This window comes from Pseudorca crassidens, chromosome 2 (genome assembly GCF_039906515.1).
Source record: "Pseudorca crassidens isolate mPseCra1 chromosome 2, mPseCra1.hap1, whole genome shotgun sequence".
Taxonomy (NCBI): Eukaryota; Metazoa; Chordata; class Mammalia; order Artiodactyla; family Delphinidae; genus Pseudorca; species Pseudorca crassidens.
Genome location: NC_090297.1, coordinates 3871798 through 5001629, shown reverse-complemented (window position 1 = coordinate 5001629; position 1129832 = coordinate 3871798). Strand labels below are relative to the sequence as shown.

At 52.5% G+C, this 1129832-nt stretch overlaps 22 protein-coding genes, 2 long non-coding RNA genes, 1 other non-coding gene and 3 pseudogenes across 92 annotated transcripts in view; 15 read left to right on the top strand and 13 right to left on the bottom strand.

Annotated features, from left to right (window-relative positions):
- Positions 1-190381, bottom strand: part of CAMTA1 (calmodulin binding transcription activator 1) — an 892953-nt gene extending 702572 nt beyond the window's left edge. For 4 of the 15 annotated variants that reach the window (XM_067718808.1, XM_067718817.1, XM_067718826.1 and 1 more), the window contains exons 1-3: positions 166396-166629; positions 161680-161749; positions 156608-156726 (exon numbers count right to left, since the gene is read on the bottom strand). In XM_067718808.1, the coding sequence (XP_067574909.1) occupies positions 156608-156726; positions 161680-161749; positions 166396-166479 (273 nt within the window). In that variant the 5' untranslated portion in view covers positions 166480-166629. Of the gene's footprint in view, positions 1-156607; positions 156727-161679; positions 161750-166395; positions 166634-185050; positions 185086-187083; positions 187210-190222 lie in introns of those variants that run through there. The other 11 variants (XM_067718865.1, XM_067718880.1, XM_067718888.1 and 8 more) reach the window with 9 other exon arrangements.
- On the top strand, positions 58694-59105 carry LOC137209892 (protein FAM136A pseudogene; annotated as a pseudogene).
- LOC137212313 (ubiquitin-conjugating enzyme E2 variant 1 pseudogene) lies at positions 110303-111424 on the top strand (annotated as a pseudogene).
- Positions 120302-120408, top strand: LOC137220416 (U6 spliceosomal RNA). Its single transcript, XR_010941706.1, has one exon. It is a non-coding gene; the product is annotated as a U6 spliceosomal RNA (small nuclear RNA).
- Positions 190382-254057: 63676 nt separating the features above from the next.
- DNAJC11 (DnaJ heat shock protein family (Hsp40) member C11) lies at positions 254058-323735 on the top strand. The gene is made up of 16 exons (XM_067718730.1): positions 254058-254211; positions 278738-278867; positions 281123-281196; positions 289409-289510; positions 308295-308423; positions 309342-309464; positions 310330-310403; positions 313301-313490; positions 314014-314099; positions 314404-314520; positions 319462-319617; positions 320697-320766; positions 321546-321603; positions 321734-321876; positions 322577-322706; positions 323120-323735. The coding sequence occupies exons 1-16, from the start codon at positions 254140-254142 to the stop codon at positions 323143-323145; spliced, it is 1680 nt and encodes a 559-aa protein (XP_067574831.1). The 5' UTR covers positions 254058-254139; the 3' UTR covers positions 323146-323735.
- LOC137214684 (protein tyrosine phosphatase type IVA 1 pseudogene) lies at positions 284346-284891 on the bottom strand (annotated as a pseudogene).
- A 1082-nt stretch (positions 323736-324817) lies between the features above and the next one.
- THAP3 (THAP domain containing 3) lies at positions 324818-331241 on the bottom strand. 4 transcript variants are annotated; one of them, XM_067718758.1, is made up of 6 exons: positions 331094-331227; positions 330619-330684; positions 328348-328540; positions 326198-326260; positions 325747-325851; positions 324818-325512 (listed from the first exon to the last, which is right to left on the bottom strand). In XM_067718758.1, the coding sequence occupies exons 2-6, from the start codon at positions 330633-330635 to the stop codon at positions 325252-325254; spliced, it is 639 nt and encodes a 212-aa protein (XP_067574859.1). In that variant the 5' UTR covers positions 330636-330684; positions 331094-331227; the 3' UTR covers positions 324818-325251. The 4 variants fall into 4 exon arrangements, with proteins under 4 accessions (XP_067574859.1, XP_067574850.1, XP_067574844.1 ...); XM_067718749.1 differs by lacking the exon at positions 330619-330684 and having other exon boundaries at positions 331094-331241; XM_067718743.1 differs by lacking the exon at positions 330619-330684 and having other exon boundaries at positions 324818-325851; positions 331094-331241.
- Positions 331242-332081: 840 nt separating this feature from the next.
- On the bottom strand, positions 332082-340035 carry PHF13 (PHD finger protein 13). Its single transcript, XM_067718712.1, has 4 exons — positions 339647-340035; positions 337160-337261; positions 335211-335745; positions 332082-334785 (listed from the first exon to the last, which is right to left on the bottom strand). Exons 1-4 carry the CDS (start codon positions 339683-339685, stop codon positions 334559-334561), a joined length of 903 nt encoding a protein of 300 aa, XP_067574813.1. The 5' UTR covers positions 339686-340035; the 3' UTR covers positions 332082-334558.
- Positions 340036-344047: 4012 nt separating this feature from the next.
- On the bottom strand, positions 344048-346393 carry LOC137214655 (uncharacterized). Its single transcript, XR_010938976.1, has 2 exons — positions 345952-346393; positions 344048-345063 (listed from the first exon to the last, which is right to left on the bottom strand). It is a non-coding gene; the product is annotated as an uncharacterized lncRNA (long non-coding RNA).
- On the top strand, positions 346394-359105 carry KLHL21 (kelch like family member 21). Its single transcript, XM_067718701.1, has 4 exons — positions 346394-347501; positions 350026-350431; positions 353763-353835; positions 355814-359105. Exons 1-4 carry the CDS (start codon positions 346481-346483, stop codon positions 356105-356107), a joined length of 1794 nt encoding a protein of 597 aa, XP_067574802.1. The 5' UTR covers positions 346394-346480; the 3' UTR covers positions 356108-359105.
- Positions 359106-361008: 1903 nt separating this feature from the next.
- Positions 361009-368558, bottom strand: ZBTB48 (zinc finger and BTB domain containing 48). 3 transcript variants are annotated; one of them, XM_067718669.1, is made up of 11 exons: positions 368457-368558; positions 367168-367864; positions 366441-366682; positions 364161-364275; positions 363448-363540; positions 363017-363103; positions 362662-362816; positions 362055-362191; positions 361820-361984; positions 361481-361569; positions 361009-361381 (listed from the first exon to the last, which is right to left on the bottom strand). In XM_067718669.1, exons 2-11 carry the CDS (start codon positions 367855-367857, stop codon positions 361085-361087), a joined length of 2070 nt encoding a protein of 689 aa, XP_067574770.1. In that variant the 5' UTR covers positions 367858-367864; positions 368457-368558; the 3' UTR covers positions 361009-361084. The 3 variants fall into 3 exon arrangements, with proteins under 3 accessions (XP_067574770.1, XP_067574789.1, XP_067574779.1); XM_067718688.1 differs by having other exon boundaries at positions 364161-364272; XM_067718678.1 differs by having other exon boundaries at positions 368390-368523.
- A 284-nt stretch (positions 368559-368842) lies between these two features.
- Positions 368843-378578, bottom strand: TAS1R1 (taste 1 receptor member 1). Its single transcript, XM_067718656.1, is given in 8 exon segments — positions 368843-369968; positions 371229-371349; positions 371877-371994; positions 371996-372084; positions 372543-373304; positions 375325-375462; positions 375465-375642; positions 377598-378578. Coding segments are annotated over 8 exon segments (2529 nt in total). The 5' UTR covers positions 377789-378578; the 3' UTR covers positions 368843-369036.
- A 145-nt stretch (positions 378579-378723) lies between these two features.
- On the top strand, positions 378724-397458 carry NOL9 (nucleolar protein 9). The gene is made up of 12 exons (XM_067718644.1): positions 378724-379123; positions 379944-380163; positions 380684-380811; positions 384089-384224; positions 384348-384444; positions 384983-385080; positions 391183-391344; positions 391533-391830; positions 392199-392310; positions 394519-394696; positions 396007-396140; positions 396743-397458. The coding sequence occupies exons 1-12, from the start codon at positions 378764-378766 to the stop codon at positions 396890-396892; spliced, it is 2073 nt and encodes a 690-aa protein (XP_067574745.1). The 5' UTR covers positions 378724-378763; the 3' UTR covers positions 396893-397458.
- Positions 397459-400504: 3046 nt separating this feature from the next.
- Positions 400505-451928, top strand: PLEKHG5 (pleckstrin homology and RhoGEF domain containing G5). 11 transcript variants are annotated; one of them, XM_067718431.1, is made up of 22 exons: positions 400505-401120; positions 423744-423820; positions 441058-441187; positions 442094-442196; positions 442581-442641; positions 442988-443079; positions 443528-443664; positions 444024-444091; positions 444673-444885; positions 444964-445152; positions 445456-445551; positions 446246-446296; positions 446654-446803; positions 447156-447266; positions 447402-447551; positions 447635-447772; positions 447939-448058; positions 448668-448800; positions 448894-449009; positions 449102-449283; positions 449752-450528; positions 450778-451928. In XM_067718431.1, the coding sequence occupies exons 1-22, from the start codon at positions 400757-400759 to the stop codon at positions 450785-450787; spliced, it is 3468 nt and encodes a 1155-aa protein (XP_067574532.1). In that variant the 5' UTR covers positions 400505-400756; the 3' UTR covers positions 450788-451928. The 11 variants fall into 11 exon arrangements, with proteins under 11 accessions (XP_067574532.1, XP_067574519.1, XP_067574526.1 ...); XM_067718418.1 differs by having other exon boundaries at positions 400506-401120; positions 443946-444091; XM_067718478.1 differs by lacking the exon at positions 400505-401120 and adding an exon at positions 403278-403294 and having other exon boundaries at positions 443946-444091.
- RNF207 (ring finger protein 207) lies at positions 444224-640629 on the bottom strand. Of its 10 annotated transcripts, none has more exons than XM_067718540.1 (17): positions 640170-640629; positions 639392-639524; positions 638056-638200; positions 637877-637958; positions 637727-637802; positions 637523-637648; positions 637028-637074; positions 636692-636764; positions 636557-636625; positions 635970-636038; positions 635787-635884; positions 634790-635030; positions 634487-634672; positions 634163-634214; positions 633728-633845; positions 629050-629130; positions 627014-627867 (listed from the first exon to the last, which is right to left on the bottom strand). In XM_067718540.1, the coding sequence occupies exons 1-17, from the start codon at positions 640358-640360 to the stop codon at positions 627699-627701; spliced, it is 1956 nt and encodes a 651-aa protein (XP_067574641.1). In that variant the 5' UTR covers positions 640361-640629; the 3' UTR covers positions 627014-627698. The 10 variants fall into 10 exon arrangements, 9 of the variants coding, with proteins under 9 accessions (XP_067574662.1, XP_067574641.1, XP_067574672.1 ...); XM_067718571.1 differs by having other exon boundaries at positions 634844-635030; XM_067718561.1 differs by lacking the exon at positions 627014-627867 and adding an exon at positions 444224-444233 and having other exon boundaries at positions 629045-629130; positions 634487-635030.
- Positions 452192-456403, top strand: TNFRSF25 (TNF receptor superfamily member 25). Of its 2 annotated transcripts, none has more exons than XM_067718616.1 (9): positions 452192-452753; positions 452940-453074; positions 453421-453588; positions 453682-453760; positions 454523-454578; positions 454677-454784; positions 454974-455008; positions 455477-455657; positions 455829-456403. In XM_067718616.1, the coding sequence occupies exons 1-9, from the start codon at positions 452714-452716 to the stop codon at positions 456149-456151; spliced, it is 1125 nt and encodes a 374-aa protein (XP_067574717.1). In that variant the 5' UTR covers positions 452192-452713; the 3' UTR covers positions 456152-456403. The 2 variants fall into 2 exon arrangements, with proteins under 2 accessions (XP_067574717.1, XP_067574710.1); XM_067718609.1 differs by having other exon boundaries at positions 452193-452753; positions 454971-455008.
- ESPN (espin) lies at positions 456619-488168 on the bottom strand. Of its 5 annotated transcripts, XM_067718404.1 has the most exons (15): positions 487707-488168; positions 484453-484646; positions 474088-474274; positions 473780-473962; positions 473500-473631; positions 470859-471060; positions 469389-469660; positions 466605-466766; positions 466319-466514; positions 464958-464984; positions 463703-463848; positions 463363-463626; positions 458731-458810; positions 458629-458640; positions 456619-457527 (listed from the first exon to the last, which is right to left on the bottom strand). In XM_067718404.1, exons 1-15 carry the CDS (start codon positions 487998-488000, stop codon positions 457380-457382), a joined length of 2499 nt encoding a protein of 832 aa, XP_067574505.1. In that variant the 5' UTR covers positions 488001-488168; the 3' UTR covers positions 456619-457379. The 5 variants fall into 5 exon arrangements, with proteins under 5 accessions (XP_067574505.1, XP_067574508.1, XP_067574500.1 ...); XM_067718407.1 differs by lacking the exon at positions 464958-464984; XM_067718399.1 differs by lacking the exon at positions 464958-464984 and having other exon boundaries at positions 466319-466766.
- Positions 459339-461864, bottom strand: LOC137209820 (espin-like protein). Its single transcript, XM_067711203.1, has 2 exons — positions 461718-461864; positions 459339-461557 (listed from the first exon to the last, which is right to left on the bottom strand). Exons 1-2 carry the CDS (start codon positions 461862-461864, stop codon positions 459785-459787), a joined length of 1920 nt encoding a protein of 639 aa, XP_067567304.1. The 3' UTR covers positions 459339-459784.
- Positions 492774-495516, top strand: HES2 (hes family bHLH transcription factor 2). The gene is made up of 4 exons (XM_067718372.1): positions 492774-493131; positions 493226-493321; positions 493620-493719; positions 493806-495516. Exons 1-4 carry the CDS (start codon positions 492787-492789, stop codon positions 494054-494056), a joined length of 792 nt encoding a protein of 263 aa, XP_067574473.1. The 5' UTR covers positions 492774-492786; the 3' UTR covers positions 494057-495516.
- ACOT7 (acyl-CoA thioesterase 7) lies at positions 502042-592834 on the top strand. Its single transcript, XM_067718361.1, has 9 exons — positions 502042-502240; positions 520280-520397; positions 527044-527200; positions 531124-531215; positions 536488-536602; positions 544304-544390; positions 559524-559640; positions 576407-576591; positions 592425-592834. Exons 1-9 carry the CDS (start codon positions 502080-502082, stop codon positions 592521-592523), a joined length of 1131 nt encoding a protein of 376 aa, XP_067574462.1. The 5' UTR covers positions 502042-502079; the 3' UTR covers positions 592524-592834.
- GPR153 (G protein-coupled receptor 153) lies at positions 595914-606954 on the top strand. Of its 2 annotated transcripts, XM_067718338.1 has the most exons (7): positions 595925-596060; positions 597545-597649; positions 599933-600373; positions 600704-601133; positions 602866-603058; positions 603659-603843; positions 604301-606954. In XM_067718338.1, exons 3-7 carry the CDS (start codon positions 600018-600020, stop codon positions 604973-604975), a joined length of 1839 nt encoding a protein of 612 aa, XP_067574439.1. In that variant the 5' UTR covers positions 595925-596060; positions 597545-597649; positions 599933-600017; the 3' UTR covers positions 604976-606954. The 2 variants fall into 2 exon arrangements, with proteins under 2 accessions (XP_067574449.1, XP_067574439.1); XM_067718348.1 differs by lacking the exon at positions 597545-597649 and having other exon boundaries at positions 595914-596060.
- Positions 608474-613327, bottom strand: HES3 (hes family bHLH transcription factor 3). 2 transcript variants are annotated; one of them, XM_067711288.1, is made up of 4 exons: positions 613115-613327; positions 609714-609809; positions 609530-609611; positions 608474-609154 (listed from the first exon to the last, which is right to left on the bottom strand). In XM_067711288.1, the coding sequence occupies exons 2-4, from the start codon at positions 609792-609794 to the stop codon at positions 608781-608783; spliced, it is 537 nt and encodes a 178-aa protein (XP_067567389.1). In that variant the 5' UTR covers positions 609795-609809; positions 613115-613327; the 3' UTR covers positions 608474-608780. The 2 variants fall into 2 exon arrangements, with proteins under 2 accessions (XP_067567389.1, XP_067567398.1); XM_067711297.1 differs by lacking the exon at positions 613115-613327 and having other exon boundaries at positions 609714-611557.
- On the top strand, positions 617418-626356 carry ICMT (isoprenylcysteine carboxyl methyltransferase). 2 transcript variants are annotated; one of them, XR_010938955.1, is made up of 6 exons: positions 617418-617660; positions 618507-618595; positions 619504-619673; positions 620463-620680; positions 622890-623316; positions 625634-626356. XR_010938955.1 is itself a non-coding variant. In XM_067718632.1 (5 exons), exons 1-5 carry the CDS (start codon positions 617466-617468, stop codon positions 623070-623072), a joined length of 855 nt encoding a protein of 284 aa, XP_067574733.1. In that variant the 5' UTR covers positions 617418-617465; the 3' UTR covers positions 623073-624709. The 2 variants fall into 2 exon arrangements, 1 of the variants encoding a protein (XP_067574733.1); XM_067718632.1 differs by lacking the exon at positions 625634-626356 and having other exon boundaries at positions 622890-624709.
- Positions 640630-646613: 5984 nt separating the features above from the next.
- On the bottom strand, positions 646614-660880 carry LOC137214478 (uncharacterized). Its single transcript, XR_010938928.1, has 3 exons — positions 660498-660880; positions 649691-649942; positions 646614-648395 (listed from the first exon to the last, which is right to left on the bottom strand). It is a non-coding gene; the product is annotated as an uncharacterized lncRNA (long non-coding RNA).
- Positions 646865-653332, top strand: RPL22 (ribosomal protein L22). Its single transcript, XM_067718319.1, has 4 exons — positions 646865-646990; positions 648777-648881; positions 650754-650878; positions 653131-653332. The coding sequence occupies exons 1-4, from the start codon at positions 646979-646981 to the stop codon at positions 653273-653275; spliced, it is 387 nt and encodes a 128-aa protein (XP_067574420.1). The 5' UTR covers positions 646865-646978; the 3' UTR covers positions 653276-653332.
- On the top strand, positions 659471-725341 carry CHD5 (chromodomain helicase DNA binding protein 5). 4 transcript variants are annotated; one of them, XR_010938890.1, is made up of 43 exons: positions 659472-659640; positions 669508-669635; positions 677030-677209; positions 679589-679707; positions 680278-680516; positions 682519-682643; positions 683953-684076; positions 684685-684851; positions 685026-685247; positions 686327-686533; positions 686750-686961; positions 689694-689825; positions 689911-690019; positions 691171-691362; positions 691450-691650; positions 695116-695253; positions 695365-695486; positions 696306-696479; positions 696860-697001; positions 698183-698314; positions 701235-701352; positions 702730-702854; positions 703902-704133; positions 704318-704428; positions 704681-704853; positions 705390-705564; positions 706025-706117; positions 706318-706406; positions 706697-706830; positions 707277-707421; positions 707786-707945; positions 709979-710058; positions 710303-710435; positions 715779-715868; positions 716444-716581; positions 716839-716947; positions 718570-718702; positions 719099-719294; positions 720445-720608; positions 720723-720837; positions 720943-720996; positions 721781-722383; positions 722513-725341. XR_010938890.1 is itself a non-coding variant. In XM_067718106.1 (42 exons), the coding sequence occupies exons 1-41, from the start codon at positions 659562-659564 to the stop codon at positions 720948-720950; spliced, it is 5865 nt and encodes a 1954-aa protein (XP_067574207.1). In that variant the 5' UTR covers positions 659472-659561; the 3' UTR covers positions 720951-720996; positions 721781-725341. The 4 variants fall into 4 exon arrangements, 3 of the variants coding, with proteins under 3 accessions (XP_067574220.1, XP_067574207.1, XP_067574230.1); XM_067718106.1 differs by having other exon boundaries at positions 721781-725341; XM_067718119.1 differs by lacking the exon at positions 720723-720837 and having other exon boundaries at positions 659471-659640; positions 721781-725341.
- A 481-nt stretch (positions 725342-725822) lies between these two features.
- Positions 725823-822958, bottom strand: KCNAB2 (potassium voltage-gated channel subfamily A regulatory beta subunit 2). Of its 7 annotated transcripts, none has more exons than XM_067718279.1 (17): positions 822800-822958; positions 781947-782075; positions 780684-780725; positions 753080-753123; positions 752257-752294; positions 744781-744860; positions 742333-742377; positions 740501-740545; positions 739640-739683; positions 738558-738644; positions 737482-737526; positions 734517-734602; positions 732634-732754; positions 732267-732361; positions 731202-731322; positions 730771-730859; positions 725823-728735 (listed from the first exon to the last, which is right to left on the bottom strand). In XM_067718279.1, the coding sequence occupies exons 2-17, from the start codon at positions 782021-782023 to the stop codon at positions 728646-728648; spliced, it is 1149 nt and encodes a 382-aa protein (XP_067574380.1). In that variant the 5' UTR covers positions 782024-782075; positions 822800-822958; the 3' UTR covers positions 725823-728645. The 7 variants fall into 7 exon arrangements, with proteins under 7 accessions (XP_067574380.1, XP_067574388.1, XP_067574402.1 ...); XM_067718287.1 differs by lacking the exon at positions 822800-822958 and adding an exon at positions 809151-809307; XM_067718301.1 differs by lacking the exon at positions 737482-737526.
- A 158-nt stretch (positions 822959-823116) lies between these two features.
- On the top strand, positions 823117-971918 carry NPHP4 (nephrocystin 4). Of its 13 annotated transcripts, XM_067718190.1 has the most exons (30): positions 823123-823328; positions 824307-824356; positions 835778-835947; positions 838920-839072; positions 847984-848156; positions 849215-849279; positions 852054-852209; positions 866619-866755; positions 868897-869078; positions 869782-869908; positions 887855-888037; positions 896153-896291; positions 914843-914904; positions 916843-916950; positions 918222-918370; positions 918527-918718; positions 919172-919359; positions 936332-936492; positions 939447-939627; positions 942308-942433; positions 945024-945235; positions 949057-949283; positions 949409-949595; positions 950427-950510; positions 954235-954391; positions 954948-955033; positions 955607-955692; positions 956719-956890; positions 957514-958110; positions 958634-959198. In XM_067718190.1, the coding sequence occupies exons 3-30, from the start codon at positions 835813-835815 to the stop codon at positions 958772-958774; spliced, it is 4566 nt and encodes a 1521-aa protein (XP_067574291.1). In that variant the 5' UTR covers positions 823123-823328; positions 824307-824356; positions 835778-835812; the 3' UTR covers positions 958775-959198. The 13 variants fall into 13 exon arrangements, 12 of the variants coding, with proteins under 12 accessions (XP_067574252.1, XP_067574291.1, XP_067574271.1 ...); XM_067718151.1 differs by lacking the exon at positions 824307-824356 and having other exon boundaries at positions 823117-823328; positions 835774-835947; XM_067718197.1 differs by lacking the exons at positions 823123-823328; positions 824307-824356; positions 958634-959198 and adding an exon at positions 971390-971918 and having other exon boundaries at positions 835637-835947; positions 957514-957693; positions 957967-958110.
- Positions 971919-1129832: the final 157914 nt, after the last annotated feature.

Here is a 1129832-nt window from a genome sequence, read left to right as displayed (position 1 = left end):
CACATGGGCAGTCAGCCCACCCTGACCCTGACCCTGACCCTGACCAGAGTCCACTTCCCCCTCTCTGGAATCTAGTCTGCCCAGCAACACCTCCCTCCAAAACTCCCTCTGTCACATCTGGGCTGTGTTCCCTGCCTCAGCTGGGGACAAAAGGCTGCTTGACCCTTGCCAAAAGGAGATCTAAACTTTCCATCAAACGACCATCCCCTGATGCTGAAAGGACCCCCACCCCACCCGCCCACTCAAGTGCCTGAGCAGGGATCGTCCTGTGAGGAGGGTGCCCTGCGGGGTGGGGTATGGAAGCAGAGCCCAGGCCTCTCCTGACCTGCTCCCCTGGACCCTGCATACTCTTGAGAGCTACCCTCGGATGCCAACAAGGAAATGCAGAGAAAGTCCCAGGACGGCTGGACCCAGCAGCCACCCCTTACAAGTCTGAAAGTGCAAAGCCTGTGTTTCCAGAATGTTCTCCCATCCCGAAAGGAAGAAGGGCAGCCCAGGAAGAGTTAATCCTCCTGTAGCCAGAGGTTAAAAGATGAAGCTCTTGCCCACACAGAGGTGCAGAGAACACCCGCTCACAATAAATCTGAGAGTCCAGAGGCCTCTCTCCTCATTTGTTAGCCAGCGATGTGTGAAAATGTTAATGAAGGGAGTTATAATCTATGAGAATTTCACTATTAAAATGTAGTTCACGTCTGAAGGCTTCTGCTTACATGTGGCCCACTGTACATCAATCCTACCCGAGCGCTGCTAATGATAGACGTAATTGCCTCACTCTGTCTAGCCACATTCACCCTGGCAATTCTAAGATTTGCTACAACTGTTATTGTAGAAATAATTTTCATGCTATTAACTTTGAGTTTTATTATATGTGTTCTTAAGAGAAAATAAATGCAGAGAGATTGTAAGTGTATATCGGGCCTCCGATGAAAGTATTTTTAAAAAATACAATGTAATGACAAGAAGCACTGAAGTAGGGTGATATAATGGTTCCTTCCCTTATTGAAACCGAAATTAGATTCTGCATTATAAAAGTGCATAAAGAGGTTTCTGTCTTTTCGTGGAGAAAATTTCTGTTCTGAAATGGCAGCATGTTGCCTGATGCAAAACTCAATTGACGGGAAGGGCAGGGCTGGTCTGAAGAAGCCGGACACTGCCTGCTTCCTGTTCCATGGTGGGTGTATGACACACCCCAGGGCAAAGCCACGAAGCCTTTACTTGGGGACCACTGTGGCTACAGCCGCAGTCCTCTTCCCAAAACCAGGCCGGGCCCGGCTGGGCTGACCTTCTGAGCTCTGCAGCCCAGCCTCACTCTCCCTGTGCTCCACACAGGCAGGTTTCCCGGGCTCGCAGCTGAGGGGAGAGCCTCACAATCAGTGCAGGCTTCCAGGCCCGGGATCTCACAGGCAACCGGCCAGGCAGTCATCAAATGGGATGTAAGAACTTTAGCCAAAACTGGAAATAAGACCCACAGGACAGCCTACGATCCCCTTCTCCGTGAAGGGAACCCGGCACCACAGGGCTGTGCCCCAGCGCTCCACACATGTGACCCTGCCCCACCCCCAGCAACAGATGACTCCAGACTCTCTTCTCCAGGAATCTGGGATGGGGTTGGAGGGCCTGCCAGTTGCCTCTCTGTGTGGCTGGCCTGATACTGTATGAATACAGGACTGAGGCTATCAGTGTCCTGCCACGGAACTGAGGACAGAACCAAGCCCGTATGCCGAGAGACAAAACAACGTGTAGAGAGGCACGAAATGCAGAGAGAGAGAGTGTCTGGACGGCCTTCCAAGCCCTGCTCCAGTTTCTAACTAAGCCTACTTCCCCCCGTGAGACATTCCTATGCCCTCACAGTAAGTTCCCTTTTTCTCAAGCTGGCTTGAATTTTCTTCTGTACTGTGTGACCAAGAGTCAGAATATAGTTGGCTAATGTAGGATGGGTTTAGAGACATTTTGAGATGCTTAGCTTCATGTTTATGGAATGCCCCAGAAGTACTTGGTATTGCCATCTATCTATCCATCCATCCATCCACCCATCATCCCCCCATCCATCCACGCACCCATCCATCCATCCACCCATCCATCTATCTTTCCATCTACCCAATCATCCACCCATCTATCCATCTAGCCATCTATCCATCCATTCAGCTAACCATCTATCCATCCATCCATCCATCCATCCATCCATCCATCCATCTATCCTTCCATCCAGCCAATCATCCCTCCATCTATCCATCTACCCATTCATCCATCCATCCCTCCATCCATTTAATAGATCTATTTATTTAGTGACTACCATATGCCAGGCACTGGGCTAGAGAGGTGAACAAATTATTTATGGAAACTGCCTCCACGGAGCTCTGGAGAGAAGGTAAATATGAAATAAAACACTAAAATAAAGACATAATACGAGAGTGTTATGAAGGAAAAGCACATAGTGTTATGGCAGATTATGACGGGGTACCTGGTAGGTTTGGGGGGTTGAGATTTAAGCTGAGATCTAGTAAGAGGTAGCAAATGAGGAAGGGGAGGAAGAGGGAGAGTGGGTACCGGAGGCCAGAGGCCAGAACAGCGTCAGTACCTTGGGAACCAGAAGGCGGCCAGTAGAACTGGAATGCGGTGGAGGGAGGGAGGGGACAATGCCGAGGGGGTTACGCAGGGCTTAAAGACCAGCTCTTTCTGAAAGCAAATATGCTTTCTAAGGACGTGTAGATAGGAAGGGTTTCCAGGAATGCAGGTTTCCCAGCACACACTCTGGGTTTCTTTCTGGAATTCACATTTGTATGACCTGCCTCAGGGGAGAGTGACATAGGATAAAGACACCAAAGAGGACCCAAACACCCAGCACGTTCCATAAGCCCTAGTGGCTCTTCCCAAACCCCAAGCAGCGTTTTGGAGGATGACCATCTAGAAAAGTATAAGCAGGGCAGCTCAGAGGCTCCCCTACCCGGAAAGGACTTCAAAGTCGCGTAGTCCAAAATCCCCATCTCCAGAAAGCCTGCAAGCCGGGACCAGTAGTTTCCAGTGGCCTGCTTCCCATCAAGCCCAGTCCAGCAGGCAGAGCTACTGAGGCAGGGCCGCCCCCGCCCCTCCCCATCAGGCCCTCCCAGGTCAGTGCACTCACCCCGGGCCACTGCAGAGAGCTGAAGGAGGACTCCTGCAGGTAGAGGGGGAGGTGGCGAGAGGGTTCTCTCAGGACCAAGGTCCTGGAGCCACTCTCTGCTACCTCCCTAGGGGCAGGGAGCCGGCACCAGGGCGATGTTGCCTGCGACTCAGAGTAGGGACCCTGGGTCCCGGGAGAAGTACTTGACGCCCCGAGGAACAAATAAAGGGCGCTTGTGTGTGAAAGGCAGGCAGGAAACCCTTGCTTCAAGGGCCGTTTCACCCACCCACATGGGGAGTCTGGGGAAGACCCCCACTCTGCCCCTCCTTCCACCCTCCACACGTGCGGACAAACACAGAGCCCCCCCTCCAAGATCTTCCCTCCTTGTCCAAGCTGCTGGGATTCCCAATTGCCTGTGGCCAGCATGGAGAGGGAAACATTCTGGAAACAGCCCCCTGAGCTCTGCCCCGGAAGACTGCTCCCGCCACACAGCTCCTGCAGACCTCAGCCGGGGCCCACTCCCACGGGGACTCCCAGATGCTGGAGAACATTCTGGGAACTGGGAGGAGCTCTGGATGGCGGGCGGGGAGCGGGGTAATAGTCTGACGGGTGGAGAAGCAGCGTGTGCTGTAGGGAGAAAAGTTACAGGCTGAGAGTCAAGACACCCGGCTTCCAACACAGTGACTTTCAAAAAGCTTAGGAGTTCAGAAACATAGAAAAGCGTTTATTATGTAAAACAAAGTGAAAAATGTAGGGTACAAAAGTGCACAGAGTAAGAACCCAGCTGCGTACAAATCCAGAGGCGAAGGTGTAGAAATTGGCGAAACCGGGGCAACTCCCAAGTTCTTCTAAAGGTACTTGTTTAAACCCTTCGACCTTTCCTGCAGGAGCACATGTCGCTACGAGACCCGGATGGCCACATCCTCTATTGGAAATTCTGAAATTCACAAAAGCTCAGGAAACCCAGTTTTCTTCTTAAACTTAGCAGCATGTGGTGGCGAGACTTAATCTGAACTGACACAAGTTCTAGCCCTTATTTACCCCACTTGGTGTGAATATTCATGTGTTTCGCTGCGGAAATATCAACGTGTTTGCTTATCGGGCTTTGCTCCAAAGCCACTGGGGTTGAGCCAGCACACACACCGATGACTCTTCCCAAATCCAAAGGATTCTGAATTCGGCAAACAACTGACCCAAGGGTTCCTGAGACGGGTACAGAAATTTAAAACACACACCCAGTAACAGCAAGGAAGCCCCGGTTTTCAACCGAGTCTCAAGTTTCGGGTCTGATACTGCTGACTTCCTGTGCGATCTTACAGGAGTCACGTCTCTCTGGGCCTCAGTTTCTGGATTTGCACCATGAAGGAGGAAGATCTTAAATCTCTCCTGGGTCTGCCTTTCCACATGCTCGTGATTCCTGGTGCCACAATGATGGGAAGAGTCCCCAAAGAGGGCCCATCCCCTCAGCCTACCCAGTGGCTCTTCCATCCCTGGCCAGCCAGACAGAGGAGCCCCAGGCCCATGGGAGGGAAAGAAGGTTTCTGGACATCTGGTGGCAACAGAATGGTAACTGCCCAAGGGGAAGGCAGTGCCTGCCCTTGATCCCACCCTGAACTTGCAGGCCCCGATGGGCAAGCCCTAAGCATGGCTGCACGTTCCAGCAAGTGCTCCTGCCTGGTCATCAGTAAGGGGCAGTGGAAGGGGCTAGCAAACTGCCTCTCCAAGGGGCTCCCTCCAAGGTGCTCCTCCCTGGAAGAAAGGCCCAGGGGAGCCAAGTCCCAGTGGTGGGATTTTTAGGGACTTGAATGACAGGATGGGGTGGGGTCAGGAGGGGCATTCCTTTCTGTCCCAAAGTTCGAAGCACTATGATACCCCCTCTCCGTGTGCAGTGGATCCTCCTGATACCTGTGATGTGCAGAGAAAGCACAATGAACTTGAACGGGATGGAGAAAGCATCCCACACCCCAGGGGTCGTCTCCCCCAAATTACACCCCCCGCCATGGCTTTGCGATTTTTAACGTTCTTCTAATTTTAGGATCCTAGCAGCGTTCTGAGAACCCCTCTAAGTGTTTTAGGGAGATGGTAATGGTCCTACACTAAAATAATTCAACCAACACTATAATTTCAGTGCCGCCATCAAAATGAAATAATGGCTGTTTACTCTGTTACACCTTTCAAACGACCTTCATTTGAATACAAATTGTGGCTTGAAACTCTAAAAGCTGCTCTGTTCCAGAAGGCTGCAAAACGCAAGAACTCAGTGAGGGCTGCTCTACCCAAGCTTCCTCCCCGGGACCACCAGGGACCGCAGTTTAAATGGGTCTCTTTCTCTGGAACATAAAAGGCTTAACCCAGTGCTTGGCACACAGAGCGTGCTCAGTTTCTTTGCTGTGTTGACGCCACCCCGCCTGCCCTGCTGCTTCTCTCAGGTTCTCTGTGGGGTGCAGGGTCCAGCCTAGGGCTGGACCCTCATTCCCTCTCTCCCATCCAGTGCCCCTGCTCCTGCTGTTTGCCTGGCTTGGATCCAGAATATTCCCTTCCCTCCTCTCTGCCTATTCATGGCTCATCCATCCTTCAGGGAGAACTTGGCCCCTGCCTTCCAGAAAGCCCCCTGGACCATCCTGGCCTGTGCTCACCTCCTCGTGGGTGACTCCGTGCCCATCGCAGATGTGCCAGCTGCTCCAAGGGCCTGACTTTCAGGTGGATGCTCTCTCTCTCTCAAGGGCAGCTTCCTCAAGGAAGGAGCCCTTGTCTCCAGGTCCTCCCTCCTAGGTCCCTTATACACTTCACAGAAGGTCCTATGGACGCGTCTTCTTCAATATCTTGCCCATTCATGCTTCTCTTTCTTTTCCCTGGTTCTGACTTTCATCACTTCTTACCAAGAAACCCAAGAAAGCCTCCATGTTGGTCTCTGCCTCCAGACGCGCCCCCCGCCCCCGTTTCATTTGATGCTGCTGCCCATTGAGATTCCCACAATTCCCATCTGACTAGGTCAGGCTCCTGCCCCAGCAGCTTCGGTGTACGTGTCCCTGTGCCTACCTTGAGTCTGTTCCAGTTGCCCAAACTAAATCCACGTTCATCATTTGGCAATAGAAAGGAAGGGAGCCCTGGCACACAACACAGCACAGGAGAACCCTGAAAACATTACACTGAGTGAGAGAAGCCGGACACAAAACATCACATATCGTAGGATTCCATAGACATGAAATGTTCAGAGTCGAAAAAGCCATAGAGACAGAAAGTAGATTAGTGGTCTCCAGGGGCTGTGGGGTCTCTCCTTGAGGTGATAAAAACATTCTAAAATTAATTGTAGTGATCGATGCAAAACTCTGAATGTACTAAAAACCACTGAATTGTACATCTTAAATGGATGAATTCTATCTCTATAAAGCTGTTTTTATGCTCCAATCAGGCTCTACCTCCATTTTCTCCCACCATCCTCCCCTACCAGCCTGAACTGGGATTTGCATTCCATTCAACCTATCTAAAGAATACCCATCCTTCAAGGCCCAGCTCCTCAAGTTCCTGTGGTACTCATTCATTCATTCATTCATTCACTCACACATGCTTTCAACAAATGATGACTGTGGACGTACCGAGAATTCAAGAGCACCCAGTGCCTAAATGAAAAACAAACAACAACGAGAAACAGGAAAGAAGCCAAGGGAGGGTTACAGTGCAGTGGTGCTAACCATTCCATTCCCTTGGTCCTTAATATTTTTACTGAGTTTTCCTGGTTTCTCTTATTCCTCCTGAGAAGATCCTGGACAAGAACAATGTTCTGCAGGCTCTCTTTCCCCCCACAGCTCACACGGCTTGTAGTGGGTGGAGCGAGTGCTGGAATTGGCTTCAGAAGACCCGGGATCGGCTTCCAGCTCCATCGACGGTGTGACCCTGGGCAGCACTTCATCTCTGCCCACTGCTGCCCCCCTAGAAAACAGCGATGGCGCCTCCTCCACGAGAAGAGCCATGTGTAGCAGGCTGATTTATTGGGAATTTAATTTGGCAAGAGAATCTGTTGAAGAACTCACTTGTATCTTGTAGACTCAACAGAAATGAAAGAAAGGTAGTTTCCCCTTCTCCCAGGAAGATGGCAAGCCTTTTATTCATTCCGACAAATATTGGTATTTGTTGGATGAGTGGATGACTTTTTTTTCTGATTACGTACCCCTATGGAGAAGGTTTCAGGGCTGGAAGAAGAAGTTGTTTGACTGCCCTGAAGGAGTATCCCTGGACAGAGGTCTCTGTACTTCCAAGGTCTCTGAGCTGACTCCTGAGTTGGGAGAGGGCTGAGTTTCCACCCAGAGGAGGCCTGATCCTGGGGCGTCAGCTCGTTCATGGTCTGGAGAGGACGCAAGTGGAGGATCTCAGGGTGCAGGGACCTGAACTTGACCAGACACGGCAATGCAGGACCTCAGAAGTGTGGTGGTGGCCCGTGAGCATCAGGCATCAAAGCAAGGCTATCAGTGACCCTGCTTGGCAAGCAGAGCCACCAGAGGGGCCACCCAATCCCAAAAGTCCTCTGCTTTCCTCCGCTGGCCTCAGCACAGCTGGGCAAGCCACACACAGAGGGGCTCTTCTGGACTATTCTAAGACCCCAGGGGGGCCCTGAGAACTCTGGATGTGGGACGAACCTCTCCTCATGGCGGATGGGGCCTTGAGCTGGATTTCACTGGATTTAAGCAAAGAAATGTAACCTTGCCTGCACTCCCAGGATTTTGGAACAGTTCCAACCTGACATTTAGGGGGGATTCTCAGAGATGATTCATTCATAACTACCTCATCAGCCGAGCACAAGTCCTAGACTGGAAAACAACGGACGTTTCATTTTTTGAGACAAGACCAGAAAACCCTCAGAGAACTGGGGCTGAGAGAAAAGCATGGTCTTTCAAAAGCTCCTGCTGGTTCGGGGATCCCAGAAAAGTAAGGAAAGAAACAAGCTGAAAAGGATCATGAAGAATGCTTCAAAACCCTGGGACAGACAGACAGAGAACAGGCACAGAATATTCAGGAAAAAAGGCTGGGAACAGAAGAGAGAGGGAACCCTGTTAAAAATGAAAGAGCCCTGCGGCTCCCAAAGTGCTATTGGAATAAGAGGTGAGTCTCTGAATACTAATTTACTGATTAATAATATTGAAATCTTAGAGATTAGTCCTAATCCTGAGGACAGCCCGTGGCTGGGAGCCCGATGGCAGGGGTCCCAGGGACACATCATTTCCCTTGCCAGGGCTTAGGCAGGTGGCTGTGAATCTCAGTGGGAGAATATTTTCCAAAAACAAATAGGTTCTAGACAGCAAACGTAGGGCTCTAAACCATGGGAGATGGACCAAGACGAATATCCCAATTCGATGTGGCTCAGAGCTCACCCCCAGTCCTGCTTCAAACCAATCTGCAGAACACAGCTTCCCCACACACACGCCAAACGTAAGCCTTCTGTGCCCAGCTGCAAAGGGCCAAGAAATGACAGTCCTGCCTGCTTTTTCCAGGCGTTAGGGTGGCTAACCAGGCAAGCATGGTCTCTGCCCTCACTGAGCTTATATTCTAAGAAGAATGCTGCCTACCCAGCTACCTGAAGGGCTGGTGATGGGCCAGGGAACATCCGGCCAGGTGAAAGGAGCCCAGCTTCCTCAAAGCCTCCCCTTTGGGAGCCTCTGTGCCAGCCGGGGCCCGAGCAAGACATGCACGGCATGGAGAACGGAGCCGACAGGAGGCTGTGGGACAAGCTTCCCCAGCCATCTCCCCGGGCACCACCCAACTCCCCAGTCCACAGAGAGCCCTTTGCTCTGGGACAGAACCCAACAGAGCAGCTCTTTCCATCATTCTCTCAGCTTATTTAAGAAAAATTGTGTGCCTATGATTAAAGACCGCCATGCTGTGTGCCACCCCATTTAGAGTTTATTTTACATTAAATCTCCAAGCCAGAGACCCTCCAGTCGGTCTGCATAAGGCAGAGTTATTGGTCCAAGTGTTTTTAAAAATAGATGCAACTCCAGACCCCAAGAAACTGAAGGGATATTATGGGAATACACAGCTGTATTGTTGTGTTACTGTATGAAAAATTGAATTCTCAGCTCCTCTGTTCCCCTCCTGCTCTCCCTCTCCTGCTTCCTCACCTGAGACACTGCAGCTCCCGGCACCAAGATCAGTACATATTACAAATGACCTCCCCATCAGAACAGCACAAACCAAGCTGCAGGGGCCCGAGCTGCCCTGTGTGCTGTGCAGGGGGTCCGATAAGCTCCAGCTTCTGTCTTTCTTCAGACCAGAATGCCATTCCAGGGCAAATTTTAACTAATGACAGCCCCACCAAGAGAATCAGCCGCAGCTTCAAGCTGGATTCGGGAATCACATTTCACCATGGGCCTCCCAGGCAGGCCGGTCCTGACGGGGAAAGTCCATTTTGGCTCTGAGATTTGATGTGAAAGTTTCTTCCCCAGGCCAGACTTCCTGGATGTGGCAGGCAGCCTCTCCAGCTCAGGCTCCCAGCCAGACACAGTGGAAGTAAGAAGAAGGGGATCCTTTATTCATGCTAATGGCCACGGGAACAGCCAACACTCATGAGCAGCTGCCACAGTTCACGGTTCAGCCTGTGTGTGGATACAGAGAGTAAAGTCTACCCCACCTGGACTTCCCTCCACTCTCAGCCCCTGCTATAAACTGAATGTTTGTTTCCCCAAAAACTCACATGCTGAAATCCTAACCCCTAATGTGATGGGATTAGGAGGTGGGGCCTACAGGAGGTGACTAGGTCATGAGGGTGAGGCCCTCATGAATGGGATTAGTGTTCCTTTAAAAGGGACCCCAGAGAGCGGCTCCCCAGCCCTCAGAATTATGAGAAATAGATGTCTGCTGCTTATGAGACACGCGTTCTATGGCATTTTATTATCCTAGCCCAAATAAACTAAGTTCCCTGAACCAAGATTTCCCTGGCCCATCACCAGCCCCTCAGGTAGCTGGGTAGGCAGCATTCTTCTTAGAATATAAGCTCAGTGAGGGCAGAGACCATGCTTGCCTGGTTAGCCACCCTAATGCCTGGAGAAAGCAGCCTGGCACCCAGCGCACTCAATGGAATCGACCAGAATGAATAAAGATTCACTGCAGACATTGGCACGAGACAGTGCTTACTAAACATGGATCCTCACTCCACATGCAGAAAAAGTAAAAATTCAGACACCTGTCGAATGTCAAATCAATATTAATTTACTCAAAGGCACGAGTAAATGCCTTAAACGAGGCATTTTTGTCTTTATTAAAGACAGATGACCAGGTGCGTCACTAGGAGTACACACAGGACTCTTTTAAGTTGCTTATTATGCTTCCCTGCAATTTACAGACGCTTACGCTCCAAATCAAGTTCCCTCCCCTCTAGAGCAAGGGAACAGTTCTCTCCTGGGCACGAGACCCTGCCTTATCAGACCTTCTCTGTGCAGACGCTCCTTGCTGGGAGGTAGAGAGAAGGCGCGTGCTCCTTCCAGAGCCCTCAGCATCACCCCCTGCTCTTCTCCTTCCCAACAATGCCAAGTGTAAAGCCGGGCTGGCGCTTTGCCTGCCCTGAGGCACTGCGCTAAGACCATCCGCCTCCTGCTCACAGCCTGTCAGAGACACACAAGGTCTCCCCTCGAAAAAGCAGCCAGCGGCTCCAGCGGGAGGCTGAGGGGCAGGTGGAGAGCGCAGTAAGTCACACCTTGGTGGCAGCGACGATGCCGCCAGGGGACCCGGGGACCCGGCACAGACAAGCCCGCCTGCTTCTCCAGCACAGCCCTGTCCTTCTCTTTCCTTCCTTCTTCAGGAAGCAGGAACTCCAACCCCATCCCTTACCTGCTAATGATGGAGAACAGTCACGGGTGTTTTCATCCTGGCCACAGACACCATTACCCTGCACCAAATCAGCTCTAATACAATGAAGATTTAAAAGTTATTCAAGGCCTTTCTATCAAAGGCCTGACTGTGGATCTATTCTTCAGTTAGAAATCTACCCAGAAGGTGCTTTTGCCACTGTGCAGCTTATGAGACAACCGTAAAAGTCATAGTAAGGGTGGAGGGGAAAGAACTGCCCCCTCCCCCAGAGTGCTTACAAACGCCTTGGGATATTACAGTTTCAATTTTTCTGTTTTCTATTTATTTGTGATCCTAATTGAAGTTGCAGCAGAATGACACAATACAACTGCACATCCTGCTATCTGATTACCTTTTCATAAGCGTAGTGCCACAAAGAAGAAATTTTGACACTCCAGCAAAAGAGACATTGCTATAAATACTCCCACTCCCAGACACCTACGTGCAATTACTCATAAAGAGTAAGGAGGATGAGGGGAGAGCGAGGACCCGTTATGTGCTTTGCTTCTTCAGGAACTTCTTGTGCTCCCTCTATTAATTACTTTCAAGGTTTACTCCAACTCGGCTTTCTGCTCCTTGACAGTCTGAAGATGACAGAGAACCAGCAGCTGGGTGACGGAGAGGCAGGTCACTCGGGAAAGCAAAGGGGCTTCAGAGCCCCTGAAGGATGGCAGGCAAGGCTGAGGGAGGCCCCCAACGCCTCTTCTCCAATGCCTGGTCTCTGCCCCGGCCTCCGCTCTCCTGCAGTATCCCCACCACCCGATTCCGTAACCTGGGAGCTATTTGCATCTCCTTGTTCTGCTCCCCGCAGCACATACGGAGAATGCATATGACATGTCAGGCGGAAACAGCAGGACATAAAATCCTATATAGAGTAGGATTACACATACATTAAATATATGCAGACATACAAAAGAAGGCATAGAAGATGTACATCGAAATGACAATGGTGAGTGGCCAACAGGCACATGAAAAGATGCTCAACATCACTAATTATTAGAGAAATGCAAATCAAAACTACGTTGAGGTATCCCCTCACACCGCTTAGAATGGGTAGCATCGGAAAATCTACAAACAACAAGTGCTGGAGAGGGTGTGGAGAAAAAGGAGCCCTCCTACACTGTTGGTGGGAACGTAAATGGGTACAACCACTATGGAGAACAGTATGGAGATTCCTTAAAAAACTACAAATAGGGTTACCATATGATCTAGCAATCCTACTCCTGGGCATATATCCGGAGAAAACTATAATTCAAAAAGATACATGCACCCCTATGTTCATAACAGCACTATTTACAATAGTCAAGACATGGAAACACCTTAAGTGTCCATCGACAAATGAATGGATAAAGAAGATGTGATACATATATATACAATGGAATATTACTCAGCCATAAAAAAGAATGAAATATTGCCATTTGCAGCAACATGGAGGGCCCTAGAGATTATTATACTAAGTGAAGTAAGTTAGACAAATATCATATAATATCACATATGTGGAATCTTAAAAAATGATACAAATGAACTTATTTACAAAACAGAAGCAGACTCACAGACATAGAAAACAATCTTATGGTTAACAAAGGGGAAAGGTGTGGGGGGGAGGGACAAATTAGGAGTTGGGGATTTACAGATACACACTGCTATATATAAAACAGGGACTTCCCTGGTGGTCCAGTGGTTAAGAATCTGCCTTGCAATGCAGGGGACGTGGGTTCGACTCCTGGTCGGGGAAATAAGATCTCACATGCCGCAGGGCAACTAAGCCCGCAAGCACCGCAACTACAGAGCCCACACGCTCTGGAGCCCACTCACCACAACTAGAGAGAAGCCCATGTGCCACAACAAAAGATCTCGTGTGCCACAGCTAAGACCCAAGGCAGCCAAAAATAAACAAATAAATAAATTTTAAAAATAAACAAATAATATAAAATAGATAGACACGGGAATTCCCTGGCGGTCCAGTGGTTAGGATTCCACGCTTTCACTACCAAGGGCCCGGGTTCAATCCCTGGTCAGGGAACTAAGATCCCACAAGCTGCACGGTGCAGCCAAAAAAATAAAATCAAAAATAAAATCAAACAGATAGACAATAAGGACCTACTGTATAGCACAGGGAATTATATTCAATATCTTGTAATAACCTATAACGGAAAATAATCTGAAAAAAAATACGTGTGTGTGTGTGTGTATATATATATATATAAAACTGAATTACTTTGCTATATACCTGAAACTAACACAATGTTGTAAATCAACTATACTCCAATTTAAAAACAGAAACTATTATAATAATAGATGACATAAACTTTTTGAAAAATGGCAATGGTGGCTGTGTGTGTGGCAAAGCAATGGAAATATTTTCTTTTCACATTCCTAAAGTTTCTGGAAGATCATTACTATATATTATTTAATTAATAAAAATAAATAAATTCATAATTTAAAATGATCTTACAGAGATGGAGAACAAACCAGTGGTTGACTGGGGTTAGAGACAGGGGGAGGGGAAGACAGGCTGACTAGGAAGGGTAGCGGGAAAGCTTCGTGCTGATGGACCAGTTCTGGATCTTAATTGTGGTGGAGGTTACACAGATCTACACACGTGACATGAAGTGACTAGACACTTACACCCACACTGTGTCAATGCCTGTTTCCAGCTTGTGACATGGTACTACAGTTAGGTGAGAGGTGGCCCTGGGGCGAGGGGCTGGGTGAAGGGTACATAGGTCTCTCCGTACCATCTTGGCAACTCCCTGTAATTTTCTCATGATTTCAAGATAAAAGTTTGAACTAGATCTAACTGGTCCACATCTAATGCAGAGGAAGATGGGCGAAGTCTAAACTGTGGGCCTACACTAGCTCTTAAGGCCAATAAACACCCATTCAACCTTTGTCTGGTAAACACATAAAGGACCGAGATCGCACACTTTCCCATTGTGTTTAGCCGTCCCAGAAACCCAGAAGGTAGGTCCCCATGTTACGGATGAGGACACCGAGGCAGGAAATGTGCACAGAGCTCAAATGAGCCCATCTGACCATGGTCTGCATCCAAAAGTTCATCTCCCATGGGTACCACTTACACCCAGCATGTCATTGAGCCTCTGCAGTTTTGAGGGGGAGCCCGACCAGGTCACGGGTAAGAAACGTCACAGCAACTGGGCCCAGTACTCTGCCTGCTGGGTGGGCACACTCCCCTCCCCGGCTGCCTCACTTCTGCGGCCCCACCCCCACCCCAGCCCGGCTCTGTGCAGGTCACATGCATCCCACTGCCGCCGCCACAGATCACAAACACCACCTCCTTCCTGCCCAGACTCCAAGTTCAGGCCTGTAACCTGTATCCTGTTCGTAAGTTGCCTGATTTAGCCCAGCTCGGGCTGATGTGACAGCGCACCTGGCAGTGGATGAGGCAGCCGGTTTAGCCCATGCTGCAAATGCTCACGGAGGCCAAGCAAGGACCCTCCCCCCAGACCCCACCCCACCCCCCAACAGTGTATGTCAGCTGCCAGCCTTGCCCCTTTGATCTACTCACCAAGATGCAGCCAGGAGCTTTCTAAGGCAAGACGGGTGCCTTCCTCAGTGGCTCCTCTCTCATTTAGGATAAAACCCGAACTCCTTAAATGTCCCCCAACCCTTGAAGACAGACCCTTGCAGCCCACCTCAGCACACCTCTCCTCCCCTCGCTCCACGCTGCAGCCACACTCACACCCTGCACTGTCATCTCCAAGCCACGCACATTCTGTTCCCTCCGCCCAGCATGCTCTTCCCTGTAACCCAGCCACCACCTCCACCCTTTATCCATCCACCTCCTTCTGCCAGGGTATCTCCAGTTCGTCCTCAGCACTTCCTGCGGGACTCTTCCCTGACCCACCAGGACTGGATTATATGCCCTGAACAAGTGCTCCAGGAACCCCTGCCACACTTCCAGTGCACACACTGATCACATTCTTCATCACTGCCTGTTGCTTGTCTACCTCCCCCAGAGGACTGTCAGCTCCAAGACAGCCCAGCACAGCGCCTGGCACACAGCAGGGACACAGTAAATATTTATCAAGTTCATCAGTTTCAGACAAACAAGCTGACATGACTTCCCAAGGTCAGGTTCACAGGTGGAAAGCTGGGACAGGAACTCAGGTAAGGTGGATGCTGGAGGCTGTGACCTTTCCAACTTAACCAAGGATGAGGAGAAGGGCAAGGCCAATCCCATCAGCCTTGATGTCTGGTCTTGTCCCAGCACAGACCAAAGCCGTGGGCAGGCCAGGCCACAGCACGGCCCGCGGTCCTCAGCAGAGATCTGGAGAACACAGCCGGAGCCTCTTGAGGAGCAGTTCCCTGGGCACTCCTGAGGGTGCCGTCTAGGGCAGGGTGAGCCAAGGGAGTTCAGGGGCTCCATGACTCAGAGCATGGGGTGGTCTCGGCAGCAGAGGAAACAAGCTGCCCAATGCTTCAGTTCGGTTTGGCAATGTGTCAGCGTTCCTGGAGTTTAATGCATTATTATTAGTTTGCATATTTATAATGTGCCCTCTGGTCATTAACGGTGATATAACGCCAACCGAGAAAACCAAGAGACCTCAGAAATATTTACACAGCAGCATAATTAACACTAAAAGCTGAGTCACCCAGGGATCCTACTGATTTTCCTGGAGGGGAAAAAAACGGGACAATCTGACTTCACACGCTGCCCTAAGACCCTCCCTAAATCTGCGCCAGGCAGAAGCCCCCTGTGCCTCCCCCGTGACCACCCTCTGACGTCAGCAGAAGACAGACGCTCCGTGAAATGCACACTTGCTGCCCCTCCTTAGCAGACTCAGCCCAGACCTTCCAAGTGCGGGACACCCCACGTGCACGGCATGGCTAGAGCTGTGGGGAGGAGGGGGCCAAGGCAGGCACATGAGGCCCCCAACCCAAGGGCCCTCTCCATGCTGACATCCCCCAGGGAATCCTTGAACATAGGCGCTGAGGGTCCCCTTTGATACAGAAAGCTCTCTGAATGACCAGCAGCAAAGCCCCGCCGGGACTCCAACATCAATTATGGGGTCAGAGGCAGCGGACCTCTCACTGAGTGAGCCCCTTGGCCAGGTCTGATAGCAAAGAAGCAGCTCCACCTTTTCAAGAGGAAATGTCATTCTGAGGCCCATCACCCAGCCCCTCCCCACATTCTCTGCTTCCTCCTCCAACCAGAGCTCTACTTTCCAAGGGGAAAAATCAGGTTTGTTCCAGTGAGTTCAACCACGATTTTTCCACGAGTATCTTTTAAAATGAAAAAGGAAATATGTTTTAAAAGAGAGGGAAATCGGGCTTCCCTGGTGGCGCAGTGGTTGAGAGTCCGCCTGCCGATGCAGGGGACACGGGTTCGTGCCCCGGTCCGGGAAGATCCCACATGCCGCAGAGCGGCTAGGCCCGTGAGCCATGGCCACTGAGCCTGCGCGTCCGGAGCCTGTGCTCCGCAACGGGAGAGGCCACAACAGTGAGAGGCCCGCATACCGCAAAAAAAAAAAAAAAAAGAGAGGGAAATCAACTGATGAAAACATAAATAAAATGTGGTCTCATCCATACAATGGAATATTACTCAGACACCAAAAGGAAAGAAACACTGACACAAGCTACCACGTGGGTGAACCTTGAAAATATGATGCTAAGTGAAAGAAACCAGATACAAAGGTCACAGATTGTATGATTCCATAGATATGTAGGGTCCGGAGTAAGCAAATCCATAGAGACAGAAATTAGTGGTCATTGAGGGCTGGAAGGGATTAGGGCGTTGGAGGTGATGGTAAGGGGTTTCTTTGGGGGGTGATGAAAATCTTCTACAATTGATTGTGGTGATGGTTACACAATTCTGGGAATATACTAAAAGTCACTGAACTGTACACATTAAATGGGTGAATTGTTTGCTATATGGATCCTATCTCAATTTTAAAAAAAAAAAAAAGAAGCACTTGGAAGAAATTCCTGTTTCTCCTGCATGGGGCCTGATTCTTAGCATGGCCATGTCCCCCAGGTCTGCCGACTGGAGCCTGGGCAAAGCTTAACGCCCCTTCCCCTGTCCAAGGCTGCCCATTCCCCACCCCCTGTCTTCACTCCAAAAGCCCTAGCTTGCTCTTGACACAGGAAGCCGCTGCGACAGTGCCAGAAAGATCCCGAGACTGAAGATCTACATTCCACAGGACACAACGAGCAGTAACCAATGCCAGACACGCGGCACCGAGCTTGCAATAAATGTCCTCCTGTTTGGCTTCTGAAAGGGTCTCCGATACGCAGTTAATGCCGCATTCAGGCTCCATCCAGCCTCCATCACAGGCGGTATGCAAATGCGGCTTTTGTCACAACTGGCACCAACTCTAATAACTCCCAACAGTGAAAATGTTCCCATAAAAACCACCATAAAAAGTCTCTTACTTTATTGCCAGCTAAGTTTTCTTTACTTGTTGTCAGGACTTTCTCCTTACCGTTGATTAGCTAACAGGCGGCACGTCATTTTTTCTCCTTTAGAGAAATCGGGGCTCGCAATCGCCAACCCGTCCCCTCCCTCCATCTGGAGTGTGCCTGGCTTCAGCTGCCACCACTGCCCAGCCGCCTCTGAGCCAGAGGGGCTTATAAACCACATTTACCTTTCCCCACGGGCGGCTGAAATGCATTACCTTTGGTCTGCTGGTTGCCCTCCCTGGTCAACTGGGAATATAAAAATCAGCCTTATTTATAACAACAGAATGTTCTGTTCCCCCAGTGAGACCCGGCCCTGCCATGTACGTGCATTCATGCACACACGGCACATACATGCACACACACAGAAGCACACACGGGCATGAAAACACACACATGCAAGCATGCACATGGGCACACGTGCACACACTCACATATCACACTGCTTTTCCCAAAGCAACATCCATCCATCCATCCATCCAACTCCCTGCTGGGCCCTGCCACTCTGTGCCTTGGTGGAGAAACTTGTCTCTCTTCCCTCCTGGCACTATGCCCCCAGGTAAGAGAGGACGGGGCAGCTCTCCAAGACAAGACCCTTCCTCTCTGAACACAACGAAACCTCCACCTGCCGCTCTGAGATCCTTGGAGGAGGGCCTCAAACCCCCCAACACGAGACAGCTCTTTCCCTGGCTGACCCAGCCTCCCCTCCGTGAGCCCTTCCAGAAGATGACGTGATGGAAGACAGTCCCCTGCGTTCAGCCACAAAGGCCCACAGGCCCGCGACTGATTCATCTTCGCAGAGAAACCCCTCGGTCCTCCTTCCAGAGAATTCCGGGTGGCATCCCATGAGCAAGACACACTAACTGCTTCCACCAAGAGGCCGGGTGGAGAAGAGAATCCAGCCACCCGTCTACGCACTGCACAGGGACCAAAGCAAAACGATGTCTGCAAAGGTTTCCTACAAAAATGTAGACAGGAATGAGTGAGTCAGTCACCTTTCTATGTACGACCATTGCCTCTGGGAGTAGGAGAGTGAGATAATGCAGCCCCTTAGTGTGAAGCGCCCATGTGGACCACAGAGCGGCCACTGCTCTCCTACGCTGGAGGGAAGCAGCCGCCACCAGCGCATCTTCCACCCAAGCAAGAAAGACCCGCGGTCTCAGACGACATGCGGGACTGAGGTACAGTGATTCTCCCAGGCTCTTTGCCAGTCCCCAAGTCACTGCAGAAGGGACACCCAGAGCCCCTCAAATGCTGCACCCCTACCCAGGCTCCCAGAACCCTGGGCCGCCACCCAGGCACCGGGCCCTACCCAGGGCAGTCTCAGGCTAAGTTCGGGTAACATCAGGATGAAGCAGGACGCCCCAGCCTTCATGAGGAGCCCCCCACCATCCCCCAGGGGGCCCTCTTTCCCCACTAAGGCCATCAAGGGTCCGGACTTGGTGAGGAACATTTCCCACCCACTCGCTTTTCACCCAGGATTGGCGAGCACCCGCAGGAGCGGGCATCGGGGTGCAAATCTCTACCTCTCGTCCCCAAAGGGCGCCCCCAGCGCCTCCACCCCTCTGGGAACCGCAAGCCCCCAGCCCTGAGCGGGTTAGGGGAGGGGTCGTAAAGTCCGCCTGCCCCATCCTTCTCCTCCTGGTAGCTTTGATTCCTTTACTTGGGGTTTTAAAGGTCATGTTCTCCGTCCGCGGAAACATTCTACATGACACTTCTGAGGCAGAGGCTCTTTTCAGAGGCATTTAATCCAAGAGCAGGCACCCTCTGAAGAACAGGGTTTATAGGTCACCGCCCAGACGGCCTTATAAATCACGCCGGCTCAGGCGGGCGGCGGAGGGGAGGGGGGCAGGAGGGGGCGGGGCCAGAGAGAGGAGAGGGGCCAGGGAGGGAGGGGCGGGGGCAGATGGAGGGGAGGGGCCTGGTTTGGAAAGGGCAGGGGGCGGGGCCAGAGAGGCAGGACCATTCAGGAAGAGAGAGGCGGGGCGAGAGCGGGAGGGGAGGGGCGAAAAGGGCCTGAAGAACGGAGTCAAAGGGGAGGGGCCTGACAGGGACGGGGCAAAGGGGGAGGAGAGGGGCGGGACCAGACAGGCAGGGAGGGGCGGGGCACCCTGGCCACCCACTTCTTGACCTGGGACTCAGGGCGCTCACACCGAGGCCCACCTGCCAGCAAGGGCGAGCTGACCTTGACGGAAGCGAGGCGGGATCAGAGGAGGGGCTAGAGGAGAGGCGGGCACCTCAGCCAGGGCTACCTGCCTGTCTCTGAGCAGAGACCCTGTCTGCCCGCTTCCCACTGCGCTCTGTGCCCAACACAGAGCAGACGCTCCTTGCCCATCTGTGTAATGAATAAATAAAGGCGCCTCGGAGAGGCATGAAGGCCATCAGACCAGTAGGTGCTGATGCTCTGGTACGGCGGACACCGGGAGATACAGCCCGCGCCCTGGGCAGGGCCGGGGGACACACGTTAGTGGGACAGTGGGGAGGAACAGCAGAGGCTGGGGGCTTGGGTTTGACAAAACGGGGCAAGATGATTCCCATCCCGGAAGGCCCTGGACTGGCTACCGTGGAGCAATGCACAGCAGCCCCTCTACCACCCCTGGAAATGGCGCCCCTCCACCCGGTCCTGGACCAGGGCAACAACCTCTGAGAAGGTCCGCTCAGTCTGCCCAGGGCCCCTGGGACAGCCTGGCCCCACCTTCCCGTTTCAGAGGCTGGTGCCAACCCAGTGAGAGAGAGACTCCATCTAGCCTGGGTTTGCCCCCGTTGCCAAACCTCCAGGCTGGGTTGGCCCTGTGGTATTCCTGTCCTTTGGAGGATAACAATGAATGGGCTTGGATCAATTCAATCAATCTCCTCAAAATGTTAAAAACCTAAGAAAGGCCGCTGCCGGAGAATCACCCTGCCCACACCCAACTGCACAACTATGTCTCAAGGAAATATGACTGTGAGGCTTGCGCCCTCATGCCCCTCGGCCCTGTGACCAGGCTGCGGGTGTGAAGGGGGGTGAACAGCGGGGGAGGACAAAGAAGCACCCATCTCCACGGTCACAGTCTGAACAGCTCTCTGAACAGTGTGGGTCTTCCCCGCTTCACCGCACAGACACAATGGTGATGGGCCACGGGGCCAAGGAATCTACACGGAGGTGGGGGAGCGGTGACACTAGGACAGAACAGGGGCAAGTGCATCCCAGCAAGTCCGTCCTCGGCTGCTGCTAGGAGGTCCGCTGGCCTTCCCAAATCTCCTCCTTCCAGTGCATCCACTCTGCAAACTACCCAGATCCTCACAGTAGAATCCACTTTCACTTAATTTAGCTAGAGCTGATTTCTGTGGCTTACAACCAAGGAACCTTAATTGCATCACAGCCCAAACCTACCTAAATTCAGATATTTTTTTATAAATGAAATAAGAATTAATTCCAGAGATTCCCCTAGTAAGAATCACTACTCACAATCAGAATGGGCTTATCTGCAAGACTGCTTTAAGCAGATGTGTCCACCCCAGACTGCCTGGGGTTTAATCCCAGCTCCACCACTTACTATCTGTATGATACGGAGAAGGTACGTAACCTCTCTGGGCCTCAGTTTCCTCACCTGTAAAATGGAGATGATAAGAGAACTGATCTCACAGGGTTGTCACAAAGACTAATAAGTTCATCCACGTAAAGGGCTCACGGCAAGACCTGCACATAAGTGTCTGCTGAATTAAATCAAATTCAATCTCTTCTCGGTCCGTCATTTGTGCCCTCATCATTTATTTAGTACCCAATGCATACACAGCACTGCCCCAGGCAGGAGGACACAAAGGCAGAGTGGCAGGGGACCTGTGCTTGAGAAGTCCCTGTGAGCTGGAGAAAGACTTGTAAACACGTAAATCCGAGTCTGATGTGATAAGACTATTCTGGAGGTATCACCAGAGCTGTGGGAGCCAAGAGGAGGGGTGATTAATTCTGCTTTGGGGGTGGGGGGAGTCTTTGCAGAGGAGGTGACATTTGAGCAGGACTTTGAAAGACGAGCTCTCCACTGAACTAAATCTGGACCCAGTGCCAAGAGAGTCATCCTGGAAAATCAATCCAGCCCCCAGGGGGAGGGGCAGCGGGCCACAGGCCGGCTGGGCTCACTGCCCCGAGGACTGCTGAGGCCTGGCTCTCCCTGGAGGCCCAGCCAGGCCTCTGTTGACACCTTTTCCAACCACCTGGCCATCCACTCACCTCCAGCTAAGAGCTCTCTGTTCCAGGGAAGCTCCCCTGGACTCTGCCCCTTGAATGCAACTCGCATCTTCTTCCTCCAAGAACAAAAATAATCACGATTGCACCTAAATTATATCCTTCCTTTGTAGAATGCTTTACAGATTTCAAGAGAGAAGCGATAACAGAATATTTGTCAAGGGCAGAGCTTAATCCCAGCTCTGTAGCCAGCTGCTTCGTGACTTTGGGCTGGTTATTTGACTCCTCATGCCTCAGTTTCCACATCTGTAAAATGGAGTAACAGGGTTGCTATGGGGATGAAATGATTCAGAGACATGAAGTTTCTAGAACACTTTCAGTCGAACAGTGGGCACTCAGGGTGTTCTGATAGGATCCTGGGTATTTCCTCCCACCCAAGGTCTCTGCTCTGGCCATGGCAACCCAGCTACTTTGTGATCCAGTGCAGGGGGGCTGCAGGAGTCCGACCTGGATCTGAATCCTGGCTCAGCTACACGCTGACTATGTGACTTCAGGCAAGTGCCTTAACCTCCCCAAGGAAGACGGAACAGCCGGGGCCACCCCCCTAGACCGTGGCGAGGGGCTAGAGAACGCATGCCACACGCTTTGCACCTGGTATGCAAGACACACTCAGTAAACATTAGCTATTTTTATGAACAATACACGCTTCCCTGGCACCTGACTCTTCTGTGCCTTGTCTGCCCAACGAGACTGTGACCTTCTGGAAGTCTGGGACACATCTCACCGGCACTTGCATTGCTGATGGTCTGATTCTCAGTAGTCCTGGGCCTGCTCTGAGCAAGCGGCTTCATCCAAGTCGGGGCCAGAGGGGTAAGCAGTGGTGCCCGGTGCCACCGTCGCCACTTCCTGCAGACCCCGTCACGGTGTCCCCACATACACACGCTCATCCTCCCTTGGTGTTACTTGAACTGCCTGTTCGGAGAGGACTCTGGTTCCCCTTTTCTCCCAGATCACACTGTGTACAAACCTGTGATTTCCCCTGGATACCTATATCATTTTTTTTCAACTCAAACTGAACCGAGGATGAACATGTTTTTAGGACTCTCTGCAGAACTGCTGACGTTATTTTCCAATTGTTGGCAGCAAGGGCTCCGCCAAAATACTCAAGGTCAAGAGACCAGCGTGGTTCTAGGCAATCTGTACCTCTTAAAACAGTGACAAATATGTTATTTAATTTTAATGAGCTTTTTTGCATCTCAAATCTAATTACAGCATTATCAAGTACTGCTTTGAACTGCAGGTGGCTTCTCATTACGTGTACGAAGCCTGCCATAAGCATTTTTCGTGAATACTAATAACTGCTTAATTTTACTATCCGCTTAAAAAAAAAATAAAAAACTTTCAGCAACGTATACGGCTGGGCTTTGTAAGGCACCTGTGGAGGGTGGGTCACAAGGCAACGCAGCTTAATTAAAAAAAATAAATACCGTATGTGGCCACCCTCAAGGATGACAGCTCGGGAAGCTGCGGCAGCGTGGCAGACGGGGGCTGGGAGGAGATGTGTCTCCTGCACTTCTCGGAGACTCTGTTTTATTGAAGCTTATTGCATCACATTCCAATTTCCCAATTTGCTTGCAGTTCAGAGAGAACAGTTCCGTCAACAGATTTTCTGGGTTACGGACTTCAGTAATAGGCCTGGAGCTAGAGGTCCCTGAGGACGTGCTCCAGAAATCCATTGTGCGGACAGGTCCAGGGAGATGCCTGCAAATCATCATGAAAGCTGTCTGAGAGGAAGGTCCAGCAGCCTCCTATCCAGGCTGGGCTGGGAGACAGTGGAGGCGGCCTGTTGGTCCACGGCTGTGGGTGAAAAGCTTTCTAGTCCCCGAACGGTGAGTTATCAAGCCCACGGCCACGACTCCCACCAGTGGGTCTGCGGCACATCTGGGGTTTGCTGTGTGTTCATTTATTTTGAAAACTGTTAACACGGAACAATCTTTTAAAGCCAGCTTCCTGATCTACACCTTCTCCAAGAGGAAAAGGTTGCCACTGACCCTCCCCACCTGTGATTTTAATCCAGGAAGGTTCTGACACAGTCCATGACACTGTGGGGTACATCCGCTTCTGGGTTTTTTTCACACGAGTTCACACTCTGTCCCTGAGCAGGAGTACCTGGAAAACGCAAGTCACATCTGCAGTGTAGACAGTCCCCTGCATGGACAGGCCATGCAACTGATGCAGCTGCACTTTCTTCTTTCTGATTTCAAGTAAGACCAGCTCAGCTCTACCTTCCTCAAGTCCCAGCCTTGGCCGTGTGAGCTCAGAGGGCACAGAGGTCAAACTGGCCCATGGTCCTGCTCTCCCCTGACTCTGGTCAGGAGAACACCCCCCCCAAAGATGTGCACGTCATCACCCTCAGCACCTGCGTATATGTCATGCTCCAGGGCAAAAGGAAATTCAGATTGCAGGTGCAATTAAGGCTGCTGATCCTGAGATGGGAAGGTTATCCGGGGTACAATGTAATCACATGAACCCTTAAGAATGGAAGCGAAGAAGAAGGCCGGAGACAGGGTCAGAGAGCGATGACAGGAGAAGGACTCCGCCACTGCCGGCCTTGAAGATGGAGCCGAGGGATGCAGGCGGTCCCTAGAAGCTGCCCTGCCCACTCCTTGATTTTAGCCCGGTGAGATCTATGTCAGACTTCTGACTTTGGAGACATAAAATAATAAATCTGTGCTGTTTTAAGCCACAAAGTCCAGGGTAATTTGTTACGGCAGCAAAAGGAAGTGAATGCCCTTCTGAGAGCCGTGTGGAGACAGACAGCAGAGCCTCCCATGAGAGTGTCACTGAGTCAGGCGCCAACCGAAGTCAGGGTAGGGCGGGGACGAAAGTCCTTAACAGCCTGCCGGTCTTCATCCTTCTTAGTTTTGTGCTATACAACGTTTGCTTTCGAATAACAAAGTGGAGGAAAGCCTCCTTCATCCCCCGTTGAACCTCACAGCTTTACAGCTCCCAGACCCACATCCCTGGCAGGTGCCCTGCCTCACGGATTTCATCTTCAATGGGTTGTTGAGGTCAGCGTGGCAGGCCTCGCTAGCCCATCTGGAGGCCTGCAGAAGCTCGCTGGGGCCCCCACAGAGGCCACGCTTGCCGCCCGCTACTCACTGCATCCCACCCAGGCCTCTTGCTGGCACTGCACCCACAGGAGGCTCAGAGAAGGCCACACCTCAAGGCAGGAGAGGACGCCTGGTGTCCGCTTGTCGAACGATGCTCCGCCACCGCGGTCCCTAACAGACAGAGGGAGTTAATGGTCCAACACCGAGCCCTTTGTTTTTATAAGAGAACAAGCGGTTTATGGCAAAGAACAAAGTTTCCTTCTTTACGAGGCCATCCTGGATGCTCGCTCTCCAAGCCGATTAAGCCTAGTTATCTCCCGCACAACGCTGCCACACAGGTACCGTTGCCACAGACAAGTTCATTGAAGAGAATTTATAGCCTAATTGTGCAGCTGTTGCCTTCTGAGTCAGTTTTAAGAGACTGTTACACAAGCAGTGTCATAATTTAGTCATGTTTTCATCTCACAACTATACTGTAATTACTGTTGTTAACAGCGAATGGTAAACAAGAGAGTGAGGCAGACCAGCCAAGAGAGTGCTAACAAATCATTGATCAAACGGGGCAGAGGGAGGGATGACACCTTGGACCCCGCAGAGCTCTCCAGAAGCCCACACAGCCCGGCAGCCCCTCAGGTTGGCCGTGAACTTCAAGCACGTGGTGTGCACCTGAGTACCCCACCTGGCCGCGGTGAGGGGTGGAGTACTGCCTGCCTCCCAAATTCCTACTAGGAGCTGGGGCACCGATAGGGCTGCCGGGGCCGGAAGTCGGCAGGACCCAGGTGGTTCTGGACCCGGGAAGTGGGGTGCCCCAAGCAGTGTGCCTGAAACAGAGTAGACACCCAAGATGTATCTGTCCAGTGAAAAAAGATGAGCTCTGGCTCCAAAATGAGGCCCTGCTGCAGCAACTTCTCAAGCAGAAAATGCTGGAAGATACTGCTGCAGAGGAGCTGAGGGCACCCCGGAAGCAGCCCTGAAACCTCACTTCCTCTGATGCGCGCACTTCTCTCCCAGCTCTGCCTGAAGGATTATTTATTTGCACAGAAAGACCCAGTGGAGGAAATCTCTCCGTGTTTTGACTCTTCTCCCACTGGCCAAGGGGCAGGATGGAGGTCAGATCCACAGTCCTGGCAGCCACGCCCCACCCAATCCCAGCCACTCCCGCCCCATAGGCCGCAAAACGGGAAGCCCCGGCCAGAGCGCAGCCGGGCTCCATGAACCGCAAACCGGACGCAGAGCGAGGGGCACAGACGTGGTCCCACTCCACCACCACAGTGACAACGTAATCCTGAGCGCCGCCACGCACGGCAGCACGAGTGCCAGCGCTCTTACTCTCCCTCCACCCACGTATAGAGAGATAAGGCAGGCCCCCTCCCACCAGACCTAACTGACCGCAAAGCCCCGGCTCCATCCCCTGTGCCATCTACGGACGGGGCTTTGGGCTCCCAACAAGCGGCAGCCTCCTCCCCAGCCCGGCACCTGACAGTGAGGCCCAGCAGCCCCTGTCACGTTGAGGGACAAGTGCCTTCGACCCCTGAGCAGAGGGGAGGAGCAGAGGTGGGAGAGGCGGTGAGACAGGCAGCAGGGGTGGTGCCCGGCGGGCACCTGGTGTCATCCATCCCTTGGGCCCACCTGCGGCCTCCAGGCAGCCCCCGGCACTGCAGCCCCCATTCCCTGGCCCAGCTCAGTCGAAGCCACCGGCCACAACTAGTTGGAGCTGATCAGGGAAAGGTCGGATGCTCTTCAGAATACAGTGGCTAACGAGGCTGGAAGACTCATTTTCAGATTGCAGGAGCTGCAGAGAAAAACGGAAGGTCCGGAGACAACAATCAGTAAACGCGAAGCCCTTCTAACGGAGGAGAATAAAGACCGGGATGGAAAGAGGAGTCCCAACAGCGACCTGGAAGCAGGCGCACACTGAGGAATGTCAGGGCGATCCTGAGAGGGGGCGCTGGAGCCCAGACTGGAGGCTGGCAGGGGTCAGCTCTGCCCCACCCACCCCAGCCAAGAAGCCACCCTGCCCTGGGCGAGGAGGGGGAGGGGGTGTCCCGGGAGGTGGCAGAGTTGCAGCCACAGCCCTATCTGTTAAGAAACACACGCTCACAGGTGCTATTCCAACTCCCAGCTGCCCCGGGGGCCCCACTGGATTTTCAAAGGGGCTCTCGATCCTTGGTCTTGGAACCAGTCTGCTCCGAGCTCAGGGCCTGTCTCCTGTGTGGCCTTGGGCAAGTGACTTAACCTCTCTGAATCTCTCACGGTCTCACTGGTAGAGTCCCCACCGCTTGGGCTGCTAGGCAGCAGAGACAAGCCTGGCACAGAGTGAACACACCATGAACAGAAACACTATTTCTGCTCTGCAAAGCAAAACTCAGATCTCAAGCTCTGACAAAATAATTGTGTGCAATTTGTGGGTTTGGGAGGTGATTTGGGAGATCCACTTAGGATAATGAAATATTGGAACGTGCAGGACAAGTGGGACAGCGCTGTGGTGTAAGAGGGTAAATGGAAGAGTCATGGTTATGAGGATACTTAGAACTGGAGCGTCTCCCACTCCCAGCCAACCTGGGCTTGAGCCGCAGCTGCGTGCTAACCCGCCCCGGGCACCACGCACTGGGCTGGGGGCCTCCCAGGTGTAAGTGCCCTCAAACCCCACCACGGTCTGGGATCTGTGGCCAAGCTGGTCCAATCTCCTCACTTCTGCACACAGTCATCACCCCTTCCCGGCCTATGGACCGGTCAATCATCAAGCCACCATCCAGGGGCCACATTAAAGAAGCCACGACATGGGACCGGCTTTCCCAGCCTGCCTCACGGAAGCAACGCAGACTGTTCACAAATGATGAGAAAAGGGACAAGCACAAAACAGCTCAGGCAGCTGACTCTGGAGGTCAGGGTTCAAGCCACATCCGAGTCAACCCCCAGGAAGGGGGCCTGAGCCTCCCTCCCCAAGAATTCGACCACCTGAGGGCTGCCCTCAGGAACCCCCTCAGGGCTGGAGAACTGAGGCTTCTCCCACGGAAGCGGGCCCATAACTCCACCGCGGTTCACATCCACGCTGGGTTTTTACGCCAGTGTAATGCTCAACCATTTCTTGTGGGATTATGTGCTGTGTGTACCAAAAAGCTCATAAAAAAAAAAAAGAAAAAAATTGAATGAACATTGTTTTTAAAAGGCCCTTAAAATGCTATAAAGTGCAGTGACTTTCATACCCTTGGGTTTTTTCCATCTTGTATCAGAGAGTTCCTCAATTAAAGCAGGCTCTGGGCAGAAGGAGGTTAACAAAGAGGTGAGCAAAGTAGATTCCAAGGTCAGGGAGCTGGGAAATTCCCCGGGCACAGGCTTAGGTCCTAAGCCCGCTGTCCACGAGGAAGTCAGCCCGGAGCCAGAAAGGCAGGTCCTGGGTGATCTGTGCTTCTCCAGGCATGTGGGTGTGATGGTGAGGAAGCCCCCCACCCTACCCCACCCCCACCAGGGCTGAGACGGGCATGCCTGGGGGAGGGGCCACAGAGCAGGGTTGGACCGAGGACACAGAGTGAAGGAACACAGACGGCTCTGGTCTCCGCCAAGTCCCCAAGGTGGGACCCTGGCCCCTCTGAGCTCTTCCGGTCTCTGCACAGATGGCACTGGCCAGGGCCATTTCTGTAATCTTCCTCTCTCTCAGACTGGGCTGGACTCCACAAAGGGAATCCATACTGAATTCCTTGAAGCTAGAACAGCAATGTAGAGAGAAAATGATGGGACGGCCGCCGGATGGGCTATTAGGCAAACATTAAAAACGATGTTTGCAGAGAATGACCAGGGGAAGTGCTCACAATATGTCGTTAAATGAGAAAGTAAGTTGCCAACAACATGACCCCAATTTTATGAAACAAAACAGAACAAACACATGCGTAAATAGACTGAAAGGGGCTGGAAGGAAATCAACCACAAGGTCAAGTTGTGACCTCCGGGCTCAGTGTTGGCCCATTAACTCCCTCTGTCTGTCAAGCATGCGGTGGCAGAGCATCATTTCACCCCACAGAAAAGCGGGAACAGGCACGTTTCCTTCCTCTGGGACCTTGTGCTTAGGCCCTAATCGAGACTCCCGACCCCAGATCAGAAAGCTTGTCTGCAAATCCCAGCCAATGCTGAAAGAAAAACACAGCAGAGTTCACTCTGCCGCCTCTTCCTTCTGCTCCAAGAAAAAAGGCTGGGCCCCGTTTGCAGTCTCTCCCCCCGAGCAGGAACGATGCAGACCCCCGCAGGAGGCCAGCACAGGCCTCAGGAACACCCGCCAGACCCCCCGCTTGCTGGGCAGCCCATGACGGGAAGTCCCCCACCTCGCAGAGCCCTGGTCCCACTTCTCTGCCCCCGCTGTGGTGGTCCTCGCTGCTATGACCCGCTCTCCCCTCACAGCATGTGGCAGGATTGCCCCTCGGTCCCACCCTGGTTGGGGGTGGGAGGCGGGGATGGGACTAGTTGTGGCCCATGAGCTGTGAAGTAACACGTCACTTCTGGCCGGAACATTTCATACCCAGGTCAGGACCCCGGAGCTCTCGCTTGCCCGCCAGCGCAGGGACCAGTGCGCCTGAGATGGTGGCTGCCCCATCAGCCAGGCCCCTGCGTGGCCACAGCAAGCCCCTGCCACCTGCAGTGACCTGAGGCAGGAGTGAGCAGTCACCTGCTGCTGTTTCAAGTCGCCGAGGCTTGGGGGCCGCTGTTCCCAGTCTCTCCTGACATGCAGGTTGGAGGAACCGGGCACAGGAGGCACTTGGGCTCTTTTTTTCACCATGCAAAACCCCCAAGCTCTCAGCCCTGGATGCCAAGGGAACACCCCACTGTCTGTGATCTAAACACGTAACACACAACACACCATCAAGATAGGAGGCCGCCAAGACGCTGCAGGAGCTGACAGCCTCCACGGGCCCCAGGCTCCTCTTCACGACTAGGCTTGTGTGCAAAGGGAGAGCGCGCGGAGCGGTCTGGGGGGCAGGAGAAGGCCGTCCCCTTCCTCTCCGCCTCCTCCCCGGGCTCCCCCAGCTGACACCGTCCCCTGCCCCAGGCAGAGAAGGCCCCTGCTCAAGCATCCAGGAGGCAATGGTGGTGGCCGAGCCGAGAGCCAGCTGGCAGAGGGAAAGGCCCAGGGACTCATCCATCCCTGCGCATCGTGGGACCCACACGGGGCCTGCAGTCAGGCACATGTGGATTCTAGCCTGGCTCTGCCTGCCTTTTGCTGTGTGGCCTCAGCAGAGGAACCCGCCCACCCGAGTTTCTTTCTCCTTCCCTGTCAGATGGGGTAACGCCAGCTCTTCTGAGGCCGGTTGTGAGGAGGGGATGAGAGGGTGGCCCCAGAAGAGCCTGGCATGTCGTGGGCCAGCAACAGAAGTTACCCCCTGCCCGCCTGTCACTGACTCGCTGTGTGGCTTTGGTGACGACCCCAAAATTCTGTGCCTTCTTTTGAAAAATGAACCTGGACTAAGTGAGCTCTAAGATGGGAAAACTGAGGATCAAAAATACAAAATCACGGGGCTTCCCTGGTGGCGCAGTGGTTGAGAGTCCGCCTGCCGAGGCAGGGGACGCGGGTTCGTGCCCCGGTCCGGGAAGATCCCACATGCCGCGGAGCGGCTAGGCCCATGAGCCATGGCCGCTGAGCCTGCGCTCCGCAACGGGAGAGGCCGCAACAATGAGAGGCCTGCGTACCACAAAAAAAAAAAAAAAAAAATACAAAATCACGGCTGAAGGCCAGACGGAGAGTGAGTTGCCCAAGGCTCTGACTCCAAAGTCCAGGTTCTGTCTACTCCAATCTGGGTCTCCAGACGGTGAGGGTCTGAAGGGTGGGCTGGGTGGGTGGATTCCTGGCCAGCAGCCTCTCTACAGCACTTCACAGCTTTGTCAACTCTGTCCCTGCCTGCAGGGAGTTTTGGAGGGCTTAGGGTTTTATTTTTTACTTTTTTTAATTGAAATATAGTTGACTTACAGTGTCATGTTAATTTCTGCTGTACAGCAAGGTCACTCAGTTATACACATATATACATTCTTTTTTATATTCTTTTCCATTATGGTTTATCCCAGGATATTGAATATAGTTCCCTGTGCTATACAGTAGGGTCTTGTTGTCCATCCATTCTCTATATATGTAACAGTTTGCATCTATTAACCCCAAATTCCCAGGTTATCCCTCCCCCACCCTGCCGGGAGTTTCATAATCTTGGAGCAGAATACTGGATCTTGGAATACAGAGGGAAAGGAAAGTCACAAAGAGGCCAGCATCATCTTCCCAGAATTCTCACCCACAGCATCACCCCTCACGTCTGTAAAAAGGGAACCACCCTGTGTACGTCCATCCGCATGGCATCTGGTGCTGCCCCAGCATCCAAACGGAATTACCTTGACATCAGCATAAGAGGCTGCAGTTCCCACGTGGGATTGGCCCCAGGCCCGTCTGCTGGAAACTTTGAGATCCCAGCAGTTCAAAGACCCTCACGCCTACGAGACGCCAAAGCCATTATCACCCTCCTCCCCTAACCCCGCTTCCCCCAGGGAACTGCCAGGTTCCCTGAAATGGGGCTGAAATGGGACCAACTTAACCCATTTCGGTTAATCATCAGTTCTAAAGATAAAGTCAGGGAGAGAATTAGTCACAGGGACTGGATTAGTCAGACTTCTCTCGGAAAAGGCAGGAGTTCATGTGAGCAGGTCTCAGCTTTTCCCTGAAACATTATCCAGCCTCTCTTGACAGCAGCTAAACCACAGTGGGTGGGGGGGGGGGGGGGGTGAGACAGTGAGGGGACACATCTCAAGGAGAGACAGAACCTGGCAAGGCTGGCCTTGTGGGGATGGGGCTTATTCCATGTTTGTTTCCCTTTAATGAATTTCCTTAATTGTCTCGGGCCTTGGGTGTGCATGGAGTCACTCACTTAGCCCCTTTAACCATCAGTTTTCTGAGCAGCAGCAAGGAGATGGTGGTGCTGCGTGAGGATGAAGCACAAATGGTATGTAAATTGTCCAGCGGAGTCTCTGGTGCATGGAAGATATTCAATCCACATCACCTCCCACCCCATCCCTACCATGCCAGCATTTCCCAGAGGCCAGGTCAGCCACTCAACCTTTCTGAGCATCTGTTCCTCATCAGTAAAATGGGGACAATAAAACTCATCCCTTTTATCTGTCAGGGTTGCTAGAGGATGAAATGAGATATGGAAGAGGGAGCCCTCCGTAGGACGCACAAGTGTTACAATCTCCATTCTGCTCTCTTGCCTACATGTGTCCATATGGGGGGTCATCCAGCCACACAGAGAGGAACTTAGTGCTGCTAGTGAGACTTTCAGAGTTTGTCATTAAACCCTTTGGACGTCATCAATCAGCTTGGCCTTGGTCTCTTTCCAAGTCCCCACCATTTTTAGAGATAGTACCGTGGGAGGAGAAGGCATTCCAACAAGTAAACTGCAGGGAGCAGTTCTAGGCTGACTCCACAGCCTACCACTAGCCAGATGGTAGGCTGTGGGGCCTTAACTTCTCTAAGCCTCAGTTTGGCTATCTGTCGAATGGGAATAAAAACTATAATTACTGGGCTTCCCTGGTGGCGCAGTGGTTGAGAGTCCGACTGCCGATGCAGGGGACACGGGTTCGTGCCCCGGTCCGGGAAGATCCCACATGCCGCGGAGCAGCTGGGCCCGTGAGCCATGGCCGCTGAGCCTGCGCGTCCGGAGCCTGTGCTCCACAACGGGAGAGGCCACAACAGTGGGAGGCCCGCGTACCGCAAAAAAGGAAAAAAAACAAAAACAAAAAACTATAATTACTTTACTGGGATGATGTGAGGATTAATTAAAATTCATTTATTCCTTCAATTCAACATTGTACTTGAGGTTCTAGTCAGGGAAATTAAGCAAGAAAATAAAATAAAAGGTATACAGATTGGAAAGGAAGAAATAAAACTATCTTTATTCACAGATGAGATGATCTCATACATAGAAAATCCTAAGGAATACACACACACACACACACACACACACACACACACACCCCTACTAGAACTAATAAACAAATTTAGCAAGGTTGCAGGATACAAGATCAATATACAAAAATCAATTTGTATACACTTGCAATGAATAAGTCCAAAAATGAAATTAATAAAACAATTCCATTTGTAATAGCATCAAAGGGATAAAATACTTAGGAATAAATTTAACAAAAGTAGTGCAAAACCTATACTCTGAAAACTACAAAACACTGTTAAAAGAAATTTAAGATCTAAATAAATGGAAAGACATCCCCTGCTCATGAATTAGAAGGCTTAATAGTGCTAAGATGACAATATTCCTCCACACTGATCTACAAATTCAACACAATCTCTATCTAGCTGGCTTCTTTGCAGAAATTGACAAGCTGATTCTAAAATTCATATGGAAATACAAGGGACCTAGAATAGCCAAACAATCTTTAGTAGAACAAACTGGAGGCCTCCCACTTCCCAATTTCAAAATTTACTACAGAGCTACAATAATCAAGACAGTGTGGTACTGACGTAAGGACAGATATATAGATCAACGGAATAGAACAGAGCGTTCAGAAATAAACCCTCACATTTTTGGTCAATTGATTTTCTTTCTTTCTTTCTTTCTTTCTTTCTTTATTTATTTATTTATTTGGCCATGCCACGCACCATGAGGGCTCTAAGTTCCTTGACCAGGGATCAAACCCATGCCCCCTGCACTGGAAGCGCAAAGTCTTAACCACTGGACCTCCAGGGAAGTCCCAGGTCAACTGATTTTCAACAAGGATGTCAAGACCATTTAATAGGGGGAGAATTGTCTTTTTAACAAACAGTGCTGGGACAACTGGAAATCCACAGAAGAATGAAGTTGGACCCCTACTTCACACTGTATAAAAAAATAACTCAAAATGGGTCATAGACTTAAATGTAAGAGTGAAAACTATAAAACTCGTAAAAGAAAACATAGGGATAAATTTTCATGAGTTTGTATTTGGCAATGGTTTCTTACGTGTGACATCAAAAGCAGAAGCAATCAAAGAAAAATAAATTGGACTTCATCAAAATGTAAAACTTTTACGCTTCAAGGAACAGATCAAGAAAGTGAAAAGGCAACCCACAGAATAGGAGAGAATGTTTCAAATCATGAGGAACTTGCATCTAGAATATATTTAGAAACTCTTACAACAATAATAAAAAGACAGACAATTTAAAAATGGGCGAAGAATGTGAACTGACATTTCTCCAAAAAAAAAAGCAAATGGAAGATATACAAATATGCAAATGGAAGACTCTCAAAATCATTAGTCACCAGGGAAATGCAAATCAAAACCACATGAGAAAAAAAATTTAAAAAAAAACCACATGAGACACCACCTCACACCCATTTTGGATGGCTACAGTCAAAAAGAAAGATAATGTTGGTGAAGACGCAGGGAAATTAAAATTCTCATATACAGCTGGGAGGAATGTAAAATAGTGCAGCCACTTTGGAAAACAATCTAGCAGTTCCTCAAAAGGTTAAAAGTAAAGTTTCCATATGCCCCAGCAATTCCACTCCTAGGTATACACCTAAGAGAAATCAAAATATATGTCCACACAAAAGGGATTGCGCATGAATGGTCACAGCAGCATTATTCATAACAGCCAAAAAGTAGAAACAACCCAAATGTCCATCAGGTAATGAATGGATAAACAAAATACGATGTATCTATACAGCGGAATATTATCCAGCAGTACAGAAACGAATGAAGTACTGATACCTGCTACAATATGGATGAACCTTGGAAACATTGTGCTAAGGGAAAGAAGCCAGACACAAAAGACCACCTATTATATGATCCCGTTTATATGAAATGTCCAGAAGACAGTAATCTATAGAGACAGAAAACAGATTAGCGGTTGCCTAGGGCTAGAGAGATTGGGGAGCGACAGCTAAAGGGTTTCTTTGGAGGGTTATGAAAATGCCCCCAAATTGGCTGTGCTGATGGGAGCACAACTCAGTGAATATACTAAACCCACTGAATTGTGCGCTTTAATGGGTGAATCATATGCTGTAGGAATTATATCATAACAAAGCTGCTACAGAAATAGAATCATGTATTCATTCAACGCATATTTACTGAGCACCTATTACATACCAAGCACTATTCTAGGTGCTCAGGAAACATCAGTGAACAAAACAGAAAAGATTTCTGCCCTCTAAGAGTAGAAGACAGATAATCCACATAATGCAAAAGTAAATTATATATCATGCTAGAAAGTGATCAGTGCTAATATTCTGAGAAGGAGAACCAGGTCGGGAGGACTGGAAGTGCAGAGGAGGGGGATGACACAACGTCAACTGGGGTGATCAGGGCAGGTGTAACACCCGAACAAAGACCTAAGGGAGGTGAGGGAGAAAGCCCTCAGGGAAGGGCGTCCGGGCGGAGGACACAGAGGGCACAGCCTGTGCCTGTGCCTGTATGGGAAGCAGGGGTGAGCCCAGCTCGGTGTGGCCGCAGGGGAGTGAGGAGTAGAGGGCAGGGGTAAATGAGGCAGTGTGGCATCGTGTGGCCGCGGGCTTCCCCACCAAGAGAACTAAAGCGCCACGTGGTCTGACGTGTGGTTTTTTTGTGTTGTTTTTTTCTTTAAGTATAGTTGATGAACAATATATTTTTTCATTTTTTATACAGTAGGTTCTCATGAGTTATCCATTTTATACATATTATATATGTGTATATATGTCAATCCCAATCTCCCAATTCATCCCACCACCACCACCCCCCGCTTTCTCCCCTTGGTGTCCATACGTTTGTTCTCTACAAATGTGTCTCTATTTCTGCCTTGCAAACCGGTTCATCTGTACCATTTTTCTAGATTCCACATATATGCGTTAATATACGATGTTTGTCTTTCTCTTTCTGACTTACTTCACTCTGTATGACAGTCTCTAGATGTACAATATTTCTTAAGTTATAGGTGAACAGTATAGTGATTCAACATTTTTAAAGGTTATACTCCATTTATAGTTATTATAAAATATTGGGTATATTCCCTGTGTTGTACAATATATCCCTGTGGCTTATTTTATACATAGTAGTTCGTACCTTCCACTCCGCTACCCCTACGCTGCCCCTCCCCGTTGCCCTCTCCCCACTGGTAACCACAGGCTTGTTCTCTGTATCTGTGAGTCTGTTTCTTTTTTGTCATATTCACTAGGTTGTTGTATTTTTAGAGTCCACGTAAAAGGGATATCATATAGTGTATGTCTTTCTCTGTCTGAATTATTTCACTCAGCATAAAACCCTCCAAGTCCATCCATGTTGTTGCAAATGGCAAATTTTCCCTTTTTATGGCTGAGTAATATTCCATTGCATATATATATACACCACATCTTCTCTATCCATTCATCTGCTGATGGACGGTTAGGTTGCTTCCATATCTTGGCTATTGTAAACAGTGCTGCCATGAACACTGGAGTGCATGCATCTTTTCAAATTAGTGTTTTTGTTTTTCTCAAATATATACCCAGGAGTGGGATTGCTGGGTCACAGGGTAGTCTGACTTGTGTTTTAAAGAATCACTCTGTATCTGTGCACCCACATTCAGAGAACATCATTCACAAGAGCCAAAGGGTAGAAGCAACCCAAGTGTCCATGGACAGATGAATGGACAGGCAAAATGTGGTCCATCCACACAATGGAATGTTAATCAGCCTTAAAAAGAAGGAAATTCTGCCACAAGCTACAATGTGGATGAACCTTGAAGACATCACACTCAGTGAAATAAGTCAGTTGCAGAAGGACAAGTACTATATGATTCCACTCACATGAGGTGCTCAGAGGGGTCAAAATCGTAGAGAAAGGAAGTAGATGGTGGGTGCCGGGAGCTGGAGGAGGAAGAAGCAGGAAGTTAGTGTTTAATGGAGACAGAGTTTCCGTTTTGCAAGATGAAAAGAATTCTGGAAATGGACGGTGGGGATGGCTGAACCACAGTGGGAATGCACTTAATGCCACTGAACTGCACACTTAAAATGGCCAATTTTATGGTATGTGTATTGCAATTACCACAATTATAAATAATTTAAAAGAAAAAAAGGAATCACTCTGGCGGCCAAGCCGGGAGGGGACTGAAGGGAGGCAAGGGCAGAGGTGGGAGATGGGGTAGGAGGCTGGTGGGCAGCGGCGTCCACCACCTGCTTCTGGCACTTCCCCACCCTCCGAAGACGCCCTATAACCTCTTTCCCTTGACCTCAGGGGCAGTAACTTTCCAGAGTGCAGCAGCCCCAAGGGACTCAGCAGGAGAGAAGGGGACCACAGCCGAGCCCTGAGGCCTCCAGAGGAGACAGAGGTGGCAGGAAACCAGGAAACCATGGCATCCCAGAAGCCAAGTGGACCACTCCAGAGAGGAGGAGGAATCAGCCGTGTTAGATGCTGCTGGCCATCAAGGACATGAGGACCGTCCACTGCATCAGCCACGGGCAGGTCACTGTGACCTTGAGGAGGGCCAACATCCGCAGAGTGGTCGGTACAATTCCCAGCACAGTAGGAGGAGGCCCTCAGAAATGACTGGAAGCTGGCAGGGCTGGCCCTCCCTGCACTGACGTTCTCATTCTGCCCTGAGGCACCATCTCGTGCTCCCCCCACCCGCTCCGGGCACGCGACAGGCTGCCCAGGTGTGCAGTGGCGGCAGCACCGCTGAGTCAGGGTTGCCCAAGGCCACCGGCTGAATTCCCACCTCCCAGCACAGGTGCAGTGGAATCACCAGGGAGGGGACGGCCTGGCCTGCACGTTGTCCTCCTCCTTCTGAGCTCTCTCCCTTCTCTGCTGGTTGCACAAAGAGCCCATGGTTTTAACTCCAGGGTTTATCCGCCGGCCAAATGAAGAGGACTATTTTACGAAATTATAATACTGCATGAAATTGCTAAGTACATATATAAGGCTAATGTCATTGTAATATTAAAATACTAAATTCATTTATATACTTTTTATTTAAATTGCTGGGGCAACTTGCCATCGTTGATTAAAAATTCTGAACAGAATTCTGAACAGAATATTGTATGGGCCAATTATGAAACAGGGTTAAGCGCTGCGAACAGCCCTTGTAATGTGCAGGAAACCATTTGTAAAATGAGATTTCTTTAAAGAAAAAAATGGTGAGAAGAGAATGGGAGCACGGAGGCAGGCCTGCGTGCAGCCCGTAGAACCACTAAGGGCACAGGTTCCCACGCTGAACCCCGCGGGCAAGGCTCCCCCCTGTGACGGCAGCACAGCCCCACGCGCACCCCCAGCCATGCTGCCCCAGCAAGGCCAGCTGGACTCCCCTGGTTTTCAGACTCTGGTGGCTGAATTTATCAAGACTCAGGCCTCCCACCTCTCCTTCTGGAGTCCTGGGGAAGAGCCCTGAGAGGCCACACCTGGCTTCTGGCCCATCCCAAGCACTGCCTGGCTCGGCAAGGTTACAGGGCGTCCAGCCCTCCTGTACGGCCTCCACCTGGCCAGAGGTCACCCACAGACCACTCTGAGCATTTGACCACTGCTCTCAGGGGCTGGCGGATCGATGCCCCGGCTCCGTCCCCCCACACCGGGGCCACTTTGCGGTGTGCTCCAGCTGTCTCTGAGCCCACAGCGCTAACTGCTCATTGACTCCTGAGGGGTGGCCTGCAACACGAAGCACTTGCACCCAAATCTGTGCCTCAGGGTCGGGAGACACATGATGACGTCAAGGCCCTGTGCTCTCCAGATCACAGCTTCCTCGATGTCAAATGGACACACTAGCATCTGACCCTGGAGGGCCTGGGATCAGGGAAGAGTTGCTGGAGGGCTGGGAACCTGTGAGATCCCAGGCGGCAGGGTCTCCCGATGGTGCACTGCAGCTTCAAGCATTCCGGCCCCAGCGCCCGTGGACAACACTGAAGCTGACTTAGGAGTCCTGCTGGGACTCCCCTACAGTTGTGAGATGCCCCCTGGGGTGTGCCCAGAGAGGCAGCGGCAGGTGGAGGGAGGAGAGGGTCCCAAGTCCTCCCCTGCCCCGCACTTACCGGCTGGTGGGCTCCTCCAGGGTAGGAGACTATCCCTGCCCACCTGTCAGGAGACTGAGGATGCCACGAGCAGGTGGGGCTCGTGCTGGCCTGGCCCGGCACAGGAAGAAATAGGCGATGATGGTGACCAAGACAGAGACAAAGGCGATGAGGACACCTGCAGAGTGGACACGGGCCTTCTCCGTCCTCCCTATGACCCACGTCACACCATCGCACCCCTGATTCTACCGCTCCTGGAGTCCCTGGATGGTTACTCGTTTCAGGCTCCTGCCTCCCCAAAAGGCTCAGAAATCTCTTCTGAGCTTTCAGTAAGCAATCCACAGCCCCCAGCCCAGCACCGGTTCCCCGACAGATGCTCCGTCCCGGCCTCCCGGCTGGACTGTTTAAGGCTCCACAGAGATGCAGGCAGAGGCACCGGGATGCTCAGCACTGCTCCTGGGGACGTCACAGTCCAGGGGAGCAGACATTCATTCATTCATTCATCCAATAAGTATTTGTTGCAGGCCTACTAGGCGCTGTGGGTGGGCTAGTTACTAGAGATGCTGGGATGGACAGATAAGGCCCCTGATCTCCTGGAGCTCGAGGCAGTGAGGAGACAAATGCTAAGCAAAAGCCCTCCAGGTAAATCAATGTCATGATGAAAACAGACCTTGCACTGTGATCAGGAGGGACCGGGGTTACTCGCTTTGGGCAGGAAGGAAGGCTTCCCTGAGGGGACACCTGAGCAGCAAGGAGGACCTGTGTGATGTGTCCAGTGATGGAGTAGAAAAGGGTGCTGGCAGCAGAGGCCGGGGGAGGGAACGGGGCTGAGCAGAAGCCCAGCCGCCGGAGACGAGGGGCCAGGAGGCTGCCCCACAGGGTCGGGCGTCGCCACTGTCCTGAGGACAGGGTGGCACTGGCTCGTGAGCCCAGACTGTGGGCAGTGCCGCTGGTTCCAAGGCCTGTCCATACATCACCATGGTGATTCCCTTCTACTGGAAAACAATCATGTTTACTTTCTTTTCTACATTCTGGACTGAGGCCATATGGTAATTACCAAACGCACAACCCATAATGTGTTCTAAACTGTCTCTGCATACTCTGTGGTTATGGAATAATACATAAAATGCTTAATAAAAATTAATGTGGTAAAGAGAGTCATCAGCCTCACTTGGAAATAAAATCGGCATTAATTTCTTGTCCATAGTTACGCTGATGAGCCAGTCATGACGTGGCCCGTCTCCTCGACCTTTGATACAATCCACGTGGGAGACGTCTGCTCCTCTGGCCGTGGCCGCAAGTCCCGCTGGCCCAGGGCATGGTGACGACAGCGTGAATGTGGGTGCAGCCCTGTGAGCCATCATGACCCCCTGAGTTCCCTAAGCCTTGGGTCCCCGGCGCCGGGCCTACAGCAGACACATAACTAGTATCTGCTGAGAGCTGGTCTCTGAGACACAGATCGGTCTGGCTCTGTGGTCGTGGGGAGCTGGTGTAAACCCCGAGATCCTGCTGTGAGTGAGCAGCTGCGGGCGGCAGACGAGAGTGCAGGATGTCCCCATGCTCTGGGGGCTGCCACCCTGTCACGTGTCCAGGCAGCTCAGCCCGGAAGATGGAGTCACAATCCCACTCAGCCTACATGACAGTCAAGCGTCAAACCCAGCGCCCCCGCTGGGCCGGCCGCTGGGTGCCAGAGGAGTCACGGGAGACCAGAGAGACAAAGGTCAGGCCTCCTGGAGGCCGTGTGGCCAGGGCAGAGGGGGATCAGAGTGCGGCCCACTCAGCGCGGCCCCACCTGCTCTGACTTATCACAAGAAAACAAGCGACACCAACAGGACCAACACACACCGGGGACAGTGCGGCTTGTGAGGGAGGGCAGAGACCACGTAGGAGACCTGGGAGGACAGCGCGGTTGAATGTCTGTGCCCAGGCCTCCCAGGCAAGCCACCAAAGGGCCCCGTCCCTGTCCCACTCCAGGGGCGACGGCTCCAGCACTGCCAGGATGGAGCAGAGGCTCCCTTCCCACTGGGGCTCCCTGCTGCAGGCTGTGACTCTCCCTGGGGAGTCCTGGGGCCAGGACCCCCAGCACCTCCTCCACGTACCCTCACAGCTTTGCCCCACACACACACCAGCCTTCTCCCAGAGCTGAGGGGCTGTCAGCCACACGGGAACAGAAATCCCCAAGCATCAGTCTTCAAGCTCAAAATTGTTGATGTCCTCAAACTTTTTTCTTAAAAAGGACAGAGTTGGCTTTCTCCTTCCTTCCTTTAACCTATAAAGTTAAATCTATATGTTTAAATTTCCTAAGTGAAAAAGTATAATTGAGGGAATGGGCTCCAGGGTCTGGCTTCAAGTCCTAGCTCTGTCACTTACCTAAACTTCAGTTTTCTCAACTGTAAGATAAGCAGAATAATATCTACCTCGTGGGATTACAGGAGATGACAAGTTTAAAAGACTCAGCGAAGGGCCTGGCACATAGTAAGTGACGGTGAAGAAGAGGAGGAATACGGTGATGGTGACGATGATGGGAGAGACGGTGGCAATGACGATGGACTCTCTCCGGTTTACAGACAAAAGGTGATCAATACGTGGAAAGCTTGGTGGCTAAGAACTCTGCTCACAGCCCAAATCCATAAGACAGAACTCTCCTTCCTCCCCCAAGCCTCAGGTCCTGCAGCCTCAGCAGATGCAATCTTGCATCCTTACTCATCAAAGAGAAGGTCAGAGGAAACGCGCCCCTCCCCGTGCCAGCTCACATTCACAGAAACCTCATCCCCTCCTGCCCCCATCCAAAGGCATCCACCTCCAGCCACCGGCAACACAAGGCACCGTCAGAAACACTCGGCGTCATCTCTCCCAACTGCTAATCCAGTTATTGTATTTTACTTTCAGTGGAAATTCCATCACTTTGTACTAAATCCCACCATACACAAAACACTGAGTGGCTTCTCCTGATAAGAAGAGATACAGCCGGAATATTGCCACATTATGTACTGCCTATTATCTGGGCTTTTCTTGTTGAAAATTGCATCATCTTAGGTGCAGGTTAATGGTACGCACTCCGGACGGCCAAGCCAGATTCCCCCTGACCTGCACTCCACGAAATCTGACCCATTTCACCCAAGTCGGAGCGCTGCTGCCCTTCCCAGGGTTTCACTGTCCAGAAGGCTCCAACATAAGACGAACAGGAGAGCAGCTCTGTGGCTCATCCTCTAGGCTCGGGCTCATCACTCCAAACGGCTGGACCTCTCACAGACACAAGTGATAAGAACACAGGGGCTGCCTGGGAGCCAGGAGGCCAGGGCTCCAGTCCCAGACTTCCCACCGTGGGAGCCCCGGCGCCTGCCCTCTGGACTCTGTCCTCATCTGGTGAGGAAGAGGGTCCAGCCAGGACCTCTCTAGGGCTCCTCCTGTCTGAGACGCCTCTCCAGAAACATGAGCATCCACCTTCAGCTTCACAGTCTAAGAAGGAAAATCATTCATTTCCACTGAGAAAGGCCACGGAAAAGTTTACTTCTTGCAAATGTTTTCTTTACAAAAGCCAAATCCCAGAGCTGATATGATGGGGGCGGATTAGACAATTAAAGCAGGTGCACAGAATACGAATCCGCACTTGTTCGGCCGGGGCTAGAGAAGATCGCCACCCTTTCCTCCCACAAGTCAATTTACTCGGAGCTAGCAGCCTTCGCTCCAGATAAGCACATTGACTTTAAAATAAAGTGTGCGCCAACAGCTGCAGCCCTGTGACTGGAGCAGGCAGAGATGTGGCGTGGAATGATAATTAAATATATTTTCATCATCCGTCATTTTTTTTTTTTGCTGCAGGTGCCAGGGTAATAAATCTGGACTCGCCTCTTTTGTCAGCTGGCAGTGAACACATTTTAACATGAAATCTCCCGGGAGGAATTAAGAGTCACTTGGCCTTGCAAAGGAGAAAGGGTTTTACTTCCAAACTGCCAAGTGGGGAGCTCACAGCTGATTGGTTTCATAATACTTTATTATTTGACAATATATATGCCCCAGGTTGTATTTCAGAATACCACACCTATGGGATAATCAGTGCTCCAGGAGACCTGCCATCCCATTCTAGAATAAAAACTTATTTGGGGAGATTTTCACCGCTATTACTTTTTATGAATCCCAAATTTAATGTATTATTGACTAGGTAGATTCCAGTATTTTAAAATTTTCCCTCTGTTCTTTCAATTCCCCAACAGCCTTTCCCCCCCGGCCCCCATAACACAACTGCAGGGAAATCTGCTGCCTTCGCTGCCTGTCGTGTGAGTTAAGTGCTTTCGATTGGCCCAAGGAGTTTGGATGACTTTTTATTTCGACAGTTTAACAGCTCCTTCTCCCCAGGGGCAGCCCCTAGTGCACAGTCCTCGGAAAAGCCCACTGAAATGGCCCATCAGAGCTTCCTCGAAGCCTTTCCCTCCTCTCTGACCACACGGCCCCTGCAGAACACCTTCCCTGAAGAGCTGGCCCAGGAAAGCGGAGGGAACGGGGCACCTGCCGCAGGGCTTCGGGCAGCTCCTGCGGGCCACACACCACCCCTGGAAGGAGGTGAGGGGTTCCACGCACATGTTAAGGCCAGGAACACACGGAGACATGGCCAGCCAGGCAGGGTTGCAGTTACCAAGTCTCCTCCTTCCTCCTCAAAGGAATGTTCTAGAAGGAAATCCTTGCCCAGTGCCCACTCGCAGGGTCACCTGTGGCTCCACCCAGGTCGGTGGGCGTTCACACCTGTGGAACCTCTGGCAGGCCACCCGGGCGGATTAAATCTCCACGTGTACTTTGCAAAAGGAAGAGCGGTTTCCTTGCCAGGACTGACCCAGGACCACAAGTGATGGAAGCTTCCACAAGCATCTAGGAATCTGTCAGGTCTGCATTCCTCAGCAGAGACCCCCCAGCTCAATAACAACAAAAAAAATCACATCTTGACACCCTAAGGTCAATGCAAAGTGTCTCTGAAAACGCTTTATAAATCTAACACCCTCTCCTTCTACTGACTGAGGTGTCTTCCCACCAGGCCGCTCATTTGACCCCAGAGCTGCCCCGTGTAGGGGGAACCAGGTGACGACTCCGGAGGAGGGAACCCACAGAGAGTACAGCGTGAGGCTGGATCCCAATCGCGATCCCAGCACGCTTTGTTTTAGAAACGGGAGCCAATTCTAAAATCCATACGGAAGCACGAAGGACCCAGAGCTGCCAACGTGCTCTGAAAGAGAAGGATGGAGAGTTAACACAGCTTTGATTCTAAGGATTTTTTTTTTTTTTTTTTTTTTTGCGGTACGCGGGCCTCTCACTGCTGTGGCCTCTCCCGTTGCGGAGCACAGGCTCCGGACACGCAGGCTCAGCGGCCATGGCTCACGGGCCCAGCCGCTCCGCAGCACGTGGGATCTTCCTGGACCGGGGCACGAACCCGTGTCCCCTGCATCGGCAGGCAGACTCTCAACCACTGCGCCACCAGGGAAGCCCGGTTCTAAGGATTTTAAGATTTATTATAAAGCTACGGCAGTCAAGTCAGTGGGTTTGGCGTGACGACAGACAACCGATCACTGAAATAGAACAGGGTCCAGAAACAGACCCTCATACCTGTGAACGAACGACTTTCCATAAAGCAGCAAAAGGCAACTCAGTGGAGAAGTGGGAGGCTTTCCAACAAATAGTGCTGGAATAACCGGACATCCACATGCAAAAAAACCAGAAAAATGAACCTCACCCCATATACAAAAATGAACTCAAAGTGGCTTATAGACCTAAGTTTAAATGTATAAAATTTTGGTAAGAAAACATAGAAGAAAATATCTGTGGCCCTGGGTTAGGCAAAGATTGCTTCGATACACCACCAAAAGCATGAGCTATGACAACAAAATGATCCATAAATTGGACTGCATCAAAATTAATTTCTGTTCTTCAAAAGATACCGTTACGAGAATGAAGAGAAGTCACAGACTAGAAGAAAATCTCTGTAAAGCCTATATCTGCTAAAGGACTTTTTCTAGACTATATATAAAGAACTCTCAAAACCCAATAATAAAAACACAGGGAACCCAATTTTTTGGAAATGGACAAAAGAGTTGAACAGATATTTCACCAAGAAGACACAGGGGTGGCAATTAAGTGTGTGAACATCATTAGTGATTAAGGAAATGCAGATTAAAACCACGACCAGGTGCCACCAACCACCTACTGGAATGGCTAAAATTAAAGCGAATCCAAAACGGAAGCAGACTCGCAGACACAGAGAACAGACTCGTGGTCGCCAGGGGGCCGGGGCGGGGCGGGAGGGGGGAAGGGGGAGTGTGGGAGTCTGAGGTTAGCAGATGCAAACTGTTACATAGAAGATGGATAAACAACAAGGTCCTACTGTAGAGCCCAGGGGGCTATAGTCAATAGCCTGTGGTAAACCATAATGGAGAAGAATAGGAAAAAGAATGTGTATATATATATATATATATATATATATATATATATATGTATGTATGTATAACTGAATCCCTTCACTGTACAGTAGAAATGAACACAGCATTGTAAATCAACTATACTTCAATAACATAAATCTAAAAAAATAATAAAAAGAAAGCGAATGACCATACAAAGTGTTGGCAAGGATGTGAGGGAACTGGGACTCTCATGCCCTGCTGCTGGTTGGAATGGAAAGTGGTACAGCTGCTTTGGAAAGCAGTTTGGCACCTTCCACATGATCCGGGCTTTCCACTTTTAGGTGTTTACCCAAGAGAAGAGAAAGCATACGACCATGCAGAGGCTTGCACACGAATGCTCATATCAGCTTTATTTGTAAGAGTCAAAAACTGGAAGCAACCCAAAGGCCCATCAACAGGTGAATGGACAAATCACCTCCTATCCACACAGTGGAACACTGCTCTTCGATAAAAAGCAATGAACTGATACCTGCAACATGGATGAGCCGCCAAATAATTGTGTGGAGTGAAAGAAGGCAGACGGAAAAAAGAGTGCAGACTGTATGATTCCATTTCTATAACACTCTAGGAAATGCAAACTAACTATGGTGATGGAAAGCAGAACAGCAGTGCCAGGGAAGGAGGCGGGGCGGACCTGGAGTGAGGAATTACAAAGGGGTCCAGGACACTTCTGGGGCGGCTGGGCATTTCATTCTCCTGATCTGGTGATGGTGATGTCAAAACCCACCAAGGTGTACATTTTAAATATGTGCAGTTTATCATATGTCGATGATGCCTCGGTGATGCTATTTTTAGATAAAGACTAAAAAGGTGAAGGGGGCCCCTGGAGCTGTGTGAGGAGGCCCCCAGGATGTGTGCGTGCTGTGAGCAGGGAAAGGAGAGAAAGGAGCCAACAGGAGGAACAGTAATTTGCCCGTGACTCGTGGAGGAAAAGCGCGCATCAGAATTCATTCATTCATTCATTCATTCATTCAGTAAATTGGTGTTCCGAGCCCTGAGGACACAGAGGAAAATATGGTTCTTCTCCTGAAAGAAATTGGGACAAGAACCCTGACTGGTGGGTGCATCACTGTTGTGTATCTTGGCCATAAATTCGTACCATGTGTGCAGGTGTGCAGTGTGAGTGCGCCGCCAGGCTCCCCAGCGGACTGACTTCAGACAAATCACACAAACACTTTGTGCCTCTGCGTCCTCCTCTGTAAAATGAGGATAACAGTCGTATCCACCCTACAGGGCTGTTATGATTCAATCAATTAATATCTGTGTGATTCTTAGAAGGAGGCATCGTAAGCACTCAACCAAGAGCCATATTTGGTGCTATAATTATCACTGCTTTTATGACTAACCCTTCTCAGAGACACCCACCAAGATGTAAAGATAAATCCAGGTGCTGAGATAAATGACTGATTCTACTTGTTTTTCTGTCTCTCCTTACTTTTCCTCATTAAACACGTATTACTTCTAAAGTGAAAGTTTTAAGCAAATGCAAATACACAGATGAACAAATAATCTAGAACACTCGACAGCTCCAGTAGGTACCAGCCCACACCCCCTTTGAACAAGCTCCCTATGGGTGCTCAGCCCGCACCTTCCCTCCTTCCTCAGACAGCCTAGGAGTCTCCCCGCAAAAGCCCCGACCAGAACCTTTATCTGCAGCAGGTTCACAGGTGGGAGGTGTGAACAGAGGTTTCTCTTGGCCCCGGCTTCCTGTAGCCTTTTATGCGAATCAGACTGAGGGCATCTCTGCCCCAGGCAAGGGCTGGTGCGTGGAACAGAGAACGGAAGAATCAAAGCCATGTGGGGCGTGGTCCCACCTGCTCCCGCCCTGGCGCCAGGTGACATGAGGACCCCAGAGAGGCCCATCGTCCCCAGCAGGGGTCTTCTTCCTTACGTGGTGCCAACTGCATGCACCCTATGCCCCAGAGAACAGAGAGGGCTGCTGGGGGGGTGGGGGGGCGGTGCAGCAAAAGGGTCCCTCAGCCCCCAAGAGGGGCATAAAGCAGCTGAGGAAACCTGGCCCTGGAGAGGCCAGGGGACAGGGGGGCAGAGCCGTGACCCATACGGGGTGGCAGCCAGGAACCTGAGGAAATGGCAGTAACTGAGGGCCAGACCCCTCCCGCCACCTGCCCCTCACACACCGACAAACCCAGTGGTGGTTTAGGGGCAGCTTTAAATGTGCTGAGAAACCCCAGAATTAAATGAGATTATGTTTCTGCGTCCTGGTGGAAGGAAGGATTGAAGTAGAAACTAAATTCCGTATTGGAGAGACAGACAGACAGCTCCGTGTCGCATACCCTGCGCTGTGGCCTGAGGGTGGTCTCTGTCACGGACTTATCTGCGGTCACCACTGGCTGAGGGTTTGTCTTCAGCGGATCGAAGCAGCGCGCGACACAGTGAGGAACGCGGGTGCCAGCCCCGTGGAACAGAACGGAGGGAGCCCTGGACCCTGTCTGGGCACCGGCTCTCCACCAGGGGGACAGGCGTGTGGATGGATGATGACAAGTCTCCAAGGTCCAAGGGGAGGTGAGGCCGGCTCGAAGCTACAGGAGAGGGCATCTGGACAGATCTGGAAGCATCCAGAGACCAACACGGGCATGTGAAGCCCAGCAAAGACAACTTAAGTCTAAAGGGTGGTCCCCCCACCAGAAGCTCACAGCTGAGCGAAGGGGACAAACGTCATGAGAACGAAACAAGGACGGCCTTGGGAGGGTGACCACGGAGTCCCCAAAGCGCTCACTGACGGACTCATGTCGTGTCGTGAGGGTTTCCATCCATCCTCCTCGAGATGAGAGAAGGGCCAATGCAACACGTTCCCAATAAAGCCAAATTGATTTCATCTGAAGAACTGTCCTTCATCCGGAGATTATGTCCTTCCAACTTTTCTGTTCGGAAACGCCGATGATATATGGTCGCTGGAATTTTTCAAAGTCTTACTTGGCAAAATTCAAAGTTGGCGACCCTGAACGTCCCTCCTGTTAAAAAAATTCCCGGCTCTGAGAAAGCGCTCGGTGCCGAGAAAACAGCACGATGCAGACGGGGTCTCTGACGGGACTGAGGGGCTGGGGGCCTCCTTTAGACGGGGTCTCACGGACGGCCTTTTTGGGAAGCAACATTTAAAGTGAGACCAAAATGAGCTGCGGCAGCATGGGAGCGGCTGAAGACAGAGAGGCCAGATGGAGGCGACAGCAAGAGCAAAGGTCCCGCCCGAGTGCCAATGAGCTGGGTGAGATCTTGGAACCGACCCAGGCGAAGGAGGGAGGGTGCAGTGGCCGCAGCTGGAACGGCAGGGAAGGGCCTGTCTGGGAACAAGGCAGGCAGGGGCATCTTCCCAGGGGAGACGGAGGTAATCAACTCTTCCCTGGGAGGGTTAAGATGGGGAAGGCAGGTGGGAGTAAAGGTAAAGAGGAGGGGCTGTGTGAGAGCAGGAATAGCACAGAGGACCTGGGGTGAAGAACCTGTTTAATAAGATGCAGCCCTGCCCGCCTGGTGTACCATCGGCCTAAGACATTCGCACCTGCTGAACAGGAAGGTACAGACACCTGGTTCCTCCTCTGATGCTTGCAGAGTGAGCACGGCATTTTAGAAGTCTTTTCAGACTCGCTGTCTTGTAAACCGAGTGGTTTGGGGGCTCCCTGCCCGTTGAAGCAACGGATTTCAGTACTTCAGGCAGAGGAGAGGACACGTCACCCACCAGAACAACAAAGGGAATTCTCAGCTCTGAACGGCTGGCATGATTTTTGTTAGTGTAAGCAGCATGGCCGCAGATCGGAGAGCATTTTGTTCAGAGGGAGGGTTTTCGGAATCCGGGGCCTGGGTTCCTCCTCGAGTGTGGAGAAGATGCCCCTCCGCACCCTCACCCTTTGGCTGATGCCCAGGCGGGAGGAGAATGAAATGCAGAGGGAGGGAGCGCAGGGAACACCCCTTCCTGTCCCGAGAGACTGGGGAGGGGCCGAGAGGGAGGATGGAGGTGGGCACGAGACCCTCGTCACCTCTCCCACACACACCACCCCCCAGATGGGTACCAGGAGTCTGAGACCTGAGGGTCAATGATCTGCTTCCTGGGTACCAAGGAGGAACCAAAGGCCCTAGGAACACGGTTCCCAAACTGTGCACCCAGGCACCCTGGAGAGCCTCCGAGAACTCATGAGACCACAGGATATTTTAAGTTATGGAGGGAAACAAGCAATACTACATATCTGTCGGACTCCTGTCAGACACCACTGGAATAACAGTTTCACCGTGAGATGAGCCTACGAGCCTTTTGAGGACATCACGTCACTGTGAAGCTGAGTTTTCAGTGATTGCTGACATAAGAAGGACCTGGAAAAAATCCGGATGGAACAGGAAGTGGGGTTGGCGGCACCCAATCTGACTCCGGGATTTGAAAAGCTGTCCAGCCCCCGATGGTCACACATATCCCATTAGTAAGTAACTGGGTAATTTAAGAATGAAATAAAAAATTATGAGTATGATATTTTCAAGCAGCTGTTGTTAGGACACAAATATTTATTAAGGCTTTTGGATCTAACTGCTTAATAAACGGAACTGTTAAGTATTCTTAATAAACGGAACTGTTAAGTATTCTTTGAACTATTAAGTATTCTTAATAAACGGAACTGTTAAGTATTCTTAACGGAACCGTTAAATATTCTAGGGATGCCATAAAAAAAAAAAGAAAATCACTGAGGCACTCGGGGTGCCAAGAACCAAGAAAGTTTGGAAACTTCTGCTCTGGAGCAGGTAGATGGACGAGACGGAGAGCAATCGTGGACGGCGGCCCGCCTGGAGCTCACGCTCAGGCTGCCGCGTACTGTTCTGGGCAACTGACTTTGGAACAACTGGTTTCATCCGCTAATAACCCTCTTTGTCTTGAAGAGGAATCAGCCCCTACACAGGAGGGTGCAGAACTCTGCTGGGCACAGAGTAAGTGACCAGCGAGTGGTGACTGTTGATCATTCTTATCATTATTACCTTTATTATGGATGTGATACCCCTAGAAGGCAGGGGCACAGAGAGGAAATAAGGCCCCTGCAGCCGTTAAGGCAGTGAGGGGAGGAGCCCCCCAAGACCTGCCCCCAGGTGGACAGACACCCCCAGCGGGTGGCTTTGTGCCCCATGACCTGCGGGCCCCAGCGCCTCGGTGGGAGAAGGCGGGAAGGCTGAGGCCTCTGATGGTCAAGATGCGGAGGCCGCTTTGGAAGGGGCCTTGGAACGCTGAGAAGATAAAAGTGGACCAGCTCCACCTCCAGGGCTGCCTCCCCAGAGGCCAGATGGGCCGGTGGTTCCTGGGGCTCATCCGTCCAGGCTTTCTGCAAGCAGCACCCACGGAGCCACCCGTGGAGTGCAGGGAGCCCTCCCTCAGCCACCACCAGGCCACGAGCACACACCCCTCCCCAAACCCCAAGGCGCAGGGGGAAGCGGGGGAGGGGCGCTCCAAAAGACTGAACAGGGACCCAAAACATCCAGGCAGAGAGGGGTTCCCTCAGGGGCTGATACAAGCCATTCGACTACACTCCCAGAGTGGACCTAAAACCTAGGAGCCCAGCCCTCCGCTCTCGAAAGCAAGGTCAGGCCACGTGGAGAGAAGGAGAGAAGCTACGTTTTCTGTGCGCACCTGGGGCACAATGTAAGTGGACCGGTGACCCTGCAACACACGGGCCGAGGCATCAGAGACGGAGGACGTGAGTGAAGGTGAGCCCTGGGCCAAGCCAGCAGGGCCCACCATGGAGCGGCCCACGGCCCCGTTGCCCCAAAGGATGGATGAGCGATTCCAAAATTCCCCAAGTCCCCAGGCTTCGGGCACCCGCCACCCCAGGGACCTGCAGCCCCCGAGGGCCCAGTGGGGCCAGGGTCAGACTGTGTGGTCCACTCGCCACACCCAGGAAAGCTAGACTAGGTCTCACGAAGAAAACGCCCAGAGAAATCCGACCACGAGGCAAACCCATCCTGCCAGAGTGCATCAAAATCACTGTTTGCAAGATTTCTATCTGCCCCAGTTGACTTGTTTCAAATCCGAAGTGCCAGATTCCCGGTATAGTAATAGAAGGGGTATTCATAGGCACTCCGGCTTCCAGTAAGATGCAAAAAACTTCGCTCACATTTTTTAAAGTTTATAAATAGCCTCGGAAAAGGAGCTGGAACACGCTTCTTAGTAAATACAGCTGACCCATTTTCCTCATTCTTCACCAGGAATAAAGCGACTGTTACCACGGAAAGTACAGAAGAGTCTAAATATATATTTCCTCCTCACAGGCACCAGATCAGAAAAGCAGCGTCGACACCCAGGAGGCGAAGGAGGGAGAGGCCAGGCCCCCGGTTACCAGCCCGCACTCCCGAGGGCCAGGGTGGCAGCGGGTGCCTCTGGGAAGCCCACGCCCCAGGCCTGACTCTCGGCTCCAGCAGCCCTGCTCAAGGTCATGGGGCTCGGCCAGGCCTTCCTTGACCTGCCTCCTCCCCAGCAGCTCCTGTGTCCCCACCGTCTGTCTCCCCAGCTAGTAGGAAAGTTCCAGAAGGGGGACGTCGCCCCTTGGGTTCACTACTTACACCTATTCCTGGAACCTAGCATGTGGTAAGTCAACTCTATGAAATGAACGAGGAGGTGACAGGCGGGCCTGGCTGGCCTGTGCTCCCAGCGCTGTTTCTGATCCTGTCAGCCTCCATCTCGTTTCTACGCAGGAACGTACCCAAGTCGCCCCTTCATCTGAGAAGCCGCAAGCCAGCTTGCGTGATGGCCTCGGAGGGGGTCCTTGTTTCTGATGACTTCCATACCTTGGGAAACTGTTTTTCCCCCTCCTTTTGGCAAGAGCTGTAGTATGAAACAATTACCCACCAACCCAGCAGGTCTCAGTGATTCGGAGGGAAAGAACGAGGCCTCTGGGCAGTCCGTGGTGAAGGTTAAGTGTGTCTGTCCATCCACTGCTCTGTGCCGGGTGCTGGCGCCTCCGCAGGCCCACGGGTAGACGTCTGGCCAGCTTCCCCGGGAACTCATTCACGGCCCCCATGCTTCGCCTGGCGCTGGTGGAAGAGAGGTCTCAGAGGGGCTGCAGGCTGGGCAGAAACGCAAAGCCTTCCCCGGTGTTTTCCCAGGAGTCGCAGGGGATGCGGGGGGCGGGTACATGGTGGGGCAGCTCTGCAGGACCTCCTGGGGACGGCGCCTGTCACCCTGAGCAAACAAGAAGGTTCCCCCCGAGGCTTCAAAGGACAGAGGTCTCTGGGGTGCCTGCCACCCAAGCAGGGAGACACACGAACAGACACACAGCTCGTGGGGCAGAGGCCAGGGACACCCCAGAAGGCTTTCATGGGAGCCGGGGTCCCTGTGGAGGCAGGACACTGGGCCAGACCCGGGCGGGGCTGGGGGATCACCTGGTGTCCAGTAACTAGGAAACAGTGACGGACATGGACTTCCTGCCCCAGCTGACCCTAAACCCCTCGTCTGGGCAGCTCATCCCCACGGAGAGCAACCACGCGGGACCCTCCCCAGGCTGGTGGAAACCTATCTCCCTGCCCCACCTGCTCGCACTTCACCCGGTGCGGCTTGAACAGGTTGCCGGCCCCGTGCTGGGGGCTGGGCTGTGGGCGTCCCCACAGGGCCTGGCCACGTGGCTCTGGGGTGGCCTGCTATCCCTCCTCACCTCCCTGCAAGCCCTTACAGACCTCCCGGACGGGGAGCTGCAGAGCTGAAAGCCAGCAGCCCACGAGCCCACCCCGAGCAGAGGGATTTAATAAGGGTCTGCTGTCATCCCTGTCCACGCTCTGGTCCCAACACGGTGACACGAGGAGGCCCCCAACCTGATCACGGATACTCGGGGGCTCAGGCTCGCATCCCCCACACCTCTGCACACCACTGGGCCTGCGCACGGCAGGTGCTCAAGCAGGGCTGCAGGCCGCCTTCTTATAAAGAGTGAGCGCTTGGAGTTCTGCGAGTTTACGCTGTATTCCCGAAGTCTCTGTTCTTTATCAGTTATTTCTCTAGATTAACTTTTTAATTCATCATCTCGCTTATGATCATCAAAGAGCTTAACTGGTACTTATTTGATGGAATCTACCTTATCTATGAAATTTACTACTTCAGAGAAGTGCAAGCAGCGACCAGCAAGCAGAAACCGCCCCCCATCACCAGAGAGCCACCTGCTTTATCCTCCACCAGACTTGTTCCTGGAACAGGTAAGGGGAGGGGGGATCTAAGGTCCCAGCACCCCAGATTAAAACCTGGCTCTCAGGGGAACTTGGGAGCCATGGGGTGGCTTTAGAGCATGTCAGCCAACCCTTTGGCATTTCTCCCAACAAGAAGGGCATGTAATTCCCCCCTCCTTGAATACAAGCTCACAGAAGCGATGCTATGTGACTTCGTGAAGGCAACACAGCTAGCTTCCCCTGGGTTCCCTGTCAGGACTCGCACCTCTAGGGCCCACGTGAGAAGTCTGGCTGTCCTGCCGCTGCCGTGGAGACCACACAGAAGGAGGGAGGCCCAAGGAGCCCCCCGCTGCTCTGCCCCCAGTGGTTTGCGTCTTCCCAGACACGGAGTGAGGGGCCCTCCGGACGACTCGGCAGCACTGGGACCCCGAGTGAGGGTCCCTGGCCCGGCCCAGCCACCCCCAGAACCAGGAGAGGTGATAATAATAAAGGATTCTGCGAAGCCTGAGGTGACTTGTTATGAAGCCAGAATTAGCTGGAACGATACACAAGCCTTGCTGGCCATGGGGCTCTGGCCAGACACCTTCCCTCCTTTTGCTCGCCTGAAATGAGGGGACCGGGGACCAGGAACAGATTTTTGCTGGACTTTTCTCTTGATTTTAAAAAAACGAGAGACAAAAAGAAAAATCAAAACAAAACAGGTATAATGGAACAAATTCTTCATAAAGTTAAATTCATTCCGTTTGAGAAATACTCTTTATATTGCAATTATGTCCCTCTTATATTGCTGGTATTAGAATATTCTTCCACTTATGAAATGATGATATAGTAGCTGGCCTCTGGCTTTTAATGGCCTCACTTGGTCAAATTAAAACTTTTAAAATTTGACCAGTCTGTGACATCCAAAGTCGGGGATCCACCTGGCCTCAGATCACTTCCATATCTGATAGGCCGTGATTTAAGAAATTCCCTACAGAAAAGGGGAGCTACCTCTCCTCCCGCCAAATATACTCCACAAAGCCCTGCCCCGGCTTATGAGCTCAGACACCTGGCTCCGGTTTAACACGGCTCGTTGGTCACCCAGAGTCGGTCCTTAACAGGCCTGCAAGCCCTTCCACCCGAGGCAGCCCCCTGCCTCAGGCCCCTGGCGTGCCCACCCCGCTTCTGGGGGTGCCCACTCCTCCCACCGGGCCCTGCAGGGCTCCAGGAAGCCTGAGTGGATGAAGAGCCTGAGGCTCAAGCAGAAAGAATTCCTTCAAATCCCAGCAAAAAGGGCCTCGCTTCCTAAGCCCAGCGCCTTCTCCAGCAGCATCTGGCCCATCCGAGGCAGGGCGGCTCGCCCCAGAGAGAAACACACAAACCTCCAGAAAAGGGTGTCTGTCAGCAGATCTGCACTTTCCAAAAACAGCGTGTTTCCAGGTCACGGAACAGAGAGACGCCAGCCAGAAAAACGCTGTGGGCTTGATTTCTGAAACGGTGAAGCCGCCTGGAAGCGTCTGGCCCTCTGGCCTTGCAACCCGGCCAGGTTCACATCCTTTTCTCCCCTGCATCAAAGGGTCTGTGGCCATGGAGAGGGAAGGTGCAAATCCCTCTAGCCATGGGACGACGATCAGGGTGTCACGGCAGGATTACTGGGCTGGAGCGTTTTCTAACCCTCACGGCATCGGCCGCCCTAAAGCACCCGAGAGCCGGCAGCATCCCTCCCTTTGCCCAAATCCAGGTGTGCGGTGGCCCCAGGCTGAGGCCCCTGAGGGGGTCCAGGCTTCCCTGGGAGGGGGTATGGGCAGGACAGGCTGTGTTGATGCCTTCCTGATGCCACATAAATACCATTTTGAAGCCACCACAGTATTTCTCGAGCACAAACAGTACAGTAAAGCCAAGACATTTATATGCAGTTGGGAGACATTTATCCTGTGACAACATTCTATTCCAATGACTTTTCTATTGCCACCAATGATTAATGATGTAAATTCTGTCACTTGGGATGATGGATGCAGGGCAGCTAAGGGGCCTCGCATAGATTACCCAAACCCCGGCTTCCCATTGGCTCCCAGGACAAAAGTGGCCTGGGCTTCAGTCAAGCGTAAACGTAAAGTTCTTTGAGATTAAAACAGCAGTCTTCTCGCCCAGAGCGGCCGGTTCAGGACTGGGGGAAAGGCTCCTCTTCCTCAAACATGTTTTCTCTCTTCGGCGTCAGGGCCGCTCCATGAGCTCCAGTCAAGAAGTGCATAATTCTTTGCAGAGAGGAGCTGGGAAGGCCTTCGCCACAGCAGGAAAGTTAGAGGCAGACGAGCAGGGCCCAGGGCCTCAGGGGGTCTGGGCCCCCAGGTGCTGGGTCTGACGCAGCCCCACCAACCTAGGTCCCAGGCAGACCGAGCTCCTCCCTGCTTCTCTGCTGTGGTCCTGCTGGGCCACTTGGTCCAGTGACCCGCGTCTTCTCCCAGGGCCCCAGGGTCTCTGAGGTCCTGCCATTGTCCTGCACCAAAGAGGGCGAACGTCCCCCTTGAGAAGGCCTCGCTGCTGCTGCTTGGCGGTTCTCCCTCTGTCTCCCCTTAAATGCTGTGTCTCTGGGGGGCTCGCTGAGGCTCTCCTTCCCTCTCACTCCACTGCGCCCCTTGGGGGCTTCTATCTACTCCCCGGGCCGTAGCTGCTGCCGACTCCCGAAGCTGTGTTTCCCAGGCCCTCCTTGATTCTGAGCTTTACACTCACAGATCCTACTGCCCGCGGGTGTCTCCTAGAGGCCTCCAACCGCAGGCTTCCGTACACCCCGGGGTCCCACGTGGCAGTGAACGCGACCTCCTCCAGCCCAGCAGGCCAAGACAGAAGCCCTGGAGCTGTGCTGGCTCCCCTCCGGCCCTCACCCTCCAGGTCGGACTGATGACCAAGTCCTACAGAGTCCTCTCCTTAACAATGTCTCGAACCTGTCACTTCTCTCCCACTCTGGCCCAGTTGTCACTGAGATTAATGGCAGCAAGTTCAGGGTCTCTGAACAGTTTTCCTCACGTACGGTCTTGCCACCGTGGCCCTTCCTCCGAGCAACAGAAATCGTATCAGCCGCCTGACCCGGGCCCCCCGGTGTCTCCCCAGGCTCGTCACACACGCTGGCCACCGCCGTCGGGGCTCCGCTCCACCTGGGGCAGAGACAGCTCCAGCACCCCGACCTCTGCCTCGCTCCACGCTGCACACTCTCTGGACTTCGGGCGGTTTCTCGGACACGCCGTGCTCTGGATGCCACATCTTCATGGGGTAACTCCACCTGCCTGGAACAATTCCCTCTCCCCTGCCCCCTTCACCTGCGACCTCCTGCTCAGCCCCCAGGTCTCAGCTTAGCCATCGCTCACTCAGAGAAACCATCCCTGACCCCCCCACCAGAGCACACGGGCTTTGCTGTGGGCTCCAGGAGTGGTCTGTGATCCTGTCCTCCTACCCCCTGACACACCGCCCCCTCCCCACGGGGTGAGCTCGGGGTCCTCGTCGATCCTGGCCATTAGCACTAGGCCCGAGCACTTCACACGGCGTCAGCGCAGAATAAGCGTCCGTTACAGGGTTGCTCAGTGGGGACACCGAGTAGGGAACCTCTCTGCATGTTGGGCATCTCCCCTCCCACCCGCCCTTGAATGCAAAGTCCTTGAGGCCCAGAACTCTGACAAGTTCGTTTCTGGACCCCTGGGGAGCCCGTCACAGGTCTTGCACAGAGTAGGTGTTCAGAACATGTTTACGGAGAAACCAGCAGAGAAGAAAGAAAAAGACCTCATATAAAAAGCCCAGGGAACCTAGAAAATCAGTCGCCTCATTCATAAGGCAAAGGCTTAAAAGTTTAAAGATGGAGAGAGAATGGATGTGCAGTGCGCAGCGAGCATGCGGGCCTGTAAATCAAGCCGTTGTAAATGCCACGGGAGAGCGGCTCGGTTTCCCTGCAGAAACGCGGGAAGCAGCTGTAATTCAGAGGTAAGGCGGGCCTTACAGGAACTCGTGGGTCTGGATTCCTGGCACTCCTAACTCAATTTGGCCATCTCTCTCAGCGTCCTTTCTTGGAAAACAGATGCGCTTTCTACTTTGTGATGCCTGGGAAAGGCCTGGCTCTGCGCTGACAGGTGGGGGAGCCCCAGCCAGGGAGACACCCGGAGAGTTCTACTGTCCTGGGGATTCCCACCCGGTGGCAGGAGAAAGCACAGAGGAAGAACGCAGACACACTGTGTACCCCGGCCCCCTTCTCGACCCCTTCCCAGGCAGCGTGGTCACCTCCGAGGCAGCTGGGCCTGGGAACAGGAGGGCGTTCACAGGACGTGCCCTGGAGACTTGGGGGCTCCACTGCCCACACCCAGCGTGAGGGACCCACCAGAGAGCAACCGGCCACAGACCGGGGTGGGGAGGGGGGCATCGGTCCCACGCCGGCGTCTGGGAGTGGCATGATGCTGGGACCAGACTCTTGTTTGTAAGGTGGAGGGCTACCCCGCCTCCAGACCCCGACCTCAGAGAAAGGCTTGGTCAGCAGCAGGGCTGCCTGTTCGCCTTCTCAGTGACCGTGAACATCACTGACTGTATCCTCCTCCCCAGACCAGCGTCTCCCACCATGCCAGTGGCCACAGCTGCTGGAGGGGAAGGCCAGAGGCCCATGGCTGCCTCTGGCTCATTCACCACATGGGCCCTCATGCCCTCCACGGCACACCACCTCCTCTCGCCCCCAGGCTCTGCCCGTGGACCTGCCTCCAGCAAAGAAAGTCCAGCCCTCCCTCTCCATCCAGGCTGCGCTGGGCTCCCCCATCTTGAAAAGCAAGGCTCGCTCAGCTCTATTCTCCCCATCCCCCCTCCTCTGGCCACTCCTCACCTTCTTGTGAAACTTCTCAAACTGCAGTCACACCGACACCTCACCTCCGAATCAGGAGGCTGGGCAGGAAAAGAACTCAGGAGCAAGTCCCCAAGAGGACCGGACAAAGGAGTTATGAGATGCAGAAATTCTGAGACCTTCGAAAACTGCTAGATTTCTTAGTTGACTGAATGCACATACCCCACTACAAAAATTATCTTCCAAGTCTGGTTTTTAGGTTCCTGGAGTAAAAGAAGTGAAAAATCTAATTTTTGAAACCTTCATAAATATGTGCATTTTTGTGGCTAAAACTACCTAAATGAATCCACTTTTGCCTGACAAAGTAGAGGAATCCAAAGCTCCTGGATTTTAAAAGTTTCCATTAAGGCAGCTTTTCTTTTTTCAAAAAATAGTGACTAGAAAAATAAATCAGAAGGCTTCATGAAGCCCAAGGCCAATAGGAGACGGCCAGGACGAGGCTCCCTGACAAGTCCGGCAAGCCCGAGCAGGGCTGTGTCTCCTACTTTTCTTATTTCTGAAGCAGCTCCGGCCAAAGGCGTGCCTTTGAATCGTACAGAATTAGAATTCGGCTGTGGTTTTTTCCCAGGCAGTACAGTATGTCTCCATTGGTGCTACAGCAGGCTCGTAAATTAAGATAAAAAGCTGGTGAGCATGTGGGCGCCGGCGCGGCAGGGAGCTGCGCGGGGTCGCCATGGCAGAGCTGCAGCAGCTCCGGGTGCAGGAGGCGGTGGACTCTGTGAAGAGTCTGGAGAGAGAACATCCGGAAGATGCAGGGCCTCACGTTCCGGTGCAGCACCGGCTGTTGTGAGGACGACCAGGCATCCATGCAGCAAGTGCACCAGTGCATTGAGCGCTGCCATGCACCTCTGGCTCAAGCCCAGGCCCTGGTGACCTGCGAGTTGGAGAAGTTCCAGGACCGCCTGGCCCTGTGCACTATACACTGCAACGACAAAGCCAGAGATTCAATAGATGCGGGGAGAAAAGAGCTTCAGGTGAAGCGGCGGCTGGAGAGTTGCGTGACCAAGTGTGTGGATGGCCACGTGAACCTCATCCCAACCAAGACCAAGAAGATGAAGGAGTCTCTCTCGTCCATTGGGAAATAGCTGTCTGCTACTGGCCATCGGGGCTGAAGGCAGGAATCTATTTAAAAAGAGGAACGGGGATTTGGGTTTTCTAAGGAAAGTTTATGAATGAGGAAATTAAGGATGGCAGCAAGTTTAAGGCCTATGTCACTTGCCTCTGGACACTGGTTCTTTGTGTGTGAATCCTAGAAAGTGAAAAAACCTGGTGCTAAAATTTGGGTCAGAGATAGCACAGGAGAGTTTCTGTGAGGCTGAATTTCATGTGGCCAGGGCTTATCCCGGCAACAGGGAGTCTCCCTTGCACCAAACCAGAGCCCTCCAAGGTACCAGATTCTCTTAGTACACAGATACCAGCAGGCTGGCAGGTTCACCTGACCCGCCTATGAGCTGGTGGGGTGTGAGGAGAGCTGTTTCTGTTCGTTGCCAGCCTCCTGTTTGTCTGAAAGATCACTACAACATGTTCCACAAACTGGAAGTAAAACAAAATCCAGGAGGGTCACTAATTTAGAAGGGGAAAGGGGGCCTCTGGGGCTTTGTTTTGCGTGGTTTTGTTTTATGTACAAGGGCATGAAGCTACTTTAAGATGTAGAGTTGGGGGGGGTAGTTTGGATAAAAACTTTAAAAGGGTCCTTGCGGATGTTCAGTTCTGGCCGTCGGAATGTGCATGTGCATTTCTTAAAATTCTCACACATGACATCTTTCAGCCTGGAGACCCTGCAAAAACATAAGAAGTGCTATCACACTGGCAGGGGAAGCAAACCTCCCCTCTAACTGGCAGCCGTGATGAGCCCTGAGGCTGTCTGCAGCAGAGTCAGCAGAGTGACAAGACAATCTTGCAGTGACACTCACCCTTGAAGGGAAAGGGGATTTTGACTGTGCTGTATGCTGGTATTCAGGAATGAACAGCGAAAGAGGAATTGTTAGCTGCTTATTAATTAAGAGAGTTATGAAGTACTGGCTTTGGAAAAATCTGGTTTCCATAAAACAAAATAGAATGAAAGCCTAAACCCAGTATTGCTTACTTTGTCCCCTGTAATAACAGAGCTCTGTTGAAACAATCCCTTGGCAACACGAAGGTCAAAGGAGAAAAAGTCAGCAACTCAGGGGCGAGCTGTGACTCCTTTAGAGCAAAACACGGGACAGCCCCCCGTTACCAAATACCGCTTGTGCGACATGCATTGTTCCTGCCGCAGTTCAGGCACCTTATCGTTTTATTAAGGACCTTGTTGTGTTTTTACCAACTTATTACTTGATAACATAGCCTGTCTGTTTGCTGTTTCAAGACTGTGACACATTTCCCTAGTGGTTTGGTTTTAAAAATAAATAAGACTTAATTTTTCTTCAAAAAACAAAGCTGGTGGGATGGAGACAAGAATGTGTTCCTGAGGAGGGGAGAGAAAGCAGCAGAACACTGGCCCCAGAGTTGGTGGCTCCTGGCACCTCCCTGGCTAACAGGGGCTGCCCGTTTCCTCAGACCTGCTGAACTAAAAGCCCCGACTTCCGCAAGCCAGGCCTAAGCGGGCTGCATCTCAAAGAGGGAAAGGTCTGTGACCCAACCAATGCACCTGTGCCACCCTCCCTATGGGTCTGCCTGGGACCAGGCGCTGAGAAGAGACTGAGAGCACCCCATGTGGCCTACAACTAGTACCACTGGCCAGAGGCCACGATAAATGGCCATGGATGGCCACTAGCTAGGCCATCCTAGCTAGTAGCTCTGTGTGTGAATTGCTCTGCCTTAATTCAAGTGCACATTCATTTACTTGAGAATTCAGTACTTGTTAAATGTATCAGGTGCTGTCCTAACACCAGAGGCACAACAGTGGAAAAGCCCTGCCTTCTTGCAACCTACATTCAACTGGGGGAGGCAGGCAGCAACCAGAATCCCTCAGAAGTGATCAAGTGTGATTATGCTCAGCACCCCCACAGGCAGTTTAGACCATCTGACAGAGACCCTTGCCCTAGTGCAGGGTCTTTGCCCCCTCTCGAGATGCTGACACGAACCCTGTGCTCCAGACAAAACGGACTATTCATTTGCCTCCAAATCCATCCTTGCCTGCTCCCATGCCTGCATTTGTGCTATTCCTTCCCCTAGGAAGGGCCCCCTCTTTACCTCTCAAACACCCTACTCTGCCTTCAGAACCAAAATCCATGCCACCTCCTCTGCGAGTCTCTCCTGGTCCCCTCCCCACATCTCCCTCCTCTGCACATTCCTCAGCTTGGTCTCCAGCATGGAGTGCGGAGCCCGGCACAGCACAGTTTGAGGGGCTCACACAGAAATGCTCATCCATAAAGCAACTTAAAAACACTCAGGAAGAGAAAGAACAGCATTCAGGGTAGGAAACAGTTAGTGGAAGCTTCCAGGAAGAAGCTGACCTGAGTCTCTGCTGGAAGAAGCTAAGTGGGGTGAGGGAGGAGCAAGGTACTCTAGGCAGGGGCCAGCACCTGGCCAAAACCTCCCAGGGATCAAGCAGAATGCCTCCCTTGCCATGACTGCACTGTGCTGGGGAGGGCACCCCAACAAGGATGGGGGTGTGGGGAACCCCAAAGGCAAGTGGCTCTGTGGGGACCCACAGGCTCCCCAGCAGTGCAATGAGCAACCTGATGGAGCCAGTGTCCAGCTGTGTGGGACTCACAGGTGGGGGGCGTAGGGGACTCAACCTCCCCAAGCATCTGAGCCAGAGGATGTGGCGGCCAGAGCAAAGATGAGGGCTCCAATCTAGAGGCCAGGGGGAGAAACTGGCCCCAGAAGTCCAACCCCTCCTCCATGGCCTCTGTCCCCAGGAACGTTCACACATAGAGAAGGAAGGGTGGCACTTAGGCCCTTTCAGAGAGGGGGAACTGAAGCATAGATAACGTGACTCACTCAAGGTCATGGCACACTGACGGCAACCTGGGTAGGTCACACCTGTAGCTGGACGGGGGTGCTGGGGAAAGCAGCCCAGCGCTGGCGTTACAGGGCGTGGGCTGGGTTCAAATCCTGCCTCTGACTTACCAGCGGGGTACCTTTGGGCAGGCTACTTAACCTCATGGAGCCCAAGCTGCCTTCCCTACAAAGTGGGAACAGAAACGCCTCCCCAGCTGCCTGACCGGGTAGTGGGAAGTATTCTGTGACCCATGTATGGCGACCGGCAGTGGCCTGGCTCAGCCCAGAGTGGCTACAACAGAGTATCCCCTGCGCACTGGGGTCAAGTCTTCTGCTGAGAGGGAGACAGTGGGGACCACAAGGGAGCTGGGAGAAGCCGTCAGCCAGGAGGACAGGTGCTGGGAGGACTGACCAAAGGGACGCCCCCCCCAGGTAGGGCACCCCCTGCAGAGGGAGAGCGTCTCAACCCAGCCGGTCACCAAGTGGAAATTACGAACTTCTCCACTGCGGCAGCAGAAATACCAAGGTTATTTTGAAAAGTATAAGAAATGTTAATTCCCTGGGGCTCTTTATGTAAAGATAGACTAGAATCAAGAGGATGGAGTGGCTCCCAGGAAACTGACAGGAAGAGAGATGCACGTTAATATTTCATTAGTGTCCCATTAGCAAGATAACACACGTTTTCACACTTGGTGACTTCTTGGGAATAATGTCTTATTCAGAAACAAACGGGGCCACCACTGCCGCTTACCCTGCTGGCCTGCGAAGCATGCTGCAGCAGCCAATCGGAAAGGACTTGACCTTCAGGGTTATGGCTACCCCAGCCAGTGAACTCAAGAGTGTGTGACTTCCTGGGAGGCTCCTAAAATACCTGCTAATCCAGATGAAACCCAAGCAACTGGGGTGAAAACGTAGGGAGGCAAAGCCTTCCTTATGCTTCTCAAACCAGGCTTGTACTGCTCACCCCTCCAGGCCACCCACCACCTGAGGGATCCTAACACCCTGGCCATCACCTCTGGCTCTACAGTTACAGCTACAGTGGAGGGCAGGGGAGGGGAGGCAAGGGGGCAGGGATTCAGGAAGATAAGGGGTGGGGTGTCCTTAGCTACCATTGTGCAAATCACTGTCACTTTCACTTGCTCAGCAAATATGTACCAAACACCTAGCGTGTGCCAGGAATAAGCTTGAGGCTGGGCACAGGGCAGGAAGCAGACAGCAGGCACGGAAGCAGAGAGAAGTAATGAAGTTTGAGGGTTTACGTTTCACAGCAGACCCAAGAGGCAGGCTCGGTGTTCCCATTTTTCAGATGATGAAAATAGCTCAGGGAAGTCAACTGCCCTCCGCAGCTCAAGCCACAGACTCCTCTGCCTGTCCTTACAGCCGGAGGCAGGGATGCGGTAAAGGGAGGGGCCTGGCAGGAGGGCTCTGGGTCCTGGACCTGCTCTGCCCTTGTTGGTCTACCTTTCGGGGCATTTAGAGATGACAAAACACATGCAAAGACTCTGCAGATGAGCTTTGTTTCCAGGCTTTCAGGTGTGTCACTAAGGTCTTATTTTCTGGATGGACGATAATTGCCAGCAGGTGGGACAATCGCTCAGCCCGCTCCTCCCCGTCGCCCACGAGGGCACGAGGTGCCAAAGAAAACGAGCACAGGCAGGGCCCTCCCAGCTCAGAGGAGCCACCTTCATTCATGTGGCCTCCCGGGCGCCCCAACGCCCTCCAGGGACCGCCTTACGGACTGCACTTCCTGGTCCTTAACAAAAGTCATCATCTGCGTCCGAGGAGTAGAGGGCATCTGGCCTCCAGGGACACCCTCCCCATTTCCCTCTAATTTGATCTATTAATTTAAAGCAAAGGAAGCTGCCAGGAGTGGTGGGCACAGGGGATGGCTGTGAGGATGTAATTAACGCAGCTGCTCCAAACGCAAGGTGATGCCTCATCAACTCATTAGCAGGTGTACAGCAATTTAGGATGACAGCCTGGAGGACGGCAATGGGGACACGCAGCCACCTTCCAGGTCCGTGCCTCGCCCGCCACTTCAGTTTCCTGGCTGTCGAGCAATGACAAACAAAGCTCTCCCAGCAGAAGGCTCCGAGCTCCCGGAAGCCCAGCAAGAGGTGCTGGTGCCGGAATGGCTGGCGGCCTGGGGGCCAGGCCCAAAGCACCCCGGACCCAGCTAACCACAGGGTCCCATGCAGAGACCCGCTAGGGGACAGGAGAGCGCAGCTCCAGCTTTTTTTTTTTTTTTTTTTTTTTTTCCGTACGCGGGCCTCCCACCGCCGCGGCCCCTCCCTCCGCGGAGCACAGGCTCCGGACGCGCAGGCCCAGCGGCGACGGCTCACGGGCCCAGCCGCTCTGCAGCACTCGGGACCCTCCCGGAACGGGGCATGAACCCGCGTCCCCCGCCCCGGCAGGCGGACCCTCAACCACTGCGCCACCAGGGAAGCCCTCAGCTCCAGCTTTTAAATACTTCCCCATTAAAGAGTCAGCGTGGGTTCCTGACCCTGTTCGCTGCGCTCTGCAAACACAGGAGACAAAGATGGACCAAGAGGACGTGGTGGCCTTCCCAAACCACGACCTGCTGGAGGGACACAAGTTAAGCAGAGGGCTGCTTCCAAACATCACATCAAGTCATTTTAGCATTTTCCCTTCAAGAAACAAGACCAGCTAACCTATAAGGGAAAAGAATCTTAAAAAGGATAGATAGACAGATACATAGATACATAGATAGATGGATATATACCTGAATCGCTGTGCTATACACCTGAAACACGTTGTAAATCAACTATACTTCAATTTAAAAATAAATAAATAGGGAGGGAGATGCAAGAGGGAGGAGATATGGGGATATATGTATATATATAGCTGATTCACTTTGTTATAAAGCAGAAACTAACACACCATTGTAAAGCAATTATACTCCAATAAAGATGTAGTAAATAAATAAAGTGGGGGGAAATATAAATAAATAAATAAGAAACTGAATGAAGAAAAAGAAACAAGACCAGCATTTCTCCCCACTTCCAAAAAAAAAAAAATATATATATATATATATATATATATATATATATATATCTCTAACTGGCTTCATCTTGTAAGCCTCAAATACAGCAGAAACATTTCAGTAGAGAGGGTTAACCCTGCAAAGTTATGCTCCAGCCTGGCTCCAAAGAGACACACGGGTAGTTTTGGCCCACCCAGGTGACTCTACCCATGCAGAAGCTGGAAGATAACTGGGGAAAAAAGAAGAAAAAAGGTTACCATACTGGTGTGTTGACATGACAACCCTTCTTTTCTTTCCCAGCAGGTCGCCTAGGTAAAGCCCTTGGCGGCTCTGGAATCACCTGGATTGTGAACTTCAATGATGACCCAGCAGAAGAAGATACACAAAGTGTCCCTTCGATCCCTGAGCAGCCACCTGGGCCCAGAAAAAGTTAACACTGCTTCAGCACATCTGCTCCACAAGGGCAGTGAGGGGGTGTGGCCAGACCCCAGGGCCCAGTCACGATACAGATAAAGCCAAGAGCAGAGAAGGGACGGCTGCAGACCCCACAATGGCACATCGTGAAAGGCCCACGGACTCGGGGACCAGTGAGCAGGACGAGGTTAGCTGCTCAGAGCTCGAAACAGGCTGGGCCGCCCTCAGGGTGAAGAGCAGAGCAGATGCAGGAAACTTTCCTTGGTGTTAGGGTAACATGGGAGGGAGGAAACCCAGAAGCCGCCATCCCCTCTGAGAGCTGAGCCCGAAAGAACCAGACCCGGACAGCTCACTCGGGAGCTCTTCACAAGTCTTTTCACGCACACGTATTAATTTCACCCGGGTCACACTCACGATCTGAGGTCACCCCAGGGAGGCAGGTGGGTACACCCAGGCCTCACCTGTCACAGGGCTGCCTCTGGCGGGCCACCCCACCTGCTGCGCTTAGACCCACATTACAAATGAACAGCTCTACAGCCGCACCAGCTCCTAGGAAGACTAGAGCCTTCTCTACCCCAGCGATCTCTCCCCCTCGCACACAACCGCAGCTCTGCCAGGTATAGCTCAGTCCTCAGCTGTGCCAACTGACCCAGGGGTCTGCTCTAGGGCCCCACCTCAGGGTGGAGACCACGTTCACCTGGGAACTGCGCCCCTGTTGGAGAGGCCCCGGGGCCCAGCAGCCCCGAGGCGGGCCCTTTCTGGCTATGAATTTCCAGATGGTGGCTGTTCCCGCCCCGCCCCAAGGGGCCAGCAGCATTTCTATGATTTTTGCTTAGAAAGAAGAGTTAGTCGTATTTCTCTTCCAAATGCAGCTGGAACAGGGAGGCAAAACTGACCTTTCACACGTATTTTGCATTAATTCAGAAATACTCTATCCGAATAAAGAATATGAGGTGACTTTACTTCACGCACCCTTTCATCTAAATTATTAAAAGCCCACATATAATACTTCGGACGACCAAAGCAGACAAATTTTTTCTCTTAAGGCAAGCAAATCCTCATTTTCCTGGAGAGTAAAAGAGAACGTGCAAGTCAGCCCGCTTAATCCTACCTGCCTCCATTGAAAAAACAGAAAAGGGATTAGGATGTAAAATGACCAGGATGCTTGTGGTTACTATTGTACTTCACCATGTTATTCTTTGATTCGATGCCTTTTAATTAAATTTAAATTGATCGAGCAGTTTCAGCAATGATTTCTCAATACTCATGTGTGATTCTGAAGATGCTAGAATCTGGCTAAATTAATACTTCACGCTCACCTGCCAATAACAACTCCTGGTGAAAAATTGCACATTCAGGAGGCTGGCAAAGACTGTCCCACTAAGTAGTGCTGGGAGGACGAGGCAAGGAGCATCTCAGGACAGATTCCCAGCTACCTGAAGAGTCTGGTCTCACAACATCGTACACAATGCCTCGTGAATAGTATTTTTATGAGAGTTGAATCAAAGCGTATTTTTAAAAATTTTATGTCCACCTTCCCAACTCCACTCCAAGAAAATAAAATGGATGCAGATTTTGGTTCACGACTGTGAACTCAGACTATGCCAAACCCGGAGAAGGGTGACAGGACCAGTGTCCTAAGAGGCTTGAATTTATGGGGAGAATCAGGAGGTGAGCAAGTTGCCAATTCGCTGACACAAAAACCTTTTCTTGGGGAAAACGCACTGAACTTTCTTTCAGTCTGCTTCTTGAATACTCTAGCTTAGCATCTGCAGTGAGCTGCAAAGTGTCCTGTGTGCCAGGAAACAGATAAGCTGTGGGTAAAAGGGCTGTATGGTGGGAGCAAGACAGAAGCACCGGGACTTCCCTGGTGGCGCAGTGGTTAGGAATCCACCTGCCAGTGCAGGCAACAGGGGTTCGAGCTCTGGTCCAGGAAGATCCCACACACCGCAGAGTCCGTGCGCCACAACTACTGAGCCTGCGCTCTAGATCCCGCGAGCCACAACTACTGAGCCCACACGCCACAACCACTGAATCCGTGCGCTGCAACTACTGAGCCCACGTGCCGCAACTACTGAGCCCACGCGCCACAACTACTGAAGCCCGTGCGCCTAGAGCCCGTACTCCACAACAAGAGAAGTCACCGCAATGAGAAGCCCGCGCACGGCAACAAAGAGTAGTCCCCGCTCGCCGCAACTAGAGAAAGCCTGCACGCAGCAACAAAGATCCAACGCAGCCAAAAATTAATTAATTACTTAAAAAAAAAAAAAAGACAAAAGCCCCGGCCATCCACCTGCGCAGCATGGAGAGCAGCTGGGAGTCCTCCACAGATGCCAGGCACCCACTCTGCCAGGCTCGGAAGGCCAGGGGCCACAGTGGAGGTTGGGCATTAAAAACCCCTTCCTGTGCCTTATCTGCAGGGAGACGGATAAGACGCAAGGAGGTGGTGCGTGTCAGGCAGCTGAGGTGCCTTGAAGAAAACCAGCAGACACACAGGGTGAGGGGTGCTCTTCGATGGGGTGACAAGGGGAGCCATGTGAACGGGGCATCTGAGCAGAGCTGAGGGGAGGAGGCGTGGTAAGAACGGTCTGGGGTTCCAGGCAGAAGGAACACAAGTACGCAGCCATCAAGAACACAGGAGCTGAAGCCAGACCACCCGAGGCCCGGAGGTCACGGGCGGGCTCTAGATTTCACCACAAGCGTGATGGGAGCTCAGCTGGGCTTCGCGCTGGCTTCTGTTTGGGGGCAAGCGCAGAGGGCAGGCAGGCTGGCTCTCTCTCTCAGAAGTCAGGGCCACAGTCCCTGACTGGGTGGCTGCCCACCCTTCCTGTCAGGCTGGCCCAGTACCCACTGCTCCCCCTCCCAGAGCCTTCGGTGTCTCGCAGGGAAGGGACCGGCAACCCAGGGAACCATGCCAGCTCGCTACCTGGCAAGAGTCACATGAGCCCCGGGAGGTGCCCCAGCTCCGGAAGGTCACCAAGCGGCAGTTTGGACAAGGCCCAGGACTCCTGCCTGGCCTTCATTCGAAGCTCACCCCACAGCAGGCTTCGCCCGAGTTCCTGAATTAAGCTGCGGCGTCCCACTCTCGCCCTTCAAAACTTCTGCGCCCCTCCCACGAACCTGGGGACCCAGGGAGGTGGGCGGCCAGGAGGCGGAGGGTGCAGCAGCTGAGGCTGCAAGTTGGTTTGTCCTGTCTCTTCGCAGCGAGCGTTCCCAGAGGTCAGGGACTGTGTCCCCTCCTCCGTCCCAGGGCCCAGATGTCTGGCAACTCAGCAAATAGTGAAGGTGGACGCTGCTGCTCAGGCCAGGACAGCCCATGACTCTTACTGTTTCTCCAACTCAAGGACGCAGTGGAAACCACACACTGGAGTGTTAAAAAGCAAACAAACTGCAAAGCACTTAGAACAGACGAATCACAAATAGTTAAATACTGAGGCCTGAAACTGACGTCTCCACTTCCTCTTCCAACCCCAGGGACAGCAAGGCCGAGTCCCGGCTCAGAGGGCACCGACCTCCTAGCGGTCACCTCCGCTCTGCCTCCGTCACCCGCAGCTGCTCAGCCTGGCAGGTTTAAACTTCGCTGAAATGCATATTTTGACTTACTGAAGAAACTTGCGTTGCCGCAGGCAAATAATAACTATGAGAATATTTCACATAGCACCTTCCTCCCGCACTCCCTTTAGGGAAAAGACTGCCGCACTCAAAAATGAGGGGGAGGGAAAATAAAATAAAAAATACATCGAAATAACGGCCACCTAGCGAGAAGGGGAGGCAGATTTCTGAGCCGACCTCCAGACTCACGTGGCTCTGATCTGCCTCTGAGACAATCTCACTCTGCCTTCTGTTGCTTAAACAGTAATTATTAAAGACATCAAAGAAAAACGCCCGCTCCACCGCTACCGGGGCCGCGATCCCCGGCCCATCCCTGCCGCCACCCTGGCTTTCTGTGTCAGTGGGGTAGGACCAGGCTAGAATAGAGCCTCTTCTCTGGCACCAAGAGCCACTTCATTTAAGGCCAGAAGAGAGACCACGGCCCACCCACGGCCCTGCCAGGAGTGAGAAGCAGCAGACACGACACGGGCCTGTTCTGCCATCTCTCATCAGCATCAGTAGCCCAGACACAGCACCTGCACTTGGCGTGGAAGACAACTCCCCTGTTGGGAGCCAACCTTTCCGCCTCCTGTGGAAGGACGCCAGGCAGTGAGTGGGTTCCTCTCCATTCTCCTCCCCGCCCCTCCCCAGGAAGGGAAGCCTGGGAGAGTCCGATCGCCAGGTCCACTTGGGACGTGACATGAAAGAGGCAATCCCTCTTCTTAGCATCGACTCTAGAAAGCTTCCAGATCCCAGAGTGGTCCCTCCTGGTCGTCAGAAGAGATGGTGGGTGACTCGGGGGGCTCCTGTGGCCAGAGCACAGACACTCAGACAGGAAAGTACAGCACCAGCTCCGCACCCCTTGGGGCACCTGGGGGAGCCCCAAGTGTGGGAGCGTGGAGCTTTTCCAGGGAGGGAGAGGCAGGTGCTTCCACCAGGCTGCCCAGGCGGACTTCAATAACCCTATGTGAGCCCCTCTGTGTATGAGGCCCTGTGTCTGGGCCCAGGACACACGAGTGAGAGATCCAGTACTGTCCCCGGTGTGTGTATACACACTCACGAATTACTAACAAAGAAATATGTGAAGTGCAGCACCAACCCAAAGCACGGAACAGCCCATTCTGCCGGGGGACGAGGATAACACAGGAGGATAAATGTCACTGAAACTCACGGTGCTACCATCACGCAGGGACAGACGGGGCAGGCCCTGCGTGGACCAAGGGCTTCACTGTCATTCTAAGGAGCTGAGGCTTTACATTGCGGAGCGGGGGGAACTGAAAGCAGAAGTGGGTTGTAGAGAAAGGGCGAAGAAGGCAGGGAGACCCAGGAACAGGTCAGGGGGTCACGGGGGCCCACTCTGGGGCAGTGGTGGGAGGGATGGAGAAGACGGAAGTGGGGGAGGGACACAAAGAAGAACAGGCAGAAGTGACAGATGTTCATCCACAGACTCCAGAGAGCACCAAAGGCACCAAGGAGCGGTGGGCCTGGGCTACTGGTCTCAGGGGACACCCAGAACCAGAGGGAACAGTAGCTGGAGGATTGATGAGTTTGGTTTGGACAGTGAGTGTGAAACGCTCAGTATGCAATGAAACACAGATGTGAAACTCAGGAGGGAGGCGGGGCCTGAAGATACAGATGCGGCATCATGGGTGTACAATGGACACTGAAACCATGAGAAAGAAACAGTTTCTTTTATGCCAGAGTCCTCTTACAAGAGAAAAGAGGGCCAAGGACACACACAGAGGCCCTGGAATCTCAAAGGGGAGCCAGGAAAAAGGCAGCGTCTGTGCGGTGAGCAGGAGAGAGGACGGCGTCCCAGACCAAGGGGGAGGATGGTTTTTCTTCGAGGAAAGAAAGGGACAATTAACATCAACAAATGTTGCAGAGAGTCCTAAAATGAGAAGGTTCTAGTGAATGGGTGGGGAGGCAGAGGCCCGACTTCTATGGTCAAGGAGAAGACGGGAAGGGAAGTGGAAAGAGAAAATAGTGGCAGGAAAGGTCTGAGAGAAACTTTACAGCAAGTGAGAACAGCAGCACATTTGTGAGTAAACGAGAAAGAGCCATTCGGAGTAGACATCTGGATCTTTACTAGCCGCAACTCAAAGAGAAGTGTGAGCTGCAGATACCTTGGGAATCATCCAAAAAGTGGTGATGGTTGAAGCCGTGCCCATGGACGACACGGCTCATGGAGAGTCCAGAGAGAAAAGCAAGGACCCTGGGGTTTAAAGGAGCTGGAGCAAGAGCTTCTTTTCCAAACCCATCCCCACATCCAGCTCAATCCATAAGGCTGGAATTCCAGCCACATTTCCTTCTAGAAGGGGGTGCTCCGATGATTAAGGCACACGGAAAGTCTTCAAGTTCTTTGCAACACTGAGGTTCTCAGTGAATGGTGAAATGGGTAAATAAAGTCAGGTCCTATGGGACCCAGGGTCAAAAACACAGGTTACTTACCTGTCCCTTCGATATTCTGAAGCTTTGAGACATGTCAAATCAATCAATCAGAAAGTTGAGCCTTCCCTATTAACTCCAGGAGAATACTGGATAACATCAACGACATGTACCAAATAGAAACGTGGGTTGGGCTTCCCTGGTGGCGCAGGGGTTGAGAGTCCGCCTGCCGACGCAGGGGACACGGGTTCGTGTCCCGGTCCGGGAAGATCCCACATGCCGCGGAGCGGCTCGGCCCGTGAGCCATGGCCGCTGAGCCTGCGCGTCCAGAGCCTGTGCTCCACAACAGGAGAGGCCACAACAGTGAGAGGCCCGCGTACGGCAAAAAAGAAAGAAAGAAACGTGGGTTATGCAAAGTGCACATAATGATAACCAAACAGAAGGGACAGCTAAAAAAAGTCAGGACTCAACAAAATGTCTACCCAAGTGAGATTTTAAGACGCTTCCATTAAAGTACAACTGCCATACAATAAAATGTAGAGACCTTAATCTGATGAGTTTTAACTACCTATGCCCAGGTGATCACAGCCCCAATTGGCATCTAGTCCTTTTCCATCACCGAGGCAGCTTCCTTGCTCTTCCCGGTCACTTGCCCTCCCTGCCCTCAAGAAGCCACTTTACCACCATAGATTGGTTTGTACTTCTTTTGTTTTCTAGATCCATCCATATGGTTATATCAGTCGTTCATTCCTTGTATTGCTCAGTGGTGTTCCATTGTGATAACAATTTATTTACCCATTTTTCAGATGATAGGTATTTGGGCTGTTTCCAGTTCGGGGCTTTACATGAACATTCCTGCACAAGTCTTTTCATGAATGTGTATTTTCTTCTAAGGTACTGGAATTGCTGGATCATACTGTAGATGTTCAACTTCATAAAAAGTGCCAAACAGGTCTCCAAAGAGGTTGTACCACTGAATGCACGTAATACTCCACAATCTCACTAATATTTGATGTTGACAGTCATTCTTATTTGAGTCATTCTAATAGGTGGTATCTCATGGTGGTTTTCATTTGTATTCCCTGATGAGTCAGATGTCCAGCACCTAGCCACATGTTTATTGGCCATCCGGGGATCTTCCTTCGTGAAGTAACTGCTCAAAAGTGCACAGGTGTATATGTTCTGACAAACAGGGTTGTGTGACCACAACCATAATCAAAATATAGAAAATTTCCATCACCCCCAAAAGTTCCTGTGTGCCCTTCTTGGTCAACTCACCTCCACATCCAATGCCCAGCAACCACTGATCTGTTTTCTTTCCATATAGTCTTACCTTTTCCAGAATGTCAGATAAATGTTGTCAGGCAGTACACAGCCTGTTGAGTCTCTGGCTTCTTTCCCCTCACAGAATGCATGTGAGATTCAGCCACATTGTATCAGTCTGTTTTTATTACTGAGTAGTATTCCAACAAAGGTGTTGATTCATTCACCAGTTGAACGAATGCCATTTGGGTTTTCAGCTATTGGAAATCATGAATAAAGGCACTGAAAACACAACTTTTCATTCTCTTAGGTAAGTACCTACAAGTGGGATTGCTGGGTCACATTGTGAGTAGAGATTTAAAATTGTTTTACAGGGTAGATTTATAAGACACTGCCAAACCTCCTTCCAAAATGGCTGTGCCACTCTGCCTTCCCACCAGCAAGGTATGAGAGTTGGTGTTATCAGGTTTCGTTTTTGTTTTTGTTTTGTTTTATATATTTATATATCTATTTACTTGGCTACACCAGGTCTTAGTTGCAGCACACAGGATCTTCATTGTGGCATGTGGGCTCTTAGTTTTGTCATGTGGAATCTAGTTCCCAGACCAGGGATCGAACCTGGGCCCCCTGCACTGGGAGCGTGGAGTCTTAACCGCTGGACCACCAGGGAAATCCCTGTTTTTGTTTTGAAGGCATTCTAACAGGTGTTTACTAGTACCTCATTGTGGCTTTTAGTCTCATTTCCCTGATAATGAGGTTGAACTTCTTTCATGTGCTTTGCCGCCATCTGTACATCTTAAAGTGTCTATTCAAATCTCTTGCCCATTTTTAAACTGCGTTGTTTGCATACTATTGAGTTTTAAGAGTTCTTCATATATCCTGAATATTAGTCCTTTATTAGACATATGCTTTACAAAAGTTCCCTCCCAGTCTGTATCTTTCCATTGTCTTAACGGTATCTTTGGAAGAAGAGAATTTAAAAAAAATTTTTTTTTTTTTTGGCGGTACGCAGGCCTCTCACTGTTGTGGCCTCTCCCGTTGCGGAGCACAGGCTCCGGACACGCAGGCTCAGCGGCCATGGCTCACAGGCCCAGCTGCTCCACGGCATGTGGGATCTTCCCAGACCAGGGCACGAACCCGTGTCCCCTGCATCGGCAGGCGGACTCTCAACCACTGCGCCACCAGGGAAGCTCGAATTTTAAAATTTTGATCAAGTCTGAAATACATTTTTTTCCTCTTGTGGATTGGCCTTTTGGTATCTAAGAAATCTTTGCTTGTTCCAAAGTCACAAAAACTTTCCCTTTTTTCTTCTGGAAGCTTTACAGTTTTAGAATCTAAACTTTGGCCTATAATTCATTTTGAGTTAATTTTTGTACATGGTCCAAGGTATGGGTCGAGAGGTTCATGTTTTTTGCATATGATGTCTAACTGTTCCATTATGATTTGTTGAAAAGACTATCCTTTCTCCATTGAATTGCCTTTGCACCTTTGTCAAAAATCAACTGACCATGTATGTGTGGGTCTATTTCTGTACTGTCTGTTCTATCCCATTGATCTATGTGTCTATCCTTTTGCAATACCAAACTGTCTTGATTACGGTAGCTTTATAGGAAGTCTTGAAAATCAGGCATTGCAATCTTCTAGCTTTGTTCTTTTTCAAAATTGATTTGGTTTTTCTAGGTCCTTTGCATTTCCATATAAACTTTCCAGTCAACTTGTCTAAACTCTGACTAGGATGGCACAGAATTCATCAATCATTTTAGGGAAAGGGGGCATCTTAACTACATTGAATCTCTCAATCCGCAGTACAGCCCTCCATTTACGTAGCTCTTCTCTCATGCTTCCCAGCAATGTTTTGTAGTTTTCAGTGTAGAAGTCTTTACACACATTTACTCAGTTTTACTCTAAGGTATTTGATGTTTTTGAAACGATTGTAAATGGTATTGATTTTTTAATTTTTCTTTGTTTTCCTAACATATAGAAATACAATTGACCTTACATCTTGCAGCCTTGTTGAATTCACTCATTCTTTCATGCGCTGCATATATGTATATATTTATTCCCCAGGACTTTTCATAATCATGTTGTGTGCAAATACAGGTTACATTCTGGAGATAGATTACTTTGTCTGAAACTACAAAGGATAGGTGCTTTTCAATGATAAGAAAGTGTTCCAAATTTCAGGGGGGAAAAAAAAAAGCCTTGGAGAAAATTTAACTGCGTAAGTTGAGATGGCAGATTTTTATCTCAGAGTTTTATTTCCTTCTCTTGTTAGATTAACGCCCTCTTACAAGGGAGGGTGGGAGGCTGTTTCGCTGCATGGCAGTGGGATGCGGTCATCCGGGCATTCGGGTGGACGGGACAACCTACACACAGCTTCAGTTACTCCTTCTATACATCGCCTCTTTCTCCGGTGGTGTCAGTGTTGGCAACAAGCCTGCAGAACACCAGCAGCCCAGGGAACGAAGCAGACGTCTTAGTGCCTCCCCACCCTCTGTCACCTGGATATTTACCATAAGCTTCTGATAACAAGGTCTCGGTGGGCCTGGTAAACAAACTTTGTATTTCACATGTGATTTTTCAAAGAGCTCCAGGGAGTGGGGCTGTTAATAGCACTTTTTCCACCAGCACATGAGGCACGTGATAAAGTCTCAATTACAGGTAACCAATAATCCAATGACAATAAACACATAGCAGTGTTTGAAATGTAAAAACTGAAAACACCCTTGTTGAACAGGAAGGCAGCATCAAGTTCACCAAGTTTATGGCTCAATTACTGAAGTCCACAAAAACAAGGAAACAGATCAACTGGTGAAAGACTTGACAAGGGATTGGGTTTTAAATGTATTTCTGCCCCCATCTGATTTTTTTCCATCCTGCAATCTTATATAATTTGACTAACGTCCTCAGTCAGATCTATGGTATCAACCACTAGGATCTGTTTGAAGTTAATGATTGCCTCCATCACAAAAATCAAGTAATTAATTATCATGCTAGTGTGTCTGCCCAATAGCCTCACATGTGATTTCTCTATTATGAGGCAGTGAGACTATATAGGTATGTGCATTTGTGTGTTATATATATAATTTTTTTAACAGAGAAATAACTCTAGAGCACTCCGCTGCCATTCTATCAAATTCAAGGCAAGTGATTGCTGAGTTCCCAATTACGTTCAACCTTAAATCACACTGCTTGGTCTGGTTGTATATCCAGCCCTACAGGGAGTTGTGCAAAGGCATATATTTGGCAAGCTTTCAAAGCACGGCTACAAAACACGTGCTGAAGAAAATGATTGAAAATATTAAGAAAGCGGTCATTTATTTTAGAAAGCCTGTTCATGTGAGACAATACGCTGCTTCCCAGAATAGGCTCCATCCATCAGGAAAACACTACAAGCCAGCACACCCTGGCTGGGGCCTGAGGCTCAGCCACTACACTGCCATGATTATGATTCATCACCCTCGGTGCATCTAAGATGGATAAGCGGGCTGGCCACGCTTCCACGATGGCGGCCGAGCTGTCCAGGGTGGCAGACCCTCCCCCACCCAGATGATCTCAGGGACCCTAGAAAACCACCTGGTTCTCCCTGTGGATCCTCACGAGAGCACTGAGGCACAGAAGAGGGATGGAAGGCCTGAGCACCTTGGTGCTGGGTCTAGATCAGTTACTACTCCATTAAGAGATAACAGTTCAGGGCTCCCCTGGTGGCACAGTGGTTGGGAGTCCGCCTGCCGATGCGGGGGACGCGGGTTCGTGCCCCGGTCCGGGAGGATCCCACATGCCGCGGAGCGGCTGGACTTGTGAGCCATGGCCACTGAGCCTGCGCCTCTGGAGCCCGTGCTCTGCAACGGGAGAGGCCACAGCGGTGAGAGGCCCGCGTACCGCAAAAAAAAAAAAAAAAAAAGAGAGATAACAGTTCAAACGAAACAAACCAGGGCTCCATGGCAACCAAGTACCTGTTGTCAACCAGGAGGTCTGCTATGTGATAAGAGGCCAGTGGCCCTTCTAGGGATCAGGCTAGCTGGGCCAGTTAACCTTGGCCAACTGAAGTAGAGGAGAGTCCATCTGAGATGAGACTCGGGAAGTCTCTTTCCAGTGTCTTCCCTGAACTCCCCCTGGAAACCTTCTGTACCACCCTGAGGGGCCAACCCACAAGCCAATTCCACCCAGAATAACTGTTCCCAATGACGAGCCCATTTTCTCACTGTCTGTGAGCTCTAACTTATATGCCTGAAAGAGAGAATTTATAACCTCTCCTTCCATCACTCCAACCTGAGGAATGGGCAACAGATGAATCTTGTAAAGTATACATAATGATTAGTTTCCTCTAGATCAGGACATACTAAAATTTAACAAATATTTAAGTCTCTCAACCAACTTTAAGAAACATTTAGGGACTTCCCTGGTGGCACAGTGGTTAAGAATCCGCCTGCCAATGCAGGGGACACGGGTTCGATCCCTGGCCCAGGAAAATCCTACATGCTGGGAAGCAACTAAGCCCGTGCACCACAACTACTGAGCCTGCGCTCTAGAGCCCGCGAGCCACAACTACTGAGCCTGCACACCTAGAGCCCGTGCTCCGCAACAAGAAAAGCCACTGCGATGAGAAGCCCGCGCACCGCAAGGAAGAGTAGCCCCCTCTCGCCTCAACTAGAGAAAGCCCGCGGGCAGCAACGAAGACCCAGCGCAGCCAAAAACAAATTAATTAATTTATCTATTTAAAAAATAATAAGAAACATTTAATGAGCCAACCACAGTACCAAGGCAAGGAACATAGAACTGCATCTTACTAACTGAACCACTGGAATCTCAGCTTTCCTAAGGCAACCACTTTGAATCGGTGGGGGGTTTCAGATACCACTTAAACACAGCATCTGCAATGAAGACGGAAGTTACTGGCTGGTGGACAGCCAGAAATGTCTGCAAATATCTAAGACAAGAGAGGACATACCAGAAAAAGACAACCAAGCAGTTCGTGAGCAGGAAATCATTTAGGCTCTTTTAAGGGTTAGAAAGGAGAAATGAACAATGGTAAATGAGTGCTTTTCCCTTGCTAACATCCAAGGCCAGGGAAATATGGCCAGTGAAATGCAACCAGTGTGTCCATGAAGAAGGGCCAGCCTCACTTATTCAAGCTGGATCAGACGGCCCTGTCTGCTTCACTTTCAAACAAATAACAAGGAGCACACACACTAAATGTGTGTCACACACACTGTCAAGTGTACCATGCACACTAATTTCTAACAAGCCGCACGGGAAAGTCACTGCCCTTCAAATACTTAACGGGATTATTGACCACTAGTAGCCAGGTATGTACGGGAATAGGTTTAGAGTATTCAGTTGACTAAGCCAGCATGTTAATTTCAAAAGCAATCAACCAAAGGGTCGAATCAGGAAAGCGAGACCATTTAAGAGTATGCAGTGGATGGTTTCTAGTGTTTGTTATCAGAGAAAAGTGGCTCCAGTGGAGACAGGCTTACTGAGTGTTCGGTAACTAGGAAACCAATGAGTGACAGGCACTCCCAACTCCTCTCCCTGCGACCAGCTGACCCTAAACACACACCAGCAACTCATGGTGGGAACACTGCCTGCTGTGCTGCCCACTTCTTACAAACAGGACCCTCCATAAACTGGTCAAAACCCATCTTCCAGCCCTGTCTACCCACCTTCATCTCACATGTCTCAATCCTGCACAGGCCAGGCAAGCCGGGAGCAGGCAGTCAAGTGCCTTGACTTGGGTGCGTGAGGCTCCGTCACACGTGGAAGGGGGAGACTGTCTTAAGCCGAGTCCAATGAGCTGACGCTCGAAAACGACTCAGCCCTCCTGCTCAAGGCTCTGTCCACAGGTCTGAGCGCCAAAAAGGTCCATTTCACTACAAATCATCTGAGAAGTTACTGTTTCTTTCATACAGCCTAACCACTGTAACAACGTGCTGATCAAGGTAGCAGCAAGAATGGAAAGCTGCACAGGGGAGATTTTGCTTAGCAGACGGGTCTCCTGGGCTCTACAACCCAGTCCCCAACTAGCGCATTTGAGACCAAAGTAAATGCTTCAATCACCAGCATGGAATGGCGTGATATAGCTGAGATTCAGTGAGCTGGAAATATGATTCTTTTCTCCCTGAGGAAGGTGAACGTGAAGGGTTCAATTAACTACTTCCAGGCACTGTCACCAACTTTCTAGGTATCAGCAGACTTACCACATTTTCCTCCTAAAAATCTGAGATGTCTCCAGGAGGAAAAACCAAGGAAGCAAAAAGAAAGCTCCCCACCAAAGTTTAGATTTCTGCAAATATCGGTATCTTAGCAGATTTGTTCCCTCACCCCAGAATGAAGGTTGAACATAGCGTCCCCATCACGCTCCTAAGAAACACGCCACAGGAGAAAACACAGAAAATGAGGCCTGGCTTTCAAGCTGGGTGCAAGTGAGTTCACATTCAGCCTCCGGCAAGGGAGGCAGCGCCGCCCTGTCCCACGGCCCCAGCAAAGACGCAGAGCACCGCTGGGGGGGCGCCCACTGAGAGCCAAGAACGCCGGCAACATGAACTCTTCATGGGCGGGGGCAACCACATTCACATCCTCCTCAGGACACAGGCCCATTCTGCTGAAGCACAGCCATTCCGTGAATCCCGGAATGCCAACTTTCAATGTCTAAAGGCAAGGTTTACAGCAGTGTTTCCTCAACGGTTCCCCAAAGGACTTCAGGACTGTCCTTCTAGGGGCCCAGTTATACCAGGTCAGCGCTCCCCTAGGACAGCAGTGATCTCCGGGGTTCCTCGCCTGCATCCACTTTATCAGTGATGATCTGTGCACACGTACAGTCACTTCTAGCTGCTGGGAATACAGCTGAGGAGACAAGGTCCCTGCCCTAAAAGAGCATGCATTCTAGTGGGGTGGGGAGGAGAGAAGGAAGGAAAAGAAAGATAAAACATTCCAGACAGTAATAAATGCTATTAAAAACACACACACGAAACCTGCCAGATGACAGAATGAAGGGGGACTATGCTAGATTGGGTTGACCGGGAAGGGCCTCTCTAGGAAGATGACATTTGAGGGGAGACCTGAATGGCATGAAGAAGCCAGCATAGCAAGAGGGGGAGGAGGGGAGGGCATCACGCAGAAGAAACAGCCAATGGGAGAGAAGCACACTTGATGTGTTCCAGGTACAGGCAGCGTCAGTGTGCCCAGGAGGAGGGCAAACGGTGGTAAGTGTGAGCCGTGGCAGGACCAGACCACGAAGGCCGACTGTACATCACACGGATGGAAAGTCACCGCAGGGTTCAAGCAAGCTAGTGACCTCATCCTGATTACATTCTGAATAACTCACCCGGGCCCCGCCCAGGGAGCCGAGGAGTCCACCCGGGAAAAGGTGATGGATGTCCAGGCAAGGAAAACGAAGGATGCTTGGACTCGGGAGGTACCCGTGGAGACGTGCAAAGCAGAACACGTCCTGGAAGGAGAACCGAAGGACCTACAGATGGAGTCCACGTTTGGGTTGAGGGAAAGGGCAGAATCAAGGACACTCCTGAGCCTCTGGCTTGAAGCACTGCTGGGTTTGGATGTCAGCCCTCGTCTTCACTTTCACAAGTATTCTCCAGGCTCTTTCCACCAACAGTGAACTTCAACCCTCACCAGCCACCTTTTAACAGTGGACAGAGAATACTGCACCCCCTGCAAAACTGAAAGGCAGACTTGGGAACTAATACTTATAATCATGCTCCAAAATGAAAGGTAAGTTCCAGCCTAAGGGAGGCCTGACGAAAGTCCAGAAGAAGCTGCCCGAGCTACTCACCCGACTCCGCCCGCGACACCACCCTCTGGACCGGGAGACTCTGCTTCCTGGCTCTGCCCAGGCCCTCCAGACGAAGAGCTGCTCACGGAGCATTTTCAGCTTCCTTTAACCAGGCTTTTAAAAACAGATACTTTTTCTACCCTAAGTTTGTCACCATTTAAAATGTTGTACTGGTTAGTGGTAATTATGTAAATGCAAGCAGCCATGTCTATTTTTAAAAGGGAACCCCATTTTGCATTCTTACATCCTGAAATGTTTAAAATAGCTAGTCCAGTGATGTTTTCACTTTAGTCGAACCGTTTGTGTGGATTTAAATACAGGTTCAGCAGAAACCAAAGCAAGTCACACATTTACTTTCTATTAAACATCTAAATCAGAAGATTAAAAGCCTATTTTACATTTAACAGAAAGAAGCCGTCAAATCAGCAAAGCAACAGCCTCACCGTATTTACTGCCAAGCAGGGCTGAGGTTTGAGAGGTAATCAATTTCGGAAGGGAGGGATGGGTTTCTTTAAACTCTTCAAAAAAGGAAAAATACATGTGAGCAAACCTTTAATTACAGTATCTTTCAAAGAACCTACAAAGCCTTTATTCTTTCCAAACCTAATGCTTTTTAAAGGCAACTCTTGCCCCTTAATTCCACATGAAATATGCAGTATAGCATAATTAAATTTTATTCCACGCTATTTTTGTTGGATTCATGGAAATAAGAGGGTGGTAGCATCTTTTAAAACAAACTTCCCAGCAACTTCACTTTCACAGCGAATGGCTGGTTCTCAAAATTGAATTTAAAATGCAAACCCCACTCCAAAGGCATATTTCAGTCCAGGACAGACAGGTGGACCCAACCTGCAAAGAAACGACTGCCCCCTCCTCCACTCACTAAACTGCGTGTGCCACAAGGTACCTCTGAACACAGATCTCACTTCTCAACATGTAAATACCGGGGCCTTGTTTAGTTCTTCATATGAATCTATCCGGTGGGTAAAGAAAACAGAAAGGAAAAGGACAGGGAAAGAAGCACCCATCTGTGGCAGAAAGACGTGTAATCTAGGTAACTATCTGGGTAACTGGATCATTTGTGGGGAGTGGGCTTGATGTTTTTGATCATTATTGTAACTTACATAACCAAAATCTTAATCTCTTTTCCAATCAGTGTCAGTAAGCTACAACTGGACACAAATCATCTCTCTCTCAGACTGGTGACCCAGGTCACAGGACTCAAAGAAAAAGAAGTGGTAACACACTTGTCGAGTGATCCACAGCAAAGTCCACCAGCCACAGGAAGCCTGGGACCCCATCTAGTCTGACTTTCTGGCATCAGTCCCATGGGAGCCCCCCCGATGGGACAAAATCCTAGTATAGTAAAACATGCATCTCCCCCATAATGTGCACAGGAAGCTAAAGTCTTCACTTTACATTTTGCAAACATATCAATAGGGACCATCTCAGATCAATGGTGACCCAACCTCTCAGTCCAGCCAGACCATCCCATTTGCTCTATAACTTCCTAAAAGGCACCAAACCTAAAGAGGGTAACCAAAACAATGAAAACAAAGATTTATCAAGTGACATCCGACATTGCTGTAAGACAGCAGCGTATCCACCCAGGCTAGAGGCCATTAGAAAAGCCACTGGGGATTTATCCCGGCTGCTGCTCCAGAATTCTGAGCTGCCAGGCTAGAACCGGGCAAGCACCTGGATGCTTTGTCAGCTTAAAACAATTTCTTTAAAAAGATGGTTCTTAATGAGACTGTGAGAACCTCAAGAGATTAAAATGTATCTTAAAATAATAAAATAAAATGTGTCTTAATTCTTACACTTGACTTTGGCTTTGTAGATTCGTCTACTTTATTGATTTTAAAAAAGACCACCGGGCTTCCCTGGTGGCGCAGTGGTTGGGAGTCCGCCTGCCGATGAGGGGGACATGGGTTCGTGCCCCGGTCCAGGAGGATCCCACGTGCCGTGCGTCCGGAGCGGCCTGCGTACTGCCAAAAAAAAAAAAAAAACACCACCCACCAAATTCAGCCAAGTGATCAGTGAGAACTTAACAGCCTGGGAAAAGCTGCCACTACAGCCACCAATGGGTTCCTCTGAACTCATGGTTCCAGAAGGGTTAAAATGAGCTGATAAAAATAGAGACCTAACCAAAGCCAAACAAACAAACGTGACGACAAAATTAAATTTTTAAACCACAGAAACAGGTATTCGAATTTAAAGCATCTACCCCACCATATTTGCAAAGACAATTTTTTGAGACTCATTTTTGTTTTCTGTTCAGATCTAAATGTTTAAATAAGACGTCTGCTAGCTTTTCAAAAAACCTGGCCCATTTATCACTTTTTCGAACTACATCATCTTCCCATTCAAATATCTCAGTGACTCTTGTAGGAAAGATGCTGCTCGTGTCCCTAATGTCAAGGTGTCTCTGCAGTACAGGGTGTACCCAAAGATCACAAACAGGATGCCGCCTCAGAAGAAGCTGCAGTTATACTGGGGCCTGTGGAGGCTCGGTGACGGCACAGACCAGTTATTTCCCCTGAAGGCACAGCATAGGGAGACTCCGTTAAATCAAGCCTAATGTTGCTGATTTCACAATACTCAGTAAGGATCTGGGCTGAAACAAAATACATCAACTGTCAAGTATTGAAGAAGTGTTTTGCATATTAAAAGCACAAATATCACTGGGGTGGAAGTTGGCCAATTTAAACGGGGGAGGAAAGGAGCATTTTCACAGCCACATCCTTGCAGGAGTACCAGGCAGACATGGGCTGGAGGGGCTCAGTCTATATCTGCAGGATGCCTCTACTGAACTTCAACTCCAACTCTTGCTATGTGACCTCAACCAGGGGTGACAAGGCTTTCCCTGCCTCTTTCTCGGGGTTGTTAAGAAACCAAATAACATGTCTGTGAAATCATTTGCTTAACCGTAAAGGCACATAAAATTTGAGTTGCTGATATTCTGGGTTTATATAATAATGCTAATTATAGGTTACTGATATATTAAAACTAGCCAGTGAACTTTTAACTGGGAAACCCAGCAAGTTTCTTCCTGTATTTCTGAATATTAGAAATATTGGGGGATTAGGGGAAGGGGGGGACTGAAAATGCATGTGCTTCTACCTTGACTTAAACTGATGGTGTGAGAAGTAGCCCTGAGACTGCAAAAATGCCCAGGTGAAATAATGACATAAACTGCCTATTTCGTCTTTCCTTTGGTTGCACAGCTCATTAACTGCATAAACAGGGAAACTATTTAGGTGTTAAGATCCTGGAAAATCAAAGAAGGTATTCTGATGTCAAACGGTCACAGACATGGACCAACATAAAAACACAAAGAGGGTTTGGAAGCAAATGCCACATCTACAGCAAAACACAGGTATTCAAGGCCATCATTTCAGCCTTAGCAAAGCAGTGAATTGGCACTTACAGCCTAATTTGATCAAAGTTCACAGGGATTATACATGAAAAGTTATCAGGAAAACTCAACAGTATAAAAGTGAGGCTTGCAGGAAAAACTAGGTAAGGAGTACATGAGAACTCTGTACCATTTTTGCAACTTTGCTGTAAATATAAAACTATTCCAAAATTAAAAGTTCATTTTTCGAAATGATCTGTTAAATTTAAAAAGGGAGGAGAAACTTGCTTTTGAGGAAGAAAAGGAAGCTAACATATTTAATAGCACTCTGTGCAGTTCAATATAAGACTTTTTCACATATCAACTCATTTCAACCTCACAACCATCTCTTGACACAGGTTAGAATCAGCAGCAGCAGTCCTACCTGACATCTAAAGAAACTCATAAAAGAACAATCTTCCCAGGGGATCCCACAGTTTTTCAGAGGTGGAGGTGGGATACAGTTCCTGGTCCGCCTGACCACAAAGCCCAAAGCCCAAAGTGTAACCAGGTCTGGCCAGGGGACCTAAGTGGGAAAGGGGGGGCTGCCCTCTAGGGAAGGTGGAAACGGGACACGGACGTCCACGTAATACTAATCTACTGGGCAGGCTCATCTCAGCCGTACCAGTGAGTCACCCAAAGGCCATCAGTCCAGGAAGTGACATGGTCCCCTTCTTGAGAAGGCAAGTTAAGAGATACATCTAAAAATGGATGTCCTGGTGCCCCGTGGAAAACCTTGACGTTGGTATACCTTCTTACAGCAAGTTCACCTGAAAATGTTTTCAACCCAGAAATCGACCCACAAGCTAAGCTTCTAAAGAAGGCTCCCTGGGTACTTCCCTGATGGCAGCAGTGGTTAAGAATCCACCTGCCAACGCAGGGGACATGGGTCTGAGCCCTGGTCCGGGAAGATCACACATGCCGCAGAGCAACTAAGCCCGTGCACCACACCTACTGGGCCTGCGCTCTAGAGCCCACGTGCCACACCTGCTGAGCCCGGGCGCGACAACAATTAAAGCCCGCGCATCGAGAGCCCATGCTCCGCGACAAGAGAAACCACCACAATAAGAAGCCCACGCACTGCAACGAAGAGTAGCCCCCGCTCGCTGCAACTAGAGAAAGCCCGCATGCAGCAACGAAGACCCAACACAGCCAAAAATAAATAAATAAATAGATTTATAAAAAAATAAATAAATAAAGGAGGCTCCCTGAAAGGCTGTTACTAGTGAACTCAGGGCCACAGCTCCACGGAATAGGAAACTGACAAGCACCACACACGTGAAAAATACAAAATCACAGGTGGGCATAAACCAACCACCATGCAACTTTTCAAAACCCACCAAAAGGAAAGCTCAGAAATAACCAATTATAAGGTGGCTCCCCTTTAGAAGAGCCATCTGAAGGCTCATGGGTCACCCTCTCTGCCTGATGTCCTGTGTGCCACCAGAGGGCACTAACTCATGTAATCGCTCTTGAAATTCTGAAGTCACACATTTTGAACTGCAGGAATGTTGAATGAAAGCTAAATTTCAAATTAATGAAAGGACAAATTTGATATGGGCTTTAAGGACTTGGCAGTCATAAATTTCAATTTAATTCCATAAAACTTAGAAGTACACATATGACGCAGCAGAGTAGGCTAAAAACAGTAAGTTAACCAACTCTTCAGATTTATGAAAATAATGGATTTCAAAATAGAGCTAAGAGTTACACATTTGCTCCTGCATCTTTTGTCACTGGGGCTGTCATTTGTATAACATGTCCCAGCAGCTCTGACATGTGTACACAAAAGAGCACAAAGAAAAACATTTCACTTCTTCGTTGCTTTAAAAAGCCACTCTTCATTGAATTACCAGTGGACATGTACCATAATAAAATTATAGTAGTTTATTATGCATGATTAAAACATGATTTAATCTTTTGTACGAAAATCCCTGTAGAATAAATAGCGAACATTTACCGGTGCTCATTACGCCCTAGGTTGCTATTCTGAGTACATTACACTTATTTAATACAACATCCCTCTGAGAGGCTGTAAAACTCTATTTTAGTAAAAAGTTCAAACTTGCATTTCTTGAAGGCAATAAAGAATTTTTCTTTACATTTGTGTCTTCCACCGATGATTTATTTGTCCACAAGACTATAAATTCAGATTTGTGAGTTCTGCTTCATTAACCCCCTTCTGCAATTATTTCTTCACCCCAGAATTCACACTTCTTACACTTCCATGCGACGATAAGATTACATCAAGAGTTCAGTGATCAGTTTAATGAAAAATGCATTATGCCCTGAAAGGGGTTTTTGTTTTGCTTTGTGGTACATAAAAATCATAAAAATCTTGGCTTTTCACACTTAATTTAAAAGGAACTGAAACATATTTACTGTTTGATCAGAAATGCTGGTTACTTCTCTGTGTGACATACAATGCCAGTTCAATTGGTCCTGCTTTTTCTGCTTTTAGTTGATTCCTTCAGTGTCCAATAAATAACTGAAGTTTACACTGAAATGGACAAAATTGGACCAATAAAATACGCTACACCTGAAAAGAAGTTTCAGTTCTTTAGACAATTCGTCACGAGCTGGTGCCACAAAAATAAACTCACCTTGAGGTAACAGCCCACATCACAGGATACTGTCTCCTTGGTTTTGTTTTTGCGGGAGAGAGAGAGGGAGGGAGGGAGGGAGGGAGGGAGGGAGGGAGGGAGGGAGGGAAGGAAGGAAGGGAGGGAAGGAAGGAAGGGAGGGAAGGAAGGGGGCAAAGAGGGAGGGAGGGAGGGAGGATGGAGGGAGGGAGGGAGGGAGGGAGGAGGGAGGGAGGAGGGAGGGAGGGAGGAGGGAGGGAGGGAGGGAGGGAGGGAGGGAAGGAACAACCTCCTCAAAGAACAACATCTTCAAGAACAACACGGGTATTCCAGCCTACGCCAACACACAAAGAATAAAGATGGAGTCCCTGTCACATTCATGAAGGTAATCTGGAACAAAAGTACTCTGTTACTAATATCTAAATAAATACCTTCAAGTTCCCTCTGTATCTTTGTTAATGCCCATTTGATCTAGGAAATATTTTGGTTTACCTTGTTTACTTGATGCCAAATCTTATTCTCTTAAATGATTAAATATCAAGAAAAGATTTTAATGTCTGCTTATTTTCTACCTCCCTATTTTCTTTTTCTTTTTTTTTTTTGTTTTTTTTTTGCGGTACGCGGGCCTCTCCCGTTGCGGAGCACAGGCTCCAGACATGCAGGCTCAGCGGCCATGGCTCAAGTGGGCCTAGCAGCTCTGCAGCATGTGGGATCTTCCCGGACCGGGGCACGAACCCGTGTCCCCTGCATCGGCAGGCAGACTCTCAACCACCGCGCCACCAGGGAAGCCCATACCTCCCTATTTTATTTTTCAATGTTTCTTTCTAGACTCTCATTAGATGTCTTGATATTAAAATATTCCAGACATGACTCATGTTTTTCTTGCATCTGTTTCTTCATCAGGAGGCATGGATACCATAACATGTAGTAAGTTTTATAATTCATAATTCCAAGTCCTGATGTGCTCTTATGAACACCCTCTACTAGTCTGACAGTCATTTCAATCACAACAAAATTTTTATATTTCTCCCCAAATTTCACTGCTTTATCATTTTTAGAAGTCATGTATAAAAGGCAAATTAAAAGGAAAACGTTCAGGAAGGATGCAGTGCTAGGTGACCCATTGGGCAGCATTTATTTAGACTCCACGCTGTGCAGGCTCTGTCCTACGTGCTGGGGACACAGGGTAGACATGACAGAGGCCCTGCTCTCATGGAGCTTCCGTTCTCCCAGGAGTCAGACCAACAAACAGACCGTTGCTCTTACAAAAATAGCAGCTCGCTAAGGGGACCGAGAGTGGCATCTGGGCATATGGGTGGTCACAAGGCCTCTGTGACCAGGTGGCATGTGGACAGAGACCCCCTCTATCTGAGCTAGGTCAGGCCAGAGATCTCCTTCATAATAACTCTGGATGAAGCAAGACTGGGTCACTTTAATCTTTTTAGTAACATTCAGTTCAAATTAATTTCAGGTTTTGAGTACAATTAATTCACTAATAGAATTGTCTTGAAGCCAGATATGGAGCTGGCAGGATGGCAAAGCTCTCCCTACGAATTCTGCCAGCTTTCATTCCAATATGTCAGCCCTCACGGCTCCAGCTCTGTGGATCTCTCTTCTTGCTGCGCCCATGAACAAGTGTGTGGTGAGAGCCTGAAATAAATAAGTGTAAAATGGGTCAAGACCGTCGCTTCTATTTCTGTTTTTAACTGAAGAAAGTTTGCCCCATTTCCAGAGGCAGAGAGAAGAGACCTCTGGGTAAAGGCAAACTAAAGTATATGTTAAACGTATATATACGTATGTATATGTACATGCATATATGTACATATATGTTCCCACACATCTGACTTATTTCTCTACGGTAACTCAAAATTGGTTCTTTTACAGCCGTTCTTTTCGTAATCATTACAGCATAACTCTCATTGGGTTGCAGGTTGTATCTTTAAGAGGCCACAAAACTTTTGTAAAGGATCAAATTAAAAATTAAAGGTTTGAAGATGATCAAGGTTCAGATTCAATTAACATTAATTTTAGAAGGATTTTTTACTGACTATGCACATTCAGTAAACTACTTAAGTTTTTGTTTTGTTTTTTCTAACACAGCACCCCGGGGGAGTCATTATGTACAATCAGCTCTCTAATTCAGATTAACGTGTCTAAGTACACGTTGATATAACAGAACACAATGTTTCGAGAGGCTCCCCTGCTAGAGACTATTAGTTGAAGCACAGGACTAAAAAGGTGAACTTCGTAAACTGAATTCCAAGCACTCCCAATCGTTACTTCCTAGGCCAGTTTCACAGGTTAGAAAAATACAGGATTTCAAAGGATACAGAATAAGGAAACGGACTACCAGTTGCTAATTATGTAAGATCCCAATAATAAGCCATAGGTGATTTCTACAGTCCCCTTAAAATTACCCAAATGCACACTGATGGTGAAGGAAAGCCTCAGATCTGTTTTCTCGAATCTGTCTCTCATTTACAACCCCTTGCTTAGGTACTCTTGGGGGGAAGAGCCATAAAGTGAGTGTTTGGGGTAAGACACTGAACACTGTACCAATGAGTCTTACAGGGCAAGTTGGGAACGCATGGTGTTCTGGGGGGAGTGATGCTGTCTGATTTGTTTTTTGATTTTGGGACTGATTTCCAACCAGTCCTCAAATTGACTGAATATTAGCATGACCACTGAATTCCAATGAATCGAGGTAAGTAAAAAAGAACCATCATATTCAGGCACGTGTCCAATGCTCAGAAGACAGTCGATTTCACAAGCCTTGAAGGCGTCCTAAAAAGGACACATTACAAAAAGAAAAGAGCTTCTTACAAGGGAAGCTCTCATGACATTTCTATCTATTTCCCTAGGTGCTATTCAATTACATAATTAGTTAAGACAGCAGAACAACAGATGGAAGGTTTCAAGGCGATCAAATGTAAATTTTATATATACATATGTGTGTGTGTGTGTGTGTGTGTGTATATATATATATATATTTTTTTTTTACCATAACGTGATTGTCTCTATGGAATCAGACAGCAGTTTCTGACTTGTTTTCTATTGCTCTTTGCCCATCTGCTTTCTGCTACCAAAATTTTAAGATGTGTACCAACAAAAACAGTATCTATTCTCTTCCCTCAAAACAGTTATTAAGTGTACCTCTTTGGCTTGAAGGTACATGACCACAGTGTGTCACCTGCCCCATTCAGCCACCCACAACTACATGCAGATGCTGGGCTGGGTGCTATGGAAAAAGAAATAGGTGAGGCCCAGCACCTGCTCCAGACTCACAGTTTCGTGAATTAAAGATGCCGATAAAGAGAGAAATTACAATACAAGGTGGCAAGGGCCCTCAGAGGGATGGAAAGCAGTGCCCACGGTAAGAGTGAACCAACAGGTCAGGCTGTGCAGAAAGGGTGTGTGGAGAAGTGACAGCTGGGCTGGCCTCTAGAAGGAACTTCTGCGAGATAAAGCAGATCTGGGGAGGAAGGGCCAGGGGAGAGAAAGAAACAGCACGTGTGAGGGACAGAAGTGTCCGGCAGTGGGGGTGAGGTGAGAGGTGGCTGGTGCAGGCGTGCTGGGCTGTGGGCTCTGGTATTTCTCTCCCTGCACCTACATCTACATCCAGAGACGGGGGCATCAGGTTAATGAGTACGTTACTAGTAAGGGCAGATGTAGATGACAGTGCACAGAACCATCCAGAGAGCTGGCGTGCGTGTGGGGTCTCTGCACCCTGAGGAGGCAGGAGGGGCAGGAGCTTGCCTACTGCAGGCCAGACACCTGCCTTGGCTGAGGTTACACCGACTACGTGGTTACAGCTTAAATTTCAGCAGTAAAGTTCTGAAGGAATAAATTACAAATTTAAATGCTACACTCTGGATTTTTTGAGGCTAGACTTATAACAAGAGCACGCTAGCGACCCACGTCTAAATTTTTAAAAAATGAACAGATGTCCAAATGCTCACCTTCCTGGTCTCCTCGACACGCTGACCTTCACTTTCTAAGAAATCAGGATTGTGTGTGTAGCAAATTAAGTAATTACGCTAACGATGATTTTAAAAAGCTAATCCTTTGGTTCTCTAACGTAACGTGTTATAATTTACAAGTGGCATCATAAAATAGCTCTTCTTTTGCTGGGATACATTCCAGTCCATTCGTCATAAAGATGTGTGTGTAAAGGAGTGACTTTATAAGTAAAATACCACTTACTGGGGAGGAAAACCTCAAAACAAACGGCAATTAAGCCATTAACGTTCTTTTAATTTCTTGCTTAACTTCCAGCTTTTGGTATTCATTTCCCCGTCAGATGGAAACATTTGAATTAGAATAGAGTTTAACAAAACTTATATAATGAGTAAGCTTTCATTATTACTAAATTGTGTTTACTGAGTTTTTTCTTTCCTGTGACTACAATGGGCGAGAAGGCCGTCATACTTAAAAGATAAACTTAAAATATAAAAGTGCACAGTCAGGGACCAAGCGGATTCTCTGTGATACTGAGGGCATTACTGAAGTTGGGATGCTGAAAACACAGACTACCAGGTAGACCCCGCTTCCTCGTGATGTCAGCTCACATGGAATCAACAAGCAACGACGCCCTCAACACTAAGTCATCCAGGGGCATATGGTTCACGAATGCTCGGCTCAAAGCGGGCTCCCCCTAATTTGGGGGCTGATAGGACTTTTGAGGACTTGGGGGTTAATCTTAATACAGAAAACAAACTAAAGGGAACCTAAAGTAATTTCAACTTGATAAAGGGACAGAATCAGGGTAGCCATTCACCTTTTCCCCGGGGGGTTCATTATTGGTATGGGAAGTACTAAGAGCCTGTGCTGCTGAGGTATCCTGTCTACTCTTCCCAAACAGTTCATCACTTTCCCTAGCCTACAAGGCTAAAAAATAGCTTTCTGACCTCACCTTCAATGTTGATTAACCTTTAAAGACACACTGTGGATCAAAGCCTATACACACACACACACACACACACACACACACACACACACACGTATGTGAAGTCTTTGCATAATAAAAGGCTGACCACGCCTGCCTTTTAAAAGCATCAGACGGCAGGCAGGTTCTGTATACTCTATTACATGGGACTGCCTCAAAGCTACTAAATGTGGGCTTCTGCAGGGATTCAAACACATTTAGCATTGTTAAATACAATTAATAGAATTTGAGGAATGTGAAGATTATGCCAAATTAAAGATAGGAATCTAAAGGATAAAAGTCAAAACCCCAGTGAAAAGTTGCCATTTGGTGGAGATCCTGCAAAATTACGGCCTTGTGTTCTGATGTTTTCTGTGACTCAGAATTCTTGCCTCAAGCCCCTAATTCCAAGGAGTTACCACTTGGATCTGACTTGAGGCAAGAACAATCCCCCAGAACCTCACAGATGCTTTGAGAAGTGTAACGGGATCAGGGGCAGAAGGGCTCCTTGGTGGGTAGAAAGTTAGAGCAGAGGCCACTGCAGCAGCAACCCTACCAACAGCCCCGGTCTCCCTCTCCTGCCTCTCCGACCCTGCTCGTCTCATCAGGACCATAAGTGGTTTCAGATCCGCACAGACAATCCTTCACAAACCCTGGCCTCCCTGTTCCTTAACCCAATGCCCCCCATACCCTTGGACTGTATTTCCACGATCATTCCCAAGACCTACGCTGTCCAGTATGGTAGCCACAAGCCACACATGGCTATTGAAATGTGCCTGGTCTGAACTAAGATGCTTTGGAAACATAAAATCCATATCAAACGTCAAAGATGTAGTACAGAATAAAGGCAAAATATCTCAACAGTTTTTATATTGATTACATGTTCACATAATACATGGGGCTAAATAAAATATATTATTAAAATTAATTTCGTTTGTTTATACTTTTTAAAAATATGGGTCCTAGAACATTACAAATTACACGTGCGGCTCCATTATATTTCTACTGGACAGCACTGCCCTAGACCTTGATGTTAACCGTAACTGCACCCCTTGGTGATACCAGATTGAAGCATCCCACTCTCTGACTGTCCCTACGCCAACAATTCCATGGCCCCACTCCTCGAGTCCAGCGACCCCAGGGCTTCTTGTTGCCCCTCGTCTCCCTCGTGCTCCACTTTTGCTCCCGGCCAAGCTCAGAGTCCACTGCCCATCGTCACATCAGTGCTCAGCTCCCTTGCCCCTCCCTCCCTTCCCAGCACTTCCCTGGCAAAATCCCCATCCCAGGTTAAATCCAACTCTCTGCCCTCTCCTGGCCCGCACTGGGGCAGCAGCAAATACAACTCCTTGAAAGCACCTGCTCCGCTTCCTCTCCTCCCATTTTTGCTTGAACCAGCTGGAATCGGTGACGTCCTCACCATTTCACTCATCCGGCTCTTATCAAAGTCACCAATGACCTCCACGCTGCCAGATCCAGGGTCAGTTCTCAGCCTGTATCTGACCTGACGTTCAGCAACACTTGAACACGGACGATCACGCCCTCTGCTTGGAGACACGTTCCTTCAGGACACCCCGCTCTCCCGTCTCCTTCCCTGGCGTTCCTTCTCATCCCCTTCGCTTCCTTCTCAGCCCTCCCCTCACCACTGGTGCCTCCCGCGCTCTGCGTCTGAGCCTCTCCAGCCGCCCACACCCACTACGATTTCATCTATCCCAGAGCTCTAAGAGCCTTCGATACGCTGACAACACTGAAGACTGGCTCAAGGCTAGGCCCCTCCTCTGAACTGTGACTGCTTACTGGACACCTCCACGCGGCATCATGACGTTAACACAGCCGAGACCTTTCTCCTCACCCACCTCCCAGCCTGCTGCTCCCACCGTCTTCCCCATCTCGGTGAATGGGAACTGCATTTACAGTTGCTCGGTGCAAAAACCCTGGCATCGCCCCCAACTCCCCATGTCTCTGCAGAGAGCCAATCAGCTCTCCCTTTGAAACACATCCAGCATCTGATCACTTCTTGCTGCTCTGGTCCAAGCCACCCCCGGCCCCTGTCACAGTCTCCTCACTGGTCTCCCTGACTCCATCCCTATCCCCCTAAACCAGGAATCAGCAAACTTTTTCTTAAAGAGCCAGACAGTCAATACTGTAGACTCTGTGGGCCAGATGGTCTCTGCTGCAACGACTCGACTTGGCCGTTGCAGCTTGGAAGCAGCCTCAGACAATACGCAGACAAATGAGCACGGCCCTGTGCGAATAAAACTGGAACTTAAACGGACACTGAAACCTGGACTTCATGTACGTTTCAGGCGCCACAACATACTACTATTCACCTTACTGTTTCAGCCATCTAAAAATGTGAAAAGCATTCTTAGTTTGCTGGCTGCACAGAAACAGGTGGCAGGCTGGACCTGGCGCTCAGGCCTACACAGCACTGCCGGCCCCGGCCCTAGACTACTCTCTGCACTGCATTCAGAGTGATCCTTTTAATCACGTTGTTTTCCTGCTCAAAAGTTCTTGGATGGCTCCCCTTCTCATTCAGTAAAATCAAAGACCTTCCCACGCCCTATAAGGCCCCGCGGGATCTCGCTGCTGACCGCCTCATCTGCTCCTGTCCACTGTGCTCACTCGATGCGACCGTGGCGGCCTCCCTGCTTCTCTTTTGCTATTGCCAAGCCCACATCTACCCTGGGGCCTCTGCCTTTGCTGTTCCCTCTGCTTGGAATACTCTTAGCCCAGATATCTACATGCATCAATGTGTCACTTCCTTCAAATCACCTTAGGAGAGACACCTGCTCCAGCCATGCCAGCCAAAGCAGCACGCGCACGCACACCAACATCCAGGGACCCTTAAAACGGTTTACCTTGCTTCGCTGTTCTGCGTCACACCCACTGTCATATGATGTTTCCTTATGATATTTATTTAGGTAGAAATAAACTGATCAGGCAGTTTTTTAACAGGGAGACAAAATAGCGTAGTGTTTAAGAGCATGAAATCTGGAGGCAGATTACCTGGGTTGGAATGCCAACAGCACCATGTACTAGCTGTGTGACACTGAGCGAGTTATTTTTACCTCTCTGTACCTCAGTTTCCTCCTCTGTGAAATGGGGACAATAACAGCCCCTACCTCCTCAGTGTTCTGAGCGCTGATGAGGTAATAAATGTAACTGGCACATGTAATCACTCAGTTAGTGTTACTTGCTTTTTGTTTATTGTTTACTGACCCTTCCCAGAAAATAGGCTCTTTGTGACAGAAATGGCCTTGATTTGTTTACTGCTTTACTCCGGGCGCCTAGGACAGTGCCTGGTACTAGGCTTTCCATAAATACTTATTAAACGAATGTATAAACCTTTGAATTTAAGTCCCTCTCAAAGAGGGCAGAACACTCCCCCACCCCCAGCACCACACTGATACCAGGAAGGGCAAAGCTTTCTTAAAACCCACCGCAGAAAGAGAAACAAAAACCCTACTATTCCAGGTGTGTTTGCTGATGTTTCTCTCTGTGGAGAAACCTTGAAGTGAGCCATAACCGCCGTGCTCCGAGGAGCACCAGTGTCACTTCGTAAGGGGCCTTCTACGATCTCAAACTGTGCTGCCGCCTCAGAGGTCACGTGCTCAGGTCTCTAACCAGATGGAAGAAGAAACAGATTCCATAGTCAGGTTCAAATTCCCCATGCAAAATGCCAACCCAGTAGCACAGTTCTGTACAGGCCTGACCAAATTTCCTGGATACAAGCACAAAGACTGCTTACTCAAAGTAGCCGACATTTAATTGACTTCTAAAAACAAAGAATATCTCGTCAAATAAAAGTCTTTCCCGGGGGCTTCCCTGGTGGCGCAGTGGTTGAGAGTCCGCCTGCCGATGCAGGGGACACGGGTTCGTGCCCCAGTCCGGGAAGATCCCACATGCCGCCGAGCGGCTGGGCCCGTGAGCCATGGCCCCTGAACCTGCACGTCCAGAGCCTGTGGTCCACAATGGGAGAGGCCACAACAGTGAGAGGCCCGCATACCGGGGGGAAAAAAAAAAAAAAAAGTCTTTCCCAAGCAAAAAGGTGGTAAAAACATTTCCATCCACCCGTCATACACACTCAGTCACTCACAACCATCACAGTACTATGGATTCGGCCGCTCTCCTAAGAGGACTGAGTTTTGATTTATAAATGGTATTAACATGAGCTAAAGTACTTCCGAGTTCTACCGTTCTGGGGACGAGTCTTTAATGTGAAGATACTGATACATATCCTGGTGTCACACGGGCTCTTCTTCCAGTGAGAACCCCCTACTTCCTTTAAAAGAAACAGGAACGATAGGGTCACACACCATTAAGCAAAGCAGACAACTGCCCTTCTGACCCTCTAAGATGTTTCCCTGTGAAATAAGGAACATCTTCAGTATTGGTTCTACCAAGTGGGAAACAAATGAGTGAGATGTAGGTGGTAAAAACACACCTATAGGGCTTCCCTGGTGGCACAGTGGTTAAGAATCCGCCTGCCAATGCAGGGGACACGGGTTTGAGCCCTGGTCCGGGAAGATCCCACATGCCGTGGAGCAACTAAGCCCGTGTGCCACAACTACTGAGCCTGCGCTCTAGAGCCCATGAGCCACAACTACTGAAGCCTGCAATCCACAACTACTGAAGCCCACGCACCTAGAGCCCATGCTCCGCAACAAGAGAAGCCACCGCGATGAGAAGCCCGCACACCGCAACGAAGAGTAACCCCGCTCGCCGCAACTAGAGAAAGCCCGCGCGCAGCAACAAAGACCCAACACAGCCAAAAATAAATAAATAAAATAAATTAAAAAAAACAACACCTATATCCATTAGTAGAGAGTTCAGGTGTATAAGTGCCTCCCTGTGCTGAATGCCAGAAAACCGTGTGCCTGGATAAGTAAAAGACTATGAGGAAGGGTAAGAAATTGGGGGTCAAGGAGGGGATGAACCCCAAGAGGTCAAAGTGAACTGCCTGACCCCTGCCCGCACGGCTCTGGCCTCCTGCTGACAGGGACATAGCGGAGCAAATGGCCAGGGCCACTGGGGGCAGGTTTTTTCCCAGAAATGATAAGACCTGAGATCTGTCTTTTCCTGGTATCCCAGTGATGGTTTCGTTTTTTCATTCTGCAGCTGGCTGGTCACTCAGGTCACCGTGACACAGCACAGAGGACACACATGAGGCAGGCAGCACCCGTCCCATCTCAGTCCTGCACTGCTACACGGGGGCAAGAACCTGAAAAGTCAGGATGATGGCGCGCTAATTTAATACTGTATTTAGCTGATGATCCTAAATAACACTTTGTCAGCTTTTGTGATCTAGCACAAAACCACATGCCTTGTGATATACCAGCTGGGCTCTGGTAATGCCCTTGACTTGAGGCTTAAAAGCTTTGGCTGGGACAGAACTTTGATGTATTGAATTTCCATTTCAAACTGCGATGATTATCCCTGGCTTTGGCATCGCACAGAGTGCTACCAAAATTAGATTATGGCTAGTTAATAAGACTACCTCTCCCCTCTGGTCCACTTCTGGGAGCGCCGCTGCTACCCTCTGCTTTGCTTGTTTGCAAGATCAAAAAGCCATGGCTGTCTAGTTTACAGGATGCGGGGATAAGAACCATCTGCCTGGTCTGGTGTTTCTTTAATTAAAACTTTAATTACAGATGTATCTCTGCACAGATACGTGAAGTCTATCAGCTCCTGTTCTTAATTACCTGTGCTAATGACAGCTGAAAGGAGAGTGAACGTTTGCTGGGTGTCTCCTACGTGCCAGCACTTGTGCCACATGCCGTAAAACATGCCAGAGCAGGTACGAGAAACCCAGAGTCCAACGGCCGCCGACAACTTGCCACCCTCCCTGCCAGTCCTCTTCCCATTGCTACGGAAGAAGGAGAAATGTCCTTCGGGCTTCTCCCAGGGGAAAACGAGGGGCGGAGAGGGGTGAAATACTCCAAAGGATCAATAAGAAGAGAGAGGAGAACTCGGCACCACAGGCTGACTAACATCCACGTTCTGTGCGGGCACATGTGTCTATCACATGGTATATTTCTGAACCCACCTAGAGACACGTGTGGAAAGTGGAAAGTCTGGTCTAAATCCTGTGATTCGGAGGCATGTCACCTGGTGCCACGGTAACCAGGGCCACGGTTTCCCAGGGAGATGGCACCCACAAACGAGCACAAACAGGAGATGCTTCCCCTTCGCTCCTGACTGAGCAACGATCCTGCTGCCGCCTTGGCCTTCAGTCGCCCCCCTGCTGGCGAGGGCAGATTTTCACTGAAGAATGGCAAAAAATAACTTTTCACACTTGGACCATGTTTCTTGGCCTCCTACCGCCTCCAGAGGGGTTAAACGCCATCAGAACTGCCCCCCAAGGGGCCTGCTCAGCGCAGGGGCCCCTCCTACCCACCAGCCTACCCATCAGGGCCGGGTATTTCTCCGTCATCTCCCGAGGCACACAGGTCACCGTGCACGGCCACAGGGCATCCACGCGCCCCAGCGCTGGCTCTGCTCCCCTCCCCGGGCAGCAAGTCTGGACTGGCTGAGGGCCTCCGGGAAGGGCTCCCCCTCTCAGGAATGACTCCTCGTCACCAAAATAGGGGGCCTGACCCATGACCTCAGACCTTCAGCAGCAAATACACTAAAAGCCGGATGCCAGTGCCTCTAGAGGGGTCAAGTCCATCATTGGCCAGCACTCTGTCCTAGTTAGTGACGGCGTTTCTCAAACTGTCATGCCAGATTATCTGAATTTTCAAGATAAAGCACCCAACTTAAGGTTGATGATCACAAACAAAATCTGACAACTTTCAAGGTGACTCAGGGTAGCGCCTTCACCTCTGAAAGATCCCAGGACATACCGAGACGCGTCAACTGCTAGGAACACCTGCGATGTGCCCGGCCCCTTGCAGGATTTCAAGCATTTACAGTCTGATGACAGAAACACTCAGAAGCATCTGGCAGACGATGGAGAAAAAGAGAAACAGAGGAAAGATAAGACAGGGAAGGGTTGGGGAGGAGAGGGAAGGAGGGTTGTAAAAAATAAATGCACGCAAGTAGGGCAGAGAAAAGAAAGTACAAAGGCGAAGGAGAAAGGAGACAGCCCACTGCTTCATTTCGCCCCATAAGCGATCTCAAACCTGGTTTTTGTGATGGTCAGATGCCCACTTCCAGAAGACTACATCCCACCGAAAGGACAGCTGGGACTCTTCCCACAAAATGGCTGCTGGTTGCTGGTGAGTGCACCACCACACTGGCCCACAAAGGCCCACTGTAGCTTACAATGCAGCTAACTATAGAATTAACGGCACTGGCCCGTGTTCTGGATTAGTGATAGCTTTTCCTTACTTACGAGTAACATAAACATCCTGCATCTTTGTGCTCTGATCGATGGTTCTCTGCTAGAACAGGCAGCTCAGAGTCTGGGATGGGGCCAGTGCTCCACATTTTAAAGCTGTACAAGGGATCCTGGACGTGCAGCCAAGAGCAAGGAAGCCGCTGCTACGCAGCCCCTCCAGGCGCCACGCGAACGGCGGGGCCTTCCTGGTGATGCGGGTGGTGGGGTGCTGGAGGCCTCACTAAGTAAGTCTGGGGCACTGACGGCTGAGGGAACACAAATGCATGCAGAGGAGGCCCCTGCAACCAAATGGCAGGATCTCCTGTCAGGGGTGCAGCCAGGTTTGCCGGCAAGCACAAGGCAGCAGGTACCAGAAGGGCAGCTCCTGGATTCAAGTCCCAGTTTTGCAACCTACTAGGGGTGTGACCCTGCACGAGTTTATTTAACCGACCTGAGTGTCGGTGTTCTCAGGTGCAAAACAGGGTTAACGAACACCACCGACCTCATAGATAAATGTATATAATTATGTGGAAACGCTTGGGAATATGTGACACACAGCAGTGACTTTCTTCCCCCTTATTCTACTGAGGATGAAGCAGTGAAGCCTCCTACAGCAAGGTAAAAATCTCTCAACACATAAATGCTTTCTGACTCTGTGAAAGCTCACTAGACAGCTGACTGAAGCTGAGAGAATGAGTAAGTGCTGACTAAGTAAAGGATGGGGTCTCTCCCACGGGTCTTTCCTGTGCCTCCATAGGCAAAAATAGCTAAAACAAAAGAACCTATCAACAAAGGGCCAATAAGCTCTTAATTATCTAAACTTTTCTTCCTAAAAGGTTAGGAGCCCAGATTTAACTTGCAGCACCTGAACTTACATTGTTTGAGAGGTGCCTGATTCCCATAAACTATCCAGTGCCTCTTCCTGTAAGCATGCCTGGGCCTCCAAGACAACAGCAGAATACTAACAGGGACACTCTTTCAAGTTTAGTTTTCTGCAAGGTGTAGGAAATTCCATTTCATGGGAACTCCCACGCTGCCTGGGTTTCTCCTGGCGCGCAGGATCGGGCCCAGATGCCACGGCCACGGCCACACTGCCTGCCGGCCGCTGCTCTAAGTACACACTTCACATGCAGCAGCTCACCTAGGACTCTTCATGACGCTCTGAGCAGGTACTGTTATTATCAACCCCACTTTAAAGAGGAGGAAGCTGCGGCACAGAGGGCTTAGATAACTGTCTCGATCCGACCACCTGCAAAGGGCCGAGGTGGGATGCGACGCGAGGCAGCCTGGCCCCAGCGCCCACGCTCCCGGCCGCTCCCAGAGGATGCACTACAGCAGCCTCTCAGCATGAAGACTGCCGCTGCTGAGCGCACAGCCCTCGCATGAGGTTTACTTTCAAAGGCACCTTTCTTCTGGGTTCCCAGGGTGTCCATCACGCATTTTCATTTATCCTGCCAACAACCCTAAAAAGCAAGCAGGAGACGTACAATATCTACGTTTCACACAGGATAAAACGGAAGTCGAATCAGTGAAATGTTCTACACGTTCCTGTACGTTAAGTGGAGCAACTGATTTCACTGTTTTCAACCCTAACGTGGAAGTCTTTTGAAGTCTTGCTATTTGAGTTTCTGGGTTTTGTGTGTCGCTACCTCACAAGATACCCCTGGCACATCCAGAGACCCGGCTGGTCCAAAGCAGGTTTTCTGACTCTCAGCCTAGGGTTTTCTCACTGAATCATGCTCACAGAAACTACATCCGTGTGGCTTACAACTCACCAGAATTCCTAAATACTAACCAAATAAGCACTGCTCACTGAAAATAGGTAACGAATGTGTCCGTATACCAGCTCTCTTCGACGTAACTGCAAAATAAAATTATCACAATAAAAACATTTCTCTTGGGTGCCTATTAACGTCTCCTTAGCTCCTACTGGACTTATGAATAAAGTATTTGACTGTCTCTAGAGGACCTAGGAGCCTTCAGGGAGATGTCAAGAGGCCCTGATTCTGTCAACAGGGAGCTTGTGACTCTCATCAGCTAGCTCCCCCTCAGGGGTCGGGCAGGTATAGGGCTGCTTAAGCAAGAGGAGTGCAGAAGACCGCCACTCACAGCCCCTTTCAGCCCTGCGACGCCTGTTCAATAAACTCCAAGCTACACATTCTTCTTCTGGTGCTAGAAGGATACGGAATACATTCCTATGCAACTCTGAAAGCATTATCATAAAAAAAAAAAAAAAACACCTTAAGATGCAAGGTTGGATAAATAAATGCTCCTAGCTTCTGGAACATTCATTCCATGTGCTTTCTGGCTTTGTAATCATGGAACGTTTTACCTACTCATACTTCTCAGCTCTGATATTTTGCAATTCTGTGAAAAGATACCCAACAGGCCAAAGGCAATTTCCCAGGGATGTAAGTGTAACAGACAAAGACGAGCTAGTAAGCCTGAAGAAGTGTTCCTAAGAGTTCCAATCTCCACTGAGCAGCTCACTACACCTAATTTTAATTTGTGGTTCTAATGAATGACATAAACTTTTATAGGTATCAACAAAGCTCAGAGAGGACTTAAATCCATTTCAGTGCTCGTTTAGCAGCTTCAGCTGTGTGCAATTAAAGCATCAGCATTAAATGTTGGAGAATAAAATAATGAGACACTTAAAAAATAATCTGTGCTTCAGCAGGCCATGCTAGGAGATTTCACATGATTTTTTTTTTTTTTTAAAGAACATGAATTCTCAGGAATATCTTGTCAGTTCCAAGAATTAACTCAAGTTTCATTTTTTAGATTTCAGTTTTTTTGCTTTTGAATAAGAATTTTTTGAAAAGTGGAATACAATTAAAAATGCATTGTCTGAAAAACAGTCATGAAACAGCATATGGCATAAAGCAATCTGGTATATGGACCATCACAGCTGACTGACCAGGTTTCAGCAGAGACAAAAGGCCACTTTTGATCAGGTTAAAAATGTTGCTCGTTCTTAACTTATACCTCAAATAAAGAATAAAATACTGAAGGAGGGGGAAAGGTGAATTTTGGAAATGAGACAACTTTCTTATCTTCCAGTCCGTACATGGAATTAAAGGGCTAAACTTTTCCTCCCACAAACACTTGAAAATATAAAACATAATGTGAGATTGTAGAATGTGGCAGCTGAGACCAGTAAGTTCAAGTTGCCACTATTTCTGAAAGATGAGTTAATCTGCAAAGGAAGGGGTGTGTGGTGGTGGTGAGGGGGTGTGTGGTGATGGTGAGGGTGTGTGTGTGAGAAGGGGCGGGGCAGGGGCATGGGGGGGCGGGGGGGCTCTGGGCGTCCGCTGTGTATGCAAGTTATGTGTGAACACCAAGTTCATTTGGCTACTGCAAAACATGAATAGAAGAGGAAATATACTGCATGGGGAAATGCACTCATTAAACTTAAATTTTAAAAGGATGAAAACACAGATTACACTTTATTTTTAAAACTGAAATGAATTTTAATACAGAAAATGAAGACAGCATTTTGCAAATTTATCGCTCAAAGGGGTATCTCTATTTGAGGAAATCAGCGTGTTACACTTTGAGAGATGAAATGTTACAGCTTGTACACCAAAATCAAAAAATGAAATTAAATTAAAAAATGAAATGGTTACCAAGGTAATGCAGGTCAGGGGATCAAAGGTGAAGGGTCACACATTATTAAAAAGAAATCCAAAAGGACGGCTGCATCATGATCTCTGCAAAACAAAGGAGCTCCAGTAAGTAAAACTAATATCTCCGAGAATTTAAAATCAAGTTCTTGAAAAGAAGACTCCCCTGTAATTGAACACAGTCATTCCTGATTCCGTGTAGAGCCATTTTTATTTAGGTACAACACCAAATTTTAATTACCTTTTTGTAAAAATTTAACCATTCAATCATATTAAAACCCCAAATATCCCCCATTATAAGTGACTAAGAAGTGCTGACAATTCCACTGGACCCCACACCCTGTTTTCTGGAAATGACAGTGTTTGTTAAGTTGCCAACATATCAGAAATCTAATTTGGTCACAGCGTGGTGAGTTTTTTTCCTCTCCTCAAGGAATGAGTTCCAAAATTGAGGTTTTGCAAATTTGTTTCATTTGAAGTAGCTGCATAAAATTTCCATTATTGGAACATTTAGTATAACAATGTTCTAGAAGACAGCAATAAAGTGATACATGATAAAATAAACTGTGTAACTATATCTATTAAGATCTGTTCTCACATTCAACTCTCACTGCGGGACGGGGTTGGTGCGGGGGGGGGACGACATTTTAAGCAAAATAACTTGCTGTCTCCACTGGAATTACACAGAATTAATAGAAGCTTGACACCAGCAATATCTTAACAACAGAAAAAGAGTATATGACAGTTTAGGCCTCAATTTCCTGTTATTATTTACTCATCTCCCTCATTAACAAACCAAAAAGGACATTAATAAACCTTAAAAGGACAGAAAGGGCTAAGGTTTTGTTTTGCATCATGTGGCCACCACGGATATCATGACAAACATACTTATTAACTTTGCGGCAACAGCAAGCATAACGATTAGGAGTTACGGTAAATAATTTCCATATTCCTTTCACTAGTAAATAAAATGACTACTATTAGTGATCTTTAGTCTCATCTCTGAAACTAAACTTGAGCAGGCTACACTGTCCTGATTTCAGGATCCAAATTCCTTACTTGTTGCTGGACAGGCAACAATAGAAATAACGCCTCTCCATCTACGAGGGTAAACGAGAGCACCACTAGCCAAAAAGAACTTTAAGTACCATTCGTTCTTCCAGTCTCCTAGCTTAGTTTCAATCTTACAATATCTAACATTTGAGTTTACCCTGATAAAATCAAATTCCCCAAATACTTCCATATTAAAATATAGACAACTGCCCCAAAGGATTTTATTAAGAGGAACAGAATACTCTTTCTGGTGGCTTAGAGCAATCAATAAATAAACTCTATAAAGATTTTGTTCCCCCGATTAGGTTTTGTTAAAAAATAACTTGCAGAGCTTCATGCACTAGACACAAGTGTGTTAGCGCCTCAAGGCCACATTTCTAAAAAACGACTTTCTTTTTAAGTTCCAGAGCTACTCAAAAGTAAACTAGCATTTCATTTATCTGGGATGCTCATCTCATGTAAAGTCTGTCACATACGTATTTGTTGCTGGGAGGCATGCAAGCAATTTTGAACACTATAGAAGGAATCGATACCCCATCAAAACAAGGCATATGTTGTTTTAGTAACTGTTATTCAGACCACTTTAGCACGTTTGTAAGAAAAGGCAAGAAGCCAGCAAGTATACCATTAGCCAAGTTTTGTTTTATTAAAATATTTCCTATTAAAAATGAGAAAAAGTATATTCAGATCAAATATATGTACCCCTTCATTATCAAAACACATGTATTTATTAAAAAACTTCTGGACAACAAGAGGAGAATACTTATAGATGCTTCTCGAAATTCTAAATCATTTCTAAAATTCACCGACTCAGAAAAAAAATGTGTTAGCCCAAATTTTCTACTAGCTTAAGCCCTGCCAAAAGTTGCACACACCAGCCTATGCCAACATGATGTGATCCCCAAATAGAAGGAAGTGCTCTTTGAGGACCTGAAAGCATTACAACCAACGAAATTCCCACAAATAATTTCACGGAAATGAATATAATCTAAGTAATAAACACAAAACAAACAGAACACTCCCCACCTAGGCACTTAGGAGTTCCAACAATTTGAATAAATTTGTGCCAGTAATGGTAACATTTTAGGTGATTTAAGAAAATCTGTAATATGAAGGATTTCAGCTAATGTTTTCAAATGTGTTTGCTATTTGGGGTGGAAGAAGGGAAGGGCTACCAGGAAGGAGTTTACCACGTCCCTACTATTCAAGGATCCTAGAATATAATTTAATAAGTAATAAGAGGGCTAGAAACAGCCAGGGGCCAGCACAACTGGGGAGCACGGATTCAGCCGCAACAACAAAGAGCTGAGGCCAGAGCCCCTTCGTGGAGGCAGGTATCTGGGACACACATCCTTCTTCCCACAGAAACAGTCTGACACCTGCCTACTTAACCGGAAGTCTGTTGAAGCAACAGTTCTGCTCCAAATTCTAGAGGCTATGGGACCTGAGGAGCTTGTTGCTTTTTCCCGAAGGGCTGGCCCAAGCTGAAATGTAGGAAACAGAACATTCTACTAGCCCCATTCCTGGGCCCCAGACAGAGTGCCTCAAGGACTACGAATGAACGGGATTCATACATACCAATACATGCAAAGATTCAGGGTGTAGGCGGAGGGGGGTTCTTTAACCCAAAACAAATCCTAAGTGGCAGAACTAGCACTTTTACATCAAGGGGTAGAGAAGGAGAGTCCTCTTCAAATGACAAGCAGTAACTGAACTAAACAGGGAATGCTCAAAAACCCTACTAACTCCTAAAACCTTAGGAGCATAACTAGTATACCCTACCCTCAAGCTAAAACCGGAAAGAAAACTGTACCACAGCACTGGTGAGTTATGTTACTGAAATAAGAGACACACCAAGTTTCACTTTCACAAGACCAACAAGTCACTGGAGTTCTAGCAAAGAAGACTTTGCCAGGGAAATTCTCACCCATATTATGCTCTCACTTCCTGACAACTTTTTGTAGGGATATGTTTTCCAACATGCTCAATTTGTACTCTAAGTTTTTGGGGGGTTGTTTTTTGCGCTTTTTGCTTTGGTTTGGTGTTTTTTGTTTATGGTCGTTGGTTTTTGGGTTTGGGTTTTTTTTTATTTTGGGCCAAGGACCAGCCAGCATTTATAAGCAAAGAGAATTGGTTCATTTCTCAACTAAGCAGACATAGAACAAAGAACGTCATTTCTAATACGGTTAAATCATGACAGAAATGCTGCCATTCTCACCTCAAGCATATTACTTTCAAAACACAAAGAAGAACCAGAAAGAAATAAAAAAATAAAGAGCCAAGAAAATTCAGAGAGTCAGAGAAGCTACGAGACAGTTGAAGAAACCCATTAAAATAGAGCCCTATATATTTTACTAATTCTTTACAAAATGGCTATTAACTCAACAATATAATGCTCTCTGAAGCAGAAACTAATCTCATCAAGTGTATTCAGAGAGTTAAGGGAGAAATGTCCAGCCAAAAGTTTATTATAGTGATGAGGCAGAAAAAAATTTTAATCTATAAACATAAATAAATAAATCACCAAAAAAAATAAAAATAAAATAAAATAAAAATAAATAAATCACCAAAACGTCACTCAATACAACAGGTAATTCACTAGAATAAAATGCACTTGAGCAAGTATATCCTTCTGTTAAGTGGGGACTATATTTCTTTTACCCTTTCATGTTAGAATTTGTTAGTTTCTTCAGCATATTAGAAATACTGCCTGGCTGAAAAACCAAGAAAATAAAAGCATTTGGTCTCCATGTTTGTGGCTCCTCCAAGTGGGGCCCAGGGCAGCACAGCCAGCACGAGGTACCCCGTCCCTGACCCCCTTCCCACAACAGACACCAGCTCTGCCATTTTTTTCAACCTTTCTGAAAATATATTTCCTCTGTCAAGCTTCTCAAAGACAGTCTGTTCTAAAATATGTGCCTGTTTCTCAAAACATTTTATAAATGATACAGCAACATACACCTACAATCAATCATCATATTATTTCCACCACAATCCTCAAAAAGAAAACAAAAGCTAAAACTACAAGTTAAATACCTTTCTACCTAGGACTTTATCCTCAACAATATAATTTTTTCCCTAATAGCTTCAAAGATTTCACAAAAGGAGAAAGCAAGTGGGAGGAAGGGGCTGCCATGAGCACAAGGGAACCCTTAAGAGTGATGGATACACTCATTCTGGTGGAATGGTGATGGCCATGGGGTGTGTGCATGTGCACACTTCTCAAAAGTATGTGCAATTTATTATATGCCAATTATACCTCAAAAAAGCTATTTAAGAATGGGGTCAGAGACTGAAAAACTCTAAATTCACCAAGCATTGGGCAGAGTACTCAAGCACTGTGTAGAAGGCCTCAGGAGTGGAGAAAAAATTAGCCTTAGACTGAGCACTACTGCAGACCCACCTAACAAAGCAAAACCTTAAGGTTCAAACTGCTTAAAAGTAACTTAGTTGCATCCCAGAACAAAGTTCAAGAAGAATTAAAGGGTCCTGCTCTCTTAAATCTTGTCTGTCAATCTCCCACCTTTTAATCAGATATGGTTGGGTTTTAGTGAACCATCCTGCTGTTTTCTATTTATTTCCTGTGTTCTTTGTTCCTTTGCTCTTCCTTTCTGCCTTCTTTTGGATTAATCAAGTATTTTTAGTTAAAAAAAAATTTTTTTAAAGAATGGGGGGCGGTCAAAAGGCAGGGACTTTGCCCTCTCCCTGCACACTTTAAACCACACAGCCATGCTGTAGCCACCATGCAGAAGAAGCCAAGAGTCACAGGGGAGACAGTGGGAGCCACCTTCCAAGCCACTGAACCAACCAATTCTGGAACCACCTGGTTCTGGTCTTCTTAGGTGAAATAATAAAAGTAATCTCACTGTTTAAAATAAATGTATATAGCACAGGGAGATCAGCTCAGTGCTTTGTGACGACCTAGAGGGGTGGGAGGGAGGCTCAAGAGGGAGGGGATATGGGGATATATGTATGCATATAGCTGATTCACTGTTGTACAGCAGAAATTGACACAACATTGTAAAGCAATTATACTCCAATAAAGCTGTATAGATAAAAATAAATAAATAAAAACTGGGCAAAGAAACTGGAAAAAAAAATTTTTAAGTGTGTATGTATATATATTTTTAAAAAATTTAATAAAATAAAATAAATGCATAAATACATAAATATTATAAATTTAAAACATTTGATACTGACTACTAGCTTTCATATTAGCCGCAAACCTGAAATTACCATAGTTTCTAAACTGAAAATCAAGGCACAGTATGACAGTTTCTCTAAGAGACTTGAAAAATCAGCTTTAGACACACTCCTAGCTTTGCAAATGATATGCAAATTCACCAAATATTCTTAAATTTCTTCCTCAGATTTAGCATTTATATTATGTCAACTCTACCACAACTGAGACCCGTTCCTTTCAGGTACTATCCCCACTAGGGAAAAAGAATAATACAATACATGCCAAATTTCCCCAAACACAAATTTATAAGAAATAAAACAAAAGCGAAACAGACCCACCCACTGCTGACTTTATTTCTACATGACCTGTTTTTAAGTTTACTAACCTACAACGCAGTGCTTACTTTAATTGCTCTACTGGCTTCCTACAGTGACAGTCAGAACGATTAGACTCCAACATTTCCCACTTCCTCTAGTCATTGATTCTCAAGCTTCAGATGAATAAGAATCCCCTATTTAAACCAAGTCATTTGTAAAAATAGTTCTCAAGTCCTTCCCCTAAGAGATTACAGTTTAGTACATCAAAAGAGGAGCTAAACAATCTGCATTAGTAAAACCCCAGGTGAGTCTGACTAGAACAGTCCACAATCCTCACTTTAAGAAAAACTGCCCAGGACTTCCCTGGTGGCACAGTGGTTAAGAATCCACCTGCCAATGCAGAGGACACGGGTTCAAGCTCTGGTCCAGGAAGATCCCACATGCCACGGAGCAACTAAGCCCATGCACCACAACTACTGAGCCTGTGCTCTAGAACCCACGAGCTACAACTACTGAGCCCACACACCACAACTACTTAAGCCCGCACGCCTAGAACCCTCGAGCCACAACTACTGAAGCCCGCGCCTAGAGCCCATGCTCCGCAACAAGAGAAGCCACCGCAATGAGAAGCCCGCGCACCACAACAAAGAGTAGCCCCCCTCACCACAACTAGAGAAAGCCTGCGCGCAGCAATGAAGACCCAAAGCAGCCAAAAATAATTTTATTTATTTACAAAAATATTTAATGTTTTATTTATTTATTTACTTTAAAGAAGAGAAAAGAAAAACTGCCCAGGTGGGTCCACCCCATCCTCCAGTCTCCACACACACCCGCCTCCTGCAGACATCCAGGCACAGATGTCAGAACTGCCAAAGGGTAAAGAAACAAATTCCAGCTGCTATCAGCTTAAGGTGGCCCTTAAGTTTTTAAATGCCAATGGATGCCTAAAAAGTCTCTAAAACCCCAAAGAATAAAGCTATACTGAAAGATAGGGTAGCTATACAAGATACAGGGAGTTCTTTTCCAATTAGAACCAATTCTAGGTTCCAGTAATAGCTCTACCACTTACTACTTCTATGACCTTGGACAAATTATTTAGTTTTTTTAACTAAGTCACATTTTCTTCATTTATAACATGAAGATAACAACACCCCTACCTTATGGGGTTGCTATGAGTATTAATGAAAATAAGTAATATAAACTGAGTAGCATGGTGCTTAGGACTTAAAAAGCAATAAACATAAAGATGTGGCAAATATATACAATGGAATATTACTCAGCCATAAAAACAAACGAAATTGAGTTATCTGTAGTGAGGTGGATGGACCTAGAGTCTGTCACATAGAGTGAAGTAAGTCAGAAAGAGAAAGACAAATACCGTATGCTAACACATATATATGGAATCTAAAAAAAAAAAGAAAGAAAAAATGGTTCTGATGAACCTAGGGGCAGGACAGGAATAAAGACGCAGATGTAAAGAATGGAACTGAGGACGTGGGGAGGAGGAAGGGACGAAGTGAGAGAGTGGCACTGACATATACACACTACCAAATGTAAAACAGATAGCTAGTGGGAAGCAGCCGCCTAGCACAGGGAGATCAGCTTGGTGCTTTGTGACCACCTAGAGGGGTGGGATAGGGAGGGTGGGAGGGAGACACAAGAGGGAGGGGATGTGGGGATATATGTATACATATAGCTGATTCACTTTGCTATACAGCAGCAACTAACACAACAATGTAAAGCAATTTACTCCAATAAAGATGTTTTTTTAAAAAAAGCAATAAACACTGGCTCTGTGATTACTATTATGATGCTGATCATCTTGCATTCTTTTGCTTATCTGATTCTTTCCAAGGTTTACAAGAGGGATACTGCTATCCCCATTTTTTCAGATGAGCAACGGTTAAGGTTCAAGACATAAATCTTAAAAATGTCAGAGCTAGAATTGAAACTCCATCTGTCCAGGTCTGTCCTACTCCACGGCTCTGGCCCTGACAGGTATGGAAGGTGTTCCGCCAACCCTGACAGCCTCCCATGTCCGTGCTCTGCACAGGGCTCTGCACACTGAGGTTCCCAATCATGTTTGGGGAATAAGGCAATGAATGAATAGTAAGGTCCTCAGGGGCAGCAGAGGGGAATGTACTCTTCTACATACACTACCGTACCTATCCCACCGCCCCTTACACAATGAATTTAGAAGGATACATGTGGGACTTCAATCAGGGGAACCACAGATATAAATTCAAGAACTTGCACACAAAAAAAGGAAGAGTAATGATTTTCCACTCTGCAGTTCTACTCACTAATTTAACTTAAAGACAAACTCATTCGTTCAACAAATGTATATTGAGCACCTAACCATGGGGCAGGCTCGGTTACCAGGTGCCCGGGACGTGTGATGAACAGCAGAGAAGACGTCCCAGCTTTGTCTATCTTAGCCACTGAGGCGAGGATTCAGACACAGAACAAGTCATTTCAAGCACCATGAGCAGAGTGCAGGATGCTACGGAAATACACAGCAAGGGTACCTCATCAATTCTGCTAGGGGGTCAGGCAATTTTCCCTGGGGAAATAATGTTTAGCTGAGATCTGGAAGATGACATGGTGGAGAGGGACCATATTCTAAGAAGAAGAAAAAACGACACGTAAAAGGCAACGTGGGAGGAAGAACATGAGTGTAGAAGGAACTCGGGGGGAGAACAGAGAACAAGGGGAGAGAGGCCAGGCAGGAGGCCGGAGGGGTGACAGACAAGATTACACAGGCCTTGAGGACCATGTTGAGAAGTTGGACGGTATCTTAAGTATACGATGGAAAATTATTCAAGGGATTGAGAAATGGGGTACCATAATCCAACTGGCATTTTTAAAAAACCACTCTGGCATCTGGGTGGACACTGGGTTGGGAGGGGGCAAGGGTGCAAGTAGGGACAGGGGCCAGGAGATCTCTAGAAGCTGTCTGGGCACAGGTAATTGTGGCCTGGACTGGAGAGGTGGCTGTAAAGAGTGATTTAGACTGGAAATTTATTTGGAAATAGAGCTAGTAGTCTTGGATTCAATACATAAAAGATGAAGGAGGTGTCAAAAATGACCTCAGAGGAGCGACAGCGATGCAAGATGGCAGCCACCACAGGCTCGGACAATTTATGAAAACCAAATATACAGCCTTAAAATAGAATGTGGACCTAAATACCCAGAAGCACCCCCCTGTGTAAGATCTGTAACAAAAATTAGTATGAATGGAGTTAATAGTTCTAACGGAGTGGTGGTATCAGTGCTAGCATACCAAGAGCCATACCAGTGCTAGCATAATGGCAGAATTCATATAGCATCAAAGTTGTCCTGCAAGAGCTTCGGCTCCTAATGATGTCTAAAGAAAATATGAAACTCCCTCAGCCTCCTGATGGACAGTGTTACAGCAATTAATCGAAAAGAAAAACCACAGGCCCTCCCCTACCCCCCATTCGATTTAAGCAGTCTTCGTTTTCCACGGTAGTAAATTTTCTAGATACGTCCTGTAGACTCAAAGTACTGAAAAGGAAGCTCCCATTCAAAGGCAGTTTATCTTAAGATACTGTAAACGATACTAATTTTTTGTCCATTTGAAATATATAAGTTGTGCTGTAACAAAAAAAGAAAAAATGACCTCTGAGAGGAAAAAAATAGTAACTCTAGATTGGAGAAAACTGATAAGCACTGCCTCAGCCAGGTGATGGAGGTTAAGAGCATCACAGTGAGAAGTCTTGTTGATAGCAGGCACCCCTGATAAGATGAGACGAGAAGGGCTCTGCACCTTCAAGGTCTTCCTTCCCAAAACCCATAATCCCAGCCTAATCACAAGCAAAACAGCATACGAACCCAAACTGAAGGACATCAACAAATACCTGATCTGTCAAGGTCACCAAAAACAAGGGAAGTCTGAGAAACTGTCACAGTCCAGAGGAGCCTGAGGACACATGATGACTAAATGTCAGGTGGCCTCCTGGAGCAGAAAAGGACATCAGGGGAAAACTAAGGAAATATGAAGAATGTGTGGAGTTTAGCTTATAATCCTATATCAGTACTGGTTACTGGCTGGGATGAACGTACCACCCTAATGTTATTAGGGGACACTGGGTGTGTGGTACACAGGAACTCTGTAATATTCTTGCAACTTTCCTGTAAATCTAAAACTACTCTAAATGTAAAAGTTTATCTTAAAACTGGCCCCCTGGTCTGACTTAAGCACCTGGGAGGTGCCCTTTATTGAGACAGGAGAGACAGACGGGAAGACCACAAGCTCATTTCAGACACATGAAACAGGACAAGATCCTGCACTGGAGGAATCAGATACCAGGTGGGCAGCTCTGGTGGGGCCCTCGGCAGAGAGAGCTGAGCTCAAAACAAATGCAGGAGCCCTCGGCAGGCTGAAACTATGGGAGTGGGCAGGGTCACTGAGAGCAAAAGTGGGTATCAGGAGGTGAAGGGCCTCGGCTGCTTCCTGAGAAATATCCACGTTTACCAGTCACACAAGAAGAAGGTCTAGCCTCAAGCCCTGAGGAAATCCCACCTTAGGTGCTGGTAGAAGAGAGCAAGATGGAACGTCCAACATGGGGGAGAAGAACCCAGGGGTGCATATACCAACCCAGAGGCCAAGGGAAAAGCACGGTCAACCTGTGTGAATATGTCTGAGAAATCAAGTAAGCCCTGGAAAATGCTCCTTATCTTTAACAATTCTGAGATCACTAGTGATCTATGAAAGAGCTTTCAGAAGAAGAATGGGAATTAAATTCAGACTGGAATAGCTGACCAAGAGGTGAAAAAATGAGGAAAAACTAACTCTTACAAGAAGTCTGGCTCTCAGGTTTGCACGCCCATGGTCACAGCAACATTACTCACAACACCTAAAGGCGGAGACAACCTAGGCGTCTATCGATGGATGAATGGATAAACAGTGTGGTATATACATAATGAAATATTATTCAGCCTTTAAAAAGGAAGGAACTGACATGTGGATGAATCTTGAGGACATTATGCTAAGAGAAATAAGCCAGTCACAAAAAGACAAACGCTGTACAATCCCACTTATATGAGGCACTTAGAGTTATCACATTCAGAGAGACAGGAAGTAGCAAGGTGTCTGCCAGGGCTGGAGGGAGAAGGGAACAGGGAGTTAGTTGCACAACAGTGTGAATTTATTTAATGCCAAGGAACTGTATACTTTAAAATGGTTAAGATGGTAAATTTTACGTTATATACGTCTTAGCACAATTAAAACTTTTTAAAAAGAAGTCTGAGTCTCAGAATGTTAAATTCATATCAAGCTATAATGATTTACAATGAAAAATATTTGAAGCTGGATACTTTAACCTAGATCAGCACTTTCCAAACGCATCCCTAATGATGCGCATCACAACACACACAAGTCACAGATGTTGATCCCCTCATGCTCTGCAAGGGGGCCTGGGCCACCCACACCCCAGACCAGCGGTCTCTGATCTCAAGAGTACTCATCCATTAATCCCATATGCCTTATAAATACTTTTATTTTTGATGTGTTCTAAGATGTGAGAAAAGCTGAGAAACAATGGCTAAAGAAATGAAAATTACAGATTATTTCAATTCTATTTTCAGTGGCAAGAAAAGCTGCTTTAAATTAGTTTTCTTCATCAACCCACAACTTCTGCTGCCAAAAGGAAAAAAAAAAAAAAAAGAAAGATTGTCACCTCAACTTAGAGAAACAAATGAACCTCTACTACAAAGCCACACCTCACTTCTGCTAGATTTTTAAGGATAGAATAGGAGCAACAATTTTCTCTTCACACTACGTCAGATCAACAAAAACTAAATCAATGTGTAAGGGACAAAAAAAGAAAAAGGAAAAAACAATGTGGTACTTGATGCAGGCATAAGAGAAGCAGATCAATGAACAGAGAGCATCCAGATACAAAACCGTGTATTTGTGGAAATTTAGCACAAGGTAAAGGCAACATTTCAAATCAGTAGGAAAGGATCAATGATTCAATAATAAGCATCTATTTGGGGAGAAAAAAGAAATAAGAAGCTCTACCTCACTCTGCCAATATATACAAAATGTCTATGTGTATTAAACATCTAAGGATAAAAATTCAAAACAAAGAAGAAAATCCAGGGAGAATAATTAATAACTGGGGTAAGGAAACCTTTCTTAGGTATGCTGTCAAGGCCAGAAAGAGTCAAAGTTTGAAGGCGTGACTCACAGGACCGACATGAGGACGCAACGAAGACAATTAAGACTGAAATATAGGGCTTCCCTGGTGGCGCAGTGGTTGAGAATCTGCCTGCTAATGCAGGGGACACGGGTTCGAGCCCTGGTCTGGGAGGATCCCACATGCCGCGGAGCAACTAGGCCCGTGAGCCACAAGTACTGAACCTGCGCTCTAGAGCCTGTGCTCCGCAACAAGAGAGGCCGCGATAGTGAGAGGCCTGTGCACCGCGATGAAGAGTGGCCCCCGCTTGCCACAACTAGAGAAAGCCCTTGCACAGAAACGAAGACCCAACACAGCAAAAGTTAATTAATTAATTAATAAACTCCTACCTCCAACATCTAAAAAAAAGAACTGTTTAAAAAAAAAAGACTGAAATATAGGTTTCTAGCCAGGAAAAAATTATACATACACACTTTTTTAAGAAAAACACATAGAAATCAGAAATAAAAAGGGTGAAGAATCTACGAGAAAAAAGAACAAAAGAATGAACAGACAATTCAAAAAAGTAACACACGTGGCCAAAACATAAAACATGTTAAATCTCAGGAGCACACAAAGAAATGCAAATTAAAAGAAGACATAGGGCTTCCCCGGTGGCGCAGTGGTTGAGAGTCCGCCTGCCGATGCAGGGGACACGGGTTCGTGCCCCGGTCCGGGAAGATCCCACATGCCGCAGAGCGGCTGGACCCGTGAGCCATGGCCGCTGAGCCTGCGCGTCCGGAGCCTGTGCTCCACAACGGGAGAGGCCACAACAGTGAGAGGCCCACATACCGCAAAAAAAAATTTTTAAAAAAGACATAATTTTTTCACCCACTGGACTAAGAAAGATTTAAAAAACTGATAATCCCTAGTGTTGGTTAGAGTTTAGGGAGCCGAACATTCTCATATTCAGCTACTGAGAGTACCGATCAGTGCCTCTCTAGAGGGAATATGGCAAATGCTCGTGCTCTTTGGTGAGCAGCTATGTCGGCAGGCCCTAAGAAAATAACTGGAGAGGTGTGCAGAATACTGGGTAAGCAATAAGGGACTGGTTAACAATTTTTATAGAAACTCCATGCTCTGCAAGTTATGTACATCCACCTCCACACATATGCACTGGCATGCAAGATGACCACAACAGATTTTGGCATTGGGAGAAAAACAGAGAAGAGGTATCTGTGATTCCTTGTGGGGGGGGGACCCGTGGAGGGGAGTGACACACACACATACCATACACACACACACCACACACACATACATATACATACATATACACACACATACATACACACACACACCACCGTAAGGCAGTATAATGCTTAAAGCAAGACAGGCTGGAAAAGAACTTCAATATATAAATCAATATATAATTCCAATTTGATTTGATTTTAAAATTACTAAAAACAGTCACCTCTCAATTGGGTAATGCCTGGAAGGATGAGTAGATCTGTAAATTATATTAATACAACTGAGAAACAAAGAGTGGACAAAATTAATGCCATGAAACAAAGCTAACTCAAAGAATTCCAAATATAATTGGATAATTAAATCCTTTCAAAGAAAATATAATTGCAATTTGAATTGGGGATATCAGTACTAATATCCCTACAACATGCAGACCTTCCCTACAATAAATGTTCATCTACAACTAATCTCCTTTGGGTCCCTCAGTGTGGGATAATAGTAAGTATATACTGGTCTCTAGGCCCAGTTCCTGGCAGAGAACTCCTAAAACCCTGGTAATTTCCTAAGTGTTAAGAACATCTTTTGTTCCCATATTTGGTCTTTGACCTGTCCCTGACACAGGGCTCCTGAAACCCTTGTAAATTCAAAGTGATAAAAGCACTAAGAGCATCTTTTGTTCTAGTAAGGCCACCTGTTGGGGGGGGTGGAGGCAGGAGAGGGGGCCCTCCAGCACGGCTCTGGGTGGGGGCTGGTCGCCAGAAAGACCAAGCCACAAAAAGAAGCTTGGAATTTTCAGCCCCGCCCCCCATTCTTCAGAGAGGGAGGAAGGCTGGAAAGGGAATTAATAATTGATCAAGAGGAAGCCTCCATAAAGCCCCAATAGCACCAGATTCAGAAAGCTTCCAGATTGTCGATATGAACACATCCACACTGGGAGAGTGACACACCCCAACTCCACAGGGACAGACACTCCTGCACTCAGGACCCTCCCAAGACCTCGGCCTATGTATCTCTTCGTCTGGGTGTTCATCTCTGCCCTTTAATAAAGTGGTAGTAAGTAAGTACTTCCCTGAGTTCTGTGAGTGACTCTAGCAAATTAATTGAACCCAAGGGAGGGGGTCATGGAACCTCCGGTCAGCAGCACAGGTGACAACCTGGACTTGCTTGCGACTGGCGTCTGAAGCGGGTAAATAGACTTTTTTTCCTACAATGCACTTGGCAACTCATTTTATTTTTATCCTCCCCTTTAGAAATTAAGCTCCCTGCAGACAGGCTTTTTTTTTTGTTTTTTCTATTCCAGGAGTTTAGAAACTGCCTGGCACAGAGACACTCGTGTATTTGTTGGGTTAATGATGGCCTCCTCTCCTCTCTGTGGTCTCTCCCTCCCAGCACAGGTCGCTCACACCTACCAACCTGCTCTAGACGCTGGGCCAGCCTCCAGCCCGGCTCCTCTCGGAGGCGAAGGCACAGAGCCGCTGTTGTCTGCCCTCTGCCACCCTCAGCGCACCCTGCCCTCCAGCCACCCTGCCTCTCCCACTCCTTCAGACGTGCCAGTCTCTTCACCCCAGAGAGCCTTCCCGCAAGCCTGCCTCTGTCCACAACACTCCCCTCCCTGACCACTGATCTCTCTAACCCTCCCGTCCCTCCCGTCACAAGAAGTTCACTTCCTGGGAGTCTTTCCCTGGTTTCTGATCTATGTTAGGTCCTCTGCTCTTGAACAACCTTTCACAACCTTCATTTTGTAAATACATACTTATTCTTACAATTATCTGCTTAATGGCCATTTCCCTTTAAAGGCAAACTGTGTCTTGATGACCACGCTATACGTCCCCAGGGACTGGAACAGTGTCTGAAAAAAGGAGCTCAACTGACCAACTGAATGGCTGGCTGTCCTACTAGACCACAGACTCGGCAAAAGCAAGTTCAACGTCTATTTTGTCCTCTCTTATGTATCTGGTGACAAATACGCTGTCTGGCACAGAGAGAATGTTTAACATTTATTAAATAAATGCTGAACGAATACAGGGGTTAGGGACACCATAATCCTATTCCTGAGGAGAGGAAAAAAAAAAAAACTGCTACCACCTTGACATCCTGTTACACAGAGCCTTCCTTCCGGATGATCTTACTTAGGTGTATTCCTCCACAGCATCCTCCTACAGCCCAGGCGTCTTCACCCACATGTGCAGCATCCCCTTCGCTCAGCTCCTGCCATGCGGGCCGCCTCCCAGGCCTCTGGAGATGGCAGCACACACAGCCCAGCACCCCCCCGCAGCTTCCCCCAGGGCGCCTCCAGTGAGACGTCTCCCCACGAGGCACCTTCCTCCGGCACAGGAGAGTGGCTTATGGCAAGTTCCAGAGGGCGGCTTTCCATCAAGTTCCACCAGTGTGACACCACCACGACCTCTCCGCCTTGCAGTAAGCCTCACATCACAGCCTGCCCTGGGGACGAGGCCTGGGTCTCAGCCTTGGGCAGGGTGGGACTCTTCCTTGGGGGCTCTGCCTCAGCTCTAGAGGATGCAGCTACACTGTACGTCTGCTATTCTTATATCCTTTAGAGTTCTCTTCACTTTTTATGAGCCTATCCCTCATTACTTCCATTCCCTGTTATGGTGAAAAATGTTCATTTCTTTAAAAATTATGTTTTATATCAGCAAAATGAAAAGACAACCTACTGAGTGGGAAAAAATATTTGCAAGTAATATGACTGATAAGGGATTAATACCCCAAATATATAAACAGCTCATACAACTCAACATCAAAAGAACAAACAACCCGATTTTAAATGTTCATATTAGGGCTTCCCTGGTAGCGCAGTGGTTGAGAGTCTGCCTGCCGATGCAGGGGACGAGTGTTCGTGCCCCGGTCCGGGAAGATCCCACATGCCGCGGAGCGCCTGGGCCCCTGAGCCATGGCTGCTGAGCCTGCGCGTCCAGAGCCTGTGCTCCACAACGGGAGAGGCCACAACAGTGAGAGGCCCGCGTACCGCAAAAACATAAAATGTTCATATTAAACATTTTCCTTCAATTTAGTCTTTGTTTTTTTTTTTCTCCTGCTTTGATCCAGACTGATACAGATTTGGAATTAATGTATGTAGTGTAAGGGTCGCATTTCTTTCCCCCTCCCTACATGAGTATCTAACTAACTAAACACATTTATTGAAAAGACTGTTCTTTCTCTGTCATCCTACAGAGCCTCCTGTGCGATAAATCAGGTGTCCAGATACGAATGGATCTGTGTCTGGACTATTTTGCTTGGTTGGTCAACTTGTCTAGCCTTTTACTAAAACCATATTATTTTAATGACTATAGCTTTACAGTAAGTCTTGCTACCCAGTATAGTAAGTCTGCTCAGTTTGTTGTTCTTCAAAATTATTTTGGCCATCCCTGCTGTCTGCACTCCTATGTTAACATCAGTTTGTCAACTCCATCAAGAAAACATCTGCTGGCATTCTGATTAGTACTATACTGAAGGCACAGTTGAATTTGGGAAGAATCAGCATCTTACAACACTGATTCTTCTAATCCATTAACATGGTATATCCATCTATTGATTTAGACCTTTAACTTCTCTCAGTGTTTATTTTTTCCCTGTATAGATGCCTTATATTTCTTTACATTTATTGTGAAAAATCTGACTGTGTATGTTACTACAAATGATATTTTTATTTCACTTTCTATTTGTTGTTGATACACAAAACTGCAATTGTGTCCAGAGTTACTTTGAATCTTGCAACCTTATTTATTAATTACAATAAGTTCCAAGGAGATTTTTTTTTTCTACATACACAATCATGTCATCTACAAAAACAGTTCTATTCATTCCTTTCTGATCCTTGTACCTTTTATTTTTCTTGTCATATTGAACTAGGTAGGGTCTCTAAATAAAATAATAAAGTAGTGGTAATGGTGAAAATAACTTTTTTTTTTTTTTTTTTTGCGGTACACAGGGCTCTCACTGCTGTGGCCTGTCCCGTTGCGGAGCACAGGCTCCGGACGTGCAGGCTCAGCGGCCACGGCTCACAGGCCCAGCCGCTCCGCAGCATGTGGGACCTTCCCAAACCAGGGCACGAACCCGTGTCCCCTGCATCGGCAGGCAGGCTCTCAACCACTGCGCCACCAGGGAAGCCTGAAAATAACTTATTTCTATTCCCAGTCTCAGGAGGAAAACTTTCAACACTTCACCATTAAACATGATGTCTGCTATAGGATTTTTCTAAGTAATCTCTATCAAATTAAGGAATTTACCTTTTACTCATAATGTCTTAAGGGATTTCATTTTGAACAGATGCTGAATTTTACCAAAGGCAATTTTTACATCGATTGACATTATCACATTATTTTTCTGCTTTACCCTATTAACTCAGTGATTTCTACTGATTGATTTTTCAAATAGTAAACCTATCTTTGTAATAAGTCTGATGCTCTGATTTAAATCTTTTGAAATCTGTCAACACTTCCTTTATAGATCAGCAATTTTTATAAATGTTCCATGTGTATATAAAAAGCATGTATAATAGTTATTGGGTGCAGTGTCCTATTTATTTCATATTTCATTTTATTCTGTATTTCATTTTCAATATTTGTTATTTTCAATCTCCTAGGTCTCTCCTACTGTATCTAATCTACTGGCAAACCCACTGTGACCTCAATTAGGTCAAGACTGTTAGGTGTGTTATTGAGATCATCAAGTGATTCTTTGTTTATTCAATCAGTTAATTAAGTGTATTAAGACTTCCCACTATGATTGTGGATGTGTCTATTCTTTGTTAGTTTTGCCAATTTTTCCTTTCTGTATTTTGAGGCCATGTTTTTAGGCACGTACAGATGTAGAACTATTGAATTGAGTATTTTATCATTATGAAATGTCTCTCTTTATCTCTAATAATGCTTTTCTGCCCTAAATTCCACTTTATTAACATAGGTACACCAGTTTTCTTTCGGTTAGTGTTTGAGTGATATGTCTTTTTCTACCATTTTACTTTCCTTCCACTTTTATGCATCCTTGCAAGCAGTACAGAGTTGTGATCCACCTTTTTTTTTTAATCTCTCAATCTTTGTCTTTTAATTGAAATTTTTAGTTCATTTTTATTTATCAATAATATAATTACTGTGCTCGCTTCAGCGGCACATATACTAAAATTGGAACAATACAGAGAAGATTAGCATGGCTCCTGCGCAAGGATGACACGCAAGTTCGTGAAGCGTTCCATATTTTAAAAAATAAATAATAATATAATTACTGATATCCTGAGTGTAAATCTATCATCTTACCATTTGCTTCCTATTATTCCCACAAACTCGATGTTCCTTTTCTGTCTTCTTTTGGATTAATCAAGTCTCCTTGGGCTACTACTACTACTATTACTCCTCCTCCTCCTCCTCCTCTATATTTCCTCTCCATGAGCTAGTAGGTATATATTCTTTTAATGTTCTTTTAATGAATATCCTAGAGATTACAATATGCATCCTTGACTTATCAAAGTCTCAAGTAGATTAATAATTTTACTACTTCCTGGACAATGCAAAGACCACAGGATACTAACCCTATTTACATCCCCACAACTCATATGCTATTATTAAAATTTTTAATTCCATACATATTTTAAACCACACAAGACATTATTATTGTTGTTTCATATATCAACATTCATTTGCATTTACCCTCTCTTTGGTCTTCACCTTTTCCTACATCTTAAAGCTGCCAGCCAGGATCATTTCCCTTCTGCCCAAAGAAGAATCTTTATTAGTACTCCCCTTTAGTGCAGGTCTGGTGTGTATTAATTTTTTCCATTTTGTTGATCTAAAAGGATGATATTTTTGCCTTCCCTTTTGCAGGATGTTTTGCTGGGTATAGAATTCCAGTCTGGCAGTTTACCTTCTTGAAAATACTGTTTACATTTTGAAAATACTGTTCCATTGTCTTCTGACTTCTGTTGCTTGTGTTGAGAAATCAGCTGTCAGCCTTACTGCTCTTTTGAATGTAATACGTAATTTTTCTCTAGGTATTTAAGATTCTCTCATTATCTTTGGTTTTCAGCAATCTTATGTTTCAGTGAAATTTTATTAGAATTTATCTGGTGCAGGGTCTACAGTATTTCTTGATTTGAGAGGCTTGTCTGTTATAGAGAATTCTCAGCCATTATCTCTACAAATATTGCTTCTGTACTATTCCTCCTTCCTTTCCTACTCAGATTTCAATTACACATTGTTAAATATTTTCACTGAATCCCATGTCTCTTAGAATCTTTTATGTATTTCCCATCATTTTTCTCTCCATATTTTATCATTCTGAATATTTATTTTCAATTTATTACTATACAAATCTACTGTTAAACCCAACCATTGAGATCTTAATCTCAATTAATTCAGTTATAGACCTTCAATTCTAGAATTTACGTTTTGTTCTTTTTTTTTTTTTAAGTTCTAGTTCCCCGATTCTTAATCTTATCTTTTATTTCTTTAAACATATTACATACTATGTGATGGTATTTAATTACTCTATTATCTGGATCGCTGACAATCCATTGGCATAGTCTGCTGTTCCTCTTGATTTTCTGTCAAATTGTCCTAAATTCTCATCTAGTGGGTAAGTACCAGACACTGTAAATAAATCTAGAGATCATTTGAGGCTCTGGGTGATGTTATCTTCTTCCAGAAAAAATTCACATTTGGTGCTGTCAAGATCACCTTGATCTAATCAAGGACCGAGGGGATCTGAAATTCAACTTCAGTACTTCTCAGAGATCACTGTTCCCAGGATACAGGCCTTTGGGACTCAAAGCCTAAGGAGTTTTCCAGGGCCCCTTCCTCCCTGACATACCAAACTCCAATTTTTGTCCCCCGCTCTCCAGTTCCTTAAATCTATCAAAATCTCCTCAGTTTTCCAACTTCTCATTTGCTTGCTTCTTCTTGAATCAGCAGATCGATCCTCCAGGGCAAAAGTGGATGCAAATCTGGTCTTGCATCTATGAGCTTCCTTACTTCCCCAGATCTCAAGCCCACAAATCTTCACTGTTTTGTTACCTCTATTACCTTCACACAAATTTTGTTTTAAATTTTGTCCAGCTTCTCTACTTGCAGGAAAGAGGGCCCAACCACTCTGTCTACCATTAGCAAAAATTTCCCCACTCCCATATTTTCTATCTTTGTAGGTTTATATTTTGTGATTCTTTTCTGTCATTTTACCAAAATTTTGGACGGTAGATAAATACATCTTCGATGAGTAACTGCTTAACCTGTTACTCATCACAGCTTAACCAGAAATCTCCAGTCATTCATTTTACTGATAGATCTTTTATATATTAAGGATATTAAACCTCTGTCAAATATGTGACAAATACTTCTCCTAGTTTCCCATTTACATTTTAATTTTAGCACATAGAAATGGTGAGTTTATATGTAGTCCAGTTTATCCATCTTCTCCTTTGTAATTCTGATGTCATGATAAGAACACTGAACATTATGTAAATACAGACTCATATTTTCTTCTAGTGTATTATCATTTCCACTTTTTACATTTACTTCTTTAGACTTATTTTGGTATAAGGTATGAGACAGACTTAACTTATTTTTTTGATTGGTAAGCCAACTGTCCCAAATTCATTTAAGTAATTAACTCTCTATTTCCTCCTCTAAATAGTGTATAAATCTCTTATAAATCAAAAACTACTTTCTTGATATTTGTATAATTTTACTTTGCTATCTGGCACTGCTGACCCTTTTGTTCATTCTCCTTGCTACTCCAACTTCCCTTGGTTTCTGTAACCCCTCAGCTCTATTCCTCTTCAACTAGTCCTTCTCAGTCTCCTTTACAAGCTTAATTTTCTTCCCATTTCCCTTATTCAGTCTCATGCTCCAGAGAAGATGATGGAAACCGTTCATTACTAGAACCTTTCTCTTCTCTCATTCTCCCTACTCTCCTTGTTCACCTGTACTGTCAGTTTCTTCCAGCTCTCTCTTGACTTCCCAGATCTATATCCAACTACCTTCTAAGATCTCTTCCTACATGTTCCACAGGCACTCTCTAAGACACACTATACAAATATAATTTCAGTGCCTCCTCAAACCTACTTTTCTTTCTGTATTTCATTATCTACATACCACCATCATCCAAGCCAGAATCTCAGTAGTTCCTCCTCTCCTTTGCCATCACATCTTAGAGGTCATGATACATCCTACTGATTCTAGGTCTCTGGTCAGATCCTTCTCTACTGCCGCTGCATTAAAATAGGTCTTAATTATCTCTGGTATGGATTCCTCCCCAATTCCCAACTTCCCTCCAAACCATTCTCTAAACTGCCCAAGAGTGACTGTGTAAAATGAAAATCTGATCATTCTACTTTTCTGATTAAAATCTTTCAAGTGATCCTGACTACTTGTAAGGTAAAAATGTAAACCCAGCATGGCATACAAGGCTTTCTGTGAGCTGGTTGTTGCCTACCTCACTAACCTTAATTCATCTATCTCTCTCCTTAAACCCTGACCCAGCCATACCTAATTACTCAAGCAAGCCAAACTACTGCCTTCTTCCAATCCTTTGCTCATGTGGTTCCTTCAGCCAGGAAAGTTTTCTTGCTGATTCTTTGTCCAGCAAACTCATAATCATCTTCAAAATACAGTCTTAGTGTCATACTTTATAAAACATCCACCACTTATATGCCTCAAATTTATCTTGTACACACATACCTCACAATTCCATTTTATCCCTTATCACACCACTTTGCAATTATTTTTTATGTGTCTTCCCCATATGACTGTGACACCCTTTTATTCACCTCTGAATGGCCCGGCTTACCTCAGGGCTTGGGGACACAGTAGGCACTCAAAATGCTCACTGAATAAGAAGATTAACAGACATGATGCTTACTTAACAAACTGGTTTATAAAACTTATCAAAAATATATTTCTTAATGGAAAACTATGAAGAGTGACATTTGACTCAAATTGTAATCTCATCAGGTAACAAATGTATCTCTGAAGTTTTACAAATAGCTTAGAAGCACTCTAAGTAATACTAATGAGGCTCTGTATTATAAATTTAACCCATGTAAAAATCACTTGTTCAAGGGCTCCTGTTAGTTAAGGAGTTAAGTCATCTCATTCAAAAAACATGAGATAGATAGATATAGTTCTACACCAAAAAAAGAAGCTAAAAGTCTACATAACTAGAGCAAAAATTTTTCTAGTCTTTGCGTACAAATGGTACAAGACACTTTGTTTTTGAACTTTTGTAAAAACCTTCACATCTATTTCCTAACTATGGGACAACTACAGCCCCAGGCAGGACAGCTGCATATCTTTCTTTATTTGGGCAATTGCTTTCTCATTACAAAGAGAATAAAAGAGCCACAACAAACATCCAAAAGAAAAGTGGCTCCATGTAAATGGAGAGTAGATAAAGGCATTTTCCAATAAGTTAGATGAAAAGAATGTTTTGATTTCTCAGATTATCAAAAAGGATTTGATATGAAAGTTTTAATAAATTTGTAAAATGTACTTTTAAGCACAAAAAAATCTTAGTTCAAATTTTAAAATCAAATATATACAGTGAAAAGTGACAGAAATATTCCATTAACCTGTTTTCAAAACACTCACAGACCTGTCAGGAGACGTGAAGACCTTGTTAAAAAACAGACCACAGGTACTACCCTCCAGTTCAGAGTGACATGGATACAAACTGATAGGAAGCCATGACTACTGAAACTTCCAGATCTCAAGAAGGAGCATTTCAATCAGCCATGTTAACATCTTCCAGTCATTAAAAAACTAGAAAACGAAGACTACAGCATTCGGTACCCCCATAACCTTATAAACGGCACTGATTTCTCCGCCTACCACACTAGACTGTGAATTCATGTCTTCTGTGTGTTCTGCAATATGTGTTTACACAAGACTGTATAATAATAAAGCAAACACTTGTGGAACGCCCCCCCCCCACCTACAAGGGGGAAGTTTTTAACACCCCAAAACTGCTTTTCACAACCCCTCCTCTCTCCCACAGGTAAGCACTATCCTGACTTTTGTACCAATTATTTCCTTGCTTTTCTTTAGAGTTTTCACAACCTGTGGCAATTTTCTTTAAATAACAGCTTTATTGAGATATAGTTCACATACCATAAAGAGTACTTTTAGGATATTCACAGAGTTGTGCGACCATCACTGCGGCAGTTTTTATCTCCATCGATGTGGTTAAGATAGAATTTCCCAGGATCCCCTTCCCTGAGTCTGCCCAAGATTTAAAAGGTGGAACAGAACAGCCTCCACTCTCTGAATGCCTGCACGGTTAGAGGTGGTGACAGATAGAAACTGAGGTGCCAGAGAGTTCCAGCTCATCCACATGTTTCCTCTTTAGACACTAGCTTTAGTTCCCCTAACACTAGAAGCTGGGCAGCAAACACATGAAAGGATAGCCTGTCCTCCCAGAAGTCTCCCAGACCCCGGCAGGCTGCCTGGGCCACCCACCCCAGTGTTTCAGGAGGTGGTTCATGACCCTTCTCTGACCTTCTAATTCCTCCTCTGGGCTCTATTTTTTCACCTTCTCCCAGGATTATGTACAGACTTACTTCTGTAATAAATAAATCCCTTATTCCATAATACTCCCAGTGGTTCTGCTTCCCTGACTGAATCCTGATACACACCAGCTACTTGTTTCTCTAAACAATAGCTCAGCATTGACTCTTTTCGAACTTCGTAAACACAGAATCAAACACTATTTTGTGAGATTCCTCCATGCTGCTGCACACAGCTGTTCCTTGCTCACTTCTCACTGCACTTTAATAAACTATTTTATACCATATACCATTTCAATGAACTTTTTATTGAAATGTAACATACAAAAAGAGCACATGTCATAAGTGTACCTGTGTCTCTGTACATGTATCACACCCAAAATTAAGAAACAGAACCTGGGCTTCCCTGGTGGCGCAGTGGTTGAGAGTCCGCCTGCCGATGCAGGGGACGCGGGTTCGTGCCCCGGTCCGGGAAGATCCCACATGCCGCGGAGCGGCTGGGCCCGTGAGCCATGGCCGCTGAGCCTGCGCATCCGGAGCCTGTGCTCCGCAACGGGAGAGGCCACAGCGGTGAGAGGCCCGCATACCAAAAAAAAAAAAAAAGAAACAGAACCTTACCAGCACCCCAGAAGCTCCACTAATACACTCTCCCTACTCCCCAAAGGTAACTACTCCTGACTACAACCATAAATTATTTTTCCTGGCTTTGAACTGTTCTGAACTTGTATCCAGAATCATATAATAAATAAATTTGAGAGTCTGGTTTCTTTCATGCCATACTATGCTTGTGAAGGTTATTCGTTTCTTGAATATACCATCAGTTCATTCATTTTCATGGCTGTCCAGGTTACAGTATATGAATATATCACAATTAATTTTTCCATTCTGTTGTTGTGAGCATTCGGGCAGTTTTAGGTTTGAGGAATTTGGAATCACACTCCTGAGGACATTCTTGCACATGTCTTTGGAACGTATATGCACATACTTCTGTTGGGAACATACATCAGGAGAGGAACTGCTGAGACACACAGTGCAGACAATTCTAGATAATTCTAGATTTCCAGCACTGATGCAGATGACCGTCAGCAGTGCGTGAAAGCCCCCACTGCTCTGTTCCTTGCCAGCACCTGACATTGTCTTTTTGAATGCAGTCATCTGGGTGTGTGATGGCATCTCACTGTGGTTTATTCTACGTCTGTCTGATGACTGATGAGGTGAAGCACCTTTTCCCATGTTTCCTGACCGTCTGTGAAGTACCTGTTCAAGTCCCTTGCCCATTTTCCTATTGGGCTTGTCTGTCTCTTTCTTACTAACTTGCAGGACTTCTCAAAATATTCTGATTATATTACATTCTGTTGGCCAATCCCACACTTTGACTTGACTTTTCATTCACGTAACACCATCTTTTGATAAACAGAAGTTATTTTAATGTAATCCAACATATCAACCTTTTACTTTATATAAAGTTAGTGCTTTTGGTGTCTTATTTAACATTTATATACTACCAACCATGGGCAAGTGAACTAATGTTTTATAAATATTACGTTACGTGTTGCCCCTGTTAACTCATGGAATCCTCCAAACCATCCTACAAAAATAAAGAATGATTCTCCCGGAGACACAGGGTGCTGGCAATGGACTGAACAGCAGAAGGGAGGCTGCCGGATCCAGCAAACAGACTCTTACCAGCTTAGTGCTGCCCACTCAGCTGTGCACACTCATGTGGGAGTACAGCTCCCACCAAGAGAGCTCTTACCACCACACCTCATCCTTACCCACATACACGGAACATGCACAGACATACATAAATACAACATGCACATAACATTTCTCACGTGCCTAGGACAGTCCCAGTCCACATTTCAAAAATTAAAAAAGTCAACCTGGGGGGATCTTCAAGATGACGGAGGAGTACGACATGGAGATCACCTTCCTCTCCACAAATACATCAAAACTACAACTACATGTGGAACAACTCCTACAGAACACCTACTGAACACTGGCAGAATACGTCAGACTTCCCAAAAGGCAAGAAAATCCCCACGTACCTGGGTAGGGCAAAAGAAAAAACAGAGATAAAAGAAAAGGGACGGGACCTGCACCTCTGGGAGGGAGCTGTGAAGGAGGAAAAGTTTCCACACACTAGGAAGCCCCTTCACTGATGGAGACGGGGAGCGGGCAGGGAGGAAGCTTCAGAGCCATGGAGGAGAATGCAGCAGTAGGGGTGCAGAGGGCAAAGCACAGAGATTCCCAAACGGAGGATCGGTGCCGACCAGCACTCACCAACCCAAGAGGCTTGTCTACTCACCCGCTGGGGCGGGTGAGGGCTGGGAGCTGAGGCTCTGGCTTCGGAGGTCAGATCCCGGGGAGAGGACTGGGGTTGGCTGCGTGAACACAGCCTGAAGCAGGCTAGTGCGCCACAGCTAGCTGGGAGGGAGTCTGGGAAAAAGTCTGGAACTGCCTAAGAGGCAAGAGACCATTGTTTCGGGGTGCATGAGGAGAGGGGATTCAGAGCACCACCTAAATGAGCTCCAGAGACGGGCGCGAGCCACGGCTATCAGACCCCAGAGACGGGCATGAAACACTAAGGCTGCTGCTGCCGCCACCAAGAAGGCTGTGTGGGGCTTCCCTGGTGGCGCAGTGGTTGAGAGTCCGCCTGCCGATGCAGGGGACACGGGTTTCGTGCCCTGTCCAGGAAGATCCCACACGCCGCAGAGCGGATGGGCCCGTGAGCCATGGCCGTTGAGCCTGCGTGTCCGGAGCCTGTGCTCCGCAATGGGAGAGGCCACAACAGTGAGAGGCCCGCATACCGCAAAAACATAAATAAATAAAGAAAGAAGGCTGTGTGCAAGCACAGGTCACTAGCCACACCTCCCCTCCCAGGAGCCTGTGCGGCCCGCCACTGCCAGGGTCCCGAGATCCAGGGACACTTCCCGGGGGGAACACACGACGCACCTCAGGCTGGTGCAACATCATGCTGGCCTCTGCCGCCGCAGGCTTGCCCCACATTCCAATTATAACTACCGTACCCCTTCCTCCCCCCAACCTGAATGAGCCAGAGCCCCCTAATCAGCCTCTGCTTTAACCCCATCCTGTCTGGATGGGAACAGACGCCAGAGGGTGACCTACATGCAGAAGAGGGGCCAAACCCAAAGATGAACGCCAGGAGCTGTGCTAACAAAGAAGAGAAGGGGAATCTCTCCCAGCAGCCTCAGGAGAAGCGGAGTAAATCTCCACAATCAACTTGATGTACCTGCATCTGTGGAATACCTGAAAAGACAACGAATCATCCCAAAATTGAGGTGGTGGACTTTGGGAGCAACTGTAGACTTGGGGTTTGCTGTCCGCGACTGACTTATTTCTGATTTTTATGTTTATCTTAGTATAGTTTTTAGCGCTTATTACAACTGCTGGATTTGTTTATTGGTTTGGTTGCTCTCTTCTTTTTTTATTATTATTACTTTTTTATTTCTTATTTATTTTTTCATTTTAATAATATTTTTATTTTTTTTCTTTCTTTTTTTCTCCCTTTTCTTCAGGCTGACAGGACCTTGGTGCTCTTGCCTGGTGTCAGGCCTGAGCCTCTGAGGTGGGAGAAGCCAAACTCAGGACACTGGGCCACCAGAGACCGCCTGGCACCAAGTAATATCAATTGGTGAGAGCTCTCGCAAAGATCTCCGTCTCAACACTGAGACCCAGCTCCATCCAACGGCCAGCAAGCTCCAGTGCTAGATGCCGCATGCCAAACAACTAGCAAGACAGGAGCACAACCCAACCCATTAGCAGAGAGGTTGCCTAAAATCATACTAGGTTCACAGACACCCCAAAACACACCACTGGACGCAGCCCTGCCCACCAGAAAGACAAGATCCAGCCTCATCCACCAGAACACAGGCACTAGTCCCCTCTACCGGGAAGCCTATACAAGCCACTGAACCAAACTTACCCACTGGGAGCAGACACCAAAAACAACGGGAATTACGAACCTGCAGCCTGCGAAAAGGAGACCCCAAACACAGTTAAGCAAAATAAGAAGATAGAGAAATATGCAGCAGATGAAGGAGCAAGGTAAAAATCCACCAGACCAAACAAAAGAAGAGGAAATAGGCAGTCTACCTGAAAAAGAGTTCAGAGTAATGACAGTAAAGATGATCCAAAATCTTGGAAATAGAATAGACAAAATGCAAGAAACATTTAACAAGGACCTAGAAGAACTAAAGATGAAACAAGCAACGATGAACAACACAATAAATGAAATGAAAAATACTCTAGATGGGATCAATAGTAGAATAACTGAGGAAGAAGAACGGATAAGTGACCTGGAAGATAAAATAGTGGAAATAACTACTGCAGAGCAGAATAAAGAAAAAAGAATGAAAAGAATTGACAACAGTCTCAGAGACCTCTGTGACAACATTAAACACACCAACATTTGAATTATAGGGGTCGCAAAAAAGAAGAGAAAAAGAAAGGGTCTGAGAAAACATTTGAAGAGATTATACTTGAAAACTTCCCTAACATGGGAAAGGAAATAGTCAATCAAGTCCAGGAAGCGCAGAGTCCCATACAGGATAAATCCAAGGAGAAATACGTCAAGACACATATTAATCAAACTATCAAAAATTAAATACAAAGAAAAAATATTAAAACCAACAAGGGAAAAGCAACAAATAACATACAAGGGAATCCCCATAAGGTTAACAGCTGATCTTTCAGCAGAAACTCTGCAAACCAGAAGGGACTGGCAGGACATATTTTAAATGATGAAAGGGTAAAAACCTACAACCAAGATTACTCTACCCAGCAAGGATCTCATTCAGATTCGACAGAGAAATTAAAACCTTAACAGACAAGCAAAAGTTAAGAGAATTCAGCACCACCAAACCAGCTTTGGAACAAATGCTAAAGGGACTTCTCTAGGCAGGAAACACAAGAGAAGGAAAAGACCTACAAAATCAAACCCAAAACAATTAAGAAAATGGGAATAGGAACATACATATCGATAATTACCTTAAATGGAAATGGATTAAATGCTCCAACCAAAAGACATAGACTGGCTGAATGGATACAAAAACAATACCCGTATATATGCTGTCTACAAGAGACCCACTTCAGAGCTGAGAACACATACAGACTGCAAGTGAGGGGATGGAAAAAGATATTCCATGCAAATGGAAATCAAAAGAAAACTGGAGTAGCAATTCTCATATCAGACAAAATAGATTTTAAAATAAAGACTATTACAAGAGACAAAGAAGGATACTACATAATGATCAAAGGATCAATCCAAGAAGAAGATATAACAACTGTAAATATTTATGCACCCAACACAGGAGCACATCAATACATAAGGCAAATGCTAACAACCATAAAACGGGAAATCGACAGTAACACAATCATAGTAGGGGACTTTTAACACTCCACTTTCACCAATGGACAGATCATCCAAAATGAAAATAAATAAGGAAACACAAGCTTTAAATGATACATTAAACAAAATGGACTTAATTGATATTTATAGGACATTCCATCCAAAAACAACAGAATACACTTTCTTCTCAAGTGTTCATGGAACATTTTCCATGATAGATCATATCTTGGGTCACAAATCAAGCCCTGGTAAATTTAATAAAACTGAAATCGTATCAAGTATCTTTTCCAACCACAACACTATGAGGCTAGCTATCAATTACAGAAAAAAAATCCGTAAAAAATACAAACACAGGGGCTTCCCTGGTGGCGCAGTGGTTGAGAGTCCACCTGCCGATGCAGGGGACACAGGTTCGTGCCCTGGTCCGGGAGGATCCCACATGCTGCAAAGCGGCTGGGCCCGTGTGCCATGGCCACTGAGCCTGAGCGTCCGGAGCCTGTGCTCCACAACGGGAGAGGCCACAACAGTGAGAAGCCCGCATACCGCAAAAAAAAAAAAAAAAATACAAACACATGGAGTCTAAACAATACACTACTAAATAACCAAGAGATCACTGAGGAAATCAAAAAGTACCTAGAAACAAATTACAATGAAAACACAATGACCCAAAACCTATGGGATGCAGCAAAAGCAGTTCTAAGAGGGAAGTTTATAGCATACAATCCCACCTCAAGAAACAAGAAACATCTCAAATAAACAACCTAACCTTACACCTAAAGCAATTAGAGAAAGAACAAAAAAAACCCAAAGTTAGCAAAAGGAAAGAAAACATAAAGATCAGATCAGAAATGAAGGAAACAATAGCAAAGATCAATAAAACTAAAAGCTGGTTCTTTGAGAAAATAAAACAAAATTGATAAACCATTAGCCAGACTCATCAAGAAAAAAAGGGAGAAGACACAAATCAATAGAATTAGAAATGAAAAAGGAGAAGTAACAACTGACACAGCAGAATTACAAAGGATCGTGAGAGATTACTACAAGCAACTATATGCCAATAAAATGGACAACCTGGAAGAAATGGACACATTCTTCGAAAAGCACAACCTTCCGAGGCTGAACCAGGAAGAAATAGAAAATACAAACAGACCAATCACAAGCACTGAAATTGAGACTCTGAATAAAAATCTTCCAACAAAAGTCCAGGACCAGATGGCTTCACAGGCGAATTCTATCAAACATTTACAGAAGAGCTAACACCTACCCTTCTCAAACTCTTCCAAAATATAGTGGAGGAAGGAACACTCCCAAACCCATTCTATGAGGCCACCATCACCCTGATACCAAAACCAGACAAGGATGTCACAAAGAAAGAAAACTACAGGCCAATATCACTGATGAACAAAGATGCAAAAATCCTCAACAAAATACTAGCAAACAGAATCCAACAGCACATTAAAAGGATCATACACCATGATCAAGTGGGGTTTATTCCAGGGATGCAAGGATACTGCAATATACGCAAATCAATCAATGTGATACACCATATTAACAAACTGAAGGAGGAAAAGCATATGATCATCTCAATAGACGCAGAAAAAGGTTATGACAAAATACAACACCCATTTATGATAAAAAACCCTCCAGAAAGTAGGCATAGAGGGAACTTACCTCAACATAATAAAGGCCATATATGACAAACCCACAGCCAACATCATTCTCAGTGGTGAAAAACTGAAACCATTTCCTCTAAGACCAGGAACAAAACAAGGTTGCCCACTCTCACCACTCTTATTCAACATCGTTTTGGAAGTTTTAGCTACAGCAATCAGAGGAGAAAAATAAAAGGAATGCAAATAGGAAAAGAAGAAGTAAAGCTGTTTGCAGATGACATGATACTATACATAGAGAATCCTAAAGATGTTACCGGAAAACTACTAGAGCTAATCAATGAATCTGGTAAAGTAGCAGGATACAAAATTAATGCACAGAAATCTCTTGCCTTTCTATACACTAATGATGAAAAATCTGTAAATGAAATTAAGCAAACACTCCCATTTACCACTGCAACAAAAAGAATAAAATACCAGGGAATAAACCTACCTAATGAGACAGAGACCTGTATGCAGAAAACTATAAGACACTGATGAAAGAAATTAAAGATGATACAAACAGATGGAGAGATATACCATGGTCTTGACTGGAAGAATCAACATTGTGAAAATGACTACACTACCCAAAGCAATCTACAGATTCAATGCAATCCCTATCCAACTACCAACGGCATTTTTCACAGAACTAGAACAAAAAATTTCACAATTTGTATGGAAACACAAAAGACTCCGAATACCCAAAGCAATCTTGAGAAAGAAAAACGGAGCTGGAGGAATCAGGCTCCCTGACTTCAGACTATACTACAAAGCTACAGTAATCAAGATAGTATGGCACTGGCAATAAAACAGAAATATCGATCAATGGAACAGGATAGAAAGCCCAGAGATAGACCCATGCACATATGGTCACCTTATTTTTGATAAAGGAGGTGAGAATATACAATGGAGAAAGGACAGCCTCTTCAATAAGTGGTGCTGGGAAAACTGGACAGCTACATGTAAAAGAATGAAATTAGAACACTCCCTAACACCATACACAAAAATAAACTCAAAATGGATTAAAGACCTAAATGTAAGGCCAGACACTATAAAACTCTTAGAGGAAAACAGAGGCAGAACACTCTATGACATAAATCACAGCAAGATCCTTTTTGACCCACCTCCTAGAGAAATGGAAATAAAAACAAAAATAAACCAACGGGACCTAATGAAATTTAAAAGCTTTTGCACAGCACAGGAAACCATAAATAAGACAAAAAGACAACCCTCAGAGTGGGAGAAAATATTTGCAAATAAAGCAACTGACAAAGGATTAATCTGCAAAATTTACAAGCAGCTCATGCAACTCAACATCAAAAAAACAAACAACGCAATCCAAAAATGGGCAGAAGACCTAAACAGACATTTCTCCAAAGAAGACGTACAGATGGCCAACAAACAATGAAAGGATGCTCAACATCACTAACCATCAGAGAAATGCAAATCAAAACTACAATGATCCAATAAAGATGTTAAAAAAAAAAAAAACTACAATGAGACATCACCTCACACCGGTCAGAATGGCCATCATCAAAAACTCTACAAACAATAAATGCTGCAGAGGGTGTGGAGAAAAGGGAACACTCTTGCACTGTTGGTGGGAATGTAAGTTGATACAGCCACTGTGGAGAACAGTATGGAGGTTCCTTAAAAAACTAAAAGTAGAACTACCATACGACCCAGCAATCCCACTACTGGGCATATACCTGGAGAAAAGCATAATTCAAAAAGAGTCATGTACCACAATGTTCACTGCAGCACTGTTTACAAGAGCCAGGACATGGAAGCAACCTAAGTGTCCATCGACAGGTGAGTGGATAAAGAAGATGTGGCACATATATACAATGGAATATTACTCAGCCATAAAAAGAAACGAAACTGAGTTATCTGTAGTGAGGTGTACGGACCTAGACTCTGTCATACAGAGTGAAGCAAGTCAGGAAGAGAAAAGCAAATACCATTCGCTAACACATATATATGGAATCTAAAAAAAAAAAAAAAAGTTCTGAAGAACCTAGGAGCCGGACAGGAATAAAGACACAGACGTAGAGAATGGACTTGAGGATGTGGGGAGGGAGCAGGGTAAGCTGGGACGAAGTAAGAGAGTAACACTGACATACATACACTACCAAATGTAAAACAGATAGCTAGTGGGAAGCAGCCGCGTAGCTCAGGGAGATCAGCTCAGTGCTCTGTGACCACCTACAGGGGTGGGATAGGGAGGGTGGGAGGGAGACGCAAGAGGGAGGGGATATGGAGATATATGTATACGTATAGCTGATTCACTTTGTGACACAGCAGAAACTAACACACCATTGTAAAGCAATTATACTCCGATAAAGATGTTTAAAAAAAAGATGCTAAAATAATAAATAAATAAAGTTAAAAAAAAAAAGTCAACCTGACTAAAGATTAAATTGTATTTCCAATGCAATCTCATAAAAGAGTGAAATGGTACAAGTCTAAACCATTTAGACTTGGCATCAATTTACAGAAAATGACAAGCAGATAATTCAATGGTACAGATGAATAATGCAAAAAAAAGAATTAAACAGTAAGAAAATCAAAAATTAATGAGTGGGTGCTTCCCTGGTGGCGCAGTGGTTGAGAGTCCGCCTGCCGATGCAGGGGACACGGGTTCATGCCCCGGTCCGGGAAGATCCCACATGCCGCAGAGCGGCTGGGCCCGTGAGCCATGGCCGCCGAGCCTGCGCGTCCAGAGCCTGTGCTCCGCAAAGGGAGAGGACACAACAGTGAGAGGCCCGCGTACCGCAAAAAAAAAAAAAAAAAAATTGAGTGGGCATGGAGGAAAAAAAATATTTTGGTAAAAGTTAGAAAGCAAAGTGAGATTAATCTTCACTATATATTTGTGAAATATTTTTAAAATCATACTAAATTTGTTGTCATAGTGAGATTATGTCAGTTTCAGACAAACAGTACAGTAAAAGAACTACGGGAATGTACAATGAGGATGCTTATAATTACTTTCAGACTAGTAAGACTATCCTCAATGAAAAGTTATGAGAGGCCATTAGTAGCCAATACCTGCCCTCTCAACTCCCTCCATGAGGTCTGAGCTAACGTCTTGGTCATTTTTCCAGATCTTTCCCCGAGCCAACAATATAAAGTTTTCTAACAACTTAAGTTTCTCAGAAACTGATCATCTTGTAAAGTATGGTGTCTTTCCAAACTGGATGGCCACGTCATCAGAAATGCTCACTGTCACAGCGTTTTGGGACTGGGTGGGTAATGGAACAGACAGAAAAGAACCTTAAGGTATGAGTAAAGAAGAGCATCTAACTGATGGAGATGGACTATGGGAAGGAAAGAAAAAGTGATTTGTTACAAATAGGTGTTTCATATCAGGCTGAAATATTCAGAAGGGAAAAAAGGATAAAGAAGGCCACAGAAAAAAACAGAAACAGAAAACCTGTGCCCTCACAGACACCAGACTTTGATGTTATCCGTGGCTTAAAGAGTTTTAATCCAAATTCCAAAGTGTCAGTTCGTTCCAATGATCTGTGTTCTAATAAAGTAACTGCACATTTAATAAAGCCCACTTATCTATTACAGATGTTCCCCTCCAGATTTCCTTTTGCTTACTTTTAACAACAATTTGTTTAATTACAGTGAAGACTTCTTCTGAAAGCAGTCAACAGAAGATTTAAGGCGGTGATTCCCAACCTGGCTGCACTTTAGAATCTCCCAGGGAGCTTTTAAAACCCCAAGCCCGGGGCCCCACCCCAGAGACCTCAGTTTAATTGCTCAGGGGTGGGGCTCAGGCCCCGGTATGTTTAAAAAGCTGTTCAGGACTTCCCTGGCGGCGCAGTGGTTGAGAATCCACCCGCCAAAGCAGGGGACACGGGTTCGAGCCCTGGTCTGGGAAGAGCCCACATGCCACGGAGCAACTAAGCCCGTGCGCCACAACTACTGAGCCTGCGTTCTAGAGCCCACCAGCCACAACTACTGAGCCTGCGTGCCGCAACTACTGAAGCCCACGCACCTAGAGCCCGGGTTCTGCAACAAGAGAAGTCACTGCAATGAGAGGCCCGTGCACCACAACGAAGAGTAGCCCCCGCTCGCCACAACTAGAGAAAGCCTGTGCGCAACAACAAAGACCCAACGGAGCCAAGAAAAAAAAAAGGCTGTCCAGGTGACTCTAACACGCGGCCAGGAGTGAGAACCGCCAACACAGAGACAGAGCGCGGGCCTGGGAGCAGGAGCAGGACTGGGCTTCTCGGGGGGCATGCTGACCACTTTGCACAGAATCACGGAACACCCATATACACACTCACTCCGACACCCCAAAAGCTATCCCACTTGTTGCTATCCCACTTGTTGCCCCTCTGAAGGGGCAGCACCGGCCCCATGTGAGAGCCGCTGGTCCAGAGCATGCATGGACCTGGTCTGCACTAACTTGGTCTCCCCCTCTGGGCGGCAGCTTCCTGAGCTCCAGTGCCGGCGTGGACGACAGCAGTCGTGTTCTAACCTTGCTTGCTAACAGCCAGGGTTAAGGGCTGGCTGGGGCAGCTGCTGCTGGAGGCGGCCAGAAGCCCAAGCGGGAAGAGCTGGCCCCACTCCCCAGCTTCAAGCAGAGCATCTCCACTTTCTTCTGTTTTACAGATTCAGCTTACCCATAAGTTTATGTTTGGAAAGAAAGGCTCAAACACTCAAAAAAAATTTTTTTTAAGTTTGAAAACTGCCAGACCTTCCGGTTCAAAAATACAAGTATTCAACTGAGAAACACAGTTCCAAACTGCAAGCTCCTGTCGTGTTCCTCCTGTTTCTAACCCCAGCACTTGGCACATGGTAGGAATTGTGTACATGATGGTGAATGAAAGGAAGAAAGAAAAGAGGAATGAGGAGAAATCTGAGGAAGACGTCCTCTCCCCCTTGTTTGAATCTACTACCTTGAGCGTCTTCAGGACCGCAAATTCCTAAAGCGGTAGATTCGGCTCCTGCGTGTCGTGTACAGTTTGGCACACGGTGGCCTGACCACAGGGATTCTGTATGTGAGGCGTTTCTCCGGAGAGGCATGTGGAAATTTGTTTCTTCTTTCAAGTATAGGTGTGTGGGTTGAGGGTGGGGTGGGAGGGAGCTGGATCAGCTCTACAGTGGCTCCCATGACGCTGGCCTCCTGTGCAAACCCCTCCCCTTGAACGCGGGAGTGACCGTGAATCGATTCTAACCAACAGAACACAGCCAAGGGATGGGAGTGAGTGCGTGCGTGTGATTCCATCACATAAGACTGTAGCATCCTTCTTGCTAGGACTCTCTCCCCCTTGCTGGCTTTTAGCCAAGTGGCCGTGTTAGGAAGACACAGGTAAAGAGGCACTGAGGGCCATCTTCAGCTGATAACCAGTGAGACACTGAAGTCCACAGTACATTGGCTCACCTGGAAATAAACGCCGCCGACAACCTCCTTAGCTACAAAGAGTCTCCTTCCACAATCAAGCCTTCAGATAAGATTCCACCCCTGCCCGGCAACCTGACTGCATGCAGCCTTAAGGCAGAGGGCCCAGCTAAGCCGGGCCTGGACACCAGACCCACAAAAACTTGTGAGGTAAAAAACATATGGTGTTTAAAGCTGCTAAGTTTATGGTAACACCGTCATGCGGCAATAGATTACTGAGTGTAACTAAGGGTGGAAACAGCATGTTGCAGGGCCCTGGGGTGGGGAAGAGCCAGGCACAGGTGAAGACCTGGAAGCAGGGAGGGGTGGCTGGAGCTCAGCAAGCGTGGGAGGGAGGGAGGGCCCCGGGTAAGGCTAGAGAGAGGCAGGCTCCGCCGGGCACCTTAATGTGCTTGAGTTTATATCCAGGGAGCAGTGAAAGCTCCTGAAGAGTGCAAGCTGGGGAAGAAACGTGATTCGATTTGCATTTTACTATTTTAAAAAGGTAACTCTGGCTGCTGTGGGGAGAATGAACCAGAGGAGGTCCAGAGTCGAGGCATGGCAGGCACGTAGGAGGCTCCTGTGGACATGCAGGTGAGCAGCAGTGACAGTGGCGATGGGAACTGGAAGGATTAAACAAGTGAAGATAGAACAGGGGGTCCATGAACTTGGATGAGAAAAGAACTACACCCTTAGGTCAGTAACCTCCAAATGAAATACAGTATTGTGTTTAATTGTGAATACAGGCAACAACTCAGCAATACGGGCAGTACCTGTGACTTTTGAATCTCAGACTCTTTTTTAATCCCTGTTACTATCATTACTATGAAGTATCATTTGTGTTTATCATTACTTCAAATTTGTGGTAGCTACAGACCCACCACTAGATCTGTTATTTAAGAACATTTAAGAAGTATATATAGCACCATGTCACAAATCTGTGTTTCATTAAGATTTTTGTAACTATTCAAGACTGATTCTGAAAACGTGTCCACAGGCTTCCTCACTCGAATGCAAAAGGGCCCGAGAAACCCTGTGACAGAGAGAGGAGGGGGGCGGCTTGATAGGGTTTGGGGCTGCACTTGCTCTTGGGGGTGAAATAAAAAATAAGGACCACTGTAGGGGCAGCAGATCTGGGGAAAGACCGAGAGTTCAGTTCTGGATGATTATGTCTGAGGTGCAAGTAAGGCATCTGAGTAAATGAGGAAAAGTCAGGGCTTAATTTGAAACACGTAGACAGTACTTTGAGCTCTGTTAGGAGCTGAAACTACTTAACGAGAGAACGTTGTATGAGAAGAGAGGTGGAGGGCAGAAGCCCCAGGGAACTTCACCCTGGAAAGGCTGGACTGAGAAAAGAGATCTGATTGGGGCGGGGGTGTGGTACGAGAGGCAGGAGGAACACCCAGAGGAGGGTGTCAGCACAGAGAAGCATCTCGGGAGGAAGGGAGGGGCGACCACGCTGAAAGCTGTTAAGAGGCTGCATAAGGTGAGGATCGTGTCTCCTGGGTTTGGCGATTTGTATGATGTTGGAAAAGATGGGCAGTTTCGGGCGGTGGGGGGGGGGGGACAGGAATAGGTGAAGAATAACTGGAAACCAATAAAGTGGAACAAATAAGTGGATTGCTTTCTTGAGAAGTTTTGATGTTGAGGATTTTAAAATGGGGCTATTGATGGAGAGGGAGGTTGTTTATTTTCTGTTGCAGATTGGGCACACCCAGAAGACCTCTGTATGTGAATCAGAACGATCTGGTACAAACAGAGGGACTGATGATGCAGGAGAACACAAAACAACCGCCGGACTGAAGTCCCTGGAGAGGAGAGGGTCCGCGTCCAGAGCTCACGTGAACAGACCAGCCTCTGACAGAAGGAGGGAAGACACAGTCCCGGCTTGGTGGCAGGAAGCTCTAGAGCACCTGCTGCCTTTATTTGCTAAATGTTGGGGGGGATTCAGGGGCTGAGAGGCGTGGGGTGGTGGTGACGGCGAAGGAGTGGTCTAGCATGAAGAATGCAGGCAGTATGACGTGGTTGTGGAGAGTGAGAACACGCGCGGCTGGAGGGGAATCTCACAAAACTGTGGGTAGTGGTCACTGCCCACTTGACGCTGGGGATCAAGAATTTACAGAGACGCAAGTCTGAGTCTTTATCTTGTTTCTCCAGCAACACTGAGCTGCTTGGGTGAAGGCACAGAGAAGCCAGCAGGTAGGGTTCATTCGGGATCGGGATTTGTCCAGCTCGATGTGAGAGGAGGAGGAGAGGAGGGCAGGAAAGTCAAGGTACCTATAAGAGAGTGACTATGTACTATGAACTCTGGAATTTAAGCCGGAGAAGGAAGAAAGAAAGGAAAAGAAGACCTCTCAGAGAAAGAGCATAAGTGGGAATTAGCTCCTAAGAGCAGGGGTAACCGTGGGCAGCTGCGGGTAAGGAGCAGGAAACACGGGTCACCTCCAGCAGGTGCCACAGTAACGAGGTAAACGGAGGGTCCACCAGCTGGTTGGAGCACCCGAGATTTCCAGAAGAGAGTGGACCGCGCGAACTTAATGCCTCACCTCCAGGGAGATGACAGCTTTATGACAGCTTCGGATGTACCCATTCGTTTGAGACAGGTCCTCCAGAAGGCAAGCTCCACAGAGCAGGGATCTGTTTGGTTCGTCCCTGTTTTCCCCAGAGCCTAGTGTTCGATAAATACTGTTGGGTATGAATGTCATTAAAACGTAATGAAGTAAGGAAAGGACAGGAAGGGACTGCAGCTCTGCACTGCACATAGGACACACTCTCACCGAAGCACTGAGTTGTGGCCAGACCACAGCCAGTCCCCAAGGGATAAAAGGCACGAGTTCCACGCTGACTTCAGAAATGTGGCCAGCCGCCCGTGGGGTGACAGAGCACCTGACGTGGTGAGGTGCGGCCGCCAATGACCAGGGCTCTGCCCACTGGCCCAGGGGCAAGCAGAGAGGCATCAGTACGTCTGCTCCTTATTTCAGAATAACCACATTAACTCTTTCTTCTGGTACCTTCATGTCTATAAACCACATCTTGGTTCGACTCTGGGTTCTTCATTCCTTAACACCTGCCATCCTCGCCTCATTGGCTCTTCCACCCACATTCCACTGGAACCATTCACCAGGGTGACCAAGGGCCTCCCGGTGCCCAAACCCAGCGGTGGCGGCCCCGCCCTCACTTGACTTGACTACTCCGTCCCCTCTGATGACACCCTCTGTGGCAGGAAGAACAGTGCCCCCTCCCAGGATAGCCATGTTCTAATCACCAGAACCTGTAAATATAGAACAATTAAGGTTGCTAATCAGGCGGCCTTAAAACAGGGAAAGGATCCTGGACGACTTGTGTGGGCCCAATGGAACCACAGGGGTCCTTAAAACTGAAGAGGGAGAAGAGAGAGGCCAGGTCGGAGAAAGAGAAGTGACGGCACAGCGGGGTCGGAGAGACGCCACGGCGATGGCTTTGAACAGGGAGGGAGGGGCTCCGAGCCCCGGAGCGTGAGCAGCCTCTGGAAGGTGCAGCAGGCCAGGGAACAGCCTCCCCTGGGGCCTCCAGGAAGGAACGCAGCCCTGGCCACACCGGATTCTGGCCCAGTGAGACCCTTGCCAGACGGCTGGCCGACCTACAGAACTCTAACAATAAACCTGCGCTGCTTTAGCCACTCGGTTTGTGGTCATTTTGTTACAGCAGCAAATAGAAAACCGATACAGCCTCCTTGGGCCCCTCCTTCTCCCGGCTCCCAGCTCCCGCTTGCCTGGTTCCCCTCTACTCCCTGGCTCTCCGCAGCCTGCGTGGCTGGCTCCCCCACCCCGCTCCACTCAGGGCTTATCTCCTCCCTTCTCCATCCATCTTTTGCCCCAGAGTGATCTCATCCGGTCTAGCAGCCCTCCAATTTATGTCTCCAGACAGGACCTCACTCAGGCTTCGAGACAGTGGCCCACTCAGCACAGCCACTTCAGTGTCTAAGAGACATCTCCAGTCGATACAGCCCGGGAGAGCACTCGTGACCCACCCCCGCCACGCCCCCTTCGGCCTCCTTTGTCTCAGCTATGAACACCAGCACCAGTGCGGTAGCTGAGTCCGCAAACGAGGAACCTGTCTTGATCTCTCCTCCCCCACCCCCCATATCCAATCCCATGAGTCCTGACACCTCTGCCTCCAAAAGACACCCCACTTTTCACCTTCTCCACTGCTTCCATCGTCTCTTCCCAAGATCGCCAATTACTGCAACAGCCTCTAACTGGCCTCTCTGCTTCCCCGTCAGTCACAGAGCAGCCAGAGAACAGCTTTGAAAATAAAGAATCCACATTATGCCTATCACCTCCTGATAGTTCAGCCTCTGATGACTTCCTGTTACTCGTAAAATTCCAAGTCTTTGTGCCTACAAAGCACTTCAGGATCCAGCCCCTGCCTACCCTGCCGATCACCTTCCCGATGTCCACTCTGCTCCAGCCACAATGTTGCCTATATTGTTCCTCAAGCCAAATGCATTCCTGCCTCAGGGCATTTGCACTTCTATTCCCTCTGCCTAAAATGTTCCCCTAGATCCTCAAGCAGCCCTCCTTCATCATTCGGATCTCCGCTCAAATGCCTCTAACAAAGGCCTTCCACAACCAACCCACCTCACGTGCTCACACCTCAGTATTCTGTTCTGTTTTCTTCTTAGCACTCTCTGAAATTCTTATCTACTTACTTGCTCATGTGCCGTCTTCCCTTCTAAACTATGAGCTGCACGACAACAGGAGCCTCGTCTGTCTGGGATCCTTAGCACCCTCAACCAGTGCCTGGCACATCTTAGCCCTCACAACTGTTGCCGAAGGCATGAATGAAGGCATGAAACCCAACGGAGCACCAGCAGGCTGAGGTCAATAAACACGATGCTGTGGCCCACTGTCCAAAAGGCCCAAGATATACGCAACATATTAGGAGAAAAGCCAGGCTACCAAACTACATGTATAGTAAACCCATTTTGAGTTAACAAATAATAAAATATATGCCCGCATCAGCGCAGGAAAATGTCTGAAGAGACTTACATCAGAAAGTCAACTGTTCCTCTCTGATGGCAGGCTTCGGGGTGACCTGGCCATCTTTCAACCTGGGCTGCACTGTGTGAAGTCGGGGTGGGGAAAGTCCTCCCTCCCCCAAGGCTTCCTGCCTTGCTTCCGGCCTCACCCTCACTCACCCTGACGCAGAGAACCGTGGGGTCTGAGACAAAGAAGTGAGCGTGCTGCCTCAATCCTCCCTCCTGTGACGGAGGGAAGCTGGAAGCTGCTCGCGTGCAGGAAGCACACATTCCCACCCTCTCCTCCAGGTCTCAAGTTCTTCAGGGGCAGCTCCCCTAGATCTGTTTGGCGACACCAATGACTATCACTAAGCCGGGCTGTCGCACTCAGGGATGACGTATTAGCAGCACACTTGAGTACAGACCTAAACAGTATCTGTTGTTGGATTCTTCACGCACTCGTTCATTTAAGGAACAGTCACTGAACACCCAGTAGGTGCCCCTAAGTTAATTCTAAGCTCTTGGGATCCATCAGTGAACAGAGCACATGAGGATTTCTGTCCACCAGGACCTGACAGCCTAGCAGGGGCAGCCACACAATACACAATAAAAAGAAGTAAATTATACGCTATATTAGATGATGATCAATGCTGATTCCAAAACACTTATGTCTCACTATCCTCATTTATGAAATAAAAGATACATAATCACCACACAGCAGGTTCTCTGAATTGCCTGAGGAATGGATTGTTAAAAATTACTGGGAAATGCTTAAATACAGAGTCTTGATTGATAATAATTAAAGCATTTAACAAAAATGATTCTTAAATGATTAGAGTTAGGAAGTCTAAATTTTGCTCAACAGCACAAAAATAAAATAAAACTGTAAAATGCACATTAACAACTGGTCTTCTGATGCCGGGAAAGGGGAGCCTGTCACCACATAGTTTAAAGACATGTCAGGAAAAATGGGAAATGACTACACGCTGACCTCGATTTCACAGATCCTGCTTAATCCGAAGCTATTTTAATGTATCCTTCCTCAGAAATGGGAAGCAGATGACATTTTCGCTTTCTTTCAATTCTTTCTAAACTTGTATTTAAGTGTTTTTTCCCCTTCTCTTTCTGAAAAGGCAGCCTTTTGCAGCCTTTCCTAAATAAGAACCCCAGGTAACATCGGAAAGCCTCCCTCTCGGCAGCCTCTCTGTCCCCCCACACAGCGCACTAAGAGGGTGTGACCTCTCAACACTTTGTCCTTGACCTTCTGTGTTGAGACTTTCCCCCTTCCCAACAGTGATACCCACTGACCTCTTTAAAAGAGAACTATTGGGCTTCCCTGGTGACGCAGTGGTTGCGAGTCCACCTGCCGATGCAGGGGACACGGGTTCGTGCCCCGGTCCAGGAAGATCCCACATGCTGTGGAGCGGCTGGGCCCGTGAGCCATGGCCGCTGAGCCTGCGCGTCTGGAGCCTGTGCTCCGCAACGGGAGAGGCCACAGCAGTGAGAGGCCCGCGTACCGCAAAAAAAAAAAAAAAAAAAAAAAGAGTAGACCCAGCTCTCTGCAACTAGAGAAAGCCCACGTGCAGCAATGAAGACCCAACGCAGACAAAAACAAATAAAATTTTTTTAAATAAATAAATTTATAAAAAACAAAAAAAAGATGCTCCACATGTCACCAAGGAAATGCAAATTAAGACAACAATGAGATACCACTATGCACCTATTAGAATGGCCAAAATCCAGAATACGGACAACACCAAACGTTGGTAAGGATGCGGAGCAGAAAGAACTCTCATTCATTGCTGGTGGGAACACAAAACAGTACAGCCACTTTGGAAGACAGTTTTGGCAGTTTCTTACTAAACTAAACATAGTCTTACCATACGATCCAGCAATTGCACTCTTTGATATTTACCCGAAGGAGTTGGAAACTTATGTCTATGCAAAATCCTGAACATGAATGTTTATATCAGCTTTATTCATAATTGCCAAAACCTGGAAGCAACCAAGATGTCCTTCAGCAGGTGAATGGATAAATAAACTGCAGTTCACCCAAACAATGGAGTATTATTTAGCGCTAAAAAGAAATGAGCTACCAAGCCATAAAAGGACAGGGAGGAACCTTAAGTGCATATTACTAAGTGCAAGAAACCAATCTGAAAAGGTTACGTGCTGTATGATTCCAACTCTCTGACATTCTGGACAAGGCAAAACCGTGGAGACAACAGAGAGATCAGCAGTTGCCAGGGGCTGGGGGGATAAACTGGCAGAGCACAGAGGATTGTTACGGCAGTAAAACTAATCAAATCATTGTGTGAAACTAATCTAATCATTGTATGAAACTACACTGATGGATGCACGTCATTATACATTTGTCCAAACCCACAGAATGTGCAACACCAAGAGTGAATCGTAATGTAAACTATGGACTCTGGATGATGATGACATGTCGACAACGTAAGTTCACTGACTGTAGAAAGGTACCACTCCAGTGGGGGATGCTGACAGTGGGAGAGAGTGCACAAATGAGGGGGCAGGGGGCGTGTGGGAACTCTCTGTACCCTCCCCTCAATTTTGCTGTGAACCTTAAACCACTCTAAAACTTAAATCTTAATAATAAAAAACAGCAAAAAATAGAAGGCGTGGCCTGGGTTCAAGGGTTTCGGCTGTGACTATACCTGGAGCCCAGCCCCTCAGGCACCTGCTCACTTTAACTTCAGGCTCAGGTGGCTCTAGTTTCCAGCCCAGGTCAAGCTACTTTTCAGCTTCCTGGTTTCTTGGACACAGGAACCTTTCCCTTTTTTCCATCAACTCCTTTGGAATCCCAGTAAAGTGAATTCAGCGCTAAATGAAGCTTGCCTCGGAATTCCACCTTGGTTCTACCGCAGCTGCCCGACCCGGACGCGCACACACACCCACTAAACCCTGTTCAATTCCCCAGAGCTGGAGCTTCTCCCACTTTCCACATTTCTCCCCAAATGTAAACAGCAGGTTCTTTAAATGTTACATTTATTTCAACTCTACACTCTTCACCAGACCAGAGAACACACAACCACTGAAGCGTATGAGAAAGCTCCATGAAATCCACACATCCTGCCCGGAAAATTCTCCCTAACAGAGAAAACACTCTCCCAAACACACACTTATCTTTCATCACATTCACCCCAGCCCATCTGTGGTTTCTCATCCATCTAGAAAGGAATTCTTTTTGCACTTTTTCTTTTTTCCCCCAGGCTTCTAAAAAGCATTAAAACTAGAAAACAGGTTATTTTTTTAGGAACTTCTTTTAAAATCTCCAACAGAATTTCATAATCACCAAGACAACATAATTTATCATTAGAAACATTTGGTAGGTAGTATTAAAAAGACTGGAAGGTGGTAGACAAGTAGGTAGATGCTGTCAGCTTTAGGGTTCGGCTGTTTTCAGCTATCTGGGCCAAATGGAGATGGAAGGAGGGGATGGGGTGGAGATTATCCTTCATGCTCCTTCTTAAAAAAAAAAGTCACAAAAATTGGAATATGCCTCCACATACCCCTACCACTGCCACCCATACTTTAAAAAGGGCTCCCTATATTACTTTAGGTAAATACCCCAAAAATAACTGCATTTCCTGACTTCTAGGCACATGAGACATGAGAAAAAGACTCTAGAAAGCATAACTACATCCCATATAGCCAACGCACACTGACATATACCTGAGTGGTTGAGGGGTAGCAAAGCTGAGACTAAAGCCAAGTGAAGTTGCTCAGAATACATGTCGGGGAGGCTGGGAGTCCTCATCTTGATGAGTTTCACCTGGAACACGTTAGACACGCCCATTCTCAGGCCCCACCCCAGACCTACTAGGGCAGAAACGCTGGGGTGGAGCCCAGCAATCTGGGTGCTAACAAGCCCTCCAGGTAATTCTGACGCCAGCTCGGCAAGAAAATCACTAAGCTAAAGAATGCTGGGCTTCCCTGGTGGCCCAGTGGTTAAGAATCCGCCTGCCAATATAGCGGACACACATTCGAGCCCTGGTCCGGGAAGATCCCACATGCCACGGAGCAACTAAGCCCGTGCACCACAACTACTGAGCCCGCGCTCTAGAGCCCATGAGCCACAACTACTGAAGCCCGCACTCCTAGAGCCGTGCTCCTCAAGAAGAGAAGCCACTGCAATGAGAAGCCCGTGCACCGCGACAAAGAGTAACCCCCGCTCGCGGCAACTAGAGAAAGCCCGCGCACAGCAACGAAGACCCAACACAGCCACAAAAATAAATAAATTTAAAAAAAAATTTTTTTTTTAAGAATGCCAGCCTTTCCAGGTGTTCTTCCCTCTTCTGTCTCAGCTGACGTTTCAGTGGGGCTCAGCTTCTCCTCATGGGAGTCACCACCACCAAAATCTCCCAACATTACTGAAAGCAGTGGGCTCTTTTATCCCCACACAGCCCATCGATAAAGAGTCCACAGAATATACAGTTTTAATGCAACTGAAAACTCTACAAGCCCCTACCATCCAACTTAAAAAACGTGGGCCCAAAATGCATCCGCATTTGCACCTTAACATTTTAGAAAACAGTGTCAGGAGACTGCGCTATACGTTAAGACCTGGGTAAAAGCACAAACCCTTCAGTTGTCAACCCCAGTGCTAGACGGGTATGAAAACTTGGAGAAGATACCGAAGAAGAACAGGCAGCGCCCTGAAGAGAGGCTGGCTGCCCCTTGAAGGTGCCGACTCCACCAAGGCCAGAGGGACAGAAAACCCCCCGAGGGTGATGAAAATGTTGTGGAATTAGATGGTGGTGATGGGCGCACCACTTTGTGTACATACTACAGACCACTGAATTGTACACCTTAAACATAAAAATAAATGAAAGGATGATTAAGAGTTGTTTTTTTTTTTTAAGGCCAGAAACTATCAAACTCTTAGAGGAAAACATAGGCAGAACACTCTGTGACATAAATCACAGCAAGATCCTTTTTGACCTACCTCCTAGAGAAATGGAAATAAAAATAAACAAATGGGACCTAATGAAACTTCAAAGCTTTTGCACAGCAAAGGAAACCATAAACAAGACCAAAAGACAACCCTCAGAATGGGAGAAAATATTGGCAAATGAAGCAACTGACAAAGGATTAATTTCCAAAATTTACAAGCAGCTCATGCAGCTCAATAACAAAAAAACAAACAACCCAATCCAAAAATGGGCAGAAGACCTACATAGACATTTCTCCAAAGAAGATATACAGACTGCCAACAAACACATGAAAGAATGCTCAACATCATTAATCATTAGAGAAATGCAAATGAAAACTACAATGAGATATCATCTCACACCAGTCAGAATGGCCATCATCAAAAAATCTAGAAACAATAAATGCTGGAGAGGGTGTGGAGAAAAGGGAACACTCCTGCCCTGCTGGTGGGAATGTGAATTGGTACAGCCACTATGGAGAACAGTATGGAGGTTCCTTAAAAAACTACAAATAGAACTACCATACGACCCAGCAATCCCACTACTGAGCATATACCCTGAGAAAAGCATAATTCAAAAAGAGTCATGTACCAAAATGTTCATTGCAGCTCTATTTACAATAGCCCGGAGATGGAAACAACCTAAGTGTCCATCATCGGATGAATGGATAAAGAAGATGTGGCACATATATACAATGGAATATTACTCAGCCATAAAAAGAAACGAAATTGAGCTATTTGTAATGAGGTGGATAGACCTAGAGTCTGTCATACAGAGTGAAGTAAGTCAGAATGAGAAAGACAAATACCATATGCTAACACATATATATGGAATTAAAAAAAAAATGTCATGAAGAACCTAGGGGTAAGACAGGAATAAAGACACAAACCTACTAGAGAACAGACTTGAGGATATGGGGAGGGGGAAGGGTGAGCTGTGACAAAGCGAGAGAGGGGCATGGACATATATACACTACCAAACATAAGGTAGATAGCTAGTGGGAAGCAGCCGCATAGCACAGGGAGATCAGCTCGGTGCTTTGTGACCGCCTGGAGGGGTGGGATAGGGAGGGTGGGAGGGAGGGAGACACAAGGGGGAAGAGATATGGGAACATATGTATATGTATAACTGATTCACTTTGTTATAAAGCAGAAACTAACACACCATTGTAAAGCAATTATACCCCAATAAAGATGTTTAAAAAAAAAAAAAGTAAACTCCCAGGCTGGCACTCTCAAACAACTCTGGAAGCAACAGTGATCTAGCCTCCAAAACTGGAGAGCTGGGCTTAAGACAAATCTTTAAAGGTCTCAAAGCATAACCTCACACGACCACCAAAGACACAAAAGAGGCTTAGCAGGTATCATACCTAACACTCAGCTGACTGGGGGCAGAGCCAAGACTATACCTGTTTCTAACCTGCCAACTCTGTACCCTTTCCAAAACATCAGTGATCCTTGGGTTCACTAAGAAAGTTTTCATTCCACATCTTAATTCACAATCTGAAAAAGTAAAACCTATAACAAATATATTCTAACACGCGAATTCATTGCTCAAGTCTATGGTTTGCAATTACAGTGGCAGGGGTAGTGTCATTTAAGTTGTTCTTGAACTGATGAGAAAAACCAGAAGTGAACTTAAGACTAAATGATATATTTGCGCCAAGGCCTAATGACAGACTTAGAGAAAGGCTTGCTGAGCAAAAAGCTGTTTATGACTAGTTCAGTGGGGGAGGGGCAGGATAACTGCAGGGCACACAGTAGTGCCACGTGCCAAATTCAAAAGAACCTGCCTAAGAACAGTCAGGGTTATATTCATGTTGCAAGAGCCAATTCAGTTTGGGCAAAACATCATCCGTTGCATTGAACTAATGTTCTTAATATAAATGTTATTAGTTTTGTGGTTTCTTTTATGTAATGTATATATCTATTTGAGTTTTATATTCACAGAAGAATTCTAAGAATTAAGAAATTTATCCTGAGTTTTTTGTGTTTTTCCATATTTCATTCATCCAGCAAATATTTACTGAACACTGAGTATGGGCCAAATATTCTTCTATGTGCTACATTTTGAAGTAATATAATAAAAATAGTTTAGGTCAAACTGTGCTGGGTCTACAGAAATGTTCTTCCTTTAAATAAGGATTTCTTTAACATCTTATTCAAATTTTATAAACACTACCCCACTCTCTGCAGGTAATAAGATCTGCTTCTTTTACTGCTCCTCAGAGCCAAACCCCATCCGTATTGATCTCTCTTCTCCTGTCTCCCCTCACTGACATGGAAGGACGTGCTGCCTCCAGCTTTCCAATGCACCCTCTGCTGCTACCTTTGCTACCACCAACGCCCAGGTGACGCAGGCTGTCTGACAAACAGGACTGTGCTCATTTGGATCTCAGTATCCATTTACCTCACTTCATACTAAGTTAAACAGAGGAATTATGGTTAATCCAACTGCTACAAAATTAACATTTAATTACAAATTTGGTACCATATATAAAAATCAAACGCTTTCACTCTTAAAACCTGGCTCTGGACTTCCCTGGTGGCGCAGTGGTTGAGAGTCCGCCTGCCGATGCAGGGGACACGGGTTCGTGCCTCGGTCTGGGAAGATCCCACATGCAGCAGAGCGGCTGGGCCCGTGAGCCATGGCCGCTGAGCCTGCGCGTCCGGAGCCTGTGCTCCGCAACAGGAGAGGCCACAACAGTGAGAGGCCCGCGTACGGGGGGAAGAAAAAAAAAAAAAAACCTGGCTCTGTGTATTGTGGGTCATGTGTGCATTTTCCTTTTTGTGATTTAACCAGAAAAGCCCTGCCTGGCCTCAGAGATGACCTGGGACCAGTCAAACCCTTAACACTGGAGCTTCCTTGGTGGCACAGTGGTTAAGAATCCGCCTGCCAATGCAGGGGATATGGGTTCGAGCCCTGGTCCAGGAAGATCCCACATGCCGCGGAGCAACTAAGCCCATGTGCCACAACTACTGAGCCTGTGCTCTAGAGCCCACGAGCCACAACTACTGAGGCTGCATGCCATAACTACTGAAGCCCGTGCACCTAGAGCCTGTGCTCTGCACGCAACAAGAGAAGCCACTGCAATGAGAAGCCCATGCACCGCAACAAAGAGTAGCCCCCGCTCACCCCAACTAGAGAAAGCCCGCGCACAGCAACGAAGACCCAATGCAGCCAAAAGTAAATAAATTAAATTTTAAAAAACCCTTAACACTGCCAAACTATCTCACTCACCTTTATAATCAGAGTATAAAAATACTTTTCAGCTTAGCTCACATCTTGGAAATTTAAAGAGTCTTAAATGATCCCCCCAAAATATGGGTCTATGTTTCAAAAAGATAATATGTAAATATACTAGTAAAACCAATCAATGAAAAAATTACAGCCCTAAATCTACGACTTTATAAGTTATACAGACAAAAATACAAAAATACTCAAGAATATATGCCTATACAAAAAAATGATTTTAAAACGTTTTTAAAGTAATGTGGCTTCTTGTTGTTAAAACAAAATAACCAAAATGAAATATAATTTAACAATTTTCAAAGTCATAAAGTCCATTTTTCTTACTTGAATATAAAAAGTTGAGGGAAAAAAGTATTCAGGACTTAAAAGGGTACTTCTCTCCCTTTGAAAAGCATTATACTCAAGGAGTTTTTCTTCTTCAGCTTCTCTGGTATGGCTGAGAATGCATCAGTCTATATGTGTACTGCTCCCTCGACAGACATTTTTACCATTAAAAAAATGCATTTAACATGAAAATCTCTGAAGCTATCACTAACTACAAACCTGTGCTGCAACTTTCTTTAAGATCAATACAAGTTAGAATTCTTTTTTGTTTGCTTGCTCTGGAGAAACTTTGTATTAGCGGAAAAACAAACAAAAGAAAGAGCATTAATAGTTCAAAAATAGCAGCACACAAAAATGATCTGAACATAGGTAAGGAGAACATTTTCATTATAAAAGGTTCATGGTGCTGCATTAGTTTGGCTTTGGAAGAATGCCATTTGAAATCCAGATCCAGCAAGTGGGGAATGCAGTAGTTACATTTTAAGTCAAACAGCTAATTAATGACTAAACAGAAGGAATTTCAGTCTGGACAACATATATGGAGTACTAATATGTGTAATTATGAAGTAGTCATTTGTGTAATCAGAAAGCTGCATTAGCATAATTATTTCTGGCTCTGGGCTTTAAAAATATTAACTTAAAATGCAGAAAATTGTAATAGTTCACCTAATGAAGGTGTGAATACCAAACTGATTATGAAATAAGAGTTGGTTCTTTAACAAATGTGCTCTGTGTTTAATACATTCTTTCTCTCCTGCCCAGGATATAAAAATCAAGCCTATCAACCCTCCAGTTGTGCACAGGTACAAAATTTCTATTTTTTAATATATTTTCTTCCTCACCCAGAGCCCACATGTGAATATTCATTATTAAGAATCAAAACTCCTTCCCTAAGAAATGAGTGTTTGCTACTTTTTTTTTTAATCCTCAGAAAAAAATACATTAAGTTTACGTATAATACTGGAAAATGCAAAGTGAAAAAAGAAGCAAATGAATAAAAACAAAAGGATTAGAAGTCACTAAACAGCACGAGATCTTGGGAAAGTCTTATTTGAAATCGTTCTTCGGGACAGAACTGTAGAAAAGTATGGACTCCAAAATCAGGCTATAGGCTTGGACTTCCAAGGCCACCACTTTCAGGTACTTTAACATCTCTGTGGCTCAAGTTTCCTCATCTATATTGTAAGAATAATCACAAAACCTACCTCATAGTATTAGTTCAAGGAGTAAATGTGATTATTCACAGAAAGAACTCAACAGTGCCTAGCATAACAGTAGATGGTCAATAAATGTTCGCTGCCATAATGACCATCATCACCATCTCCATATTGTTTTCAGAACCTGGGAAAAGAGTGTTTATGGCTGAGAAAGCATAATCTAAAATTGATTTCTTTTTAGATACAACAGTTATTTTGCAATTGCAAATAACATTCAAGAAAGGCAGGAGATCTTACTTATTCCAGTGAGTTAGAAAAGGTTAAAAGTGCTTAAGTAGGCCCTAAAATCGGTCTTATCTTCTAAGAGTCTTCCTCTTCAGTGACTTTCAGCTTTACCAAATTTGCATGTGAACCCACAATACTAATCTTATATTAACTCTTTTTAATCCGAACCTAAATTCTAGAATGGATCTGCCAGGTACGCTAATGTGGTTAAGGGTTATGCGTCTTTAATTCAAAGCCTAGACGACACACAGTAGAATGAATGTTCCCAAGAATTAATCAGCAACGTAGAAGAAATGAAGCTCAGACAGAGAGAGACAGGCCCTGTCTAGTGCGCTACCTTGACCGAATTATTTCACCACTTTCTACCCACACTCCCTCATCTGCAAAAGGAAACATTACACACCTTGCAATATCATTAGAAGGCTCAGAACTAACGATACACAGCACCCAGTCACCAGCAGGGAGCAGGTGCTGATACGCGGCGACACGTGAAAGGGCACCATCTCACCCTCCCTCTCTCAATGGATGCACACGCACAGTATACACGGTGGGTTTTCTCAAGTAACCGCAGATGCTACAACACAGGTCTGAGGAAAGGGCTGTCTCAAAAGTACAGAGGAGTCAAATTATACCCAGGAACTCAACTGTATACACCCATCAGAGAGAGAGAGAACACGGGTGACAGAGAAAGATGACAGCTGACATCTCATACAGGCAACCCCGGCCGCCAGTCTACTTGGCGAACAGATGCTGTGCAGAGAGTGAGATGGAAAACACCCACATCGGCTGTGCTCGCAACTGCGCTGGTGCCACATGCCCCTCCCAGTGCGAGTGCCTGGTCCCAGGAAGTGGGATCAACAGGAATGTAGTTTCTGTACAACACAGCTCCTAAGCAGCAGCCTACTCCTTCACGGGGTCCTCCGCCAGAACACAGCAAGCTACCCCAACCCCAGGGGGAGGGCGGGCCCTTCGCAAAGCGGGGTGGCTACACTCTACTCCCTGAACCACTGAAGATTCCACGGGCAATGCTGCCCGAACGTGACTGACTCCGCCTTACCCGGGGTCACAAAGTCCCACTGCGACACAGCCCCTTCAGGGCTCAGTGGCGACATTAAGGATGGCAGGCTGAAAGACATGGGAAAATGCCAAACCCAGCCAGGTCAGAGAAACAAGTACTTTCACAGGAGTACTAATTGTTTTGTTTCTATTATCCGAGCCAGTAAAAAAAAAAAAAATGACATGTCACCATCACCACGTAACACCCTACAGAATTAAAAACTCCTGCTGCCACTCCAAGATTCCTGTTTTTCTCCTAAAGCCAAAAATCAACAAGAAAAAAAAGCCAAAGTCCTCCACACAGAAATATGGGCCAGCCTTTGAATTCAGTTCTGTCGTAGGAGTTTTGTCGGTTTTCAGCAGGGAGATCACCAAAAGCACAACCGATGGCAAGGGAAGAGGGCGTGTGCCTTGGCCCCTGCCAGCCGAGGCCCCCTGCCACGCCCCCGCCTTCCACAGGAGCACACGCTCTTCTACCCACATTTCAGCAGCAGTGACAGCTCGTGCAACCACCCCACATTTCTCAGCCCCCAGTCTCACGCTGCACCGGTCGGAAGGGGGTGCAGTCTCCCCTCTTAGGACTTGAACTGAAACCACACTGGGACCTAAACCAGCGGTCTCCGAGGGGCTAGGTGTACTGGGTCCTAGAAGAAAATGCGGAACGACTTCTTATCTGCCTCTTAATTTTGTCCTCTATAAAAATTCCTTATTGGGTGTTTCACAATGTATCTAAAATATCAGTAAGGTGGAACACGTAAATAATTCAGAGGTAAACAAATGTGTGAAAGTTGGAGGGCTGTGCTCAAAAGTTCCAGAAACTTTTGAAACCACTCAGCTAAAGAATCTACCGACTAACTTCTGACACCGTTGCCTACAGCTTCGTAAGACTCTTAAGACCACTAACTTCAATGCACTAAGCAATTGCTGGTTTCAAATGTAATTTCAAGTCATAATTAAAATAAATTGCCAATTACATAAAAAGATAATACTGAAAAAATTATGTTTTGTTACATTTATAAAAAAACTGGAACTAATGTATAATAACATAGTATCAAATCCTGTTTCAGGGATTACTAAGAAACTTACTGAGTTCTTTAATATTTCATGACCTAGTTTTGACTTACTGAATGGCTCCCAAATTGTACTATTTTGCTGACAGAGTAATGATCTACGATTAGGACTAATTTTCAGCACCTTTACTTTGTTTTCATGTCTAAAATGTTTGAAACAGTTAATAGATGACTGATTAAAACAACAGGCCTCCAAACTAGCTGTTTGTCAAAACAAAAGTATTCTGTCTGAGGGGGGAAATATAATTTATTCAAATAATCAAAATACGCATACCTTAAAAGAAGTTTAAAATCAGTTGAGACAAGGTAACAAAACTATGAGATTCTAGTGAGTATTTAACTCTGTAAACTAGGATAAGTGAAGAGACTTTCACATAACCTCATAACTCAAAACAAAAGCACTGTAAGTCAAGAATTTGAGAAAACGATTTTTTAAAAATAAGGGTAAATAGGCAGCACTATTTTCTTCTTGTATCTTAATAAAACTGAGTGCCCAATACAGGGCAGGGTGTTATATTTATAATTTAACTTGGAAGTACTGATAAATGTTGAACCAGCAACACGAATTGATTGAGACCAACTTTGCAAAACCAATAACCCCAGCCATTTGAATTAAAGGAATAGAATTCCCAGCATGATGGACACAGACCCAATTCTCATCACCACACTAAATGGGTATTACCCTAAATTGAAATAGTCAGATTTCAAAATAAAAAAGATGACAAAGCAATCCACCCCTAATATTGAGACTTCCAGATTAAGATTTACCAAAAAAGGAAACATCATCCAACAAAATAAACTCTGATTCACTCTACTTCATCAATCTTCCTTCTAACTGAATGTCAGATCAACAACCTACTATACAGCCTTCATTCTTAATACAAATTCCTATCGTTAAGGTAAACCAGTTAATTCTCCATGCAAACTTTCTTCATCAGAGAGGACAAGAGCTATTTTGCTAATAAGAACCCTGCCCTTCCAAATTCTACAGAAACTTCACATTGTCAAGACACGGCACATTCTGTAGAATACTGGAGCTGTACCCTTATCAATTCATGACAACGTAAGAACTAAGGTTTAACTGAGATGCAAACAGAGTCAACCACCAAATGCAACACACCAAAATGCAAGAAAACACAAAGACAGAAGAAACTCATGCTACCTTAGTAAGTCAGCGTGCACATTTGATAGTTTGCAACACAAGCCAAGCAGATCAGAGATAGGTCAAAAAACATGTTGGTTTCTGTCAAATCCAAATTAAGTATTCTTCTCATTTACAATTTCCTAGTTCAATATTTTGAATTTAAAGCTAATATAAAGTAGTACTATGCAAAATGACCTAGCGAGTTTGCCCTTAAAAAATATTGTACCCCTAAAAATAGAAATTTATCTACCTCATTAGTGTTCCAACGGTGCCTCTCTTTGGGTAAACTTGAACATTTCGGCAGACATTCAAGCAGCTTTTTCGGTAAAAAGATTTTTACATGACTACTATTGCTGTTCCCATGATCATCTATAAAGAAGAAAACAATAAATTCAGAGAAGATCATAGAGAAAATCTCCTGTTAAGTACACTGGCAAGGTCAGAAACAGCAGCTGAGTTTTAGTCACTGGGAGACCAAGAGCATTATTCCTCTTAGTTAACAAAACTCATTTACACACTTATCAGATAGATGGCAGCAGGAATCTGGTCAAGAGGCTCTAAAATAAGATTGAGCTTTTTGCTCCGTGGCGAGCAAATGAACAGGGAATACCCCAGCAGCTGCCCATAAACAGAACATCGCTTTTAAAGGGTCTTTCACCAGGTTTCCATGAAGTACATCAAAACTATAAAATGATTTAAACTCACAACACCTAGAAATCTTCTATTAACAGCTGAAAATGTTTTTAAGGTTTTTAGAAAAGAGGAATTATAATAAAATATGACTGCTTACTTTATTGATAAATTAATACTACTTCATCCCCTAGAATACAAATGAGACTTATCCTTTCCAAAGAAAATTACAAATCTTATACATATAAGGAATTTAAACCTCCAGTTAGCTACCTAGGTAATACAGAGGCTGGCCTTTCTAGCCTAAATCTAAAAACATACACTTTTAATTAATTTGATTTACATATATATCTACACGATTAATGTATTTCATCAAAACGTAACTCTTCTAAATCAGTGAGGGAAAAGCTCCTTACTTTCAGACTAGATGGTATGTCTATCTGATAATCAGTCTCCCTGATACTTTCTAAAACAGATCATTTCCTTCTTTCATTCACTTATTTATTTACATATCATTTGTTGTTTCATTCCTGTAACAAAGTCCCTTTGCCTGGCTCCTAATTTCTTGCCAGGTTTGACACATTTAGGTCAGAGTTTCAAATTACCCACTCCAATTTTTTTTAATGCCAAATGGAAGCCCCAACATCCAAAAGGTACAATGCATAACTGGGTGCCAAGGAGCAATATATTAAAATACTGAAGACTGAATTCGCTCCAGAAAGTCACAGGTGAAATGACTTAACTCTGATATCAGTAAGGTAAGAAAGGATTCGAAGTCAAGAGCCCAGGATTCTGGCCCAGTTCTGCTACTTTCTAATTGTGTGACCTTGGGTAAGTTACTTAATATTTTCAGCTTTCCCAAATCAAGGAGAATGAGATAATCTCTAATTCTCCTCCAGGCATAGATCCCTAGAGAATTTACTGTCACATTCAGTAATTTTAAATGCCTTACAATTAAACAACCTTATATGGGCATACAGGTATTAGTTAAGAATGTTGAAAGTGAAATACAGTAGTATATTTTTCCAGTCATTTACTACAATTTTGTTTAGCATAGACTATTTTTTGAACATGCGAAAAACATAAAAGAATAAAAAATACTTCTACAGTCATAATAAAATCTTCTCCAAACACTTTTCATCTGATTAACACATTTCTTCTCAAGGAAAAGATCTTAACAGGGAAATACTGGGTACAGAAATAACATCTAAGAAATTTACTACATCTTCCCATAGGGAAGAACTTGAGAGTTTTAGCATATTAAATCTTTTTTGGTCCATGAACTACACAACCAATTGAATTATAATGCCTATCCTCTATTTCTATAAGCAGTATAAAAACTTGAAAAACTTAAAAATTGACTGCAAAATTTTAATTTAATAGCAAAATAAAATTAAACTTTTAAAAAACCTTGCTACAAAACCAAAAAACAAAAAGGGTTTAAGTAAAAGCAAGTTCATAGAAAGTTCTGTATTAATTACACACTATAAAACCTTTGTAATTTTATGTGCTTATGCATGCTCCCTGCACTTCATCCTCTCAAGGGAGGTACCATGGCCATAAAACTTTAAAGTGCACAATACCAAATCACATGAGCCTTTACCTCCCTTCTCTCTTTCCCTAAAGTGGTTTTACTCTGGTCTTTAAAAATCTCCCCTGATGTGTAGAATCTTCAAAGTAGAGGTGAAAAAATTCTAAAATCTATACTCAATTCCGATATTTACCAATTACAGGGTACCTTCTATGAAAACAGTACTATGCTAGATGCTCAATCAATTGGCTTACTTTGAATAGTATATGACTAGTCACAGCTCTGAAAAAACTATTTACGTATAATTTTGACAATGAATGGAATATGAAACCCCCGCTTCTATTTCTATGTTTGTGGTCACAACCTGATGTTAATCATCTGTCCTTTTAGCCTCCTTGAAGAACCCGGCTGTCCTGCGGCATAGGAAGCATATGAGTGAGTGTGTGGGTGTATGTGTGGGTGTGTGTGGGGTTGGGGAGAGACAGAGAGAGACAGAGACAGAGAGAGAGAGAGAGAGAGAGAGAGAGAGACGGAGCGAGCGAGCGAGCACTCTTCTCAACAGCACAACTAACTGCTAGAGAAAAGGCTTCTTTCTGTCTTCCACTCTGATACCAAATCAGGCAGCAGTGAATCGGCCCAAAGGCTTTTAAAGAGGAAAAGGAGAATAGCTGTGTGAGCACTGTCTCAATCAAGTTCCTAAATTTAGCACTATATGGGGATGTGCGGCCATGGGTTCAAAAGGAATAGAAGTATGACAGGCCAACGGGTTCCCCTTAATCAGTTTTTAAACTGTGCTATTTCCAGAATTTTAGGTTCATGCTGTATATAAATTGGATGTTTTTAAGAAACATAACAATGGGTAAATTTTCCCACTGTGCATTATGAAGAGGGCAGTTTTCACACTGGGAAAAGAATATCAGGAATTCAAACAGCCAAACTGTTAAAACTCGTCTTTTCAAATTTCAGTTTTTCTAGTTAAAATGGAATAAAGAGTAACTTTGCTTTCACATTAGAAAAGAACTGCTCACATGGCTATACTGTATAAAGTTGTGTTGTTTAATTAAATGTTGCTTTTTAATGTTTTTGGAGTAACTATAATTGATATCATAATTAGATAACACATGTACCAGTTTTTAAATCCTTGTCTCAGTACAAGGATTCCAACAGTATCTTGAGTTAATGTTAAAAGTAAGTTATACAGTGGTTTCAACTGCATCTCGGTATTTAAATCCAGAGTTAAACTCTGACACTGCAAAATGGAAGTGTCAACCAAATACAGTAAAACACTTCACTATCATTATCTAGCAAAATATGCGTGTCTGATACATGACTTCACAAAATAATTTTCTAACCTACTTCACAATAAAAAGAACTTGTGAAGCTCTTGAAATTGACAGATGATTTGTTTGGCTGACAGCTATTAATTCCAGAGAATGAACCACCTTTTCCAGTCAACCTTCAAATATTTTCCAAATAATAACTTTAGAGGCATCGTATAACTCAACTAAAACTTTCTAAAATGTACGAGAATGCTCATTCACTTAGTTAATCAGGCAAAAAGCAGAATTCTTATTTTCATGTTTTATTTCTAAATCTGAGATTTCACATTACCAAATCCTTCATTTAAATCCAAAGAAATGTATTTGACCTTTTCCTTGGAACACACTGTTGACTTCTACAAGGTAAATCATAACTGTATTAAGTCTAACCTGGAAATGATGTATACATTTTATTTTGATTCATAATTAATAAAAATTCAATAATTTTGGTTTTGTGAATAATTGCAAACACTGTTATTCAATCAAGTTGATTATGATTAACCTCTCAACCTCTAGAACAAACTGTTCAAAATAAGCTGGTCTAACAGTGTACCAAATTGCTCAGTCTTACTGGGAATATATCTGATCAACAACTTGGAGTGGTAAAATTAAAAGGAAGCGCTACAATTTTCTGTTTAGCTCTAATTATTATGTGCTTAGATTTAATTAGTAGGATAGGAACTGATTCAGGGAAACATAAGCACATATTGTTAAATTCAAGTCAGCACAGTGCTCACAGCAGCAAATACTGCCATTACTAATCTAAGACCTTCAAATCGCTATCCATCCAAAATAAATATTAATTAAGCACCAACGATGTGCCAAGCCTTGGTATGATTTCCTCTTATTCTTCTCGAAAGAAATTCTCCAAAATTAATTAAACTCAGTTGTAATTATCCAAAAGATTTTTTAAAGGTTAAAAAAATAATAAGTTTTCTTAATAGAAAAGTATAACTAGTTTTGCTATTTCACAACCCCTTTCCTCTTCTTAGAGTGCGTGTGATCATCAAATCTTACCCTTTCTATTTTTAGGTGGCCAGATACCCTCTCCCTGTCAATCATATTACCAAACCTCTGACCCAGGTCTAGGTCAACTCAAACTCAGGTTTAATAAACTTCTCACTGTTTACCTGAATTTTATATTTTCAATCTAAAAACATGTAGGTGGGGGCAGATAAAGCGGCGAGGCCCAGAAGCCTTGCGATCAATTGCCGTCAATTTGGGTTTGGGGCATCCTCTCCTGCTTCGTCCCATTCAACTTCAATCTGAGCTACATGTGATCAAGTACATTTATTTTCTACTATTTATGAGGGAGCAGACATTTGTGGGACTCTATATCAGGCATCCAGAAAGGATTTTACATTGTCCTCCTTCATTTAATCGTCACAATAACCCGTCTGGGCATAATCACCCCCATTTTACAGATGAAGAACCTGAGGTTCAGATTAATTTGCCCAAGATCTACAGCTAGTAAGTGGCTCAAATGGGATTCAGACATGACCTCTGGCTTTTCCGGCAATACCACAAGGCTCCTACTCTAAGTCACCCAGAATTTGACACTAGAATTACAAAATCGTTGTATTAGTGTATCTAACATTTGCAGAGTGCTCTGAGTTTTCCATGTGATTAAACCCTTTGCCTTTGTAATCCTCACAGAAACTTTACGAGGGGAGTATTATTTTGCTACCCCCAGATGGATTAAGTAACTCATCTAAGATCACACAGCAAGTTAAAGGCAGAACCCAGGCCTCCTCATCACAGGCTTTCCTGCACTACAGTGATGGAATTACTCTCACTGCCAAGCCCACCCCTTCCTGTAAGTCAAAAGCTTTCGAATCCTACCTTCTATAGGTGGCACGGTGTTGAGAACACAGTAGGTGCTAGTTCCGCAGAATACACTTTGGGAAACGCTCTAAGGAAACAGAAAATAAAATGTAAAACTAATCTTTGAAAAAGATAAATACTGGCTCTTCTGTGATATTCCTGCCAAAGATGCAAAACCTGAATCTAATCATGAGGAAACATCGGACAAATCCAAATTGAGGAACATTCCACAAAATGGCCTGTAGTCTTCACAAACGTCAAGGTCATGGAAGTCAGAAAGGACTGAGAACTGTTCTGGATCAAAGGAGGCTGAGGAGACAATCAAGCGCCACCCAGGGTCCCCGCGGGGCCTTTCTCTACAAGGTCAGCACTGGGTCAACTGGCACCACCAGAATAGCTCGGAGGATTCGACGGTAGAGAGGTCTGTGTGTTCATTTCCTGATTTTGATGCCTGCATTGTGGTGATGGAGGAGAATGTTCTTGTTTGTAGGAAACACATAATAAAGTACTGACAGTCAAGGGCGATGAAACATACCGGCAACTCACTCTCTCACATGGGGAAAGAAGTTCTCTGCACTACACCTGCGATGTTTCTGTAGGCTAACAGTGTTTCAAAATGTAAAGTACACGTGTGTGAAAAAAAGATATATGCTGCTGAACCTCCAGTACCTGAGCAGTTTTTTTTAACAGGGAGCATACGTGCTGTACGTACAGTAAATTGTTACTAAGGAGAACCAATGCCATTTCATTCTGCAGCTCAGTCAACATTCAACGACATCATTACCGCTTCCCAACAGCAAGGCCCATACCTGACTGATTCAAACGGACCTGAGTGCCAACTAACAGCATGGCGGGCGGAGTGAGTCAGGGAGACGTTGGAAGACCAGGTCTCTGCTCTCAGGCTGCTTCATGTAGATAAAATTAAAGCTTTCATATAAAAACCTACACCATGTTGTACAGCAGAAACTAACACAACATTGTAAAGCAGTTATACTCCAATAAAGATATTAAAAAAAAAAAACCTATACCACAGTAACTTTTAAAAAGGAGGGGGGAATTTCTCTGAGTCTTGCCAGCCAATTAGTCTGGGTCCCTTTTTGTTCAGTTGTAATATTAAATAAACTTTTAGATTATTCCTCCAGCACTATAAACCACAGATTTATATACCTAGAAAACCAAAGACAGTTCAACAATCACCCTCAACATTTCATGTTTAAAATACAAAAAACTCAGTTCTCTTACTTACTAGCTGTCCTTGGGAAAGTAATTTAACCTCTCTGTATTACCTCATCCAAAAAAGTACAGAGAATTGGATGGGATACTGCACAGATAAGGGCTTTAGATTCAAGAGTACCACTCAATATAAAATGCCATTGTTACTACGGTTAATGAGGATCATCTTTTTTTTTTTTTGCGGTACGCGGGCCTCTCACTGTTGTGGCCTCTCCCATTGCAGAGCACAGGCTCCGGACGTGCAGGCTCAGCGGCCATGGCTCACGGGCCCAGCCGCTCCGCGGCATGTGGGATCTTCCCGGACCGGGGCACAAACCCACGTCCCCTGCATCGGTAGGCAGACTCTCTACCACTGCGCCACCAGGGAAGCCCCAGTGAGGATAATCTTTAACAACGTTAACATTTTCTGACAATACACTGATGGCTGCCTGGATTTTTTGTGCCGCGAAGAGTGCTGAAATCTGACTAAGCTCACTCCCCTGAGGCTCTGATCTTCCTCTCCCTTGGAGCCACGGGAAGTGGGTGCTTCACCACAGAAAAAGTCTTTCTCCACAATGCGACCCCAGCTACCAGGATAACCATCAGCTCCTAATCATTTATTTCTTGTTTCTGGAAAATTCTTGTTCCAGTACTTTTACTGTCCTTCTTCTGCTTGATTTAATCAATAGTGGTAACTACTGGTTAGCAATCCAGGCCTGAGGGTTCTCCCTGTGAACTATGGACTCAGCATTCGTGTTCCTTTGGAAAATTCAACATTAGTCTCTCCCCCAACCGAGTGTGGGATTCTAGACTTCAGGCAACATCTTTGAGAGTCGCCAGCAACAGCCTTCTCAGCACCGTAATGCAGCATCTCATCTTAATGTGGTTTCCAAATTGAAACTTGAAATTTTACGGTGTTAAAAAGAATGTTTTACGTTCAAGACTTAACATTTTCTGGCTTCCTATTACCCAAAAACAAGATAGCTTAGGTTTACCACTGATCAAGACATCTCACAATGGTCTTCTCAAAAGTTTTAAAAACCACTAATGTACAGTGGAACACATTAGTGAATGACTTCATAAAAAGAACTTTTACACCTGACTTCAAAGTTTGATGACAGGTAAATTAGTAGTAAAATGTATCAAATAACAAATCGAAAGAATTAAACGCTAAAAACAACATATGTAACAGAAATATCACGAACAACCAACCATGATTTCTCAATAGCACTAGCGTAATAAATGAAGTCTTAATAGTTCATTTAACCAGGAAAGAAACTCACTCACATAACTTGAGAGTGAAATCAAATGACATCCCACCCTAAAAAACACAACGTGAGTCTCAAAGCAAATAAGGCGAAACAAGCAAACTCACACAAGCAATGGCTACCTTGTATGAAGTACCCCGGGGCCAGCCTCTGAGCTAGGTCCTTTCACCAGGCCGAGACCTGGCTCTGGAAGCCAGACTGGCTCCGGAGTGCAGAGAGGGGCACTCACTGGTCGGAGGATCTGGAGCCACGGGGTCCTGAGCCAGGCCCACCACCGCCTGCTGGCAAGGCCGGGACAGACAGCTGAGCTCTCTGCGCACAGGCAAGGGCCGAGTGGGAAAAGTACAAGCTCTAACGCCAGCTCTGGATTCCAGTCTGCATGCTGCCCTCCCTGGCTGGCTCTCAAGTCTGACTCGGACCTCTCTGCCCTCGGGAGCCTCCCGCTGACTGAGGCGAGCAGCCCAACTGGTGCTGTCTGAATAGCCTGTATTTCCCTCCTGCCGGATGCCTCCATCTTTATCGTAACTCCTTCCATGTGTTCTACACACATGAAAGGAGCACCTCACGTGTGCCAGACACACCGTCCTAGGAGCTGGGACCCAGCAGTACACAAGACTAACAAAGGTCCCACACTCATGGGGTACATGCCAGTGGGGGAGGCAGGTGGTAAGTGGGATAAATGCTGTGAAGGAAATAAAACGGAGTGATGCTCTACAATGAAAAGTCAGGTAGGGAGAGCTCTGTTTCTGAAAGAACATCCATGTGTGGAGCAAAGGGACTACTTGATTAGAGCATCAGGAAACCCGGACTCTCTCATTAACTAGGTTGAGCGGCTCTCAGCGTGGCTGCACTTCAGTCATCTAGGGAGATTTTTTAAATTCTGATGCCCAGGCTGCAATCCTGACCACTTCAGCCAGAATGTATGGAGATGGAACCCAGGCATCAGTATTTTTTAAAGGTTCCCAAGTGATCCCAAGGTGTATCCAGGATGGGAGCCACTGAAACAAACAGCTGCATGACGCTGCTAACTCTCTGACTTTGCCAGTTTTCTCGAGAATAAAATCACAGGTTGACCTTGAGCAGTGCATCCCCAACTTTAACGCATATGTGGGTCATCTGAGGCTCTTGCAGGTTCTGACCCACAGGTCTGAGTGGTGCCTGAGTCTGTGCCTCTGAGACACCCCCATGATTCCTAGCCAAATTAAATTTATAAATTTAATGTGCTTTGACACCGGCCACACCTAGACTATCAGAAACTAGATGATCTAAAAGATGAGGAATTAGATCTAATAAAGATCCAGTCCCAACACTCCTGACTGCACAATTCCATGGATTCCTAATAGACTGAGAAAGTACTTTTGCCTGTTAACACAAACTATAATACAAAACTATACCAGAATATCCAAGCAAGAAAAGCAAAAGACACTACAAGGATGGTTATTCAATTAAGTACAGTCCAGTGTCCGCTAGAAGTACCCAAGAGAGGACACAGAAGCTCTTTAAAGTATTCCCTGCCTTCAAAAGGTATATCTAATTGGAGACAATACTAAAAAAAAAAAAGAAAAAAAATGTAATGAAGAAATAATACATGATTTATTAAAGCCTGAAGTGAGGAGATGAGAGCAGTATGGAAACCTAGTAACTATCTGTGTACCAGCACAAACTCCTTGGAGGCATGAAATATGTTTTATCCATTTTTGCCTCCCTTCAGAGAACCTAGGTCAGAGGGTTACACATAGCCACATTCGTTTTATATACTAAAATATATATATATATATATATATATATAGTTTTGGATGATGGAATAAATGAAACAAAATGCTATATAATGAGAAGTGATTACTGGCTTTTGGACAGAGAAGCTGCATGATGAAAACTGTATTTACAGTTCTTTGAAATAAGGACTGACAATGCTTAAGTCTCCATAGAGTCCCTTTAAAACTAGCTGAGGACCCACATAGCTTATTAAAACAAAGGCAGAGAGATGCCCCATTGAATGCAATAAACCAGCTGTATCAATTAAAAGTGATACATTAAAAAGATTTTGTCACATAGCTTTAAACTGAGCCTTGAAATTCACTGATCATTACACATAACATGACATATAAAAAATCAAAATTAAGGCAGAGTCCGAAATTCTCAGCACCTTTACTAAACTCACCAGTTTTGCCTAGCATTCTAGGCATCGTGCCTAGTTAGGCAGGCTAACTCTTAGAGCAAACTGTGTCATGGCTCAAATACCATAAATATTTACTTCCTGCTCGTGTAAAGTCCAAAACAGTAGATCAGGAGGCAGCTCTCCTCCAAGCAGCGGCTCAGGCCCCACATCTCCTTCCATCTCATGGCAGGAGCCTTCCTACGTCACTGGGCTCTTCTGCATCAGCCAGCAGAGGTAAAGGACACGGATAACCGAGCCGGACGGTTCTACGGGCCAGGCCTGGAAGTGGCACACTTCTCAGCTCTCACGCCATTGGCTAGGATATGGCCACAAAGCCACACCTAACTGCAAGGGAGATTGGGAAATGCAGTCTGGCTACCTGCCCAGGAAGAGGAGCCAGGTTTCGCAATCAGCTAGCAGTCTCTGCCACAATGTCATCTGTAACTGTTTGTTTTTTTTTTTAATTATAGAAGAGTCATTCCTTTCAGAAATATCTTCTAAACCTACAACCTCCACCTTTAATCCCTAAGGCCATTCAGCATCTAAACCCAATCTAGCAGTTTTTCTACTCCGATAAATATTTTTCTAACATATTCAAGATAAGACTACATCCAGGGCATCCTTGAAGGGATGTCTGGCTTTTTTGGTACTTAACGTCTGGCACATAATAGAAGCGCAAATATTCGTTGAATTCATGGACGAATGGCATTCCCAGAAGTTCATGGAAAGGAAAAAGAATGGTCCCATCTCTTGCTCTGGTGACGGTAGGATTTACTGAAGACCAGCAGTCTTTTTAAGAACCTCTGTCTCCCTCTCCTGAGGCCACCCCGAGTTGCCACCTGTCTTCTGGAACATGAACAATCAAGCAGTAAGACAAGAGCTACTTTCGACCCAGTAAGAAGAACTAAGGGGGTGAAAATACTCTACCATGTTGACGGACAGCAACAGAGCCAACGCTACCATTGAGAGCACAGGGCTGCTCGACAAAGAGGAACACAGGGTCTGTCAGAGACCAGGCTCTGGAAGCCTCGATAAAACCGGGCTAATGACCTCTGAGACTAGAAAGCCAACATGCACCCTAAACACAAACCACAAAAGGTTAGTGGGGGAAAAAATTACATGGTATAGTACAAAAATATTTTGTGCTCATGTATTAGAGACAAAATTAAAGTGTGTACTCAAGTTAAAAGGAAAACTGCGAGTCTGCTACGTGGCTGACTTCCTACTACTGGGGCCAGCGCAGTAAGAAAGTGAAGCAGTAACCTCTAAGGTAATTGGGGCACAAACCATTTTAGGCTCTCAAATTGAGTTCAACACCTAGAATTGAGTTCAACAGCAAACAAGTTGCTAAAACAAACCACAAAACAGTTGAAGGGCTACGAAGCTAATACAGGAACTAATACTACAATATATCGAGCCTGATTTATGACCTGAGAAATCACATTAATTGATTCACTACTACCAGAGATTCATGTAAAGCATATTTAAACTGATTTCAGAATGAAAAAAAAAATTCTTTCTAGGTATGAATCGCAATATCATTAGAATTTTTATAAATTTAATTTGGCTAGGAAGCCAGTATACTCAATACTCTGAAAATAATCAAAGAGCACTTATTAAATGTCCTCACTTGTATAAATAGATTCTAGTAGAACATATTCAGAAAAAAAAAACGCTATATGAAATTTAAAATTACACTGTCTCAGTAGAACTTACCATTACTAATACTGATAACTTTTTTAACTACTCAAAGAGAGATATAAAATATCAACTCAACAAGCTAGGCATTCCATTTGATATTATGTACATATAACAAGCATTTTCACATTTAAAATCTTATTCTGGCCCCAGAAGGCAGCAGAGCAGACATGATGTCTGTTCTAGAAAAGGCATCAAGGCACAGGCAGAGACACCTGCCAAGGGGCACAGGCTGGGAGAGGACAGAGCAAGAACCAGGAGCAGGGCTCCCTACACAACTCCTGGGCTGTTCCCACAGAACACAGGCTCTCTCCCAATAATGCAATAATGCTTCTCCACAAAGAACCAATGCAAAAGTTGGGGCAGAAAAAGTTCACAAGTTGCTCTGACAGAAAAGCCAAAACATACGAGGAACATGGAAGAATACCTAGGAATGCAAGCTGGGAGTTCAACATCCTAAAGGAAAGGCCAGCAACACAACAGCTACACACACACAAGTCTGGATGTTGATCTCGTAGAAAGATTTTCCGTGCTTCTCAAACATTTTTTAGTCCATGAACCACAGACCACCCACAACCGATCACTATTTGCTACGGCCCCAAAACTAAAACCTCATCAAAACCAAAGGGGAGGGGACTTCCCTGGTGGCGCAGTGGTTAAGAATCCGCCTGCCAATGCAGGGGACACGGGTTTGAGCTCTGGTCCGGGTAGATTCCACATGCCACGGAGCAACTAAGCCTGTGTGCCACAACTACTGAGCCTGCGCTCTAGACCCTGTGAGCCACAACTACTGATGCCGGCACGCCTAGAGCCCATGCTCCGCAACAAGAGAAGCCATCGCAATGAGAAGCCCATGCACTGCAACGAAGAGTAGCCCCTGCTTGCCGCAACTAGAGAAAGCCCACGCGCAGCAACGAGGACCCAATGTAGCCATAAATAAATAAATAAATAAATTTTTTTAAAAAAAAACAAAACCAAAGGGGAGGAGAACACTGTTTCTCATAGCAGAGCAATGAGGCGTCCCCTTGAATGGAACCTGGCCACGTGGGGCCTCACCTCATCCAAATGTTGCCAGAACTAGGAAGAATGCCAAGACACTCTCAGTGGCCAAAGACATCTGTCCACGCGCAAAAGCTCACACACTTCACTGTGAGAAGGGCTCTCTGATCCACAGTCCTAGCTTGATTACTATTAAACCATGCATAGTTCTAATAAGCTTAATTATCAGGTTGCCAAGCCCAGAGAAGATCAGAAGCAACAAATCAGAAGGGGAAAGGATAGCTAGAGACTGACAGATAAGTAGAAGCAAAAGTGACAAGGAACAGCAAGGACAGATTTTTAAAAAACAATAAACTAGATACAAGGACTTGAAAGGTACAACAGTTTGGGGTCATTTATCATAAAAGCAAACAGTCTACTGGAAAAGTCCTAAAAATATCACAGCATTAAATAAAGCCCAGTTCAGTAACTCAGGTACAACAAAATGAACCCAAGTTAACAAGTAAAATGTACGCTACAGTCCACGTGCTCTACTGAACATGGGGGGAAAGTGGCAACGCCTTTTGTTTGCAAATCTCTTTACATTCCATAAAATACTTCCACATGAATTACCTGATTTTATCCTTAGCAACATCCTAAGGCAAGCAGGACAGATACCCCCATTGGCCAAGAATTTGCTGATAAATAATTCAATTTTCACAGAGCAGAGGGTTTATCAATGACAATTACAATACAGTCTGTTAATCCATCTAATAGGAGAGAGCACTTCAAGAGGCACCTACGCCTCTCATCGGGGATGAAGAGAGACGGCAGGGAAGGCTTCCTCAGAAGGGTCCCCAACGCGACATACCTGAACCCTCAGCTGGAATTGCACCTCCAAAACTTCCCATCCTGCCCTATAGGGCATCTTTCCGAAGAACTGCCCTATGCCCCCTAGGGCCATCATCCCTCCCTACTGGAACTCCACGGTGGACTGCCCATGACCCCCACCCCCTGAAGTTAGCACACACTCTTGTATAACCTCCTCCCCTTGAGTGTGCACTGGACCTAGTGACTTTCTTCTGACAACAGAATGTGGCATTGGGACATCACTTCCATGAATAGGCAACGTGCATCGTGCCTCCTGTCTTGCTAGCAGACTCTCCTTTGCTGGTTCTGATGAAGCAAGCTACCGTGCTGGCTCTGCCCATGAAGGAACCACGTGAGCTTAGAAGAGTACCCTTCCCCAGTCGGGCCTTCAAATGAGACCTTGACTGCAGGCTTGGGAGGCCATGAAGCAACAGGTCCAGCAAAGCCCTGCCTGAACTCCGGACCCACAGAACCAGATAATAAATGTGTCTTTTTCTAAACCACTAAGTTTATGGTAATTTGTTACAGCAGCAAAGATAACTAATACACTGATCAGGGCCCAGTGATTTCTTTTCTCACCTTGGACTTGATCAATCATTTCACTATCATTTTACCAGCACTCTGCATTTACCACCAAAACCCTTGAAAGAATTGTCTACTCTCTCACTACCTCTTTCTCATCCTCTCAACTCACTATCAAATTGACAAAAATCAGTACCTTTTTCTTAGTCTTCATTCTACTCAACCTCTCGGCATTACAACTGATAACCTCCTTACAACCCTTTGCACTAAGCGTCCCTGACTTTATGTTCTTGTTCTACCACACCTCTCTGACCATTCTTCCTTGGTCTCCTCTGGTCCTCTCCCCTCTGGTGTCACTTAAATGGAAGCATTCACCACATTTCTGCCCACAAGTCCCTTCTCTTTTCCCATGACAATTTCACCCACTGCTGTGAATTCTACTCCTAATTCATCTGAACTGATTCATTCTTTCAACCAACAGGCACTGTTCTGGGCACAGAGCTGTATAATAGCCACAAGCAAGACAATCAAGGTTCTACGTTCATGAAACTTACATACTCTGCCAGAGGCTCTATTTGCCCCTCCAGGTCCACTCACCACCCTTCTCCACCCCGCCCTGTGCCAGGGAGGCTGACCTCTATGGACTCCATCACCAGGGCTCCCTTGCCCTCTGAAAGTTCAATGAAGAGAAAAAACAGGGTGATATGAATGATTCCCTAATCTCTGATCCACACTCCCAATGTCATATTGTACGCATACATGATAACGCTACCCCAATTACACCTAAAACAGAACCGATACGTTTGCATCCAGTCTCCCCCAAAGATATCCCTCCTTATTCCTCCCTCCCTCAGTTAATGGCCTCACTAACACCAGCTGTTGAGGTTCACAAGCTAAAGTCACCTCCAACTCTTCTCATTCCTCAAGGCCCATGGTCAGTCAGGCACAAAACTGTGCCTCTCTCACACATACACATACAGCTCAGTCACACCAGCTCCTTTTTCCAACCCACTGCTACAGACGTTCCTGCCAGGAGCTACTGTCTCCCAACTCCAGTCCTTCCTCTTTGCTCATTCATTCATTCAACCAACAAACATTTACTAAGCCCACCCCAGGTGCCAGGTATTCAAGCCTCTGACCACTAAAGATGTAAATCTAACTGAAGGAGAAAGAGAAGTAAACAAGCAAGTTCAACACAAGTAAAAGATCTAGGACCAGGAAAACCATAAAGTACTGTGGGTGCACCAGGGAAGGGCACACAACCCGATCTAGGTCAAGAAGGCTTACTCCGAAAAGTGTTATTTAAGCAGAAACCCAGAGGACGAGGAGAGGCAGCAAAACAGACCGTATGTGTAAGTATGTGTGTATTTGTTTTAGAGGAAAGTGCGCCTCCTAAGCCAAGGCGAGGACAGCGCGCAAGGCCTAAAACCAAGAGAAAGCATGGTGCCCTGAGACACCCAGAATCTAAAACAATTCCCCACAGTGGGACACTGGCGAGGACACCGGAGCAGTAAGCAGGTCCTTATTAGCACCTTCAAGCAGAACTGACTAAGCAATCAATCCCACTCCTCCGCTAAAAAAACAAACAAAACAACAACAAAAAAGCCTAAAAGCCTCTCCCAAAGCAGAGAGAGTAAACGCCAGGCTCCTCAGTCTGACTTTCCAAGCCCCTACAGCCCAGCCCCTACCTACTTTGCCCGGCTCATCTACCCACATGCACCAGGAACCCCAGCCTCCCCGGTACTCCTGGCTCTGTGCCTTTGCTCCATTTCCTCCGCTTGGAATTTCTCGTCAAACCAGCATGTTTGCCTGTCAATAATGCCAGGTCAAATTCTACCTCCTTCCAGAAGTCTTCCCAGTTCCTTCCAGCGCATGATTACACCATGCATCATGACCTGCCTTGACTCAGTTACATCCATATCTGTTCCCCTGCAGGGTGGAAGCTTCTGGAGTATTATGAACAGAAGTGAATCCTAATTTCCAAGACTAGGAAAAATGTTCAGAAAAATATTCAATTTATCAGCATTGCACTTCTAAGTAAACAACCAAAGAGGGTCATGAAAAAATAATTATTTTTGAATTATATAAATACAATCAATCACAAGCCTAAATTTCTGTATGTTCTCAGTAAGTATCTCTAAGTAAAAATGGCTACACACTGCCTCATAGGATAAAAAACAGTAAGTAGATAAGCTCAGAAAGGTTGCTACTTGCTCAAAGTCACAAGGCACTGAAGGGGTAAAGACCAGAGTCAAGGCTTCAGGGACTCCTCAAAAGCTACAAACAGGGCTTCCCTGGTGGCACAGTGGTTGAGAGTCCGCCTGCCGATACAGGGGACACAGGTTCGTGCCCCGGTCCGGGAAGATCCCACATGCCACGGAGCGGCCAGGCCCGTGAGCCATGGCCGCTGAGCCTGCGCGTCGGAGCCTGTGCTCCGCAACGGGAGAGGCCACAACAGTGAGAGGCCCGCGTACCGCAAAAAAAAAAAAAAAAAAAGCTACAAACAGCCAGATATAACCACAGTATCCCCATGTATCTCCCTAACCAGCCATCCGATTACCTAAAACTTCCTTCCTTCACTCTCCCCTCAATTAATTCCTATTTTCCTTCAGAGTTCAGCTCAAGAAGGCTCCTCCAAGCTTTCAGATGAGCAAATCCCTTTCTGATGCACTACACTCGCCTGCATAGCGTGGACGTGATACAGCACTAAGAAGGCAAGTGCAGTGTATCAGTTGTAATCACACACAGCACCTTGATTAACGCTGGTTTCCCTGTCAGCTGCGTGAGGACAGGGACCATGACTGTCCTTCTCTGGGCCTGGCACTTTATTATTATGTGCTGAGTAAATGAGCTGCCTTAAGAGTATAAGAGTAACTGATAGTCACATGGCCTCCACAGGACTACAAGATCCTAAAATAATTTCTGACACCTCCAATAATAATAATGACAATTACATAAAATTTAATGTCATATTACTGTAATATATTCTAACTCTTTTATAATTAAATATTCATGAGTGGAACCTGTTAATTCTCTATTAATCAGAATGAGTGTTAACCAGAATACCACATTTTTTCTAAACACGCAAGGCATCAGCAAACTTTCACATCAAAAGAACACACACCACAAGAAGCCGACCTATACAGGCCATATGAGTAACTATTTGCTGTCTTGGAACCTGAAAAGTCCAATTCCAGCCTCATAGAGAATTAGGTTTTTCAACAACACAGGCTACTATATTAATAAGTTTAAACAACAATTTTTTTTTAAGGCAAGATGCTTGGGTGCTTGAGTTAGGCAGGACTAGTTCCAGCAGATCCATAAAAAGGATTTAAACTCCCCAGATTGATCCACCCATTTAATATATAATCCCTATCAATATCAAAACAGCCTTTTTTGTAGAAATTGACAAGCTGATCTGGATATTCATATGGAAAATCAAGGAACCCAGAATATTCAGAACAATCTTGAAAAAGAAGAACGGTTGGGGGACAGACACTTCCCAATTTCAAAACTTAACTACAAAGCTACAGTAATCAAGACAGTGTGGTACTGGCATAAGGAGAGACATACAGATCAATGGATTAGAACTGAGACTCCAAAACCAAGCCCACACACTTATGGCCAACTGATTTTTGGCTAAGGTGCCAAGATACTTCAATGGGAAAAGAATGGTCTTTTCAACAAATGGTACTGGGACAACTGATATCCACATGCAAAAAAGGATGAAGCTGGAAGCCTACCTACCTCACAACATACAAAAACCCAAAATGAATCAGAGGCCTAAATGTAAAAGCTAAAACTATTAAACTCTGACAAGAAAACATAGGTGTAAATCTTCATGACCTTGGATTAGGCAATGGTTTCTTAATTATGACAGCAAAAGCATAAGCAACAGAAGAAAAAACAGATAGACTGAACTCAATCAAAATTTAAAACTTCTGTGCTTCAAAGGAAACCAGCAAGAAAGTGAAAAGACAATCCACAGAATGGGAGAAAATATGTGCAAATCATACATCTGATAAGGGATTGATATTCAGAATATATCAAAAATGCCTACAACTCAAAAGCAAAAAACCAAACAACTCGATTCAAAAATGGGCCAAGGCCTTGAATACACATTCCTTCAAAGGAGACACACAAATGGCCAATAAGCACAAGAAGAGATGCTCAACATCATTAGCCTTTAGAAAATGCAAATCAAAACCACAATAAGATACCACTTCACATCCACTAGAATGGCTGTAATCAAAAAGACAGATAACAGGGCTTCCCTGGTGGCGCAGTGGTTGAGAGTCCGCCTGCCGAAGAGGGGGACACGGGTTCGTGCCCCAGTCCGGGAAGATCCCACATGCCACGGAGCGGCTGGGCCCGTGAGCCATGGCCGCTGAGCCTGCCCGTCCGGAGCCTGTGCTCCGCAATGGGAGAGGCCACAACAGTGAGAGGCCCGCGTACCTCAAAAAAAAAAAAAAAAAAAAAAAAAAAAGACAGATAACAACAAGTGCCAGCAAGGCTGTGGAGAAATTGGAACCTTCAAACATCACTGGCGGGAATGTAATATGATGCAGCCACTTTAGAAAGCAGTCAGGCAGTTCCTCAAAAGTTAATCACAGAGTTACCATATGACCAGCAATTCCACTCCTGGGTGTACACCGGAGAGAAGTGAAAACACATGTCCATGCAAAAACATGTACACAAATGTTCATAGCAGCATTATTCATAGTAGCCAAAAAGTGGAAATAACTCAAATGTCCATCAACTGGTGGACAGATAAATAAAATGTGGTATATCTATATAATAGAGTATTATTCCACCATAAAGAAATGAAGTTCTGATATATAGTATAACGTGGATGAAAACATTATGCTAAGGGAAAGAAGCCAGTCACAAAAGGCCACATATTGTAGGATTCCATCTATATGAAATGTCCAGAATTGGCAAATCCATAAAGACAGAGAGTGGATTTCTAATTGCCTAGAGCAGAGGAGAGGGAGGAAAGGAGAGTGCCTACTCACGGGTAGAGGTTTCTTTTTGGAGTGATGAAGATGTTCTAGAATTAGATAGTGGTGATAGTTACACAACTGTGTAAATATACTAAAAACCACTTAACTGTGTATTTTAAAAGGGTGAATTTTATGTTATATGAATTATACCTCAATAAAGCTGTTACTAAAAAGGAATCAAATCCCTTTATGTATCTTTAAAACATTATATACTTTCCTCTTTTGTTAAGCAGAGCATACTTAGTATTGCTTCTGTGAATACACTCAAGGTCATCACTATGAAACATCAATTACTAAGCAGCTGTATTTTCAGACTTCATTGGTGTGCTGGCTACTAGCCCTTTTACATAGACCTCCAAACCACTGCTTTCAGCCTTCTACTGTTTACTATAATTTTACTTCCTCCTTCTACCATGAGAAATCAAGAAAAACCTGAGATTAGACGCAGGAAGGATACGAAGAAAAAGCCAAACAAGTATGCATACAGGTAGCCGCATGTGCTTAAGACAGAGGCTGTTCCGTTTCCTCCCTCCAGACTCCCTCTTCAGAGGCAATGTCTCCAACCGTCCAGGTTTAGTGGTCCACAAGAAGGGGAAAGGCAAGGGAGCCCACCCAAGCATCTCAACCGTGGGACACCTCAGAAGACACTGGCATCCCTCACACTGCCTGGTTCTCCCTGAGAACCACCAGGGCAATGGCTGCCAGGCCACCAGGTTCCCACGGGTCCCGGCTGCTTCACCACCACTCCAAGCACGAGCCCTGGGACAGCTGCTACACCCACTGCTGACTTGCTCCACACACAAGTGGGCTGGCTGGCTGAGGATGCTCCGCCTCATAGCTGTAGCCACAGGGAACATTTTCTCTGCAAAAAGTTTACTCGCTATAGCGAGTGGACATGAGAAATCCATTTTGGAGTCAATATTCTTTCTTTTACACTGTCTGATGGAGACAGAGGTCAAGGCATCAGGACCCCCTGCTACAGTCCCCTTCTCCCACAATCCTTCACCTTAAGCCCCTCTAAGTGATCAGCAGGCCAGCAACCCTAACCAGCCCTCTCTCAGCGTGCACCGGACCGGGGTGAACACCCAGCCATGGAACAAAGCAAGTGGCTGAGAGGAGTCAGTCCAAACCTCAGTCTAGAGTATTTTAAACACACGCCATAGAGACTGGAGTCAGATGACAGTGAGCCCTGGAACCAGAGTCAGGAGGCACAGAAGCCATGACCGGGACCCCTGCCCACTGCGTGCCAACTACAGTGAGGCAAGACGCCTGCGTGCGAGTGAGAAGCCCTGTGTGCAAGGAGAAACGGGGAGCAGCAGAGAGGGGGGCCAGCAGAGCCATGACCCCCGCTCAGCCCCAGGGGCTCCAGAGGAAAAGGCCACTCCAGGCTCTCCGGGTGCAGTTCCCAGACTGTCCAGTTGGCCTCTGCTCTCCTTATACAAAAACCACCTTCACTTAACCTAAGTGGCTTGTGTTCCCTGCAAGAAAAACAGCTCCAACTAAAGGAGGGCCAGCTTCCCCTCCCTGACATCAAGTGTCCTAGTGTCCACTTTCTATATAAATGAACCTCAGAGCCATCTGATGTTCATTTAGTGTGTGTGTGTGTGCGCGCGCGCGCGCGCGCGCACGCGCATGCAGGGGTCAGCAGGGTGGGGGGGGCAAGGGATTTTGATGCTTTATTTAAGGCACAACCTGCCAACTTAGTGTAATGAAAACATTGCCATACATTTACTTTTAGCTCCTTATAGCTACTTTTCTCATTGGGTTTTAAATCCATTTGGGGTTATTTTTTAATTGTGGAAAAATACACATAACCTAAAATGTACCACTTTAACCCTTTCTGAGTGTACAATTCAGTGACATTAAGTACATTCACGCCGTTGTGCACCATCACCGCTCACCACTGTTTATCTTTAAAAGCGCTCTGAAAACCACGACTTTTTCATTCTTTTGTATTAAACAGGGATTTCCGTCTATGCTCTGTCATCAAGCGACAAGGTGGTGCTAAAGGCGCTGGCGGGGAGACGGCAGAGAACACCCGCAACCACCTGGAGCAGCCCCAGGGCAGCTAAGTCCATCCTCGGCTCCTCCAGCCCCGGCCACAGAAGCTGGAGCCTAAAAATACCGGCAGAGGACACACACCGGCTGTCAAGGAGATCCAGCCCAGTTAGAAAGGCTGCCACTATCACCTGATTTGCATCAGAAGACACCCATACGGGCAGCAATGGCTCATCTGTAGAATAATCAGATTCAGTGGAAAAAGACTGATGGTCCTTGCCTCCCAGAGTGCCTGGAATAAACCTCTGGGCCTTGAACTTGGTCAAGTAATCCATGATCAATTTCTAGAGGACCCCTAGGAAGAAAAACAAGTACTTCAAAAATGTTGAGTACCCCACTCGTCACCTTCCGCTTGTTATAGCTCTCTTTGTAAGCACAACAGCCTGTTACTGATAAAATTAAATGAGGAAGAGACCTCCATCAGAAGCTTTGTCAAAGCAAATGATTCAGCCAGCACATTTCATAATGGCAGAGACAGAAAGGATAAGGCAGAGAATGTTGCCAAGAACACCGGGAACTTTAACTTGACCCTCAGTATCTTTAAATATGAAAGAAACTTTCAAAAACTAAATTATATTCAAGGTATCTCCAAACGCCAGGCCTGGAGCAGCCCGGGCAGTATGCACAAGTGAAGATGCTATATGATCAATTACAGTGGACTCACCGAAACTCCCCAATCCACAAGAGTTTCTTAGTAGGAAGAGTCTAGCAATAGATACATCCTAATAACAGTTATACTAATCAACTCCAGGAAATAAAGCTAAATGAATATAAATAATACTACCTTAAACATAAATGTCTGAGGTTAGCAGACACTTTTGCATCTGTAATCGTGTATTATCTAAGTCTGTTTTTCCAACACTATAAACTCTCATCCATATTAGAATAAAGACCTGAAATGTGTCACAGGGAATAACTAAGCAGAATGAACATTTTTGTGCTGTGCATCTTTAACAACTTTAACAATTTCTTTTGCAATTTTTAACTCGCAACGTGTTAGACCTAAAAAATTAAGCCCTCTCCGTATACCAGAAAGGAGGCACCTCGGTGACTATAGTTCAAATTCCTCGTACACAGACGGCCTGACCTGGAGCAAGTACCTCAAAAGGAAAAGAGAGTTACACAGAATAAGACAGCTGCACACCAGCACAGCAAGCCATGAAGCGAAATCCCACACATGCAACTTCGTTTTCTTAGCATCATAAGTCAGATTGGGAAGGAACTTTAGAGGCTGTCACCAGGACTACCCTCTACCCAACACGTGAATCCCCTTAAAATTATGACCGACTAACTCATTACACGAGAGCAGAAGCCTAGGAAAAGCAAGATGAGATGCTGAGCCAGAATCAAGAGTGACGAAGTAGGATCTGGTAAGGAAGAGAAGGCTGCAGAGGCCAGGGAGAGAGGCTTCTAGCACCCAGCCTACAGAAGTGGCAGCAAGCACAGCAAATACACCTCTAGCTGGGGTCCTTGCTCCTGTTCGCCAGTGTTCCTGGCTACTGAAAGAGAAGAGTACGCGCTGGGAACCACAGTGGACTTGTTCTCAAAGCCATACAGGAAACCTAAGCCTTTGTGGCCAGAGGACTCATCTAGCACTGTTTGGTTCAGGGTAAGACAAAAATGATATTGCTGGCACTACAGCTAGGCTGCCCAACATTTTGAAATCTGATATCAAAACCCGTAACTTTTCATAAATCCTACAGCAGTACACAGTAGAACACCGTTTTGAAAATGACTGCGTGTTTACGGAAACCCTCTACCATTAACTATTCCTTTTTTCAACAGTATTTACAATTAGATTCCTTCCTGGAGATTGTGTTTAAATAATTTTAAAATGATTCAGTTCTTAGAGAAAATAATAAATGTCATTTAAGTCAGCTTCAAATGCTTATGCATGTCTACTTGCTCTCATTTTTTTCCTCAGAGCATCTACTTAAAGGAGGAAGCTAAATAACAGACCACGAATCTCTGTTCCCCACCAGAAAACTTGGCTCAACCTAAAGGAACACCAAGCTCTCATTTCATTTAAGGCTGGGAGAAGACAATATCTCTGAGTTGTCAGGAGGTTTAAAAAGTCATCTCAGGAGTAACACTGGGTATCAATCAAAATGGTTGCAATTTGAATCATCTCTAACCATAAATTGTAACTGAGCCAAAATGATTTTTAAATATAACACATTTTACTTCTAGATGTTTCTTGGCAATTAAATAACTGGAAAGTCAACAAACCCCCAAGAAACCAGAGAAAATGAACTTTTTTTTATAGCTCACCATTCATCAACTACAGGAGGCCCGAAAGATGCCAGACGCCAGAGGCTCAGCCTCCAACACGGCCCTGCAGAGGCAAACTCCAAACAAGATTTCTTCAAGAACTGCTCTCACGCAGCACTAAATTACAAGCAGTGACCTCCCTGGAGGAGAAGCTAGAGTCAACAGCTACAGGAGTATGTGATCTAGGAAGATAAAACCCAACTCCGACACAAGAGCTGCCATGCCAGTTACATAATTATAATCACAACATACTGAAACTCTAAGTATCAAACAATAGTTATTTAAAATATTTCAAGAGGAAGAGAATCCCTCCCCCCTCAAAAAAAATCCAAATGTATTCCAAAAGTAATTTGCATAGAATATAATTTAATCTGCAGGCCTAACCTCTCTGAAATAAAGTAGAATCCTCTGATTTAGCCAAATTACAACAGAAATGCTGCTTTATAACAAAGGAGCTACAGCACAGCACCCTGAACTTCATGGGAGAACAAAAATGTAGTGTCAATATGTTCACAACACAGCTCAATCCACAAAATCATGAGATAATTAAACTGACTGTTTTTAGGATTCAATCTGTTTCGCCAGAAACCTTGTCCAAGCTACACTGATGCAAATCAGCATGAGCAACTCCAGCTCTGTTGAAACAACTCCAGTATCTTATCTTTTGTTTTACCTTTTATCGCTGATTTATGGGCTGATGGTAAACTGATTTGTCCATGTGCCAGAACTCAGCTTGGGAACACAGAACAAGAGAAGAGATTTGGAAGAACCAAACTCATGAATGAAAACGCTGACGTCATAGTTCAGCTCCCAGCAGAGCTCAGGGTAGTCTGTGAAGAAACAGTGCATCTTTGGGGATGTTAAGCCACTAGTCATTTAATAAAGGATATAAGATAGAAAAAGCCCTTGCTCAAAACAAGGGAGGGGAAAAAAGAGAGAAGAGAGAGAGAGAAAGAACCACATTAACAACCTTTTCCCTAGGCCAAATATGAAAAATACACATGGCATATGCCATGAACAATCATAACTTCTAAACCATGGAAATATTTCATATTATTGTTAAAAGTACTATTTTTTTTAAAGTATGGTTAGCTATGTCTCTAAATAAGAACAAAGTCTCATTCGCATCTTAAATCTTCCTCCCGCCGTGTGCCATCACATTCAAAAAAGAACACACAAGATAGTTTTAGTTCTTCACTAAAACCTATCTGGCATTGCCAAACCATGCCTAATTTTTTTTTGCGGTGCGCGGGCCTCTCACTGTTGTGGCCTCTCCCGTTGCGGAGCACAGGCTCCAGACACGCAGGCTCCACGGCATGTGGGATCTTCCCGGACCGGGGCACGAACCCATGTCCCCTGCATCGTCAGGCGGACTCTCAACCACTGCGCCACCAGGGAAGCCCCATGCCTAATATTTAAACAATTCTGAATATACAGGGTGGGACTCAGTGACCTCAGGCAAGCTACTGGAATTTTTATGTAACAGGGGAAAAAATGCTTTTATCTAATGATGTAATATAAACTAATAAAAAAAGAGATTATAAAAATTTGATTTAGGGGCTTCCCTGGTGGCGCAGTGGTTGAGAGTCCGCCTGCCAGTGCAGGGAACACGGGTTCGTGCCCCGGTCCAGTAAGATCCCCCATGCCGCAGAGCGTCCGGGCCCATGAGCCATGGCCGCTGAGCCTGTGCGTCCGGAGCCTGTGCTCCGCAACGGGAGAGGACACAACAGTGAGAGGCCCGCGTATTGCAAAAAAAAAAACTGATTTACTTAGAACTATTAAGAATAGCTAGTATGTGGACTGTTCACATTTTTCATCTCTTGACAGAACTTAAAATACAACTACTAAAAAAAAAAATACAACTAGTATTACAAACTTCTATGAAGTTTAGACACAATTTACTAAAATCCTATTATTCAGGACACTTAAGTAACTGATTCCTAGATTCCTAATGTTTCCCAGGAAACTTAAGATTATTACAGTCTTAGAAAATAAGTGACCCTCAGAGCCTCGATCACCCCTCCAGAGCACAAAACTACAGGGACATTTTCTCTTCTTTACCACTCACATGGCTTAAAATAGCCATTCACCCAAAACGGATTTTTTTTTTAATTTAAGCAGTAAACAATTTTGCCAATAAACATTTTAAAAAGATCTTATTAAGTTAAAATGCAAACATACCGGTTTTATCTGAAAATCTAAAATGTTAAAAGAGATCATCTCACATTTCCACCACAAGTATCTTTGATAGAACATCACTACCCCCTTGTGGATTCACAATAAAAAATCCTTATCTTCAAATTTCACTTTTTAAATGTTTCATTCTGCTGAACTTCCATTAAAGTTTACATTCTCTTAACTAAGGGTTACTTTATTTCAATTACTTTTTAAAAGAGAAAAAACACTTAACATTTTAAAATAACCAATCCCATCAACTTCTTTATCTTCTAAGCATCCCCATTTTGGGGAGTGTTCTTCATACAATAAGTATATTTGCCGATTTCAGCATGGTAACCATACCAACGTTCCATTTTTTTTCCTTAGAATTTCTGAATTTACAATCACAGTCATCATTTTGAGATTATTTTTTAAAAATAAATGGGTAAAAAATAAAATAAAATAAAATAAAAGGGTAATTTCTTCACTATCGCATCTTTTCCTTCTCTTTGATAACCTCCCACTTTGTACCAATTTCTTTTTATTGCTTCCAAATGGTTTGATATCCATGTGCCCCAGAAAACCAGTGGGGCACATACCTCCTCAAGAATAACTTTTCAGGGGACTTCCCTGGTGGCGCAGTGGTTGAGAGTCCGCCTGCTGATGCAGGGGACACGGGTTCGTGCCCCGGTCTGGGAAGATCCCACGTTCCACGGAGCAGCTGGGCCCGTGAGCCATGGCCGCTGAGCCTGCGCGTCTGGAGCCTGTGCTCCGCAATGGGAGAGGCCGCAACAGTGAGAGGCCCACATGCCGCAAAAATAAATAAATAAATAAAAATAACTTTTCAGCTAAGAATTAAAAACCAAATCTAAGTTTTAAAAAGACTAACTCTTGATTGTATTGCTGTACCCTCAGAAATGCTTTCTGGCAATCTAAATCAACCCTGATGAAGGAAGAAAAGATAGTACCTGTTTTTCAAAGTAGAAAAAAGCCTTTGTTTTCTTTCTCTCTTTCTTTTTTTTTAGTTGCAGGAGTACCTCTGGCTGTATCTGCATATCATTCTAATATAACACAGATACATACTGTTAAACGTATGCTGTAAAAAAGATTAAATAGACTTAGATATCTGGTTTATCACTTGTTACAGACACTAGATTTAGCTGTAAGTTATAAGTCATCTCCGCAATGATGTGCAGGCCACAGAGAGAAGGTCCGAGTCCTGGTGAGTCGGACTGCCGTTTCAGAGAGTTAGTGCCCCATTTTCTCATAGAGGTTGGGCACAAAAGTAGGGACACAGTAACTCACTATTACCATGAGAAGACAAATTCCAGTATTCATTCTAAAGGTTAGGTGGAAATAAAGGAGGAAAAATCCACTTGGCAAGTGTTTTTAAGTGACTAAATACATGATCTTACCTTGTGGTAACTGCTAAGGAAAGATAGGAGAGACCGGCACGGTCTGTTAAATGACTGAACGCTCTGTGTCACCTGCCAACCCCACTGAAGGCTGTCTGTGCAAAAAGGAGCGACTGACAACGTGTCCAAAGCTAGCAGCTGAGCCGCAGAGGAGGCGGGGTCAGAGCCGGCCTTCATGGTTTCCTTTTTGGGGATTTTGTTATGAGTGCTGTTTTTAGATTTGGGCGGTGGGGGTGGGGGGGGTTGTATTTTGGGTGACATTAGGAAGTGAGATCACGGGTGAGATTAATGCCACTTAATCAGTGTCCAGGTGATGACGTGTTTAAAACTGTTCAGAACTCAGCCCCAAACATTTACTTGAAGGCACGTCACATCAGGCACCTGTAAGTACAAAGCCATACTGCTGAGAGCAGAGTGAGGGGTCCAGCCCCAACCAGCACGTCTTCCTCCCCTGCCGATACCCTCTCCTAACAGGCTCAGAAAGGGATACGTTCATTACATGTCTTGAAGGGCCTTGCTAAATCTGAAAAAGAGAAATAAAATGGGACTGCACTTTTCCAAATGAGGGACTCATGTGGAAGAGAACATGCAATTCTACCAAGAATGAGCAAAACACTGGGGTGAATGTAGAAGAAGAACCATTTCAAAAATATCTCTGGTCATTCCAGCTTACGGTATGTCAATTAGCTGAAAGTAAATGAACGACCCTCTTTAAAAAAAGTGAAAAGGGAAGTAATGTGGCTGACACTTGGCCTCTCTTTGCAGTGGGGTACATATTTCTTTTTTAGTCCAGGGTAATGAACTAAAAAATGCTCAGGAAGCATTACCAATCTTTACACAAGGAGGCCCATGACCTTCTACAAGCAATGGCGTTCAAAGCAGAAAGATGCAAGAGAACCTCAGAAATACACAGCCAGCATACTGATGGGGAGAAAAAAAAACACCCTTTACTGCGTCCCACCATATAAAAAATTCAAGGATGGCTGTCCTTGTCAATATATACAAAGAAACACTCTCCTTACAAATACGTGACAAATATCACAGGATGGAAGACCATCTATATGTTTACAAGTCCCAATGACAGAATGGTAACACATCTTAATCGCAGGACTGATGGCCACGACATCCATGGATGGCACAAGATACAGGGATCTAATAGCGTCTGATCAACTATATCCTGAACCTGATTAGGTATTCAAAAAATAAATAAAAAGAAAAGAAAGACAGATTACACACTATAATCTGGAATAGGGGGTGAATGACCGTGCATCCTAACTCATGTTCTATGGACATAGAAGCGGAGCCAGAACACTTCCTGCCCTCACCCTCAAAGACACCAAAGACCAGAGATGGTACTAAGACAGGCAGCATGATATTAGAAGACCCCACACTACCTCGTGAATGAAGGCCCCAAATGAAGTATCAGTAGTATACTTGCTGCCTCTGCCCAAAGAAGTGTATCGTTATCAAGCCAAAGAAACAGAAAGAAGTTGGCTAAATGCAGCAAAAACAAAAATTTCCAAAATTCTACACGGGGAGGCCCAGGCGCCAAAAGGACACAGTGTTTCACCGAGGATGCTATCCAGTTACAAATACTACCATCACCCCTTACCTTGTGGCTTAAATCCCATTCCATCTCCCTACAAGGAGTAACACTGCCTCTTACTACAGGACAAAAAGAATGGTGGGCATCCCTCTTTACTGAATGACAGAAAGGTTATAAATACAGTAATCTACAATTTTTTATTATAATAACAATGAGAAGAGCAATAAACAAACCTTGTGGGAAGAAAGGGAGGTAGGATTTAAGTCACCTAGAACATCAAAAAGAAAAAAAAAGATCATGGTAAGTAATTCCAGAAGATACAGAACATTTTAGAAAATGATCTGTTATAATGGAAATACAACAGAAACACACATCACCTTGTCCCCACAGAAAATATTCAGTCACATATTCACACAGATAAAGGACAATGGCAAACCCCATACTACAACAATCTTAAACAAGAGCTCTTCTTAAGACTGAAACACTAGCAAAATTGGTTTCTACAGATATTATAGAGGGGAAATCTGATTTAACATAGGAGGAAAAGAAAAAGTGCACTTCAGGTTAATTCTTTATCATTACTCTCATCATTAGGTACACCAAACCTACACCCCAAAATACTATAAGGCTATTTACCAAAATAAAGAAAAGACACAAATAACAGTACCAATAAAAAGTGTAAAGAATTAAAAGTCACATAATAAACAAAAGCAGTGATATGTATACCAGATACCTAGCCTAAGAATGGTCACTACAATTAGGCGTAAAATTTAGATATAACACTTCCTGGCAGCGAAAATGTACCAGCAGCACATACTGTCCTTACTAGCTGATAATATGAAATTTACCAGTTAATCATGAGAAAATGTTCTATCACTTCCTTCTAGAAAGGATGTATTTGATTTCATGTTCTATACAATCCCCACTATGCTGCTGTTCAAATGTTATACAAGCGCCCCAATCAACATATATCTAAATGACCTAGAAGTTATACCTAGACATTTAGGAAGAAGACTGACTACTTTTTTCTACACACACACCCACACCCCCACACACCCCACACACAGTCTGAAGGAAGGCTGTTGAGTGCTTCTCCCAGTCTGCCCTCCACCCTCTCCACCACCCCGACTCCTGCAGGGACAGGGAAAAGCTCAATGGGATAGTACACTATTAGAGTTATCTCTTTGTAAGAGTACAATCCAAACAAGTTCAGAAAAGAATTCCTTACACGAATACATAAAAAGACAAGCACAAGATACGCAGCGATGTCATTTGCACTAAAAGGCTAACAAGACCCCTATGGTCTCAAACAGTCACATAACCTGCCCCCCCACGCACACACAGATCCCTGCACGTAATACAAGCTCAGTGAATGAAGGTCTCCAGGATGAATGCACTCAGTGATGGGAACGTGGATGTAAAAACAACTTCTCTCCAAACGGCCAAATGCAAAGGTCTCACAAAGGAGGCAATGCACACAACTAGGAGGGGAAAGGAAGAGAACATGAGAATCACCTTCTGTTGCTTTTTCCATAAGGAAATTAGAAAGAAGTACAACTGCACACAAAGATGTATTTCCCCAAAACTCAGGAAATGGGAAACGAAGAATGGCCCAGAGGAATCAGGAAGGGAAGAAATGTTAAGCTAGAAGATGGGCCAACTGAGAAGCAGCCAGAAAGAAATATAATCCCACCAGGCACAGGGGCCACACCCAGCATAAACAGAGAGCTAAAATAATGCCACCTGACTCTAAAGAATAGGTTATTTTAAGAGGAAAGCCTAAAAACTAAAGAAATGGAAAAATGTGGATAAGCAGGATATATAAAGATGTCTCAAAGAGGAGGCAAGAGCAACCCTACTGTTTGGAAAAGGAAAATCTGACCCAACCTGACCATGAGTACAGGTTGCCGCGAACACGTCAACATTCTGAATCCACTGAACAATGAGATGAAGAAACCCAACATTTCCCAGGCGCAGGATAAGTCAGGTCTTCAAAAAGGCCAGGGAAGAGATGTCCCGTGGGTCACCCAACCTTGTCCAGAAAGCTGGGGGTAAGGGGAGAGGGGGCTGCGGGCAGGGGAGAGTGATGCTCTAACAGAAAGATATAAAAAAGAAAAATCATTAAGAGAACAGAACCTGTCTACCTGACCGTGCACTGGAAAAGTAAGAGGAAAAAGCTGATCTCCAATAATCTACGGGGACAGGTGACACAGAAAGCACAACTGCATCAAACTCCAAGAAAGGAACATTAACTTTGCACACTAACCTCCAGTGTGTTCCTCTAACCTTTACCATTTTCGTTCTACTGCCCTCGGAATGGAGCACCCTGGTGGGCAGGGAAAATTCCAAAAGGCAGTCGGTGGCACAGGGAAGAGCAGGAGAGGATCCACCACTGGAAGAGAGAGGACTCTACTGGGAACACGCCAACATATACAGCAGATAGTCAACTCTTGTTTTCCCAGGGTCGTTAATACTACACCCTAAAAATACACAATTCCATCAACTGAATATAGATGCAGGCAGAATAGAAATAGCATAAAAACTTTAAAAAAAAAAAAAAAAAGGAAATTGAGGTCAAAAGCACAACTTTCAGACAATGGGTATGATACCCACCGGATAACTCAATACTGACTGAGAGGCAAAGCCGTGAAGTCAACGACTCATGCTGAGCAATCCTCCAGGTAACCTTGCCCCGGACTCAGTAACCCAGGTAGAGAGTCTCCTGGCTAGAAAAGCGCTTCAAGGTCCAAAAGCGCAGTCTTGACAAAGCTTGTCGGGGAGGACGGGGCTCCACACTCGACCCGTCCCAAAGTAAGACTGGGCTGCTGAGTGAGGCACCCAACAACCATTCCAGCTATGGGAGGGAGGGGAGGGAGGGGCCCCAGAGCCAAGGGGAAATGGCCAAATACACAAACTGTGATGCTCAGAGAAAACCTGGAGAATCATCCCTCCCACCCTTCCACAAAGTGTCACAGGCCTTCCCAAAGGTAACTTTTCCTAATGTGCACAACCTCTCTCAATTATTTAAATGGTCAAAATAAAACAGTGACATATTTATGGCCATTCATTCCTAGTTCTGTCACAGAAACACATATTCTTCTCACCTGCCCCTATCCTGTGCCCAAAATACATGAAATCTCTCTCTCCTACACGGCAGTAAAGAAGTCAAGATGGGAACTTTTCACCCCGTGAAGAACCAAGCAGAGAAGACCACCCCTAAATTCAGAACGCCTAAGTTTTGGCGCACATGGGCAAGCCCTCTACACTTTGTGTATTCAGGGACTTGGTGGACATTCAGGATGTCATTCTGCTTATTCAGTACAGTACAAATGACAAAGGAAAGAGCGGTTAAGAATTGGCCATTTATCAATGAGTCTTCTGATTCCTCTAAGCCTGAAGAGTTACCAACAACAGTGATACATAGCTATGTCCTTACACGTCAAGGTCCCCATATACACCCAAGATGTACAGAGAGTCATCTAACCCTTCCAACTTCCTGTGTATAAGTAAAGGATATGATTTCACATATAAATACATGCCTATGTGCATATATACATATAAACAAATGCATAGTATCATTTTTTGCCAAAAAGGAACCAGAGCAGCAAAAAAACAGAAAGCATCTAAATTTCCCCTTCACCTGGAACCTGTAAGATTGAAAGAAATGTTTGCATCCCACGAGAGACAACACCAGGGTCCAAGGAAGGTTCTAGTACAACAAGGAGCACACTAGCAACCTCTTCCCGAATGGCATGTGGGCGACATGGGTGTCTACACTCCCTTTTCTGGATGGAAAGGCATATGGCTTCTTCTTACCCAGCCAACATGAATACAATTTAAGAAAATTAGAAAAAGTCAAGGTAACAGGCTCACTAAATATGGCTGACTGGGAAACAGAAGCCATAAGGAGGATATGAGTTCTCTTAAAAAAGAAATGGGAAGTTTATTTCCAGGGAAGGTTCAAAGTCTCTTGAATGTAGGATGTATGAAGTCTGGTTCTCACTGCACAGAAGACAGTAATCTGAACACCAAAAGCCAAGGGCACATGAACCTCTTTCTGGGGGGGGAGGGTAGCGTCAACTGATGAATGCTGCCCCGACCTAAGAGCGAGAGTAAACTGGAAGCAAAAATAGACCCGTTTTCCTCAGACACAGGCCGTCACTGCCGGGACCCCGGCCCTATATCTGATGGGGCAACCACCCTCACCCAGACGAGAAACTCCAAGGAGAGAGACGTGTCAGGGGAGAGAGACAGATGGGGAAAGGAGCAGTGGAATGTCCAGTTCCTCCCAAAAGAGAGAGAGGGCAACTCAAAGGGTATTCAGGAAATGAGCTCACCCTAACCCAGGAAAGTGTGCGGAGAGCGTGCATAATCTGTAAGAAGTATGTGCTTTCCTATTTAGAAATGACTTCAGAGCTGCACAGGCCCCCACTATCCACTGGGTGAGGGAAGAAGAACATGGGGAGCCCGAGTCCCCTTGTCCTGACAAAAGGGTCAATAAATGGTGTGCAGAGGCCCCAAAAGATTCCACAGAGGATGAGAGGATGATACGGACCCCTCTGCCAAAGGAGGATCAGGGTCACAGAAGGTAAAGGGCAAGGGAATATGGAGATCATCACTTGCCACAGAAACGAAGACCCCACCCTCCTGGCTGAGAGGGGTGCAAGGGCAAGAGTAGGATGGGAGCGACTGCTGGGGGCGGGGATGCTGCGCAGGCCCCCTCCCAGGAACGGAAGGGGGAGGGGTCACACGAGGCCCTTCGGCCAGGGGACGCTCAGCAGGAGGGGGTCCCCCTGGTGGGGAGAAGCGCGGGGACCCCTCCGGCTCTGGGAGGCGCCCACGGGGCTCCAGGGTGAGGCTGGACAGAGACTGCCCGGCCCCGCCGCCGAGAACCAGGGACGGCGAGGCTGAGCGCCGGCGGTGCCCCGACAGGGACCGGTCCGGGGCAGCGGGGCGCGGGGCCGGAGGGGGCCTGAGGAGGATAAACTTTCCGCCCCGCGGCCCCCACCGGGCCCGGCGCGGGGGGCGGGGGCCGCGCCGGGCCCGGGAGCGGCGGGGATGCCCGGTCCGGGTGGGGGAGGCGCCGGCCCTCCCTCCGCGGCTCCTCCTCCTCGCTGGGCCCGGCCCCCGCCCGCCGGCCCCCCGCCCCTCCGGCCCCAGCCCGCCCCCGGGTGGGGGTGTGCGGCGCCGCGCTCCGCCGCCCCGCGTGTCACCTCAGGACCCGGCCGCGCTCCGCCCCCCCACCCGCCGCCCCCTCCCCGGCCCGGGGCGCCCGCCCGCCGCCGCCGCCGCCGCTGCCGCGCCCCCGCGCTCCCGCCCGGCGCCGCCGATGCCCGGGATGTCCGGCGGGGCCGGGTCCCGCCGCCCGCCGCGCCACCCCCGGCCCCTCACGCTCCGGCTCTTACCTTCCGGCTTGTTTTCGGCAGCCATTTCCCCTCCGCGCGCCACATCCTCCTCCTCCTCGCGACCGGGACCCCGAGCGCGCGCCTCGTACCGCCGCCGCCGCCGCCGGCCCAGCCACCCCGCCGCCGCCGCGCACCCGCCCTGGCCCCGCCCCGCGGCCCACGCACTGAGCCCGTTGGGCCGCGCGGCTGCCACTCATCGCTCCCGCCACCAATCGTCCCGCACCAGGGGTCTCACTACTCTCCGGGAGGAGCGTCCTATCCATCCGGCCCATTGGCTAGTCACCACCCAACGGAATGAAAGGATTGGTCAAGAATCAACGCCCCCTCCCCACCCACTCCCAGGAAAGCCCGCCTTCCAGACCTAAACAAAGCTTTCCAGTGGCCAGAGCACGAAAGAACTGCCCAATCAGGAAGGGGCCGACACGGAATATTTCCTCGAGGCCGAGACGTGGCGTTTTGATTGGGCGTTACTACAGTGTTTCCCAGGCCGTCCAGACCAATCAAAGGGGGTTCCCGGAACTCGGGAGCGGCGAAGGGAAGCCCCGCCCCCGAGCGTGACCGTCATGAGGAAGGCGCTCGCTCATTGGCGCGTTGGGGCTTTTCCCGCGTGCTCCCGGGGCTGAAGGACGTTCCCGGGGAAGCCGCTGCCGGCGCGTGGGGTCCCGGTGGCAGTGGAGGACGCGGCGGAATCTCCGGGATCCCTCGGCCTGTCGCTTTCGGGGGGCAGCGAGGGCCGGGGGCCTCGGGGCTGGCGTCGGCCGGGCGCCGCGCTCGAGAGCCGGCCGGCCCTGGGGTCCGGGCGTCGCTGCGGGCGGTGGGGGAGGGGCGCGCCTCCGCCAGGTCCCGCCCCTTCCCCTCCCCCCTCACCGGCGCCCCGCCCCCTCGGCCCGCGCCGCCGCGGCCCCTCGAGCGGGTGCCTGGCCCGCTTGTGCCTGTCGTTGCCCGCCCCCGGTATGCTCCGTTGTCCCCTTTTCTAGAGGCTTAAAATACTGAAACTTTATTTTGGTCACGTTGGCCATGTGACCCGCAGAGCCGATGACTCATAGATGCCTGTCCCAGGATGAGGCCGCTGAGCAGAATCTTATAGAAACGTTAAACCTCGGCGAGCGTGCTCGGTGGGCGAGGCAGGCCAAGTTTGCTTCGGTCCTGGTCTCACATTCGTGGCTTTTCCGATCAAATATTTCGGCGTCCACCTCACTCACGCCCTGTGCGAGGTGGGGAGACAGCTGGGTTTCAGTCGCGGGGAGAGAGCTCAGAAGCGGGTTAGGATCCATCCCGGGGGGGAACAGAAACACCGCTGCAGCTTCTCTGGAAATCCGTCCACATCTAGTAAACCAGCACACACTGTACAGACAAGCCTAAAGCCAGATGAGATGGCAAAGATGAAAATGCCCCCTCCCAGAGAAATTCAGGAATTGTGCACGTGGGCAGGTAAGACCGGAAACAAAGGAGAGGGCTGAAATCTCCAAGTTTTAAGAAAAGGAAGAAAAGTTGAATGAAAAGCAGAGCTCCAGCCGCTCTGTGTGAATCTTGTACGGTTTGCAGTGAGAACCTTTCAGTCCTTTACATTTTGTTTTGTCCTTTGCTTCCCGTGGATGACAGCTAGCAGCAGCAGCGAAAGGTCCTCGTTTGAGTATTTTGGCACCAAGATTGAGTGTCAAAGTGAATTTTGTGCCAGTCCTAAAAACATGTGTTCTTTTTCTCGTCTTCACAACTGAAAATTTCTTAAGTTTTTCAGAAGAAGTAAATATGTCCCAAAAGAATGTTTTGTATTATACACTAATTCTTCAACAAACTTTCATTTTATGAGGGTCAAAAAATGCAAAATTTTAACAACTAGGATACAATATTTTATCAATTAGCATTCTTAATACCACCTATGTTGACGATCTGTGTGGTGAAACATATTCTTAAAAGTGCTGGTGGCATTGAAAATTAATGTAACCCTTTTTGAAAAGCAATTTTACAGTATGTATTAAAAGCCATAAAAAGTCTGCATCTTTTGACCCAGTAATCTTACTTCTGGGAATCTATTCTAAGGAAATAACACTAAATGCCAAAAAGCTATATGTGTGAAGGTATTCTTCACAGAATCACCGTGTTTATTACAACAAAAAAAGAATTGTGCTAATGCTGGATGTTTAATAACTAAATTGTGTTGTATCTACACAATAGAACATCATGGTAGTCACAGACATTAAACACAGAAAGAAAAGTTTACCCGTTGCTAGGTGGGGGGAAAGAAGTTTTCAAAATTATGGCATTCACTTGTTACATATGATGTGATTCCAGGTAGAAAAAACTGCATTTTAAAAAAAGACTGATATAAAATACACCCAAGAAATGATATTTGGGGTATTGTGAGTGGTTTCTCTTATTGTCTCTCATATAATATAGCTATGCTGTTTTTATAATTAAAACATATACTTAAATTTAAAGATAATGTTATCCAGTGTGTACTGGAGACCAGACTCTGTTAGATCCTGAGGATGTAAGGTTGAATAAAGTTGAGTGTCTCCCTCAAAGGAGCTCACAGCCTAGCAGGGTGAACAGATGTGAACAACAGCAGGTCAAGGTGCAGTGGCGACACAGGAGAAGGTAATGAATATCACCTGGGCCTCAAGTGCAGCCAAACAGTGCTGCTCTTATCACTAACTTTTTTTGTTTTGGAAAATGAAGTTATAAAAAATATGATGTATGTTAACATGTAATGGGTTTCTATTTTTAATGAACTAATAATTTTTTTTTGTATTTCTATACAGCCCATACACAACAGATAAACAAAACAAAAGCTCTTTGGAGTCCTCAGTTATTTTTATGAGTGTAGTGAATGTATCCTGAGACCAATGAGTTTGAAAGCCTCTGGGCTGCAGAATGAGATGTTTTTGGGTGGACTGGCTGGCTGGTGTCCTAGACCATTCCGGAGACTGTAACAAAGTACCAAGGATTGGGTGGCTTATAGCAACAGAAATTTACTCCCTCCAGTTCTGGAGGCTGGAAGTCGGAGATCAGGGAGCAGAGAGCAAACTGTCTCATGACTCTTAAAAGGACACTAACCCCATCATGGCACACCCCATCCCCCATGGCCTCATTTAATCCTAATCACCTCCTGAAGGCCCCACCTCCTAATACCATCACATGGAAGGTAAGGTTTCAACACATGAATCTGGGGGGAAACACAAACATTCAGTTCATAACAGCTGGTGTTTGCCTTTGCTTGGGAGGGTAACCAAGAGGTGGGTACTTCCAGTAAGGGAAGTGACCTGAGTTGCTAAAAGAGCCCAGTTGGAAAGCAGAGGAGTCAGAAGATGTGCTGGACGCCCCATTCCATCCTTTGAATCCTTGGCCATTTTGGCCCTAATGTTCTTCAAGGAAAGAATGTTACTGTCCAGGACCAGATGGACATAGGTAAATAGTGGGAATATTAAATGGTTACTTTTTACCTCAAAAATATTTGTAAAAGAGCTTTGTTTCCTGGTCAGCTTTCTGAAGTAATTAAAGTGACTATTATTACTGCTGATGATAATAATAAAAGTGCTTGGACTTGCTTCCTTAAACTCAAGGTACCGAAGCTCCATGTTACTGGGTTGAGAGACGAAAGCAAGGACTGAACTGAACCCATTTGAGAGCTCAAAGACTCCTAAAAGGGAAACTCACCAACACAGGTCAAGAAAGAAAGAATTATTCTATTTGTGTCTTCCTTAGCTTAGAAAGGTAATGATGATATCCAAAAGTCCTGCTTCCAGTAAGTTTCTCCCCTTGCCTTTCCTTTAAGTAATTTTTTAAATTTCGAGATCACTGTAGATTTGCATGCCATTGTAGGAAATAATACAGAGAGATCCTTTGTCCCCTCGCCTTTACAAGATAAAAAATAATGAAAACTTGTGAGCTTCTGAGAACAAACCTTTCACTAATATTCCTTGTTTTCCCTATCCTGCAAACACTCATCTTCCCTCCTCCCCCCATGTCCATTCAGCAGTTCTGGCAACAATTGCAATCTCGGAATACCTACCATCAGTATACAAGAGTAAAGACTTGTCTGATACCCCAAATATAAGGAGATCTACGCCTAGTAGACCTGAATTTCAGCTCACTTGAAATATAATTTGAACATAAAAGGCCCGATTTGCGGACCAGTAATCTGCTGAAATTTTGAAATGAATAAGTCGTTTCCCTTGTTCAGTATTTACTGAAGTGTAGTAAGGCAGAATGGACAGTAGTCTAAGGGCAAACCACACCACTAATGGCTGTTTTGTTTTCCTTTTAATATTAAAAGCCAGAACAGGGACTTCCCTGGCGGTTCAGTGGTTAAGACTTCGCCTTCCGGTGCAGGGGGTGCGGGTTCGATCCCTGGTTGGGGAGCTAAGATCCCACATGCCTTGAGGCCAAAAAACAAAAAAACATAGAAGTAATATTGTAACAAACTCAATAAAGACTTTAAAAATGGTACACATCAAAAAAAACTTTTAAAAAAATAATAATTAGGGCTTCCCTGGTGGCGCAGTGGTTGAGAGTCCGCCTGCCGATGCAGGGGACACGGGTTCGTGCCCCGGTCCGGGAAGATCCCACGTGCCACGGAGCGGCTGGGCCCATGAGCCGTGGCCGCTGAGCCTGCATGTCCGGAGCCTGTGCTCCGCAACGGGAGAGGCCACAGCAGTGAGAGGCCCGCGTACCGCAAAAAAAATAATAATAATTTTAAAAAATACTAGAACAGCACATTATCCATCGCAATAGGAGTTTCAAGAGATGTTTTTAATAGAATACTACTCAGCCATGAAAAAGAATGAAATAATGCCATTTACTGCAACATGGATGGAACTAGAGATGATCATACTAAGAGAAATAAGTGAGAAAGAGAAAGACAAATATATGATGTCACTTATATGTCGAATCTACAATATGACACAAATGAATATCTAGGAAACAGAAAGAGATTCACAGACATAGAGAACAGACTTGTGGTTGCCCAGGGGGAGGAGGGGTGAGGATGAGATGGAATGGGAATTTGGAGTTAGCAGGTGCAAACTATTATATATAGAATGGATAAACAACAGGTCCTACTGTATAGAGAGGGAGCTGCATTCAATATCCTGTGATAAACCACAATGGAAAAGAATATAAAAAAAGAAATGTATATATATGTATAACTGAATCACTTTGCTGTACAGCAGAAATTAACACAACATTGTAAATCAACTATACTTCAGTAGAAAAGGACATGTTGTTTAAACAATCATAAAATCTTTCCACATCACCCAACTATTGCATACAACATACCTGAGTGCACCCGCTCTCCAGGGACCCTCCCTGGAGTTACAGCTAAACACCTTTGATAGAATGTATCTCACCTCCATACCCTAATAAAGAGTCAACCCAGTTTTTCCTAGACTTTCCCTTTAAAACTGGAGTGTTTCCCCTCCTTCTTGAGTCTTCTGGTATGAGAGCCGGATAGTTTCTTTTATTCAATCCAAACTCAGGACCAAAGAAATGCCTTTTTTTTTTTTCTAAAGAGGGAAAATGCTAAAGAGATGGGACTTTGCTGGTTCGGATGGGCGCTTCATGACTTCCAAAGTTAACAGATCTAGGAGACCAGCAAGACAGTGGACTCGGAAACTAGACTGCCTGGGTTCACATCATGACTCTTGTTCACCAGCTGTGTGACTTCCAGCAAGTTCCTTCACCTCTCTGAGATTTCCTAACCAGAAAATGGAGATATTAACAGTACCAACCTCAGACAATTGTAAGAATTAGTTGATCTTTGTTAAGAACTTAGAATAATGCCTTGAACTTTGTTAACACTATATATGTATTTATTACATAAAATAAAAATACCTCTGGCCAGAAAAAGAAAAAACAGATCTAGGAGACCAGGATGCCACCTCTGATTCCTGGGACCCAGAGAGACATCAGTGGAGCCCCAAAATCTCTATAGAACAAGGACTTGGGGAGAGCAGTGTGATTGGAGGGAGGGGACAAGAGGACTTCAGCATATGCACAGCAGGGCCCAGCTTGCACATCCATTGTCTGTTTATCTGGGGTGCTTCCAGGAGGCTGAGGGGGATGGTAAGGTTGCTGAAGTCACCCCCAGCTACCACTGAAGACTGGTGAGACCATGTGGAGGGCTCACATGTTTGTTTTCTCTGTTTTCTCGCTTATTTGCTGCAACACGTTCCAATGTAATTTATGTCGACTCTCGGTCTTCCAGGGAAACTTTGTTTAGTTGTTGCAAGTAAAATGACCTGTCAAAACACCTGCAGGGAAAAGCTGCCACTCTATCAAAGACTAAATAGTTTTCTTTGGCAGTCACTGAGAAGCCAGTGCCCAAGAAGAATCAGACCGATGCTGTCTACGCTAGAAAATAAGAAGGGTGTAGACTCAGAGGCATTTCCTTGTCATTAGCTTTTCTGTTTTTCAAACGAAGTGAGCAATGTATTCTTCTTTGTGTATTAATCTGTGGCATATTACACAGCCGTTAAAAAGATGGGGGTAAATCAATGTGTGCTGTTATGGAAGGTTCTTCAGCTTAAATGTGTCACTGAAAAAAAAAGAAAGGCACAGGTTATAATGTATACTATTCTTGTGTATGTATAGATACAACGCTCATTGCATATATAGATATTCTTGTATATACAGAAAAAGTTTCTGGAAGAATAACAAGAAATGTATTGCCTGTAGTTGCCTTTGAGGGTGGAACAGAAAAAAAAATAAGGCTTACTCTTCATTGGATATGGTTTAAATATTTTTGCCATGTACATTCATCCAACAAATATTTATTGGGTGCCTCCCATGTACCAGATACTGGTTCTAGGTGCTGGGGATACAACAGTGAACAAAACAGACAAAAATCCTGCTCTCCTGGAGCTGGTATGGAAGTGGGAGAGACGTGATAAACAAGCAAATGTATGATCGCAGGTTAGAGAAGGATAAATACTGGGAAAAAACATAGAAGGAGAGGGTGGAGGGATGAAGGTGCTGCTTTAGATAAGGTGAGGTCTCAGGCCTGAAGGAATTGAGGAGAGCCAGGCAGTTATGTGGGGGAGGAATATTCTGGGCAGAGGGAACAGCAAGTGCAAAAGCCCTGGGGCAGATGCACACTTGGGGTGTTGTAGGAACTGTGATGAAACCACTCAGAAGGAGCTCTGGAACAAGAATCCAAAGAGGAATCTAAAGCCAGTTCACACAGGACTTTGAATTCCATGGTCCCAGAAAGCTGATGGAGGGTATTGAGCTGAGAGTATTATCTCAGCGGTGCTGTAAAAGGATCCCCCTGCCATGATGTGCAGAATATCCTACAACGGAGCAAGAGAGGAAGCAGAGAGACTTGTTGGGAGACTCTTGCAGTCATCAAGACTTGATGGTGGCTTAAACAAGGTGCATTCGTTTCCTGTGGCAGCAGTAACAAGTTACCTTAGTGGCTTCAAACAACGTTAAGTTTCTTCTCTCACAGTTCTGGAGGCCAGAGTTCCAAAAGTCAGTTTCACTGAGCCAAAATCAAGGTGTTGGCAGTGCTGTGCTCTCTCCGGAGGCTCCAGGGAATAACCGTTCTTTGCCTCTTCCAGCTTCTGGTGGCTGCCAACCATCCTCGGCTTGTGGCCGCCACGCCCATCTTTGAGGCCAGCATCAAATCTCCGTCTGCCCCATCTTCACATTGCCCTCTCCTGTGTGTGTGTGTTCCAGATCTCCCTCTGCGTCTCTCTTATAAGGACGTTTGTGATGGCATTTAGAGACCACCCAGGTAATCCTGGATCATCTGCCTCATCTCAAGACCCTTAACTTGATCACATCTGCAAAGACTTTTTCCAAATAAGGTCACAGTTACAGGTTCCAGGGATCATGACCTGATATCTTTGGGGGCCATCATTCAGTCCAACATACCAGGGCGGGGCAAATTTTTTTCGGTAAAGGACCAGGTAGTAAATATTTAAGCTTTGCAGACCGTATGGTCTCTGTCACAACTACTCAACTGTCACAACTGCCATTGCAGTGCAAAAGCAACCATGGACAATATGGAAATACAGAGGTGTGCCTATGTCCCAAAAGAACTTTACAAAAACCAGCCACAGGTCTTAGACCAAAGTGGACGTCCTAAGAGGTATGTGGATTTGGAATATGTACTGAAGGTAGAGATATTGCCCAGCTTTTGCTGATGAATTGGAAGTGAATTATTTAAGAAAGAAATGCTTTGGGCCAAGGTTTCACTCTTAGAATTTTGCCTGAGCAGCTGAGTTAATAGTGTTGCCACTTAAAGACAGGGACAGAGCAAGTTAAGGATAAGAATTCCATTTAGGACTTTTAAATTCTGAAATGTCTATTACATATCCAAGTGGCGATATCAAGAAGGCAACTGGATATATGCATCTGAGGTCCAGAGAGGTTGTGGCTAAGAGATACAAAATTGATGAGTAACCAGCATTCAATGGCATCTACAACTATGGAACATGATAAGGTTTCCTAGGGGAGGGAGTGTAATTCACTCTTTTACTCAATGATAATTTTCAAAAAATTTTTAAAATCATGAAATAAAGTGAATATGTACGGAGAGTTTTCTTTAGCTCTTTAATTAATGAGGGAACTAGTAAGGCGTTGAAACCAGTTCAAAGGAGAATTTGAAGAACACAGGTATATTCATAGACAAGGAAGAATGCTTGCTAAAAGATGCAAAGTTCATTCACATCCTACAGGGCAATGAAGTGTCATATTTGGGGTTATCTTTCCTGTAGGACAAAAGTTAATTACATCCATGGGCAAGAATCATTTGCATTACTCTCAGGTTTCTACTTCTGCTGAGTCCATAGAAAGGAGTTAAAGGTGCTTGTTCCTGGAGAATCAGCTCCTCCCCAGAGGGTCCACTAGGCAATGCCCAACACTGTGCTGAAAGGATGCTCTTCGTTTCCAAATCACAGGCAAATTTTTCCGGACATTCTCATTCAGCATTTTTAAAATTTATTTTACTGAAGTATAGTTGAGGGACTTCCCTGGTGGTCCAGTGGGTGGGACTCTGTGTTCCCAATGCAGGGGGCCTGGGTTTGATCCCTGGTTGGGGAACTAGATCCCACACGCATATTGCAACTAAGTCCACATGCCTCAACTAAGATCCCACGTTCCACATCTGGGACCCAGTGCAGCCAAAATAAATAAATAAATAAAACTTTTAAAAGAAAGAAGTATAGTTGATTTACAATGTTGTGTTACTTTCTGCTGTACCACAAAGTGATTCATTTATACATACATATATTCTTTTTCATATTCTTTTCCATTTTGGTTTATCACAGGATACCGAATATAGTTCCCTGTGCTATACACAAGGACCTTGTTTTTTATCCATTCTCTGTATGATGATTTGCATCTGCTGACCCCAGACTCCCACTCCAACCCTCCCCCATGCCTCCTCCCCCTTGGCAACCACAAGTCTGTTCTCTATGTCTGTGAGTCTGTTTCTGTTTTGTAGATAAGTTCATTCGTGTCATATTTTAGATTCCACATGTAAGTGATATCATATGGTATTTGTCTTTCTCTTTCTGACTTATTTTACTTAGTATGATCATCTCTAGTTCCATCCATGTTGCTGCAAATGGCATGATTTCATTCTTTTTTATGGCTGAGTAGTATTCCATTGTGTGTGTGTGTGTGTGTGTGTGTGTGTGTGTGTGTGTGTGTGTGTGTACCACATCTGCTTTATCCATTCATCTGTCAATGGACATTTAGGTTGCTTCCACGTCTTGGTTATTATAGATAGTGCTGCTATGAACATAGGGGTGCATGTATCTTTTTGAGTTATAGTTTTGTCCGGATATATGCCCAGTAGTGGGATTGCTGGATCATATGGTAGCTCTATTTTTAGTTATTTGAGGAACCTCCATACTGTTCTCCATAGTGGCTGCATCATTCGGCATTTATGCAGCATCTACTAAGGGACAGGCACCCCTCTGTGAAATTAGAGTACATCACTGAACAAAACCCAGATCCCAGGTCTCTTGGTGCTTATCTTCAGGAGACAATAAACATAATAAAGAGGGCTTCCCAGGTGGCGCAGTGGTTGAGAGTCCGCCTGCCGATGCAGGGGACATGGGTTCGTGCCCCGGTCTGGGAAGATGCCACATGCCGCGGAGGGGCTGGGCCCGTAAGCCATGGCCGCTGGGCCTGCGCGACCGGAGCCTGTGCTCCATAACGGGAGAGGCCACAGAAGTGAGAGGCCCGCGTACCGCAAAAAAAAACCAAATAAACAAACAAAAAAAACATAATAAAGAAATAAATTCAGGGCTTCCCTGGTGGCACAGTGGTTGAGAGTCTGCCTGCCGACGCAGGGGACACGGGTTCTTGCCTCGGTCCGGGAAGATCCCACATGCCGCGGAGCGGCTGGGCCCGTGAGCCATGGCCGCTGAGCCTGCGCGTCCGGAGCCGGTGCTCCGCGACGGGAGAGGCCACAGCAGTGAGAGGCCCGCGTACCGCAAAAAAAAAAAAAAAAGAAAAGAAAAAAGAAATTGACATTTCTACCAAGACTCGAAAGAGGTGAGGGGGTTAGCCATGTGGATATAGAAGAGAAAAATGCTGAAAATATAAAAAGAGTTTGGAATTTTTAAAAAAAGGTTAATTTTGTTTTTAATTGGTGAAAAAAAGCAGTAAAATTGGAATCATAGGTTGAGTCAAAACATTTTGTTTTCCTTCCTACGACTCATTCTTTCAAATTCTAAGCAGACAGATGCTGTGAGTACGAGATAAATGTGAAATCAGAAGAATAATTTTGTCCTGATCTTTTCCCCTTTCAGAAGGAAAATTGGCTCTTCGTTTTTATTGGAGGAGAGATCCATCTGCCTCACTCTCCCACCCACAAAGAATCAGACTGCATGTGTGACAATACTTAAAGGAAAATGAACATTTTAGTAGTAAATAGCAATTCAGTAATAGGTTTCTTTAAAGAGAATATCTGCTAGTTAATGAAAGTGCCACTCTGGAGTAGATGTGGAACTCCTGATCTGATTTCCAAAACTCTGCTGCAGTCAACGTGGGAAAATTAAGTCTTGTTTCTCTGCTGCTTATTTGGAGAGAAAGGGGGGCTGGGATTATTTCCATTTTAATTCAAACTGTGTAACGCAGAGCCTTAAGACTTGTGCAAAGATTTCTCAAAGCACAGTTTTCTTCAGTGACAAAAGATTTCTTTCTTTTTTCATCTTGTCAAGCATAATCACTCACAGATAAAGTCAATTTGCTCTTCTTGCCTTCACGTTGGGCTATTTCCTTTTACCAGCTGACTAACGTTTTCTAGGGCAGGTTGGAATTAATCATTCAGCATCCTGAGATTTTTCAGGCCAGCCAGGGCTGAGGATTAGAAACAATAAAACCAGGGTTTGCCTTCTAACAGAAGACCTCACACTTGGCCAGGTGTCGACCTGAGACCACCTGAGTTTGGGAAATTTTAACCAAACAGCCCAACCTTGATTCTCCAGGTCTGGGAAAATGTGTTCATTGGTCACCCTAACTAGAAGTCATTTGTACTAATGATTCCATAACTAGTGACCGTTTTCTGCTTTCCCAAGAGGCCCCACCATCAAATGCAAGCACACTTCATTGTTTTTAATCTCTGAATCCCCTTGGGCCTTCTAGGGAATTCGCTGAAAATCCCAAACCCTCCTTGCGTTTTCACCCCTGTGGCTCGAAACCCTGAGTGTTGATTCTTCATTGGGCATCTTCAAGTGACCCGAAACACCATGTTCTTTCCACCAGGGTGGTGTCTTAATTGGCCCCTTCTGCAGAGCCAGCCTCCATCTGCCTGTGCTTCTAAAAACAACGGGCCCTCTTGTCCTTCTCACATCTGGTGCTTCAAGACCAAAAGTCAGAGTGCGGGCCCCAGCACACAGGAGCAGCAGGCTGGGACCAGCCAGCGCTTTTAGGCTGGTTGGACAGGGCTCTGGAAGAAATGTCAAGGGATATTTGCTGCAAAGAGGCTCCAGAAATAATGTAAAATTGTTCTGTCCTTTTAAAAATGGAAAATGCCTTGGCAGGGTGATATATTATCTGCCTGGCTGCATTTTCTCTCCGTCTCCGTCAAGGCTTGAAAAGTACTGGCACCTCTGCCTTTTCAAGCAGAGCTCAGTGTGACTGGACCACATCTAATGCCTCTACGATGCAAATGAAGATTGAAACTGTTGTTTCCTTTGCTGTGTGTGACTAAATGCTTAAAGAGGATATTTTCTTTTCGATCCTCCAGTGGATAGAGCCTCTTTAAAAATACCTGTTGGCTCCCTCTTCCCATTGGCAATGGAAGTAATTCCTGCGCTGGAGTCTGGGTACCGTCATGATGAATGCCTTGCTCTGGGAAGGATCCCCTGCCCATGTTTGCGATGATTGTTGAAGTTCTAGAGGGAATTAAGAAGCGTGAAAGGCACATTAATGATGGGTACCTGCAATGAACCACTCAGGCTCGCCTGAGAAAGTCCGGAGAGCACATTCTGAGAGCAAAGTTGGGGAGGCAGATGAGTCACGGCCAGATTCTCTAGCTCTTTCTGGCACCCAGTAGCATAAAGGACCGGGGAAGCAGGTGGAGCTGCTGATGGAGAGAGAAGCCAACCCACACGCTGGTCATTCCGTCTCCCCCCTCATCTTCCCTGCCAAGAGGGGATCTGATCCTAAACAGCGCCGGTAGCATCCAGGCTCTTCGCTGAATCTGGGTGGTCTCTGGAAACACACAAACGCAGGCAAGGAAATCAATAACTCTGAGCGCCGTCAGAGTCGTCAGCCTGCAAATCGGCTGTGCTGGGCATTTTGAACCACTTTCATAATGAAGAGAAGCATAATTAGAATCCACCTCTGTTCCTTTTTCTTGCACGTCCATGTCAGCAAGGCAATCTATAAGCAAAACTTATGTTTAAAAGCAAAAGCACACAAACAAACATTTGGAACTTGTGATTTGGATCGTTTAATTTACTTTTAATGTCTCTTCTTTCCCCCTTTTCTCTAGTAAATGTTTGCAGTGTCTCACCTGGAGAAGACAGTGGAGAGCAGGTCATTTTGGACATGGTAGCTCCAGGATAACAGGGACTTTGCCACAGGTACTGCTGTGTGCCTGACACCTAGATTGGACCAGGCACAGGACACTGTGCAGTAAATACTGAATGAATGAATGAGTGAGTGAACACTCAGCCCGGCCCTATCCAAAGGAACCAAGTCGTTGCAGAGGCAAGAAATTCACATAGAGGAGAAGACAGCCCTTGAATGGATGCTGTATTCATCTGCTCGGGCTGTGATAACAAAGTACCACGGACAGGGTGGTACATTCCTCTACACCCAAGCGTTCACGGTGTCTCTCTTGTGTGTCCAGATTTCCTCTCCTTATGAGGACAACAGTTATATTGAATCAGGGCCCACCCTAATGACCTCATTTTAACATCATCACCTTTTTTGAAGCCCTACCTCCAAATATAATCACGTTCTGAGGTACCCGGCGTTAGGACTTCAGGAAACGAATTTCAGGGGAGCACAATTTAGCCCATAACTTACATGGGCTATTCTCACACTAACATTCAACACTTTGGTGCCTCTTAAAAGAGCATTGGTCCCATTTCCTGCCATATTAACTAAGGCTACATTTCCCAGGTCTTTCATCCCACACTCAGCAAAACACGTTATACAAGTATGCCTTCAATGTAAACCCGGGTGCACTTTGTCTTTTAAGATCCTGGTTTTCTATCAGCTTTCATCTGTGTCCTGAGAGGCAGTAGGGCATGTTCTCAGGTGCTGGTGCCCTCCTGCCTGTGCCCTCACCTGGGGCAGGTCACGCAACATTGCTGGGCCCCAGTCACCTCATCTTCAGAAAAGGCTTAGTAATCCCTGCCCTGCCTGCCTCATAGCATCACTGTGATGGTCCCACGATGTCATGTTTCCATGTTAAACTGGGTGCACGTGCCTGCAGAGGTGTATAAATCTCTGAACACACAAACCCATCTTTCTAGAGCAACTGTTTCAAAATATGATCTTTATATTAAAATAAGCACAGATGCACTAGGAAGCAGAATGGAAAATTGGTGTGAAAGGCAAATAAAACTGAAGGTTTCAAATAAATCGTGTCCTTGCTGCCACCTAGCCATTTCTGCCACCCCAGGTACTTGGGTAAGAACAGTTTCAGCAGTGCTGGTTATGCCCGTGAAGATATATGAGGCTGCCCTCCATGCATCAATATGGAACAATTGTTGAGATATGTTAAAAAGTGAAAAAATCCAGGTGCAGAACAAGGTGTTTAAAAAAGAAAGATGGGGGGGGCATTTATAAATGCATGTGAATGCCGAGCGCACTTCGGAGTGATACCCAGGAACGTGGTGACAGGGGGTTACCTCTGAGATAAAGACCTGGGGTCCGGAGACAGGGGTGGGAAGGAGGCTTCTCATCATAAACCCTATCTGATTTTTTTAACATATACATGCTACCTACTTTTAAAACACATTGGGTTTTTTTTTCAATAAGTTATTTTATTAATTAAGTAAAACTCAGAAAGTCAGTGGGAGTAGCAATACATTTGGCAGGGCAGTTACAAATAAAAACACATTGTTTTTAAAAGCAGCAATTCTGCTTTTAAAACGAATTCACGGGGACTTCCTTGGCGGTCCAGTGGTTAAGACTCCGTGCTTCCAATGCATGGGGTGTGGGTTCGATCCCTGATAGAGGAACTGATATCTCACACTCTGCATGACACAGCCAAAAAATAAACAAATAAAAAGAATATCGCTACCATGAAAGCAAGAGAAATGACTATTTTAAAATAAATAAATAAAAATAAAATGAATTCACTATTATTATTCAAATGATAGTTATCTTCTGAAGAAAAAGCAAATACTGGAGAATAATTATTAAATATAATTAAATAATTAATAATAATATAATTAAATAATTATTAAATATCATTGAATTACTTAATAGTGAAATTGAACATTTAAATTCCCTCTCTCCTTAGCATCTGTGAATTACTTCTCTGCTATTTCTTCCCTTGTCCAGGAAAAAAAAAAAAATTGCATCCAATTTCACATCATGCGAGATTCTGCCTACACGTAACATTTAATCATGAAAGTTTAGTTCTAAAACAACAAAAATTGAATCATTAATTTCTTTAGTAGAAGCCTACGTGATATGTATGCATAACAGGGACACTGGTGTCAGGTGATCACGAATAAATAAAGATGGTATGAGATGCATGCCGTCCACTCATTCATTCATATATTAAACAAGCACTAGTTGGGCACATACTCTGACACCAAGCACTATGGACCTGGGAATCCAGAAGTAGATAAAAATTTTTAAAAAAGTTTTGCCCCTGTTGTCCTCATCTATTCTAGTCCAGTGATAGAGACAGAAGAAAATACATGATTACATCTCAGGGTGAGAAATGTTTGCTCGAAGGAGTCTGGAATAGCCAGTAATGGTCATATGGGGGCCAGGATGAAAAACATGGACTTTGGAGTAAAGTGACCTTGAAGTTGCTCCCCTAAGCCTCAGTTTACTAAGTAACAGTAAGGAGTTAACGATAGGGTTGGTGAGAGTGTCAAAGGATTAAAAACAAAGTTTAAAGGACAAAGTGCTTATAAACCACACACCCCTGTGCCTGACACAAATATTAGCTTTTTCAAACGCTTTTTAACTCCTGTTTTTCATAGATGATTGGACATACAAGTCCAGAGCTCAGGAAAATCTGGATTAGGGATAAGGATTTGAGAATCCACACCGTCCAAGCAGGAGGTGAAGTCAGGGTGTCGATGAAGTTACAATGAATATACAATGAGTGGATGGAATTTATGAGCATATGGAGGTTAGGAATTATAAGGAGTACATGAGTATATAGGATGAGAGAACTTGGATGAAGCCCTGGAAAATGCTAGCATGAATGAGGGGAGAAAACAACCAGAAAAGTAGAAAAAACAACCCAAAAAATGTGGAGGAAAAGAGGGAAGGGGAAGTGTCTCTATGGACACTTCCTTTGAGAAGGAAGTGTCCATAGAGAAAAAAGTCACAGAAAAGTCAGGTTAGAACCATTTCACAACCATTAGATTGACTATTATCAAAAGAGAGAAAAAAGAAGAACAGAATAAAAAGCGTTGGCAAAAATGTGGAGGAACTGGAACCCTTGTACATTACTGGTGGGAGCGTAAAACAGTGCAGTTGCTGTGGAAGATAGTACGGGGGCTCCTCAAAACATCAAACATAGAATGATCATGTGATCCAGCAATTCCCCTTCTGGGCATATATACCCCAAAGGTTTGAGAGCAAGGACTTGAGCAGGTATTTGCACATCCATGTTTATAGTAGCTCTCTTCACAGTAGACAGAAGGTAAAAGCCACCCAAGTGTCCATCAGTGGATGAACGGATAAACAAGACATGGTATTCATACAGTGGAATACCATTCATCTGTCAAAAAAGAATGAAATTCTGACGTGCTACAAAATGGATGAATCCTCAGGATATTACGCTACGTCACAAATAAGCCAGTCACAAAAAGAAAGATATTATAGGCTTCTACTTATATGAGGTCCCTAGGGTAGTCAAATGCATAGAGATAGAGAATAGAAGGGTGGCTGCCAAGGGCTGAGGAGAGGGGAAAATGGAGAATGAGTGTTTAATGGGAGCAGAGTTCAACTGGGGAAGATGAAAGGTTCTGGAGATGGATGGTGGTGACAGTTGCACAACAATGTGAATGTGCTTAATACCATTGAGCTGTACGCTGAAAAATGGTTAATTTTAAATAGTGCTGCTATGAACAGTGGGGTGTGCAAGTCTTTTCAAATTAGAGTTTTATCCAGATAATATGCCCAAGAGTGGGATTGCTGGATGATATGGTAACTCCATTTTAGTGTTGTTTTTTTAACATCTTTATTGGAGTATAATTGCTTTACAATGGTGTGTTAGTTTCTGCCTTATAACAAAGTGAATCAGTTATACATATGTCCCCATATCTCTTCCTTCTTGCATCTCCCTCCCTCCCACCTCCCTATCCCACCCCTCTAGGTGGTCACAAAGCACCGAGCTGATCTCCCTGTGTTATGGGGCTGCTTCCCACTAGCTATCTACCTTACGTTTGGTAGTGTACATATGTCCACGCCTCTCTCACTTCGTTCCAGCTTACCCTTCCCCTTCCCCGTATCCTCAAGTCCATTCTCTATCAGGTCTGTGTCTTTATTCCTGTCTTGCCCCTAGGCTCCTCATGAGAGTGAAGTAAGTCAGAAAGAGAAAAACAAATACCGTATGCTAACACATATATATGGAATCCATTTTAGTTTTTTAAGGAACCTCCATACTGCTTTCCATAGTGGCTGAACCAGTTTCCATTCCCACTAACAGCAAGCAACTTAAATGTCGATCAACAGATGAATGGCTAAAGAAGACTTAGCCATAAAAAAGAATGAAATAATGACATTTGCAGCAACATGGTTGGACGCAGACATTATCACACTAAGTGACGTAAGCCAGAAAGAGAAAGACAAATACCATGTGACATCACTTATATGTGGAATCTAAACTGTGATACAAATTAACTTACTTACAAAACAGAAACAGACTCTCAGACATAGAAGACAAATATTGGGGCCTTCCCTGGTGGCTCAGTGGTTAAGAATCCACCTGCCAATGCAGGGGACACGGGTTCGAGCCCTGGTCTGGGAAGAGCTGTGGAGCAACTAAGCCCGTGTGCCACAACTACTGAGCCTGTGCTCTAGAGCCCGTGAGCCACAACTACTGAACCCATGTGCCACAACTACTGAAGCCTGCATGCCTTGACCCCGTGCTCTGCAACAAAAGAAACCACGCCAAAGAGAAGCCCTTGCACCACAATGAAGTGTGGCCCCCGCTCGCCACAACTAGAGAAAGCCTGCACGCACAGCAACAAAGACCCAACACAGCCAAAAATAAATTAATAAATTTAATAAATTTAATAAAAAGAAAAAAAAGAAAAATTTTTGGTTACCAAACGGGAAAGCGAGGGGGAGGGGAAGGGATAAATTAGGAGTTTGGAACTGGCAGATGCAAACTACTATATATAAAATAGACAAACAACAAGGAACTACTCTATAGCACAGGGAACTATAGTCAGTATACTGCAGTAAACCATAACGGTAGAGAATCTGAAAAAGTATATATATATATATATATATATATATCTGTATATATATATATATATATCTGTGTGTGTATGGAGATTAGAGATATATATATATATATCTGAATCACTTTGCCATACACCAGAAACTAACACAACATTGTAAATTAACTGTACTTCAATAAAAAAAATTTTAATGGTACATTTTATGTTACGTATATTTTACCTCAGTAAAAAAATATATCAAGTTGGGGACTTCCCTGGTGGCACAGGGGTTAAGAATCCACCTGCCAATGCAGGGGACACAGGTTTGAGCCTTGGTCCGGGAAGATCCCACATGCCTCAGAGCAACTAAGCCTGTGCACCACAACTACTGAGCCCATGAGCCACAACTACTGAAGCCCGTGTGCCTAGACCCCATGCTCCACAACAAGAGAAGTCACCGCCATGAGAAGCCTGCGCACCACAACGAAGAGTAGCCCCCGCTCGCCGCAACTAGAGAAAGCCCGCACACAGCAACAAAGACCCAACGCAGCCATAAATAAATAAATTCGTAAGAGGAAAAAAGAAACAAAAGCAGAGTCTTGCAGCTACCCCTGCAATCTGCCAGTCCCAGAGCTCGTCAGAGGCAATGGGATGCAGAGCCAGCTACCTACCTGGAGGAGAGGAAAGAAAAAGAGAAAATACATAGAGGGGGAGCTCTCAGAGGACAGTACCTCGGGCACGTGCTTCTTGGGTTCTGTGCGGCTTCTTGTCTGAGACCAAAAAGTTTGATCACCTGTCACTCACCTCCCCGACCCCCGCCTTCGCAGACCTTCCCTCCCGTCCTCCTCTCATTCCCTAGCCCACCTATTCTTACACTTGACGTGGGAGTTCATTCAGCAAATATTTATTAGCACCCACTATATGGCAGCCCCTGTAGCAAAACTGCCTTTGTGGATTTCAACATTCTTATAATGGGAGATAGATGGTAAAGTGCAAAAGTTAAGTACATATATCAGATAGTGGTAAGTGTTATGCGGAACATAAATTAAGGTTGGAAAGGGGAATGAGGGGAGTAAGAGTGAGGAATGGAATTGCAATTTCCAGAAGGGCAGTCAGGGAGGGCAGCCCTCAGGTGATATCTGGGCAAAGATAGAAGCGGGTGAGAAAGAGCCTTGTGGGTCCCTGGGGAAAGAGCATCCCAGGCAGGGAAGGGAGCCAGTGCAAAGACCCTGTCGCAAGAGCTTCCCTGTGGATTGGAGGCAGAACAGGGAAGCTAAACTACAGTAACAGCACAGAACACAGTGGGAGATGTGCTCAGAGTTCAAAGCAGCAAGCGAGCAGATCTGTTGAAGTGGGGCTTTGCTAGCAGTGTGAGGACTGCGGCTTTCATTCTGGGTGCAGTGGGAAGCCGTCAGAGGGGATAGGAGTGCCTTGATCTGACACAGGAATCATCAATTTGGCCACAGTGTGGAGAATAGACACTTGGGGGCCAGGAGGGGCGGCAGCGGAAAAAGCAAAAGAGACCAGTTACGAAGTAATTGCACAGTCATGGCAGGAGGTGATGGTGGGTGGCTCCGGAGTGAGAGAGGTGGGAGTGGAGAGAAGGGGTCAGGCTCTGGATGGACGCTGAAGGCTGAGCAGTCAGGACTTACTGGCGGACAGTATGCAGAGTGGGAGAGAAAGGGAAGAGTCAGGAATGATGGAATCTAAAACAATGATACAAATGAACTTGTCTACAAACCAGAAACAGACTCCCACAATCTTACCGTTACCAAAGGGGAAAGGGGGAGGGATAAATTAAGAGTTTGCGGCTAACAGACACACAACACTATACATAAAATAAACAACAAGGACCTACTATACAGCACAGGGAACTCTACTCAATATCTTGTAATCACCTGTAATGGAAAAGAATCTGAAAAAGAATGCATACGTATATATATAGAGAGAGACTGAATCACTTTGCTGTACACCTGAAACTAACACAACATTGTAAATCAACTAGACTTCAATTTAAAAATTTAAAAAAAAAAAAAAGCAGAATGATTCCAAGAAGGGGAAGTGTGTTTGTGGGGGAGGATTAAACTCACCACTGGACGCCGGATCATCCTCTGGACCAAATGCCTGCCCTAGGGGAGCTAGGTCCTTCCCAGCATCCTTCCTCCAGCTTCATTTAGGAGATGTGAGCTTGGAGTTCCAAAGTCCATAATCAAGAGTCTGCTTGTCATTTGTTCTGCCACTGGTGGACCAAGAATAAACATGTTGTCAACGTTAATCCTTTAAAAATAAAACGTTAATCGTCAAGAATAGTTAAGAATGAAATGTGAATAATTTTGTAGCCAGTTCCTTTTCTTAGGAAACTAGAATGCAGCCACAACACAGCCCCATCGTTTCTTGGTGAGTCAGTATCAGTGTGACTTAGGTGCCAGGAGAGAGTGAAGGGTTGACTTCAGATTTTCTTTGTTAAATGTGGACAGTTCTGTAAATACCTGTCCACCTTCAGAATATTAAGGAGTCGGATGTGTCGGAAATGGGGATGTCCACACCCTTTTCTTGTGGGATGTGCCTCTGGATGAGTGGTTCTCAAAGTGCGGGGGTGGTGGGGGCTGGATTCGCTGCATCAGCATTTTCCAGGAAACTGTGAGAAAGGCAGATCCCAGGGTCCCACCCCAGACCTACTGAATCAGAAACTCCTGGAGAAGAGGAGCCCCACGCTTTGTGTCTTAACAAATCGCCCAGGTGATTCTGACGTGAACTGAAGTTTCAGAAGTGCTGCCCCAGATGGTCAGCCTCCACGCCCTTTAGTCCTTACCTTTGGGAGGGGGAAACACTAGAAAGTTGGAGGGTGGAGTGAGAAGGGACTTTTCTTTACGCCTTTACCTTCTAGGTGTCCTGTCTGGAGCGTTCTTAACTTATAGACTTCTTTAAGAAGCACACATACTGTATAGCACAGAGAACTACATTCAATATCAGATGATAAACCATAATGGAAAAAAATATTTAAAAAAAAAAGAATGCGGACTTCCCTGGTGGAGCAGTGGTTAAGAATCCACCTGTCAATGCAGGGGACAAGGGTTTGAGCCCTGGTCCGGGAAGATCCCACATGCCGTGGAGCAACTAAGCCCGTGCTGCGCCACAACTACTGAGCCTGCACACCACAACTACTGAGCCCGTGCTCCTAGAGCCCATGCTCCGCAACAAGAGAAGCCACCGCAATGAGAAGTCCGTGCACTGCAACGAAGAGCAGCCCCCGCTCGCCACAACTAGAGAAAGTCCGTGTGCAGCAACGAACACCCAACGCAGCCAAAAAAAATTTTTTAATTAAAAAAAAAGAATGTATATATATATATGTATAACTGAATCACTTTGTTATACAGCAGAAATTAACACAACATTGTAAATCAACTGTGCTTCAAAAAAATTAAAATTGAAAACAGTCCCCCCAAAAAAAGATGCACCCATGTAAGCCACGGGGACCGCAGCCACGCATTTTGTCGCAGACACTCAACCAATGACACGCACACAGGTCCAGCTGCTCTCGCAAGCATAACGCAGCTGATGACTTCCACAATTTCTAATGATAAGAACGGCAACGTGGAAACCCTTTTCCTCTTGTGCCAGTTCCAAAGTTTCTCTACAGAGGAAACAGTGGTAAAAATGCCAAGTGTTGTTGTTTTTTAAACACTAGTCAAACATGAGGCTCCCTTTTTCAATGTTTGTGTGATTGAGATAAAACCAACTGTTCTTTTGGCGTGGCGTCTTTTTGGTGTTTCACTATTTCTAAATAGGGTATAGGGGAAACCCTTCTAAGCTAGCCGGCCTTACAGTTTGAAATGCGTTAAAACTCAGTCCTTTTTCTCTTTCTGTTCTAAAAGTTTGAGTCTTTCCAGCAGTCCAGCAGTGCTCTTAATGAGACACTGCTGAGCTTCCCACATGTGGGCTCAGAACCACGTGGCGTTCTCTCTCCCTTCCTAGAGCTCCACAGTCTGGGGCCATCCATCTAATGGGACTGTCTTGCATTCCTTGACACATTCTCGGGATTTGCAAGAAAATAGCTATGCCAGGAATTTCCTATGAGCAGTGGGTGCTGAGTCAGCACTGAATTGGCACATCATATTTTCTTATCGGTCCAATGAGACAGGTCACCAGACTGTTTCCCACCGTCCAGAGCTGCAAACCCTGGGTCAGGAAGAGAAGCTGCCTGTCCCCACACACACAGGGGCAGGGAGAGAATTTCCTCATTTTCCATGCCATTCCTCAGAGGCCACTTTCTCTGGGTGTAAGAAGTCCCGAGTTAGAATGACAGGCTCTGGGGAGGGGAAGGGAAAGCCTGGCAGAACTGTCCCTCATCAGGGGATAAACCGAGTCTGCTCCTGGACGAAGGGTCGGGGAAGGGCAGCTTGAACATAAATAGAAAAGAGACTTTGTCTACACCAAGGGGCAACGTTGACCAGCCACCCAAAGCCTAAGATGATGATGCTCAACTGACATAACCTCTCCCCACCCCCAGCAGCAGGCTTTACGGGGGACCCGTGCCAGAGCCAGGATGGGGGGGGGCAGGCAAGAGAGGGTGTCAGTGTGCAGCATTTCCAGAGGTGCCCACCTTGCCTGTGCACAACCCCAGGTGCCTCCCTCTAGGTCACACTCAGGTTTCCCCAAAGACACAACAAAACGCTGCAGAGGATTGTTTAACAAGACTCTGGCATCCTCAGGCCATGAGGATGATGACAGGCTGAAGCCACTGTCAAGCCTGATTCTCCAAACCATCACAAAGGATGGCAAAGGAAATGAAGAGCAAACCCAAGGACATCTGCGCCCCAATTCCTATCAATCTGGCTGCCGGTGTCATGGTATCAGCAGAAACTCCTCGGCTTCCTTCACTGTGGTTCCCGGCCTTACCTTGCAATTTGGGAGCATCAGTGCCAGACTGATGGGCAGGCCTGGATTCTACCACCTGCCTCCGCCAAAGTCACGGGGCGGCCAGCATTGGGCAAGTCATGTGACTTCTGTGAGTTCTGACCCCCTGGTCTGCAAATGTGCATACCGCCTCCTGGGGCATAGCACGAGTTGTTGTGAATGTCGGCACGCCTGTAAAGGTTCTCTTGAAAATGCAAAAAACACTCAAATGGAAGGCATAACAATTGCTATTTTCTGTTTATCACTGGCAGCAGCCCTCCATTTGTCTAGCCAGTCATCTCCATTTTATTTTTATTTATTTCTTTTTTTTTTTTTGCAGTACGCGGCCTCTCACTATTGTGGCCTCTCCCGCTGCGGAGCACAGGCTCCGGACGTGCAGGCTCAGCGGCCATGGCTCACGGGCCCAGCTGCTCCACGGCACGTGGGATCTTCCCGGACCGGGGCACGAACCCGTGTTCCCTGCATCGGCAGGCAGACTCTCAACCACTGCGCCACCAGGGAAGCCCATCATCTCCATTTTAAATTGCACTACCCTGTTTGAGGTTGTAGGAATTAAGAAAGAAAGCCCTGGAGACTTCAATGGAGACTTTCAAACCACGTTTTGTTTGTTTGTGGGTTTTTTTCTATGTTATTTCCTGTTTGTGTTTACAAAGTTTACTTAACCCATCATGCTAAACTCATAGAACTAGGCCGCCTTCATGCTGGATCCAGAAAGCAAGGGGGAAATGCAGGCTTCATACATATTAACTTTTAGGTAAAGGGCAGCTCAAACTAGAGCCAATGATATGCTCAATATTTGTAAGAAGAGCCTTTTACAAATTCCAAGCACTCAACTCCATTCATTCAGCTACCTTTGTTCATTCACTGACCTTCCAGAAACTCTGAGAATTTTGCTGGACATTAAGCTTAGAGAAGGAACTCCAAGTTGCCCTCCAGAGAGGGAGACCTAAGGGTAACTATGTTAGTGAGGGTTCCCCAGAGAAACAGAACCAGTAGGAGATAGATATAGATATAGATATATAGTGGTAGATGTAGGTGTACGTGTAGGTATAGGTATAGGTGTAGGTATAGATATAAATAGGTAGATAGAAAGAGAGATATTGAGAGAGAGAGAGAGATTTACTATAGGAGTTGGCTCGCACAGTTATGGAGACTGACAAGTCCCACCATCTGCCATCTGCAAGGTGGAGACCCAGGAAAACTGGTGATATAATTCAGACTGAGGCCAAAGGCTGAGAACCAGGGAGCCAATGGTTTAAATCCCATCCAAGGCCTGGAGAAGGTGAGATAAGCGGTCCCAACTGAAGCAGGCAGGCAGGAAGCAAAAAGGAATGAATCCTCCTTCCTCCCCCTTTTTTTTCTATTCAGGCCTCCATGACTTGGGTGATGCCCACCCACATAGGAGAGGCCATCTACTTTGCTGAGTCCACTGATTTCATTGCTAAGCTCACTCAGAAACACCCTCACAGACACACCCAGAAATAATGTTTAATCTGGGCATCCCATGGTTCTGAAGTCAACAAAACAGAGAAAAGGGATAGGAATTCCCTCTCTGGGCACCTGGGATACCGTTTTAGCGGGACCTGTGGGAATATCTGGGGAAAATTCATAACAGACACAGAGAATGGCCTGTGCAATGACGCTGGGGATGGAATCAGCTCGGTCTGAGGAGCTGATATGACCACAAGGTGGGGAACAAAAGAGCCAGAACTCAAGGGGACTTGTTGGCCCAGATAAGAAGTTAGGATTTTATTACAAACGTGATAGAGGTCCATTTGTAGGGTTTTCAGCAGGGGAAATCACATGATTTAAACTTTTGAGGACCTACTGTAGAGCACAGGGAACTCTACTCAATGCTCTGTGGTGAACTAAATGGGAAGGAAATCCAAAAAAGAGGGTATATATATATATATATATATATATATATATATATATATATACACACATGTATATATATATATATATACACACACACATGTGTATATATATATATATACATATATATATACATATATATGTATACATATGGCTGATTCACTTTGCTGGACAGCAGAAACTAACACAACATTGTAAAACAACTGTACTCCAATAAAAATTAACTTAAAAAAAACTTTGGGGGAGCCAGGACTCTGTTTCTCAATAGTTTCCAATCATGTATTGAATTGAGTTGACTTTCATCCACTCTGCCAATACCAGCTAGATGACCTTGGCCAAATCCCTTCACCAACAACTCTCCTTCATGCTCATCTTTGCACTTAGTAGGCACGAGCCCCGTTTCTGCTGGATGAAGATTTTGGCGTTGCCTCACGGTAACAGGAAGTCTGTGAATGATGGCTGGGGTTCTTCCCAGCTCCAGCATTTGAATGAGTCTGCAAACTCAAACTGCTGAAACGGTCTGGAGTTATCCAAGCTTCTCCTAGTGCTCTGTTCCAATTGGGTTATTACAGCCCGTTTCTCTCTGGAATGACCCAAACCCCTCCCTCCACTCTCAACCACAAAGGGAAAATTAACAATACCATAAAAAGGTAAGAAAAGAAGGTGAGAGAACATTATCACTCTCGTCAACAATAAAATCTGCTGCTGATCTTCGGTTGTGAAGATAGGCACATCTATTATTTATAGAATACAGATTGTTAAATATTAAATACTTGAGCCCAGGACAGTGTGAGGGTAAAACCAGGAGTGTGAACTTGTCAAAATCATAAAAATGGTAACTCTTTGCAAGGGTGGAACGTGCCGACATTTATGACTGCTTTTATTGCACCATAAATTAAGAGGGGAAACCTATGATGTGTCCATTTCAAGTTCTAAGTGATATGCATTATCTTTGGGATGGTATCTGTTTAACTCTGCTTCACAAATAGCTACTAGCCTACTTGCCTAAACTATTAATTATTTCCCCTGGGAGGTGGTCAAAAATAAGGTTTTCTTCCTTATTTACCACACGAGGGAACAGCAGACAAGTAAAACATTTTAGGAGCCAGCAGTTTTTCTTGTAGTTACTTGCACATCTGATCTAATATTTGCCCAAAGGTTTGTGTAGATGAAGGCAAAGATACTTCTTCAAAATCTTAAAAGTCACATGTGATGCCAAACACCTTAATTTGTATATGATTTTGACATCCTTCAATTTACCTTAATGTATCTCTGGCTTGAATTTTTCACGCAAATTTAAAAATTTGAATCACTGCCATTCACTCCATAATATAAAGTGGGATACCACAAGATCTGTCAGAATCCGAGCAACCACTCAGCCTGCCCCTAACGCTCATAGGTATAAAAGCTTGATTTCGCAATTTACTGCTCATAATAAATTGATTTTTCCCTCTTTTTACAAAGCTTGTCACATCCAGTTTGTTTTTCCCTTTTAAAACATGTGTGGACTTTATGGACTTCCCTGGTGGTCCAGTGGTTAAGAATCTGTCTCCCAATGCAGGGGACACGGGTTTGATCCCTGGTCGGGGAACTAAGATCCCACATGCCGCAGGGCAACTAAGCCCGTACTCCTCAACTACTGAGCCCGCACGCCACAACTAGAGAAGTCTGTGCGCTGCAACGAAGAGCCCACGCACCGCAGTGAAATATCCCGCATGCTGCAACGAAGATCCCGAGTGCCGCAACTAAGACCCACCGCAACCAAATAAATAAATAAATAAATATAAATAAGTAAATTAGTAAACACGTTTTTAAAAAATAAAAATGTGTTGACTTTAGCCAAAAAATTTCCAGCAAAGCACCTAGTTCTGCCCATTGAAATAGATGGTCTTATGTTTACTACGTGCTCAGCAGGGATTATGCATTAAATTTTCTTCCTCAAAAACTTGCCAATAGACCTATCAATATTTGGATTGATTTTAATGTTAAAGAAGTAAATTCTTAACAGTTCCATTTTAGGAGGAAAGGAAACCTATGACTTAATTGTATAACAATTTTAACCTTGATTATCGCTTTTTCTGATTGAACGCTATACAATGACATTAAATTCAAAAATTAATCTAGCCTGCAGGATGGGTAATTAGTCAAAACCGGGGGAAAGTCACAAGGAATTAACAATGAAATCAATTCCTTGATTTTGTGTCACACCTCTTCCTCCTGGGCATTTTGAGGCAGATTTCCAATATGGGCTCATTGCCTTCTAATTCTGCTGAAGTTATATTCCAGGAAGATCTAGACTTTTCCTTTTAGGTGGGAAAACTGAGGAAAAGCAAAGTTTTATGATGACAGAAAGGAAAAAGACAGGAAGAAATGATTCAGAAAGAGACTAACTGGGGGTGCGGGAGGAGGAGAGCCAGTGCTCAGAGTTGCTGAGATGACCCAACCAAGAACACAGTGAGGACCAAGCAGCTAGTGGTGGAGCGGGGAGAAATGTCCTGGCCATATACGCACAGGAGTTTAAAGCAGGGACTGAAACAAATACTTGCACGCCAATGTGCGTTGCAGCCAAAACGTGAAAACAACCCACGCACCCATCCACAGGTGAGCAGATAAACAAAATGTGGTGTATACATACAATGGAATATTATTCAGCCAGAAAGGAAGGAAACTCTGACCTCTGGTACCATATGGATGAAACCTGAAGACATTTTGCCAAATGAAATAAGCCAATCACAAAAAGACAAACACCGTGGGATTCCACCTATATGAGGTACCTGGAGTTATCAAATTCATAGAAAGCAGAATGGTATGTTCAAGGGGCCGGGGGAATGGAGAGTTATTGCTTAATGATTACAGATTTTCTTTTCTGTAATACATGTTTTGGAAATAAATATATATATATATATAAAATTGGATCAAATCAATATGTTGTACACCTTAAAATTACACAATGTTATAAATCAATTATATCTCAATAGAAAATAAAGCAGGAAAAAAAAGGCAGCTGGGAACCTAGCAAACAACTGTCCAGTTTGGAGCAGGAAACCAGAGAGCTCCAGGAGAATGGTCTCTGGTGAGAATAGATGGCATAATTGCAAGCTTGAAAAAGAATTGAGAATAGGATTAAGGCAAGTCATGCCAAAAAAAAAAGAAAAGAAAGAAAAAGAAAGGCAATTAGGCCTTCCAGGAAAAACAATAAAAAGTATACAAGAAATAAAGGTCCAAAATTGAAGCAAACAAAATGTGTAATCATTTCAAGCAATCAACAGAATATGATAATAATAATTTTTTTGTACTTGGAAAAATGGCACAGAGTTCACTCTTGTGACAGGCATCATCCCTCCTGAGGATGTCATTGGAATGTAAAGCCATTCATTGGTTTTTAACTTTTCATTCAAACTGAAGACATAGTGCCCAAGACATCTGTGTCTTCAGGACAGAATACAAATGTTACCTTTTGTAAACTTTGATGTTGTAAAAGTGTAGCTAAAATATATTATAACAAGGAAAGGGGGAGGAAAGGATGGGATGTAAACATCCTTATCTGATAAAATAGAGGTTGAAATGAAATTGTGGAGAGCTGATGTTCAAAAAAATCAAGAGATAAGCCAATTATTTAAAGTTAGGAAAAATGATAGAAGAATTTTAAATAATAATGTATAAATAAATACCAAACATGAAGGAAAACTCAACAAAGGACTCAAGAAGAAACAGGAAATATCAATAGACCCGTAATAAGTAAAGAGATTGAATTAGTAATCAAAAAACTTACCCTCCTGCCCCCCGCCACACACACACAAAAGCCCAGGCTTAGATGGCTTCACTGGTGAATCCTGCTAAATGTTTAAAGAAGAATTGATACCAATCCCTCACAAATTCTTCCCAAAAAATAAAGCAGGTGAGAACACATCTTGACTCATTCTATGAGACCAGTGTTCCCTGATACCAAAACTGGATAAAGACATCACCAAAAAAAGTCACATACCAATATCCCTTCTGAATGTAGTAGATGCAAAATTCCTCAACAAAATACTAGCAAATCAAATCCAGCAACGTATAAAAAGGATTATGTGACCAAGTAGGATTTATTCCAGGAATGCAACATTGGTTTAACATATGAAAGTCAATCAATGTAATACACTATAATAACAGAATAAAGGACAAAAACTACACAATCATGTCATGGACACACAAAAAAAGCATGTGACAAAATACAACACTCTTTCACATTAATAGCACTTAACAAACCAGGAATAGGGACTTCCCTGGTGGTGCAGTGGTTAAGAATCTGCCTGCCATTCCTATACACTAATGATGAAAAATCTGAAAATGAAATCAAGAAAACACTCCTATTTACCATTGCAACAAAAAGAATAAAATATCTAGGAATAAACCTACCTAAGGAGACAAAAGACCTGTATGCAGAAAATTATAAGACTCTGATGAAAGAAATTAAAGATGATACAAATAGATGGAGAGATATACCATGGTCTTGGATTGGAAGAATCAACATTGTGAAAATGACTACACTACCCAAAGCAATCTACAGATTCAGTGCAATCCGTATCCACTACCAACGGCATTTTTCACAGAACTAGAACAAAAAAATTCACAATTTGTATGGAAACACAAAAGACCCCGAATAGCCAAAGCAATCTTGAGAAAGAAAAACGGAGCTGGAGGAATCAGGCTCCCTGACTTCAGACTATACTACAAAGCTACAGTAATCAAGACAGTATGGCACTGGCAATAAAACAGAAAGATAGATCAATGGAACAGGATAGAAAGCCCAGAGATAAACCCATGCACATATGGTCACCTTATCTTTGATAAAGGAGGCAGGAATGTGCAGTGGAGAAAGGACAGCCTCTTCAATAAGTGGTGCTTGGAAAACTGGACAGGTACATGCAAAAGTATGAGATTAGATCACTCCCTAACACCATACACAAAAATAAGCTCAAAATGGATTAAAGACCTAAATGTAAGGCCAGAAACTATCAAACTCTTAGAGGAAAACATAGGCAGAACACTCTATGACATAAATCACAGCAAGATCCTTTTTGACCCACCTCCTAGAGAAATGGAAATAAAACAAAAATAAACAAATGGGACCTAATGAAACGTCAAAGCTTTTGCACAGCAAAAGAAACCATAAACAAGACCAAAAGACAGCCCTCAGAATGGGAGACAATATTTGCAAATGAAGCAACTGACAAAGGATTAATCTCCAAAATTTATAAGCAGCTCATGCAGCTCAATAACAAAAAATCAAACAGCCCAATCCAAAAATGGGCAGAACACCCAAATAGACATTTCTCCAAAGAAGATATACAGACTGCCAACAAACACATGAAAGAATGCTCAACATCATTAATCATTAGAGAAATGCAAATGAAAACTACAATGAGATATCATCTCACACCAGTCAGAATGGCCATCATCAAAAAATCTAGAAACAATAAATGCTGGAGAGGGTGTGGAGAAAAGGGAACATGCTTGCACTGCTGGTGGGAATGTGAATTGGTACAGCCACTATGGAGAACAGTATGGAGGTTCTTTAAAAAACTACAAATAGAACTACCATATGACCCAGCAATCCCACTACTGAGCATATACCCTGAGAAAAGCATAATTCAAAAAGAGTCATGTACCAAAATATTCATTGCAGCTCTATTTACAATAGCCCAGAGATGGAAACAACCTAAGTGTCCATCATCGGATGAATGGATAAAGATGATGTGGCACATATATACAATGGAATATTACTCAGCCATAAAAAGAAATGAAATTGAGCTATTTGTAGTGAGGTGGATAGACCTAGAGTCTGTCATACAGAGTGAAGTAAGTCAGAAAGAGAAAGACAAATACCGTATGCTAACACATATATATGGGATTTAAGAAAAAAAAAATGTCATGAAGAACCTAGGGGTAAGACAGGAATAAAGACACAGACCTACTAGAGAATGGACTTGAGGATATGGGGAGGGGGAAGGGTGAGCTGTGACAAAGCGAGAGAGGGGCATGGACATATATACACTACCAAACGTAGGGTAGATAGCTAGTGGGAAGCAGCCGCATAGCACAGGGAGAACAGCTCGGTGCTTTGTGACCGCCTGGAGGGGTGGGATAGGGAGGGTGGGAGGGAGGGAGACGTAAGAGGGAGGAGATATGGGAACATGTGTATATGTATGGTTGATTCACTTTGTTGTAAAGCAGAAACTAACACACCATTGTAAAGCAATTATACCCCAATAAAGATGTTAAAAAAAAAAAAAAGAATCCACCTGCCAATGCAAGGGACACAGGTTCAATCCCTGGTCCGGGAAAATCCCACATGCCGTGGAGCAACTAAGCCCATGCGCCACAGCTACTGAGCCTATGCGCCACAACTACTGAAGCCTGCGTGCTCTAGGGCCTGTGTGCTGCAACTACTGAGCTTGCATGCTGCAACTACTGAAGCCCGCGCACCTAGAGCCTGTGTTCCGCAACAAGACAAGCCACCGCAATGAGAAGCCTGTGCACCACAATGAAGATTCAACGCAGCCAAAAATAAATTAATTAAGTAATAAAAATAAAAGAAAGAAAGAGAAAGGACAACCCATAGAATGTGAGAAAATATTTGCAAATTATATATCTGATGAGGATCTAGTTTCCAGAATATATAAAGAATTCTTACACCTCAACAATAAACAAGAAATCCAATTGAAAAAGACAAAGGACTTGAATAGACATTTCTCCAAAGAAGATCTATAAATAACCAATCAGCTCATGAAAAGGTGCTCAAAATCATTAGTAATTAGGGAAATGCAAATCAAAACCACAATCAGAAACTACTTCACATCCACTAGAATGACTGTAAGAAAAAACACAGATAACAAGTGCTTATGGGGATGTGAAGAAATTAGTAGTTGCTAAAAGTTGGGAGGAGGGTACGTAAGGACCAACTGCTAGCATGTGTGGGGCTTCCTTGTGCAAGACGAAAATTCTCTGGATTTAGAGAATGATGCACACTGGGTTTAGACATCGTTGCACAACTTTGTGAACATACAAAACCCACTGAATTGTACACTTTAACAGGGTGAATTTTATGGTATGTGAATTCTAGCTCAATAAAGCAGTTATAAAAATAAAAGAGAGACGACGACAGGGAGGAAAGGATGGGGTAGGTGAACTAAATCTTTATCTTTCTACTTAGGAGTCAAAAGACAGTGCCTGGGTTTCCCTGGTGGCGCAGTGGTTGGGAGTCCGCCTGTCGATGCAGGGGACACGGGTTCGTGCCCCGGTCCGGGAAGATCCCACATGCCGCGGAGCGGCTGGGCCTGTGAGCCATGGCCACTGAGCCTGCGCGTCCGGAGCCTGTGCTCCGCAACGGGAGAGACCACAACAGTGAGAGGCCCGCGTACCACAAAAAAAAAAAAAAAAAAAGATAGTGCCCAAAATTGAAAAAATCAAACAATAGAGGTATTATCATAGAACAGCAGAGAAAGCTCCAGAAGAATTAAAGCAAGGAACAGTTAAAGTCACTTTGGGGAGTTTCAACATTATCTCTTTTCTACTTGTTTATTTGTTACCGTGTGTGTGTGTGTGTGTGTTGCTTCAATACAAAGTTTCTTAAAATTCTTGAAAATGCAAGCATTTTTTTAAAGCTCCTGGAACTGAGGCCAGGGAAAGAGAAGTTTTAAACGGTACTCATGGGACACCGAGATGAAGCTTCTGGACCACGCTTCCTCCAAGGAACCGTCCTCGCGCTGAAATCTTGTCTCGGCGCCACACCTGCCGCTGCTCCTCGCGGCCTCCTGCTGCAGCCAGATGACCCTGTCTGGGCTCCAGCGAGGGTCATGACTGACCAGCTGAGAGAGCCTAGCGACACTCTCAAAAAAGGTAGGCTGCAAAGAATTAACTGCAAAATTAATTAAATGTCATGCACTCAAAATCACAGCAAGATTGGAACAAGAACAGGGGCTGTGGCTTCAACAGTCAGCACCCAACTTTCAAATATGTCTCTAATGTCCCGCCCCCGCCCCTGAAGTGTACTAAGAAACTGGGGGTTCGCTCTGTCCTCAGTGGTTTTTATGTCTTTAATTCCAAATCACTCTTCTGGGTTGAATCTGTTATTTAGCTAAAATACAGCTCAGAGAGCCATACATTTGATCCAATACTCATAAAATAAAATTAAAAAACAAACAAACCAAAAAAACAACTAAACTTTCTTTGGGTTATTTGTATGGAAATATGTTAATATAAATGTTTCAGACATTAAAAAAAAAAAAAACAGTGTGTAAGGTAATTTTGTCCCAGATCTTTTCCTCCAAGTCATGAACATAATAGATTTGACTTTTTACATCGTGTGCCCCCTAAGAAGCATAAAGGAAAGGTTACACTGGCAGGCAGCTAGAAGAGAGTTTAATTAATCCCAAAGTGTGAGCTTCATTTGGAAAGAGCATCACAAAAGAACAGCATGTTTACTGAACTAGATCCTTAGGGCCATTATCCTTCCACCGATGGCGAGGTTTTTCGGAGGGAGCCTCGTCCCTTGTGGTCTGGAAGGCGCTGCCATTAAAAGTAAGCTCCACACAGGGAACCAGAATTGAAGATGCTGAGGACGCAGGCATTTTCCCCTTGGCAGAGGTAACTGGCATCCTGTGGGAAGATGTGTAAGCCCTAATCCTGCAGACTTCACACTCTCCTGAGCTGACCAAGCCAGCTTTCCCCAGACCATTCTTACGAGGCAGATGAGGGGTGGCTGCATTGGGCACGCTCCTAGTTTGCCATCCTTTTTTTTTTTAAGCAGATGTAGCCCTACCTTAGCAGACAGGGGCTAGGGCTAATCAGAAACTACTTGCCAAGGGACTTCCCCGGCGGTCCAGTGGTCAAGACTCTGCGCTTCCACTGCAGGGGGCCCGGTATTCTATCCCTGGCTGGGGAACTAAGATCCAATGTGCCGCGTGATGCAGCCAAAGAAAGAAAAAAAGCTACTGGCCTAAAACAAAGAGCGTACTTGTGCTTCAGTTTAGCATTACTTTTATCAGTTAGGTGAGTGATTTTTTTTAAAAGCTTAGGATGCTACAACACGGATGAACCTTGAAAACACGATGCCCAGAGAAACGTGCCAGTCGCCAAAGGATATATATTGTAGGATTCCATTCACAGGAGGTCCCTAAAGGAGTCAGATGCGTAGGGACAGGAAGTAGAAGGGTGGTTACCAAGGGCTGGGGGAGGGGCATAGCGAGTTAGTGTTTAATGGGACAGACTTTCCGTTTGGGACGATGAGAAAGTTCTGGAGATGGACGGTGGTGATGGTTGCACAACAACGAGAATGTACTTAATGCCCTTGAACTGTTCACTTAAAATGGTTCAAATGATCGATTTTATGTTACGTATATTTTACTACAATTTTAAAAATAAATTTTTTAAAGCTATGGGCTTACTCTGTTTAAAAATACCACATTGTGCTTTGCTGTAGGTGTAAGCGTTATGTTGATTTCAGAGACGGCTGGGAAGCCCAGGGCAGGGGCCCCTCAGTGGGCATCTGAGGGCAAGCCCAACTCTCCTGGAGGCTGGGAGGGGTAAGCTTGCCCTGCTCATGAGTAATGACTGTGGTTTTCTGGCAAACATTAAGAAGGAAGGAACTAAAAATACTTATCAGCCACTATGCCAAAACTCTGCAGCGCTCAGAACGTACAGGCCAACGTGTTGAAGCCCTTTCATTGTGAGAGGAATCAGACCAAACACCAAGGTCAAAGTCATTTCACACACACACACCCTTGCCTCTCGCCGAGGCTGGTGCACAGAGGAGGGACCAGGCTCCCAGCGCTGCCCCGGCCAGCTGTCCAGCCACTGCCCAGGAGAGGGGCGGCAGCAGGAGGCACTGGCAGGGCCCCCAGACATGCCAGCCATGGACACTGCCCCCACCTAGCTGCAGGGTTCACCAAGTCCTGCCAGGCGATGGCTCTTCCGCTGCCAACTCACGGAAGCCAAGACAGAAAGAGCGGCATAGACATTTCCCTGATGCTTCCTCCCAAGCTGCTGGCATCAGAGCCCCAGGCACCTGCGGGGCAGGTGGGAGAGAACAGCCCAGATGGAGTGCGGTCCTCCAGACCCTGCTTCTCAAACTTTAAAGTGCAGGTGAATCACCGGGTTTCAGGTTCAGCAGGCCTGGGTGGGGTCAGAGACTCCGCATTTCTAACAAGTGCCCGGGTAGGCTGATACTGCTGGTCCATGGACCAAGAAGGAAACAAAACCCCACCAGGTGCACAGAGCAAATAGGGATGGGGATTGGGGGGGAGGCTAATGGCAGCTCCGGTGCGGTAAGCTCCTGGTTTGAAGGATGGAGAACGTTTTCTGAATCCTGGCCCTGCCACGCAGCTCAGCACTGAAGCCGACAGCCCATGGTTTTGAACCCACCACATGGGAGAATTTTACTCAGTGTAGGCACTGCCCAGGACCCCTGTGAGTTTGGGAGGTACAGGTACCCACTCACCACTAGGGGACAGTGAGTCATTGTAGAAAGGGAACACGTTGACCCAAACGGGTAAGCCAGGGAGGGAGTCTGACACACCAAACACTGACAAACGGGGTTCAAGTTCCAAATGTTCCACACCAGCTGCGTGGCCTTGGATAAGTCATTCTGCGCCTCAGTTTCCTTATTTGTAAAGTGAGACTAATAATGGTACTTTCGATGGTAGACAGAATAACGGCCCCCGGAGAAGTACATATTCTTATCCCCAGAACCTGAGACTATGTGTCCTTACATGGCAAAAGGGTCTTTGCAGGGGTGATTAAAGACCCTGAATTAGGGAGCTTAGCCTGGATTATCCAGGGGAGCCCAATGTAATCTTTACAAGAGGGAGACAGGAGGATTGGAACCAGGCAAGGAGGTGTTAGGATGAAGCAGAGGCCAGGGAGAGAGATTTGAAGATGCTTTGCTCCTGCCTTTGGGAAACGGAGGAAGGGGTCACAAACCAAGGAAAGTGGGTGGCCTCGAGAAGCTGGAAAACGCAAGGAAATGGATTCTCCCCCAGAGCCTTGGGAAGAATGGAAGGAACACAAATCTTCCCACACCTTGGTTTTAACCCCAGATGACCCATTTCCTCCAGAATTGTAAGATAATGAGTCTGTCTTTGCGACCACTAAATTTGTGGTAATCTGTTACGGCAGGCTTCGGAAACAAACACGCTTTCTTGCCCACGGGACGGTTGTAAAAGTTCATGAAACAATGGATAGGTGCAGCTCCCAGCACAGTGCCTGGCACCTGGTAAGGCCCACTGGTTAGCAGCGTGCACAGCAGGGACCCCCATGCTTTCCCGCTGTCATTAGCAGAGTTGCAGTCCTGTCAGGTGGTGACCTCCACCCTCACCCTGTGCCAGGAACACTGAAGGTCTCTAGGATCAACGCTCGTCAGTAAATTATGACCAAGACTTCCTGCCTCCGAGCATTCTGGACGACTCTGAGGTCAGACATGCTTGGGGGAGAGGGGACCCCAAAGAAGATTTAGAATCACTGATGACGGTATTCCCTGGATGTCCAGTGGTTAGGGCTCTGCACTTCCACCGCAGGGGACCCAGGTTCGATCCCTGGTCGGGGAACTAAGATCCCACAAGCTGCGCGGCCAAAAAACGAAAAGAAAAGAAAAGAAAAAACTCACTGATGAAGCACGAAAGGGATATTAGATGGAGGATTCCAGCCGCATCACGCACTTTCCTTTAGCTAAAAAATAAGTCCACTTTTAAAAACCTTGAAACCTCCACAATAGCTTCACAAAGAAATGCAGTTTTAGGAGCAGAGAAGAAAGAATATAAAATGGATGATCTGCAGGCAGAGTTTCAGGTTTATGCAAACTGGAACAGACACGGAACTGAGCTGCCCAAGAAGGACTTGCTAACAGAGACGGCGGCTGCAGGGCGCTGGCTCTGACAGAGATCTCGCGAGGCTCCGGGACTGCCGGACCTGGCCCGGGACCAGGGCATAATGTATTATAACTATAGAGTAAGTTATTCAAATTATGGTCATTTCAGGAACCATTTTTTATGAGAAAATAAATTTTAAATAATAGCATTTTAAACTTTTTATGGTTACATTCATCATGTGACCGGGGACAAGGGTTTTTTTTTTTTTTTTTTTTGCGGTACGCGGGCCTCTCACTGCTGTGGCCTCTCCCGTTGCGGAGCACAGGCTCCGGACGCGCAGGCTCAGCGGCCATGGCTCACGGGCCCAGCCGCTCTGCGGCATGTGGGATCTTCCCGGACCGGGGCACGAACCCGTGTCCCCTGCATCGGCAGGCGGACTCTCAACCACTGCGCCACCAGGGAAGCCCGGGACAAGTTATAGTTTTGCACCAAAACTGCACACATTATTTCCAAAGTAACACTCACTCAGTAACAATATTAGCAGGATGAAAGGACGGGCCAAACCAGACAGTAGTTCTTTCCACCTGAGACACGCACACACACGCACACACACATGCAAGCAGGATAAAGGTAGGACAATTTGGCCCATGGGTTGAAGACAGGTCCCTGAAGGGCAGAGGAAGACCACAAACAGGGTAGTAGATTTAACTCAGGCAAAGTAGTTCATGTGGAGAAGGATAATGTAGGAGTTTGGAATTAACATATACACACCACTGTATGTACAACAGATAATTAACAAGGACCTACCGTACAGCATAGGGAATTCTACTCAATGTTCTGTAATAACCTATATGGGAAAAGAATCTGAAAAAGAATAGATATATGTATATGTATACCTGAATCACTTTGCTCTACACCTGAAACTAACACAACGTTGTAAATCAGCTGTACTCCAAAAAAAAAAAAAAAAGTAGTCTGTGTGTGTGTGCGTTTGCTTTGCTTGTTTAACAGTTAAACGAACAGTTTAACTTTGGCCACATACTTCCCCAAACTCCTGGAGATGGAAGAAAACTTCTATGAGCGGTGGATTCTCCATCCATCTCTCCCTATTCCTATGCGAGCCCAGAGGGTCTGAGCTCCCCTGCGATCTGTGCGGGTTCCGGGGTTCAGGTGGCAGACAGTCGGAGTGTGTGAACGGGTCATTTTAAATAACAATCAATGCTTTGTAGAGTACTTTACAGTTTACAAGTCCTTTTCCATACACTGTATCACCTGCCTGGAACTGGCTGTGTAATCTGTGGGGCCGGGGCAAGATGAAAAGGCAATCCCTCATTTACAAATGTTTAGGAATCTCAGGATGGCAACAGCGGAGCATTAAGCCTAGCACAGGGCATTGTGTGACGGCCTAGGCGGCTGCCTGTAAAACTGGCCCTGCTCCCGCTGACATTCAGAAATGACCATTTGAAACATATGTACACCCCATTGCCTCCTACACCGAAGATGCTCCCCTCTCGCCCCTCCACCTCCGTAAAGCAGCAGCAAATTACAAACACACAACGCAAACTGGCTCAAACAACAAGGAAACGTATTGGATCACGTGACTGGCGGTCAAGAGAAAGGTTGGGCTTCAGGATCTGCCCAGTCCACGGGGCTCTGGCTATTTCCCTGGTTTGCTCTGGGTTCTGCCCACTTCGGCGGTGACATCATCCTCCAACTGGAAGCAAGAATGGCTGCAGCAGCTCTGGGCGACCGCCCCCCGACTGTGCGCCACAATGTCCCAAGGAAGAGAAACCACCTTCCTCCATGCCTCTCTGCTGAGAACAAGGACATTTCCACCCCAGCAGTGCTCTGCTTATCTCCCCTGGTTTATAAACCCACCCCTGGACCAATCCCTGCAGAGGAATGCTGTGTGCTGACCCAACCTTGGATCCTTTGACCAAGAACTGGCAAGGGTCAGGTTAATGAAATTACCTCTATTGGCTTCAGCAGCCCCTTCCCGGTCCAGCTGAGGTCCAGCCTCTGAACCACATGGCTGCTCCACAGTGGAGGGAGTTGCAGAGACCCTGCCCACATCCCTTGGTGAAAGCGGCCATGGGCAGCCATGTGTTCTAGCGCATGACATTGACCTCTAGCTATATCTGATTGGACCATGGGTACCCTGACCTGGAGACCACCAATCCATTGGCTGTACATTGCCCTGTAGGGAAAGATGAATTAGGCTAGATGGTTGCTCTGGGCATTTGAAGGTAGAAACTCTAGAACTGATCCATTGACAGATGAATGGATAAAGAAGATGTATTATATATTCCATATATACAATGGAATACTACTCAGCTGTAAAAAAGAATGAAATGATGCCATTTGCAGCAACATGGAGAGAACTAGAGATTATCATACTAAGTGAAGTAAGTCAGAAAGAGAAATACCGTACGATATCACTTTTATGTGGAATCTAAAATATGACACAAGGGGCTTCCCTGGTGGCACAGTCATTGAGAGTCCGCCTGCCAATGCAGGGGACACGGGTTCTTGCCCCGGTCCGGGAGGATCCCACATGCCGCGGAGCAGCTGGGCCCGTGAGCCATGGCCTCTGAGCCTGCACGTCCGGAGCCTGTGCTCCTCAATGGGAGAGGCCACAACAGTGAGAGGCCTGCATACCGCAAAATAAATTAATTAATTAATTAATTAAATAAATAAAATATGACACAAATGAACCTATCCAGGAAACAGAAACAGACTCACAGACATAGAGAACAGACTTGTGGGTGCCAAGGGGGAGGGGAGTGGGGGAGGGATGAGCTGGGAGTTTGGGATTAGAACATGCAAACTACTGTATATAGAATGGATAAACAACAAGGTCCTAGTGTATAGCACAGGGAACTATACTCAATATCCTGTGATAAAGCATAATGGAAAAGAATATGAAGAAGAATGTATAAGTGAATCACTTTGCTGTACAGCAGAAATTAAGACAACATTGTAAATCGACTATATTTTGCTATTTAAAAAAAGAGAAACTATAGGGCTGTGAGAAGAGGGCCGGTAATGTGCGAAGTTGAAGTTTAAACATGGCAACAGAGAAAGAAGTCAGAGAGGCCACAGTGGGTCTTGTGCAAATGAAGGGATGAGGGAAAAGAAAGTGTGGATAAGCAGAAACCATAGAGGAGAGAAAAGATGTTGACTAAAGGGTGAGAAGCACGAGAGGGGAACCCAGAGGCCCTGCGTGGCCTGGCTGGCTCACGTTAATGGCAGTAACCAGAGTAAAACCTACAAACTCCTGCTCCTGAGATCCCTAGGGCAGCCCTGGGTCAGAACGGCCCGCTCGCTGCTGGAATTCTTGAGTCTGCGTGCCTAGCTTTTCCTGGGCTCCTTGCCCGGGCATAGCCGTCTCCTTCCTCTCCCACCCCCATTCTTTGAGTGTTTTTGTTTTTTCTTACCACCAAAGGAGTCCTGTCTCAAACAAGAAATCTTAGATTTAACTGCACTTGTCAGCTGAGTGAGAGGCAAGAAATACATGAAAATAGCCATTCATTCATTCATTCTTTCTTTCTTTCTTTCATACTGAGAACCCTATACTCCAAGCTACTCCACCAGACTTTGAGGACATCGGCAATGAACTGCGATCCTTCTCAGGGACATCACAGTCGGGTTGGGGGAAGGGAGAAGAAGGCAGACAGGTAAACAAGTAATTATGCTGTGATGTGATGGGCATGATCAGGAGAGGAAGGAAATGATGGAAATGGTCCCGAAGACTCAGCCACCTCAGAGGGAAGTGTGTCCAAAGCTTAAACCACATTCGAAATTTATGCTCTGAGTGAAGATGAGATGTAAATGTCTTTGTTTTATTTGTTTGTTTTTGAAATTTATTTATTTTGGACTGCGTTGGGTCTTTGTTGCTGCGAGCCAGCTTTCTCTAGTTGCGGCGAGCGGAGGCTACTCTTAATTGCAGTGCGCGGGCTTCTCATTGCAGTGGCTTCTCTTGTTGTGGAGCAGAGGCTCTAGGCACACGGGCTTCAGTAGTTGTGGCTCGCGGGCTCAGTAGTTGTGGTGCACGGGCTTAGTTGCTCGGCGGCACGTGGGATCTTCCCGGACCAGGGATCGAACCCTTGTTCCCTGCATTGGCAGGCGGATTCTTAACCACCGGACCAGTGGGGAAGCCCAAGATGTAAATGTCTGATAATAAACAAGCATATGGCAGATTTGTTTCAGTTCCCCTCCCCACTGTTCCCCCTGGATCTGTAATCCTTCCACTCCCATGAAAAAGAAAAACAAACAAACCAGGTTTATCCTGAGAGGTTTGCATAGATTCGTTCTTACCGTGGGTTGAAGCCCCCAGAAGTATAGCTTGTAGTTACTAAGAACTGTGATAACCAGAGCCATATTCATGGTAACTGATCAGAAACATAGGAAATCTATGGCATAGGAATCCCTGATGAAGCAGAGTAATCGGAATAGATGATACTGACATAAATCTAGCTATGGAATTTTATGAGGAAAAGAATTATATCTGCAGAGAGAAGGAAGGGGTTCACATATCAACATAACATCCATCTGCGTCAGAACAAATAACTTCACCTTGATTCCAAGGGAACTGTCCTTTTCTCTGAAAAAGTCCAGGGATCTGAGACTCAAAAGCTGTGTGTTGATTGGTAGGGTGGGGTAGGCGAGCAGAGAACAAGGAAAAACTTGTGTATTTCTCTGGGGGGAGGGAGAAGATATAGCCACATTTTCCTGACTCATTCCATGGGCATTCAATCAATCTACTGCAGATTCACAGATTGACACTTCATGTTAAAAGGCTACTTTAAGAAAGCATTAAGTCCAGGGCTTCCCTGGCCGTCCAGTGGTTAAGGCTCCACGCTTCCACTGCAGGGGGCATGAGTTCAATCCCTGGTCGGGGAACTAAGATCCCAGGTGCCATGCGGCGTGGCCAAAAAATTAAATTAAATTAAATTTTTTTAAAAAAAGCATTAAGTCCTATGGGTGGGAAATCTTCTGGCCAGGTCTCTGAAGCAAAAAGGTTCAAGGACCTTGTTGTTTAACCATCCTATATATACTAGTTTGCATCTGCTAATCCCAAGCTCCCAACAAGGTCCTACTGTATAGCAAAGGGAATTATATTCAATACCCTGTGATAAAACAGAATGGAAAAGAATAGGAAAAAGTATATATGTATAAGTATAACTGAATCACTTTTCTGTACAGCAGAAACTAACACAACATTGCAAATCAACTATACTTCAATAATTTTTTTTAAAAGCAAAAAAAAAAAAGGTCAAAGGAAATTTGCTCTAAACTTTGGAGAAGGACCTTAGCTTAATGCTCAGAGAGAAATAATTATAGACCATCCCCTCCCTGCCTCATTGGGACTCACTAACATACAAGACGTGCCACAACTTCTGAAAGGAATAGCACTGGATAAATCATAAAGACTGAAATTTAATTTTTATATTACAGCAGAGAAAAGCAAGGCTAAGAAGAGGGCCCTAAGGTCAGCTGAAGGGAACAGAAATTGATTTCTTCATGAAGTCATCATGCCACAAACCCTTGGCCAGATGTGACCTGGCCAGTGTCCACATCTGTATCAGAGAATCCAAACTGCCCTCCTTTCGTACTTAGAAAATAGATTAATAACACTGCAAGCCGTGATCGCATTAACGGTGTCACAGCTGCCTGTCTGATGAATTGCAACGGGCAGTAGTATATATGGAAGTTACATTTTCGGAGTCAATGAGTTTTGATCATTGAGTTTATCCCTGGCAATGAGTACAGTTCTAGGAAATCTAGATAAAAGCGTCACAGGCTTTGTTCGCTTAAGTGTTTCCTGAGCAAGGACCTCTAGCTTCCTATGACTTTTCTGGACATTTTGTTGTCATTACATCCTGGATACGATTTTCAGCAGAGCTCTCCAGCATCGTTTCCACCCCACAGAATGGTTTTTGAATAATATATGGAAAAACAAACAAATCACACAGGAAGAAGTCAGCCAGCTCTGTTCAGTGGATGCCAAGGAGAGCCTGGCCTTTATCCCTTTGTCATCCCCCCTTACACACAGAGTAGCCCCTGAGAGAGGGTCCTGGGGGGCACAGTTTGAAAACCACCACACAATCCACGATAAACCTCATGTCTCTTTCTTAGTTAATAGAATGTCACTGAAGCTTCGGGGAAGGGTTGGACTTAGGTTGGCCTTGGTTTGGTTCTGCATGGCTGGAGGAGGAGGTGACCACTGTCCAGGAAGAGAACGCGCTTAGGCAAGGGGCAGGGATGGGAGGAGCCTGGGAGTCAACCAGATGGGGGGACAGGAGGATAGGGACAGGACAGGAAGAAGACAGACTGGGAAATGGGATGGGACAAGGACACAGAGGGTCTCAAATATCAAGAACTTTGGTCTTTGTCTTGTGACTAGTTGATTGTATTGCTTTGCTTGGGCCGCCATAACAAAGACCACAGACTGGGTGACTTAAACCACAGAAATTTATTTTGCCACATTTCTGGAAGCTGGAGGTCCCAGATCAAGATGTCGGCAGGTTGATTTCTTCTGAGGCTTCTCTCCTTGGCTTATAGATGGCCGTCTTCTCCCTATGTCTCCACGTGGTCTTCCCTCTGTGTGTGTGACTCTGTGTGTGTGTGTGTGTGTGTGTGTGTGTGTGTGTGCGCGTGTGTGTGTCCTAATCTCCTCTTCTTAAGGACACCAATCATATTGGATTAGTGCCCACCCCAATGACCTCTTTTAGATTAATTACCCCTTTAAAGACCCCATCTTAAATACAGTCACATTCTTAGGTACAAGGGGTTAAGACTTCAACATACGAATTTGGAAGGGACACATTTCAGCCCATAACAATGAGATTTATATCTGTATTATGTATGTATAAATACATATTTGGGGGGCTTTTTAAAAAATCATCTGGCAATAGGGCACAATAAATTGGTTGGCTCCAGGTACAGTGCAGAAGTGGAGAGAGTGAGAAAACAGTGAAGCTTGAAGACACGGACCTCTGCAGAGCTGTAAGATAGTGCACATGCAATAAGTAAGGAATAAAAGGCAGTTGTAATTAAACGCGGCCTGCGATGGTGCAGTCCGATCCATAAGTACCACAGGAGTTCAGGGGAGGGCAGAAAGTGTGGCAGGGGGCTTATGGAGGGCTCACACCTCGAAGGGTGGGTAGGTTTCGGAGAGGAGAATTGAAGGAGGGTCTGCCTTAAAAAGAAGGTGAAGGCAGAACCACAAGTACGGCCTTTGCAGCTGGAACCAGCTTGTAGACCTCCATCTGTAAGGTCTGGACAAGACTGCATTGCTGGGGGCTTCTCAGCCAGATTTATTACGTTAGGAAGCTGCTGCTCAGAGCATGATATTTAAATATGAAGGACTTTGCCCTTGCATCTTAACTGATCCTGAAGAGACGCCCAGAGTTAATGCTGAAAGAGAACTTGCTTCCTTCAGTGATTTGGGTTTTTGCCTTTTTTTTTTCCTGTTGGAATATACTAGGCGACCTCTCAGGGCCTCCAAGTCCCAGCTAGGCATGAACAGCAACCCCCAACAGAGGATGGGGGAGAGGCACCTCCCATCTGATCAAGTTACACAGAGCCTAACATCCCCCATCATGTGTGTGTTTCGGTGGGACTGATTTTTATAAAAGAATTTTTAGACAAGCTCAAATAATCTCAAAAATTCAGACTCTAGAGAACAATGAGAAAATGTAGAGAAGCCAAATATAACAACACCGGCACACGTAGAAGAAAAGAAAAGAAAAATCAATTCACGTCCACAGATTACAACTGGTAGTTCCCAGAGGGACAGGTAGATTTTGGAAGAGAAAAAGAGATTATGTTTTATGGGAAGAGATACAATAACCATTCTCTTCCCATAAAGCAAGTGATGGAAGATTGTCTCTGCTGTATAGATACACACTGCACATTTTCGGGATAATACTAACAGGAAATCAATAGGATATTTTATATGTGAAAAGACATTATCTCTCTGGAATCCCAGCCTGGTTAATCGGGCTACAGAAGATCTTCACAAAAGCTTGCCACTCACCATTAATCTTGGTCCTGGGATAGTAAGTAGCCTTTAAATCCAGACCTTTGTTTATTTAATAATTCTCCCCATTTTTTTTCTTTTTTTTTTTTTTAGAAATAATCATATCCAAAGCCTTACCCTCCCTTAGAGCCAAAGAGCCTTTAGATCACACTCTATAAGTGTCTCCACAGTGGGCCAGATGCTTGCCAGAAAGCCCCCTCCCGCCCACGTCCATGCCAGGTGAAGAGCCGTAACATTAGCCTCTAGAAGTTTTATCAGCGTGTAACATGGCAGCTATGCCCCAAGCATGGTGGGATTTATGGGATCTCCTGGCTTTTGCCTCCAAGAGAACCTAAGTTAATATTAACAAAAAACACTTTGTGCTGGGGTAATTTTCCCAGGAAAGGCTTTGGTGGCTGGTGGGTTTGAACACGTATTATACATGCCCTTGGTCAGGCATCTCATACTACCCAAGAGACTGGACATCCTTGTCTCTCCTCCCTCAGGAGGAGGTAACCCCCATCCTGGCAAAGACCCTCATTTTTCCAGAAACTAATTTGATTGTCACAGGGTATAGACCCCACCCGCATCAAGTTTGGATTTAGCATTGGGTCTGCCCTTGTAGTAGTTTCCTAGGGTTGCCCTAACAAAGTACCAAAAACTGGATATTTCAAAACAACAGAAATTTGGGTGGAGGCTAGAACTCCAAACCCAAGGTGTCAGCAGGGCCATGACCCCCCTGTGGGAGGATCCTTCCGGGCCTCTTCCACCTTGGGAGGCTGCGACAATCCCTGGCATTCCATTCCTTGACGTGTAGCTGCATCACATTTCCAAGGAAGGTCACCTTGTGAGATACTAGGGTTTAGGACTTTAACATATCTTTTTTAGAGCACACTATTCAAGCTGTAACAGCCTTCAAGGAACTTACCTCTTAATAAATGCGGACTAGATAACTCCTAACATGGTTAGGTTGAATCAGGGTTTCTCAACCTTGGCGTAAATGACATTTTGTCGGGATAAGTCTTCACTGTGGGGAGGACGTTTAGCAAGCTCTCTGGCCTCTACTAACTAGGGATGCCAGAACACCCCTCCTCCCCCTTGTGTCTCTAGATATTCCCAAAAGTCCTCTGAGTGGGCAAAATTGCCCCTGGTTGAGAATTACTGGCTTAAATGAAATGAAAGCCAAACTCATAAAGGCGCTTCAAGTAGACTGAACACGTGTAAAGGGGTTGGGTTGGTTATGCATCAATCAAAGAAGGTTTCCTTAAAGAGATGGACCCTGAGTAACTCCCTTAATGTCTGGATTCTTTCATTAAGTTAACAAATATTTATTGCGTGCCAACTATATGTTGGGTGCTGATCTGAGCACTGTGGGAAAAGCAGAGAACCACATTGATCTGAAACCTCTGCCTTAAACATCATGTATTTCAGGGAATTCCCTGGTGGTCCAGTGGTTAGGACTCCATGCTTGCTTCCACGGCAGGGGGCACGGGTTTGATTCCTGGTAGGAGAACTGAGATCTCACAAGCTATCGGTCTATTTCAGTGGGGAAGACCGAAAATAAACAAGGTAAATAAAATGTACACAGTTGACCCTTGAGCAACACAGGTTTGAACTGCATCCAACTACACGCAGATTTCTTCAATAGTAAATACTACAGCACTACACGAGTCCCAGTCAGTTGAATCTGTGGATGCCCAAGTGGGGATACAGAGGGACGGTGTGTACCAGAGGGCCAACCATAAGTTACATGTGGAATTTGCGAGGAGGGCTGGCACCCCCCAACCCCTACACTTTTCAAGGGTCAAATGTAGTATCGTAGATAGTGATTCATGTGAGTGCAAAAAAAAACGAAAGCTGACAAGGAAGATAGGAAGTGTTGGGAGGATGCTGAAATTTCCAGAATGGCCTGGGAAGGGCTCACTGAGACATGGATGCGAGCCTTAGAAATGGGGGGCCAGCCATGCAGATCTGCATGAGGATCATTGCAGGCAGAGGGAACAGCAGGGGCAAAGGCCCTGAGGCAGGGACGTTCCTGAGGTGTCTGGACAACAGGAGGCCCGTGGACAACAGAGAGAGTGGTGGGAGATAACTTCAGGGAGGTAACGGTGGGGGACAGATGATGCAGTGTTTGCGGTTCATAGTAAACACATGCTGTCACTCCGAGTGATGTGAAAAGTCAGTGGAAGGCTTCCCTGGTGGCGCAGAGATTGAGAGTTTGCCTGCCAATGCAGGAGACACGGGTTCGAGCCCTGGTCTGGGAAGATCTCACATGCCGCAGAGCAACTAAGTCCGTGCGCCACAACTACTGAGCCCACGCGCCGCAACTACTGAAGTTCGCACGCCTAGAGCCTGTGCTCTTCAACAAGAAAAGCCACCACAGTGAGAAGCCCACGCACCACAACAAAGAGTAGCCCCCCGCTCGCCGCAACCAGAGAAAGCCCGCGAGCAGCAACGAAGACCCAGTGCAGCCAAAAGTAAATAAATAAAATAAATTTATATAAAAAAAAAAAGGCTGTGCCTTTGGCGCTGCAAGAAGTGGGTGTGAACTCTGGGCCCCTGTCCTCAGGGTTACGAGGGCAAGCCCATAGCCTTGGGTCCACTTTCCTCTTCTGCTCACTGGTTCTGATGCACTGACACAGGATGAGTTTAGACTGGTAAAGGCTTTGCCTCTGCTATCTCCTGCTAGAATTTTCATCTCACCCACAGCCTACCCTGGGGGGATCATCTGCTTATTTACAGCAAATCTCACCTCACCTGTTGACATTTACACACACACACCAAAACTAAAAGAAAGCCTGAAGAATGAGGGCAATGAAGATCTGAGGTGTTTCCATGCCACTCCATGCTTCCTTAGCTACATGGGCTGGAATATGGTAGAAAAGCAGGAAGTTAGGGGTATGCATTCCAAAACCCCCTAAGACATCTTCAGAATGAATGAAACTCCATGGTAGGCCAAAACAACAGCCTGGGCTTCCCTGGTGGTGCAGTGGTTGGGAGTCCGCCTGCCGATGCAGGGGACGCGGGTTCGTGCCCTGGTCCAGGGGGATCCCGCATGCCTCGGAGCGGCCGGGCCCATGGGCCGTGGCTGCTGGGCCTGCGCGGCTCTGCGGCGTGAGAGGCCACAGTGGTGAGGGGCCTGCATACCGCAAAAAAAAAAAAAAAAAAAAAACAATAGCCCTTGTTTAATTCTGAAGTTTACACGCACATTGGCACCATTCTATCTCAACCTTTCATTTCCATGGAAACCATTTATGATGCTACAAAAAGAGGATTCTGACCAGAGTGAGAAAGGAGCAGTAGCAATGAAACTAGCTTTCAGATAAGCTTCTGGTAAAGGGAAGGACAGGAAAAAACCAAGGAGCTGTACCTAAAGCTATTGTTAGGGAGAATGATGGTCTCAAGACACCCAGGATGAGAACTTGTAGCCCAAGCAGAGCCCGCAGACCCCAGAATTGATTCTGATGATCTAGGTGGTTTGGTGGTTCTTCCAAAACTGCTTTATATTTTTGTTTCCTTTTCTTAAGAAAAAAATATGTTCTTCATTCAATGGCAAGGAGCTCTCTGCTATAACTCCAGCATGGAAAGTCATAGGATGGGAGAACAGAAGTCACCCATGGTATTACTTTCCTGTGACTGCCGTACAAAGTGTCACAAACAGGGTGGTTTAAAAAGCAGACATTTATTCTCTCACAGTTCTGGAAGCCAGAAGTCTGAAATCTGAGCGTCAGCAGAACCACACTCCCTCTGAAGGTCTAGGGAAGGATCCTCCCTGGGCTCTGCCAACTTCTGGTTGTCTCCTGGCATCCATTGGCTTATGGCAGCATCACTCCAACCTCTGCCTCTGTGTTCACATGGATGCCTTCCCTCTGTGTCTGTGTCTCAAATCTCAAATCTCCCTCTGCCTTCTTCTCACTGGACTTAGGCCCCAACCAAGATCCAGGATAATATCACCATGAGATCCTTAATTATATACGCAAAGACCCTTTTCCCAGATAAGGTCACGTGCACAGGTTCCAGAGATTAGGACTTGAGCGCACCTTTTTGGGGGACCACTATTCTACCCACTACGCCCACATCCCAGGAAACTTTGCCCGGGGTGCTGCAAAAATGCATTCTGTGCGCCAGCTGGGTGACGCTGTGAGTCTTGAGGCTTTGGCCAGTTTCAGAGGAATGGCAAGACCAGTTCCTCTCATTCTGAGATGGGGGCACGGCAGGGAACCTGAAGTGTTGCCATGGTGATTCCAAACCTTGAAACTTTTGTCCTTTTGTATTGTTTGCAAGGAACTAATTGCTCTAACATCACATGGCACTCATGAATCAAATAAGTGGGCTGTTTCTGGAGGAAAATCGTTGCTCAGAGTGGGAAATTTCGTCTTCATCGAACAAACAGAATCTGTGACATTCTTTGGATTTTTTTCCCAAATGACCATTGTCCTAGACTTAGCAACAACCTTAAACTCAAACGTGATCAGACACATTTGGTAGAAGGGGAAAGAAGTGCTTCCAATACTCACCTCCCTCCACCACTCCGATTCAGAAGAGATTTTGAAAATGCTGGTCCCTACAGAAATGCTGGTGGTAACACAGACAGGAAAGGAAAAGCCTCTGTATAAATAGCTTATCATGATGGATACGGCTCTGCCAGGCACAGATCTCGTTACAAGGAGCTGGCAGAAGGGCCAGGCAGCAGGTGAAAGCCTAGTTCTCCAGGATACTTAACAAACTTGGAGAAAGCCTGGCTTTCGTTCACCTTCCTGGGATTTTCATGCAGATAAGCATGTAAAGGGGAAGATTTTAGTAAATGCATCAGAGTTTCAGCCTAAACAGAATCTTGGCTAAAGGTTCTGTGGGTGATTTCCTGCTCCATGAATAAAGACAGCTGTGACTGCTCTCTTTCGACACATCCATCACCTTGTGGATTCAGCGCCCTGCCTTGGTAGCGTGCTGGGGCCTGAACACATGGCCCTACATGGCAGTCATGGCACGTAGCCCCCGAGAACCTACCCAAAAGGAAGATGAAGAGGAAACCCCCTCCTTCTTAATAGTATTTCACAGCAGAAACAGTTTTTGCTCCTATCACCTTACAGACTGAGATCAGCTTTAAAATGAAACGTCAGGAATAGGAAAACGAAGCTAAGGTGGTCTTCAAACTTCAGGTTCTCTTTATGGAAGGAGGTTGTGCATTTTTAAAAGAATAGGACAATTAACTATATTATCTACAAAAATATAAAAAAGACCCCACCTCTGGACAAGGAAGTGATGCAGGTACCATTTTCCCGAAACCTTTTCGCCTCTCTGTTCCAAACCTTCAAGAACAATTTGCTTTGCCCACTTCTGTCGATTGGGACCACAGGTCTGCCCTCTGCTGGCTAAGGGACATTTGAGCATTATTACAACCGGGAAGGGGATGGATGTTGGGTCCCTTCACCAGCTGCCTTGCCACGGATGCAGAAATGTACTTAATGTCCTAATTCATAGAGACTTTTTAAAATATAATTTTTATTGCAGAATAGTTGATTTACAGTGCTGTGTTAGTTTCAGGTGTACAGCAAAATGAATCAATTATATATACACATATATCCACTCTTTTAGATTCTTTTCCCATATAGGCCATTACAGAGTATTGAGTAGAGTCCCCTGTGCTTTACAGCAGGTTCTTAACATTTATTTTGTATATAGTAGCATGTTTATGTCAATCCCAATCTCCCAATTTACCCCTCCCCCTCAAATTCATAGAGACTTTATCTCGGAGTCAGAGCTATTGAGTGGGCAATTGAATATTCCCCGCCTTTGTGGGTGACTGATAACATCTTTACACACCACATATCTGAAACATCATTATATAAATTAATCTGAAAGAGAAACAAACAAACAAACATAAAGGCAGTCATAAAAGGAGTCAGACCTTCGTTGGAACCCTGGTTTCGCTATTTACTTGCTCCATGAGTTGGGAAAAAGCACCTCACTTCTCTAGACCCAGTTTCCTTATCTGTAAAGTGAGGCTACTAATACTTACATCAGAGAGTTTTCCAAAAGATTCAATGAGATAATGAATTGGTTGCCATAGCGTCTGGAACACAGTCACTATTCCATAAATGGTAACGTAAATATTTTTCTTTTCTCTGCAGTAGAAGCCAATGTCAGAGAAGAAAAGTGGGCATTGAGATCCTTGTGGTTTGTGAATAACATCGTCACCTCCGGCCTAATAGTTCTCCACCTGGGTGGTCGTGTTCCCCAGGGGATTTTCGGCAATGTCTGGAGATGTTTTTGGTTGTCCCAACTGGGGAATAGGTACCACTGGCATCTGGTGGGTGGAGGCCAGGAGGCTGCTAAGCCTCCCACAGTGCACAGGACAGACCCACAGCAAACACTTAGCCAGAAGCAAATGTTATTAGCACTGAGGTTGGAAGCTGCGCCAGCCTTTCTAGAAGTGTCCTTAGCTTTAACACGGAAGAACTAAGGCCTCAGCCAGCCACTGTCTACAACTGAAGCTCAAGTTGAAAACTCATTCAGAGATGTCAGCTACAAGCCCTCACTATGTGTCAGGTGTGCTCAAGCAGAGGTGACTCTGCTGAGTTCTGGAACTTTCAATACCTAATGGATGGGTAGTATCTCTGCTTACCGCTCAGCTTCCTGGATGACACTGAGATCAGGAGCAAGGCCTCTGGATTCAAAAGCCACCCAAAGTCAAGAGGTCAAGACTCCCGATATATACATATTTTTTTTACTTTAAAAAATTGTGATAAATTGGGCTTCCCTGGTGGTGCAGTGGTTGAGAATCTGCCTGCTAATGCAGGGGACACGGGTTCGAGCCCTGGGTTGGGAGTATCCCACATGCCGCGGAGCAACTGGGCCCGTGTGCCACAACTACTGAGCCTGCGCGTCTGGAGCCTGTGCTCTGCAACAAGAGAGGCCGTGATAGTGAGAGGCCCGTGCACCGCGATGAAGAGTGGCCCCTGCTTGCCACAACTAGAGAAAGCCCACGCACAGAAACGAAGACCCAACACAGCAAAAATAAATTAATTAATTAATAAACTCTTACCCCCAACATAAAAAAAAAGTTGTGATAAATATACATAACATACAATTTACCACCTTAACCACGTTTAAGTGTATTGTTCTGTAGTGTTAAGTATATTCACATGGTGTGCGACCCATCTTGAGAACTCTTTCCATCTAGTGACCCTGAAACTCTCTCTTCAATAAACAATTCCTCATTCCCCTCCCTCCAAGGACTTCCAGTATTTTTGTAAGACAAAATACTCATTTTTTTAAACTGACCTTTGGCAGCCATCTAGGTACCATAAGGGCATCCAGTCTAAGCAGACACATTTCCCAAGAACGGAGAGGCAACGAGGAAACAACCTCCCTCCTTGATGATGTAGTGGAGTGGCTGGCCCATCTCCTTCTTGAACTGCCTGGCTTTGGGCTGCCTGTTATGTAGGATAATAAACTCCTTACCACTGGGGGGGGGGGGGGGGGATGTAAAAACAAATGAAAACAAAACAAAAAACTGACAAAAAACCCCAGAGGTTTTGCTTTGAAGTTGGCACTTCATTTAAAAGGAGCCATTTCTGGGCTTCCCTGGTGGCACAGCGGTTGAGAGCCCGCCTGCCGATGCAGGGGACACGGGTTCGTGCCCCGGTCCAGGAAGATCCCACATGCCGCGGAGCGGCTGGACCCGTGAGCCATGGCCGCTGAGCCTGCGCGTCCGGAGCCTGTGCTCCACAACGGGAGAGGCCACAGCAGTGAGAGGCCCGCGTACCGCAAAAAACAAAAAGGAGCCATTTCTTCAATCCTGACCTGACCCTGCAGTCAAGGCCGGTGCCCACTTAACCACCCTCGGTGACAAAGCCGCTCTGGCCTGTCTCTTCTTAGGATTCCCACTGGATGGGAAGGGAGATGGACAGCGACCGAATTGCAGAGCCATGCACTTCCTGAGATCAGGGATGCTGGGGAGAGGGCTGGTCTACCCCAACTGAGAGGGACTGAGGGCTTTCCTTGGCATAGTTCTGCTCCCGGGGGTCCTTGGCACTCCCACATGAACTCTGTTCCTCTGCCTCTCAGTGGATGAAAACATCGCTCTGCTTCTCCATCTCCATCACCTTTTGTTTCCAGCTCCTCCACTCCTCCTAGTTTTTTTTGGTTTTTTGGGGGGGTGGGGGTGGTTCACGGGCCTCTCACTGTTGTGGCCTCTTCCGTTGCCGAGCACAGGCTCCGGACGTGCAGGCTCAGCAGCCATGGCTCACTGGCCCAGCCGCTCCGTGGCACGTGGGATCTTCCTGGGCCGGGGCACGAACCTGTCTCCGCTGCATCGGCAGGCGGACTCTCAACCACTGCGCCACCAGGGAAGCCCCCACTCCTCCTAGTTTTAGCAAACCTTAAATACATGCATGTGCCTGAAGCACTTTTTTTTTTGCAGTATGCGGGTCTTTCACTGTTGTGGCCTCTCCCGTTGCGGAGCACAGGCTCCGGAAGCGCAGGCTCAGCGGCCATGGCTCACAGGCCCAGCCGCTCCGCAACATGTGGGATCTTCCTCGACCAGGGCATGAACCCATGTCCCCTGAATCGTCAGGCGGACTCTCAACCACTGCGCCAGCAGGGAAGCCCCTGAAGCACTTCTTATATGCCAAGCACAGAATACTGTTGGAGATGCAGACACAAAATACACTTGCCTTGAGGAGCTTAGAGTCTATAGAGGAAATAAATGTGTAAATAATGGAAATTTGTCAGTGGAATATAAGTGGTACACATGGGGAAGTACCATAACATTTTTTCGTACAAGGGGACTTAGATGAAAACTGACAGAACACATATAGAAGTCTGTCTTTGCTCCCTCCAGAAATCCCAGTAAAATGATAATAAAGGAATTTAACAGGTACAAATGCATATGGACAAAATGAATGGGAGAGGGGCTTCCCTGGTGGCGCAGTGGTTGAGAGTCCGCCTGCCGATGCAGGGGACACGGGTTTGTGCCCCGGTCCGGGAAGATCCCACATGCCGCAGAGCGGCTGGGCCTGTGAGCCATGGCCGCTGGGCCTGCGCGTGTGGAGCCTGTGCTCCACAACGGGAGAGGCCACAACAGTGAGAGGCCAGCGTACAGCAAAAAAAAAAAAATGAATGGGAGAGAAGGTGACATCAGACAAAAGATGTCAACAAAATTTTGGAAAATGGAACCTGGAGGGACCCTTGGAAATGACTTCGGCTACAGCTGTCTCCACTCTGCTAAATGCCCATGGGGTATGGGAAGACAACGGGAAAGTGGGCTGGTTTGTGCTGGAAAGGATCCAGAAGTGGTTCAGGAATTGGAGACTGGATGGGGCTGTTGATAGTGTACATAAAGAATAGTTAATAACTCCAGATCCCCCTCCCCAATCTACCCAGCCAGGCAACGACAGCACCCCCACCCCTATTGGAGGTTTATTATCTGGTAAGAAAAGGCTTTGGAGTCTAGATACCGGAGCACAAGTAGACACCAGATTTTATACTAAAAAATGGAAATTTTGTGAATGTCTAGGTATTGAAATGCTATTCCTGGCCCCTTCCTCTGCAGGGCTTTTACCTACCCCAGGTAGGAGAAAGGAGGACTCCTCTCTGGGAAAACCAATCCACCTAAGACAGAAAGCCTACAGATCTGACATCTGGGGGACCTTACCTGACAACTCTCCAATAGGCCCACCAGAAGACTAGCCTTGAACATGTAAATGGAGCTCCCATCAATAGACAAGCAAGGATCATCAGAGCTATGAGGGAAACACCCCCTCCCCACCCCACTCCCCCCAAAAAACAGGAAAAAAATAACTGGGAGGAGATAGAAACAGTGAGGGAATGGAATAAAACTAGGTACATCCTCAGAGATAGGAGGAGACAACTATTGTATCCTATCCATGAAACTATTGTAAAGAAAAAAATCAGAGAACAAGAAAGAACTCTAGAAAATCAAAAAATGTTATTACAGACATTTTAAAAAAATCAATGAAAGGAATGGTATTATTGAGATCTCCAATAAAGACTAAAAAGGGAAAGAATGGAGATTAGGAAAAGAAAAGTACATTAGGAAATCAGTCCAAGAGGTCCAACATCACAATAAACTGAGTTCCAGTAAGAACAAGCCAAGAAAATCAATGGAATTAAGTTATCAAATAATCAAATAAAAATTTCCAGAAGTGATGGATAGATGTTTCCTGGTTAAAACAGCCCACTGAGTGTGTGGCACAATAATTTTTTAAAGACCCAGACAAGGTATATCATCATGGAATTTCAGAAGACCAGGAATAAAAACAATATATCCAAAGGAAAAAAAAGAGAGTTACAAAGCCTCAGGAATTAAAAAGAATCAGTCCTGTTGCCAGCAATACTGGGAACTGAAGATGGTATAACAATGCCTTCAAAATTCTGAGGAAACATTTTTACAACATAGATTTTTATACCCAGCCATGCTATCTGCCTATCAAATTAGCCATCAAATATAAAGGTAGGATAAGGGCATCCAAGTTCTCAAAAAAAACTGTGGGAGCAAGATTTGCTGCATCAAAACAATGGAATAAAACAAAAATAGGAAAGAGGGCATTGGGAAACAGGGGTACCAACACTGAAGAGAGGAAAAGGGTCTTCCTGCAGTGATAGTATAGGGAAGATATAGGATGATAGCTTCGGAGCAGACTGTATGATTCCACATATAAAATTCTAGAAAATGCAAACTAATCTATAATGATAGATAGTGGATTTGTGTTTGCCTGGAGATAGGAGTAAAGATAGGGATAGATTATAAAAGGGTATGAGGAAACTTTGGAGGTGATGAAAATATTCAGTATTTTAATTATAGTAATGGATTTATCTGTGTATATATGTGTAAAAACTCATTAAATTATTCATTTTAAATATATGCATTACATCTGCAACAACATGGATGAACCTAGAGATTATCATACTAAGTGAAGTAAGCCAGACAAAGAAAGACAAATATCATATGATATCATTTATATGTGGAATCTAAAAAAAAAAAACACAAAACGTGATACAAATGAACTTATATATGAAACAGAAGTAGACCCAGAGACATAGAAAACAAACTTATGGTTACCAAAGGGGAAAGGAGGGGAAGGGATAAATTAGGAGTTTGGGATTAACAGATACACACTACTATACATAAAATATATAACCAACAAGGACCTACTGTATAGCACAAGGAACTGTACTCAATATTTTGTAACAACCTATAAGGGAAAAGAATCTGAAAAAGAATAGATATATAACTGAATCACTTTGCTGAACACTTGAAACTAACACAACATTGTAAATCAACTATACTTTAATTTAAAAAGAATAAGTATATACATTATACTGGACCTAAACTATACTCAATAAAGTAGTTTTAAAAATTTAGGAAAAAAATTTAAGAAAATGAGAGAATTAGTGAAGTGGAAGATTGGTCAGAGGGAGCTATCCACAAAGAAACCATAGCGATAAAAAGAAGGAAGACAGGGCTTCCCTGGTGGCGCAGCGGTTGAGAGTCCGCCTGCCGATGCAGGGGACACGGGTTTGTGTCCCGGTCCGGGAAGATCCCACATGCCGCGGAGCGGCTGGGCCCGTGAGCCATGGCCACTGAGCCTGTGCGTCCGGAGCCTGTGCTCCGCAATGGGAGAGGCCACAACAGTGAGAGGTCCGCGTAATGCAAAAAAAAAAAAAAAAGAAGGAAGACAGAAAAGAAGGAATACACTGAGACGGTGTGATTGGAGTCCCCAAAAGAGAAAAGAGAAACACTTCACAACAGCACTAGCGAAAGCCTAAAGGAAGTGAAGTGGTATTGCCAAAGTGCTGGAAATCAAAATAACTACCAAACGAAACTCCTCTACCCTGAGAAAATATCCTTCAATATTAATGACGTCAGATAGAGATTTTCAGAAAAACAAACGCCAAGAGAGTTCTCAACAACAAACCCACACTAAAAGCAATTCCGCAGGGACTTCCCTGGTGGCGCAGTGGTTAAGCATCTGCCTGCCAATGCAAGAGACACAGGTTCGAGCCCTGGTCTGGGAGGGTCCCACATGTCGCGGAGCAACTAAGCCTGTGTGCCACAACTACTTAGCCCACGAGCCACAACTACTGAAGCCCACACGCCTAGAGCCCACATGCTCCACAACAAGAGAAGCCACCACAATGAGAAGCCGGCGCACCGCAATGAAGAGTAGCCCCCGCTTGCCACAACTAGAGAAAGCCCGCGTGCAGCAACGAAGACCCAACACAGCCAAAAATAAATTTTAAATAAATAAATAAATTTTAAAATTAAAAAAAAAAAAAGCTATTCCACAGGGTGTTTTTTAGACTGAGGGTCATTGACCCTACATGGAAGCTCAGAGATGCAGCAAAAGACAAAGCGCAAAGAAGTTCAATTTTTTTTTTTTTTTCTGGCTAGAACCAAGGATCCATGAAGGAAAGTCAGGAGGTGAGAGGCTGAAAGATCCATGAACCCAGAACACAAAGGTCCTGAATCCCAGGCGGGAGGAAGAAGGGAGATCAACACAGAAATATGGAAGTTAAGCGAGAGGAAAAGGCAAGCCTTCAAGGACGGATGGAAAAGTTACAACGAAGGAGATGAGTAACATTGAAATACTAGCTAGAGTCCAGACAGACGGTGATTCAACAAAAGCCATTGGGTTTGGGGTTCAAGAAGCCATAGGAATCTCTGAGAAGAGAATTTTAAGGAAATGATGGGGATGAGAGCCTGACGGCATAAATGAAAGAGTGAGCAGTAAAGGAAGCAGAAACGGCAGGCGCCACTTCCACGGGGAGACCTAACAAAGACCTACTTCTCCAACATAGAACGCCTGGTTACTCCCCTCCCAAGCCTGCCTCTTCCATAGTCTTCCATACATGGCCTTACTACCCAGTAGCTCAAGCCAAAATGCAGGCATAAACGTACACTCCTCTCTTTTCTCCATACCCCAGACCCAACCAATCAGCAATTCCTACTGACTGAAGTCCAACCTGCATTCTATACCTGACCATCCCATTGCTTAGTCCAAGTCCGAGTCTACCGTCCTCTCTTCCCGGAATAACCTTGAACAGGATAGGGGTGAGGGGATGCTTCCATTCCTGCCCCCTCTAACCCAGCCTCCCTGAAGTGACCCTTTGGGAGGAAAAATCAGACCATGTCTCTTCCCTGCTTAAAATCCTTCAATGCCCCCCACTGTGGTCAGAATAAAACTTAAATTCCTGACCACCGCCCTCCCCTCAATGAGCCCCCCCCAACGCCGCCCGACTGAGCCTCTCCATCTCTTCCAACTGTCCTCCCCCACCTGCACCAGCTTCGTGCTCGCTGGCTCTCTCTCCCATCCCTGGAGCACACCAAACTTGTTCTTGTCTCCAGGCCTTTGCACTGGAAGTTTCTTCCTCTGGATATTGCAAAGCCAGATCCTCCTTGTCATTTGGTTCAAAATTACCTCCCCAGATAAATCTTCCATAACCAGCCCACTTCACATGACCTCCCTCCATCTGAGACGTTCCGGTATCACGTCACTGTGTTTTATTTTACTCATAGTACTTAGCATCTGTAGTTATCTTGCTTATTAACTAACTTGTTTATTGTCTGCGCCCCTCCCCCACACATTGGAGTGTTAATTCCACTAGAACAGAAATCACTTCCCTCTTGCAAATTGCTGAAAGGCCAATGCCCATTCCTGCATATTATCTCAAACTTAAAGATAAGCTGAGGGCTTCCCTGGTGGCGCAGGGGTTGAGAGTCTGCCTGCTGATGCAGGGGACACGGGTTCGTGCCCCGGTCCGGGAGGATCCCACATGCCGCAGAGCGGCTGGCCCCGTGAGCCATGGCCGCTGAGCCAGTGCGTCCGGAGCCTGTACTCCGCAACGGGAGAGGCCACAACAGTGAGAGGCCCGTACCGGGGGGGAAAAAAAAAAAAAAAAAGATAAGCTGAATAGACACTGTGGGGGAATGTACAGGGTATAAGAGACGAGTATAATAGGACTGCCAAGTAACACTGGGGGCCAGTTAAAGTCAGATAATGAAACCGAGCAGGACCCCGCGGGGCTCCTGGGCACGGGAGCCTTTCTGTTCAGCCTCGATGACCTTCCCTGAGTTCCAAAAGGCAAATTCAGACAGTTGCTAATCAGGGAAGGGAGGGGGTGCAGAGACAAGGGAGAGGCAGCCAAGAAACAATGGTGCAGCCTTGGGGCAGGTCCTGGTTCCACCTCAAGGGATGCACAAGACAATATCTTTGAACCCTTTTTTTGTTTGTTTGTTTGTTTTTGTGGTACGAGGGCCTCTCACTGTTGTGGCCTCTCCCGTTGTGGAGCACTGGCTCACGGGCCCAGCCGCTCCGCGGCATGTGGGATCTTCCCGGACCAGGGCACGAACCCGTGTCCCCTGCATCAGCAGGCGGACTCTCAACCACTGTGCCACCAGGGAAGCCCTCTTTGAACCCTTTATAGAACTAAAACCCCCAACAAATGGAAGATGTCTGCAATTCTTCATTCCAGAGTAGACCACCTGAGGCCAGATTAAAGGAACCAGAGAAGTTTATCAAGAGATTCCCTGAGGCCAGATTAAAGGAGTACAGGTCCTGCACACACCCTAATCCTTATCAGTAACCCCAGGCTTGAACCATTGCTATAAAACTTCACACCAAGAATGCTTTGAGGTCATTTAGATTGTTTTTAAAACTGCTTGGTCCTTACATGAAAAAAAACGTGTTTTGACTTTGTGGTGCTAAGGATTGATGTTGAAGGTTTATTCGGTCTACAGTCAGGTGATACTAAATTTTATTTTGGGATGTTGGCATTTTAGGAAGATCTAAAGTTGAGGTAAAAATCTTTAGCAGACAAAATAGCAAACCCTCCTTATTCATGTAAAATTGTGAATAGTTGTATCCTCTACTATTTTCTTTAATTATTGGTCAGAGTTAGGCCAGACTATTCCATTCTAAATGAAAATTAAGCACTTTGGCCATTTGTTTTCTTAACAAATGCTAATCAAGTGAAAGAATAAGTATGACTAATACTAGTGTATCTATCAAATGTTTATGCTGTTTTATACATTTTGTGAGAAATTTTTGTTAATACCGCAATTAGGGAAATAAAGATTTAGTAAATTCTTTAAAAAAAAAAAAACTCCTCACCAAATCCTCCCAGGTTGGGACACACAGTTTTGAGAGGCACAAGCCCGCTGTGTCCCCCTTTGCCTGGCAAAGCAATAAAGCTGTTCTTTGCTACTTCACCCAAAACTCTGTCTCCAAGATTTGATTCGACACCGGTGCACAGAGGTCGAGCTTTCGGCATCAATAAGCATCAACTTTGCACCTTCCAAGACTTTCCTCAGCTACTCTCCACAGCCTGGGAGGAGTGTGGAAAGGTAGATAAGAGAGACAAACCAAACTGGGAATGGATGTGATGGACAGAGCCAAAGGCCAAAGGATTATGACATCACTGAACTGCCGAGAAAGCAGATTGGAATGGGACCCCAGCTGGGAGCTGATGGATTAGGATAGATGAACACAGAGGGACCACGGACGTGAAGTTGCAAACAGCAGGGAAAACCAGTAAGTACCACGGGCACAACAGATGGATGACATTGACGTCGTAGGTGGAATGCTGAGCTCCAAAGGCAGAAGGTGTGACCTGAAGATTTTGGAGGCGCATACTTCGACAGAATGGCAAGGTCTAAAACGGGTGAGTCCCGAGGCCTCCAGTCCATCCCTGAACTGCTGCCTGCGCCTCCTGCCACCGCTGCCAAGGCTGCCCTATGTCACTCAAGCAGGTGTGGCTCTTCCTCTGGGTGACTCGACGCTCCTGCAATTATCATCTTGGCTAAAGAGTACGATGACGAGTCACTGAAATGCTAAGGGAAGAGATAACATCAAGAAAATTTAATTCTTGAGTGCCTGCGGATTCTCCCTTCTTTTCTTTAGCTAAGGTTTGTTTTTTTTTTTTCTTAACTCCTCTTAACAGGGTTATCAGAGTTCACGAGGGGAGAGGGAGAGCAAGGCTATGAATGGCTGGCAGGCAAGCATGACAGTCCAATCTGGGCTCAGTGACAAGAGAATAAGAAAAAGATTATAGGTGACTTTTCCTCCTGAATTACAGAGAAGGGGGTTTGGATTCAGGCTGCTCACCTCATCTCTCCGTAGCATCACTCCAGAAAAGGGGAAGGATTGTAGGGTTTCTAGTTGAGGCTGCCAGACGCAGGACATATAAAAATGCAGGACACTCAGTTCAACTTGAACTTCAGATAAACAATGAATTTTTTTTTAGTATATGTGTACGCCCCATGCAATATTACTAGCAATTACTCATTGTTTATCTGGAATTCAAATTTAATGGGCATCCTGTATTTAATCTGGGAACCCTAACCCTACATGCTAGACGGGAGGGCCCAGGGTCGAGTCCTTAAACGAAGGAAACTTCTTGAGTGGCTATGCTGAGAGGCCAGATGTTCTGGGGTCATTCTGAACATGATGATGGTAGAGGTGAACGTCCTTACATTTACTGTTTAACAATGAGAGAATTCAATAACAATTATGAAACTGCACAACTCGGGTTGGGACTTGAACCCAGGCAAAACTCAGATTTGGGACTTGAACCCACTGTCTTTCAAGTAAGATCACACACCTGGTGTCAGGACTTAATGAAGCTCAGGTTCTTTATGTCTCAGAGCAGAAGGAATTCAGTGAAAGGTAAAGTGGTCGGTAAGAAGTGGATTTATTTAGAGACATACACATTCCAGAAACAATGCAGTCCATCTCAAAAGGCAAGAGCAGCCCTGAGAGAAACACGCTCTACAGAGTCTGAGCCATCTCAGAAGGCGAGAGTCCCCCAAATATGGGGTAGTTAGTTTTTATGAGCTGGGTAATTTCACAGGCTAATGAGTGGAAGGATTATTCCAACTATTTTGGGGAAGGGGTGGGGATTTCCAGGAATTGGGTATTGCCCACTTTTGGCCTTTCATGGTTGGCCTCGGAACTGTCATGGCACCTGTGGGTGTGTCATTTAGCATATGCTAAGGTATTATAATGAGCAGATAATGAGGCTCCAGGTCCACTGGAAGTTGACTCTTCCGCCATCTTGGACCTAATCGGTTCCAACCAATTTTTGTGATATCCTCAACGACTGTGTTATTCTTTTAAAGGTTGTGGCCTGCCCCCTTCCCTCCTGTTTCAATTATATATACATATATAATACATACACACGTACATATACTTATATGAATGTATTCCATATTAGGCTTTGCAGCTAAGTGACAAATTGCTTTGCGGCTTTACCCAATAAAAAGAAAACAAAAGTGCAAGGAAGTGAGTGAACGTGGCTGAGTTTTGTCACTTGCTCTGGTGTGAGTAGTTTGTTGGACGTGTGTGTTAACTTCGAAATTTGTACTGCTCCTGGTTTTCATTATCTTGCCCACCATAGATTAGGGTTTTGGAAGGGAGAAACAAGAGAGCCAACCTCCAAAGTAAATATATTCTCAAGCCTGTGGTGTATCTAAGTTTATTTCCCATTTTTCACAACCACTTTCCAAGTAACCATAATACAAAATACTGTGGGCCCAAGAGAGGACAAAAACGCAGAGCATCCCTGAGTCACTATTTATTTTGTTAGAGTGGTGATGAAAACCAGGTCATTCTCAATCATAGCAACACAGACCTGGGCGTTCTGAGACATATGTTACGTTCCGTTCACGTAATTCCTAGAGGCAGTGTTTTCCAAAGCAGAGGGAAGATGGCAAAGGACTTCTCTACCCAGCTGAGCATTATGGCCCAATTAATGTCTACAAACCTGAGGAAAAAAGGAATATCATAACGTTGTAGCTTTCCCCCCAGCCTCTCGGTAAGAAATTCTTAAAAACCAGCAAATGTCAGCGTGCAGTTCAGCCCTCATCACTGCTCTGCAACGGAGAAAAAAGGAAAAACCATAAAAAATTGCTGGAATAGCTGATGGAATATGAGTGTCTGTGAAAGAAAGCTGTTGTGAGGAAACCTCATGCAGTTAAAGAAAAAGCTCTTAATTTACAACCTGGGCTGACAGTCTGTTCCACACTGACTCAACAGTCTTGAATAACCAGTCTCAGCACACCTAAGGGTCTCATGCCAGAAGATTCTTAACAGGGCTGGGCAACTTGGAAGGGACCATACACAGGCCCAGATGGTGCACATCTGGTCAAAAATTAGCAAGAGAAAGAAATCAACTTCTCAAATCCACAGACAGGTGTTTGGGGCTTCCCAGGAGGCCTGCTTAGGAAGGGCAGCAATGGATGGTTCTAAATCGATGGTTTACAAACCTTACTGAGAATTAATGAAGAATCGGTACAGGGCAGCAGGAACCAAACCGGTGACAAGATCATGGGAGCTCTCCTGTCCACCTCCTCTTGATAACTGCATCATGTAACCAAGACATCTTTAACAACGCACCGAGCAGCAGGCACCAGACTGAAACCAATCAGGCTCCGACGCTAAATTATGATACAAATTTCCAAGAGAACAGCTCTGTGATAGGGCCGGTAGGTATACAAGCAGGCCAGAGAAAATTATAGCGGGAACCCAATGGCTACTGCCTCCTCATTTAGGCAGCAGAAAAATGGCCAGGTGCCCCTAAATATAGGGCAATAATAAAAAATGAAAATGAGGAGGCCCGTACTCCGGGCAGGGTTGCGGGTGGTCAAAAGAAAAGGCGAAGACCACTGAGGCAGGAACACATGACATTCTGGAAGTTTCCTGTGACAAGTCAGCAAGTGGGGCCTGGAGTAGCCTCCCGCGGGGGGTTGGGGGTCGGTGCTGGCGAAGCGGCCCAGGTGGGGCTATATTTGGGATCCGGATGCGCCCCGCCCTGGTGACCGGCGGGGGATACAGGGGGTGTAGCACGGGCCTATCTCCCCAGTGCCCAGACAGTGACGACCCCCGGGTGTGACCGCAAAGTCGTCCTCCCCAGCCCGGGCACAGCCCCTGGGCGCCCTGGCTGGGCTTTAGGTCCGCGCGCAGCACGTGGAAGGGCCGGAAGCGCCGCGTCCCGCCCCCGGCCGCGCGGGGGAGCAGGGCGCAGGCGCGCTTCTTCAGGGCTGGGCGGCGGCGGCGCGACTCCGGGCCGCCAGGGGCCGCTGTGGAGCGACCTCACGGGCCCACGCCGTCTGGACCGCGAACGGCCGTCCCTCTTGAGCACGGCCTTGCCGGTTTGGCGGGGTGAAAGGTTGCGAAGATGGCGACGGCCTTGAGCGAGGAGGAGCTGGACAATGAAGACTATTACTCGTTGCTGAACGTGCGCAGGGAGGTGAGGCCTGCGATGGGCCGCTGTCGGGGCTGAGGCTAGGCCGGGGTCGCTCAGGGGGGACCGAGCTGGCGGCGACCGCCCCGTTCCCGCCTCGGGGCCGGAGCCTGGCGGGGAGGCCGCGTGACCCCGGCTGACGTGCGCGATCGCCGGCCGGCCGGACTGTCCCCACCGCCCCGACCCTTGCGCCGGGGATGTCCTGGCCGGCCTCTGCCCCAACTCTCCGCGGCCGGTGCGCCGCGTGCGCTGTGTCAGGGCAAGGCCAGAGGCCCCCGCGCCCCCAGGAGGGAACAGGGCCCCCGAGGTGGAGGTGGAGTGGGGGTCCAAGTCCTCCGGGACCCGGTGCCACGCTCGGCTCACACACCCGCCCAGGGGCTGTGTCATCGCCCCCAGCCCGCAGGGTGGGAAACCGAGTCTTAGGCACCAAGGTCAAGGCTACCCGGGAACCTCCCCAGGACTCTGTCCGGTCCCTGCGTCTTCCATGGGGACATCCCGCCTCTGAAATGAGTCCAGGCTCAGAGGCAGGTGTCTTGTGTCCTCCTTTTGTGCAGCTGTCCAGAAATTCAAGGAAGAGTCTCCCGGACAAATAGCCTCATTTCGGAGGCCCAGGTTAGGAATAAGCTAGGAAACAAGTGATGCCCCAAGCACGTCCTCGACATGTGCGCCCGTTTCCTCACCGGATGAAAGATAACACGAGAGAGTCTCACACTGTGTCTGGCACTTAGTAGGGGCCCAGTAACTTTCCTTTCTTGTTGATTCTACATTTGAGGTCAGCGTGAAGGTCAGGGAGGCTTCCAAGGTCAGGTCACGAGGTGGATTATTTCTTTCTAAACTGCTGGGTTGGGTCTTCCCAGCCCTGCCAGAGAACCTCTAATTTGGGCTTAGATTTTCCAGTGATCCGAAGTAGCCAAGTCTGGTCTAGTCAAGCTTGTGTTGACTAGACTAGGGCTGGTCAAGTCTGTGTTGTCAGTAGGTCTGCGTGATGTTAATAATAGCTAACGTTTTGTGAGGGCTTACTTTGTGCAGGGGCAGGGTGCTGAATGGACACTTTATGTTTTTGCACTTAATTCTCGTATCAGACCTTAAAGTAGGCATTCAGATAATTCTTGATTTAAAACCGAGGAAATGAAGCATAGAGGGATTAAGTAACTTGCCCAAAGCCACACCACTAGAAATCAAGAGAGTCTGGATTCAGCCCTGGGCAGTCTGATTCTGGAATCCCAGTTCTTGATCTCTGTGCTGTACTGTCACCCTAGCTTACCAGTTCTCAGACTACAGAGCTGCCGGACTCCTTGGGCACCCCTCATAAGAATCCCTTAAGTGTGTTAGTCACTACTTACTATGGAAACGCCCAAAGAAATATTTTGGGGAATTGCAGATCTTGTTAGGCTGCCATAGGGCCACCTGGAGATTCTTGTAACTAATCAACGGTAACCTTTGGCCTTCATTTTTTCCCCTTTGAATGGAGCTATTGGGCTAGTTATTCTTTTTGTTTTGTGTTTTGTTTTGTTTTGTTTGGCCGTGCCGTGCGGCTTCTGGGATCTTAGTTCCCATACCAGGGATCAAACTCGTGCCCCCTGCGGTGGAAGCACAGAGTCCCAACCACTGGACTGCCAGGGAATTCCCTGGGCTGTTCTCTTTCTCCAGTTCTTAGAAGCAAAGCGGTAAATAAAACCGGCTTTTCTGAAACCAGCCTTTTTTTCCACGCATTTATAGTTAGTCTGGTTATCAGTAATTGAGCAGCCATTTATTCACCTGTTTACCAGGCTTACTGAGTCTTAGGCCGCTGCAAATGATATAAAATAATAGGCTTGGCCAGAGTCCTAGGTAAACATTTGTCAGAGGTATAAAACTACCAGAGTGTTAGGACCCGTCATTGTTATTGGACTGATGGGTGGAAGCCAAAGAAATATTTCTTTAAAAAAAAAAAAATTTTTACTTCTCGAGATGAGTGAAGGCACCTCCACATTTATGACTGTAGGTGAAATCCCTATGAAACACGTCCTCTTGCTCATCATCTTGTGTTGCCGTTGTCAACAAACAGTGTAAAACACAATCCCCTCTGGTGTGGAGATTTCCTCTCTCAGGGTTCCACTAGAAGAGAAGCTCTGAAGGTGATCTCTGGACTTGATATTTACTAGGATTTTTTGTGAAATTAGAAATCAGCCTGAAGTTGAAATACCATGATTTAGCTGAAGAATGAGAGAAAAAATAGAAGTAATCTTTATTTTTACCTGTGTGGTCAAAAGGAGGTAATAACCCCTGTTGATGTGTTCGCATTCGGGTCTGCGGCTTGATGACACTGAAGCGTAACTAGGAGGCGAGGTCCTCTTCCCACCAGCGCTCCAGAGCTCCTTCAGAACTCTCGTGTTAGAAAGTTCAGAGACTTTCCACCAGGAGTCTCAGATGGAAGCAAGCTGACACAAAACCAGGGAACTCTGTTTAAAAGGTTCAGATTTACAGGCATAATACATGATAATAACAATGGAGTGATACAGAAATGTCAAAAATCAGGTTAAGAATCTCCCATGCCCATGTTTCAAACTTTAAAATATCCCCTTAAATTGTATCCCAGGGAGTGAAGCAGGCAGCTAGACAGGAGTTCCATGACCTTTAATAATTCCCTTTCTCTTAAAAGAGAAAAAAAAAAAAATTCCCTTTCTCTAGCGTTCTGGATTTCCTGTTTGCGGAATGGAGCCATTGCCTGCCTGCCACACACTGAGGGGAAGGAATAGTTTATCATTAACTGGGCACATTGAAACCAGATTGTCATCTCTGGTTTAGGTAGTCAGATGCATCATCAGGGGCCTGAAATCTAACTGATTTGAGATTTCTGAGGTGATTTGCCAAAATTTATTTGGAGAAAGGATTCCTGAAGAGTAAGAGTGAAATTTTCGTGATCTCTATGCTCTTTGTAGACATTATGATTGACACATTTTAAACCTGATTTATTCCTAAATACTTGAGTTTAATTCCTACTTAACCATTGTTGTAGTTGAAAGAGTTTCATTTTTATGCATGTCTGCAATGTTTATAACCTGTTTTAAGATCTCCGGTCCCAGTGGATTGAGCCTTAAAGGAGCCAATCTCCTTTTCAGCTTTTAAACACTTTTGAAATAAAACAGTCGTTAAATAAAAAATGAACTTAAGTAAAAATGTATTTTCTTGTAGTCCACATATGGAGGTCAGTGTTCTGGGATCTTTATCCTTCCATGACAGCTGTGAAACTAGAAGCGTAAAATCAAAACCTAAATAAAAAATGCATTTTCATTCCTTCCCTGGTATAGGGTCTGTTGTTCTTTCCACAGTTTTTGGTTGCCTGGGTTTCTCTGGCTGTAGGTTACAGTCACACAGTGGGGCTAAAACTTCAAGTTTGGACTGCAGATGGGAGGAACAGGCTAGAGCACTAGAGGAAGGTCTGCTGGTCACAGCCAGGATTGACCTGGGGGACAGTCACCCAGCCCCCCAACCAGGATGGCGGGGCCATCCACAGGAACTGAATGTAAAAGCGTTGGCTAAGCCAGGTGCACACTTAGGTGCCTAAGGCAGTGAGGTGCTGTGTGTTTGTTCTTTCGTTGCTATCTAACCTTATGGGCAGGTAATTTAGTCTTAATGAGGGATGTAAAGGTGGGTCTAAGAAGGTCATTCCTTCAATGAGTTTCCCATCTGCTGCATTAGGTTGGATGTTCACAACAGTGACCCTGCTTAAAACGAGGTGCTGGGCAAGTAGTGTGAGCCTTGGTTGTCCCAAAACCTGCCTCGTCCTGTCAGCGAGCATGCCTTAGGAGCAGGACCTCAGGCCGCCCTGCCACCCAGGTGAGCTTGAGCACGTCATTCAGCCTCAGAGTCTCCTGTGCTGACCTGCAGCGAAGTCACGGAGGAGGCTCACTGTGGGGCTCTGCAGCCAGAAGGCCCGTGTTCAAAGCCCAGTTTTACCCCTGGGAGGTTTGTGCCTCTAGGCTAGGAGCTGAACCTTTTTGCTCCCTGTTTCCCTGGATGTTGAAATGTAGGTAACAGGTGAAAATGTATTACGTACTCACTCTGAGCCAAGATGTTGGATAGTGGAGCATGAGGGTATGTATAGAGTACCTGGCGAAAGCAGGTATTCGGTTAATAATATTTATTGTTGCTACTTCTTGGATTTTGATAAACATGAGGTTTCGCTAATTTTAAAAAGACATACATGTACATGGAAGGCTTTGGTATGCCTCATCCTGGCTAAATCTGCTACTGTAATAATAAAAAAACATAGTGCCAGAATTTATGAATTAGGTTATGAATTCCCAAAGCTTTCTTCGTTCTTTCTGTTCAAAATTCTGAGTTTATTCTCTTCAAAAGACGATCTTCCCTCTGAACTCTTCCTGCAGGGTCATGAGTGTGACTTGGGTGGCGGGCGCGGTGGTTCCCGGAAGCTGGGGTTAAGCATGGGAGTGGAGTGCAGAGCCAAGGGATGATCCAGAAAGACAGTGTCTGGAGTAGAGGCGGAGTGGGACCCACAGATAAACTTGTTGTGAGCTATCAGCTTTGAAGAGGCCAGGCAGAGAGGGGAGGACCTGGCAGAGGCAGAGGTTCTGCTCCAGCGACAGCAAGACAGCACTGGCGGTCAGGAGGGTTCCTGGGTGGAGCTCAGAGAGGCTTCTGGGGGTCTCCCTGTGGGTGGGGAGGGGGCCGTCATGGTGTCCCGCTAGTTCCAGTGTCATCTCATAATGGGATTAGCAAACACCAGGAGGTTGAATTTTCAAATTGTTTTCTTCAGTAAACCGTAAGCTAGTTATTACCTTTCTGCTTTGGACGTTTCAAACAATTGCATCTTGAAATTTTAATACTCCAGTTCTGCATTATCTACCAAAATACCTCTTTCTTCTTCTTTTTTCTTTCTTTCTTAAAGAGAATTCAATTGAAAGCTTTTATATTTGCTGTGAGTTCAGTAATAAAACCCTGGAGAAGAGAATATGGGATACGCAAGCCGCACGTTTTGCTTGGCTGTGGAATTTTAGTGTTCACTTCTATTAAACTTTCATTTTAATTTTACTTATGTGTTTTATTTATACCCTACTTTGTTCAAGAGAGGATTTAAGACAGCTAACAGAGATGAAAAAATAAAATAGCATAAATGTTTAAAAGGGGGCACCAAAAACAAACAAACAAAAAGGCCATTGGGAATATTGCTGCTTTATTGCCACCATCGTGGCCCATGGGTTATACAGATCGCACTCCCTTGGAGAAACTCGTGGCCTGATGGCTGCATCCTGCTTGGCTCTTGGACATTTGGAACCACTTCTGCTTGCAGTGAGTGCACAGTGTTCCCTCCTGGGTTTGCTGGAGCCAGAACATTCTTCAGCAGTAAAATGCCAACAGACATCAAACCACAAGAATCCTGCACGAGTGGGCAGGATGTAACAGATGCAGACGGACGAGAAGGAAAAAATAAGCCAAACTCTGGATGTAAAGAGAGGATCCGAACCATCATTTTTGACCCAGAAAGGAACTTGAGTTCATGTCACTCAGATGCTGGCCTTTTTATTTACTGTCCTGTCTCAAAGGCCCCAAATAAACATGGACATGACTAGGAAGAGAAATGAAAAAGTTGTACAATGGTAGGAAAGTCTTTTCTAAGCCCTTGGAATGACCTCTAATCAGGAATCAGAATTTCTGCTCCTTTGGCCCGTTTGTTCTCGTGTGTTGTTGTCAGCAAGGGGTGTGCCTGGAGGATGGGACTCCCCATCGGCCCCGCAAACCTTAAAGGTGATGTGGGCCCTGCTTTTTTTCTTTTTTAGTATTTATAGAGTTCTGTCCTTACCGATTGCCTAGTCCTTTTTTTTTTTTTTTTTGGTATTTATTTATTTATTTGGCTGCGCCTGGTCTTAGCTGTGGCATGCGGTATCTTTAGTTGCGGCCTGCAGGATCCAGCACCCTGACCAGGGATCGAACCCAGGCCCCCTGCATTGGGAGCGCAGAGTCCTAACCACTGGACCACCAGGGAAGTCCCACCTAGTTCTTTCTTGAACTTATAATGCCATCTTGGGGATAATGCGTTCTATAAATTTTGTAAGTTTTTTTCCTTCTATGTTAAGTAGAACTTAAGTGTTCTAAGGTTATTCCTAGCTGTAGAAACTTGGAATTGTTTGATCAATCTCCTGTTTAGCTTTTCTGACATATTCACGATTTGATTGTTTCTCTCTTAAGCCCACCTTTTCAAAATGAAGAGTCCTAAAGTGGTGGTAAAAGTCCAACCTCCAAAATCATGAGAAATATAGTGTGTGCATCTGACCTCTATACTTAACACAGGCGGGTTTTCGGGAAGGACAGCTGAGATCACTTAGCCCAGTACCTGGCATTTTGGGCACCTATGAGCGTGTTGATGATGGCGTAAAAAGGCCAAAGATGGAGGTGGAGCTTCAGAAGAGGTCAGTGGCTTAAAGAGCAAAGCCTTTGAAGTCAAGTCCAAGTTTGACTCTCTAGCCCCTGATACGGGGGGCAAGTTACTTAACCTCTCTGAGACTTTCTTCATTCATAAAATCCAGACAGTAATTTTACTGTCATAGGGCTGTTGGGAGAATTAAACGAGAATGCACGTAAGTGCTTAGCACAGTAATGGGCATATTATTATGTAAAGTAAATGCCAGTATATTTTTATTAGTATCATGAGCATAAAAGTTAATAAGGAATGCTCTTACTGATTTGTAGGAGTTCTTTATAGAATTTGGGTGAGTCCTTTGTCTGATAGATTAGTATAAATATCCGTCCCCTCTCTGTAGTTTGCCTTTCACTCTCGTAAATGTTCATGAACTGAAGATCGGTTTGAGCCAGGCCACACAAGTTACAATTTCTAGCCAGCTTTTGGGTCAGGGGTACGTAATCAGATAAACTTCTCCATCTCAGACAAGTCATTTAGTTAACCTTTTTGATCTTCACTGTTTTTATCTGTAAAATGGGGGTTCTAATACCAATCTCAAGACATTTTATGAGTCTTCAAGTGTTAAATGAGGAAATATTGGTGAAAGTACTTTATTAGCTTTAAGTCTGTACAGATGCGTTTGTGACACCACTGACAGCCTCGAAATCCCCTTCAGCTTTTGCGATGCTCTCCTTGCCCCCCTTTCTCACGTTGCCAGTTGCTCATTTCCTGTCTTCCTTAGAATTTCCCCAGGTTCAGTCCTCACCAGCTCAGCTGGTTTAAAGTGCTCTGCTTGGGCCCCGCATCTCTGCCTTCTGCCCATTATTGCTTACGTGTTTTACCTGCCTCTCAAGCCTGTCTGCCTCCCAGGTTCTCCTGACCCATGCATCCCAGTCAAAGCCCCGGATGCGCTTTGGCTTTTCTTCGCCGCATAGTATTGAGCCCCTTCTCGACTGTCCTGTAAGCCACTCAGTCCATGAACCCCCTCGACTCCAGCCGACTTTGACCCCTTCATTTCTGTTTCAACTTCTAGGCTGCCAGCCAGCCAACCAGCCCTCATAAGCTCAGCCTTACATTTCTGCTGTAGTTTTCTTCAGGTCTCTCTGGTTTGCCTTCTGTCAGCTTTAGTCAAGCCGTACAAGTTAATATTAACGCACGGCACTGATCACATTTCTCTAGCCAGAAACCTTTTGGCTTCCTGTGGTTTATTGGGTAAGGAAGGGTCAAACTCTTGGCTCCCTTTTTAAAGCCCCTTACAAATTAGATGTTTTCTCTATTTTCTGCCTCCTTTGTGGTGATGTTCTGCTTTCTTCCACTGCAAAGCAAGCTCCATGTGGTCAGGGACCATTGTTGTCTGGTTCGCCATCAGGTCCCTAACAGTGTGGGCACATGACAGGTACTTACCAGATGTTTGCTGCATGAATGAGCAGGTGGGTGGATGTCCACATTGATTTGTTACCTACTTCCTGCCTTCTTCTGGCCTCTACTCTGGCCAGTTTGTCAGTGTTCTGTCTCTCCTGGTTCCTCAGGGCATTCTCTTCCCCTGAAATGCCCCAGCCTGTTGTTGGTACCAAAGCAAATTGAATCCACCTTTTGCATTCCCATTCAGACCCCACTGCCTCCACGAAGTTTTCTCTGCATTCTGACAGCCCTGAACTTATGTCTTTATCATTAATATTAGCATTTTTGTTATATATTGTTTAGTTAAATCCATGTGTCTGGGGTTTTAGGGAACACACACACACACACCCCTCCCTCTAGTTTATAATCTCCTTGAGGGCTGGGATGACATATTTCTTTTGTACCTCCTGTGGTACTTAGAGTAGGGTTGACATTCTGGCTTGAAATGATGAATATTTGCTAACACCATACTCACCTGGTCCAGGTGCATTTTACTTTGTGGAATACCTGTATTGAGGAACACATTGCACTTTTGGCAATAAATCATTCTAGAGGAATTTACTGAAAGGAGTTTATCAACTATCAGTTTGGTAAATCTAAATTGTCACTTATGAAAATTGTTTAAAGTCAGGTACCAGAAGATGAGGGCAAATTCAGACGCATGCCTGTACGCTCGGGCCCCAGCGTAAGCCAAGGCCCGTGCAGACTAAGTTCCAGGCTGACTACCACGTGAGAAGAGGAAAGAACGCCCTTCCCTTGTCCTTTCTCATCTGGCAGATATTGATTATCTTCCTCTTATGTTTCTTTTTTGCAGTGAGAAAAGCTTACTTGTTTATCATGTTTTATACTAGCACCAATAATATTTGTAAAAGTAAGTAGCTTCAGATGGATTAGATTTATTTTGGTACAGTTCTTTTTCCTTTTGTCAGTTAAATGGAGCTGAATTTTTACAGTTGGCACAGGTTAGTTTCCGTTGAAATCCTGTTCCATTTGTGAAGCACCTTACAAAGATGAGTCAGGCAGAATGATTTAGTACAGTCTGCAGCATACTTGACGTTGAGGGTGAGTCCACACACGTTGTGGGGGTCTGTTATGTTTGTGCATGAACCCCATGTGCAGGAACTTATTTCCACATCCTCCAAAGATTTTTCCACACGTAAATGAAAAGGATAGAAGACTGTGTTGAGCAGGGAAAATGGCATCAGAAGAGGGTAGGGCTGTGTATGAGAGCAGCTTTATTGTCTGAAGCTTCAGACTGTGTAGCAGGAACCTTTACAAAAACTGGTCTCTTAGTATAATCAGTATCTACTCAGTGACACCGAGTAATCTGTGACACCCTTTCTCTTCATGAAGCAGCTCTTGCTCAGCACTAAGTACCCATGCTGTCTTGGTGTTAATTAGCTCTGAAATCTGCTTTTTCCTTTAAATCGTATGAGCACCAAGTATCATAAAAAATTACAGCCTTTTATTAGCTAATGCAGTTTATTTCAATCAGATTGTCGTGGAACATATGGACAGTCATGAATCTTCAATTGTGGTAATTAGGCAAACCCCCCAAAATCCAGTAGAATATAGTTTGTTGAGACTTTGTTGCTGAGATGCACCAATATATAGATACAGCCTGGAAGTTTGAACTTGAAACTTACAGGCTTCAGCAATAAAAAGCCTGTGGCTTTACTTTTCTTAAAGTGAAGGTATGTTATAATTTAGCTGTTATTTGCATACTCTTATTAGGTCTTCAAAATACTGAATTAAATATCATTGTAGGGACTTCCCTGGTGGTCCAGTGGCTAAGACTCTGTGCTCCCAATGCAGGGGGCCCAGGTTCGATCCCTGCTCAGGGAACTAGATCCCGCATGCCACAACTAAAGATTCCGCATGCCACAACTAAGACCCCGGCGCAGCCAAATAAATAAATTTTAAATAAATAAATAAATAAATAAATAAATATCATTGTAGTAGTTAGATGTGCTCTACACCAAACATTATTGGCTCTTAACTAGCGAGGGGGCTGCACTTCCTAGTCCCCTAGCGGTTGGGTGGGATCACATGACCCTTTCTAACCAGTGGTGTAAGTGGAAGTGATGTGTGTCCTGCTCAGGCTGAGGTACTTCAAGGCCAGGCCAGCCGGAGAGTCTCATGCTCTTCCCTCTGCCTCCATGACTGGCAGGGTTCCAAAGGGTGTCTGTTTAGTCCACCTGGGACCTGAGGACATTTCCAAGCAGAGAACTAGCTGACCTGAGATGGACATGTAATGTGAGGGAGAAGTAAACCTTTGGAATTTTTGGATGGTTTGTTACCACAGTATCACCAACCCAGCAGTTCTCAAACTTTTTGCTGTCAGGGCCTCTTTACATTCTTAAATTATTGAGGTTCCCAAAGAGCTTTTGTTTATGTGGGTTATAACTATCAATATTTAATAATAAGACACAGAGTGTACTTACTTCTTGTATTTCAGTACAGGCACAAGGAAGACTTAAGGATTTCAAAATAACTATGTATTCCACAACAATGAGGTTACGGATACACAGATAGCATAGCAGATATAACGAAAGATAGTAAGTGTGCAGCAAAAGAACTTAAAATCAGTTGAGTTAATCTCTGAAAACTCACGTGTTTATACCATAAAGTTACCACCTTAGAAATTTCTAGAAAACAGGAAAGTATACAAGTACACAATTCATTAACCATCAGAACAATGATATACATCATGTAGCCTCAAGAAAATCCCACTATACTCTCATGAGAGAATGAGAAAAAGGCAAATAAAATCTTAGTATTATTATGAAAATAGTTTTGACCTGTGGACCCCCGAAAGGGTCTCAGGGACTCCCAGGGGGCCCCACACCACACTTAAGAACCATTGACCCAGGCCGTCCTGACGGATACAGTCATGGTTCAGACATACTGATGTTCCTCACATGCTGTAGCTTACTTTGCTAAACGAAGGTAGAAAATAAAAGCAGAGTGGCTGTATACTCTGAATATGTGCACATTGATTGCAGAGATGGTCTCCATCAACTAGAAATTAAATAAGTGAAAATGTAGCAGTGTCTTCAATTGCCTAATTATCTAAGGGAAGCAAACACAATGAAATTGTCGTCAGGAGACTTTTCTAAGCATGATACCAGAGCAGAAATCAGAGAGAATTGATAGGTTTGATTTTGTAAAAATGAGAAATATCTGTGTTTATTAAAGGAAAATAAAGCCTAAAAACAATTATAAACCCAAAGACTCAAAAGGAATCTAATATATTTGATAAAAATTCATATTTTTAATATATATAAGGAACTCTTGGAATCAAAAAGAAAAAGATTAATACCCTAATAGAAAACAATACAAAGGAAACAAATAGAAGAAATCTAAAATGCAAATAAGGGACTTCCCTGGTGGTCCAGTGGTTAAGACTTCGCCTTCCAATACAGGGGGTGAGGGTTTGATCCCTGGTCAGGGAGCTAAGATCCCACATGCCTCGTGGCCAAAAAACCAAAGCAAAAGCAATATTGTAACAAATTCAATAAAGGCTTTAAAAATGGTCCACATCAGAAAAAAAAAATCTAAAAAAATAAAATGCAAATAAGTGTATGGAAAAAATGTCACCCTCACTAGTAAAAAAACAAATGCAAGTTAAAACAAGGCTTTTTTTGTTTGTTTTGTTTTGTTTTTTCTCTACCAGACTGACAAAGTTTTTTTTTTTTCTTTTTAATGATAGTATTGAGCTCTGATAAGATGAAAATCTGTTAGCCAACCCAGCCAGGAGGCAGGAGGATTCTCCTCTGGAGAAGTTGAGCCAGAGGGACTCTGGAGCCTGGACATAGACAGTAAAGGGTGAGAGTGGCACGCTAACAAAGGCAGGGGGGTGCGTTAGTGTTTGCATGGCGAGACTTCTGGCTTTTCTTCCTTTATTCTCTGGTCTCTCCCCTGAAGGAGCTAGCCCATCAGAAAGAAAAGACTGCCAAATGAAACTTCTAGGTTCCCTCCCAGGCATTTCACAGAGAAGCTCATCAGTTGACAAGACCTGTTCACACATACAGAGCTTCCAAATAGCTTCTTAGTATCTTACTATGAAGTGTAAGTCAATTGCCAAAGAATGTCAGATGTTTGAGGGAAGGCTCCAACGTGAAACTCTGATATCATGCAGACAGCAAGGAGAAACTAGAAGGAAGCAGACAATGCAGGGAGTTTGGAAGCTAGATCATCTTCAGATAGATAAGATACTACATGTAAGAAATAAGAACAAGGTGATATATCAAAGAGCAATACTGTATAAAAAGAGGAGGAGCTCTTGGAAATTAAAAATAAGATAACAGAAATTCTGTGGAAGGGTTGGAAGGTAAAGATGAGGAAATATGCACAAAAGTAAAACTTAAAAACTAGAAGATCAGTTCTTAGCCATGAAGTAAAGTAAAATGAGGGGAAGACATTATGAAACAATTAATATGAGAATATTTCTCAAAAGATAGGAGACTATAGGTTAAAAAGGGCCATTCAGATAACTAGCATAGTGGATGGGGGAGAAAAGGACCCCCATACTAAAGGAAATCATAGATTAAAGAGAGAGTCCTAAAAGTTTCCAAACAGGTCACAAACAGAGGGCTGGAATTGGAAAGACATTAGGTATCTCACCAGTAGTACTGTAAACTAGAAGACAGTGGAGCAATGTAATAAAAATCCTGAGGGAAAGTTATTTCCAAGCTAGAATTCTATACCCAGCCAACTATTCATTAAGTATAAAGGCAGATTATAAGAACATTTTGAGATATACAAAGCCTAAAAAATTTTTCCTCCCAACCAGTCTTATACTTCTGTTATCTAATTTTTGATTTCCGAGAGCTCCTCCTTCTTTTGAGAATATCTGTAAAGGAAACTACTGGGGATTGAGCTCCATCAAAATGAAGAAGAAAACCAAGAAAGAGAAAGGCATAGGATACAGAAAAGAGATACCAACCCAGGAAAGATACCCAGGAAGATGGTGACAGGAAATCCTAAGATGAAGTTTGTTTAGCAAGCCCAACAACAAGAACAGGGCAGAGAGCTCTTGGAGGAGTGCCTCTTAGAGGGAAAAAAAAAATGAAAGTGATGTGCTGTTTGATATTGAGAGGAATATTAGAAGTCTTTACTATAAGAAGTATACTGTGAAGAGTTGGAGAAGAATCGTAATAGAGCCATAGAAAGCTAAAGCAAATGAAAAAGATGAGGCAATTGTTAACTCCAGGAAAAATAAAAAGTAGTTCAAGAAAAGAAATGTAATCATAGTATACTGTTTGATTCAGCTTTGAACTATATTTACAGTCATAATTAAAACTAAACTAATTAAAAAGAAAAACTGCATTGATTTGAACGAAAGTTGTGATAATTACATAGAAAGGAGGGGAAAGATAAGCACAAGGAAGTGGAAAAGAACTAAATTCTCTTAAGTCTAAAATTTTACAATTAAGGATATGAGTATATTTAGAAATAAAATGAGAAAAATGCTAAAAGATTTAAAAGTGCTTGCATCTGAGGAGTGGGAGTGAATGCTGTTTGGGGTTATAAGTCTAGTAGTTTTATTTATAAACTGTTTATGTAGTCCTTGGATAAAATTAAATTTTTAAATTTAAAATAATTAAATGGTAAATACTTTCTGGAGATCAGTTCAGAAGACTAAAATGGAAGTCTTATACCCAACAATTTTAGAAACTTATTTTCAAAAAGATAATCATGCATACACACAAAGTTTTAGCTATAGGGATGTCCACTGCAGCCTTTTTAAAACAAATGAAAGTTATTAATAGAAGATTGTTATATAAACTGTAATAACGGCATTTAAAATGGTGTAGAAAACACTTAATGACCAATAATACCCGAAAAACCAAAACTCCACAAGACCTTTAACTGAAAAAACAAGTTATACAATTATATTGTAGAAGAAATACTTTTTTTTTTTTTTTTGCGGTACACTGGCCTCTCACTGTTGTGGCCTCTCCCGTTGCGGAGCACAGGCTCCAGACGCGCAGGCTCAGTGGCCATGGCTCACAGGCCCAGCCGCTCTGCGGCATGTGGGATCTTCCCAGACCAGGGCACAAACCCGTGTGCCCTGCATCGGCAGGCGGACTCTCAACCACTGCGCCACCAGGAAAGCCCCAATTTTATTTATTTATTTATTTTTAAAATTTTTTTAAGGGAATTCCTTTATTTTTATTTTTTATTTATTTATTTTTGGCTGTGTTGGGTCTTCGTTTCTGTGCAAGGGCTTTCTCTAGTTGCGGCAAGCGGGGGCCACTCTTCATCGCGGTGCGCGGGCCTCTCACTATCGTAGCCTCTCCTGTTGCAGAGCAACAGGCTCCGGACGCGCAGGCTCAGCGGCCATGGCTCACGGGCCCAGCCGCCCCGCGGCATGTGGGATCCTCCCGGACCGGGGCACGAACCCGTGTCCCCTGCAACGGCAGGCGGACTCTCAACCACTGCGCCACCAGGGAAGCCCCTGATGCCATTTTTATAATCTATGCTTACGACAAAGTTGCTCTTCATATTTTTGAAAATGAAGTTTATTTTTGCTCCACATCCTCACCCACACTTAATATTCTCAGTCTTTTTCATTTTAGTCATTCTAGTGGTTGTTAAGTGTTTTTAATTTGCATTTCCCTAATGACTAACAATGTTGAATGTCTTTTCGTGTACTTGTGCACCATTCCTGTATCATCTTTTGTTGACGTTTCTGTTTACATCTTTTAGTCGTTATCTTATCAGGTTGTTTATCTTCTTCAGTTGTGAGAGCTCATTGTATATTCCAAATACAAATCTATGAGACAGATATTTTGCAAATATTTTTCTTTTATTATCCTATATAGGAAATCTTTAACTCGAAGTTACAAAGATTATCTCCTGTGTTGTCTTTTAGAAGCTTTACGGTTTTAGCTTTCACATTTGTATCTTTTTTTCCATTCTCAGGTTTTGTTGGGTTTTTGGTTTTTTCAAATTTTTAACTTGTAAGATACATATAACATAAAATTTGCCATCTTAGCCATTTTAAAGTATACCGTTCAGTGATATTAAATGCTGCTTACATATTGTTGTGCCTCTGCCACCACCATTTATATCTCCTGAACTCGTTTCATTTTGTAAAACCCAAACTCTATACCTGTTAAACAGTGTATACCTGTTAAACAGTAAGTAAAATTATACGGTATTTCTCTTTTTATGACTGGCTTGTTTCACTTAATATAATGTTCTCAAGGTTCATCCATGTTGCAGCACGTGTCAGAATTCCCTGCCTTTTTAAGGCTGAATAATATTCAGTTGTATTTATATTACCAGATTTTGCTTATCCATTCATCTGTTGATGGGTACTCGGGCTGCTTCCACATTTTAGCTGTTGTGAATAATGCTGCTCTGAATATGAGTGTACAAATATCTGTTCAAAACCCTGCTTTCAATTCTTTTGGGTATTTACCCAGAAGTGGAATTGCTGGATTGTATGGTAAATCTGTTTTTAATTTTTTTGAGGAACTGCCATACTATTTCCCATAAAAGCTCTACCATTTTACATTCCTACCAACAATGCACATGAGTTCCCGTTTCTCCACATCTTTGCCAACACTTGCTTGTTTTTTTGTTTATAGTAGCCAGCCTAATGGGTGTGGAGTGGTATCTCACTGTGGCTTTGACTTGTATTTCCCTAATGGTTAGTGATATGGAGCATCTTTCCATGTGCTTTTGGCCATTCGTATATGTTCTTTGATATATGAATGTCTGTTTAAGTCCTTTGCCATATTTGAATCAGATTGTTTTTGTTGAGTTTTAGGAATTCTTTATATATTCTAGATATTAATCTCTTGTCAGATATACTATTTGCAAATATCTTCTCCCATTCTGTAGGTTGTTTTTTCACTTTCTTGATGGTATCCTTTGATTCATAAAAGTTCTTGATTTTGGTGAAGTCCAATTTGTCCATTTTTTCTTTTGTTGTATGTGCCTTTGGTGGTGTATCCAAGAAATCATTGCCAAATCCAACGTCATAAAGCTTTTGCTCTATATTTTCTTCTAAGAGTTTTATAGTTTTAGCTCTTATGTTTAGGTCTTTGATCCATTTTGGGTGGATAAACTAATAAACGGATTCAGCAAAAGTTGCAGGATACAAAGTCAACACACAAAAATCGGTCGCATTACTTTTTGTATATGGTGTTAGGTAAGGGTCTTCATTCTTTTCATGGGGATATTCAGTTATCCCAGTACCATTTGTTGAAAAGACTATCCCTTCCCTATTGAATAGTCTTGGCATGCTTGTCAAAAATAATTTGACAGTTTGTGTGAGGGTTTAATTCTGGGCTCTCTATTCTATTCCATTGGTCTATATGTCTGTATGCCGATATCAATCTGTTTTGATTACTGTAGCTTTGTTGTAAATTTTAAAATACAGAAGTGTGAGTCCCCCATCTTTGTCCTTTTTCAAGATTGTTTTGGCTTTTGGGATCCCTTGAGATTCCATGTGAATTTTAGAAGGGACTTTTCTATTTCTGTGAAAAATGTCATTGGGATTTTAATAGGGATTGAATTGATTCTGTTAGTTGCTTTGCATAGTAGTGACATTTTAATAATATTAAATCTTCCAATCCATTGATATAAAGTATCTTTCTGTTTATTTTTGTCATCTTAATTTCTTTATGTTAGTCTTTTAAGTTTAAGTTAATTCTTAAGTTTTTTGTTTCTTTGTTTTTGATGCTATTGGAAATGGAACTGTTTTCTTCATTTCCTTTTCAGATTGTTTATTGTTCATGTATAGAAATGCAGCTAATTTTTGTGTGTTGACTTTGTATCTTGCAACTTTGCTGAACTCATTTGTTAGTCCTAACAAGGTTTTGTGTACGTGTGGAATTTTTATAGAGTTTTCTACATATAAGATAGTATCATCTGCAAACAGAGATAATTTTATTTCTTTTCCAGTTTGGATACCTTTTATTTCTTTTTTTACCTAATTGCTCTGGCTAGGACTTCCAGTGCTATGTTGAATAGAAGTGGTGAGAACAGACATTCTTGCCTTGTTCCTGATCTTAGAGGAGAAGCTTTCAGTCTTTCACCCCTGAGTATGATGTTTGCTCTGAATTTGTCTTCTTCAGTTGTAAGAGCTCTTTATGGCTTTTAGTTTCTTTTAGTCTCCTTCTGTTGCTAGTTTGCTGAGTGTTTTTATGATGAAAGTGTGTTGAACTTTGCCAGTGCTTTTTCTGCAACAGTTGAGATGATCATGGTTTCTATGAACATGGTATATTATATTGATCAATTTTCATACATGGAACTATCGTTGCATTCCAAGAATAAATCCCGCTTGGTCGTAATGTGTATCCTTTTAATATGCTTCTGAACTCTGCTGATATTTTGTTGAGGATTTTTGCATCCATGTTCATAAGGGATATTGGTCTATAGTTTTCTTTTTTGTGTGGTGTCTTTGTCTGGCTTTGGCATCAGGGTAATAGTGGTCTCATAGGATGAGTTTGGAAATGTTCCCTCTTCAATATTTTGGAGAAGTTTGAGGATTGATATTAGTTCTTCTTTAAATGTCTGGAAGAATTCACCAGTGAATCCATCAGGTCCAGGGCATTTCTTTGTCAAGAGGTTTTTGATTACTAATTCAATCTCTTTACTAGTTATAGGTCTATTCAGATTTCCTATTAGATCATGATTCAGTCTTGGTAGATTTTGTCTTTCTAGTAATTTGTCCATTTCATCTAAGTTTTCCAATTTTTTATTTCTGTAGAATCAGTAGTAATATCTCCACTTCCATTTCTTTTTTTTTTTTTTTTTTTTTGCGGTACGCGGGCCTCTCACTGTTGTGGCCTCTCCCATTGCGGAGCACAGGCTCCGGATGCGCAGGCTCAGCGGCCATGGCTCACGGGCGCAGCCGCTCCGCGGCATGTGGGATCTTCCTGGACCAGGGTACGAACCCATGTCCCCTGCATCGGCAGGCAGACTCTCAACCACTGTGCCACCAGGGAAGCCCTTATTTCTGATTTTGGTAATTTGAGTCTTCTTTCTTTTTTTTCCATAGTTAGTCTAGCCAAAGGTTTGTCGATTGTGTTGTCTTTTTGAAGAGTCAACCTTTTTTTCAATAATTCCTTCTATTGTTTATCTGTTCTCTATTTATCTCTGCTCTAATCTTTATGATTTCCTTCTCCTGCCAGCTTCGAGTTTAGTTTTTCTTCTTTTTCTAGTTTCTTTTTTTTTCTTTTATTTATTTTTAAACTAATTTTTATTATAGTTGATTTACAATGTTGGATTAGTTTCTGCTGTACAGCAAAGTGAATCAGTCATGCATTTACATATATCCACACTTTTGTAGATTCTATTCTCATATAACTCATTACAGAATATTGAAGAGTTCCCTGTGATATACAGTAGGTTCTTGTTGACTATCTATTTTATATATAGTAGTGTGTATATGTCAATCCCAATCTCCCAATTTATCCCTCCCCCTCACCCCTTTGCCTCTTGGTAACCATAATTTTGTTCTCTACACCCGTGGCTCTATTTCTGTTTTGTAAATAGGTTCATTTGTACCATTTTTTTTAGATTCCACATATAAACAAAATATATTTGTCTTTCTCTGTCTGACTTACTTCACTCGGTATGACAATCTCTAGGTCCATCCATGTCGCTGCAAATGACATTATTTCGTTCTTTTCTAGTTTCTTAAAAGTTGTAAAGTTAGGGACTTCCCTGGTGGTGCAGTGGTTAAGAATCCACCTGCCAGTTCAGGGGATACGGGTTCAAGCCCTGGTCCAGAAAGATCCCACATGCCACAGAGCAGCTAAGCCCCTGCACCACAGCTACTGAGCCTGCGTTCTAGAGCCCGCGAGCCACAACTGCTGAGCCCACGTGCCACAACTACTGAAGCCTGTGCACCTAGAGCCCATGCTTCGCAACAAGAGAAGCCACCACAATGAAGAGTAGCCTCCGCTCGCCACAACTAGCGAAAGCCCGCATGCAGCAACAAAGACCCAACGTGGCAAAAAAAAAAAAAAAGTTGGAAAGTTAGTTGTTGATTTGTTATCTCCTTTTTCCATGCCACGCAGCTTGTGGGATTTTAGTTCCCCGACCAGGGGTTGAAACCGGGCCCTTGGCAGTGAGAGTGTAGAGTCCTAACCACTGGACTGCCAGGGAATTGAGATTTCCCATTTTTTAATATAAACGTTTATAGCTATAAATTTCCCCCTTAGCACTGCATCCCATAAGTTTTGGTATGTTGTGTTTCGTTTTCATTCATCTCTAAGTATTTTCTAATTTCCCTTGTGATTTTTTTCTTTGATCTATTGGTCGTTTAAGAGTGTATTGTTTGTCACAAATTTGTGTCTTTTTCAGTTTTCCTTATGTAATTGATTTCTAATCTCATCCCTTTGTGGTTGGAGAGGATACTTCATATGATATCTTTTTTTTTAAATAAATTTATTTATTTTATTTATTTATATTTGGCTGCGTTGGGTCTTCGTTGCTGCACGCAGGCTTTCTCTAGTTGCGGTAAGCGGGGGCTACTCTTCGTTGCGGTGCGCGGGCTTCTCATTGCACTGGCTTCTCTTGTTGTGGAGCACGGGCTCTAGGCATGCGGGCTTCAGTAGTTGTGGCACACGGGCTCTAGAGCGGAGGCTCAGTAGTTGTGGCACACAGGCTTAGTTGCTCCGTGGCATGTGGGATCTTCCCGGACCAGGGCTCAAACCTGTGTCCCCTGCATTGGCAGGCGAATTCTTAACCACTGTGCCACCAGGGAAGCCCCTTTGTATGATATCTATCTTAAATTCTATTGAGACTTAAATTGTGGCCTACCAAATGGTCAGTTCTGGAAAATGTCCCATGTACACTTGAGAAGAATGTGTTTCTGTTGTTGTGTAGAATATTCTGTATGTGTCTGTTAGATCTAGTTGGTTCATTGTGTTGTTCAAGTCCTCTATTGCCTTACGTATCTTTTGTCTGGTTATTCATAGGATGTTGAAGTCTCCACCTATTACTGTGAAACTATTTCTCCCCCTTCAGTTCTGTCAATTTTTGCTTTATGTATTTGATGGTCTGTCATTAGGTATATAAGTTTATAGTTATTCTATCTTCTTGCTGTATGAACCTTTTATTAATATGTAATGTCTTTCTTTGTGTCTTATAACCTTTTTAAAATTTATTTATTTATTTTGGCTGCATTGGGTCTTTGTTGCTGCACTCAGGCTTTCTCTAGTTGCAGCGAGCAGGAGCTAGTCTTCGTTGCAGTGCGTGGGCTTCTCATTGTAGTGGCTTCTCTTTGTTGAGGAGCACGGGCTCTTCGCATGTGGGCTTCAGTACTTGTGGCACGCGGGCTCAGTAGTTGTGACTTGTGGGCTCTAGAGCACAGGCTCAGTAGTTGTGGTGCACGGGCTTAGTTGCTCTGCAGCATGTGGGATCTTCCTGGACCAGGACTCAAAGCCCTGTCCCTTGCATTGGCAGGCAAATTCTTAACCACTGCACCGCCAGGGAGGCCCCCGTATGATAAATCTTAAAGTCCAGTAATGTGAGTCCTCCAGTTCTTTGAAGTTATTTTGGTTAGTAAAATAACTAAGAAAGTAAAATTTATTTTTGCTCCATATCATTTTTCCATATAAATTTTAGAATTAGCTTGTCAGTTTCTACCAAAAAAAAAACTAGGATTTTCACTGGATTGCATTGAATCTGAGGGTGCTTTGGGGCAATCTGACATCTGAACAATACTGAGTCTGCTGATGCATGAAGGCAGCTTCTCTGTCCATTATTTTTGGTCTTCTTTAATTTCTTTCAGCAGTGCATTGTAGTTTTCAGTGTATGGGTCTTGCAGTTGTTAAATTTATCCCTAAGTAGTTCATGTTTGTTAATGATAGTTTAAATGGTATTGTCGTTTTAAGTTTCAGTTTTTAGTATATAGAAATAAATTGATGTTTGCCTGTTGATCCTGTATCCCATGACCTTGCTAAAATCACTTAGTACTTTTTTTTGTAGATTTTCTACATAGACAACATCTGCATATACAGATATTTTTATTTTTTAAAATGTTTGCGTTGAATTTCTTTTTTGTGCTTTATTGTACTTTTGTATTGTATAGCATCTAATCCAACAGCTTTAACAGACCACTAAACTCTACAGGTCTCTAGGGACCTTTTCACTATGAATCTTATGATACATAAAGGTTGAATTTATAATAGATTTACTTTCCATTGAAATTATAACCAGATGATTGAGATGATGAAACTTTTCACACTTAAAGCACAATACATCTCTTAATTTTATAATGAATTTTAGAAATAAATACGTAACTTTAGGCATTGTTTTTAATGATATCACCTATTTTGAAATGATACCAGTGTTTTTACGATAGTGAAAGAGTTTATCATTTATGAAATATCGAACCAGTGACCTTAGCTATTCAGTTACGATAAAAGGCCCAATCTAACCTTTTATTGAATGTGATATTTATTAAAAATGAAACTTCTTGTTTCTGTTACTTAATCAGTAGCACGTTAAGCCATTTATTAATATGATTAAAGAAGGTATTGCAGACTAGGCACTGTACTCCCTTGTCATCTGGTTTACTTTTAACAACCAGGAAATAGCAGTCTAACCTAAAGTCAGTCAAGTCTATCTAATCCTTCACTTGTAATTTTTATGAGATGCTGGAAAGAGCAATTAAAATTTGCAGAAAGGGAATAATTTGTAATGGCTACTCAGGAAGGAACAACCCCCTTTTACATGGTTACATAAGTAAACCTATCTGGAGAAGACACATTTAATTTGCCATTAGTTAACTATTCTTTATTTGCTTAAACCAATGGGGTTTGGCACAGGCGGCATATTGGTAAGTGTGGCAGGGAATGCGTTGCATAATTGACGTGGACGTGGGACGAAGCCTGCGGTAGGAGAAGGAAAAGGGGGCCACAGAGACCACAGAGATGGGGACGTTCGGTCTCGTGTTTTTATTGAAATAGCATACATGTATAGAAAAGCGCACGTCATAAGCATGCAGGTCAGTGAGTTTTCACAAATGTGGGCCCCTGCATGAATGAATGTTCCTGTCATCCTCACACCAGGCCTGTGCCTTCTCTCTGAATTGTCCCAGTGTCAGTATTCATGCTGCCAGAAGGATATCAAAATTGAATTGTGACAGTAATGATAGCTACAGTGATTAAATTCCTCATGTGTGCAAGGCATTGTTAAGCGATTGTATGCGTATTAGCTCATTTACTCCTCAAAGTAAGTGTGATAGGGGTACTGTTGTCTACAGTTTCAAGATGAGAAAACAGAGAAAAGGTTTTAGAAGAGCAACAATGAGTAGGTTTTTGCTGTGTGCTGGGCGCTGTATGAAGCACTGTGGTCACTGTCTCATTTCATTTCCACGCCGCCCCTGAGCATACTTGTCATCCCCTTTAACAGCTGAGAAAGCTGAGGGTCAGAAAGCTCGTTAGCCCGAAGCCTGCGTTCTTCACCCCTGGAAGGCTGGTGTGTGACCCCAGAGGAAATCCCACGGACGGCCAGAGGCAGAGAAAGGGGGAGGACGGCCATCTACAAATCGTTCAGGAGTGTGATTCCCAAAGGCTACACCAAAGAGGAGATGGAGAAAGAGAATAGTGCTGGCACGGGGCAGACGTCTGCCTAATCCTTGGAGGCAAAAGGATGCTCAGTCAGCAAGGTCCTTGACCATTTTCCAGTGAAGTAGTTAATGGAAACCGTCAAGAAGCTGCTGATTAAAAACACTGATGTGCCTGTGCCTATAGTCGAATAGTGAGGGTCCTGTCTGCATTAAAGGACAGCTGAGTGGCCCGGGTCTAGCAGAGCTTTTCTCATGACAGAACCACGTCCAGTTAGAGCTGGGATGGCCCACAGAGGTCATCCACCCAACCACCCACTCCTCGGACGGAGAAAGTGGCCCAAGAGTGGCACCTGGGTCCTCACAGCCTGTCCTCCCGGGCATGTGGGACTGACACACGTACCGTTCCAGTAACGGTTATTGTCTTCCTGTCGGGAGTCCTGCAGAATTCCTTGTTTAAGATCTCTGGTAAACTTGCACAGATTTCCTGGCATCAGAATAACTTAGCCCTGTAGAAAATATCTAAATTTCAAACCAAAAATTGTCACTGAAGTAAGGTTTTGCCTTTTTTCATTGGTAAAAGCATTCATTACTCCTGGAATTGGAAGATATTGAAAAACTGTGGACATTACAGAAAAATACAGTTTAACGTCTTCCCTCGTAACCTTGATGTCTTGAGTAATCGTGTCCCTGTGACCGCTCTCCTGTGTACCCGTGTTCCCGGACCTGATCCCAGAGCACCATCCATCCTCAGCTTCCTCAGTGGGGACCTGGTCCCATTCCTCTACCCAGGGAGCTGGCTTTTCAGGCCCCTCTAGCATGTTGTCAGTGACCCAGAATTTGCTTCTGTTGTCAAAACGGTGGGGTTGCCTCGGAAAATAAAATGTTATTTACTTGACAGATCATCTGGGCAGAGCTGTGCATTTGGCATCACCTCTGACAGACCAAAATGGTCCCTGGGGTTGGTATAATATCAGACATAGTACTTCCCCAAAACACACCTGAGGGCCCTGCCAGAGAGATGGCACAGTGTTCCTAGAGCCTCTGACGAAGTCTGCTTCTGAGAACTTGGCCGCTGAGAGGCAGGCAAAGTAGAAAGTGGATTTCTGTCATCCCTGTTCCTTCCTCCCTTCTGTGCAGTTAAAACACACCCAGAGCCCATTTCACTCTTTGTGTCACCTGTGCTCTTCTTATGGTGCATTTTCCCCTCAAATTGATTACTTACAAGAATTGGAGAGGTGTATGTGTTGGGTAGTGACCCTTTGGGTGCTGGGGGTGGGAAGGCTTTTTACTGTAGGATAGTAAAGCATTTTTGCCTCTTTATGTGCTTACCTTTTAGTATTAGAGGTTGAATAGAAATGTGTGTTGATTTGACAATTTTATGTCTTTGATTTTTTTTTTTTTAAGAAGATGTTGGGGGTAGGAGTTTATTTATTTATTTTTGCTGTGTTGGGTCTTCGTTTCTGTGCGAGGGCTTTCTCTAGTTGTGGCAAGCGGGGGCCACTCTTCATCGCGGTGCGCGGGCCTCTCACTATCGTGGCCTCTCTTGTTGCGGAGCACAGGCTCCAGACGCGCAGGCTCAGTAGTTGTGGCTCACGGGCCTAGCTGCTCCGCGGCATGTGGGATCCTCCCAGACCAGGGCTCGAACCCGTGTCCCCTGCATTAGCAGGCAGATTCTCAACCACTGCGCCACCAGGGAAGCCCATGTCTTTGATTTTTTAAGGGTGAATATTCATTGAGTTTCCTTTGTCAGAAAATGGATTAAATGGATGGCATTTCTGTCTAATGGTATATAGCTTTTTTCCTTTCTGAACAAATTCTGTGTTGAGAGTACCTTGGCAGGATTGACTTTAAATAACTCAGTTTAAAGAGCAAGCAGGTCTCTGTGACGTTTCTCATTTCCGCTCAGAGCACAGAGAACCAGGGTAGGGACACAAGCTTTCATTTCATCTGATAGCAGCATTTCCCAGCAAAACACAGTTGCTATCGATGTACATAATTGATCACTTTATTAACTGTGGAAAAAAGGGGCCTTATTGAAGTAATAAAGCATAACTTCATTATGTCCTATATGTAGAGAGCAAGCATGTTGGAAAGTGGCTGACAGCTTCCCATTTCAAGGCTGATTCTGATCATGATAATATTTAAGTAGCATTGATTGCTCTCTAATTGGATTTTTCCTTCTGTAGGCCTCTTCCGAAGAGCTGAAAGCGGCCTACCGCAGGCTGTGTATGCTTTACCATCCTGACAAGCACAGAGACCCGGAGCTCAAATTGCAGGCGGAGCGACTGTTTAACCTCGTTCACCAGGCTTATGAAGGTCAGAGCGGGGCTTGGCTCTATAGAAACACCCTGGTAGCAGACACTCAATTTTTAAGAGGCTTGATTTGTAGAGGATAGAAAAAGAGAGTCCTTAGAGGTGTATAAAAGAGGTGGTTAGTTTAGTGCTTTTTACTGACGGGGACCTTTGAAAGAGTAGTATTTTGCTTTGGAAATCAATACGTGTCCAGTAAGTAGAAAATGAGGCTGCAGGTGAAGTAATAGCCCATAGTCTGAATTGCAAGGGAATACTCCAGCTTTAAATCATTTACTAGTTTTCTTCTAAAGGGAACTCTTAGAGGTAAAAGGCTGATCACTACAGACAAGCTCTCTTTGTTCTCTTTTTTTTGTGAGAAGATGCAAAGAACATTTTTTCCATCTGAAAGTGATTTTATTGGTTCTGTAGCATTCAGTTAAGGAAAGGTACTAACAAAAGCAAGAAGATGGTGTTAAGGAGCCTAACAGGAAATAGAATCAAGTAATTCAGATTTTTATATTTATATCTTATGTATTTCAGAAAAAGTTTTGTAATATATTTGTTTATAAAATACTAAAATCACTAATAGGTACAGTTTCTGTTTGAGATGATGCAAAAGTTCTAGAAATAGATTGTGATGGTTACACAACATTGCAAATTTATTTAACACCACTGAATTGTACACTTAAACATGGTTAAAATGATCAATTTTATGTTGTGTGTATTATACCATGATTTTTAAAATTAAAATTAAAAAAATATGAAATCACTCTTAGGATCTATGCCAAGTAAAGTAAGTTATTCATTCCAGAGCCATTTGGTGATTTGCTCCTTAATTAGATTTTCTTTACAAAATAAAGACTTCTCATTGTGGACATAAAAGCGTATTGCTGTATTCACTATAGTTTTACCAGAAAGTTAGATTTCAAATGACCAGTAAAACTGAGACTGTGGCACATATGTGTATACGGTCAGCCTGTGTCTTCACCAAATGTAACTTTTCAGGCTACTTACCTGGTCTGAATAAAGCTTGACCAAAAACTCGTTCCTTTTATTGTATTTGGTTGTCTGAATTACCCACATACTGGATTGTATTGTTTTGGAGATTAGGGGAAGAGTTAACAGAAAATCCCTACCAGTGCTTGTGAAAATGCTGCAGCAGCAGACCTGGCCCCAGTGTTTGGCCTAAAGGGAGACTGAGATGGTGAATAAATAATTCCTTATTAAATCCTAGAGATCAGCTCAAGAAGTTTGGCTCCCAAGTTTTCCGGTGGTCCGCATTTCTTTCTTCCTCATTAGATTTGAGTATGGATAGAGTCATTTACATCATTTTTTAATTAGACCTAAAAATATATGGGAAATCTCAGGCGGGGAAAGATTCAAAGGTCTTGAACAGAAGTTGGCCCAGCAGGGGAGGGAGGTAACGACTGTTTGCTGTACGGATGTTCAGGTTCGGTTTGGAGGTCCTTTGAACAGCTCTCACCCTCACTGAACAGTCTTTTTCTGATGTACTTTAGGTGCCATGGCCGACACCATAGTGAGAGGTGTTTGTGTCTTTTAAAAATGATTTACAAATAAAGAAGAGAGGCATCCAAAAGCAAAGAAACAAACCCCAACATAATAATAAGTCAGATTTTTCTGGTCAGAGCCTGTCCCTAGTTTTACATTAGGCTCTGTTAGAAACTGGAATTCACTCTCTCAAGCCAAAATACTTTATAGATTGTGGCAGAAGCTCACTAGGTGCTTTTAAAAAACAACTGTCCTTGGGCTTCCCTGGTGGCGCAGTGGTTGGGAGTCCGCCTGCCGATGCAGGGGACACGGGTTCGTGCCCCGGTCCGGGAAGATCCCACGTGCCGCGGAGCGTCTGGGCCCGTGAGCCATGGCCGCTGAGCCTGCGCGTCCGGAGCCTGTGCTCCGCAACGGGAAAGGCCACAGCAGTGAGAGGCCCGCGTACCGCAAAAAGAAAATAAAAACAAAAACAAAACAAAACAAAAAAATTGTCCTTTAGAGATGCAGGGTCAGTGCACCTCACAACGAAGCGAAGAGTAGCTTGGACATGAAAAATCCAGTGTTTCTCGTTGTAGCCACCTTTAAACATGTCCTCGCTTGGATCTAGGGAGCAATTAGGAGGAAAGACACATTGGGAATGATGGGGTCTCTGGGAAGATTGTGGCTGGAAAGAGAAGAACAAAAAGAGGTGGCCTTGCCTGGTGGTATTGTGGTCAGGACTGAAAGGTGAATTTTGTGCTTTGTAAACATGTTTGCTTTTTAACTTGCAGTGCTCAGTGACCCCCAAACCAGGGCCATCTACGATATCTATGGCAAGAGAGGACTGGAAATGGAAGGATGGGAGGTAAGAGAAGCTTTGTGTCTGGTGTCCCAGGAACGTCACTCAACAGCTACAGAACAACAACCCCCAAATCCCGCACCCTGACCCTGCAGTGATGCCTTTGAGAATATATGAAGACATCAGAGTCCTCTTCTCGCCTTTATATCTTGGTTTAAGGAATTGGGTTCTACACTTGGCTTTGCCACTTTGTAACTCTGTGAACTTGGGACAGTTAGTCATCCAACTTGTCCTCTGTTTCCTAACCCATCAGGTGAATAGTAAGAGGGATGGTCTAGGCCAGTAAGTTTTAACCCAGGGGAGGGAGCAGGCCGCTCAGGGGGTGATGGTAGATGGTTTCTGAAAGGGCACAGTTCCTACACTTACCCTCCTTTCACACATATACTTCCTTCCACCCTCCACGGCCCTGAGCCCCTCTTTCTACCCGAGGTTACAACTGAATCTAGGAAGTGTTTGTTGGTGCTGTGTTGTGCGTGTGAACAAAACGGAAGCACGGAAAAGTTGAGAACTACTGGATTAAATTGTCTATAATGACCCTTCCAGCTCTAATGGGCTGTACTATTAGAATGTTATAAATATAGTGAGTAAAACAAAATAAATAGCAAGTATCTATGAAATAGGTTACCTGGACAGCCATACCATGTGGGAACTATCACTAAAATTGGGAACGTTCCGTTTTCTTTCACTCTGCCACTGAGTAGTCTTAGAGCCTTGGGCAAGTCGTTTGACTGCTTTGTACTTCCGTGTTATAACCTAAAAAATAGTGATATGCGGATCAAGTAGAAAAATTAATATGAAAATTTGTTGTAAACTTCTGTATTGCTGTAAGAACATATAGGTGTTATTACTTAATTTCATTACAGAAACTCGGTTCTGATGCCCAAGAAATTCTGGTAGGCTGTTAACGTTAAATTAACTATCATTGAGTTATGTTTTCATCGTCATGTAAGCTTTCCCTTGAAGTTCTTTTGGTATTTGCTCTCACGCGTGCATGACTGTCTATTCTAATTTTAGGGTGAAAACCTTCTAAAGGCCTTTGGATAGGGACTGGAAGAGAAGTGAAATGGGATTCTGTTGCCGTTTTCACCACTGCTTGATATTGGTGACTTATGGGCCATTTCCAACCTATAGCCATGTTTTGGTTGCCCACAGAGTGAATTGTAGTTGCTGACATTTGAAACTTAGGAGGCTTTGCAGGAAAATCCAGTCTCTTATCTTCTTTGGAAAAATCAGAAGACCTGGTAACGCTGTGCCTAAATTCCCCTCTGAGGCAACAGTCACCCAGGTCTGAGGAGCCCCTGCCGTGGGACTGGACCGTGCTGCCCAGTTTGCCCCAGCCCCTGCCGCTCCCTCCACCCGTCCCATGCCCCGCCTGGCTCCCAGCGGGCGTTTGGCTTCTGGCCTTTGGCTCAGTGGAAATAGCAGTGCGTCATGTCACATTAGTTCATGGTAGCAAAGTGTTGGGTCTAGTGGCTTAGAATTTTTTTCATCAAAAAAAGAAAGTAGAATCCTGTTGAATTTACTAAGTTTCTCCTCATGCCCCAGGTTAAAGCGCCCTTGTGTTTTGAAGCCGTGGGTTGGTTGCAGTTCTTCACGGCAGCAGTCAGGGCCACTGAAAAGCTGCAGGCCTCTCTTGTGTATCTCCTCCTCAGAGTCTAGGGTTCATTCCCAGCAGCATTATTCCCACTCAGTGGAGCAGTGGGGTGACGTCTTCCTGGCAGAATATCGCGTGGTTTCCTATCACCAAACCAAATTATCTCCCCATTAGAAACAGAGAAAAACCATACACACTGTCGTGATTATAAAAGTATGCAGACAGTCATAGACAGTGACTGGATACGCTTTTATATTCATATGTTTTAGTAGATAACTTTAAGGGAATCAAGTTCTCATCGATCAGAATTGGCTTTTTTTTTTTTTTTGCCTCAATACTAAGCCTTCACTGATGATAAAAATGCCTTGAAGGAAAACTACAGGAAGGTACCTCCTCAGATACTTACTGAGAAGAGATGTATGGGTGCCTAACGTATAGTAGGAAAACTGAGCCCACTGTTCATACTGTGAAGGAAGAGTCTCGCTGAACTCGAGCGCTTTATGGAGCTGGCGTCACCGTTCCCTTGAGGAATTCTGCAGCTGGTGGCTTTCTCAGTATGAGGGTTCTCCCATTTCAGTCACAGCCTCCACCCCAGGGAGGAGGCTGTGTTCCCTTCACGCTGTTGCTAGTATTTTTAGACTACTGACCGGTGTCCGTCTGCCATGTGTCTGTCAGTCTAAACCCACGGGTAGTCAGGGAGGGATGGAGGACACGGGCAAAGCCCGTAGTGTTTGGGACGCCTTTAAGCCCAAAATGCCAAAGCAGCCACAGATGTGGCAGTCACTCCTGTCCCAGCTCTGGCATCATCCGCTTTCTGCTGGTGGAGGCTGGGGATGAAATTGAGCGTTTATAGGTTGCATCAAATGTTTACCCTGTTTTCAGGCACTAGGTAGGTTTTTAGTCTTTGTCTATTCTCCTTTTTTTAACCTTCAAGGGACTTCGTCATGCTGTGGCAGGATTCCAAAGGAGTGAGATGCAACCATTCCCAGCTCGTAACACCAGCCATTTTGAGTTCTTAAAGTCGCAGTGTTTGTGCAGATACCCATATTTCAAATGAAGTTGGCCTCTTCAGAATGGCAAAAATCCAGCTTTGAGTTGTGAATGTTCAGACAGTATTGAGTCTGGTAACAGCTGGCAAGTGGAGTGGAAAACCATACAAGTCGGAGGGGCCTTGCAGACGTCAGATTACATTTAGAGGAGCAGCCTTTGGCCCGGATCATCCACACTTTAGTTTTTGTCTGCAGTCCTTTACCTTTATCCATATCTCACTTTTCCCTGCCTCTTTGACATCATTCTTTTTTTTTTTTTCCCCCAGGAAAGGTCAGTCGGTACAAACGATAAGCACATTTTAAATGCTGCACAGCAAGAATCCTTTGCTAAGTGTCCAAGTAGGTTGATCATAACCCAAACATAGAGGTTGCAATTCTGCCAGCTTTGTGGCCTGGTAAAACTTCTTTTCATCACTCCTGTGGAAGCTTCATCAGACTTCACCAAGCCAACGTGCTGGCTGACATGTACAACAAATTCTGTCCTGTCTACGTTCCACTTCCAAGCGCTGGCATCAGGCACCCCAGTTTTACAGAATGCAACAGCTGTTTCTATGACCATTGGAATCTTTAGAGTGCAGCCGCATTTTAGGACAATACTTCTCCAAATACAAAAGCTTGCTGTTAAAAGCTCTATGCCGCTTTTGTCTTATGAACTGTACTGCATCTTCATATTTTATTCCACCTTCAATTAACGCTAGGGCGATAAGCACTGGAGGTCTCCCAAGGCCTGCAACACAATGAACAGCAATTGCAACAAGCAGGGTCTTCACAAAACTTAATTTTCACAAGACTTAACCAATCATCAACAATCTGGTTAGATGGTGGTGCGCCGTCATCAAAAGGCCAGTCGAGAACATGGATGCCTTCTTTCTCCACAAGAGTAGTGTCATAAGTTGCTTCACATACTCTTACTATTGTGATAACTCCATACTTCTTAAGTTCCTCTATAAATTTGTTTAAGGTCGCATTAGTTGGATTGTGTGTCATAAGAAATCTCATGTTCTCGTAAGTGATTTCCACAGGAGCTGGGCGGTTCATTTGATCCATGTTAATTTAGTTAAAAAACACTCAGTAGGGTTATGAAAGAATTTTTAAAATTGAATACAGAAATGGTGCAAAGAAACTGAGTCTACTTCAATATACTCCACTTGAAATTCTCAGTGGTTTTGAATATGAAGTTGGGAGTAATGGGAAATGAAATGAACCTCCTGACAAGAAGCAGCAATTCTTCAATGCAGTAATACTGAGGCAAGAGAAAGGAAGTGCACTGAGGTTTACCCCATCTAGGTCAGAACTCTTGTAAAAAATGCTCTGTGGATTTCAATTCAACACTTCTGTGTCCAAGTTCACCACTCTTATGGGGGCTTCTTGGTGGAGTAGTAATGAAGTTCTACAGTTCACTTGTCTGCATAGAGGTCGTGCTGTGCCTGGCAGTAATCTCCACCGCCCTTCAGAAACTCCATAAATGTATGACCAAGAACACCACAGAACTGAGGAATATGTCTGCTCATTGAAGATTGTGGCCTAATCATACAGCCGGTCCCGAGGCGGCGGTGACATGGGCAGCGGCGGCAGGGCAGGGGCGGCAACTTTGCGGGGCGCGGCGGGGGAACCGGACTCTATCTGCCTGACATCATTCTTATAGTGTCTAGGAAAGTCACCCTGCATTAAGAGCTGTAATATGGTCAAGGTCATGAAAACGAAGACAGAAACTCCCACAGCTGGGAGGAGACTAACAAGACATGTGACTAAATACAATCCTGGGTCCTGGGTCCTGGATCAGCTCCTAGGGCATAACAGCGACGTTCGCGGAAAGACTCGTGAAATCCCAGAAGTCTGGGTTTAGTTAGTGGTAATGTACTAATCTTGGTTTACTAGATTTGACGGATGTTTGTTCCATGGTTCTGTTAGACGTTAACATTTGAGGGAGGCTTGGTGAAGGGTAGTCGAGAACTTTCTGTACTATCTTTGTAACTTCTCTAAAGTTCTAAATAATTTTCTAAAATTATTCCAAAATAAAAAATTGACTCACTAGAATCATAGAATTTTCAAACCAGACAGCACCTCAGGAATCGTGTAGTTTTAATCCCCCTCATTTATAGGAGGAAACTGAAGCTTAGAGAGTGAAGTGACTCACCTGAGGTCTCCCAGGAGTTTCAGGTGGTATTGGAGAGCCTAGGTCTCTGTCCTCTTCCCACTGTGCCACCTGGTTTTACAGGTCTCTCTACAGAGGCCTCATCTACAGAATAAGTCACCCTGACTAGCACAGGGTAGACCTAGTTGGTAAATGATCAAGGTGCACAGTACAGGTATATGGATACATGGGTGGCATATGATACACTCTGTTGACGGAAAACATTGAAAATGTCTATGGTCAACTAATCTATGACAAAGGAGGCAAGGATATACAATGGAGAAAAGACGGTCTCTTCAATAAGTGGTGCTGGGAAAACTGGACAGCTACATGTAAAAGAATGAAATGAAAACACTCCCTAACACCACACACAAAAATAAACTCAAAGTGGATTAGAGACCTAAATGTAAGACCAGGCACTATAAAACTCTTAGAGGGAAACATAGGAAGAACACTCGTTGACATAAATCACAGCAAGATCTTTTTTGATCCATCTCCTAGAGTAATGGAAATAAAAACAAACAAATGGGACCTCATGAAACTTAAAAGCTTTTACACAGCAAAGGAAACCATAAACAAGACGAAAAGACAACCCTCAGAATGGGAGAAAATATTTGCAAACGAATCAACGGACAAAGGATTAATGTCCAAAATATATAAACATCTCATGCAGCTCAATATTAAGAAAACAAACAACCCAATCCAAAAATGGGCAGAAGACCTAAATAGACATTTCTCCAAAGAAGACATACAGATGGCCAAGAGGCACATGAAAAGCTGCTCAACATCACTAATTATTAGAGAAATGCAAATCAAAACTACAATGAGGTATCCCCTCACACCAGTTAGAATGGGCATCATCAGAAAATCTACAAACAATAAATGCTGGAGAGGGTGTGGAGAAAAGGGAACCCTCTTGCACTGTTGGTGGGAATGTAAATTGATACAGCCACAATGGAGAACAGTATGGAGGTTACTTAAAAAACTAAAAATAGAATTAACATATGACCCAGCAATCCCACTACTGGGCATATACCCAGAGAAAACCATAATTCAAAAAGACACATGCACCCCAATGTTCACTGCAGCACTATTTACAATAGCCAGGTCATAGAAGACACCTAAATGCCCATCAGCAGATGAATGGATAAAGAAGTTGTGGTACATATATACAATGGAATATTACTCAGCCATAAAAAGGAATGAAATTGGGTCATTTGTAGAGACGTGGATGAATCTAGAGACTGTCATACAGAGTGAAGTAAGTCAGAAAGAGAAAAATAAATATCGTATATTAACGCATATATGTGGAACCTAGAAAATGGTACAGATGAACCGGTTTGCAGAGCAGAAATTGAGACACAGAAGTAGAGAAAAAACATATGGACACCAAGGGGGGAAAGTGGCGGGGGGATGGGGGTGGGGGTGTGATGAATTGGGAGATTGGGATTGACATGTATACACTGATGTGTACAAAATGGATGACTAATAAGAACCTACTGTATAAAAAAATTAAATTAAAAAAAAAGAAAATGTCTAGTACTTTCCAACTGTAATGATGCAGTTTTGGGGTGCAAATGTCTGAGGGTTACCGAAGGGAGAAAAAGTGACTTGCAGCTGGCTTAGCTTTCTTCCATTCTCCACCGTGATGTACCCTGTGTAAAGGAAGTATAAATAGTAAAGGCCATCAGGGCCTGTGGGAGCTAGAATGAGATGCCTGGCCAAGTTCTTCACGGCTTCAGAGGGACCAACCATTTTGACTTTACAGTTAGCTCTGATTATGTACCAGCTGTTTGCAGAACTTCTGTAAAATACGACTAGAAATGGGATGACTTAACACCTTTGGAATATTTGCCTCTTCGTCTGTCACAGAGCGTGGCAGAGAGAAAGTCATTTGCAAAGGTCCAACAACTAGAATTCCTGAAAGCAAATCTTGTTCTGCTCTGGGCCCCATGGAGGAAGCACGCCATCAGCCCAAGATGGGGTAACTTTGGGGAAGCGAAATAAGAACTAGGAGAGTGAGCGTGCCACATTGGTTAAATATAACTGAGAATGTTTTTGTGAGGTCACAGAGCAATCATTGTCGTGCCATTTGGATTTTCAGTTTGTTCTTGGATTATTTTAAGTGTTTTTATTTTAAAACTTCCTTTAAAAGAAACACCTCCCCCTTTTTGGTAATTAACAATTTATATGGGAGAGGAGAAAATGTTTTTGTTATTTTTTTCTGCGTACTTGCTAAAAGTGATAGTGAACAAATTTCTCAGTTCTTTTGGGTAGGCCAGTTCTTGTATTTATTTTTCTGTATTGCTGAATAATAAAATCAAGTTGCACAAAACCCCATTTATTGTAATATATATACATACATACATATGCTTTTAGGAAGACACATAAAAAATTAAATGTTAGCCTGTGAGGAGGAGGAGTGTGGGTGAGAGGGAATTGTACTTTTTGCTTCATATCTTTCTGTACTATTTTGACTTTTTGCTATAAGCATGCTTTTTTTTTGAATAATTTTTAAAACTTCTGATTTCCAAGATAGCTTTTTCTCACCTCACCTACCTTTGTAGGTGTTCTCTGAGCAGCCTCAGGACTCCGCGGTATTTCTGCCACTAATACAGGGTCAGTGCTGTTGGGCCTTTTCCCCCCGTCATGCGTCCAGTGACTTTGGTCATGTTTGTCCCGCTCCCGCTCTCTGTTTCTCACAGGCCATAGCGTTCGGGACCCTTGGAAATGACGTGGTCTGCTTTCCTCTCTCACGGGCATGGTACCCGAGGCCCCCGTGGCGCTTCCCTGCCTGTTTGAAACCTCAGCTGGGCTGTCTTGCTTTCGTGATGAGCTCAGAAAGGCTGATGTGGGATGCCTTACCTCCTCACAGATCTGACATCCCTGTGCATCCCCGAGGGCTAGCATGGTCTGCCGATTTGCACCTGAGTACTGGAAGAGTCCCCTGATTCTGAAACACCCAGACCTCATGGCTTAAGGTCCCTTGGTCCAGGATGCTCAAGGGGCACCTCTGGTGGTGGCCCCAGCACATGAGGGAGACGTGCCAGTGCCGTTGTGGATGGCCTCGCCTCCATCTTGACACTTTTCAGCATGTGTTACCTGGGGCTCATTAGGAAATCTAAACTGTGACACTTAAGGTGATGTTTTCTTTGTAAGATTCCTGCAGCCTTGGAGATAAGTGACTAAAATGAAGACAATAATGCTTCAGTCTCTGAAGAGCTGAGGGAAAGCACAACCTTGGGACTGAGCGGGTGTGACGGTGAACCTGGCTTCACCAGGGACCGGGCCGTCGGAAGGGAAAATCCCCACAGTCTCACTGGCGGCTCTTAACCATCCTGAGGGAAAGGAACGGCGGGACACGGTTAATGACGCCGTCTCTTGTGTGTTTTCCTCGCTTTCTGGGCCCTTTGCTGACTCTCCCCCCCATTCTGCCTGCAGGTTGTGGAAAGGAGGAGGACACCAGCCGAAATCAGAGAAGAGTTTGAGCGGCTGCAGAGAGAAAGGGAAGAGAGGCGGCTGCAGCAGCGAACCAACCCCAAGGTGAGCCGGGCCAGTTCTGGAGGGAAGGGTTGCAAGGCTCGATTACCAGACAGCATATCTAAAATAGTCAGTGCTGGTGGCCTTCTATCGTAATAACGTACAGAATCGGGTGGGACAGCATTTTGCTTACTGCGTCTCAAGAGTAGGATCTGCCTGGAAAGCGCTCAGCAGAGCTGCTGGTGATGAGCCAGAGTGAAGGCAAAACCAATCCCCTGGTTTCCCCGGAAGCCAGGAGACTTCTTGAGCGGAAACGGAGGCTAGCTGTCTGAGACCTTTCCCTGTAATCCTGCTGCCCAAGCCCTTGACACGTGAAAATGAATCAGAGGTCTGTGTCAGGAAAGGACAGCCACCTACCCACGCACTGAGGCAACAGGATTCCTTGCAGACCAGTTACGAGACAGAGAGCCAGAGAACGCAGAGGGCTGGGGGTGTTTCCAGACTGCGTGAAGTGAGGGGCGTGCTTTCACCACCCCAGGGCGACGGTGCCGTGAATAGCAGTCACCAGGCGGTTTCCACAGCAACAGGGTGACCACCTTTAACAATCAGTCAAGCCCCCGATGAAGTTGGAGTCGTGTACCCCCGGGACACACCTGAGTCTGAAGGTTACTTTTCAGTCCTGTGTGATCTCCTTTTGCTTGGATGTGGTGGGGAGGCAAATTGTTCTGCGTGCATGCCACGGTCCTGTGGCAAAAGGAGAGCTCGGTCAGTTTGAGGTGCCTGTTACGCTGAAGGGCTAACTGCACGTGGCCCGGTGTTCCTGTTCCACGGTGTTTAACGAGGGGCGCAGCATCCAGACGCTGTCTTTGCAGCCGGGATAGCCCGGCAGGCAGCTGAAAATCTTCTAAGGAAAAAGAACCAATGCTAGCTTACAACTGGGAAGCGTGATGTTACGAGCTTCCGATCAAATATGTTCTAGAAAATGGAGTTTTCTAAGACCCCTACCGCATTTAAAGGTCCAGATACTCAGAAGACTCCCATCTCTTTGAATCCTACATTTCAAAGTATACTTGTAAACGCCAGCGCCTCTCCTTCCCTCCTGCCGTCCCCTTTAGTGGAGGACAGCTTCAGGAATGTAGTTAACTTTGGGTCAGTGGAGGTAGAGACTTGAAACACCGGTTGAACCAAGTCGGGGTGTGAGATGCTGAGAGAGCTGAAAATCTTCGAGGTGCCCTGAAGTGTGCTAACGGGTTCCCTTCTCAGGTATCCCAGCCAGTGCACTGGAGGAGGTCTGCGTACAGGTCAGCCTTGGCATGTGGGGCTCAGGGTCGGGAGCCGGGGTGGAGCCTGGCAGGGGCAGTCTGATGCTGTGCTGGCTTTGATTTGCTGGCTGAAGTTTTGCTGCATTCGGAACAATGAGGGGGAAAGACCGCATCACAGTAGCCCGAGCCTCTGTGTCCCGTGATAAAATGGGCCACCTGGGTGTGCGCGGTGATTGCTCACTGGGATCGTACGGAAATGTGTCTCCAGGCCATGTTTCTGTGAAACGAGGGAGCACAGCTGTGACCATTTCACACATGCCTGCAAGATATTGTATGATTCCCAATACTTTGCTGCTTCTAGAAGTGCTGCCAAAGAAATAAGACATTTTCTAACCGGGAATACTGAGCGGAAACCAGATGCCGGCTCTGGCATTCTGAGGAGAGGTTTAGCTGGATCTTTTATTCCACTTCTGAGTGTTGTTGCTTTGCAAGATGAGCAGAAAGATTTAGAATGTTCTCATCCTAAGACGAAAGGGGTGATCTCTTTTAAGAAGACCACAGGGAGGTCTTCCCTGGTGGCGCAGTGGTTAAGAATCCACCTGCCAATGCAGCAGACATGGGTTCGAGCCCTGGTCCAGGAAGATCCCACAGTCTGTGGAGCAACGAAGCCCGTGTGCCACAACTACTGAGCCTGCGCTCTAGAGCTCGTGGGCCACAACTACTGAGCCCACGTGCCTAGAGCCTGTGCTGTGCAACAAGAGAAGCCATCGCAGTGAGAAGCCCGCGCACCACAACGAAGAGTAACCCCCACTCGCCGCAACTAGAGAAAGCCCGCGCGCAGCAACGAAGACCCAACGCGGCCATAAATAAATAAATAAATAAGTTAATTAATTAATTTTTTAAAAAAGAAGAAGACCACAGGAGAAGGACACCTTTGATGACCTTGGGGCTTGGTACGGCCTGTCACCCAGACCTGCACTGAGGATCACAGCTTGTAGGGCATGGACAGACTGGGTGACGTTCGTGGTGCTGCTGTCTGAAACTTGCATGGGTATTTTTCCATTTTCACCAATAAGGGTTCATTGGGTAGGAATTTTCCAGGAGGAGTGTGTACCAAGAACAGACAAAAAGGTCAAGTGGGGAAACCCGTAGGTTGGAAATACTGGCTCTGACACAGTGATACAGGACGCAGAGCTCACCCTTTGACCTATGTGCAGTTTTCTCATTTGGAAAATGAGGATACGTCCCCTAACCACCACGCCAAGTTGTTAAATGATTGAAAAAATATGAAATAGATGTTAATTTATTAGGGAAAGACAAGCCTGCTATGTAAGTGCAAAGTGGCACGTGTACCAGGGTGAGGCACGTGTACCAAGGTGAGGCACGTGTACCAGGGTGAGGCACGTGTACCAAGGTGAGGCACGTGTACCAAGGTGAGCTTAAGGACTAAATTTTGCTTCAGCACCTCATTCGGCACCGTGTGGGAAACACGGCTTGTTTGTTGGCTTGGTCGGGTAGTTCATTGCCTCTGGTGGCTGGCTGGGTTTGGGTGGGGTCTGTTAGTTGGGTTCTGGAAATGGCCTTCTGCTGATACCATCCACCTGCTCCTGTGGCCGAGGCCCAGTGGCTTCAGTGTGGCCAGTCACCTGTGAGTCTTGGCTTGCGTGAAGGTGCCCTGGACAGCACTGCAGGGCCGGAAGGAGTGAGTGCCGTGCCCAGCTCCAGTGTGTATCCCCTTTCCCTCCCCACCCTCCAGCCAACAGGGCACGCGGGCTCCACGTATGCTGGGGGCAGCGTGGGAGAACCTTGCACTTGGCGTCAAGAGCTCTGGCTTCGGATTCCACCCCCAGCCCTAGTTCTGCACCCCGGGTCCAGCCACTTCTCCAGTCTTAGCTCAGTTTCTCCCTGTGTGAAATGAGAGGTTTGCCATGAGGCCCAGTGCTTGGGGTCAAATCCTCAGACCCCAGAGTCCTTAGCTTAATTGCTTCTGTTTTCTGTCTTTAGGGCCACGTGGGAGTAAATTCCTCTGTCTGTATTTCCTGCTGGAAAACACCAAGCTCAGGTTGCTGGGGCCCTGGGGCCTCCAGGGCCCTGCACATTGAGCCGGGGTGAGGGGAGTTTATGACCAGACAGACGATGAGGTTCGTCTGCATCTCAAGGGCTGTGTGTGACTGGAGTCTTGACTGGACGCCCCTGGCCTTCCTCCCTGCGTCTTGAAGACCCCTGTTTTACTTGCATAATCCACCTCTATTTCTTTGCCTTTTAGAGACTTAAGATCATACGATAGGCTCGTTCTGTGCCATGTTCACATCATATTGATTATTGTCATTCCTTTCTTTTAATACCCATAAATCTTCTCTCTCTGTGGACAGCAGCCAGTTTGGGAATCGGACTTTTCACTGCCTTCCTAATGAGCTTGTCCAGACCCCATAGGAAGCAAGGGCATTAAGTCAGGGATTGCTTAGGGGGCTTCATTGTCCGACTCTGAGAGTATCAACTCGTTTCTTTTGAACGCTGTTACATTAAGAGTTTCGTGGAGATTGTTACTGTATTCCCTGGACCATTCATTTTCCTTTCTCCTTCTGCTATTACAGAGGTTGACATAAACTCCCTGGTAAGACCTTCTTTCTGGTTTTAGAAAGGCCATCTTATCAGTGGTTCCTATAATAGCTGAAAAACAAAATTTAGCTTTATCAGGAAAAAAATGTTAAATAATATATCAAGGAAGACATGTAACCTTAATCCCAAAAAGATGTAAAGATATAGGAGTACATCTTTACATGAAGATGTATGAGTACAGGGCTTCCCTGGTGGTGTAGTGGTTAAGAATCCACCTGCCAGTGCAGGGGACACGGGTTCAAGCCCTGGTCCGGGAAGATCCCACATGCTGCGGAGCAACTAAGCCCGTGCGCCACAACTACTGAACCTGCGCTCTAGAGCCCGCGAGCCACAGCTACTGAAGCCCACACACCTAGAACCTGTGCTCCGCAACAAGAGAAGCCACCGCGATGAGAAGCCCACGCACCTCAACGAAGAGTAGCCCCCACTCGGCGCAACTAGAGAAAGCGCACGTACAGCAATGAAGACCCAACACAGCCGTAAATAAATAGAAAGATAGATAGGTAAATTTATTTTTTTAAAAAAAGATGTATGAGTACATTACTCAATTATTATTAAAGGATTTTTTTAAAAGGTTTGTTTTGGTTGCCATGGCTATGATCATAGCCGTCGGAATGAGCCCGTGGTTACGGCTTCAGTCTGTTCCGTGGAGGTGATTCTGATGTCATAAACTGAATCGGCTGGGCTGACAGGATAATCGTGCAGAAGAAAAGCTGTTGGAACCCATATGTTTGTCATGCTCGGTGGCAGAAAGGGGCTGCTATTGAAATTGAAGAAGTTGGACGTTGTCCCTTTTAAGGAGGAGGGACCAAGTCTGGGAAAGCGCTGAGCTAGAAAGCAGGTCTTTGGAGGAGAGGAGGGAGGCGGCCGACTGTGGCGAGGCATAGAGGAAGCTACTTGAGTGGGTCGCGGCTGCACCCGCATCCTGCCAGCATGACCACTTACATAAGCAGGGTGTCAGGATAAAGTCCATGGGGCAGAGGTCTGGGGCAGGGGGAGTGGCTGGGACCGAATCGCTCTTAGAAGCCCTGGTAAATTTGAGTTGGCTTCTCCGTAACAGTGGAGAGTACAGGCTCCAACTTCGATCTCAGACAAAACGGTCCCGTGGAGACAGTCTCACAAGAGCCACCACGGGTTCATCGGCAATAAAAAGGGCAAATTTCACCTCGCCTCTTACTGTGATAGCCTCTTCTGGTGGAATTTTCAATTAGTACATAGTTACTATCGAGACTGCATTTGACAGAAATTTCTCACATTATCCTTGTGGCCAGATAAAGAAATATAAACACAGAAATATTCAGAATGAACTACCATATGACCCAGCAATCCCACTCCTGGGCATATACCCAGAGAAAACCATAATTCAAAAAGATACATGCACTCCAATGTTCATTGCAGCACTATTTACAATAGCCAGGACATGGAAACAACCTGAATGTCCATCAATAGAGGAATGGATAAAGAAGATGTGGTACATATATACAATGGAATATTACTCAGCCATAAGAAGGAATGAAATTGTGCCATTTGCAGAGATGTGGATGGACGTAGAGACTGTCATACAGAGTGAAGCAAGTCAGAAAGAGAAAAATATCATATAGTAACGCATATATGTGAGATCTAGAAAAATGGTACAGATGAATCTATTTACAAAGCAGAAACAGAGGCATATGCACTCTAGAGCCCGTGAGCCACAACTACTGAGCCCGTGTGCCACAGCTACTGAAACCCGTGTGCCTAGTGCCCGTGCTCTGCAATAACAAAACCACCACAGTGAGAAACCCGCACACCACAAGAAGAGTAGCCCCCACTCGCCACAACTAGAGATAGCCCGCGTGCAGCAACGAAGACCCAGCGTAGCCAAAAAGAAATATAAATAAATAAATTAATCAATTTTTAAAAATAGAGGCATAGACGTAGAGAACAAACATATGGACATCAAGGGGGGATGGGGGGATGGGATGAATTGGGAGATTGGGATTGACATATATACACTGTTGATACTATGTATAAAATAGATAACTAATGAGAACCAATTGTATAGCACAGGGAACTCTCCTTGTTGGTCTGTGGTGACCTAGATGGGAAGGAAATCCAAAAAGGAGAGGAGATATGTATACCTAGAGCTGATTCACTTTGCTGCACAGCAGAAACTAACACAACATTGTAAAGCAAGTATACTCCAATAAAAACTTTTTTTTTAATTAAAATAAATAAAAATATTCAGGATGGAACATTCCTGGCTGAATGAACAACTGATTCTACTCAGAGGGTTGATTAAGATATCGTTTCCAACCTGGTGACAAGCTTCTCATTGTGGGAGAAAGGCTCTAACTTGACACACTCAGAATTTCTGGGAATGATGTCAGTGAGGATGTGTGTGTCACATTCACAGGTGACCCAAGGTGGAAGGACAAAGCCAAGATTCTAAAAGATCCCAGTAAACTAGAGTGGAAGGGATAAATGTGCTGGCTGAGAGAAGGGGAGACAGGGAAATGATGGTCTTTAATTGACTCCCTGGCTTAAGATCAGCAACAAGGAACAGAGCCGACAGCGGGAAGATGATTTGGGCTTGGTATAAGGAACATTGAACAAGGCAGCCTGCTGGGGATTAATGGAGACTGCACTTTTATCCACACAGTGTGCCAGTGGGCTGGGTGGGGTATATAATGAAGATAAAAATATTGGGTTGGCCAAAAAGTTCGTTTGGTGTTCTGTAAGATGGCTCTAGTAGCGCTTAGTTGTCTTTAACTTCATTCAAAACAATTTTGTTAGATTGTATTGTGACAGCTGTCATATCAGCATGCATTTTTTAAAAAACGTATCAAAATTGATGAATTTTTATGGAGCCATTTTAATATTTAAAAAAGTAACGTTTTCAGCATATTATGCTTTATTATTTCAAGAAAGGTAAAAACACAACTGAAATGCAAAAAAAAAGATTTGTGCAGTGTATGGAGAAGGTGCTGTGACTGATCAAATGTGTCATAAGTGGTTTGCGAAGTTTTGTGCTGGAGATTTCTCGCTGGACAGTGCTCCACAGTCGCTAGACCAGTTGAAGTTGATAGCGATCAAATCGAGACATTAATTGAGAAGAATCAATGTCACACCACGTGAGAAATAGCCGACATACTCAAAATATCCCAATCAAGCGTTGAAAATCATTGGCACCAGCTTGGTTATGTTAATTGTTTTGATGTTTGGGTTCCATGTAAGTTAAGCCAAAAAAACCCTTGATTGGGCTTCCCTGGTGGCGCAGTGGTGGAGAGTCCGCCTGCCGATGCAGGGGAGACGGGTTCGTGCCCCAGTCCGGGAAGATCCCGCATGCCGTGGAGCGGCTGGGCCCGTGAGCCATGGCCGCTGAGCCTGCGGAGCCTGTGCTCCGCAAGGGGAGAGGCCACAACAGTGAGAGGCCCGCGTACTGCAAAAAAAAAAAAAAAAAAAAACCTTGATTGTATTTCCGCATGTGATTCTCTACTAAAACGTAACGAAAACATTGCATTTTTAAAACAAATTGTGACAGGTGGTGCAATGGTGGGCAATGGTGTCATTTGGTTATGTTGGGCCCTCCTGATCAAGGAACATCTAAGACTTATGGGCACAAGAGGTCTATTAGGTTTTGGGGGGGTTTTTAAAATAATTTTTTAAATTTTTTTAAACTTTTTTTTTTTTTGGCTGCGTTGGGGCTTCATTGGTGCGCGCACGCTTTCTCCAGTTGCGGCAGTTGGGGGCTACTCTTCCTTGAGATGCGCGGGCTTCTCATTGCCGTGGCTTCTCTTGTGGCAGAGCACAGGCTCTAGGCGCTCAGGCTTCAGTAGTTGTGGCATGCGGGCTTAGCTGCTCCGCGGCATGTGGGATCTTCCCGGACCAGGGGTCAAATCCGTGTCCCCTGCATTGGCAGGCGGATTCTTAACCACTGCACCACCAGGGAAGTCCTCTACTAGTTTTTAAATATGCATATCAGACCTTTGTGAGATACTAATCATTTTTAAGTAGCCCCTGGTTTCGAAGTCTAAAGTGTGGCAGTTTTTTTTTCGTGTGTGTGTGTGTGTGTGTGTGTGTGTGTGTGTATCTAAATAATATGTGTAAGTAGGTTAGAAAGTCAGATAGTTACTAGGCTTATTTTTTTTTTAATGTTGCCCCCACCTTGTGGGTTCCTGACTCCTGTTCCTCACTCCTCCCTTCTGAGCTCTTTTCTCTGACATTTCCTACTACTTCTAAGTTGCATGTTTACTCTGTTCTGTTTTTTTCAATTTCAGTAATTATCTGTTGACCTCTTGCCGGAAAAGATAAGGATATAGTTCTCCCAAACAACACATTTGTTTCAGTTCATCCAGTGTAATTATAATACCCTTTAGGGTTAAATGAATATTCACTGTACGAATACTCAGTTGAGCCTGATAGTATACTATGATTACCTGACTTCTCTTAATATGCTTTTTACTCCATGGTGTTGGTAGTTGTCCCATTTGGTTCCTTTGATTAGTTTCCTATAAATCTGTCAGACACCTTGTGTGTTCTGTCTCTCTCCTTTTGCTCCTGGTAGCATCCCTCTGTAGCTCTCCTCCATCATCCCTCATCCCAGTCCAGACTAGACTCTGCTTTCTAGGCCTTCTGTCCAGCTGTGACCTCAGGACTTTCCTCTCCAACTTCCTAGGACTGCCTTTGTGTTCATTTGTTCAACAAATTGGCCTTGAGTGCCGGCCGAGAGAGGCACTGTTAGACACTCGGCAGAGCAGCCCCTTCCCTCGTGGAGTTTGGATTCCCTCCAACCCTTTCCTTGGTCGGCTCCCACACCTTCCCCTTTTTGGTTTATCTCTTTGTGGAGGAAGCACATTCTCCAGTTGCTCCTTTACACAAGATGCCTAAAAGTCGAATTTCTTTTCCGTTTCATTCCCATTCGAGTGTCTTTTAAAAAAAAAGATAATTTATATATAACCGTATTTATGTATGTAATTATATATACATACATACATAGAAAAGATATGTGTAATATTATAAACTATAACATAGTAATAAACGCCTAGTACCCACTGCCTGACCCAAAAACAAGAATATTGCCCATAACTTGCATTCACTTCCACATTTCTCTCCTTTTCCATCTCCCTGCCAGAAGGAAACACGATCCGAAAGGGTCCAATATGTGAATAAAAGGAATGTATCAATAGAAAGAAAGGGAGGACGAATATAAAAGAAATAATATGAGAAATTTCCCAGAATTGAACGACTCAACTTTCCAGGTGGGAAGGGTCCACTCCGCTCCCAGCACAAGCAAGAAACCCACACGGTCCTCATTCTGTTGCTTTTTAAATTTTGTTACAGATTGGAAGTATGCTTAAGCAATATAGTGTTTCATTTTTATTGTTTTTGAGCTTTGTAAAAATGGTACCATGCTATAGGCATTCTTTTGGGACTTGCTTTCTCCCCACCACTCATACTCTTCCAAAATTGTGTATGTTTCATGAAGCTGTGGCTTACTCATTTTCATTGCTGGGTACCACGGCTTATCCGTTCTCCTGCTGGTGGAGATTTCAGTTGTTTCCAGGTTTTTGCTGTTATGAACGTTGCTGCTGTGAACATTCCTGTGCATGTTTCCTGGTGCACATGTGCAAGGCTGTCTCTTAAGTGTGTGTGTGTGCATGTGTTTGCACATATGCACGTACACCCATATACCACACATACCTAGATGTGAAATTTATGGGTCATAATATATGCAGATGTTGCCATATTATTTCTCAGAGGTAAAACATTGACTTTGCGTAACTCAAAATCAAGTTTATACTTGATGCTAAGTACTATAAAGCATATATCTTTATACTCTTTGTGATATATATGTGTGTGTAGATAGATACACTTGTAAAGTGTGTGTATCTGTAACTTAATATTTGGTTATTTCTCTATATTTAATAATAGGTATTGCTTATTTTTGTCTATTTAGTCCTAAAAATTGGCAGTTTTATATAATTTGACTGGATATTAAATTCTGGTTTGGAAATCATTTTTCCTCCGAGGCCTCAGAAGACCTTGTTCCAAGGCTTCTAGCTTACAGGGTTGCTGTTGAGAAGACTAGTTCTAATTCCTTATTCTTGTGTGTGATGTTCTTTTCCCCCTTTGATAACCCTTAGGGTCTTTCTCTCTGGGTTTTCACGACGGAGAATCTCGGGGTGACTTTCTCACTTGTGCTGATAGTTATAGCAGACCCTCCCACCTGGAAAATTGAGTGGTCTTCAGTTCGGAGACATTTTCTAGTATTTTTTTCCCCTCCTTTCTCTCTTTCCAGATTCCTTTTATTCACATATTGGATCCTTTGGACTAATAATTTCATCTTCTTTTTTCTCCGTCTCCATTTTGCATATTTTTCATTTAGTTCTACTTTTTTGGAGATTTTTTTTCCTAGATTATTTTCCAGCCTTTCTATTTAAGGAATGTAGAAAATTTTTTAATTTGTCTATAATGTTTTTAATATCTTAGACTTTCTTATTCTCAGATTTGTTCTTTTCATGGGAAGTAACGGGGTAGGAATTTGGCATTTGAAGGTGCCCCAGGTTCAAATCCTGTCTCTGACACTTATCACCTGTGACCTTGCGCAAGAGACTGCAGCTCTGTGCTCCTCAGTTTCTTTATCTGAAATGGAGAAAATGGTGCCTACTCACTGTTGATAAGAAGGTTAAATGGAAGAGTTCCTGGCACATAGTAAGCGTTCATAAATGTTTTTTATTATCAGTGCAATACCTCTTATTTTTCTAAGGATATTACTTACAGATTTCTCGCCATTTTCTTTGGCATTTGTATTCCGTGCTTCTTTCTGGTTCTTTCTGATCTTTACTTGGTTTCAGACTTTGGTGTTGGAGGTTTCCCTCAAATGTCTGGTAGTCCTTGGCTGTCTGCCATGAAGAGTGAGGCGGTGAGGCTGAGTAGACACTGCATGTTACTTGGCCGGGCTCGTCCCCGATGGGCTTAACTCTGGGGTGTTTGGGTGGAGCACCCACGCACACACACCCCACCCAACCCCGCCAAAGGTTAGCGTCCAAAGGCTTCCTCTCATTAGCAGGTGGTTTTTCTCTTGAGAAGAAACCTCCAGTCTCCCGCCTGGCTGCCAGCAGTCTCATAGCTGAGTGGGGTAGGAAGTGGAGGCTGGGACCATTCAGCGTGTAGTCCACCTCAGCCTATATCCAGTACGGGCCCCACTCCCCCACTGCTGTGCCTGGAATCCCTTCATGTGACTTCTCCAAAGAACAAGCCTCTGTCACTTGGCTCCTTGGGGGAGTGGGCAGGGGTCCACGCTTCCGCAACTCCTGGGGCGCGTGGTCCCTCCACCTCCTGACCAGCAACACTTAGTTTTCAGTTTTCTCTGCAGAATCAGTTACCATCTCTTCATCCTTTTCCAGTTTCTAAAATTTGGTTAACACCTCTTACCTGTCACCTTTAGTTATCCTGTTCTTTTTGTCTTTGGCTTTGTCATTCCTTTATCGTTATTTTGGGAGGGAGGAGGGTTTCAGGAGGACACTGAGATAAACGTGTATGTGTTTTTAATCCCGTTGATCTAACCCATCCAAATTTATGTATTGGAGATAATTTCATTAGAAAAGACTGTGTTATTTATCCATAATCATGAATGAAATAGAGGAACAAAAATTCTGTCAGCTGCAGCTTCTTTATTTAAAAAAATGATCCGGTAGCCAGAGGTTGGGGTAAGGGGAGGGGGGTGGGGAGGAGGTAGGAGCCATTGCAGAAGGGCCACCAGAGGGATCCTTGTGGCAATGGGAGTGTTCTGTGTCTTGACTGTAGTGCTGGATACATGAACCCACATAGGCAATTAAGTGGTATAGAATTAAATATACAACCACAGATGAAAAAATAAAAATAAATAAAACTGAGGCGCTCCGAATTAGGTTGGTGGACTGTAACAATGTGACTCTCCGATTGGTGATAGTTTGCTGTAGTTTTGCAAGTTTACCGCTGTGGAAGGCAGTACTCAGGGTCTCTTATTATTTCTTATAACTGCATGTGAATCTACAATGATCTAAATAAAATATTCAGTCATAAATAAAGACCCCAAAGCTAGTAAGTTAACTCAGCTACATCCCAATATGTTCACCTACTAAAAATTCAGATTCTCAGGCTCTGCCTCAGAGCAAATAAATAGGAGTCTATCAGTCTGCTACCTGGGAATCTGCATTTATACAAGTCCCCACCCCAGGAATTCAGATGCGTGGCTGAATTTGAGAAGTATTGCAGTAGTCTGCAGATGAGAGAACAAACAGGTATCTTTTTTACATTGTTTTGTTATCAGTTAAAGAAAAAAAGGGTTGACTTATGAATGGAGTATTTGGTAGTCCGGGAAGATGGTGATCCAGTGGGGTTGTAGTTTACAGGTTACAATGGGCTCTTACAGGTAGCATTCAGCTACTTCCTCTTGTGTTTAGCTCCTTAAACCTTTGAATCTTATCAGTTTGTGATTTTCATTGAGTAGCTGAAAACTTGAGAAACTAGTAGATTCTTTTTACAACCTGTGTTATACTCGAATGACTGTGACCTGATTGAAGATAGTATGAAACTGTGGGGTGTGTTCCCCGTGGAGTCTGTTAGCTCTGCTAATTGGTGGGAGGGGTGACTGTCCCATGCTATAGATTGAATCTTTGAGCTCCAAAAAAAGTCTCAAAGGTCTCAGTTGAAAATCTGCAGCTGCCGGCTGTCCCACTGACAGTTTTTCAGCAGTATCATCGTTGTGTGGAGCTAGATGATATGAAACTCAAATTTCAGTGTCCATAAATAAAGTTTTATCAGAACATAGCAAAGCTTATTCATTTACAGATTACCTGTGTCTGTTTTGCACTACAGCAGCAGAGTTGAGCAGTTTCCACAGCAGTTGCCCACAAAGCCTTAAGTACTACCTGGCTCTTTACAGAAAAAGTTCGACTACCCTGCTCTAGAAAAATAAGGTGAGATGTGCTTGTAGCAGGGGAAAAAAATAAACAAAATGCTTTAAAAGTTTTGTGATTTGCACTTAATAGCAAAGATTATCTAAAAGTATTTTCCTCTGTAAACTCTTTATATGAAAAAATGTGATTTAATAACGATTTAATAATAAAAGGACATAAAGGGCTTCCCAGGTGGCGCAGTGGTTGAGAGTCCGCCTGCCGATGCAGGGGACGCAGGTTCGTGCCCCGGTCTGGGAAGATCCCGCGTGCCGCGGAGCGGCTGGGCCCGTGAGCCATGGCCGCTGAGCCTGCGCATCTGGAGACTGTGCTCCGCAACAGGAGAGGCCATGGCAGTGAGAGGCCCGCGTACCGCAAAAAAAAAAAAAAAAAAGACATAAACTTGCATATATTGAGCTAGAAGCTGTTGGAAGAAGTCTAACCCATTAATTTATCCAGAGTTAGAGTTTATCTTTTCTCTTTTTTCTTTTTCTCGATCCTTTTTGATCCTCTGTTAAAATTCAGATCCAACTCTCATTCCTAAGTCATGACATCTCATTGTATGAAAAGCATATTATGCTGAAACTGAAAATGAATTGTAAGTTGCAGCCAAACCCCTGTTTGGCTCATAGAGAAGTCTTATCTAGTTCTGGTGCTGTGACCAGTCCATTTTCAAAAGGTCGTTTCCTGGAATTGGTAGAAGAGCAGATGGCAGGCATCTGAACCACTCTCGGAAATAGTAGATGACAATCAGTCCCTCTCTGGGTGGCTCTTCAGGTGTGGCTGACGTTTGAGCCTTACATTCTCTGGGTCATTCTCTTTCTTTTTGGGGGGCGGGGGGGTCATTTTCCATAGCCTTGGATCAACACCAAAGGCCACTGAGTCACAGAAGTCACTGACTCATTGAAGTTTTCCACTGTTTTGGCCTTGTTTAAAGAAACAACAAAATAGCTGAGAAATAGTGCCTTCAGCACTATTTTTAAACCTCTAAAGTCTACTCTACCCTCTGGTGAATCGATTGATTGTCAGTGTGGAGTTAACACAAATGTTTATCATTTCAAAGGTTTTATTTGGGAAAGGAAAGAAAACCGTATTTAACATTATTCTGGAAGTTTTAGCCAATACAATTAGACAAATAACAAGAGAGAGAAAAATATTGAAAGGGTTTTCATTGTTTGCATATGGTATCATTGCCTGTCTTTTAAAGAACCAACTGAAAACTGTCGGGGCTTGTGAGTTGAATGAGGTGGCTGAGGACGAAACCCACACACGTAAGTCAGTGGCTCGTGATACTGCTGCCATCGTGACCCTGCTTCCCTCCTCACCCAAGCACAGAGCCAGGGGGAGCCTGCAGGTCAGACCGGGTGGCTCTGCTCTGCTCTCTGGTGGCTTACGTCATTCATGGTCAGCCAGCATCCTTATGGTGACCTGTAGGCGGGGAGACCGTGTCATTCAACATCCAAATCAGGACATTTCTGAGAGTGAAAAGGGGTGTTCAGAAGAAAGTCGCAGAAGTGGAATCCTTATTTTTGGCATACACTTACATACTTTAATTGGTTTATATCCTTCTCTGATATTTTGTGTCTGGTTACATGCTGCTGCATGACGAACCTCTCCAAAGCTTAGCGGCTTGCGAGACGATTTGATTTTCTCGCTCCTGTGGAGTGACTGGACTCGGCGGATGGTTCTTGCCTGGGGTCTCCCCATGCAGCCCAGTGGTAGCTGGGTCATGTTGAAGATGGCATCTGCACGCCTGTGCCTCTCCTACACTGCAGCTGTGGTGGCCAAGGGTGGCCTGCCATCTCTCGCAGGCGGCCTCTACCCCGACTACCTTGAATCCCAGCCTGGCCGTCTCAGGGTAGTTGGGTTGTTTCACGGTAGCTAGCTTTCCCCGGGGCCTAGACGAAGCTGCAAGGTTCCTTGTGACCTAGCCTTGGAGTCTGCGCCATCCCATCCCCTGCATCCTCTTGGGCAAAAGCAAGTCCTGGGTCACTGCAAATCGAGGAGGGGGCTCTGTGCAGGCTGCGATCCCAGTAGGCATGCCTTTGTGGGAGGCCTTCCTGGGATTCTCGAGTCCACGCTCTGTCACCGCTGTTTTTCTTTTTTTTAAATAAATTTATTTATTTTTGGCTGTGTTGGGTCTTTGCTGCTGCACCCGGGCTTTCTCTAGTTGCAGCGAGCGGGGGCTACTCTTCATTGCAGTGTGCGGGCTTCTCACTGCAGTGGCTTCTCATTGCGGAGCACGGGCTCTAGGCGCGTGGACTCAGTAGTTGTGGCTCGTGGGCTCTAGAGCGCAGGCTCGGTAGTTGTGGCGCACAGGCTTAGTTGCCCCGCAGCATGTGGGATCTTCCCAGCCCAGGACTTGAACCTGTGTCCCCTGCTTTGGCAGGCGGATTCTCAACCACTGCGCCACCAGGGAAGTCCCCTACCGCTGTTTTTCTGAAGAATGTCCTTTCAGTGTCTCTGTTTTTTATTCCTTCATAACATTGCATACCATATTCATACAAGGAGAAAATTTATTTAGTAAATTTGAAATTTTTGGCATATTTGATTCTTCTCTTTATACTGTAGTATTCTTTTTTTTGTCTTTCTTTGACTTATTTCACTTAGCATCCTTTTTTTAATTTGAGGTATAATTAATTTACAATATTATATGAGCTTCAGGTGTACAACTTAATGATTCAAAATTTTTATAGACTGCTCTATTTATAGTTAGTATAAAATATTGGCTATGTTTCCTGTGTGTCCTTGTAGCTTATTTATTTTATACATAGTAGTTTGTAACTCTTAATCCCTTACCCTTATCATTCCCCTTCTTCCTTCCCCCTCCCTACTGCTAACCACTAGTTTGTTCTCTATGAGTCTGTTTCTTTTTTGTTATATTCGCTAGATTGTTTGATTTTTTTATCCCACATATAAGTGATAACATACTGTATTTCTCTTTCTCTGAATTATTTCACTAGGGATAATACCCTCCAGGTCTATCTGTGTTGTTGCAAATGGCAAACTTTCATTCTTATTTTTTTTTTAACATTTATTTATTTATTTGGCTGTGCCAGGTCTTAGTTGCAGCATGTGGGATCTAGTTCTCTGACCAGGTATCGAACCTGGGCCACGTGAATGCTGCTATGAACATTGGGGTGCATGTATCTTTTTGAATTAGTGTTTTCGTTTTCTTTGGATATATAACCAAGAGTGGGATTGCTGGATCATATGGTAGCTCTATTTTTAGTTTTTTGAGGAGCCTCCATACTGTTCTCCACAGTGGCTGCACCAGTTTACATTCCCACCAACAGTGTACCAGGGTTCCCTTTTCTCCACATCCATTTATGATCTTCTGAATGCTTCAAGTTTAGATGTCACAAAACTATAGGAAGACCTTGTCAATTTCATTCCATTCCAGGAGAGGATATAAATTTAACCAATTAAAAATGACAGGGCTTCCCTGGTGACGCAGTGGTTGAGAGTCCGCCTGCCGATGCAGGGGACGCGGGTTCGTGCCCCGGTCCGGGAGGATCCCACATGCCGCAGAGCGGCTGGGCCCGTGAGCCATGGCCGCTGAGCCTGCGCGTCCGGAGCCTGTGCTCCGCAACGGGAGAGGCCACGACAGTGAGAGGCCCGTGTACCACGCCAAAAAAAAAAAAAAAAAAAAGTGGTATCATTAGTTGTGAGGTTCTTCTGCTAATAGAACTAACTTATAAATGGCTATTGCTTTGCCTTCGTGCGTGCGTTACAAACCTTAGAATGGAAAAATGAGTAAAATTAACATAGAGGAACTACCATTTGATCTAAATGAAAAGTCATTTTTCACAGCTATATGTAAGTACACCTGCCGCTACAGCCTCACTTTGGGTCACAGTCTTTAAAGAATGACTCACTGTTGAAGAAGATGCTAAGGCTTGATTTTCATATGGTTGGTGTGGATGGTCAGTGTTCATTAACTTTCTGAGAAAGTGGAAATTTAGTCCTAATTTTTTTTTCATTGAACATACACTATGTTTAATCTCATTCCTGCTTGAAGCGTTTATCAAAAATGAAAGCATTACCCCTGTCCCACCCCCAGAAAAAAAAAAAGAAAAGAAAGAAACCTTGCAGATTTATATCAGAAGTTGCCAAGTTTGGCCCACTGCTTCTTTTTGTGTGACCTATGAGATAAGAATGGTTTATATATTTTTAAATGGTCGGGGAAAAAAAATCAAAAGAAGAATAGTGTTTTGAGATGTGAAAATTATCTGAAATTCAGATGTCAGTGTCAATAAACAAAGTTTTACTGGAACACAGTCAGGCCCAGTGCTTTGCTGGATAGTCTGACTGCTTTCCCCACAGCAGACGTGAATTGCAGCAGAGACCGTGTGGCCCACGACGCCTGAAGTATGTCCTGTGGCCCTTCACAGCCAGCGTGCCGGCTTCTGGTTTACACCATTCAGGAGATGGGGAGAAACACCAGCAGCAGTGCTGACACTGCTCTCTGGTACCTTCTCTTGCAGGACTGGCCCACCTCTGTTTCCCACGCGTTCACATACACCTGGAGTTGCCCCTGGACATAGCCGACCGGGGGCTTGACAGCTTCACACATGTCACAGGCCCAGGCACTGGCCACCTGCCTGATGTGCCAAACGGGCAGCAGCTTCTAATAGTTCTGCCGCCGCCAGCTGCGGCCGCGAGGGCTGTGTCTAGCCACCGTCTCAGCGAGCACGTGCGTGCAGTCCTGGAGTGGGAGGTGCTGTTCACGCCTCCTGGAAGGAGACAGGAGCAGAGTGATGGGTTAGCCTTGTCACCTCCTAGATTCTCCCTGCATCCCACACACCTAGCTGAGACGGTGGCCAATGCTAGAAGCACAGAGTGAAGGCTGCCACCAAACCCACTCTGGCTGCGTAGATTCGGACAACTATTGATGATGATAATACTGTTGGTGATGAAAATACTATTGGTGGTGATGTCACTTTGTTTAAAAATGAACATCTGGGATAACTGCTAAACCAACCAAAACATCAAGGTTAAACCGGTATTATCCCAGATGAACCCCACCCGTAATGTTCTGCTATGTGAACAGCCACACCCAGCACCCCCCAGTCCCGCCTCCCTCCCTCCGCTCCAGCCCCAGTGGCCTCCACGCTCCTCCACGGGAGTCCCGCAGGCTCATCCCTTGTTTCCCTCTCATACCCAGCTCACGTGTCCCCTTCTCGGGGAGGGAACACGTTCTCCCAAGCTCCTTTTGGGGTGATAGAAGTGTCCTGTATCGTGATTTTGGATGTGGTTTCACAAGTGGACACACCTGTCAAAACTCATTAAATTGTACACTTCAAACGGGAGTGGTTTATATTGTTACATGTAAATTAAACCTCAATGAAGTTTTTTTTTTTTTTTAATGGGCTGCAGAGAATTTAATAAAAATGTGTGTGGGGTCATGTCTTTATATGTTAGATTAAGGTATCTGCCCATTTGTAAGGTCTTACGACGGTAAAAAAAAAATAATAAACATTGATTTTCTGAGTAAAGAGCATTTTTATCAGCAAAATTTTAGCTTATTATTTCTTGAGAGAATGGGGTTCTGTTTCTCATAATTTAAGTCTCAAATTAATTTTAGGAGGTGGAACAATTTTTAAATCTGCCATTCTTTATTTGGTTTGCACTTCTTTGTCTTTGAAGGTATTTCTATATTTTAAAGACTCTTAAGGTACTTTGGTGACATAGAGTGTTTAGAATTGAACGTTAAAAGTTTTTAATCCATGTAGCTAGTTTCTAGCTGGTTTTCTGCGTTTGTGGGTTACATCCGGAGAGGAGCAATTCAGAGCCATGATAGAGGTCAATCTTCTTTTCCTACCACTTGTCCTTGGGGAGTCATCCGCCTGTGGACATGCCTGGCTTTCTGACGCTACGAGTTAGTGGTGCTCGACCATTGTTCGGGTTTGAACCGTGACATTTGTGCTCCGTAGGCTCGTGGAGTCCCGCGCACCCAGTGAACCACGCGGCTGCTGAAATACAGAGTGTTGTCTTTCATCCCACAAATCCCAAGCCTGGTGCTGACTGCTTGTTTTTCTGCCCCAGGGGACCATCAGCGTTGGCATCGACGCCACTGACCTTTTTGATCGCTACGAGGAGGAGTACGAAGATGTGTCTGGAAGTGGCTTTCCGCAGATTGAAATTAACAAGATGCACATATCCCAGTCCATTGAGGTAAAGCACACAGATGCCTCCCCCAGGGCAAGGGGGCTCAGCGAGGGCACTCGGATTCACGAGATGTGCAGCTGGGATGAGAGAGTCTGCTCAGGGTTTTCTCATCTTTATTTATGAAAGGATGCAGTTAGCCGCTTAAAAAAAGAAGAGCTCCAGTCACGACCTTGTTCATACTGCTTTGCCAGCATGTCAGCAGCAAGAGTGCCAGGGGTGCGTAGCTTCAGAGTCTCAGGGCTCACCAGCAGGAAACTTTCGCTCATGCTCTAGAAGGGGGAGCCAAGGTCGTGACGATTTTAGGAGAGAAAGCAGCCCTCCGTGGGAAATTCCAAGAACCGGCCTTAGTTTTAAGGCACACTCTCCTGTGTGCTGAGCCCTGGGGTCACTAAATGTCATCTTTCTGCCCACTGTTCGGGTGTGGCAGTGTGAGGCCATCCTGCTGACAGGGTGGGTCTCTGCCCCCCAGACTCATGCACTTATTCTCCAGTGCATCAGCCTAGAGCGTGAAGTCCTAACTCAGGGAAACCTGCCCCCTCTTGGGGCTTCCAGAGTCAGTCACTGCAGCCATGGCAAGGACTGGGAAGTCCCAGATGTCCTGCGTGGGGAGGCACGGGGTGAAGTTACCGTGCAGTCTGATGGCACTGGGACACCAAGAACCAGCATCTAGCCCTGCGTCTCCCCTGGATTTTTGAAATTTGCCCATTAAAGCTTTTGCAAAACCTGACCTTGATGGCCACGTGCAGTTCAGATGCCAGGGTGAGAGAGAAGTGAGGCAGGTGAGGCAGTTCTGCATCCCTGCATGCTTGAACCATGGACTCACCTATACTTGTGGCCTTGCACTTGGGGTGTATTCGTCAGGCTCTGTCATTGGCGCTTCCTGTTGCTTTGATTAATTTATTACCAGCAGGTGTCATTTCCTAGGCACCCTTGACAGCTTCAGACACAGCCATCCTCTCTGGAAGCCTCTCAACCCAGAATGGGAACGGAGGGGGTTCCATTAACTTCGCGCTCAGACGAGTCACTTCTGCGAAGGGCTGGGGAGAGGTAAGAATGCCAACGGGGGAGATCGTGTTGTCCACTGCAACAGAATGACCTCAGTTGGCCACATCACTGTGTAAGAGTGCCAGCTGTCACACTTGCATAAGTTGGCTGTCCCCAAGAGAAAACTGTGTCTCATATCTGAGGATTGCTCTCAGTCTGCCGGGCAGCTCAAAGTTAGGATAGAACAAGAAGATATCCCCCTGATGCCAGCCTCTGGAAATCCCACGTCTAGAAACTCAGCATCTCTGTTCCCTTAAGCAAACACCTGTAGGCTGTTCGCTCCTCCTGCACAGTGCAGAAGGCCGGCGCCTCCGTCTCAGCGCTCCGGTCCACTGCTTGGCAGTCATTAAGCAGCCAGCTCTGCCGAGCAAATTGAACTGCATCAAATTAACATTGAAGAGTTGCCTTGAAAGTCACCCAAAATAGTAATGAGGCAGCCAGAGCGGCTGGGCTTCACGACTGCGAGTGCAGAACTGCTGGTGGGTTTAACATCAGCCCCCTGAGAGCCATCGCCGCTCACCTGTGGGACCTGCAGGCGGTGCAGCGGAGCAGGTGGAAGTGCGCCTGTGCAGCACGAGGGCGGCCACCCCTGACGGCAGCGGGCACCGTGTGGATGGCCTGAGCTAGGGAGACAGGGACCCGGGGCCAGCAGCGCTCTCTTTGGAGGGGCTCAGGCCTCCTTGGGTCGTGGAGACAGTAATCTCCCTTTCACAAATGTTAAGATGAGATATTAAGACTCTTCCACCCCTACTTTTAGAGCCCTGAGGGCCGATGGCATTGAATTAAATGAGGGAATTATAACCAGAGGAGCTTACTGTGCTGTGAGATAAAACACCATTAATTCTTTTTCTTTTTCTTTTTTGAACAGTTAGAATTTGGAGCTGGGGACCTGCAGGGGCCTTTATTTGGCCTAAAGTTGTTCCGTAATCTCACACCAAGATGGTAAATATAAATATAAATATAAATATAAATGCCCTTTGGTGGTCCTTGTGGATTTAGGAGACCAGAACCTGTGTATTCTTTTTGTCAGAATCATCTGCAGTTTCGTCGTCTGTCCTGCAAGGTCACTGAGGGCAGACCCTGCAGCTGGCGTGGGGCCTAGGCCCTGTGCTCGTTGCAGAGAGCACTGGATCGGGGGTGAGGGAGGTCTGCTTCTCGTCCCAGCCCAGGGCCAGGCTCCTGCCCTGCCTGGTCACCGTGGGCTGTGAAGACCATGATACACGGGAGGGGAAGCACTTCATAGGGAAGTGGGTCAGGGTCTGAAATACTTACGGGTTGCGGCTCATTTCTTTGTCACAGAGAATGCGTTTTAGGTTCGAGAGGGGCTTTAGTAAGCAGTGAGGCAGCCTGATTATTGGGCACATTCGTGTTATGTCAGAGCTGTAAACCCCACCCCCTCTGCTCTCCTTCGTCTTTGCTTTGGCAGTGCTGAAGGACTGTCCCTTCTAGAAAACAGAGGTGAGGGCTTCCCTGGTGGCGCAGTGGTTGAGAGTCCGCCTGCCAATGCAGGGATCATGGGTTCGTGCCCCGGTCCGGGAAGATCCCACATGCCGCGGAGCGGCTGGGCCCGTGAGCCGTGGCCGCTGAGCCTGTGCGTCTGGAGCCTGTGCTCCGCAACGGGAGAGGCCACAACAGTGAGAGGTCCGCGTACCGCAAAAAATATATATATATATAGGAAACAGAGGTGTCCTTATTCCCCACTGAGCTCAGATAAAAGAATTGGGTGGAAGGTAAACAACTCTTTCCTCTGGGGGATAAAATACAGCTAAAGGAATTCTGGAACGGAGCACACGTTTGCAAAGAAAGGTGTTTCGCCTCCAGCTCGATGTGCGTCTGCATGCCTGCAGGGCAAGACTGGTAAAGGCCAGTGTGCAGGGCCGTCCCACGCAGAGTAAGAAGTGCCGTGAGAGAGAGAAGAAGCTGTGGCTTCTCGACGGGTGCAGATGAGCACAGCCCGAGCAGAACTCCGAGAGCGGGGCTTCCAGGCAGAGAGCGAGGGGTAGACTAGACACCCCAGCACGGGGGTCACCCACATGCTGGTTAGAACACGGCTTCTCGGGCCTCTGCTCTGGGACTCGGACCCGACAGTTCTGGGAGAGGGGCAAGGGGTAAGGCTTTTAACCAGGTGGGCAGTACATGTACGTGTCAGCATTGTCCTAAGCTTGTCTGCTTGGGATCGTCCCCTCCGATGCTGCCGACGGAAAGCACAGGTTCCTGCCCCCACCCCAGACCTCTCTCAGGTCCTCTGAGACGGGGGCCGGAATCCGTAGTTTTATCAAGCGCCCCAGGTCATTCTGAAGACTAGACACATTTAGGAGGCACTCACTGAGGAAGATCTGTGGGCTGTTCGTTCTGGTCGGGCCTCCAAGTGTCTGTCCGTTAAGCGGTCGCCCGAGTCTGGGTGCGGCTGGTCCTCAGCTTTCGCAGGTCTGGAGATTGAATTTCTTCGTAGTACCCGGCTTATCAGACTTGAGAATGCAGATTATAGAAGGGCGCCAGCTTGGTAATGTGCAGTGTCTCCTCCTCCGGGTGCCCTAGGCCCTGGGTCAAGTTACTTTCAAGTCCAAACTGGTGACGAGAAGGATATTAGTTGGTGGGTGTGGGTGAGCCTGGAGAAAGGCAGGCGGCCGGTGGGAAGTTCTCCGTCTCCCAGGGCAGTGCCTGACTTGCTGCTCTGGCCCCAGAGTCTGTCTGTCTGTCTGTCTGTCTGTCTGTCTGTCTCTCTCTCTCTCTCTCTCTCTAGACACGCTCCAGAAAAATACGAAATCGTATTACTTTGATTAAACAGAGATCTCATTGTTTATGTTTTGATTGCTTTAAAAGTCACAGGGTGACTTTTATCTCTCCTCTCCCTGCTTGCCTCCCCTGAATGACCCAAGTGTGGCTAGAGGGGAAGAATGTGGCTGCTGTCCGGTGTGGCTGGAGTGTCAGATAAAGGGGGCAAGGTTGGGTTGGGGGCCTTTGCAGAGCAAGGAGTTGATTCCTCATTCGTGTGGCCTTGGGAAGAGGTCTGTGAGCACAGGAGCAAATGTCATCAGAGTTACCACGTGTATTATTATTTTAGGGGCACAAGCGAGGCCTCCAGAGCATAGGAAGGAAACAGGCATCTAGTGTATGACGGCTGTTCGCTGGAGGCAAGCTGCTTGCTCGTCTTTGAGCGGCTTGAGTGAAGTGCTGTGAGTTCCTTTGCTGTTGAAGTGAAATACCCCTTTTTATCCAGAAGATGGGGCTGACTCCCTCGGAAATCAACTTCAGAGACCTTTCGGGGGATGGTTTGCTAGCTTCTCAAGTAGCTTTTGGTCAATACTTTGCAGCCCTGGGTGCACATCAGGATGGAAGGGCAGCTTTGAAAACTGCACTGATGCCTGGGCCCCCACCCAAAAAGAATGACTTCATTGGTCTGGGGTGGGCCCTGGATAAGGGCTTCTCAAGACTGGCTGCACGTTTGCGTCACCTGGCTAGCTTTTCCCACACCAGGTCTATAAATCAGCACACCTGGGGGCAGGAGCCGACCATCGGTGTTTTCAGAGTCACCAGGTGAGTCCAGCGTGCAGCCAAGCTTGGGAACCTCCGCAGGTGGCTCTGACTTGCGACAGGATTGGATCTGCTGGTTTAGGAGCGCAGACATGCAGGTGCCTCTTTGGCTGTAGCTGAAGTTGGAATGGGATGGAGGTGGGGAGTGCCATTTGGCGGGTGGGTAACTGGAGAGATTCCCTGGATCGCGGGCGGGGAGCCGTGGGAGTGATGGCGAGCAGGGTGTGGGCTGGCGGAGAGGACGGGGCCTAGCACGGCTGTGGCCACTGTCATCCAGGACCCTTTCTTTCTGTGTGTCCCCCCAGCTTTGTGACGACAAACTGTGCTCTACAGTTTTCATCCCGTGGCATCCGGCCTGGCCTCACCACTGTCCTGGCCCGGAACCTGGACAAGAACACGGTGGGCTACCTGCAGTGGCGCTGGGGCATCCAGTCGGCCATGAACACCAGCATCGTCCGGGACACCAAGACCAGCCACTTCACCGTGGCCCTGCAGGTGAGGACACCTCCAGGGGGACCCTCCTCCAGCCCCTCTGTGGGCCCCTGACCACCCTCCCCCTGCTCACCCCCAAATCCAGCGCCCACATGGCCGAAGGGCGAGTTCTGTCCACCCACACTCAGGAGTTGAACGCTGTTGTTCTCAGGCCCCCACGGGAGCTGTGTTCCAACTGCCCTAAAGCAAAAGGCCTTTTTCACCTTTCTGGTGAGAGAAGCCCACAGAATCGGGGTGGGAGAGAGCCGTGGTCAGTAAGTGGCGCCCCAGCAGAGTCGTGCGCGCAGGGGCCACGGTGGCCGGGCAGGAGCGCGGGGAGTCAGCAGCCACCCTTTGGCGGGCAGCCACTACCCGTGTGAGAGCACAGGCTCGGTGTGCAGGAGTTTCTGTTTTTCATGGGAAGTCTTTGAAATCTCCCAGTTTTTAAATATTGGCTCCTGGCAAATTTTCACACACTTTGTGGGACAGGGCGACCCTGCTTACTTCAGTCTCAACTGCCTTCCTTCTTCCCTCTGTGTCTCCCCAGCTTGGAATCCCTCACTCCTTCGCGCTGATCAGCTATCAGCACAAATTCCAGGATGACGATCAGACTCGCGTGAAAGGATCCCTCAAGTGAGTCCTGGCCGGGCTGACGCGGGAGCACGCTTGATCTGTGTAGGGGTTTCTGGCAGTGGCGCTGGTTGCAGTAAGCTGCCTGCGGTCGCGCCCAGGGTCCGGTGTCCTGACTCTTCCTTTCATTGACCAGGGGTCAGTGGTGAACGTCCTCCCTGTGGGTGGTTGGCAGGGCAAGAGAGAATTGGGGGTAGGGGCCCCGGCCTCTGGCCCGAGTGACAGTTGCCCGTGGTGACTGGGAGGGACCCAGGAGGGATCAGAAGCGGAGGGGCCCTTGCTCGCTCACTGGGGTCTGCTCCTGCAGGGCAGGCTTCTTCGGGACGGTGGTGGAGTACGGAGCAGAGAGGAAGATCTCCAGGCACAGCGTTTTGGGTGCAGCTGTCAGCGTTGGAGTCCCGCAGGGAGTTTCTCTCAAAGTCAAGTATGTTGAACTCGTCCTTCTGGCCAGGGATTATCCGGTACCTTGTAACTCACCTGGGCTTTACCTACATTAAGGAAGGAGGAGACTTTGCTTTGTGATTCTGTTCTTAGAGATGCGGTTGCTTCTGTCTGGGTGTGTAAGCAAATGTCAAGGAGTCCAGAAGCCCGACGTTCACTCAGTGAGGTCTGAGTCTCTGCCTCAGAGAACCTCCCTGTGCCCCCCGGCCCGTCTTCCGCCCCGCCTGTCTCTTACCACCCTCTGCCTCCCCGCTGGCCCGGGTGCGGGCCCCGCACGCCCGCTCTCCCACCCGGCTGCGGCCCTCACAGTGTGACGTGTACTGCGTGGTCATCGGCGCAGCAGCTTCGGGTTCTCTCTACCAGATCCTTCCCGCCTGCACACGGACCCTGTCTCCCCCGCCTGCCGGCCTCACCGAGCTGCCTCTGGCTTCACCTGACTGGCTGGTTGCCTCTAAGCGGAGGCCCCACTGTCGGGCCCTGGTCGGCCTAGACTTACCCCCCGGCGGTCTGATCCGGCATCCTGGCTTCAGTAGCAATGGGCTCCGGGGACGCTCACAGTTCTAGCTCCAGCTTGGCGCTCCCCACAGGCCTCCAGCTCATAGATCCCTCGTCCTTTCCCGAATCTCTCCTCAGATACCTCACAGCATCCCCATGTCACATCTGCAGCCCCGGTCCTCCCCCTGCCCTCGGTCACATGTGCCCTTCAAAGCCTGCCGTGTCTGGAGTCTCCCCATCTCAGTGCTCAGTGCTCCATCTTTCCGTGGGTTCTGTCCAGAACCCTGGAGCTCACCTTCACCACCCTTTCCCCCCGCACACTCTGAACTGAGTGTATCTCGGAATCCTCTTGGCTCTCGTCTGAAAGCACATCCTCAATCTGACCATTTCTCACAATCTCTGCGGCCACCGTCTCATGGAATTACTAGTGTCCTCCTGACCGATCTCCTTCACCCTTGGGACACTTTTCTCCACACAGACAGTCTTTTAAAATCTAAGCCAGTGTATGTCAGCCTTCTGCTTAAAGCCCTCAGCGACTCCCTCGACTCAGGGCAAAAGCCAGAGTCCTCAGGACCCTCTGCGACCTGGCCTCTCACTGTCCTCTCTGCCCCCTGGTCGCCCCACTCCAGCCACACTGGCTGCCCTGGGACCACACCGAGCCTGCTTCTGCTTCTGGGCTTAACATGTGCCGTTCCTCAGTCCCCGGTAACCACGTGGCTGGTTCCTTCAGTGCCCTCCGGTCTCTGCGCGTGTCACCCGATTGCCCTCATTGCCCTGTGAAAACTTAGCGGCCCTCACCTCACCCCAGACAGGCCATCCATCCCCCGGTGCCCCTCATCAGAAGCGCTTTAACTTAGTCTGTTTAGTTATTCTCTGTACTCCTGCCACCTGGAACACAACCTGGCACTGAAGAGGGACTCGGTGAGCGAGAGGAAGCAGACCATGTCTCAACCGTGGAGCCGAGGCCAGAGCTGGCATCAGGCACCTCTCCTCTCAGATGAGATTTGAGGACGCCCGAGATTTAATGAAGGGTGCAGGGAGCCGTCTGGTCCCCTGCGTCCCAGTCCCTTCTCCTCCCCACCCCCACATCGGGACCACCGACGAGGCACAGTTCTCTGCGACTCTGTATCTGCCTTAAACACTCCTCCACTGCAGATGTTACGTGACATGATCTGAATTGAATTTTTATCCCAAGGATGCCACCCTGCCTCTTTGGAAAGAAACATTTTCACTTCAGCCAAGTTTCCTGTTATCAACAGGCTGAATTGTCCAAATTGTATTGGTAAATAAATGAAAGTTTTACTAGAAGGCACCTCAGGTCAGCAATTGCTAACTTTTATGTTCTGTTTATTTGATGAATCACGGTAATTGCTGAACGTTCAACCAACCTTACAGGAAAATTGTGGAGGAAAATTCCACTGGATCGTGACATATAATACTTTTTATATGTTGCTTGATTTGATTTGCTGTTCTCTTACTAAGAATTTTTGAATCTATATTTTTAAGGGATGCTGATTATAATTTTCTTTTTATCGTATATTTGTCAGGTTTTGGACTGAATTATGCCAGCCTGATAAAATGAGTTAGGAATTGTTCCCTCCTCTATTTTCTGAAAGAATTTGTGTAAGAATGGTTTTTTTTCCCCTATGTTTCATAGAATTTACCAATGAAATCAACTGAGCCTGAATTTTCTTTGTAGGAGTATTTTTGATAATGAATTCAATTTATTTTATAAATATAGGGCTCTTCTAATTTTCTGTTTCATCTTTTTTCTTCCAGTTTATTGAGATATAACTGACAATACAGCATTATATAAATTTAAGGTGCACAGTATAATGATTTGACTTACATACGTCATGAAATGATTATCACAGTACGTTTAGTGAACATTTACCATCTCATATAGATACAGAATTAAATAGAAAAAACAATTATTTTTCCTTGTGATGAGAACTCTTAGGATTTACTCTCTCTGTTTCATCCTATGTCAGTGTTGTTAATTTGTGTTTTTCAAGGGATTTGTCCATTTCATCTGTGTCAAATTTGTTAGCATGAAGTTGCTCTTATACCCCCTTATCCTTTTGATGTCACTAGTTATTTATAGATGATGTCTCTTCATTCCTAACGTTGCTAATTTGTGTTCTTTCTACGTTTTTCTTAATCAGTCTAGCTAAGGCACTTCACGTGTCAAAGAACCAGCTTTTGGTTTCTTTCATTTTCTCTGTTTTCTTTTTTTAAATAAATAAATGATTTATTTATTTGGGTCTTCGTTGCTGTGCAGGCTTTCCCTAGTCACGGCGAGCGGGGGCTTCTCTTCATTGCGGTGTGCAGGCTTCTCATTGCGGTGGCTTCTCTTGTTGCAGAACACGGGCTCTAGGTTCGTAGGCTTCAGTAGTTGTGGCACGTGGGCTCAGTAGTTGTGGCGCGCAGGCTCCGTAGCTGTGGCACACGGGCTTAGTTGCTCCGTGGCGTGTGGGATCTTCCCAGACCAGGGCTCGAACCCGTGTCACCTGCATTGGCATGTGGATTCTCCACCACTGTGCCGCCAGGGAAGCCCCTGTTTATCTGTTTTCTATTTCATTGATTCATGATCTTTATAAGAAAGCACCAAGCTGTGTTCCAGAGTAGCAGCTTCATCTCACTTTCCCACCAGCAGCTCCGAGAATTCGTTGCTTCACATCCTCCCCAGCCCTTGGTAGGGTCGTTTTTTTTAGTGTCGGCTGTTTTAGCAGATCATTGTGGTCTTGATTTGTATTTCCCTCATGTCTAAGATACTGAGCATCTTTTCATGTGCTTATTTGACATCCATATCTTTTTTTTAGTGACATCTCTTTTCACATCTTTTGTCTGTTTTATTATTGGGTTGTTTGATTTCTTGTTTTAGTTTTGAGTGTCTATCAGTTCTGGAGTTGCTTTCATTATTATTGAAGTGTCCCATCCCTGGGTATAGAATTCAGGGTTAACAGAGTTCTCTCTCAGTACTCTCAAGGTGTTCTGCTGTCTTCTGGTTCCCTTTGTTCCTTACAAGTTGTTGGTCATTTGAAACATACCCTGCATGTAATGTGTGTGGTTTTTTTGGTTTTTTCCTGGCTACTCAACTTTTGCACTTCTGTTTCTCAGCACTTTGACTGCTGACCTACATGTGGTTTTGTTGTATTTATGCTGCTTGCTAAATTTCTTGCATCTGTAAATCTATGTATGTATTTTTGTAAAATTATCAAATTTGCACCTTTTAGGCCATTTAATTCTTTAAATATTTAATATTAAATATCTGCCCCATCCTCTTCTCTCTGGGGCCCTAATTACTCGTGTGCTAAACCTCTGGATGTCGTCTCACACGTTTCTGAGGCTCTGCCCATTTGCTGTCAGTCCTTTTTCTCTTTGTTCTTCATATTGGATCGTTTATATTAATCTATAAATTCACTGACTCTTCTCTCATATCCAGTCTGCTGTTAAATCATCAGTGAATACTTTATGTCTTCGAGCAGAGTTAAAATAGTTGCTTTAAAATCCTATCTGCTGGTTCCAACATCTGGGTCATCTGGGGTCGGTCTCTGTTCGTTTTCTTTTTCTCTCGTCGTATCTGGGTACGTAGAGTAGTCGGTATTGTATTCTGGGTATTGCAAACAATATATTGTAGAAATTCTATTTTCTGTTATGTTTTCCCAAAAAGCATTGTCTTTTTTTCCTTTTAGAAGGTCGTTAACTTGACTCAAGTCAGACTGCAAACTCGGACTCACCTGTGCGGCGGCCACTGGTAGACCAGGGGTCAGCTGGAGACCTGTGGCACATTTATACACAGAACCTGGGACTCCCCACCTGGGACTTTCCTTTTGGGGGACCCCCTCTTCCCAGCTGCAATGGTTGCCCCAAACTCTGAGGTCTGGTTCTTCAGTCCAATAGGACTGCAGATTTCTTTCCAGTTTTAATCATCCATATGGTACAGACTGAGAATTGCCCTCAGGCTAAAAGCTGTTTTTAAAAAAATATCAGGAAATTCCCCAGTGCCGTTCCGTTCTTCTGCCCTTGGTTGCTATCCAGTCCCTGAAGGTGTTTGTTATGTGTGATCCAGAGTTTACAGTTGATGTCTGTGGGATGATTGGTCCAGTAGGAACTACTCAGCCATCACTGAAAGCAGAGAGGACCCCTGGAGGAGCGGCCACTCCTGTCTCCTCAGGCCACGGTTACTTTGGTCGGGCGTTAGTCTGTTGCTTGTGGTCAGCAAGTCGTGACACCTTTCTTCCGTCACTTACACAGATCCAGCGGCTAAACCTTGGGACAGGGGACCACCCGGGAGTGGACTTCGAAGCCTCAGGCTCTCCTGCTCCTGGAGTCCCGTGTATGGAGAGGTTCTCTTCCTGGGGCTGAGACCCCTCCCCTTCCCTGGGAACCTGGCTCATGTGGGCGCTCGGCTTTGTTCTGTTTTCAGGTTAAACAGGGCCAGTCAGACCTACTTCTTCCCCATCCACCTGACGGACCAGCTGCTCCCCAGCGCCGTGTTCTATGCCACCGTGGGGCCCCTCGTGCTCTACTTCGCTCTGCACCGCCTGGTCATCAGACCCTACCTCAGGGCTCAGAAGGAGAAGTGAGTTCACAGCACGGGGCGGGGCACCACTGAACCGCACTGTGCTCAGCTTCCTCATCTGTAACTGGAGGTGACGGAAGCTACCCCGCAGGGCTGTTAGGGAAACTACACGCGTTGGTCCATGTACAGTGCTTATTACCACGGTGTCTGGTCCACAACACGTCCTCGATAAATGTTAACTAGTTCTTGTCGTTAGTTCATAGTAGTACTACTGTTAACCCACATTTCCTACTTTCAGAAAGAATTGGAGTTAGTTTACAAAACTGTTGGGACTATAAACCATGACCACAGAAATGACAAGTTTTCCTTTTTCTCATTCTAACCATTTCTTTTCCTGGCACTGAATTCAGGAGGATTGGGTTCTGAGTTCTTACATACAAGGCATGCGTTAACTATAGTCTTAGAAGTCATCGAGATATAAATTATTTTGCAGTTTCTTATAGATAAGCCATTAGCATAACATTAAATCTGAGAGGTGGTTTAGATTTGTTACTTTATAATGATCTAATTTAATAACTCGTTGAGCTTAGAGAATCTGGGAGAAAGGCATGACTCTCCTCTTGGGGCCCCTCTAGCCTTTGACTCATTAGAGCTCAGGGTCCTAATGCCTCAGGAGACTTCAGGCTTGGAGCAGAGAATGTGCTGGGTCAAGTCTGATGGGACAGGCGTGTGCTTCCCTGGCAAAGTACATGGATGTGTCTAAGGTAGTATGCAGTGTCCCTGTCAAAAGGGTCATGTGATGATGCCAGGTTGGTGGCATCTCCTGTGATTCTCACCTTCTCCGCTGACCCCTTTCCTGCGATTCTTGCCGTGTGGAGCCCTCCTCCCACAGTGCTGGGTTTCCCATGTGCTCTGCGGAAGAGGTCGGGGAGAGCCATCTGGGGACAACAGGGAAGCCACACAGGTCTGGGATGAACAGATTTACTTGAGCTCGCCTTGGAAATACTGTTTAAAGTTCTAGAACGGGGAGCTCAGTAAGATCACAGGCTGTTTGCAGGCGCAGGCCCAGCCAGGGGCCCTGTTGTCTCCCTGCCGCTAACGCCGCGCTCCTCACGTGCAGCTTCTTTTTCTCGCATTAGGGAGCTGGAGAAGCAAAGGGAAAGCACAGCCACCGACATCCTGCAGAAGAAACAAGAGGCAGAAGCTGCTGTAAGTGCTGCATCACCGTCACCCTGCAGGTCCTTTGCTCCGTGGCTTCTGGGACTGTTCTGCCTGTCGTGCAGGGCACAGGCCGCTCTTTTCGAGCCCATGCTTCTTAAGCCAGGGCTGTGGGGGGAAGTGCTTCACACCCTGTATGCTGGTCTCAGGGGCCTCAGGTCTCAGGCTTTTCTTCCCCAACAACTTCCTTGGTCATTTCATCTTTTTTTTTGGCTGCATTGGGTCTTGGTTGCTGCGCGCCGGCTTTCTCTAGTTGCAGAGAGCGAGGGCTGCTCTTCCTTGTGGTGCACGAGCTTCTCATTGCCGTGGCTTCTCTTGTTGCAGAGCACGGGCTCTAGGCACGCAGGCTTCAGTAGTTGTGGCTCGCGGGCTCAGCAGTTGTGGTGCACGGGCTTCAGTAGTTGTGGCTCGCGGGCTCAGTAGTTGTGGTGCACGGGCTTCAGTAGTTGTGGCACACGGGCTTAGTTGCTCCATGGCGTGTGGGATCTTCCCGGACCAGGGCTGGAACCCGTGTCCCCTGCATTGGCAGGCGGGTTCTTCACCACTGCCCCACCAGGGAAGTCCCATAAGAGGGTTTTTTTAAGTGGTGGGGATTGTCCTCTTCCTTCCCTTTGAGTGAATTGTTTTTCCATGACCAATGATAGCAGTGATGTCCAGGAGAAACGGACAGTGGATGGGGCAGGGCTGACAGGCACTGGGCACGCAGCCGTGGCTCTCCACAGAGGTGGAGCCCAGGGAGGCCCTGAGGGTGGCATCCTTGTTCTTTGCAGGTTCAGCTGATGCAGGAATCTGTCCGAAGAATAATCGAGGCCGAAGAGTCCAGAATGGGTAAGGAGGCCTGGCCTCTTTGGGGACGGGGTGGGTGCTGGGGTCTCACAGGAGCGTGTGGTCCCTGCAGCCCGGCTGCACAGGGGGCCGCCCGCCACGGCCGCCCCACCCTGACCGGGCCCATCCTCAGGGCTCATCATCGTCAACGCCTGGTACGGGAAATTTGTCAACGACAAGAGCAAGAAGAGCGAGAAGGTGAAGGTGATTGATGTGACTGTGCCCCTGCAGTGCCTGGTGAAGGACTCCAAGCTCATCCTCACGGAGGCCTCCAAGGTGGGCGCTCGGGGGCCCCGGGGTTCAGACAGGAAGGGCGTCTGGGGAAGAGGGACGGACGGCGGCCCCTCGAAGGGGCCGTTTCACTGCAGCGGAACCTCGCGTGCTGCCACACTCACTGCCGGGTGACACAGCCGGCAGTGACACAGTCACACTGGAGCCGTTGACTTCATCTGTTCATCTGTTCGTTGCCAGGTATCACTGAGCCCCTACCGTGGGCCAGGTACACCAGCAAGCAAAGCATACCTCCTGCCCCCAGGAGCACACACTCTGCTTATGCCCTGCCTCGTTCCAGAAGGAGCATGAGGTCGCCCGTAGCACGTTTGAGGCTCGCGGTGGGGCCCGGGGCGTGGGTGATGGAGGCGAGTTACAGCGCAGAGGAGCTCAGGCCAAAGAGCCCTCATTCCCTGAACAGGCTGCTAGCCCCCCACCTCGGCATGGCTTCTGTGAAGACAGAGGTGCTGTTAGTGTGGCAGAAGGGGCCTATTGGGAGGGCAACGTCTAGGACTCAACAGGCAGCTTTTTGAAATTCTCGTTTCTTTTCCTCAAGCTCCCAAGTTTGCATCTTCTGTGGGCCGCTCCCTAGGGCAAGTCCAGGCCCTTCCACGCTGCTCCTCCAGGTGGCGGCAGACGGCAGTGCTGCTGGGCTTTAAACCACCGCCTCGAGTGAGAATCTGTCTGCTCTGTCTGCTTGTTACAGGCCGGGCTGCCTGGGTTCTATGACCCGTGTGTGGGCGAAGAGAAGAACCTGAAAGTGCTTTACCAGTTCCGAGGTGTCCTGCATCAGGTGATGGCGCTCGACAGCGAGACGCTCCGGATACCAAAGCAGTGTGAGTAGCTGCCCCTGGCCGTCACCCGCCCTGTGCCCGGGCCTCGGGAGGCCCTCGGGGAGCTCCGAGTGAGGGGCGACAAGCGCCTTCCCCCTGTCCTCTGCCGGGGAGCAGCAGACTTGGGCCTCGCGACCTGCTCGGAGCCGGGAAGCGACGCCCCGAGGGAGGGGTCAGCCCTCTCCCAGGTGGAATTAGAGTGAGCTCTGTGCTTGGAAACTGCAGCTCGGGCGGCTGCGTGGGAAGCAGACGCAGCTGCTCGTTTGTGTGCTGAACCAGACGATTGTCAGCAGCTTGTGCTCTGCTCAGCTGCAGGCCGGCAGCCTCTGGTCTGGTGATGGCCAAACCCCCGAAGTGGAAAGAAGGCGTGGAAGCAGTTGCCTTTGGACGCCCTGAGTTTGTCTTTTCTTTTACAGCTCACAGAATTGATACCGATGGATAAACTGCTTGAGAAACCAGATTTAAACGAGGCTACAAAAAAACCTTTCCCTGGGAGTCTACAAATTTGGAAACAGGAAAAAACTCCAGACGTCAGATGTGTTTATTTTATATTTCTGTAGAAGGTGGCACTGTATCAATTATGTGAAGGGACCCGCAGGCACCCCGCTTTCCGGGTGCTGTAGGTAGGACTGAGGCAGCCCCACCTGGACCGGAACCACAGCACGGCCCGTGTCTGTTCCCAAGGATCATGTCCTGCCAGGAAGGGCCCTGGGCCCCTGGAGCCTCCAGGTCCCTCCCCAGGTTCCTCAGCACGTGTGCCGGCTGCAACCCCCCAGTAGCTCTTGGTCTGCCGTGAGGTACTTATGAACACCTTGCCCGCACGCATAGGACTGTGAACTACTCTTCCTGAAATCCACACTGAACGTGGAAAATGAAATGGAAGGAAGGAGTCCCCACGAGCAGAATCTCCAAATCAAGTGAGCATCTGTTCGGTCAACTTCCTGAAAACCACCTTTTCCTGCTGAAATATCACTAAGTGAATCTGGAGAGGATTGTGTGGGTTTATAAATCGGCTTTTTATCTGAGAACAAATGGTTTTGGAAATTAGTCTCTTTTTTTCCCCTCCCAGAACTCAAGCCATTCCACTGGCACCTGGCTTGGGACAGAGGGTGGAACTCCGGGTCCCAGGAGCCACCCGTGTCCTCGCGGGAAAACGCGATGCCTCCCGCCCCGCCCCACACAGCTCAGCCCCACTAGAGCGCGGGGTTCAGGAGAAGGGGACGCAGGGCTCCGGCGGGCGCCGCTCCCGCTCGCCGCCACCAGGCGGCGCAGCTGCTCCCACGCCTGGCCAGTCCAGCTCTTCCTCACCGGGACCCCTTTTTGGGTGTCTGCTCCCAGGACCCCCCTCCTTCACTTGCCTCTTTTGTGGATGCATAATATTTCAGGACCAGGAGCCTCCTGCACAGCCTGGCCTGTGAACAGTTACCGGAGGAGCAGAGGCCTGGCTGGTGGTGGTTCTGACAGCCTCTCCGCAGCTACTGTCAAAATCAGGCTTCATTCCTGACGTTGGTACCGGAGAAATCACTCATAACCCCCTTCCTCCACTTTTAAAACTCAGTTCAGGTTGTCCAGTTCTGTACTATTTATCTCCACTTTAAAAAGGTTTCCTGCGAGCTGCCGCTCTGAATGTACATCATGCAATAACCGTCGCGTTAGCGGAGTGCGACCTCGGCCGCAGCCTGTGTCCCTGCCCGGCGGGCGGGTCACTGTACAGGGGACACTCTCTTACCACAATAAACCTTTCCTGAAAGCCAGGGGCAGTGTTTCGGTGCGTCTGTGTTCGCTTCAGGAGTGAGCGAAATGAGGGATGTGCCCCCTCCTCACGAGCCTCGTGCCGCCCTTTATGCCTACGTTCAAACCATGGTTTGAACCACGGGGATCAGTTGTCTGTGTCACACATTTGCCTGAGAAACAGAGTCCAAGTTAGGAGATCACATAGGCCAGGATTCCTGTTTTCTTTAAAGGCACCTTTTTTTTGGTAGTCAGAGCTGGTCACGCCCTGCTGGCTCTTCAACAGGAAACGGGCAGGCAGTGTCAGAAGCAGCCAGGCGCGGCAGGAGAGGGAACCTCAAGCCAGCGCTCCCTTGTTTTTAAATAAAGGAGGAAACGCGCCGCGCGGTGTAGGAAGACACTTTATTACGTTGCTCACTCTCACCTGGCCGGGCAGGGAGGCGCTCCCAGGACAGAAGCCAGCCTCAGCCACTTAGAGAGCCGCCGTCCAGGCGACAGGGGGCCACTCGCTGCCTTGGAGAGTGCCAGCGCCCTACGGCCCCCCTGGGCCCAGCTGCCCCTCAAGGAAACGTGTTTCCTCCCCTTCGGGGAGGGTCAGCCACACTGGCCCAGATGGCTCCTCGGGCTGTTGGTTCCAGGGATGCTCGCCCAGCTTGTGCTCACGGCCCCGCCCCTCCCAGCCTGAGGCCACTACAGTTCACAATAGGTGGAGCCCAGCGAATGTCAGGGCAGGACTGAAAGGTCCGCCCACGGCCAGAGCCCCGAGACCACTGCCCCTCCTCCCGGCGGCTCCGCGGAGAAGGCCCATCTGGCGGGCTCAGCTCTGCTGCCCCAGCCACAGCCTGGCCTGGAGTCCCGGCTGCCCCACGCCGCAGGCACGCAGGCGACTGGACATCTTCCTCATCACCAGCCTCTGGGCCTTCAGGCGCCTGCGGAGCTTTTCATTTTCCTTTAGCGTCAGGAAGAGTTTTTTTTTCAGAGCGTCTAAGTCCAAAAGGGCGTAGCTGTGATCGGACGGCTGCGTGGGGCTGGCTGGCTGACCAGGGACCCCAGTGGCTTCCGGTCTGTGTAGCGGGACCTGAGGACAGAGGTCAGTGAGAGACAAGCAGCGGCCAGGGCGGCAGGACGCACTTCCCCAAGCCCTCCCGAAGCCCAGAGCTGCCCAGTCGCAGCTAAGTTCACGGGTGAGGTCTGAATCCAGGCTACACGTCGTGGTGCTCTGGTTCAGGCACGTTTTCTTCCTTCTGTTTGAAGCAAATCCCCTCGAGCTGAGACCAGCCACGCGCTGCCTTCGCACCTGGCCCGGCCTCACCTGTGCTCCGGGGCCTCCAGCGTCCGGGGGCAGCTGCGGCGCTTCGAGCGTCGTGTCCACCTTCCTCCCTGGGCCACCCTCCCCGGCCCCCGTCTCAGGGAGGACCTGGGAATGACAGGGCAGAGGAGGCCACTGACTGACACAGAAGCGGATCCTCCCCAGCTGTTACTTGTCTGTCCCGCCAGTGGTCCCCGCACACCACCCGGGGGCAGCCGGGGCGCCTGCAGGACAGCCAGCCTCCTCCACGGCCTGGGGTCAGACCCTTAGACACGGAGCAGAAGCCAGACGTGACCAGCTGCCACTGCTTGATACTGAACAGGAGGAAGGCGGCACGGAAGGCTTTGGCTTTCCCTCTTCTAGGAAACGAGAGAATCCAAACCCAGCAGGCCAGCCTGGAGGGCAGCTGCAGCGGCTCAGTCCGAGCGCTCGGTGACCAGCAGGGCAGACTCACCTTTCCCTTCTCAGAGGCAGCATCTCCACTCGGGCCGGCAGGGTCTGTGTTCTCCCTCACCAGCTGCAAAAGACACGGAGCTGCTGCAGACGGGCCCCGGGGTACGGGCAGGAGGTCCGCGCCCCGAGAGCCCGCGCCAGGCCTCGTGCGTCTTTGTCCTCACGCTCCGCCGGCTGAGGCTCAAGTAAACTGCACCCAGAACCCAGCCCAGCTCTCCTCTCACCATCCCCGGCTCCCTTCCTTCTCCGAAGGTGTTCCCAATCTCGGGTCAGAGGCCCGGTGAAGCCAGGGACCTGTCTGATTTGTACGTGTTGCCCCAGGGCCTGGCACTCTTCAAGGTGCACAGTAGGTGACTCAGAGTGGCAACCACATAGTGGGAAACATCCAGCTCAGAGCCTGCAGCCCCCAGACCTCATCAGAGCTGAGCTGGGGCCGCGGGCGCCAGAAACAACTCTCCCCACCCCTAGGCACCGGAGGCGCCAAGGAGCAGGGCCACCGACGCCCCCCCAGCTATTAACCTGTAATGGCTGACTTCAGGGCGAGCAGTTTACCACAGATGCGTGACAGTAACCACACTGATTGAATGGGATGGGGTGTGGGGTTCCTAAACAGCGGACATAAGTTTCAGGTCAGCAAAATGAGTAAGTCCTAGAGCCCCGTGGTACGACATCTGTGCCTACAGTCAACGATACTGTAGTGCACTGTGTTGTGCACTTCAAAGTGTGTTAAGAGAACAGATCTCATGTTAAGTGTTCTTACCACAATGAAATGTGTGTATAAAATGAAAGGCCTTCCATGTTTAAAAGAAAAAAACAAAAACTCCTGCATTAAGCACCTAGTCGGTGCCAGGCAACGTTCTGGACGTTGGCAATAAAAGCAGCGGAGCAGAGCCCGGCCCGCACGGAGCCTCCACTGGGGCAGGTGCTCACAGGGGCCAGAGAGAGCGAGGGGCACGACAGGAAGGACGGCAGCGGGGGCTCCTGCAGGCACTGGGAGCCTGGACTTGGGGAGGGGGAGGCCGAGAGACCGGGCAAAGGGAAGATCGAGGGCAGGGCGCTCCGGGCGTGTTTGCTGGCAAGTGGCAGACGGCCGCGCCTGCCCTTCCCTGCACCCTAGAACTCAGGGTTCCCATCAGCCCCCTCCCTCTCGTTCCCAATAAAAACAAACCAGCACGGGTGCGTGTGTGTTCTACTGCTACTCTGCCTCCCCGGCTCCAGTGGGCGCCCGGCTCGGGCGGGTTTACTATGATTCGCTATGATCCCCTCACAGCTTCGAGCCCCAACTGTCCTGCCGTGAGCCCTCCTGAGCCAAACCCGCACATCCTGCCCCACCAGACACGTCCTCCTCGGCGTCCCATCGGGAAGCCAAACTCAACGTGCACAGGACCGTTTCCTCAGGGAATCTGGGACCCCCGGTCCCCGCTCCATCCCCCTCTCATCGCAGCACCCACCTTTGGCTCAGGCCACTGTGACTGCCCTCACCTGCGAGGCCACAGTGAACTCCGAACCAGCTGCCAGCCAGAGGGACCTTCCAAAGCCATGTCCCTGCCCACGGGCCTCGCCCAAAAACCTACCACCTGTCCGCGCCCGTCACCAACTGGCCCCAGCGCCCTCCAACCAGCCTGAGCCGCTGCTGCTGCTGCTGCGTGCACCCAAATCCCCGCCACCGCCAAGCCTCTGCCCCGCTGTCCCCGTCCCCACCAGCGCTCTGCCTGCATCGTCCTCCTGCGCCCCGGACAGGGCTCCGAGCCGGCGCGGAGCAGCCACAGGAGGACCTTAACGGGGACCTGGCGGGTGGCAGGTCCTCGGCCACAGGCCCCCGAGCCCGGGCTGGCAACGAGCAAGAGGCGGACGAGGTCTGAGTGTGGTGCGGCCAGGAAGGTCTCCGCCGCCCTCAAGCCCACGGAAGGACGGAGCTCTCGGCACCCTCGCCCATCAGCTGCTTCCACAGCATCTGTCGTGAAGCGTGACTTATTTTTAAAGCAGCTTTAAATTGCGAATTCCCTAAAGCGCAGGGCAGGGCCTGCTGGGCTCCAGACGCCGAGGCCTGCCAGCGCTGCCCTGGCTGCAGTCCTCGGCCTCTGCTGTCCCCGCAAACGCCACCTGTGCCCCGCGCCCAACCCACCGCCGGGGCCCCGCGGCCGCGCGCACCTGTGGGGGGCCCTGGAAGGCGAACACCGTGGGCACCGCGTTGTGCTTCAGGTTCTTGCGGTTCCCAAAGGCGCTGAAGCACTCGGGCCGGAAGTGCTCGGAGCAGATGACCGTGTGCTGCTTGGGCTCGAAGTCGCCCCGGCCGATGTTCAGCACCCATTCCTTCAGCAGCTCTGGGCGGCTGAACGGGAACCTGGGGGCACAGCAAGGAGGCGCGAGGGATTCGCGGCACTGAACGCAGCAGCATTTCAGGGTCCCAGGGGCTTTTCACATCCCCACACGGCATTTTACTGGACAGCCTGGAAACTTCAGTAGCCTCGTTCTGTTAAACCACATCTACTTCGCCGTCGTGGCTGTAGGCGGCATCCTGAGACCGTGAACGTGGCCAAAGAGCCCAAGCAACCTGCTCCCCGAGCCACATCTGCCAGGTAGGCCACCAGGTGGGCCTCCATTCCGGCTCCGGTGCTGGGGAAGCAGGAGTGGGAGAGACAGCCCCGCCCTCACGGAGCCTACATTCTAGAACAGGGAGACAGCCGGTCCACCAGACAGACACGGACCGTGCAGGAAGAAAGAGTAGGACGTGGGGAAGGCCACCTGAGAGGTGACATCGGAGCAGAGGCTGCAGGAAGTGGGACAGAGAGCCGTGCGGTATCAGGAGGAGAAGCAAGCACGAAGGCCCCGCAGGCGCGAGGGGGTTGCGGGCCTCGCCTTGGGCAGGAGGGCTTTCCCAGAGGCTCTGGCAGAGGGTGGCTGGTGAGTCCGCCTTGGCTGTTGTAGGAGGGCCCCTGGTGGCTGGGATCAGGGTGTCAGCAGGAGGGGGTGATGAGCGGGCAGATCTGGGATGTACTGTGAAAACCAGGCAGTAAGGTTTGCCTGTGGGCCGTGCAGCAGAGGAGGGAGTTTCATGTACTAAGACTGCGGGGGAGTGCGAGGGGCAGCTCTGGGGGGTCAGCAGCTTGGTTTTCTATGTCAGATGTTAAATTTGAGGTGCATTTTACATGTCTGAGTGCTGAACGAGTGGCAGGTGGACATGCGTGTCTGGAGATGTCACTGTGGGCCCGTGCCCAGGTAAGGGTGGCAGAGCCATGAGCCTGACTGAGATGGGCACCCTGGGAAGCGAGCATGGACAGGGACAAGGCAGGGGCATGGCCCGAGCCCTGAAGTGCTCCAGCGTCTGTCTGGTGTTGGAAATGAGCAGGATCCAGCCAAGGGGACTCAGAAGGGACACTGTGACAAAGGAAGAGGCCGAGAGGTGTCCTAGAAGCCAGGTGGGAGGAGGTCTCAAGGCGTCAGCAGTCAGTTGTGTCACAGGCTGCAGAGAGATCAGTTCAGATGAGGATGCACCACTGCATGTGGCATCATAAGGGCCACTGGGGACATGACAGAGCTCATTTGTGGGAATGGTGGGGGTGAGAGTCTGACTGGAACGGGAGAAAACCAGAGGCAACGCCACCCCCAGGTACATACCCGACTGACACCTATGGATACAGGTGCTGCAAGGCAAGACCCAGCAACAATGCGCAGAGCCATGTGCCCGTAATGGCCAAAGAAGAGAGGCACCCAAATGCCCTTCAACTGTAGAACAAGTCAATTCTGGTAAACACCTTCCTAAAACACTATGCAGCAATGAAAAGGATGAGCTGCTGCTGCCAGCAACATGGAGGGCTCACAGGCACAATGTAAGCAAAGCACAGGAAAAAGTACCGCCTGTGGTTCCATTCAGTGAGGTTCCAAACAGGCCAAAGCAGTCCGCCTTACCCTTGGGCACTGGGAGGATGAGGGGCTGGAAGGGGGAGCGGTCGGGGTCTCCTGGGGGCTGTGATGTTCTAAGTTCACGGCAGTCACACGGGCTGTTCGCTTTGTTAAACTGGTTGGGCTGTGTGCTCATGATTTGTGCACTTTTCTGTCTGTGTGTTACATCTCAAGAGACACATTCACTTCGGAAAAGAAAACCCTTAATAGGAGGAGAGGAAGTGGAGACAGGAGAGCGGCAGCCCTTTGGAGTCCCGCTCTGAACAGGGCAGAGGAAGGCGCCCTGGCTGGAACCTAAAAGAAAGCGTGCGACACTCGACCGATGGGCAGGCGGCCGTTCACTCGGCCGGTCCGGCATGCGGGGCGCGCAGGGACTGACTCCAAAAGCTCCGCCGTCCTCCCGGGGCTCCCGCAGAGCCCTAGGTCCCGGCCCCGCGCGCCCACCCGCCGGAACGTACTCATTCCTCCTCCCCACCCTTCCTTCCCGGCATGAGGCCCGGAGATGTGAGCTCCGCACACCTGAGAGACGTCAGCATCGCTCATCACGCAGCAGATACTGAACACCTACTACGTTCCGGGCAGCATCTGAGAACGAGATACAGTCCCCGGGCCGCGGAGGGGACGCACACCAAGTAACCGCAAGGGCGCAGCGCTGAGCGCGCCCCAGGCCCGCCACGGCCTCCCCCGCGCGCGGCTCCCCGGACCGGCGGGAGGCTGTGCGCCGGAGGGCAGGTTACTCAGCCTCTCCGACCGTCTCCCCGCGCGCCCAGGCGGCCGAGGCGGCGCCGGGCTTCCCGGGCTGGGACCTCGCCGGTCCCCGGGCCGCCGCCCCTCCGCGAAGGGCTTGGCCGCACGCCCTCGGGCCTCCCAGGGACCGGGCAGCGGCCCCGGCGTCCCCACCCCCCGCGCGCCAGGCCTGGGGCTCCGGCGGGGGCCGCGGCCGCCGGCCCGGGCGAGGCGAGCCCTCGCGCCCCCCGGCGCCCCCACCCCTCACCGGTGGAAGGTGAGCTGCTTCCTGCGATTGCTGTAGCGGTTGCAGCACTGCCGGGCCGCGCACGACTTTGGCATCTCCAGACACCAGGCCCGGCTGCCCCTAATAAAGATGGCGGCGGCGGGGCTTGAGGGCGGGGCAGGGACACCAGGAGGGGCGGGGTCATGGGACGGGGCGGGACTGGCGGGTGGAGGAGGAGCGAATGGGGCGCGGCCAGTAGGAGAGGAGGGGCCTGCGGGAGGGGCGGGAAGGGGCGGGGCCAGCAAGGAGGTTGGCAAGTGAAGGCGAGCCGGGCTCTGCTCCGCGGCCAGCATCTCGCGCAGTGTCCGCGACCCGCATCAAGGGGTGCTTCTGAGCCCAACTCAGGCCCAACACCCCCAACTGGGCTGGCCGCTGCAGGTTTCACCCCGGTTCGCTGAAGCCCGTCACCTTCACCTCCTTGCTTTGGAGCCTCACACCCACCCACAGTCTTGGACAAGGCTCACCACCCACTTGGGCCACTATTTTCAAGATTTTAAGAGGTTGATTCACACATTTTGGCAGCTCCAACGCCACAGGAGGAAGTACTGGCTGACCACTAGCTGGCACCATATCAGTTAGGCAGACACAGCTGACTGACAGAACAGGCTCAGCCACTTGGGACCCCCAAATGTAAAGGGCAGGAGGAGCACCCGGGGCGGGGGGCGGGGGACACGCTAATCCCGCTTGCAGAACCTGAGGAGGCGGCAGCTTTTACAATGCAGGGTAACCACTCGCTGGGATTTAAGCTAATGCACAATGGGATGAAGAAACTGTGAAAGCTATTCCTGTCATTCCTACTGCGGTTTGTTTCTGGAGAATTTACTAGAAAAGTATATTAAGGGCTGTGAGCATTTTCCATCCTATTAGCTAAACCAAACTCAGACTCTGACTTCCCAAGTCTTCACTTCACTAATCATGGTTTGGGGGTGGTGATGAGCAGTCTTTCAACAGAAACACCTGAAGCTAGACATGAACCTCAAAGTAGCAATATATTTATTTACAAAATATACAGTTTCACAGAAACAGCTTCGCTTTATACACATAAGCTTTATAATTACGCAGAACCATGTAAACGATGTTAAGTGTCTGGCCTGGCCAAAGCCAACGGGAGGGGCCTACTTTTGGGGTGACAACTTTCCCTCCCCCTACTCCATTAGCCTCCAACAAGGAGCCCCTAGATGGGCCGTATCTAATTTGCATAATGCTGATTGCAGCTGCCCAGCTCACTCTAACAGAAAAACCAAGGTGTCTTGACTTCTTAGACACCAGCCACAGGGGTAAACATGTCAAAAGAACAAAAAGGAAATGAAGGAAACAGAAATGGAGATGAATATTAAATGCCTTCCAGAGGCGTCACCAGGAATTGAATCTTCTAAGAGCAATACAGCAATTGCCAGGGTTGGCAGTTCCACTCTAAAATCACACCTATTCTTAAACACACTTTCAAAACTTTGCGGAGTTTTGTTTTTTTCTTTAAAGAGAAACACTTTGAAACTTTGGCTACTCTCATGGTGAAGACACGGGACAGGCAATGTCATGGGGCAGATCTTTGGCAAATTCCTCTCCAGCTTTTCCTGGACGTTTGCCCTAGTCAGAGCCAGACAGTTTGTCTGAGGAGAAGGATGTTTCTAAGCCACCTTCTTACTATTTTTCTCTACAGCAGAACTTCTCCCTTGGGGATCTACACAATAAAATGGGTTTCAGAAACTATCTCTATTTTTGTGTTAATAGAAGCAACAGAATTAAAAATAAAACAAAAAGGCAGTTGGCTGGTCAACCATGAAAGATACTAGGACAAAATATAGGCTCTGATTAGCCAGTTACAGTTCAACCCCCCTGGTGCTTCAGTGTGAGAATGTGGACCAAGTTCACCTGGTGGCCCTGCACAAGGGGACCACGTGGAGAAGCCCCCAGCAGAGAGGCTGAGGGTCCATCTTTTTTTTTTTTTTTTTTTTTTTCCTACTTCCTTTTTTTGAGAGTCCATCTAGATGTAAATAAATATGACTGACTTGGGCATCCTTCCCTTTTCACGCTTTATAGGAAACAATGTTTATGAAAACATACCGATCGATTTACAAAAAAACTTTTTTTTTTTAACAAAAAAAAACATTTTTGAGAACAAGTATTTGAACTGCTAAAGAGCAATGTCAACTTCAGAGAAAGCTGAAGCCCTCCCTCTCCCTCGAGCCCCAGAACCACCAGTGTCCCGGACCACACTGCCCTCAAGCAAAGGCCTGCAGGGGCTCCAAACTCCCAGGCTTCTCCAGAGCTGGCCTGCACAGGGGTCTCCCCAGTCCAGGGTCCTAGTTTAGACCTAAGGAACTCTGCACAGTTCAGTGGTACATTCCTGGAGACTGATGTTACCATATCACTCACTCACCACTTCAAACCAAAAGAAAGGCTTCGAAGTCCAAACCTTGCCCCATGCAACCAACAGGCCAGCCTGTATGAGGGGCATACTAAGAAAAACCCGTGGGAGAGGCCTTCCTCCCAATTTTCCCTTACCCCTCTACGTAGAGGAACATGGTTCCCCAGTGACTGCCTAACCTTTAATGCTGCTACTAGAAAAAAGTGAGGGAGAGAGACAAGGAGAGAATCCGAGTGCCCCCTCTCTTGAAAACAGCTTGCTGGGCACCCCCAAGGCCCTCAGAAGCCAACTGGAGAGAAAGGGAACCCAGGCAGAAGTATACCAATACTTTTGGCTATTTCGTGCAAAAAGACAGGTTTTTTTTACATCGTGCAAAACAGGAAACTGAGTTATGAACACGGGCCACCTTGACCGCCCCCCGAACCGACCCCCCTTTCCACAGAGAAGCAGCTGCATACTGTCCCTTTTAATAAACAGAAGGAAACCTGGGGGTCACTAGCTAGCCCACCCCCCGGCTCCTCTCAGGGTGAGACCAGAGGACTCCAGCGGGCAGCGCCCAAGGCAGGGGAGAGGGCGGACCACTATGGGAGGGGCAGCTTTGATGGTTGCTGTACAGACGCCTATGATAGAAGACTTACACTCGAGAAGAAGCTTACAGGTATGGCTGTTCATAAACAGGCCAGGGAAACTGAACATTTCCTCTCGCCAACACAGCGGAAGCAGGAGTAACAGCTAGCACTTGTTCCAATTGGCGGGAGTTTGTTAACAATGAGAGTAAGAATTCACAACTACCACGTACCCTCATCTTCAGCTGGACCAAACCCACTGCGCTTGGGTGTGTAGTCCACCTCCACTGCAGAGAACACAGCTCTAGCAGCAGCTTTGGCCAACGAGGATTTTATTCAGTCACTGGCTATGTACAGTTTATACCTTGGACAGCTGGTCCTTTCGCTTAGGCACCTGAATGGCAGGGGTCTGCCCGCACCAGAGCTGAGAGTTCTGTGCTCAACTAAGACCAGGGCCAGCAGGCCCATCGTCCCTTCCGATTCCTCGCCCACAGTCTGCTTGCTCTCCAGCAGTCAGTCCAGAAACAGCTTCCGGGAGCCCATTCGGGACCGGTTGGAACGGCGGATGTCAAACTTGGAGTCCCGGCACTTTTGGCAGACGAACACTTCCGGAACGTTGGACTTCCGGATTTTCGCACAGGACAGGTGAATCCAGGTATGGCACTCATTACACTCTATCATGGGGCGGCCAGCAAATGGCTTCATGCAGAAGCAGGTGACGAGGTCCCAGGAGTCGTCGTCTGAAAGGAGAGAACCACATAAGAGGAGGGAGAAAACTTCTCACAACCCCTCTCCGTCAGGAAAGCCGCTCTCCAATAGGACAGAGCAGCTGAGCTGCGGTGAAACCGATACTTCCCTCTTAAAATGCAGCAAATGCACAAAAAGCGCACTGAAACACGTGGCACCAGGAATTACCTGCGAGGTGTTTACTTGCGAGCTGCGTTATTTTTACATTTCGAGGTCTGTTCTGGAATCTCAGCTGTCCTCAGCTGCGATCACCCCTTCCTAAACATCTCGGCATCCACTTTCTTGCACCTTTTCCCCTGGAGGTGGTAGGGCACGCTCCACTGTCACACTCCAAGGAAGGGACCGCGCTGAGACCCCTCTTACCATCCCCTCGTCTGACCACCCGCCCGTGGCACGCCGTCCTTCAGGGGCCACTCACCTGAATCCACCATGATGTCCTCATCGTTGCCGGTGCTGTCCTCGTCCCGGAACACCACCTGCTTGCCCTGCCGGACGATTGTCCGTTTGCCTTCAGTTTTTATCTCTTTGACCTGATCCGGTGACACCGTGGCACAAGACCCACTGGAAGGAGTGTCGGAGTCCCAGCCCGAACAAGGGTCACCGGGGGCCTGGGGGATATCCTGCAGGGTAGGGCTCGTGGGGGTCTCTGCATATGGGTCGGCGGCTTCCAGCTGCAGCAAACCCCCCATGTAGCCCTCCTTCCCGGGCACGTCACTGTCCCTTCGCTTCCTCTTCTTCTTCTTCTTCAGCTTGTCGGTCTTCTTTCTGTCCAGCAGGAAATTACTGGGCTTGGCTCGCTGCAGGAGGGTGGGCTGCAGGTGGCCAAAGCAGTGGTCAGAGACTGGCAAGGGCACGGTGGACGAGATGTCGCTGAAACCAGCCTCCCAGCCATCACTGTCAATGGTACCAGCAGTGCTATTAGCAGGGCTGGGGCTGCTCCTCAAAGGGAGTTCCTGAAAGGACAGAGACAAAGGTGGCGGGTTCTGATTATCCCAAACAGCCCCCAGCACCAAGAGCTGGCCCAGAGCAGAGCTCCCCAGGGCCCCCGGCCAGGTCGGGCTGCAAACGTGGGAGATGCACAAGCTGGAGCTTCCCGGCTCTCACCAGCATTATTCTTTAGGAACAGTGTCATTAGTTCTTTAGTGTGACCTTCCAGCTAGAACATGAACCCACACAGAGGGCCCTCCAGCCCTTGCTCAACCCTCCCCCCTGCCCGAGTCAGGAACTTAGTTGATACTCAATACGTATCTGTGAAAGGAGTGCTGAAGATGCCCTCACACTCTTATCTTTCCTGATTGTACAATCTCCCCTCAATCTGTCCTCCCAAAGGATGTACGTTTTAAATTAAGTGAATGTAAAATAATTGTGAGGATTTTCTGACGTCTCAAAATATTGCAAAGTCAAAGTAGGTAATTACTGCCCCAAAGCAGTGAGTTCAACTCTATGGTTCCTTCAGATCAGTCAAGCACTTTTATTTGCAAATAGTGGCAACGTTCTGCATGGCACGATGCAAGCATTATCCACCTAGCTGGTGGCAGAAACAATAAGCCAGTGCTGGATCTGGCCTCCTAGAAATACTGGATTCCTTTCTCTTTAGCCTTACATAATATGACGAAGCCCCTGAAGTTTGCGCACCATGGCAGCGCTGGTCCACAGTTCTGCCCATTTCTCAGCAAGAAAAGAAAAATGCCTTCATTTACATGGGATTTTGGCCACGAGTCCCTGAAGATTCTGCAATGTGGTGTGCATAGCAACCAGGAAGCCACCCACCAGGCAGGGCAGGGTGGACTGGGCCTGACCATCTGATCAGCTTGAACCCCAGGCTCCACCACCGATTAGCCTGTGACCCAGGATAAGGAGTTCCCTCTCTGTGCCCCACTGTCCTCATCTTTAAAATGGAGATACATAGAGAATTCCCTGGCGGTCCAGTGGTTAGCACTCGGCACTTTCATTGCCGGGGCCCGGGTTCGATCCTGGGTCGGGGGAACTATGATCCCGCAAGCCACACGGCACAGTGCAACCAAAATAAACAAACAACAAATAAAATAAAATGGAGATAAATAATAGCTCCCACCGCGTATCACTGTAACGGCCAAAAATGAGCGCCTGGCCGTAGGAAGCCCCTGATAAGTATGGGCCGTTAAGAGCAAGCAGATATCAAAAACATTATTTGTAAGCAAACTTTGAAAGTTTATCAAACTGTTTCGAGACAAGCCTGCACCACTTCCCAGGCTGGTCCAACTTTGTAAGATAGAGTTCTGCCCGACTATTGACTCAAGTCGTCCCAGGGAACCCCTTCCAGAGCCACCACCGTGTCAAACACTCTGGTTTTGCTGCCGGCAAGAAGTCAAAAGTGCTGAAAATTACCTCCTTTGGATAAGGGATGTAGCCTGCGTAGGCCAAGACAAAGGTGCAGAACTTGTTGAAATCCTCCACGGTCCTGCGCCTCTTGGAACTGGGGGAGTACTCCTGTTAACAAGCGAGGAAAGGGAGGGCGTTTGAAAGCAGACACGTACGGGGGGGTCGCAGAAACAAAACTAGGCAAGCTGGGGCTTTTAGGAGCTGCCAGTCACAAATACACCCTAGATTTACAGACACTCTCGAACAAGATAAGGGAAGTTTGGGTCAAGAAATAACACTGCGTTCAGAAGTTGAAAGGGGGGGTATTATGATGTTATGCCAAGAATACTGGGAAACTGGTTAGGAGATAAAAGCTTGCACAAAAGTCTATTTCTTAGCAGTCATGTGGCTCTTTTTTTGACATTATCTGTTAGTTTCTACAGGCCTATCAAGAGCCTTTTTTGCCACAAATTTTCCACTTTGAAAATAAGCTCCTGCTGCAGCTGTAACTAAAGTCTTTTAAGTGACTTCAAAAGTCAACTACTCCGTAACATTCAGAACTCAGACCTGGGACCCTGGACCTGAATCTCGCCTGACCCCCCCCCCACCGAGCCAGGGCTGCGTAAGGACCCCTTCCTCCTACCAGGCTCTCTCCTCCAGACGAGACACTTCCCCGGATGGTCCCTCCACTGCTTCAACATCCGGGGGCCAGGCACCCAAATAAATATTCCCCAACTCAGAGGATAAACCAGAAACAATCCTGCTACTACCATTTGCACGCTAAAGATGAAATACTAGAAGTTTTGGCTTGTGTGTCCCATCCCCATTCAATCAAGAAACGCCCTCGACAAGAACAGATTTCCTCCAGAGGAAGAGAGGAGCTCCAGATGAAAAAGCTCTTATTTGCTCCTAAGCAAAGCAACTGTGTTTCACTGAGGTTCATTCGGCTAGCGCACTTAGGTTTTCTGCAAGCATTTCATCACCCACCCCAAGCCCATCCTTAGGAGCTCGGCTAACACCTCCAGAGCCTAAGGGCCCGCTCCACGATAGAGTGAAAGTGGGGGAGGAAACGAGGCGGTGGGCCCCTGGACCCGCCCCAGCCCAGCGCGCCCGGAAAACTGCGCGGCCCAGGCCTGCCACCCGCAGGTCTCCTTCCAAGGGCTACACTTCTTTTGATTTTCTCAACTCGGTGCTAGCAAACCGCTTCTGACCCCACCCCTCGGCCGCCCAGACCCTGAGGGCCGCGCAGGTCAGCGGAGCGCCGGAGTCCGCGCGGTGCCCAGCCCTTCCTGCGAGGGGGAGAGCCTGCCCCCTCCCCGGGAAGAACTGACCGCCCTCCCTCCGGCCGGGTGGGAGGGCCGCGGCCCTCAAACTCTCGGGGAGAAGTTTTATTTCGGCGGGGAACGTGCAGAAGTGGGTCAGCAGCCGGGACGGACGCAGAGTGGGAGGCGGCGGGGGCCTCGGGCCCGGGGCGGGGAAGCCGCGCCGCCCCTTACCGCGCCCGCCGCCCTGGCCCCGCCGCCTGTAGGAAAAGCAGATGGCGGTGCGGCCCCCTCCCCGCCCTCCCGCGGAAGCCGCCCCCCGCCGACACTCGGCCCCGGAAAGTGCGGGGCCCATCCCTCGGGGGAGGGGGCGCGAGTAGCCGGGCACGATTCGGGCTCCGGTACTGGCAGGCTCCGCGAGCCCCCGAGGCGGCAGCGCGGCAGACGAGCCCGACCGGCGCCGCCTCCCCTCCCCCACCCGCCCGCGGCCAGACCCGCACCCCGGACTCGGCGGGCCTCGGGAGGGGGAAGGGGAGGGGACCGCGGCGGGGCGGGGGTCGGCCGGGAGAACCGAGGGCCGATCCCCGGAAGGAGGGGGAGCTGGGGCGGGGCGAGTCAAGCTCGGGGGAGGGGGCCCCGGAGGGGGACTCGAGCGTGCCCGGGGTGGGAGCAAGGCTCGGGCCGCCGCGGGGGTGGGGACCCCGAAGGACGAGCCTCCCCCACCCCAGCCGGAGGGGGCGGGGGCCGAGCGGGAATTAGGGGGCGGGGCGCGGGCCACCGGGCCCGGGGGATTAGGGGAGAAGGCGGGGGCGCGAGGAACGGAGTCCCCGTCCGAGGGGGCCGCGAGCCCCTCCGGGAGGGGGTGGGGGATTCCTCCGAGAAGCGGAAGCGCGGGGCGGAGGCAGCTCGGACTGACTCCCCGGGGGCGGGGAAAGGGTAAGCCAGGCCGGCGGGGAGGGGCCGGGGGCGCAGACAGGTCCCCGGGCTACGCGAGGCCGGGAGGGGTGATCGCGGCAACCCGAGAGAAGCGGCGCCGGGAGGACGCGGACACCCGCGAAAGGGACACCAAGGAGAGAGAGGGCGGGGAAGACCGGGCGCGGGCCCGAGTGGGGGGCGGGGTTGGGCACCCGGGGGGCGACGAAGGATAGCTGGGGGAGGGGAGGGCGGCGCTCGGCCGGCGGGGGTCCGGCTCCGGAAGCATAGGATCGGGGTGGAGGCGGTTAGGGGCTATCGGGACGCAGCTCTCACTCACCTCCGGGTGGAAAGCAGCGGCGCAGGAGTCGGAGTCCATGTTCAGGGTGGGGGGCGGCGACAGCGGGAGTGCTGGGGCCGAGCTGCGGGCGCCGGGCCGCGGGGCCGCTCGGGGCCGGGGGCTCCGGCGGCCGCGTAGGGCGAGGGCGGACCCGGGAGGGGTCGCCCCGACTGGAGATGATGAGGGGCTCGGTGTGTCGCGTCCCGGGCACTGTACTCTCGGGCCGGCGGCTCCACAGCCGAGCAGAGTTGTCGCTGCAGCTCCCGCGACCAGCGCGACTGGAGAGGCGGGAGAGTCGCTGCGGAGGGGGCGGCGGCGGCGGCGGCGAGCGGGAACCCGACCGGCTCCCCGACCTGACGCCCAGTTCGGCTCGTGTCTCCGGAGGGAGGGCGGGAGAGCCGCGAGGGCTGTCGGGAAATGTAGTCTAGGGTGACGTGAAACCGACGGTGAGGGGGCGTGGCGCGGGAGTGGGAGCAGGGCATTGTGGGAGTCGTAGTCCCCCGTTCCGCGGCTGAGGCGCACAAAGGTCCCCTCGAGGACTCCAACCCCCAGGGAGCCCCGCGGCGGCTGCCCGGTCTACGGAGGCGGTGGCTCCGGGACCTGAGACCTCCGGAGCGGGGGAGGTGCGGGGGCTCGGGCCGGCTCGGCGATGGGGGAGGGGCGGCGCGAGCGGTAGCGCCTCGGTCTCCGCGGGGGCGGGGGAGGTCAGGGGTCGCCCCGGCGAATGGGGGAGGGGCTGACGGCCTTGGTAGCGACGGGAGGCGGCGGCTGGCGCCTCCTCTTTCGCCTTCGGGATTTGAGGTCTGTGCACCTTTGTGGGGCTGGGGTCCCCACGGCCCATGCCGGGGCGCTGGGCGCTGACGTCGCAGCCGCCCCACGGCTGAATCCCCGCGCCCTGGACCGGGCGGAGCGAACTTGTTTTCGCGGCTGTGGCTTTTCTGGCCGGCTCCTCCTTGCCCTGGGGGTCCGGGACGGCGGTCCGAGACCAGGCGGGGTGGGACCGCCCTAGTCTCCCCAGTAGGAAACACTGCGAGGTGTCGGGTTACCACCGCATTTTTAAAAACTACACCAGTGTTGCTGGTGTTTGAGAAGATGTTTGCTTTTAAATACGTTTTTCCCCTCTTCGCCTGACCTTGAGACCACTCCTGTTTTCTCACTTTGCCTTGAATTATTTCCTGAATATATTCCTCACAGGATTACAACAGTGGGTGAGGCGAAAACCTGATAGAGATGTTTGGTGTTGACATTGACTTTGTTTACTGATACTTAATTGAGGAGTTGGCAGTGTTGAAATGCTGCGCCGCAGAGTATTTTACAACTTTATATGTTGAAGGTTGATTGACTCTGAACACTTAGTTGAAAATTAACTGTTCTGATAAACTTCCCATGAGGAGGCCTCACGTACTTAAATTATTTTTAATAACCATTTGAAAGGAAAAAAAATTCTGTATACGAAATGCAAATGATTCAATCACATATTTGGTAGCTTCGAAGACAAAGAAACTGTTAAAGAGGAGTGACATAAAATTTTAAATTCAAATCAGAAAAGTGACTCATCTGCATATACATCAGAGCGATGACCGGAAGAACCCCTAAAAGATGAGATTCTTTCAGAGGTAGTGAGTGCTACATTGGTTGGCTCTTGCTATTTCTGCGGTTAAGATAATTCTGATGGAAACACTTAGTGGTTACGAGACTGACTTATCTTAGAAATACTTCTCTAAGCCTCAGTTACCTTAGCTATAAAATGTGTAACTTGCCTCAATAAGTAGTAGTTTACTGTTATGACTGTTGCCACTTTTTTCAAAATATTATTTTAGCAAGATCTTCAAAGATTGGAGGGCTCCCCAGAGGTGACAGCAAATTGAGGTGCTTTACAAAGCTGGTAAGATAAAAACAGACATTGGATTTAGCCTGTGGAAACATCATTAACATCTTCTTGCAGACTTGTCACATTCAGATGCTTTAGTCAGATTTGGGATGTTATCTGATCGGTGAGGCCAGAGCAAATGTCCTGAGGTAAGCCAATGCTGCCCAGGGTCAGACTCACCCAGGGCAGCTTGTTTTGCCTGAATACCGAAAGGGCCAAGAAGGACATTATCCTATTGGTAGTTTAAAGGTGTAAATACCAAAAAAAACAATAATTATTGGAGGCAAAGTCCAAATGAATAAAGAGGAATTTTTTTAAATTGATCATTATTCCCTCTGGTATAATTTTGCATGTAGTAAACATTAAATTCCCCCACCCACCCACCCAATTAAGAAACTGAAATAAAGAACTTGTTCATAGTCATAATGGGCTTGATGACAAAAGAGCCTAGAATTCAGGGACCTATATTGGACCACTCAGTCACACTAAGAAAATACCAAACTTGGATTCTGTCATGTGACAGTGATAACTCTTGCTCAGAATAGGTATCCAATAGTTATCTCTTGAATAAGTTCTTAGTACACAGAGGCGACCAATACACCCGGTGTACTCTGCTTGTCTCCCTGCCTGCCACTCAGGTGAAATAGAAAACTTCACGGAGGAAGCCCTTTGTCTCTCCTTCCTTTGATTTCCCTTAGAAATTTGGCCCTTTGGTTTAGATGTTAATATCTATCATCCCTTCCCTAGCCTGAGAAAGGACTGTAACACCAATAATTGAACCAAATTCAACAGCATAATGTGTAGCTGTGGGGATAATAAAGCTAGTTTTCTCTGTATGACAGGCTTAGGTTTCTTCAACATACCTAGTTTATTTCTCAGGTATACTGTACCACTCCTGGGCTCCAGGGGGCAAATCTAGAATCCCAAGACCAATGCAAGAGCATTAGCCGCAGTAGCCAGATCCTTGTTTTCTGCTTTAAAAAGCAAAAAACAAAAAACACCTGCTGCTGAATGCTAACTGTCAGATGATTATAGTTACTCAGGAAAGAGGAAGACAAAAGCCAACATTAGCACAGGTTATGACAAGTTTCAAAATACTAAGAATGGTTTCCCAGTAAGTAGCTTGAGAATGTAGTTCTTTTAATTGGGTTACCAAATATAGTTTCACCTTCCTAAATCTCACCAGCTACACTGCAGTCACTTGGGGAAAATTCAGGAATGCCTTCTGCCTCCGTCTTAACTCTCTGTGCTCGAGTGTAGTTATAAACATAACCAAAGGTTTACTTCTCCTGGGATTATTTTTTAGTGCTTCAGCTTTTTGTTCGGCTTAATAGGATATTCTTATGGATTTTTCCTATCTTCAGGTTTCTGCCTTTCTCACTCCCATTTCCAGGAGAGGAAAATAAGTGAAAATTCCTCAAAACTGTATTGTTTTTAATTTTTAGTACCTTGACTGCTGTATGAATATACATATGTGTGAATAAAAAAATTTTTTTAATAAAAAATAACAAAAAAAAGAATATATGTGTGAATAATTTTAAATCATTAATAAATTTCTAAACTAAGTATTGTCAACTTTTCATATAGTGAGGAAAATTACCTGTGCATAGAAGAGTCAAATGAATTTCTCGTGTTATGGTTTATACAGGTAAAATATAAAGATTAATAGCTAACCCTATGCGCCAAACTATTTAAATGTGTTTACTTGCAATATATCATTTACATATAATAATGCTCTTAATAGAGAATACTGTAACATTCCTTAAAGGAAGAAGTTTATATGTAGTAAGCGCATTACAAACCACACCTTAGGCAGCCCAGAATCAGAAAAAATCAGTGTGTAATATGAAAAAGATGCAATCTCTTTTTGACTCTATAAATGCTATGGTATGTGTTCCTATATGCTCTCAAAGAAAGGAAAAAGGATGTAACAGCAGCTTTTAAAATTATCTCAGTTACCTCTTGTCCTGTCTGCCTAAAATCAGAATTCAAATATCAAAATTAAGTAGTCTTCATTTTTTTAATGAAACAGTACCATTATTTGTTAATTCACGTTGTATTACATTATCATAAAGTTACTTAGACAAAGACCATTTTCATGATTTTAGAAGAGGTACACTTCTAAAACTCTCATGGCTCAAGTTTAGTCTTTAAGTCCATTTTCTCACAAACTTGCTTGTTGGCCAGAGTTAACACCTTCCTCACCAAACAATGGTGTTTCCACCATGCCAGGGTGTTGGATGATATTTGAGAAGTTTAAATCCCCTTAGTTAATACAGTTTGCTGACTGTATCCATCACATTGTCATACCGCAGTGAATGAATTTCGCACATTCCCATTTTGAACACATGAGATTAATGAGCAAAAAAAAAAAGGGGGAACTAAATAGCATGCTTGGGTTAGCAGGTTATTCAAAATTCCAAACACAGCTGATAAGTCTAAATCTGTTCCTTTCTTTTCTAACCACATTCCTTTATTGACTTAGATATATACACATGGCTTCAAATAATCTGTTAGGTCTGGGCTATTAATAATGTGCTTTTTTTCCTCAAGAACTGAACTTTTTATTTTGAACTTTTAATATTTCTTTAATACACAGGGTATATATGTTTAGTACAGAAAGACAGAAAATGCAGGCAAGAAAAAACAACAAAACAAACCTAGCCACCTAGAGAAAATGTTACCTTCACAGTTTTTTGGTAGGCATACGAACACGTATAACAAATGGGGCACGGGTTCGATCCCGGGTCAGGAAACTAAGATCCCGCATGCTAAGATCCTGCATGCACCGCGTGGCCAAAATAAAAACAAATTAATTAACAAATGGGGTCATACTATGGGTAATCAGATTGTTTGCTGGACATTATAACATGAACATCTTTCCATTTCAATCAATATTGCATCATTATTCTTCAGAGTAAGGCTGAAACATGAGTTAAATAACCCCCTGTTGTTAGGAATACATAAAACTGGACTCGGTTCTTAACTACAGAAACATTTAAAAGATTTGATTTAAAAGATTTGATTTATACCAGGTGGATGAGTTCTGACCCAGAGGGACTGTAGTACTTTTCCCTACAAACATCCCACTTCCTGGCTACTTAGACTTTCTTGTCACAAAGCCTGAGCAAGTAAGCTTATTGGCCGGGCTCCTGGGCCCAGGAATGCTGCTGCTGCCGTTAATAGCTGTGTGAACAGTCCATCTATGGGCAACAGGCAGCCCGCCTGGGTACCTGAATGCTTTCTGACTTAGGCCTGTGCTTCCCATACTGACATTTAGAGTAGATACCTTTTCACGGCAAGATGATGAGAGATTCACAAGTAGAAGAGAAAGCCTACAGTTTGCATGTCAGAGATGGAATAAAACCAAGAAGTCTTCTCCAAAGGCTGTGCCGACTGAGCTGGAACCAAGAAATGACAGCAACTCCTGGTGCGCCTGGCCTGCCCTGGGACACACGTGGGCGGAATGAGGCTGCTGTCTGGAATGTCTTTGCCAAGCCCACGGGGCATGGGGGTTGCTATCCAATAACAGAAACTCAGGTTTCATCTGCAACACAAGAAGTGGAATAAAGGTCTTTTCTTTCTTTCTTTTTTTTTTTAGACAGTTAGATATAACTTTATTTTTATCATTACAAACAATACATTTAAGGGTCTTTTCTAAAACTGAGCAAAACATACATTAAACTAAAGAAAAAAATGGCTTTCAAGTGAGGGAACTTTTTCATATGGTTTCAGTGAAAACACAGTCCTGGCATTGTATCTATTGGAACCAAAGTAAGGAAGATTTCTTTCTTCACGGTCACCCCACACCTGACTGTGACATCTCTGAACAGCCACATCCCCTGGTTTTTAAGGCAGTCCCCTGTCTGACCTTGAGCTGAGGGCCCTGACCCCCAGGTACCTAGCGCCCCTCTCATGGAATAGGAAAAACTATTTTTTCCCTGGAATTATTTTCTGATGCTTCAGCTTTTTGTTCAGCTTAACAGTATATTCTTACGAATTCTCATGGATTTTTCCTACCCTGATTTCTGCCTTTCCCACTTCCATTTCCAGGAGAGGAAGGGCGAGGAGGCCAGGATGACCCCTTCAGAGGGTAGCTCAGGAGCCTGAAAGAGTCTCTATGACTCGGAAACTAAAATTGCGCCTTCTGCGCTGACGAAAGTTAACGACCGCGTTAGTCAAGTTTGAAACTCCTGCAGGAACACAGTGGAGCAGATTCCTGGCATCTGGCCCCGTGTCCCTTACGGATGCGCCAAGAAAAAAAGTCACCTAAAAAACTTATAATTGTTCCTGCTCTGTTCCTGAATTGTAAAAAAAGAAAAAAAGAAAAAAGAAAAGAAAGAAATTCTGTCGTTTGAAACCTGTCCCGAGATAGGGTTAACTAGCAACCCTTGGAACTAGTGGAATTCAAAAAAAAAAAAAAAAGCCATTGTACCGAGTCGCCCGGGAACAGTTGGGAAGTCTGGCGCGAAAGGGGTGGCTTCCTCCGCCACCACCGGGTTTTGTTCAGCAGCCGGGCCCGAGTAGGTGGTGGGCAGGCCCTGGAGGCCCCCGATCCCAGCGCACGGCAGGGCCGCCCCTCGGAGAGGACCCTTGTCACCCGGTGTCCCCGTCTCGGGCGTCGGCGGGAGGCTGCAGGAAGCCCCGGAAGGGCGGAGAGAGGGAACGGGCGCGGGCGGCGGTGACTCAGCCTGGAGCGCGGGGGCGGGAGCACGCGAGGGGAGGCGAGTCAGCGAGCTCAGCCGGGTGGCAGGACGGGCGGCGGCGCCGGGCCCGGAGGGGTTAAGTGGGCGGTGCCGGTGACGCCCCGCCCCCGCCCGGCCCCCGCCCCCCCGGAGGCCGAGGCGCCCGGCCCTATTTATAGCCGGGGCGACCAGCTCCTAGTGTCTCTCCCGCTGGCCCTGGCGGCGGATTTTCCGAGTAGCGCGCGCGCGCAGCGGCCCCGCGCCCCCAGCCAAGGCGCCATGGAGCGGCCGGCGCCCCTAGCCGTGCTACCCTTCTCGGACCCTGCGCACGCGCTAAGCCTGCTGCGCGGCCTGAGCCAGCTCCGCGCCGAGCGCAAGTTCCTGGACGTGACCCTGGAGGCAGCGGGAGGGCGCGACTTCCCGGCGCACCGCGCCGTGCTGGCGGCCGCCAGCCCCTACTTCCGCGCCATGTTCGCCGGGCAGCTGCGCGAGAGCCGCGCCGAGCGGGTGCGCCTGCATGGCGTGCCGCCCGACATGCTGCAGCTGCTGCTCGACTTCAGCTACACGGGCCGCGTGGCGGTGAGCGGCGACAACGCCGAGCCGCTGCTGCGCGCCGCCGACCTGCTGCAGTTCCCGGCCGTGAAGGAGGCGTGCGGCGCCTTCCTACAGCAGCAGCTCGACCTGACCAACTGCCTGGACATGCAGGACTTCGCCGAGGCCTTCAGCTGCGCGGGGCTGGCGAGCGCGGCGCAGCGCTTCATCCTGCGCCACGTGGGCGAGCTGGGCGCCGAGCAGCTGGAGCGGCTGCCCCTGGCGCGGCTGCTGCGCTACCTGCGCGACGACGGGCTGTGCGTGCCCAAGGAGGAGGCCGCCTACCAGCTGGCGCTGCGCTGGGTGCGCGCCGACCCGCCGCGGCGCGCCGCGCACTGGCCGCAGCTGCTCGAGGCCGTGCGCCTGCCTTTCGTGCGCCGCTTCTACCTGCTGGCGCACGTCGAGGCCGAGCCGCTGGTGGCCCGCTGCCCGCCCTGCCTGCGCCTACTGCGCGAGGCGCGCGACTTCCAGGCAGCGCGTTACGACCGCCACGACCGCGGGCCCTGTCCCCGGATGCGCCCGCGCCCCTCAACCGGCCTCGCGGAGATCCTCGTGCTGGTGGGCGGTTGCGACCAGGACTGCGACGAGCTGGTCACCGTCGACTGCTACAATCCACAGACGGGCCAGTGGCGCTACTTGGCCGAGTTCCCCGACCACCTGGGCGGGGGCTACAGCATCGTGGCGCTAGGCAACGACATCTACGTGACGGGTGAGTGAGTGGGCTGGGGGCTGGTCAGGAGGACCCTGGGCCGCCTGGACCCCCGCCCCGCTGGGGGAATACATCCACCTGCAGGAGAACCCGCAATACCTGGAATGCCGGGACCGCCCCTGGGTGCAAGTGGCCACTTCCCTTTCCCCTCCTTCTCCCCCAGGCTGGCACGCACGTACGTTTCTAGGGTTGATACTTAAGATCTAGAAGAAGAATCCCTTGTGTGAGTGGGACAAGTAGCTGTTTGTGGGTCTCTTCCCAGCACGCAGGACCTGCCTGGGCAGCCTCCTCCTTGCCCGGGTGATGCCCCCATTAGGTTGCAAGATACTGGGGCAGTCACCCCGCACAATCAGTGCTTTCTTTTTCTCACTAAGGAATCTGGGGACGGGCCAGGGACTGACGCCCTGTGATACATCCATTCTCCCCCCCCACCCCCCCACGGGGGATTTCTCCCTCATGGCTGAGCAGCACACTTGGTCACCAGTGACAGGGCTTGGACCTAGGCCCTGCGCTTGGGTCACGTGGTGTTTAGGCTGCTCCCTGCCCAGCGACTGTAAACAGAGTCACATGCTAAGAGGTTTTCTTCCAGTTACTTGGCTCAAACCCCAAAACACTGCCGAGTCATGCTGGGCGTGTCCCAGCCCGCCCTCGTCCTGGGCATCTCCCACATTTTTCGTTAAAGATAAATCCCAGTTCAAACATGAGTCTACCTCCTTGAGTGGGGTGAGGAGGGGCGGTCTGTGTGACGGCTATATAAGGAAAGAACCGACCAGGCCTGCACTTGGGGCCAGCAGAGGGCTGGATCAGGCTGGGAGGCCCCGGCTGTGCCATCACGGCGCTGTGTCCAGCCTGGCACGGTCCGGAGAAAGCCGGCCCTGAGCTGACAAGTGGGGCGCATCCCGGCGTAAGGACCGGCTCGGCCCTGTGGCCACAGCTTCCTTGGCCTGCAGCTCCAGGTCCAGCCTCTGCGGGAATCTGCCAGAATCAGTCCCTTTCCAACCTGAGGTTGGCCCTGTGTTGTTTGGGGACCACCATTCCCACTCCCCCACCACAGAAGTCTGGCCGGTGAATTCCCAGAACTGGTGAGACTCGCCCCAACTTTGCACACCTTCCATAAATGTCTCAGCTGAGCAGCTAATCCTTTGGGTTTAGACAGGTGGCTGAGTGGGTCCCTACAGCTGCCTCTAGGGAATTTCACGGGGCGAGGGGATGAGAAAGCGACTTCAGCTGCCTTTGACACGGTTCTCCTTTGGAAGGAAAAAGGCTTCAGCTGCCTTTGACACAGTTCTCCTTTAGAAGGAAGGAGGCAGAGAGGACTTTACAAGGACCCTGCCTTCTCCTTCTAAAAGCTCAGGGCTATGAGCCGGATAGAATGTCAGGCCGGCTCTGCTCTGCCCTGTGGCCCCAGCCTTGGGGCAATAGAGGAACGCAACCCCCAGGCTTCTTGGGGTCCCTTCATACTGTGGGAATTCTGATGTCTTAAGTGAACCTGGTTTAATTTGTGGCTATAGCCAGTACCACTGGACTTTGTTTGGTTGGTTTTAAGCCTTTTTTTTTTAAATATAGACGGAAAAGTATACATCATACTTGTACAGCTCGATGAGTTTTTTCCAAACAAAACATGTCAGTAACTTGCATATAAATCAAGAAATACAACCCCAGAAGTGCACTCATAGCATCACTTTCTTTTTTTCTTGGCCTCAGCATGCAGGGTCTTAGTTCCCAAACAGGGATTGAACCTGGGCCCCCTGCAGTGGCAGTGCGGGTCTTGACCGCTGGGCCGCCAGGGAGGTCTGCGTGGCATCACTTTCTGTGTTAGGTTTCTGTAGATTTCCGCTCAACTCATCCTGGCACAGCCCTGGTTAGGGGCCGCCCGGGAAGCCTAGAATTTGGTGGACAAGACCCTGGGCCCCCCACCCACATGCTTTGTGGCTCCCCAGGAGCGTGGACTCCACGGCCTGAGCCCCAGTCCGCTGAGGTGTTTGACTGCTTGTGCGGGGAGTCCAGACTGAGATTGCTGTTTACTTAGAATTGCGGCCCCTGAGCCTTGGCTTGGCCCGCAGAGATTTGGTGGTGTTTTTTGTTTGTTTGTTTTTCGCGGTACGCGGGCCTCTCACTGCTGTGGCCTCTCCCGTTGCGGAGCCCAGGCTCCGGACGCGCAGGCTCAGCGGCCGTGGCTCACGGGCCCAGCCGCTCCACGGCATGTGGGATCCTCCCGGACCGGGGCACGAACCCGTGTCCGCTGCATCGGCAGGCGGACCCCCAACCCCTGCGCCACCAGGGAGGCCCTGGTGGCGACTTCACGGCCATCCTCCTGGGCAGCGGTCAGCCTACGCATTGCCGGGGCCCCTGGCCCGGCCTTGGTGAGAGAGGATGTGTGTTTACCTGGAGGCAGGTGAGGGTTATCCCTCCCCCAAGATGAGAGGGTTGTCCTTCCCCCTCTGAGAAATTCAGGGAGTCGCGGGTGGGTGAATCACCCTGAGTCAGTGTGGGCTGACCATCTGCACGTTGTCTGCCCCGGCAGGCGGGTCCGATGGCTCCCGGCTCTACGACTGCGTGTGGAGGTACAACTCAAGCGTGAACGAGTGGACGGAGGTGGCGCCCATGCTGAAGGCCCGGGAGTACCACAGCTCCTCCGTGCTGGATGGGCTGCTGTACGTGGTGGCCGCAGACAGCACGGAGCGCTACGACCACACCACTGACTCCTGGGAGGCCTTGCAGCCCATGACCTACCCCATGGACAATTGTTCCACCACGGCCTGCCGAGGCCGGCTCTACGCCATTGGCTCCCTGGCCGGCAAAGAGACCATGGTGATGCAGTGCTACAATCCAGACATGGACCTATGGTCACTGGTGGACTGCGGCCAGCTCCCACCCTGGTCCTTTGCCCCCAAGACAGTGACTCTGAATGGACTCATGTACTTCATCAGGTGAGTCCCTAGGGGCCAAGGCCACTGCGTGATCTTTTTTACCAGGTCCTATGCTAAGCTCATCTTTACTGTTCTCCCCATTTCACAGATGAGGAAACTGAGGCCACACTGGGCTCTGGGGCTGGGTCTTTCTGACCTGGCGCCTTTGTTCTGCCCCCATTCTTTAGAACGGTTTCTGTGGCCTCTGAGGATCCCAAGTGGGATGGAGCTAGGTCCTCGCAGAGAACTTTTTGAGATTCATAGAAGCTAAATCAGTTGTGTCTCTTTGGCTGGACTTCGCCTGGTGGGTCCCACTAAAAGCCCTTGTTGGTCTCATGTGGCCTTTACTAAAAGGAACCACCTGTCCTACCTGAGAGGGACTTTGCATCTTAAAAAGACCAGAGGAGAGCTTTCTGGACACTTGAGTCTTTGGGGTGGGGTGGCCTTGATAGAGGGACCCTTTGCTCACCAGCGGGCTGGTGCCAGGCGGAGGGATCAGCCCTGCCCCCTCTGCGGAAAGCAGCACTTGTGTGTTCAGTGCGTTTCCGCACGTTCTGTCTATCCCTTCCCGCCTGGCCTGGCACAGGGAGGGCTGGTGAGTCTTGCTGAAAGAATGCTGTTCTCCAAAGATCCCGCAGCCACCCAGGACCAGGGAGGAGCCTGATACTGACCAGGCCCAGAGCTGCCTGTGGGAACGATGACAGTAGTTAGCATGTTGGGGTCCGAGCTCTGGTTGCCTGTTTCATGGACATTTTCACAGCTGATCCCCATGACTGTCTGCTGAGATGGGCACCACTGTCATCCCCATTTCACAGGTGGCAAAACAGAGGCTTAGAGGGGTAAGGGACTTGCTTACAACCACAGGCTTTACGTGGTGGCACAGGGTTAGGACCAAGGACATCCAGCGCAGGTCCCGTGTACCGTCACCACATCACAGCCTCCCTGGGCCAGGCTGTGGCCTCGGCAGCCTGCAGCGGAGCTGGGCAGCCGGTGGGTCACCATGCATCTGTGAGTCTTGATGACTTGGCACAGCGACATGCCCCCTCCTGATGGGCCAGTAGGCGTCCAAGGAACTAGGAGCTCACAGCTTCTGCGTACATGTGCACGTACATACGTGCTGCAGGTGTGTGTACCTGCCGCTCCCCTCCCTGGCCTAGAGCCTGCCTGAAGGTACGAGACCAGAAGGAAAGGGTAAGGTGTGAACGGCCATCCCCTCTGTCCCCTTTCTGCCTGCGACTTTGAATTGGGAGCCTCTGGGGACAGGGGCACTGTGCTTCTCGGCCCACACCCCCTCACGGTCTGAGCTGCCCCTCCCCCAGACTCCAGGTGCCTTCCCAGGCTTTCAGGGAGAACACATCTGGAACCGAGGTGGTGTTGCTTGTCACGCAGGTGGCCAAGGGGCCAGGCCTCCCCGTATCCTAGGAAGTGAAGATCTGCTCTGAGAAAGCCCCAGAATCCCAGCCAGCTCCCGGTCCTGTTACAAAACATCATCTGACCCTTCACCCAGCTCTCCCTCCCCCAAGTCATGTCTTCAAAGATGGGGGTGGAGATGGCTATAAATACAACTCATGAGGGTGCCAGAACCTTGGCTTCAGCCCCTCGTGGCAGTTCCAGGCTGCGCAACTTTGAGAATGTCCTCCCCTCATCCCCCACCCCCTCCGCCGTGGTCCTAGAACGAGAGGTGCCCAAGGACCGGTCTTCGGAGGGAAGGCCCCTGTGCCTGCCTCCTCCTGGTCGGGGTCACTGGTCAGCTGCTAAACTGCCCCACGTGTGAGCATTAGGGTGCCCCCCAGGTCCTCTGTGAGCCTTTGTACGGGGTCGCCTGAGCCATGGGGGGCCCGGGAGGTGGGCTCAACTCTGCTCACTGCACACTGCCACCGCCAAACCGGCCAAGAGGGTGAGTGGTCTAGAAGGGCAGCCTGTCGAGTAGTGCGGGCCTGGCCTCACCTGAGAGTGTGGGCGAGACCAGGGGCCAGGGTCTCGTGTGCTCGAGCGTTCCTGCGCTGTGTCCACGCACTTCGGTGCCTCAGCCGCATCTCACTGCTCAGAATGCCACCTGTCGGGGTAGCTCCGGTCCACAGGAAGGGTCCACGCTGCGTGGAGGCCGCAGCCTGTGGGCTGCTGCTGCCCTGGGCTCTGAGCAGTGGCCGGTGGCCCCCTCCCGCGCCTCCAGCAGTGCTCTGCCTCAGTCCCCACTTAACGTGGCTCCCGGGCTGGGCTGTCCCAGCGCCCACAGAGGCAGAAGCCGAGAGCGTTGTCCAGCCTGGCACCTTCTGGCTGCAGCTCCTGTGTCTCTGCAGGGGTCGGGGGGCAGCCCAGCGGGTTCCCATATCAATTATCATCATCTTATGTGCCACAAACTAAGGGTGGTTTTTACATTCTGTGGCTGGAGGAAAAAATCAAAGTGAGTAATACTTTGTGAGTAATACTTCGTGACGTGTGAAAAGTTATGTGAAATTCAAATTTGTGTCCATAAATAAGGTTTTATGGGAATGCAGCCAGCCCCTTTGTTTATACGACTGTGGCTGCATTTGTTCTCAGCTGCAGCGCTGGGGACCTGCTACAGAGACTGTCTGCTTGGCAAGCCCTGAAGTATTTACTCTCTGGCCTTTCTGCTGATCCCTGACCTGTGACCGTCGTTACCGTCAATACTCCTATTTGGGGGGTAGTGTCTGTTTTTCGAGGCTATGCCTTTGAGCCTTGTATTGCAGGTATCAGGAGCCTGTCAGACAGGATTGAAGGAGCCTGAGCCCAAAGGGGAGGGCAGTGCCGGTGTCCTTATTCCTGGGACTCTGGTCACCCTGCCGGGCACTTAGGATGCAGCAGTGAAAGGGGTGGGATCGAGGGACTGACAGCGGTGGGAGGGCAGTGGCCGAGCAGTGGTCCAGGGCACGGGGGCTGTGCAGTGGGCCGGGAGGCCTGGCCTAGACTGGTCAGCCACGGAAGGCTGTCCTGAGAGGTGGCCCAAGTGAGCTGAGGAAGGGTGAGTGGAGACTGGCGGGAAGGGCCACTACCAGTTCAAGATCTGAGGCCAGGCTGGGTGACCGCAGCGAAGGGGAGGGGCAGCTGTGTTGGTGCTGGGCTGCGGGGAAGCGTTGTAGCACCCGAGAGCACGATCTTTGGGTTTGTGGAGTGTGGCTGGGTTCCGGCCTCAGAGCCCAGGCCAGATAGGTGAAGTCAGCCCCTGCGAACCAGGGATAGGGTCCCACTGGCCGGTGGGCTGCCAAATAGCATCACAGAGGTCCCCAAAGGAGATGGGCCCGGAGGACCCTCCTCTCCAGCCCTTCACACTCAGGCGCTGCCTAGTCACTCTGACCCGTTCTTCCTCCTCCTTCCCCCCTCCACTCCCCAGGGACGACTCTGCTGAGGTGGACGTATATAACCCCACCAAGAACGAATGGGATAAGATCCCATCGATGAATCAGGTAAGTTTGCAGACACGCCAGCAGTGGGAGCACAAGCTGGTTCTGGTTTCCAACCGAAGTGTCAACGTAAGTTTGGGATGCAGTCCTGGTGGGCAGGGCCCTGTGTTGGGCCCTTTCCTGGTGTTACCTTCATGAACAGAGGGCTGCCGTTGTCCTCGACTTGTACTCGAGGGTCACTGAAACAGAGACCTTAAATAAGATGCCATGGTCACACAGCTTAGTGAGTTCATCCATTCGGACCAGTGTTCATTGAGTACCTGCCATGAGCCAGAGAGCACGCTGGGGAAGTGTTCCACAGAGGGACAGCAAGTGCAAAGGCCCTGGGGTAGAGCATGCCTGATGTGTTCATGGAACAAGCCCTCAGCCTGGTGTGGCTGGAGAAGAGTGAACAAGGGGGCAACAGGGGGGTGAGGTCAAACAAGGAGGTCTTTGGGGATTGACCTTGGGAGTGCACTTATTGAGCACCTGCTGTGTACCCACACTTTTGCTGCCTAATGGGGTCTCACCTCTCTTTGCTTATTGAGAAGAGGGTGCTGAGTTTCACAATGTGATAGAGCCAGGAAGGCTGGGTGGCTTTTGGCTACACGAGCAATCTCCTTAGTCTCAGATACACATCTACACCCACCTATATCTTTTACTTTTTTTTTTTGCAGTACGCGGGCCTCTCACTGTTGTGGCCTCTCCCGTTGCGGAGCACAGGCTCTGGACACGCAGGCTCAGTGGCCATGGCTCACGGGCCCAGCCGCTCCGCGGCATGTGGGATCTTCCCGGACCGGGGCACGAACCCGTGTCCCCTGCATCGGCAGGCAGACCCTCAACCACTGCGCCACCAGGGAAGCCCCCACCTATATCTTTATTTTCTGTCTTTCTTAAAATTTCCAAACCTGGGAGTTCTCTGGCGGTCCAGTGGTTAGCACGTCCACCGCAGGGGGCATGGGTTTGACCTCTGGTCGGGGAACTAAGATCCTGCAAGCAAGCTGTGCAGCGTGACCAAAAAAAAAAAAAAAATTTCCAGACTTGCTCTCCTGATACCTCTACAGCTTATTTAACATCTTTAGGGGAATTCCCTGGCAGTCCAGTGGTTAGGACTCCTCACTTTCACTGCCGAGGGCCCAGGTTCAATTCCTAGTCAGGGGACTAAGATCCCACAAGCCATGCAGCACAGCCACCAAAAATATATATATATATTTTTTTAAATAAATAAATAACATCTTTACAGTTAGGAAATATAACTTTGGTTTTCCCCATAGTGAGCTACACGTACTCATTATAGCAGGTCTTGGGCAAGATGGGATAGTCCAGCCTCGTGGTTCAAAGCTCAGACTTTGGATCAAGTCCCAGCTCTGCTGCTGTCGGCTGTATGAGGCTCAGTTTTCCCATCTGTAAGATGGGGGAGAACAGGGCTTCCCTGCTGGCGCAGTGGTTAAGAATCCGCCTGCATTGGCAGGGGAAACGGGTTCGATCCCTGGTCCGGGAAGATCTCACATGCCGTGGAACAACTAAGCCCGTGCGCCACAACTACTGAGCCTGCGCTCTAGAGCCCGCAAGCCACAACTACTGAAGCCCGCAGGCCTAGAGCCCGTGCTCCGCAATGAGAGAAGCCACCGCAATGAGAAGCCGGCGCACCGCAAGGAAGAGTAGCCCCCGCTCGCCGCAACTAAAGAAAGCCCATGTGCAGCAACAAAGACCCAGCGCAGCCATAAATAAACAGATCAATAATTGTGGTGGGGGGAGGTGGGGAGAACAGTCACGCCTGCTTTGCAGGGCTGATGCTGCTCACGGGGACAGTGCCTCCATGGCCCCTTGACCACCATAGGGACCCGCTGTGGCATGGAGCCCCTGTGGCCTAGCTGGGGTGTAGGAAGTGCCAAGGCTGCCCCTCCCAAGGGCCCCAGGCACCTTCCCCATGGAGAGGCGCTCTGGGGCTCGCCCCTGCCCTGACTGCCAGCCTCCACTCACCGCCCCCCTTGGCCCACAGGTGCATGTAGGGGGCAGCCTGGCCGTCCTTGGAGGGAAGCTCTACGTCTCTGGGGGCTACGACAATACCTTTGAACTCTCCGACGTGGTGGAGGCCTACGACCCAGAGACCCGGGCATGGAGCGTGGTGGGACGGCTCCCAGAGCCCACTTTCTGGCACGGCAGCGTCAGCATTTTCCGACAGTTCATGCCCCAGACGCCCTTGGGGGGCCGTGGCTTTGAGCTGGACAGTGGCAGCAGTGACATGGGTGTGGGCCGGCCCCGGCCGCCACAGAACCCTGCCGAGCTGCACTAGCCCCGGCCCGGCCCGGGGAGGGCCTTGGTGCAGGTAACCCAGCACCTCAGGGGGTAGCACCCCCATCCTTCGTGCACCGGGACAGGTTGGCTGGAGCGTGGGCTCAGGGGCTGCCGAGCGAGCGAGCGAGCGAGCAAGCCTCAGGATCTGACAGCTGGAGAGTCTCCGTGCGTGCGAGTCACAGCTGCTGGGGCCAAGGCCCGTTGTGAATGCCGCTCCCTTGGTCCAGGAAGAGCTGCCTCCGCCACCACATCTCTGGTTCCAGTAAGTCACCCCCGCTGCAGGCCCACCTCACCAATGAAGGCACGTGCACCTCCTGCAGCCACCACCTGTGCCTACTTGCTCCCCCCTTGGGAGAGAAGGGCCACTTCTGGGTATGAGTGGAGGGGCAGGGGTCCTTCCAGGAGAGTGTGAGAGTGGCCTCCCTGCAGGCCCTGCTGTCCCAGAGCATCGAGAATCAGGCAGACGATGGCTGCAGTGGAGTCCCACCCTCCATGGCCAGTGCTGGACACCCAGCGAGCCAGCTCCCCAGATGCAGGGGGTCTGCCTGACCAGCTCCTCGGCCCTGCTGGGGTCTTGCACCAAAACACCCCTCGTGGGTGCGCCTCCTGGAGGTGAGCTCAGACCTAGGGGCAGAGGGCAGTGGGAATGGACTGGCGTGTGGCCTTGAAGGGGGCCCAGAGAGACCTGCTGAGTTTCTGTCTCCAGTGGACCTGGGCCGACGCAGGTGCTGGGGGTCCCTGTCCACACACCCACCAGTTGGTGTAGCCCCACCTGGCTTGGGGGCCTCCGGGCCCTTCGTCCCAGGCCAGTTCGGCAGAGGACGAAAGTGCAAGGTCATAGCTCCTCACTGGGAGGCCCTGGGACTTTGTCGCTGAAGCCCAGCCAGGCAGACAGCTGCAGGCGCCCTTGCCCTTGCGGCCTGTGAGCGGAGGACCCTGTTGCTTCTCAAGGAAGCCCGGGGTGGGGCAGCCTCAGCAGGTGGTCACAAGCTTTCAAACACAGTTGGCCCTTCCTTAGAAGGGGGGCAGGCAGCTAGAAACGGGGTCCGGTTGGTTTGATCTTTAACCTCTCCCCTTCCCATTGCCGAAGCTTTCTGCAGGGTGGGAGGGTGCCTTAAGCCCCTCAGAAGCCCAGGCTTCTCCAGGAGGGTGGCAGAAGCAGCTCCTGGGAACCCCCGTAGCTGGTGTCACGTCCCTGGTTTTCTGAGGAGTGCGAACGGTGGATTGGTGGTCTTGTACTCTCATGGTTTCCGAAGTAGCCTTTGCTTGAATCTGTCCTCCTTCCCTTCCAGAGGGGAGGGCGGTTACGTTTTCCTCGTTAGGTAAATGTTCAACAGTGTGTTCTTAACAAGAAAAAAAAGTTTTCTCACCATCGCTTCACAAGTGACACTTAAAGCCCTTTTGTTGGCCAGAAGCTTTGGGGCTGTCGGGCGGGACCCTGCCTTCCCTCCTGCGTCCCTCGTCCCTCGAGGAGCCCTGGTGGGGGGCCACCGCTGTCAGGTCAGCCGTCTTGCTCTGGAACCCCTGCTGGAGTGGCCACGGCTCCCAGCCAGCCCTTCCATTCGCCTTGCGCTGTGGCTCAGCTGGCCGCTCCAAGCCCCCGGTGTGGCAGGCACGGTGGGAAGGCAGGGGATGTGGGCTTGGTTGGTACTTCCTGCCTCAGGCCTTAGCCAGGGTGGATGCTTGGCCCTCTGCTCCCTTGGGGACCCTCCCCCAGGTCACCCATCCTGGTCTGAGTGTCCTCCCTTGGTGAGTTGGGGCTCGCCTGCCCCTCCCCCCAGGGTGGTCGCAGCCCTAGTTGCTCCCTCTCCACAGCCCTCACTTCACTTCCCAGGGGTTACTGAGACCTTTTTTCTAGCCCAGGTGCCTGCCTGGCGAGCTGAGCCCACGCAGAGGCGCCAGGCTCCATGGGGTGGCCGACTCGGGTTCCCTGCAGCCAGGTGCTGCCCAGGCGTGATGGCTTGTCTCCTGTCCGTGGTAGGGGGACGACAAGGCAGGGCTGCACAGGACTGATGGAGCCCCGATTATATGCCAGTCACCAAGCTCGGTGTCAGACTGTGCCCTGCCCAGTGGGTGTGACAGGCCACGCAGAGAGATGTGGTGACAACTTCTGTGGCAGGTCATGGGCAGGGGTGGGGGGAGCTCGATCTCACGGGAGACTCCCTCCTGGTGCCTTTCCTGGGGCTGGCTCTGTAAAGGGCCCTGGCAGCCCCAGAAGGCAGGGCAGGCAGTGGGGGGCAGGCTTTTGCTGGGACCGCGGGGCTGCAGACGCTCATGTTCTCATAGAAACCAGCCTTTGTCACCCGCTGCAGCACTTCTGGTCAGCAGTGAGGGCCGGTGCCTGGGCCCGGGCCTTTGTCTGGTCTTTCCTGCATTTTTGGTACTTCACTGTGTGACCGACCACCCCACTCTCTGGCGGCTGCTCAGATGATGGTTTCGGGGGGCAGGGGGCCAGTGATGTTCACTCTAGAACTACCCAGGTCCCCACCCCCCAGACCCGGTCTTTGGGTTAAAAGACCAAAGACGGGAAGGGGACGCAGCAGCCTAGGCAACAGCAGGCTCCTGCTGGGGGTCCGGGATTGGGGATGACCCTTGAGAAACGTCTCCTCCCTTCCCTGCCCTGCCCGCTCCTGTAGGCACGGGTTCCCATCACGCACACAGGTCTGTGCACTGACGGCCTGGGCCAGCCTGGGAGGGACTGTCTCTACACGTCAGATGTACACAACTTTTTCAGCCTATGAGACGAGTTATGAAAGTTCAGTGACTTGTATTTAATGCTGACCTACTGCTATAAAGTATTCTATATTTATATGACCTCAGAGACTCTTCTGGACTAGGACAGTCTCCCTCCAGCGTCCGACATCCAGTGCCAGCCCCAGAGCGTGGGGCAGATTTGTGTATTTATTTGTCCGTTCGGTAGGCTTACGTGTCCAGGATCCTCTTTAAGGTTTTAGGATGCCTTCAGTACACTTTTTGAAATAAAAATATTTCCTATATATTTGGTGTCATTGCCTCTGTCCTGCTGCTGCCGGGTCTTGGAACCTTTGGGCTGAGGCCAAGCGCGTGGGCCAAGGGAGGCAAAGTAGTATTGAGGAGCGTACTTGATGTCGCTTAACTAATGGGGAAAGGGGCGGGGTTCAGAGCGTCCAGGGCTCACGCTAAATGGCTTTGGGGGCAAACCCTTTGAGGCCCTTTCTTGTCTCAGTCATTACAAGGCATGAGGTAGTGGAAAGAGGAGGCCGGAGGTGGGAGGTGGGAGAAACGTGGGTGGCTGAGGCCATGGCTCACCTGCCCAAAAGCTGCTTCAACCTCCTGAGACTCCACCCCTGGGCACTGTGCCCAATACCTTGCTCCCCCCCCCACCTCCTGAAGGTGTGGTGCTAAAAGGTGATGAGATCCCCGTCTCTTGGACCTGGCAGGAGGGGCTGAACCCTTAAAATAGAGCAGCGTCCCTCCCGGAAGAGGTCGTGAAGTGCAGAACATTCCTCACATCTGCGAGCCCACAGAACCCAAGGAAGCGGCCAATGCCGGGAAGGGGGCATCGGGAGGCCATGGTTTACCTTGGTCGCCTTACCAGATCTGAGGTGGCTCATGACCTGGCTGGCAGTTACCACACTAGGATACTTAACTGTCTTTACGTCTGAGCTCCCTAGTGGGCAAGGAGTAAAAGGAAAGATGGTTGGAGGGCTTCTGGGTCTAAAGTGGAGTTTTCCTCCTCAAACCCTGGGAAGTATTTAGCATAGCGTGGGGCCGGTGCCTCTGGAATCCTCCAGTGATGAGGCGTTAAGTGATGGCTGACGTGAGCTCTTGGGGTCACAACTGTCACCACCCCTGATTCTGTGCTCACCCCGTGCCAAGCGCTGAGCAGAAGCATAAGCACTTACTGTCTGGGGCGGGGGGCAGCCATAAACGTGTGCGGATTCTTTGACACTCCTGCCCTTGAACCTAAGGAATGACGTTTTGGTGACTGCCTGGACCAATACAACGCGGCAGGGGTGGCACTGTTGACCTCCAGGGCCAGGTCACGGAAAGGCCTTGCAGCTTCGGCCTGCTGCGACGTTCCTCCCGGCACCCAGCCACCATGCTGTGAGGGAGCCCAGGCAGCCCATGGGAGGCACCCCGGCCCACGGCCAGTGCCAACTTGCCAGGCACACGAGTGAGCCATCTTGAGAGCGGATCTGCCCCCTGGCCCCGAGGGCGACTCTGGGGTGGTCTGTTACCCGGCAGTGGACTGGAACAGCAGGCTTTCTCATTTAATTCTCGAGCACTGTTACTAATTCCATTAAAAAGTAAGCAAGTGAAGCATTCAGTCACTTGCCCCGGGTCACAGCTCTAAACAAGAGCTGGGAAGGAATCTGGATGCAGGCAGTGGCCTCCCGAGCCCACACGCTATTCTTCCCAAGGCTGCAGAACCTGGGTACCACCAGGGCCGCTTGCTGTTCTAGGCCTGGCCCTGCCTATGTGCCAAGCCAGCCTCCTGGACAAGCAAACCAAGCTTCTGCCCCAGGGGAAGGTCCTGTCCGTGGTCATGCCGCCAGCCAGGGTCCAGAGCGCGCTTGGCCACAAGCCTGCCTGTCCTCAGGCCCCCAGATCCACTTGGCTGCAGAGTAACGGGGCCCCTGTCTTGGGCCAGCCACCACCACCAGGGCCCTGGCCACTGGTCCCGGTTCTAAAAGCCACATGGAGAAAGATGAGAGCGCCCTTGGCCAGAGGCTTGTCCCCCAAAGCTACCTGCCCAAGTTTCATTTGGCTGGGGTCTCCCAACACTGGCCGAGCTCTGGGGTGCACGGAGGGTCAGGCAGGACACCGTTTCTTCTAGACGACACGGTGGGAAAGCAGCACCTCCCTGGAGCCCAGGTTCCCGGGGAACAGGCCGCTGGATGGGCCAGAACAATCGAGTCCAAAGCCATGTGGTTTATTGGGGGATGGGGCCAAGTGGGCTGGGGGCCGGGGGGTGTCGGCGAGGCGGGGAGGATTACGTGTCACAGTCCTCGGGGATGGCGGCCGTGATGATGAGCGAGGGCTCCATGACGCCCGGGCCCGAGAAGGTCTCCTCCGCACACAGTCTCTGGCCAGGGAGCTGGGAGGCCAGGCCACCCTGGGCCAGCGACTCCACGATGACCTCAGCCGAGCCCACCTCCAGCTCGGTGGGCGGCTGGAGCGCCACCACCACCATCTTCTCGTCCTCGATGACCAGGTTCCGGAGCTTGCGCTGCCGTGGGTTGTAGTTCTCCACCCGGTCGTGGATCTCCATGTGCCTCCGCAGGTGGGCCTAGCGGGGACGGGGCGCTCAGGCTGGGCACAGAGGCGTCTGGGGGAGGGGCTCAGGGGCCGGGGGGCGGGGGCAGGAGGAGGCTGGCCCCAGGCCTACCTGCCGGGTGAACTTGTAGCCGCATTCAGTGCACTCGAACTTCCTGACCCCCTTGTGCCTCCTCACGTGCACGCGCAGCTGCTCCACGGCTGCAGGAGGGAAGGGCCCAGTGTCGGGGCGGGAGCAGGGCTCCAGCCCGGAGAGGAGACACAGCCTGCGGCGGTGGTTCTGGGCCCTGCCAGGCTCTCCGGCGCCACCCTGAGGTCACTACTGCCCAAGGCCCTGGGGAGCCTCCGCCCCTGCCTGCGGGCCAGAAGCTTCCACAGTGGAGGAGCCTGTGACAGCCCCTGTGGCCCTCTCTCCCCAACCCGGGGCTCACCCGGGGCAGGGCCAAGGCACCTTTGAAGGTCTTGCCGCAGATCTGGCAGAAGTGGGGCCGGCCCTCCTGGTGGCGGCTGGCCACGTGCCTCAGCAGGGGCCCCTTCTCCGTGAAGCGCTGCTCGCAGAACTCACAGCTGAAGGGCCTCTCGCCGGTGTGGGTGCGGTTGTGCTTGTCGAGGCTGGCTGCGGGACAAGGTGAGGGCTCAGCCACCGGGCCTTAGCCCCAGGACAGGGAGGGGACGGCCTGCCTCACCTTGGGTGCGGAAGGTCTTGCCGCAGAGGTGGCACTGGAAGGGCTTCTCGCCTGTGTGCGTGCGCAGGTGCATGTTGAGATTGGCCTTCTGGGTGAAAGCGTGGCTGCAGAACTCACAGACGTACGGCCTCTCGTTCCTGTCCAGGTGGGGACACGGGCAGAGGCGTCACCGAGGGAAGCGGCCCCCTTGGCGCCACTGCAGCTGGGAACACAGGCCGGCCCGAGCCACGGAAACAGGCAAGGCTGAAGCCAGCCGGCCTGAGCCTTGGGAATGGGCCCGGGCTGCTGCGAGCTGCCTGGTGGAGAAAGGGCTTGGGCAAGGCTGGGAGAGGAGCACGAGCCCCATCCCAGGAGCCACAGGAAACTGAGAAGCTGCCCAGGGCGGGGGTAGGGGAGCCTGGTCTTGCCTGAAATCCCCTCCCCCGCAGCCTCCATGGCCCAGCAGGCTTGCTCATCCCGCAGGCGTCCCCACCCAGAAAGGCTACAGGCACCAGACTCAGGGTGGGGGGCACTCTGGGGGAGCGGCAGCAGACTCTGCCTTCCCAGGCGGCCCACGGGCCTGGAGGCAGCAGCGGGGCCAGGCCCTGGGGAAGACGGGCCACGCCACCTGTGCTTGGCCTTGATGTGCATCTGCAGGCCGTTTCGGCTCGACGCCCGGTGGCCGCACTCCTCACACACAAAGAGCTTCTCCCCACGGTGCTTGAAAGCCTCGTGCAGCTGCAGTTCCGTCCGGGACAAGAAGCACTTGGCACAGGTGGGACACTAAGGGACAGGGTGAGCAGGGCGAGGGTCAGGAGGGAGGGCCGCCCGGGAGCCCCACAGAACCCCCTGGACCCCTCATGGCGGAAACCGCACTGCCCGCCCACTCTGGACGCGGCCACGGCCGCCTTCACCGTGCTAGTGCCCGGCATCGGAGTGCGCGGCCCCGGTCCTCAGGGCCCTCAGGACGGCCTGGCACGCACCGCGTGGGGCTTGGGCGCTCCGTGCAGCTTGATCATGTGGCTCTGCAGGTCCTTCTTCTGCATGAACTGCTGCGAGCAGGAGGCGCACTGGAAGACAGGCCGCGGTCGCCTGAGGCCCCCAGGCTGCCAGGGCGGGAACCCAAAGGCAGGGCACAGCCCGAGATGCTCCCGACCGGGCGTGAAGGCCACACTGGGGAGGGCCTCTGGTGCTACGCCCACGCCGAGGCTGAGGCTGCCCTCCGCGGAGAGAAACGGCAGCCCTGCCCAAAGATGCGGGAGCACCGGACACGGGGACACGGGGAGGGAGGGCAGGGCTCCTTGACGGCTGGTGAGGGGGAGGCCCCCCGACACCATCCCAGGTAAAGGGCTAGGCGGGAGGGCCCCTGGGGCCACCCCTCGGCCCCCAGCCATGGGGACAAGCCGAGCCTGACCTTGTAGGGCATCTCCCCCGTGTGGGACACCATGTGCACCCGCAGCTCCATCCTCCGGCGGAATGTCTCCTGGCACACGGAACACGTGAAGACCTGGCAGTGTGAGGGGCAAGCGGGACCGGCGTCAGCGGGGGCCTCTGCCTCGACGACAGCCTCGGCCGAGGCTTCCACTCGCTGCTGGGAAGAGTCTGCCCGGGGTGAGGGGGGGCCGGGGGGGGCGCTAGGGTGGGAGAGGGCAACACGTAACCTGCTTGCCCTGACGCTGACCCTCGCAGAACGCTGCAAGCCCACCACGCCAGGCTGGGGGCCAGGCCGGGGACGAGGCCGCAGCCTGCAGGTGACAGGCCTCTAGGAAGAGGTGGGGGTTAGCCGCCGAGTCACACGGGCCAGCCAGGGGCATGGGGGGAGGTGGCTAGGTGGCCTTTCTCAGCAGCCATCCCCCACCGAAGTACCCCTTCTCCAAAGCCCAGGGGCCCAGGCAGGCAAACCCAAAATGCCTCCTACAGAGTCCCTCCTGGGCTTGTGCCGCCCGCCCTTGGGACCTGTGTCCCCGCCACATGTGCCAGGAAGTGGACCCGATGATATCCAAGGACCCTGCAGTACTTGAGTTTACAGTCCCGTCTAGGCCAGTCCCCTGGGGGCCCCTCCCAGGTGGCAGAGAGACAGAGGCCAGCATGCCCTGCCCGCCAGGACCCGGGCCAGCCCCCAAGTACCTGTTCCGAGCGGTTCATGCAGTTCCGGGCTTCGTGCTCCAGGAGGTTCTCCTTCCGAAAGTAACATTTCCCGCATTTGGGACACTCGAAGGGTTTCTCCCCAGTGTGTTTCCTGCTGGGAGAAGCCACGGGGGTGTCGGGGCTGAGCGCACCTGCCGCCCTCCCTCACCCAGGCCCCCTCCAGCACCTCTGCTGACAGTGCTGTGCTCCGCGGCAGAGGAAGACTGGACTTGGGCCGACGCCTGAGGCTCTCCACGAGGCTCGGCCAAACACAGCTGGTGAAGCTGCAGGGGTGAGCCCAGAAACCCTCCTCCCTCCTGGAGACTCTGCAAGGGAGGGCACGGCACAGCTCCATGCTGGAGGGGCTGCCCCAGAGCCACAGGCCGATGGGGAGGCCCAGCCGCCAGCATCTCTCCAAAGACAGAAATGATCCCGGGGCCCTGACTCCCTGGAGAAACCACGCAGTCTGCCTGGAGCTTCCATGGGCTCAGCCATCAAAACCACAGCCAGAATCTGACCACCTCACCTGGCCTCCATGCTACCATCTAGTGCGGCCACGCCATCCCTGGGCCGCTGCCTGGGCCTCCTACCCATCCCGTGCTCCACGCCTACCTCCCGTGGGGTTTCCACTTCAGGAGCCAGACGGGCCCTCAAGTACAACCAGATCGCATCGCCTCTTTGCTCAGAACCCTCTAACGTTGGGCATCTCACCCTGAGAAAGGCCTGGGGGCCTGTGAGGGCACTGCTGGCCTGCCCCTTACCTTGCTGGCCCCCTCCCACCCCAGAGCCTCTGCTCTGGCCCCTCTCTGGCCCAGAGCGCTCTCCCCAGCCATCCATTAGGCAAACTTCTGCACTTCGAGTCTGCTGGATTATCTCCTTTCTTTACAATCGCAACCTGACCCCACCCTGAACTCCCCAGCCCCCTAGCACTGCTGTCCTTTTCTTTTTTCCCACGGCCTTCATCGCACTGCAGAGTCTCTTATCTGGTAGTTCAGGGTCTCATCGCTCTGCTGGAAGGCAAGCTCCACAAGGCCTCTTTGTTCTGCCCACTAAGGTATCCGGTGCGCCCAGCCACCAGGCAGACAGCTCACTGAATGAGCTAAATGAACCCTGACTTCAGAGCCGGGAGTGGCGTGGAGAGAGCTCCGACAACCTGCCAGAGGCCATACACTCCTCTCATCCTCTGCTGCGATACTGTCCTTGTCCCCTGCCCCAAAGACCTCAGGAGGCCATCACCCCTTCCCAGTTCTCAGGGCCGGTCTAGCAGCCTGCAGCCCAAGGTAAGGATGGGGTCGGTGCCTGTACCCAAGTCTTACACTGGGAGAGCGTCCAGGCAGACACAGATCACCCCAGGGTGACTTCCCCTAATGCTCCACTGGCAGCAGCTGCCCCCAGAGCAGGGACAGCAAATGGGCTTCAGCCCCAGTTCCAACTCCATTCGGTCGCTAGTGGCTTCTGAGAGTGTCATACTGAGAAAACATGTATGGCCCAGCCTGGCTTGGCAAGAAATCGCGCCAAGTGATGTCTTGGGCTAAGGAGGGGCAAGACCAGAAGGCGTGTCACCTAGTTGCCGTCCCTGCAGGCCCCGCAGAGAGCAAGGCCCCTGGAGCAGCGCCTTCCAAGAGGATGCTCTGGGATGATGGAAATGTTCCATGTCCGTCCTGTCGATTCGGCAGCTGGGGCCACATGTGGCTGCTGAGCCCTTGAAATGCAGCTAGTGTGACTGAGGAAATGAACTTTCTTAATTTTAATTACTTTGATTTTAAATTAAAATACCTTCGTGTGGCATCTGATTACCTTATGGGACACGGCAGTTTTAGACGAATGGTCTCTCATGCTCTGCTGACACCTCGGAGCTAACCTGTCCCCAGAAATGTGGGTGGCACCAACCCTAAAGATCGACATCTTGGCCCAAAGCCCACACTGCCAGGCTTTAGAAACACCTACAGTCAGGCCACAGCCACAGCACGGGGCCACAGGCTTCTCTCACCCCCTTGGGAAAAGCCAGCTGGAGGTCCATGTTCACAGCATGTGGAACCTGTTACTAAGGTGTCCACAGACCCACTCCGAGCAGAGGGCTCGCAGGAGGGCGAGGAAGAAGGAAGCCAACCAAGGTCAGGTGCTCACTCCCCGAAGGCCAGAGGACGCCAATGCCAGGCGCTCTGTGGGTCTGAGGTGGAGCCCCGGGCCCCTACGCGGCCCAGAAGTGGGGATGCAGGCCCCCTCCCGCAACACGGGAACAGCAGATGGGAAAAGAAAATAGAAAAACAGAACGTTTACCTGTTGTGAACTTTTAGGTAATATTTGCTGAGGAACTTTTTACGACACGTGGGGCATTCAACCGGCACCGCTGTACCTTTTCCGTTCTCAGCAGGCTCGGCTGCCCGGGAACCTGCACTCAGGGCTGGCTCGGCAGCACAGGGCTTTCTGATTACGTTTGATTTCCTCCTGGTCGGCACAGTCTCAGTCTCAGAAACATAATCGCCATCCCCATCATCCTCAACTTGAACCACCACTTCCCACTAGAGCAGAAGAGGCAGCAGGAGGGAGCGAGGTCACCAAATTAATCGGCAGGGGTGCTGGGGACGGATCTACGGGGCAGCCAGCTCCATCCAGTTCCATCCCAAGTCCCAACCCAGGCACATCCCCAGACAGGTCCCTTCACCAGCGACTCTTCCCTTCAGGGCCCCAGGGCAGGCAGCATCCGAATCTTGGGTTTGGAGAGCAGGAGCTCTATTTGTGGGTAACTTGGAAGTCTGCCTGGACTTCACTACCCTGGGAGACACCTGATGCTGCCCACTCGACCCCAAGAAGCTGGCAGCCACGAACACGACTTGCAGAAAGGTCAGCCTGAGGAAGCAGGGTGGAGCTGGCTTCCTACATCTGGAGGAAATCTGTTCTAAACCCACAAAACAGATTCTACCTTAGGGTCCAGATTATCCCGGAAAAGCGTCAGTCTCTCCTCCCCACTCCTGCCTCCCCTGCTCCAGCATCCTGGGCACAGTACCTCGTTACTCCCGCCCTGCAGCTGGACACCTTCAGCCTCAAAGGGCCTTGGGGGCACTCTGCCATCCTCAGGCTCCTTGTTCTCAGGGGGACTAAGCTTCAGAGCCTGCTTGAGTTTCCCACGGAGGAAGGAGGGGTTCTCACTCTGAGGAGGGAGACCAAGCTGGGGCCTCTGGAGGCTGGGACTACCGCTGAGCTCCTGATCCCTGGGGGTTTGACCCAGCGTCCTCGAAACTTCCTCTTCCTCCAAGCTTGCTGGCTCCTTGAGGTGGCTGTTCACATCCCGAGGGGCGGGTTTCCCCAGCCCGCTCTGGCCACTTGGTGCCTGTCCCACTGAGGCTTTGGGCTTGAAGCTCTGGCACAGCTCTACAGCCTCTGGCACCCGCAACTCCCTGGCTGCCAGGAGCACCTGATCCCGGTTTCCCGAGGTGAGGGCGAGGTGGCCAGTGTAGAAAAAGTCCAGCAGGAGGCCAAAGATCTCGGCGAAGCCGGCAGGGAGGACGACACTGCCCCCTGAGCCATCCCCGTAGAGGCTCTGGAAGAAGCGGCTGCAGCAGGCGAGGACACTCCAGTGCGCCTTGAACACCAGACCCCCCACGTCCAGGGTGGCGTCGCAGTACTGGCCCCGCTCCCGCTGCTTGTTGAGCTCCTGCAGGACCCTTACACTGTGCTGGACGAAGGAGCCGTCCATGGTCCGTCTGAAAGGGAGAAAGGCAACAGTGACCCCCTGCCCAGTCCAACCGATCAGTAGTAAGAGAAAGCCCCTGGATCTGAGAAGAGGGTAAGCGGAAGCACACTCTATTCAGTCACATTTAGTATAACCAGGGCTTAGATCAAGGTTAGAAGGTGTAAGCTGACACAGGAACGGACTGAAAGCCTCCCTGGGGGCCGGGGCCAAGTAAGCAGCACATATCGGGGGTGGCCAGAGAGTGTGGTGGCGAAGGCGCAGGCGGACTAGGTGGGGACAGAGTCGGGAAGGGTGCTGGTGGGAGGAAATCAAAAGTTTGAGAAAAGAGGCGGGGGACCAGCGCGAACTCATCAGCCTGGCACAGCGAGAGGGCCCGACGCAGGGGAGGGTGGCGGCGGCAGACAGGTGAACGGGGCCCACGCCGCGCCCACACGTCCGGAACGGCCGGGCGGAAGGCGGCCGCGGTCACACTCCGTCAACAGTCACCGCGGCCCACAGCGCCCCTCCCTCGACCCGTTCCTCCCAACCTCCTCACCCGGGCCGGTCCTCCCTAAGCCAACCCCTCCGGCCCCAAGCCAGGTCGCCCTAATAGCCCAACTGACCAACTGCCCCGGCGTTAAGTGCCGGGCCGACCGTACAGAGACGACGACGCCGCCGCCACCGCCACCGCCGCCGGACGTGACGTCAGAGCGCGCCGGTCGGGGCTGTATGCCTCGGAGGCGCTAGCCTTTACCTCCGGCCCCTGGAGGCGGTACCACGTAGATAACAGCCAATGGGGTGCAGGGAAAGGCGGGGCCAGCTCCGTTCCCTCGGCGCTGGGCCCGCCTCCTGGGGTTGCCTAGCAACGCCAAGCTGCACGTTGAGTCTACTCCCCGCTCGGAGTCCCGAGGTTCCGGCTGCGGTTAGCCCGGCCGCGCAGCGCCCTCAGGCTTGAAGAGACAGCGCCCTACCCTCGCCCTAGAAAGGAAGCACAGCCAAGACGCACCTTTCACCTCTTTATTGGCAGCCAGCGCAGCCCGGACTGAGCTCTCCCGTGGGCTTACACTTCCCAAGCCAAGGCTGAGGAGCCCAGAGGCCTCCCGGACACCCCAGGTCCTGGGCGCCCCATTCCACCTTCAACCCTGAGAGCAGTGGAGACTTCCAGTCCACCCTGCCCCGGCTTGACCCTGCCGGATCCACTGGTCAGGTGGAGCCACAGCGCCTGGTGTGGTCCTGGGTGGAGGCCTGGAAGTGCTCGGTGCTGTTGAGATCTGGGCGGCACAGGATCGCATAGCACTTGGGGAGGAAATAACCGCTGAAGCCGCCACTCAGGCTGCTCGTCTTGGCCAGCATGTTGACCGTAGGCAGGTGCTTGCCCTGGTAGACACTGGCCATGGTGAAGGAGGCGATCCAGGACATGAAGTTGAGGAGCAGGCTGAAGGTGACACATTTGACCTCGCTGTAGTTCTCTGGCAGGTCCTTGCCCAGGTAGCTGCAGGCAAAGGCGCTGACCTAGAGGAGGCCATTGTAGGCGAAAGCCAGCATGAAGCCCGGTAGGATAGCCTCTGTGCAGTTAAGCACCGCCAGCTGAGGGAAGGGCTGGTATTCCCTGGGAGGCAGTGGGGTCCACACCGCAAGCCACGTTAGACAGATAAGCAGCTGGGTTGTTGAGCTGATCACCACCAACGGGCCAGCACTGTGGTTTTGGACCCACGCACGGAAGGAGGTGGGTACCTAGGCAGAAAACTTGAAGATGAACACAAGTTGGAAGGAGCGGATCGTCAGGCAGGACAGGAAGATGGCAAAACCAAGGGCAAAGAGGCCTTCGCGCAGCAGGCATGTGGGCAGAGTGGGCTCCCCAAAGAAGCCATAGTGGCCGCAGCTGCCCCCCGCCAGGGAGCCCAGCATGAGGAAGCACAGCCGGCCTCCAGCCGACCTCACCACAGGCGTGTCTAGGTGCCAGGCAAACAGGCCAGCAGTCCCAGCCACGAGCAGCAGCAGCTGCGTATTAGCTGCCAGGAGCACCCAAGAGATGGGCTCATGCCAAGTCAGAAACACCACGGTGCATGGGAAGCAGGTCTGGCTTCTCTCGGGTGCCCACTCTTCTTTCCCACAAGGTTGGCAGCTGTAGGGGTCTGGAAGGGAAGGCAGAGAGGGTTCCTGAGAGTCGGGTGAGCATAGCAGGAATGGGGAGGGGAAGGGAGGCCGTGCAAGCCCCCAAGGTTCTGGGAGGGCTGTAGCACAGGAGCTGGGCTCTGCCAGGCACAGCAAGATTGGGGTAGCCCTGGGTGAGGGCCCCCAGGCCAAGTGTTTCCTCAACATGCCTGTGTTAATTACAGATTGTGGAGACACCTGGATCGGTTCTGTGTGGCTCGCGGTCCCATGAAACCCAGAAGGGGTTTGCAAACCAAGAGGTCGTAGAGAGGGCCTTAACCCACATAACCTTGAGGCTATGATCCAATGTGAGCAGCCAGCCCCAAAGGAAGGGTCTTTTCGTCTCTCCCCAGCACTCCCACTAGCCAAATCCACCTGCCTGAGCTGCCGCTCTGTGGTTTCTCTGAGTTGACTCTCTCAGGAAAGAAGAGATACATTCCCACGCCCGCAGAGACAGTAAAAGGAAGGCACGTGGCCCCTGGAGTCCATCTCTGGGCTGAGCCCTTAGCTACCTCTGTTTGCTCTCTGGTCTTGACCTTGCATCACTGGGTAGAGTATGCTTTTTGTCCTGCTGCAGACATGCTAGTATCTGCATTCAGGCCAAGCTCTTCAAGGTGTCAGCTGTCACTGGCATAGACAACAGAAGGGACTTCATACAGATAACATGGGAGGGCACAAAGGGAATGATAGCCACATCTGTTTGGATAAAGAGGTTGAATTTAGGGGGACTTCCCTGGTGGTCCAGTGGTTAAGAATCTGCCTTCCAATGCAGGGAACACGGGTTTGATCCCTGGTCAGGGAACTAAGATCCCACATGCTGCGGGGCAACTAAGCTCACATGCTGCAACCACTGAGCCCACATGCCACAACTAGAGAGAAGCCCATGGGCCACAACGAAAGATCCGGCATGCCACAACTAAGACCCAATGCAGCCAAAAACGAAAGAAAGGAAGGAAGGAAGGCAGGAAGGAAGGAAGGAAAGAAGGAAGGAAGGAAGAAAGAAAGAAAGAAAGAAAGAAAAGAAGGAAACTCAGCTACATATGAGGGCTTCAACTGCTTGTTTCTTTCTGCTTGATCAGAATTCAGTCTGATGGAAGGTGTCCCCCAACCTGTCCCTAACTGGCAGCAAAGTGACCAGGGCCCTGGTTCTGCACATGTGTGGCCCAAGGGAGGTCCTTTCATCTGCTCTACAGACCCTAGGAGTGCTGGGTGGCTCGCCCACTCATCACTGGGTCACTCACCACTCTTGTTGAGGAAGGTCCCGGACTCACAGAGCACACACTCGAAGCAGCAGTGGTGGAAGCCCATGATCACTCTCTGGTCCCCTTCAGGACAGTCGCTGGAACACACAGACTGAGGCACCTGCAAGAAGCCACAGGCTAGGGGCTTCCCTGGTGGCGCAGTGGTTGAGAGTCCGCCTGCCGATGCAGGGGATGCGGGTTCGTGCCCCGGTCCAGGAGAATCCCGCATGCCGCGGAGCGGCTGGGCCCGTGAGCCATGGCCGCTGAGCCTGCGCATCCGGAGCCTGTGCTCCGCAACGGGAGAGGCCACAACAGTGAGAGGCCCGCGTACCACAAAAAAAAAGAAGCCACAGGTGCTCTGCAACCATGCGGAGGGGCCCAGCTCAAGGGACACTCGTTCTTAGGATGGAAAACTGGATCTCTGGGCATCCGCCTTCGCGGATTACTCCCAGGGCAGAGCCCCTGGTTGTGTGAACCAGTGACGACCGGGCGTCTGTCCGTGAGCCTGTGGAGCTTCCCTGGCAGGGCTGGGGAGAGTCATAGTGGCCTGATACCTGGGATCCCCTCTCCTGCTCTGTGTCAACCTTGTCCCTGTGCTCCAGGCTGCCTGTCAGGCAATCACCTGGTGAGTGACCATGTCCCCATTACCCAGTTGTCCTTTCCATGCCACCGGATTTTGATCGTATTTATGTCTAGCCAAACTGGAGACCAAAAGGAGGAGCCGACGACCCTGAAGGTCCAGCTGGGGCCACTCCAGCCCCAGGCAATTATAACTGCTGAGGGGGTCGCCATTGTCCTTAAATGTCACAATGTCCTTTTGTAAAAGGAAATTCACCTTGAGGATCTGCTCCAGAAGCTGAAACAAACAGGGATAACTGCGCTGCCATAGCTGGCACAGGCTCCTCCTCCAGGACCCGCTGGGACCCAGACGGCCCAGGGAGCAAGTGCGTGGGGCCTTGCTGAGCTTCCATCTGGGTGGTTTCAGCCCATCTGGAAGTTCTGGTCCCTTGCTCAGGCTCTCTCCCCTCCTAGGAGGCCCCTTCACCCTCCTATCCAGCCTCCTGAGTGAGAGGAAGTCTCTAACAAAGGAGCCCTTTGCAGAGGTTTCAAGCCCTGGGTCTGAGGCATGGTGGGTGGGAGGGGCCACAGTTCAGAGAACAGAAGACTAACACAAGCCTCAGAGAAGGAATCGGCCTCCAGTCGGGGGCCTTTGTCCCCGACCCCTTGCATTTAGGGTAGCCGAAGAGGAACCGCTCTGCTTGCCTCAGGAAAGCACCCTGATACAGGGTGCCAGTGGCAGGTTAAGTGCCTTACCTGCCAGGGGTAGACCCAGCCTCTGGAACAGACTCCAGAGGCGCAGCCCAGGAGCTGGTGGAGGCTGTGAGCCACGGCCTAGACAGCCTGGTACGTGTTGTAGGCGGAGCTCACGGAGAATGCTCCAAGTGTGGGCATCTTCTGTGCCGTGAAAGCCCAGCACTCTCTACAGAGCTGGTTGCTGCTGCACCAGGAGCCCCTGAGGCAAGGCCCAAGGGCTCCTTTGTCTGCCCAGACATAGGGCTCTTCAAACTCCTTCAGGCCGGGGACACGCCTCTGTGGGATGGCCACACCCAGCACTGTGCCGTTGCCCCAGATCCCAGGCACGTTGCTGATGTGTCTGGAGATGGCCCAGTCTTCTGAGGCGATCCACACCTCGTCAGTCAGCTTGGCCAGCACCACGGACTCAAAGAACACCCTGGCCAGCTGCCTGCCGGAGAAAACGACCACGACCGCGGTCCTCGCTCGGGCCAGGCAGCGTATCACGCTCTGCATCCTCTCATCGCCCGGCTGGGTAGAGAAAGGCACAGTGTCCTTGAAGGCAACGCAGATGCCCTGCTGGGTGGCCTGGTCCTCCAGCGCCTGCACCCCTAGCTGCCCGTAGTCACCTTCACTGCCCACCATGGAGATCCAGACCCACCCGAACCTCCGAGACGGCAGCATCAAGATCTCCACCTGGCGCTCATCACTTGGGATGGTGCGCAGGAAAGAGGGGCAGAGCCGCTTCACGCTGAGCATCACGCTGCTGGCATCAGAGCTGACCTGTGGGGTTCAGTTCAGCAAGTTCTGTGGCATCAGCCTCGAATGAGGGCCCCCCCCAGTGCCAGCCCTGTGCTGGGCGCGGGGACACGGGGAGGATGGAGACAAGGTCCTGGCCCAGGGTCTCAAGCAGAGCACCACTTGACACACGAGGCTAACAGGTTACAAGTCAGGTAGGGAGTAGGTCCCCAGGGAGACTTCTGGGAGAAGAATGGGAATCTGTCCTGTGGACAAAGGGACCACAGCCGCATGCAGGGAGTGAAATGGTGTGTGTGTGTGTGTGTGTGTGTGTGTGTGTGTGTGTGTCCCTTCAGGGACTTCCACTCGGCTGGAGTTCAGATCCAGGAAGAAAGAGAGCCTGAGCAGGTGTGTCTGGTCAGGGTGGGAAGCCTTAGCCCCCTGCTGGGGGGCTGGGGCTTTATCCCAAGGCCTCAGGGTTTAGGCAGGGAAGTGACATCAGACTTGTGTTTTAGGATCTGTGAGGAATCTCTGATCTCTGATCAGTGAGGAACGTGTTTAAAAAGGCTCAAGGCCAGGCGAATTCCCTGGCTATCCAGTGGTTAGAACTCCAAGCTTTCACTGCTAAGGGTGCAAGTTCCATCCCTGGTCAGGGAACTAACAACAACAACAAAAAGGCTCAAGGCCAGAGTCACAGAGAACTCCTAGGACCTGATGGAATCATCTAGATGAGAGGGGAGGGCGGTCAGTTAAAGCTGCATCAGTGGCCATAGAGAAGAAGGGACAGCTGGCAGCGGTGAGGGCCCCCTCCCCCACCGACCCCGGCAGAGGCCGTGGAGATGAGCTAAATGTAGGGGCAGGGAAGGGAGTGAAGGTGGGACTGCAGGGTTTCTGGCTTCCCTAGAGACAGACACTCTGCCACACAGGCCAGGCAGGGGATGCAGGAAGACAAGAGGCTTGCGTTACGTGGGGAGGGAAGTTCATCTGGGGGCCTGCTGGGTCCATGAAGTGGAGACGCTGGGCGCTGGGCGAGCGTCTGGAAATCAGGCTGGTGCTCAGGGGTCAGAAGGAAGGTGGAGACAGGAAGTTCAGCCCTGTCCTCGGCCTGCCTGGGAAGGGGAGGGGTCTGCCCTAGGGAGTCACCGCCTTCTCAGAGGAGATGGGGGCCGGTGGTGGGGGCAGAATTCTCTAAAGGAGACCAAGAAAGAAGTGCCCCAAGTGAAAGGGTCATAAATGCTAAGGGAAAGTGTCAAAATGGCCAAATGGAGGGACTTCCCTGGCTGTCCAGTGGTTAAGACTGGAAGCTCTCAATGCAGGGGGCATGGGTTCGATCCCTGGTCGGGGAGCTAAGATACCGCATGCTGAGCAGCATGGGGCCAAAAAAAAAAAAAAAAAAAAAGATCAAATGGATTAAAGGCCACCTACTGGGCCCTGCACCAGCCCACCTGAGCAAAACGGTCCTAGCCACCTGAACCACGTCCAGTCCCTACCCAGCTGCACCTTCCAGCACCGGCTAGAAGGGCAGAGTCCAGGGCAGCGGAGGGAGGAGTCAAGGCAAAGAGGGAGAAGCAAAGAGGAACAGAGGACTCTTCGGAGAAGCCTGCATGGAAGCAGGGCAGGGTCAGCCAGGTCTGAGAGGAGAAGCGCCTGGAGGGAAGAGGAGGAGGACAGACAGACGGGCACGCGTGTGGGTGGGGGAGGAGGCCCAGGGAGAGGTCGATGGATGAGCAGAGTAGGGGAAGGACGGGGCTGGCCCGCACAGGGACAGATGCCACACCTCTGAGCCTGAGTCTGGGGGGCTGGGAAACAAAGGGTGTTCAGTTCTGCACAAAGGTGATAGGACAGCGGGAGGAGAAAGAAGGGCAGAAGTTTCCGAGGAGAATGGATTTTCCAGTGAGCACTGAGGCAGGGAGACCTGGAAGCGGCGCTTGGACAGGAAGGAATGCCAGGCAGGTGACTAACGAGCAGTGACCGCCCAGGAAGTCCAGGCTGGCCTCAGGCATGGCAGCTCCTGCCCACCCACCCCAGCCCACATTGGACTTGGCAGGAGGGGAGATGAGCGAACTGCCAGGGCGCCAGCTTATCGGGGCATCAGGAAGGGGCTCAGCAGGGCTGCAGTGGTGGCAACATAGTTGCTGGCGTCGGGCCCAATCACCGCCACAATCGCAGGGGAGTAGTGGGCAGGGTCTCCTTGGCTCTCCACACGTAGCGCGTCCCTGGCGGGCTCAGCGTGGCAAACACGTTGGCTGACTCCGAGCACCCGTCGTACGGCTTGTACCCCAGGGTGACGTTGGGCAGCAGGGCGGTGGAGTTGTTTATCTCCTCGATGCCAAACTGCATGGCCTGGAAGAGGTGGTAGCCGTGGCCATTGAAGGTGCTAGGCCTGTAGGGAAAGCCAGGCTGAGAGCTGAAAAGGGCAAAAGGCCCTGCTGAGACCCTCTGGTCTCCTGGAACCCCAGGCTTGGGGGGTAGAAAAGAACCTCTGAGGTCATCTGTTCAGCCCCCTACAACCATGACCTCAGTGTGGACCCTGTGGCACACATGGTTCTGTTGACAGGCCTTCGGAGAGGTAGGGGGCAAATTGGAGAAATACACATACCATGCCCACCTCCCCCCAAACAAGCATGTTAGCACTGAAAGGCTCCCAAGTCCTGTAGGAGAGAAACCTGCTATATGAGTCGGGGTTCTCCAGAGAAACAGAACCAAGATGAGATGCATACATACATACACAGAGAGAGAGAGGGAGAGGGAGACAGAGTGAGAGAGAGAGCAAACAAGAGAGGTTTGTTTTAAGGAGTTAGCTCATGGGATTATGGGGGCTGGCTAGTCTGGGATTTGCAGGGCAGGCTAGAAATTCCCACGAGACTTTATTTTGCAGTCGAGGCTGAGGCTGAAGGTGGAGTTCTTTCTTTTTCCAGGGACCTCCATCTTTTAAGGTCTTCAACTGTTTGGATGAGGCCCACCTACATGATGGAGGGCAATCTGCTTTACTCAGTCTATTGATTTAAACATTAACCACATCTATGGGAATTCTCTGGTGGTCCAGTGGTTAAGACTTCACCTTCCAGTGCAGTGGGTGTGGGTTCGATCCCTGGCTGGGAGCTAATGTGCCACATGCCTCACGGCCAAAAACACCAAAACGTAAAACAGAAGCAATATTGTAACAAATTCAGTAAAGACCTTAAAAATGGTCCACATCAAAAAAATCTTAAAAATAGACAAATATTAACCACGTCTAAAAATACCTTCACAGCCACATCTAGACTGGTGTTTAACCAAACAACTGGGCACCAGGCCCTAGCCAAGTTGACACATGGAATTAACCACGGTCCATGCTTAACCTTGTTTAACTAGTACTTTTCACTGGGACACTCATGCCTGTGATGAGGGCCTGTGTTCCTCATGGCCTCTCTGGGAAACACCGACAAGGGCGCACTGGGGACATGATTCAGCCCTCCTTGGAGAGTGTGCCAGCCTGTTCCATTTCCCAGCCTCTCTGCTTGTTGCTAGGCTCTCCCATCGTTCCTATCACTTCTGTCCTTGAGTCACTGGAAGGAAATGCAGTACCTCCTGCCCGTGACAGCCCTTCAGTTACCTGAAGCCGGTGTTCATATGTCTCCTCCTCAAGTCTTTTCTTCCCAGGCTCCCACCTGTAGCTCTCTGGGCCAGTCCTCCTGCGCCAGGCTTTCCAGAACCTTCCTCCTGGGCTGGCTGTCAGGTGTGCTTCATGTTTCGGGCATCCTACTGCTGAGCCATGATACCTTCAAGCTGCCCAAATCTAACACTTGTATGGATGGCAAGAAACTATCTTCTTTATAAGAAAAGCCGTTGTTTTTTCTACCTAGACTGTTGACTTCATGAAGACACCAACCTAATTTATCTTTGCTAAGCTCCTGAAGCATCTACTGCTGTGTGTTCCCACATGGGGGGAAGCCTCCCCTGGAGGACTGTACTTGCCATCTGGGAGACTAAGGAGTGTGAACTTGGGGAGGAATGGGGTGGGGGAGGAGACGGAGGAGGGGAAAGGCCATGCTTGCTTAATCCTTGCCATCTAGTTACATCACAAAGCCAGGAAACAACTGGCATGGAATTAAAAGACAAAGGACTCTAACAGCCAGGGTAAAAGGACATATTACAAAGTGGAAACTGTATTACAAGGTGCCAGGGAAGGGGCTAGCTAGCACTTGAAGGTGGCGCCTGCAGGTTGGGTAGGGACTGGAGGCAGCTCAGACGGTCACCCCAGAGGCAGAACGGGCAGGGTCTTGCTGAGGGGGGCTGGCAGAGGGCCCCTAGGCATGGGCCCCCCCTAGGTGACAGTTCTGCTGACCCCTCACTCACCTGTCACAGAAGGTCACTGTGGGTCTGCATCTCACCCCTAGATGGTCACTGTGGAGAGGAAACTGGCCCGCAAGCAGGTAATCCCCAGGGAGGCTGAAGTCAGAGGAGGACGCGGTGCCGTGGCAGCTGAAAGCCCAGCAGCAGGAGAGGAAAAGCTGCAGGCCGATGAAGCGCGCCCCCCAGAGTAACATGCTGGCCAGACCTCCCTGCACCTGGCATGGCCGCGCCGCGCCCTGGGACCAGGCCGGGCCGTTTAACTAGAATGGTCGGCAGCTGCCCATGCTTCCCAGTTTCATGCCTTTGAAAGGGGTGGGACTGGAACCCAGTTATAGGAAGCGGGCTGTTTGCCTCCAGCGTCTGGGGCTGCAGTCCTCCTCAGGAACCGGGCAGGGTAAAGGCACAGGTGCAAACCAGGTGGCACCCACTGGCCCTTCCTCTGGACGGTTGTGGGTTCTGTCCTTGCACTGCTGCCTGTGGCTTCACCTGGCTCAGAAAGAGAGCCCTGGTATTTGGGGGAGGGCAGAGGAAGGCTGGAACACATCTTCTCTGGGGGCCTTGAGGAACAGGGTGTGGAAAGTTGCTCTCTGGGAGCTGAGGATTTTAAAACCTTTTACCTGGGCCTCAGTTGACCCAGTGAGACAAGGCTTTGAGTTAAACTTGCAACTCCACACACCCACCCCAGTCCTCAGTATCCTGAAATTGAAATTCTGAGTAAATCATCCCGATTTCGCCTTGTTATAAACAGGGTTGCTCCCTTCAGCTCAAAGACAAATGCATGCAAATAGACTGGTTTTGTTTAAAACGTCAATCCTGGCGCTTTCTCTGCAGGAAAAAAAAATCCTAGGTGGATTTCCGGAGAGGTGGCCTTGGACTCAGGGTATCTGACTTTCCCTCTCCAGGCAGCCGGGGTGGGGCTTTTGCATAATGTAAATGGAGCCTTCGTTGGGACACCCGGCCCGGGTGTCGCCCCAGGCGGCCCCCAGATCCGCGCCCCGCCGCCCCGCACCGCGAGAGGGCCAGAGCCTCCAAGGGGCCGGGTGAGGCTCGGGGGCGCTGCCGAGGCCGCCGGCAGAGGACGCCAGCGACTCCCAGGTCGCTGGACGGGCCGCGGGGGCGGAGCGACGGGATCTCGCGAGATTGTCGAGGAGCAGGCGCCGGTGGGCAGCATGGCCGACTCGCTGCTGCTGTTTAAGAGGGGTCCTTCTCGCTCCACGTGGCTGCGGGCCCGCAAGGCCCGGCAGCACCTCATCCTCAGCTATCGGCCCCGCCGCCGGCTCGGGAGGCTGCGCTGGCGCAGCCGAAGGCGCTTTCGGCGGCGACTGCTGCAGGCCCAGGCGGCCGGCGTGGACTGGCGGGAGGGCGGCTGTCTGGTGTCGCGTGCGGCGGCGCCCCGGAGGCACAAGACCGCGGCCCCCAGCCCCCGCCCGCCCGAGGATCCGGCCCCGAGTTGTTCCGCGATCCTCCCCATCCCGCCTGTGCGGTCGGCCGGCTCGGGCCGCGCCGTGTTGCTGCTGCCGCTGGGGCAGGTAGGTCGCGCCCGGGGAGCCGGCAGGGCGGAGCGGGGAGGGTAGGGACGCAGCCCCGGGAGCTGCAGGCTGGGAGAGGCCCGTGTCCCCCTGCGGGTTCTTTGGACGCATTCCTCGGGCGGTGGTGCTGGGCAGAGCGTAACAAGGACCCTCCCGAGGGAATTCTAAGTCTTCGGGGCTGGAGAGACTTTAATAGTAATGATAATAATAGGTAGCATTTACCGAGTGCTTAGAAATGTCAGGCTCTAAGTGTTCTAAGTATTTGGGGCATGTGAACCCATTTAGTACCCATGCATGCTCTACGGAGTCATTACCGCTAGGAATGTTTACAGAAAGAAAGAATATAGCTTAGGTAACTTGCCAGAAAGCTATACAGCAGAGGTAGGTAGAGCCAGCAGTCAAACCCTGGCAGCCTGATTGCAGGGCCCCTGACGTTCACCTGAACGTTGGTCTGGGAGGTCCCCCGCAATACAGGAGGGAGATGAAAACCCCAGAACGGGAGAGACTCGGCAGGCGCTGGACATTTGTAAGAACAGGGAGCCAGGAGTACAGCAGAGCTGAGTTCAGGGGGCCCCCCCGGGTCAGTGTTCACCAGACTCTCTGTCCCTGTAGCTGCCATAGGATATGATCTTAGGTTAAAAAAATTAATATTTTAATCTATTAGTTTAAAATACTAGATAGTCACCTACAAGGTATTCTGTTACTTGGAAATCAGTCTCCTTTTGATGTCTGAGTAGCCAGTTAAGATCTTAGAAGTTTTCTGTCATTGGTAACAGAATCTGTAACCTTATTTCTTCCTTTATTTTTTCTTTCCCTCTAGGGCTTTACTTTTAGCGGGATCTGTCGTGTGACCTGCCTCTATGGCCAGGTGCAGGTGTTTGGTTTTACCATCAGCCAAGGCCAACCTGCCCAAAACGTCTTCTCTACCTATACCCACTGTCGCCTGACTATCAATGCAGTTCATTACTCAGTGCATGAGAAAAGCAAGAAGGAGATGAAAAGGGAAGCCCGAAGTTTGCTCAGATCTTATCTGAACCAAGGTAATGAAAAAAACTGCGTGATTTACTAAGGATGTATCATAATAAGGTGAATAATTTTTTTTTTTTTTTTTTGGCTGCGCTGCCCGGCATGTGGGATCTTAGTTCCCCGACCAGGGATTGAACCCGTGCCCCCTGCATTGGAAGCGCAGAGTCTAAACCCCTGGACAGCCGGGGAAATCCCAAGGCGAATAATTTTCAGATGCTTACTATGGCCTAGAACTTGTACTCTTTACTGTATCTATTTAAACTCTCACCAGGGTCTTGAGAGTGAAGCTATTGTTTTCACGATTTTACAGATGAGAAAAGTTGCCCAAGGCCACACAGCATTTAGGTAGCAAACCTGGATTGACTTCTCCACCCAGGTGTGCTCCTATCATGCAATATGGCCTCCTGGAAAAGTCTCTCAAACATAATTCCTAGTCTCCAAAAGTTTGGAATTTAGCAGAGGAGAGGGAGGTCCTAAAGGGAATAGAGTTTAATGGCGTGCTATTTCTAAGATAGTTTATATCTCTCTTTACAGATGACAGATACTGTTTGATGAAGAATTTTTCTCCTCTGTGTTCCATTCTGTTGCTGGAACGTCTGAAAACCTCCACTGTGAACTTCATAATCAGCCATCCAGGTTTATCTTACGTTTTCGTACAAGAGGTAGAACCAGTTTTCATTCAGAGTTTTGCTAATTACTTTCACCAAAACAGTCAGATGACTATGTAGGATGCCCCTTTGGAAGATCAGTCTGTCTGTCACATTGTGCTGTAAGTCGTACAGAATGTGACTTGTGTAAAGTAAAAGTAGTCAGTATAGAAGGCTATATCGTGAAAATTGTCTCTTCTACCCCCCTTAGCTTCATTCCCCAGAGGAAGTCATCGTTTTCTACTATAGTTGGTTATATGCCTTTTGATATTTCTTCAGTGGTTATCTTTATATTTTTTTAACTGGTTATCTTTATATTTTGATTTACTAACTTGAGACAGTGTGAATTTTCTCTAAACTCTGAATGAGAATGAGTAATTTCAGTGTACTTACACTTTATCCCATCTCTCTCTTCACCTCCAAATTTTTGCTGCCCTTAGTATTAATTTCCTGAAGTCGGGTCGGTCACTATAATTATCTCCCACGAGCCAGTAGACCGAGTCAACTCTATAGGAAATCAGACAGACTGGGTGTGAGGTGTGAGTGCTTGGGGGCACGGAGACGGGGCGCTGTGGGAGGAGACTTAAATCTGTAGCTTAAAGATGCCTCTTAGACATTCAGCTGGAGATGTCAAGTGGGAGGTTCAGTGTGAGAGTCAAGTTCAGAGAGGAGGTTGGGAATGTAAATTTGGGAGCTTTCAGCAGAAGAGGGTTCTGGAGCCCGTGAGACAGGATAGTAACGCCAAGGAGTTGACACAGGTAAAAACGAGAAGGTTCAGGGTCTGAGCCCAGAGCAACAAAGACTGAGCACAGCAGGTGGGCGTGGTCGGGGAACCGCTGGAGGACCGGAGGCCCCGCTGCAGCTGATGGTGAGATGAGGCCTGAGAAGGGAACTTGGGTGCAGAATCACCATCTGGACAAGAGTGGTTTCATTGCATTGCTGAGGGGGCTGGCCTGACTGGAATGGGGTCAAGACCTGGGGAAGAGTGGAACTCAAGGGTTTAGTAGTAAGGGATTTTGCTTTTAGAGAGTTTAGCTGTTAAAGGGAAGAAAGAAATGAAACAGTGGTGGGAGGAGTGAACATGAGCTAGAGAGTTCTGGTTTTTGTGCAGGTGGATGGAAAACAACCTCGTGATTGAACACAGCAGGTGGGAAAGATCCCCAGGAGAGCACGCTGGTGCGTGAGGGAGAGGATGGCTGGAGCGAGGTGGGGGATTGGACCGCGAGGGACGGGTTCTGGTGTCTGTGTGGAGGGTTGGCCTTAGGAGCAGAGGCAGTTCCTTCAGAGTGGCCGAAGGCAGTGCCTGGGACAGAGCCAGAGGCAAGGGGAAGGTCTCTTCTGATTGCTTCCCCTTACGCTGTGAAATGGTTCAAGGTTATCACTTAGGGAGTAGGAGGGGGTTGGAGGCTGGAAGATATGAAACAAGGGCAGGACAGTGAATGAGCTCTTGTGTCATGTAAATTTAATCTAGTACAGAATCCAGCAGCTTGGTCGGAGCCATTGAGAAGGGAATGGAAATCCCTTGTTACCAAGTGAATGTTTCAGATGCCACGATCAAACTCATTCTTTTTTCATTTATTTTCAGCTTTTGTTTTGTCCCTGCGACTTTCCCAACCAGCACTGTTTATCCTCCTTATGATCTTTGTTGGATAACTTTCCTTTCCACACTTACGCGTTAACACATTCTGGAATTATATTTTCATATAAGGCAAATAGTAAACTTTCGCTTATCTCATTTTATAAGATGTACTTGTTCTTCCCTCAGTGATTGATAGTTGAGCGGAGTGTAGAATTACAGGTTCACAGAAGTTTTCCTAGAAACCTTGAAGGACTTGCTCCACTGTTTTCTAGAATCCAGAATACCTGCTAGGAATCCTCACCCCAGGCTGATTCTTGCTCCTTTTTTTTTTGCGGCACGCAGGCCTCTCACTGTTGTGGCCTCTCCCGTTGCCTAGCACAGGCTCCAGACGCGCAGGCTCGGCGGCCATGGCTCACGGGGCTAGCCGCTCCGCGGCATGTGGGATCCTCCCGGACCGGGGCACGAACCCGTCTGTGTCCCCTGCATCGGCAGGTGGACTCTCAACCACTGCGCCACCAGGGAAGCCCCTTGCTCCTTTTATGAGGTCCTTCTCCTCAGGGTTGATGAATTGCATGCGGATGTGATCATGGGTGGGGTCTCTTCCTGGGTCCTCCCTTATTCCATCTGAGACCCACTTGCTTCTGCCAGGGCCCTGCTCTCATTCCTCCGGTGGCTTTCCTGTGGTTTCCTGCTACTTCTGCTAGAATGCCATCGGACTTCATGTCTCCACCTTCCACATCCTTTCAACTCTCTTTTTTTAAAGATTTATTTATTATTTATTTGTTTTTGGCTGCGTCGGGTCTTAGTTGCGGCACGTGGGTGGTTCGTTGCGGTGCGCGGGCTTCTATCTAGTGGCGGTGGGTTTTTCTTTTCCTCTCGCTCTCTAGTTGTGGCACGCAGGCTCCAGAGTGCATGGGCTCTGTAGTTTGCAGCACGCGGGCTCTAGTTGAGGCGCGTGAGCTCAGTAGTTGTGGCGTGCTGGCTTAGTTGTCCCACAGCATGTGGGCTCTCAGTTCCCCGACCAGGGCTTGAACACCCATCACCTGCATTGGAGAGCAGATTCTTTACTGCTGGACCACCAGGGGAGTCCCTCCTTTCAACTCTTTGTCTTTTTGCTTGATGTTTTTGGAGACTGTCTTGACTTTATTCCAAATCACTAACCTGTTCTACAGCTGGCGTCTTCGGTTGAATTTTTCTTGTGGCCATCACTTTTTTTTTTTTTTTTTTTTTTTTTTGCGGTACGCGGGCCTCTCACTGTTGTGGCCTCTCCCGCCGCGGAGCACAGGCTCCGGACGCGCAGGCTCAGCGGCCATGGCTCACGGGCCCAGCCGCTCCGCGGCATGTGGGATCCTCCCAGACCGGGGCAGGAACCCGCGTCCCCTGCATCGGCAGGCGGACTCTCAACCACTGCGCCACCAGGGAAGCCCCTTGTGGCCATCACTTTTAAATTTTCATGCATTTTCTTTTTCTCTGGAGTCTCCTGCAGAGGTGGTGGCAGCTTGGTAGTAAGCGTAAGCTATGAAAATAGAGACATGGACGGCTTTGGGAGTCAACAAGACTTACCGGAGGGTTGGATTTGGGGGGTGAGAGAAAGGGAGGGATCAAATTTATCTTTTGTAGCTCACAACTACATAAGTCTTATTAATTTAGAACTGGAGAAAAAGAAGTGTGCTTGTTTTCATCTTTTCTTAAAGTTTACATTGTTACTTTCAGATTCCAACTTTCCAGATTAACTCTGAGTATTTCGCCTTGAAATCTGTCGGCATTAGAAGAGAGAGAAAAAAAAACGGCCTTCGTTTAACCGAGAGTGCCTTTTCAGTCATGGAAGAGTTAGTCAGCATTTCCTGTGGTGAGTAATAGGTACCGATACAGTCTAGCGTTTATCCACCAAAGCCTCAGGGGGTTACTGTTGATGATTAGCGTCCTAAAGAAGATGGCTAATTTTAGGGGTCAATGTTTGTTTCACCTCCAGAAGAAGCAGACGGCTGCCCTGTCATTCTGGTTTGTGGCTCTCAGGACATTGGAAAGTCAACATTTATTAGATACCTGATTAACCAGTTGTTAAATAGGTAAGCGTATTTTTGACATATTGCTAGATTTTTGGCAGGAAGTAGGATTTTTGATTTGAGAAACTAGATGGGAATGCATCCTGACTCCTAAGTAGAGATTATATACAACCCTGCAAAGCCACTCAGCTGAGTGAGGCCGTCTGGTTATACCAGGTTTTGGGGTGAAGTGATGGCGCTCTCAGGTATACCCACCTTCCCTGTCGGTAAGCTCGTGGGAGTTGTCACTTGCTCTCTGAAAATGTATTTGTCCAAATCCAGAGAGTCAGGGTAGGGATAAATTCTGTTGTATTTTAAAAATAAAATGTTAAGAAAAGCAAAATTTTATCCACATGTTGAGTGGACACTGTGGCCTTGCCTGCGTCCCACTTTCTCTTTACCGTCCTTCTGCTGTGTTGGTTGTCGTCTTCGGAGCGTCCTGCCTGTGAGGCTGCATGGGGTGGATTATGCCTGTGCCTCACTTAGAATCTTTACAATCTGATGTACCCTTTGGGCACAGCGACACTTGTTAAGATTTTCTTTCTTTCTTTTAAATCTTCAGTATATCCTGCATTGACTACTTGGAGTGCGATCTGGGGCAGACGGAATTCACTCCGCCAGGTTGCGTTTCTCTGCTTAACGTTACAGAACCGGTTCTAGGTATGTATTATATACTTTTTAAATGTCTTGGTTTTATACAGTGCGAAAGTAATGACACAGAAAGTTCAAAGAGGGCTTCCCTGGTGGCGCAGTGGATAAGAATCCGCCTGCCAATGCAGGGGACACGGGTTTGAGACCTGGTCCGGGAAGATCCCACATGCCGCGGAGCCTGTGCGCCACAACTACTGAGCCTGCGCTCTAGAGCCCACGAGCCACAACTGTTGAAGCCCGCGCACCTAGAGCCCATGCTCCGCAACAAGAGAAGCCACCGCAATGAGAAGTCCGTGCACCGCAACGAAGAGTAGCCCCCGCTCGCGGCAACTGGAGAAAGCCCGCGCACAGCAATGAAGACCCAACATGGCCAAGCAGCCAAGGATAGATAAATAAAATAAATAATAAAAAAAAGTATTGTTTAAAAAAAAAATTTCAAAGCATACAAAAGTATAAAATATAAAAAAAAGAACATTCTCCCCCACTCCCAAACTCATGGTCTTCCCATAACTATTCCTCTAGCCTCAAAAAAACAAAAACAAAAACCCAATAAGACCTTTCTAGGGTTCCATTTTAGTAAGTGGAATCCCCATCCATTTTATTTTATGTAAATTGGAAACACTTTTCAGTAATATTAACATCTTATATAACCCTATACAATGATCTAAATCAAGAAATTGACACTGGGGCTTCCCTGGTGGCGCAGTGGTTGAGAGTCCGCCTGCCGATGCAGGGGACACGGGTTCGTGCCCCAGTCCGGGAAGATCCCACATGCCGCGGAGCAGCTAGGCCCGTGAGCCATGACCGCTGAGCCTGCGTGTCTGGAGCCTGTGCTCCGCAATGGGAGAGGCTGCAGTGGTGAGAGGCCCGCGTACCACAAAAAAAAAGAAAAAAAATTGACATTGATTTAATACTGTTAACTATTGATATAATACTATTAACTAATCTATAGGTCTTTTTTCAGAATTCATCAGTTATCCTACTAATATCCTTTTTATATTTCAGAATCCAAATCAGAGTCCCACATTGCCTTTTTTTTTTTGGCTTTGCCTTGAGGCTTTGCAAGGTCTCAGTTCCCCAACCAGGGACTGAACTCTGGCCACGGCAGTGAAAGCCTGGAATCCTAACCACTAGGCCACCAGGGAACTCCCACACTGCTTTTTTTTAATACAAAAATATACATAATATGAGATTTATCATTTTAACTATTCATGTGTACAGTTCGGTGGCATTAAATACATTCCTAGTGTTGTGTAACCACCACCGCTATCTACCTCCAAAACTTTTTCACTGTCCCAAACTGAAATGCTATACCTGTTAAACAGTAGCCCATTCCCCACCCCAGTCCCCCACAGCCCTTAGGTACCGCCAGCCTACTTTCGGTTCCTATGAATTTGCCTAATTTAGGCACCTCATATAAGTGGAATCATGCAATATTTGTCCTTCTGTGTCAGGCTTTTTTCACTAAGCATAAAGGTTTTAAGGTCTGTTCGTATTGTAGCATATGTCAAAAGTAATTCCTCTTTATGGCTGAAGATTATTCCATTATGTCACATTTTGTTTATCCTTTTAACTGTTGATGGACACTTGGATTGTTTTCATTTTCTGCCTATTGTGATCTTGAACAAAGTAGTTGTGGTGTGCAGGCTGTGGAGCGCGGGCTTAGTTGCCCCAGGGCATGTGGGATCTTAGTTCTCCAGCCAGGGATGGAACCCGTGTCCCCTGCATTGGAAGGCGGATTCTTAACTACTGGACCACCAGGGAAGTCCCAATTTTTGTTATTTTAATTATGACCTTTCTTGTGGATGCGAAGTGATATCTCTTTTTGGTCTTGATTTGCATTTCCCTAATGACTAATGGAGTTGAGCATCTTTTCATGTGCTTATTGGCCATTTGTACATCTGCTTTGGAGAAATGTCTAGTTTAGTCCTTTGCCCATCTTTTTAATTAATTAATTAATTTGTTTATTTTTGGCTGCGTTGCGTCTTCGTTGCTGCACGTGGGCTTTCTCTAGTTGCGGCGAGGGTGGGCAGTGCACGGGCGTCTCATTGCAGTGGCTTCTCTTGTTGCGGAGTGCGGGTTCTAGGTGCGCGGACTTCGGTAGTTGTGGCACGGGGGCTCAGTAGCTGTGGCGCATGGGCTTAGTTGCTCTGTGGCATGTGAGATCTTCCCGGACCAGGGCTCAAACCTGTGTCCTCTGCATTGGCAGGTGGATTCTTAACCACTGCGCCACCAGGGAAGTCCCCCTTTGCCCATTTTTGAATTGGGTTCTTTGTTTTTGTTGAATTTAGGAGTTCTTTATATATTCTGGATGTTAATTCCTTACTTCTAGGAATTTTGTCAGTTTTTGCTCTAACACTTAGGTCTTTGATCCATTTTGAGTTAATTTTTGTGTATGATACAAGGGAGGGTCCAACTTTGTTCTTTTGCACGTGGATGTCCAGTTTTCCAATATCCGTTTGTTGTCCTTCCCCCACTGAGTGATCTTGGCACCCATGTTGAAAATCATTCTGGACTCTTTATTCTATTCCTTTGGTTTATGTCTGCCCTTAGGCCAGCACCACACTTTTAATTACTGTACCTTTGTAGTAGGTTAAAAGTTGGGAAATGGGAGTCCTCCAACTTTATTCTTTTTCAAGATTGTTTGGCCTTTTGGGACCCTTTGCAATTCCATATGAATTTGAGAATAGGCTTTTCCATTTCTGGGGAAAAGGCTATTAGAATTTTGATAGGGATTGTTTTCAGTCTGTAATTTTTTAGGTCTTCTTTAATTTCTTTTCTTTTTTTTTTTAATATTTGTTTATTTATTTTGGCTGCGCCAGGTCATAGGTCTTAGTTGCGGCACACGGGATCTTCCTTGCAGCATAGGGTATCTTTAGTTACGGCATGCAGACTTTTAGTTGTGGCATGCGAGATCTAGTTCCCCGACCAGGGATTGAACCCGGACCCCCTGCATTGGGAGCACAGAGTCTTACCCACTGGACCACTAGGGAAGTCCCTTTTTTTAAAAAATAAATTTATTTATTCATTCATTTAATTTAATTTAATTTTTTTTTTGGCTGCATTGTGTCTTTGCTTGCATGCCGTTTTTCTCTAGTTGCTGAGAGCGGGGGCTACTCTTTGTTGCGGTACGCGGGCTTCTCATTGCGGTGGCTTCTCTTGTTGCAGAGCACAGGCTCTAGGCATGCGGGCTTCAGTAGTTGTGGCACACAGGCTTCAGTAGTTGGGGCTTGCGGACTCTAGAGCGCAGGCTCAGTAGTTGTGGCGCACGGGCTTAGTTGCTCCGCGGCATGTGGGATCTTCCCGGACCAGGGCTCGAACCCGTGTCCCCTGCATTGACAGGCAGATTCTTAACCACTGCGCCACCAGGGAAACTCCCTTTTTAATTTCTTTAAGCAGTATTTTACCTCCTTGGTTAGATTTATTCCTAAGGATTTAATTCTTTTAGTTATTGTAAGTGGAATTGCTATTCTAATTTCCTTTTCATATTGCTAATTGCTGGTGTATAGAAACATAACTGACTTCTGTGTTTTGATCTTATGCCCTGTAACTTTACTGAATTCCTTTATTACCTCTAGTAGCATTCTTTTGAATTCTTTGGGATTTTCTATATATAAGGCCATGTCATCTGTGAATAGAGATAGTTTTATCTCTTCATTTCCAAGTTGGATGCCTTTTATTTCTTTTTCTTGTCTGGTACCTCTGGCTAGAACCTTTAGTACAGTGTTGAATAGAAAGTAAACATCATTTTCTTGTTCCTGATCTTGGAGGTAACGCGTACAGTCTTGTACCATTAAGCAAAATGTTAGCTGTGGCTTTTTCACTTTACCTCTGTCAGGTTGAAGAAGTTGTCTTCTATTCCTAGTCTGTGGAATGTTTTTTATCATGGAAGGATGTTGGATTTTGTCAAATGCTTTTTCTGTTCCTGTTCAGGTAATTGTGTGACTTTTGTTAAGTTGATTTTTAAAGGAAGCAGACGGTATCACATTAGGTTGCTAGATATATTAGCGATTTAACACGCTTTTAGTCAGTAAGAATTTTTAAATACATTTACTTTATTTTAACAGCTTTCTAAAAAATACGTGTTTAGGTTGGGATAGGGAGGGTGGGAGGGAGACGCAAGAGGGAGGAGATATGGGGATATCTGTATATGTATAGCTGATTCACTTTGTTATAAAGCAGAAACTAACACACCATTATAAAGCAATTATGCTCCAATAAAGATGTTAAAAAAAAAAAAATGTTTAGGGGAGGCCCCTAGTGACCTAATGTTTAGGATTCCAGGCTTTCATTGCTATGGCCTGGGTTCAGTCCCTGGTCTGGGAACTGAGATCCTGCAAGCCACACAGCGCAGCCAAAAAAGAAAAATTGTTTAGACTTTAGCTCTTTAGCTGTTTTCGTTGTTCCTCTTTTACATTTTCTCTACTTAATTTAATTTTTTTTCCTTTTTTATCCCTTAGTATTTCAGTGGGTATTTCTAAAAACAAGGACACTGCTGTGTAATCATAGTACAACCACCAGAATCAGGGTAGTAACATTTGCTACAGTGTGGTTACTTGATTTTGTCCACTGTTCCAATCATCTGTGTAGGCCCAGTGTGTACTTACAAATCTTTAGTCCCCTTTAGTCTGGAACAGTTCCTCCGGCTTTTCTTATCTTTTATGACCTTGACAATTCGAAGGGTACGTTTGTAGGCTCCCCTGTGGTTCGATTTAGAAGTGACGCTGTTCTCCGTGTGTCATATCAACATGCTGTCAGTTTGTCCTGTTGCCAGACATGTTAGCTTTGATCAGTTGGTTAAGATAGTGTTTGCCAGGGTTTTCCACTCTAACTAGGTGTGCTATTTTTATCTTCTTCTGAGTGTCATTTCTTCTAGATCCTCTCCATGGACAGAGTTAGGGAATATGCATATGCTTAAACCCACGCATGTCATGTATGTACGTATATATGTGTGTGTGTGCACATATATGTACACACACATATTTCTATGTCTATCTCTATCTGTCTGTTTATTAAGAGCCATGAGTTTGCACTGATCTTTTTTTTTTTTTTGGCCATACCACGTGGCTTGTGGGATCTTAGCTCCCTGACCAGGGATCAAACCTGGGCCCCCTGCAGTGGAAGCGTGGAGTCCTAACCCCTGGACCGCCAGGGAGTTCCCTGCACTGATCATTCCGATTCTAATCTAGCGCCCAGGGTTCATTCTAGGTAGCCTTCCCCCTTCCGTATTTGTAAGTTCCTTCTCTGATGGTAAGAACCCTGGCTGCCGTTATTCGCAGTATATTTACATATTTGCTCAGTCCCCTTGTATTGGCTCAGTCCCTCGACTACGCAGGCCACCCTCTCTGTTGTGGGCTGCCCCGAATCCCCTGGCCCCGACCTGGAGGGGAGCCTCGCCAGCTCTTTCCCAGGCGGCCTCGCCCCAACCGCATTGACCAAGGCCCTTGCCTCGCCAACTGTGTTGCGATGTCGTCCTGGCCACCTGTCTGCTGTGGGCGCTGGCCCCAGCCAGAGGGGATGGACAGACTGCTGTTGTGATTAGGGAGTATCAGCTCTGGAGCTGGACCACCTGAGTTCAAGTCCAGCTGATTTCTGCTAGCTGTGTGACCTTGGTCAGGTTAATCTCTTTCTCAATTTCCTTGTCTGTAAAAATGGGGAAAAGTAATGCTTCCTGTCTCACAGGGTGTTTATGAAAACTAGAGACTGTGTGTGAAGCATACGTAGGACACAGTACTGTAGTCCAACAGGTGACTGCTGCTGTTATTAATCGTCGTTTCCTTAGTGTGTAAGCCCTGTAGGGATGTTTGTTCAGTTCACAGAAATGTCCTAAGTATCTAGGACAATGCCCAGCATTCAGTAGGTGTTCAGTAAATGTTTGTTGAGTGAGTGGCTGTATTAGGACTTAGTTGGGGTTAACTGTGTACGTAATCGTGAGCGTGTCTTTGTATGAAGTTGACAGCTTAGACTTCCGAAAGTAGGAGCACAGCTATTCCTAGTGGTAGGACGGGCTCGGATTTCCTGAGGAGCTTCGTCAGTGACGATGGCTGGACCAGAACCCTCGCCGCCTCTTAGGTTCTCCCGGATCGATGACGCTCATCTTTATCGTCTTAGGACCACCTTTCACCCACCAGAGGACACCCCAGAAAATGGTCTATTATGGGAAGCCTTCTTGTAAAAACAGCTTTGAAAATTATATTGAGATAATAAAGTATGTGTTCGGCTCCTACAAGAGAGAGTCCCCTCTTATCGTCAACACGATGGGCTGGGTGGCAGGTAAGCCCGCCGAGGCGCATGGGTTGGACGGGAGGGTTGGGCAGTGGGGATAAGTGCGTGGCTTCCAGACATTAGTGCCGAAGCCCGGTTTTGGGGCAATTCCTTGTCTCAGAAGCAGTCCAGCTTTTTGCAGGAGTGCGTCGCCTCTCTGTGCGCTAACTGTGCTCCCGTGGTCTCCTTCCTCGTAGACGAGGGTCTCCTGCTTCTTATTGACCTGATCCGACTGCTGTCGCCCAGCCACGTCGTTCAGTTCAGCTCCGACCGGGGTAGGTACATGCCAGACCTCAGCCCAAGCTACGTGGACAACATGGACGGCTTGTACACAAAGAGCACGTCCAAAGTCAGAAACAGAGGGTTCCACCTGGCAGAATTTGCAGACAGTTTAGAATTTGCTGACGAAGAAAAGGAGAATCCACTTCTGTTTACTGGATTCAAACTGATGTCCGTTAAGTCGGAGTTTGTGTCTGGAAAAACTCCAAGAAATAGGTAAGCAAAGCGTCATGGCTGGAGAAGTTAGTTTTCTTCAGTCTTACAAGGCCTTCTGTCCTCAATTCCTTCAAAGGAATAGTCCTCTAAAATTTTTCAGATCTCTGTCACAGCTATCTATTTATGAAGGAGAGTCAGTTATTTTCTGAATGGTTACTTTGCCAGTGGAAACATGCAGAATTGGCTTCCAGGTCTGCTTGCCAGGGCCTTTGACTTGAAGGATTTCCAGGGGGTTTATGGAAGGGCAGGGTCTGCAGATGCTGAGGTTGGAACGTGGGCTGTGTGCGTAGAATCTGTGTGATGTCTCTAGTGGGAGGCGGGCCTGGAAGGTTAAATCTCTGTTTACCTCGTTGTGATTTCCTTTTCAGAGAATCACATAACAAAGTCCTTCGCGAGTTGGCAGTGCTGAGTTACCTTGGCCAGCTGCAGCCCCCAGTGCCAAAGCCACTGTGTCCCTTACACGGTCTGACACCCTATCAGGTGATCTGAACTCTTGGAATTGTCTTTATTTGGGTTACTTAAACACGCCCGTGCCTGTGTGCCAAGAGCACCTTGACCACTTCATAGCGCCTCACTCATTTAGTCCTCAGGGCAGCCCTATGGTGTAGATTTGGTGACTGTCCCCGCTTTACAGAGGGAGCTGAGTGATCCAGTGTGAGTGGCACAGCTGGCCACAGAGCCAGGCAGCCCAGCTCCAGAGCCGAGCTCTTCACTGCTGTGCTGGGCCTGGCGCTGGGATTACGCCCTGGCAGCCCATCTCCGCCCTTGCACTGACTGGCTGGGTGCAACTTGGGCTCTCAGCTGGGAACAGCGGTGCCAGACCTCGCAGAACGCTTGTGCAGGCTTCACGAGTGCTCACAGCAGGGCCTGGCGCCCGGAGAACACTCTTAAACTGTTTCACATATCGTCGCAAGTAGGTTCTGGCACTAGGGTACATGCATCTTGGATTCCAACCTCTGAAGAAATTCATTTGGGAAGAAACCACCATAACGTTAGGATTCCAAATGATGACAGAATGAAACAGCAACAGGTAGCATTTCTAAGTGCTCACCCTGTGCCGTGCTCTCTTCTAAGCCTGGGTTAACTCCTTTACTCACCGAGGCGCTGTTATTATCCGCACTTTGCAGACGGCAGAACTGAGGCCAGGGGCACTGAGTCAGCTTGCCCAAAGGCCCATAGGAAAAGTTTGGGCCGGGACTGGAGCCCAGGCGGCCTGACTCTAGAGCCCAGGGTACTCAGCTCTGCTGCGTGGCCTGTGCAGTGCTGAGCACCCGCTGTGCCGCGCGCTCTGCCGAGCACGTTACCTGGGGTGGCAGCCTGCTGGGGAGGTGCTGTTATAGACCCCGCTTACAGTGTAGAAAACCGGGCACAGCCAGGCAGACACACTGGCCTGAGGTTGCACAGGCAGGGGCTGTGACCTGGGGGGCAAGGATGCGTTTCCTGAGCCTGATGGAGAGATTGGCTCCAGGCTTCCATGTCATCTCCACTGAACAACCTAAGGCAGTTGGTTTAATGGAGTTTTGGTTGATTTACTGCAATTTACTCACTTGACGATGCTCTATAACTGAACGTGAAACTTAGCTGCCAGTAATTTAAACTGCCTTTTGTTACAAATTCACATTTGTTTTTTAAACAATTTTTTTTAAATTTTATTTATTTGGCTGTATTAGGTCTTCGTTGCTGCGCAGGCTTTTCTCTGCTTGCGGTGAGTGGGGGCTACTCTTCATTGCCGTGTGTGGGCTTCTCGTTGTGGTGGCTTCTTTTGTTGCAGAGCACAGGCTCTAGGTGCACTGACTTCAGTAGTTGTGGCAGTCATTCTTAATGACTGCGCCACCAGGGAAGTCCCCAGAAAAGCATTTTGTTATACATATTATTTAGGCTTCAAAAACAAATGTGAGGGGGACTTCCCTGGTGGCACAGTGGTTAAGAATCCGCCTGCCAATGCAGGGGACACAAGTTTGAGCCCTGGTCCAGGTAGATCCCACATGCCGCAGAGCAACTAAGCCCGCGAGCCACAACTACTGAACCCGTGCACCACAACTACTGAAGCCCAAGTGCCTAGAGCCCGCGCACCGCAACGAAGAGTAGCCCCCACTCCTTGCAACTAGAGAAAGCCCATGTGCAGCAACAAAGACCCAACGCAGCCAAAAATAAAATTAAAAAAAAAAAAAAGTTTTTCTACTTTAAAAGTTTGAAATTACCCAGAAAGTTACATGTTAAAAGTAATTATTTACCTCGTGCTCCGGGAATGCAATCCATTTTTCTTATTGCAATAATTAAATTAGGGAGTGAATGGAGGCTTTTTCTCGCTGAATGGATTTTTACTTTCTCCCATCAGGAGACCTCAGTGAGGGGTTTCCATAGTCTCCCTCCGTCAACTTCAGCTCATGTAGGATGTCTCCAAACTTGCATCTCATTGTGTCTCTGTAGACAAAGTTCCAGGCATTCAGTTTAGATTTCTAGCAGGTATTGCTGGTATACAGGAGCTTTGTTTAAGTTTCCTAGGTTCTCTGTATTAGAACGGTGAAGCACTAAACAAATGCTGGTTGGTGTTCGCATTCTGTTTAGATATTTCTTGGTAGGTGGTTTGGCAGATAGAACGTCAGATAGCTGGTGAGTCGACTTGTAAAAATTAAAAGTAGTCTTTCAAGTAGAATTCATAGAGGGGGATGCGCATGTATCTTTCAGGTCCCTTTCAATGCCGTGGCACTCCGGATTATCCACGCTGATGTCGCTCCTACCCACATATTATACGCTGTGAACGCCAGCTGGGTTGGGCTTTGCAAGATCCTGGATGATGTCAGAGGATATGCAAGTGGGCCCATCCTGCTTGCCCAGACGCCCATCTGTGATTGTTTGGGGTTTGGTGAGTCTGAGAGGGACACTGTCTGTAAACCTACTGAAACTGACCCGCTTCTTAACTGTCGATGGCTGGGCTTGACCTTGTCGCCGTCACTTGGCTGGCGTGGCCAGCGAGCTTAGCTTCTCTGTCTTCTGTATAGCGGGCTCTGCGGGCTGGAGGGCAGGAAAGAAGCGGTGCTTTCTCTGCTTCTCCTCCAAGATTCCTAAGGGCCTGGTCGCGGCCTCCTTCTCATCTGACATGTTTTCCGTGGGCCCTCCCACCCACTGCTGGGGCTCTGAGTCCATCTTAGGCTGACGTCCGTGGGGTTTCTCCAGCACAGCGGTGCATCGGAGCTCCAAGCCCGTGTGAGCACGGCACTTCTCCGCTTGGATGTCTCGCCGGCACCTAAGACTTGGGTCCCAAACTGAGTCCTGATAGGTCTTTCTACCCCTTCCCTGATGTTCTCCCCAGATCTCCTCCCAGCCCACACCATCCCTAGTTCCCAGGCCATGAACAGTCCTTTGAAGATGTACTCTGGTGTTTGGGTCAGGCCCCTGGGTCCTCCTTGGCACCCCCTTGCTTTCATTCTCCACATCCAGCCTACTCGCAGGCCTGGTGGTTTCGTTTTCAGAAAGTCAGACTCCTCCATCTCACCTCTTCTCACCACGCCCGTCTCATTTCTTGCCCTGGACTAGTGGAAAAGCTGTGTAACTGGACTCCCCACGGTCAGGGGTGATCTGAGCACATACGAGATCACACTGCATCCTGGTGCGTCCCTTCGCACAGGTCCAGCATGTGGACCCAGCCTCATGGTGCCTGGCAGCCTTGGGTCCCTGCGTCCCTCACCAAACCTGCCTCACGTGATCGTCCCCCGGCTCACTGAGATCAGTAACCGTCAGTGTATGCTTCTGGAAGGGGGCTGGACCTACACACCTCAAGATTAGCAGAGCCCTCAGTCAATATGTGTTCTTGATTTATACAATGCTGAGCTTCTCGAAAGCTTTCCACAGAACTCATGTGCTTAGTACAGACCGTAAAGAAGGGATTGGCGGTGGGGAGAGGCTGAGTCATCTTTGCATTCCCCACTGGTGGCTTTCTCCCTGGCCCAGGTGCGCCTTAGTTAAGACAGTGTGGGACTTGGGTTTCTCACAGCTGAACTAGGAGAAGGGTACCAAGAGTCTTCAGATATTCACATATGCCACTTTGTATTTTTAAAGCAAAACACAGTTGAACTTGAAACTCTTATTTTAAAAGCCATTCTACAATTCTGAGTGGTGGGGAAGTTTGATATCTTCCAGAAAGGGTGATTTTTGTGTGTTTTGTGTGCTTTCAAGGAATTTGTAGAGGGATCGACATGGAGAAGAGGCTTTACCACATCCTCACTCCTGTGCCCCCGGAAGAGCTAAGAAACGTGAACTGTCTGCTGGTTGGAACCATTTCCATTCCACAGTGTGTTCTCAAGAGCCAGGTGAGTACGGCCCCCGGGGGCAGCCCTGGAGCTCGCTGGCCGTGTCCACAGTGGGGGCCTGAAGTCGGGGCGAGAGTCACGGGGGAGCAGGTTATTGTCTGGGGAGCTCACACCCCATGGTGGTGTGTCAGCGTGGCCTAAAGGTCTGGGGCCCAGAGTCGCCATCACGCACGGCCAGGAGCCCCGTGGTGGAGCCGACATTGCAGACGTGCGTGTGGGAGAAAAGAGCAGAGGTGGCGTCCCCATGATGAGTCCTCCCTGAAGACAGTCTTCAGGGGTCCCCGTGGGAAGGCCATGGAGGGTCACGTTGGCCAAGGTCATCCGTGTGGCCCCAAACCAAATGGCAGGACCTGCAGGCAGCTGGGGAGGCACCAGTGTCCCCCTCCCCACCGGCTCATTCTGCCTGTTTGAGAGAGAAGTCCCCACCCCCATTCTCATGCTGTTTGATGTGTTTGTGGGGTTGAATTGTAAGTGGGCCCTTCCAGGGGAGCGGAGCCGAGTGTCTTAGGAGTGAGAGGACCTTCCTCAGACTCTCACTTTTAACACTGTCTTCCTTCCATCTTCGCTGGATTTGAAGTATTTTCTCTGTGTTTCCATTTCAGCGTGGGCTCGAAGGGACAATACCTTACATCACAACAGATTATAATTTTAAACTTCCTGGAGCATCAGAGAAAATTGGAGCAAGAGAAATTGAGGAAACACGTAAAGAGAAATTACACCCCAAACCTAAATTCTATCGAAAAACAAACTGATCCTGATGTTCTTAATCAGGGAAGGACCTTTTCTTCCGAGAGCTTGACTCTGTCTCCAGGCCGGCGCCAGCGGACCGATGGGGTTCTGTGGCCACGAACGGAACGGTGTGCTGACGTAGCACAACGCTGCATGACTCATGGATATGTTTAGAGTACATTTAAGTCTGTTCTTAAGTCGACATGACCTAGAGGTTTGCCCTGGTCTTCTGTTTTATTTTCTAAGGGAGTAAAGCAGCAGGGGAAAGTTTGTGCGCCATTGAAACAGAAAGAACATGGTAGATTCCTCATAAAGTTTTTGCCGGACCTGGTTGTTGGCATCTGGATAAAAATAGAGTAATGGGAGCCACAGAAACGTCCTAAGGAGGAAGGCAGTCTGGCCAGCAGGATGGAGGGCGTAGCGGAATGTGGTGGCGCCCTGTGGTCCTTCCCCCGGGGCGGGGGGCGTTCCCATCCCTGCGCGCGTTGGATGCTCTCCAACCCCGTCCATGCGTGTGGGCCAAGGGTTAAGCCTCTGTTTGGTCTGTTAAAGTTAATCAGTGTTTCAGAGATAAAAGTTTGACTCCAGAGCCCTTCTTCTTCTTCCTTTTTAAAATCTGATGCTGAAAAAATGCTCTCAAATCCAGGAAGCCTGTCTTGGGGCCTCTTTAAAACCAGATTTGTCCTAATTGACTTCACATCTGAGATTAAAAACGCACAGTGGGCAGAGCCGGACACTAGGCTGTTCGGAAGAAGGACCGGGGGAGCAGTTCATGCTCTTGGGCTCGGTGGCTGGACCTGAACTCTGTGTCAGTGATGGTGCTGTTCTCCCAGGGGGCTTTGGGGCCAACGATGGAACTCCATCTTCTTCCTGGTGGTCAGGATTCTTTAACCTCCCAGGTTGGAAGTGGTTTTGGTAAACAATCCGGACAGCCAGGTCAGGTCACCATTTCTGCGTTTAGGACATTGAGGTAGCCTTTCAAACTGGTGGTGTGAATTCCAGCTTCCTAGCAGAATGTGTTGAAGGACAGCTATTATGATGTGTGGGTTTTAATGTTTACGTTCATTTAAACCGTTGACTGTCATTGTCTTAAGTACTCACATGGCTTCTCATCTCATCTTGTAGAGCCCTTGTCACCATCCAGGATCAGGTGTGATACCCTAGAGACCATTTAATGTCTAGCTTCCTTTTTTTTGCGGTGGGAACCATTTAATTTGCATACGGAGACTTGTATCTACTGTGATTCTTTCTACCAGAGGAACAAAGGGGGCCCTGCAGGAAGGGCTTCTTTTTTAAAAAAAATTTATTTATTTTTTTATACAGCAGGTTCTCATTAGTTATCCATTTTATACATATTAGTGTATACATGTCAATCCCAATCGCCCAGTTCATCCCACCCCCCCACCCTAATGTCTAGCTTCTTAGTTGCTTCTTATTTATATCTAAATTTAACTTGTACATGGTTTTCTTTCTTGGCCTTGCAAAGACTATTAACAGACAATCCACCATCAACTTTTTGCCTCCTTCCCAAGTTCCTGTACCTTTACAATAATACTGTAGGTCTTTAGCAGCAAGTGGTGGCCCGTCATTTGCGTTTTCATTAAATCCAGGCTCGCTTTTAGCCTGTTTCCTGCTGGCCATTAAGGCTGCGGGCTTCAGTCCCCATCGGTAAAGAACACAAACGTTGCCGCTAGAGGGAGCTGTCAGCCATTGGTCAGCTGGCCTTACGGAGGCTGGAGATGGCCTGGCCGAGGAGCCCACCTAGGCCTCTGTCAGCATCCAGAGATGCTGGAGACAGGGCGCTGTGGTCAGCTCCAGGTGTGCCAGTCAGACTGGCAACGGCGCAGCCACCTGGTGTGTGGGATGATCAGTGGCGATGGTTTGGGCTTTCTGGCATCTCCACTGTCTGCGATGGCTCAGGACGGGTAGTGAGAGTTCTGCGTTGGAGATGCTCTTAACAAAAACTCAGTCATTTCTGTGTGTGATTTTTAAAGCAGTACATGCTTATTTTAAGAAAATTAAGCTGCCGCTGCCGCTCCTGGGGTCCCTGTGACAGGCGGGTCCTCACCCTTCTGGGCACTCAGGTTTCTGCCCGACAGACGGCGAGAGGACCAAGGGACGTGGGACGGTGATTATTAAAGCGTCTGGTAGTTGTTTCCCTTAGATTTGGTTGAGGCCATGTCGTGGTTAAGGCAGCAGGCTTTGATGTTGGAGCTCTGAGTTCACCTTCTGGCTGGGCCACTGGCTAGCAGTGTAGCTCTGAGGGCGTATTTAACCTGAGCCTGTGTCCTCTAAGATGGGCGGATAGCGCTTCCCTCGGGGCCCCTGCGTGAGGAGGGCGAGAGGCGTGTCTACAGCAGGCGAAGCAGTAACTCTTAGCATGCGGCCTGTCTCTAAGGGTTGTAAATCCAGAAGGCAGGACCACGATCGTATCCCTCACAGTCACACTGGGACAAAGCAGAAACTGTCGGCACCGGAAACCACCTTACCTGGCAGTCCCCGGGCAGGTTTCCCTTAACAGCATTCTTCCTGCTGTGGGTCCTGCCCAGGGCTCCGGAGAGGAAGGTCCCAGGGCTTCCACCAATCACCCGCTCCTGGGAGTTTCTCATAAACCCTGCTAACTGCTTTTAAAATTGTGTGACCAGTTCACCATGTAGGAAATGATCCTGAAGTCCCCACCACGGACTCCCTGTGGATGCTGGGATGCTGTCTCGTCCAGTGTTTTTCTAAAATGCACGTGTGTGTTTGTTTTATAAAACTGGTGTCCAATTGTATGTGTGGTTTCTATCCAGCTCTTTTCACTTAATATGTGAACTTCTGTATCATTAAATATTTTTGAGAATGTGAATTTAATTGTGTGATTTTCTTACGTACATAGATAGACCATTTTATTCTCGGAAATTATTTAAATGTTTAGTAGAAATTATGGGGAAAACATCGAAAGGGGGTAGTGAAATCTGGGCGCCATAGTGGGGAAGACAGGAAACCCCAGCAAGTGCCCGGCACCTTTTCTCTGTTTCAGTATTGAGCGGGATAAACTCCAGTGGGAGTTCATCGTCATTTTTCCTTTTGGGCCCATGTATGTAAGTTAAATGGTTTCTGGACTATCTTTGAGAGTATATTAGCAGGGAAAAGAATTTTGCTCCCAGAAGAGTTCAAATAGAAAGAAAGCTAGCCAGCCAGCCGGGGGTCTGTGTCTGTAACCGCCTCTCCGAGAGCGAGAGCTCAGCCCCTCGGCCCTCGCTCCCAGGGTGGGGCCTGGTAGAGGCAACGAGACTTGGCTGACAGGCCAAGCCTGAACAGTGGCTAAAATAAATATGGGGGCCATCTGTGCAGTAGGGGAAGAGCCACGTGAGGTAGGGCCTCCAGAAAGCCTTGGCTGCGTTAAAGTTATTTCCAGGGCTTTGCCAGGAAAAGAATGGGGCAGAGGGTGGGCCGCGGGGTGAGGGAGCAGTCTGAAAGGAGCCGCACTTGGAGTTGAGGGGCAGCAGGTCCAATCTGGAGATCCCGGGAGCTGAGTAAGCAGTCTTGGGAATCGGCAAACAGCCGAGCCAGGCAGACAATGTGTTGGGCTGGGAAGCCAAGGGTTGCCATGGCGACTGGCCCCGATGCTGCTGTGCTGCTCAGCGGACTGTGGCTTGGGTTTTTCTAATGCTTCGGACCTGGGCTTGTCTCCGGGCTGTGCATGTCGGCCGGGCAGGAAGAAGCCACCACACTTGCAGGCCTTCCTCCTGACCGAGGAATCCAGCGGGGGGCTGCTGCTGGCTGTTGGCATTGCAGAGACGAGGGTCTTCGTGGCACTGCTTTCTGGGAAAGGAGGGAAGGCACCCTCTGAGGCAGCCAGCGGTGTGAGGAGTGCGTGCCAGGGAGCATATGGGTACTTGGAGATGGAAAATCCAAGGGGAGGAAACCACCGGCAAGGAAACAGTGCAAACCGCGGCCACAGAGTCCATACGTTCAAATATACAGCGCCCAGGGGGCCTGTGTCGGAGAAGAGAATTGGCAGGGCTGAGAGCTCGGTGGTTTTCTGTGCAGACGATTCAGCTGGAGAAATTAAGGTTGGGGCTGAGTCTGGGAGAAGCCCTCCAGTGTTGGGACTGCAGCTGGGCAGAGAGGGACAGGGACTGTGGGTCGAGCACGTGGCTCAAGGGCCAGGCAAGGTGCCACCACCCCAGAGGTCAAACATGAATTCAGTCCTGACAAAATACGGGTCTCCACCTCGCGGCTGGCTCAGCCTTCGTCCAGGAAGCGGTGAGTGTGTTTTCTTCCTCTTCGGTCCAGAAAGGAGGGTGGACGGCAGAGTGAGAAGAGATTTTGTGGGTCTTGGAGGGGCTGCTTGGTGAATTCTCCTGGGCCCTTTAAGAACCCCTCCTGCAGGCTGGCCACATTTTCTCCTTCACAGTGATTTAATGAATTTGAGAGCGTGGAAGACAGGGGTCGCCCGGTGAGCGTTAGGCATCATCTCTGATCTAGGTGCAGATAGTGTCCTGTCTTCTGAGAAGGCAAAGGAAGGAGGCTTTCGGTTTCAGCCTTCCAAGCCCTGAAAGAAGAAAGAACAGGGTCCCGTGTGAAGAGATATTCCACTGGCAGCTGCCGCGGAGGGGTCAGTGGCGGGGTCGGGGGTGGGGGGAAGCTGCTCCCCAGCTTCCTCTCCTGGGAGTTGGAAGGTCGGGGGGGGGAAGGGGTCCCCAGACCTTGAAAGCTTCAGTTTTGTGCATTAAAGTTGTGTCCCCCTTGCCAGGATGGTCAGGGATAGGTTCCCAACCGTGTTTGCACCTCTCTCAAGAGGGGCTGTGAAATGCCTCCTAAACCGTCAATATTTGTAAGCTCACTTTTGATTCGTGCCATGACGCGTTTTGGCAGAGGGGGTCAGGAATGGCGTTCATGGAGTCAAACAGCCTTCCAGCGCCCCAGAATCAGAGACCTGGCCTGGAAAACACCCCATTCCTGGCCAGAGAGGAAGGGCCTGAGGGTGTGTTAGTCACTGACCCCTCTGCGCTCCCATAAGAGCCCTCATTCCGACCTTCATCTGTCTCCCCCTCCCCCCCCAGCCCCACGGTTGGCCCAAGACAGATTTAGGAAGCAGACAGTGAGTCACACAGAACTCCTAGCACCCACCCAGGCCTCACTGCAGGGTTGTCTCCACCCCGGGAAGGGTCTGAGCTGCTGATGTAGCCCTCCTCTGGCTCACACCCCCAAGTGAAGCTTAACTACCACGCTGGGGTCTCCGCCTTGAGTGGCCAGAGAGTAAGACCAACGTGTGCCATTCACCTTAGCGGGCCTGTCACCCTAATACACGAACCCCAGTGACCGATGTCCAGTTAACTCAAGGTCCCTCACTGCTCACTCGCCCTGGGGAGATTGTTTCCAGGCTTGGGTGAAATATGGGCTCTAGGCCTTCTGGGGGGGTCCCCAAAATCATGGCTGCCACATGGACATCAGAGAATGGCCATCTGTGCTGCTTCAGCCTGATTGTGTCATTTAAAAAATTTGGGGGAGGCCACACCATGCGGCTTGTGGGATCTTAGTTCCCTGACCAGGGATCGAACCCTGGCCCATGGCAGTGGAAGTGCGGAGTCCTCACCACTGGACAACCGGGGAATTCCCTGATTGTGTCTTTAAGCCCTTTATTATTAGTTTTCTTTCTTTCTTCCTTTCTTTTTTTCTTTTCTTTGACAGTAAAAGGACAGCTAGTGGGAATTCCCTGGCGGTCCAGTGGCTAAGACTCTGCACTTTCACTGCTGAGGGACCAGGTTCAATCCCTGGTCGGAGGACTAAGATTCCACAAGCCTCGCTGCTCAGCCGAAAAAGAAAAAAAAAAACAAAAAAAACTAGTTTTGCTTTTGCTGTATTTCCAAGTTTTAAAGTTTAATAAGCTTCAGTGTGTCATAGTTCCTCATGTAATCAATGTCCAAATAGTTACTGAACACGTTAATCACTGGGCATTGTGCCAGGGGCTGGGGAGATGGCCGGGAGCAAGATACACGCCCGTCCTTCTAGAATCTCACTAATGAGTGACGCGGATGTGTCAGCAGGAAATTGAAAAGTAGTTTGATGTGTGTTAAATAGAGCAATTGCGGGTTAACAGGTTCACACGTAAGATTCCTCTTACGACACCACCAATCTTGGGGATTTTCTGAAGTGACATCACCTGAAGGATAAACTGGAGTCAGCTGGGTAAAGAGTAGGGGTAGACAGGTCATTTCAGGAAGAGAGGAAAACAGGGGCTAGAGACGGCATTGCGTGCAGCCTGACTGGGACAGTCAGTGGGATGACTGAGGGGTGGGAGAGCGTTGTAGGAGCTGCTGGAGGGGAGAGCTCTAAAGAGACGGGGCAGAGGTCAATCCGTAGAGAGGACGGTCGAGCATCTTGCGGACTTCAGATTTCATCCTTGGCGTGATAAGCATTTAAGCATTTTTAGCAGGGTAGGTAGCATTTTCTGACTTGCATTTTAAGAAAATCCTTTTCGATAGCAGTTTGGAGAGTGGGTTTGGGGGAGTTTGAGAAGGAGAACATGGCAAATAAAGAGCCGAAGAATCAGGAGGCTTTTACAGCATTGCAGGTGAAAGGTGATTGTTTAAGGCCTTTAAATTAGCATATGAATATATATACATATGCACACACATGTATGCCTGTGTTTACTTTGTTCTGCTTATACAAATAATACATTTTCATTCTCAAACAGTACACAAATAATGAAGATACAAGTCCTGATTTTCTGTTATTTCCAGTTGCATTTCAGATTTTTTTCTATGAATATGTACACAGTGCACATACCTAAATATGTGTCTATGTAAAAATGTTGAAATGAAATTGAAGAAAATATGCATTTTTGCAATTGCATTTGCCAATTAATACTATATTTTGGACATTAAAAATGCCAATACATGAAAATCTACCTCATTCTTTTTAATGGCTTCATGGTTCATATGGATATACCTTACTTTTTTTTTTTTTAATAAATTTATTTATTTATTGGCTACGTTGGGTCTTCGTTGAGGTGCACGGGCTTTCTCTAGTTGTGGTGAGCGGGGGCTACTCTTTGCTGCAGAGCAGAGGCTCTAGGAGTGCTGGCTTCAGTAGTTGTAGCACATGGGCTCAGTAGTTGTGGCTCGTGGGCTCTAGAGCACAGGCTCAGTAGTTGTCGCGCACTGGCTTAGTTGCTCCGTGGCATGTGGGATCTTCCCGGACCAGGGCTCGGACCCATGTCCCCTGCATTGGCAGGCGGATTCTTAACCACTGCACTGCCAGAGAAGTCCCTATACCTTAATTTTTAAACTAGCCCTTGAGTTTCCTGGTTGCCTAGTGGTTAGGATTCCGGGCTTTCACTGCTGCGGCCTGGGTTCGATCGCTGGTCGAGAATCTATCCTGCAAGCCACATGGCGAGGCCAAAAAAAAAAAAAAAAAAAAAAGACTATCTCTTTAGATAATTCCCTCCAGTCCAGTGGTTAGGGCTCGCTGCTTTCACTGCTGAGGGCACGGGTTCAACAGTGAAATTAAGGGAATTAAGATCCCACAAGCCGCATGGCAAAAATAAATAAATAAAATAAATAAAATAAAAGGTGCACTTAATCCAAAAAAATTTTTTAATAAAAAATAAATAAATAAACCAGCTCTCTATGAGTGGACATTTGGGGTTGTTTCCGGTTTTTTACTCCTGCAAATGATGCTGTAGTGAGCATTCTTACACCTGTATCTCTGTGGACTTGTGAAAGAGTATCTATAGAATAAATTTCTGGAAGTAGAATTGTTGGGTGGAAGGGGCTGAGCATTTTGCATTTTAATGCCCATTTCCAAGTTGTCATCCAGAAAAGCCAATTATTCCCCCATCAGCAGAGTATTTCAGTCCTTCTTTCTATGTCTCCTGGTCATCATTTTCCATGAGCCCGTCCCTGACACATAAGGGTGGGTGGCTGGGCAGGTGTCCCCTTACATGGTCTCAGGCACTTCTCTTCTCTGTCCACCCCTATTACTGAAATGCTGTGGCTCTTGGCCAAGGTGCAAGGGCAGCTGCAGGCTCTGACATCATGCCTCTAGAACTTCCATGGGACAGCACTCCATGGTCCTCCTAAGGACCCTCTTATGTAGTAAGTTTTTAACAGCACAGATTACAGAAGCAACTGACCTATATTCAATCACAACTCTCCTACTTACTAGCTGGATGATCGTAGGCAAGTCACTAGCCTTCTGAGCTTTAATTTCATTATCTTTCAAGTGGAGTCAACAGCCGTATCTACCACCCAGGGAGCTCAGAGGAGGCAGTGTTTGAGTCTGTGTCTGGTAATTCCAGTACCTCAAGTTTTTGTGTTTCTGTTGGTTCTCAGACACGGGGTCTTAGTTACTTGTGTGCCTGGTTATCTTTGACTGTGTGTTGGACATTGTATTTTTAAACTTATTTGCAAGAAAAATTTGAGGCCTAGGATGACACAGGATGTTCATATGCTTCTGCCGTATGCTTGGAAACACTACCAGTCTGGGATGACTTTGATCCAAACTCAGGCCTGAGGTTCCCTGGACTTTGATTTTTTCCCCTAGCTCCATAAAGCTGTTAGAAGTGAAGCTGTTTCCCACCTCTTTCTTCAGAATGCATAAATACCCTGAGAGCAAAACTGTCTGTTTCTCTCCCTAGATCCTCCTCTTTTGTGTTTCGTGGGGTTTGATGTTTTTAAGATTAAAAACAATTTTTTTTCACCCAGCTGTTTTGGTTGGCCCAAGAGGGAAGTTTGGTCTGATTTACCTAATCCACGATTGTAGGAAGGAGAGTCTCCACTGAAGGAGCAAAATGTTCAAAGCATTTAGCGTATTGTCTCTTTATACCTGTTGTTTCCAAAACCATGGTGGTTGTTTGTTTTGTTTTGTTTTGTTTGCGGCACACGGGCCTCTCGCTGTTGTGGCCTCTCCCGTTGCGGAGCACAGGCTCCAGACGCACAGGCTCAGCAGCCATGGCTCACGGGCCCAGCCGCTCCGTGGCATGTGGGATCTTCCCGGACCGGGGCACGAACCCGTGTCCCCTGCATCGGCAGGTGGACTCTCAACCACTGCGCCACCAGGGAAGCCCAATGGTGTGTTTTTATGAGTTTTTTTGTAAACTATTTGTATGAACTATATCTTTTTTTTTTTTTTTGGCCGTGCCACCTGGTATGCAGGATCTCAGTTCCCTGACCAGGGATCGAAGCCGTCTCCACTACAGTGCAAGCATGGAGTCCTAACCACTGGACCGCCAGGGAGTTCCCCATGATGTGTTTTTAAATATTTGTTTATTTATCTGGTTGCGCCAGGTCTTTGTTGCGGCAGGCGGGCTCCTTAGTTGTGGCAGGCAAACTCTTAGTTGCAGCACGCATGTGGGATCTAGTTCCCTGACCAAGGATCGAATCCAGGCCCCCTGCATCGGGAGTGTGGAGCCTTACCCACTGCGCCACCAGGGAAGTCCCCATTGTGTGTTTTTAAAGCACAGGAAACTAAAGTTTGTTAGAATCATAATGAGGTAAGGCAGAGGCTTTCTGTGGCCAACTCAGAGCCACAACAGGGTCGGGAGGTCCCTTGTACCCTCGTAGAATCCCCTCATGGTCATGAGCTCCTCGCATTTCACCTGTAATTACTTCCGTGATAATAGCCTCTTAAAAATCTAAGTCAGATCATGTTCCTCCTCTGTTTAAAAAAAAACTCCGATGGGACTTCCCTGGTGGTCCAGTGGTAAAGAATCCACCTTACAATGCAGGGGACGCAGGTTCGATCCCTGGCTGGTGAACTAAGATCCCACATGCCGCGGGGCAACTGAGCCTGCTTGCTGCAAACCACAGAGCCCACGTGCTATGGAACCCACATGCCGCAACTAGAGAGAGAAAACCGGCACGCCACAACTAGAGAGAAGCCCGAGCGCCTCAGCGAAGATCCCATGTGCCGCAGCTAAGACCCGACGCAGCCAAAAGTAAATAAAACAAAAAACAAAAACAAAACCCTCACAAATCTGATGGTCCCGTCTCCCTCAGAATGAAGAAAGGCAAAGTCCTCACAGGACTGTGCAGGACCCGATGCTCTGTCACCTCTCTGACTTTATCTCCGCCCCGTGCTTACCCTGCGCCAGCCACAGTCGCCTCCTTGAAGTCTCTTCGCTAGGGTGACCGACTTATCCTGGTTTTAAAACTAACAGTCCTGTGTCCCGGAAATCCTCTTAGTCTGGGTGAGGCAAATTGCATCAGTTGGTCACCTTAACTAGAACACAATATATGTCCCTACCTCAGGGCCTTTGCACTTGCTGTTTTCTCAAATATCTGCATGGCGAGCTCCCTCACATCATTCCAGTCTCTGCTGAAAGTCACCTTCCTCAGAGAGAAGTATCTAAAATAATGTGCACACGTGTGCACACACATACACGCACGCACGCACACACGCGTGGTCACTCTCTGTCCATTACCTGCTTTATTTTTCTGAGATACAAATGAACAGGACCCAGGCAACACCTCTCCAGGCCCAATGGGAGGCTCACCAGCATCTACTACAAAGCCATGACAGGCTAAGACCCAGCGGCTGCCCTGCCCAGAAACTGCCTCTGTAGGCTGGGCCTACATCCTGGGCTTGGGAGAAGGAGGGGTCTCTGGCCTCCAAGGGCCAACAGGGAGACAAAACCTGTCCCAGGCAACCTGGGTCTCTGCTGGGGGTGTCCAAGGGGAGAGCAACGATAGTTTCCAACCATTGGGATTGGTGTTCCAACAATGGGTTAGATATTTTGAAATTCCAGCTGTCCTGGAAGGCTGGCCAGTCTTTTCTGTGGTTGGGAGCCTGGCTCAGAAGCCTTTGTTCCTTGGACAGACTTGGCCCTCAAGAAGGCCCAGCCTCTCAGACTGTCTGGCCAGGTTTAAAAGTCTGCAGTGGCCAGCAGCTGGCAGCAAGACTGGAATGTGGCCATCCTGCCATCACCACAGACAGTCCTGGGGATACAGGCAAGCCCCCACTTCCTCCTCTCCCCGCTCCCCAGGCTGGGAAAACCCTGGCGCACCAGCTGAAGAGTGGCTGGGTCTAGCAGGGTCTCTGCTCCTCCCGTGGGGTGGTCAGATCTGACCCCAGGCCAGGTGTCCAGGCCTGTGGGCTGCCCTCTGAGCTGGGATCCTCCCTGCCACCTTTACTGGACTGAGTTTTGAGGTATTCAGAAGTTGACCCTGCGAGAGATGGTTGGTTATGGACGGATCCAAGTTCAAGTCAATGAGCATTCTCCTGGCACCTGCTCTGGGCGAGGCTGGCCTGGGCCCTGTGTTCAGGGGAGAATTAAGCCAGTAGCTGCTTCAAGGGGCTCCCAGTCCTGATGGATCCAGGCTGCACCTTTCCGTGTGGTCACCTGCAGCAGAGGCAGAACCAAAGGGCGGCCTGGCTCTGTGGCTGGGGGATGACGCCATCAGTCCGCCAGGGAGCTGTGGGTGGAGGCAGGTCCGGGAAGGTCTGAGCAGCCATGACAGGGAGGGTGGCCTTGCCCCACAGGGGGTGGGGAGCAGATTTTTTATTACAGCAGGGACATTTTCAGATTTGCTTTTTTTTTTTTTTTTGGCCATGCCACGTGGTTTGCGGGAATCCTAGTTCCCCGACCCAGGGATCGAACCCAGGCCCTCAGCAGTGAAAGCGTGGAACCCTAACCACTGGACTACCAGGGAAGTCCCTTGCTTTGTACTCTTTTTTTTTTTTTAATTTAATTTATTTATTTATTTATTTTTTGGCTGCATTGGGTGTTTGTTGCAGTGAGCGGGCTTCTCTCTAGTTGTGGCATACGGCTTTTCTCTCTTTAGTTGTGGCGTGAGGGTTCCAGGGTGCATGGGCTCTGTAGTTTGTGGCACACGGGCTCTCTTGTTGAGGCACATGAGCTCAGTAGTTGTGCCACACGGGCTTAGTTGCCCCGTGGCATGTGGGATCTTAGTTCCCTGATTGGGGATCGAACCCACGTCCCCTGCGTTGGAAGGCGGGTTCTTTACCACTGGACCACCAGGGAGGTCCCCGTGCTTTGTATTCTTGCCGTGATTGTCGGTCACCGTCCGTGGAGCTCCCACCAGGGGCCTGAGTGTGGAGACCGCTCTTCTGGATTAAGTCGTTTAATTCCCACAGCAACCCTGGGAGGTAGTCCTGTGAGTACCCTCACTGGATAGACGAGGGAACTGAGGCCCAGAGAGGCTAAGCAACTTGCCCAAGGCCGCACAGCCAGCAGGAGCTGGGATCTGAACCCAGGTGCCAGGCTGCATTCTGGAGGCTTACTTGGAGGGACAAGAGCGAGGCAGGGGCCTCAGACATGGTGGTGGTCGCCTGAGCGGGGGCCAGGGCATTCTAGCGGCAGAGCTGAGAATGGCGTGGGCGGCTGGTCTGTGGCCAGCCCGCCCCAGGGTGTGCTTGTCCCCAGGCCATGGTGGGTAGATGGGTGGGTGAGGATGGCCAGGCCAGATGCTGGGCAGTGACTAGGCCTCCCACCCCTTTGCCTCTGGGGAGTTAGTTGCCTGGGTCTGAGGGGCCTGTTGTCTGGCTGTCCCCCCTCCCCCGCCACATACACACGCAGGGGAGCCCAGGAGGGGGCCCATTTACTTCCAGGATCGTGATCAGTGGGCTCAAAGGTCAGGGAGGGGTTTCCCTGGTGGCGCAGTGGTTGAGAGTCCACCTGCCGATGCAGGGGACATGGGTTTGTGCCCCGGTCTGGGAAGATCCCACATGCCGCGGAGCAGCTGGGCCCGTGAGCCATGGCCGCTGAGCCTGCGCGTCCGGAGCCTGTGCTCCGCAACAGGAGAGGCCACGACAGTGAGAGGCCCGCGTACCGCAAAAAAAAAAAAAAAAAAAAAAAGGTCAGGGAGGCTTGTCTAAGCCTGAAGGGCCCCCAGAGTCCTGAAGCAGGGGTGCATTTGGGGAAGGGAGGGTCACTGTGATGGGACCCCGAGATGGGGCCCCCTGAGCCCCTGCGGCTCAGCTCAGGATGCTGGCGGTGATGGGCAGGGAGGGCTGCTTGTTGACTGGATCCTCGTGGCACGTGGAACTTGAATATCTTGGCCACAGAGGGAACCGAGGGTGGCATGGAGTTGGGGGGTGGTGAGGAGACTCTGGCAGTAGCACCCGCCCACTTCCCGGCTGACCTGGTCAGGTCTGTAGGCCCCCCTGCGCCTCAGCTTCCTGCTCTGGACGATGCGGGGGTAGTAACACGATGACAGCATCATTAGGCAACTTAAAGGAGCTCCATGTTGAAGGCTCTGGGTCCAGGGCCTGGCACACAAGGGGACTTGGCTAATGTCAGTGTCCCTACTGTGTGCCCAGCCAGCAGCTGGAGAACCAGGACTGAGACAGGGTCCCTGGCCGAGCGGGAGCCTCTGCTTCTGAGGGGTTCGTGTTGGAGTGCCAGGGTGTAAGCAGCACAGGGTCCCCACCCAGGGCCGCAGGGGCCCAGCCTCTTCAGTGCCGGGCACAGGGCTCCCTGCCGGCAGAGCTCTGTCCCCTGGCGGTGGTGACGGTGTTGGCTCACACACATCCACACTCCGAGTGCTGGCACAGCCCAGCTGTGAGGGGCACTGCCGAGGAGCTACCCGTGGTGCCCACCCTGGGGATGGGGAAGAAGCCCACCACGGGGCCCTGCCCACCTCAGTCCCGGGCTCTGCAAACCCCATCCTGAGTCCTGGGCCCTGTTATGTCCGACATCTCACAAGTCTCAGTCCCAGCCCCTGGGGCCCCCGAGGGTTTGAGAAAGGGCTGTGTGGGCCCTGCAGGGGTGTGGGGAGACCCACGCTGTGCCAGGCCCCTCCGGGCATGGTGCACGCAGCCTGCTCTGGGGGGCGGTGGGCCGCAGTAGCTGGGGGCCGTGAGGAGGTGTCATGGGAGAGGGCCTGGGGCAGCGGCCTGGCAGCGGCTTAAGGGCCAGGCTGGCTCTCAACCAGGTGACCTCGGCACCTTCCAAACTGACGGACCCGCAGGCGGCCGAGGCTTCAGACCTGTGTATCCAGCCTTCAGAACGGTTTGGTCTGTGTGTGTGTGTCAGGGGGCTGGGGGTCTGTGCCGCCCATGCCAGGCCCCACTGTTCACCCCTCTTGCAGGTGCCAGCCCCAGGTGCGTGCCTGCTGCCTGGGGGTGGCCTCCTCCCCACAGGGGCCCCTACCGGGCTGTGGCCCTGGAAGGTCCTTGGCGCGTGCTCTGGCAGGTGGGAGCAGATCCTTTTCACCTGGAGCCGGAGGTCTGGCGTGCTATGTGCGTGGGGCGGGTGGAAGGGGGTCAGTGGGACATGTCTCCTCTCAGGCTTGGCCAGTGGGGCAGCGGCTGGGGAGCTGGGGAGCCGGGGGTTAGGGGTGGCTAGTGCCTGCCCTGTGCCATGTTATATAACGGGCCTCTGGCTGGCCGGCCAGACATAATTCCTAACAGGCTCTGCAGTCTGACCTGGGAGCACTTAAGCACAGCACAGCCCGTGCGGCCGCTTCTCACGCAAGCTGCACAGCTGGCACTGGGCACCGCCCTGCCGTGTCGGCTCTGTTACAGGCCACCTCCCTCCCCCCACAAAGATGGTGATCCCAGTCTGCCCTGGGGGTCCAGACAGGCCTCCCCAGACTCCGGAAGGTGGAGGAAAGATGTGGTCACCTGCTCCTGGGGGAGCTCAGGGCACCACAGAGGGTCACGGAGGACCTTACCTGGTGCGGGGGAGGGGCAGGGCCTCTTAGCAGAAGGCAGGGACCCCCCAGGTCTTCATCCCCGTGGGGCAAGCACTTGCTCTCTGCTTAGCCCCAGATGAGTGGGATCTTTTGGAGACAATACAGTGGTCGGGGGGTGGGGGCGGCCTCTCTCCTTACCCCGTTTCACAGATGTGGAAACTGAGGCTTCAGGAAGTGTCAAGCCCAGGGCTACCCAGCTAGTGAGCCAGAGGCAGGAACCTGGACCAGTCTACTCCTCAGGGAGCTGCCCTCAGTCATCCTGGTGGGAAAGGGGTCAGCCAGGGCTGAAGGGGGAAGGGGCATCTAGGGGGCCCAGGGACCCCTGGTTAGTGAAGGGAAGGCCAAGGCCAAGGTCTCTGTCGGCCGTGGCTGGCTGGGAGGCAGCTGGCGTGGGGGTTGATGGCCGGCTTGGGCCACCTGCCCCTCTTCCTCTCTTAGCCCCTCACTCCGTGGGCCTCTCGGGGCTCCTGCTTGGCCTCCACAAGGCACTTCCGCTCTCAAGGAAACAGCTGCAGTTTGCGGAGGGCTCGACCCCCTCCCCATGTCCAAGGCCATTGCCAGGAACTGGATGAAGCTGCCTCGGGTCTCCAGCTCCCCGGCCCTCTGCCCGTCCTAGCCCTGGCCCCTGGCCAGTGGGAGCTCATGGCAGTGGGGACAAACCTTTGGGTTTGGGGTCGGGCATGCCGAGAGGAGGGCACGAGCCATTGGTCTCCTGGCTCCCTGGGATCGTCCTGTGCAGAGGTCATGAGCTTCCAGGAGGAGCCAGGCAGGAGAGGTGGGCCTGGGACTGTGGGAGGATGTGCTTCCAGCTCGGGGCCGCCCTGCCTCCGTCTGGACCCTGGGTCCCCATCTGTACCCGGTGACTGCGTCATCAAGAGCCAGAGGGTGCAGCCTAGCGGTGAGAGCACAGCTCTGGAGTTCACCCTGGTTTGCCCCCTGCCCACTCTGGGTGGCCCTGGGCAAGTAAGTGGCCCCTGGCCTCAGCTTCTCCATCTCAGACATGGGGCTGATGTGAGGCCTCATGGGGCTGATGTGAGGCTTAAAGGAGCTAACGTAGGAATGATGCTCAGTGTGGCATCTGGTCCACAGTAACTGTCATCACTGTCCACCTGGGGCTGGGAGCACAGCAGCATACACGGCGGCCATGCCGTACCCCAGCTCCCTCAGAGGCGGTGAAGAGCCCTCTCCCCACGTTCGTAAGCGGCATCACTAGTTGGCTAGCTTCCTGGTTTCCCCCAGACCCAGTAAAAGGCCCAGGTGTGTCCACCTGCCTTTGACACCTGCAGCATGGTGATGAGGGCTGCTGGGCCCCCCCGGGACACCCTGGGGGCCCTTTTACCAGCCCGGGTGGGCCTGCCCGGACGCCCCTGCTCTCCTGCACAGGGAGGATGGAGGCAAGGTCGGGGATGCAGGCCTCTAGCCTGGACAGGAGGAGGGTGGGTGACTCTCCGTGGGAGCCAGAGGAGGACACCAGGCAGCAGGACTGCCACAAGCCAAGGCAGGGTGGTAGGAGGCAGAAGGCACATGTGGGGACAGAGAGAACCTCTGGGAGGAGGCTGTATGTGCCCCGGGTGGGGGGGGGGGGCACAGCCAGGCCCAGCTGTGCAGCATCCCGGGCTTGAGCACAAGCAGGCACGGAGTAGGGCTTCCGCAGGTGTGTGTGTGTGTGTGTGGTCGGGGGGCTTCTTGTGTTCACCCAAAGCAGGGGTTAGGAAGCATCTCCCACCAGCCTCCGGGCGGGGTGGGTTTGGGGCTTGCAGTTTTGAAACCACAGCCAAGTGTAGTCCCTCCAGGCCTAGACACAGAGGCATCTGGACTAGGTAACGCTCGGGGAGCACTGCTCACTGTGCAGCCCCGGCCCCTCCCGGTGGGCGCCGAGACCAGCCATGGCTGCCGGGGACAAATCATCTCGCTCCCCCGACATTGGTCTGGCACCCACACACTGGCCACTTGCCTGTAAACACGAGCCAGGGTGCCCCCCACCTCGTGTGGGCCCAGGCTACGTGGGTGCCAGTGATTAAGGACCAGAGGGCCTGGCCGCATTCGTCTGGGCCTGGCCCTGGCCCTGGCCCTGGGCCGGAGGAGGAGGGTGGGCAGGCGGGCAGGCAGGCAGGCATCTGGTTTGAATCACTTGAGCTGCCTCTTGGCACCTTAGCCCTCAGCTGGGGGTGTGCAGGCTGCCTGGTCGGCTACCCCTACCAGCCTCCACCCCGCCACAGCCCTGGGGTGCCCCCCACCCGGAAAGTCGAGCCTTCTGCTGCCAATTCCCCTTGTCTGGGCCTCGTGCCTCTCTGTCGCCAGGCAACTGGTCGGGCCAGGGTTGGGGGCGGCCAGGTCTGCCCCCACCCAGGCTAGCTCCTTCGGGACCCCGGAAGGTTGGGGAGCCGTGGCAGGGTCACACAGAGGGCGCTCAGCAACGTGGCAGAGGCTGGCTGGGGGGACGAGCAAGGTGCCCTTCCCCCATCCGGGCTGGATTCCCACAGGGCCACCCCTTTGCCCTCCGACCACCAGGCCTTCTCCCCCAGGTAGCTGTCTGGGCCCCCAAGCTGGCTTTGAGACTAGATAGTCCTGGGTTCAAATTCAAGCCCTGCTGCTTATCAGCTGAGCCAGTGTCTTCCTCTGCGCCTCATCTGTGCTCTGCACCAGCTGGTTCCTCCAGCCCCCGGCCTTCTGACCTCCCTGCCCGCACCCCACCCTCTGCCCACTGAGCAGGGGGCTGTGAAGCTCTGTGACGATGCCCGAGGCCTTTGAGGCCTGCCCAGGGCTTCATGTGTGGTGCAACTGTTGGTGTAGGTGACACAGTCTGGGGAGGGAGGCGGGGTGGGTGGGCAGCCTGGGGAAGCTTGGCCAGCCCGGCGAGGGAGAGCCCTTGGTGAGAGCCCAGAGGGCAGATGCGGGGCCTCACTGGCAGCTGAGGCTGAGGCCTGGCCCGCAGCTCCTGCCCTCTGACCCTTGGAGGCCTCCCTGGGGCCTTTGCTCTGGGGAGCTGGGAGCCACGCCTCGCGCTTCCTGGGGAGGGGGCCCAGCCAGGCAGCTGAAAACAGCTCTGGGGTCATTCCACAGCACCCCATGGGTGCTTCCACTCCCCACTGAGAAATCCTGCAGGGCCCCGCTGGGGCTGGGGGCTGGGGTCAGAGGTCAGGAGTGGGGGGCTGGAACTGCCCCTGGAGCAGCACATTTTTCTCCTCTGAAAACTTATCTTAGCACAGAGATCACGGAACAATCGGACTCTTTTCCGGGCCTCTGCCGTCCCCAGACGGCCAGCCCATCCCCTCGGGGGGGGCTCCGAGGGGGCCGGGAAGTTGAAATTTGTAAAATGTCTGTAGGAGGGGAAGAAAGGCGCTTTGTGTGGGGCTGGGGCCCTGGCCATTGGTCAGCTCTGAGGCCCCCGGCCGCTCCCAGCATGCTCCCCTCCCCAGGGAGGGCCGTGCTCGCCGGCCTGTGGCCAGCCCCAGGGTCTCTACAGCCCCTCTGCAGTCCCTGCACCCACTGTGTCCAGGCCTCGGGGACCCGGGTCCCCGGGGCCGCCCAGCCTCTGAGGGCACGGGCCCGGCGGGGAGGCCTCCCCGGGCCTCAGCATGTTTCTCTACTGGAAGAAGCGGGGTGCCTATGCGCTGGAGGCCCTGCCCGGTGCCCTGGCCGAGCTGGAGCTGGGGGCCGTGGAGCGCTTCTCCTGGAGTTCCACCCTGGACATCATCGAGGACCTCGGGGGTAGGTGCAGTTCCACTTTCCCAGGAGGGCTCGCAGGAGGTCCGGACAGCTGGTCTACCCTGCCGCCGCCCTCTGGCCGGAGCCTGCGGCCTGCTCACCATGCACATGCTGCTGCCCGTCACATCAGCAGCGGTGGGGGGACAAGGCCCTCCTGAGAGCCGCTGCTGGTGGAGGAGAGGGGCCTGAGCACGAGGACCCTGGGGGCCTCGGGGGCAGACAGGGCAGGCCAAGCCAGGCAGCGTGGGCCCGGCAGCTGGGCTGGGAGCAGGGCAGCTGGGCCTGGCTCTGGGCTTCAGGCCTGGTCTCTGCCTCGGTCCTCTGCCTCCAAGATCAGGGCCAGGTGGTGGGACGAGTCTTTCTGGAATGCTCATGTTCGAGGCCCCAGGACATGTGCCCTTTCTCGTATTATCCCCATTGCAGGTAAGGGAACAGAAACACAGACAGATTAAGCCCCCCGAGAGGCAGCACGGGTGGTGCGGGGTGCTGAGCCCGGCGGCCGGTGTTTGGAGGCTGAGCTGGCCGTGTCAGTGGGGATAAAGATACAGGTGGTGTCGTGCGGTGGCTGAGAGGACTTGCTGGGGTGACACATGGAGCCCTTCAAACCCTGCACGCCAGAGAACAAGGGCATGGTCCATGCTGGCTGTTATCATTGCTGTTCTATCATAGCTCCGCTAATGAGTGGCCCAGCAGAACGTTCAGCCTTGGGTTGGCGACTCCGCTTCTGTCAGGACACCAGTGCCAGTGATGGAAGCCCAGGTCTGGCTGGCAGAAGCCAGCAGGGCGCGGTGTCTCGGGCCTCATTTATCTCCTCTGTTGGCCTCATCCGGGGCCCCAGGCTCTGGCACGCCCCCACCCCAGGCCGCAGGCCTGGAGAAGCAGGAGCCTCTCAGGGACACAACTTCCCAGCCTGGCGTGGTCCTTCCCTGACCCCTCCCTGCAGCCAGAGGGCAGGGAAAGTGATGGCTAGGCCTGGGATCCACCACAGAAAGAGACCACGTGGGGCACGGGTTCCACAAAGCAGGGCAGGCAATGCTGCTCTCAAGGGGGAGAATGGATGCCTGGTGGGCATAAACGACAGCTGTCGAACCTGAGAGGGGGCCCCTCCGGGCAACCTGTCCCGTTGGCCAAAGTGGACGGAGGGATGTGGCTGCTTGGAGGGGTGGGGTGGGCACAGTGCCCACCTGTGCAGGAGGCTGGGCAGGGCATGGAGCAGGGGGAAGGGCGAGGACCACACGGGGCAGGCGCGGGCCAGCCTGGCAGAAAGCTCCCCGTCTCTTTCAGCCGGGCACTGTTCTGGAACCAGAGGGTGGGTTGGGGGAGTGGCCTGGGGGGCAGACTGAGTCCTGCCTGCTTGTACGGCTTTACCTGGCAGGTTCCTGTCTACTGAGGCAGGGAAGGTGGCTGAGGTCCGGCATGAGGTCACACAGCCAGTCCCAGACACAAGCCAGGGAGGCCAAGCAGGGGTCTGTCCCCCTCTTGCTATTTGTCCTCTTCATCTCAGTCACTGCAAAGTGCCAAGCTTTCCTGCTGCTGGGCCCTCACCCATTCCCGGGGCTTTGGGGCAGCCCCTGTGAAGCGCGCTCCTGCTCCCCTGCCCCCAGTCTCTCCAGGCAAGCAGTCCCTGCCATCTGTGGGGCCTCACAGCGCACAGTTAGCGGGCACTTGCCCCGTGCCAAGACTTCCCTTGGCTCCTAGCATCTTCACGCCCACCTTTGGAGGCAGGGACCATTCTTGGTGGCCCCCTCCTTTGCTCTGGAAGGGAAGGCAAGGCTCAGTGGGGTGGTGAGTGGTGGTACCCAGACCCACAGTTCCCGCCCTCCGCCTCGGAGCCGCAGGACCAGGCCCACCATCACGACCCCGTGCCTCTTGGCCCCGGCTGGGAAAGAGGTCCCAGCACACGGTGCGTGGGTCACGGCGCGTGAGCCGGCCTCGGGGTCGAGCTGAGGCAGGCGGGTGGGAGAGCGGGCACACAGCTGTCTATGTGGGCTCTGTCCTCTGCACCCTGCCAGCCCCTGGCCTGGGCCCAGTATGGGTGGGTGGTGGGTCCCAGCGCGATGGGGTGGGGCTCGTGCCCGGAGCGTGATTGTCCCGAACGGGAATCACGCCCCTTTCCGCAGTCCTGCTCTTGCTTTTCTCGCAGCCACTCTCTGTTCCTCCGAGGAGCCTGGGGGGAAGCCCGTGGCAGTGGGCAAATGGGCAGGTGCCCACAACAGCCTCGGCCAGAGGAAGTGGCAGGCGGGCTCCAGGCCTGTGGGCAGGAACTGTGTGGATGGTTTCTTGGGCCCCAGAAAGGGATTCTGAATGTGTCCTCCCACCTCTTCTTACTGAGTCCGAGGCGTGTGGGTGGGCGGGGCAGTGCTTGGGGGTCTCTAGGCTCCAGGGGACGATGACATCTTCAGTCTGGGCTGCAGGCAGGGACAGCATCAGAGACCATGGTCCGGGCTCCTTCCTCCAGCTGGGTCCCCACTTGGCGGCCCTACCCCACAATGCTACATGGGGCTTTGGGAAGGGGACCATATTTCTTTCCCAGGCCACCTGTGATGCTCTGACCAGAGTCTGGGGTAGGGAGAGGCGGATGGTTCCTGGGGTCAGCAGCCATTTGCCCAGGACACACCCCTCTGGCTCTCGGGCAGGTTTGGGTCAAATCTTGCCCTTCTGCAAGCTGCCCTGATGACGGGGTTCAGTCCTAGCACAGCCCGCAGCAGCTGCCCAACCATAGATAGGCTCCCAGGAGGGCTGGGTTTGCGTGGGAGGGGGCATTCAAGGCCACAGCTGCTTCCTGGGAGGGGTGGCCTTTGCCTGGCCAGGCCTGGGGTTGGGAGGTGATGGGCAGGGAAGCTCTGTCTTCTTGAGGTTCATTATGCCAGGGGGTGCTCAGAGGTGAGGGGCTCCCCTGAGGAATGACAAGGGTGGTACGCTTGTCTCAGCCTGCAGCCAGCTGGGAAAAGGGGTCTTATGTGACAATGGGGGGATCATTTTATGTGTGCCAAGCACCTAACCACGTCAGGAACCATGGGGGCACCATAGGGGCAGTGTGGCCTGTTGGTTAGGAGCACAGACTTGGAGTCTTCCAGTCCTAGGCTCAAGTCCCAGGCTCATCACTCACTAGCTGCATGACCTTGGGCAAGTCGCCCAACCCTCTGGGCCTCAGTTTACTCATCTGCAAAATGGGCAACAATCAACATACTTTCTTCTCTCAGTTGTTTAGAACAGTGCTATCCCCTAGAACTTTCATCATTTAAATTTTTTTACTAGCCACATTAAAAACAAAAAGCAAAAAAACAAAAAACCTGAAAACAAGCAAGTGAAATGAATTTTAAGAGTATATTTAATCAACCCAGTCTATTTCAAAAACATTACCATTTCAACTTGTAATCCGTATTAAAAAATCCTCAATGAGATTTGATTTTATTTTACTTTTTGGCTGTGCCGCACGGCATGTGAGATCTTAATTCCCCAACCAGGGATCAAACCCACGCCCCTTGCAGTGGAAGCACGGAGTCTTAACCACTGGACCGTCAGGAAGTCCGCATCAATGTGATTTTACATTGTTTTTTTTTTTCTTGCACGAAATCTTCAAAATCTGCTGTGTATTTCACATGTATAGCGCATCTCAATTTGGATGAGCCCCATCGCACATGCTCAGTAGCTACAGTGGCCAGCAGCTGTCCTTTGGGGTTAGCCCATGCTGCAGAGGGTTTGACAGTGAAATGAGACCATGTGTGAAAAGCACAGAGCGCCCAGCAGGTGCTGAGTAGGTCAGAGCTATGGTTATAGGCAGGTGTTTCTGGAGCAATCTGGTGGGGAAGAGAGGTCCAAAATAACAGGTCAATTCAAAGGCCCATCCCAGGACAGTGGGATCTAGGAGGGAGCGATTCATCTGGAATTTGGATATTCTGAGATCGAGAGGCCTTCCGGAAGGTCGCTGCATTCAACTTGGGCCTTAGAGAGTGGGCAGGATGTCAGTTGACAGTAGACAGCGATGGGAAGGATGTGGCAGAGGCAGAGGAACAGAACCAGGAAGGGCTGGGCCGCGGTCAGAAGCTCAGTTCCGTCCCAGGGGAGGTAGTGAGTAACAGAGGGAGGGGGCTGGAGTGAGGCGATAGGGAGTGGTGGGGACTGTGGAGGGTGGAAGGATGTGTGCCAGTCTAAGGCAGACACAACTGGGGAGCTGGAGCCATCAGGAATATGGGTCCAGAGCTGCCAGGCTCCTCTGGTTTGTCCATGGAAGCCAGAAATCTGGATTTTTATGTGAAATCTGACTTTTCAAAGTTGGCAACCAATTCAAATTCTTTTGAAGCACTGCGCTTCGCCAAGCAAAACATGTCTGCCGGCCGGCTTCTGCCCAGGCGCCCTGCCGGCCAGTTGTCGTAGAGATCGTGTTGGAGAAGGAAAAGCGGCATCGTGTGACTAAGATAGAGGGTGGGGGACGCTGGCATGTGGGCTTGTCTGCCTGGCTGAGGGGCCCTGGCTTTCCCCAGGATGCTGGGAGCCGCAGGGGCCCGAGGAGGCCAGGAGGGCAGCTGGGCTGTTTCAGACCCGGAGAGACGACATCTGGCACCCTGGGGGTGGGCAATTTCCAGGTTCCAGGTCTGCCTGGGGCTGGCCAAGGGCCAGCAGCCAGAGGGGTACTCCGGGGCGGGGACCCTGGGGGGAGCGAGGGCAGGTGGTGGAGGCGGCCCCTGGGAGCGTACCCACTCAGACTGACTTTCTGTGACCTCAGGGCTCCAGGGCCCAATAGGAGTTGCCCGTCTCAATTCAAATTCTCAAGAGAGCAAGTCTAATTGAACAGGCTGGCCCAGGCGGCCACCTCTGGCCCAATCAACTATGTCCAGGGTATGTACCACCTGGTACGACATCTCCCCCTTACCACACCCACCCATTCTGCAGGGCTGCAAACCGGGCAACTTGTCAGAGGGGAGCCCATGGCAGGCCTGGGGTGGGGACAGCCCGTCCCGATGCCTGATTCCTCCCTGGCCCCCAGAGGCCCGTCTCTGGGCCCTGAGAGCTAGCAGGGTCCTCAGCCACGTTCCTGTGTTTGGAGTCTCTGGGGAGAGAAGCACACCTAGGAGGCTGTAGCTTTCATGTGGAGTGCAGGGAAACTAGATTCCAGAGGGGCTGGGCCTGAGCAGTCCGCAGAGGGGGCGTCTAGAAAGCAGACTGAGCACCTTGAGGGAACTGAAAATGGAGGGGGGGCTGGGGGAGGGTGGGAGGGCGGCGGGGTTGGGGGGATGCTAGAGGCCAGAGAGGTTAGCCAGGTAGAACTCCAGTGCTTGGAAGAACCAGGACAAAGGACTCCAGACCCCACGACCACCCCACGGTGGCCGAGGGGAGTCTGGCCCTGGAGTGGCTGTGGCCTGGGGCGGTCATGGCAGGACCCAGAGGGCTGGCAAGGCAGCTCCAGGACCCTGTGGTGGCGTAAGTAGCCCAGAGCCTGCTGAATTTAGGACCAGAGTCCAGAAGTCTTGGGACAAAGGGGGTTAGAACCCAACCCCAGGCCCTGAGTTGTGAGAACCCAGGGACTCAGGGTTACAAGCAGACCTCATTTGGCTGAGTTCCCCAGATTCAGGTAGGGTGCATGGGAAACTCCCCAAAGCTGGCTGCGGTCTCCAGGTCCCTGGAAATCCAGATGGCAGAGGAGCTGCTGCCGGGTGGTGGAGAAGAGCCCTGCTTCCCACCCGACCCTTGAGCCAGCTACGGCTTGACAGGCAGGGCTGGGGCAGGGCCAGCAGGATCGCTGACCCCAGGGACCCCGTCAGGGTCCTCACAGGGCTGTTTCCCCCTTCAGCTGCCCCTGCCTCCAGGCTAGAGGCAGGACAGGCGTCCCTGGCCCTTCAGACAGCTGAGATTCTGAGAGGGAAATCAGAACTGTGTGATTCTGTGAACTGAGTGAGGCAGGGCCCGCCTGAGAGTCCTGAGAATTAGCAGGGGCCCTTCTCAGAACGCCAGGTTCCCACTGCACAAACAGCAGACTGGGGGACACTGGGGGACACTGTGCTGTCGCTTCCCTCTCAGCCTGGAAGCTTCGGAACACCGAGCAAGGCCTCTCGTGCAGCTGCTTCCTTGGCCTCCTCGCCCCGGCCGTGCCGGGCCCCACATGAGGCCCTCAAGACTTGTCAGGGTCACCGATGGGTCCCCAGTGCCCAGCTTGGGGCTAGATACATGGTGAGCCCCCAGAGGACCCTTGCTGTATGTTTGCTGAGTGAATCCAGAGAACCCAGAAGACTTGGGATCCATCACAGTGCCCTCTGTCACAAGTCCCTGAGGGCGGGGATGGGGTCCTGGTCACCCCCGAGTCCCCAGGGCCAGCCCATGAAATAGATGCACGTAGAAAGGCAGGCACCCTACTCTGGTTGGGGAAGGGGCCAGGGGAGACTTTGGGAGAGAGACCCGGGTCCCATGGGAAACTGGGTCTTCCATACCTGGATCTCATCTACCCAGAGCCTCCCAGCACCAACCTGCAGGTGGGATGGGGTCTACGCAGGCTCAGGAGAACTCTGAGTCCCTTGGGAGAGTCTTGGCCACCTCCCCCAGGCTCCATTTCTGAAGTGAAAAGTGTTTTGTAAACACTAAAATGTTGTCCAAGTACCTCGTGGTGCTATTTACATAAAGTACAAGACCAGACAAAACTAATTGAATGAAAGTACAAGACCAGGCAAAACTAATTGAGACAGAGGTCAGGACAGCACCCCCTGGGGGGTGGGGAGTGGCTGGCAGCTCCCATGAGGGAGACTTCTGCAGGGGGGCTGGTGGTGCTCTGCTTCTTAACCTGCGGGCTGGTTATTTTGTAAAAATACGTTTTGCGAAAATTTTCTGAGCTGTGTACTCATGAGAGCTGCACTGTTCTGTACATATTTGTTTTATACTTCCATAAAGTTTTTAAAATGCTAACCAACACAGAGGTGATAGTAATAAAACAACAGTAGCCACCAAGCCCACTCCATTTACGGAACCCTTACCCCCACAGCCGACAGCATCTCTAAATGAGGAGAGGGTCCTCTGCTGGGGGTGGAGGACAGAGGGTGCAGAGATCTGTCCTGACCTGCATGCCTATCTACAAGAAGGCACCGTTTCCACTTAGACGGTACCTTTGGGGCCAGGAGAAATAGCAGAGTTGTCTAAAATGCCTTCATTCCCACTTTCCAGGAGATTGAGAAAATGTCTCCAGACCACATCAAAAACAGAGGTGTTTTCTTTTGAGGTGGCTGGGAGGCTGAGGGAGTTGAGGGGCGGAGGGATGGCCTTTGGTCACACCCACGACTTTTCAGAGAGGAGGGGAAGGCTCCAGTTGTGGGGAGGGAGGATGGGTCGCGTCCTCTCGGCAGATGCCCCGCGCCCGGGGGCAGGCTCTGCCCAGCGGGGGTCCAGGCTGAGGGGCGCAGGGGGCGGGGCACGGAGTCCCGCCCTCCGCAGGCGGGGCCGCCGCTCGGCTCCTCCCACCGCCCACCTGCCCCGCCCCGCCTCTAGCCGCAGAGGGTCCCGCGGCCGCGGCGCTCCGGCCTCTACCCCGGCGCTCGGCCGGCGTCCGCCCCACGCCGCCGTTGCGCTCGCCCCCGGCCCGCGGCGCCCCCCGCACCGCCCGCGTTCCCGGCCTCCCGGCGCCTCTTCCATGGGTGAGTGCGGGGCCCCCGGCCGGGCCTCGCCATGCAGGCCGGCGGGCCTGGCCGCCTCCGCGCCGGCTCGGGGAGGGGCGCGGGCGAGGGGCATCGCGGGCAGGCCGGGGAGTTTGGGGCGGGGGAGGATCAATGGGAGGGCAGGGCCAGCTCCTTCCCCTCGGCTGGCGGGGGCTCAGCCTGCCGCCTCCTTTGGGGAAGGCCTGCTCGCGGTGGGAGGTAGACGCCGGTCTCGGAATCAGGGATGCGGGGGTCCAAACTGTGCCCCGTGTCGGGGCGCGCTTCATCACCCCTTCCCCTGGCCCTGCAAGCTGACCGGGGCGGGCAGCCTCTTTCCCCCCTTCCTTGTCCCCTCCGCTGCTGTACCCCAGGAGGAGAGGCAGCTAGCTTGGAGGGGACCAAATGCTGGGTCAAAGACGGACAGCGGGTGAGGGGGACCACCCCAGGATTTTGCGGGGGGGACCATCAATAGAGGCAGCGATGTGGAGGACAGGGGTAGGAAGGGATCTTGGGCCCCTGGCATCCCCCTTCCCCCCGTAGTCTTGCAGGGATCCCCCAGGAACCCTGGGGCCCCAAGGTCACTGAGCCACCCCCTCCCCAGACTAGTGGTACAGAGAGAGGGAGCTGCTCATTTCCAAAGACGTTTTCTCCCCCTGGAATCTGGATACTTTCCCTGGGGAGCTGCTACAAGAAAAGGGCTCTGCTAACAGATTCCCGTGCAGATAAGTTGGCATTTAAAAGAGAAAGGGACACTGCCCTCCTTTGAAGGGTGCATTGAGGAGACGGCCCCACCCATCCTCTGGTCGGGAGGCTCCTGGGGCCCCGGGGAGCCTGGGTGCCCCAGCCTGGGCGCACCCTCCCTGGGCCCCGCCCGACTAGTAACCCTCTTCTCTCCTTTGCAGAAGACCGGAGCCTGGCTGAAGAGAAGGGGCTGTGCTGTCAGAACCCCGACTGCATGGACAAGGGGCGGGCGGCTAAGGTAGGGTGGCTGGAGGGCCGGGGAGCAGCTGGGGGCAGAGGGGACAGGGCTCTAACCGCACTCGCTGTCCAGGCCCGGAAATCCACAGGGCCCTGGCAGGGGTGCAGCTGGCCTGGCTACAGGGTCGTGTGGGTTCAGGGGTGGGCAGGGCCGCAGGGTGGCTGGCTTAGGAGGCAGAGGGGCTGACCCCAGTTCAGAAACAGTGGAGCGGGGGGGACTTCTGCAAGGGCAGCTGGAGCAGGGGTGCCCCAGAGCCCTTTCCTGCACTGCAGTCCTTACAGCCCTGAGGTGACGGGAGCTGCCGCTCTATGTCACAGATGAGGAAACTGAGAATCAGCAAGAAGGGACACCCCCCCTCCCACCCCCCACCAAGGTTCCATTCCAGTGCCCAACGGGCACTCTTCCTGGGGCACCAGGCCACTCTTCAGGCCTGGGCATGGGTCAGGGACACTTTGGGACTTTGTGATAGTGACTATGGGCCTGGGGATGACAAAGGGAAGAAGGGACCAACTGGTCGTGGAGTGTCAGGACTTGGGAGCTACGAGTGGACAAAACAAGAGGGATAAGGATAGCAGTGACGGCGGGGCACTTCTGCCTGGTTCGTGCTGGGCTCTGTGCCTTCTGTGCTGTGGCAGCTCTGCTGGGAAGGTGTCGGTCATTGCCCTGTTTTCCAGATGAAGATACCAAGGTTCAGAGAGGTCCTGTGACTTGGAGGAGGCCCCACAGCTCAGGAGAGACCGAGCAAGGGTTTGAACCCAGGTTTGGCCCTTCCCAGCACGCATTTGAGTGACAATAGTTGTAACTGCCACAACTCACTGTGGGCACTGAGGACTCTGTCTCCTCCCTCTAGCCTTCTGACATCTGTCCTGTCATTATTCTCATTTATAGTTGAGAGGTAGCAGCCCATCTAAGAACACATCGCTAGGATGTGGTAGAGCTGAGATTGGAACCCAGAACCCAGATCTGTATGGTGCCAGAGCCCTGTTCCTAACCACTGTGTAGCTCAGCTCTGCCAGCTGCAGGAAATTAAAAATGCCACCCTGTTACCCCCCTCCATCCAGACACACGCGCTTACATTCTGCACAGGAAGACCACGGTTAGAAGGAACGTGGAGGACTGTTCCGCGGGCGGGGAGAGGAGGGGGAGGCTTCCAGTTGCCGTGGTCACCAGGCAAGGGGGTGGCTGTGATGTCAGATGCAATCTGCTGGCACGGTTGGTGCCTGGCATCGGGGCTCTGGTGTTGGCTGGTTGCCTCTCCCCCATATGGGGGCTCCTGGCAACAAACTGGCCTCAGTTATCCTCAGTTACATCCTGCCAGGGGCCTGCAAAGCCTTGGGCCCTCTGCCTGACCCGCAGGGATGACAAAGGGGGCCAGGCCACACTGTCCCAGCCTCTCCTGTGGGCAGCTGCTCCTCCTGGGGCGGGCCCACAAGCTGCCGCAGGAAGGGCCAGGGGTGAGGCCTGTGAGATGAGAGCTGGTGTCAGAGCATGTGTGGGCCCTCTGCAGCTTCCAGGTCCCAGCCCTGGGCTGCCTGCAACTCAGCATGGCTGACATTGGCACCAGCAGCCAGAGGGTCACCCAGCCTGCAGGGGGAGAGCCCAAGTCCTATCACTGGTGGGACCCACTCTGGGACAAATGACACAGACTTGGGGGACAAGGATGCCTGAGCCATCAGAGGGAGAAGGGCTAGTCAGGGAGGACATCCCGGAGGAGGTGACCTCTGGTGGAAGTGAAAACATAGATAGGCAGAGCAGAAGGCAAGGGCCCTCCAGGAAGGGGGGACTGCCACAGGCAGAAGTACAGAGGCAGGAAAGAAGGGGTGGGAGGCAGGTCTTGCCAAGGGTATGAGCAGGCTGGAGCAGAGGGTGAGAGGAGGTGAATGACACCCAGGTTTGGTGAGAAGGAGGAGAGAAGAATATCCTATTGTTGTTTTCTATTTTCTGGCCGTACCGTGTGGCACGTAGGATCTTAGTTCCCCGACCAGAGATCGAACCGGTGCCCCCTGCAGTGGAAGCGTGGGTCCCAACCACTGGACCACCAGGGAAGTTCCAGAATATCCTATTGTTGGTGATAATAATAACCAGCAGGCAGGTTGTTGGGCCCTCATGCTTGTCTCACTGAACCCTCGAGGGAACCTCAGAAGAAATGCATTATTATTATTCCCATGTGAAACATAAGGAAACTGAGGCTCAGAGAGACGAAAGAACTTGCCCACATCCCACAGCATGACTGGCACAGCTTGGCCTGGAGTGAGACGGAGAGCATCGTTCTCGCTCTCCTCCCCAGCCATTCGAGGAACGGCTAGCAGGATGTGACTAGCTTTCTGAAGGAGATGACGTCATTTATTCAGTCACCAAATCAGCTTTAAGCACCTGCTGTGCCACACCTGGTTCTAGGCCCTGGAGATCTCCAGGGAGCAAAGGTTCTGCCCTCCTGGAGCTGCATCCCAGCCCCACTGGGAGGAGGAGGGAAGTGAGGACTTGGGTTTGTCAAACTGGCCCCCCAGGCTACCCTGAAGGGCCATCTTCCAACAGGGCTGGACCCTTCCACTTCCTGGCCCACCCTTGAGGGTTTTTTTTGTTTGTTTGTTTGTTTATTTATTTGTTTATATTTTTGGCTGCGTTGGTCTTTGTTGCTCGAGCACCAGCCTTCTCTAGTTGAGGTGAGCGGGGACTACTCCTCATTGCGGTGCGCAGGCTTCTTATTGCAGTAGCTTCTCTTGTTGCGGAACCTGGGCTCTAGGTGCGTGGGCTTCAGTAGTTGTGGCACATGGGCTCAGCAGTTGTGGCTCATGGGCTCTAGAACTCAGGCTCAGTAGTTGTGGCGCACGGGCTTAGTTGCTCCATGGCATGTAGGATCTTCCCAGACCAGGGCTCAAACCCGTGTCCCCCGCGTTGGCAGGCGGATTCTTAACCACTGCACCACCAGGGAAGCCCCACCCTTGAGGTTTTATTTGAGCCTCTCCTGGGTGCTGGGGCTTTTGAGATAAATCAGCCACCTCACCCCTACCTCCTGTCCCTGGAGTTCACTCTAGAAGGATGGGGATAACCAGGATGGGCTTCCTGGAGGAGGCTGCTGGTGTCCAGAGAAATGAGGGGGTATTGAGCTGGAAGAAAGCTGAGTGAGCCAGGAGGCTTTCTGAGGATGTAAGGAGCGAGCAGGGCTGAGGAGGGGCTGGGGAAAGGGAGGCAAAGCTGAAGAGGGAACACCCTGATGTCCAGGTGAGGTGTCTGGATTACCTGCCTTGGGGATGACCGGAGGGAAGGTGTGTCCCTATCCTTCCTCAGGATGAAGATGTATAGAGTAGCCCACACCTGGGAGCTCCAGGGTCACAGCCCACCCCTTTCCCGCTGCATGACCCTGGGCAAGTCACTACACCTCTTTGAGCCTCAGTTTCCTCATCTGGAAACTGAGTTTTCTCAAGTTGCAACAAGGGTGAAAAAGAGGGTTTACGTGCGAACTGCTTAGCACAGTGTGGCTTGCTGCAGGTGCTCAAGAGGATGCTATCTGCAACCACGTGTCCATCTTCCTTGCAGGGGGAGAGAAACCCCTAGACTTCGTGCGTGTCCTCCTTCCCCTCCCTGAGATCTGAGACCTCCTTGGGTTCCATCCCAGACCCCAGCCAACCCCACCCAGCCAGACAAATGTTTATTGCACATCTGTCCAGTTCCCAGGGCAGGTGTCCTGTCGGGGAGACGGAGGAAGTGTTTGCTCTCTCTCTCCCAGGGTGCCGGGTGGTGACACGGTGGGTGACCCCGCCCTGCTGCAAGTTAACCACGGGGCAGAGTCTGGGCTCCCTTGAGCTGGGCACTCTGATGAAAGTCTGTACAGGGCACCTCGGGTCACAAGGGGACATGGAAGAGGGCTGACACTGGCCTAGGGGACCACATTTGAGGGGGCAGAAGACTTGGGGGTGTTTATCCTGGAGATGGGACGCTAGGACATCATCCTTAAAGGTATTAGTTCTAGCAGCCGCCATTTACTCAGCACCTACTGTGTGCCAGGCCCTGCTTTAGTGCCTCACCACAGGGACCTCATCTAGTCCTCACCCGCACCCTGTGCAGTAGGGACCACCCCATCTCCATTTTAGAGACAAGACACTGAGAAACAGGGAGGTGCGATGACTTGCCCAGGCAAGGCCAGAACTCAACCAGGTCTGTCTGTCCTCAGAGCCTATCATTTCTAAGGAACTGTCAGGAGGAAAGGGAGGTAAGTTTTTCTGCATGGGTCCCAAGGGGCCTGGCAGGGAGGTGAGCTTTTGTTCAGTATAGGCAAGAGTTTCCAACAGCTGAAGCTGTTCCCTGATGTAGAGATAGTGAGTACCCCACCCCTAGAAGTATTTAAGCGGAGAGAGTGGAGATTCAATTTGATGACTTCAGAGCTCTCTTCCAGCTTAACAGTGGGCTGTGAGGTGGCAGGGATGAGTCGGGAGGGTGGTGTGTGTGTCTAGGGGAGGGGTTGTCAGATGAAGACCAGTGGCCACAGGGCAGAGGAAGGGGTGGATCTGAGGTCCCTGTGGAGAAAGAATGGGCAGGATGTAGTGAATAATGGGAGAGGGAGTGACCTATTCTCCTGGGCAATGCTTTGGGGGTAAGAGGTAGGAGGCCAGCCAGGGTGCCCTAGAGAATGGCCAGATTCTGGGGATCTCTGGAGGTGGCTGGTCTGTGGAGATGCTAGTCAGCTGTAGACAGGGGGCAGTCCAGTGTGCAGCTGGAGAATGGGGCAGGACCAGAGGAGCAATGCAAGGGGAATTTGGGGGCTTTGGCTAAGTAATTTGGATGGGAGAAGGTGAAGGCCTGGGGTGCCCAAGAGGCAGAGACAGAGGACCCACCTCATGCTACCTGGTGGAGATGAGCTGCTCTGGTGTGGACCAGCCCCAGGAAGGTCAGTGCTGACAAGGAGGGTAGCTCCCATTAGGAGGGGGCTCCAGCAGCCTGGAGGCCCAGGCCTGGTGAGGGGCCTGACGGAGGTGGTCTAGAATTGGCAAGATGCAGGTAGGCCTGAACCCGGAGGCTCCTGCGGGGGTCCCAGTCCAACCACGCCCATCTGCTAGCTTCGGTAATTAGGGAAGCGGGGAGGTGTGCCTGGGGCTGGGTGGCCTGCCTTCTCAGTGGGATCCCTGTGTCCCCAGACACTATCTCCACCTCCAGTCCTGAGGGCAGAGTTATTCTAAACTCAAGATGCTGGGAACCACCAAAGGGCGGAATGGCCCCCTTTTTCAGGACCTGCTAGGCGTGGGCCAGGAAAAAAGAGGGAGGCACGGAGCAAGGCGGGCCGGTTTCTCAGGCGCCGTGGAGGGCGCCGTTCAGAATCCAGCGGAAGCGAGCCTGGCTTGGGGCGATTCCCGGGACGGGCTGGGCCTGCGGGTTCCCCCCCACCCCGCCTGGACCCCGGGGGCAGCGTCCCGCCGCGGGCCCTAGGCGGGGGCGGGCGAGCTCGGGTCTTCAAGCCCAGGTTAAAGACTACAGACTTTGAACTTTTCGCAGGTCTGTAAAGGGCAGCCCCCTCGGAAACAGTGACAAGCGCCTCCTCCCCTCTGTCCACAGCGCGGACCCTAGATTAGCTCCAAGCGCCGGCCGGCCCTCCTGCCACCCCCCTGGGCCGCCGGGTGGGGCGCCGGGCCCTTCCCGGGACCGCAGACCCTCCCCCGTCCCAGCCGGGCGCGCCGATGGTACGTCCCGGCCCGCCCAGGTGGTAGCGCCCGCGCCGGCCTACCGTAATTCCCCTACGCCCAGCGCCCCTAGCCGGCGCAGAGCGGACCGAGCCCGCCGGGCGGCTCCGGTCCCCCTCTCCCCGCGGCCCCGTCGGACTCTGGCAGCCTTGGCCCGAGCCCCAGCCACTGGGGAGGAGAACCTTGTCCCTAGGTGAGTCTCACGGGGAAGCTGGGGTCCGGACGGGGGTGGGTCCGGGCGCCAAGACTCTCCCTGAATGAATGGACAGAACCCTGGGTGGAGGGTCCCGCACAGTCCTAGGCCAGCAGGTGGGTGTCGATGGGCGCCACTGGCCTTGCCTCCGCTTACTTGAGGGTGGAATGGGCTCCAGCGCCCGCCTCCACAGTGACTCTAGGGTGCGGTCGGCTGGGAGACATGGTCGTGAGGAGTCTGCAGGGCCCCAGCCCTGGTGTGAGGGCTGCTGGTGGGGCGAGGGCATCTGAAGGGGCTTTGGCGCGGCTTGGTTGGGTGGTTTCGGCGACCTTGCCCCATCTGGGCGTCCGAGTCGGTCCCAGGCGGAAAGCCCTCTCGAGGCCGGTAGGGGGCGCGAGAGTCTGCACCTCAGGCAGCCTGGGGCAAGCCTGGCCCCCGCTAGGGGGAAGGGCAGAGGGACAGGACCCACGAAGCCAGGAGAGGCCCTGGCCCACCTTGATGAAAGACTGAGGACTTGGAGGCCCAGGGGGCCCAGGGCCCCACAGATTCCTCCATTGCCTTCCCCAGGTTTGGGGGGCTCTAGGAGGATCTCACTATTTCTCTGCCCCTTTGCCAGAGTCCAGGCACACAATGGGACCCAGCAGCCATCCCTAGATAGAAAATTCTAGAGAACTGGCCAGTGCCCTCTTCACACAGGTGGGGAAGGGCAGAGGGGTAGATGGGCCCCAGAAGCAGGTCTCCCGCAGCCCAGGCCTGTGCTCTCTGCCCCACTCCCTCCCAAGGAGCCTTTTGTGTGGCTCTGAAGAAAGAGGCGCCAGGAGAAGGGCACAGGCTGCCACGCCGGGGTCCTGTGCAGGGACTGGGCAGGAGGTGAAGTTCATGAACCACAGCCTTTCCTTCTCCCCCTAGCACCCACCAGTCCCAGCTGTTCGGCTCCCTGGGGAGGAAGGGGCCTTGCTGGCTTCTGCAGCTGGTGCAGTAGGGCTGGCCTGCAGAGAGGTGCTCTACACCCCTGCCATCTGCCCTGCACAGGGCAGGGCCTTAGGGCAGGCTCTGCGTCCGGGTGGACCCCAGGATGAGGGGTGAGGCCGAGGCCTAGGGGAAGGGAGGAGCCAGGTGGGCCGCTGGGAGCAGGAGAGCAGCCTGGCAGAGCTGGCTCCCCACCGGCCGACGTGCCCACGCGTGCGGCCTCCACCCCTGGATTTCCAAGGTACCAGATGGGGCCCTGGGGCTGGTAGTCTCCCAGGGGAGCTTAGCTCGGATAGGGAGCCCCTGGGCAGGGGTATCCCCCTGGCCAGGGAGCCCCAACTCCTGGTTCTAGGCCAGTCTTCTGTGGACAGAGCACAGAACTGGCTCCAGACGTTGGCCCAGACCTGTGACCTCTCCTAGACAAGGAGCTCCCTCTCCCACTGCAGACCAGGCTGGGGCCCCAGCCCACTGTGGGGGAGGGGATGCCCACAGGCCTCTGCTTTTCTGGGGCTGGGGAGGTGGTGCTGGGCGGGAGTGGGAGGGGGGCTCCTGCCTTGGTGACTCCATTATTCATCAGCCCCAGCATCTGGTTTCTCGGTATCAGTTTCAACAAGCCAGTCCTGACTCATGAGCCTGGAGCTGCGGCTGGGCTGGGGAGGGGCCCCCTCCCCAGGGAGTCAGGGGCCGGGACCTTTTGGGCCTGCGCATGGGCCATTTCAGCTCTCTTGTGTAGAGAGGAGGTGGGAACCTCAGAGCCTGATGAGGCCTCCTCCCTCCCCTGGTGCAGGGGCCTGGGGTGCCTTTCCTCCCCTGCTCTGCAGGTTCCTTGACCCTGCACTCTTGGCTCTGGGGCAACAGGGCCCTGGCTTTCTAAGGAGCAGCCCCAGCCCTGGATGGAGGACCCAGGCAGGAGCATGATTCAGGGTGGCCAGAACCTGGTCACTCAGGTGACCTCTGGTGACCTGCCCTGGCCCAGCCCTGATGGTCTCCACTTGATGCAACCTGGTTACCCTAGGCCAGTGGGCTTGGGGATCTGCCCTGTCCCCAAGGGGGTGGACCTCAAGGCCCTGCTGCCCAAACCACCACTTGGCTGGCCTTCATGTCCCCATGCCTTCCCTGTGCCTGAGGCACATGGGTAGTGGTCCAGTGGGCATCTGCTGTTAGTACAAGTCACTTTACCTTTCCGAACCTCAGTTTCTTTGTCTGTTGAATGGGGGTAGTACCAGTGTTTCCTCCTTATGGTCTTTTAGAAGAGTGAACAGGACTTGGCACAGGCCTGGGCACTTGGGACTGCTCAGCAGCTGGCCACGGGGGGCAGCAGTAGGGGCAGGGGGCATGCGCAACACCTCCAAGCTTTGAGGTGGAAACGGACCTGCCTGGGGCCAGCAAGCCAAAGTCGTGGATGCTAGGAGGAAGGAGAGAACCTGTGGACAGGCAGTGGGGAACGCTTTGTTGACTGTTGGCCACAGAAAGGGACATCCTGGCCAAGACCTTTCAGGCCCCAGTGGCCTTCTCTGGCACGAAGCCCCTTCCTCTGCTTTCATTCATGCATTTATCATCTAGTCTGCACAGAGCATCTACGGTGGCCAGGACTATTCTAAGTGCCGAGGATGAAGCGTGGGCCAGACAGCCAAGACTCCTGGCCACTGGAGAGGATAGTCTAGCAGGGAAAAGTGATAATCAAGAAATGAACAAAGAAATAAAATAATTTCAGGTAGTAATAGCTGCTTCGGAGGAAATAATTCAATGTAAGGGGTTTGAGAGTTCCAGGATAAGGGGCTATTTATTTTGAGAGACGGGTGAAGGCCTCCTTGGGAGGTAGCAGTTAAGGTGGGGCCCAGTGCCAGCTGTTGGAAGATCAGGGGCACATTGTGTCCCAGACAGAGAATGCAGAGGTGCAGGCTCTGAGCTTGGTGAGTTGTAGGGATGAAGGAATCCAGCACGGTGGACCACCCTGTGGAACTGGCCAGACGGCACGGTAGGAGCCAGGCCACAGTTGGGATTTTATTTTAAGCAAGATGGGAAGCCACAGGAGGGTTTGTGGAGGAGTGACATGATCAGGCTTTAGTTTACAAGAGATCTGCCAGTGGTGTGGACAGGGGGATGGCCCAGGATTTGGGAGCAGAGGGAGTCCTGGAAAGCTCCTGGCCCGAATAAATTGCTGCTCTCCCACCCTCTTTCCACCCAGAACCAGATTGCGGGGGAGCTGACTAGGGGATGGGGGGGGCTGATGACAACATGTCCCCCTCCCCCATGGGTCCTGAGGAGTTCCCCAGGGAGGCCATTCCAGAACCTCAGAGTCAAAAGTCTGGGTGTCAGTCCTGCCTGTGGACTTTTCCCTCACTTTATCCGCCACGCGATGAATGAAGATAACAGTGCCCGCCTCCGCCTCCCGGGAATGAGTATAAAAGCGCTTTGACAACCTACAGTGGGGACCCCGGCACCCCAATCCTGGTCGGCGTCCTCGCCAGTCTCTGATGAGCGCCCCCTGGCGGTAGGGCACCCGGAAGCTCCCGCGTGGCCCCTGGGCCGGAGGGACCAGCCCGCAGCAGCAGGGGCCTCACAGAAAGCTGAGTTGGGCTGCGGGGTTTTCCGCGACACCCCCGTCTCACTGTGCTCCTGGAGGCTCCCCAAGGACTACCCTCTCCGCCCCGCGCGCCTGCCTTCTGCCCGCCGCCTCCACCTGTGGTCACCGGCGCCCCTCTGCTCCTCTGCCAGCACCACTGGCCTGGGCAGTGGGAGCGGGGGTCCCCCGGGCTCAGGGTCTGAGCCGGGGGTCGCTTGGATTGTGGGCGGGCACTAAGAGGACCCCCAGGAGGGCCTCTGAGCGCCGGCTGTGGCTGAGGCGGGGAAGTCGGTGGTCAGAGCAGAAACAGATGTCCTCGGGGCTGGACAGGGAGCGGGGGTCTGAGGACCCAGAGAGGGATGTGTTCCTGGTCTGGTCCCCCCTTTTCTGCCGCCAGCATTAAGGGAGCTCCCTTAGGGGAGGGGGAAGAGGTCCCCCGGGCTGAGGCTCTGGGGCGGGGGTCCCCAGGGCTGGGGGGAAGGGACTGAGATGCCCTTTCGGCCGGGAGGGATCTCCTGTGCCCCAGCCGTTTGCGTTGGGGTCGGGATGGAGGTCTGAGCAGAGTGGGGCGCCCGCGGGACTGGGCGGGGGCCGGGATTCCGCAGTCAAGGCGAGGGCGTTTGTCACCGGCGGGCCCCCTGCCCCCAGCATCCAAGGAGTTCCCCTGGAGGAAGGAGGAGGTCCGGGAGGGACCCTCTGAGCCCAGGACCTTTGGGCCGGGGGTCAGAGCCGGGCTGCGGGCGGGAGGGTGGGTGTTCCCCGCCCCCGGGGTCCCGGCGCGCTCAGCGGGCGGGCGCGGCCGCACAATGGCAGGAAGCGGGGCTCCGCGCTTTGTCCGGCGGGCGGCGCAGACCGCCGCTTCCTCCGGCCGCCATGGGGACGGGACCCGGCGTCTCCGGGCGCCGCGCGGCCTCCAGGCCGAGCCCCGGGCTGCCCTCCCGGGACTCCGAGCCCGGCTGGGTGGGGGGTCGTGGCCGCCACGGGGAAGACCAGGTAGGGGAGCGGGGGGCCGGGCGGGGAGGCCGGGGCGGGTGCGCGCGCCCTTGTCCGCGCGCGTCTCTAAGCGGATGGACAGGCGGCGGCCGAGACCCCTGCCCCGGGTGCACACCGCGGGGGTGTGGGGGGCGATGAGGGCCTGGGGGCCTGGGATGTGTCCCCCACCCCGGCACCAAGGGTGCCAGGCAGCGGAGGAGACCGCCAGCGCCTGGCCTTTTGTGTCTGGGGCTGACTCCGGACACACCTGTGGGTCCCAGGCCCTGGACTGGGCCACCCCTCCCCCTTTCCTTCCTCTGCAGGCCCTGCCCACACCCCTCCTACTCCTGCCTCTGGCCAACACCCTGGTGTGACAGGGAAGACTGACTTCTTGTGCCCCCATCCCTGTGGGGATCAGCCTAGACCATGATCCCCAAAGGGCCCGGCCCCCCGTTATTTGTAAAATTGTGGTCCATTCTTTGGCTGTGGAGATGCAGCGTGACCTGGCTGTTCTATCTGGTGGGCTCGCCCCTCTCTGGCTGAGTCCTGGGGACCTTTGGTCCTGGACCCTGCTGTCTGTCTCTGGCTGGCTGGGGTGCTGTTACCCTCAGAGGGTGGGCGTGGTGGGCAGCAAGGAGGTGGGGAGTAGACCCTGGGTCTGAGAGAAGAGGCCCAAGAATCTGGCTTTGGGAAGGGGCTGCCCTGCTATAGTGCTGGGGAGACCCCCAACCCAGGAGGGGATGGAGGTGAGAGAAGGGGTGGGGAGCAAACAGTGTGGGCTCTGCCCGCCCGAGGGGGGTTCTCGGAACTTCATCCTCAACCAAACCTGCTGAATACTCACCTGCTTCAGATCCTGGGCCTGACTCACATCGCCCCTGGTGTCCCTGAGCCTGGGGGCTGCTGGGAGGATGGGAGCAGAGGGGGTCAGCCACCAGCTGGGTTCCCGTCATTATTATTAGCATTAGTGTCTGGTAGTAATAGTAGTAGCAAGAGGAGAAGGAGAAGCTGTGGCGGAGTTAAACAAGGCCCAGCACGGTGCTGGGAAATGAATATTCCCGAGTCTCTCCAGCCCAGTGTCTTTGCAGGGCAGGGTACATAAAAGGTGCTTGATAAATATTTGTTGAATGCTAAATCTGCCTTAAAGAGTGAATCTCTGTGAAATCTGCCATCTATATACTGGATTGGTTTAAAAACGAAATTGTGGCACAGAACCAGGGACTTGGGCTGGAAGGGTCCCAGAGACCGCCCCCACCCAAACCTTTACAACCTAGCATGGCTCCTGCCATGTCCAGGCAGGAGACCAGGGCCTGGGCAGCTGGTAGGTCCGCAGTCCCACTGCCCAATGCCAAGCCTAGAACCAGAAAAATGAAGCTGTCAGGGAAATGGCGAGAGGCCTGGAAGGGGTCAGGGGGGCACCTGTGCCAGCCTGGCTGCCAGGCTGGACACAGAGAGTAAGAGGGCTGCCGAGCTGGCAGGCTGTGGGACTCCTGGGAGGAAAAGACAAGTGCTTTCCCCAGATTTGTTGTCAAGAGGTGATGCTCACGGCCGTGGGTCCCAGCATCTGCAAAGCTAGGCCCTCTGTCAGAAGTGCCCCGGGGATGCCACAGGGTGGGGGGCAGAGCCATGGAGGAGAATAGGGGTTTTCACACTTTTTAAAAAATGTTTTGGGGGCTTCCCTGGTGGTGCAGTGGTTGAGAGTCTGCCTGCCGATGCAGGGGACACGGGTTCGTGCCCCGGTCCGGGAGGATCCCACATGCCGCGGAGCGGCTGGGCCCGTGAGCCATGGCCGCTGGACCTGCGCGTCCGGAGCCTGTGCTCCGCAACGGGAGAGGCCACAACAGTGAGAGGCCCGTGTACCGCCAAAAAAAAAAAAAAAAAAAAAAAAAGTTTAGGTTGGTTTGTTTGTTTAGTCTTTTGTCCACACCACGCGGCGTGCAGGATCTTAGTTCCCCGGCCAGGGATTGAACCCGTGCCCCCGGCAGTGGAAGCGCGGAGTCTTAATCGCTGGATCGCCAGGGGAGTCCTCACACTTTAGCAGTAGATCAAGTGAAGATAGAAACAGCTGCTCTGCTTGGAGTGCCCCTCACCCTTGCCTCCAGCGCCGAGAACACACTTGAAGACCCCTCAAGAAGGGTGTGGAAGTGTGGGGCGCCTGGTGCTCTGGCTGCCATCGGGAATATGGGCCATAATGCCCAGGGCCCAGCCCCCCAGAAGCCAGACCCCCCTGGAGCAAGTGGCTTCTGTAGTCTGCCTCCTGCCAGCTGTCATTTCTGTGTCCGTGTCCCCTTTCTGTGTGATGGAGGAGTGGAAGGGACACAAGAGCCAAAACATCAACCATAAAACTATTCAATGTAACTGATTTCCTCTTGTCTCCTTAGCCCCCCAGGCTGGCCCGAAGCCAGCCTCCCCCACTCCTCGCTCCCTTCTCCACTACCCAAGAGATGGTGTGAATGTGGTGAAAATGTGGGCTCTGAAGCTACATACCCTGGGTTCAAGTCCTGACTCCACTGGCTGTGTGACCTTAGACAAGTTACTTAACCACTCTGAGCCTCACTTTCCTCATCTGTAAAGTACAGACAATCGTAGCCCCCACCTTCTGGGATGAGGATTCCCCCAGTGCAGCCCCAGGCACATGAGGACCATGTTATCAATGATCAGACTTTTTCAGCTCCCTCTTTCCTCCTCTCTCGGGCCACTTTCTCTGCTGTCTAACCCATCCTCACCCTGTCTGTCATCTTGAAAATCTCTGATCGGACTCTCTCCAGCCAAGATCTCCAGTGATCCTCCATCACGCTACTTAATAATTGAACCAGTATTTATTGAGCGGCTAGGACTGGCTACCAGGCAGCCAGCCCGACGGGCCAAAATTGCTGTCCTTGTAGTGCTGGCGGTGTGGAGGCAACAAAGTGAAGCGCATGGACTGTCCACCAGTGGGAAGCCTGCAGGAGAGAAGGGCGGCGGGGTGGAGGAGGTGACCGGGAGCGCAGAGGAATGAAACCTTAGAAGGGTGAGACGAGGACTTGTGAGTGAAGGTCTGCAGGAAGGGAGGCGGCTGGTTGGTTATCTCAGCGTCTGAGGAAAAGCATTTCAGGCTGGGGGATTAGCAGAAGCCCAGGCTCAGCGGTGGAGCACGTCCGAAGAAGCACATCGGAAGGCGGGAGGCTGGTGGGCGCGGTGGACAGAGCCAGGATGGGAGAGCAGGAGCGGAGGCCCCTGAGGTCACCAGCCTCGGCAGGAGATGGGCAGCTGCTGCGGGGCTTTGAGGAGGTACGTGTGACTCCTCTTTGACCTGGGTCCACTGTGGCCGCTCACGGAGAGCAGACTGGGGTCAAGGGCGGAAGCAGGGAGACCGGCTCTGAGGCCTTGTCACCCCGCTGAGAGGCCCTGGGGGCTGGGGCCGGGCCCGAGGTAGCCTGGAGAGGGTGGCCGGGTTGAAGCTAAGGATTTAATGTCTGCGGGTGGAGCCCGCAGAAGTGTTTACCTGAGTGGGGGAGTAACAGAAAGATCATGGGTGTCCCCAAGGTGTTTGGCCTAATGTATTCTTGTCCTGGGGCTGCCGTCACAGATCAGGGTGGCATTAGAGCAACAGAAGCTTGTTCTCTCAGTTCTGGGGCCAGAAGTCTGCAATTAAGGTGTGGGCCGGCCGTGCTCCCACTGAAGCCTCCAGGGTAGGATCCTCCCTTGCTTCTCACAGCTTCTGGCACGTCTAGGAGCTCCTCAGTGTTCCTTGGCTTGTAGGTGCATCAGTCTCGTTGCTGCCTCCATTGTCACATGGCCTCCTCCCTGGGTGTCCCATCTCTGTGTCTCTTCTCTTCTTTTAAGGACAGTAGTCTTACGGTTACTCCATACTCTATGCTGTATGATTGCAGACCCCAGTATGACCTCAGCTTAACGAATGACATCTGCAATGCCCATCTTTCCAATAAGGTCACGTTCTGTGGCGCTGGGGGTTAGGACTGAACCTGTCTTTCTGAGGGACACAATTCAACCCATAACATCACCACCCCCGGAAGGCGTTGCTAGTAATTGAGATGGACGGTGCTGCGTGGAAAAGTTCAGGAGCTCATGCAGACGTTTTATTTTTTTTATAAATGTATTTATTTTTGTCTGGGTTGGGTTTTCGTCGCTGTGTGCGGGCTTTCTCTAGTTCTACGCGAGCGGGGGCTACTCCACGTTGCAGCATGCGAGCTTCTCATCGCGGTGGTTTCTCTTGTTGCGGAGCACAGGCTCTAGGCGCGTGGGCTTTAGTAGTTGTGGCTCGCGGGCTCAGTAGTTGTGGCTCGTGGGCTCTAGAGCGCAGGCTCGGTAGTTGTGGCGCATGGGCTCCTCCTGGACCGGGTCTCCATTGGCACGTGGATTCTTAACCACTGCGCCACTAGGGAAGTCCCTGTGCAGACGTTTTAAGTTTGAGATGCTTGGTCCCGACTGGAGAGTTCACTGTGGGAGCCCTCCCCATGAGAGTGACTGAGTCACTGGAGGGTGGATGTGGATAAAATGAGAAGGGGTCCACGGATGGTGCGAGAGCAGGAAGGAGGCAAGGGGACTGAGAGGGGAGGGAACCAGCAGAGCACGGGTCCTGGGGGCCGAGGAAGAAATGGTTCCCAAGAGACCACCTGTGTCAAATGCTGGGTCCTGTGAGAACAGACGAGAGGACTCAGAAACGTGGACATCACTGGGGACCTGAGAAGAGTGAGCTGGGGAGGGGGCCAAAGCTTGACGGGAGAGGGTCTGAGGGAAAATGGAAGAATTAGAAAATCTCCAATTGCAGCCATCGTAGTAATAACTGATTTAGGCAAAAGCCATCAACAAGGGCTAAAGCCCTGGAGTGTGCGATTGCTGGGGAGCAGGGTATCTCAAAGTGTCACCCCAAGATGACTTCCTCATTACAAAGAGAGAATGCGACTTTACAAAGTACAGCGAGATCCCCGGGTGACCTGACACCAGGGCACGCTGAGGAGGACACAGTCCACCCTCTGGCGTCCTGGCCCAAATGCTCAGCCTGAAACTACCCCAGACCTCCAGACAAGTCCACGTGGAGGACCTTTCTGCCAGCTGGCCTGGCTGCTTCAAATATATCAGTGTCATGAAAGATGGGGGGGAAAAACTAGGGCGTTCATTCTTTTTTTTTAATATTTATTTATTTATTTATTTTTGGCTCATCGGGTCTCAGTTGTGGCATGCCGGCTTAGTTGCCCCGCAGCATGTGGGATCTTAGTTCCCTGACCAGGGATCGAACCCGTGTCCCCTGCATTGGAAGGGGGATTCTCAACCACTAGACTACCAGGGAAGTCCTGGGCATTCATTCTTTTTTTTTTTTTTTTTTAATGTTTATTTATTTTGCACCGGGGCTTAGTTGTGGCAGGTGGACTCTTTAGTTGCGGCTTGCCAGCTCCTTAGTTGCAGCACGTGGGCTCCTTAGTTGTGGCGGGCAGGCTCCTTAGTTGCGGCATACAGGCTCTTTAGTTGTGGCATGCGAAGTCCTAGGTGAGGCATGCATGTGGGATCTAGTTCCCTGACCAGGGATCAAGCCCGGGCCCCCTGCATTGGGAGTGTGGAGTCTTATCCACTGCGCCACCGGGGAAGTCCCCGGGCATTCATTCTTAAAGGGATAAACAGACAAAACCAAATGTACATGTGAACCTTGATTGGATCCCATGTGGGAAAAAAAATCTATAAAGGACATTATTTAGACAGTTGGGAAAATGCCAAGGTAGACTCTAGGTGGACTAAGTATCATTGCTCAGTCTCCCAAGTGTGACAGTTGTGTTGTGGTTCTGCATGAGCAGGTCTGTGTTCTCAGGTGGTGTCATGATTTCCTCCCCAGGGGAAGGGGGTCATGAGCCAGTGTAGCAAATGTGAACAACTGGGGAAGCCAGAAGGGTGTATGGATGTCATTGTACTATTCTTATAACTTTCTGTAGGTTTGAAATATTTTGAAACAAAAATTCAGGGAGAAAGAAAATAGAGGGTAATGGGAGGAAAGAACAGGAAGGAGTAAGTTTAGCTGTAAAGGGAAGGAGAGAAACAGGTTGGTTTGCCCGTGGGAATGATCCAGTGAGAGGGATGAATGCTGAGCGGAGTCCTGGTTCTTAGGCTGGAGAGGGGGGTTTCGGTGGAAAACTGGCCTGGGATTGGAGCAGGGCAAAGCCCCTGCAGCCCGGGGCAGGGGGGTGGACGTGGTGGTAGGAGCTCATGGACCGCCTTCTGATGGCTTCTGTTTCCCTAGAAAAGTAGGCAGTCGGGTTGGTGGGGAGTGAGTTAGGGAGGGCTGGGGGATGGAGAAGATAGGACAGTCATCCATGGTGGTGGGGATGAGAGTAGCCTGGGGCGATTGGGTAAGTCTGGGATCCTGTCACTAAGCAACGGGCCTTGGGTACCACATAGGCACCCAGAGGCCAACACCATTCCCTGAATCCTCCATAGTCCCCTTCACACCCTAACTTAGAAATCCAGGCGGGGTCAGCTGTTCGGGGGCCGCACAGGTCATAGAATCGAGGGCAGAGGCCCTGGGCAGGGAGGAGGGGGAGGTATTCTGTTTCAGACACTGAGTTGGGCAAACCAGCTGCCAGCCCCAGCTCCACTTTTTGGTGCCCTTTCTGCGTGCGCTCCGGCAGAGGCCCTGGGAGCACCCGCCTCGTGGTTACCTACTTGAAGTCTCCCCTTCGGCATCGCGTTCCTTGCGGGCAGGGCTTTGCTTTCTCTGCATCTCCCAGAATGGACACCTAGCAGGCGCTCGGGAAGCGTTTGACGGGCACTCTGTGGGGCGTGGGCGGTCGGACCTGAAGAGTCGCCCCCATAGGGGCCAGGAGCCCCGCGTACTGCAGTGGTCTGGGTCCACCCCACCCCCCCATCCTTCCCCTCACAGATATGCCACCACGCCGACTGCCAGCAGCTGCACCGCCGGGGCCCCCTCAGCCTCTGCGAGGCCTGTGACAGCAAGTTCCACGGTGCCATGCATTATGATGGGCACGTCCGCTTCGACCTGCCCCCCCAAGGTGAGCACGGGGAGGGCGCCCAGCCCCTAGAGCTCCCTGCCTGGGGGCACAGTGGCCTGCTAACTGTCGGCCGTCACGACAGGGCCATCAGAAGGACACGAGTTGACTGTAAACGATGAAACCCAAGTCCACTGCCGTCCCTTTTGTTCCACAAGTTTTTTAACAAGAGAAAAAGTTGGGGACCAGCCCAGCTCGAAGGCGGGTCTGTCTCCACCAGGTGCCGGGTCCTTCTTGATGGGTCTGCACCTCCCACAGCTGCCCCTGCCTCTGTCCCTGCCCTCTTGTCCTCAGGGCAGGGGATCTCTGGGCAGATTCTCCTGCCAGGCAGCCAGTGAGCAGAGGGTGGGGTGGGGATGGGCAGGTCGGAAGGAACTTGCAGCAGGAAACAAGAAACCCCTCCTGCTGAAAAGGGACCTGGCCCCGGCCTACTGCCAACTGGCTGTGCTGGGGTGGCTCTGGTCTACTTTCCCAGCTGGGCAGAGGGACCAAAGGACTCATCCCTTCTGCCAGGGCCTCCTGGGACTTTGGGTGTGGTCACCGTGGTGGGGGAGGGGACGCCTGCAAGAAAGAGCCATGGTCTTTGGTTCCTTCCTGCAACAATCCCAGAGGCAGGGCTTCTTTATCCCTATTTAATAGATGGGTAAACTGAGGCAGACTTGTACTGGGGGCAGGGCATCACCTGGGGTGTCATCCCAGGGCCCTTGTGTCTTTTTGAGTCTGGGGGTGGATGATGATAGGCAGTGACTGAGTCCCTCCCATCAAAGAACTGAGGGGCCCTGGCTAGTTTGGGGTGGGGTCCGAAGGTCAGTAGCAGGCCCTGGTCCCTCTGGAGTCGGCCGTGTTGGGAGGCTAAGGAGGGGGCCAGGGAGGGAGCGGGCACAACCCCACTCCCACTTTACACCGAAGGCTCTGTCCTGGCTCGGAATGTGTCCACCCGGTCATGCCCCCCGCGCACCAGCCCTGCAGTGGACATAGAGGAGGAGGAAGAGAGCTCTGTGGATGGCAAGGGGTAGGTGAGGGGTTGGTGGGCACGGCAGACACCCGGGGGGTCCCAAGGCTGGGTCTCAGATCACAGAGCCAGGGACCAGAGGCTTCAGCAGAGCTGACTGGAGACCCCGCCTGGCCCCTGCTGCTGCCCGGATTCCTGGAGGGTGAGCCTCCAGGGCTTCTGGGATCAGACTCTACCTGACGAGGTACCGCTGGGTGTGACTCCCAGGTCGGCCACCAGAGGGCGAACAGCCCCTCGTGAGTCCTGGCTTGCCTGAGCGAACCTGAGTTACCTGGTCTCCTAGGGCCAGCAAGGGGTGGGCAGCCAGCTGGGGCCCGCCCATATCCCACCCTGGTGAGCGCCCACCCACGCCTCCAACCTCTGCCCTCACCGGCTTCCTTGCAGGGACCGGAAGAGCACAGGCCTGAAGCTCTCCAAGAAGAAAGCCTGGAGGAGACACACAGATGTAAGGAGCCCCCAGGCGCCCACAGCCTCTGCCCGTCCCGGGCCCTTTCCTCCGTTCCCGAGGCTGGGCCCGTCTGCTCTAAGTTCCAGGACCAGGGAGGGGGCCTGGAGTGAACGTGTCCCTCCCTTGCCACCCAGCCCTGTAGCCCAGCCCTGCTTACCTTAGCCCGGGTGGGGGATGCTCCAGCAGCCCCTGCCTCCACGGAGGGATGCCGGGTGCCTCCCTGGGATGGAAGAGGGCTGGGAGATCCCTGCGTTCACTTCCCTGCTGGGGCTCCCATCCGGAACCCTGGGGTGGGGAGGCTAGGGGGCGAGGGGTGCAGAACTGAGACCCCCTGTCCTGTCAGGACCCAAGCAAGGAGTGCTTCACGCTGAAATTTGACCTGAACGTGGATATCGAGACAGAGATCGTACCAGCCATGAAGAAGAAGTCGCTGGGGTAGGGCTTGGTGGGGAGAACGGGGCTGGGGGGCAGGTGTGGCCTCCTGCAGGTGTGACTGTGTGTGGCGGCCTGTGAACAAGCATGTCCCCCACCTGTGGGCACCCCACCCATGTGCATTGAGGGCCTGGGTGCCGTGTTTGTGTCCCAGCCCCTGCGCGTGGCCTAGTCCTGCGGGGGTGAACGGGTGTCGACGGACACGCAATGGTGTCTGTCTGCCCTGGTGTGCAGACGTGAACGTGTGAGGGCAGGGGCGTGTTGTCTCGTGTGTAGACACACGCAGGAGCGTGAACCTCTGTGGACAGGTGTGTGTGTGCGCACGGACCTGTGTGTGATCCCCTGGGTGTCTCCTTTTCCCTTTGGGCGGGCAGGGTGGCGCTGGGGCTGTGGACAGGGTGGAGGTTCGCGTGACTGCCCCCAGCACACGCGCACCTCCTGTCCCGGGCAGGGAGGTGCTGCTGCCAGTATTTGAAAGGAAGGGCATTGCGCTGGGCAAAGTGGATATCTACCTGGACCAGTCCAACACGCCCCTGTCCCTCACCTTTGAGGCCTACAGGTTCGGGGGACACTACCTGCGGGTCAAAGGTGAGCAGATGACTAGATGGGCCGGGTAGCTGGGGCATGGCTGGGTCCCTTGGGGAGGGTGCTTCTTCCCAGGTTCAGGTTCCCATTGGCCATGGCCTTGAGCAAGCTCATTACCATACAGGTGTCTCTGCTGGGCGGCAGTGCCAGGCGTTGTCAGGGCGGGGCTTCAGGGGAGGGCAGCCAGGCCTTGGTTTGGATCCTTGGCGAAGAGGGTACTGGGGCCCCCTTCTCCACTGGGCCTGGGTGTTGAGGACCTCTACTTGTCCCTAATGCCACCCCAGCCAAGCCAGGGGACGAGGGGAAGGTGGAGCAGGGGGTGAAGGACTCCAAGTCCCTGAGTCTGCCAATCCTGCGGCCAGCCGGGGCTGGGCCCCCCACCCAGGAGCGTGTGGACCCGCAGAGCCGCCGGGAGAGCCTGGACATCCTGGTGAGGAGGGGCTGTGTCAGGCCTGGGGACGGCGAGGGGCCAGGGGGAGGTCACCTGGGCGCCTCGCTGCTCCCTCTGGGGGCTTTACTTTCCGCTTCTGGGAAATGGGGCTGGCTTTGAGGATACGGGGCCCTCCCTGGATCTAACCATACCCCACGGTGATGGGCCTCGTCTCTGAGAGTCTGCTTGTGCCCGAGGAGTGTGTGTGTGTGTGTGTGTGTGTCTAAGCAGGCATCGCGTGGGGAGCGCGACTTTGTGTGTCACTGGTTGTGTTCATGAGTGTGTGTCGGGGATCCACTTGGACCTGGGCTGCTGAGTGCGTCTGAGTGTGTGTGTGTGCCTCTGTGTGTTCTCCCCACCTGCTTCATGCTGCTGGCTGGGGCGGCAGGCGGGAGGGGGATCCAGCTGCGTCTGTCTGGACCTTCCGGCCCCCAGAGCACGTGTAGGTCTCAGGAGAGGCGGCGCCCCAGGGTGCGGGGGTGTGCAGAGACCCTCCTGCCTCCCAGGCTGGCCGAGGTCCTGGAAACCCACTATGGGGTGGGGCTGTGGGGGTCTGGCCCTGACGCCCGCTCCCTGACCAGGCCCCTGGCCGCCGCCGCAAGAACATGTCGGAGTTCCTGGGGGAGGCGAGCATCCCTGGGCAGGAGCCCCCAGCGCCCTCCAGCTGCTCTCTGCCCAGCGGCAGCAGTAGCGGCAGCAGCAGCAGTGGCGGCAGTGACAGCTGGAAGAACCGGGCGGCCAGTCGCTTCAGCGGCTTCTTCAGCTCAGGACCCAGCACCAGCGCCTTCGGCCGGGTATGTGGGCCCGTGGGCCCTGGGGCAGGGCAGCTGGCTGGCCTTGACCCCCGACCCTGACCACAGGCCTCCTTTCAGGAGGTGGCCAAGCTGGAGCAGCTGGAGGGCAAGCTGCACGCCTACAGCCTCTTTGGGCTGCCCAGGCTGCCCCGGAGGCTGTGCTTTGACCATGACTCATGGGAGGAGGAAGGTGACGAAGAGGAGTACGAGGACGACGCCTGCCTGCGGCTGGAGGACAGCTGGCGGGAGCTCATCGATGGCCACGAGGTGGGTGCCGCCCGAGGCCTTCCCCTCCCTCCTCAGGGAAAGGGGCACGTTATCCCCCTGCTCCACGGGGCCCTTCCTAGGGCGACGGGATGTTCCATGGGACAGCCCTGCCAGGCTGCTCTCACCGTTAACCCGCTTTGGAGGAACTCAGGCAAGGTGAAACTGTGCCTGGCCCAGAACTTGGGGGACCTCTGTGTCTCAGCTGGGAAAAAGGTTGCGTGCAGGGCCGTTCACCCTTCTCCCCCTGCTCCGGCCATCCCGGCACACGTGCGGGCTCCTGGAGATACCCTGCCCTTCCCACAGAAGCTGACCCGGCGGCAGTGCCACCAGCAGGAGGCGGTGTGGGAGCTCCTGCACACAGAGGCCTCCTACATTAAGAAACTGAGGGTGATCACCAACGTGAGTATGGGGTGGGCCCAGAGCCACCCCGCCTACCCGCCCCCCGTGGCCTCCTCTGGGTGCCCCTGAGCAGAGTTTGGGCCTTTGCAGAAGAAGGAGGTGCCAAGCAACAGAGGGGAAGGGAAGTGGGAGAAGGGCCACACCCTGGGGTGGAGGTGATTCCCAGGGGCCCCGGGGAACCTGCGAGGGGGCTTGGGGCGAGTTTGCCAGGTTGAGCTGATTAATACAGACCTCATCCTTTGACTCATCCTTTCATCGGCTGTTTCTAAACACCTGCTATGTGCCAGGTGCCCAGCAGCCCACACCCTAGACGAGGAGGCAGAATGGGTAGGCACTGGGGGCTGTGTGTAGGGACTTCGACCTTGGGGGAGCACCTGTCCTGGGCTTGTGGGTTCAAGGAAGGCACCCTCCGGGCAGAAACTCCGGACTGAGCCCGGGCACAGGTGGAGGAGAGAGTTCCAGGTGTGGCTGCAAGGGCAGTGTCCCAGAGCTTCCCTCCAGGAGGGGCCTGGGCAGGGGCACCCCCAGGTGGGCCGTGGGGAACGTCTTTTCTCAAAGCGTGAACCCTCTCTGTCCCAGGCTGCCTCAGGCACTCCCAGGATGGGGAAGGGGTAGAGGGGAGCCTAAGAGTCTGGGTGGGGCGTCGGGACTGGGACCCCCCCCCACCAGCTGCAGTGCTCCCTGCCCCCCACAGCTGTTCCTGTGCTGCCTCCTGAATCTGCAAGAGTCAGGGCTGCTGTGTGAGGTGCGACAGGGCCTGGGGGTGGGGGGGACAGTACCAGAAAGTAGCGGGGAGGGGGGAGGGGCTGGAGCAAGGGAGGGGACAGACAGGGGCGGGGGCTGACTGGTGGAGTAGGTGAGGGGTGGGGCCTGGCCTCAGGGGGTGGGGCTGGGGCTGCAGAAAGGGTGGGGCGGCCGGGGGGCGGAGCCAACGACGGCGTATGTGAGGGGGCGGGGCCTGGAACCAGGGGGTGGGGATGGGGGCGTGCTGAAGAAAGGTGGGAGCGGGGCCTACGGATGGTGGGAGGGGAGGGGAGGGGGATGGCTAGGGGCGGGGCCCGGTAGAGGGGCGGGGCCGAACGCACCTCCCGCCCACCCACAGGTGGAGGCGGAGCGCCTGTTCAGCAACGTCCCGGAGATCGCGCGGCTGCACCGCGGGCTGTGGGGCAGCGTGATGGCGCCAGTGCTGGAGAAGGCGCGGCGCACGCGGGCGCTGCTGCAGCCCGGGGATTTCCTCAAAGGCTTTAAGATGGTACGGGCCGGGTCGGACGCAGGCAGGGACACTGAGGCGGGGCTGGGGCGTCGATGCTATCTGCCCATCACCCCAGCCTCCCCCTGACCGATGGCCCGAATGACCCTTAGTGGTCAGAGGCGTGGAATTCAAAATCGGTTGCCCTGGTGTGAACCCCACCTGGCCGTGTACCGTTGCTACCTGGCCGAGGGTGATCGCTTTCGCTGAGGCTCAGTTTCCTCACGTGGAAAACAAGGATAAGCTTGCCCCCTGCGGTGGTCGCGAAAGGCAGTAAGGAAGAGCGAGTGCCTGCCGGGCCCAGCCCTCGGGGAGTGCGCGGTAACGGGTGCTGTGCTTGTTCGCCCTGCGCCAGTTCGGCTCCCTCTTCAAGCCCTACATCCGATACTGCATGGAGGAGGAGGGCTGCATGGAGTACATGCGGGGCCTACTACGCGACAACGACCTCTTCCGGGCCTACGTCACGGTGAGGGCGGGTGGGGCTCGCTGCTGGGCCCGGGCACAGGACGGTGGGCCCACCTGGGCGGCAGGTGCAGGGGGGAGCTGGCGCTGGGCGTGGCCTGCCATGAGCCCCGCCCCCGCCTCCCCCTCCCCGCCGCAGTGGGCCGAGAAGCACCAGCAGTGCCAGCGGCTGAAGCTGAGCGACATGCTGGCCAAGCCCCACCAGCGGCTCACCAAGTACCCGCTGCTGCTCAAGTCGGTGCTAAGGAAGACCGACGAGCCGCGCGCCAAGGAGGCCGTCGTCACCATGGTAACTGGAGCGGCGGGCAGGGGCCTTCCCTGGCTTGCGGCCCCTCCCGGCCCTGTACCTGAACTGCCCTGGCCCACCCGTAGATCGGCTCGGTGGAGCGCTTCATCCACCACGTGAACGCGTGCATGCGGCAGCGACAGGAGAGGCAGCGGCTGGCGGCCGTGGTGAGCCGCATCGACGCCTACGAGGTGGTGGAGGGCAGCAACGACGAGGTGGACAAGGTGGGCGCCTCCGTCTGTGCGGGGGTCGCTGGCCCTGCTGGGAGCGAGGAAGGGCCAAACTGGCAGACAGACGGGAGGCTACGCTGGGAATCTCTCTGGAGGACTCCCCGCTGAGATGAGGAGGCAGACTCTGACCTCTCCTGCACCTGCCCCCCCAAACCCCCAGCTCCTGAAGGAATTTCTACATCTGGACCTGACAGCACCCATCCCTGGCGCCTCCCCTGAGGAGACACGCCAGCTGCTGCTGGAAGGGAGCCTGAGGATGAAGGAGGGGAAGGACAGCAAGGTGACTCCACCCCACACCCAGGGCCCTCGCCCCACCCCCTCTCACCCTGTGGGTTTCGAACACCCCTTCCTTGGGACCGCTTGTGATTCTTAGGGGCCCAGTCACCTGGGTGGCAAGTTAAGAACTGGTGACTTTTGTGATCGTCTGAGGGATGATAATCTGGCTGCAGTTTACTCTTTACAAATACAGCAGCTGGGTCCCAGCCCCTCAGGTGCCATTCTAGCCCACTTGCCAGTGCCACATGTGTTCCTGGTGGGAAGGAGGGGGCACCTTTCGTGAGCAGGACAGGAACAGCCCAGCGTCTTGCTACTGAGCTATGAATGTTTCAGGCACTGTGTAACCCAGAGCCTACAAAGCGTGATTTTAAAACCACCTTCCTTTTCCTCTTTCATGTAAACTTTTAACGGGCATAAATCACAAGTATATAGCTTGATGAAAGAAAATCGGCTCGCCCTTCATTTGAAGTTTACTCTCAGATTCGTGGGGAGTGGGGGAAGGGAGGTGTTTGACACCAGTACCCCCAGGAGAGGGTGTGGCCGCAGACAGGCTGAGGGTCCCTGCCCTGGCCCTGACCTCTGGCTTCTGATCCCACGGCCTCCCATCCCCCAGATGGACGTGTACTGCTTCCTCTTCACCGACCTGCTCTTGGTGACCAAGGCAGTGAAGAAGGCAGAGAGGACCAAGGTGATCAGGCCACCACTGCTGGTGGAAAAGATCGTGTGCCGGGAGCTTCGGGACCCTGGTGAGGAGCCCGGCCCCGCCAGCCCTGGGCAGGGCCTGGGACGGGCGGGGGCCATGGTCTCAGCCAGCACTGAGGCGAGCCCTTCCTAACCAGGGTCCTTCCTTCTCATCTACCTGAACGAGTTCCACAGTGCTGTGGGGGCCTACACGTTCCAGGCCAGCGGCCAGGCTTTGTGCCGTGGCTGGGTGGACGCCATCTACGATGCCCAGGTGAGAGCAGAGCGGTGGGCAGGCTGGCAGGGCAGCGTGGTGGGGACCGCTGCTCACAGCCCGCTGGGGCCCTGCGCACCCACCCCCCGCAGAGCCAGCTTCAGCAGCTGCGTGTGCAGGAGCACCCAGGCAGCCAGCAGCACCTGCAGAGCCTGGAAGAGGAGGAGGACGGGCCAGAGGACGAGGACGAGGAAGGAGGGGAGAGCAGCGCATCGGCTGCCAGTTCCCCTACCGCCCTGCGCAAAAGCAGCAGCAGCCTCGACTCGCAGCGCTGGTACGTTCGCCCAGGACCCCCCAGCAAGCCAGAGCAGGGCAGGTACTCCAGCCAGGACTCTGGACCCCGAGGCCATTAGCACTGGACAGGGCTGGTCACACCTCTTTCCTCTGAATGGCTTTATGATGTGAACCCAGTGGGGGTGGGGACAGGGGCTCTGTCTCCCACCAGAGTCCGGGGGAGGATGGCAAACGGTTTTCAACTTGAGTGCCAAATCTGATACATTAGTGGTAGCTGCCTGGAGCTGAGCTCAAGATTCTTAGCCTGTATCCAACAGGAGATGCTGTGGTCGCGACAGACACCATTACTGATACCTGTGTTGCGGGCTCAGGTGCCACCTGCTTGCCATCTCTTGAGCCTTGAGCTCCAGGAGGGCAGAGGCTGTAGACTTCTGCAGTGCCCAGCATGGGCTGCACCAGGCCATCGCGGTTTCCTTGGGCTGGGCTGACTCTCATCTCGGCTCCACAGTGTCTCGGATGGCTCCACGGAGACCCTGGCCATGGTGGTGGTGGAGCCTGGGGGGATGCTGTCCTCTCCCGAGTTCGAGGGCGGCCCCTTCAGCTCCCAATCAGACGAGACCTCTCTCGGCACCACCGCCTCGTCTGTCACGCCCACCAGCGAGCTGCTGCCCCTGGGCCCAGTGGATGGCCGCTCCTGCTCTATAGACTCCGCCTACGGCACCCTCTCCCCGACCTCCCTGCAAGACTTTATGGCCTCGGCCCCTACGGTGGAGCCAGCACTCCGGCCCCCAGAGTCATCGCGAGCCCCTTCACCCCCACCCTCGCCCCGCCTCCGCCGACGCACTCCTGTCCAGCTGCTGCCCTGTCTGCCCCACCTGCTCAAGTCCAAATCTGAGGCCAGTCTCCTCCAGCTGCTGTCGGGGGCCACCACCTGTGGAGCACCCCCAGCCCCTAGCCGCAGCCTGTCGGAACTCTGCTTGGCTGCTACCGTCCCTGGCACCAGGACTCAGGGCTCCCCTCAGGAAGCTGGGCCCAGCTGGGATTGCCAGGGGGCACCAGGCCCTGGCAGTGGCCCCGAGCTGTCAGAGCTGGAGGGTGGAGCCGGCTGCCCAGCTGGGGAGCCCAAAGGACCCACCAGGAGGAGCAGAGAGCTGTCCTCGGGGGCCTCGCCCAGGGTCCAGCCTGAGCCCCCTCCAGGGACCTCTGCCCAGCACAGGAAGCTGACGTTGGCCCAGCTCTACCGAATCAGGACCACCCTGCTGCTTAACTCCACCCTCACTGCCTCGTGAGTGGCCTGGCCTGGGACAGGTGGCCCAGTGTGCTGGGGGCACTATCATGGCGGGGAGCAGATGGCATTTGGGGACGGGTGTGGGAGAGGGAGCCTGAGACCAGCCTCAGCACCTGGTGAGGAGGAAACAGTGGGCAGTGGTGAAGAAGAGGCCTGAGGATCCCGGTCGGGAGGAGAGGGTGGCTGGAGCCCCTCCGGATGCCTTCAGCCAAGGAAGGCCCATCTCTCCCCTCCTCTCCACTGCAGGGAGGTCTGAGCAGAGGGAGGCTCCCAGGGGTGCCACTGACCAAGGGACAGCAGACAGCACGCCTCCTGGGGTGTGCCGGCCCCTGCTCCAGCTGCTGCCTTATGTGTGCCCCAGCCAGAGTGCTGGGCAGGACCCCTGCCACCGCCCCCAGGGCCCAATTTGCACTTTGCCAGACTGGCTGGAAGTGGAGGAGGGCTCAGCAGAGGCCCAGGCCCAGGCTGCAGGGCCCTGTTACAGCCACCACTGTCACTAACCTGCCTGTGCCTCCGCCCCCCAGCCTAGGCAGGGTCCCTTGCCCAATACCCCCGGAGTCACCAGCTCCAAGCCTCTGGGCTGGGCTCCAGGGCTGGGATCCCAGGCAGCCCTTCCCACCTCCACCCTCATCTGGCCCCAATGGGACGGTTCCCCTGCCCTCGCCTCCCTCCCACCCACCCAGACCTGGGCTGGGCTCTGTGTAAAGTTGCATATTTATTGAGCTTTTGATTCTTTTATAAAGACTTGTATATACTCCACCGGAAAGAGTCCTTTGCTTTTGGAACGCCCCCCTTTCTGGACTCAGGTGCACTTGGGTGCCTCCCTGGGCTCCCGCCCCCTCCCTCTGGTGGGGCCCCGCTGGAAGAGACTGTGGGAGCAGAAGTGAATTAGTCGGGCGGAGATCGCCTGACTAGTACTCCCAAGATCAACCCCTGTCCCCTGCCGCAGACATGAGGCCCACCACTAGAGCCCCCCACGAGGTGCCCTCCCCCACGTGGTACCTTAGAGAGCCCCGCCCTGAGCCACCCCTCTGAGCTTATGCCAGGGTGGGCCGTGGTCTCAGGCTCTGCTGAAAGTGCCCCCTAGGACTCCCCTCCAGGGCGGGGGGACGCCACGCAGTACGTGGGGAGGGTGGGTCTCCCACCTGGGTACTTCTGGCCCAACCCCTCATGGCTGAGGGCGGGCTCTGAGGCCCAGAGAGGGGAGGTCGCCTCCCTAGGAAGCGGTGGTCTCAGGGTTGAAGCTAGCACCCAGGCGTGGGACCTGGCTGCAGCCCTGTGCTGTGTGCACCTTGCCCACCAACCGCCTCAGGTGAGCTCAGGTGCGGGCTTCGGCCTGGGGGCTCGCTTCCTGGTACCGGCGGCCCCGCCCTGCGCCTTCCCCCTCCCCCTCCCCTCCCCATAGGCGGGCTCTTCGGGCGGCGCGGGGTGGGCGGGGCGGGCCTGCGGGCGCCGGCCTGGGCCCTACCCGTGGCGGGCGGAGAAGACCGGGTCGGGTCGAGGGCCCAGCGTGGCGCCCAGGGCCATGGAGCCGCGGCCCGGGGCGTGTGCGGCGGCGCTGGCTGCGGTGAGTGGGGTCGCGGGGGCACGACCTCGAGCCTGGCCGGGGCCTGAGTCCCCGAGGCGGCGGAGGAAGGGGACGCGGGGATGGGGTGGGGGTGGGGATAGGAGCCTCCGATCCTGCCTCGCTGGGGGCTGGGCCGGCCCCTCTTCCGACCTAAGTTAGAGGTTCAGCCGGGGTGGGGCCCTTCCGCCGAGAGGAAACACCCTCTCGGGGCGGGAGGGATCTGGGGTCCCCAGGCAGAGAAAGATCAGGGCCCCCCACCTTAGCAAGGGCGTGGGTGGGGGTGGGGACCGCCTGCTGCCCAGTCTTGAGGGAGGGGCTGGCGGGAACCCTCTTCTCTGCCCCTCCCAAGCCTGGTCTGTGCACAGGGGAAGGAAGTTAGTCCAGAGCCCCACCGATGGGCACCCCTTTGGGGCAAGAACCTGAGAAGTGGGCTGCTCTGTGGGCAAGTGCTGGGGCCCCTGAAGGCTGGGGAGACCGGGTAGAGAGAGCCCCCGGCCTGGGCAGCCAGGCTGGGAGCCAGCAGCCCCTGTCCCCCAGGCCCTCCTCCTGCTGCTGGGTGCCCAGGGCCAGGGCAGCGCTCCCAGCCCCAGGTGTGACTGTGTGCACAGCTTCCAGATGAGGAGTGGTCTGGTCTGCTGCGGGGGCTGCCCAGCAGGTGAGCGGCTGAAGGAGTGGGAGGGACGTGGCAGGAAGTGAGGGCCGATGGGGCAGGCGGGGGTCAGGAGGGCTGGGGAGTGGTGGTAGGCAGGCCAGGGATGGGGCGAGGGGAGGCTGGGAGGGAAGTAGGGAGCCCGGGATAGGGAGGTGGCAGCCCTCTTTGACCCCAGGCTGGGTTCCACAGGGCACTACTTGAAGGCCCCCTGCACAAAGCCCTGTGGCATCTCCACCTGTCTCCCGTGCCCCCGGGGCACCTTCCTGGCCTGGGAGAACCACCACAAGACCCGCTGTGCCCGCTGCCAGGCCTGTGATGAGGAAGGTGCGGGGCTGCCTGGTGCTTGGGGGCAGGGCGGCTCTGGAGGACAGGCCCTGGCTGGGGTCCTTCTGAAGAAAGTGGCTGGCTCGAGCCCAGCCTTTGGCTGGGAGAGCCCTGTGCGCACCCCACCCTGGGGCCCTCTACCCTGGTCCTGCCTCAGGATGCCTTTGTGCCCTCTCATCCTGGTGACCTTCCAGCCTCTGCTCTGTGGTGATCTCCACATTTCTCTCACTTTGGGGGTGGCCCTGTCTCTGGTCTCCTCATCTCCATTCTCCGGGGGACCTGTCCTGCCTCTCTGTGGGGCTCTTTGGCTCTGACAGCCTCTGCTCTCCCCCGTCTCCCCTGCCAGCCTCCCAGGTGGCCCTGAAGAACTGCTCTGCGGTGGCGGACACCCACTGTGGCTGCAAGCCAGGCTGGTTCATGGACTGCGTCGTCAGCCAGTGTCCCCACAGCTCTCCCTTTCGCTGCCACCCGTGCCCAGACTGTGAGGCCGTGCACCGCCGCACGCGGGCCCCCTGTGGGTACCCCCGATCCGGGCCGTCTGCTCCCACACCCCCTTCCCCTGCCTCCTTCTCTCCCGTCCTGACCCACACCATCTCCCGGACCACAGGTTCCAGCGGAGACACTCACTGTGGGACCTGCCTGCCCGGCTTCTATGAATACGGCAACAGCTGCGTGTCCTGTCCCACGTAACTTCCTGGCTGCCCTGGGTTGGGGGAAGGGAGGCTGGGAGCAGAGTGGGGATCGAGGGTCAGGGAGGAGGGGGCTTGACCCTATGATAAGTGGGTCCCACCTCAGGCAAACACTGGATGGTAAAGAGAAATTTGAATTCACCTTATGTCAGATAAATAAGGGGGCATATCTTCCCTTTATGTCATACTTTCCTTTAGTAATCCTTCCAGCCCTACGTTAAGGATAGGATGTGTCACTTACAGAGAGAGTCGCGTTAATATAGTTTCAAAACTTGGGCTGAGACTCAAGATCTGTCCCTTGTTCTCGGAGGGATCTTGGGCGAGTTACTTCACCTCTCCAATCTGTGGGCTCCCCATCTGAACGTGGGAGTGTTAGTGGCTCTCCCCAGGGCTCTGATTAAGGGGTGACTAACTTTATTCACGCATCTGCTCCACAAGTGTTTCTTGAGCTTCTATCATTTCCAGACACCGTTCTAGGTGCTGGGGAAACAACAGGGAACAAAACAGGCAGATCCCAGAGTTGACATTCTGGTGACCCTCAGTCTAGTCTAGAAGAAGCTCAGTAAGTAGTGTTTGTTGTTACTGTTATGGACACCAGTGACGTTTCAGCAGTACTTGGGGAACATTCTTGGGTAGAGTGAGGCTTTCAGCAGGGAAGGGCCTCCAGGATGGAGAAGATGTCAGGTGGTCCTGAGCAGTCCCACCCCCTCCCCCCGGTGTGTACTCCCTCACCCTCCACCGCATCCCCTCCCCTTGCAGGAGCACCCTTGGGGGCTGTCCTGGGCCCTGTGTGGCTGTCTGTGGCTGGAGGCAGGGTAGGTGGTGAAATGGAGATGCCAGTGGGAGAGCTGGGATGGGCCGAGGGGAGGGTGGGGGACGGCTACCACCCGCCACCCACCAGCTGCTCTTTCAGTGTTCTGGGTCCAGGTGCTTCTGGCAGCCCTGGTGGTCCCACTCCTGCTTGGTGCCACCCTGACCTACACATACCGCCACTGCCAGCTTTGCAAGGCCATAGTTCCTGGTAAGCGCACGTGCGCGCGCGTGCCCACGTTCCTAGAGGCCTGGGGTCAGGGTGGGTAGCCCAGAGCCCATTCAGCCTGATCCAGTGGGGGAAAACTGAGGCAGGGAGCGCTGGGAGTGGGTGCGGAGGGACGCAGGTTCCAGAGCCTTGCCTGGTTGCTGATTAAACTCTCTTGGTGTCTCTCAGCAGGTGAAGCTGGGGTGGAGGCCCTGACCTCGCTGCAGGTAAGATTCTCAGTAGTGTTCTAGGATGAGAGTGAACAAGCCTTCCGGAGCTGAGCGGTTGGGCCTTATTATAACTCGTGATCCCAGCGCGGCGCCTGGTAGCTGGCACGGAGTAGACCTCACGAACACATGTGCTGAGTTATCAGCGAGTGAGAGCAGCTCAGGGCCCGTCCTCAGGTGGCTCTGAGTCTACGGGGGTCCAGACAGGTAAACAGGAGCGAACAGCTCAGTAGGAAGAGTGTCACCACGGTGAGGCCTCTACCAGGGCTGGCGGAACAAGGAGAGGGCAGCAGGGGCAGGGCGTTCCAGGCAGGATAGCTCTTCTACTGGGTCACAGTGAGAGAGCATGGCCACCGGGGGAGGTGGCACCATGGGATGTTTGCTAACTGAGCCAGGGATGCCCACCCCCGGCCAGAGACCCCAGAGTCAGGCAAGTGAGGCTGACCTGGGGCCTCTCTTGGCTTCCAGGCCACCCACCTCTCACCCCCGGACAGCAGCTCCACCCTTCTGGTAACACCCAGCAGCGGCGAGAAGGTCTGCACCGTCCAGCTGATAGGCAGCAGCTGGACCTCTGGCTCTCCCCAGGCCCAGGAGGCGCCCTGCCCGCAGGTGACGTGGTCCTGGGACCAGCTGCCCAGCAGAGCTCTTGGTAAGGGATTTCAGGGGCCTGAGGCCTTGACCCCATTCTCCTGAGTCCGAGGTGATAAGCTGTGCTTTCCTGAGGCCACTTGCCCACTTCCCGTCCCCTAACTGACCAGGCGGACCTCCCTGCCCGGCGGGGCCCCTGCCCGCATTCCCCATTGGCTCTCTCTGGCCGCAGGCCCGCCGCCCCCGCCCTCGCCGGCGCTCCCTGCAGGCTCGGCGGCCGCCATGCTCCAGCCGGGCCCGCAGCTCTACGACGTGATGGACGCGGTGCCCGCGCGGCGCTGGAAGGAGTTCGTGCGCACGCTGGGGCTGCGCGAGGCGGAGATCGAGGCGGTGGAGGTGGAGGTCGGGCGCTTCCGCGACCAGCAGTACGAGATGCTCAAGCGCTGGCGCCAGCAGCAGCCCGCGGGCTTGGGCGCCGTCTACGCCGCCCTGGAGCGCATGGGGCTGGACGGCTGCGCCGAGGACCTGCGGAGCCGCCTGCAGCGTGGCCCGTGACGCCAGGGCCCACCCGCCACTGCGAGGCTCTGGTGGCCCTTGCAGAAGCCCTAAGTACGGTTACTTATGCGTGTAGACATTTAATGTCACTTATTAAGCCCCTGGCACGGCCCTGCGTAGCAGCGCCAGCCAGCCTCACCCCTGTGCGCCCCCAAGGTTCCAGTTAAGGCGAGGAAGCGCCAACGACCATCAGCTGTTTTTCGGCCTGTGTTTGGCTGAGGCCTTGGTATTATTAAAAATCTATGAAGAAAAGCTGCTGCTTGGTGTTTCTGCGGGACTGGGGGTGTTAAGTGGCCCAGGCTTGGTTTTCCCAGGGGCATCGAAAGGGCCAGAAGTCTTGTCACCCACGGCGGAGGCCAGTGTGGCCCTTAGCCCAAGCCTGCCCCTCCAGCTCCGCCGTGGCCCAGTTACCCCGAGGAGAGGAAGTCGCGGTGACGACGAGTTAGAGTGAGCATGAGCCCCGGACGGCTGAGAGAGCTTTAATGCGGGTGCGAGATGGCAGGGACCGGGGAGGCAGCAGTTGGAGACACAGCTTCAGGATCCCTCGTCCTCCACTCACTCCACCAGGACCGTGAAAGCGTCCGGGGAGTGCGGGGCCTGGCTGGGGACGGCGCGCAGACTTGGAGGTGGGGCGCCGGGAGCAGCAACGCTGTCCCTACGGGCAGTTTGCAGTTTTCATCGTTTCTGGTAAACAAATGACTGAGAGGAAACCCTCGGCGGGGATGGGAAATGCGGCCGGGGCTAGGCCGGGCGCTGATCTGGGTCAGGGAGAGAGGAAAACCCCTTCCCCGAGCGCGGGGCCTGCCTCCGTCCAGGATGCGCCAGCGACGCGGGTTCCGGGGTGCAGGGGAGGGGGCGGCAGCAGGGCGCGCGACCCGCAGGAAACCAAGGTCACCACCCACGGGGCTGGGGAGAGCTCTGCACACTTTGACATTCAACGAACATGCAAATATACGTAAGTAGGCATGCAAATAAGCAGCGTCTTTTTGCGTCAACAGCTTGGGCACTTTTTCTGGGCGACTGCGGCGGCGGGCGCGCTCCAGCGTCGCCCGGGGCTGGGGATGCGGGTGCGGGGGAAGGGGGGTGCCCGGGGTAGGGGTCAAGGAGGGGTTCCAGCGCGGGAGGGGAGGGCGGCGCGGCTCCCAGCCCTTCGGCCCGGGCCTGGCAGGCTGGGGCGGGGTCTGGGGGCGGCCCCAAGCTCGCGAGGCTGCGAGCAAGAGGGCGGCGTCTAGTACTTAGCGATGTCCCCCTTCTTCAGGATGATCTGTCGCTGCCAGGGCGCCAGCTTGCTCTCGTCGTAGCCGAGCGTCCGCAGCTTCTCCGACTGCTCTTTCTCCCGCTGCATCTCCTCCTGCTTCTGTCGTTCCTCCTCTTTCCTGGGCATGGGGTGGGGGGCACAGTCCCGGGCAAGGGTGAGAGGGTGGGCCAGGCCCCATTTGGGGGGGTCACCAGTGGCAAGGAGTGGGTTACTGAGGGCAGGGGCTGGGTTGCTGGGGACAGAGGCACTCATGAATGGTGGGCAGGGCAATGGGTTGTAGGGGTAGAAGGTGACTGGGGACAGGGGGTGGGTTAGGAGGCATGTGGGCGGGATTGCTGGGGACAGAGGAGCTTGACTGGGGGCAGACTGGGGTCACTGGGGGACACACAGGAGCTGGGAAAGCGAGAGGCTGTAGCTGGGTTATTGCTGGCTGGGGGTGTTACTGGAAACAGAGGTGCTGGGTCACAGGGTGACAGAGTGAGGAGGGCGTGGTGCAGGGGCTAGGACCCAAGTTCCTGGGGACTGGGGTTGGGCTGCTGGGGAACAGAGGGGCCACATCATTGGGAGACAGGGGTGGGTGATTAGGGACAGGTTATCAGGCCATGGCTAGGTCTGCACTGCTGATGAGGTAGCCGCTCAGTGCGTGTGGCTGTTTGAGCACACGGGTGTTGGGGCTGAGATGCACGGCAGGTGCAAATGCTCATCGCGTCTCGCAGACTTAGTTTTAAAAAAGAGCGAAGACATCTCAGTGATTTCCATAATTGTTATTATTGGGTTAAGATAGGCTATTAAGTTCACTCATCTTTTTATTTTTTCAGTGGCGGCGGAATTTAATACCACATATGTGGCTCAACTGATACATCTATCAGACAGCACTCGGCTAGATTACTGAGGGCAGAAACTAAAGATCTGAGGGGCAGATGCTCTAGGTTATCGATACTGAGGCTGGGTTCACTGCAAGGCAGAAAGGCTAGGTTAACGGGAGATGGGGGCTGGGTAATTGGGGACAGGTCATTACAGCGTAAGAGCAAGACTTTGAGGTGCAGTGGGTAAGTTCCTGGGGGAGAGGGGTCTGGCGGCATTACTGGGAGCAAAGACACTGTGCTAACAGGGCTGAGTGACAAGGGGATGCGCTCAAGATTGGGGCTGGAGGAAGGGGCCAAAGGACTGTGACTGGGTGGGGGGAGGGGACACAGGTTGGGCCCAGCCCCACACTCACCGCTTCTGCTCCCTGGAAGAAAAGAGATGGCGTTAGTTGGCACCACCACCTCAGGGACACGCTCAAGACACCCTGCCAAGCCCCGCATCTTCCTCAGCTCACCTCTCCTCTTCCAGCTTCTTCCGCAGGATGTCCCGCCTCCAGGCGGGCATGCTGGCCAGCCAGGCCTCCTCCTCCTTCTCCTGAAACACAGCACAAGGCTTCAGGGCCAGCATGGGCTGGGACACGGGGGTCAGCGGGGGTGTTCCCCCACCCAGGGGAGCTGCCTGAGTCAGGGACAACGGGACACAGATGGGGTCGCAGGAAGAGACTCTTTTGATGCCCTTCTATAGGGCAAATGGATGGGGACTCAGGCCCCCGTGTCCCAGAGGCGGCGCCAGAGAGGTCAGAGCTGAGTGTAGGAGGCGTAGGAGAGGAGCAGAGGGGGAGACTCCCCAGGGTGGGGGGCGGGGGGCAGGGTGGGGTGGATAGATGGCTCCAGGCCCCTGGCCCAGAATCTCTGGGCAGACTCATACGTGGGCCTCCACAGATCCTGCCTGCTCAGAGAGGCTCAGGCCGGTCCCTGGTTCCACTGTGAAGGACCTTCTCTTCCATGCCTGTCCTATTCTGAGAGCGGGTAGACGCTAGCTCTACAATCGTGTGGCTGCAATGACATGGGGGTGGGGGCATCCAACACAGGCAGCTTACAGCAAAGTGTTTTATTACTTGCATGTTACAGAGGAGAAAGGGTCTGGACACGTCACACGAACACTGCACATGTGGCTCCCTTGACCTCAGCCAAAGAGGTAGCTATGAACTCCAGTGAAAAACCAAAGAAAGAAAGAGAGCCACACTGCCCCAAGGGGGACCCACAGTCCCACACTCAGAGGGGCTGCTGCTTCCACCTGGCTCCACACGGAGCCAGGCATCGCTGGAGAGCCAGAGGGGGACACCTGGTTGGCTCTGTGCCATGCCCTGCCCATTCCGGCCAACACCCCACAACCGGCCACCGTGGGATCTCAAAGGCTGAGGCAGCCTGGTTCTGGGCACTCTGGCTTTTCCAAGGCCACTCGTCCTGTCCTGGTTTCTTCCTGCCGTATTCTGACCTCTGGAGGGCATCAGACAGGCATCCAGGCCCGGGTTAAGACGCTTGAAGGTAAATTCCGAATTCTGCGGCTCAGATGTCAAAAAGCTCTGCCTCCTTCTCCTTCCAGAAGGAGAAGCTGCGGTCGATGTACCGGCAGATGTCCTCATTGCTGAACTCGCCCATCTCAGATACCAGCTCCAGGGGTTCTTCGGCGGGGGCTTCGGAACTAGGAGGGGCCGACGTCGGGGGAGGCGCGGCTGGCGGGGGTGGGGACGGGGGCTGCGGCTCAGGGGCCGGCGCTTCTGGCTGCCCTTCTGGCCAGTCGCCCGTCTGAGCTGGAGCGGCCTCTTCGGTCGGTTCCCTCTCTTCCTTATCTGTCTCTTCCTTTTGCTCTTTCTCCACCTCTCCTTCCCGGGTCGGCTCAGCCTCCGGGGTGTCTCCGAAGAACTGGCGCCTGAGGTCCTCGAAGCCGTCGCTCCAGCCGCGCCGGCCGGCCTCCACCTCCTCGAGTACCACGCGGTGGAAGAGACGGATGAGCTCCCAAGGGTGGCTGCCCAGCCGGTCGAACATCTCGTAGCACAGCAGGTGGCGAAACTTGCGCTCCTCGCGGCTCAAGCCCATTTCGAGCAGCTGGAAGTAGCCGAGCATGAAGAGGTCGAGCGTGAGGCTGTCGTAGCGCCGGGGCGCGCCGCCGTCGAGGGGCGGCAAGAAGTGCTCGGGCCAGTATAAGCCGTGTGACAGGCCCGGGCCGCGAGGCGGGCGCGCCGGCACCTGCCGCAGCAGGCTCCGCCAGTGGCCCAGCAGCTTGCCCACCACCTGCCGCTGCTTCAGCAGGCGCAGCAGCCGCTCGTCCGGGCCATCGCCCGCCGGCGGTTGGGAGGCGTCGGCTGCCTCCGGGCCGGGGTCGGCGCCGGCGGCCACCACGCGGGGCAGCAGTCTGCGCAGGCGCACCTGGGCGTGGCGCCCGGGGCCGCGGAAGGTCCACTTGCGCCAGTGCTCCAGGAAAAGGTAGACGATGCGCTCCTTGCGCATGTCGATGTAGTCCTGGACGCCTCGCAGCTCGGTGGAGGGTGGCGGCCTGCGCGCCAACTGCTCGGGCTCGGGCAGCGCCGCCTGGCGTCCTGGCGCCTCGGGTGGGCCCAGGACGCCCAGGGGCTCCCCCGCGGCCAGCAGGCCGTTGGCGGCGGCGGCGCTTGGCTCGCCGGTACCGGCCACCACGTAGTCCTCCTCGAGGATGGGCTCGCGGCGCGGGGCGCCGGCGGGCAGAGAGAGCTTTCGGGGCGGCCCGCGCGCCGGCGCCGAGCCCTGGGCGCGCCGCTCGTAGGTGGCGCGGAGGTGCCGCACCGAGACGCCGCACTCGAGGATCTCGCGCGCCACGGCCTCGCGGCACCAGCTGAGCGAATGCGAGCGGCCCAAGCAGAGCGGGCCCGGCCGCCAGGGGGCGTCGGTCAGCGGTGGCAGCGGCTGGCCTGTGTCGGCGGCAAGTAGCTCGGCCAGGTGCGCGGGCCGTCCGCCCAGCGCGGCCAGCAGCGTGGCCATGCTCTTGAGCAGCTTGGAGATCTTGCTGCACCAGGCAGGCAGGCTGGCGGCGCGGCCGTGCATGCGGCGCGGGTCGACGGTGAAGCGCGGCGCCGACAGGGCGGCCGAGATGGGCAGCAGCTGCTCCAGCTCCAACTCCAGCTGCTCCAGGCGCGCCTCCAGCTTCTGCGCCTTGTGCAACACTTGCAGGTTCTCGATTTGCTGCTCGATGCGGAGGATGTCGGCCTCGGTCATGAGCTCGCCGAAGGGCCCGAGGATGCCGTTGTACTCGCGGGAGTACCTCCAGCCCTCGCGGGGGTAGCAGCACGAGCTGGCGGCCGTCAGCTAAGGCGGGGAAGACAAGAGAGGGGAGGGAGGCGCGTCTCCCTCTGGCCCGGCTCCCGCAGCGGCCGCCGGGGGCGCCTTTTGCATGTCCCGGGTGGTGTAATGGCTCCGCGGGGCTGCGTTTGCAGGGACGGGCCGCGCCTGGCCGGCGGGCAATTACACTGGGACGAGGCTTCGGCCCAGGCCGCCGCTCCAGGCGCTGGGCAGTGTCCACTCTGGTCGCTGGCAGGGACACAGCCGGTCGTTGGGCGCTGTTGCAGAGGCAGGGCCGGCGGATGGGGTCTCCACACCTGGCTTGCTCGCTCATTACACCACCAAAGGAACATGCAAAAGGCGTTGAAGCTGCGACAGACGGCAGCCCTCTCCCTCCCCATCCAAGGTCTGCGATTTCGAGGCCAGATCCCAGCAAGGCCGCGCCTCACCCCAGGCGGATGACCCCTGATCAAACTCCCCTGAGGCCCAAGACCTCCCTGTCCGTGCTGTCAGTTTTACTGCTGAATGAGAGGCCCTTAAAGTGGCTGAAGCTGTGGCTTTCACCCCTCTTCCCACCCTCTCTGACTCCTGGAATAATAACACAACTTACAGAGCTAGGCTTGCCAGGCACTCATAGTCTCATCTGTTCCTCATTTTAGTGCCGGGTTTTTCCAGCCCAGGTGGGGGGGAGGGGCTGCCATCACCTCCTCACTGGCCTCCCAGTTCATCCCGGCCCACCACCGCCCCCCACACAAAGATGTTTCCCCAATACAAATATGACGATGCCAACTTCTCCGCTTAACCCCACTCCCAGGCTCCCCACTACTCCAGGAGAAAGTCCATTGTCTTCAAGTCCAGGCCTTAGTTATCTGGCCGCTCCTGACGTCTCCACTCCACCCCCTTCAGTGGTAATGTCTTGGAGCTGCCACACCCACTCTGACCGTCAGGCCTCCCCGGTCCTTCCTGCTCGCTCTTTGACCCACTTCTTCCCCTGTCCACTTCCTTCCTCATCTTCCAAGTCTACCTGAGACATCACTTTCTCCTCCCCTACCACCACCCCAAACCCAAACAGGATGGTCGGTTCAGGGCTGCCCCAGTCCTCTGCCCTCCCCATCAGAGCACCTGCCCACTTGCTCACTCTCACGTTGCCCTGTTTTGTCTCCTTGGGGCCACTTATCACTCGACTAAGGTGCTGTACTTGCTTGTTGGTTGACACCCCCCACCCCCACCGGCCCTGACATATTCACCGTGAATCCCCAGAGGCGACAACAGTGTGTAACACATAGACGGCGCCGGGGGGATGTCTGTTGAGCAGATCAATGGCAAACTATCCTGCCAGCCAGGGATGATCAACCCATCCGACAGATGAGAAACCCGAGGCTGGACGAGGCTCAGTATCAGTGGAAAGTGGTAGTTCAGGGAAAGAGCCCAGGCCAGTCTGACTACAACCAAAAGCCTCTCGGTTACTCATGTGGTCCCTTGGATGAGTCAACGTCACCCGGGAGCTTGTCAGAAGCGCAGAATCCCATCCCCACCCAGAGCACCTGAATCAGAAAAAGCATTTTAATAAGATCACGGGCGATTTGGGGGCATCTTAGACTTTGATTAACACTGCCATCGCATTAAAGAACAGGCTGTTGTGGGGTGGTGCTGGTGGTGGAGACTGGGAACCAGCCCAGGAGAGGGGTGGTGGTCCAATCGTGCTTTTTCCCAAAGGTAATGGGAGCCGTCTGAGGCTGAAAGGTCCCGGGCAGATTGGGGGATGCTGTGGGACATGGGCTGTGGACCCAGGTGCGGACCCCAGGGCCCTCTGGAAGCCCAACCCCGCCCACCTTCCGCCTCTGTTCCTCCTCCTCCTGCATCTTCAGCTGCAGCTTGCGCACCATGACCTGGCGCTTCCACTCGGGGATGGGCCGGCCCTGCTCGTCGTGCGTGGGGATGAGCGCCTCCACGTCGAGCTGCACGCCCGGCGCAGGGGTGGCAGGCGGCGCCGGCGCCACGCTGCCGTTGAGCAGTGGCTGGGACCCCGCGGCCGGCGGGGTGGGGCTCCGGGCCCGTGACGGTGCCGGCGAGGCCGGCGGCAGCGGCGAGTCGGGCTGCGGGGGAGAAGCGGCGGGGCTGAGTGCCGGGTGGGCGGGGTCGAGGGGCTGGGGCGTCTGTCGCATCGCCTACCTGGGAGGCCGGCTGCCCACTGCCCGAGAACACCGTGGTCAGCCCCTTGCTCTGCGGCGTCGGCTTCAGACTCTTGCCCGCCTTGATCTCAGCCAGTAGCTCTGAGTTGTCGCCCGTGGGGGACATCATGTTGAAAGACTTGGTGCCTGCGCGGAGGCAGGAGAGGAGACGTTGGCCTGGTGTGAGGCCCGCGTCCCCGCCACCCCCTACCTGCCCTCCGCTGCCCCCTTCCCCAAGTCAGCGCAGGCCGGGGCCTTCCCTTGGGCTCAGAGGGCAGCTCTCCAGGTCCCGGGTCCCGCAGGCAGCTCTCTGGGACCCCAGAGACGGGTCCTCAGCTGGCAGCCCGCGCAGCCCCTCCATCCTCCCGGCCCTACTCACGGGGTGTGGAGCCCCCGCCTGGAGGCCCCTGGGAGTTCATGATGGCTCCTGGGCCGGCCCTGGGGCCTCTAGCGTGTATCTTCGCCCAGCCCAGCGCACTGACTGCCGAGCTCCAGAACACTACCTGGGGCCAGCCACCCGACCTTTGTCCCGGCTTCCCCGGCCCTGCCCCGCCAGGGTGGAGTCTCCCCCTGGCCATCTCTCTGCACCAGCAAACCCCAGCGACCCTTGGACTGAGTCACCTGGGGCTTCCATGGCTATAGACTCGGGACCCTGGATGCCAGAAGCCAGCCGGCCCCCTTCCCCCCACACACCCACAGACAGGCACACGCGCAGACGCACTGGTTGCAAGCCCAGACGGAGCACACTTATGGCAAGCGCAGCGCAGCTCTGGTGGGCCCGGGGAAGCCGAGACCTTACTAAGGATATAGGGTCGGGGCACTCGGGGCGAGGGGCCAGGCGGGCGCCATGCAAATACACGGCGCGGAGTCTGCATTTTCCGACGAGGCCGGCGGCGGTGAATGGAGCTGGGGGAGGGTCGTCTTTAGAGACTGAGGAAGGGGTCAGGGCTGGGTGAGGGGGAAAAAGGGGGCCAACAGCTTCTGGGTTCCCCGGGCTGGGGATCCCAGAGCGCGGTAGTGGGAGGGGAGAAAGGGAAAAGTGCCGGTGGGCGCCGGCTGCGGGCTCATTTCTTTAGGCAAAACCGTCTGCCCGGCACAGAATGCGGGTAGAACCTGTAGTGTCCAGGACCCCTCGCCTGCCGGCCCCTGGTCCCGTCCTTTCCTCAAGACCCCAGCCCGTCAGCCTGGCTTTTCCTGAGCGTGCCCTGTGTCCCGCCCCCGCGCCTCAGCCAGGAGCCGCGCACGCAGCTACTCACTCTTCCTGTGTCTCAGCACTCTCACTTCTAGGGGCCGAGAGGAGAGAAGTGACAGCGAAGTTAGGAGAGGGAGGGGGCTGGGGTGAGGCTAGGACATCACAGAGAGCAAGAGAGGGCCAGGGAGGACAGGAGGAGGGGAGATGCGCGGGGGCGGGCGGGGCGGGGTGGTGGTGGTGAGAGGAGGAACTTTCCGGTCCGTCTGACCCTGGCTCAGGCTGCTCTGGGGCTCCACAAGGGTGGTCCGCTCAGTTCCCAGCTTTGTTGGTGCCCCTGAGGACTGGGCTGGGCTGCCATTGGCCCTGGACCCCCTAGCAAGGGCCTCAATCTTGGCATTGGGATGGGATAGGGCACCCAGCCCAGGCTCTGCTGCGAAGGGCTGTCTGGAGAAGCCCAGAGTCTATTTTTCTTCTGTTCCTAGTTTCAGCCTTGCTCCAGGCTGCCACGGGAAGGCACTGACCTCAAAGCTGGGGGCCTTTCTGGACGCTCAGCTGACGGTGGACATGCTACCATGGGCTGTGGTCTGCAGGGGCTGCGGCTCCACAGGTACCCCAAGGAGCCCAGGCTGGCCCTACCCTGGACGCTACTGCAGCCTTGCATCCCTAGCCAGGGAAATGAAGCTTTGGATGCTACCAGTAAGCATGGTCCCCGAACCGAGTGGCTGCGTGAGGAGAGCAGCTTGGCCACCCCCTGCCGGGCTGGAATGGAAGCATCAGCACCCAGATACCACCTCCTGGGCCTTCCAGGAGCCCCGGCGTGCAGGAGACTGTCCCGCATTTCAGAAGAGAAGCCCAGGAATCCTGGTCACCAGTCTAGCTCTTAAAAAAGGATGCTCGGGGATTCACCAGGAGGGGGAGGGCAGAGTATGACGGGTTACTGGCCTTGACCCTATAGCCAGGCCCGGGGCCGTAGCTAGCTTGGGAGAACAAGGGAAAGCAGCCAGGAGTGGAAGAGTGACTCAGGATAGATGTGGGGCGGGAAGAAGGTTGGCCAGCAACCCTGCCTCCTTGAAGCTAATTCTACTTCTCTGAGTTTCCCTCTAGCACCACCAGCTCATCAGAAACAGCAGCCACCAGAGCTGGGAGGCCTTCCCTACTGGGTGGAAGGCAGGGCCAGAGAGGGAAGGGGACTTGCCCCAGGTCACACAGCCCTGTCCTGCTCTGGCAGGACCTAAAGCAACCCCAAGCCTCCCCTTAGGGTCAAGTCCTCATTGGGGTGGGGCTACAGAAAGATCAAAGAGCAAAAGAGGAAGCACCAGGGCAGTGGCAGCTGCCCGGGCCGGTGGCGGGAGGGGGGGGGGTCTTGGTTTCCCTCCCCCTTCAGGGCTAGCGCCGCCCCCCACCCCTCAACCCGCCCCTACTCACTGCCAGTAGACGAGGAGGAGCGACGCTGCCCGCAGCCAGGGCCAGAGCCCTCGAAGGGCAGAGGAGGAGCGGGCGGCGGCGAGCTCAGGGCCTCGGGCAGGGGCGGCGGCGGCGGGGGCGGCGGGGGCAGCTCCCTGGACGTCTTGGGGTCCGCGCCGCAGCCGTTGTGCACGTGGTTCCCGGGGAGCAGCGCCGCCTGCGGGGGAGCGGAGGGGCCAGCGAGTGAGACGCGGGCGGCCCGGCCGGGTCCCGGGCGGCCTGCGGGTGCGGGCTGGCGGGCACGCACCTCCTCGCTGTGCGCCATGCCCGGGCGCGCGGCCAGCGGCTCCCCGGGGTAGCGGCCCAGCTGGCGGTAGTAGTCCCCCGTGCTGGGCTGCTTGCTGAAGGCGCGGGGCTTGCGGCTGGAGTCCTGCCTCCGCAGCCCGTTGCGGCCGTCGCGGGAGCTCAGCTGCGGGAAGACAGCGGGCGAAGTGAGCTTCAGGCACTTGTCTTTTCCGCCTCCCACATCCCTCTCCCCGCCTCCCCAACTCTTAACCTTCCGGGGGCTCGTGGCCAGCCGCGGTCCCAGACCCTCCTGTTCTCAGAGCGGGGATGGGGCGAGGGTCCTGCGGGCCTCGGTGAAAGGGCACTCTCGGTCGGCCCCACAGGGAGGGGCTCTGGGCGCGGGCCAAGGGGCGCAGGGGCCCCCACTGTGGCTAGAAGGGGCGGGCCGAGGGGCGGGGTGGCCCAGCCCAAACGCCAGGGGGAGCTGGAGAAGGGGTAGCTCCCAGCTTAGGCAGCGCTAAGGCCTCAGCCGTACCCCACTCCCGGCGACCAGACGGTCCCACGCGAAACCAAGGCTTCGCGCAACACTCCTTTGCGGGAGTTCCGCCCCGAGGAAGTCCACTGCTTGCCCAGGGCCCTCAGTCGCCCGGCCCCGGCCTGGGGCTGCTCCTACCTGCGACCGTGCTGGTGGCCCCCGCTGTGCACCTGGCAGCGGGGGCGGCATGGACTCGACACCTGCGCTACCTGATCCTTCCTCTCAGGTTACAGCCCAGCCCGCCCGCCCGCGCCTATGAGCGCCTGAGAGCTCTGTCGGCCTGACATCACCCAGGGCCTGCCAATCCCGGGCCGAAACCCCCAGCAGCCGGGAATGCCACGGGGGCGCCCCCTGCTCCGCCAACACCTGGCTGCTGCGCCGCGCCTACCCCACAGGCCAGATGTGGCCCCACCCCCCTGCGCCTCTCTCCCTCCGTTCTGGGCTGAGCACCCAAGGCTTCATCCCCCCACTCGCCCCCTCCATCCGCCAGAGACAGAATTTGCGCCTCACCATGGGCAGTGGAGCCCCCCACGTCTGGCCCCCCGGGTTCCGGGTCACGCTCCCGCCCTTTCCCTCCCGCATCTGGAAACCATCGCCGGCTGCGTAAGGGACACCGACACCCGCGCCCAAGCCTCAGGTTTCAGGGGCGGCAGGCCGGGCTCGGGTGACAGCGCGGGCCGCCCACTCCGTCACATCTGCCCCCCACTAAGCCCAGCCCGGGAAGAAAGACAGGAGGCGCAAGGGCCAAAGGCCAAGTCACCTGGCAGGGGCTGTCCCCTGCCCCACCCCCAGTCCGAGCGTCCCCACGGTGGCCCCGGACCCTCCAAGCCCCACCCGGCCGGGCTCACGTTGCAAGGAAACGCGACACCGCGGGATTTGTTTTCTGGGCCAGCCTGCCCCCTCGGCGCCCCCTGCATCCCCGAGGCGCGGACGCCGCGACCCTGCTCCTGCCCGCGGTCCGGAAAAAGCCGGGGAGTGGCGGGGGGGGCGCGGGGCACACAAAGGGCCCTTGTGGAGCGGCCCAGCGCCTGCCGCCGGGCACGCACACAACGGGAGAGGCACGGCACCTCGCAGTCCTGGTGTTCTGGCTCAGGGGAGGGGCCGCCTGTCCTGTGGCTTGGGGCAGGGCCCACACGCCTGGCCTGCAATGTCTGCTGGCCCTAGGCCCCCTGCAGGCCTCTCCTGGGCCACCTTCACCTTCTGGAGATGAAAGAGGAACCCACTGAGAGCCTGGTCTGAGGTAGCAAGAAGACCTGCAGTGGAGCTGTGTCCTCCCCTTCCCCCAGCCGGTGGCCCTGCGATGTGGGTCACCTGTGGGAACTGTGTACTGAGCTCGGCCCTGGGGCAGCCTGCCCTGGGCTCGAGAGAGAACTACAAGGTCAGGGTTCCCACAGGACCCTAGGGGGGCTCAGGCTGCCCTCCCCTGCGGCCTCAGACCAGCCTCCCTCTGTCCTCTTGACTAGAACCCCAGGGCTTCCTCTGGGCCTCCTTGCCCAGGACTCTCAGAGCTGTGCAGACCAGCCCTCTGCCCCCTCCCCTGCTCCAAAGCCTCGGCCAGGAACCCACAGGCCCTGCATCCGGGCACCCCACACTCAAAGTGCCCGCACCGGATTCGGCCCCTTCTTACAAGCCTGCTTCTCCCAGGGCGCCCATCTCAGGACTGGCTTGTCTACCCACCTGGGAGCTGAAGCCCCAAACTGGGGAGCCAGCCTCCATGTTACCCCCGCGTCCAGCCCCCAATGCTGAGAGGGTGCTGAGCCCTGCGGGTGCCCCCTCCCCTGGCCTCCACCCTCCTCCCAGCCCTCACCTTCACACTGCCTGCATCTCCCACCTGCAGACACTCCCTTGGGACCCTCTCTCCACCTGAGCCCGGAGCTGGGCGCGAGTACGCCTGTGGAGGAGCAGTTTGCACATGTGCTCTGCCGACTCCATGAGCTCCCTGCCACCTGTGCAAGAGGTGGTGAGGACCCAGCTCCCGGGGAGGCATGGCTATCTGGGTATGTGTTCCTTCCCCCCGCCCTGCCCCCCAAGTCCCCAGAGGGTGCTGGCTTTGTCTCCCTCATCTCTCTGTCCCCAGTGCTCAGCCCTGAGCCGCCATGGGGCTGACCGGAAGCTTTGACTCCTGAACAGGCCATTGGACCAGGGACCACCTCCCCCCGCCCCCGCCGCCCGCCCTGTACCCAGGAGCCGGGCCACCTGTTGGCCTCTGCTGCCCCCCCATCAGCCCACTCCCGGGGCCGGAGGGCAGGCAGGTTGGGGAGGGTTCACTACCTCCTTCTTGAAGGCCTCGGTCTCCACATGGCGGAGTTTGTTCTTCGTCTGCGTGTAGATGTCAGCTGCTTGTAGCCCCGCGGGGGGCTTGGGAGCTGGGTAGCCTGGCGGGGGTGGGGGCATCTGGGTGCCTGGGGGTGAGAATGGTGGAGGGAAGCTGGGTGGTGGCGGTGGTGCTTTGGGTCTCTCCATCCTGCTCCGGGGCAGGCCCGGCTCTGGGCTCAGCATGTCCATGTAGCTCTGTATGTCTGCAGCTCTCGTGCTGGGAAGCCCTGGGACAGAGGGAAGGCTGGGTTTGGGAGTTTGCAAAGAGGCTGCCCCCAGGCCCAAGACCCCCTCCTGCCCGGAAACAACGTGCCACGGGAGTAGGCAGGCTCCAGGTGCAGCCTGACACGGCCCCACCGTGGGCCCCGCAGGGCCGGGCCCACCTTCGCCCTGGCCCTGCCCACCTGCAGCCCTGCACTCATTGGGGAAAGGCCTGTGCTCAGGTTTGAGCGGAACTGGCAGGAGGCCGCGGGCTCCAAGACAGGGCTGCGGAGCACAGCCACCTGGAGGGTGGAGGGGTGGCTCCTCGGGGCAGATGTGGCCGGGCAGGCGGCGCGGTACCGAAGGCCACACCGCATCTTTGCAGGGGGCCCCAGAAGCTCTGCAGGCCACCACCTGGCGGCGTAAAGCCGGCATCGCAGGTGGACAGACACCTAAGCTCAGGGCGTGGTCAGCATGTGTGAGCATGTGTGCCTGGCTTCTGCCTGAGTGTGCATTCGTGTATGTTCCTGAATGTGTGTACGTGCTTCTTTGTACTTATTTTTATTTTTATTTTTTTTTGCGGTACGCGGGCCTCTCCCTGCCATGGCCTCTCCCGTTGCAGAGCACAGGCTCCGGATGAGCAGGCCCAGCAGCCATGGCTCACGGGCCTAGCCGCTCCGCGGCACGTGGGATCCTCCCGGACCGGGGCATGAACCCGTGTCCCCTGCATCGGCAGGCGGACTCTCAGCCACTGCGCCACCAGGGAAGCCCTTCTTTGTACTTGTGAATGTGTTTGCATTGGTCTGTGGACCTGGGGTGCATGAGTGCACACATGTAGCGTAGGTGTCTGTATGGTTCTGTACGTGTGGTTGTGCATTCACACCTGTATGCTGTGTGTACACGTGTAGGTGTGCACTCTTGAGTGTGGGTAGGTGTGTGTAGCGTCTGGGGAACATTGTGTGTGCGTGTGAGTGACGACACTGAACTGCGTGCGGGCTGCTTGCGGCTTTTGTTGGCGGGAGGGTACCTGTGGATGTACAGGCATGTCTGTGATGGACACCCACAAGCGTGAGTGTCACCTGTCCTCCCCAGAACCAGCCCTCCTGGTGACCTGGGCAGCCTCCAGTGTCAGCTGCGGGCAGAGTGGGCTCAGGGATGGTCCTCAGGGCGCAGTGGTCTGGCTCCAGTTGGCTCTCCCTCCCCCCTCTCCCCAGGCCCACTCACCACGTGGGGGGCGCCGGCCCTTGATGCTGGAGTGGCCGGAGGAGCAGGACCCGTAGTTGGACAGGGTGCTGGCCGGCGAGCTGAGGTCAAAGTTTGGTGGCTGGACTGACGTGGTGGTGTTGGGTGAGGACATGCCCGAGTCAGGCTGCTTGGTCTCCAGGTCAGCGGATGGATCCCGTGACAGCACACGGTGCTCCACGCTCTGAGCGGGAGAGGGGGCTGTGAGGGCAACCCCGCTCCAAAGACCAGCGCACCCTGGGCCAGGGTCCTGCTCGGGCACACCCTCGCTGTGTGACCTCGGTCAAGCCACTTCCCTCTCTGGGCTCCCTTCCCCATCATCTCTCAGGTTCTTCCCAGGCTAAGATTCAAACCCACCCCCGCAGTGGCAGGACCACGGATTCCTGGAAAACTCCCAGCCCTGGCTGGTCTCTGCTCAGGGGGGTTGAGAGGCTCTGCTCAGAAGAGAGGGAGGACGCTGGGCTGGACCCCAAGCGAGGGCGGCCACGGCACCAGCCTTACTCCTTTCTCATCAATGGGCAGAGGGCCAGGCTCCAGCGTGGCGAGGAGGCACCGGCGCTGCTGCAGCGGGTGGGAGCATTTGCAGTAGCTGGGGATAGGGGAGGGGTGCACGGCACCTCCAACGTGCAGGAAAGACTGAACTCCCGACCTGGCCAGCAACCACCCTGTCTCTCCTTGCCGGACTGGGACGAATCCCAACATGAGCCTAGCCCCTGTCTCCTGATGGGGTCTTTGGGGAAAGGAAGGGGCCTGGGGTGGCCCAGCTGAGCTGGGGGGGCAACCTGAGCTCAGCCATCCCCCACCACTGCCTCTCCCCTGCCCACAGGCCTGACCCTCCCTCCAGGGAGCGGGCTGGGGTGGGGGCCCTGCTTACGTTGCCCATGCTGGCCCTGCTGCCGGCAAGGCTGCGGCTCGCTTGCTGGCTGCCTCCGGCCCAGGCCAGCTCCTCCCTGCCTGAGAACTGTCACGGGTCCCCCGGGAACGGGAGGCCGGCCTGGCACCAGGTAACGGCTGGTAAGCGGCCATGCTCATTGGCCCTGTAATTAGGGGCTCTGCGGGAGTGTTTGCCTTTTCTGGGCCAGTATCCTCCATGGCTTGAACCGTCACTGCCGCAGCTGGGCCCGCCTTGTGAGGGGGCCAGGTCCTCCACACTCCACCCAGTTCGGGGGGGCCAGGCCCTGCTGCCTTAACCCCTGAGACAAGGGGAGCCATAGGAGCTGGGCTTGGGGAGGGCAGCCTGAACATGCTCTTTGCTTGGCTGGCTGAGGTGGGTACTTGCCCAGCCCTGATGAAGGTTAGGGGCAAAGGCTTTGCAGCCTGGGGGGACGGCTTCAAGTTTCATCTCCTCCACTTACTAGCTACATGACTTTTCCATCACTTGTCGTCTCTGTCTGTACCTGAGTTTCTTCATCTGTAGGTGGGTATAACAGCACTGCCTGCCCCATTATGTTATAACAAAGATTTTAAAAGTTAGTGAAGTACCAGGGCGTGGTAGCCAGTAAACGCCATATGTGTCAGCTGTTAGTACTAATTCGCTGTGAAGATGAACTGAGATTACATCGTAAAGCACTAGGCAGGGTAGGGTACCTTACCGGGGTCAGAATTCAAGGAGTGGTGCTTGTTTGCTCATTGCCTGAAGCTAAAGCCTCCATCAGGGGGCGCCAGAGGGCGCTGGGGCTCTGTGGACCACTACTTTCTCCGGATGGCCCTTTCTGGGGGGAGTTCTTCCTTGGGGCCGGATGCCATCTCTGACCCCTGGGCCTTGCTGTGCTCTGGAGTCCCCAGAACCAGGGTGCCCCCATATGCTCGACGACAGGGCAGACAATGCTCTGGGCAGGGGGTCATCGGCCTTCTCTCCTCCAGCCTCATTCCGCAGCCCCTCTCGTGGCCAGGCTGCCCCCCTTCTGAAGATGCCTGTGAAGCCAGCCCTCTTTCCTCCCTCCTGCGCCAAAGCAGACGTTGCACCAGAGGAGCCAGAGCCCAGGACTGGGAGCCACCCACATCTGCGCTCAAGTCCCAGTGGGTTCCTTCGTGGCTTTGTAACCATAATAAAATAATCTGAAAACACTAACACAGCTTTTCAATTATGAAGTAGCCACGCAGTGAGCAAACATACACAGTAGTGGTGAAGAGCGGTAGCGCCAGGCCCGGACACCAGGGCTCCGCCATTTAATGATTGGGTGATTGGGTCTCCCCAAGACTCAGTTTACTCACCTGTGAAATGGGAATACGAGCACTCCCTACCTCAGAGTGTGGTGGTGAGAGTTAAAGGAGCTAGTTAATACCTGTGGGCAGGTGAATGCACTTTACTGTTCCCACTGGTGTGTAAGTGTTGTTGTTTCTCCGAGCCTTGGTTCTCATCAGGACGAGGCTGGTCCTCCTTCCCTCGATATTTCTGCCCGCACACCCTCACTCCCCAATGGTCAGTGGTTCTGGCCTGAGAGGTCACGTGGGGTAGTGGTCTAGGGCACTTACTCCTGTGACCCCGGGCAAGGGGCCTCACTTCCCTGAACCTCAGCTTCCTCCGTGGTAAAAAGGGTAACAACACCTACCCCTGCGGGGAGGTGGGGGCAAGCTGTGGGGGGAAATGCAGTAACGCGGGGGAGCAGCGCCCGGGGCGTACCAGGTTCTCCACGGTGCGCAGGTAGCGGGTGCAGTGGCTGTGGCCGTTGTAGTCCGCGAGGTCGGCGGCCGTGTACCCGTCTCGGTCGCGGACGTCCAGCTCCGCGCCGTTCACTACCAGGATCTGGCAGCACTGCAGGGGCGCGCAGTGAGGACCCCCGGCCGACAGCCCGGACCCCGGCGCTTGGGCAGCGCTGTGCTGAGAGCGCGGCGCCAGCAGAGGGCGCCCGCCCCTCCCGCGCTCGCCCGGCCTCCCGGCCACGCCCCCGGCCCGCCCTCACCTCCAGCTCCCCGTTCTCGGCGGCGTCATGCAGCGGGGTCCCGCCCCACAGGTCGGCCGAGATCTCGCCGCCGTGCAGCAGGAGCCAGCTGAGCACTTTGGCGTGACCGCGGCTCGCCGCGAAATGCATGGCCGTGGCGCCGTCCTTGTCCTGCTCCGACAGGCTTACGTCGGTGCAGCTCACCTGGGGGGGAGGGGACGGAGCACAGAGGGGCGGGGGCTGGGCGCCAGGCCCCTCTTGGCCCCGCCCCCGTCCCGTACAGGCCCCGCCTCTCCCGGGCCCCAACCCCGACCTGTCCCCGAGCTCACCAGCCACACGATGACCGAGCTGTGGCCCATCTGCGCCGCGGCGTGCAGCGGGGTCATGCCGTCGTGGGCGCTCAGGTGCGGGTCCGCGCCGCACTCCTGCACCAGGTACTGCGTCACCTCCAGGTGGCCCTCTTGGCACGCCAGGTACAGGGGCGTGGCACCGTTCTTGGTTTGGGCATTCACTCCCCTGCGGAAGACGCAGCACCCACCGCGGGCTCTCAGTGCCCGTCCCCCTCCAAAGCTTTCTTCACCCCTCACCCGCTTCCGGGGAGCTCTGGAGGGCTGGGAGGGTGGGTTGGAGAAAAACCTAGTGGCTGGACCCGGCTGCCCAACTCCCTCTGGACTCAGTCTTGTGCCAGCCTCCCTGGGTGTGGGGGGGGCCCTCTGGCTTGCTCCCCACCTCCCCCCGGCAGCCTTCTTTCTGCAATGCACATTTGACTGAGCTAGTCTCTGCCCTCAGTAAATAGCCCACCTTTTTACCAAGGTCTACAGGGATGCGGTGACCTGGCCTCCCCCTACCTTTTCAGCCACACTGACCCACAGTCAGTGTGCGTCCTCACACCTGCTGTCGGACCTCTGTACCTTTGATCATGTCCCCCCTCTGTCTGGAATGCCCTTCCCGTCTCTCTTGAAGACTCGGTACAGATCCCTCCTTCATGAGGCCTGCCCTGATTTCTCCAGCAGAACAGGCCTTTCCCACCTCTGTGCCTCATACTCTGCCCTGGGCTCACTCCATGGGCCACCTGTCATGCTCGATCATAACTTATTTTGGCCTCTGCCGCCCCCAGAAGACTGAATTCCCAGAAGGCAGAGTGGTAGTGTCACCAGATAAAACACAGGATGCCCAGTTACGATCTGAATTTCAGATAAACAACAAATAATTTTCTAGTGTAAGTCTACCCCCAATGTGGCACGGGATGTGCATACACTAAACCATTATTCGTTGTTTATCTGAAATTAAAATTCAGTGGAATATTCTGGTTGTGGTTGTCATCAGCCTGGCAACACGACAGGTGCCGCCGTCCACTGAGCACCTCCCCTGCGCTACGACACTAGCACACAGGTCCTCACTGCATGTCCTAACTTAGGTCCTACTGTCATCCCCATTTTGCAGTGGGACAATTGAGGCCCAGGGCCTGTGACTTGCCAAAGGTCACACAGCTGGTAAGTGGCACCGGAGCACAATCCGTCTGTGTGATGCAGGCCCGGACGCACAGCAGGTACGAAGGGAGCGAGGAGAGGGATTGGGGGAAGGGCCATTCTATGTCTTCACTCCCTCAGCCGTCCCTCGGGCCTAGCTTGCAGCTGTCACTGCCCCCCATCCCTGCTCCCCAGCTCCCACAGAAGGGTCCTAACTGGGGAATCAGTCCCACGAAGTAGAGTGCTGCTGGGAAATAGGGAAGCTGTCCCTGCCACTGGCTCAGCCTCAGTTTTTCTGACTTCACAATGTGTGTGGATGCCAGAGTGCAGTTACCAGATCCAGACACTAGGTGGAGCCACAATCTAGGCCCAGGCAGAGGAGCTCGCAGCGGGTCTGGGACACAGAGGGTGCGGGGTAGGGAGTCGGAGCTGAGTCCCTCTGGGCTGGATCAGCCCTCTGGGCCCCAGGAAGCGCAGTTCTTCGTCCGACTTCATATCCTCCCACCCACCCACCTCTCCCATCTATTTGCTCACGACCTCGATCACACGCTCCACCCCCACCACCCACGCCCTCTCTCCCTCATCTAAGTGTCAGCCGCGTGTACGGTAACGTGGGCACCAGGCCACCCACTCCTCCTCCATCTGCCCCCTCACCCACCCTCTTGTTAGCCACCCACGACTCGGCCCCTCGCTCTCACACACCCCTCGGACCCTCCCGTCTGACCTCTCCCTGTCCCTAAAACCCCATCCCTTTCCACTTGCCTGACCCCTGACCCCTGACCCCAGGCGGCTTGCAGCGCCCACCGGGCACGCAGCCCCAGCTCTCTTCGTCCTCCTGACGTGGGAACAGCCCCTCCTCAGGCACAGAGCTGCCACTTCGGGGCTGACACCGAGTCTGGGACGGTGCCCGGCTGCCTGCCAATACCCCACCCGTGTCGGGGGCGCAGTGGTGCGCCGAGCACAGCGCACAGGGGCAGACAGCGTCGCGCCCACACGCCGCACCTCAGGAACGCGCTGGCTCTCGGCCACCGGCCTCCACGCCCCGGTGCCAGCACTGCCCCCCTCCCACTTTCACAAGCTGGTGCGTCAGGAACGGCCCGTTTAATATTTCATGACCGACACTTGATGGCCTGAATTATTCACCCCGTAACCAAGGCGCAGCGAGTGCTGGGGTCCTGGGGCTTGGATACTGGAGGGGCCACCGCCCAGGGCCCACCGGGCTGTCTCGGGGGAGGCCGTGTACGCAGCTCAGGGCGCCGGATCTGCCGGCAGCCCTGTTCTCCCAGTCCACCCCGCCTGGCCGGGATCCATGACCCACGGGTGCCCAGCCAGCCTGAGGAGGTCTCAGAAGGTCTGATAAGCTGGCACAGAGCAGGAGCCGGGCAGGAGGGGGAAGCTGTGCTCACAGCCTCCTGCCAGGCCCCTGGCTGACAACCCCAGCTGGCGTCCCTGGTATGGAGGGAGCGCTCAGTAACCCATACGGGAGTCACAGCCCCCAGCCTGGGAGACCCCAGAATACGGGGCAGATTTGCTGATGGGCCGGGGTGGGAAAGGGGGTCCTGGTCTTGTACCTTTCTTCTGTGTCGACCTGGAGGCAAGAAGAATGGGCACCCTCATACGCACTGGGGTAAACTCTAAAAATATGGAGGAGGGACTTCCTTGGCGGTCCAGGGGTTAAGACTCCATGCTTCCAATGCAGGGAGTGCAGGTTCAATCCCGGGTTGGGGAACTAAGATCCCATATGCTGTGCAGCGTGGCCAAAAGATAAAAAACATATATATATATATATACACACACAGGAACAAAGTAAATTAATGAATTTCGTCCTTTTTTTTCTTTTTTTTTGGCGGCGCTTGTGGGATCCTAGTTCCCTGACCAGGGATCGAACCCGGGCCCTGGCTGTGAAAGCGCCAAGTCCTAACCACTGGACCGCCAGGCAATTCCCAACACTAGTCTTTAAATTAATGAATTTAGATGGAGAGAGAGTGAATTTATATAGTAGTAGAGATGACGATGACGGATGACAATGACAGTGGGTACCATCCACTGAACAAACTGCTCTGTGCCAAGCACTGGGATGTGCGAAGTACACATGGTCTCTATCTACTCCTCCTAAAGACCTTACCCAGTAGGTGTCAGAATCGTTCCCCTTTTACAGATGAGGAAACTGAGGCACAGAGGGCTAGGATCCCTTGAGAGGCAGAGGGGGACCCAGTGTGAGAAGGACCTGGCGTGTGTGCCACCCACAAGTGGTGTCTCGCCTCCCATCTCTGTTCACAAAGCCGTCCACGCGTGGGGATAATGATCGTTGCTGAGACACGCTTGCAGAGCCCTCAGCAAGGCCTGGCGCCGTCGCTGTATTTTAGGATCCCTCCTCCCTGTGCCTCTGTGGGAGCACTGCTGACCTGGGGTGTCCAGGCCCCGACAAGCATGGGTCAGGCCGGGCAGCATTTCTGCTGCGGAGTCGCTGCCTAGAGCAGAGGGATGGGGTCTCGGGAGACCTCTGGCCTCAGGACCCGCCCGGCTCCAACCCATCGAGTTCTAGCCATAGTGACGCCATGGGTGACCGGTCCAGCCCCAGCCCCTACTCTTGGCCCTGGCCTCCACCCACCACCCCAACTCTGTGGCTCACTGTGCAGGGCCCCGGGGCGTTCTCTAGCACCCCCCCCAGCCTCAGTTTCCACATATGGCAAATGGGCATCACAGCTGTTGCCTCTCCAAGCCTCTTGTGAGAGACAGAAGAGGAATCTTTGAAAATTGCAAGGTTCCTCCCAGGGAAAGCAGGGCTTGGCTTCCTGGTACCACGGCCACAGCCTGACCCGCCAGCCCCCTCACACCGTCACCTCCAGGCTACCGGCCTCGAGACTGACGTGGCCACGCCCTAACAGGCGCCCCTCACCCCACCGAACACCTGCTCCTCTTGGCTACGGACAAGCACACACCAGGCCTTCTCAGCCTCCCTGGATGGGCCCTCGACCCTTGCCCAATCTCCAAATGTTGGGGTGCCCCAGGACCTCCTTTCTAAACTCACTCTGCCCCTGGTGAGGTCATCTACTTCCCAGGGGTATAGGTCACCTGTCCCCAGTGCCGCTCCCCCCCAGCTTGGACCTGGAGCACCTGCGGCCCCTGCACCAGCGCGCAGCTCACTCAGCCACCTGGGCATTGAGCAGCTTCTTGAATTTCACTTGCCTTTTTTTTTTTAAATTAAAAAAACTTTTTGGGGCTTCCCTGGTGGCGCAGTGGTTGAGAGTCCACCTACCAATGCAGGGGACACGGGTTCATGTCCCAGTTCGGGAAGATCCCACATGCTGCGGAGCGGCTGGGCCCGCGAGCCATGGCCGCTGAGCCTGCGCGTCCGGAGCCTGTGCTCCGCAACGGGAGAGGCCACAACAGTGAGAGGCCCGCGTACCGCAAAAAACAAAAAAACTTTTTGACCATGCCACCCAGCTTTCGGGGTCTTAGTTCCCCGACCAGGGATCGACCTGCGCCCTTGGCAGTGAAAGCAAGGCGTCCTAACCACTGGACCGCCAGGGAATTTCCCCTTTACCTGCCTTTACATGGAGCAAATCTCTCCACACTCTCCCTCAAACTACCTTCCCCCCTTACTGTCCCCATTTCAGTGAAGGACACCAGGCCACCCTCCCCTGAGTCTTTGGCAACACTGGACCCTTGAGTTCTTTACAAGTCTGCGTCTCCCTAGCAACCATCACATAATGATACTTTTCTTCCTCTTGGAAACAAAGATGATATGGACAAACTGTAACGATTAAGCAAGTCACCCTGATGACACAAAAGAAACATGGAATGCTTGTAAAGGTTTGATAGAAATCTCCGTCCAAGATTGCTGCCACCTTACTGTGACCGTTGCCACTAGGAACAAGGAGTGACCTGCCCACAGAAGCAGACTCCGGTCAAAGAACAGCATTTCCAGTGGCCCTCCCCACTGGCAATCATTTCTGCCCCAAGGGAGGTCTGGTAGGGGATGATCTCCACAAGGATTAGATCTGGCTGTGAGGTGAGTCCGCCCTGAACGAAGACTCGGAGCCTTTGGCGTTTCTACCTCCCTTATCCTCTAATCACGCCTCCTGACTTATTTGAAATGAACCCAGATGAGGCCTGGCCCAGTGAAGCAATGCAGCCCTGATTTGAGGAAGATTCTAGAACAGCCAGCTTTACACCCAATCCATCAGCCAGCCTGGACTATCCCCAGAAGCCTTCACTCTGGTCTGCAATTCTCCCAGCCTTCCAGGCCCTCCTGGCTCGCGATGAGGCCAAGCGGGACCCCCCCTCAGGCCTCTGCCCCGGCCAGTTCCACCTGCAACGCTCCCAGGCCAGGTCTTGGCATGGCTGGTCCTCTCCCATTCAGCTCTCGCCTCCTCAGTGGGGCCTTCCTGGACCCCCTCAATTTAAAGAAACCCCCCAACCACTTCCTACGAATACCCCGTTTCACTTCCTAGCACTTGTCCCCTTTGAATTGCCTTGGCACTTTTTTCATGCATTCCAGGGACGCTCATCACGAGGCTGCCACACGCCAGGGCGGGGCAGAGCTTGAACACAGTGGAGACCTGCCCACTCAAGCTTGGTTCCACCAGGGCTGCCGGACACACCCCGACACACTGGAAAATAAGCAAGAACGTCTCTGCGTGCACACGTGCCCTTGACCTGGCTCCTTCTTTGCCCCTGGGAGCCCCCCAAGTTGTCTCCATGAAGTCGTGAGGACTCACTACATCCCTAACGCTAGCGGGGCTGGGCACTTAGGGTACATGTGGATGCTAATCGTTGACTGGATAAATGTGGGAGTGAGCGAGACGGGCAGCCAGGCCCGGAGCTCTGTGATGCCTCCTCGCACGTGGCCTCAGCTGGTCCGTTTGCCAGGCGGGCCCTGGGAGGCCCAGAAGGGAGTTCTGTCTGAGGTCACGGGCAGTGAGCTGCTTGCAGGGCCGGACAAGACCCAGGGATCCCAGACTCCTCAGTCCTTCAGTGAGTATTTACTGAGTATCAGGCGCTGGGCATACAGGATGTGGAAGAAGAAGAGATGTTCTCATGGCCCGGGGAGACAAACGGTAAGAGGATGTGCTGAGACGCACAGAAAGTAATGCCAGGTAACGAGGAGGGTGCGGTGTGGGGGAGAGGAGGCGGGAGAGGAAGCCTGGGAGGGAGGGCGTGTGTCTTCTCGGGGCAGGTGCTGATCTGAAGGAGGCCTGGGGCCAGCCTTACGGAGCAAAGCCTTGAAGGGGAGGAGGGAGCGGCTGTGGGCTCTCTGGGGAAGAGAGTGAGGCAGTGGGACTGGCCTGTGCAAAGGCCAAAGTTCGGAGGGCAGGAGCAACAGGAAGCCCAGGAGGTAGCAATAGAGGAGGTGGAGGTCAGGTACGGGGGTGCCAGAGCGAGGAGGGCCTCTGGGCTGCTGTGAGGAAGCAGCTTTCCCTGTCCGTGAGAGAGAAGCCTGTGGCCGGTCTGGGGATCTGACTTGTGGTCTCCAAGGTGGGCACAGCCAGACAGGAAGCGGGCAGGGGGAGGGCAGAGAGGCCAGCTGGGGCCCCAGTGACATGACAGGCTTGGACCAGGAGTTACCGGTGGAGGTGAAGGCTGTCCCCACTGAGAGGGGCTTCTCATGACTCTACCAGGCCCCTCCTTTCTCAGAGCGTCCACCTGGGTTAGGGTCCCCAGTGTGCCAGTGTGGCTCCCCCCAGGCCCTGCTGCCCAGAACACCAACAAGTGCCCGGCAGGGAAGGGCAGCCCCAGGCCCAGGCCTTCTAAGGGGGAGCTGAGCCATAGGCCTGGGGCTCCCTAGTAGGTGAGCAGCTAAGGTTTCCTGTTCAAGGCAGGGGCTGCCTGAACCCTTCCAGCTGGACGGGGCCCCAGGAGGAGCCAGGCTCCATGAAGCTTGGCAGTAAGGAAGGAAAAGGGGGCCACCCAGGTGAACTTGAAAAGGCCCTCAGAGGTAAGCGCCTGGCCCAGGAATGGGAGACAGACCCAGAGAGGAGGTGCAGTTTGGCCAACGCCACACAGGGAGCTGGTGGGACCCCGGGTGGTCAGTTAGCCTCTCGGAGACACCATTTCTGTATTTGCAGCACCGTGAGGCAGGGACATTTGTCTGTTTGGTTCACCGATATATCCCTGACACTCGGAATATTGCCTGGCCCAGAGCAGGTGCTCAAGAAACATTAGTTAGATGAGTCAGTCTGTAAAATGGGCTGATTACAGAGCTACTGCCTAGTAGCAGGTGAGGCTCAGACTACTGCTTGGTGTCAGACCCCTAGGAGGCATTCAGCAGGTGGGAGCGGGTCCGAAACCTTTGCGCAGACTGGTTTTCCAGCTCTCTATGACTGGTAGACCACGGTGGGCCCTGCCCCCAGCCCTCCCAGCCTCAGTGCTCAGGCCTAAGGGTCCCAGCTGAGCCCAGGGCTCCCCTCTGCTTACTGAGGCCCCCAGCAAGCACATGGTCGAGGCGTGAGATGGTTCCTGGGCCCCAGGACCCTGCTGGCAGGATGGTCAGGAGCTCTGAGGGCTACCTGCTCCTGTCCCTTCTGAGCCCCAAATGGGGACGTGGACTCGTGGCTCTGCTCTACCAGCCACTAGTGCCCCTGGCCAGGAGGGCTGACCCTCCTGACTCTACCTCCCTCAGACCCAGGGCCTGAAACAGCCCCAGCCCAGCTCCTGCCAGCCCCGTGTTTCTAGCTGAAGGACTCTTTTCCCCAGGGGGCTCAGAGGGAGGGTCCCATGGGGCAGCAGCCCCTGAGGTCACGGTGGCAATTCCTCTGCCTCTGGGAAGACTTGCCCAGTGGACTGGGAGAGACTGGAGGAGGGGTGAGTGGGTACAGGCCGTTCCTGCAGTCCTTTCTAATTCCCCAAGGTGCCGCCCAGCATTAGCTGGGCCCTCCCCCGAGGCCGCCCAGCCCTCCTGCGCCTCTGCAGCTTGTCATGGCCGTGGCTCATGGCTGCCCACAGCCTCCCGGGCAGGATCGGGTTTCCCACCGGTAGGAGCTCTCCCTCCATCACCTGCCGCCAGGGAGAGCTGAGCCCTTGTGAATAATTCACAGTGTTTCACAGCAGGCCAGGGAGGCTCAGGAGAGCAGGGCAACGGAGGCCTCTAACGCTAGCTGCCTGGGTCCCCTGACTGCACCCTGTGGCCTGGGGCAGCCTGCACCTGTGCCCCTCCCCAGCTCCCAGCCCTGGGGTCCCCCGCCTTGGAGGGCATGAGTCTCTACTTCCGAGTTAGGGTGTGGGCCCTGGCCCCCAAAGCCCCCCGCCAGCAGGCCCTACCTCAATGCCCAGCACCCCCTCCTGCCTGAGCCCAGCCTGGCAATCACACAAACGTGTCTCCTTATCAGCCAGGTCACGCGTCGTCACTGTGGGAATGGAGCCCCAGGCCTCTGTCCGCTTCCCTGAGATTCATGGGGGGCTGGTGGCCACAGAGCTGGTGCCAGGGCCCAATCACGGCCAGCACCATAGCCTGGCCTGGGAGCACCAGGGTCCCCCGGGCCCTGAGCCTTCGAGGGTGTCCCCAGCACAGCCAGAGGCTTCCTAAGGCTGGAACCCCAGCCCATGGAGGCTCATCGTAGGCCCCAGACTTCTCAGGGAGGAGGGGCTCAGGGGCCAGGCTGGGGCTTCACCCCTGCCCCCCACCAGCACTTCCCGGGGCGGGGCAGAGCCCCCTCAGTTCACACCATTGGAGCTAAGTTGGCATGGCCACCAGCCTGACTTCCTGGGGCCCATCATGCGTGATGGGGGAGGCCGGCGGGTGCGAGAGGAGGCTGCCTCTCTCCTCTTAGGGCCCCAGTGTCCTCCGTGATAAGTGATAAGTGAGGGGGTGGTGTCAGAACCACCTGGGTGGGGGGTGGGGACATGCACAGGGGCAGCGCCCCAGCCCCTACCTGGGGAGCCTATGTCGAGTCTGCGACCAGACCCCCAGGGTGCTGATGGCTGCAGGTTGGGAGCCTGCACTCGAGGGTGTTTGGGGCCTCCTCCTTGAAATCCCACTGATTTGGGTGTGACCCAGACCTTAGCTCGTCCAGGAGCAGAGGGTTCACGCCAGAGTGGTGCCCAGTGGCCTCTGGCAGGGATGGCTGTGAGGAGACCCCCGGCTGGTCTCGCACGAATCAAACCAGGGAACCCCTTGCTTAGCAAGAATGAGCCAGGCTCAGCCGTCCTGGTCCCGGCCTGGGGGCTTTGAGCTGCTCTGTATCCACACCAGCATGCCTGCACCCAAGGGGATGCCAGACGCAGCCACCCTGCCAGCGGGCCACGGGGCCAGGCTGGCCTCCTGCTGCTCCCTGGTGCCCAGTGGCCGGGCAGGCACCCTTAGGAGTGGAGCCAGGGGTAAGGACAGACCCTCCCGCCCTGTGACTGCTCTCCTCCTGAGGCTGGGTCCTCTGTCACCACTTATTTCCCAGGTACCCCCTTGAACTGACGAAGGTCACCAGGCAGAGCCCCAGGGCCACTGATGTCCCACTCCCTCAGACAGGGTCTGGGTGGCTTTCCCCCAGGACCCCTGCCTCCCTCTGGGTGCACCTGGCTCCCTCCCTCCCCCAGGACCCCGTCCCCACGACTCCCGTGCTCTTCAGTGAACCCCATTCTTCTGCACACCCCATCCCACCCTGGGGCGTGCCCAGCCCACTGCTCAGCTGCGTTCTCAGACCAGCCGCTCTCCTCGCGAGGGCCGGGGAGGTTCGGGAGCCCCATCCCCCTGGAGAGTGGGAATGAGCTGACCGGCCACAGGAGAGGACAAGCTGCCCTCTGACAGGCGGGGGCTGAGGGCCCAGGAGGCAGGGTGGGGGTCTGGCAGGGGGCGTCTCCCATCACTGCTGGGTAACTGACGTGGCTCCCCCTCCTTCTTGACTGGGGGTCGAGGAGACGCTCTTCACCCCTACGTCCCACTTAGGACAGTCTTGCAGATTAGCACAGGTCAGAGCCGGAGAGCCGCCTGCTGCAGGCTGGAAGCACCCTGGAGACGCACAAGGGCTCTGCATGCACAGCCGCTGCGGCTCGAGTGCAGCTCGTACCGGGGGAGTGTCTGCTTGCAGGGCTCTGGGGCCTGTGTCTGCCCACCAGGAGGGGAGAACTTTCAGCTTCGGTGGGAGCTGTCTCTGGCCAGGCCCCTGGCCACGGGGATGGCCCAGAAGCACTAATTCCCCCGGCGTGCTGGAGGGGCAGGGCCGACTACAGGCACCCCCCAGAGCCCTGGCCCGCCCCACCCAGAGGCCCCCTGAAGCGGAGGGTCCTTACTCAGGGTGGTGGCCGACGAGGAGCCTCAGGGAGGGGAAGTCTCCTTTGGCGGCGGCGTAGTGAAGAGGCAGGGCGCCTGTGTCTGTGGCCACGGTGGGGTCCCCACCGCCGTGACGCAGCAGCCAGTTCACCACCTCGGGGTGGCCGAAGCGGGCAGCCAGGTGCAGGACTGTGGCACCAGAGTTGTCTCTGTCCTGTGGGAGGAGAGCCCGTTAGTCCTAAGGCCTGGCCCTGCCCCCCCCCCCCCCCCCCCGCTCGGACCGCGTCCTGCATCCCACCAGCCACTGGGGCAGTTCTGTCCTCAGGCACCTGACTGGCCCTCTTTGAAGCTCAGTCCATAGCGGCAGCACGATGCCATCCATGCTGGGCTTTCTGAGGCCCGCAGGGCACGCTGTCATCGCCCCAGCAGGAGCACCTGCCTGTCACCCAGGTGCTCAGGGGACACCTGAGGGAGCCGCTGGGCCAGGAAGAGTGGGCTGTTGGGCCCTGCTGTCAGGGGTCGGGGGAGCAGCCCCTGCGCCCAACCCCTGCCTCCTCCCTCTCTTCCTCCCCAGGTCTCACAAGGGGAGAGGCCTCCGGGTTGACGCATGTCCAACGACCCAAGCTCAGTGCAGAGAACTGCCCCACCACCAGCGGACTCCCTGCTCGCAGCCCCCCGCCCCGAACAGGCTATGTCCTTGCCGCTGGCTACTGGTGGGCAGGGCCGGGGCAGTCAGCCAGTGGTGGTACGTGTGGGACAGAGGCAGCCCCTGGGAAGGGCTTGGGCAAGACCCCCCCCAGGCACCCCAAAGGGGCTGACGGTTTAGGCCCAGGAGTGTTGAATGCGTCTTCCGTGAACACCCAGGTATGCGTGTCTCTTGCGGGAGGGGGTTGGCAAATGCTGCTTATGTGACCTGCAGGCCAAGACGGACAGACACCCAGAAGGCTGGACTCAGAGGCTGGGAGTTTGGGACAGTGGGCACCGGTTCTAGAACAGAATGAGCGCCCAGCACTAAGCACGTGGGGGGACGGAGAGGTGGGCAGGGAGCTGGGCAGGGGCTCGGGGAAGGGGGTGGGGCAGCCGTGGGCCTCCGCCCCCGCCCCGAGAGAGGGCATTTGGGAATAGGTGTGGCCGAGGCAGGGGGTGCTGGAGAGGCCCTGAGCTTAAGGAAGGTGAATCTCAGTAGCATGAGAACCTCTGAAGCTCCTCTAAGAAATGCAGGGAAAAGAGGGGACAGAGGGAACAGGGCCCAGGGGCACGACGGGGAGGTCACAGTTAGGGGCTACGGGGTGGGGGGCAAACAGACCGGCTGTTGGGCAAGAAGAGAGGCAGGGAGGAAGGGGGGGCAGAGAAAACAGTCCAGAGGAAGCGGAGGACGATGCTGAGACTCCTGTGTGGGTGGAATGCCTGGGGAAAACCAGAGACAGGTGCAGTCTGTCCTCCTGAGCCCAGGGGACAAGGCTGGCTAGGGGTGACCCAGACAGGCCCATAGTGAAGTATGCCCTGCGCCCCAGCTCTTGAGAAAGGCCCTCACTTCCCACTGGCCTTGGGGACTGTGGGTCTGAGGCTCCAGGGGGTCCTGATGGCTCTGGGCCTCTGGGTGAGGGTGGCAGTAAGGAGAGAATCACAGGCCTCTGACCTGTCTCCAAGCTCCAACAGCTACGTAGGCCCCAGGAGCCTCACGTGCTATGGCCCGTACCCTAAAGCTGCTTATCTCCCTGAGCTGAGCAGGGCCCCGGATCTAGGTCATCCTCCCCCTACACACACACTTCGCCCCCAGCACCCAAGCCGCTGGGGCAAGAGGGTGGGAGACTTGATAAGCCGGGCACAAGGCCGCCTGCTCCTTGTGCTGGGGAGGCTTCTGGCCAAGGTCGGACACCGGGATCGGGAAGGCATGCCACCTCCCAAAAGAGTGGGCAGGGACCATGTGCCAGGAACTCCTGATAACAGAGCTAGCCCAGAGATAAGGGGCCAGGCCATCTCCCAGGAAGGGTGGGATGGGAGGCCTGGCCATCCTGAGGCCAGGAGGTGGGGGGATGGGGTCTGGGCACCGCCAGGACACAGCCAGCCAGCTCAGAGTCGGCCCTGCTTCCTCTCCTTCTGTATCCAGTTAACACAGTGGTCCTTGTAAGTGGGAAATCAGTTCTGTTCCTCCCTCCACTGGCTTTGCCCTACAACCACAGTATCGGGCAAATTCCTAACGCCAGCCTATGAGACCCTCTGGGACCCGGCCCTGCGGTTTTCTCCCTCCCTTACCCCGCTGCAAACATGCTCGCCTCCCTGCCGTCCCTGCTACAGGACAAGATGCGTCCCCCTCAGGGCTTTGTACTCCCTGCTCCTTGGGCTTGGAGTTCTCTGGTCATCACCTGGCCACTTCCCTCCCATCAGCCGAGACTCCCTTCAGAGGTCACTCCACGGAGGGGCCTTCCCTGGCCACCTTGCCCACGCAGCTCCCGTCGCTCCCCACCACGTGGCCTAGCAGTACCTGGCGTTACCTGGTTTACTTTCTAGACTGTGTGCTTGCTGTTCACTGCCCCCGTGGACTGGCGGCTCCCGGAGATCAGGGGCGCACCTGAATCTCCGGGCCTGGAACCTGCTGGATGCTCTGCGTCCAGCAGGATTCAGCAGGAGAGCTACACGTGAGGGCCTGAGCTGCCTTCTCCAGATCAGGAGAGGCCAGGTTGGCTAACACCAGCCTGGTGGCCATTGACTGAGACCCACTGGGGTCTCAGGGCAGGAAGACTCGGGCTGGGCTGAAGCAGCTGGGAGGCCAGAAGGTGCCGATGTCCTGGGATCAGCTCAGGTCCTTGGGAGGCCCCCCCCATTACCAGCCTCCACCCTCCCCTCGCCTTAGGGGCACACGCACCTCAGCCTGGGGTGGGCTGTAGGATTTTGTGCAAACCGCCCCCACCCCACCCCGGCCCCCTGCCACTTCCCAGACCTGATCCTGGAGGACATGGGCTTCTGACTCCAGGCCCTTTGTCCCCCTCCCCTGCCCACTCTCCAGGACTCCCTGGATCACTGTGTTTCCCCCACCCCCCAGTTGAGCCCCATTCCATTCTGGTTTCCTATCACCCAGATGCTCTTCTAGGCAGTGGCCAGGGCTTGCCAGGGCATCTGCCCGGGTACTCTCAACCCGGGGAGCCCACCCCGCCCCAAGTCCTCTGGAGGGAGCTCCCAAGTCCACCCCCCCTTAAGACCCGAGGGCTCCAGACCAGAACTCTCTCCTGGGGAGGAAGCCCCCCCGGGTGCCCCGTGCGCGGCGCGGACTCACCTGCACTCTGCAGCCGCCCTGAGAGAGCAGCCACATCAGGCAGCTGAGGTGGCCGGTGGCGGCGGCGTCGTGGGCCGGCGTGGCGCCGTTGCGCGCGCTGGCCGCTGCGGGCAGACCGGCCTCCTCCACCAGGAAGCGCAGACAATGCAGCTTGCCGGCGCGGGCCGCGTGGTGCACTGGCAGCGCGTCCAGCGGGTCGCGCAGCCAGGGCCCCAGCAGGCGGGCGGCGTGCAGGGACCTCAGCACGTCCAGGTCACCCTGGCGCGCCGCCTGAAGCGTCCGCTCCAGGGCCATGGTGCCGCCCGCGGCGCCGCGACCCGGGGCTCAGCGCGGCTCCCGGGGCGCCATGCGTCTGTCCTCGGGCACCGGGAGAGCCCGCGGCGCGACCGTCGGGGCCTGCGAGTGGGGAGGCGGAGCGGCTGCCGGCCCGGCCTCGGCCCCGCGCTGCCTCGCCCGCTCCGCTCCGCCTCCGCCGAGCTCTGGGGCTGGGGGCCCCCGCGGCGCCCAGCCTAAGCCTCGGGCCCGCCCCCCGCGCCGCCTCCGCCCGGCCCCGCCCGCCGCGGTCCGAGTCCCCCGCCCGCCCGCCAGCCGCAGCAGCGCCGAGGGCCGGACTCCGGTGACAGAGGCGGTGCGCCCAGGGACTTCTCTCCATATTTACCTCCGGTCGAAAAGCAGACCCCGGGACTTCCCTTGCTCGTCCAGTGGTCAAGAATCGGCGCTCCCAATGCGTGGGGCGCGGGTTCGATCCCTACTCGGAGAACTAAGATCCCACAGGCCGCGCCGTGCAGCCAAAATATTAAAAAAAAAAAAGCAGACCCCGGTGATCAGAGCCGTCCATGCGCTGGCGGGCAGAGCCCCCAGACGAACTGATTCATCCACCCAGTGCCAGTTCCTAGGCGCTGGGGGACACGAGCCAGCAAACGATGACCGCAGTTCCAGAGAGTGACAAGTGTGATCAGAGCAGGAAAACGGGGACTTAGTAAGTTATAGGGGCTACGTGGGCAGTCGGGGAAAGGGGAGGTGCGGTGGGCTGGGGTTTATTCAAAGGTGCGTACGTAGGCGCATTCCAGGCGTGCGAGACTTCAAGGGCAAAGGCCGTGCGCTAGGAACAGGCCTAACAAGTCCCTCAGGGGCTCTGGGGCTCTGGGTCTATGCCCTGGCAGGTGGCCATGGGTGCTGGGCGCTCAGCCCTCCTCGGTCCCTCCAGACCCCCAAGAACTGCCCACGTAGCCTCCCCGAGGCAGGGAGGGAGAGAAGGGGAAAAGGACAGTAATGCCTGGTGGGCTCCGGTTTCCGGATCTAGAGACCCTGGCCTCAGAGAGCACCCAGAGCTGCCGCTGGCTGTCTGTCTGAGGTGCGGGAGTCAATCGTGAGCTCGAGGGCCCGGGGCTGCCGAATGGAGAGAGACGGGAAAGCAAGGGCTGGGGGGCAATGGGGAGGTGCGCCAGAGCAGCTGCCCGGACAGCAGGGCCAGGACCCCTCCCCAAGGGGACAGGATGGCCCTGGGAGGGCAGCGGGCCAGAAGAGCACACGTGCGCCAAACCACCCTGCCTGCTTGGCCGGAAGCCCTTCGTGGGAGCTGGAGGGAGGCACAGCAGGCTGGACAGGAGGAAGAACTGCTAGAAGATGGGAGCTGTGTAGCTGTGGGAGCACAGTCAGCACATCGGCAACTTTGAAACATCCTGTGCCCTTCCTCCCCGCCCTCCCCGTCACCCCCCACCTCCCCACTGAAGCCCCGTGAGGGCTGTGCACTGGGCTATTTCACCCAGCGGGTAGCGGGACAGGCACAGGATGGTGCTGGAAATGCCTTAGAGGGAAGCGGCTTCCGGGAACAGTGGGAATCCAAGTCCCTGGGAACAACACCAGGTGGCGCCACGTGCAATGGGCTCCAGTGCTCCATGGCACCCGCCTAAACTGGAGCCTCTGGGCCTGAGTGGCCAGGTGGGTTTCCAGCCACTTTCACCACGCCAGACCTGCCTCACTCTCCCATGGGACCTATGACGGCTGGGGTCTGGGACCCCTACCCAAGGCGACAAGGGGAGGGAGGCATCTTATCCTGTCAGCCTCAGGGCTTCGACTGGCTCTTGGTGCCTGCCACAGCCACCCTCCTCTAGCCCACCGAGCGCAGCTGTACCCTGAGGCCTGCGAGTGGCAGGGGTGCTTTGATGACAAAGAGCTAAATGGCTTATCTTGAGGGCCCCTCCCTTGTGCTTCCTCCATGAAAAAAAAAAAAATCCCTGCACTCCCATGTTGGCTCCCCTGGTCCTGGACACCCTCAACTGTCACATGGTTTTGTCATTTTGGGGTCCAGATGAGGGTGACGTGCTGCTGCTATGGCACTGGGCAAGGCAGGAGAGACAACCTGAGCCGCTCCCGCTGCTGACAGAGACATCTCCATAAAAGTCACGCGTGAGCACTCATCCTTGCTGACCATCTTGTCAGACTCCTTTCTGAGGATGCCAAAGTCAGGCTGAGATCCAGGCCTTCTCTGTCCTTTCTGGGCTGCACTGGGTCCACGGGGTCCTGCTCAGCATCTCTAGCGAACCCACGCCAGCAAGAACATATTTTTGGAAGCCCTACTGCTTACCAGGCACCATGCCAGGTTTCACCTGCATATTTAACCCCATAGGGATGCTATGAGAGAGGTACAACACTATACCCATTTTACAGCTGGGGAAACTGAGGCACAGGGAGTTTTTTTTTTTAAATTTGTTTGTTTGGTTTTGTTTATGGTTTCCTTTGCTGTGCAAAAGCTTTTAAGTTTAATCAGATCCCATTTGTTTATTTTTTGTTTTTATTTTCATTACTCTAGGAGGTGCATCAAAAAAATCTTGCTGTGCTTTATGTCAGAGAGTGTTCTGCTGATGCTTTCCTCTAAGAGTTTTATAGTATCCAGTCTCACATTTAGGGCTTTAATCCATTTTGAGCTTATCTTTGTGTATGGTGTTAGAGAATGTTCTAATTTCATTCTTTTACATTGTTTGTTTGGTTTGGTTTTTTAACGTATCTTGTCCACAGTGGCACAAATAGAAAGGGGCAAAGCTCAGGGGCTGACACTCACAGAGGCTGACCCTGCTGTGCCCTTCTTCCCTCTGCACCTGAAGTTCCCCTTTCCCAGAGCACGCACAATGTCTCCCACACTCCAGATGTCAGTTGAGGGGCTCCCTCCCCCACCAGGAGGCTTCCTCTCATTCTTCTGCTGGGATCAGGCCATCTGCCCACCTGTTGTGTGGAAAACACCTGTTCAGACCTCTCCCCCCCACCCAAGAGCAGGCACCCAGGTGGAGTGTGTCCCCACTGTACCCTAAGTGGTTCCAGCTTCCCTAAAACCTGCACCCCCATACCCTGTCCACTTGGTTGTCTTACCTAAGTTCCCCTGGTTATAAATGACTTCTTCCTCCAGGTAACCAGCAAAACGCCCAGAATCCTTTGGTTGAAGGGAACAGCAATAGGAGAAGACAGGAGAGACTTAAAATCTGGGGTAATTGAAAATGGAGTCTGCTTCCCCACCCTCCAGGCTTCAAACCGTGGTCCACAGGCATGGAGGGGGATGTTCTAGAAAGAACCTTCCTCCCCAGGAGCTAGTTTCAGGGCATCTCAGCAAGGATGCAGATGTTGGTGCAGGGGGGCCTGTCGGCACAGAGCTGAGTGAGCCAGTGTGTGTGGCCAGGGGTGGCATGTGGGGCATCAGTTAAGGATCCATGAAGTCCTTTTCTTGAGCCCCTAAAGAATAATTAATGAGGTAATTCTATGGTGGTCCAGTGGTTAGGACTCCGCGCTTTCACTGCCAAGTACACGGGCTCAGTCCCTAGTTGGGGAACTAAGATCGCAAGCCAGGCCGTGTGGCCAAAAGAGAGAGAGAGAGAGAGAGGACATTTAATAACCTTGGAGGAGGCCGGCCCATAGGTACCCTGAGCTCAACGATTCAATTTGAGGAGACAGTGGCTCAGGCATGCCCAGGCTCTGCTCCGCTAGATGTGTTGACTTATTCTCATAGTTAGGACTGTTAGGGGGATAATGGAAAGGAGGGCCGAAAGGCGCTTGACATACAGCATGTGCTCCATAAGTGGTGGCCAGTCAGGTACGGGTGGCGTGAGCTCCCACTCGCCCGGATGCTCCGGGCTCCTTCCTGATGGGCGCGCTGGTCTTCTCAAGCCCTGCTTGGGGAGCACGCGGCCGAGGGGACTTAGGCGGAGCGTCGAAGGTGGCGCGCGGAGATGGGGTTTTCGCGGCGGAGGGGAGGGGCCCCGTCCAGCACCCAGGACAGCGCCGGTAGGCTCCGCCCTGTGGTTCCTCCTCCCGGCCTGGCTAGGTGGGTCCAGCCCGCCATCCGCCCGCGGGTCGGCTCGGCAGTCCGCCAGCCGGTTGACGGAGGGCAGTTCCGAGCAGATGGGCGGGGTACGCCCAGCCAGTTTGCGGCAGCACCAGCTACGCGGCGAGGAGGCGGGCCCGGACGGAGGAGATGGGCAGCAAAGAGCTGGCGCCCAGGACTGCCCCGCCCGCCCGTCACGTGAGCTCCGCCGGTCCTGTAGGTGGGAGCCCGGAGCTGGAGCCAGTGAAATGAAAATGAGTTCCGGGCGCTCCTGGGTTGCCTCGTTTTCTCTGGGCCTCAGTTTCCCCGTTCAAAACCGAGGACAGGGGAACCAGGTGGTCCCTAACTCGGTGAGGGCCGGAGAATTCTATGGAGCCACCGGGGCCCTAGTTCTGCCTGGCCAGTTTCCAGTCGTTAGAGCCGGAGCAAGTTGAGGTCTCTTTCCGGGCCTCAGTCTCCCCTTACAGCCCCGCAGAACAACTGGTGGGCCGAGTCCCTCCCCATAGTAGAAACCCGAGTGGTAGCTCCCTGAGGCCCGGGACTTGGGGGTCCTGCCGCCGCTGGGTAACCTGCCCAAGCCCAGGGCGGGGCTCAGAGGAGGCGCTGATCCCGAATGAGGGAAGAAGGGCGGCGTTGGACAAGAAGGGACAAGGGCCTGGCACCACCCGCTCGCCTCCTGCCCGAGGGTCAGGGCAGCGAGGGCTTCGATGGCGCCCACACACACCCCTGCAGGTGCTCTGGGTGGAGGGCGCCCCGGGATCGCAGCAGATGGGACTCGAAGGCCTGGAGCAGGAACTCGGGGCCTCCGCCGTGCCCCCTTCCGCCCCAACCCCGCGCAGGAACAAAGGCGGAGGTGGGACCCACAGGCGGACTGGCTCCGCGGGGCGGGACGGGGCGGAGCGGGAGCGCTGCCTCCTTAAAGCCGGGCTGCGGGCGTGGCGCGCTCCACTGGCGTCCGCTCCGGCCGCGCACCACACCTCTCTGCGGGCCTCAGTCTGCGCTCGGTATCTGGGCGGGCACAAGTCTCCCACGCGCGGGCCCGGCAGCGGCGCCGCTTTCCCGCCGAGCATGGGGCTGCCTCGTAGGGCAGGGGACCCGGCGGAGCTGCGCAAGGTAGGAGCCGGGGCCTGGCGGCAGGGCGCAGAGCGGCGGGGGCGGGGGCCTGGACGGCGACCCTTGTAACCGCGGCCTTCGCGCCCGCCTGCAGAGCCTGAAGCCACTGCTGGAGAAGCGCCGCCGCGCGCGCATCAACGAGAGCCTGAGCCAGCTCAAGGGCCTCATCCTGTCGCTGCTGGGCAGGGAGGTGAGTGCCGGGGCGCTCGGTTACAGGCCGGGCGCACTGGGACTGGGGGTAGGGGGCTCCCGGGGCGCGGGGCGAGGAGGCCTGGCGGGCCGAGATGCCCTTGCCGGGGAAGCCGACGAGGGGACAACGCGCGGCGCCCAAGGCTGAGCCCGGGTAGGACAGGCTCGGCGGAGCCGACCCACCGCGGGCTACGGCAGGCCCGGCACCAGCTCCTGGGAGCGCGGTACTCACGGCAGCCTGCCGGAGCTCTGTCTTGTTTGTCCCTTTCTCTGTCCCTCTCCTTCGTGGCCGGGCGCAGAGCTCCCACTTCTCGAAGCTGGAGAAAGCGGACATCCTGGAAATGACCGTGCGCTTCCTGCAGGAGCTGCCTGCGTCCTCCTGCCCGACGGCAGCGCCCAGTGAGTGACCCTGCCCCGGCCCGGCCCGTCTCCGCGCCCCGCGCCCCTCACTCCACCCCGCGCCTCATGCCTTTCTCCGTCCGCAGCGCCCTCCGACAGCTACCGCGAGGGCTACCGAGCCTGCCTGGCGCGCCTGGCCCGCGTGCTACACACCCGCCGTGTCCTGGAGCCCGCCGTGAGCACTCGCCTGCTGGAGCACTTGCGCCGGAGGGCGGCCAGCGCCACCCCCAACGGCGGGCGCGCGGGGGACTCCTGCGGCCCGCCCGCGCCCTCCCCGCCGCCCGCGCCCTTGCCACCTGCGCCTCCTCGGGATCCAGGCCTCTGGCGGCCCTGGTAGTCCCCTGGCCGGCCCACGGGACCCTGCTGACAGCGTGGGACCAGGAATGCTGGACAGACTGAGGGAGCTCTTGGTGGCGGCTTTCCTTCCCACCACGGGGGACCAGCCTGGTACCTACAACCTGGCCAGACCCGGATGTTTGTGAGCTGTGTGGCAGACTGACCTCCATGGAGGCTCAGGAAATAAGAGGAGAGGCCCACTCTCAGCCCCAACTTGGGGTGTCTGGGCTAGAGGTGAAGGGGCAGGTGGCTGCAGGGAGAAGAAAAAGCCTCCCACTCCAGTTGGTGGAAGGGTTCTAGAGCTGGGCCAGCCACTGCTGCCTGGGCAGCCCACACACCTGCCCCAGCGCTGGCACCAGCCCAAGGGCTGGGCCAGGAGCTTACCTGAGCCAGGTGCAGCAGTCTGCTCTGACTGGTCACCACCCTCCCAGCCCTGCTTGAACCTGCCTTCTCGCCAGCTCAGCTTGGTAACCTCTGGGCACACAGCAGCAATGGCCTGAGGGGCTTTGAAGGCTGGGGAGCCATGACCTCCACTCCTGGGCTCCCTGCCTAAAGCTTCCAATTATAGGGACAGGATGCAGCCAGGGCTCTGTGTCCCTGGGGGTGGGGGCTTCCTTAGGTAGTCTTGGGGAGGATTTATTTCCCCAAGCATTAAGTTAACACCTGTGTACCACACACCAGGCCAGGTGGTCTTGGGGTGTGAAGAAGGGGTGGGACAAGAATGAGGGTACCCTGTGGCCTTAAGGAAGCTTGCCACCTTGAAGGGCCCAGGTCCAGCACAGAGCTGGTGCCAGTGTGAGGTGAGCAGGTCCCATGTCCTGGAGCAGCAGAAATTCAAGGGGTGACACGGCAGGTTAAGGAACAGGAATCCGCCTTTCTCATTTTCTCTTTTAAACTGCTCTCTGCTACTGTCAGGACAGATAACTGGAAGCAACTTGTTCTTAAGACTTTTCTTTTCTCCCCATGGAAGCCAGAGAGCCTTCAAAGGTCCAGTGGTGGTGGTGGGGTACAGTGGATCCCAGGAGAAGGCCGGAGCATCTGTGGCCCACTCTCAGTCGTGTTCCCAGCATCTCGTGGGGATTCGCTGAGCATTTGTGGGAGGTTGCGAGTCCTCCCCCCGGTCCCCGGTCCAACAGCCTGTGCACTAGGACCAGGGCACTAGGAGCAAGAAGATAGAGCTGATGGGGGGGGTCACTAAATTGAGCTATGCCACATAAACCCATGATGACCATGGCACTGATTCTGGTGGCAGGATGTGGGGAAGCGGTGGGCATTACTGAAGAAGTCAATGTGAAGACAGCAGGTGAGCCCCCAGCAAGGTGGGCTGTCCTACCGCCTGTCTGGGCCCAGCTGGCTGGACTGTAAGCTCCTGCGGGGCAGGGCTGGGGCTGAGTGTACCGCTCTGTCCCCAAGGAACTCGGCATGTGGTGGGTCCTCAATAAACATGGTGAGCCAACGAAAGGGTGATGTGACGGGCCCACACTCTACTGAACCCTGACAGACTGGCTGTTGCCTCAACTCCTATCCCCCGAGCCCTAATATCACTTTGAAAAGCTGCCACACCAGAGCATGAGCTCCCCAGGACAAATGTGGGGAAGGGTGTGGAGAGTAGGGAGGGCAGTTCCTGGGAACGCAAGCCTGCTTTCCTGAGCTGCCGGGAACGAGTGGAGGGGGCCACGTAACCCCCAAGCCCACGCTCACCGCGAGAGTTCAGGTTTCCCCCTCGGGTCAAGGACTCCCATCCATCGGCACAAACTGGGCAGACTCCTTGTCCCTTTAAATAAGAACTTTCAGTGTGGGTCGAAATTCGGTAAAAACTGACCAACCAGAGGCCCCTCTCCTCCTTTCCACCACTGCTTGCTTCTGAGCCCCATCTGGGTCCCCAACTCTGTGACTCTCGTTGATCTGACCCCAATCAAGCCACAGTCCAAGCAGTCAGGGACGGGGCGTGTAGGTAGGCCAGTGACACACAGGGTCAGGCATTCTGGGGATCTGAGCCGGAGGCCAGCCAGGCCTTGGCAAGGAGCTGAGACTTGCCTGGGTGGGTGAGGCTCTGGGCCTGAGGCGAGAAGCCAGTTTCCCAGCAGGGACGTGCAAGACCTGCCTAGAAGGTCTCAGCTGGTCCTCTGAGTTGGGCCTGTGAAATAGCGACGCCCACATCCCTCCCCTACAGGGCCCCTGCAGGCGCCTCCCCCTGGCAGCTCCCCAGGTATTCCCAGAGCCCCGTCTCATGGCCAAAGGTGAGCTGAGGGCAGAGCGGGCTGCTTCTGCATGGGTGGGAAGCCGCCTCGCTCGGGGGCATTTAATGACCCTTATAAGGCTCACAGGGTGCCCAGTGAACAGCTCTTGCAATGTCCTCTCTGTTCTGGTCCCGTGACGACCGAGTCTAACTCTGTCTGGTTATCACGCTTGGTTAGAGGCAAGGCTCCCATGTCTCATAAACCAGTGGGTGAAATGGACCAATGACCTAAGGACAATCAGAGCACTGAGCTGTCGGGGAGGTTCAGGCTGGGGCCAGGCCCCACCTGTCCCCTAGCAGCAGTTGATGTGGAGAGGGCAGATCTCGTTTCCATGAGGATAAAGAGCAGGTTGCCAAGGAGGACTCCTCTAATAAACATTTACAAATTACTCTGCTCCACCTGTGAAGCCCAGACTCTGAGGATGAGTCTTCCACTGGTTTATCTGGAATAGGATCAGAATGAACATAGCCTGCGGGGAACGTCTGGAAAAATCTGTGGCTTTGAAGAATCCTCGCCACCGTGCTTTGGGGTGACCACTCTGGAGACAGCGGCAGCACGTCCCCATCATGTGTAGGCAGCCACCTCCTACTCGAAACATCAATAAGCAGCCATATTTACTTTTTTTTTTTTAATTTTTTTTTTTTGGCCTTGTCTCAAGGCATATGGGATCTTAGTTCCCTGACCAGGGATCGAACCCTTGCCCCCTGCATTGGCAATGCAGAGTCTTAACCACTGGACCGCCAGGGAAGACTCCATATTTAATTTAATTTTTTTTTTTTTTGCGGTACGTGGGCCTCTCACTGTTGTGGCCTGTCCCGTTGCGGAGCACAGGCTGCGGACGCGCAGGCTCAGCGGCCATGGCTCACGGGCCCAGCCGCTCCGCAGCATGTGGGATCTTCCCGGACCGGGGCACGAACCCGTGTCCCCTGCATCGGCAGGCGGGCTCTCAACCACTGCGCCACCAGAGAAGCCCTAATTTTTTTTTAATTAATTAATTTTTGGTTGCATTGGGTCTTCGTTGCTGTGCACGGGCCTTCTCTAGTTGCAGCGAGTGTGGGCTACTCTTCGTTGCGGTGTGCGGGCTTCTCACTGCAGTGGCTTCTCTTGTTGTGGAGCACAGGCTCTAGGCGTGCTGGCTTCAGTAGTTGTTGCACACGGGCTCAGCAGCTGTGGCTTGTGGGCTCCAGAGCGCAGGCTCAGTAGTTGTGGCAAACGGGCTTAGCTGCTCCGTGGCACGTGGGATCTTCCCGGAACAGGGCTCGAACCCGTGTCCCCTGCATTGGCAGGCAGATTCTTAAACACTGAGCCACCAGGGAAGTCCCCCATATTTACTTTTTAAAAACACACCAGGGTGGGACTTCTCTGGTGGTCCAGTGGTTAAGACTCTGTGGTTCCAATTCAGGGGGCGCCGGTTCGATCCCTGGTTGGGGAACGAAGATCCCACATGCCGCGCGGCACAGCCAAAAAATTAAAAATAAAGTGACAAGAGATTGTTAAAGCAATAATTGGTTATTTAACACACACACACACACACACACACACACACCAGCTTGCTATAGCCGGTCCAGAGAACTAACCCACCCAATGGTGTTATTTCCCTTGGTTTTACTTTTTGCCTGGCCCCCTTCCCCGTGTGGGTGCATCTCTGGGGTGCTGGGTGCCTGCGTGCGTGTGTGCGTCCCTGTGCAGCCAGGTGGCCACGCTGCAGAGAGCTGCTCGAGCACTCGATGTTGGAGAGAAGGCAGCCACCCACTGAGGGTTCCCAGTGAGGAACTGGCTTCACTCTGGGTTTTGAGAGGCCCTGGCAAAAGCCCCAGCCACTTAAAGCAGCTGTAATAAAACTCTGAATGGTTTCAGGAGCGTGAGAAGGGCGCTAGAGGGCACACCCTAGGTGCACACGTGGTGTCTTGTCACCAAAGGGCCATTGGGGGGCAGTAGGGAGCAAGGGCTGGTGGCTGGTCCCACGACTGCGCTTTGTGAGCGAGGGGTTCCCTGGCCTGGGGGCTAAGGAAGGAGATTTCCAGCTGAACATGTGCCTGCCGCTGGTTCTGTTTGGAGGGAGGGCCCGAGAGCCGCCTGTCTTGGTGCTCGGTGAATTAAAAACCTCGGGGAACATAGGACAAAGTTCTTAAAGAACAAAGAACCATTCTGGACCTCAGAAATCAGAGACAGATTCAGGGTTTATGGGGACTACATTTTGAGGCCCTAAGTAAGAAAACATGTAAAATTATGAGTATAGATTTAGGATGGAAGTGAATATTTATTCAGAAGGAAAAAATGAGTCACTTCAAACTAGTGGTGCCTGCAGGTTGATGTCCCATCCCTTTTGGTTTCTCCTTAAGCAATTTACCAACATGCTTCCATAAATATGCTTCCTGGTGACAATCCTGGCCTCCCCCTGCTCCTAGAATTTTTTTAATTTAATCCTGGACCCTCGGCAGTAAAAGCACAGAGTCCTAACCACTGGACTGCGAGGGAACTCCCTCCTAGAACATTCTACTACCTGTCCTTGCTTGTGGGCGATCCAAGCTTAAGCCTCATCAGCCTCATGGTAAATCCACCTCTACCCAGAATGGGCTCTGGGTCTCCTTCAATGATGATAACAAGACAAATGCCTTCCATTTGCTTCCTCCACCCGTTTCAGGCTAAATATTACAAGGTATAGACTCACACAAACATTGACATCAGTCACAGCAATTTTTTGCACCACCTGGAAAGCTTGTTAAATGCAGATTTCTGAGTCCCACCTCCAGGGGTTCTGATTCCCTGTGTTTGAGTCAATAGCCTCATACCTTTCACCTGATGGGGGGGGTCAATCTGCTTGAGCGGAAACTCCCTGGCGGTCCAGTGGTTAGAACTCGCCACTTTCACTGCCGAGTGCATGGTGCTCAATCTCTGGTCGGGGAACTAAGATCCCATGGTGAGGCAAAAAAAAAATATATATATATATATATATATATATTTCAGCAAAGAGGCCACTCCTGAGTATGGGGGCAGCTGGGGGCTGGGCTGGGCGGGGGTGGGAATGGGAAGTTAGCATTCAGCTGGGTACAGAGTGTCCGTTTTGCAGGATAAGAAGAGTTCTGGAGATGGAATGGTGGTCATGGTTGCACAGCACTGTGAATGTACTTAATACCTCTGAACTGCACGTGTAAAAATTGTTGAGATGCTAAATTTTATGTGTATTTTACCACCAAACAGTAAACTAAAAGATACCTTATCTGGAATTGGGGCAGCTACTCAACTGGGTCCTCTGGGATCCATCTGGTTTCTCAGGAACCAGACTAGTCAATAAATGAAGCTGCGATGCATCCTTTAGGTCTTTTAAGTCTGGCATTAATTCTTGCCACTCTAGGAATCTACATTGTTTTGATTTACTATCTTGGTTGGGGGCAATTTGGAAGTTTGCACTTTTTTTAAAACAATGTGTTAGTAATTTATTTTTATTTATTTATTTATTTATTTTTGGCTGCGTTGGTCTTCATTGCTGCGTGCGGGCTTTCTCTAGTTGTGGCGAGTGGGGGCTACTCTTCATTGAGGCGCACGGGCTTCTCATTGTGGTGGCTTCTCTTGTTGTGGAGCATGGGCTCTAGGCGTGCGGGCTTCAGTAGTTGTGGCACGCAGGCTCAGTAGTTGTGGCTCGCGGGCTCTAGAGTGCAGGCTCAGTAGTTGTAGCGCATGGGCTTAGTTGCTCCGCGGCATGTGGGATCTTCCCGGACCAGGGATCAAACCCGTGTCTCCTGCATTGGCAGGTGGATTCTCAACCTCTGCGCCACCAGGGAAGTCCTGGAACCTGGCTATTTAATCCGGAACCACTCAGTCTAGGAATTTAGTCCAGCAGATGGTCAGAGCCAGGTTTTTTGTGTCCTGGATTTGTCCCCCAATCAGATTTTGAGCTTTCTGAAGAACAGAATTGGGACTTCCCTGGTGGTCCAGTGGTTAAGACTCCACGCTCCCAATGCAGGGAACTAGATCCCGCATGCCACAACTAAAAGATCCCACATGCCGCAACTAAAGTTCCCACAGGCTACAATGAAAATTCCAAGTGCCACAGTTAAGACCCGGTGCAGCCAAATAAATAAATATTAGAAAAGGAAAAGAACAGAATATCTCCAACTCTCCTGGTGATGTGCCCACCTATACAAGTAGGGCAGGGCCTCAGGAAATCCTCATTCCATTGCACTGTCTGGGAAGGGTTGTTTAGAGAGAAAGAATGAGCAGGGAAGGTGACCACAGAGAGGAAGAGAGGCCCTAACTTATTCGTGTGCTGGGCCCCTTACTTTCGTTATCTCATTTAATCTTCCTAAAGGTCTGGAAGGTGAGTATTATTACACCCATTTAACAGATAAGGAATTCGCCTTGCCTAAGGCTCCAAAGCTGGCTGTTGCTCCCGGGTCCCATCATAAGAAATCCATCCATTTCAGGACCCATACTGCGAAGACGTGGTGGTTAAATAGGGTTGGTGACCCTAGATGCTTGCACACTAGAAAACGAAACTTTTAGTGTAATAATCTTGAAATGATAGACATGATCGGTCAGCTCCCTCTGTTCCTGGGACTTAGAGATGTGTGGTGGGCCGCCTCGCTGGTCTGGTAATGCAGGAGTAACCAGGATGAGTTATTTCAGTATAAATGGGCGAGCTTGAGTTCCATGGGTTATGATTTTTAAAAATCTAACTACAGAAGCAATTTATGTATATTGTAAAAAATTGGGAGAAAGTCAAGTCTCATACGGAGTAATGGCTCTCTGAAATTACAGCACATTGGGACTTCCCTGGTGGTGCACTGGTTAAGAATCCCCCTGCCAACGTAGGGGACACGGGCTCCAGCCCTGCTCCGGGAAGATCCCATATGCCACAGAGCAACTAAGCCCATGCGCCACAACTACTGAGCCCACGTGCCACAACTACTGAAGCCCCCATGCCTAGAGTCCGTGCTCCACGACAAAGAGAAGCCACCTTAATGAGAAGCCCGTGCACCGCATCGAAGAGTAGTTCCCGCTCGCCGCAACTGGAGAAAGCCCACGCGCAGCAAGGAAAACCCAACTCAGCCCCAAAATAAATAAGTAAATAATTTTAAAAAATTACAGCACATAGATGTGATCACGTTTCCCCTCTTTTCTGGGTGGATTTTGTGACACCGACTTGGCCTGGACTCCACTGCTGGGCACAGGGTGTGCAACGGAACAGAGCAGCATCGTTACAGCTCCTCACTGCAGGACACGCACCCCCAAGCAAACGCTCAGAGCACTCTCAGGAAGTCTTTTTGGAACAACCCAGAGGTGGTGTACAGCGGGCGGTGTAGACGGACCCCAGGTCCTGGCTTCTCTCCAGCAGCTGCGTGTTCCTGCAGCAAAAGACACTCGCTGAGGCCTGATGGTTCCTGGCTCCCCGTTTTGTGCATCCACTTGCCTCCCAGCTCGGCCATGAATGCTCCTTTACGGGAAACCGCCCCCAATTTCCTCTCAGGGCTGATCTGAGAAGGCGAGTACCGGTCGCGGCCTCCCGAACTGCCGGTCGCGGGCAGGGAGAAGGCCGCATACAAACACGCGCCACGCGGGGCCAGGCTGACCCTCGAGGTCGCCCAGTCCCACGCCGGCTCCGCCCAACCGCCGCCGAACCTTCTGGAAGCGGCGCCCCACCGCGGCCCCGCCGCCGCCAGAACCGGACGCCTGGGAAGCCGGCGCCGGCCCGGGGGCGGGACGAGGGCGGGTGCGAGGGGCGGGGCTTCGCAGGAGGCTGCGTTCGACTCGCCGCCGGCGCACAGGCCCCGCCTCTCCGGCGCAATGGCTCCGCCTCTCCCCTCCCCCTCCGCGGCACCGCCCGGGCTAATTCATTCAGCGCTGGGCCTGCCAGACACCTGCGCGCTCCCTCAGGCTCCCGCCGCCGCTGCCGCCACCATGTCGGGCCCCGCCGCCGAGACCCCGTCCGCCATCCAGATCTGCCGGTAAGAGGGACGCGCGGAGGGCGGGCGGCCAGGACTCCGAGTCGCTGCCCGGGCCTGGCCGACCCCCACCGGCCCCGCGCCTTCCCTTCCCCAGTCGCCGCCCCCGCCGGGCCGGTCGCCTCCGGACCCCGCCCGCCCGCCGCGGCCGGGATGCGCCTCGGCTGCCGCAGATCCGGCTGCTTCCCCGCGCGCCGCCGCTCCGGCCTCCGGCGCATCTGCGGGGCGGCGCCGAGGTCACGCAGGCCGTTTGCGCGAGGAAGCGGCGCGGCGCCCTTCCCCGGGCGGGGGTCGGAGCACAGCCCCACCACGTCCCGCCCCGCCCGTTGCCCGAGCGCCCCGGAGCCCCAGCCCAGGTCCCAGTGAGCCCCCTAATTCGGGGTCGTTATCCGGGCGGTGGTTCAAAGCCAACCGGATCCCCCGAAATGTGCGGCGCAGGTAACCCGCTCGCTGGGCGGCGGCCGGAGCCGGTTGAGTCCATCGGTGGGCGCCCGAGTGGGCGGGGGCTGCACATATGCGGTCCCTTCAGTGCCCTGCCACGGTTTTGGGCGGGAGGCGGCTGAAAACAGGAAGAACGGTAAATACCTTTCCCCTCTAACAGTTCACGGCTAAGAACAGAGGATGGTCCATTGAGCCCGGAAGCATCTCACACAAAGGGGGCAAGGGGTTGTTCTTGTCAGGGGACCATCCCTGCCTTCCGCCACCGGAACCGGTATATAGAGGGCCCCGAGGACGCCGGAGATCACGAGCCGGCTCATTTCCGACAGATGCGGGAGGGCAGCCTCAAGGTTACTTTCCATTCCGTCGTTAAGAACGGAAGCAGGCATGGTGGCATTGGAGCCTGAGCTAAGGAAGAGCGAGGAGTCTGGCAAGGCCAAACGGGCGCTGGGGCCTGCAACAGGGCCTGTGCTGCTTGATGCACTGTTGACAGTGACCCCGCCTTCCTGTTTGGGGCCCGGTGCCTCAGATTTGGAGACCGGGCGTCACACTGACCTTGGGTCCAAGCCAGGTTAGTTTCCTGTGGATGGTGACATCTCCTCGGAATAGGCAAAGGCTCGGCAGACAGTGCTGGATCGTGGGGTGCCCTGAACCCACCCCCGCTTCTGACTGAGTCAAAGTCCTTTCCTGACCTCAAGGTCAGTTTTGACTTTTCTAGGGAGAAGAAATCTTTGGGGGAGCCTTGCGCCATTGATTTGTTATTGGCTGTGTGGCCATCTTGGCGCCACCCACTTCAGGTTCCGAGGGCAAAAATAATAGAAGTAACTGATATCGGGAGACAGACGGGCCTGGATCAGGTGCTTGGATCGGTCTCTGCCTCATATTGGCCGGGTGACCTTGCAGTTTGTGATTTGCTAAGGGCTCGTAACATCTCTCATCTCGCTTGGTTTGTCCAGCACCCCTGGGAGGGAGGATGGCAGGGAGCCCACCACTCTTGTCAGGGAAGAGGAAACTGAGGTCCCGGGAGACCCATTGCCTCTGTAAGGTCATCCGGCCACAAGAGCCCAGGGCTGGGGGCGGGGAAGCACAGCTCCTCATGGGTCTTCTGCCTCCAGACCCACTTTCTTTCCACTGCGTTCCCCACAAAAGAAAATACTGATTTCAATCTACTCGTGGAAGGCTGGGCTTTTATTTACTTCATCAGGATGATGAATAGCCCGTCTATACATACTACCTTTTTAAAAACCAGCCTCTAACATAGTTAATAGGCTTTTGGATAGCCTGGACACTTCCACATGTATGCGCACACTTCTTCTTACCCACGGTGCTTGCTTGCTGGACTGCCGCTCATATATTCACAATGGCATATTGTCTCTGACTGGGGACACGTGGGCAGGATACCTGGCTGAGGTGAGCCTCAGGTGGCCAACACAACTGCCCAGGGGAGTTGGAGGGGTTGTGATGAGGCCCGTGGTCACAGCGACTTGGCCCTGAGAAACCCCAGGACACTGGAGTGGATGTAGCAGGGTGGGGAGCCCTTTAAGGACATCTGAGCTGACACCCCATGTTGAAAGAGGAGCCTCCTGGCCTAGGGCAACCCAGCCCATGAATTTAACAAGCTTCACTGGACGCCTCCAAGGGGTGAAGTGCCCTGAGGGAGGGACACGGACATGGAAAATTCAGTCCCCAGCTTAGCAGGTTCACAGTCTAGCAGGGAGAGGACGCCACACCCACCGCCATCCTAGATGATTAAGAGGGTCCCATGCTCTCGGTCAGAAGGAGGTGTTGAAGGGCTAGGGGCCCTAAAGTCTGGGGAGGGCAGTGGTCAGAGCCAGCTCTCCAGTCCCAGGCCTGGGTGTGAATGTGGCCTCTGCCCCTTGGAAGCTGCCTAACTTTCTGTGACCCGTTTTATCATGGGCTGTTCTGAGTGCTAAAGAAAGTGTATCTAGAGCGTGGCAGAATGGCTGGCACCTTGTAAGTAAGCGGAAGCTCTTTTTGTCTGAAAAGTGGGACCCAGGCTCAGGAAGCCAAGGGCCTAGGTTCGAATCCCAGCTCTGCCTCCTGCAGGCGTGGGCTTTAGGCCTCAGTATTCTTGGCTGTGAATCGGAGGTAATAACAGTACCTGTTTCATGGTGGCTGTGAGGATTAAAACCTTTGGCACAGTGCTGGGCAGTTGAAAACAGAGGGGGGTGTTTACCCCTGAGAGCCCAAACTTTGGACAGCCAGACCACTGCGGTGTGCTGTACCCTCCTGTGCCCCCTGCAGTGGAAGCGTGGAGTCCTCACTGCTGGACTGCGGGGAATTCCCATGTCCCTCCTTCTTTTTATCGAGCCCTACAGATGCAGGCTCTGGGACAGCATTTAAAGTCTCAGAAGAGCATTTTTCTTTTGGTTTATTCTGAATGATGTTAGTTCACATTTTCTTAGCAAATTGCTTTTTTCCTTGTTGGAGTCAGAGTTCTAGAATGTCAGAATCAGAATGACCCCTAGGAGCCCCCAGCCCAACTCTGTTATTTTACCGATGGGGGAAAGTGAGGCTCTCAGAGGGTAAAGCCTTGGCCTAGGGCGGCCTCGGACCCTGACAGCCGAGGGAGCGAAGGCAGGTGGTGTGTTGTTCCCTGTCCGGTGTTCCATTGTCGTGCTTTTCCATTGCTCGGCCTCACATTCACATCCGGTTGTGAGGCTGGATCATGGCATCAGTGTGGGCCCCTAGTAGGAGCCCCTGGGTGTTGGTCGCAGTGAAATTGAAGGACATGTCCCATACCAGGTTGGTGGAGAGTACAACATCCACTAGAACTTTCTGCAGTGATAGAGATGCTCCGCGTCTGCGCTGTCCAGTACGCTAGGCACTAGCCGCAAGTGGCCAATGAGTGCCTGAAATGCAGTCAGACATGGAGGAACTGAATTTTTAATTGCATTCATTTAAATTTATTTAAATGCATACAGGCTGGCCTCCTGTGGCTGGTGGCTACCTTATGGGACAGTGCAATAAGTAGAGGAATTTAAAAACCAGAATTCCTGGTAGGCCTCTGAGGGGCAGGGTTTCCTAAGGGAAGCTGGGAAGCTTTCTGGGGACTGTAGGCAGCTCTCCCAACAACAGAGCTAACGGAGGGGGACCTTGGAAGGTACGTGGCCCAGGGCAGATGCCCTGGAGTCCTTTGTAGGGAGATGTGTGAGGTCTGCAGAGTTTCCTTTTGCTTGCCCTGCTTGTAGGTGTAAATCCGCTAGGAAGTGTCTTCAGCTCAGGGATTGCTTTGTTCACTGCTGTACCATGAATGCCCAGCAAAGTGCCTGACATCTGGTAGATGTGCCAATAAAGATTAGTGGAATGGACTTGAATTTTTGTACAAGCACACCCTCGTTTTCTTGCGTCTCACTTTATTGCACTTTGAATATATCGCTTTTGTTTTTTTTTAATAAATTGAAGGTTTGTGGCAACTTTGTGTTGTCAGGTGATGGTTAGCATGTTTTGGCGATAAAGTTTTTTTAACTAAAAAAATTTTTTTATTGACTTATAGTTGCTATGCAGTATTACATAAGTGACAGGTGTACAATATAGTGATTCACAATTTTTAAAGGTTATACTCCATTTATAGTTATTAGAAAATATTGGCTATAGTCCTCGTGTCATAGGTATAAAATAAAGAGTTTTTAAAATTATTACACATTTGATCGTGTAAACATAACTTTTATATGCACTGGGAAGCCAGAATAGTCATGTGACTTGCTTTATCTTCGAGGTATGCCCGTTTGGAATTTTTTCTCTTTGGGGCTTTGTCTTTGGGTTTACAGGGAAGTCAGTGAAAACATAGAATCTGAGTTACAGAAACCGCACTCGGAGTTAGTATTCTGGGACATTCCATAACGCGATGCACAGTGCTGGCTCCCTTCCTGCGGGGATGCAGGAGCTGTGGGTGAAGATGCAGTCTTTGCAGCCCAGGGAGCCTGTGGTGGGCCAGGCTGTGCTCACCCACCATGCAGCCTCCCCGTCAGTGGGCCAGGCAGCCTGGCATTGCCCTCGCCTTGGCACCACTGCTTCCCAGCTCCCTGGTTTCAGTCAGGCCAGGAGTTGCTTCCTCCTGTAGGTGACGCTTCTCTGGATGGGGCCCAGCCTGGGGTGACTATTCCCTGTGCTTCCTGGTCTACTTTCTTTCACTCTCGGAGGTATCTTGAGGAGGAGGGTAAATTATATGGTCACCCTGCCTGCAGGCTACCTACATCTGAATAACTGAGGAAGCTTATTATAAATACTGATTTTCTGCATGCAAATTATGCTTCAGTAGAAAAGTCAACAACATGCAGATTTAAAAAAACAAGAAAATTATTTATTTATTTGATTGCACTGGGTCTTAGTTGTGGAAGGCGGGCTCCTTATTTGTGGCTCACGGGCTCCTTCGTTGTGGCAGGTGGGCTCCTCAGTTGTGGCACACGAACTCTCAGTTGCGGCATGCATGTGGGATCTAGTTTCCTGACCAGGGATTGAACCTGGGTCGCCCGCACTGGGAGTGCGGAGTCCCATCCACTGAGCCACCAGGGAAGTCCCCAAAATGAAGATTTTAAAACATTTATGAGATACTTGGGGAAACGTGAATAGTCCCTTGACAGTTAGGAATACTAAGGAATTTCTGGTGGTTTTTTTGGCCCTGCCACAAGGCCTGCGGGACCCTAGTGATCTTGGAGAGGCAGCAGCAGTGAGTGGTGGCTTGAAGCGAGATCTTAGTGCCTTCCCAGGAATTGAACCTGGGCAGCCTGGATGAAAACCAGGAATCCTAGCCACTAGTTCACCAGGGGCTAGAGTCTAGAAGCAAAGTTCCCCTGGCTCTTACCTCCACTGAAAAAATGCATTTCTGAAGGAGGCAAAAAGTGTGAAAACAGGTACAGAGTTTATCATTAGAGACATAACACAACACGTGGGAGAGCTCACAGAGAAACTGTTTAGTTAAGACAGAAGCAGGGCAGAGACGCACACCTGGAGAGGAAGGGTGTGGGCGTCCCCCCTAATGAGGAGGAACATTGAAGAGGGTTTAAGTCATTTATATGGGGCAGTTCTTCCGGGTCTTTGTTTACCTTTGGCCAATTATCTGGTTACTTTTTCCACACCTGACCTGCCCTAGGACCCTCCCCAGCCTGTGTGCACAACTTTTTTCCAAGATGGATTCCGGCCCAGAGGCCTAAGGGGGGCCTTGGCATCACCTATTCTGGGTGATTTTTGACCCCCAAGGAGCCTTTCTGCACAGGTGCGATGTCTCCCTTGCCCCAAGGATGGGAAACATAAGACCTCTTGATCTTTTCCTCAAGCAAGGTTCAGCCCCTCTCTGTTCCTGCCATGGCTGTTATCGTAAAGTGTCCACAGGAGACAAAGTCCAGCTCTTTACCCTGTTCCTCTTGTTATTTCTATCTCGAAGGGCAGACAGGAGGCTGGTCATAAATATCTAACCTGGAGCCCACCTATCTCCTGTCTCAGGAAATGCAAACAGGAGGCTAGTTGTACGTGTCAGGCCTGAAGCCCACCTTTTTCCTGCCCCAAGAAATGTAAGCAGGAGGCCAGTTGTAAAGGCCTAGCCCGGAGTCCATCTATCTCCTGCCTCAGTAGTTCCCCGACCAGGGTTCTAGGTATCGAACCCAGGCCCCCTGCAGTGGAAGCGAGAAGTCCTAACCACTGGACTGGCAGATAATTCCGGCCCCTCCCCCCCCCCCCCCCCCCCCGCCCTTCTTTTGTTTGTTTGTTTTTTGTTTTGCAGTATGCGGGCCTCTCACTGCTGTGACCTCTCCCGTTGCGGAGCACAGGCTCCGGATGCGCAGGCTCAGCGGCCATGGCTCACAGGCCCAGCCGCTCTGCGGCATGTGGGATCCTCCCGGACCGGGGCACAAACCCGTGTCCCCTGCATCGGCGGACTCTCAACCACTGCGCCACCAGGGAAGCCCCCCCACCCTGCTTTTTTTTTTAAGGTGAGGTAATTATATTGTAGTTATGCTTTTTTTAAAAACAACCTTTACTGAGGTATAAATTATGTGCCATAAAATGTACCTATTTTTAATGTACGGTTCACTTTTGACAAATGTGTACACCTGTGTAATGATCACAGTTGTGACATAGAACTTTTCCACCACCTCAAAAAGTGCCTTCCTGGGGACTTCTCTGGGGGCACAGTGGTTAAGAATCCGCCTGCCAATGCAGGAGACACAGGTTTGATCCCTGTTCCGGGAAGATCCCACATATCGTGGAGCAACTAAGCCCATGTGCCACAACTACTGAGCCTGCGCTCTAGAGCCCTAGAGCCACAACTACTGAGCCCGCATGCCACATTACTGCAGCCTGAGAGCCTAGAGCCCGTGCTCCACAACAAGAGAAGCCACTGCAATGAGAAGCCCACGCATCACACTGAAGAGTAGCCCCCGCTCACGGCAACTAGAGAAAGCCCACGCGCAGCAACCAAGACCCAACACAGCCAAAAATAAATAAATAAATAAGTGATAAATTAATTACATTTCTAAAAAAAAAAGTGCCTTCCTGCCCCTTTGCACTTGGTTTCCTCCCAGCTCTGGCCCCTGGCAAACAGGTATGCTTCCTATCACTAGTTTTGCCTTTTCTAGAATTTCTCATCAATGGAGTCATAGACTCAGCACAATGCTTGTGAGTTTCACACGTGTGTGTGTGTGTGTGTGTGTGTGTGTGTGTGTGTCGGTGATTCTTGCTGTTGTTGCCTAGTAATCTTCATTATCTCTTTATCAGACAGTGAACATTTGAGTTCTTTCCAGCTTTGGGCAGTTATGAAAACAGTTCACAATTGCAGATTTCAAAACATTTAGGACGTAGCTGAGGAAACTTGAATGCTTACTTGATATTTAATGATATTAAACTGGGCTTCCCTGGTGGCTCAGTGGTTAAGAATCCGCCTGCCAATGCAGGGGACACAGGTTCGAGCCCTGGTCTGGGAAGATCCCACATGCCATGGAGCAACTAAACCCATGCACCACAACTACTGAGCCTGCGCTCTAGAGCCTGCGAGCCACAACTACTGAGCCCGCATGCCACAACTACTGAAGCCCGCGTGCCTAGAGCTCGTGCTCCACAACAAGAGAAGCCACCGCAATGAGAAGCCCATGCACCACTGCGAAGTATAGGCCCCGCTCACCACAACTAGAGAAAGCTGTGCACAGCAACGAAGACCCAAAGCAGCCAAAAATAAATAAATTTATTATTTTTTTAAAAATGTTAGTTTAAAAAAAAAGAAAAAGAGGAGCTCCTTTCTGCTTGCTAGATGGGATGCTGCCCGATTCACGAATTGTTGAATAAAGCCAATTAGAAAAAAGTTATATTAAGGAGTTCGTATTTTAGGTGGAATAATTGTTTTGTGATTCTGTTTTTATTTTTATTTTTTGGCCACACCATCTGGCTTGTGGGATCTTAGTTCCCTGATCAGGGATCGAACCCGGGGCCCCCGGCAGTGAGAGCACTGACTCCTAACCACTGGACTGCCAGGGAATTCCTGTGGTTCTGTTTTCAAACGGAGTCTTTATCTTTCCGAGGGAATGCTGAGATATTTACATGTCGTGATCTGAGCGCAGGTTGGAACAGAATTTCCAGACACAAGGCAGAATGTAAGGAAGGCAGAGTTTATTAAAGAGAAGCGTTGCTGCAAGAACAGCTGGCCGACTTCCTGGTAGCCAGGGAAAGTCGACAATGAGCATGGGTTGCTTGTCTGTTTTTATAGCCAGGGAACCTGCGAGTCATCTGCTAACTGGTCAGAGTATGTATACTTTCAGCGTGCTGAGCGGGAGGAAAACTGGGCAAATGTCTTTCCTTATATGGGATGGGAAAGGGACAGGGCATGCTGCTTGGGAGGGCCCTGGGACATGGCAGTGGTCCCATTGTGACAGAGTGACGGGAGTCCTGTAACTCTTTGTTCTGGCAATATTGGCCCTTTGAGTTTATCTTCTTTGTCCTTGGACACTACGTTCCCCCCTCTCTTTATTTACAGGGCCAATTCTTTGGCCCTATTGGATACCCTGCTCACGTCTACCTACCTGCCTATCTCCTTCTTAGGCGTTCAGGAACCCTTTTTGTAAGGAGAAGGGGCGACAATCTCTCTGGCTGCTTCCTGCTGGACAGGGGCATTGTGGGGCCCTGGGTCCCAATGCCCACTCTCTATCAGGGTATATTTACGGAGGGAGATGAGATCCTGCACAATGATTAGGCAGTTTGTTCCAGTGTATTCCGTGTGCCAACTGGCTGGTACTCTTGTTGTAGCACCATCTGGAACTGAATCTTTTGAACCTGTCGGGAGATGAATTGAGATAACGTGTTAATAATGCAGGGGCCAAACAACAAAACAAAGGCCATCAGGATTGATGGTCCCAACAGGGCAATAGCCATGTCCATCTCTGGATCCCCACAGAGGAGAGGAGGTTGGAAAGCCAGCTTGGGGCCCTGTCCTGCTCTCTCTTTTAAATCTTCTATTAATTTGATGTTTTTCTTTAGAATCTGAAGGTCTTCTTCAACCTGGCCAGAGGTATTAATATAGAAGCAGCATGTCTCATTTAGCAGGGCACAGATACCCCCGCCTCAGCTGTTATAACATTAAGGGCCTATTTTGTAAAACCCCCTCGGCCAGAGAGCCTGGGGCTGACTGCTGTTCCTCAGTGGCTGCTACCGCTGCCTTCCAAGTTTCCTGGGCCGTGATGGTGAGAGGGAGAGCGCTCCTCTCTGAGAGGGGTGTGCCTGCAGACCAGAAGAGCCCTCCAAGGACACTGCATATTATTTCAGGCTGATCAAGAACTGGGTTATCATCAGCATGTCCCCACCAAGCAGCAGTTCATGTTTGTCTCTCCTGGACAGGTCTTATGGCCTCTTCGAGGAAGGACCCAAGGCTGGGAATGCCTCCTGAGGAAGCTAAATCCTTTGTAGTCATAATGGCCGCCTCTGGGACCACAGCAGTAATTGTGCGGGAGCCCCTCCAAAGTGTGGGAAGGTCCAGATAGACCCCTTTACCACGTAGAAATGAAAATCCGGTGCCCCTCAAGGATACCCCTGCTGTGGCTCCCCAGAGCCAGGCTCTGACCTTTTGGGAGTTTTCCTCTGGAAATAGACTGGGGTCCCATGGCCTAGGATTATATTGGGAAGGCCAAACTCCAAGGAAGTAATCATCTATACATAAAGGGGAGAATCCGGGCTCTGACTGATTATGAGTGTGACTGGGGGATTGGCATAACAACTTTCTGAATATTAGCTGAATTATGTTATATTTTGGAGGAGAATCTTGCCGGGAGGTTAAACTAAGTAAGTGTCTGGTGGTCACACCGATCCCCACATATTTAGTTCCCAGGACCGAGCTGTTTATGGGGATATGGTCTTCATTAATATATTTCTTAGTCACAGTTTTCCTTGAATTTCCCCAACACAAAGTGGAATTACCTTCGTGTACCTCATATTTATTTTCCTCGGACCAGGGATCCCACTCCAGGCTAGTCTGATTAAAATTGAGGGTGTAGTTACAAAGAGAGTCATTTAGCCAGCCCAAATGGGTCCCCAGCCATCTGGGTTTTGGAAACAGAGCTGTGCCTCGTCTGCCCAAGCTTGGTCTGATGCCCATATCCTGTTTTTCTCTTCATGAGTACAACAGGTGGTCAGGACTACATGAATGTCTTGCCGGGTCAGGTCAAAGGCTATGGTGAGGGCCTGAAATTCCTTAATAGAAGTGGTGGGATCCTGACCGAAGGAACCTAACTTGTTTTGAATTTGGAAAATGTCCGACATGGGAAAGGGAACATGGAATCTAATAGTGCCCATGTCTCCATTTGCTACTTCCCTTAAGGGAAGCATATTAGAATCTGTTTCCTGGCATTGGGCAGTCCTCTATCTTGTGTGGGGAGGGAAGAGGGGGCTTTTGCCCTGATAAGGGGGTGGCTGTTGGGAGCTGTGGGTTGAGGCGGGGGCAGGGGCTGAAGCAAAGGGGGTTGATGTGGTGGGGAACAGGAAAGGTCGAGTAGAGGGTCGCCTAGGAGATCTGATGGAGAGGGAGGCAGAGGGGGTCGGGGGGATAAGGTGGCAACAGAAAGACACATGGTGGCATGAGTCCCTCAGCTCCAGATTCTGACTACGGGCCATAAAGCTCTGGATGTAAGGAACCTCGGAGTCCTTTCCTTGTTTCCGGCAAGAGAGATGAAGTTGGAGGATCGTGTTATAATTTAGTGTGCCGTTAGGAGGCCACTGTTCTCGGTCCCCCAGTTTATACTGGGGCCAAGCCGTGTTACAAAAGAAAATGAGCCTCTTCTTTTTGAGGTTCTCAGGGTCAAAATTTTCCAGTTCCTGAGGATACAACCACGGGGTGAGTCTGAGGGAGGCTCCTGAGACGTACCAGAACCCTAAGGCTAAGAATGCCTATGTGCCATAGAATGGGGGTACTGAGAGTCACCACCGGCTGACAGAAAGGTGTCCCCTTTGTCCCAGTGATCTCTCCGTGCGACTGAGGCACAAAATGGGTCGACCGTCTCAACAATCGCATCTGACCGTGAGAGGTGACCCCTGAGCGTGCAACTAAGGCACCTTGTGACTCGGGCAGGGAAAGAAAGAAAAGAGAGAGAGATTCCCGGGACCCACTGGGTGACCCCCGGCTTGGCGATGCCCTGAAACGTGAAAGGCACTCTGGGGACGGCTCAGAGGCAATGCCTAGGCTCCTGTAAATCAATCCGGACGGAGAAAGAGGTGAAAGTGTAACAGAGAAGACAGGCTGAGGAATCGGCCTCGTAGCCCTGCCGGGAAGGCGGCGGCCAAGGGGAGGAGGTTCAGTGTTCTGCTTGAACCAATACGCGCCTCACGGTGCACGGAAGTTGTCTTGCTGGGGACAGACGCTCTAACAGCCTGGTCCATTCCGTGACCCTCTTATGCTTTCACGGGAGTCTTCAAGCGGCAGGCACCCTAGCGGCTTTTAAATGCCTGACCTGTGCCCGCACGATGCCAATCGGCCTAGTCCGCAGTCGGGAGGAAGACAGAGGGATCCTCAGCCGTCTGGGCAGCAGTTACTGGGGCGAAGTGAGCGTGGAGCCTTCGGAACACACCAGGGTGTGGCCCTGGCCAGAGTCCTCTGTTGCTTCCATGGCAACTTGCCTGTTCCCAGAGAGTCCCAAGGAATGAGGAGAGGAGGTGGGGAAAGAGATCCCCCAAGAGATATCCCCGTACGGGCCACCACAATGCTGTGATCCGAGCGTGGGTTGGAAAAGAATGTAAGGAAGACAGTTTATTAAAGAGAAGGGTTGCTGCAAGAACAGCTGGCCGACTTCCTGGTAGCCAGGGAAAGTCGACAATGAGTATGGGTTGCTTGTCTGTTTTTATAGCCAGGGGACCTGCGAGTCATCTGCTAACTGGTCAGCGTATGTATACTTTCAGTGTGCTGAGCGGGAGGAAAACTGTCTTTCCTTAGAAAGAGGCAAATGTCTTTCCTTATATGGGATGGGAAAGGGACAGGGCATGCTGCTTGGGAGGGCCCTGGGACATGGCAGTGGTCCCATTGTGACAGAGTGATGGGAGTCCTGTAACTCTTTGTTCTTCTTCTTTGTTCTTAGAGCACACCACCCTGACTCCAGGCGCTAGTTCCCCTCTCAAGGGCAACGAAAGCTTTCAGTTTCCCTGGCCTCCCTCCAGGGATGGTCTACACGGGGCCTGCAGGTGTAGTCACCTGGTTCCCATCATTCTGCGCTTTGCCTTTTTTCATCTAATGGTGCTTCTCCTAGACCGTTCCTCCCTCTTGCTTGGGGCTGTGCACTCTTGTGTTGTGTGGATATAAGTTAATCTGAGTCCCTTATTGGTGGACATTTAGGACACGGCCAGTCTTTGCATGATAAACAGCTTTGCAGTGAGTAACCTTGAACACACTTGGTTTAATCATGTGTGCCAACATCTGTAGGGTGAATTCCTCTCAGTGGAATGGCTGGCTCAGAGCAGCCTATGCATCTGGAGTTTGGACGGATAACGATAACACCAGGTTGCCCTCCAGGAGGTTGTATCCACTCATGCTCCCCGTTCATCGATGAGCCCCTCGGGACAGGTGGGCACAGGCAGGGCGGTGGGAACGTCTGGTTGTGCCTGGCCAGCAGCGCTGGTCTGGGCAGATGCAGCTTGGAGCCCTGCAGGACAGTGGGAGATCAGGCGAGAAAAGTTCCGGATCCCTGAGAGCTTCGAACGCCTCACTAGGAAGTTGAATCTTTTGTTTTTCTGGCCACCCCGCACGCACGCACGGCATGCAGGATCTTAGTTCCCTGACCAGGGATCAAACCCACTCCCCCTGCGGTGGAAGCGCGGGAGTCACTGGATCACCGGGGGAAGTCCCGGGAGTTGGATGTTGAATCTTTATTCCATAGGAGGGGCCCTGGAGGGTCTGAGCAGGGGAGTGCACTCCTGCTTAAGAAGAGGGACTCTTGGGGCAGTGGGGTAGGCAGTGGGTTAGGGCTGGGAGGCAAGAGGCAGACGAAGAAGCCCCCCCACCCCTGGTCCCCAAGTGACTCCCCACATACCAGCCCTGCCTTGGTCTCCCCGAAGCCGCCCCATCCCCCAGGACAAGTCCAGACGCCGTCCCCAGCCAGCCCCAGGCCCTTGTGACAAGCTCCTGGCTCCATCGTCCCGCTCCCCTCTTCACCCCCGTCTCCCCACAGGCTGCTGGCCAGCGTTGGGGGGTTGTCATCTGTTTCTGGACCCACCGAGCTCTCCCAGCACTGGGGCCTTCCCCTGAGATGCGCCCTCTTCTTGGAACATCCCCTGCCCCCTGTCCCTGGCTCAGCCCTGCTCCCCCTCAGGGACTTGGCCCAGGTGTCACGTCCTCTGCGAAGTTTTCCCTGGCGTCCAGGTGAGTGGCTGCCCCGTCTGGGAGTGACTCCTTGACCCGGGTCTGTGCAGCTTCCTTCGTGCTCCTGTCGTCAGCTTTGTGTCTGCTCCGGAGGGGAGCAGAGTCCGGGTGGTGTCTACTTCGGTTAGCCACGGGCCCAGCCCTGGCCATCTCATCCTGTGCTCTGGGACAGGAGCAGCTGGAGTAGAAGGGGAGGGGCAGTGGGTGACATGGTGACATTCAGACGCCACTGCTGGGAGGGCGGGGGGAGTGGAGGATGGTGAAGAGGATGCTCACCAGAGGCAGTGTCTGTGCCACCGGCCGGCTGAGAGGACGTGAGGGGTGGGAAGCCGGCAGGGTTCCCTGGGCTGACCTTCCACTGTCCTCTGAAGTTTCTGGGGTCCAAGGAGCGAGGGAGTCGCAGGTTAGCATGGGCAGAGGGGCAGAGAGAGGTGGGAGGGAGAATGGGTCACACAGAGTCTCCCCCCAGGACTGGGTCAGGCCCGCCACCTGCTCTGTCCCCCGGCCCCCCGCCCCCCGAGCTGCCCTGCGTGGGGTTGAAACATTTCAGTCGGGCGTGGCCAGTCAGATACCAGGAGATGTCGCGTTAGACTCTGGATCTTGCCAGCTTCTCTCGAAAACCCAGAGCTTCGGCATCCTGGACTCAGACACCTGCACGGCCGCAGCCGGCCAGCGTGCAAGCCCAGTATCGCCCCGTTGCGTCCCTGCTCAGACACCCGTGGGCAGTGCCGCGTGGCATCGTGCTTCGTCTGCTGGGCTGTCTTTTCTTCTTTTTTAATAGTGAAGCACTTTTCATACCCATGTCTTTACTAAAAGTGGGAAAACAGAAGCTCCACAGAGGGGCCGCGTGTTCTCCTGGCGTCCCTCCTTCCTCCCAGTCCTGCCTGGAGGTGACACGCGTAGGGGGAGCTCTGTGGAAGGTGGGTTGAGGAGGACCCTGCCCAGCAGCTCCTGAGCCCTTTGGAGGGAGGGAGGGCAGGTGTGGGATCACAGCTCAGCATGCAGATGGAGGCCAGGAAGGAACCACAGTGAGGCCATGGGGAAGGAGTCTTGATTTGGGGCCACAGGAAAGGGGTGAGTGAGCTGGGCTCTTGCCCCCCTGTGTCTGTGGGAACTGCAGAGCCGAGTCAGGGTCAGGTCCTGGGGGAAGGTTTGTGTCTGCGCTGCCTGCCTGGGTGGCCAGCCGGCCTGGGGGGTTAGGACGGTCCTTGGGGCAGGACCCAGGGTGACCAGGTTGGGAGGGGGCTGGAGAGTATGCAGTCTGGAGCGCCTGGCATTTACTCCTAAGTGCCCAGGGACCCCGGGGGCAGTGGGATGTTGATGGCGTGGGGTCCCCAGGGACCCCCAGTGTGGCAGGGTGGCGCAGGCGCCATCCCCTGTTCTGCTATTTCAGAGGCCACCTCCTTATCAGTCCCTTCCTCCTCAGGGTCCTGCCGGATGCAAGCACTTCCTCCTGCACCCTGTGGCCCTCTGTCTGCACTTCTCCCCCTGGCCCTGCATCCCTCTGCACCAGCCTGGCGTGGGCAGCCTCACTTTACAGACTCGGAAAGGCAAACCCACAGAAAGGAACCAGGCTCCGCCAGAGGCAGCCTCTGGTACTCCTGGTGTCAAAACGTTTTGGTCCTCACCTGTCTGGAACCCCCACCCAGCCCTTACCCCACCTCGGCATCCACCAGACACCGGTTCCCGCATGCAGAGATGCACCATCTGGTCTTTACTAAGTTGAAAACAAATACAAAGGAAAGAGTCTGATACAGCAGTTTTGTTATTTGAATTGGCTACCTCTTAAGCTTAAAAAAACCCCACAACTCTGGTATAAGCTTGAAATTTTTAAACTTAAAGTTTTTAAAATTTTTAATTATTTTATATTTTCAGTTGTATGGATATATGATTGACATATAAAACTGTACAACATGGTGACTTGGCATACGTGTGTGTGGTGAAATGATCACCACGGTAAGTTCAGTTAACACCCATCATCTCACATCGCTATAATTTCTTTTTCTTGTGATGAGAACTTTTGAGATCTACTCTCTCGGTAACTTTCAAATATATGACATGGTGGTGTTAACTTTAGTCACCGTGCTGGACATTACATCCCCATGGGTTATTTTATAACTGGAAGTTTGTACCTTTTGACCCCCTTCACCTGTTTTAACCCATCCCCCCGGAACCCCTCCGGCCTCTGGCAACCACCAGTCTGTTCTCTGTATCTATGAGTTTGAGCTTTCTAGATTACACGTATAAGGAAAATGAAGTAGTTTTTGTCTTCTTCTGTCTGACTTATCTAATGGATCTAAACTGCCCTCAAGGTCCATCCGTGTTGTTGCAAATGGCAGGATTTCCTTCTTTTTTATGGCTGAATTATACACACACACACACACACACACCCCATGTCTGCTTCATCCATTCATCCATCAGTGGGCACTTAGGTTGTTTCATGTCTTGGCTACTGTAAATAATGCTACAGTGAATGTGGGGCTGCAGATATCTCTTCAAGAGAGTGATTTCATTTCCTTCAGATTAATACCCAGAAGTGAGATTGCTGGATCATATGATAGTTCTAGTCTTAATTTTTTGAGGAAACTCCAGGCTGTTTTCCACAGTGGCTGCACCAGTTTACACTCCCATCAGCAGTGCACAAGGGCTCCCTTTTCTCCACATCCTTGCCGGCACTTGTTTCTTGTCTTTTTGATAATAGCCATTCTAACAGGTGTGAGGTGAGATCTCATTGTGTTGGTATTTTTTTTTTAAATGTTTTTATTTTTTTGCCGCACCACACGGCGTATGGAATCTTGAGTTGCCTGGCCCGGGATCGAACCCACGCGCCCTGCTTTGTAAGCGAGGAGTCTTAACCGCTGGGCCACCAGGGAAGTCCCCTCATTGTGGTTTTGATTTGCATTTCCCTGCTGGTTAATGATGTTGAGTAGCTTTTCATGTGCCTGTTTGGAAAAATGTCCATTCAGATCCTCTGCCCATTTTTTAATTGGATTGTTGGTTTGTTTGGCTATTCTGTGAGTTGTATGAGTTCGTTATGTATTCTGGATATTAATGTTTTCTCCCATCCCACAGGTTATCTTTTCATTTTGCTGATGGCTTCCTTTGCTGTGCAGAAGCTTTTTAGTTTGATGTAGTCTCACTTGTTTATTTTTGCTTCTATTGCCTTTGTTTTTGGTGTCAAATCTAAAAAACTCATCGCTAAGGCCTGTTTTCTCCTAGGAGTTTTATGGTTTCGGGTCTTGTGTTCAAGTTTTTAATCTATTTTGAGTTGATGTAAAAGTCTTTTAAAATGAACATTTGAGAAGCCAAGTGACGCTTCTTTCCTGTGCTCCGGGGGTTCCCCTGGTCACTGCTTGGGGACCGTCGTGGCTGCCCCTGAGCCAGTGATGCAGGTGAGAAGCAGGGGGCCTGAATGCCCGCACCCCAGGATGAGGGGGTGACATTTGGGGATGGGCGACAGGTACAGACAGCTGTCAGTCACCCCAGGATGTCGGTGTCATTTGCTCCAGAAAATGGCAGCTACGGCTCTTTCTTGGAGCCTCCAGCCTTCCTGCGGTCAGTTGGCTGACACTCAGAGAAGAGGGGAGAAGTGCTGGTGAACGTTTGAGTCTGACCGCGTGCCAGGCACAGCCACGGAGCTTGTCATCTGCACTGTCTCGAGTGATTCAGTCTTCCCCACCGTCAAACGCGGTGCTGTGCTTCCTCTTTTACAGACAAGGAAGCGGAGAAGTGAGGGTTTGGGCAGCTTTGCTCAGGTCACCCAGCTAGTAAGAGTGGGAGCCAGGAACCATCTCTGAGTCTGCCTGAAAGCAGCCAGACCCGGAGGGCAGTGGAGCTCCGTGGCCCAGAGTGGGGGGTCCGGCCTCGGAGGCCACGCTAGCCAGTGGGTTGGAACAGGCTGGGTGGGCCCAGGGATGCTGGGCACCTAGGAACCGCACGCTCGCTCATTGCCTGGTACCCGTCTCTGGGCCTGAGGCTGGTGCGGGCAGATTCCATCAGCCAGACTGGAGTCTGGGAAAGTGCCAACCTCTCTGGGGTTGCCCAAGGTAGGAGCACAACGCTGGCCTGTTGGGACTCCGCAGATTTCACGGCGCTTCCCCACTGCCCACGGCAAGGAAATGGGGTGGCATTTCAGTCCTTCCTGACCTTGGGGAGCTCCCAGCTCTCAACCCCAGGGAATCGGGCCCCTCTGGTGCTCTCTCAGAGCCCAGGGGCAGGTGGCGAGCGGGCGTTCACTGCTGATGGGTCTGGGTGCTGCGACTTGTTTCCAGTTCTCAGAACATCTGTGGCCGCACGAGGCCAGCTCCCCTGGGACTCCTGATGGAGGTGGTGGTCCTGGGAATTTGTCCATTTTCCAAGGGGTCGGAGCCCGTGTCCTTGTGCTCATTCAGCTCTGCTGGTCGTTGGCAGTCCTGGAAACCAGGAGGGGCAGGTGCGCTGGGCGCCCCACAGCCGGGTCGCCTTGCTGCCACGCTCACGGCCTTTGCGGAAAGTCCCCGCCACCCACCCTTCCTGGTACCTGCCAGGCCGGGTGCCTGTGGCCCTAGGGCAGGAAGGTGGAGACACATGGAAACACGAGCCTGCAGCCCCTTGTCTGGCTGTCAGATCAGCACCCACCCTGAGCAAACACGCGGGAAGTTCTTTTTCCTTCTCTGGGAGCCGTCGGGCCCTTTGGAGGACCTTCTGCCCCTCCCCGGGGTTGCTGCTGTTCACGAGCGGCGTCCTTCCCGAGACTCACCGTGCTGCTTCTCCCCCCCCCCGCCCAGGATCATGCGGCCGGATGACGCCAACGTGGCCGGCAACGTCCACGGAGGAACCATCCTGAAGATGATCGAGGAGGCAGGGGCCATCATCAGCACCCGGCACTGCAACAGCCAGAACGGGGTGAGCGTCACGTGGAAGACCCCGGGCCCTGGGGGCCTGGCGTCCCCTCTGGCGGTGCCGCAGCCCTGTCCACTGTCGGGTCAGGAAGGGAGTTTGGGTGGAGGCCAGGCCTGGAGCCTTCCCCGCCCCGGTCCCCGGGCCTTGGGGGGTTTTGGGAAGCTCCGGCCCTGGACTGGGGACCCCTTGCGTTGGCAGTTGGTTTGGGGCTCAGCGAGGAGGGGTGGGGACCTCCAGAAACTCAGCTGAGAGCTGCCAGCTGACAGAGCCACCTTTCCAGCCCTCCCGCTGTGTTCAGGGAGTCAGCTTCCTGAGCCCCCGGGGGCCCAGCCCCCCCAGAGCCTCCATGGGCAGCAGTTAATCCTGGGTGTCACACCGCCTGGACCCGGACCCCTCCCCTGCTCCACTGACCCTGGGTCCACAGGCAAGTCTGGGCTCTCCCCTTGGTGGCTTCCGGGCCGCAGAGGCCCGCACAGTCTCCTGCGATGGTGCCGGCTCTCCTCCCGCCGCCCAGACAGGGCCAGGCTGGTGGCTTTAGGCTTCAGGGCAGCTGCGGGGCATTCAGCCCATCATCTTCTGCCCGGCCCCCAGCCCTGTGGGACCTGTCGTTCTCTCTGAAGCCCCCCTCGGGTGCTGGGGGAAGGAGTCAGTCTTGTACCCCAACTGCCAACTCGGCACCGGGCAGGCACGGAAGAGACTCCAAGGAAGCCTGAGGCCTTGGGCACCCGGGGGCCCCGGCGAGCCACTTGCTGTGCCATTGTCCTCCAGGCCCAGAGGCCGATTCCACGCCCGCGCAGACTGTGCGTGTGCGCATGCGTGTGCAGCACTGCACGTGTGTAGAATGAACCGAGCCGGGGTGAGTGTGTGTGGGTGGACGTGGGCCTGGGGGCCTTCGCCTGGGGAGGAGTGAGAGTGGGTTGGGCTGGGGGCCCTCCATGTGAGGAAGGGGCTCTCCCGCCTGCTAAGAGTTCACCCTTGAAGTTCTGGGGCAAACCCGGCCACGTTCAGAGAGCGCCCTCTGGTGACTGTGAGGACAGGCCTGAGCCCGAGGGGCAGGGGCTGAGGTGGGGGCCGGACCCCTGGTAGACCCTCCGAGAGGGAGACGGTGAGGGTCCCAGCCAGGCCTGGCAAGAGAGGCTGGACGCTGGGAAGGAAGAGCCCCAGGACTGGGGAGGGAGGGAGGCCAAGTGGGTGACAATGCCCTGGTAACCGCCAGAGTTCAGCGACCACCTAGGGTTTTGCAAAGCTCTGTAGCATTTAGCTTGTGTCGTCCTCACGACACCCCTTAGAGGTCGAGGTGGTTATTGTATTATCCCCACTGCACAGATGAGGAAGCTGAGGTCCAGAGAGCTTGGATACTTGCCCGAGACTTGTTCGTTCTCACTCCTTCCCCAGAGTGAGCCTGGGGTGCAGGTCTGGCCTGTTGGCCGGGAGATGCCTCTGGGCTGGTGGCCCCAAGATAGCGATCTGGAATCCCAGGCTCAGGAAGGGGGCGTGAGCCCCAGGCAGCTCCGGGGGGCTGAGGCTGGCCTCTGCATGGCTCTGCTGGGGCTCTGGGTGCGCCGGGAGCACTGCCACCCACACTCCCTTGGTGGCCTCATCCAGCCTGTGGCTCTAGTACCACGACACAGCCCCGAGGTCCTCTGTCCAGCTGGTGCCTCTTGGCTGGCTCCCCCTGGATGCTTAATCCGCCCTCGACCTGGGTGGGCCCGAAAACACACTCGGGGCCTGCTCCCAGGCTGCTTCTCCCACGGCCTCCCTCTGCTCAGTAAATGGCCTCTGGAGCCTCCGTTGACCCCCTCTTCCTCCCACCCGTGGACCCTGGCATCCAGTCCCATCGGCTTCACCTTGTGGATAGTTCCAGGTCCAAACACTGAACACCAGCCCCACCGCCATCTGGGCCGAGCCACTGCCGCTTCCTGCCCAGATTGCCTAACAGCTTCCTAACAGGCCTCCCTGCCCCTGGTCTGCTGTCCAGCAGCAGCCAGGGAAACCCGTCCTGTGTGAAGTCAGGGCACGGCTCCTACTCCCTCCCCTCGTCACGCCCCTGGGCCACGCCAGCATTCCTGCCCCAAGGCCTTTGCACTGGCCCTTTCCCCTGCCTGGACCGCTCTTCCCCCAGAGACCCACGTGGCTCCCCCTTCCTTCCAGTCTCTGCGTAAATACGATCTCCACGTCCCCGACAACCGGCTCCCTCACTGCTCCCAGCTCTTGTCCACAGCACTGTCCCTCCTGGCACGCTGCGTTTTGCTCATTTAGCTCTGGGCTGCTTCCCCCACTAGAATGTAAGCCCCACCAGGGCAAGGACTTTTGCCCGTCACTTCCCTGCTGGATTCCCTTAGCATCTAGGCCAAGGTCTGGAACGCAGTGGGCTCCCATTAGCTGTGTGTCTGGAGTAGTTGTCTGCGGAGAGCTTCTGTTTAATGCACACTTACGATGCACCAGTGGCCACACTGCGTGCTTGACCTTCCTTACCTGGGCAATCTCCTTAACCCCACTTTGCAGGTGAGGAAACGGAGGCCCGGAAAAGTCATGTGGCTCCCAAAGGTCACAGAGCTGCATCCTCTGAGTGGACATCAGCCGACAGGGCCTGGGTGGGTGAGGGGGCAGGTGCAGCTCACATAACAAGAGCAGTAGGAGTTAACCTTTCTGGACCTCGATCCCTACGTTTCTGTGAGAGCAGGGCAGACCACCCCGCCTCTCCACACAGCATCCGCTTGAATCCTGGCGGCAGTCACTGGTACCATTTATTATCTGTATTTTGCAGAGAGACCAGGTCAAGAGCTAGTGCCAGAGCTGGGATTTGAGTCCAGGGCGCAGACCTGTTTCTTCTGGCTCTGCTTCTGAAGCTGCTGTCCCGGCTCAAAGCCCCGTGGCCCTCAGGAGCCCAGGCCCGTGGTTTTCCAGGCATCTCTGCCCAATGGGCAGTGCAGCTCAGGCTGCCTTCGGGAGCATGGCAGGGGGTGCTTCTTGGGCTAGATGCTGATCAGACCCTCACGGCTGCTTCCCGGGTCGGGGCCGCTCCTCCTAGTTTACGCCCCGAAGCAGGGACTTACGGGTGTGTCTGAGCCGCTGGGAGCCACAGACACCTACAGCTTGGAGACGCTCACACTGAATAAACATTTGTCAGCCTGTGTTTTGAATTTCTGGGTCACACAAGTCTTTATGGAGTGCCTGGGGTGGCCCGCTAGGTCTCGGGAAACGGCAGCTCCCAGTCAAGTTGGAGCTGCCTGGGTCCCAGCCTGTGCCGTCCACACCCAGCTGGACATGGATTCAGCAGCAGCCTCCAGCTCCCCCGGGGTCGCCCTGCCCTCCCCTCTGCCTGGGGTGTCTGCACCCCACACCTTCTCCTGCCTGACACCTCAGCATCCAGGTCTCAGCCCCTCACCTGCAGCTGCCCCTCCCACATCGGCACCTGAACCCCACTTCCCACCCCCCACACCTCACGCTGCCCTCTTCGGAGCACCTGCCACGTGCCTATCTGTCATCCGTCCCCCAACCAGACCCCAGGCCAGGGGCAGGCACCGAGTGCAGGGCCTGGCTCCACAGATGCCACCACAAGTGAAGGAATGCCTCTGTAGCCTTAAAAAGGCTGGGGTCCATCTAAGGCTCAGATGTTTAAAGGCAGAAGAAACGAGCTGCATTTCCATTTAAAATATTAACGTATAGGAGTGTTACCTGTGTGCGGACATATCCATCCCATAGTTTAGCCACCCTCCAACAAAGACAGCTGCTTTATTTCGTTTTGGGTCTTGCAGGCGGAGCTTGGATAGTTCCAGAAGTGGCCTAGAGGCTGGCCCCGCATTCTTGCCCCCCCCCCACTTCGCACTTGCCTTTCCAGATTTCTGCCAGTGGGTGGCGCTGTAGCCACACAAATGTACTCGGGGTGACGCCCAGCAATTCCCTCGCATTGTTTTAGCGTCAGGGGTGACATGTCTGTGTGGGGCGGGGGTGGGGGGACAGGGCCCCGGCAAGTCAGAGGGGGGACGCCACAAGCTGCACTTGCCTGCTCAGCTCGTGCTCTGCTGCGTTGAGAGCTGATTCCAGGACATTTATAGGAACAGAAACCGTCAGAGGACCCCCGTGTGTCTGAGGATCTCGGGGGAAGGGGTGAAGATGGAGGTCCCCAGGCGTCCCTCCAAAGAGGCAGGTTCTGTGGGTTTGGGGCGGGTCAGGGAATTTGCATGTTTGCCAGGTGTCAGGTGAGTTCTCGCGCAGGTGGGAGAGCTGTGCTTTGGTGCCACAGGTAGTGGCAGGTGGCCGGTGGGAAGAGTGCAGACATGCCAGAGCTTGAACTGACTCACCTACAAGCTTAATATCTCCAACCCCTGCAGAAGGGGTGCTGTGGGGACCAGCTGGAAAAGTGAAGTCCAGCGCTGGCACGGCACCGACAGGCCCTCGAGAGTGGGCCCATCTGCTCCCTGCTCCCCACCCAGCCCAGGGGTAACCATGCTGTCCAGTGTCCTAAAAACCCTGATTGGTTTCTGGTGGAAAGTCCAAAAAGTGCCGGTGCCGTGTTTGGCAGTGAAGATCCACGGTCCTGTGGCTCACACGTAAGATGGTCTTTTGTGTCATTCGGTTAGCATGGATGAAAAGGAAGCTGATTCCATAACATATGAAGAATTCATACAACTCAACAACAAAAAATAAACAACCCGATTAAAAGATGGGCAGAGGAACTGAATAGACATTTTTCCAAAGAAGACATACAGATGGCCAACAGGCACATGAAAAGATGCTCAACATCACTAATCATCCGGGAAATGCAGATCGGAACCACAGTGAGATCTCCCCTCACACCTGCCAGAGTGGCTGTTATCAAAAAGACAACAGATAACCAGTGTTGGTGAAGATGTGGAGAAAAAGGGGACCTCATGCACTGTTGGTGGGAATGTAAACTGGTGCGGCCACTGTGGAAAACAGCTTGGAGGTTCCTCAAAAACTAAAAATAAAGTTGCCATATGATCCAGCTATTCCACTTCTGAGTATGTATCCAAAGAAAATGAAAACGCTAATACCAAGTGGTATCTGCACCCTGTGTTCATGGCAGCGTTATTTACAGCAGCCAAGACATGGAGCAACCTAAGGGCCCATTGATGGATGCGTGGATAAATAAATTATGGTATACACACACACACACACACACACAATGGAATGTTACTCAGAGGTAAAAAAAAAAGATGAAATCTTGCCATTTGTGACTACATGGGTGGTCCTTGAGGGAATGATGCTAAGTGAAATAAGTCAGATGGAGAAAAACAAATACCTGATGGTTTTGTTCATAGGTAGAATATAAAAGACAAAAAATAAACGAACAAACCAAAAATGCATAGATAGAACAAGGCAGTGGTTAGCAGAGGGGGGTGGGGGAGTGGCCCAGGGGCAAAATGGGTAAAGGAATCGTCTGTCTAGTGATGGATGGAAACTATACTTTTGGCGGTGAGCATGCTGTAGGGTATACAGTAGAAATATAACGTTGTTACACAGGAAACTTACACGATGATATAAGCCAATGTTACCTCAATAAAAACTAAACGTAAAAAAAAGCTGATTTTCAGTGCTGGGGCCACGTCAAGCACTCTGCCCTTCTGAGAAGCACTTTGGGAACACCTACCGAAATGTTTGTCCCTTCCACCCTGGAAACAATCCCCAATACTGAAAATGACTTAACTAAAAGGACCCTCATCACAGGGTTATTTTTAATAAGAGACAACTGAGGTTGATACAAATCTAACAATGAAAGAATATTTTATTTGGCCGTTAAGAAATATCTTTGCAATGGAGTATCGTGAAGTGGAAGTCGTAGAAAGTGTCAAGAAAAGAAATGAGGAAGTAAGTGCCTCACTTTCATAGAATGTGAGCTCCCAAGTGGATCCCACTGGACCCCACGTGCATGTGCTGACTGGCTGCGTCCATCCAGTTACCCAGGGGTCCTGGGTGGCCGGGGACATAAACTCTTTTGTTCCTTTTGAATTTTGAGTCATGAGAATGGGTTGCCTATTTGAAGGATAAATAACATTTAAAGAGAAGAACTGTGATTTCTAAGAGCTTGTCACAACACGGACAGGTTATTTTTCCTCCTGTTGAGTGAAAAAAGCAGATTGTGAAAGTGTGTATTTAGTGCTTGCACAACTACGTAAGGCTATGTATGACAACTATACATGACTGTAAGTGACAGCTACCTATGACGAAAACTGCAAAACAAGGAGCCAGACAGCCAAACAAGTGAACCAGTAAAACCCCTGTTCTTGGGGCAAAAAGCCTGGAAAGAAAGATCCCAAAATAGAAACCATGGTTATCTCTGGATGGGAGGAGGGATCTTCCCTCCTTTTCTGTACTTCCCAAATTTTCCATAATAAGTATGTATGCCTTTTTCCACGTTTCATTATACAAGTAATACGTATCTTTTGTAGAAAAGTCAGAAAAAAGAAACAGGCTGCTCGGAACCCCACCACTCAGAACCGCCTGTATCAACTGCTTTGCCGGGTTGCCCTCGGGCAGTGCCTTATCTCCTGGTTTTGCACGTAGGAGTGTGTGGTGGCAATAACTTGCATTACTTTAACAGTGGGGAAAAAACCAAGGGCCGTTTTGGGGGAGCGTGTCCAGGGTGGGGCCTCGTGGGAGGCTGACCCGCCTCTGGTCTTTGCAGGAGTGCTGTGTGGCCGCCCTGGCCCAGGTGGAGCGCACGGACTTCCTGTCGCCCATGTGCATCGGCGAGGTGGCCCACGTCAGTGCGGAAATCACCTACACCTCCAAGCATTCAGTGGAGGTCCAGGTCCACGTGATGTCCGAAAACATCCTCACAGGTAACTTCCTTTTGCTGAGCCCGCCTGCGGGGTTGGGAGCAATGGTGACAGTAGAAATAAGGCAGCAGCAGCAGCCCACGTCCATTGAGGGCTGACTGCCCCTGGATGGTCCTAACACTGTCTTTGGGTGACCTCCCTGCATTTCCGCCTCCACCTGTGAGCAGGGACTTCTGCCGTCCTCGCTTCGTTTGCAGACGGGGAAACGGGGGCGCAGACGAGTTAGGCAACGAGCCCAGGGTACGGCCCCCCTGCCTTCCTGGGGAGGAAGGGGCCTGGCGGCCAGCTGGTCCGGGCAGAAGGGTGGGAACGGGCTGGGAGGGCGCGTGCCGCCCTCCGGCCCCCCCTGCCGTCTCCCCAGCCCCCACCTTGCCCTTCCCTGCACGGTGGAGCTGCTACCCCTTGGAAGCTGCTGCCCCTTGGAAGGCGCTGCCCTGGCTTCTGCTCTGCTCCCCTGGGCCCCACAAGGCAGGCCTAGGCTGGAGCTCCCTGGGCGAACCTTTGACTCTGCTTTGATCTGAATATTCTCTTCCTCGGAGTGGTAACCATGGAAACCCCTTCTCACCCTCCCACTGGGCACTGCAGGGGAGTGTGGCTTCGGTTCACAGTCACTGCTTTTTATAACGGAGATGCTGAGGCAGGCAGGCCCCTTGGGCCCCTCACTGCCCACTGCTTCGTCCCAGGCCACCAGCTGTCGCACCCAGAGGAGAGTCCGTGCTCATTCTAGAGGAAGGAGCTGCCTGGGTCCTTATCCCTCCTCCCGATGCCCTCTCCTCAGCCGTGGCTGCCTGCAGAGCGCTGTGCTCAGAGATCTTTAACGGGCTCCAGGTTTCTCCCCAACACGGGCCAGGAGCTCAGTTACTCATCTGGAGCATTGCGGTGACCGCAGCAGGCCCAGCCACTGCACAGGGAACGACTAAGCCGAGCCACGGCCTGGGGCGGGGGTGGGGAGCGGTCAGTGGGCTTGTGCCCCATGTCCTGCGTCTGTGGCCTGAGCCCGGTCTTTGGCAGAAAGCTCTGGCATCTAAGGGACCTTGGATGCTGGTCTCGGGCTGTGGCACAGAAAGGGGTCCTCTGGCCCTGACTCCCCACGTTGGGGCTGGCAGCCCACTGGGAGGAGGCCCAGGGCAGGGCGGGGGTGGGCCCCTCCGGGCCCCTCCCTCCATCCCTCCTCCCCCCCTCCCCCCTCCACGTGACCCAGCCCTGCTCTCCTGGGCTGTGCTGGGGGTTGAGCCTCCCTGCTCCTGACACAAGAGGGGAAAGGGCCGTGCTTTCCCGTTGGCTCACGACAGCCGCGTACTCAGTCACTGATGAGTGAATGAATGAAGGAGTGGATGAGTCAGGAAGATTTGGGCCTCTGCGCTGAGGGGAAGCGGGCCTGTCTACAAGGACGTGCCCCAGCCCACTTTCTGCGGGATCCCCCCTCTGGGGGCAGGAGCGGGCAGGAGGCAGGCAGCGCTTGCCCAGAGCTGTGGTGGCAAGATGACAGCCCCCGCCCCGCAGTCAGGATGCTCCGCACCCGCCAGTGTCCCCAGCCGCCCTGACCCTGAAGGATGGACACGCAGAGCCTGAGCTGCCCCGAGAAGGAGAGAAGTGACTGAGGAGCACGGGCTCTCGGGACAGCGGGCCGGGCGTTGTGCTCGTGAGAGGGACCAAGCTCAGAGCACAGGGGCGCCGGCCAGCATTGCCCAGCCTTTCGAGATGGGGTGCGGGGGGCGAGGCCCCGGGAAGACCCCAGGGCCGGATCACAGGATGGGGACGGCGAGACCTGGAGCCCTGGGGCTGTGCCTTCTCTACACGTCTCAGTCACCTTGCCCGCCTTGCCCTGGAGCCCCTGCTGAAGGGCCGGGCGCCCCCTCCCTTACTCTCACATCCGGGTGCCCCTCTCTGGGTCTCAGCACCGTGTCTGTGCGTCTCTCAAACTCTCTCCGTCTTTCCATGTTTGGATCTGTGTGAGTCTCTTACTCTGGGACCCTGTGTCTCGAGGCCTTCCTGTCTTGATGCATCTCTGCCCGCGCGTCCACGAGGATGGGAGCCCTACGAGGGCAGGCCACGTGGCCGCCTGGTCCGGGGCAGGGCCGCCCAGCAGGTGCTCTGTGAACACGGGCCAGGTGGGCGGGTGGACTCGGACAGGTGGGGAGACCGGGCTGGGCGGACAGACAGGCAACCAGGCTGAACCCTGAAGCTGTTCGTGTGCCGTCTCCGTGTTTTGAGACCCCAGGGGGCAGAGCCCCCGTTCTGTGCGTCCCCCCTGCTCGGGGCCTTGCCGCCTGCCGTGAGGCAGCCGGGCGAGCATGCGCCCAGGCAGACAACCAGCAAACCTTTGCTCATTCATCTCCGGCAACTGTCACAATATTAAGCTAACTGGGACGTGATTGCTGCGAATCCCTCCAGAAAAGAGCTGGGAGCTCTCAAGATTTCAGAGTAGATGTTTCTAGCACTGCACTTGTCTTTTGGTGGTTTTATTAAATGATAAAGTACAATTAGCGTGTTTTGCCTTATTTGCTCCACGGTGTTCATTTGGGTCTGGAGGAGGGCCACCTGGGGTTTCCATGGAAACCAGCTTGTCAGGCTGGCTCTAGCTGAGTCAAACAGGAAATCTTTATTCCCCAAAGCAGGTTGTCAGATTCACTCTGTCAAAGTGCAGTGAAGATATTTTTCCGTGTTATTTGCCTGTGGTCCTGGTGGTGCCGTGGAGCCCGGGCAGAGCGGTGGACATCCTGGCATGAGGAGCAGGCCTGGGCGCCAGGGGCCTCACCCTCTTTCTAATTGACCCGCCAGGGCTTGGCTTGGTCCTCGGGGCTACGTTTAAGGGGAGGAAACTGAAGGCCCAGGTTCGCCTTGGGAAGGCAGGTCAGAAGGAACTGGTAGGAAGTGAGTTACTGAGGGGGACTTCAGGGCAAGCCCCCCGCCCCCGGGCTGCTCCTTGCTTCTCCACTTCCTCTCTCTGTCCTGCAGTTCTCCTGATCGCCACCACATTGGGAATCGTCCATGTTGAAGAGGCAACTCTAAAAGGCCTCCTTGAAAACACTTCTCTGAAATTACTGGGACCTGGGAGGTCCGGGTCTGTACTCAGAATGGCGTCGAGTTGCTGTGTGAGCCTAGGCAATCCCCTTGACCTCTCTGGGCTTCAAGCTCCTCCTGTACAAGTGAGGGGTGTGGACCAAGTGATCTGCAGGCTCCTTTGGCCCATGGTTTTCAGCCTAGACAGGCCTCCCGCCCTGACGGCACCACTCTGCCCTGAGGCTGGGCTCAGAGCCCCAAAGAAGGTTCTGTTTCCTGTCCTTCAGCCCAGAGCAGAAGCCAGCAGCCCACCGCCCTCTCTTAGCCCCCATTTGGAAGCTTCTGCATTGGAGCGCTGAGTCACCAGCAGCAAAAGTGTCTGGTGTGGCGCCTCCCACCTGGAAGGAGGTGGCCCTGGGGAAGGGAGGGGCAGCGGGGGCAGAGCTGTGATGAGCCGACCCCATGGCTGTGCTCTGGGCTGTGGCCCCGCTGCCTGGGTGGGCTCTGCCTCCACCGCCCCTCCGCCTCAGGTCCATGAGCTGCTTCCTGTCCAGCCGGAGCTCTTCTTGGTGGCCAGTCTGCCCCTCCCCACAGCCCTTCCCTCCCTCTCGCTCCGGAGGCTCCCGGGAGGCCTGTCTGGAGTCGGTGCCCTCCAGATGCGGGCCTTCCGAGTTAGAAAGTGCTAGAAAGCCGACAGGCCCAGGCCCCCCAGGCTTAGACCGGGTGACCTGCAGTCTTTCCAGCAGCCTCAGGGTGGGGGCAGGCTGGAGGCCATGCCTCTCCCCGGTCTGTGCCCACACGTGCACCTCACGGCTGAAGAAGGCCTTGGGGGTGGGGGCCAGAGGTGGCATCGGCCCTGCCTGCCCTGTGCCCGGCGCCCTGCCGGCTCCCAGCCATCACTCACGTGTTTGTCTTCTCTGAAGGTACCAAAAAGCTGACCAATAAGGCCACCCTGTGGTATGTGCCCCTGTCGCTGAAGAACGTGGACAAGGTCCTGGAGGTGCCTCCGGTGGTGGTAAGGAGGCCCCTCCCACTTCTCCCGGGTGGGTGGCAGGGGCCCGGGTCCTAGGAGAGCAGCATCGGGCAGGGCTGGGCTGCAGCAGGAGGCTCAATGGGAAGGGGCGTCCCTCCTGGGATCCTTCATGCTGGGAATGCCAGTGGGGGCTGGCCTGGGCCCCGCGAACACCCCTCCCAGAGGAGCCTGGCCAGAGGGAAGGCGGGTGACGGGGCTGTGCCGGGCATCCAGTCCTGGGGGCACAGGCTGGGACGTCTCTGCTTCAGCCCCGCTCTCTCCCCCTGCCGTGTCTGCTTCCTGCCTTGGTTCCTCTCATTTTGGTTTTGCTGTGGACAGTGGCATCTCTGGGTGAAGAGACTTGGCCATGTTCACTCCCGGGGGCCCCGCTGCAGGCAGGCTCGGGGGGCAGGCGTTTGGAGGGGGCACATTGGGCTGATAGAGGGATTTAGCTCCTTCCCTAACGGCACCCCAGTCCTCCTCGTGTGGCTCCCCTGGCCCAGGATGTCCCGAGGACACCCCTGAGCGGCTCTCCCCAGAGGCCTGGTGCTCTGCTCTAACCCCTGTGAGGGAGGGCCGTTCTCAGAGGGCCGGGGCCTGGCTTAGCAGTGTCTGCCCTCAGGGAGCATTTTTCTGTGGTCGAGACATCTGTAGAAGAAACTTTTAAGAATAATAAAACTGGGAACGAGACAGTTAGGAGCTGTATAGAGCAGTAAAAGGTCCCCAGCCTTTTTGGCACCAGGGACTGTTTCGTGGTAGACAATTTTTCCGTGGAAGGGGGGATGGATGGATAGCTCAGGCGGTAACGCGAGCAATGGGGGGCGGCAGATGAAGCTTCACTCGCTCACCCGCCGCTCACCTGCTGCGCGGCCTGGCTCCTAACAGGGGGTTGGGGACCCCTGGTATAGAGCACACGGAGGAACGGTCCCTGTCCCCTCCCCCCCACTGCAAGCCCTTCCCACCCCGTCTCCCCCACTGCGCACCTTCCTGTGGGCCTGGGTCACTTGGGGTGATGGGGGGCTTGCTCGTTGTGCTGCTGCGGATGTCAGCCCGGGGGGCGTTCCCTGCCCTCTCCCTGTGCCAGCTCACATCTGACCTGGGACCCTGCCTGGGCCTCTATGGACGCAGTCCAGGCTCCGGCGGGGCGTTTTCCTGGGGGGTGACCAGCTGCTGGGCTCCAGCTGCCGTTTAGTCTAGACTTTAAAAAAGAATCTTGGTAGCAGGAGCTCTCTCCATGCAGAACAGGAAGTGTGCTTAGACCTTGGTCTGCATCAGGTTGGTGGTCCAGGGTTTGGTACCCTGAGGGCAGGGCGGTAGTGCCAGGAGCACCAGGCCAGCATCGGTGGCACCTGTCCCTCCACGTGTGAGGAGAGAGGGGCGCTCAGGGCCAGGGTGTGAGCCGGATGGTTCCCACGCTTCCCACCTGTTTGAGTTTTCTGGGGCTGCTGTGACACAGTCTGGGGAGCTTCAACAACCGAGTTCATTCTCTCCCAGTTCTGAGGCCAGAAGTCCACAATCAAGGCATGGGCAGGGCTGGGCTCCCACTGGAGGCTCTGCAGGGGATCCTTCCTTCCTCTTCCAGCTCCTGGGGGCTGCAGGCATTCCTTGGCTTGTGGGGGCATCACTCTAACCTCTGCTTCTCTTGTCATCTGGCTGAGTTCCCGTGTGTGTGTGTGTGTGTGTGTGTGTGTCTGTCTGTGTGTGTGCGTGTGCACGTGTCTTAACTAATTACACCTGCACAGACCCTAGTTCTCAAAAAGGTCACATGCACAGGTCCCACGTGGACAGGAATTTTGACAGGACACCGTTCAACCCAGAACATTGGCCTTCAGTCCAGCCCACCTCTGTCTCTCTCTCTCTCTGTCTCTCTCTCCAGCTCTCTCTCCGTCTCTGTCTCTCTGTGTTCCCCCCACCCCGCCCCCATTCTTCCTGGAGCTGCTCTCCTCTCTGCTGCTGGCAAGATGGAAATTGCATCATTTTCAAGCAGCACTAACTGAGGGGTTTTCAAACCCAAGAAGCAGGCGTGAGTCTGAGGCGCAGTGACGGTTCCCTTTAGAGATTACAAGCATGCTAACCCCTGCTTTCATCTTTCCCACTAAGCACTTGGTGTTAAATTAGCCACATCACATGTAAACACTCAGGCACATTATTTAACTGATCTAATTTTCAGATGCTACACAGTTTAGAAATCTCTAGCAGGCCATATCTCTGGTTTCAGCACCACATGGTGGATCTTAAGGGGTTGCTGCTGAAGGGAGATTCCTGGGCCAAACACATTAGCTTTTGTTTCCTTCTGGCTTCTCAGGGGCCTGAGTGCTGAGAGCCAGTGGGTTTTTAGCCAGTGGCGGGGAGTGAGGAGGGGCGGGTGGGCAGTGTCAGTCTCCGCTGTCCCTGCAGGGACAGGGCAGCTCTCTGTATCACCCCTCTCATCCCCTGCCCTCCCTCCCACCTTCTGGCGGAGACCCCGGTAGCTTTCCCATTCCCTTTGTTTAGCCGAGTTTGATAAGACATAAATATCCACTCTGCCCGTGTTAGAGGCGAGTGTCGGAAGCCTCCCATTGGGTGCAGAGAGAGCTCCAGATGGGAGAAGCCACACGGCTCCCAGCTGCAGCCATTGCTAATGTTTATTTGCACTTTCTTCCCCCCACACATGCTAGGCCCACGTATAAGCCTTCAGATGATTCGAACTATTTTCGTTTCATCATTTCATTTGAAATGTTTCACTCTGCTCTTTTCATCGGCACGGCGCAGCTCGTCATGCGATACCGGGTCCTGGAAAGCTCGGGCCTGGCTCTCGTGGGCATTTATGCTCAGGTGCTGGTAGCTCGACCATCCGACTTCCTTATGTCCTGCCAGCGCCCCCTGCCGACCCTTCACAGGTAGCAGTCATTTATTAAGAACACTTACGTCTCTCTGTCTACGTGTGTATCTTACGTCTCACACATGCACGTATATTACACACAGGTTGATCATACGTATATCTCACACGTACACATACATAGATATCTCACACACAGAACACGCATCTCACACACACACACACACACCCGCTGTCACACATACATGTGCGTGTGTAGACCGACCACATGTGTGCGTCTCCCTGGGGGAAGCCCACCTCCCCCCCTGCAGTGTCACTCAGTGAGGACTTAGTCACTTTGCTCCACCTCTTGCCCCAGGGAACAGTGACCTCAGTGGCCCTGTGATGGAAAAAGAGACCCCTGCGGTGGCCGGGGACAGCTGTGGCCCCCGAGAGGCTGGGGGCCATTGGAGAGTGGACACTGGTTTTTATCGGTGTCTAAACATGAGCTTGAGTTAAAAGGCTCGCACTGACTGTTGCCTTGGACGTTTGAGCTTAGCTGTCTCCTGCTTCAAAACAGCTGAGTTTGATGAGTCCGTGGGGGTGAGAGTTGAGTGCCAGCCCATCATCAGGATGTTCCCATGATGTTGTCCCCAGATTTAAAGCCAGCAGGAGGCGTTTGTTTGTGAACAGCCTGCGTTTTCTTGGTCCTCGTCGCCCGTGTCAGGACCGGGGCCCTCATCGGTCCCCGTGTGACTGCAGAGGTCTGAGGAGTGTGCTGGACACGAGGATTTATTAGACTGTGGAGGTTGGCTCGTTTTTCAAAAGTCTCTTAAAAAGGCATTTCTTGAGGACACGTAAGACATCCTTGAGTTTTACTAGAAAGGCACAGCACAAACTCTACACTTAGAGGCATTGCTCTGTGTGGTGGGACGTGGGGGAACCATCTGTTTATGGAGGAAGAGGCTTTGTCCACGGCGACTTGAATACTCACCATGCTTTGTTTCTTTTGAACAAACCACTCAGCTCCTTTCACAGCCTCCTTTAGAGACGGGGTCGCAAGCCCAAGATAATGGTAATTAAGCCACGGAATGTGTTCAGACCTGGGCAGTTTTGGAGCAGAGCCACGAGCAGGAAAAGCAAGATGTTTAAAAGCGGCTTTTGGAAGAAGGTCTGAAATTGCAGGGGGCAGAGAGGAGCACACGGGGCCCTGAGCCTGGCGGCTATTCCGCAGACTCAGCAGGAGATGCAGGTAGAATGGATGGAAGGGCAGCAGTCAGAGCCCATCAGAAGGAGAGCGGCTAGGCAGGGGTCAGCAGGGAGGGTGAGGCCGGTCAGGGGGCCTGTGGACCCCGGGCCTGTCTGATGGATCCCAGGGTAGGGGGTGTTCCCTACACTGGGCCCCAGGACGGTGGGCACTAGAGGGCCCGACATTCTCCATTGTGCCAACCTTGATTGTCACCTTTATTTTTAACTTCTTGGGTCAGAACCCCTGTGATCCATTAGGAAAGCGTCAGGGGGGCTGTTTTAGCTTTGGTGGGTGTCAGCTGGCCAGGAGTCAGCAGAGTGAGGCTGCCCAGTGTTAGGGTCACACGGGGACCTGTTCCCTCCTCTCCCTGTTTGTGGGAGAGGGTGTGCAGCCTTCCTGGGGCTCCCTGGCTCTGTAGTTCTATGTCCAGGAAAGAATCCCAGGAAGGAATGGGGTAGGTATAACATGGTAAGTGGCTGAGATTGTCAGTATGATTTTTTTTTATATACATTTATTTATGTATTTATTTTTGGCTGCATTGGGTCTCCGTTGCTGCGCACGGGCTTTCTCTAGTTGCGGCGAGCGGGGGCTACTCTTCATTGCGTTGCGCGGGCTTCTCATTGCGGTGGCTTGTCTTGTTGCGAAGCACGGGCTCTAGGTGCGTGGGCTTCAGTAGTTGCAACACGCAGGCTCAGTAGTTGTGGCTCGCGGGCTCTAGAGCGCAGACTCAGTAGTTGTGGCGCACGGGCTTAGTTGCTCCGCAGCGTGTGGGATCTTCCCGGACCAGGGCTCAAACCCGTGTCCCCTGCATTAGCAGGCGGATTCTTAACGACTGCGCCACCAGGGAAGTCCCTGATATTGTTTTAATGGTCAAAAATTGGGAGCAAACTAAAGGCCCAGATATGACGGATCCATCACATAAATTATGGTAGGAGGATACAGGGAGAGGAGGAAATACCATGACTTTGAACTTCACATACAGCATGGCAGTACCTTTTATTTATACCCGGGCATGAAAATAATTCTAGGGAGGACGTAACACAAACATTTGACCCAGGCACTCTTGCAGGGGGAAGAATACATGATATTTTCCCCTTCTCTGTGTTTTCCTTATTTATATTAAACATATACTATCAGAGAAAGAATAGACAGTTCCAGTCACAGAAAGGCAGCGCGCACAGCAGCCGAGCCTGGGGCCCGGACCTGACCCTCTCCCGTGCCCCCCGCAGTACTCCCGGCAGGGGCAGGAGGAGGAGGGCCGCAAGCGCTACGAGGCCCAGAAGCTGGAGCGCATGGAGACCACGTGGCGGAACGGGGACATCATCCAGCCCGTCCTGAACCCAGGTAGGAGCTGGGGTGTGGGCCGGGGCCGAGGCAGCGCAGCCACTTCACGAGCGTCCTCTTCCTGGGCCGGTGCGTCCCCTGGTGCTGTCTCCTGGGACAGGCCCTGGGGTCCCGGGAGTACTGTCCCCTTGGCCCTGCACCTTGCAAGCCCCTTCCCAGTCGCACAGCCGACCATGGGGATGGGGGGACAACCCCGCAGGCCTCGGTGCGTCTGCTCCCGTAGAGTGCTGACCTGGAGGCCCCCGTGGGGAGAGGCCCTGCTGCCCAGGCAGAGGGACGCACGCCTGGCCACGGAGAATTTGTCCCCCAAGTTCGCCTGAGAGTGTGTTCTGGACGGGATTTCCAGCTCATGAAAAAGACAGAAGGGCAGCAGCGTTTCCCACATTGTTGTTCCCCGGCCCGCCGCCCAGACGCGGCCTCAAGTTAGACAGACTCTGAGCGCCCGCGGCTGCTGCCTTCCAATCTTCATCCTTGTGCCTGTAAGTCCGGGCTGTCGGCTTTAACAGGACACGCCTCCACAGTCCAAACAGGTGAGGGAGGGTTCCCGAGTCCCTGCCAGAACACCGTGCAGGGCTGGGCCTGGGGGCCTTGGGGCCTGGTGACGCACATCACCCTCCTCTGCACACACAGTGACCACGTCTTACCGTGTGGAGAGCGGGCTGCACGCCCTCAACCTCCCCATGTTGGCCGGGCTCCTGTGATGAGTGTCCACGTTCCATGTTGGGTCCCGGAGCGACTCCTCAGGGGCCCTGCGCGCGGGTGCTGTGGCTCCTGATCTGGTCCTGGACTGCCGTCTGAGCACTGGCCCCAGGGCGTCCCTCTGCTGCTCCATGTGCCCTGGGCTCTGCCCGCTTGCCGCTAAGGAGGAGCGCGGTGAGCTCTAGTGCAGGGGCTGGAGAAAGCTCCGCCTGCCCGCCCGCCTGCCTTCCTGGCTGCAGCCCACCTTTGGCATCAGGGTGGGTGTAGGGGGTCGGGACTGGTGAACACCTCGCAGGCGTGCAGACTAGGACAGGACTTTCTGGGTTTCGGATTCTGTCATTTATCGGGGGTGCGCTTGACACCTCTGGCAGTGTCTGTGAGGCTTGTGTAGGGCTCCCCTCATGCTCATCCTTCCTGAGTGCCACCCTCACCTGCCCACAGTGAAGGCCAGGGCACTGGAGGTTGGTGTCCTTACTGTTCTGCTTTTTTATTTATTTTATTTATTTATTTTTGGCTGCATTGGGTCTTCGCTGATGCATGCGGGCTTTCTCTAGTTGCGGCCAGCGGGGGCTTACTCTTTGTCATCGTGCGCGGGCTTCTCACTGCGGTGGCTTGTCTTGTTGCGGAGCACGGGTTCTAGGCGTGTGGGCTTCAGTAGTTGTGGCACGCGGGCTCAGTAGTTGTGGCTCGTGGGCTCTAGAGCGCAGGCTCAGTAGTTGTGGTGCACGGGCTTAGTGGCTCCGTGGTGTGTGGGACCTTCCCGGACCAGGGCTCGAACCCATGTCCCCTGCATTGGCAGGTAGATTCTTAACCACTGTGCCACCAGGGAAGTCCACTGTTCTGCATTTTCAACAAACACCAAAAAAAAAAAAAAGGAAGAAAAGAAAAACCTATTGGTATAATAAAATGTTGCTGTTTTGATGAAACCTGATAAAGTTGCATCTTTTCACAATAAAATGTAAATAGACGGTAGTCCCCAGGCCTGCGGGCTCTTGTGATGACTCAAGTGCATCCAGGCGCTGGGACACATGCCACCATCAGGCAGCAACCTCAGGCCCAGCCTCTGCTTTCAGGAGGCAGGTCAGGCAAAGGCACGGAGGACTGCAGAGGGACGCAGAGGGGCCGAGAGGCCTCGGGAAAGGCACAGACTCGGTGCCGGGCGCGTTCCTGGGAGAGAGGCTGGAGCGGGCCAAAGGCAGCACTCCTCACCCTGGAAGACAGGTCCTCGCCCAGTCCCTGGGCCCTGTGACTGTGACCTTATTCGCAGAAGGGGCCTTTGCAGGTGGAATCAAGTTAAGGACCTCAAGATGAGGTCGTCCTGTGTTACCCACAAACGTGGGGAGGGCCCCAAATCCAACGAGGACCCCAAATTCTGTAAGAGACAGAAGGGTAGAGACAGTGTCAGCCCAAAAGCAGCAAAGAGGGGAGCTCAGAAGAGGTGCTGGCTGGCATCTGGGGGCTGGACCCACCTGTCCTTGGGCGGTTACTGGCCAGTGCTGCATGGAGGCTGGGGCCGAAGGCTCAGTCTTGAGCTGTGAGAGGCATGAGGTTCATCCTGGTTTACTCCTTTGACTGACTGACTGGGGAACTAAGATTACTCAGGGTTTTCAGTCAGTTTAAGTTCCTTCATGAGATAATTTCTGTTTGCCATCCTCTGATTGTAAACCTGATCCATGATGTTTTTCGGGATCTGTTGTTCTCTAATGAGATTAGTGGAAAGTGGCTTCTCAATCTCAAGGTTTCTTGATAGGTTTTTACAAGCTTTTATTTTTTCCTTTTCTGGCCCTAATAAAAGCGCAGCTTTGGGCTTCCCTGGTGGCGCAGTGGTTGAGAGTCCGCCTGCCGATGCGGGGGACATGGGTTCGTGCCCCGGTCCGGGAAGATCCCACATGCCGCGGAGCGGCTGGGCCCGTGAGCCATGGCCGCTGAGCCTGCGCCTCCGGAGCCTGTGCTCCGCAGCGGGAGAGGCCACAGCGGTGAGAGGCCCGCGTACCACAAAACAAACAAACAAACAAAAAAACTGCATCTTTCTCAGCAATAGGGACTGGCTTTTAACCACTTCCTAAGGAAGTCACATATCCATTCTCTGGACTTTTTGAATACTACAGTGTGCTCTTGTCACTGGGGTCGTCTAACACTCTCCCCCTTCCTGGGAGGACCCCCGCCCCGCCCTGATGAGGCAGGCTTGGCCCGAGAGTTGCCACCCGCCTCGCGCCGGCAAGGCCCTCTGGACCTGCCGCTCCCTGTTACTTTTGAAACCAGAATCACATTTCAGCCTCTGTGGCTGTTGCCTAGCAATCCCCACAAGGGGCCAACCTCCTCTTTCAGGTGTCTTTTCAGAGAGTCTGGGAGTTCTTTACAGGCCCAATTTTTCTTATTGTTTTCTCCATCTGATGAGACAAAATACAATTACCTTGAATTCTTCAACCCATGGCCATTAGTTGTCCAGCTTTAACCGTGTAGGGACTGTTTGGCCACGTGACCCACCATCTTTCTGAGAGCTGTTGGGTTTATGACAAAATCAGCCCTGGGACTTCCCTGGTGGTCCAGTGGTAAAGAATCCGCCTTCCAATGCAGGGGATGCAGGTTTGATCCCTCGTTAGGGAACTAAGATCCAACATGCCACGGGGCAACTAATCCCGTGCGCCACAACTACTGAGCTCACGCGCCTCAACTAGGGCCCGCGTCCCGTAAACTACAGAGCCCACGCGCTCTTGGACCCGCGTGCCGTTAACTAGAGAAGAGAAAACCCGCACGCCACAACTAGAGAGAAGCCCGCGCACCACAACGAAGAGCCCGCATGCCTCAACAAAGGTCCTGTGTGCTGCAACTAAAACCCGACGCAGCCAAAAGTAAATAAAATAAATAAGTAAATAAAAAATAAATCTTAAAAAACCAGCCCTGCCTCTTCCCCGGCCTTTGTGTTTGAAGCAGTGTTCACCTCTAAGTCCGGTCCCCACTACCGGGACAGCCGGGGTCTTGGTGAGTCACACCCACCCCTCATCCCTGCTCAGGCCCTGGACCCTGCCTCCCTGAGGTCAGCCAGTGCCCGGCCACCCCCGCAGGCTGATCAGCCTGGAGCCGCCCCTAAGAGTGCTTGGTGCCCGTTAGGGGCTTGCGCTGGGTGGGAGAGCCTTCTCCCCAGGGTCTGGCCAGGCCCCGTCACCCCGCTCCCAGCAGCACTTGACCTGGGGGGCGTTGGGGAGGCAGGAGGAGGAATACAGGGTCTGGAGCCGGACCTCTGGGCTTGGATCCCGGCTCTGCGCCGTGGGGACTTAGCCCTTCTGTGCCTCAGGTTCGTCGGCTGCAAGCACGGAAGAGGGAGTTCTGTGCTCGTCTCTGGCTGCCCTGGGGACCTAACTCAGGTTCTGGACCTCATTTTGAAATCGCAAGTTCAAAGATTAGGCACTGCATTAGTCAAGGTCATTGTAGCTGCTTACACTCTAAACTCCTAGCTCCTAATAACTCAGTAGAGGTTTATTTCCTGTGAACTCCTAATCGGGAGATCTCCTCCAGGAGGTGGGGACTCGGGATTCAGGCCCTTTGGTCCTGTAGCTCCACACCTTTTATCAGGTAGCTCTCGGGGCACCTCGGGAGGGGAAAGAGCAGGGAGGCTCCCCTCTCGGGCGTTTTGACGGCTTGGGCCTGGATGCAGCACTTCCACTCACTCTCCTGTGGCAGGAGAGCAGCCGTGCAGCGGAGAGGGTGGAAACGTGGTCCAGCCGTGCACGGGGGAGGGTGAGGAGAGGGGCTGCCCAGTCCTGTCTTCTGGTCACACGTGGTACATCTCACCCTCAAGGACAGCGACGTGGAATCCTGTCCAGCCCCACCATCCATTCGTTAAGGCAGTGCTGGCAGCGATCACGGATAAGCCCCAGGTGTCTGTGCCTTGACCTTGAACTTCGAAGATCCTCTTCACGTTTCCCTGTAGTTCCCCTAAGAAACAGGACGTGAAGAACGGGGGAAAGGCCACTGAGGACAGGAAGTGCCTGATCCAGGGGCTGTGAACCCACAGACACGGTCCCACCCTGCAGAGCCCCGTTGAGTAACAGGCCACAGCCCAGGATAGGAGGACCTGGGTGTTGGGTGCGTAGGTGTATTTTTTTTTCCCATCAGAATTGTGGTGTTTTCTCTCGTTGGAAGCTCATCAGTGCCAGTTCCAAGCACACTGAATCATTAGACACGGCTTAACTGATACTTTAAACATGACTGCAGAACGGTGGGGGGCATCTCTTTGACCAGGTTGTTATAGTCATTTCAAGTGGCTTGTCATTCGAATAAGTAGATAGTTGACATGACAAAGATTTTTGTATGCTATTTCCATTGTTGGAAATTTTCAAAAACTCTTTTGTCATCGTGCACACACAAACCTCTCAGCTGGTCAGAGCAGCTCCCGAGAGCAGGCCAGCCTTGAGGCTTTTCGTTTGCATTCGTTCTGTAAAGTAGCTACTGGGACCCAAAGCAAAGAAAGCACAGGAGGGCACCCCGGGGCTCTGGGGGCCTGTTTATCCTTTGAAGAGAGAGGCCCAAGGGAGACAGTCCTTGGAGATCAGGGGTGTCGTGGGCTGGCAGCGCTGGCCTGGAGTGTTTCTCTGATGGCTCTGGTGGCAGAGGGACTTCGCTGGCATCCTCTGTGGCCCTTGGGCTGTGCCCCTCCACCCCGTCTCCCCAGGCCATCTGAAGCCCCGAGGCCAGAGTAGGCGTGGCCCTGGGTGCACCCTTGACTGGCCGGGGCTGTTACCCGCACTTCCTGAGCACAAGGAGGGTTTCGGGTGCGTCTTCTCCACTTGGAGTGAAATTAGGAACCGGGCAGGGCAGAGTTCTGGACGCCTTCTCAGGGCCTCCCTTCTCATCCCGCGCAGCGTGTCCGGCCACATTACCCGAGGCCCAGATGGTCTCGGATGGTCCAGGCCATTCTGGACGCCCCGGGGCCTGGGAGGCAGCTGAGAGAGGAAGCATCTCCTCCCTCCGGTCGTCTGCATCCCCGGGGACGCCAGGGGACCCTGGAGCTCCCCTCCCAGAGCCTTTGGAGTCATCCTGTCATCTGTTGGCTGGTTTTAGATAGCATCCTTGCACACCTGCTCCCACGGGGCCCACACGCGGGTGGGTGGGCTGGACGGCCGAGTCCTCAGACTGTGGCCTCTCGGGACGGAGTTCTCCACTCAGCTGCTGACCACCAGCTCCTGACGCCGCGACAGGCTGCTGCTTTCGACGTCCCCGGCTTGAGGGTTCACCCGGCGGTGGGGGAGCTGGGACCTCCTGTGGTGGCTGGCGCCCGCCTCTGCCAGTCACACTGAGCCATGGAAGCAGGCCGGTCACCAGAACCCCCGGAGGTGGGACTTGACTGTGGATAATAACGAGAGACCCCTCCCCCCATCCCACCCCGCACCCCAGGCTGCAGCCGCTTCATTGCTTCTGACACAGCTGAGGGCCCTTCCGGCTGAGAGCGTCTGGAGATGCTTGAGTCCTTCCCGTAGGGGCTTCTCAGAGCAGACGGCACTTCACACGCGAGCTCAGAGCTTGAGTCTAAACCTGTCTAAGCCGTGAGGCTTGAGAACAAATAGAAAATACCTTGAGTTTGGAAGTCAATCCTTAAGGCCCCAGCTCACCGGAACTCCAGTTTTTCCCACTTCGTGACCCCTTCAGGCAACCACACAGTCTGAGATCCCACGTGGAGAAGCATCAGAAAAAGTCTCGGAGGCAACTGTCGGCACTTAAGAGACCCAGGCCCCGACCTCAGGGTTGGCGCCCCTTCTGGCTCCTGAGCAGCGTTACTTCCTGCACAGACTTTTCTGTCCACCGCCGGAGACAGGAAGGACCTTTCTTCACCTGCAGGCTGTCCCAGCCGTTCTGGGGCCGGCAGGCTGGCTTCCTCGGCAGCTTGGGCTTGCTGGGGAAGGAAGGGGCTACCCTTTCTGAGTGCCAGCTGTCCGGGCAGGAAACAAACGGGCGTCATCCCTCCCGGAAGGCTTTGGGAAGGTGGAAGCAGGCACAGCAGTGGGGTCTGCTCAGAAGACCCACCCCGTTGGAAGAGTCTGTGTCGAGGGATAGTATCGGTTTCTGGAGATGGGGCTTTATTTCATCTTTTTTTTTTTTTTTTTTTTTGCGGTACGCGGGCCTCTCACTGCTGTGGCCTCTCCCGTTGCGGAGCACAGGCCCCGGACGCGCAGGCTCAGCGGCCATGGCTCACGGGCCCAGCCTCTTGGCAGCATGTGGGATCCTCCCGGACCGGGGCACAAACCCGTGTCCCCTGCATTGGCAGGCGGACTCTCAACCACTGCGCCACCAGGGAAGCCTTCATCTTTTTTTTGAAGTGCAGCCTCTTACAGATATTTCAGCAGCAGCAGTGCCGCGTGGGTGAGGGATGCCCCCAGAGACTTGGTGCTCTGGGAAGATGAACGGGGGACACTGGAGGAAAGGCCAGCACACCTTTCGGTGCAGTGTCTCCGGGGCCGGGTCGGGACTGAGGGCTGGCAGGAGTCCCAGGGTGAGGTCTAGGGATGCACGTCTGTGGCGTCTCTGTCCAGTTCCGTGTCTCCACCTACCGTTGTGTTTAATGAAGTCGAAATTTAAACTTTTGAGAAGTTGCATAATAAATTGCTAAAATATTGTCAGTGCCTGTTCACAAACTTGAGAATGAAAGTCAGGTGGGTGACTGTCTCCTAAGCGAGGGTCATACCAACCCTGGGGGCTTATAGGCAGGAGGTGTTCAGTTGCTGCTCGGGAGTCAGGGCAGGGCCTCGCTGGGGACACTGGTGTCCCCAGGGAGTAGTGTCATGACCCACTAGCAGAGTGGCTAATTAATCCTCGAAAGCCTTCCCCCCTCACGGACTGGAGCGTTTTGAGACCACGGTTTTCCTTAGAGAAATCCCACCTAAGGTGAGGACAGCGGGAAGCCTTCGGTGACCCTGCGAACATCAGGGCGCTGTCGCCACTGTTGGGCCCTTTGGCCGTGGGAATCGATTGGTCCCGTGGCCTAATCTCTCTCCTTTGTGATTCCAGAGCCGAACACGGTCAGCTACAGCCAGTCCAGCTTGATCCACCTGGTGGGGCCTTCCGACTGCACCCTGCACGGCTTTGTGCACGGAGGTAAGGACCAGTGACTCTTGCTGTCCCCTTCCTGCTCCTGGTTCCTTGTTAATTCCCCCCAGGAGGCCATGCTGCCATCTGACCCAGTTTAGGCTCTTGTGTTTAATGAGGTGTACATTTAAACTTTTAAGAGGTTGCATAATAAATTGCTGAAATCCTGTCGGCGCCTGTTTTCAAAATTGGGAATGAAAGTCAGATGGGTGACAGTTCTAAGGGAGGGTCACACGCAGCCCTGGGAGCTCATGGCCACGAGATGTTTAGTGGCGGCCCGTGGGTCAGGGCAGGGCCCTTTGGGGGACAGTGAAGTCACCAGGGAGTGACAGTGTGACCCGCTAAGAAAGAGGGCTTAATTCAGCATGTTTTTGCCTCTGGCGTTTGCATGTGTTTCTTCCTTTAATCAGATTCCACCTCAGAAAATACAGGCCTTGAAGTTCCCAGCTTGGGAACCACGGCTGGAACACAAGAGGACTTAGTTCCAGGCTCCAGAGGGACACTTTTTACTTTAACAGTGTGTAATTATTTTTTTGTGTGATTTAGGGAAAATATAAGTAGCACATCAAACCCGTAATTTAATGGAGATTATCATCTCAGATGAGGTCAAAGTAAACTTTAAAAAACAAGTCGTTTTAAAGAAAAACATAAGGGGAAATGTTCTTAAGTGGTTTAGACGTTAGCAGAAGTTGTGTGGGTGGTGGAGTCCGGGCACCGCTCCTCTGGGGGCACCGAGCAATTCATCGTCCCCCAGGCATGACTGGAACTTGCACGTGCCGTTCGTCTGCACTCTTCATTTCCAGTGGCCTGGAATGCCAAGTTCTCCTTGCTTCTCCACTCTTGAAAATTCCTGTTGATCCTTCAAAACCCAGTTCCAGTGGTACCACTCTGTGCAGGATTACACTGATACTTCTACCAGGGGATGCCTCAGGAGCAGGGCTCAGTCTTATTCTTTGTGTTGGCTCCAGGGTTTCACACAGAGCCAGAGAGGTGCTTTGCAGAAGCTTCTTCCGTGAACAAGAGGCACAGGTCAGGCTTGGGTTGAAAAGCTTGGGATGAGGGGCCCTGGACCTGTCAGAATCAGAGAATGGGCCCTGATCTGAGATTTTTTTTTTCTTTGCCGTACGCGGGCCTCCCACTGCTGTGGCTTCTCCCGCTGCGGAGCACAGGCTCCGGACGCGCAGGCTCAGCGGCCATGGCTCACGGGCCCAGCCGCTCCGCAGCATGTGGGATCTTCCCGGACCGGGGCTCGAACCCGCGTCCCCTGCATCGGCAGGCAGACTCTCAACCACTGCGCCACCAGGGAAGCCCCTGAGATATATTTTTCAAGTTTGTTTCTTTTTTTAACTAATCCTCTTCTGTGTATTTCTTTTTCAATTTCATGATCATTTTCCTCTCTCAACTAAACTCTGCCCGCGACGCCCTTAGGTACGATTAACTTAGTCCTACCTAAGGGAAGCTGTACTTTACAACAAAGGGTGCTTTCCAGCCCCGTGAATGTTGTGACAATCAGGGTATCTTTCTTCTCTGAGAGCAGCCGTGGCCTCACCAGCCTTCTTGTTCTTTGCCAGCCCTTGTCAGCCAAAGGCCGGGCTTCTGTAACTGCTAAGAACTGTCTTTGAGCCTCATAGAGCTCCGCTCTACCTGAAATTTGTGAAACTCTATGCTAGAAATTTTGCTTATTTCATCCAGATGTTGGAAGTTCACTAAATGTGGCATTTCCATCATCACTGTCTCCTTGGCAAAAAGTTTATACTCTTCAGTCCGATCTTTCCTCACGTGCTGAGAGGCGTCCGTGAAATGCAGGAAGCGAGGGAACTGTTGGAATCCCCTAGAAACCTACAGCACATCGTGCTCATTTACGGAGGCTGTGCGGCTGCATTTAAAACGAGCGCGTTTTTTAACGCGTGTTAAAGAAGCGTCTACAATGGCTTTACAATGTTTAGTGCCTATTTTAGTAGGGGTTTTGTGCTCATGATTTGAAAACCATGCCTAATAATCTTACCAAACCTAATCACTTCTTATAGTGCCTCATAACTCACCAGGCATGAAGGAACAAAATAAATACCGGACTGGAAACACTGAGTCCTGTGATTTTATTGTATTTTCCTATAGAGAGAATACTGTCGGCAAGAATGGTGTCTAAGTCATTTGAATGAAAGTCTCCTGTAAACTGTAAATCAGTAGATGCCAATCGCAGGAGGAAACGGTGAACTGAGATGGGTGCTAATTTGGCTTTTATTCAGTAATTCTGCACTGCGTATGGGTCTTTGAAAACCTCCTCCCTGTCCTGTTTTCTGTGATTTTCACACATGGGATAGTCTTCGTCTTGAGGACTGGCTCCTACCCTGCGACTTAAAAAACACACACACAACACAGATCTTGGCAACGCTGAACTGGTGAGAGATGTAGTAGGAAGGGTTGGAAATCACAGATGGAATCCAGGACTCCTGTCAGATGCTGGGTCTTCCCTCCTTTCCTGGCTGCAGGGACAGAGCCTCCGATAATTCATCGAGGGGATAGAAAAGACGCAGGGAGTGAGCAGAGGGCCCTCGTTTTGCTGTGTGGGAAGGCGGGCTGGCTGCTTCTCCGTGGTTCTGAATTTCAGGGCCTCTGTGCAGAAGCGCTGGCCGGGCTTTGGGCTTCTGCCTTCTGAGTCCTGCATGAATCAATGTGCCGTCCCCTCTGTCTCCTCTTGGTAGTTCTGGGATCTCAGCCCAGAAAAGGCCGTTTCCCCTCCGCTCTCCCCTCCCCCGTGGTCAGCTGAAAGGGGTGACCCAGCAGCTATCTGCGGGGCTGTTTAGGTTCTTGCCACAGTCACTCACCCGGACACCCATCCTTGATAAAAACACTCGGAGTAGGAATTGATTTTACTTCCCGAACATGATAAAAGCCCTAGAGTGAGCATCTTACTCAGAGGGGAGCCCAGAGGATCGTCCCCTGAGGTTAGGAGTAAGGCAAGGACCCTAGTTAACGTTGTTTTGGAGATTTTAGCCACTGCAGTAAAACAGGAGGAAAAAAATAAAGGCACAGGAAGTGGCAGAAAAGAAGTAAAGCTATCTGGCTTTGCAGATGGCGCAGTAACATACCTGGCGAACCCAAGAGATTCAGTGATAAAAGTAACTCAAAGAATTAAAAATTCAGTAAGGTAGCAGCATGTAAAATGAATAATAATAAAAAAGGCTTGCCTGAAATAGAAAAACTTCTTTTCATTGTTTTTGTTTGCAGGTCTGTTTGTTTTCTAAGGTGTGTTTTGTGTCAGTGAATTTTAACTCGGATCATGAAACATGACTTTTTCATAATTTGATGAAAAGGGGGCGTTGGTTTTGTGTCTGCGCCTTTGATTCATCTTCTTGAAGATGGCGTTCCCTTCTCCCGCGTTGGTTCCTGAGATGTCCTTTGCTCTGATTTCTTTCCTGGGGGACTCTCCTCGCCCGGCCCTCTGTCGGCTGTTTCCGCATGGGTTTCCCAGCCCGAGAGGGGGTGTTGCTGCCACAACTGGCCGGATGTGAAAGGAAGCGTGCTCCCCAAACCCGGGACCACTGTGCTTTGCCAAGACCCATCTGGCCGTGAGGGCCAGATCAGAGGGGAGACCCCAGTGATGGGGGCGCCCCAGCTCTGCCCGTGGTGTGCGTGGCTCTTAGCCGTGGGCCCCTGCTGCCTCGCGGCTCATGGCTCCCTGCGCTCAGCCTGTGCTTTTCTTCCCCTCAACGCGCCTCTTGCTCTCCTGTCTCGGTGTCTTTGTTCACCCTGTTCTTCCCACCTGGCGCCGTCCGCCTGCCCATCCCAAATCCCACGCCCTCCTGGTGCCCCCTGAGCCCCTCCCTCCCAGGCAGCTGCACGCCCTTCACCCCGCTCCACGCCACGGCCTCTCTCGTCCTGCCCCCCGTGCTGGTTGTGGTTTTCTCAGGCGCTCGTCTCCTGGACGTCCCCCTGTCCCTTGCCTGTCTCCCGTGGTGCTCTGCAGAGAAGGAGCTCGGTGAACGGCCATTGAGTGAATGAAAGAAATCTTTTGGAAAGACGGTTTGAGGTGACGCTGCCCGGTGGCCATGTCCTGAGCCATTGGCAGCTTTTCTCTGTTAGAATCACGGGCCGTAAATCCAGCTGGGCATGTGGCTCCCATGTCCTCAGACTGAGCTGCCGGGTTGGGCCCACTCATAGGACAGGCTCTGCCCTGTGCTTCACGGTGCCCTGTGGTGCCCACGCTCCTGCAGGGGACGCGTGTCTGCCTGACCCACTCTCCCTACCCCCAGCACCGCGCTTTCTGCTCGGCACCCTGGGGTGTCTGCACTCCATCCCTCCCGTCCCCCGAGTCCAGTCCCTCTCAGGGTCCTCCCTGGAGCCTGCTGCAACCCGTGCCTCCTGTCAAAGTCATTTCTGACCCAAAGCCGGTGGGCGGGTCTGGCCCTCACAGTTCAGCCGGCTCCCCTCCACCCTGCCACCTCCTTCCCAAGGCCCAGGATCGCCCTTCCCTGCTCTCCTCCGCCCGCTGCCACCCCTTCAGTCCCTGTGCCGTTCCGCCTTCCTTCCTGTCCTGCCCGGCATCGGGTACCCGGGGCCCCATCCTCGCCCCTGCACTCCCCCCCGCCCACCCCGGGACTCCTGTGTCTCACACCAGCCTAGGCCGGCGGCTCCTGACTCTAGCTGCCTCTCCGACTTGATGTCCGGCACGGAGCTCCACTGCTCCCCCGGTGGTGGCGGCCAGGCCACCCTTCTGCTTGTCGAGCCAGAATGCCTGTGGTCCTCCGGGACTCAGTCTCACTCCAAGGCTCTGCCTCATCTGTCAGCCAGTCCCTCGGGCTCTACGTTCAAAACGTCAGAACCTGAGTTCTCGCCACCTCCACCATCGCCTCCGGGACATGCGCCTTACCGTGGAAATGGCCTCACACCTGGTCCGAGTTCCGTGACCAGGAGCAGCCCAGCAGCCTCCCTGGTCCACTCAGAGCCAAAGGCAGGTCAAGCCGGGCCTGCTCGGCCCCCTCGCTGGCTCCCGTCTGACTCCAAGCAGAAGCCCAGCCTTCCGCTCGTGCCGCTTCTCCGCTCCCAAGGCCTCCAGGACCCGTCTCGCCACACGCCTCCCGCCCCACCATGTCAGCTGCTGGGCTCTGCTCCTCGAGTTCCTGGGATGTGGTGGCGGGAGGGCACCTCCACCTGCGGGCCCTCCGCCTGCTCGTCCCTCTGCCGGGGTTGTGGTCCCCAAACAGCTGCGCAGATCCCTCTCTCTGTCTTCTGGTCTCTGGAGAAAAGGAGAGGGCTTTCCTGACCACCCCCTGTAAAACGGCCCCCACCCCGGCCTGCTTGCTCCCCAGGCCTGGACGGATCCCTTCCCTGCGGTGTAGACGGGCCACGTGCTGAGTGAAGGGACCAAAGAGAGTGAAGATGAGAGAGAGAAGACGGTCCCTGAGTGAGCAGAGGGGCCCCAGAACTGACGGGGGCAACAGCAGGTCAGCCCCCCAGAGGACACGTGAGGACAGCCCCTGACTCAGTGAGCATCCGGCAGCCCCTCCCGTGTGCCAGCCCCGTGGGGGGCTCGGGGACGCAGTCACTGCGCCGCCTGAGACGTCCAGAGACAGAAGTGCTCCTGCAGCACGTCCTGCACACGAGCGTCCAGCCGCCAAGGGGACACACACGGCTGCCCCAGGATCCCGAGGCCGGGGGACCTCGCGGGACCTGAAGGAAGAGGGGGAGGCAGAAATGGCAGCCCCGGGGTGGCAGGGGGCACGCGGGCCAAGAGGAGCCCCCGCCAAGCGAAGGAGGTCTGGGAGGCGAGGCGAGGCGTGCGACCCCTGCACAGACGCTCGTGTCTGCTCGGGTTTCGTGGGGCAGTTATGAAAAAGCGGTCCTCTGCACCTGGAGGAGGAACCGATTTCACAGAAAAATGCAGAAGGAGGCACAGATGCTCCTCTCCAGCTCTGTGACCTCATTTCGTTGGAGCCTCTGCTGCGTACTAGAGTGGGTGTCCAACCTGTGGCCAGGGACGAAGCAAGGAGGCCCGGAAGCCGTGTTTCCTCCTTTCGAGGAGATTCTGGTCTCATGGGGTCAAGAGGTGAGGGCGTGAAGGCCAGTGTGGACCCCCGTTTCTTCATCGCGAGGCTGAGTTGTGTTAGGCGATGGCCCCCGTTCCTTCCAGTTCTCACTTTCCAAGAATCCTTGTTTCTGAAAATACTGTTCTCTGCCGCGAAGGCTCCAGAGAGCAGCTTCCTGTCCATCTGGATGGAAGGGCGGGAGCTGGGGTCTGGTTACAGCCCTGAAGCCCCAGGCGCTATGAGCTGCCCGTGAGCTTGCTTGCTGCCTCCCCGCCCAAAGGGCCTGCTGACACCCATCCCGGAACTGGTTTCCTCCTGCCCGCACTGGTCCCCTGAGCAGCTGGGGACGTGTGAGGCTCCTGGCCCCTCTGCTTCCTGAGCTGCAAAGCATCTCACCTGAGAAACCCAGCCGGCTCTACAGCCTGCGCACGTCCTTCCCTACGAACGGACCGGTGCTTGGGGTTGTGGTGCCCCGTTAGTCAGCTTTTGCTTCCCCTTTGGTTGCGATCACTAGGGGCACACACGGCAGACGTCCCCTAACGGTGTCTTTCCTGCTCAGCGTCAGGAGCGTGAATTCTTCTGTGTTAGCCTCACCCCTGCCTGCGGCCTGGACTCCTGGGAGGAAACTGACGCCCTCCAGAGTGGTTGTGGGCCATCAAAGGCGTGACCTTGCCTTGTGTGGACTCCGGCGAGGCCACCACGTCCCACTGGGAGGGGCTCGTGCGTAACCACTGCCACCTTTCCCTGCTCTCCATGGCATTTGGGGCAGGAACACGTGTGCCCTACTTCCCCTGTTGCCTGTTCAAAACACGGAAGGCATTGATTCTCAAACAGCAGTAAGCAAACTTAATTGTGACCTTCTGCAGTTCCCTGATACAGAAGTAAGACGTGGCCTCGTGGCCGGGCAGCCCCCACCCCCACCCCACCCCGGCTCCCTGGGCCTGCGCTGCCCCGGGGCCAGGGGGGAGCCACATCCAGCTGTGCCTGAGGCCTCCGCCAGATCCCACCTTTGACATTTGTCATTAGAAACCAATCATCCTCACTCACTGTGCATTAATTTCCAAAAACAACCTTTATTAGCTACCTTAATTAATATTCCTCTGCCCTTGGTCCCGGTTCCCAGAGACCTGCAAGTACATTTGGAACCTGAAGGGGGAGAAGCCAGACAAGTCTCGGGAGGCTGTCGCTCAACCGGCTCTTAGGATAACTCCCCCTGTAATTTCCAAACGGTGGGCTAGTTAAAATAAGATGAACTTACTATCGTTTTCTTAATATAGGAGGCCGGCACCCACACCCCTTCAGCTGGGACTAAATATAGAAATGGGGGCATCACGAATCGCCCCCCACAGCGCAGTCGGTGGCGCGGGGCTCTGAGCTGCCAACGGCTGCTTTGGGTTTGCAGCAGGCGCGCTACAGTCAGCCAGGCAGGCCCGGGAAAAGAAAATTCAGCCTCTATTTTTAAGCCGGTCAACGTGTTGTCGGTACTTTAAAAACAAAAACAAAAGCAAACCTGTAAGCAGTTAAGCGTTAGATTCCAAAATGTCTCCGGTACCCGATGTTTATCTGTATGTTAGTGGCCAAGCAAGTCTTACTTTTTTCCTTCCCATAATTCCTGAAATGAACGCAGTATCCAAGGGCAACAAATCCTACAGTTTTGTTGTCATCTTTTAAATGGCGAATCTCGGGTAATAAGAGCAGCTCACGACAGACTAATTTGCCAAAGTTCTTTTCCCATCGTCAGCGGCACCTATTGTATCTAAATAGGAATGAATTGATGAGGTTTTTCAGTGGGAACCTGGAAAGAGGCTTTTTTTTTTTTTTTTTTTTTTTTTTTTTGGCGGTACGCGGGCCTCTCGCTGTTGTGGCCTCTCCCGTTGCGGAGCACAGGCTCCGGACGCGCAGGCTCAGCGGCCGTGGCTCACGGGCCCAGCCGCTCCGCGACACGTGGGATCTTCCCGGACCGGGGCACGAACCCGTGTCCCCTGCATCAGCAGGCGGACTCTCAACCACTGCGCCACCAGAGAAGCCCGAGGCACTTTTGAGAAAACTCGGATACTTGATATTTTTAATTAAAGCGTAAAAAAGTGAAGGGGAGAAGGTGACTTCCAGTGTCAAAGAGGGCTGGTGGCTCCCTCTGGCAGGACAGGGGGCCCGGCTGGGCACAGTAAGAGGAAGGGCAGTTACAAACCAGGCAGCTGGGTTTCTGGTTGTTTCTGTTTTTAAACAAAATTTATTTTTCTCAGTGGACACATTGCTTGTAATGTCTTGTGTCTACCATCATAGATGAGGGTATTTTGTGATAACAGTCTTTCTTTACAAATGTCATAACGGGATGAGATTATGTGGATTTTATCGTCTGTTTTCTGCAAGGGCCATTTTCTCTTAGCAACAGAGAACAAGAATGTCTCAGCCCAGACCCATGCAGCGATGGGTCCAGGGTTGTTCCTCACCGGGAAGAGGGAAGAGGGCTCGTAATCAACATTTTATTATACAGGCAGACCTTGTTTTATTGAAAAAGCTTCACTTTATTGCGCTTCACAGATTTTTTTTTTTTTTTTTAACAAATTGAAGGCTTGTGGCAACTCTCCATTGAGCAACTCTGTCCAGCACCCGTTTTCCAACAGTATTTGCTCCCTTCATGTCTCCGTATCACATTTTGGTAATTCTTGGAATATTTCAAATTTTTTCATTATTCTTGTATTTGTTATGGTGACCCAAGATCAGTGACTTTGGTTGCAACAGTTGCTGTTGCAAAAAGATTACAACTCACTGAAAGCCCAGATGATGGTTAGCATTTTTTAGCAATAAATTCTTTTTTATTTAAGGTATGTACATTGCTTTTTTAGACATAATGCTATTGCACACTTAATAGACTACAGTGTAGTAGAAACATAACTTTTATATGCACTGGGAAACCAAAAAATTCGTTTGACCAACTCTATTTCTAAATTCCCTGTATCGCAGGGGTCTGGAACCGAGCTCGCAATGTCTCTGAGGTGCCTGTAATCTCGGTTTTAAGAGATCAGTTCCTTTCCCTCTAAGTAGCCGCCAGAGTCCACTTTGCGCACAGGACCCCAGAGGGCCCGGTTATGCTTCACGCTTCTCTGTCGCGTTTGTGAGAACAGACTCGGGGCCGCTGGGAGCCGCGGGCACAGATTTCTGCTTCCAGCGCTGACCCCGTGCTACCCGCACACAAAGCGGGGGTCCGGGAGCCCCGCCTGTAGAAGGCCAAACACTTGAGTTCTGCACAAGTCTGTTTTTCCCCCAGAAAGTTTTTCCGTATAGTGAGCCCTAAAATCTACCTTGCTGTCACTTCCCACTGACCCCACCGTGGTCCCCGGGAGGTAGAGATAACGGAGGTGGGCGCAGATGGTCCAGGTGGGACCCGTCTGGAGCTCCTCTCCTTGTGGAGCAGACCTCCTGTCCCTCAGTGCTGGGATTCCTCCTCAGCCTTGTCACCAGCTGCCCGTATATCACTGTCCCAGTACCTGGGATCAGCCCCGATTTGGGCTATCGTCTGATAGTAGACTCGTGTGGTGGGGTCACGTCTGCCTCCTGACCCGGGCCCCGGGAGGCCAGGGCCTCAGTCCAGGAGCCATCTCTGTAACCACCTGTTTCCTGTGGGTCTCAGCCAATCGCAGTTCTCTCCCTGGTCTCCCAGCTCAGATTTGTTGCTGGCTCTTGGGGTCGGCAGGGGGCTGTCTCTTCACGTGTGAGATGAATAGTGATTTTGTCATCAGACACGTCCCCTAGCAGCTCACCTGGCTTTTCCTGGCCTCACCTGGACTAACTGTGATTGTTACCCAAGTTTGGGCCTTGTGACTCGCTATTGGAGCTGCTTCCTGGGGTCGATTCAGCGTTCCTTTGGTCCCCGATTCACTTACTTACTTGCAGCCCTTTCTGAGCGCTGTGTGTCAGGTTCTGAATTGGTCAGGACACGGGGACCGTAAGGCGTGTCCCCACCGTGTGCCAGCTTCCGTGTCACGTGATGTGATGGCCTGGGGGCACCACACCGGGGTGACGGGGCAGCAGGCAGCAGGAGCTCAGCCAGCTGCTCGCGTTCCCCCGCCCCGCCCCGTGTGCCCTGGGCTCAGAGCCCGTCCTGGCTAGGGATGCTTTGGATCCTGCAGTATATTTAGTAACAGTGAAGTCCCTCGTGGAACCTCTACCTGCATTTTAAAATTGTTTTTTATTTTTTATTTTTGGCTGCGTTGGGTCTTGGTTGCGGTGCGCGGGCTTCTCATCGCGGTGGCTTCTCTTGTTGCGGAGCACAGGCTGTAGGCGCGCGGGCTCTAGAGCACAGGCTCAGCAGTTGTGGCGCGTGGGCTCAGTAGTTGTGGCACACGGGCTTAGTTGCTCCACGGCATGTGGGATCTTCCTGGACCAGCGATCGAACCTGGGTCCTCTGCGTTGCCAGGCGGATTCTTAACCACTGCGCCACCAGGGAAGTCCCTGCATTTTGGATAAATGGGGCAAAATGCTGGTTGAAGGAGCTGATTATTACTTGTTCCATTTAGTCTTCCATTCTTAGCTTCTGCTTTTCAGGACCTACAAATAAGGGATTAATTGTAGGTACCTTCTGTGTTCTAAACATTAATCCCAATATAAATTCTTTCTTTCCAAACTCCAAGCCACCCCTCCCCGATAACACCACCCGGTGACTTGGGAGCTCTGGATCCGGGACCCCCACCCTGCACACACGGATGTCGCTGCCACCGCCACCTCTCAGCAGGAACTTGAGCTGTCTTCTCCACAGTCCTGTCTTAGTCTCAGTACCGTGGGATCTGGGTCGAGAGTCGGCGTGGCCTCTGGTGCCCTGTGGTCAGGAGCTGGTCCCCACCTCTGCCCGAGGGCGTGAGCCAGCGTGAGCCATGGATACGTGCCTCGCTGTGCCTCTGCTTCCTGCTTTGTAAAACGGAGACAATAAGGGCCCTTCCCCCTCCGAGGCTGCTGTCCAGGGAGGGCCAGCACTCATTCGTTCGTTCGTTCATTCATTTGTTCTTACACTCGGTATGTGCTAAGAGCCTACCATGGGGCCGGCCCCAGGGGGCATCAGTGAACAAGGACAGTGTCCTTCCAGCCCGAGGGGCTCTGAGCCACGTGCTGGAGCATTGCCTGCGCCTGGACCTCCGTAAACGCCCGCTGTTTTTCGTCTAGTTCTCTGCTCCCACCACCATCCTGCACCAGACTCCAGTGTCGCCTTTCTTTGTTTTTCTCTCGAAAAAAATCTCTGGCTATCTCTGTCTCATCTGTTCCCAGAAGGACCCTGATGTGGCTGAGTTCGCTGGTGTCTCCATCGAAAAACAGGACAGCCGCACGTAGTACACATTCCATCATAAATTTCTAACATCCTCTGGTTAAAATGCCCGCAAACCCCACTCCCCCGTGACACACGCATACAGTTTTACCAGAATCCCCTCTGTCTCTTCATCCTTCTTGCATTCAACTGTTTCAAGACTCTGGATCGGCCTTTGCTTAACGTCATAAATTATCGTCTTTGCAGCTGTGTTTCATGGCAAATGCAGCCGACCCCAGACCCCGAATGAGCTTTGCTGGTCACTTATCGCACTTGGAGTAAGTCTACGGGAAACACCTTCTGAATTCAAGCCTCCAGCTCACACCGAGTCCTTTCGAGAGTGGGACCACTTGTCCAGCTGCTCTAACGACGTGAATTTTATGAGGCAGGTCAGCCTAGGAGCACTCAGTCTGGGCTCCCTCACTCCCTCTAGGAAACAAACACACGCACGTGCACACACACACGCAGGCGCAAACACGCACAGTGACCCACGGCCTCATCCGCAGGTGGTGTGTGTCGCCCTTGCCCAGCGTGTTTCCTGGTGTTCTGAGACATTTCCCTCATCTTTCTCTTTCTGTTGACATTTACCCTCTAGACCACAGCTCTCTACCCAAAGCCCCGAGTTAAACCAGGGTGGAGGTCAGCGGCGCTCACGAGCCCCTGAGTCTCTGAGCTGCAGCGGCTCAGCTCCTGTTCGCTCTGCACGGTCACCTGCGTGTCCCTGCTGCCACTTCTTCTAATTTGCAGATGCAGAGCCCAAAGCTCGGAGGATGATCTGCCCGCTCAGGGTCCCCAGCCAGGCGGGGGCAGGGGGCGCTCAGGCCCAGGCCCTCCCAGCTCTGAACCACCATGTGGGAGGGACAGGGCCCTCCCCCGCCAGGTGACCTGTATGCTGGCCTGTGTTTTCACCTCTTTGGAGCCCCAGGCCAGTGAGGGACTTGGCTGCTAAGCCAGCGCTTGCCCCGCCTTCATCAAGGCCCCTCCCTCACCGTGGGTAGAAAGGCCAGGAAGGACTCGTGCTGGGCTTAGGCATGGCTTCCCGGGTCCATTTCCAATATGACTTAACCCCCCAGAGGCTCCTCGCAAAGCCAGTGTTACCCCTCGTCTCAGACCTTGAGCGCCAAGCTGCTTGAAGCCCGGAGCCGCCCTGCCCTGCCAGCCGCCCAGGGTTAACACCTGGCACCGGTGGTTCTGTTTTCTGCCGAAGAGCCTTTCCCCAGCCTCTCGTTCGCACTCTCTTTAGAATTGGACCTTGTGTGACTTTGAGCCTCCGTTGACGCAGTATCTTTGAAAACGCTTTGAGAGCGGCAGGTGCCCGCTAACTCTGCCCCGTTGTCTCCATGCTTCATCGTCATCATCAGGATCTTGCATGAGAAAAGTCGTGGTAATAGAAGCATAATTTTAAAATCAACAACCCTAATGTTTTTCTTAAAAAAACTTTTTTATCATGGACGTGCTCAAATACACACAAAGGTAGAGAGAAGAGTATACCAACCCCCAGGTATGCCTCTCCCAGACAGAGGGCCCCTCCCTGTCTCCCACGTTCCTTATAACTAGTGTCTTCTGCTGTAGTATCTGTACGAGGCCTCTGGTCCATTACAGATGGGGCTTCTGTCCTGTTTTTAGTTTATTGTATTTTGTTTCCCCTTCACAGTAAAGAGAGATTTAATTAATCACCAATGTTTAAAAATTGGTAGATTCCTCATAAACTTGTAGGTTCCAGGCTTCTCTTAAAACATCGTTAGTCTGGTCGTGCTGGGCCCTTGTTCCTGGGGCTGAGGGACAGTAGGAGGGGCCGAGCAGCAGCTGTCCTGTAGAAGGGTCCCCGCCAGCTCTCCTCGCCGTCAGCTGTCGGGCGTCACCTGCCTGGCCCTGCAGGCACTGAAGTTCACGAGCCCCACCTGAAACATGACTCCCTGGGAGCCAGGGTTTTATGAGCCTGCCTCTCTCTGCATTTTTAGAAATCATTCTGTATCCTTGGGTGAATGTACATAACTTTTTGTTGTTGTTGTTTGTTTTTGGCTGTGTTGGGTCTTCGTTGCTGCGCGCAGGCTTTCTCTAGTTGTGGCGAGTGGGGGCTACTCTTCGTTGCGGTGCGCGGGCTTCTCATTGCGGTGGCTTTTCTTGTTGCGGAGCACGGGCTCTAGGCGCGCTGGCTTCCATAGTTGTGGCTCACGGGCTCTAGAGCGCAGGCTCAGTAGTTGTGGCTCACGAGCTTAGTTGCTCCGCGGCACATGGGATCTTCCCGGAACAGGGCTCGAACCCGTGTCCCCTGTATTGGCAGGCGGGCTCTTAACCACTGCGCCACCAGGGAAGTCCCCATAAATTTTAAGATTTCTGATAGTTGTCAGGTAGATCAATATCATTTTGCTGCTTTTATAGGTCAAAACGGTTGAATATTGGCCATTTCATGTAGTTTGACCTAATAAAAGATATGGTTTAAGGTTTTAAATATAAGATAAGAAGAATATTGTGTTGCCCTTGGTGGGGCAGGAACGGGGGGTGGGGGGTTAGCAGCAGGTATGCCGTCCTGATCCCGTCAATTAAGGGGGCGCAAGCAGAAGAAAACGTCTACGGCCTGAGGTTTTAGACACCTTGGCCCGACAGCGCTCTTTCAGTCAGCCCACTTGTCTAGTTTTGTTTGTTTTCTTATATAACAGCTTTATTGAGATGTAATTCACATGCCGTACAGCTCACCCATTACAAGTCATTGATTTTTAGTCTGTTCAGAGTTACACAACCGTCACCACAATCAATTTCAGAACATTTTCATCACCCCGAAGAGAAGCCTCATAACCACACTGGCAGCCGTTCCCCACTTCTCCCACATCCCCTGTCCCTAGGCAGCCACTCGTCTACTTTCTGTACCTATGGACTTGCCTATTCTGGAGATTTCATATAAGTGGAATCCTCCAAGATGTGGTCTTTTGTGTCTGGCTTCTTTTGTTTTTGTTTTGTTTGCGGTATGCGGGCCTCTCACTGCTGTGGCCTCTCCCGTTGCGGAGCACAGGCTCCGGACGCGCAGGCTCAGCGGCCATGGCTCATGGGCCCAGCCGCTCCGCGGCGTGTGGGATCTTCCCGGACCGGGGCACGAACCCGTGTCCCCCGCATCGGCAGGCAGACTCAACCACTGCGCCACCAGGGAAGCCCTGTGTCTGGCTTCTTTTACTCAGCGTAATGTTAGGGTTCATCCATTTTGCAGCCTCTATCAGTGCTTTGTTTCTTTTTACTGCTAAATAATATTCCATTGTGTGGCTATGCCACATTTTCCTTGTGCATTTATTGGCTGGTGCACATTTGGGTTGCTTCCATCCTGGGGCTATTATGAGTAATGCTCTCATGGGATCGAAAACTCGTGTATAAGTCTTTGCGTGAACGCCTGTTTATATTTCTCTCCGGTGCACACCTAGGAGTGGAGTTGCTGAGTCACATAGCAGCTCTGTGTTTAGCCTTTCAAGATCCTCCCAACTGTTTTCAAAGCGGCTGCACCATTTCCATCCCCAGCAGCCGTGTAGAGGGTTCCGATTTCTCCACATTCTCACCGGTGCTTGGCATCTGGCTTTCTGATTGCGGCCATTCTGGTGGAGAGTGTGACAAAGCTTTCCTGGCAGGATAGGATGCCTGTAGAGGTTAGGAGAATGGTCGTCACTTTGTCAGTGGCCTAGAACCTCAGCCACAGTCATCTTCCAAAGCTCTCAAGGAAGCCAGGTTTGCGGCCCTGCGGGTGGGAATGGGGGCATTGTTTCCCATAACTTGTTTCCAGGACAGGCAATAGGCTCCCCTTCCCCATGTCTAACCTGCCGCCTGCCCTTCTCTGCAGGGGTCACCATGAAGCTCATGGACGAGGTGGCCGGGATCGTGGCCGCGCGTCACTGCAAGACCAACATCGTCACGGCTTCCGTGGACGCCATTAACTTTTACGACAAGATCCGAAAAGGTAAGAGAACTCCGCCAACAAAGAGGGGCGCTGCCTTGGCTGCTTGGGTCCCGTGTACAGTTTGCTTTGGTTCACCCTGCCTGTCCCGGGCCCTGGCCTCTGCCCATCTGCCAGGACACAGGAGCCAGAGCCTCGAGTCTGCCTTTGGTGATGCATCTGTGAAGTTACGGTTTGCAGGTTTGACTTTTCAGTCTGGTACATTCTGTAACTCAGTTGCGATTGGGGCCTTTATCCTGCTGAAGAGCCACATAAACTCGTCCTCTTAAACTGCCCCAGGCACGGAGCCCTGCGAAACCCGACGCACACAGTTGCTGCGACCACTGCCACCAGATCCCATGGCGGCACATAACCTCTCTGGGGGGGGCACGGGTCACCCGTGCCGTACGCAGTGGCGGGGGCAGAGCAGAGAAGCCTCCGGCCCTCTCCTCGGCCAGCCTGCCTGCACCGTCCAGGGCAGCGCTGGTGTTGGTGGTTTTCCCGACACTGAGGTCTAGTCCCAGCCCCGCCCAGAAACAAGACGGTTCCCGTGCTTGTTTCACATTAATGCTCATCTGAAGAGGTACAGTGACTGTCCCCTCCTGGCACGTGGTGACTTCTGTCTGTCGTGTCTTCTGAGATGAGGCCATGTGGCCCCAGAAAGCAGCCCTTCACCGTGGGGTCGGGGGTGTCCGGGCTGCGAGAGCCTGACTGGTTCTGAAGGAGCCTCACCAGGAAGGCAGCCGTTGGAAAAGCTGAGTCAGACCCGTCCCCAGGCCGTGGGGGGACAGAGGAGAAGGAAGGGAGGCTGACTCCTTGCCACCAGCCTCGAGGGGCACCGCTGCGTGGAGCAGTGCTGGGTCCAGAGCCACAGAGACCTCATCCGGGCTCTGAGGCCCCGGCCTGGTCCCAGCCCGGCTGCGCGCTCTCTCCTGCAGACGCGCCTGTCAGTTGAGTGCCTGAGTGCTGGGGACAGGCGTCCTGAGATTGGAAGGGTGAAGGGGTGCCTCCCCTTCCTGGCCCAGCTAAGAGCACGCCAGTCTGACCCACCCTGGATTTGGGGTGCTTTTAGGGGAAGGGTGGTCTGCAGTGCTGCTTTGTAGAACCCCTTCCCAGCTAGCAGGCGGTTGCCTCAGACACAGAGCACAGTGTCATTTTAGGGTTTGCCCAGAACAAGTGGGTCTTGTCTGTCTTGGCTGGTTCCCCCCGGGCCTTGGTGCCCTGTGTGGTGCTGGTGGTGTGGGCGTTTGGAAAAGGAAGGCTCCTGTCGTGTCACGATTCCTGGCCTCTCGTTTTCTGGAACTGCTCCCTGGGTAGATTACTGTGATCACAGCTCCACTGTTAAACATGACTTCAAAACCCACTGTGCAAAATGCACTTACGTTCCACAGAGCTCACTTGTTCAGGGTCTCCCGGGTGCCCTTGGAGCACCGCCAGCTAAGAAGCAAAGTGGGCCTTCCTCGAGAGCCCGCCAGACTTCTCAAGGTCAGCCCTGTTGGCGAAGGTGCTTTACAGTTGAGGGAAGCTCCCAAACAATGAAAGTTGACCTTGCTTCGTTAGAAAAAAGGAGCCGATGAAAGAGCCCTCACCCCCGACACTTCACCCTCAGTCCCTCGTGTGACCAGAATTACCTTTCGAAGAGGTCAAGGAGGGGCCGCGTTGGTTCGTTTTGAGCGGAGACAGTGAACCCTGGATGGAGGAGAGCACTTTTTCTAGGGGTATGTTGAGGGGGCTGGCGGAGGTCAGGGCTACGTGGGTGCAGAGAGGACTTTGTTTCTAAAATGTTACTCGTATTCCAAAGCACAGAAAGGGACCTCCATTTTCACCAGCTGTACTTTCTGGCAGAACATTCCACCATGGATGGAGTGAGAGTGCAGGGCGGGCTGTGGGCTCACTGGCTACCGCCTATGGCGCTGAGCCCTCCTCAGGCCCCCCATGCACCTCGTGCCGTCACAGCCTTGGCCTCGGGCCTGTGTGGCCCCGGGCCCCAGAGCTGGGCCTCCTGGCCTGGGGAGCCCCCCAGGGAGCAGAGAGATTGCTTCCATTTTCTCAGGTCACGTCTTGTTTTGTGTGTAGAGGAATTTGGGCCAAACTGAAATAACAGTTATGGAGTCCCCTGGGGCCGGTGCAAGAAATGTTTAACAAAGACCTAGAAGAATTAAAGAACAAGCAAACAGAGACGAACAATACAATAACTGAAATGAAAACTACACTAGAAGGAATCAATAGCAGAATAACTGAGGCAGAAGAACGGATAAGTGACCTGGAAGACAGAATGGTGGAATTCACTGCTGCAGAACAGACTAAAGAAAAAAGAATGAAAAGAAATGAAGACAGCCTGAGAGACCTCTGGGACAACATTAAACGCAACAACATTCGCATATATTGTAGGGGTCCCAGAAGGAGAAGAGAGAGGGAAAGGACCAGAGAAAATACTTGAAGGGATTATAGTCGAAAACTTCCCTAACATGGGAAAGGAAATAGCCACCCAAGTCCAGGAAGCGCAGAGAGTCCCAGGCAGGATGAACCCAACGAGAAACACGCCGAGACACATAGTAATCAAATTGGCAAAAATTAAAGACAAAGAAAAATTATTGAAAGCAGCAAGGGGAAAATGACAAATAACATACAAGGGAACTCCCATAAGGTTAACAGCTGACTTCTCAGCAGAAACTCTACAAGCCATAAGGGAGTGGCATGATATACTTAAAGTGATGAAAGGAAAGAACCTAAAACCAAGATTACTCTACCTGGCAAGGATCTCATTCAGATTCAATGGAGAAATCAAAAGCTTTACAGACAAGCAAAAGCTAAGAGAATTCAGCACCACCAAACCAGCTCTACAACAAATGCTAAAGAAACTTCTCTTAGTGGGAAACACAAGAGAAGAAAAGGACCTACAAAAACAAACCTAAAACAATTAAGAAAATGGTCATAGGAACATACATATCAATAATTACCTTAAACGTGAATGGATTAAATGCTCCAACCAAAAGACACAGGCTTGCTGAGTGGATACAAAAACAAGACCCATATATATGCTGTCTACAAGAGACCTACTTCAGACATAGGGACACACACAGCCTGAAAGTGAGGGGATGGAAAAAGATATTCCATGAAAATGGAAATCAAAAGAAAGCTGGACTAGCTATACTCATATCAGGTAAAATAGACTTTAAAATAAAGAATGTTACAAGAGACAAGGAAGGACACTACATAATGATCAAGGGATCAATCCAAGAAGAAGATATAACAATTATAAATATATATGCACCCAACATAGGAGCACCTCAATACATAAGGCAACTGCTAACAGCTATAAAAGAGAAAATTGAAAGTAACACAATAATAGTGGGGGACTTTAACACCTCACTTACACCAATGGACAGATCATTCAAAATGAAAATAAATAAGAAACACAAGCTTTAAATGACACAATAGACGAGATAGATTTAATTGATATTTATAGGACATTCCATCCAAAAACAGCAGATTACACTTTCTTCTCAAGTGCGCATGGAACATTCTCCAGGATAGATCACATCGTGGGTCACAAATCAAGCCTCAGTAAATTTAAGACAATTGAAATCATATCAAGCATCTTTTCTGACCACAACGCTATGAGATTAGAAATGAATTACAGGGGAAAAAACGTAAAAAACACAAACAGAGCTTCCCTGGTGGCGCAGTGGTTGAGAGTCCGCCTGCCAATGCAGGGGACGCGGGTTCATGCCCCGGTCCGGGAAGATCCCACATGCCGCGGAGCGGCTGCGCCTGTGAGCCATGGCCGCTGAGCCTGCGCGTCCGGAGCCTGTGCTCCGCGACGGGAGAGGCCACAGCGGTGAGAGGCCCGCGTACCGCAAAAAAAAAAAAAAAAACACAAACACACGGAGGCTAAACAATACGTTACTAAATAACCAAGAGATCACTGGAGAAATCAAAGAGGAAATAAAAGAATACCTAGAGACAAATGACAATGAAAACACAATGATCCAAAAACTATGGGATGCAGCAAAAGCAGTTCTAAGAGGGAAGTTTATAGCTATACAAGCCTACCTCAGGAAACAAGAAAAATCTCAAGTAAACAATCTAACCTTACACCTAAGGGAACTAGAGAAAGAAGAACAAACAAAACCCAAAGTTAGCAGAAGGAAAGAAATCATAAAGATCAGAGCAGAAATAAATGAAATAGAAACAAAGAAAACAATAGCAAAGATCAGTGAAACTAAAAGCTGGTTCTTTGAGAAGATAAACAAAATTGATAAACCTTTAGCCAGACTCATCAAGAAAAAGAGGGAGAGGACTCAAATCAATAAAATTAGAAATGAAAAAGGAGAAGTTACAACAGACACCGCAGAATTACAAAGCATCCTAAGAGACTACTACAAGCAACTCTATGCAAATAAATTGGACAACCTGGAAGAAATGGACAAATTCTTAGAAAGGTATAACCTTCCAAGACTGAACCAGGAAGAAACAGAAAATATGAATAGACCAATCACAAGTAATGAAATAGAAACTGTGATTAAAAATCTTCCAACAAGAGGCTTCCCTGGTGGCACAGTGGTTGAGAGTCCGCCTGCCGATGCAGGGGACACGGGTTCGTGCCCCGGTCTGGGAAGATCCCACATGCCGCAGAGCGGCTGGTCCTGTGAGCCATGGCCGCTGAGCCTGTGCAACCGGAGCCTGTGCTTTGCAATGGGAGAGGCCACAACAGTGAGAGGCCCGCATACCACACACACACACACACAAAAAAAATCTTCCAACAAACAAAAGTCCAGGACCAGATGGCTTCACAGGTGAATTCTATGAAACATTTAGAGAAGAGCTAACACCCATCCTTCTCAAACTCTTCCAAAAAATTGCAGAGGAAGGAACACTCCCAAACTCATTCTATGAGGCCACCATCACCCTGATACTAAAACCAGACAAAGATACTACAAAAAAAGAAAATTACAGACCAATATCACTGATGAATATAGATGCAAAAATCCTCAACAAAATACTAGCAAACAGAATCCAACAACACATTAAAAGGATCATACACCACGATCAAGTGGGATTTATCCCAGGGATGCAAAGATTCTTCAATATATACAAATCAATCAATGTGAGACACCATATTAACAAATTGGAGAATAAAAACCATATGATCATCTCAGTAGATGCAGAAAAAGCTTTTGACAGAATTCAGCACCGTTTATGATAAAAGCTCTCCAGAAAGTGGGCATAGAGGGAACCTACCTCAATATAATAAAGGCCATATACAACAAACCCACAGCAAACATCATTCTCAATGGTGAAAAACTGAAAGCGTTTCCTCTAAGATCAGGAACGAGACAAGGATGTCCACCCTCACCACTATTATTTAGCATAGTTTTGGAAGTCCTAGCCATGACAATCAGAGAAGAAAAAGAAATAAAAGGAGTACAAATTGGAAAAGAAGTAAAACTGTCACTGTTTACGGATGACATGATACTATACACAGAGAATCCTAAAAATGCCGCCAGAAAACTACTAGAGCTAATCAATGAATTTGGTAAAGTTGCAGGATACAAAATTAATGCACAGAAATCTCTTGCATTCCTATACACTAATGATGAAAAATCTGAAAGTGAAATCAAGAAAACACTCCTATTTACCATTGCAACAAAAAGAATAAAATATCTAGGAATAAACCTACCTAAGGAGACAAAAGACCTGTATGCAGAAAATTATAAGACACTGATGAAAGAAATTAAAGATGATACAAATAGATGGAGAGATATACCATGTTCTTGGATTGGAAGAATCAACATTGTGAAAATGACTGTACTACCCAAAGCAATCTACAGATTCAATGCAATCCCTATCAAACTACCACTGGCATTTTTCACAGAACTAGAGCAAAAAATTTCACAATTTGTATGGAAACACAAAAGACCCCGAATAGCCAAAGCAATCTTGAGAATGAAAAACGGAGCTGGAGGAATCAGGCTCCCTGACTTCAGACTATACTACAAAGCTACAGTAATCAAGACAGTATGGTACTGGCACAAAAACAGAAAGATAGATCAATGGAACAGGATAGAAAGCCCAGAGATAAACCCATGCACATATGGTCACCTTCTCTTTGATAAAGGAGGCAGGAATGTACAGTGGAGAAAGGACAGCCTCTTCAGTAAGTGGTGCTGGGAAAACTGGACAGGTACATGTAAAAGTATGAGATTAGATCACTCCCTAACACCATACACAAAAATAAGCTCAAAATGGATTAAAGACCTAAATGTAAGGCCAGAAACTATCAAACTCTTAGAGGAAAACATAGGCAGAACACTCTATGACATAAATCACAGCAAGATCCTTTTTGACCCACCTCCTAGAGAAATGGAAATAAAACAAAAATAAACAAATGGGACCTAATGAAACTTCAAAGCTTTTGCACAGCAAAGGAAACCATAAACAAGACCAAAAGACAACCCTCAGAATGGGAGAAAATATTTGCAAGTGAAGCAACTGACAAGGGATTAATCTCCAAAATTTACAAGCAGCTCATGCAGCTCAATAACAAAAAAACAAACAACCCAATCCAAAAATGGGCAGAAGACCTAAATAGACATTTCTCCAAAGAAGATATACAGACTGCCAACAAACACATGAACGAATGCTCAACATCATTAATCATTAGGGAAATGCAAATCAAAACTACAATGAGATATCATCTCACACCAGTCAGAATGGCCATCATCAAAAAATCTACAAACAATAAATGCTGGAGAGGGTGTGGAGAAAAGGGAACACTCCTGCACTGCTGGTGGGAATGTGAATTGGTACAGCCACTATGGAGAACAGTATGGAGGTTCCTTAAAAAACTACAAATAGAACTATCATATGACCCAGCAATCCCACTACTGGGCATATACCCTGAGACAAGCATAATTCAAAAAGAGTCATGTACCAAAATGTTCATTGCAGCTCTATTTACAATAGCCCAGAGATGGAAACAACCTAAGTGCCCATCATCGGATGAATGGATAAAGAAGATGTGGCACATATATACAATGGAATATTACTCAGCCAGAAAAAGAAACGAAATTGAGCTATTTGTAATGAGGTGGATAGAAGTAGAGTCTGTCATACCGAGTGAAGTAAGTCAGAAAGAGAAAGACAAATACCATATATATATGGAATTTAAGGGGAAAAAAATGTCATGAAGAACCTAGGGGTAAGACAGGATTAAAGACACAGACCTACTGGAGAACGGACTTGAGGATATGGGGAGGGGAAAGGGTGAGCTGTGACAAAGTGAGAGAGAGGCATGGACATATATACACTACCAAACGTAAGGTAGATAGCTAGTGGGAAGCAGCCGCATAGCACAGGGATATCAGCTCGGTGCTTTGTGACCGCCTGGAGGGGTGGGATAGGGAGGGTGGGAGGGAGGGAGACGCAAGAGGGAAGAGATATGGGAACATATGTATATGTATAACTGATGCACTTTGTTATAAAGCAGAAACTAATACACCATTGTAAAGCAATTATTCCCCAATAAAGATGTTTAAAAAAGGAAAAGAAAGAAATTAAAGATGGTGCCAATAGATGGAGAGATATACCATGTTCTTGGATTGGAAGAATCAATATTGTGGAAATGACTCTACTACCCAAAGCAATCTACAGATTCAATGCAATCCCTATCAAACTACCAACGGCATTTTTTACGGAACTAGAACAAATCATCTTAAAATTTGTATAGAGACACAAAAGACCCCGAATAGCCAAAGCAGTCTTGAGGGGAAAAAAGCAGAGCTGGAGGAATCAGACTCCCTGACTTCAGACTATACTACAAAGCTGCAGTAATCGAGGCAATATGGTACTGGCACAGAAACAGAAACATAAATCAATGGAACAAGATAGAAAGTCCAGAGATAAACCCACACACCTACGGTCAACTACTTTATGACAGAGGAGGCAAAGATATACAATGGAGAAAAGATAGTCTCTTCAATAAGTGGTGCTGGGAAAACTGAACAGCTACATGTATAAGAATGAAATTAGAACACTCCCTAACACCATACACAAAAATAAACTCGAAATGGATTCGAGACCAGACACTATCAAACCCTTAGAGGAAAACATAGGAAGAACACTGACATAAATCACAGCAAGATCTTTTTTGATCCACCTCCTAGAGTAATGGGAGTAAAAACAAAAATAAACAAATGGGACCTAATGAAACTTCAAAGCTTTTGCACAGCAAAGGAAACAATAAACAAGATGAAAAGACAACCCTCAGAATGGGAGAAAATATTTGCAAACGAATCAACGGACAAACAATTAATCTCCAAAATATATAAACAGCTCATGCCGCTCAATATTAAAGAAACAACCAACTCAATCCAAAAATGGGCAGAAGACCTAAATAGACATTTCTCCAAAGAAGACATACAGATGGCCAGGAAGCACATGAAAAGCTGCTCAACATCACTAATTATTAGAGAAATGCAAATCAAAACTACAATGAGGTATCACCTTAAACCAGTCAGAATGGCCATCATCAAAAAATCTACAAACAATAAATGCTGGAGAGGGTGTGGAGAAAAGGGAACCCTCTTGCACTGTTGGTGGGAATGTAAATCGATGCAGCCACTATGGAGAACAGTATGGAGATTCCTTAAAAAACTAAAAATAGAATTACCATATGATCTAGCAGTCCCACTACTGGGCATATACCCAGAGAAAACCATAATTCAAAAAGACACATGCACCCCAGTGTTCACTGCAGCACTATTTACAATAGCCAGGTCATGGAAGCAACCTAACTGCCCATCGACAGATGAATGGTTAAAGAAGATGTGGTACATATATACAATGGAATATTACTCAGCCATAAAAAGGAACGAAACTGAGTCATTTGTTGAGACGTGGATGGATCTAGAGACTGTCATACAGAGTGAAGTAAGTCAGAAAGAGAAAAACAAACATCGTATATTAATGCACATATGTGGAACCTAGTAAAATGGTACAGATAAACCAGTTTGCAGGGCAGAGGTTGAGACACAGATGTAGAGAACAAACGTATGGACACCGAGGGGGGAAAACCACGGTGGGGTGGGGATGGTGGTGTGCTGAATTGGACGATTGGGATTGACATGTATACACTGATATGTATAAAACTGATGACTAATAAGAACCTGCAGGGGCTTCCCTGGTGGCGCAGTTGTTAAGAATCCACTTGCCAATGCAGGGGAAAAGGGTTCAAGCCCTGGTCTGGGAAGTTCCCACATGCCGCGGAGCAACGAAGCCCTTGCGCCACAACTACTGAGCCTGCACTCTAGAGCCCGCGAGCCACAGCTACGGATGCCCACGTGCCTAGAGCCCGTGCTCCGCAACAAGAGAAGCTACCGCAATGAGAAGCCCACGCACCACAATGAAGAGTACCCCCTGCTCACCACAACTAGAGAAAACACGCACACAGCAAGGAAGACCCAACGCAGCCAAAAATAAATAAATTAAATAAATAAATAAAATTAATTAATTTAAAAAAAATTTTTTAAAAGAACCTGCAATATAAAAAAACAAACAAACAAAAAACAACTAATACTAAGCTTTCTTTGGGTTATTTATATGGAAATATGTTAATATAAATGTTTCAAACATTACATGGAGTTTCTAAAAATCTTATATGTTCTGATATAATGTTATAAGTCATAATTCTAGTTATTACTTTAAAATGAATATCTCAGAAATAACTAGAAAAAAATTTAAAATAAATAAATAAATTAGTAAAAATAAAAAAAGAAATACCAAAGTTACTTTGCTGATTCCATGTTTTTCTTAAGGACATTCACTGCCCCAGCTCTCTGGAGCTTAAACGCTGAGCTGTTCTTAAAGTTTGCAACACTTGACAACGTGGCCTTGGGAAGAACAGTGTTTCATTATTCTGTTTTCTTTTCCAAGTCCCTGTCCTCTTTCTGGAATCTGCCCTGGAAGAGGCCCCGGGTGCTGGGGGAGTCGGTGGGGCACCTGCCAGCCCTCCTGGGTTGTGCCACTCCAGGCAGCGCGACCATGATTTAGAAACAGAGATGAGCTCACAGCTCTGCTCACTGCAGGCGCTCCATCTATTTAAATTTAACTCTGGCAAACGCTGCTCACTTTCGAGTGCCAGACATTGTGCTAATAAAGTGCTTTTTACGATTACCCCTCACTTGGGGGTTTGAGACAAGAGCTCTTGTTATCCTCGTTTTTCCGATCTGGAAACTGCTGATGGAGGGGTTTATTAAACTGCCCACGGCCGCAGGGCTGGTCCATGGTGGAGCCTGGCAGGGAGGCTGGACTCCAGGGCCAGAGCTCTCAGCCCCAAGCCCTGGTGCCTTCCCACCACCGACCAGGCTTGAACCACATGGCGTCCGCTGCGAGGGCCCGGGGGCGTCAGCCTCGGTGGGTGATGCTGATGAGTGCAGTGCCACCCATCTTAGGCGCCCGCACTGGACCGCCAGAGCCGCCGCCGTTCCCCCTCCCCAACCCCCACCCCCCCGCAGTTGTGTGTGAAACTCCTGCCTTCATCAAGCAGCTTGAAACAGGGCTGAGGGTTCTCGCAGTCAGGGGTGTCCAGTCCAAGGAAGGCCCGGCTCTGCTCGCGTCACCCCCTCATCGGTCTCAGCCCAGGGGCCCCCTTTCCTGCTGAATTCGGACAGCCAGAGGCAGACAGTTCAGTCTCTGCTCCCAGCAGTTCTGTCCTCTGGTTACGTCAGATTTGCCTGCAAGAGCCCCTCAATGCCAATGCCGCCTACCACAGCGGCCAGTAGCCACACGTGGCTGTTTCCATTATAATTAAAAGTAAATTAAATGAAAACGCTGTTCCTTGGTCAGCAGGGCTGCGTTCCTTCTGGAGGCTGTAGGAGAGAATCGTGTTTTGCCTTTTCCAGCTTCTAGAGGCAACGTGCATTCGCTGGCTTGTGGCCCATCCTCCATCCTCAAAGCAGGCAGCCTCTCCCTGACCCTGCGTCTGTTGCCACGGCTCCTGGCTCTCCTGTCCTCTTGTGAGGACCACTGTGATGACCTGGGGCCCACCTGGTGATCCAGGCTAAGCTCCCACCTCAAAATCCTTAACTGCATCACACCTGTGAGGTCCCTCTGCGTGTGAGGTAACAGTTTCACAAGTTCTGGGATTAGGATATGGACATCTTTGGGGGCCCCCGTTCCACCTGCCACAGTAAATTCCAGCTGACACGGAGAGGCAGGTAGGGCTCCAGCCCACTTCTGCGCTCTGCCTTTTCCCTGCCTTGTGTCTTACCCTGTGAGCCCTGTGGACAGGACGCTGGCAGAAAACTCGGAAGAACGAGGGGCCCCTGAGCTCTTGGGGTTTCAAGGCAGCATGGAAAGAAGTGCTTCTCCCTCTGTCCCAAGCCTCCCAGCCGAGGACATGGCACCTGTGAGGTTCGGGGATTAGGGGTGAGCGTGGAGGCAGCAGGCTCGTCCCTGCCCCTCGTAGAGCGTTTGCGCTGGAGCTGGCGTCCCCCTGAGCGCAGCTGAGTACCCGCCTCTCAGGCAGGCTCACGTGCTGGGGATGCTGAGCTGTGACCCAGGCCTTCTTCCCCTGTGGGCCGCCACGGAGGGGGTCGCACCTCAGTGTCGGATCCGCACAACTGCTAATGTCCTGGGGACCCAGGGAAGAGGGGCAGGGGTTCGTTGCCATGTTCTTCACCAGCTGAAGAGCTGGAACTCCCTCGCGGAGACAGTTGCCCATGTTATTCGTTTAGGCAGCGTTAGAAGCAGCTTCTTGCCCAGTGTACATGTGCCTGCTGCAGAAACAGAGAAAGGAAGGGAGGGCTTTGTTTTAAATGTCGCTGCTTATTATTACCTTGTTGGAACGATTCTTTTTTTCTTTTTAATATTTCCACTTTTAATTTATTAGGCTTATATTGACAAAGAAACCATAAGCTCGTTATTTATTTATTTGTTTAATTTATTTACTTTTGGCTGCATTGGGTCTTCATTGCTGCGCGCAGGCCTTCTCTAGTTGCAGCCAGTGGGGGCTACTCTTCGTTGCGGTGCGCGGGCTTCTTCTCATTGCGGTGGCTTCTCCTGTTGCAGAGCACAGGCTCTAGGCGTGTTGGCTTCAGTAGTTGTGGCACACGGGCTCAGTAGTTGTGGCACACGGGCTCAGTAGTTGTGGCACGCGGGCTCTAGAGCGCAGGCTCAGTAGTTGTGGTGCATGGGCTTAGTTGCTCTGCGGCATGTGGGATCTTCCCGGACCAGGGCTCAGACCCGTGTCCTCTGCCTTGGCAGGTGCATTCTTAACTACTGGGCCACCATGGAAGCCCTGGAACGATTCTTTTCACCCCCTGAAGACACAACAGGGAGTTCTGCAGGCAAACTCTCCCTTTGGGTTTGAGACGCCTTTCCCTGGAGGGCTGTTGCAGAAGGGCACTCAGACCCCACCAGAAATGACTGTCCTGGGCTTCTGTCCAGACAACCTAATATGCGGGAGTGACCTCCCCCGAGAGACGGCCACTCTTGCACCCATTTGCAGATGAGGAAACCGAGGCACAGCAGCTTCCTGGCTTGCCCCCTGCCCATGTTCAAACCCAGGCCTGTTGGACCCCAGAGCTCGAGGACCCCAAGGCTCCTCCCCAGGGCACAGTAGCCTGAGGGAACTGGGGGCCCCGGGGGGCTGCTCCGGGCTCAGAGAGCCTGCCTGTCGTGGAGACACTCATGGGGACTGTCTGGTTGTGTCAGGGCTAATCTGTCCCTGCTTCAGAGGCTCAGAGGAGAACTGGGTGGTCCCTTCCTGGCCTTCTTCCCTGGATCCGGAGGCCCCAACACCCCACCCCTGTCCAAGGTGGCACATGGCACCCAGTGCCACCAGGAGATGCTGTTTCTCCCCTTGAGCAGGTCACCCCACTTTTTTATATATATATAAATTTATTTATTTATTTATTTTTGGCTGCGATGGGTCTTCGTTGCTGCATGCGGGCTTTCTCTAGTTGCAGTAAGCGGGGGCTACTCTTCATTGCAGCGCGCGGGGCTCCTCCTTGCGGTGGTTTCTTGTTGCAGAGCACGGGCTCTAGGCATGCGGGCTTCAGTAGTTGTGGCATGTGGGCTCAGTAGTTGTGGCTCGCGGGCTCTAGAGCGCAGGCTCAGTAGCTGTGGCTCACGGGCTTAGTGGCTCAGTGGCATGCGGGATCTTCCCAGACCAGGGCTTGAACCCGTGTCCCCTGCATTGGCAGGCGGATTCTTAACCACTGCACCACCAGGGAAGCCCCAGTCACCCCACTCTTAAATAAACTAGTCATCCTGTGGGCGGATGTGGATGTGTGACCTAGTGGAAAGTCCCCAGGCAGCGTCGCTGCACTTCGGAGCACGCAGTCAGGGCGGAACGCATCTCACCACCGCCCCTCGGAGCGCCCTCGAGCACGTGGCAGGACGTGCCCGCTCTGGCAGTTTCTGAGACAAAGGGAGCAGCAACCAAGCTAGACTCGGGCTGGGGTCGCCCCCTGCTCAGATGGGCCCCAGTGTCCCGGCTCTGACCTCTGTGCCTGGGGGAGGGTGGAAAGAGCCCGGCCTTGCTGGGCTGCTCGGGCTGAGGGCGGCCACGATGCTAGTCGAGGCGAAGTGTCTACAAAAGTGTCCCCATCTGGCTGGAGTCTGCAGTGGCCCACTGTCCACACAGGGCTACGTGTTGGTTCAGGCGTGATGGGGCGCCCGCTCTCGTGGGGCTCCCTGGCTGGGAGGGAGGCAAACATCAGACAGGCCATCAGATGGGTTGGATACCCTGAAGGAGAGGAGCTCTGTTCTAGAAAGAGAGCGACGGGGGGCGCCCGAGCTGCCGTGAGAGGGTGGACCGGGCTGGGCAATGGGGCAGGGGCGGCGTGGGGTCTGTGGGGTGGAGGTGTCTGTTCCCACAAAGCTGGGACCCATTGCTGGGGACCCTCCACCACTGTGGGCTGGCCACTCTACACTCTTGGATGTTGGGGGAGCCTAGTGATGTTGCAGTGGGTGGTGGGAGCCTTCTCAGCATCTGGGAGCTGACGAACCGTGGACGTGGCTGGAGCTGCCCTGAGGTGCTTCTGACCACCCCATCCCCAGCGAATGACCACAGACCCCAGAGTGCACTTTCTGAGCCGAGGGTCAGGGAAGGGGAGGCCCTCAGCAGCACGGGGGTCTCTCCTTGTCAGTTTCAGATTAGGTCCCAGGCCCTCAATGACCTAGTCCGTCTTCCAACTTTCAAGCACCTTTCCGTGGTGGCCAGCCAGTGGTAAATAAAGCCCGTGGGCTGTGAGAATAAAGATGTCACCATCTCTGAGGGGTGAAGAGGCTGGTGTTTGGGCTATAATTGAAGTTTTCCCGACTTTTAAGAAGGGATCAGGGACTTCCCTGGTGGTCCAGTGGTTCAGAAACCACCTGCCAATGCAGGGGACAGAGGTTCGATCCCTGGTCTGGGAAGATCCCACCTGCTGTGGGGCAGCTAAGCCTGTGTGCCACAACTGCTAAGCCTGTGTGCCACAACTGCTGAGCCCGCGTGCCACAACTACTGAAGCCCGCGCGCCTAGAGCCTGCGCTCCGCAACAAGAGAAGCCCCCGCTCGCCGCAACAAGAGAAAGCCCACGCGCAGCAACGAAGACCCAACACAGCCAAAAAAATTTTAAAATTTAAAAAGGAAGCAATCACTGTGTCTCCTACCATGAGTGACACTCAAGATGGCGTCCTCTTGTGTCTAATGCTCATAATCAACTTCTCTGTTGTTTGAAACCACTTTTGATTAGAAGTTTCTTCGGATTTCTACCCGAAATGAGACGTGATTAGCCACGTGGTTGGTGGGGGGGCTTGCACAGGAGACAAAGCAAGGGTGTGTTTCCATCTGTTCTTTTTTCTTTTTCTTTTTTTTTTTTGGCGGTACGCCGGCCTCTCACTGTTGTGGCCTCTCCCGTTGCGGAGCACAGGCTCCGGACGCATAGGCTCAGAGGCCATGGCTCACGGGCCCAGCCGCTCCACAGCATGTGGGATCTTCCCAGACCGGGGCACGAACCCGTGTCCCCTGCATCGGCAGGCGGACTCTCAACCACTGCGCCACCAGGGAAGCCCCTATTTGTTCTTTGAACAAACGGTCAGTGTTGCAATGCCCCGAATTCACTGCCCCCGCATCCCTGCCCCTTGGCCAGGGAGTTCTGGCGGGTTTCCTCTTGAGGGGGGGTCTTGTCCCTCCCTGCCTCTCGGCTCATGGGCCCCAAGTCTTCTGTCTGGTCGTGGGTGAGAGGGTGCTGGCTGGCACTGGGGCTGGCATGATGGGGACAGGCAGGGACGCCTGGAGATCCTCGGGGCTGCCCACCTCCCCTTCCTGCTCCCCTGGAAGCGGCCCGTGTGGGCCGTGTGGGGGCTGTTCCCAGGGTGGGCCCAGGCGCTTTGCATGCCACGGATAACCGCTCCCGCTTCTGCCTGCCCACGCGCTCACCACCCTAGCAGCCACCCGCTGCCCCAACTTGTCTGTCTTCCTGGTCTCTAAGCATCTTTTGTGGGGGCCTGTCTCCATGGAGCTGGGACATTGGGCTCCCAGGGTGTTAAAAGGTCCCTGCAGTCAGCGCCGGCCAGGCCTGCATTTGGGATGGTGGTCCTGACCACGTCAGTGGAAGGATTAGTGCTGCGCCAGGGTCCAAACAGCACTGCTGGCGGCAATGACCGCACTGCATGCCTCCTGCCACCAGGCGGGAGCCTCGGCACCTGGCTCGTTTCATGCCAGCCCCATGGTTACCCCGTGAGGCAACTTGTTTCTGTTTATACGAGAAAAGCTGGGCTCCATGAGATGAAGTCGAGGGACGGGAGGCCAAGGCCAGTGGTAGTTGGGAGCCCGTGACCAGGAGGGCGGGGGCAGAAGGGATGCTCTAGGGTAGATGTTCAGGACTGAGGGGCATGGGGAGTGCAGAGAGGTTGGGGCAGGGTGGAGGGAGAGCGGGACCCCCAGGACAGTGTTACAGGAACGTGTGACTGTCTACAAGGGAAACTACTGGTGTGGAAGGTGGGGAGCACCTGGGGACTCTGACCATGGGCAGGGCCGCGGGGGTGTTGTCGGAGGGCAGATCCGCAGCTCAGAGGAGAGTGCTGGTCCAGTGGGCGACACTGACCGGGAGGGGAGCCTGACGGGACAGACGCAGTCCCACCTGCACAGAGGGTAGGAGGACGTGGGCTGAAGTGCAGACAGTGGCTCCAGGGGGCTTAGGATCACGGTCAGCGTGGCAGCTTGGCCTGACGGTGCATGTGACGCTGCCCTCTGACCGGCATCGGGAACGCTGGAGCCAGGGAGCTGGGGGGTGGGGGGGTGGGGCCGGGGAGGGTGGAGGAAGGTTCCTTAGCGGGGCTCAGAGCAACTTGGTGGGGCAGCTGTGTGGCTCCAGTGGCAGAAGTAAGGCCAAAGCATGGGCAGTGCAGATGTGTCCTTAACCTGCGGAGGGATCTGAAAGCAGGTGGGGGCTGGCCCTGAGGGGCGGGACTCACTGGAAGCATCCTTCCAGCAGCCGCTGCCTCTCCCGGGGAATAGAGACCCATGCTTGGGTGACCACCAAGATCCCTTCGGCTCTAAATGTTTCCGTAAGTGAAGGAAACGCCCCCTCACTAACTAGAAAGGTGAACACTCAGGGGGCCCCGATGTGCTGTCGTTGTGATGTCCTGGCAGTTAGCAGGATGGTCTGTGCTGTCTAACCAAGTGTCTTCCAGCATCCTCGGTACTGCTGATTTCTGCACCCTCCCTGCCCAGCCCGATCCGGCCGCCTGGCCGCCCTGGGTCGAGGCTTCCCTAACCCGCTGTCTGTGCTCCACAGGCTGTGTCATCACCATCTCTGGGCGCGTGACCTTCACCAGCAATAAGTCCATGGAGATCGAGGTCTTGGTGGATTCCGACCCCGTGGTGGACAATTCCCAGAAGCGCTACCGGGCCGCCAGTGCCTTCTTCACCTATGTGTCCCTGAGCCAGGAGGGCAAGTCTCTGCCTGTGCCCCAGCTCGTGGTGAGTGGCCCCTCCGGCCCGTGTGTCCCTGGGGGCAGCTGCCCCCGCTGCTGGGCCAGCCCCCTCGGCGCTTGCTGGGCTCCCAGGAGAAACCGAGCTACATGAATCCATTCTGGGCAGCTGGGTCCGCTCAGCTCCTGAGGGGCCAGCGACCTTGGCTGTGGGGCGGGTCAAACGTGAGGCCCCGTCCCCGCGGACTGTGGGGGAGGGACTGGGCAGCCAAGGTGAGCGGCGCCCCTTACGAGCTCCTTGCCGTGGGATAAGCACGCTGCCTTGCTGGTCCTGGCACCTTGTACAAGCGCTAGAGTGGGGGTGAGGACCCTCCCAGGGTGGGCTCTCGAGGAGGCCCTGGCCTGCGTGTCCTGCATCATGGGGCCAAGCTAGAGCCCTGCACCTCGGGGCTGGGCGTCTGGGCCTCGTGGCCTTTCCCTGCCCTGGCTCCCCAGCCAGGCTCTGCCCTGGGTGTGCAGAGAGCAGTGGCAGGTTGGCGGCCGCCACCAGGAGCAGAGCTGGGGGCTCTGGCCCAGGCGTGGATCCTGGCAGGTCTCAGCCACCAGCAGGGTTTGCTTGGCTGCCGTCCTGGGCTCCACAACCCAAGAGGCTGCTACTGGAGCTGCGGGGGCGGGGGCGGTGGGGGGGCACAGGTGAGTCACTAGCATTTTTTAATTTGGAAAAGAGAAGGTTGGATTCACTGAACATGTAAGGGTTTCCCTCCCTCTCGCCCCCGGCCCCCTCCTCAGCTCGCGGCGCCCGCGGGCCCCCAGCGCTCAAGGCCACAATCCCCGGAGACTTCCGGGGCTCACACCCGCCGCACGCCAGACCCGCATCCACGGTCTGGCCTCGTCCCTGCCCTGCCTTTCTCCAAAGCACCAGCGCCCCGGCTTGTGGGAGCTGCTCATTTGCCGGTTGTCCCTCCCCCACTGGACTGAGCTTCGCGAACTGGAACACATGTGCTCCTAGTGGCTCACTGAGGCTGGAACAGTCTTGGCACTTAGTGGGTGCGGTTGGGAAAGTGCATGAATCCTGCTGTGTGCAAGGCCTGAGGCCAATCCCAGGAGGAGAGACAGGCGGCGTGGACGCTCGGGGGAGCCGGGGGAGCGCGCTGGGCCGGTGGGCTCCAGCTGGGGTGGACGTGAAGTGGTGCCTGGGGAGTGGGCAGGAGCCCCCAGGAAGGCCAGTGGGGCAGGGGGCCGTGCTGGGCGGTCGTGGGAGCTGTAATCCCAACACCTTGGCGCGTGCTAGCTGTCGGGGAGCCTGGGAGTCGGGGAGCCTGAGGCGGCCAGCGTCAAGGCGGGGCGCGGGGAGGGCAGGGTGGCGAGGAGGCCCAGCTCAGAGGCACTGGGCGACTGTGTGTTGGATGCAGGAATGAACGAGTGAATGAATGAACGATGCCTCCAGATTCCCCTTGAGGCTGATGACAGCTATATGAGCCTCACACATTCCTTAGCTATGCCGGTCGGGGTAAGTGCCCCCGCCTGGGGGGCGGCCCTGTGCCCGCCGGTTCTGAGTCCTCTGCCTGCTTCTCTCGGCCACCCTCAGCCCAGCAAGGCTGAGGCACTTGGGGAAGGTCACACAGCCGGTCCGCGGGAGCCTGGGTGCAGAGGAAAGCCTCCGTTCAGGCTGCTCCTGGTTTGTCTTGAGCCAGTCTGTCACTAGGGGGCCAGGAGGAAGCCAGAACCCTGGGCGGTGGTTGAGATGCGGGTGCAGGTGCGGAGCCGAGAAGCCTGGGGAGGGGCCGGGGGTTAGGGTCTCGAGCACCTGACGCTTATGTGGAAGCGACTGGCAGGCGACTCAGGCCCCCCGCCAGCCTCCCAGGGCCCCTGCAGCATCTGCTCCCATGCAGCTCCTGTGCCTCCTGGCAAAGAGCACGTACTGGAAGCCTCCGTAAGGATAAACATACTGCGCTTCGGAGCACTTCCTCATCCAGGCGGGCGCGAGGCCCCTGCTCGCTCGCCTGGCCTGCCGCCACGGAGGTGCTAACCCCCCAGCCGGAGATGCTAACCCCCCAGCCTCGCTCCTCTCTGGGGCCTCGCAGGCCCACAGGGGCAGCGCCTAGGTTTGGTGGGGGAGCCGTCTGGCCTCGTCAAGGCCCCTGCCGTGGCCAGAGGAGCCTCAGCTGCCCGCTGGGCCCTCTCCTGTCCCTCCCCCGTCCTCTGCGGGCCACCCCCCACTCGCTCTTCTCTGGCATTGGGTCCCCACGCTGGGGCTCCAGTGAGTCGGGTGGGGGGCATGGGGGGAGGCTGCACAGGGCAGGGTTGGTGAACCTGGCCTTAAAGGATGGGGGCTCCACCGTGTGGAAGGAAGGAAAGGGGAGCCAGGGTGGGCACCGTCCTCAGGCAGGCTCTGCACCGTCACCTCCCCACGTACCACCCCAGGCTGCTGGGGAGGGGTGGAGGGTCCGGCAGCCTCGGCCTCTCCCTCCCGAGTCCCCAGCGCTGTAGCCCCCGGCCTCGCGTCCCTCCTCCTCCCCACCTTCCACCACTGCCCCCCCAGGAGGGGCCCTGGGCCACGAGGACCGGGGTGCCATCCCGCCCTCCATCCTGATGGCTCAGCAGGGTGGCTTCCAGCCGCCTCAGCCCCTCGGCTGACGCACGCGCGTCCCCCCGACCTCTGTCCACGGCCTGACCTCCTCCTGCCTTGACCTTCGCAACCATGTGTCCCTGGGTCTCAGACCCCTTCCTCTGGGAACCTTGCCTGCTCCTCTTGGCCCCCAGATGCAGGCTCACCCCCCTTCTCCCCCAGACCCTTGTTCCATCTCTCTCCATATTGCCACAGGGCCCCTGGGGGACATCTCCCTCCTGGATGCTGAAGTCCCGCCCCACACAGGCGAGCCCTTGACCTCTGTCCCCCCCCCCCCCCCCCGCCTGCCCAGCCTCCAGGCTCCAGCAGGGTGGCCAGATCCAAGAACACTCCTCTCCCTGGCGCCTCCTTGAGGGGGCCTCTGCTGAGTGTGCAGATGGCCACCCCATGGCCCCGAAACGCGGGGCTCTGACAGATCCCAACCTGCACCCTGCCCTCCTTGGGCGGTTGGGACCGGGCCCCGGGCCTCCTTGCTTTACTCTCCCATATGGGCTGCCTCTCTCCACAGGGTCTCAGCAGGCATTTCAAACGTAACATTCCGAACTGAACCGTTGTCTCCCAGCCGCCTCCCCCCAAAACTCCCACTCCTCCTGGTGGATTCCCTCCCGGTGAGCCTGGGAACCGGGCTGGCCCCTCTCTCCCGCTCAGCCCCAAGCTGTATGCCCTCCCCCATTCCTGCTGCCCTCACCCTGACTCTGTGCTGCATCCCGGCAAGTTTTTCAGAACAGAATTGCGTTGGCTGCCTCTCCCGCCTGAACTGCTCAGCAGCTCAGCGGCTCCTCGCTGCCCTGGGCACGGGGTCCAGCCAGGCCGGCCACCTCTGTTCCTCAAATCCCAAACCCAGTCCCGCCTCAGGGCCTTTGCACTTGCTGTTCCTCTGCCTGGACACCTTCCCTCAGATGGTCACGACAGCAGCTCCTTCCACCGTTTCTCAGATATTTCCTCCTTTGATGACCTTCCCTCCCCTCTCTGGATAAAGCCTTACTCCCCACGCCCACCCCATCACCCAGAGACTCTTTGCCGTTGCCTGGAAACCGGCCTGGAGTTGGTGGGAGAGAGAGCAAAAGGAACTTAGAGGGCTGGGGGCCGAGCTGGCCTCTTGTAGCGGGAGAGGAGGGGTAGGGACACACCCGAGGCCCCCCAGCTGCTAGAGGGCAGGCCCGGCCCAGGACAGCCTTCTGGCTGTCCGAGCCCTTTCCTCTACCGTCAGCTGAGGGAGAGTGGGGCCTGCGGGACACCCCAAATGGCCCTGAGACCAAGGATAGCCAAGGAGTCGGGACCGTCTTCATTTTGAAAAGGCTCCCACAGAGTACATGCAGGTGGACAGGGACAAGGTCTGCATTCCGGCCGTAGCCGGCTGTAGTGTGCGCCCGCCCAGGAGCCCAGGAGCTGCCTCGGGCCTGATTGGAGCTCTCTATGGCTACCCCCACTGCCCTGCCCGCACCCCAGAGCTCAGGCCGCTGGGGAGACCAGTGCCGCAGCCAGGGTGGAGGGGCAGCAGTCCGGGCTCAGGGAGGCGAGCCTCTGGCCCCGGGCTCCAGTCTGCATGGAGAGCCCTTTGTGGAGGAGCCCATGACCTTCCCAGAGCTGGGACGCTCTCATGGTGCCGGGCTGGTCTGTGAACCCTGGGGGCTGTCTGTGCCCTTTCCAGAAACATAGGGACCTGGGGGTCGGGGGGTTGGTGCAGGAGGGGCTGTAGGGGGTTAGGGGAAAGTCACCTGCTTGAATGAAGGGGAAGGGAGGGTAACCGAATTCCCAGGTCTGAGGGGCCGGTGGTTGGCAGTGGCCACATCTTCCCACTGACCGACTGCATGTCGATCCAGGCTATTGTTGCTAATTAAAGATGGGCTTTGATTCTTCACTGGGGTGTCCTGGGGCCCACCGATGTGGATAAAAATAGCCCCCCCCACCCCGTGCTCAAAGGGGGTGGGGCAGACTCCCTAGCCTCCAGCCCAGCCTCTGGGGCGCTCACTTGGGAACCACCGACACCACAGTTGTCTGCCTCTCAGCCCACGTGTGCCCGCGTCGGGGCTCAGCCCTCCCCACCCCTGCTGTCAGCACTTATCCTCCTGTCTATTTTTAGCTCCCATCCCCAGGGCCCGGCTGACACGGAAGGCAGCGTGGCTGTCGGAGTTCTTCTTGATGAATATTTTATGCTGGGGAGGGCCTACTGCACCGCGCCCGCCCGGCAGCTGCCGGCACTGCCAGGCTGCTTATTAGAGGAGGCAAGCGCGGGACGTGGAACCAGCCAGGCCCAGGCCCTGCCTCCTTCTAAACGCCTCCCTGTGGCTGTGCCCTCTGACCTCGGGGGTGGCAGACAGACCCACACCACCTTCCAGCTCTGGAGAGGTGGTACGGAGGGACGTGGGGGAACGCCCCGAGGTGGCTCCCTGGGACCCGGCCCCAGATTGGCCCCAGCACCTCCCAGCACCTCCCATGGGCGACTTTCCAGCCCGGGTGTGGGAAGCCTTTTCAGTCTCCAGAAGCGTGAGAACCCGATGGACAGACTGTGTTGAAGCTAGAGCAAGCCCGTCCTGGGCGCAAGGCCGGCCTCCGTTCTCTCTGGTTCACATGTGGGCGCTGCAGCCCCCGAGGCCCCAGGAGACTCGCGTGCGGGTGAGGTCGCGCCCTCGACAAGGGAGAAGCCTGGGCTCCATCGCAAGCACGCAGGCGATGTGGGTTTTGAGAGAGCACGTTCACAGCTGCTTCTGTGGGTCATTTGGAATAGGAATGCTTTCCCCAGCGAGCCGGGCGGCATGGCCACGGCACGTGGAGGCAGCGGAGCAGGGTCTTTCCGAAGCCGGTTTGGTTGGCTCCCAGAAAACCCAAACCACAGAGCGGCCTGTGGCGCAGGGGTCTTGGCCGCTGCTTGTAGACCCTCGCCTCCCGGTCCACACGGACAGCTGGCGTGCAGAGGACAGGGGCCTGGACCCTGGGGCCTCCGTTGTCAGCCACTGAAGTGACAAGTCGGGATGAATGCGGTGGCAGTGAGGAGATCGGGGAGGCAGCCGGCCTTCCCTCTCGCAGCCGGTGGAGCTCCGCCAAGAACACGGCAAAACGTGTGCTTCTGCACTTTCTCAGCTGTGAGTGCTTCCCCTGTGCATCACACCCAGACCTCAGGGCACCCTCGAGGGTCAGTCGCCACCAGGTTTCCTGAGCGCCCACTCCCTAGGGCCAGGTGCCCGCCGAGGCCATTCTCTGTCTACTGGGAGGGAGCCGGCAGGGTGGATGCCCCCGGTGCCCACAGCAGCGATGGTCCCAGGGGAGGCAGCTGAGCGTTCACGAGATGCCGACCCGCTTCCCTGGTGGGTGTCAAGGTGGGTTGTCCGAGCCCACAGACAGGCCACAGTGACAGTGATGGGCAGGGACTCGCCCAGAGTCCAGTGGCCGGCCCTGACGTGGAGTCGACCTGGAGCAGGCCCTGAGCCCCTTGGCCACGGCAGCCCCTTCTGGTCTCTTAGCCTCCGTTTCCCCACTGGAGCCACCCCAGGCCGGCAGGTCCTCTGTGGTCTCGGCACCATCTCCGTGATCTAACCAGAGAGCTCCTCGCTACTTTGCACCGAAGAGGAAGCACGGGGCCAAGGCTTCCGGCAGTGGGCAGCTCCTCGATCCTAGGACCCGAGCCTGGAGTGAAGGGGCAGCCACCACCTCCCTGCAACCATGGCCAGGCCTGCTCTCTACAGCCTGATATGGTGAAAGGAACATACATCCCACCCCCAGGGAAGGGAAGAGGGCCCTCACGTGGGGCTTGTTCTGGGCTGGGGGCCCCAGGTGGCCCTACGGCTTGGGGAGACACCTCTGTCCCAGACATTCGGTGTGCTGGAATGACTTCTACTTGCTCCCTGATGTAGGAAGCTCAGACTGGAGCACAGCAGGACTGACTCGTCTGTTCCAGGAAGGGTCCGGGGAGCCGCGTCAGTGCGGGAGGCTGTGCCCTTGCTGCCCGTCCACGGGAGCGAGTCGGGGACTAGAATATGCGTGAAGCTTCTTGACCCCGTGTCCTCTCTCTCCCCCTTGGCTTTGGATGCTTAGCAGGGAGTCTGCCTTGTCACGGGGAAATGCCAGAATCTTGAAGCTGCTCCTGTCCCCTGAATGGGTGGCATTTGGGAACTTGTAGTGGCCTGTGAGTCCCACCTGCCCCTGGAACCAGGGGTGTGGGTACCACAGGGGGTGTGGATGAGAGGGTGCGGCCCCCGCCGCCTGGCTCTCACCTCTGCTCTGCCGTGAGCCCAGACTCTTCCTCTGGCCTTCTTAACCCGTCCAGTCTTCACGTCTCCTGAAGATGCTGTGGCCCTGACGGCTCTGGGCCGGCCTCTTTGTGGACAGTAGGGCTCTGGAGAACGCTCATCTCAAGTTCAACAGTCAGCTCTCCAGAAGAGGGCCCAGTGCACCGATGACACGCTTTTTCTCGTTAAAACCTTGGTAGGTTCTACCTCTGGAACGTCAGCTTCTTGTTGCTTCAGTGCTGTGTCTCCAAGTCCGGGTGACCCCAGCTGTTGTGATTTCTATAGAAGGTGAAGGCCCGAGGCCGGCTCTCAGGGGCACTGTTAGGCCTGACCCCAGATGGTGCCGGAAACACGGCTGCAGGAAGAGAGGCCTGTGGGCAGAGGGTGCAGCGGAAAGAGGAGAATCCCAGCTAGAGTCGGGACAGCCTTGATTCACTGTGGCCCCCCGGAAGGTGACTTCGAAGCTGGGGAGAGGACTGTGAAGGTCATTGGGCCCAGGCAAGGGCCACGGCCGCAGGACCTGAGAGGGTCTTTCAGGAGGGTGAGCTCATGCCTGGTGTATCCTGGGGTGGACCACAGGGCCGCCCCACCACGTGAGAACCGTGGCTTCTTGGCAGCCTCGTGCTTTCTCTGTGAGGTGGCGTGGAGTCCCCTGGCAAAGGCCTGCCAGGGACAGGGACACTTCTGAACCCCATGCTCAAAGATGCAGGGAAGAAACAGACCCCGGAACCCCACAGTGGGAGGAAGCACGCAGAAGGATCTCCCCGCTCACGTGCACACACAGAATCAGAGAACGGCATGCCGGCCCTGCCAGCAGGAGAGAAGATGCTTCATCGGGGGCGAGAGGGGGTTGTCCACCCCTAGGTGTGCCGGACGCCCCACCTTGTGCCTCTGTCACCAGCGCAGGCCCCTGCCGAGCCCCTGGGTGCTCTGAGCCTTCTGGAGCTGCTTGGGGACGGAGGTTGCCTGAATGTGTCCATCGAGCAGACTCTCTAACGCACGTCACACTGATGTGGCCTTCTCGCCGCAGTCTCCGTTGGTTTGCTCGTTCACTCAGCAAACGCCTTCTGGGCCCCGCCGTGTCTCAGGCCCTGTGCTGGCCTCAGACAGACGGCAGGGAAGACGCCGACATGAGTGAGCACACGCAGGGCCAGAGGCTTGCAGTGAGGACACTGCCCCTGGCCGGGGCCCAGCCCGTGGGAAGGGCTCAGAAAAAGGCGGTGAGGACCTTATAGCTGTCGTCTGGTGGGGACAGCCGTGTCCACAGAGCTGGTACAGGGGCCAGTGCTGTGAGCAGGGCCTGTGTCCCCTCTCCCAGCGGAGACTGGTACCCGTCGCTGCCCTTTCCCAGGCAGCGCCCAAGCTCCCTGCCTCTTCCGTAGCCTCCTCTTGGCCCTTCCGCAGGGGAGTTTCGTGACCGCACACGAGGGCAGTGATTTCAGGGGCTGAGCTGGTGCTGTGGGGTGAGGGGAGCCCCTGGCAAGGGTGTCTACAACTCCCCATGGCGGTCCCATCATTGGAGGCTTGGGGCTGCGTGTGCTGGCGGCGGTGGCGGTGAGACCCAGCCTGCGGCCGCTGGGAGCTAAACCCCCGGACGGCGGCTTCCCGGGTGCCCAGCCCAGCACCCCTGGGGTCGGGGTCTGCAGGTGGAGCTGCACTTGGGGGACACAGCTGCCTGCGGGGCTGGGGACTCCTGGACACCACCATGCATAGAGCCCCTCGCCATGCCACACCGAAGGGCCCCAGTAGTTGGAGGATGTCTTAATTGCCTTCATGATTGTCCCACAATCCCTCTCGTCTCCTGTTATGAAGACCGGAGAGGCTGTGCCGCATGGCTTCCTAATTAAGAAGGTCTGCCGTCCCTCAGGCTCACAGGAAGTTGTTATATCACCACTGGGAACCCTCTTCGCACCAGACGTTCGTTAATTACAAAAAGGACAAGCTCTTGATTTTACTGAGGGTGGAACTTAGTCACTCACCCTCCCTGCCAAGTTCCAAATGTGTGTTCTGGAAGCACAGAAAATGCAAAATGGAAAACATTTGGTTTGCACTGACGGGAGCCCGGAAGAAAGCGTTGGCAGGAAGCGCGGTGGGCGGAGAGGGGGAGAGGGGGAGAAGATGCACATCGGAGGCCCGGGGGCCCGGAGCCAGCGGGCGGGTGGGAGCCAGCGGGGTGGCCGGAGCACAGAGCGGCCGGCCCTGGGACCCTCCCCTCACCCCCACGTCCCTGGGGCTGTGTGACGTTCCAAAGGCCCAGCTGCCTTAAGGTGACCCCCAGGGCCATTCGCCCTCCTCCCAGCGCAGTGGCTATGGGTCAGCAGACAGGAGCGCAGTTGGTCTCTAAGGCCATTCGTGATGACAGTAGTTCACGAGCGTGCACGTGCGCGCGCGCACACACGCGGTGTGACTGCCATGCGCGGAGAGCAGCCCGCACTGGCACTGCAGGAAACCCTTTGCCACGTCACCTCCTTGAGGAACCCCATTTTACAGGTGGGAGGACCTGGCCCTGGGGAGGCGGGCAGCGTCTCTTGAGGCCACACAGCAGGTCCCTGTGACCCCCACAGGGGGACCACATCCTCACCACCCCTCCACTGTCCCTTCCACCAGGCAGGTAAACAGGGGTCACCACGCCTTGAGCGGCCTGTAGGCCCCTTTGCTGTCACCTCTCCTTTTTCATACCCACAGGGGGCCACTTGGGGGGGGGGGTCGTGAGCCCTCCTCCCTGCCAACAGCTTCAGGCACTTGAGGGAAAATGTGATTTCCCATGGAGGAGCTTTGTCCTCCCCTTCTCCCCGTCACCTCCAGCCCCCATTAAAAACAGCAACAGCCAACAACTTATGTATTTATTTACTTTGCCGGATGGAGGGAGACGGGCTGCGAGGAGGTGAGGAGGCGGCGCTGGGCCGTGGGCGGGGCCGTGGGCGGGGCCGCGTGCCGGGAGCCATCTGTCTCGTTCTATCAGCTCCGTGCCCAGCAGGGAAGTGGTGGACCCTCTTAGTCACTTGGCCAGGAGAGCTGTTTATCAGAGCTCGTGGCCCTGGGGAGGCTGAGTGTCCACCAGCCAGCAGGGCAGGGCGCCCACCTCCACAGAGAGCAGAGAGGCTGCTCTGCTCACCTCTGGCTGTTTCCCCCTAGGGTGGCGGTCAGGGCCTGTCTTCTTAAACGTGTGCCCTCGCTGGGCACCTTCCAGGGCAGGCCAGTGAGGAGGGCCGTCAGCATTTGGGGTAGCAGCACCGAATCCTCAGAGCCTGGAACGTGCAGCCCAGGCCGCCGTCCCCAGAGGCGAGAAGAGGGATGAGCCCTCGTCTGGCTCCTTCCCCCCCGGGCCTGGCAAATGGCTTGGCCACGCTCTCCAGCTGGCCAGCTGCCTGTACATCCATCATCAGGCGGCGTGAGGTCTGTCCGAGGGCAGCTCCTGGCTGATGAGTTAGCTGCAGAATACTGAATGTCAGAGACTCAGGGCAGCAGCTCTGAGGCCCAGGGCTGGGCGCGGGCCCCTCCCTCCACTGAGCAGAGACTAGAATGTACCCTGTCTTGTACCTGCACCTTGGCCTCGGCCCCTCCTCAGGTCATGCTTTGAGAGGAGAATTCATAGCCTTTGGTGCACCCGTTCTGGACACGTGGTGGCCCGTTGGCTGCTGAGGGGGCGAGTAGCTGCAGTCATCTAGGGGGACCCCGTAGAGGGCTGGGCTCGTCACAGCTGCACATCGGGGCCTGGTGGGACAAGGGGAAGCAGACGAGGCGCCCACCCTGTGTGGGCACGACCCGGAAGTGGACACCCTGCCCGCTGCCCCAGAACCGGCCCTGATGAGGACCCAACGTGGTCCTCCCCTGGCTTCTAGATGCTCTGCTACCCCCAGACATTCACCCCTCACTCCCAGAGCTTATGACCTAGAGAGGGCATTCCTCGTGAGTGTGCGGAGAGCATGGGGGTCGTGGCCCCAAATGTGATGGAAGGGCCGGCATTTTTGTTCGTGTGTGTGGAGATCCGGAGGACGCTCGGGCAGCTGCATGTGGCCCGCTGGCACTCACAGGACCTGGCAGAAGGGGAAGGCGCAGCGCCCGTCTGCTCTTCGCCTCTAGTGCCCAGGCAGCTCCTCGGGGAGGCGCCTGGCTCCAAGGCTGGGACAGGAACGCACCCCTGCCCCGGCTTGTCCCCTCCCAGATGGAGAAGAGCCAGGGGGGCTGGGCCGCTGCAGGCCCAGGGGGCTCCAGGCTCATTCTGGAGGGTCGCCAGGGTGACACGGGAGGGCCACTGCGTGCCCTGCTGCCCACCGACAGGCCCGCCCCGAGAGCCCGTCAGCACAGGCTGGTCTGGAGGGCAGCAGCAGCTCCAACCGAGGCTCTGCCACTTAGCGGCTGTCGCTAGCTCAGCCTCAGCCTCTGCCCCGCGTCCTCATTGGTGGGAGGGGAGCGTGACAGCTCTGGACCCCTCCTGGGTTGTTACACAGACTCTCGTGGGCTAGGTGGTGCCCGCACGCCTTCCCAGGAACCCTCCCCAGGACCTGGCCCTCGAGACCACCTCGCTCTGCTCTCCTTTGTCTTTGGTCCCTGCCATTGTCGCGTTCCTAGTGCTGCGTCGGCTGCCTCTTTTCCCGTGTGTGGTCAGCTTGCGGGTCAGCTCCCCAGGGCAGGGTCCCGCAGGGCGTGGTCTGTGTGCTCGCGGGGAGTGCACGCATCCAGGCCTGGGCGCCGCGGCAGGACAAGTGCATGGTTTAATTCAGTGCACATCACCCCGGCCCTGGTGCCCCTCCCTCATGTGCCCGGATTTGGGTGGGGCACCGCCCCGCTGAACCTTCCCTTTGACTTTCTGTAAACTAGGATGGCACTTGTACCTCTGGGGTGCTTTTCAGATATAATTACATGCCGTACAGTTCCCCTGCTTAAAATGTACAATCTGGGCTTCCCTGGTGGCGCAGTGGTTAAGAATCCGCCTGCCAATGCAGGGGACACGGGTTCGAGCCCTGGTCCGGGAAGATCCCACATGCCGCAGAGCAACTAAGCCCCATGAGCTGTAACTACTGAGGCCCACGTGCCTAGAGCCTGTGCTCCGCAACAAGAGAAGCCACGGCAATGAGAAGTCTGCGCACCTCAACAAAGAGTAGCCCCCGCTCACCACAGCTAGAGAAAGCCCGCGCACAGCAGCAAGACCCAATGCAGCCATTAATTAATTGATTATTTTTTTTAAAAAAGGAGGGACTTCCCTGGTGGCGCAGTGGTTAAGGATCCGCCTGCCAATGCAGGGGACACGGGTCCGAGCCCTGGTCTGGGAAGATCCCACATGACGCGGAGCAACTAGGCCCGTGCGCCACAAATACTGAGCCTGCGCTCTAGAGCCTGTGAGCCACAACTGCTGAACCCCACAAGCCGCAACTACTGAAGCCCGCACTCCTAGAGCCTGTACTCCACAACAAGAGAAGCTGCTGCAATGAGAAGCCCACGCACCGCAACGAGGAGTGGCCCCCCCCCTCGCCACAACTAGAGAAAGCCCGCACGCAGCAATGAAGACCCAACGTGGCCAAAAATGAATACACAAATAAATTATTTAAAAAGAAAAAGCAAGAAAGAAATGCTTGCATTTCTTTAAAAAAAAACCAAAAGACACAGCACACCGCCAGTCTTTATCCCTCCCCCAACCCCTGGCCACCACTAATCTGTGTTCTCTGTCGAGTTGCCTGTTCTGGACGTTTGTGTAACTGGGGTCACACGTGAGGTGGGCCTTTGTGCCCGGCTTCTTTCTCCCGGGGCTGTCGGCCAGCTCTGAGGGCGTGCCACAAGCTGACCTCAGGAGAGGGTGGGCCGTGCTTCCCATTCAGCCACCCCCAAGATGGGAGTAAGGTTCCTTAGGAAAAGGGGTCCCTGGCTAAGTCATTGCGGGACAGCCCTGATTAAACACCATTAAACAGGTTTATTTGATTTCAAGATTTTGACCTGTGTGCGTCATTAGCTGGGAGAGGCTGATCAGCGTTCAGGTTTCCAGACCCGTTTGGCCACAAATCATCAAGAAGGCTTCATCTCCCTTTTGGAGCTGGGAGACAGAGACCCGGGATGCAGGAGGCCACAGAGCCCGCACTCCTGCTGCAAGTTTGCAGGCAGTGGTGTCAACGCAAACTGAACGGTGGTGTGCGTCCTTGAGGGAAAGAACCCAAGTGCGCAGTGTGGGCGGCCCCAAGGGGTCAATGGCTAGGTGCCCACAGAGGGTGGGCTGCTCCCCGGGCGTCTCCCGGGCCCAGCAGCCCTTCCTCAGTCCCAGTGCCAGCACCCCCCACCCAGGCCCTGGCCTCACGTGGGCCATCCTTGCCTGACAGATGGGACGCCAGCTCCTGAGCTCACGCCAGCAGCTCCACGGGGCCGTTTGCCACCCTCCCTGGGTCCCCTCCCTGCTCCCTGGAGCCCCAGGAGCACTTGGCTGATGACCTTGGCACTTAGGGACCCAGTTCTCACCCGAATCCCACATCTGCTGGTTTCCAAGACCACTGATGGGCTGGAGAAACAGGAAGCCCGTCTCGCGAGGCAGGCCGTGGCTCCAGGGGGCTCTGCAGAGGGCCTGGTAGCCGCCCCCTCTTGGTCCTGCTGCCTTACCCAGGCCAAGCTCACACTCTCTTGCTTCTGAGAAATCGTTTTCTTTCTAATAAGCCCTTGCCTTCTTTCCCCTGCCCCCGAGATGGCAACTCCACCAGCTAGAAGGAGGGCCTGCTCCAGAGCCCCAGCAGAGAGGGGCGGGTTTCTAGAGCTGGCAGGAACCTTGGAACGTGGTCCAGACCCCCCACTGCCCTCCTCCAGCTCTCCTCTCAGCCAGCCCCACCAGGCCCCGACTCCCCGGTTCCCAGCTCTGGGACCCCATAGGCACTGATGGGGTCGTCTGCGAGGCAGGCAGGAAGCCCGGCTACACCCCTCCTCCCACTAAGGAAGGGCTGTGCCTTCGGGCTGCAGGTGGATGGGAGCCACGGGTCTCCTCAGCCATGCCAAGCAAATTCCATATAGGGGAGGGGGAGGAAAAAGCCCCCACTGTTCTAGCCTGTGGCCTTGACCTTGCATTCTTGGCCGCTTTGGCTGTCCCCCGTTTGGAACAGGGATGGAGATGGGGAGGAGCCAGGGTCCTGCTACCCAAAGTGCTCTGCGGGCAGCAGCATCGCATCACCTGGACCCGTGTTAGAAACGGGTCTCAGGACTTCCCTGGTGGCGCAGTGATTAAGAATCCGCCTGCCAGTGCAGGGGACACAGGATCGAGCCCTGGTCCGGGAAGATCCCACATGCCGCAGAGCAACTAAGCCCGTGCGCCACAACTACGGAGCCTGCGCTCTAGAGCCTGCAAGCCACAACTACTGAGCCCATGTGCCACAACTGCTGAAGCCCGCGTGCCTAGAGCCCATGCTCCGCAACGAGAAGCCACCGCGATGAGAAGCCTGCGCACCGCAACAAAGAGAAGCCCCCGCTCGCCGCAACTAGAGAAAGCCTGCGCGCAACGAAGACCCAATGCAGCCAAAAATAAATAAATTTATGAAAAAGAAAAAAAAAAAACAGGTCTCAGCCTCTGACCCCCAGACCCACCAGGTCAGAATCCACATTTACAAGATCCTCAAGTGATTCGTGCGTACGTGAACATTTGAGAGGCCCCGAGCTAGCACATTCTGCCTGGATGTGTGCAGAAACCTTGGGCTGGGCCCAGCAGGATGTGGGCTTGTGTTCGTGGGGTGCCTTGGGCAGCAGGGGCTGGAGGACTCGGGGGTCTTGCCCGCTTAGAACTGCCTGCTGAAACTGAGATAGAACAGTTTATCTCCCTGTGCTGTTTCAAGTCAAATTGAGTAGCCTCAAATTTTATTTTTAAAAAGTCAGCCAGAGGTGAAACCAGAGCAGGCCTCCAATAAAGTGTCTTGGAAAAGCCACCATTTTCCACGTTTGCCCCGAGACTCTTCAGACAGGAACCGGAACCACTATAAGGACCACGATCCTAGTGCTTCAGATACCCGAACTTTCTACTGGCTCTGAGCCGCAAGGTTTGACAGTTTACACCTGGTGACATTTAGAGAACAATTGCTGAGAAGGCTGAAGGGGAGGAAGTATTCGGTATGACCTGACATTCCATCCTCAGGCTGATCGTCCTCTCTTTTGCCAATATACCATTTGTCTGTAAAACCCTTGGGCCAAAAATAGCTGCTAGGGCTTGGTGTCATTGTGGATGAAGGGCAACTGCCCCATTTCTTTGGCTTTCAGACGCCTTCAAAGTGTCGCAAGGCAGTGTCGTCCCAGAGGAATTCGCACAGCTCTTTAAGCCCGAATCGCTGGCCCTGGGGGGCGGGAGATGGGGCCTTGGGAAGTGACCCCCTGATGCTGCCGCAGTGGACCTCTCTGGCCAGGGCCACACCACTTAGCGGCCAGGCCAGGCCACTCTCAAGAGTGAGAGGGGGCACCGTTCGCCATCCTGCTGGGTCGGCAGGCACAAGCCGGGACTGCCCTGGGCAAGACCCAGCCCTTGGCCAAGTCCCCTGGTCACTCGGGGACCTGGCTTCTTAGGTTGCTCAGAGGAAGGAAGCAGCAGAGAAGAGGTGAAGAGGACACCAGGTGCCACTTCCTAGGCGTCTGTGCTGGCCAGGACTCGCTGCCCACAGTGTGGTCGCTCGCTCCTGGTAAGGTGGCCTTCTCAAGGTCACCCAGCCAGCACGGTGCTTGTCCCCACTTCCCTTCGGGGCAGAGGCGGACAGCAGCTGGCGCTCCCTGGGAGTGGCGCAAACGTGGGGGATCCTCCTCTTCCTTGCCCTGGCTGGGCTCTGCTTTAGGCCTCCCCTCCCGCGCTTCATCATCAACTGCATTTTCAGCTGAAGTTCATTACCAAAATGGCGCTGGGCTCAGGATTCGGCCTGCTGTGGAAGGTGACACGGGGAGGGATGCTCGCTGTGGGCTGTCAGGAAGATGGGGCCTGGGCGGGCTTCTCTGTGCCCTCGGGGAGGGCCGGGGCGGGGCAGGGCCCAGGCTCCGCTGCAGTCACAGGTTCTCTAACCTGCCTGCTTCTCTGTGTGTGGTCCACAGCCCGAGACTGAGGACGAGAAGAAGCGCTTTGAGGAAGGCAAAGGGCGGTACCTGCAGATGAAGGCAAAACGACAGGGTCAAGCGGAGCCTCAGCCCTAGACGCCCCCTCCTACCGCTGGGGCCTGGAGCAGCCCCCAGCGTCTCATCATTTAGAAGTTACCCCTTGGCCAAAACCCCAGTTCACGTGACAGCTGGTGTTGTGTGAAGTATTCGTCTCGCAGTGTTAACCTGTGTTCACCTCTCCTGGAAACCTATACACCAAAGCTTTATTTATATCATCCCCGTGTAAGTGCTCCACAGTATTGTCCCGACGCCCCAGCGCGCTCCCTGGAAGCCCTGGGGGACGCTGGGGCGCGCGCTGTGCGGTATGGAGAGCCCAGCATCGCTAATAAAGCTGCTGTTTGGCTGGACCTTGGTCTGGGCGGCTGCTCTCCCCGGGGTGTTGGGGGCTGTGGGCTCCCACGGGTCCCCCCCTTCCTCAGGGCCACCCCCCGGTGCCTGTACCTGCACGTACCCCAGAACCTTGGGCACAGCGGCGCCCACTTGTGTTTGCCCGACAGCTTGCTGGACAGAGAGAGAGCACCCCTTCCTCCCTTCCCACCCTTCAACCCCCTCCTGGGCCCTGGTTCCGTGTCCTGGCTCTGAGGCCCCAACCAGTGTCCCACTGGCCTTCCTGTCCATGGGGGCTGGGGTGCTTTTGTGAGGACTCAGGCAAGGAGCTGGGCAGAAAGAGCCGGGCTCAGCCAGACCAGACCACAGCTCAGCATGGGGCAGGCCTGCCCTGGGCCTGGCCTCTGCTCCCTGGAGGCAGCTGAGACACCTCGGAGCAAGAGGCAGGGATCCTGCTGGAGGGAGCCTCCCCAGCTGGTGCCAGGGCCCCTGTGCCCGATGTGGGAACCCCCAGCCACTCGGGCAGGGGCATTACTGGGAAGGCTCGTGGGGTGGGGGTCCGAGGGGCAGTGTGTGTGTGTGTGTGTGTGTGTGTGTGTGCACGCGCGCGTGCACGCGTGTGCACGTGTGTCGGCATCCCTGTCTCTGCACACGTGTGTGCGCACATGTGAAGTATGAGGCTGTGTGTGTGCACCTGGTCCAGCAGCCTCAGGGCAGATACGCGGCCAAGGCCACTCCAGCCCCCCAGCCCCCCAGCCCCAGCCCCAGCTGAGAAGGGCCCCTGCACCAAGCACTGGCAGTCACCATCGCCTAGGGGAACGCTCCTGACCCAGGCTGGTCCCCGAAGCCTGGGGATGAAACTGGCCACCAACAACTACGGCCTCACGCAGGGCTCCCTCGGGCCCCGACAGAGAGAACGTGGCTCCAGATGTGCAGAAACGCCTGCCAGGACCTCCGGAATCCGTCTCGGGCCCCAGTCCTGGCTGACGGGGTTATTTCCTGCTTGGGAGCAGTGGTGGGGAACAGACCACAGGAGGCCACGGCAGCCCCACCCTGCCCCCCGGCCCCCTGGAGGCTGCCTCAGCCTCCCCAGCTCCACCCACACCCTGTGCCAACTTCCTGAAGGCTATAGGCAGTGCCCTGGGCAGGGAGTGGTGCGGAGGCGAGCCGGCCCCAAAGTGCCTGGGCCCTGGGGCTCCCCACGGTGGCCATCGGAAGCTAATCTCCCACCTGCCCCCAGAGCCAGCTAAGCCAGGGGCAGGGGCACTAGTACAGGCGGCCGTGGTGAGCTGGGCTCGCTCGTGGAGGTGCACTTGGGGCCACAGGCGTGGGGCAGGCTGCCTTCTGCCAGCTGGGCAGCGGCCTGGCCCATGCTCTGGATGGCTGGATTGCCTGTTTGCCTTAGAAATGCCACACTTGACTACCAGCTACCCTGTGTCAGCCTCCTACTGCTGATGCCCTATTTACAACCAGGGTCACATGGGCAGGGAGCTGGCCTGTCCACGGAGAGCTCATCAGGGGCCCTGACCACCCAGAAGCCACACACAGGGAGCGCATGGCCCAGGACTCGCCATTCACCAGCTCTGCTTCATTGTGGAACCTTTGCTACACGAACACTTTGACTTTTGTCTGAGACTGATCCTGGGGACTTCCCTGGCAGTCTAGTGGTTAAGACTCCACGCTTCCAATGCAGTGGGTGCGGGTTTGATCCCTGGTCGGGGAACTAAGATCCCACGTGCCGTGCAGCACGGTCAAAAAAAAAACAAAAAACAAACCTGATCCCAAGACTCACTCTGGGCCCCCTAAAAGCTGCTTCTAACTCCCCAGCTGTTTCTGGGGTGTGGAGGAGATGGTGTAGGTGGGCACAGAAGCCAGGCTATGGAGTGGTACAGGCAGCACTGGCTGCATTTTGTTGAGTCCAGTCCCGAGCAGATGCCCGCCTTCCTCCAGACACAGGGCTGGGCACTCGTGGGTGCTCCCGGTTGTGGGGCAGGACAGTGTGACTCCAGAGGCCTTTCGTCCCGGGTGTGTGTGGTCCCTGGCTTTCTAGAAGAGGCAGGCAGGATCCTCTGACTGGATGGGAGGCCAGGATGCCAGAGGCCACTCTCTCTTGTGACTTGGGTCTCCAGAGAACCCCATCAAGGGGACTAATGGGTTTCCCCACCTAGCCTAGAGGTGACGACAGCCTGTGCCCTGCTAGGAGTGCTAAGTGGAGGGCAAGCTCCTGAGGGAGGGAAGAGAGAGGGCCAGGGGTGTCAGGTCGCAGGTCCTGGCCTCTCCCAGCTGCCTGGTCGTGGTCTCAGCTTCACAGAGAACACTTCGGAGCCCATGGGGGGAGGGACAACCACCCAGCAGGCAGCCCAGTGGTCCATTCACTTGGTTCCCGCGGTGGAACCCCCGCCCCCCCAAAGGCCCGAGGGTAAGTCTGAATCCTTAGCTGACCCAACCTCACCTCTTCCTGCCCTGGCTCCCCCCCATAAACGACTCCCCAATTTCTAGAGGCCACCAGTCCTCAGGGCCCCCAAGTCCTCCTTACGCCCCGCCCCTATAGTTCACCTTAGATGTGACTTCCTTCAGGAAGGCCTCACTGATTCCCCCACCGCCGGCCCTAAGTCCCCACTGTCCATTCCTGCCCCAGGCCCCCCTGGCCTAGGTCTTCCCCAGGAGGCTCGCAGCCAGCGTCGGGAGTATGGACAGACCCGAGTCGGCAGCGAGAGGCCCAAGCTTGATCCAGGCGTCGCGAGAGGCGCCGCCCTCCCTAGGGGTCTTCGGCCGGGAGGCGCGGATGCGGAGGGCGCGCCCCCGCGGGTACGAGACAAACGCGCGGCAGACACACAGACACACGCGGCGGGCCGCGTCTCCGAGGGGAGGGGCTGGGCGGTCCGAGAGGCGGTGTGGAGACGCCCTCGGAGGCCGGCGCCCTGCTCCGCCCCCCGCCCCCGGCCGCCCGGGCGCAGCCAGCCGAGCGGCGGGATCGGAGCGCGGCGGCGGCGGCGGCGCGAAGGGAGGAGAGAGGGAGGGAGGGAGAGAGAGAGGGACGGAGGGAGGGAGGGGCGGAGGGGCCGAGCCGAGCGGAACGCGCAGGCCACGGGCGGCCGCCGCCAGGATGCCCCGGCCCGCTGGCCGCTCCGCCGCCGGCCACCCACGCGGTCCCCGGCGGCCCGCGCTCGGCTCGGGGGCGCGGGAGCCGCAGCCGGAGCCGGAGGCGGGAGCAGCGAGCTGGAGCCCCGGGCGCCCGAATGCAGGGTGAGCGCCGCCGCCCTAGCCCGGGGGCGGCAGGGCAGGGGACCCCCGGCGGGAGGACTTTGGGCAGGGAGGGGCTGTCCGTGGTTGGTCGGTCACGGGGTCTGTCCGAAGGCCGCGGGCTCCGCTTAAGGCTGCGCACCCCTCCCCCCAACTTGGGGACCTTCGGGGTAACTTCCCCGGGGTCCGCCCCTTCTTCTGAGCCTGGCAGCGCCGCCCCGGGGGGCTTGCTTTCAGGGGGCGGGGATGGCCGCTCTGGGGGTCCTGGGCCCACCCCTGCCCAGCGTAACTCGGGAGGCGTCCGGGACCGCAGTCCCGTCAGCGTTCGGCTCGCGGCCGACGCTCGGACGCGCCCTCGGGGCTGGGCAGAGCTGGGGGCCCCGCTGGAGCAGGACCGCGCGCCTGGCCGGGCGGGGGATCGGAGGACAGAGGAGCGGAGACCGCGAGGGTGGAGGGCGAGCGTGGCGGAGATGTGGAGGCTACTCGTCGAGAGCTCCGCCCTGGGCGGCGGCCGAGCAGGGCCCTGCGGGACTGATGGGTAGCGGCGCCGGCGGAGAGCAGCTTGGGGGCGGCAGCCTGAGCCCGGGAATCCTTTCAAGTTCTGGGTTCTCTTTGTTGCGCAATAGAGCCCGGGGGCCGTGGGGCCTCATTGGCCCGGGGCCGCGACGTCACGCCGGAGCCCCGCCCGCAGACCCTGCGGAGAGAGTCCGGTGGGTCCCAGGTCCGCCACACCTGCAGCCTGCAATGCGGTGTCCTGGGGGCGCGCGGGGGGTGGCAGGGAGCGTCTCCGGGATCCAGGTGGAGCGGGAAGCCCAGTCCTGAAATGCTGCGGAGCCTGAGTGGGCTGCGGGAGAAACTTCCCAATAGGGGGCGGTAACACCCCTGGAGTGTTGGGGCCTGGACCCTAGTGTCCCCTGCTCCCTGTGATTGAGAATGAACAGAAGGTGTCACCAGCCTGGAAGAAGGGGGTCTCCTTGTTTCCGCAGAGCCAGCCCCCTCTCACTCTGCATTTGGAGACCTTGCTCTCCACCCCACCCCGGTGACACTCCTCCCCCATCGCAGGACCACCACGCTCAGGAGTCCATAAAGCCGCCTCCATACTTCCTCCCTGTGCTGCACTGGGCTCTGAGCCTCAGTGTTCCCATCTGCATTGTGGGGACAGTAGGACCCATCTTGCAGGGGCAGAGGCCCAGAAAGACAACCTCAGCTCAAGGAACAAAAAAATGCCAAGTTTCTGAGCATTTTAATGTTTCAGACATCAGGATTTTGATGTCAGGCGAGTGGAGTTTGGATCCTGGCTCGGGAACCTAAGAGCTTGGTTACCTCCCCTTAACCATCTGTAAAATGGGAACGATGGCAGTCCTTCAGACAAGATCACTGGGGGTGTGAACTGAGGGGAGTGTGCCTGTTCGAAGGAGGATTGCCTCCTCCCTCTACTTGTAGGGCACATTCTCCTGCCCACACAGACCTAGGGCCTTTCCCTGCAGTGAGACACTGCTCGGCTAGACTCAGGGAAGAACCGGCACCAGGAAGGGTTGTACCAGTGGCAGCCTGTGGCACCTTCCCTACCACTCTGGACCAGCAATCAACAGGTGGGCAGTGTGGGCTGGGCCAGGCGCAGGGTCACAAGAGTCAGACAGCCTGCCTGCTTGGGCTTCTGAGGGAAGGCCTCCCAATCTGACGGCCAAGGCGGCGCGATGCAAGTAGAAATAGATGGCAGCCCGCCACGTGCATGCCAAATCCGGTTTTCTATTCGATAATGTAAGCCTCTGCCCGCTCTGGACCCCTGGTGGGCTGCCAGACACCCCACCTGGCTGTGTGTAGCCTCATTACCCTCCAAGCTGGGCTGTCCCAGGTTCTGGCTGGGGTGACTGTGCGTCTGCCTGCAGGTCTAAGGCTCGTGCACACCTCTGAGCTCAGTGTCTTGAAGAGACAGCGTAGCTCAGTGAGCAGGGAGGTCTTTGGTACAGACATCTACGTGGCAAGCATTTATTGAGCACTTACTGCGTGCCTGGCTCCATTCTAAGCGCTTTCTCTGGCATAGCTTACCGGCTACCCACACACTTCTCGAGGCAGATAGGGACTATCATGTCTACGTACAGATGAGAAAACTGAGGCCCAGCTGAGTCACGTGACTGGCTGGGGAGCTAAAGCTGGAGTCTAACAGCTCTTCACCCCACACCGAGTGGCCTCTGTATGCTGAAGTCAAGGAGGCTTGCTGGACAGCAGAACGGCTGGTGGAGGGTTCAGCAGGGCCACCTCACCCCCCACGCTGGGTCTGGGGTGGGGAAGGGGCGGCAGCTTTGCGAGCAGAAGCCTAATGTTTGGGAAGGAAGTTCCCTGGCCCCAGAAGTCCCCCAGCCCCCGCTAAAAGGCCCTTAGTGGGCACTGGTGTGGTCCAGATTAGACTCCTCCTGTGGGTCAGGGGCCTGGACAGGCCCACTGCAGGGGCACAGAGATGAATGACACCCATCAGGACTCAAGAGATCCTTCGGTGTCCGTGGGGCTCAGGCCACACCCTGCACGAGACAAGCAGGGGAGCCTGGCAGCAGGCTGGGAGGTGTCACTTCCCCTGTCCTGAGCGCCAGGGGCCTGCAATGGCCTGTCCACCCCAAGCTGGAGACAGTCCCTGAAGGATCACGTGGCTGTGTCTGGTTCAGTGGTGCCCATAAGTGTTGGGGGCAACAAATTTGCAGCCAATGAGATTACACAGGCTAGAGGGTGAGAAGGCCCAAGTGTAGGCAGCGTACATAGTAGACCTGCACTGAGCACTGCACTTGTCCCCCACGCCACCTGCTCCAGGCTGTGGCCAGAGGGGCCTGCTGTGGGGTGCCTCACGTCAGAGGGACCGGCCAGTGCTCTGCGCAGGGACGCACCGAGCTGGGAAGCTGGGGGACTCACCGCCAGGCCCACTGGCAGGATGGGGCGGCTCCCCAACACGTGCCTCCTGCCCCGCGTCCTAGGTCCCTGGTTCCTACCTATCCACAGGCTGTCCTCGGGGGCAGGTTCTGGTCCCTGGACCAGCTACTGTCCCATGCTGCCTGCGGCATCCCAAGCAGCCGGGCCCGCCCCAGGCGCTAGAGATGCGGCGTCTGTCCACCCCAGCCTCCCCCTGGAGGAAGCCTCATCGTCCCCGTTTCAGAGTAGGACGTGGGTGCAGGGACTTTACTGGGGCCACATGGCTAGTACACTAGAGCTTAGTGTACCCCCCAGCCCGGGGTAGTGCCAGGGCCTGCCAGGCGTGCACGGCCACGGAAGGCCTGCTGGGGGCTGACCTGGGTAAAGCAGGCCGCCCTTTCCCAAGGTGGGCACGAGAGTGGCCCCCAGAGCATCCCTTCCTTACAGGGGAGGTTCAGGGCACTCATCCTCCAGGCATGTCCTCATTGGCCAAAGGAAGTGGGACCAATGAAAGTGAGGGCCCCCAGCATGCACTGGGGGTGCCTCGCGTGGGCTGCGTGAGGATTTGGGGAGTTTGATGGTGAGAGGGCTGGTTCTGGGACAGGACCAGGTACACACGCGGCACAGCGCCCACCTGGGCCCGGCCTGGCGGCTTCCCTGAGGATGCAGGCGGCCTGGAAGGAAGCCTAGGTGCCGCACCTTGACCAGGAGTAGGTGGAGGTGAGGGGATGTGCACTTATTGAGCACCCCTGTATACACCCCCTGGGAGCCAGGAGGTTCCATAGAGGGCAGAGGAGGGCGAAGCGGCCCAGCCCAAGCCAGGACCAGACAGGCAATGGAGCATGAGGGGACCCCCTCTATCTCGCACTCCCAAGAGCCCCAGGAGCTTCACTGCCAGAGCCCAAGGGAGAGTCCCTGAGAGCTCTTTGGCTCCCCCCGAACCCACTGCACATCCTCACGGTCCCTGGTGTCCCCAGGCCGCCACGTGTGAGGGCTGCTGCTCGGAGCTGAGGCCTGGCTTGAGGAGGATGTCCCAGCCGCCGGCCAGCTCCCATCTGCACCATGAGTGATGAGCGGCGGCTGCCTGGCAGCGCGGTGGGCTGGCTGGCCTGCGGAGGCCTCTCCCTGCTGGCCAACGCGTGGGGCATCCTCAGCGTGGGGGCCAAGCAGAAGAAGTGGAAGCCCCTGGAGTTCCTGCTGTGCATGCTCGCGGCCACCCACATGCTCAACGTGGCCGTGCCCATCGCCACCTACGCTGTGGTGCAGCTGCGGCGCCAGCGCCCCGACTACGAATGGAACGAGGGCCTCTGCAAGGTCTTCGTCTCCACCTTCTACACCCTCACCCTGGCCACCTGCTTCTCCGTCACCTCCCTCTCCTACCACCGCATGTGGATGGTCCGCTGGCCCGTCAACTACCGGTGAGTTCCTGGGCGTGTGCGCCTGAACATCTGGTGTCCTTGGAGAGGGGGACGTGGGTGCCTGAGCGCGCAGGTACCCTCGGTGTGGGGACAGGGTCCCTGTGCGGTGTGCCGCACCCATGCTGTGCTGGAGTTGCAGGGACGAGCGCGTGTAGGTGTACGTGGGTGCGTACAGTGTCCAGTGCAGAAGGGCTCGGTGAGAAGGACACGTGACGATGTGCTGACTGCGGGGCTGGGGCAGTTGAGGACCCTCTGCCGGTCCCCAGGGGCCTCTGGAGAGACCCTTTGAGTGACGCCAGGTCCCTCTGTCCTGCCCCCGCCCCATGCCAGGCTAAGCAACGCCAAGAAGCAGGCAGTGCACACGGTCATGGGCATCTGGATGGTGTCCTTCATCCTGTCGGCACTGCCTGCCGTCGGCTGGCACGACACGAGCGAGCGCTTCTACACCCACGGCTGCCACTTCATCGTGGCTGAGATTGGCCTGGGCTTCGGCGTCTGCTTCCTGCTGCTGGTGGGCGGCAGCGTGGCCATGGGCGTGGTCTGCACGGCCATCGCCCTCTTCCAGACGCTGGCGGTGCAGGTGGGGCGCCGGGCCGACCGCCACGCCTTCACCGTGCCCACCATCGTGGTGGAGGACGCACAGGGCAAGCGCCGCTCCTCCATCGACGGCTCCGAGCCCGCCAGGACCTCGCTGCAGATCACCGGCCTGGTGGCCACCATCGTCGTCATATACGACTGCCTCATGGGCTTCCCTGTGCTGGTGGGTGAGCCTGGCGGGGGGACGTGGGCTCTGGGACAGCCCTGGGGCTGGGCGTGCTCCAGGCGTTAGGTGGTTGAATCCTCACACCCGATCTTTTCAGGAGGCATCATCATCATCCCCATTTTACAGAGGTGGAAACTGAACTTCAGAGAGGTCAAATGACCCGCCTAAAGTCAGGGCATCCATGGTGGGATCTGAACCCACGTCAGGTGGCTGCAGAGACCAGGGTCTTTTGTCACACGGCAGGGGACTTTCCTGACCTGAGTGAGACCCATTTGATGCAGAGGGTATGGAAGGTGGGGTGACACGCCACAGGCTTTCTGGTGGGTCCAGGTCCCAGGCTGGACAGAGGAGGGATTTAGTGTGGCAGAACTGGCTTTGATCCTGAATCGGGAGGCAGGGAAGGCCTTGAATATGTGCTGGGGAGTTGGACTTGATCCCAGGAGCTGAGGAAGGTCAAGGTGAGGGCTGGTCTGAAGACCCTGCCAGCAAGGGTCCAAGGTCCCCCGAGGCTGCCTGGGGTCCTGTCTGTGAGGCTATGCCCCAGGCCTAGCCCAAGAATGACGTCTGGACTCAAAGACAAGCCCTCCCACTGATAGGGCTCCAGCCCTGCCCCTGAAGGCTATGGAGCTGGACAGGGAAGGGTCTAGGGGCAAGGACCAGATAGAGGCTTCATCCTAGCAGCTGGGCAGGGAGTCATCGCAGGACCCAAGCTCCAGAAGGTGACAGGTGGTGTGGCAGCCTCATAGTCAGGGGTGACCTTCTGCCCCACCCTCAGTGGGCCAGGTACCCCCCAGGTAGAGTCCTCCTGTGTGCAGTGGGGCCTGGTGTCCCCAGTCCTTTGATGATAGAGGGAAGATGTGTGTGTGAAATTGCAGAGCCAGACGGGAACAGCAGTGGGGGAAGGGCCCCCCAGCTTCTCTTCAGGGCCGTTTGTGGAACCCACTCCTTGCTGCCGGCCTGGTATGGTGTCTGGAATCTTTACCTCACCCTGTGGGGTGTTCTTGGCCCATTTCACAGATGAGGAAACTGAACCCCAGAGAGGTTTAGCATCTTTCTGAGGGTCACACAGCTCGCATGGAAGAACCAACATGATGTCTGCATCATGCCCACTTCTGCTCTGAAAGAGGAATAGTTATGTCACTCAGTGGGGGAATGAACTCTCCTGGGAGCAGAGGAATGAGGCGTCCCTAGGCGGTGACCCAAAGGCCACCTGGTTGGATCCTCTGACCCCCAGAAACTACTTTGATTCTAGACCTCTGGGGTCTGAGGTCTAGACCCTCAGAGTAGGGGCAGGGCCAAGGAGGCCACTAGCCATGGAGCAGCAGGGATGGTAGAAAGGTCCCTGAACTGGGAGACTCGAGACCTGGCTCTCAAAAAGGGGCTGGTAATCCACGCCTTCTCCTCCTTGGGCGGTCACGGGTGAAATGAGGGAGGCCGTGCCCAGTGCTACCTGCTGCACTGTGAAGGGCTCTGCACACATGGGGCTGTGACTGTTCATCTTGACACCAGCGGCTGTCGGTGGGCAGGGACTTCTCCCCTCACACTCTGTCTCTTTCCTGCCCAAAACCCCAGGGCTTTGTCCGTCTCCCCCTCCCCCTCTGTCTCCCCCTCCCCCGCCTCCGGCAGGTGGGCAGTCAGACCTGCCCCACAGGTGGGAGAACTGAGGCCGGGAAGGGAAGCTGGGTGATGGGGGTCCTGCCGGGTGCCAGGCCCAGCCCTGTGCCCACAGGTGGTGAGCTTCAGCAGCCTGTGGGCTGACGCCTCGGCGCCCTGGATGGCACTGTGTGTGCTCTGGTGCTCAGTGACCCAGGCCCTGCTGCTGCCCGTATTCCTCTGGGCCTGCGACCGCTACCGCGCTGACCTCAAGGCTGTCTGGGAGAAGTGCATGGCCCTCATGGCCAACGACGAGGACTCGGGTGACGGTGAGGACGGTCTGAGCATGCCCCCCAGGGAGAGTGGCGCCTGGGTGAGGTCACTGGGGGTCCGCGGGATAACAGCTGTCAGAGCCCCCTTGTTCTACCCCAAAGGTTCTTAAACCCCGCAAGGACTCAAGCCTGGTGTCACACGGGGCCTTCCCCTGTATGGCTTGGCCGCCCCAGGGTTCCAGTTGATCAGACGTTCTGTTAGCAGAGTGGCTGTGGACTGCAGCCTGATTGTGTTTCTTGGAGCTTCCAACCTTAGGGGTCCTGGCGAACTGCCCCGGGGCTCCGGTAGACCGGTCCTGTCTCCCTGCCAGCAGCAGTGATGTGACCTGGGCTGAGCCCTTGCCACCTGGCAGGCAGTGTCAGCTCCTTGTGTCTATTTGGTTCTCACCCCCATAGAGGAGGAAACTGGCTCAGGGTCTGTGACTTCCCCAGGCCCTCAACTAAAAGGTGGCAGAGTCAGGATCTGAATAGAGGACCCCGCCCTTCTCCTTTTCTGTTAACCAGCCCACCAGCACTGCGTGTCTCTGGGGGTCCCTGGGACCCATTCCTGGATGCCCCCAAGTTTCCACGGCCCTAAGCTTCTGCCCCGCCCTGCAGAAACCAGCCTGGAAGGTGGCATCCCCCCAGACCTAGTGTTGGACCGCTCCCTGGACTACAGCTATGGGGGTGACTTTGTGGCCCTGGACAGGACGGCCAAGTATGAGCTCTCTGCCCTGGAGGGGGACCTGCCCCAGTTCTACCCTCTGCGGCCCTTGCAGGAGGACAAGATGCAGTACCTGCAGGTAGGGACAGCCAGGGCTGGAGATGCAAATATGCCTCTCCAAGGCCTTTCCTCTCTGAGCTCATCTCACGCCTGCCACAGCTCCTGGGGCTGGCTTTCATCCTCCCAAGACGGGCTGGCCCCAGGTCACAGAGCCTGTGCAGGTGGACCCATGGGCGGCACCCCAGCCCCTGTGGCCAAGTTCGCTGGTGCTCTAGGAGGATGGTCCATTTGGTGCCTGTGTTGTTTCCTTGGGGCTCAGCACCCTACTCAAAGGGACTTCTCCCCAGCTGACCCAAGCTACAGATGACAACACTGAGGTTTGAAGAGATTGTCACTTGCCCCAAATCTCACAGCTCTAAACCAGGGTGCCCTGGACCAGGCCTGGTCCCTGACCTCAGGCGGCCCTGCCCGGTGAGGGGAGGCTAGGCCCCCCTTTTCCAGGAGGGCAGCCCGGGTTAACCCCTTGGTCCTGACAGGTCCCGCCCACGCGACGCTTCTCCCACGATGACGCGGACGTGTGGGCCGCCGTTCCGCTGCCCACGTTCCTACCGCGCTGGGGCTCTGGCGAGGACCTGGCCGCCCTGGTGCTGCCTGGCGGGCCCGACCGGCGCCGCGGCGGCCTGCTGGCGGAGGACGCGCCCCCCTTCCGCCCGCGCCGTCGCTCGGCCGAGAGCCTGCTGTCGCTGCGTCCCCCGGCCCTGGACGACGGCCCGCGCCTCGCTCCCGGCTCGCCCCCCGGCAGCCCGCGCCGCCGCGCCGGGCCCGGCGCCCGCTGCGCCTCGGCCTCGCTGCTGCCCGACGCCTTCGCGCTGACCGCCTTCGAGCGGGAGCCACAGGCCCTGCGCCGCCAGCCCGCCTCGCCGGGGCCCTTCCCCGTCCGCGCCCTGCCCCGCGACGGCGCCCAGCCCGGCGGGGACGCGGCGCCCCCTGGCGGCGGCGGCGGCGGCGCGCAACGGAGCCCCGGGCCGCGCCCGGCCGCACACGCGCATTCCAGGACCCTGCGGACCGGCCTGAGCGCGTCGTGGGGCGAACCCGGGGGCCTGCGCGCGGCGGGCGGCGGCGGCGGCAGCATCAGCAGCTTCTTGAGCTCGCCCTCGGAGTCGTCGGGCTACGTCACGCTGCACTCGGACTCGATGGGTTCGGCGTCTTAGGGCCCGCCGGCGCCTCCCCAAGTCTCCAGGCGGGCCGGGCCACCCACGGGGCCAAAGCACCAAAGATGCCATCCTAACCCGGCCCAGGCTCGGGGCAGGCTACGCTGAGGCCGCCGGCGGCGCCTGGACTTGCGCTAGCCCTGACGGGGCGGCGGCTGTGTGCCGCCCGGGAAGCGGCCATTGCCTGGAGGGGCAACGCCCGCCCCGGACGACCACACTGGGCACGGACCAGCCTCTGGGCAGAGTGAGGCTGGGGCTTGGGAAAAGGCGGGCTCCGGACGGGGCAGCTGGCTACCGCCGGACGGAACAAAGCCCAGCCCTGCAGGAGCCAGCAGACTGCAGCCACTTCCCACTCTGCACTGCAACTGTCACACCTCAGGGGGTGGGGTACAGAGGGTCTGTAAGCACAGGGGTCTTCAGAGCCCAAACCAAGTTCTCTGAGCAGGTCCCCCTGCTGACTTGTTCTGCCTTGGTTTCCGCATCTGGGAGGAGCAGGTGACCATGTTAGCTCTCAGGACTGTCTGGTCAAGTCTCCTGGTCTGTGTGCCCCGGCCACCACCGAGGGGACAGGGAGTGAGTAGTGGAGGACCCTCCATGGGTCCCTTGTGGGGCTCAGTTTTCAGGGGCCTGGCGTGGCCCCCAAGCCTGAGGCCTCCCACACTTAGTGCCCCTGGCCCCCTTGAGAACTCTCCCCAGCCAAGCTAAAGCACAACACTCTCGCACCATCACCATTGGCACACACCCGCCTTGGCCGCTGTTAGCATCCCACCCTCATCACTGTGCCTCCATTGCCTATGCACAACACGTCAGCCACCTCTGTGACTCCCACCACGAAGGTCGTGGGTACGTGGTGGAGAAAACTGAAGCAAAGGGGGAGCGGGCTTCCTTCTCCTGGTGCCAACCCCCAACCTGTGCAGGTCTGGCCAGGAAGGGATCTTGCCTCAGAGGCCTCGCAGCTTCTGGGTTCAAGGCCTGGTCCCTGGTAAGAGTCTTCCTCCACCCTGGGGCAGAGGTCTTCTTTTGCTCTCCATGCTGGGCAGACCTCTTGCGGGCCGGGGCTTGGCCATGGGCCCTTGGGAGGGCCTGCTGGGTCTTGCGTGGAGGAAGACCCTCGACTCAGGCTAAGGAGAAGCCCAGGAATAGCTGTGGACTTTGAGCTGGAGGGGCCGGGGTGAATGCAAAGACTGTCTCATTCCACCCCCTGCCTCCCTGCAGTGGCCCCTCCATGTGAAGATCTGGAGGGGGTTCCAGGGCCCGCAAGGAGCTGGTCTACCCCCTCTCCCCTCCTACTCTGCACCCTGGAATTGCAGCACTGCCTCTGCCCCTCAGGTGGCCAAGCCTGTCTCCTCACCCTCCAGACAGGGTCCCAGCTCCAGAGAGGCCTCTGGGAGCCGGGAGAACAGGGGGGACTACGCAGCTCTGTCTCACCCTCAGAGGCCCCTTCGGTCTCTGGCTGTGGGGTAACTTGGCGGGAGGAGCTGGCCACAGGTGAGTAAGGCAGGGGCCTCCGGTCCAGCCTCAGCCATGGGAGGCCTGCCTCGCCAACGCTGCTGTGCCTTCAAGGACCAACGTGATGTGGGGGCAGAGGCAGCCAGTTAGCCACCGTTCCCCACCCCCGCCGGCCGATTGGTCACCTTGGGTTTTCATATCCAATCTGTGTACTTCATATCCAACGGCAATACTTGCAGGGAGGCGTGGTCCCCTGAAGTCCCTCCAGTCCTGGTTTTTACAAAATTATTAAAGAGGAGGGAGGACCCCAAGCAGAGGCCCCCGGAGCGTGGGGCTCCCTCTCTCACTTTGTCTTGCCTCCAGGCCTGTTTGCTGCCCTGAAGAGCAGCTTGACCCTGGGTTCACTGTGGAGGGAGCTCTGTCTTCATACCACCACCCAGCCCAGAGCCAGGGATCCGTTTGTAGTTTTTTTGGACAACTGAGCATTTATCTTCTGTACAGAATCGAATAAAAACTTCCTATGATTTGCACCAGGCAATCCGAGGCCGATTTCATGGAAACACTTAGAACCTAACAGCACCGCTGGCCAGCTGCCCCTAAACGTCTCTCCCTCTGGGTCCTGAATTCCTCCGCTAGTGCACCCTTCCTTTGGGTTGGACTTGCCCCTTTCTCTAGGCAAATCCAGCGGCCCCACCCAGCGAGTGAGTCAGACCTGGGGCAGCAGCAGGATGGAGCGGCCTGGTGGGTTCCAAAGCCCTAATAAAGGGCGGAGATGACCTATGAGTGCAGATGGCAGCCCCTGCCCAGGTTTGGCTTCAGGGACCACTAATCCCAGTGAGGCTGATTCTGGAGGGCGAGAAAGGCAGAGCAGTTGGAGCTGTGCCTAGGGGAGGAGGACCCATTGTGCCGGTTGACCCGCCCACCAGCCTGGGTTGGAATTCGGAGGACGTGCCCTGGGTCCGCGATGTAAGATCGCCACCTGGTGGCCGGCAGGAGCCTGGTGGCCTGCAGAAGGATTAGTGTCGGGAAGTTGAGACCCGAGAGGCCGCCCCGGGACCACCACTGCAGGAGCCCCGCCCCAGCACCGGAGAGCCCGCTGGGTGGTGCGGTAGGGGAGCTAGGTCGCCCTCTCCCCGCGGTCTGACCAGGACGGGTTTAGCACACGGCAAGGCAGGGGCAGCCCAAAATGAGAAACGTTTTATACAAAGTTGATGTTGGTAGTTCAAAAAGATTCACCTAAGTAGGCATCACGGGAGAAATTAGAACCTTCATGGCCTCTTTATACCCATTTCAGAAGTTCGCACTGTTCTTATTTTGAATTTCAAGCTGGTGGGAGGAGGTGCTAGGATCTCTTCCTGGGCTCAGGGCAGGGTCCCTGTCCTCCACCCCCAGGCTTCCCCGCCGGGAGCCCCGGGTTCGAGTCCGGGCACAGCAATGACCTCATTTTCAGACGAGTAAACCGTCGCACAGCACTCCCAGGGTTGTCAAGGGTGGTGGGCTCCCTGGAGGCCCCAGAGGTCCGGAGTCGGGGGCTCTGCGGGGCCGGGGTCTTTTCCAAGTGGGGAGAAGTGAACTCTCCCTTGAGAGGAGCCGGGGTGTGCCCTAGCAGCCCCCAAGTTGGTGCGACAGTGCGCGGGGTCCCTACCAGAAGCCGTGCGGAGCCAAGCGTCGGGTGGCCGGGGCGGTAGGTGGAGCATCTTACCGGGCGGGGCCACAGCGCTGAGCGGGCGCTGGGCAGGGTCGCTAAGGAGGGGGCTTCCGAGAGGGCAGACTTAGGAGCGTGCGCCAGCGGGTGGGCCGCGCCGCGTGCGGAGGGGGTGGGGATCCCTGGAAGCCGAGTGGGTCCAGGATGGGGATGGGATGGGGGCCCCTTGCTGGGGGGGCGGGGCCTGGCGCGCTTTGTGCCGGTGGGAACCGGGCGTCCCTGGCCGGCTGAATGGGCAGGGGCGGGGCAGCGATTCTCCTCGCTGCGAGGGGTCCGCTCTGTGCTGCTGCGGCCGGCGACCTTCCCACCGCGGCGCGGCCGCGGGGCGGGAACGAGCTGCCCGCCAGGGGCCCTGGGAAAGGGGCGCAGCCCGGGACACCCACTCCCAGCCCCACTGGAAGGTGGGAGGAGGAGAAAGCGGGTCCGGCCTAAGTGGGTAGGGCTGGGGTGGGGGGTGGGTTATGCCTAGACGCGCAGAACCCGGTCCAATCGTAGCTTCGTGTATTTCCCCGAGTTCGAAGAGACGCGGCACCCTCCCGGCCACCCCGTCCCGGGACCAGAACCGATGACCGGAGTTCCGGCCGTCCAAAACAGTCTCTGCGTCCCCAGGCCAGACGAGGGCCTCTGTGAGTCCGAGGCCGTACCTGATCCTCACCAGGGCCGCCACAAACGCAGCCCCGGCCCCGGGCTCTCGGCGAAGCGGCGAGACGCCGACTGCGGCGCGGGGATGCCGGTGGACTGACCGGGGAGACCTCCAGAGAAGAGGAGCCGGGGTGGCGGGGACCGCGAGCCGGCGGCGGCCGGAGCAGGGACCCAAACTGGGGGGGCGCCGGGGCCGCGCCGCGCGGGCGCCTCGGGGCCGGAACTGGCGCTGTCCATGGTGCTGCCACCCGCGCGCTCGTGCGCCAGGGGGCAGCGCAGACCGTCGCCGCCCTCCTCTTCGCGCCGCAGAAGTTGGCTAACGCCCGGTAGACAGCCGCGGAAGCCCGACGGGTACTCGGCTCCGCTGGGGACCGGCCAGAGCCCTGGGGGGAGGGGAGCGGATGAGAGAAATGCGGAAAGGAGGGGAGAGGAGGAGGAAAGGAAAGAGAGAGAGAGGAGAGAGCAAGGGAGGGGAGAAGTGTGGAGGGAGGGAAGAGAAGGGAGGGGAGTCAGCCCGAACCCGCTCCCCCCTTCCCGGGTCCAGACCTTCGCCCACCCGGATTACAACTCCACAGCCAGCCGGGCTTTTGCTGCCTGCCCACTCACAGCAATATGGGGCCCCCTTGTCACTCAGCTGCCCACTGCCCTGAGCAGTTCTTCTCCGTCCATCCCTCCTTTATCTGGCCTTGTAGACTCCGTGGCTCTGACCCCACAAGTTCCCCCGCCTCTTCGCCCGACTCCCCAAGCCATCCCGCTACCTTGCACCGAGTTCTGAAGGCTTTTCATGTACTTGACGCTCAGCTCCAGTATGTCTGCCTTCTCCAACTTGCGTTTCCGGATCTGGGGATCCGTGGAAAGGGCTCTTAGCACCGCAGCCTGGGCTGGAGCGGATGAGGCTGGGGACCGTATCATCCCTTACCTCCAACGAGTCCCCTTTCTCACCTGGTGCGAGTAGTGTTTCTCTAGCAACGATCTGAGCTGCTCCAGCGACACATTAATGCGCGCCCGTCGCTTCTTCTCCATCAGCGGCTTGGAGATCTGTGGGTGAGCAGCAGTTAGAGGGCAGGGCCTTGGCCCTCTCGCGCTCTGCCTCACCCCTCACCCCCGCAGCCCTCAGGACCCCAGACCTTGCGGAAGTTGCCGGCGGGGCCGCCAGAGCTGCCCTGGGTCTCGGACTCAGTGCCCATGTTGTCGTAGCGGAGACCACTGGAGGCGGCACCGCCTTTATAGGGGCACCTCGTTTACATGTCAATGAGGCGGTCCTGGACTTGTGGAACCCCCAGGGGGAGGGGATGAGAGAGGGACAAACTGGGAAGTTTGCCACCTCCCTCTGCCTCTTCTCTTCCCTTAGTCCAGGCCTCACCTCCAGGACCCCTCCTCCCTCCTGAGGGACCACCTTTACCCTTTCTCAGTCTTTCCTTTTTTTTTTTTTTTTTGTCTGCGTTGGGTCTTCGTTGCTGCGCACGGGCTCTCTCTAGTTGCGGTGAGCGGGGGCTACTCTTCGTTGCGGTGCGCGGGCTTCTCATTGCGGTGGCTTCTCTTGTTGGGGAGCACGGGCTCTAGGCGCGCGGGCTTCAGTAGTTGCGGCACACAGGCTCAGTAGTTGTGGCTCACGGGCCTAGTTGCTCCTAGTTGCATGTGGGATCTTCCCGGACCAGGGACCAAACCCGTATCCCCTGCACTGGCAGGCGGATTCTTAACCACTGCGCCACCAGGGAGGTCCTCTCAGTCTTTCCTTTCTCCCTCTCACCCTCACCACTGCCTGAGTCTGGAATTCCTTCCCACGCCCATCCCCTCCCGTCCCAGTCTCCCTAAGTTCTGGGCCTCACCACCAAGCCCACTGGGAGAGGTCCATGGGCCCAGATGGCTGCAAGACCCACTAATGACTATGACTGAGCACCGGGCCTCCTCGGGCCTGATGAAGACGCGGAGGCAGGGAGCAGCCGCCAGCGAGGCCTTTCTGCCGGCTTCACGCTCGGGCCGCGCCGGCGATGCCACATTACTCGCCCTAATGTCGGGACAATGCAGCAATTTTCTGCCTGTGGCCACTCAAGGCCAGGTGCAGAGCAGGCCCGCGGGGGCCAAGCAGCAACATGTGTCCCATTAAAGCATGCAGCCCGCCCGCGGGGCCACAGCCAGCCTCCTCCTTGGGGCCTCGGGACTGGGAGCCGTCCTGCGTCGGGGTTCAGTCTGGGCTCAGGGGCCCTCCGGCCCTGTTAGGACCCAACCCACACTCTTCAAACTGGAGGGCAAGCTGCAGGCAGCCTCGGGCCAGGGCAGTCAGAAAGGCCTCCCCCACCCCCAGTCCTGAGTTTGCAGACTGGAAAACTCAGGCTCTGAGGACCTTTCCCTCACAGGGAAGGCCTAGGAGTTTATTCCCCCCACCCCTGCCCGTTGGCCTTCTCTGGGTCCCAACAAATGGGAGGTGGTGGTGAAGACCACTGAGCATCTGCGGAGAGCACCGTTCTGCACGTTTGGAGGTCCGGGATGTCAACCCCTTTTCACTATTCAGGCTGTGGCTGAAGACCCAAGGAGCTCAGAGGAGGAGACACCTGCCCCCCGACCCGCTAGGCCCTATAACAGGACTCCGGTGCAGTCCCTGCTTGGGCTTCAGGAGGCTGGGCTCCAGGAGCTGGGAGGGACGGGACAACTGACGTCTGCGGGAGTCCCTGGGTTCAAACCTACACAGCTCCCTTTACTGAGTTCCCTTGGCCTCAGTGAACATGCGGCCCCTAGCGCCGCTTGTGAGGGCGCTGTGGAAGTCGCAAGGACCCAAAAGTTCGGCAGTGGAGCCCTGCTGCCGAAGACTGAACGAACTGGCCCTTGCGGGGGTCCCAGTGGGGGGGGAGGGGAAGTTGCTGGGTCCTTGGTGGGCCCCAGCTCCATCCTCTTACCCATCCACCCCCGCTCGGGGTATTGATGGGCCCCCTGCCCGGCAGTGGCGTTCCCAGGCGCCAAGCAGCGTGGAGAATCGCTCCCCCCCCCTCCTTTCAGGCGGAAGCGTCGGAGACAGCGGCTCCAAAGTGTTCTTTCGCCCCGGCCGCAGGGCCCGCCGGTCAGATCCGGGCCGGGCCCGGCCCAGGGCGGGTGGCGGGGCCGCGGCGGGACTGCGGGCGCTGGCACGCGCCGGGCGGCTTTGAAGCGCCGGGGCCGGCCAGCCCCGAGTGGCTTCCGCGGGTTCGCTCCGGCTTGGGGCGGTGGCGGCGCGGTACAAAGGCGCCGCGGGGCGGGCGGGCGGCGAGGCCGGGCACAAAGGGGGCAGCCGAGTGTTAAGGGCATTGTGCCGGCCCCACAAAGCCGCGCCCCCGCCCGACCCCTCGGAACCAAACTCCGGGCGCCCTGCCGCGCGCGGGCTTCCAGCTGCTGCACATCTGCAGGGAGGCTGGGCGCGCGCCTCGCTCGGGCGGTCCCCCTCATCCCCGTCCAGCTCTCGAGCCGCACGGGCAGCCGGGCAATTTGTCCTCTAATTATGATCCCTCCCCATAAACCGCCGCCCGCGCCTTTCAACTCCGGCGTTATTAGCAAACCAATGGCCCTCGGCGCAGCTCTCGCGGCCCACAGCGGGGGCGCCGGGCCCGCCCCCTCTCCAGAGTTCGGGCCGCAATAAAGGGGCCCGCGAGACGCCCCCGCCTGCACCCTGGCCCCCGCAGCTCCTAGGGCCACCACCCCTCTCGAGCCCGTGTCCCGAGATCCCGGCCGCTCTGGGTGGGGCCGCTCACGTGGGTGGCTTAGTGTTTCTTAAGCAGTGGAAAATTGACCGCAAAATGCGCTAATTCGCAATGTTCTGCTTTGGCTGCGGCAGGCGAGGTCGGCCCGGGCGGCCCGGGAGGAATTCGGGCTGTCAAGCTCCGCCCCTGCCGGCTTAATGGGCCTCCGCCTCCGCTGCCCCCGACCCCCACCCCGGCACTGCCCGCTGCGCCCCTCCCCCTCTGGCAGGTCCTCAGCTGGTGTCTCCCCACCTAGGCCGATCCCCTCCCCCACCTTCCGGGCTGGCCCGGGTCCTCGCTCGGCTCCCTCACCACAAACAGCCACCTTGGCGCGTTCGTCGCCTCCAGCTGGCCGAGGGTCGCGCGGGACTCAAGGCTGAAAGGGATCTCTGTGCAAATTCCATCTTACCTTTTACCCACCTTCAGAGACAGTTTCCTCGCCACCCTCGCCACCCTTTACCCCCAATTCGGGTTAGTCTTCTGGGCAGCCGATACCCCCAGTAAGTTAAAGGCAGATTTTTGCATTTGGCAAGATCATTGGAAAAGACCGGAGTCTCCACCGAGATCCTGCTCGGAGACCTAGGCTAGGGACCCCCAGGTCTGTTTGCAAGTTTTGCGTCTGGGCATCCTACACACCCTAGGCAGGCTGGGCTCCGAGGGCGCGTGCAGAGGCTGGGGAGGCGTTTTACCGACGTAGGGGGAGCGGCTGCGGGTTCACCTCGTCCTCTCTGAGGGCAAGCAGGACCAAGCGCTCTCGGGCAGCCGGCAAGGGCATGGACCAACTTAGAAACCCGGCTTACGCAAGCCGGGATGTAGGCCACCGACTCCCTTTCCATCTTTAGCCTCTGGGGTTCCCAGGGGGCTTGGAAAGGAGCACAGGTCCAGGCAGAGCGCTGGGGGGACACAGGCTGCCCTCTGCTCATTCAGGAAAAATTCCTTCTATAACTCAGGAGAGCTCTGGGGGCTTCCAGGGCTACTCAAAGCGCGTGGCTTCCTCAGGCTGGGGAATTTAAGGCCCACAGTGACCTGTGCCTTTTGCCCTCTGTTCCTCCATTTGGTTTTCTTGACTTTGGTAAAAGAAAGAACATTACAGAACGATGCAGGCCCTGGATGGGAACCCCTGCCTTCCTGCAGCCCCCAGGCATTTAAAGCTACCCGAGCTGTTAGGTGCTGCGGAGGCCACTGCCTGTGCAGTGACTGGAGGGAGAAATGTGCCTCCGCCTCCAGGATGCACTTCTAAATGGAATGAAGCGATTGCTCCGTGTAATTAACTATTGGGACACGGCAAAAGCTCAGAAATGACTCAGCCGATTGTCTCCACATGGGGTTGGAGAGGCTGCGATTGTTTAACTCTCTTTGGCTGGGTTAGGACTCCGAATAGCCCGGCAGCCAAGGGCCCTCCAGGGGACAAAGGCTGGGACTCCGGTGAGGGCATCAACACTGAACCGGGCTGGCCCAGCTCAGAGAGAGTGAATTCTGGGAGACCCTCACTGTCCCAGCCTTTTGTGCTTCTCCCCAGCTGGCTCTAATCTTTAAATATTTACCCGGCCCCTTTGTGCACATATGACTTATGCACGTTGGGCTGATCTGCTCATAAATTACGAGAGTCATTTACCAGACGGGGGTGGGGGGGTGGGGGGTGCTTTCATGCCTGGAGTGGGGAATGACCAGAGGAGGGGAAGAAAAAACAGCTTTCGGAGGATCAGAGCAAGCTGCAGCCACACTGGACAGGCCCCTCCTGGCCTCCACGTGGGAAGTGGATGGGGCAGAGGCCTGTGAGTGACAAGGAGTCCCAGGAGGTCACCCACCATCAGGGAGGAGGGAGAGGCAGAGTTCCAGAGCTGTTTCCTACTTGGTGTCAGGCTTGGACAGGAGCCAGCCCTTCATCCTGGGAAGCTGGTGTGGGTGGAGCTGCTTGGCTAACACCCATCCTTGCCCCTTCTCCTGCTTGCTCTGCAGCATTCCCCCTTCCTGCATTTCCTCTTTCTCCGTAAAGCAACCCTGTTTGAGAAAAGGGAGCCTAATTTCACCTCAGCCTGCAGCTTAACTTGGAAAAGTCAACATGGTTCTGACGGCTTTTTAAAACAAGAGGGATCCCCACTTGGGCCCAGGATGGAAAGCCACCTCAGCTGGTGGGTGGATGGCTGGATTGGGGGGCGGGGAGGGGAGGCCCTAGAGAGGGAACTTCCTGCATGAGAAAGGGTTCCCTTTGTGCTTGCCTCACAGCTCCTAGAACAAAACACATTCAAATGCTTATTTAGAGGGGAAAAAATGGAAAGCAAGGCATCTCCAGGCTGACTGGTTTCTCTTTATTTTCTTATATTACTGTAGGTGTGCTGTTCCTCTAGCCTAGGGGAGGACAAAATGGAGTGACACGGGAGAGCTGGGTGCAGAGTGGACATGTTTGATCAGATTGCTTTCCTCTCTGGTGGGAAAGCAGGTCTCTGTGTTTCTGTCTATATCTCTGTGAATTACTGTTTTTCTGTGTGCCTGTGTATCTCTCTGTGTGACTTTGTTGCTCTGGGTCTATGCCAGTGTGTACATACATTCGTTTACTTGCCTTTCCCTTCCATCACTCCTCTGTGAACCCCCAGGCCCTGACAGATTCAGCAACTCTAGTGACTTCTAAAAATTCCCCTTCCCGCTGGTCTGGCCCTACCTGGAAGGGGACTGCCTCCCCCTTCTTTCTCCCTTCTCCAAGTTGGGACTGATGGAGATGTATGGTCTAAAAGGAACTGATGGGCAGAGAAGAGAGAGTTGCTCAAGCCTTCCAATCTGCATTACATGTTACTCTGTGCCCCCCAGAACAGGGACTGCCCCTGCCATAAGTCAGCGTGGAGAGCAGATACCAAGGGCCAGAAAAGGAGCTTCCTGGGAGCAGCCCTCTGCCCCAGGACCAGACTCACTCCCGGGAGTGAAGGTGCAGTGAGCACCCTCTAGTGGCCCTGAGGTGTCCTGGAGATGCAGGAGAGGTCCTGAGTGGGGGGAGACAGTAGAAACAGGGGACAGTGGCAGGACCCTGGCTCTCAGTCCCCAGTAACAGTCCAGGCTTCCTTCCCACATGGTGCTGCAACTGGGTGACGTTGGATTTTAAAACATTAAATCTCCTTTCAGTTCCCATCTACCGAGTTTAGCAAATGTCTTCTGAGCACATTTTTTTTTTTTTTTTTTTGCGGTACGCGAGCCTCTCACCGTTGTGGCCTCTCCCGTTGCAGAGCACAGGCTCCGGACGCGCAGGCTCAGCGGCCATGGCTCACGTGCCCAGCCGCTCCGCGGCATGTGGGATCCTCCCGCACCGGGGCACGAACCCGTGTCCCCTGCATCGGCAGGCGGACTCTCAACCACTGCGCCACCAGGGAAGCCCCCTGAGCACATTTTAAACATGATACTGGGTTTACAGAACACTGGTGTGAGACCCGTGAAATCAGGATCCCTATTTTATAGGAAGTTGAGGCTCACAGAGCTGCTTTGCCCGAGCTCACAACGCTGCTGAGGTAGGCTCTCCACCCTTCCCTGAACCCAGCTTTCCAGACACCAGGCCTCCTGCCTGGTCCTGCAAGGACACAGGAAGGTAGAGTGGCCAGGGACTCAGAGGCAGACTGGGCTGACGGCAGCTCACAGCCCACCTGCCCTTATGGCTCTCTGACCCACTACTCTGGGTTCCAGCCTCCCCCAGGGCCTGTCCCCTATCCCGCTTCAGGCTTGCTTCCTCCTGCCTCTGTGTCTGCAAAACTCGGTCCCCTCCCTTCTGTAGATGTCCTTGCTCTCATTTCCAGTCTCAGGCGGGCTGCCAGTACCGACTCTTCCGGGCACACTCCTAACGCTCCCACCCACGGGCCTCTCCCTGGGGTCCCTCCCATTCCCTCTCTATCCCTACTAGGCTCCTGACCCACCCCCATCCCACCATTGTTTATTCTAGTCATTTGCTTACTTGCCTTTTTCCTCCATCAGGCCTTTGTGAGCGCCCGGAAGTGGAGGCATTTACCTTTTAAAAAATTAAGGAACAGGACTTCCCCAGCGCTCCAGTGGTTAAGACTAAGCCCTTCCACTGCAGGGGGCATGGGCTGGATCCTCTGTCCAGGAAGTTCCAAAATGCCGCGACGGTAAAGTAAGGAAAAATTCCTAAGTAATATAGATTGATTGTGGACCATATGGAAAATACAAAAACATGTAAAAAAAGACAGTAAAAGTCTCCCAGAGTCCCTACCACCTGAAGATTATCGTTGTGAAGTAATTTTGGCTTCTATTCCAAACATTTTTCCCGGGCTCACACATATGCTTCTCTTTTTCCCAAGTGAAGTCAGGATCACACTGCAAAGTTTGGCATGCTGCATTATAAAAAACGTAATGTCTTGAGGATTTCCACCGTCGGCTAACGTTCTCCCTCGACACGAACTGAAGTGGGCGATCACCCCGCTGCGTGCATGCCCCAAGGGTAGTGTCCCCGCAGCCTGGGCGCCCAGCGGGCGCTCGGAGACCCTGCCGAAGGCGGGTGGTCTCTGCGCGCGGACCCCCCCGGGGCGCGGTGGGGTGGAGGCGGATCGCCGGCTCGCGCCCGCATGCCCAGGACTGTCGGTTTCGCCGGGGATCGCGCGGGGCCCGTGAGCGGCGGGGGCGGGGGCTGGGTGCTTTAGATTTCACGTGATTTCTCTGGATGGGGACATTCTGGAGTTTGGGGCCGACTCCTGGCAGACGCCGCCGGCAACTTCTTGGCCCAGGACCCAGACTGCCCGCGGCCCCGCCCGCCAGCCGCAGCTGTGCCTGGGTCAGGGGGTCCCGGGGGGACGGCGGGGCGGGGCGGGGCGCTCCTGTCAAATTCGGGCCCCCGCCGCGCGGCGCGGCGGTATCGCGAGAGCTCGAGGGCGGTGCGCAGGTCTGGGCGGCTGCCCTTCCCGGCCGGCGTCGGCAGCGCAGTGCGCAGGCGCAGCGGGCGGGTTTCCCCAGGCTACAGTTGGGGCCGCCGCCCGCTGGTCCGCCGCCCTGCGCCATGGCGGGCTGCGCGGCGCGGGCTCCGCCGGGCTCCGAGGCGCGCCTCAGCCTCGCCACCTTCCTGCTGGGCGCCTCGGTGCTCGCGCTGCCACTGCTCACGCGCGCCGGCCTGCAGGGCCGCACCGGGCTGGCGCTCTACGTGGCTGGACTCAACGCGCTGCTGCTGCTGCTCTACCGGCCGCCGCGCTACCAGGTGCGGGCCGGGCCGGGCCGAGGGCCGGGGCGGGAACCGGGGGCCGGGCGGGCTGGGCGCGGCGCGTGGGCACCGTCCCCCCGGGGTCGAGGTCCGGGTCTGCCGAGGGCGCGGCCCGCGAGAGGGGTTGCCTCCCCCGGCCGCGTCTTTTAGCAGCTGCGAGTTCAGGTGGCAGGAGGGCCCCCTCCCTGCCAGTCCCGGGGGGCGTGGGTCGCGGTCCCCCTCCACCCGGCGGAGTGGGTGGGAAGTTGCGGTTGGTGCCGTTCAGCAGCTGCGGCAGATGCACGTGGGGTGGGGAGTGAGCGGGCCCACGAGTTCTTTTATGTAATTTAAGGTGTGGAGAACTACCTGCTGTCAAGTCTGAGGTCAGAGGCCCCCGCAGTTACGTGGAGGGGGCTGGGCGCAGAGTCCCGGCTGCCCCGACCAGATTCGCTGCATGGACTTGGGAGAATCCGGCCAATAAGCTAGGTTTAACGCAGTTTTCCCACAGCCCTGAGTGACAATAACAATCATAATAGGAATGGTAGCTAAACCTTACTTACGAAGCACTTCGTCTTAAGTGCTTTACATGGGTAATCTTCACAGCAGTCCTCAGAGGTAGGTACTCTTGTCATCCCCATTGTGCAGATGGGGAAACCGAGGTCCAGCGAGATTAAGTAACTTGCCTAAGGCCACAGAGCCATAGAGGGGTGGGCTTGGGATTTGAACCCAGGCAGCCGTGTTTCACCCTGTTAACCTCTGAGCAAATCGGCTCCATGGACTTGCGGGTGGCCTGCTTATCCCAGGAAGTACGATGTATGCTCTGTGAACAACCAGGTGACTGATCCTCTTTTGGGTCCGTTTCAGATAGCCATCCGAGCCTGTTTCCTTGGCTTTGTGTTTGGCTGTGGAGTGCTACTCAGTTTTAGCCAGTCTTCTTGGAATCACTTTGGCTGGTAAGAAGTGCTTTGGGAATGACAGTTTTGAGGTGGGGGTGGGTGGCTCAGAGGGTCAGTAGTGATATTCCCGCATCCTTGGCTGGCTGAAGGCTAGTGAGGGCTCTAAGGGAATGAGGCCTCTAGCTTCCTAGATTCCCGCATCTTGAACCTTGAGAACTTGTGCCCGTTGGCTGCTTCTGTCGCAGGTGGAAACAGGTCTCCCTGGCACCCTTCCCATAGGTGCTCTCATCTGCTGCACCTTCAGTAATGTGACCAGCCCCTCCCAGAAGAGGGTACTGGTCCTCAGTGACAGGAAGGGGCAAGGCTCTGGCTCGTCTTCACAGGCCTTTTCCGTCTCTAATTTCTATTAGGTCACATCTAGTGCCTCCCCCACGGCCAGTGTAGGATTTTTCCCTACACTATGATTTCAGTCCCTTGAGCCTTCTAGTCCCTGACCTGGATATGAACCAGTGGCTTCAAGGTAAAAAGCTTTATCTCCTACTATCAATACTCTGAGCCATCTAATCCTTCTTTGCTGGAATTATTTCAGTTTTTTGAATTTTTGTATTCGACATACATCACTACTTTATTTTGATACTTCTTTCATGTTTTACTGTGTGTAGTGTCATTTTAAAAAAGGCTGAAGGCCCATAGTGCCTTCCTAACCTATGTTTTTTGTTTTTTGGTTTTTTTTCTTTTTTTCCCTCCTGTGACATTCAAAAACATAGTCCCTTTACAACCCCACTTTCTGCAAACCTCAGGGAATAATGCTACATGTGGGTGCCTGATGTCCACTCTCAGACAGGTGACAGCAGGCCCTCATCATAGAATTCAGGGACAGTTCAGACCAAATCTGTACTTGGACTTAAAGGCTAACTTGATTCCCTTGCCCCAACTTACCTCTCGTTCTTTTTGTTTTGAAATAGGTATATGTGCTCCCTGTCATTGTTCCACTATTCTGAGTACTTAGTCACAGCAGTCAATAATCCCAAGAGTCTGTCCCTGGATTCCTTTCTCCTGAATCACAGTGTGGAGTATACAGTAGCAGCTCTTTCCTCTTGGATAGAGTTCACACTTGAAAATATCTTCTGGCCAGGTCAGTGTGCCCTGCTTTCCCCTCTGCAGGGGAGATGGGTGGCTTCCACGTGGGCCTCAGGACAGTGATGTGGGTTCACCTCTCAGGTCTAATCTCCCCGAGTGATCTTCCCCAGACCTCTGTCCTCACTAAGCTCTTTATAAAGGACAAGCTCCACTTGTGAATTCCGCTTCTGGAGTTTGAATGGATGATATGTTGACCTTACGCTTTAAGCCTTGCAGGACGTAGTGTGTACCATTTAATGTGAAGTCCCAACCTCTGATAGCTGTAATACCAGGTTTACAGTCAGAAGATTCGGATCTGTTCATTTTCTGTGACTTGAGAAATTTCATGTAAAAATTTTATTAGCAAAAACTACTGCATCTGGAACCTACTCTGACACTGAACTTTCCACAGCAAGTTAAATGAAATGTATGTAGTTCCTAAGGTTCAGTAAAGGGCCAAGGCGGGAGACGCTGGACCCTTCTCGGCTTCACTTAGCTGTCTTTGTCCCCAGAGGAAGGATGGGAGCGTGTGGCGGGGGTGTGTGTGGATGAGAGCCTGTCACCTCTTTGCTGTGACACTCTAACTGGGCTGTTGGCGGTTTAACGTGAATGGGTGAACAGCACAACTTAGGGGAATGTGTTTTGTGTATAATTAAATTTTAATGTGATGACAGATGCCGATTGCCCACTAGCATGTGTTCTAGTGTTCCTGTCTTTCGAAACATAGGTTAATTTTAAGCATGCAGAGGGGAACTCAGCAGTCCAGGGTCTTCACTCCCCGGTTGTCACCATCCCTCTCCTGCAGAACTGAAGCAGATCACCTGGCTCAGCGCCACGGGGCTGCTGATGGTGGTCTTTGGAGAGTGTCTGCGGAAAGCGGCGATGTTTACAGCTGGTTCCAATTTCAACCACGTGGTGCAGAATGAAAAGTCAGACACCCACACTCTGGTGACAAGCGGAGTATACGCTTGGTTCCGGCATCCTTCTTACGTTGGGTGGTTTTACTGGAGTATCGGAACCCAGGTATGGTATCAGATACGATACTGGTCTCCTTTAAAGTGTTTAAAAATATGTTTTAAATCGACATATAATTTAAATATCATAAAATTCACCATTTCAAAGTGTATAATTCAGTAGATTTCACTGTATTCACAAAGTTGGTCTTTTTAATTTGTTTGCCATTGTGGCTTTTTTTTTTTTTAAGTGTTGTGTTTACTTATTTATTTATTTATTGGCCATGCCGTGCAGCTGGTGGGATCTTAGTTCCCTTAGCAGGGACTGAACCTGGATCCCCTGCAGTGGAAGCATGGAGTCTTAACCACTGGACCACCCGGGAATTCCCTGTTGGTCCTTTTTAAATAGGTACACGTGTTCCCTGCCATGTTTCAAGTGATAGTTAAATAAAAGTCAAAAGAACTGATTTAGTCTTTAGCGCTTTTTGCTATGTACTTAAAATCTGGGTGTCCTAAGCTTGTAAACTTCCGGCGATCCTAGGTGCCGTTACCCCCTCTGTCGTACCCCTTTTCTGCCTCTTTAACTTAGACCTGGAGCATCCCGGTGGGATGAGGACAGACATGGGGCTTTGGGGAGAGCCCTCTGCCGCGCAAGGGGCAGCTCAGCTGATTTTCATTAGAGGCTGCTGTGGATGAGCCCAGGGTCATATGTCAGGTTTAACATGAGCGATGGAGGTTTGCTCTGTCTCAGACTGCAGACCGAGCCTTGTTTCTTGAGCATTGTCTCTTGAATCTGTTTTCTTAGTCCTAGAAGGACTTGGACAGAGAATGTGGATAGAGCTTAGAAAACTCATCACCTCTTTGGGAACATCCAGTCCGGTCCCCCAGGCATCCCATTGCAGTGCATGGTATGGGGGGGCACTCTGGTGACCCCCAGTGGTGTAGTAGGTTACTGCACAGCATTTGTGTGAAAACTTGCAACCCTGAAACTTAAGACTGCCGCATTAACAATCACATTCCCCGGGAACAGGCTGACTGTAGTGGAATCATGTAATTTGCCGTAAGTGCTATAACTAATAAACCTAAGTGCTCTAGGGCTGGACAGCTTTTCATACTTCTTTGCCTATAGATCTTTCTACACCGTGACCCAGCACACAAGTGTGTGTAACAACTGCACAGATCTTTCCTGAGCAACGCTCACCCTGACTGTGTACAGAACACTCTGTTTCCTGTCTTGTCAGTGTTTGTAACGCCGTTTCGGACGCACGGGATTGATCTCCTGGCTCCATGACGGGTTGTGGCTTGAGACTGGGAAACCCCGCTCTAGGGTCTGCTGGCGGTGGCGGCACAGGCTCTGGGGTCCCTGGCAGGCGGGTGGGGCCGGTCCGGCTCTAACATCAACTGATGGGCCTCCGTTTCCTTGCGGGTTAAGCAGGGGCGGCAGCGCTGCTCAAGAGGCTTGCTCTGGGCGTCAAATGGCTTACTGGCTGGTGGTAAAGGGCTTGGCATGTGCTGGGAACACAGTAGGTGCTCAGTAAACCGTGGTGAGAAGAAGTGAGGTCACCCATGTGGGGAAGACGTACGTCCCGGGCGGGGGCCGGGGGGTCCGTCGGAGTGGGCAGGGGTGGATCAGTGGGCTCCCTGAGCTACCCAGAAGAAGCGGGCCGAGGAACTGCTTTCCTGGGCTGCGAAAGCCGGGCTAAGGAGGCGTGGTTGAGGCCTTCGTGCTCTCTGAACAGGGGAGTGATCTGATGGAAGAAGTGGTTTTGGGGGCTCAGCTGATAGCAGTGTATCGACGGCACGTACGCAGGATGGTTGCGGGGGCCAGAGGCAGGGGGCCAGGCAGCTGTGGGGTGGGAGGGAGCGTGCTAGGAAGGGGGCAGGGTGGGAGCCACGCGGGAAGGCAGTGGTGCTTGGAATGGGAATTCACGTATGGGGGTGGAGGCAGGAGTTGCCAGCACCCCTGCCTGGGGGTCGAAATCCAGGAGGTTGCTCTTTCCTTTCAGTTTTTAGGTATCTCTCAGGTAAGAGGAACAACAGAAAAGCGTACGAACGAAAGCTACAGTGATGGGTGTTTAGCCCTGCTGTGAAAGTGATGGTGTGGTTTCCGTTAATGGCGCCCTGGCTCAGGGTCTCAAAGACCCTAGTGATGTTTCAGGAGTCTCTTGGGCCCTTGGCAGGAAGTCCTCTGCGGTCATTGGAGAGCAGCACATGCCGCTAAAGTTCAGGGTTTCGGGTCACACTGACCCCAGTGCACTAACCCTGTGTCCCTTCGCCAGGTGGTGCTGTGTAACCCCATCTGCGGCGTGAGCTACGCTCTGACAGTGTGGCGCTTCTTCCGCGACCGGACAGAGGAGGAGGAGATCTCGCTGATTCACTTTTTTGGAGACGAGTACCTGGAGTATAAGAAGCGGGTGCCCACGGGCCTGCCTTTCATAAAGGGGGTCAAGGTGGAGCTATGATAGGCCCGGGCGGCCCAGGCCAGGCTGGGGCCCCCCTACTCCAGGCAGCGTGGGACGGAACTGCTTCCTGTCGGCCACGCTGCAGAACGGACTTTCTTAAATCATTTTGTGTGTCACCAGTGACTCTTCTGGAATATCACTCAAGATCAAATGGTCAGAAGGCCTTAGGACCAAAGGACCCCACTCCCACCCCCACTCCCACCTCCCCGCTGCCCGGAGCAGCCTGTTCCCGGGCTGCATCAAGGTAGGACATAGATTAAAGGTGGACAATAAGCAAATAACCGCAGTCCTTGGCAGTGACCCCCGACGCGCCTGGGCAGAGCCTAGGCCACACTCCATCCCCCACGAGGCCAGGGCTGTTAAGTTGTAACCCAGACCCTTGGGGAGAGGTGGGCTCACTCCTGATGCTGAGTGAGGCTCCTGCAGCAGGAAGGGATACGTGGGCACCAGTACTTGCTAGTGTTAGAAACCCATTCAGAATCCTTACTTTGACCGAAACACACAAACAGCACAGCTTTAACCTCCCTGTTTCTGTCCTTAAGTGCATGAGCATCTCTACAATTTTAAAGACACTTCCTTATAAGGCACTTTGGCTCTTCATATATCTCATCCTGTTTACTTACCTGTTTTCAAAAACAGCAGTACGAACTCAGGGGACTCGCTTGGCGTGTGAGCCCCACCTTTCACTTGGCAGAAAGGCAGCACAGACACCTCCAGATGACTCAGCTGCTGCTCTGTGTTACCAGGGCTCCCCGGGCCAGGGACACTGTGGGCCCCTGTGGCTTTCCTGGGTCCTGGCTCCTCCCAGAAGGGGGCTGTTACCAGTGACGGGCATGTCAAAGGTGTGTCATTTCTCCTTTATCCAAAAAAAATGCTTCCTGGACACCTGCTCTGTGCAAGGCATTGTTAAACGTTGAGAAATACCGCTCTCCGTTTACTTGGGGTTTTTTCTTATTCTATCATAGCTTATATTTTTGTGTTTTGACTTAAATCTGTTAACCATTGATTTCTATGTTCTGTTCTCAAAATTCCATCGTCCCTAATGCCATTTCAAACTGTCTTTTCCAAAGGGGTTTGAGCATAAACAACTATGAAATTCAAGCAAGCCAACTCAAAAAAAATAGGGCAAATAATCGCAGCTGAGATTTAGTCAGTGCTTTTGTTGTTCAAGTTCGGGAAGATTGGCTTTACGAGTCAAACATATAAGCTTTGAGACCCTTGTTGAATTCTGGACCAGAGAGCAACTTGCTCTCAGTGTGAATTCCTTCCATGCAGTCCTGCAGTGGCACCAACAGAGCGTGAATCAGGTGGCATCGGCCCCTGGCTGGAGTGCTGCCACGCCACGCCACGCCACGCGACGCGACGCGACGCGGTTTTCAAGGAGCCACTAAACCTTTCCGTGCCTAGACCTCCCCATCTGTAGGATGGGGTCAATACCACCTACCTCGCAGGGGTCTTGTGAAGACTTAGAAGAACAATGTCAAACGTTTTTACTACTTTGGTGACAGAGATGACATAAACGAAACCAGTATTGCATGAATTACACAAAAATGGACATTTGACTCACTGTACCAGATACCGGGAATGTGTGTTCAAAAAAGCATTCTACCAACTCGAAATATTAACTTATTTCTAGATTTCATGGCCTAATTAGTGTTTTTCATCATTATACATACCAAAGAGGTTTACAGGTTCATCGCTGACAGGTGTGACATTTGCTGGTTTGAGGACCGGACAGATTCCAGCCTCGGCCTCCTGAGGTCTCGCAGGCAGACAGCCCAGGCAGCAGCCAGGGTCTCGCGGCAGATTCTTCTGGCGGGAACACTGCCCGGCGGGACGTCAACATGCACTTACTGTGTTTGAGGACTTGAATCAGTGCTAAACTTGTTCTGCAGACCACTCCTAGTGAAATACACTCCCCTTCATAGGATTGCAGAACTGAGGAGGGTGTAGCTGGGGTTTTGGCGGCCACCCCCAGCTCTTTGAGGGAAAGTCCTTTCTTGCTGCATCTAGCAGGTTAGGACCCAGCTTTCATTACCACTGGGGGTCGTGAAGTTGTCTCTTCAGCAGATGGAGAGGAGCTAGTGACGACCCTGGCTTTGTGGACAGTAAGGCCGGAGGTGTTGGCCTCTGACGGTCTGTCCTTCCCCCGCCGGCCTGCCAGGCCTGGAGCTCAGGAGGCAGGCCCTGGTGTCGGCAGGGAGATGCTGCTGTCACACCACCTGGGCTGGACGTGACATTCTGCTCTGCTTGAAAGAGCAGTTCCACAAGCAAGTTCCCACCCTGATTTGTAACCCAGGGCGGAAGTCCGCAATTACTTGGGGATCAGAGATGAACTACTTAGGGGCAGGATTTGGCAAGTGATTGACTTTCATCTAGCACTGAGATCTTCAGGTTATTTTTACCTTTATAAGTTCAGCAGTGACAGCGCACAAGGAAGAGAATCAGGTTAATGGGGTACAGGCTTTTTGGGTATTCCCGAAAGCTTATTTTGGGTAAAGGCCACATCACCGGTCCCCTCAAATTAAGAAACCGTCAGGAGATTTCTTTTTCCATTGCAGGTTTCAAAGCGGAGACTCTGAAATGGAAAATAGGCACTGCACAGAACAAAGCTATTTTGAAGCAGTGCAAAATGAAATACTTCACGAGGGTTTGCAGGCTGGGGCCGAGACCGGCGGTTTACTGAAACGAGGTTGTAGGTGAGCCTGGCAGAGGGCAGGAGGCCTCGCACCCCGCCGGCCCTTCATTGTCATAAACTGCTGCATAAACCTACAAAGTGAACTTTATCAATCCCTTCCACTTATTTAGCACTCTGGGTGATTAACATGATGGGGGAACATCGCTAAACCCACCGGTTGTGTTGACAGGTGAGGTTCCGTAGGGTCTCGACGGCAGCTCCGTTTGGTCGCAGCCCCTCTGTGACGGGAACAGTGAACCACTGTCCCTTCTCTGCACTTTCTTACTGCCTTAGATAGTTGTGCTCTCCCTCTGTGTTTTGCTTCTGCAGTGACTTGGTGAGGCCAGGCGACCCCAGCCTGTCTGGCATGGTGCGAGAGGCTTGCTGTCTGTGCCCCGCTGTGGGGGCCTGACGCCCTGTCCTGGGCTCGGTCCCAAGCGCTTGCCCCTGCAGGACTGTCCCGTAGCTTAGGCTAGGAGAGTAACCTAATGGGGTAATTACTCTTCTTTTTACATGCAGAAATGTTTATTTAAATATTGGATTTTCTTTCACAGAAATTATTTCCAATGCTTAAATAAAACTGTACTTGATTTCACTATGAACAATAGTATGATCGTGTGGGATTCAGAAACTTTTTTTTTTTTTAAATATTTATTTATTTATTTATTTGGCTGTGCCGGGTCTTAGTTGCAGCATGCAGGATCTTTTAGTTGCGGCATTCGGGATCTAGTTCCTTGACCAGGGATCGAACCCGGGCCCCCTGCATTGGGAGTGCAGAGTCTTGACCACTGGACCACCAGGGAAGCCCCCAGAAACTCTTAAGGTCTTTTTGCTTCTGGCTAAGAAATGTCCAAGGCCTACAGCGTAAAACCAGATGTGTTTTGCCTCCTCGATTCTGTTCTGAAGTCCTACCTCTAACCAGTTTGTAATGACAAGTTCCTCCAGCCCCCCAGGCTACCGTGGACGTTTGTGATGCTCTGGGACGGGAACGTCTGACAGAGCAGGTGTGGAGGTGTTGGGTACGGACGTGGCGGATGCGTCAGCGTATCGACCTGCAGGCCCACCTGGCACGTAGAAGCCACTCGCCGTTTGAACCACTGAATCAAGCTGATGTTTGCTTAAAGCATGATTCTTTGGGCATCGTTTTGCCTCCAAAACTTTACACTTTAGGTCATGCAGGTTAATTTTCTTTCTTAAGCATTTTGTTTAAGTTCCGCTTGATAAAATGGGTACTGGGTAGGAGTGGAAAACCACTAGAGCGAAGTTGCTGGTGAATCGTGCTTTAATATCTATAGAAGGTGAACACAGGAGAGTGACAGGCGGGGACAGCGGTGGGGAAGTCGTGACGGAGGCCATCTCCTGCCACGCAGGCCACCAGGTGCTATCGCGTTGCTTTATGTGCTCAGCCCTGGCCCTACAGTGAGAAAAGCTGGAGCAAAGGGTTTTCTCCCCTATGCTGAGTCAGCGCTCAGATTAGCGGGGGGAACTTTCCAGCGGCGCCCGGAGAACAGTGGGGCTGTACGTCAGGCAGAGCCGGATTCCTCTGTGGTAGGGCAGGTGCTGCACAGTGGGCGGGTCTCATCACCCGAAATTCAGACGGGTGCACACCCCACCACAGCGGGCGCTCACGGGACGAGCACACAGACACCAGGGAGGTGCAGGGGCAGTGAGGGGCTTCCGGCTGGACGTTCACTCAGGTAACGTTTTCCACGCCGACTGGGATGCCGTCCCGAGTCACCTTGGTGAGGACCAAGATTCGGGGCAACACGAAGTCTGGCTCAAGCCAAAGAACCTGAAATTGGGACCTGGCAGAGAGTGTCCGGGTTTTTCTGCTGATGCGTGATTATTACACATTAAACAGAAAAGCATGATGGGAACCGCCTTTTCTTAAATATTCCAGCGTTGATGTGCACATTGTAAGACGCCCGACCTCCGGGAGCAGTCCCACGCTAAGCTGGGCGCTCTCTCCATGTGGGGACGTCACCCCCGTTTTTCGGTTTGGGTCTGTGAGCATCTTTATTTTTCAGTGGAGGCTCTTCTGCGAGGCTGCTCAGGGTCCGGCTGTTTCTCGGCTCTGAGGTCTTCTCTCTCCTCTCCGAGACACTCACTGGATCGTTCCTAAAGAAACACTTAATGTGAGCTCCTCTCTGCTCCCGTCTCACTGTGTCCCAGCGCTAAAATCCACCCAGGCAGAGGCTTTCAGAGCGGCCAGCCTTCCGGGAAGGCACCAGCGGGTGATAGAACCTCAACTACATCATCTCCTAAAGGATTTTTTTTTTGTTTTTTAATAAATTTATTTATTTATTTTTGGCTGCATTGGTCCTCGTTGGCTTTCTCCAGTTGTGGTGAGCGGGGGCTGCTCTTCATTGTGGTGCGTGGGCTTCTCCTTGCGGTGGCTTCTCTTGTGGCAGAGCACGGGCTCTTGGCGTAGCGGGCTTCAGGAGTTGTGGCTCGCGGGCTCTAGAGCGCAGGCTCAGAAGTTGTGGCGCATGGGCTTAGTTGCTCGGTGGCATGGGGGATCTTCCCGGACCAGGGCTCGAACCCGTGTCCCCTGCATTGGCAGGCAGATTCTTAACCACTGCGCCACCAGGGAAGCCCCTCCTAAAGGATTCTTATTCACTTCTGATGACTTCTGGTTGCCAAAACATTGGCAGTGCAGACCGTTTCAGTGGCTGTGGTGACCCTGCTCTTTGAATTGACCCTCCCCTGAAGCATGGTGCCTGGGAGGGCAGGGCTGCTTTCTGCTCTGTCACCAACCCCGTGGTGGCGCTAGATGCAGCAGACCTCTCCCTGCCCCCAGGCCCTTTTAGCTCTGACTTCCTACAACTCCAGAGAACTACGAAAAGATCAGCCTGTGATAGTGACACATCTGTTATGCACATTCTCCTCTCCCTCTGGCAGGCATTTTGGCAAACACTGTGGCTCCAGTGAGCAGCCGTGCTCTCTCACAGGAAGAACTAACCCTCGATCTCTTTCTCGAGTCGCAGTGGCGTAGGAGCCTGCGCTCTCAGAGGTGTGGGTTGGGCAGGCGGCAACCACGGCTGTCCCTAGTTATAAACCTCACGTCACGTCTATCAAGGTCACATCTGTCATCTACGAGGTCATCTGTCTGAAGGCACCGCCCAGTTTAAGAACCCCCCTGACCCTGTATCTTACACACTGAGGCCCAGCTGAGGCCGCAGAGCTAGCTGGTCAGTGGCAAGTTGGGACCAAAAGAAAACCGGAGGTCAGTCTTTGTCGCCTGTATTTGTCTCTGAGATTACATCGTTTGCCCGCTCAGGTTGGAAAGACTCACTTTACCTGGCCTGGGCATCGCCGTTCACGCCATCATCATGCGTGTTTTGGAGATGGTCTGACGGTTCATCCACAGGGGCCTGAAACCTGCGTGAGAGAAAGCAGTTCCCAGGAATGCGGATGCAGCAGAGCCAGCCCGCTGCATGTGCTTAGGCTCACTGCACAGACACCGGACTTGAGCAAACACTTTGGGCCTCAAATATTTACCGAGGGCCAGGGCCACGGCAGTGGACGAGAGAGGCTGGGCCCTGCTCTCATGGGAGACCCGTTCTGCGGGGGGAGACACGCCAAGGTTGGGAAGGAGGCCCAGCGGGACGGATGGTGGGGAGTGACAGTGAGGGAGACCTGCTTTCACTAGGGTGGTTTGCGAAGGCCTCCCTGCTGACGAGACCTGGGTGATGAGGTCCATGGAACAAGAAGAAGCAAGAACATTCCAGGCAGAGGCAGGGAAGTGGCAGCCAGTCTAGCTTCTTTGCGGGACTGAAAGGCCACTGTGCCTGGGGTGTGGGGAGGGGCCAACGTGGGCAGAGGTGAGCAGAGAGGGTCCCAGAAGGACTTTCAGGCCCCAGCACGATAGGCTTTAGAAAGACCACTGACTGTGGCATGCTGGAGGGGCCAGGGTGCGGGGCTTGACAACGGCGGCTTGGATGGAGGGTCACAGTCGAGACAAAGCAGGCGGACCAAGAGGGTTGAGTCAACAGGACTTGAGGATGGGTTGGCAATAAGGGATGAGGGAAAGAAAGGAATCCAAGTCTCCTGGGCTTTTTACTTGAGCACCTGGAGGACTGTGATGCCTTCACTGAGATGAAACAGGAGTAGCATGTTCGGCGGGGAGGAAACCAAGTTCGGGGCCTTTGTGGGGTTTGAGGTGCCCTGAGACCACCAAGAGGAGACTCTCCCAGGAAGGGGCACTTGGAGATGAGTCTAGAGCTTGGGCAGATCTGTGCTGGGGAGGGGGATTGGGGGTCATCTGCAATACCATGGGGTTTTAAAGCCAGGAGACTGGGTGAAGCCCCGTAAGGAGAGGGCGTAGGATAAGAAGAATGCCTGGGACTGAGCCCTGGGGAAAACTGACATTGGGGCCTTGAGCCAAGGGGGCAGAGCCCAAAGCCAAAGAGACTAAGAAGGAACCGCTGGGGGACTTCCCTGGTGGCCCAGTGGTTACGACTCTGCGCTCCCAAAGCAGGGGGCCCGGGTTCGATCCCTGGTCAGGGAACCAGATCCCACATGCATGCTGCAACTAAGAGTTCGTATGCCACAACTAAGCAGCTCGCGAGCCGCAACTAAGACCTGGTGCAACCAAATAAATAAAGATAAATTAAAATAAATAAAAATTTAAAAAAGGTTCTCTTTCCCTTTAAAAAAAATGAAAGAAGGAGGAACAGCTGGAGGGGCAGGAGGAAAACCACACCGGGAGTGTGGGGCGTCTTAGAAGCAAAAGAAGAGTGTGATGAAGGTGACAGACAGTTCAGGCTCACGAGTGCTGCTTCGAGGCCAAGGGATGTAGCCCACAGGTTGCTGATGGAACAGGAGCAGATTTGGTGGGTGGGGTTGGTGTGAGCTGCCAGCAGTGGGAGGGGAGGAAGCAGAGGGCAGCTCCAGATACCTGGAAAGCGGTGCCGTGAAGAAGGGTAGAGGCAGCCTCCCTGCTTGCCCCAAACCTCCAGGAGCTGGGCTCCTGCCCGAGCTTTCCATGTGCTGACACGAAGCACGGATGCCACTTCCCCACAGAGATGTGACTGTGCCGGGGTGTTGCCCCTTGCAGGCAGGCAGGAGCACCCTACTTGAAGCCAGCTGCTCACGGAAGCAGAGCACACAGAAGGGAAAGGACGCCAATGCTAAGAGCATGGCTTAGAACGGGCACACAGCGTGAACAGGCTGGGTAGGCGGCACCAGGATGTCACCTCCACCCAGAGGCCCCCCAGGATAATCCCAATCTCAACTGCTAACACCAGAGGTTAGTTCTGCCTGGTTTTGAGGTTTTATAAATGGAATCACACAGTATCTGGAGTAAACTGCTTAGTAAATGTCAGCTTAGGAGGACACTGTAACTAGTCCTGGCTGGACAGGGATTTGATCCAAATTGTGCAGAAGGCATGATGAGTGCAACCTCTCAGTGTGACGTTAAAATAGTCACTTTAAAGGTGGCTTGGCAATTCTGGATTAATACAGCAATTGCACACACACACACACACACACACACACTCTCTCTCTCTCTCTCTCTCTCATTTTTCCTTCTTCCCCAAACTCATTAAAACTAGTAAAGGGACCAAAACAATGAGGGGGAAAAAAACCTCTCCAGGTTGACAGCAGGAAAGGATAACAGCAAAATTTTGGAACTGGAGAGCATGTAGACAATGGTCACTAATTCAGCAGACCTGAGCGGCGGAGGCCCAACCAGTTCCCACCACAGAATCCTCAGGGGGCCCAGGAACGGGTAGCCCCAATGCCTCTGCAAGGAGGGTGGGACTGAAATAGGACGATGAAGGTCAAGATCCCTACCTCCGATCCGCTGCCCCCACCCCCAATACTGAAGGGTTAGTCTCTGGGAGGGTGCGACACACCGTGAGAACTACTGAAAGACAGAAAGTCAGCTGTGTGTACAGATACTCCATATGGTGACATTCCAGGAAGGAAACTGGGCAAAGATCTAAAACTGACATTGGGGCATCAAGAGTAAGATAAAGCAAAACAAAAAACGCTGCCCACCCAGATCCCTTACACCGAAACACCGCCCATGTGCTCAGAGCTTCCAGCCTGCTCTCCTCCACCCCAACTCCTAACATGAACCGGTAATTGAAGATTTCCTGACAGCTGAGAAAAGCCTTTAACAGGGAAGGTAGAAACCTAAATAAACAAAACGTAACTTGGAGGAAACAGACTTCAGAGAGAAGGAAACTTAAAAAAACAAAAGCAAAAAAACATGTATCGGCCCCCAAAGGGTTAAGATATTCTGTCCATGCAGCAATAGAATGCTGTGTAACAAGAGCAGTCAGGGTACCAAAAACACCTCTTTGGAAATGAAAAACAATTTAAAACATTTAAAAGAGCTCTTGGAAATTTTCTTCAAAAATGAAGAACTAGGGCTTCCCTGGTGGTGCAGTGGTTGAGAGTCCGCCTGCCGATGCAGGGGACACGGGTTCGTGCCCCGGTCCGGGAAGATCCCACATGCCACGGAGCGGCTGGGCCCGTGAGCCATGGCCGCTGAGCCTGCGCGTCTGGAGCCTGTGCTCCGCGACGGGAGAGGCCACAACAGTGAGAGGCCCGCGTACTGCAAAAAAAAAAAAAAAAGAACTAAATAGAAGAGTCAGAAGATAAGAGAGGAAATCTCCCAGAAAGTATAGCAAAAAGATGAAGAGGTGGAAAACAAGACTGAAAAGAGATGGTAAATCAGGGCCAGCCCCGGAAGGCCAATACCCAAGAAGAATTCCAGAAAGAGAAAAAGTGGAGAAAATCAACTAACCAGTTCAAGAAGAAATATGCCCAAACAAGGACATGAATTTCCAGATTGAAAGGACCCACCGCTACCCAATGGACGGGACTAGACCCTCACCAACGTGAAATTTCAGAACGCTGGGAGCAGAGAAGATGCCACAAGCTTCAGAAGAGAGAATAAGTGGGGACTTACCCAGTGGTCCGGTGGGTAAGACGCTGTGCTCCCAATGCAGGGGGCCCAGGTTCGATCCCTGGTTGGGGAACTAGATCCCGCATGCGTGCTGCAACTAAGAGTTCACACACTGCAACTAAGAAGTCAGCATGCCGCAACTAAAGATCCCGCATGCCGCAGCTAAAGATCCCACGTGCCGCAACTAAGACCCGGCACAGCCGAAATAAATAAATGAATAAATATTAAAATAAATAAATAAATAAGGAGAATAAGTGGGTCACATTACAAGGATTGGGAATCAGAATGCCTTCAAACCTCTCAAAGATAGCCTTGGAAGTTAGAAGACAATAGAGTGATGCCTTCGAAGGAGAATCCTTTCCAATTTAGAATTTCCATCTAGAATTCAATACCCAGCAAAACTATCAGTCAAGTGCAAAGGCAGAATAAAGATATCGCAGCCTTACGCTGTTCAAAACACGTCCCTTCTCTGCACCCTTTCTCAAGGAGCTGCTTGGAGGATGGCCTTCACCAAACCATGAAAGAGGACACGTGTCATATGGGAATCAGGAGATCTCACTCTGGAGTGAGACAAATGGAGTCCCCTGGAGGGTGGTGGAGGGAGAGGCTAGGTTGACCACTGTGTACCAGCCCTACAGGGCAACCACCCTGGGGCTCAGACTTGAGAGGCAGGCACATTGAGGACCTGCCACCCAAAATCCTCTGCCACTGTTAACACCTCCAGTGCTCAAGTATGGTGCTGAGAGCCTGGTCCAGGTTCCTATCTAGACTTGTCCTAACCGTGTACTGGGGAAGTTCTCTTTGCTCTGTGTCCTGCTGTCTGGATCAGCTGAGGACCCTCATTATACCCCCAAGGTGTAAAGAGATGGGCAGTTGTGTGCAGCCTGCTCATTCTGTGTTTTGGCAGATGTCCAGCACCTGGTCCTCCCAGATGCCCTGATTAAACCTTCATGACCTGGCCCACTGGCTTCCCTGAAAGGGGCTCTCCCAGAGGTGTGGCACCTTTCCTGCGCACATTCTGAAGTGTCTTGGTTCCCCCGGAACACTCCCTGCTCTCACCTGGGCTCTAGCCGCTCCTTCACCTTGGCAATGGAGCGGACGTAGGGCGTGATCTGCTTGGTGATGGTGGTCAGGTAGGCATTCTCCTGCTTCAGCTGGAGAAGGTCATGGAGCTGGGCTGTGGGGGCCCAGGCCAGAGCGTTAGGTCTTGTTGGCTTCAAATTCTTACTCTCCAGCCTTGAACCATCTAAATAACCCAACTATTTCAGTGATTACCTCTAATTAAAGAGTGAGGTAAGACTTGTGAAGGCATCCTACTTACTGAATCCTGATCTCAGATAGATCATTTGGGGGCCAGTTAGCAGCTGTGAGGCAAAGTCAAGAGCTAGGGGGAAGAGCACGGGGGTTCGTATCTGGTTAGTGGGTAACTGGCTTCCTGCCCCTGAAAGCATGTGGATTAGCTCCAGGACCGGGGTGCGCCCAGCTGCCCGGGACCTTCATAGATCTCCTGCTCATTAGCCACGCGCTGGTAGGATTCCTCCCAAATCTGAAAGAGAAAGTAAGTTGGATATTGCACGTGGCCGTGAGTTGGAATTTCCCTTGACAGCATTTCTGTCCTCTAGCTACTCAGAGCCATAGGGCACTCCCAGCCAGTTCATGTGGTTCCAGGCAGCAAAGGCCCAGGTTCCAGAGCCTGCCACACGAGGGCCTCCTGGGGCACCAGGCCAAGGTCCTCCTCCCCCTTCCTGTCCTGGGGTAGCTCATGTACATGCTGACAGGTGGAGCTGCAGGGGAGGGAGGTTCCTCGGGAAGGGCTACCTCCTGGAAGACTGCTCTCATGCCCTCCACGGAAGCATACTCCAAGGCGATCTGTGTGTCCACCTGCAGGGACTTGTGCAGGATGTCACCCATGATCTCGGCCTTGATGAGCGAGTGGTGCTTGGTGAGGTCCCGGTGCAGCTCCTGTACCTGGTCCTTCAGGTTCTGCATCTCTGCCTGCAGGCGCTGGGGGGAGAGACCGCGTGAGTGCCTGTGTTTCCTGCAGGCTGGGTGCACTGCGGGGGCCTCAGTGGAGGGACGGCTTGCAGGCCAGGTGGCCAGGACTAGATTTGACCACTGCACCTTGGCGAGAAGGGGTGGGGCCTTTCCCAGCTGGCAGGTCCCTGGCCCCCTCACCCGGTAGGAGTTCTCAAAGTGGCGGCAGTGTTCCGTGAAGGGTGAATCGTCGCCCTCCGCCAGCAGCACCTTGGTGCTGATGGACCGGTGCAGCGTGGGCTTTTGGACCGGTGACCCCAACATCTTTCCCACGGGGGAGGGGCAGCTGGGTCCCATCAGCACCTTGGGGCCCGAGCCCCCTGCTAGCCTGGGGAGAGAACTAGTGTGGATGTAGACGTGGGGGTTCCGGAGGGTCTTCCCTTCCCCCAGCCTCCCAGCGCGTTCTCAGCCTTCTCAACCCTCTCACCCCAGGCTGCACACCACTACCACGCAGGAGCTCTGAAAAAACCTGATGCAAGGCTGTGTACACCCAAGACCAATGACATCAGCAGGGTATTTTTTTTAAATCCTGAGGGTGATGCCAATGTGCAGAAGAGTCCACCAGGATATCCTCAGACAGTACGTTCCCTCACACACACTCGACCTTGCAAATTTGGCTTGACGCCCAGTACCCTTTGCCTGGGGCCCTGGAGCTCTCAGCAGACACATCCAGCTCAGGCGTTTCTCCTAACTCCCTCGGGGGTCTCCGGCTCTCTAGACTGGGCCCCGCCCCCCGCGGAAGTCAGACCCCCTGCGGCTTCTGGAGACCCAGGCCCCACCCTAAGCTACCCCTTCCTTCCAGGGCTTAGGCACCCCAGTCCGGGTGCGGCGGCGGCGGGTGGGGGAGCCCCTGAGTCCCTCTGTCCACCCCTGGCCTGGCTCCACTCCAGGTCAGCCACGCGCTTCCGATCCAGGGCGGCCCCGACGGCTGTTTCCAGGCTGGGCGGCCTCTCCCTCCCGCGTGGACATCTTTGGAGCCCAGACGCGGCGCGGGGAGCTCGGCGAGCTGGGAAGGGCGGCCCCCACCCCAACGGGGACCTTGTGCCCGCATCCCCTTCCCGGTCCCGGCGCCCCTGCGGCTCACGTGCTGGTACCGCCCCCGGCACCCGCCGCCCGGCGCGGTCCCAGCAGCAGCAGCGGCTCCAGGCAGCGCGCGAACTCGGCGCGGTGGTCGCTGGCGATCTGGGGGGACGGACGAACTCGTGAAGCAGCTCCAAACTCCGCGGGCCTCCGCCCCCGGCCCGGCCCACCCCGCGGCCCCGCCCACCTTGCTGCTCTGTGCGGGCCGTAGGCTATGTGGCCGCGTGACGATGCCCTGCAGCCTCTCCACCAGCTCCTGCGCTCATGTGGGTGGGGGCGTGGGGGTGACAGGGAGGCGGGAGGACCGGAGGACGCGTCCGTCTTTAGGATTTCACCTGCCATCCAATCCTTCCACACCACCCCTGCCCCCAAATCCACAGGAAAGACTGGGGGGTCTGGACTCCAGTAGACACAATGCACTTTGGGGGAGAGGCTTATGCTCCCTTCTAGGCTTTGCTGTCCTCTTATTTTTTTACTTAGTTTTTGGCCGCGCTTTGCGTGGCTTGCGGGATCTTAGCTCCCCGACCACCAGGGATTGAACGGGGTGGAGTCCTAACCGCTGGACCGCCAGGGAATTCCCTGCTGTCCTATTAAAAGGGGTTCAGCCAGCCCCTAAATGTTTTGTAGATGATGGTGTGGAAGAGGGGGCTACCCAAAGACCCCCTGGTCCAGCCTCCAGGTAACAGGCTGCCCAGCTCCGAGGTGGGGGGCTCTGGTGTGCAGGGTGGGTTCCTGGTGGGGAGGGGGGGAGACACAGAAGCTGTGGGCACTCACATAGCCCAGGTCCAGGAACTCAGCCTTGTTGGCCAAGCTGAGAAAGGAAGAGCAGATGGCCAGGTGGACCTGTGAGAGGGACACTGCTCAGTGCCTGGGCTGGGTGCCCAGCCCTGCGCCCCCAGCTCCCCTTACCTGGAGGGTGGGCAGCAGAGTAGCCAAATGGGAGAGCTGCTCCTTGAAGGCCTTGTCCTTTTCTTCATACTGGCTGGGGGAGGAGCGGGCAGCCTCATCTCCAAGGGGAGGGCTGCCCACCCCCACTCTGGGGGCGGGCTCAGAGCTGGGTGGTTCCATCTCCCCACCAGCTTTGTGCATCCTTCCTCGACACCCCTTCCCTGAGCCCTGAGCTTTCCTCCTCTCCGGTAGACACCTGGATGTCTTGCTCTCCAGGGTGGGCCGGCGCCTGCCCGGGCTATGAGATAGGTGTCCGGAGGTCAAGGGGCAGGGGATGGAGAGCCCGCCACCACTCACCTCTGCACAGCCTGCAGCAGCAGCGCTTTCCTCTCTGCCAGTTTGTCCTGGGAGGGAAGGTCTGCTACTGGCTGGGCAAACTCGGCCCTGCCACCTCCCAGCGCTCTCCCAGTCCCCTGGGCCCCAGCCACACGGCTGCTTAGGCTGGCTCTCTCCAGCCCACCAGCGCTGCTGCCCGGGCCACCTCCTTCTTGCATCTCACTGCCTGAGAGCCCTGGTGCCCTCACCTTAAATGTCACCTCCTGGGGGAAGTCTTCCCTGACCCCCTCTCACCACCAGCGCCAGCCTGGGGCAGGCCCGTGCTCCACCTCTAGAACTCTCCTGGCAGCTAGATTGATTAAGTAACTTCTGAAAGCAGCTCAAGACTTGCTGCCCTGCTACACTGGAAACTCCACACGGGCCCCCGGGGGGAGGGGCCTGCCCTGTGTCCCGGGCACCGGCCATGGCTGGTAAGGATGCTCAGCCTGTGGCTGTCTAGTCCCCCCTACCCCTCACCTGCATGCTGCCGAAGAGGGCGTGGATGGCGGCCTCCTCATCCGCCGCGCTGCGTCGCACCTCGTCCACCATCGCCTGCAGCAGTGCGATGGCCTCCCCTGTGGCGGTCTGCAGGGCCTTCACCGCCTGGGGACAGGGCGGCCTCAGCCTTGTGGGCGCGCGTTCTCAACCCCCGCCCCGGCGCGCTGGGCACCCCGCGCTCACCAGCATGGCCTGCTGCAGCCGCTCGCAGCCTTGCACGTACGCCGACTCGAGGTCCACGCAGTGAGCCCGGCTTTCCCTACGGGGAGCCCGCGGATGAGCCCTGCTCCGGGCCACCCTCCAGCCCCCTCACCTCCCGCGCCCTCTACCCACCCCTGCATGTCCCGGAAGCAGCGGATGCACAGCAGCGACTTCTTGTCGGTGGAGAACATGATGTAGGGCTCGGCGTGCAGTGCTGCGGCGGAGGGGGGGAGTGCGGCGGTGAGGGCTCCGGCTGGTGCCTGTCCCCATCCCCGCCCAGCGCTGGTCCCCATCCGGCACGCCGCACTCACTGCACTTCTGGAGCACGTCGCGGCTGCGCTGGCCCAAGGCCACGATGTCGTGGCGCGCGAACATGCGTGCCCGGTGCGTCTCATCGCGGCAGCGCGCGCACAGCGGCTGCCCGCACGTGTTGCAGAAGTACGTGGTCTCTGCGTCCTGCGGACAGAGCTCAGGCTCAACCCGCCCGTGAACTGGGAGCCTGATCCCATCACAGCCCGCGAGGGAACTGCAGCCTCCGCACGTCGTGGCTGTGCGTCTTGGCCCCGGCCTGGGGCAGGCCCCCGGCCTGCAGCCCTTTCATGTAACCCCAACGCGCAGCGCTCTCATGTACCCAGTTTACAGACGAGAATATTGAGGCTCAGAGAATAGGTAAGGAGGTCCAGTAAGGAGCAGTTACCCAGGACGGTCTTGCGGAGGGGGTTACATGGGGTTGTGGGGAGGGCAGGCACTGCCTTTGCAAAACATTTCACCTAGAACAAAAACGTATGTGTACGCCTGTGTGTGTGTGAAGCCCCGCCTTGGCGCCCTCACTAGTAGCCACACGGATGCCTACGCCGGCCATCTGGAGTGGGAACTTGGCTGGGAGGCGAAAAGGAGTGAAGACCTGCAGGTGCCCTTCCCCAGGGCTGAGAGTCCAGGGCACTGACCCCAGTAATGGCTATGAAAGCACAGACCCCCAACTTCCTACGTTGGCACTCAAGGCCATTTCCTCCCCATGCTCTCCTGACCTCCAGCCCCTCACCTCCTGCTGGTTATGTCTGTACTTCTGCGTAGCACATATTCTAGAACTTGCACGCCCTCCCAGACCTTTTGCTCCTGCAGGGACATCCTCCTGGGATTTGGAATACCTGGTCCAGCCTCCACAGGCCAGAGAGAGTCTCGCGTGCCCTTCACAGTCCAGCCTGAAGCCTGTCCTCTGCTCCCTGGTCTTTCAGGATCGCCCCTCCCCAACGGCACAATGTCCTCACTTCCCCTTGGGCTGTTGATAGCTGCCCACAGCTACCCAGGTAGCAGCGGACCCCAGAGAGCTGGCCTAGGCCTGTGCCCTGGCATGCCCTTCCTGTTCCAATTCACAACTGTGTTCTGAGTTGGGCACCAGTAAACTCTCCCCAAATCGAAATAGCCTTAACCCCTGCAACTATCTTGGTGTTGGCCCAGGGCAGTTGTTTTGGACCTCAGTCTCCACACCAGTAAAATGGGGCCCACATTCTGGATACAGGGTGCCTTAGAGAGGCGTTGGAGAATGCCCTGATGGGTGATCCTCTGATGACATGGCACACACTGCAAGCGTCAGGACAGTGCAACCTGGCACCCTCCGCTCCCCACCCCACCCCCAGGCGCCCCTGCCTGCTTGCCGCACTCCTGGTCGCAGTTGGCACAGCGCACCACGTCCATACCATCCCCTGAGCTGTCCACCAGGAACTGCAACAGCCGATCCACCGGAGGCAGCCCGCTGGGGCCCTTCACCACCGTCTGGTGTCTGCGGAGAAGCTCCAGCCAAGATCCGGAGGCCCCTTCCCGAAGGCTCCCTACCCCCTTCCTACTCCAGACATTCCAGTCTGGAGCTAAAAATAGGGCGGCGGGAGGTGGGATGACTGCAGGTCTGATGTCTGTAAATACCTCAGCCAGTGCTCTCTGACCCCGTCCCTTTCCAGTCCTAGGGGAATCTTGGGATGGGGCTGGCGACTCAGGGTGTCAAAGGCAGAAGGCTCCCCTCAACCCCCTCTCATGGCATTGGGCAAATTTAGGGCCACCCCGGGTAACTTGAGCCAACATAACCTGCTTGTGTTGACTGAAGACTTCAGGACCCCCAAGTGAGTTACTGGGAGTGTCCAGACGCTGAGCTGAGATCCCCTACTCCAGCAGCATTGAATCCGACAGCACGCGCCCTCTAGCCCACCCTTGCCCCCTGACTTTCTGTGGGAGGCCTTGGGCCATAACCCCAGGTCTCAGTTACCCCATCTGTAAAATGGGCTGGAGCCTTCATGTTCTCTGGCAGAGAGGTGCAGGCTGCGGGCAGCCTCTCCCAGCCGTCTCCACAGGGAGTCAGAACCTTGCCCTCCCAGCACCTAGGTCCCAGCCCAGCGGGGACAGTCTCCCGTCTTAAGGGGCTCGAGGCACTCACTGGCACAGCGGGCAGGCGAGGCGGCCGTCGGCGGTGCGGCCGCGCAGGCAGCCGGCGCAGAAGTCGTGGAAGCAGTCCAGCAGGCAGGGGTGCTCGTACTGCGCGCGGCACAGCGGGCACACGAGCGGGGGGCCGCTCGCCGCGTCCAGGGCGCCCGGGCCCTCCAGGGGCGCAAAGATAGCTCCCGACATCTTCGGGCACAGCGCAAGAGGGCGGGGAGGCGCCCGCGGCCCCTCTGCCCCGGCGCCTCCTCCCTCCTACCTGGCCCGCTGGACCACGCGCGGCGTCCAGCGGTCGTGGAGCGGGAAGCAGCGAGGGTCCGGGGCTGGGGGCTGGAGCGCCGGGCGCGGGGAGAACGGGCAGGAGGCGCGCGGAGGGGCCAGACCCTGTGCCGCCGCCCTCCCCGCCTCTCCACGGCAGCCCTGGAAGGTCAGTCGGTGCCTCCTACCCAACGCCCAGCCTCCCCGGGCCTCCCTCTCCCCTCCCCCCCACCCCAGGAATTCCCCTCCCGGTGTCCTCTGGGTGACCCGCAGCCGACACCCCTTCCGCGCCAGGCGCCCCCAGCCTCGCGCGCGGTGCCCCCGTCCACCTTCCCGAGGCTGGCGCCGGCTGCCTCGAGCCGAAAACCTGGACGGATCTCGGCGCTCGCCGCCGCTGTGACCCAGGGCTCCGGTTACGGCCACGGCCGCGGCCACTGCTCCCCTCGCCCGGAGGAGGAGAGGCGGCAACGCGCGTCTGGAAAGGACCCCGCCGGGCAAGGGTTCGAGGTTCGGACTGGACCCCGCCCGCGGTGACAGAGCCCGGAGCCCGGAGACGTGGGAGCGCCGCGCAGAGCTCCTCAGGGGGATACGGCCCCGCTGGCTAGGCCGGCTCTGTGCGGTCGGATTTGGGCCGGGACAGGAGTGAGTCCGCGCGGCCCTATTTCCTCGACGGGCAGTCGAGGGCGCCCGAGAGCAGCAGCCGCCCCTCCCTCCCACAGACACTCCAGTTCTTGTGAGAGCTCGTGAGAGGGCTTGGAAGCCCAGGGCTGCCTTTGGCAGGTTGGGTCTCTCGGCCAAGTTTCTGACCTCTCAGAGCCTCAGAGCTGGGGTAGAACAGGGCAGCCGCCCGGTGATGAGGTGAGACTTCAGTGAAGTGAAACGCACACCCTAAGCTTCCAAAATAATTAAGGCCCCACGCCCATCATCAGCGAGTTCCCAAGGTAGGTTTGGGTGGGAGCGTGACAGAGGAAGCTCTGAGCCTTTCCAGCTGGGCCCCCTCTGCCCTTCTTAGCCTGGCAAGTGATTGTTTCACCCAGTTTCATTTTCTCCAGCATGCCCGCCTTCTCTGCACATGTCACCCTGAGCTCCGGGAAAGCGGCCCCTGTAGCAGTCCGTCTTGAAATCAGAGTCAGGCCCACTGCCTGGCCCATAGAAGGTGCTCAATAAAATCTTACTAATCAGGGACTTCCCTGCTGCCACAGTGGTTAAGAATCCGCCTGCCAATGCAGGGCACACGGGCTCGATCCCTGGTCCAGGAAGATCCCACATGCCGCAGAGCAACAAAGCCCGTGGGGCACAACTACTGAGCCTGCACTCTAGGGACCGCGAGCCACAACTACCGAGCCTGGAGCCACAACTACTGAGCCCGCGAACCACAGCTACTGAAGCCCACGAGCCCTAGGGCCCATGCTCCGCAACAAGAGAAGCCACCGCAATGAGAAGCCCACGCACCACAACGAAGAGTAGCCCCCGCTCGTCGCAACTAGAGAAAGCCCGCATGCAGCAACAAAGACCCAACGCAGCCAAAAGTAAAATAGATAAATTTTTTTAAAAAGTTATAAAAAAAAAGTTATAAAAAACAATCTTACTAACTAGAAAAAACTAGGAGATAATATTCCAGCTGATTTTTTTAAAAAAATACATTTATTTATTTATTTTTGGCTGCGTTGGGTCTTCGTTGCTGCATGCGGGCTTTCTCTAGTTGCAGCGAGTGGGGGCTTCTCTTCGTTGCAGTTCGTGGGCTTCTCACTGCGGTGGCTTCTCTTGTTGCGGAGCACGGGCTCTAGGCGTGCGGGCTTCAGTAGTTGTGGCACGCCGGCTCTAGAGCGCAGGCTCAATAGCTGTGGCTCACGGGCTTAGTTGCTCCACAGCATGTGGGATCTTCCCGGACCAGGGACCGACCGAACCCGTATCCCCTGCACTGGCAGGTGGATTCTTAACCACTGTGCCGCCAGGGAAGCCCCCTCCAGCTGGGAAGCCCCCTCCAGCTGGGTTTTGAAGGATGAGTAGAAGTTTGCCGGGGGAAGAAAGGAAGTGAATTCTAGGCAGGAACTACCTATTTTTTAAGGGTCCTCCCTAGCCTTGGTTCCATTTGTGCTCCAAGTCATAAAAACAGTGGTCAATGTTTGTGGGTCAAGATACTATTCAAAGCTCTTTTACTTGTATTATGTCATCTAATCCTGACAATGTTACTTTTGAGTAGTATTTACTGAGCATCTGCCGTGCACCATACACAAGAAGGGCGCCTAACCCACCAGGCAAGGTTAACCAAGTGCACAAATAAACAAGTACAATAATGACAGACTGTGTTAAATGCTCTGAAGGAAAGAATCAGGATGATGTGATGGAGGGCAGCTGGGAGGGAGTGGAGCTGAGGACACACTAGATAACCCTGGGCAGAGCCCCTGGAGGATGAGAAAAAATCAGACACAAGAAAAGCCAGGAAGAGTTCAAAGCTGAGGCGGGAATTCCCTGGTGGTCCAGTGGTTAAGACTTCGCCTTCCCATGCAGGGGATGAGGGTTCGATCCCTGGTCGGGAAGCTAAGATCCCACATGCCTCCAGGCTAAAAAAACAAAAAAAACATAAAACAGAAGCAATATTGTAACAAATTTAATAAAGACTTAAAAAAAAAAAGTGGCGGCAACAGTAAGTACAAGGTCCCAGAAGTTGGAATAAATTTAGAGGAAGGAAAGGAAGACCAAAGTGGGTGGAGATGAAGGGACACAGGCTGGGGGGTGAGGCTGGGAATGGAGAGTGGGGGTAAGGGTGGAGAGGTGAGAGTGGTTTCATGGGGGTGAGGGTGGTCACCTTGACCCTCTGGTCTAGAGAAGTCACGAGTTCAGGATGGAGGCTGCACACACAGACCTGGGGAGCTGTATTTAAGGATATGAGTCTGGGGCATGCCAAAGGTCAAGTGCAGATGAAGATGAGAGGAGCTCTGTGCCCTGTGGCTCTTCAAGTCCGCGGAGGAGGAGGGAGAAGCAAGGGCACGGAGAAGAAGCAGCCGGTGAGGTGGGAGGAGAGCCTGAGGTTCTGGGGGCCCAGGGAAGAAGGGTCAGCAAGGAGGAGGGAGTGACCTGTGGTGTCAGATGCTACAGAAGCAGGAATAGGAGGACCAGGACCCGCCCCCAGTGCTTAGCAGGGGGACATCACCAGTGACCTTGATGAGAGCTGTGCTAGTGACTGGGGAGGCGGGGTGCAAAAGGCTCACCAGAGTGGGTTCAACAGGAAATGGGAGGAGAGAAACTGCAGACAGCACACAGAGGAAACTGCCAAGAAATTTGGTTAAAGCGATTGTCTTAGTTCAGGCTGCTGTAACAAAAATGTCACAGGCTGGGCGGCTTAAACACCAGAAATTTCTCACAGTTCTGGAGGCTGGAAGCCTAAGAGCAGGTGCAAACAGCTCTGGCTCCTGGGGAGGGCCTTCTTCCTGGCTTGTTGTCGGCTGCTTTCTCCCTGTGGCTCACGTGGCAAGAGAGATCTCATGTGTCTTCTTTCCCTTAGAAAGGCACCAGTCCCATCATGGAGCCCCACCCTCACGATCGCTAATAAATCTAATTACTTCCCAAAGGACTCACCTCCAAATACCACCATTTTGGAGACTAAGGTTTCAGCTATGAATATGGGGGGGACACAAACATTCAGTCCACAGTAGAGAGGAGACAAAAGGGGTGGTAAGTAACCGGGAATGTTGGGGGTTGAGAGATTGCTTTTTCTGTTTTAAGATGGGGGATTTTATCTTTATTTTATTTTATTTTTTAATTTTTGGCTGTGTTGAGTCATCGTTGCTTGCGCGGGCTTTCTCTAGTTGCGGCGAGCGGGGACTACTCTTCGTTGAGGTGCGCGGGCTTCTTATTGCGGTGGCTTCTCTTGTTGCGGAGCACGGGCTCTAGGGGTGTGGGCTTCAGTAGTTGCAGCACGCAGGCTCAGTAGTTGTGGCACACGGGCTTAGTTGCTCCACAGCATGTGGGATCTTCCCAGACCAGGGATCGAACCTGTGTCCCCTGCATTGGCAGGCGGATTCTTAACCACTGCGCTACCAAGTAAGTCCCAAGATGGGAGATGTTAAAGAATGGTTGAGTGCTGATGGAAAAAAATCCAGAAGAAAGGATACATTGATGATTTCATGGGGTGGGGGGCAAGGACTGCTGGAGTGACATCCTCAAGTAGGCGGAAGTATGCCAGATGAATGCCCTAGTGTTGGGTTGACCTCAGATGGGGGCAAGGATGCTTCTTCCACAGTAACAGGAGGAAAGGCAGAGCTGGGTAAAGCTGTTGCTGGATGGGTAGATGTGGAGGCAGGTGTGTCTGGAAACTCTCTTTGGATTGCTTCTATGTTTTCAAAAAAAGAGCAATGGAAGTCATCAGCTGAGAGGGAGGCTTTGGGGCGAGGAGGTGGCATTCTGACCAGAGATGTGAAAACAATCACTTAGAAGATTGTTAGGCAGCCCCTGGGCTTGCTCAGAGTTAGGAGAGATGTCACTCGGGAGGAAGAACACTAAGGATTGTTAACTAGGTATCAAGACTTGACTCCATGCTCCCAATGCAGAGGGCCTGGGTTCAATCCCTGATTGGGGAAGTAGATCCCACATGCATGCCGCAATTAAGAAGTCCACATGCTGCAACTAAGAAGACCGCATGCCGCAACTATGAGTCCGTGTGCCACAACTAAGACCTGGCGCAGCCAAAATAAATAAATATTAAAAAAAAAAAAAGAACAGTAGCAACTTCAGGAAGTGGCTACCACACCTAAGGTGGTCTTATTAAAATGGAGACACTTAAAGAACAGGGCCCAGGAAGCTGATACATGAGAAAGGGGTGCTGCTCAGCTGGGGCTGGGGTTTCTGGGGAGAAGAAAATGAGGCTGGTTCTACAAGCGTTGGAATAACTGCAAACTGTATTCAACTGCTGTTTCTGGGATGTTCCAACGGTTGCTACCAGGATGAAGAAGCAGGAGTAGGTGACACCAACAGAACAGGAACAAGCAGGAAGCAAACAGGGAGAAGTCTCTTCTTTCTCCAGCCTGCAGTCTCCCCTCTAGGCCCCCGTTGAAAGAACTTGACCAGGTTGCAGGTGGTAAAGCAGAAACGTGGTTTGCAGTCAAGAACAGCAGGGTGGAGGCTTCCCTGGTGGTGCAGTGGTGGGGAATCCTCCTGCCAATACAGGGGACACGGGTTCGAGCCCTGGTCCAGGAAGATCCCACATGCCGCAGAGCAACTAAGCCCGTGTTCCACAATTACTGAGCCTGAGCTCCAGAGCCTGCGAGCCACAACTACTGAGCCCGCGTGCCACAACTACTGAAGCCCGTGTGCCTAGAGCCCGTGCTCAGCAACAAGAGAAGCCATCGCAATGAGAAGCCTGTGTACCACAACGAAGAGTAGCCCCCGCTCGCCGCAACTAGAGAAAGCCCGTGCGCAGCAACAAAGACCCAACGCAGCCAAATAGAAATAAATGAAATAAATACATTTATTAAAAAAAAAAAAAAAGAAGAAGAACAGCAGGGTGGGTTTGGAACTTGGTCATCTGGCAGAGTAGGCCTGAGGATAAATAAACCTAGACCAGACAGCATGGGGAGTTTCCTCCCCCACCACTGTGAGCCAGGATTGGGCTTCTGCTAGGTGAGTACAGGGCACACAGGGACTGGAGGGTGTGTGCAAGTGAGTGATTGTAACTGGTCAGGACACGACGGGGGGAGCGTGGGTGAAAGTGGTCCAGTCCATGGACTGTAGGTCTGGGCATGAAGACCTTTGCCATTCAACTTTGGTCCGCGGACCGGCAGCACCAGCATCTCCTGGGAGCTTTGAGTAATGCAGACTCTCAGGCCACTGAAACCCATTGAATTGGAATCTGCATTTTTAAGGGATTCCCAGGTGATTCCTGTCTATATGCCAGTTTGTGGAGCGCCGGCAGAAGAATGTTTGGAATTGGGAAGCTAGAAGGGATGAACTGGAAAGCTAGGAGGTGATGATCGGAGTGTGGGCGGCTTGAACTTGAGGTGGTGGAGAGTGTACCTGACGGCAGCAAAGAGGGCTAGCGCAGGGAGACATCCCCCCCATCTCCCCACCCCCGGCACCAGCTTCCAGGCTGGGCGCTTTAGGTAGGAAGAAGCCAAGGGCTCTCGGGCATTAGGACCCCAAATTAGGCCTCACCTCCCCAAGTTAGTGAGTTCGACTCCCATCCCAGTAGCTGGTAATTTACGGTTTATTGAATTTCCTTAATTTTTGTTTTCTTTCTAAGACTTGCAAAAGTAGAGCGAACCCCTTTATTTCTCTTTGGGGTAGTCTAGTATGGCTCCCCGCTCCGATCCGTCGCAGTGGGACAGGCCACCCTGCCTCCCTCCCCCTGCAATCCTCCGGACGGGTGAGAGGACAGGTTTTGCATTCAGGCAAAAGAAATCGCTCCCCGAGCGTACAGTACAGGGCGAGATGGTGGCGACCGTGGGGCGTGGCAGAGCGATTAGTACGGCCTGAGTCCTGCGTGCTCTGCGCGCTGCGGACTCTTTGCGTCTGCGTAGTTCACCCAACTCCTTTTCTGCCTCCGCTGCGGCGATGGCGCCAGTGGTTAGTATGGCTCCGTGTGAGGCCTCGGCTCTGGGGAGAGGCACGTGGGCCTCGCCGGCCCGGCCCCTGCCTGGCTCGCGGTGCACGGCTCTCTGCAGCATTCTGCCGGGGCCGGGCTAGCGGGCCGGCCGGAGCAGGCTGGGGCGGCCGCCGGGCCCCGCACATTGTGGGCGGAGGAGGCCGCGGCCCGAGGCGTGAGGGGCAGACCCGGGACTCTCGGAGGCCGCGGCTTGGGCTTGGGCCCCTGCCTGCGCGGCCAGCGGGGAGCTGGGAGCCTGAGACTGCAGCCTGGGTCGGTCAGCGGCCCTTGGAGCCCGGCCGGCGTGAGGCAGCCGAGGCCTGGGCCTGGTTACCTGGGCGGAAGGCGGGGAAGGAGGGGACCCGGCGCCCTTGGTGACCGGTGGAAAGGTCCACGGAAGGTGGCGTGGCCGGCCTGTGTTCAGAGGGAGGCCCGGGTTAGAGGAGCCTTCCGCGTCTGCGGAGGAAGTTCAGTCTTCAGGGTGCAGCTCTACAGCCCCTTTAGGGGTCGGGGGAGGGCCCGGTTCCATTCGCTCTCAGCCAGGCTGGGACTGGGCCCTCGCGCGGCGCCCTCGCGTCACTCCGGCTGCAGATCTGGGAGGAAGTTTTCCTACCCTCCTTCTTTGCTGGGACGCCTTGGGAACAGTTTCGGCTCCTCTCCGTTTTTCTGCCTGGGTGGGCTTGTAAGACTTCTGGGCGTGTGTATGCTTTTGGTTTAAAACCACGGTGGGAGGTACGGAGAGCATTGCCGGCAGGTCTTTTATTTGCTGATTGTATATTTCTGGGGCTAGATTTTTGAAGCAGCCCCTTTGATTGTTACTAGGAAGACGTGTTGGGGGGGGGGAAGTGACTTGTTGAAAGCTGAATGTTTGAAAAATTGACCCAGTTAATACAGGTTTTAGGTGGAGTTTTTTGAGACATGAAGAGAGGTAAGACGGATTCTTGGAAAAGTCTGTTTAGATTCTGAAAGGCTTTTTCAAGTGCACCTGCGGGTAAGTAGGTTGTCCAAATGCTTTTCCTAACGGTGTTACACTTGTAGACGGAGAAGAATCATAGGAGGTTTTTTCTGAGAGTGAAGAGGCTGGAATCTTGCAGTTAAACTAGTGCTTTGAAAGTGCTAGATGAAATCAGTCAAAAGGCCAGGAATTGTCGCCATTAATGTTATAATTAGAACCTAAGTTTTAGCTTTATCCTTGTCCCAGCTGGGGTTAGACGGGCTGCTAGGATGTGTAGTTCTGGTCGCTGTCCTGAGAAGGTAGATGAGACAGGACGAAGGGAAAACGGCTAAACTGGATCAGGACCCGAGTCTGGAAAGTGAGGACACGAATTTGTTGCAGATTAAAGTTGTTTTGGGTCCGCAAGGCATGTGCATGCCTGTGTCTTAATCCTGGAAGAAAACGAATGAGTATTCCTTTAACTTTATTTTGGAAATTTTAGGGCAAATAAGAGGAGACGTTCATTTCATTGTAGTTCATAAGCTAACAGACCTTCATGCTCATAGAAACTGGCGAGGCTGGAAAGTGTACATGGGTCAGGAGTGCTAGCATGATTTCCCCTTCAAGAGGGCATGACCCCCGGTTTGTAGAGGAGCATCTTGAGTGTGATCCGGCGTCCACTCGTGGCGCCTTTGCGGGGGAACACAGTTTCATGGTTTTTGTATTTGCATGTACTTTTACGATTCTAGTAGTTTTGCTTTTGTTGAGTTTTTTTTTTTTTTTTTGGACTGGTTATGCCTTCATCTCTGTTATCATTTGTATACTTTTCTTAGAAAAAGCTTGTGGTGAAGGGGGGCAAAAAAAAGAAGCAGGTCCTGAAGTTTACTCTTGACTGTACCCATCCTGTAGAAGATGGAATCATGGATGCGGCCAATTTTGTAAGTTACACCCTTGATGTCACCCTGGTTAGTAGTGAACCCTTTGAGTTGTTGCTGAGAAGACCTCCTGGAGCGTGCTTGCTGGCTGGCCCTGGCTACTCTGCTCTTCTGGCTCTACTGTTTGACCCTGGAGCTTTGTCTAGTTCTGCTTCTCACCCTTGCTTTCCTGTGTAGCAGTTGTGAGGAGTAAAGGAGATGCGCTCTAGCACATCAGTGCCAGAGAACTACCTCGTCGTCATCTTCTTCAGTTTCCAAAAATGATTTTACTTAAAATTTACTAGGAAACAGGCAAACCTTTGCACTTGAGTGTGTTTTAAGTGTAAGCTGTGGGCCCTGACCCTCAGGGCCAAGGGGGTGCCTGTGACCTGGGCCTGATGCTTGGCTCTGGGGCCTTGGACAGATGGCAGCATCTCCTTGAGTTTTCTCTTTTATTAAGCACCAGAGCTTCAGTGTTTCTGTGAGAATATCCTGTTTGCTGATTTGTAATTGGAGCTTGGTTCTTTTTAGGCCTTGCTCTGTACAGATTTTTTACCCTCATGTTGGCCCCATTCCCCAATATTCCTCTATTTCACATAAGTCTAGAAAAATTAACCTCATTGTCACCTTTTTGACTCTGCAACTTGGTTGTGGCATTTTACTGTTTTCCTCTCCGATAGCCAAGCTTGGGGGAATTCAGGAATATTGTGCAGAACCCTAAATTGACATTTTCTCTTTAGTCTCCAGAAGGTCAACTACTGCAAGATAAACATTACAACAAGAATAATTTTCAAATAAAAAAATTAAAGGTTTGGCTTACAGCCACTACTTACAAAGCGTGGAATTCGGGTAACCTGTAGTTCACTACCCTCTGGTAGATGCCTTTTGTGTCCTGGCCTGTCCTGCAAGAAGTCCTTCACTTGACTCCTTAGTTCCTTCTCCAGCCAATGACTTCTTGCTTTTCTCCGTGGCCTCTTTTCCCTCGTAACTTGTGGCTTCTTCCAGTTTGTGTCTGGGATGTTCCCTTCTTCCTTCCTCCCTCTGTACTCATCTGTGTATGTGACTGTCTTCCTTCTAGACGCCTCCTGAGGATAGAAAACACGAGTCATTTATGAGTCTGAGATGCAAAGGTCAGGATTTCTGACCTAATCCCTCCCCTCCCCCCCCCCCCCCCCCCCCCCCGCCAACCTGTCGCCAGTTAACATATTGTGTATTGGAGTTTTTAAATAGAGGACTGTAGGAGTTGGGAGCTGAAGGGACTTCGTAGCATTGCAATAGCAAGAAAACCAAAAAAACCAAAAAAGAGTCCTCCTTTTTGGTCAGAGACTCCTGAAACCCATGGAAGTGAATGACCAGCCCAGGCTTCCACGGGGATTTGCCCAGAGTTCATCTCTGGGCTCCTAGGCCACTGTCCCTTCTGCTGTTCGTTGATGGTGCACGTGGCCCCTCAGCAGATCTGTAATTGTTTTGGTCACTGTATGTTTTTGTTCCTTCTGCTGGATTGAAGACCTATTTTCTCTTATCACACAGAGGACAATGCTTTATATGTCTTAGGTCCAGAAGTTGCTTGTCACTTTGGTTGCCTGTATCTTGTAAGTTTGGGCCTGGGTTTCCTGACTACTCTCTCCCGAGACCCAGGAGTCAGAGCCTTGCATGGCGTAGAGGCACATTGAGCATATGTGTGGAAGTAGTCATGTATGTTCATGCTAGGATGTTTTCAGTTACATATGTAAACAGTTGAATACCATCTTCTAATTGCTGTTCCTAGATTTCAGATCTTTGGCCAAAGATTTTCTTTTTTTTTAAGATTGAACATTTAATGAACTATATATGCTTAGAGTTAGGAGTATAAAGAAAATGAGATGGGTGAACTGGTCAATTTGATGATTTCTACAGGAGCAGTTTCTTCAGGAAAGAATCAAAGTGAATGGAAAAGCTGGGAATCTCGGAGGAGGTGTTGTAACAATCGAAAGAAGCAAAAGCAAGATCACTGTAACTTCCGAGGTGCCTTTTTCCAAAAGGTATGGGAAAGAGATGAGCGTTTCTTGCCTGCATCCTAGCACTAAGATTCCCACCCCCACCTTGGCCAGGGATGTTACTCCACCTTGAGTAATCTGCTCTGTGGTTACCTCTGTTAACCTCTGGAGCAGTGTCCAGTGTAGGGGGTGGTGGATGAATGGATGAATGTTATGGTAGTTAAAAGTATTCGACTCTTAGTAGATTTTTACAGTTTTGTTTTTCACAGGCTGAAGTATTTCAAGCAGTAAAGATGCTCGGACTTGCTTAGACTGTGTTCTTAAAAGTGAAGATATTGCTTCCTTTGCCTCTAGATGACGTTGAAGAGCTTTCATTTTTAAGTTTATGGTCCCCCCCCCCCGCCCCCGCCCCAAATGCTCCTGTAATTAGATGAGGGATCTGAAATCTCAGTTTAGACTGAAGCCACTCTGTTAATTCCTGTGGGCCAATTTTTTTAAGTTGGAGACAGCAGTTCACTTGCCCTGCTATATGTTTATGTCTTTTGTTTTGAGAATGAGGTTAAAAACACGTTACAAGTCACTACGGAATCGGACGTGTTTATACCTAGCTCCTAGCCCAGAACCTGGCGTATAATTCTTAGGAGCGTTTAATCAAACTGAATCAAACAGTAGGAAGTTTGAAGTGTTAGGACAAGTTGGTTATAGTTAAGCCTTTGCTTTTATTTTTATTTATTTATTTAAAGAATAGGGTTTAATTAATTAATCAATATTTACTGGCCGTGCTGTGCGGCTTGCGGGATCTTAGTTCCCCGGCCAGTGGTTGAACCAGCACCTTCGGCAGTGAAAGCGCCGAGTCCTAACCACTGGACCGCCAGGGAAGTCCCCTTTGCTTCCATTTTTAACTGAAACAGCCAAGAGATGACTTTAAAGCTAAGTGAACTACTCCTGTTCTGCCTGACTGTGTTATTTCATTTGTGCAGAAGGCAGTTTGATGGAGTGAGAGATGGGGCAACTGGAGGGCCTCCAGGGTGTGCTTAACACCCACCCCACTGGGCTTCTGCAGAGCTCTCAGGGAAGCGCTTTTAACCTAGCTTCCCCCAACATTCTATTAGGAAAACACTCAAACCACCTAAACTTTTGAATTAACCACGTCACCTGAATACAATGTAGTAGAAATAGTAAATGGAAAAAAAAGAATACTTTTTAGATGAAACTAACAAACTGATTTATTTTTATGTAGGGAAAAGTGGGTAGAATTGAACTGAGATCTTCACATCTTTGTGAAGATTGCTTTGTTGGCGTAAGTAAGACAGTTGAACAGTGTTCATTTCTTGGAGGTGTTGAGTTTGTTGGTTTGTTAATATTTGGGTCCTGGCTAAAGTGCCACAGTTTGCCTGTGCATCTCATTTAGTCCTTGTACCAGTCTGAAGAGATGCTAAGTATCACGAGTCCTGTTTTACAGAGGGTGAATCTGAGGTCTGGAAAGGTTAATTTGCCCAGTGGTGGGTTTGCTGGGCGCTCTATTCCTCTTTATGGCTTTGGGAAGATGCCAGAATAGATAAACCTCAGGGCCTCATAAGCAGACAGCTGAGAGATGAAACAGGATTGCAGGCAGCTTTTGAGCACAAGAGGCATCGCTGCCTTTAGGTGAACAGAGTTTGCTGACAGCGCTGTGCAGGGTTGGCTGCTGAGCTCGCTCAGGCCAAGGCAGCCGCTGGGTGGATGGACTAGAGAGGCCAAGTGCTCTCACTGCAGAGTCGTGGTCAGGACGTTTGCCGGGGCGGGGGCATTGGGAGATGAGCGTCACGCAGCAGGAGTGAGCGTGTGTGTGTGAGTGTGAGTGACACGGCCCTCAGCCCCGGTCCCAGTAACCCAGCAACCTCAATGGCAGGTTTCAGTCAGTGAGGTGAAGTACTTGGAGCTCATTGGAAATCCAGCGGTTTCTCAATAAAAGGTACTTAGATTGTGTGCTTAATTGCCAAATTACTACCTTGATCTCTTTCCCTAGTGGTCGCTAAAAACCATTTTATAGGTGAGGGCTATTGCTTCATGGACAGCAGTCCCATCTTAATCTGTTCTCATTTTTATGTCCAGGTTAGATGAAATGTGATTGATGTTTATTCTCGTTAGAGCATTGGCTGGCTATGATATTTGCCTGTCTTTGCCATTTTTGAACCATGGGAAAACACCTTGAATTGTTATGACTTTGAATGCAGAGGTTTCATAAAAGTTACAGTGTTTCAGAATTTAAGAAGGCCTTGTATCTGGTGCAGTTCTGAAGTGTTCTTTCTCTGCAGGTATTTGAAATATCTCACCAAAAAATATTTGAAGAAGAATAATCTCCGTGATTGGTTACGCGTAGTTGCTAACAGCAAAGAAAGTTACGAATTACGTTACTTCCAGATTAATCAAGATGAAGAAGAGGAGGAAGATGAGGATTGAAACTCAGTTATCTGGAGTATTTTGTATGAATTCTTAAATAAAATTTAGGAAACAAAATGGTGGCTTTCCTTGTATCTCTGCAGTGTGGATTGAACAGAAAATTGGAAATCATAGTAAAAGGGCTTCACTTGGGCTGCCACTCACTTACTTGTAATTAAACTTTTTTTCTGCTTGAAAATTTCAATTCTTTTGGTAGAAATACCAAAATGTGTAAGTCTCCTTCAAGGGAACTGACTACTGTTTGTCATTGAACAGGTGGATGAGGGCGTGGAGATGTGAGTTCAGTTAGTTACTATTTTACACAAAAAGGTGTGGGTCAGTTTCATCTGGTACTTTTCTCAAAGACTGAGGAATACAAATGTGGGAACTCCTGATTCACTGAAAGCAGATCCAGTGACTTGTTTCTGAGGTTCTTTTTTTGGGAAAGTGGCAGTGTCGGTAAAATGCAGTCTTCTGGGGCATTTGTCTTCATTTTCTGATTACAGATTACTCTTGATGGACAGTTATTACTATGTATGTTAATCCTTTTTCTTCCTGTAGAAATAAAACGTCCTTTTGCTTCGCATATTCTGCTACACCTCTGGAAAGGGTCTGGAGAGTGACTGTAAAAGTCACAGGTGTTCAATTAAGGAAAGGTCTACAAAATACGAATTGGTAAATAAGCATTGTTTCTACAAGTCCTTGCACCAAACTGTCACTTTGAACCCCACCAGGGGGAGCTGGAGATGAGGAATAGTGGAGCTTCCAAAGGTGGGTGTCGGTGAGGTTGCCTGGGGTCAGGCTCAGAATCCCAGAGTTCTGGAGTCTTAACCCCGGGGGCAGGTGTGGAAGAGAGGGGCCTGGGAGACAGCTCAGGCTGAAGATAAGTCTTGAGATGCCCAGGGAGTGGTCCCTTTCACACCATTTAGGCCAAGGCTGGGCTTAAAAGTCATTCTACAAACACGTTAAGCAGGGCCAAACTGAAAGGGCTTCCCACGATATTGGGGGTTCTGCTGTACGTGTACAGGCTAGAGATCTGTGAAAGGTCAATGAGATCATAAAGATGTGATTGTTGCTGACAATATCAAGAGTGACTTTGAGAAGAGATCCTGATGCCTTATGGTGCCCTCTAAAATTTAAATTTTACAGGAATGTCTGCATTGTTTTAAGGTTACGTTGTATCAAATTCATGTCTTTCAAGAGCTTGCCTAGGGTGCCTTTCCACACCTGAAATTCTTGTGATCTTGCTAGTTGCATAGCTGGAAATTAAATGTTTTGAGTCATACCTTGGCTCCAATTTAACTTTTGGTGCTCCTTGGGTTCAATTTAACATATTGAGGCTTTGTAATTTCATTTGTGGTAAAGGCTCTAGCATTTTCTATTTCTATGCAAATTTCTTGAAGCAGAATTGTTTGCATGTTTCTCTGCCCTAGAGAAGGCATTGTTTCTTTCAAATTTAACTGAGGCATCAGTTGCTCTTTGGTGCTGTCCATTACCATGATTATTAACTTTGTTAGCAAGTTTGTGACTTGGGTTTGCAAATTTTACTTGTTTGTTGCATTGATGTTCCCTTGTAGTAATTCTTAGTTTCGTTGTAAAAAAATTAGCCCTGGGTTGAAATTAGCATATAAGTTTTTTTTTTAAACTATTCCCAGAATCTAAAACTTGTAATAAAATTGAAACTTTTTGGTTTTTCTATGCCTTTTGAACTCTTGTATTTTGACTTTTGATCACATTTTATATTAAAGTGGCTAACGCATGGCTACTATTATTGTACAAGGCTTTTTTTTTTTTTTTAAAGGATTGGCATGTTAATCTGTTTAGCAACAATAAATTGGTTGTTTGTCCTCACTGATGAATTGCTGTACCAACAATGACCTTGGACTTCATTAAGTTTGAGAAGAACATGTGTCTTTTATTCCCACTTTCTTCACCCTAGTTATGCCACGGTGCCTCAGGTTCTGGAGTTGACTTATAACCGAACTCTCCATGTAGAATTTCTTCAGACCCAGAGCCGGAGAATAACTTTGCAAACACATGACTTTCTGATGGATACGTGACGTGAACTTGAATTACACGGCACCCATTATCCCAGCTGTGCCGAGCCACAGTTCAGACCCATTTCACCTGCCTGATCAAGGCACAGGAAGAGACTGGGTCTTGGAGCGTTTCAAGCTGAGATTTAAGTGCATAAAGGTAGTGAAATAGGAACTTGGTGCAGCCTTGCTCTCAGCTGACTCCAAATCCAGCACGGCTTCACCCTTAGCTGGGTGAACACTATCTCTCATCTGAGGTTTAATTTTGTTGCTTTCCTTTCAAAAGCCCCCGCTACCCCTTTCTGTGGCTTTTTCCGTGGTGAAGGTGTGCTTTTCTGAGTAGTGTCATCCTCCTAGCATTTTGGGACGAGCCACGTGGTGAAATAGACCAGTGCTGGCTGGTAAGTGGTGCCTAGCACAGAGGTGTTCGGAAACGTTGGTGTCACAGATGGGGGAAAGTGGGAGAGTTGGATCACATCAAATATATTTTAAGACAATTGGTCAAAATTACAGACTGTTCTGGGGTATTTAGGCCTCAGCCTTTTTAGGGGTCTCTTGGTTTCTTGGAAGGTGAGCAGGACCCCAGTATGGTGATAATGGTCCCCTGGTCCATCACTGACACGCTCAGGGGAGCTTGGAAGCTTGCTCTCCTTCCTTTTGCTGCCTGGCCCTTCTGCTGACTTACCCCCAAACTTCACAAGGCTGTAAGCAGGGCCCTGTGCGGGCCCCCCTTCCTGTGAGGGGGGCACATCCCTAGGAAGTGGGTCCCTGACAAGAGACAACTACAGATCTGGCAGTACCAAGGGGACAGGCCTCTGCTTGGTAACCTTGGACAGAGCCAATATATTTTTAAAAATAGTTTTGATTTTTTAAATGAATTTTCATTGGAGTATAGTTTATTTACAATGTTGTGTTAGTTTCTGCTGTACAGCAAAGTGATTCAGTTATACCTATCGTATATCCACTTTTTTAGATTCTTTTCCCGTATAGGTCATTACAGAGTATTGAGTAGAGTTCCCTGTGCTATACAGTAAGTTCTTATTAGTTATCTATTTTATATGTAGTGGTGTGTCAATCCCGGTCTCCCAATTTATCTCCTCCCCTTCCCTCTTGGTAACCATAAGTTTGTGTTCTACATCTGTGACTTTATTTCTGTTTTGTAAAGTTCATTTGTACCATTTTTTTAGATTCCACATATAAGCGATATATGAAATTTGGCTGACTGACTTACCTAAGTTTGACAATCTATAGGTCTGTTCTAAAATATTTTGATTTTATTTATTTATTTTTGGCCGTGTTGGGTCTTTGTCGCTGCGTGCGGGCTTTCTCTAGTGGCGTCGAACGGGAGCTACTCTTCGTTGCAGTGCGGGGGCTTCTCATCGCGGTGGTTTCTCTTGTTGCAGAGCACGGCCTCTAGGCGCGCGGGCTTCAGTAGTTGTGGCATGCGGGCTTCAGTAGTTGTGGCACGCGGGCTCAGTAGTTGTGGCTCGCGGGCTCTAGAGCGCAGGCTCAGTCGTTGTGGCGTACGGGCTTAGTTGCTCCACGGCATGTGGGATCTTCCCGGACTGGGGCTTGAACCTGTGTCCCCAGCATTGGCAGGCAGATTATTTTTTTTTCTTTTGCGGTACGTGGGCCTCTCAGTGTTGTGGCCGCTCCCATTGCAGAGCGCAGGCTCCGGACGCGCAGGCTCAGCGACCATGGCTCACAGGCCCAGCCGGTCCGCGGCATGTGGGATCCTCCCCGACCGGGGCACGAACCCGTGTCCCCTGCATCGGCAGGCGGACTCCCAACCACTGCGCCACCAGGGAAGCCCTGGGGCTTGTTTTTAACAGCAGTCATTTTTGGTCCATTGTTATTAAAATGTATATTTAATAGTTTAACAGTAATCAACGCTCTCCTTTAAATACTACTAGAGATTGCTAGGCAAAAATCCATTTGTTTCTGCCCTTCCAGTTTCTGCTTTGCTTTGGTTTTGGTCATTAAGTATTGTTACCTAGCTGCAGCCATCGCAAGAACAAGGACGGGGAGAGGATTATGAGTGATGAACATCTCGACTCTAATTTGCCAAATTAAGCAGTTGGAACTGTTCTTCATTGAATGATGTCTGACTTAACCTCACCTTGGGAACTGGAGCCAAGGTTAATGGTGCGTGTGTGGTGGGCTCTCTGGTGATGGGAAATGCTGTAGGTCACAGTTTCTCTGAAGTGGGACAGGGGACCTGTGGAAGTGTCCTGAACTCATTCCACCATGTGGGAGGGGTTGGGGGCAGGGCTGGGGACTGGGGTGGGCAGTTTGGTGGCGCTTAGGGTCTTTTCCTGGTTAACATTCAGGAAGACAGGAGGTCTGGAAAGAGGAAGGCAGCCTTGCCAGGCAAAATGCAGGCCTGCTAAAGCCTCAGTGGTTGAGGTTCCCTCAGCTACATGCCCAGGAGGTGAAATACAGCTTCAGGCCAGGAGGATCCCTTGCTTTCTTAGTCCGCTTCCCTGTTGCCCTTCCCTTGGCCCTTGCAGGCCACCTGCTCGGGGCAGATTCAACATCTCTCCTAATGTGGTTTAAAAGGGATCCAGGAGATGGGATTCCCAGTGCCCTGCGCTTTTTCTGGGAGGCTGGACTGTTCTCTCCCGAACGTGACTGCAGAGGAGCTGTGGTTTGGGGCTTGCTGGTAATTCACTAGGTCGGAAGGGGAGGAAAAACGTGCTGCATATTTTCCCAGCTTCCCCTGCCCCATGCCATCCATCACCTTCAGGTCACAGCTTGGACTTACTGTGGAGTGGGTTGTGGCCACCTCCCCAAGAGGTCTTGCACTAGGGGCCCTTGCCAAGCACCCACAACTCTCCTGGTTCCTCCAAGTCCCCAGGAAGGAAGAGCCCTCCTGGTGATGCCAGTGGCTCGGGTGCTGGTGAAACAGGTGAATGCCCACCTGGATGGAGCGGGTGCTCAGCCAATACCAGAGGGGTGGGTGCCAGAGAGGAAACCTCCTCCCGGCTGCTTTGGGCTTCCCAAGTCAGGTAGATCTTGAGGGTCCTTGGCATGACTGGGTCTCCAGTGGCTTCCCCCAAACGTGTCTGGCCCCAGGCAGTGAGGTGAGAGCGCCCGCCCTTTCCTGGCTCTTCTAGGGGTAGAAAGCCCGCCCCTGAAACTTTTGCGTTCGTAGAGTAGCTTTAAGACTTGCTGCAGCCGATGCTGGTGGCGCGTGTTTAAAATTCTAGTCTTGCTCGCGTGGGCTTCGGCCTCCATCTTCACCTTTAACAACCGAGGGCTGGCGGCGCGGTTCCTTCCCGCTCCGCGCGGAGTTTTAGGCACAAAGAACGCAGAGCCCGCATCACCCCCGGGGGTCCGGATGTGTTTAAAGCGGACCCCGCCTGGAGGCGCGTTTTGGAAGTGGGCACGTGTGCGGTGGGAGCGGGGCGCGATGGGGTGAGGGAGGAGCCAGCCTGTACAGATTTTTCTGGAGGAATCAGACCCACTGTCTCCAGAGCGGCCCTTCCCCAAGTGCGGAACACATTTTTCTTCGAATCCTCTTTGGAAAGGGGATTAGAAGCGTGTTGCGGCCGGTGCGGGGCGACCAGGGTCTCGGCGCGTGTGAGCGGAGTACTGGAGCTCGCTGCCCGCTGCCCCGGGGACCCCGCCTCCGCGCCCTTGGGGACCCTTCCCGGGCGGGGGCGGCAGCGGCATTGGGCCCTGCCGGGGTACGCGGGCCGGCGTTTCCCCGCCTCCCAACGGGCCCGGCCCACCCGAGTCCCAGCTCCCAGCTCGGCCGTCGGGTCCCCGGGCGCGTGGTCGCCTCGACGGCTCCCCCTGCCGGAGCGCCCTGTCCCCACCCCGCACCCAGAGTCTCAGGACTAGTCCCCCCAACTTGTTCTCTGCTGTTAACTAGTCGCGCTGCCGGAACGATGGGATGGGGTTGCCACAGCAACCAGACTGGACGTCACAATCCGGGCATGTCTGCCGCCCCCCCCGCCCCCCCGCCCTTCTTGCTGCCTGCCGCCGGCGCTGCCGCCACCACCTCGGCCGGCTGCGGGACTCAGGCTGCGGGGCGCGGTGGGCGGAGCAACCCGGGCTTTGCGGGGAGCGGGGCGAAGGCGGCCGAGAGGAAGGGGGTCGAGACCGGGGAGTGGAGGTTTGGGGGGGTGGGGGGGCAGGCGGCCGCCATCTTCTCGCCGAGGCTGCCTCGCCCGCCGCGCGCGCCCGTCCGGCAGCGCACGGGTTAAGGCTGGCACCGCGCCCGGCGGGAGGGGGGGCGCCCACCTCCCCTCCCCCCCGCGCCGGGCATGCGGGGCCCGCTGGGCACCGAGGAGGAGCTGCCGCGGCTGTTCGCGGACGAGATGGAGAACGAGGACGAGATGTCAGGTGAGCGGGGCGCCGGCTGCGCCCGGGGCGGGCGGCGGGGGACGAGGCGACCGGCGGGGCCCCGGGGCCGGACCTCGCGGGCGGCGCTGGCGGCGCGCGGGAAGGGGCGCCGGGCTGCGTTCCCGCCTTGCTGGCGCCGCGCGGCCAAGGGCGCGGGGCTGGGCGAGCGGCGGGGAGCGGCGCGCGGGCCGCCAAGGGCGGGTACGATAGGGGCCACCCTGGCCGCGGCGCGGGCGGAGGACCGCCGGGGGCCTGCGCCGGGCGCCCGAAGCGGGGAGGGGGGCGCGGCGCCGCGGGGGTCAGCCCGCGTGCCCTTGAAGGGGGCGGGAATCTCGCTCGGCTGCTGGTGCCGCGCACTCGGCACTCTCGCCCCGCGCCGCGCACCCCTGGCCTCGCGGGGACGGGCGGGGGCAGGAGGGACCAGATACCCGGACCCGGCCGGTCTCGGCCCCAGGGTGGGCTGGGTGGGGCCCGGAGCGGGCGGAGGACGGGACGTGCTAGACGAGAGGGCGAGCGCCCTGGCTGGGGCGGCTTCCCTCCGGGCCCACGAAAGCTCCGGGGTGAGGCGCGCGGGCTCGGACTCCCGCTCCCCTTACCCGGCCGCCGGGAGCCGTGACTGCCGCTCCCAAGCACTTTGCCCGGGCCGCCGGCGTCTTCCTGGCGCGCCCTAGCGCCGGCCGGCGCCTCCAGCCCGCGGTCGCCCGGCTAGTGGCGTTCCCAGCCCACCCTGCTTTGGCTCCGGGCCCGACTCGCAGGGCCACCGCCCCTGCCCTTGCCACCCCTCTCCAGAATTCAGCAGAAAGAGGGCTTGTGCGTCAGGGATAGCCTGCGGGATCATTCTTTACTCAACTGCTCACCGTTTGTTTGGGACGTTTCCCCTCCTGGCACAGCTGGGCAGGGCCTCGCCCTGTCAAGCAGCCTTCCTCCTTCCCTTCTGGGGGACTCTGTCACATCGCAGCTTCCCCGCACCGAGTCATGGCCCCTCCTGGGCTCCTGGGGGACTTGTGGGCGGTGCCGGAGCCCTCCCTGGCCCTGGAGTGGGCTGTCTGGCCCCAGGGGGGAGCATATTCCACAGATTGGCACCTTAACTCCTGTGTGCAGGAGGTGAGAAGGGGAGGACCCAGGGGCGGCAGCTCCTCTCTGCTCTGCCTCTCCTACTGAGGGGCTTCCCACCAGGCGGCCATGCCCACTGGGGGGTCTCCTCCCCTGCTCACTTGTTTGCTTGCTTTAACAGGGTGACTGGGGCCTCACCCTGCTTTTCAGACAGTGCAGCCAAGTTTGCGAAGAGCCTGCTGGGGTGAGGGGAGTGGGGGTGAGGTGGCCACACATGGGTGGAGTTGCTTGGACAATAGTTGACTGCTACGTGCTGGGGTCCAGGGAATTAGGCCCATTTCCCGGAAGGGAACACAGAGGCCTAGCACAGGCACTGAAACCCATGGCTGTTTTCTACTTAGGAAGCTGGCTCCTTGGTAAAGCTGGTCACTGGCTTCCTCAGTGAGTGGTGCTCGGGGCGTGGCCCTTTGTGGCACTGATGGGGCCAGTGGACAGCTGAACGTTCGTGAACAGACTTATTTCTGGGACTTCACCAACCCCCTGATGGGGTCCCTTGTCCCCCTTTCCCATGCGTTCTGGCTCTCCCTGGTTGTGTCAGGGCTTGGAGGGGAGGGGAGGCGAGGAGGCCAGGGAAGCTGTCCCCAGACTGGCGGGCACCCAGCTCACTCCACTTGGGCCTGGGTCCGAGTCGCCTGCCCACCACCTTTCCTCCCTCCTGCTTGCACCTGTCACTCCAGGGCAGGGCGTGGGGGGGTGGGCTTGGCCCCAGGGCCTCTAGGAAGGCCTCCAAAGTCCCGCAGAGCAGAGACTGCAGCCTGTCCTTCAGCAAGGCCAGGGGCTCCCACCTCCAGAGCACGTCCTGAGCCTCCCCGAGCTGCCAACTCCTCTCTGTGTCCCTGGTCCAAACCACTGTCCCCTCCGCTGGTCCCCTCCGGCTGGTCCCCTCTAGAGCCTCCTAACCAGTTCTCTCCGACCACGCTCCGCTCAGCAGCCAGGGTCACCTTTGAAAACGCAAAGCAAACCCGGACCCCCACGGCTTGGACTGACTGCAAAGTCCCTTTTCTATTCCACCCTCATCTCCACCCCGACCTCCTTGTTCACACTCTGGCCTCCCTGATGCTTCTGGAAGCCCCCAGGCTCCATCCTGCCCTGAACGTTGGCCATGACCCCTGCCAGACCCAAGCTTTCCTCGGCTCACAACTGCCTCCTTCTGCCGGTTAGGTCTCAGCTCCTGGCTCCAGCGTAGCCCCACCCCTGTCATTCTCAGGCCCATTTTAATGCTTTATTTTCTTCGCAGTGCTTCCCTGGAATATTATCATCAGCTGACTTGTGTCCGTGGGCTCCCGCCTTGGGTGTGACTCCCGTGACCACCCACTGTGCCCGGCACCTAGCACTGTGGGTGCTAGAGAGAGGGTTGTGGTCTCAGTGTCTGAGGGCTGGGGGGTCCCTGGGTCACCCTGGCCTTTGGACGTGATGACAGCCTCGGCCTAGGCCTCGTGTCTCTCCTGAAGCACTGGCCGCCTGGCCCCCTACCCTCCACTGCGGCCTCTCTGCAGCCGTCAGCCTGAGCTCGTGGCCGTGACCCACAGGGCTGTAGGGCCGGCAGGTCCCCCAGGTGGCCGTTTGTGGATGGGGGAGCCGGTGTGCTGGGAGCTGTCACACTAAGTTTTCAGTCTGCCGCAGCGGACTCAGTCCTTGTCAGGCCTCCTGTCTTCACTCTGCCCGTCCGCCACCCCCCTCAGCAGCGTTCATGTTGCCGCCCGGGCTTTGGTCGGGCAGCTCTCTGGCATTGAGGCGGGTGGTTGAGCCTGCTTGCGGGGGTGGGGGAGGTGCCCAGCTGCCAGATTCCCCTGGGCGTTCAGAGGGCTAGTCCAAGAGAGGGCTCAAGAGTCAGGTGGCTCCGCCTCTGCTGCTTGTTTGTGGCTGACCTCGGGCAAGCTACCCAGTCCCTCTGCCTCAGTGTCCCCACTTGTGGAATGGGCTGCGGCGTCAGCAACCTCATAGAGGGCTTATTATGAGGACTGATGAGGCAGTGCACGTGGAACAAGTAGGTCACAGTGCCCGGCACGTAATAGGGGCCCAGCAAAGTGTGGCTTGTAGTTACCACCGTCCAAGGGGAGCAGTTGGCCTGCCTTCCCCAAGGAAATGCTTCTGAGACATGCACCCTCATCCAGTAAGCTGGGGGGCTGGGAGCCTGGGCCAGAGGGGCTGGAGCGAGGGAGGGAGGAGAGGGCCTCAGCATCCCAGGCCTTTTCCCTGCCTTGTAGGCCCAGCCCTTCCTCAGTCCCACACAGAGGGGTGGGTTTCCTAGAGCTGCTGAGCCCATCTTCTCTCCAGGCCAGACAGTGTGACCACTCTGGCACTGGACTGGCCCAGGTCCCCCTAGCCCATCTAGGCTTCTGTGGGCCCAGGGACCAGGAGGGAGGGAGAGCCACGGTTCTTGAAGGTCTGTGCCTTCTTAGTTAGCTCCCCCCACGTTGGGGAGATGTGGGTTCGGGGCACCCCGGGGAGCCTGGTCATATTTAATACTGTTTGCCGAGAGGAGGGAGGTAAAGCGGTTATAGCACCCTTTGCCCAGTGGCTTGGCCTGTGGGGTAGTCACCGCATTCTAAAGTGATTTATCATTTCATCAGTTCATTCAATCACCCACCCACTTGTTAATCCATCCACCCACGTATCCACCCTCCCACCAGAACATCTACCCATCCAACCACAAAACCAACCAGTACACCCACCAGACACTGGCCAGCCATCCTACCCATTCATCATGCATCCATCCATCCTCCCACCCACCCATCCATTTATTTAATCTGTCCAGCCCTTCCTTCCTTCCATCCATCCTTCCTTCCATCCATCCATCCATTGACCCATCATCCATCCATCCACCCATCCATTTATTTATCTGTCCATCCATCCTTCCTTCCATCCATCCATCCACCCATCCGTTTTTATCTGTCCAGTCCACCTTTCCTTCCTTCCTCCCTCCCTCCATCCCTTCTTTCCTTTCTTCCTTCCATCCATCCATCTTAACCAGTCTCCATCCATCCATTTATTTATCCGTCCAGTCCATCCATCCATCGGTCCATTCATCTCTCTGTCCATCCATCCATCATCCAGTTGTCTATCCATCCATCCACTCACCCACCCAGCATAGATTTCTTGCATGTCTTCTCTGAGCGAGTATTGAACACAGTACACGGTGTCTGACTTTCTGGGGGTTTTGCAGGTGAAACTTTTGAGACTTCCTGCCTTGTCTCTTTGGCTCTGTCCTTATTTCCTTCCTGTTCTTATTCTCACTTACTCTTTCCCCATGTCTATCCCTTCGTCTGTCTCCAAGTCTGTCAGGCTGTCTTCCCCGAGTCCTTCCTTCTCTCTGTCTGTCTGTCCCTCTCTTTCCCTCTGTTGTCCCCGTCCCCTCCCTCCTGGCCTCTCTTTCCTCCTTTTCCCCAGCCTCCTCCATCCTCACTCTATCCAGGCCCCACTCCCTTAGGGTAAAAACTTCCCCTGTCCTCCGCCCCCACCTGCCTGCCTGCCCGCCCGCCCGTGGTGCTCAGGACTGACGTTTTGTTTGATGAGATGCCAGTGAGGTAGTGTCTGGGTTTTGTTAAATGTCATAAATGAATTATTAATCCTCTCTTGGGCGGGAGTACTGCCCCCCCCAGCAATGTCAGTAGAGACCTGTGGTGTGGGGGGCACTCCAAGGACTGATGGGAACCTTAGTCTTGGTGACCCCTCCTTGGCCAGCCCTAGGGTGGCCCTGAGAACCCCTCGCCCAGCAGTGGCCAAACGAGAGCCCACCCCTCCCCCCCGCCATCCACTCCTTCAGTCCTGGCCATCCTAGCCCTCCTGAGGCCCTGGGCCCCGCCTGCCACTGCCAGGCACTTAAACTGCATCTCACAGTTTCTAATTCATCACCCCGTGAGAAAGGCAGTCCTCAGCCTATTTATCTTTACATTTTTATTTATTTAATTTTGGCTGCATCGCTCAGCCTGCGGGATCTTAGTTGCCCGACCAGGGATTGAACCTGCGCCCTCAGCAGTGAAAGCACGGAGTCCTGACCACTGGACTGCCGGGGAATTCCCAGTACTCGGCCCATTTCAAGAATGAGGAAGTGGGCTCAGTGGAGAAGGGATTGGGGGCCACCCTGCCAGGAAGGGGTGGTGGTTCGAAGCCTGAGCTCCCTGTCCCTCCTCCTGGCCACCAGGTGGTCTTGTTTCCTGCTTGGGGGAATGGAAGGAGACCCTCTCCACAGGCTTCAGAGAGGATGGTGGACGTCGAGCTGGGTCCCCATCGCTGACAGATTTGCTTACCTTTCCGGACTCGGGTGACGGAGCTCTTGATCCGGCTCCTGGCTGCACCTCCCCACATCCGTCAGCCACCCCGAATCAGACGACCTACCTCTTCCTTCCACAGTCATACGTTTTTCTTTCGCTCTGATCACCTTGTGTTTGCTAAGTTCCCTGTCCCCAGAGGACAGGGGCAGGGGGTGGGCAGAGCATGGGGACTTGCGGTGGACTAGCCCTGACCCTCCCACCCTGAGGGACCACAGGTGATCTTTCAGACCAGGGGCCGGCCTGAGTCACCTCAGTGTCCCCTGGTCGTGCCTGAGCCTGGCACATGGGCTATGCTGTTTAAATGCTTGTGAAATAAACGTGGGGAAGGTCTGAATTCTGGGAGGGTCCTATACCTGGAGGGAGGGGCAGGCGCGGGGACCACACCTGGGGGTGGGAGCCACCTGCCGGGGCTCCATCCTGGCTCTGCCACCTGCCGGCTGTGACTCAAGTGGGCAAGCGATGAGATCCTCGGAGCCTGTTTCCTTGTCTGCACACGGGGGTGATAACCGTACCGTCTCCCAGAGTTGCTGTGTGGAGTAGATGAATTCATATAAACGAACATATGCTACCTGCTTCGAGCTTGGTGCAGGTGGTAGGTCCTTCCACTGCTATAAGGTGTTTCGCTAAGAAGGGTCCACAGCCTGGGGGTCCCGCAGGGCTAAGCCAGAGTGTGTGCAGCCCCTGGTGAGGGGTTGGGGGAAAGCAGCAGGAGGTGCAGGTGCCTCTCTTTGCCGTCCCCCCCCTTGTCCCCCGTCTCATCTCTGAAGCAGTCTCCCCCGGCCCTGCCCCAGACCTGGGAGACAGATCAGGGCTAATGGGTCCTAATTATAGCCCCTCTGGGGGTCGATGGAGCCCCGGGCCCTGGAGGGGCAGGGCTGGTGCGTGAGGGCACGGCCGCCTGGCTGGAAGGGCTGGGGGGCAGCAGGGAGCTGGCAGACAAGGAGTCTTGAGGCCGCTTCCCCTCAGGACCCTCCCCCAGGGCGGGGGGGCTCCCGCCTTACTGGTGGCTGGGTACCCTGAGGAGGCACAGGGCTGGGCTCCGGGAGGGGCCGATGGGCACTGGGAAGGATTGCTTGGCTGTGACTCTCCAGGTCTGGTTTTAGAAGAAGCTCAGGGCTGGTTGCAAAAGAGGGAGGAGGGGGGCAGGGCTGAGTGGGAATCATGGGGGTGTCGGGGAGCAGCGTCACAGGGGGTCAGCCCTGGGCGTCCTCAGGGCCACCAGAAGCCGTGCGGTGGAGGAAGATGGGGGTGGGCAGGGTGGGGTCCCTGTGGTTGTGTGCCAGCTCTGGAAGGGCCCTGGAGGAGGGATTTAACCAGACAGATGGCCCTGGGCCGTGAGGTCTTCTGGGAGTGGAGGAGGGGTCTGTCCAAGGGCAGAGGGCCTGAGGACTTCTCCTCCGAGCCCTGTCCTGGGCGTGGGTTAGGGCTAGAGGTGCCCCTACCTCCTTCCCAGGCAGGGTGGGGCGCAGCCCATGGGAGATCCCAGGCTTCCTTCTAGAACCTCCCGTGGCCTCCTGTGCATCCATGGTCTGTGCTGCTGGCCGGTCAGTCTGTGACCGTGTGCTGGGCTGGCCTTCCCAGTCTGGGGACTGCGCTGCTGAGGGGACAGGGGACGTGGGGAGATAGCAGGAGGCGGGAGAGAGAGGCCCCCTCCCGGTTGCATCAGCTGAGCCCGTTACATAACCGAGCTGGGCACGGCTAGCGTGCGGGGGTGGCTTTCCCAGGCGGTCTCTTTGCAGCTCCGGGGGAGGTGGAGGCCGGTGGGAGAGTGGGCAGGCGTGGACGGGCATCTCCTCGTCAGCCTGGCTCCCCGCCAGCCATGTCACTGTCCCCAGAGCCCTCCACTCCAGGGTGACTGGGGGTCCCTATGAACGTTTCCAACTGGCCCCGAAATCCTTGCCTCTCCCTTGCCAGGGCTCAGGGGACAGGATGGGCTCGAGTCCTGCTGCCCTAGCCTGGCTCCCCTCAAAGCCTGCCCACGTTAAACCCAGCTTCGGGCCTGCCCTCGCTGCCCGCCCCGTGGGCCGTAGCCCTGGCCAGGGCCACAGCATCTGTGCCCACCACGTGGTCCTGTCCTCAGCCCTGCGCCTGTCTGCCATTCAGGACCGCTGAGCTGGCTTCCCGGGGAAGGCCAGCGCTCAGGCCACCCTCGTGTCACCTGCACGGCAGCTCCCTCACCTGTCTGGAGTTGGTCTCTCTCTGTGTCTGTGTTTGCCTGGCAGGATGGGGAGGGGACTGAGACTTGGGCATGCCCTGTCCCCGTGGACTCCTGGGGGGGGCCGGACAAGACAGGGCTAGCACTTGCTTCCTGGGGGGCAGGGCCACAGGCCCCCTGGCAGCCCTGGAGGAGGGCCCTGGGGCAGAGGGGCGCTGAGACAGAGGGTGCAGCCCCCGCCTTCCCTGGGTAGGGGTGTGGTACGTGTGGGAACTGGCCCTCCAGGTGTGGGCGGGACGGGCATTCACTGGGCCACCAGCATCACCAGCGCCCTCTAGCCGCACCCAGAGTGTGGTGATGGGCGCCTTCCCCCTCCCCTCTGGGGACTCTAGGGGGCAGGGTCCCAGGCCCTGGGGTGGACCCCTCTGGACGATGGGCGATGTTGGAGCGCCCAGGGTGTGTCCAAGCATCTGTGGGTCTGGCGCGTTCAACAGCCAGGATGTTTTACTCTAAAATTTTTAGACTTCCTGGGTGGGGTTGGGGGCCTATCATTTAAACCCGATTCAGTGAGGACACTGCCCATTTCCCATATGAGAGTCCCCTGCGTGGCCCTGGGACTTTCTGCCCTCCTAAGGGTCTCCCAGGGTGGCAGCCCCACAGTGGGGTCCCGCTCGAGGCAGACCCCAGACCGAGCGAGACTCCCTGTCGTGTCCCCCCACCCCCGTGCACATGGGCAGTGAAGGCCGTGGGATGGGGGATAAGCTGCTGGTGTGGAGGCTGGCTGGCTTGTGGACCCCTTTTGTGGACTCTTTGGAGGTTGTGCCGGTGCCTACTGGAAGCTTCCTTCATCCCTGGCAGGCAGATGCATAGCTCTAGTCTGGGTGGCTTGTTCTTGCGGTGTCTTTTTGCTGCCGTCTGCCCCCAAGAGGGCCCTCCCGCTCTCCGCACCCCCAGCCCTGGGGCCCACGTCTGGTCCCAGGAACCCAGGGCTCGTGCCCTTTCTCACCCCTGACTTCCTGGGTGGGAGTTAGGCCCCAGCCACGGGCTCCCTTTGGGGGCAGCAAGAAGCATGTAGCCTGCAGCTTCTTCTAAGATCCCCACGTGACACACCCGCCTGTTCCCCCCAGCCTTTCCAGTGCGTGAAGGAATGAGGATTCAGGAAAGGCGGGCAGCTTCTAGAAAACCCACCTCTCTGTGGACCGTCACATCGTCCCGAGCGCCCAGCGGAGTGTGTTTGGCATCCTGCTGTGTGTGTCCGGGTACCTGTGACGGGGAGTGGGCCTGGCAGGTGCGGGTGGGGACCAGGCAGCGGGGGGCAGTGTGGTCCTCGAATCCCCATTAAGGGGAGCCCTGACATCCCCCGCGCTGGTCTCTCCTCCAAGCTCCCGGGCGCTTGCTCCAAGGCACCAGGTGGTCCCAGGGGGATGTGACCTGTACGTCCCTGTCATCCTGCACTCACAGGCTCTCTCCTGGCCACGCCGTGGCCCTCTGGAGGGCGGAGGTGGGCCTCGACCCCTCCCTGGGCCAGCTGGAGATGGCTTTGTGACTCCGTGGGGCTGCTTTCTCCCTGGGGAGCCATGTCCACAAGGCCTCTTATTTGGTCATTTGTTGTTTTTTTTTAAAATTTTTTAAATCTATTTTATTTTATTTATTTATTTTTGGCTGCGTTGGGTCTTCGTTGCTGCGGCGCGGGCTTTTCTCTAGTTGTGGCGAGCGGGGGGGGGCTACTCTTCATTGCGGTGCGCGGGCTTCTCATCGCGGTGGCTTCTCTTGTGGAGCACGGGCTCTAGGCACACAGGCTCAGTAGTTGTGGCCCGCGGGCTCTAGAGCGCAGGCTCAGTAGTTGTGGCGCATGGGCTTAGTTGCTCCGCGGCATGGGGGATCTTCCCGGACCAGGGCTCGAACCCGTGTCCTCTGCATTGGCAGGTGGATTCTTAACCACTGCGCCACCAGGGAAGCCCTGGTCGTTTGTTTTTGCTTCAGTTTCCCAAGCACTGTCATAGCAGGGTAGGTGGTTATTGTTCCATTTTACAGGTTGAGAGGAGGAGAGGCCCAGAGAGGTGGGGTGATGTGACACAGCCCAAGGGGCTGGGGTTCCACTCCGCGGGTCTGGGGGTGGCTTTGAGGGGTTGGGGCAGGGGAACTAGATGGAGAAGGCGGGGAGGGGTGGGGATAGGCTGGGGAGGGCAGGCTGGCCGTGATCCGGCACAGTTGGGTGGTAGAGGAACTGACTGTCCCAGCGGGCCCTGCCTCTCACTCTGTGTCCCTGGGGGTCTTCCTGAAGGAAGCAGCGGAGTAACCCCGTCTCCCTTCTGATTCTTCCAGAAGAAGAAGATGGTGGCCTTGAAGGTTTCGATGACTTTTTCCCTGAGGAGCACGTGAGCCTTCCCAAGAAGAAGAAGTCCAAGAAGCTCAAGGACAACAGGTCCAAAGGGACGAGGAAGAAGAAAGAGGTGAGTGGGGCTGGGCCACGCGGGCGTCCTGACTGCTCCTCCTGGGCCTGTGGAGAAAGACGTGGGCTCCCGGGACCATCTGGCAGAGGGGTGCCTCCCGAGAGCTGAGCCTGAGTGAGAAACACCAAAACCAGTGTCTGGTGTGGGCAGCGTCCCCACGGACACCTGCCCCGAGATGTATCTCAAGTGTCCTGTCCTTTTTTTTTCTTTTTTTTTTTGGCCGCGCAGCACTGCTTGCGGGATCTTAGTTTCCTGACCAGGGACTGAACCCGGGCCACGGCAGTGAGAGTACGGAGTCCTAAGCACTGGACCGCCAGGGAATTCCCAAGTGTACTTTTTTATTTTTGGCTGCGTTGGGTCTTCGTAGCTGCGCGCGAGCTTTCTCTAGTTGTGGCGAGCGGGGGCTACTCTTTGTTGAGGTGCGCGGGCTTCTCATTGCGGTGGCTTCTCGTTGTGGAGCACGGGCTCTAGGCGCGCGGGCTTCAGTAGTTGCGGCACGTGGGCTCAGTAGTTGTGGCTCGCGGGCTCTAGAGCGCAGGCTCAGTAGTTGTGGCACACGGGCTTTGGTGCTCTGCGGCATGTGGGATCTTCCCGGACCAGGGCTCAAACCCGTGTCCCCTGCACTGGCAGGCGGATGCTTAACCACTGCACCAGCAGGGAAGTCCCTACTGTGTTCTTAAACAGGGTGTGCTGGGGTGTTTATTCTTTTCTCCTTGGTGTCTGTCCTGGGCCATGACAACATGGGGTCCCCGGCGCTCCCTCCTCTTCACTGGAGGCCCCTATTCCCGCTTGCACCTGTGTCCACTGCCTCTGTGCTCTTGGTGGTGCCTTCCGCTACCCCCTCCGTATCTGCCTCCTGCCAGCTGTCTGTTCCTCTGGTTTGCTGCTTCCAACCTGTTGTGAGTTGGAATCCTGGTGAGCAAGATACAAATGGGAGAAGAGTAAGGAGACCCCGGTGAGGGATGGGTCTCCTATGAGTAACTCGTGTGAGCATTTCTAGAATGCCCCGCGTGGACTCACTTCATCCTCAACAACAACCTTGGGAGTCAGGGGCAGGGATGGTCATCACCACCCGACAGAGGGGGAAACCAGGGATGCCTCTTAGCTTAAAGCCCTCGGCGCTTGGAGGGGACGGTCATAGGGTCATAGGGCAACGTGGGGACTCCCGTCTCTCACCTTGTGAGAGCTGCCACCTCTCCTCGGCGTCACTCGATCCTTCTGGTGGCTTTATGGGGAGGGGCTGGTGTGCACCTTGCTTTACAGATGAGGCTCAGAGATGAACTTGCCAGGGGTCACAGCAACACAGCTGAGATCTGGCCCTGGGGATGTCCGGCTGCCCCCTGCCCCCCCAGCCTGGTCCTCCCCTGGCCCGCCTGCTCCGAGGGGAAGCGCTGTCGATCCTCTGGCCTTCTCGCCTCCCCTGCCCAGAGGAGACCCACCTGGCCCAGCCTCAGAGGGGAGGCGGTCGGGGGGTGTTATCGCCCTCGGTGGCCCCGGGACAGAGTAGCAGTGTGTGTGTGGGGTGCCCTGTGGAGATGTTCTGACGTGGCCTTAAAGGCCACCGTGGGCCTCTGGCTCGTCCCCTGCAAGGCTTTGTGCAGAGGGGCCCGTGGTATGACTTAACTCTGGAGGGTCCCTAAACAGGCTGCAGGGGCAGGAGGGAGGAGACTCCTGAGGACAAAGGGCCTGTGATGGTGGGCAGGCGATGGGTGGTGGAGTTTCTTCCCCACATCTCCCCAGGCCACTGCCCACACCTGTCTGAGCCTTGCCTCTGTGTCTGTAGTAAGGGGAGCATCACCTATCCACACCCCCCTGCTTGTTTGGGGGCAAATCAGATATGGGCCACCAGGGCGTCTTCACGTGAGAGGTGCCACGGGGAAGGCCAGTGGCCCTCGGGGGCATCCAGGGTGTCAGCCTGCAAGCGTCTGGAGGGCAGGGCCTGCCCTGGGTCCCCATAGTGGTTGGCCCCTGGCTGGCCTGCCTGGAGCTCAGGGACTGCGGCAGGGAGGTGTCAGCAGCACCTCCTCCAGCTGGAACCACGCAGGTACGTCCTGCCTGTGTTCTCTGGTGAGCTTGGGGTCAGCATTTCTTACCAGGTCCGCCCCCTGTTCGGCTCTCCTGGCTCCCGGGAAGGACCTCCTTAGGACAGCTGCCCTGTCCAGGCTCCTGGCCAAAGCTGCCCCGAAGCCTCTCCCTGCCCGCTTGCAGCCACACCCGGCTGTCCGTCTCCTCTGGCGCGCATAGACGACCCTTTCTCCCCCCAGAGGGACCCTGAGCCTCCTCCGAGCCCAGCACTGCCCCTGTCCGATGCCACCCTCCATCTCTGTTGCCCCTCAGCTTTGTTCTCACTGCCTGGGCTCCTGGCATCCTTCCAGGATTGACAGGTCTATACCCTCCCGGGACACCCCACCCCTAACCCCGCGGCTGGTACGTGGGCTGCACGTGGGCAGGTTGTGAGCTGCCGCTTCCTGTCCCCATTATCCAGGAGGGGCAGTGGAGGCAGGAGAGGGGAAGGGGGGGTGGCCCATGCCTGGAGGCTCCCCCCACACCCCCGAGGGAGGTGCTGTGGACCGGGTCCCCCTGCTGTGGGGAGGGGGCTCTGAATTCCCTGCTGCAGCTCTCCTCAGCCCCTCCCACACCCTGGCCCGCAGGTCTGTCTTTGTTGGGGGCACAGGTTAGATGGCTTAGGGCCGGCGGGGCCCTGGGATGCAGGGGCCGACTTCCCGGTTGAAGCTCTGAAATCTTGGCTCTGTTGTGGCCACTGCTGTCAGCCCTCAGACCTGATGCTCTGTGGATGCGGGGTGGAGGTAGATTCTAGGGTCCCGGGGCATCCCGCGCAAGCACCTTCTCCCCAGCGATTTCTCTCCCTCTCCCGAAGCTTCTTTCTTGGGAACTGGGAGGGAGGCTCTCGTCTCTCACTGCTGTGGTCTGAGCATGGCCTCTGTGCTGTATCCATCTCTTCCTGGGTCTCCCTTGCCCTCCTTCTCCCTCCTCTGCATGTCTTCTCCGCCCCCCTCCCCCCCACCTCCGTCCCTTCCTCTCTCCTCCTCTCCTCCATTCCACTCTCCCTCCCCTCACTTCCTCTCCCTCTTTCCTTCCTCTCTCTACTGAGATGCAGTTCCTGGATCTCAAAGGAGATGGAGGCCAGGGTAGACTGGAGGGCCCCGCAGATGACCGGGCAGTGCCAGCCAGGCCCCCAAGGTGGCCCTTGGGCCACTGCTGCGCCCTCCCCAGCGTTGCTGAGAGTCTGGCTTGGCAGCTCTCAGATATCAACAGTCTGAGCCAGAGAGCAGGGTCCTGGCCGCCATGTGCACACTGCCCGCCCGCCCGCCTGCAGAGCCCAGTCCTCGGGATGTGGGGAGGGGAATGTCACCCCTTTTCTCCTTTTCATCTCCAACCAGGTGGCCCCAACACAAGGCGCTGGGTGGAGGGAGCAGAGGGCCCCCGGTGGTGGAACCCATGTAGCGGCAGGTTTTTTGGGGGTGGGGTGGAGGGACAGGCAGCAAGTCGTGAATTCTGATTTACATAAAATAACCGGGGCTTCGGCCGGAACCTGAGCATATGCAGATGAAGCTCCTTGTCAGACCCAGCGCAGGAGGGAGAAAGGATTTCAACCTGTGCTGCAGCGGTTACCATAGCAACCAATTATTCAGTGCTAAATTATAACTGTTTATAACACTCGTGAATGGGAAGGCTCATATTTCATTCTTTCTTTTTCCCTCTCAGTCTCGAAGGACCCCAAATTGAGAATGACCAACTCTCTGAGTCCTTCCTTTTGAGTTTAAGTGCCTGCGTTTTAGAGAGGTGTGGTGTGTGCTGAGTGCTGGGCGTAGAGGGAAGGGAGAGAGGGATGCGAGGCCTGGATCGAAAGACATCTGCAGAGCTGGGGGAGGAAGGGTGGGCTTAGACTGCCCGCTCGGGGTCCCCAGGGCCTTCACGGGTGGCACGCTGTGCCTTCAGTGGGCCCGGGGCTCAGGGCAGAGACCCCTCCTCCCTACCCCCAGTTCCTCGCATACTCAGCCTGGGTGTAGGATTGAAGGCAGCTTTGCAGATGGGTTCTGTTGGGACTCCAAGTTCCCTTAGATCCTTCTGCCATCCAGGGCGTCCCCTATAGTCCTGCCCGGGGCTGCTGCAGCCCAGAGGGCACAGCATCAGGGTCACAGCCCCAGCTGGTCCTGATGTTCAGAGCCCACCCACAGTGTGGCTCGGGGCTCAGCTTGGTTCGGGGCTTTATTAGGGCATTTTTGCTCTGTGCCTGTGTCTCCTCCCTGAGTGTGGCTTGGCCCGCACTCTCCCCTGTAAGTTTCGAGATACCGAATGGTGAGCCTACTCCTGGTTCCTGGTCATTCCTCCCCTTCTTGCCACTGGCCGACCTGCATCCCTCCAGGTCCTGCTGTTGGGTCACTCCTCTTCGAGTTGTTTTCAGAACCACTCGCTGCCCTTCCGCTTGCCCCTTTCTCTGCAAGGGAAGATTTTGGAATAACAGAACACAGAAAAAAGGAGGCCCTGGTCTAGATGTGTCCAAACAGCTGGATACAGAGAGGCGCTGTGGGTACAGACTGATTGTACCATCGGGAAAACCATCTCCAAAGACCTGTCCTGCACCCCGCCCTCCACCAGCCTCCCGGGTGGGCAGGGGGGCTTGGACGAGATCGGGATGCAGGTGGGGGAGAAGGCAGGGCAGAGAGGGGATCAGGGAATGGGCGGGGAGCCGGGGAATTGAGGAATCTGCCTTCTCCTTGGCCAGGCTTTCCCCGGTGCAGGTAGACAGGGCAGGGAGGGGTCTGCGCCTTCCCTGAAACGAGGGGCTGCCGTCATTGTCGTCCCGTGCTGGGCCGCAGGGGTGCTGACTGTCCTGCTGGGCCGCAGGGGCGCTGACTGTCCTGCTGGGCCGCAGGGGCGCTGACTGTCCTGCTGTAGCTCCGGCTCATTCCTCGAGAAGAAACGTTGCCCTCCTGTCCCCCCCACTTAGCCCCGGAGTGGCTGCTGGACTAACACACTCCTGGCAGTGCACAGCTTGGGGCCTTCTGCCAGACGTGCTCCACCTGCCCGCACCCCCCCCACCACCACTGTGCACACGCACCGACAGGGCGTCTGCTGGAGGCGCCTTCCCCGCCCTCCCTGGAGACCTCCAGCTCCCTCTGGGCCCTGCGTTCAGAGCTGTGCTGGCCACTCCCCACCTCTCCTGCACTTGGGATGTGGCGTGCAGGCTCCCCAGCAGACACTCAGGGCACCTCCCCCTCAGGTGCGGTCACACAGCCCCTTCTGGGCGTCCTGCTGCCCGTCTGCACTGTAGTTGCTGCCCAGCTGCAGGCACTGTCCGTGCACTTGGCTTTAGTCCAGCCCCGATTTGCAGACACGAGGTGGGATGAGGCTCGTGTCCTCCGGTTTGTGGTCCTGGCTGCGTCTTCAGCTTCCGAGCAGAGTCGGGGGCATCATGGGTACTTGGGACTCTCCTACTTCAAAATGCTTAAGGCCTTCTCTCTCACGTGATCTCCTTTGTTCCTCTTACCGCCCTGTATAGCACCCCCATTTCACACACAAGGAGGCTGAGGTCAGGATGCTGCAGTGACTTTTTGCCCAATTCCGGACTAGCAAGGGTCAGAGCTCCGAGACAGTCTGTGTCCTGCAGCCTCCCCAGGGAGCCCCCGGACCCACCGTGGGTCCTCCTGTCTCTTCCCTGCTCTGGTTCGCGGGGTCCCCAGGGCAGCTGAGGGCCAGCCCCACGGCCCTCCCTCGGCCGGCCCCACAGCCTCTGTCCGCGGTGCTGAAGCCTGTGGCACTTCCCTCCTCCCATCCTTACCTGTGCGGGGGTGTGGCTGGGATAGAGCCTGTCTCTCAGGTCTATCGAAGGGTGCTCTTTCCAAGCTGGCCAAACGCTACATCCTTGGGGGAAATGGACATCCCTGTCTGACCCCTGCCTCCCCAGAGGACCGAGGCAGGGCTGGGAGCTGTGGCCATGAGCCCTGGGAACGGGATCGCGTGCAAGGCTGTCCTGCCCTGGGCAGGCTCCGGCAGCAGCCAGGAGCGGCGCACTGCCCCTGGAGCCCGCCCGGTGTGGCCGACCGAGTCAGTATTCCGGGAAGGCCCAGAGGCTCTGCTGCCTGCCAGCCACCAGCCAGCACACTGACTTAGCGGCTTAACGGGCATAAAAGGTTTGGGAGCCGAGCAGCAGGAGAGTCAGGAAGTGCAGGGACCCCACGGGTGGGTCCTTTCCCAGCTGTGTCTCAGGAAGAGTCTCCCTCCTGGGAAAAGACGCTCAACTCCACGGTGCGGCTGGAAAGGGCAGAGCGGGCGGGGGGCCTCCCAAGACAGACCCACTGCCCTTGCTGCCCTCCTTCTCTGCATCTGCTCCCTCCCCTGCCCCCTTCCTTCCTCTCCCTCCTCCCCGCCTTTCTCCTCCCTCTCCACCTCGTCTTTTGCCTCCCTCCCTCATTCCTCCTTCCGGAGCTCACATCCTTCATTTCTCCAGTTCTTTCTTCATCTCTTCCGTGCCTCTCTTTGCCGCCTCTAAACCGCCGGCATGAAGATGCCAAGTGTCATCTTCATTGGAGCGTCCGTGCCTGGCCTCTCCTGCAGACCCAGGCCGGGAGGGGCCTAATCAGCCTGCTTGCCTCTTGAAAAGCCCCAATACACAGCTTTCTCAGCTTTCTCGCAGGGGCAGTGCCTTTCTGATGGGGATGCTCTGTCTGTAAACACCCTTATCTCCATATAAATGGGCCATTTTCTGCCTGTATGGATGGAAACTGAATCGAGGAAACCAAGCTTAAGAGCTGCCTCAATTACTTTGTCTCATATTGAGATGAGCAGCCAGGGTTTGGCGCTGGGGAAGGTGGGCTTGTGCCTTCGCAGCGTCCGGAGAGCGCACAGGCAGATGAAACTGGGACGTGCTCTCTGTGTTAATCACAGGTTTCACTTGACACACACGACTCCATAGGATGCAAAGATGAACAGAGAGGAGAGGATCTGGGAGCCGGGGCGGAAGTTGGGGGCTCTTCTCCAGCGTGGACCGCATTTTGGTTTTTGGCTCTGGGCATGATATCCTCTCTACGAGCGCCTGGGTCCGAGTGCCGTCGCTGACACGCGATACAGTCCCAAAGCCCATAGAAACCTGAAACAGGGCCGTCTAAGCGGGCTGCACTGAGCTTGCCTGGTGGGGGCGTGTGTCTTCACCCGAGGCCTCGACTCACCTGCACAGCACCATTTGTCACCAACCAGTCATTGGGGACGAGACCCTTACCCCGTGCTGGCTCAGGGCAGCCCCTCTGTCTGGGATTTAGTGGTCTGGTGGGTGAGACTCTGCCAGGAGGCCGCTCTCAGGGCAGTGCTGCTGCCTGGGACTCTGCATTTTCTTTGGGCCCCTGTTGTTCTCACCGTCCACCTTTCTCTTCCAGGGGAGCAATGATGAGCTGTCAGAAAATGAAGAGGATCTGGAAGAGAAGTCGGACAGTGAGGGCAGCGACTACTCCCCAAATAAAAAGAAGAAGAAAAAACTCAAGGACAAGAAGGAGAAAAAAGCCAAGCGAAAAAAGAAAGATGATGATGAAGACGACAACGATGACGGATGCCTCAAGGTAACCCTGACGCCTGGCTGGGGGACCCTGCTTGGACGAGCTGAGCCTCCTGCTGTCAGCTCCCTGCCCTGCAGGAGCCCCTGTGGGCAAAGGACCAGAGCATCCTTTCCCACGAAGGGCCGTCGGGGCAGATGGGTGTGTGTGTGTGAGTGCACGCGCAGGAAGGTTGGACACAACTTTGTGAGAAATACCGTAGCCACAGGTCTCGGAGACACATTAGAAATAACAGTGGATGGCACTCAGGAGTTTGGGGAAGAAGTCGTGTGGCCTCTTGCTGATGTATTGTCAGCTGTTTGCCCAGCTTGAGCGGTCAGCCGTTTCTGAGGAGAGCGATGGTCTGAACTCAAGTTTGGTGTCAGGAACCTCTTGGTCGGAGCAGTTTGGGAGACTAAAACAAATGGAGCTTTCGCTAAGAAGAAGTGGCTGGACAGCTCCGCTTATGGTGGAAGGGGGCCTTAGCACGTGTTCCGAAATTCATCCCACGTGGGCACCCAGGAGAGTGTCCCAGGGAACGAGAGTCATGGAAGCTATAGCGATGGGCCTGCAGCTCTCCCCTGGGGAGAAGCCTCTTCCCGGTGAAAGTGGGGCATGATGTGGCCCCTGGAATGTCATGGCCGCTCCTTGCGGGGGGTGCTCCGCGGGGGTGGGGGGAGGGGCCGAGGGTAGGGCGGCAGATGGGCTCTGGGTCCTGGGTCTCTGGGTCGGGCAGGGGCAGATGGCAGATGACAGCACCTCATCCGGGAACCTCCTGCTGCCTTCGATCTTTGATGAGGCTCAGTTTGGGCTGGCCGTGGATTTGAAGATAAGTGCTCCGTAAATGCTAGCATGTGAGTTAGTGCTGGCGGTGTCCCGACACCCGGAGGGAGCTCGTTAGTTGGCAGGTGTGTTATGAGTCACCTGTGACTGATGACAGCTGAGAAGCTGACAGATTTGGAAGATGAACTTACAGGAGTGATTCAGGGTCGTCCTGTAATAATGTCATCGCTCACTTGCTGCTCTACTTTGTGGTGGGAAGCTCCAGGACTGGCTGTGTGTCAGGAGCAGGTTGGCCAAGGGAGGGGGCCCCACGTGGGAGCACCTCTGAACTGCCACAGAGAACAGGAGGTCAGGAAGCGGGTCCCTTGGGGCCGAGGGAGGCCGTGTGTTCTGCCTGGGTGGCCTTCCCTTGCTGGAGCAGACGGCCCAACTCTGAGGGGCTTAGGCAGTAAAAGGGGTCTGTTGGATCAGCAGCCGTAAGAGTTGAGAGGCAAGGGGGCTTCCAGCTAGGGGGACCCAGTGGTGTCATCCAGGGCCCTGTTTCTTTGCCTTTGGAGGGTCAGCTTTGGGTTCAGGCCAGGCACCCTCGTGGCTTGGAATGTGTGTAGCAGCAGTGCAGGGCTTTGTGGACACCCCCTGCCCCATCCAGCAGGAGGGAAAGCTGGCTTGTGTCCTAGCTGTCCGCACAGGAGACCCAGGGGTGCCCCTGCCTGGACCGGTTGTGTCACATGCCCCCTGGATCAGTGACTGTGGCCTGGGATGGCGTGTGCTGATTGGTGGAATGGATCTGTGGGTGGGGCTGGCACAGCTCAGGGCTGCCTGGAGCAAATGGGAAATCGGGGTGAGGGCCCTGTTCCAAGCACCTGTGCTAACTCTGTCCCTCCTGTGACGTAGGTGCTGTTATCCCCATTTTACAGATGGGGAAACTGAGGCATAGAGAGATGAAGTAGCTTGTCCACCTCTCACTGCTAGTATGTGGCAGAGCCAGGATTGGAGCCTGCCTCTGTCCAGCAGGTTCCAATCTCATAGCCAGCACCACCGCCCACCCCTCCCTTCCTAGCCATCCGGGGTCTGCTTTGTGACCTGACACCTGGGCTGGCTGGCTGTCTTTGTGCCCTTGGGAACTCGCGCACCTCCCTGGGCTTCGGTGCCCCATCTGGAGAGTGAAGCAGGAGCCGAGGGACCCTCTCTGGGCTCTGCCCTGAGCTGGGCCACTGCCCTGACCAGGGCACACCTTCCTGGTCCCCGAACCCGCAGTGACCTGCCCTTTCACGAGGTCCAAGTGTGACTGTACTAGGTGATCTCCTGGGGTGGACAGAGTGAGTCCTGATATTATTCCTGCCCTGGACATGCACATGGCTTCCCCCCAAACCCCCACATTAGCCCCCCAGGCGTGTGGCCCGCACCCCGTCATGAGCTGGCTTCTGGGCCGTTCCCACTGATCAAGGGGCTGGCGGCCTGAGATGCTGTAGGATGTTTTCAGTGGTGGGTGAGAACTGCTCTCGTTAAGTTGCTGACATAATCCCCCTGCTTTTCCGAGGCGCCCTGGGTGGGGCCCTGGTGGGGGGTTCAGGGTAAAAGGACCCCCACCTCTCATTCCACCTCCGGCCTGTGTGTCCGTAGGAGCCCAAGTCCTCGGGGCAGCTCATGGCCGAGTGGGGCCTGGATGACGTGGACTACCCGTTCTCGGAGGCCGACTATCACACGCTGACCAACTACAAAGCCTTCAGCCAGTTCCTCAGGTGGGCCTCGGGGCCACCATGGCTGGGCATCCACGGAGACTGCCCTCGAGGCCTGCCTCCCCCGGGGGCACCAAGTGGGGTGGCCAGAGGGGCAGGGCCCCGGGCTCCTGGGGTGGGCTTCCAGGCTGACATTGACCCTGGGCAGAGCTGGCAGGAGGGGCAGGCAGGACCCTTCCATCTCAACAGGTGGTCCTGCTTTCCCTCGCTGGTCCTACCCCCAGGGATGGCAACCCCAGTCATTCCCAGGGGTCTTGAGCCCCCGTGGCCACACTCAGCTGTAAAAGAAATGGGACTAGACCCCTGCCTCTGGCCCCTCGGGTCTTACAGGGTCTGAAAACCCAATTAGAAGATCACCGGCCACATAAACAGGGAATCGGGAGCCTTGGGGCTGGACTGCTGTCTCTGTCTTGGTCCTCTTCCCTGCCCTCCTTTCTGCCCAGTTTTCCCAGTTTGCTGTATATGCCAGGTGTGGGACTTGGGAGAAGAAGGGTGGGCCCTGCGGGGGGTCACATGGGGGTCTCATCCCTTCCACGGGGCTGTCCTCACCTTCCTGCCTCTCCCCCCACGCAGGCCACTCATCGCCAAGAAGAACCCGAAGATCCCCATGTCCAAAATGATGACCGTCCTGGGCGCCAAGTGGCGAGAGTTCAGCGCCAACAACCCCTTTAAGGGCAGCTCGGCGGCGGCAGCCGCAGCAGCGGTGGCCGCGGCCGTGGAGACGGTCACCATCGCGCCTCCGCTGGCCATCAGCCCCCAGCAGGCACCCCAGCCTGTGCCCGTCCGCAAGGCCAAGACCAAGGAGGGCAAGGGTAAGGCTGCACCCAGTCCTGCTGGCAGAGGGCCCCCAGGCCCTACAGTCTGGGACAAACGGGCCCGTCTCTATCAAGGACCCAGTGCCTTGGTTGACCTTGGACCCACCCACCCTTCCTCAGCTGTGTTGTGGCATCTGCCCTGCCTCTCTCTTGGGGCTGCTGGCGAAGTGGAGGAGGCGGTGGGCTCAGAGCTTTGGGAGTTTTCCCAGGTGTGGAGGAGGGGACAGAGGTGTGGCCCGTGCTACTGGGAGTTAGGGGGCTCTTGGGTTGGAGCCTGCACCATTCCCAGGGGGAAGGGGTCCCAAGGTGACCCGTGGATCGCTCTCCTCTGAGCACCCGGCCCTTGGGGTAACGGATGTACGTGGGCGTGGGCGTGGACAGGGCCGCCTTCCCAGGGAGGCCAGGAAGGAGGTCCAGATACAAAATCAGACTCTGTGGTGGTGTCTGGGTGGGGAGAATAGGGACAGCAGAGGCTCTCTGCGACTTGAAGTTCTAGGGGAGGGACCTTTCTTCCCCGGATGGAGGATTTATGGCCCCACTGGGAGTAGGGACATTGATCTCCCCGGGGCTCTGAGTGGTGGTGTTGCCTGCAGCTCACCTTCCTGGGTGCCCTGACCTGGGTTTTTTTGGCTGCGTTGGGTCTTTGTTGCTGCACGTGGGCTTTCTCTCGTTGCGGCGAGCGGGGTCTACTCTTCATTGCGGTGTGTGGGCTTCTCATTGCAGTGGCTTCTCTTGTTGCGGAGCACGGGCTCTAGGTGCATGGGCTTCAGTAGTTGTGGCACGCGGGCTCGGTAGTTGTGGCTCGTGGGCTCTAGAGCACAGGCTCAGGAGTTGTGGCGCACAGGCTTAGTGTCTCCGCGGCATGTGGGATCTTCCCGGACCAGGGATCGAACCCGTGTCCCCCACATTGGCAGGCGGATTCGTAACCACTGCGCCACCAAGGAAGTCCCCTGACCTGGGTTTTGATGGGGGGGCAGAGCGGATGCTGGGGACCCCTTGTTTCTGCCCCAAGGAGCTTTGGTTTCTGGGATAATGCCTCCCTGTAGCAGGTCCCACAGGGGGCCCCAGTGGGTGAGTGACGCGGGCTTTAGAGACTGCTTCCGCTCCCCTCCCTTGCTGTCTGCACAGCCAGGCTTCTTTCTCATTTCCTGTCGGGCTCCAGCTGCTGAGCTATCGATTCCCTGAGCTGCCTATTCAGAGCCTGAAAAATTGAAATAGATTTTCCGTGGCGCCACTGAGGTTACAGCTGGGCTCGCAGACCCAGCTCTCTGTGTGTGATGTGGGCGGAGGAGGGCCTGGGGCGAGGCCATCTGCCTTTAGGCCCCCACTTGTCCTGCTCGGCCTGGTGGGAGAGGCTGCTGGGGGCGGTCATTACTCCCCAGGTGACTAATTGTCCTGTGACCAGTTCCATAAAAACAACCTCACCCCTGCTGGCCACCTGGGAGCCAGCATTTCCTGGGGATGATGGGCAGAGGCGAGGGCGGTCTTGAGTGGTGCTGGTGTGTGGGGTATGGCAGACAGCCCGGAGGCTGGCAGCTGGGGAAAGGGCTTCTTGCCCTACACATCCCTCCAGGGCCTAGGTATGGTCCGCAGGTGGGTCGGTGTGCCCTTAGTGGCCCGGAGGCTGGCAGCTGGGGAAAGGGCTTCTTGCCCTAGCACATCCCTCCAGGGCCTAGGATGGTCCGCAGGTGGGTCGGTGTGCCCTTAGTGGCCCTGGGGTCTGGTGGCTCCACTGGGGACAGCTCCTTTCTGGGGAGAGGGATGGGACAGGGCTGTTCCTAAGATGGCAGCACAGCGGCCAGACTGGGCCAGGGTTCTTCTCTGGCTTCCCCTCTGCTGTGCAAGGACGTCACCTTTCCGAGCCTCAGTCTTCTCATCCGAGAAGGGGCAGCGGCAGAAACCACCCTTTCCTTAAAGCGGGTTCTCAAGGCCAAGTGAGAGCATGGCGGTGAGTGAGTGAGCTGTGGCGGGCGCTGGCTATTCCACCGGTGCTTTTCAGGGCCTGGAGTGAGGAAGAAGATCAAAGGCTCCAAGGATGTGAAGAAAAAGGGCAAAGGGAGAAAGGTGGCCGGGCTCAAGTTCCGCTTCGGAGGGGTTGGCAGCAAGAGGAAGAAAGGCTCCTCGGTGAGTGCGAGTGTGAGTGTGTGTGTGTGTGTGTGTGTGTGTGCGCGCGCGCGAGTGTGAGTGTGTGTGCGTGCGTGTGTGTGTGTGTAACATGCAAAGGTTGGGTGACGTGGAAAGCAGGGCTATCAGTTCATTCTCCTGAACCAGGCAGGGGGCAGGTCTTGTACACACCATCCCCCCGCCCCTGCCCCAGACTCTCCCATTCTACATTCAAGCCTGCTGAGCCTGTTTCCCCACCTGACTGGTGAGGGGCTCAGCCTGGATCCTTCCAAGGCCCCCTGTAGCTTGGACTCTGGGTGGGTAGCTCTCCTGCCCACCTTGCTGAGCTGGGGGCTCAGTCCTGGCTCCTTCCGCCCCAACTGCCTCTCCATCTGGGCAGCAGGCGGGAGAGTCCTGGGGGGCGCCTGGATGCCCAGGTCTGCTGGGAGGGCAGGCCCCAGGAAGGTGGCATGTAGGCAGGATAGGGCTGGGCTGGAACCCTGCCCCTCCCTTGCCCTCCTAGGGCCAGCTCTGTCACCAGCTTTGGAATGACCCTAAGTCCGTGTCTGAGCCTTTGAGCCCTCTTTCTCCGGGGGTAGAGGCATTCACCCCCATCCTGCCCCTACAGGGCACCTGTTTCCCTCACCTGACCCAGCCCTGCGGAGGGGAAGAGATGGAAGCCATCTCTTTGTCCCTTCATAGGGGCAAGTGACAGGTCTCAAGTTTAGCTGCTGTGGAGGGGAGCACGGAGCAGCAGGCATGGTCCAGCCCGGAGCTGGTGGTCCAGCTCAGGTTAGCTTTTGAGCACAAACTAATGTGCTAGGCCCTCTGCTCCACCACGGTGGGCCCTGCTCTGGAGCTGCTCGCAGGCTGGAAGGGTTTGGGCACATGCGCTGGGAGAGAGCCAATGACAGGCAGATGGGACAGGTCGGACCTGGCACAAGGCTGTGCAACAGGTCTCATTAGGGAGAGATCTGGGAAGGCTCCTTGGGGGAGGTGTCCTTAGGGCTTCCCCTTGAGGGATGTGTAGGAGTTTGGCAGGGTGGAGGGCAGGGCCTGGGAGAGTTCCGGAGGTGGAAAGTGTGGGGAGGGTCTGAGGGCTGGAGAGCAGGGCTTGGGGAGGAGGGTGGAAGGCCATCAGGCTGGACCGGTGGGCTGAGGGTTTTCTAGCTGGGTGGAGGGACGAGATGAACCAGAGACAGACAGCACTGTGCCTCTGGAGCCTCCCCTGTGCCCTGCCCTGCCCCCCAGGCCTGCGAAGCCTGGAGATGAGCCCCCAGGGCTGGCTCCGGGCTCACAGCCCCCCCCCTCCCCCCCGCTGCCTCCACAGAGTGAGGAGGAGCAGCGGGAGGGGTCGGACTTGGACAGTGCCAGCATCCACAGCGCCTCCGTGCGCTCGGAGTGTTCTGCCCTGATGGGGAGGAAGAGCAAGAGGAGGCGGCAGAAGAAGAGAAGTAAGAGTCCTGTCTGCACGGTTCACATGGCCACCGCGGCGCATGTGGGCATGCAGAGCCCCCTCGGGGAGCGGAGAAGGGCACCCCTCAGCAGGAAGCCCCCCTGTGCTTCCTCAAGCACCCTGGCCTCTGTGGTTAGGAGAGGGGGTCCTGTCGAAGTGAGTCTGCATACGTTAGGGACCCGTGATGTGAGCCACCCCAGGGCATTTGCACTGGCAGAGGGGGGCACAGGAGGAGTTGCTTCTTAACCTCATCCACCCTCTACCCATGTATCCCCTCAGCCCCATTCCCCTACCCATCCTCGTTCCCCCTCTCCATCCTCGTTCCCTCCCTCCCTTGTCTTTATTTATCCAGCCATTCATCTTTCCATGCATTCACCCATCTTTCTTCTTTCCTTCCTTCTCCCTCCTTCCTTTCCTTTCCTTTTATCCATCTTCCATCCATCTCTTCACCCCTTTACTCTTTCAGTCCTGTTGACCCTGTCTGTCCACCCACCACCCAACATCTATTGAGAGCCTAGTATGCGCCAGGGCAGCCTGGCGTGGAGATTGGCTGTGCACTGGGAGTGGGAACAAGGCCCTCCATGACTGCCTCTGCCCCCTCCGCAGTTGATGACGGTGATGGCTATGAGACGGACCACCAGGACTACTGTGAGGTGTGCCAGCAGGGTGGGGAGATCATCCTGTGCGACACCTGCCCGAGGGCCTACCACCTCGTCTGCCTGGACCCAGAGCTGGAGAAAGCTCCCGAGGGCAAGTGGAGCTGTCCCCACTGTGTAAGCCCTTGGCAGACGCGCCGGGGCGGGATTTTGTCTGTGCCTGGCTTCCGGACTCCTGCACGGTCTTCTGGGGCAGAACATGGGGAAGTGCGAGTGGGAGGGAGGGAGTCGCTCCCTGGTGGAGGTGGGGTCCTGGTCCAGGGTGCCTCCACCTGGACTCCCCCCTTCCAGGAGAAGGAGGGGATCCAGTGGGAGCCGAAGGACGACGACGACGAGGAGGAGGAGGGCGGCTGCGAGGAGGAGGAGGACGACCACATGGAGTTCTGCCGCGTGTGCAAGGACGGCGGCGAGCTGCTCTGCTGCGACGCCTGCCCCTCCTCCTACCACCTGCACTGCCTCAACCCGCCGCTGCCCGAGATCCCAAACGGTGAATGGCTCTGCCCGCGCTGTACTGTGAGTGTTACGCCGGCCCGCGCCGAACGCCCCGCCCCCGGAAAGGCCCCGCCCACAACGACCAGGCCCCTCCCCCGGCAAGGCCCTGCGCACAAAGGTCCCACCCACCGAGGCCCCGCCCCAGCAGGCCCTGTCCACCAAAGCCCCGCCTCCCCCGGCCCAGGCCACGCCCACCACGCCCATCGCCCATGCTGCTCCAGGCCTCACCTACGAAGGCCCCGCCTGGCTCTCCGCCTACCAAGACCTTTAACCCGCCCCTTCCCGTCCAGGACACGCCCCACGAGTACCCACCCAACCCCCGCCGCCACCGCCCCGTCGGGGCTCAGTCCCAGGCCCCCTCCCATGTGCCCCGAGTCCCGGCCACGGCCTCACCCTGGCCTGCTCTGCTTGCAATCCCCTTCACACTTTCTGGAAACAGCCGCTATGAGAAGAGAGAAGCGGTGGTGATAATCCCACCACCGCCCACCACAGCCACCGTTTACTGGGCATCCCTCTAACACCTACTGAGTTTTCCAGTACCAGGCCTTTCGTTACTCCCATTTTTAGATGAGAAAACTGAGGCTCAGGGAGGTAAAGTGACTTGCCCAAGGCCACACAAGGCTGAACTGTCCACTCAGACTCAGACTGGACCTGGCCCTTGTCACAGGGCTGGGGGTGGCGAGAGGGTAGGAGGCCTTTGGGGCTGGGGCCTCAGTTTCTGCGGGGAGAGGAGAGCACCCGCCCCTCCCCCCCCATTCACTGTAGGCATTTGAAGGCCACCATGCTCCGAGTTGTCCCCAGCCCACCCCTAGTGCTGGGTCCCCCACCCTGTGGATCCTGGGCTGTGCCGTGCCAGCCCTCGGTTACCTGTGTGCATATGGGCTTCCGTTATGCGTGTGTATGTGTGTGTGCACGTGTGTGTGTGCAGACCCGTATCGCCTCATCAGCGTGCACGGCATGGGTGGTCTCCTGAGGACAGAGTGGTGTCTTGGAGTCGCTGTGGTGCTGTCTGACTTGGAGTAGTACAGCTTGTTGGAGGGAGCCTAGGGGTGGGGCCCTGCAGCTAAGCCCTGAACTTGGGGACCCTCCTCTGTCCACAGTGTCCCCCGCTGAAGGGCAAAGTCCAGCGGATCCTGCATTGGAGGTGGACAGAGCCCCCAGCCCCCTTCATGGTGGGGCTGCCGGGGTCCGACGTAGAGCCTGGCGTTCCACCACCCAAGCCCCTAGAGGGCATCCCGGAGAGAGAGTTTTTTGTCAAGTGGGCTGGGCTCTCCTACTGGCACTGCTCCTGGGTGAAGGAGCTGCAGGTGAGGCACCTGGGCAGGTGTGGCTGTGCTCAGGACCTAAACGCCCTGGCCAGCTCCCCGAGTGAGGGGCACTGCTGGGAGTTGGGGAGGGGGAGGAGGAAGGTGAGGATTGGCTTGCTTGGGACCCAGGCTGGGGGCTGGGGGAGCTGGGTTGGGGGACATGGGGGGGTTCACGGCCCATCTCCCTCCTGTAACCTCTGCCCCCTCTGCGAGCAGCTGGAGCTCTACCACACGGTGATGTATCGCAACTACCAAAGAAAGAACGACATGGACGAGCCACCGCCCTTTGACTATGGCTCTGGCGATGAGGATGGCAAGAGCGAGAAAAGGAAGAACAAAGACCCCCTCTATGCCAAGATGGAGGAGCGCTTCTACCGCTACGGCATCAAGCCCGAGTGGATGATGGTCCACCGCATCCTGAACCACAGGTGTGTGCTCGGCGGGTGGGGCCCTGCGCCTCGCGGAGGTGGGTGCCTGCAGGTCTGGGACACCTGTTAACTGGGCTCAGGACCACGCGTGGCTGTGGTGGCGGAAGGGGCCCCACTGTCGGTGATGTGACTGTCCAGCTGGAGGGGTCTTCGTGCACCTGGGTACGTGGATGCACACGTGTGTAAACTTGCATGTGCATGCGTGTCACTCTCATGGTAGAGCAGTTCCTAAGTCATATGTCTAAAGAGGCAACTTGACGAACGGCCAGTGGAAGCTGTAGATGGGACACTTGGGGGGTCGGGACCCTTGTGCTCCTGGCATCAGTGCTTGATACCTGCCGGAAGGTCCTGGGGACCCGGGTGGGCCTGAGCTGTGGAGTGAGTACATGCTTGCTGCTCCTTTATAACACAGCTGACACCACCGAGTGCCATCTATCAAGAGGTAGGTGTTTTATTTCCGCCTTCGTGTTTATGGATGCCAGCACGGTTAAGTCACTTGCCCAGAGTCACACAGGCAAGAGGCAGGGGTGCTGGGATTTGAACCCAGTGCTTTTCTGAGGGCAGGACTTACTTTCTTAGCCACTGTTCCAAACCCCAGTGCCCCTGCAACAGCTCTTTGTTGAGCAGTGTGAAATTGCCCAGGTGACGGTGGTCAGAGGCTGCAGAGACCAGACGCAGACGCCAAGGCAGGGGGGCCCCGGACTGCAAGAGTGGCTTTGGTTTGGTGGGGAGGTGGGAGGTTTTGCTCATTCTTTTTTTTTAATTAGTTAATTAATTTTATTTATTTTTGGCTGCATGGGGTCTTTGTTGTTGCGTGTGGGCTTTCTCTAGTTGCCGTGAGCAGGGACTGCTCTTCGTTGTGGTGCGTGGCCTCCCATCTCCCTCTGCTCTGCCACTTCTCTTGTTGCAGAGCATGGGCTCTAGGTGCGCGGGCTTCAGTAGTTGTGACTCACAGGCTCAGTAGTTGTGGCGCACGGGCTTAGTTGCTCCGTGGCATGTGGGATCTTCCCGGACCAGGGCTCGAACCTGTGTCCCCTGCGTTGGCAGGCAGATTCTTAACCACTGTGCCACCAGGGAAGCCCCTCTTGCTCATTCTTGAGCTCAGGCGCTTGAGAACCGGCGGTGGCTGACAGGTGGGCTCAGGGTGGGGCCCACGGAGGCTCTGCCTCAGGGGGACTTGGGATCCAGCAGACCACAGGCGTCCCGAAGGCAGGAGTTGGGTAGAGCAGAGTTTAAGAACCTGATCCTGTCAGTCGGATTTCAGCCCTGGCTCCCATTTTCCGGGCTCTGTGCTTCTGTGTTTCTCACGTGAAATGGGATAATGAGAGTACCCACCCCACAGGGCTGCCGCGGGGGTTCAAGGAGTGTGCCAGCGCCTGCTAGCGTGGCCGTCAGGAAGATGGGCCAGGGGAATTTGAAAAAGTACTCCCTCGACTATGAAATGCCTCATCCTCCCATCCCCAGCCCTCATGTGACCTGAGCCCCCCCCCCACCGTTGAACTGATCCACAATTTTTTTACCTTTGTTAAATTGCATGTTCAAAACAAAAGTGGCAAGTTTTCTCCCTGCCTTCAAAGCGGGGTAGGTGAATTTCCTCCAAATGTATTACCTGAATGGAGTCTGAGTAATAACCAATCATTTATTGAAAAAAAAAAATCCATCGGTTTCCACAGTGACTGGGGATCAGTCTTTCTGTCCATGGCCCCCAGGCTAGCCGTGGCACCCCTGGCCCTGCAGCGCTGCCCTGGCTCGGTTGCCCAGTGCACTCAGGTTGGGTGGGAGGCCCCAGGCCCCTCCCAGGAGCCACATTCAAGCTGCAGTGCAAGGTGCTTCTCTGCAGCAACCCCTCTGGGCTGCTGGCTGGGGCATCAGGTCCGTGTCCGCGGGGGTCTTTGGGAGAGGGCATCCCACCTGCAAGAATTACATTCGTCTCTACTTTGCAGGGATTGGCCCCAGACCGGGATGGGCACCCCTCCAGTCCTTGGGAGGTTTTTTCTTTTTTTTTTTGGCCACTCCGTGCGGCATGCGGGATCTTAGTTCCCCGACCAGGGATGAAACCCGTGCCCCCTGCAGTGGAAGCTCGGAGTCTTAACCACTGGACCGCCAGGGAAGTCCCTCTTTGGGAGTTTTTTTTTTTTTTTTTTGCCGTACGTGGGCCTCTCACCGTTGTGGCCTCTCCCGTTGCGGAACACAGCCTCCGGATGCGCAGGCTCAGCGGCCATGGCTCACGGGCCCAGCTGCTCCGCGGCATGTGGGATCTTCCCGGACCGAGGCACGAACCCGTGTCCCCTGCATTGGCAGGCGGACTCTCAAACACTGCGCCACCAAGGAAGCCCCCTCTTTGGGAGTTTTTAAGCGAGAAAACGAAGGTCTGTGGTCAGGGGAGAACCATCTGACTCAGTAATTGAGAATTCCGGGGGAATCCTCATGACTGAATGGGATTCACAGCCACCGAGGATGGAGTGGATGCTGGTTCTGTGCTCCCCCATTAGTGTGGCCTCCCAGATGTCCCTCTGCTCTGCCACTCAACCCGTTCCCTCCTCCCTCCCTCTCACTAGCTGGGTGGCCTTGGCCAAGCTGTCTCACCTCTCTGGAGTCCCTGCCTGGTGCCGCCCTCCTGGCTGGGGCTCCCAGGGGACCGCGGGGGTGAGAGGCTTTGCATCCTGTGAGGTGCCCTCCGTGGACGCTTGCCTGGGTGACCCGCCCTCCTCCATCTGTTTACCATGTTGCAGCTTCGACAAAAAGGGGGATGTGCATTACCTGATCAAGTGGAAAGACCTGCCCTACGACCAGTGCACCTGGGAGATTGACGACATTGACATCCCCTACTACGACAACCTGAAGCAGGCCTACTGGGGCCACAGGTGGGCCACGGTGGGGCCCCTGGGCGGGGCCTCCCACCCCCCACCAGCCTGAGCTCTGCTCTCATCATCCTGTGCTCTTTCCCAGGGAATTGATGCTGGGGGAGGACGCCAGGCTGCCCAAGAGGCTGGTCAAGAAGGGCAAGAAGCTGAAGGACGACAAACAGGAGAAGCCCCCGGACACGCCCATTGTGGATGTGAGCGGGGAGGGGCTCCAGGGTGGGGTTGCCAGGGCCTCCACCGAGGCTTGGCCGTGGCGGAGGGTATGGTCTCCGGACGTCTCCGGAGAACTCGTACTGCGGGTCTATGCACACGGAGCCGCACCTGTGCAGGAAGGGGCTCTACGGCTCAGTCAGGGACAAGGGTGACAGGACCCAGCCCTTCCCCGCAGGGGAGGGCTCACACCCTGGGGTCTGGGTCCCCCAGCCTCATGCAGAGCGGCAGCTCCTGGGGGACAGAGCGATTTGAAGGATGGGTCACCAGTGCACAGACTGTGGAGCAGATAGTCTCTACTCAGCGCAGCTCACGAAATTGCATTCCTTTAGTTGAGCTAATTCCAAGCACTTAAATCAAAAAGTGTGTTTCCTACTTCAGGAACATAATTGCTGATTTGCTAATTACACACCATTCTTATCTGTTCAGGGGCAGGAGACCCACAACTTGCCCCGGAGCTTTGAGCCCATCGGGGAGTGGAAGGTTGACTGTTATTCATTTAGCAAACTTCTCTGGGTGTCTGCTAGCACCTAGCCCTGGGCTGGCCCTGGGGGAACAAGGCCCTGCCCCCTGTTGCACGAAGTGCTCATCTTCCAAGGGCCCGTGGCGTGTACACACAGAAGTGGGAGATCGGCTTGAGACTGTGGGATGCCAGGGAAAGGTGAATGGGTCTGATACATCAGGAGGACTTCATGGGGGAGGTGGCCCCGAGCTGCAGGATAAAAGAGGTGATGTTCGGGATCAGGCATCCTGGGCATGCATCCAACAAATGTTGCCTAAGTGCTCACTGTGTCCTGGTCACTGTATGGGACTCAGAGGAGCAGGTCACCAATATGGTGACCACAAGCTGGGCTTAAAGTCAGAGAATCCAACACTTGGTAAACTGCCCTGATAGGAGAAGTATAGGGTCGACAAGGGAGGACGTGGTGGGAACACCTAAGCCGGGCCAGGAGTCAGGGAGGACTTCCTGGAGGAAGAAGCATTCCAGCTGTGACCTGAAGGATGAATAAGTTAGCAGGGATGAGAGGAGTGGGAAGAGTACCCCAGTCATAAGGAACTGCGTGTGCAAAGGCCTGGGGGCTGGGCCCTGGTGGCCCACGATCCAGCGTACGTCTGAACCTCTGCCTCCTTGCAGCCCACGGTCAAGTTTGACAAGCAGCCGTGGTACATCGACTCCACGGGCGGCACACTGCACCCGTACCAGCTGGAGGGCCTTAACTGGCTGCGCTTTTCCTGGGCCCAGGGCACCGACACCATCCTGGCCGATGAGATGGGTCTGGGCAAGACAGTGCAGACCATCGTCTTCCTCTACTCCCTGTACAAGGAGGTTTGAGGCCCAGGCTGGGCGGCTGGGGAGGGGTAGCCGGTGCTGGCTGTGGGCCGGCAGCCTCAGCGCGTCCGTCTCCCTCCCCAGGGCCACTCCAAGGGGCCCTACCTGGTCAGTGCGCCCCTGTCCACCATCATCAACTGGGAACGTGAGTTTGAGATGTGGGCGCCCGACTTCTACGTGGTCACCTACACGGGGGACAAGGAGAGCCGCTCTGTGATCCGGGAGAACGAGTTTTCGTTTGAGGACAATGCCATTCGGAGTGGGAAGAAGGTGTTCCGGATGAAGGTGAGCACTCCTGACCCCGGGGACCCTGCACAGGTGCCCAGTCTGCCCTGGGGGCCACAGGGGCCCTGCAGTCCGTCTGGGGTCTCTTCTCTTGGTCACTGGTGGAGGTAGGTAGTAGCTGGCACGGAGCTTCTCTTGAGGCAGAGTTACCTGCTGTATCCATGTCCTGGGGCAAAGAGCCATAAACAGGGTGGCGGTGGGGCTGAAAACAGCCAACAGAATTTATCCTCTCGCCGTTCTGGAGGCCAGGAGTCCGAGATCCAGCTGTCGGCGGGGTCCTGCTGCCCTTGAAGCTCTGGGGGAGGACCCTTCCGCGCCTCTTCCAGCATCTGGTGGCGGCAGGCGTTCCTTGGCAGTCCTTGGTTTGCAGCTGAATCACTTGGGTTTCTGCCTCTGTTGTCATGCGGCCGTCTCCCCTGTGTGTCTGTGTCTCCTCTTCTTATAAAGACACCACCCTAATCCAGGATGACCTCATTTTAACTAATGACACCTGCAAACACCCGAGCTCCAAAAAAGGTCATATTCTGAGGTTTTGGGTGGACATGGATCTTGAGGGGACACGATTCAACCCAGTCCATCAGCTGTGTGACCTCTGGCAAGTCACTTAGTCTCTCTGTGCTTCAGAATCTTCTCAGCAAAATGGAGATAACAGACCCAGTCTAGAGTTGTGGAGGGTCGAATGAATAAGCATTAGGCAGGGCCGCTCAGACTTCCCTGTGCCCCCCGGTCAGCAGGGGCCTTGTTGAAGGGCAGGTTCTGATCCCGCAGCTCTAGGGTGGGGCCTGACAGAGTCCCAGATGATGTGCATGCTTTTGATTCTCAGGCTGCACTCTGAGAATCGAGGGCACAAAGCACTCAGTACTTCCCGCGCCTGGCACGCAGTCACGTGCTACCTGCAGTGCTGGGGGCTGGCGGATCACCTCCAGCCTCCCCAGGGTTCCTCACCTCGGCTTTCTCCCTCGTCTGGGGATGGTCGTGGCCCCAGGAGATGCTCAGTAACTATTTGTGTGGGTTTGTTTTTTTTTGGCTGTGCCGCGCGGCTTGTGGGAATCTTAGTTCCCCGGCCAGAGATTGAACCCCGGGCTATGGCAGTGAAAGCGCTGAGTCCTAACTACTGAACCGCCAGGGAATTCTCAATAACTATTTGTTGAGTGAGGGAATGACTCAGTGATTCCAGAGGGATGGGCCTGTGGGCCTATCAGTCACAGAAACAACTTCTGAGCTCACCCTGGGGTCCTGCGATGGGCTGGGTGCTTTGCTGACTCAGCTTTTTTTTTTTTTTTTTTTTTAAAGAAGATGTTGGGGGTAGGAGTTTATTAATTTATTTATTTTTGCTGCGTTGGGTCTTTGTTTCTGTGCGAGGGCTTTCTCTAGTTGTGGCAAGGGGGGGCCTCTCTTCATCGCGGTGTGCTGGCCTCTCACTATCACGGCCTCTCTTGTTGCGGAGCACAGGCTCCAGACGCACGGGCTCAGTAGTTGTGGCTCATGGGCCTAGTTGCTCCGCGGCATGTGGGATCCTCCCAGACCAGGGCTCGAACCCGTGTTCCCTGCATTAGCAGGCAGATTCTCAACCACTGCGCCACCAGGGAAGCCCTCAGCTTTTCAATTTACTTTATTTTTTAAAACTGTAGGAAAATACACATAACTTAGAGTGTATCATCTTAACCATTTTTACAAGTACGGTTCGTGGACATCAAGGACATTTATACTGCTGTGCAGCCATCACCCCCCTCTCCAGAGCTGCTCATCTTGTAAAACTGAAACTCTGTCCCCATTAAACACTAGCTTCCACCAGCCCCTGGCAACCTCCTACTTTGGGTCTCTGAATTTGATTATTCTTGGTACTTCATGTAAGTGGAATCATACAGTATTTGTCCTTCTGTGTCTGGCTCATTTCACTCAGCACGTTGTAGCATGTGTCAGGATTTCTTTCCTTTTTAAGGCTGGATGACATTCCATCGTGTGATAGACCACCTTCTGTTTATCCATTCATCTGCCTGTGGATGCTTGAGCGTTTCTACCTTTTGGTTCTTGTGAATAATGCTATGAACATAGGTGTGCAGAAATATTCATTCAAGTCCCTGCTTTCACTTCTTCTGAGTCTATAACCAGAATTGGAAATGCTGGATCGCATGGCAATTCTATGTGTAATTTTGTTTGTTTTTATATTATTTTTTAAAAATTTTATTGGTGTATAGTTGATTTACAATGTTGTCTTCGTTTCAGGTGTACAGCAAAGTGACTCAGTTATCCATATACATATATCCATTCTTTTTTAGATTCTTTTCCCATATAGGTCATTACAGAGTATTGAGTAGAGTTCCCTGTGCTGTACAGTAGGTCCTTATTAGTTATCTGTTTCATATATAGTAGTGTGTATATGTCAATCCCAGTCTCCCAATTTATCCCTCCCCCTGTTTTTCCCCATAACCATAAGTCTGTTTTCTACATCTGTGACTCTGTTTCTCTCTTGTAAAAAAGATTCATTTGTACCATTTTTTTAGATTCCACATATAAGCGATATCATATGATATTTGTCTTTGTCTGACTTACTTCGACTCAGTATGACAATTTCTAGGTCCATCCATGTTGCTGTGAATGGCATTGTTTCATTTTTTTTTATGGCTGAGTAATATTCCATTGTATGTATGTACCACATCTTCTTTATCCATTCCTCTGTTGATGGAAACTTACATTGTTTCTGTGTCTTGGCTCTTGTAAATAGTGCTGCAGTGAACACTGGGGTGCATGTGTCTTTTCAAATTATGCTTTTCTTTGGATATATGCCCAGGAGTGGCATTGCTGGATCATATGGTAGCTCTATTTTTATAGCTTTTTTTTTTTTTTTTTTTTTTGCGGTACGCGGGCCTCTCACTGTTGTGGCCTCTCCCGTTGCGGAGCACAGGCTCCGGACGTGCAGGCTCAGTGGCCATGGCTCACGGGCCCAGCCGCCCCACAGCACGTGGGATCCTCCCGGACCGGGGCACGAACCTGCGTCCCCTGCATCGGCAGGCGGACTCCCAACCCCTGCGCCACCAGGGAAGCCCTATTTTTATAGTTTTTTTAAGCAATCTCCATACTGTTCTCCGTAATATGTGTAATTTTTTGAGGAACAGACTTGCCCTTTTAATTCTTGTGGCATTCCTCCTGTAGACAGTATTGCTCCCTTTTTACAGGTGAGGCGACTGAGGCTTGGGGAGGTTAATTACCTTGACCAAGGTCTAGCCCAAAAGAGCAGGGCTGGTGCACACCCAGGTGCCGCCTACAGGCTCCCCTCTGCCTCTCTCAGCCCTTCCTGGGCCTCAGCTGACCCCTTTGCTCAGTGGCCTGTGTCTTCCTCTCAGTCCCAGGGCTCCCTGGGCTCTCTGGGGGTCCTGTCCACACTCCTCCTCGCCCCTTCGTCTCTGGAGACCCTGATCTGCTGCTCTCCCAGCTCTCCTCCCAAACGCCTCCCTCTCCCTCCAGAAAGAAGTGCAGATCAAATTCCATGTCCTGCTCACCTCCTACGAGCTCATCACCATCGACCAGGCCATCCTGGGCTCCATTGAGTGGGCCTGCCTCGTGGTGGATGAGGCCCACCGGCTCAAGAACAACCAGTCCAAGGTAGGAAGTGCTGACCGGCTCAAGAACAACCAGTCCAAGGTAGGGAGGTGCTCCCTGGATGGGCCGGCCGCCTGGTGCCCCCTGACAGGCCCCCTGTCCCCCCTCCCCAAGTTCTTTAGGGTCCTGAACAGCTACAAGATCGATTACAAGCTGCTGCTGACGGGGACCCCCCTTCAGAACAACCTGGAGGAGCTCTTCCACCTGCTCAATTTCCTGACTCCAGAGAGGTTCAAGTGAGTCGGGGGGGGCCGGCTGGGGAGCTGGGGTGGGGGGCAGCCAGCGAAGAGGGGTCAGTGCCCGTCCCGGCTCTGGGGCTGCTCGCTGGACCTCGGTTTCCTCATCGGTAACGTGGGAGTGTTAGCAGTGTGCTGGGCCGTGCCGAGCCCCTGGGAAACATCTGCTGCTGCCAATCCTGCCATTTTTCCTCAGCTCTGCCCCTGAAGACCCTGGGGGTCCTCCTGGGATCCTGTCCCTTCCCCACACCCCTGGCCCATTCCTGTCCCTCCACAAAGATTGAAGTGACCACATGGGGGGCAGCGATGGGAGGCAGAAGGCTGGGGTGGTGGTGGTGGAGATGGGGGTGAAGACAGAGCTCCGGCCTTCCTGTCTTCATCTGACCCCTCAGTTTCCTACTCAGGGGACTCAGGGTGGAGAATGCTGATTCTGGAATCAGGAGATGTAGATACGAGGGCAGGCTGGACTGTATAACCTTGGGCACCCATCAGCCTCAGGTTCCTTATCTGCGATACGGCTAAGAGTCCTAGAGACTGCATGTCCAGGACAGCTTTGAGGACAGGAAGGCATCCTGTGTGGCTGAGACAGCTGCGATGGGTGGGGGTGACACAGGCTTAGACAGAGACTGGAAGGACACCTAGGGCAGGACCAGGGCTCCGTGGCCCACCAGCCAGCCTGCCCTGTGACAGGCCTGCCCTGTGACCCTCTGGCAGGTGGCCGGGGGCGGGCTGGCTGGCCCGCTCCCCCACCCCAATCCTGGTTCCCTTTGCAGAGGGCTTTGGCCTGCTGCAGGCTCTCATCCCAGCTTTTTCTTGCAGCAACCTGGAGGGCTTCCTGGAGGAGTTTGCCGACATCTCCAAGGAAGACCAGATCAAGAAGCTGCATGACCTGCTGGGGCCGCACATGCTAAGGCGGCTCAAGGCTGATGTGTTCAAGAACATGCCGGCCAAGACTGAGCTGATCGTCCGCGTGGAACTGAGCCAGATGCAGAAGTGAGCAGCCTGCCCCGTGTCCCCTGGGCTTGTCTTCTAGATCAGAAGGGCCTGACCTGGCCTTCCTGGGCTGCTGCCCCGGGTGGGTGAGAGGGCCTTTCGGCCCCGCCCAGGCCTCAACTCACCTTTTGCACATACTTCCTTCTTGGGGCCTCTTAGATTTCAGTGACCAGGGTTGGGGCTGCCTGGGCCCTTGCACTGTCCCGCAGCAACTTGCTGGGCAGTGCCAGGCTTGTGGCTTCACCTCTCGGGGCTCCCCGTGGTCTTTCTGTAACTGGTACTAGGGCAGCAGCCCCCAGGCTCCCCGCAGAGCAGAGTGCCCTCTCGGAGGCTGGTGTGGCCAGGTGTATCCAGCTTGCCTTTCCTCCTTCCTCTGGCAGGAAGTACTACAAGTTCATCCTCACGCGGAACTTCGAGGCGCTGAACTCCAAGGGGGGTGGGAACCAGGTGTCACTGCTCAACATCATGATGGACCTGAAGAAGTGTTGCAACCACCCTTACCTCTTCCCAGTGGCCGCTGTGGTAGGTCCCCGTGGCTGCCACTGTGGCCACCGTGGTAGGTGCCCTTGACCACCATGGTGAGTGCCTGAGGCTGCCATGGAAGGGCCTGAGGCCGTGGTAGGTGCATGTGGCTGTGTCGTGATGGGTTTTCTGTGGCCCTCGTGGCAAGCAGCTGTGGCCGCCATGGTGCCCCTGGCTGCTGGGAATGAGGATTTGGAGGCGATATGGGTCCCCACTGTGCCAGAAGTATCTGGAAACCTACCTCTGTCCACTGCTCAGCCAGGCCCTCTCCTTCCCTGGACCCCTCCTCGTGACCATAAAGTAATGGGGGGCATCGGGGCACCACAGAATCCCCTCCAGCCTCAGCGTCACGGGACCGCAGGCCAGGACTCCGAGGGCTGACCTGGCAGTCGGGGAGGCCTGGGTGGGGCCCCCAGGTGATCTGATGTGCTGCCCTGGGTGAGAGACTGGACCCCCAGCCAGACCCCCGGCTCCAGTCCTGTGGTCTCAGGACAGTCAGTGGTCCTCTTGGGGCCCCGGGTTTATCCTCTACGAAGTGGGGACAATAACAGCACCCCCTGAAAGGGTGAGGGCCAGACCAGAACGTCCACGTCAGTGCCCTCGGCAAGAGCTCGGCACAGCGGTGCTCACTGCGGTCACAGCTATTCTGGTTCTAATTTAAACGCTCCATGGTTTACACCTTCCCCCTCCCCCATCCCTGCCCCCAAACAAGAAGACCAATGCAGAGTTCAGCGTGAAGGCCGTGCTGTGGGTGACCTAGACTCAGCCAACCCCAGGCTGATCTCACCATGGTGGCCCAGCAGAGGCCTTTGGGCTAAGGTTCTGCCCAGCTGGGGGGCCGGGTTGGCCTTGCCTGGACGTGCCCTGCACATTCCTGCTGGGAAGGCCGGCTTGGCTCAAAGCTCTGTGTCATCCTTCGTCCACTGATGCCTGTGGTCTTGGTGGAGTGCCAGCAGGGGGAGATGGAGGGCAGGGCCGGTGAGTCTGAGCCCTGCCTGGGGAACGCGACGCTGGGAGCAGCCGTGTGACCTGCCCATGCGCCCTGCAGAACCTGGCCTGACCCGGGCTTGGGCTCGGTGCTGCACCCACTGTTGGGCCCTTGTCCACTCTCTGGGGCCTCTGGTGCAGAGTCAGAGAGGAGAGGGGAGCCCCCAATGCCCCACCTTCTGCTGTGTCCACAGGAGGCCCCTGTCCTGCCCAATGGCTCCTATGATGGCAGCTCTCTGGTCAAGTCTTCAGGGAAGCTCATGTTGCTGCAGAAGATGCTCAAGAAACTTCGGGACGAAGGGCACCGTGTACTTATCTTCTCCCAGGTGAGCTGCCCCCAGGTGGCTGCTGGCCTCCCTGCCTTCCCTAGCCCAACCCCACACCTGCAGAGGGCGTCCTGCCCCCACTAGCTGAGGGCACAGCCTGCCAGCAGCCCTCAGGTCCCGATGCCATCCCCACGTGGGTTGTGTGTCAAAAGTCGCTCCTCTGGGCCCTGGTGTGATGCAGCCGAGGAGAGCTGGTTGGGCGCCAAGTTCAAGGTGCTCAGGGCATGTTGGTGGGGAGGACCAACGTCCACCCCATCAGCTGCTCCTCTGGCCTGCTCCTCCTGGAGCGTTTGTCTAGGCTGGGATGACAGCCCTCTCCTCTCACCCGTGCAGCCCAGCTTCTCATGAAGGTGGGGCCCTGTGGTGGGGGCAGCTTGGCGGGGGTGTGTGTGTCCCTCTTTCTAGCTTGATCCTGCGGCATCACTTTTTGGGCGGTCAGAGGCAAAGCTGTCCAGCCCCAGAGGTTTGTTTGTCTGTGCACTTCCTTCATCCTTTTGCATCTGTCTTACGTGCGGCTCTGCGCTAGGCATGGGGGTCCAGCTCTTGTCCTCAAGACCCTCATGGTCTAGTGTGGGAGATGGAGGTTAGAGACAGTTATCCAGCCCCAAGGTCATCTCTGTGATGGGGGTCAGGGATGGCCCTAGGGGCCTGGTGTGAAAAATGTTCCATGGTGGTGTGACTGAGCCAGAGACTAGGACGTGGCTCCTCCGTGTGCAACAGTCCACGTGTAACAGCTGCTCCTGTCTGCAAGCCCCTGATCCCACCCTGGGCCTGCAGCAGGCCGAGGAATCTGGGGAAAGCTGACCAAGCCTGTGACTGTGGGCTGACCTGGAAACTGGATCCAGAATCCCCCAGCCCCCTGCCAACGTAAGACATGATTCTGGGCTGAGGCCCCAAGGGACCAAGTAGAGGGAACTGCACAACTTCTAGAAGTGGGCACAGAGAGAAAGTGACAGAGATGGAGCCCTGCCAGCCAAAGTAAGCCTGAAAACCCCAATCACAAAACTCATGAAAACGTTCAATGAGACATTGAATGAGACGCCCCACGAAACAGTAAGCAGAACCCAAGTGGGAGGAATAATAGAACAGCCTGAAAAAGTTCAAATAAACACGTTTAGGAACCTCAAAAATACCAGATTAACACTCATAAATCGCAAAGAAATCGATTAAACACAGGCAGCAAGAGATAAAATAAAACTAACTGGATAGGAAAAGGGTCTGCATGAGATGGAGAACAAAACATTTCAACAGACTGGATGAACTCTCAACACTGTTGAGGAGAATGGGGATGGATGGGAACCTGGCGTTGAGGAATTTCCCCAGAATGCAGCAGAGAGAGACAAAGATAGGACTGAGAAATTACATGGAGGATGCCTTGAGAGGCTCTGGTAATTATGCACTAGGAGCTGCAGAAGAAGAAATAGAGAAAATGGCAGAGAAGTCAGACTTAATGGGAGTTTGCAGACAGACGTGGAGAAAGATGTGAGGTCTCAGGTCTGAGTACCAAGCAAGATAAATACAGTAAGTCCCCTACATGTGAACGAGTTGCATTCGGAGAGCGCGCGTTCGTTGAGTCCAATTTGTTCCTAAGTCCAACAAAGTTAGCCTAGGTACCCAACTAACACAATCGGCTATATAGTGCTGTGCTGTAACAGGTTTTTAATACTTTTCACACAGATAACACATAAAAAGCAAAAAATAAAGAAAACATTTTTAATCTTATAGCACCTTGAAAAGTACAATAGTACCAGCTACATCACCGCCGCCTTTTTTTTTTTTTTTTGAGGTACGTGGGCGTCTCGCTGCTGTGGCCTCTCCTGTTGCGGAGCACAGGCTCCGGACACACAGGCTCAGCAGCCATGGCTCACGGGCGCAGCCGCTCCGCGGCATGTGGGATCTTCCTGGACCAGGGCACGAACCCGTGTCCCCTGCATCGGCAGGCGGACTGTCAACCACTGCACCACCAGGGAAGCCCCGTCACCGCCGCTTTTACGCTTGCTTCCAGACATGCTGGGCTTGAAATAAAGATACTGTACTACTGTACTCCATACAGTACTGTACAGTAAAGTACACAAAAGCACAACCGCTTGTAGAGGATGCACGCGTGTGACAGTGTACGCCAGACACACGCACTAACTTATGTGATTGGACACGCGAATGCACGTTTGCATCTTTGAAGGTTCACAACTTGAAGGTTCGTATGTAGGGGACTTACTGTATAAAGAAAGGAAGCCCTAGGCACATCATAGGGAAAATGCCACACTTCAGACCCAGTATCTACAAAGGAATGACAATCAGACTGTCCTCAGATTTCACATCAGCAACAATAGGTGGCAGAAGACAACTGCAAAACCTTCAATACACTGTGGGAAAACGGTGACTGATAATTTTATATCCAGCCAAACTCTCTCTCAAGATTGATTATGGGAGGAATATGGGAGCTCAGAAGGGACTGCTTTTCTCTTCTCATAGGAAAGGGTGAAATCAGGGAAGACATCACAGAGGAGGTGCTGTTTGAGTTTCCTAGGTGGTAAGGGGGTGGGAAGAGAGTGTAGGTAATTTGGGATGGTTGGAGAATCTGAAGGAAGCATTGGGAAATGAAGCCCAGATGGGCTGGGCACCAATCCTGCAAGCGTGGAATGCCAAGGTGAGGATTTGGGACTTTATCCTGGGGGGAGAGAGCAGGGAGGCATGTGCTTAGAGCTGTGTCTTAGGCAGATGGCTGTGGGGCTAGTGTGAGGGGATGGAGTGGCTCCGGTGGTTGAGGTTGGAGGCTGCATTCTTCTTCAGAGAATGGCCCTGCATCAGGTCTGCCTGGGTCCCACCTGTCTCCCCACTCAGCAGGCTGCTCTGTCGTCCCCCACCTGTCATGGGGTCCCTGCTCTGTGGCAGTGCCTCAGGCATACCATGTCCCCTGCAGATGACCAAGATGCTGGACCTCCTGGAGGACTTCCTGGAGTATGAGGGCTACAAATATGAGCGGATTGATGGTGGCATCACCGGGGGCCTCCGGCAAGAGGCGATTGACAGATTCAACGGTACCCCCGCCCCACCCCTCCCCGGGCCTTCACTGGGGGGCCCCGTCTGCCTCTCCTCCTACGCTAGGCTCTTAGCCAGACCACTCAACTCATGGTCAGGGTAGCTGCTCCTCAAACGGCCGAAGAAAGCAGACCAGTCCTTAGGTCCTAATAGCTGGTAAAAGGGATTCATTCCGTGGAACTTGCCAGGGGCCTGCTGGGGTGCAAGAAGCCAGTAGATAACACTTGCTCAGAGCTGAGAAACAGACAAGGAGGAAAGCAGAAGGGGAGGAAAATCCCTCTGCTTCTAAATGAAGCCGGTGCTGAGGGTCTGGCCAGCACCTGTGGGCTTCTGGTACGGACGCCAGCTAAACCTCCGGTTGTAGGCAGGGCCGGATGGGGCATGTCCCCGGAACACGGGCTGCGGGGAGGGCGAGAGCAGAGCAGCGCTCCCTTAGAGGAAGGACAGAGGGAAGGGCAGGGCCACACAGGCCCGAACTTCCAGCCTGCTCTCTTGCTTGCCTGGGAAGGAGAGGTGAGGGGGGCAGGCCAGGAGCTGGCTCTGGAGTGGAGGAAACCTCTGGAGGGGGAAGTGGTCCAGCGCCTCTATAGTGGCAGGTTTGCAGCAAGTGCTGATGAGCTCTCTTTCCCCGGGGCTTGTGGCTGCTTCCCGCCTCCCACCCTCAGAACAGGGCTGGGGTCCCACGGCTCCAAAACCCAAAGCAGTGATTCCTGTTGCCCGCTCGCGTCAGAGGTCAATCGAGCAGTTTCAGCATCTCGATGCGGCCCCAGCACACGTCTAAGCGGGAGGCTTCAGGAGGATCGGGGACCTGTTTGCAGCTCGAGTGGGTGCCGTGGTCAGTCCCAGGTCACTCAGTGAAGGGCTCCGATGGGCCTGAGAACCAGCCGTCCTGCCACAGTGGGCACTGACCAGAGCGTCGGCCTGGGCCCTGGAGCTGGGACCCCGAGTGTTCCTTGGCTGCTCTGACAGCATCACGGGCAGGGGAGCCGTGAGGGCGGGAAGGACCGAGTTCCCCAGGGCTCCCTGGGGCCTGACCCTCAGCGGCTCTGCCCGTATTTGCTGGCTGTTTGCAGTTTCTTCTTTGCCGCCCGGGCTTTGATAATCGGTTCCTTCTCATTCTGGCTCCATCCTGTTGGCTCAGGGCTCAGAGCTGGGGGATCCATGGGGCTCAGGTGGGCTGCTCTGTCCACCCGCCTGGGGCCCCAGGCCTCCTCCGGCTTCCCTGAGCACAGCTCAGGCCATTGTTGCCTGTGATGGGGTCACAGTTCCAGCCCCCCCCCGCCCCGATCTCCCGTCGGCCATCCGCCTGTTCCGACCCCTACCCCTCTGGCTGTGCCCCTCACTCACCCTGCTGGGTGCCCACCTCTCTTCCTCAGCCCCTGGGGCCCAGCAGTTCTGCTTCCTCCTCTCGACCCGGGCAGGTGGCCTGGGCATCAACCTGGCCACGGCGGACACGGTCATCATCTACGACTCAGACTGGAACCCGCACAATGACATCCAGGTGTGTGGCCCTGACACCAGAGCCCTCTCAGAGGGCCCCTCGCTGACCCTGGCTCTGTGGGCTTTCCCTCCCTCCCCCCACAGACTGTCTCAGGGCTTTACCGCTCCCTGGACCCGCCTCGTGGAGTCCCAGCCCCAAGAGGGACCTGGGAGGTGAGCCCCTCCAGCTCCTGCATTGTACAAAAGAGGAAACAGCCCAGGGAGGGCAGGGGATGTGTCCAAGAACACTCAGCGATCTGTGTGACCATGACCCCTGGTCTGTCCCATCAGTCTTAGGGTCGAGGCCGTGGAGTGGGTCCTGGGACCCAGAGGGGGCCAGTTTGGGAGGAACAGGAAAATAGAGTTGAGGGGACAAAGCCTGTGGAGGTGGGGAGGGGAAGAGATGGAGGCGGGGGCAATGGGGCTGGTGAGGAAGGATGGGAGGGTTGGGGGGCAGGGGTTGTGGGAATAGAGACACACTCTGCTGTCCATGGCCACCGCTCTCGGGGCAGGGCCGGGCACGCACACACTTTACCCTCTTGGGGCGCACACACAAACTCAGGTCTCACGCACACGTGTGTGTACCCGTGCACCGTCACCCACACAGATCTAATCACACCGGATCACGTCCCGCGGACACCTAACGCGCAAATCCCCAGGCATGTCCTCACATCACAACCTGTCCTCACAGGGTGGCTCTGCCTCCCCACCAGGTGGGCTTACAGTCCCACTAGTGGTCACTCCCGGGGAGGTGCAGCCCCCATCTCGGCATGAGCGCCATCAGAGCCCCGTGTGGCGTCATTACATAAGCACACTGGCCACCCTGCCGCTTGCACACCTGCAGTCACACCGAGTTCCATCTGCACAGGCACCCAGGCCCCCAGGAGGCCACACAGGATGCGAGCACAGCTGCCCTGGTGCACACATCTCCACGGGCAGTCAGGCAGCTGGTTCCATGTGGAGCGCGTTCGTGAGCCCATGTGCATGCCTCCCCCCACCCTCCGGTACCTGACCCTGAGCCCCCAGCCCTCGGGTGAGCTATGGGTGCTAAGCTGCAGGTCGCCCCCAGGCCTTCAGTCGCGCCCACCGCATCGGGCAGAACAAGAAGGTGATGATCTACCGCTTCGTGACGCGGGCCTCGGTGGAGGAGCGTATCACGCAGGTGGCCAAGCGCAAGATGATGCTAACCCATCTGGTGGTGCGGCCTGGCCTGGGCTCCAAGTCCGGCTCCATGACCAAGCAGGAGCTGGACGACATCCTCAAGTTCGGCACAGAGGAGCTCTTCAAGGACGACGTGGAGGGTGGGTATCCTGGGTGCCGGGGCACGGGGGGTTGGTCCTGCTTGAGACACTCCCTTCCCAGGGCATCTCCAGTGTGCAGCTTTTCCCTCCTCTGCTCCCCCCTCCTGGCCAGGATGGGCAGGGCCAGGGTGGCATCTCTGGGTACTGCCCCCCAGCTCTGCGGTCCCCCACCTCTGTCCTCCAGGCATGATGTCTCAGGGCCAGAGGCCCGTCACGCCCATCCCTGACGTCCAGTCCTCCAAAGGGGGAGCCCTGGCCGCCAGCGCGAAGAAAAAGCACGGCAGCACCCCGCCAGGTAGGGGCCAACCCAGCCCAGCCCCCAGACCACCTGTACCCCGGATGGCTGCTCCTGGAGAGGAAGGGGGACCCCCAAACCCATTTTGTCAGGTTCCCCCGCCTGTGGACTGTAGCCGGGCGGGCAGTGGGCTGTTACATTGTCTCATCACCGTGCTCCTCTGTTGCAACCCCTGGAGGGGACTGGGAAGGGCCGCTGTCTGGAATCTGTCCTGGTGGCTGTCCCCCAACTCTGCACTCTGTCTGCCCCCAGGTGACAGCAAGGACGTGGAGGACAGCAGTGTGATCCACTATGATGATGCGGCCATCTCCAAGCTACTGGACCGCAACCAGGACGCCACGGACGACACGGAGCTGCAGAACATGAACGAATACCTGAGCTCCTTCAAGGTGGCGCAGTACGTCGTGCGCGAGGAGGACGGCGTGGTAAGCCCCGCCCCTCGGCCCCGCCCCTCCTCGGCCCCGCCCCCATAGATCACGCCCCTCCTTTCAGCGGCTCCACCCATTTGCGGCCGCGCCGCGCCCCTACCGCAGCTTCTCCATGTACGCTCGGAAACCGATTATCCTGAAGGCCGGCTCCCTGGTGTCTCCTGAGTGGACCCTCCACCCTCCACGCGGACCCTGGGTGCTAATTATTCTTCCACGTGTCAGTTTTCCTTTTGAAACTGGGGGCTTCCTGAGGACAAGGGTGGGGCTTATTCTGTTCTATACCCCAGTGCCTGGCACAAGGCTAGGGAGTACTTGGGAAGTGAATGAATGAATGAATTACCGCGGCAGGAGCAGGAAGAGGAAGAACACATGGGGCTGGGGGTGATCAGGGAAGGCTTCCTGGAGTAGGCAGGCTTTCCAGTTCCTCCTTGAGCCCCTAGAGGGTGAGATGTGGTAGAGGCAGCGAGGCCTCCTAGGGGCGGAGATGCGCGCTGGCCCCGCCCTCACGGAGCCCACGGCACCTGCGTCCCCAGGAGGAGGTGGAGCGGGAGATCATCAAGCAGGAGGAGAACGTGGACCCCGACTACTGGGAGAAGCTGCTCCGGCACCACTACGAGCAGCAGCAGGAGGACCTGGCCCGCAACCTGGGCAAAGGCAAGCGCGTCCGCAAGCAGGTCAACTACAACGACGCCTCCCAGGAGGACCAGGGTGCGTGCCCGGTGGGCGGGGTCATGCCGGAGGGGAGGGCATCCCTGTGGCGGGAAAGCCCTGGCGGTGGGGGCTAGGGGCTGTGTGGAGTGGCCTGAGTCGGGAGACGGTGGGGAGAGCTTCTCGGAGAAAGGGGGCTCCGGGGCAGGTGTGGGGTGTGGGGTGTTTGGGGGAACAAGATGGGTAGTGGTTCAGTGACCTCGCGGCTAGTGGTGTGACTTTAGGCAAGTCTCAGTTCCTCCGTCTGTAAAATGGGGACGACGGGGATATGAGGCCTTAGGATGTAGTGCAGGGTTGCAGGGATGCTGCGGGAGCTCACAGGAAGTATGCGAGGGCTGTTTTCGTTGTCACTGTTCTCGGGCTGGGGTGTAGGGGTTTGGTGTGGCCCTGGGTGTGGGGGGCTCGGGTGGGCTTCTGCTGGCACGGCTCACCCTGCACCCCTCTGCCTGATCCCCCCCAGAGTGGCAGGACGAGCTCTCAGACAACCAGTCCGAATACTCCATTGGATCCGAGGATGAGGACGAGGACTTTGAAGAAAGGCCGGAAGGGCAGAGTGAGTCTCAGCGCTGGGCTGGGGCCCGGGCGGCATGTCGGGGAGCTGGTGGTCAGCGTGGGGCGCCCCAGGGGCATCAGGACAAGCGTCCGTCCTCCGGAGTGGGTCCTCAGGGGCCTGCTGTCCTGGGGCGAGCTGCTGGGTGGGCTGGGTCAGGACCCCGGGCCCGGCTGAGGGGTCATGGCGGGCTGCTCCCCCAGGTGGACGGCGACAATCCAGGAGGCAGCTGAAGAGCGACAGGGACAAGCCCCTGCCCCCGCTTCTCGCCCGGGTTGGCGGCAACATTGAGGTGGGGCCTGCGTGCACCCCTCACTCGCCCAGCTCCCCTTCCCTGGATTCCTCTCATCCCCTTTCAGAGCAAAGAGCTCCCCGCTGCTGCCACTCCCGGGGCGCGGAGGAGGGGCGGGAGGGCTGGGGGGTCCCACTGGGTCAGTGCCAAGTAGAGGTGGGCCTGGGCCGTGCCCCTCTGGGTCCTGACCCCGCCGGAGGCCCCTGCTCCTCCGTGCTTCTCCCTTCCCTGTGCTTTTCTCCCTCGTCTCTGAATTCCCCGCTCCCTCACCCTGATCTCCACCGGCCCAGGTGCTGGGCTTCAACGCCCGACAGCGGAAGGCCTTTTTGAACGCCATCATGCGCTGGGGCATGCCCCCCCAGGACGCCTTCAACTCCCACTGGCTGGTGCGGGACCTTCGCGGGAAGAGTGAGAAGGAGTTTAGGTAAAGGGGCTGAGGTGGTGGCCCAGGGTGCGGCTGCCCGCCCTGGAGTGGCAGGCTCCGGCTAGGTGAGCCAGCACGATGGGTGGCGTTTCCGCCAGGTTAAGGGTATCTGGAGAGCTCACTGCTATCTGATGTTGGCGTGCCTGGGGTCCAGGCCTGGGCAGGGCTTATTTGCAGAGAACACTGACCAGTTCTCTCTGCCAGAGCAGCTGGTGTTAACGGCAGCGCGAAGGATCTGGGTTGTCCGGGGCGAGGGCTGTCCCAGGAGGGTCCCCTGCCCGGGGGCCCTCTTCTGTCCTTCCCTGGGGCCTGACCCAGCCAGGCCTGGTTGGGAGGCAGGCGACGGGTGATGATTCCAGCCAGGAGGTCCCCCGGGGGTCCTGCCAGCCCTCTCAGAGGGTCCTGCCGGCCCCCCACTCCCTGAGCCCCAGTCCCCCCCACCCCAGAGCCTATGTGTCCCTCTTCATGCGGCACCTGTGTGAGCCGGGGGCTGACGGCGCGGAGACCTTCGCAGACGGTGTGCCCCGCGAGGGCCTCTCCAGGCAGCACGTGCTCACGCGCATCGGGGTCATGTCACTAGTTAGGAAGAAGGTGGGTGAGTAGCCTTTGCTGGGCTTTTCCTGGTGGCCGACCACGGCCCAGGTGTGCCCCTGGGGGGTCAGCGGGCAGAGGGCAAGTGCCTGGCTGTCCAGGGTCTGAGTCAGGCTAGAGGCATGGACCCACGATGCCTCTCTGGGTGGGGACTGGAGGCCGGGTTGGCAGGTGGGGACGGGCTGGGGGTAGGGGCTGGCAGGGGGTTTTGCAGTCAGAAGGGCATGTGGCTTGGCCAGCCTCGGGTGGAGGCGGCACCTCTGCCTCACCCCAAGCCTGGCACGCCCCCAGTCCCATGGGCCACCCTGAGGCCCTCGGTTCTGAGCTGCGACCACCTCCCTTGCTTCCCTCCCCCCTGCCCCAGGTTCAGGAGTTTGAGCACGTCAATGGGAAGTACAGCACCCCGGATTTGCTCCCTGAGGGGCCCGAGGGCAAGAAGCCAGGCGAGGTCATCTCCTCGGATCCCAACACACCAGTGCCCGCCAGCCCTGCCCACCTTCTGCCTGCCCCGCTGGGCCTGCCAGGTCTGGGCTCTGTCGAGCAGGGGAGGGCGCCTGGGTCACGGGAGGTGGCGAGACCGCACGTCCTCCCCACATCCCACAAGGGCTGGCCTCCCTCCCCGCCCAAAGCTTCTGGTTGCAGAAGTGTCACTCCCCTGAGAGATTTTCCTTTTAATGACAGCTTTGAGATGTAGTTCACACACCACCGTGTTCCATCTTTATTTAAAACTGTATTATCCGGTAGTTTCTGGTACATTCATAGGATTGTGCAACCATTGCCTCTAATTCCAGAATGTTTTCATCATCCCAAAGAGAAACACATACTCATCAGCAGTGACTCCACATTCCTTCTCCTCGTATCTTCCTCGGCAACCACTAATCTACTTTCCGTCTCTACGGGTTTGCTTGTTCTGGACATTTCACGTAAATGAGATTATACACTGTGTGGCCTTTTGTGCCCGGCTTCTTTCACTAGCGTAATATTTTCCAAGTTCATCCATGTTGTCGGGTATCAGCACTTCATTCCTTTCTGTGGCCGAATACTGTTCCATTGTTTGGAATCCACCACATTTTGTGTATCCACTCATCAGCGGATGGATTTTGGGTTGTTTCTACCTTTTGGCTATTGTGGATAATATTGTGAGTAACATTGCTTTGAACTTTTGTGTTCAACTGAAAACAAGTGTCTTCATTCCTCTTGGGTGTATAGCTAGCAATGGAATCACCGGGTCACGTGGTATAGCATTTTGAGGAACTGCCAAGCTTTTTCACAGCAATCACACCATTTTTCATTCCCACCAGCCACGTGTGAGGTTCCAGTTTCTCTACATCCTCACCAGCACTTATCTGATTTTTTGCTTACAGCCATCCTAGTGGGTGTGAAGGGGCGTTTCGTTGTGGGATTTTTTTTTTAATATAAATTATTTATTTATTTATTTATTTTTGGCTGCTTTGGGTCTTCGTTGCTGCGCGCGGGCTTTCTCTGGTTGTGAAGAGAGGGGGCTGCTGTTTGTTGCGGTGCGCGGGCTTCCCATTGCGGTGGCTTCTCTTGTTGCAGAGCACGGGCTCTAGATGCACGGGCTTCAGTAGTTGTGGCACGTGGGCTCAGTAGTTGTGGTGCACGGGCTTAGTGGCTCTGCGGCATGTGGGATCTTCCCGGACCAGGGCTCAAACCCGTGTCCCCTGCATTGGCAAGAGGATTCTTAACCACTGCGCCACCAGGGAAGCCACCAGGGAAGCCCCTCGTTGTGGTTTTGATTTGCATTTCTCTTTTGATTTGCATCTTTGATGGCTGAAGATGTTGAGAATCTTTTCATGTGCTTCTGGGCCATTTGTGCATCTTCTTTGGAGAAATGTCATTTCAGATCCTTTGTCCTTCTTTAATGGGTCATTTGCCTTTTTGGTGATTCGTGTGTTTATCTGGGCAAAGCATCTTCTTCCCTCAGTCAGACCCCTCAGGCCGGGGGCGTCCTGCCTATCCCAGGTGACAGGTGAGGCCCCGAGAGGCTCAGTGCCTCTGAGGACATCCTGCTTCTGGGCACAAGTGCCCTCTAGTTTACTAGACATGCCTAGTTTACTTCCTGGCCCAGTGTGCCTGTGGGCAAGTCCCTTACCCTGCGAGGTAGTGACCACCTCCCAGGGCTACTCAGAGCACGTGGGTCACTGGCCCTTTGCAGGATCAAGAACTGACTCAGCGTGGGGGAGGCACGTGGCCAGTCAAGCAGCCTGAAGGCCGGGACCACACCCAGCCGTCCTGGCTCCTAGGCTGGGCCGCCACCTACCTCGCTTCCCGGCTTCCAGATGGGAGGCACCCACCCCCCCCCCCCCCCCCCCGCATGTAGCTCCGTCCTGTCGGCCCCTGGCTTTGGCCTCACTGGGCCCAGGGTCCTCCAAGGCTCCTCACGTTGCAGGCCTGGCCTGGGTGCTCTCGCTGACCTGGTTCACCTGTCCTTCTGCAGGTGCCGGGCCCAGGATCCTCTCTGATGCCCCATTTTCTGCCCTTCTCCCCCTCCCTGCCCCAGCTCACCTGTCTCACCCCGTCTCCCTTGATCTTTCAGACAAAATGGAAGCCCAGCTGGGCTACTTGGAAGAGAAGGAGCTGGGGGCGCAGAAGCCAAAGAAGCCCCCAGAAATCCAGGTACGGAAGATGCAGGTGTCTGGGCCCCTGTGGGATGGGGGTGGCTCTGGGGACCTTTTCAGGCCTTGCCCAGGCAGCTGTCACTCGGGCCTCCTGGTTCCAAGTTCGAGCCTCTGTGTCTGGGGAGCGGGTTGGGAGCACGCAGTGGGAGCCGGGAGAGTGCATTCCGAGCCCAGCACGCCTTCCCTGCCTCCACTCCTGTTGAGGCTCCAGGCCCCGCAGCTCCCGAGTCTGTCCTCCCTAGGCCCTGCCAACTGCCCTGGACAGAGCGGAGGGTGAGGACAAGCACGAGAGCTCGGATGGCAAGGAGAGGGCCCGAGAGGATCGACCGGAGGAGATGGAGAAGGCCCAGCCCTCCCCAGAGCAGCTGCTGAAAGGTGCGGGCTTCCACCCCGGTGCAGTGTCAGGCCTGGGCCAGAGAAGGGCAGCCAGGCCGCGCTCTACCCCGTCTCTCCCTGGCTGGGTGGCGGACTGTGCATCGCTCTGTCCTAGCACCATGGGTCCCAGGGTGAGGGGAGAGCCAGGGGCTCAGTTCTCGACACGTGGGCTTTAACTTTTCCTGTTGTACAGTTTGGGGGTTATTCGGCTACATCTTTTTTTTTTTTTTATTTAATTTTGGCTGCGTTGAGTCTTTGTTGCTGCGCGCGGGCTTTCTCTAGTTGCGACGAGTGGGGGCTGCTCTTCGTTGCAGTGCGTGGGCTTCTCATTGCGGTGGCTTCTCTTGTTGTGGAGCATGGCCTCTAGGGTGCGCGGGCTCAGTAGTTGTGGCTCGCAGGCTCTAGAGCGCAGGCTCAGTAGTTGTGGCGCACGGGCTTAGTTGCTCCATGGCATGTGGGATCTTCCCGGACCAGGGCTCGAACCCATGTCCCCTGCATTGGCAGGCGGATTCTTAACCACTGCGCCACCAGGGAAACCCGGGCTACATCTTTTTATTAGTTATTTCTGAATCAGTGGCCTCGTGGTCTGAACACACGAGTCTGTATAATATTGTTTTTATATGATACTGTTGAAACCTGCTTTCTGGTTTAATGTGGTCAGATCTTGTAAATGCTTATGTGTGCTTGAAAAGAATGTTTGTGCTTTCATTGCTGGGTGTAAGGTTCTAAATATATGCATTAGATCATTATGTTGTTCAGATTTTTTTATATCCTTACTTATTTTTGGTTTGCTTTGATCAGTCACGTCTGAGAGACTTGTGTTAAAATCTCTCACTGTGAGTGTGGGTTATTCTTTGTTCTCGTAAGGCCAGATTTTGTTTCGTATAGTTTGGGATTGGGTTGTTAGGTGCATATTGGTTCAGATTTTTTATAATTTTCTGGTGAAGTGTTTCTGTTTATTATGTAATAACCTTCTTATCCCTCCTGATCCTTTTTGCTTTAAGGTTCATTTAGGCTGATTTGGATTGAGCTTATTTTTGTTTAGTATACACTTGGTGTATTATTATTTTTTTCTTTCTTTTTTGCCATGCTGTGCAGCATGTGGGATCTTAGTTCCCTGACCAGGGATTGAACCTGGGCCCCCTGCAGTGGAAGCGCAGAGTCCTAACCCCTGAACCACCAGGGAATTCCCATACTTGGTGTATTTTTTCCTATCCTTTTACTTATAAGTATAAATAAAAACTTTATTGTGATATAATTCACATTCCACACAGTTCACCCACTTAAAGTATATCATTCAGTAGTTTTTATATATTCACAGTGTTGTAGAGTCATCAGCACAATTAATTGTAGAACATTTTCATCATTCCAGAAAGAAACCCTATGCCCGTTAGCCCATTTTCTCCTCCCCACGGCCTGTGGCAATCACTAATTTACTTTCTGTCTCTTTGGATTTGCCTGCTCTGGACATTTCATATAAATGGAATCATAAAATATATGCCTTTTTATGTGTGACTTCTTTCACTAAGCACAGTGTTTTCAAGGTTCATCAGTTTTGTACCATGTATTGGAACTTTGTTCCTTTTTGCTGAATAACATTCTACACTGTGGATAGACCATATTTTATTTTCCCATTCATTAGCTGATGGACTAACCCAACATCAGTTGGGTTATTTTGCCTTTTGGCTATTATGAATAATGCTGCTCTGAACATTTGTATATAGGTATTTGTGTGGACATAGATTTCAGTTCTCTTGGGTATATACAAAGGAGTGGAATTGTTGGATTGTATGGTAACTCTAATATTTTGAGGAACTGCCAGATTGTTTGCTACAGTGGCTGCACCACTTTACATTCCCACCAGCAGTGTACAGTTTTCCAATTTCTCCACATCCTGGCCAACACTTGTTATTATCTCACTTTTTGATTATAGCCATCCCAGTGGGTGAAGAGTCATAGCTCAAGTGGTTTTGATTTGTATTTCCCTTCTGTGTAAAGATGTTGAGTATCTTTTCAAGTGTTATTGGCCATTTGTACATTTTTGCTGGAGAAATGTGTTTTCAGATCCTTTTGTCCTTTTTTTTTTTTTTTTTGCGGTACGCGGGCCTCTCCCTGTTGTGGAGCACATGCTCTGGACGCGCAGGTTCAGTGGCCATGGCTCATGGGCCTAGCCGCTCTGCGGCATGTGGGATCCTCCCGGACCGGGGCACGAACCCGCGTCCCCTGCATTTGCAGGTGGACTCCCAACCACTGCGCCACCAGGGAAGCCCCCTTTTGTCCATTTTTTAATTGGGTTATTTGTCTTTTATTATTGAGTTATGAGTTCTTTATAACACATGTTCCACATCAGATATGGTGATTTGCAAGTATTTTGTTCCATTTCTTAATTTTTAATCTATCTGTATAATTAAGTTTTAGGTATATCTTTTGTAAACAGTATATGGTGGGATTTGTTGTTTTAAATCTAATCATAGAATCTCTACCTTTTAGCTGGCAAATTTAATCTCGTTACATTTATTGTAATAGCTAGGTATTTGGATGAATTTCTACTATTATTTTGTGCTTTATATCACCCTTGCCTTTTCTTCTTTTTTTCTCCTGACATCTCTTGGATTGATCACATTTTCTATTTTCCCCTTTTCCCGTCAACTTATTTGGAAGGTTTACAGTCAATTCTATCTTGTACTCTTAAATTTTTAACATGTCACCTCCTGAATGCTATAAGGACTGTAGGCAACTTTAGCTCTGACGCACTCCCTTTTCATCTTCCATGTGCTGTTGCTTCTTTCTAAAAGTTTTGTGTTTGCTTGTTTGTTCGTTGTTGCTTTGTTCAGTGTCCTCCTTCCCAAAATACACCTTTCAGTGGTGCTTTCAGCAAATTTCTGTGGATGGCAAATTCTCTCATTATGTGTCATTTTTCCTTTACACCTTATTGTATTTTTCTTGAATAATAGCAGAATTCGAGGTGGGATAGGGGTTTTCCCTCAGCACTTGAAGATGTTATTTCTTTTGTATTCTGGCTTCTATTGTGCTGAGAAGGCTGCTCTCAGGGTAATTGCTGCTCCTTTGTAGGAAACCTGCCTTCTCTATCTTTCCTAACACAGAAAGACCATTTGTAAGATACTCCGTCTTTGGTCATGTGCAATTTCACAACAATGGAATTTTTATTTATCCTGCTTATGACTGACTGTGATTCTTTTTTTTTTTTTTTTTTACTGACTGTGATTCTTAAAGCTGAGTGTTGTGTCTTCTGTCGGTTATCAGCAGATTCTCAGTCACTCCTTCGCTGAACGTTATCTTTCCTCCCATTATGTTTATTTTCTCCTGGCATTGCTCTTACTCATCAATTCATCCATTCACCCAACCAATACATACTGAAGGCCTGCTGTGTGTTGGGGGCTGGCCTAGGCTCTGGGGGCACAGACAGTGAACCAAAGCCAGAGCCTTCACATGGAATTTGTATTCTACTGGGGGACCCAGGTGATCAGCAATAAGCACAAGTAGGTCTTGTTCAATAACAGACTCCAAATGCAATGAAGAAAAGAAAGCAGGGACAAGGTTTGTGAAAGAGGGAGGCGGACGTGTCTTTCACATCTTTTACTTTTTTGTTTCCTGTTTCTCTGCAAGGCTTTTTGAGTCATCCTCAGATCTAGCTTCAGTTCCTACTTTCTTTTGTACAGCTCTTCATTTGTATTTTCTATGGTTGCAAAACAAATGATTACCAATTTAGCAGCATGAAGCAACACCCGTGTATTGGCTCACAGTTGCCTGGGTCAGAAGTGTGGGGTGGTGTGGCGGGGTTCCCTGCCAAGGGGCTTGCAAGACTGAGGTCAAGGCATTGGCTGAGCCGAGTTCTCATCTGAAGGCTTGGGGGAAAATCTGCTTCCAAGCTCATTCTTGCTGTTGGCCGACTTCAGCTCCTTGGGGTTGGAGGACTGAGGCCTCCTTTGCTGGCTCTCATCTGGGGGGCCATTCTTAGCACCTAGAAGCTGCCCACGTTGCTTGCCACGGGGCTCACTCCATCTTCAAGCCAGCAACGGTGCACCAGTCCCCCTCAGGCTTCAGATCTCTGACATCCTTTTCTGTGACCATTCAGAGAAAACTCTGCTTTTAAAGGGCTGGTGTGATGAGGTCAGGCCCACCTGGATAATCTCCCTCTTTGAAGATCACCTGTGCCTCATCGCATGACCTTCTCGGGGGAGTAGAATCCCTCACATTCACAGTCCTGACGACTATGTACAAGGCTTGTTCTCCAGGGCCAGGAAGTCATGAGGACGTCTTAGAAATCTGCAAGGAGATGTCTGAAATGTTAGCGATTATGTGTTTCATTTCTAGAAGTTTTATCTGGCTTTTTCTACTTCCTTTTTTTTTTTTGATTTGTCTTTTCTTATGGATTCTCTTCCTTTTTTATCTGTCTGGCTGTGGGTATCGTTTTCTGAGTTTCATTTGGGTGCATCTTCATCAGAGATTGGTTTATCCATGAGAACCCATGTCATTCCTGGGTAGCCGGAAATGTCTCCCCTTCTATTTCCATGAAGCCCAGGGCCTAGTAGTCTCGCTAGTGAGTTGGCTGGTCTGGGCCCAGTGTTTATGGCACAGTTCAGATTCCACAGCCTGCATGCCTTGGTGTTGGGTTTGGACCCTCACTGGGGGCTTTCTGCCCCCTAGATTCCATGTGGGAGCCAGGCTTCCTCAGCTTGGCCGTGAGCTGGCGGATGGGACTTTCCCTCTTTTGCAGAGAGCACAGCAGCTGGAGGGTGTTGGTTCACTGGTTTAATTCCGGTTCTCTGCATCTCTGGGGCTTGCGGCCTCTTCCTTCCTGTCTGGCGTTGAGACCCAGCTGGGGCCCCCCAGGCCTCTTCCTGGTGTCCAGTCACCCTCTGCCCAGGCCCCCAGCATATGCTTCTCGCGCTTTGAGTTTCCATTCACTTATGGCACCTGGCAATTTCCTCTTCTTCTTGTGAGCGCACCCGTGTGTTTTTATCATGTGATAGATATTACCTGACATTTCTGGGTGTCTGTGAGAGGGGTTTTGTGTTAACGAAGGCCTGGCGTGTTGCCAGGACTTTGAGTCCTCTGGTTGTCATTGTGGTAGGGAGGGTTCGGAGACTGTGCCTTGAGAAGTTTGGGGGGAGGGTGCTGCTGGGATGGGCGGGTGGGGTGAGGTCCCGCCCCCACCCTGCCTCCCAGAGAGCCCTCCCTGGTGGCACCTGCTGGACTTCTGAGTAAGATGATGGAGAGGATTCCGTGCATGGCTGAAGCAGTGTTGGGAAGCCACCAGCCCGGAGTCTCCTCTGCCCTTCCGGACCCCTACCCACCCTGTGAACACACTTTGTCTTGCAGAAGAAGTGCTTGCTGAGAAGGAGAAGATTCTGGACAAGTTGGAGCTGAGCTTGACTCACAGCAGAGGCGATGGCAGTGATTTCAGGCCAGGTTTGGGGCTCTTGCATGTGCTCTGTCCTGTGTCCCTTGGTCCCCTTGGCCCCAGACCCTGATCAGAGCTGCTGGGTGGGAGCCTGGACTCACCAGCCCCTCAGGGGACAGACCCTCCACCTCCTCTCTCCTGACCCCTCCTGTGGCCCCGGCCACTGCCAGGAGGAAGGAGAGCTGATCATAGAGTTTGGCCTAGAGCATTTGGGGTTCAGCTGGCAGCCTGTATCCTTCTAAGTGCTGGAATGTTCTGGAACAGTCGTCCCCAGATCAGAGCCCCAAGGCGGCACTGCCCTCCTTCAACATAAGCTGCATTTTCACAGTCCCCTGCATTCCCCCCGTCCCCAGGTGGTCCTGACTTGGTGGAGGGACACTCAGGCTTGGAGCAGCCCTCCCTGCTCAGGATGGAGAGAGGGGGCTGCTGGCTTGTCTGTTTCAAATCCCTTTGGGCAGTGAGCCCCTTGCGGGTGGGGAGATGTGATTCCCGCTTGCCTTTGGGTCCCCAGTGCTTGGGGGAAAGCAGCCCCTGGGCACTGCCTTTGGGATGGATAGATGAAGGTGGGTCTGTCCTCCCACAGATGACACCAAAGCCGAGGAGAAGGAGCCCATTGAAACACAGCAAAATGGTGACAAAGAGGAAGATGAGGAGGGGAAGAGGGAGGACAAGATCGGGAAGTTCAAGTTCATGTTCAACATTGCAGACGGGGGCTTCACAGGTACTGGGGTGGGGCCGTGGGCAGAGAGCTGTGCCTGTTTGTGTCGCAGGCTTCCTGATGGTGGGTTCCAGGAGTCTGGGCAGATGGCTATATTATACTAACGTGTGAATGGTTGACAAAAGTCCGCAGTATAACCTTTCCTAGTAACACTGGAACACTGAACCTCTCGGGGTGGGGAGATGGTAGAGGCTTTCCTAGGCCCACCTCTGTGGGGGCTGGGGGGCACCTCATTCTGCTTCCCTTGGCTGGCTTCCCAGAGCTACACACACTGTGGCAGAACGAGGAACGTGCTGCTGTGTCCTCGGGGAAAATCTACGACATCTGGCACCGGCGCCATGACTACTGGCTGCTGGCGGGCATCGTGACGTATCCTTGGCCAAGCCGGGCTGGGCAAGACTGTGGTCTGTTCATCTGTGGACCTCAGCGAGGCGTGTGGGGCTTGTGGGGTGAGGAGTCAGGGGCTGGTGCTCCTAACCAGGTGCCAGGGACCCTTTCCTGGTGACGATGACAGTGACCGTGATCGTAACGGTAGCTTGTCCCTTTATACTCAATACTCCATCCTCACAGCAGCCTTCCCAAAGGGTCACTACTACGATCCCCGTTACACAGAGGAGGAAACGGGTGCTCAGAGAGGCCAAGTGACTTGCTCAGGGACACACAGCCCTTCCATCTGACTCCACAACCAATGCTCCTAATTCCTACCTGATACAGACCTCACCTCCTCCCACTGATGACACCTGAAGGGTGCTTCACCATTTAGGAAGGCTTTCATTCATTCATTCATTCTTCAGTTCCATCTTTACTGATCACGTGTCATGTGCCAGGCACGGAGGATGCAGCCATGAACAAAACAGCCCCAAATCTCAGTCTCCCCGGAGCTCACATCCTACTGGGGGTAGATGGCGAACAGCATAAATTAGCAAAGTGAGGTTCAAGGAACATGATAAAGGGAGGATGGGCAAAGGGAGCTTTGTGGGTGGGGGTTGCCTGTAATGTGGGGAGGTCAGAGAAGGCGACATTGAGTACAGACCTCCCAGAGACGAGGAGAGGGCCACACAGCTACCCGGGGGGAGCCGCCCAGCAAAGCCGGCCTTCATGACGGCCTGGAGTGGGGCTGGTTATTATAACGAGAGGTGGAGAGCTGTAGATCGGGGGTCGGCAGACCTTTCCTGGGAGGGGCCAGGGAGTGGCTATTTCAGGCTTTGCAGAGGACTCCTCCAGTCTGCCACGGTAGCAGAAGTAGCCACAGCACGTTAACCAACAGGTGTGGCCGTGTTCCAATAAAACTTTATTTACAAAAACAGGCTGTGGGCCGGATCTGGCCTGTGGACCCAGTCGTGGAGGTTAAGATGCTTGCAGCCAGCCTGCCTGGGTTTGAATCCTGACTCTGCCCCTCACGGACTGTGGGACTTTGGGCAAGAAAACTGCGTTGTGTTTCTTGGTTCCCTCTGAAGGCTCTGGCGGAGGCCCCTTCCTGGTCTGTCCCCAGCTCCTGGTGGCGGCTGTCAGTCCTTGGCGTCCCTGGGCTTACAGCTCCACCATTCCAGTCTCTGCCTCTGTTGTCACTCACATGGCCTCCTTACCTGGGTGTCCTGTGGCCAAATTTCCTCCTCTTACAAGGACATCAGTCACTGGATTAGTGCCCACTCTCTCCCGGGATAACCCCTTCTTAATCTGATTACACCTGGAAATACCCTGTTTCCAAATAGGGTCACAGCCACAGGTGCTGGGGGTCAGGACTCAGATGTTTCCATCCTCTGGGTTTTGGGGATGAAGGAGTTTATCTGATGAAGCCTCGGTGCCACGATTGGCCTCCTGGGGGCCCCTGTCAGTGGCAACTGATTGTCAAGTCATCCTCGTCCACGTGCTTATCTTGCAGCCAAGGTTAATGACTCTTTGGAGAGCACAAAGCCGGGGCGCCAAACCCCAGGCTGGTCTCCCGCCCCCCACCCCATGGCCAGGTTTGCCCTTAACGGTGCCCCACCCAGGCACGGCTATGCCCGTTGGCAGGACATCCAGAACGACCCGAGATACATGATCCTCAACGAGCCCTTCAAGTCCGAGATCCACAAGGGCAACTACCTGGAGATGAAGAACAAGTTCCTGGCGCGCAGGTTCAAGGTCAGTCCTTGGCAGGGCCAGAGGCTGGGGGCGGGGTGCTGCCAGAGGGCAGGTTACAGGAAGGTCTGGGGCAAAGAAATGAGCAAGCAGCAGCCCCCCACCCTGTATATCCGGATGCTGGCCAGACTGTCCAGGAAAGGGAGTCATTTAGTCCATCAACAAACAGGTGCTGGGTCCTTGCTCTGGGCCAGGCCCCACTGGGCGAGTGTCCCTGCCCTGGGTGATGGGTGCAGAGAACTCAGCTTGGGGCAGGCTCTAAGGGGTGGCCCAGAGGGTGGACAGCCGGTGAGGGGGTGTGTCCTTCTTCCCTGCTTTCCGTCAGAGCCTTGGCATGCGGGGGTGGGTGCTGGCGGAGGGGGCCAGGCCAGGGCTCAGTCCCTCCCCCCCCCCCCTCAGCTGCTGGAGCAGGCGCTGGTCATCGAGGAGCAACTCCGGAGGGCCGCGTACCTCAACATGACCCAGGACCCCAACCACCCCGCCATGGCCCTCAATGCCCGCCTGGCCGAGGTGGAGTGCCTTGCCGAGAGCCACCAGCACCTGTCCAAGGAGTCCCTCGCCGGGAACAAGCCTGCCAATGCCGTCCTGCACAAGGGTGAGCGAGGCCGCTCCCGGGAGGGGGGCCCGCCTACCTGGCTCCTGCCCAGCGGCTCCTGCCCCCCAAGTGGGGGCGTGGGGCTGGGGACAGGACATCAGATGGGACAGGCTGTCATCCAGCCTCTGCTCTTACCTGTGGGGAAAGCGAGGCCCTTGCTCTTCTAGCCTTTTTCGGAAGGTCAGCGCCGTGCAGGCCCTGGGCGGGGGGTAGGTGACGTAGAAGACTATTAAGTTGTACAAGCTCGTTTATCGAGCCTTGACAATATGGTTTATTTATTGATTTATCTATTTATTTTAGTGGAAGAGGAGAGGACCTTTTTAAAATTAAAAAAAATTTTTTTTTATTGGAGTATAGTTGGTTTACAATGTTGTGTTAGTTTCAGGTGTACAGCAAAGTGAATCAGTTATCCATATGCACATGTCTGCTCTCTTTTAGATCCTTTTTCCATATAGGTCATTATAGAGTATAGAGTAGAGTTCCCTGTGCTGTACAGTAGGTCCTTGTTAGTTATCTGTTTTTTATGTAGTCGTGTGTATGTGTCATTCCCAGTCTCCCGACTTAGGACAACATGCTTTAAATACGTTCTTTCTTTAATTCTTGTAATATCTTTAAGTGGTGAGGTTTCTCATCCCGTTTTCATGTCGGTGCTGGGGGAGGTGAAATAGTTGCTCAGGGTCTCCCGGGATTCACATCTTTGACCCTCGTGCTCCAAATCCTGAGGAAGTTCCCAGGCTGGTTAGGGGGAGGGGGTGAGCCAAGCTCACGTGAGGGCCCCTGGACTCTGCGGCCCCGCCGCTGCCTGGGAGAAGTTTCCTGAGGCTGCTCTGTCTTGGGCGAGGATCCGGTCCCCTGCGGTGGCCAGCGCTGCAGGCCTCCCCGGGAGCCAGGAGGCTGGCTGAGGGCCCAGAGGGAAGCCCAGCGTTGCGTCGGGGTTCCTGGCTGTCATCTCTGCAGCCCTCGGGCTGGGAGAAGCTGTTGGGAAACCGGGCTCTTGTCCAGCAGCCGGCGGGGCGCCGCTTGGCTGGCTGGGAGGGCCGGGTGAAGGGCGCCCCCTGGCGTCTGCTGCGCGCGTGCAGTAACAGCGACACAGCCTGGTAGCTAAGTGCCCGCCGGGGCGCCGCGCCCCGCCCCCCCCCCCCCTCCCCAGTCCTGAACCAGCTGGAGGAGCTGCTGAGCGACATGAAGGCGGATGTGACGCGCCTGCCCTCCATGCTGTCCCGCATCCCCCCGGTGGCTGCCCGTCTCCAGATGTCAGAGCGCAGCATCCTGAGCCGCCTGACCAACCGAGCCGGGGACCCCACCATTCAGCAGGTCAGGGCCGGCCTGCGCCCCGGCCCCAGCCCCCCACGCACGTCCTGGGCGCCCTGGGTGGGGGCTCGGGCCGGCGCGGGACTTGGACCTTTAAACCTGAGTCCTTGCCTCCAGGGCGCTTTCGGCTCTTCCCAGATGTACAGCAACAACTTTGGGCCCAACTTCCGGGGCCCTGGACCGGGAGGGATTGTCAACTACAACCAGATGCCCCTGGGGCCCTATGTGACCGGTAGGTGCCCGTCTGCTTCCGGGCGGCATGGGCAGGGGCGCCCGCGGGGCCCCAGCCGGCCCCCCGCCTCCCCAGGCAAGCCGAGCTTTCCTCTCTTTGCCACAGATATCTAGCCGTCCCCGAGATTTCCCTCTGCTGCCGGGCTCGTTTCCAGTGGAGGTGAGGCCGCTCGTGGGCGCTGCGCCATCCCTTGTCCCTCCTTGGCTTGGCGAGTCAGGCCAGGCCAGTACGGGCCCTGGTCCCTGTGCTTCTTCACGGCCCTGGGGCCCGGGGGCCTCGCCCCTCCACGCTCGGGGACCGTCTTGGGGCCGGTGTGTCTTCCTAGGCTTCCAGACGCTTCCCCGGGAGCCTGGGGGGGCAGCACATGGCAGGGTGGGTGCACGTGGGCATGCTCCTCTGTGTACACGCGTGCGTCTGTGCGCCGGTGTGTTGGTGTGCGTGCGTGACCCCGGCGGTGAGTCAGGGGCCGGTGCCCCCAGCCTGGAACCCTGACTCCACTGTTCTGCCTGCGCTTTCCTGCCGGGTGGTGGACGCCTTGGGACGTCACCTCCCCCCAACCCCTGCCCAGGACCAGGAGGGTGGCTCAGCGTGGGTGCAGCTCAGTGTTACCGGCTGGGAGAGGGTTTTAGTCCTGAGAAACCACCAGTCCGCTGTGGCCTCCTCTGCCCCGCTGACAGCACCCGCTAAGCTGTGTGTCCCATCAGAACCTCTGCTTCGGTGCGGAGGCTCGGGGGTGGGGCTGTTCCGGACAGGCTGCTCCTTGGGGGCCCCGCCGCCTCCACTCCCCAGTGTGGTCGTGGCCCGAGGCTGGGAGGTCTGGGCTGGGGGACCCCCTGCTGTCAGTTGGCCATGACAGGTCGTAGTGGGTGGTCTAGGGTGTTGGGTGCCACCCCCGTGGGGACCCGAGCACCCAGCTGTGTGACCCGTGATCTGCCTCTTGCAGCCGCGCCTGCCGGGCCCCCTGCCCGACCCCCGCAGGAGAGAAAAGCTGCCACCTTTCTAGAGCCACGCCACCCGAGGACAGAAAGGGAAACGGAGAAATGCCACCTCGTGGGGACAAGGCCGCCTGAGCCCAGAAGCGCCACCCGGGACGCACCCCTCGGCCACCTCTGCCAGGATGGCTTCCTAGAGGAGATTTCATTTCTTTGTACATCTTTTGCACTTTCCTGTTGAAGACTTGAACAAGTTTGTCTTGATAAAAGTTGAGTGACGTGTGGAGGAGTCTGACTTGCAGCACATATGTCTCTCTCTGCCGACGGGTTCCAGACCTGAAGGGAAGCTCCTGGGAGCCCAGAGGCCGCCCACGGACTCGGCCCGGCTGAGGAGGGCGAGCTGCCCGCTCTGGGTGCCCTCAGTCTGCCCCCATCCCCCAATCCCGTCTGCACCATGCTCCAGCCCCTTGCCCGTGAGGCCCCCCGGTGCCAGGTGGGTCAGGACTGGGGAACTGGCCGGCCCGAGGCTAGAGACCTGGCTGACGCCCAGGTCAGGCCAGGCTGCTTCCTGCAAGGCTGGAGACCACCAAGTATGTGCTGTCTCCGTGGGACAGGTGTCTGTCCCTGGCCCAGCCTGTCTCACAGGCCCTGGACTCTGTCGTCACCAGCGGAGGGTCTGTGGCCCCTGCCCTGAGTGGCCGGTCACTTGTTCTCCGGAGGGAAGGGGAGGGCAGAGCCTGCAGGTGTTGGCCTGGGGGCTGCCGGAGCCTTTGTCTCAGGCCTCCATGGGAAGGGGCGTGCCCTCCCTCTAGCGGGGTGTGGCTAGCGTTCCAGCGGGGAGGGTCACAGCAGCGCTGAGGGGGGCCCAGGAGCCCCTGGTCCTGCCCTGTGCCCTGGGAGGCCGGTCAGCCCCACCTCCAGGTACACACACACTCCGCGTGCCATCTCCTGGCCGCAGATGTGGAGAAACCAGGCCACACGCTGGAGCCTGGACTTATCCCTCCCTCTCTCCTTGTCCCTGGAGAGGCCTTGATCTGGGCATTTGCCATCTGGGGTGGGCCACGACTGCCCTCGCTGTGTTCTCGGAAGGCTTGGGGAAAGCTTGGAGGCAGGGGACTGGCCCCAGTGGCCTCTGCAGTCTTCCCAGCTGGAGCACCCCCAGCTTCCTGCCTTGTTTCCTGCCAGTAACGCCCCACTGGAATCCTGACCCTCCTTCAGGCAGCTGGTGGTGCGCTGTGATGGCCCCAGTTTGGAGGAAGGGAGGGACGGGGCCAGGGCCTGGGCCTGTCTGTGTCTCATGTTCCCTGTGGCCCAGCCTGGAAGGGAATTCCGAGCCTTGAGCAGGGAGGGGCCTTCCTGGCGTGGAGCCCTGGGTGCAGAATCCCGTCTGAGAGAGACAAGCTGGACCTGGGCGTGGAGGCAACAGGGGGGTTCTGTTCCCTGGCCAGGACTGGGGCGAGGATTTGGGGATGTCTTGGGGACACAGGGCCATTGGCCAGCCCTCCCAGAGCCCAGATGTCCTCAACTGTAAATGGCTCTCCCTGAACCCCTAGAGGGCTGGACCCCCAAGGCCCCTGCCATCTCCAGGCTGGCCAACCCTGGCACTGCGGGTGGAGGATTGGGGGTGGGGGCACAGATGTCCAGGACACACGTGACAGCCGCTGACCCCGCCTCCCGGAAGGGTGGGGTCATTCCTGTCCCCTATGGTTTGTCCAGCGCCATGTGTACACACGTGGTCCTCTGACCCGTCCCCCCCGCAGAGGTTCCGGCTCAGGTCATGGGCAGCGTGACCGCCAGGAGCCCCCGACACGGGGCCCTGTGACTCCGCCCTCTCAAGCAGGCAGTCAGCCTGCCAGACTGGCTGGCCTGGTGGGGAACACAGTGGATGCATCCTGAATGTCAGGTCAGGGGGCACATGGTAGAGGACGGGGGTCTGTGTTGTCCCCACTGCCTCACTCCAAGGGCAGGGGGTCCTTCCCCTGCCAGCCCTTGCTCCCCAGCAAGCTTCCCTCTGCCCTTCTGTTTTTGCTCCTTCCCAGGCCTCTGCCCTTTTCCTCTACCAGCCAGAGCCAGGCGCCCACGGATGGCCTGGGCCCCGGCACTGCCTGGTCCAGGAAGGGCTCAGCTCTCCAAGACCAGCACCTGGGAGGCCTGGGAGGGGGGCTGCGGACAGCTGGGGAGTGGGTTTCTGGCTGACTGGTTTTGGAGAGGAAAAAGGATCTTAGGAATGTTTTCTTCTCGGTTTATCAAGTTATCTCCTGCCGAAAGTCGTAGTGGTGGGGAGGGGGAGTTGGCCATCACGGTCCTCGGCATCTTCAGGCTGGGTTTGGTTTTTGCCGCGGGCAGGAGAGTCATCCTGTGCAAGCGGAAGCCGAAAGTGCCCGCGCTTCCGTTTCCAGCCACCTTATCATTTAGACCAGTGCTGAGTAGGCTTTCTGTTGATCCATCTTGGGGCCACAGTCTCGGAAGGCGTAGCTGGCTGGGCTCCTGGGTGACCAGGGGAGTTTGGGCCGGACTGACTGTGTCCGGGGGTCCCCTTGCACACGCCCACCATGGAAGCACATCCTGAGACCCCCTGTGCAAGGGGGCCCTCCCTGCAAGCCGCCTTCAGAAGCTCCTTTGTTTTCTGCAAGTGATGACCATGGTCCTGTTCTGCGGGTACCACGACCCGTGCAGCCACCTGCCCTCCTGCTGGTTGGGCGTCCCTTCCCAGGGTCCTCTGGGGACTCCCTGGGCCAGGTCAGGGGCTGGCTGAGTCTTGCCCCAGGGACACCTGTAGCCCTTGCTGCCAGGTGTTGGGTCCCAGGAATGCTGAGGGCCTGAGGGGATTGTGTAGAGGGTAGGCTCGGGGACCTCCGGAGTGTGCCCAGAGTGGGGTGGCAGGAAGGAGCTTAGCTGGGAGGCGGGGGGCTGAGGTCTTGGCCCGGCCACGGTCCAGGGTGCCCCCTCCGTACCTGCAGCTGACCTGTGCCGACCACTATCTGTCGAGGACGCTGGCTCTCGCCCCATTTTATATTTCTGGAAGTTTACAGTTGTGGTGCATCAGCCCAAAGTCATTGGCTTGTGTTTTGGGATTTTTTTCTTAGTTTTCAGATTTTTTTTAAACAAAGTATTTTTTTAGGTGCGATAACCCAGAAAGGGCCCGTTGGGTGTGTGTGTGTCCTGAACCCCTGATACTGAGCTGGGAGCCTGAGCCTCCCATGGCTCCTCCGTGCCTGGGGTTGAGGGGAGGGGCCCACCCCCCTGCCTGGGCATCGGTGCGTGGGAGGTCGAGGGAGCAGACGCCTGCACCCAGGCTGGCATCTGGCCCAGCTGAGAGGGGCCGGCCCCTTGCCTGGTAGAGCCCCCAGCTGGTGAAGGGGCCGGGGCGCTGGGGCGAGTCGGGACGGTCCCAACCAGGCAGCCGGAGCTGGAGGCTGAGCCCCTGTGTGTAGTCACCTGTCCGGTCCTCGGGAGGATGTGTAGGAGGCTCGACAAAGAGTGTAACCGACCCGGTTCCCTTTACTTTGTACTCTGTGTATGTCTTGGTTTTCTGTGTTTTAATAAATCCTTTGGGAAAGGATTGGATCAAAGAGTGTGTTCCTAGCTTCTCACTGATCTAGGATGGGGGTGGCTGGGGAAGGATGTGAGGGGGATGTCATCTAAAGCCACCTCCCACCTGAGGAGACACGGCCCCGTGAGGCTGAAAGGCTGGCTGGGAAGGGGGCGCCCCAAAAAGGGGTGTCCAGGGGTGGTGCCCGCCCCTCCCACCTGCCCCCTGAAACAGCACTGCTCAGAGGAACACTGAGCCCCCGGAGACAGCCCACAGGCCTCCCTGGACCCTGACCTCTGTCCCCAGGCGGGTCCAGCAGCCTCCCACCAACTTCCACCCCTGAATCACTTGGGAGCGAAGGGGTCTCGGTGCCCAGTCTTCGCCTCCCCCCAGGGCCCCTTTCTCCCAACCTCTGCTCAGCCCCCGTCGGCTGGCCTCCGCAGGGGGCGGCCTCCTCTCCCTCCCACTGCCCTTGGCCCAGCCCTGACCCCGAGGACCCCGCAAAGGAGGGGCGCAGACCCTGACGGGCTGGGGTTTTATTCTGTCATTCCATAAATACGCGCTGCGTCTCCACTGAGCGTCACTTGGAAGTGCGAGGCATATGGCATCTCTGCCTGTGTAGGGGATGCAGTTAGCTGAGGAGCCACAGTCATTAAAGGCGGGGAGAGAAAAGGAGCACGTTATTTACATGACTGGAGAGAACAGAAGACAGAGCAAGCCCCCGTCTCGTCCTCGGGACCTCGAATTTGCCGTAGATTCAGGGTGAAAAATGCTGGGGGCTCTGTGTGTCATTGGCAAGGAAGACTGGTCCTGCCCTGACCCAGACTGGGCCTTCTTCCCGTGTGGGGCACTGCCAGGTGGACCCCTGGGGGCAAAAACTCTGCTTCAAGGGGAGGGTGAGAGGCTGGCTGGCAGCTGGGGCTCTTGGCGGGCTTCCCCTCAAGCAGGTAGGGTGCAGCTGGCTGGTCTGAAACCCGTGCCAGGCGGGGCCCAGGCTGCCCCTCCAGGGCCTGCCTCGGCCCAGCTCTTCTGTTTCCAGGCTCTGACCGCCCTTGGGCCCCACTCCAGCACCCCCGAAGTCGGGGGACCCTCCCTCAGGAAGCAGGGTGGCATCCCTCCACACCCACTTGCAGCGGGGATACAGAACCAGGCCGTGGATGGTGCCCCAGGACCGGGAAGCTGCTTGGGTCTTTGCGCTGGGCACTTAGACCTTGGTAGAGCTCAACCCTGGGGGCCCTCGTCTCCCTCCGTCTGGGAAACATGCAGCCAGCGGGCTCGGCCTTCCTAGGTGTGGCTCATGGGGTGGGGGGGTGGCAGGGCCCCGACTGCACGCCCTGGTCCCTCTTCCAGCAGTGGGTGGGCAGGGTGACAGCAGTGTGGAGAGGTCCCAGCCATCTCGCCAATGAGCGGCCGGTAACCTGGCCCCTGAGCACGGCCAGCTGCTGGGACTGCCTGGCCCAGAGCACTTGGTCCCTGCCTGGATGGGCCTGGGATGAAAGCCGCCCCACTGCAGTGTCCTGCCCTCAGAGCCACATCCCACCGTGTGGTGGTGGGCAGTGGCTGTGGATTCTGCTGGGACAGGCTTGTCCCCTCCCCACACCCACAGGCTGAAGTGTGCAGGGGACTTGGTGAAGACGACTCCCAGGGGCCTGGTCTACAAAGAGGGAGAATGTTCCAGACTCCAGGGCCAGCACAAAGGTCAGGAGTGGAAGAAGGTCCCCCCTCCCCCCACTTCTGTGGCTTTTTTAAAGCCAGTTTCCCAGGCCTTGGCTCAGCCAGGACTGGACGGCGGCCCCTCTGAGAATAATGGCAGGGAGGGGCCTCTCTGAAGGGCAAAGCAGGATGGGCTATGTCTGCCCAAGGGCACGAGGGCCCGTATTCGGTGGGCTGGGGCGTCTGCAGAGCCTGGCCCCCAACTCCCACCCACCACGGCCAGCAAAGGCTGGGTGCCGCTCAGGACTATGGGGCTGCGCCTCCTGGCGGCCGGCCCGCCTCCCCGCCTCCATCCCTGCAGCCCCAGGCCCGGCTACAAAGTGGCTGACACTTGTGAATGTCCCGCCCTCCCTCCCTGTCCCCAGTCTGTTCCAGGCTTGGGGGGAGGGGGGGCTGGTGTGGATGGGAATGACCGACCCCAGCCGTCCCTCCGTCTTCGTGGGCTGTGTGGAGGTGTCCCGGGGGCGGCTCTGCTGCCCTGGTAACGAGCTCTGAGCACCCCACCCCACCCACCTGGTCTGCGGCCTCGCAGGGGGCACCGCTCCACGGAGAGGCTCCCGGGGTCTTTTCCTAGACCGCGGGGGCTGCTGCTGGCTGGCCCCCAGGCCCCAGGCACACAGCACAGAAAACCCCAGGGACTCTCCCTCGTTGAAGGGGTCCCAGCACGTGCTCTCTGCAGACCCCAAGGCCACCACCCCCCGGCACAGCAGAGGCTGGCTACCTGGTGTGTGGTCAGCAGCCAGTCCAGCTGAGCACGTGTGACCTCGGGGCCTTCTGGGGCGAGGACAGAGGGGCGGAGGACTGGGCGCCTGGCAGGGAGGGAGGGCAGGTGGGGCCCTGGAGGGACCTGGACTGGAGCCCAGGCACTGGGGCTCATCAATTGTTTGCGGGGAGGAAGCCAGCGGGGCGAGGAGCTTGAAATCAGAGCCCCCCAACTTTTTGTGCGTCCCAAACTGCAGGGCGAATCTCCCTGGATCCCTGCCCCTGCCAGCAAGGTGGCGGGGGGTGGGGGTGGTCAAGGGGCAGCTCGGAAGGCCCCTCGGAGACACACTGGGGCGGGTGGTTGGGAGAAGGGGCTGGGGGAAGAATCCGGGGTCAGGCCCGAGGAAAGTACCCGGAGCCCTTGGCAAGAGGGGGAATGAGGGAGACCCCAGAGGGAGGCCTGCCCTGACCAGGGCCCCGCCGAGGGGCCACAGGAAGAGGCAGACCCGGCTTCCTCTTCCCTTCCCCAATGCCGGGTGGGGTTCTCGGCAGAGGAGAGGCCGGCTCTGCCCGCCCCCAGGCCCCAGCTGGTCTTGGCTTGGCCTGGACTTGAGTCTCTGAGACGGCCCGTGGCTGGGCGAAAACATGGTGGTTTCCTGGAGGAGGAGCAGAGACGGCAGGCTTGGGTGGGACCGCACGAGTGCCTTCGAATCAATGCCGACTCCCCGACACGAACCCGACAGCGGTCCTGCGAAGCAGCGGGTGGTGTGTGGCAGCGACTTCTGCGGTCTCTTCCCGGCGACATCTTGCTGCGTTGTTTTGTTTTTGAAGCAAACCACACTCTTGACTTGGCTTCAAATAGCTTAAGCGAGCTAACAGAGAGGCTAGGAGGGAAACGGAAACCGTCCAGGCAAACGGCCGGGGGCTTCTTAGGATCTGTAGTCCTTTTTGCTGTAGGGTTTATTGCCCAAAATGCTATCGATCTCGTGGATAATGGAAGACGACAGTTTTGGAAGGACCTGTGTGCAAAGATGGGAGCTATTCAGAATCTACCACCAAGACTGGCCTGGCCTGCAGGTGCGGTGGGGTGTAACGGAGCAGGGCCCTATGGGGCCTTCCTGGAGCACAGCTCCACCCCTCCACCCCACAACATCCTACGTACGCCTGCCTCTTATCTGTAGAAGAACTTTAGCCCAAGAATAAATTTAATCGGAGAAACGAGAAAATGAAAAAGCAAAGAAAAGCAGTCAAACGGGACAAAATAAGAATGGTTTAGCCATTAAACAAAGTCAAGGGCTTTTAGTCCCTGCGCAAGGGCTACAGGTCATATTCTGAGCCATGTCCTTTGAGCTGTTTTGCAGCTACTGAAACCCCACCAGGTGTAAAAAGTAACCGCATGATGACCAGACTGTAGCCATGAAACAAGCTACATCCTGCACAATTCCAAGAACTGGCCTCAGGGAAATGGGAACAAACTGACCCTGGAGTTGAAGATTAACTGTACTTAAAACAATCAGGTGGCCCTGCTCAGATGACCACATGACCAATTTCAAGATGACCGTCAGAGCTAACTGTGCTGCTCTGTACACAGCCTCCTCCCTCCGCCCATAAAGCACCCCTGAAACTCCCCTTTAAAAGCTCTTGCCCCCTGATCAACACGGAGAAATTGGATCTTTGGGACGTGAGTCCACCTTCTCCCAGGATCACCAGCTTCCTCAATAAAGCTACCTTTCCTTTTACCCAACACTTGTCTCTCAGCATTGGATTTTTCTTTTTTTTGGCCGTGCCGTGCAGCTTGTGGGATCTTAGTTCCCCAACCAGGGATAGAGCCCGTGCCCCCTGCAGTGGAAGGGCAGAGTCCTAACCGCTGGACCTCCAGGGAAGTCTCAGTATTCGGATTCTTGAGCGACGAGCAGCTGAACCTGAGTTCTGTAACAGGGGGACATTCTTCCAGCCGCCCGCTGGCCCCAGACTGTCCTGCTCTCATTGCATGCAGCTCCTGAAGCAGATGGGGGCCATGCTGCTTCTGTATTCCAGAAGGTTTGGGGCAGAGGGAACCTGCCCTGGTCTAAGCTCTGCCCCTCAAATGGAAGGACAGCGACGGCATAAAATGCAGGTTCCAGGACCAGAACACCTGATAATCCACACCCCCAAACTGCTTTTTCCAGCCGTCTTGACCTCAGCCAACAGCAACATCCCCCTTCCAGGTGACAAACCCCAGGGGCTGTCTGACCTGCTATCCCGCACCCTCACATCCAGTCTGTCAGCCAGTCCTGTTGGTCCATCTTCCAGAACATCCAGATGATCCAACCAGCTGTCCGTCTGCACCACGGCCATCCCTTGCCCCAACACGGTCATCACTTCCCAGCAATCTCCGTGCTTCCCTTCTGCTCCCCAAACTTTTTCCTCCACTCAGCAGCCAAAGAGCGAGAGGGAGCCTTTTAAAATCTAAGTTGGACCCTGCCCCTCCTCTGCTCCCATCTCACTGGACCATTGCGGAAGTCCTCAGAGGGCATGCGGTGGCCCATGGGTCTGCCCCCACGCCGAGCTCATCTCCTGCCCCTGCCCCTCTGCTCCCGGCCTTCTGGCCTCACTGCTGTCCTGGGCTCGTGCCCACCCTGCGCCTTCACATCAGCCTGGAGCGTTCTTCCCCCGAGTATCTGCACTGCCCACTCCTCATCCTTCAAGCCTTTGCTCACAAGTCACTTTGTCAACAAGGCTACCCTACGGCCCCCTTCAACCTGGGTCCACGGCTCCCCCCCGCCCCGCCCCTGCTGGACACCCCCGACCTTGCTCCAGGTTTCTTTTTCCAGAGTCCTTATCACCCTCCGACACATATTCTATCTTATTTCTCGCATTTAGTGTTTTCCGTCTGTTCCAGCTAGAAACCCAACTCTTCGAGAGCAAGGCTTTTTGGTGGTTCACTGCTGTAGCCCAGGTGCCTTGAACAGTGTCCGGTATGTAGTAGGTGCTCAATAAGTACGTGCTGGACAAGTGACTGGCTGAGACCCTGAGCTCTGCCCAGGGCCTGCAAGGCTGGCGGCCCCCACTCACCTGTATTGCTCCAATATTCTCCATCAGCTGGTCTGCGCTGGAAGCACCCAGGAGCACGGAGCTGACCCCCTCGTTCCTCAGGCACCAGGCTGGGGGGCAGCAAGACCAGAGGTGAGGGAGGCCCACCCACGGCAGGGCCCTCTCTGGCTCTGCCCCGACCCTGCCTAGGCCAGCCTCCTGGGCATGGGGCTGAGGGTGCCCAGGAGCGGCATGGCAAACCAGGGGCTCAGCAGTGCTGGGGGGACCCTGGCACCAACTGCCGCCAGTGGAGAGATGGCCCAAGTGCTCAGGGACCCACCCCCATCCTCTCCCCATGAATGTGGGAGCCCGTTACCCACAGCTGGCTGGTGGAGGGGGTGTGGCCCGAGCACTCAGGGACTCCCGACATCTCCCTGGGACACCGGTCTCCACCCTGCTCCCCAGCCTCTTACCTATGGCCAGCTGGGGGAGGGTGCAGCCCAGGCGCTCGGCGATGGCCTGCAGCTCCTTCAGCTTGGCCTGCTGGCGCCGGCCCTCCTCACTCAGGATCTTGTCCTTCAGCCACTGGTAGCCCTGGTTGTGGGGTGGAGGCACAGCACAGCCCACAGGTGAGGGCGGGTCACCTGGACCTCTGTGTGCATGGCACAAAATGATGATTGGGGGCACGGCGGCACCCCCCGGCCCCGGCCTAACCACGTCCCGCTGTGGTCCAGACCTGGGCAGTTGGAAGGATGGGAACCGTTGCATCTGAAGCCTGTGGGCTGTCGGGGAGCTGAGGCCAGGCCCCTGAGCCTGGACAAGGAGGTGGACAAGCCGACCTTCCCTTCTCCTGGGAGGCTGGGCGGCCCAGGAGGTGTGCCCACAGCAAGGTCAGGGAGCCCCCAGGGAGGCTTGCTGGGGGCTGGGCAGGAGTGGGGGGGCAGGCCATCCTGCTCTTGAATCTGGGGCTCTGGTCTCCAGTACTGGCTCTGCCCCGGCCTGGGCAGGCCTTTCTCTCCCTGCTCCTTGACCCCCAACCCCTGCAGACTGTAGACCCTCCTGAGTCCTCACTCCGAGGTGTGTGTGTGTGTGCGCGTGTGTGCGTGTGTGCGCGCGCCTGTATGTGGGCCGGGGGGGACTTGTCCCGGGGGGGCATCTCTGAGTGACACTGAAGAAACTCCGCAGCTCTCAGCCCAGAGGTCTCAGGGATGGGCCAGAGACAGTGTGCGGGGTGTCTACAGGGGGAGGAGGCATCCCAGGGAGCACATGCGGATCCAGAGCAGGTTGCTGAACCTGGGGGGAGGGCAGGAGGGCGGGGGAGCGAGGGGCTTCTTCACCTGGGGGATGTCCCACAGGTGGGCAGCCTTTCTAGACATGGGGTCAGGCCAGCTGTGGCTCCAAGTTCCCATGCTCCGAACCTTCCCGCAGACAGTGGCCCAGGGAAGCCCCGCCCAGCACCAACGTGTCTGCCCAAAGGCCCCACCCCTCCAAAATGCCCGTCCTGCCTGTCCCCTTCCCCAGCCCGGCCGCTTCTTCACCTTCAAGGAGGCTCTCGAGTAGGGCGGGATGCCACTGTCGTACTTTCCGGACACGATACCACAGGCCAGAGGGGACCAGGTCATGGCGCCCACTCCTGGGAGAGGAAAGCCGGACGAGGTCAAACCCAGGGTCCCGAGGAGGGGAGGGGAGGGGCGAGGGGAAAGGGGCGGGGCAGGGCAGGGTCGAGGGGCAGGGCAGGGTCGAGGGGCGGGGCAGGGCAGGGTCGAGGGGCGGGGCGAGGGGATCTGGGATGGGGTTGGGGCAGGGTTGGGGAGGAGGCGGAGCGAGGGAGAGGGTGGGGCGGGGCGGGGCGGGGGCGGGGCCTGGAGGGCAGGCGCGAGGGCGGGGCCGGGCAGGGGAGCCCACCTATCTTGTGGAAGAGCTCGGGAAGCTGCACTTCCACCTTTTCGCGTTGGAACATGTGGTACTCGGCCTGCTCGCAGATGGGCGGGATCAAGTTGAACTGCCGGGCAACGGAGTAGGCCTCCTGGGAAAAGCAAAGAGGGGCATGGAGGGTCCCTGCCGGTCAGCGGTTCTGAGGGGCCTCCGGGGCAGCAGGGAGAAGACACAAAGCCATCATCAGGAACGGCTGGCCCTCCTTCCCCTCCCCTCTCCTCTCAGCTTTCCTGGGAGCCTGTTAGGCCCCCCTCCACGAGTGGAGAAAAGTGAGTGGGTTGTGGGATCCCAAGGCTGAAGGGATTTGGGGGGCAAGCACAACTCAGTGGTGAGGCTTGGGTCCTGGCACTTACTGGCCGGGTGTCCTTGGGTAAGGGGCTCACCCCCCTGTGCCTCAGTTTCCCCATTTGTCATGAGGGTCAAATGAGCCAACAGGGTTGGCAGCCCTCAGGACAGTGCCTGCCTGTTACTGGTTTTATCATGATTGTCACTCTAGGGCCTGGACCCAGGATCATGGCAGGGGCAGAAAACACTAGGTCAGGAGGGGAAAGTGGCTGGCATCAGCCCATTTCTGGGACTTGGAGGTCAAGGCCTCCACTCTGCAGACCGGATGGGTGTGAGCTCCTGGGGACGCCCGTCTGCCAGCCCTAGAAGCCCTTTCCCCTTTAGCTTGAGACTCAGCTTTCACATCTGTAAAGTGGGGATGAGATCCTGACACCTCAGTGAGCTCTGTGCTGGGTCCAGGCAGCTTCAGAAAAATGCCGTATGATCATTAATGCCGCAAACTCCGAAGGCCAATTGATACCATGGGCTTCTAAAGTTGTCTGTAACTTGAAATGAAAATCCTGCTTAATTTTTTTTTTTTTTTTGGATGAACCAGAAATCTGGGGCTCACTAGAGGAGAAACCCGCTAGCAGGGATGCCAGGACGTGGGAAATTCTGGTGGGTGGGGCATGGGAAAGGCTGAGGTTGGGAGGAGGCCTGGAGGCAGGGGTGAGGGTGCCAGCCTGAGAGCTAGTCCTGCGAAGACGCAGTCCCCAGGCCTCTGCCCTCCCCCCACCAACCAGCTGCCTGCCTCTGAGAAGCCACCCTGCCGACCCTTCTGGGATACCCCAGAAATATTATGAAACATCTGTCACCCTCAGCTACTGATGGCTCCCGTGGAGGGAAATGACAAGGAAGGGGATGCCTTCCTGAAAATGCAGGTGAGGGGGAAACATCATGGATTATGAGATGGAAGCCCAGGCTCTGAACTGCACGGCCTGAGCATCCATCTTGGCATGGGCTGTGTGACCTTGGGTGTGTTACTTAACCTCTCTGTGCCTCAATGTCCACATCTGAAAAACAGGATAACAGTAGCACTTACCTCATAGGGCATTGTGAGGATTAAATGGGAGTCAGTCCACATGAAACCCTCAAATCTAACGGCACCTGGAACAACACAAGAGCTCAGCACGGTGGCTGGCACTGTCACCGCTGCTGAGCACTGGCTGAGCTCCAGGACCCCCACTAAGAGCTTCACACCTGTTCTCTCAGATAATCCTCACAACAGCCTCATGACGGGGTAGGTTGTCCTTGCAGTCTTGTTCTACAGGTGGGGAAACTGAGGCTCAGAGAGGTGAAGCCATCTGTCTGGGGCCACGCAGTGCTGGGATTCAAGCCCAGACCCCTGTCTGCAAGGCCTGCGGACATCACTGCCACATGTCACCATACTGTCCCTCCCCATAGTACCCAGTTATCTGTGCATTAGGGACCAACGGCACTGAACCTGCTAGAGCCCCGGAGTCAGCATCCACGGAGCTGGGGCCGGGAGCCCAGCTGGGGGACACGCACACACCGAGAGGTCACCGTACCATGATCTCCATGGAGCTCCAGCGCGATGTGCCCCAGTACATGGCCATCCCCTGGTTAATGACGTGGGTCATGGCACGCACCGTCTCTGTCACAAGAGAAGGGGAAACCACAGGTGGGGGGGGGGCGGCCGGGGGCACGGGGCCTGGCCTGGGGACATTCTGCAAATACAGGCGGGCGCCAGGAGGAGGGGGAGGGTGCTGTCGGGACGGCTTGCAAGCAGTGTATTTCCCGGCTCCGGAGTTGGGGGCGGCCTGGGTTTTCTGGGACCACAGAAAAAAGTGAGCCTCTGTCCAAGAAGCTGGTCTTGAAAACAATGTTCCCAAATAGTTAGAGGTCTTATGGAATCTTTGAAAAATGGGTTATGGATGGATTGAGACGTTTCTATGGCAGATTAGAGGGATGCAGGAAAGGTGAGGTCAAAGAATGTGACTCTAGAACGGGGGGTGTTCTCTAGTCTGGGGAAGAATGGGGGACCCTGATCGCTCAGGAAGAACCAGATAAATGGATTAAGGTTACGATCAGATTGACGGATGGCAAGAGGAAGTAACATAATTTCTGCCCATTTCTAGTCTCCCACTTGGGGCTACTCCGGACTCTCACTGGGATCTGGAGAATTGAATGGAGAGGTAATAATAACATCTGTCAGGAGAAAGGGCAGGGTGTGGGGCCCTGGGTGGTCCCAGGGATTGGGGGCTGCAGAGCGGAGCTCCCCTCGAGTCCAGAAGAGCCAGCAGTAGACATGGAAAGCCCCCTGTGGACCACGCCCCGACTTTCACACCAGCCCAGTATCCAGGAGCAAGGGACCCTCTCCCCATCTACACTGTGATAGATTCTTCCTTGGACTCAAAAACGTTTTTTGAGAAATAAAAATCTGCCAGTTAGTGTCGCCCCCGAGGCTGTTTTGGCCCCAGGGGGATATCGTGGTTTTTAAAATTGAGCTCGACCTCAAATTTTAAAATTTTAAATGGCTCTTAGCTTTGTGGGATGATGGGCTAAGAGCCCATGTGGGATGATTTCTCTCAAGTCCCATACAATGCTTGCAAGTTCGACTGCCCAAGGCAGCCTCAGAAGTTCAGTTAAAGTACAAGTGTTTCTAAAAACAAATACCGCTTGCAAGTCCCCATCTCTCCCAAAGTGGCCACTGACATGGGACAGCTGAGGTCCCTGAAGATGGTGGGGGTGGAAGGAAGGATGGAAGGAAGGAGAATGCGGGCTGGTTCCGAGAGCTCCACCTTGGAATGGCCCAGGACCACTGGAACCTTCTCTGGCAGAGAGCGGCACCTCTGTTTCGGGGTGTCCCCTCCCACCCATCCTGGGTCCCTGAGTGTCCCTTTGGCTGAGGTCCCCTCTTTCAGCAGAAAGCCAAGGTAGCTGGGGCTTCTGGGGTGGTGGTCTCTGTGGGCCTGCCGAGGACCTCTGGAAAAATCACACCTTGGTTTCCACGCCTGTAGGCCAAGCCCTGTCCTCTCCTTCCTTCCAGGCTCAGGGACTGGGCTCTTCCCCGCGCATCCCAGGGAGGGGGTCTGGCAGGGAAGCAGCCCCCTCGGGCTGTCAGTGGGCCACCACTTTAACGGCCAACACTATTCGATGTGAAGAGCAGCGCTTGGTTGGAAGGTTGAGGGTCCCAGGAAGGAACCTGCCCACATCCGAACCCTGCATCTGGGCTCCCAGCCCGGCCGCCCTTCTTGGGTTCTTTAGAAACACTCTTGGGGGGACCTGTGACCATGCGGTGTGACTGCCCAATTCTTTTCAGCCAAGGCTCAGGCCCACATGCCAGAGAGAGGGAAGCAGAGGACACCCCCGTTCGCTAGCCTGGCTTCTTGGAGCACAGCTCTCTCCTAACGCCCCTTCCATGCAGAGAGGGGAGTCCAGCGGGAGCCTGGGGGCCAGGGAGCCTGTGCGAGCCTGTCGCTGGCCTGAGAGGGAAGGGGTCCTGGGCAGTGGCAGGCTGGCCGTGGAGCCCATGCACAGGAGCGTGGCCCTTGGTCTTCTGCCCAAGCTTGGTGTCAGTGACACCAGAAACAGGGACAATTAGGGACAGCTGTCCACCTCAATATTTAATGCTGTTTTACAGAAGCAGGAGGACCAAATCCTTCCAGCTGCTGCCAAAACCCATGGCATCTCCTGCTGCGTCTCAAATAATACATGGGAGGGGTCAGGTGGCAGTGCCAGTTGGCAGGCGGGAGCCCTTTCATTGTGGACCACAGCCCAGTTCCCAGGGATACCAAGGCCTGCCCTTCGTGGGTGGGGTGGGGTCCCAGGGTCCTTTGGCTTAGGGGTGGGCAGAGACCGCTGCATGGCCAGAGGCTGCCCCGGGGCTCAGAGTTTCCCCAGCTCATGTAGGTATTTTTCAAGGAGGAAAACAACTGCATTTCAATGGTGAGCTCTGGCTGCATGGCATGGGGTGAGAGTGACAGGTGGCCCAGCCCACCCAGGGGACTGGAGCACTGCACGCCACTGGGGGCAGGGCAGCTGGTTGCTGGTGCCCTCACTTTTGGTTGAGGTGGGAGCTTAGCAAACGTGGAGAAGATAAAACCTGCCGGGGGCCAAAGTTCTGGGGTCCCCGATGCGTTTACTCCTGTGGGAACCTGGTCTCCCCAGCCCTCTCCCAGACCATCTGGGGTCAAGGTTTCTGGTGCGGATCGCAGCAACCCCCAAGTCAAGAGGAGGCCCCGCGGGTCACGGGTCATGGCAATGCAAGGCAGTGCGAGGAGGGGCATGCACGCACAGGGGCAGGGGAGGAATGAGGTGACAGCGTGGGCCAGGGGGACGGCGCGGCTCTGCGCCTCTTTGCTTTTCTTCACTTGCAAGGTGTTCCCATAAGGCACTTATTTCTCCTTTGTGCATTTTATGGAGAAGTTTAGTCATGGGGGCGGGGGAAGAGAGTCGTGTAAATAAAAGCACTGTCTCATAAAATGCAGCTCAGACACAGAGGTCAGTTGTCGGGCCGAGGGTACTGTGTACCTTCTATGATGAATGTCCTTGACTTGGAGGAACTAAATGGATCCCCTGGTGATAAAAGAAAGATGGAAAGAGACCAGAGTTCACAGCTGTGGGAACGCTGAGGGGCACAGTCTGACAAAGGGCACGGGGACGGAGGCTCAAATCACTTTTCGCAGAATACTCGTTTGGATAAAAAACCAACCACACACACACGTGCACACACACACACACGTATATATACACACACACAGGTGCATGGTATATACACAAACAAATGAAGAAAAAGTAACTCGAACATAACTGAATTTTCCAAGTCCCTGAAGCAGCAAAGCACAAATGAGAAGATGCCCGAAGCAGAAAGTTGGAGGAGATAGTGGGGGCTGAGATGGCAGGAGTCAAAGAATAAACAAGCGCCTGAGAAACCAAAACCGCTTTTCAAAGCACTGCACGTCTTTTTTTTCTCCTCTGAGTAACAGTTCATTCCCCAGAGCAGAAGTCCCCTAAACCCTCCCAGTAGAACGTGGGCCATGATTGAAAGGACGGAAAAGAAGGCGGCCCTTGCAGAGTCATCGTACTGTGACTTTAGCTACCGCTGCACACAGCTCAAAGCCAGGATGGGCGCGGACCCAGAGCAAGGAGGGGACTCAGCCTGGAGGCGCTGGGGTGCGCGTGAGGGGTCGAGCAGGGGCTGAGCTCAGGCCCGCCCCCCCGCCCCTCCCCACACGGGGAAGGCCCCACCCTCCAGACCCCCAGGCCTGGGTGCCCCGCGCGCCCTGCGGTGGTACCATCAGAGCCTCAGGCCTGGGTGCCCCGCGGGCCCTGCGGTGGTAGCATCAGAGCCTAAGGCCTGGGTGCCCCAAGGGCCCTGCGGTGGTAGCATCAGAGCCCCAGGCCTGGGTGCCCAGTGGGCCCTGCGGTGGTACCATCAGACCCCCAGGCCTGGGTGCCCCGCGGGCCCTGCGGTGGTAGCATCAGAGCCTCAGGCCTGGGTGCCCCGCGGGCCCTGCGGTGGTACAATCAGAGCCTCAGGTGCAGAGCTTTCTGCTCTTTTTGGAACCGTGACACCCGGGCAGTCAGTGCTTCCGGGGAGAACGTACCTTCCATGGGCGTGTTGGGGTCCGGGCGGTTGGCAAACACCACGTCCACATACTCCAACTGCAGCCGCTCCAGGGAGGCTTTCAGACCTGGGGGAAGGAGTGGGGAAGGACTGTTACCATCTTCACAGACATTCCTGGGCCCTCGTGCGTGCATGCGTCTCAGGGAGCAATAGATGAAAGGGACGAGGCCCCGGCACCAGGAGCTGTGGACGGCAGGGTGCATCTGTGGGCACGGGCCACCTAGGTGGAGAACAGCCATGAGAGAAGAGGGGGCACACCCCAAAGGGGGTGGGGTGGAGTCCACAGGCCCAATGTCCTGTGACTGCATGGAGGGGGCCCTTCAGAGTGGCCCGGGGGGAACTGGGAGAGCCAGGCCACCTGACACGGAGGACAGCTGCGTCGCTCATCTATGGCACCGAAGGCCCGTGGGGCCCGAAACGCATGAGTCCTTCGCAGCGGCTCAGAACAGAGCTGCAGAGTGGAAGTGCTGGGCTGCGGGACGGGGAGGGGCGGGCAGCAAGGCCTCCTAATCATTTGATTGTCAATGGATTGACTGTATTACCTTGACGACAGTGAACGTGGGGAGATAATACAAATCAGGATGAGTGAGACATCCTGGCACCTCCACCCCAGTGCTCCGTGTGCTGAGGCCCAGGCTGTGTCTGACACACACCCTCACCTGGGTCCTTCCCAATTCCACTAACCCCAGATGTGGGCATTCTTACCAGGCCCATTTTGCAGATGCTGCCACAGAGGCCTGGGGAAGTGATGTCCCTTGCTCAGGGTCACCCGGTGGGCACAGGGTCTAGCCTAGATTGAAACCCAGGCCTGTCTGTGTCTTCTCAGGGACAACACTGCCCACCCCAGGGCAGCACGGGCCCCGCCCACCCATACCCCTGTCCCCTCCCACACGACACGGAGGGTCCACCCCATGTGAGCCTGGGTGAACCAGAGCACGGGCTGTCCCCAGGCTCCAGGCCTGTAGCATTGGTGGGGGAGGGGCACTGTGCTTTCTTCACTTTCGCATCCACGGGAAGATGCCGTGGGTTTAGGGGGCTGTGTGGAGCCAGGGCCCCCCTCACCTTCTATTATGTGCTTCCTGGAAAGGCCCCTCTCCGTCTCGGCTCTGAAAAGCAGGCGACAGCACGTGTGATATTGCGGGCGGTTTGGGGGAAAATGCTCATGACGCAGAAGTAGGTCAGCTCGTGCCACTTGTGGTCTGATTCCACTTCGGGGATAAAACCACGAGGCTATGCGGATTTGCTTGTGGAGATGACCTGGCAGAGCTGGGCCGCCTGCCCGCCACCCTGGGGAGGTGGGGCTCAGCGGGGAATGCAGGCCTCTGTTTTCAATTTGCCCTTCTGTCTAGCTTGGAGTTTTTTCTTTTTCGGCTTGGAGTTTTTAAAAATTGAAAGCGAATCCCATTTCTAATTCCTATGAAGCCCATTTTGTCCAGCCCCAGAGAGAATATGGGGCCAGATTCCTGGAGGACGGCAGGAGTGGTCTGTGGCCCAGGAAAGGTGGAGTGATTGGGACAGTTCATGAATTTTCTGTGTTTTCCAGAAATTTTTAGGATGTTACCTTTGTAATCAGAAACAAACCAACCCACAAAAGTAAAAATAAAAATGAAACAAGGTTCGAGTACAAGGCAACTCAGACAAAGCTGCTTTTCTGGAACGTGACGTCCCTCAATAGGGATGGCACAAGCCAGGGCAGATGGCTGCACAAACGCCAGCCCACCCCCTGCTTCCGGCACCGGGAGACAGGAAACTGTGCTGCCCACGTGCTGTCCTCCAGGAGGTTCCTGAGGTCCAGGACAGACCCCGTGCAGCCTCCGTTTCCCCAGGATAACTACCCCCTCCCCACCCCCAGGGGCCTCCTAAATCAGGGGTCTCTGCAGACCTGGCCCCCGGCCAGGGGCAAGGTCTGCCCGTTGCACCTACTTTCCTCCCCAGAAGATCTTGGTGGTGATGACGAGGCTGGATCGTCTGCGGAATGAGAGAAGGAGGGGTGTTACTGGGCATGATCTCTTGGGGTCCTCCCTCCCCCCACCTTCCCCACTGTCTTCAGCTCTTACACAGGGGTCCTAAACCCTTCTCATCCTGGAGCATAGGGCGTGAAATGGGGCGCCTCTCTGCCATTCGATGTTTGGGGTGTGCCGAGCCCAGGGACCTGAGGCTCCCCATTGAGCCAGGAGACAACCCACAGATGAAACTAACCTGTGGATGCCACTAACCATGGAACTAGGGTTGGGCAGTGGGGGCTGGAGGGAGACGGAGTCTAGTGTGATGGAGTCTGGAGCCCAGAGGAGGGGGGACACTCAGGAGAGGGGAGGACACGGCTCAGGGAATAGAAGGCAGCTGCGGCTCCCTGGGGACTCCAAGGAGGTCAAGTGTAGGGGCTGGCGGCTGGATGGAGGGCTCTGGAGAGGATGGAGCGAGGCAAGGGACCAGGCTGTCTGGTTCTTCCTCTACTGGCTGAGACTGTTTCAGAAAAGCTGTGTGTGGGGCAGCCTTGGGGAGCAGCCTGTGGGACACTGAGGTGGGGGGGAGGCTAGGGTGGGGCTGATCCGAGAGGCAGGCAGGTGATGTTCCTGGGGGTTCGGGCTTCGGTGGCTGAAAGCCAGAGGAAAGGGTATAGAGTCAGGTCTCCCGCTGCAAATCCACAGGAGGCAGCGCTGACACCTTTGTGACTTTGCCTGGGAGGGACAGGTGGGCGGGGGTCATGATGGCCCCTCCTGGCCACATTTGACCTTGACCATTCCCATAGGAGAGTGACAGTGTCTCCTGGGGTCGTGCTTTCCTCTAGTGGGGGGTGTAGGGGGAGGACTGCTCAGGAAACAGCTCCTCAAAGCCAGGAGCTCCACAGCCGCCAGTGTGGCCTGCGGGGGCGATGACCTAACTGGAATCTATCTCCTCAAGAGTTCAACTAAGATGTTATCAGGGCCCTCGCTAACAGGCGCAGTTTCCTTTTAACTGCAAAGTGAGCAGGGATACATTTTGGTATCAATTAGAGCTGAGAAGAAACAACATGGGTGGGGCAGGAGGAGGGGTGTCAGTCATCCAGGCCCCAGAGGTTGGGGGAGACTCTGAGTTTGTGCACTAGGGGAGGGGGAGGGGAGGGGGAGGGGGAGGGGAGGGGAGGGGAGGGGGAGGGGGAGGGGAGGGGGAGGGGAGGGGAGGGGAGGGGAGGGGAGGGGAGGGGAGGGGAGGGGAGGGGGAGGGGAGGGGGAGGGGAGGGGAGAGACCCAGCCTTCTAACTGCTTCTGACTTTGCTGAAAATAAACACACACAGGCCACAGGGACCCCAAAATGCAGTCAAGCGCTCAGCCTGGCCTGACTCCAGGAGGGCGGGCGGGAACTCTGCTTGACACCAGACACAAGGCTCCTGACCGGCTTTCCGGGGGAGGGGGGAGCTCCCCCCCTCACCGCGGTGCAGGCCCTGGCTCCCCGGGGTGGCCACCCACAGTGTGAGTGCTCGCACCCCTGCAGGAAGCATGGGGCTGCCTCTATTCTGGGATGCTCTCACCTTCCCAGAAAGAAAACTTCTGGAACCGCCAGGCCTTAGACAGCCTGGCTGGTGGCACAAGGGTGATGAGGCCAACCCTGGGTGCTCCACCGGAAACCAGGAAGGAACAGCCACCGGATCCTTGCCCGGGTGGCCTGCCCATCCCACCCAGGACCCCAGGGTGGTCCTCTTCCCTCCCACCAGCCTTCTCCAGCCTCTTCCCTGTGCGCGTGCGCCCTGGGGATGGAGCACAGAGCAGAGTAATTACCTCCATCCCTTCTTCTTGATGATGTTTCCTAACACCACTTCAGCCCTGCCAAGAAGACCGAGACATGGGGACTTCATTACAGCGTAACAGAAACACCAAACCTCGCCCCACCTGGACAGTCAGCCACAGGATCCCCTCTGTGAAAATGCCACTGGGGCCGGGGAGCCGGGCTGTTAATGCCCTTTGGCTCGGGAAGCTCATTCCAGAGCAAGGAGAGTGCCTGGGAGCAGCTGGGTTACTCCCCGTGGAGGTGGCCGTGGGCGTGTGCCACTTGACCCAGCGATGGCCGCTCCGGCTCCCGCGGAGAAGGAAGGAGCAACGTCCTGCTGGGCAGACAGCAGCAGACTGTTGCCCTGGCCCGCTGGAAATTCACCGGGGAAAACGCTCGGCAACGTTACATGGGGGAAGTTTCTAGACACGTATATTTTTTAAAAGGTAAATTATTCACCAAGGGCATCCTCTGTTTGCAGAGACGATCAACATGTACTCAGGGCTGAATTTCCAGCCGAGTGCGTGTGTGTGTGTGTGTGTGTGTGTGTGTGTGTGTGTGTGTGTTTCCCTCTTGTTTCTTGCTTCTGAACAATAGAGAGACAGATGCCATGCTGACCGCTCTCTGTTCTGCTTGGCCTCCCTCCGGACCCTGCACCAAACTCAGGCCAGCCAGGGTCATGCATGGACCGTTCCAGCCTCGCTTGGCACTGCAGCGCTGGATTAACTTTTAAGAACTTTCTGCTTGTGGCGAAATGTTTCTGAGCAAAAAACGACAGACGGAGAACCATCCATACCCAGCTACATTCCAATTATAACAGCGCCTGAGTCACCCGCTCAGGAATAACGGGTTCTAATTTGTGAGCTGCTTAGCATACGTTCTGAAGGTTCTTCATTTGCAGTCAAGATGCACAGATAGTCACTCAGCCCTGGGTCTCCTCCTTTTATTCCTGGGTCCCTCGGTGGTGGCACAAAAGATCAGGAAAGGAGGAAGACAGGGGAGCAGGCAATGATCCCGGGGCTATGGGAGCTGTAGGCAACGACTCACCCGAAGCCTGTTGCTTTCGGCTGTGAATTCTCCTGGCCATGAATTTGGTAAGCCTCTGCCCAGCGGGGGCACAGAAATCCTGCAGCTCTCCGGGAAGTGCCCAAAGCATGAGAAGCAGGGGCACTCAGTAAGACAGACGCTTGGCGCTCTGGTTAGCAAGAGGGACTCGGCGTGCTGGCCCCGGCACGCCAGCCCCGGCTGTCCAGTTAAGCTGGGGGAAGTGAAGACAGTGACGCAGACAGTGTGGCTGCCGTGAAAGGGGGGTGCTGGGCCTGGACACAGGGCCATCTGGAGTTGCCTTCCTCACGCTCTCCTGGGCAGCAAAACGGAGGCAGGCGCAAGGCCAGGGAACAGGCTGGGGTGCTCGGGATTGGGGGGACGCCTCTGGGCTTGGCATCTGCATTGGGCTTTTCCACCTCTGACCCTTCGGCTTAGCTCATCTGTCTGGAAAGCGTTTCGCTCTGATGGAAAGCAGCTGCCGGTTTGGTGGGGTGGGGAGGGAGCTGTGGCATCAGGAGAACAGAGGGCTGCTGACAGGGTCTGGAGGAGATTTGGGGGTCCCAGTGGAGGCCCTCGGGGCTGTCAGATCATCAGAGCAGGACTTGAGCAAAGTCCCAGCGGGGGTCCTGATTCTCGGTACCCTAGGCCCCATCGAGAGCTGCAGGTAATATTACCCGGAGCCTGCGAGGCAGGTGCTGGCCCTGCGGCCACAGTGCACGGGCGGTGGGCCAGGCTGAGCAGCCCAGCTGATGGGAACTTGGCTTGCCCCAGGCAGCAGGGGGCCAGAGGGAGGACAAAGAGAGAGCCAACAAATGATTTCACAAACAAAAGCTGACTTTTGGAAACCCGATGCAGGAGAGTGGATGATTTGATTACAGCCAGTCTTTAAAACTGAAGCCAGCAGCCCTGGCTGAAGAGGGCTTTTACATAATTGAGTAGGAAAATTCACTGCCAAGATGGGAAGAGCAGCTCCCTGCAGCGCTCGGCTCAGCAGACCCTGCTCTCCCCCGCTCCTGAGACGCCCTGCATTCCCTGCAGCCCTAATTGCACCATTAAGATGTGAAAATATCAGGCATGTGGGGCTGCCTGCACTTTGCGGGCGCGGCAGGAGAGCCCCCTGGACTACAGCTTAATCACAGCTCTCCCCCAACGCAGCATCTTTGGCACCAGAAGGGCTGTGGTCATCTTGCTGCTTGAACACACGGGAGTTTAGCAAGTGGCCAAATGCTCTGTGATTCTGGCCCCGTGAAAACACCACCTCCCCACGCCGTTTACAGTTTAGAAAAGCAGGCAGAGTGGGAGGTGCAAACCCTCTGGGGAGTAAGAGCCCCTGGAGCAACAGAAGCTCCGGCTCTTCCCGGGGAAGCTGTGGTTGGCCTGCATCGCTTCTTCCCGTGAAAAAAGGCACGTACTTGCCCGCCGCGTAGACTTCTGCGGTATCGAAGAGGTTGATGCCATTGTCGTAGGCCAAGGTCATTAGCTGCTCTGCCATCTGAAACGAGAAAACCGGGGCTCTCACATGCGGCACCATCTTGTCAGCCCAGGGGGAGGGCCCGGAGGCCCCAGAGCACAGCCTCGTGGCCTGGGAAGACCCCCCGTGTACCAAGGCGGCCCTGTCCCCGCCGCAGGACAGGCCTGGAAGCAGCTCGGTCACAAACCCATAGAGAAGAAAGGAGACAGAATGAATGCAGAAACAGCCTCTGGACTGTGAATTTCTTGTGAGCAGGGACCCCACCTATTAGGTCATCTCAGGGCTTAGCACCTGTGCTGAGTTGAATCGTGTCCCCCAGATTCATATCCACCCAGAACCTCAGAATGTGACCTTATTTGGCAGTGGGGTTTTTGCAGATGTAATTAGTTAAGATGAGGTCATACTGCTTCAGGGTGAGTCCTACATCCAACATGAGTGGTGTCCTTATAAGAATAGACACAGACACACAGGGAAGAGGCCATGTGAAAATGGAGGCAAAGGTTAGGTAACGAGCCTGCGATCCAAGGAATGCCAAGGCCTGCCGGCCGGCAGCAGAGCTGGGAGACAGGGACAGAGCTCCTTCAGAGCCCTGGAGGCAGCGCGGCCCTGCGGACACCTTGATTTCGGACTTCCGGCCTCCAGAACTGCGACAGAATAAACTTCTGTTGTTTTATGCCACCCAGTCTTTGCGCTGGCCGTCCTGGGAAACTAACACAGCCCACAACAGGAGCGTGATAAACCTTGGCAGAATAAATCCTCTTCAAAAGCTATGGCTAGAATGTGCCCGTGATGCTGTGTCCCTCTGAATTCTTCCCAGCAACGGCAGGAGGGGGAAATTACTGTTTGCAGATGGAAAAACTGCTATCCTCAGCTAGCCCTCTGGCCTTGACCCTGCTTCTCCGGTGCCTTGCAGACCGGGGTGGATGAACGGCAACCGATGGGCAGTCGGGGCGAGGATCCGAGGCAGCCTGCCTGCAGTCGACAGCCTCCTCCAAGCTGCAGTGGGCAATGAACTCTGCTGGCCCACTGGGCAGTGCAGGCGTCCGTCCGAGCAGGGGTCACAGATGCAAACTCCCCCACCAGCCACTTCTCGAAGCTCAGCTCAGAGCCCCAAGCCTCCCTCCCAGTAGCTAGCCCAGGGTGTGGTGAGTAATACTTAACCCTCAAAAACTGCACGACAGAAAGCCAGCCAGCTAGGTGCAGCTTCTAGGAGCTTCTCCCAATACCAAACACAGAAGCCCCACCGGCCAGGCAGTAAGGAGAGGGAGGCTGGTACCTGGTGAGGGTTTAGTGGGGTGGAAGGGGGCTCAAACACTGCCAGGCGTGACCAAATACTTTTATTTTTCAAGAGAAGCCAGAAATCCAGGATATCGGGGAGCGGGGTAAGTTCCGATTTTCAAACGTTGGCAATGAACCCCAAAGGTTTCAGGTGATGAGCAGGCCAAAGCTAACCCCCGTCAGTCAGCTGCTGTCTTCCGATTAGGAAAGCTCATTGGTGGAGGAGTTTTCTGGATCCATCTGCAGGGCGGACTGGCTCCTCTCCTTCCTCTGCCTCAAGCGTAACAATGTAGCAGGAGCTCCCCTGCGTCCTCCTTGGGGTCCTCCCTCCCTCCCTCCTCCTTTCTTTGCCTCCAGAGCTGCAGGCACACCAGGCTCCTTCCCTGGTTACCTGCTTTCATCCTTACTTTTCCAGGATGTGTCCCACCAGGCCGCCGGAGCTCTGCCCAGGAGAGGACCGTGTGCTGGGCCCCGCAGGTTACACAGATGGTTTAGGCGTGCACGCTGTCTCCTGGGAGGGTTCTGAGCGAGGTGACCCAGGGCCAGGGCTTTTATTTTCATATTTCAGACACACACATATTTTCTTATGTCCCCATTGTGCTCACAGGGAGGGTACCACACTGTAGGTATTCTTTTGCATTTTGCTTTTTTCACTTACAATACATCCTGGAAATAGACCCATAGCAGTTCGTGGAGATCTTCATTCCTTCAAAACTTGTTTTTAAAAATCAGGGTAAAATATACATAAAATTTACCTTTTTTTTTTTTTTTTTTTTTTGCGGTACGCGGGCCTCTCACTGTCGTGGCCTCTCCCGGTGCAGAGCACAGGCTCCGGACATGCAGGCTCAGCGGCCATGGCTCACGGGCCCAGCCACTTCGCAGCATGTGGGATCTTCCCGGACCGGGGCACGAACCCGCGTCCACTGCATCGGCAGGCAGACTCTCAACCACTGCGCCACCAGGGAAGCCCAAAATTTACCATTTTAAACTTTTTTTTTTTTGCTGCACCACGCAGCATCTTAGTTCCCCAACCAGGGATGGGACGCGTGCCCCCTGCAGTGGAAGTGCCCAGCCTCGATCGCTGGACCGCCAGGGAAGTCCTCTAACCATTTTTAAGTGTACACTTCAATGGCATTAAGTAGATTCACACTGCTGTGCAACCATCCCCACCGTCCATCTCCAGAACCTTTTCATCGTCCCACACTGAAATTCCATCCCCATTAAACATGAACTCCCCCTCCCCTCCCCCCGGCCCCTGGCCCCCACCCTCCTACTCTCACTCTCTGTGATTCTGGCTCCTCTAAGTGCCTCACATGGGGGGGATCATACAGTCTTTGTCCTTCTGTGACTGGCTGACTTAGATGCCCTCAAGCTTCATCCGTGGTATAATGTGGCAGAGTTTACGGGGCTGGGTTTTGAAGGGTCGTTAGGAGTTTGTCAGGCAGGCAGGAGGAGGGCAGGTGGAGCAGGGGGCGTGGCAGGCAGTAGGGCTGGTGTGTGCCGAGGAGCGCAGCCTGCTGCACCTGCTGCACCTGTGGTCTTGCCCGTCCTGTGCTCAGGTCAAACACCTGGCCACCCTCCACTTGGCTTTCTCTCAATCCAGGATCAAAACCTTTAGCCAGTCGTATCAGCTCCCGCTTGCAAACGGATCTGGAATCTGACCGCTCCTGCCTACCTCCAACTGGGCCCATCTGGTCCAAACTGGAGCATCCCTCGGCTGAGTTTTTGCGGTAGCCCCATAACTCTCTCTGCCTCTGTCTGTGCCCCTGCCACCCCTGCTAGGCAGACTGTGGTCCACAGACCAGCAGCATCAGCATCAGAGATGCAGAATCCCAGGCTCCAACCCAGACCTGCCTCATCAGATCTGCCCCAGCAGATCTCCGGGGACTCGTGCACACGGTACAGTCTGAGAAGCACCTCCACCGGCCATCCGCAGTGCAGCAGCCAGACTGAGCCTAGTAAGACCTAAGTCAGGGCAACCTTCCTCTTTGCTAGAATCCTCCAGTGGCTTCCATGCCACGAAGGGTCAAAGCCAAAGTCCCCACCAGATCTGCTCCCTCACCTCTGACCCCATCTCTTGACACCCCTCCCACCATGGCCTCACGCAGGTGGGCACACACCTGTCCCCTTGGGCTGGAACGCTGTTTCTCTGGATCACCAGGTGGCTCACTCCCTCACCCCCGCCTTCCTGCATTGTCCTGTGCAAACCTGGAGCCAACACCGCAGTCCTTCTTTCTCTGTTTTCCTATTCTCTGTGGTTGACTAAATAGTGGTTCCCCAAAGATATCAGGTCCCTGGAACCTGTGAATGTTACCTTAGGTAGAAAAAGGGACTTTGGAGACTTGATTAAATTAAAGGAGATTCTCCTGGATAAGCTAAGTGGACCCTAAATGCCACCACAGGTGTCCTTACATGAGGGAGGTGGTGGGAGATTTGACACTGACAGGGGACAGGGACGTGACCACAGAGGCAGAGGCTGGGGTGATGCGGCCACGAGCCGAGGACTGCAGGCAGCCCCCAGACACTGGAAGAGGCAGGAAGTATCCTCCCCTGGAGCCTCCACCGGAAGCGTGGCCCTGCTGGCACCTTAATTTCAGCCCAGTGATACTGATTTTGGACATCTGGCCTCGAGAACCGTGAGAGAATAAATGTCTGTTGTTCTAAAGCACACAGCTGGTGGTAATTTGTTTTAACAGCCACAGGAAAGGAATGCACTCTCCATCGTATGTTTAACCTTCGGAGATAAGATGGGCTTATGATCTGTGATCTGTCCCCCTCTCCAGACAGAGAGCAGCCCGAGGGCAGGGACCTGGAGCTCGGCGGTGCTCAGCCAGCATGAGCTGAATGGAGGAAGAAAGAAAGACGTGAACACCATCCTAAGTACACCCAGGACCTGGGTGACTGTGGACAGAAAGAGAATTGGGGAATCCGGGAATTTTCAGATTTTCTGATTTTTGGACTGCTATGATTTGGGTGTAATTCCTCTTCCAGGTTTTTCTATGTGACTATATGCTTTTTCCCTGCAACACGGCAACTCTGACATACACACGGCTGTCTCTGCTGTTTTCCGTGCTCTCTCATCATGGTTCTGTCCCCTTGTCAGTCATCAAAACATGACTTCTAAAGACTTCTGCTCTGTGGGTGCATCCTGCATTATGTAATGGAGCTTCTATTTGGTGACTTTTCAGTTATTTCCAATGTCAAGAGTCCCAGAGGCTGGAGGCAGAAGGAACCTCAGATGACATGTGGGCCACCTCCTGTCACCCCCACCCAGGGGACAGGGAGGCCATCCTGCCCCCGCACGGTTCCCCGGAGCTGAGAGCTGGCAGTAGGCTCTGAAGCACAGAGCCCAGGTAGGATCCCTCTTCATCCCTCTCCAGGTGTGACCTTGGGCACCTGCTCAGTCTTGAGGCTCTGCTTCCACGGAATGGATAATAAAACACCTACCTCCTTGGGTTGAAAGAGGATTGAGAGCCATGATAAATGTAAAGTTTAGCTACTATTCTTATTGAATTCTTATTGCCCAGGCTGCTGGAACACGTGCCCCAGGGGCAGTTTTCCACCTGAACAGCTGTGTGAGGTCACAGAAAGGGCACTGAACTAGAGTTTGGAAAGCTGATTCTGTCCGGGGCAGCTCTGGTACTTGGCCACGTGATCTGAGGTTTACTAACACCGTCTGCTCCTCGTGTCCCTGCCCAGCCCACAGAAGCCTCCCTCCCTGGGACGACAACCCACAGATATTTGCAGATGCTGCTGTGACCCCATAGGACCGGGGATGGCAAGCCTTTTCTGTAAAGGGCCAGAGGGTAAATATTTTAGGCTTTGCGGATGGTCTCTGTGGCAACTACTCCACTCTGCCCTCATAGCATGAGAGCAGCCACAGACCATATGTAAACGAACTGGCGTGGCTGCCTGCCAATAAAACTTTATTTACAAAAATGGGCTGTGGAATTCATAGAGGCAGAGAGTGGATGAGAGGTTACCTGGGGCTGGGGGGTTATTGCTTAATGGGTGCAGAGTTTCTGTTTGGGGTGAAGAAAAATGCTGGAAATAGATTGTGGTGATGGTTGCACCACAAAGTTAACGTACTTCATGCCGCTGAACTGTGTATTTAAAAAATGGTTAACATGGTACATTTTATGTTATGCTTATTTTAACCACAAGAAAAGTGGTTAAAATGGCAAATTTTACATTTCATATATTTAAGAAGAAAGAAAAAACAAAACAAAAAAACCAGGCTGGGGACCAGATGTGGCCGCCAGGCCATCACTTACTCACATTTCCTCAGTCCTGCGGGGGAACGCCACTCTGCCATAGTAAACCCACCAGTTCCTTGTTTCTGTGTCTCTCTGGCATCTGGGCGTGGCATCCGGCACACAGGAGGTAACTCTAAAAACAGGACTCTGTGTCTGGATTCTGTGGCATGCCAAACGCCTTCCTTTGGACATGATGTTTGCAAGGAACACAGTGTTCCAGGTGGGGTCACCCTGCCGGAGCGGGGTCCCAGCCTGCGCCGCTCTGGGCTTGGGCAGCACACGTGTTTCTCTGCAGCCCAGGAGGGTCCTTGCTTCCTGTGGCGCCAACGCCGCTGGTGCAGACCAGGCAGCCAGCTAAAGGATGAAATCCAGGCATTCTTCCTCTGAACCGCGGAGAGGTGGGCCCCTCAGACTTCATGTGTTGATTGTTTGGGACACTAACTGTAGGGTTTAATAGGAAAATTCCGCTGGCTCTTACACTCAATCATTTTCACCCGCCAGGACCTTTTAGAACCCCGAATCTGTCATGTATTGTATCTGCTGTCCTCCCAGCTTTGTGGCATCTGGAAACGACTTCCATCATCTTCAGACATGTCACCATGTCCCTGATGGAGCCGCGGTGGAGGCCGGAGCCAGCTGTGGCTGCCATTGGATCATTAATCAATACTCTTTGGGTGTAATGGATCTGTTGGTGAAAAAGTCACCTGATTGGACGGTTACCATCCGGCCAATTCTCTGTATCTTTCCCACAAGGACAATGCACACAGCATAGCTAATGCCATTAGGAAATGAAGTCACATCCTCCACAGAATTCTTCCACATCGAAAGGGTAACAGGCGAATTAGACATCACACACTTATTTGGGGTAGACCACGTGGGCTCCGGGGCTCCAACCTTCTAGGTGCTTGGAACCAATCTGGTGGCTGAAGGTGAAACAATTCCCTGCATCTTAAAAACTCCTGACTTTACCTGAGATAGCCCCCAGAACCTTAAAGCCAGGGCAAATAGTTCTACGACAGCTACTGTCATAAAGAAAAAGGAACGAGAATGCAAATTAAATGCATCTAGATTTCGATGGAAGCCAAGCTTTCCCTTTGAAAAATAACTGAGCAATCACAGTTACAAGGTCTCAAGTGAACTCACTTATTCATTTTTAAATGCAATCTTTCCAATAGGAAGTAGAGCAGACATGAAGACATCTTCTTGTGCAGAGGTTCAGAGCTCTCTGAGCAAAACCGCTGTTCCCACTTCCACGATATTCACTCCCTGCCCCGAAGTGCACACCAGCCTGGGAACACTGTCTTCTCCAGGACAGACGCTGGCTGCACTGAATCCCAGTTGTGGAGAGAGAAGCCCCAGCAAGTGCATCCCATGGCCGTGCATCCCATTCACGACGGCTGTGGGGCATGCGCAGTTAGGAGCCTGGTCAAACATTCAGCTCCTTGGTCTTCGGTTTGCAGCAAAATTTCCAGGGTCTAAATTCTAAATGACCCCAACAGATATTTATTGATGTTTCAGATTCACGTGCGCATCCTCTGTAGGAGTGGCAAAGGATTGCATCGGGCTTGATGATTTGGAAAATGTGCTCTCCCTGAATTCCTCTGGCTAACCGTGGGATAGGAGTTCTGTAGGTGAGGAACCTGATTTCTGGGACTTTAAGGGACTTGCTGAAGCCCCAGTGCACCCAGCTGCTGGGTGTTCGCGCCACTACGGGGCTCACCCTTCCTGTTGTCCCCCAGGGCACCCTGGAGAAACAGTAGGAGGGGAGCCAAGGCGGCTGCCCTGAGCACTGACTACCTGGTGCATTTCGCATACTCTACCACGTGCCTGGGCATGGGTGGCCCTTCCCCGGGGCCTGGGGGAACGAGGGAGCCCCATCTTACCTCGTCCGTGATCTGGCCTCCGAAGGTCACCCATGTTCCTGATAGGAGAGATACAGGCTCAGGTCAGAGAATGGCCCCGGGAAGCCCAGTTCTCCCCAGGGCGCTTGGACCTCGGGCTGCAGGGCGCAGTGGGGCAGCCACGCCGCTCTGCGGGAGCGTGTGCTTGGCATGCGTGGACACCTGGCCTTTGGGGCATGTCTCCCTCTCTTGGAGCCAAGGAACCAAGGGGACAGTAAGTGCCCAGAGCAGGCAGCTGACTGCAGGGCTTTGACATGCTCGTTGGCGCTCAAGCCGCTGCAGCTCCTATTCCAGGGACATGCCGTGGGCAGTGGGACCAGGGCTGCCTCCCTGAAGATGTGCAGGGCTGACAGCCATGCCCTCGTGTTTGCTGGGCGGTGTGTGTGTGCGTGTGTGTACGTGTGCACCGTGGAGGCGGAGAGACAGCGTGATCTGGGAACAGAGTTCATATCTGGCAAAAGAAGAAAAAGGGCAAAATCTGACTGCCCCTCATGAGGGACTCTGTCACGTAAGGCAAGAAGTTGCTGGTTCCCCGCGGGCAGGGTGCTTCCCTGATTTTCTGCTGCTGGGCAGTGGGCTGTGTGTGCAGAGGGCCCTGGTACTCCCCTCACTTCCCTTGCTAAGGCTGCATTTCTGCCCTCCTCCCTCTCGTAGGCCCCTCCCCAACTGCCTCTTGGTTACCATGGCAACCGAGCATCTTCCCCCCCCAATCCTGGCTCTGGGTGCAGCTCCCTCCCCCACCCCCGGCCTTCCTGCCACCCCCGCTTCCTTGTGCACCACTGGACCAAGAGGACCCCACACTCACCAAGCCCCAGGCAGGAGACCCGGAGGCCCGACTTGCCCAGGTTCCTGGAAAACAAACGTGGCGTGAGTTCTCAGCGGCCAGGGCAGAACCCATTGTTTCTGCTGCCTAGCCTCCCGAACTGCCCACCCACCTCTTTTGAGGCTCTGAAGGCAAGGGGTCCTTTGGAGAGAGGCCCGCTGCTAGCCTACCCTGGGGGTAAAGGGCCAACCAGGGCAGAGCCACGTTGCTGGGACAGGCCACGCTGTGACCACGGCAGGGCCCCGGGAGCCACCTCGGGGAGAAAACGTGGAATGGACCCCATCTTATTTCATGGGCTGAAACAAGACTGGTTCAGGCCTTGTGGCCCCGGATGCAGGGTATCCTCTTATAAGAAGCTTCTCTTTCCATTTCTTTAGTGTCACGTCTGTGGTTTTGTGTATCTTACTCCCTCTCTCCGAGGAGTGGAGGAGAAGTTAGTCCCACATCACCTGGGCCACACAGCCCTGGGCCCTGTCTCTCTGCAGGAGGAAGTGGGGGCAGATGAGAGCCCTGTTGAAGGGCACTGGTGCCCAGAGCAGGCCTGACCCCTAGCCAGGGCCGCTCAGGAAGGTGAGAGCCAAGATCCCCTGGCAGCACACGTCCTGATCAGACCCAGTGGCCACAGCTGAACAGACTGTCCAGGGCTCCCTCACAGGCCCCCTGAGGCACCTGCCAGATGGGGCACATCCTGGGGTCCACGTGGGTGAGCTGCAGGCTGTCATTAATGTCCTTAGGAGGTCATGGAGGGCAGCAGTGCCTTGCTGAGGGCTGGGATGCCGGTTCATCCTGGCCTGTCCATCCTGCACAGGCTGCCTGGGAGCCTGCAGGGCAGCAACAGGCCGGGTGTCACTGATCCCCCGACAGCTCTGTCGGGCAGGTGCTTCTCTTTTCCTGATATTCCCATTTTACAGAAGAGCACACTGGACCTGCGATTTCACCCAGGCTCTGAGAACATGCTCCCAGCCACAGAGGCGTGCTCCCGCAGCCCCGGCCCTTCATGGGAGCTGCCCAGATGGTGAGGTTGACAAGTGGCAGAGCGGGAGTCCACTTCCCTCGTGAGTTCCCACTGCTGGCATCCCGGTCCTGGGACCAGCCCGGGGTGCGATACCCTTCTAGGCAGTGGGAAGCCAGAGCGCTGTGAGAGATGCCATGGGTGAACCCCAACCTCCTTCCCTAGGGCCGTCTGGCATTTCTAACTTCAGTGGATGCTCTGTCCTGTTTTTCTACCCTATGTGGCCCCTGGGAAGCAGGTGTGGGGCTGAGCGGGACCTGCCCTTCTCTGACATGGGCCCACTATGACCTTCTGCAGCCTGGGTTTCCCTGGTTACAAGATCCCTGGACCCTGCCCACATTACAGGTGGTCGTTGGTCGGGGGTGGATAGAATAAACTCGTAAGCGGTTTGATAACAGTTTGTCACCAAATTTAAAGTAGTTCTAAACTGCCCAGCTTTCTTGTTAAATTTCCCATTAAAACCAGCCCAGCCATTGGCCCACTGTTCCTACAGGGAATGCTGGGATTTTTCCCTGAGGACATAATCACAGCTGGTTTCTTTTTCGGGCAGGGGAGCAGATCGGCAGTGGCTACAAGCAGAGGCTCTGAAGCTGGAGTTCAAATTCTGCTTCGACCTTCCAGGCTGTATGCCTGCCCCTGGGCATGTCATGTAACTGCCTGATGCCTCGGTGGGCTCATCTGTAGAATGGGCTCGAGATGCTGCCTCTCTCAGGGGGTGGCCATGAGGATGAAATGGGGTAACACATGTGCCTGGGGCACAGGGTCACAGAGAGCACAGAACGGGGGACAGCAGCCTTTTCCTTAAACGAGAAACAACAACGGACAAATCCAACAGGCTTTAAACGTTACCGTGTTAGAAAGGGAACTGAAGTTTCCCCTTGTTTTTTTCCCCGTATAAATCAGTGAAATACTCTACTAGTGCCCTCAGCATTGCTTGCGTATTCCGACCCAGAGACACTTGGTTTGTGACCCTAAAAAGAGGCACGATTTGTAACTATGTGAGGTGATGGATGTTAACTAAACTGACCGTGGTGATTGTTTCACAATAGGTAAATGTATCAACCCATTACGTTGTACCTTAAACTTACACAATGTTATGGGTCAACTATATCTCAGAAATAAAAAACTGGGAAAAAATACTGAGAATATTCCTGATTTACCTTCAGATTTTCTATGAGAGATTTCAAATACAATATGCATGAAATTCAAGGGCCGAGTAGACACACGCATTCTTCAAAAGTTTTCTTATAAAGTTTAAACCATGCTTGGATTGATGTCGCTTGCTAAGCAGAGAGTAAACTTGTGTATTCTCGTGTTTAAGGAAATTGGAGTTCAAAAGGAATTAAAAAAGAAAGAAAGAAAAGCACAATGACTTCCCCAACAGACCCTGCATCAGGCCAGCTCCGTTTAGCAGATTAGGTAAATTTTCTCACACTGGCTAGAAGATGCTTGTGGTGAGAAATGAGAACGTTGCTTATGAGCGGTCTGGTAATGGAGCAAAAAGGACTAAAAGTTGAAATCAGTGATCTTAACAATTTTGGGGTCACAGACCCCTTTGAGACACTCCTTGCCTGGAAATGCTCACAGACACAAAAACCTTCAGAACCTTGTTTGCAATGCCCAGGCATTCGAAGGCCTGGGTACGTGGTCTAGATGAATCCGGTGCCGGAAGGGAGACTGAGCCCCTGCCTCTGCAAAACCACCGCCCGTGCGTGACGGTGGGGGAACAATTTCCTGGCGAGGCTCTGTTGAAGGTCAAGTTCTAGGCATGTCCTCCTGCAACTGCCCTTTATCACAGTGGAACCAAGTGCTGGCACGAGCTGCGTGTGCAGGGGAAGGGCGGCTTTAGCAGCAGACAGGTGAGGACGCAGGACAGCAGGCTGAGCCCACCAGAGCCTGTGCCTGAGGAGAGGTGACACCCCTCGCCCACCAGAAGGGGCTCCGCGTTTCCTCGGACGGGACGTAGAGTGTTGGGCGATGCAGCTGCAGCTCCACCCACCGCCCACAGGAATAATTTAGCAAAACTAGGACACCCAGCGATGCTGCAATTACCCCGCTCAAGTTGTTTCCCTGTTAAAATGATGGGATTAGTTCTGCCATCCGCTGCCAGGCCTCGGGAGAAGGAACGAGAAGGGACAGGGATCTCAGGGCTAGGAGCTTTAGAAATACGGCAGCTCAGGGGGGGGTGGGCAGAGCTCAGCAGATCACAGCCGCGGGTGGACCAGGGCTGGTGACACGCTGCCACTCGAAACTTTCAACACGCGAAGATCGTTTCCTATAGCTTTTCCTCCCCTAATTAAAACCTGACATCATGATAAACTAGTTGGCTAAATCTCTCGACCCCAATAACGTTAGTCTTTATTAATTTGCCTCATGTCCCTCCTGGGGTCTGGGAAAATGGCTAATGAGGGCTTAGGGATTTAACCTTTGCTGGAGGAAGACAGCTGACGCCCATCACGCAGCCCCCCGATGCGCTGCACCCCTAAACACTGCACCTCAGACTCCGGGCAATTACAAATCCTGTAAAAATAGCTGTTCAGGGCCTTTACCTTCAGCCTTCCGGGCGGAGGACAAAAATATGATCAGGTGATGGAAAGCAACTGGGTCTTGGTGAGCTGGCTTGACGGACAGGGTTGCCAGGGCATTTTCTAGTTGGTTGTCACCCTGCGGGGGATTATCTGTTTTTAGCCCCCAGGCTCCAGGCTCCCTGAGGACAGGCCTGGACTTCCGGGTCTTTGCTATCAGATGGTAGCTGGCAGCTGCAGGGTCCCAGGGGTGCTTGTTGGTGTAACGTGGGGCTGAGAAGTCCAGGCCCTGGGGCCAGACCCTCAGGATCAAATGCTGGTCCCTCTCCTTGCTCACGGGGCTTGGTGTACCCCTTCCCCCGCACTGAGCACCCCTGAAAAGAACGTGGCACCCTGGTGCAGGCCACACACCTTCAGCGTCACTGTGAAGGGCTAGCTGCTGAAGGAGGTGGTCAGAATTGGGGCAGATCTGGATCAGGTCCCCTGCAGCTCCTAGCTGCATGCCCCCTGGCTGTGGCCCTGGGATAGTCATTATGGAGCAACCCCATGAGACAGCTACCCCAAGGCAGGCACCTCCTGCTCAGCGAGGGGATCCAGTGGTTTTGGTTCTGGCTCCCATTTCAGCTGATATGAGATTACAGATCCTACAGGGAAATGAACCCACCTTCCTCCTGCCGCTGCCAAGAAAAGCTCCCCGGGCCCTGCCATGTGTAAGGACAGGCGGGGGTCCCCCAGTGTGGAGGAGCTGGGGCTGGGATCTGAACCCACTTCCTCAGACTGCAAACCCTCTGGCCCAACGACCACCTCCCTTTACTGCCTGTCTTGCCCTCCCTGCCTCCACATGTGCCACACGCACACACGTGCACATGCATGCACCCACACACAGGTGCACACACAGACGCACACACGGAGATGCACACACACACAGGTACACACACGGAGACGCACACACGGAGATGCGCGCACACACACAGGTGCACACACACAGATGCACACGTGGAGATGCGCACACACACACACAGGTGCACACACGGAGATGCGCGCACACACAGGTTCACACACAGAGACGCGCACACGGAGATGTGCACTCACAGGTGCACACACGGAGACGCGCACACACACACAGGTGCACACACGGAGACCCACACACAGAGATGCGCACTCACACATAGGTGCACACACAGACGCATGCACGGAGAGATGCACACACACACAGGTGTACACACAAATGCACACATGGAGGGATGCACACTCACAGGTGCACACACGGACATGCACACACACAGAGATGTGCACACACAGGTGCACACACGGAGAGATGTGTGCTCACAGACACACACACAACTGCACAGAGATATGCACACACAGGTGCACACACGGAGAGATGCGCACACACAGACACACACACACAGGTGCACACACGGAGAGATGCACACACACAGACGCACACACGGAGAGATGCGCACACACAGACACACACACAGACACACACACAGATGCACATACACAGATGCACATACGGAGAGATGCACACACACAGATGCACACATGGAGAGATGCACACACACAGGTGCACACATGGAGAGATGCACAGTCACAGGTGCACACACACAGATGCACACACACTGGTGCACACACACAGAGGCATACAGTAATCTTAAGCCCTCAGGCTCCTTGACATATTTAATCCTCAGTGGATCTTAGGAGCTTGGGAGGGAAATCATGTCGATAGCCACATTTTCCATTTACAGAGTGCTTCGTATTTTTGGAAATGGTCTCACTTGTACTAACTCCTTTGATATCCTAGGACTGACTTAAAAGTCCCAGCGGATAACACGAATCTAAACTAAAAAATAGATTCTGTTTACTCTTAGCCTTTGATTCCCACTGAACCAAAGATATAAACCACCAGAGCTTCTAGAAGAGAGAATTCTGCTCTGGACTGTCCTCACTGAATTTAGAGAATGGGAACAAAAGCCTTGTACCCCAGAGGCCCATAAAAGAACGTCAAATGTCCCCCAAGGACCAGGGAAGGAAAGGATACGGGTGGAGACGCAGAAGGACCCAGTTATTCCAGAATTCGTCTCAGGGACGCCTGGGACTTACGACACGGCTCCTTCACATGAGGTCCAACTTCTGGGCATTGGTTTTGTTTCAAGCCACACCGCTCAGTTGTTAAAGATTCATTCTCTCAATACTTTTCAAGTTGGCACCAACACCAGCTAGACACCCAGACATTCTCCTCAGACACAACCAGACTCTTCTGGGGCTTTTTCTGAGGCTGGCCCGTGAGATCTGAGTCACTGAGAGCAGAGTTGGGAACCAGGGACCTAACGTAGCTTTTCCAGCTCATGCAGACGGTTTGTTGTAAGAACTCCCCTTTCCCCAACAATACCATTCTCGAAGCGCTAAAGGCTCTCAGTGAAGAGAGGCTCATGAGTGAGAAAGGCTAGACCTCTAGCCTGGTGACCCACAACCCTGCCCTCGCAGAGCCTCGGTACAAAGCCAGCCCTCCTCTTCCACGTGGGTACATCCACCGGGCACCCGAGCAAGGCCCTGGACGGAGCAAGGGGGGCATGCAAGGAACAGCAGGAAGGCCCCTGCCCCCTGACACGGGTGCTTTGCACGCTCTCTACGTACTAGTCATGGCGAGCGTACCCAGAGTAGGTGGGGACTGGCTGAAGCAGAGGGACACACGGCAGCCTGGACTGAGCCCTTAGCAGGGAACCCCGGCTGCGTCTCTGTGCCCTGTGGAGCACCAGCCCTGCCTGCAGAGGAGCCCAGGCCTGGGGTTGGGCTCAGTTGCGGGGGGAAGATCTAATTCCATCACATGGTTCACCCAGTCTCCCTGACTATTAAACTGAAGTTTGTCAAGGTGGCTTGGCTGCAAAGGCATCAGACCACCCACGGGGCATCTTTGGGGCCTGTGTGCCCAGGGGGAGGGCAGGGGTCTGTGGCCGGTGCCACGGGGTTCCCAGAAAGAGGAAGCTTTACCTGGCGTCCAGTATGGGGGGGAGCGCTTAGCTATAGTGAGCCCTCCCGAGAAAAGAAACAAACGAGCAGAAGGAAAGAAAGGCATCATCCTCCCCTGCAGCCTGACCCTGAGCCTTGATTTTGTTTTCCCCGCATCTGCAAAGCTCCCCCAGACGGGGGTGGGAGGGCAGCCCCCACCCCGCACAGCCGCCCCGCGCCGCGTACCTGCACTTCATCCCGGGGTGCACCACGCCGGCCTCGCCTGTGCTCAGGAGGCTCTGCACCGACAGCTGTCCCAGGCTCCGGGCCACCATGGCCACCGCGCGGAAATGGCTGCGGGAGCCCAGGCTGGGGCTGCCGGCTGCCGGCCGGCCCAGACGCTCCTCGGGGCCCCGGCCCTTGAGGCCATGCTCCGAGCACACGAAGGACACCTGCATGTTTCCGGCGCTCAGCTCCTGGCCACGTCCCCCCTCCTTCCGGGCTCCGAAGTCACCTGCCCCTGGAAGCCCTGCTCCGCCTGGGACAAGACCTTATCCCAGAAGGTGAAGAAGCCGCCAGGAGTTGCTTCAGGAGTGCAGATTTCTGACGCAGAAAAGCCTGTGCGCTCTCCGGGGGAAGGGGGTGAAATTTCCAGAAATGTGCTAGAAAAGACCTGATCAGATAGAACTCAGAAATCGAGGGGTGGGGAGGATGCCATTGCCTCTCCCTTCTCTGCGGGTCCTTCCTCTGCCCCACCCTGGTCTGACTCTGTCCACCCGAGCCCCCAGCCCAGCTGTGTTCGGCAGGGCTGGGCTGCCAGTAACTCACGACCAATGAGCGGCACTGCTGTCCCCTGACAGCAGGAGGAAGAGGGAGGGCGCCTCCCGTCAGGGTGGCAGCCCAGGGCTCCGGGGAGCAGCTGCTTCTCCAGGCTTCCCCGAGTCCCTTGGAGGGAGCCTGGCGTCCACCCCTGGCTCTGCGCACTGTGGCTCTTGGCACTCCCACCAAGTTATCGAGGTGACCGGCGAGAGGCGTGGGAGGTGCAGGAGGTGACTCGTTATTAACGACGCGGATGCACAAGCCACCCGGATCGCCCTGGCCGATCCCCGGGAGGTCGGCGCCGGTGCTCCAGGCTACCAGCTGCTCAGCCGCGACTGCACAAGGGAGGCACTGCAGCCAGGTGGACAGCTGAGCGTGCGGGCAGCTGGCCTGGCCAGCCCTGTCCCCTGGTGGTTCCCACCCAGGAAAGTGGGGCTGCCACCAAGGTTCAGCACAAGAAGTCCGATCACCAGAAATCTGGAGGAGAGAGGACCATTCTGTCTAGGTGGTAATGACGCAGGTGACGTTAGGAAAGAAGCCCGGGGTCAAGGGGCCAGAGACCCGAGAAGCTCCAGCCCTCCACACGGTACTTAGCTCTCGGCACGTGCTCAATAAATACTTCTGGAGTGAATGAATGAATGGATGGATGGATGAATGGGTGAATGAATTGATGAATGAAGAGCCCCCTGCTTTACCCCATCCTCCTTTCCCACACTCATGGGATCAGGATGAAGACAGAACAAAGCTCACGGGTTTCCTGAGACCCACTGAGATGCCCCCGTTGGCAGGAAGGGCTGGCTTTGCCTTCTGACCCCGAGCATGCCACTGTCACTCTGCAGGGTGGCCCTGGCCAAAGCTGCATTTTGGATCTCATCTTGCCCTGCAGGAAGGGCTGAGAAAGTGTGGTGGATGGGAGGCAGGTGGTCAGGGGTCTTGCTCAGGCTCTGCTGCTAATTCGCTGTGTGATCCCAGGCGGGTGTCTTGCTTTCTCTGGGTCCCTGGGTATCCACTGCCAGAATAAGGCGGCTGGCCTGAGGACCACGTTGTCCCTCCCAGCTTGGCTCTGCAGGAACCTTCCACACCTGCTGGCTGTCCACCCTGTGCTCTGACGGGACCCAGAGAGGAATCCACCCAGAGATGTTCACAGTAGATGGCGGCTGAACTTGCTCTCAGCTCTGGCCCTGCCTTCTTGGCACAGAAGTTAAGAATAAACCCTTGTTCCAGTCCCAGCCTCCCTGCGCCTGAGCTGGGCAGCCTTGGGTAAGTGACCCCCTCTCCGAGCCTCAGGGCTCTTGTGTCCAGCGCAGGTCACAAAGGCATGGCCAGATCACGCCTGCAAAGCACTCACACAGGGGTCTGGTCCTTGGGAAGCACTCCCACGGTCCCTCGGCAGAAGGGAGAGGGTTTCTGGCCGTGGAGTCAGGATAGACCCCTGTGTGAGGCCCTCCCCCATCCCCACCAGTGAGAATACCCCTTCTGTCCTCCCCGTGGCCTGACTCGGCAGCAGGAACCACCCATGAGGTGGGGACCTGGACTTGGGGATAGAGGTCTGGGGAGGGCAGAGCTGGTGCCTTTGTCCGGGGGCCCTGGCAGCTCACAGACGTTACGTGTGGAGGCCAGTGGGGCCCCTCAGGACCCACAGGCCGGCTCTGCCTTTCCTCTTCCACCTGCCCGTAAAAACCTCGGGGCCTGGCTGGCCTGGGTCCCTGAGCTCAGGGTAGGGTGGGGCCCTCCTGAGACCCTTTGGTTGGGTGGGGGGATGGGAAGGAGGAGGGACAGCCCGCGGTGCTGGCCCTTCCACCTGCTGGAACCTCGCACTTGAAGACAGCAGGTCTTGGCCCCCAGGAAGCCCACAGGCCTGCCAAAGAGGCTGCAGGTGGCAAAGACTCTGTCTTTCGCTCCTCTCCAGGCTCGTGGAGCTCATGCCCACGGCAGGGATGCTCCACACCTGACCAGGATGCTAGAGGAGCTTGTTGCAAATGCAGATTCCTGGGCCCCAGCCACGACTACTGAATCGGTAGCTCCGGGGCTGGGCCTGGGAAGCTGTGTTTTTATCAGGAGCTTTTTTTTTTTTTTTCCGATACGCGGGCCTCTCTCTCTCTCACAGTTGTGGCCTCTCCCGTTGCGGAGCACAGGCTCCGGACACGCAGGCTCAGCAGCCATGGCTCATGGGCCCAGTCGCTCCGCGGCATGTAGGATCCTCCCAGACCGGGGCACGAACCCGTGTCCCCTGCATCGGCAGGCGGACTCCCAACGACTGCGCCACCAGGGAAGCCCGTATCAGGAGCTTTGAGTGGTGCTGTGCACTGGCTGAGAGGATGTGGAAATCCCCTACTTCATTCCACCTTCCACTGTTCTCTGGCAAACTGTCAGATCCTACAAGGGCTCGCGTCTTACTATTCCTCCGGGGCTGCTCTTAACCAGATGGTGTGCTCTAAGCTTGAAGAGAGATCCACAAAAACTTAGTCACCACAGTGTGTAAAGGGTCACCCGCCTCACCCCTAATCCAGCAATTCCACTCCTAGGTATGTACCCAAAGAACGAAAAACTTACACCCACACGAAAACTTGAACACATTATGTCCACAGCAGCATTACTCATCACAGCCCCAAAGTGCAAGCAATCCGAACGTCCACCAACTGACGAATGGATAAAAGAAATGTGGTCTGAGCCGCACAGCAGAGTGTTATTCAGCCACACCAAGGAATGAAGTACTGATACGTTCTACGACATGACGACCCTGCAAACATCATGCTGAGAGAAAGAGACCAGTCACAAAAGGTCACATATTGTATGATTCCATTCATATGAAATGTTCAGAACAGGCAAATCCACAGAGACAGAAAGTAGATTAGTGGCTGCTGGGGGCTGGGGGGAGTCGGGAATCAGGGAACGATAGCTAACGTGGGCGCAGTATTTCTTTTTAGGGTGATGAAAATGTTCTAAAAAATGGGTGACTTTTGGACAACCGTTTGTACTAAAACCATTAAATTGGATGCTTTAAATGGGTGTATTTACCAAAAAAAAAAAAATGTCAATGACCTCAAAAGTCTCTGGGCCTGGGCTTCCCTGGTGGCGCAGTGGTTGAGAGTCCGCCTGCCGATGCAGGGGACACGGGTTCGTGCCCTTGTCCGGGAGGATCCCACATGCCGCGGAGCGGCTGGGCCCGTGAGCCATGGCCGCTGGGCCTGCGCGTCCGGAGCCTGTGCTGCGCAACGGGAGAGGCCACAACAGTGAGAGGCCCGCGTACCGCAAAAAAAAAAAAAAAAAGTCTCTGGGCCTTCACTCTTGCTGTGCCCTGTGGGAGTGCCCTTCCTGTTTCTCTGCTTTTGAAATCCTTGTCGACCTCTCTGGCATCAGCTGAGATAGTACATGCAGTGCGAAGCAGTCTCCCACCCCCCGCAAGCACCAGTAACCTTTCCTTCCTCCCAGTGTCGCCAACCTCAGCCTCCCCAGTGACACCAGGGGCCTGGGAGCCACAGCAGGAAGCAGCCCTCCCAGACTTCGGCAGCAGTCAAGCCTTCACTCTCGCAGGACCTCCTGGGCCTGGCCTGGTGGTAGAGTCCCCAGCCCCGACTCCATCCCACTGTAACGTGTTGCGGGGATGATGGGAATGGACATCTGACCTCAGAACCCGCCCAGGGAATCCAGGACAAAGGTGTCTCTGGGTCCAGCGGAGAACTGCCAAGAGGGGAAGTCGGGTAGGTGGGTTTTCACAGCTGGCCAGAGTCTGTAACTTTTCATGTGCCCCAGACAGCGGTCACAACTCATAATGTTCTTAGAAAATCACAAGAACTAGACAAGGATGGAAAGCTGAAAGCTTAAGACCTTGACCAGAACTTGCCACAGTAAAATGTCACCCCCAAAGGGTCTCTCCTTTCAAACACGTCTGGGTGGAGAAGTGAGTCCCAGACACGGGCTGGTCGACTTGAAATGGGCTTTGGGCAGAAACATCGAGTGTGGATGGTTGATTTTGATCCACAGCAGATTCTGGGTTTTTTTCTGCCTCTCCAGTACCCGCTATTGTTAAAACAAAGCAGCTGGTTCCTGCTGTGAGTCATCAGAGGGGCAGCCGCCCCAAAGAAAAAGCTCTGCCGTGTCCACAGAGCGCCACCAAAGAGAGCTTCTCGGGACAGAAGCTTCCTGTGTGGTGCCTGGTATCCACCCCCCACCTGTCCCAGTGAGGGATGGGGAGATAACCAAGCTGGGGCCCGGCCAGATCCTTCCCCCAAGACAGTGACAGGTTCACAGTAGGAGGGGACAGGACCCTCCCTGCACAGAATGAGGCCCGTGGAAGCCTCGAGGCCTGGAGTAGAAATTTTAGAGATGGCTTTTAAATTTTGGGGGGGGCGTGCCCCTCGATTGGACCCGGCGGGCCCTCAGCAGTGAAAGTGGGGAGTCCTAACCACTGGACCACCACGGAATTCCCTAAAGATGGCTTTTCAAAGCACGGACCGCAGCAGCAGCTCAGGAATGAGGACGAGCCTCGGCTGTGCCCTGCAGAGGCCTGGGTGCCTCCCCTGTATCAGTAAGGCTGCCCCAACTGTACTGTGTCTTGATTTGTACTCAACAGTGACTTCCTGCCCAAGGCGGGGGCAGCTGCTGAAGAGTTGGGGGCCACCCTGATGGAGCAGTGGGATGGGAGGTCCTTGGCCCCTGAGGTTTCTGAGAGCAAAGGGTGGCAGACCGGTGGCCTTCCTGGAGGAGGTGTCCTCTGGTACGTGAGAGCAGAAGCCCCCTTGGGGGCTCAGTGCTGTGGCTGTGCTTCCTTTGGGAGCTCACGCCCCAGTCACGCCCAGCGTTACCCGCCCTAAAAGGCAGGAAGGCGGGTCAGCCGTGAATTGGCCCCTCTTGCTTCTTAGCTGCTGCGCTGTACTAAGTGGCTGTACCCAGGCCAGAGTAAGCACTTCCTGCACCTTTTCTCTTTTCATCCTTAGAAGCACCTCGGAGGCATAACAACAGTGACGACGGCCACAGCGCTAACACTTACACGGTGCCCGCTGCGCCCCAGCCATCGCGCCGAGCGCTTTGCCAGCAGCTCACTGAGTTCTCACCACAGCCTTCAGCTGGGCCCTGCGATGCTCCCGTTCACTGGACGACACCGAGGCACAGAGAGGTCAAGGGAGGGAGACTAACGCTGGGCCCGCCCTCATTTCACAGCGGAGGCTCCTGCTCTCAGACCCCCAGATTAAAGGGTGAGGGTGGGGACGCTGCCTGGCCCCGTCTGCGGGTCTGACTGAGCTGTGCTGACCCCCGCCTTTCCAGGTGGATGGCAGAGAGCCAGTCAGCCAGGGTTCCTGTCCTTGCCCAATCAGAGGAGCCTCTTGGGGGCGGATCCCCCAAATCTCTGGGCAGGGCCTGAGGATCCGTGTTGCTAACAGGTGACCCCCAGATTCCCGCTGCCAGGAGGGCCTGGGAGACACTGAGTTGTGCTGTGCGTTGGTTACAAAGCCACGCACCAGCAGTTGTGTTAGGATCGCTCAGCCCTTCCCGTCCCTGCCCGACACAGGGGAGGGAGAAGCTGTGATGTCCCTGTAAAGGCAGGGGAGCTGGGGCAGGAGGCCCAGGACCCGCAGAGGGATGGGTGGCTGTCTCCAGGCCTGGGACCGCCGCTGGGCCCCAGCACGGTGGCCACTGCCAGCAGAAGCAGACCCAGTACGAATGCAGGCCATGGGTGGCTGACACCACGGTCCTGGGCCGGCCCTCCACGGGGGCCCACGCGGGACCCCCGGATCATTGCACGGCAGCTCGTCCCGAGTGACGGGCTCGTCTCGCCACCTCCCTCCCCGCTCCCTTCCCATCTGCTTTCCAGGTGCTATTGTTTCCGCCCATGAGATTCCAAGACTGGGGTTTCTCTCCCACCAGGAGCCAAGCCGGGAGCCCTAAGTTCCGTCACTATCGCCTTTAGTCCTCAGCACACTTCTGTGAGGAAGTGACTATAGTCTCTGCTTTCCAGATGGGGACGCTGAGACACAGAGAGGCCAGGTGACTTGTCTAAGTTCATACAGGTACCGGCGGGGGAGCCAGGATTCCCCTCACGATACTCAGCGATGTCCCTGCAGGCTCAGGACTTGAGACAGCCCTTGGGACCCGCTGTGGGTTGAAATGTGACCCCAAAGAGACATGTTCAAGTCCTAACTCCCGGCACCTGTGAACGTGACCTCGTCTGGAAATAGGATCTTTGTAGATATTATTACGTGAAGATTGAGTTCCTGCTGGATTGGGGGTGAACCCTGAATTCAATGACTGCTGTATTTATAAGGAGATGGAGATCTGGAGACAGACAGAGATGCACAGAGGGAAAACAGTCACGTGAAGATGGAGGCAGAGACTGGAGTGATGTGTCTACAGGCAAAGAAAGCCAAGGAGACACGGATGTAGAAAGCAAACCTATGGCTGCCGGGGGAAAAGGACGGGGGAGGGATAAATTGGGAGATTGGGCTTGATATATATACACTGCTATATACAAAATAGATAATTAATAAAGACCTACTGTATAGCACAGGGAACTCTACTCAATACTCTGTAATGAGCTATGCGGGAAAGAATCTAAAAAAGAATGGATATAAGTAGATGTATAACTGAGTCACTTTGCGCTACACCTGAAACTAACACAGCATTGTGAATCAACTATACCCCAGTGAAAAAGAAAAAAGAAAAAGAAAGCCAAGGAAGGATGTTTCCCTGCAGCCTTCAGAGAGTGTGACCCTGCTGACCCCAGGTCTAGACTTCCGGGTTCTGGACCATGAGAGAATAGACAGCTGTTGTTCTGGGCACTGCGTTGTGTTACGGCAGCCCCAGGACACTGATATGGGACTGTCTCAAGGTGGACCGGCCCCCCGCTTGGCCGCCTGCACTGCTCCACCCACCGTCCCTCTCTGGACTCTGTTCTTCCTCCTTTTCCCACCCATCCTTTAAGACACATCTGGGTTCCCAGCTCTTCCAGGAAGTCTTCCCTGACTGACCTCCTGTGAATAAATGAGCAACTGGAGAGTCTGTTCGATGAACTTGACCACGAATCAAATACTGCCCGTGATTCCTGTAGGCGGCTCGTGGTAAGAGGCTACGATCTAGAGGCAAAAACCACAGGCACGCAGGACGGCCCGCCCTACCAGAAGCTCACGACCAAGGCTCATTGCCCGGGGCTCCCCGCCCTCCAGGCTGCATCAGGGAGTCTCAGACACAGCTTCCAGTCCTGCTGCCAAGGAAGCAGCAGGAAGGAGACGTACTTTACAGGGGAATATTCTGAAAAGTGGGTTAAGACCAAGGCCGCATAATGCCACCCAGGCAATACTTACAGAGGCTTGAAATGTTCTAGGTGCTGGGAACAGACAGAGGCTGTGCTCTCAGTGGGGTGCAGATGGGCAAAAACAAGGTAAGAGAGACAGGACAGTGAGCTTGAGGATGACTCACTGGGCATTTATTTAGACTGGGTGGTGCGGAAAGTCTCTTTGAGGCCAAAGATGTGATGATGGGAGCCTTGTGAAAATCTGGAGGACACACCTTCCAGGGGAGGGAATAGAATGTGCAAGGACCCTGAGGATGCAATGAGCTTGCATGTTTGAGATATGGAAGGAAGGAAGGGCCGCGCATGGTGGGAACTTTGGGTTCATTCCCGATGCCGTAGGTAGCGGACAAGGAACACACCTGAACCAGGCCCGGTATCCAGCTGGCACTGCCTGGGCCCAGGTCACAGCCTCTGGCCGGCCTGTGGCCACAGCTGCTGCCCTGTCTCAGGCCACATCTCCAGACCCTCCATCACTACAGTCAGGTGGACATGGGGAAGGGGAGCTTACAAAGGGACTGTGTAGATTTAAAAATTCAGTGCATTTTTTTTTTTTTTTTAAACAGCAAGAGTTGAGGACAGTTAAAAAAAAAAAATGGGAAAAGTTAACAAGAAAGCCTTTTCCCGCAGCTGCTGGCTCAGGTCGACTGATATGGTGTCTGTGCCCGAGGTACGTCGTCGCCTTGCTCCACGGAGCAGCACTTATCTGGAGGCTTTATCTTTTTTATATTAATATTTAAGACCAGGTTTAGCTGAGTCCCAGCCCAGCTGCTGCCGGGAACATTAACCGCGGAACGGCATCTATCTGGGATCTTTAATAACCCTTGGTCGTGGTTTCCGAGGCCCTCTTCCCAGTTAACCGAAACCCCTGGAGGCAGCAAGATGAAATCCACCAGATAAAGGGCGGGCCCTACAGGGGCAACATCTGGCCCATCCAATGCTAAAGCCTCAAGTGGTTTTCTTGTCAACTCTGCTTCTTGGGAAGCAGGTTTCCCCAGGGTGTTTCAGCCCCACAGTTAGTCCAGCGTGTTTCAGATGGGACACAGACCTTTTCCTTGGGGTGTCAGGCAAATAAGAGATTTGTTCCAGTACTCACACCCCCCGGCTGTGTTCGGGTCCTGGGGCTGCCATGACAAAGTTCCACGAACTGGGGGGGCTTCAAGCAACAGAACCTGACTCTCTCATAGCTCCGGGGGAAGAAGGCTGCAATCTGGGTATGGGCAGGGCTGCGCTCTCTCTGAAGCCTCCAGGGGAGGATCCATCCTGGCCTCCACCAGCTTCTGGTGGCCGTGGTTCCTTGGCTTGTGGCCGCGTCCCTCCCACTGCTGCCTCCACCACCAAAGGGCCTCTTCCCTATGTGTCTTCACTGGGCCTTCTTATTAGGACACCAGGCGCTGGATTTAGGACCCACCCTATTCCGCTGTGAGCTCATCTTAAGTAGTTACATCTGCACAGAGCCTATTACCAAATAGCTTCACATTCTACGGTTCTGGGTAGATGAAATTTGGGGGGACAAAATTCACCCCAGTGCCCCCTCCATTACAAACGGTATCCACACCCGAGGGAGGTGAGGTCTCCCTGGGACGGGGGACGGGCTCCGGCCCCCCTGCCCACCCTGCCTCACCTCTACTTGCCTTCCTCGCTCTGGCCCTGGGCCTTTTTTCCTCACATGTGCCCCTGTCCCCTTGGACTGGAAAGTTCTTCTCCATGTCTTCAACTGGTCCTCCTTTCAGACGGCTGGGGTCTCAGCTGCCCCTGGTCTCCCTGACTCTCTTAGGCATTTACTTGCTTTTTCTCTGCCATCCCCCAGCAGGATGTAATGTCCAATGTGGTGGGGAGGGACCTTGTCTGTCCTGTTCCTGCAGCATCTGGCAAGCCTGTTGCCTGGAGCCAAGTAGATAGATCTTGAGTAAACATTTGCTGGATTAATGAAAAGTATCAATGACTTGCCAAAAAAAGAAAAAATGCGGGGACTTCCCTGGTGGTCCAGTGGTTAAGAATCCGCCTTCCAGTGCAGGGGGTGCAGGTTTGATCCCTGGTCGGGGAGCTCAGATCCCACACGCCTCAAGGCCAAAAAAATCAAAACATAAATCAGAAGCGATACCGTAACAAATTCAATAAAGACTTTAAAAAACGGTCCACATCAAAAAAATCTTTAAAAAAAAAAGAAGAAAGAAAAAGAAAAAATGCAGACCCTCATCTCCTTCTTGAGAAATTTCCGTCAGAATCAGGAGATCCTCGAGGCCAAACTAGCTGACCCTTTGTCCTTCCTTTACAACTGGATTTATAATGCAAAGCCTTAAGAATCCTGCCATCTAATGGACTCAGGGCAGAAGTGCTTTATATCTTTAAATGACAACCTCATGCTGAAGATCCAAACACTTGTCCAAAGGAGAAAATGTTACAGCAACAGGGCTGGTCTCTGTTCTTCTCTCCAGAGAACAGTCAGATAACCCCTGGGGCCTGCGTTAGATGGAAACCAAATCAGATATAGGACACCCACTTAAATCTGGACTTGAGATAAACAACGAATAACTTCTGCTATTACGTCCCGATGATGGCATAAACTGGTTGTTTATTTGAAATTCAAATTTAACTGGGCGTTCTATATTTTTATTTGCTAAATCTGGCAACAGTACATAGACTAGGTGGGTGGGTGGGGTCCCTTCTGGCCAACTGGCTCTGGCCAGGACTTGTCCCTGGGAGGCACAGGAAGAAAGCCTCGTATATGTAACTTATCAACTCAAACGCCAGCGCTGGGGCTCCTCTGGCCACTTTCTGAGGCTTTCAGAGGAGAAAGTGGGCAGGTCGGAGCACTGTCCCAGATGCTGATTTCAGGGACAAGCGAGCTAAACAGAATGTCTTTCTGAGGTTCAGAAGAAACCCTCCAGGCCCGCATCCGAGAACACAGGGACACCTACTCCACAGCCTTTGCTGGTCACAGTTACAAGCGTAGTTGCAGCAACCAATTCAGAGGCCACTTCCCATGAGGACAGCCCAATTTAAGCACATCTTGGTCCCCAGGACCTCGCACGGGTTTCTGGTGCTGGGATGGATTTGTTGGTAGAGACGATGAATTGAGGGATTTCCCCTAATTTGTGTTTAGTCAACCCCTGATAATTAATGTGTCCCAATGACACGGCAAGAAGACAAATGACATAGTATGTTTACTCCTGCGGCAAAGTTTTTTCAAGAAACCATACTCTTTTCCCATGGAGGACACACCAAACGCAGCAGAGCTTATCTCTGGAGGAAAGGACTATGCAGACTCTCATTTTCCTCTTTTATACGTTCCTATGCGGTCGGCGTTCTTTTCTTTCTTTTCTTTTTTTTTTTTTTTTTGCGGTACGCGGGCCTCTCACTGTTGCAGCCTCTCCCGTTGCGGAGCTCGGGCTCCGGACGCGCAGGCTCAGCGGCCATGGCTCACGGGCCCAGCCGTTCCGCGGCATGTGGGATCTTCCCAGACTGGGGCATGAACCCGTGTCCCCTGCATCGGCAGGCGGGCTCCCAACCACTGCGCCACCAGGGAAGCCCCATTCTTTTCTTTTTGGCTGCGCCACACAGCACGTGGGATCTTAGTTCCCCGAAATGGGATGGAACCCGTGCCCCCTGCAGTGGAAGCGTGGAGTCTTAACCTCTGGACCGCCAGGGAAGTCCCACGGTCAGCATTCTTAAACCCCAAGGAGTTTGCCCCAGTTGACAGTGACGCCATTACCCCGTTTCCTGGGCTGCATCTCTCTCGCAGCCCCTGCCTCGGCCCCCTCCTCGGCCAGGGGACCTCCTCCTGTCCCCGCCCAGCCCAGCCCTTACCGGTACTTCATGCCGGTGCACCGGGCGGTGCAGCTGTCCAGGGAGAGGCCGTGCATGCGCAGGAAGCTCTCCATGTTCCTGGCCTGGGCTGCTGCCCGCACTTCCCGCAGCTGCTGCAGCTCCAGCGTGCTGGCCTGGCGGACGGGGTGCAGGGCCCAGTCTGAGTGACACCTGCCGACCACACTCCTCAGGCTCTCGCTGTACGTCATGGACAACATGGTCCCACCCGGCCCAGGAGCTGCCGCTGTCCGGATGGGAAACGCCGAGTGGTGATGGGTTAGAGAGCATCCCGCCATCCCCGGTGCCCAGGCTGGACGCTGGCCCTGGGGCTGGGGCTGGGGCAGGGGCTGCGGCAGGGACACGTCCTCCAGATAGAGTGGCCACCAAGGGCTCTTGGCGCCTGGGGACAGGGCCCGGCCCCGGAATGTAAACACCTCTTGGCTTGAGATTCTTGGTCCTCAAAGCTGCACTGGCCGGGAACTCTGGCTGAGCCACCCCCTCTGCCCCTGCACCCATGAGGCAAGCACAGGCGAAGCTGCATTCCAGGTGGGAGATCCCCCCAAAAAATGCTCCAAATGCGAAGGGGGCAGGAGCATGCAGAGAGCCCGGCCCCCAGAGTGGAGGACTTCACGGTACCCCCTGGAGGGGTTCCCAGCGTAAAACCAATTACAGGGCCGTCCGGGGAAGCAGCATAAGCACACCTGTCGCTGAAGCAAACTCCAGTGTGATTTTGCCAGGGGACATCGCTCCCCCAGGAAGGCCCTATTTGTTGGTTCACAGCCTGGTAAAGGGAAATGTTATCCACATGTGCATTCTCTGCTTATAGAAAGCGCCATTGCACCGGCACAGTTCTTTGGGCTCCATGCTCAAAGCAATTGTGTCACAATCCACGAGTTCTTGCAATAGAAATACTGAGCAGATGCATTTAAGGAGGGAGTGAAGCAGCGGAGGGAACAGGTTTGGAAATTGCAAAGCTTAAATGTTAAGAACCATTGCTAAATCATCATCTGAAAGGATGATTACACTTGGAAACTAAAAACGTAAATGTCCATCAATAGGAAATGGGTTATGTAAATGACGGCTCATCCACAGAATGGAAATTTATGCAGCCACGTGAGGCGTCTCCACGTGGACTGATAGGCAATGAGTCCCAGGAGACAGCATCAAGAAAGGAAAGGAGAGGGGAACACGCGTGTGCACAGAATGCTGCCCTTGTGTCAATTCACGCACACACGTGAGTAGCTCAGTGAAGGGCCGGCATCACAGCTGTGCGTCCACATCCTGCAGTGGCTTTGACTGGGCAACATGGACACGGCCGCAGGGGGCAGGGCTGTTCTACAATCCAGGGGCTCCCCCGCCCCCCACCCTGCACAGCTGACCAAGGGCCTCTGCCCCGGCCCAGATGCCTGCACTATGTCCCCAGAATTGTCACCGTCACCGAGGTGAGATGCGTCTTTTCAGCTGGGGTCAGCTGGACCCTGGAGCCCAGCCCGAGAACTGGAGGAACCAGCATTGTCCCCACCTCTGCCCTAAGGGAAAACAAGTTCCATTATCCCTGGGAAGGGCTGGGCAGGCTGCCCTGGGGGCTGAGGCAGCTGCAGAGTCCCTAGGGCGGAGAGGGCGTTGGGGTCGCCTGGGCTGGTCCTTCCTCAGGTGAGCTCTCCATTCCCAGTTCATATCCTCCTTTCTCCACGGCAGGTATCATCACCTGACAACCTGCTTCTGTCCTCTCTAGTCATCTTGTTTGGTGCATCTGACCCCCTGAAGGTCAGGTCCAGGAGGGCGGGGACTTTTCCATCTACTTTCACTGCTGCACCCTCAGCTACTGAAGTAGTAACTGGGTGTTTCACTGGCCGTGCCGCCAGCACCTGGAGGGGCTGGGCTGGCCCCCTGACTCAGGCCAAGGCTTTCTGCAGGCTGCCTTCTCCTGGGCCAGGACTTGCATCACCATATCTCAGACCCTCAGGGGGGCCCAGAACCTCTAGCATCCCCCAAGGGTTTGGACTAAGGTCTCTGAGGGATGCTTTTGCAGGACACGAAAGTACCCACCTTCCAGGAGAATCATTCTGGGGCAGCAGAGGGGGCCCAGGCTCGGTGGCGGTGGGTGGGTTTGACCTTGGACGTGGCACCATGGATGCCCACAGGTAGCAACGCCTACTCCCTCCCTCCCTCCTCCCCTCCAAGTGCACGCTGCCCACTACCCGTCAGGCAGATGCTTCAAAGGCGTCTGTGTGGCCTGTGTGGGGCAGAAGTAGGCCAGTCCTGGCTTCCCTGGGGGTCCTTGTTCAGAGAGAACAGCTGGGCAAGCAGCAGTTACAGGGGTGCTTCCCGAAGAGCAGGACCCACCTCAGACGTGACGGTTCCCAGCCAGGCCCAGCCAGGCTGAGATCAATAGCCATTAGAGCTTTCAAGACATGACCCGCAAAAAGCAATCCTGGTCTGGTCTGGCTCTGGAAATCTAGCCCCGGCCCCAGAGCTGCAATGACAGTGTGGCTGAGTGCCCTGCTTCTGGACACGGGCAGCCCCGTCCAGTGGGTGTGTCACCCACTCGGTGCGACCCAGGCAGGCACCTGGGCTGCTCCGAGCCTCAGTCTCCACGTCTGTGAAGTGGGATGAGCAGAGGCCTATTGTGCAGGCTGCCTCGGGCTGCACGGGACCCGCCTGGAAAACTGGACAGGGGCTGGCCTCACCGTGGGAGCATGCCAAGTGTGGGAGGTGGCTACCAACCACGAGGTGTGGACCCTGGCACCAGTTACGATACGTGGCATGAGGACAAAATACACAGAACGGGGTGGAGGGGACATGGGTGGGCAGGCGGGGGCCTCTCCAGAGGTCGCATGTGAACATGGGCCTGAGTGATTCGAGGGAGCCGTGTAGGGTGAAATGTGGACGTTAGCCATCGCTCCCGCTCTGGCGCAGACACACATCCCTAATGAGATGGGTGAAGTGGGTGCGGTCAGGACTTGGAGGGCGCCTCTCTGTGGGGCTGGGGTCGCTCCTGCCTGGGCTCTCTCCTCATCTCGAGTTATAGCGGCCTTGGGAGGGGCCCCTGGGTGGGGCAGGGCCACCAGCCGCACGGAGGGAGCCCAGAGCCTCCTGCTGGATGTGAGGGTCCTGGTGGCGCAGGGCAGGCTTGGGCCAGGGGACTCGTGGGAGGAGGGGTGGGCCGTGGGCGAGCACAGTGGCCCCTGACCTAGGGTGGAGGGTGAGGACCTGACGCCCACAAGGGGGTCTGTGACCGGAGGGACGAGCACAGCGAGGAAGGGGCTGGGAGGCGCTCGTCCTCCTAAGGTCCTCGAGAGTGAGGGAGGAAGGACACAGAGGGACTCGGACCGTCACCAATGCTGTCCAGCGGGAGAGGACAGCGTAATAAGCCGGCTTCCTCTGCAGGCGAGCAGGGCTGGGTCCCTGGGTGAGGGGATCCTCGAAGACTCCCCTTGTTGGGGCTCCTGCCTTGGCCACCTGGCTTCCCAGCGACCCCGACCGCTCGCTTCTCTTTGCCATCCTCCCCCCCCATCTCAGGAAAAATCAGCCCTCTTTAATAGCCATCACTAATTACAGAGCCTACAGGGTCCCCACCTGTGCTGGGGCCTGCCTTTTGCAAATCTATTCCTGTGGACGGGGGTCTGGGGAATTCACGGGAATGAACCGCGTAACATGGAAAAATGGAAAGAGACATTAACCTCATTAAGTCCACGGGAATCGCGACCTTGCTGAAGAGCCTTCCACCTGGAATGCCTGAACTGAGGTCTGTTTACTGAAAGCCACCAAAGCACGAGACATGGGATCCGGAAGGAATCCGGAAAGTCTCTTTGAAACGGCGACACGTGTCTCGACACCGGAGAAACCGGCCTAAGGTCCTAAAGCGGGAGCATGGAGGGCAGCGGCTCGAAATCATCCCGGAGCACAGCTGGAAAATGCACAGCATCGCGTCAGGGCAAAAACAAAATTATTTTTGCTCGCGAAGCATCAGCAAACCAAGGCCCAAAGAAGCAGCCCCCGGCTCTCTCAGGCCTGTGTTTCGAAACAGACCTTTCAGACAGCACCCAGCCTCCTGCTGCCGGCAGGAGGGGGGCAACTTGAAAATGCTGGATCTTAGCGGGGAACCCGACAGGGTACCAGCTGCAGCCCAGGTCTCCCTGGGCGGGAGAGCAGCGGGACTGGGAAGCGAGCAGGTTCAAGCAGCAGAACGCCCACCCTCCTCCCTCCCGTGGTTACCTAGGGCTGTGGCTTTTTTTTTTTTTTTTTTTTTGAGGTTTTCCGCTTTGAAAACACATAGAGGGTCTAATTTCTGACCAGCCAAACGCATCCCCGAAAGCTGTCCCTGTCATTTCTGTTCCCGGGATGCTTGTTCCCCAGCAGCATCCCCCCCAAAGAAGGTAGCTGCCACTTGCCTCCTGGGGCTGAAGGGGTGAAGGGACCACTCACCTGCCTCGCTGGCGTCTGCTGGTTAAAAGGGACACAGTCTAGTTTATTAGGGTTCACAAGACGTTTAAGGAGCTGGTGCAGCAGCTCTTTCATTAGGGAGTGTCACTGCAGAACGTCAGAAGCAATTGGTGAATAAGTCCCACAAGGGTCGGGTTTGGAGGCAGCGAGTCCATTAGTCCTATTAGGGCGTCTGCATCTCAGTGAAAGAGGCTGAATTATTCACGAGCGTGCCTCTTCCCCTAAAAGCCTGGGAAGTGCGGTTCCGCGGTGCAGCCGGGCAAGGGAGCCTCCTGCGTGCTGGCTGGGAGGGGGCGCCGGCTGGGGTCCTGCCATCCCCTCGGGCGCACACCCCCCGCCTCGAGACCTGACCCTGGGAACCGCAGGTGGAGAGGCGCAAGCTGTGCTTTCCGGTATTTGAGGACGCGGGACCCAGGCTTGCGGCTGCCGTCCCACCTTGTTCTTAACCGACTGCAAGCAGGGGAGCCCGGGGCCCCACGGCACGTGACCACCGCCCACAGTGAAGGGGTTGAGGTCTGGCAAGACGCACCCTCAGCACTCGCAGACGGACGCCCCACCTCCCTTCCACCGGGACGTGCCCCAGATTGTACGTCCTACACTGCCAGGACCTATAAATGGCTGGAAGGTTCCTGCAGTTTGCTATTTGGACACCACACTGCTTCTCTCTCCAGGCGGGGGTGTGGAGACCCTTCCTCACAGCCCTGACCTGAGGTTTGGAAAACGCTTTGAGGCTGAGCCCTGGGGTGATGTTATTCTGAGCCCCCGTTCCGGGTTCATGACCGCAGGGGCCCTTCGTGTCATACTAGGATCCCCCCAAAGTCTCAGCGTGACACTATCCTCTAGCTGAGAAATCGTGCCGGTGCCTGTGGGATTCTGAGCTGATTACCCCATGACAAACCTGCTAACGGGGATGGCTACAAGGGGTGGGGGGATCACTTCACCAGATCCGGAGTAGAAAGAAATGGGAGGCGGGGGGGGGGGCATGGAACCGGAGGTGACTGGCGGTGGGTGATGACCTGGAAAGGCCTTCGTGATGGACTTGGGATGGCTTTTCTTTTCTTTGTAAAAAAAATTATTTATTTTGGCTGCACCACACACCTTGCAGGGTCTTAGTTCCCCGACCAGGGATCGAACCTATGCCTCCTGAAGTGGAAGCACAAAGTCCTAACCACTGGACCACCAGGGAATTCCCTGGGATGGTTTTTCTTAAAGCCTGAAGCCCACTGTCAGGTTCCATGTCACGTGTCACCCACTGGCTGGAAGTGGCCGTAGTGGGCCTCATTGCTGGGTGGCGGTCATCAGCCTGACGTGCTTGGAGGAGGCTCATCTCCTTCCCCCGGGGCACCGTTCTCCTCTCATCACGTTGTCCCTCTCAGCACCTGCACCTCAGACACCAAGCCCCGTGGACGTGGCTCCTGGTACCCTTCACTCTCTCTTCCTGTGGCTCCTGTGGTTCAGCCCTTCTCCATCTCTCCTGCCTCCTCGTCCAGCCTCTCCATCCCCCGTCTCACTTCCTGCTACCCGGCTTCCTTCCTGCAGCAGAGCCCTGCCCCCTGCCCTGCTCTAACACCTTCGATGGCTCCCCAGTGCCCACTGAATGCAGTCCAGGCTCCTCTGCTTGGCATTCCTGGCCCTCTCTCCTCAGACTCCCAGCTGCCTCTACAGTCTGGCCTCTGTTTACTCTCCATCCTGTCCTGTCCCTGATGGCCCAGATGGTGTGACTGCTACTTCCTGTCCTCAGGGCGCCTCTCCGAGCTGTGCTCAGGCTGTCGCATCTACTGGAATGTTCTTCCTGGTTCTGCTGAATTCTGTCCAGTCTTCAAGGTCCAGCCCAAAGGCTCTATGAAGCCTTCCCTGACTCTAAGCTGGCTGTGACCCCTCCCTCCTCGGAACGCCACCAACTCTCTGGACTCTCCCATGACCCACTATTTTTTTAAAAAATTTATTTTATTTTTGGCTGTATTGGGTCTCTGTTGTTGCACGCAGGCTTTCTCTAGTTTCGGAGAGCGGGGGCTACTCTTCGTTGCGGTGTGCGGGCTTCTCATTGTCCTGGCTTCTCTTGTCGCACAGCATGGGCTCTAGGCGTGCGGGCTTCAGTAGTTGTGGCACGTGGGCTCAGTAGTTGTGGCTCGTGGGCTCTAGAGCACAGGTCCAGTAGTTGTGGCGCACAGGCTTCATCGCTCCGCGGCATGTGGGATCTTCCCGGACCAGGGCTTGAACCCGTGTCCCCTGCATTGGCAGGCGGATTTTTAACGACTGTGCCACCAGGGAAGCCCCCATGGCCCACTTTGCCTCCTAGATACTGTTACAATGATTTGGGTTCGTAGTAGATTGCACTACCGTGGCCGACCCTTTCCCCCCCCTCTGCATCACGTGACCATGAATCCTCCCATGGGTCGGGGGGGAGTATATTTTCCCCTTGACATTGGGCTTGGTCATGAGAACGCTTTGGCCAAAAGAATGAGCAGAAGTGACTGTACCAATTCTAACCGTCGGCCTTCAGAGACAGTTGTGTTTCTCTGTTTTCTCTGGCACTTGTGCCGTGAGAAGAGGCCTGGGATGGCCCTTGGTTAGGAAGGACGGAGAGATGGTGAACACCGGTGTCCAGCCTGCAGCTCAGACACCAACTCAGCTAAGCCCAGCCTAGACGAACTGACTCCAGTCAACCCACAGACATATGAGCAAGGAATCAATGCTTATTGTTGCTGCCCCTGAGACTTGGGGTAGTTTGTTATGCGGCCCGCTGTGTAAAAGCTGACAGGTACAGGGTCTTCCCTCCCTTACCCGTCTGTGAGCTGCTCGAGGGCAGGGCCCTGGACACCTTTGCCCTGTTGGAGGAGGGGGTGCCACCCTGCTGGCTGACTTAAATAACCATCCAAGAGCCGTGCCAGTACCTGGGTGACGAGGACCCCCCATTGGGAGTGGCACCCAGTTTGCTGAACACAGACCCCACCCCCTTAGAGGTCATCACCAGAGGCCCCACAAAAGATGCCGAGTGTCTGTGGGAAGTAACCATGCTGCAGCCCCAAAAGGCAGGACAGCCAGAGCCTGTGGCATTGAACGTGGAGCTGAGAGCCTGGGGGTGGGTGGTCTTCAGACCTGGAGATTCAGTTCTCCAGCAGGGCCTGTCCATGGGGCAAGAAGACCTCATGGGGACCGGACGCTCAGCCAGAGGGGTCGCAGAGCGTAGACCACAGGGTGGATCCAGGGGGTCCAGGGGGCAGCAAGGGGCGTGGAGCACACGTTCACTTCGACGCGACTTACTTGGCACCTCTTACAGGACCAGCGCTTTCAGCCGGCTGGCCTGTTCCGGGGATTCTTCTGCCTGCATGTCTCAGCTCACTCCTTTCCTTCCAGGAGTGAGGCAGGCCCAGGACCTCTGAGGATGCGGCTCAAGTGCATGTTTGGTTTCAAGGATTCAGTTTGAATCCTTGTGGACGGATGGCATGCATTCATTCGGCATATTATGTCATACATACACACACACACATACATATATGCATACACACATACACACACATATATGCATACGTACACACATACATACGTATATGATGATAAACACTTCATTCAGTAAGCATTTGCAAGCTCAGACCTAACTATTTCAAGCAAGACCTTATCTAGCAAAAATTCCAGTAGAATCAAAGATTCGCTCGCCCCTTTAGAGATCTTGGTAAGGGGTGAGACCTCATGGGAGGCACTGAAGCAGTAGCAAAATTAGCCTGAGGACCCAGGCCCACGGTCATGTTCGGAGGTGCCAAGGCTGTGGGAAGGAAAAAGCCACATGGAAATCCCGCGCCGACCCCAGCACCCACCGCCCGAGCGAGGTCCCCGGTGCATCGGCGATAACGGCCCCACAGCTCTGTCACCGCTGCAGGTGCACATGCCGGGGACCCAGTTCTGGACGGAGAGACCTCCCAGGCCTGGAGGCCGAGACGCACAACAGACACCAGGGCCCTGCCCCCATGAGCCATTCCGAGTGTCCAGCCCCAAAGCTGGCCGAGCTGCCCTGAGGGTTCCGTAAGCCTGGCGTGTTCTCGATGGAGGAAAACGTCAACGTAAATTCCCAGAGTTAGAGATTTTCAAGAGCATGCGTGTCTGTGGTGCACGCCCTACCCCTACAGGTTAGGAAGAGGCTGCACAGAGGGAGGAAGGGACCCGCCTGGGGGGCTTTTGCTGACGGACGTGCCTTGGGCTGGACCTCTGGGCGCCGTGTCCCTCTGGTGACAGACTCTCCCCCAGTGGACACACTGTGTTGATTTCCAACAGGAAATGCATCAGAAAGACGCCAGTGCATCCGTCCCGACCCTGGCCTGGGTCCTATCGCAGCCGCACACCCCAGAGGGCTCCGTAGGCTACAGATCAGCTCAAGTTCAGGGAAAAGAGGAGAACACTGGGCCTGGAGCATCGTTTCTCACTCTGATCACCTAAGAAGCACAAAGTTGGGATGACAGGAAAGCACTCGACCTGCTGTCTGAGGGGTGAGCTTTGAAAGGCGATCTGGCGAGAGCTCAGCTCAAATCAAAGCAAATTCTAGACGATGAGCCCACACAACGAGCCCAACTTCACGTCTTTCATCACTATGCCGTGTCGTGGCACCGAGAAGAGGACCAGAGCCTGGATCTTACGGGGGAGTTTTCATGCCTGAGAAATCACCAGCACACCCGGCCTGGACGGCACGGCTCTCCCACCCGCTGCCCTGCTCGCCGGTTGTAGGGAAAACGGAGGGCTCGTTACCTGTAAAACTGGAGCTGTCTTTTGGGGCTCCCATACCGAGTACTGCGGACAGCAATGGAGGAGAGAGAAGGAAACAGGGAGAGAAGAGAGAGAAGCCACAGTTGGCATCAACCACGCACAAGGAGGTGCCAGCCCGGGAAGCATCTCTGACGCCCGGCAGCCCCAGCCCCACCCCGCCCTCGCGGGGCTGTCGGAGGATGTGCCTGGGTACCAAGTCTCGGTGACAGCGCCACCCAGTGGCACAGGGAGGTGGAGGCCCGTTTGTTTGGGTGCCGGGCTCCTCTGTGCCTGGCCTCGGTTTGGGTTTCTTTTTTTTCTGGCCACCTGGCACGCGCGTGCGCAGGCATGTGGCACCTTAGCTCCCCCGCCAGGGATCGAACCCGCACCCCCTGCAGTGGAAGGGCAGAGTCTTAACCACTGGACCGCCAGGGAAGTCCCTCTGTTTGGGTTTTCATGAAACATGCTTTTTCAGACCAACGGTTGAAAACCTTCAAACCCAGGAATGCCCATCACCCAACACGCTGGGAAGTCTGCACGTGACCATGGGGTTCTTTGTAGGACCTGGATGCAGGAGGGACGCCCCCATTCCCTGTGGTTTCCACGGACGTGCGCTGCGGCTCAGGCCCTCACAGTTATCTGAAGGTCCAGTGGCTCAAGGACTGGGGGGCCCCAGGGTTCCACTTGTGCCCAGTCCTCCGTGACAATGATGCCAGCGGCTCCCACCCCGCGCCTTCCCCATGCCCTCCCTGTGGTTCAACCTGGGCTATTTTCCAAACAGAAAGACCCAGGGCTGGATCTGGAAGCGGGCTCCACAAATAGGTCAAGGGGGCCCGGCGAGCACCCGGCTGCCCCCACCCTCCGCGGGCTCCACTCAGGCCTGTAAGGCTTGGAGCCTTGCTCAGGGTGTCAGGGGAGCTGGTGGAACCACAGGGGCCCCAGGACCTGCAGTGTGTGTGAGATGAGAGAGATGGAAGCCGGGAAGGGCCTCTGTTACCTCCCACGGAATATTTCAGAAGAGTCAGGGACAAGGCAGGGGTCTAATCCTGGCTCCATCCCACCTGGAAAACCTTGGTCTTTTTCTTTCCCATTTTGGTCTTAAAAGCCTCCTTTCCTTGGAGAAAATGCTGGCTTGCGTGCACCTGACAGCCCTGTGGGCTCACTCGGCCCCTTCCTCGGGGCCGAGGGGAGGAGACTGGCCTGCGGACCTCCTCAGAGGCAGCACTGACCCTGGGAGGGCCTGGTGGGGTGGCACGGGGGCGTCACCTGTAGATCATGCCCGGGGAGCCGGTCTGTCGCAGGGAAAGCCGAGCTGGGGACCCCGTGGTCGATTCCGGATACATGGAGCTGGCCTCACTCGTCCCGACCCACTCCCTTCTTCAAGGAGGGAAGATCCTGGAGGGAGAGCAAAGAAGGAGGGGAGGCGGTTAAAAAAAGACCAGTCAGTGTGGCCAGGATGCTCTGTGATCCCGAAGGCCTGGTTCCTTGAGCATCTGCACGTCCCTCATCAGACAGACAGACAGGCCCACGGGGGTCCGGGTGAGGCTGAGGGTCGAGTCCGTGACTGGGAAGGATTTCTACCCTTTCTTTCCAAGCCCCCACTCCGCCCCTCCCTGACTGCTTTTCTGAGGTTCTGGGAGCACTTTCTCGTTGCCCAAACTATGCAGAAATGGTGGTTGCACAGGGAGTCTGTGGACCTGGGAATCTGGGCTGTCTTCCCCAGGCCAGGAAGTGGTACCATGGTCACCCAGGGTCATCCTGGATGCCTTACCTCCCTGACCCCTGACTCCTGCCCTGAGGCACCCCCGGGCAAGTGAGGGACACGGACGGGAAACCAGGACCACAGAGGGGAGGGCGCGCGGAGTGCCAGGCCTTGTGCGCTAGGAGCAGAGCTGTCCCCAAGGCCAGTCCAGATGCTGGTCCAGAGGCCCCGGGGAAGGCAGGGTGCATGATGTCCTCACACAGGCTAATGGGATGGGCAACAGGCAGCCAAGGGCAGGCCGGGATGCACGTGCCCTTTCCTGGGGGTGCGGCCCTCGTCTCTGGCTTTCCCTGGGCCCAGCTGCTGTGTGGTGACGCTTCAACCCCCAGCTCGGGCACTTAGGGACGCTTAATGTCCAGAATTCCGAACCACAGACTTAATCTGCCTGAGTCCCCAGGTGACGCCCGTGTTGCTTGTCCAGGGAACACACTTTGAGGACCCTTGGCCTAAAGCCGAGCTCCAGGACTAGAAGTCGGCAAACTACTGCCAGCGGCCAGAAGTTTCTGTAAATAAGGTTTTATTGGAGGTTTTACCTCCACGCCCATTTGTTTATGAATTGCCCACTTGTGCTACCATGATGGGGTGGGTCATTGCAATGGAGACCATCTGGCCTGCAAAGCCTAAAATATTTACTACCTGTACCTTTAAAGAAAAGTCGGCCAACCCCTGTTCTAGGCCATTCTCTCCCCCACTCTCCAAGATGACACGACCCAGCACCTCTCTCCTGAAATCACGAACACTTCCTTTCCCGTGTTACCCATAGCTCTCGACCTGATGCTTCCTATTTCACTAGCATCAGACCCATCCCCCAGCATCAGCACAAGGAACACTCTGCTTCCCTCCTGGCCATGCCCATGGCACCCACACCCTCTCCCTTGCCCCCATTCAAGGGCATCCTGCAACAGGACTCTCGCCCACCAGTCCTTCCTTCTTTATGCGGCAGAGCCATCTGCACACAATCAATTACTACTTCCTCTATCTTGGGACTTCCCTGGCGGTCCAGTGGTTAAGACTCCGCACTTCCACTGCAGGGGCACAGGTTCGATCCCTGGTCGGGGAACTAAGATCCTGCATGCCACGTGGTGCGGCCAAAACCCCCCCCAAAAACGATTTCTCCAGATGGAAGGAAAGATGGTGGAGGAGAAGGACGTGTGCTCACTCCCTCTTGCAAGAGCACCGGAATCACAACTAACTGCTGAACAATCATCAACAGGAAGACACTGGAACTCACCAAAAGATGCCCCACATCCAAAGACAAAGGAGAAACCACAATGAGACGGTAGGAGGGGTGCAATCACGATAAAGTCAAATCCCATAACCGCTGGGTGGGTGACTCACAAACTGGAGAACACTTATACCACAGAAGTCCACCTACTGGAGTGAAGGTTCTGAGCCCCATGTCAGGCTTCCCGACCTGGGGGTCCGGCAACGGAGGAGGAATTCCTAGAGAATCAGACTTTGGAGGCTAGCGGGATTTGACTGCAGGACTTTGACAGGACTGGGGGAAACAGAGACTCCACTCTTGGAGGACACACAGACAAAGTAGTGTGTGCATTAGGACCCAGGGAAAGGAGCAGTGACCCCACAGGAGGCTGAAGCAGACCTACCAGCTAGTGTTGGAGGGTCTCCTGCAGAGGTGGGGGTGGTGGCTGTGGCTCATCGCGGGTACAAGGACACTGGCAGCAGAAGTTCTGGGAAGTACTCCTTGGTGTGAGCCCTCCCAGAGTCTGCCATTATCCCCAACAAGGAGACTGCAGACACCAGGGCTGGGTCGCCTCAGGCCAAACAACCAACAGGGAGGGAACTCAGCCCCACCCATTAGCACACAAGCAGATTAAAGTTTTACTGAGCTCTGCCCACCAGAGCAACAGCCAGCTCTAGCCACCACCAGTCCCTCCCATCAGGAAACTTGCACAAGCCTCTTAGGTAGCCTCATCCACCAGAGGGCAGACAGCAGAAGCAAGAAGAACTACAACACTGCAGCCTGCGGAACGAAAACCCCAATCTGAGAAAGATAGACAAAATGAAAAGGCAGAGGGCTACGTACCAGATGAAGGAACAAGATAAAACCCCAGAAAAACAACTAAATTAAGTGGAGATAGGCAGCCTTCCAGAAAAGAATTCACAATAATGATAGTAAAGATGATCCAGGACCTTGGAAAAAGAATGGACGCAAAGATCTAGAAGATGCAAGAAATGTTTAACAAAGACCTAGAAGAATTAAAGAACAACAAACACCTAGAAAAATTAAAGAACAAACAAACAGGAATGAATAACACAGTAACGGAAATGAAAAATACACCAGAAGGAATCAATAGTAGAATAACTGAGGCAGAAGAACGGATAAGTGACCTGGAAGACAGAATGGTGGAATTCACTGCCGCAGAAAAGGATAAAGAAAAAAGAATGAAAAGAAATGAAGACAGCCTAAGAGACCTCTGGGACAACATTAAATGCATGAACATTCACATTATAGGGGTCCCAGAAGGAGAAGAGAGAGAGAAAGGAACTGAGAAAATGTGTGAAGAGATTATAGTCAAAAACTTCCCTAACATGGGAAAGGAAATAGCCGCCCAAGTCCAGGAAGCACAGAGAGTCCCAGGCAGGATAAAGCCAAGGAGAAACACTCCGAGACACATAGTAACCAAACTGACGAAAATTAAAGACAAAGAAAAATTATTAAAAGCAACAAGGGAAAAACGACAAAAGCATACAAGGGAACTCCCATAAGGTTAACAGCTGATTTCTCAGCAGAAACTCTACAAGCCAGAAGGGAGTGGCACGATATATGTAAAGTGATGAAAGGGAAGAACCTACAACCAAGAATACTCTACCCAGCAAGGATCTCATTCATATTCGACAGAGAAATCAAAAGTTTTACAGACAAGCAAAAGTTAAGAGCATTCAGCACCACCAAACCAGCTTTACAACAAATGCTTAAGGAACTTCTCTAAGTGGGAAACACAAGAGAACAAAAGGACCTACAAAACCAAACCCAAAACAATTAAGATAATGGTAATAGGAACATACATATTGATAATTACCTTAAATGTAAATGGATTAAATGCTCCAAGCAAAAGACACAGACTGGCTGAATGGATACAAAAACAAGACCCATACATATGCTGTCTACAAGAGACCCACTTCAGACCTAGGGACACATACAGACTGAAAGTGAGGGGATGGAAAAAGATATTCCATGCAAATGGAAATCAAAAGAAAGCTGGAAGGGCTTCCCTGGTGGTGTAATGGTTAAGAATTCACCTGCCAATGCAGGGGACAGGGGTTCAAGCCCTGGTCTGGGAAGATCCCACATGCCGTGGAACAGCTAAGCCTGTGTGCCACAACTACTGAGCCCACGAGCCACAACTACTGAGCCCGCAAGCCACAACTACTGAGCCCACGTGCCACAACTACTGAAGCCCGCACACATGAGCCTGCGCTGCACAAGAGAAGCCACTGCAATGAGAAGCCCACGCACCGCAATGAAGAGTAGCCCCTACTTGCCGCAACTAGAGAAAGTCCGCACGCAGCAACAAAGACCCAATGCAGCCAAAAATAAATAAATAAATAAATAACTTTATTAAAAAAAAAGAAAGCTGGAGTAGCAATTCTCATATCAGACAAAATAGACTTTAAAATAAAGACTATTACAAAAAACCAAGAAGGACACTACATAATGATCAAGGGATCAATCCAAGAAGAAGATATAACAATTGTAAATATTTATGCACCCAATATAGGAGCACCTCAATACTTAAGGCAAATGCTAACAGCCATAAAAGGGGAAAATGACAGTAACACAATCATAGTAGGGGACTTTAACACCTCACTTACACCAATGGACAGATTGTCCAAAATGAAAATAAATAAGGAAACACAAGCTTTAAATGACACATTAAACAAGATGGACTTAATTGATATTTATAGGACATTCCATCTAAAAACAACAGAATACACTTTCTTCTCAAGTATTCATGGAGTATTCTCCAGGATAGACCATATCTTGGGTCACAAATCAAGCCTTGGTAAATTTAAGAAAATTGAAACTGTATCCAGTATCTTTTCTGACCACAATGCTATGAGACTAGATATCAATCACAGGAAAAAAACTGTAAACAATACAAACAGATGGAGGCTAAACAATAAGCTACTAAATAACCAAAAGATCACTGAAGAAATCAAAGAGAAAATCAAAAAATACCTAGAAACAAATGACAATGAAAACACGAAGACCCAAAACCTGTGGGATGCAGCATAAGCAGTTCAAGAGGGAAGTTTATAGCAATACAATCCTACCTCAGGAAACAAGAAAAATCTCAAATAAACAACCTAACCTTACACCTAAAGCAATTAGGGAAAGAAGAACAAAAAAAACCCCAAAGTTAGCAGAAGGAAGGAAATCATAAAGATCAGATCAGAAATAAATGAAAAAGAAATGAAGGAAACAATAGCAAAGATCAATAAAAGTAAAAGCTGGTTCTTTGAGAAGAAAAACAAAATTGATAAACCATTAGCCAGACTCATCAAGAAAAAAAGGGAGAAGACTCAAATCAACAGAATTAGGAATAAAAAAGGAGAAGTAACAACTGACACAGCAGAAATACAAAGGATCATGAGAGAGTACTACAAGCAACTATATGCCAATAAAATGGACAACCTGGAATAAATGGACAAATTCTTAGAAAAACACAACCTTCCAAGACTGAACCAGGAAATAATAGAAAATATGAACAGACCAATCACAGGTAATGAAATTGAAACTGTGATTAAAAATCTTCCAACAAACAAAAGCCCAGGACCAGACGGTTTCACAAGAGAATTCTATCAAACATTTAGAGAAGAGCTAACACCTATCCTTCTCAAACTCTTCCAAAATATAGCAGGGGGAGAAACACTCCTAAACTCATTCTATGAGGCCACCATCACCCTGATACCAAAACCAGACAAAGATATCACAAAAAAAGAAAACTACAGGCCAATATGACTGATGAACAGAGATGCAAAAATCCTCAACAAAATACTAGCAAACAGAATCCAACAGCACATTAAAGGATCATACACCACGGTCAAGTGGGGTTTACCCCAGGGATGCAAGGATTCTTCAATATATGCAAATCAATGAATGTGATACACCATATTAACAAGTTGAAGGATTAAAAACCATATAATAATCTCAATAGATGCAGAAAAAGCTTTTCACAAACTTCAACACCCATTTATGATTAAAAACTCTCCAGAAAGTAGGCATAGAGGGAACCTACCTCAACATAATAAAGCCCATATATGACAAACCCACAGCCAACGTCATTCTCAATGGTGAAAAACTGAAGTCATTTCTTCTAAGATCAGGAACAAGACAAGGTTGGCCACCCTCACCACTATTATTCAACATAGTTTTGGAAGTTTTAGCCATAGCAGTCAGAGAAGAAAAAGAAATAAAAGGAATCCAAATTGGAAAAGAGTAAGTAAAACTGTCACTGTTTGCAGATGACATGATACTATGCATAGAAAATCCTAAAGGTGCCACCAGAAAACTACTAGAGCTAATCAATGAATTTGGTAGAGTAGCAGGATACAAAATTAATGCACAGAAATCTCTTGCATTCCTATACACTAACAATGAAAGATCAGAAGGTAAATTAAGGAAACAATCCTATTCACCATTGCAACAAAAAGAATAAAATACCTAGGAATAACCCTACCTAAGGAGGTAAAAGACCTGTACTCAGAAAACTATAAGACACTGATGAAAGAAATCAAAGGTGACACAAACAGATGGAGAGAGATACCATGTTCTTGGATTGGAAGAATCAATATTGTGAAAATGACTATACTACCCAAAGCAGTCTACAGGTTCAATGCAATCCCTATCAAATTATCAATGGCATTTTTTACAGAACTAGAACAAAAAAATCTTATAATTTGTATGGAGACACAAAAGGCACCAATTAGCCAAAGCAATCTTGAAGAAAAAAAAACGGAGCTGGAGGAATCAGACTCCCTGACTTCAGACTATACTACAAAGCTACAGTAATCAAGACAGTATGGTACTGGCACAAAAACAGAAATATAGATCAATGGAACAGGATAGAAAACACAGAGATAAACACATGCACCTATGGTCAACTCATCTATGACAATGGAGGAAAGGATATACAATGGAGAAAAGACAGTCTCTTCAATGAGTGATTCTGGGAAAAAGGGACAGCTGCATGTAAAAGAATGAAATTAGAACACTCCGTAACACCATACACAAAGATAAACCCAAAATGGATTACAGACCTAAGTGTAAGACCAGGCACTATAAAACTCTTAGAGGAAAACATAGGAAGAACACTCTTTGACACAAATTGCAGCAAGATCTTTTTTGACCCACCTCCTAAAGTAACAGAAATAAAAACAAAAATAAACAAATGGGACCTAATGAAACTTAAAAGCTTTTGCACAGCCAAGGAAACTATAAACAAGACAAAAAGACAACCCTCAGAATGGGAGAAAATATTTGCAAGCGAATCAACAGACAAATGATTTATCTCCAAAATATATGGATAGCTCATGCAGCTCAATATCAAAAAAACAAACAACCCAATCAGAAAATGGGCAGAAGACCTAAATAGACAGATGGCCAAGAGGCACATGAAAAGCTGCTCAACATCACTAATTACTAGAGAAATGCAAATCAAAATTACAATGAGGTATCATCACCTCACACTGGTTAGCTGGGCATCATCATAAAATTACAAACAATAAATGCTGGAGAGGGTGTGGAGAAAAGAGAACCCTCTTGCACCATTGGTGGGAATGTAAATTGATAGAGCCATTAAGGAGAACAGTATGGAGGTTCCTTAAAAAAATAAAAATAGAATTACCATATGACCCAGCAATCCCACTACTGGACATATACCCAGCGAAAACCATAATTCAAAAAGACGCATGCACCCTAATGTTCATTGTAGCACTATTTACAGTAGCCAGGTCACGGAAGAAACCTAAATGCCCATCGACAGATGAATGGATAAAGAAGATGTGGTACATATATACAACGGAATATTACTCAGCCATAAAAAGGAACGAAATTGGGTCACTTGTAGAGATGTGGATGGACCTAGAGACTGTCATACAGAGTGAAGTAAGTCAGAAAGAGAAAAACAAATATCGTATATTAATGCATATATGTGGAATCTAGAAAAATGGTACAGATGAACTGGTTTGCAGGGCAGAAATAGAGACACAGATGTAGAGGACAAACGTATGGACACCAAGGGGGGAAGTCGGTGGGGGGGGGATGAATTGGGAGATTGGGATTGACATAGGTACACTAATATGCATAAAATAGATAACTAAAGGGCTTCCCTGGTGGCGCAGTGGTTGAGAGTCCGCCTGCCGAGGCAGGGGACGCGGGTTCCTGCCCCGGTCCGGGAAGATCCCACATGCTGCGGAGCGGCTGGGCCTGTGAGCCATGGCCGCTGAGCCTGCGCACCCGGAGCCTGTGCTCCACGACGGGAGAGGCCACAACAGTGAAAGGCCCACGTACCAAAAAAAAAAAAAAAAAAAAAGATAACCAAAAAAAAAAAAAAACCCAAACTACTTCTGCAGTTTTCAAAAACAACAAGCATAATTTCTTGGACCCACTTCCTTCCCCACTCTTGTCCTATTTCTCTCCTTCCATCACAGGAAATGTCCTCTTGTCTGTAATTCCCCTCCCTTCTGCCCTCATGCCTCTGAGGAAGCTACCATTGCCAAGGTCGCCGTGACCTCCCTGCTGCTACACGAGGTTCCTCAGGTTTCCACCAGTCTTCTGGCTCTGACCTCCATTGCCACGCTGCAGACCCCACGATTGTATCTCCAGCCCCCATCTCTTCCCTGGACCGCAGATGCGTGTATCCAACTGTCCACTAGGCATCTCTACAAGGATGTGAAACAAGCGCCTTGGGGCCATACGTCTAACATGAAGCTCCTGACCACCCTGTCGACTACAAATTGGTACTTGCCACGGGCACTTGCCATCTCCCTCTACAAGGATTAAATCACGTGCTGCTGCAGCTGCTGACTTTCAACATCCCCTGAAAGGAGTTCAGGGTGGAGAGCAGAAATGAGGCGCTCGGTGCTCTGAGAAAAACTGGCAGAACAGGGCTTCAGATAGTTAAATATTTTCAGGAGAAGATTTAGTGAGCCTAATTTTTGTATTTCCTCATATCTAGAAAAACACTAAATCCTTCATGGTGACGATTGTTCCTCGTGACTAACAGAAACCTTCTGGAAAAAAATATGTGCTTGATTGCATGGACTCCCCCTTTGCCAAAATCACGTACATACTGACCTTCCCCTGACCTCTTCGGTGCAGTTTCTCAGAGCTATCTGAAACGCCGTCCCCCCGGGCCACAGTCCTCCTGTTGCCCCAAATAAAACTTAACTCTCACTCTCACGTTGTGCATTTTTTTAAGTCGACAACTCCCACTGCAGCCCTGTTCTTCCACGGCCACCCCGTCATGAGGCCATCTTCAGAAGCCGCCAGAGTCCCACGCTTCTTTTTTTTTTTTTTATTTTTGCGGTACGCGGGCCTCTCACTGTCGTGGCCTCTCCCATTGCGGAGCACAGGCTCCGGACGCGCAGGCTCAGCGGCCATGGCTCACAGGCCCAGCTGCTCCGCGGCATGTGGGATCTTCCCGGACCGGGGCACGAACCCGTGTCCCCTGCATCGGCAGGCGGATTCCCAACCACTGCGCCACCGGGGAAGCCCAAGTCCCACGCTTCTTGCGGTGACCTCTGCCTCCTCCTCCCTGGCCCGGCTGCCACCTTCCCTCTCTTAGTCCCCACGACAGCTTTCTGACAGGTCTCCTGGCTTCCACCTTGACCAGGAGCCAGAGCGAAACTTCCGGAACATAAATCAGATCATGTTGTTACTTTGCTCAGACCTTCCAATGGTTTCCCATTCTACCCAGAGTGAAAGCCCAAATCTCAACAGCGGCCTCAGCCCGGCCCCGCCTGAGCCACGACCTCTCTGACCTCACCCCCCCACTCACTCCGCCCCAGACGCGGGCTCTGTGGGGTCCCGTGAACCAAGCAGACACTCCAACCTCAGGGCTTTTGCGCCTGCCCTTTCTTCTGCCTGAGCTCTCTGACCCCTGATCCCCCGGAGGGACCCCTGACCTTCACCTCTTAATACAAAGGTCACATTCTCAGGGAGTCTTCTCCGGACACTTTATCTTAAATTGCAGACCTGTCTTCCCTACACTCCCCTGGTCCCTCCCCTGGCACGTGTCACCTTCTAACACACCTTATATGTCACCTTCTGTCTCATTTGTGACCCCAAGATGCCAGCTCCATGGATGCAGGGAGTTCTGTCGGCTGTGCTCACAGCTATGCCTGGCGCGCCTGTGGTAGGGGGAGGGCCTGGGGACTCGGCTTGCACGAGGTGGCAGGGGTGGGGACAGGGCAGCCTTCCTGAGGGTGCAATGCCCACTCTGTCCAGCGGGGGTGTTCATGGCAGCTACAGGTGCCACTGGCCACACTGTGGGAGGCATCCCCAGGGAGCTCACCTGTCCCACTCCTCACCCTAGCCCGGACTCTGGAAGCTCAGGTCCTTCAGGGTCAGCAGTCAGCTCCTCCGCGCACAGCCGGGCACTGGTCACGCTCTGATGCCCACTTCACGTGGAAAAGAACTGCAGGCCACGAGCAGTGCTTCTGTCTCATTCCTCCTGGGGGGTTGGCACCTTTGCCACCTCACGGGGGGGGGGGGAAGAGGATTGGTGAGGTTTCCCCAAGCCCCTGCTGAGCATTCAGGACACAGTCCAGGGCCACAGCCAACGTGCCCAGAGCCCACCTCCTTGCCCTGTAGCTGCCGCTGTCCAATCAGGAGCCACTGCATCTGCCTGGCAGCCAATCCCCAAGGAGCTGACGTCCCAGTGGGGATGCTGAGACTCCCAGGCTGCGCTGGGCTCCTGCACCCCTAGGGGAGGAAGGCTGGCACAGCTGCCCACCCCACCTCCACCCTGGACTGTTCAGAAACCATTTGGCAGCATGACAGGCTCGGAGGGACGAGGGACGGGAGGGGCGGCTGAGAGGGTGTGGCTCGGGGTCCAAGCTGGGAGTCCGAAGGCTGGGTCCCTCCCGTCTCCTGCACGCCCAGCTGGTCTGCGTGTGACCCGGAGCAAACCACCCCGGTTTATACTTGGAGACATAAGCATGGAGCGCTCACAAAGGCCCGTTCATAGTTTCTCATGGGAGCAAAGAGAAGATACGCTCTGAGCCCAAGAGGAAAGATGTTGAGTCAATACTAGCTTTCACCCTTTGCAGGCTGAGCTGAGTGATGACAGGGGACCTAAAAGGCTCCATCTGTGGACACTGTCTTCTCTCCAACTTATTATTTTTAAAACTGTAAAACATCAGAAAAATTGTAAAACACCAGAATAGCAACAAGCCCCTATATACCCTTCATCCTACCCACTGATAATCTGCGTTTGCCTCATTTGCTTGCATGGCATCTCCTCCCTCCCCCTCTCCCCTTCACCTCTTCCCCCTCCCTCTCGCACACACTTTTTTTTCTGAAACATTTGACAGTTGCGATCTCATGCACTTCACACCTCAACACTGCAGCAAGCATTTTCTGAGAGTAAGAACTCTACCTTACATAACTACAACACCGTGATCATATCTAAGGCAATTAATTCAATACCACCTGATATATAGCCTATATTAAAAATTTCCGCCTTCCTCTAAAAACAAGAAAAACCTCAAATAAACAATCCAGGCTACCACCTAAAAGAATTAGAAAAAGAACAGGGACTTCCCTGGAGGTGCTGTGGTTAAGACTCTGCACTCCCAATGCAGGGGGCCCGGATTCGATCCCTGATCAGGGAACTAGATCCCACATGCATGTCGCAACTAAGAGTTCACATGCCGCAAGTAAGGAGCCCATGAGCCGCAACGAAGGAGCCCGCCTGCCGCAAGTAAGACCCGACGCAACCAAATAAATAAATAAATAAATTTTAAAAAGAAAGAAAGGAAAAGAAGAACAAACAAAACCTAAAGTCAGCAGAAGGAAGGAAATAATAAAGATCAGAGAAGAAATAAAATAGAGATTAAAATTTTCCCATTGATTCCAAAAAGATAGTCTATAGTTTAAAAAAATCCAGAATCCATTCCAAAAATAGATGCTATAGCTTAAAAAAACCCACCAGAATCCACTCAAGGTTCACCTAACCCAGCACCCCTCAACTAATCTCCTAATCCAGCACCCCACCCCCCTACCGTTTTTTCATTTTTGTTTTTCATGACATTGGGTTTTTTTTTTGAAAAGTTCAGGCCATTAGTCCTGCTGACTGTCCCACATTTTGCATTTGTCTGACTGCAGCCTGATGATTAGATCTGGTTAAACCTTTTTGGCGAGGTGTGTCCTTCTGGTGCATCAAACCAGGATGCACGCGCGCGTTTGTCCATGACGGGCAAAGCCAGGGCCTGCCACTTGGTTAAGGCAGCTTCCGCCATGGCACGGAGTACTAATTCCTTCCTAATTAACCAGGAACCGCAGGGAGGGCTCTTTGAGGCTGTATGAGAATGCAGTTCCCCTGCAACCTCTCACTGTGTTTTCTCCACTTTAGTTTTCCCAGAAAGGTCACTATGCAGCCTGTCAGGGCTCCGAGGGCAGAGGACACGAGAGGGCAGGAGGCCGAGTTTAAATGGGAAGAAAACACAAAAAACGGATTCCTGGAGTCTTAGGCTGTCATCAGAGCTGCAGCCCCGGCCAGGCCCTGATGCTCAGACTCTCAGGGACTGACCAAAGGCCCCACGGGGCCTCTATGTGACTCTGGGGCCTGGGATTGGCCCTGAGACTCGGGCTGGCGGTCTTCTGGAAAAGTGGACCCATGACATGATTTTAAACATGGACAAGCACATTTATACACACAGAGGGAAAGCCCCAGAATAAACCAGATGCACTGTGCAAAATGTCCAGGGTCACAGCAGACCACGGTGAGGCGCCCTTGACCAGGACACACGAGCTCGCGCTCTCTCTCTTTAAGCCTCAGTCTTCTCATCTGCAAAATGGGGGCCTGGCCTACATGAGCCTCAATTTCTCTGTTGGAGCTAAGAATAAATGATTATATTATTCTGGGAGCTAATGTGCCTGGGGGTGTCCAGTTCGGATCTGCAAGTGGCGCTCTCTCTCTCTTCCTCTCCCTCTTTCTCCCTCTTTCTCTGATCCCTTCAGCCTCAGCATTAAAGATGGAATCTGTAGCCTCTCAGAGTTGATGAGAGCTACTGGCACGAGATGGGAAGGATTCAGTGCATCCAGGCGAGAGAAGAAAAGGAATTCACAGCTAAGCCAAGAAACCACACAGAAAAGTCAGACCGAGCCCACGAGTCCAGGGACACACAGTGATAGGAGATGCTTTCTGAGCGAGCCTGCTTGGGGGACCACCTGTTCTGGCTCCTCAGACGTGCTGGTTGGTGAGCTGCCATCTGATTTGCATAGAAGGAGGGTATGAGGGTCTAGGAGATTGAATCATCGGTCCCCATTCCTGGCTCCTTCCGTATCCATGTCCTTTGCTGAGTGACTCTGCCACCTCCCCCCAACGTGCACGCATGCATACGACACCCACCCCGCCTCCACACACACACAAACACACTCTTGGGCCAATGTGGAGCGAGCAGAATGACGATATGCCAGCTCCAGCCACAGGAGACTTGCCCTGGAGCCCCTGCCATCATCAAGGATGAACCTGCTCCAGACACACCCCCCGCTGGTCCGAAGAGGCCGAGCTCACACGCTAGAGCCACCCGGCCCGGCCCGGGCATCACCCATTGACCTGAGACGTGGAGCCAGCAGACCCACGAATGCAGACAAACGAGCCTCTCTGTGGCCTGCCACCAGGACTGTTACGCAGAAGGTGAATGGAGTTTTAACTTTAGCACTGCTGGGAGCCGTTCTGCTGTGTTTTAATATTCAGGGTCATTCTCGTTATATTAAATTAAACTCCAGCGGGAGGCCGGGAGCTACTTCCGGTTACTGGAAAAGGATGCCCCAGCTGTCCCTTTACCGTAGGTTCTGGAGCACAAAACTTGGGTGATGGGAACCTTCATGTAGTGAGAGTTCATGTGAAGCTAGCCCTTTGAGCTCGGGAGAGGGTAACTGTTTCTAAATCGAAACCTTGCCGGGTCGACACCCGTTTCCATCTTCTTCTGGGGCTTGGTGGATGACACAATTCCCCCCTCTTTGGGTGACCCAGGAGACCACTCCAGGTGGTGGGGAGGGGTTCAGATCTAGCCCTTGGTTTGCATCGTAACTCTGCCATTTATTGGTGTCTGACCTTGGGCAAATCTCCCAACCTTCCAAAGTGTCAGTTTCTCCACCTGTGAAATGGGAGGGTAACAGGAGTCCCGGAGGAGCTGATGTGCTACCAGGTGGGGGTGTGCAGTGATGGCCACGGAGGCTGGAATCCGCTCGTGCCGGCGCTGGAGGAGGGAAGGTGCTGCCCGAGGCCTGGGAGTGCCTCTCGGAAAGTCCGCGATCACAACTCCTTCCTGAACGTTTGCACCGCGGGCCAAAGGCAGGTGAGGTCACTCTTGCACAGAGGCATCTGCCCCAGAGGCAGCCTTCTCCCAGGCAGTGGTCCTGCCTTCCAGAAAATCACTTTTCAGGGTCCTCAGACTCACTGCAACCTCTCCTTTTCCCATGCTGCTTCTCTCCCCTGCTCTCAGAAGTCTTCTCATCTTCTCCAGCTCCCCAGAAAAAGGCTCATTGCTTACGGAGGTGGCCAGCCATGCACAGGTATGACTCGCTGTCACGGGGGGCCCTCTGGGGCTGCATCCTCATTCTGGATCATCCTGGAAGCTCAAAGCTTCCCGAAGGCTTGGCCCTAGATCGCTGAGGTCTTAAGAACAATGAGACTGTATGAGTCGTCTGCTGCCACCTGACAAGGGTTGGCGGCTTACAGCAACAGATATTACTCACACAGTTTTGGAGTCAGGAATCCGGGACTGACTTGGCTGGGTGGTCTGGCTCAGGGTCTCTCCTGTGGGCAGGATGTCAGCTGAGGCCACCATCTCATCTCAATGCTCCTTGTCTTTGCTTTTTGCTGCACCGTGCGTCTTGTGGGATCTTAGTTCCCCAGCCAGGGATTGAACTCAGGACCTGGGCAGTGAGACCGTGGAGTACTAGCCACTGGGCTGCCAGGGAATTCCCCCGAAGGCTCCTCTTCTTAGGTGTCTCCTGCACAAGGCTGTGCGCAGTGGGCCTCAGTTCTGTACTCCTTGGGTCTCTCAGGCCGAGGCAGTTTGCTTCCCCCAGAGCAAGGGATGGAGAGAGAGAAGCTGCTGTGGCTTTCTTTATTGGTCACAAAGACCAACCCTAATACGATGGAGTGGGTGAGGACCAAGAGGCGGGGCCGCTGGAGACCATCTTGAAGGTCACTCTGCTGTGACACCAGTTATGGACTGTTCCTCACCTTCACCCCGTCCCCACTTGCCCTGAGACCACAGGGATGTCGGCTCCTCCAGGGCAGGGGCTTTGCCTCTCCTGCTCACTGACGTGTCCCAGCAGCGCCAGGCACATGGCCGATGCTCCGTGAGCTCTGACTGAGGGACCGGGGCGGAGACGCTTACAGCACGTGGGTGTGACAGGCGTGTGAAGGGCGTTGGGTGATCTCCCCGGAAGCGTCAGGAACCAGGGCTAGGACTTAAGCAGCTGCTTCTCAAACTGATGTTACTTTGCATGTTGCTTCTCGAACCCTGTAAATCCCTTCTGCCAAAGCCCTGAGGTATGGCTCTGACTGTGACACGGCATGAAACCACTGCCCTTTATGGGCCCAAAGCCTGTGGGAGCCACGGCGGCCACAGGGTGCCTCAAAAAGAGACAGGAAGAGGTGTAACTGCTCAAAACCACACACATCCGGAAGGGCGCTTGTGTAACACCCGCTTCCGCTCTCTCCCAGAGGCCAGGAGCTCCGAGACAGGAGCCAACTCTTCTCCTGTGAGTAAGGTGGGTGGCAAAGAGCGAGAGCTGCTGAACCTGCGTGCACTTGGGGTGTCCGTTCTGCCCGTGGAGTCATCTTGGAGGACAAACAGAGAGGCCCAATTGCCGGAAGGGGCTGGAGGCCAACACTCACACTCCCAAACAGTACCACCCAGATCTCGCTCAGATTCAGAGGGAGCTGGGGGCGGGGAGAACGGGCAATCGTTACTGGGGGCTGGGGGTCACGGCCAGGACCCCCCCCCCGCCCCGCCCTGCTGCTCTTGGCCAATGAGAACCTCAGTCTCTCCTCTAAACTCCTGAGGCTTGAGCCGGCGGGACGAGCGGCACAGGGACCCCTCCCCAACCCAACACTAAAAAGCACGGACCTCACGTGGTCAGACCACGGTGGAAACATCTGGACCAGCCACAGAGCCCACGGCAAGACTGCCCGATAGGGCGTCTGTTCACGTGTCTAACTGATGCCCCATTAAGAATTCCTTATAAAGATCACAGACTGGAAGTTTCAGTCTTTTCAAAGCAACCTTCAAGCACCTGTTCCCTGATACGAACGAGTCAACCAACACAGAGCCGTGGCTGGACGGCTCAAATTGAATTGATTCCACAGCAAAAAAAAATATCAAATCCCAACTCTCCCAAAGCAACGGTGGAAGGCCTTTCCCCTGGTACAGCCCACCAAGATCCTCACCATGGCTTAGGCGCCTACTGGCTGGGCGCCTTCCGATCGAGGGGAAGCCTCGCTGTGGCTCCTGGTTACGTCAGGGCTGCGCACAGTGATGGTGGCGGGGGGAGGGGTGGCCTGCTGGGGTCAGCAGCTGAAGGCCCCCAGTCATGGGGACAACCACCTCCCCTCCCTGAGAGGAATGGAGGCTTGGCTCACGGGGTGGAGGGGCCTCGTCCCCTGGCCATGGCTCCCCCATCTCCATCTGCATCCCGGTGACCACAGGTGGAAGGGTGTGGTCACCGAAATCTGGCCAGAGGGGCCTCAGTGCTCTACAGACCACGTGAGCTGCAGCGGGTCAGGGCAAGACGCAGGAAACAGAAGCCCACATGCGCTCCGGAATCTCCGTAATCTTCCCCAGGGGCCCAGGCCACAGGCCTCCCTGCGGTCATTCATTCAGCAAACGTTAGAGCGCTCCTGTCCCAGCCCGGGAAGCTCACAACCTCCTCCCCGTGCGCCGCCCTGGTCTCCCGCGGTGACCACAGCCTGCACCAGTATCCTGCTGGGGCCCAGAGTGGAGAGGACAGCAAGGTTGGGGAGGGAGGCAGCAAGAAGCTGGGCTTTTCCGGGCCGGGAGGGAGCCCCTTAGGCATCAGGGAGCCCACCCCTGCCCCCCCACCCACGTGGTGACCATGGGCCGCCCTTCCCGGACAGAACTGCAGGGTGGGGAAGGGATTCAAGGGGTCCTCGGCCACCCTCCCCTATGCATGCGGGATCTTAGCTCCCCAACCAAGGATCGGACATGCACCTCTCCCTCATGCCCCATTGGGCATGCCCGCCAGGGAGGTCCTCGTTTTGTTTTCAAGGCGGGGACCCTCACTCCTTCCGCCCGTGAAACTACTTTGCACTCAGAGATGGAACCCAGGCTGGGGGCTCCTGGGAGACAGCGGATGGGCAGGAACCTCTACCAGAGCCTGTTGGGCCCCTTGACAGCTGGGCCCTCACCCCCAGGCTGGACAGCTGGGCCCTCACCCCCCAGGCTGGACAGAGGTGGCCCTGCTGCACTCTTGATCTCCGGGCAGCTCCTTGCCCTAGGGATGAAAGCAGAAGCCAGCAGCCCCGGAGGCAGAGCTGTGTCAGATGCCTCCTCTGAGTGCCACCCGCTGCGCCCCCCTCGCCCGCCACCCAGCAGTCACTGGGTCACGGGAGGCCTGCCGGTCCCCTTCAGGGAGGATGCCTGCAGCCTCTGTGCCAGCCAGCCACGTGGGCTCGGCCTGGGTCCGGCAGGGCATCTACAGGGGTGGCTGCAGCCAGTCCTGCGGGGGCACAGGGCCTAGGGGGCTGCTGGCCTGATGAACCCTGGACGTCAGGGGAGCACCCAATCCCTGCAGAGGGAGCCAGGGTCCCATCCCCTCAAGCACAAAACCCATCCTGGGAAGCAGGGTGCCCGAAATGCCCTGGGTACCTGCTCCTGGGTCAGAACAGCCAGAGACAAGACCATCCTGGTGTGTACGAGGTGGAAGGTGAACACCGCAGGACCACGGGGCCGAGCAGGAAGCCGGCGGCAGCGAGCGACAACGCGGGGGACGCTCAGCTAGCCAGGGCCCCGGCGAGACAGGGTGTGGCCTCTAGTCGCAGGCGTGCCCCGAGGAGGGCCCCAGACACCCCGGCCTTCCTGACAGTGCAGCAGCTGCCCTGGGCGGCAGGGTGGGGGGAGCCCTTTCTGGGGGAGGGGGAGGGGACAGACACACAGCCACCAGCTAGTTCTGGGGATGTTACAGTTCCTGCTTATCGGCGCCGGCTCTGTGCCCGGGCTGGGCTACGCACCTTTTACCCACGTCCCCTCATTTGATTGTCCCCCCAGTCCTGGGGGGGCTACTGCTGCTCCCCCCACTCCATCGATGATGACCCTGAGAGTCAGAGGTCAGGCCTATGGCTAGGATTTGAACCCAGGGCTGGGCCGATTCCAGAGCTGTGCTCTGAGGTGGGCACTGCTAGGATGCCCCCCAACTGGACGGTGACCCGGGGCAGGGCTGTGTCCCTCACTCATGTCCCATTCCCAGTCCCGCCACCGCGCCAGGACATAGCAGGTGGAAGCAGATGACGCGGTGGTGGGGGGCCTGGGAGGACGGGTGAGGGGGGGCTCCCTCCTCCCTGGGGAGGAGGTTTTACCCACAGTTCCAGGGAGCGGGGTGGGCACGGGGCTCTGAGGCTGCAGTGGGAGTAGCCGCCGTGGGCCCCCGGCGGGGTTAAGACACAGATGGGGCGGTGGGGAAAAGAAAGAGGAGAGAGAAGGGAGAAGTAAACAGTTTGGGGCGCTCTGGAGCATCTCATAAATGATTGAAGACAGCAGCTGTCGGGGGGTGAGAAGGAGGGGGCCGGAGAGCAAAGGGACAACGGGAAAAAGAGAGGCCCTGTGGGGGGGGTCGGGAGGAGAGTCCCCACGGCTGACCCCCCCGCACACAGCCCTTGCTGTCTTTAACCTTCTTAGACGAGGGCACTTTTATACACGGCAATCAAGGCCCGTGAATACTAAATGCTACCCAAGGCCACAGGCCCATCAGTGGCAGAGCTGGAACGGGAACCAGGTACGTCTGGCTCCAGATTGGGACTCTTTCCTCCACCTGCCCTGGAGCCCCCTTGGGCCTGACTCTGGACAGGTACCCTCTGCTGCCCACCAGCACGGAGGAGACCCTGTGGGTCCACAAGGCACACTTAACTCACTGCTCTTACACACCTCCCGGCAGCAGGTAGAAGTTGGACATTTCAAACTAACGCCTGTAACTTCGCGAGCCGCTTGGCGCTGTTGGTCACCGTGAGTCAGGTCTCAAATCGCCACTTCACTCCTGGCCCCTAAGAGTAAATCGTATTTCTTCAAGTATCTGCCAACGCTTTTTCAAGAAGTTCCTTTGGACTGGAGGGCAGGCAACCACTGAATGCTGGGCTGTGAAGTTAGGGGTGCTTCCTTTGGACGAGGGGCAGCTTCCCTTCCGCGTGGACGCATCTGAGCCATAGATTTAAGCTGGATCAATAAACATGACAGACAGCTGCTGAGTGGCCCAACTGCCGCCCACATGCCCCACCTCCTGAATCATCTTCCAGCTAGTGTGGCCTGGGACACGGTCTATCAGCAGGGTCCTGGGGTGGGGGGAGGGGCATCCAGGGAATTTTGCTTTCCTCGTGGAAAGGGACAGAATCTTCTGGAATGTTCCTCATGGAGGAGTCTGTCTCCATTTTCAGCAGAAGGAGTGGTGCGGGTGGAGGTCTCTCAGGCTGGATCGGGGGCAGGAGGTGGTACCTCAGAGGCCTGTGTGGGGTGGCCCGCAGCCAGTAGTCTTGTACTGTCCCCCCAGCTCGACCACAGAACACGATCGCATGCCAGGCTGGTCTTGAGACCACTTAAAGTTACCTCCTGGTAAGTGCGGACCTCATAGGGATTCTAGCTGTTTCCACAACTTACGGAGGAAGTTCTGAACAGATCTGCCTCAAGGTAACTCACATTCCTTTGGGCCGGGACCTGTCCCCGGAGTGTAGGCGGAGGACGGGGTTCGTGCATCCTAGACACTCCCAGTGTGCGGAGCAGAGAGCGGGGTCCAGGGCTCCAGAGACACACAGCTCCCTCTGCAAAACCCCCATGGGGAACTCTAAGCAAGTGAGGCCTCTGGGGATGACCGAAGTGATGAAACATGTCCTTTATCATGTTTTTTTTTTTTTTTTTTTTTTTTGCGGTACGGGGGCCTCTCACTGTCGTGGCTTCTCCCGTTGCGGAGCACAGGCTCCGGACGCGCAGGCTCAGTGGCCATGGCTCACGGGCCCAGCCGCTCATGTGGGATGAGGGATCCCATGTGGGCATGTGGGATCCTCCCGGACCGGGGCACGAACCTGCGTCCACTGCATCGGCAGGCGGACTCTCAACCACTGCGCCACCAGGGAAGCCCTTTCATGTTGATTTTAAATCAGCATCCTTGTAACTTCTACCCACAGGGCCCACCTCTGTTCCCCGGCCTGGGAACTAAGGATGGTTTTCACGTTTTTTAAGTGGTTGGAAGAAAAACAAAAGAAGAATATTTCATGGGACGTAAAAATTATAAAAAATTCAAATTTCAGTGTCATCAATACTGCTTCACTGGTACAGAGCCATGCTCATGTACTGTTGGGCCTCCATAACAAAACGCCACAGATGGGGTGGGGGAGGACTTCAATGACAGACATTTTTCTCAAAGTTCTAGAGGGTGGAAGTCCGAGATCCAGGTGCTGGCGGATTCAGTGTCAGTGAGCACTTCTTCCTGGCTTGAGGACGGCTACCTTCTCCCCGTGTCCTCACAGGCAGAGAACGAGCTTGCTCTGGTCTCTTCCTCTTCTTATAAAGGCACCAACCCATCATGGGACCCCACCCTCAGGACCTCATCTAAACCCAATCACCTCCCAAAGGCAAACGGCATCCCACTGGGAGTTAGGGCTTCAACATATGAATTTGGGGGACACAAACATTCGGGCCAGAACACTCATTCATGTATCGGCCACGACTGCTTTCACGCCACGTGGCAGCACTGAGGAGTTGGGATAGAGGCTGCACTGCCTGAAAGGCTAAAACAATTATTCTCTGACCCTCTGTAGAAAAGGTTTGCGGATCCCTGTTCTAGGAGTTACCTCGGCCTCTAGAAGGCTACACCTCCGTCCTGGAGCAACAGGGGCTTCAGGCACACAGTCTCTGGAGCAACAGGCCTCTGCTGCTGGACCCCGCCTCTGCCCCCGTGAGCCCACACCTGTTTCCTGGGCCCAAGTCTCGGCCGTTGCCTCTCTTCGAGTGGTGCCTCAGTTAAGTGAGGGCACTGCACGGAGCACTCTGCCTGGGCCCCATGCGCACTCTTGGTCACTGTCATTCTGTTCATCTCCTGCATTCAGGTGTAGCTTGCGTGGTTTGGTGACTTTCAAGCCAACCCTGGGATTCCGTTGAGAGTTTTCAGCGTATGAGATCACAACCTCCTCTCCGGGGACTGGACAGTAATCCAGTTTAATAACTGATAGCCAGAAGCAGATCCATTTCAAAGGCGGCGTGATCTGTAACATTTTGCAGCCCCGTTCAAAACCTCGCTTGGGGAGGGGGGGAGGCAAACGCAGGAGGTGTGTTTGTCAACGCTGGTGCCTGGACGGGCCACACGTCACATTCCGGGGGGATTCACCATTGGTAGGCGCTCAGCTCCGCGTCCTGCAGTGCCCATCCTGGTCACGTCATGGGTGAGGGGTCTCCCAGAGCCTTCGTAGAAATGCAAACCTTCATGGTTGAAAAGCTCCTTTTTTTTTTTCCCTGGGGGACACCTCCCGGGTGACATGTTATGCAAATTTTCCAAGTGTCCCGGACAGGCCACGTGCAAAAGCCTAATCAAATCCACAACGAGCCTCCATGGTCTGTCCCAAGGGCCCTCTCTCTCCCAGCGGTGTGGAGGTTTCAAAGGGCTCCACAGTGACTCATGGAAGCCGAGTGGCCCTGAGGACATCGCAGGAAAGGGGACCCCTAAGAGGGCTTCTATAACCCTGCCCAGTGGGGTCCCACCTGCTCTTCCCCCTCAGATGTCTGGGGAACAGAGCAGGGAGGGTGGCCCGCAGGTGGGGCCCGGGGGTTTCCTGCGGCTGTTAACCTGCGGGGGTCTGAGGTTAATCACGTGACTCAAACGTGCCTGCCCCAAAGATGTTGCCTGCACAAGAGAAAGCTAGTTACTGTGGAATCTTATTATTATTTTAAAAAATCTCTAAAGCCCCGCATCAACACCAGCAAACCAAACCACCACCAGACAAACCCCCCCATCACTGGTAGGTGTCTTTTGATGGATAGGATACCTCCCTAGGATGCTGGAGCACCTGATGAAAGGTATCTCTGGTGGGGACCGCAAACCTCTGGTGGGTGCAGCCAGGGGCCGGGGGTGGATACGTGGGCTTTGGGAGTCTCTGCCACGTGAAAACAGCCAGAGACAATTTGTGAATGAAAGGGTGTGGCTGTGTTCCAGTAAAACTCTGTTGAGCAAAGCAGGTCGTGGGCTGGATGTGGCCCTCAGGCCATAGTTTGCAGAACTTTGATCTCTGACATTAAAAAAAAGGTGACATCCACTGAAATTAAGACAGAAGTGTGGGTCCTTATGATGTCCACAGCACTCACAACTCTGCTCTGTCCTTTCGTGGGGACACTCCCGTCAGGAAGGGGACCCCCTCAGGTCCAAGATGACTCCCATGCTGCCTGCTGGCTGAGCCCCTGACCCCGTTGCTCAGCGGGGGTGCCGGGAGGGAGAAGGCACAGAGGTCCCATGTGCCCTGAATCCTCATTCACCTGCTAGTCATTCTGATTTATCATCGGACCGCAGGCCTGATTAATCCGCTCCTAGTAAACATGTAAAGCCGCCCCCCCAGCCGCTCGCTGGGGACAGCTGGCCACGGTCGCAGGCTGCCTGCCGCCGCTGACGCCATACTATTTTTGGTTACTCTTTCTGTCTCATTTAGTTTTGATACGAGTTGCTCATACAGACTGTATGTTCTCTTTCTTGCTCCTGCACTGAGATGAAATAAGCATAGTATTTTTAAACCCAGCTCGTGGGGCCTCAGCGCAGCACCTGGAAAGCGCCGTCCAAGGTGGGCCACCTGGCCTCAGGCTGCGGCCCACAGCCTTGCCTCACCCTCGTGGACACGGTGACCCATCAGTCCTGGGGAGACACTGGGCCTTCAGGGTCCTGCAATGACACTGGGCTTTCAGTGGCTGGGGGTCCAGGACATCTGAGTGCCCTCTGAGTGGCAGGGAGGGACGAGGCACCAGACACCCACCTGAGCAGCATCTCTGGCCTCATCCCTGGGTGGGGACCAGTCCAAGCTGCTGGTGACTGAGTGCAGAGGTGTGATGTGCTGGGATAAAGGCTTTCACGTGCACTCACTCACTTAGCCTTCATCCCACACCCTGTGAAGTTGGTACTGCTTATTACCAACCACTGGTGCTGGCTGGGGAAACGGAGGCTCAGAGCGGTTCCGTTGGCCTGGCCACGCCCCCGCGCAGCCCTGAGAGTCCCTCCTCTGAACCACAGCCCTGCGCTGCCACGGGCAGAGAGGGAACAACCAAAAGCCTCCTCCCAACAGGGGTGAGACAACCGTGCTCTCCAGGATGAGAGTGGCTGGGATGGGGGGTGGGCAAAGGCCGGGGGGCGTCTCCTTAAGAGACCAGCAACGATGCAGGTGCGAGCCGGGGAGGCCTGGGCCAGGGTGGGCTGGCAGCTGCTGGAGCCGGGAGGTGGAGACCAAAGACCGGCTGGCGGGTGGATGTGGGGTGCTGGGGGAAGACAGGGGAGCAGGGTGACCCCCCCCCCAGCTCCTGACATGGGGGAAGTGGTGGGTGCAGCAGGTTGGGGGAGCCTGGAGCCTGGTGGCGGCTGCGTCCAGTCCGAGGGGCCTGTGGGACCCCACGTGGGGGGCTGGGGTCTTCCTCTGGGCTCCTCCCCTCTCTCCTGCCACAGAGCCTTGGCAGGTGCCGTCCCTCTGCCCGGGACGCTCTTCCTTTGTGTCCCTGCTCAGATGTCACTTCTCCAGAGAGGTCGTTCTGGAAAGCCCTCTCCAATGTCCTGTCCATCAGAGCAGCACGTGCATTTCCTGCAGAGCTTGTACCCCAACCTGTGGTGACTCCACCCGGCTGTCCCCCTGACCAGATGGTGAGCTCAGAGGGCAGCCACTGGGTTGGTCTCATTCCCTGCGGAATCCCTCGTGCCGGGACGGGGCGATTGCTGAACGCACGCAGGCAAGTCACGCCTGCTCTGCATGGCTCGCGTGCTCCTTCTTCCTGCAGCTCAGCACCTCCTCCACGGGGTTTCACGGTGGAGGGTGCAGTTCGCAGAGGCCCAGGTCAGGATCTCAGGCTATCACTGGACTGACAGGCTCTACCAGGTCTGGAGTCCTCGACCAGGATGATCCCTGGTTCATAACACAAGGACAGAGCCAGGCATCTCAAGGGCATGTGTGCACAGGCATAGAGCACGTGTACATGCATGTGTGAACATGCACATGCACTCACACACCACCTTTACCATCTCCATGACCTTCACCTCCATGACCTTCACCTCCATGACCTTCACCTCCATCACTTCTACCACCTCTAGCACCTCCACAACCTCCACTTCTATCATGCCCTCCACCTTCACCCCAGGCTGGCTCTTCTTCCCCCAAGCACTGCTGCTTTGGAGTCTTCCCCCCCGAACGACCCTCTGAGCTTCAGTTCTCACCTCCATGCCCACGAGCCCCACGGCTGCACCGTCAGCACCCCTGGCCTGAGCCCCAGGTTCAGACTCTGTTGGCCGCATCCACATAGCTGCCCCTGGAACACTCCCTCTCCTGCCCATCTCCACTGCCAGCCTCGGGTCGACCACCTGTCCCCAGAGTCCCATTCCTCTTTCTCCACCGCAGATCCATCAGGCCACGCCTTCACTGGCTGCCCAGGGCCTTCAGTCTCAGGCCCAGTACCTGGGCTTGGTCTGCAGAACCATTCCCAGCCAGGCCTGACTACTTCTGCAGGCTGCTTCCCACACGCCTGCCTGACTCTCTTCCCACACACCTGGCCTTGGGCACGCTGGTCTGCCTCGTTCCCTCATGCTCCTGTACCTGTGGCAGCCCCTGCCCTTGCTCCTTCTGTGCCCCACCCTGGGGCGGGTGCCGTGTCTCCCCATCCGCTGGGGACGTCACCAACCTCAGGGTCCAATGCAGTGGTTGCTTCCCCGTCCTGCACGGGTCACCCCACACTATTTGCAGTGGTTACCCCCGGGGCGGCAATAGCGGGGAGGGTGTCGGCACGTTCCGTGACTAACACCTCTACCGTCCGAATCTTCTGAACTACTCCGCTAAAGCCCTAAGAAGCAAAGAGCTGGGGCAGGTCTACTCGACTCCAAAGCCAACACTCTTAACGCCCCCTCATGCCATTTTGTCCCAGGCTCCCATGATGATTTCTGGAGAAGAATGCTCCCTGCCGCTTTCTGGTTTAAATCTTTGACACTCGAATGCCAGCCCAGCCTCTGGGCACCCTCATCCCCAATAAAGCCTCCCCCTCTTGCCTAAATCCAGCTGGGGGACACATGGGGCTGATGTCCCCCACCCCACCCCGGCTTTTCTACCTCTTTCATTCACCGGAGCGGGGACGAGGAAGGACTCGTCAATTTGCCCTCAGAACGTGAATAACCCTGGACCAGGCATTCCACCTGTGAACAGGGGGAATGGGGATGATCGGAGGGGGAGGGGCAGGCAAAACACCCTCCAATTCCCAGAAAACAAGCCGGTGGCTCATTCTGGAATCCCCAAGACAGGGATTTTCAAAGTCTGTGTGTCCTGGTCACACCTGAGATAGTTCTCGAGTCTAATATTTATCTACTTATTTTTCCAGTTATCTTTGAATTATGACAAGTAATGCTGGCTTTCCCTTACTTGCAGGAATGGCAAGTTTCATTTCAAAATAAGCTTATTTAAGAAAAACGTTTAACCAGCTGAAAGAGAAATGCAAACTCTGAGACAGGTCTGGCTGTGTGCACGTATGACTCAGAGCATCAGATGGAAGGCCAAGGACTGGAGTGTGGAAATACTTGCCCAAGACAGAGAGACAGACAGACAGAGACAGAGAGACAGACGCATCTGAGTGCAGGAGGGGGGGTGCTTCCTGAAACCCACAGCCTCAGAGTCTCATCCCCAGAAATCCCAGGAGAAGGCATGTAGACTCCACTGCAGAACCACAGGGCAAAAGTGAGTTCCAGGTGGTCATGCAGTTCTCTCTTTTCTTTAAAACTAAGTTTCCTCCCCTTTTGTGAAAGCATGTCAGAGTTCCTCCAATTACAGGAAGTTTATCAAGAGAATCTAGGGAGAGACCAGAACCCTGGCAGGATGTAGCGTTCCAGGCCAGCCCCGGAGAGCAGCTCTGATGAGGGTCTGGGTGGGCGGACGTGCCTCGGAAAGGGGGTGTGTATGCACGCACGCACACATAGCCCACAGGTGTGCACACAGGCACACACACGCACGCACGCACACACAGGCCCACTCTACCCATCGGCCAAGCAGCCCGAGGTCTGCGGCCGCTCGTGTTCCCCAGGAGATGCTGGGGAAGGCCTCTCCTCCCTCAGGCCGGAAGCTCCGCCCCAGGTCAGGCCAGAAGGGTGGCCGGAGCTTCCCGTGTGTGGGAGGACTTGCAAGCTCACGGCCCGCGTGCCAGGTGGTTGCAGGCCAGCCCCGGGGAGCCTCCCGCTGCTCCGAAAAGCAGATGCTCCACAGAGCAGGTGAAGATGAAGGACCCAGGATCCCCCCCGGGTACGGGGGGTGGTGGCTAGAAGGACTTGAGAGCCATCTGGGCGACCCAAGCGTCCAGCCAGAGCACATCTCAGACATGACTCAGAGAGTGTGTCCCACACCTTTGGGGTAGGCTGAGGGGCTGTGCCCGCCCCTCCCTCCCCTGGGATGAAGTGCACCCAGGGGTGCTTTTCCTCCCTCTGGGGCCTGGCTGTGCCCACTTCCTGCCTCAGTGGATGCTCCCAGAGCCATGGGCGGGGCTGTCTCCCTGGGAGGAGCCGGGCCCCCATCAAGGCAACAGGCATCTCCTCACCCAGCGCTCCAGGCCTGAATGCCCCACGTGCACCAGCCCCTCTGTGGAGGCTGAGGGTCAGGGGGCCACACACAGCGTGAGAACTGGCTGGGGGTGTGCCGTGGGACAGAGCTGTGTCGCCCACACTCCACAGCCCCAGCTCTCTTTTCACACCGAGAGCGTTTCTCGCCTGTTCTGGTATCTGGACCTTGTCCCTCAGAGGGGAGAGGTTCTTAAAGATAAAGAACAGCGGAACCAGAGCGACCTGTCCCCAGTGCTGACCAGTGTCAGGGGGACAAGGGGGGCTTCCTGCTGCAGGATCGGGACTCGGCTGACTGCCCGTGAGGGCCTTTCCCTTACGAAACCCAAGCCCTGTCCTTCACGCCAAATAGAAGACAAGCTGCAGGTCTTAATGGCCCACCTCCAGGATTCCCTCCCCACTGGCGCCGGTGAGGGGGGTCTAGGTGAGGCAGCGGCTCCCGGCCCCCCACACTCACCAGCTCCCTGGGGGGCGGTCGTGCAATCCCAGAGGACTCCAGGCAGCACCCACGGGCGGCACTGAGTCCGGGACACCCTGCGGTCAGCATGCCTGCGGCATCTCCAGCCCCTCGGCCGCGGCTGCAGCGCCGCGAGTACCTGGCTGGGGCGTCAGAGACAGAACCTCTGCATCCGCCTCTGAGCGTGATAACCAATGAGCCGAGGGACTGCGGGAGGGGGAGGGGAGGGGGAGGTCCGAGCACGCGCTTCCCCTCCCCCTTAAGTGGTCCTGGTTTTCCCCACTCCTTGGGGGGCATCCGCAGTAAGAGGGACAGAGAAATGCCGCATCTCCTATCAGAGCCGGACCGAGGTCTTTTGAACTGAGCCACGGTGGGAAGAAAACACAGAGTTTGGGGGGCGGGGGCGGGGAGGAAGAAGCACCCCTTGCCAGTGATTAGGGCTGTGACCCCATGACGATTCAAAGCCTGACTCGGCAGCTGACACAGGAGGGAGCAGAGACGGCCCAGCTCTCGGCAGATGGCACGTGGAGGGAGCAGCTCCAAGCGGCTTCCTTTGGCCCGGGCAGGGGGGTGGGTTTTAACCGCTTACCCCCCAGGCTGGGAGCAGGAGGGAGATGCCGGCACCCTGGTGTCCCCCAGACAGGCAGCCTCAGAGTCCGTCTCTCTAGTCCAAGTGGACACGTTGGCGCCCCCTTGTGCCACCAAGCAGTCCCTGGACACTCGGCCCTCCCCCAGGGCTGGTGGGGTCTCTTCCTCTCTGGAGCCTTGGACAGCCCACACCCCGAGGGGCCCTCCAAGCAGGGTGCCGGGCAGGGAGGACCTGGGGAGCCGTGGGTGTTCCCATCTTGCCCGCTGCTACGAGTTTCTGCAGTAACACTGGGGGGCTGGTGGTGGGCCATGGGCACGGGGGCCACCTACTTCTGGCCAGCCCCGTGCAGGGGCCTCTGGTCACTGTGTCCAGCCAGGCCCCTCCCCTGTAGACGGCACAGCGCCTGGCACAGCACAAGGCTGACTGTCCGCAGCTGATCCCCCAAACGCCGCGTGATCGCGTACACGGTGGTGCGGGACCCCTGGGCTTTACGGGCATTTCAGCGGTGACCCTTGGAAGAAGTTGAGCGACAGACCTAAAGGCTGTAGCACAAACCCGTCCCTCCCCGGGCGAGGCACAGGCTGGCATCCTGAAAACGGGGTCCTATCTGAGCACCTCCCACCTGCCCTCGATGGGACACGCCGCGCTGTCTCACCTGCTCACCTTGTCACCCACAGGTGAGCTCCATGAAGCCTCCCCAGGCTGCTGGGCCCACCACTCTGAGGCCAGGAAGGGGGCTCTGCCCTCTAAGTACGCTGGCAGGTATGGCCGGGGTGACCCCATACTGGACCCCACTCCTCACTGCGGGCCCCGGCTCCGGGTGTAACTGCTGGCTTTCCAGAGAGGGGGTCCGACTCGACCCAGCTCGACCCCAGGTCCACACCCCATACTCCCACTCTTACCCCTTAGCCAGTAACACCCAACATGCAGTTCCTGCCAAGGGGGAAGAATCAGCAGACCAGAAAGAAAGCCATAGGAGCTTCTGGAGGGGACCCTGGGGGTGGTGGTGGGGAATCAATGGCGGAAACCTGCTGTGGTGGCTCAAATTGTGCCCCCCGCACCCCAAACATATGTCAGAGTCCCGGTCCCTGGTATTAGTGAACAGGACCTTACGAGGCAAAAGGGTCTTTGCAGATGTAATTAAGGTCGGGTCATCCTGGATCGGGGTGGACCCTACATCCAATGACAGGTTTCCCTAAAAGAGGAAAAGACACAGATGCAGGGAAGGAGGCATCGTGATGGAGGCAGAGACTGGGGTGATGTGTCCCCCTTTGCTGGGGGGGGCCTGTGTCCCCAGCCCTGGTTCAGTTCCACACCTTGAGGGGAGCGGCAGTTTGCAGGGAAATTTCTGCAGCCCTCGTTGCATTAGCATTTGTGAACAGGCTCCTGGGGCCCTCCCCACTCCCCAGGGGACTGTAAGAATAAATAACAAATGATTTCAAAGCGGATCACGCTGCTGGTACCACACGACAGAGGCATGAAAGATTAATATCTTGCCCATGCAGCACTACGCTAGCGATTGGAAAGCCAGCTTTATTCCACCTCATCCATTAAAGGCTCTGCTGAATTAAAAGAGATGCAAAAGAAAGCCATCAGGCACTGTGCCTTTGCAATCATATAATTAACAGGGAAAAAAAAATGCGTTTTTAAATGAAAATACTCATTGCAGGTGAGGTTGCGAAGAAGATACTCCAGTGAGACGTTGCTGCTTCGGGGATGCGTGGCACAATCTTTTGGGAAAGTAATTGGGCAATAGATCCATAGCTTGGGATCCAGAAATCCTACTTATATAATGTAACCTAACCGTCCAAGAGAGGAAATAATCTTAGGTGCACACCCGTGTTCAAGACAGCATTATTGGGAAGAGTGAAAGAATGCTAAATCCCTAAGGAGATCATGTTTCAGTGAATTTCGGGGAAAACAATAGGCTATAACTCGGTCACTGGCAGTGACATCTCCCTGTTTGGGAAAGTCTCCGGCAGTGATGTGAGTGGGGGAAGAGGGGAGTCCCACGATTCTGCAGGCGGGAGGGGAAAGCATACAGGAGAGTGGGGAGGGGTCCCGCCTCCCAACCGCACTCTTCCTGCCTCAGACTCAGCGACCCCCTTCTGGTGGGAGGGTCTGCGTAAATGAGGCAGGGAAAGAAAGGATCCAGTGGGGCTCTGCCAGCACTGAGCTGAGGGCTGGGCCGGACCTTTATGCGGTTTCCTCTTACCAGGAATCCTGGCGACCCCAGCCCAGGGGCGAGGCCAAGTGTGAGCATCCACCCCGTTAACAAGGCGACATGGGGCCCAGGGTCCTCTGCTGGCTGTGTGACCTGAGGTCAAGCATGGAAGCTGTTCTCACCCACGAAGCACCTACTCCTGGGGTGGCTGGAGGGTTAAGAGTAAATGCTTGGAAGGTTTCAGCAAGAGCCTGACAGCAGATCCCAGACCAATGGCGGCTGCTGATACAAATAATGATAGGACAGCAGTTATCCTACCCCTCCTCACACCCGCCATCAACGTCATCACTGTTGGCATGACCAGCATGATCGTTGCCCTCATCATCACCACCATCACCATCACCACCACCACCAGCATCATGTGAACTGCCTGCCTCCTTCCTGCTGTGGGGCAAAGGCTTTCAGCCGTCCAGCCTCCTTCCTGGAGGTCCCCTGCTCCCATGGAAACCTGCTCACGGGACCATGGCCTTCTCTGCCTGCCGCTTGGGACCACTCAATCTGGATGCCCTGGGACGGCTTCTGCAGTTAGAAGGAATTAACTTCGCATAATTAAGTGGCTCTGCTATAAACACATGAACGTGGCTGCTGGGCACTGAGCACGCAGTCTGTTCGGGGAGGCTGCCGGGCTGCAGGACACAGCCCATCTGTCCAGATGCCAGGTGGCTGGGAGCCTGTGGCCGCCAGCCTACGATGCCCGCCCCCGCACTGGAGCTGCCTCAGCACACAGGCTCTGAGCACCGGGCTGTGTCTTGCCCTCAGCTGCAGGGGTGCATCCTCGCTGACTGCCATCTTTGGCTGGATGCCAGGCCGCAGAGGCCACGGCCGCTCTGCCCTCCCTGGGGCATTGCCTGTTGTTCGGAGTGTGGCAGGATTGTGCCCTGGGGATAAGATACTTTGCGGAGAATCTGTCAGTGGGGTGGCCAGCCTGGGGAGATGGAATAAGGGAGCCCACGGTGGGGACGGCCACTGCCTGCTTCCAGGGAGCCCAGGCTTGGTCCCACGGCTTCAGCTCAAGGATCCAAAGCTCACCAGGTAGCTCCTCCAAGCAGGGCCTCTGAAGGTTCCTGGGGTGGACGAGTGGACCGAAGGGGAGGCGGGAGACCTGTCCTGCCTGCAGGCAGCACCAGGGCCGGTGCTAGGACTTCATTCCTGGAGTGGAGCCTCACACAGAAAGGATGAGTGGAGGATTGCCAGGACGGTAACATCACCTCTTTGCAGCTCCGAGCCCTTGACATCAATGCTGTGAGGGGATGGGAGGCAAGGGCAGCCGTCCGACGCTTGCGAAGCGCTGGCTCAAAGGACCGTGGGCTCTTGGAAGTTGGGGAAATCAGCCTGGGTCAGGCTAGTGTTCCTCGGGCCTAAAGGGAGGGTGACAGGCCTAGTGGTCCTGCCTCTGCACCAGCAGTATTCACCCACATGTACAGGGAAATAAGCATCCCTCCAGAGGACCAAGCATGGGCCGTCTGGCTTAGGAAGTGGGGAGGCCTGGGTTGAGGGATGCGGGAGCACCCCGAAAATGGTCTGATGTACGGAGGAGGTCCCAGGGAGGATTTGGCACAAGGTTTGGTTCTTGCCCAGGGGTTTCCCTTCTCTGATCATCCCGAGTCAGGTGGCAGCCACTAGCCTGTAGGCCAGGGTGCCCCATCCGTTCCCAGCTCCGCAGAGGGCGGCTCCAGCTTGCGGGGGTGGGTGGGCCTTACACGAGCTGTTTCCTACCCTGTTCTACCTTCTGGGAGAGTCCATCGTTCCTGATCGTTGCTGAGAGGCTGCTTCTGCCACGCGCCTGCCCAAGGGCTGAGATGGGGGTACAGAGGTGACGGGACAGACGCACCCCGTCCTTATGGGGCACACGCTCTAGGAGGGACCGGATGTCAGCAGCAAAGACCATCCTGGAGCGTCGCTCAGAGAGACCTACAGGATGTTGGTGAGGGCTGCTCAGGGAGTGAACACAGGCTGGCAGTCAGAGAGCTGCGTGGCGGCCCCAAGCTGCCAGCAAGTGTGATTCCTCCCCGAGCCCCAGTTTCCCTCTCCTCAAGACAAACAGGCTGCACCACATGCGTCAAAGAGTAAGAAGCCTGAAGGGACTTTCCTGAGGACTGTTGGCTGGAGGAGCCCAGGGACCCCAGCCCCACAGTAATAAACGAAATAAAGCCCCATAATACTTCAAATGCCTGCGGCTTGGGGGCTGCTCTAGAGACCAGGGGTTCTGCCTGAACCTGGGAGCAAGTGTCCTCTCGTCCCCTCAAGGGATTGGGGAAGGGTCCCCTGAGCTGTGCCCTCTCCCCCTGAACTGGGGCCCTTTTTGTTTTCAGAGCTTTGGGTGACTGTTTGGGGCTGCACCCGCTGCCGCCTCGCCTGCTGTTCGCAAAGGCTGCTACCCAGGGGCCCACGTGGCTGTACCATGGGTCCCCACCAGGGCCTCCCAGCAGGTGGCTGGGAGCCTCCGGCAGTTCCCCACGGTTACCATGGTTACCAGGCTGGGGGAGGGTGGGGAGAAACCCTGTCCTCCGCATCCCTCCCAGTGGTACCCCAGTGGGCTTTGTCAGAACCTTCCAGCCCTGGGTGAGGCAGAGCGTGAGGGCCCAGCTGGGCACACAGGCTCCGTGTGTGTTTTGGGGGGAGCTGTGGTAATCACGGTAGCTGGAGCAGCTCAGGGCTCCCGAGGGAACCACGGGCACGGGACAGGGCTGGGGGCCTTGAGGGACCTGGTCAGCTTCCTTTCCCCCGTTCTGGATGCGTGACCCAGCTTAGCCCCACAGGTGAGCCTCATCTGTCCGTTTGCTCTTGCCAAGGACGTGGGATGCCTGGAATAGGGATTGCAAATTCCAGCACAACATCGTCCCCCTTCTGCATGGACACAGGTGCTCTGACTCCCAGCAGCAGGGGATGCCTCCCCGTTTACACCCTCCTGTGTCCTGGTCAGGATACATCTTTCTTCTAAAGATGAGCAGCCCTGAGATCTCTCCTCACTTAGCCCGGCGTCCCTCTCCTGAGGTCCCCCCAATACCCCAGGCCATCTCTCACCTTCTGGCACAGCTCTTCCTGCCCAGAAGACCGCCCTGTCCCTTCTCCCTTTGTCACCCAACACAGAGCCACACCGGCTCCCTTCCCGACCACGTGGGATGCACACTGCCCCGTCCTGCCTGCTGGGCCTGCAGACAATTCCGTTGTCGCCCGAGTGGCACCTCCGTGGGCTGGAGCCCGTGTCTCCTCCCCCACCGACGGTGGCCTCGTCTACCCCCCTGCTTCTCGGGTCAGTGAAGGAAGGGGTGACGTGCAGCATGGCCACACCTGCACAAAGCCAGAGCAGGAGCAGGGTCGCTCCTACAATCAACGACCGTCCCTCGAGTTGCGACATCAGGCCCAGGGTGGCCGATGAGTCTCATCTGAACAGGCTCTTTATTTAGGACGTGGGTCCACATTTACCCATAGGAGCTGCCCCACGAGCCGTCAGAGGCCTTTCCCAAACCCATCCATCGGGGTGAAGAGGGAGTATGGCAGCCTCCCCAGTAGCATCCCTGGAGCCTCTGATGTGTCCTGGGCAGGACGTGGGCAGGTATAAGCAGGGAGGCGTCCCCAGCGCCTGTGCCCCTACAGAAAGGGAGCGATGTTTTGCTGGGATTTGCAATCCCTATTCCGGGCATCCCATGATCTTGGCAAGAGCAAAGGGACAGTGATGGCTCCGGGCAGCCTAAGCTGGGTGACTAAAAACCTTCTCCTCAGTGAGAGGCAAAGGCAACGCTCCCCAGGGGGGTGAGGGAGCCACTGAGCAGAGGTGGGGGCTCACGAGAGGGGGAGGGGAGATGCCACAGGTTCAGTCCCAAGTGACAGGCTGGCTCCCGGGAGGGATGCCCACTTCCGTCACACGGGGCAGGTGCTCAGAGAGTCAGCATCCTGACCAAAGCTCATTCCAGGAGCACTGGGGCACCACTAACACCAGCATCTCCCCACCCCCGGCAGGATTGAAGCTCGATTCGGGATCCGAAGCTGACAAAAGCGTAGCAGGTCGCCCAGTAGCACAGGGGCTTCCTACGTTACACAGTGTTGAAGAAGCCCCAGGAAGCCTTGCTCACCAGAGCTTCCAACGATCAAGGCGTGTTTCCTTGGGTGCTGCTTTACGAAGTGGAAATGGGAAAGTTTATGACAGACTGGGGAGTGTTTCTCAAAGTGTGGACTTGGAGCCCTGGGCCAGTGGCTGCTGAGCTGCACCAGGACCCACAGGGGCTGTTTTCAGGCACTGCCCCCTGTGACTCCGATGTGTGCCCCGGGGCTCAGGACTGCCTGGCACCACTGAGGCCACTGCAGTCTCCGCATTCTTATCCTCTGCAGCTGCATCATATGCAGAGCCGCCCATGAAGCTGGAAGGATGAGCCCCGCAGTTCACAGGGGACCCCAGAAGTGTCCCCATAAGGGCAGGACACAGAATCACGCACCATGGAGACGGAGGAGGCAGCCGATGGACCCGGTTAACCAGGAAAGTGACTTTTCTTCCCACCCACCTGCTAACCCCGGGAGCACGCCCCCTCTCGCCTCCCTTCCTTCTTTCACTGTCACATTTCTCAAGGGCCATTTAGGCAGCAGAGTGCAAAGGTCGGGGGGCAGGCGCTGGCACCCGACAGCCGGGGTTCAGATCTTGACTCCTCGATAGTGCCCTGTGGCCTGAGGATAGGCACCTCAGCTTTCAGTGACTGTTTCTGCACCAATAAAATGCGGGCAATGGCAGCTCCTTGAATTGAAGGAGTGGACACAGAACAGGGCAAAGACGTGGCATGTGCACCTGTTATGGGGGGGCAGCTGTTGCCTCCCCTCTTGGCAGAGACTGTGGCCCCAGCAGCGTGGGGCCCACCTGATGCAGCGGACACCTGCCCCCACCTTCTATCTCCCTCTCTGACTGGGCTCCAGGATAACCCAGGGTTTCCTCCTGTCTTGACCTTCACCTTCCCTCTCAAATCCTGCACTCACGGCCACTCCCTGGGCTCCGTCTTCTGCCCCCTTTACTCTTGGCCCCACCTCCTGGGTGACCTTGTCCACTGCCAAGGCTGTGACTGGTGGGGGGCTGGCAATCACCTCTGGCTTGAACCCTGTTTGAACCCATGGCTGTCCCTCTCGATGCCCACAGCCATGATTGGCCGAGGCAAAGACCTTGGACCCAACGAGGCAGGGTCAGCAGGATGTAGCCCGAGCAGACCCAGCGATGAAAAGGGGACCTGGGGCTCCCCTTACTGCCCGCATCTCACTGCCACCCGGCTCCACGGCAGCTCTGCTGTGACGCTCTCCTGCCTACTCATTCTACTCATCTGCTCGAGACACACTTGCGGGGTCCCACTCTGTGAGCAACGCTGGGCCTACAGCAGCACACAACACAGATAACAGTCTCTCTTTAGGATGACACGCGATCTCCCCTGCCATCACACATGGTCCTCACCCCACACTGCAGACACATCTGCCTCCTTCATCCCGGTGTGGACATGTCACTGCTGGCTCCAAAACCCCCAGGGGTCTGACGGCTGGTCTCCCAGATCTCAGTTCCTGCTCCCCCTCAACGACTCCCATATTCATGTCCCACCTGTGCTCCCCCTGGGCCTCGGCCACTGTCCAAACCCCTGGTCCTCCCTCCGGGGCCTGGCCTGTGCAGGGCTCTCTCCAGGCAGTCCTTTCCCAGTTTTGCTATCACAACCCTGTCTTCTTTCAGGGTCTGGGTCAACTATCAAGCCCGCCTGCCCCCCATCTCTCCTCTATCAGCAGAGGCTTCTCTGATGGTTCCTGGTCTGTGGTTGGGTTAGGTGGGTCTTGCTCACCCTTGGCCTTTCAAATGTCTGCTGCAGAGGGCTTTCCCAGTCGGCGGTAGTTATAGGTTTGAAACAATGCTTAAATTCTAATTTACTTTTTAATGCGTGGATTCTTTAGAACTTCCTTGTGCTAGTTATTTCTGAGTCTCCTCCATCCAGACGGGGCAGGAAGGGCACTGTTTCCAGAGAGACCCTGCCACCGCAGAGCACTCGGGAAGGCAAGGTTCCTGGGCAGACTTCTAGCTCCTTCTGCCCTGGGCTGTATTTGACAGCTTGTGGACATCAGGTTGCAGTTCACTCTGAGAGATCGTAAAGCCGCTGAAGGATGGAAAATGAAAACATGCTGTGCTGCAGAGGGTGGGCGTGCCTGGGGTGGGGCTCTGCAGCCCCCACGGGCTACTGTACAGGGGGGTAGGCGGGGAGACGGATGCCCTGCAGGCTTGCGCACCCGGCCCTCCAGGAGGCCTGGGGTTGGGAGGACAGGGCAAGCCGTGTCCCTCCACTCACTGGGAGGCCATGATCTTCAGAGACAGCAACAGGCTCCCCCCAGCCCCCTTCCTCCACGAAAGCCGCCAGCTGGATTCTCCCAGGCTGTTCCCCAGGAGCACCCAGCCCCTCTGAGGAGCCCCACGTGGGCTCATGAAATGACTCAGAAGGGGACCCCTGGGCTCCAGGTAGAGCGAAGGTTTGTGCTCAGTCTATGACTGGACACAGAGGCTGGGAAGCTGACGGAGTGCCCGCCCCGTGCCAGGGACTGTCCATATGCCTCTACTTGCCTCATTTCACCAATCCCGAAAAAGGGAGACCCAAGTACAGGGCCAAGCGGCTGGGAGAGTAAGAACCGGACGTTCAGAGAGCTAGTTCTCCGCTGGGGGCCACGGGCCAAGACCCCAGACAGAGGGCCCTGCGGACGAGACCCAGTGTCTACGGGACCCAAGAAGTCGCTCGCTTACTGGGGAAACTAGCACGACGACGAACGGTTTGCCGGTTTGTTTTGAAGCCAGGGCAGGGATCTGAGCAGGAGAAGCATACACTTGGCTTTCAACCGTTGAGCTGGATGGCGGCTCTCAGCCACTCAGCAGCTGGAGCTCAAGATCAAGACCACGTTAGGCGGGGAAAACCCCCGAAGAGGGCTCAGGACCCTGGTGGGGAAAAGCTCCCTGCCGGGTCTGCAGCACAGGTGTGAGGCTGAGGGACCGTCCCCAGCCCATCTCCGCTCTTCCCCCTTTCCCAGTCCTAGTTAATCTGTACCCTGTGTGGCATTAAGACAGTCAGTTCTGCAAGAGCCTGTGTGCTGGAGCTAGAGGGAGGAGAGGCTGACTGCAACGAGGAAGTTCAAGGGAGGCAGGCAGGTGCCAGGGATGTGGGTGAAATAGGATGAGGCGCACATACAAGCCTGTGGATACCGGGTCTCCAGGGCTAACCACCTGGCCACTTGGTGGAGTAGGGGGTGACCTCCTGAGACCCTGTCCTCTGTGCTATGAGTTAGAAAGCGTGCGGGTGCAGGGCACACTTCAGCTGGGGGGGCCGGGCCCAGAGTGCATCCCTCAGTGTAGAGGGAGAGGAAGGCTAGCCCCGTTTTAGCCCCGCGGGATGTGGCAAAGGGTAAGAAGACCCAGCATCTGCTCAAGGCCACTCGGACAGGGAGACTCATGTTCTCGCCAAGCCCAGGCCGGAGAGAAAGCTTGAAGCGCCCCCCGCCCCCACCCAGTGACCCGATGACCTGTTGGGTGATGTTCCCACCTGGCCCCTTGTGTGTTTTCTCCTGGGGAGGCCCTGTCCCTTTTTCTCCTCTGTACTGGCTGAGCCAAGGACCACATTTCCTCCGAGTCACCCCAAAGAAAGGGGGGGGCACGCTGTGGGTGGAGGGCTGAGCATGCTGGACTTCCCATCATGAGAAAGGCAGCTTCCACGTCCCTTGGGAGCTGGGATTGAACCTGACCCTCCTGCACTTTGGAGGGGACGCATCTCTGGGGTGTAAGGATTTCCTGCACTTGCTGATGGGCTGGAGGGGGCCTGGTGCAGTGGGAACAGAACCCAGGAGGCCGGGTCCCTCTCACCACCGCTCTGTGCCTGTTTCCCATCCAGGCTAAGCAGCCTCCCTCGCAGGGCTGTTCAGGGTTATTTACAAGGACCCGCAGCGAAGCAAGGTCAAGGTACAGAGTCCTTCTTCTTCCCTTTCATCTCACCCGGCGGCTCGGCCCCTTGCCATCTCTTTGATGACATCTTTGGAACCACAGGGCCCTGGCTCTGAGGAACTGCCAGGCCGGGCAGGACGCTGTCACCGAGAACTCTCTGTGGTTGGTAGCATCTCCCACCCCTGACAGCCCCAGTGACTCAGACGCAGCCGGGGTGCTGTTTCCTCCACGTGTGTCAGCACCATCTCACAAGGGCGTCCTGAAGGGTGGCTAGAGCTGGTGGCTGGCATGTTCCCGGGGTGCTGGTTTCCTCCAAGGGCAGTACCAAGGAAGTGACCTGGCTCAGACTGGTGGGAGGTACGGGGCCTGAGGCGGCTCACCTGAGTGACCTTGGAGGAGTCTCTGACTTTGCCAAGGCTTCCCTTGTGTCTTCCAAAGGGGAAGATGCCCAACCCCTTGTAGCTCTAGCGTGCTCGCCTCTATGAGGCAGGCTCCCTGGCTGCGGAAAGGGGAGAGGAGGGGTCTCTGGCCCTGGACACCTTCAGAGACGGTCCTCCCCGAATGCTGCCTGCAGTGTCACTGTTCTGCCTATCATTCAGGGACTCCAGGAAATGGCTCTGGCTCTGGGACCTTTGGTGAAGCAAAGGTCATGGAGAAGTGAAGGTCAAGGACTAGATACACGCTCCTTCTAGCCAGAGTCCTGGGAAACCACACACGTTCGTTCCCCTGGATTCCAGCAGTGGAGGAGGCCTTCCTTTGCCACATGCGTGCTGCCCAGTTGCCATGGGCCCATCACCGACAAACAGGAAAGTCTAGAGGAGGCTGCCTCCCTTACCGGAAACTGTCAAACCAAAACTTGTGCCACTCACTTCCTCCTGAATCATTTGGGGTTTAGAAGATCATTGAAAAAGGAAAGAAAGCCAGCCCCATGGTGTGAAGCTTCTCAATCCGCCCCACCCCGGAGCTTGCTCACCCCTCCATCCCCCAGAGCCTCGGCCTGTGACCCTCGCCAGACGAGCAGTAGTGCCTCCCCCAGAGCCTCGGCCTGTGACCCTCGCCAGACGAGCAGTAGTGTCGGTCTTGCCACACCTCCCGTGTGCCACTGCTTTCACGCCCATTCATTCCCGTCCAGGCGCCACGTCCAGACCCAAAGGGTTTGAGCAGGAGACCCAGTTTCGCAGTGCTCGTGATCCTCCCTCCCCCTGTGCCCTGGTTCAGTCCCCACACTGTCCGCTGGCACAGCACAAAGAGGCACAAAGAACGGGACCTCGGTTTTGTAGGGGAGCTTCCAGCAGGCTGCTTTCGAGGTAGGAACGTGCTGCAGCCTGAACACCCTCGATGTCATGGAGGCCAGGGGTGGGCATGGAGAGTGTTCCTGATGGACAGGACCCCGGGAGCCAATGCCCTCTGGGCCCCCGTTGTGATGGCACAGGGGAAGGACCCCAAGAACCACACACAAGCCTGGGGTCTGCAGGTAGATGCAAACGCCAAGTAACAGTCAGGAGGGCAGGTGCCGCTCTCCACACTCAGGTCCCCAAACCCTGCAACGTGGGGCCTGAATGCGGTTTTGTGTGCAGAGCAGGAGGTTGCTCCTGGCATTGGGAGGCGGAAGGCGTTTGTGAGGGGGAGGAGAAGTTGCAGAGAAAGAAGAAATCCTGAAAGGACAGGCAGTGGGACAGCTGTGGCCTGGACTTGGTGTTCTTCCTCCCGGATGTGGATGTATTAATTTCCATAAATGCTAATAGCTCATTTCCCCAAGAGCTATTACTTATGTCATCTCCCCTTGGATGCATTTCAACACAGGGCAGACAAGTGAAAGAGAAGAAAGGGCAGCCCCCCACTGGTGAGTTCCCATTCCCCAACCCTGTCCCCACCAGGCAGCTCAGGACTGTTCTAAGGTGGCCCCTCTAACTGCAGGGTCAAGACCCCCCTGCCTACGGCCCCACAACCAGGTCCCTATCATGCCAGGAGGCAAAGAAAGTTACCAACCCCAAAAATGCTGAATCACAAAGTAAGCTGAGTAGGAAAGTGGGGGTGGGGTGGGAAGGGAGCCGGTGGCTAGGGGGGAAGGCAGGAAAGGGTGCTAAGGGGCTTCTCACCTGGAGCCCCCCAGGCCGCTCTAGACAAAGCGTAGACCCTAAAGGAGCCCCCAGACAAATGCCAGGAGGAGCAGAGCCAGGGTAGGCTGCCTGGGTGGGAGGGTGGGAAGGTGGGCAGGTACAGGACTGCTACTGCAGCAGGAAGCGGTGCAGCAGCTGGGTCTCTGCGTCCTGCGTCCTGCAGGAGCAGGTAGGGGAGGTGGGGAGCGAAGAGAAGCTGAAGAGGGGGCAGGGGTATAGGGACCGGGGTGGGGTGGGGTGTGTAGGCAGCCAGATGAACTGGTGCAGGAGGGGAACGCCAAGGTCCTGGGGAGCAAGGCAAGGTGCAGAGAGGGCGCCCGCGGGGAGAGATGTAGCGATTGGGAGCAGAACGGGTGGGAAGATGGGGCCAGGGACCTGGAAGGAAAGGCAGGAGCAACAAGGAGAGAGATGGGGGGGATCGGTCCAGGAGCGCTCCGATGGGGCTGCGCTGAAAGGGGGATGGGGGAGGGGAGGCGAGGCTGCGGGAAAAGGAGGGGGCAGAGACGGGACGAGGGGAAGGATGAAGTTTGGGGCAGGGGTCGGGCATGGGAGCTAAAAGGTCGGGCGGGTTGGCAGATAGGGCAGGCAAGGGAGGACAGGATGGGGGCAGGGAGATGATGGAGAAGGAGGCGAGCCGGCTGGAGAGGAGGTGAGGACGGAGGCGGGCGCGGGGACGCGCTGGGGGAAAGGAGATGGAGAGTCAGCGCGGGCCTCGCGGGTACCCGCCGCCGCTTTCCCGGCGCACGGCCGTCTACTGCGCGGACAGCCGGGGTCTCCCCCTGCACTCACCTGGGGGCTCCAGCTCCGGATCCTCTGCCCCGCTCCGGATCTTCCTTCCCGCCCTGTCCCTGCGACTTTAGCGCCCCCGAATCCCACTAGCTCCACCAGGTTCCGCCCGCAGCATCTTCACCTCGTGGGACGCCCGGGGCCACGCCTCTTCCAGCTTCTCATTGGCTGATATTCACGCCAGTCACATTCCTATTGGCAGAGGGATCGCCGACCATGCAAATCAGAACGGGCCCGCCGCCGCGCCTATTGGCTGGCGCTCCCGGAGCGGAGCCCCTGGATTTGGGCTCTGATTGGTCCCACGGTGCTGCTGACGCGAAGGTCGGGGTGCGGGTTCTTTCCCTTCCGAGACTCCTCGGGCGGGTGACAGCGGGCCGGGTGCCCCTCGGCCGGTCCTCGGACCGCAAGGCCTGCGGCTCCGGTGGGCACTGGCCGGCCGCCGGGCCTCTGGATCCGTCCGAGGGGCACATCCTCGAAAGCTTGGGGCTCGACGCCCCGGGGCGGGTGTGGCAGCTGCAGGCCCGTCTCCTAGGTAACGTTGCCCGCCGCCGGCGGAACCACGTTGGCTGGCTCCGCGGGGGAGGTTGGACGCAGCCCAGAGGCGCGGGGGCCGCCGAGCGGGTCAGGGCCTCGGGCCCGGGGTTGGGGTGATCCGTTTGTCTTTCCCCGGGGCCCGGTACCTGCGGGGCGCGGCGGTCGGGCGGGCGCGAGGCTGTGCCCGTGTCGGTCGCACCTCTTTCCCCCCGCCGTGACACTTGGTGCGGCCGGAGCCACAGGCTTCGGGGACTTCTTGGGGCTCAACCTCAGTACTCTGCCCCTAGACCCTGCGCCCCCTTGCAGCCCTCCAGCTTAAGGCGAGCGCGGTGCCGCCGGCCTGGGCTGTGCTGAGACCGCGGCGTTGGCCCTCCCCTTTTCCCCGTCGGACCCCTGCCGGGGACCCCTGCTTTGCCTGTCCCCACTGGGTTCCTGTCCCCCGCTGGCCCTGCCGACCCGTCCCAGCGCTGCCGCCCAGTGGAGATCTGGAGAATCCCTGGCCCTCGCAAGAGTCCCTGCCTTGATAGCCCTGCCTGCCTACGGCCTCCCCTGCAGCTGCTTCCACCTTCCCCTCCGCTGTCCAGCCCACCGACCTCCTGACCGCCTCCGAGCACCCCACCTGGGCCCTTCTCGAGACCCCAGTGCTCGGTCTCCTGCTCGCTTCTTCAGACTCAGAGGCCCCACCTTTGCATCCCTCTTCCATGCCTGCCTCCCTAGAAGACAGATGCCTTATCAGACCCGGTCCTGCCTTCGGTGTTGCACTGTGTCACTTGGGTTGAAGCATACGGAGGAAGTCTGGCCTCCCAAGCTTGTGTAGTTGGAAAAGGTGTCCTTTAGATGATGGTGGATAGTCGCCCCCAGTTCCCGCCCAGGTCTTCATCACAGCTCACTACACCCTCCGGTCCTCTGATTTTCAGAGGTCACAGCCACCTCCTTTGTGTGCTAACTTGCATCCTGTCTTTCTGCCTCTCTCCAGATACATTCCTCGAGGGCAGGACGGTTTCTCCAGGGCCTGGCACGTGGTAGGTACTCAAAGACTATTCCTTGAATGAGGAATTCCAGGCAGTGCTTAAGCAGACCTCTACTTACTCTCAAAAAAGCTCCCCAAAGCTTTCAGGTCTCAGGCATTCCAGATTTTGTTCACTTCTGGGAGGGAAGCTTCCCTGTGACCGGGCAGCTCCTGCGGTTCCTGCTCCTCCCTTGCCTTGGTGAACCACTGCTTGTGAGACATCAACCCAGCCTAGCACTTCGGCGCCCGGATTCCCTCCTCTTCTCTACCCTCCCTCCCCCGCCAAAGAAAGGAGTCTGGATCAGGCTTGTCTCCTGTGTGCTGCTCCCACTCGCCCCCTTGTTCTTTTAAATTTTATTTTATTATTATTTTTTTATACAGCAGGTTCTTAATTAGTCTATTTTATACATATTAGTGTGTATACGTCAATCCCAATCTCCCAATTCATCCCACCATCCCCCCACCCTGCCCCTGCTTTCCCCCCTTGGTGTCCATACGTTTGTCCTCTACATCTGTGTCTCTATTTCTGCTTTGCAAACCGGTTCATCTGTACCATTTTTCTAGATTCCACAGATATGCATTAATATACGATATTTGTTTTTCTCTTTCTGACTTACTTCACTCTGTATGACGGTCTCTGGGTCCATCCACGTCTCTACAAGTAACCCAATTTTGTTCCTTTTTATGGCTGAGTAATATTCCATTGTATATATGTACCACATCTTCTCTATCATTTTGTCTGTTGATGGGCATTTAGGTTGCTTCCATGACCTGGGTATTGTAAACAGTGCTGCAATGAACATCGGGGTGCATGTGTCTTTTTGAATTATGGTTTTCTCTGGGTACATGCCCAGTAGTGGGATTGCTGGGTCATGTGGTAGTTCTATTTTTAGTTTTTTAAGGAACCTCCTTACTGTTCTCCATAGTGGCTGTTTCAATTTACATTCCCACCAGCAGTGCAAGAGGGTTGCCTTTTCTCCACAACCTCTCCAGCATTTGTTGTTTGTAGATTTTCTGATGATGCCCATTCTAACCGATGTGAGGTGATACCTCATTGTAGTTTTGGTTTGCATTTCTCTAATAATTAGTGATGTTGAGCAGCTTTTCATGTGCCTCTTGGCCATCTGTATGTCTTCGGAAAAATGTCTGTTTAGGTGTTCTGCCCATTTCTTGATTGGATTGTTTGTTTTTTTTTAATACTGAGCTGCATGAGTTCTTTATCTGTTTTGGAGATTAATCGTTTGTCTGTTGATTCGTTTGCAAATATTTTCTCCCATTCTGAGGGTTGTCTTTTCATCTTGTTTATTGTTTCCTTTGCTGGGCAAAAGCTTTTAAGTTTCATGAGGTCCCATTTGTTTATTTTTGTTTTTATTTCCATTACTCTAGGAGGTGGGTCAAAAAGATCTTGCTGTGATTTATGTCAGAGGGTGTCCTTTCTATGTTTTCCTCTAAGAATTTTATAGTGTCCAGTCTTACATTTAGGTCTTTAATCCATTTTGAGTTTATTTTTGTGTATGGTGTTAGGGAGTGTTCTAATTTCATTCTTTTACATGTAGCTGGCCAGTTTTCCCAGCATCATTTATTGAAGAGACTGTCTTTTCTCCATTGTATATCCTTGCCTCCGTTGTCATAGATTAGTTGAGCATAGGTGCGTGAGTTTATTTCTGGGTTTTCTATCCAGTTCCATCGATCTGTATTTCTGTTTTTGTGCCAGTACCATATTGTCTTCATTACTGCAGCTTTGTAGTATAGTCTGAAGTCACGGAGTCTGATTCCTCCAGCTCCATGTTTTTTCCCTCAAGATTGCTTTGGCTATTTGGGGTCTTTTGTGTCTCCATAAAAATTTTAAGATTTTTTTCTAGTTCTGTAAAAAAGGCCACTGATAATTTGATAGGGATTGCATTGAATCTGTAGATTACTTTGGGTAGTATAGTCATTTTCACAGTATTGATTCTTCCAATCCAAGAGCATGGTATATCTCTCCATCTGTTTGTGTCATCTTTGATTTCTTTCATTAGTGTTTTATAGTTTTCTGAGTACAGATCTTTTACCTCCTTAGGTAGGTTTATTCCTAGGTATTTTATTGTTTTTGTTGCAATGGTGAATGGGATTGTTTCCTTAATTTCTCTTTCTGATCTTTCATTGTTAGTGTATGGGATGCAAGGGACTTCTGTGCATTAATATTGTATCCTGCAACTTTACCAAATTCCTTGATTGGCTCTAGTAGTTTTCTGGTGGCACCTTTAGGATTATCTATGTATAGTGTCATGTCATTTGCAGACAGTGACAGTTTTACTTCTTCTTTTCCAATTTGTATTCCTTTCATTTCTTTTGCTTCTCTGATTGCCGTGACTAGGACTTCCAATATTATGTTGAATAACAGTGACGAGAGTGGACATCCTTGTCTTGTTCCTGATCTTAGATAAAGGCTTTCAGTTTGTCACCATTGAGAGTGATGTTTGCTGTGGGTTTGTCGTATATGGCCTTTATTACGTTGAGGTAGTTTCCCTCTATGCCCACTTTCTGGAGAGTTTTTTTTATCATAAATGGGTGTTGAATTTTGTCAAAAGCTTTTTCCACAGCTTTTGAGATGATCAAATGGTTTTTATTCCTCAGTTTGTTAATATGGTGTATCATATTGATTGATTTGCATATATTGAAGAATTCTTGCATCCCTGGGATAAATCCCATTTGATCATGGTGTATGATCCTTTAAATGTGCTGTTGGATTCTGTTTGCTAGTATTTTGTTGAGGATTTTTGCATCTATATTCATCAGTGATATTGGTCTGTAATTTTCTTTTTTTGTAGTATCTTTGTCTGGTTTTGGTATCAGGGTGATGGTGGCCTCGTAGAATGAGTTTGGGAGTGTTCCTTCTTCTGCGATTTTTTGGAAGAGTTTGAGAAGGATAGGCGTTAGCTCTTCTGTAAATGTTTGATAGAATTCACCTGTGAAGCCATCTGGTCCTGGACTTTTGTTTGTTGGAAGATTTTTAATCACAGTTTCAATTTTATTACTTGTGATTGGTCTGTTCATATTTTCTATTTCTACCTGGTTCAGTCTTGGAAGGTTGTACCTTTCTAAGAATTTGTCCATTTATTCCAGGTTGTCCATTTTATTGGCATAGAGTTGCTTGTACTAGTCTCTTATGATGCTCTGTATTTCTTCGGTGTCTGTTGTAACTTCTTTTTCATTTCTAATTTTATTGATTTGAGTCCTCTCCCTCTTTTTCTTGATGAGTCTGGCTAAAGGTTTATCAATTTTTTTAATCTTCTCAAAGAACCAGTTTTAGTTTTATTGATCTTTGCTATTATTTTCTTTGTTTCTATTTCATTTATTTCTGCTGTGATGTTTATGATTTCTTTCCTTCTACTAACTTTGGGTTTTGTTTGTTCTTTCTCTAGTTCCTTTAGGTGTAAGGTTAGATTGTTTGAGATTTTTTTCTTGTTTCTTGAGGTAGGATTGTATTGCTATAAGCTTCCCTCTTAGAACTGCTTTTGCTGCATCTCACAGTTGTGTTTTTGTTGTCATTTGTCTCTAGGTATTTTTTGATTTTCTCTTTGATTTCTTCAGTGATCTCTTGGTTATTTAGTAGTGTATTGTTTAGCCTCCATGTGTTTGTGTTTTTTACGGTTTTTTTCCTGTAATTTATTTCTCATTTCATAGTGTTGTGGTTGGAAAAGATGCTTGATACAATTTCAATTTTCTTAAATTATCCGAGGCTTGATTTGTGACCCAAGATGTAATTTATTCTGGAGAATGTTCTGTGTGCACTTGAGAAGAAAGTGTAATCTGCTTTTTTCGGATGGAATGTCCTATAAATATAACTTAAATCTATTTGGCCTATTGTGTCATTTAAAGCTTGTGTTTCCTTATTTTCTGTGTGGATGATCTGTCCATTGGTGTAAGTGAGGTGTTAAAGTCCCCCACTATTATTGTGTTACCATCAATTTCCTCTTTTATAGCTGTTAGCATTTGCCTTATGTATTGAGTGCATATGTTGGGTGCATATGTATTTATAATTGTTATATCTTCTCCTATGTTGGGTGCATATATATTTATAATTGTTATATCTTCTTCTTGGATTGATCCCTTGATCATTATGTAGTGTCCTTCCTTGTCTCTTGTAACATACTGTATTTTAAAGTCTATTTTATCTGATATGAATATTGCTACTCCAGCTTTCTTTTGATTTCCATTTGCATGGAATATCTTTATCCATCCCCTCACTTTCAATCTGTATCTGTCCCTAGGTCTGAAGTGTGTCTTTTATAGACAGCATATATACGGGTCTTGTTTTTGAATCCATTCAGTGAGCCTGTGTCTTTTGGTTGGAGCATTTAATCCATTGACATTTAAGGTAATTATCGATATATATGTGCCTATTACATTTTCTTAATTGTTTTGGGTTTGTTTTTGTAGGTCCTTTTGTTCTCTTGTGTTTCCCACTTAGAGCAGTTCCTTTAGCATTTGTTGTAGAGCTGGTTTGGTGGTGCTGAATTCTCTTAGCTTTTGCTTGTCTGAAAAGCTTTTGATTGCTCTGTCGAATCTGAGTGAGATCTTGCCGGGTAGAGTATTCTTGGTTGTAGATTCTTCCCTTTCATCACTTTACATATATCGTGCCAGTGCCACTCCCTTCTGGCTTGTAGAGTTTCTGCTGAGAAATCAGTTGTTAACCTTATGGGAGTTCCCTCATATGTGTAGTTTTTCCCTTGTTGCTTTTAATAATTTTCCTTTGTCTTTAATTTTTGTCAGTTTGGTTACTATGTCTCTCAGTGTGTTTCTCGTTGGGTTCATCCTGCCTGGGACTCTCTGCACTTCCTGGACCTGGGTGGCTATTTCCTTTCCCATGTTAGGGAAGTTTTCGACTATAATCTCTTCAAATATTTTCTCAGTTCCTTTCTCTCTCTCTTCTCCTTCTGGGACCCCTGTAATGCAAATGTTGGTGCATTTAATGTTGTCCCAGAGGTCTCTCAGGCTGTCTTCACTTCTTTTCATTATTCTGTTCTCCGGCAGTGAGTTCCACCATTCTGTCTTCCAGGTCACTTATCCGTTCTTCTGCCTCAGTTATTCTGCTATTGATTCCTTCTAGTGTATTTTTCATTTCAGTTATTGTATTGTTCATCTCTGTTTGTTTGTTCTTTAATTCTCCTAGGTCTTTGTTAAACATTTCTTGCATCTTCTCGATCTTTGCGTCCATTCTTTTTCCGAGGTCCTGGATCATCTTCACTATCATTATTCTGAATGCTTTTTCTGGAAGCTTGCCTCTTTCCACTTCATTTAGTTGTTTTCCTGTGGTTTCATCTGGTTCCTTCATCTGGTACATAGCCCTCTGCCTTTTCATCTTGTCTCTCTTTCTGTGAATGTGGTTTTTGTTCCACAGGCTGCAGGATTGTAGTTCTTCTTGCTTCTGCTGTCTTCCCTCTGGTGGATGAGGCTACCTAAGAGGCTTGTGCAAGCTTCCTGATGGGAGGGACTGGTGGTGGCTAGAGCTGGGTGTTGCTCTGGTAGGCAGAGCTCAGTAAAACTATAATCTGCTTGTCTGCTGATGGGTGGGGCTGGGTTCCCCCTGTACGTCATTTGGCCTGAGGCGACCCAACACTGGAGCCTACCTGGTCTTTGGTGGGGCTAATGGCAGACTCCGGGAGGGCTCTCACCATGGAGTACTTCCCAGAACTGCTGCCAGTGTCCTTGTCCTCACGGTGAGCCACAGCTGCCCCCTGCCTTGGCAGGAGACCCTCCAACACTAGCAGGTAGGTCTGGTTCGGTCTCTGCTGGGGTCACTGCTCCTTCCCCTGGGTCCCGATGCGCACACTACTTTGTGTGTGCCCTCCAAGAGTGGAGTCTCTGTTTCCCCCAGTCGTTTTGAAGTCCTGCAACCACATCCCGCTAGCCTTCAAAGTCTGATTCTCTGGGAATTCCTCCTCCCGTTGCTGGACCCCCAGGTTGGGAAGCCTGACGTGGGGCTTGGAACCTTCACTCCAGTGGGTGGACTTCTGTGGTGTAAGTGTTCCCCAGTTTGTGAGTCACCCACCCAGTGGTTATGGGGTTTGATCTTACTGTGATTGTGCCCCTCCTACCGTCTCATTGCGGCTTCTCCTTTGTCTTTGGATGTGGGGTATCTTTTTTGGTGAGTTCCAGTGTCTTCCTGTCGATGGTTGTTCAGCAGTGAGTTGTGATTGCAGTGCTCTCGCAAGAGGGAGTGAGCGCGCGCACGTCCTTCTACTCCGCCATCTTGAACCAGTCTCCACCCCCTTGTTTTTGTCCCACTGGATATTTAGATTCTTGAAGACAGGGCATTTGACAGTCCGCTTCATGGTGTGTGGACTGGGACGGAACGAGTGCTTGGTGAATATTTGTTGACCGGGTCTGCAGAAGCAAAGATCTCAAGGGAACTTTATAGCCGCTCCTTTTGTAGATGCAAAGCAGACGCCTGGAGGGCAAAAGACTTTCCAGAAGTCTGAGAGGAGAGGGGGGATCAGCCCGATCCTGGACCAGTGCCCTTTCTTTGCCCTCAGGGCCTCTGCTCCTTTGCCTCTCCTGGCCTTGGTAGGCAGAGGGCTGGCATGGCTATAATGTCTTTTTTTTTTTTTGCTGTACGCGGGCCTCTCACTGTTGTGGCCTCTCCCGTTGTGGAGCACAGGCTTGGGACATGCAGGCTCAGCAGCCATGGCTCACGGGCCCAGCCTCTCCGTGGCATGTGGGAGCTTCCCGGACCGGGGCACGAACCCGCGTCCCCTGCATCGGCAGGCGGACTCCCAACCACTGCGCCACCAGGGAAGCCCAGCTATAATGTCTTTGATGTGAGTGTGACTGGCTGTGTGCTTTCAGACTGGCTCTGAGCTTCACTTTCCACATCTATAAGATGGGGACAGTAATGTTACTTACCTTACGGAGATGTTGGAATAATGAAAATGAAGATGTTTGTGAGTGCCTGGCTCATGATAAGGATTCAATGAAAGCTGGTGCCTTTTCTTTATTTCCCCTCTGGAGAGCCCACTGTACCCTTCTCTTGGGCTCAAAGCATGGGACCCTCCCAGTTTTCCCTTTTTTGTTCATCTAGCCCCAAAGGCCCCTCTGCCCTTCCTCCGCAGCCTTCTTAATTCCTCCACAGCATAACTTAGTGATTTGCTGAATCACTAAAAAAGTTTTCACCGAGGGCGTAGTCTTGACCTCATGGAGCTCAGTCCTGCGGGGCGACCGGGACCCCGTAGCCTGGTGGAGCCTGGTGGAGCGGGGTGCCTTCTGTGACAGCGTCCTGTGTGGGACATGGAGGTAGCTCCTGGTCTGACTTCCCAAGGAAGAGGAGGAATCACCCCGGGGTGTATGCCTGATGGCCTGGTGGGTGGCACGGGCGTGGTGTCCGGGAGCAACTGAAGCAACGGCAGCGCGCAGTGGACGGGAGTGAGGACTGGCTGAGAGCCGTTCTGGGTGGGGGGCTGGGGGAACGCAAGCACTCTGCGTGTCCCAGAGCCCCTGGGACCGTCTGGGCTCCCGCCCGCAGGAGGCTGTGTCTCAGGAGTCCCCTCCCTTCCATCACCCTCTTGGAATGTTGCTGCCTGCCTGCACCTGTCCATCTCAGTTCTTTGATTTTGGGTGGCCTGCCTTTCCGAGCAGCTGCCTCTTGTGCCGGTGCATCTCCTGCTGGTGCTGCCTGGGGCCTCTGTTGTGTGTCCCCGGCCCGGGTGACCGTAGTGGAAGGGCTCCGTAGCAGCTCCCCGCCAAGTGTGGTGCTGGGTCCCACTTCCCTCAGGGGAGCGCGGGGAGGTACTGGCTCAGGTATCCGGGGCACGGGAGCAAAGTCTGGGGCGCCCTGCAAAGGAGGCTGCATCCTGGGTCGGAAAACCCCGCGGGGCAGGCTGTGGGGCTGCGGGGGCCCCTTCTAGAGGACACCCTGCCGCGTGTGCTTTGCTTGTGCTCCCGAGGTAGGAAGGGCTTCCCTGTAGATATGCACTCGCTTTCTAAGAACAAACCTCCCAGTTTTATAACTAATGTCAAGGAGAAAAGCACATTTTCCTGAAAGACAAATGTTTGGGAGTCAAGTTTACTGAAACTTAAATTTCATGATTGAATTTGATGAGTCCTGGTGGACAGCCTGGTACCACGGCCACAGGACAGTAGGTTCCCTTCTGCAAGCAGTGGGCCAGTGAGCAGATCAGTACAGGACAGGTGACAAGCGGTCAGAGGCCTGCTGGGTGTTGGTCAGACCTCTTCTGCTTACAGGTCATGGACACCTGTATGCGTTCCTGTGGCTTCTGTAACGAATTACCACAAACCGGGGGACCGAAAACAATTTAGCTTCTTTCAGTTCTGAAGGTTAGAAGTCCGCAGTCAGTCTCACTGGGATAAAGCCAAGGTGCCGGCAGGGCTGTGATCCTTCTGGAGGCTCTAGGGAGAATCGGGTTCCTTGCTTTCTCCAGCTTCTAGAGGCGCCTGCGTTCCTCGGCTTGGGGTCCCTCCCTCCGTCTTCACGTCTCTCCCGCTTCTGCCCCGCCTGGCCTTTTCTCTGACCCCCCTGCCTCTCCCTCATCAGGACCCTTGTGACGATTTCAGGCCCACCTGCATAATCCGGGTGCTCTCCCCATCTCATGGTCTCTAACCTGATCACGCCCACAAAGTTCCTTTTGCCACGTGAAGGCCAATAATCATCGGCTCTGAGGATTGGGTTGGGGACGTCTTCGGGGGCCGTTATTTAGCCGCCACAGGCCTTTACGGCTCCTGTAACTCAGCTCTGGTTGGGGTGGGGCTGCCTTCCATCAGGCTTTCTCCACCTGGAGGTCTGGGTCCTGCCGGCAGGGCCATCCCCGCCACCCTCCATCTCCACCAGCTTCCCCTGGGCTGGCCTCTTACCTTAGGCTCTCCCTGGGGTGGAAGGGTGGCCCCTGGGGCTCCAGGCCGGCCTGGGCAGCTCCTGGCCTGGGGGAGAGACAGCCTGTCCAGAGGGTGGCGTGGCTGGGGTCCCAGGGAAGACACACCCAGTGTGCGTCATGGGTTCTGGGAGGGCCGTTCCACAAAACAAGGGATATTGAGCAGACAAATGTAACCTACAAAGGAAGAAACCCCAAACTAGAAAGTGCGCGCCCTCCTGTTTATACAGGCCGGGTCTGGAGGCCGAGGGGCGTGCCCGCCCGAGGGGGTGCCGGGTGGGCGTGGCATTCCAGTGGGCGGCTGGGCCCCGCCCTGAGGCCCGCAGGGTGTGGGAGGGGTCACATCCGTGCCTCCCAGGCCCCCTGCATTCCCAGCACAGCCTGTGAGCGTGGAGGGTGGGCCTGCTGCCCGAAGACTCGAATTTGGCTTCCTGTAGAACAGCCCTTTTCCAGCTTTTGAGTGTCAGATCCCTTTATGCTTTAAAACATGATTGCGGACTCCAAATAACTTTAAAACTTGACTGACCGCTACCAATATTTGTTATTGAGAAGCATCTACAGTGTTATTAATTCATTTAAAAACAGTAGACCTGTTACACGTTAACATAAAGATGTAGTTTTTTAATGAAAGCCAATTGCGTTTTCCGAAACAAAAACATGAGCAAGAACTGTGGGGTTGTTTTGCTTGTTTGCGAATCCCTTTAACATCCTGCTGACACACCGCTGAGGACTGCTTGGTCTGGTACAGGCTTCCCTGTTGTGATGGGTCATTTCGGCTGAAGTCTGAAGGAAATCCAGCCTCACCCCGATGAGGGAGGAGGCCCTTAGAGAACTGGGGGTCTCCTGCTTTGGTGCTGTACCCAAATCCACAAGCGGTTGTTTCCTGAGGGTTTCTTGCGTGCAGGCTGACACCCTGTTCCTGAAGTTTCACAGTGTTCGGGTGGATCTTTCATCCATGCAGAATTTTATGTCATTGTGCTTGTTCACTCGGAAAATACTGCTTCTGCGTGAGGCAGATCTTCCAGATATTGACACATCTAATCACACAATTTCAAAAGATCACTTTCGTTGCCGGCACTACCCATCTCGTCTGGCAAGTCTTTAAAGAAGTATGCAGCTGTCTGGCTCACAGTGGAGGGTACAGATTTTCCCAATTCTGAATTTTGCCTGAAAGCTCAATTTTTTTGACGAGTTTTCCTTGCAGTGACAGGTTCATTTTGTTCACGTCTGAGAGATTGTCTACAAAGCACCCAAGTCTGAAAAACCATGGTTTGTCTCTGAGCCGTTCTTTTCGTGAGAGTGGTGTTGCTGAGTGAAAGAAGGAGCTAGTTCAGCTCGCAGAACAGCGATCACGCCCGGCTTACCCTGGGGTGACCGTTGTCTTTCATCTGGCAGCAGAAATGCTTTTCGTGTATTTCCCGTTTCATCACAGAGTGTTGAAAGCACTCATCCTCAAGGGTCAAGACGTCATAAAATCCATAGTTTTCACAGCTTCCCCAAGGACATTCTTAGGTGAAGCTGTTGGACGTTATGCCCTGAGAGGGGAAGAACCCAGGATGGCTTGTGGGGTGCGGTGCCGTTTGCCTCGGGGCGTAATGCAGCTTCACCCACCGTTGCCTTGGCACCACCGGCGCCAATGCCAACCCAGTGAAAGAGGCAAGTGGCATCTGGAGGTTATGAAAATAGCTTTGACCCTGTGGAGCCCTTGACCACCTTGGGCAACCTCAGGGGTTTGGGAACCACGTTCAGAAAACTGCTGTCTTAGAAGATCAAAGCCCGTGCCTTCTTGCTTGCCATTTTAGCATACAGAATATGGCCTCTGTTCAAGGCCAAGAGCTTATGATTCTGTGTCAGCTGAAGACAGTCTCTCGAGAAGGTTCAGATCCCTGTCTGCTGGAAGGCGGGTAGCATCCGTATTGAGCCAGGTTGCCAAGGCACCCAGAGCACTCAAAAGCTGTCCCCACCTGGCTTCACCAGCAAGACTGCATGTAGCTCAGCTGTCTTGGGTGCCGGACTTCAGGGGCCCCTTGAGCCAGGGCTCTCGTGATGACGTCTGGACCCGCTGGCCTTGCTCCTGCTCTGCCTGCCTTTTTGTATGTGTCTCAAGGTAGCTGCTCCTGTGGTGCCCGGGGCAGCTTCAGGCTGATGACGTCTCTGCTCCGAAGGCCACAGAAAAGAGTGTTTCCTTCTCCTAACAGAACCAGCAGAAGCTCTGAGATCATATCTCGTTGGCTCTGAGTGGGTCATGTGCCCCAAGCCACTCTAAGACAGCCCTGGTTCCCGAGGCCTGGTGCCCTTGTGCAGGGCTCGACCTCCACAGCTGGACAAAGCACGTGCCGGTCCCTAAATCAGTCACTGAGACCGGGATTGGTGTGCTCTGGTTGGCCAGGGGAAGGTGGCGTGGGCGCCAGTCTGCTGCACTGGGGGGCTAGAGGGTGGGATGGCAGAGTGTGGGTTGCAGGGGTGGTGGTTTCCCTGGGGTTCCTGGGAGGTCGGAAACTTTCAGAACTGCTCTAAGAACTGTGGCCCTCATAACTCTTTTCTTTATTTGAAAATGAATGCCGCAGGTAGTCCTAGAGGCCCCCAGTGACCCTCAGACCGGCAGAATGCACGACTGGCACAGGATCTTTGACCAAAACCTGCTGGTCCCTCCCCACACACAGAGAGCACGCCAGCCTCTAAAGGAGTCGACGGCATTTCAGTGTGTCCTGAAGTGGCTCGATGGCCCGCTCATTAAGCAGGTAAAGAAATTGGTTCTTTACTGTCAGACGCACGCTGTCACTGCTCTCACCTGAGATGGTATTGATTTTCACATGTTTATTTGAGTCTTGTACCGTACCCATCACCCCGGGCCTTGGCAGTACTCGGAGGTAAAGTGGTCCGTCAGCAAAGAGGATTTGTGATTCAGTGACTCGGTCAGCACTTTTGGCCCTGGCTAAAAGGCTTCTTTTTGCCTACAGTGGAGCAATCTAAAAACCCAGGTAATTCGAGTTCCTGGGTTATTTCCTGACCAGGTTGTTTGCAAGAGGTGGCCTTGTGCATGGCTCAGCATGGCCGGCTTTCAGCCTGGCAGTCAGAATAGCAGGGGCGGAGCTCTGGGCATCCTGGGAGATGTGCCTGGGAGGTACCACCGCCTTTGCACATTCAGGCCCTTGCTCTGTGGCTCTGCGTCCACCTGTGCCCTCCAGCTGCCGGGGGACCTGCCGGAGAAGCTGGCGCGTCTGTGCCTCCTCAGACCACCCACAGGATTGGATGGTCCTAGGGAGGCCCAGTGTCCTGGGGGGACGCACAGGAAGGATCCAGCCCTGCCAGTGTGAGCACGTGGCTTGGCAAGACCGTATCTTCTTCCTCTGCAGCTGGCAGGGTCGTTCTCCAGGCACGCAAAGCTGTCGGAGCGCTGGGGCTATTATTAAATCACTCGCATCCGTCCTGCATCATCACTTCGAGCCCTTTGATTGAGCACCTGCCGTGTGCTTGCCACTGTGTTAGGTACTGTGGTGATTACTGCTCTTACTACTTTACTTCTTAGCGCTTTACTTGTGTTAGTTCACTTCATCCTCATGACAACCCCAAGATGTAGGTAGCATCATTACCCCTGTTTTACAGAAGAGGAGGCAACCCGAGAGAGGTGACCTTGGTTGCCCAGGGTGACACAGCTCCAGCCGGCCAGCTGGGACTCCAACCTAGGGAGACCGGCTCCAGCAGTCTCCTGGCCTTCCAGGAGCTCACAAGATAGTGGACAGCAGGAATTTTGCAAAGGAGATTTTATTTATTTTCCCATTTTACTTTATTAATTCATTTTAATTTGTTTTTGAAAAGGTAATTCCCATAGTTCAAAATTCACAAGGGCGCACAGGGAAAGTGTATTGTCCCATGAAGTCCCCAAGGCACCCAGTGTCCCACCCTAGATACAGCCAGTGTTAACCTGTTTTCTGTACAACTTTCTGGAAATTCTAAGCAAATACAACAGATAAATACAGTTGTATGTATTTTTCCTTTTTTTTTTAACATAAATGATAGCTTATATTCTGTTCTATATCTTAAAAAATATTCTTAACAATATGCGTTATAGGTTGTTCATGTCATTCCATGAAGAATTTCTGGCTCTTTCTTAAGACAGCATGGCTTTTCCTGTGTGGATGACCTGTCATCCGTTCATTAGGCCCTTGCTGATGACCCGTTGGACTCCCTCCAGGGGTTTGCTCTTACAGACATGGCTACAGTGTGTAACTTCATGGACATCGCTTAAAAAAAATGCACACATATGTCTGTGGAATGATTCCTACAAGTGGTTTCGTGATGTCGAGTCACACATTTAAAGTTTTCACTTAAAACCCAATTATAAGTTGTTTATAAAAAATCACACTGTAAACCTAAAGTGTGTGTCTTCAAACCATACGTATGAAAGGGAAAGGATGGAGAAAAGGCCGTGTAAACACTAAGCATAAGAGAGCCTTGTGGCTGTACTAATATCAGACAAAGTAGAGTTCAAGGCGGAGCATATCCCTAGAGATAAAGGGACATTTCACAGCAATGATGTCAGTCAGGAAGACGTGACGGTCCTAAATGTGTGTGTGCACCTACGTCGGGAGCCCCCAGAGGCACCCCCCGGGCTCAGGAGGATTTGACATGACTCAGCACACAGTCATCCTCAGAGGACAGATTTATTTCAGTGAGAAATTACCGAGTAGGATGCGCCGAGCCAAAGGCGTGTGGGGGGAGACGGGCGTGAGCTTCCAGGGTCATCTGCCATGGGAGTCCCCCAGGACACACTTCATTCCCTCAGCAACAGGCTGCGACACCACCTGTGAAATGCTGTCAACCAAGGAAGCTCGTTAGAGACTCAGTGCCCACAGGCTCTAAAAACCTCAGGGCTTCTCGGGAGCTGGTCGTGTAGATACCCTCTGCCTAGCAGGTACCAAGATTCCAGAGTCCCAGAAGGAGAGCAGGCGTTCAGCGTAAATCACTCCGTACAGGCAGTTTAGGTCCTGGGAGCCGTTCTCATTCGTTAGGGTGGTGGGACCCCCACGTTCCCGGAGGAGCTAAAGGCCCAGCAGAGCCTCACTGCGGTACGCGGTGCTGCTGTGGGGAAAGGGCTGGTCTTTACAGCGTCTGGTGCCTTGTCTGTATTTGTGGCCATGACTTCTCAGTTCTCAAAGATCTGCTTTTCTTTTGCTCACACCCCAGCGCCACCCCCAAATAATTCTGGCAAGTTGAGTTTTTAGTTTGTGGTTCTATCAGGATGTAAAGGGTAAAACAGAACACAGAAAACCATGCAAAATAGGCTAAGCTTGAGGTAATTTGTTATCTCACATAAAGACAAACCCATAGTTAGCATAAGCTTCAGGTGTGCCTTGATCCAGAATCTCACGTGGTGTCACCTGGACTTGTTCTTTCTTGGCTCCTCATGGCATCATGTGTGTCTGTCTCTGCAGCTCTGGCCTCTTGTGTCTCGTTGCTCTGGGTGAGTCTCCAGCCTGTGTCTGGGCCCAGAGACTCCAGCCTCTGGTTGGCCAGGGGAGGGCTGTGTACTTGGACTCATAACCTCACCAGGACCACGGGCCGTGGGAGAGAGGTAGTTCCCCGAAAGGAACTGAGACCTAAACTGGGGGATGGACGCTGAGTGGCCCAGTTCTCCGTGGATGGTCCGTCAGCACTTGCTGGGAGACTCGTGACCTTGAGGACCCTTCAGGGCTGTCCCTCTGTCTCCTAGGCTGTGCTGGAGGTGCTGTCGGAGGTGGGCTGCCACCTGCGAGTGTCCCTCTTTGACGTGACCTACCGACACTTCTTCGGGAGGACGTGGAAGAGCCCGGCGAGGCCCCTGGAGCCGCTCTGCAGGCAGCCACCCAGGATCGACTTCAGTGAGGTGGGCGTGCAGGGTGGGCGTGCGGGGTACGGTGGGCCTGGGGGCGCCGCCAGCGCGCCCTAGAGCCCGGGAACGCCCCTGAGCGGCGGGCCCGGCCCTCCAAGCTCGTCCTGGCGCCGGCCCCTGTTTCCAGACGGAACCTTGGGTGGAAGCCGCACGCCCTGAGCGGTTCAGCTGGGAGTGGGGGGCACACGAGGGGGTTTCGTCCCCTTCACGGAACTTGCAGCTTTTGGAACAAAGTTAGGAAATTATCGATCTCATCTGACTCCCCTACCTTTCCTCTCCCCTTCTTTTTCTTTCTTTTTCGTTTCTTCTTCTTCTTTTGTTTTTTTTAAAATGAGCAACTTGAGACCTAGCAGTAAAGTGACTTACCCAGGTAGAAGGTAGCAGAGCCCGGAGCCCCCGCCTCTGCCTGCAGACGGGGTGCTCGCGTTGGCATCAGTTGGTGACACGATTTTGCCCACGTAGCTGTGTCTGGCCGCCCCGCAGACAGGGTTTTCCATCTTCGTTCAGCTGCACCAAATTCGCAAACATCCCTCCATCGCCTGCTGTCTGCTCGGCATTGTGCCGGGCGCCGGGGCGATGATGCTGGGTGGACGGGCCTGGCGTGGTTCTCACCCTGGACAACTTGCAGTCTGCTGGGACGACACACCCAGGCAGGCAACAGAGCAGGTGCAGGTGTGATAGGTTCTCGGAGGAGACCGACAGCTGCTGCCCTGAAGAAGGAGGGAGGTGTGCTGCAGGCAGACCTCTGCGAGCTGGGCCCCAGGATGAGGAGGGACCCAGCCCCGGGACGAGCAGGGCGGCAGGTGCCGCAAGCAGGGCAGGCCCCGCATGTGCCCGGGGGTGGGGGAGGGAGGCGTGGGGAGGCAGCCGAGGGTGGGCTTGGTGGGCTGGCTGGGCAGGGCCTTCCTAGGGACACTGGGCTCTTCCTCAAGAGTGGGAGGTGTCCCAGAGGTCTTCTTCCCAGCTGCTGCTTGAAGCTGAACTGCAGGCAGCGGGGTCCTGCGGGGGACGGTCACGGGTATCGGGAGGGTCAGTGCTGTGTTGGCGTTGTCCTTCCCGTGCGTACAGAGTCAGGGAAGCCCAGTAAGTGACAGTACAGTGAATAATGGAGGTGGTGGCAGTGACCATGGCCATCCTGGGGGAGGTCGCCGTGCGTAACCAGACCAAGCGAGCCGCCCTTTTCTGCGGGGGGCGGTCCTGGCCCAGTCGTGAGGCCGCTGGGTCGCGACTCTGCACTTGGCGGTCACCCAGAGTCAGGATGCCATGTCTCCGCGTGGATTGATTCTGACTGGTCCTGTTACTGAACATGCCGGAGAGGATGACGCCGCCCCCAGAGGTCAGGAAAATTAGATAAGGCCGTGGGTATGTGTGTCCTGCGGCCCAGGACCGCGGCTGGTGTCCAGGCTGCCAGACGGCCTGTGAGGTGCCCCTTAGAGTCTGGCTGGAGAGAAAGGCCGCGTGTTGTAAACCGGGGAGTGACGGTGGGCGGCTGCTTAGGGTGCCGTCCCAGCTCAGGCAGTGAGTCGCCTTCACGCCTCTGACTTGGGGCGGTCAAGGCCCGGGCAGGAGCGCGGTGGCCCCGATGTTGCTGGGAGCCTTCCAGGGCCGGGCTGTTTGGATTCGCTTTCTCGGTTGGACAGTCAGGCCCCGGGAAGCCCGGTGTGGTGACAGTTAGTACGGTGACACAGGGTCCTCTCACTCCTGGGGAGTCTCCACGGGAGAGGCTGGCTCCCAGCACCTTGGTGTGGTTTCGTCCCCGCCATCCGCCTCTGGAGGTCGGTAGATCATCTCTCCGCCTTGAAGAGCAATCCGGCAGGTCAGAGGCTGTGAGTGCCACCTGCCTTGACCGCAGGGATTGTTCTTGGGCCTTGTTTTCACCCCAGGCATCGGAGGGGCCCTGCAGGCTCCGTTTGGAAGCGCTGCCGTGTCGAGGGGATGGTTATGCTCTGAAGTCAGCACAGCAGCACTTTGCCGCCACTGGGGTCCCGAGATGAGCCCTCCCTCCGTGGCTTTCCCCTTGGCTTTCCCCGTGGCAGTGGCTGTCACAGCCTTGACAGGCCACGCCCGGAGGGCCTGCCCTGTCCCGCCACCAGCTGGGTGACTGTGAGCCCTGCAGAGTGGAGGTCGCGTTGCAAGGAAGCCTTCAGAGCTGCCGCTCCCCCTTCTGGACTCGTCCAGGGTTTAGCGTCCGTGCCTGAGCGGGCTTCTCGTGTGTCCCCGTGTCCTGGGAGCTGTGGGTCTCGGGCCTTTCCAGCTCACAGTTCAGGTCTGACCTGAGCTGTGGGAGCCGAGTGCCGCTCCATCGTTCGTGTTCTGCCGAGTGGGGCATGGGGACGGGGCCGTGTGTTAGGGAGGACCACAGCCCTCAATGTTTCTGGAAGAATCTGCACCCTTCAGCCTTAGTTACTGAAGTGGAGATCGCAGCAAGGCTGGTGTGGGTGAACAGAGCATTTCTGGTTGGGAGCTGGTGTCAGAGCCACGGAATTGCTCAGGGAAGAGCTGTGCTCCAGCTGCTATGCCCAAGGCGAGCAGCAGAGGCCAGTGGTGCCCCAGGAACACCCATCCTGATGCGCCACTCGGCGGCATCCTCCTTGCCCAGCGCTTTCCTCCCATCCTTGACGTTCAGAGTTTAGTTAACTAAAGAGAATCCCCCTTCGCCGTGTGTGTGTGTGTGTGTGTGTGTGTGTGTGTGTGTGTGTGTACCTGTGTGCATACGTGTATGTACGTGTTTACATGAAGTGTGGAGCATTCCCAAGGTGGCCTAGATAGGCAGGAGGGACTGGTTCTGCGGTCTCATCATCTGAGCAAAACTCTGCGTCCGTACCTATGGGAATAGAGAGAAACACAATTTGCCCTTTTTTGAAGTGATTCTGAAATTTGGTGATGATCTTCTTCTGATTTTACTAATTGCCTGGGTTTTTCTGGTTCTGCCGATCAGCCGTGGCTTGGGGGTGATACGACGGGAGGTTGCCAGCTGCCAGTAGCAGGGGACCATCTTTGGAATCGACATGGCTGTCCCGCCTACACGTGGATTCCTGAATCAGCCGCGTGGGCTCTGGGTTTTGATTGAGTTGTCACTGTAATATGCAGCCCTGAAAGAAGATGTTGTTTTATTACTTTGCAAACAACGTCCTGAGGAAAGACTTGGGAAAAAAGAAGTCCTTCCTTGAGCCCGAGCTGGGTGTTTCTTTCTGTGAGTGATGAATTCCTCATGCTGCGCTCAGATCCCCTCTTGTCCCAGCCTCTCGGCTCTGCCTGGTGGAGCCCAGGGGACCAGCTCCGGGCCTCTCAGCTCTGACTCATAATTAGGTGCTCCCCTTCAAGACCGTCCTCGGTGGAGAGGAATTGCCCTTCACTTGCACTGAGACGGTTGATCATTCATTCAACCTCTCAAAAGATATCTTTAAAAAATAATCCGGGGGGCTTCCCTGGTGGCGCAGTGGTTGAGAGTCTGCCTGTCAATGCAGGGGACACGGGTTCGAGCCCTGGTCTGGGAGGATCCCACATGCCGCGGAGCAACTAAGCCCGTGAGCCGCAACTACTGAGCCTGCGCGTCTGGAGCCTGTGCTCTGCAACGAGAGGCCGTGATAGCGAGAGGCCCGCGTACCACGATGAAGAGTGGACCCCGCTCGCCACAACTAGAGAAAGCCCTCGCACAGAAACGAAGACCCAACACAGCCAAAAATAAATAGATAAGTTAAAAAAAAAAAAAATCCGGGAGGCCAAAGTACCGTGCAGTTCCTACACTTTCTTTCTGAGATGGACATGATTCTCCCTTGGATTCTTTCCTTAACCAACCACGCTCAGCCTTTCAGCGACAGGCTCGTTTCTCCTCCTTTGTTTAGTGTGTGCAAGTGACTGGCAGGATCCTAGTGGTTCTTCACAGGCAGCCGGAGCCCGGACCAGGGGATGGGTCCTCCTGAGCCCACCGCAGCCGAGGTGTTGCTGAAGTCACAGGCGGATCCCTGGCCTCCGGGAGACACAGGTAATTGGGCTGCTTCCTCGTCCCATCGCCAACCGAGAGCAACCAGCTGCTGAACGTGCTTGTTCGTCAGAGTAATGAGAGTGAGGCGACTCCCTTTAAAAGCGGAGGCTGTCCATAAAAAAGAATGAAATCATGCCATTTGCAGCAACAGGGATGGGCCTGGAGATGATCGTACTGAGTGAAGTAAGTCAGACAGAGAAAGACAGATATCATATGATGTCGCTTATATGTGGAATCTAAAATAGGACACAAGTGAACTTATCTACGAACCAGATACAGACTCACAGACACAGAGAACAGACCTGTGGTTGCCAAGGGGGAGATGTGGGGGAGGGAAGGATTGGGAGCTGGCGGTTGGTAGGTGCAAACTATTGTGTATAGAATGGATAAACAGCAAGGTCCTGATGTGTAGCGCAGGGAACTATATTCAACACCCAGTGATAAACCATAAGGGAAAGAATATGAAAAGGAATGTGGACATATGTATAACTGAATCACTTTGCAGTACAGCAGAAATGAACACAACATTGTAAATCAACTATACTTCAATAAAATTAAAAAAAAAAAAGTGGAGGCTGTCAGGGAATGTCAGCATGTCCAAACGAAACTCTGGGAGGCTCTGCCGTGCCTCGGTTAATCTCCGGGTTCTTGAACGTGCCTTACCCTCTCCTTACACCTCTCACATGTTCCAAGAGCTGCTCCTGATGCAAACAGTCTGCAAAGCAGGAATCCAGTGTCACTCCCGGGCACCGTCTCTACGGAGAGAGCCTGGCCTCAACCGCGTCACCCGAGGAGGGCTTCTCTCCTCTCCAGCTCAACAGAAACCAGTCCTTGGGGACACCAAGCCAGGAATGGACGGTGGTAGGAAGGGGATAGAAATGAGTGAGTGAATAGAAGGGCAAAGGATATCTCTCCGTGATGTTTCCAGCAGTGGGATTTAGTTGTACTGTGTGGTGATTTAACTGTCTACCACGTGGGGACAGTAGAAAGCTCTGAATTTGTCAGCTTATGCTGTTGTGTTCATCATCTCCTGGGGGCGTATTTTTGCTTCGGGCTGTAACTGGGTTTGCTGTTTCTGAATAAGCCAAGCCATCATTCTCCAGGCGGGAGCGGGACAGGCCTTGGCCTCGGGGGTGGGATCTGATGTAGGGGGACAAGGGCTGAGTCCTGCTCCGTCACTTACTCCTGCGGGGTCTTAGGCCAGTTGTTTAAACTCTTTGAATTCATCTTCAGTGCAGCGCCCATCTCCTAAGGGTCCGGGGTGTAAACAGTAGGTTCTTCCCAGACAGGCGCCCAGGGAGCAGTAGGTGTTCACTCAGCAAACACTGGCTGGGGGTCCGCTCTGTGCCAGGCTCTGTTACATTAGGAGCTGGACGTGCCCGGATGGATGAGATGGTGTGTGGCCGTTTCAGCCGTGGTGGGGTTTGCGTTGTCACTGTAGATCGGGGCTTGTCAGCCCTGGCTCCGCGGGCGCTTTGAGCCACATAGCTCTCTTGGCGGGGGGCTGTCTCCAGGGCTGTGTCCCTTCCTGTGGATAATGGCGGGCCCCACCCCGGATGAGCGGAAGCTTCTGACTTTGGAATTACAGATTTTGCATCTTCCCAGATGCTTGGCAACTTTGCTCGGCGAGCTCACCGTGCTCGGAGCGCTCAGTCTTGTGGTGGCTTGTGTGCAGGAAACTGCCCTGAGCCTCAAGGGGAAGGTTGAGCTGGTAGATGTTGGCTGCAGGAAGGATTTGTGATATAGTCACCTTCCTGAAGACATCCTATTAAAGGTTTATTAAAAAAAAATGGTTTGGAAGGCACTAGTTTAATTTCTGATCCTCTCTCCTGTGGCCTTGGCCTCAGCCTGGGACCGAAGAGCACGTGTCACTTAGGGCAGGTCAGGCGGAGGGGCGGCCGGCGACGCGAGGCCGCAACCTCTCCAGGAAGGCACATCCTCTGAGGCCCGATCGTGTGGGTGAAAGTGGAATCTGGGCCCCGAGGCAAAGCGGTGTCCGTGTGTCTGAAGATGAAGGCATTAAGACAGGAGCATTTCTGTGATTTATTAATCTGTTTCTCTTGTCAGAGAGGCACCTTGTCAGGGGTGGCTGAGTGAGATGTGATGCGGGGGGAGCCAGAGCCCCGCTTTGCCATCTCCCGTGGCTTCTCTCGCAGGTAATTGGATGGGCTTGACTCTAGCTTTTAATCGTGCAGTGGCAGCCCATGCATCTGCGAGCATCCTGCACGGCCTTCTTGAGGCGTCCTGACGCTGGAGGGCGTGTTTGCAGTGCTGCTTGACCGCGGTTGAGATGTCTGGCCAAGCCCACGGGGCTGGGGGTGGGGGAGTGCCTGGGTTCCAGGTGACTTGGCCCTCCTGGGGACCCCCCCCAAACACACACACACACACACACACACACACACACACGCACACGGGTTGAAACTGCAGAGTTGTGTGGTTCATCCCAGGAGGCTTTTGCTTCCTCCGACCCTCCGAGTTGGTCGGCCCTGGGCAGGGTGTGCATTTTCTACCTGCCTAATCTAGCCTTTACCTTTGAACTTTGAACTTCTTGAGGGCTGGATCGCGTTTTCTAGGTTCCTTAGAAATTCTTTAGCATGCGCTGTGCCCACACTAGAGGGGCAATAAATGATGTTTGGAAAAGCATCCGTCCTTAACCAGCAGTAATGATGGGATGAGACCCTCAGACCTCGTGTCGCCTTGTGATTCACGGAGCTTCCAAGGCCGACCCTCCTGGTGAAAGTGGGGTCTCTGGAGACAGACCAGGGGGCTCCGTGGTCGGTTTGGTCTCAGAATAATTGTTTTCAGTGGTAAAGGAAAGGGAGAGGCAACAGCCATGAGTCCACATGTGGGACGTCCCCAAAGCAGCTGGTCCCCCGCCTCCAGGCAAAGGATTTCAAGGTGACCTCTAAGCTGGAGGCTTGTTGCTGCTTTGCATCAGAGCTGACAGTGTTTGTTTCACTGCCAAGAGAAAAGTGGGTAGTGTTCATAAAACTGATATGCACAGGTGTACATACGAGAGGTGAGATAATGACAAACTTGACTTTACAGCAGGCCTTTTTAAAACAGTTCTTGAGTCTTGGAAACGGAAACATAATTCTCTCTTGGTCCAACTGCCTGTCAGCTGTAAGTGGTCACTATTTCATCATTTTGCAATAAAAGATAATAGAATAACGATTTATATCTCGTGGCTGATGTTTTAATGTGTCTCTCTGTTATCCTGGGCTGACAGTCTGTGATTACAGTAAACGTTTTCTCGGTGACACCATGGTAATGACTTAATGCGGGATTGTTCCAAGTTTAAGTCACGTTGCCACGGGCCCGGCCCGGCCCTGCCTTGGGGGGAGGGTGGCCTTTGTGTTCTGCTGGTGACTCTAACACCTGGGCTTCGCCCCAACAAGGACGCTGGGTTCCAGGGACCACTCGGGTCCAGAGCCTCAGGTCAGCGCTGACCTGGGCTCCTGGGACGCTTGTTGCCCATAGATTCGCAAACCCAGGTAGTGCCTCCATTTCTGTCTTCTGTGTCTACGACGCTTGTTAGCTGAGAGCAGCTGCTTTGGCTTTCAGAAGATCGGAGAACAGCAGCAGAGGGAAGGCGCTTCCATTCCCACTTGGGAGGGTGTATCTCAGCGACGGGAGCTGGATTTGACCCGCCCGTGTCCCCCTTCCCCGTGGTGAGAGTGAGGGCTGCCATCTGTACCTTAGAGGATGGAGAGGCTGCAAGTGGGAAACCTTTTAGGAGCAATTTGAGTATCATCTACTTGGCTTGGGTCCACAACTCCTATAATAAAGAATCCCACCGTGGGACATCCCTGGTGGCCCAGTGGTTAAGAATCTGCCTGCCAATGCAGGGGACACGGGTTTGACCCCTGGTCCGGGAAGATCCCACATGCCGCGGAGCGACTAAGCCCGTGCGCCACAACTACTGAGCCTGCGCTCTAGAGCCTGCGAGCCACAACTACTGAGCCTGCATGCCACAACTACCGAAATCCTCGCGCCTAGAGCCTGTGCTCTGTGACAAGAGAAGCCATCGCTGTGAGAAGCCCGCGCACGGCAACGAAGAGTAGCCCCCGCTCACCGCAACTAGAGGAAGCCCGCGTGCAGCAACGAAGACCCAACGCAGCCAAAAAAAAAAAAAATCCCACAGCAATATTCATCATTAAAAGATGTTAGTTGGGCTCTGAACTGAGGATCCTGCTTAGTTTATTTTTATTATTTTTTTTTTGCGGTACGCGGGCCTCTCACTGTTGTGGCCTCTCCCGTTGCGGAGCACAGGCTCCAGACGCGCAGGCTCGGCGGCCATGGCTCACGGGCCCAGCCGCTCCGTGGCATGTGGGATCTTCCCGGACCGGGGCACGAACCCACGTCCCCTGCATCGGCAGGCGGACTCTCAACCACTGCGCCACCAGGGAAGCCACCTGCTTAGTTTAAACAAAATTAATTCGGGTGCAGCCTCATGGTATTTCCACACGAAACAGGGATTAGAGTCAATACTGGCAAGTTGTGATTGCAGTTTGACGGCGGTGTTGGATGGAACGGCTCAGCGGGTGCGTGGGTGCGGTGGGCTACTCACGTCTTTGGGCTCGTGGTCCTTCCGGGTGATGGGCATGGGGCGCGAGGCTGCCCCAGCCCCTTTGTTCTCCAGAGGCTCTGGGTCTGTTGGCATTTTCTGTGGATGGGAAGGTCCCAGAGGAGAAGCAAATAGTTTGATGTCCCAGATGCTGGGCACCCTGGAAGGAGGAGCTGTGAGGGGGTCGCTCACTGGGCCCCTTCTCTTCTCTGGCGCCTGGAAGGGATGCTGCTCCCCACGCGGCGTGTTTGTGGCGTTGACGTGACAACGAGGAGGGAGCGCACCTGTGTTCCTCCGTGTTCCTTCTCTGCAGCTCGAGAGCGTTCAGTGCGTCCCTGGCTTCTCTTTTGCAGCCCTTCTATTTTCACACGTCCTTGAACCACCCTAATATCGTGGCCGTGGTGGAAGTGGTCACTGAAGGCAGGAGACGGGACGGGACCCTTCAGGCTTTGTCCTGTGGGTTTGGAATCCTTCGGATCTTCAGCAACAACTCGGAACCTCCTGCGTCTGCCCCCCAGGACAAACGGTATCTGCCCCATTTTCCCCATCGCTGGGGTTTCTGGCGTCTTCCTGTGGTGATTTAACGGCTTATTATTTGTCCAGACTAGAAAGCTCTGAATTGTCAGCCTGTGTGTTCATCACAGTCTCCCGGTGGTATTTTTGCTTCGGGCTGTAACTGGGTTTGCTGTTTCTGAATAAGTCCAACCGTCGTTCTCCAGGCGGGAGCGGGACAGGCCTTGGCCTCGGGGGTGGGATCTGATGTAGGGGGACAAGGGCTGAGTCCTGCTCCGTCACTTACTCCTGCGGGGTCTTAGGCCAGTTGTTTAAACTCTTTGAATTCATCTTCAGTGCAGCGCCCATCTCCTAAGGGTCCGGAGTGTAAACAGTAGGTTCTTCCCAGACAGGCGCCCAGGGAGCAGTAGGTGTTCACTCAGCAAACACTGGCTGGGGGTCCGCTCTGTGCCAGGCTCTGTTACATTAGGAGCTGGACGTGCCCGGATGGATGAGATGGTGTGTGGTCGTTTCAGCCGTGGTGGGGTTTGCGTTGTCACTGTAGATCGGGGCTTGTCAGCCCTGGCTCCGCGGACACTTTGGGCTGTCCCGTGCAGTGTACGTGGTCTCGTAGCACCCCTGGCCTCTGCCCACTCGATGCCAGGCAGCCCCCTCCCCGCCCAGCTGTGACAGCCAAAAGTACCTCCAGACTTTACCCGACATCCCGACGGCGGCAAAGTCATCCCGGGTTGAGAACCACCACTCCAGACACACAATCGTGGAAACCCCTCAAACGTTGTTTTCTTGGGACATCTCCAAGCATGACCAACTCCCCAGGCATTGTTTTCTAGTGCTGAGGTTCTCAGGCTGCACTCGGGCCGTGCTGTGTGTGTGCTGGACATGCTTGGCCACGAGTGCTGAGGGCTCGCGGATCTGATGCTGTCCTCAGCCATCTGTTTCCCACGGAGGGTCGAGAAAGCTCCTGGAGGTGTGGTGCTGGGGTCCCCAAGGCCTTCCTTTCGAGAAGCATAGCTGACATCCCATGAGTAAACGCAAGATGCTGACCTGCATCTCTCGGGTCTTGTTTTGCAGGTTGAGACTGTATCACGGCAGCCCCCGAGCCCTCCTGCACCCGCTTCTCCAGGACCCCATAGAACGTAAGAGACGAGGCCTGGCCAGGCCTGCTCCTACTGTCCTCAGCAGCACCTGTTCGTCATTTGACTTTCCTGAGTGTTAGAACCTCATCAGCTTAGCTGAATTGTTACTAGATTTGGGGAACATGTAACATTGGGCTTGGAGTTCTGACATAATTTGAACATCAGAGACACACGAGCCTATAAGGATTGTGTAGCCGTGTGAAGACGACCCCATGGGGGCCACCTGGTGGGAGGGCTGTTGGCCTCCTTGCCCCTGGGGTAGCAGCTTTGCCCCCACGTGAAGTAGTGGCTGTCCATCACTGCCCAGCGGCTGTCCCAGGAAGCCTTTGACCGTGAAGTCCGTGGGTCATCTCCACCACAGCAAGGTGTCCAGTGGTGCCAAACGAGAGTGGCATCTGCAGGAGCACCTGGCATGCATGGGCCCCGAGCGGAGCGGCCGGCCTTAGGGCAGAGTGGGCTTCCTGCCCTGCCTCTGTGGCTTCTCCTCCCGAGCCGTCAGGGTACCCGTGGGAGGGACCTGCGGCCCCCTGGCTGCCGGCCGCGTGGAGGGTGGACGGAAGGGCGTGCGGTGAAGCGGGGGGGTGGGCTAATAGGCTGTTTCAGGGGCCCGTGTGGGCTCTGCTGGCCCTCGGGGAGTGTGGACGGGGGCCAAGCGGTGAAGGTGGGTCTCTTTGGCGTGGGGGGGGGGATGACTTTCTGTCTCTGCGATGTTGCCCAGTTTCCGATGGGCACCCAGCCAGTGTGAAAAACCCAAGCCTACCCCGACCCATCCACTCGCTCTGAATTTGGTGAAAATCTCACGATAGAGGAACAATCGGTCAGAAACTTGGTTTTGTTGGTACAGACTGGCTTTTAGGTTATTTCGCAATTGAATTTAATCATTAACCTGCCAGCGTTTTCTCTCCTGAAGTATCCTTAGACTCAGCACCTTTCCAACAGCAGACACAGCCCCCAGGTTGGTTCCAGGCCCACGGATCTGGGCGCTGGTGGAGGGTGTGGGAGCTGCGGCCGTGTGAGGGGGGCCTGGGGAGGGAGCGCCACAGGCTGTCAGCTCATCATCTCAGGGGCATTTCTAAAAGTGCAGGGCTGTTTTTCTTGGATGGATAATGCAGTCACATGACCCAGCATTCAAAGTACTGAATAGTATGAAAAGGCTCCGGTGAGGTCTCCTTCCTCCTCTGCTCGGCCCTTCACCTGCACCACAGGTGACCTTCCTCTCTGGGATCTTGTGGGTCCTTCTAGGTCCTCTGATGACACACAAGCACACGTGCACGTCCCTGTTCTGTTTTTGCCCCCGTTTACTTGTCCCAGACCTTTCTTTTTTCCCTTAATGATTGATCTTGGAGGATGTTTCATATCAGTACCTAGAAAGCGTGCTCATTCTTTTTTTTTTTTTTTTTTTTGCGGTACGCGGGCCTCTCACTGCTGTGGCCTCTCCCGTTGCCGAGCACAGGCTCCGGACGCACAGGCTCAGCGGCCATGGCTCACGGGCCCAGCCGCTCCGCGGCATGTGGGACCTTCCCGGACCGGGGCACGAACCCGTGTCCCCTGCAGCGGCAGGCGGACTCTCAACCACTGCGCCACCAGGGAAGCCCCGTGCTCATTCTTTTTACAGCTGTGTGGTATTTCATTGAATTGCTGTTTGTGACTGAACCAACCCACCCCAAATGGACCCTTGGGGCAGTTCTGTAAGAACAGAGGGTTGAAGGCTTTGCTGCAGTGGACATCTGCCATTTTGCAAGTGTGCACGTGAATCTGTAGGGTAAACTCCCAGAAATGGGATTGCTGGTCTGAGGGCCTGTGCATTCACAGTTTTGTGTTATTTCCCCTGTTTGCCCTCCATAGAGGTTGTACCAGCGTGCTCACCAGCCAGCCATGTAGCAGAGTGCCTTTCAGGGTACTTAACATTTTAAAGTAAGCACATCCCATGTTTGGAGTGGTTAGATATTAAAAATCTGGTTTTTGATAATATAGTTTTGTTTTTCTAATGAATATTTAGTTCTTTTCTTATGAAATCACAAAGCACGCTTCAGGAGGTGGTGAGTCCCCTATCAGTGGAGGAAATCAAGCCCAGGCAAGACGGACCATTTGATGGGAATGTGTTGAGGGCATGTCTGTGGTCCCTCCCAGCCCAGTTTCTATTGACGCCCTTCCGTCCACTTTCCCGAGTGCTCTGTATCTGAGCTCTTCCCAGTGGTTCCTTTCTCTAGGACGCTTTCCCTCTTCCCACTTCCCCTAGCACGTTATCCGAACCTTCCTTGGGGTTCGGATCCCGTTCTCCTGTGTGTTATGGATGTCGGCATGCTTGTGTCTTAGTCATCTCAGAGGAATGGTCCTTCCTTGAGGACAGGACTCTGTCTTGGAGGCCACTGGCCACCCAGGGCCTAGTCCTGCTGCTTTGTGGGTCTTGACGGATGCAAGGCTGAGACTGAAAGGGATGCAGGCCTCTGGTCAGAGGACCTTCTAGGTTCCCTCTGATTATGGGAGCAAAAGCGATACCTGACTTCACTGCTCTTGGGGAAGAGGTGAGCGGAGGGATTTTGTTATGTCGGATCAAAAACAAGTATCTCTTTAGTTGCAATTTTACCAGTGAGAGTTATTTAAGGATTGATTCTTTTTTGCTCTTCGGCTGAGCAAACGGAGCAATTCCCTTGTCTCCCTAGAAAAATACTTTTCCTGTTTGTTGAGTTCTTTTCCAAGATGCTCAGTTTATTGGTCGGTTTGGCCAAAGGTGCCTTGGTTCGGGCTGTCACAGGAGGTGTTTTCTCCCTCAGAAAACAAGCACATGACCCTCATTGAGAACTGCAGCCTGCAGTACACGCTGAAGCCACACCCGCTCCTGGAGCCCGTGTTCCACCTTCTTCCCGAGAACCTTCTGGTGTCTGGTCTGCAGCAGATACCTGGTCTCCTTCCAGCTCATGGAGAATCGGGTAAGGGCTCCTCTGTTTCTGTCCACTTGGTGAGTCTCTGTTAGTTCATGGTCAGACCTTGCAGGACCTGGGGCGAGGGCTGGCTGGGCCCTCCAGCAAACAGCCTGGTGGTGGGGGGAGGGGGAGGAGGGGGAGGGCAGCAGTGTCGTCTCGTTCGCAGCCCCTTCCTGAACACACCTCACATCCCTCAGGTCATCTCTGCCTTCTCTCCTTGAGAAATGCTTTCATAAGACAAATAGCCCATGTCTGTATGACTGTGGCCAGAAGAACCACTGTTGCTAGATCCCACCCTTACTGGGCCACCATGTCAGTGGCTTAATTATTATCAGTTTTTAATTGTGGTAAAATAGACGTAACATAAAATTTACTGTTTTAACCATTGTCAAGTGTGCAGTTCAGGGGCATCAGGTACATTCACACTGTTGTGTAACCATCCTCCCCGTCCACTTGCAGAGCCTTTTCATCGTCCCAGACGGAAACTCTGTCCCGCTAGACGCTGACTCCCCTTCCCCTCCCCAGCCCTGCCCCCGCCTTCTGCTCTCTGTCTCTATGAGTTGACTCCTCTAGGGACCTCCTAGGCGTGGAATCCTCCTACAGCATTGGTCCTTTTGTGACTGGCTTATTTTGCTGGGCATAATGTCCTCAAGGTTCATCCCTGTTGTTCTGTGTGTCGGAATTTCCTTGCTTTTTAAGGCTGAATGGACGGACCACGTTTTGTTTATCCATTTACCTGTGCATGGACACTTGGGCTGTTCTGCCTTCCAACTTGTGAGTGAAACTGCTCGATTACTTTGCAACTGAAATTCATGGGACAGGCTCAGGGCTGTGTCTGGGTGTGTTTTAGAAGTTGATTCTCCTGGTGGGTGTGGGTCAGCCCTTCACAGCCACGAGCCACTGTGAGGGCTGCTCTCCTCTCAGGTCCTGCCGACGGGCCTCCCTCCTCGGTCTCATGCTCCCTCTGAGTACTCTTGGGGGCTTTTTGCCTGGCCGTCTGGGAGAATCCAGGAGGAGGGACCGCACCAGCCTTCCCACCTGGGGCTGCTGGAACCTCTGGTCTCGGTGGGCCGGCTGCAGCTCCCATCCAGGAGGGGCAGGATGTGGCTTTGGGTGTGAGTGGCTGGGGAGGAGATCTGGGAGGTGCAGAGTGTTTGGCTCAGAACAGAGACACTCAGGACCCGAAGAGACGGCTCAGCTCCAGGAGGGAGAGTGTTTGTCTCGGTGACGATGTCCCTGCGCGTGGCCTGGGCGCTGTGGTCTTGTTATCTGAGTTCATGAACTCCTGGGACGGGTGCACGGTGGTCATCACCATCACGAGGTCACTGTTTCTCCAGCATCTCGGAGAAGAGACGATGATACATGAGAAATGACCAGTTAACCGTGAACAGGAGCACGTCCTGGGCGGGGGATGGAGGGGGTCCCAGGTTTGGATCTGCCGTGGGTCACCAAGCTCTAACCCTCCTGAAGCCCCCCATAGGCAGCCGTGTTGCCCTCTGCGATGCGCCTGTGTTCACCCAAGAGGGAGGGAGGAGAAGTTAAGAGTTACAGGCAGGCAGAGGGAGAACCTCCTTCCTGGTCATGCTGTTGGGATTGAGAGGGTGGAACCTGCATCCGGCTCTGAGCCGCCCTCCCACTGGTCATGGGGGCGCTGTCAGCACCGCTGTGACTACGTGGGTATCAGGCATCTATGTGCGCACCTGCGGGGAGCTCAGCTTCTATGAGTCTTTCTGACCTGGGATTCTGGGAATTTAAACAGAATGTTCTCGAGGCCTGAGTTATATCCATCACCAGTGGGTGTCAGTAGAACTGCAGATACAACATGAAAGTACGGAAGCGGAGCTCGGGCCTGCTTCTGCGTCCCTCCTGGAAGGTGAAGGAGAAGCTCAGATGCCCAGACAGGCCCCGCGTTTGTTCTCAGCATCTCAGGTCGGACCGTGGGAGTCAAGGGCTGTGTTACAGAGAGGAGTTCTGGATCCAAGGAGCGTGAGTTCAGCTCCGGATCCTGAAGTTCGTGTTTTCGGAAGAGCTGAGCCCCTCTGGCCTCCGGTTTGCCTCCCTGGAATGGAGCGGCTGCCACTGGGCACTTTTAATAGATGCAGGTGGTGCCTGTAAATGGCAAAGATGGAGGACAGTTTACGTTGTTGATGTTTAAAAACAAATGGCCGGAATTGGTCTGGTGGGCGGGCAGGAGCTGCCGTCACCCGTGCAGGAGCCCCGCTTGCTCCTCGGGGGAGGGGCCGAGGGCAGCCTCCCCTCCGTCCCCGAGACCGTCTGGGAGCAGAGACCCTGTTGCTCAGCCCTTTCTCACAGCGGTTATTGTCTCCGTTATCATTTCTGCCCAGGATCTTACGGGCTTTTGTGACTCATCTTTGAAAAAGGGTTTCTTGGCTGGATACTGTTTTATGGCCCTGAAAGGGCCCAGGCAGGGACTGGTGCTGGCGTCCGTGGTGCTGGGAACCGGGGATCGCTTGTCTAATTTGCAGAGGGTTTGGTTATATTTGGGTGCCGCGTTGGGACTCGGATATTTGTTCCTTTGTAAAATGCCACAATACAGGAGGAGTGAGTTGTTTTCCACTGAAATGTGGACTGAGGTCACTGCAGGTTCACACGCGGTTTTAGTTAAGTGGGGCAGCCTCGCAGCAGCTGCAGGAGGTCTGGCTGGCAGAGGTGGTGAAGGGCGCTCCGGGCACCTTGCTGGGCAGTCAGTGCAGGGGGCTCACTGCTGTCAATCACCCCTTGTCCCCTGCTTGGTCTGGCTCACTGCCGCTGCTCTCCGGGATCCCATCCTCCCTCCCTCCTGTATGTCGAGCATCGCCGTGGCAGCTCTGTGCCGTGCGGGGCAGTCCCGGGGCCAGCCCGCCCTGCCTGACCCACCAGCCCGCTGACTCCAGCCCCGGCTTCGTCATCTGTTAAACCCAGCTCGGCAGCGCTGTCCGCGGAACTGACTTGCCCGTCTGCCCCGTGGCGGCCTCCCCTATTGGTGTGTCCCCGGGCCTGCCCTCTACTTACCTACCTGAGGTGGTTCCCCAGCCCCGACCTGCCGGCGCTGCATCTCAACAAACAACATCAAGGTCCCGGGTGGGGCCCCGCACCCCAAGCCTGAGCACCTTGTGTAGAGGTGGGGTTCTCCCCGCAGGCTTCCCAGGCTGTGCTGACGGCCTGCCCTCCCCAAGTCTGGGAGCGTGGCTTCTAGATTCCCGGAGTGACCGCGGTCCCCTGCAGAGAGGGAGCGAGGGGGACAGGGCTTCCCGCTGCCGCTGAGAGCCGGGGGCTGGTGATCCTGCAGCCTAGACCCCAGTCCTTTGCGCCCTCTTAGGCCAAGGGCAGGTTCAAGTGACAGAATTTATCTTTACTCAATGAATTCGGTAAGACTAAAAGTTTTCCCTTCCAATCTCACTCCTAGAGAAAACCACTGCTAACAGCTCGGTGTGTGCCTTTTATACACTAATTGAGTCATTGACTCATTCACTTATTTGTGGATGGCTCAACACGTATTTGTAGAGTAGATCCCGTGCGTGGCAGGCCCGTGCTGGGGCTGGGGGTGCAGCCCTGTATTCCCAGTGGAGCATCAGGGCATCTTTCCCAGATGAAGGTAAGCGAGGGCCAACCTCACAGTCTAACCACGGTCCTCATGGGCAGTGGGAGGTGTTTCAGAGCCGGTGTGGACCGGCTCAAGCTCATTTCCACTCCTGCCTAAATCGTTCCTAAATTTCGCTTGCATTCTGTTGCCTCTGTTGCAGTGTTCCCTCTATCTTGTGAGGTGCATTCTGGCGAACGAAATACCCTCGGCAGGAGAGCCATGTCCCCGGGAGGCTGGGGTCCGCGGGTGGGGGGACGTGGTTAGGGCCTAGCGGGGAGCTCCTTGGGCATCTCGGGTGTTTCCAAGCGCTTCCCTGAAGGGTGTCGCTAGGGAGGGGTTCTAGTGGTCCCCATTTTCTCTGCAGTGCATTCAGGGGAGTCTCAGAAGAAGATGGATCGTTGTGCAGTAGGGTTTGTCTTCCCACGGGAGCACTGCTGTTGCTGGGAGTTGCAGCCTTGTCCAGAGACTTGGCAACAGATCGGTGAAAGCTTGACCCAGTTACAGAGCACGAGGGTCAGCAGTCCCCACCACCGGGAGGTCAGCTCTGCTGAGGCCCCTTGTGTCTGTCCTGGCTGCTGACGCTGGTCGGTTGAATGACTGAATGACAATGTCAGACGGCAAGGCTGTGCTTTGTGGGCGCTGCTGGAATGTTGGGGAAGAGCCCTGAGGCCGGCGGTGGTGCGCCCGCTCTGCTCCTGGCCCCGTGTGATGGCTCCAAGCCTCTGCTGTGGCCGGTCTCCTCTGTAACATGGGGACATTATGAGGACCTGCCCAGAGAGGGACACAGGGAGGGTCCAGCGAGCGTGAGCTGCTGTTCTTCGGTCAGGCAAGTTCTGCCTTGAGTTGAGCCAGAAGGCTCCTCCGACGTGGCCACCTGTGGCTGCCGCAGGACATCTGGGAGGTCGGATCTGTCTCCTGTGGGAGGGCCCTTCAGGGCTCTTCTTTCTTCACTCGCGGCTTCTGGAAGCTTGCGGAGCAGGTCCCCGGCCAAGCCAGGCTTGGAACTGGGCACCTTGCGTCGGGAAAGGCGTTGGTTCTGGGTTTTCCTTCTGTTCCTGTGGCAGCCTGCAGACGGGGGTCTGGCTGGTGGCTGTTCTCTCTGTTCCAGTGCTTGTTGACCGTGGAGTGACCTCTGGCTTGGGGGCCAGGCAGACCCTCTGCGGGAGCAGCCCCGGGGGGAGGGCACTCATTTCCCACTTACGCTTCTCTGGAAGCAGGACTTGACGTGGAGGGAAGGTTAGCAGGTAACATGTCGGGGTGTCCCTTTGGGGTTGGGTGATTTTGCTGCTCAGCACGGGACTGCTGGGGAGAGGGTGCTGGGTGCAGCCCGTGTGTTCTTCCCTGTGTGTTCAGTGGGCGCCCGCAGGCTGCTCTCTGCCCCAGAGATGAGAGAATGGGGTGTCCAGGGGGTCCCGGGTCCCTGGGCTGAGTGATGGAAGCCCAGGTGGGGGGCAGGGTGAGAGGGTCCCGACAGCGTCAAGGCCGAGAGTGTGTGTGTGGGTCCTGAGTGTGGGGTGGGGGGAGGTAAGGGGGTCTCACAAGGAGTACAGGGATCTCAGGGGCCGCGGCTACCTCCCTCTGGTGGAGGGGCGTGGCCGCCTTACCTGGACCCCACCCCCCACCCCCGTGACTGCCCACAGAGCCCTGGGCCACTTGAGTCTGAACACATGTTTTGGCCAAGAGTTTAACTGTGATCAAGAGGAGGGGGACTGTTTGGTAACCAGCAAACGAGCCTGTCCGTGCTTTAAAGCAGCGAGCAGGGTCATGCAGCTCAGGGTCACAGAAGAAGGCAGCGGTCTTGTGTTAAAAATGCTGAAATCACTGGAGGAGGATTGCAGACACATGAATTAACTTGCAGAATGCAAATAATATGGAGTCTGCAAAATAAGGGAGTGACAAGCATTGTTCACGCGTCCCTCCCACTTCCCTCTGCTCCGTCTCTGCACACTCACCTCCTGCTCTGAGTCCTGCCAGCATCGCTCCCTGAAATCCTGCAGGGACAATCTGTACCTCCTCCTGTCAGCGGAGGCCCCGGGTTCCTGCGCCTTGCTGCAGGAGGTGGACCGTTCGCCCTGCCCTCCAACGGCCCCCCCCAACCCCGCCGGCCCCGACGGAGGCTCCCAGTTCAGGATGTGCTTCGGACACTCGCTTGACCATTTCATGAAAGGCTGCAGTTTATATATTTCTGCACTTAAAAAAAAATCGTGGTAAAATAGACGTGTAATAAAATGTACTCTTCTAACTGTTTTTCAACATGCAGTTCTGTAGCGTTAAGAACGTTCACATCCTTGAGCAACCCTCCCTCTCCAGAACGTTTTCCTCCTGCAGAACAAGACTCCGCACCCATGAAGCGCTAACTCCCCACCCGCCGCCCCCCAGCCCCTGGCAGCCTCCATTCTCCTTTCCATCTCGGAATTTGACTAATTTAAGTACCTCATATAAATGGAATTATCCAGAACTTGTCTTTTTGTGACTGGCTTATCTCACGCAGCATAATGTCTACAGCGTTCATCCACGTTGTAACATATGGTAGAATTTCCTTCCTTTTTTAAGGTTGAATGATATTCTGTTGTGTGGATGGACCCCATTTTGTATGTCGGTCCATCTGTGGATGGATACTGGGTTGTTTCCACTTTTTGGCTACTGTGAATAATGATACCTGCACTCTTAATTGGGTCTGATTCATCAACTGACCTGCTTTAAACGATTAAAAAATGATGAAAGGAATACATAAACTTTCTCAGAAGTATCAATCAAACCTAGTGCAGATTTGTGATAGGGAAGGTACAGAAAGCCACAAAGAGGGAAATAAGATAATCTGTGATTGCTGCCTACAGATATACATGCATAGGCCACCATCAAAAAGTCTATAAATAATAAATGCTGGAGAGGGTGTGCAGAAAAGGGAGCCCTCCTACACTGTTGGTGGGAATGTAAATTGATACAGCCACTGTGGAGGACAGTATGGAGGTTCCTTAAAAAACTAAAAATAGAGTTACTGTATGATCCAGCAATCCTACTACTGGGCATATATCCAGAAAAGATGGAAACTCTATTTCGAAAAGATACATGCACCCCAATGTTCATAGCAGCACTATTTACAATAGCCAAGACATGGAAGCAACCTAAATGTTCATTGACAGGGGAGTGGATAAAGCAGATGTGGCACATATATACAATGGAATATTACTCAGCCATAGAAAAGAATGAAATAATGTCATGTGCAGCAACACGGATGGACCTAGACATTATTATACTAAGTGAAGTCAGAGAAAGACAAATATCATATGATATCACTTATCTGTGGAATCTGAAGAAATATACAAAGGAACTTATTTGCAAAACAGAAATAGACTCACAGACTTTGAATACAAACTTATGGTTATGAAAGGGCAAAGCGGGGGAGGGATACATTGGGAATTTGGGATTGACATATACACACTACTATATATAAAATAAACAACAAGGACCTACTGTATAGCACAGGGAACTATATTCAATATCTTGTAATTATCTATAATGGAAAAGAATCTGAAAAAGAAATATGTATATATATCTAAGTCACTTTGCTGTACACCTGAAACATTATATATCAGTCATACTAAAATAAAAAAAAGAAAAACAAGAACAGAGCAACTTCTCCAAAAAATGATATACATGTATACATGTAAATGCGTATATTTTAAATAAAATTGTCATCAAATGGACTAATAACACACAGGTGTTTTTTTTTTTTTTTTTTTTGCGGTACGCGGGCCTCTCACTGCTGTGGCCTCTCCCGTTGTGGAGCACAGGCTCCGGACGCGCAGGCTCAGTGGCCATGGCTCACGGGCCCAGCCGCTCCGCGGCATGTGGGATCCTCCCGGACCGGGGCACGAACCCGCGTCCCCTGCATCGGCAGGCGGACTCTCAACCACTACGCCACCAGGGAAGCCCATAATACACAGTTTTATATGTTGTTTTTTTCACCTACAATATCATGATTACTTTTTGATTATTAAATAATCTTAGAGAATATGATTTGTTTCTCATTTTATCTGAATGAGCCACAGATTATTTAAATTCTCCTATTATTGAGCATCTGGTGGTTTCTTATTTTTGACTCTGTTATAAATAATGTTCTAATGAGCATGCCTGCAAGTAAAGTTTGCTTCCACTTTGATATATTGCTAACTAGCCTCAGAAGTCGCATTACTGGGGCAGACGGTGGATATGGACATTTTTAAGGCTCTTGACACACAAAGTTAGAGAAAATTGCCTCTTAGCTGTACTGATTTATAACCTTTCAGCAAGGTAGAGTGTTCCTTTCACCACCGTTTCATCAGCATTGAGTCTTTTTTTTTTAAACATCTTTATTGGAGTATAATTGCTTTACAATGTTGTGTTAGTTTCTGCTGTATAGCAAAGTGAATCAGCTATATGCATACGTATATCCCCATGTCCCTTCCCGCTTGCGTCTCCCTTCCACCTTCTCTAACCCACACCTCTAGGTAGTCGCAAAGCACCGAGCTGATCTCCCTGTGCTATACGGCTGCTTCCCACTAGCTATCTGTTTTACATTTGGTAGTGTATGTATGTCAGTGTTACTCTCTTACTTCGTCCCAGCTTACCCTTCCCCCGCTCCACGTCCTCAAGTCCATTCTCTACGTCTGTGTCTTTTTTCCTGTCCTGCCCCTATGTTCATCAGAACCGTTTTTTTTTTTTAGATTCCATATATATATGTTAGCATATGGTATTTGTTTTTCTCTTTCTGACTTACTTCACTCTGTATGACAGTCTCTAGGTCCATCCACCTCACTATAAATAACTCAGTTTCATTTCTTTTTATGGCTGAAGAATGTTCCATTGTATATATGTGCCACATCTTCTTTATCCATTCATCTGTCGATGGACATTTAGGTTGCTTCCACACTCTGGCTATTGTAAATAGAGCTGCAGTGAACATTGTGGTACATGACTCTGTTTGAATTATGGTTTTCTCAGGGTATATGCCCAGGAGTGGGATTGCTGGGTCGTATGGTAGTTCTATTTTTAGTTTTTTAAGGCACCTCCATAGTGTTCTCCATAGTGGCTGTATCAATTTACATTCCCACCATCAGTGCAAGAGGGTTCCCTTTTCTCCACACCCTCTCCAGCATTTACTGTTTGTAGATTTTTTGATGATGGCCATTCTGATGGGTGTGAGGTGATACCTCGTTGTAGTTTTGATTTGCATTTCTCTGATGATTAGTGATGTTGAGCATTCTTTCATGTGTTTGTTGGCAATCTGCATGTCTTCTTTGGAGAAATGTCTGTTTGGGTGTTCTGCCCATTTTTGGATTGGGTTGTTTGTTTTTTTGATATTGAGCTTCATGAGCTGCTTGTATATTTTGGAGATTAATCCTTTGTCAGTTTCTTCGTTTGCAAATATTTTCTCCCATTCTGAGGGTTGTCTTTTCGTCTTTTTTATGGTTTTCTTTGCTGTGCAAAAGCTTTTAAGTTTCATTAGGTCCCATTTGTTTATTTTTGTTTTTATTTCCATTTCTCTAGGAGGTGGGTCAAAAAGGATATTGCTGTGATTTATGTCATAGAGTGTTCTGCCTATGTTTTCCTCTGAGAGTTTTATAGTGTCTGGCCTTACATTTAGGTCTTTAATCCATTTTGAGTTTATTTTTGTGTATGGTGTTAGGGAGTGTTCTAATTTCATTCTTTTACATGTAGCTGTCCAGTTTTCCCAGCACCACTTATTGAAGAGACTGTCTTTTCTCCATTGTATACTCTTGCCTCCTTTATCAAAGATAAGGTGACCATATGTGCGTGGGTTTATCTCTTAAGCTTTCTGTCCTGTTCCATTGATCTATATTTCTGTTTCTGTGCCAGTACCACACTGTCTTGACCACTGTAGCTTTGTAATATAGTATGAAGTGCAGGAGCCTTATTACTCCAGCTCCATTTTTCTTTCTCAAGATTGCTTTGGCTATTTGGGGTCTTTTGTGTTTCTATACAAATTGTGAAATTTTTTGTTCTAGTTCTGTGAAAAATGCCATTGGTAGTTTGATAGGGATTGCATTGCATCTCTAGATTGCTTTGGGTAGTATAGTCATTTTCACGATGTTGATTCTTCTAATCTAAGAACATGGTATATCTCTCCATCTGTTTGTATCATCTTTAATTTCTTTCAACAGTGTCTTATAGTTTTTTGCATACAGGTCTTTTGTTTCCTTAGGTAGGTTTATTCCTAGGTATTTTATTCTTTTTGTTGCAATGGTAAATGGGAGTATTTCCTTAATTTCTCTTTCAGATTTTTCTTCATTAGTGTATAGGAATGCAAGAGATTTCTGTGCATTAATTTTGCATCCTGCTACTCTACCAAATTCATTGATTAGCTCTAGTAGTTTTCTGGTGGCACCTTTAGGATTTTCTATGCATAGTATCATGTCATCTGCAAACAGTGAGAGTTTTACTTCTTTTCCGATTTGGATTCCTTTTATTTCTTTTTCTCCTCTGTCTGCTGTGGCTAAAACTTCCAAAACTATGTTGAGTAGTAGTGGTGAGGGTGGGCAACCTTGTCTTGTTCCTGATCTTAGAGGAAATGACTTCAGTTTTTCACAATTGAAAACCATGTTGGCTGTGGGTTTGTCATATATGGCCTTTATTATGTTGAGGTAGGTTCCCTCTATGCCTACTTTCTGGAGAGTTTTTAATCATAAATCGGTGTTGAATTTTGTCAAAAGCTTTTTCTGCATCTATTGAGACGATCATATGGTTTTTATCCTTTAATTTGTTAATATGGTGTATCACATTCAATGATTTGCATATATTGAACAATCCTTGCATCCCTGGGGTAAACCCCACTTGACCATGGTGTATGATCCTTTAATGTGCTGTTGGATTCTGTTTGCTAGTATTTTGTTGAGGATTTTTGCATCTCTGTTCATCAGTCATATTGGCCTGTAGTTTTCTTTTTTTGTGATATCTTTGTCTGGTTTTGGTATCAGGGTGATGGTGGCCTCGTAGAATGAGTTTAGGAGTGTTCCTCCCCCTGCTATATTTTGGAAGAGTTTGAGAAGGATAGGTGTTAGCTCTTCTCTAAATGTTTGATAGAATTCTCTTGTGAAGCCGTCTGGTCCTGGGCTTTTGTTTGTTGGAAGATTTTTAATCACAGTTTCAATTTCATTACTTGTGATTGGTCTGTTCATATTTTCTATTATTTCCTGGTTCAGTCTTGGAAGGTTGTGTTTTTCTAAGAATTTGTCCATTTATTCCAGGTTGTCCATTTTATTGGCATATAGTTGCTTGTAGTAATTTCTCATGATCCTTTGTATTTCTGCTGTGTCAGTTGTTACTTCTCCTTTTTCATTCCTAATTCTGTTGATTTGAGTCTTCTCCCTTTTTTTCTTGATGTGTCTGGCTAATGGTTTATCAATTTTGTTTATCTTCTCAAAGAAACAGTGTTTAGTTTTATTGATCTTTGCTATCCTTTCCTTCATTTCTTTTTCATTTATTTCTGATCTGATCTTTATGATTTCTTTCCTTCTGCTAACTTTGGGGTTTTTCTGTTCTTCTTTCCCTAATTGCTTTCGGTGTAAGGTTAGGCTGTTTATTTGAGATTTTTCTTGTTTCCTGAGGTAGGATTGTATTGCTATAAACTTCCCTCTTGAACTGCTTTTGCTGCATCCCACAGGTTTTGGGTCGTCATGTTTTCATTGTCATTTGTCTCTAGGTATTTTTTGATTTTCTCTTTGATTTCTTCAGTGATCTCTTGGTTATTTAGTAGCATATTGTTTAGCCTTCATGTGTTTGTATTTTTTACATTTTTTCCCCTGTGATTGATATCTAGTCTCATAGCGTTGTCATCAGAAAAGATACTTGATACAATTTCAATTTTCTTAAATTTACCAAGGCTTGATTTGTGAACCAAGATATAGTCTTTCCGGGAGAATGTTCCATGAATACTTGAGAAGAAAGTGTATTCTGTTGTTTTTGGATGGAATGTCCTGTAAATATCAATTAAGTCCATCTCGTTTAATGTGTCATTTAAAGCTTGTGTTTTCTTATTAATTTCATTTTGGATGATCTGTCCATTGGTGAAAGTGGGGTGTTAAAGTCCCCTACTATGATTGTGTTACTGTCGATTTCCCCTTTTATGTCTGTTAGCATTTGTCTTATGTATTGATGTGCTCCTATGTTGGGTGCATAAATATTTACAATTGTTATATCTTCTTCTTGGATTTATCCCTTGATCATTATGTAGTGTCCTTCTTTGTCTCTTTTAAAAGTCTTTATTTTAAAGTCTATTTTGTCTGATATGAGACTTGCTACTCCAGCTTTCTTTTGGTTTCCATTTGCATGGAATATCTTTTTCTATCCACTCACTTTCAGTCTGTATGTGTCCCTAGGTCTGAAGTGGGTCTCTTGTAGACAGCATATGTATGGGTCTTGTTTTTGTATCCATTCAGCAAGCCTGTATCTTTTGGTTAGAGCATTTAATCCATTTACATTTAAGGTAATTAGCAATATGTATGTTCCTATTACCATTATCTTAATTGGTTTGGGCTTGTTTTTGTTGGTCCTTTTCATCTTTTGTGTTTCCCACTTAGAGTAGTTCATTTAGCATTTGTTGTAGAGCTAGTTTGGTGGTGCTGAATTCTCTTAGCTTTTGCTTGTCTGTAAAGCATTTGATTTCTCTGTCGAATCTGAATGAGATCCTTGCTAGGTAGAGTATTCTTGGTTTTAGGTTCTTTCCGTTCATTACTTTAAGTATATCATGCCACTCCCTTCTGTCTTGCAGAGTTTCTGCTGAGAAATCAGCTGTTAACCTTATGGGAGTTCCCTTGTATGTTATTTGTTGTTTTTCTCTTGTTGCTTTTAATAATTTTTCTTTGTCTTTAATTTTTGTCAGTTTGATTACTGTGTGTCTTGGTGTGTTTCTCTTGGTTTATCCTGTATGGTACTCTCTGTGCTTCCTGGACTACTTTCTTTCCCATATTAGGGAAGTTTTCCATTATAATCTCTTGAAATATTTTCTCAGACCCTTTCTTTTTCTTTTGGGACCCCTATAATTGGAATGTTGATGCCTTTAATGTTGTCCCAGAAGTCTCTGAGACTGTCCTCAGTTCTTTTCATTCTTTTTTCTTTATTCTGCTCTGTGGCAGTAATTTGTACCATTTTATCTTCCTGCTCACATATTCATTCTTCTGCCTCAGTTAATCTGCTCTTGATTCCTTCTAGAGTATATTAATTTCAGGTATTGTGCTGTTCATCACTGTTTGCTTGCTCTTTAGTTCTTCTAGGTCCTTGTTAAATGTTTCATGTATTTTCTCCATTCTCTTTCCAAGATTTTGGATCATCTTTACTATCACTACTCTGAATTCTTTTTCGGGTAGGTTGCCTATTTCATCATCATTTATTTGGTCGTGTGGGTTTTAACCTTGCTCCTTCGTCTGTAGCATTTTTTTTTTTGTCGTTTCATTTTTTTTTCCTTTTTTGATGGGTCGGGCTGTATTCCTGTCTTACTGGTTGTTTGGCCTGAGGCGTGCAGCACTGGAGTTTGCAGGCAGTTGAATAGAGCCGGGTCTTGGTGCTGAGATGAGGACCTCCGTGAGGCCTCACTCCAACTGATATTCCCTGGGGTCTGAGGTTCTCTGTTAGTCCAGTGGTTTGGACTCGTAGCTCCCACTACAGGAGCTTGGGCCTGACCTCCGGCCTGGGAACCAAGATCCTGCGAGCTTCATGGCATGGTTAAAAAAAAAAAAAAAAAAAAAAAGAAATAAAAAAAGGAGCAGTACAATATCAAAGAATAAAATACCAAATAAAGTTAGAAAGATAAAAAATATATTAGGAAAAATAAAACTGAAATTGAAACAACCGGTCACTGGGGGTTCCTCCTGTCCCCTAGGTGTCTGTGGTCCCTCACCAGCGCCTGGTAGGTGCCCTAGTTGTGAGGAGACATGAATTCGCATCCTCCTAGTACGGCACCTTGACTCCACCCCTCAGCATTGAGTCTTACGTCAATTTTTTTTAAAGTTTAGAATTGGCTTTCAAAATCGAAGACCTTGCATGTAAATATTTAAATAACCCTAAACATTTAGGAAGAGACAGACAGGACCAGAACGAGAACGATGACACTGATGGGGACGTAAGGGACAGACCCCTGGGGGTGTGTTTACTGGGGAGCAACTGGCTTTGCCTTCTTCCTCCTGTGTCACCTTTGCTCCAGAGCCCATGGAGAATCCTCTCTAAATGCACGTGATGCTCCCCTCTCGTGGCTGCGGCCGGGCTTCCATGTACCTGCTTGGTGCGGGTGCTGGGCTGGATGCAGGGGCCGCCGCCCCCTTCTGTCCTCACGGAGCTCACGGTCCAGGGGTGCTTCTTGATCGGGGCGGGACTTCCCTCATGGTGCCAGCCCAGCCCGAGTTTCTGCTCGTTGCCGTGCCACGCTCACGCCTATGCCTGCGTGTTTCCACGTGGTTCAGGGTAAACCTAGTGAAACGAGAAATGACGTAGTGGGCTGTGCCCTTGCTGGATAGGAAGTCATGACAAAGGGAAGCCGAGTGCAGGGGACAGATGTCACTCTGCCTCAGGCTGTCTGTGTGCCCTGGATGGCCGGATTAGGGGATTTGTTCCTGGAGATGCTTTGGGGTAGGATTTGGACCGAAAATGAAATTTGCGCTTGTTTGATCTGTTTGGTGTCTGGGCTTGGACTGAGGTGGGCTCTGGCTGTGAGTCCTCTCTGAGCGATGCCCATGCCGCCTTCTCTGTGCTTGGCCTGCGGCCTGGACCCCCCGTGGGTGAGGGGACCGTCCGGTGGTTTTGTTTCTGCGGGTCATCCCTCTGAGCCTCTCGTTGTGCAGGGGACACGCTCCGGAAGCCTCGCCTTCAGAAGTCTCTCACGTGGTACCTGGACGATTTGTTCTTCACGATGTATCCCTCCCTGGAGAAGTTTGAGGAGGAGCTTCTGGAACTTGTGATCAGCGATCACTTCCGGGAGGTACAGTCTTGGGTCGGGGAAGTTAGTCTGAACGGTGCAGGTGGAAACGGCAGGCGGAGCTGGGGAGCTCCCGGCCTCTCAAGCCCTCAGGTGGGTGGTCCAGCCCCTGGTGACACCTGTGGTCCTGTCTTTCGTCTCTTTGTGGCTGAAGAGGGACACTAGCCCATTGTCTTTATTTTTTTAAATTTTAAAAAAATTTTTATTCTTTGGCTGGGTCACGTGGCATGTGGGATGCGGGATCTTAGTTCCCTGACCAGGGATCGAACTCAGGCCCCCTGCATTGGAAGAGCGGAGTCTTAACCACTGGACCACCAGGGAAGTCCCACGAGCCCATTGTCTTAACTTTGATATTGACGAGGGTGCTGTTATCCTGAGACATTAATTAGCATTCACTTCAATGTAACTTAATCAGTCCTCATTTAAAAGTAGATTAAATCACCAAATGAGCATAGGAAAACCTGTAAAATAATCCACATTTACAAGGGACATTTTGAGGATGTTTCCAAGGAGACGACTAGGGATCTCAACCACTTTGCCCCATCGAAGCAGTTTACTGTGAGCGGTGCTCCCCCTAACACTGCTCAGTTTTGTCTGTGTGACGCTGTCCTGCAGACTCCGCACCGTGATGCCTCGTCCCCACTGTGGGCCTTTGAACACATGGCCCACTTTCGTGCATGTTCTTCGTCTGGATCTGTGCACGACCCCTCTCAGGTATCATGTCTCAGTGCAGACCTGTTGCCCTGAGGGGCCGCCCTGCCCAAGCTGCAGGCAGCGTCCCCCTTCCTCCCCGCCGGGCGCGCTCTCTGACACATCACCCTGCCTCGTTTCTCTGGGTGCTTGGCCCTCTTGGAGAGCACCTGGTTTCCTTACTGTTTACGGGTGGATAGTCGGTCCCTCTCTGGAGTATTTGCACCAGGAGGACAGGGACTTGGTTTGCTTTACCCCTGCACCTGCTGTGCCTAAAACAGTCGGCACAGAGGAGGTCTCTAACATGTATTTGTGAGAATGAATGTGCGGTCAGCGGGTGCCCATCCTCGTAGTCTGTGAAGTTAGCAAATTATTGACACACACACACACGAATGTGTGTACACGCACGAATAAGGTGGTCTTTTCTTTTGCTCTCTACCCGTTCTTGAAGATGTTGTGCTATGTACTGTAGTCTCATGTGAAACAGAAACACGAAGCAGAGAAGAGGACTGAAATAGCATCATACGTTTTCTTGGCATAGTTCCTGCTGTTTTGTTATGGCTCAGAAAAGATTGTCTGAGGGTAGAAAGATGTTTAAGAGCATTACTGTGGAATTTTATATATTCCCATAAAGATCACTTTATTCTGTGGTTTTGCCCTCTTTGTATTTTTGTCCCCATCCAACTGGCAGATGCCCCGTTGCCGCCTTCGTTTTATTTCCATCACTCAGAGACTAATGGGCTGAATTTGCGCCTGCTCAGCGTGATTAATGGGCAATGACGGGGGCTCGAAAACTCGGGTCATTTTGCAACAGCCACGCGATTTAATAAACAGTAACAGCCTGGGGGAACATCCTTGCTCATTTGTTAGGGCGCCTGTATGTTTTTTTCGTTAAGATGAAAACACTTTAATATCCAGGGATCACTTTGGGGCAGACTTACTGCCTAAATATGCCCACTCTTCCTGCGGCCCTGTCCGCCCCAAGTCTCAGGTGTCTGAGCTGTGGGAGGGCAGAGGTGTTGAAGCTCGCTGTGTTCAGCCTTGGTCAGCGCCTGCCCTTGACTCCGGGGCCTCTCACTTCTGGGAGCCCACTTGGAGCTCACTTCCTCTCACTGTTGGAGGTGCTAGGGCCCCTTGTTGCTGGTTTGCTGCGTCTTGAGAATTGTAGCTCAACCTTGGAAACCCGGAGCGAGAGTTAGCTGATTCAGGCATCTAAGGGATGTATTGCTTTACAGGATGATGCTACGTGAGAAATCCCCAAAGTACCTAGAAAATGGCCTAAGGCCAGTCTGCTCTGATTGGATGGTGCTTCACTGAGCTCCGTCTGGTCTGGAATGTCTGAAACCTCTGTTCTAGTTTCTTCTCTCTGCTGGGGCTCTCTGCTGGGAGCTTTCCTGGCGAGCTCCCTCCCCCTCTGCACCGACCTTATTCTGTGCCATGTGCGCTTTTCCCAGGCGGGCAGCCCGCTGGACAGTGGTGCCCTGGAGATCTTGGAGCGGCGCCTGTGCGTGGGCGTGCACAACGGGCTGGGCTTCGTGCAGAGGCCACAGGTGGTGGTGCTGGTGCCTGAGCTGGAGGTGGCCTTGACGCACTCTGCCAGCTTCAGCCGGAGAGTTGGCGCCTCTTCGAAGGCCAGGTATTTCCCCCGGGGTCCCAGGTCGCGGTCCGCGTGGAGTTAGGAGGTGCGGGTGGGCACCTGACCAGGGATCAGAGTGAAAGGCAGTTGTTCTTACACGCGAGGTGTGCACTCATCCACCTGGGTTCTTGCCCGGTGCCTTTGATTCCTCTTGCTTAGTCGTCCCCATCAGGAGCAGACCTCAGTGTTGTGAGGTTGGAAAGATCCTGGTTTTTGTGCCACGACGGGTTTTGGAGTTAGCATAACAGATGCTTCCAGCTGTGGAGCCCTGGCATGCTTTCCTCCAGATGCGCCCTGTGATCCCTTTCTCACATGACACAGAACCAGAGGGCAGTAAGTTCTGCCGCTCTGTTCAGTCCTGTGCGTCTCAAATCACAACAGAGACATCGCCTAGGGGTTCCATACGTGAAGCTGGACGGAAGCCGGCCTCGGAGGGGTACCTCCCTGGAGCCCTTCCGTCCTCCTGATACCAGTGCTGGCATTTTGGGAGAGTGTTGATTGCGGCACCTAAGAGAGGCTCTGGTTTGGGAAGTTACCTTGATGGCCAAACACCCAGAAGGGCTCAGTGCCATTGCTTGGGGGACTCACTGTACCAGACTGCAGCAGCAGCGCCCGGTGCCGCGGCGCCCGAGCTGATGGCGGGTGGGGTGCCGGGCAGCAGGAGCCCCGCCTGACACGCCCCCTCTGTGTGTTCTCGGCGCAGATCTGGAAACCACACTCTGGTCTCGAGAAGCCGCCTCCAGCTCCCTGAGATGGTCTGTCAGCCCGCGTTCACCATCGTCTTTCAGCTGGAGTACGTGTTTAACAGCCCTTCGGGAGCGGACGGCAACGTAAGAACCATCCGCTTGTTTCGCGTGCCGCCTGGCGACGGGCTCTACGCGCGCAGAATAAGCATAGTCACCATTCCTTTTTCTTCCATTAAAAGCAGTGTGATTATTATTAACAATATGGATAACAAGAGTGGAATATGATTCTAGAAAACACTTGTTCCAAGTGATAGCTTTGTTCTAATCATTTCCCATCTTTATGGTAATAGTACGTACACTCTGCTGGCAGCTGGTATAAACAGTTCAATAAACAGGCATCATGCAGCATAACATCATTAATTCATGATTATTGAATCAATAATTATTTTGAAAGAATGAGACCATTTTAATGCCTTTTTCAAATAGTAAGTGTAGTAAAGCTTGAATCTGCACAAGAAGTGAATGTTTTCTTAGAGTGGACTTTGTATGTGCCCACGTCAGAACCAAGAGTAAGAATCTATAGGATTCAGTTGGAAGGAATGTAACAAAGAGACATCATTTACATCATCGATGCAGATTTTTCGGAAAACCCAAGTCATGCTCTTCTTAAGATTCAGATTTTTGTTTGAAAAAGCAAATATCAATTTAACAAGTAAATTAAAAATAAAAATAGGCCAACAAGACACCTTCTGTGGTGGTCAGTCTGCCCGCATCACCGTGCAGCTGAGGCAAGAGCAGGGGGCTGGGAGCGGTCTTGGGGGGTCTTTGGAAGGAGAATGGGGTGTCAGCACAGCTGCTGTGTTAGTTCCTGATGTCCTCTGGTAGCAGTGAACTGACCTCTCTGATGTCTGTGCCTCGTGTAATTCAGAGTCCTAATCAAGTGAGCAGACCCAGAGGCAGGTATTCTGAGTATAGGCGAACGAATGATGTCCGTTGTTCTCACAAAGTTCTTGTTCCCAGCTCTGCTTTTCTTTCTTTGTTACCAGAAATTTCAGCTAAAATGCAACTGTATGCAGATATGCTTGTCAGCCCGGGGCAGGCCCTCCGGGCCTGGGGTGGAGCTTTACCAGGAGGGAGGGGCTTCTGGGGCTTCCCCATCCTGGGGGGAAGTTCGTCGGCTCAGGTGCAACATCCCTGGTGCTGCCACTGGGCGTGGGCAGGGGGTCGGTACAGAGGGAGCCCCTGAGGAGCAGAGGGCCTGGCTCTCCACTCATTTACGTTTAGATTGTGTCCCCTCGAGAACGTTAATTACAATTCGCTTGTGATTATAAAGCCTGTGTCCTGAAACTTTATGTCTTACCCAACACTTGATTGTTAAGTTTTTAACTCTTCACTGAAATGCTTACCCGCTGACAGGTGGATCGGCCTCGCGCTGTTGCTTGTGGAGCTCTTGGAATGCGGCTTGAAATAGCTCATCAGTTCTTTTTGATGTGGAGGTTTATCTTAACATGGAATATTGGATTCCGTTTTACTGTCATCAAGTGTACTTTCTTCAGTGTAATCTGGAGAGGAAATGTTCCTGTGTCTGAAATGAATTTCCGCACAAATTACTTGCTGCATGGAACAGTGAGGATGGGTTAGCATTCCGGGGGTGAAAACCAAATCAGACATTCCCACCACAACCAGACTTAGACGTACAGGAGAAAACTAGCCTGATGCTGTCGAAATGGGCTTTCGCTCCTTCCCCGAGGAGTGTCCCAGGAGGGGACGCGGCCCACTGGGCCTCCTGCAAGGTCAGGGCTCGGCCTTGGAGGGACATGTCGCAGCTGGCATGCTCCTGCTTCCCTCTGCAGTCCATTATGGAGCGTGTCTTCGGGTGCATTCAGCCTGCAAATTCCTTTCTCCCCTTTCTTTCCTTTTAAAAAACTCTATGTGGTGGACATGCCAAGTGTAAACAAAAGCAGACCGGATAGTAAAATAAGCCCCAAGGAGCTTCAGCAGTTATCCACTTCGTGGACACTCTTGTTTTGTCCATACCCTCTTGCACAACCCATTTTGGTTCATTTTGAAGCAAATTGCAGTCATAATTGCATCTGTTTTGGTTATTGTGAACATTTCGGCATATACATTCTTTTCTTTAAGACCTTTTTTATTATAGAGACTTTCGAATATGAAGATAGAAGCGTACGATAAACCCAATGAATGTACCCATCGCCAGTCTCCGAAGTCATCAGCTCCTGGCCAGCCTTGTCGCTGCCTTTCTTTCCTGTCCGCATTCCTCCCAGATTATTTTAGAGCAAATCCTAGACCCCGTGCCATTTCCTCCGTGGACAGTGCAGGAGATCTTTCCAAAAGATGGGGGTAAAACTTCCCTGCAATACCATCGTCACACCTAAAAAATAAAACAAAGTTCTCGGTATCATCAGTCACCCAGCCTGCCTGGGTGTACGTTTTAAGTATTTTCCTTAATCAGAAATAGACCTTTGTGTGACTGTTCACTTTCAAGTGTTTATCTAGATCAGCGAGAGGCCATCTGGGCTAATAGTGCCTCCAGTTTATACCCAGTCACCTGAGTCTCAGAGGATTGTTTTGGTCCTGAATATTTTGGTAGTCATTAGACACAAACTAGAAAAAAGTTTTGAGAAGACACACCCCGTGTTTGTAATCTGTTAGCCAGAACGACTAAAGCCTTTGTGATTTGTCTTTGGGTTAAGTGTTCTTCTGATCCAGACAACGTACCTTCTAGAAACCTGAGTCCATGGGGACAGTGCACCCACAGCAGAAGGCCCGTTTGGAAATGCCGTGAGCTTTGCAAGTGTGGCCTCCAGAAACATTTGCTGTTTGAATAAAGCTGATAAAGCGGACTGCCTAGAACATGAGAGTGGCGTGGAAAGAAGGTAGCTGTAAAAATAAACAGACCCAGTGTCCTTTGCTGCGTTTTTATGTCAGAATAAGTGCAGATCACCACGGGGCTGCGAGGGGTCAAAAGAGCTCTTTTCTGGGGAGTAACACAGCAAAATAACCCTCTCCCACATCTCTGGGGGGTAAAACTCTAATTTATTTATATATTTGCTCGTATTTTTTGAACAAAACAAGTTCATATAACAGAGATTTGAGTGCTTAACATAGGTATCATGCCTGGATTTACTCTGAAAATTACATAAATTTAAACTTTCTAGAACTTGGAAATACAGATGTCTTGAGGGTTCTCTGGAGAGCTTTCAAAATAACCCCTCCTTGGACCCTGGAGCCAGGTCCGTGTCCTGATTGAGTCACCTTGCAGCTGTATACACGTTGCAGCCATACATCTCGCTGTGCTGCAGCTTGAGGTTGTCACCATCAGAGGCCCCCCACCGAGCGCGCAGGACCTGCTGAGTTTCCGACTGTCTGCTTAGGTGGAGGTTGCTAAAGAAGAGGGGATTGGTGCAGAGTCTTCTATTTTGTCCTGAATGTTGGGTCTCCCTTATGGTTTTAGGAAAGATAACAACTCACTTTTTAAAAATTGTGTTATTTTTGTCTTTTTTTTTTTTTTTTTTTGCGGTACGCGGGCCTCCCACTGTTGGGGTCTCTCCCGTTGCAGAGCACAGGCTCCGGACGCACAGGCTCAGCGGCCATGACTCACGGGCCCAGCCGCTCCGCGGCACGCGGGAACCTCCCGGACCGGGGCGCAAACCCGCGTCCCCTGCATCGGCAGGCAGACTCCCAGCCACTGCACCACCAGGGAAGCCCTATTTGTCTTTTTTAAAAAAATATTTTTTCATTGAGGAGAAATTCACATACCCTAATATGATTTTTAAAGTGTCCAATTCAGTGGTATTCTGCCTTACTTTTTTTTTTTTAAATGTCTTTTTTTCTTGTGGGAAAATACACATAAAATTTACCATCTTAACCATTTTAAAGTGTACAGCCAGTGGTATTAAGTACATTCACATTGTTGTACAACCATCATCACCATCCATCCCCATAACTCTTTTCGTCTTGTAAAACTGAAGCTCTGTGCCCATTAAACAAACTCCCCATTCTCCCCGCCTGCTAGCCCCTGGGAACCATGATTCTACTTTCTGTCTTTATGATTTTGACTATTCTAAGTACCACATGTAAGTAGAATCATACAGTATTTGTCCTTTTGTGACTGACTTATTTCACTTAGTATAAGTCTTCAAGGTTCATCCATGTTGTAGCATATCATAGAATTTCCTTCCTTCTTTTTTTTTTTTTTTTTTTTTGTGGTACGTGGGCCTCTCACTGCCATGGCCTCGCCTGCTGCAGAGCACAGGCTCTGGACGCGCAGGCTCAGCGGCCATGGCTCACAGGCCCAGCAGCTCCGCGGCATGTGGGATCTTCCTGGACCAGGGCACGAACCTGCATCCCCTGCATTGGCAGGCGGACTCTCAACCACTGCGCAACCAGGGAAGCCCTCCTTCCTTCTTAAGGCTGAATAATATTCCATTGCATGGATAGACCGCACTTGGGTTGCTTCCATGTTTTAGCTATTGAGAACAATGCTACTGTGACCGTGGGTGTACGAGTATCTCTTTGAGACCTGCCTTCAATACTTTTTGTGTATATACCCAAAAGTGGAATTACTGGATCATATGGTAATTCTATTTTTCACTTTTGAGGAGACACCATTCTGTTGTCTACAGTGGCTACACCATTTTACATTCCCACCAACAGTCCACGTCCTTGCCAATGCTCATTGCTTTCTATTTTTTGGATAGGAGCCATCCTAATGGGTATGAAGTAGTATCTCATTGTACTTTTTTTTTTTTTTTTTTTTGTGGTACGCGGGCCTCTCACTGTTGTGGCCTCTCCTGTTGTGGAGCACTGGCTCAGGACGCGCAGGCTCAGCGGCCATGGCTCACGGGCCCAGCCGCTCCGCGGCACGTGGGATCCTCCCAGACTGGGGCACGAACCCGCGTCCCCTGCATTGGCAGGCGGACTCTCAACCACTGCGCCACCAGGGAAGCCCTCATTGTACTTTTGATTTGCATTTACCTAGCAATTAGTGATGTTGACCGTCTTTTCATATGCTTGTTGGCCATTTGTGTGTCTTATCTGGAGAAATGTCTAGGTTTTTTGCCAGTTTTTTATTGGGTTGTGGAGTTTTCTGTATATTTTGCATATCAATCCTTTATCAGCTATACGATTTGCAAATATTTTCTCCCATTCTGGGGTTTCCCTTTTTACTCTGTTGATATTCATTTCACTTCCAGCCTGTATGTGTCTTTGGTTCTCAGGTGGGTCTCTTATAGACAGTGTATAGTTGGATCATGTGTTTTTATCCATTCTGCCAGTCTCTGTCTTTTGATTGGAGAGTTTAATCCATTTACATTTAAAGTAATTTCTGATAGGGAAGGACTTACTTCTGTCATTGTGTTATTTATTTCTATGTGCTTAAAGTTTTTTTTTGTCCCTGCATTACTCTTTTCTCTTGCGTTTGGTTGATTTTCTTTGAAGTGAAATGTTTAAAGTCCTTTCTCATTTCCTTTTGTGTATATTCTATAGCTCAGTTCTTTGTGGTTATGGGGACTACCTTTAGCATCCAGAAGTTATAACACTAATTTGAATTTGTACCACCTTAATTTCAATAACGTACAAAAACTCTGTTCATTTGTAGCACAGTCTCCCACCCTTTCGGTTGTTGATGCCACAGTGTTACATCTTTATACATTGTGTGCCCAAAACATAAAATAATAATGCTTTTCAATGTGTTATTCTCTTAATTTATGTAGAAAACAAGATATGGAGTTACAAACCAAAGTTGTAGTAGCTTTTACACTAATAATTTGTGTTTTTCCTTTATATGTATTAGTGTTTTAAATCATGTAGACAACAAAAAGAGCGATAACAAGCCACTGTTTCAATAATATTAGCTTTTATATTGTCCATATATTTACCTCCATTGAGATCTTTTTTTTCCCATATGGCTTTGAGTTACTGTCCAGTGTCCTTCCATTTCACCCTGCAGGACTCCCTTGAGCATTTCTTGCAAGCAGGTCTAGTGATAATGAACTCCTTCAGCTTTTGTTTATGTAGATATGTCTTAATTTCTCCCTCACTTTTGAAGGAGAGTTTTGCCAGATATAGGATTCTTGGTTGACAGTTTTGTTTTCCTTTTAGCACTTTGGTATGCTGGCTCACTGTCTCTGGCCTCAAGTTTCTGATGAGAAATGTGCTGATAATCTTATTGAGGATCCCTTGTACGTGACAGTTTGCTTCTCTCCTTGCTTTCAATTTTTGCTCTTTGTCTTTGTCTTTTGAAAGTTTGATTACAGTGTATCTCAGTGTGGATCTCTTCAGGTCCGTTGAGCTTCTTGGATGTTTATATTCATGTCTTTCATCCAATTTGGGAGGTTTTCAGCCATTATTTCTTCAGATACTCTCTCTGCCCCTTTCTCTTGCTTGTCTCCTGAGACTCCCAGGATGTGTATATTGGTCCAGTTGATAGTGTCCCATAGGTCCCTTAAGTTCTTTCTGCTTTTTTTCCAATTTTTTTTCTTTTTCAGACTCAGTAATTACCATTGTTCTATCTTCAAGTTCATTGATTCTTTCTTCTGCATGTTCAAATCTGCCTTTGAATCCCTCCAGTGAATTTCTCATTTTTGGTTATTGTAATTTTCAGCTCCAGAATTTCTTTTTAGGTTTTCTGTCTCTTTATTGATATTTCCATTTTGTTCATGCAGAGTTTTCGTGATTTTCTCCACATCTTCCTTTAGTTCTTTGAGCATCTTTAAGACAGTAGTTTTAAGGCCTTTGTCTAGTATATCTACCATTAGGTCGTTTTCAGGGACAGTTTCTGTTGATTTATTTTTTCCTTTGAATGGGCCATACTTTTCTGTTTCTTTGTATGCCTCGTGCTTTTGTTTTTGTTGTTGAACACTGTGTCTGGATTTCTCCCATCCAGCATTATGTTTTGGACATTCATTCATGTGGTTCATTCATTTTTTATTTTAAATTTTAAAATTTACTTATTTATTTATTTTTGGCCGCGTTGGGTCTTCGTTGCTGCGCGCGGGCTTTCTCTAGCTGTGGCGAGCGGGGCCTACTCTTCGTTGCGGTGCATGGGCTTTGCATTGCGGTGGCTTCTCTTGTTGTGGAGCGCGGGCTCCAGGCACATGTGCCTCAGTAGTTGAGGTACGCGGGCTCAGTAGTCGTGGCTCGCGGGCTCTAGAGCGCAGGCTCAGTAGTTGTGGTGCACGGGCTTCATTGCTCCGTGGTGCGTGGGATCTTCCCGGACCAGGGCTCGAACCCGTGTCCCCTGCATTGGCAGGCGGATTCTTAACGACTGCGCCACCAGGGAAGTCCCGGTTCATTCATTTTTATTGCTGAGTTTTCTGTCCTATGAAACTGTTTCTTCATTTTTCGCTTGGTGGGCTTTTCTACTTTGTGAATGGAGCTGCCCGAAACATTCTTGGGCAAGTCTTTTTATGGACGTATATTTTCATTTCTCTTTGGTAAATACTGTGGAGCAGAGTGGCTGGGTCACAGGTAGATGTGCGCTTTCCTTGTAAGCAGTGCCAGCCTGTCCAGGTGGTCGCACCAGCGCTGTCTGAGGGCTTGGTTGCTTGCATGCTCACCAGCATTGGATTCTGCTTGTCATTTTAGTTTCAGGCACTTTAGGGGTTGTGACTGTGGCTTTGCTTTGCATTTCCTTGGCGACCAGTGATACTGTGTACTTGTTTGTGTGTTTGTTGGCCGTTCCCAATCTGCCTTTGTCAAGTGGTCATTCCATTGTTTTGGGTTGTTTGCCTTTTTTATTGCGTGGATGGGGGTTTCTTTTATATATTTTGGATATAAATTCTTTTTCAGATACATAGATTGTGAATATTTTTTCAGTCTGTGGCTTGCCTTTTCATTTTCTTCACACTGTTTTTTTTTTTTAAAGGCATAGTGGGACTTTATTTTGTTCTGTCGAAAACTTTTTATTTCTGTAAAAACTTACAGACAAGTTGCAGAAATACAAAAAATACTGGTTTAGTCTTGGTTCAGTTTCACTGACTGATTACATTTGCCCCATCTGCTTTAGTTGCACTCGCTTGCTCACGTTTCCTCCCTCCCTCCCCGTGTGTGTGTGTGTGTGTGCGCGCGCGCACACATGTGTGCATGTATGTAGACTCACACACGTATTTTTTCTGAACCACTTGAGAGTAAACTGCAGACATCATGCTCCTGACCCCTAAATGCCTCCATGCCTCCTTGAGATTGAGGGTGTCCCCTGTGTAAGCACAGTGCAGGGTCAACCTCAGTTCACTTAGCATCAACTCCACGCCCCCATCTCCCATCCACCTTTCGGTTCTGCCCATCCATCCAGCCGTGTCCTTTGCAGTGTTTCTCTCAGTACAGGACCCAGTGCAGGATCACACGGCTCTGTGGTCTCCTTCAGCCTGGATCAGCTCCACAGCCTTTCTTTGTCTTTTTAAGACTTTATTTTTTATGCCATATTCTCCCCCCTTTACAAAATGTCCTAGAGAGCAAGTTCCTTATTTTGGATTTGCTGATGTTCCCTCCTGGTGGAGTCGGGTTGTGCATCCCCGCTGGACACTGTGTGAGGCGTGTCCCCAGGGTCTCATGGCCACAGGTGCAGGTGCATGGTGTCCATCTGAACCGCACTGGCCTTGTTCACTTGGGTCGTCTGGTTGGGTGTTGTGTGATGCCTCCACCGTGGAGTTACTGTTTTCTTCCTTGCAACTAATAAGCAGACCGTGGGGAGGCTCTTTAAGCCACGCAGATACCTGCTCCTTGTCTGAATGTCCCCCTAGGTTGGCATCCATTGCTGCCTCTCTCAGAAGCATGATTTCCAACCCCAGCCTTTCCCCCACATGGCTTTCCACTGTCCAGAACCCTCCCTTCTCCGTCGCGGATGGATTAATTGATTGACTCGGCCATTGAGTCCATATTGGTATGGACTTCTGGATCCCTGTTTTTTTGTTTTTTTTTTTGCGGTACGCGGGCCTCTCAGTTGTGGCCTCTCCCGTTGCGGAGCACAGGCTCCGGACGCGCAGGCTCAGCGGCATGGCTCACAGGCCCAGCCGCTCCACGGCATGTGGGATCTTCCCGGACCGGGGCATGAACCCGTGTCCCCTGCACGGGCAGGCGGACTCTCAACCACTGCGCCACCAGGGAAGCCCTGGATCCCTGTTTTTAAAATGACCACCCCTAATTATTTTTGGTGTTCAGATTGTCCCATACTCAGCCAGAGTCCCTTCAGGCCGTGTCCCTGTGACATCCCCGTCATGTTTTGTTTTTTTGAGCGTTTTCTGGCAGAAGATGCTTCAGGTTCATCTTGCCTCTTCCCTGTTCCAGCTCTGGAATCAGCCACTTATGTGGGGAGCTGTGGTTTACCACCTCTTCCTTTTTCTAAAACGCTTTTTATTTTGGGAAAGTTTTAGATTTACAGAAAAACAGTGAAGATAGTGCAGAGAGATCCCATATACCCATTCCCAGTTTCCCCTATTATTAACGTCATTAGGATGGTACATTTGTCACACCTCATGAACCAGTATTGATGCATTGTTACTAACCGAAGTCCATACTTTTGGTAAGTCGAATTTCCTTACCTAATGTCCTTTTCTGCTCCAGGACCCCATCCAGGAGGCCACCTGACATTTAGTCATCATGTCTCCTCAGGCTCCTCTGGACTGTGACGCTTTCTTAGACTTTCCTTGGTTTTGATGAGCCCTGGCTCTTTTTAAAGGGGAAAGTGTTAGAATCCAGGTCTGGGCGCTGGGATTGTCTTTGTTTCTAAGCCCGCTCAGTGGACAGAGCTCGGACAGTTTACATATGGAAACACACATGCACGTATATGTGCACACACAGGTACGCATGCATACACATACTTAAATAGACGCACACACATGTACACGCATCCGTGTGCATGCACACAGCTTAGGAGTTGAGCTGTTGCTGACCCCATCCACCTGGCGGGGCGCCCCAGGCTTCACCTTCCACGTTTGCACCTCTCCTTCCACAGAGGAGCCTGGCTCCCAGTGCCGTCCTCATGGCAACTCGCTTGCTCAATCCTAGGAGGCACCTAAAGTAACGTCAGAGTAGCTTCACCCAGACAGCTGTCAGGAACAAACCTACCAGGCAGAGTTCAGGGTTCGTTAGCGGCCGAGACCTAGCGGAGCAGCCAGTGTTGTCCTGGGTCCCTTGGCTCGGCCCCTTCTGTGTGTTCACGCTGTTCATCTGAATGCAGTCGGGTCCTTCTGTTTCTCTTTGCTTTCAGTTTTATAGTTATTTCCCCTGCCCGTCCTTATTGAGTTAGTTTTATTTTTTGAATATAAAGAACACAAATACAGTTTTGAAAGTCAAAGTTCTACCAAAAGGTGGTCCGAGAAGAGTCTCCTGGTGGGAGCCAGCTCTGTGGCTCGGGGCCCCTCCTTCTTGGGCTGCTTTGTGCGAATATCACAGATGTGTGGGTGTTGACTCAGCTCCCCTTTCCACACGGGGTCGGGGGGAGCAGACCTGTGCGTGGGCCTTGCGGCTCGTTGCGTCTTCTCGCCGGCGCAGCTCACCCTGGCAGTCCCGCCCGGCAGTCCTGCCTCCCCGCTCCTCCTTCCAGCTGCACTTGCTCCATTGTGCTCTGCAGTTTATTTGCCCAATTACCTATATTTGGATATTCAGATAGTTTCCAGTATTTTGCAGCTGTAAGCGATGCTGAGATGAATGGTCTTGTGCGTGTGCACTTTTGTATTGTAGGAAGGGCACCTTCAGGGAGAGCTCCCAGAAGTGGGTTTGCTGGATTGGAGGTTAAATGTATATATTGTGCTGTTAACTGTTGTCCAGTTTCTCCAGAGGGGTTGCACGCTGTTCTGTTCTCACTGGCAGTGTACTGGGGGACCTGTCTCCCCACTGGCTCACCAATAGTTGCATCGTCAGGCTTTTGAGTTCTGCTAATCTGATGGGCAAGAAATGGTATCACAGTATAGTTGAATTTGCATTTCTCTGATTATAAATGAAGTTGAACATGTTTTCATATGTGTGTGAGTTGTCTATTCATGTCTTTTGCCCATTTTTCTGTAGTGCTCTTGCACCTTGTCATCAAATGTTAAGAGCTCTTTGTATGTTAAGGATATTTCCTCGCTTTATCTGAGACATATATTGCAGATATTTTCTCCCAGTTTTGTCATTTGTCTTTTTATTTCCCTCGTCCCTGATTTTTTTGGGCCATGTGTCTTAGTCTGCTCAGGCTGCTGTAACAAAATGCCATATATTGGGTGGCTTAAACAACAGACATGTATTTCCCGCAGTTCTGGAGGCTGGAGGTCCAAGATCAAGGCGCCTGCAGATCTGGTTCCTGGTGAGGCCTCTCTTCCTGGTTTGTGGACACCACCCTCTCGCTGTGTGCTCACGTGACCTTTCAGTGGTGTATGTGTGTGGAGGGAGAGGGGGAGCTCTCTCTTTCTCTTCTTATAAGGGCACTAATCCCACTATGGGGGCCCCACTGTCATGACCTCATCTAAACCTAAGTACCTCCCAAAGGCCCACCTCCAGATGCCATCACTTTGGAATTAGGGCTTCAATGTATGAATTTTAGGGAATGTTTGTTTTGGACAAACATTCAGTCCATAACGTCATGTAAACTTCAAAATTTTTGGATGCAGTCAAATGTATCCGTCTTTTCTTTCGTTGTATCTGGATTTTGAGTCGTAGTTAAAAAGCCTTTCCCTACTCCTATAGAAGAATGTATCCGTGTTTTCTCCTAGTACGTGTATAGTTTCAGTTTTTATGTTTAGATCTCGTTTGTGGTGTGAGGAATGGGTCTAATTTTATCTTTCTCCAGGGGCCATCCAGTTGTCCCGATACTACTTATTAAAAAGTCCTTCTGTGCTGCAGTGATCTAAGATGCCTCCTAGTCATACGCTAGGTCTCCGTTTACACTTGCATCTGCTTCTAGATCTTTATTCTGCCCGTGGCTGTTCTGTTTCTGTGCTGGGACCACAGGGTCACGGCCGAGGCTGCCGGGCCTCTTGGTGGCGGGTGCGGCCTGCAGCCCCTCCCCTTCCTGGCGCTTCCTGCTCTCCCCACGTTGGCTTTTCCCGAGGAACTTCGGCATCAACAGATCTAGCTCCATAAAGAGAGCTCGTTGGCATTTTTATTGGGATTGCATTAAATTTATTAATTTGTGATGTCATAACCAGGAAGAAGGGAAGTCTTTCTGTTGGTCCACTTCTGTTTTTGTGTCTTTTGGGAGTGATTTTAAATACAGGTTTACAATGTAGATTTTAAACAGTTGAACAGTTCTTACTAAGTTTATTCACAGATATTTAATTTTTGTGCTGCTCTTGTAAGTGGGATTTTCTCTTTCATGTGTTCTGGACCTTCTTTTTTTGTGGACAGTCATTAAACAGTTTTGTGTTTTTTTTTTTTACCAGCACTTTATATAGCTTTTGTCATGTACCTCACTGTTTTTTAAATTACACTTTATTTTGACGTCATTACAGATTCACATGCTGTTGTAAGAAATAAGCAGAGAGATCCCATGTCGTCTTTACCACTTGTCCCCAATGGTAATGCTGTTTCTTGGTTTCAAGTCCAGCTGGCCGACTTTTTCTTTGAGGTCTTGCATCCTCCGCACGGCCTCAGCCTGGCTGGCACGGAGGCTGTTCCCCTCCGTCCCTCTCCCCTGCGTTCCCTCACCTGCCCTGCGTGTTTCTCTGTTGCCCGCTTCTCTCCCGCTGTGCTCAGGATTTCATGGTGCCCTGGGGGTTTGGGTAGGGGTGGCAGCAGACAGCTTCAGGCTTACTTCTGCCCCAGGTGGTGACTCCGAACGCAAGCGAGCCGCCTTCTCCTGAGACCCCACTAGGAACCCCACATAGAAAGGCTAGGGCTGGCCTCAGTGCATCCCTTCCCTGTAGTAGTCGTTATTTCAGGCCGTGGAATTCCCTGTTGACCTGCACTGGGGTCACGGCCCCGTGGAGCAGAGGTGCCCGCAGGAAGGGATGCCAGGCTACCAAGCCTGAGCCCCAAGGTCAAGGGCTCTGTAGGACCCAGTGGGAGATGCGAGGAGGGAAGCGGACCCCGGCAAGGGGCCGGTTCTCCAGAGGAAGCAGATACAAAGTCCCTGGAGTGCCCATGCTCTGGCTGCTGGGCTGCAGACTCCGAAGGACAAGAGGCTGCACACCTGTCCACCTCACCAGCCACGGCCCCAAACTCAGGACGGATTCCCTATTGCTTCTTTCAGCTCTTGTTGAGTTGATATCTGTTTTGCAAAGAGGACCCGAGTGTTATGAGCCCTTTAGCCAGTATGGAGAGTAATTCTAGGTTTACAGCTTTCTTAAAACCATACCCCTGTTGTTTTTCATTGCTCATGTGTATGTTTAAAAATAATTACTGTACTCTGTAGAATGAAATGAAAATATTGCCTGCCAAATGATTACTGTGCTTTTAAATGACTCTGCATACACGGTGTCGTGTACGGGCAGCTTAGACGACTTTATATGTCGTTAGGTCTCCTTTTCCACCCTGCATGTGTATGAAGGAAATCAGTCTGCAGCAGCTGCCGCGTTCTCTGTACGTCTGAGTTGGAAAAGCTTTTGGCGTATAATCGATCCACTTCTGGAAGGAATGACTTCCGGCTGATGGTATGTGGTATGTGAGCCTTTGCTTTGCCCGGTGGTCCTGGGTGCCTCGTGCTCCTTGGCGGGAAGGAGGGGGGAGATTCTGGCTCTGGACGCCTGTTTCTCTCCTGACTCTTCCCCTTGGGCGTGTTTCAGGCTCTCGGGCCTTGCGAGGTTCACCTCAGTGGCCAGGCAGCCAGTGTCCTCTCAGGAGGATGCGGGAAACAAGTCATCTTACCCTTGTGCGTTGCCTGTGGCCCAGCTCTGAGACCTCAGAGCCGCCGGCTGCCAATGTGGACCGGCCCCGGCTCGTAGGCGGGTGCACGCTCCTTGGTCTGTGCCGCTGGGGTGGGCCTTGGCCCTCCCTCCGTGGTCAGCATTCGCGGACGCTGCAGAGGGTCACATGGACACCCCAGAACAGACCTGTGCCTGGCCCAGGCCGGGCCGCCTTCTGCCCGTTCCTCCATCTGTCCCGTGCTTCCTAAATCTCTCTCTGTGACTCGCGGTCACCACAGCCTCTGTGATGGGCGTGCTGTCGGGGACATTTGGACACGTTCTGCCACAACAGTTTGCTTTTCTCATTTGTGCTCACCAGGGGCCCCAGCGTGGCTGCCCCCATCCAGGGTCTGGCCCTCGGGCCCAGCTCTGTCTCGGGAGGTGGCCTCAGGGCCAGGGGACCTCCCCCCACCCCATGGGTTCCCTGTCACCTCTGCAGTGTGTTTCTGGGCGTCGGGCTGCGGTGACCAGAGTTAGCATGGAGGGGGCTCAGTGGGTGATAGGGGGCCCCGGCAGGAGGAATTAGGTCTCACTGAAGATCTAAAGGAAAATCAACCTCGTGAAATAACCTGAAGTTTTACCTGCCTCGAAGGGATTTCTGAGTTGGTCTGAGGACAGAGGCGGAGGGGATTCCTCCTGGGGCGGCCTGAACAAATTGTCGCAAACTACTTGGCTTCAAACAAGAGGCATTTATTCCCTCCCAGTCAGTTCTGGATCCAGAACCTGCTGGGCCAAAGTCGAGGCGTCGGGAGGGCCTTGCTCCTCTGGAGGCTCGGGGAGGATCCTTCCTGCCTCCTCTAGGTTTTGTTCCTGGGCTGTTAAAACGAAGTGTGGGAAGTGGGTGTTTGTGTGACTGACAGCTGCCTTACACAGAAGAGTGCCGTGCAGACTGAGGACGAGAAAATCAAAAGGTGTGTGAAACCGGAAGCTGGGGATCCGTCACCGCATTGGAAAGGTTGAGCCAGAAGGGGTTGCACAAGTAGCATGAAAACGGGGGCACGCTTTTTATTTTCATTTGGATCCTGTAATAAACTCACGAATTTTTTGGGACATGGCTGTTGGCAAACGTAGTCTAGGTAGTAGTGAATCCTTAGAGTTGTTTTAGTGGCCAGTTTTGCTAATACATTTATTTATTTATTTTTTTATTTTTGCGGTACGCGGGCCTCTCACTGCTGTGGCCTCTCCCGTTGCGGAGCACAGGCTCCGGACGCGCAGGCTCAGCGGCCATGGCTCACGGGCCCAGCCACTCCGCAGCATGTGGGATCTTCCCGGACCGGGGCATGAACCCGCGTCCCCTGCATCGGCAGGCGGACTCTCAACCACTGCGCCACCAGGGAAGCCCTATAATTTATTCTTAAAAAACAATAGACTTATATCAACTTTTCCCTGATGCACTGTAGTTGTTCAGTACCGTTTTATCCTGTCAATGGCTAACGAGATGGGAAGGGCAGACCGCCATCTTTGTATTTGACAGACATTGAAAGTTACGGCACAGAATCAGACGCTTAGGATTCTTAACTCGGCCTATTCTTTGCTTGTACTTCCAGGATGTGGGTTATTTTTTTTTTCTCATTGAGTTGACAGGGACCCAAATCCTTGCTCACGTGGTGGTATGAAGTATCCTACCCATGGTCTGAAGTTTGGCTCCAGTAAAGGGTCAGAATAAGCTGAAGTGGGTGGTGTGAGGTCCAGTTACGAGGGGGCCTCAGGAAAGAGAGATTAATTCACAACCAGACACTGATTCTGGATGTTCCCCCACATGGATATAAAGGATATAACGGGATGGGATATCATCTGGAACAGTCCGGGAAGACTGACTCGGATGAAATGCATGCTTCCTGTTCTGTACTGGGGTCCCCTCGTGCACACCCTCTGCTGTGGTTTGAGCCAGTTGGCCATCAAGCCGCCTGTGCTGGATTCCAGCCAGGGTCCTTTTGTGTGTGTGTGTGACGATCTGCCCTTTACCTGAGTGCAGTCAAGTCCTGGCTGTGACAGTGGCACACAGCTCACCCGTGTCCAGCCACATGAGCAGGGTCTGTGGGGAGCCCCGGGCACACCGCTGGAGCCTTCCCTGCTTGCGTGGCCCCAGACACAGCTCGGGTCAGAGGGTCCCCGTTGGTGTCGCCTTTCCTTTGGGACCATGCTCTGCACCATCACAGGCAGGCTTGGGCTTCCATTCCTTCCGAGAGTCCGAGGCCCCCTCCTTGCAGGCTGTCAGCCTCCCTGTGACCACGGCCTGAGTTTGGGGGCGGCTGGGTTAGTGCGTGCAGCCGGTGGTCAAGAGGGACGGAGGGCCCTCGGCTCCCTCGGCTGCCCGGCGACACTGAGGAACCACGCGGGCCTTTGCGCTCGTCCTCCCAGGAAGGGAGATGCTGTGGCCACGTTGCATTTCACACCTGCCGCCTTTGGGTGGCTTCTCCCCAGCATTACCACCGAGGCTGGGAATTGTGGGGCAGAGGCGGGCGTGGCCGCTGCCCCGAGTCCCGGCTGTCAGTCTGACTGTGGTTAGTGCCGCTGGGCTCTTGGGGTGGAAAGCGCTGTTCCTGGGCTCCAGTCTCACCTGGTGTCGCCAAGCGCCCCGTGTCCTCTGGCTGCGAAATGGCCTTCCTGGGGGAGCCGATGTGCCAGGGAACCTGCAGAATCTGCCATTCAGGACCTGGGGCAGAGCCGTTGTCTCTGAAGCTGCCATAATGGGGTGGATCACAAGTCTTGTCGCCCAGCCGAGCAGGAATTTCAGGACCCGACCACGGCCCACTCCGAGTTCTGCTTTATTCTTGCTGCTTTTTTTGGACCATTTTTAAAGTCTTTATTGAATTTTGCTACAATATTGCTTCTGTTTTATGTGTTGCTTTTTTGGCCATGAGCCATGTGGGATCTTAGCTCCCCGACCAGGGATCGAACCTGCACCCCTGCATTGGAAGGTGAGGTCTTAACCACATGACCGCCACGGAAGTCCCTCTTGCTGCTTTTTGAATAAGCGGATGAAAGTGGTTTCTTTAAAACGCTACTGAATCAAGCCCTGAAGCCGTATTTGTGAAAATGGCTTTGTTTGAATGTGGAGGCTAATTCTGGGGTGTCCTAGGGTCCTCTTCCCTTGCATCTGGCCAATGATAGAGACAGTGAAAGAAGGAACAGCATGTAACATTCTGCCTGACTGATTTCCTAATTACACGTAAGTTACATAGATAGAACATACCATTAGGAGCTGAAACTTCGGGGGAGAAACTGTGTGCTAATAACCCTAAATTGAATATCCACGTGTATTCTTTTTTTAAATTAATTTTTATTGGAGTATAGTTGCTTTACAATGTTGAGTTAGTTTCTACTGTACAGCAAAGTGAATCAGCTATACGTATACATATATCCCTCTTTTTTGGATTTCCTTCCCATTTAGGTCACCACAGAGCATTGAGTAGAGTTCCCTGTGCTATACATTAGGTTCTCATTAGTTATCTATTTTATTTTTTTATTATTATTTTTTTCATTTCATTTATTTATTTAGTTTTGGCTGCATTGGGTCTTCATTGCTGTGCGCGGGCTTTCTCTAGTTGCGGCAAGCGGGGGCTACCCTTCATTGCGGAGCATGGGCTCTAGGCTCGCAGGCTTCAGTAGTTGTGGCACGTGGGCTCAGTAGTTGTGGCCCACGGGCTCTAGAGTGCAGGCTCAGTAGTTGTGGCACACGGGCTTAGTTGCTCCACGGCATCTGAGATCTTCCCGGACCAGGGCTCGAACCCGTGTCCCCTGCTTTGGCAGGCGGATTCTTAACCACTGCACCACCAGGGAAGTCCCTTAGTTATCTATTTTATACATAGTAGTGTGTATATGTCAATCCCAGTCTCCCAATATCCACGTGTTTTCTTCATCATTTTACAAAGTGTCTCATCACTAACACAGAGTGCCATTCCTGGTGTTTTATTCATGGATTTGGGTAGATGTTGGCAAGGCACAGAGTGTCTGAAAACCTGCAGGAAGATCCTACAGGAAGAGGAGGAGTCATAAAGATGGTGTTGGTCTTCAAGAGGGTCCTGGTTGGTGGCGGGGGGGGGGGGGTCCCAGAACCGGAGGCTGGCTTCCCTGCTCTCTTTGAGCCACTGATGTGATGCCGTGTGCTCCTCCTGTGGCGGTTCTTTCTTTTGTGATGACCCCCTGCCTTGCTCTCTAGTGAAATTTTACCGGGAAAGCACTGTTGATTTCCCCCACCCAAGTGGGCTTGGTAACGACTCGTGACCAATGTGCTTTGTTTCCATTCCAGGCAGCTGCGGTCACCTCCCTGTCGAACCTGGCGTGTATGCACATGGTGCGCTGGGCTGTCTGGAACCCCGTGCTGGAAGCCAGCTCCGGGCGGGTGACGCTACCTCTACAGGGTGGGATCCAGCCCAACCCCTCGCACTGTCTGGTCTATAAGGTACCCCCAGCCAGCATGAGCTCCGAAGAGGTAAATTGTTAGAGGCTCCGTAAGTATGATTATTTTCTACGAGCTTCTAGCAGGTTCCTGCATTTTCAAAATCAGAAGCTGACAAATACGTTTGCCGATGTTTCATGAGCTCTGTTTTTTCATGTCAAGGCTGTGCCCTTAAAAAATAAGTGTGGTTTCTGAGTCGTAGTCGGCTGTGAACTCACTGAGGCCGGTTTTATCTGGGGTCCCATAATGTCCCCGGTCATGTATCAGTCTCTCAAGGTGACCTGCGGGCCTGTCACCCTTATTTGTATACATGGTGCCATGAGATCCACTTCTGTGCTTTTTAAAAAGCCCTCTTTTTTTTTTTAAATTTATTTTTTTATTGAAGTATAGTTGAATTACAATGTTGTGTTAATTACTGCTGTGCAGCAAAGTGACCCAGTTACCATATATATATATACGTACATTTTTTCATATTCTTTTGCATTATGGTTTATCACAGGGTATTGAATATAGTTCCCTGTGCTATACAGTAGGACCTTGTTGTTGATCCATTCTAAATACACCAGTTTGCATCTGCTAATCCCAAACTCGCCCCCCCAACCCCCTCCCCCTTGGCAACCACCAGTCTATTTTCTATGTCCCTGACTCTGTTTCTGTTTCATAGATAGGTTCATTTGCGTCATATTTAGGATTCCACATATAAGTGATATCGTACGGCATTTGTCTTTCTCTGTCTGACTTACTTCGCTTAGTATGATCATCTCTGGGCCCATCCATGTTGCTGCAAATGGCATTATTCTGTTCCTTTCTATGGCTGAGTAGTGCTCCGTTGTATATATGTACCACATCTTCTTTATCCATTCCTCTGTCCACGGACAGTTTGCTTCCCTGTCTTGGCTGTTGTGAATAGTGCTGCTGTGAACATTGGGATGGATGTATCTTTTTGAATTAGAGTTTTCTCCAGATATATGCCCAGGAGTGGGATTGCTGGATCATGTGGTAATTTTATTTTTAGTTTTCTGAGGAACCTCTCTACTGTTTTCCACAGTGGCTGCACCAGCTTACATTCCCACCAACAGTGTAGGAGGGTTCCCTTAATAAAAAGGCCCTCTTGAAACGTTTGGTGCCCTGGGGGCTGTGTCTCGTGTGCACAAGGCTGGGATGGGAGCCGGGCGGTGGGCACTGCCCTGGCTGGTCTTTGTGGCTTGTCACTCACACCCACTGGACCTCAACTCTCTCCAGCTGTGTCTGGAGGGGAGGGACCACAGCAGGACTTAAAAAAAAATCCATTTTGAAATGAAGCTTTCTCTGATCCCCAGTATAGAAAGCAAATAAAAGTGGGGCAGGGCCAGTGGAAGCGTGTGTGTGTGTGTCTTATCCCCTGGCCTCCACTGGCCTGTTGGTGGCCTTGCGGGGTGGGGAGCAGAGACCTGGGGGCCACAGACACCGTGTGACACCACTGCTCTGGCTGATGTCCCAAGTCCTTCCTGACGCTACTAATGGGTTGTGACAGCATTTTTGCCTGGGTGTGTTGTTTGAGTCTTCTGCTGACGTTCCTGAAATATACCCGTCCTGTCTCAGCAGCACAAACAGGAGTCTTTTAGGCCTCAATTGTCTAATTTTTCTTCGGTAAAGGACCAGACCTGTTATATCAGTATGTCATCCGTGTGCTGAGTCTAGTGACAAACATTATCTTCCGTGTTATTATTTATGGTTTGGATTATGCTTTGGGAACCTGAGTAAGGGAGCAGCTGATGGTGCAGCTTTTCTTATTATGAGCAATGTCCCTGGTTATGGGGTCCCATTTTGCTGCACTCCCACATGGTCTGGTTTGAGCCCTTATTATAAAATTGCCATTAGAAATCCTGACGCCATTGCCGTTTTCTCATTCTCATTCTCTCTCTCTCTGTGTACGTATGTATGTGAATAAATCCTTATTCTGTTTAATTTTAGCCTTCTCATGCCACTACATTTCCTTCGCTTTTTAAGTGTGTAAACTATATTGGAGCATAAGTGTTGCGAAGGTTTGACTGTCTTAAGGACACAAGTATATTAAATACCATCATTTCTCATGAGGAATATCACTTCTAATCAGGGTTTCTCACCCTCAGTACTATTAGCGTTTGGGGCCAGGCAATTCTTTGCTGTGGGTCTGTCCCGGGCACTGGAAGGTGTCAAGCAGCATCCCTGGCCTCTTCCCACTAGATGCCAGTAGCCTCCCCCCAGTTATGACAGCCTGACTGTCTGCAGACATAGCTGAATGTGTTCTTCTGGGGGCAAAATCGCCCCCAGTTGAGGACCACTACTCTAAACAGATATAATTAGCTAAAATAATAAACTACCACTGGTCACAGACTTGATCCACTCTCCTGCTCTCTAAAAGTGCTGCTCTGCTTCTTCCTGTATTTCTCATCTCATGTAGCAGTGCCAGCATCTGCCCAGTCAGAGGGGTGAAACCTAGGTAAGCCTTGTCTCTGCCTGTGCACCCGTCAGATCTTTATCTTACTTGTTCATTCAGTGACTTTTTATTGAACACCCGTATCTGCTCCGGGAAAAATATCTCTAATCCCATGGAACCTACAGTTGAGTAGGAGTGGCAGATGTTAAAGAAAAAAGATACATGCTATACACATCCTATAATTTTTTACTAAGTAAATTTTGCGGTTTATGTTATTATGATTATTTACTGTGAAGGTAAGTAGTGTATTATGATTATGTTTTCCTTCTTAAACAACTCCTGTGTTCTTTCCTTGAGCAAATAATTGTCTTTAAAAAAATTAATATCTCCAGAGGCAGCCGCTTTCAACTCTTAGCTGTGACATATGGTATTTACTTTGTTTTCTAACTATTATGCTTCTACTGTTATTAGTATATCAATTTTAGAAATTGCATATTGTCTTACAGTAATGATAGATGGGACCTTTAGCTCTTTTATACACTCCTGCACTTAAAGAACAACCCCACTCTGTCCCCCCACTGCTTGGCCTTGCATTCAGGCACTGTTGCCAGAGGTGTGCAGCACAGTGGGGTCTGGCCAGAGGATTGGAAGGGGAGCCCCAGGAAACTGGAAAGAACTAGGGGGATCTGGAGAGGGAGGAGCTTGGAAAGTACCCCATAAAGTTGTTTAAGAAATGCTGAGCTAACCCCCAGCTTCACGTGCCTGAATCTGACCCCAAACAGCATATCGCAGACTTTGAGAACTGGACTGTGGGTGGGGTTGCCCACTGGGTGGACCACATGCAGGAGAGGCCTGAGTATCACTGCACAGGCTTTGAAAATGGAACTGGTGTTGAAACCACCACCCGCAGGAGGCTGGTTGGAAACTGGGGCTTGAACCCAGCTGGGTGGATTCCTGACTAAACAAAAATATCAGCGTTCTCCATAGGATTTAAACGAGACTCAGAATCTTATAATGTGGCATTCAGAATGTCCATGATACAAGCTAAGCTTAATTGACAAAGAACCAGGAAAGTCTCCACTCGTAAGGGAGAGACATTCAACAGACAGCAATACCGAGGTGACGCAAATGTTGGAATTATCAGACAGAGCCTTTAAAGCAGGCATTATCAAAATGCTCCAGTAAATCGGAGTGAACACTTTTGAAACAAAGGGAAAGATAGAAAGTCTCAGCAAAGAGATGGAAGATAAAGAAGAAGCAAATGGAAATTTTAGAACTGAAAAATAAAATTGCCAAAGTAAAGTATTCGCTAGGTGGACTCAATAGCAGAATGGAGATGACAGAAGAAACAGTCAGTGAACTTGAAGGTAAATCAATAGAATTTATCCAGTCTGAACCACAGAGAGAAAAGTGATTGGAAGACAGTGGACAAAGCCTCAGGGACGTGTGGGGCAGGACCACAAAGGCTAACACCTGTGTCGTCAGAGTCCCAGTAGAAGAGAAAGGGTTCTGTGCAGAAAAAACATTTGAAGACACAGTGGCTGAAAACTCCTCTAATTTGGCAAAAGACTTAAACCTACAGATTGAAGAGGTTCAGTGAACCCAGAGATAATTGCAAAGAAATCCACAACCAGACACATCATAATCAAACTGCTAAAAAATAGAGACAAAGTCTTGAAAGCAGCCATAGAAAAATGATGCATTACTTACACACAGACACTAATTTGAATATCTGTGGGTTCCTTAGCAGAAATCATGGGGGCCGGAAGGAGATGGAGCAACGTTTTAAAAGCAGTAGCAGAAAGACCCCGGAACTCAGAATTCTGTTCCAGCAAAAGTCCTGCAGGAACGAAGGTGAAATAAAGACATTCTCAGATGAACTAAAACTAAGAGAATTCATTGGCAGGAGACAAGCTCTAAGAGAATTACTAAAGGAATTTCTTCAGACAGAAGAGAAATGATACCAGATGAAAACTTGGTACATCAGGAATGAAGGAAGAGCATCAAAAATGATAACTATAATATAGTATTCTCCTCCTTTTGAGTTCTTTAAAATATGTTTGATGGTTGAAGCAAAAAGTATAGCAGTGTCTGATAGGATTCTTAAGGTATGTAGGTATAATAGGTAAGACAGCTATAATACAAAGGGGGCAGGTAAAGAGACCTGTAGGGTGATAAGCTTTCTACATTCCACTTGCGGTAATAAAATATAGATTTTGAGTAGATTGTGAAAAGTTAAATATTTACATTGTAAACCCTAGAGCAGTCACTAAAAATAGGATACAAAGAGACAGTGAGAAACCCAATAGATAGATAAAATGGAATAATTCAAAATAAGGCAAGAAAGGGGAAACAGGAATGAAAAACAGAGGGAACAAATCATAGTAAAATGATAGTTCTGAATCCAGACACACCAATAATTACATGACATATAAATAGTCTGAACACACCAACTTCAAGACAGAAGTTGTCAGGTGGCATAAAAACTCAAGGTCCAACTGTATGCTGTTTACCAGGAGCTCAGTTCAAATACAACGATGTAGTAGGTCAAAAGTAAGAGGATGGAAAACCATTCTGTGCAAACACTATTCAAAGGATAACTAGAGTAGCTCTATTAATACCAGACAAAGTAGACTTTGGAGCAAAAGAAATTGCTAGAAATTAAGAGGGATATTACATATGATAAAAGAGTCAATTCACCAAGAAGACATACAATACTAAAAGTGTATGCATCTAACATAGAGCTTCAAAATGCAAAAAACTAATAGCGCAGAAATAGACAAATTAACAGTTGTAGTTGGATATTTCAACACTCCTCTTGGAGTAAACTATAAACATGTAGATAGAAAATCACCAACATATGGAACTGAACAATATCATTAAGCATCTGGATCTAAATGACCTTTATGGAACGCTCCACCCAACAACAGCAGGATACACATTCTTTTCAAGTGCACATGGAACATTCACCAAGATAGACCATATCCTGGATCATAAAACAAGCTTTAATTTTAAAAGAACTGAAATTACACAAGGTATATTCTGTGATCATAATGGAATTAAACTAGAAACCAATAACAAAGATAACATAAAAAATTAGAAACACTTGGAAATTCATACACTTCTAAATAATCCATAAGTCAGAGAGGAAGCCTCAAGAAAATATAGAAGATATTTTGAACTGAACAAAAATGAAAATACAACATATCAGATTTCGTAGGGTGCAGCTAAAGTGTGCTTACGTGGAAATTTATAGCGTTAAGTGCTTATATAACAACAGAGAAAAGTCTCAAATCAATAATCTAATCTTCCACTTTTAGAAACTAGAAAAAGAAGAAGAAAATAAACCTAAAGCAAGGCAGAAGAAAGTCAATAACAAAGATAAGAACAGAAACTAATAAAACTGAAAACAGAAAAACGGTAGAGGAAAAACTAGAGAAAGCCAGTGAAATAAAAAACTGATTCTTTAAAAAGCTCAATAAAATTGACAAACCTTTAACAAGACTGAAAGAGTAAAGAAAAGAGAGGACACAAATTACTAATAATAGGAATGAAAGAAGGGATACCACTACAGACCACACAGGTATAAAAAGGATATTAGGGGAATACTGTGAACAACTCTATGCCCATAAGCTTGAAAATTTAAATGAGATGGATGAGTTTGCCTTAAACAACAAACTATCAAAACTTACCCAAGATGAACTAGATAATCTGAGTAGTCCTATAACTTTATAGAAAATGAGTTCATGGTTAAAAAACTTTTGAAAAAGAACTATCCAGGCCTATTCACTGTAAATTGTCCTAAACATTTTTTCCTTTAAGGAAAAATAACACTGATTTTATACATTCTCTTCCAGAAAGTGGGATAGATAGGAGCAATTCCTAGTTCGTGTAACAAGGCCTGCATTACTCTGATACCAAAACCAGAAAAAGGCAGTACAAGAAAAGAAAACTATGGATACATAAGCCTCATGAACTTGGATGCAAAATACTCAACAAAATATTAGCAAATTGGATCCAACAATATGGAAAAAGAATAATACACCATGACCAAGTTGGGGGTTATCTCAGAAATGCAAGGCCAAAAATATGTAATTCATCATAGTCACAGCCTAAAGAAGGAAAAACGTATGATCATAACAATTGATGCAGAAGAAGCATTTGACAAAATTCAACGTCCATTTATGACAAAAACTGAGCAAACAGGAATAAAGAGGAACTTCCCCAGCTTGATAAGAATATCTACAAAAATCCTTTAGTTAGCATCACACTTAATGGTGAAAGATTGAATTCTTTTCCCCGTAGATCAGGAGCAAGTGAAGGATGCCCATACACAGTATTCAGCATCTTATTCAACATTGTACTGGAAGTGCTAGCCAGTGCAATAAAGCAAGAAAACAAAATTTAAAAACCATACAGATTGGAAAGGAAGGAACAAATCTTATTTGCAGACAACATGATTTTCTGTGTGGAAAATCTCAAGGGATTTACCAAAACTCCTAGAATAAACAAGTTTAGGGAGATTGCAGGATACAACAGGAGGTCAAGATAGAAAAATCAATCACATGTCTTTACATTAACAACAGTTGGAAAGCAAAATCTAAAAAACAGCATTATTTACAAAGGCTGAGGCAAAGAAGACCTAAATAAGTGGAGAGACATCTTTATGGATTGGAAGACTGTTTCAACATAGTAAAGATATAAATTCTCCCCCAATTGACCTATAGGTCTAATGCAATTTCAATCAAAATCCTTACATGATTTTTTTGTATATATATATATATATATATATATATATATATATATATATATATATACTATATATATATATATTCTAAAGTTTATACAGAAAAGCAAAGGAATTAGAGTCAAAACAATTTTGAAAAGAACGATAAAGTTGGAGGATTCATACTACACAATTTCAAGACTTTCATTAAAGCTACAGTAATCACGATAAAGTGCTGTTGGTAAAGGCATTGACACATAGATGAATGGAATGGAATAGAGTCCAGAAGCAAGTCACAGTGTAGCAGTTTCCTGTAAAATTAAATATACACATACCATATGACCCAGCAATCCTACTCGTAGAGAAGTGAACCTTATGGGAATGAAAACTTATGTCACACAGAAATATGTATACCAGTGTTCCTAGCAGCTCTATTTATAACCCCTCAAGCTAGAAACAGCCTGAATGTTCCTAAATGGGTGAACGGATAAGTACACTGGGGTGCATCGTACAATAGAAAACTCCTCGGCAACAAAAAGGAACGGGCTGTGGGTACACACTATGGCCCGGGAGAGTCTCGTCAGTATCGCAGGGAGTGAAAGAAGCCAGTCTCAAAGGTTGTACAGCATGTGATCCCATTTATATGACAGAAGAGAGGGGTAGATTGTGGGGTTGGGTGTTGGCGGGACGGTGTACAAGGAGGCAGTGAGGGAATGTTTTGGGTGGTGGGGCTGTTCTGTACCCTGGCTGTGGTGGTGGTTACATGTGTTAAAACTCAAAGAACTGTACACCAAAAGGGAAACAGTCAACATAACATAGGTTAATTAAAAAACGCATTCGAAACTGGAGCAGCAATGTTGTGATTTCTGCTTGGGTGAGGGTGTTCTTGTGATGGTGGTCTCCTGGGGTTCTGATTCTCACTGATCATCTTAGGGCCGGGAGAATTGTTCCTGGTTGAGTTGTTCTAACCGAAGGGTGCTGATGAAGGGAGCGTGGCCGTCACCAGTCTTGTGGTCGATTGTAGGTGAAGCAGGTGGAGTCGGGGACAGTCCAGTTCCAGTACTCACTGAGCCCTGAAGGACACCTGGACACGCCCGTGGAGCACGCCATTCGCCCCAAGGCAGAGCAGCGGCCTTCCAGGAAGCCACCCACCTCCCCTTCAAGTAAGTGTGTGTAGAGAGCTGAGTCTTCTAGCTCATGGCACAGCTCCATCTGTGCCCAGTACAGCAACATTTCTCAGATACTTACTGCAGATGGCTTTAATTTGAATCAGTTGGTTGTTTTTGCTGAATACAGAGGTGTAGAACTGGGCAGTGATGAAGTGTGGCCCAGCACTTTGTGCTTCAGCCGCGAGTCAGCCCTGTTGCTTGCAGCTCCCTGACCGAGGGCCTGGGAAGGTCTGTTGGTGACCCTTAAAGGGACACATCATGTGGGTGCCCTGCAGATACAGGGCTCAAGAATCAGAGGCTGGCTGAAAGCCAAGGACTGCCAGCTTTATTTTGTACTGTTAATGTAACCATGAGTTTGCTGTCTTTAAAAAGTGCTTTCTACTCCCTTGGAGCACAGTCTGAGAGTGGGGAGGCCATGACCTCAGGGTGTGGCTTTAAGAAAGGGATAGAGGGCTGTCAGCAGAGTGATGCCCTTCCTGTGGGTGGTGGCGTCCCCACGTGTGACCACGGCTGTCAGCTTTGCGTTGGCTACACCACACCTTCTGCTGAGGCCGGTACCTTGTGTTCAGGGCCTCTTAGTTTATTCCCAAGGACAGGCAGCTAGTGTCCTGATGGGGAATCCCACCTGTGGCGGGACGAGGAGGAGTTTAGGAGGAGAGTTGAAAGAGCATTGAGCCCTTGGCCCTCGGCGTCTAGGGATCTCGCTGGCTGAAAGAATGTTCTAGATCATGGGCAGTTAGGCTCTTAGAAAGTCAGAAAGGTAGGGAATGAACAAAAGTGTAAGCTGTAGAGGGGAGCTTAGTGTCCATCCATCCTCCAACCAGATGGATTTCCTCTGATGGACACTGCTGGGTGTCCATGGAGGGCTGGGCAGTGTCTCTTGGGCAGCAGGTCCTGGGTGCTGGTGCAAAGGCACCAGTGAGTCTGTCATTTGGGAGTGGTTTTTTATGAGTTGAGAGTCTAGTTTTTGGAAACTGGTCTTGTTGAATTTACTGGTTTATTTATTTATTTTTATTTTTATTTTATTTTATTTTATTTTATTTTTATTTATGTTGAATTTACTGGTTTATTTATTTATTTTTATTTTTTATTTTATTTTATTTTTTGCGATACTCTCACTGTTGTGGCCTCTCCCGTTGCGGAGCACAGGCTCTGGACACACAGGCTCAGCGGCCATGGCTCACGGGCCAGTTGCTCCGCGGCATGTGGGATCTTCCCAGACCAGGGCTCGAACCCGTGTCCCCTGCATTGGCAGGTGGACTCTCAACCACTGCGCCACCAGGGAAGCCCCCACTGGTTTATTTTTAAAATATTTATTTGGTTGTGCTGGGTCTTAGGTGCGGCAGGCGGGCTCCTTAGTTGTGGCTCTTGGGCTCCTTAGTTGTGGCATGAGAACTCTTAGTTGCGGCATGCATGTGGGATCTAGTTCCCTGACCGGGGATCGATCCCAAGCCCCCTGCATTGCGAGCGTGGAGTCTTAACCAATGGACCACCAGGGAAGTCCCAGTCTTGCTGAATTTAATCTTACAGTTGGTGGAAGAAGCACACTTGTTTCTCCGGCCTAGAACTTGATGTACTGGCCTCCATCTTTGTGACCTTCCAGGATTTTCCGAGATATTTAAACATATTCAGGTACCAAAACTTAATAGTTAGTGCTTTGGGACCAAGCACATTATTAAGTATATTCCTTCTTCCCCGAAAGGCTGTATATTTGATGGTTTTAATTGTTTTGTTCTTTCCAGTTTTGAATATTGTGCTTACCAGACTGTTCTCAGGATTGCTGTTTACCACCAGTGTGTACATTAATAATCTCATCTTATATAAGTGGTACTGGAATGTACAGCACCACTTATACTTGAGGAATTGCCAGAGTATCTGCTAGAATCCCTTGCAGTGGTGGGTGGTAGGCATGTGTTTTCCATCAGAGTCAGTTTAGAATAAATTTCCAATTTTATTTGATAAAGTTGAATGCATGGAAAGCATAGAATATATAGTTAAAACTATTAAACAGAGTCAAACTTATTTCTAACCTGTTCCCTTCTTTAAATCTACTATCTTCCCTTCTTTGACATATGTTCATAGTTACATTCTAAAAATAAAACAAGTACCAACCTCTAAGAAATGTAAGTATGAAAGAAAGATAGTATCCTAGATTATAAAAATATGTATATCTTGTGATTAGATAGAAATATGATTACTCTGGTTTTTGATTAAGTGACTTAAAAGGACAGTAGTGAAATGTAATAAACCCAGTTTAAAGTAATAAATACAGTTTACCCTGGTCCTTAGAAATGTCTGAATAGATCATTTTCTTAGAGAAGAAACCCATACAGATATCGTTAAGGGAAGAATATAATTACCTTTTCTGGAAAGGAAATTTCCGGTGTTGAATTTTGATGTAGTTATGGCACTGGAAACAGCATCTAGTCTAATCTAATGGTCATCCAGGACGGGATGACCCTGTTGGCTTCTCCGGCCTGACCTACTGTCAGTGTGGCTGTGGACTTTGGGTTTGCTCTCCCAGCTGCCCTGTCTGTTCTCATGAGGGCCTTAGAGGAGATTTAAAGCCTAGTCTGCCGCTGCCTCTGTTTCCCAGAATTGTCCTTTAACTGATTTTTTGCTTGGGGTTCACGGAACTTCTTGGATCTCTGGGTCTTTTAAAGCACAGTTGGAACAATTTTGATCATTCCTTCTTCTGTCCTCCTCTCTCTTCTCCCTTGGGGCCCCCAGTTACGCGTGTATCAGGCAGCGAGCCTCACTTCTATTTGTGGTCTGTTCTCTCTGTGTCCCGTCCTAGATCGTTCTCGTTGCTGTACCTTCAGGTTCACTCATCTTTTCTTCTGCAGTGCCTGATCTGCCATGAATCCCATCCAGTGCAGTTTTCATCACAGATACTGTAGTTTTCATCTCCCGAAGTTCTCTCAGGGTCTTTTTCTGTCCTCCATGTTCAGTGTTTCCTGTTGCTTCTTGAACATGGGAAATACCTGTACAACCCCTGACAAGCTCATGCTTTAGTCTTCCTCTCCAGAGAAGGCAGAGGTAGGCAGACCTCTTAGACCTGCCCAGCAGTTAATGTTCCAGTATTTTTCCCTATTTGAAATGACCCAGATAGTGACCCAGATAGTGAGTGAATTCTCATTTTAGCTTGGTTTAGTTTCAAGTTACCGAAATCTGGAGATAATGTTACAAAGTTTGTCCCTCCTTTGGTATCTTTGTTTGCCAGTTCTAATATCTTGGTCTGGATTAGTTTTGATTGATTGATTTTTGTCCTAATTTGGGTTGTATTTTCCTGCTTCTTTATATTCATAATTTTTTTACTGGATTCCAGGTATTGTGAGTTTTCTCCTTTTGGGGACTGAATATTTTTGTAGTTGATAAATACTCTTGAGCTTTGGAAACGGTTTGGTCATTTTGGGTCTTGCCCTTAAGATTTGTTAGATGGGACCAGATCAGCATTTAGTTTAGGGCTAATCATTCCTCACTAGGTGACAAGACCCCTTTTGCTACTCTGCCTGATGTCCCTGAATTATGAGGTTTACCAGTCTGTGAGGACAGCTTCTTTCTGGCCTCGGGTGAACCCTGTGTACTGGTCCTTCTAATTTTTCGGGTGGTTCTTTGCCCATCCTTGGGTAGTTTCCTCATCAGTGATCTACTAAATCCTGGAGGGACCCTCTAAGTGGCTGGAGCTCCTTCTCTGTGCACCCCTCCTGTCTGTGTTCAGCCCTGCAAACTCCAGCTTCCTTGGTCTCCTTGGGCTCTCAGCTTGGTCTTCAGATCAGGGTCCCACTGTGCACTGGGTTCCCCTCCCTGCACTGCAGTCTGAAGAATCACTCAACACTGTGATGTGAGGACAACTGGAAGGTTTACTTCTTTTGTTTCCAGTTCCTCAGGATCCTTTCCTGCCTAAATTCCAGTGTCTTAAAGACTTGTTTTATATATTCTGTTAAAAAATTTTTGTTTCAGATGGGAGGGAAAATCTGGTCAGAAGTAGAAGGCTTTGCCTGCTGTTAGTGGTTTCTAGGCTACTGAAATCATCCACCCCAGGGCTGATCGTCCAGTGGTTTTGAAAGTTTTCCTGGCTGCTTTGCGCTACGTGTGATTCACTAAACATGTCGGCGTTTCATGACTTTCAGTCTTGGCTCGTGCCCTGAGCCTAGAAGGCGTCTCCCTTGTGTACTGTGTACTTATTTTCTTTTAAGATATATTCTCTTTGTTAAATTAAAAAATTACAGGGCTTCCCTGGTCGCGCAGTGGTTGAGAGTCTGCCTGCCGATGCAGGGGACATGGGTTCGTGCCCCGGTCCGGGAAGATCCCACGTGCCGCAGAGCGGCTGGGCCCGTGGGCCATGGCCACTGAGCCTGCGCGTCCGGAGCCTGTGCTCCGCAATGGGAGAGGCCACAACAGTGAGAGGCCTGTGTACCGCAAAAAAGAAAAAAAAAAAAATTACATATTCAAGAATAGCCAAGGCAGTTTTGAAGAAGAGAGGCTTCCCCTTTCTTGACTTGCAAGCTTAACGGCAAAATTATAGTAACTAGCACAGTATGATGTTGGTACAGACATAGATCAACAGATTACAAGACAAAATAAAAAGCGTGATGTATGACAAATTACAGATAAGGAGCATATTACTTTCCTACTGTTGTTATAACGAATTATCATCAGCTTAGTTGCTTAAAATAGCATGAAGTTAGTCTCATCCGGTTCTGGAGATCAGCAGTCCAAAGGTCTCACAGACTGAAGTCGAGGTCTCTGGGCTGCGCCCCTGCAGAGGCCGTGGGAGAGGATCTGCCTCATTGCCTTTGCCGGCTCCCAGGGCCCAGCGGCACCTTTGGCCCCGTCCTCCATCTTCAGAGGCAGATTCAGAATAGCATTTGCACGTCTCTCTTTGACCCTGATTAATCACTCCTGCCTCTCTTTCACTCATAAGGACTGTTGTGGTTACACTGGGTCCCCTCCACCATCCAGGACAGTCTCCGTGTCTCCAGGCCAGCTGATAGCAGCCGCGATTCCATCTGCCACCTTGGTTCCCTTGGTGGCGTTAGCGCAGTGTATTCACAGGTTGCTGGGATTAGGATGTGGGCGCTTGGTGGGGCGGTGGGCAGCATTATTCTGTCTGCCACAAGAGTAAGGGCGGACCAGTCAGTTAACAGCGCCGGACTGGCTGTCCAGGTGGAAAATGGAAAATCAGATCCCAATTTCATGTTGTGTACACAAATTCTGGATGGATTACAAAACAGAACTGTAGAGATTTTAGAATCAGAAGATCAGGAAGAAGAAAGATGATAGAAAGAGCTGTTCCGAATCACTGAGGAATGGTCCATAACAGGACAGAAAAATGGGCAGAGGGATGTGAGGAGAGAATTCACAGAGGAGAAACCAGAACAACCAATCGACGTACGCAAAAGTGCTCAGTTTCACTAGCAATCAGAGAAATGCAAATTAAAATGAGAAATCACTTCATGCCCCTCGTGTTGGAAAAACCTGGCCGGCTAATAGCATGTAGGTTGAGGAGGAGTTGGGAAGCGAGGAGTTCCCACCACACAGGGAGGAATGCAGGATGTACGAGCACTTTGCAGAGCAATTTTGTAGTATTTAGTTAATACCCTACAGCTGGGAAATGCCATTTCTAGACGCCCACTGCAGAGAGGAGCTAGTTCACATGACACGGGGCCTGTGTTTAGTGGCTGAAGCGTGGGAACGACCTGCCTGCACCCCAGTCGGGGGATGGCTCAATGAGCTGATTTATTTGGACCGTGGGTGCTATATAGCAGTGAAAACGCCAAGATAGGGCTCTGCATATCATTATGGCTGAACCTTCACAACAGTGTGCTGAGTGAAGAAGGCAGGTTCTGAAAGGAAACGGACAGCACGGCAGCATGTAAGTGGCTTTGAAATCAATTGCATTTCGTTTGTGAATCCAGAGTTGCCAACTGGGTGACCTTAGACCAGTTGCTTAATGTGTCCGTCCCTCAGTTTCCTTAGCTGTAAAATGGATGGATTAAAGGCCTACATATGAAAAACAAAACTTGAGGAATCTTAGAAAAAAATTTGGAGAATATTTCTATGACCTTGAGGTTAGGAAGGCTTCCTTAAACAAGATAGAGCACAAACCAAAAAGAGAAGATTGAGAAACGTGATAATGTTAACATGTAAAGCTTTTCTATGAGAGAAGACTCCATAAACAAAGTTAAAAGACAAACCTCAGGACTGGGCTTCCCTGGTGGCGCAGTGGTTAAGAATCCGTCTGCCAATGCAGGGGACACGGGTCCGAGCCCTGGTCCGGGAAGATCCCACATGCTGCAGAGCAACTAAGCCCGTGCACTACAACTACTGAGCCCGTGCACCACAACTACTGAGCCTGCGCTCTAGAGTCCACGAGCCACAACTCCTGAGCCCACCCATCACAACTACTGAAGCCCATGTGACTAGAGCCCGTGCTCCACAACAAGAGAAGCCACCGCAATGAGAAGCCCGTGCACCGCAATGAAGAGTAGCCCCCGCTCGCCACAACTAGAGAAAAGCCCGCGCCGCAGCAACGAAGACCCAACGCAGCCAAAAATAAGTAAATAAATAAATAAAAATTTATATATATAAAAAAGACAAGCCTCAGACTAAAAGCTACTTGCAATACATAAAACTGTTAAAAAGTAATGGAAAGAATGAGGAGATTAGAAGGAAGAAAGATAATAGAAAGAGCTCCTCCCGATCAGTAAGAAGGAGATAAACAACCGACAAGAAAAACAGGCAAAGACCCTCAGAGGTCATGGAGAGGGTTAGGTGAAAAGAGGTTTGTCGGGGTGCGCAGGCTGCCCGGCTCGGGGCAAGGGCTTCACAGTTGCTGTCAGCTGCATTGATCTTGTCATCCTGCTGGCTGGCAGCATCGGTGGGCAGTGGCCACATGTTCATACCCCCTTTCAGCCCAACTAAATACAGATCCCAAATCTCACTGGAAACAGGGCGACCACCAGGTCAGGAGCAAATGCAGTATTTGCACAGAGCTACTGTTGACCCCAGAGTCCTTGATGGGTACGAACCAGTGCCCGTGTTGCCATCTAGGGAAGTGGGTTCCCGCCGGGCCGGAAAGCTTAGTGTTGGCCCTGCTTCTACCGTTTTATATTAGCATTCTGGAAGAAAGTAAGGGAGTGTTTATTCGGATAGGTTTGCTCAGCGTGCCCTCCCCTTACCCATTCAGCAAACCCTATTGACAGTCTGTGAAGTGCCAGGTACATTTTAAAAAGAGACAGTAAGTGAATAAACCACCAAATATTTAGGTAGCAGAGAGAATGCTGTCCCACTCTAGGGTGGGGTGTTGACAGCAGGCAAGCTGTGCCTATGTGAAAAGGGAGTATATGGGAATTCTCTGTCCTTTCTGCTCAAAGTTGCTGTGAATATAAAACTGCTCTAAAGTCCATTAAAGAATAAGACAGAATAATATGTGGGGAACTTAGTTATACCTGTCTTGATTTGATTAACCTGTGTTCAGGATTTATGTTTCTGTTTCCATATTTGAGGTTCATCTGTGGCAGAGGTCAGCAGACTTTAAGGCCAGATAGGAAATATTTTAGGCTTTGTGGGCCAGATGACCTCTGCCACGGCTACTCATCTCTGCTGGTGTTCAGTGAAAGCCATCGAGGATGTGTAAGTGAACAAGTATGGGTGTGTTCCAATAAAAATTTACTTATAAGCACAGATCGTGTGCCAAACTTGACCAGTGGGCCATACTTTGCAGATCTTTTTTTTTTTTTTTTCTTTTTTTTTTAATGTGTAATAGTCTTTATTGAAACATACCCAAACAGTAGCCAGAGTAATCTCTATTTTTTAATTTTTATTTTATTAAGTCTTTTGAAAATGTAATATATTTAAATGTTCAAAAAATGTTAAAGTGGGAAGTAGTAAATAGATGACCCAATTTTCTAATGGGTTGCTGGTCTTTACCAATTGATAGAAGCTCTTGTTATGTTAAACGAGCCCTTTGTGATGAGGTTGCAAATTTATTTTCTCAATTTGTCTTTTTTCTTTTGACTTCTCTTGTAGTGGTTTTGCCAGGAGTTTACAAAAATTTTCATAGTCATCATCTTTTTTTTTTTTCTTGTAAATTTATTTATTTATTTTTGGCTGCGTTGGGTCTTCGTTGCTGCGTGCGGGCTTTCTCTAGTTGTGGTGAGCGGGGCTACTCTTGGTTGCAGTGCACGGGCTTCTCATTGTGGTGGCTTCTCTTGTTGTGGAGCATGGGCTCTAGGCACGTGGGCTTCAGTAGTTGTGGCATGAGGGCTCAGTTGTTGTGGCTCACGGGCTCTAGAGCGCAGGCTTAGTAGTTGTGGCGCACGGGCTTAGCTGCTCCGCGTCATGTGGGATCTTCCTGGACCAGGGATTGAACCTGTGTCCCCTGCATTGGCAGGCGGATTCTTAACCACTACGCCACCAGGGAAGCCCCTCATAGTCATCTTTTTTCAATCTTTTCTTTTAAAGCATTAAGAGATCATATTTTAGTTAGAAAGGTCTTCCACATTCCACGGTTACAAATAATTCTCTCAAGTTTTTTTCCTAGTAGTTTTAGGGCTTCCTTCTTATATATACATTTAAATCATTGATCCATTTGGAATTTATTCTTGTATAAAATATTAGTTTACATCCAATTTATATTTTTCTAGATGGCTATCCAGTTATCCCAATACTATTTAATTCTTAATGTTTTCCCCATTGATTTAAGACACCACTCTTGTTATTTATTGAATTATTACTTGCATTTGTTTATATTAGTGGGTTCTATTTTTTAAAAAAATTTATTAGAGAATAGTTGATTTACAATATTGTGTTAGTTTTGGGTGTCCAGCAAAGTGAATCAGTTATACATATATGTTTATCCACTCTTTTTTTTTAGATTCTTTTCTCATATAGGCCATTACAGAGCATTGAGTAGAGTTCCCTGTGCTCTACAGCAGGTTCTTATTAGTTATCTATTTTATATATAGATCCTTTCTTTTTTGTTGTCTTTATCAGGTTTTGGTATTATGAGCATTTTAGGTGTGTAAAATGAGGGTTTACTTGGGGTTCTCTAGAGAAGCAGATATACATACAGTATGGGAAGAGATATATGATGAGAAATTGGATCACACAATTACGGAGGCTGAGAAGTCCCGTGATCTACTGTCTGCAAACTGGAACCCAGGAAAGCGGGTGGTGTAATTCAGGCTGAGTCCAAAAGTCTGAGAACCAGGGCAGCCGGTGGCGTGGATTTCATCTGGGTCTGAAGGCCTGAGAACAGGGGGCCGAGGGCAGGAGACTGATGACCCAGCTCTGCGGTCAGGCAGGAGGGGTCTAGTTCTTCCTTCCTCCACCTTTTTGTTTTATACAGACCCTCAATGGATTCAATGAGGCCTCCATCCCCCGCCCCCCCGCCCCCCCAACAGCGGGAAGGGCAAACTGCTTTAAAACTGAGTCACCCCTTGAAATTCGAATTTCATGCGGAAACACCCGCACAGACACACCCAGAATAATGTTTAACCAAACATCTGGGTGCCCTGTGATCCAGTCAGGTTGGCACTTAAGATTTTAAGCTATTTCTGTGTTTGCTACCTTTTCCTGTGCTTTAAAATAGTTTAAACAAAAGGCAGCATCTGTTTCTTGAAGGTCTGATAAAACTTACCTATAAAACCATCAGGAACTTGGTGCCTTTTGAAGGGATGTTTTGACAACCATTTAAATTTCTGTTTATGGTTGTTGATCTATTTAGGTTTTCCATCTCATCTTGTGTTACCTTTCGGGATACATATTCTCTAGAAAAATGGTCAATTTCTTTTAGTTTACAAAGATGTTGGGATAAAATTGTATCTAATTTAAAGCTTCTAATTTGTATCATTAAATAGCAAAAATTCAACCAAGTAAATTTTAAAGCTCTAACTGGCTTTATTGAACAATTAATGAATTAGGTAGCATCCCATCTACCAAGTAGAAAGGCACTTGGAGGAGCTGAACAAAAAGGAAGACGTTTATAGGCAGAAGGTGGGGGAGGGGGTAAGGAAAGAGCGGGCTACCTCACCTTCCTCTGGGGGATGGAAGGGGTCCACGTGGCTGTTACCTCATTGGTGCCAACCAGAAAATTCCAAACTGGCCAGTTAAGACCACTTTCCTGGGGAATATTGAAAGTGCAGTTAGGTAAGGTACCAAGCCATGGTTTGGTGACACTGGCTTAGTACAAGTGACAAGTGACTCCATTCTGGGCCGGTTGTTTCTTTTTGAAAGTATCTATGATTAGGTTCCCTTTCTCATGCCTAATATTTTGGTGAATCTCTCCCTTTCTTGGTCAGGCTTATCCAAGGTTTCTTCACTTCATCATTCTCTTCAAAGAACTAGCTGTTGGTTTTACTTATTGGTTCTCCCGTTCTTTGTTTTTGTTTTTAATTGTATCTTTAATTTTAATTAACTTAATGAAAATTTAATTTTATATGCTTTTATCAAGTCCATCCTCTTAATTTTTAAAAAGTTTACAGAAAGTTGAGTGCTTAGCATTTTTTCCGTTTATCTGCTTAGGAGTGATCTCACTTAAGGGTCTGCAGTTTTCTTCTAGGTGCAGCGTGGACTCGCACACGTTTTGATCTTTAGTGTTCTTACTGCCTCAGCTGTTGGGCTCAACTTCTGTTTGCTTTTACCTAGAATATAGAAGTGTTTTAAAGTATCCCCACGTTAAAAAACACACTAAACTCTTCTTGCCCTTTCACGCGGGCCCTTGCCCTCAGCCTTAAAGCCCGGCTCAGATGTCTCTTCCCTGCAGAGCCTCCTTTCTGCATCTCCTGGCCTTGGTAGGTGCTGCTCTTTATTTTTTATTTTATTTTATTTATTATTTATTTTTTATTTGGAAAAAGGAGTTTTATTTTTTAAATTTAACAACTGATTGTGTTTTTTTTTTTAACATCTTTATTGGAGTATAATTGCTTTACAATGGTGTGTTAGTTTCTGCTTTATAACAAAGTGAATCAGTTATACACATACATATGTTCCCATATCTCTTCCCCCTTGCGTCTCCCTCCCTCCCACCTTCTGTATCCCACCCCTCCAGGCGGTCACAAAGCACCGAGCTGATCTCCCTGTGCTATGCGACTGCTTCCCACTAGCTATCTACCCTACGTTTGGTAGTGTATATATGTCCATGCCCCTCTCTCGCTTTGTCACAGCTTACCCTTTCCCCTCCCCATATCCTCAAGTCCATGCTCTAGTAGGTCTGTGTCTTTATTCCCATCTTACCCCTAGGTTCTTCATGACCCTTTTTTTTTTTCTTAGATTCCATATATATGTGTTAGCATACGGTATTTGTTTTTCTCTTTCTGACTTACTTCACTCTGTATGACAGACTGCTCCTTATTTTATATCGTCTGTTGTCTGTTTCTTCTCACTACTGCTTTTGGGGTGTGTCAGCCAGGCTTGCCCTGGTGACAGATAGTTCCGGAATCTCACTGGCTTAAGACAGAAAGCTTTGCTTCCTGCTCTTAGTACACGTCCATGTGGGCTGGGGGCGGCTCTGCTCACTATGGTCACACATGGCAGTTGTCACCAGAGTATTGCCGGCCGCTCCCCCCCAGCACAAAGAAAGGCCCAGAAATGACCTGCGTCCTTCCTCCCAGCTCAGGGGCTAGAGCTGGCGTGTGGCCCCGCCCAGGCTCAGGGGCTGCGCAGCGTCGCAGCGAGGCCGCAGAAGGTGAAGAGGTGCCGATCCCCGGTGTGGATACTCGTTCGGCATTAGAGACGATCTTAGGAGCATCTCACCAGTGGGGACTCCGCTGGTCCATCGTTCTGTTGCCCAAAGCATTCAGCACGTGTGGGTAGAGAAATGGGTCACTCGGGACTCTCCCATGATAGAAACTCAACTCAAAATAGTCGAAACGGAGAGGGAATTGATTGGCTCACGTGATGGAAGAGCCCTGACGTGAGGCCTGGCTGCGTCCTGGCCCTGGAGTGGTGTGGTGAAGACCTGGTGTGTGTGTCTGTCTGTCTCCCACACCTCTGCCTGCTCACCCTCCAGCTGTCCGTGGTGGCTTCCGTCCAGGCAGGGTTTCCCTACATGGTGGCTCCGGGAGCTGCTCGGTTATCCTCGGGCTTAGGAATCTCAGCAGGAAGAACTTCTTTTGCTCAGTTGTCCGGTCAGAGTCCTGAGATGGAGCCCCTCCCTCTGCCGGGTCACCTGCTGTACCCCGAATGACTGGGATGGGGGTGAGGCAGGGCGTGCATCCTGGGTCACACTCCCTCTCTTGTGTGGGGTTGGGCCAGGGGTAAGGGCTGGGAGGGTGAGGCCCCAAAGGGAAACCATCCTTGCTGCTCTCGGGAGAGAGGGTGGACGGTGGTCACCCGATGGGTTGAGGGCCTGCTCTCCTGTCCCAGGTCTTTCCCTGCACTCAGCTGTTTCCACTGCGTAGTTGCACCCCAGCTTTGAGGAGCTTTTCCTGCATTTCTTGATCTTCGAATGAGTAGAGATTGGTAGTTCCTGCCGGTGGCACCCGGCCTGTCTTCCGGAAGCCCACCATCTCCACCCCCGGAGGCTCTGCTGGGCACAGAGCAGGGCACTGTGTGGGCTCCAGGGAGCACTGTGGAGGTTCAGGGGGTGGGGGGACCCCACAGGGAGGGCTCCCCCACAAGGCCTCTTGCTTTGGGCTCGAGATGATCCTGTCGCCCGCTGAGCCGAGCCTCTTTCTGGGTGACTGGGTGGAGGGTGTTACTCTCCCGCGTGTGGGGCTCACCGAGCCCCAGCCTGACTTCCTAAGGTTCAGAGCTGCTGGGTGCATACCCTTTGAGTTCTCTACCAGAAGGGTTATTGCTGCGTCCTTGGCAGACAGGAGTGGATGCTTCAGCTGCTGGAGGACTCAGGGATTGAGCTCTGGTGCAGACGTGCGGTAGCAGCGTCATCTGGTTTGCAGCTCCCGTTCGGGGACCCGCAGATCTGCGTGGATGCAACCTGTTTCCATTTGGTTTATTTAATTTGGATTTATCACCGCATTCATGTCACATTAACGTGATTGCCTTCACCCCAGGCTCCAAGCATTTGAAAACGTTGCCTCCCAAGACCTAACATAAGAGACTTAAATACCGGCTGATGTTTCACTTATGATGGAAACTCTTCCTGCTTCAGTATTTTACCAACCTATATGGTTCCTTTGGAAATCTTAATGATATGCAGCTGTCACCTTAAGTGAGGTGCTCTGGCTTTCTGTTATGAATTATCCTTTTTATTTGTTCTGCAAAATTACCAGGGAGCAAAGGTCCATTCATCACCCTCCGCACGGGTGTGTGTGCGGGGCCGCTAGAGGGCCCTCCGTCTCCAGGTTTTGGAACCCGGCATGGCATTCCCCTGACCCGTAGTTTGCTTTTGAATGTTCTGGTGGCGTCAGGATTTTGGTGTGTCTGCTTAATAGATATAAAAGCGGCCGGGTAGAAGGGGCCATTGAAAATACATAACCCTGGTGTTTCCCAGAGCACACTGAGTTAGATGCTTGACGTGGTTGTGACCCCGTGTGCGGGCGACATGCTCGAGAGCATCCTCACTGACAGGCAGCTCGCCTGACCCGAGTCGTGTCATCCAGGACATGACGCAGCAGTGGAGAGAGTGAAAGCTGTCGACTGAGCAGGGATGGAAGTTAGCGGCCGGGAACCGAACACACCTGTACGGCATCTGCCGGAGAGCCTGAGTGAGCGTTCAGAGCCAAGGCCTCCAGGAGGGAGATCACGCTTCTGAGCCTGGTCTTTGAAGGTGACCCCAGCCTGGGCTCTGGGCACGTCTCATACTTCCCACTCCTCTTGGGCCTGATTCGCCGAGACAGGGCACCTCTGGATTCCTTCAGCACAGAGACCCAAACCCACTCCATCGACAGCATCCCTTTACCTCTTCCTAGATTTTGCTCACTTCCTCCATTCCTGTGATCAAAGTCTTCAAGAGGATGACTTTTTAAGCCCAAATAATTAGGAATAACGGCCTTTCAAATGGGTCGGCCTTGTGAATTCTGAGTGTCTGGAGTACCATTGAATGCTGAGTAATCCTTTATTTTCAAGGTCTGTCGGGGAAAGCTGTTTTTCACAATCTCTATTTAACTCACAGAAATTGTGTCTTTGGCTGTGACGACCCCTTCCTTCCCCCTGCCCTTGGGGCAGGCTGTTGGGCCCCATCCTGGAACATCCCCACAGCCCCGCCTTCCTGGTCCGAGGCCTGGCCCCTCCCTGCCTGGCCCTGAGCTGCCACGGTTGCTAAGCAACAGCCTCCTCTCCCTTCAGTTAAGCACAGGCAGGTCTGTCTGCAGGGCAGCCTTTTCCTCCACGAATCCCACTCATCAGGCCCTGCCAGCTGATTCTCTTTTCCTCCGCCCCCCACCCCCCAGAATGCGCAGCTATGTTCAAGCAGAAGCGCTCTCTGGAGGGCAGCTTGCACTGTGGGGTAAAGGGCTTGAATGTGTTCATGCATGGGGACCCCACCAGCCTTCCCAGGGAGGACAGTGGAGAGACCTCTGCTCTCTGCAGCCTGGAGGATGTCACCAAGCCTGCTGCCTGAGCTCTCTCGTGCCTGTGTACTTACTTTCTGTCTTTCTGTGATGCTCGCCCACTGACTCGTCAGAAGTGCTGTCTGAGAAGTGCTGACCTGAAAGGTAGCCCTTCTTGCCCTGGAGCGTGGAGTGGGCTTCAGGTCCTCGTGGTCTGCACACCTCCCCACTCCCCCCAGGCTGAATGCAGAGAAGCGTGGGATGCAGGTGTGTGACCTGGCGGGACGCGGACAGCCCAGGTTCGGGGCAGATCGCAAGCCCCCTCCTGGCCTTTTAGTCAAGTGTAGGGCATTCGGGCTTCTAGAAACTGAACTGGAGAGAGGACTGGACACTTGAGCTTCTGTCGACAGTGCTTTTCAGCAAATGGAGGCTGATCGGGGAGCAATAGGGTGTGGGGGAAATTCATCTTCAGACGGGGGCGTGGCGGCTGCAGCTGCAAACGTGTCTGTCTCAAGTACTCGGTGTGGCCCTGTCTGCGTCTGTCTGTGCCGCGGTTGGCTCGGGTGGCATGGCAACTGCTGACTCAGTCCCTTCCGAGGCTGAGGTGTCCCTGAGCTGCACAGAGCGCCTGGCAAAGCTGTCGTCTTAGTCTCTGCGTTCTTCCTTTAACGACCAGGTGATTTGCCTGAAGCCAGAGCCGCGCGGCGCCACGGCCAGACGTGGACGGTATTCCCGGTGGGGTGACAGGAGGACCCCATCTGGGGAGCCACCAGCATCCCCTGCTGCAGGACCTCATCCTCTGCGACGGGCCGCCTGGTGCCATCGGTCCAGCCAGGAGCGTCGTCAGGCTCCAACTGGGACACAAAGACATACCCGATAACGATCAGTAAATTAGAATTTAAGTTATTTTAAATTCCACGGGTAGTACAGGAAAACACGATTACTCACATGTCTAAAGGGTGAGGTTCTAGCCCCTCACTGTTCCTACCATTCCACACATTTCAATGAATTTACCTACAGACCTTCATCCACGTGTCCTTTCTTTCTTTTCCTTTAACAGAGGTGGAATTCCCTTATGCGGGTTGCTTGGTAACTTGCTTTCCGCTCTGTAACTTGTCTTGGCAACGTCCCACGTCAGGACCCGCCCGTCGACCTCCCCCTTTTTAATTGCTTCCGGGCTCCACACCCAGACGGACCAGCTTTAATTCAGGGCTTCCATTTTCTGGAACACGTGGGCCGTCCTCATGGCTTGCCGTTTTCAGCGGTGCTGCGGCAAGGTTCTTGTGCGCGCGTCCTCGTGCGCGCTGCAGATGGCACCACGCACGCGGCCTTTATACACACGTGAGAGCCCCATGGTTTGGTCTTGTCGGCCCCGGCAGCTCGCAGCCTGGTCGTGCTCAGTGGCGGAAGGCGGGCTTCCCAGTCAGACCTCCACACCTCCGTCGTGGCTTTTGGGAGCCTTGGAGGAATGACAATGACGCCTCTGGAGGACACTGTGTTGTCCGGGCAAGACCGTTAGATTGTGTAGTTTGCGAAGCAACTTAATCAGCGACCGCCGCATGGAACATTAGAACAGAAGGTTTGAAACCAAGTTATTTTGTGGTTTTGGTGTATTTTCTCACAGCCCGTGCCTCGCTGGGGTGTGTGGGTTTGGGCCCTGGGATCCCCAGCAGGCACTGCTTTCATCTGCTGCAAAGCCTTTTTTGTGCGGTTGGTTGTCTAGGAGGTTAAGATTGTGTAAGTCAGGATGTAAAGAATCACCTCAAACACATCGCGCCGTACCCAGCTTAGACGACCTGGGGAAATAAAGAGCGCGTGAGGAGTTTAACGGGCTCGGAGGGTTTAACTTTCCGCAGGGTTCAGAGCTTCCTCAACTAGAGGACACGCGGCCCGGCTCCCAAGCGCCAGGCTTCTCTGAGCAGAGGAAAACGGAGCCATTTCCTGCAGGCTTTTCCTCGCTGCCAAAGTCAACCCGTGTAGTTTTTTTTTTTTTCTTTTTTAACATCTTTATTGGGGTAACCCGTGTAGTTTTCAGTCTCCTTTCAGGGTGGAACAAAGGAGAATCCGGCGTGCTGCTCTTCTGTTTCATCTTCTAGACTGTTCCGGGTGGTGGGGTGGTGGTGGTGATGAGTGGCTGCACGGAGCCCTGAGCTGCCTGGGGAGAGGCACGTGGCTTCAAGGACAGTGGGGCCCTGGCAGAATCCTGGTCTGCGTTTTGCTTCTCGCGAGATGACATCTTTCCTGGGAAGCGAAGCTAACTCTCTCCAAAGGGAGCTCGTTTCAGGAACCGGAGGCTCCCTGGGCTAGAGGGTGCCGAGTTCTTTGGAATCACATTAACTTGGCTTTGAGAAAGGAGCTGGGCTGGCGAGGGGCTGGAGAGCCTGTAGCTCAGCTCAGGTGGGACCAGCGGAGTTGGGGGCCTCCCTCCACGCCGCCCCCCGCTTTCCCCGCTCCTTATTCCTCATCAGCTGGATCTCTCCTCCTGGGGTGAGCCTGCAGTGACTTCTCCAGGTGGATTCCGAGGTGGCTGGAAGGGGCTTTGGTGGCATGTCGGCCCCAGGGCACTGCAGGGCCGGCTACGGGGGTGCTTCGCACGTGCGGTTCCTGCCTGGTGGCTGAAGCTGTGGTGGGATTCAGGGCTGCCAGGGGAGTCGGGCGTCCTCCCTTCAGACTGCACAGCATTCAGGGTCACGGCCCTCGTGTGCACTGGCCGGTTGGTAGGTGCTAGGTGCTGCCCGCGCCTGCCCCGTGCCGTGTGCCCTGGGGCTTGGGGGCCACGGGGTCAGGTGAGCTGCTCATGGGCACCGCCCGGTCTGGGGCTCAGACGTGGCTGTGCAGGGACTTGGGCAGCAGAGACCACCGGGGAGGGAGGGAGGGCCAAGTGCGGGCAGTCAGGGCCACACGCGGGTGACAGGAGCAGGGCTAGTTACCTGGCCGGGGGGGCATGATTTCTCAGGGCCCAGGACGTCCTGAAGTCCAGCCGGTGGTTGCGTCCACATGCAGCGGCCAGAGTCGGGTCACTGTGAAGGGGACCGAGGTGCATTAGGAAGGCGCGGTCCTCAGGGAGACCAGACGTGTCACCTCGGACAGGTGCCCGGTCCCACCTGGGCCTTCAGGGGAGCGGAGGGGGCCGTGTCAGGATGGGCCCCGGTCAGCGGGCAGCCCCACCGTTGACTGGAGGCGGTGATGTTGGCGGCTGACGGCAGAAGAAGCGTGCGTATATGGGCTGATGGGGAGTTGATGGGTGGCCCCAGACGCCGGAGCACAGTGCTGAGAGTCTGGGGGTTTCAGGGACTAGAGTGATGTCTGGACTCCTAGACAGGAGTGCAGGGCCTGGGATCGGGGTGGAAACAGCACAGGCAGACTCCAGCCCGGTCCTGCCCCGGGCCACTGTGCGGTGACCATGCTCGGCGGGTGGGGACAGCGCTGTGGGAGTGGTTGCTCCCTCTGCAGTTGGGCGCCTCAGGTGCTGCAGGAACCAGCCTCGCATCACCCAGGGCAGGGGCGCCCTTGGCCCTCGCTCCAGGGACCCTGTGGAGGGCCGACCTCGACTCTTCCCAGTACGAACATGCCTGCACTCACACCCCTAGAGTGAGTGGGCCTCAGGGGATGGGCTGTGAGTGATGGGAGAGCTGGAGCGCCCAGCCGGAGTGCGTCTGTTTACAAGTTTCTTATGTAACAGAACAGCAAGTGGGCCCCAGCCAGGGAAGCACCGGCCCAGGCAGGCATCAGAGCCCGGCCCCACGAAGGCAGGGGAGGGTGAGCAGGGGAAAGGACGGGTGAGCCTTGAGGTGAGTGCAGGAGAGCCTCAGGTGTCTGACAGCCTCACGTCTCCCTGAGCGCACACGGAGTGAGCCTCTTGAGCAGGGAGGAGGCCGAGGAAGTGGGCAGCGAGCTCGGGCTCCATCCTGCAGGCGGTGACTGGGGACGAGCGCCCTGGTCTGCTCGCCAAGCACTGGGGCTGCCCAGTGGCCGCTGCCCAGCTCCGAGCACCGGTTACTGTCGCGCCAGGCCTGCCTGAGCTGGGCTCCGGTGCCCTTGCCCCACCCAGGCTGACGGCCCCTCCCCGGCCCCTGTGCTTCCTCCCAGGCCTGCCAGCACCACCGCCCCGGGGACTCACCACCCCCCAGGACTCGCCAGTGGGACCAGGGGTAAGTCCAGGCCCAAGAGGCCTGTTTCGGAATTCCACAGTCAAGTATTTAAAGGTTCTGGGGGCGGGAAAGTCCCCTTTGCATCTTTAAGAACAGTTGATGTCCTGTTTACTTGTGGGGGCTGGGAAGCGTCCCAGTGAGCCGGAGGGGAGGGGCCCCCAGGTGTCGAGGTGCAGGTGTCCTCAGCCGCCCTCCTGCCCGTCTCCGCGGCGGGTCCCTAGTGCGCTGCTCCCAGCGCCGGCTGTCAGGGCCGTGGCTTCTGCTGCTTGTTGATGATCCTCCAGTTGCCATGGAAGGCCTGTGTCCGCACTCAAGCTGATGTGTTCTCCCGCAATTATGTCTGACGGCTGGGAATCTTTCAGGACTGAATGGCCTTTTTTCCCCTTCTGGGACACGGAGGAGCGCTCTTTGCAGCCTCCTCTCCTGACCCTCTGCCAGGAGAGGGCGCTGGTGAGGCCGTGGCTTCCCCAGGCCGCAGCCGGGCAGGTGCGCCGAGCAGCTGGTGCTGGGGGGGACAGGGCGGCACCAACAGAGGCCAGCACGTTGGTGGGCCTGTCGGAGAGCACACGTCTCCTCTGGTGCTAGGAGCTGCGGCCGCCCCTCAGGGATCCTGAGCCGGGTCTGCCCATGGCTCGGGGCTGGCTCTGGCCAGCGTGGTTTTTGAATGAGGTCAGAGTTGGCTTGTCCTCCTGATGACGTTGTCTGCCAACATCACCCTGGACGTTGACCTTCTGGAAAGGTTGAATGATTCGGTATCCAGGGCTGTCCCCAGGATGTGGCTTTAATGTGGACCGTGCAGCTGGGAAACTGGACCAGAAGTGAATGTGGTGTTTGCCCGAAGACACGTGTTTGGGGACAGCCTCCCGGCCCCCGCTGGCCTGTCCCAGCATTTTCCCTCCAGCGGTCGGCATGGTGCCCCTAAGTGCTGAGGGGCCACAGGGCAGCACCTCCAGCCCCAGAGGCAGGAGGCGCTCACGGCGGCTTGTGGACTCTGAGGGGAGCTGAGCAGACCCTAAATTCTTCTCTGCCCCTAAGATGCTGCCCGGATCCCCCAGTGCCCCTCGCCCATTTCTTCAGCACCTCATCGTGGGTTGGGTCCTTCTCTGTACCAGCACCAGCCCCCCCCGCCCCCCCCCCGCCCCCGGGCCAGCTGTCGCTGCTGACGACAGACGTCTCATTTGTTAACGTGTACATCATAAATAGAGACCAGGATTTGAGAGACGGGTCTTCAGCAGAGCGAGGGCCCTCCACCTCTTCACACCGGCCTTTTAGTGCAACGTTCGTTTTCCTCACGTTAGTCACATTTACCTGACCCTGTGCCGGGTACCTTGCCAAGCCCTTTCTCACCGTAGGCCTGTGACCTAGGTACTGTTAGCACCCCCATTTTACAGATGAGGAGACTGAGGCAAGACCAAGTTAGTTAGGCGACTTGCCCACGTCACGTGGCAGTGAAGTGGTGGAGTGGGGCTTCCAGGGCCCACGTCAGCTGCCATCATGGTCACTGCCTTAACGGGCGGGTTCATGTCGTAGGAACACAGGTGGTTAGAATCAGAAGGGGTCTTGGAGAAGTTCAGTCCAGGGGTGGAGGTGAAACCCAGAGAGGTTCAGAGACAAGCTGGCCCTGCAGCCCGAGTGTCAGAGAACCCACCCGGCTTCCCTGGCCATTTCCCCTTCTCCACTTGCTTTTCCTTGTTAATAATATTTTTATTCAAATATTACGATGTGGGAGAAACCACAGAATTACCCCTCTCGGTAGTTAGAGAAGAAGCAATTAGACGTGATGCCGGGTTCCAGGAGATTCCAGACCTCACTGCTCCCTGTGGCCGCATCAGAGTCCTCCCTTCCTTCCCAGGGGCCTGTGCCAGCGGGCGGTGGGAGGGGCTTTGTGAAGGTACTGGGGTGCATTTTGTCGTCTTACCCAAGCTTTCTTCCCTTCAGCTGTCGCTTTCCCAGCTGGCGGCTTCCCCACAGTCTCCAGCTCAGCGCCGCTCGGCCGAAGCCTCCTCAAAGCCACCGGGGAGCCCCACACTCTCCCTGGCCCCGGGGGTAAGTAGGCTGCCCCTCCTCTCGCCTGCCTCCTTCCAGGAAATGGCTCCAAACTCCTGACTTCTGTGGAAGTCTCTGACTTTGTGAGCTGCCCTGGTCCTTGGTGAGGTGACCAAGACCTTCCTGGGTTCTCTGTGTTGCGGGCGTTGGGATGGGGGCTGGACATCACCTCCTTCCAGCTTTAGATCTTTGCCACCATCCGTCTCGGTGACCAAGGGTATTTGGTCTGGGAGCTTTTCCTGCCACAGGGCTTGATTTAGGCTTTGCTCTACCTGCGAAGACAAAGTAACAGCGCCCTTAGATCTCTGAACGTGAGAGGAAAGGGGAGGTTTCGCTGGAGATGTAAATAGAGGTCAATCCAAGTTGCCAGCTCCCCCTCCAGGACGCTCGCCCTGCGGCTGGAGGAGAGTTTGTGAAGCCCACCGTCCCCGATCCCAGTGGAGCTAGTGGGCTAAAATAGGCCTGTTTCCGCCTACTGAACTTGGGGGACTCACGTAGAGTTTGCTGGTTCACCTGCAAACTTCAGTCTTGCCTTGGAAGTCTGTTGAGGAAAAATGGTTCCATTTAATCACTTCCTTGAAAACCCTCACGGTGAAATGCCAGATTCTAAACTATATCTGGGCTCGTGTCATCATGAAGAGCCTTCATCTCTTCTGTTACCGGCGCCTGAGGCCCGTGTTCCTTGCCTCCGGTCACGTGGGGCTCCTTCTGAATGAAACGGGAAGCTTGGGAAGCCAGTTGGAGAGAGAGCGTCCCAGACCCCGTCAGGCTCTTCCTTTAGACGGAGGCGGGCGGAGGGTGCCGGTGAAAGCCTAGAGCATTCGGTGACATGGGGACAGGGAAGCGTTTACACAGGCTCGGGGGCTCCGTCCCACAGTCTCCCTAGCGTTATTGGAGTTGGTTTCATCTTTCTGTTCCGTAGACGTGGTTTTGATGTTCATTTGCCTTCTCAGGCAGCAGATGTCTCCTGTGCTACTGGGCTGTTCAAAAAATTATGATTCCTTCCTCGTTGCTTTTCGACTCACATAAGACACAGGATGCCCCGGTGGATTTGAATTTCAGATAAACAATACTTTCCAGTATAAGTGTGTCCCAGATATTGCATGGGATATTCTTATACTGAAATTATTCATCGCTTCCCTGAAATTCCAGTGCAGCTGAGCCTCCTGTTTTCATTTGCAATGTGACAGAGGCGGTTCACCCACGAGCCCCAAGTCAGGCATCCTTGGTGCCTGGGTTGGCCTCACCTGGGGCCCCACTGTGTTCGGCAGGAGTTCCCCTTGGAGGGCAGGATCTCTCACCTGGAAGCTGACCTGAGCCAAACGGCCTTGGTCCCGGGCACCTCCACTGCTGAGCAGTTGCAGGAGCTGCCGTTCACACCTGTGCACGCCCCGATCATCGTGGGAGCCCGGACCAGGAGGTGAGGGGCAGGTCTGGGAGGGCCCAGGGCAAGTGCTGTGTGATCAAGACCCTTCGACCCCCTGAGCGGTGGGCTTTCCTAGAGAGCTGGCTTTCCGGGTCCTGCCTCTTGGTTGGCCCTTTCCTGGAGGCTGGCTCAGGAGGCCTTCTGTTCCAGCTCTGGAGGGAAGCCGTCACGAGCCTCCCTAGCGCTGCTGCGGTCCGCCGGCTTTCCCGAGATTCTGGACGCCAACAAGCAACCCGCCGAGGCCGTGGATCCTACAGATCCCGTGAAGTTCAACCCTCAGAAGGAAGAATCAGACTGTCTGCAAGGCAACGAGATAGTGCTACAGTTTCTTGCCTTTAGCAGGTAAACGCTTGACTATTTGGTCTGTTGCTCTTTTCCTGGCTTTTGCATTTCTTGTGCTGAGGAAGAACTTCTTTGTGGCTCTGGGAGAATACTACGATCCGGTCTTAACGGGACTGCGGAATGCCCTCTGTCTTTATTTTCGTTTGGCTGGGACCCACCCACTACCATTTCCAAATGCTGTAAAACGTGCTTTGACCGATCTCCTGTGGTCCTTAGTTACAGTGTGGACAGAGTGTTGCCCTGTCCTTGGGTACTGGTGTAGCCCCGAGATCTGGGCTCTCCAGCCATGCCTGAAGTGGGGGGATGCCCGGCGGGCTCCCCGAGGTCACAGTAGGGCTGCTGGTGTGGATGAAGGAGGCGGCCTCTCACCTGCTGTCTCCCTGCGGGTGTGTGACAAAAGCCCGTGTTCTCCGCCCGGACCCTTCATTAACTCGGAGCTGTCGTTGGATCCAGGGTGTCCCAGGACGACCAGGCAGCGCCGTGGCCACAGACTGTGTATTTCACCTTCCAGTTCTACCGCTTCCCCCCCGAGACAACGCCGCGGCTGCAGCTGGTTGAGCTGGACGAGGCCGGGAAGAGCAGCTCGGCCTCCCTGCCCCACCTCCTCGTCCTGATTCACAAGGACGGCTCCTTTGATGCGGGTGAGCGCTGGGCCCCCGGCAAATGCGAAATCCAGGGCCAAGCTTTGTCTGCGAATTTTCTTATATAGAAAATGTTGAACAGTGAAAAACTTCAAACACGTTCACAGTTTGAGAGAACAGTGCAGTAAATCAGTGCCCCTGCCACTTACCTCTGACAGTTATCGGTGACATCCCTGTCTAGGTCCCTCCCCGAACCAGGGCTGTTCGATGCAAATTCCAGATGTTATATGATTTCATCTATAGATATTTCCTTATGTAGATCTAAAAAAGTAGGGTCTTTTTTAAAATACATAAACTCAATAATATTACCCCATCTAAAATTAATGCTGACTTAATACTATAACTTAATACCTAGCCAATGTTAACATTTCCCCAGTAACTTCATAAAGTTTTATAATAGTTTGTTCAAATCGGGATCTCAGTAAGGTCTGTGCGTTGGGATGGTGCGACTCTCCAGTCTCTTTCTACCTACAGCTGTCATCACCACCCTGTCTCTGTTTTTTCGCTTTAATTTATTTGTTGAAGTCGCCACGTTGCTGGTGCCCTAGAGCCTCCCAGTGTCTGCACTTCGGTTTTGCGGCCCAGTGGTGACATCTGCGGTGTTCCTCTATCGCCTGTTTTGCCTGTAAATTGGAGTTAGATCTAGATGTGTGAGCAGATGCATGCTTTTGGCTTGGGGCAAGGCGTCTGTATTGCTGGTGGTGTGTCCCCATCTCTGCAGCAGCATGAGGCCTGGGTTGCTTCTTATGCCCCATCAGTGACCATCCAGACTGCTGCTTATGGAGTGATCGCTTCACTCAAGGCTACACAGTGGTGATGTTTTACTCCTAGAACACTTCTTCGTGTATCAGCTGGAATGCTTCCTTAAAACGAAACTTCTCCTCACCAATTCTTTGGTTGCCTTGAGGTGCGATTCATATAGAGAAGGCAGAATAATGCTTGATTTTCTTCTCTTTTGTTTGCTAATTTTTAAAATAGTGAGACAGTTCCCAGCATCCTTCAAGGGTGGGGCCAATGGCTTTTTTTTCTGATATCATTATCAACTGATGGATTTAAACTGCAGTGGACTGAACATACCAAATATGTTGTTGTTTTTGGTGGCCAGTTGTCCTGTCTTTGGCCAGTCGCACGGCTCATAAGGGACATACCTGGGGTCTGAACCACTGCTGCCTCTTGAGTAGAACTTAACAGGTGGAAAAAGACGTGTTAAAATATTAAATGAAATTAGTTTAACAACATTAACATCAGACAAAAGTGACAAAAGGCAAAGGCATTGCTGGGGATCAAGAAGCCTATTAAATAATAATTAAGGGAATAATTCACTAGGAAAAAATGATTCTGAATCCGTGAACTTCTAACAACCACAGCTGCCAAAGATAAAGGACAAATTGATGGACTTTATAAGGAGAAACTGACAAACCTACAATCATAGGAGGTTTTGACACACTTCTGTCAGTAAATTGATTGATCAAGCAGAAAAAGAATTAATGAGAATATTATAAAATACAGTTTAAAGAGATGATCTTGTAGAACCTGTGCAACCAGTTTAGAGAATATGTGTCATTTTCAAGTATCCTCTGAAACTTATAAAAACTGATTATTCATATATGTGTGTATATATATTATTATTCATATATGTGTGTATATATATTCATATATATCTTAGGCCACCAAGCAGGTATTGCCATATACCAAGAGACCCTATATCTAATCTAATTTTATAGCATTCTTTGACCATAATACCTCAAGGTCAGAAATCATTCACTGCCCTCCCCCTGGAAGGCTCCAAACTGCTGGCTCTTTTTGAATTTTAAAACATATTTCTAATTTTTCCCTAGGTAAATGAAGAAATCAATGTAGAAATGGCTGCTTAAAACTGAATGACAAAATAATATTGCATATCAAAACTAATAAGTAAAGTGGACTCAGCCATAAAAAGGAACGAAATTGGGTCATTTGTAGAGACGTGGATGGGCCTAGAGACTGTCATACAGGGTGAAGTAAGTTAGAAAGAGAAAAACAAATATCGTATATCAACACATATGTGTGGACTCTAGAAAAATGGTACAGATGATCTGATTTGCAAAGCAGAAATAGAGACACAGACATACAGAACAAACGTATGGATACCGGGCTTCCCTGGTGGCGCAGTGGTTGAGAGGCTGCCTGCCGATGCAGGGGACACGGGTTCATGCCCCGGTCCGGGAAGATCCCACATGCCGCAGAGCGGCTGGGCCCGTGAGCCATGGCCGCTGAGCCTGCACGTCCGGAGCCTGTGTTCCACAACGGGAGAGGCCACAACAGTGAGAGGCCCGCGTACCGCAAAAAAAAAAAAAAAAAAAAAAAGATTATCCTTTAGGGCTTCCCTGGTGGTGCAGTGGTTGAGAGTTCGCCTGCCGATGCAGGGGACATGGGTTCATGCCCCGGTCCGGGAGGATCCCACATGCCGCGGAGCGGCTGGGCCCGTGAGCCAAGGCCACTGAGCCTGCACGCTCGGAGGCTGCGCGTCCAGAGCCTGTGCTCCGCAACGGGAGAGGCCACAACAGTGAGATGCCCGCATACCGCAAAAAAAAAAAAAAGTATGGATACCAAGGGGGAAGGGGGTGGGTGGGTTGAACTGGGAGATCGGGATTGACATGTATACATTATTGATACTATGTATAAAATAGATAACTAATGAGAACCTACTGTATAGCGCAGGAAACTCTGCTCAATGCTCTATGGTGACCTAAATGGGAAGGAAATCCGAAAAAGAGGGGATATATGTATACGTATAGCTGATTCACTTTGCTGTACAGTAGAAACTAACTCAACGTTGTAAAGCAACTATACTCCAATAAAAAGTAACTTAAAATAAAGCTAATAAGTAAAATGGTAATTACAGGGACATTTGCAGCTTCAGATGCTTCTACTGTTGGTAAAGAAGAAAGTATCTTTTAACATGCTGATCTCATTGTTCGGCTCAAGAAGTTTGGTGGAAAAAAACCAGAGCAAACCCAATAAAGTAGAAGGAAAGTAATTAGAAAATGAGCATAAATGCTTAGAAAACGAAGAAATAGTGGAAAGGGTCAGCCAGATCGTTGGGTGCGAGAAGTCCTGGGTGCAGCAGGTGATGCTCCGTTCCCTCGTCCAGGGTCAGAATCAGTGTGGAGAGTCGGAGCCGTTGTGGGAATGGGGTTAGCCCGAGAGCCCGTGGTGCTAGCCGAGCCCCCATCAGGTGAGCGGCAGGCGGAGGTCGGGCTGGGCAGCCGCCGTCAACCTTGAACCTGCGCCCCCCGCTTGCCTGTGGACCCCGGGCTCCTCTCTTCCTGTGGACAAATCTGAAAAGAAAGGGGAAGGGGTGAGAAGCTTGGGCTCTGCTTCTTCCCCCAAACCCACCAGTCGATGAGCTGCCCTTGCCCTGGGAGGAGAGTGTGCTGGGCAGAGGGTGGCACGGGCCGTCCCTCTGCACGGAGGTGGGGCTGGGGACGATGTGTTCCTGCAACCTTCCTCCGTTTTGTTCTCCCAGCTCACATAACCGTTGAGTTTATGGCCAGTGGGGCTGTGGCCCTCCTTGGGGGAGGGGACCAGTCACCACTGGGGAGGAGACCAGTCACCACTGGGAGTGTTTCCCAGCCTTCCTGGGACCACTGCTCCCAAACCCACCACCTTTCCTTTGCCAGTCCCCCCCAGGACCAGCAGTGGATAGTTCAGCCTGTGTCCCCAGAAGGCTCTGAAATGGATCAGAATAACACATGCATTTCAAGGCCCCTCTGCACGCATTGCTGACCATTCATTCCCTATTCTGTTTCCCGTGCTAAATGCTATCCAGTCACTTGATCCAGTGGAGCTCATCGGAGGTTCTGCAATGAGGTTAAATGATAGTGTTAAGATAATTCAATAAAAAAGGCCAACCACTTAGAGACGCTCCTGCTTTGACTGTAAGCCCCTTTCCACTATGAATTGCCCAGAGAGAAATTAGTCCAAAAATTAAATTTCCCTGCAAGTGGAAGTCCAAAGAAATTAAAATCCAGAATCGAATTTTCTTGTCATGGCGAATTAAAATTCAGAGTCCACAAAGGCTTTGCAATTTCTTACACAGCTGAGCCTTGGCCAAAGATGCCTCTGACTGAGCAGATCTGGGCTTCCTTTGGCAGCCCAGACTTGGGGGTTCTCTCCGGATGGACCGGGTTCCTCAAGACCTCAGAAGGTTGAGCTGGCTCAGCACCGAGTCTTTCATGGGCCTCACTTAAGACGTTTTCTTTTGTTGTTGAAATATAACATGCATACAACAAAGTGCACCATTCCATGAATTTTTTTTTTTTTTAGTAAATGTATTTATTTATTTATTTATTTATGGCTGTGCTGGGTCTTCGCTGCTGCGCGTGGGCTTTCTTTTTAGTTGCGGTGAGCGGGGGCTACTCTTTGTTGTGGTGCACGGACTTCTCATTACGGTGGCTTCTCCTGTTGTGGAGCACGGGCTCTAGGTGCGTGGGCTTCAGTAGTTGTGGCACGTGGGCTCAGTAGTTGTGGCTCGCGGGCTCAGTAGATGTGGCGCATGGGCTCTAGAGCATGGGCTCAGTAGTTGTGGTGCACAGGCTCAATAGTTGTGGCTTGTGGGCTCAGTAGTTGTGGCTCACGGGCTCTAGAGTGTGGCCTCAGTAGTTGTGGCACATGGGCTCAGTAGTTGTGGCTCGTGGGCTTAGTAGTTGTGGCACACGGGCTCAGTAGTTGTGGCACCCAGGGTAAGTAGTTGTGGCTCATAGGCTCAGTAGTTGTGGCTCACGGGCTCAGCAGATGTGGCACACAGGCTCTAGAGCACGAGCTCAGTAGTTGTGGTGCGCAGGCTCAGTAGTTGTGGTGCACGGGCTTAGTTGCTCTGCAGCATGTGGGATCTTCCCGGACCAGGGCTCGAACCCGTGTCCCCTGCATTGGCAGGTGGATTCTCAACCACTGCACCCCCAGGGAAGCCCCGTGAATTTTTAAGGATGGTTAGACCTTATTTGTTAGAGCAGTTCTAGATTTACAGAGAAACTGAGCCGTTAGCCCAGAGCCCCGTATACTCCCACCCCGCCCCGTCTCCTCTGTTAGCAACTTCTTACGTTCACGATGAGCCAATATTGGTACCGTGTTATTAACTGAAGCTCAGAGTTTACCTTAAGGTTTACTCTCCCCACGTTGTACATTATATGGATCTTGACAAACGTGTAACATCATATATCCACTGTTACAGTGTCACCCAGAGTAATTTCACTGCCCTAAAATCCCCTATGCTGCACCCTGCCAGCTACTGATCTTTTTACTGTCTCCATAGTTTTGCCTTTGCCAAGATGTCATATAGTTGAAATTATATAGGGTATGCTTTTCAGATGGCTTCTTTTGCTTAGTAATATGCATTTAAGGTTCCTCCATGGCTTTTCGTGGCTTGATGGCACGTTTATTTTTGGCACCGAATGATACTCTGGAAGTACCTCAGTTTATTTATCCATTCACCTGCCAAAGGGCATCTTGGTTGCTTCCAGTTTGTTGTTCGGGATTTTGTGTGGACATACATTTTCAACTAATTTGGGTAAATACCTAGGAGCCCAATTGCTGGGTCGTATAGTAAAGGTATGTTAAGTTTTGAGAGAAACTGCCCAACTGTCTTCCAAAGTGGCTGCACCATTTTGCATTCCCACCAGCAGTGAATGAGAGTTCCTGCTGCTCCACATTCTTGCCAACATTTGATGCTGTCAGTGTCCTGGATTTGGGCCATCCAAGTACATGTGTAGTGGTAGCTCATTGTTTTAATTTACAGTTCCCTAATGACAGATGATGTAGTGTGTCTTTCCATCTGCTTACTTATTATCTGCATATCTTCTTTGGTGAGATGTCTGTTCGGATCTTCAGCGCATTTTTAAATTGGATTTAATTTAAATTGGATTTAATTTAAATTGGATTTAATATTGTTTTCATATTTGTTGTGTTTTAAGAGTTCTTTGTATATTTTGGATACAAATCCTTTATCATATATGTGTTTTGCAACTATTTTCTCCCAGCTTGTGGCTTATCTTTTTCATTCTCCTAATGGTGTCTTTCTCAGAGCAGAGGTTTTAAATTTTAATGACATCCAGCTTATCAATTATTTCTTTTATGAATCGTGCTTTTGGTGTTGTAGCTAAAAAGTCATCACCAAATCTGAAAGGTCACCTAGGTTTTTTCCTATGTTATCTTCTAGGAGTTTGATAGTTTTGCATTTTACATTACAAAAATTAACATTTTGAGTTAATTTTTGTAAAAGGTGTAATTTTTACAAAGTGAACACATCTGTGTATCTACCACCCAATTCGGATGGGGCTGTAGAGCATTACACAGCAACCCCCCACCCCAGTTGTTGACCTCCCCCAAGGGTAACGGCTCTTCTGAATTCTATCACTCTGCATCAGTTTTACTTGTTTTTTTTTTTTTTTTGCGGTACGCGGGCCTCTCACTGCTGTGGCCTCTCCCGTTGCGGAGCACAGGCTCCAGACGCGCAGGCTCAGCGGCCATGGCTCACGGGCCCAGCCGCTCCGCGGCATGTGGGATCTTCCCGGACTGGGGCACGAACCCGCGTCACCTGCATCGGCAGGCGGACTCTCAAACACTGCGCCACCAGGGAAGCCCAGTTTTACCTGTTTTCTGAACTTAAACGGGTCATATTATCCATACCATTTTGAATCTAACTTCTTTCGCTCAACCTCATGTCTGGGAGATTCCTCCATGTTGCTGTATGTAGCAGTAGTTTGTCCGTGATCTTGGCTGTATAGAAACCCGTTGTCCGAATATTCCACAATGTTTACCCATTCTGCTGTTCACAGGCCTTTGAATGATTTCCAGGTTTTGGCTCTTTTGAATAATGCTGCTATGAACATATTTAAAACATTGTGAAATGATCAGCCCAACGAGTCTAGGTGGCATCCATCATTGAACATAATTATAGAATTCTGTTTTTCTTGTGACGAGAACTTTTACGATCTACTCTCTTAGCACCTTTCAAATACGCAACACGGTGTTATTAACTGTCATCACCGTGCTGTGCATCACATCCCCGTGACTTACTTATTTTATAACTGGATGTTTGTACCTTTTGGCCCCCTTCACCCATTTTGCCCACCCCCCGCCCCACCTCTTGCAACTACCAGTCTGCTTTCTGTATTTAACGAGCCTGATTGTTTTTAAAAAGATTTCACGTATGAGTGAAATCATATGGTATTTGTCTTTCTCTAATCCATCCACGTCGTCACAGATGTCAAGATTCCCTTCTTTTTAACGGCTGAGTAATATTTTGTATATATATATATACTGCATTTTCTTTATCTGTTCGTCCGTAGGTAGACACTTCGGTAGCTTCCACATCTTGGTTATTATAAATAATGCTGCAATGAACATGGTGGGGGCAGGGTGCAGATTTCTTTTCGAGTTAGTATTTTTGTTTTCTTTGGTTAAATACCCAGGAGTGGGATTGCTGGATCATGTGGTAACTCTATTTTTACGTTTTTTGAGGAACCTCCAAAAAAGGTTTGGAGGAGGCTTTCATAGTGGCTGTACCACTTAACATTCCCAGCAACAGTGGACGAGGGTTCCCTTTTCTCCACTCTCTTGCCTTTTTAAGAATATACGATCGTTCTTTTGGTGCACATGTGTGTGTGTGCATCTGCGTTGGTCTGTGCCTGGGACTGAAGCTGCTGGGTCCCGGGGCAGCACAGGTCTAGCTTTGGTGCATTCCCTCTCCAGTGCTGTGCCAGCTGACACACCCACTGGAGTAGACGGAAAGTCTGAGCTGCCTGTGTCCTTGCTGGTTGTGTAATGTGTGTGGCTTTGTTGGTTTCTTTCACGTGACCTCCTGGTGGGCATGTGCCGGCATCTCCTGGCTGACCGATGACCTTCCACACGCTGTCGCCTTCGGCAGAGCCTCTTTTGAACTGCTTTGCCCATTTTTTCTTGTGTTGTCTGTTTCTCGGTGTTCGTAGGTGTTATGTATATATCCTGATCCCAGTCTTTCTTCAGATGTTACAAACATCTCCTCCCGCTCTGTGCCTTGTCTTTGACTGTGTTAATGGTATCTTTTGGTTAACAGTAGTTTTCCATGAAAATTACGTCCAATTTATCAGTCTTCTCCTTAATGGGCAGATTTCCTAAGCTACACCCAAAATGAGTTTGTCTCCACAAAGTCTTGAAGATATCCTCCTATGTTACCTTCTAGAAGCCTTTTTTCCCTTTTTATATTCAGATCTAGAATTCATCTGGAATTGATTTTGTGTATCCTGTGAGGTAGGGACTGAGGTTTGTGACCTTCATAAAGAATGCAGAGAGTTAATAGGACATAAAAGATTTTAAAAGCATTGGCTCCACACCCACCAAGCTTACGAAGTGAGTCATTTCTCAGCCTGGAATACTTATTTTAAGCAGAACGTTATTCCCAGAATCCAAAGTTTGGTTTTGCCAAAGATGATAGCAGAGACTCAGGGGGGCATGAGGCCAGAGAGAAAAAGCCCTGGTCTCAGCTCTGCCACACAATCGCTCTTTTCTGATGGATGGACCCACTTATGGAAAGTGGCATTTGAGACGTTGTTGTCTTCTGGCAAAATCTGGACGTTTACAGTCTTGGCAGCCCTGACCACCAGTTCTCGTGGAGGGTCGCCGCTTCCCCTCCAGGTCTGCGTCCTGGTGCCCAGAGTCCATGATATGGCTCCCACACGCCCTTGTGGGCAGCCCTCAGCAGGCTCATGCCAAACGGCTGCCACCTCTGGTCCAGCGGGAGCAACTGCAGCTTCTGGAACCTGCGGCCCGTAGGCCTGCTGGCTGCCTCTGCCACTCTAGTCACTGTTCTACATTGTGAGTAGAATTTCTTCTGTTTCCTCTTTTTCTTCAAGAGTGGGATGTGCCTCTGGACTTTCCTCACTTACTACTGTCCCCCGCTCCTTTCAGGAAGGTTCCCCCAAGTTTGTGGCCGTTTCATCTGCTCGTGTTGGTCCCCGTCCTTCCATACCACATGCACGGGGCCGCCTTTCCTTGTTATTTCCCTTGCATTCTTGCCTGTTTTTTTCTAACATGTTGTTTTTCTGAGAGGCGTCTCATGGTGTTTTTGTCTAGTGGGGTCTTCCCTAGTGTGAGAGCTGGAGTCTGGGTCAGCCAAGAGCATCCGCTGTCCTAAAGAACTCTCGTCCATCTTCCCGCCCCTGAGTTATCCCAGCCAAGGGGGCATCTCCCACCAGACCAGCGTCTAGGTCTGGACCCTGTAGTACAGCCTTGATCGCCTCTTCCTTACTGGATCTTGTCTTTCCTGTGCCTTCTCCAGGTGCCCTAATTCCGTGTCCCCAGCTACAGAAGTTGTGCTGGTGCATCTGGGAATACCTGCTTTATCTCGTTGTTCATCCCCCCACCTCAGAATCATTTGAATGTAAAATGCAGGCGCGGTGACAAGTTACCTCTAAATATAGCAGCATTACGCAAAAATAAGGACGCCCGGGCTTCCCTGGGGGCGCAGGGGCTGAGAGTCCGCCTGCCGATGCGGGGGACGCGGGTTCGGGCCCCGGCCCGGGAGGATCCCACGTGCCGCGGAGCGGCTGGGCCCGTGCGCCACAACTACTGAGCCTGCGCTCTGGAGCCCGCGAGCCACAGCTACTGAGCCCGCGTGCCACAACTACTGAAGCCCGCGCGCCACAACTACTGAAGCCCGCATGCCACAACTACTGAAGCCCGCGAGCCACAGCTACTGAGCCCGCATGCCACAACTACTGAAGCCCGCGCGCCACAACTACTGAGCCTGCGCTCTGGAGCCCGCGAGCCACAGCTACTGAGCCCGCGTGCCACAACTACTGAAGCCCGCGTGCCACAACTACTGAAGCCCGCGCGCCTAGAGGCCGTGCTCTGCAACAAGACAAGCCACCGCGATGAGAAGCCCGCGCACCGCAACAAGGAGTAGCCCCTGCTCTCCGCAACTAGAGAAAAGCCTGTGCGCGGCAACAAGGACCCAACGCGGCCAAAAATAAAATGTAAATAAATAAATAAATTTATAAAAAAATAAGGACGTCCTTTTCTATACACACAATTCTGTTATCATACTTAAGATTATAAGAATTTCATGGTCAAGTTTTCCCATTTCCCCTCATATGTCCATTATAGCTGTGTTTTGCTCTGACATCCAGTCCAGGCCCATGTATTACCTGTAATCATGTGTTCAGTCTCTTTTCATTGAGACTTGTCCCCTGCATTCTTTGTCCAGTGTTGGTGCCTGTTTGCAGAGACTGAGCGAGTTGCAGAATGTCCCACATTCCGTGTGTCTGATTGTTTCCTCACCTGGTTGTCTACCTCGTTCGTCTTCAGTAGTTCTCGTCCACTGGGGGAAGGGCTGAGGGCTCCGTCCCATCCTGGATTTGGTGCGAACTCTTCATCGTTGAGGCCGCGTGCTGCCCGTGCATCCCATCGGAGGCGCCGAGGTCAGGCCGTGTCACCGTGCGGGTGTCAGTGTGAGCACTTGGTAGGGGCACCCGCCCAGGTGTCTCCAGTGGGAAGAGGTAGGCGCTGCCCCCTTTGCACTTGGAAGACTTCTTGGGGCTGTTCTTGGGCTTCGTGTGAATATCTGACCCCTACAGCCCTTACCTACTGTCCTAACATCCGTGGCTGTACTTTGCCCGGATCAGCTATTTAAATGGAGCTTTCAAGATGGTATTTCTTCTAATGCTATCATTTGGTCTCCCTTTATGAGCTGGCATTCTTCTATAGAAAGAGACTTTCTCTCATCTACCAGGAGTGAACTACATATATGTTCTCCAAAAAAGGCAGAACACATGTTAAATACTTTCCTTTTAATTTCTAATTTTCAGAGTAAGAACTTACTGTAATAGTTACTCTAATAGTGACAGTTCAGGTTTTGTGTATCCTAGCTCTTTGTTTCGTCTTTGGCCAGCTGTAGCCCTTCGGGTTGGCCTGAGTCTGTTGACACGCTCTGGTTGGACTTTGGGCAGTTCCTCCCTTTCTGGAGCAAAGGTGTCCAGCCTCGCCTTGTGCTTTTTCTGCCTCAGATCCAGTCACCCGTTTCTCCCGGGAGCCTGGCCCCGCACCGGGAGTGCTTTCTAAAGATCACGATCCGGGCACTATTTTTTTTTTCTTTTTTGTGGTACGCAGGCCTCTCACTGTTCTGGCCTCTCCCGTTGCGGAGCACAGGCTCCGGACGCGCAGGCTCAGCGGCCATGGCTCACGGGCCCAGCCGCCCCGCGGCATGTGGGACCTTCCTGGACCGGGGCACGAACCCGTGTCCCCTGCATCGGCAGGCAGCCTCTCAACCGCTGCGCCACCAGGGAAGCCCATCAATCCGGGCACTTTTGATCGAGGTCTCAACTGCTTCTAGGCCTTTCCCTGGGCAGAGCTGGGGCATGTATATTAAAACATGAGTTCACCTTGATATTTCTAACTTAAATTTAGAGGTTTTTCCCTAAAATATTTTATCTGTATCTCTTTCCTCTTAAACCGAAAATCGTGTTTCCCGATAATATATTTACTTATTTACTTTCCCTTATAATTTACACAATGTATTTTCAAACTTATACCGCTGGTTTGAATACTAACGATACATGGCTGACAAAAGTTCAGGTTTCTTTGTGTTCTTCTGGTCTTGGGTTGTGTCCCACCGAGGATGTAGCGTGAGTGAGTGTGGCCCAAAGCCCTTGTGTTCATTCTTTTCTCTATGGTATGTTGCCTATTTGATTTCATCTTTGCCTTCTTTTCAGTTTCAGTTTCATCTTTGAAACTTCAGTTTTCAGTTTCATCTTTGAAACTTCAGTTTTCAGTTTCATCTTTGCCTTCTTTCCTTTCTGAGTGGAATATCTACGTAGCCCCAAACATAAAACCGCAGCTGAATGAGCGCTCAAGGCTCCCTTCGCCCCTCGCCCCTCTAGACAGCCCCCACCTGCTCACCGGCCTGGGGGTGAGCAGGTTTCTAGCTTCCGGCTTAAGCAAATACTTACGTTTTTATTTTTTGTTTTTTCTTATTCAGTAGGTGGCATGCCAAATACACGTTTTCACTGTGCTATTTTCAGTTAACTTTCCACCCGAGCTCCACTCCATGCGGAAACCGTCTGCACTGTTTTTACAGCTACATCGTCCTACATTGGGTGCATGTTCTGTGGTTTATTTAACCATCACCCTACTGATGGAGGTTTGGGTCTTTCCAGCGTTCTGCTATTTCAGGTAATGCAGCAATGAGTAACCTTGTGTTTCTCATGTTTTCTGTGTATGGAGGTGTGTTTTAGGGCAGATTGCTGGCAGTGGGATTATAGGATAAAAGGCTTCAGTGGTGTTGATAGACAGCACCACCTCCTCTCTGTTAGCCTGAGATCTTTTGGCCTCCTCCGCAAATAGGTTGTTACATTCTGATTGATGTGAGATAGATCTTAGTGAAGTTTTAATGTGCATTTCTCTTGTAATGAGTGAAGTTGAGCATCTTTTGTCTTTGTCTGCAAACTTCTATTCATATCTTTTTCCATTTCTCTATCAGATTTTTCATCTATTTTGTCCTCTGTTTTGGGAACTGTGTTAGGAAGATTAGCTGTTGCCTGTGATATACATTGCAAATATGCTTCCTACTTTGTCGTTTGTCTTTTTGCTTTGCTTAGGATGGGTTTTGCTGTGTAAAGGTGTTACTTTCGTGTAGTCTAATGTGTCAGTCTTTTATTGCTTCTAGATTCTTGAGTCACAGATGCAAAGGCTTTCTCTTCCCCTGGCTCAGCAAGAGATGCGTGCGTGGTTTCTCCTAGGATTTACCGGTTTCATTTTTTACGTTTAGATTTCTGATCTCTATGTAGTTTATCCTGCTGTGTGAGGGCAGACTTGGATCAGTTTTATCTTTTTCCAAATGTCTATCCAGCTGACCCAGTACTATTTATTAAAACGTTTGTCTTTTTCCCCAGTGACTTGAGATCCACCCTTATCAGATAGCAAACTTTTTTGTATTACTTGGGTGTCATTCTGGATTTTCTGGCTTGTTCCACTAGACTAGAGGTTGGCAAATGGGTTTCTGTTAAGGGCCAGATCATAAATATTTTGGACTTTCTGGGTTCACATACGATCTGTCTGTAATCATTTTCTTCTTTTTTTGACTTTTGTTTTTCACAACCCTTAGAAAATGTAAAAGCCATTCTTAGCTCTCAGCTGGGTTGGCCTGTGGGCTATAGTTCATGAGACTGTCTGTCTATACACGAAGGTCGTGCTCTTTGATCAGAGGTGTTATGCTATTCTTTTTTGCACCGTTCTCCAGACATTCTCGCTGGTTTAGTTTTCTATGTGAACTTGTTAGGCTCTATCTGGGGTTCTGGAGAAGTTCACAGATGAACGAGAGGGGAACTGCCCTTGAAGGATAGGAGGGGACCTGCCCAGGAACAGGGATGTCTTCCCATCTGCTCATTTCTGCTTCCCTGTCTTCTGAAGGCACATAAGTATACCTTAAATAGGTTTCGCTATTTTCTTGTTTTTTAATCAGATTTTGCATTTCCCTTTATTATTACCCCCCTTCTGCTTTCTTTTTGGTGTTCTCTACTGTTATTTTCCTAATTTGTTTGAGTTGCTTCATTCATTTATTTTAATTCTTTTGTTCTGGTTGATATAAAGTATTGAAGGCTATGAATTTTCCTTTGATTATTGCTTTATGTTTTGGTGATTCTGATAAGTAGTATTTTCATTATTATTATTCTAAAAAATCTGTTTTGATCGTGTTTTCCATTTGACACAGAATTATTTAAGAATAAGTGAATTGTTTTGAAAAATTTTTTCCAATTTCTAGTTTGTTGGATTGTGATCAGAGAATATTATTTGTAATATTTCTACTTTAAGGAACGTATTTAGGTTTTCTTTGTGGTGAAATAGACAGTAAATTTTTATTAATGTTCCAAATATGCTTGAAAAGATATATTCTCTGTTATTGGGGTACCATGTTGTATGTGTATGCATACACTCTGCCTTATGGACTAGCTGGTCTGGTCTTCTGTATCCTTACTTATTTATGGTCCACTTGACCTGCCTTGAAAGGAAAGCGGTTGTTTGGTCTCCACTGTCATTGTGTTTTCATCTGTTTCTTCTTGCGTCTCTGGATTTCCGCTTTGTTATTTGGTGCATAGATACTCCAAGCTGTTACGCATTCATCACGCATTGTAGACTGTAGTGTTATTAAGTGTTTGTCATCAGAGGAGTCGTGGCTACCTTCACGGAGCAGGAGGTGTTTGTCATGAAGGAGGGGTGGAGATTGAGAAGAGGGGTGGGGGAGGACCGTCCAGCTGGAGGCAGAGCATCTGCCAGACCTGGCCGTGGCGGTGGGGCAGGACTGAGGCACAGCAGGGACCCCAGCTGGGCTGGGCGGTGTCTGTGAAGGGGTGAGGGAGGTAAGCTGGGGAGCCTGGGCAGACCCTGTAGGGTGGTACCACTACCCCCAGGAGTCAGTGGTCAGCACCACTGCAGGTTTTTGAGTGGGATGGAGACGACACAGAATTCCTTTTGTGGACGCTTTGGCAGTGCCATGGGATGGACTGTGGGGGGTCTGGACCTCAGGGAAGGCCACCGAGGAGTCAGTTGTCTTAGCCAGACAGGAGCAAAGGGGTACGAGCCTACAGTGGGGAGGAATTGGGAGGGTCCAGCATGAGGGGCCTTGGACTGTGCCCAGACCAGGATGGCCCCCGTGTGCGACACTCAGCACACTGTCAGCTCTGGGCTCAAAGTGTCTCCCCGAGACCGTGAGCTCCATCAGGGCAGGGACCCTGTCCATCCTGTTCTGCCACACGACCCCACACAGGGCCCGGAACATTTGCCGCGTGTGAATTAATGGTCGTATTGAGGGGACCCGGCAGCTGACGGGATGTGGTGGTGATGGAGCCCAGCCAGGGCGTCGGGAGGACGCGGTGCTGGGCGGCACTCTGGGGTGACGCAAGGGGGAGCTGGCTGGGGAGGAAGACGCGGGGTCCAGCTGGGACCTACTGCATTCAGGCGCAAGTGCAAGTCCGGGTGGAGGCTCTGTGGGACTGGAGGTGTTGGGGGTGAGTGTGCAGGGCGCCCAGGGAAGGGTGTTTGCGGGTGTCATTTGGGGGTCGCCCCACACGGTCACGTCCGTGTGCACCTGGAGCCGTTGGTCTGAGCCACATCAGAGGCCGGTGCCGCCGCTGCCCCTTCCTTGCAGCCCAGCGGGACCCAGCAGGTGGGCGCTGCCGTCGGTGCTGTGAGCTCGGCCTTCCTCATTCCCCGGTCCTCATTCCAGTCCTCACTGCGCCTGGGTGAGCCGGGCTCACGGTGGGTGTCGGGGGACTGATCAGGTGCCGCAGGCCGCTTACTTCTCAGACCTGGCCATTGGGGGCCGGGGTGGCGTGTGACCTTGGCCGAGCCCTGTGACTCGGGACACTGGGGCCTGGCCTGCCGTGTGCAGCGTCACTCCAGCCCCTCCCGTGGTCTCTGTGCTGCTGCTGCCTGCCCCTCCATCCTGGAGGGCGCTTCTGTCAGCGCTCCAGCCATGGCGGGAGCCAGGACCCCGCCGGTCCTTGCTCTGTATCCCCTGGGCCCACCGGACGCCCTCCCCCTGTGCCCCGAGCTGGGTCCCGTCCGGACCTGCTTCACTGCTCCTGCTGACCGCATTGTCCTGGCCTTGAGGACAGCGGAGAGGACGCCGTGTGGGCACCCACGGGGCGAGGGTCTCAGCCTGCCCGGGGCCGCTTGGGCTGCCGAGCTAACGTCCGCCTTCCTCCCTGTGGTTAGCGTTCTGCTCAGTGGGGCCACGTAAATACTGTTATGTTATTGACGGAAAGGGCGGAAATGTTGTTCTCAGTGTGTTTCCCCTGCATTGCTGTCCCTGCACTTTAACTAATGGTGACTTCAATGGCATCTTTGCCAATTTAGGATTAATGGTGATGCCACTCCGCAAAGGTGAAGGCGGGGGCCGCAGTCCGGCTCCTGTCTCGTAGTGATAAGCCTGGCACCAGGAGCGACCTTGGAGAGGCCTGTGCTTCTGTGGGGCTCCTGGGCGCGTTGGGGGCGGGAGGCATCGGGGTGACCTAGGCACCGTGTGCTGAGCTCCGTCTCAGTTTGAGCTCTCCATGCGCCTGTGTGTGAATACCCTGGTTTCTAAAAAATTTTACTGGAGTAGAGTTGATTTACAATGTTGTGTTAATTTCTGCTGTACAGCAAAGTGATTCAGTTGTACATATATACATTCTTTTTCATATTCTTTTCCATTACGGTTTGTCACAAGATATTGACTATAGTTCCCTGTGCTATACACTAGGACCTTGTTGTTTATCTATTCTGTATATAATAGATTGCATCTGCTAACCCCAAACTCCCACTCCGTCCCTCTCCCACCCTCGTCCCCCTTGACAACCACAAAGTCTGTTCTCTGTGTCTGTGAGCCTGTTTCTGTTTTGAAGATAAGTTCACTGGTGTCATATTTTAGATTCCACATTTGAGTGATATTATATGATATTTGTCTTTCTCTGTCTGACTTACCTCACTTAGTATGATAATCTCTAGGTCCATCCGTGTTGCTGCAAATGGCATCATTTCATTCTTTTTTTATGGCCGAGTAGTATTCCACTGTGTATATGTACCGCATCTTCTTTATCTGGTGACCACCCGGTTTTGACAGAAGATGTAGACAGCATTTCTCCCTAAATCCTGTGCGCCCAGAGTCATACTCCCTGGCCGGCCCGTCGGGGCATCTGTCCTTATCCAGCATAGACTGTTTCACTAGGACTTGGTAAAAACCATCAGTCTTATTTGGGGAGGAGCTTATTGTATACATTGGAAAGAAATGTAGTCTTCTGAACACCACTCTTCATGTTGTTAATTTAGATATTTTATAATGTTTTGATTAATGTATTTATTAAGCTGTAACTCTGACAGAAGCGGAAACTAGTCATCATGACCAGAGCAGAAACTCCTCCAAGTGTAAAGGTGATAAATGATTCCAATTACTTCTGGGCGCATTTGGGGCCTCTTTGCACAGGGTCTCCGGGCTTTCAGCTGAAGTACCTGGTGGGCCCTGGATTCCTGAGACCCGGGGAGCAGCGCTGGTTCGCCCGCTACCTGGCCATGCAGACCCTGCAGATCGACATCTGGGACGGAGACTCCCTGCTTCTCGTCGGATCCGCCGCCGTTCAGATGAAGGTAACGTCTCCCCGCGGTCCTTTCTGTGAGGTCTGTCGCCCAGCAGTGTGGGCCATCGCCCAGCACTGGGCATTGTCCAGGGGCCTGGCTTCTTGGTTCACAAATTCAAGGCACTGCCGAGTCCTCTCCTTCCCCAAAGGAAAGGATGTTCACAGAGTCTAAACTCGATCATGCTAGGGTACATCCGCCCAGTTATCAGTTCCTCCTGTGAACCGACCCACCAGGCGACGTCACCTCTGCTCCCTTGCCGGTGAGGATGGATGTTTCCTGAGAGCAGCTCGGGATCAGGCTTGTTCACCAAGAGCCTGGCTGGTCCATCAGAGGTGTGCCCTCAGGACGGAGGACAGGATGAATGAATGATGGGGTGGGAAAATGTTTCCTGATGCCTGTTCTCAGTTCCCTGAATTGTGCTTCTCTCATTCTAACTAGAATCAGAAGCTAATTCGTTTTCTAACTGTGCTTCCCATTCTCCTCATATTCTAAAACTGAAGTCCATGCATTAATTCAATTTTCTTCCCAGAGTTTCTCCCCAAACCTTCCCTTTCGTGTGACCAGGACCCCAGAGGGTCGACGTGGGGTCACATGGCGGCCTCTGGGCCGGGCACTGGGCCACATCCACTTGCCGACATGCTGTCCCGAGAGTTTTCCTCCCTGCCTTGAGGTGGACGGGGGAGAGCTGCAGCTCTGGAATCTCTGGAATCTCTCTGACCTTCATTCACTTTTCCTTCATCCCACACAGCTATTTCCCTCTGGACTCCAGCCACGGGCCCCCTTGGTTTCCCTTCCTGAGCCTTGCACGGCTGGTCACTGAGGCCTGCAGATCTGGTCCCGTCCCCCCTTGCCCCTCAGCACCCCAGCCCACGAGGATCTCGTGGCTCCTGTGCCGCAGCGGCCCCGGTCCCGTGCCCCCCATCCTCTGGGGGCTGCCTGCTCCTCTGTCCCTCCCTTCCTCTGGCGGCTGACCCGGGCTGTAACTGTCCCATCCACCGGGGCTCGGGGCCCTTCCCTGAGGGGCTGAGGCCCTCAGGACAGTGGAGGGAGCCGGGGGGCAGTGTGCAAAGAGCATGGGGCGGGGTCACAGCTGGTGAGGACTCAGCAGGTGTTGGCTGGTGTTCTCATTCCTCAGGCCCCCCAAGGTCGTCACGGATATGGCCCGTCTGTCTCCTACACTGGCCAGTGATGTCATGGAGGGTGGGAATGGGATGGCCGCTGACCCCTCCCCAGCACAGTCCTAGGCCACCGTGGGTAGGGCATGGCTGAGAATGGATGAATAGAAGGAGGGAGGGAGGGGTGAGGTGAAAGGCAGGAGGGGCGGGGCGGGGCGAGGCGAGGGGAGGGAGGGGCGAGCGAAGCGCGTGGAGGGGTTATTTGATCTCATCCTCCACGAAGAGCCCCTTCCACAAGTGCTGTCAGGTTTACTGACACAGAATTGGTTTAAATAAAATGGAATTTTACTTTCTAAAAATAAGCAAGTCTTCACTTTAACATCTATGTAGAGAAGATGGAAGATTTGTGTAAGTCCAGGTCCTGAGCTGTCAACGTGCTTACGTGGCCTTCTGTGGATATTTCCTGCGTTTCCAGACGCATCACAGCTCGTCGCACTGTCCCCCGTTGTTGGACATTTAAGCGCCTTGTCCGGGTGGACACACTGCAGGGAACATCCTGGGGTCATGTTGGCTCACCCCTGCAGCTCATTTCCTGAGCGGTGACAGCGCCAGCATCGTTGGGGTCTCGCGGTGGTCGCTGCCGGGGCCTGGTTGCACCCCCGCTCTGCTGCGGTGTCCTCAGCCCGGCCCTGGGACTGCTGCCCTGATCCCCGTGTGCAGGATGAAGCCGAAGCCCCTGGTCTTGCTGGGACCAGGCTTTCAGCCCAGGTCTGACTCCATCACCTTCTCCCCAGATGAGAACGCCCCAAAGCCACGTTTCCAAGTCACGGGTGCACCAATACGGAGCCTCGGGCAGGGGGCCCAGGGGCCTGGCACGGCGCTCTTCCCGGAAGATGACCAAGGCGCCTGCTTTCCCACCCTTTACAGGGTGGGGAAAAAACCTCTGCAGTTTCCTGGGTGAGACGCGATGCCCTGTTTTTATTGGCATCACTGCTCCTGGGGCAGCCGGGCGTCGCTCCTTGCCTTGACTGGCCGCCCCCTGGAGGGGTCTTCACCCCGTCTGGCTGCCGGGGCTCCTGGCCCGTGAACGTGTTGGCGTTATGTGGACAAGCGCTGCTGCGCAAGCAGGGTCTCCGGAGCTGGAAGCCCCAGACCCGCTCAGGAGGGATCTGGTCTGGGCGTGTCCGCCCCAGAGACAGGCAGAGGACAAGTGCTGGAGGGACAGGGCCAGAATTCCAGAAGCAGGACCTGAACCTGGCCCCGCGCTTCCATTTACGCGTGACGGTCAAGAGGCCTGGTGACGTGCCCGGGCCTCGCAGCAGAAGGGGCCCAGCCCTCCCTCCCGGCCAGCCCCACTCGCTCTTGGGCTCAGGAGGGTTCTGAAGGGTTAAACTTGATTAGCAGAGAAGAGTGGGGTCGGAAAGGACCCTCTTGACCCAGCTCCGTCTGCCCCGCGGCCCCTCCTCGCACCTGCTGCCTGCCTTTCTGCCACACTGAAGCCCCCTGTGTCCCGCCCGGGCCTGGCGTGCCCTCCCCCTGCCTGGAGGCACACCTTCATCCTGAGGGGCCCAGTGGAGGCTCCTTGGGGCTCCCGCTGACGCGGAGCTGGGCTTCCTCAGCATCCCCCCTTGTTCTGTGCCGTGTTCTCATCCTCTCCGTGTGGAGGGGGCTCCACGCAGGTGGCTGCCAGGCCCCCTTGTGCATCCCTGGGGTTTGCTCAGTGGGTGAATCGGGATGCACTTTGTTAATAAGGATTTGGGGGAAAGACCCGACAGCAGGGACTTGGGTTTTCGGAAGCAGATAGCCCCTGCCTCGGCCGCCCTCCGACCGGTCCTTTCTCCTCCACAGCACCTCCTCCGCCAAGGGCGCCCAGCCGTTCAGGTCTCGCATGAGCTTGAGGTCGTGGCGACAGAGCACGAACAGGACACCATGGTGGTGAGTGGAGACGTGACTAGGTTTGGCTGCGTCAAGCCCATCAACGTCCACACGGTGGTGAAGGGCCGGCTGCACCTGACCTTGGCTAACGTGGGTAAGAGTCCCTGGCAGCTTTGCCCTTGTTCCTGGGTGGCTACTCTTCTTCCCATTTGGGGCATGAGCCCCCTCAGGACAGGGGTCACATCGTGGGCATCAGCACTCAGTAGGAATTCAGAAGAGCTCTCATTAGCTGACTACTAAGTATGCCCTTGACCGCTGAGCGTCTGCCCTTGACCACTGAGCACCTTCTCTTGACCACTGAACAAATGTCCTTCACCACTGAGCATCTGCCCTTGACCGCTGAGCATCTTCCCTTGACCACCGAGCATCTGCCCTTGACCACTGAGCATCTGTTCTTGACCTCTGAGCCTTCCCCTGACCACTGAGCCTTCCCCTGACCTCTGAGCCTTCCCTGGCACCAGTTGTTTGGTGTTCCTGATTTCTGGTCGGGGTTTGGTATTATTAGCTGTCTCCATCTTGCCCACATTTTATTTCTGGTACTATCCATGGGGCATCGCTGTGACGATCCTCAAATAAGATGACTGGTTTCGGGAGAGAGTTTCATCTGGAGTTTCAGCTCATAGCACTGCCTCATTGTGGAGGAGAGAAGAGAGAACTTTTCCTAAACTTCCGCACCACACAGCTTGGGAACAGAGGGGCAGAGGGATGTGCTTGTTCAGAGCCGAGCACCTTGACCTTACGTCAGATGGTGTCCCAAGAGCTGCTCGTCAGAGACACCGAGGAAAGCCCCAGTCCTCCTTCCTTGTGGGCAGGGGGCTGGGGCTGGGTGTGGCTGGGATGGTTCTGCCTGGGCATTCTGGGGGCTCCACTGAGGACCCTGATGGGACAGGGGACATTAGGCCGGGCATAGCTGCCTGTGCCCGCCTCAGGGCAGAGGCCAGTGTGAGCCCTCGTGGGGCTAGTGACAAGCCCACTCCATCCCCCTCGAGGGGACTGAGGAAGGATTGAAAGCGGGACAACACCAAGCCGTCTGAGGTTTCTGGACTCAAACCTCTCTGTCGTTTTATTGGGGAATTTTCCATTCCTTACAACCCAGCCTGATTTTAGACCTTGAGCCCCATGGGCCCTTTCCACCTGTGCCGACAGCATGGGGCAGGCGGGGCTGGGACGGAACAGCAGGCGTGAGCGCGGAGCTCATTAAGCCAGGTCTCAGGCTTCTGCTCCCTTGTTTACAAATGTAGGATCCCGGGCAGCCTCGAAAACAGACAATATGGAAACGGCAAAACTCAATTAGGTTCTGGAGAAATAAATGAGCTGTGTGTGAGAAGCAGGCATTATTCAAAAGCTCCTACGACTGAGGGGAGTTGCTAGAAGCATTCTGCTTCCAAGATTGTGTTGGTTATTTTTATTTTTAATTCACCAGCCCACAAATGTGCAGTGACTCCAGGTTTTAAAATCTTATCTTCAGAAGAAAGATTAGCTCCATTATGCGTTATCTTAAATTGTTATTTTCATACGTTGCCTGCAAGAGAGAGATAAGCTCGCGGGAAGGGGCCTGAGATACCCAGACAGGGAGGCTGTGAGGCAGAGGACCGGTGCTGCGCGCAGCGCACTTGTACGACGTGGCAGCACTGTGCTTTCCTCTGTACATTCTGCAGTTCTTGAACAAAAAAAAAGTGTCGTGGCTTTTGTTTCTTTTTAAAACCGGTTGTTCTGCAGCGAGTGGCAGGCGCAGGCCAGCAGGTGGGGTGATGCTGTGCAGGCCTTCAGGGTGACAGAGGCAGGGTCGGCGCCTGCCCGGATGGGGCCCTGCCTCTGCATTCACAGCCGCAGCCAAGTGCGAGGCCGCGGATCCGGGCATCTGTCACCCACGCCCAGGTCTCCTGGGACTCTTTCTGTGGGAGAGGCCGTCCTCGTGCTTGTGCTTGGCGGCTCCTCGGCTCAGGCGAGCTTTTTTTTTTTTTTTTTTTTTTTTTTTTGCTGTACGTGGGCCTCTCACTGCTGTGGCCTCTTCCTGTTGCGGAGCACAGGCCCCGGATGCACAGGCTCAGCGGCCATGGCTCACGGGATCCTCCCGGACCGGGGCACGATCCCGTGTCCCCTGCATCGGCAGGCGGACTCTCAACCACTGCGCCACCAGGGCAGCCCTCAGGCGAGCTTTTTGATGCTGTCTCTTTGCCAGCCTCTTCTGAGGCTTTATGGGGTCATTCATCGTGTAGAGATCCCAAGGGCCCCTTTCCTTTCTTTGACCCCATGATCCTGGCTGTGTGTGTGACCACGGCTCCCCTGGGAGCTCCGCTGCCACTGTATCTGCAGGTCTCCCGTGGGGCCTTCCTGGGGGGGGCAGGCTGCCCTGACCCCTGGCTCACGGTCAGGTACCGGGGCTCTCAGGGTGTCTCCCCCGGGCGTGTTTGGGCACAGACGTTTGCAGAAGGGCACAAAGGCCTTGGAACAGCACGACACTCGAGGGCCTGACAGGAGAGTCTGCGACCATCCCAGAGCCTGGGGCCGGGCCCCCCGGAGACCTGCCCTGAGCATCTCGAGCCCCAACTCGTGGTGGGAAAGCAGACTGCTGCTCAGACAGAGGAGAGTGTGGACCTGGAGAGCAGGGAGCTCGAAGGAAACGTGCCTCTGCCCACCCGCCGTTTCTCTGCTGCAAAACGAACTCCAGCCTGAGAGTGGAAAGTGGGATGTGGGCGGGGATCCGGGCGAGTGTCATCGACTCTGTGCTGGTATTTATGTCTCGTGCGGGGCGGGGGGTGTTTTTCGTTCAGGTCACTTGTGTGAACGGAGAGTGGGGAGTCCCAGCTCACTGCCACCTTCCAGGTCACGGGTCATCTCGAATGACGGAGCCACCGGCTTCTCGGGAGGTGGCCTTCTCACGCACGGGGCTCCCAGACGTGAGTGGAGAGACCGAGGGGCCTACGGGTGGAGGCTGGGGGTTGTGCTCGGGGAGGTGGGCGGGCGGTGGGGCAGAGCGAGAGGCGGGGGGCTGCGTGTGCGTGTGTGCGTGTACGTGTGTGCGTGTGCAGGAGCACACGCGTGCGCCTGTGTCGTGGGGCCCTGCCCTCTGGATCTGGGGGCCCGAGCCGTGGCTCCGCCTCCGGCTCAGTGACCTGCAGGCCACGTCGAGTCACCACGTTCGTCAGCCCAGCGCTCTCTAGGCTGGGCCCTGGGGAAGCCGCCGGTGTTACTTGGTGGAGATTACAGTCCTAGGAGTGGCATTTGTTTTCCGGTAGCTGCTTCTCCCCAGGGGAAGGGGACGGGAGGAAAAGGTCGGGATGAACGTAGGCTGTTTTTTAAAAACTAATTTGAAACTCCCCATGTTGGGGAGAAGAGAAGCTTGGGAGATAAACACCTGGGCTTGTGAAAATATCGCATAACACGGAAGTTTTTCCGTCCCCTTTCAAATGACCCCCCAGACCTGAATGTAAGATACTTGCCATTGGAATGAAAGTGGGAGGCGCCCTTTGGGGAGCAGCCCCCAGAGGCTGCAGGTCACCTCATGTGCATCGGAAACTGCCATGAGCGTCTTGTGTTGACGGCCCTTGACTTTGTTGGTCTTGAACCTGTGCCCTGGGTGGGAATTCCAGAGCTGCGGGGGGCAGGACTGGGAGGCCTTTGCTGCCATTTTGGAAGGTCTCCAGAATCCCACGAGTGCCCTGAAACTCCAGCCCAAACTTTATGGGTCCTCATACGTCTTCCCCGGGAGAGCGGCCCGGGTACATTCAGATGCTCAAAGGGGTCCACGCTGCGTGAGCCCGGCAGGCTGAGAGTCTGTTCCGGACCAGCTTCCTCATTTTAATGTTGAAAAAACTGAGACACAGAGGTCAGGTGACATGGCCGGTTGTGTGGTTAAGGGTCGTGAACTTGGATTAGAATCTGGATTTCCTGCTTTGGGGCCAGTGCCTCCCCATCCCCAGCTGGTCCCTTTGGCCACCAAGAGGATGGATGGAGAGCACGGAGCAGGGAGTGCCTCCCATCTCCACCCCCACCCCCCACCCAGGGACAGGTACGAGAGGATTTGTGAAACCCACGGCCTGGGGCCCGGCAGGTCGGGGGCTTCTCTGGGCAGCGCGGGGAGTTGTGACAGTGAGGGTTTGCTGAGGGATCCAGAGCCTCTGGAGTCATCAGTCTTCCAATCCCTATTTTGGTCAAAACCAGAGGGCCGGGCACTCCACCAGAAGCCATGTCTCCACCCCCCGGGCAAGGTTCCGGAAGCAGGAAGTTGTGCCGAGTTTCGCAAGATGCTTCCTGGCTTCAGCAGTGTGGTCCCACACGGTCCCATCACCCCCACGGTCGGGGTGATGCAGTCTGAACACACAAGCCAGTTGATCACCTCCCACCCTGGCCCCTCCCCTCGGGACCGGGGGCCTCGGGCTGCTTGAGCCCGATCCAGGTTGGCGCTTCCGTTCCCATGGAGCTGGACCCCAGACACACGAAAAGTGCTCTTTTGGGGTGACCACTTGAGACGTCTGCACCATCTCATGGCACCCGAAGAACCTGGAAGTAGCATTTGTTTACGTGTGATGGCGGGAGAGGTGGCGGGTGAGGGGAAGCTGCTTCACCACCACGTGGAGCGCATCAGCAGGAGGCAGAGATACTCGAGGACGGGGAGTGGGGTCCAGCCGGCGGAGTTCAGGCTTGCGGTCACTTCCCGTGGCTCTGGGGGTGCCCGAAGGAAGGACAAGGTGCTAAGTTGGGGCGCTCCCTCTCACCTGCCGCCTGTGCTGGGTTTACTGATTGTCCGGGAATCTCACGTGCCAGCTTGTGACGTGGCAGGTGCCACGTGTGCACGCCAGTGGCACAGCCAGTGGTGGGAGGGAGAAAATAGCTCTCCTGCCTGCCGGGGCCTGGCCTATCGTGGCTTCTGTCTGTCGGCTACACAGCTTTCCTGTGGGTCTAGGCTTCGAGTAGAGCCCCCGAAGGAGATGGTGCTCTAGGGGCCCAGCCAGCCAGAGGCAGCCGGGTGCAGAGAGGAGAAGCTCTGGGCTCCACCCACGCCGGCTGGCCCGAGGCCTCAGGGCACAGCTCACGGGAGCCCCCGATTCCTGATCTGAGCTCGGGCCTCCTGATGACCCGCACCCAGCGAGGGTTTGAGGACCTGACAGGACAGCGTGCCTGAGAGCCTGGACGGTGTGCTGGGCATCGGGGGTGCTCGCTGGGGGGGCTGGAGGGGAGCAGGGGCGCGGTCCTGGGCGAGGGCGTCTGGGGAATCCTGAGAGCCTGAGCTTCTGCAACGCTGGCCTTTGCCCTAGCAGACCCCCTAGTGGGCACTAATACATTTGTATCTAAGCACAGAGACAGAATCCCTTCTATGTGAGAGGCTGGTAAGGGGGGGATGCCGTGGAGGGCAGGTGCGTCATTTCCACCCTTACCAGCCTCTGAGGGTTTATGAAAAGCTTGAGGCTTGGCTCTGGAGGGCGTGGAGCCGTGGCTGCTTAGAGAACAGAAACCTTTAACCTCTGGCCCTGCCTTTGAACCTTCCAGCACTGAAAAATGTGGTCCAAGCGCAGAAGCTGGCCGACGTGGACAGTGAGCTGGCCGCCCTGCTCTTCACGCCCCCGTGGCAGCGGACGCGGCGGCCCCAGGGCGCCGGCCGTGAGGGGGACGCCGTGCGCAGGCGCAAGCTGGAGCGCATGAGGGCTGTGCGCCTGCGGGAGCGCGGAGCGGAGCCTGGCCGCTGCGGACCCGGCGCGCTGGTGAGGCTCGGCCCCCGTCCTCGGGAACACTTCGGGAGCAGCCCCGTCCCCGCCCCTCCCCTTGCCTGCGGGCTCTCATCTTCCTGCCGCGTCCTGGTTACAGAGCATGAGACCCGACCTCTCAGCCACCAAGGGAAGTTTTCAGGCCAGAATTACCGGCGCGCTTTGGATAAAAGCTGACTTCTGGGCTCCCCTCCATTGGTTGGGGGGAGTGTCCTTGGAGCCTGGGCTTTTAAGAAAGCTCCGACGGGGATCCTGAGGGTGCCCAGGTTTGGGGAGCAGAGCCATGACAACTTCTACATCACGGGATGTCAGAGTGATCGATCTGGCCAGAATTCCCACCTTAGACTAAAAATCTAAGTAAGACCCTAAGAAATGGCTGTTTACGGGATAGGGAAGCAACAGGGGCCTTCGGATCCTTTCCATTGAGGCAGGTGGGTGTCTGAACAGACGCCGTCCTTCTCAGGGGCCAGGCCTGTGCCCATGGCCTGGCAGACACAGGCAGTGGCCGGCCCTCCCCTGGGGCTCACAGAGGTAGGCAAGGACCCACCCTCAGGGGGGCCGTGGAGGGAGGGAGACAGAAATAAACCAACAAGCAAAAGACCATTCAGGGGGCTTCCCTGGTGGCGCAGTGGTTGAGAGTCCACCTGCCGATGCAGGGGACGTTGGTTCGTGCCCCGGTCCGGGAAGATCCCACATGCCGCGGAGCGGCTGGGCCTGTGAGCCATGGCCGCTGAGGCCAGACAGCCGGCTGGGCGAGCGGGTCCCTGGCAGAGGGCGGCAGAGTCTTGCTGGCCGAGGAGCAGCGCTGTGGCTGTGAGGACGCCTTGAGGGGAGGCCGGCCGTAGGCTGGGCTTGGGGCAGGCCTCCTCCCCGGCCACGGTGCACCCAGGCTGCTCCCTCCTGTGCAGCCTCTGAGGCTCCGCCAGCTGTCACCCGGGGGGGACACAAGCGGTTCCCGCGTCCGGGTGGTTGGGCCCCGCACACGGCAAGTCCTCGGTCCGACAGCTGCCGGTGCATCGTTGTTATTATGATTAATTTGGCTAGTTTCCTCTTATTTGATATGTTCTTTTTAATTTATTTATTTTTGTCTGCGTTGGGTCTTCGTTGCTGCGTGCGGGCTTTCTCTAGTTGAAAGCAGGGGCTACTCTTCGTTGCGGTGCGTGGGCTTCTCATTGCGGTGGCTTCTCTTGTTGCGGAGCATGGGCTCTAGGCGTGTGGGCTTCAGTAGTTGTGGCACACAGGCTCAGTAATTGTGGCTCGCGGGCTCTAGAGCGCAGCAGGCTCAGTAGTGTGGCACACGGGCTTAGTTGCTCTGCGGCATGTGGGATCTTCCCGGACCAGGGGTCGAACCCACGTCCCCTTCATTGGCGGGCAGACTCTTAACCACTGCGCCACCAGGGAAGCCCTGATATGTTCTAATAGAGAAATTAACAGCTCAGAACCCTCATTTTGAATACAGCCGTGAGCTTGGAAGTGATTGGATTTCCAAATACAAGAAAAATTTCCACTAAATTGTAATGATTTCCTGGGTTCGTAGCGCTGGAGAATTTTGAGGTGAAGGTAACTTGATGTATCAGATATGCGGTAGTCTCTCTCCCTTCCAGAGCTTTTTAGCCTTCTTTGAAGAAGGGATGGGAGTTCTACGAAATCAGTGGGTCCTTGGGAAGAGAGTCGACAGGAGCCATGCCCCGGCTGGCCCTGCACATGCCTGATGAGGGTGTGGAACCGTGTGTGACCTCTTGTGCGGCGCGGAGGCTGAGGGCAGCTGGGGTGCAGCTCTCTCTCCCTGATGGTCAGATTTGAGGGAGGCTGAGGGTCTCAGGGTTTCCTGGGGGCGGTGGTGAGCCTGGGGCCAGGAGCACAGAGTGTGGGGCTGACAGGCCTGCTTTGGAGTCCCTGCGGTGCCCTGGGACAGTCACAGCACAGAGTGTGGGGCTGACGCCTGCCTTGGAGTCCCTGCGGTGCCCTGGGACAGTCACAGCCTCCCTGTGAGGGTCACCCGGCTCAACCTGTGTGCAGTGCTCGGGACGGCGGCTGCCCTAGCGACAGCGCTCAGTCCCTGCGTCCTCTCTCCTCTGCGTACCCTCTACAGGGACACCCCAGCAGCTCCGGGATTGCCCCTCACGCTAGCAAATTGGTGGCACTAGTCCCACGTTCCGTGTTGTCAAAACGTGCCAAGTGCCATGGAAGAGAGGACTTTACTTTCCAGAAATGCCAGCACTTGGCCCACGGGTCTCCCTGCCCATCCCTGGACCTGTCACGGGACCACAGTGCGAACTGCTGCCTCTTGGGGTCTGAGCGGTCCAATACGTGTCATCGCCTCTGCCTGCATGGGTTTTGAATTAAGAAAGAAGACAGGTCTATGGCAAAAAGAGACCAAAACATCAACTCTGTTTCACTGGTGGCTCTAGTCATCGGGGAAGCTGTTGCTGGAGGGTTGGCTCGCGTCTGTGCGAGGCTGAGCCTGCGGTTAACGGCAGCCTCACGCAGTCTGGGTCATGCCAGGTGACCCCACAGGTGGATTCTTCTTTCCAGCCTTTCCACCTGGCCAGGGGCCGTGTGGGCACCTGATGCCCTGGGGCCACACTGGCTCGGCCTGTGGCTTTTACCCACCAGGCCTGCGGAAAACCAGGGAGTGGCCGTTACGGTGCCCGCCTGGGTGGTCAGTCTGACGGGCCAGTCCTGTGCTCACCTCCATGTGGCCTGTCCCCTAGAGCCCTCGTCCCAGGGCAATACAGGTTGTGTCCTTGGCAGGTCAGAACAACCCGCTGTCTCAAGTCGAGGTTGAAAAGCCGAGCTCTGTCTCTCACCCTAAATTACATCTGGCCGTGCTGCCCAGCCCAGCCTGGTAGAGACTCCATCCCGCCGAGAAGCTCTGATCATAAAATGCCCACGTAGGGAGGCCTCAGATGTCAACATGACCACCCTCCCGGTTTTAAATCCCCAGGGAGAAACTAAAGGCCCAGCTTCAATTCCCCTGCTGGGGAAAGGCCAAAGTTTTGGATACTGGAAAGTCAGTCTCCAAAACAATTTAAGTGAGAGGTCAGGTTTGGTCCTCACCTTCTGAGTTAGAGTCCGAAGGCCTTTAGATGCCTGGGCCTCGTTGGTTTTGGAGGCCCTCAGCGCCCAGCTGCCTCCCTAGCACGTGGGCATACGCCTTCTAGGTCTCGGGCTTGCAAAGCAGCCTCCGACGGGCCTCGCTTTTTACTGCAAGGCACCCGAGAAAGATAAGCCTGTCCCCAGCCTCTAGAACACATGTGGGGTGGCCAAGCCCATTGAAACATAAGGCATTGGAAGAAGGAGGTGGATGAAGGACCCACGCTGAGCCCACCAAGGCAGCGTGCCTGGGTCTGGACCCTGGCCCAGCTTGCGGTCAGTCAGGCCCGGCCACAGCCCCTCCTGGGGACTCTGCTTGCAGACGGGACTCCCGCTGTCACACTGGAGGCCTGGCCAGTGAGCTGGTCACCCGCCTTAGTTTGGGGACCATTCTTTCCTCTTTTATTGGTAGCTTCTGCTCTTAATTCCCAGTGTGCCCAGGTGGGTGGTTGGAGTCTCGGGGGCATGTGGGCAGAGCCCTCCTTCCACGGGTGCATCACCTGTGGGCAGAGGGAAGCCGGGGTGCTGCAGATGGGTGGCCCCATTCCCTGTCCCCCGGAGCTGTAGGTGGCCATTCCCAGCTGACCCCGTGTCGGTGGTGGAGGGGTGGTGATTCCAAGGAGATGTGGTGTTTGGGGCAGGTGGGGAAGGGGCCAGGGAACAGCCCCCAAGCAGCAGGGCGCCCCGGGACCGTGGCCTCACTTCGGCCCCTGTGTCCGCAGGCCCAGCAGAGCATCCGTGCCCAGCACACTCGGGACCTGCAGCTCATCGCCGCCTACCGGGAGCGCACCAAGGCCGAGAGCATTGCCAGCGCGCTGAGCATGGCCATCACCACGCGGCACACCATCCGTGCCACGCTGGGCGCCGCCGAGTTCTTCGAATTCGCTCTCAGGAACCCCGACAACACGCAGCACACCGTGACCATCTCGATCGACAGCGCTGAGCTCAGGTGGGAGGGCGGGGCGCCCCCTCGGGCCCCCAGCCCCGCCCGAAAGCCGAGCTGGTCTCGCCCTCACGGGTCCTGGGACCGACTGGGAAGGACATTGTGCCCAGCGCCGTCTCCCCTCCCTCCAGCCTCATCCTGGACGGTCAGGAGTGGCGGTACTTCAAAGAGCTGTTCGGCCTGCACACGCCCCTGGAGGAGGACATGTTCCACCGGCGGGGCAGCCTGGCCCCCCAGCTCTTCCTACGCCCCCGGGAGATGGTCCACATCCCCTTCAAGTTCCAGACCTTCTCTGCGGGTCCGCGGGCCTCGGCGCAGGTGGGGAAGGCCATTCTTCCCGTGCCGAGGGGGCTGGCTGGGCACCGGGGAAGCCCCTTTGCCAAGTAACCTGGGAGATGGGGGCCTCCTCCCGTGCGGTGGGAGGGTTAGCCTTCGGCCGTCCCCCGCCCCACCTGCCTCTCCACACGTCCTGGCACCTACGCTGTGCCCAGTGGCCTCGTGGTTCACCTGGGTTCAGGAGAGGCTGGACCACCTCCTCTTCAGTCTCTTTGCTAAACTGGTAGAAGAGCCTTCCTTAAACCTCAGAAGAGCTAGTGTTTTCTGAACTCCCCAGTTACTACTGTTTGCCCACTTCTCACGTAGCGTTTGCTCCCCGACGTGAACCGCAGAGACTCTGGGGTTTCACGTCAGGGTGCGAGCAAGCACGTGCTTTGCTAGGGCGGACGCGGCGTGCACGTTTCTTCCTGACCTTGTGAGGTCAGCTCTGTAGGGCAGGGGTCATCACTGAGACGGGCGTGAGAGGCTCACAGGTTTCAGTGCAGGCTCTTTGGATGCACTTTTGGGGCAAGAGGTCATCAGGACCGTGGTGAAGGTGTCAGACCTCTGGCTTCGGGTGGAGCTGGGTTACGGGACCTGACCACCCCCACCCCCACCCCCCCGCCACAACTCACACGGCCTCCGCTTCCTCTTTGGGGCTGTGAGCCGGTTAATAACAGCAGCCGCCTGGGGTTCACTCTGAGCGTAAACGAGACCCCGGGACCCTGGGCCCAGGGCGGCGACCGTTCCTACAGGCGGAGGCCCCACTGGTAGGAAGACTTGCCTGTCACCCAGCCCCATCTCATGACCTGGGGGCTCCCTGGTTTCTCACAGGCCTCTGCTGAGCTGAGACTCGAGAGGGACACGGACGCTGGGTCATCTCGTAAGTCCAGCACGATGCCCACGAAACACGCCAAGGTAGGGGGGTAGACCGCCCATCCAATGTTCCCAGGTCTTGCAGTGCCAGCCAGGGCTCTTGTGAGAGCACCAGGTGAAGTGCATCATGGGTTCTGCTGTTTGTTACTAATGGTAAACAGGACTCAGTCCCATTGCCACCTCAGGGCGGCTCGTTGGCAGGGCACACTTTTCAACCCCCTGCCTGCCGATGGGATGTCCTTAGGGGAGGTTGGGACACTGTCGTTTTGTAGGAATTTCTGAAGTTTTCTTGTTGTTGTTTGTTTGGTAGACAGATGCCTTTTATAGGAGGTTGAAAGTAAAAACAGAAACACTTTTACGCCCGCCGCCCCCACCCTCACCCAGGGACAGATTCGGTGCAGTTGCAGACTGAGGACCTGGCAGCCCTGTGTCCACAGCCCTGTCCTCGGGGGAGATTGGCTGGGTTTTATTTAAATGTGGAGCCGCAGCTTTGCCTTTGTCTAAAGGATGTGTCGGCTCTTTATTTAGGGCTATAAATTAAATCTGAGAGGCTAATACGTTTTTCCTTACATGAGTTTGGAGTTTTAAAACAAATCCCAGATATCTTATTCAGCGTGTATCTCTAACAGATAAGGACTTAAAAAAAAAGAACAAAAACCTGGCTACGTGACATCACTGCCCCCAAATTAGTAACAGATCCTCAGGACGGCCCGATGTCCAGTCCGTGCTGGTCACTCATCTTATCACGGTCGGTCTGTGGGAGTTGGGGCCTGCTGTCCTCAATGCTCTGTCTGTGGAGATGCTGGGGGTGGGCCGGCCTCCGTGGGCCGACCACGGCTTCACGTGCAGAGGCCACAGTGGGTGGCTGTTCATGGTGGCTGACGTGTCCGCTAAGGGTCCACTGCCCACATCCGTTATCCCACCAGGTGGAAAGCGGTGAAATCCTCTCACTGTTCTTGTACTTACTAGCTGTGACTCTTCTATAAACAAGAGCTTTCCCCATCAGCCGTTTGGTTACCCTGAATATATTGATACTTAATACCGGAAGGTCAGGATAAATGTTGGGTTCTTTCCCTTTATTTATCAATTGTAAAAATAATGAGTCGTGCCCTGGGAACATCCAAAGATGGTCAGTTTTTTGGGGGTCTTATTATGAACTCGTGGTTTTATATTTGCTGTGTGGCAGGCACTGGGCTGTAAAACTGTCCTCTCTCTGGCCACGGCCATACCTTTCAAGTCAGCGCCTGTGTCTTTTTTTTTTAAACAGCTCTTTATTTTGAAATGTTCTCAAACTTAGACAAAAGTTAAAAGAATAGTGCAAAGAGTTCTCATGAATTATTTACCCAGATTTCCCAGTTGTTGACATTTTATATTTGCCTTATCATTCTGTGTCTATATTTATCCTTATTTTTTTCTGAACAATTTGAGAATAAGTTATGGACAAACTTCCCCATTGTTCCATGAAATTTAGAGCTCCTGTGTCCTGAAAATAAGGACACTCTGCTCCATAACCACAGTAGAACCGGGGAAATCAGGAAATTGGCACTGATACAGTCTCATCACAGACCCCGCTTGCACTTTACCAAATATCCCAACACTGGATCCCTCACCCGCCCAGGGTCCCGCGGTGCATCCGGTGGTCCCGCCCTAGCTTTCCTTGCCTCTCACGGCCTCGGTCCTTTTGAAGTGCACAGGTCATTTCTGCCACCTGCCGCTCAGTCTGGGTTTGTCTGGTGTTTGCTCGTCGGTGGGTTCAGGCCGTGCATTCAGGGCAGGAAAAGCACAGACGTTTTGCTGTGTTCTTCTCAGAACCTCTTATTGGGAGAGACACAATGTTGATTTGCTCTATTACCAGTGATGTTAATTTAACTCTCTTACTTGGTTAAGATGGTGTCTGCCAGGCTCCTTCAAGGTAAAATTAATTAAGAAATATTTTATAGTTGATAATTAGTAATGGGGAAGTATTTTTTCAGGAGATACTCAGGCTCTGTAAATGTCCTGCTTCTCATTCAGCTTCTGCTGCTAGTTTTAATATCCACGATGCTTCTTTCTTTTTTAAACCGAAGTGTAGTTGATTTACAATGTCGTGCCAGTCTCTGCTGTACAGCAAAGTGACCCAGTTATACACAGGGACATTCTTTTTAAAATTTCTTCACTGGCGATTCTTGCACGATGGTTGCCCATTGGTGACTTGCAGATTTCGTCATTCCTTCCATGTTCTAAGTGAGGCAGCCCTTTGCCTTCATCCGTTCATTCCTGAAATTTGTTTGTCGGCATTATGGACCATGAATTCCTGTTTCATTCAGTGGCTTGTAATTTGTTCCTGTCTGTCTTTGTTTTGCTGCTCATCTTGTCCCTGGTTCACCGGCGGCTTTGGCTTCAAGCTGGCCCCTCTGTCCTTTTGACGTGTCCCTGTCATTCTTGGAGCACTTCCTTCGTGCCTGGCGCCCAAGGTGTTCCAGAGTCGTCTTCCATTTTCCTGCCCCATTTCTGGAATCAGCCGTTTATCTAAGGCTTCTTTTAGTGGAGAGCGGTGTTTAGAAACCGAAGTCTGGGTACTGAGAGGGCTCATTACAACTGGGGTGCCCTTGCTTCCGGTCCTTCGAGCAGAGAGAGCTGAGGAGTGTATGTCTGTGTGTGTGTCTGTGTGTGTCTGTGTGCACGACAGCTAAATAAATGGTCGGTCATTGTGGAGCTGAAGTCCCAGCGTAGCGGTGAAATTCCGGCAGGAGTGTCAGGGCACAGCTGTGGGGGATGAGGGTGCAGTGGTGGGGCTCGCCTCCCAGCAGATGTGGGAAGAGACGCGCGGGGCAGTGGCTTTCAGGTGATGGTCCAAGAAGGCAGAACCGACACTGTGGGTCGCTTAAAGACCCAAAGAGGGGAGAATGGTGAAGAAAAACGGGGGGGACGGTGATCACGAGTTCAGGAGGGGCTCCCTGGGGCGGACGGGCAGGATGGTGAGGACGCAGAGGCTGAGCAGTGTGCACCGTGTGCCTGTTCCAAGCCCACGTGGCCTCGTGGGTGGCTGCCCAGTTATAATTTGTCCTGTTACACATCTAAAAGATTTCATAATAAAACCCACCAAAGTGGAAGAGTGTCCTTTCCCACGTGGAAGGTTTGTCTGGGCGCCCGAGCTTGGCGCCAACCGACGTGGGAAGGGGGTTGGCTGTGTGCCGCCCTCTGTCCTGGGCCCTGAGAGCTCACTGGGCTGGCCGAGTCCTGGAATAAAGACACCGGCTGCATCGTGTTCCCAATTAGGACCTGTATTAGACAAATAAATCTTTTTAGTAAGTAACTTTTTTTTTAAAGGAAGTTTGTATTTCTGGCCCTTTGGGTTTAAGCACAGCCCCCTTTTACCGTCTGGGGGACATGCTCTGCTCCCACCCATGAGGACCTGGTGAGGTTAGTATCCAGATGCTTGCAGAACGACTTCCCAGCCTGCAGGCAGCGGGTGCGTCGGTGGGGGACTTGGGGCCGCAGACCTTTCTCGCTGGTCTTCTTGGCACGTCCCTCCCCTCCGGGAAGTGGCAGGAGTGGCAGCCGTGCGTGGTCTGAGCATGTGGACCCTGTGTTGGGCCAGTCCTCGCAGGTGGGCACCTGCGGCTGCAGACCCCGTGCATCTGACCACGCCTGTCCTTCCCACTTCGTGGGCGTGAGCGGACCCCATGGGGACCCCTGTCCCTGTCCGTCCGGGGAGGCGCCGTGCACGCAGCTGCCCACAGCCCTCGTGTGGGTCCTGATGCTGCACCGCCTGCTCTCCTGGCAGGTCCTGTTCTGCGCAGGCAACGGCAAGCCCCTCGCTGTGCTCTGCCTGACCGTGGAGCTGCAGCCGCACGTGGTGGACCAGGTCTTCCGCTTCTACCACCCAGAGCTCACCTTCCTGAAGAAGGCCATCCGCCTGCTGCCCTGGCACACGCTTCCAGGCAGGTCCCGCTGTCCCCACGGCTGGCATTTGGCAGGTTCAACAGGTGGAAAAGGTGACAAGTGGTGTCCTTACATCATCCTGCGATGCTCTTTAACAACACAGGGTACAGCTGTAAATTCTGCCACTTGCCTCAGTCGTTTGATTGTTTGACATGGTGACCTTCTCACTTCCTCTGAGATGACAGGCGCCCTTGGCAGGCTGATTGCATTCTGAAATCCACAGCCCTGGGAAGGTTGCCTGGCCTCTGGCGTCAGGCTCTGCTCTGCCCTCGGTCCTGGGCCTGGAGAGCTCTCCGGGCTCCCCTGCACCTGCTGATTCATTGCCAGCCGGTGCCTTTAGAACACATCCGAGCCGTTTACACCTGGCACTGGCTCCATGGCACCCCGCTTCCTTTTGGTTGGTCTCTTGGGGTGAGTCCCCGGGGAGGCGGCTCGGAACGGAAGGGCCAGTGTCCACGCAGGCAGCAGTGTCCATCCCCCAGCAGGTTTCGTGGAACACCTGTGATGGCCCAGGCTTTCGGGAAAAGACATTTGTTGTGATATTCCCCACTCCAGGTGCTCCCGTGGGGATGCCCGGTGAGGACCCCCCGGTCTACGTACGATGTAGTGACCCGAATGTCATTTGCGAGACCCAGAACATGGTAAGTTCTGTAGCGCCCTCCCGGGAAAACCCTTCCCCTCCAGGTCCCACCCACTATCTGCACCCCTGGTCTCCTGCAGCCTCTTCATTTGAGGTTTTTGCTTAAGTGGTTTCTTTCTAAGATGCTGAAGGGCTACCTTGACATCCTCAGGAGAGCTTTATGAATGAGTTTTCATTTCTTCTGCTAGCAGGTCACTTCCTTGATTGTCTGAATTTCAATTAAAAAAAAAAAGACATGAAGCAAACTGAATAAAGTGAGTGGTGATTAAGGCACTTATTAATTGCCTTTGTGTAAGGATAACGGCCATAATCATGTTATGATTGGTTAGGAAACTGGGTGGAATCTCCTGCAGAATGTAATTATTAAACTCAATATGAAATCAAGAGGGTAATGACTTTTCTCTTTTGTAGTGACAAAAACAGTGAATTCTGATGAGTACAGAAAATGAAAACCGTGTTGGGGGAGGGGGCCTGGTTCACACCTGCGTTTGCTTCCTGCGGACTTGGGGGACTGGGGTCAGAGCAGAGAGGCAGTAGTGTGGCCGTGATGTGCACCCCCACCCCTGTCTGGCAGGGCCCCAGGGAGCCACAAGACGTGTTCCTGAAGGTGGCCAGTGGTCCCAGCCCGGAGATCAAAGACTTCTTTGTCACCATTTACGCGTGAGTACGTGGGCCCTGGTGGTCTGGAGGGTGGGAGAAGGCAGTGAGGAGGCAGGCTGGGGACTGCTGGCGGCACTGGAAGTGGGCCAGCCCTGGCTGCCTCTAAACTTGTGGCGGGGCTGGGGGCCATCAGGCCTTTGACCACATGAAGTGAGGTTCTCAGACTGGCTGGGGTCTTGCAAGGGCGCCTCTGCTCAGAGCGGCACCACAGCCTAAGGGACACGTTGGGAGCCCAGCCAGGAGAGAAACTCGAGGCTGCTTCTGCCCCAGCACAGTGCCAGGACGGCGCAGGCAGCCCTCGTCCCTGGGGTCCCCTCCCCGAGTCCGAGGGAATGCAGGCGGCGGTCCTGCCCAGGCCCCCCAAGGGGAGGTGGAAGGTGACATCATTTCCTTTGATGCCCGAGGACTGGGTGAAATGACCCCGGTCCCTTTACCTTTTCCTCTAAGTCGTATCTCCCAGCCCTCGAGACGCTTTAAAACTGGTGCAGGCTGGAGGGTTTGGTGCAGCCCGCCGGGAACGGGTGGGTCTCCTGTGCTGAGTGTCCACCCGGCCGAGGGGCAGCACCCAGCCTGCACCTGCTGTGTGGTGGCCACAGACTGTTGTCCTGACGGCCCGTGGGCAGGTGATGCTGAGCCCCATTTACAGCCAAGGGTCAGTGTCCTTGGGCACCAGGCAGCTAATGTGGGCCCCAGGCTCAGGCCCACGTGACCTCCAAGCCCACGTTCTCATCCACGCTGTGCTGCCCACGGACTTTGCTCCAGGCCTGGTTTGGGATTAAGCTGGCCTAGGTGCACATCTGCAGAAGCCCACGTTGCCTGGCCTCCAGAGTATCTGTTCAGGGTCAAAGTCACACAGAGGCTGCAGACCCGCCTGAGAGCTTCCACCTTGGAGGGAAGGTGGCCGAGCGGGTGACGGCGGCTGGACCCCAGCCCGCCCTCCTGGCCGCCTTTTCAGCTTCCTCGGGGCTCCTCCCCGTGGTTGGTGTACTGCCCTCGCCCGACCGTGAGTGACTTCTGCCCGCGCAGGGACCGCTGGCTGGCGACGCCCGTCCAGACTTGGCAGGTCCACCTCCACTCCCTGCAGCGCGTGGATGTCTCCTGTGTCACAGGCCAGCGGACCCGCCTGGCCCTTGTCCTTCGGGGGATGCAGACAGTTAGGAAAGTGAAGGCTTTCAGCTCCCACCCCCAGGAGCTGACGGTATGGCCTTCAGCAGGGGTGCGTGGGGTTGGTTCTTGGGTTTTGCGGGTGTCCCCTGGTCCCTCCCCACCCTTGCCCACCCCGGGGAGGGGGTGGGAGCTGGGCTGCGGCCTGGTGGTCGGTCCTGAAGACTTTGATAGAGTCTTCATTCAGATCCCCTTTGTGAGATGTGCACCGTGGGATGAGAGACACGTAAGCCCTGAAGGTGAATTTGTAGAATTGTTGGGAGGTAAATATTAACAGTTACTCTGGAATCAGTGCGGCTGCAACCGTACATCTGGATAACGAGGGTGACGTGGACGCCCTGCCAGCAGGCCGGGGTTCAGAGCTGGGTCTGGCTAAGCTCTCTCTCCTGAGGCCGCTCTGACACTGAGGGGGTCACACTGTGCACAGATGGGGACACAGACTGTGACCCGCAGGCATGGGTGCTGGTGGTGAGGTCCGGTCTGGCCTCAGATCGGGCCTTCTTACCTCTGACCCCATGCAGGCCAGGGGACCTCCCGCCCAGCGCAGGGGTTCCCCTGGGACCCTCTCAGCCCCTGGGCTGCGCGCCCAGGAAACCCCTCGTCTGCACGACTCGAGGGGCTGCCTCCCGACCTGCTTCTCCTCTGTTGTTCCTGAAGACGGACCCCAAAGGCGTCTTCGTGCTGCCCCCTCACGGGGTGCAGGACCTGCACGTGGGCGTGAGGCCCCGCAGGGCGGGCAGCCGCTTCGTGCACCTCAACCTGGTCGACGTGGACGCCCACCAGCTGGTGGCCTCGTGGCTCGTGTGCCTCTCCTGCCGCCCACCCCTCATCTCCAAGGTCTGCCGTGAGACGCGCGTGGGCCACGCGGTTCGGGTGGTGTGTCCTGTGACCCGGCCTGCCCAGATCCGGGCCGACGTTTCCTCCTCCCGGCCCCTCTGGCTGGGGGCCTGGGGGGTGGGTGTTTCCTCCTGTACCGTGAGCCCCTCGACCGGGAACTCGGGGGGCTTGTCTGCCGTATTTACTCAGCGTCTGGGGCTCAGGAGCGCAGGGCAAGCTTGGGAAGAAGTGGCTGGAGAAGGATCCCGGGGCCAACTCCTGCCCTCCCCACAGGCCTTTGAGATCACGCTGCCTGCGGGGGCCGGGAAGGGCGCCAACAAGCGCATCACCTATACCAACCCCTACCCCTCCCCGAGGGCCTACCGCCTGCACAGCGACCATCCCCGCCTGCTGCAGTTCAAGGAGGACGCCTTCCAGGTGCGGGGCTGCACAGGGTGGGGGGCCTGGGCACTGCTTCTCCCGGGACCCTGCCTTGGGGGCGTCAGCAGTCCTGGGGGAGAACGGCCTGTGGCCCGAGTGAGGCGCTTGCGGCCCCCAGGGGCACCGTCTGCTGAACTCTGCCTGGGCCTCTGACCCAACACCCAGGCCCCGGCAGGGGCAGCCCTGGGGGCAACCTTCCCTGCAGTGTTGCAACAGTTTCATCCAGACTGCCTGGCACGTTAGGCCTTTATCTCCTGTGACTCTTTCAGGGAAAGTGAGCAGCAGCTCGGGCGACCCGGGTCTGTCCCTCGCTGGAGGGTGTAGTGACGCGTTTCCGGGGCTTTGGGAGGAGTAGCCGGGAGGGCTTTGACAGTGACGCTGGGAAACTTGGTTCAGATCGTGAGTGTATGTTCTGGGGCCTGCGAGCCTGGGGAATGTGTGTACGCCTGTGTGGAAGTGGCTGGAAGAGGGAGAGGGGGGTCGGCAGGGTGGGCGCTAGGACGGCGACGCTTCTTGCCAGGTCGGGGGAGGCGAGACCTACACCATCGGCCTGCGGTTCGCGTCCCGTCAGACGGCCGGGGAGGAGGAGATTCTGATTTACATCAATGACCACGAAGACAAAAACGAGGAGACGTTTTGTGTGAAGGTCATCTACCAGTAAAGGAGCGGCGGGGGCCGTCCTGCCGCTGTTCGGGGTCAGGCTCCTGTCCCAGAACTCGGCACCGTGGACTGGGCTGAGGGAGGTGGGGGTCGCCGCGCCCCTAGCCGTTTGCGATGCTCCCCCCAGTCAGGCTGCTGCCAGTACCGACCGCGTAGCAGCCCCACTGGAGTCCTGACCGTGAGCGTGCGCGCCCAGTGAACCCGGGGCCCGTTTCTCTCTGCGGCACACGGGGGATTGTCGCCATCTGTGACGTTAGGATTTACTGTCAGCAAAATGTATTTTCTGAGTCATTTTAAATGATAAAATTATGTTTTTAAACTGAGTTTTATACAAACACTATTATTTGCTATGTAATGTTTTTTATGCTGGTATTATTTCACATCTTTTAAAAACGTTGTACGAAATACTAAATTTTTACACGGTTTCTCTTTTGGCAGTTTTCTTGAGTGTTTTCTGCTGTTTTCACCGTTGTCAGAGTTTTCTGTCTGCAGCATAAGCTTCCTTTTCCCTGGAGGATGACGTTGCTGAGGGACAGTCGGTGGCCCGTGGTTTGTGGCCTCTGGGAGAGGCTGCTTAGTCCTGACCTGAGGGCAGGGCAGCTCTGACCTCTGCTTCTGTTGTCACCTCTCCTGCATTGATTCTGGTCCCCCTGCCTCCCTTTGTAAGGCCCCCGTGAGGACACTGGACTTTCCTGGAAGATCCAGGACGACCGTTCTGTCTCACGATCCTTAACTCCATCCCCTGTACCACGTGAGGTCACCAGTCACGGCGTCCAGGGATCAGGTCAGGCCGGCGGCGAGGGGGCATTGTACCGCCCACCCCCATCCTGTTGGCCAGAACCTAGTCGCTTGGCCACACCCAGCTCCGAGGGGTCTCAGAAACGTTGTCTTTCTTCCAGGCAGTCGTGTGTCCAGGTGACTTTGGGGGATGGTATCCCTAGCGGGGGGAGGGGGGAAGGTTTAGCGGGGCAGCCAGTCATCTTTGCCCCAGCGCTGCTGGTGGGGATGGTGAGAAGTGGCCGGACGGGGAGCATCCCAGGGATGGAATCGGCAGGGTAGGTGATGGATTAGGGCTTAGAAACAGAAACTTTACCTTCAGTCTGTTGGAAAGATGGACAGTAAGGAAGCGCGCTGTCCCGGCCCCGGGGTGGTGAGGAGACAGCAGGGTGGTAGCCAGCTGTGCGCATGTGCAGACGGGAGACCAGACTCCCATGGAAAGTGGCCCATGGTGGGGGGTCTCTCTCTGCACCGTGAACCCAGGGGGGCTCCCCGTGATTGAGAGCAGTATGAGCCCCGGGGAAATGAGCGGGCAGGCTCTTTGGAGAGACGGTCAGCAAGGCGGCCAGGGTCAGACGCACCGTAGGCAGGAGCGGGGCATCGGCTGCCCCCAGGGAGCCTGATTTAGACCCCAGCCCCGTCAGCGGGGTTACGGACGGCACCTGCACTGGAACTGAGGCCAACCGCCCCACCTCGGGAGGGGCCCCTGCAGCACCCTGCAGCCTCCTGCCCACAGGTCCTCCCCGCCGGGCGTGTGCCCCCAAAGAGCGGCGTGGAGTTGGATTCTGGGGAAGAGAACCGCCTCAGGCCTATCTATCTGCCAGTCTGCAACGTGAGGACCCACCACGGGGCCCGTCTGTCTGTTGTTCGATGCTCCCTGCTGTCTCTTCAAGGGCGACCTCTGCGTTTTGCACGCCTGCTGCGCGCACGGCACAATCTCAGCTCATCCACGCCCCGGGCCAGTCCAGGCCCAGGCCCCGCCACCAGGGACCAGGCCCCGGTGGGGAGTGTGTTTTAGGAAGCAAGGCAGTTCTGGAGCCCAGTTGCTTGCTGTCCTGGGGGCACGCGATGTGGGGGGGAGGTGGGCAGGGGATGCTTCGCTTTCATCTCCTCCCATTTCCAGATGCTTCCAAGAGCCGGGTAATCTAGGGGCCGCTGCTCTTCCTAGAGGCAGATCCACTGGGGGCGCACTTCACCCACACACAGCGGTGGGACCTCAGCAGCTTCCTTACCCCACGTCTAGTCTGCAAGGCAGAGACTGCAGTAGGGGCCGTTCAGGCCTTTCTGTAGCTCAGGCCGCCGTCCCCAGCGAGCTGTGCCGAGGGGCCGGCAGCAGCCCTGCCCTGGCTGGAGGTGGGGTCGGGGGCGCCCCTCCCCACTGTGTCCGGGGGGCCCGCAGGCTGCAGGTGCAGGAGCTGGGGGTGGCGGGGCGCTCGAGGAAGCAGCGGCCGGCCTTGGCGAGAGAGAGGCCATCAGCCAGGGATCCCCTTTCTCTGGCCCTCACTCCCTCGTTAGCTCATTCTTTCATCCATCCGACCTTGGCTGTGGGCACTCCTCCGGGCTCTGTTTGTGCAGGAGGTGCGGACACTGTGGTGCCCTGAGACGCACACCTTCCCTGCCCCAGGTCAGGAGCTGACCTCCTGGGGGGCTCAGACGATAAAACGTGGGTACCACATAGACGGTCGGCCGGGCGGTGATAAAGTCTGTGAGGGGAAAGGCAGGAGCAGGGCGTGGAGCGGGCTGATGTCAGAAGGAGGGACTGAGCGGGTGGCGGGTGAGCAGGGAACGGGAAGGGGTGGAGGGGCCGGGGCAGGTCTCGGGCTTGTGGGCTGCAGGCTGATTCTCAGGTGACGCAGGGGTGACGGTGCTGGGCTGGACAGGTGTCTCGCCTCAGGACCAGCAGCGGGGGCCACATTAGTGACCCGCCTTCCCCAGTGGCCACCGCGTCGGCGCCATGGGGGCTGGTGAAGCTGGGCTCAGCTGGGTCGGGGGGCGTGGGGGGCTGTCCACGCTTTTTTAAGTCAGAAAAGCAGATTCTCTACACACGGAGGACCTTTCCCTTTGCCCTTTTTCCCGTCCCCTCCTCCAGACGCCCTCCGCCCGGGGACTGTGGCCTTCTGGTCGCTCTGGCACGCACACCCCTCTGTTCTCGGGCACCGGTGAGGGTTTGAAGCCCCTCCCAGGAGTGAGAATCGGGCACAAGCTGGGGGCCTGTGCTTGTCCAAATTTATGCCGTTCTGAGCGTTTTTTCCTTCCCTTTCTTTTTCCTTTTTTTTTTCTTTTCTCACAAAAAAGAGAGATTTAAAAAATTATATTTATTTATTATTTATTTATCTTGTCTGCGCGGGTCTCAGTTGTGGCACACGGGCTCTTAGTTGCAGCGTGTGGGATCTAGTTCCTCGGCCAGGGATGGAACCCGGGCCCCCTGCACTGGGAGCGCGGAGTCCTACCCACTGGACCCCCAGGGAAGTCCTGAGAGATTTCTTTTGCGATAAATTTTCAGTGTTAAATAAAAGCCATGGCTGTGATCCGCCATCTTGGGGCTCTTCTGCTGGGGCCCAAAGCCCAGGTCAAGTTCACGTGCGCTCTGGGTTGCAAAACCCGGGCCTTCTTCCTTCCTTTATGAACCTGAAGTGTCCTGCCCCGACGCGCTAGACGTGGACTAGTATTTTCCTCTAACTTCTGACTTCCTGGTGGTCAGTTCCCTGGCCTAGCTGGCATGTGCAGAAGCGCCAGGTAATTTACACGAGAAAGCGGGGGCCCAGCCCCCTCCTCGGGTGGATCTGCCGTAAGGGCTGGGAGCCGCTGCTTCTCCTGCACAAAGACGCACCATCTTTCAAAGGGAACCTTATCATTTCCATCAAGGGCGTTTTTAGCATTAGTATTTTATTTCTTCCCTTCTGTCCCTCCTCTTCCCACCCCGGCCGAAAGCTGCTTTTAACTAAATGGAGTGAAATGAAAGCCAGATTAGCTGCTTTGCTTTGCTCATGTCTGATAATGATTTAATGCTATGTTTTTATCTACTTAGAAATAAATTAAGGCGCCTTTTAAAACTGTTGCCTCAGGTTGGAAGAGGTTGGGGAAAACAACCGTTCTGTTTCCTTAGCAACTTTTTATCCTCCCAGTGGAGAAGGTTGGGGTGTATGCAGCTGTAACCCCAACAATCTGGACGTAGTGGTTTTAGTTTTATTTTCAGGGACGTGTATTGAGACCTTTACAAAGAAAGAGCAGGAGAGGCGGGGAGCGAGGGAAACAGCCAGTGGCCTCGAGAAGTCGTGCAAGTGCGTCCGTGTCTGGCGTGCCTTGAGCACCGTGGGGTCTCCCTGGTCCCATGTGGGACGCTGCCCTCGAGTCTGGAGGACAGACAATGAATCCAGAGGCCCTTCCTGCTGGTGGAGGGGGCGGAGCTCCACATACAGTCAAAACCTTGTCATCAGGACACGTCTGCTGGCGTGCCACACGGGCCCCCATGGCTCTCCTGATCCCACAGCAAAGCCAGGTCTGAGCTGGTTGTGGGGGGCTGTGCAGGGCCGAAGGAGCCTGCTCTCCGCGTCGGGGAAGGCCCGCCTTGGGGCAGCCAGCCACGTGTCATCGGTGTCACCACACTTCTCCTTGCCTCTCCAAGACTGTTCAGGGGGCCCTGAAAGCCAAGTGCAAGTCAGAGAGTGATCTAGTGTCCCCACAATATCCATGTCCACCGAGAACCTCAGAATGTGACCTTATTTGGGAACAAGGTCTTTGCAGATGTCCTTAAGGTAAGGATCAAGATGCAGTCATATTGGGACCATTAAGGTGGTCCCTAAATCCAGTGAGTGTCCTTTAGGAGACAGAAAAGGACACACAGAGAAGGTCATACAATGGTGGAGGCCACGATTGGGGTGATGCGTCTGCTGGTCGAGGACCACCAAGGATTGCTGGGAGCCACCAGCACCTAGGACAGGGGCCTGGGACCCGTCCTCCCTCAGAGCCGCCCGAAGGACCTCTGGCCTCCAGAGCTGCGGGAGAATATACTTCTGTTGGATTAGGCCACCTGGTCACTTGTGACGGCAGCCCCAGGGGTCTTAAATATCCACGTAACCAGCGAATCAAGATTTCTGGTCCTTGGGAGGGAGGGCCAGGTATAAATCTAATGAGTGACCCGTAGACAGGGCAACCCTTTGCTGTGTGTGGCCGTCCCCCGGGCAGAGGTGGCTTCCCGCAGCAGCGGGGCCGCTCGGAGGAGTCGCGTCAGCCTCGAGTGTCTGTCCTCTCGGTTGTCAGATCCTGAATCGATCTGTGAATCAAGGCTCTAAAGATACATTTCATCGCAAGAATTCAACCTTGAAATAATCACACATCAAAGTGATGAGTCTGTCTCCAAGAGGCAAAGTCACTAAGACGCGTGTTATAACGACACTTAAGGGAAAGGAACGGGCAGAACAGTCTCCTTGCCCCCAAAAGCTGAGTGTGCCCGCGGCTCCGGGGACGCCCAGGTCGGAATGGGTGTGAGGCCGGTGGGAAGGGCCCCGGGCTGCAGGCGACTCTGTCCTTCTAGATCTCTCCCTCTGCAGCTCTTGGGCTTCTCGCGGCCTCCAGCCTTCAGTGGGTGAGGCGGAGGCAGGAATCCTGCAGAGGCCGCGGGCCCTGAACTCTCTCTCGGCTCGTCCGCCCTCTCCCTCACCTTGGCTGGGCAGTGGGTATGGGCAGAACGGATCCACACGGGCCTGAATCCTGGCTCAGCCGTGGCCTGCAGCTGTGGCCACTCTGGGGGTGCCTTCTTCTCCTGTGTGAGGTGGGGTCCTCAGTCTCTGTGTGAAGTAGGGTCCTCAGTGTCCTGTGTGAGGTGGGGTCTAGGAGCTCCTACCGCTTAGAATCTTCTTAGGATCTGGGTTTCATGGCGGGGGGGGGGGGCGCGGAGCTCAGGTCTAGTGCGATGGCCTCAGGACCGTTCCCAAGCATCGTCCGCATCCCACCAGGCGGCTCTGAGTGCAGTGCCCCCCTTGGGAGCCGTTTTTCCTTCCACCCTGACTGCGGGCCTGGCTGGGTGACATGCTTTGGCTGTGGCCTGGGGGCGCAGGTTCCGTGGCTGTGTCCCAGATGGGCTGCTCTCTCCCTGGGCCCCAGGCTTGGCTGCAGGGAGGGGAGGGGAGGAGGGTGGCTCCTCTCGCAGCTGGCGGCCTCCTAGTAGCCTGTTACACTTTGTTCAGATGTGCTTTAGAAGTATGGATTTGAAACGTCTGGTCCTTTTTGAACCCAATATAAACTTTGATCCTTTCTTCCACTTGCCTGGTTAGTGTTGGACTCCAGCTCTGGCAGCTGAATGGCGGGGCTCAGAAACGTGATCTCATGAGTCCCTGGAGACACCAGTGCTCCTGCCTGGGTGCCCCGTGCGCTCTCAGGACCCTCCTGTTCCAGATTCCAGATCACCCCTTCTCACACATCCAGGCCAAAGAAAGTGAAGGCGGGTTCTTGTGTGTGTAGTTGTCATCGTCCGTGTCTCCCTGAGCTGCGCAGCGCTGGGCAGGGCTCGTGGCTTCTCTAGGAGGTCATGAGGGCACAAGACACACCATGGGGATGACTGACCCACACCCTGACCTCGCAGCCCACTGGCCTATGTGGCCCCCAGTCATTGCTGCCTCCCCACCTGGGTTAGTCACCTGTCCCAACAAGCACCACAGATGGGGGCTTAGACAACAGAAATCAGTTCTCTCCAGAAGGCTGGGAGGCCAAGATCAAGGTTTCGGCCAGTTGGTTTCTCCTGAGGCCTCTCCCCTTGTCTTGTGAACGTCTTCTCCCTGCGTCTTCCCACTGTCTGCCTTTGTGTTTATCTATGGCATGATTTTCTCTTCTTGTAGGGACATGAGTCCTGTTGGATTAGGACCCACCCTTATGGCCTCACTTTACTTAACCACCTCTAAGACCCCATCTCCAAATACAGTCGCACTCGGAGGTCCTGAGGGTTAGGACCTCAACAGATGAATTTGGGGGATGTGATTCAGCCCCTGACACGACCTCTGGCTGCCACCCTCATGCTTACCCTCCTGCCCGCTCTGCGTCTTGCCCCCTTCCTTTGCCTCCTGTTCTCACAGCCCCTTCCTTTCATTACTGCCATACCCTGAGACCCCTGGCCGTCACAACTGCTGGGCGGAGGCCCACTCTGTCGGGCCCGCAGGCAGCGGAACAGGGAGACAGGCTCTCAGCCATGCGCGGCGTCTGTCCTTGGATCTGTGGCTCTAACCCTCAAGTAGCCCTCAGGCAAGTGGCCCTACCACACCTTCCTGGTCTGTCTCTTCTTCAGGCTTCCAGAGAGCGGCCCACCCCTGCTCCTTTCTTCTCAGACCGCCCAGCGCCCACCCTCAGAGTCAGCTGCTAACCTTGCCTCACCCTTCATGGAGGAAAGAGGAGTCACCAGACCAGAACCTTCCTGTGGTCCCACCGTGATCTGTGACCCGGCTGTGCCCGAGGCGGCTGCCATCTCGCCTGCCCTGACAGAGGACCAGGTGGCTTGGCCCCCACGGGGGCCCGAATCCCACCCCTCTAACTCCCGAGGGCCTCACTCCTGCCCTTCTGTCTTTCCTGGAACCCTCCGCATACAGTCATTCTCGATCACCCATCTTAAAAAGAAAAGCCATTTCTTCCTCCATTCTCCCCTCTCACTACCACCTGCTCTGCTCCTCTGGATAGAAAATCTTGCCAGCGTTGTCTGTGGCCAGTGTCTGAAGCCTGCCCCCATCCCCCCGCCATCATTCTCTCTCCTGCCCCACGGAGACCTCGCTTTCAAGCTTACCTATGGCCCCTGTGAAGCCAGGTCCATGGTCACTGTCTGTTCTCTTTGCTCTGGCTACCTGGCACCGCGGCTCCCCTGCCTGGTCTCCTGGAGTGGGGGGGGCCACATTCTCCTGCTTTTCCTCCAGCCTCTGCCCCCTCCTCAGCCCGGCCTTTGACTGCCACCTGTCCTCAGCCCCTCTGTCCTGGTGGCCACCTCCTGTCCCCTGATTCTAAACAGCGTGGCCACGTCTGTCACCCCTCACACCCGTACTGTGGCCCTGACATTTTCCAGCACCGCCTCGGGCTGCTGTCTGGGCGGTTCCCAAACCTGCTGCTCCTCTGTAGATGGTTCCCAAACTCTGCTCGCTTGGGGTGGCCCCCGTTTCCTGCCAGAGCTTCCACTCACCTAGAGGTACCGTACATTCAAGGCCATTCCCCTGTGATGGGAATCTAGGTGTTCCCAATTTTCCTATAGTAAAATGCTGCGATCAGTAAGCTTGTACGTGTACTTTCATGTTCTCCTGTGAATGTTCTGTGGGATTGAACCTACTATTGGATTTACCGGGTCCCCTGAAAAGTGAAACATCTTTTCCTTTTTATTTATTTTATTTTTTCTAAAGGATTAGAAATCACAGCGTTGATTATTTATTTAATTAATTTGGCCGAGCCGGGTCTTAGTTGCCACATGCGGGATCTTTTGGTTCCAGCATGCGGAATCTTTAGTTGAGGCATGTGGGATCTACTGCCCTGACCAGGGACTGAACCCAGGCCCCCTGCATTGGGAGCGCGGAGTCTTAGCCACTGGACCACTAGCATTTAATAATAGTAATGTTCCCAAACAAAGATGTTTGCTGTTGTTCCCAGCAAAAATGTTTCGACTGCATTCTACCAAGGGTCGAAAACTGTTTGTGGGCTATTTGGAAAACATTACTTAATGTTTTCCTTAATTAGAATCAATTACAAGACCCTAGTAAAGAAATAAGTCCAAACATGAGATTCTAAGACCTCACACTGTGAAAACATCTTTTCGCTTTTAAAGTTAAATGTGTACTTTGTAAAACGATTCAAACAATACCGAAGAGTATAAAATAAAAATTTAAACATTCTCTCTTCCCCCCACAGCTTCCAGTAACACTTCCCAGAGGACACTACTGTTTCTCTTGGATCCTTCTAGAATATGTTTATGCGTTTTAGTGCAGAAATGGGTGCACTCGTATTTGCACATGGGATAACATTCTTTTTGCTCACTTAATTCTGTATCCTAGCGATCTTTTCAAAATGTGACATACAGATCTTGCTGAGTCGTTTGTATTGACTTATTGCTAATGTCTTACCATATATGTTTATAGTTTTTGTTTTAAAATATACATTCAGAAGAGTATCTATGACTTAAATATGGTTTAAAGAATAATGCTACAGTGAATACTTATGAAACCACCACATAGAGAAATGGTATCTTTAAAAAAATGTTTCATTTTAAAACTCTAGGCTGGTCTCAAAAAAGAACACAGCTGCCTTTTGTGCATTGATCTATAACTGGCGACATGGCTAAACTCGTTTATTAATTTTAATACTTTGGCTGTAGGGTTATGTTAGGGTGGCCGTGTGAATACTCATATCATCTGTGAGCGTGACAGCCTTCTTTCTCCCTGTCCAATCCTTATCTCTTTTTTTATTTCTCTTGCTTGTCCAAATGCACTGGACGAGGCTTTCTAGAAAAATATTCCATAGGAATGGGTGTAGTGCACATCCTTGTTTTCTTCCTGATTTTAAAGAAGGTGCTGTCAGTGTGTCACCATCAACATGAACTTGTGTAACCACAGTGCCCTGTCTGAGGAACACCCTGTAGAACCAGGGTTCCATGGAGGTAACTTTGGAAACCGCTTCTCTGCAGGGTTTTGGAATTGAGGAGTCTGGATTTTATCCTTTACTGGTGATGGAGGCGGGCTCATACTTCTGTACTAGATTGCCCTGTTAAAGTTCAGATGTAACTTTATGAGTCCTGATCGACCACTTCTCACAGTAGTGAGACTCTTGGCCCTGGGCACAGCTCCCACCATGGCCAACTTCACCAGGAAGCGCCCTCGCTTGGGAATGTCACTGGGTCTCACTGGTCCCAGCCATGTGTGGACAGTGGGGTTAATCCCCCTAGAGCATTAGCTGTGCTCAGTTCCCCTCTCACACCATGAACAAAAAAAAAGGCCTCTAGCATCTTTTTTAAAAAAATTTTATAAATTTATTTATTTATGGCTGCGTTGGGTCTTCGTTGCTGCGCGTGGGCTTTTCTCTAGTTGCGGCGAGCGGGGCCTTCTCTTTGTTGTGGTGTGCAGGCTTCTCATCGCGGTGGCTTCTCTTGTTGCAGAGCACGGGCTCTAGGCACGCAGTCTTCAGTAGTTGTGGCAAGTGGGCTCAGTAGTTGTGGCTCGCAGGCTCTAGAGCGCAGGCTCAGTAGTTGTGGCTGAAGTGCTTCGTTGCTCCGCAGCATGTGGGATCTTCCCGGACCAGGGCTTGAGCCTGTGTCCCCTGCAATGGCAGGTGGGTTATTAACCACTGCGCCACCAGGGAAGCCCAGGCCTCTAGCATCTTGAGGGGTATTGGCCTCAGGTGAGTCAGCCCAGCTGGAGGCAGATGGCCCCACTCAACATGCCAAGATGGGCGTTGAGAAATAGGCTTCCTGAGTCTTGTAGCCCAGACCTCAGGGCCTTTGCAGGAAGGAAGCACAAAGTAAATACGTGAAGAGGGGTTTGCTGACCTGCTAAGCTGGTCTCTGCAGAGGGTCTGGGAAAGCATGATTCACCTCTTATGACCCATCGTGCTGTGCATCCCATGCATGGAGTGATAATGGAAATGACCCAAGAGACCCACAGGGAAGCAGCAGCGTCACACCCTCGGTCATGCTGTATCCCGCTGTCAGGAGCCCCAGGATGAGCCCCTGGGGAATGTTGCCACACCCCGTCCTTTCTGAGACTGTGAGCTACTAATTGAGGCTCTCACCAAAGGAGAGACTGGCTCGGGTCAACGATTTAAGCAAACCTCAGGCTTGGATTTATTGCAGCTATTACCCCTTCATGTAGGTAAGCTCAGGGATCAATTATTTTGGATCAAATTTTTGGTTCAATTTTTTTTAAAGGAAGAGATGCATTTCTGTTTTTTTTTTTTAACATCTTTATTGGAGTATAATTGCTTCACAATGGTGTGCTAGTTTCTGCTCTATAACAAAGTGAATCAGCCACACATACACATATATCCCCATATCTCCTCCCTCTTGCGTCTCTCTCCCACCCTCCCTATCCCACCCCTCTAAGTGGTCACAAAGCACCGAGCTGATCTCCCTGTGCTATGAGGCTGCTTCCCACTAGCTATCTGTTTTACATTTGGTAGTGTATACATGTCCATGCCACTCTCTCACTTCGTCCCAGCTTACCCTTCCCACTCCCCATGTCCTCAAGTCCATTCTCTACGTCTGCGTCTTTATTCCTGTCCTGCCTCTAGGTTCTTTAGAACCATTTTTTTTTTTTTTTAGATTCCATATATATGTGTTAGCACACGGTATTTGTTTTTCTCTTTCTGACTTAACTTCACTCTGTATGACAGACTCTAGGTCCATCCACCTCACTACAAATAACTCAATTTCGTTTCTTTTTATGGCTGAGTAATATTCCATTGTATATATGTGCCACATCTTCTTTATCCATTCATCTGTCAATGGACACTTAGGTTGCTTCCATGTCCTGGCTATTGTAAATAGAGCTGCAATGAACATTGTGGTACATGACTCTTTTTGAATTATGGTTTTCTTAGGGTACATGCCCAGTAGTGGGGTTGCTAGGTCGTATGGTAGTTCTATTTTTAGTTCTTTAAGGAACCACCATACTGTTCTCCATAGTGGCTGTATCAATTTACATTCCCACCAACAGTGCGAGAGGGCTCCCTTTTCTCCACACCCTCTCCAGCATTTATTGTTTGTAGATTTTTTGATGATGGCCATTCTGACCGGTGTGAGATGATATCTCACTGTAGTTTTGATTTGCATTTCTCTAATGATTAGTGATGTTGAGCATCCTTTCATGTGTTTGTTGGCAGTCTGTATATCTTCTTTGGAGAAATGTCTATTTAGGTCTTCTGCCCATTTTTGGATTGGGTTGTTTGTTTTTTTGATATTGAGCTGCATGAGCTGCTTGTAAATTTTGGAGATTAATCCTTTGTCAGTTGCTTCATTTGCAAATATTTTCTCCCATTCTGAGGGTTGTCTTTTGGTCTTGTTTATGGTTACCTTTGCTGTGCAAAAGGAGGTTTATTTTTTTAATGAAACTTTGTTTAATAGTGAAGAGAGTGAGTATGGAGTGCTCTGAGTTACTGGATCCCGATGCGTGTGTATTTGCATCAAACCTTTTGCAGGCTGGGCTTGAGCCCTCTGGTGCTGCTGGGACTCATTTCTGTGCAGCGGGACCTCCCAGCTCTCAGACTGGAGGGAGGTGGTGCGGCCAGCTGGGGAAGGGGAGGGGTCCACGGAGGGAGAGATGTCAGGCTGCTTCCACTGTGGTCAACGGGTTCCCCTGGGCCCAGGAGAACACGCCTGGGGAGCGTCCACCAAGGATGAGGGGCTGGGTCGCTCCCTTTCCAGCTCCATCCATACCCAGCTGCTCTCAGAGGTCTGGCCAGCCTCGTGCAGCCCAGGAGGAAGGCTGGATGGCGAGCTGAGGGTGTTTGCAGCAGGCTCCTGGCAGGGACTGAACGGGGATGGGCAGAGGGTCTGCCAGGGTGGTCATGTTTCCTTTCTGACTTACAGCTGGGCTGCAGGAGGGCCAGGAGCCTGAATAGCCAAGTGTGGGCGGAAGATTCCAGAGCGCTGGCTGGGCCCCTGTGGGCTCCCCATCAGCCTGCAGATCCCTGCACTAACAGTGCCGTACCTGGGGCTCCAGAGGTAGAGCTGGGACTAACCTCCCCTGAACAACAGGCGTGAGAAAGTTCCTCCAAACTGCCGAGGGGCTGGAAGGTGCCGGCAGCCCCGAGCGGGGTGCAGGGTGGGCGTGCTGCCGGGGGCGCTGCCCGACCAGCCCACGGGTCATGAGCCTGGCTGTTTCCCCAACAGACAATGTGACTCCTTTTCAAGCGCATCGAGCCGTGAAACCGGAGACGAGCTTCACAGGGCTGGTGGATCTCAGCTCTGCGCAGCGAGGAGACTCGTCCATCTCCAAGATGCTGGCGGCCGGGCACCCAGGGCCTGGCTTGTCGTAGCTGCTCAATTAGTGTTCCTCCAAGGCACGACTCCAGACGAAGCCTTCCGGCTTCTTCCTCACGGACCCTGCCCCCTCCCACCCCAACCTTTGCGTTTCATTTACCAAGTGATCCTCAAAGAGCGGAACCAAGAGACTCAAACACCGGCTCACGGGCTTCCCTTGAGGCAGCTGGGCTGCGGGGCGAGCCCATGAGCTTGACGCTCCTAACCAGGGTCTTGCATTTAATCAAAACTCAACCTGATAGAGAATGGACTTGAGGACACGGGGAGGGCGAAGGGTAAGCTGGGACGAAGCGAGAGAGTGGCATGGACATACATACACTACCAAACATAAAATAGATAGCTAGTGGGAAGCAGCTGCATAGCACAGGGAGGTCAGCTCGGTGCTTTGTGACCACCTAGAGGGGTTGGATAGGGAGGGTGGGAGGGTGGGAGATGCAAGAGGGAAGAGATATGGGGACATATGTATATGTATAACTGATTCACTTTGTTATAAAGCAGAAACTGACACACCATTGTAAAGCAATTATACCCCAATAAAGATGTTAAAAAAACACCGCAAACAAAATAACTCAACCTGAGCACCCCCGCCCCCCCAACGCTGCCTTCAAGGGCTTTATCTTTCCCTCGGGGGCAGGAGCTGGGCACCAATGGCTGCGGGCAGAGCAGAAGACAGCCTCCGTCCTGATGTCCTGCCCCTGGAGAAATGACTACTGGATTAAACATCTGAGCTGGGAAAGCGGTTTGGGTCCTGAGACAAGGGATGATGCCCAGGCCGGGGAGCTGGTCCATGGACAGCCCCCTAGGGATGGGCCACGGGGAGGCCGGGGCTAGGGCAGCTGTCTCTGGAAACGAGGCCGGGAATTACTGGGCAGCATAGTGGTGAGGCTTACTGTATTAAAAAAAAAAATTATATATATATATATATATATATATATATATATATATATATATATGTAATAGTTTGTATCTGCTAATCTCAAACTCCTAACTTACCCCTCCCTCATCTTCCCTTTTGGTAACCATAAGTTTGTTTTCTGTCTGTGAGTCTGTTTCTGTTTTGTAGATAAGTTCATTCGTGTCATATTTTAGGTTCCACATATAAGTGATATCATATGAGATTTGTCTTTCTCTGTCTGATTTACTTCACTTAGTATGATGATCTCCAGGTCCATTCGTATTGCTGCAAATGGCATTATTTCATTCTTTTTTTTTACGGCTGAGTAATATTCCATTGTATATATATATCACATCTTCTTTATCCATTCATCTGTCAGTGGACATTTAGGTTGCTTCCACGTCTTGGCTATTGTAAATAGTGCTGCTATGAACGTTGGGGTGCAGGTGCATTTTTGAATTAGAGTTTTCTCTGGATATATGCCCAGGAGTGAGATTGCTGGATCATATGGTAACTCTAGAGACCTACTGTTTATTGAGCTTCTGCTCTGTGCCAGGTGTGGCCCCAGGCACCTTTCAGATGACATTTCATTCTGTTTCCTCAGCTACTGTGTAAGTGAGATGCTGTGATGCTCACTTTACAGATGAAGAACCAAGCTCATCAAGGTTAAGACGTGTGCCCGGGTTGCACAGCCAGGAGGTGATAAGCTGGGAATCAGCCCAGGTGCTTGCCGTGACCCCGAGTCGCCTCCAAATTTGCTTGGCCTCAGCCCCTTCCCAGCCGCACAGCTCGAGGGGCAACTTTCACAGCAGATGCACAACCTGCACAACTGTACATGGCCGCCCTGATCTGGAAGCCCCGCCTCCTGGTTTCCAGCCCTAGGAAGCCATACAATTGCAGGTAATGCCTTCTTTCTTTCTGTCGCTGAGGGCAAGGCTGGTGTTCAGCGTTCAAAGTCGGAAGGTCAAGGTCTTTCTGGCCTCGGACCCCTTGGGCCAGTTCTGATGGCTCAGGGTTGGACAGGCTTTTCCTTGGGCTGGCCTCCCGCCAGCTGGAAACCTGGGTCTGAATTCCACCCGAATGTGGCTTGCCTAGAAATCCCTCTTCCTTGCATGGCCACCTTTTGAGTGGGGCCAGGGAGAGATAGACAGGCAGGGACCCCTCCACCAGCTTTGCCCAGGAGGGGGGAGCATTCCCCCAGGTGTGCTGACAACTCCCTGCCCCAGGGATGCCTTCTCAGGGTCCCCTGGGTCCTTGGTGACATTGTGACATTTTCCTGCTGTCCGGGCTGGTGGACCCTAGAGAGCAGCTCGGCCTGGGCGCCCAGGACACGGGGCTGCTGGGCGCCTCCGTCCTTGCTCTGGGATGTCCATGCTGCTACTCTGCCCCATGCACCCTTGGGACAGCCTCCTCTCCTATCCTGGTCTGGCTACTTCACGTTTGGAACACTAGGCGAAAGCAAACCCCCGCAAGCTCCTGGTCTCGGCGCTCATAAGAGCTGACGGCTGACGGCAGCACCCGCCTTCCCTCTGCAGCCTCTTTCTGGGTTGCATGCCAGGCCTGGGCCTGGGAGAGCCCCACAGACACTCTGCTCTGTGGGCCGGGCAGCTGAGCCCCAGAGGCGCTGTGTGACTTGCTGCCGGCAGCAGGGCTAGAACCCGGGTCACCCATCGCCACATCCTGGGTCCTTCCCCTGTCACTAGGTTGCAGTGGAGTGCGTGGTGTGGGTCAGCTGGACAGAGTGGGGCCCAGTGGGGAGGGGAGGGAGGGTCCCCTTTGTTGCCAGAAGACAAGCAAGGCACCCCCAGCTCAGCTTCAACCTGCTGCCCCGTGTCTCTGCTTCTCATCCCGCCACCGGGACAGGGCCCTGCTGGGTCAGCCGGGCCCTGAACCTCGTCCAGGGTGTCTCTGATGCTCACTGGGTCTGGATGCAGCGGCGCCAGGCTGGTCTCGTCATGGGGGCAGCGGGAGCCTGCTCCAGCCCAGCCTCCTTGGCCCCCGGTCCTGGACTGGGCTCTCCGCTCTCTGTCCCACTCGGTCATGCACCGAGAGGCCTGAACTGGCAGAGGCATTCTCGTCGGTACTCGGCCCAGCCCAACCCCCTGGGCACCAGCCTGCCCTCTTCCCCTCCCCCACATTACCCCCCTCCCTCTGCCTCTCTCTGCGAGGGCCTCTTGTGCTGTGTCTCTATCTCTCCCGCCCGCAGTGCGATGTCTCTCTGCTGTTGTCGCCTGGCCACCCCCAAACCACAGCAGCCCCAGCCTCACCCCTTGCCGAGGTTGGAGCCACTTTGCGGTCTGAGTCAGGCTGCGAGGTGCTGGGCAGGGGGACGGACGGCCCCACTGCTGGCCCTGTAAGAGAAGGTGCTGTGAGAACCAGAAAGAGAAAACTGGGGCCTCGGGGCTCCGACCGGGGCCTGGCCACTGCCCCCCAGCCTGGGCAGACCCTGGTCACTGCGTGTCTGTGGAACTGGGCGCTGGGGCCCAGGAGGGAGCTGACTGGCCATTCTCCCCACGTCCTGCGTCCTGCGCTGCCCTGCTGAGCTCCTCTTGTCTCGTGCTGGCTGGCACGCTTGGTCATTTCCTGAACAAGAGGAGGAGGTGGGCCTCTGCTGTCTTCTTTGACACTTACTGGGAGTCTTGGAGGGAGGTGGTGGCAGCTTGAAGCCCCTAACTCCCTCCCAATAACTCCAAGCGTACGTAACTGCCACTCTCTGGACTTGTGGCTCGGGGTACCCAGACAGGATCTGTGGGGGGCCCTGACTTCTCTCTCTCTTTAGGGTCAGGACAGATCTGTGAGTCAGGTCTCAGGAAAGATGCTCAGGCCTGGGTCTGGGTGACCTGCTCCCTGCTGCCCCTGCTGTCCCCACGGCCAGTGTGTACAGTAGGCTCCCGGGAGGCAGATTGAAAGGTCCAGGGTGGAGAGGGGAGGGAGACCCTGGCCCCTGCAGTCAAACGTCCAGTGTCCTGCCTCCCCACCCCCGCCCAGGGGACTGGCCAAACTCTCTGGGCCTCAGCCTCCCTGTCAATCAGCCCTGACAAGCACTTCACAGTGTAAGCGGCATTGTCTTCGTCACTAGGCGGATCTATCCCTTCAGTGCCCGTCGCCCTCCAGCGGGGTGACCTTGGCATGCTCTTCACCTCTCTGAGCCTCGACTTTCTCACCTGTAAGTTGGGACAACAGCATCGCTGCCTCAGGGATGCTATAGGATTAAGGAGATCCCATGTCAGGTGTTTGGTGCCCTGCCCTGCAGGAGAGGGGGAGAGGATGGGGGGGCAGGGGTGTTCCCAGAAGGTGGCAGGTTGGGGGGCTGCCAAGCAGGAGGAGGGGGACATGTGTCCCTGCGACAGGATGCAGGCTCCTCTTCCCTCCTGGGAGCCTGGGATGCAGAGGCCACACCCTGAATGGCAGAGAGGAGTGCTTGGTCCCTGATGCCGTGGGCGGCCAGGCCACTCTGGACCATAGCCTGCTGCATTGTGTTTGGTCCTCCCGGACCCCGGGGCTGGCAGGTGGGGGTGCTGAGGCCCTGAGGTTGGGTGGCTTGTCCAAGGTCGTGAGAGAGAAAGGGGGTGTCTGAACCTGAGTCAGGTGGACCCCGCAGCCCATCTAATAGGGCCCCACGGATGGCGCCTTTCCCTGGAGGAACAAAGGGAGAGGCCTCCATGTGCCCTGCTGGCTCCTCCCCAAAGCCACTGGGAGCCCCGGCCAGGGTCCTGCTGCGGACGGCTTTGAAGAGGCTGGTTAGTGCCGGGTGAGTTCCGGTCTGCCACCCGAAATGTCCAGTTGTGACAGGAAGCTGGGAAAACAGAGACAAAAATCAGTGAGGGTGTGGAAGCAATTTATTTCTGGAAGCAGCATGGCCTGGAAGAGATCTGAAGTTGGTGGCCTGAGGGAGCAGACCCCAGAACCTCTCCCTGACCCCTCGGGGTCCCCACAGGGCCTGGGCTTCAGCTGTGACAGCCCGTCCTTGGGCTGGGCAGCTGTCGCGGCAGGTGCTCTAGGCTGGGGCCTCCGGGGAGAGACGGAGGTGAGACTGAGGGTGATGGGAGAGGCGGGGTGGGAGGATGATGGGTTGCAGTCTCAGCGCCCGTCAATCTCCCTGGGTACCCGGCCCTGCAGGCCAGCGGGTGAATATCTGTGGCCCTTCTGGAATGCCGTGTCAGATGGCTGATTGGTTGGTTGGTTCCTTCCTTCCTTCAGCAGCTGTGTCTCAGGGTCGGCCGACGTGCCAGCTGCCGTTCATCCAGCCCAGACACATCCGTATCCCTGGAACACAGCCAGGTAACCGCTCCTCAATTACAGACCCCAAGGCCAGGGTGCTGACGCCCCTGCATTACAGACCCCGAGGCCAGGGTGCTGGTGCTCCTGCATTGCAGACCCCGAGGCCAGGGTGCTGGCGCTCCTGCATTGCAGACCCCGAGGCCAGGGTGCTGACGGAGGTGAGCCCTGGCTTTCCTGGCTGTCAGGCAGAGCTGGCCCTGGTCTGCTGCGGGGAGGGGGGAAGTGCCCCCAGCTACAGATGATCAGCTGTCGCCCCCTTGGGCAAGAAGCGCAACGTGCTTCTCCAGCTCCTGCCTTGAGTGTTGGCGGGAGCCTCTCACTGCTCTTCCTTCCTGCGCCCCTAAAGCCCTCCCTAGGCTTGGGGAGATTTATGCCCCGAAGGGAGCAGCGCCACGGCTCTTTATGGCATATGAAGCTGACAGATGGGCGCCCCTATCAGAGTCCATGTTGGGTGCCTCCCTGTTGCTTCAGTTGGTTGGAAAGTGACAGGTAATATTTTTGAAATGAATCCTGTAAAGACTACTGTATATCAAGGGCCCCACACAGGGTTATTAAGTAGACTAACTGAATAATTTTCCTAGGATAATAATATTTCTTAAGGATTATGGATGAGCCCTGGTCTTTCCTTAGCTTCCATGAACCAGAAATGTCCGAGGGTGGATTCATGTCACCGTTTAAAGCTGCAGAGACAATTAGGCTTGCATGAGATGCACGGATCAGAGTTAGATTGACAGCTCCGGAGTCATGTGAGATGAAATATGATTGGGAACTGGGAGTTCCAGGCACTCGCTCACCAATATAATTAAGGTATCCCGTGCATAACAGCTAAGGACGTGGCGTGGGCCCAGGACCACGATCCTGGGAGCCTGGCAAAGATTTGTCCCCCTGAGTCTTTGGATTTGTCAGTTTGCACAGGGAGGCTGGCTTTGGTCAGGGGCTGCCCCGCTACAGTCTTCTGGGTGTCCTGGGTGGGATTCTGATTAGTTTTCTGCAGTGTGTGGGGCTGGAGTTGGGAGAAGATGCCTGGGAGGGATGCTGCCCTCTGATCCCTATGGCCCTTTCCAGGTAGAAGGAGGGGTCCCCAGCACCTGCAGGGGTGTTAACTAGCTGGGGGTGGGGTTTAGTGCTCTGCCGTTGCTGTCTTGAAATGCTTAACAAGTTTTCAACAAGGTGCCCTGTGTTTTCATTTTGCTGGGGGCCCTGAAAACTATGCAGCTGGTCCTGTTTCCCACTCCTCTGGGGTGGGGGTAGGGGTAGGGCTGGGGATCCCACAGGGAGGTGTCGAGAAGCCCTGCTGGGGAGTTTGGGCCTGGGAAGCTCAGCCTGTCCCCGCTGCCCTCTGTCTTGGGGACTTGCCAGCCCACTGTGGGCCCGTGCTCTGGTCTGCTTGCCTCTACCTGTGAAAGGTAGGCGATTCTACCCATGTCTGGGGAGAGTGTTAGGGAACTGGTGTTGCCCTCACCTAAGCCATAGACTGTGAACTCACCTTCATCAGTAAAAACCTGACATTTGTTTCTATCAGCCTGCTGGTCCCTTTATCTCAGTTGGTTCAGAGATGGTGAGAAGAGGGGTGTATTAGGCAGCTTCACGCTACAGCAATGCTGTAAAACAAACATCCCCCAAACGCAGTGGCTTACAACAGCAATGTTTCTTTTTTGCTCATGATTCTGTGGTCACAGTGGTGGATCTGCTTCAGGTTGAAGGTCAGGGTCAGTTTGGCTCCAGGAGAACCTCATTCTGGGACCAGGGCCTCCCAGGGGGCGGTTCTCAAGGATGGCAGACACACAGAGGGCAAGTCAGCCCTCCAGGAACATTTGCTAGCTCAGATCACGCCACACCTGCTCACATTCCGCTGGCCAAAGCCAGCCCCACACCAAGTCCACTGTGCCTGGGGCCAGCTGTGTGCTCTGCGGGCTGACTGGGGGACACAGGGCAGAGGGCATGGGGTGGAGCCCTGCTCCGGGGAAGGGTAGAGTTCCAACAGTCATCCAACACACCACTGGGGTCTTGTGTGTTGAGCCCCTCAGGCCCCAATGTGAGAGTCAAGACTGCTTTTCTAGAATGTTCTAGAAAGGTCTTTGAACCCCAAGGCCAGGTTAGTAGTGAAGGAACTCTTGGGTGACGCAGCTGTGTGGGGCTGCTGATGGAGCCGGGCTTTGAGAACTCCTGCCATGGGTGGGGTCTTGGGTGGGGTCAGTGTGGTCTGCAACGCTGGTTTCGGCAGGGGCTGCTCCAGGGAAGCTTCTGGTGACCCTGAGGATGCTCTGTGCTTGTGGCTGAGGGAACAGAGGCAGATGCCCCCCTGCTCCGTGTTGCTCAATAGCAGTGGATGAAATGTGCCCATGACGTGGAGCTGAGATGCTCGAGGCGAGCACGGGGCTGTGGGAACCTGAGCAGGGACAGGGCGGGCAGGGCGGGCAGGGGTCTCCCTGGAGGGGAAAAACCTGCACTTAGCTAAACCCTTACAGGGGTGAGAATGGGTGGGAGGTGGGCAGGAAAGGGTGATCCAGGCAGAGCCAGGGTGAGATACCACCTTCACCCAAGAGCTGTGGGGACACTGGGTGAGGCCCTAGGGAACCCCATGGAGAGGAAACCACGGGCCCTGCCCACCCCTGGGAGCTCACCGTCAGGCACAGCTGCACGCTGGCAGGCGGGCGTGTCCTGGGCGGGGGAGGGGTGGCGCCCAGGGAGCTGGAGGCCCCGGGTCCTTGGGGCAGAGTGTAAGGACCCCCAGGCCACAGACTCCAGGGAGGGCCTCGAGGGTGGGGCAAGGAATGTGGTTTCTCTGGGGGGCTGAGTTGCCCCCTGAGTCCAGGCACTGGGGGCTTGTTACCCGTGTGGGCAGGAGGGTAGCCTGTCCCTGCACCCTTCTGCTTCCTGCGGGAGTCGAGGCCAGCTTCACAGACAGTTAAGGCCCTCGCCGCATTCAACCTGGGAGAGATACATAAAGCGCTAATGTGACAGCTTTAATTAGAGAGGCCTTTTATTCATAAATACATATGTCAGCTAATGAGCAACGGCGTGGAGGCTGATCTACTGCCGCTGCCAGCCAGGAACCTTTGTGTGCAGGAAGGAAGGCAGGTGGCTCTCCCATGAAGGACATCTCCCCGTCAGCAATCCCACCTCCAAAGGGGATCCCGGGGCCAGAGGAGCTCACGGCAGAATCGGAACGGCTGGTCAGACCGGGCGTTCCCGGAGGCCTGCTTCCGGCCAGAGGAGCTGACCAGACACCCGCTCTCAGCCCTGAATCCCCGAGGCAGGGGCTCCTCCCGAGGCCCCGCGGGCTCTCAACTGTACAGAGGGATGAAGGAGTGAGTGTATTGGGAAGAACCAGCTTTGCCCCACGAGGTGCTGCCCGTGGACAGTCACTTCCCACCCCTCCCTGCCCTGATTGCCAGGAGAGCGCTGTCCAGGCAGGAAGCCCCTCTGCGTTCCGGCATCTCAGCCCTGACGCCTTCCCGCCAGGCCCAGCCCAGCCCTGCCCGGAGCTGCCCCGAGGCCCAGGCACCACGACCCCAAAGTCTAGAGCTGCCCCTCCGCGCAGGAGGCTCACCTTTTCCTGCAAGGGGCTGTCCCGCCCTGCCTCCCCCCTCCCCCCTCCTCGCCCCCCCGGGACCCTACGCAAGCCCGTTAGTCTGTCCTTCACTACCTCAGCTTTAACTAACCCGTGAACTTCGCTGGACCTCCACAGAGGTGGGTCGATTAGAATCAAGGGCAGGGGCAGCCCCGATGCCTCAACAGATGAACAAATGTGGTCCATCCGTACGATGGGGTATCAGCCATGGAAAAGGAATGAAGCATGACACGTGCTACAACGTGGGTGAACCTTGAGAACAGGCTAGTGAAAGAAGCCAGACACAGCAGGCCCATCGTGTGATTCCATTTATATTAAATATCCAAAGAGGTAAATCCACAGAGACAGAAGGTAGATTAGTGGTCGCCTGGGATTGGGCGAGTGGCCAGTGACTGTTACTGGGTACAGTGCTCCTTTGGTGGGGGGATGAAATATTCCAGAATTAGTTACAGGAGATAGTTGCACAACATTGTGAATGTAAAAACCACTGAATTGTATGCTTTAAAGGGGTGAGCTTTATGTATGGGAATTCTATCTCAATTAAAGAAAAAGAGTAACCTTGAGGTGGGGAGCAGGGTGGGGAAACCAGCTGGCCTGGTGGTCCAGAGAGAATGCCCAGGACGCTGGGCTGGAGCTTGGTCATCTCTGGCCTCTGCTAGGACATTCAGCTCGCAGTGGCGTCTACATTGCTCATCCACAGCAGCCCCCAATGCCCAGGGAAGGGAGTGTTTCCTTGGTAAGCGTGATCACGTGACCTGGGCCCAGCTGGGCTGTCCCACTGCCCTTGGACGTGACAGTGGGAGGGAGCAGGGTGGAGGGTGGAGCCGCTGCTTGCATCCTCTCCCCCTGCCTACGCCCTGCCCACGTGTCTAATTCTATTTCCTTTCAAGGTTCTGCTTGATGTCACCTCTTCCAGGATGCTCTCCAGGGTTCCTCCACTCAGAGGAACCCCTCCAGCATCCTCTGGGCTCCGGAGGAGCCTGGGATTTCCTTTCAAGGGCTTCCTTCTTCCACCTTCTGCTCCGAGAGTCTCTCCTCCCTAAAGACTGAGGGCTCCTTGAGGCAGATCATAGAATCTGGAGGGACCTGGGAGGACACGAGGAATAAGTCCCTCCACAAAGCCATCTTAAAGGTGAAGAACCAGAGAGGCCAAACAACTTCTCCAAGGTCACACAGGGAGATAGCCCTAGGCTGGGGAGTGGTCACTCTGAAGGACGCCATGAGGTGTCTAACTGATGTGTTTGTGTGTGTATATGTGCATGCATGTGCAGATGTGTATTAATGTGTGTGCACATATGCGTGTGTGCATGCATGCTTTATAGTAACTATTTTGATCATGGAACACTGGGAGTAGAGGAAGCTGGTTTTGCAGCTCTCACAACACTCATCGGGGCTCCCTGTGGGGGAGGCAGGTGGCTGGTGTGCGGGCAGAGCCATGAGTCCCAGGGGGACGCAGGTTCTAGCTGGGCCCCGTCCCTGATGTCCTGTGCAACCTAGAATGATGGCATTCAAGTCGAGCTGGTGTGGAATGAGGCCCGTGTCAGGTGGAGGGGACCCAGTCCTTGGCCCCCAGGGGCTCCTGGGATTTCTAGGAGGCTCCAATTCTACAGATGAGCTGTCTGAGCCATTCCTGGAGGTTTGGGGCGAGACCGTCCTTGGGTCTCAGTCAAGGGGCGGCTTTGCAGCGAGATGCCTTATAACATGTGCCCGTAGAGCACTGTCTGAATTATCCAAAGCGGTCCTGGCTGGGCTCCCTCTAGCCACGGCCCTGGGGTGAAATTCAGTGAAAAGATTGTCAGGAAGTGGCCCCGGATTCCTGGAGCATCCCCACCTCCCCAGGCCCAGGCTGGACCCACAGACACACGGCACCTGCGGAATCTGGGGACCAGGCTGCTTGACTGGGGGAAGACGGGGTCTCCGATTCATGCCAGCCTGGAAGGAGATGGTGTGGTCTTCATTCTGCTCAGGCTGCCTGATGAAGTTGTCCCAGTAAAGGGCTCATGTCACTCCCTGCTGGTTGCTTGCTTGTCTTATTTTTCTCATTTGATTTCCTCCACATCAGGAGGAAAATTGGATTCTGGTGACGAACAAATGAATTCACAGCTAGGATATCCACCCTCTCCCCTCCCCAGGGTGGGCAGGATGGGAGAGTCAGCTGGGCTCCCCCAGCGGGAGCTGCCCCTGTGGGCTGTCTGTCCCCAGTGCCTCTGCCCAGCGCTCGGACCCCCTGAGTTATGTCCCCCTGGGAGTGCCCAGCCCGGCCACCCAGCGTCCATCTCCCGTCCGCAGAAGGCTGGATGGTGGGTGCACTGAGGCACATTAGCAGCTCAGACTGAGTAAAATATCGTGCTTGCCTCTGAAGAGGATTTTTCTAATTTTATTTTTATTGCTCTAAGACAAGCTCAGCTCATGGAAATTATAAACCCCCTCTGCTTCCTCCTTTGCCTCCCCCTCTGCTTCCCAGCCACCTTCTTGCGAGACCACTTAGGATGCCATGTAGGCGCCATCCTGGTCTCTGCTCAACTAATTTGCATTTGGGAAGTTGATGATTAAGCTCAGTAACAAGGCTGAGGGGCTCCTTGTGGGTCATTCTTGGGTGAGAAGTTTCAGCCCCTCACGGGTAACTTTTGGATTACGTAGGTCAATAAAAATTTTTAAAAAATCAGAGAATCTCTGGGTCTCATTTAGAATTGCCAACTTTTTATTTGCCAAGTAAGAAGAATTCCTTCTGAACTACTTCTGGTACCAAAATTTCATAAAAGGAAGAACATTCAAAACCTCAAACTGAGGAAGGGCACAGTCCAGAATAAGGAACAACCCCCTAAACGAACACAGTAATTGGGACGGAGAGCTGCTCTCTCTCTGTGGCTCCCATCCCCATGCCAGGCGAGTGGCTGGAATGGAATATCACAGACGGGGGCTTATAAACTGCAGACATTTATTTCTCACAGTTCTGGAGGCTGGAAGTACGAGATCAAGGCGCTGGCAGATTCAGTGTCTGGTGAGCCCAGCTTCCTGGTTCATAGATGGCTGTCTTCTCAGTGTCCTCATGTGGCAGAAGGGGGCGGGAGCTCTCTGGGGTCCCTTGTATAAGGGCACCAATCCCATTCATGAGGGCTCCACCCTCATGACCTAATCACCCCCAAAGGCCCCACCTCCAAATACCATCACATTGGGGGTTAGCATTTCAACGTATGGATTTTGGCCGCACATAAACAGTCTATAGCATTCCCACTTCTTGGAGGGCTGGTGGATGCCTCACCAGTGATGGTCCTTGGGGCTCCACCCAGGCTAGGGGGACCCCGTGCCTCTAAGCCTGTGCCCAGTGGAGGAACTCACAGCAGCAACGGGCCTGGGTAATGCTGCATTGTCGGGACTGTCCTTGCTGCCTGGAGGAGGGGGCGGAGGGTGGGTGGAGGTTCCCTACTGAGCGACGGAGGAGGGGGTGGGACAGACCCTTCGAGAAAGGGGTCTTAATCGGAGGAGCCTCACAACACAGCGGGACCTCCGGAGCCTTAAAGGGTTTGTGCAAACCAGAGGGAGAGCTCTGAATCCTGCGTGGCACATGGGAGGATGCCCTGGTCCCCACAGTAAGGCCAGGCTTTGCTGTTTTGCATTTTTGGGGGGAGTTGGCGGGCAGGAAGCAAAGGGCATGCTGGGGCTGAAATAAGCTCCAGGAAGGAGGTGTTGGAGCTGATCGGAGGAGGAAGGTGGCCGTGGGTTCATTTATAGGGCTGCTGGAGGGGCAGGAGACTCCACGCTGGGTGAGACTCAGGGACCCAGGGCTGAGGGCGGTGACCTGCCCTGTATCTTTTTCTCTCCTTGTCTCTGCTTCTCATTTCCTGGTCACGGCCAGAGCCTGACCCAGCCCTGTCCTGAGGGCGGAGGGGAGGAAGGGTGTGCTACAGGACAGAAATGGTGACGGGTCTGGGAGAAGGAGAGAGTGTTGCAGGACTAGGGGAGGACCTGCTGGGCTTGGACCTGGGGCTCCCAGCTCCCTGAGACTCAGGCCACTTAACTCTGACAGTGACAGCCAGGGAGCCTGAGTGAATATCTTGCCCAGGGCGTCAAGGGCATGAGGGTTTGCCAGCGCCTTCCGGGCAGGACTGACAGCCTCAGATGCTCCCACAGCCTGGAGGCAGCCCCATGCTGGAGAGGGAGCTGAGTGTCTGGGACACAGTGGGGGGACCCAGAGCAGCATGACCTGCCAGGCTGCCTTTCCATGGCTGTGCACCCGCCTCCCTCCCCTGGGAGCTCCGTCACCGTGGAAACCCTCTTGGCCCCTCTTTGTCAGGACTCCTGCATCTGTCTTTTTGAGTGGCATCTTCCAGACGTCAGGTGATTCCTGGCTGGCTGATGTCCCCTACTGTCCTCCTCTGAACTCTCCGGCATCACACCGGCCAGCGTCCCTTTACAGCCCCCGCACGGCGGGGCCCCTGGGTTTCTGAAAAGACATGGTGGCGCAGAGGCGCTCCCTGCCCCTGCGAGGAATCACGGACAGTTCTTGGGCCTTTGCACCCACAGGTGACCGGGTGTTGGCTGCTGCAGCAGGGGTCCAGCGTGCGCCTGTCATCTGCTCTGGGATCTGCCCTTACCCGGAGCACTCCTGCACCTTCTGGAAGCCGTGTTCCCAGGGTGACTGTCTGTTCCCTTCATCCACTGAGTGACGTCTGAATGTGTCCTCTGTGCCAGGCGCTGCTCCTGGCACTGGGCATAGGGGACATCGCAGACAAGAGACCCTCTCCTAACGGAGCCAGTGACGACTGTGTGCTCCCAGCCTCCGTGGCCCCCCTACTCTGCACCCCCAGCCCCATCACTGCGAGCCTGCAGCCTGAGATGCTGCTTTATGATGCCCATGCCGAGTGGGACTCAGGGCTGGGCTGATTGGGAGAAAGCAAACTGCTGGATGGAGGCGGGAAGGAGCAGACAATTGCTTCTAAACTTGGGGAATTCCAAGCAAACTTTCGGCTTGGCGTGAATTCACACACTTTTTCTTCCTGAAGATTTTGTTAAAAAATTATTCAGTGACACTTGTTAAAGAATGGTAAAGGCAGACTTCATTCAAGCGGGGCAGAGGCATGACAGGTGTAGGGACCTGCAATGGGGTTTTGCAGTAGGAGAGAGACTGGGCTCAACTCTGAGTACAAAACTGACAAGTGGAGGGCTTGCCTGGTGGCGCAGTGGTTGAGAGTCCGCCTGCCGATGCAGGGGACACGGGTTCGTGCCCCGGTCTGGGAAGATCCCACATGCCGCGGAGCGGCTGGGCCCGTGAGCCATGGCCACTGAGCCTGCGCGTCCGGAGCCTGTGCTCCGCAACGGGAGAGGCCACAACAGTGAGAGGCCCACGTACTGCAAAAAAAAAAAAAAAAAAAAGGACAAGTGGGCATTTATAGCCAAGGAGCAAGGTGGACGGAGAATCACCAAGAGGAAGCATCAGGAGTAAGGGGGACCCTGGCTGAAGGCAGGCCAGGTGGTCAGACATCACCTGGGCAATGGAGACCCGACCAGATATGGCAGATGGGGATTCTGGCTAAGCTGACTTAGCAGGATTCTTGCTAAAATTGGACAAGGCAGAGAGGAATCCGAAGGGCAAAATTCCAGACCTGGCTGAAATGGTCTCAGAGGAGCCTGTGGAGTTTGGTCAAGGAGAGAATCTTTGTCAGGTTAGCAAAATGGTCATTGTCTAGGCGTTTCAGTTTAGACCTTCCTGTCCTTCATACCTGGGGTGACTGAGGCCACTCCCCCGTCACTGTCTGGCTGTGCACTTGGGGTATGGTGAGGGGACACCCCTTTCCTATACTCCCATCCCAGCTGTTGGGTTCTGAGGGGTCTGGCTGGGGTTATGGGCAGAGTCTGTGACTTGGGAAAAAAAAAAAGCAAGTCTGATTGGCTCATTCAGACATCACCCACGATTCACCGAGGCAGGGGCAGGAGCTGAGAGGTGGAGGGACAAGGCTGGGCTGCTGTCCGGGGCTCTGGTTTTCACTGGCTCCGTGTCCATGCGGGATGGAGGGTTTGGGGGAGGGTGGGTAACGGGGACGGAGGGTGCTGTGTTTGAGCTGGGCACACTGGGTGGCGGCCCTGCTGCCTCTGGGCTCAGAAATGTTCCTCGCTGTGCCCAGCGTCCTCTCTCCTGCGGACAGTGGCTGAGTCAGGGAGGGCGGAGGTCCAGGACGAAGCTCTCAAACCTCAGGTCCACCCCGCTGCCACCCTGCGGAACGCTCCCGGTGAAACTGAATTTCCAGCCCTGCCATCCGAATCCTCAGGGGTGCCTGCCCCGGACGCCATTCCCTGGAATTTAGGGAATGAGCGAGGCTCCCGGCGGATTGTGGGAGGCTACTGATGTCTAGAGTGTGGGACAGGGGTGGCACTGCCTTGTGCTGGGCTCGGACACTGTAGCGCTTCCTCGTCCAGGTAAGCGTGCGCCTGCAGTCGGGGTGAGAGACCGTCAGCGCCTCCTACGCAAATGCTGAGTAGCCAGTGTTGTCTCAGCTTCTTTCTGGAGTGGTGACAGATCACTCGGGCACACAGAGCCTTGGAAGCACATCCTGCAGAATAATTCATCCTGAGCTATGAGTCCCGGCCCAGAGGATGCCCTGCAGGGACCGTGCCCCTGGGGTTCCAATCAAGAAATCAGAGAAATGAGGGTGGCCCATGGTAAGAAGTGAGGGTGTGGGTGTGGGTAGCCCAGACGCTCATTCATTCATTCATTCATTCATCCAGCCAGTCCCTCGGGTGCCTTCTGTGTGCCTTGAAGACCCACAATACACTGTTGAGGTGGACGGGCTGTGCGCTGGTCTGGGTCCCTCACTGGGGAGAATTGAATTCAGTTCAACGTCGGTTGCTCCAGAAGCAGCCCTGAGCAGTGCCGAGCATCACACCAGGTGAGGGTTAAGGTCTTCTTTTAGGGAGGCACCCCCGGTTTGGGGGTTCTTGGCAGCCCACCTGGAGGGAGCTGTCCGCAGGTCAGGGGCATCACGTGGCCGTGGCAGCACGTGGAGACAATCTTACCACCTGATTCCCCGGCACCAAATGGGTGCAACAGTTCAATTCAGCTCCGACACTGTGTGCCTGGCATCAGCACAGACCCTCCAGCTTAAGTGCTCAGCCCCACCGACTGCCCCCCTTCAGATGGCAGTCACAAGTCTCAGGCCACCTGTACTTCTGATCAACCACCTGTAATTAGGGGGAGGGTCCCTCGGCTCCCTCCTCAGGTTGGATATTTTGCCAGAAGAGCTCACAAACCTCTGGAAAGTGCTGTGCATACGTGGCTCACCAGTTCGTTCTAAAGGGTACAGCTCAGGAACAGACAAATGGAAGAGATGCACAGGGCAGGGTGGGGTGGGAAGCACAGGGTTTCCACACTCTCCCCAGGGTTCACCAACTGGGAAGCCTCATCATTTAGGGTTTCTATGGAGATGTCATTACAAGAGGCGTGGTTGCTTAAATCCTTGGCCCCTGGTCATTGAACTCAATCCCCAGCCCTTCCCCGTCCAGGGGGTGGGGCTGAAAGTTCCCTCTTAGCCCGTGCTTGGCTCCCGTGGCCACCAGCGCCCATCCTGAAGCTGCTCGGTGTCCACCAAGAGTCCCCTCTGTAGCATAAACTCAGGGAGGATTGAACAGGGCTGGTAACGCATAACAAACGACGCTCCCGTTGCTCAGGAAGTTCCACATTAGACCACACCCTGTTAAGGTGGTCATTCTGCTGCCCAGTGAGTCAGGACCCCCGGTGTGGGTACGAGCTGGGAACCCCTGCTGTGCCCGAGTTGTGGCCTTCCTCTCTGGTGGGACTGCTGGCTTTCCGTTCACATCTGTGTTGGGGCTGTGGGTGGGCAGAGCTGGGCGAGGCCCCCAGGGGACCCCAGACAGCCTCCTCGGGGTGGAACCCCATTATTCAGTGTGGCCCTGTTGAATGTTTGTGTGTGCCAGGTCTTGTGCTGGGTACCACTTTCCCGGATTGGGACCTGTGCTGGGTACCACTTTTCCTCACTGTTGAATGTTTCTGTGTGCCAGGTCCTGTGCTGGGTACCACTTTCCTGTCACCCCTGCCTCCGTGAGGACCAGGATTTTGTCGTCAGGTAGGGGGTGGGGGTGGTTTAGATACATACCCCCTCAAAGCTGGTTCATCCAGGGCTCTTCCCTGGAAGCGCCTGTGTCAGACTAGCTCAGTCCTGACAGGTGCCCTGATCCCCTCAGGGGGCCCTGGGGTCATCAGGAATGACCTCAATGGACAATCTGAAGGCCAAGGTGGGAAGATGTCAAAATCTTCCTTCTCACCAAGTGGCGGCTGCCATCCAGGCACCCCCAGTGAAGCTTGCCCTGTGCCTGTGTGCCCAGGCTGGCACTGGAGTGTTAGGCAATATCCCCTATTCTTTTTACTGTCATCACCCTCAGGCCGGGTCTGTCTGCCCTGCTTCTCTGTTGGGCCCTTGGTGCCCTTGTTATCACCAGCCTCAGCATCGCTGCTCCAACCTAATAGCTGGGAAAGAGGACGGACATGATTGTTAGGCTCCCTCGTGGCCCTGAGACCCACTCTGGAAGGCTCTATCAGGTCTATGGTTCCTGAGGCAGAGCCAACTTGTTGGGGCCAAGCCCCTGTTCAAAATGTGGGTCTTGGTGGAGCCAGAGGGTGGATTTCCTAGCTGACAGCTGATGGTGGCGCTGTTGGCGCCTAGACAGCCAGCTTTGCAGCCTTGGGGGCCAGGAAGGAAGGGATGGAGGGAGGGGAGCCCGGTGGGCAGCAAGCCATCTCCTGGTGGGCAGACACTCCTGCGGATTTCCTGGCCCAGGTCCTCTGCTGAGTCTCGTTGAGGTCCCCGGCCTTCCTCAGTGGCAGGGAGGGTGGTGACTGGACGGTGGACCATGAAGGGCCCAGTGAGCAGAAGGTGGCAGGGTTGGAGCTGTTGGACAGGCCCAACCGAGGAGGCCTGCAGCTCCGACTCTGTCCACCTCCAGCCTCCAGGCTCATGGGGCCCGAGCAGCTTCTCTTCAGACTTGGAGTCCTTCTGCTGGCTTCCTGTCACCCTGGGGACACCTCTCCATAGCTGGGGAGGGCGTCTGAAAGGGCTGCCTATAGTGGCTAGGGCAACTGGTGAACTCAGCAGCCAGGGTCTGACTGTTGACCCGGCCCAGGCCTGGGTGGTCCGAGTCTGAACACCATTGCTCCTCCCTAAGACGGGACCTGCGGTTGGCAGGAAAGGCTCTGTCCTAGGGCTGATCTACGTCCTACCAGGGCCTTCCTGAGGCCCCAGTGGACCCCTCAGCCTTCCCAGGAAGCAGGGCTGGGTGATTTGCTAGCTGCATGCCTGACATCCTTCCAGACTTCTGACATAGGCTGGGAATTTTTCTAAGTTGACAGGAAATGAACAGATATGAATGGAAGCCCTCCCATGGCCCAGTGTTGTGTTGGCACTCACCTCGTTATGGAGAGGGTCTCCTTCCTGCCCAGGGCTCTGAGGCTGGGTGACTAACTCCTCGCTAGGAGCTAGGAGGTGGAGCTTGGGCCTGTGCACGGATGCAGGATGGTGACCTCGGACCCGTGGCTTTTTCTTTCTAGGCCTCGGTCTGCTCATTTGGGAAATGGGAGGATTGAATGAGATTCAGTTCCTTTTCACCCTGGTGTTGGGAAAGGTTCCTTTCAGCCCTGGGTTTGGCCTTCTGTTCTGCTTGTTGAGTTACCGTTGTTTGTCCTTCTGCTTCACATTTCCCCTAACTCCTACTGGTCATCTTGGCCTAAGAGTCCCTCCCTGTCCTGGGGATTCTGTCTCTTTCCCTGCTTCATCACCATCATCACCACCACCATCGTTATTACCACCATTATCATCACCATTATTATCACCATCACCATTGTCATCACCATCACCATCATCATCATCATCACCATCATCAACATCAGTACCAACATCAACACCATCACCACCACTGTCATCACCATCACCATCACCATCACCACCACTACCATCACCATCATCATCACCATCAGCATCAGCATCATCGTCATCACCATCACCAACATAATTACCATCATCATCACCATCACCACCATTATTATCACCATCACCATTGTCATCACCATCATCATCATCATCGCCATCAACATCAGTACCAACATCAACACCATCACCACTACTGTCATCACCATCACCATTGTCATCACCATCACCATCATCATCATCACCGTCATCATCAGCATGGCCATCACCATCTTCATTCCAGCCTCAGGGCCCATTTGGTGGTTAAAGATTCAGGTTCTGGAATCAGCCTTTCCTGGTTTTGTTTCTGGCTCTGCCATTCGCAAACTTGGCCTAAAGCAGAACGTAACTGCCCTCACTTTACCCTCTTATAAACTGGGGCTGATGCCAAGGATGAGAGGAGGCAATAGGTGTCAAGTATTTAGTACAGGGCTGAACACTTAACGACAGTCCATTCTTCTTGTTAAAACGATCCTCAACAGCCCCGTGAGGATGGACATGGTGGCTCATGGAGGTTGAGGCACTGGCCCCAGACACACAGCCATTACACACTGGAGCTGGTGTCAGAATTCAGACTTATCAGCCTCCAAAGCCATGCTTGTCACCATAGAGCTTGTCATCCTCCTCTCAGGGACTGCTGCTCTGAGTGTTTCAGACAGATCTCCCTATATCTCTGCCTTGAAGCCTCATGCCTTGAAAAGGCAGAGGTGCTCTGTTGGAAGAGAGGGCCACTGAGTTTCTCTGAGACAACCTGGCTTGGTGGAAAGTGTGTGGATAGCTTGTTCTGGGGGCAATGATGGGGCTGGTAAGAGAGATGGAAAAACAAGGGACAGCATTTCTCCTTCCCTCTTCCACCCTCCTCTCATTCACCTACTTGAGATGAGACAGGTCAGGAGGATAGGCACTCTCCTATTTCAGGCCACTATCACTTTCCCTGTTGGCTCCATTTCCAAGGGAAGCAGAAAGAAAAATCTGTAGCAACAGACCCCTGGTCCTCAGGATTTGAAGAACTCAGAGATGCGTATCATTTTGGGGGGTCAAGTCCTCTTTGGAATGATGAGAGCTATGGTAGCCAGCCTCCAAGTTGGCCTTCTGTTATTTAGGTCCTTGGGTGGTCCCCCCTCACACTGAAGAGAGCCAATCTGTGTAGATAATAAGACATTGTAGAAGCGACAGAGTGTGGCCTCTGAGGTTAGGTCATAAAAGTCATTCCGACTTCTGCCCTGCTCTCTCTTGCATCCCTTGCTCTGGGAGAAGCCAGCTGCCATACTGTGAGGACACTCAAGCAGTCCTACAGAGAAGTCCATATGGCGTGAAACCACATCTCACTGGCCAAAAGCCAGTGAGGAATGGAGGCCTCCTGCTAACAGCCACCTTGAATGAGCATCCTTGGAAAGGTCTTCAGTTCCAGGCAAGCCTTCAGATGACCCCAGCCCCAGCTGACAGCTTGACTGCAATCCCACGAGGATTCTGAGCCAGGACCACCCAGTTAAGCCACCCCCGGATTCTTGACCCACAGAAACTGTGAGATAATAAATGGTTTTAGCTGTTAAATTTGGATAATTGGTTATGTAGCAGTAGATAACTAATACACATGGGCTCCCATCCCAGAAACACGCTTCGACCCACTTTTTCAAACACTTCCAGGACATTCAAGGAGCTTCTGATATCCAGGAAGATCAGGTTAAAACTCTGCTCTGATTGCAACCCCTCCAGGCATGGAAGCAGACACTGAGGCCCAGGGCTTCCTCACCTCATGGTGGCTGGGTTCCAAGGCTGAGTTCCCAGAAGGACCAAACAGTGGGTCCTGGCTATTTCAGTCACTCAGGAAGCCCGTGAAGCACATGGCTACAATGACACACGGTGATGAATGGTTTAAACATCCCTGGAGCAGCCCCACCTGGGTATTTGCTGCATGGGCTGGAGTAGAGGTAATAAATCTTTTCATCTCTTCTGAACAAAACATTTTGAGCTTGAAGAGTCTCAAGCCACTGTCAGCATCAACAAAGTGGGAATGACACCACGGCCACCATGACCACCTGTCCTCCCAGCGGTTACCTTCACCATCAACATCACCAGCATGGCCACACTCATGACATCACTGTCACCATTGTCATCACCTCCACCACCATCCTTGCCCACCACCACCGCCATATTGCTACCACCCACTGCAATCATCAACCCCCCATCACCAGCCCTCAGACCACCCACCTCAGCCCTGGCACCTAGCCCTAACCACGCCATGTCACCACCACGGCCACTGCCACCCTCTGTAGACAGGATTTCTCTGAGCTTCAAACGGCACAAAAGTTCTCAATGATCGACAAAAGGCGACATTACTCAGCAATTATGGTTTTTATGATGAAGGAAGCACATTGAAGAGGATGGGCTGGATGAGAGCATGGGCGTGGTTGTGTGCTCGGCCAGGCCCACTCCGGGGAAGAGAGGCTGAGATGGAGGCCCGCCTCCCAGAATGTCAAGAAGGGCATCTTGGCCTGGGAGGATGAGGCACTTTCTCCTTCCTGCTGGGGAACAGGGAGCCCATCTGCAGCTTCTATTTAATGCCGTTTTAACATCTGAGCGGGCTCTGCGGTGTTCACTTCAAGCAGCTGAACACTGTAGAGTTATCAGGTCTTGTACACAATGGAGTGTCTTCTCCACAGCTGCTTAAAGGGTTGGGACCAGCACGGAGGCGAGCTTGGCTGTGCGGTGCCGCAGAGGGCCAGCCGTGCTCCCAACGGTCTCCAGCCTGGCTTGTGCTTTGGGATTCTTGTTCTGCCCTCATGGCTCTGCCACTGCTTCACAGAACCTGATGAACTGGCTTCCTGCAGGGCCAGCTGAAGGGGTGCTGGTCCAGTGCAGCCAGAGAGGGGCACATCTGTTGTCATGCTTGTCTGGCATCTATTCTCTCTCTATTTTTTGTTTAGTGGGGATTATGCCTTCCTCCTCTCTCTGTCTGTTCCGGGTCTTGTGGACCAGACTCCCCCTCCCTGCCACATGATCTTGTTCTGGGAATGGCACCCAGACCTAGCCACTGGGAGTTTTCCTTGGGCTCTCCAAAGGCATTGGATGCCTGACCCAAGTTGACTCAAGAAGCTTCAACCCTGGGACTTTTGCTCGAATTGTTTGGAAAGAGGAAATCTCGTTCCGCTCTTGAAGCTGGGGGACCCAGGCTCACAGCGCCACCAGGAGTCAGCCTGCCGGGAGTGAAGCCAGTGTGAGGAGGACAGAGCTGAGGACAGAGAGAGAGACCAAGTCCCGATGACATTGTTGGAGTCGTCTCAGCATGTCCTGGAGTCGTCACTTGCACGAGCCAAGAATGTCCCCTGGGTCGGCTGAGCAAGTTTGAGTTGTGTCTCTATCTAACTGAGAAGGTCCTTAATTTAGCCAGGATCCCTTGTCTGAAGAAAATCTCATCGGAAGAAGAGCCCCTATGCCCTTTGTGTTCCAAAGGATGTCAGAATAGCTTCTGTCATGCACCATGAATGCCGGTATCTTCCTTCCATCAATTCCCTGGGACTTGGGCTCCTGTCCAGCTTTGGTGACTCCCTGGGCAGGACCATAGTGGGAGGTGACAGTGTCTCAGAGTAGAGTGAGGTCCTATGGCACCTGTGGTTGGTGCTAGGGGTGGAGTGGGGGTGAGAGTGGGGAAGAGACCACTTCAGTTGCTTCCCAATTTAACCTCTGAGCTGGCTTGTGCATCTGACATCCAGAGAACACATGGCTCAAGGACTCAAAGATTTCTTTTTGTAAAAACACTGTGTGTGTGTGTGTGTGTGTGTGTGTGTGTGTGTGTGTCTTTAAGCTGATGAGTTACCACTGAAATATTTGTAGAGAAACCAAATAAAGGAATCCTAAGTAGGGAAGTGGGTGTTGAATGATCCAAATTCATTTCTATGCCCTCCTCTCTCATGACCAAATTAATACATTATCATCTCCCAATTTAACCCAACCTTTCAATTTCTAAACAGTAAATTAGCGTAGAAAGACCCCAACAGATGCATCAGATCCCCTTGTAGAGAATGATCGACAAAAGGCAACATTACTCCTAGAATTTTACTCTAGGAGTTTTGCAGAAAGGAGTTTATCATAGGGCATGAAATGACTTCTTCAACTTTTGGGAGGGCTGGAAACAAACTCCAGTCTGAGCTTTGAGGCACGATCAGTGACAACTGAAAAAAAAAAAAAAAGTACCACCTAAAGGTTGAGAGTTATGTTTTATTTGGCGGGCTATCTGAGGACTTCAAGCCCCGGACACAGCATCTCATATAACGCTGAGAAAACTGTTCCAAAGACAGAAGGGCAGGTTGGGGAGCCAGGACATATAGGAGTTTTTGCAACAAAAGACCAGGTGGTCGGAACATCAAAAGATGACTGCTAATTAAAGAAAACCATACATATCAAGTTAATGCATTTAGAGCTCTTCTACGTATGGGAAGACGCAACGTCTGGGCTCACTGAAATCATTCCTTTGATGTGCACCTCAGCTCTCTGGGCCAGTGTCCTGTGCTTTCCCATCCTGAGTCCCCTCCGGGCTCACAGTCCGGGGTGTTGTAATGTGATGGCTTGACGGCTGCAACATCCTTTGTTTACTGATATGGCAGCAACATTTTAGTTCTCATCAGGAAACTGTTTCTGCTGCGCAGGATTACCGCAGCTACAACTGCAGGCTCTGGGACCACAGAGGCCTCTGCTCTGAGCCACACCAGCCACCAGCCAAGTGGCTGTCACCCCACACCCGCCAACCTTTCCACAGAACTCAGGTCCATGGTCCCTTCTTGCAGGAATGTATCCCTTTGATGGTAGAAACTGCACCTGGAGCTGGGCTGCAAGGATTCTGGAAGATGTAGTTTTACGTACTGGCCTCTGCAGAGCAGGGTGGTGCCTAGAAGGAGGCGGGAGCAGACACCAGCAGGCCAGTGCACAGGGCCCTCACAGTCTACCATTTGAAGGTATATCCCCCATCCCTACTCCTTCCCAAACTTCAACTCCTGAACGGCCACATCAGCGACCAGCTGCTCCCACAGAATGCAGTGCAAGCATCCCTCATAAAAATGCAACTGTCCTCAGTCCTGAAAGGAGAGTCAGATCCCACCCATCACACGAACCTAAAATCAACCACCTACGACACACTGGTTCGCAGTAGTAGGGCAAAGCGAGGGGAAGAAGGAAATCCAGGACACAGCTGGCCGGGGAGGCCACGTAGTTGATGTTCGTAACTTCTTTCTGCTGCTTATTCTGTGATCTTTGTTTTCGGCATCTCACCGGGGTTCAGTTCTTAACCTGGAGGATCGATGTACAGCACTGCACATCCCTGGGAGGTCCGGGATCTTGGTGGTCCTCCCTGTATGGGGTTCCTGTAGAGTTCATCACCTCCCTCACAAGATACTGCAGCAACAGAAAGCAGTCCCCCGAATCCTGTGAGATCTAGAAGAGTCACCCTATCCCTGTTGAGGTGAGCAGTTCTATTTCCCCCTTGATATTCAGGATCCATTTCTCCACCCAGCATGGTCCCTGTGGATCCAATGGCACAATTAGCCCCACAAGGTCAGGTGGTACTTTCACTTCATTAGCTCCACTGCTGGGTCCTCTGGTTATGTCTTCTCTTGGGCACTAGATCCCTAGACCAACAGAGCCTAAGGTTTTGGAGATGGGAAGCAAGAATGTAAAACTCTGCCGTGAGTCACTGGGTGCGCACCTCCCTCGTTTCCCCGACCCAGATGCTCTGCCTGCAGGGGAGCACCGTGTGAGGTTTGTGAGTTCAGAGTACACACTGCATCGGACAAGACCGCCCTCAGCCCCACACACCATCGGCTGCCGTCGGCTCGACCACGGAGTCTTACAGGGTCTTTCCACCATGCTCCACTCTTCTGGAATGCCAGCAGCTTCTGGGAGGTGGATGCAGGGAAAGCGCAGTGGAGCCACAGGTCACATCACCGCCTTCCTCCTCTGTCTGTGAAATGAGGGCCTCTGCCAGGAGCAGTCCTGGGTGAGACACCACGGAAGGCGGTCAGCAGTGCCGTAGACTGGCAGAAGCATGGCGCGCAGGGCAAGCAAATCTGTGTTCTGGATAAATGCCTGTCCCAGCGAGGCTAACTGTCTGCCCGTCTTTGCTGGAAAGGGTCTGGCTCTCCCAGGGTGTGTGCTCCCACGGGGCTCGGTTGCTATCTCTGTCACACCTGGGAGGGTGGAGCTGCCCTGGGGAGGGGAGAGGAGGGCGCTGAGCGCCTGTTGGAATCTCCAACCTTGCCTCAATGGGCCCACTGAGCAGTCATGGGGTGTCTGGGGAAGGAGTCTCAGAATGGGTCACCTTGTCCATCTGGCTACGGAGAGCCTCCTCTGCTGTGGGAACCAGACATCCTGACGCTCCTGGCCTTTCTGGGAGGCCTGCCCCCCAAATTCCTTCAGCTGTGCTCTTCCCAGGCCGTGACCATGGGGTCAAACCTTCCGACAGTCCCCACGTTCGCTGTGCAGACCTGCACTCATCTCTCCTTCCAGGACCCACTGGAGAATTGCTGTGCCATTGGGGTTCTGCCTGCTGGGAAGATTTCCCTTTTCCACTCGCCTTCAGGGTGGGGCTGTGGTGCGGTGGCATCTGGTTGTGGCTGGTGCCAGTGTTTCGCGCAGAGCCTGCAAACCAGGCTTGCGTTCCTTCTTCCTAAGTGAGCTGGTCACAGGAGACCCCTGGGACGATAGAGGTGGGCGGAGGGAAAGATGGCCAAGCCATTGGAGTAGGTGCGCTGGAGCGTGAGTCACTCCCTGGTGCAATTTCTTGGACTTCCAGGGCCTGCTTGACCTGATCTCTTGTATATGCCTTAGGTGGGGGCTGCCGCTTGGCCTGGCCCAGGGCATGGCCTGGTAGACTGGGTCGCCTCCAGTTATGTGGGGTCCCTTGGTGCTCTTTAGGGGCCCAGGACTAGAAGTACAATCTCCCCATCAGGTCTGATAGCAGCTGCTGAACTGTGCCCCCAAAGGGAATCGTTGTTTGCTGCAGAGGCTGTGAATTTCATTCAAAATCCAGGGGATGGGCGGGTACTGTGATTCGCCATAGAATCTCCCATCTGTCACCCACACCTTGAGCCCTGTTGGATCTCAGGGATCGCAAGTGCCAAGAGGCAAAGCTGCTTGTGTTGCAGCCCGGGCCAGCCAGATCCAGCCTGATCTGCCCTCCACAAGTCCCAATTCTGACTGAGGCGACAGTGGACTGAGGCCTTCACGGAGGATTTCAGGGATTAGCATCAGCTCAAAGCCAGTGTTCAACAACCCTCAAAGGTCTGGGTATTCCCTCCCCCCTGGGCAGCACACTGGGCAGTGGCCGCACGTCCCTTTGGGGAAGGCTGGGAGGAAGGCTGACAGCATCACATCCGGTGCTGAGGGAGGTCATTTGCAAAAATGGTTGCTATTATCCCTGTGTCCACACCCCTTTGCAGTGTGACCGCAGCTCCTCCTACTGAGAGGTGGAGTCTATTTCTCCTTGAATCTGCATGCTCTTGTGACTTGCTTTGATGGAAAGAAGGTAGTGTTTATATGACATTGTGCTAGTTCCAAGCCAAGGCCTCTGAAGGCCTTGCCTGCTTCCATTCTTTCTCTTGGGACCCTGTTCCTCCACACAGACAAGCCTGTGCTAGCCCACTGGAGGATGCGAGACCACATGAGGCAGGGACAAGCCCGTCCTACAGAGGCTCCAGAGCAAGGGAGAGGCCGGCCAGGCTGAGCTGAGCCTGTTTAATCAAGCAGAACTTCTGGGACTCCTTTGGTGGTGCAGTGGTTAAGACTCTGTGCTTCCAATACAAGGGGCATGGGTTTGATCCCTGGTCAGGGAACTAAGATCCCACATGCCATGTGGCATGGCCAAATAAATAAATTTAAAAAAAATTTTCAAGCAGAACTTCCCAGCTGACATAAAGACTCAGGAGCAACAATGAATGTTCAAGCCACTAGGTTTTGGAGCAGTTTGTTACACAGCAATGGCTAGCTGATACAGGTTGTAACCCAGCACTGATCCCCAGGGGAGCCTGGCCTCCTCTTCATTCAAAGGATTCAGGGTCCATGAGCCAATCCTGGGAACTGGGTGAGGAGCTGTGACTCTTGTGGTGCCTTTTCAGGCCTCTGTTCACCAGGCCTAGAGGATTTTATTTTATTTTTTTGGTTACACAGACCAAGCAGGACCATAGCAGTCTGCCCACCTATTTTAGCCCCCGGGGTCCCATGATCAACTGACCTCTATCAGAGTCCTATGAGTTATGCCATTCTGATACGCATTCCTGCTATGCTGCCCATGGGGGTCATCATGCCTCCTGGCCTCTGGGACATCAGTGTTGCTACTCGGAGATCCCAGGGTAATTGCTTTGCTCTGTGCACCCTGGAGCCCTCTCCCCACCACTTCATCCTTGGATGCCAGCACACCCTTTGCTCCCTTTAGACGCATGCCGTCAGGTCAGATAACCAATCCCAGATTTTACTCCTGGTACTGATTTCTGAGAGGCTTAGATCTCAGCAGTAGAAGAAAGATCTATTCCAGTTAGTGTAGCAGAAAGGGATTCATTACAGGGTATTAAGTGGCTTACGAAATCAATTGTGAGTTTCCAGGAAAGACTTTTAAAGCAACACCACAGAATTGGACAGGCCAGCAGGTGAAGGTCAGGAAGCTGCCCTTGGAGCCAGGCCAGCCCACCCACCACACAGCTCAGTTCCTAAGGTAAGAGCCACATGAGTGCATCTGATTGGGGGAATCTGCATCTCACCCTGAACTCAAGCTGCAAGGGCTTCTGGGAAATGTAGTTTTAGCTTTTCTAGTCCAGGAAGATGGTGGGACAGATAGAGCCAGTACCCCAAACCCACACACCCAGGAAAGCCCTGGACATTGCACATTCCTAGGGTGGCATGGATTACATGCCTCCCACCCCATCAGAAAGGGAAAGCTGGCCTCTGAAATGTATCAGAGACATCAGTTAGGGCCAGACTGGCAGAAGCATCTCAGTGGCTCCCTATTCTTGACCACTTGGAGTCCCTCTGACTTATGGCACGCTTCTGTGATTTGTTAAGTTTGCAAAAAACTCATGGGGTAGGGGGCTTCCTTACTTGTATCATGGTAAGTGTGTCTTTAATTTTTCCTTTTTTTTTTGCAGGGAGGCCCATACTGCCTGGTTTTGAATCCTAGTCTGTCCCCTCTGGAGGTGTGACCTTGGGCAAGTTACTTCCTTTCTGTTTTTCATCTATAAAATGGGCAGAATTATATCACACATATTGTAGGGCTTTTATGAGGATTAAAGTAGATGGTAATCTTAAAGCCCCTAGCACATTGCCTGGTAGAGAGTATGCATTTAATAAATGTTGAATTTTGATTATTATCATTCTACCTGTCTTGTAAGTAATGGTCCACATCAATTGTTTGTTGTTTAAAACAGAATTCTTTTACAAATAGATGGTGAGACCATGTTAATGTTTCACTTAATACAGGAATGAATGAATTAATGAACCAGCAGGAAGTTAAAAGTAGCTGATTTGAAGAGCATGTCCGGAGCAGGGGTTTATAAGTCAGTTGGGAAAGGCAAGCTGAAACGAGCTTGCTAAGTCAAATGTTAAACCGGTTAATAGCCTAGGAGGGCAATAAAAGTATAACCTTTTGGGTCATCTTCTCCACTGGGCCATAAAACCATTACTCCTTGCCAGTTTTGACAGGTTAAACCCCCTAAACTTATAGGGCTGTGGAACATCTGGGCTCCTAGCCATGGGCATCATTCAGGAAGCAAATCTACACTCCCCAGAGAATCGGATGCTCAGGCAGACTTAGAAAATTCTCTAGCTGGATATCAGCCAAGCCATTGGGCATCATATTCCCTTTTCTCAAGTTTGGGATACACTTCTGTTATTAATGTGCATATATGAAGTTCCTACCCATCATAAAGATATAGAGAAAAAAAAAAACCCAGAAGATGACTGGATGATTTTGTTGCCTTTGAAAGGAGTCCCTGCCTAATGGCTTCTGAGTTTGCTCTCACCCGGGAGAAGAGGGAGAAGCTATTGGGAAGAAGGCTTCTGTGTGGCTGGATGTCTTGTGAAGGTCACCCCTGGGCAGAGTTAGTAACCTCTTGTTCTGATGAACCCCTAGTTACGATGGAGCATGGAAAATGATGTCAGAGCTGCTAGTTCTGGTTACTCTGCTGGTGAAAGAAAATCTTAGCAGGTGGTGGAGATGTGTTCACATTTCTTCTTCCTTGGTCAATTTCCTAACCAAGCAGAACCTGTTCACAGCATCCCAAGGCCACTTGAACATGTTTTGGATTGTTTGAGACACACACGTATCTAACTCAGGAACGACCACACTGTGTCTGTGATGGGAGTAGCAGCTATTAGGACAATATGTTGTTTAGGGAGTCCGGACCCCTGCCTTCTGCTCTGGCCCAGGCCCCTCCTCCCTGCAAAGCCCTAGGGAAGATGCTTGGGGGAGGACAGGGGAAGCCAGCTGCAGCTCCGGCCCAGCTCCTTGGCAGGTCTCTGGCCAGCCCAGCTGACGGTGCTCACAGCTGCATCTTCTCCCCCAGCCCCCAAAGCTGAATCTCAGACCTTGCCACTTGCTTGGGGTGAAAGACCACATCTGCCAGTGTCAGCGGAAGGTAAAGCTGGGGTTCATGTTCAGAGGAATATATATACCTGGAGTATAAGGCACCTGGGCAAAGGAGGTGCCACAGGTGTCCGGGCGCCAGACCAATCAGATCTGCTCTCCTCACCCCCAGGGTGAAGGGCTGGGGAGGGGAGGGGCAACCCAGCCCAGACCCCAGTCATTTCTTACCTTCTCCACAGTTCTTGCCTTATCCTCTTACTGCTTGTACTGTATTATCATGATTATTCTTTAAATGGACTTGGTTTTTTAGCTAAATACATTTATTTCCAAAGGGAAATGCAGGTGTATCATTACCCTACATGAAACACCAGAATCCATTTTCCAAAAATAGAAGGTAACTGTAAAAAGAGAAGATAAAACAATGCTTTTAACTGTAGCAAATACTGGCTTTTACCTAAGAGGAGTTTTTGCTTTGGTTTGTTTTTCTTTCCTTTCCCCCCTCGTCCCCCTCGTCCCCCTCCTCCTCTCCTCTCCCCCATCTCTCCTTAAGAAGGGAGAGCAGATGGGTTAGAGAGAGATGTTAAAGACAGATTCCACCAAGCTGAGGCATGGCTCCCCTCCCCCACCCCAGGTCTTTTCTGGGCCTTTGATGCCCTGCGTGTAGGAGAACTTTCCCAGCATCTCCCAAGCTCCTTCTTTCTCACTCTCCTCCTCGCCACCCACCTTCCCTAGACCCCCCACATCACTGGTCTTAGCTGGTCTGGGAGCTGCTTTTTTCTATCCATCGGGCTCTCCTGGGAGAGGCTCAGCTTTGTAGACGCCCCTTTCTCAGCACCCCCTCGTTGGCTTTCTTGGGAGTGGTTCATGGTGATTCTCCCCAGGCATTTCGAGATGAAATGGCAGACTTCTGTGGCTCTCTCTCTCTTTCCTGTTCACCATGGGCATTTAGGAACTTTTTCAGGCAAAAGCAAACCACCTTTATAGCGCTTAGTTCTCTAGGCTAGAAAGTTGGTTTTCAATGGACATTTGCAATGTGTGGAGGTCGTTCTCAAGAACAGAAGTCACCAGTGATTGCTCCCCTGCTGTGTACCAGACTCTGAACTTACGGTTTTACATTTGTTGTCTGCTTAACTCGATAACCTACGGGGAGGTACCACCTCCATTTTATGGATGGGAAAACTGAGATCTGGGATGTTTAAGTACCTCCACCAAGGGAGCACGTCTTGTCAGAATTAGAGCTTAGATCAAAATCCAGGACTTTCTAATTCCCGAAGACTGTTTCCTTTCTACAGCATTGGTGGATTCTCAAACTTTGTTGAGCCCTGTCAACACTGGTGGAGTGTGTTAATATTCAGCTACCTTGGACCCAAGTCCAGACACGAGAGATGGGGTTCAGAAAGCTGAATTCTAACCAGTTGCACAGATATTCTGGTGCCTGTCCAGATGTGCTAGCCTGTGAAGACACCTGCGTTCCAGGAACACACAGGTGGCTACTTCTTTGTGGCCACCTGATCTCCTGGTTGGCTTTCTGAAAAGCAAAATGAGTTCCTGATAAGGCTGATTTCTAAATGAAATCTCTAAGTCAAATTTAGATTGGAGCAGAATAGCATTTGAGTGAACCAATGTATGTCTAGAAAATAAGCTAAGTTTCTACCAAGGTTTTAATAAAGACTTTTTTCTATAGAATATGCTATTGTCAATATTCATAGACCCAAATCTCACAGATTTTATGTATCTCCATTGGTGGTTTTTTAAAAACTTGTTTCCAAAATCCATTAGTATATATATATATATATATATATATATATATATATATATATACATATATATACACATACATATATATATATATATATACTAATGGATTTTGTACGTATGTATTGTTGATAATGAGTTTATTTCCACTGATGCTTTGAATGATGACCCTGTCATCATCAAAGAAAGTCTAGACTATATTCAGAAGACTTTGCTTACTAAAGCCAAAGGAAGAGTGAGTACACTAAAAAGAAAAAAGAAGAGAAAAAAGAAAAAGAAAACCGTAAAATGACAATGCTTGAACAAAAAGGATTTTCTATCTAACCCTCCCTGACCTGCCTAAATAACCATCAATTCCATTTCCTCTTCTTGTGCACAAAGGAAGTCTCCATTTCCCAGCTTCCCTTGTGTTTGATCAGCCTCACATGACTGGGTTCCAGCCAATGGGATGAGGGCAGGTGTGGTCTGCATCCCTCTCAGTCCTGGCCATGGTGGTCCATGCTTGCCCTTCTCCTTCTTGGCAATCCCAGAGGCCATGTATCAAGAGGACATTCTCACGATATAGAAGGAGCCTGTGGTTCTGAGTCACCACTTGGAGGCCACCCAAAGGAACCATCTGGCCAACTTTGGACAATGTGATGAGAGGGATGTAAACTGTTATTACGTGAATGCTGCTGAGATTTTGGTGCTGTTGACTACAGCAGCCAGTGTTAATTGCCCTGTATGTCCACTTAGCCAGGGAATCCTATTAACGCGAAAACACTCCTTTCCAATGATTTTTTTTTTTAACATCTTTATTGGAGTATAATTGCTTCACAATGTTGTGTTAGTTTTTGCTGTACAACAAAGTGAATCAGCTATACGTATACATATATCCCCATATCTCCTTCCTCTTGCGTCTCCCTCCCACCCTCCCTATCCCACCCCTCTAGGTGGTCACAAAGCACCGAGCTGATCTCCCTGTGCTATGCAGCTGCTTCCCACTAGCTATCTGTTTTACACTTGGTAGTGTATATATGTCAATATTACTCTCTCACTTTGTCCCAGCTTACCCTTCCCCTCCCCATGTCCTCAAGTCCATTCTTTACGTCTGCGTCTTTATTCCTGCCCTGCCCATCGGTTTGTCAGAACCTTTTTTTTAAAATTTTAGATTCCATATATATGTGTTAGCATACAGTATTTGTTTTTCTCTTTCTGACTTATTTCACTCTGTATGACAGACTCTAGGTCTATCCACCTCACTACAAATAACTCAATTTCGTTTCCTTTTATGGCTGAGTAATATTCCATTGTATATATGTGCCACATCTTCTTTATCCATTCATCTGTCGAGGGACACTTAGGCTGCTTCCATGTCCTGACTATTGTAAATAGAGCTGCAATGAACATTGTGGTACATGACTTGTTTTGAATTACGGTTTTCTCAGGGTATATGCCCAGCAGTGGGATTGCTGGGTCATATGGTAGTCCTATTTTTAGTTTTTTAAGGAACCTCCATACTCCAATTATCATTGTTAATAAAGATTGAGACGCTGTGGACTGTGCTGTCTTTATTCAAATATTCATATTTATTTAGCACTTACTTGGTCAGGCATTGGGGTCAACGCCTCCTTACATCATTTTATTTGATCTTTGTGACCATTTGAGGAGAAATGGGCATTAGTATCTCCACTTTACAGATGAGGAAACAAGGACTCAGCAAGGTTTACCCAGGCAGTGAGAACTGGGGCTGGAGTTTGAATGTAGGTATGTCTGATTCTGGCTCACCTTCCCACCATCATGCTAGATGTGTTTATCCTTTTAATCTGAACAGGTCATAAAGGGATTTTGGAGGGAAGAATACTGTGTACCATTGGTTGACCTGGTATGTGCTTATGCAGAGGCAAGAGAAAAGATGAGGCGTTTGATCAAATTGTTCTGAAAAATGCAGGTTGAGCCATTTCTTGAAGTGGCATCGGCTTTGGTAATCTAAAATGTTCCCATATTAGCTCAATCGATGAACAACATACGGCCCCACTTGTGGCAAGTTTGTCCTGAGATCTGAGCTCTGGCTCAGTCGATTTCACATTTCATTTTTCCCGGTGAAGACTGTAGCTCATTTTAAAAGCCTCTCCGTTTCCTGGATCCCTTTTCCTCTTATTTCATATTTGGAGTCCATGAAGCAGAATTTCAGGTCTTCAGTATCCGATTGATACACAACACCACCTCAATGTAAAAATGGCTTCTAAGGACACTTCCGGTTGAATGACCTCATTTTTAGGCATGAGTTTGTCTATTCAGATCCCCCTGGGGTGAAGTTCTAGCCGTATGTTGGGTAAGGTGTCTTCTCATAGTTGTGCACAATCGATTTCTCTTTTCAGATTGCCTTGACTTAAAATTGTTTACTTCCCAAACTTAAATCCGCAAATGGTGTCCTTATCCCCTTTGACCCAGTGGACCGAAATAGGGTCAGAACTTCCTGGTGTAGAAGGGTTCCAGTCATGGCAATCCCCTGGCTCCCATGAGGCTCCTTCCTTATTGAGATGGTCGTTGAACACCTCTGCAAAGCTGGGAGAGGACAGATGCATTTAGAAATTGCCCAGGAGCATCAGAGCTCGACAGATGTCTTCCTTCTGCTCTGCTTATGAGGGATTTCCAACTTGGGAGGATTCCAGAGCGCACCCGCAGGCCCCAGAAGGGAGTCTTGCTTTGGGGAAAGTGATAGTGGCTCTGAAATGGCAAAAGGCAGTTACTGAGCCCCCAGGCTAGCTGAGATGTTGTCCACTGACCCTATTGGAAGCCAATAGCAGTGGCTGACCACCTGGTCCCAGACACTGTAATGAGAATTTATGGGGTCAGTAACTGGGAGGGAGATGGGTTCTTCCTTCTTTACCAGGCTGGACATGCTAAGGCTGCAATTCTCTAGATTACTAACTGGCCCCCATCCCCTCTGGGCAAGAGCCCACCTTATTTATCTTACGGTCAATCTACTATCCAGAGGGAGGTAATTCTTTGCAAATGTGGTGCAGTCAGAAAGGAGGCGTCCTCTCCTCAGGCTCTCTTCAGGTAGAAGCATCTGGTGGGCATGTTGGTGGGGTGACCCTTCCTACCTGGCTGGTGCTGGCAGGTGCTTCAAATCCTGGAGGGGAGAGACGAGGGTCTTCACAAACCTCTGCACCTTAGAGTGTGTGAGTGTGCAGATGGATGTGTGTGCAAGTGTGCAGAGGTGTGAGAGTGTGTATGTGTGTATGTGAGCATGTATGAGTGGCGAGGGTGCACATGTGTGGGTGTGGAGAGCACATGGTATGTGTGAGTGTGCATGTGTGTGAGTGTGTGTGTGTGCACGTGTGAGTATGGATGTATGAGAGTGCATGACAATGTGTGAGAGTATGTGGAGTGTGTGTGTGTATGAGAGGGTACATGGGCAAGTGCATGAGTGTGACAGAGCGAGTGTGGACTGGGTATAGATGTGAGTATGGGCGTGTGTGTGTGTGTGTGTGTGTGTGGGTCAAGGAAAGGCCGTTAGCCAGCCTGCAGGGAAGGTTGAAGATGACGGGGGAGGGGGTGGTCCCTCTTCTTGTTTCCACCGGATTCTCCCAGCAGCCCCGAGAGTGAGCCAGGCAGATAAATGGATGCTCAGAGAGGTTAGGCGACCGGCCCGAGGCCTTTACATGAAAGGTGTCAGTTGGAAGAGGCTTTATGCCGGAGACTTGACAGACTCTCTAGGGCTCAAAGTAATGAAAATGACATCATCTTAAATTAAGGAGGGAGAGACCTGAGTGAGGAGGGGCTCCTTGACGTGAAGCGCTTCCTCCTGAGTGCTGTTCTCAGAGTAACGTGAGAGGGACGGGACATGGCCCTTACCTGGTGGAAAAGTCAGCCCCCAGCCGCCTCCCCACCCAATCCTGCACTGCAGGGAGGAGGTGTCCCTGGGGCCCCCGATCGCCCTTTGGAGTCCAGGACTCTCCCCCCACCTCCACCCCTGGGTCACAGCACATCTTCGTAAAAAAAAAATCCACGTGTAGAGTAAAACAGAGGGCTCTCCTGTTCCCTGGATTCAGGTTTTCCTTCTTTGACCTTAGAATGAATTTTTAAGCAATACATCTTGTGGGTCTGACACGTAAGAAAAATGGAGGGAAACGAAAGGGTGAATGGTTTATTTAAATGTTCCTACTATGCTTTTAACTCATATCGGATCCCCGTCTTTTTTTTTTTTTTCTTTTGCGGTACGCGGGCCTCTCACTGTTGTGGCCTCTCCCGTTGCGGAGCACAGGCTCCGGACGTGCAGGCTCAGTGGCCATGGCTCACGGGCCCAGCCGCGCCGCGGCACGTGGGATCTTCCCGGACTGGGGCACGAACCCGTGTCCCCTGCAACGGCAGACGGACTCTCAAGCACTGCGCCACCAGGAAAGCCCGGATTCTCGTCTTTGATCCTGTTCCCATTTGAAACCTTGTTTGCTTATCAGGTTAACCTTGTTGAGATTCAAAAGAAGGTGCGTCTTTAACAACTGCAGCGTTTTTTCTGCCACACCGTGGAGCTTAGAGAGCGTGTGCATGACCCCTTGACCTTTCTTGAGCAGCTAAAATGATGGGGCACATGGTCTGGAGTTCAAGTCCTGGTTTTGACTTTTTATTCTTTTATTATTGAGTGCCTTGGGCAAGCCCCTTAAGTGGGGGGAAAAAACCCAGCAACAACTGAGCTTCTTGAAAATAGAGAATGAGACTCTCGTGGGGGAGGTGCTGGGCTCCTGGTTTGTTCTTTCTGACCCTTTATCTTCCAAGCTGAGCACAGTGCAAGAGCCGGCACCTGATCCACAGTCCATTCACTCATCTATTGAACCAGTCTTCAATCAGTGCTGCCTGTGTGTTCAGGCGTTGCTCTAAGTCCTTGGAATATACTGGTGGGCAGAAAAGACAAAGATTTACATCATACAGCAGTGAACTATGTAATAGATTAGAAGGTGACACTGCTAAGTACAAAAGTAAAGCTTAGGAATATCAGTGCCAGGATCGGAGTGGGACAGATGGCTGTCAAAGTTGGTCAAAGTTGGAAGATGTCATTAGGGCAAATACTTGAAAGGGATGAGGGAATTGGTTGCAGGTAACTGGGGAAGCATATTCCAGGCAGAGAGAGCACCCCTTGCAACAGGCCCAGGTGGGTGATTGTTGGCCGTGTTCGAGGAAAAGAGAGGAGGAGTCTGGGTGAGATCAGAGTTATGGGGGGCAGATCATGCAGGCCTTGGGGGGCAGCATAAAAATGTTCGTTTTCCTCTGGGTGAAATAGGAATGATCTGATGGGTGTTGTCAATCATCGCTCTGGTGGATGAATTAAGAATTTGCCACAGGGGGGCCAGCACGGAAACTAGGAGACCAGGTAGGAGGCTGTTGCAGGAGTCCAGGTGAGAGGGTGGAGTGGGGGCTGGGGTAAGACCTGGATTCTGGAGCTGGCTTGCAGGTGGGGCCAGCAGGACTGGCAGACAGATCGAATATTAGGTCCACGAGAAAGGGAAATCCAATGGGAGGATGGAGCTGCCATCAGCTAGGGTAGAGAGGGCTGGGCTACAGCAGGTTTGGGGGAAGATCTTTGATCCCTTAGGAAGGAGAGTCTTCCACTAAGACATTCATCTCATCTAAAACTCAAATTCCCACATCACCAACAAGGAGATGGGGGCACAGTGAGCCTGAGCAGCCTTCCTGAGGTTGCAAAGCTGGGAAGCATGGAGCTGAGATTCAAAGGCAGGCAGGCCATGCTCTCAGCCACTTCCTTTGCCCTCTTCTGTAGAAGGAAAGTGTGAAACCAGATGCCTGCTCAGCGGGGCCGTGCTGACCCTGCCTGAAGAGTCTGTGTGTGGGGAGGGGCGGCCAGCTCGGAAGGGCACCCCAAACACTCTCTGCATGGGAAGGGTGGGGAGTGAGTCAGGAGCAACTCAGGTTACTGGTTTTAGATCCTAGACTTAAACTCTAAACAATTTGCACTTCGTGCAGCATACACTGAGCACCTACTATGTGCCAGGCTACATGCTGAGTATTGGTGATTCATTAATAATTCCTCATCTTCAGAGCACAGCACTTAGCAAGATGCAGATAAAGTTGTTTGCTTCTTTTTTTTTTTGCGGTACGCGGGCCTCTCGCTGTTGTGGCCTCTCCCATTGTGGAGCACAGGCTCCGGACGTGCAGGCTCAGCGGCCATGGCTCACGGGCCCAGCCGCTCCACGGCACATGGGATCTTCCCGGACCAGGGCACGAACCCGTGTCCCCTGCATCAGCAGGCGGACTCTCAACCACTGCGCCACCAGGGAAGCCCTGTTTGCTTCTTCTTTATGCCAAGTTTTCCCAATCACCTTGAGAGACGACCTTGTTGCTAGACTTGGGTCTGGAAGCAAATTTGTATTCATCTTCAGTGGAGTGTAATAGATATGTTGTGTTGTGTGTGAGCGTGTATAGGTGTGTGAATTTGAATGTTTTGGCCTGTTCTGTGTCTCTATGTGGGTGGATGTGTCTGTGTGTACATGGGTGTTGTGACTGTGTGAAGTGTGTGTCGATGTTTGTGTGTGTGTGTGTGTTTGTGCATCCGTGTGTGTGTTTGCATGTGCCTATCTGTTCTGTGCCTGTGTGATTGTGTCTCAGTGTGGGTCGGACGTGTCTCTGCATGTGTGCATGTGCGTATGGCTGTACGTATGTGTGATGTGTGTCTACATTTGTGTCTGTGTCTTAGTACCATGGTGTGCTGTGTGCATGCATGTTCATTTCCACTGGTATGTGGGGATTCCTGGGGGTAGCTCCTCACCCCTCACTATCTCCCTCAGTGCCTGCCTCTCTCTCTCCTGTTGACAGGTCTTCTATTGCACTCCTTATTACCAAACCAAACTTGGGTCCACTTGCCCAAGCACAGCAAGGCCAATCTACTGACACCAGGTTGTGGTAATGGAAAGTACAGTGTTTATTGCAGATGCCAAGCAAGGAGTCCAGGTAGCTAGTGCTTGAAAGACCCGAACTTCCCAATGGCTTTCAGGGAAATGTTTTTAAAGGCAAGTGAAGGAAGGAAGTGTGCTGTGGAGTGTGTGATCAACTCGTGGACACCCTTCTGATTGGTTGGTGGTGAGGTAATTGAGAGTCAACATCATGAACCTTCTGTTTCCAACCAGTATGGTGGTGGGGTCTACGTGCTTGTGGTCACCATACAGTTAACTTCTTCCACATGGTGGGGTTTCAGTATCTGCAAAATACCTCAAAGGATATGGCTCAAAATCTATAGCCTTAGAGGAGGAACTAAAGGTCCTTGACTTTGTTTAATGGCTAAAATTATTTTGTCTTGTTTGACTGCTTTCCTTTCTTTCTGTATTTTCTCACTTCTCTGATGAAAATTATTCTTTGGAACTTGGGGAATGCCTAGGAGGCTAAAGTTTTTCTACAGACAAGAGGCAGGTGGAGGATGTGGAGGGGGTTCTGTCTTGGGAAGGCCCCCATAGGGTCCTGCTCGGTTACATCCTTATCCCTCTTCTAGAAACTTCCACCTCAGCTTTTCTCTTGATTCTGCAGACGTCAGTCACCTGCTTGTCTCCACTCCAGCCTCCACTCTGGAGGCTCTTATTCTCAGCCTCTTTCTTTTCAAGGATTGTGTTTCCTGCAAAGGCTGTGCATTTTCTCAATAGCAGGAGGTTCAACACGGGGTCTGAACATCTCTCTAGCAGCTTTATCCTTCCTTATTTTGTAACTGACCTTGTCAAGTGGCTTCACCCAGGAAGAACCCTAACAGGTAGAGACAGATCTCTTTATTTGTCCCTGATGATAATAAAGGAGCCACTAAATTAATCATGCCAACTTCTATTTTTTTGAGTATGGTGTTCCTTTTGATTTAAGAATATTTTTACCTCTCCAAGTGCTTTTAAGGAAGGTTATGGCAAGAAGAAGTCTATTCATCTCTGAAGTATATTCCGTTGCTTTTCATAAATTGTCTAGATTGCATTTTAAGGGAGTGGAAATTGAATCTAGCCTTTTTTTTTTCTTTAATTGCTGAAGCCAATTAGCTGCTGAAGTGTTATGAGAGAAGCATTGAGATCTACAACCAAGTAGAGACTTCTTGAAGAAGTTTTTCAGCCCAGTTCTGCCTGCTCTTCCCTTATTTTTCCCCAGTCATATTCTCCAAAGAACTAGCTTCCCTTATCAACCTCCTGTTTAGACCTGCACCATTTCGGAGGTAAGTGGGGGTGTCAGTGATGCTGTTACTGGGATGCTAGTGAGGGATTGGTAGCCCAAAAGTTGACTCTCCTTTCTCCAGGGGGCTCACTCTGGTCCCAGAAAGATCACCTGGGTAGCGGGTAGAGGAGTGATTTTTACAGAGATGCTCACTTGTATCTCAGAATCTTTCCCCCTGTTTCAGTTCTTACTTCTCACTGTTAAGGTTGTGAGGCAAAGCTTAAGGAGGTCAAAATGCAGGATAAACTTAAAAAAAAAAAGCTTTATTGCTAGGTCCTTGACGAGTATCAGGAGATACAAAACTGATCGCTTACTGGAGAGTAAGTCCCTGGGGAGTCATGACCTGGCTCAACGATCACGGTTCTTCTGATATCAGAGACACTAGCATCCTCATCTATTTGACACCCCTACCCATTTTTAAAAAAATATTTTTATTGGGGTATAACTGATTTACAATGTTGTGTTAGTTTCAGCGTACAGCAAAGTGAATCAGTTATACATATACATATATCCACTCTGTTTTAGATTCTTTTCCCATACAGGTCATTACAGAGTACTGAGTAGAGTTTCCTGTGCTATACAGTAGGTCCTTATTAGTTATTTATTTTATGTATAGTAGTGTGCATATGTCAGTCTCAGTCTCCTGATTTATCCCTCCCCCTGCTTCTCCCCTGTAACCGTAAGTTTGTATTTTACATCTGTAACTCTATTTCTGTTTTGTAGATAGTTCATTTGTAGCCTTTCTTTAGATTCCACATATAATTGATATCATATGATATTTGTCTTTCTCTGTCTGACTTACTTCACTCAGTATGAGAATCTCTAGGTCCATCCATGTTGCTGCAAATGGCATTATTTTGTTCTTTTTTATGGCTGAGTAACATTCCATTGTATATATGTACCACATCTTCTTTATCCATTCCTCTGTTGATAGACGTTTAGGTTGCTTCCATGTCTTGGCTACTGTAAATAGTGCTGCGATAAACATTGGGGTGCATGTGTCTTTTTGAATTATGGTGTTCTCCTTGACAGCCCTACCCATTTCTCAGCACTTTTACTACTAACTTAAAGCAGGCGTTAGCAAACTACAGTCCACAGACCAAATCTGCTTGCTTTTGTAAATAAAGTTTTATTGAAACACAGCCATGCCAGTTCATTTGCATATTGTCTTTGGCTGCTTTGGGGCTACAATGTGGGAGGTGAGAAGTTTTGACAGAGACCGTAAGGTTTGCAAAACCAATATATTTACAGCTGGCCCTTTAAGAAAATGTTTGTTTAGAACAATCACAGACGTACAGAACAGACTTGTGGTTGTCCAGGGGGAGGGGGGTGGGGGAGGGATAAATTAGGAGTTTGGGATTAGCAGAGGCAAACTATTATATATAAAATAGATAAACAAGGTCCTTCTGTAGAGCACAGGAAATTATATTTAATATCCTGTAATAAACCATAGTGGAAAATAATATGAAAAAGAATATATGTAATGAATCACTATGCTGTACACCAGAAACTAATACAACATTGTAAATCAACTATACTTCAATAAAATAATTTTTTTAAAAAGAAAACGTTTGTTGACTTCTAAAGTATTGAATAGGAAAAAATGTCTAATTCAGTTTTAACTTACTCCTCCTCTTCCCCTCCCCCCAGAAAAAAATGGACAGATAGAAGGTTAAAAACTTTTTCCTTTGGGAAACTCAATGGCAAATCCAGTGCTCTGTCCATGGTACTGGACATGCTTGACCTTTACTCCTTAAAAGCATTGTTCGCTACCAGAGACAAAAAGACAAACAAACAAACAAACGATTGCTAGGTGGGTGAAGACCAACTAGCATGCCCTTCACGGAGGAGGACACACGACTTCTGTTCATTATCCCTCCAGCCTTCTTGGATTGAATAGGTGGAGGTGACTCTTGACAGGGAGGATTCCATGTGTCTTTGCTTTTTAATGAAGAGTAATGGCTTTGCAAGTGTTCACATAGCCAGAGGGTATTGTATTAGTGAAGAAAGGAGATTCCCATCCTGGCATCTCTATGAGTTACATTTCCTGACAGTGCCTGAAGGTCAATCAAAAGTATGTTTACACTTTCATGGACGCACTGTGGCAGTGAGGTATGATATTTAGAGAGCACGGTAGCATTTATGTTCTAATTGTGGGCATAAACTTCTTGTTTTACACTGGAATTGAAATCGATCATGAAACAGAGCAGCATTACATCAAATCAATTCTGAAAGTCTCTTTAAGTCAATCCAAATTGCGGAAAGAGAGACGAAGGTAGTCAAAATATTTAGGCCAGCTTATTTTGCTAAGTTTGGGTGAGGGTGTAGCTCATGAAAAATAAAGGTAATCTGGGGCTTGTTTCTGTAATTCTGGTCTCTAAACATTGACAATTCTTTTCTCTAGGGGAACGTCTGGAATGGGGTAGCACTGAGGTCTGCTGTTTTCAATATTCCTCCTGCAAAGTCCCAACCTGTCAAAACTTAAAGAGGCAACCTGGAGTATCCTATATTGATTTTTTTGTTAAAACATATACAAAAGTTTGGTTGCCTAGCCTCAGAATTGAAAAAAAAATCTATACAGAGCAACATCTGATACTTCTCTTCCTAAGTTGCTTAAATGATTTCTGTATTCCTAGGGGAAAACTGTCACTTGGTATCATTCAACCTCTTCATCACCTAGAACCATTCAACCAACTGCTCTGCCAAGGTCAGAGGGGAAGCCATGTGGATGCTGGTGAGATGGTCCCACTTGAAGGACTGAGATGCAGTGGTGGAGGTTCTGTGCGGAGGGACACGTGGTCCCAGTGAGCCGAGGTCTGCAGCATCCCCTCCTGGTAACAGGATGAGGTTTCTGAGCAGATCTTAGCATTTGCCTAATAATTTGCCCCCAGGGAGATCTGGCTTTCCTAAATACTGTGACAACCTTGTAAAAACTGGGTCTAACTGGAGCAACCTGGGAGTATTCCAAACAATTATTTTATGAGATATGTTTAAAAATTCATGCTTCTGGAAAACAACCCCCACAGGGTCTAGTCTTACATTTTTACCGCTGTTTAAAAATGCCCTCCAGAACCATCTGTAGCTTGAGTTCCAAAGTACGCAGAACAGGTTGATACATTTAGGTGAATCTCCAACAAGGACCAGGGTACTGTGGAGGTTCCAGCCTGCATGCGAAACCCTTGGGGAAAGAATCACTTCTGAGTGAACCAGGGAAATGGATGGATGGATGGATGGGTGGAAGGATGGCTGGATAGACAGATGGATGGATGGATGGATGGATAAAGGGGAAGGATGCATGGATAGATGGATGGATGGATAGATAATGGATTGAAGGATGCATGGATGCATGCATGGAAAGCAGGAAGGACTTCTTTGGTGGACCATAGAACCATACTATATTCCCAGAACATGGCAAAGAACCTGGAAGTCCCTGACTCCCCTCCTATTGTCTCTCATTTTTTCTGAGACAGTGCTTGCTGGGGTGGGGGAGGCTCCAGTGTTAAGTATCTTGATAAGCACTGACCTCTGTCTGAGGAAGGAAATCACCTTCTCTCTCTGCTCACTGGAGGCTCCAGCAGAGAGTGGAGACTTCTAAATGACACTCGCTCAGCTTCTCTTAAATTGTTCCCGTCTGACCCCACGGGCTTGACATTTCCCAGATACATCCTGTGATGCCAGCTGATGCCTAAATGTCACTGATGAGAGTGATTCATCGGGAGGGACCAGAGACTTGGGTGGCATGTGGTTGTGGCAAGCAAGAGAGAACGTGAAGTGTGTGTGTGTGTGTGTGTGTGTGTGTGTGAGTTCACCGTGGTACGGGCAGGGGAAGGCTGAGCGCTCAGAGGTCAGAGGCTCAATCGATACAGTAGGTGTTTTCCCAGGGGGCTTGGTTCTCGCTGGGTGGGGTCTGGGGAACCTGCCTGAATCCTGAGGAACAGATGGGTCCCCCAATCCAGGAAGACAGTGAGGTAGTGACCCCTGCGTTGGGAAGGCGTGAGACTTCCGGATAACGGAGCTGACAACCAAAGGGTGAATATCCTAAACCTTGTTTGGGGGTTAAAAGAAACACAACTCAGCTTCTTTTGGGATCAGAGACAATAAAAACAATGCCTGTGTGAGGTATTCTTTAATTTGTTGCCTTCCCTCCAGCCCTGTGAGGTCCATGGGAAAGATACCACTGTCCCCTTTGCACGTGAAAAACGAGATGAAGAAGATGATGATGGTGATGATGATGATGGCAGATTGTAGCTACTCTTTATTGTGGACTGTGTTCCAGGGACTGTGCTAAGTAACCACCATATCTTCTATCACTTTTTCTTTAGGACGATTCTATGATTTTATAGGTGGGAAAGCCACGGCTCAAAGAGAGCTCCTTTCTTTCTTTCTTTTTTTCCCTCCTTCCTTCCTTTTTCCCTCCCTCCCTCTCTCTCTCTCCCTTCCTTTCTTCCTTCCTTCCTTTCTTTCTCTTTCTTTCTTTCTTTCCTTCCTTCCTTCCTTTCCTTCCTTCCTTCCTTCCTTCCTTCCTTCCTTCCTTCCTTCCTTTCTTTCTTTCTTTCTCAAATATGAACACATCCCCACAACAACCCTGTGAGACAGGTATTATTATTGTTATCACTTTCAAATTATAGATGAGCAAACTAGGCACAGAGAGGGTAGGTAACTTAGCCAAGGTCACACAGCTAGGAAGTGGCTGAGCCAGGATTCAGAGCCAGAATCTGAGCAGTCCAGGGCTACCCTGTGCTGCCCTCCTGCAGTGAGTAGGTGGAGGGACTTGGCTGAGTGCTTGAGACTGTCATTTCCTCAGTCACATGAGTACCAGCAGCAGTAAGCCACTGCCCCCCCACATCTTCCCTTTCCTCCAGACCACTTCCTGGGCAAGACAGTGAGCGTGCCTCAGGGCAGCCCACGAGGGACCGACCATGGCCATGGCCTCACTTCCTGAGTCTTCTGATCACTGGGACTTGAAGCCCCAGCCGTGGACAGAAAGGGTCTCAGAAGTGACCATCTCTCATATGCATCAGTGATGGGGCTGGGGTCTCAGCCGCTCTTGGGAAGAGCAGCAGAAGGCTGAGACTGGCAGGAAGGTGGGCTCATCCATTGCCTGCCACGGGCAGGATGCTGTCAGCTGGGTCCCAGCTTCCATGGGGCCAAGCAGTGCCGCCCATGGGCCTCCAAGGGCACAGTCTTCTTTCAGCCCTGGTGGCTTTGCCCCAGTGTGGTGTTTCTGAGATCTGCTAAGACTGGCCATGGGGCTGCCACCAACAGGCACTGCCCTCGCATGGCTCTGGACCATCCAGACATGGTGCCCGGCGAGGCCAGTGGAGGACCTGGACCCATGGCTGGTTAAAGTAAGATGTCCTCTGTGGACTCAGGGTCCTCTTGTCCTGCCCTGTTCATGGTCTCTTAATCTAGGAGCATCGCAGATGGGACCTAGCCTGTGTCCCCCACTTCTGGCACCCCAGCTTATCAGAGTGCATTGAGGCTGCTTGAAGTTGGGGTGGGCTGACTCCCCAGTAATGGCACATGGGGCCAGACCACAGACTTCCCTGGACACCTCGAAGGAATTTGACCTTTATTGTTGAGGTGACAGCCACAGAGGTGCTTGAGCAGGTGAGGGCCGTGCTCAGACCTGGAAGAGTCAGGCTCGCAGGGCCAGGCTCTGGGCAGTAGCGTCCTGAGGGGGCTAAAAACAACGGAAGTTTATTTTGCCACAGCTCTGGAGGCCGGAAGTCCTGTATCAAGGTATAGTTGACTATACTATCATATATAGTATATATATTATATATATATGATATATTTATATCATATATATATATAATATATACTATATCATATATGGTATATATATACTATATATCTATACTCTATAGAGTATATATACACTATATATATTATATATAGTGTATATATACTCTATATAGTATATATATACTCTACAGAGTATATATATATCATATATATACTATATCATATATAGTATATATATGATACTATATATATATAGTATATAGTATATACAATAGTATATACTATATTATACTATACTATACTATCACGTATAGTCAGGGCTGTGCTCTCTCCAGAGGCTCCGGTGTGGGGGGATACTTCCTGCCTTGTCCAGCCTCTGGTGACCGCCAGCCGTCCTCGTGGTAGCATCACGCCTTTGCCCGTGTCTTCACGTGAACTTCTGCTTTCCTCCCCATGTCTCTCTCATGTGTCTCTTATAAGAACACTTGTCATCAGATTCAGGGCTCGCCCGGAGAACCCAGGATGGTCTCATCTGGAGATCCTTAACTTCAAATCACACCTGCAAAGTCCCCTTTTTCCAAAAAAGTAACTTTCACAGGTTCCGGGGCTTAGGAAGTGGACATATCTTTTGGGGGGTCACCATTGAACCCACTGCCTTCTCCCATGGACTCCCCTGGCCTGAACACCAGGAATGCGATTTCTTCCTGTGTTTGCTTGAACGTACAGAGAGGGCAGAGGAGAGCAGTGTTGGTCTAATTCCTCTTCCATTGGGTAGGGATGCATTTTTTTTTTTTAAATAATGGCGTGGCTAGCACACGGGCCTTACTGGTTGCGCCTGTGCGCTCCTTCAGGATCTGAGGATAATCTCTGTCCCTCCTGAGTCCCTCACCTAACCAGTCTCTGCTGGCTTGTAACTCCCTTGATACGCAACGTCTTCCGTTTTAAAAGGTTCCCATCTTGGTGGTGTGCTGAATAGGGCGATTGGGATTGACATGTATACACTGATGTGTATAAAACTGATGACTAATAAGAACCTGCAGTGTAAACAAACAAACAAACAAAGCAACTAATACTAAACTTTCTTTGGGTTATTTGTATGGAAATATGTTAATATAAATGTTTCAGACATTAAAAAAAGAAAAAGGTTCCCATCTTGTTACGTTTTCCGTCCAATTTTCTTCCCTTTCTTTTCTCTTTCCTTCCTTCTCTCTTCCTCCCTCCCTCCCTCCTTTCCTTCCTTCCTTCCTAAAGTAAAATTGACATAATGTAAAATCAACAATTTTAAAGCAACTACTTCTGTGCCATTTGATACATTCGCAACATTATGCGACCATCACCAGTTCCAAAGCAATTCATCGGGGAACTGGAAACGCTGTACCATTTAGCGGTCTCCCCCTTACCACCTGCCACTCCCACCCCCAGCTCCTGGTAACTACTAATCTACTTTCTGACTCTAGGGATCTACCTATTCTGGACTTTTCATATAAATGAATCCGTGGTCTTGTGTTTCTGACTTCTCTCATTCGCACAGCAAGGCTCATCATGTGTGTGTGTGTGTCAGCGGAGCACACACAGAGAGACTGCCGCTGCCTGCTGGGGACGACGTCCGCTGCCTGCTGGGGACGACGTCCCCTGCCTGTCTCTTCTGGCTCTGAGCTCAGGGGCGTGGCTCTGAGGGTGGTTGGGACCCCCTGGAGGTTGGGTGTCTGTGGTCGGGACTCGGGAAATCAGGATCTCAACATGATATGAAGTGATACGGTCAGGGGCTTCCAGCTGCTGCTGGCCACGGCCACCCAGGGCCGCAGCCGGCCGCGGGGAGAGGAGATGCCTTTCCCACCACATGGCTTGGTGGGGCCCAGGCCTTTGCAGAGAGACCTGGGTCTCTAAGCCTCTAGGGAACCGGGAGATTGTACCCAGTTTGCCGAAGGCCCGTCCTGGCTCTGGGCAGCCAGGAAAGGAGCTCGTGGCAGTGCTCAGAGCCACTCAAGATGCCCTGGCTCCCCGTCCACTGACAGCTACCTGTTCTGCCCTCGGCAAGGGGTGTGGGGTCCTGGAGTTTCTTCCCGGGCTTCTGTGTTCCTTGGGAGAAGGCCGAGCCTGGGAGGCTGTCCCCAGCCTCCTTCTCCTCCTGGCCATCTGTGTTCCCAGCGGGCTTTCCAAAACCTTTGGTTTGGGTTTTACCTGCTTGTCGACAGGGAGGGGCCCTTTCTGCTCCCCCATACCACCTCCTGCTAATGCAGCGTGGGCATTCATCTGCTGCTGGAAGCTGAGCTTTTTGGTAAAAGTTGAGCCCTGGCCTGATGCTCAGGTGGGCAGGTGGACCTCTGTGACCATTGGGAGAGCCTGGGGTAACTGTCTCCCCAAGTTGGGTCTCCATTAGGGGCAGCTGCTAGGAAAGGGACCCATGTTCGCTGATTCTCAAAGCCGGTTCTGACTGTACCTTTCTGGCCTGAGACGCTGCTCCAATCAGCCGGATTCCTGTTTTCCAGTGCTGCCCTCTCTGGGAGCCGTCTGCCAGGTTGTATGTCTCACCAGCGTAGTCCCCAGGGTCTCCGCCCTGGTTTTCTGGGCGGCTCTGCCAGGACGATATCTGATTTCCTGAACTATTAGAGGCTCTTCCCCAGCTCATCACGTTCCAGGACTTGCTGGACTGCGCCCGCCTCTGCTCGTGTTGAGTCAGTCCCCACGCTTCCTTGGTGTCCCCGGTGGAGCGTTAGGACCCTCTGTCTCACCCAGGTAGAGCAGATGTCATAGCTCTGCACTGCTCCCTGCTCACCCCTCCGTGAGCCTGGATGCACCCCCAGGGCCTCAGCAAGAGCAGTGATGGGTTTGGGTGGTCCACACTGGGCTTCGGAATGAGGAGGAGGAAGCAGGTTCAAGGGGTACTTTTGGGGGGTTCACCCCCTTCCTTGGCACCCAGACCCCCAGCCGCCCCAATCCCTCTGCCCCTGGGGGTCTTGGTGTCAGCCTTGGGAGAGGTGTTCGGGTGCTGGGTGTCTCCTATGACCCTATGGTGCCTGAGAACCCCGTTTGTAGGTCGAGGAGGTTAGGGCGCGGAGCTGGCCGCGGCACCTGGCTCTGGACCCTCTCCACTCCATTGGTGGCTGCCAGCCACCAACGAAAGCAGACAGATGTGGGTGAAAGAGCTGGATGAAATCGTGGCCCCCAGATGCCACAGGAATACAAACGCTTTTGGGTCTCTGGGGAAAACAGCCGAATGGTGTCCTTGCTCACCTCACGTTTCTCCCATTTTTCTAAGCGAGCTGTCAGCGTGCCTGATTGCATTGGACGGAGCCTGACTGCCTGGGAGAGCCTTGACCTTGGGGTGGGGTGGGGGTAGGGGTGGGAGCAGTGGCGGCTGGAGAACTCACATCAGAACTCTAGAACCTTCCTGGCGGCCGTTGGACCCTCTCTGAGGGGTGGTGGGGCGCAGCACCTACTCCGTTGTCCGGGAGGGGTGGGCGGGGCTCCCCCTCCCGCCGGGGAAGCAGACAGCAGGAGCTGGTGCCTCCCTGCTCCGTGGAGAGCTCTCCAAGGCCCCCAGGCCCATGGCCTCCTCCCCCGCACACTGTCTCCTCCAGGTGGGACTGGAAGCTGATCAGATCAACCGACTGCCGAGCGCCCGGCAGGGCCCCTGCCTCTGGCTGAGCTTCAGGCTGACGCCTTCCCTTTGCTAAATCCCGTTTCTCCATTAAAAAAATCCCAGTCTTTGCGGCTTTTCTTTTCTTTTCCTTTTTAAAAACATTTTATTAAAGTACGGTTAATTGACAATGTTGTGTTAGTTTCAAGCGTACAGCACAGTGATTCAGTTATACATATGGCTTTTATTTTCCTGACTCTAGGAAACTGACTTTTTCTCTTGAAGGAAGAAATGGGATTCTGGATTCTTCTGTGTGTCCTAGTTGCAGGCGTGTGGTCTTGATTTTCCAGCAAGGCAGTGGATTCACAGTGGGCACGGACCATCTTGGCGGGCAAGGAAGTTTGGAACCGCAGAGGTGAGCAACTCAGTGCTGGGCTCACACGGGGCTTTGGTTGACTGTATACGTGTGTTGTGTGTATACGTGTGCACATGTGTGCATATGCACATGCTCTTGCACGTTTGTGTATTGTGAATGTGTTTGTACCTGCATGCATGAGGGTGTGTGCACCTGTGTGCATGTGTCTGGGTGTGCATGTGTGTGCATGTGTCTTGTATGTGCATGTGTGTGTGTGTGTGCACAAGCGTGCACAAATGACCTGCCCTCAAGCGAGACACTGGAGGGGACACTTGTGCACGCGGCGCTGCTTCTGATCCTGGCCTCGTACTGGGACCAGGAGCAGCCCCACCCCTTGCCCTCACCCCCAGTGCCATCTGTGCAGTTGGGTGGCGTCCTGGCCCTGGAGGCCGCCTCCTTGCCGGCTGTGCCCCAGCTCTGCTCCCCGAGCCCTGTGAAGGATTCTCTTACCCAGTTCTGATGACTCGCTCTTCCTGCTTGGCTTTAATTAGGTCCCATAAAACATCTCCTGCTGAGAGTTCCGGTTCAGTACTTACTATATCTTTCAGGTTCAAAGGAACTGGAATCTTTCCTTTTAGAAATTGAACAGGACCTTTCATGCTGTAAGAGCTAAATGCCCCCCAGATGCCTCGCCTTCGCCAAAGTAACTCTGAGAGGCATTGTCTCTATTACTGGAGAAGATTACTGGTTTTCTTATTTCTCTCTCCAACGTCTTTTTGGATGCTGCAAGGGGCCCTGGCTTCCCTGGTGTGAGACAAAAATCTCAGTGGTCCGTTCCCAAAGCGAGCAGCATAAACTCCAGTGGAACCTTCTGGAAGCTTCCCCTCTGCTCCTGGCGGCCCCGAGAGAGACAAGCTGTTGCTCTGCTTGTCATGAAGAATATTTCTTTTCTTTCCTTTGATACCGGCTCTACACTCTTGTGATGGGGGTGCCGACAATAAAACTGAAGTAAGGCCACGTGAAGCCACCCCCTATGGGGTGTAATGGCCTGGCTTGTTCTTGCTGTCGACTAAAATAATCAATCAAAAATAAGAATAGGAAAGGGTTTTACTTGAGCCAAAATGAGAACTAGAGCCTGGAAGCCAGCCTCTTAGATGACTCTGAGGTTCTGCTCTAGAGAAGTACGGTTTTCAGCAGAGTTTTATGTCTTATCAGAACAAAGAACATTAAACAAGTCAGGGATACATTCCTTCAAGGTTTCAAAAAAACCAGATCAGCACGTTCACAGCAAGTCAGGATGGCCTCTGCACCTGGGAAGGGAGTCTTATCATCAAAGGAGGATCAGGGCTTCTCTAGTGGCGCAGTGGTTAGGAGTCCGCCTGCCAAAGCAGGGGACACGGGTCCGAGCCCTGGCCCGGGAAGATCCCACATGCCGCAGAGCAACTAAGCCTGTGCGCCACGTCTACTGAGCCTGCGCTCTAGAGCTTGCGTGCCATAGCTACTGAGCCCACATTCTGCAACTGTGGAAGCCCGCACGCCTAGAGCCCGTGCTCCACAACAAGAGAAGCCACTGCAATGAGAAGCCCGTGCACCGCAACGAAGAGCAGCCCCCGCTCGCCACAACTAGAGAAGCCTGCGCACAGCAGTGAAGACCCAATGCAGCCAAAAATAAATAAGTTTATAAAAAAAAAGAAAAAGAAAAAGGAGGATCAGCTGGCATCCCAGGAAGAGGGGCATTTCATCTCTACTTTTAACATGATGTTCTTCTGGTCACTGCACCTCTCTCCCATTGGGTGGAGGGGGGTCGGGACCAGCTCTCTTCTCCTGGCCCTGCCTTCCCCACTGGGGGAGCCTCGCTAGTGCAGCACCCCTGCCACGGCTCCACTCTTCTGCTGGGGCTGACTTTGCCCTTGGTGGGGAGCTGAGTCAGTCTGACTTGGAACCCCCCCACGCCCAGGTCATTCCCTTCAGCCCTGCCTTTATGGTCATGAGGGCGACAACTGTCCTTCACCTGCCACTTATCTTGTTTTCCGTTGGTTCAGAACGCAGCCACGGAGAGGGGCTGTCATTTCCTGGCCCCCTTGAGCCCCAGCAGGTCCTGGGTGTATGCTCTCTCCCTGCCTAGGTCCCTCCTGCTCTAACCATCACTCCCCCTGGCCACAGTCTAAATTCTTGGTCCTTCCTGTTATTTTCCTCTTGTAGCACTGTGTTTCTTTCCTTCGGGGCAATCGTCACCATTTGTCGTGATGAACATATTTGGGTGTTTTTGTTTGACCTGTCTCCACACCAGGCCATCTCTCACCCCCATCTCGTGTGGCCGCCAGGTAGCGCACAGGTGGGGGAGGTGATGGACTGGCAAGCATCAGAGGCACCGTCCACCTGCTCTGAAGGGCCAGGAGGAACGGCAGTGACGGGGTGGAGGGACATGGGCGGGACCCTCACGTGGGTCACTGTCTCTGGGCTCCAGTTGCCTCATCTGTAAGATGGGATCCTACAATAGCAGAAGCAACTCACAGGGCTTTGCCCGTCAACGCCACCAATATGCTTTGAGAACCTTTCCATTATTTTCCCATCTGCCGTCACTATGAATGTCTCGGTACTAAGCGTGAGATGCAAAGATTAGAGAAAGCCTTGCTCAGGTGTCCCCTTGGGTCCCACAGAGGTGAGGATGAGAAGAGAGATCCTGTAAGGAATCCGTTTATCAAAGCTGTGTAGGAGGGGAGGCGGCCGAAGTGGGGCGGCTGCTGATCAGAACATTCGGTACGGATTGGACGGTCCCTTGACCCCAGCTTGCCTCCTAATCCCTACCGCAGAAGGGGAGTCTGCTGCTGTCCTTGAGTCCCGCAGGGATGCAATGAGTGAGTGACCCCAGCTGGAGGCAAAGTCAGGTGGCCCAGGGAGGCGGGGACGGTGCACCCCTTCCAGCCCCGCCATTATCACAGGTTTGGGCAATCGAAGCTGGATTTTGTTCTGCAGCATAAATGGGCTTGAGCCTCGCTGCATCTTGTACTGAAGGGACCGGTGATGGCATGGGACGGGGGCAGCCTGGGGTCCTCCTGCTTCTTCCCCTCCCTCTGAGAGCAGGAGGGAGGAGGCTGGAGACAGGGGGAGCCAGTTCCCTTTGCACGAGCCAGGAGCGGAGCCAGATGCCCAGATGCGATGGTTTTCTATTATCTGCTTACTTACGGATGGCCTGCCCCTCCCTTAGACCGCAAGCTCCAGGAGGGAGCGACCTGGCCTGCCTGTTTCCGCTGTGCACGTGGAACCAGCATGTCACAGGGCTCGGCAAGTGTTTCTTGGGTGGCTGAGTGAGAGCATGGGTTAGATTCTGAGAGTCTGAGACCCCAGCTGGCATGAGATCCCTCACTCTTCCTGGATGCCCCCCGTGGACTCCCTGTGCAGCCCCACTGCCCATCCCCGCCAGGCTCACCCACGAGCCCTTTGCAAACACTGCCTCCTGCTTCCTGCCCTTTTGCTTCTGACTTTTTCCGACTCCGTTTGCTCATTGCCGTGAGCACGTGTGCGCAGAGAAGGGCTGGCTCAGCAGGCCTGGTTTGTCCAGACTCTGCACACTCCTTGCCCGGCCCCTGGAATGTCCTGCCAGACAGGAGTGTCTGTTTTCCTGATGCCTTGGGTCACACCAGAGAGTCTAACAATGTGACTTACGGTGGGGGCCTTCACCTCTGCAGAGTCTGGAGACAGAAGGTCCTGTACAGCCAGCCATGCCTGTGTGACTGCCCCCAGCAGACACCCTGGACACCAAGGCCTGGTTGGGCTTCCCTGGTTGACCACACCTATTGTGTGTTGTCTGTCATCATTTCCAGAGAAGCTGTCATTGTTGTATGTCCCTGTGAGCCCGGTTCCTCTGCTGGTTTTAGTCTGAATCCCTTCACTCTAACAAACCATAACCACAAGTACCATGACTTTTCTGAGTTCCGTGAGTCCTGGAAAAACACTGGACCTGAGAGTGGTCGTGGGGATGCCCCAAACACACTGTGCTACTGGAGGGTGGACAGAACTTAGTTAATTTCCTGTAACTTTAAATTCAGATGTAAATCCAAATTTATACCGAAGTTGCAAGAATAGTGCAAGGAATTCTTATATTCTCTATCTGAATTCAACCATTGTTCACATTTTGACCAATCCGCTTTATCATTCTCTCTCTTTCTTCCTATCTATGAGCTATCTATCTATCTACCTATTATCTATCTATTATCTATCTATATATCTATTTATTATCTATCATCTATCTATCCATCTATTTATCTACTATCTATCTATCATCTATCTATCGTCTATCTATCATCTATCTATCTATTATCTATCATCTATCTATTATCTATCAATCTATCCTCTATCTATCAATTATCTATCATCTATCATCTATCTATCAATTATCTATCTACCATCTATCTATCTATTATCTATTTATCTATCTATCAATTATCTATCTACCATCTATCTATCTATTATCTATTTATCTATCTATCTATTATCTATCTACCATCTATCTATTATCTATCATCTATCTATCTATTACCTATCAATATATCATCTATCTATCTATCAATTATCTATCATCTATCTATCAATCAATTATCTATCTATCTACTATCTATCTGTTATCTATCATCTATCTATCATCTATCAATTATCTATCTACCATCTATCTATTATCTATCTATCTATTATCTATCTATCATCTGTCTATCTATCTATCATCTATCTATCTATTATCTATCAATCTATCATCTATCTATCAATTATCTATCTATCTATCATCTATCTATCTATCATCCATGTATCTATCTATTATCTATCTATCATCTATCTATTATCTATCTATCATCTATCTATCAATTATCTATCTATCATCTATCTATCATCTATCTATCTATCATCCATGTATCTATCTATTATCTATCTATTATCTATCTATCATCTATTATCTATCTATCTATCATCTATCAATTATCTATCTATCTATCATCTATCTATCTATCTATCTATCATCCATGTATCTACCTGCATTCGAATGTCTCCAACAGTCCCAATAACACCCTGATACCTGCTGTTTATCACTGTCCAGGGTCTAATCCAGGGTCACGTGGGGCATTTTGTTTTCCTTCCACCTTCAATCTGGAACAGTCCCTCAGCCTTTCTCGGGGAACTTTGACTTTGGCATCATGAAAGGTAACAGGCATTTATTTTGAAATGTCCCTTAGTTTGAGTTTTCTCTCATTTCCTCATGTTTAGATCCAGGTGACCATTCAGCAGACAGATTCTTGAAGGGATGCTGTGTCTGGAGGCTCAGGATGTCTGGGTACAAAGGCTTCTGATGGTGACCACCTGCTTTGGGGAGTGTCCACCAGGTTCTTTACCTACTGGAAGTTACTCGTTTCCCTTTATAATCACTAGGAGATTCGTGGGGAGATACTCTGAGATTAGGTAACTATTGTGCCCTTAGGTGAACTCTTACATGCACTCGTTTTAGCCTGGGCTGATCATTTCCTAATTCCAGCCTTCCTTCTGCATTCATTGATAGGCATTCTGTAAAGAAGAGCTTTCCCTTCCCTCCCATTCACTTATTAAACTTATCATATTAGTATTTGTTAAATTTGTTTATATTAACCTATGGTATCTATTATATTTTTATTTATTAAATTTATTTATTCATCGACTTAGATATGTCTGGACTCATGATTTCCTATGTTTTTCAATGGGCTGTCATCCATTACCATCATTAGTTACTTTTCTGCTCAAATAGCCCTAGATCTGGCTCATGCGAGCCCCTCCCCCTGCCTGCGGGGCCCTCTGACAGCTCAGCATCCTTCTCTGAGCACGTCCTCACACCAGGCTCACCTGTACTCACCATTTCTCCGGGAATCTTGGTCAGACTTTCTCCTTTGTGTTCTCAGCTGCTGACCACACCCTTCAGGGGCTCGGGGGCCTCAGTGCAGATCTTAGTGGGCTGAAGCGGATGCCTCTCAGATAGTCCATGTTTGCGGAATGCAGATTGTGGTTTGGAGACGTGTATGTTTCCATTTTCAGGCTTGGAGCACGACCAGGTTCAAATCAACTCCTCTCTGATGAAGATGCCTAAGGAAACATGCAGACATCTTGTTGGCCCCAGCACATCAGGGCCTGACATAACCTTCTTCACAGGGTGGGAAGCTGAACATGGGTGATTACTTCCAGCCTCCTGAAATACACGTTTCCAGCATGGCGGGCACTGACCAAGGGTTCCCTCCCTGCCTTCCCTTTTGCCCTGAGGGCAGGGGCTTCTTAACTTCTCTGCAGCCTCCAGATACCCGTGTAGAGTCTCCTGCCAGGCAGAAGCTCAGAAAACATTTGCTAATCCTTTGCAACCTGCATTTGTGTGTGTGTGTGTGTGTGCGCGCTTGCGCGTGTGAATGCATGTGTGAGCGCCTCTGTGCGTGAAGGCATGTGCCTGTGCATATGTGTGAATGCAGGTGTGTGTGTATGTATGTGCATTTGAGCGCATTTGCATGTGTGCCTGTGTGGGTATGTGAGTGTGGGCCTGCCCCTGTATGAATGTACATGTGAGCATATATGCACGTGTGTGCACGTGCCTGTGTGTGTGCGTGAGTGTAGGTCTGTGTTTATGTGAGTGTCTGGGTCCCAGGCTGCTCTGAAGAACTCTCCTCCTGCTTCCCAGCCACCCACCTGCGGGAAGGATAATTTATTAGGGTTAGCAAAGATGCAAATCCTTTCTGTTTAGGGAGGGGGCAAAGAATAGGCACAGACATATTTAAGGGCATGAATCTGGGAGAAAAGAATGTAAGGGATGTAAACTTTCACACCAGGATCACGGAGACTGGCCATTGCCCACCTGCCATTCCCTCCTTCTGAGACTGAGTCCCCCGACCTAGGGGCATTCAAGCCCAGAGGAGCCCCTCAGGTGGTTTGGATGGGCTGGCCTCTAGGATTCCTTCCTACTCTGAGGGGGAACGGCTCCCCCAGACTTGGATGCAACCCTGCGAGGAGAGGGGCCTGGTCATGTTTGCTTTGATCCTCCCACCCCCCCATTCCGCACAAGAGTCCCCACCTGGAGGTCCTAAGGAAGGACTCTGATGCTACTTCTCACTAAAGTGGAAATGACTGAATAGGTCTGAAGTATGTCTCCTTCCAAGTTTGCATTTTTCTTTCTTTTTAATGTTTGCCGAGTCATTCCACTGACTGGGCCAGCCTCAATGTCAGATCCTTCTGTGACTTCTCAATAAATTTTTACAACATCCTTGGGGAATGTGTGTGTGTGTGCGTGTGTGTGCATGTGTGTGTATCCTATCCTTCTTTTATAGGCCAGGTAAGGCCAGTGAGACTCAGAGAGGTCAGTGATCTCATCTAATTACGCTGCATCAGGGAGAGAGAGAGAGACTGCCAGCCTTAATCCCCTACCAGCCCCACCTGGGACTGAAGGGCAAGGTGTGGCTGCTTCTTACCCACACGTTCAAGGCCAAAGACTTTCAGCCATGGTGCACTGACAGGGCTAGGCCTCCCTCCCTCCCTCCCTTCTCTTCCTGGCAGACGTGTTCCTGGAATATTCCTCTCATGCTCCTACCCCAGGGCCTTTGCATCTGCTCTTCCCACTGCCTGGATGCTCTGCCTGGTGTTGGCATGGTGCCTTCCTGCCCGCATTCAGGGAGATCTGTGATCTCCTCTATCAGGCCTTCCTGGCCACAGGTACTGCCCTGCTCAGGTACACCACCCACCACTGAAACCGAGCAGGACCCTGTGGGGTTCTTGGGCACAGAAGTCCTCCTGTGTTCCCCAGTTCTTGTTTGTAGGGAACAGGCTTCAGCCTCCATGACCTTCTCCGAGTTCCAAAGGACAGATTCAAACAGTTGCTAATCAGGGAAGGGAGGGGATGCAGAGACCAGGGAGCAGAGTCAAGAAACAATAGTGCAGCCTTGGGGCAGGTCCTGGTTCTACCTCGAGGGATACACAAGACAATATCTTTGAACCCTTTATAGAACTAAAACCCCCAACAAATGGAAGATGTTAACTACCTGATGAAGCATTCTTCATTCCAGAGAAAGGTCACAGTTTGATGGCCTTGAGAACCCCAGAAACTCATCAGGAGACCCCCTGAGGCCAGATTAAAGGGAAGCAGGCCCTGCATACACCCTGATCCTTATCAGTAACCCCACCCTTGAACCGTTGCTATAAAACTCCTCACCAAACCCCCCTGCGTGGGGACACAGTTTTGAAGGCATTAGCCCTCCATTTCCCCCTTTGCCTGGCAAAACGATAAAGGTGTTCTTTTCTATTTCACCCAAAGCCCTGTCTCTGAGATTCTGTTTGGCACCGGTGCACAGAGACCGAGTTTCGGCACCATCCCCGCTGTATCCCGTTCACTCCTTTCTGCCTTCCCCAACCAGAGCACCAGCTTTCTGAGGGCAGGCATTTTGCCTGGACTCTGGCCCCAGGCAAGTGGAAGGAGCTGGGCCAGCATGGGGGCAGGTGGGGCTGTCTCTCTCTGGCTCTCTGGGCTCCAGGGAGCCGGTGGGGCATTGCCTGCAGGCCTCCCTGCCACAGGCTGGGGCCACGGACAGCTGGCCCTACACCTGATCCCCCATCTCAAAGTCCACGGGCTTGCGGGGCTGCTCCACAACGCTGCTCCAAAGCGGTCCCTAAGTTGTCACTTTGGACAAGATAAGCACAGACATTGAGAGTAAGCGCTTAGAAGCTGTGTAGCCATTTTCAGGGTAGTTTTATGTCTGTTGCATCTAATAAAGAAATTGGGGGCTCGTATTTTGTGTCTTTCCTCATTTCATTTGTCTAGCTGCTCATTTTCACCATATTTTACAAAAGTACAGGTTTGTGACAAATTGAAGATAAAAACCTGTGTCCTTCTCCATAGAGAGTTGATAAGCTGGCTTTAGAGGACAATCCTGTTTTCGGGGACAGCAGTCAGGGAAAATTGGTGGCCCTGCACAGTGGCCTGAAAGGAGCGCTGAGGGGAACAGGGCAACACGGGTGGGTCAGAGGAGACAGGCCACCAGTGACTGTGTAGGAGCCCATCCCTCAGAGCCTGGGGAATGATTAAGGGAAGATGGGATTGGGAATCTTCCAATACCTGAAAGGCTCTCCTGGGCGGGGCCAACCACATCCATGTAGCTCCAATTGATAGGATGAGAATTTTGTCTCTGGCAGACACCTAGACGTAAGGCACACCACAGAGATACTGCGGGTTCGGTTCCAGACCACTGCAGTGAAGTGAATATCGCAATGCAGCATATCACAGGAATTTTTTGGTTTCCCAGTGCACATAAAAGTGATGTTTACCCATACTGTACCCTGTTAAGTGTGCAATAATAACATTATGTCTAAAGAACAATGTACATACCTTAATTCAAAAACACTCTATTGCTAAAAAATGCGAACCATCGTCTGAGCCTTCAGTGAGCGGTAGTGATCTCGGAGAGGCAGCGGCAGTGAGTGGTGGCTTGAAGCAAGATCTTAGTGCCTTCCCAGGAATTGAACCTGGGCAGCCTGGATGAAAACCAGGAATCCTAGCCACTAGTTCACCAGGGGCTAGAGTCTAGAAGCAAAGTTCCCCTGGCTCTTACCCCCACTGAAAAATGCATTTCTGAAGGAGGCAAAAAGTGTGAAAACAGGTACAGAGTTTATCATTAGAGACATAACACAACACGTGGGAGAGCTCACAGAGAAACTGTTTAGTTAAGACAGAAGCAGGGCAGAGACGCACACCCGGAGAGGAAGGGTGTGGGCGTCCCCCCTAATGAGGAGGAACATTGAAGAGGGTTTAAGTCATTTATATGGGGCAGTTCTTCCGGGTCTTTGTTTACCTTTGGCCAATTATCTGGTTTCTTTTTCCACACCTGACCTGCCCTAGGACCCTCCCCAGCCTGTGTGCACAACTTTTTTCCAAGATGGATTCCGGCCCAGAGGCCTAAGGGGGGCCTTGGCATCACCTATTCTGGGTGATTTTTGACCCCCAAGGAGCCTTTCTGCACAGGTGCGATGTCTCCCTTGCCCCAAGGATGGGAAACATAAGACCTCTTGATCTTTTCCTCAAGCAAGGTTCAGCCCCTCTCTGTTCCTGCCATGGCTGTTATCGTAAAGTGTCCACAGGAGACAAAGTCCAGCTCTTTACCCTGTTCCTCTTGTTATTTCTATCTCGAAGGGCAGACAGGAGGCTGGTCATAAATATCTAACCTGGAGCCCACCTATCTCCTGTCTCAGGAAATGCAAACAGGAGGCTAGTTGTACGTGTCAGGCCTGAAGCCCACCTTTTTCCTGCCCCAAGAAATGTAAGCAGGAGGCCAGTTGTAAAGGCCTAGCCCGGAGCCCATCTATCTCCTGCCTCAGTAGTAGTAACATCAAAGATCACTGATCACAGACAAATATAATAATAATGAAAAATTCTGAACTATTGTGAGAATCACCAACATATGACACAGAGACACAAAGTGAGCAAATATTGTTGGAAAAATGGCAACGATAGACTTGCTCAGTGCAAGTCTATTTTACAAACCTTCTATTTGTAAAAAATGCAATATCTTTGAAGTGCAATAAAGCAAAGCCCAATAAAATGAGGTCTGCTTGTATTCCCTAAATGGGAGCGTGAATTGCAGAGTAACAGCCCATCCATTCATCTTCCATCATCCATCCATCCCAGGTTTATTAAGCACCTATGATGCTGATTATTAGAACAGGCACCTCAGTTCCAGGTGCCAAGGCTACAACAATGGACAAAGCAAGCCAGTCCCTGCCCTCCAGGGGCTGACACCCTAGTGGAGGAGAAAGGTAACCCAGAAAGTAATCAAGTACAGCAATTCCACATTGTGCTAAGTGCTACGAAAGGGAACGAGAGTACAGGGTGGGAAGGATTGACTTTGGTTGGGGGTGGACCGATAGCAGGAGACGGAGCCACTGCCGGGGGTGTCTGGGGAAGGTGGTGCTGGTGGAAGAGGCAGAGGGGTTCGTCCAAGAAGCTGGGAGAAAGTGTTAACACATTGATGGAACAAAGTGAGGCTGGAGAGTTAGGCAGGGCCAGACGGGGCCAGGCCTTGTGCATCATGGTGAGTCCTGCAGGCGATATTCTGGGCATAAAGGTAGGCCCTGGGGGCTTCAGCCAAAGGAGTGGCCTGATCTGACCCACAGGGAAGTACATTTGTCTTTGGATGGGAGAATTGCTCTAATAAGGACAGCTGTCTAATAATGGGGTGAGCTCCCCACTCCTGGAGGTATTTAAGTGGGATGCGATGAGCGTCTGCCAGGCACACTGTATTCCTGAAAGGGGCGGGGTCCTTCTGAAGACCCTCCCACTGCTGAGACTCTGGGACTGCAAAGCCAACGTCCCCGAGGCTGTGCCCTTCAAGTGGGTGAGTGACACCGGCCAGGCGTGAGTGCCCATGTGGCACTTTGGGCCCAGGGGAATGGGGCATGTCGGCCAGATGCCACTTGCTGGTGGCTGCAGGAGGGTGGGCCTGTGTCACCAAATCTCCAGGTTTCTCAGGCAAACCCAGAGGTTGGGATTTTATACGTAACCTCCTGAGTTTTAAGTCTGGCCTCAAATGACCTGGCGGGCCTCGTCTCTGGACTGGATCCAGGTGGCAGATGTCTGTTTGCAAGTCCGGCAGGGACCCAGTCCCTGCGTTGGTTCTGCCATTCAGGTGTCCCAGCTCTGCTGCCTTTGAGGAGCTGACCATCTGGAGGGCGCAGCCCCTCACATTCTGGAAGGTTCTGGAAAAGGAGGTGTGGCTGACCCCCCAGAGGCTTCTTGCCACTTGTCTGGGATGCCTCGTGCTCTGACTCGAGCTCAGTTCTGTTCAGGGCCTTCACACACGATCCTCAGGAGACGCTGAGAGCTGCCCCTGGAAACGCTGCAGGACCGAGAGGACACCCTCTCTCTCAGGGCTGCTCTGCCCCTCCCCGGGTGGAGGGGCCCCCAGACCCGCGGGGAGGTGGCATTTGTGCAGCGTCGAGGTGGGGGAAGGGATGGTGAGTAGCAGGTGGGAAGAGAAGCCCTTATTTTAAATTTTATATATATTTTTCCCTTTTAATGAGGTAGTTCATGATCATTGTAGAATATTTAGAAAACACAGAGAAGCAAAAGGAAGGAAAACCCCACCTAGGGTCTCACCACTCCTAGAAAAGGGTGGTTGATATCTGGTGCCCCCCTGCTTATTTTGAGGGAAGGTGTGGTGGTTTTAACTGAGGCTGTAAATGCTTTGACTCTCCTCCCTATGAGAGGTGGGGTCAGTGCAGCCCCTTGTCTGGAAGGGTCTTTGTGACCGGCTCCACAGACAGAGTATGGTGAACGTGGCCCTGCGACTTCTGGGTTAGGTCATAAAAGGCCAAGCATTGTGCCCCTAGTTAACTAGAACACAGGCTCTTGGAGCGCTGAGCTACCACGCTGAGAATTCCACTGCAGGTGCTCTGGTGGACCGTCCTGGCTGTCCTGTCCTTGTCACCTCAGCTCAGGCGCTGGGCGTGTGAGTCAAGATGACGTCTTGGAGGCAACCTCCAGCTTCCCCCGAAGCTGTGTGTGTTGTGCTAGCCAAGGTCCCCTGTGCCCTGGAGCAGAGAGAAGTCGGCCCGTTGCGCCCCTTGCCATGCTGGGCCCACAGAATCCAGGAGCAGCGCCGAAGGGCACCAGGTTTTGGCATGGATTGCTAAAAGCAGCAGCGGAGAACCAGGGTGAGTGTCCTCAGTAGCGTCCCGTGCAGTCTTTTCAGCTTGCTTCAACCCCCTTAATATTTCATGAGCACCTTTTCATGTCATTAAATGTTTTCCTACAACATCGGCTTTAATGACTACATAATATTCCGTGGTATGGATGCACTATAATTTATTTGGCCAATCCTGCAGGTTAGAACTGGTCTGTAACCAATCTCCCATCACCACTATCTCTCTCCCACCCTTGTGCCGACTCCCACCCCACTTTGCTTGGGGTCCAGCACCCCACATTGGCTGCTTCCAACCCCCTGCTCTGTCCTCACCCTGTTGAAGCTCCAACACCCCACATTGGGGTTGTTATCATGGCAGCTCCCTCTTGTCCCATCTCATGGCCCACCCTCCTCTCTTTCTGCTCATAGCTGGCATCTCCCGCCAGGTGGCCACGGCCCCTCCTCCCCTCCAGTCCCTGCAGATTCCTGCCTGGCTGGGCCCTGACTAAGGGCTTTTGGACTGAACTGTTATGTAGGGAATGAGGAAGAGATTACAGGACTCATTGAACACAGGTACGATGCTGAAAGTTTTATTCTAGGCCACACGTACCTATTTGCCTAACACTAGAAGAATCATTTCTTTTTCCTTTGTCCTGTACGTGTAGCTATGTGATCTCTGGACAGGAACCACTAACTCTTGTTCTTGAAGGAGATTGTTAATCATATCCAAGGCCTGCCTTGGGAAGTCAGCTCCCCAGGAGTACGGACCACCCTGTGGAAGTTTCCTTGCCTCCCTGTAGAATGATTTTATCAGGTGGCCTCCATAAGCGTCCCAAGCCACACTGATTGAGGTTCGTTCAAGACAACTCATTTTCCCCAAACAATACTTTGTGGTTCACAGTAAAGTGATAGGATCACCCGCCCCCCCATAATTGCAGTTTGGAGGACCAGCATATAAGGCCCCTCCCTCGTTTCTGGCAGAGACAGGATTTGAGCTGCTCAAGACACTCAGCTTTCATCATTTGACCCAAAGGTTCTGTTTCCAAATTCATCCATGTGGCAAAGTGGCTGGTGTCTATTTTTTCCAGCTTTATTGAGATGTAGTTGACATACAACATGGTGCAAATTTAAGGGGTACAACATGGTGATTTGATACACTTATATGTTGCAAGATGATGACCGCCATAGCCTTAGCTAACACCACCATCCTGCACATAGTTACCATTTCTTTTTTTGTGGTAAGAACATTAAAAACTACTCTTTTAGCAAGACTCAAGCGTACAGTATAGGGGTGGGATAGGGAGGGTGGGAGGGAGGGAGACGCAAGAGGGAGGAGATATGGGGACATATGTATATGTATAACTGATTCACTTTGTTATAAAGCAGAAACTAACATGCCATTGTAAAGCAATTGTACTCCAACAAAGATGTTATAAAAAAATAAAAGACATATGCACCCCCCCCAAAAATTTATTTTTAAAAATTGAAGTGTAGTTGACTTACAATGTTGTGTTTCAGGTGTACAGCAAAGTGATTCAGTTATACATTTATCTATCTATATATCTGTATCTATTCTTTTTTCAGATTCTTTTCCATTATAGATTATTACAAGATATTGAGTATAGTTCCCTGTGCTATACAGTAGGTCCTTTATAGTACAGTATTGTTAGCAACAATCACCGTGCTGTACATTAGATCCCAGAACTTGTTAATTACATTCCTGGAAGTCTGTACTCTTTGACCAATATCTCCCCATTCCCCCCGACCCCCTGCACACCGGCCCCTGGTAACCACCACTATACTGTTGTTTCTCTGAGTTCAGTCTTTTTTAGATTCCACATATAAGCGGTACCATCCAGTGTTTGTCTTTCTCCATCTGACTTATTTCTCTTAGCATAATGACCTCCAGATCCATCCATGTTATTGCAAATGGCGGGATTTCTTTCTTTTTGATGGCTGAATAATATGCCATTGGGGGGGTGTGTGTGTGTGTGTGTGTGTATATATCTCCATTCATCCATTGGTGTACACTTAGGTTGTTTCCGTATCTTGGATATTGTGAATAATGCTTCAGTGAACATGGAAGTGCAGATATTTCTACAAGATCCTGATTTCAATTCCTTTGGAGTTCTACCCAGAAATGGAATTGCTGGATCATATAGTAGCTCTATTTTTAATTTTTTGAGGAACCTCTATACTGTTTTCCATAGTGTCTCTGGCTGGTGCTTTAACTTCATCATCCAGGGTTCTCGCTACATGGCTGCTGAGGGGTCCGGCAGGGCTGGACACACCCCTGGCCCCAGGCCTGGCTCCCAACAGGAAGAGTATAACCTCACGGCTAATGAGGTTGACCAGAATTCAAACTCTAACTTGAGCACTTACTGGCTGTGTGACCTTGGGCAAGTTACTCAGCCTCTCTGAGCTGCCCTTTCCTTACCTAGAGTTGAGGATAAAAGCAGAACCTACCACATCATAGGCTGATGTGAGAGTTTAATAGAATTATGCACATAAACTCCTTAGCATGGTGCCTGGCACCTAATAAGTGTCCAATATTACTTCTTCTGGAGCATATTAGATAAAGCTGTCCACGTGAGAAACAGTTCTAATATCGGTCAGGTCAATCAGTGTCCATGGCTCAGATACGATGACTGACCTTCAGGTTAGCCCTCCCAGTGGTGACCACTGTGGTTTTCTCCACCCACAGTGATTGCTCCTGAATAAGACTCTGTAATTAAAATAGTGTATTGTAATAGAACTCTCTGTATTTGAGACCCTTTGTAAAGACCGTCTATAGATCACTTGTGACTCCCTCTTCTCTGAATTTCCTTTTGGGGAAAAAATGCGTAAAATTGTCTGACCTGTCCGGGACGTGGGATCTCAGAGGGTCATGACTCAGTTTACCTGCCTGGCTCCTTGCGGTGTTTCTGAAGATCTGTCAAGGAAGAGTCATGAAAGAACACAGAAACAGCACATTGCGTGGCAGGTCTGCCCTCAGCACTCCGGTTACATGTGGTCCCCGTGACCCACAACAGCTCCCCTGCCCCATTTTATAGACGGAGGGACAGAGTCACGAAAATTGTATAAGCTGCCTGTGACCGCAGCTGCCAGGTGGAAAAACAGAACTTCAGCCCTGCACCCCGGGCCTGTAGCAGGCTCACAGCCAATGTTTTAGGATCCACCAGCCCAAGCAAACTCTCCACATCATGCAACCCATCTTCCAGTTTGGGGATGAAAAGGTGACAGATAGACAAACAGAAACAACTGTATTTACATAGATTCCGAGGCAAGAGCACAAAGAGTGGTTCTTTAGAAAGAAAAGAAGAATTAGACATGGAAACCATGGGACCCGGCGATTCCACCCGAGAGAAATGAGAATGTGCGCACACAGTGCTCACAGCAGCGCTATTCACAACAGCCAGAGGTGAAAGCATCTCGAATGTCCCTTGACAGACGAATGGGCAAACGAAGTGTGACGTATTCGTGCAATGGAATAGTGTTCATGCACAAAAAGTTATGAAACCCTGACACGTGGACAAACCTTGAAATCATGGTGCAGAGTGAAAGGAGCCAGACACAGAAGGTCACATGTTATATGACTCCATTTCTATGAGACCTCCAGAAGAGGCAACTCCACAGCGTCAGAAGGTGGATTAGTGGTTGCCAGGGGCTGGCGGAAGGGAGGGATGGAGGGAGATCGCTGAGGGGTGCAGGGTTTCTTTTTGGAGTGACGAAAGTATTCTAAAACGGGCTGTGATGATAGTTGCATATATCTGTGAATAGACTAGAAAAACCCCATAGAGTTGTGAGCTTTACATGAATGAACTGTTAAAAAAATAATAATAAAGAAGAAAGAAAAGAGCAATACCAAAGGTCCGTCTGTGGTGAAATAAAGCTTGCCTTAGGTGTTTTCTAAGAGCTCCCCACATCTGCACCCCAACCCCGCCCCAGCTGTTGTGAAGTGACTTCACAGTGTCCTGGCCGCCTGGGTTCCCCACCGTGGTGCCGTCACTGCCCCATCGCATCCTCTAGACACTGGCTTCGGGCTGCCTCTTTCCTGCCTGCTCCTGGGCAGCAATGACCCAGCCTCTGCCCCATCCCCATGGGGCCCTGGCTCTGACTTCTAAGATGCTGCTTAGCCTGTGATAAACTCCTTCATCTCCACAAATACAACTTCTCTGGGCTGGGACTTTGTCTCCTTCTCTTCTGCATCCCTCTGTGTCTAAAAGAGTGCCTGGTACACAGTAGGTGCCCAATAAATGTTTTTAAATGAATGAACACAGATATTATCTTGCAGTGTTACCAATGAAATAGGAGATTTCTGAAAACCTGGTGCCTTAATGCAAAAAAATGGATTAAAAAAATTGAGGCAGAGTTCACATAACACAAAATGAACCTTTTTTAAGTACATAATTCAGTGGCCTTTAGTCTATTTACCACGTTGTGTGACCATCACGACTATCTAGTTCCAGAACATGTTCGTCACCCTCAAGGAGACCCCGTCGCTAGTAGCAGTCACTCCCCGTTGCCCCTCCCCCAGCTCCTGGCCACCACTAATCTACCTCTGACTCTGGGCATTTGTCTGTTCTGGACATTTCCTAGAAATGGAATCATACACTGTGTGGCTGTTTGTGTCTGACTTCTTTCGCTCAGCATCATGTCTCAAGGTTCATCCAAGTTGCAGTGTGTATCTGAATTTCATTCTTTTTCATGGCTGAATAATATTCCATTTAATGGGTGTGATATATTTTGTTCATCCATTCATAAGTCTACAGGCACTTGGGTTGTTTTGGGGAATGAATTTCAAATGTCTAGGATGGAGCTGGGGGGGCTTTTGGAATGCCCCTTCCCTGTGACTTTCCCTCCCTCCCGGGCTCACCTGAGGCCTTGGCAGCAGGCCACCAGTGGGAGTTAGATGCGGGTACAGGAGCTTCTCCAGCGTCTGTGTGAAAATGGGAGGGGAGGTGCTGGTTGCTTTGACAGTAGCAAGCCAGAAGCATTGGTTAATATTTGGAGCTTTTTTACCTTGGTGTCAACTTCACCTTCATTAGATCAGAAAATGTATTAAAAAACAGAGAGGAGCCTGGAGGGGTGGGGGTGGGCGGGGCTCTCAGGAGGTGTCCATCCCGCAGCAAGCGGTCACTCTGTAGCTCCCTCCTGGCTGGAGGCCAAGCCTCCCGAATCGCCCCCTTGGCCATGACTGTCCGGCCCACAGCCCTCCCAAAGTCGCGGGTGCAAGAAGCAGAGTCATCCCGCCGGGCCCGTGCCTTGCTGCTGAGGTCGGGAGCTGTAACTGACGAGGAATCTCTGCAAAGGTCCCTGATTCCGCAGTTCAGATTCAAGGACGCGGAGCGAGAGGGGCGCAGTGGACACGGAATGGGGACCTGGCTGCTCCTGGACCCTCCTCCACTCCTGGCCTGCCTGGAGCCCAGGCAGCACGGGCACCTGCTCCCAACGGCCTGGGAGCCGCGCCCAGACCCTCGCAGCCCAGGCGCTGCTCCCGGCCTCCTCCTCCAGGAAGTCAGCCTCAAGCCCTCCCTTCCCAGAAAGGACGGAATTCGATCTGAGCTGAGACCTGCAGGGAGGGAAGTTGAGCAAAATCATACCTGAGCACATTACAAACCATCCTCCCCATGGCTGCTCCTGCTTAGACGTCTGATGTCTGCAGAAGGTCCTGGAGACGGTTGCATGCTGTCACACATGGAGGTCGGGACTGGTGACAGGCAGGACTTGGTGTCCAGAGAGGAAGAAGTGGGAGGGCTCCGCTTGCAGTGAGGACCAGACTGGGCCCCTTCCCTCCCTGTGCCACCCCCCCCCCACACACACCTCCATCCTCACCAGGGACAACGCCTCCTCTGCAAGGCTGCTGTGAGGGGCACATGTAGTGGGGCAGTGGCTGCAGTTTACAAAGGGAAGGGGCTGTACCTGTCACTGGAGTCCAATACGATCTGTGGGTGGTGGCCACAAGCAGGAATTTCTATCTGCACCTTCCTTGGAAGGAGCGGAGAGAAGAGAAGGGTCTTACCTAAGGTCATGAAGACTTCAGGGCCACCTGAAGTCTTGGTGATTAAGTCACCTGTGTAACAAAGGTGAAGATGAAATTAAGATCCCAAATCAGTCGACCTTGAGTTGACCTGGGGTGAGCCTGACCTAAGCAGGTGAGTCCTTCAATGGGACTGATGTTCTCCTTCTGGCCTTGAAGAAGCGTGCTGCCATGTGTGAGCAGGCCGGGTGATTTGGGCCTGAGGGTGGCCTGTAGGAGCTAAGAGTGACAGGAACCTCAGTGCTACAAGTGCTAGAACTGGATTCCACCAACCCCTCAATGGGGTTGGAAGAGGACCCTGGGCTCCAGATGAGAACACAGCTGGCTGACACCTTGATTTCAGCCTCTGAGACCCTGAGTGGAGGATTCGGCGTTCCTGCCCAGAATCCCGACCTATGGATGGTGAGAGGTAAGAGATGTCCATTGTTGTAAGTCAGTAAGTTTGTATTAACTAGTTATGCAGCAGTAGATTAACAGAAGGTAGAAGTGGTTACAGCCAGTTTAGGATCTATCTATCTATCTATCTATCTATCTATCTATCATCTATCATCTATCATATATCTATTTTTGGTATGATCCTTAGTTTAGGTTTAAATAATTTCTTCTCTCTCTCTCTCTCTTTCTTTTCTGGTTACACCTTATTCTTAAAGGATGAAATCCACGTCCTGAGTCCTAGTTTTGGGCTCTTCTGGGCTGCCCACTCTCTTTTCCCCTCACATACGGATCTGGTGTCATCAAAGACTTTTGACATGTTCAGAGGGAACCAAAGATCAAACGCCCTTGAATATCATTCTGGGAGACTCATTAACAAATTCATGAATTCAGGTTCTGTTTGACTCGGTGGACTGGCAAAGTCAGCCACTTATTTATTTCAAATAAGGTGTTTTCCAAGAATGTCGTTACCATTCATGATTAAGTGACAGTTTGTTTGACTTTACACAAAGTGTGTTTGAAATTCACACGCTTTGCATGTTGAAACCGGGAGCTGGCCTCACCTGCCACTTCCTGTGGTCAGACCAGCCCTGCCTTGGCCTGACCTTCCCGACCCCAGGGGAGTGGTGCTAGCATCACAGAACACGGACCGGAACACTCGTGCTACTGCAGCACAGGGCACATCCCTGAGGCTGCAGGGCAGGACGGACCTCTGTCTCTCTTTTCCCTTCTGCTTCTCCTCTTTATTCTTCCCTCACTTCATGGCCCAGGTGTTTCCTCCATCCTTGTGGCCACCCTGGCACCTGAGCTTGTGGATTACAGGCTGGCTACTCGGACCAGCGATTTCTTCTGTTGGCTGCAACTCAACCCTCCCAGGAGGGGAACTCCGACTGGGTCAGGTGTGTGCTCCTGAGCTGCCTGCAGGGGGCGGGACCATGCAGAATATATGAGCTGCCAGGGGCCACTCTTGTGGATAAGGGGAGGCTCCCAGAGAGGGGGATCTCTGCCTTGTGGGCAGCCGTATCCATGGGACAGCCTTTGGGAGATCCCCAGTCATGTCTAACTGTTCAACTCGCCGAGCCAAGGATCAAAGTGTCATCATGGTCAACTCACCAACAATCCATGGTCTGGACTGTCCTCTGCTGTGTCCGCCTCTATTTGAAGCCCTCCAGAGTCTGCAGTCCTGCAGCGCCAACCGGCTAATGGAGCATCCAGAGCTGCGTGTGATGTTCAACCACCCGCGATGGCCCAGGTCATCCTGGAATCTGCCTCTGTGGGTCGGCTTGGATCAAGTTAACCAAAATGCATATTCACGTGAAAGCATCTTAGAGAACCTCCTCGCTGGGGGGCCAGGCTGCTGGCATGGAAACCAGCCTTCCCTCTGACCTGGTTGCTTTCCTCCAGGTCAGAGGGTGAGAGCGACCTGGTGAGAGTGAGCTCGCCCCACCCCGAGGTCACCCCACCCCGAGGTCACGTCCTGCCTGTCTGGGGAAGCACCAACCGTGTGATCCAGCGTATTTATCTGGTGACACCGTTGCACAGTGTGGCTAGCCTCATGTCACAGGTTCTTTTAAGATGAAAGCTGTCAGGGCTTCCCTGGTGGTCCAGTGGTTAAGACTCTGTGCACCCAATGGAGGGGGCCCGGGTTCGATCTCTGGTCAGGGAACTAGATCCCGCATGTGGCAACGAAGATCCCGCACACGGCAACGAAGATCCCGTGTGCCGAAACTAAGACCCGGCGCAGCCGAATAAATAAATAAATAAATGTTATGAAAAGATGGAAGCTGTCGACAATCAGATATGGAATCTTTATGCGACATGAGCAATTCTATTAAGTGCTCAATCACAGCCAGATGGCGGGACGTCTGTATGAAATAACGGCTTCACGGAAAGCACATTGGACGAGTTGCCAAAAGTAAAAATAATCCTGAGTGTGGGAAATGGCAAAAACCGCAAACAGACGTCGTCAGGATTTAATAAGTCGAGATGAGGATGGTTGAAGTGAGCCTCGGGTGCGTGTCGCGGCTCCGTCTGGTGCCGTAAGCCGGAGGCCCATCCATCTCTCGCTCTGACCCCTGTAGATGGAGCATGAAGAGTGGCCAGGGATGCAATGAGTAAACATCACATCCTTCACTTTCTGAGAGCACAGGCCCTGGTTCACTCCGACGGACACCTAAATGGAAACAGAGTACCTGGTGGGGCAGGTAAGCTTCACCACACCTTCAACTCCTGCGCGTGGCCCCAGAGGTTTCTGGGATGAATGCCAAGAACACGTTCATGCCCGAGCGATGGACGTTTATTAACAGTGGAAGGTTTGGCAGACCCTTCTGGCCAGTAGAGGATGCCCCATGGCCCTCTTGGCTCTTCCTGGGTACCAGCCACACTCTCATCCTGGGTGGCCCCGCACGGAAGCCTGTACCTGTGTGCTCAGTGAGGGGCTGGGTTTTTTCTGGCCCTATTCCCCTCACTGGGCTTCAGGTCTCTCTGGGGCAGAAACCATACTTCATTTCCAGCCCTTAAGCTCAGCAGAGCACCATGCTTACGAAATGATTGTTTAATGAGACTGAGTGGAAGGGAAGTTGTGCTGGGGGGACAGAGAAGGGAGACACGTTGGGCTCTGAAGTGCGTCTTTTTCTGTGGCTGCTGTGGTCTGAATGTGTGTCCCCAAAGTCCTGTATTGAAATCTTAACCCCCCAGGGCAATGGTGTTAGGAGGTGAGGCATCTGGGAGGTGATTAGGTCATGAGGGTGGAGCCCTCAAGACTGGGATTAGTGCCCTAATTAAAGGGACCACACAGAGCTCTCTTGCCCCCTTCACATTTGAGGGCATGAGAAGCCAGACATCTGCAGCCAGGAGAGGGACCTCCCTACAACCCAACTGTGCTGGCACCCTGATCTCGGACTTCTGGCTTCTAGACCATGAGAAATCAATGTCTGTTGCTTACAATTCACCCAGTCTGTGGTATTTTGTTACAGCAGTTGGAACAGACCAAGTCAGTGGTAAAATATACACAACATAAAATTTACCATTTTAATAATTTTTGAGTGTGCAGTTCAGTTGCATTAAGTACATTCACGCTGTTGTGCAACCATCCCCACCGTCCATCTCCAGAACTTTCTCATCTTCCCCAACTGAAACTCTGTCCCTGTTAAACACTGACTCTCATCCTGCAGGCGCCCACCCCTCTACTTTCTGTCTCTGTGAATTTGACTCCTCTGGGGACCTCACATAGGTGGAATCATACCGTATCTGTCCTTTTGTGTCTGGCTTATTTCACTAGCATAACGTCCTCAAGGTTTATCCTCATTGTAGCAGATGCCAGAACCTCCTTCTTTTTTAAGGCTGAGTAATATTCCACTCCATGTAGAAATGCATCCACTGAACTGTATGAACGGGCCGTGAAGGTGGGAGGTGACCTGAGCAGGTGGCCACACTGCCTTTGGAGCTGGGCTCACCTGGGTTTGAGGGCTGGCGCTGCCCATCGTAGGGGCAAACCTCGGTGCTCCCTGAGCTCTGAGAAATGGGAGCAGAGATGTCCCCACCTGCCAGGGCCACTGCAAGACACCCACATTCTACACACGAGGCCCCAAGGGCAGCTACTTTTCCTGTGAAGTTGCGGGTGACCCTGGGATCCCAGGCCAGTCTGGACTTCATGGATTTTGGAGTGGAGGCAACAGAAGACTCTCGGGGAGTGAAGTGGGGAGCTGCCCTCCCTTTCCCAGCTGTAGACCGGCTTCCGCCTCCAACCAGGGACCCTGGGTGCCTGTCCTCCTGCAGCCTAGCCTTCCCATTGGCAGCTGCCTGGATCGGCTCCCACAGACCCCCGTTGCCCAACCCGGGCCTGTCTGTTCTTCCTCAGTGGCCAGATGAAGCAGCTCTTAGGGACAGGGCGTTGGGGCTAAATTAAAACCAGTGACCTGCAAATTAAGGGCCCCAAATCCCATTTCCCGCTCCACAGCTGCCTCACCATCGTCCTCTCCTTTCCCTCTTAGATGGGGGCCTGTCAACAGCTGTTAGCGCCGCCCGGTTATGAATCCATCACAGGGCAGTGGCCACAGCAGCGGGGCTCCGTTCTCAGCAGACTGAATTGTCTTTGCATTTGTGAAATTTTTTTTTTTTTTAAAGTAATTGCCCATTTTACCCCCATTCTTCTTGTCTGCATGTGAATGTTCTTATTTAAAGTGAAGCTGGGGAGCTATTGTCATCCCAGGCTGGATCAAGGGACCATACAAATGTGCTAAAATGTACCATGACAAATCGAGGTTCTTTTTCTGCAAAGATATTTTGCCGGCCTGGGTTTAGAGTCAAAGGGACCTTCAAAGCATAAAATGTTCAAAGTGTTTTCATCAGCTTTGATATGAGGTAGTGCGTCTGTTGGATCCGAAGGGGAAGGTGACAGGCTGGCACGCAGATGGTCTCTGTGAGTCCAGTCTGTTTCCTTGGGGCGCCTGGGGGCCACTCCCGTGCAGCCCCAGAGTCAGAGACCAGCCCGCCTGCCCTGTGGCCCAGGACTCGGGGTGGCCAGGCACTAGGAGAGCTCTGCAGTGTGCCTCTGTGTGACCTTGGCAATGCCCTTCCCTCCCTGGGCCTCGTCCGTCTGTGAAGTGGTGGGCGGCTGGACTTCACGAGGGCTCCCGGTTTCTCCCAGTGGAGTGTCATCTATTCTTTGTGTTAAATTCTGAGGGGAGAGGGCGTGGGTGCCTGCTTCGGTTCTGGGACACAGAGAGCTGGTGTTTACTGGCCAGTCTCTCTACTGTGACTTCCTTCCTAGCCTCAAGGAAACTCTCTTTCGGGACTGAGCTAAACCTTTATTGGGAAACACTTACTTGCCAAATGGTCGCTACTCAGGCGGTGGGTTTGGAAGTCCAAGGTGGTTTAGGAAGACAGAGTTGTGCTTTGAACCTGAGGGTGGGCTCAGCAGATGGGAGGGGGTCCGAGGTCTTTGGGGAGTGGCATATTTTCTGGGCTGGGCTCAAAGTTGCCTTGGGAAAGCGACTCTGATGAGTCCTTTCGCTAGAGGTCTCTGTGCCGCCCCCGCCTGGGGCTGGGGAGTCGAGGGCCCCAGCAAGGCCTGGCTGGCTGCAGGGGGAGGGTCCAGGGTTGCGTCCCTTCTGTCCCCCACATGCAGCCCCACTTTGCCTCTGTGCCCTCCTGTTCCTTTCATCTCTCTGTGTTTCCTCCTGTTCCTTTGTTTCTCCATCAGACATGGTGCCAGGCCCTGGGGCCTGGAAGGTACCCTGATGCATGAGACACAGCTGGACCCACAAGAGGCCAGAGGAGGCCCCCGGCATGAACCAGAAATCATGGCTCAGGAGCTCAGGGCCTCGGTAGATACCGCGTCCTCAGAATTGCTTCTCGGTAGTTTCCTGGAAGGTTCCCAGAGCTTTGAACTTCAACTTAGCCAACCAACACCGAGCAGGACCCAAGGTCCCAGGGCGGACAAGCTGGTCCCTCCAGCTCCTGCCCCGGGGGGACTGCTGCCCACGCCACCTGCCCTGGTCGGCTCTGTGGTCCACGGAGGTGGTACCAGTCTTGGAGTGAGAGTGCGGGAGCAGGCACCTGGGGGAGCGTGCCTAGGGAGCACAGCTGTGCCACATCCTGTTCTCCAGCCCAGAGCTGCAGCTCAAGTCTGCTTCCTTCTACCAGGAAAAACAGCTTTCTGAAAGGACACAGCCCTCGGGGAGGTCAGGGGGATGGAACCGTGTGCCCCGCGTGTGGGCCTGCGGAAGGATTCGGGTCCTTTGGCCGTCTCTCCAGCCGCAGGGATCCCAGGCTGGGGGGCTGTGTGCAGAGCCTGGCCCATAGAGAGTTTTTAACAATATATATGTACTTTGGGTCATCCTGTGTTTAAAAAATACTAAATAATCTGCCAGCATTTAAAAATCAAATCAAAGCCTGTATTTCTTTTGAAAAACAGGAAGGTCTGGCCCCACTAAGCCTGCATTATCCCATAGTCCCAACTGCCTGGATCTGGGAAGCAGCTGCCCCCTTTCAACTGGATACAGGCTGTGCTTTCCCGCAGTCACCACCACTTCCTATAGCATCTCCCATGCTGAGCCCAGGTGTCTGTCATCTAATTTTCGGCCAGTCATTTACCTGGCTGACTCTATGGGATCTGAATTTTCAGCCTTTGGTGGTAGGATTGGGATTAAGTCCAGTCACCTTTGAGTCCAGCGTCCTGCGTACGGAGTCTAGTTCTGTGGAGCCATGGACAAATCACCCAATCTTCTAGAATCTCAGGTCTTCATCTATACCATGGGCTAAATGCTTTCCACTTCAGAGAGTTACTGGGAGGACTAAAGGAGATGATAGTTCACGTAAAGAGCTTAGCCGACTGCCTGTCACATGGCAATAATAATAATATTATATATATTATGATATTTTAATAATTTATACTATAATAATATTAAAATAATAATGATAATATAATAGTGATATAATACTTTATACTATAATAATAAGACATAATTACAGTGTTGTAAAAATTTATAATAACATAACATATGATAATTACAATATAGTATGTAATGTAAGAATTGTAATAATAACAACAAGACCCAGCACCTACTGTGTGCTTCCCGGGGCAGGCGCTGTCCCGAGTGCTGGACCTGTACTAACCTGTACTAACTTCTCACAATAGCCCCTGGGATGCAGGTCCCACTATCAGCCTCAGTCCCTCATTTTACAGATGATGAAACGGAGGCCCAGAGAGGTTAGGATGCTTGACTGTTGTCCAACAGAAAGTGGTAGAGCTGGGGTTCGGACCTACGCCTCCTGGCTCCTGCCTCTGCTTTCAGTGTATACGGCACCAGGTTGCCTCTACTGCTGGGATCCAGGTCCTTCAGCTCCGCCATTTGCTGGAGGATCTGAGGCTTGAAGTTCTCCCAGGGGTTTTGTTGCAGCTCCAGTGGATGTTGGGTCTTGGGCTTTCTGGACAAAGCCGAATGGGCGGGGGATGGTGGCAGGGTGGGGCGGCATGCAGATGCGAGACCTTGGGTAACTGACCTTCTGGTGGAAGCCAGGGCTCTTGGTCCCCACTGCCCCCACCAGGGCTGTCGGCCTCTGATCCAGCAGCCCCACAGCCCCTGAGAGCATCTCAGCAATAAACACAACAGGCTGAAGGTTTTGTCAGTGGGAGGTTCCAGGGAACGCTGGATCCTTGGGTTTCCAGCCCCTTTTGCTCCTTCAAATCAGAGCTCATTTTGTCAGGAACAAAGCAGCAGCAGAGCGCTCGCAAGCTGGATTAATCCTGTTAAACAATTCACAGATCTGACGCCAGACGCCCTTTTTGAAACCTGGGGGTACGGACTGCAAGTCAAGCATGAGTCTCACATCGCTTTCAGTGGCTCGTTGCCCGGCGGAGCTGAAGGGCCAGGGAACAGAGACGGCGGACAAGGCAGTGTTCCCACGACTTCACTGGCCGGATTCATGCTCACTGCGAGCTCTTCTCCTTTCCTGTGACTGATGTGCAGAAAAGAGACGGACATGAAAGGGAGAGGTTGCCCCTCGCCTCCCAGTTGGGCCCCTTCCTCCCAAACCCTCACAGGGAACAGCCCGATGCACTCTCATCACTCCACTAGGGCCGGCGTGGGAGAGGGAGTCGGGCCGAGTGGCTGAGGGCCCAGGGCAGTGTGTCCAGTGCTTACATAGTCAGCAGGGCTGAAACTGTGCTGGACCACATCCTGCTCACCACGGAAAGGCTGATGGGTCGGTCCTCAGTTTCCCCATCTGCTAAGTGGAGACTGTAGTCCTGCTGATCTCACGGAAAGGTGAGGACGTTTTAGGAGAGTGCCAGGTGTCCCCGCAGCCAAAGGCATCAAGCTTAGCAGTGAGCAGGTGTCCCTGTGCCCCGCAGGGAAGTAGGACACAGTAGGAGGAGCCATTGTCTCACTTGGGGCTGGTTGTCAACTAGAGGAGTGGGGTGCCCTTGGGGATTATTTCTCAGAAAGAGATGTGGGATTCTGGCTAAACTTTCCACGGGTGCGTGAGCCCCATGTAGGTTAAGAGCTCCCAGAATGTTCTGGGGATTTTTGCACGTCTGTGGAGACAGCCCAGTGCCCTCAGTCCTCCAGTTCCCCTGCCTGCTCTTCAGTGCTAAACCAAGTGGCCCTTCTGTCCTCCAGGGATGATGCTGGCCTAGGTGGTCCATACCCCATCCAGCTGGCAGGCTTTCTTCACCTGGAATACAGACTGCTCTCGCTTCTGCATGGACAGAGCTGCTTGTCACCCAGCCCCCGTTGGCTGCCTTCTTGGGCTGCCCTGGGTGGTGGGCAGTGGCCAGGGTAGGGGCTCTGGAGTCAGAGGGCTGGGCTGAATTCCAGCCTCGGTCTGCTGGCTGCGGTGCTGCAGGTGCCTTGTTTAACCTCTTGGTACAAGGAAGTGGGAATAATGGTCATTGGACGAAAGTTAAATGCACTTGTGCATCTAAAGCGTTTCCCACAGCCTGGCTCAAGGAACGCTAGTGATCTCATCGTCACCCCCCTTGATGGATGCTGAAGCCATGTGTCAGAGGGTCTGTGCACACGCGTGTGCACTGAGTACCCGACTTCTGTACCAAGGGAACCATGGGGCTGTGGACCCCCAGCGCTGGTGGAGCCTCTTCTGGTAGAGGGGCTGGTGCTATTGGCTGTGACATCTGTGCTCCTTCTGTGACATCCCTCCTGGGCTGAGTGCAGGGGGCGGTCCTCCTCCCCATCCCCTGCTCATCCCTCAGGCAGGACCCTTGGCCTTGGACCAGGTTCTCCCGGGAGTTCTCTGGCCTTCTGTGTCTGGGCTCTAATGCCGTTTCTAGGTGGGGGTGGAGGGCAGCCAGGGCCGCACTGTCCACGGGAAGAGCCCCAAGGGCCCATTTCTGCAGGCAGTGAGAGCCCAGGCCCTGTCCCATCCCCCTGACTTGAAGTTTCCGCACAGACCTAAGGGCCCTGGACACACCAACCAGCCCCTGACCGCCCAGCAGAAGATCCTGAGGTTCAGGGCAGACAGTAGAGGCTGCCATCCCCAGGCATGGCCAGCGCATGGTGGGTGAGGACGTCCACCCGCTGGGGAGCAGGGAGGACAGAGGGCTGTGCGGGCCAGGGAGCCCCTGGGTAGCTTTCTGATAGTGTGCAGTCTCAGAACAGGGGAGGGGAGGCAAGGGGAGGGGAGGGGCAGGAGGGGAGGCAAGGGGAGGGGAGGGGCAGGAGGGGAGGGGAGCTCCGACAGGGCTGGTGAGCGGGCTGGGTACTGTCCAGGACTTCTGTGGTACTCAGCGCTGGGTGCTGTGACAGTAGGGGAGCGCCTGGATGGGTTCCTGCACATCCTTCCTGTATAGGGACAAAAGAGCTACTAATGTTTACTGAGCATTTACTATGTGACACTTCAGTGGAAACTGACAACTTTTTATCTGCCCAGCCTGCGGCATGTGCTCTCAGCTAGACAATTGCATAACTCTGCCCCCCAGGCATGGTGATTGGCTAAGGGATGGGCACATGACCTAAGCTGGGCCAATCAGATTCACCCCTGGGATTTTTGCTGGGGTAATGGGGAAAGAGGTTCTCTCTCTCTCTTTCTCATTTCTCTCTTTCCTCACCAGCCATAAGATAGTAAAAGCCAGGACCTCCTGGTCTGCTGGTGGCCATCCTGCTGCCTTGTGGGGAGAGCTTTCCTGAAAATGCAGCCAAAGCAGAGGAGTAGGGGGCTGAGAGAGATGGGGAGATGGAGAGAGCGTGTGAGGGAGGGTGGACACAAACATACCCCCCAGTGGCATTTTCGGGGCCCTCAAGGTTGGTCCCACCCCTCGGACCTTCCAATCATGGAAGCTGATGCACCCCCTCTCCTGGCCCAGCCTGTCCCTGTGGGGTTTCAATGATCTTTTCCAGGCGCTGTGCTCAGCACGCGTGTATCATGAATTCCAAGTCTTGCAATTACCCTAAGGGGTAAGTTTCTTATTATTCCTGCTTTCGGAAGAGAAAGACGGAGACTAAGAGGTCTCATCACCCACCGAGGTGCTCCCTGTGGCTTAGAAGGCGCAGAACTGGGATCCAAGCCCACTGCTCTCGCTCCGGAGCCCGTGCTGTGGACACGCATGAACCCTTCCTCCTGACCCCAGCTGCCCGTCAGAGGCATCAAATAAGTATTTGTTGAATTAAACTCATCCTGGCTGCTGGGAATGGAGTCCAGCTCCCCTTCCTTCTTTGGACCTGTGTGTCTGCTCAGGATGTGTCCGAACCCTTTGCCTCTGGCTCCTGGGCTCTCACGGAGGCTGGGGCCCTCCGCTGCGGTCCTCAGGTGGTGGGGCTGGATATCCCGCAGCCATGCCATGGACGCTCCAGGAACACCGCATCACAGAAACTTTCCCAGAACAATTCCGTGAGCCACCTGAAAGTGCGGAACGGGCTGGATCCCCGTGTAGTCGGAAACCATTGCATGGAGGCTTCAGGCGCCTTGTTCCCTTTCAGAAGCAACTTCCTTGTTTGATGGGGAACAGAGACGGTCCTGTAACATCCAGGTCAATGCGTCCTTTGGGAGGTTTGAAATGAGGCCAGAAGTGTGTTCTGAAGAAAGCAAGTGAGTCGGTCTTCGCTCCACGTGGTAAACTTGGGGCAATTTGGGGAAGATCAGAAGTGGCTGCATTTCTTCCTTGGTCTGGGAGAGATCAAAGCTGCGGTTGGCAAAGGTGATCTCATCTGAAAAGTCCCTCAGAAAATCCAGAAAAATTGGTGAGCTGGGGTCACGCGGGGGCTGGGGGCCCGCTTTCCTCTGCTTCCACCCAACTACGCGGCCCCCTCCGCCCGAGTCCTGCTGTGAGGTTCTGGGAGGGCCAGGGAGACTGTGGTCGTGGTCGGGGTGATGCTGGGAAGGGGGGGACGAGCCCTTTTGCTCCTCAGCAGCCTCTCCTTTCCCCGAGGCCCTGCATCTGCCTTCAACGGCAGTCAGCTCGCTCTGTGCCGGGGGTGGAAGGGGGCTTCCCGGGAATGGACCCCGCCTCTCTTGGCCTTTCTCTTCCGTCCGTCGCTGGCTGGGGTGAGGCGCGTTCACCCCTGCGCATTTGTTTTCTGGGTGAGCTGGCAGCTGTGGGCGGTGGCGTCTAGAAAGGATCAGGATCTCTGGGGCAGAGAGCCCTGGGCCCTCGACCCCTGTCTTAGGTGGGGTCTCCTGAAGACGTCGAGATAAGGTTGTGATCGTGAACCGTAAGTAGGGAATTGGGCCCCAGGGAAGGGCATGTGACCGGGCCAGGAAGGCAGTCGGGGTGTGGCCGCTGACTCAGTCTCCCTGGGGAACTCTGCGTGGTGGTGCAGAAACGTATCCTGGGGGCCCCGGAGCCCGTGAGGTACCGATTCTGGCCCAGCAGCTCTGGGGCTGCTTGAATTCTGCATCTCTGACAAACTCCTGATGAAGCCGTTGCTGCCAGTGTACAGTCTACATGGTCCAGAACACACCTCCCAGCTGTCAGGGCTTGACTTGTGTTCCCAGAGGATGAGCTGAAGCCCAGCTCCTGTGAATGTGACCTTATTTGGAAACAGGGTTTTGGCAAAAATAATCAAGTTAAGACCAAGACATACTGGGTTTGGATGGACCCTAATTCAATGACTGGTGTCCTTAAAAGAAGAAGAGAAGAGACACAGAGGGAGGAGGGAAAACAGCTACGTGAAGATGGAGGCCGAGATTGGAGACATGCGGCCATGCGGCAAGCAGTGCCTGGAGCCACCAGAAGCTGGAAGATCAAGGAGGGACCCCCACCCCCCCCCAGAGCCTCTGAGGGCCTCGGAGTCCTGCCCACACCGTGATCTCGGACTTCTGGCCTCCAGACCGTAGGAGAATAAACTCCGGTCACTCTAAGCCCTCCAGGTTGTGGGACTGTTACGGCAGCCCGAGGAGACTAGTACAGCACCCAGGGGGAGATGGAGCTGTCCCGGGCATCAGCCCGCAGCACGTCCAGCTGGACCTGGGAAATGGCCGAGGTAGCAGGTGCAGAATCGGTCAGCGCCGAGGGGAGGTGGGTGGGCCCTGCGGGTTCCTGCTCCTGTCCTGCTTAGAGGTGACCACACCCCTTCCTGGAGGGTGAGGGGCTGGTACTCTGGGGCTGGGACAGGCTGACAAGGGTGAGAGGAGCAATCCCCTCTTCGACCCACATGGATGCGTCACCCGTCCCTTTAGGGCCGATGGGGAGGCTTCCGGGGGAGTGGTGGGGGCGGCGCCGGGTCCTTGGAGGACGGAGGGGTTTGAACCAAAGGGCCCAGGTTGCTAACTTACGTCTCTGAGCCACAGCTTTCTTGGGCGGCACTAGAGTGGAATGACAGCCTGCAGGATTGAGGGCTAGAGGTGATGCGTGTCATTGCCTAGGACGGGCGGGCCCAGCGCAGACGAGGGTAGGCAGAGTGGGGCTCCTCCCACCTAGGGTCCCGCACAGCACCTTTGGGGAAGGTGAGCTCCAAGGGGCAGTGGGCCAGCCGACGTGGTCCCCTTGTTTCCCAGGGACGCTGCTCTCCTGGCTGATGGGGACCATCGCCCCGTCCAGCCATCCGTTCCCCTGCCATTTCAGCCCCGATTTCTAGAAGCTCTTTAGAGGGTCAGATGTTTGCAAGTTGGCCCAGAGCTGTTGATTTACGCTTTAGCAAGCCTTGCTTTTACGATGATCAATATCTGATTTATGCCCTGGGTTTGTCCTGATCTCTTTCTAACTCATTAAATCTTCCTTAATCGAGTCTCTAACTTTATCCTTTGGAACTTATCCTTCAGAGTCAGCTTCCGGTTCCCCTGGTTGGCTTCTGACCCATTTATTTGCCTTTCGAGAAAACAAAAGCACGTTTGGCTGGAGCTGGTTCTAGAGGCTGGCTGCCAGGAGGGTGTGGCTTGTTAGATGTCGCAGCTGTCTCACTGCCACGGAAGCTCCTTCCGCTGATTGAATTTACTTGTGCTGAAAGGGTCGGGCCCTCCCATCAGAGGATGGGGCTGATTTCTGGAGGTGCTTAGCGGGAGTGACTCCAGCCTCCAGTGGTTGTTCCTGGGGTGGGTGATGGCCAGGTGGGGGTACCTGGGCTGGCAGGGCTGGCAGGGGCCTCGCCAAGCATCTGAGGCTGCAGTGGACCCGCTTTCCTTTGGTTCTAGGCAGGTGCCTGGTTAGAAAGCTGGACCCTTCCTATAAACTTAATAATGAGGATGAGCTGAACTTGGGGAATCAGGAACCCGGTGCTTTATATTCACTTTCATACCCAACTCTCACAACAGCCCTGGGAGTTGGACGCCCATTTTACAGATGGGGAAACTGAGGCTGAGCAACGCACCCAGGTGACTTGGCAGCTAAGGGGCAGAGCAGGGATTCCCACACAGGAGGTCTGAGCCTCTGTGCCTTGCTGCCCCCTCCAGGGAGCTCTTATACTGCATCCTGTGGGCAATACGGGGAAACATCCCAAGGTGAGCTGGACTGCCCACCACACAGCTGGTCACCCCCAGTGTCGAGAACGCTGAGGGGGAGAAATTCTGTCGTGGGGACCGGCCTTGACTTTGGATGGCCAGTCCCTCTCGAGGTCTGCAGTTAGCTCTGGATTTATTCATTACAGAATCTGGATGTGGTCAAATATTGGGTTCCCCCACGGGAGGGTGGTAGACTTCATAACAAAGAAAGAATAAAAAGGGGTGGACACGCTTACTGTAAGCAGAATATGCCGCTTACCTGTGTTGGGTGCAGAAAGGATGAAATTTACTCACAAAAGGCCACATACTGTGTGATTCCATTTACATGAAATGTCTAGACCAGGCAAATCCATGGAGACAGAAAGTAGACCAGTGGCTACCAGGGGCAGGAGGTGGTGTGAGGGGTCAGGGGGCCCCAGGAGGCAGGGAGAGGGATGCTGAGAGCTGGAAAGCGGAATGCATTTGCCTTGTGTCCAATTCTCCCTCTGATTTTTCTTCTTTCTTTTGTGTTCTAAGCTTTCTACGATGTAACTTATGTTACTTCGTGTTTTTTTTAGGGTGGTAAAATGATCAGGGTTCCCCCCCCTTTTTCTCTTTCCTGATTTTTGTCAAATGCACATTCTTTTTTATTTTATTTTATTTTTATTTTTATTTTTTTGCGGTATGCGGGCCTCTCACTGTTGTGGCCTCTCCTGTTGCGGAGCACAGGCTCTGGACACGCAGGCTCAGCGGCCATGGCTCACGGGCCCAGCCGCTCCGCGGCATGTGGGATCTTCCCGGACCAGGGCACGAACCCGTGTCCCCTGCATCGGCAGGTGGACTCTCAACAACTGCGCCACCAGGGAAGCCCCAAATGCACATTCTTAATGCCAAGAAAGGGAGCGAATAAAAAGCAAATTGCTACCCCATCCTCTGCACACAGTCACACTCCATAAAATCAAAGGAGGACAGGACTTGAGTCTCAGGGAGCCAAGCCCGATTAAGCAGGTGGCTCTGGCCAGGGCACAGCGCCCCACCCACAGACGCTCTGCCCACTTGGGGAGGGAGGCCCTGTCCTCCCTGTTCTGTGGAAGCACCATGTGAGCCGTGCTGAGCCCAGTGCACCGTGAGAACCTGGGTGCAGCTGCCTCCTGCCCCTGCCCAGTGGGCTCGGCCAGCCTCCATCCCGGTGGGAGGCGGGCCCTCACTGGCGCGTTCCTCCTGCAAGGGGCCCTGATGCCGAGCTCGGGGGTGCGGAAGGAGGGAGGTCCTGACCTGAGCTTCCTCCTCTGATCCAGCTCTCCTGCTGCTTTGTACTTTCATCCTCGTCTGGTCCAGGAGGGGTGGCCTCCCCCCACCTCCATCCCCCCTTGGCCGGGCAGGTCTCTGTCTGCCGCAGCTGCATGTGCGGTACACTTGCCCCGCCTTCTGTTGTTCCCAGGACAGTGTGAGGGGGATGCGTGAGCACTAATCTAGGACAGGCTTCGCTCCTTAGAAGGGACCTGCTGGGCCTGTCCCCCGAGGGCAGGTGAAGACTCAAAGAGGCTCAGGCACCATCACTTCCCAGGCTGGGGCTGGTCCACAGACCCAGAGCCCTTGAATAGGGGAGGCAGGGTCCCTGGAGGAAGGACCCCACTACGATGCTAAAAATTTAGATCGTGAATCTTTCTCCCAGCCCTCCCGGAGGAACCTATGACTTTTTCCAGGAGACTAGGTGCTGGGGAAAGGGAAGTAATCAGGCCATTCGGGGACTGCCGGACACTGGCTCTGAGATGACTTGGATTCCAGAAGACCCTCCAGCCAGTCGGGGTGTATGGGGGTCAGGTGATGGATGGAGTGTCCGCTCAGGGCCGACTCACAGTGGTCCGTGGGTCCCCCATCCTTTCTATGGTTATTTCCCTGGTTCTGGAATGCAAAATCGGGATAGACCGTCAGCAGCTGGCAGAATCTCTGCCCTCTGTACCTGGAGAGTAGTTTCTGGGGCAAAGAGGCCCCAGCAGGCATTGGCCCAGACACAGGCACCAGCCAAAGGAGAAGCACCCAGGCCTGTTAAAGAACCAACTGGGAGAAGTGGGGGCGAGTGGGTCAGAGGGGTCTGGCCTCCACGCTGGGGTGAGGGTGACCTGTGTGAGGGTGGGCTTTGGAGCTCCACCCATGAGCAAGGCCATGAGAGCTAAGAGCGCCTGCCCCCAGGGGTGGGGGATGTGCTGAGAGGGCCGGGTGCCCAGGTGGGCACCAGGATCCAACCTATTGAGCGGGACATGCCATAGAGGCTTTGGGAAGTGGGGAGGGGCTCAGGGAATCAGGCCTCTATACTCCTCCCAGAAACTGGACTCACAGAATGAGAGCTGCAGAGGCAGCTGTGATTTCCGGGCCGTCCTGCAGCGTGGGGTAGGCAGTTGTGACGCCCTGTCAAGGAAGCCCATTTTGCACATTGGGGGTCAGCCTCCTCCTACACATAGGAGGGCCTGGGGGTGGGCTTCAGTATAAGCCAGAGGTTAGAACAAGGACTTTGAGGTCAGCCAACTGGGTTCCACTCCCACCCTCTCCTACCAGGAATCATTAACCCCTGGGAATCTCTTTCCTCATCTTAGAAATGTCAGTAACGGCAGTGACCATCTGCCAAGCTCCTGCAATAGATGCAAAACTTATTACAGCTATTTCCTTGTTCATTCACTCATTCATTCATTCATTCATTCAATATCCAACAAGCATCGAGCATCTACCCCACACTGACCACCTTTCCAGGTACTGGGGAGGCAGCCATGAGCAAAGCGGAGTCTCTGCCCTTCTTCTGATGGAAGGAGACAGATGTAAACAAAGAAACATGAAAAATGACAGAGGTGATAAAGCCTGGAAGAAAGATAAAGCAGAGTTGGGAGAGAGCGCACTTGCTAATTCAGAAAGGGTGGTGGGGAAGCCTCTCTGATGAGGTGACACTGAGCGGAGACTGGGGCTGGGGAATGATGGTCATTTCAACCTTCACAGAAGGCTGAGCCAGGCATAGGCCTATGTGAGGTGTAGTGATTTACTGACGGAGATTTAGAATAATAAGTAGAGGGGAAGTATATGTATTTGTCCATTGTTCTGTAAGCAGGAAGATTCTTCACAGAGTCTAGGCACCATCTCTTCCTGCTGAGGTCCAGAAACCTTCTCTTCCTGGTCTTTACTGTTAAACGCGTCATTCTTGGTTAATCTCATCTCTCCTGCCATGAGCAAAAGGCAGCACTGCTGTGATGACTCAGAGCACCTTGGCACTTTGGAGCCTGTTTGTATTGACCTAATATAGGTCTTCTCAACTCTGCAATTCCTAATTCCATGTATTTAATGCTGGTTACATCATTACTCATGACGCTGCATTATCCATTGCATAGTCTGTGAATCCTGGCTTCTGGCAACTCTCTCAAAGGACCCTGTGCTTTGTTGAAGATGACCACAAATGCTTGTCTTACTCAGAGTACGCAGGAAAATGGGAACACAAATTTGCTCTCTGGTTCTCATGTTACATTCACCGTTTGTAATTTCATAGCACAGACATAGAACAAGTCCTCTTCCTACTATGTTTTCTCTTGAATCTTTAGGCCGTAATCATGTATCCTTAGAATGAGATCTTCTTTGCGTTGAAGGCCCCTTGAACTTTCAGACACCGACACCAGCAGAAAGGGTAGGAAAGGGCCCCATCTGCACAAGAAATGTCTGTCTGTCCTTGGGCAAAACCCAAGACTGACCCAGGAAGACACAATGACACCACATTGACTGGAGGCAAGAGAGAACATCAGTTGGAGAGAACTGTATGCTTTGAAGAGCAATGCCTTAAAAGCCCATGGAGTATGCACCCCAAACACCACTGGGGTTGTGTAGGAGGAGACCAGGTGCAGAACTGAGACTGCCATCCTTGCCAGATAGTGGTAAGGTCCCCCTTTCCTGTGGTGTCACCAGAGACAACATGGGGAGCCTTGACTTCCACTGCCACCTGAAGCATCAATCTCTCTCCTCTCTGGAGTGGCATTAGAGGGAGCCTAATGAAGGGTCTGGATCTTCACCATTACCAAGCACCCATGAGGCTGCACCAAGTGTGGTGTCAGTGAAGACCATGTGGGGATGGGAACACCCACCCCTGCCCAGCAGTAGTAGGAGCTCCCTTTCCCCCAGTCCGGTGTCTGTGGAGGCTGGCTGCAGAGCCTTCACCTGGCAGCAATGAGTCAGCACTCCTCTCCCACTTCTGCTGCTGGAGCAGCCCCAGAGAAAGCCATCTAAAACAGAAGGTTTAAATAAGATCCAGAGTCTCAAGAGAATACAACAATGTCCAGGTTTCAATCAAAAATTTCTCATCATGCCAAGAACCAGTAGCAGGTCAAACTGATTGAAAAATGACAATCTATAAATATCAACACCAAGATGGCAAAGATGTTAGAATTATCTGACAAAGATTTTAAAGCAGTCGTGATAAAAATGCTTCATGAAACAATTAAAAACACTCTTGAAACAAATGTCAAAATAGAAAGTCTAAGCAAAGGAATAGAAGATAAAAAGAGGGACCAAACGGACCTCTTAGAACTGATAAATACAATAACTGAAATAAACAGCTTAGTGGATGGGCTCAAAAACAGAATAAGGAATGAAATGGGGAAATCACTACAGATTCCACAGACATCAACAGGACAATAAAGGAATAATTACAAACAACTGTGTGCACATAAATTTGATAACTTAAGACAAAATGGACCACTTCCTCAAAAATCACAAACTACTACAACTCACCCAATATGAAATAGATTAATTTGAGTAGCTCTATTACTATTAAGGAAATTGAATTTGTAATTTAAACACACACACACACACACACACACACACACACACACACATACACACACACAAGATACCTTCAGGTTCAGAAGTTTTCACTGGACAATTCTGCCAATCATTTAAAGAAGAATTAATATCAATTCTACAAATCTCTTTCAGAAAATAGAAATGGAGAGAAAACTTCTCAGTTCATTTTGTGAAATTAGTTTTACCCTGTTACCTAAACCAAAGACAGTACAAAAAAAGAAAACCAAAGACCAATTTCTCTCATGAATATAGATTCAAAAATCTTCACAAAATATTAGCAAATAAAAGTTAGCAATATATAAAAAGAATTATATAACACATCCAAGGAATTATAGACATGCAAGGCTGGTTCAATATTTGCAAATCAATCAGTATAATCCACCACATTAACAGGATAAAGAAGAAATATCACGTGATCATATCAGTGATGCAGAAAAAAGCATTTGACAAAAATCTACACCTACTCATGATAAAAATTCTCAGGAAAAAATAGGAAGAGGGGGGGATTTCCTTAACTTGATAAAGAGCATCTACAAAAGACTTACAGCTAAGCTTGCATTTAATGTTTAAAGACTGAATGCTTTCCCCATATGATCAGTAGCAAAGCAAAGCTATCCACTTTCCCCATTCTTCTTTTTTTTTTTTTTTTAGAAGATATTGGGGGTAGGAGTTTATGACTTTATTTATTTATTTTTGCTGTGTTGGGTCTTCATTTCTGTGCGAGGGCTTTCTCTAGTTGTGGCAAGCAGGGGCCACTCTTCATCACGGTGCGTGGGCCTCTCACTATCGCGGCCTCTCTTGTTGCGGAGCACAGGCTCCAGACGCGCAGGCTCAGCAGTTGTGGCTCACGGGCCTAGTTGCTCCGCGGCATGTGGGATCCTCCCAGACCAGGGCTCGAACCGGTGTCCCCTGCATTAGCAGGCAGATTCTCAACCACTGCGCCACCAGGGAAGCCCCTCCCCATTCTTATTCAACTTACTTCTGGAAGTTCTAGCCAGGGCTATAAGGGAAGAAAAGGAATTGAAAGGCAAACAGATTGAAAAGGAAGAAATAAAGCAGTCCTTGTTTGTAGATCATATTGTTTATATAGATTATTCCAAGGAATCTTCAAAAAATGCCTCCTAGAACTAGTAAATTCGTTCAGTAAGGTTGCAGAATATAAAATAAACATACAAAAATCAATTGTATTTCTGTATCCAGCAATGAGCACATGGACACCAAATTAAAAATACAATACTATTAGAATTGCTCAAGAATTTAATATTTAGATGCAAATCTAACAAAACATGTGCAGGACTAATATGTTGTATACTACATAATTCTGATAAAAGAAATCAAAGAAGATCTAAATAAATGGAGAAATATATTTTGTTCATGGACTTGAAGACTCAGCACAGTAAAGATGTAATTTCTCCCTAAACTGATGTTTAACACAATCCCCATCAAAATCTCAGCAAGATTCTTTTTTGTAGATATGGCAAGATTATTCTGAAATCTATTTGGAAAGGCAAAGGAACTAGAAAAGTTAAAACAAATTTGAAAAAGAAGAATACAGAGGGAAGAATCAGTCTACCTGAGTCAAGACTAATTGTATAGCTACCATTATCAAGATTGTGTCATGGTGGCAAAGGGAAGTCATGTAAATCAATGGAATAGAATAGAGAACTCAGAAACAGACCCACACAAATATGCCCAACCAATATTTGACCAAGATGTAAAAGCAATTCAATAGAAGAAAGATAACCTTTTCAAAAAAATAGTGTTGGAGCAACTGGACATCCAGAGGCAAAAAATTGAATGTTGAACTAAATCTCACACCTTATACAAAAACTAATTAAAAGTTAATCATGGACTTAAATGTAAAATATAAACTTAGAAAAAAAATAGGGATATAGGCCAGCCGAAAGTTCTTAGAGATGTCTGACACCAAAAGCACAATCCATTAAAGGAAAGATGAACAAATTGGGTTTCCCTCAAATTAAAACTTTTGCTCTGTGAAAGACCCTGTCACAAGGATGAAAAGACAAACTGTGTTATGGGAGCAACTATTTGTAAACCACATATCTGACAAAGGAGCAGTATCTCAAATATATAAAGACCTCTCAAAACTCAACCGTCAAAAAGCAAACTATCCAATAAGAACATGGCCAAAAGGCATGAGCACGTATTTTACCAGAGAATGTCTACAGATGGCAAATCAGCACATGAAAAGATGTTCAGCTTGGTTACCATTAGGGAAATGCAAATTAAAACCATCATGAGATCTTCTTACACATCTTCCAGAATGGTTAAAATAAAAAAAAGTGACCATACCAAAAGCGGGTGAGAATGCGAAAAATCTGGCTGGTGAGAATATAAAATGGGACAGCTATTCTGGAAGACAGTTGGGTAGTTTCTTAAAAAACTAAACTTGCAACTACCATACGTACTAGCAATTGAATCTCTGGGCATTTATCCCAGAAAAGTGAAGACTTATATTCACAAAAAAAAACCCTGCATAAAAATGTTTATAGCAGCTTGATTTGTAATCGTCAAGAGCTCCAAAAACCCAGATGTCCATCCACAGTCTACGGTTAAGCAAACTGTGGTGTCTCCATACCATGGGCTAGTACCCGGTCATACAACTATTGATGTTCACACCTGGACGAATCTCCAGGGAATTTCGCTGTGTGAAAAGAGCCAATCCCCAAAGAGTCTATGCTGTATGGTTCTATTTATATAACATTCTTGAAATAACAAAATTATAGGAATGGAGAACAAGATAGTGGTTGCAAGGAGCTATAGAGTGTGGCTTATAGGTGGGTGTGGCTATAGAATGGCAGCATGTGGGATTCTGTGGTGATGGGAAGGTTCTGTATCTTGAGTATATCAATGTCTAGATCTTGGTGTTTTATATTTTATTGACGTAGAGTTGATGTACAATGTTGTGTTAATTTCTGCTGTACAGCAGTGATTCAGTTATCAATCTATAAATCTATCTATCTATTCTTTTTCATATTCTTTTCCACTATGGTTTACCACAGGATATGGAATATAGTTCCCTGTGATATACAGTAGGGTCTTGTTGTTTATTCATTCTATATATAATGGTTTGTATCTGCTAATCCCAAACTCCCACCCCACCCCTCCCTCACTCTCCCCCCTTGGCAACCACAAGCCTATTCTCTGTGTCCTTGAGTCTGTTTCTGTTTCATAGATAGGTTCACTTGTGTCATATTTTAGTTTTCACATATAAGTGATATAGTATAATATTTGTCTTTCTGACGCCACCTTGGCAAGGAGATCAGGGGTAAGTGGAGGCACTAGTTAGGCCAGGAAGTCCCTCCAAACCCCCTCCCAACAGCGGCCAGAGCCATGCTGTTAGAATCTTTCAAAGGCTTTTTTGCACTTAAAGAAGATTCTGGAAGTGCCTTCCTTCCTAGATCTTGGGGCCTGCATCATTATGCCCCTGTCCACTGGGCTCCCCCAAACCTCCCCCTGCACTGGCCCCTCCTTCTCACTCCCACTCGGGAGCTTTGGACTGGTCCTGCCCCTGCTGCAATTCTGCCACTTCATCCTCAGGAACAACTACGGGTGTGGTGTTGATCATGGTGTTGTGAGTGCTGACTGGGGGCAGCTGGGAGCTGTCTATTTGCCCCTCAGTGGGGATGGCTACATAATCTACACCGTGGCTGCCCTGCAGTTTCCCACAGTGGTGTTTGGGCAGGAAGGACATCACGGCCAGACAGTGGTTCGGACTTCTTAGGTGGCATGTGGCAGGGACCCAGGAACCTAGGGGCAGAGTGTGCCCAGTGAGCTGGAGCAGATGGGCTGCACGCCAGTGGTCCTGTTGGCTGGGGGTCCAGGCTCGCGACCCACCCTGCAGTCTGCAAGGCAGAGCTTGGGCTCCAGGCTCCAGCTGGGCTTGCTTGCTCTGTGAAGGCCAGGTCTCCCCACTGCCAGACTGCAGAGACCATGGCGAAGACACCAGGGGGCCCTGGAGGACACGAGAGCAGAGCAAGTGGTCCAGGAAAGCCCAAAGCAGCCCCAGGCAGGAGACAGCCCTGGTGCCGGGAGAGGAGGGAGCGGTGCCTGTGTGTGTGCGCATGTGTGTGCATGCATGTGTATATGCACACATGTGCATAGATATGGCTGTATGTGTGCACATGCATGTGTATACTGTGCACATGTGCACGTGCCTATGTGTGTATGCATGTGCACACACAGCTGTGCATGTATATATGTTCATGCACATGTGTGCATACATGTGTACACATATACGGGCACATGTGAGAACACATGTGTGTATGTGCATCTATCTATATGTGTCCATGCATACACGTACTGCATGTGCACACACATACATGTGCACATGTATTTGTGTATATGTATGTGCATATACGGCTGTATGTGTATATGTGCACGCGTGTGCACCCATACACGTATATGTGCGCACATGTGCATGCAAATAGGCACATGCATCCATGTGTGCATGCATATGTACATCTGTATGTGTGTACAGGTATGCACGTATGTGCACACATGTGTATGTGTGCACACGTGTACACGTGCATATGCATGTTATGCGTGTGTACTCCTATGTGTACATCTGTGCATGTGTGTATATGCACATGTATGTTTTATATGTATATGTGTACATATATGCATGTGTATGTGTATATACATATGTATGTGTGTATGTATATGTGTGTGTGTGTGTGTGTGTATGTGTGTGTGTGTGTATGATCTCCTAACACAAAGCCTCCTTGCCCATTAAGAAATGCAGTCCTCTTGGAATCAGATTCTGGCCCCATCAGTTTCCCCAGTCAGGAATTGCGGTGGAGCAGGGGATGAGAAGGGGGGAGAACTTTCCCCCCACACATTCCTGATACATTCAGGAGAAAAAGCATTTTGCCAAACAGGAAGAAAGTATGAGCCCATTTTTAGAGAGCTTGCTTTAGAAAAACAGAGAAATGGCTGCTTAGGAAAATCACTGGAAAGATGTACAAAAACATGTCAAGTGGTACATTTGCAGTTTGGGATTTCGGCTAATTTTTATTCCCTTCTTTTGGCTTGTCTGCCTTTTCTAAAATTTCTACAATAAACATCTATTACTTTGTAATAACAACCAAAAAGTTATTCTAACAGTTGGCCCAGAGCTGTGACAAATGTTTCGATGAGTTGCCACCCGAATGTGTGACACGCTTACTTCTGCGGATGCCCAAACACGGCGGGGGCGCTGCTGAGCCATCGGAGATGATCACGGGCTTCCTTCCTCGGCCGCTTCTCGGCTCCCACCGTCGTGCTGCCCGAGCGTTGGAGGGTCCGTCTTCTCGGGATCCGTAGGTCTTGCTGGCCCCTCAGTGGGTCGGGTACTTGTCACAGAGTCCCTCCTGCTACCCTGGCCCCCAGCGCAGAGACTCACGCTGGTTTCCCCGGAGGGGCTGGTGGGTGCTCTGCGGCCTCTGGGTGTTAGGTGTGGTCCTGGTTTCTCAGGGTCTGGTCTTGAGAGCGGTTTTGACGTGAGGTCCTGGGCCCAATGCCTGGGGTCAACAGTGTTTCCAGTGACCTTGAGGAAATCCCTTAGCCTCCCAGAGCCTCTGGTCCCTCTTACATGGAAAGGGGTGCATCATGTGCTTACTGCGAAGGGCTGATTCAGAAGAATAAACAATGTACGATGCATCTAAGGCCCTGGCACGCAGGAAGCACTAAACAGGTGTTGGTTATTGTTATTCCTGTCTGTGCAACGGGAACATTGGTAGACAGAATAATGGTCTCCGAGATGTCCAAGTGCGAATCCCCAGAACCTCTAAATGTGTTAGGTCACACGGCAAAGGGAGGATTAAGATTGCAGGTGGAATCAAGTGTGCTCATGAGCTGACTGTGACCCAGGGACAGTGTCCTGCATTATCCAGGTGGACCCACCATAACCACAGTATCCTTGTAAGTGGACGGAGGAGGCAGAGGCAGAGGCAGAGATGTGATGATGGCAGAATCAGGGTCAGAGAGAGGTTGTGGCTTTGGAGATGGAGGAAGGGGCCATGAGCCAGGGAGTGCACGTGGCCTCTGGGAGATGCAAAAGGCCCCGTGGGACCCGTGTCATCCCTTTGAACTATGCAGCTGTGAGATAACAGACTTGTGTTGTCACTAAATTTGCAATCTGTATGGCAGCGACAGAAAACTACTGCAGGTGCTCTCAGCTTTTCTCACCCAAGACGGGGCTGGGAGATGGGCAAGGTCTCAGGCCCCCGGTACACCCTCCTGCAGCCTGTGTGTGGAGCAGGTTCTAGCAGCTGGCCTGCCTTACCTGCCTAAGAGGTGGGCCCCTTTCTTGACAGCTCTTGGGTGTGGTTTTGGTGGGGTGGGGTTTGAAGCTTTGGAGAGGTGAGTGTCTTCAGGCTCTTGATGTCAGAGCAGGGCCTGCCCAGTGCCTCCAACTGGATCTGGTTTCCAGAGCTTTCCTTTGCCCCCCCTGCGTCCTCCCAGATGCCTCCTTTGCAGGGGCTTCATTGAGGGTGCAAAGGGGGAAGTCCGCCCCCACTCACTCAGAGCTGAGGAATATCTCGAAACCTCCCCAAGGCCAGTCTGTGAAGTGTGCCTGAGAAGCTCTGATACGCTCTCTTGCCGTGAGCGGGGAGAGGTTTGCAGCCACTCTCATTAAAGGCTCCTCTTTTGGCGTGAAATCTCAGCTTCAGAAGGCTGCCGGGGAAGAGGCAGGGGAGGGGAAGCTTGCTCCGGGAGCGGGGCAGTGATGGAGAACCAGCGAGGGCATCACAGCCTCCCGCCTCCAGGGCCATCACACCTGCCCAGGCTTCCAGCGGCTGGGTCAGCAGGGCCAGGGGGCTCACCTGCTGTCCCCACCTTTTGGTCTTCTGCCAGGACCTGGATGGCTTCCTGAGCTCTGCAGAGAAGCCTTCAGAGACCTCCTCTCCAGTCATCCCGACTTTCCCCAGCATTGCAAGCTGGCCACTCTGACAATGACCACTGGGTCCAGCACGGCTCTAAACCCATTTCCTGAATTGGGTAATTTAGCCTCCAGACTCTCAGTGTAGGAGGCACTATTATTGCCCCTATTTTACAGATGGGAAAACTGAGGTATAGAGAGGTGTCTCAATTCCCTCCAAGTCACACAGCTAAGAAAGTAGCAGAGCCAAGATTTGCACTCAGGCATGGGACCCTGGCACCCACATACAGAGCCCCCTGCACACACAGACCAGGGACACACTCCAGGCTGGGGAAGGGTCCAGAGTCGCTCTGCAGTTATATCCAAGTGAATACGTGGCAGCTCCAGCATTTGGTTCGCTCCAAGATTTCGAGGCCGAGCATTATTTTTAGGTCCAAAAGGATAGATAGACAACGAAGAGTGGAATGCAAAGTTCAAACAGAAAACTTTACAGATGGTTGGGTTTTCGGCGGCCGCCATGGACAGGGGCCCCTGAGAGCCTAAGGTCATACCCTTTGCTGTTTTTGGAGTTTCTCTGCAGGCAACAGGAAGTCTGGAATTGGGCATGAAAGCCCGTTGTGAGTGCGAGGTTCTCGGCGGGGGTGGGCCGTCTTTACCTGTGTTTTTCTCGCCTGTCTGCTGACTCCTGGCCATCTCCTCGGCCTAGTTCATGGTCTTCCAGGGGACTCTTCACACACTGGACTGAAGTGTCCATGGGAAGGGAGAGCAGAGGAATGTTCCTTGAGAGTTTGCAGCTCAAGGACCAGAATCCCCACCAGGGTGACGTTTACTGTTTTGGGAAATCGCCTCTCCAGCAGCTTCACGCTTTCTTTTGAGGACAGGCAGGGGTGGCTGCTGGTGTACTGTCTCCAGGGGCTGGGTTAAGGAGCTGAGAACTGGAGGCTGCTGGCGGCCTCAGCTCCGCGTTGAGCCAGCAGGTAGTCTGTGCTGTGGTCCTGCTCTGGGATAGGGCTTGGTCCCCTCCCAGGTTGGTCTGCCACTTCCTCGTCCCTGAGGGCCTGTGCGCCACCAGCGTGTCACCCCAAGACCCCGAGCGGGCAGGCTCGCTCACCCTCAAGGTTCTCAGGTCAGAAGCGGGATTTCTTACTGACTCATCTGTTTAGTCTGCTCAGTAATGCAAGGATGGAGACCATCCGGGGAGCCAGCATTTGCTGATGTGTGCAGTCCTTTCCCCTCTCTGGGCCTCAGGTTTCTCCCCTGTGAAATGGGCCACAGGCTCTCTCGGTCTGGTGTAGTTCCAAGCATCCCCCATCCCATAGCTTCACCCAACAAATTCCCAGTGCGGGGGCTGCCAGGCAGGGTCTCCAGCGATGGGTAAGGGCAGGCTCAGGGTCAGGAGAGCATGTCAGGACAGAACGGGAGGGACTCTGAGCCAGAGGGGCTGAGTTTATCTCCTGGCTGGGCTGTGATGAACTTAGGAAAATGATGCAATTTCTCTTTTTTTTTTAAGGATTTTTTTTTGATGTGGACCATTTTAAAAGTTTTTGTTGAATTCGTTGCAATATTGTTTCTGTTTTGTTTTCTTGGCTGTGAGGCATGTGGGATCTTAGCTCCCTGACTAGGGATTGAACCCTCACCCCCTGCATTGGAAGGCGAAGTCTTAAGCACTGGGCCATCAGGGAACTCCGAAAATGATGCAATTTCTTGTGCTTTGGTTTCTTGGATTGGAAAACGGGAGTAATGATAGTTTTTACTTCCAGGGTTGTTGTGTGGTTAAGTACCATATTTAATCGTAATAGAAACTTCCAATAACTTTAGCTATTCTTTTCCATCAGTCTGATTTCTATCTTTTGTTCCAGCCCTTCCTGGTTTCTTGTTAGCGGGCCTGGGTTTCTTTCAAGGCCCTGAGCGTGTAGGCTGTCCTTGTGGCCTATTGGAAAAGTCAGCTCTGGGTACAAAGGACTTGGCAATTGGTACTCACAGCTGCTGCTTTAGTGTCATAGGTGGATGCCACTTTGCATGCCCAATTCAGAGTCAGAGCACCTGAGACACGAAGGACTCAGGCTGTCGACTGAGCCGACATTTATTGAATGCACATTACATTGGGCGCTGGGCTGGGACGGCGTCATCCCTTCTGAGTTAATGGATGCTTCCTCTAGGAAGCATCTGCACTCTGCAGCGTCCCCTCCCTAACTCAACCTCTTGTGCAAAATGGGTGCCTTGACTCCCACCTGAAGCCCCTGACACCTCTGTCTGCTCCCCCTGGCTCCAGGGCATGGGGCCCCCACTTTCCAGAGTTCCTGGGGCCTTTACACTCTCTCCAGTTCTTTGGCATCACTGAGCCATCTGGTCTACCTACCATGTGGCCAACAGGGTCTAGAGCCTTCTTGCCTTTGTACCCATTCCCACCTCCCCTGCCTCAGGGAGGGCACTCACGGCCTGAGGGGGAGGGGGGTCCCTGGCCTCCACCCGACTCATGGCCTCGAATCGACAGTGAGGGGTCTGGGCTCAGGGCACAGCTGCAGCTCAGGCCTGTGGGTGCTTCTGCGCATGTGGCTAGCAGGTGACAATGGGGGGAGCTCTTGTCCCTGGAATGGAGAGGGTGAATGAGCCTCTAATGGGATGCTTGTTCTCCCTAAAAGGCTCTTTAAGTAGCTGGCTTGTGCAGAAGAATTTGCATGGAATTTGCAAATATTCCTGCTCCTTCAGCTCTGAGAGCTTTCTCTCTTAATAACGGAAACTTGTCGCTATTGTAGGAGCGGCACACACTGGGTCCAAGTGCCAGACGGGAGGCTTTATTTAGAATAATTCCAGATAAACAGTTCTATGACCCTGCTAAGTGCCTGTGCTTGAAGTGTCTCAGTCTCTCTTTGGTTTTGAAAAATTGCTTCCCTGCCTGGGCTGCTGCAGATCCTCGAGGGAACACCTGCCTCCTACTGTCCGTGTCCTTAGCCTCTGCTGTCTGGGGGCTCTCCCCTGGGGAGGAGTGGAATGACATTCCTGCCCAAAGTGGCAAGTGCTATGGACCCAGGGCTGAACTAACCTTTCAAGATTCTTTGCATTCAACCCAACTGGCTGGGCTTCTCTTGCTCAGAACGAGGCTGGAGCAGTGGTATTTCCAGAGGGCACTTGGGTTGGTAGCTGGTTATTCTACTTGTCAGAGTTTCTACTGGATTCTGCTGGCTATAGAAACCCTGGTCTGGTCATTTATATTAGTCTGCTAGGGCTGCTGCAACAAAGTACCACAGGCCGGGGGGCTTAGACAGCAGAGATCCATTGTCTCACAGTTCTGGAGAAATCCAGGTGTCAGCAGGGTTGGTTCCTTCTGAGGGCTGCTAGGAAGACTCTGGTCCATGCCTCTCCCCTGTGTGTATCTCTGTCTGAATTTGCCCTTTTAATAAGCACACAGTCATATTGGACTAGGATCCTCTCTAATGACATAATCTTAACTTGGTCACATCTGCAAAGACCCTATTTCCAAAAAAGCCACACTCACAGGTACTTGAGGTTAGGACTTCAACACCTTTTGGTGTTGAAGGAGATTCTCTTTCTGGAAGGAGATCCGGTCCCCAGCAGGGAAAACATGGCAAACCATTTCTGGGGCGAATCTGCTTTGCAAATAATGCTTGTGTTGGGGGTTTTCTCACACAAGGTTTCTTGCTGACTGCTACTTCTGTCCTAAAAACAGAGGAGAGGGTTCTTCTCAGAATAAAGAAGGTTGAGAGCCAGAAACCACAGAGAAAGAGTGGGTTTTCAGAAGCAGCAAAATGAACTCGGGCTGTGGCATCTGAGGACCTGGGTGTTGGAGGAGGTCACCGAGAGGACATGACTGCCAGAGGTTCCTCACCCCTCCCTGTCCTTGAATGTCCATCATTCTCACAGTGGGAGCCATGTCCAAGGACGCAGCTCTGAGAGAGTCAGGTGTTGTTAAGACCGTCTGAGCCCTGTTGAGGCCTCTGTATGAACTTTTAAGGTTCACGTGGGCAGGTGCCCAAGTCAAGCCTCTTGTGTCAGTTCCCTGCTCATTGACCTGCCTCCTGCCAATCCTGGGTGTCAGTCTCTTTCTTCTGTCTCCCCTTGCCCTCTGTGTATGAGGCCCTTCTGTGAACCAACACTGGAGAACCAGGCAGGAGAGGGGAAGTGGGCCTTGGGGAAGAGGTGTCCTTGGGGGAAATACCTGCTAGCCATTGCCCTCTATCTGGGGAGGGGAACCTGTATGTCAGATGCTTGTGGATGCTGCATAAATACGGGGGTGCCCTGAAAACACCAGTTGCTTTAATGCACTTGTTTGAGGAGCCGTGCAGAACACACTGTGGCAGAGAAAAATGGATGGCTGTGTAGTGGACTGGCCTCCACCAAGGGCAGGTCGGCTGGACCCTGATGCCCAACTAGAGGCTGAAGTTTGAGTCAAAAAGTAGGAGGAAGAGCTGAGATTAGGGAAGGATGTGTGGGTGTCCACTGCTCTGTTCACTTTGGGCTGGCAGACAGGGTGGGGAGCCCCTTTGTTTTGCAAAGTAGGAGAGTCAATGCACTTGTGACCAACATGATCAGGACATTAAGAGGTAGAGTCCCTGGGAAAATGAGGAGAGTGAAGATGACGACGTTGTGGTGATTAACAGAAAAACAGACAGGTGCCCCATGCCGTCTGACCCCAACACAAAGGAAAATTCTACATAGTAATTACCCTAGACTTCTGATTATAGAGAATTATACCCCAAAACTCCTGGGAGGAAACTTGCATCCTTTCTCTGTCCCTTGAAGTTGTAACTCTTATCACTTCTGAGATGTGAACACCTTGGGAGATGACTAAACACTGCCCGTGATTGCCTGAGACTGAAAAGAAAAAAGGGGAAAAGAGGTGATTTAAAAATGCAGACTGCTATAGAAGCCCCCTTGCTCCAAATCTAGTCTACAGCCTCCATAAGATTACTCGTCAAGGGCAAATACAATCTTAAGTTTTCTCCACAAACACTAGTAAAAGTCTTTAGCCATGTGAGTGGGTACTTGATTCACAGTTCAAGTTTTGGAATGAAAACTATGGGGCCTCTGTGTCTGTCTGTATGAACGTTATATATCTGTGATGTTTTTCTCCCTCCAGAAGTATTGTTAAAATTAATTTGTAAAAGTTTTATTGGACAGGCATAAAAAATAAATTTGATATCAATATCTTTACTTAAAAAGGAAACAATTTTCTTTCATCTGTTAAAAGGACAAAGTTTTATGGGACTACTGGTCTGTTCTTGATGGGATTGTGAAAGGTTTTTCTTTACCTTTTAAGTAATCTGCCTAAAAAACAAAGATTCTGTGTTTTATCAAAATAGTTTCCCATGCTTCATTTTGTCTTTGATTACTTAAGGAAACGGAATCTTCCCTATTAAAAGAGCCAGTTTTTTATTTTTTATTTTTTTTAATAATCACGTAACTTCCTGTATTTGCCTGAGAAGTCATTAGTTGTCACTCTGGTTAAATGGACAACTAAGCATTGTATTACAATGACCTGTAATCCTATTTAATCAAGTGTTTTAAATAAACTTTTTGATATTTTTGACAAGTTTCCCCAAATAAGGTTCAAAGTGAAGTCTTGTTGACCTTGAGCTAACTTTGCGATTTTCCAGGGGCCCCCTGGAACATCTTAATAGATGTGTTTTCTCTCCTTGTAAAAGAGAGATAGTAAACTAATTAGGCTTATTTGATATGTTAAATTACATGGGAAGTATTGTCAAATAAGAAGTGATACTCGACTTTCTTTAGGGTATATTTGCATGAAATTCCTAAAAATCTGATATGTCCTGGTATAATGTTATCACTCATAATTTAAAAATGTATGTCACAGAAATAACCAAATTTCCTTGTCAATTGCATTATAATGAGCTCTCATCAGATCTTTAACCATGACCATTTTAAAGTTTTGTTTTTGTTTTGTCATTTACAGACAGTTTTTGCTCTGCTCTCATGCTTGTGCAAAAGAGTTCCTGTAAAAGGGCTTCATCATCAAGAAGGTTCATGGAAAAGACTGACAAGTACAGGTTTCTGATAACTAAAATCAATTTGCCTTCCTATGGGAGGGGCAACAGTGGACCTTTCAAGTGCATCTTGAGGCTACCTGCACAGCTTGCTCCTACATGTCATGGGACAGCAGCTCGAGACCTGTCCTCATCCTCCTTCCCCACGTTAGTAAGACAAGCCCCTTACATTGATGATACTATGTTAGCATGTGAAGACTGGCCCCTGCTGTAGGATGCTCTGCAGGCTTTGCTGGACCATCTGTGAGGAGGGGGATGGGCAGTAGGACCCACAGAAAAGTCAAGGCTCGGGCAGCACTGTAAGGTTACTGGGAGTTGTTGGGTTGGGTACAGTGCGTGCTGTCCCAGAAGCTGTGATTGATAAGGTACAAGCCTAACCAAGCCCTAAGAACATGATCGAGGTGTGAGCCTTTGCAGGGATTTAGGGTCTGGAGAACTTTTATTCCCTTCCTGGCACAGTGCCTCCATCCCTGGACCTGGGGGCCAGAGCAGCCCCTGCATTTGAGAAGCAAAGACACTAGTGAAGTGTCTTTAGAGCTCTGGGCATCTCCCGAGCAGGGCTGCATTGCGTTAGATGTGCCTGTGACTCTGGAAGGGGTGGGCTGGGCACTGAGGCAGAGACAGAGGAGAGAGAACTCCCTGGATTTGGTCCCAGCCCTGGGATGCAGCAGGTGCCCCAAACACCCGCAGAGGGCACTGGCTCCTGGCAATGCACAAGTGCTCCCCCAGGTAGAGCTGGTCACGGAGCGGGCAGCACAGCAAGGTCAGACCTTCCCTTCCTACCTAGGGGTGGGTTGAGGACATCGACCCCCTCTGCCCCAGCTCATGTCCCCATGTTGACGAGGTGGCAACCTGATTTATAGCAGAGGTGTGCCCTGTCCGCCAGCCCACTGTCGCTAGAAATGCGGGTGGTCCTAGGCCCTTAGAGTACGTGGACCCTCCAGACGCCCCTGCCCTGTTCCTGTGGGGGTCTGTGGAGAGGGAATGGGGGAAATTCCCACTGACGCCTTGTGTTCAGGTGCCTGGAAGCAGGAATGAACCCTAGTAGCCAGCAGGCTGAGCTCAGAGCAGCTTGCCTGTTGGTCACTCACGAGTCCTGAACTGACACTTGGGCTGCTCCAAAGGGATGAACTCTATGGCTTTGACACTGGGAAGCTGAGCGCTGCATGATCACGTATAAGCCCTGTGGGGTCAGGATGTGTGGAAGGACGCTTGGGTTCAGTAACCGCATGGCCTGTGTGTTCTAAACAACACTCAAGGCCATTGCCAGGGGAGTCTGGGGCCATCCTCAGGTGAGGGATTGGCAAACTGAGGACTCTAGATATGCCTTGTTTGGTCTGGGTGCTGCATCTGGCCTAACCCAAGCTCTCCCGTCACCCTGCAAACCTGGCTGCCACCATTAGGGGAGCAGGGAAGCTGAGACCACGTAGGGTGCCTTCCATACACAGACAGTCACCTCACATAGGTCATGATGTGCAAGACCGGGCAGACGAACTTGACACTGACGGAGGGTCTGTCTCCCCTGTAACTGGCAAGCAGCAGCATTGGTAGAAAGCATGGACATTCAAGCAGCAGATTAGATGACTAACAGGAAACCCCTTGGCCGGTGGACCAAGCACTGTCCCAGGCTTTACTACATTTGAATGATCGACCAGGAGGGCCTGTTGCCCCATATGCCCGACTGGGGGCCCCACGTGGTAGAGGTGTGGAAGTGGAGGAGAGAGCTGTCCCCCGACTCTCGAGTAATCCACACGCAATGATGCTGGGAACGCCAGGCGCCATCCTGCCTGGGAGAGGCGTCATCTGCTGAGATTTGTGATGGGATGTCCCACCGGATGGGTGAGTTACTTCACGCCCCTGGGTGAGGGGGACTGCTCAGTCTCCAGCGGGACCCCGTTGTTCTGCTGCCAGCCGGACCTGTAGAAACATATTGTACCTGCAGTGGAACACGTGCCATTGAGTGGAGCGGGTGGGGGGCTGGTCTGGCGTATCCCAGCCCCAGACCGTCGTCTCATGCTGGACAGTGCTGCCTCCCTGGCCAAGATGTATGGCAGGCACACAGGCCAATTTCCCGAAGCTGCTGAGCCCCCTCTCCTCCTGTTTCCCTCTGGCACTGTCACTCGGCCGCCATCTGTGTCCCCTCCATTGGCCGAGAGGATGTTACAGCTCACAAGGACCCCCTTGTGAGTTCAGCCAGCGAGCGTTGAATGACAGCCGGCGCAGCATCCTTACCGAGCACTAAAACTTCTCTAATGAGAAAGGCTGGCCTCTGAAACAGGCTGGCCTTGGACATCATTGCCGCCTTGCAAGGAGGCACCTGTGCCATTATCTGAGCAGAGTGCTGTGTGCTCGTGCTGACGAATCTGCTCACGTGTCATCTTTTTTTTTTTTTTTTTGCGGTACGCAGGCCTCTCACTGTTGTGGCCTCTCCCGTTGTGGAGCACAGGCTCCGGACGCACAGGCTCAGCAGCCATGGCTCACGGGCCCAGCCGCTCCGCGGCATGTGGGATCTTCCTGGACCGGGGCACGAACCCGCATGCCCTGCATCGGCAGGCGGACTCTCAACCACTGCGCCACCAGGGAAGCCCACGTGTCATCTTTATTAAATCACACGAGGGCACAAGTGACGCCCTGAGTGATCCGACCCCCAGCCAAGGGGACTTGGTAAATTGGTGGTTTGGGTCATGGGGCTCTTGGTGGAGGAAACTGTTACTTCGTTGTGTTAAGCTTCGTTGCGTTAAGTTCCCTTGCCTGTGCCTGTACTGTCGCTGTGGCCTCTGCTTCCTGTGCAGCCGGAGAGCCGCCAAGGAGTGGCCTCCAAGCCAGTGGACCCCCTGCTGACTGCTGGGCTCGCTGCAGAAGAGGGGGTGTTGTGAGATTGGGAGAGCCCATCATGGTGGAGGGCAGGTGTTGGAGGAGGTCATCGAGAGGATGTGACCGCCGAGTGACCTGCGAGCTGGACCTCGGCCATCAGAGGTTCTTCACCCCTCCCTGCCCTTGAATGTGCCCTCGGCCCACCACTCCTGCAGCCAGAGCTGTCTCCCGGGACGCAGCCCGGAGAGAGTCAGGTGTTGTTAAGACCATCTGAGCCCCGTCAAGGCCTCTCTACCACCTTTTAAGATCCAGGCAGGCAGGTGCCCAAGACGAGCCTCTTGTATCAGTTCCCTGCTCCCTAAACCTGCCGCCTGCCGATCTGGCGTGTTGGCCTCTTCCTTCTGTCTCTCCTCACCCTCCATGTAGGGGGGTCGGTTTGTGAACCAATACTGGGTTCAAGCCCCATCACTGCTGATAGTACTTGCTGTGTGACTCTGGAAAACTTACTTAATGTCTCTGAGCCCCTTCCCCAATTTGTAAAATAAGGGTAATAAAAGCACCTGTATGGCAGACTCATTTTGGGGCCAATGAGAGCTTGTAGGCAAGTGCCCAGCACAGTGCCTGTCTTTGCCCAGCTCCAGGCACTGGGTCCCTGGGGCCTATGCTTTCAGTGTTACTGCCCTCAGTACCCCCGTGGCACGTGCCCACCCAGGCTAACCTCATTCCCAGCCACCCCAGACCCCCTGGGAGCACAAGGGCCCTGGTTGAGGAGTTCGAGATCTCACTCCTGGGCTGAACTTCTTCTGAAGGGGGAGCCTCAGCTTTCTCATTGGGAGGCCGAGCCTGGGGGTGGGGTGCACTATGGTCTGAATGTTTGTGCCCCCCCAAATTCGCATGTTGAAATATAATGGGATGGTATCAGGAGGAGGTGGGGTTTAGGGAGGTGACTAGGTCATAAGGGTGGGACCCCATGAATGGAATTAATGCCCTTATAAGAGAGTCCCAGAGAGCTCTGTCCCCCTCCCACCATGTGTGGACACACTGAGGAGACAGCGGGAAGGGGGCTGTCACCAGACACGGGATCGGCTGGCGCCTTGATCTCGAACTTCCAGCTTCCAGAACCGCTGTTTATAAGTCACCCAGGCTATGGTATTTTGTTTTAGAGCCCAGACAGACTGAGACAGGGCGGGTCCCTGCTGAGTAGCCGGGATGGCCACAGCCACTCTCTGGGCGGTAGTGGGGTGAGGCGATCTCTCCTGGGCTTCTCTCTCTCATTTGCTTCAAGACCTAAGGGGAAGCCTTCCAATCTTCAGGGGCGGGGGGCTTCTGCGTGCCTCCCTGGGGGCTCAGCTCCTCCCAGAGGCACCCTCAGGGCTCCTGGCTGAACTGGATCTGCTGTGCTTCCAGCAGATGCCTACCCCCCGCCCCCACCGTCTCCTGGAGCAGAAAACAGGGAGGGATTACTCTTCCCTGAGCAAAACTGCTCTGGGTAAGTCCCCACACTCCCTGAAACTTGTCAAATGGCAGGACGTTTAGCTCTGCTTGTCTGGAGCTGGTTGGAGTTCCAGCAACCACAAAGGCAGACAGCTCAGGAGATACTCGTCGGATGAATGAATCAGTGAAGGAAGGAAGGAAGGAAAGGCTGCAGGGGAAGAACCACTTCCTAGGAGAAAGGGACTGAGCCAGGTTCCTCCCCAACTTCCCCCCACCTGGGTGCTGGCCTCAGGGTCAGAGGGAAGCTGGGTCCTTGCCCAGGGGAAGGGATGTCCCAGCTGCAGCTTCGCAGCTGGCATTGGGCTTCCCGCCTGCTCCTGGGGACGTGGGCACAGAGAAGCGGTGAAGCTAAGTGTTTTCAGAGTCGGGAGCTCAGAGCTGAACAGAGGCTGCCTGCCCAGCCGTGAACCTCACCACTGCTTTCCCCTGAGCCCCGTGTTTGGCCGTCCAGCCTCTGCATGGGCAATTCAGTCCCTGGGATGAGCTTCCAACGGGCAAGAGCCCAGCCCACCCTCCACCAGATGCTGTGAGCCCCGCCCAGACGCTGTGATCCCAGCTAAGTGGGCGCGGCTGCCAGTGAGGAAGTTTGAGGGTGTCAGTCTGACTTCCCACCAGGTAACCATCCTGCCCTGGCTCAGTTTCTGCTGGGGACAGTCCCTGTGGGGCTGGAGTGAGCGTCCCCGTGAACAGGAGCTAAGGTGAGGGCGGTACGGACCCGCTGCCCACCTGCTCCCCTTCCTGCGGCCCCCGTGTGGGATCGCACCTGTAGGGGGGGAAAATATCTTTTCCTTCCACCCTTCTAGGTTCTCCATACCCAAACAAGAGAAACGCACACAGGTTTATTTAATATAAGCTTTATGTGACATGGGAGCCTTGACAAGGAAATGAAGACTCAAAGAAACGGTGAAGCCTGAGTGTTTTTATGCTGGGTTGGATTAAGAGTGAAAAGTCATGGGGAAACGTGATGGGACAAAAGAGTGTGGGCTCAGGTAGTGAAGCGGGGAGCTGTTTGTTCAGATCTCTCTCGGCGTCCCCTCGCCTCGGGGATAAGGACGCTGCCATCCTCCGGGTGCAGGGAGGGCACCTGTCACAGAAGGGCACCTGTGACCCACTTCAGGGGAAGGTCAGAGGGTCCTTCCCGCTTCTGCCTTCACCTGAGCAAGTCCAATGTGCCACCGTGCTGTGTTTGGAGTAGCGCGTCTGAACCCCGTCACATTGCAGTCCTTTTCTCCATCAAGAAGAAGTGAAGGGCTTCCCTGGTGGCACAGTGGTTGAGAGTCCGCCTGCCGATGCAGGGGACACGGGTTCGGGCCCCGGTCCGCGAAGATCCCACATGCCGCGGAGCGGCTGCGCCCGTGAGCCATGGCCGCCGAGCCTGCGCGTCCGGAGCCTGTGCTCCGCAATGGGAGAGGCCACAACAGTGAGAGGCCCGCGTACCGCAAAAAAAAAAAAGAAAAAAGAAGTGAAGGCCCAGCAACGTGCACTTAGGTTTTGGAAGAGTCTAGACTCTTGACTGGCCCAAGAGGGAGGGGCGCTCCTGGAGATTAATGGGGCTGTTTGGGGAGGGGCGCTCCTGGAGATTGGGGTGGGGGAGGCCAGGGAGAGGTTGCAGTGCAGACAGACAGATGTGGTGTCCGAGGCAGGCCAGGCCTGGTTTCAGGGCCGAGTGGACCTCTGCTGGGCTGGCTGGAGGCGCTGCTGCGGGGAGGCATTGCAGAGGGGGACCGGACCCTCCAGGCACAGAGTGGGGGCCGAGGAGGAATCTAGAACCTGTGAGATCTGGGCTCCGTGGCTGGAGGGAAATTTTAACCTGGGCCTGGCGGGGTGTAGCCACAGCCCAGAAAATGAAGGGCTGTCCCGGAGCTCCAGGCCCAAGTAGAGCCCAGCAGCCACCCACGGTGGAGCCACAGTGGCCCTGGGGGGACTGTCCCCATCCGCTCCGGTGGGACGCATGGCCTTCTCATCTCTCAGTTCACCCTTCACCCCGAGTGTCTGTGTCTCCCTCTCTCTCTCTGTCTCCTTCTCTCCTTCTCTTAGTCTCTCTCTCATGTCCTGAAAAGCAGCTCTAATTCCCTTGTAGAATCCTTTATTCACACCCTTCCTTCCCTGTCCACTGAGCCGTGAGCCCCTGGAGGGCAGGGATCGTGCCTGGGCCATTCACGGGTCCTGACACATGTGCTGACATACAGCAGCTGCTCAATAAATCCTTGAGGATCGCTGGTTGCTGTACCTCCAGCTGTGCCTGAGGGCACCCCACTGGCTCTGGCTGGTCCGTCACCCAGGTTAGGGTGAGGCCTTCCCCCTGGCTGGTCCGTCACCCAGGTTAGGGTGAGGCCATCCCCCTGGCTGGTCCGTCACCCAGGTTAGGGTGAAGTCATCCCCCTGGCTGGTCCGTCACCCAGATTAGGGTGAGGCCATCCCTCTGGCTGGTCCGTCACCCAGGTTAGGGTGAGGCCATCCCCCTGGCTGGTCCGTCACCCAGGTTAGGGTGAGGTCATCCCCCTGACTGGTCCGTCACCCAGGTTAGGGTGAGGCCATCCCCCTGGCTGGTCCGTCACCCAGGTTAGGGTGAGGCCATCCCCCTGGCTGGTCCGTCACCCAGGTTAGGGTGAGGCCATCCCGCTGGCTGGTCCGTCACCCAGGTTAGGGTGAGGCCATCCCCCTGGCTGGCTGGCACGGCAGTGGCTCTCATTGCATGATTCTCCGGGGAGTTGGCCCCAGGCCTGGTGGGAATTTCAGGCTGCTGGAGGGACCTGGGTGGCAGGAGGGACTGGCTGCCAGAGTCCTGCCGGTCAGGACTGTGGTTCCCTGCTTGGGTCCTGTCCCAAGGAGGGCTCCATGGTGACCCCCACCTTCCATCCTGGGGGGCTGGTCAGGAGCAAAGGCCCCGCCTGCGGGTGGAGGTGCATCCTGGACTCCCTCCGAGGCAAAGCCAGAGGAGGGTCTGAGTTGGCATCACGGTCCAGCTGCTTCCAGGAAAGGTTATTCAGAATCCCTGCAGCTTTGTTTTCCTCATCTCTAAGGTGGGGTCAATAATAATAACAATAGTGATAATGATACTTAGAGTAGCGCCAGCTTATGTGGGTTTAGTGGAGGATCGGTGACCTCATGCCAAGTCCCCGGACTGTCAGAGACACTCAGTAAATGGCAACTGTTATCCCCGTTAACACTGTGACTGTGGCTCTGTTAGGTTTGGGGGGTGGGGTGGTTGGAGCCAGAGTGTCAATTGCTGATGAATCTGAACCTCAGAGGCTGTGCTGACTCCAGGGGGACCCGGGAGGAATCAGCCCAACGGTGGGGGGAGCAGGCAGATGTCCCAGAGCCCTCACCCGGCCCCCATCGCAGAGGGAGTCGTGCTCCCACCATGGGGTGAAACTCCCCTCCGAATCCAGACTCTGAGCTCCTTTTCGCCATGGCAAGGTTTCTGGCATTTCCGGGAAACTTAGCAGCGTTTGCGAGCCTTGTTGCCTTTGGGAGGAGCCTTTGCCTCTGAGCCCTCAGCCGTGTGCTGGGAGCCTGGTCACTGTCTTTCACTGAGTTTCCCAGCAGAAGTGCTCTCCCTGGCTGGGGCCCCAGGGTCTCCGAGACACTGCCACCTCCAGCTCTGTCTGGGGTCCTGCTGATGCCATCTGGCCCTGCTAGGTCCCTGGGGGTCAGACATGGGGGGACCAGGCGGCCTGCACTGCACCCCGATGCTGCCCATCAAGAACCCCCAGAGGGAGCGTGGCCTGATTGGTCAGTGCCGTCCTCCCCTCCCATTTTTCCGAGGACTGTGCTTCTTTGAATGGTTGCAATATCCTTCAGAGCGATTCAATGGTGCAGCCCTGGAACCCACATGGGGACCTTTGCAAGGGCCCTCCCACCCACTCATGCTCTCTGGCTAGCTCCCCTGGGCCCTGGGAGACTGTTCTCTTTCGTTCACCCCATCCCCACAGGCTCAAGATCCCCCAGGATGAGCAGAACTGTGTCCCCAAGTCTGGAGGAAGGAGCCGGTAGGAGAAAAACCCCGGGGGACAAGCAGGCATTCCAGGGGTCCATCTCACGCAGCCAGAGCAGAAGTGGAGCGGGTGTGCCAGATGGGGCTGAGGTCAAGCCGAGTCCTGGGTGGAGAGGGAGGGGCAGCCCGTCCCCCTGCTGACCACCAAGGCAGCCTCGCGGGAAGAAGCGTCTCTGGAAGAGCCTGGAGGGGGCCCACGCACAAACCTCACTGAGCAGCTCCCACGTGGGGCTCACAGCGAGCAGCCCATCTGGTTCTCAAACAGCCCGTGAGAAGCTGCTGCTTCCATCCTATCAAGGAGATGGGGAAACGGAAGATCAGACCTGCCCAAAGTCACACCATTAGCACACTCTGTGCTCTGAGCCCTGGATCCTTTTCCCTCCCTCCTCCCTCCCTTTCCCCATCAACCACCTCTCGGTGCCCATCCTTCCTGGAGAGGAGGCTCTGCCTGGGACCTCAGGGGCTGCTTGCAGGTCTGAGCCTCAGAGCTGCTTGGTCTTCTCTCTCTGTGGCTCCCCTCCCGTCTGGGTGGCCCTCAGCCCTGGGCAGGGGATGGCCACCCACTTACCCAGGCCAGCCTATCTTGACTTCTCCGTGAGGGATGTGAAAAGGGGCAGAGGGAGCCTGTGGTCCCCACCCAACGGCCTGGGTGCTGCCCACCAAAGGCATATCTAGCCAAGCGGGTGGGGGTGGCTTGGTTCCCCACTTTTGGTAGGGAGGTGGGAACCCCAGATGCCTCCAGTCTCTGCAGGGTTGCATGGGGGGCTGATGTGGTCCTGGGATCCTAGGAGGCCAGAGCCCATTGCTCCCAGCAGCAGGGGCCTGGGTCCCAGGACCACGGTGTGGGCCCTTCAGAGTCTCCTCCGGGCCCCGAGAGCCCCTGCTGGCCCAGGTCGCTGCGGCACAGGACGCCAAGGAGCTGTCGGCACCACGCAACTCTCCATGGACAGCTCTGCAGGATGGGCAGAGACGGGCTGGCAGCCTCTGTGTCTGACTCCCCTGTGGAGTGGTACTTGCTTTGCACGCTGCTCCCTCACTGTTGAATTGCAAGTCCTCTTACTTGGAATAACACTGACTTGCACATTTGAGTAGTTCAAGCAGGGAAAATTTAATAGATGCCAACTGAGCAAATGCCAGGGGCTTTGAAACAGAAATTTCAATTGCCAGGTGGATAAACGTTTGGGTAAAAGGACCCTCCTCCCGGCTGCCACCGTGGTGGCTCTGTCTGCGCCCGTCTGCTGGGTGCTGCTCTGTGTTCGCGTCTCAGCGCCGCAGCCAGCACCGTCTGTGCGCAGAAATCATGCTGCAGAGCAAACTGGAGTTCTGGGCGCTTGGTGTGAGGGTGGCTTCCGGGAGCCTGTCCTTAGGCAGCACCAGTGCCAACTCTGCTTTAGACAGTGCTCGGGGTCTGGGGTCCCTGCCTGTAGTCATCACTGGCCCCAGGGCTTGGGGTGGGATGGTGGGGCACTTCCACATCTCTGACCCTGCCTGGGGTCCAGCCTGGGGTCCTGTGCCTGCAGAAGCATTTGCTGCACTGTGGGAAGGACCACAGGCCACAGCCCCCTTACCGGTGGACAAGGCAGCATCTCAGTGTCCGGCAGAGGCTGGGGTGCTAGTTGGTTTCTCTCTTCACTCCTGATCTCCTGAAAAAGGTGCTAGGTGCTGGCTAAGCTGCCCCCATCCTGCCCCACTCTGGCACCTTCCCAGGAGGCTTTCGTAAGGGAGCCCCTGGGACCAGCACCTTCTTCCCTCTTTGGGGTCTGGGAGGAGGCCCGCATCTCAGTGCAGTGCCCCCTAGCTGCCACCAGGGGTCATCAGGCCCACGGCAGGCTGGAGGGTGGACGCCGGTGGCTGGGAGCGGAGTGCGGGGCGGGGGCAGAGGCAGGCAGCCAGCGGCAACCGGGATGCAGGCGTTGGTTGGTGTCCTGGAGGTCAACCCAGCCCAGGACAGCTGAGCTGTGGGCTTTGGCGGCCGGCGTGCCCTGGGAGATCAGCTGTCGTGCCTGAGCTGCAGGTCCTGGGACCTGACACTGGTGGAGACACGAGGCCCGGCACACTGCTTAAGGGCATGGTGGACTTTGGAGTCATTCCAGGAGGCTTTAAATCCCGTGTGGACTTGGGCCACCTCCTTAACCTCTGCAAGCCTCAGTTTCCCCACCTGTAAAATGGGAGAAATGACGGAAGTGTTGTTGGAAGGATTCAGTGAAGTGCTCAGCCCAGGCCTGGTGTCACACCATCGCTCAGCAGACGATAAAGACGGTTCTTACTCCCGTCAATAGAGTTTTCAGAGGGACTGTCCTTTCTGTCACCATCTCCTCCAAGATGCTCTGTGGCTCCTGCCTGTTTTTAATGTTCCTAATCTCCTGTTGATTATTCCTGGGGTTTCAGCCAAATAAGCACTTCCAATTAAAGCTCTTGCCTCAGCTCAGAGTTGGGTTGCCATGGCGACAGGAGCAGGGATTTCAGTTCTTCCCCGGAATGTACACACGTGTGTGTCAGAGTCTTCGTGTGGGTTTCTGCCCGTGTGTCTAGTTGTTACCAGTGTCACTCCTGCGGGGCCTGGAGCTGGCAGGTGGGTGGAGGGAGGGAGGAAAATGGGGTGTCAGGCGTGATGCTGAGGTCCCTTCTGCGCGGGGGAAGCCTTTGCCTGAGTGCTCGGGCCAGTGTTGGGAGGAAAATGTGGGTTTCCTCGTGCAGACTTGGCCTTCCTGGAAGTGGCCTCAAGGCCCCTGTCCAGCCAGGCAGGTGGAATGATGCCCAGGTGGTGGACACGCCTGCCCAGGTCTCTAGAGCCTCACAGGTGTGTGTGTGTCTGAATGTGACTGTGTGCCTGTGTGTGTGTGTGTGTCTCAAGCTGGCTATTGGAGCTGAATCTCAGACAGAAAGTTCTAAACTCAGCTACTCAGCTCTGGCTGGGGGTTGAGAGAGGTCCAGGGAGGGGCTGGGCCGGAAGCAGAGTTGAGAGGCTCCCTCTGACCTCTGGTTTCTCAGAATTCCAGGTGCGTCAGCATCAGGCCTCGTCTTCAGCACTGGAAGTTCTTGGAAGGTAGGCTTGTTGCTTCATGTGTGGGTTGGCTGGGATTTTTTCAGTTGAAAGCGTCAAAGCAGCTTGTGCAAAATTAAATAGACAGAAGGAGAAAAGAAAGAACTTATGTGCACACACACGGATACACGGGCACACACACACAAAATCACACGTGCTCACACACAGACAGGCGGTCATACACAGACACACACACACACACACACAATGGGACCCAGGTGCTGGGAATCCCTGCTCATCCAGCTGCCTGCACAGCTGGATCCAGGGCTCTGACCTTCTCCACGTCTCAGCCCCACCCAGTCCTGGGGGAACCTCCCTCCCAGTTGTGGGAAATCTCTCACAGGGAGGAGAGGTTTCCTCTGGCAGAGCTGAGGAAGCAGATCTCGTGGAAGGATCTGATGGGCCTTGCTGGGTTGTGGCCAGCCCTGGACAATTATTGGGCCTGGGGCAGTGGTCCTGGCCTGTCCCAGGTCTCCTGTCTCCCAGGGTGGGACAGTGAATGTGGATGCACTGTGCCCAGGACCGCATGGGGATGGGGTGCTGGCCCCAGGGTGCGTGACCATGAGCATGGGAAGGGCTGCCTTCTCTGTGGAGTGGCCACTCCTCATCCAGGAGGGGGCTTGATCTTTTGCACGCGCCGTGTGCCCAGCAGAGCTTCCGTGTCGAGAGCGGCTGTGGCCCCTCTCCACCGGCTCTGCATCTGTGGAATCAGGGAGGCCGAGGGTGATGGGAGCTGCTCTGGAGGGACCGACCGCCGGCTCTAGGGGGCCCAGCAGGACCGGAGCCCTCGTGCAGAAGCCAGAGGTCGTGCAGAATCTAGCCTCCTCCACTCTCTTCCCTGGGAGTTGGGGTGAGCAGCTCTGGTCCTGAGGAAACAGTGTCTGTGGATTTGGGGACTGGGGGTAGAAGAGCCAGCCTGCCTTGGGACTGGCCTCATGGGTCAGCTGCGGAGGGTCAGGCAAGGGGTTGGGCAGACCACGACCCCAGCAGATGTCACCACACTTGCCCAGAACCACCCGCGTGCCCCCCACCCCCCCCCACCGGAGGCTCTGAGGAGCTGCCGGCAGCCCAGGTGGCATCTGTCCCTCCCTCTAGGCTGTGATTCTGAGTTTGGGGACAGCGTCTCATCCCCTGCTGAGACCACAGAGCTGGGCCCCCCGGGGGCTCTGTGAGGATGAAGAGCCCGGCTGGCGGCAGGTCCACGGCCGGCTTCCCGCTGGGAATGCGGGCACCCCTCCTCGTCCTGGAGATGAGGTCAGCTGGCTGGGGCGGCACTGCAGGGAGAAGGGGGTGCACGGCCCTCCTGGAATTGGCGACGCCGAGCCCACCTCTTCTCCTTCCTGGGGGAGGGGCTGCTACAATCCCACTGATCTACGAGCCTCCCCGGTGGCAGGCACCGCGCAGGGCTCCCACGCCACCTTCGTGGGGACCCCGTGGCAGTGGTGTTATCCAGTCTGCAGGTGAGGCACTGAGCATGAATACATTGCCCAAAGCCCAGCAGAGCAGGTGGGGCACTGGGGCCAGGAAGCCAGAACCAACCACTGGGCTTTTCTGCCTCTCAGGGACCTTCCTGTCCTCCTCGGGGCCCGAACAGCACCCACGCCTCGGGAAGTGGGCTGTGGAGGGGAGGACGCTTGGATCCTTTCCCCGGGGTCGGTGCTCCTGAGAGAGGCTCCAGCTGTCGGTGGATGCCCACCGCCTCTCACGTGGCTGGAGCCCGGGGTTCCCACTGTCAGCTCCCTTTGTTCCGTCGGAGCCCAGAGAAGGAGGGTGGCGAGGGGCCAGGGGAGGGGCAGCCGCAGACGGGCGTGTGCAGTGCCAGAGGGACGGAGACTAGGATGTCCACATGCCGGAAGCCCCCTCCAGGCAGGAGGCGAGCCCACCTGTGGGGAGGCGGGGCTGTGGGCCGCGCGGGAAATTCCTTGCTGCCTTTTGAGTGGGACTCCACTTGGCTTCCTTCCTGCTGCTTGTCCCTCCCTTTCCCCAGCCAACCCTCGCAGGACCTTAGCAGGCAGCTCAGAACCGCAGCTGAAGCCGCCCTTGTGCCTGGCCAAACCCACTAGCTCCTGGTCCCGCACGAGGCACAGGCCCATTAGAGGAAGGGCGGATGCTTGTCCTTCAAGGAGTGGGGGCCAGAGAGCGGGGCCCAGGCCAGCAGGTGGCTGGTGAGAAGGCAGGTGGGGCTCCCCAGTGCACAGCCAACTTTCTTACCCCTGGGATGGAAGACTGGGCCCACCTGTGCATGCGTGAGTGCATTTGCACACATGTGCCAGTGTGCATGCGTGTATGTTCTGCATGCAATGGACGAACGGATAAGCTTCTAGGAAAGGCCTATGGCGGAACTTCAGCTGCTCGCCTACTTTCCCTCTCAGTCTTTGCCTCACCTCTTTGATTTCTGTGGCACAAGCTGGTTAATTGGTGTGAAAAACCGAGAACGAGAACTCTCCAATTAGTGGAGAGTGACTGCAAGGACCTAGAAGCTGGAAGGAGCCTGGGCCTCTTGGGAGAGAGTCAACCAGGGCATCACCTGACCAGGGGCGTCATCTTGGATTGCTGCCTGATGAAGAGATAACTTGGAGTTTTGTGAAGCCACTAAAATGTTGAGGTTGTTGTTACAGCGGCTGGTCTATCCTGACTAATAAATTCCTAAGATTTCCCTCCTTAAGACTCCTGTCCTATGAGCTCCTGCCCCAGTGTTTACCTGGCCAACTCTTCGTCATCTTTCAGGACCTAGTTGAGGTACCACCCGAACTAGGCTAGCCTTTCTTGGGGAGCCTTCCCCGGTCTTCCGGGGCTATCAGATGCTGGTTCTCTTGGTCCCAACATGGATTTACCTCTGTCATTGTGCTTACCCTGCGGTGCCACAAAGACCTCTTTACTTGTTTCTCTCTTCCACAAACCTATGGGCATCTTGATGGGTGGAAGTATGTCTGTGTCCTCAGTGCCTGGTATGGTATTGGATAGAGTTGGTAGTCACTGTGTTTTTGTGAAGCTGGAAGAAAGAAAGGGAGGGAGGGGGACAGAGAGAGATTCTCTGGAGTCTTTTGGTCCTTCTCTGGAACTAAAGTTACAAAACAAAGATCAAAGTGTTCCAAATACATACTTTGGGGACACAACTGGGTTTCGGTTAAAAACTAGCCTTCTCTCCCACCACCATCCCGCCGTGAGGAGGTTAGATGCCTTTCCTCCGAACCATTCTCCCATTTATAGGTTTTCTCTTAGTCCTGCCTTAACCTTTGCTTTTGTTATTCCTCTTTCTTTCACCTCTCCTCCGTCCATCCATCTATCTTTTCCTTCCAAAAAATGTACTGTATGCCGAGTGATGTTCAAAACTTAAACACTATTGCCATAAGAAAACAGACCAAAATCCATGCTCCTCTCAGGGAACATAATCTATGTACCCAATTATCTATCTGTCTGCCTATCTATCTATCCATCCATCCACCCATCCACCTACCCATCTCTGTATCTATGTAACCACATCTATTTATCTATGCACGAAACCATCTATCCATCCACCCATCTATGCATCTACCTATCTATCTATCTATCTATCTATCTATCCATCCATCCACCCATCCATCTACCCATCTCTGTATCTATGTATCTATATCTATTTATCTATGCACCTATGCATCCATCCATCTATCCATCCACCCATCTATGCATCTACCTATCTATCTATCTATCTATCTATCTATCTATCCATCCATCCACCCATCCATCTACCCATCTCTGTATCTATGTATCTATATCTATTTATCTATGCACCTATGCATCCATCCATCTATCCATCCACCCATCTATGCATCTACCTATCTATCTATCTATCTATCTATCTATCTATCTATCTGTCCAGCCAGCCATCTTACAGCTGTGTTAGAAGTCAAAGCACATGACTTGCTTTGGCCAATGAAATATGAGTAGGGGTGAGGGATGTGTGTCACCACAGGGCAGAAGTTTAGAGGCAGTTCTTGCTTTGCCATATTCCTTTTCCTCTGCACAGAGGTTGGCACATTCTAGGTGTTTCCTGCTTTGTCGACGTGGGCCTTGGAGTGAGGAACACTATGGCCTGCAGACCACCCTCTCCCCCAGCATAACACCCATACTCCTCCAGACATGTGGTATAATAAAGGATCAAAACTTTCCTACGAGCCATTCTGGCTGTTTTTTTCTGTAGCACACCCTGGCCTCGCCTGGCTGATAGATGCAAAGTGACAGATTGTTTTCCAGATGGTTATGCCAGTTTACATTCCCATCCTCAGTGTCTCTGAGTGTCTGTTTCACTCTTTCTTTATTGGCCTGGAATAGTATCTTTCTAATTTACTAAAAATTTTGACCAATTTGAAAGGTGAAAAGGAATCACATTTTAATTTCCATTTCTTGGATTACTAGGGAGGTTGAATGTACATGCAATGGTCATTTGCTTCTCTTTTTTCAGTAACCATTTTTATGTGTGCCTGCTGTGTGTGGGAAGTGTTTCTGAGAAGTTCTGTTTAGTCTGACCCAGAAAAAATCAGGGGTAAGCTTGAGTTATAGGCGTACAAAGTACTGGGAAGGAAATTCCCTTATGAGATTAAAAGGCGCTGCAGGAAATCCCCTGCTGTGGAAGAGCAGGTTTACAGACAGCAGAGGGGCTGGACCTGTGAGGGCAGGTGGGGGCAGAGAGCAGAGAAGGCTGCTCCTAAGTCCTGGAGCTCCCTGCAGAGGTTCCCCTGCTGGCCGCTTCCTGGAAGGCACGTGAAAAGCCTGGTTTATGAACATCCCCTGTTTTGCCTCTGTTTCTGGCCCCGCACTTCTACAGGGGCTACAAGTGGCGGCAGGAGCCAGGTGGGCCCTGCGTGGCCCCGCTCCGGCTTGCCCTGTGCTGAGCGCCGGGCTCTGCCTTCCGACAGCTGCGCTGGGAGGCCTGGAGCAGGCTTGGGGCCGTTCATCACAGCAGCTCGTTATCTCTGAGCTTATGTAAGTGCCTCCCAGGGTCCCTTCTCTGGCCCAGGTCTTTAAAAGTAAGCTGCTTACATAACTGCTTCGACAGCACACGGGAATTAATTTCCAACATTAAATTTGCTTTAGGAGGAAGTCTACTAGAGACAAATGGGGAGTGGGAGGTGGGCTCCAGGGAGAGGATTCCCTCACCCCGCAGCCCGGCTAAGAGCTGATGGCTCCCTGGAATGCTGCTAAGTGGCCGTGGTTGGGAGAGGACCCCAGGATGCTGCGTCTCCCTCAACCTTTATGCCATGGTAAATTAGTCAGGTAAATTTCTCTGGCCTGTAGAAAGAACCAGATCACGCAGAGGCCTTCCACCGCCCGGGTGATGGAATGGAGGCAACTGGGCCATCCATGATGGTGCAGGAGCCCGGGAGCCCCTCACTCATGAAAGAGACAGGTAGGTGGGGGGGGGGGGCGGGGCTGGCAGGGCTGTGGCTGCCCTCCCGGGCGCCAGGCACCTCGGTGTCAGAAAGGGTCTCCTCCAAGAGGGTCTCCCCCAAAGCAGGACCCCCCGTGGGAGGAAGGGAGCACGTGAATGGCCGCAGGGTGGCCCCCTTTGCTTCCAGATACTCCAATGTGTCTCCCGGGTACAAGGTAACGGCTGCCCACTCACGCACCCTCAAGCCCACGGTGTTATCACCTGTCTGAGCTGACCTGGCTGGGATCCTTCCTAGAGGCCTGGAAAGGGCTGAGCGCTAGGGGTCCTCACTGGGCCCAGGGAGTCTGGGCACCAGCGTCTTTGCCCCTGCGATCTGCTTGGCATGCTCCAGTCTGCAGGGAGCTGAGTGCCAGGCAGCTCATGTCCAAGGGCAGTGCCATCTCCAGGGTCCTCCGTGGACAGAGCTGGTCCAGGGCCTCACCCAGCTCATTAAAACACTTGATGATCACACTGGCATTTTTCTTGCACAGCGATGTAGGTTCAGGTGCTGGGAGGAACTTCCTACCCCAGTGCTTGCTACGTGGGCCTCCAAAGCTAAACCCTTGAGTCCTACTTTGTTCTGGGAACTTTCTTGATCCAATCTGACTGATCATGGGTGCTTTCAATTGCTTCATGACCCAGGAGGATCCTCCAGAAAGCCCAGCCTTTGAGAAGTGGCTGGACGGCCAAAGGATGTCTGCTGCTCCAGTCTGGCTGGTTCTACGGGTCCCCTTGGAGCCGGGAAAGCCCTCGGAAGGAAGGACTGATGCACTGAGATGCCTGGTGTGTGGGAGCACGGGGGTGGTGTGAAAATCATGAAAGCTGCATCCCAGAGACAAGAAACACAAGAGGTGAGGGAGAGAGTGAGTTGGAGAACTCGGTGGAAACCGGAACTCGAGCAGGTGGGAGTCTGAAGATGGAAACCTCAGGGACTTGCAGGAATCTTGGGAGGACACAGGACACCCCACAGGCATGAGAGATGTACTGGGGTCCATTCTGACCCAAACTCAAAGGACAATGTGCTCCTGACGTATACCTGGGTGACCTGTGAGTCCCAGGGCTGTGGGATTCCCAAGGCCTCACCTGGCTTACCTGTGGACCCCAGAGGCTGCAGAGCACCAGCATGTATGTATGTCGGGGAGGGGAGTCCCCTGCCTGTCGCTTCTGGTCCCAGATCAGAGCGCACACGCACACACACATGCACACACACACGCACACATACACACACACACACACACACTGCCGGGCAAGCCCTCAGGTTTGGGGCCCAGACAGTGGGCTGGCCTGCCGGAGCAGACAAAAGCCAAGGAAACTCCGTCGCCGGACCAGAGGACAAGACAGGGGACAGAGAGCTGGCCGGGGCCTCTACTGCTCTACAAGGACAGAGGCAGGCAGGAAGCCTGACAGTTTGCTTAAAAAAATCTTTATCTTTCTGAACCCCCAAACCGAACCCATCAGATAGCATTGCAATGAAAACACAATCCCTGGAAAAACCATGTTTTCCGGAAACCAAGCCTCACCTGGGGCAGAGTGGGGCATCTTCCACGTCCCCTGCAGGCTGCCCCCAGCTGCTCTGAAAGGGGGGCTGGGCGAGCAGAGGTGGCCCGGCTGTCGGGTCATTTAGACCCTTGGTCAGAAGCTAACAGCCCCCGGGGCTGTGTCTTCCTGGAGAAGGTCACACAGTTCTGCTGGGGAACTTGTTCTCCTTTTAATTATTCAGCACATGTGCCGTGTGGGGTGCAGGCCCTGCGAGCGGAGACTGGATGTGAATAACATTTCACGCCAGCCGAAAAGCTTAATAAGGTGACGTTAGGGCCCAAGACGCAGCAGGACGTGGCCTCTGCAACGCAATGGCCCGCCTAGAGGCAGCTGCTGGAGGATCCATTTATTCTGCAGCTCGCAGGCCACCAGCCCAGAGGCTGTCCTGCTCAGGGTGGGAGGTGGCATGAGGGGCAGAGCCCCCCCCAGGGCCAGGATGAGTTCTGGGGCCCTCAACCCTTTGAGGAGCAGCTTGGGGCAGCCAGGAGCCCTGGTGGCCGTGTCCTGCCTCCCCCACTTTCTAGAAGCTGGGTCTTGGGCAAGTTACCTCAGTTCTCTGAGCTTCCTCACTCGACAGGTGTTCTTTAAGTGTCCAGGCATCCTGGACACTCTCTATATGTGTGTCCTCTCTGTGCAGCGACATGGAGAGTCCCGGGGCCCACGGCTGCTTCCAGGTCATGAAAGCATCATCAGGGCCCTGCACCTGCAGGCTCTCAGCGAGGCCACGCTGGCTGGTCCTTCCTTCAATCACTCGCTCACACGCCACGTTTTCCCTGGGTGTTGCCATGCGGGCACCGAGGGTGTGAGCACCTGTAGGGGGGCTGGCAGGTGGGCACGGCAGAGGGGTGCAGGTGGGCGCGGCAGAGGGGCGCAGGTGGGCACGGCAGAGGGGCGCAGGTGGGCGCGGCAGCGGGGTGCAGGTGGGCGCGGCAGAGGGGCGAGCGGGCTGCACGTGGCACTTTTCCTGCGCTGAGCTTTCCTGGACCCTGGGATTTGGCTGAAAAGCCCATCTTTGTCCTCAGGAGCGCCTGGCCTTGACTCCTGGTGCCCCTCTCTCTTTCCTCCCTCTCCCTCTCTTTTCTCCAATAGTTTTTGAGCACCTGCTGGGTGCCAGGTGCTCTTCTAGGTACTGGGGACCCAGCAGAAGACAGAACAAAGTCCCCACTGTGCTTGCTACCAAGAAGGGCCCGGAGCCAGGTGGTAGGCCCTGTGCGGACCACCCCTCAGAGTTTGGGGCTCCTGGGGCCCTCCAGGGTTCTGGCTTTCACAGCAGAGGTCGGGGCTCCATTTCCTGGAGCCCAGATGTCCCTGGCTTGTGCACCCAAGAGCCCAAGGGACAGGGCTGGGGAGGGGGGGGCTTTCAGACTGGGGGACACTTGTGAGCTGAGATGGAATCCTAGCTTGATGCTCTTTCTTTTCCTTTTTGCAATTGGAGTAGAGTTGATTTCCAATGTTGTGTTAATTTCTGCTGTACAGCAAAGTGACTCAGTTTCACATGTATGCATGTGTGTATATATGCGTTCTTCCTTACATTCTTTTCCATTATGGTTTATCTCAGGATGTGGAATATGGTTCCCTGTGCTCTACACTATGTCTTTGCTGTTTATGCAAGCTGTATATAATAGTTTGCATCTGCTGACCCCAAACTCCCAGTCCTTCCCTCCCCCACCCCACCTCCCCCTTGGCAACCACACGTTCGTTCTCTATGTCGGTGAGTCTGTTTCTGTTTCATAGATAAGTTCATTTACGTCATATTTAGGGTCCACATATAAGTGATATCATATGGTATTTGTCTTTCTCTGTCTGACTTACTTCATCTCCAGGTCCATCCATGTTGCTGCAAATGGCATTATTTCATTCTGTTTTATGGCTGAGTAATATTCCATTGTATATATGTACCACACCTTCTTTACCCATTCATTTGTCTGTGGACGTTTACGTTGCTTCCAGGTCTTGGCTGTTGTGAAGAGTGCTGCAGTGAACATAGGGGGGCATGTATCTTCTTGAATTATAGTTTTGTCCGGATATATGCCCAGGAGTGGCATTGCTGGATCATATGCTAACTCTACTTTTAGTTTCCTGAGGAACATCCATGCTGTTTCCCGTAGTGGCTGCACCAACTTACATCCCCACTAACAGTGTAGGAGCGTCGCCTGCTGCTTATTTCTTGACTGTGTGACCTCAGACCCGTGTCACTCGCCAATGACTGTGGGTGGTCTAATATTTTTCCCTACTTGCGAGCAGCCCGCCGCCCTTTCATGGATGCTGGCAGGAGACGTGAGGCCCCCGGCACAGAGACAAATGCTGTCATTACTCACTGCTTGGCAGGCAGGACCTGCTTCACTGGTCTCCCTGGTCACTGTTTGTCCCACAACCCCACGTGTGATGCCAGGTGGCCTAGATGCTGTGTGCAGGACGTTCACCTCACAGCTGCGGACTCCAACTTCAGGAACCCTGATCTTTTTGAATGGGCTACAGGCAAACCTGCTTGGCTTTTGCCCTGGAGGGAGACATTATCTTTACAATACTGATGCAAAGAGACCTGCTTCTGTCCTGGAGGGAGATGATCTCCCCGGTCTCCTTGCTATTTAAACACCCGTGAAAAGATAGTCTGGAACCAAAGCTGTAGGTGCCTCTCTGAGAGGTGCAGAAACACAAGACCTGGGAGAGCTGCGTTCCAAGAGTGAGGAACTCAGCCTTGCAGAGCCTATTCCCCCATCCGGAGAAGGGAGACCAGTGGTGCCTCCCAGATCCAAGGGTCCCTCCAAGCCAGATGTAGTTACAGGCCATCCCTCTCCACCCCACCACCCTTCACTCCCCCAGCCCACAGGCAGGGTGTGGGAGCTAGAGGAGGAGCTTTACAGACTTGGGTGGTTGGTCCCATCCATGTCTGGTCATTCTGTGAGCCCTCCTGCCAGTTTGCATATGGCATCTCTCTGCAGCCTCAGTCTTCTGGGACCCCCGCTCCAGGCTCTACAACCTCGACCACCTGAGGCACCCTGGCTGGCACGCCCTTCTCCAGTGAGGGGTGATCGATGATGGATGGCTGTGGAGACTGTCTCTCTGTGTTCTAGCTCTGCCCTCCCTGAATGAATAGGACCAAGGTCTAGTTTGGACAGAGTTGGGTCTATGAGGTAAGCTCATGAAGAGATGGTTCTTTATTCTCCTTCCTGCAGCCTCAAGATGTATAATTGAGTTCTTATTAAATTTCCATTTAATGCCAACAGTTTATATAAAACAGCAAAGTGAAAAAGAGATCAGGGAAGATTTATTTAACCTGAAAGAGCACACAAACGGGGTGTGTGTGGAGAATAAAGACTCAGTGTCCTTAGAGATTGTCACACTGAGTGAAGTAAGTCAGACAGAGAAAGACAAATATCATGTGATATCACTTATATGTGGAATCGAAAAACGGTGCAAATGAACTTATTTACAAAACAGAGATAGAGTCACAGATGTAAAAAACAAACTTATGGTCACCAGTGGGGAAAGGTCGGGGAGGGATAAGTTGGAAGATTGGGACTGACATATACACACTACTATATATGAAATAGATAACTAATAAGGACCTACTGTACAGCACAGGGAACTCTACTCAATACTCTGTAATGACCTATATGGGAAAAGAATCTAAAAAAGCGTGGATATATGTATATGTGTGACTGATTCACTTTGCTGTACCCTGAAACTAACACAACATTGTCAATCAACTATAACCCCACCCAGTAAAAATTATAAAAAAAAAGAAGACTCAGTGTCCTGCAGAGAAGGCACAGCAGACACAGCTGCTGGGGGTACATGGAGGAGGGGTACTGGGCCCCCAGCTTGGGGCTTGGGCAAGATTTCAAGGAGGAGATGACACGCTGGCTCCTAAAGATTGCATTTCATATTTAAGAGGTTAATAGATTTGGAGCAATATTTAAAGAACTAAACATCTAGGCACATCTGAGTGCCTCTTCTACCGTACATGAATGTTCTCAGGCTGTGAACTCCACGTGTCACCAGTGCCCAGCGCAATATAACTGCCTAATAAATGCCTGTGGAAAGAATGAAAGAGCATTCGTTATTTTTTCTCTATGTCTTTTGAAAGGGAGCCTTTAACTTTTCCTCTCACTAATCCAGTGGTTTTCCACCAGGGGCTGTTTTGTCTCCTAACGGACACTTTTTTTTTTTTTTTTTTTTTGCGGTACGCGGGCCTCTCACTGCTGTGGCCTCTCCCGTTGCGGAGCACAGCCTCTGGACGCGCAGGCTCAGCGGCCATGGCTCACGGGCCCAGCCGCTCTGCAGCATGTGGGATCTTCCCGGACTGGGGCACGAACCTGTGTCCCCTGCATCGGCAGGCAGACTCTCAACCACTGCACCACCAGGGAAGCCCCAGGGACATTTCTTAATGTCTGGAGACATTCTGGTTGTCGCCATGGGGAGGAGGCATCGGGGGGTGTGGGGAGAGGGGAGACATGTTGCTAGACATCCCACAACCCACAGGACAGACCCTCATAACAAAGGTTTATTCCCCAAAACATCAATAAGTGCTGAGGTGAGAATCTCTGCACCAATAGTACTTGGGGCGTGGAAGGCTTTGGGCTGGAACCTGGTGATGGGGGGCTGACCCCTGCAGCCAGCCCTCCATTTTTTTTTTTTTTCCCCCCCCGGTACGGGCCTCTCACTGTTGTGGCCTCTCCCGTTGCGGAGCACAGGCTCCGGACACGCAGGCTCAGCGGCCATGGCTCACGGGCCCAGCCGCTCTGCGGCATGTGGGATCCTCCCGGACCGGGGCACGAACCCGTGTCCCTTTCCTCGGCAGGTGGACTCCCAACCACTGCGCCACCAGGGAAGCCCCAGCCCCTCCATTTTATGGTCATTTTATGCCTTGTGTCTGGCAGGGAGGTTGGTATTTGGTGATGGATGGGCTCAGGAACTCCCAGCATTTTGCACTCCTGTGGCTTCTGCAGTTGGTCCTTCGCCCCGTAGCCCTGCGTTTGAATGCTGACAGACTGTTCACCCTACTGGACCCTCAGCTATGGTCCCGCTCCTCCAGCCCTGGGGATCCTATGGCCTTTTAGAGCAGGAACTCTGGGGCAGAACGTCCCCTACCTTTCCTCTGGCTGCTCTGGCCACGGCCCCTGCGTATACCATTGTCACCCCAGCTTGGGACTCTCTGTCTGCCCCTGGGCAAGGTCACCCCGCATCCTCCGTGTGCTTTAAGCCCCCTCCCGTGTGCCCGACCCCCTGTAGCCGCACTCAGCCTTCTCCTCCGCATTCTATGACACATTCTATGACGGAGCACAGTATCACCCTCAGCCTTCAGCTGATTCTCCCTGGAAGTGCCCTTTTGAGCTGCATGATGGCGGAGTCCGTGACCCCTCACAGACAGCCTAACACACAGCTGCTAGAATCTGCAGAGGACTTGCTCCATGCCAGCACCCTGCTAAGGGCTGTGCATGTGTGATCACACAGTCTGACGAGTTGATGGTCCCATTGTCACTTGTAAGAGGAGGGAGAGGCTGGGCGTGGAGAAGGAAGCGCTCCCGGCCGTGGCAGGGCTGGGCTGTGGGCCAGGGGGCTGGTCAGGACTGGTTCCTTGTGCTCCCCAGGATGGCCGTGGGCACGCAGTGAAGACCTCACAGCATGGGGGGCAATGCTGATGAGGACAGAGCTGGGGCGTGCCCACCAACACCCCGGGCAGGTGGCAGGGATGAGAGAGACTTAGGAAAACTCGGATTTCTCCATCGGAGCCTTCTGTCCGTTCTCTGTCCACGTCAGGACCTGCTCTAGGCTGGAGGCCTCAGGAAGGAGGGAGCTGAGGGTGCCTGAGTCCTTCCGTCTCGTGGAGGGTTAGGGTGCCTCCTTGCCAGCAGGGGCTGAGCCGTTCTCCGCATTGTGCCGCCCTGCGTCCTGCGGACTGACCACAGATCACACTCTGGGTTTCAGGTTGTCTCTCTGTTTCCCCGGGGACCGTAGGGCATGTGACACGTTGCTCAGGGATTCATTAGCTGCTGCTCAGCAAGCAGTCAGGGGGTGAGATGGGATCTTGCTGGTGCCATGTGGCACTCGGCCCCAGGGGTAAAGGAGGACACCTCTGTGACCCAGAGGTCAGGCGGGGAGCCGCAGCCCTGTCTCGCCAGCCTGGACGGACCTCAGGGGCGGCTGTGTCCCAGGGAGCCTCAGCAGAGAATGTTCATTTTGTTTGGTGCAGGAATGCTCTTCCCAGCGCAGGTATCGCAAGGAGGCACAGAGAAAAATGCACGTTGGGTCTTGCCGAGGTCACCGGTGAGCAGACAGCAGGCACCCCCTGGCTCTGCCCTGGCCTCAGAATAGCTTCATTTGCTGCGAGGAAGGTTCAGGCTGACCAGATGCAGGCGTGTGGTGGTCTTTGGAACTGGCTTACTGCCAGACACCCTCAGAAGAATTATACAAGGAGGCCCCTGTCACCACGTAGATGAGAAAAGCACAGCCCTGAGAGGCCTGCCTGGGGCCAGCCAGTGTGGGCAGCTCAGGGTTAGAACTCGGGATCAACCGGTCCCAGGGCCCACTAACGGCCCACGACCCCACGCTGCTCTGACGAGGCATCGTCCACACCAGGCTGGAACTTGGAAGGTAAGTGAGGCTCCTGGGTCGTGAATTTAAGGAGGGGCTCACTTGCATGGTTGTGCAATGCCTTACTTGCCTCGCCCTGGTCCAGGCCCTGGTCCACGTATGTGAAGGAGAGAAACCAGCTGGGGGGACCCGTTCAGCCCCAGTGCCCTTTGAATTCCCTCCCGCAAAGCAAAGCTTGGGTGGGGGCCCCAGCGCCGGGTCTGTTTGCATCTCAAGAAGGGTGTGAAACACATCAAAATAATCTCAGAGCAAATTGCTGGAAAGCTCCTTTAAAAGTCCAAGAGACGCATCTCTGGTCTTTACCTCTAGGGGTGGCGAGGGGGTGGCTTACATCAGTGGAGTCCTGGTTGGGACATCTTTGTCAGTTGCTAGTGACCCAGGTGGAAAGGAGGCCTCCATCCAGGGGTTCAGACAGACTCCCCAGGCCCACTCTCTTCCTTTCCTGCATTGGCTCTGCTCCTTTTCTGTTTTCTCGTTGGCTGCATCCTCATGATGGCAAGATGGCTGCTGTTGCTCCGGTCTCACCTTCCCCTAGGCCTCTCTCCCAGTAGGCACTGTAAAAATTCTATGGCATCTATTGGCTCAGCTGGGATTACACACTCATCTCTGGACCTATCATAGTGGCCAGAGAAATGCAGTACAGCAACCCAAACTCAGTGTGTAGGGATGGGTGGGTGGGGGAGGGAATTGGGCAGACAGAGCATGCTGGCAAACGTGCAGCCTAGCACAAACTAAGAAAGGCCAACACCCACTGGACACACACACCCTCTGCTTCTGACCCTGAGTCAGTCATCATCCACACCTCCGGATGTCCTGGTCCCCGCTTACATTTACATTTAAACGCCAGTTCAGTCCAGTCAAATAGAATTGTCTGTAACTAATCTAGGCCTGAAAGTGAAATTTCAAGGTGGCCTTTAGTTTAGACTTAATCATGATTTCCAGTGGTCCTGCAGGCATTAATTGTTTAAAGACGCTTAATGAAACTTAATCAGTCCGTCAAACATACCTCGGGGCCGGAACGATTTGTTCACACCACGACCAGATGCTTCCAGATGCCTCCCAGGCAGGGGACAGCCACAGAGCGGGTGGCTGGCTTGCCCTTCCTTCCAGGAACCGCACCGGGTAATGTCTCATGAGGTCCCACCTCCACCCGTCTCTGAGCTCCTGTCTTCATTGTGTCCTCTGGCGCTGTTTCCACTTTCCAGGCTCAGGAGGTTTCCAGGGCTCCTCGAGAGAGTGCTAGAATTCTTGTCATGTCCGCTCAGTATTATACCTTTTAAAGGACAGCTGCGGTGGGGCGGGGGCTTGACCTCTCCAGGCCACGCTGGGCCGGTTCTCAGGCCTCCTGGGCCTCCTGCACTGATACACGGATGAAATCCCCCTTCCCTCACCCCTCCCACCCTGTGTTGAGCTCACCGCAGTGCTGGGTGGAGGGTGTTGGGACCTACAGCCTCTGTCCCTGGACAGTGAACTGACTCTGGATGAGGAATTTAACCCATCTAAATGGGTCATCACATGCAACCAGGGCACAGAGTAGCAGCATTTTTGGGCTCAGGCAGGTAAAGAGTCCGCCTGCGCTGGCCCAGAGCCCGCAGTTGTGTTGGCCATTATTATTGTTATTACTGGATCTGCGACATTTATTATTTCAGCCCTAATGATGGGCAGGCACCTCGCCAAGTTCTGTGCGTGCAATGGCAAACACAAGTGAATAGGCAATTACAATTCAGTGGGATGTTAGCTTTTATACCCATCTTGCTCCAAATGGCATTAAGGTAGCCATAGGGTGTATTGAGAGCATGAATGGCGGGCGATGTGCCCAGGTGCTCCAGGAGCCCTGGGAAGTCCCTTGTCTTGCAGCAGAGGGGAGTCAAGGTTGGCTTCCTGGAGGTGATGCCCTGAATGTGTGTCCTGCCATGAGAAGCCGCCTCTCCCTTGCCTCTGCTGGGGAGGCTGGCTGTAGGTCTTTAGGCCGTGGTCTGAGCCTGCTCGAGCTCGGGGTTGTATGAAATTATCACAGGAGGGCACTCAAGCTAGCACATTCTCCCTGGGGGGAGAGATGCTGGCCTCCTACTCCACCAACCAAAGGGTTTTTTTTTTTTTTTTTTTTGCGGTACGCGGGCCTCTCACTGTTGCGGCTTCTCCCGTTGTGGAGCACAGGCTCCGGACGCGCAGGCTCAGTGGCCATGGCTCACGGGACCAGCCGCTCCGCGGCATGTGGGATCCTCCCGGACCGGGGCATGAACCCGCGTCCCCTGCATCAGCAGGCGGACTGTCAACCACTGCGCCACCAGGGAAGCCCCAAAGGGGTTTTTAATGCCCCCGGCTCAAGAGCTGGGTTTCCAGGTACATGGCCTTTCCTTTCAACTCAACGCCTCCGTGGAGCCACCCCTGTTTCGTGGGGTCCCTGCCATGCTCCTCCTGTCCGGGACAGTCTGGGCTTCAGGGCTGGGGCTGGTGCGGGCCCAGCTCGAGGCCGGCCAGCAGCCCCGCTCCTGTCCCCCCTCACAGAAGAGGGCCATGGGGCCCACAGGTATCATCCAATGGTGTCCATCCTCTTCCGGCTGGGGGCTCCTAGGCCGACGTGCTTATATGTAGTGCTCTTCGAACCCGCACTGGGTTAGTTTTGTGCCTCGTTGGCAGTAGCCACTGTCATGAGAGCCACCTCGGCACCCGGTGGAAAGTTCCAGAGACAAGGAAGCAGTGACTGTTGGTGGCAGCAGCAATAGCACCAACGGGGGCTCCGGTGGCGCCTTTACCCTCCTGGTGGCATGGCTGCTCTGCATGTCCATTTCCAACCACACGCGAGGCTTCTGGACGCTCTCTGCTGCTTCCAAACTGCCGCAGCAGAAAGGCAGTCCCTTGACCCTGTAACCTTCCTTCCACTGGAGCAGCTGGTCAGACGTGCAGAGTCGATATTAACCATCACAGAATTATTTCTCAGCCTGGGAGGCTTGGGACAACGTGTGTCGCTAAGGTAATTCCTGACTATTTAAATCACAGGATTTCAAAGGCTGGATCCAGGGTGTTTTAGAAGAAGGACGTGTCTTCTTCATACAGCGATGGTGGCTGCCTCTGGGAGTTGCACGATAGGACGAGGGGGCAGGACACGGTGGAGGCCCCAGCCCTGCATCTCTGTCACCATGGTGACACAGGTGTCTGGGCCTGTTCCCATCACAGAGACAGGCTGTGGTGACTTCCATGGTCCTGCTTGGTTCTAAGTTTCTCTGTTAGCCTCACCCCCTTATGCTTTAAAAATTTGTGTTTGGAAATATGGTTTATTACAGAGATTGGTTGGTTTTGGTTTGGGGACTGTTTGCTTGTAAAATTCTTACACTGTGGATTTGGACCAGGACATCCCAGCCTGGGGGACTCTTGTCTCTCCTGAAGGGACAGCTGCCTGCAGTCTCCCCCTTGGGGAGGCGGTGGGCTGGGTCGGTCCTCGCGAGGCTGGGCTTGCTGTCTTTGCCAGCTGTGACTCTGTTTCTAGATGTGGGCTCTGACCGTCGCATCTGGGTCCAGCGTCAGGGGAGCATCGTGGCAGCAGGGGGAAGAGGTTTTGGAGAATGGGCCGCTGGGTTCTGAGTCTTCCCCGAAGCTGAGCTTGGTGGGCAGAGAGGGGTTCCTCCAATCTGGCCTTTGTGGGGTGGCCACAGTCGAATATGAAACTTCGACTTCCAGAAACATCTGTCCGAAAAAGAGCAGAACTCGACCAGATCTCGAGGCTCCATTTACACATCCTGATTGCACCACAGCCCGCTCTGGCCCCCTTGGCATCTGGGGGGTGGTGCCCAGGCCGCTTCTGGTGACTGCTTTTCCACGGGATCCAGTTTTACCAACAGCGTTCTCCTTCTGGCTGACCTTTCTGCATTGAACTTGCCTCTCACAGAACATGGTACAGCCTGAGGTTAGGATGTCCCTTCATTTCATTCTTTTGCTGGAAAAAAAAAACAAAACTCCGCTAAAACAGACAATTGAGCCACATCACACCGTGCTCTGGAGGGTCCCTCTGGTCCTTGCGGAGGGAAAGTGAAGGGAGACGATTTGTTCTGCAGTTTCTAATGGGGGAGACTGCTTTCTCCAAGGAAGCCTCCTCCTTGTTTGGGGAAAGAAGACTCAGAGACGGGGTTCGCCTGCGGGAGCCCCAGGAAGGGTCCAGGTCTGGCCTGGCGGCGCCGGGAGGCGGCAGGCCCCGGAACACAGCATGTCTCCTGAGGCATCGTTTGCTCCTCTCTGTTGGTTCTCATCACTCGCTGGTATTTCACGAGCAGGATGTTTATCCCCCAGGGGTTTTGAAACATAGCTTCATCGGGCTTGGAAGTTCTGGACTTCTGTGCAGAGCACAAGCCAGCAGGACCCAGGCCGGTTGGGGGTGCGCTGTCCCTGGGGGCGCTTTCAGAGCGGCCGAGCCATTTGTCCCCATGGGATGCAGTCGCCCGGCCCTGACTGGGCTGGATCAGGGCCCTCCCCATGGGCGGGGAGGGCATGGCCTCCCAGGGCCTCTGAAGGCTTGTGCTGGCTGTGCGCTGCTCCAGGGTGCCTGGCCTAGCTGCTGGGCAGGTGCTGCAATCCGGGCTGCATCCGCCTGCCAAGCCTCGGGCCTGGCTCAAGGCTGTGTCTGCCTGGAGGATGGGGAACCTTCTCCTTTGTACAGAAGCCTCTGTGTGGGTGGCCCTGGGACCTCCCTGGGTTGATTTCCGAGGAAACGTGTATTACCATAGCTTTGAGTTGCTGTATTCTGATACTTTGGCATCTGGGGCCTGCCTGAGCCTGGGGGTTCCTCCTCCCAGGACTAGCCAGTTCTCAGAGATAGACCCAAGGGGAGGGTGCCTTTCAGATGCAAACCGTCCAATCCAGAATCCCTACCCAGAAGAACCTTCTTAGACTCCGATACTCCGGGCTACTACCCTCCTGCTCCAGTCACGCCAGGGCAGGTACCAGCCAACTAAGGAAAGCCAATGTCCCGGAACCCGCTGACCACGCCCCCTTCCATCCCACAGAAACCACAGTAAAGGCTCTTGCCCACATGCCCCCAGGCCCTGTGCTTCCCCGTGTGGCCCTGTGTGGTAGGACCCCTCCTCTGGGATCTGTGAGCGTTAACACACTTCTTTCAGTGTCAGCCATGCGCATGTCTGTGTGTCTCACATCCCAGATTAGAACAAATCCTGGGCCCTCTGTGCTTTCAATTGCGCTGATCTTCCAGGCTGTTAGCCCAGCCTAAGGAAATCAATTTGGCCCCTTAAGACTTGCACATATGACACTTCTGTTATAGCCAATGTGAATCGCATTTGATCTGCCCAGTTACTGCTGGTTCTGCCCAGAGGGGTAGTCATGAGGGGTTTCCTTACCCTTAAAACATGTTGTCGGAGAGGCTGCCTGGGGAAGGGCCCCCAGAGATCGCCCTCTGCAGACCCACTGCCCGCCAGACCCCACCTGTCCAGGTCAGGAGTCCTGGGGATGAGAGTCCATCTGGGCAGGAGTGTTTCCCACAGGGTTGGGGGCCTTGTGTCCTGGAGAAGAGTGGGGTTGGGGGTGAGCGGGAGGTGAGTGAGTCAGGGCCCCTGGGACTTCTCAGGGGTCAGACAGACCTGGATCGTAACCCTGGCTCCGCCACTCAGGAGGTGGGTGACCTCGGGCCGGATGATTCATCTTACTGACCCTCGGTTTCCTCATTGTAAAACGGGACAGAATCTTCTCCCTTGAGCTGTGGGGAGTAAATCATGAGTGTCCAGGACAGGCTGTCACGGGGCTATGCTGTCGGCTGAGACGATATAGACAGTGAAGGCCCCAAAGGCGTCCACGTGCGAATCCCCAGAACCTATGGCAATTCTCTCACATGGCAAATGAGAATTTGCAGTTGTGATCTTGGGATAGGAGATTGTCCTGGATTATGCAAGTGGGCCCGATGTCATCACAAGGACCCTCAGAAGAGGGCAAGGAGAAGGCAGCGTGAGCACGGAAGCAGAGATTGGAATGATGTGGCCACAAGCCAAGGAATGCTGGACGCCTCTAGAAGCTGGAAGAGGTAAGGAACAGATTCCCCCTGGAGCTTCTGGAAGGAACCAGCCCTGCCGCCACCTTGATTTCTGCCTGTAAAGCTCATTTCTGACTTCTGAGGACTAGAACTCTAACAGAATAGATGTTCTTTTGCTGTTTTAAGCCACTTGGTTCGTGGTCATTTGTTACGGCGGCAGTGAGGAACTAATACAGGCTGGTTGTAGTTGCTCTGACTGCAGGGTGGTGTGTATGGCCTCAAGTTCTGAGGAGCGGCCTCCCTGGAGGAGAGTCTTGGGTTGTGTGACCTTGAGGATATTACCTAACCTCTCTGTGTCTTGGTTTCTCCATCTGTAAAGTAAGGATGGAATCGTGCCCACCTCATGCCACAGTTAGCATTGCTCCTGACAGCTTGTGAGAGCCGTGGAATGCTCTGGTTTAGAATGTTTCAGACAGATGTTATTAATATTTACATTTAGAGACCCTGAACCCAGGACCTGCTCTCTTGTCTGCTCAGGACACAGGGTCTCCTTGTAGTAGATGTTTCATGAACACATGTTGGAGCGAGGAATGAGGTCTCGGATCTAGTTCCTGCTTCTCATGTAACAGATAAAGCATCTGAGGGCAGAGCAGGGGCTTCTAGGTTAGCACAGTAGGTCAAGGTCAGTATGACTTTCAGTGTTCCAAGTCCCAGGGTGGTGATCTCCAGACCCACTCGGCTACCCTGGTGCTCATGTGACAACGGGGGGACAAGGCATCTGTAGGCAGCTGTTGGGTCAGTGACTGGGCTTACACCTGAGATGATGGCCATCAGAGCCCAGTGCTCTCTCCTCACCTGCCCGGTCTTCCTGCCACCTCTGCAGGTCAGCTGCCCTCCCCTCTGAGAAAGATCAACAAGACCCTTCCTCATGTCGATGGGACCTTCCTGTGGCACTGAGGTGTGATTTGGCTGCCAGGGTTGGGTGGGTGTGAACGTAGACCACCCAGAATGAAGGAAATGAGGTGAAAACACTGTCAGAGGCTTTCCTGACCCAGGAACACTACGATTCATCTTAGAAATTCTCTGTTGCGTCGATGTGGGTGCACACACCCGAGGCCCCGAGTATCATTTCCAGTTGGTTAACTCAGATAGGCAGCTATAAAACATCACTGAGAACAGCCACACATGATAAGGACGGGGAGATAAATCCAGGGAGGGAGGGTAACGAGAGGCCAGATGTAAGGAGTGCCTTTTCAGAATTGAAACCCTTTGCACAGATGCTCCAGGGCTGGATGGGGTGTCAGAAAACCAGGGATTAAGTCGACGGCTCAATAATGACAAGTGCCCTTAGGTATGCATTTCCTTCTTTCTCCCCAACTAGAGTCCTTCAAGGTCAGACCATTACCTCCACTTTGTGGCCAAAGACATTGGACTCAGGGAGTTAAGTGACCACCGAGTCACATGGGGTGGTGACTTCAGGAACGTGCTCAGGTCCAGCTCAGACTTCTTGCATCTTAGCCATTCTTTGCTACCACCCTGATTTCCGAAGCGTTAGAGGTACAACTTGGATGGGGGGGAGGCAGACAGCCACGCTTCCTCTGGGAGCTGAGTAAGACAAGTCCCATGTGGGGGGTGGTAGAGTCTGAGGCCCCGGGTGCTGACCTGGCAGTCACATGGAGGTCTGGCCACCTGACCATAAGTCTTCTGTGAGGAGGGTGACAAGGGCATTCCATGGGGGAGGTAAGAGCGCCACAGAGATAGAGATTTGTGGACTGGTCTCTTGTTGGCGTCAAAGTCTGTTCTTGGAGCTCTGTCCCTCTCTGTTCACTTGGCAAGTTTGCGGAGCATCAACTACGTGCCAGGTGCTGCCTTAGGGCTGGGGATGCAGCTGAGTGAGAGCAAGCCTGCCCTCGCTGAGCTTGTCCTGTTGTCTTCCCAGAACGCTGGTGCAGAGAGAAGGAGCAGGACGAAGGCCTTGGAATGTTCTCATTTGCCAGGAAAGCAAAGGACACAGGGACTGGGGGTAGGGGAACAGAGGAGCAGGTAGACCAGATGGATGGGTGCTGAACCTTAGGATTAGTATTCAGCCCATCACTGGAGGCTTCTGAACACAGGCTGGGGATGTCTGGGGGGGTTGCTGTGCTTTTAACCTGCCCTTCATCACTTCTCAAGGTCACAGACAGTGTGCTACACAGGCTGTACAGAAGCTGTGCTGGTCCCTGAGCTGGATCTGGGGGCAGGCCCTTGATCGCCCCCAGTTCAGAGTGTACTGGGGAGCCTGCCTTGTGCTTTCCCACTGGAACTTCTTCTGGTCCACTGACCTGACTGCTGTGTGACTTTGGCCTCGGTTTCCTCATGTGACTGAAGCAGCTGCCCTAGATGGTCCGGTGGGAGGGGTGGGGTGGGGCGCTTCCCTTGCTGGGCAAAGATTCCCCACGTGTTCCAGGTGCCGGCTTCTGACTAGCTGCTCACGAGCTGTGACACAGCACCTTTCCACCAAGGACAGTGAGAGATTTGTGAGATGATGGGCCTCCTTTTCTCCCCACTGCATACTGCAGTAATGCCGGAGCACCCAGGAGTGCCAGAGCCATTTTACTTTTATCTCATTTCTTCCTGAAGTTCAGTGCTTTCCAGAGCACCTCCACACGGTAATGCTATTTTCCTGGCAGGAGTGCGTTTATTGGAGCTGTCACTCACCGCTGAGCTGCTCCATCTCGGCCCTGCGGCAGGCCTGGCGGAGCGATAGAGCTGTCTATAACTTAAAGGCTAATGGACCCCAGTTGCCAGCCCAGACCTTGCTGGTGGCACAAGCTCTCTGCAAATTGGTTACTAGTAGGTTCACGTCCCTAAGTGACTGATTTTTTTTTTGGCCGGTTTCCCACCTGGGGCTGGCTGAGGGTCCGCTTTGCCTCCTAATATCATCCTTGCCAGTCTGCCTTGTTGCAGTGAGTGGCTTGGGGGGGTACCCTGCTACTACCTGCTGTGTTTAGATGGACCACAAGGCGGTAGGACCCTGATGAGGGAGCTTGGGGCTGGGGGTCATGACCCAGCAATGACCCCAGGCAGGTGGCAGAAGGAACATGGGTTTGAGAACCAGGTCTTGGCTTTGGACTTGAGTCTGAATCCTGCTGGCCCCTTCTCAGCAGTGAGCTTCAGGGTTCCCATCTGTGATGAGGGTCAGTGTTACCCTGGCTTCCAAGGCGTTTGTGAAAATTACAAGGGGTCCAGGGCAAAATGGAGGGCTTGGGACACAGCTGATGCTCCTGCCTGGATGGCCATCTTGCCCAGGGTGGTCTCAGCCCACTTGTCCACAACTCAGCATTCTAGGTCTGGGGGAGGGTGATGTTGACCCCCCAAAGCAGAGGAGTTTTCCCTTGCTCTCTGAGTCTTGGGCTGGATCTGCTGGCTATTCAAGTTCTGCATTGAGAACCCTCTCTCTCCTCCACAGGGTGTCCATCTCCCCATGGAGGTCTCCATCTCCCCCCACGGGGTCCCCATGTCCATCTCCACAGAATCTCCATCTCCCCACAGGGATCTCCATCTCCCCCATGAGGTCTCGCTGTCCCTCGTGGGGGTCTCTATCTCTCCCACACTGGCCCCCAGAACCCCAAGGGGGTGTCCATCTCCTCCATGGGGTCTCCATCTCCCCACAAAGAAGCACCTATTTCATTTGCTTTATTGGGAAGCCAGAAAAAAAATCCACGTGAAAAAAAGAATCTGCTGAAAACCCAATGCCATGGGGGAGTTAACTTGAGATAGGTTACCTGCAAATGACCAAGTAAGATGATTTCCGCTTAAAACATTCAGGGGCTGTAGGCATATAAGGTTTTAAACATACTTAAAATGTTTGTTTTTCTTCGTAGACTAAACATTTTCCTTGTTGATTTGTCGCAGTAACTTGCTAAATATCACTTTCTCATATCTTCTGTTTTAAACTATTTTGTCTTTTCCTGAGTCCATCCCTCCAGCTGAGTGACTGCACCTTTCCCAGGAATGATTGGGACCAAATAGGGGTATTTGCATTTGTCAGTTGTGGTTGGAAATAGCAGGAACACAGCCTGCACTGCCTTCAGCTCACCACTTCGAAACAGGGAAGCGGATGGAGCTGGTCCAAGGGAACGGGCCTGAGTGCTGTCAGCCACCCCCTGCCTTGGTTCTGCAGGGGGCTTTGTTCCTTCGGATACGCTGCCTTTCCACCTCCGGAGCCAGGGCTGCAAATGGGCCTCCTTCGCCATCTTCCAACCCAGGAAAAGAGACTCCTTTCTCCTATCTGGAGGGAGAAAAAAAATCCCAGAACAGGCATCTCATTGGCTCAGCTCACATTGCATGCCCGTTCCTTGACCAATCAATTTGGCCTCAGCATTCAAATGCACGAGGGACAGCTCTCCCCACCAATCAGGTGATTGGACCATAGCCGAGCAGGAAAGAGGAGGCACAGAGGTGGCCCAGGTGGGGAGAGGGGATCCAAGAGTCTAGGAGTCTCGTTTGCATCCCCTGGAGTGTTTCTTTTCAGGCTTCTTTCTCCCTGAAGAGAGGAAATGGAGGCAGCTCAGACCACATTTCTCAAAGAACAATCTCTAGGACACAGCTCCCGTGACATTCAAAGAACAGACTCAGGATTTCCACTCTGCCCGGCTTCACTGGAGGGAATTACCTCAGCTGTAATCGGCTTTTCCTCACGTTCCCAGAAATGCCAGGTTTTTCATTGCCCCTCCCTCCTGTGTGAGGGAGGGTGATTAGTTGGTAGAACAACATCCCAATGTTTTGGCTGGAAATCAAGGTACCTGGGGAGAGCGTTCGTACTCATCAGATACATGTGTTCCCACACATCTCCCCCCTGCTCCGCTGCTCGGAAGATGAAGGGGAGAAGCAGGAGGAATTGGGGGGGACCAGCTGGAACCAGCACATCTTCACAGACGTGGTCCTGGCTGCTGGGGTGCTTTGTGTTGCTTATTTTATGCCCCCTCTGTGTGCAGGGGTGAGGGCTGAGAGTCACGGGGCATTTTCCAGGTTCAGCCATGGTTCACCTGGTGTGCAGCCACACCCAGGGCTCCCAGGTGGCTGTCTGGGGGAAAGGAGCAGGAGAGGAAGAGGATGGTGGGGACACCGATGTCCCCCCTTGCCTTTCTCTCCATCCCAGGAGAACTGTAGCCAATGGGGGAGAGCTGGGTCTCTGCTTTCCTCTAATCCTTGGAGACACGTGGGGAAGTGGGAAGCATGGGGAGGCTGGGGGAGGGATGTCTTGTATGGACAGAGTCCCCCTTGTGCATCCCGACACTGAGACCCGAGAGTGGGGTGAGCTGGGCTGGGGTGGGGCGGGCACCGTTCCTGGGGGTGGGTGGGGAGGGCTGAGCCCAAGGAAGACTATCCTGAACCTGAGCCTCTTTTCCATCTCACTACACCATTGATTAATCAGGTTCTTTGGTTTTAATAAGTCAGTAGGTCCAGATGTTTCCCATTGTATGTTACAAATGTTAATTATCTTCTAATTACTTATTAGCCGAGGCTGCGTTGGCGATGGGTGCCCCAGAAGCCCAGCCGAAGGAGTCCGGAGCTTCAGAAAGGACTAGATTAACTAACTGCTTCTTCTGGCTGCAGCTTCCCGAAGTTTCTCCTCGCCCTTAGGGTTTTTTCCAATAGTTATTATTTTTGGAGGGGAGAGACCTGGTGGCCTGTGCACTGGGGACCCATATGACTAAGCGTTTGGAGGCCTGGGGGCAGCCTGACACCAGCCACGCTAGTGTATTCAACTCAGCTGCTCAGGGCCCAGGGCCTGGGAGGATTAGTTCAGGCATCAGAGGGCGGGCTTACCTCTGGGGCCGCTGTTCCTCCGCGGCCCCCCTCATTCTTGCTCCTTCTCTTGGAGCCACTGGGCATCCATTCCCCGGGACCTAGGTCAAGGTCAACAGGATGGACGGTGCCCCAAGCTGAGTCTTTGATGAAGCTTCACCCCTCCAGGTACACACGGTGGGATGGTGTGTGGTTGCTCACTCTCTAATGCCCGGATCTGCACCTTGACAGGTGGCTCTGTCCCCAGGGCCTCAGTCCCATCAGTCCTGGTCAGTGGTTGGACCCTCTCATGTTGTCGGCCAGCACCTGCTACTGAGGTGCCTCCCACAGATGGCACACCTGGGGGCTGGCATCCCCTTCTTGCTGCCCCTTGCTGTGCTCACCTGTCTGGCAAAGAAATTCTGCAGGACACCCTCCTTCATGGAAGGACCTGCCCCATCACCCAGTCCCGTTACAGCGAACCCTCCTCCGGCTTCCTCCCTTGAGACCCCTGTGTTACTCACGAGGTATAAAAATAGGTGGTGTGAAAAGTAAAACCAGACGGATGTCGTCGTTGATCGGGGCAGTTTGTGGCAGTTCTACAGAACACGACGACCTGTTTTTTCCTGGTGTTGAGGCTGATTGATTTCCGTGGAATCCACGGGTGTGATGCGGCCACACTTCCAGCTGCACACGCTGGACTGAGGTGTGAGCACTTGTAGGCGTGTGATGCATTTGGCAGAATCCCTGTAGCGTCTGGTAGCTGCCTTGTGTGTTCATTCATTCATTCGTTCATTCATCTGCTCATCTACCTACCCGCATGCCCATCCATGCACCCGCATCTTTACATCCATGTATCCATCCGTTCAACCATCCATCCATCCTCCCACCTGTCCTCCTACCAAGAAACATTGAGTACCAACCAGTCGGTGAACTGTGATGCTTAGAAGGTAAACTCCTGAAGGACGAGGGTGATGTGGGTGTAACTTGCTGTATGAGTCTGCTCGGGCTGCTGTAACAATGTACCACAAACTGAGTGACTTAAACAACAGAATTTATTATCTCACTGTTGTGGAGGCTAGAAGTTGAAATCAAGGTGTTGATAGGGCTGTGTTCTCTCTGAAGGCTCTGGGGAAGGATGTTCCAGGCTTCTCTCCTGGCTTCTGGTAGTTCCTTGGTTTGTGTCAACAACACCCCAGTCTCCACATGGAGTTCTTCCTGTGTGTTGTCTGTGTGCAAATTTCCTCTTTTTTTAAGGACATTAATCATATGGAATTAGAACCCATCCTACTTACCTCTTCTTAACTAATTACATCTACATTTTGGGGTGGGGGGACACAACTCAACCCATGGTGCCTGCTGTATTTCATCTCCCCAGAGAGCCATCCCAGGCCAACCTGGGGCCTGAAGATCCAGGTGCAATCACAGCTCAGACCTTCTCTCCTGGCGTGGAATCCTGATCACTTCAGCCAGCAAATGCCACATTGTTACCCGCCTCTGTGTTCCAGTGGGTGGTGATTTCGGTAAACTCAATGAATCGCCTTGGCTGGGCATAGACAGTGAAACCCCCCATACCACACAATTCCCACTTGAGGCACACAAGAGAGGCCGAGCTAACCCTGCCCTGGGTGCCCACCGCACGTCAGGCTGGCAGGGTGCTTGGTGAGATGATGTGTGTGAGTGGTCATTGTATATATCTACCGGCCCAGATTCGGTGAAATTCTGCAGCATTTAATCAAAACTTCCTGGCAACAGTGTCTGAAACAAGATAGATGTTTTCTTGATGAGTCTGGCAAATGGTTTATCAATTTTGTTTATCCTTTCAAAGAACCAGCTTTTAGTTTTATTGATCTTTGCTATCGTTTCCTTCATTTCTTTTTCATTTATTTCTGATCTGATTTTTATGATTTGTTTCCTCCTGCTAACTTTGGGGTTTTTTTGTTCTTCTTTCTCTAATTGCTTTAGGTGCAAGGTTAGGTTGTTTATTCGAGATGTTTCCTGTTTCTTAAGGTAAGATTGTATTGCTATAAACTTCCCTCTTAGAACTGCTTTTGCTGCATCCCATAGATTTTGAGTCGTCGTGTCTCCATTGTCATTTGTTTCTAGGTATTTTTTGATTTCCCCTTTGATTTCTTCAGTGATCACTTCGTTATTAAGTAGTGTATTGTTTAGCCTCCATGTGTTTGTATTTTTTACAGATCTTCTCCTGTGATTGATATCGAGTCTCATAGCGTTGTGGTCGGAAAAGATACTTGATACAATTTCAATTTTCTTAAATTTACCAAGGCTTGATTTGTGACCCAAGATATGATCTATCCTGGAGAATGTTCCATGAGCACTTGAGAAAAATGTGTATTCTGTTGTTTTTGGATGGAATGTCCTATAAATATCAATTAACTCCATCTCGTTTAATGTATCATTTAAAGCTTGTGTTTCCTTATTTATTTTCATTTTGGATGATCTGTCCATTGGTGAAAGTGGGGTGTTAAAGTCCCCTACTATGAATGTGTTACTGTCGATTTCCCCTTTTATGGTTGTCAGTATTTGCCTTATGTATTGAGGTGCACCTATGTTGGGTGCATAAATATTTACAATTGTTATATCTTCCTCTTGGATCGATCCCTTGATCATTATGTAGTGTCCTTCTTTGTCTCTTCTAATAGTCTTTGTTTTAAAGTCTATTTTGTCTGATATGAGAATTGCTACTCCAGCTTTCTTTTGGTTTCCATTTGCATGAAATACCTTTTTCCATCCCCTTACTTTCAGTCTGTATGTGTCTCTAGGTCTGAAGTGGGTCTCTTGTAGACAGCAAATATATGGGTCTTGTTTTTGTATCCATTTATCCAATCTGTGTCTTTTGGTGGGAGCATTTAGTCCATTTACATTTAAGGTAATTATCGATATGTGTGTTCCCATTCCCATTTTCTTAATTGTTTTGGGTTTGTTATTGTAGGTCTTTTCCTTCTTTTGTGTTTCTTGCCTAGAGAAGTTCCTTTAGCAGTTGTTGTAGAGCTGGTTTGGTGGTGCTGAACTCTCTCAGCTTTTGCTTGTCTCTAAAGGTTTTAATTTCTCCATCAAATCTGAATGAGATCCTTGCTGGGTAGAGTAATCTTGGTTGCAGGTTTTTCTCCTTCAACACTTTCAATATGTCCTGCCACTCCCTTCTGGCTTGCAGAGTTTCTGCTGAAAGATCAGCTGTTAACCTTATGGGGATTCCCTTGTGTGTTATTTGTTGTTTTTCCCTTGCTGCTTTTAATATGTTTTCTTTGTATTTAATTTTTGACAGTTTGATTAATATGTGTCTTGGCGTATTTCTCCTTGGATTTATCCTGTATGGGACTCTCTGTGCTTCCTGGACTTGATTAACTATTTCCTTTCCCATATTAGGGAAGTTTTCAACTATAATCTCTTCAAATATTTTCTCAGTCCCTTTCTTTTTCTCTTCTTCTTCTGGAACCCCTATAATTCGAATGTTGGTGCGTTTAATGTTGTCCCAGAGGTCTCTGAGACTGTCCTCAGTTCTTTTCATTCTTTTTTCTTTATTCTGCTCTGCAGTAGTTATTTCCACTATTTTATCTTCCAGGTCACTTATCCGTTCTTCTGCCTCAGTTATTCTGCTATTGATCCCATCTAGAGTACTTTTAATTTCATTTATTGTGTTGTTCATCGTTGCTTGTTTCATCTTTAGTTCTTCTAGGTCCTTGTTAACTGATTCTTGCATTTTGTCCATTCTATTGTCCATTCTATCTCCAAGATTTCGGATCAACCTTACTATCATTATTCTGAATTCTTTTTCAGGTAGACTGCCTATTTCCTCTTCATTTGTTAGGTCTGATGGGTTTTTATCTTGCTCCTTCATCTGCGGTGTGTTTTTCTGTCTTTTCATTTTGCTTATCTTACTGTGTTTGGGGTCTCCTTTTTTGCAGGCTGAAGGTTCGTAGTTCCTGTTGTTTTTTGTGTCTGTCCCCAGTGGCTAAGGTTGGTTCAGTGGGTTGTGTAGGCTTCCTGGTGGAGGGTACTAGTGCCTGTGTTCTGGTGGATGAGGCTAGATCTTGTCTTTCTGGTGGGCAGGTCCACGTCTGGTGGTGTGTTTTGGGGTGTCTGTAGACTTATTATGATTTTGGGCCGCCTCTCTGCTAATGGGTGGGGTTGTGTTCCTGTCTTGCTAGTTGTTTGGCATAGGATGTCCAGCACTGTAGCTTGCTGGTCGTTGAGTGAAGCTGGGTGCTGGCGTTGAGATGGAGATCTCTCGGAAATTTTTGCTGTTTGATATTATGTGCAGCTGGGAGGTCTCTTGTGGATCAGTGTCCTGAAGTTGGCTCTCCCACCTCAGAGGCACAGCACTGACTCCTGGCTGCAGCACCAAGAGCCTTTCATCCACAGGGCTCCTTAATTTGGGATGATTGGTTGTCTATTCAGGTATTCCACAGATGCAGGTACATCAAGTTGATTGTGGAGCTTTAATCCGCTGCTTCTGATGCTGCTGGGAGAGATTTCCCTTTCTCTTCTTTGTTCTCACAGCTCCCAGGGGCTCAGCTTTGGATTTAGCCCCGCCTGTGCGTGTAGGTCGCCGGAGGGTGTCTGTTCTTTGCTCAGACAGGACGGGGTTAAAGGAGCCGCTGATTCGGAGGCTCTGGCTCACTCAGGCCCGGGGGTAGGGAGGGGCACGGAGTGTGGGGCGGGCCTGCAGCGGCAGAGGCCGGCGTGACGCTGCAGCCTGAGGCGCGCCGTGCGCTCTCCCGGGGGAGCCGTCCCTGGATCCCGGGACCCTGGCAGTGGCGGGCTGCACAGGCTCCCCGGAAGGGCGTGTGGCTAGTGACCTGTGTTCGCACACAGGCCTCCTGGCGGCGGCAGCAGCGGCCTTAGCGTCCCATGTCCGTCTCTGGGCTCCGCACTCTTAGCCGCGGCTCGCGCCCGTCCCTGGAGCTCTCTCAAGCAGCGTTCTTAATCCCCTCTCCTCGTGCACCAGGAAACAAAGAGGGACGTAAAAGTCTCTTGCCTCTTCGGCAGGTCCAGACCCCTCCCCGGACTCTCTCCCGGCCAGCCGCGGCGCACCAACGCCCTGCAGGCTGTGTTCACGCCGCCAACCTCAGTCCTCTCCAGGCGCTCCGACAAAAGCCGGAGCCTCAGCTCCCAGTCCCGCCCGCCCCGGCGGGCGAGCAGACAAGCCTCTCGGCTGGTGAGTGCCGGTCGGCCCGATCCTCTGCGCTGGAATCTGTCCGCTTTGCCCTCCGCACCCCTGTTGCTGTGCTCTCCTCCGCGGCTCCCAAGCTCCCCCACTCCGCCTCCCGAAGCCTCCACCCGCGAAGGGGCTTCCTAGTGTGTGGACACTTTTCCTCCTTCACAGCTCTCTCCCGCTGGTGCAGGACCCGTCCCTATCCTTTTGTCTCTGTTTAGTTTTTTCTTTTGCCCTACCCAGGTACATGGGGGGTTTCTTGCCTTTTGGGAGGTCTGAGGTCTTCTGCCAGCGTTCAGTAGATGCTCTGTAGGAGTTGTTCCACGCGTAGATGTATTTCTGGTGTATCTGTGGGGAGGAACGTGATCTCCGCGTCTTACTCTTCCGCCATCTTCAAGATAGATGTTTTATATCACTTTTTATGTAACAGTGGTTTGGAGGTGGGTGGCTCTAGGAAACTGTTTGGGGTCAACACTCCAGCATGGCCTCATCCTCATGGTCCAAGATGGGTGCTGGAACTCCTGCCATCTCATCCATGACCCTTAGGGAGACTTTCTGGAAGTACCATACAAGGCTCACATCTCATTGGCCAGAACTGAATCACGTGACCACATCTAGGGCAAGGGAGGCTGGGATATATAGTCTTTTAGTTGGGCTCATCGCTGTCCAGCTAGAAATCGTTCTGTTTCTAAGGAGGATATAGCGAGATTGGATATTGGGCAGGGAATTAGGAATCTCTGCCCCCTCTGCCAAAGGACTCGTCTGCCTGCCTCTCAGAGATGGGGGTTTAATAGATTTGGGATGCACAGTGCGTAGGGAGGGGGTGGGCATGGAGTCTCACCCCACTCTCCTTGCAGTGGGCTGTAGTAGTGCGTTTGTTTTCAGTCACTTGGGGGCTTGAGTTCTCAGGCAGTCAGCTCAGCTTCCAAGGGGTGTCCAGGGCCTGGGACAGCTGCTTGTGTCCCTCAATACCTACGTGGCCTCTGGTTCTTCTCCTTCAGGCTGCCGAAGCCTTTCCTGGAGTGAATGGGGCCCACGAAGCGTGCTGAGCCCCTGACTTGTACGGTTCATCCAGACCCTGTGGTGTCCCTGGTCTCTCTCGGAAAATAAAGTCTTATTGTTTGTTTTAGTTTCAGCAGTTGTCTGATTTTTCTTTAAAGCAGGGTGTTTAGTCCAGTAAAATACTTAAAACCCTGATCTCCGGCCCACATCGGTGTCTGCTCCTCCGGCACGGGCCTGGCCGAGGCAGCAGCTTGCGGTGGGGGCCGGCTGGGGGCCGGTGGCTTTCTTTGCTCTGGCCTCTGCCCAGACCCCACTGCCCTCTCGGTCCCAAGGCCCATGGTCCTTCTGAGGTTGGAGTGGGAGGGGAAGAGGAAGGGACAGAGAGAGCATTTGGCGCTGAGGGCTCTGGGGCTTCTTGGAGATGCCCCGCTCTCCGGCTTCTCTGCAGCAGCCCCATGATGGAGGCCAGCCCCCTCCTCACTCTCCTGTGCTTCCTCGATGGCCCGGGGCACCTGGCCGCCCACTCCCCACAGACGATCCCAAGCCGTCACCCCTTGAGGCATCCTCTTGGGAAGAGTCTCTTTAAAGTGGTCCCAGGATATAACCCTACAGGTAGTGCCATCTGTCCCCAGGAGACCCACAGCTGGCCGTGTCCTGGGTGGCATGTGACCCCCTGCAGCCCTCTTGCCCTGCAGCCTCCCCGAGGCTGTGCCGCTCACAGCCTTTGCTACGGAGCCTCTTCCGGAGCCAGTTGACTTCCGTCTGTGCCCTGCACACTCATGTCAAATCCTCCCAATGTCTCCTCGAAGCTTCTCTCCCCTCCTCCAGGTGAGAGCAGGTACCCCCACCAATTCCCCGGAGGGGCTCACAGCAGACTGGCCTCTTTCCCAAGAAGTGGACTTGCAGATGTAGCCTCTTCCTTCACCTCTTCAGCTCCGATACTCCGTGCCCTCCAGGTGGCTCAGGACAAGGAACTGGGACCAGTTTGCTGGTCACGCACAGGTGCTCGGGCTCTCTACCTTTGATGGTGGAGGTCACCCCTGGCATCTCTTAACTTTGGCCCTCAGCAAAAACCAAGTCAGAAGCCGCATTGCAACGTCCTGTTCCGTGCAGAGAATTGTCTGAGAAAGTGTCACAAGGGAGGCTTCCTGGGGACCAGCTCCTGGGCTCTGGCTCAGCAGGGCTGGCGTGGGACCAGGCAGCCTGCGTGTTTGAGTGGCACCCCAGGTGAGCCGATGCTGGGTCCTTCCAGGACTCTGGGGCTGTCATTAGTGGTGCAAGATGGAACGTGCTCCCCATGACAGCCCCACTCGGTCATTCCGAAGCCCGCCGGCCCCCAGGCTTTCTGCGGCTGGGCAGCATTTCCAGACACTCTGCTTAAATGCGTGTTTCATTTTTCCATAGCCCACTGATCAAGTCAAATGCCTATGATACAGCAGTGCTATCTGAGGGAGACACGCACAATTTCTTGGCTAGATTTCCAAGAAATTTTATGAAAGGCTGATTTGCTTTGAGAGGCCTGGCTCCTTTATGTGCTGAAATAGAATTGGTTGGAATTGACTTTCACGGGGACGGTGAGAGCCCTCCCCCATCCTCTGCTGGTCTAAGACATTATGGTCCCTCCTTTCCCGTCTTCATCTTCAAAGGCATAGAATACATTAGACGAAAATAGGTTTTCAAAACAATATTTAACCCCTCCTTTGTAGACAATCACAGCCTCACTCTTGTGACTGCAGCCCTTCATGCGTGGATGTGGCACTGAAACCAGCAGTGAGATAAACACAGCCGGGGGAGCATCCTGCAAATTCCGGACAGCACCCCAGGGCCTACCGCCAGCCTCCCTTTCCATCCAGCTCCTGCCGCCTCCTCCATCCGCCCTCCTGGATTCAGTCTCCTGTACTCTCACCGGGTCCCTGGAGGGTCTTGGACCCCTCCCCTGCCTGGGCTAACGGTGTTTTTTTTCCCAACATCAGTTTGGCTTTTATCTTCCTCATCAGTCATGGGTACCTTTTCCAGCCTCCACATGTACCATCTTGTAACAAAGGTCATGTCATCTGCCTGGAGGAGACGAGGATGGGCAGGTGCCCAGAGGTGCCAAACACGGGGGGCTCAGGTGACTGCCCCCAGCCACGCTGGTTTTTCAGGGGCAGGCTGCCTTAGAGATGGTGGTTCAAATCCAGGTCGACTGTAATATTATTCGGTCTTGAACAGGAAGAAAATTCTGACACATGCTATGGCACAGATGGACCTTGAAGACATTATGCCCGGTGAAATAGACCAGTCACAAAAAGAGAAGTACCGCATGGATCTGTTTATGTAGGGTTCCTAGACTAGTTAAATTCATGGAGACAGAAAGTATCAATAGAAGGATGGGTGACAGGGGCTGGAGAGACTGGGGAGTTAGTGTGTAATGAACACAGTTTCAGTTTTATAAGATGAAGAATTCTGGAGATGGATGGGGTGACGGCTGCGCGAGAATGTGAAAGTACTTAATGCCACCGAACTGTATACTTAAAAATGGTTAAAATGATAGATTTTGTGTTATATATATTCTACACAACTAAAAAATCAATTAGAGAAAGAAAATAGTCTAGTTCTATCTCCGTCTAGGAGTTGAAGCACAGGGAAGTCTCTAACCTTTGCTTTCTCATCTGTAAAGCAAGGATGTTGATAGAATGACAATTTGTAAACTGAAACCCAAATATAAATATCAGATATTACTGGAAACGTTTGCTTTTTTACTGTTGAGTTTTGAGAGGTCTTTGTGTATTTTATTGATAGATACTAGGCCTTTGTCAGATATGAGGTTTGCAAATATTCTCTTCACTCTTCAGCTTGCCTTTTGTTTATTTATTTTAATTAATTTTTATGGAGTATAGTTGCTTTTCAATGTTGTGTTAGTTTCTGCTGTACAGCAAAGTGAATCAGTTATACGTATACATATATCCACTCTTTTTTAGATTTCCTTCCCATTTAGGTCACCGCAGATCATTCAGTCTGCCTTTTCATCCTCCTAAAAGAGTCTTTCAAAGAGCAAACTTTAAAATTTTGATGAGGTCCAATTCATCAGTTTTTCCCTTTGCCAATTGTGCTTTTGATGTCAAGTCTAAGAACTCTTTGTCTAGTCCCAGGTCACAAAGATTTTCTTCTATCTTTTGTTCTAAAAGTTTTATAGTTTTATGCTTTACTTTACCTATGATACAGTTTGAGTTAATTTTTGTATAAGAACATGGGTTTTTGTTTTTGTTTCTTTTGGACTACGGATGCCCAGTGGCCCCAGTACCATTTATTGGATAAGCTATCCTTCCTCCATTGAATTGCTTCTGCACTTTTGTACAAAATCAGCTGGGCATATTCACGTGGGTCTATTTCTGGTTCTCTGTTCTGTTTGATTGACCTATGTGTCTAGTCCTCCACAAAAGCTACACACTCTTATTTACTGTATCTATAAGACAAAATTTGAAATTGGGTAGGCTGATTCCTCCTACTTTATTCTTTTTCAATAATGTTTTAGCTATTCTAGTTCCTTTGCTTTTCCAAATACATTTTAGAATAATCTTGTCTATATCTACAAAAACTGTGCTGGGATTTTGCTAGGAATTGTGGTAAACTTGTATGTAAATTTAGGGATTTAAGGAGAAATGACAGTTTTACTATGTTGAGTCTTCCAATGCATGAACACAGTATGTCTCTCCACTTATTTAGATCTTTGATTTCTTTGGTCAGAATTGTGTAGTTTTCAGCATATGAGTCCTGTACATATTTTGTTAGATTTACAACTAAGTATTTAAATTTTTTAGTGATTATAAATAGCCCTGTATTTTATTTTATTTTTTTAAAATTTATTTTATTGATGTATAGTTGATTTACAATGTTGTGTTAATTTCCACGGTACAGAAAAGTGACAGATGTGTGTGTGTATGTGTATATATATATATATATATATATATATATATATATATATATATTCATTCTTTTTCATATTATTTTCTATTATGGTTTATCACAGGATATTGAATATAGTTCCTTGTGCTATACAGTAGGACCTTGTTGTTTATCCTATATATAATAGTTTGCATCTGTTAATCCCAAACTCCCACTCCATCCCTCCCCCACCCTCCCCTACTTGACAACTACAAGTCTGTTCTCTATGTCTGTGAGTCTGTTGCTGTTTTGTAGATAAGTTCATTTGTGTCATATTTTAGATTCCACATATAAGCAACATAATATATTTGTCTTTCTCTTTCTGACTTACTTCACTTAGTATGATACTCTCTAGCTCCATCCATGTTGCTGCAAATGACATTATTTCATACTCTTTTATGGCTGAGTAGTATTCCATTGTATATATGAATGGTACTGTATTTTAAATTTCAGTATCCTGGTGTTCATTGCTAGGAATACAGAAAGCATTCAGTCGTACGCCACTAAGTAAAGTATTAGCTGTAGGTTTTTTAGATATTCTTTACCAAGTTGAGGAAGTTTACCTTTATTCCCTTTTCTGGGGGAGAGTTTTACCATGAATGGGTATAGATTTTGACATATGCTTTTTATGTACTGGTTGACATGATTGTGTGATTCTTTTTTCTTTAGCCTATTAATATGGGGGATTATACTGATTCACTTTTCAAATGTGGAACCCGCCTTGCATCTCCGGAATAAATCCTACTTGGTCGTGGTGTAAGTCTTTATTTATTGCTAAGTTTATATTTGCTAATATTTTGTTAAAGACTTTTGTGTCTGTTGTCATGGGGGATATTGGTCTGTAGTGTTTCTTTTTCGAATTGTATTTGTCTGGTTTTAGTATCAGGATAATACTAGCTTCATAACATGAATTGGGGAGTGTTCCTTCCTCTTCTATTTTCTGGAAGAGGGTATGCAGAATTGGTGTTGATACTTCTTTAAGTGTTTGGTAGATTTCTCCAGTGAAATGACCTGGGCCTGGAGAAATCTTTTTTGGGGGGGAATTTCAATTAAATGACAAATTTAATTTCCTCAAAAGTTATAGAAGTATTCAAACACTTTCTTGCTTATTGGGTGGGTTGCGGTAGTTTGCATTTATCAAAGATATGTTCTACTTAGTCAAAGTTGTCAAATTTATGTGTGTAGCATTGTCCACAGTGTTCTTTATTATCCTTTTGGTACCTACAGGCTCTATAATAATACTCTTGTTCCATTCCCCATATAGGTAATTAGCGTCTTTTATATTTTTTCTTTCTCCATCTTGCTAAAGGTTGGTCAATCAGTTGAAGGCCTGAATAGAACACAGGACTGACGCCCCCCAGGAAGGAATTCTGCAGGAGATGCCTTTGGACTTGAACTGCAGCATCGTCTCTTCCCCAGGTTTCCAGCCATTTGAGCACCTACTGTGTGCCGGGTGCTATTGTAGATTCTGAGAATAGGGCTGGGAGCAAGGCAGAGACTGTCCATGTCTGCAGGGAGCCTGCTGACTAGTACAGGAAAGAGACTGGCAAACACACAAGAGGGCATCAGGCAAGGTTGATGTCAGGAGGAAACTAGGCTCGGGTTATGATGAAAGGGGTTGCAGGTGGGAGAATCGAGGTTTGGTGATGAGGGTGGGCTTTCCTGAGGAGGTGACATTTAATTTGAGGGGAAGGAGGAGCCCACTGTACAAAGATTCTGAAACACTCCAGGCAGTAGGAATAGCAAATGCCAAAACCCTGAGGCAGGAATGAGCCTGGGGGTGTTGAGGAAGGAAAATGGGGGCAGTGTGGGCGGAGCTGAGTGAGCGAGCAGAAGGAAGGGATGGGGTGAGGCCACAGAGGTCACTTACATGTGGGGAAACTTCCCCTGAGTGGATGGGGGCCCACAGATGTCTCTGAGCAGAGGAGTGGCTGTGTCCAATTTTCTCTTTATAAAGACCTCTCTGGCTGCCATGTAGTGGAGGGGGTGAGGTGAGGTGGGGTGTGGTGGGAGAGGAGGAGAAAGAAATAAGGGCCAGCTTTACATGGCTTTGGCTCCTGTTGGAAGGCAGTGCAGGCCCTAGAGAGAGGGTGGGAGGCTTGGACCAGGATGGTTGTCATGGCAACGAGAAGCAGGTATGGGATGGGCTTTGGAGCGCGAGGGATTGGCCTGGAAGGCTCCGTTGGAGACCTCCAGGACTTTTCATGGATTGAAAAATCAAATCAAATCAAACCCCCAAGTAAAACCAGGCAAACGACTGTCTTTCTGAAGAGTGATGTGTTTCCTGTCTTCTGATGATGAAACCGAATCTCCATCATCTTCCCTTCCTGCGCACTTTCCTTTCCTCACTCCTTGGAGGGCCTTCCTGTTCATTGGCTGTGGCTCTCTCTGGTGCATGTTGTCTGCATGGGGGCGTTCTGGGCTGTGGAAAGCTCTGCCTGCTCCAGGAGGCTGCCTCCTTTTCAGCGCTGGCTGTGGGGATGAGACGCACCCAGGCCACAGGGGCCTTGTCGGGTGGGTCCACAGTGTTCTCTGTGCTCAAGGCTTCAGGGCCCAGAACTGGGTGGCTGCAACTTTGACATCAGCTCCTGTAGGGGGGCCTCAGATCCCTCCTGCTGAGAGCAGCCCTCTGCCCTCTGTGTTGCAGGAAGCTTGCAGCAAGCTGATGGGAAGCAAACTCGACTTCACCCACAATTAACTGCATTCAAAGGAGGGGAGAATGAACCAGATCCATGAGGGCCTGAGCCTAGCTTTTCTGTTATCAGCTCAGTTTTTCATCTACAATATAAGAAATAGTAAGAATACTTGTGGTGTTATCATGAGACCCATTGAAGCCATATAGGTAAGGCATCTCACAGGAGGTGTAGCCAAGTGGAGTTCCCTTTGCTGGGGAAATAAAAAAAATTTTTTTAACTTAATCATAATAGCTGGAAAATAAAGCCTTATCTCTTCAAGGGCAAAACCATTAAAAATAATTTAACCACTGTTGAGAGAAATCTTTCTGAAATACGTCAGGGGGTTCCAGCCTCAGGTGCAGTAGTCTTCCTGCCATTCTGGACCCTCAGCACACACCGTGCTTTGGTTGGAGATGCCTTGAGGGTGGGCTGGGGTAATGAGGAGGCCAAGGCCTGGACACCCAGGCTGTTGGGTGTCTGCCCTTCTCTGACCTTCCCTGTTGCCTCACACGAGGTCCCTCTTGGGGTGTGTGCAGTTCCCTCTGCTCAGAAGAGTCTGGGGGAATGAAATGCCCGTGTGCCTGTTCTGTTTGGCTGTCAGAATTCTGCCCTATGAACATGTTGGGGGATGGTGGGGGGAGTGTTCTGTATTGATACCCAAGGTTATTTGTGGAAATGTGTGTGTGTGTGTGTGTGTGTGTGTGTGTACAAAGTGCCTGACATTAAAGCATCCACTTCAAAGACATCCATCTCCAATAAACTCATTGCCAGCCACACAACTAGGTAAAGAACCCAGCTGTCCCGCCCTGACGGCCCTCTTTCAGAAAGCCCTAGGTGACCAGATAATGGGTCTTGGAGTGACCCTGCTTCTCCCTTTCTGCACTTTAATTCTTGCTCTTATAGTCACCAATAAAGAGTGAACCTGTGAAACCAACCCTCAACCCCAATAAAGGCAGAGCCCCAGAGCTGCTCTCGCTTGACCCCAAGACCTCATTGTGTGGCCCTGGTCATGCCCACCGTGTACCCTGTGGAATCTGTGGGTAACACACCTTGAGTTTTCAAAGTTCCCTGATGCTGCTGTTGAGGTGCATCGTGCAATCATAATCAGAACCACAAGGGCTGGTCCAGCCACAACACTGGCTCCAAGTGGGGAAATGTCAGTGGGGAGGGGGCTGCTGCAGGTTAGTGTCCCCAAGCATTCCTAGCTGAGAGCAGCAATATTGACAGGCGGACACCATCATAAAACCGTATATCTACATATATGTATGTACTTTTTTTTTTTTTTTCCGGTACACGGGCCTCTCACTGTTGTGGCCTCTCCCGTTGCGGAGCACAGGCTCTGGACGCACAGGCTCAGCGGCCATGGCTCACGGGCCCAGCCACTCCATGGCATGTGGGATCCTCCTGGACTGGGGCACGAACCCGTGTCCTTGCATCGGCAGGCGGACTCTCAACCACTGCGCCACCAGGGAAGCCCTATATACGTAATTTTTAAAAGAATAGCTTGAGAGTTACAGAAAAGTTGCAAAGATAGTGCAGTTTCCATAAATCTCAAACTCAGTTCCCCCCATTTTTATAGTACATTTGTTACAATTAATAAACCAATGTTGATATATTATTATTGACTAAACACTCATTATTCAGATTTCACTAGTTTTCCCCTAATATCCTTTTTCTCTTCCAGAACAGGACACCACATCATATTTAGTTTTCACGTCTCCTCGGGTGCCTCTGGGCTGTGACAATTGCTCAGACTTGTTTTGTTTTGATGACCTTGACAGTTTTGAGGAGAACTGGTCAGGTAGTCTGCAGACTGTCCCTCTGTTGGGATTTGTCTTGTGTTTCTCTCATGGTTAGACTGGGTGATGGGATCTCAGGAGGAACCACAGAGGTGCAGTACTCCTATCACATGGTATCAGGGGTACCTGCTGTCACCACGACCCACCGCTGCTGACGCTGACCTTGGTCACCTGGCTGAGTCAGTCACTTTTCTCTCCTGGAAATTTACTCCATTTTTCCCTTTCCAATCTGTCCTCTTTGGAATGAACTCGCCATGCCCAGCACACACTTAAGGGGAGGGGAGCTATGCTCCACCTCCTTGAGGGGAAGTAGCTACGTAAATTATTAGGAATTCCTCTGTAAGGGAGATCTATCTATTCTTACCCATTTATTTATTTATTCCATCATTTATTTCTATTAGTACAAAATCATGGATTTTCTCTTTATACTTTGGGTTGTATTTATTTTGTTGCTTAAACTGATCTGGCTTTGACCATTGAGCACTCTTTTGGTTGGCTCCTGTGTTCCTTTGATATATCCCCATCGTTTTGATTTTTTGAGCACTTTCTTATTTTCTGGCAACTTGTACATGTCCTGCTCCAACCCTAGAATCAGCAGTTTCTCTAAGGCGCTCTGGTTCCTTTTATTGGAGAATGGTATCTAGAAACCAAGATCTGGCTTCTGGGTATGCTCATTGCTACTGGGATATCATAGCTTCTAGGCCCTCGGTAGACAGAGCAAGGAAATAAAGGTATGTTTACTAACTAACAGGTTTTTTGAGACCAATTTCCAATGTGTGTGTGTGTGTGTGTGTGTGGTTTCCCCACACATGCAAGGAATTCTTCAGATACCAGCTGGGTGTCCTGCAATTCAACTCAATTAGGATGCTATCTACCTGGAGATAGTGTCAGGTCCCACAGGTTAATGGTTCAGTCCCCAAAGACTGCCTTCTCCCCATTTCAGAATGAATTGCAAATCCAGGTTGTTATCTGTTCTTCTGACAAATCAGCTATGAATCAGAGGTTCCAGTGACACCCTCCTTGGGTTTGATTAATTTACTAGAGCAGCTCACAGAACTCAGAGAAATTTTATTTATTAGATTACTGGTTTACTATAAAAGGATGTAACTTAGAACATCCAGATAGAAGAGATACACAAGGGAAGGTATGGGGCATGGAGCTTCCATGCACTCTCCAGGCATGCCACTCTCCCTGAGTCTGCACATGTACCACCCAGAAGCTCTCTGAACCCTCTCCTTTCGGGTTTTTAAGGAGGCTTTATTCCATAGGCATGAATGTTTAAATCACTGGCCACTGGAGATCGATTCAGTTTCCAGCCCGTTCCCCAGAGTTCAGAGGGGTGGGGCTGAAAGTTCCCACCCTCTAATCACATGGTTGGTTTTCTTGAGCACCAGTCCCCATCCTTAGGAGTAGTCCCAAAGTCACCTATTTTTTTTGTTCATCTGTTTTTAAAAGTCGGGTTTATTAAGACATAATTTACATATAGAAAATTACCCTTTTCAATGTACAGTTTGATGAGTTTTAATAAATATATACAGTAAGTGTAATCATCATAATCAAGATACAGAAAATTTCCATCACCCCCAAAATTTCCTTGGGCACTTATGCAATCTACCCTCTCCCCCAACACACAGCTCTGATTTCTGTCCTTATAATTTCGCTATTTGTAGATTGACATATAGATAGAATCATACAGTACGTAGCCAAAGTCACCTCATTAACATAAGATATGCCTTTGCTGCTCTCATCATTAAGAAATTCCAAGGTTTTTAGGAGCTCTGTGTCAGAAATGGAGATGAAGACCAAATACATATTTCTTTTCATCACAATATCACACTAACCCATGTGTCTACGCACATTATGAATCATCTATCTCTTATCTCTCCATCTATATCCATATTAAGTTAAACATGAGTTCATACTCACGTCTCCAGCTCTAATCCACTACCATATGGATCATTCTCGCCTCCTCCCCCTGCTTCTCTGTAACCTTCACTTCAAAATTGGGAAACCCGGATACCACTCTCTTCCAACCATTTACTTGTTTTTTCAGTCCTAGTGTATATGTATAGTGGTTTCAGAACTGTTAATGAAGGAAGCAACTTTACCAACTAGAGTACAATGCCTATGTGAAATTTCTTTCATCTTTAGTCCAACAGACTCCACACATTTCCAAAGGCACCTTAGATCAGCACCTCCCCCACCCCTTCAGTGAGGTTATGTCAGGGGCTTGTATTACAGCCAGTCTTTTGTCACAGTCTCCATGCCACCTTGGAATCCCCTGACTTCCTAATTGATTTTTAAAAAATTTACATGCATTAAGGTTTACTCTTTGTGATGTAAAAGTCTATGGGTTTTGACAAGTGCAGGGTGTCATGTACAGAATGAGTGCACTGTCCTAAAATATTCCCTGTGCTTCACCAACTCGACCTCTTCCGTCCCTAAACCTCTGGCAACCACTGATCTGTTTTCCATCTCTATACTTTTGCCTTTTCCTGAGTGTCATATAATTGAAATCATAAAGTAGATGGCCTTTTAAAACTGATTTATTTCACTTGGTAATATGCATTTAAGGTTCCTCCATATCTCTTTGTGGCTTGGTAGCTCATTTCTTTTTAGCACTGAATGCTGAATAATGCCCCATTGTCTGGACCTATCACAGTTTGTTTATCCATTCACCTACTGAAGGACATCTTGGTTGCTTTTAGTTTTTGGCAGTTATTAATGAAGCTGCTATGAACATTCTTGTACGGGTTTTTGTGTGGACAAGTTTTCAGCACACTTGGGTAAATACCAAGGAGTGTGATTGTTGGATCATATGGTAACAGTGTGTTTATCCTTGTAAGAAACTGCCCAGCTGTCTCCCAAAGTGGCTGTACCATGTGGCATTGCCACTAGCAATGGGTAGGGGTTCCCGTTGCTCCACACTCTCAACAGCATTTGGTGTTGTCAGGGTTCTGGATTTTAGCCATTCCAGTAGATGTGAATTGGTATCTCGTGGAAGTGTAGTTTTAAGTCCACCCTTTATAGACGGAGACTATTTGTGTGTCCAGTGTGCTCAGCAATCCCTCATGGTCAGGTGAACCTTTGTGAAATACATGGAGAGTCCTGCAATCCTATTAATGGTCTTTGTTCCCTCCTGTTTGGGGTGGTCCCCAGGCCTTTGCCTTTTTCAATTCACTGTTAGTGTATATGCAACTGTCTGCATGAAAAGCACTCTGAAAAACCTAGAAGCGCAATTAATCCATGAGTAATTTATTGTTTATGCAGTAGTTACCCAAGCTGGTAATGTGACGCTAGTGCAGGAAATAGAGATCTTCCCCTCCCGATAAGATAAATTGGTCAATCTTCACTGCAATGGGCATCTGTTTCCAGGAGTGGGTGATAAATAATCACCACTAAATTACAGGCAGACTTTCTTCCTTTATTTTAAAAATATGGATTGTGGTTTCCAACTAGGAGGCGAAGGCAGCAGAATGAGAAGCAGCTCTGACTTGAAGGAAGTTGAACGGAAACACAAGTGGGCTCCGGGTGAGGCATCTGAATGAAGCTTTTTCTTTCTGTTTCTTTTCCCTTTTCTTCCTATTTGTTTTTGTCAGTTTTTCAAAAGTGCCTGTTGATTTGATTTTTGAGATATGAGGCTTTCAACTTTTCTTGCAGTATTTCTCAGCAGAGCAGAAACGCTGAATCCTATTAAAATGATCCAAATACCCTGGATGTGGGTGTGCACGTGGCCACATTTTTTGATAACTTTGGAGAAGATTTTGGAGCGTGTTGAGCCCAGACCTGGATATTTACAGAAAAGCAACCAGGGCTCCATTCAAAGACACGCCCCTTGTGGGATGAGACAGATCAAGAAAACAGCTGGCCATTCAAAGCAAGTCTTTGTGCTCAGGAAGTAGGCTTGGGCAGGAACAGGGAAGGCAGCTGGGCTGGTTACAAAGGACCCCGGGGAGCATCAGAGCCCCTGGAAGACCCTGCTCAGGCCCTCCCTCCTTGCAGGAGAGGCTGGGCTTGTGGCAAATTACCTGCTAGGGACCTGGAGCTCACATAGTAGGGATAACAAAGAGGAAGCACCTGGAACTCCTTGGCAGGAGTGAGGCCCAGTGAGGTCCTGGCTTGCCAAGATCGTGTAGCTGGGAAGTGGCAGCTGGGTTCTCCGACTTGGCCTGTATGCCTAAGAAGGTGGCTGATAATAGCTTGTGCTCTTTGGCTGCTAAGTGATCCATACATTGCGAGGTGTTTCCAATACAAGGTAGAAACATGCATTAGTAAATTCTTCAAGTGAGGGCTTTGGGGACTCCCCCCATCACAGTGTCCATCCAGCCATTCAAACAATGTTTACTGAGTGCCTCCTGTGGGACAAGCCCTGCTCAGTGCTGACAATCAACAAGGCAAAGCCCCTATTCTCCTGGAACTTGCTCGGGGGGTGGGGGTGGTCCAGGTGTCCCGGGGAACCATCTGCCGCAGAGCATCCTGGCTGACCCCGCTGCCTCCATCCGGCATTCCCTACTGCCTCCATCCGGCATTCCCTACTGCCTCCATCTGGCATTCCCCACTGCCTCCATCCGGCATTCCCTACTGCCTCCATCTGGCATTCCCCACTCCTTCAGGGGCCCCAGCCATGTTCCCAAGGCTGCTGCAGCTTCCAAGGACCCCCTGAGCCGCGCCCTCGGTCCTCAGACTTTCTGAACTGGTTTGAGAAGGGAGCACCAGGTGGGTGGGCGGGGGTTGGCTCTGAGCATGCTGCCTGAAGCTATCACCTGCTTCTCTGCCCACAGGCGTAAGATCTCTTTCCTCTCCTGCCCCCCTTATTGGTCTCCACTCAACAAACATTTATTGGGCACTGACTGTATGCTAAGTTCTGCGCTGAACAGACGCTTAAAAAGGGGAAGAGGTTGTGTGTGGTCCCAGCCCTCAGGGCCCTTGGTCTTTGCTCGGTCAAAGTCATTGTGGACAGTGCTGAGATGAAGAAACCCCGGGCTCGAGGAATGGGCCCTGCTTCCAGCCCTTCTCCCAGGGACTGCTGCCATAATGGGGCAAGTGGGCAGAGTTCACAGTTTACGGGCATCAGGGGCTCCCCCTGTTCAGGTGGAGGATGCCAAGGTGTCAGACCCCCAGACTTCCAGGCTGAACGGTTCCTGGGCACCCAGGAATCCTCGCCCAGGCCTGTCTCCTGTGGGGGCAGGTAGAAGTCAGCAGAATGCCCCTGCTCGTGCTGGCAAGATCTGCCTGGCCCTGGGCGCTTGGGCTTCTATTAAATTGTTAATACAACCATCAGAGTGTCAGCATATTATCTCCCTGCCTGGGAGGGATCAGATGGTACCCACACGTCTGTCACTTCATTTTTATTTATCTGGCTTTCATCTTGATGGGTAACAAGTTTATACAAAGTCCCAGTGGATGGAGAGACACAGGAACCAGGAGACAACCCCACGGGGGTTTCATGTGGGCAACCCCAGGTTGTCTGGGGGTCCTGCAGGGGTCACTCCAACACCAGGAGCGACAGTGAGGTCAGGCTACAGCTGATCCACCAGACACTGACCTGTGTTGGCTGGTTCCTCGTTCACCAGCCCTCCTGTCATGTGCACGTGGACAGCTCGGATGCCAGGGGCTGCGCTCGGTGCTGGAGACGGCAGTAACGAACGCAGATGCCACCCACGCCTTTGCGGGGTTGAAGGTTTTGAGAGCAGAGGCCCTCAGTCATGGGTGGTTCTGTCCCCAGGGGATGCTTGGCCAAGTCTGGATCATTTTTGGTTGTCGTAACTGTGAGTGGGGAGGGACTCTACTGGCATCCAGTGAGTGGAAGCCGGGACACTGCTAAGGGCTGTGCAGTTCCCAGGGCAGCTCCTCAAACAGAGACTGACCCAGCCCCTGTGTGATGGAGCTCCTGGAAGAAAGATGGGCTTCGGGAAGGGCCTGCTGATGTGTCTTGTTAAACTGACATCCTGCAAGCAAGTAGGGTAAATTAGCAGGGGGAGGCGTGTGCGTGTGTTTGTGTTTGTGTGTGTGTGTGCATGTGTGTTTGCTTTTTGGGAAGGGAGGGAGGGAGGGGATGAGAGGAGCATCTCATGGTGACCTGGCACATCCTGGAGTCGGAGTGGATGGGAAAACCCATCAGGAGGGCCTGCGGTCTCTGCTGAGATTCCAGTCTCTGCTTCTAGATTGTTTAAGCACTATTATGACAGGCTCAGGTTTAAAAAAAACCCTGACTGCCTTGTAGAGACTCCTTATATTTCGTTTCCTGTGGCTGCCATCACAAATGACCACAGACAGGGGGCCTTAGACAACCTAAGTCCATTCTCTCTCAGTCTGGAGGCCAGACGTCTGAGATCAAGGTGTGGGCTGGGTTGATTCCTCCTGAGGCCTCTCTCCTTGGTTTGTAGACAGCCGCCTTCTCCTTGTGTCCTCACATCATCTTCCCTTTGTTTGCGTCTCTCTCTGGGTCCAAATTTCCCCTTTTAATAAGGACACCTTCATACTGGATGAGGGTCCACCCTGATGACCTGGCTTTAACTTGATCACCTCCATAGAGACCCTCTCTCCAAACAAAGTCACATTCTGAGGTCCTGGGGGTGAGGACCCCAACATATCTTCTTTTGGGGCAGGAGGTGTGAGAGGCAGGGAGATGGGTTATGTTGTCAAGATCAGGTGTGAAGGGAAGTGGCTGGGACAGGAGATGGTGGCAGTGGAGGGGTGGGCAGATGGCCCGGGAGGGGCCTGGGGTTAGAGTCCTGGCGGGTAGGGCCTGGGTTAATTGGGTCCCATGAGGTCTGCTTCAGAGTCTTGAGAAACTACCTCGGGTAGGTTTTAGCTTCACTTCTCTTTGTTGTTAAAAGTACAGCCTTGATGTGTTAGAGGAAGTGTGACAAAGGACCGACTTCACGCGGAGCCCCCATAACTTTGCGCAACTGTTTTCAAACGCCTAACTCTTAGCCCCAGGCATAAATTAAAAAAATAATTTATCTGGTCTCAGTAAAGTCATGCATACTGATTGTAGGACATAGATGATTCAGAAAGTCTGGAAAAGCATAAATTATAAGACAAAAATCACCCATAGTCATGTAAATGGCAACATGGAATTCCTTCGAATGGGTACTTAACTGCGCTCTCCAGGTTGGATGTTTGAATTATTGTAAAAACTTGCACTGTATGTTAAAATGTCAGCTTCCCCCAACCTCATATCACAAAAGTGTTTGTCTGCAAATTGAAAGAGGCACTTCATCAGTATTATACTTTGCATTTCTTTATTCAAGGAGGGTCACGTCTCTCCTGTTTTGCTGTCGCGCTTGAATGGAGCCAGCCTGACTTTGTCCTCCTCCCTTCATTCACTGGGTCTTGGGGATGTTCCTGTAGCCCTGCAGGAGTTCACTGTGAAGCAGGAGGGATTTCTTCCAAAAGAGAGTAGATGCCATTTAAAACCAGCCCTGGGGGCTTCCTTGGTGGCACAGTGGTTGGGAGTCTGCGTGCCGATGCAGGGGACACGGGTTCGTGCCCCGGTCCGGGAAGATCCCACATGCCATGGAGCGGCTGGGCCCGTGAGCCATGGCCACTGAGCCTGCGCGTCCGGAGCCTGTGCTCCGCAATGGGAGAGGCCACAACAGTGAGAGGCCTGCGTACCGCAAAAAAAAACCAACCAAACCCCCCCCAAAAAACCAGCCCTGGGAATTCACCCACCCTGACCCGGCCCTTGGTGTGGCTCCAACCACGCGCTCTGCCCAGTTGTTCCCGCTCCACGTGAGGAGCAAGGGGGCCTCAGACCCATGGTTTTTCTCATTCGGTCCTCGCTGCTGGGGGAAGAACTCCAGTGATTTGCCCACGTCATCCTGGGAGCTGGCTGAGCTGGGGTCTGAACTCCATTGTCAGACCCCAAGCCCCAGGTCCACGCCCCTGTGCCCTCCTGCCTCCCTGTGGGCTCCTGGGACACCTTCTGTTTTCTGAGGGTCC

Coding starts and splice junctions, on each gene's coding strand:
- HES3 (XM_067711288.1), bottom strand. CDS start 609,794: ATGGAGAAGAAGCGACGGGCGCGCATTAATGTGTCGCTGGAGCAGCTC. Junction 609,612..609,713: donor AGAAACACTACTCGCACCAG/GTGAGAAAGGGG, acceptor ACGGATCCCCAG/ATCCGGAAACGCAAGTTGGA. Junction 609,155..609,529: donor CCTTCAGAACTCGGTGCAAG/GTAGCGGGATGG, acceptor CCCTCCCCCCAG/GGCTCTGGCCGGTCCCCAGC.
- DNAJC11 (XM_067718730.1), top strand. CDS start 254,140: ATGGCGACGGCCTTGAGCGAGGAGGAGCTGGACAATGAAGACTATTAC. Junction 321,604..321,733: donor GGCCGAAGAGTCCAGAATGG/GTAAGGAGGCCT, acceptor GCCCATCCTCAG/GGCTCATCATCGTCAACGCC. Junction 321,877..322,576: donor TCCTCACGGAGGCCTCCAAG/GTGGGCGCTCGG, acceptor TGCTTGTTACAG/GCCGGGCTGCCTGGGTTCTA.
- NPHP4 (XM_067718142.1), top strand. CDS start 835,765: ATGCCGCAGGTAGTCCTAGAGGCCCCCAGTGACCCTCAGACCGGCAGA. Junction 914,905..916,842: donor ACTCGCCAGTGGGACCAGGG/GTAAGTCCAGGC, acceptor TCTTCCCTTCAG/CTGTCGCTTTCCCAGCTGGC. Junction 939,628..942,307: donor CCTGACCTTGGCTAACGTGG/GTAAGAGTCCCT, acceptor TTTTTCGTTCAG/GTCACTTGTGTGAACGGAGA.
- KLHL21 (XM_067718701.1), top strand. CDS start 346,481: ATGGAGCGGCCGGCGCCCCTAGCCGTGCTACCCTTCTCGGACCCTGCG. Junction 347,502..350,025: donor CAACGACATCTACGTGACGG/GTGAGTGAGTGG, acceptor CTGCCCCGGCAG/GCGGGTCCGATGGCTCCCGG. Junction 350,432..353,762: donor GGACTCATGTACTTCATCAG/GTGAGTCCCTAG, acceptor TCCACTCCCCAG/GGACGACTCTGCTGAGGTGG.
- ACOT7 (XM_067718361.1), top strand. CDS start 502,080: ATGGCTCCGCCTCTCCCCTCCCCCTCCGCGGCACCGCCCGGGCTAATT. Junction 502,241..520,279: donor TCCGCCATCCAGATCTGCCG/GTAAGAGGGACG, acceptor CCCCCCGCCCAG/GATCATGCGGCCGGATGACG. Junction 531,216..536,487: donor TGGAGGTGCCTCCGGTGGTG/GTAAGGAGGCCC, acceptor TGCCCCCCGCAG/TACTCCCGGCAGGGGCAGGA.
- RPL22 (XM_067718319.1), top strand. Junction 648,882..650,753: donor TCATGGATGCGGCCAATTTT/GTAAGTTACACC, acceptor TGATTTCTACAG/GAGCAGTTTCTTCAGGAAAG. Junction 650,879..653,130: donor GAGGTGCCTTTTTCCAAAAG/GTATGGGAAAGA, acceptor CTTTCTCTGCAG/GTATTTGAAATATCTCACCA.
- ICMT (XM_067718632.1), top strand. CDS start 617,466: ATGGCGGGCTGCGCGGCGCGGGCTCCGCCGGGCTCCGAGGCGCGCCTC. Junction 617,661..618,506: donor ACCGGCCGCCGCGCTACCAG/GTGCGGGCCGGG, acceptor GGTCCGTTTCAG/ATAGCCATCCGAGCCTGTTT. Junction 620,681..622,889: donor ACTGGAGTATCGGAACCCAG/GTATGGTATCAG, acceptor TCCCTTCGCCAG/GTGGTGCTGTGTAACCCCAT.
- NOL9 (XM_067718644.1), top strand. CDS start 378,764: ATGGCCGACTCGCTGCTGCTGTTTAAGAGGGGTCCTTCTCGCTCCACG. Junction 380,164..380,683: donor CAGATCTTATCTGAACCAAG/GTAATGAAAAAA, acceptor CTCTCTTTACAG/ATGACAGATACTGTTTGATG. Junction 380,812..384,088: donor CTTACGTTTTCGTACAAGAG/GTAGAACCAGTT, acceptor TGTTACTTTCAG/ATTCCAACTTTCCAGATTAA.
- ZBTB48 (XM_067718669.1), bottom strand. CDS start 367,857: ATGGACGGCTCCTTCGTCCAGCACAGTGTAAGGGTCCTGCAGGAGCTC. Junction 364,276..366,440: donor TACCTAAAAGTTCACAACAG/GTAAACGTTCTG, acceptor GGCTTCTCCCAG/CAGGAAACACACTGGGGAGA. Junction 362,192..362,661: donor CACATCAAGGCCAAGCACAG/GTGGCGTGGCCC, acceptor CCACCTGGACAG/GAACGAGAGGCCGTACGTCT.
- HES2 (XM_067718372.1), top strand. CDS start 492,787: ATGGGACTCGAAGGCCTGGAGCAGGAACTCGGGGCCTCCGCCGTGCCC. Junction 493,132..493,225: donor ACCCGGCGGAGCTGCGCAAG/GTAGGAGCCGGG, acceptor GCCCGCCTGCAG/AGCCTGAAGCCACTGCTGGA. Junction 493,322..493,619: donor TGTCGCTGCTGGGCAGGGAG/GTGAGTGCCGGG, acceptor GGCCGGGCGCAG/AGCTCCCACTTCTCGAAGCT.
- THAP3 (XM_067718743.1), bottom strand. CDS start 331,167: ATGCCAAAGTCGTGCGCGGCCCGGCAGTGCTGCAACCGCTACAGCAAT. Junction 328,541..331,093: donor AAGCAGCTCACCTTCCACCG/GTGAGGGGTGGG, acceptor CTGTGCCCCCAG/GTTCCCGTTCAGCCGCCCAG. Junction 325,852..326,197: donor CTGCCTCTGAGAAGGGAAAG/GTGAGTCTGCCC, acceptor TGTCATTCCCAG/GTCCTCCCTGAGACGGGGGC.
- CHD5 (XM_067718106.1), top strand. CDS start 659,562: ATGCGGGGCCCGCTGGGCACCGAGGAGGAGCTGCCGCGGCTGTTCGCG. Junction 691,363..691,449: donor TCTACTCCCTGTACAAGGAG/GTTTGAGGCCCA, acceptor CTCCCTCCCCAG/GGCCACTCCAAGGGGCCCTA. Junction 707,422..707,785: donor TGTCACTAGTTAGGAAGAAG/GTGGGTGAGTAG, acceptor CCCCTGCCCCAG/GTTCAGGAGTTTGAGCACGT.
- LOC137209820 (XM_067711203.1), bottom strand. CDS start 461,864: ATGAGCGAGCAAGCCAGGTGTGGAGACCCCATCCGCCGGCCCTGCCTC. Junction 461,558..461,717: donor GGCCGAAGCCTCGTCCCAGT/GTAATTGCCCGC, acceptor TCCCCGCCTTAG/CTGACGGCCGCCAGCTCGTG.
- RNF207 (XM_067718515.1), bottom strand. CDS start 640,360: ATGTCGGGAGCTATCTTTGCGCCCCTGGAGGGCCCGGGCGCCCTGGAC. Junction 635,885..635,969: donor GGCCCGCACAGAGCAGCAAG/GTGGGCGGGGCC, acceptor CCGTCCCCCCAG/ATCGCCAGCGACCACCGCGC. Junction 633,846..634,162: donor TGAGCAGGAGATCTATGAAG/GTCCCGGGCAGC, acceptor GGGCCCCCACAG/CCCAGCTCCATGACCTTCTC.
- TNFRSF25 (XM_067718609.1), top strand. CDS start 452,714: ATGAGGAGTGGTCTGGTCTGCTGCGGGGGCTGCCCAGCAG. Junction 452,754..452,939: donor CTGCGGGGGCTGCCCAGCAG/GTGAGCGGCTGA, acceptor TGGGTTCCACAG/GGCACTACTTGAAGGCCCCC. Junction 454,579..454,676: donor TGTCTGTGGCTGGAGGCAGG/GTAGGTGGTGAA, acceptor CTGCTCTTTCAG/TGTTCTGGGTCCAGGTGCTT.
- GPR153 (XM_067718348.1), top strand. CDS start 600,018: ATGAGTGATGAGCGGCGGCTGCCTGGCAGCGCGGTGGGCTGGCTGGCC. Junction 600,374..600,703: donor CGCTGGCCCGTCAACTACCG/GTGAGTTCCTGG, acceptor GCCCCATGCCAG/GCTAAGCAACGCCAAGAAGC. Junction 601,134..602,865: donor TCATGGGCTTCCCTGTGCTG/GTGGGTGAGCCT, acceptor CTGTGCCCACAG/GTGGTGAGCTTCAGCAGCCT.
- KCNAB2 (XM_067718261.1), bottom strand. CDS start 771,718: ATGTTGTCCATGACGTACAGCGAGAGCCTGAGGAGTGTGGTCGGCAGG. Junction 753,124..771,500: donor TGCACCGGCATGAAGTACCG/GTAAGGGCTGGG, acceptor TTTGTTTTCCAG/GAACCTGGGCAAGTCGGGCC. Junction 732,362..732,633: donor CGAGCTCTTCCACAAGATAG/GTGGGCTCCCCT, acceptor TTCCTCTCCCAG/GAGTGGGCGCCATGACCTGG.
- ESPN (XM_067718399.1), bottom strand. CDS start 488,000: ATGGCCCTGGAGCGGACGCTTCAGGCGGCGCGCCAGGGTGACCTGGAC. Junction 466,767..469,388: donor CCGAGGCCTTCAAGAAGGAG/GTAGTGAACCCT, acceptor GTCTTCCCGCAG/CTGAGCTCCCGCGACGGCCG. Junction 463,627..463,702: donor GTGGGCAGCCGGCCTCCCAG/GTAGGCGATGCG, acceptor TCTCCCCCGCAG/CCCGACTCGCCGCTGCCGCC.
- PHF13 (XM_067718712.1), bottom strand. CDS start 339,685: ATGGACTCCGACTCCTGCGCCGCTGCTTTCCACCCGGAG. Junction 337,262..339,646: donor CCGCTGCTTTCCACCCGGAG/GTGAGTGAGAGC, acceptor GCTTGTTAACAG/GAGTACTCCCCCAGTTCCAA. Junction 335,746..337,159: donor ACATCCCTTATCCAAAGGAG/GTAATTTTCAGC, acceptor CTGTCCTTTCAG/GAACTCCCTTTGAGGAGCAG.
- PLEKHG5 (XM_067718418.1), top strand. CDS start 400,757: ATGGAAAATCCAAGGGGAGGAAACCACCGGCAAGGAAACAGTGCAAAC. Junction 445,153..445,455: donor AGCTCATCGATGGCCACGAG/GTGGGTGCCGCC, acceptor CCCTTCCCACAG/AAGCTGACCCGGCGGCAGTG. Junction 446,297..446,653: donor AGTCAGGGCTGCTGTGTGAG/GTGCGACAGGGC, acceptor GCCCACCCACAG/GTGGAGGCGGAGCGCCTGTT.